The following is a 1,141,068-nucleotide window of genomic DNA, read 5'->3' as shown; positions in this document are numbered from 1 at the left end:
CTCCCCCTTATGTGGGACATGACATCCAGAGGTGAAAGTCTCCCTGGTGGCATGGGAGATGATTCCCAGGGATGAGTCCAGCCTTGGCACTGTGGGATCAAAAATTCTATCCTGACCAAAAGGAGGAAAAGAAGTGTAACTAATAGAATATCAGTAGTAGAGAGAGTTCAAATAGAGTTGAGAGGCTACTGTGGAGGTTGTTCTTATGCAAGTTTCAGTTAGACCTTGCTAACTATCATAACTTGCCAAACCCTAACCAGGACTATTCCAGCCAATCCTAAAGAACACCTAGGGCAATATATAAGTTTCCACAAGGGTTCCATGCACTAGAGTAGCTTTCTAGAAACTTACAACCTTCAGGTGGGTCCTTGGACCAGACAAGTCCTGAAACCTAAAGGATCCAGCCACTCCAGAACATCAGATAGTTCCATCTCCCTATCCCATATTAGTGACTGTTCTAGTTTGCTAGCTGCTGGAATGCAATATACCAGAAACGGAATGGCTTTTAAAAAGGGGGAATTTAATAAGTTGCTAGTTTACAGTTTTAAGGCCAAGAAAATGTCCCAATTAAAGCAAGTTTATAGAAATGTCCAATCAAAGGCATCAGGGAAAGATCCTTGGTTCAAGAAGGCCAATAAAAGTTCAGGGTCTCTCTTTCAAGTGAGAAGGTACATGGTGAACAGTCATGGTTTCTCTCTCAGCTGGAAGGGCACATGGTGAGCATAGCATTATCTGCTAGCTTTCTCTCCTGGCTTTCTGTTTTATGAAGCTCCCCAGGAGGTGTTTTCCTTCTTCATCTCCAAAGTGCTGGCTAGTGAACTCTCTGCTTCATGGTGCTGCAGCATTCTCTGCTCTCTCTGAATCTCTTTCATTTTCCAAAATGTTTCCTCTTTTATAGGGCTCCAGTAAAGCAATTAAGACCTACCAAATTATAGCATCTCTACCTTTAACTGCTGACAAAGACACGCCTCCATCTAATCCAGTTTAACAGCCACCATTGATTAAATCACATAAGAAATGGCTGCCTTCACAAAATGGGATTAGGATTAAAACATGGATTTTCTATGGTACATACATCCTTCCAAACCAGCACAGTGACAGACTCTTCCAACATGAAAAAGTTAGAATGGCTATAGCCCAAATGTCAGACCAAATGTCCCTAAATAGGATAGAAAGATCAAAGGTGATGGTGGAGTTACACAGAGAGGATAGGATTTAACACATGTATGTGATTACTGAATCATTAAATTGGTATCTCTTTCAGTCTCCAGGATCTTAGAGCAGCTAGAAGTAAAAACCTAAAAATGTGGAATTGTAACCCATGCCAAACTCTGAAATATGTTATACAACCAATTGTGGTGCTGTGCTTTGAAATTTATTGCTTTTTTGTATATATGTTATTCTTCACAGAAAAAACCTATTGTGATGATAAAAAAAAAGTGTTTTATTCTTTCTAGTCTCCTATATTCTGGAGCAGCTAGAAGGAAAAATCTGAGAGGATCATACGGTAGCCCATGACAAAATCTATCCTGTAACTACTTGTTGAAGAGTGCTTTGAAAACTATTGCTTTTTTCTTTCTTTGCTCATATATTTGTTATATTATACAATAAAGCACTGGAGGCTAGAAGAAATACATATTTTTATTTTTTATGAAAAATAACATATATACTAAAAAGCAATGAATTTCAAAGCAGTCTTTGCAACAATTAGTTGTAGAACAGATTTCAGAATGTGATATGGGTTACAATTCCACAACTTTAGGTTTTTACTTCTAGCTGCTCTAAGGTACTGGAGACTTAAAGAAACATCAACTTTTTCTCTGGAAGTAACTCTCAAGCATAGTCATAAGTAGGCTAAGCTTCTCCCCTACATAAACAAGCTTCACAAGAGCAAGCCTCAAGATCAAGGGTTTGGCCTATTGATTTGGGTGTTCCTAATATTTGACACAGTATCTGGGTTTTCCCTGGTGGTAAAGTTTAATTGGTCCATATTTTTCTCCTATCCCTTAAAGGACTTTGCCAACACTTTTAATATTCTGTTTAATATACTCTAGGATGTATCCAGGCATTCCACTAATGTGTACAGGATTAAAGGCCTTCATTCTTATTCTGGGCTCCTTGTGTTTGGATTGTTTAAATGATCCATCCAGACAGGTTGAGTTAGATTATGTGCTACAGAAAATTTAGGTTCTGGACAAAATAAGAAGTTTGAAATTTCTATTTGGTGAGTGAGTGTTTATCAATTATTTTTCTTCATCAAGTAATGAACACTGTCTGAAATTGGCAACATTGATGATTATACAATTAAGTGAGGAAAAGGGGAGACTTGGACTGTTGACTTTGGACATTATACATGATGCCCAATGGATGGGGATGGTTGAAGGATACACTAACTAGTAGAATGGTGAACTATGGTGTATACATATCAAATATTATGTTGCTACACAAAGGAATGAAGTTGTGAGGCATGCCATAATGTCCTGAAACCCATAGGGGTCAGTCTCTCCAATAACATCAACTAGTTCCATCCCCCATCCCATATTATCAATACCTCTCCAATATGAAAAAGTTAGAATTGGCAAAGCCCAAATATCCCTAAATGTTCGAAGAAGAATCAGAGGAGGAGGAGTTATAACAGAGGAGACAAGACTTAACAAATGAATATGATTGCTGAATCATATTGATATTTCATTTAGTCTGCAGTGTCTTGGAGCAGCTAGAAGGAAAAAACCCAAAATTGTGGAACTGTAACCCATTCCAAACTCTGAAATCTGTTCTATAATTACTTGTTACAATGTACTTTGAAATGTATTGTTTTGTATATACATTATATTTCACAGTAAAAAAATTATTTTAAAGTGACTAAAAGGGAAAGATGTCCCCATACATCCAAGGAGAAGATCTGGTTTTAACTCTCTGTGATTTGCTCCAGATCTTCAGGTGAGCTTCTTACTCCTTTACCTGTTTCACTTTTGAAACATGGGTGATAATCTTGTGCATTATCTAGTCAGCAGTTAAAGGTAGATATGCTATAATCAGATTGTCTGAGTTCAAACTCCTACATTCTTACTTCCCAACAATTTATACTTTAAGACTTGGGCAAGTGACATCAAGACTTTAAGTATAAATTCTCTCTTTGGTAAAATGGGTAAAACTAAACCCTGCTTCCTAGGGTTTGTCAGTATGTTTCCAAACCTTCATGGGGAAAGGGAGTGCTCTGAGAACCTGGGTGCTAGATCAGAATTTTTACAGAGAAATACCTCCCTAGTGAAACAAAGGAATCTATAAGGTTGAGGCCTTGAATGAAATTTTTTTTAGTTGTCAATTCTCTTCCTTCTAATTCTATACTTGTTATCCCCAAGCAACCCATAATCAATTTGGTCTTCCAACTACACCAAGAATAGCTTTTCTCTGCAGACTCCAGGTCTGTTTTATCAGATTATGTATTACTGATACAAAATGATCTTACTTAAATACTTACCAGTATCCTAAGTTTCTGCATTGTGAGTCCCTTATAGGGGCTGCTAAAGGCTCCAGACAGCATCCCTAGTTGCCACTGATACTTCCAGCACCACTGGATCTGCTAGATCATATGGCCCAAGTGGTAGAGCAACTTGTACAGCAGCCTGGACATGCCACAGAGCCTCCTCATTCTGATCCTCACTCAAAACTAGCAGTTTTTCTGGTCACTTGGTAAATGGGCTGGAGCACAACCAAATGAGGAACATGTTGTCTCCAAAATCCAGAGGCCAAATAGACATTGTGCCTCTTTTCTGGTCATAGGAGGGATTAGATACAACAGTTTATCCTTCACCTCAGAAGGGATATCTCAACATGCCCCCACCACTGGATACCTAGAAATTTCTCTGAGGTGAAAGGCCTCTGAATTTATCTCCCATCCCCTGAATGCAAATACTTAAAAAGCCGAGAGTAGTTGCTACTTCTTGCTCACTAGGTCTGATCAGCATGCTATGATCAAAATGAACAGCCGAGCAGAGGAAGGAAGTGTCCAAGCTATCACAGAGGACAAAGTGAAGAAGGAGGCCAGGACTTTGAGTGACTTTAATTCCCTTATTTCCAGCCCCTGACTTGAGGAGGGAGAAGTGAAGAGTCAGAAAGACAACTGAAGTCAAAGTAGTTGAATGAAACCAACAAATTTCAGGACAGCTCAGAGAGCGAGCCTGAGCTGTTCATCAGTGGGGATGAGCTATAAAGCAAAGCCAGGGCAGCAAAAAGGGGTGGAAAAACAAGTGGAATTTGAGGACAGCCAATGAACTAGACAAGTTCAAGTGCCAGAAAACAAATGAGATGAGCGACTGGGCAGCCAGGGCTTTGTGTACTTGATGGCCAACAAGCAGCCACTGTGAAACAAGGCCACCCAGGTGTACCAGCTGGACTTCGAGGGGCAGGTGGTCCAGGAATCAGCAAAGATTACCAGACTGAGTTAGAGGGGTGGCAGGTGATGCAGTTTGGAAGGATCGATGGCAGTGCATATATTCTGGACTTGCAGTGCCCTTTCTCCTCTGTGCAGGCCTTTGCTGTTGCCCTGGCCAATGTGACTCAGTGTCTCAAGTGAGAAGAACCACAATGTCAGGAAGAGGAAAAGATTCAGAGAAAACTTTCGGAGGTCTAGTCCCGAGATGCTAAAGGAGGATGCAAGGGCCTGGGTGTCTGGGAAGGCCACAGACAGTGTAAAACTGTAAATATCTATCAGGCACCAGGGGAGGGCACAAACTGTAATCATTTTCCTTTATTTGGACCTTTATTATCTTTTATTGTCTTTCTTTTCTTCTTACTTTTTAAATAAAAACAAAATAAGGTAGTATTAGAAAGCAAAAGGTGTTGTGCGCTGTGTCTGTGGTAAAGGTTCTACTGGGTTTGCTTATGGTTCCACAGGGAAAAGGGCACTTTAGAATTATGATAGATTGCCTCTGAGCCAGGTGTTCATTTAGACATGGGGAGTATGCATTACTTTTCATTCTCCACAACATTTAGTTTGTATTACTCTTCCAACATTGCCACTAGTGTGAAAACAAAAACCTTTTTTCTTTGGGAAAAAAGACCACCACCACATTCAAATATCCTGAAGATAAAGGTTCTATTGGGGCACCATTAATACACACATATTATGTTACTCCCCCAAAGGTGACTTGATTAATGAAAGGTGATTTGGCAAATGCACTGTTTGATTAATAAAATTAGGCTTTATATGGGGGTGTTCCTACAGGTGTAAACACAGTTCACTTAATGGCATGGAGGGAGGGACCATGGATGAATATGGGGCCCTGTAAGTTGAGGCACGTTCACAGGGCTCTGCATTCGCAGAGGTGCTTTATACTGTGTGGCTTGGAGAAGTACAAGGGCTACACTCCTCTTCTGAGAATGTTTACACTGAAAGACTCCATTAGCTTTATAATAGGTGAAAATGCTATAGGTTCTCCTGACAATCATTCAGTATGATTGACTTTGGGAGAAAGTAGAGATAAAAGTGGTAAGATCCTGGCTGGGAGTGGGAGAGGACAGTGATTGTCTCAGCTAGCGGTGGTAACTCATCAGATACCCTCTTGCCGAGAAACAGTCCTTTAATACCCCCACCCCTTTATTTTTTAATCTAGAAAATGTTACCATTTCTGGACTTGCCTTCCCATCAGATACCACTGTTCTACACTTTTTCTTTCTAAAATTGTTGATGATACTTGATTTGAAACCGCTTCTTTCCTCTTCTCAGCTACAGTAAAGCTCATTTGACTGAAATGTCTTACATTGGATAAAATACTTAAAATTTTTGAAGTATTTACCAGGGTATTCAAAAATTAAGAGTTATGGTCAAATCTTTGACAATAGTTGCATAATCTCTAAGAAAAAAGTTGTTTATTAATAACTCTGTATACAGACTGTTTGTTGATCAGATATCAACCACCAGGAAAACTGTTAAAATTATAGTACTTAACATAGTGGGTTGACTTACCATCTTATTCTTTAACTGGAAATCAACCCGTCAGTCAGTCCACCTAATACACTTTTCCTGCTTTGAGCCCTAATAATAAGACCTAGTTAACCATTTTCATTTATTCATATCTGTGAGATTGCTTAGGGCAGGAGCACAAGAACTGTCTACTGGTTTAAGGTCCTACTTCTGGACATTTGAAAACAGATAACTAGTGGAATTTTTCCCACTAGTTGGAAAAAATTCTGAAAAAACAATATTTTTTTCTTTTTTCTGAAAAAAGAATATTTTCAGAATAATTTTTTAAATCCCTATTTTGGTCTGTAAGGGTAAAGAAATATTGTTGCATAAAAAATAGAAAAGAACCTGACCTAATCCTTTCCAAGAGTAAGATGAATTCATGTACTATTCCCTCCAGACTCCAAAGAGACTCTGATGAGGTTTTTAAATCTGATGAAGAATGTCTGCCAGCTAATATCAAAGAATTTCCCATTTTATCTTTACAAGTATAGAACCTGACTTTTGTGGGTAAATTTCTTCCTGAAAGAATTGAGCAATATATTCAAAATTATCAAATTCTTTTATTTAAGAAAACAAACAATACACTTAGACTGACCAAAAATGGACACCTTAGGTAGCCTATTATCTAATTTTTTAATAAGAGTTTCAACACTTTGTGTTTCAGTACTTATTATCAGTTGTACAATAAAGGTTATAGTCTATTTCTAAAATAACTTAAATGCAATCTCCCTGTTTTGTGTCCAAAAAATCATCATTTATCTTACTCTTAACAGTGTTTTTAGGAATTGTTTTGTTACTATAAATTGATGAGTTATGCCCACTTTATTATTTATTTAGAAAAAAATAGTATCTTTGTAATGACTTCTCTGGTATCAGTACATTTTGCTGCAAGAAATAAAAACAGATGTGATAAAAGAAATTTTGCTGAACAATTTGCAACTTTTTCTAACTGGGAAAAATTCCCATTAATCCTTTAATAATAACTTTTCTTGTCTTTTGTGGTAACAATTTATAAAAAGATTTCTTAATAATACATCTTAAAGTAATATTTTCCACTCTATTGAAAATATATTCTTAATTAGGAGTAGAGGGTGATGTGAAATGAAGGGGGAGTCATTTTAGAATGAGAGTGGCAAAGGAAGGAATATTAAGTAATATGTTTCTACTTGTTAAGTTCTGGTTGATTTTTTTTTTGGTATGCTGTATGGTGGGGCCACATTTCATTCTTTTTTCTTGTGAATATCCTGTTATTGCAGTACCATTTGTTGAATTTTGTTTTGTTTGCTTTTGGTTTTTTGGGAAGTGCATGGACTGGGACTCAAACCTGGGTCTCCCGCATGACAGGCAAGAATTCTACCACTGAACTACCCTTGCGCCCCCAGTTCTGGTTGATTTTTAAGACAAATACCACCAATGGATACATTTTAGAATTTTTCTTAAGAATATATATAGGGGGAAATCCTTGAATTCAAAACTATAAATACATATGTGAAGAGAGAATGGATATTTATAGCAAATAATGAACTAAACTTACTGAATTCTTAGCTCGCTCCCCAAAAGACATTTTCTCAATAGGGGAACAAAAGGCTCCTACATTCTCGGATGTTTTGGATGCATGTGTGCCTGCCAGTACCCAGCGAGAGATAGCAGCTGCCGGCCTTGTCTCTGTTCCAAGGGACCAGGAGGGTTATAATTTAATGCCAAAATAATGCTTTCATTGATGTCTGCAGCAGTTGTAATATAGTGTCATTTAAATTGTGGACCAGTGTGATGTCTTGTTGGAAAGAGAAATGATCAAGGTCTCTGTCGAAAAGACTTCGACAAAGGTCTGGACAGTTGATATATTCCGAAGGCAGGACAGTGAAGGTATATTGCTGACCTTGCCAGCTGAATGCAAACTGTTTCTGGTGGTCCTTACTGACAAGCTATTGAAGGGAAAAAAGCATTTGCCAGATCAACAGCCACAAACCAAGTACCAGGTGATGCGTTTACTTGCTCAAACATGACACCACATCTGAAATAGCAACTGCAGTTGGAGTCACCACCTGGTTAAGTTTATGATAATCCACTGTCATACTCCAAGACCCATCTGTTTCCTGCACAGGCCAAATCCTTCAAGTCCTTAAGAGTGGCAGTAATCTCTGCAAATCCAGGAATACAGTATTGCTTCTGATTCCATATTTTGCTAGGGAAGGACAGTTCTAGTGGCTTCCATTTGGCCTTTCCTACTATAATAGTCCTCCTTTCATAGTCAGAGAACCAATGTGGGGATTCTGCCAATTGCTGAGTATGTAAATTCCAATTATATGTTCTGGAACTAGGGACATGACCACAGAATGGTTCCAAAAGGGACCCACTGGACCTACTGTAAGACAGACTTAAGCTAAAATCCATTGATCACCTGACCTCCATAATCCCCTACTCTGTCTTGTGGACCAGACTGATGTTTTGGGTCTTCTGGAATTAGTGTCACTTCTGAGCCAGTGTCCAATAACCCCCCAAATATCCAATCATTTCCTTTTCCCAAGTGCACAATTACCCTGGTAAAAGGCCACAGGTCTCCTTGGGGAAGGCTGGGAAGAAGGTTAACAGTGTAAATTTGGGGCAGTGTAAAAGGGTCTTTCCCCAAAGTTACCCAGAACTCCCCTCATTCGAGGGACTCTGGGTCTGTAAACTGTTTCAAGTCTGGGAATTGATTAAGTGGCTGTGACTCTTTTTGTAATTCAAGTTAGACTCTGTTCACTTGACCTAGAATAAGCAGTGATGCTTATACAGCTCAAATGACAGTATAGTAGACTGCCCATCTATTTTACTTCTAGGTACCCCATGATCTACTAGCCAATGCCACAAGTCCCTCCGAGTCAGATTATTTTGAATGTTGCTGTGAGTCTGCTGTTCATTATGGTGACCATGCACACCTTGTCTATGGTGATTAACTGCTGCCACATGGCTTCTGCCAACTCAAGATCTGATCATCCCTAATTCTTCTTAAGGATTCCAGCTCAGTGACAGCAGTTCCCACAGTAATATCTGACCTACAGAGGACAACTACAGAACTCTTCAGGGATAATTGGAGCCACTCTCAAATTCATTTCTCAAGGTTCTGGTGAAAGACTTGTCCTCTGGAAATTTCTGGGGTGTGTGAGGTCTTCCATAATAAATCCACTCTAAATTTCCAATGTCTCTAAGCCTCTGGATCATCTCATCTACATTATACCAAGACAGTTCTGGCATTTTGACTTCAGGTAATGTCTGCCACATTTTGACCCATGTTTCAGCCAACCATTGACCAAACAAACTGTTAATGCCCTAATCCCGTGAGTTACAACACTGAATGCAGAATCTTTGCTTAGTGGGCTCCTATCAATAAATTTAGCTTGATCCAACTTTATATTCCTTCCATCACTGTTCCACATGCTTAATAGCCATTCCCAAAAATATTCCCCTGATTTTTGTCTTTAAAGATTGGAAAACTTGTGCAGTTTTTTTGGAGTATACCATACCTCCTCATGGGTCAAACTTTGTATATCATTTTTGGGGGCCTCTTGGGACTTCAGTTTAGTTGAAGGTCTTGAAGAAAATAGGGGTGGTGGGGGTGGGTCATGAAAAGAAATACAAATGTCTCTCAACTCAGTTACCTCAGGGCATTCCATTAGTTTCATCTGGTGAAATATGATTAGTCACTCCAGACAGAGGAGTGAGGGCTGTTTCCCCAGGGGAGGTGGTTATAGGGTTAGCATGCATTGATGGGTGAATCATATTGGGTGGAGTTTGGACGGCAGACTCCTCTGGGCATTCTGGAGGCTGGGAGGCTGTTTCCTCAGGGTAATCCATTGCAGGTGTATCTAGAAAAGGCTTAGCAGATTCCAGGTATTTCTCCATCCCATGTTTCAGGATCTTGTGTTTTTTCAATCAAGGCTCTTACTTTAGCAGCAAATACCAGAAAAGAAGGGAGAAACCAGAAGAAGCTACTATGTTAGGGTTATCTAGAGAAACAGAACAGGAGAGACCTATAAATATGAGATTCATAAAGGTGTCTCAAGCAACCGTGGGAATGAGGAGTCCAAAATCCACAGGGCAGGCGAAGCTGGTGGTTCCTATGAAGGGTGTTGATGGACTCCACAGAAGAGGACCACTGGCTGAAGAAGCAGTGAAAGTCTCTCTCTCTCCTTCCTTAAATGCTTTCAACTGATTGGATTATCTCATCATGGGAGATATGCCTTAGTTGACCACAGGTGTAATGAGCCACAGATGGAATCGACTGACTGATGATTTAATCAACCAGCCATGAAATATCCTTGCAGTAACAGTCAGGTCAGTGCTTGCCTGACCACACAACTGGGCATAATCACTTGGCCATGTTGACACCAGAACCCAACCATCACAAGTAATTTCCATGAAATGTTTAATAGGCAAATGTGGTAAAACAATAATTGAGGAATCTGAGTGAAGGGATGAGGAGTTCTTTGTACTACTCTTGCAATTTTTTAAACATTGAAATCATTTCAAAATAAATTACTTTTAAAAACACCCACGTGGCTACCATGCCATTAAAGCATTTAGAGGGCAAATCCAACTCAAGAGCAGTTCAACAAAGTTGTGAAACTAATCATACTGTAAGACTCTGGATATTAAATAAGGAGGAAATAAATGACTATTATGTTAATAGCACTACATATGCCTTTGGTGTCCTGAATGATAATGGAGTGTTGGTGCAAACAGTGGGATATTTGTGTTTCAGTTTTTCACAGGCACCCCTTCCTCTGCTGCATGTTCTGAAGACTGAATGCCCTTTGCTTCATGAAAGGCAAGGAGTAGGACATTTACTTACATAACTCCTCAAAACCAGGGGCATGCTACTCCAGAGTTTCTGCATAGGCTTACTCTCTATGGCCTCAGATTTCACATCAGGTTTTCTATACTAGGCTGTCTTTTTTCTGTCTGTACAAATGTATTTCAGGGGTCCTGCGAGGAGAAGCTTAGCCAGAGCATGGGAATCTACTGTCTCTTTTTCCTCCAGGAGTCTATTGGGAGAGCTTAGTGTTTATAGGGGACCAGATAATGATTTGATCATGGCAGGGATGTGTAAGGTGGAACAGTATGTGGGGATTAAAAGATACTGGAATTTACCTTTCTGAGCCAAGCTGGAAGGAAATCAAATGTATTCATGGCACTTTCTACAGAAATGAACATTTATCAAATGTATCACATGTATCTCATGTACATATGATATTGGATGAGTATTCTATGCTGAAATAAAAAACTTCTTGATTACAAATATTCATGCAATTTAGTATAGATGATATATTGAACCAAAAGAAGTTAATGAAGCTCAAAAAAAATCCTGATGATATATAAAGGTGGGTAGTTATTATAACATGTATCCCCTTGATTTCCACAAATGAGACTTTGAAACTATATTCGATTAATGTAAAACAAATGCAAGAAATCATATATTTTCAAATTTGAAAGTAGAGAAAAAGAATTTGAAAAGAATTGGTTTATTTCTTTTCCAATGCAGATAAACAAAATTAAACTAAAATTTTTCAGATTTTGAATTTTTAACAGGACAAATTTACTTTCAACAAATACACCTGATTTGCAATGACAATTTAAAATACAATGACAATTAAGTCCCCCCAAAATTTTACCTTTAATAATTTTAAGTATGCAATAGTTGGAATTAAAAATCACTGTCAAGTTTCATTAGTAGGAATTAAAAATCACCATCAAGTTTCATTAAAAGTTTTTTTCTTAATTTTTTATTTATTAAAAAATTAACAAACAAAAATATTAACATATCATTTCCTTCTACATACACAATCAGCAATTCTCAATATCATCACATAGTTGCATATTCATCATTTCTTAGAACATTCACATCGATTTAGAAAAAGAAATAAAAAGACAACAGAAAAAGAAAGAAAATGATAATAGAAAAAAAGATTATACATACCATACCCGTTACCCCTCACTTTCATTTATCACTAGCATTTCAAACTAAATTTTAACATTTGTTCACCCTATTATCTATTTTTATTCCCTATGTTATACTCATCTGTTGATATGGTAGATAAAATGAGCATCAGACACAAGGTTTTCACAATCACAGAGTCATATTGTGAAAGCTATATCATTGTTCAATCATCATCAAGAAACATGGCTACCAGAACACAGCTCTACATTTTCAGGCAGTTCCCTCCAGCCTCTCCACTACATCTTGAACAACAAGGTGATATCTACTTAATGCGTACAAATAACCTCCAGGATAACCTCTCGACTCTGCTTGGAATCTCTCAGCCATTGACACTTAGTCTCATTTCACTCTTTCCCCTTTTGGTCAAGAAGGTTCTCTCAATCCCTTGATGTTAATTCTCAGCTCATTCTAGGGTTTTTCTCAATCCCTTGATGCTGAGTTTCAGCTCATTCCAGGATCTCTGTCCCACATTGCCAGGAAGGCCCACACCCCTGGGAGTCATGTCCCATGCAGAGAGGGGGAGGGTGGTGAGATTGCTCATGTTGGCTGGAGAGAGAGGCCACATCTGAGCGACAAAAGAGGCTCTCTTGGGGGTGACTCTTAGGCCTAGATTTTAAGTAGACTTGGCCTATCCTTTGTGGGGTTAAGTTTCATATGAACAAACCCCAAGACTGTGGGCTCAGCCTATACCTTTGGTTGTCCACACTGCTTGTGAGAATATCAAGAATTCAACTTGGGAGTGTTCTGGAGGAGTGCAGGAGAGTTCCTCCTCGAGAAAATTATTAAAGAAATAGAAACAGTACAGAACAGCTCCCAGAGCCATGACAGACACCAAAAAGACAGTGTACCCCATTCTGGAACAGCTGAACTGGCAGGGAGAATCTGCAGCGGTGAGATCACCGAGGGGCGTGCGCTTCCCCGGGCCGGGGTGGCTGGCGGCCGGAGTCCCTCCCTCCCTGCCTCCTTCCCAGGCTGGCTGGGAGAATTGGACGGTGGTCTCCTCAAGCCGCGGCGGCTGGCGCCCCCCCCACGCGCGGCCCCCTTGACCGGCTGGGAGAATTGGATCGGAGGTCCCCCAAGCCGCGGAGACCAGCGACCGGGGTCCCTTCCACACACGTGGCTTCCCGGTCCAGCTGGGAACGTTGGATAGGCACTCCACCAAGCCGCGGCGGCCGGCGCCCCCCCCACCATGCTTGGCGTCCTGGGCCGGCTGGGAGATTTGGACCGGCACTCCCCCAAGCCACGGTAATTGGAACTGAAGGGATACAGACTGTATAACAGGACTGGATACAAAAACTAAAAAATGGACAGCACAATGATACCTAATTGTAATGTAATTATGTTAAAACACTGAATGAAGCTGCATCTGAGCTATACTTTTTTGTTTGTTTGTTTGTGTCTTTTGTTTTTTTTTCTTTTTCCTTTTTTATATATATATATTTTTTATTTTTTATTATTATTATTTTTATTTTTTTCTCTATATTAACATTCTATAGTTTTTTCTGTTGTTTTACTAGTTCTTTTCCTAAATCGATGCAAATGTACTAAGAAATGATGATCATACATCTATGTGATGATATTAAGAATTACTGATTGCATATGTAGAATGGAATGATTTCTAAATGTTGTGTTAATTTCTTTTTTTTAATTAATAAAAAAGAATTCAACTTGGGGAATTTCTCCCCATTCTCCCCATTCCCTGAAGGGGGCTTTGCAAATACTTTTCCACTCACTGATCAAATCACTCTAGGATTCATCAGGGCATCTCTCTGGACAAACCAACAAAATCTCATGTTCTACCTGAGATTCCAAGTACTTATGGCATTCAATCAAACTATCTACATAAGTTATATTAGGAAATGCACCAGTCAAAATATAAATTTTGTAACAAATAAACATTTTTTTGCTTTAGTCTCACACATAAGGTGACATTTTAAAATATTAATTACCATCGATTTTCAGCACACTGCAGTAATGACATTCCTTTGTTCTTCCTCATGCAAAAACATTTTTAAAATCTGTACACTGTACATTTCACTATTATTGTATACTCTAGGCATTCCTAGATTATACCATCTCAATCTTTAACAACTATCTTTCTTTCTGATTTCATTTATGTCCCCAGCCCTCCTCCCTGTATCATTCTCACATGCGGCTTCATTCAGTGTTTTAACATGATTGTATTACAGTTAGGTAGTATTGTGCTGTCCATTTCTGAGTTTTTGTATCCAGTCCTGTTACACAGTCTGTATCCCTTCAGTTCCAATTACCCAATATCTTACCCTATTTCTATTTCCTGATGGTCTCTGTTACCAATGAAATATTCCATGTTTATTCACGAATGACAGTTCATATCAGTGAGACCATACAGTATTTGTCCTTTAGTTTTTGGCTAGTCTCACTCAACATAATGTTCTCAAGGTCCATCCATGTTGTTACATGCCTCGTAAGTTTATTCTGTCTGAACATTGCATAATATTCCATCGTATGTATATACCACAGTTTGTTTAGCCACTCCTCTGTTGATGGAGATTTTGGATGTTTCCATCTCCTTGCAATTGTAAATAGTGATGCCATAAACATTGGTGTGCAAATGTCCGTTTGTGTCTTTGCCCTTATGTCCTCTGAGTAGATACCTAGCAATGTTATTTCTGGGTCATATGGCAAATCTATATTCAGCTTTTTGAGGAACCACCAAACTTCCTTCCACAGCGGTTGCACCATTTGACATTCCCACCAACAGTGGATAAGTGTGCCTCTTTCTCCACATCCTCTCCAGCACTTGTCATTTTCTGTTTTGTTGATAATGGCCATTCTGGTGGGTGTGAGATGGTATCTCATTGTGGTTTTGATTTGCATTTCTCTAATGGCCAGGGACGTTGAGCATCTCTTCATGTGCCTTTTGGCCATTTGTATTTCCTCTTCTGAGAAGTGTCTGTTAAAGTCTTTTGCCCATTTTGTAACTGGATTGGCTGTCTTTTCATTGTTGAGTTGAACAATCTCTTTATAAATTCTGGATACTAGACCTTTATCTGATGTGTCGTTTCCAAATATTGACTCCCATTGTGTAGGCTGTGTTTTTACTTTCTTAATAAAGTTCTTTGATGCACAAAAGTGTTTAATTTTGAGTAGTTCCCATTTCTTTCTTTCTTTCTTCAGTGCTCTTGCTTTAGGTGTAAGGTCTATAAAGCCACCTCCAATTATAAGATTTATAAGATATTTCCCTACATTTTCCTCTAACCGTTTAATAGTCTTAGACCTGATGTTTAGATCTTTGATCCATTTTGAGTTAACTTTTGTATAGGGTGTGAGACACGGGTCCTCTTTCATTTTTTTGCATATAGATATCCAGTTCTCTAGGCACCACTTATTGAAGAGACTGTTCTGTCCCAGGTGAGTTGGCTTGACTGCCTTATCAAAGATCAAATGTCCATAGATGAGAGGGTCTATATCTGAACACTCTATTCAATTCCATTGGTCAATATATCTATCTTTATGCCAGTACCATGCTGTTTTGACCACTGTGGCTTCATAATATGCCTTAAAGTCCGGCAGCGTGAGACCTCCAGCTTCGTTTTTTTTCCTCAAGATACTTTTAGCAATTCGGGGCACCCTGCCCTTCCAGATAAATTTGCTTATTGGTTTTTCTATTTCTGAAAAGTAAGTTGTTGGGATTTTGACTGGTAGTGCGTTGAATCTGTAAATCAATTGGGTAGAATTGACATCTTAACTGTATTTAGTCTTCCAATCCATGAACATGGTAAGCCCTTCCATCTATTTATGTCTTCTGTGATTTCTTTTAACAGTTTTTCTTGTAGTTTTCTTTGTATAGGTTTTTTGTCTCTTTAGTTAAATTTATTCCTAAATATTTTATTCTTTTAGTTGCAATTGTAAATGGAATTTGTTTCTTGATTTCCCCCTCAGCTTGTTCATTACTAGTGTATAGAAACACTACAGATTTTTGAATGTTAATCTTGTAACCTGCTACTTTGCTGTACTCATTTATTAACTCCAGTAGTTTTGCTGTGGATTTTTCAGGGTTTTCGACATATACTATCATATCATCTGCAAACAGTGATAGTTTTACAAGTTCTTCCTTTCCAATTTTGATGCCTTGTATTTCTTTTTCTTGTCTAATTGCTCTGGCTAGGACTTCCAATGCAATGTTGAATAACAGTGGTGATAGTGGACATGCTTGTCTTGTTACTGATCTTAGGGGGAAACTATTCAGTTTTTCCCCATTGGAGATTATATTAGCTGTGGGTTTTTCATATATTCCCTCTATCATTTTAAGGAAGTTCCCTTGTATTCCTATCCTTTGAAGTGTTTTCAACAGGAAAGAATGTTGAATTTTGTCAAATGCCTTCTCTGCATCAATTGAGATGATCATGTGATTTTTCTGCTTTGATTTGTTGATATGGTGTATTACATTAATTGATTTTCTTATGTTGAACCATCCTTGCATACCTGGGATGAATCCTGCTTCGTCATGATGTATAATTCTTTTAATGTGTTGCTGGATTCGATTTGCTAGAATTTTGTTGAGGATTTTTGCATCTATATTCATAAGAGAGATTGGTCTGTAGTTTTCTTTATTTGTAATATCTTTGCCTGGTTCTGGTATGAGGGTGATGGTGGCTTCATAGAATGAATTATGTAGCTTTCCCTCCACTTCAATTTTTTTGAAGAGTTTGAGAAGGATTGGTACTAAATCTTTCTGGAATGGTTGGTAGAATTCACACCTGAAGCCGTCTGGTCCTGGACTTCTCTTTTTGGGAAGCTTTTGAATGACTGATTCAATTTCTTTATTTGTGATTGGTTTGTTGAGGTCATCTATTTCTTCTTGAGTCAAAGTTGGTTGTTCATGCCTTTCTAGGAAGTTGTCCATTTCATCTACATTGTTGTATTTATTACCATAAAGTTGTTCATAGTATCCTGTTGTTACCTCCTTTATTTCTGTGGGGTCAGTTGTTATGTCTCCTCTTCCATTTCTGATCTTATTTATTTGCATACTCTCTCTTCTTTTTGTCAATCTTGCTAAGGGCCCATCAATCTTATTGATTTTCTCATACAACCAACTTCTGGTTTTATTGATTTTCTCAATTGTTTTCATGTTCTCAATTTCATTTATTTCTGCTCTAATCTTTGTTATTTCTTTCCTTTTGCTTGCTTTGGGGTTAGTTTGCTGTTCTTTCTCCAGTTCTTCCAAGTGGACAGTTAATTCCTGAATTTTTGCCCTTTCTTCTTTTTTGATATAGGCATTTAGGGCAATAAATTTCCCTCTTAGCACTGCCTTTGCTGTGTCCCATAAGTTTCGATATGTTGTGTTTTCATTTTCATTTGCCTCGAGATATTTACTAATTTCTCTTGTAATTTCTTCCTTGACCCACTGGTTGTTTAAGAATGTGTTGTTGAGGACTTCCGGAGAAGATGGTGGCTTAGTAAGACGCGCGGGTCTTAGTTCCTCCTCCAGAAAAGCAACTAAAGAAACAGAAACAATACGAAACAGCTCCCGGAGTCATGACAGAGACCAAAAAGACAGCGTACCCCATTCTGGAACGGCTGAACGGGCAGGGAGAATCCGCTGCGGTGAGATACCCAAGGGGTGCGTGTTTTCCCGGCCGGGCGGCTGGCGACTGGGGTCCCCTCCATGCACGTGGCTCCCCGGTCTGACTGGGAATGTTGGATAGCGGGGCCCTCCCATCACGCTTGGCGTCTCGGGCCAGCTGGGCAATTTGGACCGGCACTCCCCCAAGCTGCGGCCAGCGACCCCTGCCTCCATGCACGGTTTCCCGGGCCGACTGCCCCGCAGACAGACGACCGCCACGAGCGCCACCTACTGGGCAGGAAAAGAAAAACAGAGCCCAGAGATTCCACAGAAAAACCTTTCAACCAGCCGGGTCCCACACCCAGGGAAATCTGATCAAATGCCCAGACACCAGCAGAAAATAATGGATGACACTCGGAAAATTGAAGATATGGCCCAGTCAAAGGAACAAACCAATAGTTCAAATGAGATACAAGAGCTGAGACAACTAATGCTGAATATATGAACAGAAATGGAAAAACTCTTCAAAAACCAAATCAATAAATTGAGGGAGGACATGAAGAAGACATGGGCTGAACAAAAAGAAGAAATAGAAAATCTGAAAAAACAAATCACAGAACTTATGGGAGTGAAGGACAAAGAAGAAAAAATGGAAAAAACAATGGATACCTACAATGGTAGATCTAAAGAGACAGAAGCTACAATTAGTGAACTGGAGGATGGAACATCTGAATTCCAAAAAGAAACAGAAACTATAGGGAAAAGAATGGAAAAACTTGAGCAGGGGATCAGGGAACTGAATGACAATATGAAGCGCACAAATATACGTGTTGTGGGGGTCCCAGAAGGAGAAGAGAAGGGAAAAGGAGGAGAAAAACTAATGGAAGAAATTATCACTGAAAATTTCCCAACTCTTATGAAAGACCTAAATATACAGATTCAAGAAGTGCAGCACACCCCAAAGAGAATAGACCCAAATAGGCATTCTCCAAGACATTTACTAGTTAGAATGTCAGAGGTCAAAGAGAAAGAGAGGATCTTGAAAGCAGCAAGAGAAAAACAATCTGTCACATACAAGGGAAACCCAATAAGACTATGTGTAGATTTCTCAGCAGAAACCATGGAAGCTAGAAGACAGTGGGATGATATATTTAAATTACTAAAAGGGAAAAACTGCCAACCAAGACTCCTATATCCAGCAAAATTGTCCTTCAAAAATGAAGGAGAAATTAAAACATTTATAGACAAAAAGTCACTGAGAGAATTTGTGACCAAGAGACCAGCTCTGCAAGAAATACTAAAGGGAGCACTAGAGTCAGATACGAAAAGACAGAAGAGAGAGGTATGGAGTAAAGTGTAGAAAGAAGGAAAATCAGATATGATATATATAATACAAAAGCCAAAATGGTAGAGGAAAATATTATCCAAACAGTAATGACACTAAAAGTTAATGGACTGCATTTCCCAATCAAAAGACATAGAATGGCAGAATGGATTACGACCCAGCAATACCACTGCTAGGTATCTACTCAAAGGACTTAAGGGCAAAGACACAGACGGACATTTGCACACCAGTGTTTATAGCAGCATTATCTACAATTGCAAAGAGATGGAAACAGCCAAAATGTCCATCAACAGATGAGTGGCTAAACAAACTGTGGCGTATACCTGCGATGGAATATTATGCAGCTTTAAGACAGACTAAACTTATGAAGCATGTAATAACATGGATGGACCTAGAGAACACTGTGCTGAGTGAGTCTAGCCCAAAACTAAAGGACAAATACTGTATGGTCCCACTGATGTGAACCGACATTCGAGAATCAGCTTGGAATATATCATTGGTAACAGAGACCAGCAGGAGTTAGAAACAGGGTAAGATAATGGGTAATTGGAGCTGAAGGGATACAGACTGTGCAACAGGACTAGATACAAAAACTCAAAAATGGACAGTACAATAATACTTAAGTGTAATGTAACTAGGTTGGAACACTGAATGAAGCTGCACCTGAAATATGGTTTTTTGTTTGTTTGTTTGTGTGTTTGTATCTTTTGTTTTTGTTTTTTTTCTTTTTCCTTTTTATATATATTTTTATTAGTATTATTATTTTAATTCTCTTCTCTATATTAACATTCTATATCTTTTTCTGCTGTTTTGCTAGTTCTTTTCCTAAATCGAGGCAAGTGTACTAAGAAATGATGATCATACATCTATGTGATGATACTAAGAATTACTGAGTGCATGTGTAGAATGGAATGATTTCTAAATGTTGTGTTAATTTCTTTTCTTTTTTTTGATTAATAAAAAAATTAAAAAAAAAAAAGAATGTGTTGTTGAGCCTCCAAATATTTGTGAATTTTCTGGCGCTCTGCCTATTATTGATTTCCAACTTCATTCCCTTATGATCTGAGAAAGTGTTGTGTATGATTTCAATCTTTTTAAATTTGTTGAGACTTGCTTTGTGACCCAGCATATAGTCTATCTTTGAGAATGAGTACTTGAGAAAAAGGTGTATCCTGCTGTTGTGAGGTGTAATGACCTATACCTGTCTGTTAAGTCTAGCTGATTTATTGTAATATTCAAATTCTCTGTTTCTTTATTGATCCTCTGTCTAAACGTACTGTCCATTGATGATAGAGGGGAACTGAAGTCTCCAACTATTATGATAGATGTGTCTATTTCCCTTTTCAGTGTTTGCAGTATTTGCCTCATGTATTTGGGGCATTCTGGTTTGGTGCATAAATATTTATGATTGTTATGTCTTCTTGTTGAATTGTTCCTTTTATTAGTACATAGTATCCTTCTTTATCTCTTTTAACTGTTTTACGTTTGAAGTCTAATTTGTTGGATATTAGTATAGCTATTCCTGCTCTTTTCTGGTTGTTATTTGCATGGAATATCTTTTCCTAACCTTTCAGTTTCAACATATGTTTATCTTTGGGTCTAAGATGTGTTTCCTATAGACAGCACATAGAAGGATCCTGCTTTTTAATCCATTCTGCCAGTCTATGTCTTTTGATTGGGGAGTTCAATCCATTAACATTTAGTATTATTACTGTATGGGTAGTACTTTCCTCTACTGTTTTGCCTTTTGTATTTATATGTCATATCTAATTTTCCTTCTTTCTACACTCTTCTCCACACCTCTCTCTTCTGTCTTTTCGTATCTGTCTCTAGTGTTCCCTTTAGTATTTCTTGCAGAGCTGGTCTCTTGGTCACAAATTCTCTCAGTGATTTTTTGTCTGAAAATGTTTTAATTTCTCCCTCATTTTTGAAGGACAATTTTGCTGGGTATAGAATTCTTGGTTGGTAATTTTTCTCTTTTAGTAATTATATATAAATATATCATTCCACTGTCTTATTGCCTCCAGGGTTTCTGCTGAGAAATCTATACATAGTCTTATTGGGTTTCCATTGTATGTTGTATGTGATGGATTGCTTTTCTCTTGCTGCTTTCAAGATCCTCTCTTTCTCTTTGGCCTCTGACATTCTGACTAGTAAGTGTCTTGGAGAACGTCTATTTGGATCTATTCTCTTTGGAGTACACTGCACTTCTTGGATCTGTAATTTTAGGTCTTTCATAAGAGTTGGGAAATTTTCAGTGATAATTAGTTTTTCTCCTCCTTTTCCCTTCTCTTCTTATGGGACACCCACAACAAGTATATTTGTGCACTTCATATTATCATTCAGTTCCCTGAGTCCCTGCTCATATTTTTCCATTTTTTTCCCTATAGTTTCTGTTTATTTTCAGATTTCAGATGTTCTGTCCTCCAGTTCACTAATCCTAACCTCTGTCTCTTGAAATCTACCATTGTAGGTTTCCATTGTTTTTTTCATCTCTTCTACTGTACCTTTCATCCCCATAAATTTTATGATTTGTTTTTCAGACTTTCCATTTCTTCTTTTTGTTCATTCCTTGCCTTCTTCATATCCTTCCTCAGTTCATTGATTTTGTTTTTGATGAGATTTTCCATGTCTGTTCGTATATTCTGAATTAATTGTTTCAGCTCTTGTATCTCATTTGAACTATTGGTTTGTCCCTTTGACTGGGCCATATCTTCAATTTTCCTGGTGTGATTTGTTATTTTTTGCTGGCATCTAGACATTTAATTACCTTAATTAGCTTATTCTGGAGATTGCTTTCACATCTCTTACATAGGGTTTTCTTGCTAGATGAGTTTGTTGTCTATCTATTCTTTGACCTTAAGTTCAGCTTTTTCTGAACCTCTAGCTTAAGTTTTGTTTAACAGAGAAGAATTTTTCAGTTCTTGTTTTCTTGTTTCTTGCCCTGCTTGTATGGTGTCTTTTCCCTCCCCACCTTCAGGAGAGTATATGTAGGTATTATAGACTCCAGCCGGGTTTTCCCAGACTAAACTGGCCTCCTATCAGGGGGAAGCAGTCACCTGCATCAGTTTTCCCTGAGGGTGAGACCCAGCAGGTTAAAAGACTTTCCTGTGAAGTCTCCAGGCTCTCTTTTTCTTATCCTGTGCAGTATGTGGTGCTTGTCTGCCTGCGGGATGCACCAGCAAAAGATGTTATGTCTCCTTTAACTTTGGAAGACTCTCCCTGCTGGGTCATGGTGGAGACAGAGGAGAGGTTGTAGGCTGGTTTTAATGGCTTCAAATAGCCAAGCCCTGGAGTCTGAATTCCTTGAAGGAGAGATTCCACCTGAGTTGGGCTTCACCCCTCCCCTGGGGAAGGCACAGGTGGGAGACAGCCCTGAAAACAGCCATTTCTGCCTATGCCTGGGGCAGTTGCAGCCCGAGAAGTCCCACCACTGAATCCAGAGGCTGCCAAGTCTCTGTAGAAATATAGCCACTAAAACCTGTTTCCTCCCCTTTTCTCTTTTTCCATGAGCCCAATGAGCAACCTCCGCCTTGACCAGGTTTAGAGTCTCTTTCCTTTCCCTCTGGGAAGCCACCTGTGGGTGAGGGGTGCCAGGTGCCGGCTGCCATGGCTTGGGGAATTCACGGTTCTGGGGAGGCTCGCAGCCGGTCCAGCTGGTCCAGACTGGGGTACACTGTGTGTCCGGTCACTGATGTGGCTCCAGGAGCTGTGTTGTACTGTTTCTGGTTATTTAGTATTTAGTATTTGTTCTGGAGGATGAACTAAAACGCGGACATTGCTAAGCCGCAATCTTCACATTAAAAGTTTTAATGCATAATTTTTTCTTAGTGTCATCTTACCCTAATGTGGAGATGAAATATATATATACTGTTGACGTAGAATTCATTTAATATAAAATTAACCACTTAAAAGTGTACAGTTCAGTGGCATTTAGTATATTAGCATGCTGTGCAAGTATCACCTCTCCCTATCTATCAATCTATATGTTTTGTAACAATATCAGTCACAGTGAAACTAAAGACATTTCAATAGGTTGAACTTTGTTAATATTAATACCACCACAAAGGCGTGAGAAATTTTCCAAAAAGACAATTTTCTCCTTGAAAACAACAAAAACTAATAAGCATATTTCAAAATTTGTATTGAGTTTACTTCCATTATAGTCAGGAAAACAAACTATATTGTTTTGGGAGTGTGATAGTTACATTCAATTGTCAACTTGGCCAGCTGAAGGCACCTAGTTCTGTTGCTGTGGACATGAGCCAATGGTATGTGAACCTCATCTGTTGTTGATTACATCTGCAGTCTGCTAGGAGGCGGGCCTGCTGCAATGAATGACATCTGACTTAACTGGCTGGCGCTTAAATGAGAGAGCTCAAGGTAACACAACCCAAGCAGCTCAGCATACCTTATCTTGGCACTCGCAGCTCAGCCCAGGCCTTTAGAGATGCAGAAAGGAATCACCCTGAGGAAAGTTGTTGGAACTCAGAACCATGGAGAGAAGACCAGCAGAGATCACCCTGTGCCTTTCCATGTAAGAAAGAACCTCAGATGAAAGTTAGCTGCCTTTCCTCTGAAGAACTAACAAAATAAATCCCCTTTTATTAAAAGCCAATCCATCTCTGGTGTGCTGCATTCTGGCAGCTAGCAAACTAGAACAGGGGTAAATAACATTAAAATTAAAATGTTGCAAGTCATATTACCCATGCGTATAATTTCTCAACATTTTCCCAACTGCAGGGAAAAATTAACATTGCAGGGAAAAAATAAGCAATACAAAATTAACAGGGGAACAATTTTCCCCTTCCCATTGGGCTGGGATATCGCTTGGCCAGCACCTACCTGCCTCCAACTTATGTGACTGGAAGGTTGCAACAGCTGGCATATTCTTTTCAGTATTGGCCACGCTCTTCTCGATTCTCTCAGTCTGCATCAGGAATGTCCCCACGAACGATCTTGAATCTGTATAACAACACCCTACGAGGCGCCAGATTTCGAGCTGGCAAACCTTTCAGTAAGTCGATAATTTGGTGCAATAAGTCTTGCTAAAAGTCTACCTGAGAAAGTAAAAAACAAACCACCATGGGGACGGTGCCGAAAAAGAAGATTCTGTGCCCACCAGCTAGAAAAGGCATCTCAGAGAAGCCGGCAACACCACGTGCCAATGAGAAGCTAACAGAGGCGACCCGAGCTGGCCCAGAGCCTGTTGCTTTCTGTAGAAACAGAGCTCGAAGGATATTAAGGAATGATGAGAAAAAAGAAAGGAAGAAAGAAAGAAAGAAAGAAAGACACAGACGGGCTCAGAGGGTCTGAAGCTTGAGTTTACTTCAGACAGACTTCAGACAACTTTATTCTCAACCAGATCCTTGTTATATACCACAGGATGTCAATAGATATGCAGGCATTTCCTGAGGGAGCAAGATTCTTATCTCACAGTGTTCTTCATACTTAACATAACTGTTTTGGGTAAACATTCTCTTCCTCCCAGACTGCTCTACATAACAATCTCCACAATTCACCGCTGCCATCCCGAGGCCAGCAGCTTGCAACAAATTCTGTAGGTCTTGCTTTATACTCTTGGCTTCTACAAGAGCCAGCAGCGTCTCCCACGTGGGTCCCACACCGAGACAAGGATCCTGCCCTAGCTGCGGGGACTGCCCGGGCGGCGGGCCCAAGGGGAAGCAGGCTCCCGCCCTCACCGTGGAGACCCCGCATGGCCCGGCTCACAGGGAGGCGTTTCCGGGCGGTTGGGTCCGAGCAGGCGGGTTCGCGCGCCCCCTACCGGCTGGCGGTGCGCGGCGCAGGAGCGGCGAACTGCGGGTTTTGCTCCCCGCCCTCTAGCGCATCACTAGCTTTGTGTCCAGGTTCTTCACTGCCCGGGACCGAGCCAGGTGAAGTGGACCCCTCAGCGCGGGGTCACCATTGAAGGGCTGGGGAAGGCAGGGCTCGCGGCAGGACCAGAAGTGAGGGAGCCTCCTCTCGTCCCAAAGGCTCCTCTGTCCACATCAGGCCTGGGACCCAGGCCCAGAACCCGCCGCCACCCGTCTGGACAATCCCTGGGGAATGCACCTGGCGTGTCACAGTGCGTGCCCATGACGTCCCGCGTGGCTCCCGCGGAGACCCGCCCACCCAAATCCTCCCACCTCTCTCCCAACCTCCCTGGGCTCTGTCCGCACAGCAGAGGTCCACAGGTGGTGAAATGACCCGGGCGCAAGGAGGTGAGGTTCGCCAACTGGGAACGGTGCGGGCCCTGTCCAGTGTTCCCAGCCCGGGGCACAGAGAGCAGCAGAGGTGGCAGAAGCCCAGCAGCGGCTTCTGAAGCTAAGGTGGCGGTGAGGTTGCTCCTTCACAGACTGCTCCTTGGGACCTGCCCCAAGGAATCCCTGCCAGACGCTCGCTTTGGGGGTTTCTGCTGTGTAGCTAAAAAAAAACATCTGTTTTTCATTCTTGTGAATTTTTCATGTTAGCTGTAAGTGAACATTGTCCCCAGGGAGGGGAAAATTAACAAATTAGAATTGCAAATCTTCTTTTACACTGTAAAACTAAACTATGTTTCTGTAAGACTTACCATCATGGGATCTGATCCATCCCCCAGCTCCTTGGAGTACATGACGTCCACACCCTATGAGGCATTCTCGAGTGTCTGAGGAGCTGGACTGCCAAGTAATGGTCTCCTCCACCTGTCACTGCATATGGAGTGTCTTACACTCTCTTTGTCTCTCTGTTACCATCACCACATAAAGAGGAGAAAAGTGAAACCTGACTCAGAGGGGTACTGTGAGGGTTGTGTGGCAACCTACCTAGCAAAGAATATTACTTGGACTCCCTGTTAGCTCCTTTAAGGTCTGAGTTTTTAAAAACTGTGTGAACATTTTTCAGAGTATTAATTTGCCATAGCAGAGCCTACACTCAATTCATTTTGCCACACTTTTTACATCAGAGATACCACTTGTGGGGGTTGTTCTTGTTTTTCCATCTTCTTTGTAATAATGACAAGGCAAATGAAATCATTTGACCAAGTTATTGCTATTTGAGTGTAAGATTAGACTGAGAATTTCCCCTGGGAACCCACTGGGAAAGTATGAGTCAGTCATTTAACTTGAAGATTGATAAAATCTTGCACATCTAGCACAGTGTTGTGGTAGGAGTTTGCTAAGCCCATTACTCAGAGCTGAAATGTCTAAATTCTGCTGGAGCTCGGTCCTCATCTTTCTACTCCTACATTTCAACTATGAGCCCTTTTGGTATCATTAATTTAGCCACTCTCAAGGAAAACATAAAGTAAAATGTCTCCCCCTACAGCAGTGATTCTTACATCACTTGGAATTGCTTTCTGAATTAACAAAAGATGAGGGAATGGTTTGTCTGATTACTACATGTTCTCAGATACACTGCAGTCATTATCCTGCTGCCTACATCTAGGATAGACAATGAAAACCCTTTAATGGAGAAGAGCATGACGTTGTATCACAAGCTCAAACTGCAAGAGGGCATCTAGAATTCAGAGTGTCTGCCTTTCAATGAAGGGATTTAAATAACCTATTGGATCTGGGAACAAAAGTAAAGCATTTCATTTTAAGGGAGGGCATCCACTGGAGAATACTGGCACAGGGTTAGAGCCTGTACTGGAACCCACACTAAACTACTTTGAAAACCTTCCATCTAAGCTCAAAAGCTTCTTAGGGAATATTAAATAAAATATAACCTGGTCTCTGCAGAAAAAAATCCATATTTTGAATGGCCACAGGGAAGGAAAACTTGATGCATCCTCCTCCACATCTGGATTCCTTTCATTAGGGAAAATGGATCCCTGCTTCCACTAGGAATTTCTCCAGGGAGAAGGGAGGTTCTCATTCTTTCCAGCAAAGTGGGAAGATAGAGGGCTTCTACTCAGAACATTATGGAGACTTATTAAAGGCTGAACGTTTTGGGACTGAAATTCATTTGGTGCTTAAGGTGAAGTGGACATTGTGAGACTTACTCTGGGAAACTTTTCCCATGCTCTTCTAGTTATGGAACTTTCCACTCTGAGTTTGAGAAAAGTGCAGGGGAGGCTGAAGAGGGAGATGGGGATTGAGAAGTGGGGAGGGGTGTGGACAAACAGGCCTATTAAAAATGGGCAGAGGTCTTGAATAGACATCTCTCCAAAGAAGATATACAAATGGCCAAAGCAAATAAAATGATCAATATCATTAGCCATCATGGAAATGAAAATTAAAACTATGATGATGTAACATTTCAAATCCATTGTTTCCTATTTTACAAAATGTTCAAACCTGACAAGTTTCTGACATTTTGTTTTCTAAAAATCAAATGCTAGGGTGACATCATCAACATGGTGATATAAGACATCTCTTGAAAAATCCTCCCCAGAGATATAGAGAATAAAAGGACAATAGTGGGGTGCATTAGTTTGAAGCTGTTATGTACCCCAATAAAGGTCATATTCTTTTAATTCATTCCAGTGGGTGTAGACCTATTGTGGGTGGGACGTTTGATTAGTTTTTTTCAATTGAGGTGTGTGTTAGTTTGCAAGCTGTTGGAATACAATATACCAGAATTGGAATGGCTTTTAAAAAGGGGAATTTAATAAGTTACAAGTTTACAATTCTAAGCCTATAAAATTGTCCAAACTAAGGCACTGTCATGGTCAGGTTCATGTGTTAACTTGGCCAGGTAGTGGTGTGCAGTTGTCCGGTCAGACAAGCACTGGCCTATCTGTTGCTGTGAGGACATTTCATGGACTTATGTCATGAGCACATTGGCGGCATCCACAGCTGATTGCATTTGCAAACAGATAAGGGGTATGTCTTCTGCAATGAGTGATGCTTAATCTAATCACGAGAAGGCTTTTAAAGAGGACTCAGAAGTGACAATCACTCTGCCTGCCTCAGCCAGCCAGCCTCTCCTGAGAGTTCATTGAGGACCTTCATCAGAGCTGCCAACTTGTGGCCTGCCCTCCAGACCTTGGATTCTACATCCCCATGGTTACTTGAGACCCTTTTATATATTTTATATTTATAGTTATCTCCTGCTGATTCTGTTTCTGTGGAGAACTTTGGCTAATACAGGCATCCAAAGAAAGATACCTTAATTCAAGGAAGGCCTATGGGTCAGGAACACCTCTGTCAGCTAGGTGGTCACTTGTCTGGCATCTGCTGGTCCCTTGCTCCTGGGCTCCATTGCTTTCAGCCTCTGTTCCTGTGGGGTCTCCTCACTTTGCTTCTCCAGGGCTGGCTTTTCACCTCTTGGCTTCCCTTGGCTCTCTCCAGGTTCTGGCTTGCTTAACATCTCATGGTGACAACTGCCAGGCTTCAAGCATCTCCAAACATCTGTGTCTCTGTTCTCCAAGTATTGGCATCTGTGCTTTGAAGTTTCTGTCAGCTCTGTTATTTCTGAGGTTTCCATCTGTTTTAGTCTGCCAAAGCTGTCAGAGATGGATCCACCTTTAATAAAAGGGGATTTATTTAGTTAAAAATTTATAGTTCTTTAGAAGAAAGGCAACTAGCTTTCATCTGAGGTTCTTTGTTACATGGGAAGGCACATGGCGACATCTGTTGGCCTTCTCTAATGGCTTCTGGGTTCCAGTGGCTTTCACCAGGTGTTTCCTTTCTGTATCTCCAAATGTTTGGGCTGGGCTGTGAGTGCTGAGATGAGGAATGCTGAACTGCTTGGGCTGTGAGTGCTGAGATGAGGAATGCTGAGCTGCTTGGGCTGTGCTGCATTGAGCTCTCTTTTTTAAGCCTCCAACTAATTAAACTAAGCATCACTCATTATGGAATACACTCCCCTTAGCTGACTGCAGATGTAATCAGCCATAGATAGATTTTACATGCTAGTGATTCAAGTCCACAGCAACAGAACTATGGGGCATTATACCTGGCCAAGTTGACACCCAAACCTAACTACCACACTCATTTCTTTTTCTCTCCAAAATGTTTCCTCTTTTAAAGGATTCCAGTAAACTAATCAAGATCCACTTGGAATGGGTGCCTTCACAGCTCCACCTAATCAAAGGTCACACCAACAATTGAGCTAATCTAATGAAAAGTTTCCATGCTACAATATTGAATCAAGATTAAAAGAATGGCCAATGGGCCAAGATGGTGGTTTAGCAAGGTGTGCAATTTAGTTCATCCTCCAGAACACCTACTAAATAACCAGTAACAGTACAGAACAGCTCCTAGGGCCACATCAGTGACTGGACACACAGCGTACCCCAGTCTGGATCAGCTGGGCCGGCTGTGAACCTCCCAAGAACCGTGAGTTCCCCAACCCGTGGCAGTCACAGGCTGCTTTCCAGAGGGGAAAAGAAAGAGACTTTACCAGAAGCAGGGACTGCGCGCAACCAGATGCCAATTGTGGAATTAATTTAAAAATTCTGACAACTAATTCTGCTTCCCACTGTTAGGGATCAAGGTGGGGGTTGTGATTTTCTTCCTCCATGGTGCTAAGGTTAAGGGGGGGATTTTTGGGGTGAGAGGCTAATATTGAACCTCTTGCAACAGAAGAATGTGTTCCATGTGGCTTTGTGTAATATTGTGGACTATAGACTGCATGAAATGCATCAAAGCTCACCTGATATAGGTCCTGCAGATATTAAGAGAAGAAGAGCTATTAGTGCGGTAAGAAGGCAAGGAGAACCATGAGATTTTTCCTTTTAATTTTTGGGATTGCTGAAGGGTGAATGTGCTTCTGGTTGGTGGGGGTGGTGTAGAGCTGCCCCTACATTTCATTACAGGGCAGTGGCTGTTTCTGATGTTCTTGCTAGTGGAATAACAGGTCACTGATAGCTTGACTTGTCATTGTTTGGATGGTTCTGTAAATAATCATTAAGAGTTTTGAGAGATGGCCTAAAAATGAGGAGGGATATTTGGGTGATGATTCTTTAACTGCTTCGAAGATGAGAAAGGATGTTGTTAAGGGGCCAAAGGATAATATGATGAAACTGGTTGTTTTTCTTGGAAAGTCTGGCATCTCTGGGTTTCAGAGCTTTTCTGGCATTGAAACAATCTGGAGGTTTTAAGTCACTGAAAAACAAACTTAAAAAATAAAATTTTATATAGTGTTTTTCAGGGTTTCCAAAAACACTGTTGACTGGAGTTTGCTATATTGTGGCAGTTTGCAATATCTGGCTGAAACTTGCACAAGAACAACCTCTAGAATTACCTCTTGACTCAATTTGAAATCTCTTAGCCATTGACATTTTATTTCTTTTCCCCCTTTTTGTCAGTTAATCTGTGATGCCAGGGTCCAGGCTCATCCTTGGAACTTATGTCTCATGATGCCAGGGCCAGTTATGTCTTGTGATGCCAAGACCAGGCTTACACCCCTGGAAATCATGTCCCACGTTGTGGTGGTGGTGGGGAGTTCAGAGTTTGGCTTAGAAAGAGACCATATTTGAGAAACAACTGAGATTTTCTGGAGATGACTCTAAGGCACTAATCATATGTAGGTTCAGTTTGTTTAATTACAGAAATAAGTTTCAAAAGGGCAAGTTTCAAAATTGAGGTGTTGGCCTATTAAATTGGGAGTGCCTTTTGCTTAAGAAAAATGTCAGGAATTCTCCAGGTGGGGCAGTTTAATAGTTCTATTTTTCCCAGTCCCTCAAGGGGCTTTGCAAACACTTTTTCATTTCCTTCTCAAAATACTCTGAACTGTTTTAAAGCATAAAATTAATTTGTATGGAATATTAAGATTTTATCCTTATTCCAGGTTCTATATCAAATAAAGTTGAATTAGGTTGTTTAAATACCTGACTAGACAGATTAAATTAATGTGCTATAGAAGACTTGAATTTTGGACAAAGAAGACAGTTTTCTTTTTATCTCACATAAAAGTTAAAGTTTTAAAATACAGACAACATTATTCTTTACCTTGTATATTGATTTACCTTAGTTTTAACCAGAACAGTTTCATCGCATCTTTAATCAGAGTTTCATTTTTTTCAGTTTTTTTGCAACTTTTAACAGTTGCTGTATGGACCCATGCTGACTTTCAGAACTGGAGAACTAAATCTGAATTTCAGGTATCACATAGATACTTTAAAGTTCCGGGAACTACTAGATTATACAAAGAGTAAAGCATTTTAGAATTTAAAGATAACAGTTAGATTTATGATCTGAGCTCTAATTTTTATAAGCATTTTTAAATGAAGCTATTTTCAGAAATAAAAGCAGGCAGTTGTTTTATATTGACAAACCATGGCAAAACCTTTGTTCTGTTTCACTTATACATATTTCACAGTTATGTTAACAGATAAAATATATTTGTCCTTCCTTTCTTTTAAAATTTCTTTTTTTTAAAAAATGAATCTCTAATTTATAGTTTACTGCAAATACTTTTAGAGAAGCATTAGAGTGTAACAATGCAATTCACAGGGAAATTTAATTATAACACAGAATACTTTTTATGCAATGTGCCAATTTGAAAGGATGTTTGTACTCTAGAAAAGCCATGTTTTAATCCTAATCCCATTTTATAAAGACAGTCATTTCTTCTAATCCCTATTCAGTACTGTATGCTTGAAACTGTAATTAGGATATCTCCCTGGAGATGTGACTCAATCAAGAGTTGTTGTTAAACTGGATTAGGTAGAGATGTGTCTCCACCCATTCTAGGTGGGTCTTGATTAGTTTACTGGAATCCTATAAAAGAGGAAACATTTTGGAGAAAGTGGGAGATTCAAAAAGAGAAGAGAATTCTGCAACACCAGGAAGCAGAGAGTCCACCAGCCAGCAACTTTGGAAATGAAGAAGGAAAATGTCTCCCAGGGAGCTTCATGAAACAGGAAGCCAGGAGAGAAAGCTAGCAGATGGAGCCGTGTTCATCATGTCCCCTTCCGGCTGAGAGACAAGCCCTAACTATGTCTGCCATGTACCTTCTTACTTGAGAGAGAAACCCTGAACTTCACTGGCCTTCTTGAACCAAGGTATCTTTCCGTGGATGCCTTAGATTGGACATTTCTATAGACTTGTTTTAATTGGGACATTTTCTTAGCTTTTGAACTGTAAAATAGCAACTTACTAAATTCCCCTTTTAAAAAGCCATTCTGTTCCTGGTATATTGCATTCCAGCAGCCAGCAAACTAGAACATGCAATGTATAAACAATATTTTGTCTTTGTATTTAAAGTGAGCAAAAGACGTAGAAGTTTCATTTTAAACAACTAAGGGTATGCTGGTGTTAACATAGACACAAGAAGTCATTTTGCCAAACTATAAATTTTTTCCTTTTTATGCCACTCCTTAAGGGAAACTCTGTATTGAAGATGGAATAATAATTTAAGAAAACTTTATCACTTTAGCAGAAAACTAAGTTTTAGTTTTTATTAGTATATTATAGACCCATCAAACTTTTCTTAATCATGACCACAATTTTTTCTCTGTGAATATTCTAAACCTTCCATAGTCATTCAGGTTTTGTCTTACATTTTATCTTAGGACAAAACTACACTCTTTTTCTTTTAATTAAAAGAAAATGAGGTGCAAGGGTAGTTCAGTGGTAGAATTCCCACCTGCTATAGAGGAGACCCGAGTTCAACTCTTGGCCCATGCACTTCCCCAAAAAACAAGCAAACAAACAAAGCATTCAACAAATGATGCTGCAATAATGGGATACTCACATGGAGAAAGAATGAAATGTGACCCTGCTGTACAGCATACAAAAATAAATATATAAATAAACAAACATATTCTTTATATCTTCATATTTAAGTTACCAAAATAATTTTGGAAACATTCCAAGCAAGCCTCTTATGACATGCAATTACCATCTTATTAACTTGTCAGAATATACTTAATGCATTTTGAAACAGTAATGATTTTACTAAATGCTACTTTCTTGTTACTCTTTAATGTTTTTTTTCTTTCAGAGGCAGCCTTTTAGCAGTTTTCTGCTGCCTTAGGGAATCTCCAGGAGCAGTTTTTTCTAAGTCTAGATATGTTTACAGTAATTATAAACTAAGTTTCTGAATTTTGCCTTGCAGAGGGTTTTTTTCTCTTTTTATTCTTTTGCTTTAAAAAAATTAGTTGTCTTATTTGCTGCTACCATTTGGAGGTATAAGAATATACATTGAACATTTAGACCCACACAAATAGAAACTTAGTTATACAAGAAACAGAAACATTTTTGAGAGGAACCAATTTGGAACATTTGACTAATATAGATGCAGAAACATATTAAATAACAAATTGAGACAGACATTTAACACTTATTTTATTTAAGTAACACACCAATTAATAACTAGACTGGACCCACAAACTAACAAACAGATATTAAACTGGGAGATCAGTTTTCACTAATTAGATTTCACTAGGAGAGGTTATGGGTATAGTAAGGTACTGAAATTCTTTAATAAATTAGGTGGGGCTAGTAGGTTTTGAACTTAGATGCTATTTGACCTGGGAAAGGTTAGAAAGGGAAAAAGTAACAAGGCAGATGTTTTGGCTTGGCTAGGATAGGCTGTGTAGGGAAGAGGAAGAGGAGGGGAGGGGTCAGAGGAGGGCTGAGATTCTGTGATGGAATCTGGAGATGGGGATGGAGGAAGGGAAAGGGAAGTGTAATCTTCTGGCTGTGTTTTAGCCACAGCTGCAGCTCAGCCAAAGGGGCTGCATAGGAAGTAGGTGGGGGGCAGGAGTTAAGGATAAAGGCTTTTGGTGGTATCAAAGGAAGAGTGGGAAGGATGGAGGAGAAGGATTTAAGGGAAGCAAGTTTGGCAGAGAGAGGGAGGGGTCCCCTGCACAAACCAAAGGAGGTTTAGAGAGTGCTGAAGGAATGTAAGGGGGGGGTGACACATGATTAGAAGGGTTGAAATTTGCAAAGGACTGGATGATTTTTCTGCAAGGGATCTTTTTGATCTCTTGGGAGAAGGGGAGGTGAGAGGAGAGTTTTCACAGAGAAGCAAAATTTGGTAGGTAGTGAAGTATTGGCAGAGGGAAGGATAGTACAGAGGAAAAAGGAAGCCTGAGTGTAAGGAGCCTCAGGCCACTTGCCATTGAACTGTATAAAGTCCTCAAGGTTTCAAAGGAGTATCAAAAGTATCATGTTCAGGCCATTAGCTGTTATTGTTTAATTTATATTGTGGCCAAATTGATGTGGAGTAAAAAAATGAGTTTTTGGTCGGAGGTCCCCCCCTGGGTAGTTTCAGATTATGGAGGAGGCACCCTAAAGGGGTGTCTTGGGGGGAACAGAATGAGTGCTGCCTATTTTGGATGGAGGGATGAGTTTTAGAGATCTGAGGAGCAGAGAGAAGCTATTGTAAGGAGAAACTGAGGCTCTCACTCTTAAATGACATAGAAACTGTAAAAAAGGCATCCCTTCTTTGAGAGTTTAATGTCCCAGTGAGTATATGGAGGAGTGGATGGAGGTATTCCACCTTCTCACTCACTTCTAGGATCCTGGATCCTGCAGTACAGGCACTCTCACCCAGTGCTGGGATTTTGAGATGCATTTTCCTGGACAACGGAGAAAGAGAGTGTCAAACAGAAAAGAGAAGAGTGTGTTTTCCTTACCTTGAGATAATCAACAGACCTCTTGGAAGGTCCCTAAATTCACCCAGCCATGGAACTAGTGTCTGGTGTTTGCTTGGTTGGCAAGGGCTAGGTGGAAGCTCTCCCCTGTCAGTTTGTCTCAACAAAGCCTTCCTGGATTTCAGGACCAACATGTTAGATTTAAAGAAGGCATGGAGTCAGTCTAATCACAAACAGAAGAATTTATTCAGACACCAGCATCGTGGATGTCTGAAGTCAGCCCTCAGCCCACCAGGGAGAGTGTTTAGAGGATCTTTATGCCTAAGGGTCTGGACAGAGTAAAAAGTTAAATGCTGCTGCAGTCACTCAGGGCTGAAAATGCCAGAGGGTGAGTGTGCTGGTTTGAAGGGATTATAGACCCTGGAAAAGCCATGTTTTAATCCTGATCCATTTTATGGAAGCAGCCATTTCTTTTAAAACCTATTCAGTTGTGTAGATTAATTAGATTATCTCCACGGAGATGTGACACACTCAATTGTGAGTATTAACCTTTGATTATAGGGAGATGTGACTCCACCTGTTCTGGGTGGGTCTTGATTAGTTTACGGGAATCCTTTAACAGAGGGAATCATTTTGGATAGAGCAGCAGAGACATGAGAAGCAGAGAGTCCATGCAGACAGAGGCCTTTAGAGATGAAGAAGGAATGCGCCTCTGAGGGAACTTCGTGAAGCAAGAAGCTTGGAGAGAAAGCTAGCAGAGGTTGACGTGTTTGCCATGTGCCCTTCTAGTTGTGAGAGAAACTCTGAACATCACTGGCTTTCTTGAACCAAGGTATCCTTCCCTGGATGCCTTAGATTGAACATTTCTGTATCCCTGCTTTAATTTGTACATTTTCACAGCTTTAGAACTGTGAACTAGCAACTACTAAATTCCCTTTCTTAAAAAGCCATTACATTTCTGGTATATTGCATTCTGGCAGCTAGCAAACTAAAACAGTGGGTGTAGAATCAATTGTGGGACTGCTGTGTGGAAATACCCATTAGGGGCTAGCCATCATGGAACTACTTTGTGGAAATATCCATTAGGGTCTAGTCACATCATGTGGGAGAGGGGTTTTTACCTAACAGTTACATTCATTGGGAACATATTACAATGATACTGTTAACTACAGACTCTAGTTTGCATTGATTGTATTTTTTCCACATACCATCTCATTTTCAACACCTTGAACATTGACACTCATGTGTTCTTCCTCATATAAAGACATTCTTATATTTGTATATTTAATCTCCATCACTGACCACTCTAGGTTTTGCTAACTTATACAGTCCCAATCTTTATCTTTTATCTTCCCTTCTGGTTTCATACATGCCTCTACCCTTCCTCTTTCAATCATACACACATTCATCTTTTTCACTGTATTTACATTACTGTGCTACCATCAGATATCATTGTGCTATCCATTTCTGGATCGATACAATCAATCCTATTGAACATTCTATATTCCTTCAGCATCAAGTGCCCAATCTCTTCTCCTCTTTCTATCTTATGAAAGCCTGTGTTCTCAACTTTAACTCTCAAGGTTTGCTCATTAATGTTCATATTTGTGAGAACATATAGTATTTTTCCTTTTATTTCTGGCTCATTTCACTCAGCATAATGTCCTCAAAGTTCATCCATGTTATTGCATTATTCATAACTTTATTCTGTCTACAGTTGTGTAATATTCCATTGTATGTATATACTACAGTTTGTTTAACCAGTCATCCACTGATGGACATTTGGGCTGTTTCCATCTCTTAGAAATCAAGGATAATGCCTCTAAAAGTGTCAGTGTGCAAGTGCCTGTTCATGTCTCTGCTTTCAATTCCTCTGAATACATACCTAGTTTGCTAGCTGCCAGAATGCAATATACTGGAAACAGAATGGATTTTAAAAAGAGGAATTTAATAAGTTGCTAGTTTACAGTTCTAAGGCAAAGAAAATTTTCCAATTAAAACAAGTCTATAGAAATGTCCAATCTAAGGTATCCAGGGAAAGATACCTTGGTTCAAGAAGGTCGATGAAATTCAGGGTTTCTCTCTCTCAGCTGGAAGGGCACATGGCAAATAGAGTCAGAGTTTCTTTCTCATTTGGAAGGGCACATGGTGAACATGGCATCATCTGCTAGCTTTTTCTCTTGGCTGTTTCATGAAGTCCCCAAGAGGCATTTTCCTTCTTCATCTCCAAAGGTCGCTGGCTGGTGGACTCTGCTTCTTGTGGCTATGTCGCTGTGCTCTGCTCTCTCTGAATTTCCTTCATTCTCCAAAATGTTTCCTCTTTTATAGGGCTGCAGAAACTTATCAAGGCCCACCCAAATGGGTGGAGACATGTCTTCACCTAATCCAGCTCAACAACCACTCTTGATTAAATCACATCACCAGGGAGATGATCTGATTACAGTTTCAAACATACAGTATTGAATAGGGATTATTCTGCCTTTATGAAATGGTATTTAGATTAAAACGTGGCTTTTCTAGAGGATGTACATCCTTTCAAACCAGTACAGAGGGAGGGATTCCACCTGAGCTGGGTCCCATTCCTCTCCTGGGAAAGGCACAGGTTCCAGACAAGCTCTCAAACAATCTCAATTCTGCCTATGCCTGGGGCAGTGGGGCCTGAGAAGCCTTCAGCCATATCCAAAGAATAATCAAGCCATTGAAACACAGCCACAAAAGAGAAAAAGAAAAATCCTTTTCAGAGCAGGACCCCATTCCTTGGGTTTACCAATCAAGAGCTTAAGTTGGTACATTGCTCTGTGTATCTCCAGGTCCTATGTGCCCCCTCCTTTCCTGCAGGGCCCAGACCTTTTCAGCTAAAAAAAAAACTGTTTTTTCTTTTTTCTTTTTCTGTCAGCCCTGCCCCCTCTGTGCTGGTGCAAAAAACAGTGACCTCCACTTTTACTTGAGATTCAGCTGAGCTGGGGGCCTATTTTTAGTAGTGAGAATTTGTTAATTCCACAAGTAGAGTTTTGTTGCACTCAGCCCCTGCTGCTGATAAAGTCTCTTTCCTTTCCCCTCTGGGAAGCAGCCTGTTGGGGAGGGGCTCAGCCACCTTGGCTTGGGGAACTCACGGTTCTGGGGGGACTCTCAGCCAGTCCACCTGGTCCAGACTGGGGTATGCTGTGTGTCCAGTCACTGACATGGCCCCAGCAGTTGTTCTGTGCTGTTCCTGGCTGTTTACTAGCTGCTCTGGAGGACGAACTAAATCCCACACCTTGCTAAGCTGCCATCTTACCCAGGACCAATGGAGGTTATCATTGTGGTTTTGATTTGCATTTCCTTAATAGCCAGTGAAGTTGAGCATCTATAAACATTTTCTTTTAGAAGGCCTATGTTGCCATTTACCTTTTATTTAAACATTTTTATTGTGAAATGCAACATATACAAAACAGCAAGAAATTTTAAAGTACATTTTAACAAATAGTTATAGAACAGATTTCAAAGTTTGGTATGGGTTATTTTGTAGAATCTCAGATTGAGCCCTTGGTGTTCTTTGGGGTTAAGAGGAATGATATTAGTTGGGGGTTGGCAAACCATAACAACTAACAACATCTAGCTGAAGATTGTGTAACAGTAGCCTCCAGAATAGTCTCTTGACTCAACTTGAACTCTCATAGCCACTGATACCTTATATTGTTAGATTTTCTTCTCCCCTTTTGGTCAGGAAGGCTTTGTTGATCCCATAGTATCAGTGCCTGACTTATCCTTGGGAGTCATGGCCCATGTTGCCAGGGAGACTCACACTGTGGATGTCATGTCCCACATAGGACAGAGGGTAAGGTTTTTAATTGCAGAGTTGGGCTTAGAAAGAGAGAGGCCACATCTGAGCAACAAAGGAGGTTTTTTTGAAGTAAATCTTAGGCATAATTTTTAGAAGGCTTGACTTCTCCACTATAGAAATAAATTTCATAACAGCAAGCCTCAAGGTCAGGGGCTTGGCCTATTGAGTTGAGGGTCCCTAGTGGTTAAGAAAATATCTGGGATTTCCCAGGTGGGAAAATTTAATAGTTCCCTATTTTTATCCAGTCTCTCAAGGGACTTTGAAAATACCTCTCAGTTATCTGCCCAACATATTCTGGGATGTATCTGAGTATTACAATAAACTATACAGAATTGCAAGCCCTTGTTCCCATTTTGGGCCCTGTGTATTTGGGTTGTGTAAGTAAACTATTCAGACTGGTTAATTATATTGTGTGCTACAGAAACTTTAGGTTTTGGACAAACTAAACCTCTCTTACCTTGGTTTCATTCAGCAGGTGAAATTCTAAAATACAACCTTTACCCTGTATTCTGATTTACCTTAGTCCCAACCAAATTGGCTTCATTCTTACCTCTAATTGAAGTAAGATCTCTTTTTCTGTTTCTTTAACAGTTGTTGTATGTAGAAATGCTGACTTTTAGAGCAATGCTGACTTTCAGAGCTGTAGAACTTCATCTTTGAGTCTTAGGTGTTACACAGGTCCCCAAAGTTCCAGGGAACAACTGAGGATACTGTCAGACATAGATTGTTTGTTTTGGACATTATCCATGATGCTCAGTGGATGGAGGTGGCCAAAAGGTACAATGACTCAGAAACAGAAAAGCAAACTGTTGTGTGTGTGTGTGTGTGTGTGTGTGTGTATATGATGGAATACTGTACAGCTACATAAAGGAATTAAGTTCTGAGGCATGCAGCAAGGTGAATGAACCTTGAGGACATTATGTTGTACAAAATAAAGCAAGAAACAAAAGGAAAACTATTGTATGGTCTCTTTTAGAAAATAATTAAAAGAAAATTCATGCCTAGATTATAAGCTCATATAGCAGTCACACTTATTCCTGAACCTTAAATGTTATTTTTAGATTCTGAGATGCTGTGCTATATATGTACAACCTGGCACTTCCCTGGAACTTTTCATGTTTTTGGGTCATTTCTATTTCTTCTTCAGAAAATTATCTATCTATGTCTTTTGTCAATTTTTAAAATTAGGTTGTTTGTCTTCTGGTTGAGTAGTAGAATCTCTTTATATATTCTGGATAGTAAACCCTTATCTGATGTGCAGTTTCTAAACATTGTCTCTCATTGCATAGGTTGCCTTTTTACTTTCTTTTGACAAAGTCTTTTGATGCACAAAAGTGCTCAGTTTTGAGGGGAATCCATTTATCTATTTCTTCTTTCATTGCTTATGCTTTGGGTCTAAGAAACCACCTCCTATCACAAGATCCTTAAGATACTTCCCTATATTTTTTTCTTAAAGTTTTATGTTTTTAGCTCTTATATTAAGGTCTTTGACCCATTTTGAGTTAATTTTTGTATATGGTATGAAATAGGAGTTCTCTTTCCTTCTTCTGAATATGGATATCCAGTTCTCCAAACACCATTTATTGAAGAGGCTGCTCTGTCCCAGTTGACTTGGCTTGACCACCATATCAAAGATCCGTGGTCCATAGATGAAAGGGTCTATTTCTGAAGACTCAGTTTTACTCCACTGATCAGTATATCTATCTTTATGTCATCACCATGCTATTTTGACCATTGTAGCTTTGTAATATGCTTTAAAGTCAAGTAGTGTGGGACCTCCCACTTCATTACTCTTTCTGAAGGGATTTTTAGCTATTTGGGGCACTGTGACTGTGCTTTGCAATTGCCAGAATGCAGTATACCAGAACTGGAGCAGCTTTTAAAAAGGGGAATTCAATAAGTTGCAAATTTAAAGTTCTGAGGAAGTCAAAGTGTCCAAATTAAGGCAGCAAGAAGACGTTACCTTCACCCAAGAAAGGCTGATGGGTCAGGAACACCTCTGTTATCTGGATAGCCATATGGCTGGCTTCTGCTGGCCCCTTGTTCCTGGGTTCCATTGCTTCCACCCTCTGTTCCCGTGGGGGTTCCTCACATTACTTCTCCAGGCCTGGCTTTCATCTCTTGGCTTCCCTTGGCTTTATCCAGGTCTGGCTTATTTAACATCCCATGGCAACATCTGCTGGGTTCCAATCATCTGCAAAGATCCATGTCTCTGTTCTCCAAATATCTGCATCTGTGTTAGCTCTGCTGTGAGGTTTCAATCAGCTCTAAGGCTTCTGCCATTTCAGTACGTTTTGTCATTTCTGGCTCACTCTAAAATGTTTCCTCCTTTAAAGGATTCCAGTAAACTAATCAAGACCCGACTGGAATGGGTGAAGTCACATCTCCCTCTAATGAAAAGGTCACACCTAGAATTTCACATGCCACATCTCTGAGGAGATAACCTAATAAAAATTTCCTACCTATAGTATTGAATCAGGATTAAAGAAGTGGTTGCCCTGATAAGATTGAATCAAGATTAAAACATAGGCTTTTCTGGGATACATAAAACTTTCAAACTGGCACACTGACCTTCCAAAAATTTTTGGCTTATTCATTTTTCTATTTCTGCAAAGTAAGGTGCTGGCATTTTAATTTGTATTACATGGGATCTATAAATCAATTTGGGTAGACATGACATCTTATCTATATTTGGTCTTCCAATCCATGAACACAGTATTTCCTTCCATTTATTTAAGTTTTCTTTCATTTCATTTAGCAGTTTATTTAAGTTTTCTGTGCATAGAACTTTTGTAGCCTTGGTTAAATTTATTCCTAAATATCTGCTTACTTTGGTTGCCATTGTAAATGGAATTTATTTCTTGATTTCCTCCTCAGACTGCTCATTACTAGTGTACAGAGAGACACTGATTTTATAGGGTCTTGAACTTGTACCCTGCTACTTTTCTTTACTCATTCATTAGCTCTGTTACCTTTGCTGTGGGTTTATTTGGGGATTTTCTACCTACGGGATCATGTCATCTGCAAATAGTGATAGTTTTACTTCTTTCTTTCCAATCTGGATGACTTTTATTTCTTTTTGTTGCCTGATTGCTGTAGCTAGAAATCCCAGCACAATGTTGAATAACAATGGTGACAGTGGGCATCCTATTTTCTTCCTGATCTTATAAAGAAAGCTTTCTGTCTTTCCTCATTGAGTAGGATGTTAGGTGTGGATTTTTCATATAGTCACTTTATCACATTGAGGAAGTTCTCTTCTATTCCTATCCTTTGATGTGTTTTCCTCAAGAAAGGATGTTGAATTTTGTCAAATGCCTTTTATGCATCAACGAGATGATCCTGTGATTTTTTTCAACTTTGATTTATTTATGTAGGGTCTTACATTGATTTTCTTGTGTTGAACCAGCTTTGTATACCTAGAATAGATCCCACTTGGTCATAGAGTGTTACTTCCTATTGAAACGGAGCTCGAAGGATATTAAGGAATGATGAGAAAAAAAGAAAGGAAGAAAGAAAGAAAGACAAAGACGGGCTCAGGGGGTCTGAAGTTTGAGTTTACTTCAGACAGACTTCAGACAACTTTATTCTCAACCAGATCCTTGTTATATACCACAGGATGTCAATAGATATGCAGGCATTTCCTGAGGGAGCAAGATTCTTATCTCACAGTGTTCTTCATACTTAACATAACTGTTTTGGGTAAACATTCTCTTCCTCCCAGACTGCTCTACATAACAATCTCCACAGTTTACCACTGCTATCCCGAGGCCAGCAGCTTGCAACAAATTCTGTAGGTCTTGCTTTAAACTCTTGGCTTCTACATTTCCCCCTTTTTATTTTATAAACTGAGGAAAACAAGAATCACCTTTTTAGGGTGACTATAAGCAGAGGTGACCGCGCCTGTCTTAGGTTACCCTTAGGCTTTGAAGGGTCTTACCCGTCATTGGCTGCCAGTCAAGCTCTCTGACTTTGATTCACAAGAATCACATTGTTATAAGCAGAGGTGACTGTGCCTGTCTTAGTTTTCCCTTAGGCTCTGAAGGTTCTTACCCGTCATTGGCAGCCAGTCAAGCTCTCTGACTTTGATTCAGGAGGGAGCCAATGAGTTTTTGCAAGAATAACCTTTTTCTTTGTTGTTAAACACAGCTGAGGAGGAAGCGAAGTATAAACAGCCTCAAACCTAAGATTTTTTAGCTCTTGGGTAAGTGATTGTGTAACATTACTTCCATAGGCTATATGTAGATTATTCTAATTTACATTCTAATACCCCTTTTTTGTAATTCTAACATATCAGGACTTAAACTATCTGAAAGCCTTAAAAGATGCCTATTCCCTTTTTCCATTCTATTTCAAACAAGCCATATGTTAAAAGAGGGTAATAAAAAAACTGCTCTCATTCCTTTTACACTTTAAACTTTGTAAAAAATTTAAATTATACATTTGATCTCCAATATGAACCAATGTCATTTCTATATTATTTAGTCCATTATTAGTTTGTTCATCAATGAGATTGTCTATGCCACAGTTCATTGGTGTTTTTCTAACAATGCTGCATCTGTATAGTTTGTTGAATGCAGTTTCAGTGACTGCAGCTACTGTGATGCTTCCAATGATTCCAACGACAGATGCAATAATGAATCCAATTAGTCTATTAGTCCTTTTTAGATATTCTTTTGCCAAATGGATCAGTATATGTGTTTCTGGAGAGGATTGCAAAGATCTTGACATCTGCACCGGCAGCCAAATACCTCTTCTCCTTGCTGCTATAATCGTCTCATTTTCCTGCAACATAAATGCTTGGGGACAAGTGAATAGAGAATAATTTTCACAATTAGAAGTTTGATTTCTTATATGCATATGAACTTTAGCAAGTATATATGGATTTCTAATACATATTTGTATATAGTGTTTATGGCTGCTATTTAAAAAGAAGTTATAGTTACTAGAATTCATTATGAAAATTGGTCCCAGTCCTAGGAAAATTCCCCATAAATTTCTCTGAATAATGTATTTATCATCCCAAATCATGGCACAAATCATCCTCTATGTAATAACTCTGGTTTAACTTGCCTATCCATATAGTCTCAGTTATCTTCAACCTCACAGGGGAATCTTACAATTCCATAGGAATCATTAATTATGATAACTGTTCGATCCATATGACATGACTGCCATCCATTCCAACTTTCTTTCCCACCTAACAGGCAAGTATCCTTTGTATCCAGAGTTAAGTATATAGGTCTTTCTAAAAATGGAATTAAATTTGACACCAGTTTTCTTCTTACTGGACCTGGGAATCCTAAACTTGTATTTAGGTTATTTTGGTAAAGTTGGATTGGCCCATGTTAGGGCTCACAGATAATCCCAGTAAGTATAAATATGTCCCTGTCCTTCAGCAATCAAAATTGTATGTCCTATGGTATACATTACCCATTTAGTTATTTTTTGTCCAGGTTGATATGTCTGGGTTTTATTCTCTTTGAAGGAATCCAAACTGAAGTTTCGTCATCTGCAATGACAAAAGCAAATCCCCTACCCCACACCTTTACCATTCCTGGTTTCCATAAATCATCTTTAAATCTTCCCAATAGATTGGCTGCAGCTGCAGTTCTGTTTGGGATATATCATTTTTCTTTTCCAAATTGCTAAAATGTTGTTCTGCTGGAGTCTGTGATAAATTATCATAAATGTTTTAAAAATTTAGAGTAAACAATGCCTTTGCTAATTGATCTTTAGGAGTACTTATTTTCATAACATCATCCTCCTGATCATCGTCTCCCCCTTTTTGTTTTAAAAGCATAGACTTTAGCGTCCGGTTTGCTCGTTCAATAATTCCTTGCCCTGAGGGATTGTGTGGAATTCCTGTGATATGAGTAATATTAAAAGTAGTACAAAATTTTTGAAATTGTTTTCCTGTATAAGCAGGACCATTGTCCATTTTAATAGATTGAGGGCATCCCATAACAGCAAAAGCATTAAGTAAATGTGATTGAACATGGCAAAAATGATCTCCAGATTGTGCGGTAGCCCAGGTGAAATGAGAACAAGTGTCTATGATAATATGTACATATTGCATTTTATTAAAATGTGAAATACAAGTAACATCCATTTGCTATAATTCATTTGCTTTTTGACCTCTAGGATTAATCCCTGATGCAAATGGGAGTGCATTTAAAGGCCCACAGGTTTGATAAGTCCTAACAATGTCCTGAGCTTGCTGTTTAAAAAAGATGGAAATTTCTTTCACAGCCCTTTGCTATTGATATGAGTCAATTTGTGAAATGTTGTGGGATTTTGCATTACCCCCATAAGAGTATCTGCTTGCTGATTTTGTAATGATAAAGGACCTGGAAGATTGGTTTGAGCTCTTTATATGCATGATAAAAAGAGGATTAATTTGACTTCTGACTAATGTTTGTAAACGTAAAAACATTCAGGAGAATTCATTTCTTTTAAACAAAGAAGCCGTCTCAATGTGAGTAACTGTTTGGTAAACATATTCAAAATGAGAAACAATATCAAGAGATTGTGGAAAACTTTGCAATACTTGAATTACAGCTGCTAATTCAGTATGCTGGGCTGAGGTATAAGGCATTTTCTAACTTGTTTTCCACTGGGGTGACATATGCAGGCTTCCCATTAATATTATCATCAGTAAAGACAGTAATAGCTAGCGGGGAAGCCAGAACTATATTAGGCAAAATCCATTGCGTTCATTTTTAAAAATTGTAAAAGTTTTGACATAGCAAATGATTATTCATTTGTCCTTTAAGGTCACTTAATGCTATTTGCCAAGAGGTATTGAAAATATATAGACTTTGAACCTCTTCCTTTGTGAGATCACACACTATGCAATTAGGGATCATGACCTCTTAATTGATAATATCTTTAGTGACCTTTGACTATTAAAGAAATAATCTTTTGCAAATCTGTATTTAAACATTTTTGTCAATTGCTTGGTAAAAAAATCCATTTTAAAACACTGTCTTGTTAAAATAGGCCTGTGGGAGATTGCAAGGTAAAGAAAATAATAAAATCAACAGGCTTTTTTAGATCTATTTGAACAAGCTGTCCTTTTTGAATGCATTGTTCAATTAATTGTAACTCTCATTCAGCCACAGCTGTTAACTGCCTTTTGCTTAATAAATTAAAATCTCCTTGTAAAATATCAAACAAGTTTTGTAACATATAATTAGGAATCCCTAAAGTGGCAGGTAGCAAAAATGAAAGCAGAGTGTCAATAGTGACGTGTACCCATAGTAAATGACCAGATTTTTAAAATTGAATTCATTGGATTGATTAAAAAAGAATGCAAGAATGTGGATTCTTTATAATTGGTTGTGCATTTTTGCTAATTTTAAATTTATTTCATGCAGTTTTTATGATATTTTCTCACAATAGTGGCCAAATTCTGATTTGCTTACATGACCGGGCCCAGTTGGGTCCTCTGGGAACTGGCTAGGGACCAAGAGGAGCTTCCTGGGACCTAGATATCTTTATTAAAGTACACCTCCTTCTGGGGGGATAGCCAGTCCTCCCAGCTAGAATGTACATTTTAATTATTCCTTACCAAGGTCATGTGATAGCAACATCAGTTTCATGTAATGGCAACATCAGGTGAAAAAAAGACTCCAAAAGTATATTTTTTCCTTGCATTCAGCCCTCAAATCTGATCAGCTCCCCAAATAAGCCATGGTTATCTTGGGATAAATTTAGTTTATACATATATAGTTTATATAAACACTGGACAAAGCATTAAAGTATTTTGGCTTAAAGGAATTTAGGTATTTAAATTATTTGAATATTATTTAGTCAGTAATAGATTCATTTCTAGTAATAGTACTTAGATTAATAGATTAAGCCACCTGGTTTAGGGCAAGAAAAGAAGCACTTTTTGCCAGTATAATGATACCCAGGAGAAAATCAGTATTTTTGATATAGATAACAACATGATAAAAGTTAACATAAGTTATTTTGATAAAACACAAACTCTTTGCTTTCTAACTAATTACTTAGAATTTCTTTTTATATCTTTTCATTAGAACAGGCTAAAAGTCCAAGAAAACATTGTCATTTTAGACTCATTAAATCTTTCTTGATTTTAACCATAATTTCTATTTTTACAAAGCCTCAGCATTTATTATATTAGTTTAGGCTTTGTCCTATATTTTTCTTGCTTAGTAATAGTTATGCATTTTAGGATAAAACTATTCTGTTTTCCTATTAATAAAAATACATTTTTCATATTTTTCATACTTAAATCATTACTTTGAACAAATATTTTACTACATATGTAATTACCATCAAAATTAAACTTGTTAGAATAATGTTAAATATTTAAAATACTTTAATGTTTCAAATATGCATTAACTATCAATATATAATTTTTAACAAGAATTTTTAGTTTTAAAGTTCTTAAAACATATTTCTTTTAAAAATATGAATAGGAGCTAAACTCATGGCCTGTTTCCAAACCACTGCCTGTTGAGAATTTAAGCCAACAAAAGAAGATGGGGCTACCATTCCCACTCTCCGTCACAAGACTTTACCTGTAGCATTGGTATAAATCTCATAGAATAATCATTCAGACTAAACAAAGGTAACCTAACAGAATACCTTGAGTCAGAACTACAATCCCGAACTGCATACCCCCTTGGGGACTAACTTGCCACAGGAACCATCAATGAGCACTGACCCCCATTTGGTATGGTATCTTTCTCACTGAATACTTTCTGACTCAGGTGTACATGAATCCCTATATAAAGGCAGCCTATCAAGAACAAGCCCAGAAACCAATCTTTCTTTATCTTGCTCTGCCAAAGGCACGGCAAAGAAGCAATTTTTTAAATCTATCATAATAAATCAGTTCTTAGAAATTACAACTGGTGTGGGCAAGCCAGGCTACAATGACTCCATAGGCTGAACCACAGTATCAACTTTTATCAAATCAGTCAACATTCTCCATTTTCCTGACCTCCCTCCTGCAATAAATATTGGAGAATTCCAAGAACCACGAGACTCCTCTAAACGTCCTGCTCCAAACTGTTCTCAAATCAACCGAGTCAGAGCCTCAAACCTCTCTACAGATAAGGGCCACTGCTCAACCCAAAAAGGCCCGCCTGTAGTATTTGTAGTGGATGTCCCTGGAGCATCTCCTCACTTTATGCTTTAAGAGTTCCCTTATTAGATCCCTGTTCAGGTGCCAATTGCAGAGTCCGGCTCAAGCAACTGTTGAAACTGGGTAAGAAGTAGTAGTGGGAGATTGAGAAGAAACACAACTTAGAGTTTAAGACAAAGAATGAGCCAGGTAGTTCATTGCCTGACTGAACACAATAACCAAATAGAAACAGGAATATTTTCCCCATCTTATATTCACTGCAAAGCCTTCATAACGAATTTCCATTACTTAAGATTTAAAACATTATGGCCTTAAGGCTGAAACCAACAACAATGTTTTTGAATGAGATCAAATAAGCTTACTAATTCAGATGTTTTAACCGGCACCCCAGTAGCTTTAACACACACACAAACTCCTCCAGCCGCCTATTATGATTACCCGTTACCCTGATGATCCAAGGAAAATGCTTACTTTACCAATATGACTCGAGTCCTCTTCTATCGGCTGGACACATGTGCCTCTAATGAGACTTTTCCTTGGTTCCTTAATATTGATTTGGAGTCTTCTTCTTCGAGCCCCACGTTGGACACCAAATGTTGCTTCCTATTGAAACGGAGCTCGAAGGATATTAAGGAATGATGAGAAAAAAAGAAAGACACAGACGGGCTCAGGGGGTCTGAAGCTTGAGTTTACTTCAGACAGACTTCAGACAATTTTATTCTTAACCAGATCCTGGTTATATACCACAGGATGACAATAGGCATGCATGCATTTCCTGAGGAAACAAAGTTCTTATCTTTCAGTGTTCTTCCTTCATACTTAAAATAACCATTTGGGGTAAACAAACATTCTCTTCCTCCTAGACTGTCTTACATAAATCAGATAACATAAAGCAGCTTACTGCTGCCACCACCCTAATGCCATCTACTCCCAAGTAGTTCCACAGGTCTTATATTAATCCTATCTCCTACAATAGAGTATAATTCCTTTAATGTATTCCTGGATTCAATTTGAAAGTGTTTTGTTGAGAATATTTGCGTCTATATTCATAAAGAAATTGGTCTGTAATTTACTTTTCTTGTAGTATCTTTTTCTGGCTTTGGAATTATGGTGATGTTTGCTTCATAGAATGATTAGACATCTTTCCATCCTCTTCAGTTTTTTGATGAGTTACAGCAGGATTGGTACTAATTCTTTCTTGATTGCTTGATAGAATTCACATGTGAAGCTATCTGTCCTGGACTTTTCTTTTTTTGGTAGCCTTTTAAATGACTAATTCAATCTGTCTACCTGTGTTTGGTTTGTTAGGGTCATCTATTTCTTCTTGAGATAATGTTGGTTGTTCATGCCTTTCCAGGCAGTTGTCCATTTCATATACATTGTCTAGTTTATTAGCATATAGTTGCTCATAGTATCCTCTCATCACCTCCTTTATTTCTGTGTTGTCAGTAGTTATGTCCCCTCTCCTGTTTGATTTTATTTATTTGTATCATCTCTCTCTCTCTTTATTTTTATCAGCCTAGCTAAGCATCCTTCGATTTTATTGATTTTCTCAAAGACTCAACTTCTGGTTTTGATTCTCTCTAATGTTTCCATTTTCTGGATTTCATATATTTTTGCTCTAATCTTTGTTATTTCTTTCCTTCTGTTGCTTTGGGGTTAGTTTTCTGTTCTTTCTCTAGTTTCTCTAAGTGAACAGTTAATTCCTTGATATTTTCTCTTTCTTTTTCAATATGGGCATTTATAATAGCAAATTTCCCTTTACACTACCTTTGTTGCATCCCATAAATTTCGATATGTTGTGTTTTCATTTTCATTTGCTTTAAGATATTTACTGATTTCTCTTGTAATTTCTGCTATGACTCACTGATTATTTAAGAGTGTATTGTTCAGCCTTCATGTATTTGTAAATTTTCTGGCCTTCTGCCTGTTATTGATCATCAACTTCATTCCATTGTGATCTGAGAATTCATTTTGTATCATTTCCATATTTTTAAATTTATTGAGACTTGCTTTGTGACAAAATATATGGTCTGTCCTGGAGAATGATTCATGACCGCTTTAGAAAAATGTGTATCCTGTTGTTTTGGAGTGTGGTGTTCTATAAAAGTCTGTTAAGTCATTGTGGTAATTAGATTCAGTTTTCAACTTGGCCAGGTGCAGGTGCCTGGTTCTGTTGTTGTGGACATGAGCCAATGACATGTGAACCTCATTTGTTGCTGATTACATCTGCAGTTGGCTAGGAGGTGTGCCTGCTGCAATTAATGATGTTTGATTTAATCAGCTAGATGCTTAAATGAGAGAGCTCAATGTAGCATAACCCAGGAAGCTCAGCATACCTTATCTCAGCACTTGCAGCTCAGCCCAGGCCTTTGGAGAGGCAGAAAGAAATCACCCCAGAGAAAGTTGTTGGGACCCACAGGCCTGGAGAGAAGGCCAGTGGAGATAACCCTATACCTTCCCATGATGTAAGAAAGAACCTCAATTGAAAGTTAGCTGCCTTTCCTCTGAAGAACCATACATTTTTAACTAAATAAATCCCCTTTTATTAAAAGCCAATCCATCTCTGGTGTATTTCATTCTGGCAGCTTTGGTAGACTAGAACAGATTTGGTACCAAGATTGGGGTGCTGCTGCAGTTTGCAAATACCAGACACATTGAACAGTTTTTTTTTTGATGGAAAAGGGGAATATTTTGGAGGAACTGTGAAAAGAATGATGGAGAAGACCTGGAGTGCTTGAAGAGACTGTTGGTGTAAACAGAACCACTGCCAATCTGGACAAAGGGGAACACAAAAGGGAAAGATTGTAGTCTGCAGAGTGAGAACCATAGAAGCTCAGGTCTGAAGCCAAGAAACCTCAGGCCAGGAGAGTGGATCCACCCATATACATGGAGAGAGTGAGTTTGCCCTGAGGACAGAGGATGAGTCTCCCACCTCCTTGCAGTGGAAGAGTTGTGCCACCTCAGATCTTGGATAAGGGGTAGCACACTCCTTGGGGACAGGAGAGAGCCTGGTTGCCACCACATGGAGAGGTTGAGCGTGTGCCTCAGAAATGGCAGAGAGCCCAGGTGTGGCCCCGATGTTGGAGAAGGTGAAGCTGAGAAAAAGTTGGTCTCCTCTTTGTTCCCCAAGGTTGATTAGGAAAGACGCAGGCCACTGCTTATGCTCTTGGAAAGGGTGGGTCTGCCACTTTCTAAAGCCAAAGGACAAATGACTTTCAGACTTTGAAATCCAATGGAGTTAGCCCTGCAGGCTTTCAGAAATATTTTGGTCTTGTGACATTTGTGTTCCTTCCAATTTCTCCCTATGGAAATGAAAACATGTATCCTGTGACTGTCCCTCCTTTGCATATTGGCACCAGATAACTTGTTTTGAGATTCGTAGATCCACAGCCAGAAGAGAATTTTTGCCACTTTAATATCATTTGAGGTGATGTGTATAGTTGCCAGGTTGACAAGGGGTGGACATGTGGTAGTTAGATTCAAGTGTCAACTTGGCCAGGTGAAGATGCCTAGTTCTGTTGTTGTGGACATGAGCCAATGGCATGTGAACCTCATCTGTTGCTGATTACGTATGCAGTCAGCTAGGAGGTGTGCCTGCTGCAATGAATGATGTTTGATTTAATCGGCTGGATGTTTAAATGAGAGAGTTCAACATAGCACAGCCCAAGCAGCTCAGCATACCTCATCACAGCACTTGCATCTCAACCCAGCCTTTGAAAATGCTGTAAGTAATCACCCTGGGGAAAGTTGTTGGAACCCAGAGGCCTGGAGAGAAGGCCAGCAGAGATTGCCCTATGCCTTCCTATGTAAGAAAGAATCTCAGTTGAAAGTTAGCTGCCTTTCCTCTGAAGAACTGTACATTTTTAACTAAATAAATTCCTTTTATTCAAAGCCAATCCATCTCTGGGTGTTTGGCTGCTGCTTCCCCATGAACCTGCTAGACCAGGGGCCTGACACTCTGAGAAACCTGGCAGGTAGGGCTGAAGGTCCTTGTAGTGTCACCCCCAGGGCGTGGATGGAGACATTTTCTTTTTTTTGCCTAACAATGCTCAATTTTCCTGTGTACAGCCAGAAATGCTTCCATGGTTTTTCCTTTGAAGTAATTTATCCTTCAATCCATCCCCTTTCTGACCCTTTTAGTCCAGACTGGCAGTCATTCCATTTATGCAGAACTTGCAAAAAAAATATTAGTTTTACATGCGGCATACAAACCATCAGATGAGAGGACTATCCACAGGTTCTTTCTGGATAACTCCATCTCCAAAACTGGCTCATCCTTACATGGCTGTACTGGTTCTGTGTTTGGTTAAATCCTCACATGGGGCACTAGCCTCTGGGGTATCATTTTCTGGAAGCCCAGGATTTTCCAAACCATCAGTTTATTGTTTCTTTGTACTCAAGAGTTCAGTTCTCAGCTTACATCTTTCCCATCACATTCTAGTAAGCTACAGGAAACCAGGCTGCTTCCACATTTAGTTTGGAAATTTCCTCAGCTAGATATCCTGGCTCATCACTTTGGAATTCCCCCTTCCATCCAGCACCAGGAGTCAATTTTGCCAAATTATCTGCCACTTTAAAACAAGGGTCACCTTCATTTCAGTTTTCAATGACATGTTCATCATTTCTGTTTAAGGCCTCATTGGAAGAACCTTTAGCAACCATATATATATACATATATATATATATTTTTTTTACCAATAGTCTCTTCAAAGCAAACTAGACTTCTCTATCAAGTATCTCATGATTCTTACATAATCTTCCCCTTTTCCACTTATAAAGCTGTTCCAGCATTTTTAGTATTTGCAAATCATAATACATTACCCCACTCCTGGTACCAAAATATGTTTCACTTTGGTAAAGCTGCTGGATCACATTATACCAGAAATGGATTGGTTTTTACAAAGGGGATTTATTAGGTTGTAATTTACAGTCCTAAGGCCATGAAAATGTCTGAATTAAAGCATCAACAAGTGATACCTGGACTCTGAAGAAATGTTGCTGTATCTGGAACACCTCTGTCAGCTGGAAAGGCAGATTGCTTTCATCTGCTGTCCCTTGGTCCCAGTTCATTGCTTTCAATTCTGGCTAAGGTGGCTTTCTTTCTCTAAGCATCTGTGGGTCCTTTCTTAGCTTCTTAGGGGCAAACCCTGGATTTCATCTCTTAGTTTAGCACCTCCCAGGGTTTCTTTCTGTCTGCATCTTCAAGTGTTTATGCTGTCCCCTAAAAAGTGCCTCTCTTAAAGGACTCCAGTAAGTAGATTAAGGTAGACCCTGAATTGGTGGGGCCACATCTCCATGAAAACAAGCTAAAGTTCCCACCAAACAATAGGTCTGCACCAACAAGATTTGATTGAAAGAACATGGCTTTTCTGGGGTACATAACAGTTTCAAACAGCATGGCATCTCACCTTTACTGTGTTTCCCAATCAATGAACATATTACATATTTCCATTTACTTATTTTTACCTCCTTCATCAGTGTTTCATAGTTTCCAGCATACAGATCCTTCACAAGTTTTTAGATTTATAGCTCTCATTCATTTTTCTATTTCTGATTTTTGCTTTCTGAAAAGAGTATCTCATAAACATATATACAAAATGTACATATATTAAAATAGCACAACATTGGTGCATTATAAAAGGACCATTTAGTAGTCTGCTCAAAATGCTACAAAAACTTCTTATGAAGAACTAGGTTCTTTTATACATAGCCTCTGCTGAAGTCATAAGCATCGTCATCCTCTTCAGTCATTTTACTCAAGACAAAAGGCCTTGTTTCTTTTTTTTTATTATTTTTTTATTAACAGAAAGAAAAAAAAGAAATTAATACAACATTTAGAAATCATACCGTTCTACATATGCACTCAGTAATTCTTAACATCATCACATAGATGCATGATCATCGTTCCTTAGTACATTTGCATCGGTTTAGAGGAACTAGCAACACAACAGAAAAAGATATAAAATGTTAATATAAAGAAAAGAAATAAAAGTAGTAATAATAGTAAAAAACAACAACAAACAAACAAACAAGCAAACAAAGCCAAAAAAAACCCTATAGCTCAGATGCAGCTTCATTCAGTGTTTTAACATGATTACTTTACAATTAGGTATTATTGTGCTGTCCATTTTTGAGTTTTTGTATCTAGTCCTGTTGCACAGTCTGTATCCCTTCAGCTTCAACTACCCATTGTCTTACCATGTTTCTAACTCCTGCTGGACTCTGTTACCAATGACATATTTCAAGTTTATTCTCAAATGTCCGTTCACATCAGTGGGACCATACAGTATTTGTCCTTTAGGTTTTGACTGGATTCACTCAGCATAATATTCTCTAGGTCCATCCATGTTATTACATGGTTCATAAGTTTATCTTGTCTTAAAACTGCATAATATTCCATCGTATGTATATACCACAGTTTGTTTAGCCATTCTTCTGTTGATGGACATTTTGGCTGTTTCCATCTCTTTGCAATTATAAATAACGCTGCTATAAACATTGGTGTGCAAATGTCCGTTTGTGTCTTTGCCCTTAAGTCCTTTGAGTAGATACCTAGCAATGGTATTGCTGGGTCGTATGGCAATTCTATATTCAGCTTTTTGAGGAACCACCAAACTGCCTTCCACAGTGTTTGCACACTTTGACATTCCCACCAACAGTGGATAAGTGTGCCTCTTTCTCCGCATCCTCTCCAGCACTTGTCATTTTCTGTTTTGTTGATAATGGCCATTCTGGTGGGTGTGAGATGATATCTCATTGTGGTTTTGATTTGCATTTCTCTAATGGCCAGGGACATTGAGCATCTATTCATGCGCCCCTTGGCCATCCGTATTTCTTCTTCTGGTAGGTGTCTGTTCAAGTCTTTTTCCCATTTTGTAATTGGGTTGGCTGTCTTTTTGTTGTTGAGTTGAACAATCTCTTTATAAATTCTGGATACTAGACCTTTATCTGATATGTCGTTTCCAAATATTGTCTCCCATTGTGTAGGCTGTCTTTCTACTTTCTTGATGAAGTTCTTTGATGCACAAAAGTGTTTAATTTTGAGGAGCTCCCATTTATTTATTTCTTTCTTCAGTGCTCTTGCTTTAGGTTTAAGGTCCATAAAACTGCCTCCAGTTGTAAGATTCGTAAGATATCTCCCTACATTTTCCTCTAACTGTTTTATGGTCTTAGACCTAATGTTTAGATCTTTGATCCATTTTGAGTTAATTCTTGTATAAGGTGTGAGATACGGGTCTTCTTTCATTCTTTTACTTATGGATATCCAGTTCTCTAGGCACCATTTATTGAAGAGACTGTTCTGTCCCAGGTGAGTTGGCTTGACTGCCTTATCAAAGATCAAATGTTCATAGATGAGAGGGTCTATATCTGAGCACTCTATTCGATTCCATTGGTCGATATATCTATCTTTATGCCAATACCATGCTGTTTTGACCACTGTGGCTTCATAATATGCCTTAAAGTCCGGCATCGCTAGACCTCCAGCTTCGTTTTTTTTCCTCAAGATGTTTTTAGCAATTCGGGGCACCCTGCCCTTGCAGATAAATTTGCTTATTGGTTTTTCTAATTCTGAAAAATAAGTTGTTGGGATTTTGATTGGTATTGCATTGAATCTGTAGATGAGTTTAGGTAGAATTGACATCTTAATTATATTTAGTCTTCCAATCCATGAACACGGTATGCCCTTCCATCTATTTAGGTCTTCTGTGATTTCTTTTAGCAGTTTTTTGTAGTTTTCTTTATATAGGTTTTTTGTCTCTTTGGTTAAATTTATTCCTAGGTATTTTATTCTGTTAGTTGCGATTGTAAATGGGATTCGTTTCTTGATTTCCACCTCAGCTTGTTCATTACTAGTGTATAGAAAAGCTACAGATTTTTGAATGTTGATCTTGTAACCTGCTACTTTGCTGTACTCATTTATTAGCTCTAGTAATTTTGTTGTGGATTTTTCTGGGTTTTCTACGTATAGTATCATATCGTCTGCAAACAGTGATAGTTTTACTTCTTCCTTTCCAATTTTGATGCCTTGTATTTCTTTTTCTTGCCTAATTGCTCTGGCTAGAACTTCCAACACAATGTTGAATAATAGTGGTGATAGTGGACATCCTTGTCTTGTTCCTGATCTTAGGGGGAAAGTTTTCAATTTTTCCCCATTGAGGATGATATTAGCTGTGGGTTTTTCATATATTCCCTCTATCATTTTAAGGAAGTTCCCTTGTATTCCTATCTTTTGAAGTGTTTTCAGCAGGAAAGGATGTTGAATCTTGTCAAATGCCTTCTCTGCATCAACTGAGATGATCATGTGATTTTTCTGCTTTGATTTGTTGATATGGTGTATTACATTAATTGATTTTCTTATGTTGAACCATCCTTGCATACCTGGGATGAATCCTACTTGGTCATGATGTATAATTCTTTTAATGTGTTGTTGGATACGATTTGCTAGAATTTTATTGAGGATTTTTGCATCTGTATTCATTAGAGAGATTGGTCTGTAGTTTTCTTTTTTTGTAATATCTTTGCCTGGTTTTGGTATGAGGGTGATGTTGGCTTCATAGAATGAATTAGGTAGTTTTCCCTCCACTTTGATTATGTTGAAGAGTTTGAGGAGAGTAGGTACTAATTCTTTCTGGAATGTTTGATAGAATTCACATGTGAAGCTGTCTGGTCCTGGACTTTTCTTTTTAGGGAGCTTTTGAATAACTAATTCAATCTCTTTACTTGTAATTGTTTTGTTGAGGTCGTCTATTTCTTCTTGAGTCAAAGTTGGTTGTTCATGTCTTTCCAGGAACCTGTCCATTTCCTCTAAATTGTTGTATTTATTAGCGTAAAGTTGTTCATAGTATCCTGTTATTACCTCCTTTATTTCTGTGAGGTCAGTAGTTATGTCTCCTCTTCCATTTCTAATCTTATTTATTTGCATCCTCTCTCTTCTTCTTTTTGTCAATCTTGCTAAGGGCCCATCAATCTTGTTGATTTTCTCATAGAACCAACTTCTGGTCTTATTGATTTTCTCTATTGTTTTCATGTTTTCAATTTCATTTATTTCTGCTCTAATCTTTGTTATTTCTTTCCTTTTGCTTGCTTTGGGGTTAGTTTGCTGTTCTTTCTCCAGTTCTTCCAAGTGGACAGTGAATTCCTGAATTTTTGCCTTTTCTTCTTTTCTGATAAAGGCATTTAGGGCAATAAATTTCCCTCTTAGCACTGCCTTTGCTGTATCCCATAAGTTTTGATATGTTGTGTCTTCATTTTCATTTGCCTCTAGGTATTTACTAATTTCTCTTGCAATTTCTTCTTTGACCCACTTGTTGTTTAAGAATGTGTTGTTGAGCCTCCATGTATTTATGAATTTTCTGGCACTGTGCCTATTATTGATTTCCAACTTCATTCCTTTATGATCCGAGAAAGTATTGTGTATGATTTCAATCTTTTTAAATTTGTTAAGACTTGCTTTGTGACCCAGCATATGGTCTATCTTTGAGAATGATCCATGAGCACTTGAAAAAAAGGTGTATCCTGCTGTTGTGGGATGTAATGTCCTATAAATGTCTGTTAAGTCAAGCTCATTTATAGTAATATTCAGATTCTCTATTTCTTTATTGATCCTCTGTCTAGATGTTCTGTCCATTGATGAGAGTGGTGAATTGAAGTCTCCAACTGTTATGGTATATGTGTCTATTTCCCTTTTCAGTGTTTGCAGTGTATTCCTCACATATTTTGGGGCATTCTGGTTCGGTGCGTAAATATTTATGATTGTTATGTTTTCTTGCTTAATTGTTCCTTTTAATAGTATATAGTGTCCTTCTTTGTCTCTTTTAACTGTTTTACATTTGAAGTCTAATTTGTTGGATATTAGTATAGCCACTCCTGCTCTTTTCTGGTTGTTATTTGCATGAAATATCTTTTCCCAACCTTTCACTTTCAACCGATATTTATCTTTGGGTCTAAGATGTGTTTCCTGTAGACAGCATATAGAAGGATCCTGTTTTTTAATCATTCTGCCAGTCTATGTCTTTTGATTGGGGAATTCAATCCATTAACATTTAGAGTTATTACTGTTTGGATAATATTTTCCTCTACCATTTTGCCTTTTGTATTATATATATCATATCTGACTTTCCTTCTTTCTACACTTTTCTCCATGCCTCTCTCTTCTGTCTTTTCATATCTGACTCTAGTGCTTCCTTTAGTATTTCTTGCAGAGCTGGTCTCTTGGTCACAAATTCTCTCAGTGACTTTTTGTCTGAGAATATTTTAATTTCTCCCTCATTTTTGAAGGACAATTTTGCTGGATATAGGAGTCTTGGCTGGCAGTTTTTCTCTTTTAGTAATTTAAATATATCATCCCACTGTCTTCTAGCGTCCATGGTTTCTGCTGAGAAATCTACACATAGTCTTATTGGGTTTCCCTTGTATGTGATGGATTGCTTCTCTCTCACTGCTTTCAAGATCCTCTCTTTCTCTTTGACCTCTGACATTCTAACTAGTAAGTGTCTTGGGGAACGCCTATTTGTGTCTAATCTCTTTGGGGTGCACTGCACTTCTTGGATCTGTAATTTTAGGTCTTTCATAAGAGTTGGGAAATTTTCAGTGATAATTTCTTCCATTAGTTTTTCTCCTCATTTTCACTTCTCTTCTCCTTCTGGGACACCCACTACACGTATATTTGTATGGTTCACATTGTCCTTGAGTTCCCTGATACCTTGTTCAAATTTTTCCATTCTTTTCCGGATAGTTTCTGTTTCTTTTTGGAATTCAGATGTTTCATCCTCCAAATCACTAATTCTATCTTCTGTCTCTTTAAATCTGTCATTGTAGCTATCCATTGTTTTTTCCATCTTTTCTACCTTATCTTTCACTTCCATAAGTTCTGTGATTTGTTTTTTCAGTTTTTCTATTTCTTCTTTATGTTCAGCCCATGTCTTCTTCATGTCCTCCCTCAATTTATCGATTTCGTTTTTGAAGAGGTTTTCCATTTCTGTTCGTATATTCAGCATTAGTTGTTTCAGCTCCTGTATCTCATTTGAACTATTGGTTTCTTCGTTTGACTGGGCCATATGTTCAATTTTCTGAGCGTGATCCATTATCTTCTGCTGGCGTCTGGGCATTTAGTCAGATTTCCCTGGGTGTTCGACCCCACAGGTTGAAAGATTTTTCTGTGCAATCTCTGGGTTCTGTTTTTCTTATCCTGCCCAGTAGGTGGTGCTCGTGGCACACGTTTGTCCACGGGTTCCACCAGTGAAAGTTGCTGTGGGTCCTTTAACTCTGGAAAATTCTCGACATAGGGGAGGTTCAGCAGCCGAAGCGTCTTGGAAGAGTGCCAGCTGGCCTGGGGTTCCGAATGCGGGGAGGGTCGCCGGCCGCCGCAGCATGGGAGAGCGTCCGGCCGAATTAGCTAGTCAGCCAGGGGCACCAAGCGTGGCGGGTGGGCGCCAGCTGTCGCAGCCCGGGAGAGTGCACTGTTCCCAGCCGGACGGGGGAGTCATGTGTTTGGAAGGGATCCCCCGGTCACTGTTCTCCGCAGTCTGGGGATTTCCGACCCAACTCTCTCAGTTGGTCCGGGGGGCCTCGCGTGGTGGGAGCACCAGCCACCGTGGCCTAAGGGGACCGCCTGTCCAATTCTACCAGCTGGCCTGGGAAGGTGGAAGGAGGGACTCCGGTCGCTTGCCGTCCCACCCAGGAAAGCCCGTGCCCCTTGGTGATCTCACCGGAGCTGGTTCTCCCAGATAGTCAGCCGTTCCAGGATAGGCTATGCCGTCCCTTTGATCTCCCTCGTGGCTCCGGGAGCTGCTCTGTATTATCTCCACTCCCCCAGTAGCTGTTCTGGAGGAGAAAAGGTGAGGGTGGCAAGGCTGTCGAGGCTGGTGGCGGAGGAGCCGGTGAAGGCAGAAGAGGGGAGAGGAGGGTGGGCGGGTCCGCTGCTGCGGGGCATGGGCGCCACATGGCGGGCCGGCGGACAAAAGAGGGGAGAGGAGGGTGGGCGGGTCCGCTGCTGCAGGGCGTGGGCGCCACGCGGCGGGCCGGCGGACAAAAGAGAGGTCTTGCTTCTTGATTATAAAACTGTTCACCTACTCTGGATTCCTCAGGTGATGCCTCCCTGGATAACTCCCTGAATTAATTCTTCTGGAGTTAATTCTTGTGCCCTTTTCCTTGTTTTTTTCACCATCAACACTTTCCTGGTCACTTTCAATGTCTGTGTTGTCGGCCTCCCACCCCTCCTTCCTCTCTTTCTGTTTTTGCAGTTCCTCAGGTACATAATTTTCCTTTATCATTCCATTTTTCAGACCTGAAGACTGGAAAAGGATGCTCCTGGTTAAACAAGGGCCCCTGGTGGTGTATATGCTATGTGCATTGTTCTTTTTTTTTTTTTTTACACCTGAACCCAACTACTACACTGGGTAATGATACTCAAATTAACATTTGAAGTGGTAGTGAATTTGTACAGTTTTAGTTTAGTTAAGGTGGAACTATGTTCCAAGAATTCTCTTCCCTGCACAGTTCTAACAGTATGATCTACAAGAGACATTTTGTATAAACTTTAGAAACTGGCAGGAAACAGAATCATATCCTTTTTACACCAGGAATGTTAGTGTAGGGGCACCAGAGGCAACTGCATCTCACCCACATTGATTCTTATTTGCTATCTCACCTTTTTGGTACAGAATAGCTGTGAGGCCCACAGCTCCTCCAGCTGCCACTGGATTTCCTTCAATTTCTGTGACTTCTGGTCCAGGGACATGGTTAGATGCCTGACAAAGACTGCCAGCTTCTCCTGTAGGTCATTCACCTCACGACAGTTGGAGGCTTAGAGGTAGTGAGTGATGGATGTGGGTGTTTGTCTGTCCTTCTGAGTTCTAGCTCATCCTCACAGCTTCCCCCACCTCATGTCTATGACAGCTGCCTGCCCTGCTGTCTTGGGGCTCCAGCACCAGATAAAAAGACAAAATTCTTACATAAAATGCTTAATTAGTTCTCACAATTACATAGTGACAACCAGTTCTTACAGTTACATAGTGACAAGTCTTTATAGCAGATGTTTTACTCCAGAAGTATCCTTCCTAGTAATTTTTTTATTAATTAAAAAAATTAACTAACAACATTTAGAAATCATTCCATTCTACATATACAATCAGTAATTCTTAATATCATCACATAGATGCATATTCATCATTTCTTAGTACATTTGCATCGATTCAGAAAAAGAAACAGACAACAAATAAAGAAATAAAACGATAATAGAGAGAAAAAAGAGAGACTTCTCAGAGCAAGTCCAGTGGCAGAGATAAATTGAGACATGATCAAGCTGGGGACTGTCTATGATTGCAATCTTTTTGTCTAAGGGAACAACCAGCATGCTCCTTGTAAGCCCCATGGATACACCAACATTCCGTGTCCGTTCTTATTTTAAGCTATTGATGATTCTGCTTTTCCCTACATTTGGGAAGCCAATTAGGCCAACCTGAATGGCTTTGCCATAAGTCTCCTGAAAACTTTGAAGAAGATTCCAAAGGCCCTCTTTCCCAAAGCAAACTTCACTTTTGAAGGAAGTGCAGCTTTCTTCTTTACTTTGACCACCTCCCTCTGATCTTTAGGTTTCTTGAGGCTCTGAACACCACGTTTGCAATTTTTTCTTCAAATAATTTATCCAGCTCTCCAAATTCTCCTTTGGCACCAGATCTGATTTATTTAGTATAAGTATAAGCTTTGTTTGTCTTCCCTGGATGATGGCCTCTTCTACCTGAAGATACTTGCAACCAACAGGGTCTCTGGCATCCAAAACCTCTTAGCACAACATCTGAGGTCTCAATCATCTTTTTAAGTTCCTGACAATATAACTTCTTTGGATTCTGTTTGCCTGACTTGGCTTTGTTCTTAGCTTTGTGTTGCCCAAATTCCTCCTTCACAGGTCTCTCATTAGATGGCTTAGCATCAGGGTCAGCTTCAAGTTTTATTTTCTTTTCAACTTCCTTCTGTCTGTCAAGTTTCTGCTGCTATTTTAGTTCTTCAAACTGCTGTTTCCTTAGCTCAGCTGCTCAAAGAAGAGCCTCCTTGAAGTGAGCACTTTTTGGAACCCCTGGGTCTTTCCTTAGCCTCTTATGACCCCAATTTTTTGCTTCCTTTCTCGATTTTCTATAATGCTCCCATACTTTTTTTTGGATTTTATACTGCTTATGGCAGGTCATGTGTTTACTTGATTTCTTTAACTTTGGCAACTTCATATTGGTGGTGGGGACTGCAGTGTTAGCAGCATTGACCTTTCTCTGCCAGTGCCACTTGCAAAATGAGGCTGCTTCCCATTCATTTTTATTGTGCTCTTTAAATATCATTTTTATTTTATTTGAAATGCAATTTACTCTGCTGGTATATATATATATAGAAGTACGATTGAATTTTTTGCATTTACTTTGTATCATGTAACATTGTTAAACTCACATATAAGCTTTCAGCTTTTTCTTTATGTAAATTTTAAAATTTTCTGCCTAAGCAATCATGTCATCTTTCCTTCAATGTAAAATTTTTTACTACTTTCTTAAGAAAAGAATTAAGCCAACATATGATGTTGGTCAACAATTTTTATTGTTTTCATATATGCAAGTACTTTTCAACTATTGAGTTGAATATCATATCATAACTCTTACAAAAGTATTCAATAGTCCCAAGCTATTTCACAAGTTTAGGCTATTGCACACATGTTCAATAGCAAGTCCTGTTCAAAATTCTGGAGTCTTTGCTGGATTTTATGTGCTCAAGGGTCCTTGTAAAGTATTGCATTTTCCAGTCTAAATGTTCTGGGGTGATATCCAGATGTCATCATATGCACTAAAATTGTTGATTTATGAGCACATGATAGCTAATGATTTTCATTAAATGACTTCTCCAGCATAAATTATGTGGCACTGTTCCAAGGAGTTTCATCTTAGCAAGTAAAGACTTTTCTCTTATTTTCTGTTTAATGATTATTCCTACATTGAATTCTCTCTTGCACACCAAGGGGGATCTTTGTTGAACAATAGTACATAGTGATTAGGAAACTTGTGTTTCCCTCCTGTGGAGCTCACACACTGTATTTAAAAGATAAATCACAAATTGAGGCATTCCCACATTGATTACAAACAGAGAATTTCTCTCATGTTTTCTCTGATTTGTTTACAAGTTGAGAGGTGGATAAAGACATTTCCATTTTCATTAAATTTATATCGTGAGTTCACTCATGTATATTTCAGACCATCAACTAAAGACTTTGTACATAGATGACTTTCATACGGATACTTTTCAGGATGAGTTCACTTAGACTGACTGAAGTAGTAAATATAACTAAAAGTCCTTACCCACTGATTACAAACATAGTGTTTCTTCAGTGTGTGAAATCACTTGTGTGTTAAACTTAAATTCTATGGGTGAAATCGCTACAATATTGAAAACATTTATAGTGTTTTTTCATGTCATCTAAGATTAGAACACTGTCTTTCCCAAACATTTGGTAGTCATAAGGTTTCCCTCCAGATTGAGTTCACTGAAGTTGTCTATAGTTAAAAAGGTAAGATTTTCTCCATATATAAAATTCTTATGGTTTCTCTCAATAATGAGTGCTCTTATGTTGTTTGAGTTAGAATTGCGATGGAAGGCTCTCTTAATTAATGACATTGATAAGGCTGCTCTCCATAATGATTCTTCTCATGTTTTCTAAGGGCAAAATGTTGACTGAAGGCTTTCCCACATACATGACCGTCATAGGTTTCCTTACCAGTATTAGTGAATTCATGTTGACTAAGGGAATTATGATAAGGAAAAGCTTTCTCACAATGATGACAGTCATAGTGTTTCTCTTCAGATTTATTTCTCTCAGTTTTCATAAGGGCAGAACAATGAGTAAAGGTTTTCCCCCACTGACATTCATAGGATTTCTTTCCAGTGCGAGTTTTCTCATATTATCTAAAGACAGAACAATGAACAAAGGTTTTCCCACATCATTGATGTTCATAGGGCTTCTCTCAGTGTGAGTCATCTCAAGTTGTCTAAGAGCAGAACACTAATTAAAAGCTTTTCCATATTGATCACATTCATAGAATTTCTCTCCAGTATGAGTCCTCTCATGTCATCTAAGGTCAGTACACTGAGTGAAAACTTTCCCACACAGATGACATTTGTAGGGATTCTTTCCAGTGTTAGTTCCAATGTATTGTCTAATACTAGAAGTTTGACAAAAAGTTTTACTACTTAGATGGTATTCACATGATTTACTTCTAGTGTGAACTCGCTTATGTTTAGTAAAATATGACTGCTTACCTATATATATATATATATATATATATGCAAAATATATATATTTAATAGGGTTTCATTCTCATGTGAGTTAATACATGTTGAGTCACAGTGGATTTGTGAATGAACTCTTCTCACAAATCACTACCTTTAGGGATTTTTTCATATGTGTGCTCTCTGTATTTTGGAATTAGATGATACACTTAAAAGGTTTGTCTATATACATTCACTTATCATTCTCTGTAGGTCAGATATTACTGTGGGAGCCAGTGCAACTGAGCTGGAATTCTTAAACATCATGGAGATGATCACATCCTGAGTTGGCAGAAGCCAGGTGGTGACAGTTAATCACCATAGACAAAGTGGGTGTGGCCACTATAATGGACAGTAGACTTAAATTGGCAGTCAGAAAAATAATCTGACTCACAGAGACTTGTGGCATTGGCTAGTAGATCATGGGGTACCTAAATGTAAAATAGATGGGCAGTCTACTAAATTCTTATTTGAGCGCGTAAGCAGAAGAATTCTAAGTCAAGTGAATAGAAGTCTAACTTGAATTACAGAAATATAGAATCATGGCCCTTTATTCAATTCCCAGACTTGAGACAGTTTACAGATACAGAGCTCCTCAAATGAGGGGAAGGCTCAACATCTTTGGGGAAGGATCCTTTTACACTGGCCAAAATTTACGCTGTTAGCCTTCCTCCCACCATTTCCCCTAGGGCTTTTTACCAGGGTGACTGTGCACTGGGGAAAAGGAAATGATCATACATTTGGGAGATTATTAGACACTGGCTCAGAAGTGACACTAATTCCAGGAGAAAAAAAAATGTTTCCATTGAACTGGAAATTATGACTGCCACCTGGCCACTTTGGACTTCTCATGCTACTGAATCAACAGGCATGAAAGGAGATTACTGTTCTGTCTGGGGTGATTGATCTGAATATCAAGGAGAAATAGGACTGTAACTACACAATGGAGGTAAAGAAGAGTTTTCCTGGAATACAAGAGATCCCCTAGGGCTTCTCTTAGTTATTGCTACTGGGGATGCACTAATGGTATAGACACTGGAAGAGTTTGGCTGTTTTTTGTTTTCTGGTAAGGTTAAGTATATACCTACCACATGACCTAATAGGCCCACTCCTAAGTATTAATCCAAAGCATATGAAAAAAATGTTTACACAAAAATGTGTATGTTTGTGTTCACAGCAGCTTTATTCACAATGGCCAAAAATTGGAAACAATCCTAATTTTTATCAACTGGTGAATGAATAAACAAGTTGTTGCATAATCATGTAATACTATTCTGCAATCTATGTGATGATGTTAAGAATTACTGATTGCATATGTAGAATGGTATGATTTCTAAATGTTGGGTTAATTTCTTTTTTTTCTTTTTTTTCCGTTAATTAATAATAAAAAAAAAGAATGCATGACTGATCCACACAACAACATGGTTGAAACTCAAAAGCATTATGCTAAATGGTAAAAGTCAGATGTAAAAGACAACCCATGTAGGATGCACAGGTGGTTCAGTGATAGAATGCTCACCTTCCATGTGGGAGACCCAGGTTTAATTCCCAGACCATACATCCAAAAAAAAACAGACAACCCATGCGTGATTGCATTTGCATGGAATCCCAGAAAAGACAAAACTGTAGTGATAGAAAACTACAGTGATGGAAATTGTAGTTGCCAGGGGCAGGAGTTTTGGGGGGAGGAAATGAACTGCAAAGGAGCAGGAAGGAACTTTTGAGGGTGAAGGAAATATTCTATTAACTTGAGTGTGTTAGAAGTTACACAATTGTACACATTTGCTGAAGCATCAATTGTACATTTAAAATGGGTCAATTTTATTGAATGTCAGTAATAGTTCAATAAAGCAGATTTTTTAAAAAGCACACAGCTCGCCATTTGATGAAAGAGGAAACTGATGCCCTCCAGGCAAGTGCTTTCTCCAGGCACATCTAGAAACCTCATCCTCACTAATTCCACATCAGCCCTTCCAAACACATCAAGGGACTCAGCATGCCCAGGAGAAATGCTGCATGGCTCACTGTGCCTCATTCTTCTTCTGAGTTTGATTCCTGTCTCTTCTTTTCCTGGCTGTGTGACCTTGGGTAGTCACTTAAGCTCTCTGGGTCTCAGTTTCCTCAACTATGCAATGGGGGTAGGAGTAGAGTACCTATTTTAGTGGGTTCTTGTGAGCTTTCAGTGAGTTGCTATAAAGAGAGCACTTAGGACCCTTGCTGGCATATAGTAAACTCTGTATAAGTGTTAATTATTGTATTATGGTGCATATGGGGAGACAAAAAAGAGTGACAAATGTCCCTGGCTTCTACTTGTTTGTGTCCTGAATGCCCCCACATGCAAAACAGGTGGTGCCTGTATAAGAGAGGATATCACAAACATCGTAAATGATGACCAGGCACAGGCTGGAGGAATCAAGGTCACTTTCCTGGCGGAGGCAGGACTCAGTTGGGCCTTGAAATGTACATAGGAATACGCAGCAGAGAGCAGGGGGCAGGTGAGAGGGACGTCTTGGCGCCAGCTTGTGGGTGAAGCTTCCTGTAAGGACGGGAAGATTTAGACATGGCCAGAGAGGTCATGTCAGTTAGGTGACTGGGTCAAGAGCAAGCAAGTGGCAGGACTTTAGTAAGTTTTAATAAATTTCTGTTTCGTATACTGGAGCTAGAATGGATTCTATTGATTGCAACTTAAAACCATGACTGATACAGTTAGTATGCTCTGCAAAGGGCATGGAAGGCTCTTACATTCCACAACCCTCTCTTGTTAAAGCCTTTTAATGATTCCCTCACGTGGGGCTCATGCCTCTGTTGATCCTAAAGATTCTCCATGACTTGGCCTAGACTCCCCTTTCCACCCTGCTCACCTACAGTCCCCGAACTTCTCAGCCAGCTCCTCTCCACTCCTACACCTTTGCTTATGCTCGTGTCTTTCCTCCTTATCTCCTTTATTTCCGTAAAGTCTTCCCTTTGAGCCCTTGAGCTTTTGTGTGTCTCTCTGTTTCATGCTTACTGAAGTCCTCCTTTAAGCACTGGTCCCTGATGAGAAATACACACAAAAAGGTCACCTGGGGAGCTTTTTCTAAACACACAGGCATTATGTCCATTATCTTGATTGTCAAAATGGATTTACAGTTGCATGTGCATAAATCAAAACTTACAAACTTGTGCACTTAAATATGGACACTTTATTGGATTTCAATTATGCCTCAATGGAGCTGTGTGTGTGTGTTTTAATCATTAGTATCCAGAAATTAAAAAACAAACACACTATAGGCAGCCTCAGAGATACTAGGTTGGTACTTCTGGGGTGGAGCCTAGAAATGAGGACTTGGAGAGCCCTTAGATGATTCTACTATGCACTCCTGGCTAAGGATGGCCATAAAAGAATGTGTCTGCGTCTGCCTCCCCACCAAAACATAAGTTCTTTAAGGGCCCATAGCTGCTCCTACCACATTCAACAGTGAAGACCTGCTCTGGATTGAGGAATTCAGTCCAGTTATCCCATCAGGCTTAGACAAGCACTGCTGCATTGCACAACTCCAGGAGGCACCACTTTGAGGAGTTGTGCAAAGCTGCAGCATCAGATACCACAGTGGGGTTTGCTAGGAATTTCTGGGCCTGGCTGGGAGTGAACATAAACAAAGGCATCACTACTGACCTTAATAACAATGGGGAAAAGATGCCAGATGTATATGTTTATATCTCAGATATCCAGAAATATCTGAAATCACATTCATTCTACTGAAGCTGTTGCTGGCCAATAGAAATATGATGTGAGCCACAAGTGTGAGTCAAATATGTAACTTCAAATTTTATAGTAGCCACATCAAAAGAAGAAGAAAGAGGTGATATTAATTATAACTATGTATTTTATTTAACACAAAGTATCTGAAGTATAATTTCAACATGTAATCAATATAAAAAATTATTAGGGCGGGCCGCGGTGGCTCAGCGGGCAAAGTGCTTGCCTGCTATGCCGGAGGACCTCGGTTTGATTCCCGGCCCCAGCCCATGTAACAAATACGGAGAAACAGAATACAATAAAACAAGAAAATGTTTAAAGATGTTTCCCTTTCTTCCTTCCTTCCTTCCTTCTATCCTTCCTTCCTTCTCTCTGTCTTTCCTTTAAAAAAAAAAAAAAAAATTATTAATGAGATATTTAAAGTTCTTTTCTTCATAGTAAGCCTTCGAAGCCGAGTATATTTTACCTTTACAGCACATCTCAATTTGGACTTGCCATGTAAAGTGTACTAAGGACAATTGCAACGCTAGAGAAAAGCGAGACTGCTTTGACTGGGGCAGGTCATTGGGTGGTGCTGGTGCTTATTTTGATCAGCACATGAGAAAAGTCTGAGACCCTGGAGTAAGGCCAAAAGCAGGGTAATTTATTACTCCTGACCCTTGTCTCATCCTGCCTCTCTCACCCTCCTCCTGTTCTCAGAAGACTCATTACAAGGAACTGCAGCTTGGCCCAAGCACAATTCCCTGGAACACAGTGGGTGAGGCTTTTGTTTGCATCTGGGGTCAGGGAACCCGGTGGTTCAGCTGAGCTTGCTACAGAGCCGGGATGACAGCTGGGGTCCCGTCCCTGCATCCTGTCAACCTTACAGATTTCATGTCCTGTGGCACCTGGGGGAAGAAGCTTCTGTGCAGAATGTTATCAAGGAGTTTGGATATCCAAGCAGATGTTCTCAAAGCTTTACTAGGAAAAATAACATACACCCGTGACTTATTTCTTAAGAAAAAACATTTGAAAAGAAACCTGAACTGAAGGGCCTGGCTAAGCACAGGTTCTCTGGGATTTTGGCTGCTAGTCTCTTTTCTTGGATAAGACCTTGTAAACAAGCTTTGATATTTTCTTTACTCTCTGAAAGGAGTATAGAAAGTCATTACATTTCGCACAGAAGAAAGCTAGGCTCACAGATATTGGGGTTTGCCTAGTTTCACCCTTAGACAGAATATTCCAAGGGAATTTCATTATTCTCATGCTGAAACAGCCAGTGAATGTGTCGTGAGTCTGGTTATTTAGACCCATATCATAGGCAGGGCAAACAAATGTGAATTGATTGCAAGTGTTAAAACAAGGGCTGTGTCCACGAACTGCGTCTGCATTTTGGTCTTTTGGGAACACTCTCCCTTCAAACTTCTTACTTTGAAGATACTGTCTTTGTTTTCCAGAACCGCTGTGACAAATACCACATATTGGGTGGCTTAATTAACAATGGAAATTTTATTGTTTCTAAGGCTCAAAATGCAGAATCTAAGCGTCAGCGAGGCCCTACTTTCTCCCAGAGTCTGAGGCATTCTGGTGCTAGCTTGCCACAATCTTGGGGTTCCTTGGCTTGCGTCTCTGCCACTGTCACATAGCAGCATCCTTGGTCTTACCCTGTGTCTTTCTCTGACTTTTGGCTTCTCTTTATCAAGCCTCCAGTCATGTGAATTAAGGCCTACCTCTGATTCAGTTTGTCCATATCTAAACAGGGTCTTAGAAGATCCCTTTCATAAATGAGTGGACACTTTTTTTTTTTTTTTGCTTTTAAAAAGGGTAATTTATTAAGTTGTAAGTTTATAATTCTAAGGCCATAAAAATGTCCAAAATAAAGCAATGCTACAGAAATGTCCAATCAAAGGTATCCAGGGAAAGACACCTTGGTTGAAAAGGGACAATAACGTTCAGGGTCTCCCTTTCAGTATGGGGAGATTTGTTAGCTATCTCTTCAATGGCTTCCCCGGGGCTCTCTCTGTTGGCTCTGTCAGTTCTGGTGGCTCTAAAGCTTCTTCCAAAATGGCTCCCTCTTAAAGGGTGGAGTGGACACATTTTTGATAACACATCTAAGTAGGGTCTTAAACTCTTTGGGTTCACACCCACAGGAGAATGGGTTAAGACTAAGCTCATGCCTTTTATTGGGGTGCATGATTCACTGCAGCACTCTGACCCAACCTGAGATTCGCATCCCCATCAGGACACCATGGAAAGGGCAACACCCAGGTTCTGAGCTTTCATTAGGTTGGGGGGCCACACCCTGTCCCTCTTCTGTTTAAGGATTTTACAGAACTCCTGTCACCATATGTAAGCTCCTACAACCTGCACTGTGATCCTTTTCTGAGCTTCTTGGATTTGCTGAGAGCCCCTGTTCAATCTGGCTTAGCTCCTGGAGTCAGCCCATTTCCTAATGTGTAGCCCTGCAGGTGTGGCCCTGCAGGTGGGACCAGGGCAGTGGGACAGCAGAGAAGAAGCTTAGAGCAGGAGGAGTGCTGGCCAGGGATCTGGGGCCCAGGCTTGCCAAGGACCCAGGGGCACTAGTGGCAGAAGTGGGCTGGGACCAACCCTGATTTATCACCAGAAGGCTTCCACCTGCCCCCTGCTGCTTCTCCTTTGCATCTGCCCCCAAACCTGTGCAATGAGTCGGCCAGTTGAGCGGGTTTGAGGAGCAAAGAGGGGTGAAGGGAGAGATGATTGAAGGTATGATCTCTGCCATTGATAGTTCTGGAAGGTCTCAACTGAATACTCCCTGGAGAAGCACCAGCCCTGGAGAAGCAGAGCAGATAGTGACACTGCTTAGACCAGCTGGGTCAGCAACAAGAAACAACAATCCTGGCTTCTGAGGTGTTTAAGGTTCAGACAGTCCTAATCTAGATTTAAAGTACCAAGAATCCATGGATTTCTGGATGTCAAGCAGTCACAGAAATTATGTACATAACGTGTGTGTTTGTGTGTGTGTGTGTTTGTGTGTGTGTGCACGCAGGGTCATTTCTGTGGATTGAGAATCCATATTTTCATCAGATTCAGAAACACACACATACTCAATTCTTGCATTAATGTTTGATGAACAATGAGAGAAACCACCTCAGAGAGTTTTTTAAAAAGCTCACTCTGACAGTAGTTCACGGGGAAGAATGAAGTTCTACCACTTTTCTTATTGGAAAAAGCAGCCTTTGTGGCCAGATGATGTGTAAATATTAAAGGTTTGACAACTGTTGAGCAAAGGAACACACTTTTTACAAGCAGCATACCACTAACCCCCAAGGACCCAGAGAGGTGAGACAGCTGGCCCAGGTCACTCAGCCTGCTGGTGTCCACTTCCAGGTGTCATGACACCGTTCTCAGTGCCCCTCCACACCCGCCCCGGGACCCCGGTGCTTCTTCCCTCTCCTGCAGTGGGGCCTCCACGCCCCAGTGGAGAAGCAGAATCAGAATTTTTTAAACTTGGAGAAATGCCCAGCAGTGGGTGGCCTTGGCCAGGGCTCTCCTCCTACCAAACCACCCCTCCGGAGCATCTGCCCTAAGCCACTCGTCAAGTCCACGGCCTGAGAGGCCGGAGCCTGCTCTTACCTGCTGCATGGCCCCAGGACCCCTCTTGCAACCTGAGGAAGGGGTGAGCAACTTCTGAGGTGGGGAAGGTCCCCTATGGGGAAACAAAGAGACAAAATAAAATCATGATTGACGCTGAACCCACTCTTGGTTTTAAGGTACAAATGCCTTTATTTTTTTCAGCAGGCACAGGTAATCAAACCCGGGTCTGTGGCATGGCAGGCGAGAACTCTGCCTGCTGAGCCACCATTGCACCACCGCTACCCAGGGAGCAGTAGCAGCTGCATTGTCACTCTGAGGACTGAATACGCTCAACTTCTACATCCATACCCTGTATCCAACTTCATTAAAACTATTCACTTAAATCCCTATATTTCTCACTAGACTGGGAGGCCCTTCCAGATAGGCAGTGTGCTCTGCATATCTTTATAACCCCAGGGCTTAGCCAACAATGATGAAACATTACCTGTCCTGATCAGAAGGTGAGTGTGCACTCCCCATACCCCAGGTGATGCAAAAGCAAAGATGGATATAACACGGTCCCCATACTCTGTAGTCCAGAAAGGCCGGTATCACGTGACTGTATTGGAATGCACCAAGATAGGGACGATGGGTTAGAGAAGCACTGGGAACATTGTGGCAAAACCCCACTTGGAAGAAGGGGATGGGGAATGAGGAGCTTGGGAGGTGTCACAGATGCAGCAGTGTCCCTGGAGCTGGGCCCTCAGCAAGAGGGAAACTCCAGGAGCAAAACTAGGGTGGCTTCACAAAAGGACCAGCAGCTCCTGTCTGTGCTTGGTCACACTTCTCTTGCCTGCCCTGCCTTGGAGCCTGGTGGGCACCGGAGCTGCTCCTGGGCTGGACAGCGGCCATGCTGGCCCCACCCCCACCCAGGTGCCCCAGGCTGCGTCACCTCCTTCCTGCCAACCTGGGCACAGCGCTCTTGGAGGTTTGCCTGGGAAGCAGCCCCAGGGATCATCTGACCGATGGCTAGCTGGTTTATGACCGGGATGTGAGCAGGGTCTCCTCACTCTCCAGTGGGCTTGCTCTGAGCCACAGAGGAGCACAGTGGCCTTGGAAAATCTTTGTGCCCAAGGTCAGTTTCCAGTGATATGTGCAGATATGCACTACGATAGCTCTATGAGTGTAAATAAATTTAGGTGTAACTAATGCATATACATATATGAACACATGGGCCAAGGTTGCCCACAGGCCCACACTTGCAGTGTCATATCCTGACACATCCTAAAAATTGTGTGGAGAACACTTTTGGTAATTTTAGGCAACCTGGTGCCTGCCCAGGGAACCATGTGCTTCTTCCCAGCTTATAGGTAGGTCAAGTATCTCAAAGTTTAGGCCTTGATACTGTCCCCATATGGGCAGCTGGCCAAGAGCAGGGACAGGTCTACCTGGCGGGAGGGGGGCAGACACCACGAGAGTTACCTAAAATCTCAGAACCTTGTGCTGTGGGGCAAAGTCAGAGAACCACAGATGGTCTGGGCTGAAAGTCATTTCCTTCATCCCTTTCCAGAGCCTGAATTCCTTTGATGGCAGCCCTTCTGTGAAGATTAATTTCACATGTCAGCATAGCCAGGTTACAGCACTGGTTTGCTTGGTCAAGCAAGCACTGGCCTGATTTTAATTATGAAAGTATTTTGTAAAAGGATTTGCATTTATAATCAGTTCAGCACATCCAGGGCTGATTGCATCTGCAATCAACAAAGGAGATTTCCCTCAGCAGTGTGGGGAGTGTCCTCATCTGATCAGCTGGAGATCTTAAAAACCACTGCAGAATTTCAGAAATCAGATAGAAGAGTTTCTACCTCAGGTTGAATCAGCCTGGCTTGATTTCACCATCACCTTTATTGGAAATCTCAGCTTGTGGCTTGCCCTACAGAATTTGGACTTGCCACCCCTCAGGGTCATGTGAACCAATTCCTTATAATAAATCTCTTCGTGTATATGGACCCAGTTGGTTCTATTTCTCTGGACCAATACATCTTCCAAACTTTATTCCTGATTAGCAAGTGAGTGGGAATTCACTCTCACTTCATATTTGAACAGTTCAGTGGTTAAAAACTTCTTCCTGGGCGGGCCGCGGTGGCTCAGCGGGCAAGAGTGCTTGCCTGCCGTGCCGGAGGACCCCGGTTCGATTCCCGGCCCCAGCCCATGTAAAAAACAAACAAACAAACAAAATATAATAAAAAACAAGAAAATGTTTAAAAATGTTTCCCTTTCTTCCTCCCTTCCTTCCTTCTCTGTCTTTCCTTCCTTTCCTCCCTCTCTCTTTAAAAAAAAAAAAAAAAAAAAAAAAAAAAAAAAAAAAAAAACTTCTTCCTGCCTTCTGCCACCTGCCTCTGTTTGTGGTCACACAGAACAACCCTAGCCATGACAAGCTAAAGGATCATTTCAGGGGCCCCACCACAAGATAAGAAACTATGGCCATCCAGTGTTCAGAATGGTAACTGGCATCTAGTTGGGTGCCCAAGAAATATTTGATAAATAATTGACTAGATGCCAGTAAATAACATTTTTCAGGGGGTGAGAGTGTTTCCTTTGAGGTGGGTAGAAGACAAAGAAGGGGCAGACCAAAGAATATTTTCCTGTGTGATACTTGAGAATTAGACTGAATTTATCTAATTCAGTCTAATGCTTGGGCAAGTCAGGAGGTCCACAAGCTCTTGATCTAGATTACAATTTAGAAGATGTTTTAAATTATTTAAAATGCAACACAAACACCCACATATGTTAAATGCCCTATCTTAACACTTTGGAGACCACCAATGCATTAACTTTTACTGTGGTGTTAAAACTTGCAGTCTTTGTTCTAAAACCTCTGCTATCTCATTTGAAATTCTTATAAAAGTGACATTAGGAAGATTATAGTTTTGCAGAGGTCACTTTTTTTTGGCTTTTAAAAGGGGGAACTTATTAAGTTGCAAGTTTACAGTTCTAAGGCTATGAAAATGAGCAAATTATTGCAAGGTTATAAAAATGTCCAATCTAAGGCATCCAAGGAAAGATGCGTTGGTTCAAGAAAGCTGATGAAGTTCAAGGTTTCTCTCCCAACTGGAAAGGCACATGGCGAACATGGTGATGTCTGCTAGCTTTCTCTCTAGGCTTCTTATTTCAAGAAGCTCCCCCAGAGGCATTTTCCTTCTTCATCTCCAAAGGTCTCTGGCTGTACAGGCTCTTGTGGTTCCTGTGGCTCTAAAAAATGGACTGTCTTCAAAATGTTTCCTCTTTTAAAAGATTCCAGAAAACCAATCATGACCCACTGGAATGGGTGGGCTCACAACTCTGTGGAAGCCATCTAATAAAAATTGTGACCTACAATTGGATGGGTCACATCTCCATGGGAACAATAAAAAAGCTCCCAGCCATCAATATCGAATGAGGATGAAATGACACAGCTTTTCTGGGGTCCACCACAGATTCAAACCAGCACATTGCACCCTTTGGACCCCCAAAAGGCATGTTATTTCCAAATGCAAAATTTATTCCACCACAATGTTATATTTCATTAGCATTTCAGTAGCAACACAAATGCACTACAAATTTTTAAAAATCATCCAGACTCTCTCATGTCCTCTTATAAAACTGCCAAGAAGATACCCTGCCCTACACTTGTGCAGGGAACCTATGAAATGCTGGCCAGTCTCTTCTGATGGACAATGCGTTTGTGCACAGTGGTCAGTCCTGTGGCACCAAGGGAAAACAAAAGTCACGTCACAATAAATTCTACAACAGTCTGTTTCAACACCTACCGCTATTTGTGACTTTCATTTATGAGCAAGTAAATACTCTTTATAAATTAATTTTGAACCCCAGATTTCCTAATTCTTCACTTTCCCAAACATTCTGGATTGGTTTATTTGCAGAGGATCCTGATTCTCCAAGAAGCACAGTTAAAAAAAATTTTCCAATTGTAACTACGTGTTTATATAAACCAAGATTTTTCTTGGAACTGACTGGATGGGTTTTCGTTCTACAAAATGTAGAATACTTCGAATGCTAAGGTTGGTAGATTGCCTAAATCATCCATAACCTCCATTGAACATCAAAAAGACTCACTGACCTCACTGGCTGACTTTGTAATAAGTAACTACTATACATTTCCACTTAAAAAAATCAACATATACTTATAAACTGGCATATTTGTTGTATGTGGTCAATTTCTGCATAAGACAATTTAAAAAAAGAATTTCACTGCAAAAAAAGTATTGAATACCAAAATACAACTGGAAGTAGCCAGCCCCAGTGGAAAATGAGAGCAAACTCTTTAAAAGCATCATATATAGAAGGAATCTGACCAATCAGTGATGATGACTTATGACTTAGATAAGAAACATTGAGATCTTGGTTGCTATCTGATATACCAGAGGAGAAACCTAGCATTTGGAAGGAAATGTATTTGAGCCTGAATCTTCCTCCGTAGAAGTTGTATCACTGATCCAATTCTGCCCTTTGACGCTGCTCAAAGCACATCCAATCCTGATTACAACAGCAAACCTCATCCTGAAGTCTGTGTCTTCATGTGTAAAGGCTCGTCCATTGCCACCACTGTGACACCACTTCCTTTCTCAATTTCCCACTGGTGTGTGCCTCAAGTTTAAAAAATTCAAGCTGTGTGGATAAACATAAAAATATCGCATCCACTGAGGTGCTATTATGTCCCCAACCTTCAAACAACACTGCATTAGAAGATCACTCCATCTTCCATTTAGACCAGTTCCCTGCAGGAGACTCAGGACCCAGCTCTGAACAGCTACAGATGTCCCCATAACAGGGAACCATGCTTTTTGTGTTAATTTTGGACATCCTTTGTGTGTTTTATTGCTGTTGCTATATCTAAAATGTGATATTCTAAAGCTTTGAATAAAGACTCTAGATTCAATAAAATGAATCACCCTGCCTGGGTTATCAAAGCAGTGTTTCTCCATGTGCCAAGAATGAAGATGTCATGCTTCTGACGAAAGCTGAAGAAAATCAGAGGGTCTAATGTGAAATGATTTAGAAAAAGGGGTCATTTGCAGTGTGGCGCTAAAGAGGAAGAGAAAAGCTATATGTGGTCATGCCCTTTACAATAACTGGTCTTGGGACAATGGTTTCCTAAGCTGTTATTATCCTAAAGCCATTCAAGGGCATAGGACTATTTTCTTCATTATTGCTTAAATCAGTTGCACTTATATGGAGTCTCTGAAAGGATTTTCCCCAGGTTTTCAATGTGCAGTACTGATCCACCACCATGTCTCCCTACAATCTCCCATTCAGAATCTCCTGAATATCACCACTCACTCCACTAACGTTTTGGCTTTCCTTTGAGTTTTGTTTGGTTCTCACCTTTCTGCTCATCACCTCTGCTTCAGCTATTCCTTGCACCTGATTCCCTTTGAGTTCTCTATTAAGATCCTTGGAAGATGCTATAGGTAGGCTTCTTGCCAGAGACTCAAACAGATAAGATTTTAGGGAGCAGGAGGGATGCTTCCTAGATTAATTCCTCTAGCATCCCTTGCCCTGGGTGGGTGGGGGGGCGTTAAGTTCCTTTCTCTCCTTGGCTAAGGAAGAGTGAGAGGTCTGTTTCCTCAACTTTCAGAGGCAATGCAATGAGGATCATGAAATGGTTTTAAGGTAGATCTTTTAAAAGGTTCCGGGTGGTGCAATGGTGGCTCAGTGGCATAATTATCTCCTGCCATGTCAGAGACCCAGGTTTGATTCCCGGAGCCTGCCCATGCAAAAAAAAGTTCCTATGATATATTCTTTCTCTCCCTAGACACAGCCACATTGGTTTGTCTTTATTGAATCATGGTAGAACTGGGGCAGTAAAGGGTTCCATCTCCAAACTTCATCATCAATTTGCAACTATCATTTCTGGAAACAGCAGTTTTCTGATCCTTCTAATAAAAGAGTCTCTTGTAGAGGGACAAATGATGAAGATTATGTTGGCTGCTTTAAACAAGGACCCCCACATGGAAAGAAATGCACCAGCAGCTTTTCAATTTCCTCTACTGTAGAGTGTACTTTCAATCCAAGATTAGCTCTCCTTTCCTCTTAGAATACCTACATCTCTCTGGCCCTATCAACCCTCAAGGTGACATCCAAGGGATTTAAAAAACTGAGGAAAATGTGTGATAATGAGAGCTTCTTTGTAAAACTAATTCTTTAGATCCAGTGTTTTACTATTAGTGGGTAATCTGGCACCTTGTTCCTTACTTTATCATATAATGTTCTCATGAATTTTTATATACATAAAAATAAACTTTAGGTATAAGCTTTGTGATGGAGTGATTTGATAGAGCAGCATGAATGGTTTTGTTCTGGATTATTCAGAGGGAGACAGAGGAATATATAAGTGCATTGCTATCTAACAGTCCCAATGGATTGATTCATTCATATTAGCAAAAGTGACACGGTTATGTTATTTTGCATCTCTTTAATTGCTAGTGAAGTTGTCATTTTCTTCACCTCTTGAAGGACTACGACCTGCACTTTATCTGAATACTTCTTTTTGCATAAATTCTGTGTGTATTTGGGTAATAATCTTTAATCAACTGTTTTTCACAACATTTCCCCATTCCATTCTTTTTTTCCCCATTCCGTTCTTTTAATATTTAATGCATTCTTCTAAGTCTGATGTTCATAATATCATATAATGTTAGCTCCAGGAGGTGCACTTGGTAATTATTTATGGATTGAATATGTGTTGAGTTAGAACTGGCAGGGACTTTGAGGCCATATAGACCGGGAACCAATTATACCCAGAAAAATGAGTCTCATAGCAGTTCACTGACTTATCCAAAGTCATAGCTGGTAAATCCAGAACATTTAGCTAGAGCTCAGTATGTCTAATAGAGTTGTGATCACAACATCAAACTGCCTCCAGCTCTAAAGCAGGGTTTCTCAACTTCAGCATTACTGACGTTTTGAGTCAGATAATTCTTTATTGTGAGGACTATACTGTGCATTGAGGATGTTCCTGTACCCTCTGGATGTCAATAGCAAACCACACCAGCTGTGACAACCAAAAATGTTTCCAGATGTTGCCTGCTACTCCTCTCAAGCAGCTGGAGGACATGGATAAGCCCATCAAGTTGCAACATTCCACCTCTGCAGAGCCAGGATATGGATGCCAAGAACCCGCATCCCACCATGATACGTCTGAGTCAGCCCTTCTTCCGTATGGCTCACAGAGGGGCTGAAAGCGGCAGGCAAGGCATGGGGGTGGGGTGCTGGGAGGAGGTGTCAGGAAGCTGGAATGGTGGCTGCTGACAGGGCTCAGGGGCTGGGCTGACTTGCTGCAGCCAAGGCTTCTGATTAACATGGAGGCAAGAGTTTAGGCTTCAGGAAGATGACACCAGGAGAGCACAGCAGACCTTCCCGTGATGACGAACATGAAGCTCCGGTGAGGGGTCAGCACCACAAACAGCCCCAAGGGTGGGTCTCAGACTAGAGAATGACCCAAAGGAGTCTCTTCAAGGAGAGGAAGTTTGGATCTCATTACTCTTTCTCCCGCTAGTCCCCTCTACAGGAATCATCTGCTCTTCAAGGACAAAGTTTGATTGTCCATACCAATACCACTACATTATGAGTTCGCTATAAATATTCTTAAGTTACAATAAAGCAAGTTCAAAAGTTCCCTTGCCCAGTGTTAATACAGCTAGAAAATTGCAGGCTTCAGGGTTGGATGGAAGACACTGACCTCAAAATTGTGCTGTCTCCCCAATGCCTCCCCCAGACAAAACTTAAGCATCAACCCCTTTATGCAGAATTCCAGAAACTGGCCGATCCCTCATCTCCCCTGTCCCCACCCTATCTTATACATACGTCACCATCACAGCATCTGCATTTGTTTACACATCTCTCCTGTTATACTGGAGATCCCCTAAAGGTCAGGTCATATACCCCCAATTAATAACATGGTGTCTGACATACATTAGGTACTAATAAATGCTGTTGAGTTAACGATCAGAGGAGCTACAATGATCGATTATGGTAACAAAGTTGTGCCATTTTATATTCCCACCAACAGTGGATAAGTATGCCTCTTTCTCTACAGCCTCTCCAACACTTGTTGCTTTCTGTTTGTTTGACAGTGGCCATTCTAGTGGGTGTGAGATGATATCTCATTGTGTTTTGATTTGGATTTGCTTAATAGCCAGTGAAATTGAGTATCTTATCATGTGTGTTTTAGCTATTTGTATTTCCTCTTCTCGAAAGTGTCTGTTCACATCTTTTGTCCATTTTGTAATTGGGTTGTTTGACTTTTTGTTGTTGAATTGAAGAATCTCTTTATATATTCTGGAGACTAAGCCCTTATCCGATACGTGGTTTCTAAATATTGTCTCCCATTTCATAAGCAGCCTTTTTACTTTCTTGACAAAGTTTGTTGATGCACAAAAGTGTTTAATTTTGAGGGGAATCCATCTACCAATTTCTTTTCTCAATGCTCATGCTTTGGGTGTAAGGTCTAGGAAACTCCCTCCTATTACAAGATTTATAAGATATTTCCTACATTTTCTTCTCACAGTTTTATGGTCTTAACTCTAATATTTAGGTCTTTGATCCATTTTGGGTTAATTTTTGTATAATTTGTGAGACATGGACCCTTTTTCAAATTCTCTGTTTCTTTATTGACCCTCTGTCGAGATTTTTGACCCATTGATGAGATTGGGGAACTGAAGTCTGCAACTGTTATGGTAGAGGTGTCTATTTCTCCCTTCAGTTTTGTCAGTGTTTGTTTCATGTACTTTGTGCCCTCTTGCTCAGTGCATAAATGTTTAACATTGTTGTACCTTCTTGTTGAATCTTTTCTTTATTAATACATAGTGTTCTTTTTCTATTTTAATTGTTTTACATTTGAAGTCTAATTTGTCATATATTAGTATAGCTACTCCTACTCTTTTATGATTATTGTTTATATGAAATATCTTTTCCCAACCTTTCACTTTCAACCTATTTTTGTCCTTGGGTCTAAAATGAGTCTCCTGTGGCTGCATATAGATGGGTCTTGTTTTTTAATCCATTCTGCCAGTCTGGGTCTTTTGATTACGGGATTTAATCCATTAACATTTAATGTTGCTACTGTAAAGGCAGTACTTTCTTCTACCATTTTGTCTTTTGGATTTTGTATGTCATATCTAATTTTTTTCTCTTTTAAATTTTACTGATAGTCTTCATTGCTACACTATTTTCCAGCCCTCTCTCTCCTGTCTTTTCCTATCTGCCTGTAGTGCTCCCTTTAATATTTCTTGCAGATCCAGTCTCTTAGTCATAAATTCGTTCAATGACTGTTTGTCTGAAAATATTTTAATCTTCCCCTCATTTCTGAAGAACAATTTTGCTGGATGTATAGTTCTTGGTTGGCAGTTTTCTCTTTTAGAAACATAACTATATCATACCACTGCCTTCTCGCCTCCATGGTTTCTACTGAGAAATCCACACATAGTCTTATTGGGCTTCCCTTGTATGTGATGGATTACATTTCCCTTGCTGCTTTCAAAATTCTCTTTCTTTTTGACATCTGACAGTCTGATTAGTAAGTGTCTTGGACTATGTCTACCTGGATCTTTTGCTTTTGGGGTACACTGAACTTCTTGAATGTGTAATTTTATGTCTTTCATAAGAGATGGGAAATTTTTCAGTGATTATTTCCTCCATTAATCTTTCTCCTCTTTTCTCCTTCTCTTCTCCTTCCATGACACCCACAACATGTATATTTATGCACTTCATGTTGTTCTTCAACTCCATGAGACCCTGATCATATTTTTCCATTCATTTCCCTATATTTTCTTTTGTGTGTTGGATTTCAGGTGTCCAGTCCTCTAGTTCACTAATCCTTTCTTCTGCCTCTTCAAATGTATTGTTGTAGAATTCCATTGGTTTTTTTCATCTCTTTTATTGTGCCTTTCATTCTCATATGTTCTGCAATTTGTTTTTTCAAACTTTTGAGTTCTTTTTGCTCATCCAATGCCTCCTTCACATCTTCCCTCAACTCATTGATTTGATTTTGATGAGTTTTCCATGTCTTTTTGAACAACGTGTTCCTTTGACTGGGCCACATTTTTAATTTTCCTAGTATGACTCATTTTTTTTTGTTTTGTTTTGTTTTGCTAGCATCTAAGCATTTGATTTCCTTAATTAGTTTATTCTGAAGGTTGTTTTCACTCTTTTATCTAATATTTTCTTGCTGGATAGCTTTGTTCTCTAGCTGTTCTTTGACATTCAGTTCAATTTATTCTTGACCTCTAGTATAGAGGTCATGACTGATCACAATTTTTCAGTTCTTGTTTTTCTGTCTCTTGTCCTACCTACATGGAGCCTTTTTTTTTTTATTTTTATTAATCAAAAAAAAGAAAAGAAATTAACACAACACTTAGAAATCATTCCATTCTACACATGCACTCAGTAATTCTTAGTATCATCACATAGATGTATGATCATCATTTCTTAGTACATTTGCATCGATTTAGGAAAAGAACTAGCAAAACAACAGAAAAAGATATAGAATGTTAATATAGAGAAGAGAATTAAAATAATAATACTAATAAAAAAATATATATATATATAAAGGAAAAAGAAAAAAACAAAAACAAAAGATACAAACAAACAAACAAAAAACTATATTTCAGGTGCAACTTCATTCAGTGTTCCAACATAGTTACATTACACTTAGGTATTATTGTGCTGTCCATTTTTGAGTTTTTGTATCTAGTCCTGTTGCACAGTCTGTATCCTTTCAGCTCCAATTACCCATTATCTTACCCTGTTTCTAACTCCTGCTGGTCTCTGTTACCAATGATATATTCCAAGCTGATTCTCGAATGTCGGTTCACATCAGTGGGACCATACAGTATTTGTACTTTAGTTTTTGGCTAGACTCACTCAGCATAATGTTCTCTAGGTCCATCCATGTTATTACATGCTTCATAAGTTTAGTCTGTCTTAAAGCTGCATAATATTCCATCGTAGGTATACACCACAGTTTGTTTAGCCACTCGTCTGTTGATGGACATTTTGGCTGTTTCCATCTCTTTGCAATTGTAGATAATGCTGCTATAAACACTGGTGTGCAAATGTCCATCTGTGTCTTTGCCCTTAAGTCCTTTGAGTAGATACCTAGCAGTGGTATTGCTGGGTCGTAATCCATTCTGCCAGACTATGTCTTTTGATTGGGAAATTCAGTCCATTACCTTTTAGTGTTATTACTGTTTGGATAATATTTTCCTCTACCATTTTGGCTTTTGTATTATATATATCATATCTGATTTTCCTTCTTTCTACACTTTACTCCACATCTCTCTCTTCTGTATTTTTGTATCTGACTCTAGTGCTCCCTTTAGTATTTCTTGCAGAGCTGGTCTCTTGGTCACAAATTCTCTCAGTGACTTTTTGTCTATAAATGTTTTAATTTCTCCTTCATTTCTGAAGGACAGTTTTGCTGGATATAGAAGTCTTGGTTGGCAGTTTTTCTCTTTTAGTAATTTAAATATATCATCCCACTGTCTTCTAGCTTCCATGGTTTCTGCTGAGAAATCTACACATAGTCTTATTGGGTTTCCCTTGTATGTGACAGATTGTTTTTCTCTTGCTGCTTTCAAGATCCTCTCTTTCTCTTTGACCTCTGACATTCTAACTAGTAAGTGTCTTGGAGAACGCCTATTTGGGTCTATTCTCTTTGGGGCGCGCTGCACTTCTTGGATCTGTAAATTTAGGTCTTTCATAAGAGTTGGGAAATTTTCAGTGATAATTTCTTCCATTAGTTTTTCTCCTCCTTTTCCCTTCTCTTCTCCTTCTGGGACCCCCACAACATGTATATTTGTGCGCTTCATATTGTCATACAGTTCCCTGATCCCCTGCTCAAGTTTTTCCATTCTTTTCCCTATAGTTTCTGTTTCTTTTTGGAATTCAGATGCTCCATCCTCCAGTTCACTAATTGTAGCTTCTGTCTCTTTAGATCTACCATTGTAGGTATCCATTGTTTTTTCCATTTTTTCTTCTTTGTCCTTCACTCCCATAAGTTCTGTGATTTGTTTTTTCAGATTTTCTATTTCTTCTTTTTGTTCAGCCCATGTCTTCTTCATGTCCTCCCTCAATTTATCGATTTGGTTTTTGAAGAGTTTTTCCATTTCTGTTCGTATATTCAGCATTAGTTGTCTCAGCTCCTGTATCTCATTTGAACTATTGGTTTGTTCCTTTGACTGGGCCATATCTTCAATTTTCTGAGCGTCATCCATTATTTTCTGCTGGTGTCTGGGCATTTGATCAGATTTCCCTGGGTGTGGGACCCGGCTGGTTGAAAGGTTTTTCTGTGTAATCTCTGGGCTCTGTTTTTCTTTTCCTGCCCAGTAGGTGGTGCTCGTGGCGCTCGTCTGTCTGCGGGTCCCGAATCTCGCAGTCGGCCCGGGAAACCGCGCGCGTGGAGGGGGGGTCGCCGGCCGCCGCAGCTTGGGGAAGTGCCGGTCCAAATTGCCCAGCTGGCCCGAGACACCAAGCATGGCGGGAGGGCCCTGCTATCCAATGTTCCCAGTCAGACCGGGAAGCCACGTGCGTGGAGGGGACCCCAGTCACCAGCCGCCCTGGCCGGGAAAACGTGTGCCCCTCGGGTATCTCCCCACAGCGGATTCTCCCTGCCCGTTCAGCTGTTCCAGAATGGGGTACCCTGTCTTTTTGGTCTCTTTCGTGGCTCCGGGAGCTGTTTCGTATTGTTTCTGTTTCTTTAGTTGCTTTTCTGGAGGAGGAACTAAGACCCGCGCGTCTTACTAAGCCGCCATCTTCTCCGGAAGTCACCTTTTTTTTTTTTTTGAGGGGGGTTCATCAGATATCATAGACTCCAGATTTTTCCAGACCAGACAGGCCCACATCTCAAGAGAAAATAGTTGCCAGCATCAATTTTCACTGAGGGTAAGACCCAGTAGGTTGTCAGACTTTTCTATGAAGCCTCTACACTCTGTGTTTTTCCCATACTGCCCAGCACATGGCACTCGTCTACCCACAGCTTCCCACCAGCTTAAAGTTATAGTTTCAGAATATTTCTTGAAAATCATGATTATGAAAACATGGCACATTTGGAATTCAACTTTAACAGATAATCAGAGGAAATTGTAAAGCTTTAAATTATTTTTCCAATGAAATAAATCCATAATAATGTCAGGAGTCCAAAATCAAGATGACTACAGAGTAGGTTCCTTCTGGAAATACTTCCATGTCTCTCCTGGATTCTTGTGTCTTCCAGCAGCCCTGGTCATTCCTTGTACTGTGGACACCACCCCCCACCTCTGCTTCCTTCTTCTCCTGGCCTCTTCTTGCATCACTGCACCTCTTTCTTCATACCATAGTCCCCTCTGTGTCTGCCTTTTCTCTCTCTCACAAGTACCCTCTAATATTGGATTGAGGGCTCACCCTGATACTCATTCATTTGATCCAGATATCCTCAATTCATTCACTTCCTTTGTCAATGAAGGGGATGTTAAGTCGTCCTGGGTGGACATAAAATTTGGGGGACACGATTTAATCCACTATAACATAAAATGGAATAGAACACACTATTAAAAAGACCGAAGTACTGGATAAATGCTGCCACATGGATAAACTTGGAAAAAATTATAAGTGAAAGTAGATAAATAGCAAAATAGAAGACCACATTACATTACTCCACCCATATGAAATGTTCAGAACCCGGAAATCCACTAAGACAGAAAGTAGACTAGAGGTTGCTTCAGGTGTAGGGAATACAGGATGGAGGGGGTGGTAGTTCAAAGAGTTCAGATTTCAAGATAAAAACAATTTACTAAAATTCATTTTGATGATATTTGCAGATATCTGAGATTGTAAAAAAAATCCAGTGATTTGTACACTTTAACTTGGTACACTCTATAGTTTATGAATTATAAGTTAGTATACCTTTCAAAGAACATATAAATTAAATAAAACGGGATTTTTTTTTATGGAGGCTTAATCCATTTCATGGTATATGTCACAGTGAAAATTCACAACTGAACTACTGACCTCACTGTCTCCTGGAGGCCTGACCCCAGGAGCACTTGCTCAAGAGCACCTCTTCCTTCTCCTCTTCTGGAGCTGACTCTGACACTGCTCACCGGGGCACATGGGCTGACCTTGCCCACCTGGGGAATGAGTCTATACAGAAGAGTTTATTGTCCCCATTTTAAAGGTGAGGAATCTAAAGCTGGGGAGTCAAATCCTGGACCCCAGTCCCTTGGATAGTTGGTGGCAGAGCTGGAGGTGAGCCCAGCGTCTTCCTCAGGGACACACTTCCTCTGTGATCCAAGTGGTAGTATGCCCAGGATTAGAGGAGGTGGGGAGGGACATGGTCAGTCTGGAACCAGAGGTGGCAGGGAAGAGAAGGGGCCAAGGCCAGGGATCTGCCAGGTCCCAACTCCTCTAAGCACAAGTTCATCTTTTTCACTGGAATGGGGCTGTGAAGACTAGGAAGTGTTGCAGTCAGGGGCACCCACACACTAGGACCCTTGACAAAGATGGGGCCAGCCCTAATCCACTCTTCTCCATGCCTGAGGTTTGGCCAGATATCTAGATGGAGGCATATGGACTGTCCGGTGTGAGGACACAGCCTGGCCTGCAGAGGATTGGAGTTGTGTCCTTACTGAGCAGAGGATGGACGATAGGCCCTTGGTCCTCATGACCCCAGCCAGAAAGAGCCTTCCAGGGCTCTCTGGACCTGCTTTGTGTGTGAAGGTGGGACCTGTACAGCAGGGATGTGATGAATTATGGGCCCCGCCTTCAAGAAGCTTCTGGGGTGCAGCAGGAAGAGGCTTTGCAAGTGGACAGCAGTGGAGACCCAAGGATGTGGCCTCCAGCTGGAACAGCATTGGCTTGGCAGAGGTGGTCTGCCCTTTAAGACCCAGTGGATAGGCCCTTCACAGACTTGGCCCAGGCACCTGGGCACCAATGTCATCCTGAAATCCATCTTAGGGTATGGCCTCAAATATTTGTTGCATGAATGATGGAACTCAACTCGTTAAGCCAAACCAGGATGCAGACCTCTTTCTAAAAGGAAGCTGAGGACCTGAGGCCAGGGCTGCTCCATGAATGGCTGAAGGGTCTGGAGGTGGGTTTGGGGGTGACTGAGCAGAAGGAGGCAGTGGGGACAGATTATAAGCAGGGAGCTCTCAGCCCTTGCCCCAACTTGATCATGTCTGAGCTTTGCAAATACAATTGCATATATTTCCAGGACACACTGAAGTTTTGTGGGCACCAAATTTTTTACAATTTTGGAGATATCATTTTAATAAAAACAAAATTGCATGTACAAAATGCCTTCAGCCCCTTGCAATGTGCTCCCCTGAAATTGAAGCTTTGTGTCTTCCATGGTCAAAATCTCCCAACATGAGACTCCAACATCTTCCCATGGACTCCTGAGCCTAGCCCAGCACACCTTTATTCACCTGTCAGGCACGCCCTTCCTACCATACATGTCCCACCACCTGGACAATTCCTGGTGATTCACTGGCATCACATCTTGCGGGAATACTGCCTTGATTTGTTCCCTGTCCTCACCTCTGTGCCATCATTTCCCATGTTGTCATGCTGATCTCTACCATCTTCCCAGCTCTAAGCTCCAAGAGGCCACAGAGGGTGCCTGACAAGGTCTTCCCAGGTAACTGGCACCCAGGGGGCACTCTGTGCATGTTGAATAACTGTGTCAACAGGAGATAGAGGAAATTTCACAGGTTAGCAGTCAGTCCTAGCACCACCTTGAGCAGGGGTCAGGGAGCTGGTCACTGCACACCACTGAGCCCCAGGACTGCGGATTCAGTGACATTAAGGCTGGGAGCCTCCACTGGGCCCCAACCTTTCCTGAACAGCTGTTTTGACAAGTCATCAGCTCTGGGCCTTCCAGCCAGCATGCCCATCTTGGGAGGGGGCAGACAGCAGCCATAGAACCCCCACTGGGCAGGCTGATGCTGAGACTCAAGTCTGGGTGGGGGCGGCAATGTGCCCACTCAGCTCCTCCAGCTGGAAGAGACCTTTGCTCCGAGAAAACATCCCATGGGTCCTGTCCCTGACGCCACCAGCCACCAGGGCAGAGTCACTCCAGCCCTCCCCAGCATGGAGGGGCTGTCCCTCTGCCCCAGCAGGAAAGGTTCTTGGTTCTAACTTGTGTGGCACTGAGCAGCCACTTGACCTGTTTTCTCCTCTGGTGAGTGGGGCTGACTTGTGAGTGCTCCCTGGTAGAAGGCCCCCCACGGCACTCTCAACACAGGCAGGGGCTCTCTTCACACAGCTAACAACCTGACCCAAAGTTACTGATACTTGGCAAACTTCAAATTCTCCTTTCAAAGTTGAGAACCTTTGTGCACTGGAGGCTGTCAGGTCCCATCTGGTGGTACCAGTCACTGAGGGCTTGGAGTCCCGGTCTGAGTGCTTGCCCCTACCCCTCCTGCTGCTTCACGATGCTGCCCCTAAGTGCATCTCACAGTAATTGCAGCTCCCATAGAACACCCCACCACAGTGTGACAGTGACTCAACCCTGGGCACAGGTGCCGCCTGCACCATGAGGGCATCAAGGCAGACATACCTGAGCTGGTGGAGCACCTGGGGCCCACCTTCCAGAGGTGACTTGGCCCATATCAGCATCTTCCTGAGCACATGCTGTGCCTTTACCACCACCTCACAGGACCTGGACCTGCAGTTACAAAGGTGAGCTCCCCTCCCCACTTGCACCCCTGTCACGGCACAGAGGGGACTTTGCAACCACTAGCTGTGTGCCTTGGGAATGTCACTTCACCCTCTTACCTCAGTTTGCTCTTCTGAAAAGTGGAGTAGCAGGAGGACCAACCTCATAAACTTATTGTAAGAACTAAACAGAATGAGCCATGGGAAGTTGTTTCCATATCTGAACAAGGAAGCAGGGACACTGGGTCCATGGGGCTGGGAGGGGAATTCGGTGAGAGGTGGCTGAGAGCCCCACATGTCCATAGTGGGAGATTTGGGTGGGGCTATGGGTCTGAGAGTGAGGAGACTTCAGGCGGGGCCTTGGGTAGGACCCAGAGGGCTTGGGCTCCTCATCTTCCACCTGATGCCACTGGTGGTTCCCCAGGTCACCGTTCCCCACCTGTGAATGATCCTCTCAGAGCTGATCTCCATGGAAACAGCTCCCTTGGACTCTCAGGAAGTGTGGGGGGACATGAAGGAGGTGTCAGGACCCTGAGAGCTTCTGCACTCCACACACACACACCTACACACACACATACTTGATGACATTGTCATTGTCATTTTGTGAATGACAAAATGAGGTTGTCATTCCCTACCTGGGACATTCTTAACAGACCTTGTGATGCTGGACACAGTTCTCCAGGGTCATCTACATGTGAGGGAGCCTGGGGACCAGGGACCCTGTGGCTTGGGGGAGAGAGCTCCTCCCTGAGCCCTGAGTTCCCAGCACTGGGTACAGCTCATCCATGGGCCTCACCATACCCCTGGGATCTTGAGGTGTCATGTTGACCTTCCAGACGAGGAAGCAGAGGGTAGGCAAAAGCCACAGCCCACATCCCCTTCCTGCATATCCTCTGACTTCGCAGCTGCATGAGGCAGTGGCTGAGCTGGGCAAGGCCTCTCCCTCAGGCAGGTCTCTTTTCTGGCCAGAACCCAACCAGAGTCTAAGGCCTGGTATGTGTGCTGTCCTGCCCCCTAGTGGGCACACCCAGCAGTGCAGAATGAGAAGCTTGGGGAGCTGAGCCTGGTAATGGCCTAGAGGTCTCTCTAATGGACACTGACTGCCACATTTTAGGGGAAAATAATCAACGATGAAGGGGGGAAGATGGTTAGCAGTGGCACTCATGGTAGGAGGGGAGGGAAGTCAGCGACCCACCTTGTCAGAACACACCTGGGCACTACAACCCTTCCTCCTCGGTTCCTGGGAAGAATCCCATGTGCAGGGCCTGTCCCAAGTGACAGTGACGTGGGGTTGAGATCAAATTTGAGTTGCTGGAAGAGATGTGTTTGAACCCAGCTCTGAGAACAGTTAGATGACTGGGTTGGATTAAAGGTGGGGAGAGGCTGCACCAGGAGCCCAGACCCAGACTCGGGTGCCTAGACTGTCCAGCACCCCCTGCCTGTCATCCTCAGCATTCTTTCATCTCCCTGTCCCAGGAACATGGAGTCATGGCCCCGAACAAACTGTTCCCATCAACCTGCAGGAATCTCAACATTGTGCCAGAGGAGCAATTGGAGGCCTCGTCCACGTCCCAAGAGGGCGACAGCAAGGCAAAGAGGTAAGTCCAGGACAAGAATGGACTTATGGGGTAACAGCAAGGGTACCCCCTTCCTGTGGCTGTGGCCAGAGTCCCCGCCACCACGGCCCCTTGTTCATCATCAGACTTGTTGCCTGGGGACAGCTGAGGTACCCGCACTCCAACATGTAGTTGCTTCTGGGAGGACATCTGGTGTGAGGGCTTTGGTCACAGCACAGTGGCCACCCTGTCATGTAACAGCCACTGCCTTAGGACCTGGGTCCTCTCCTTCCATTAGCCAACAACACCTTTAAGACCTGAAAGAACCAAGCTAGGATAAAATGCTGCTGGGGGTACAGGCCTACAGTGGGAAAGGTTTGGCTGCTTGGGGGCTCAGCCCAGCCCCCAGGAGTCAGACAGCCTGTGGTGGGATTCCCACTCCATACCTGTCCAACCTGTGGCAGGGACAAGTTGCCTCATCTCTCTGGGCTTCAGCTTCCATCTTTGAAAAATGGGGTGATGCTGAATGGTCTCTCAGACACCTGGAGTACATGGGGTTTTGGTGAATGACCATTTACTGGATGCCCAATGTACAAAGTACAGTGGAGGCACTGGGAGGTTTGGCCAGGTCACGGCACTGTAAGCCTCCCATCCAGCCATCAGACCCCTAATGCAGCATCAAGTACCAGGTCCAGCTGACTCCCCGCCTCCCCCTCCCCCCACCACTGCTCCATGAACAACTCCAGTCTGGCTTGCTGGAGATGCAGCCAACAAGCTCAGCATGCGCATTACTGGGTCCTTCAGCAACAATGTAGAAGAGATTAATGTGAGCCTTGCCCCAGAGTGTCTGGAGGCCAAGAAAAGAAGGTAACTTTCTGTTCCTTTTCCCTGACAGCCCTTCTCTGATCCTTCCATTCTTAGTGCCTGTGTTCCACCATATGCCAATAGCAGATATTGGCCGATAGCACCTAGCTTCAGAATAAAGCTTCTAGGAGCCCCATGGACTTGGACATATGGTCTTTGGCTTCAGCAGAAGCCTCCCCACAGTTCAGGGAGTTGCCTACCCTGTAATCCCTGAAGGCCTTGAGCCTCAGCTCAGCCTCTAACTGTAACTCCTCCTCCTGGGTCTCTCTCTATTGTGTCTATTGCACTCCCTCCCAGTCACAGGTTCTCTTTCTTATGATGCTGCAACCACAACTTCTCTCTGGCCCTCTACAATGAGCAGGGGGTGACTGCAGCTCCTGCATCATCCACCGGGACATGAAAAACAGCCACAGATAGAAGAGCATCCAGGGACCCTGGTGGGTAGGGCTTCTCTTTAGTGCCCCATTCAGGCCTCTCTGGTTACTGAGCCCTCCTGAACAAGTACTTTTAAACGTAGTTAGATACGGGCCTCCAACTGAACGCAACCTCCTCTCCAGGACCAACCAGGCAGCTGCCATAGCACTTACTGTACAAGGAGAATGAGGGAGGCCTCTTCCTGACTGGCTGATGCTCAGGCACCCACGCTTGGCTGGGGGTGGACCATGTGCCCCCTAAACTCTCTTGAGCTCTGGGACATGGAAGCTCTCAGAGGACAGTCTGGTTTGTATCCCTTGCTCATCTGCCAACCTGCAATGGCCCCGAGTCTTTTCCCAGTTTTCCCAGCCCTGAGCAGATGGCCTGATGCAGACACCCTCTCCATACTGCTCTGCTGACCATCCAGGTTCCCGAGCATCTCCCTCACCCATGGGGTAGCCCATGGCCCTGCCCACCACGGAAGACCCCTGCTGCCTTGGTCCTTTCTGTCACTCACCCATCATCTCAAGGCTGAGGTTGGAAGTCACTTTTATGGGTCCTGGGGCAGTGCACTGTATTTGGAGTCAGACGGACCTTGATTCAAACCCACAGCTGGGCCTTGAATGGTCCTGTTCAGGCAAGGTAATATGGTCACTACTCAGAGTCTCATTTTCCTTGAATGAAAGTGGGATCTGGGGTTCCATCTTCATCAGAGTTTTAGGGGATCCAAGCAGGGGACATGAAGGCACCTAAAGAGCTTGAACCTTTCTAGATCTGCCTAGTCCAGGTAGCGTTCAATGCAGAAGGAGGCCTTGGTGACCACAAGAAGTAAGAGAAATGGGTGAGAGCAGAGCTCCTGGGTCCCACCTTCCTGGCTGTGACCTTGGTTCTGGTGCTGCATGCTCACATAAAAAATGTAAAACCACTGAGTACACAGGAGGGGTTCCCTAACAGTAGTCATTGTCCCCAGCATGCATTCATCTTGGCACTTGAGCCCTTCCCTCTTGCTGCCCCCAGCTCATCTTACACCAATGAAAGCCTCTGGGCCCAGTGGAACTTGGCTTTTGGGGGGAAGTCAGGAAGGAGGAGAAAGGGGATAGAAGAGGGCAGGGAGTCTACTTACGCTTCTCTTCTACTGGACTCAGGGGCTGCTGCCGGCCTCTAGGTCATCCTAACCATCACCATCTGCCCGGCTGGGCTCTGGGTGGCATCTGGGGACCTCGGCAAGGGGAAGGGGTGAGATATTTCAGTGTTCTGGCGTCTCCAAGCTTTGCATCTCCAACAGACTAGGCTCTAGCGGGGTCTTGCCTGGCTGAGTTTGGGGTGGGCTCAACCCTCACTGGGTTGCACATTGGGTGCAATTCATTGTGCACACAGAGCAGGAAGTGGTGGGGAACAAGGGTATCGCGTCTAACGGTTCCTGCAGCAGAGCCGATGGGTCTGCGTGTCTTCAGACGCCCGTTATGGAGGTACCTGCGCATGCGCTTCCCAGCGCTTGTAGGTTGGCCTGATGGGTACATCCCAGGAGATGGGAGGGTGTGTCTGAGTGGTACCTAAGGCAAGATCTGGGGCTTCATCAGGGCGGGGAGAGGGCAGGGGCTGAGGGCGGGGAGGGGCGGGGCTTAGGATCTCCTCACCCACCGCATGTGAGCACCTGCATCCAGCCTGAAGTCAGCAGAGATTCAGGACCCCCAGCAGCCTGGAGCGACCCAGACCCTGGGAGTGGCGCTGCCTGTGGAGAAGGCGATGAGGGGCTATGCACCTTGGGCCAGGCCGGAACAGAGTCTAAGCCTTGAGTTCAGCAGCCAGTCGCCACCCTGGGCCATGCACACCCAGGGCAGACAATTGCTGAGAGCCCTGGGTCCTGCTCTGGGGCTGGTGAAGAGTCACCCAGGTTGAGGATGATGGTGGGTTCCAGGTGGTACCCCACTCAAGCCCTCTTCCTCATCGTGAATGGTAGGAACACCACATGCCACCGGCCCTCACCCCATCCTTATGGAGAAGGTGGGCAGCCAGTCCTCTCTGGGCAGGCACTTACTCAGCTCCATGGCTAGCCAAATCAGTATAAAACTAGAAACTGAAACCCAGAGAAAATTAGAAATTGACCCAAGGTCCAGGAAAGGACAGAGACCAAAGGGCAAGTTAGGGTTAGGGCCTCCTAGGCCAGAGAACACTACCTTGCCATGGGGTTTGCTTTAGCATTGAGATTCTGGAGAACCCTGCTGTCTCCCTGGCCATTGGCCTGGCCACTATCCTCCTCAGCCACCAGCAGCCCTTCTTCTCCCAAGCCAAGACCGCATGTTGACCTGTCTGCCTGACAGTCAGAATGTGGTCATGATGGGGGCATTAGGAGCTGGAGAAGACCAAGTGGGTCACCCAGGAGGGGCTGGGTCTCTGCTGTTTCTTCTTCTTGAATGCTGAAGAGGCCGGGAGTTGGGCTCAGGGGTAGGGGTGGTGTGTCTTCTTGGAAATGATCAGAATCTGGAAGAGAATCAGTATAACCTGTTCCCTAAACTCCAGTACCTGGGGTCACCCATTCACTAGTCATCTCTGTGGTCCATGGTGTCGAGGAGCTGGAATTGCCCTACCACCATTCCGACTGGACGTCCCATCCCATCTGGGCTCCCGTCCAGCCCTCGGGTTAAGGGTTATGGGTCACCCCCAGGACAGATCGTGCTGCCCAGAAGGAGATTCTGATATGCTGAGGGTGTGAAATCACAGCTGTGGTGGGGATGGGCTGGCTCTCTCATGGCCTCAGGGAAGTATCATGAGGTTGTCTGAGAAGTCAGGGATCCTGGCTCATGTGAGACAACCTTTGCCTGGGCCTTTCCTTGGGCCTGAGTCTTTGCTGCTGTAAGTCAGGAGGGTTCAAACTCTAATTTGGGTGCCAGGAACAGAATTGGGCTGGGGTGCCCTGTCTTTTCATGTTTTGCCTTCTGTATTTGAGCAAAGACCTAGATGTCAGAAAGCAGCTGGCTGGCTCTGGTCCCCCATCCAACTCCAGTTCAGGACAACCTTACCCATTACTGAGTGTGGCCCTCTGGCGGGTACCCAGAGCTCCCAGCAGGTCTCCCAGAGGTTTCCCACATGGTTTTCCCCTTCAGTGTCTGAGGAGCTCCTGGGGACCACGTGTGTGACAGGCATCACATCAGTTCCAGCTCCCCACGCACTTCTATCTGTCCTGCTGCGTTTCTTCTTCCTCTTCTCCCCATGGTCACTGTGTGGGAGAGGTGCGGCTGTGGTCCTCACTGCTCAGAGAAGCCCCCACAGGCTGAGGGCTGAGGATGTGGAACAGCCAGGACGCTGATCCCGCAGGAGAGGCGGAGCTCTGGGGACTGGTGGGCCTGGGGAGAAACCCTGGCATGACTGTGCACCCACTGGATGCTTTTCCTCCTTTGTTGGGCTGGTTGCAGGTTCCAGAGTTCATTCCATCCCGATGGAAAAAGGCATTCCTCCCCAATAACTGTTTCCAGCCCCCTAGTAGGATATATGTTGTCTACCGGATAAGCAGCACAAGGAGGAGAGGAAGAAGAGAAACATGGAGTCCTGGGACACAAGGACTAACCTGAGACAGAGTTGCAAGGTGGGGGTTTAGGAGCCAAGGATCTGGGGCCCACCTCATCCCACCCCAGCTCTTCTGTGTTGGGACAGCCTGGTTGTTAGTTGCTCATTCATTCATTCATTTGAAGTCTTACCTGAGTCGAGCCCTGGTTGGCACTGGATAAGACGCTGGCCCTGCCTGGAGGAGACCTGTGTGTGATACTCACCATGTGCAGGATGGATGGTGAGATGGGCCATGTGCTATCAGAGCCCCATGTGGGGAAGTTTTCTTCTGCAGAGAAGAAGTCAGGAAAAGCTTCCTGGAAGGGGGTTCGGTGTAGAAGAAAAAGAAGCTAGATAAAACCTGTTCTCTCTGCCAGCCTAGGACCTGAGAAGACATCTGAGGAAGGCCGAGGCAGGGGACCCATGTAGAAGGTGTGGGTATGGGGCAGTGGGAGTCCAGGCACACTGGTGCCCAATCAGAACAGACCTTATTCTAGACATATGGCCCTGGCCTTCTGGGGAGGAGGGTTTGAAGAAGTTGGACCAGAGGTAGGAAGACCCTCATGGAAGCTGCTGAGTCCACCCTGGCAAGAGCTGGTGGACTAGACTGGGGCAGGTATTTGGAGGCATGAGCAGGAGGCACTAGGTGATTCTTTGGAAATGTCCTCAGGGTGCTTCTCCACGAGGCCCAGAGCAGGAGACGCACCTCGGGGTGAGGGCCTAGAACCAACCGCCACCTTGCATGTGGGTTTGGAGATGTGCTGCATCTGAGGCTCACGCTGAGGGATCCACAGAGCTGACCCCTGACCCCTGAGGTCTCTTGTGTCTGAGGAAGGCAGCGCAACGCAGGTGGGCGAAAGCTGGGGCTGAATTCTTCAGGCAGGTCCACAACCCAGGGGCCATGCCCAGTCCTGAGCCCTCACGGCCAGTGCTCTCTCAGCCTCCCCTCCCAAGGGCCAAACTCCACAGGCCCAGACTCTGGCTTCCTTCGCCAAGAAGGTCGGGCCATACTGGGCCTGGGAGCTGGAGGCTGGGGACCCTGTCCTGGACCCCCAGCCTGGGCCCCTTCCCCCACCTGGAGGGACACTAGTGGATGTAACGGCCTCTCAGACCTATAAGGTCTGGACCTGAGGACTCAGAACCTATAAGAAATCTTTGCATTTCAGCATCATTCCAACAAGATGCCAGTTTTAACTCCACTTTTCACTGGGGGAAAAGTAAAATAGAAATGGGTCCTTCACAGGGGAGATGCAAATGAACAGAGAGGAGGGACTGAGGAAAAAGTTGAGTGAATGAGAAACAGTCAGAGAGGAAAAAGTCACTGCGGTATAGAAATAAAACAGAACATGGATTTGTGGGTCAACAAATGTGGTTTCAAACTCTGGTTGAGTGGGGATGGGCAGCCCAGAGGGACCTTGCTCTTGTCATTAAGAAAAGGGGGTTGCAGTGGGAACCTTGCATATTGTGGGGGGGTGGGGGTGGCCAGGGTGTGGGGGTGCTAAGCCAAGTGCTTGGCCCAGGGATCGGCTTCTGAGGGTGTCAGGAAACAGCAATTACCGTTATTGTCTGTGATCAGAATGAGCACTGAAGAGAATTCAGTGCGTACTTTGATTGACACCAATTTACCTTGTGCCCCAAAACATTTCTGTCCTCTATAAAAAAGGGCTCGGCCAGACGGCCTCTCCTTGCAGGGCCCCTCCTGACTGATGGTTTACGATTCTGAGCTGGGAAGTAGGAGAAGCAGAAGCCACTGGCAGGAGGCAGGTGGTCTGGGAATGTGCACCTGGAGGGGCCCCGGGAGAAGGGCTTGCCGGGTGTCCACTCCCCCCCACAGAGCTGAGGGTAGAAACCACACGTCAGTGATGCTCACCGCAGGTGCAGGAGGCTTGGGAATCTTTCTCTCTTTTTTTCTTTTAAGGTCAATATTCTTTTTTCTTCTTTTGCCCTCATAACAAAAAAATATTTTTAAATGCCTCACATACACAAACATAATGTATGCACACCCGTTCCTGAAATGCTGAGGTGAGCCCCGTTGTGGGGTGGGGGAGCACGAGACGGCCTGGACTGTGGGCCGTGGACCGGGTCCTAAACCGGGACCCAGCAGGTAGCTGGCCACTCGCCAAATGCCACAGGGGTCCCAGGGAGAGAGCTGGGCCTCAGGGTGAGGCTTCCTGGGGCCAGCTTCCCGGGGCCCTCCACAGTGTCTGCACCCCAGTGGGCCTGTGGGAAAGGCTCCTCACCCATGGGAACTGGGTGCATGTGACCCTGGGGCTGACCTCCAGGTACCCCATGGCCAGAGGTGGGCAGGTGCAGGGTGAGGAGAAACAACTCCCCGATATTCTGCCTGGACAGAAGCTGGCCTGGGCCCCTCCCCTCCTAGAGAAGGCTGGACCCCAGTAGTCACTTCTCTTGGGGACAAACCGCCGCCCCCTCCATTTGGAAAAACCAGGACTGAGCAGGCAGGGCCCGGGCTGGGGGGTCACCTCCTGCTGGGGGCTCTACAGGAGCTTCAGTGTCTGTGGCTGTGGCTGAGTCCCGGCCTGGGGGACAGCAGCGGGCTCCTGTCTTCCCACCCTGTCCATCTCTGGGCCCCGAGGAGAGTCAGGAGAGGCAGGAGCCCCACGGGACACGGGCCTGGTGCAGGGTGGCCAGCAGGGAGTGGCTCATCCGCTGGCTGTGCTCTTGGCAGCCCGGACGGTGCAGCCCAGGGCCTCGTCCAGCTCCCGCAGGTCATCTAGGGGGAGCTAGTGGGCGGCTGGAGGAAGCTGTGGGGGCCACTCTGTAGCGGCTCTGGCTGTGGGCGGAGAGGTAGGTCCTCGGGTTCGTAGTACCTGAGGATGCAGGTAGGCATCTTGTTAATCAGGAGAAAGCTGCTCAGAGCCAAGGAGCCCTGGGTGTCCTCAGAAAAGGTCTTCCTCATCTCTAGGTCAGTATTTAGCACGTTGATATGCCTCCAAGCTACAAGCTCAAAGAAGTCATGGATGATGCTTGAAGCTGTCTCCATGTTGATGAATATGCAGAAAGTGTTCCAAAGTTTTTAGTTGAATGACTACATGAATGTGAGACAGCTGAAAGGAAAGCATTTTGGATACTGTTCTAGTTTCCTAGCTGCTGGAATGCAATATACTAGAAACAGAATGGCTTTTTAAAAGGGGAATTTCATAAGTTGCTAGTTTACAGTTCTAAGGCTGAGACACTGTCCCAATTAAAGCAAGTCTATAGAAATGTCCAGTTAAAGGCATCCAGGGAAAGATACCTTGGTTCAAGAAGGCCGATGAAGTTCAGGGTTTCTCTCTCAAGTGGAAGGGCACATGGTAAACACAGAGTTTCTCTCTCATGTGGAAAGGCACATAGTGAACACGGTCAAGGTTCCTCACTCATCTGGAAGGGCACATGGAGAACATGGCATCATCTGCTAGCTTCTTCTCCTGGCTTCCTGTTTCATGAAGCTCCCTGGGAGGCATTTTCCTTCTTCATCTCTAAATGTCGCTGGCTGGTGGACTCAGCTTCTCGTGGCTATGTCGTTCTGTTCTGATCTCTCTGAATCTCCCATTCTCCAAAATGTTTCCTCTTGTATAGGACTCCAGAAACTTATCAAGATTCACCCAAATGGGTGGAGACATGTCATCACCTAATCCAGCTCAACAACCACTCTTGATTAAATCACATCTCCAGAGAGACGATCTGATTACAGTTTCAAACATACAGTATTAAATAGGGATTTAATGAAATCCCTATTTATGAAATGGGATTTTGATTAAAACACAGCGTTTCTAAGGAACATACATTCTTTCAAACCAGCACAGCTGTCGACAGGCTAAGCTGTTTTTCTCACTTGTGTCTGATTCTAACTAAAATGTGAAACCATGGGAAGGTGTCATGCCACAGAGCCATCCTATCTAAATTCCATTTAATTCCAACTTCTTCATGGTGCTGACCCAGAAATGAGACAAGGCAGGAATTGAACTTTCCATGGATCGCAAAGCCACAGCCAACACTTTTGAGTGTGGTATTCCATGATTTGGAACACCACTTCTTGTAATGCTGTCATGTCTGTTTGCATGTCAGCAACTCAAAAACCAGCCATGGCTTTCACACTGATTATCTCACATCCACACGTTGACCCAGGAAGTAGATGGAAGAATGACCCTGTCATGTAGGTGTGGAAACTGGGGGGACTCTGAGATGAGAGTAACAATGACTACACCATGGTCACAAGATTTCTAAGAACATTCATCCGTGTTAGAATTGAGTTTTCCCTCCTCATGTTCAGGGACCAGTCTGCACCCAGGTCTTCCCAGGTAGCTGTGGGGAGTGATGTGTTGAGGAAACCTGGTCCAGTGAAAGGGATAACATGTTTAAGGAAGAGGAGCAGTCAGGAGTCAAGAGGGGCTTTCATGGAGGACATAACGGTTGAGAAGTTTCAGTTAAGGGGCCTAAGGAGATGACCTCACTTCCTGTGAGCTGCAGTCCAGTGGAACATAGAACCCTGGTAACCAGGCACTTAGATTCCACAACAGCCCACCATCAGGCTCATTTAGCCAGAGACGGTCGACAGATCAACATGTTCTCGTGTTGCATTTGTAGAACACAAGGATCTGGCATGAGAAAAGCTAGGAAGGAGACATTTTTCAATAGATGCAGATGTTGGCTGAACCCTCCACCTCACCACCGCTGTCGGTTGGTCAGGGAGTTCCCGAAGGTAAGTCAAAGTGGCCCAAGTTCAGACAATTCAGGAAATGTCAGCATTGTCATCCTGCCTCTGCAGCCCCACATCAGTCCTCCTCTCAGTGTGAGGAGGCATGAGGAACGGGGTCATCCATGGCCAGGTTGGGAAATCTCATGGGCATTTTTGTTCACACCTGAAGTCATGGATGGTTGTTGGGAAGGCTGTGGTGATAGTGAGGTAATCCCCATGCAACATGTTAATCCTGGGCCCAAGAGTTGCCATCTCCTATTGATGTGGATTGGGCAAGTGTGCAGATACCTGTCCACCTGATCAGGGTGGCAGAGATGGCATGGGGTGCCCCCTGTGGTGATGGCCAGGAGGCCCCTTAACCTGAGCCAACAGTGTGATCAAGTGAGAGCAGTGTGGTGGTTTCTCCAACCCTGAGTCCTGAGGCAGCTGGGACAGGCCAGAAGGTGCTGATCTAACTGTGGTGCAAACCCATGGATTTGCCATCTGATTGGCACAAAGTCTCCCTGCCAAAGCCATGTGGTCTGCACCCCTCACCCATGTCAGCAACCTGTGCAGGCCTGCCCTTGGCCTCATGGAAAGTCATTTTTCATTCCTTTGCTGTAACATCTGAAAATGGATGAAGATATTTTTACTTCTGATAAGACCGTGAGCTCCTTCGCATTTGGTTGCTTTTTTTCTTGTTACTGGTGGAAACCTGCTTGCCCTCAAGCAGTCAGTTGGATGGGACTTGTACACCTTCTCTACGCCTTAACCATCTTCACACTCTCAAGGGTGATTTTGACTCAAAACTGGTTGACGCTATGACAACAGTTCTGTTGGAAATTGTACACTCCCATAATATACCCCCTTGACCTTCCAGGGCAGAGACTGGGGCCTGTGTCTCTGCATTCTATTCCAGAAGTGAAGCTGCCTAGAAGATAAGGCCCCTCCCTGATGGCAGTTCTCGAAGGGATTCCTTTCTAGGTCCATTTAAGTCATACAGCAAGGAACCTCTTCTGTGTGTCCTAATGTACTGGGCCCCCATCCCACCCCCCTGGTAAGAACCCCTGTAATCAAAAGGGTGTGTCATACACACACAAGGAAAACTGAATAGCTGGAGCTACAGAGCCTCCATAAGTGTGCAGTGTTTCGGTGGCCACCAACAGTCTCTTACCATGGCTGATTCCCTGTTTCTTCCTGGTCCAGTTGTGAACATGCTGTTCTTTTGCCAGACTGGTGTCAGGGGGGCTAATGGAATCCCTTTAATGATTTGATTTCCAGATTTCCAGTGCAAATTGGATCCCCATCCACATCAACCTGCCATTTCAGTTTGCTCTTCACTGAGACTTGTGTTCAAGTCATCAGTCTATGGGGTTCTTTTTCCCACCTGGGTCCTCCCAGCACTTGGCTTTTGCCTGAGGAGGGATCACCATAGTTGCAGGTTCTCAGAGCTCCCTTTAAGGCAAAAGACATTCAAATGTGGCTGTTGGTGTGACAACAAAGGTGCTTCACCATCTCGGTCTTCTCCTTGCACTGCCTCTAAAGTGGGGAAGAATGAGATGGGAGCAGACCCTTCCCCTCCATGTCTGGAGAAGACCCTCCTTCAGAGGATGGAGGGAAGATCATAAAAGTCCAGCGTGAATGGTTCTGGCTTCTGTCTTGCAAAAGTTGAGTCCCCCCTTGAAGTTTCCTCATCTCATGAATGGGGGTGGTTGGTGAAGATTCATGGGAATAAAGCGCTTTCCACACGTTGCTGCACAGCTTCCACTGTTACTCAGCTCCCTGAATGAGGACAACGTCTTCATGACTTTATAATTCCTTCACCAGAATTTTAATTTAGAGTGTAGGACATTTTTCTGCTAGATGCATTCCTGCCCCACTTCTTGTCCCAAGGCAGGGGGGCAGGGAAAGGCAGGTCTGCCTTCACCCACCAGCCCTGCACCTCTCCTGGGTTCCCAGCTCAGTGGCTAACCACCTGCTACTGCTCTTCCAGTCTCAGGTCGCAAATGTGTCACCAGTCCAGAGTGACCTGGAGGAGTACACCGGCAAGGTGGGAGCATGGGAGAAGTTCCTGGAACACCTGGTGGCAGCTGTGGAGGAGGGTGACCAGGCCTGTGTATCCCTCCTCGTGTTCCATTACCGGGCCTTCCTTTCCGCCGAACAGGTCCTGGACGGGGTGTCCAAAAGGTGAGCACATGTTCATCCTCAATCTCATGAGAGCTCTGGCATGTATGAGCTGAATATCTGAGGGAGGTCATTGCAGCATCTTGCCTCAGTTTCCTTCTTTTGCTAGTGGGGGTCATAGCAGGACCAACTGCTGAGGTCAGAGTCAGAATTGCATGAAGCAGAACTTGGAAAGTGCTTTCCCATGCCAGGCTCTCTGGAAAGGAAGCTGGGTGGGGAGGGCTTCTCAATGTTTAGAAATTTCTTTTCCATGTCAAGAGGCTCTGCTCCAAAGTGATCTTTGGAGTCCTGTATTCCCATTCGAAGGAGGTTTGGGATTTCACCTAAGTGCATTCGGTCCTCAGTGTAGCCTGAGTCTGGAATGCTGGGGGCTGGCAGAGGAGCCCCAGGCCTGACCAGTTATCTGGGAAGATGCAGCTCAGGGATCATTCATATATCTTCATCAAAGATCTATGAAGAATAATCTAAGTGCAAGCAATTTTAAAGGCACTTAGCCTACTTCATTGAAGAAAACTGCAAAGTGCTTGTGGCCTTATGTTTGCCTGAGTCGGGGGTCAACAGCAGTAGTAGACGTCATCAGTAGAGGTGCAGCCAAGAAGGTACATGTGACACACCCATATCCCCTGTAGGTATGGTGGTAGCTGCACTTTGTGTGACAGGGATGGAGGTGGCCAGGAAGGCCTGAAAAAGTGAATGAAGTCTGGGTAAGGAGAGTTGGACTCCTTCCTGACAGCCCAGGATGGGAAGTGGGGGCTGGTGCCAGGAGTGACTGGGCAGGTCCCTGAGTCCATCTCATGATTTCCACGGGAGTGCAGAGATCTGGGCTCCATCCCCTGCAGGGTGACAGGACTCACAGAGACCCATGGGAGAGTTCCTGGGGCACTGGATGCAGAGTGCTCCCTGGGGCTCAGAGCCCACTCTAGATGCACCCAACTCTGCTGCCCCTCCACCATGCCAGCAGCACACAGACAAAGATCAGGAGGTGTGGGGAGAATGCAGCTCACACACCCACCTCACTACCCAGTCCTGTGAGCCTGGCTGCGGGTGGCTGCAGTGGGCTGTGCCATGCCCTTCAGAGACCATGACAGTGGGAAAAGGAGACCCTCACATGGCTGGCAGAGAAGGAGGCATGACCGCATGGCATGACTCCAGACTGGGGTGACATGATGGCCCAGGGGGACCTGAGGCAGGGGAAATGCTCTGTTCCCTCATCAGGCAGTTGATGAAGCTCCTTCTGTGTGCAAATGCAGTACCATTGACTAAGCAGACACAACCCCTCCCTCTCCTCATGTCAGTTCTGTTCCAGTGGGAGGGTGCCCAGCAGAGACAGACAGAAATTGTCTGGCTGGTCTTGCCCAGGAGCCCCACACCAGGGAGGGTGGTCACCAGAGGGCAGTGTAGCGGGAACGGCCGTTCCTCACTCTGCGGCCCCGTCCACCCCCAGCATCTTCTCCTGCATCCTCCTCATCTGGCTCCGTGAGTTTCCTGATGATTTCTACGAGCCCCCGGACTTTCCCAGTCTCAGACAGCTGGTGGCCTTCACGCAGATGGCGCTGCCTGGGTCTTCCCTGGAGAGGCAGGCTCAAGTCCTCCTCTCTGAGCTGGAGCCGTCAGGGCCCAATGAGACCCAGAGACAGTGTGAGGAGCAAGGAGGTAGGGATGGGTGGGGTATAGAGGAGGAGGTGGGGGTCACAGGGGCAAATCCCTTGTTTGCCTTTGGGCAGGAAGTCAAGAGAGGCATTGGCCCACTCCCCTGACCACTTGCAATCTGGAAGAATTTCTTGGGGGAAGTGGTGCAGGTAGAGGCGGTACAGGCTTTTCTGGGTCGAGAAAGGTCCATAGAAATCTTCCACCTCTTGGGGCTCTTATGTGAGACCCAGAATTTCAAACCACTGTAGTGCCCCCTCCAGGGCCAGTTCCATCATTAGCAGCAGAAATCCTGTCAGCTGCAGAGCTAACGGCACTTGTGACACCGCCTCCAATGCCACCTACCGATGTGGAGCCCCCGTGACCTCCAGAGCTCCTTCCACCTACTCCAGCAATACTCACTCCAGTTCCAGAGAGGGAGGTACCTCCGATACCACCTGGCTGGCCACCTCCAGAGGCTGCACCATCCCCAAATCAGGAGCCAAAGCTGGAGACATCACCTGCTTTGCCAGCAGAGCTGGTGGTGGCTCTGATGTCACCTCAGTTGTCACCCTCAGACCCAAAGCCTGTGGCTTCTCTGGATCTGGCACCTGCTGCCTCACCACCTGAGGCACCCACTGAGCAGCAGGAGGCAGACCAGGTGCCACCTGCAGTGCCATCTGTTGAGCTGCAATCAGCGCCAGCTGTCGCTGCACCAGAAGATCATTCTTGCTCCTCATGTGCGCGCTGAGAGCAGGGGCTGAGGGAGGGGAAGTCCCCTGTCTTGGAGTTCCCTCCCAGGCTGCTAGCAGAGCAGCTCCCAGATGGACATGCTGAGCATCTGGGCTCCTTAGGGGGGAATGTGGTGGACCTTTTCTAGCATCTGCTGTCCCTGAATTGCCATTCCCAGACCTGGGGTCCAATGACCTGGGTCCAAATCCCACTTCCACCATTTTCTAGCCTGGTGATGTGGGTAAATTCTTCATTCCTAAGTTCTCATATTCCCAGCTGGAGAGGACATCACAGGACATTGATCTGACCATGTGTGTCACAGCATGGGAGTACAGACAATAAACATCTTAGGACAAAGGAGAACTGGTCAAGGACTGGCATGTTGTAGGCCAGAGGGGAATATCAGGTGTGCAGGGATAGCCCAGCCATCTGTCCCAGAGGCCTCCCTGGCCTCCACATGCATCAGACATGATGTGTCCTGGACATGAGGACAGGCTCCACACTAAGGTCCTGGATGTAGCAGCAGCAGGGGACATGCATGTGAATGAGATTAGAGGGAGTCACACAGCTGTCAGGAGGTGCAGAGTGTGCTCCTGGGTTGCGTCCTCAGCATGTGGGGTTGGAGTCCCCGTCCTGTGCTTGGCGGTGGTGAGGAAGGACTTGAGGAAACTGCTTTCCTCTCTGCCAGCCTAAGGGTCCTGGGTTTTGCAAATGCTGGGCACCCTCAAGGAGCAGAGAACCAAAGCCCAAACCACAATGTCCACCTGCAAAGCTGCTGCTTAGAACACTGGCAGTGGCCTGCAGATGGTTTGCTCTGCGTTGGGTGGCGCAAGGCAGCGTAACACCCCTGCTCTCCCCAGGAGCTGTTCAGGAAGGTGGTAGCTTTTGATGGAGAAGGGTGAGGAGCATCTGGTACCCACCATCCGTGCCACCATCACCCAGATGCACTGTGTCTCCAACTGTGTAATAACCACCTGCCTCGGTGACCAGAGAATGTAGGCCTCAGACAGGGCCAGGATCCTGGAGCACTGGATAGAGGTGGCCAGGGTATGCTGTGGTGAGCAGGACCTCCCAACCTCCTGGGTCCTGGGTGTCACTCTTGGCTTTGATCAAATCTCAGGATTGGAATCTGTGGTCCAAGTCACTCCCTGCCCCCCAGCCCTGCGTGTCTTTTGGCACAGCCCTTACCTTGCTTGTCTCAGGAGTGGAGCGCTCACTTCCTACCTCCTTTCCTTCCTCAGCTGGAGCTAAAGCCCTCCTCCCTGAGTTCTGTCATGAGCTGGGCACTGGCTGTGCCCTTGGGGTGTTTCTGCATTTCAAGGTCATCCAGAAGTGGGGATGCCAGCTCATTTCCCCTTCTCAGCTCATTCCTTTCTCCTTCCCCAGGAATTCCAAGTGCTCCAGAACTTCGCGTCCCTGCATGCAATCTTATCTGCTCTATGGAGCAACTCCATCCAGCACCTGAAGCAGACATGGAAGGCAGCTTCCAAGTGGGCTGGCCCTCTCCACAGCAGCCCCTGGGGGAACCAGGGATCTTGCCAAGGGCAGGGCATTGTCCCCCTAGTGGCCTTAGCCCTGCTGGATGGCAGCACCTTCTGTGGCTGACAATGGCATGGGTGGGGGGGGTCTGAGTCCCCATGTGACCTCAGCAGTCATACCTGCAAAGAGACTGGCTGACCTGTCAGTAAAAGCCAAGCCTTGGGGGAACCTTTTGAGGGTTTTCTCCAAGGCACTTGCTTTGCTCAACCAAAATCAAAATGAGGTAAGAAGACATCTCATTTGACATGAGAAATAGGTCCCATATGATATGGAGGTTTATAGTCCCTCAGTTTCCAACCCATTTGTTCTGGTTTGCTAACTGCTGAATGCAACACACCAGAGATGGATTGGTTTTTAATAAAAGGGGATTTATTTTGCTAGTTCTTCAGAGGAAAGGCAGCTAACTTTCCAATGAGGTTCTTTCTTACGTGGGAAGGCACAGGATGGTCTCTGCTGGCCTTCTCTCCAGGCCTTTGGGTTCCAACAACTTTCCCCAGAGTGACTTCTTTCTGCATCTCCAAAGGCCTGGGCTGAGCTGCGAGTGCTGAGATGAGGTATACTGAGCTGCTTGGACTGTGCTACATTGAGCTCTCTCATTTAAGCAATAGCCAATTAAATCAAACATCATTCATTACAGCAGACATGCCTCTTAGCTGACTGCAGATATAATGAGCAACAGATGAGGTTCACATACCATTGGCTCATGTCCACAGCAACAGAACTAGGTACCTTCACCTGGCCAAGTTGACAACTGACTCTAACTACCACAAGTGGTAAATTAACTAACCATTAACAATCTTATAATACACAATTAATTGCAAACACTTATATGACATTGACAGGACAGCAGTAATCTTTTTATAGTTCCTTCTTTGCATTAGGTTATTTTTCCCATATATCAACCTGATGTATGTTTGTTATAGTTTGTGAAATAACATTCTTGTATTTGTACTATTAACCACAGTCATCACCCCAACAGGGTTTACTGTGTTATATTCCCATGTTTTATCTACTAGCTTTTCTTATAATGGAATATCAACCATAAACTTCTCCCTTTCAGCCACTTTCACAGAGAATTTAGTGCTGTTAATTATACTCACAAAAATGTGCTACCATCACCTCCATCTATTTCCAGACATTTGCTGTGTTTTTTTTTTGTTGTTGTTGTTGTTAATGCTGCTGAAAATGCAATATACCAGAAATACAATGGCTTTTAAAAAGGGGACTTATTAAGTTACAAGTTTACAGTTCTAAGGCCATAAAAGTGTCCAAACGAAGGCATCCAGTAAGAGATACCTTGACTCACAAAAGGGCCAGTGATATTTCTCTAATAGCCAGTGAAGTTAAACATCTTTTCATATGTTTTGAACCATTTGAATTTCCTCTTTGGAAAAGTGTCTGTCCATGTCTTTTGCCCATTTTTAAAACTGGGTTGTTTATCTTTTTGTTGTTGAGTTATAGAATCTCTTTGTATTTTTTGTATGGTAAACCCTTATCTGATATGTGATTTCCAAATATTGTCTCCATTGGGTAGGCTGCTGTGCCAGTTTGAAAGTATTATGTACCCTAGAAAAGTCATGTTTTAATCCTGATCCATTCTTGTGGGAACAGCTGTTTCTTTCTATCCTGATTTAATAATGTAGGTTGGAAGCTTCTCCCTGCCCAATTGTGGGTGTGACCTTTTGACTACATGGAGAGGTGACTCCACCCATACCAAGGGTCTTGATTAGAATACTGAGACCCTTTAAAAGAGGAAACATCTTGGACAGAGTCAGAAGTGACAGAAACCTTGGAGCCAAAAGACAGCCTACAGAAATGACAGAGCCTAGAGAAATGACAGAAGCTTCAGAGCCAACAGGAACTTCACAAAAGTGCTGACACAGACCCTAGAGAGAGCCAAGGGAAGCCAAGAGATGAAAGCCAGCCCCAGAGATGCAAAGTGAGGAACCTCCACATGTACAGAGACTGAAAGCAATCAAGTCCAGGAGCAAGGGAATAGCAGATACCAGCCACATGACTTCCCAGCTCACAGAGCTGTTCCAGATCCATCAGTCTTTCTTGAGTGAAGATAACCTCTTGTTGGTGCCTTAATTTGGATATTTCCATAGGCTTAAAACTCTAAGCTTGTAACTTATTATATTCCCCTTTTTAAAAGCAATTGCAGGGTGGGCCATGGTGGCTCAGCAGGCAGAGTTCTCACCTGCCATGCTGGAGACCTGGGTTCAATTCCCAGTGCCTGCCCATGTGAAAAAAAAAAAGCCATTCCAGTTCTGGTATATTGCATTCTGGTAGCTTGCAAACTAACACAGCTGCCTTTTTACTTTTCTGGCTAAGTCTTTCGATACAAAAAAGTGCTCAGTTTTGGGGAGAGTCTGTTTATCTATTTCTTCTTTCACTGCTAGTGCTTTGGGAGTAAGGTCTAAGAAACCATCACCTATCTCCAGAACTTTAAGATATTTCCTTATAATTTTCTAAAAGTTTTATGATCTTAGCACTACTGTTTAGGTCTTTGATTCATTTTTAGTTCATTTTTGTATAAGCATGAGCTAGGGGCCCTCTTTCATTCTTTTGACTTTGGATATCCAGTTCTCCAAACACCATTTATTGAAAAGGCTGTGGTAATTAAGTTCAGGTGTCAACTTGGCCAGGTGAAAGTGCCTCATTATATTGCTGTGGACATGAGCCAATGGCATGTGAAGCTCATCTGTCACTGATTACATCTGCAATTGGCTAGGAGGCATGCCTACTGCAATGCATGATGTTTGATTTAATTGGCTGGTAGCTTAAACGAGAGAGCTCAACACAGCACAGCCCAAGCAACTCAGCACACCTCATCTCAGCACTCATAGCTCAGCCCAGGCCTTTGGAGATGCAGAAAGGAATCACCCTGGGGAAAGTTGTTGGAACCCAGAGGCCTGGAGAGAAGACCAGCAGAGATCGTCCTGTGCCTTCCCATGTAATAAAGAACCTCAGTTGAAAGTTGCCTTTCCTCTGAAGAACCATATATTTTTAACTAAATAAATCCCCTTTTACTAAAAGCCAATCCATCTCTGGTGTGTTGCATTCTGGCAGCTTTGGCAGACTAAAACAGGCTGCTTTGTTCTAATTGAGTTGGCACTGACCACCTTATCAAAGATCAGTTGTCCACAAATGAGAAAGGTCTGTTTCAGAACACTCAATTTGTGCCTGTACCATTTTGTTTTTATCACTGTAGCTTTGTAATATTTTTTAAATTTTGGTAGTGCAAGACCTCCCCCTTCCTCTTTCTCAAGATAATTTTAGCTATTTGGGGCACTGCTAATAAATTTGGTCATTGGTTTTTCTATTTAAACAAAGTAAGTTGTTTTGATCTTAATTAGTATTGCATTGTGTCTGTAAAGCAGTTTGGGTAGAATTGATGTCTTTACTTTATTTAGTCTTCCAATCCATGAGCACAGTATGTCCTTCCATTAATTTAGGTCTTCTTTGATTTCTTTCGATAATTTGTAGTTTTCTGTGTATAGGTCTTTTGTGGCCTTGTTTAAATTTATACCAAGAGATTTTATTCTTTTGGATGTTATTGTAAGTGGATTTTTAAACTTGATTTTCCCCTCAGACTCCTCCTTACTATTGTGAAGAAACACTATTGATTTTTGCATATTGATTTTGTACCCTGCCACTTTGCTGTATTCATTTGTTAGATCTAGTAGCTTTGTTATAGATTTTTTGGGACTTCTGACATAGTATCATGTCATCATACAAACAGTGAAAGTTTTACTTCTTCCTTTCAAATTCTGATGCCTTTTCTTTTTCATTCCTAATTGCTCTAGCTAGAACTGTCAGCATAATGTTAAATAACAATTGTGACAGTGGACCTCCTTGTCTTGTTCCTGATCTTAGTGGGAAAGTTTTCAATCTTTCCCCACTGAGGGCAACGTCAGTTGTAGCCTTTCCATGTATTCCTTTCATCATATTGAGGAATTCCCTTCTATTCCTATCCTTTGAAGTGTTTTCTTGAGAAAGGATGCTGAATTTTATCAAGCACCTTTTCTGCATCAGTCAAGATGATCATGTGATTTTTCAACTTTGATTTATTGATGTAGTGTATTACATTAGTTGATTTTCTTGTGTTGAATCATCTTTTCATATCTGGAGTAAATTGCACTTGGTCATGGTGTATAATTCTTTCAGTGTGATGCTGGATTTGATTTGCAAGTATTTTGTTGAAGAGTTATGCATCTATATCCACCTAAGAGATTGGTCAGTAATTTTCTTGTAGTATCTTTTTCTTGCTTTGGTATTAGGGTGATTTGTGGCTCCATGTAATGAGTTAGAGCTTTCCCTCCTCATTTTTTTTAAAGAGTTTGAGCAGAATTGGCACTAATTCTTTCTTGAATGCTTGGTAGAGTTCACATATGAAGCCAATCTGGTCCTGGCCTTATCTTTCTGAGGACTTTTTGATGACTGATTCAATCTCTTGAGATTGTTTTACTGAGGTCATCTATTTCTTCTCAAGTCAGTTAGTTGTTTATGTTTTTCTAGGAAGTTGTCCATCTTATCTACCTTGTCTAGTTTTTAAGTACGTAATAACAGCATGCTCTCATTAACTTCTTATTTCTGTGGGATTAGTAAGCATGTCCCCTCTCCCATTTATTTTATTTTATTTATTTGCATCCTCTTTTTTTGTCAGTCTAGCCATGACAGTTTGAAACTGTTGTGTACCACAGCAAAGCCATGTTCTTTAATCCTGATTCAGTATTGTTGGATGGGATCTTTTTAAAGTTGTTTCCCCGGCAATGTGACCCACCCAGTGGTGAGTGGGACCTGTTGCTTAGGTGGTTTCCATAGAGATGTACCTCCACCCATTCAAGGTAGGTTGCTTACTTGAGTCTTTTAAGAGTGAATCATATTATAAGAAGCTTTAGAGCTGACACAAAGACGTTTAGAGGTGCAGAAAGAAAATACCCCAGGGAAGCCATTTGAAATGAGGAGCCAGGAAGGAAAACCAGCAGGCAACATCATGTACCTTCCCAGCTGACAGAAAAATCCTGAACATCATTGGCCCTTTCTTGAGTCAAGGTATTGTTACTGGATACCTTGGTTTGGACAATTTTATGACTATAACTGTAAACTTGTAACTTAATAAATTCCTTTTGGAAAAGCCAACTCATTTCTGGTATATTGCATTTCTGGCAGCGTTAACAAACTAAAGCACTGGGTATAGGTTCATTGATTTTAATTGATTTTCTCAAAAATCCAATTTCTGGTTTTGTTGATTCTCTTTATTATTGTCATATTCTCAACTTCATTTATTTCTGCTCTAATCTTTGTTATTTCTTTCATCCTGTTTGCTTTGGGGTTAGTTTGCTTTTCTTTCTCTTTTTCTTCTAGGTGAATGTATAATTCCTTGGTTTTTGCCCTTTCTTCTTCTTCTTCTTCTCCTCCTCCTCCTTTTCCTTCTCCTCCTCCTCCTCCTCCTTCTTTTTTTGCATGGGTAGACACCAGGAATTGAACCTAGGTCTCTGGCATAGCAGGTGAGAATTCTGCCACTGAGCCACTGTCACACTGCCCTCTTCTTCTTTAATATAAGCATTTAGTGCAATATATTTCCCTCTCAGCACCACCTTTGTTGCATCCCATAAGTTTTGATATGTTGTGTATTCATTTTCATTTACCTCAAGATATTTGCTTATTTTTCTTTTATATATATAGAATCTTTACTTTGAACAGTCAATGTTAAAAATGTGAAACATGGAAACAATTGCTTGTAAAGTCATTTGCATACTCTAGCTGCAGAGATGGAAAATCTACTTCATTGATATATATGAGTCCAAATTTTATTTTTGGTCTGTGATTTGGAGTTTATTCTTTTTACCAGAGTCCTATAGTAAAATCATACTTTATCTGACCTTTTGTGTCTGGTTTATTTCTCTCAGAATTATATCATCTAGGTTCACCATTTTCTCCTATGCTTCAGGACCTTATTTCACCTTACTGCTGCATAATATTCCATCATGTGTATATACCACATTTTGTTTATCCACCCATCAATTGATGGGCACTTGGATTGTTTTCCATCTTTGGGCAATTGTGAATAGTGCCACTATGAACATCAGTGTATAAATAAATGTCTTTGGTGTCACTGTTTTCATCTCTTCTGTGTATATACTTAATATTGCTACTGTCAGGTCATAGGGCAACTTGATATTTAGTTTTCTCAGGAACTGCCAAACTGTCTTCCACAGCTGCAGTACCATTATACATTCCCATTAGCAATAAATGAGCATTCCAATTTCTCCACATTTTCTCCAACACATGTAGTTTCATGTTTGTTTAATAGCAGCCATTGTAATCAATGTAAGATGATATCTCATCATAGTGTTGATTTGCATTACCCACTTAGCTGATGAAAATGAGCATCTCTTCGTATGCTTTTTAGCTATTTCTATTTGCTCTTTAGAAAAGTGTTCATATCCTTTGCCTATTTTATAATTGGGTTCTTGATTTTTTGTTGTTAAATTGTATATTTTCTTATATACTCAGGGTATCAAATCTTTATCAATATATGGTACCAAATATTTTCTCCCATTGTGGTGGCTGCCTTTTCACCTTTTTGACAAACCCTTGAGGCAAGTAGCTTTTGATTTTGAGGAATTCCCATTTATCTATTTTTTTCTTTCATACCTTGTGCTTTGGGAACAAAGCTCAAGATATTACCTCCTATCACTAGGTCTTCAAGATGTTTCCATATATTTTTTTTCTAGGAGTTTTGTGGTTCTAGCTCTTATATTTCTTTGATTCATTTTTTAGTTAATTTTTGTATAGGGTGTAAGATAGGGGTCTTCTCTCATTCTTTTCACTCAAGCCCATTTATTGAAAAGACTATTCTATCTCAATTTAGTGAATTTGGGGGCCTTGTTGAAATTAATTGACCATAGATTTCAGGGTCAATCTCCACATCCTTGATTCAGTTCCATTAGTCAATATTTCTATCTTTGTGCCAGTACCTTGCTGTTTTGACTAGTGTGGCTTTATATATGCTTTAAAATTGGGAAGTGTTAGTCCTTCCACTTCACTCTTCTTTTTTAGGATATCTTAAGATAGCCATTCGAGGTTTCCTTATCTTCCAAATATGTTTGATAACTAGTCTTTCCAAGTCTTCAAAATAGGTTGTTGGAATTTTAATTGGTGTTGCATTGAATTTGTACATCAGTTTGGGTAGAACTGGCATCTTAGCAACATTCAACCTTCTTATCCATGAGCAATGTTTTGTAGTTTTCTTTGCACTGGTCCTTTACATCTCTGGTTAAGTTTAGTCCTAAATACTTGATATTTTTAGTGACTTTTTAATGGATTTTTTTCTTAATTATCTCCTCAGTGAGGTCATTAATTGTATATAGAAACATTACTGATTTTTTAACTTTAATCTTGCATCTTGCCACATTGCTGAATTAGCTCATATAGCTTTATCAGAATTCTCAGGATTTTCCACATATAAGATTATATCATCTGCAGATAATGGAAATTTTTCTTCTTCCTTTCCTACTTTTATTCCTTTCTCCTGCCTAATCACTCCAGCTAAATCTTCTAGTACAATGTTGAATAATACTGGTGAAAATGGGCATCCTTGTCTCATTCCCAATCTTAGGGGAATGCTTTCAATCTTTCACCATTGAGAATGATGCCGGCTGTTGGTTTTTCATATCCCTTTGTGATATTGAAGTTTCCTTTGATTCCTATCTTTTGAAATGCTTTTATCAGAAAAGGATGCTGTATTTTGTCAAATGCTTTTTTTCAGCATCAATTGACAAGATTATGTGATTTTCCTTTTCAGTTTGTTAATGTGCTAGGTATTATTGATCGATTTTCTTATGTTGAACACTCTTGCATTCCTGATATAAAGCTGACTTGGTCATAATGCATAATTTAAAAAATATATTGTTGTATTTAATTTGCTAAAATCTTGTTGAGAATTTTTACATTTCTATTCATTGTTCTTTAGTTCTCCTTTCTTGTAATGCCTTTATCCAGTTTTGGTATTGGAGTGATGGCAGCATCATAAAATGAGTCTGGTAGTGTTCTTATTTCCTTAAAGTTTGGAAGAGTTTGAGCAGAATTGATGGTAGTCTTATCTTTTTGAAATGTATGATAAAATTCACCTTTGAAGCCATCTTGTTCTGAGCTTTTCTTTCTAGGAAGATTTTTAATAACTAATTGTATATCTTTACTTGTAATTGGTTTGTAAAGATCTATTTCTTCTCAAATCAGTGTCAGTAATTCATATGTTTATAGAAATTTGTCCATTTCATCTATGTTGTCTAGCTACTTAGTATAGATGTTCATAATATCTTCTTATGATTTTTTAAAAATTCATTCAGTATCTATGGTAATGTTCCCTCTCTCATCTCTGATTTTTTTCATCTGAACCATCTCTCTTTTTTTTTCTTTCTCAATCTAGCTCGGGATTTGTGCTGGTTTTAAAGGATTATATGCCCTAGAAAAGCCATGTTTTAATCATGATCCATCGTGGGAGCAACCATGTCTTTTAATCCCTATTCAATATTATAGGTTGGAAACTTGATCAAGTCATTTCCACAGAGATGTGACTCACCCAGTTGTGGGTATTAACATTTCATTAGAGAGAGATGTGACTCCACTTGTTCCAGGTGGGACTTGATTAGTTTATTGGAATCCTTTAAAAGAAGAAACATTTTGGAAAAAGCTTCAGGATGACAGGAGAGCAACACAGTAGAGTCACAAGAGCATGAGACCCCATGCAGCCAGGGACCTTTGGAGATGAAGAAGGAAAATGCCCCTAGGGGAGCTTCATGAAAGAAGAAGCCTAGAGAGAAAGTTAGCAGATGTCACCATGTTCACCATATGCCTTTCCAATTAATAGAGACCCAGAACTTCATTGGCCTCTTTTTTGGTGAAGGTAACCTCTTCTTGGTGCCTTAATTTGGGCATTTTTATAGACTTGCTTTAATTTGGACATTTCCATGCCTTAGAACTGTGAACTAGCAACTTATTCAATTCCCCTTTTTAAAGTCATTCCATTTCTGGTATGTTGCATTCTGGCAGCTAGCAAACTAGAACATGGTCCATCAATTCTATTAATTTTCTCAAAGAACCAACTTTTGCTTTTGTTGATTCTTTCTATTGTTTTTGTTGTTGTTGTTGTCCAATTCATTTACTTCTGCTTTATTTTATCTTCCTCTGTTTGCTTTGGGGTTAGTTTACTATTTTTTCTGTAATTCCTCCAGGTGAGCACTTACATTCTTGATTTTTGAACATTCTTCTTTTTTTAATATAGGTATTTTGGGCAATAATTTCCCTCTCAGCACTGCCTTTGCCACATCCCATAAGTTCTGATATGTTGTGATTTCATTTTCATTTGTCTCCAGGTATTTACCAATTTCTCTAAAAATTTTCTCTTTGACCCACTGATTGTTTAAGAATGTATTGTTTAATCTCCATATATTTGCAAAAGTTCTGGTTCTTTAGTGATTATTAATTTCCAAGTTGATTCTCTCATAATCAGAAAAAGTACTTTGAATAATTTCAGTCTTGTTAATTTATGAAGACCTGATTGTGTGAATAATTTCAGTCTTATTAATTTATGAAGACATGATTTGTTTCCCAGCATATGATCCATCCTAAAGAATGTTCCATGAGCATTAGAGAAGAATGTATATCCCGATAGTTTGAGCGGTGACTCAAACTATATATATATATATATATGTCTATATATATATAGGTCTAATTTGTTTATCATGTTATCGAATTGAATTTTCTTTATCTTTATTGACCTCTGTCTGGTTGTTCTATTCATAGAGGAGAGTGTTGTGTTGAATCACTCAGTATTATTGTTAATCATCTGTTGCTCCCTTCAGTTTTGCCAGTGTTTGCCTCATGTACTTTGGAACTCCTTGATTAGGCACATAAATGTTTATGATTATTATTTCTCTTGATGAAGTGCCCCTTTTATTAATATATAGTGTACATCCTTATCTCTTATGACATCTTTACATTAAAGTCTATTTTATCTGATATTAGTATGGCTACTCCTGCTTTCTTCTGATTACAACTTCCATAGATCTTTTTCTATCCTTTCACTTTCAATCTATTTGAATCATTCAGCCTAAAATGAGTCTCTTGTAAGCAGCATATGTTGCTTTCTATGAAATGGAGCTCAAAGGATGTTAAGGAATGACAAGAAAGGAAGGAAGGAAGAGAGGGAGGGAGGGAGGGAGGAAAGAAAGGAAGGAAGGAAGAAAGAAAGGAGACGGGTTCAGGGGGTCTGAAGCTTAACTTTAACAGACAACAAACTTCAGACAATTTTATTCTTAACCAGATCCTGGTTATATACTGCAGGATGACAATAGGCGTGCATGCATTTCCTGAAGGAACAAAGTTCCTATCTTTCAGTGTTCTTCCTTCATACATAAAATAACCATTTGGAGTAAATAAGCATTCTCTTCCTCCTAGGCTGTCTTACATAAATCAGATAACATAAAGCATAAACTACTGCCACCACCCTAATGCCATCTACTCCCAAGTAGTTCTGCAGATCTTATGTTAATCCTATCTGCCACAAGCATATAGATGGATTGTATTTTCTAATCCATTCTACCAATATGCAGCTTTTAATTGGTAAGTTTAGTCCATTAACATCCAGTTATTACTATAAATGCAGTTCTTGAATCTACCATCTTATCCTTTAGTTTTTGTTTGTCAGATCTATATTTTCTTTTCCTGCTCTCTGTTTTTATCCTTCAGGTTATCCTTACTGATACTCTTCAATTCTGTGCCCTTCTCTAGGCCTCTCTGTCCTGTTTTTTTTTCCAGCTGACAGAACTCCCATTAGTATTTCTTGTAGGGCAGATCTCTTGTTTGCAAATCTCTCAGCCTTTGTGAATATTTTAATCTCCAGTGATTTTTGCAAGACAACTTGGCAGAATAAAGAATTATTGGCTCCTAGAAGTCATTCTCATTCAGAATCTTACATACATCATACCCCTGCCTTCTCACCAACATGGTACTTATTAAGTAGTCCAAACTTAGTCTTATATGGTATCCCTTGTATGAATATCTTTTCTTATATGGTATCCTTTGTAGTGAATCTCTTTTCTCTTGCTGATTTCATGACCTATTGCATCTCTTCAAGATTTGACATTCTAATGTGTCTTGGAGTAAGCCTATTTGCATTTATTCTACTTGGAATTCCTTGGGATTGTTCAACTTGCATATTTACATCTATTATAAGGGTTTGAAAGTTTCCCCCATAATCTCTTCAACTAGCCTTGCTATTCCTTTTATCATTTCCTTTTGAGAAACCAATAATTCTAACATTTGTGTGCTTCATGTTCTCTATCATTTCCCTGAGATCTAGTTCCATATTTCCATCTTTCTTGCCTTTTGTTCTTTTGTGTGTTTGAGTTCAATTGTCCTATCTTCTGATTCACTTATTCTTTGTTCTGGCTTTTCAAATCTGCTATTGTATGTTTCTAGTAAACTTTTAATTTGCTCTACAGCATCTTTCATCTCTGTGAGATCTACTATTTTTTAATTCATTATTTCATATTTATCTTTATGCTCTTCTGGTGTCTTCTTGATATTCTTTATGTCACTGTGAACATCCCTAACTAGATCCAAAGTCTGTGTCCCCTACAATGATTTAATTTGGTCATTTGTTTTGGCCATATCTGCCTGAATCTTCACATGCTTTATGATCTTCTATTGCAAATAGGGCATTTGATTGTCTTGATAAGGTTATTTTGGAAGTTGATTTTCTTTCACTTGTCTAAGGTTTTGTAGCTACCTGGGTCTGTGTTGAAAATCTCCTTTTGGATTTGGTTTGTGAGTTCTTAGTGGCCAAGCACAAGTACCAGATCTCATGTGGCAATTGCAGTTCTACTTGAGGCTCTATTGAAAGCTAGGCAGATAAGCAACTTGCCAGACTGCACTTTCTGCTTCTTCCCAGCAGATGGCACTTTTGAGCCACCTCTTCTCAAGCCCACTTCTCCCTGACTCCAGGTACCAGCTGAGCTTAATGAAGACCCAATATAATTCTAACCAGGGCCACTCATCTCATTACTCATTGAAAGTTGCCAAACCTGGGGCTGGAGGATGGGCAATGTACATCTAAGCATAGACCTGACTTTTGTGATATGGTGATCCCCAGACTTCCACTTGGGATGACCTTAGGCTGCAGAACTTGGTATTTCAGCTTCCACTGCCCACAACCAATCCAAAATGTCTGGCAGCCGGTTGCGGTATTCAGTTTGGCCAAGTTCTTCAGTCTTGCCTCTCTGTCCTCATATCTCTGAGGTTTCTGGGTCTCCATAGGGTAGGGAAGCTATATTAGGACCCAAACATGTCTCTTTTACTGGCCAACAATCAGACCAGCACCAGCCTCCACCACAAAATACCATGTGCCCACCACAACCTGTCTAAATTGTAGGGAGCAAGCACTGTACCCGAGCCAAGTGGTCTCTGCAGATAGGGAGAGCAAGGCTGCTGGCTTCTGACTTCCCCACAGGAACTCATGGTTGTTGAGCTGTGAGGGAAGATCTCCCAAGTCAACTGTAGGGGTAGGCTGGAATCATGACCAAACATACTTATCCCATTCTTTCCATTCCCAAGTCCACTGCTTTTTTTTTTTTTTTCATTCAGGGCCTCCCTTTACAGGGCAGAGAACCCTCCCTGGTCACTCACTCCCTGGAGCCACTGTCCCAATTTGTTCTGTACCATCCATCTCTTTGCATGGAGCCATGGTGAACTCAGCCTCTTATATTCCATGAATTTCCTGGAAATTACTGATTTCTCTTATAATTTTTTTCCTTTACCTCACTGGTTGTTTAAGAGTGTATTGTTTAGCCTCAATATATTTGTGAATTTTCCACCCTTCCATTGTTATTGATTTCCCACTTCATTCCATTATGATCTGAGAAAGTGTTTGTATAATTTGTCTTTTTAAATTTAAATTTAAACTGTTCTTTGATATTTGATTCAACTTATTCTAGACCTCTAGCATAAGTTCTGACTAACTGATCAGAATTTTTCAGCTCTTGTTTTTCTGTTTCTTACCCTGCCTATATGGAACATTTTATTGAGGAAGGTCTCTTCAGATATGATTGACCCCAGTTAGATTATCTAAAACCAGACAGGCCCATGCCTCAGGAGGAGAGAGTAGCCAGTAACAAGTTTCCCTGAGGGTGAGTACCAGTAGGTTGTCAGACTTTCCTATGAAGCCTCTAGACTCTGCTTTTCCTATCCTGCATTACATGTGGCACTTGTCTACCTGCAGCTTCCTACCAGTGGAAAATGATGCAGTACCTTTAATTTCAGCAGCCTCTCCCTGCCAGGGTGATGGTTGAGACAGAGGCTGAGTTAGAGGGCAGGCCTATGTTCTTTCTGTTTTCCAGCTGGTGGAACCTGAATTCCCCAAAGGAAGGCTTCCACTTGCGCTGGGCTCCACCCCCCTTTTCTTGGGGAAGATACACTGTTTTGAGAATAGTCCCCATTCACTTGCCTAGTTACTCAGTCTCTCAGACAGGCCTTCATTCCACCCTTGCCTGTGGTATTGCTGAAGCCTGAGAATGCTTGCAGATCTATGAAAAAAAAAAAGCTTTTTCAGAGCTGGACCATAATCCCCCAGGTTTGCCAATCAAGAGATAGAGATGGTCCATGTCTCTGTGGGCCCCCTTTTCTTGGGGTTTGGCCCTTTTCCAGTATTTTGTGCTGTCAAACTAAAAAAAAATCTTTTTTTGTTTGCTTGATTTTTCTATCAGCCTCATCCCCTCTCTGCCGTGGTGGAGGGGGGTTGCAGTGGGAGAACTCCCCATTCCTTTAGTATTTGTTTACTCCAAGCTTATCTGTGCTTCAGGGTCTGTCTTCATCACTCAGAAGTTGTTAATTCCACAATTTGAGCTTTTTGAGCTAATTCCCTTGCTACTAGTAAAGTCTCTTTCCTTTCCTCTTGGGGAACAGCCTGCTGTGCCCATGGGGGTGGGGTGCTGACCTCCACAGCCTGGGAGACTTACAGTTCTGTGTGGGATTTCAGCCATTCTACCTATTCCAGACTGGTGTGCAATATGTGTCTAGTCACTGATGTCCCCCCCCCAATAGTTGTCCCATACAGTTACTGGCTATTTACCAGCTGCTCTGAAGAATATACTTAATTCCCCACCTCAGTAGCCTGCCATTTTGCCCCACTCTCACCATGGCATTTTTAACCATCTCCTAACTTTGCCTCTGAAATGGAATGAAACTGGTATTGTGGTTTCTGTTCAAGATGACTAAAACTGTGGTAACCAACAGTGTAAATTCACCAGCCAAAAACTGAAGCAGTACTGAGCTGTGCCAGTTATTGGTGAAGGCTTCTGTGACCCTCCCAGTCTGCAGGAGCTCACCAGACTGGGACAGATGTCAGCAGCTGTGGTCAAGTGAGTTACTCACAGTCTTTCACCATAGTTCCCTGGATGCTACACAGTACTCCCCCAGCCTCTGGAGCCTCAGAACAGTTGTTTTGAACAGTTTCTGCCTCTCCATTAGCTGTTTTAAGAAGAGGAGTGTGACCTGCAGTTCTCTACTCTGCTGCCTTTCTGGAAGTTCTCAAATATTCATTCTTAAACTTAGTATTTTATAACTTAAATACTCTAACATGAGTCTAATACAACTTATGTCTTATGATAAGTGAATAAGATATGGAAGAAAACAAAGAGAGTTGCTTTGTGTAACATGCCAACATACTCATAACAAGATAAGGAAGAAATATTCATAACCATTACAGTCCTCATTTCTGTAACTGGTCCCATGATCTTAGTGAGTGGGAGTCCATGTTGCTGAGCCCATGCATACCCTCTATCCCTACCACCATGGGCACTTTTTTTCATGAGCCCATTGGGCAATGACAGGAGTGACTTGGGAAAGAAGCCAACTGGGATCCACAGAATGGGTCATCTTATCCATTTAGTTATTAATGATTATTGATTATTAATAATCATTAAAAATGATTATTAATTATTATTGATTATTAATATCTTCCTCTGCTGAAGTGATCCTCTGACACTAATATCTACATGTTTTTGCCCAATCAGAAAAGTCTGTCTCCCTACCTGTTCCCCAGACCTCTTTGTCACCAATCTTTCAATCATGTTCCTTCCAAGTCCCTGATCATCCAGCCAAACTATTGACAATGGCCCATGAATCAGTATACAGAAACACCTCCAGCCATTTCTCTTTCCAAGCAAAGTAAACAACTAGGTACTTGGTTGCTTGAAGTTATGCCTATTGAGAAGATTTTCCTTCACCACTGTCCATGGATGTCCGAGAAAGGGGCTGTACTGCTGCAGCTATCCACTTTCAGGTGGTGCTTATATATCTTAGAGAATCATCTGTAAACCAGGCCCAAGCCTTCTCTTCCTCAATCAACTAACTGTAAGGGACTCCCCAAAAGGACGTAGGTGAGAAAGAGAAGTTAATGTGGCAGGAATGGGGTCCGTGGGCATTTGGGCCACTTCCTTAAGTAACTTGGTTGTGCTTTCAGGACCTGCTTGAACACTATCTTGTATATACCACTTCCATTTTATAGAGTACTGCTGTGCACATCCAAATTTGTGATTTGGTGTGGCAGACAATATCCAGTTCATGAGAAGCAACTCAGATCTCAAGGTAACTTGGTTCATGGTTAAGCATTTTGGTTTCTACTAGCTGGCTAAAAGCTGGTTCTCAAAAAGAGAGAATTTTCACCAGAGGATGGCAAGGCTTTCCTCCTAAAATCCTAAGGATCTGCATTGTGATTCTCATATAGGGGCCATACAGCATCTCTACTTGCCACTGACACTTCCAGCACCATTGGATTTGCTGGATCATATGGCCTAAGTGGCAGAGCAGCTTGCACAGCAGCCTGGAATTGTGGCAGAATGTCCTCTTGGTCCAGATCCCCAACTAGCAGTCTTTGGGGTAACTCAGAATATGGGCTGGAATAGCACACCCAAAGACCACCTGGACAATGTGCCTCTTTTTCGTCATAGGAGGGGCTAGATATAACAGCTTATCTTTTACCTCAGAAGGAATATCTTGACATGCCCAAAACCATTTGTGCTTGTTTGAAGCTATTATGCACACCAGAAAAGCCATGTCCTTTAATCCTCATTCAGTATTGCTGGGTGGGATCTTTTTTACTGTTTCCAGGGAGATTGACCCACCCCATTATGGGTGAACCCTTTTGATTAGATGGTTTCCATGGAGATGTGTCTCCACCCATTGAAGTGAGGTTGCTTACTGAAGCTCTTTAAGAGGGAACATTTTGGGAAAAACTTTAAAGCCAAGAGAGCCACACAGCCAGAGATCTTTGGAGATGCAGAAGAACACCCCTGGAGAATCCTTATGAACAAAAAGCCAGAAGAGAAAGCTAGCAGACATAGCCATGTGCCATTTCAACTGACAGAGGTGTTCTGGATCCATTGGCCTTTCTTGAATCAAGGTATCTTTCCCTGGATACCTTATTTTGGGCTTTGCATGGTCTTAGAACTGTAAAATTGCAACTTAATAAACTCCCCTTTATAAAGCCATTCCATTTCTGGTATATTGCATTCCAGAAATTTTAGCAAACTAAAATACCGTTGAATACCTAGACATGTCACTGAGGTGGAAGGTCTGGTATGTTTCTTGAATTTATCTTTCATTCTCTCACATGCAAATGCCTTACCAATAGGTCTAGAGTAGTCACTACTTCTTAGTCACTAAGTCCAATAAACATGATATCATCAAAATAACAGGTCAGTGTGATGTCTTGTGGGAGGGAAAGACAATCAAGTTCCCTGAAGACTAGATTTCAGCATAGAGCTGGAGAATTTATATTCTCTTGTGGTAGGACAGTGAAAGTATATTACTGGCCTTGCCAGCTGAAAGAAAATTGTTCTGGTGGTCTTTACTAACAGCAATTAGGAAAAAGGTCTTTTGCAGATTAATATCTGCCATACCAGTTACCAGGGGATGTGTTGATTTTCTCAAGCCATACCACATCTGGAACAGCAGCTATAATTGAAGTCACCACCTGGTTTTGTTTATGACAATTCACTGTCATCCTCCAAGATCCATATGTTTTCTGCATAGGCCAAATAGGAGAGTACAATGAGGATGTGGGAATCACCAACCTGCATTCTTTTAAGACCTTCATAGTTGTCCTAATCTCTGCAATCCCTACAGGAATGCATTATTGCTTTTGGTTAACTATTTTGTTAGGTAGAGGTAGTTCTACTGGCTTCCACTTAGCCTTTACTACCATAATACCCCTCACCCTGCAGGTCAGGAAGCCAATGAAGGCAATCTGCCATCTTCTATGTCAATTCCAATGATGCACCCTGGAACTGAGGAAATAATTACAGTATGGGTCGAAGGACCTATTGGACCCATTGTGGGACAGACATGAGCTAAAACTCCATTGATTGCCTGACCTCCATAAGCCCCTACTCTGACTGGTGGGCCACAGTTACAATTTGGGTGTTTTGAAATTAAAGACATTTTTGAGCCAGTGTCTAATCCCAAAACGTCTGATCATTTCAATTTCCCAGAGCACAGCTACCCTGATAAAAGACTATAAGTCTCTTTGGGGAAGGCTGGAAGGAAGATTAATAGTATAAACTTTTTTGCAGTATAACAGGTTCCTTCATCCTGAGGTCCAGACTTCCTTTTATTCAATGGTCTCTGGGTCTGTAAAGTGCCTCAAGTCTGGGATTGATTAAGGGCCCCTGACTCTGTTTTTGCAATTCAATTTAGACTTGTTCCCTTGACCTAGGACACTGAGCTTATACAGATCAATTAAAAATTTAGTAGACTGCCCATATGTTGTAATTCCATGTAGGTACTCCATGGTCTAGTCAACACCATAGGTCTGTTTAAAGCAGACTATTTTGATTATATCCTTGAGTCTGTTATCCATTCCTTTAGCCACATCTACTTTCTCTTTGGCAATTAAGTGCTGCCACCTGGCTTCTGCCAACATGGGATTTGATCATCCCCATGGTGTTTAAACATGGAAGTTCAATGCTGTTATTCTCACAGTAATTGACTTACAGAGAAGAACAACCACAGATCTCTTCAGGGAGGATGTAATTAGTCTCACAAATTTATTCCTCACAGTCCTGGTGAAAGGTGTGTCCTCTGAGTATATCCAGGGGGTGAAGGTGTCTTTTTTTTTTTGTATGGGTAGGCACCAGGAATCAAACCTGGGTCTCCAGTATCACAGGCAAGAACTCTGCCTGCTGAGCCACCATGGCCCTCCCAGGGTGAGGGTGTCTTACATGATGAATCCACTCTAACATTCCAGGCCCTTTGAGGCTTTATATCCCATCATTTACATTATACCAGAGCAGTTATGGCATTTTTACTTCAGGCAAGGTAGGCCACCTTTTGATGTATGCTTCAACTAACTACCTGAACAAAGTGTTAAGAGCCCACCCTAACCCCTTACATTTTGACATAGATTCCAGAATCTTTGCTTAGTGGGCCAACATTAGCAAATTCAGCCTGATCCAACTTAATATTCCTTACACCATTATCTCACACCCTTAATATCCATTCCCACACATATGTACCCAATTTCTATTTATATAAATTGGAAAAGTCACGCAGTTCTTTTAGGGTATAATATACATCATGGGTCACACCTTGTACCTCACCTTTTAGAGCATTGTTTACTTCAGTCTAGTTATAAGTGTGGAAGAAATGAGTGGGACTGGGTCATGAGAAGAATTAGAAGTGCCTTGTAAGCCAGTACCTCAGGACATAGGTGTGAGGTTTGTTTCTTCGGGGGAGATAGAGGATTATCAGGCACAGCAGGGCTAGTGTCTATTCAAATGGCGATTGGATGTCTGATTTTTCAGAACAGATTGACGTTTGGGAGACTGATTCTTCAGGGCAGGCTATTACAGCTTTATCTGGCAAAGACAACACAAACTAGGGTTTCAGTGTCCCCACTGATATTATCAACCCATGCGTCTCCATTCCAATTTTCACCCATTTCTTTCAAATTGATGCCCTCACTTTAATGGCAGACATCCTGCAAGGTTGAGAATTCAGTTTAAGTTGTAATTCAGCCACTCACAGTCTGGTTTTCAGAAATCTGAAGTCTCCAGTGATGCAAAAGATTTTTTTCAAGACCCACAGAAACTTTCATCTTCTTCATGTGGCATTTATCTTGGGACTTTGAAGACTTGAACTCATTGCTTTGTTTTACAATCATATCCAGTGTATTCAGAGAAAAATGGTCAATATTGTTAAACCTTTTAACTCCACAAAACTCTTTTATGGAATGAAAACAATCTCACCCACAGTCTTTCCTCTTATAAGCATTTGAGTAGCCATATACAGTGGAGATGTTTTCTGCATCTCTATTGCCAACTCATGTCATGTTAAGACCATCTTGATTGTTGAAAATAGTTATTAGTGCTTTTGAATCTAGTCAGGTTAGAGAACCAATTACAAAATTCCAGGACCAATTCAAAAATCTCATCCTTAAGATTCTGTCCCTAAAGGACCACTCCCAGTATCAAAATCTGTATTGTTGGTTTTCTAGGGAACAAAATTGACATTATATCTATATAATATCAATTATACATATACATACATATACATATGTATGTATTATGTATATAATATAAATATTGAGATTTTCATAGGAATTAGCTCACATGACTGTGAAGATGGGCAAATTCAAATTCTGTAGGGTCAAACACGAGCTGGGAACTTCAATGAAAGTTTCTGATGAATTCCTCAGTAAAAGCTAGTTGGCTGAAATAGAGATGGAGATTCTCACTCTAATTGCTGATATCATCACTTCTGCTTTTAAAGTAGTTTGGGTGAAACCACTCACTGTTGAATATAATCTCCTTAGTTGATTGCTATGATGGTTTGAAGCTGTATGTACCCCAGAAAAGATCATGTTCTTTTAACCCATTCCTGTGAGTGTAGACCTATCATGGGTGGGACATTTTTATTAGGTTGTTTCAGTTGGTGAGTGGCCCTGGAGGGTTTTTTTTTTGCAAGGGCAGGCACTGGGAATCGAACCTGGGTCTCTGTCATGGCAGGCAAGAACTCTGCCTGCTGAGCACTGTGGCCTGCCCCCTGGGTTGGTCTTATTCTTCTTGCTAGAGTCATTTTTTTTTTGTATGCCATATGGCCAGAGCCACATTTCATTCTTCCATGTGAGTATCCCATTATTACAGCACCATTTGTTGAATTTTTTGTTTGTTTGTTTGTTTGTTGCTTGGGAAGTACCTGTCCAGGAATCAAATCTGGTTCTCCCACATGGCAGGTGAGAATTCTGCCACTGAGCTACCCTTGCACCCCCACTGGCATCCTTTTTAAGAGGATAAAACACAAAGAATCTCAGAGAACAGAAAAAAAAGAACTAGAGAAGCTGAGAGAGGAAGCCACTGAGGCAAGGAGCTGCAATGAAACCTGGGAGAGACAAACCAGCAGATGTTGCCATGTGCCTTGTTATCTTACAGAGGAGCCTAAGCTCACTAGTTTCTGATCCTCAGGGAGAAACTATCACCAGTTGATGCCTTGAGTTGGCATTTAATGGCTTAAGACTATAAATATTTAATATTTTATAAAATAGTACTTATCACAAAAAATTAAAAAATAAAAAGCACAAGAAAAAAAAGACAGCATATAATCTTAATCTCAGACAACCACTGTAGAATAGCTGGATCAAATCCTGGCAGCATTTGTTCTTATGAAATGTTATAATACATTTACTTGTCATTCCCCTGCCAAATAAATTTGTGTGTCAGTGGTTAGAGGTTTTGCATTGTTATTAATTGATTCATAGGGTTGGGTTTACCAAATACCTTTGATTGCCTCCTATTTGGAAGGATCATAAACAATAGTCATAGAGGGTAATGAAATACTGATATATGCTACAGTATGGAGGAACACTGTAAAGATGCTAAGTGAAAGGAGACAGAAACCAAAGGTCATGTATTTTATAATTTCATTCATACAAAATATCCAGAATAGGAAAATTCATAGAAACATGAAGGAGATATATATTTACCAGGGTTAATGGGAAGTTGTTATAACTAATTACTATTATTATTATTTTGCTTGCTGCTTTGACATCCATCTTACTTTTGCTAAGCCACTTGCTTCAGAACTGACGTTTGGCCTAATCAGCTGCTTTCCAGCCTTGTAATATAATCACCCAGAGCTCAAACCCACATCTGCAGCCACCACCCACACTACAAACACATCTCACCCAAAACTTACATCTCATCCCAAATGACAAGCTAACCAATAATACATGAATATTTGTTTTAAACTAGCTGATGCTTAACACCCTTGGGAAATCTACTAACCTATACCAATGGACTAAAATAAAGTCACAAGCTCACAGGGCACTCTTTCTCTGCTTGTGCTCCCTGTCCAGTGACTGAACCATCTGTGCTGATTTCATGTCCTGCCAACCCTCAATGTCACCTCTCTTTCTTTGAGAACTATAACAAGCTATATCTCTTCATGTATTATGGACTCAGTTTCCCTTTGGAACACAACTGATCTCCACCAAGGGCCAAAATTAGAATCCAACTTAATTAATTCAAAACAGAAATGATTGGTTAATGGGTATGGGTTTTCTGCTGTGATAAAAATTCTGCACTAGTTTTGATGTTGCACAACACTGTGAAAGTACTTAATGCTATGTGAACTGTGCACTTCAAAATGGTAAATTTTACATGTGTATTTTTATATTATAAGAGAACCAAATGGAAATTTGGAGCTGAAAAATACAGTAACTGAAATGAGAACTTCACTTGATAGACTCAATAGCAGAAAAGGGGTGATAGAGGTAAGTGTCTGAGATGTTGAAAATAGAGCCATAGGATTTATCCACTATGAGTAACAGAGAGAAAAAATATTTAAAAAAAAATAAACTGAAATTTTGGGACATGTGGTGCATTAAAAAACGGTCTAACATTCATCTAATTTGAATGCCAGAAAGAAAGGAGAATGAGTATTATACTGAGAAAAATATTTGAAGAAATAATCACTGAAAATATATTAAATTTGGCAAAAGGCAGAAACCTTCAGACTTAAGAGCTGAAGTGTTCCAAACAAGATAAACCCAGAGAAATCCATGTCCAGACACAACATAATCAACCTCCTAAAAGCTAAACATAAAGATGCCATCTCAAAATGAGATGTGGAAGATGATGCCTTACTTATTCAGGACTGCTGATTAGAATAACTGCAGATTTATCATCAGAAAGCATGTAGGCCAGAGAGAAGAGGGCAGTACTTTTTCAAGTGCTGAGAGGAAATAACTGCCTATCCAGATTTATGTGTGTAGTAAAATTATCCTTCAGGAATGAAGTGAAAAATCAAGACATTCTCAGATGCAAGAAAACAAAATTTATTACCAGCAGATCTACCCTAAAAAAAATGGCTAACTGAAGTTATTCAGACATAAAAAAAAAGATAAAAGAAAGAATCTTGGAAGATCAGGAAAGAAGAAAGCATATGGCAAGAAAATAAATGGGTAATTTCAATAGAGTTCCATTATTTTATTGTGTTTTCTAAATTACATTTGATAGCTGAGCAAAAATTAAAATACTGATTTTTAAAAAAATATATAGAGAGAAAATATTTAAGAAAATTATAAGTAGGGAAGATAAAAGTACATAAATGAACATAAGCTATATAGGACATAAAGGAATAAATGACATAGAAGAATGAGCTGCAATGCACCAGTAAAATTAAATCAACAGGAGACTGATTAAATTATGTATAACTTACTACATAGAGCAATCAGTAAAACATCTATTCCAAGAGATATACTCAATAACATGATAGATAAAATAGAATTCTAAAAATTGTTCATATAACAATTTTACTGCATATAACAATGTTCACATAATATATAACATGAAGGCAGGAAAAAGTCAGAAATGAAACAGAGAGACCAAACAAAATATAAATAAAATGGCAGAGTCAAGCTTTAATACAGCAATAATTACATTAAGTACATCAATTAAATGACAGACTAGAAGCATAGATTAAAAACATGGTCAATTTATATGTTGTCTACGAGAAACTGGCTTCAATTATGATGATGTATGCTGGTTGAAAGAATTGAATGTAAAAATACAATTAAAGGAAAGCAGGAGTGGGTAATATTAGTGCAAAGACACAGAGAGGGCCATATATAATCATAGAGAAGTCACAGCAATTCCAAATGTGCATGCCTCAAGTAACAGCTGAAAAATATGTGAAGCAAAAACTAATAGAACTGAATGTAGAAGTAGATAATTTCACAATTATAGCTGGAGACTTCAACAGCTCATCTCAACATTTGATAGAACTAAACAGAAAATCACTAGAGATATAGAAGAACTCCAAAACACCATCAATCGACAAGATCCCATAATATTTATATAGCACACCACCCAATAGCATAAAATACAAATTATCTTGAATTACCCATAGAATATATCCTGGGCCACAAAACAAAACAAATTTTAAAAAGTTTAAATCATACATAGTTTGTCAACAAAATTGGAAACATCAAGAACAATTAGACAAGGAAAAAAGTATCCAAATTGGAAACGAAGGAGTGAAACTATCCCTATTTGCAGACAACATAATCTTAAATATTGAAAATCCAAAGATATCCTCAAAAAAAGTTGTTAAAACTAATAAATGAATTCAGCTAACTGGTAGGGTTCAAGGTCAATACACAAAAATCAATTCTGTACATAACACTAGTAATGAACAATACCAAGAAAATGAATAAAACAATTCCATTCACAATGCATCTAAAATAATATCTAGGAATAATTTAACCAAGAACACAAAAGACTTGTACTCTGAAAACTACAAAACACAGCTGAAAGAAATTAAAGAAGATCTAAATAATTGGCAAGACATCCCATGTTCATGGATAGGAAGAGTTAACAGTGCTAACATGTCAGTTTTACCCAAAGATCTATATAAATCCAGGGCAATCCCTATTAAAATTCCAACAGCTTTTTTGTAAAAATGGAAAAACCAATCCTCAGATTTGTTTGAAACTTAAAGGGGCCCTGAATATCCAAAACAATCTTTTAAAAAGAAGAACAAGTTGGGAGATTCACATTTCCCAATTTCAAATTGTATTAAAAAGTTAGGGTAGAGGAGACAAGGCAAGATGGCGGCTTAGTGAGGTGTGGAATTTAGTTCATCCTCCAGAACAACTACTAAATAGCCAGGAATCGTGGTAAACAACTGTTGGAAGAACATCAATGACCAGACACACAGTATGCACCAGTCTGAACCAGGTGAAACAGCTGAGGTCCCACACAGAACCATGGGCATGGCAGGCTGGTTCCCTTAGGGGAAAGGAAACAGACTGTACTAGCTGCAAAGTCTTAGCCCAACCAAGTTCCAATTGTGGAAATAACAAATTCTGACTACTGAAAATAGGCCCCCAGCACAGGTAAACCTGGAATAAGCACTAAAGATACTAGGAGTTTTTGCCTCCAGCAGAGAAAGTGTGGGGTTGACAGAAAAAAAAAAGATTTTTTGAGTTGGGCAGTACAAAATACTAGGAAAGGGCTGGACCCAAAGAGAATGGACACATAGAGCCTGGAGATACAGAGCCATGAACCAACTTAAACTTCCAATTGACAAACACAAGGGGCAGGAATCCAGCTCTGATAAGACTTTTTTTGCCTTTTTTTTTCTGCTTCTTAACAGCTTATTAGATAGAATTGGAAGCCTTCTCAGGCTCCAAAAACTGCCCCAGGTAAGGGAAAAATTAAGCTTGTCTGAAGATAAAGTAACTAGTCAGGTGAAAGGAGTTAATTCCATAAAGGATGTATCTACCCCAAGAGAAAGGTGAGACCCAGCTTAAATGGAATACCTCTTTAAAGGAATTCAGGCTGAGGTATTAGAAAACTGGAGCAATTGAAGCCATCATATTACCTCACCTCTTTCTCAACCATGACCCTGGCAAGGAGACTCTGATGAAGTTAAAGACACCACATCACTTCACACTGTTTGGAAGCTGCTGGAAGATGAGTGCCATATACTGGACAGGATAGGGAAAAGCACAGAGTCTATAGGTATCATATGAAAGTCTGCCAACCTGCTGGGTCTCACCCTCAGAGAAAACTGATGTTGGTGACTCTTTCCTCCTGAGACATGGGTCTGTCTGATTTGGGAAAATATGACTGGGATCTAAGATATCTGAGGAGATTCTCATCAAAAAGAAAAGGATCCATACAGAAAGGGCAATAAGCAGAAAAAACAAGAACTAAAAGATTCTGATAAGTTAAACAGAACCTATGCTAGGCTTCTAGAATGAGTTGAATTGAATGTCAAAGAACAGATAGAGAACAAAGCTACCCAGCAAGAAAATCCTAGATTAAAGGGTGACAACAATCTCCAGAATAAACTAATTAAGGAGATCAAATGCTTAGATGCCAGCAAAAAATAATGAAGCATACAAGGAAAATCAAAGATATGGCCCAGTCAAGGGAACAAACCAACACTTCAAATAAGGTGCAGGAGTTGAAACAACTAACTCAGGATGTTCAAGCAGACATGCAAAATCTCATCAAAAATAAAATCAGTGAGTTGAGGAAAGATATAAAGAAGACATTCAGTGAACAAGAAGAAGAAATCAGAAGTTTGAAAAACAAATCACAGAACTTACAGGAATGAATGTCACAATAAAAGAGATAAAAAAAAAATGGAAACCTACAATAATAGAGTTGAAGAGGTAGAGAAAAGAATTAGTGAACTAGAGAGCTGGGCATCTGAAATCTGACACACTATAGAAAATATATGGGAAAGAATGGAAAAATATGAGCAGGATCTCAGGGAAGTGAATGACAACATGAAGCACATGAATATGAGTTGTTGGTGTTCCAGGAGAGGAGAAGGGGAAAGACAGAGAAAGACCAATTGAGGAAATACTCACTGAAAATTTCCCATCTCTTATGAGAGATTTAACATTACCAATACCAGAAGTGCAGTGTACCCCAAACAGAACAAATTTTTAAATAGACATACTCCAAGATGCTTATGAATCAGATTGTCAAAGACAAAGAGAGAATTTTGAGAGCAGCAAGAGAAAAGCAATCCATCACATACAAGGGAAGCCCAATAAGACTATCTGTGGATTTTTCAGCAGAAACCATGGAGGCAAGAAGGCAATGGTATATTTAAGATTCTAAAAGAGTAAAACTGCCAACCAAGAATTCTATATCTAGAAAAATTGCTCTTCAAAAATGAGAGGGAAATCCTTGCCTGCCATGCCTGAGGCTTGGGTTCGATTCCCGGTGCCTGCCTATGCAAAACAACAACAACAACAAAATGAGAGAGATTAAAATATTTTCATACAATCATTGAGAGAATTTGTGATTAAGGGACTGGATCTTCAAGAAGTACTGAAAGGAGGACTACAGACAGATAGGAAAAGGCAGGAAAGAGAGGTCTGGAGAAAAGTGTAGAAATAAAGACTATCAGTAAAGGCAAAAAGAGAAAAAAAATAGATATGACATATAAAAGACAAAATAGTAGAAGAAATTACTGCCTTTATGGTAATAAAATTAAATGCTAATGGATTAAATTCTCCAATCAAAAGACATAGACTGCAAGAATGGATGAAAAAAATAGGACCCATCTGTATGCTGTCTACAGGAGACTCATTTTAGACCAAGGACCAAAACAGATTCAAAGTGAAAGGTTGGGAAAAGATATTTCATGCAAACAACAATCAGAAAAGATCAGAAGTAACTATACTAATATCCAGCAAATAAGACTTCAAAGGAAAAGGAATTAAAAGAGACAAGAATGACACTAAGCATTTATAAAAGGAAAAATTCAATAGGAAGACATGATCATAAATATTTATGCACCAATCCAGAGTGCTGCAAAATACATGAGGCAAACACTGACAAGGGAAATAGACATCTCTACCATAATAGTTGGGGACTTCAATTCCCCACTCTCATCAATGGTTAGACCATCTAGACAGAGGGAATGAAACAGAGAATCTGAATAATATGATAAGTGAACTAGACTTAACAGACATTTACAGATCAGGATACACATTCTTCTAAAGTGCTCGTGGATCATTTGCAAGTCTCAATAAATTTAAAAATATTGAAATGATACAACACTTTCTCAGATTAAAATGCAATGAAGTTGGAAATCAATAACAGGTAGAGGGTCTGAAAACTCAGAAATATACAGAGAGTAAACAACACACTGTTAAACAATCAGTGTGACATGGAAGAAAATACAAGAAAATTCAGTAAATATCATGAGGCAACTGAAAATGAAAACACAACATATCAAAATTTCCAGATGCATCAAACAGTGTTAAGAGGGAAATTTATTGCCTTAAGTGCTTATGTTTAAAAAAGACAGAGCAAAAATCAAGGAATTAACTGTCCACTTGGAAGAACTATGGAAAGAACAGAAAACTAACCTGAAAGCAAACAAAAGGAAAGAAATAATGAAGATTAGAGCAGAAATAAATGAAATTGAGATCATGAAAACAATTGAAAAATTAACAGCTTGTTTTTTGAGAAAATTAATAAAAATCAGTGGGCCTATAGCTTGGTTGACAAAAACAGAGTAGATGCAAACAAATAAAATCAGAAATGGAAGAGAAGAGACATAATCACTGACTCTGCAGTAATAAAGGAGGTAATAAGAGGACACCATGAGCAACTATGTGCTATAGATGAAAGGACAACTTCCAAGAAAGGCATGAACAAAAAGAGAAAATTCTCTCTTTGTCTTTGACAATCTGATTCATAAGCATCTTGGAGTATGTCTATTTAAAAATCTGCTCTGTTTGGGGTGCACTGCACTTCTGGTATTTGTATTTCTCAAAAAGAAACAGACAACTTTAACAAACCAGTCACAGGAAAAGTGATTGAATCAGTCATAAAGAGGCTCCCCCAAAAGAGAAGCCCAAGGCCAGATGGCTTCACATGTGAATTCTACCAAGCATTCAAGAAATTAATACCAATCCTGCTCAAAATCTTCAAAAAATTGAAGAGGAGGGAAACTACATGTATTAGCTAGGGTTCTCTAGAGAAACAGAATCAACAGGGAACACTTGCAAATATAAAATTTATGAAAGTGTCTCATGTGACCACAGGAACACAGAGTCAGGTCCACAGGGCAGGCTGTTAAGCTGACAATTCTGATGGAGGGTCTGGATGAACTCTACAGTAGAGGCTCACCAGCCGAAGCAGGAAGGAAGAGAGCCTGTCTCTTCTGAATTCTCCTTAAAAGGCTTCCAGTGATTAGATTAAGAATCACTCATTGCAGAAGACACTCTCCTTGGCTGATTACAAATGTAATCAGCTGTGGATGCAGCTGACATGATTATGATCTAATTCTATGAAATGTCCTCATTTGCAACAGACAGACCAGCACTTGCCCAACCAGACAAACAGGTGCCACCACTTGGCCAAGTTGACACATGAAGCTGACCATGACACTACATAACTCATTCTATGAAGACAACATCACCCTAATACCAAAGCCAGACAAAGATACCACAAGAAAGAAAATTACAGATCAATCTCTCTAATGAATATAGATGCAAAAATCCTCAACAAAATACTTGCAAACTGAAATCTAGCAGTACATTAAAAGAATTATACACCATGACCAAGTAAAGATTTATTCCAAGTATGCAAGGATGGTTCAACATAAGAAAATCAATTGATGTAATACAGCATATCAATAAATCAAAGCAGAAAAACCACACAGTCATCTCAATTGATTCAGAAAATCATGCAGAAAAGGCATTTGATGGGCCAGCCACGGTGGCTCAGCAGGCAAGAATGCTTGCCTGCCATGCCAGAGAACCCAGGTTCGCTTCCCAGTGCCTGCTCATGTAAAAAAAAGAAAAGAAAAGAAAAGGCATTTGAAAAAATTCAATATCCTTTCATGAAGAAAACACTTCAAAAGATAGGAATAGAGGAGAACATCCTCAACATGATAAAGAGAGTATATGAAAAAACCACCACTAACATCATTCTCAATGGAGAAAGACTGAGACCTTTCCCTCTAAGATCAGGAACAAGACAAGAATGCCCACTGTCACTATTATTATTATTCAATATTATGCTGGAAGTTCTAGCCATAGCAATTGATAAGAAAAGGAAACTAAAGGCATTCAAATTAGAAAGGAAGAAATAAAACTCTCACTGAAGATGGCATGATACTATATGCCAAAAATCCAGAAAAATCTACAGAAAAGTTACTAGAGCTAATAAATAAGTACAGCAAAGTGGCAGGGTACAAAATCAACATGGCAAAATCAGTAGTGTTTCTATACACTAGTAATGAGCAATCTGAGGAGGAAATCAAGAAAAAAATTCCATTTACAATAGCAACTAAAATAATCAAATATTTGGGAATAAATTTAACTAAGGACACAAAAGACCTATACACAGAGAACTACAAGAAATAATGGCAGATCTAAATAAATGGAAAGGCATACTGTGCTCATGGATTGGAAGACTAAATATAGTTAAGATATGAATTCTACCCAAACTGATTTGTAGATTCAATGCAATCCCAACAACTTACTTTTCAGAGATATAAAAACAAATACCAAATTTATTTGGAAGGGATGGGTGCCCTGAATAGCAAAAAAAAAATACCTTGATAAAGAAAAATGAAGTGGGAGGCCTCACACTACCTGATTTTAAAGCATATTATGAAGCTACAGTGCCAAAACAGCATGGTTCTGGCATATATATAGACATACTGACCAATGGAATCAGATACAGTGTTCAGAAATAGACCCTCACACCTATAGACAATTGATCTTTGATAAGGCAGTCGACCCAATCCACCTGGGACAGAGAAGCCTCTTCAATAAATGGTGCCTAGAAAACTGGATATCCACATGCAAAAGAATGAAATATGATCCATATCTCTCACTCTATACAAAAATTTACTCAAAATGGATCAAAGACCTAAATGTTAGCACTAAGACCATAAAACTTTTAGAAGAAAATGTAGAGAAATATAAAACCTCTGGTAGGAGGAGATTTCCTAGACTTTACATCCAAATCACAAGCATTGAAAAAGAAATGGATAAATAACTCCTTAAAGTTAAACACTTTTGTGCATCAAAGAACTTTTGTCAAGAAAATAAAAAGGCAACCTGCACAATGGGAGGCAATATTTGGAAGCCACATATCAGAGAAGGGTTTAGTATCCAAAATATATTAAAAGATTCTTCAACAACAAAAAGACAACCCAATTAAAAAATGGGCAAAGGCCGTGCAACAGTGGCTCAATGGCAGAATTCTTGCCTGCCATGATGGAGACCTGGGTTCATTTCCCAGTGCCTGCCCGTGCAAAAAAGAAGGGCAAAATGCATGAACTGACAGTTCTCAGAAGAGGAAATACAAATGGCTAAAACCTACATGAAAAGATGTTCAACTTCACTGGTTATTAGGGAAATGTAGATCAAAATCACAATGAGATATCATCTGACACCCACTAGAATGGTCATGATAAAAAAAACAAAGACAAGTGGTGGAGAGGATGTGAAGGAAGAGGCACACTTAGTCACTGAGAGTCGAAATGTAAAATGGTACAACTGCTCTGGAAGGCAGTTTGGTGGTTCCTGAGGAAGCTAAGTATAGAATTGCCATATGATTCAGCAATCCAATTACTAAGTAGATACTCAGAAGACCTGAGGGCAAGGACACCAATGGTCATTTGCACACCAATTTTATAGCTGCATCATTTATGTTTGCCAAGAGATGGAAACAGCCCAAATGTCCATCGACAGGTGAGTGGTTAAACAATCTGTGCTATATACATGTGATGGAATATTACACAGTTGTAAGAGAATAAATTAATGAAGCATGTAACAACATGGATGAACCTTGAGGACATTACACTGAGTGAAATTAACCTGAAACAAAAGGACAAATACTGTATGGACTCAATAATATGAACTAGCATTACTGCATGAACTTTGAGAGTTGAAATTAAGAACACAGGTTATCAGGAGATAGAAATAGGGTAGAGACTGGGAAATTGGTGCTGAAGGAATATGGTTTGTGCAGCAGGAATGGCTGTTAAAATTCAGAAGTGGATAACACAATACCACCTGATTGTAGCGCAGTAATGTAAGTACACTGAATAAAGCTGAATGTGAGTATGATTGGGGGAGAAAGGCTAGAGGCACATTTGAAACCAAAAGAAAAGAAGGAGGATAAAGACTGAGATGCCTAGAGTGGACAATGATGGTGGTTAAGGATTTTTTTTTTTTTTTGTCATGGGCAGGCATTGGGACTCAAACCCGGGTCTCTGGCATGACAGGCAAGAACTTTGTGATTGAATGTACAAACACAAAAATGTTTTTGCAAGAGCCATCGTGGCCCAATGGTGATTAAATGTACAAATAAAAAAATGCTTTTTCAAGAGGGAGAACAAATGAATGTCAACATTGCAGGGTGCTGGAAATAGATGGCATATGGGAAAAAGTACAATCAATGCAAACTAGGGTCTATAATCAACAGTAACATTACAATATGCTTCCAATGAAGATAACAAAGGCATTTTATGCCAAAGTAAAATGTCAATAAGCAGGAGCCATGGGAGATGGGTACGGATTCTTTGTGGAAGAAAAAGGAATGTCTTCATATAGATTACAGTGTTGAAGGCACGTCTATACACTTAGGTTGGATTGTATGATGTGTGAATAAAACTTTTAAAAATGAACACAGAGAATCAAGTGCTAGAGATAATGTGGAGAAAGACATGTACCTATTCATCACCTGTAGAAAACTGAGAGGTGAAGTCACTTGGAGGGCAGTATGGTGGTTCCACAGGAGGCTAGGGCTGGGGGTTCCATATGATCCTGAAACCCATTAGTCAGTATTTACCTGGAAGAACTAAGTGTGGGGACATGGATGGACATCTGCACACTGGTGTTTCTAGCAGTGGTGTTCATGATCCATAATGGAGGTGGCCTAAGGGTACAACAATTGAGGAATGGAAGAGGAACTATGGTGTATACATACAATGGATTACTGAGTGGCCTCAAGAAGGTATGAAGTTGTGAGGTATGCAACTACCTGTATGAACCTTAAGGACTGTATGTTGAATGAAATATCAAGAACAAAAAAAACAAAAATTATCATGCCTCAATCATATGAACTAAATATAATGTAAAAAATATAGGTTATCAAGTTGGAGCCTATTGTAAGGGTCTTAGATTGCAAGCTCTTACAGCAGTCACATATATTCAAGAGTTGTAATTATTATTTCTAAATTCAGAGATACTGAGCTGATTGTAACCTGATTGTTCCCAGAAACTTTGGGTATTTATCTATTTGGCACCAGATACTCAGAGTTAAATTTCTATAGCTATGAAAGTCAGCAGTATCCCATACAGGAACTGTTTAAAAAGTGGAAAAAATTATGAGATATTGAGTAGAGATATATATGAAAGTGATCTGTATAGGACTAAGGTGTATCAGAAAGCTGGATAAAGGATGATATGGTTCATGTTTTATAACTTCAACTACTGTGTGATACCAAAGAGAGAGATGATTATTAGTGCAAAATTTATATTTTGGTTAGTGTACTTCCTAATTTAACTTGTATGGTCAGTTTAGCTGAACACCATAAGTATATGGAATCTTGAATGAGATCTTGTTGGTTTGAACAACAGGTTAGTGTGATGTCCCATTATATCCCACAGTAATTTGGGCATTGAATAAAGAAGCTTTTACAAGATTCCCTTGGGAGAGTGGGAGAACGGAGGAAATATTCAACTTCCCCCTTTGGAGAATTTCTCATATTCTTGCAAGCAGTGGGGACCACAAAATCAATAGGCCAAGCCCTTGATCTTGGGGTTTGCCCCAGTGAAGCTTATTCCTGCAAAGGATAGCCTAAGCATACTTAAAATTAGGCCTAAGATTCACAGCCAAAGAACCTCTTATGTTGCTTAGAAGTGGCCTATCTCTCTCTAAGCCAACCCAGCAAATGAACTCACTGCCCTCCCTACTATAAGGGATATGACTCCCAGGGGTGTAGATTTCCCTGGCATTACAGGACAGAACTCCCAGGATGAGCCAGGACCCAGCATCAAGGGATTGAGAAAGCCTTTTTGACCAAAGGGAGAAGAGAGAAATGAGACAAAATAAAGTTTCAGTGACAGAAATTTCAAACAGAGTTGAGAGGTTATCCTGGAGGTTATTCTTATGCATTATATAGATACACCTTTTAGTTTATGTTGTATTGGTGAGGCTAGAGGGAATTGATCTGTATTCCAGTAGTCTTGCTTCTTTAAGATGATTGTATAAAGATATAACTTTTACAATGTGACTGTGAGACTGTGAAATCCTTGATCTAGGGTATGGACAAATGCATGAAAAATATGAATAAAGAGTAAATAAATAATAGGGGAGACAAAGGGTAAAATAAATTAGGTAGATGGAAATACTAGTGGTCAATGAGAAGGAAGGGTAAGGGGTATGGGATCTATGAGTGTTTTGTTCCTTCTATTTCTTTTCTGGAGTGATGCATTCTAAAAAATGATAATGGTGATGAATACACAACTATGTGATGACATTGTGAGCCACTGATTGTACACCATACATGGAATGCATGTGTGTGCAGATTTATTAATAGAAATATTTTATTTAAAGTTAAGGTAATTTAAAAAGTGTGGTACTGGCACAAAGATATCAAATACATGAGTGAAACAGATCTAAAAGTCCATAAGTAAACCCACATATATATATAGCCTACTGATATCAGAAAAAGGTACTAAGTGTATATAGTGAGGAATGTAGTTTCTTCAACTAAAATCATTCAGAAAATTGGAGGATCCATGCAGAATAATGAAGTTAAATCCTACATGACACCATATTAAAAAATTAGCTCAAAACAGACCAAGGACAATTTAGAGCTAAAACCTTAAAACTCTTAGAATATAACATAGGAAACTATCATCACCTGTGATTCAGCAATGCATTTTTAGATACAGCAAAAAGTATGCACTAACAAAAAGTATGAGCAACTTAAAAAATAATAGGTAAATTTAATTTCATCAAAATTAAAACTTTCATGCTTCAAAGGAAATCAAGAAAGTGAAAAAAGCAACCTACACAAAGGGAAAAATAATTGCAAACCACAAATCAGATAGTTTACTATCCATAAAATATAAAGAACATTTACTATGGAGCTACAAAGAAATAACCCAATTAAAAATGGGCAAAGTAGCTGAAAAGACATTTTTCTACAGAATATAAGCAAATGACCAATAAACATACGAGAAGGCGTTCAATATCATTAGGCCATTAAGAAAATGCAAATCAAATGCACAATGAAATATCAGTCCCATACTCACAAGGATGGCTATTATTTAAAATAGCAAGTGTTTGAGAGGATGTGGAAAAATTGGAACTCTAGTGCACTGTTGGTGAGAATATAAAATGAAGCAGCCACTGTGGCTGTTCCTTCAAATGTTAAATATAGAATTACCATTTGATCCAGCAATGCCTTTTCTAGAAATATACTCAAAGTGACTGAAAACAGAGTTGCACTCGAATATTTGTACTAGAATGGCCATTATATTAAAAAAATAAAACACAAAACTACAAGTGCTGCAGAGAATGTGGAGAAGTGGAATGCATTCACTTCTGGTGGGAATGCAGAATGGTGTAGACACTTTGGAAGGTAGTTCGGCTGTGCCTCAGGAAGCTAAACATAGAACTGCCATATTATTTGGTAACCCCATTACTATGTATATACCCACAAGAACTGAAAACAAGGATGCAAACAGACATTTGCACACTGATGTTTATAGGGGCATTATTTACAATTGCCCAAAGATGGAAACAACCCAAGCGTCCATCAACTGATGAGTGGATAAACAAACTGCAGTATAAACAGACAATAAAATATTATGCAGCTGTAAGGAGGAATGAAGTCCTCATGCATACAACAACATGGATGAACCCTGAGGAACATTACTTTGAGTGAAATAAGCCAGATACAAAGAACAAATATTGGCTGGTCTCAGTAATATGAGCTAATTATGAGTGAATGCATCAGGTTGGAAACTAGAGTACAGGTTATCAGAAAATAGAATGTGGATAGAGAATGGGGAGCTGATGCTTAATTTGTGCAGAATTTTTAGATGTTCTATTGCAAATATTTAGAAATGGATAAAGGTGATGGTAGCAAAATACTGTAAGTGCAATTAACAGTGAGGGCATGAGTATGGTTGTAAGGGGGAAATCTAGGGTTGCATATGTCAATAGAAGAGGATAAAATGCCGGACTGTATAACAGCAAAACCTATTGTGGACAATGACTGTGGTTAATTGTACAAATATAAGAAAGTTCTTACCTGAATTAGAATACTTATATCCCACTAATTACAAGGTTTTAGTAATAGAGTGGTGTATGGGAAAATACAAGCCATACAAACTAAGGACTATAGTTAACAAGAATATTTTTCATCAATTGTAACAAAGGTACTATACCAAAACTAAGCATAAATAATAGGGGAGTGTAAAGAGCATGGGATTTTTTTTTTGAGCAATGAGGATTTTCTCAAATTAACTGCAGTGGTGATGGCATAACTCTGTGATACCATGAGTTGTTGGTTGTACACTTTGGATAGACTATATGGTCTTGACTAAAACAGTTTAAAAAATGCTCAAGGAGATGAAGGGAAACACAGGGAAAGAACTAAAAGATATCAGGAAAATAAGGACTGAGCACTATGAGACTCTTACTAAAGAGATGAAGATTTTACAAAGGAACCAAATGGAAATACTGGAGTTGAAGGCCACAATAACTGAAATGAAAAATTTCCAGAAAGGTGTCAGAAGCAGATTGGAGCTAACAGAAAAAAAGAGTATGTGAACTTGAAAACAACACCCTTGAAATAAGTCAGGCTGAGAAGCAAAAAGAAATAAGAAATATTATAAGCAAAAATAGCTGCAGACAACTCTGCAACACTGTCTAGCACACTGATATATACATTATGGGAGTCCCAGAAGAAAAGAGAGAAAGGGGAAGAAGGAGTATTCAAAGAATTTATGACAGAGAACATCCCAAACTTACCAAAAGACATGAATGTGTACATTCAAGAAGTTCAGAGAAAACCAAACAGGATAAATATGAAGAAAATTATATATTTCTCTCACCATTGAATGAAAAAAAGCAAAAAACAGTTATGAAAGTTTCAAGAGAAAAGCAATGTGTTACATACAAGGGAATCTCAATTAAACTGAATGCCTATTTCTCATCAGAAACAATGGAGGCAAGAAAGCAATGAAATGGAAGTGGGGCAAGATGGTGGCATAGTGAGGTGTGCAATTTAGTTCATCCTCCAGAGCAGCTCGTAAATTGCCAGGAACTGTAAGGAACATCTGCTGGGGGGAACATCAGTTATTAGACAGATAGCATACACCAGTGTAGACCAAGTGGAATGGCAGAGAGCACACACAGAACTGTAAGTGCCCCAAGCCACGGAAGCCAGTGCCCCTCCCTTATGCATATGGCAGGCTGGTTCCCCAAGGGGAAAAGAACAGACTTTACTAGTAACAAGGGTTTAGCTCAACCTAGCTCCAATTACAGAATTAACAAATTCTGACTACTAAAAAAAGGCCACCAGCATAGATAAACCAGGAATAAGCACAAAAGGAACCAAGAGTTTCTGCCCCAGCAGAGAAGGGCTGAGGCTAATGGAAGAAGAAAAAAAAATGAGGATTTTTGACTTGGACAGCACAAAATACTGGCAAAGGACAGGACCTCAATAAAAAGGGGCATATAGAGCCTGGGAACACATAGAGCCATGTACCAACTCAAGCTCTTGATTGACAAATCTGAGAAGCAAGAGTCCAGCACTGAAAAGCCTTTTTTTTTTTTTTAACTAAACAGCTTATTAAGATAGAACTGCAAGCACTCTCGGGCTCCAGCATTGCCCCAGTCAAGGGTGGAACTAAGGTATTTACTGAGAGACAAAGTTACTATTCAGATGAAAGGGGTTAATTCTCTAAAGGGTGTATCATCCCCAAGAAAAGAGGAACACAGCCAAGCTCAAGTGAAATCCCTCCTTCCAGAAATTCAGGCTCCAGGGGCTGGAAAACAGAAGGAATCAAAGCCATCCACTACCTCACCTCTGTCTCAACCACACATCTGACAGGGAGAGACTGCTGAAATTAAAGGTACTACATCACTTTAAGCTGGTGGGAAGCCACAGGCAGACAAGTGCAAACATGCTGGGCAGAATATGAAGATCACAGAGTCTAGAGGCTTCATAGGAATGCCTGATAATGTACTGGGTCTCACCCTTAGGAAAAACTGATGCTGGCTACTCTCTGTCCCTGAGATGTGGGCCTGTCTGGTCTGGGAAAAACTGATGGGATCTATAATATCTGAGAAGATGCCCCTCAATTAAAAAAAAGCTCCATATAGGTAGGGCAAGAAACAGAAAAAAGGAACTTAAAATTCTGATCAGTTAACATAGCCTATGCTAGAGTTCTAGAATAAGTTGAACTGAATGTCAAAGAACAGATAGAGACCAAAGCCACCCAGAAAGAAAGCCCTAGATAAAAGAGTGAAAACAACATTCAGAATAAATGAACTAAGGAAATCAAATGCCTAAATGTCAGCAAAAAATAATGAGTTATACTAGAAAAACCGAAGATATGACCCACTCAAAGTAACAAATCAACCTTTCAAATGAGATACAGGATTTGAAACAATGAATTTAGGATGTTCAAACAGACATGTAAAATCTCATCAAAAATCAAATCAATGAGTTGAGGGAGGATATAAAGAAGACATTGTGAACATAAAGAACTTAAAGCTTTAAAAAACAAATCACATAACTTATGGGAATGAAGGGCTCAGTAGAAGAGATAAAAAGCAATAGAAACATACAACAATAGATTTGAAGAGGCAAAAGAAAGGATTAGTGAACTAGAGGACTGGGCATCTGAAATCTGACACACAAAAGACAATATAAGGAAAAGAATGGAAAAATAAGATCAGGGTTTCAGGGAACTGAATGACAACATGAAGCACATGAATATATGTGTTGTTGGTGTCCCAGAAGGAGAAGAGAAGGGCAAAGGAGGAGGAAGACTAATGGAGGAAATAGTCATTGAAAATTTCCTATCTCTTATGAGAGATGTAAAATTACAGATCCAAGAAGTTCAGCATACCCCAAACAGAATATACCCAAATCGACATACTCCAAGACATTTATGAAACAGATTGTCAAATGCCAAAGACAAAGAGAGACTTTTGAAAGCAAGAGAAAAGCAATACATCACATAAAAGGGAAGCTTGATAAGACTATGTGTGGATTTCTTAGCAGAAACCATAGAGGCAAGAAAGCAGTGGTATGACATATCTAAGATTCTGAAAGAGAAAGACTGCCAACCAAGAATTCTATACCTAGGAAAAATGTTCTGCAAAAATGAGGGAGAGATTAAAATATTTTCAGACAATCACTGAGAGAATTTGTGAGTAAGAGATTGTCTCTGCCAGAAATGCTAGCAGGAGCACTACAGGCAGATAGGAAAATTTAGGAGAGAGAGGTCTGGAGAAAAGTGTAGAAATGAAGATTATCTGTAAAGGTAAAAAGAAAAAAATTTAGACATGAAATAATGTGCTGGCTTGAAGCTATTATGTACCCCAGAAAAGCCATGCCCTTTAATCCTCATTCAATATTGCTGGGTGGAATCTTTTTTATTGTTTCCATGAACATATGACCCAACCAATTGTAGGTGGTAACTTTTGATTAGATGGTTTCCATGGAGATGTGTCTCCACCCATTCAAGGTGGGGTTGTTTACTGGAGCCCTTTACGAGGAAACCATTTTGGAAAAAGCTTGAGAGACACCAGAACCAACAGAGCCAACAGAATACACAAAGCCCCAGGGAACCATTGAAGAAGCCTATAGAGAAAGCTAGCAGACATCAGCATGTGCCTTTCCAGTTGACAGAGAAATCCCAAACATCATCAGCCTTCTGGAACCAAGGCGTCTTTCTCTAGATGCCTTAATTTGAACATTTTTATAGCCTTGCCTTAATTTGGACAATTTCATGCCTTAGAACTGTAAACTTGTGACACAATAAGCTTCTCTTTTTAAAAGCCATTCTGTTTATGGTATATTGCATTCTGGCAGCTTACAAACTAGAACAACGTACACAATTTAAAAGACAAAATGGTAGAAGAAAATACTGCATTACAGTAATAACATTAAATGTTAATGACTTAAATTTCCCAATGAAAAGACGAAGATTTACAGAATGCATTTAAAAACAGAACTCATCTATATGCTGTGTATGAGACTCATTTTAGACCCAAGGACAAAAATAGGTTGAAATTAAAAGGTTATGAAAAGATACTTCATTCAAACAACAAACAGAAAAGAGCAGGAGTAGCTATCCCAATACTGGAGAAATTAGACTTCAAATGTAAAACAATTAAGAGAGACAAGAAGGACACTAGGTATTAATAAAAGAAACCATTCAACCAGAAGACATGACAATCATAAACACTTAAGCCTTGAGCCAGAGAGCTCCAAAATACATGAGGCAAACTCTTACAACACTGAAGGGAGAGGTGGATGCATCTAAAATAATAGGTGGAGACTTCAATTCACCACTCTAATCAGTGGATAGAACATCTAGACAGAGGATCAATAAGGAAACAGATATTTTGAATAATACAACAAATAAGATAGACTTAACAGACATTTACAGAACAGTACACCCCACAACAGCAGGATATACATTTTTCTCAAATACTCATGGATCATTCTCAAGGATAGACCATATGTTGGGTCACAGGTGAATCTCAATAAATTTAAAAAGATTGAAATGATACAAAACACTTTCTCAGATCATAATGGAATGAAGATGTAAATCAATAACAGGCAGAGGGCCTGAAAATTCACAAATATATGGAGGTTAAACAACACACTCTTAAACAACCAGTGGATCAAGAAAGAAATTATATGACAAATCAGTAAATATCTCTAGACAAATGAAAATGAGAGCACAACATCAAAATTTATGGGATGCAGCAAAGGTAGTGCTGAGAGGGAAATTTATTGCCATAAATGCCTAAATTAAAAAAGAAGAAAGGAAAAATATATAAGAATTAATTGTTCACCCAGAAGAACTAGATAAAGAACAGCAAACTAACCCCAAAGCAAATAAAAGAAATAACAAAGATCAGAGCAGAAATATATGAAATTGAGAATATGAAGACAATCGAGAAAATCAACAAGACTAGAAGTTGGCTTTTTGAAAAAAATCAATGGACCCTTCATTGCTGATAAAAAAGAGAGAAGATTGCAAATAAGCAAAATCAGAAATGGAAAAGGGGCACAACCACTGATATACTAGAAATAAAGGAAATGATGAGAGGATACTATAAGCAACTACATACTAATAACATAGACAATGTAGATGAAATGGGCAACTTCCTAGAAAGGCATGAAAAATCAACACTGACTTGAAAAGACATAGATGACCTCAACAAGCCAATGACAAGTACAGGGATTGACTCAGTCATCAAAAAAACCCAAAAAAAAGAAAGTCTAGGACCAGATGGCTTCTCATGTCAATTCTACCAAGCATTCAAGAAAGAATTAGTATCAACCTACTCAAACTCTTCAAAAAGAAAATTGAAGATGAGGGAAAGCTATCTAACTCATTTTAGGTAATACCTAAAACCAAACAAAGATACCTACAAGAAAATAAAATTGCACAACAATCTTTTTAATGAATATAGATGCAAGAATCCTCAACAAAATACTTGCAAATAAAATCCAGCAGCACATTCAAAGAATTACACACCATGACCAGAATTAGATTGCAATAAATTGTTTAAATGAATAAATGACAGATGTTGGGAGAAACAAAAGATCTTTACAAACAAATGACAGCTAAGTCATGAAGGAGATATGATATTTTTAAAAATAACCATTTTTTAATTATCCTAGTAATTGATCTGTAACTGTTATTTCTAAATTCTGAGACACTGAGGCTATTTATGTATAACCTGGCCAAATTCCCTGAAACTCTGGTTATTTATGTGAAACTGAAATACTCAGTGTTAGAGCTCTGAAGCTATGAAAGTTAGCATTACCCTATACTGCAGCTGTTATAAAAGTTGAAAAAGTCATCAGACTTTGACCAGAGACATGAATGAAGCTGATCTGGATAGAACTAAAGTAAATCAGAACGTATGGTAAAAGATTATATATCTATATTTTAAAACTTTAACTTCCGTGTGAGACCAAATGAAGCGATGTTTATTTGTACAAAATTTATATGTTTTGTAGCACATTATTTAATTTAACCTTTATGGCCAGTTTATTCAAACACCATAATTACATGGAATCTTGAATAGGGGGTGAGATCTTGTTAGTTAGTATAGGTTACTGGGATATGCCAATACATCTCAGTTTATTCAAACACCATAATCACATGGTGTTCTAGTTTGCTAGCTGCTGAAATGCAATATACCAGAATCAGAATGGCTTTTAAAAAGGGGAATTTAGTAAGTTGCTAGTTTACAGTTTTAAGGCTGAGAAAATGTCCAATTAAAACAAGTCTATAGAAATGTCCAATCAAAGGCATCCAGTAAAATTTACCTTGGTTCAAGAAGGCCGATGAAGCTCACTGTTTCTTTCTCAAATGGAAGGGCACATGGCAAACACAGTCAGAGTCGCTCTCTCAGCTGGAAGGGCACATGGCAAACATGGCATCATCTGCTAGCTTTCTCTCCTGGCTTCTGGTTTCATGAAGCTCCCTGGGAGGCATCTTCCTTCTTCATCTCCAAAGTGCTGGCTAGTGGACTCTCTACTACATGGTGTTGCAGCATCCTCTGCTCTCTCTGAGTCTCTTTCTCCAAAATTGTTCCTCTTTCATAGGACTCCAGTAAACCAGTCAAGACCCACCCAAGTGGGTGGAGACATGTCATCACCTAATCCAGTTTAACAACCACTCTTGACTAAATCACATCGTCCAGGGAGACGATCCAATCATAGTTCAAAGCATACAGTATTGAACAGGGATTATTCTACTTTTATGCAATGGGATTTTGATTAAAACATGGCTTTTCTAGGAGGAATACATCCTTTTAAACCAGCACGCATGGAATCTTGAATAGAGGGTGAGATCTTGTTAGTTAGTACAGGTTATTGGGATACACCAATACAGCAATTTCAGCAGAAAATAAAAATGTATTTGCAAAGTCCACTTGGGGGATCGGGTGAAAGAAGGAAATATTAAATGTCCTAATCTGGGGAATTCCTGATATCTTCAGAAGCAGTTGGGATAACCAATTCAATAGGCTGAGCCCTCAAACTTGGGGCTCACCCCTTTGAAACTTCTTCCTGCAAAGGAAAAGCTAAGCTTACTTATAATTATGCCTAAGGGTCACCCCCAAAAAAGCCTCTTTTGTTGCTCAGATGTAGGCTCTCTCTCTAAGCAAACTCAGCAGGTGCACTCACTGCCCACTGCTACATGGGACATGTGTAAATCTCCCTGGCAATGTGGGACAAGACTTTTGGGGATGGGCTAGGACCCAGCATCATGGGCTTGAGAAAGTATTCTTGACCAAAAGGGGGAAGAGAGATATGAGACAAAGTTTCAGTGACAGAGTTTTCAATCAGAGTCATGAGGTTAGCCTAGAGGTTATTCTTATACATTATATAGATATTTCTTTGTTTTATTCTGCCAAAGCTGCCAGAATGCAACACACCAGAGATGGATTGGCTTTTAATAAAAGGAGATTTATTTAGTTAAAAACTAATAGATCTTCAGAGGAAAGGCAGCTTTCATCTGAGATTTTCTCTTACATAGGAAGGCACAGGGTGATGGCTGCTGGCTTTCTCTCCCATTTTCTGGGTTCCAACAGCTTTCCCCAGGGCATTTTCTTTCTGCATCTCCAAACATCTGGGCTGAGCTGTGAGTGCTGAAATGAGGTATGCTGAGCTGCTTGGGCTGTGCTGCATTGAGCTTTCTTCTGATATCTCTTTTTTAAGCCTCCAGCTAATTGAATTAAACATCACTCATTGCAGAAGGCACTCCCTTTATCTGACTGTAGATGTAATCAGCCATAGATGAGTTTCACATGCTAATGGCTCAAATTCACAGCAAAAGAACTAGGCACCATCATCTGGCCAAGTTGACACCTGAGCCTAACTATCTTATGTCCACCTCTTGTCAACTTGTGAACTATACACATCACCTTGAACCATACTTAAAAGGCAAAAATTCTCTTCTGGCTCAGAACCTGTGAAACTCAAAACAAGTTATCTGCTGCCAATATGCAAAGGAGGGACGGTCGTAGGATACATGTTTTCACTTCCACAGGGAGAAATTGGATGGAACACAGGAGTTATCAGACCCAAACAGTTCTGAAAACCTGTGGGGCAAACTCCATGGGATTTAAAAGTCTGAGATCTGTTTATCCTCAAGGCTTTAGAAAGTAGTAGTCCCACACTTTACAATGGCCTTTACAGTTACCTTGCTCACTCCAAACACACAGGTTGTTGCAATCTTGGGGGACATAGAGGAGACCACCTTTTTCTTGACTTCACCCTCTCCAAGCTTTGGGGAAGCACCTGGGATCTCTGCCCTCTCTGGGGCACATGCTCAACTGCTCCAGAACAATGAGGTGGCAACCAGGCTCCTTCAAATCTCTGGTTTATGTGCCCCACACTCTCCAGTGCCTGGGGTAGCACAACTCTTCCTGAGCAATGAACCAGAAGACCTTCCCTGTGATCCTGGGGCAAACTCTCCCTCTCCACATATGTGGGTGGGTCTGCTCTCCTGGCATGAGGTTTCTTGGCTTCAGACCCTAGCTTCCAAGGTTCTCACTCTGCAAACTTCAACCTGTTCCTTTTCAGTCCCACTTTGTCCAGACTGATAATGGTTCTGTTTACACAGTCTCTTCAAAGCACTCCAGGTCTTCTCCATCAACCTCCTCATAATTCTTCCAAAATTTTCCCCTTATCCATCAAAAAAAAATTCTGATATATCTGGTATTTGCAAACAGAAGCAGCACCCACTTCTCTGGTAACAAATTGTTTTAGCCTGCCAAAATTTCCAGAATGCAACACACCAGAGATAGAGTGGCTTTTAATAAAAGACTTATCTAGTTAAAAGCTTATAGTTCTTCAGAGGAAAGGCAGCTAACTTTCATCTGAGTTTCTCTCTTACACAGGAAGGTACAGGGCAATGTCTGCTGGCCTTCTGTCCCAGCTTCTGGGTTTTGACAGCTTTCCCTGGGGTGATTCCTTCCTGCATCTCCAAACATCTGAACTGAGCTATGAGTGCTGAGATGAGGTATGCTGAGCTGCTTGTGCTCTGCTGCATTGAGTCTCTTCTGACCTCTCTCTTTTAAGTATCCAGCTAATTAAATTAAACATCACTCATTGCAGAAGTCATTCCTCTTAGCCAATTATGGATGCAATATGCCATAGATGTTTCATGTGCTAATAGTTCAAGTCCACAGCAACTGAGCTAGGAACTATCACATGGCCAAGTTGACACCTAAACCTAACTACCACATCCTTTCCTAGTTTATGTTTCTAGTTTATGCTGAAGTGGCTAAATGCAAGTATCTGAAACTGTTGAACTGTGTTCCCATAGCCTTCATTCTTGAAGATGATTGTATAACCATACAGCTTTTAAAATGTGAGCATGTGACTGTGAAACCCTTCTTCCTGGTGCACCCTTCATCCAGAGTATAGATAGATGAGTAAAAAATGACCAAAAAAACCACAAATAATTAATAGGGGCAAAATAAGGGGTAAAAACATTGGGCAGATTATATAGTAAGGGTCAATGAGAGGGAGAGGTAAGGGGTATGGGATGTAGGAGTTTTTTCTTTTTATTTCTTTTTCTGGAGTGATGCAAATGTTCTAAAAATAATCATGATGATGAATACACAACTATGTAATGATATTGTGAATCACTGATTTTATACTTTGGATGGACTATATGTGTGAAGATATCTCAATAAGAATATTAAAAATTAAAAAGAAATTTAAAAAGGTGTTACTTCAAAAAAAAGAACAGTAAGTTTAAATACTTAAAGTGCTGAAGGAAAACCACTCTGTTTAAGAATTTTATACCTGGCAAGAATCTCTAAAATGAGGGAGCGATTAAGACAATCTGGGATAAACAAAAGCTGAAGGTGTTCATCACCCCTAGACCTGCCCAACATGCAATGCTAAAGAGCCCTCTTCAGACTGAAAGGAAAGGACATTAAACAGTGGTTAAAAGCACTGTCTAATAAAAAAAAGTAAAGACTGAGGTAAAGGAATCAAGAGGAAACAAAGCTGTAAGTTCAATATTGTCCTTGGAAATCTGGGATAGATGTATAATTTCATTCTTTACAAGTTCTACTTTCCAATAACTGCAGGACATGGTTCTGCTAAACTTTCTCTCAGTAATAACAAAGATTGTCTTTCTTCCAAAAATAAAAAACTAATTACAAAACCACAATAAGAGAGTGTAGCATTGGCATAAAGATAGGCATACAAGGCAATGGATTAGAATTTAAAGTTCAAAAATGAACCCATCTTATCTGTGGCTAATTAATTTTTTTGTATGCTGTATGGTGGAGTCACATTTAATTCTTTTTTCATGTGAGTATCCTGTTATTGCAGCACCATTTATTGAATTTTTGTTTGTTTGTTTTTGTTGGTTTCTTTGTTTTGTTTTGGGAAGTACATGGGCTGGGAATTTAACCCAGTTCTCCCACATGGCAGGCAAGGATTCTACCACTGAATTACCCTCACACCCCCTATGGCCAATTAATTTTTGAGAAAGGTTTCAAGTACACTAATTGGGGAAAAAACAATCTCTTCAAAAAATAGTGTGGGAAAAGCCAAATATCCACATGCAAAGGAATGAAACTGAACCCATAAGCAAAACTTAACTCTAAAATTGATGAGAAGTCTAAATATAAGAACTAAAATCATAAGCTCCAAAAGAACAAAACATTGTGGAAGAGAACTTTATAACCTTATATTTAGTAATGAATTCTTAGATATGGCACCAAAATCACAAGCAAACAAAGAAAAATAGATAAAATAGACTTTGTCAAAATGAAAAACTTGTACATCAAAGAATAGGAAGAAAATGAAAAGACAACTACAGATGGGGGGAAATAACAGCTAACCATGTATCTGACAAAGAATTAATATCCAGGATATATAAAGAACTGCTGGAGCTCTACAACCAAAAGACAACCTAATTAAAAAATAGGCAAAGGACTAGAAGACACATTTCTCCCAAGTAGATATATAAATTGCCAATAGGCTCATGAAAGGATACTCAACATCACTGGTAATCAGTGAAATGTAAATAAAAGCCATGAGATACCACACCACACCCACAAGGATGGCTATTATTAATTTTCAAAAAGTATTCATGAGGATGTAGAGGAATAGGTACCCTTGTATACTGTTGATGGGAATGTAAAATTGTGTGGAAAATAAGCTGATTCCTCAGAAAGATATATACTTCTAGATAAAATACTCACAAAAATGGAAAGCAGGAACCTGGTAAGGTTTTTATACACCGATGTTCATAGAAGCATTATACACAATGCCAAAAGATGGAAGCAACTGAAGTGTCCATCAGCAGATGAATAGATAAACAAACATGGTAAATATATACAATGGAATACCATTCAGCCATAAAAAGGAATGAAGTTCAGATGCATGCAAAAATGTAGGTGAACACTGATATCATGACCATCTATAATTATTGTAGAAAATAAACTTTTGCTTTTATAAATTTGATAAAGAAGTCACTTCACAAAATACCTTTAACTCCACATTCACTATACCAATGAGACTTTTTTCCCAGGATGAACTTGTTGATGTAGTAAAAAGATAAAGTCTGAATAAAGGCTTTCTCATATTTGCTACATTCTGAAGTTAACTTTCTTATGTGCAATAAGAGACAAAAAGCTTTCCTATATTAATTAAACATAAAAGAGTCACTGGGGCAGTCCATGGTGGCTCAGCAGCAGAGTTTTCTCCTGCCATGCTGGAGACCCAGGTTCAATTCTTGGTACCTGCCCATGCAAATAAAAAAAAAGAATATTTGCTTATCATCCTTGCCTAAAAAATGTTATTTATGCTGATGTTAATTGCTAAAATTTATTGGGGACAAGTGACAGACAATATGTGTATTAAAATACTTAATTCACTCACATTTATAATCACATTAACACTGTCAGTTCAGTTAATTTGCCTACCCAATGTCCCAGATGTAAGATAAAATATATAACATAAATAAAAATAAAACAAAACAAAAAACAGAATTTTCTAGTAGGAGTTCTCTCGAGTTTAATAGAAAGTCTAACTTGTGATGGAAGGGTCTTCTGCATTCAAATATTATTGATCCAGAGTAAGTTCCTGATGTTGAGTGAATAATAATAAACAAAGAAAATGGGGTTGCCACACATGTAAAATCTTCTTCTAATACAAATTCATTGTTACATAACTTAATCCTTACTGGAGGAAGTGTCCCTCCATTGGTTTGTGGATGTGCTGATACTGAATAACAAAAGTTGTTTGGCAATTCTTACATTCCTAAAGTTTCTTATCATTATGAATTATATGATATTGAATAGATCTTTCTGATATAATTTATAAAGTTTCTTGTCAATGGTGAACCACTACTAAGTCTTCACACATTGCTTACATTCATAAGGGTTTTTTCTCCTCCAGTATGAATCTGTGATGTTGAAGTTTGAAACTAAGACTAATGGCCTCTATAAATTTCTTACATTCGTAGCATTTCTCACAAGAATGAACTTTCTCATGTTGATTAAAATGTGAGCTTTTAATAAAAGCTTTTCTAAATTCTTTATATTCATATGGTTATACACACAAACATGAATTATCTGCTGCAAAGTTGTGATTCACTGTTAAAGACCTCTGCACTTTGCTTACATTCACAGGTGATTGTTTTTCTCTAATATGAATTCTCTGATGTTGAACAAATTTGGAGCTGAGTAACTTCTGAGCCACAACTAAAGGCCTTCTCACAATTCTTACATTCATAAGGCTTCTCACCAGTAAGAATTCTTAGATGCTGAACAAGATGTGATAGCTGAATAAAAGCTTTCCCACATTCCCTACATTCATAAGGTTTCTCACCAGAAAGAATTTTCTGATGTCGCGCTAGTTGTGAGACATGTCTAAAAGCCTTCCCACATTCCTTACAATCATAAGGCTTTTCTCCAGTATGAATTCACTGATGTTGAACAAGATGTGAACCATGACTAAAGACTTTCCCACAGTCCTTACATTCATAGGGTTTCTCACCAGTATGAGTTCTCTGATGCTAAGTTCTGAGCTGCAACTAAAGGCCTTTTCATAATCCTTACATTCATGTGGCTTCTCACCACTATGAATTCTTAGATGTTGTATAAGATGTGATAATTGAATAAAAGCCTTCCCACATTATCTACATTCATAGGGTTTTTCACCAGTATGAATTTTCTGATGTCAATTAAGTTGTGAGTCATGACCAAACATCTTCCCACATTGCATACATTCATAGGGTTTCTCTCCGGTATGAATTCTACAATATTAAGTAAGCTGTGATCTACAAGTAAAAGTCTTCCTGCATTCCTTATATTCATATGGTCTCTTGTTGCTGTGCATCCTCTGATGCAACTCTTGAGAATTCTTATAAGGAAACCTGTGAGTATGTGCCACTGCTTGGTGCTGGCTAAGAGCAGGAATTTTTTTCATAGATAATTTTCCCTTGTCTGAAATTTTCCTCCTCTGTTGCTGATTGTTTCTCATGCAGAACTCTGAAGTTGGATCTATCAAGGCTGTGGTTTTTCAATTTTCCATTATGCAACATTGGAGTGGTTCTTTTTCAAAAATACTCTCTTTTGGAAATAATTCCTTATTATTACACATGCACTGCAAATCTGTAAAATAATGAGACAGAATTATGCAATGCACATGAGCCCCAAGTATCTCCATACAATAAATAAGGATTAAAAATAGCTATATTTACAGAATTGTGAAGATTAAGACTAAATATCCTTGGACAACATAAGTGCTAAACAAGTAGTATCCATTTTTTATTGTTTTCCTTTACTACAGAAGTTGTGGGCTTACAGAACAATCATGCATAAAATACAGGATTCCCATATACACCCCACCACCAACACCTTGCATTGGTGCAAAACATATGTTTCCAATTGATAGCACTTTTTATAACTGTACTTTTTTGTAACAGTAGTTAGTTACCTTTGTTATGACTGATAAAAAATTATTAAAATAGTACTATTAACTATTATCCATACTTATCATTAGGTATATTTTCTCATATACTACTCTATTTTTAAAACCTTGTGCTAGTGTCATACATTTGTTATAATTCATGAAAGAATATTATTATACTTGTACTATTAACCATAGTTCATCACTTACCATAAAGTTCACTGTATTATTCAGTCCTGTTTTACCTTTTAATTTTTGTTCTAGTAACATATACACCTAAAGTTTCCCCCTTTTAACCACAAAGACCTATAAAATTTACTGCTATTACACACAATAATGTGCTACCATCATCCATTTCAAAATCTTTACAATTAATCTAAATAGAAATTCTGTACAAACTAAGGATCAACTCCCCATTCTTTAACACCAATATATCCCCTAGTAATCTCTATTCTAGATTCTAATACTATGAGTTTGTTTATTATAATAGTTTATACCAATGAGATCATACAACATTTGTCATTTTGGTTGTGCCTTATTTCATTCAGTACTATATCCTCAAGGTTCATCCATATTTCCACATGCATCAGGATTCCACTCCTTTCTATAGATGAATAATATGCCATTGTATGTATTAGTAATATCTATTATTAATTGTTAACTATGGAAGGAAACTGGCAACAATGAGAACTATGTAATGCATGTTATTTGCAGTCATCTCACATAAACTACTGTACCTCAGCAAGTGGTACTTATTATTAAATCTTAATATTATAGCAGAATTGAGAAAAATACTGAGGGAGTGTGGATTAAGGACATTAAAACATGCCCCATATTAAAACACTTGTAGTACAAGCCAAAGAAGAGTGTAAATCATTCTATTATTCTCTTCTTTCTTGCAATCCATTCACATTACCACTTTTTCATAGTCCAACACCTATGTCTTGTTCTCATTTTTGCTTATTCAGCTTTTATCCTTTGATCCATCACTATAATTCTTGAATCAATTCACAACTCCAGTTCAATACAACACCCTGCTTACCCTGTGCCTTAAGTTAAGTACTTGCACTTGGCTGGGAAAACACATCACTAACTAAGATAAACAGTCCCTTTTAGACATAAGAACACAACTCCAAATTGCAGCCTCAGCATTGACCATCAATTTTACTTCATTTTCTTGATGAAATTTTCCATTGAAAATTCTATTACAATTTTCCAATGAAATAGAAGAAAGCATAGAAAGAGACCATTTTTCATGGGATCTTAGTATGTGATACATTTGGGGACAGAAAATGGGGTACTCAAGCAAAAGATGATGGGAAATGATCATGTAAAAATATATATTTCCTACTTCACACCATATACAGAATTGAACTGTAGATTATTAAAAATCTTACTATAAAAATAATTTTTGAAAACCTTTAAAAGATAATTTAAGGGGGAGGCCATGGTGGCTCAGCAGGCAGCATTCTTGCCAACCATGCTGGAGAACCAGGTTTGATTCCTGGTACCTACCCATGCAAAAAAAAAAGTATATATATATAATTTAAGGTCTGTATTAACTCATATAAAAATGATAAAATTTGGCATGCACTTCCAATAAAAAAAAATGGAACAAAGCAAGGATACTCACTAGTACCGCTATTACTTAAATTACACTGGAGGGTCTAGCCAATGTAATAAAATAAGAAAAAATAAAAATTAAGAAAAAGAGGGAACTGTCATTATAATAAAAAAAGAAGAAATGATACTAGGGAAGAGAAAAATTAACAAAGGAAGTGACCTAGCTCTACCAAGTATAAAGGCTATATCTATTCATAAAATACATATATATACAAATATACAAAGTATAGAAAGCCAAAGAATTAATACAGTGTGGAATGAGAATGGAAATAAGACAAAGCTTAATTGAAAATACAAAGATACTGAATTATATGCTATATACTTTCGATACTGTGTGCATACACATGTGTGTGTATAAAACAAAAATGCAATTAAACCAAAACCAGAATACTAGATTCTCTGTAGGTATTTATATATCATTTAATGGAACAGAGAAAAGGTCTGTAAAGATATATGTCATAGATAACAGTGGCTCCTATGGAGAGTAGAGTGGCATGGCAAGGAGGTGGTAAAAGTGGACTTTGGACTCATATATATTTTTTCTAATTAACTTAAAAAAATTACAAGAAAGAAACACATTCTTACATATGATCATTCCATTCTACGTATATAATCAGTAATTCACAATATCATCGCATAGTTGCATATTCATCATCATGATCACTTCTTAGAACATTTGCATCAATTCAGAAAAAGAAATAAAAAGACAACAGAAAAAAAATTATACATACCACACCACTTACCCCTCCCTTTCATTGATCACTAGCATTTCAAACAAAACTTATTTTAACTTTGTTCTCTCTGTTATTTATTTTTATTCCATATGTTCTACTCATCTGTTGACAAGGTAGATAAAAGGAGCATTAGACACAAGGTTTTCACAATCACACAGTCACATTGTGAAAGCTATATCATTATATAATCATCATTAAGAAACATGGGTACGACTTCCTGAGAAGATGGCGGCTTCGTAAGATGCGCGGATCTTATTTTCTCCTCCAGGACAGCTACTAGGGGAGTAGAAACAATACAGAACAGGTCCCAAAGCCACGACAGAGATAAAAAAGACAGCGTAGCCCATCCTGGAACGGCTGGCTGGCTGAGAGAACCCACTCTGGTGAGATGGCCGAGGGGCGCAGGCTTCACTGGGTGGGGCGGCAAGCGGCCGGAGTCACTCCCTTCCCCCTTCCAGGGTTGGCTGGGAGAATTGGACAGGCGGTCCCCTCAAACCACAGTGGCTGGCGCCCACACCACGCACGGCCCCCCGGTCCAACTGAGAGAATTGGATCAGAAATCCCCAGGCCACGGAGAACGGTGACGGGGGGGCCCCTTCCAAACCCGTGACTCACCGGGAACATGCACTCTCCCAGGCAGGCCGCTGTGGCTGGCACCCTCCCGCCACGCTTGGCGCCCTGAGCTGACTAGGAAATTCGGATGGGCGCTTTCCCGGGCTGTGGCAGCCAGCCACCCTCCACGCGTTCAGACCCCGGGCCGGCTGGCACTCTTCCAAGCCGCTTTGGCTAGCAAACCTCCCAGACGGTGAGAGTTTTCCAAAGTTAAAGGACCCACAGCACCTTTTACTGGTGGGACCCGCAGACAAACGTGTGCCACGAGCGCCACTTACTGGGCAGGATAAGAAAAACAGAACTCAGAGATTTCACAGAAAAATCTTACAACCTTTTTGGGTCCAACACCCAGAGAAATCTGACTAAATGCCCAGACGCCAGCAGCAGAAGATAACTGTCCACACTCAGAAGATTGAGAATATGGCCCAGTCAAAGGAACAAACCAATAGTTCAAATGAGATACAAGAGCTGAGACAACTAATGCTGAATATACGAACAGAAATGGAAAACCTCTTCAAAAATGAAATCGATAAATGCGGGAGCCGGTCCGGTCTGGTGCTCCCATTTGGGGTCTGTCTCTCAGTGAAAGGGGGGACTCGGGCAGTCGCGATCTGCTTTCGGTCCCGGGGGCTCGAAGGTGTGGAGGGCGCGCGACACTCAAGGAAGAGTCATGGGAATGAGTGGAGGTGCACATTGAACGTTTATTAGAGGAAGTGCAGTTGCTTATATAGGGTGAAGCGTTTAGGGGAGGGGTGAACAAGAAGGGCTTAGAGCAATTTTTTGATTGGTTGGGACAGGTTTTATTGCCATAAACGGAAGGCTCAGGCGGGGGTTTTAGAGGAAGGGCTGGTCCTCACTTGAAGGACCAATGGGATGGTTAGAAATGTGCTGTAAATAGTTGCTAGGTAAAGAGCTGGAGGAACGGGGACCAAAGTGATACCCGGCAGATAAATTGAGGGAAGGCATGAAGAGGACATGGGCTGAACAAAAAGAAGAAATAGAAAAACTGAAAAAACAAATCACAGAGGTTATGGAAGTGAAGGATAAAGTAGAAAAGATGGAAAAAACAATGGATACCTACAATGATAGATTTAAAGAGACAGAAGATAGAATTAGTGATTTGGAGGATGGAACATCTGAATTCCAAAAAGAAACAGAAACTATCGGGAAAAGAATGGAAAAATTTGAACAGGGTATCAGGGAACTCAAGGACAATATGAACCGCACAAATATACATGTTGTGGGTGTCCCAGAAGGAGAAGAGAAGGGAAAAGGGGAAGAAAAACTAATGGAAGAAATTATCACTGAAAATTTCCCAACTCTTATGAAAGACCTAAAATTACAGATCCAAGAAGTGCAGCGCACCCCAAAGAGATTAGACCCAAATAGGCGTTCTCCAAGACACTTACTAGTTAGAATGTCAGAGGTGAAAGAGAAAGAGAGGATCTTGAAAGCAGCAAGAGAAAAACAATCCATCACATACAAGGGAAACCCAATAAGACTATGTGTAGATTTCTCAGCAGAAACCATGGAAGCAAGAAGACAGTGGGATGATATATTTAAATTACTAAAAGAGAAAAACTGCCAACCAAGACTCCTATATCCAGCAAAATTATCCTTCAAAAATGAGGGAGAAATTAAAACATTTTCAGACAAAAAGTCACTGAGAGAATTTGTGACCAAGAGACCAGCTCTGCAAGAAATACTAAAGGGAACACTAGAGTCAGATACAAAAAGACAGAAGAGAGAGGTATGGAGAAGAGTGTAGAAAGAAGGAAAATCAAATATGATATATATAATACAAAAGGCAAAATGTTAGAGGAAAATATTATCCAAGCAGTAATAACACTAAATGTCAATGGACTGAATTCCCCAATCAAAAGACATAGATTGGCAGAATGGATTAAAAAACAGGATCCTTCTATATGCTGTCTACAGGAAACACATCTTAGACCCAAAGATAAACATAGGTTGAAAGTGAAAGGTTGGGAAAAGATATTTCATGCAAATAACAACAATAAAAGAGCAGGAGTGGCTACACTAATATCCAACAAATTAGACTTCAAATGTAAAACAGTTAAAAGAGACAAAGAAGGACACTATATACTAATAAAAGGAACAATTAAACAAGAAGACATAACAATCATAAATATTTATGCACCAAACCAGAATGCCCCAAAATACGTGAGGAATGCACTGCAAACACTGAAAAGGGAAATAGACTCATATACCATAATAGTTGGAGACTTCAATTCACCACTCTCATCAATGGACAGAACATCTAGACAGAGGATCAATAAAGAAATAGAGAATCTGAATATTACTATAAATGAGCTAGACTTAACAGACATTTATAGGACATTACATCCCACAACAGCAGGATACACCTTTTTCTCAAGTGCTCATGGATCATTCTCAAAGATAGACCATATGCTGGGTCACAAAGCAAGTCTTAACAAATTTAAAAAGATTGAAATCATACACAACACTTTCTCGGATCATAAAGGAATGAAGTTGGAAATCAATAATAGGCGGAGTGCCAGAAAATTCACAAATACGTGGAGGCTCAACAACACACTCTTAAACAACGACTGGGTCAAAGAAGAAATTGCTAGAGAAATTAGCAAATACCTCGAGGGGAATGAAAATGAAAACACAACATATCAAAACTTATGGGATGCAGCAAAGGCAGTGCTAAGAGGGAAATTTATTGCCCTAAATGCCTATATCAGAAAAGAAGAAAAGGCAAAAATTCAGGAATTAACTATCCATTTGGAAGAACCAGAGAAAGAACAGCAAACTAATCCCAAAGCAAGCAAAAGGAAAGAAATAACAAAGATTAGAGCAGAAATAAATGAAATTGAAAACAATAGAGAAAATCAATAAGGCCAGAAGTTGGTTCTATGAGAAAATCAATAAGATTGATGGGCCCTTAGCAAGATTGACAAAAAGAAGAAGAGAGAGGATGCAAATAAATAAGATCAGAAATGGAAGAGGAGACATAACTATTGACCTCACAGAAATAAAGGAGGTAATAACAGGATACTTTGAACAACTTTACGCTAATAAATACAATAATTTAGAGGAAATGGACGGATTCCTGGAAAGACATGAACAACCAACTTTGACTCAAGAAGACATAGATGACCTCAACAAACCAATCACAAGTAAAGAAATAGAATCAGTCATTCAAAAGCTTCCTAAAAAGAAAAGTCCAGGACCAGAAGGCTTCACATCTGAATTCTATCAAACATTCCAGAAAGAATTAGTACCAACTCTCCTCAAACTCTTCAAAAAAATCGAAGCGGAGGGAAATCTACCTAATTCATTCTATGAAGCCAACATCACCCTCATACCAAAACCAGGCAAAGATATTACAAAAAAAGAAAACTACAGGCCAATCTCTCTAATGAATATAGATGCAAAAATCCTCAATAAAATTCTAGCCAATCGTATCCAACAACACATTAAAAGAATTATACATCATGGCCAAGTAGGATTCATCCCAGGTATGCAAGGATGGTTCAACATAAGAAAATCAATTAATGTAATACACCATATCAACAAATCAAAGCAGAAAAATCACATGATCATCTCAATTGATGCAGAGAAGGCATTTGACTAGATTCAACATCCTTTCCTGTTGAAAACACTTCAAAAGATAGGAATACAAGGGAACTTTCTTAAAATGATAGAGGGAATATATGAAAAACCCTCAACTAATATCATCCTCAATGGGGAAAAATTGAAAACTTTCCCCCTAAGATCAGGAACAAGACAAGGATGTCCACTATCACCACTATTATTCAACATTGTGTTGGAGGTTCTAGCCAGAGCAATTAGACAAGAAAAAGAAATACAAGGCATCAAAATTGGAAAGGAAGAAGTAAAACTATCACTGTTTGCAGACGATATGATACTATACGTCGAAAACCCGGAAAAATCCACAACAAAACTACTAGAGCTAATAAATGAGTACAGCAAAGTAGCAGGTTACAAGATCAACATTCAAAAATCTGTAGCATTTCTATACACTAGCAATGAACAAGCAGAGGGGGAAATCAAGAAATGAATCCCATTTACAATTGCAACTAAAAGAATAAAATACCTAGGAATAAATTTAACTAAAGAGACAAAAAACCTATATAAAGAAAACTACAAAAAACTGCTAAAAGAAATCACAGAAGACCTAAATAGATGGAAAGGCATACCGTGTTCATGGATTGGAAGACTAAATATAGTTAAGATGTCAATCCTACCTAAATTGATTTACAGATTCAATGCAATACCAATCAAAATCCCAACAACTTATTTTTCAGAAATAGAAAAACCAATACGCAAATTTATCTGGAAGGGCAGGGTGCCCCGAATTGCTAAAAACATCTTGAGGAAAAAAAACGAAGCTGGAGGTCTTGCACTGCCTGACTTTAAGGCATATTATGAAGCCACAGTGGTCAAAACAGCATGGTATTGGCATAAAGATAGATATATCGACCAATGGAATCGAATAGAGTGCTCAGATATAGACCCTCTCATCTATGGACATTTGATCTTTGATAAGGCAGTCAAGCCAACTCACCTGGGACAGAACAGTCTCTTCAATAAATGGTGCCTAGAGAACTGGATATCCATATGCAAAAGAATGAAAGAAGACCCATATCTCACACCCTACACAAAAGTTAACTCAAAATGGATCAAAGATCTAAACATTAGGTCTAAGACCATAAAACAGTTAGAGGAAACTGTAGGGAGATATCTTATGAATCTTACAATTAAAGGCAGTTTTATGGACCTTAAACCTAAAGCAAGAGCACTGAAGAAGGAAATAAATAAATGGGAACTCCTCAAAATTAAACACTTTTGTGCATCAAAGAACTTCATCAACAAAGTAGAAAGACAGCCTACACAATGGGAATCAATATTTGGAAACGACATATCAGATAAAGGTCTAGTATCCAGAATTTATAATGAGATTGTTCAACTCAACAACAAAAAGACAGCCAACCCAATTACAAAATGGGAAAAAGACTTGAATAGACACCTCTCAGAGGAGGAAATACAAATGGCCAAAAGGCACATGAAGAGATGCTCAATGTCCCTGGCCATTAGAGAAATGCAAATCAAAACCACAATGAGATATCATCTCACACCCACCAGAATGGCCATTATCAACAAAACAGAAAATGACAAGTGCTGGAGAGGATGCGGTGAAAGAGGCACACTTATCCACTGTTGGTGGGAATGTCAAATGGTGCAACCACTGTGGAAAGCTGTTTGGCGGTTCCTCAAAAAGCTGAATATAGAATTGCCATACGACCCAGCAATACCATTGCTAGGAATCTACTCAAAGGAATTAAGGGCAAAAACTCAAACGGACATTTGCACACCAATGTTTATAATAGCGTTATTTACAATTGCAAAGAGATGGAAACAGCCAAAATGTCCATCAACAGACGAGTGGCTAAACAAACTGTGGTATATACATACGATGGAATATTATGCAGCTTTAAGGCAGGATAAACTTATGAAGCATGTAATAACATGGATGGACCTAGAGAACATTATGCTGAGTGAGTCTAGCCAAGAACTAAAAGACAAATACTGTATGGTCCCAATGATGTGAATCGACACTCGAGAATAAACTTGGAATATGTCATTGGTAACAGAGTTCAGCAGGAGTTAGAAACAGGGTAAGATAATGGGTAATTGGAGCTGAAGGGATACAGACTGTGCAATAGGACTAGATACAAAAACTCAAAAATGGACAGCACAATAATACTTAATTTTAAAGTAATCATGTTACAACACTGAATGAAGCTGCATCCGAGCTATAGGTTTTTGTTTTGTTTTATTTTGTTTTGTTTTGTTCTTACTATTATTACTTTTATTTTTTTTCTCTATATTAACATTCTATATCTTTTTCGGTTATATTGCTAGTTCTTCTAAACCGATGCAAATGTACTAAGAAACGATGATCATGCATCTATGTGATGATGTTAAGAATTACTGATTGCATACATAGAATGGTATGATTTCTAAAAAAAAAAAAAAAATGGACAGCACAATACTACCTAATTGTAATGTAACTATGTTAAAACACTGAATGAAGCTGCATCTGAGCTATAGTTTTTTTCTTATATATTTTTGTATTTTTTATTTTTATTTTTATTTTTTCTCTATATTATCATTTTATTTCTTTTTCTGTTGTCTTGCTATTTCTTTTTCTAAATCGATGCATATGTACTAAGAAATGATGATCATACATCTATGTGATGATATTAAGAATTACTGATTGCATATGTAGAATGGAATGATTTCTAAATGTTAATTTTTTTAATTAATAAAAAATAATAATAATAAAAATTAAATAAATAAAAATAAATAAATAAATAAATAAAAAGAAACATGGGTACTGGAACACAGCTCTACATTTTCAGGCAGTTCCCTCCAGCCTCTCCATTACATCTTGGATAACAAGGTGATATCTACTTAATGCGTAAGAATAACCTCCAGGATAACCTCTCCACTCTGTTTGGAATCTCTTAGCCATTGACACTTTATTTTGTCTCTTTCACTCTTCCCCGTTTTGGTCAAGAAGATTTTCTCAATCCCCTGATGCTTGTTCTCAGTTCATTCTAGAGCTTTTCTCAATCTCTTGATGCTGAGTCTCAGCTCATCCTAGGATTTTTGTCCGACATTGCCAGGAAGGCCTACACTCCTGGGAGTCATGTCCCACATAGACAGGGGGAGGGTGGTGAGTTTGCTTGTTGTGTTGGATGGAGAGAGGGGCCACATCTGAGCAACAAAAGAGGTTCTCTTGGGGGTAACTCTTACGCCTAATTTTAAGTAGGCTTGACGTATCCTTTGTGGGGTTAAGTTTCATATGAACAAACCCCAAGACTGGGGGCTCAGCCTATAGCTTTGGTTGTCCACACTGCTTGTGAGAATATTAAGAATCCAACTTGGGGAAGTTGAATTTCCCCCCATTCTCACCATTCCCTGAAGGGGGCTTTCCAAATACTTTTCCATTCACTGATCAAATCACTCTGATATTCATCAGGGCATTACTCTGAACAAACAAACAAAATCTCATGTCCTACTCAAGGTTCCACGTACTTATGTTGTTCAACCAACTATCTAAATAAGTTATATTAGGAGATGCACTAGCCAAAAAATAAATTTTGTACCAAATAAACATTTTTTTGCTTTAGACTCACACATAATGTAAAATTTTTAAATATTAATTACCATCTGTTTTTAGCATCCTGCAGTAATGACATTCCTTTGTTCTTCCTCATGCAAAAACATTTTTTTAATTTGTACATTTAATCACTATCATTATACACTCTAGGCATTCCTAGATTATACCATCTCAATCTTTATTGTCTATCTTTCTTTCTGATTTTGTTTATGCCCCCAGCCCTCCTCCCTCTATCATTCTCACATGTAGCTTCATTCAGTGTTTTAACATAAATGTATTACAGTTAGGTAGTATTGTGCTGTCCATTTCTGAGTTTTTATATTCAGTCCTGTTGCACAATCTATATCACTTCAGCTCTGTTTCCCCAATATCTTACCCTATTTCTATCTCCTGATGGTCTTGTTACCAATGAAATATTCCAAGTTTATTTACTAATGTCAGTTCATATCAGTGAGACCATACAGTATTTCTCCCTTTGCTTGTTTTTGGCTAATCTCACTCAGCATAATGTCTTTAAGGTCCATACATGTTGTTACATTCTTCATAACTTTATTCTGTCTTACAGTTGCATGATATTCCATCGTATGTATATGCCACAGCTTGTTTAGCCACCTGTCTGTTGATGGACAATTTGGATGTTTCCATCTCTTGGCAATTGTAAATAATGCTGCTATAAACATTGGTGTGCAAATGTCCATTTGTGTCCTTGCCCTCATGTCCTTTGAGTAGAGACAGCATATAGATGGGTCTGTTTTTTAATCCATTCTGCCAATCTATGTCGCTTGATTGGGAAGTTTAATCCATTAACATTTAGTGTTATTTCTTCTACCATTTTGCCTTTTGGATTTTATATGTCATATCTAATTTTCAAATATGATATCTAATAATCATATTTGTCCCTAGTGCTCCCTTTAGTATTTCTTGCAGAGCTGGTCTCTTGATCACAAATTCTCTCAGTGATTTTTTATCTGAAAATGTTTTAATTTCTCCCTCATTTTTGAAGGACAATTTTGCTGGATATAGAATTCTTCGTTGGCAATTTTTCTCTTTTAATAATTTAAATATATCATCCCATTCTCTTCTCACCATGGTTTCCAATGGTTTCTGCTGAGAGATCTATACATAGTCTTATTGGGCTTCCCTTGTACATGATGGATTGCTTTCCTCTTGCTGCTTTGAAGATTCTCTCTTTCTCTTTGACCTCTAACATTCTGATTAGTAAATGTCTTGGAGTACATCTATTTGGACCTATTATCTTTGGGGTATGCTGCACTTCTTGGGTCTGTCATTTTAAGTGTTTCATAAAAGTTGGGACATTTTCAATGATAATTTCCTCCATTAGTTTTTCTCCTCCTTTTCCCTTCTCTTCTCCTTCTGGGACACCACAACACGTATATTAGTGCACTTCATATTGTCATTCAATTCCCTGAGTCCCTGCTCATATTTTTCCATTTATTTCCCTATATTTTCTTTTTCTTGTCAGATTTCAGATGTTCCATCCTCCAGTTCACTAATCCTATGTTCGGCCTCTCAAAATCTACCATTGTAGGTTTCCATTTTTTTCATCTCTTCTACCATGTCTTTCATTCCCATAAGTTCCATGATTTGTTTCTTTAGACTTTTGATTTTTTTTTTTGTTCATTCCTTGCCTTCTTTATATCCTCCATCAATTCATTGATTTGGTTTTTGATGAGGTTTTCCATGTCTGTTCGTATATTCTGAATTAACTGTTTCAGCTCCTGTATCTCATTTGAATTGTTGGTTTGTTCCTTTGACTGGGCCATATCTTCAATTTTCCTACTGTGATTTGTTATTTTTTTGCTGGCACCTAGACCTTTAATGACCTTAATTAGTTTATTCTGGAGATTGCTTTCACTTCTCTTACCTAGGGTTTTCTTGCTGGATGAATTTGTTGTCTATCTGTTCTTTAACATTCAGTTCAGCTTTATCTAGACCTCTAGCTTAGGTTTTGTTTAATAGAGGAGAATTTTTCAGTTCTTGTTTTCTTGTTTCTTGCCCTGCTTGTATGGTGCCCTTTTCCCCCACCCTTAGGAGGATCTACTTAGGTATTGTAGACCCCAGCTGGATTTTCCCAGAACAAACTGGCCTCTGATCAGGAGGAAAGTGTCACCTGCATCAGTTTTCCCTGAGGGTGAAACCCAGCAGGTTAAAAGACCTTCCTGTGAAGTCCCTGGGCTCAGTTTTTCTTATCCTGCCCAGTATGTGGTGCTTGTCTGCCTGAAGGTCCCCCAGCATAAGATGATGTGGTACCTTTAACTTTGGAAGACTCTCCCTGCTGGGGGCATGGTGGAGACAGAGGAGAGGTTGTAGGCTGGTTTAATGGCTTCAAATTACCAAGTCATGGTGTCTGAATTCCTTGAGGGAAGGATTCCACCTGAATTGGGCTTCATCCCTCCCCTGGGGAAGGCACAGGCTCCAGACGAGCCCTCAAATGAGCTTGTTTCTGCCTATGCCTGGGGCAGGTGCAGCCTGAGAAGTCCTGCCACTATATCTAAAATCAGTGGAGCCTTTGTAGAAACACAACCACAAAAACCTCTGTTTCCTTTTTTTTCTTTTTCCATCAGCCCTGCCCCCTTGGCACTGGGGCAAAAATGAGTGCCATCCACTTTGACCAGGTTCACCTGAACTGGGGGCCTATTTTTAGTAGTCAGAATTTGTTAATTAATTCCACACTTGGTGTTTGGTTGGGCTCAGCCCCTGCTGCTGGTAAAGTCCCTTTCCTTTCCCCTCTGGGAAGCAGCCTGTTGGGGAGGGGCACGGGCCACCGCAGCTTGGGGAGCTCACAGTTCTGGGGTGTTCACAGCTGGTCTAGCTGGTCCAGACTGGGGTATGCTGTGTGTCTGGTCACTGAAGTGGCCCCAGGAGCTGTTCTGTACTGTTTCTGGTTATTTAGCAGTTGTTCTGGAGGACAAACTAAAATGCACACATTGCTAAGCTGCCATCTTGGCCCAGAACTGGACTCATATTTTAATGTAAATCTAAACATTTACATTTAAAAGTAATTGATAATTGATAAAAATCAAGTGTACAAATGTTGGGGCCCAAAAGCAGGCCTCTGACTGCTGACAAGGCCACATCAGAATGACCTTGGAGGCGTGGTCCCTCGGACTCCTATGAAATCAGGTCTAGCCTCTATGCACCTTATCTAATCTGGCCTTATGTGGGAAAGTTCTGCCTCTACAAGTTTCAGGCAGGTTAGTCAAGGATGCTCTCAAGGATGAGCATCTTGGATGCTCTCAAGGATGCTGACTCTGGAGCCCAAAGAGTGCTGTGTAGAAAGCATTCTGATAAGTAATAAATGGTTTCTGGGACAGGAACTGTGAATCAAACTTTGTAGCTTTGCAGGCATGATAGATATTAAAAAATAATCTTGCTTTGATTATACTCCTTAAAGCAGTTCCCATGTAAGAGCACAATAAATATATGGATGTCAGTTTATTCAGTACTCTTACTGCTGATGAGCTTGAGTCACCTGACCCCACTTAACTAACTTCTTGTGTCTGTCATTTCTTAATCTTGCATGGTTCCCCTTCTTCTCCTGTGTTCCCTAGGGAAATCTCAGCATACAAATATTGGTCAGTCTGGCAGCACCTTTACCAGTAAAATTCTTTAAAGATTTTGTAGGCTATTTACTGAGTATATGTGACTCCTTGCTCCAAAAAATATATCCATTATGATAAATTATTTCCAAGATGTGCCCCCTTTGCATAGACCCATTTATTGTTTTGTGAGATTAAATTTCCATGGGACCATAACTTTAAGCTTCTAGAAAACTTTTGTTCAACTCAGCTTGTTATATTTTTTTCAGAGGTTTTAAAAAATACAGCCATATTCTTGATCTTTATGCCAAGCCCTCACTTTCTGACAATGTTGTGGTTGCATATTTGAGCTCACTTATTCCACTGAGACTTTAATGTTCATTTAAAAAGGCTTTGTTACATAAATTGTTCTATATGCACACCTGGAATATTATGAAGTCATTAAGATTTACCCAAATCTATTTATTGCCTTGGAAGTTTACTATAAAGCATTGCACATATGGTGTGTATTATGGTCTATTAATATATTAACAGATAAAATTCTCCATCACTAGTTTGCAAGGTGACTTTGAAGCTATTCTTATCAAAAGTTAGAGACTATTTCTCTACCCCTAAATCCAGGGGAGAGAATATGGCCAGAGTCATGTGTCAGTTTGCATCTAGACCTCAAGAGATTTTTTGTGCCTTTACTCTCATTTTCAGAACATAACACTGCCACAATAAGACTGAGCTCTCCAGCAATTGGATGAGAGATCAAATGAAACAGACCTGATTCAGACCAATTATCTTAGCTGAGGTCCTGGACATGTGAGCAACACCAACTAAGATCAGCTCAGTTTGGCCCAAATCAGTAGAATTTCATAACCTTTCCTAGACTCATTAAAAATAATAGAAAGTTGTTATTCCAAATCATTAAATTTTGAGATACTAGTTATACAGTGATAGCTAACTGTTCCAGTTTGCTAGCTGCCAGGATACAATACACCAGAAACAGAATGTGTTTACAAGGGGGAATTTATTAAGTTGCAAGTGTACAGTTCTAAGGCCATGAAAATGCCCCAATTAAAGAAAGTCTATAAAAATGTCCAAGTTAAGGCACCAACAAGAGGTTACCTTCACTCAAGAAATGCTGAATTTCAGGGTTTCTCTCTCAACTGGAAAGGCACATGGAAAACATGAAAACATCTGCTTTCTCTCCAGGCTTCTTGTTTCATAAAGTTCCCAAGGGGCATTTTTTTTCTTCACTTCAAAGGCCTCTGGCTGCATGGGCTCTCATGGTTCTTGTAGCTCTCTCCTGGCTCTCTCCAAAATGTTTCCTCTTTTAAAGGATTCCAGTAAACTAAACAAGACCCACCTGGAATGGGTTGAGTCACATCTCCCTGTCATCAAAGGTTAATACCACAACTGGATGTGTTGCATCTTCATGGAAATAATCTAATTAATTTCTAATATACAGTACTGAATAGGGATTTAAAGAAAGGCTGCCTCCATGAGATGGGTCAGGGTTAAAAAATGGCTTTTCTAGGGTACATAATTTTTTAAACCAGCACACTATTAACAAAACTGGTACTCAGAATGGTATGCTGCCATATCAGAAACTTAAATTTGTGGCACTGATTCTAGGAGTAGGTAGAAGAAGACACTGGAACAATAAAGAATATTCAGTGAAATCTGGGATATTGTGACCTCTATTTAATAGTGACAAAACATTTGGTAAAGTTATTGTCCACAGTGTTTCCTCAGAAAGTTAAGTATAGAATTATATGACTAGGCAATCCAACTTCTAGGTTTCTACCCAGAAAGTTTGAAAGCAGGTACTCAAAAGAGATATTTGCAAACCAATGTTCACAGAAACATTATTCACAATCACCAAAAGATGGAAGCAACCCAAGCAACTGATGAAAGGAAAAATGTGGTATATGTCTATGAAAGAATATTATTCAGTCATAAAAAGGAATGAAATTCTGATAGATATGACAACATGGATCAATACTGAAAACATCATGTTAAGTGAAACAAGCCCAGCACAAAAGGACAGATATTGATTGACCTCACTTATCTGAAATAATTAGAATAAGCAAACTCAGAGTAGAAATCTAGATATAGGCCACGAGGGGATGGGGTGGATACAGGAAATGAGGAGTTAATGCTTAAATTGTACAGAACTCCTATTTGGGTTTATCATAAAATATTGGTGGTGGATGGTGGTGATGGTAGCACAACACTGTGAATGTAATCAACAGCACTGGGTCATGTATGTGCATGTGGTTGAGGGGAGAAATTGTTACTAAAAATTTTAAAGAAAACACAGGACAGTACACATACAGTAAACCTTATTGTAAATAATGGACTATAGTTAATAGTACAATCATAAAAATGTTCTTTCATGAATTATAACAAATGTACCACACTATTGCAACGTGTTAATGATATGGTGATATATGGAGACTCTGTATTTTGTACATGATTTTTTGGTAAACCTACAATTTCTATAATAAAAAATATATATGTGAGGTAGACTGGTAGCCTGAAAGACAGGAAAAGTACTCAAAGTTTTAAACCCGTGTGAGATTATTTCCAGTCAGAAAGTTAAAAGTAGCTACTGGTTATGCCTAGCTGTACATGATAAGGTACTGCAAAAAATAAACAACTGACCAGTTTGCAAATAAAATTTTAAAGGCACTCAGATAATTCAGGAATTGCTGTGTTGGAAAATAAAACTATTTCTTATTCCAGCTTCTCAAGTCAGTAACATCAAATCCTCAACACTATCAGAAAGACAAGAGCTCAGCATAAAGACCAAATCAAGGATGTGGCCATAAGATGATATATTAAGACTTATGAAAGTATTATGGCAAGCTTAGTAATTCTTCTCATCTGGACAAAATGGATTTTAGAAAGTTTAAATACATGGTCCCATTAAAATTTAATCCTCAAAGTAGTATCTAAAAAATAACATAATAATGGGTTGGCTTTTGGAAGCATGGAGTAAACAGAAAGCCCACAGAATGTCTAAAGGACTGCACTGGAAAAGGTGCCGCCAACCTAGACTAAAAGAGATTGAGATTCAAGTGTTCAGAAAATGGATTGACAGACAGATAGATGGCAACATGGGAGGGAGGAAGAGAGGGAGGGAGGGTGGAGGAAGGGAAGGAAACCTGCAATGTTTAAATTTATTTTAAGATTAAGAAATTCATGTATATATGAAATATGAGTACAAAATGTTTTTATGAAGGCTAAACTGAATGATTTAGAAAGACTTGAAAAAAGTCAGTCACTTTAAAAAGATCATTAAATGATTTGAAAGTAAGACATAGTAAAGATGGAGAAAATGAGTTCAGAAGTTCTGCGTTAAGATGCTCTAGAGCTACTTAAATTCTTATTTCCTTTTAAAGTAATGGGCACTGAAATTTACATATAATACATGGTAATGGCTTATGCAGAAATGGTGAGGCAGAACTTAAGTCCAGTGAATACATACTCAACTCCTCAGCTTGACATCAAAAACTTGATAAGTGAATGTATAATTATCAGGTTAAACTAAAACATTTAAGTTGTCTGACATTTTTTATGATTCTTCACTTCAACTGACCTTGTTTATAGATGTAAATACTTTATTTTTACCTCAACTTTTACACTTAACTGACAAACTGCTAGTCCTGAATGGGTTATTTACAGTTAAATGGGCATCTACCTTGTTAAGGACAAGAGTAAAAGAGCTTTTTAACCTTTTAGGCCCAGGAATCCTATATCTTAGAATTAATCTAATTGTAGGGAATGCCTATATCCCATTTCAGTGCTAAGACACTCATTCTCCAGCTGTCCAAGATGTGGGCAGGCAAAAGCTCACAACTGAATCTCCCTCAAGAAACTGTCCTGGAAGAAGGGATCTGCCTCACTAAGGTGACATCCCTTAAGAGCAGCTGCTTTCAATGGCTGGTCAATGTGACATATGAAGTAAGGTTAATGTTCCCTTACTTTGAACAACTCTGAAGTGTTAGCCCAGCTCCAGAGCTCCTTGTAGAATCAGCTATGGCCTCTGTTGCAACTGTACTACAGCTCACTGTCCTGTTTCCTGGACAAGTATAGACACTGGTAGCATTACCCAGTAAACATGTGCATGCAAATCTCCACTTCAGAGTCTAGTTCCCAAGGTACCCAACCTAAGATTTATGTAATATGGAAAAATCAAAGCAAATAAAATATGTATATCAGAGTGAAATTTTTATTAGCAAAACAATCTTAATGGACTATGGCATATATACTTGAAATTATACAAAATAAAAAGATATGGGAGTCACACTTCCCAGCTCTGAGAAAGTGCCAACCTGCATGGCCAGGTCACATCTGCCCCCAACAAACAAAGGCATTACACTGACCTGCTGCCACAGTTCTACACATGACTACAAAGGGCCCCATGCCCTACACCAGCACACACCAAGGTTACGTCCCCTAGACCAGTGAACCCACACAGCTACATCCTCCCTGGCTGCTGCATGACCACATTCACAAGCATCAACATGGTATCTCCAACCTGTGCCCATACTTGCCCTGAAGTGAATCATTGCACTGTTGTGCCCCATCCCGTACCCTACTCCCTGCTGCACATCCATCCTGCAAACACAAGACCTTAGACTACTGAAAGAAATTAATTCCCAAAGTAAATCAAGATATTTACATGCAACAAAAAAAAAACCAAAAGATCCTTAAGCATATCACAACGCAGACAGATATAGCCCTGCCTAATGACCAAATTAAAACACCAGAGGAGATACAGATGTTGGAACAACTAATCAAAGATATTTATACAACTTCACTTAATAAAATAAGTGGGATGGCAAATGACATAAAGGAGATCCAGTAGATAGTAGAAGAGCATAAAGAAGAATTTGAAAGAATAAATAGAAAATAGTCACTATCACAGAGATTAAAGACTCTGTTGACCAAATAAAAACATACTAGAGGCACATAATACCAGATTTGAAGAGATGGGAGAAAGAATAAGCAACATAGAGGACAAGATAACTGACTACAAAGACTCAAAACAGCAAATGGAAAAATATGAATTGGATCTCAGGGAAATGATAGACAAAACAAAACCTACAAATATAATAATCATTGGTGTCACAGAAGGAGAAGAGAGGAGTAAAGGGCTAGGAAGAGTAGCTGAGATTATAATGGGGGAAAACTTTCCAATCCTTATAAAGGACATAAATATACAAGTCAAAGAATCCCAACGAATGTCAAACAGAATAAATCCAAATAGGCCTTCCCCAAGACACATACTAATCAGTCTGTCTAACGTTGATGAGAAGCAGAAAATTCTGAAAGTGGCAAAAGAAAAACAATCTATTGCATACAAAGAAAACCACATAAGACTGAGTTAAGATACTCAACTAGCACTATGGAGGTGAGAAGGCAGTGATATGATAAATTTAAGATCTCGAAAGAGAAAGACTTCCAGGCAAGAATTCAGTACCCAGCCAAACTGTCCTTTAAAACTGAGGGAGAGATTAAAGTTTTCACAGACAAACAAGTCCTGAAAGAATTTGTCAACAAGAGACCAACCCTACAAGAAATACTAAAAGGAATCCTGCCAGCTGGAAAAAAAAAGACAGGAGAGGGAGGTCTGGAGGAGGACACAGAATTGAAGAGTACCAGTAAGGGTATTTTTTTTTTTTTACTACACATGGTATAATTCCACTTGTAAAAAATGTAAATATAAATAACTATAGAGACAGAATTATATTAATAGTTGTGTAAGGGTAGGGAAAGATAGAGAGATTGAGAGGTAACTCATAAGTGGTATGGGGGTTTTCTGTTTGAAGTAATGGAAATGTTCTAAAATTGATTGTGGTGATGAATCTCTGTGATATACTAAAAGCCACTGATTGTACACTTAGGTTGAATTGTTTGGATGGGAACATATCTTAAAAACTGCTTAAAAATAAGTAAAAGGAAAAAATATTTTGTTGTTTAATTTCCACAATTTTTAAATTTTCACTTCTCCCTGTTATTAATTTCTAACCTCATTTCATTGTTGTTGGAAAATATACATTATATGATCTCAGTGTTTCTCAATTTATTGAGCTTTGTTTTGTGACCCAACATATGGTCTGTCCTGAAGAATGATCCGTGTGCACTTGATAAAAATGTGTATTCTGTTTTTATTGCATGCATTGTTCTTTATATGTCTGTTAAGGTCTAATTGGTTTAGTGTATCATTCAAGACCTGTATTTCTTTACTGATCATCTGACTAGATGTTCTATCCATTATTGAGAGTGATGTGTTAAAATCTCTTACTATTAATGTAGAACCATCAATTTCTGTCAGTATTTGCTTCATGTATCTTGGGGACTGCTGTTAGGTGCATACATGTTTATAATTATAATTGCATCATCCTGTTGAATTGTCCCATTTATCAGCATTTAATGGCCATCTTTGTCCCTTGAAACTATTTTTTATTTAAGGGTTATTTTATCTGATATTAGCATATGTCTTAATCTTTCCCTTATTTTCCAAAGACAGTCTCAACGTGTAAAATTCTTGACTGGCAGTTGTTTTCCTTTGAGCACTTTAATATTTCAATGCCCTGTCTTCTTGCCTTCATGGTTTCTGATGAGAAATCAGTACTCAAACTAATTGGGACTCCATTATATGTAACACATTGCTTTTCTCTTGCAGTTTTCAGAACTCTCCTTGGGAGAAAGTTGTCCTTTGCATTTTATAGTATAATCAATATATGATAGGAATATTTTTCTTCATGTTTATCCTGTTTGGTATTTTCTGAGATTCTCAGATGCAAATTCACATCTTTTGCTAAGTTTGGAAAGTTCTCTGTCATTATTTCTTTTGTTTCTTCTGCCCCTTTCTCCATTTCTTCTCATTCTAGCATTCCCATAATGCATATATTGGCACACTTGATGGTGTCCCATCCCTCTCTTAGGCTGTATTTGCTTTTAATATTTCTTTTTTCTTCCTGCTCCTCAGCCTGACTCACTTCCAGTGTCTTGGCTTCAAGTTCACCGATTCTTCTACTAGCTCCAATCTTCTCTTGAAACCCTCATGGATATTTTTCATTTCAGTTATTGTAGTCTTCAACTCCAGTAGTTCTGTTTGGTTCCTCTTTAAAATTTCTGTCCTTTTACTGTGTTTCTTACTTTGTTCATCTATTGTTTTACTGATATCTTTAATTCTTTCTCTGTAAGTAAGGGTAATTTAAAGAATACAAAGAGAAAGAGGGAAAAGAATATATAGTTCTGATGAATAAAATAAAAAAGATAAGACGGTGGATTCAATAAATGCCTTTTCAGTAATAACTCTGAATGTTAACAGACTAAACTTACTGATTAAAAGATACAGATTGGCAGAATGAATTAAGAAACATAACCCAGCTATATGTTGTTTATAAGAGACTCATCTTAGACACAAACATACAAATAGATTGAAAGTGAAGGAATGGAAAAATATTCTCTGTGTAAGTTATAGCCAAAAGAAAGCAAGGGTAGCAATAGTAATGTTGTACAAAATAGACTTCAAACATAAAGGCATCATAAGAGACAAAGAAGGATACTATATACTAATTAATGGGCCAATTCACAAAGAAAATAAAACAATCATAAATATTTATGCTCCCAGTCAAGGAGCTCCAAAGTACATAAGACAGACATTGGCAAAACTGAAGGGCGTGATTGATGTTTCAACAATAATAGTAGGAGACTTCAATACACCACTCTCCTCTATAGATAGAACAACCAGACAGAAGATCAACAAGGAAATAGAGAAGTTAAATAACTTGATAAATGAATTAGACCTAACAGGCATATATAGGTCATTGCACCCCAAAATATCAGGATACACATTCTTCTCTAGTGCTCATGGAACATCCTCCAGGATAGATCCTATACTAGGGCACAAAACAGGTCTTTTAAAATTTAAAAACACTGAAATTATTCAAAGCACTTTCTATGATCACAATGGGATGAAGCTGGATCTCAATAACCACCAAAGAATGAGAACATCCACAAATATATGGAGATTAAATAACACACTCTTAAACAATCAGTAGGTCAAAGAAGAAATTGCTAGAGAAATCAGTAGCTATGGGGAGATGAATGAAAATGAGAATACAACTTATCAGAACTTATGAGATGCAGCAAAGGCTGTGCTGAGAGAAAAATTTATTGCCCTAAATGCCTTCAATAAGAAACAAGAAAGAGCAAAATCAAGGCCTTAACAGCACACCTGGACAGACTTGAGAATGAACAGCAAACTAACCCCAAAGCAAATAGAAAAAAGAGAAATAACAAAGATTAAAGCAGAGATAAATGAATGGGAGAACAAAAGAACAATAGAAAGAATAAAAAAACAAAAGTTGTTTCTTTGAGAAAATCAATAAAATTGATGGGCCACTAGAAAGACTGGCAAAGAAAAAAAGAGAGAGGATGCAAATAAAATCAGAAATGAGAAGGGGTGCATTACCACAGACCCTGAAGAAATACAAGAAATCATAAGAGGATACTATGAACAACTATATGCCAACAAACTAGACAGCTTAGATGAAATTGACAAATTCCTGGAAACATGCAAACAAGCTACACTGACTCAGGAAGAAATAAAAGATCTCAACAAACCAATCACAAGTAAAGAAATTCAATCGGTCACCAGAAATCTTCCTACAAAGAAAAGCCCAGGGCCAGATGACTTCACAGGGGAATTTTATTGAACATTCCAAAAAGAACACCAATCCTGCTCAAATTTTTCCAAAAAATTGAGGAAAAAGAACTCTACCTAACTCATTTTATGAAGCTAATATCATTTTAATACCAAAACCAGGTAAAGATGCTATAAGAAAGGAAAACTACAGGCTAATCTCCCAAATGAACATAGATGCAAAAATTCCCAACTAAATATTATCAAATCAAATCCAACAACTCATTAAAAGAATTATACACCACTACCAAGTGGGATTTATACCAGGAATGCAATGATGGTTCAACACAAGAAAATCAATTAATGTAATACAGCACATTAACAAATCAAAAAGGAAAAATCACATGATCGTCTTGACTGATGCAGAAAAGCATTAAACAAAATTTAAATCTTTTTCTGATAAAAGGAAAAAGTAAAACACTCATTAATGCAGATGACATGATACTATACTTGGAAGATCCTGAGAAATCTACAGCAAAGTTAATTGAGCTAATAAAAAAATTCAGCAAGGTGGTGGGATATAAAATCAATGTGCAAAAATCAGTAATGTTTCTATACACACAGCAATGACCTAGCAGAGGAGTCAGTTAAAGAAAAAATTCCATTCAAAATAGCAACTAAGAGAATCAAGTACTTAGGAATGAACTTAACTAGGGACATAAAGGACTTGTACACAGAAAACTATATAACATTGCTAGAAGAAATCAAAAGAGATCTAAATAAATGGAAAGACATTCCATGCTCATGGATAAGAAGGCTAAATATAGTTAGGTTGTCAATTCTCCCCAAATTGATCTACAGATTCAACACAGTACCACTAAAAATTCCAACAAGCTATTTTGAAGACTTGGAAAAGCTAATTATGAAATTCATCTGGAAGGAGAGCCAGAATAGCTAAAAGCATCCTAAAAAAGAAGAAAGAATTGGGAGGATTAACACTTCCTGACTTTAAAAACCTATTATAAAGTCACAGTGGTCAAAACAGTGTGGTTCTGGCACAAAGGTAGAAGTATTGACCAATGGAATCAAATCAAAAGTGCAGAAATAGACCACAAAATCTATGGTCAACTGATTTTTGACAGGGCCCCCAAATCCTCTGAACTGGGACAAAATAGTCTTTTCAATAATTGAGGATGGAAACTGGATTATCAATAACCAAAAGAATGACCCCTATATTACATTCTACACAAAAATTAACTCAAAGTGGATCAAACACCTAAATATAAGAACTAGCACCATAAAGCTTCTAGAAGAAAATGTAGGGAAACATCTTCAAGACCTAGTAATAGGGGGCAGCTTCCTAAACTTTACACCCAAAACACAAGCAACGACAACAGAAAGGGTAAATGGGAACTTCTCAAAATCAATTGCTTCTGCACCTCAAAAGACTTTGTCAAAAAGGTAAAGAGGCAGCCAACTCAATGGGAAAAAATATTTGGAAATCACATGTCAGACAAAGGCTTGATTTCTTGTATATAGAAAGAAATCACACAACTCGACAACAAAAGAACAAACAACTCAATTATAAAATGGTCTAAGGATATGAATATGCATTTTTCTGAAGAGCAAATACAGATGGCTCAAAAGCACATGAAGAGATGCTCATTTTCATTGCCTATAAGGGAAATGCAGGTCAAGATGACAATGAGATACCACCTCACACCTATAAGAATGGTTGCTATTAAACAAACAGGAAACTATAAATGTTGGAGAGATTGTGGAGAAACTGGGACATTTATGCACTGCTGGTGGGAACATATAATGGTGCAACCACTATGGAAAACTGTTTGGTGGTTCCTTAGGAAACTAATATCAAATTGCCCTGTGACCCAGCAACAGCACTACTTAGTATATACCCAGAAGAGCTGAAAGCAATGACACAGACATTTGCACACTGATGTTCATTGCACACCAATGCAGCATTACTCACGATCACCAAAAGATGGAAACAAACCAAATGCCCATTAAATGATGAGTGGATCAACAAAATATGGTATATACATATGATGGAATATTATGCAGCAATAAGATGAAATGACATCCTGAACCACATGACAAAATGCTGAGTGAAGTTAGCCAGACACAAAAGAATTTGCGTGAATCCACTTTTATGACCAGCATAAAGGTATAATCAAAGGCTTATAATATAGAATATAAGGGACTTAGAGAAACATAGACACTAGAGATGGGTGAACCATTATCTAATGAAGTTGAACTCCAATGTAAGGGAATAGATAGAAGTGAAGGTAGTTCTCTAGTGAGTCTACAAGTAATATCACCACATTGAAGATGGACAAGATTGAAAGGGGTTGTATAGACCTACATGTCCCACTGATTAACACTAGAAATATGAGTTAGTTCTTGCAAGAATTACTTCAAAGTCATGATTCATGTACAAAGAGTGTTTAAGTCCAGGGTACAGGGTGGGCTCTGTTCAAAAGGAAAACATCAGAAGTACCACAGTAACAGCAGAGGTAAATAATGGGGGTAGGGACAAGAGTTAAGAGGAGGTTTAGATTTCCTATTTGGCAAGGGTGAATTTCCAGGTGTTCTTTCTCTTGGCAACAATGAAATTATCTAAAATAGATAATGTTGATGGACTGTGGACTTTGGACCCTCTACATGATACCTGATGAATGCAGGTGGCTGAGTGATGCACTGATGGAGAAGTAAATTGGCAAATGATGGTGTATACTTATGAATGAAGGTTGTGCTGCTACAAAAAGGAACAAAGTCATGAGGCATGCAACAATGTGAATGAACATGTGGGGCATTCGGTGAGGCAACATAAACCAGAAACAAAAGAACAACAATGGCATGGTCACCTTTAAAAAATGCTTATAAGAAAACAGGGCCTAGATTGTAAGATTTTAAAGCAGACACATTAAGTCCAGAGTGGTGATTATTATTTCTGGATTTCAAGAGGCTGTTTTATATATATAACCTGGTCTTTAGAGATAAGAACAAAGCTGATCAGGCTGGGGTTAAAGTAATTCAGAACACAGGGGTAAGGAAGACAGTGTCTGTATTTTAGAATCACACATGCTCTTTGAGACCAAAGGAAGAAAGGTTTAATTTGTCTGGAACTGAAATTTTCTGTAGCACATAATCTAACTCAACCTATCTGTATAGCTCATTTGAACAACTGAAACACGGGAGCCCAGAATAAGAAAGAGTGTGGCATATTTCTCAGGGATTGGAGCCTAGTCATACTTAAAAATTGTCAATCATTTCTACCTTCTCTCCCTGTCTCTCATGTCTGTAGCCTAACTCACTGTTCTCCCTTCCCCCCCTCGTCAGAAACCTCCCGTCTCAGTAGCTTATCTCAAAACTACAAGCCTTCTTGTTATTCTGTCCTTGCCTCTAGCTATCTTCTGCCGCCCTTGCCTAGCAACTACCTTTTAGCTTGTGTAATTGGCTCTCCGAACCCCCTACCCTCTCCCCTACTCCCCCCCCCCCCTTGTGCAACTGTATTTAACCTAAGCTCCCTGTAGCCTCGGGGTCTTTAGCGCACTTGAGCCACTTCGGTACCTAAGCTTGTCCCATGTAACAATAAAGACGCTTTGTACTGATTAATTGGCCTCTGGCTCAAGTCCTTTAGACCCCTCGCCGCACTAGGCGAGCAGGCCCGGCTTACCACAGGTTATATCCCAGCGAGCTCGCCCCCCGAACCACCCGAAGTCTGGAGCCGAAACCGCCCGGCTGCGCAACCGGCTGAAGCTATCCCCGCAATTGGCGCCCGAACAGGGACCCTTCCGTTCCCGCCTGGACACTGGAGATCCTAGGACCACGGAACCAAGGTAAGCATCTAGACTCTCTCGCGAAATAAACGCCGTCCTAGGATTCATTCTTATTCACGCAGAGTAGTCCTCCTAAATTCAAAATGGGTTCATCTCTTTCTAAAACCCAGGTCCCCCAAGTGAGAGCGCTGGCCGCTCTGCTAGATACTCATAGGTGTAAGGTTTCAGCCCGGCAGCTGCAAGTTTATTGGGATCTCCTGCTGCCGTTTAACCCCTGGCTACTAACCAGTCCACTTTGGGCCCCAGCTACCTATGATCAATTAATTGCCAGGGTCACAGACGAAATGGAGCATGAAGGCAAGCGTTTTCCTCCGGAGCTTCTCCCCACACTCATCACCATCCGCTCTTGCCTTCAAGGCTCCTTGCCCCCCACTGATGGCCGGCCGAAACCAACTAAAAGCGTCACTACAGCAGCCGCTGCAGAGACGCAGTCCGGCTCTAAGTCGGAGCCCGACTCCGACGCTAAGTCCCTCCTCGAACAGCTTGAGGAATGCCTCGAAAGGCACCCGCCCCTACAAGACTATGGCGGAGAGCCTCAGGGCAGATAAACTAACTCCACCCTTCCGCCTTCTTCCCCATCATCCAAACCGGAAAAGGGCCGTAGCCTTTATCCCGCCCTCCCGGAGGAAGTGGAGGCGGGACGTCCTGTCCGCTCCTCCCTACCCTCCGGCCCTCCCCTGGCTGCCTATCATCCTCCCCTTAGCAACACCAACCCCTTCTTCCCGAAAGCGCAGCCGCAGTTTTACGCACCCCCGCCACCACCTTACGCGGGGCCGTGCACAAAACTATCGCCATCTCGTTCACCCTGGCCGCCCTGTTACAATCCCACAGGCGGCAACCCCCCCCGGGTCCAGGGCAGCTCTAGCCCCCGGTCCGACTGCTGCCGGCGACACAGGCAGCACTCTTCCCCATTGATCTCACCCCATCCCCGCAATGCCCATTCCCGTGAGTTCCCCACAGTGAGGAAAATATAACGCGACTGCTCAAAGCAGGCAAAGAGGATGGGCTTACCGGTCCCTACGCTACCCAGCAACAGTTGCTCCAAAGGATTGGAGCCTCTTCAAAAGAATCCTACTTGCCATAATTTTCCTGTGCATCATCGCGTTTTAACCTGCTCATTTTCTTCCTCTAGGTGCTAACCTGCTTATTATTTTCAGTAAAACTGTTTTTCTAGCACACCCCTCCGGAATTTTCACCTGGCGACTCCTCCCTGTAACACTTCTAATTTTCTCCACAGCCACTTCTGCAAAACCTCCTGAAAGCGAAGTGTGGGCCGCAATCCAATATCCCCCAGGATTACTGTTCCTCACCCCCGATTCCCCCACATTCCCACAACCTTTTGTTAATGATTGCTTACTAAATCTCCCGTGCAATCCCAATGTCCTCCCCGCTAGTGCGTCTCTCAACCTATCATCATTCCCCAATTTCTCCCCCCCCCTCCTGAAACCCTAACGATTAACCTTACCTTTTTGCAGAATTCGTCAATGCAAGCCATCCCCGAAGTCTCCCAGCCAAACAACAAACTACTAAACCTCTTATTAGCTAATCTTTCAGGACAAGCAGAAAACAGGCTCCCGTGTTCTCCTCAATGGCCTAATTGCATCCACCTTATCTACTCCCGAACCATAAGCGCCGGTATACTCCGTGAGAACAAGCCAAAAGCCCTCCTTTTCACAGGACCTTGGCCAGCTAAAGGAACTGCACCCAAATATAACCGAACTCGCCCGCACCCGCCGGTGCGGCCCCCAGTTCCCCTCTGCTCGCCTGGCAGCTTTACACCCTCAACTTCCTTTACAGAAATCCCGTGGCTTCCGTGTCATTCTCCCCCTCGAACTTTCAACTCTTCCAAATATACACATGTCACCTACTTAACTACCTTAATACCTCTTTCTCAGTAGTTTTTCATAGTGCTTCAACCTAGACTCCTGTAGATCCCACTCAACGCGACCAGGTGGGTCGCTCCTGCACTGCCCATGGACAGCTCCGTCACTCAGCTCAGCCCACACGCGAAACGAGACTTCGGAATCACCGCCGCCAGCTCTGCAGCCATCATCGCCTCTGTAACAGCAGCTGTCACCGCAGCCGTCGCCCTCACCCAAACATCTAACACCGCTGAAGTGCCGCGCAAACCGGACTCAACACCCTGTTCCCTACGGCAATAAATAGACTTACTAGCTTTATATGCCAAAACACTGTATGAGGCAGCCGCCTCTACTTTTGATAGACGTTACCCCTTCTCCCGCCTCTGTATCACACCTGTCCTCGTCTATACCTCTTAGCCCCGTCTCACCCTGCGTGAGTGGACATTCTCTGCCTATAATAAATCTCTCTGGAACTAGGCGCACAGCCTACTAACTCGACTTCTAAGCATAAAAGGCTTGTCTGTACCCAAACTCTCTAGCTCTATCCTTACAGACCTCCTCCACAAGTTTCTTCCTTCTGTCAACTCTCTAATCTCATCTTCTACAGCATTATGCTAATAATCCTCATCTGCATCTTCTTCCTATTCTAGTGCCTTTTCTCAAAAATACCTCACCATAAACAACAAACTCAACTCCTAGTCCTAGCTGCTCTTAAGCTCCAAAATCCCTTTGCCGATACAAACAATCGTCGGCAAACACAAGTTTAGCTGGCTAGTGTCGCTCACCCCCAGGACTGATCACCCTGGGGCCTGGGTCTTGCCCTCAAGACTGATCACCTTGAGGAGCCTGCCCCATACTGCTGTAACACTAGCCCAGCAAGCTGTGTGCCTCCGTCACTCCTCTGTCCTGTATATTCCCCTACGGGGGCTGCACGTTACCAGAGCACGTGCATCTGGGGCCGGCTGGCTACCAGATGGGTACCGCTGGGTGCAAGGCGAAGTACTGCAGAAGACGGGCCGCTCAAACAGGCCTCCTCTGGCTCTTCTGGGGCACATGAGATCTGCATAAGGGTCGGCTCAGCAAATACCCTTCCCCTGAAATTCTGAGCCCCACATGTAAGGGGGATCTCATCCCTACCCCTCCCAGCAAAGGTTAATGCCCACCACCTGTCACGCAGGTGAGCCTTTAAAAGAAAAAGGAGAGGAATTGTGGCATATTTCTCAGGGATTGGAGCCTATTCATACTTAAAAATTGTCAATCATTTCTACCTTCTCTCCCTGTCTCTCATGTCTGTAGCCTAACTCACTGTTCTCCCTTCCCCCCCTCGTCAGAAACCTCCCGTCTCAGTAGCTTATCTCAAAACTACAAGCCTTCTTTTTATTCTGTCCTTGCCTCTAGCTATCTTCTGCCGCCCTTGCCTAGCAACTACCTTTTAGCTTGTGTAATTGGCTCTCCGAACCCCCTACCCTCTCCCCTACTCCCCCCCCCCCCCCTTGTGCAACTGTATTTAACCTAAGCTCCCTGTAGCCTCGGGGTCTTTAGCGCACTTGAGCCGCTTCGGTACCTAAGCTTGTCCCATGTAACAATAAAGACGCTTTGTACTGATTAATTGGCCTCTGGCTCAAGTCCTTTAGACCCCTCGCTGCACTAGGCGAGCAGGCCCGGCTTACCACAGGTTATATCCCAGCGAGCTCGCCCCCCGAACCACCCGAAGTCTGGAGCCGAAACCGCCCGGCTGCGCAACCGGCTGAAGCTATCCCCGCAAAAGAGGACCTTTAATCCTGTATCAATTGTAAAACCTGGATACATCCTAGAGCATATTAAGCACATAATCAAAAAGTATTGGCAAAGTACCTTGAGGGATGGGAGGAATAATATGGAAGTATTAAACCTTACTATCAGGGAATCCCCTGATATTGTGTCAAACTTTAGGGACATCCAAATCAATAGGCCATGCCTTCAATCCTGAGGGTTACTCATGTGAAACTTATGTAGGTAGCAGAGAAGCTTAGACTACCTATAGGTATGCCTATGAGTTACTTCTGGAGGGCCTCTTTTGTTGTTCCAATGTGACCTCACTCTCTCTAAGCCCAACTCTGCAAGTGAAGTTATTGCCCTACTACCTACATGGGACATGATATCCAGGGGTGAAAGTCTGCCTGGCAATATGGGAGATGACTCCCAGGGATGAATCTAGCACTGGCAATGTGGAGTCAACAGTTCCATCTTGACCAAAAGGGGGAAAAGAAGTATAAGTAATAAAGTATCAGTGGCAGAGAGCTCTAATAGAGTTGAAAGGCTACTCTGGAGGTTGCTGTTATGCAAGCTTCAGTTAGATCTTGCTACCTATCATAACCTGTCAAACCCCAACCAGGACCATTCCAGCCAATCCTAAAGAACACCTAGGGCAATATATAAGATTCCACAAGTCCATGCAGTAGAGTAACTTTTCAGAATCCTACAACCTCCAGATGGGTCCCTGGTCCAGATAAGTCCTGAAACCTAGAGGGCCTAGCCTCTCCAGAACATCAGATAGATCCATCTCCCTACCCCATATTAGTGACAGACCTTCAAATGTAGAAAATTTAGAAAAGCCATAGCCCAAGCACCCCTAAAAAGAGGGATGGAAAGATCAAAGGTGATGGTTACACAGTGAAGACAGAATTTAACAAATGAATATGAATGGTGAATTATTAAATTGATATCTCTTTTAGTCTCCAGTATCTTAGAGCAGCTAGAAGTGAAAAACTAAGATTATAGAAATGTAACCCATGTCAAACTCTGAAATATGTTCTACAACTAATTGTGGTGCTGTGCTTTGAAATTTATTGCTTTTTTGTATATGTGTGTTTTTAAATTTACTCTGGCAAATTTAGTCCTTTTTTTGGCTTATATTATCCATTAAAAACACAGAATGCCTTATCCATTGTGGTAGTCAGATTCAGTTGTCAACTTGGCCAGGTGACGGCACCTAGTTTTGTTGCTGTGGACATGAGCCAATAGTATGTGAACCTCATCTGTTGCTGATTATGTCTGCAGTCGGCTAGGAGGCGTGCCTGCTGCAATGATTGATGTTCGACTTAGTCGGCTGCTTCTTAAATGAGAGAGTGCAATGTAGCACAGCCCAAGCAGCTCAGCATTCCTCATCTCAGCACTCACAGCTCAGCCCAGGCCTTTGGAAATGTAGAAAGGAATAACCCCGGCGAGAGTTGATTGGAACCCAAAGGCCTGGAGAGAAGGCCAGCAGAGACCATCCTGTCCCTCCCACGTAAGAAAGAACCTCAGCAGAAAGTTAGCTGCCTTTCCTCTAAAGAACTAACAAAATAAATCCCCTTTTATCAAAAGCCAATCCATTTTCTGGTGTGTTGCATTCTGGCAGCTAGCAAACCAGAACATCCATCATCATGTTATTCCACATAGCATTAATTCTGATCAAGGAACACACTTCACAGCAAATGAAGTGCAGGAATGGGTGCATGCTCATGGAATTCTCTGGTCTTACCATATTCCCCATCATCCAGAAGCAGCTGGATTGATAGAACGGTGGAATGGCCTTTTGAAAACTCAATACCTTGAAAGGCTGGGGTAATGTTCTCCAGGAAGCTGCATACGCTCTGAATCAGCATCTGCTGTATGGTACTGTTTCTCCCACAGCCAAGATCCATGGGTCCAGGAATCAAGGGGTAAAAATGGGAGTAGCACCACTCACTATTATTCCTAGTGCTCCACTAGGAAAATTTTTTCTTCCTGTCCCTGCTACCCTGAGGGCTGCTGGTCTACAGGTTTTAATTCCAAAATGGGGAGTGCTTCCACCAGGAGAAACAACAATGATTCCATTGAACTAGAATCTAAGACTGCCACCTGGTTACTTTGGGCTACTCATGCCCCTGGATCAACAAGCCAAGAAGGGGATTACATTATTGTCTGGGGTGATTGACCCTATCAGAGGAAAATAGGACTGCAACTACATAATGGAGTTAAAGAAGAGTTTTCTTGGAATATAGGAGATCCCCTAGGCATCTTTTAGTATTACCATGCTCTGTGATTAAAATCAATGGAAAACTGCAACAACCCAATTCGGACAGGAGTACCAATGGCTCTGAAACTTCAGGAATGAAGGTTTGGGTCACCCAACCAGGCAAAGAACCATGGCCAGCTGAAGTGCTTACTGAGGGTAAAGGGAACATGGAATGGGTATTGGAAGAAGGTAGTGATAAATATGAACTACGAACACATGATCAGTTACAGAAATGAGGACTGTAATGCTGTTTTGCTTGTTATACTATTTAAGTTGTAAGATATCAAGTTTAAGAATGAATGTTACCCAAGGACTTGCACCCTATTCTGGACAGATTTAATGTGTTTCCAGTTATATGCAGGACAACTGAGTATCGTTAGGTGAAAGAAGAAAATGTGTTTTATTGTTTTTTTATTTAGAAATTAGGTATGGTTTAAGGTGATATGTATAGTTGCCAAGTTGACAAGGAATGTATTGTCATGGTCAGGTTCATGTGTCAACTTGGCCAAGTGGTGGTACCTGTTTGGTTGGGCAAGTGCTGGCCTATCTGTTGTGATGAGGACATTTCACAGAATTAAATCATGTTCATGTCAGCTGCATCCACAGCTGATTCCATTTGTAATCAGCCAAGGGGAGTGTCTTCTGCAATGAGTGATGCTTAATCTAATCACTGGAAGCCTTTTAAGGAGAATCCAGAAGAGACAGGCTCTCTTTCTGTTTCAGCTGGTGAGCCTCTCCTGTGGAGTTTGTCCAGACCCTCCATCAGAATTGTTGACCTGCCCTGCAGATTTTGGACTCTGTATTCCATGATTACGTGAGACACTTCTATGAATTTTATATTTGCAAGTGTTTCCTGTGGATTCTATTTCCCTAGAGAACCCTAATACAATCATCTTGTTAGGTATATAAAAATCATCTGACAAAGTTCAACACTTAATCATGATAATAAAAGTAAAAAAACTTCTAAGCAAACCAAAAATCAATGAGAATTTCATCAACCTGAAAAAGTATATCTAAAAATGCCATCTCAAACATAATTAATCCCAAAATTCTGAAAACATTTCCCTAAAGTTGGTTTAAAAAAATTACCACTTGTATTCAACTAGAGATCCGAGCTAGCAATAGGGCAAGAAAAAGAAATAAAAGGCATAAGCACTAGAAAGAAAGTAAACTCACTGTTCACAGATGATATGATTGTAAACATAGAAAATCTAAATGAATTTACATATTCACTTTAGTTCAGTGGGGAAAACATGGTCTTTTCAATAAATGATGCTGGGGCAATTTCTCTCCACATGGAGTGGGAGGAGAACATATACTGAATTATAAAACTCCATTCCAGCGGATGTAGATAAGCATGACAGATAAAACATTGGTACTTATTTTTTAAATTTTTTTTATTTTATTTTTTTAAATACCAAAAATCACAAAGCAAATGCAAACATTCCTATTTTAATCATTCTGTTCTACACATATAATCAGTAATTCACAATATCATCACATTGTTCCATATTCATCATCATGAATACTTCTTGGATGATTTGTATCTATTCAAAAAAAGAAATAAAAAGAAAACAGAAAATAATTTATACATATCATACCCCTTACCCCTCCCTTTCATTGATTACTAGCAATTTAAACTAAATTTATTTTAACATTTTTTACACCTATTATTTATTTATTTATTTTAATTTATTTATTAATTTAAAAAATTAACAAACCAAATAAAACATCAACATATATAATCAGTAATTCACAATATCATCACTTGTTGCATATTCATCACTTCTTAGAACATTTGCATTAAAATAAAAAGACAATAGAAAAAGTAATAAAACAAACACAGAAAAGAAAAAAAAAGATTATACCTACCATACCCATTACCCCTCGCTTTCATTGATCACTAGCATTTCAAACTAAATTTATCTTAGCATTTGTTCCCCCTATTATTTATTTTTATTCCATATGTTCTACTCATCTGTTGACAAGGTAGATAAAAGGAGCATCAGACACAAGGTTTTCACAATCACACAGTCACATTGTGACAGCTATATCATTATTCAATCATTCTCAAGAAACATGGCTACTGGAACACAGCTCTACATTTGCAGGCAGTTCCCTCCAGCCTCTCCATTACATCTTGGATAACAAGGTGATATCTACTTAATGCGTAAGAATAACCTCCACGATAACCTCTCAGCTCTGTTTGGAATCTCTCAGCCATTGACACTTTGTCTCGTTTCACTCTCCCCCCTTTTGGTCAAGAAGGTTTTCTCAATCCTTTGATGCTGAGTCTCAGCTCATTCTAGGATTTCTGTCACACGTGGCCAGGAAGGTCCACACCCCTGGGAGTCGTGTCCCATGTAGACAGGGGGAGGGTGGTGAGATTGTTTGTTGTGTTGCCTGGAGAGAGAGGCCACCTCTGAGCAACAAAAGAGGCTCTCTTGGGGATGACTCTTAGGCCTAAATTTTAAGTAGACTTGACCTATCCTTTGTGGGGTTAAGTTTCATATGAACAAACTGGGGGCTCAGCCTATAGCTTTGGTTGTACACACTGCTTGTGAGAATATCAAGAATTCAACTTGGGAGAGTTGAATTTCTCCCTGTACTCACCATTCCCCGAAGGGGGCTTTGCAAATACTTTTCCACTCACTGATTGAATCACTCTGGGATTCATCAGGGCATCACTCTAGACAAACAAACAAAATCTCATGTCCTACTCAAGGTTCCATGTACTTATGTTGTTAAACCAACCATCTACATAAGTTATATTAGGAGATGCACTAGTCTAAATATAAATTTTGTACCAAATAAACATTTTTTGCTTTAGTCTCACACATAAGTTGAAATTTTAAAATATTAATTACCATCAATTTTCAGCACCCTGCAGTAATGACATTCCTTTGTTCTTCCTCATGCAAAAACATTTTTTAAATTTGTACATTTAGTCACTATCATTATACACTCTAGGCATTCCTAGATTATACCATCTCAATCTTTAACATCTATCTTTCTTTCTGACTTCAGTTATATCCCTAGCCCTCCTCCCTCTATCATTCTCACATGCAGCTTCATTCAGTGTTTTAACATATTGTATTACAGTTAGGTAGTATCGTGCTGTCCATTTCTGAGTTTTTGTATCCAGTCCTGTTGCACAGTCTGTATCCCTTCAGCTCCAATTACCCAATATCTTACCCTATTTCTATCTCCTTATGGTCTCTGTTACCAATGACATATTCCAAGTTTATTCACTAATGTCAGTTCATATCAGTGAGACCATACAGTACTTGTCCTTTTGTTTTTGGCTAGTCTCACTCAGCCAAGGTCCATCCATGTTGTTACATACTTTGTAAGTTTATTCTGTTTTAAAGCTGCATAATATTCCATTGTATGTATATGCCACAATTTGTTTAGCCACTCATCTATTGATGGACATTTTGGCTGTTTCCATCTCTTTGCAATTGTAAACAATGCTGCTATAAACATTGGTGTGCAAATGTCCGTTTCTGTCTTTGCCCTTATGTCCTCTGAGTAGATACCCAGAAATGGTATTGCTGGGTCATATGGCAATTCTATATTCAACTTTTTGAGGAACCGCCAAACTGCCTTCCACAGTGGTTGCACCATTTGACATTCCCACCAACAATGAATAAGTGTGCCTCTTTCTCCACATCCTCTCCAGCACTTGTCATTATCTGTTTTGTTGATAATGGCTATTCTGGTGGGTGTGAGATGATATCTCATTGTGGTTTTGATTTGCATTTATCTAATGGCCAGGGATGTTGAGCGTCTCTGCGTGTGCCTTTTGGCCATTTGTATTTCCTCTTCTGAGAAATGTCTGTTCAAGTCTTTTTCCCATTTCATAATTGGATTGGCTGTCTTTTTGTTGTTGAGTTGAACAATCTCTTTATAAATTCTGGATACTAGACCTTTATCTGTCATTTCCAAATATTGTCTCCCATTGTGTAGGCTGTCTTTTTACTTTCTTGATGAAGTTCTTTGATGCACAAAAGTGTTTAATTTTGAGGGGGTCCCATTTATTTATTTATTTATTTATTCAGTGCTCTTGCTTTGGGTGTAAGGTCTATAAAACCTCCTCCAATTATAAGATTTATAAGATATTTCCCTACATTTTCTTCTGTTTTATGGTCTTAGACCTAATGTTTAGATCTTTGATCCATTTTAAGTTAACTTTTGTATAGGGTGTGAGATACGGGTCTTCTTTCATTCTTTTGCATATGGATATCCAGTTCTCTAGGCACCATTTATTGAAGAGACTGTTCTTTCCAAGGTGAGTTGGCTTGACTGCCTTATCAAAGATCAAACATCCATAGATGAGAGGGTCTGTATCTGAACACTCTATTCGATTCCATTGGTTAATATATCTATCTTTATGCCGGTACCATACTGTTTTGACCACTGTGGCTTCATAATATGCCTTAAAGTCAGGCAGCATGAGACCTCCAGCTTCGTGGGTTTTTTTTTCCTCAAGATACTTCTAGCAATTTAGGGCACCCTGCCCTTCCAGATAAATTTGCGTATTGGTTTTTCTATTTCTGAAAAGCATGTTGTTGGGATTCTGATTGGTATTGCATTGAATCTGTAAATCACTTTAGGTAGAATTGACATCTTAACTATATTTAGTCTTCCAATCCATGAACATGGTATGCCCTTTCATCTATTTAGGTCTTCTGTGATTTCTTTTAACAATTTCTTGTAGTTTTCTTTGTATAGGTCTTTTGTCTCTTTAAATTTATTCCTAAGTATTTTATTCTTTTAGTTGCAATTGTAAATGGAATTCGTTTCTTGATTTCCCCCTCAGATTGTTCATTACTAGTGTATAGAAACACTACAGATTTTTGAATGTTGATCTTGTGACCTGCCACTTTGTTGTACTCATTTATTAGCTTTAGTAGTTTTGCTGTGGATTTTTCAGGGTTTTCAACATATAGTATCATATCATCTGCAAACAGTGAGAGTTTTACTTTTTCCTTTCCAATTTTGATGCCTTGTATTTTTTTTTCTTGTCTAATTACTCTGGCTAGAACTTCCAACACAATGTGGAATAACAGTGGTGATAGTGGACATCTTTGTCTGTTCCTGATCTTAGGGGGAAAGTTTTCAGTTTTTCTCCATTGAGGATGACATTAGCTGTGGGTTTTTCATATATTCCCTTTACCATTGTGAGGAAGTTCCCTTGTATTCCTATCCTTTGAAGTGTTTTCAACAGGAAAGGATGTTGAATTTTGTCAAATGCCTTCTCTGCATCAATTGAGATGATCATGTGATTTTTCTGCTTTGATTTGTTGATATGGTGTATTACATTAATTGATTTTCTTATGTTGAACCATCCTTGCATACCTGGGATGAATCCTACTTGGTCATGATGTATAATTCTTTTAATGTGTTGCTGGATTCGATTTACTAGAATTTTGTTGAGGATTTTTGCATCTATATTCATTAGAGAGATTGGTCTGTAGTTTTCTTTTTTTGTAATATCTTTGCCTCGTTTTGGTATGAAGGTGATGTTGGCTTCATAGAATGAATTATGTAGCTTTCCCTCCACTTCAATTTTTTGAAGAGTTTGAGCAGGATTGGTACTAATTCTTTCTGGAATGTTTGGTAGAATTCACATGTGAAGCCATCTGGTCCTGGACTTTTCCTTTTGGGAAGCTTTTTAATGACCGATTCAATTTCTTTACCTGTGATTGGTTTGTTTAGGTCATCTATTTCTTCTCAAGTCAAAGTTGGTTGTTCATGCCTCTCTAGGAAGTTGTCAATTTCATCTACATTTTTGTATTTATTAGCACAAAGGTGTTCATAGTATCCTGTTATTATCTCCCTTATTTCTGTGGGGTCAGTGGTTATGTCTCCTCTTCCATTTCTGATCTTATTTATTTGCATACTCTCTCTTCTTTTTCTCAATCTTGCCAAGGGCCCATCAATCTTATTGATTTTCTCATAGAACCAGCTTCTGGTTTTATTGATTTTCTCAATTGTTTTCATGTCCTCAATTTCATTTAGTTCTGCTCTAATCTTTACTTCTTTCCTTTTGCTTGCTTTGGGGTTAGTTTGCTGTTCTTTCTCCAGTTCTTCCAAGTGGACAGTTAATTCCTGAATTTTTGCCCTTTCTTCTTTTTTGATATACACATTAAGGGCAATAAATTTCCTTTGTAGCACTGCCTTTGCTGCATCCCATAAGTTTTGATATGTTGTGTTTTCATTTTCATTTGCCTCAAGATATTTACTAATTTCTCTTGTAATTTCTTCCTTGACCCACTGGTTGTTTAAGAGTGTGTTGTTGAGCCTCCACGTATTTGTGAATTTTCTGGGGCTTTGCCTATTATTGATTTCCAACTTCATTCCCTTATGATCTGAGAACATGTTTTGTATGATTTCAGTCTTTTTAAATTTGTTGAGACTTGCTTTGTGACCCAGCATATGGTCTATCTTTGAGAATGATCCATGAGCACTTGAGAAAAAGGTGTATCCTGCTGTTGTGGGGTGTAATGTCCTATAAATGTCTGTTAAGTCTAGCTCATTTATTGTAAAATTCAAATTCTCTGTTTCTTTATTGATCCTCTGTCTATTGATGTTCTGTCCATTGATGAGAGTGGGGAATTGAAGTCTCCAACTATTATGGTAGGTGTGTCTATTTCCCTTTTCAGTGTTCACAGTGTTTGCCTCATGTATTTTGTAGCATTCTGGTTCAGTGCATAAATATTTATGATTGTTATGTCTTCATGCTGAATTGTTGCTTTTATTAGTACATAGTATCCTTCTTTGTCTCTTTTAATTTGTTGGATATTAGTATAGCTATTGCTGCTCTTTTCTGGTTGTTATTTGCATGAAATATCTCTTCCCAACCTTTCACTTTCAACCTATGTTTATCTTTGGGTCTAAGATGTGTTTCCTGTAGACAGCATATAGAAGGATCCTGTCATTTAATCCATTCTTCCAGTCTATGTCTTTTGATTGAGGAGTTCAATCCATTTATATTTAGTGTTATTACTATACAGGTAGTACTTTCTTCTACAATTTTGCCTTTTGGATTTTATATGTCATGTCTAATTTTCCTTCTTTCTACACTCTTCTCCATACCTCTTTCTTTTGTGTTTTCATATCTGTCTCTAGTACTCCCTTTAGTATTTCTTGCAGAGCTGGTCTCTTGGTCACAAATTCTCTCAGTGATTTTTTGCCTGAAAATGTTTTAATTTCTCCCTCATTTTGAAGGACAATTTTGCTGGGTATAGAATTCTTGGTTGGCAGTTTTTCTCTTTTAGTAATTTAAATGTCATTCCACTGTCTTCTCACCTGCATGGTTTCTGCTGAGAAATCTACACATAGTACTTTTGGGCTTTCCTTGTATGTGATGGATTGCTTTTCTCTTGCTGCTTTCAAGATCCTCTCTTTCTCTTTGACCTCTGACATTCTGATTAGTAAGTGTCTTGGATTATGTCTATTTGGATCTATTCTCTTTGGGGTATGCTGCACTTCTTGGATCTGTAACTTTAGGTCTTTCATAAGAGTTGGGAAATTTTCAGTGATAATTTCTTCCATTAGTTTTTCTCCTCCTTTTCCCTTCCCTTCTCCTTCCAGGACCCCCACAACACATATATTTGTGTGCTTCATATTATCATTCAGTTCCCTGAGTCCCTACTTATATTTTTCCATTTTTTTCCCTATAGTTTCTGTTTCTTGTCGGATTTCAGATGTTCTGTCCTCCAGTTCACTAATCCTATCCTCTGTCTCTCAAATTCTACCATTGTAGGTTTGCATTGTTTTTTTCATCTCTTCTACTGTGCCTTTCATTCCCATAAGTTCTGTGATTTGTTTTTTCAGACTTTCCATTTATTCTTTATGTTCATTCCTTACGTTCTTCATATCCTCCCTCAATTCATTGATTTGGTTTTTGATGAGGTTTTCCATGTCTGTTCATATATTCTGAATTAATTATTTCAGCTCTTGTATCTCATTTGAACTATTGGTTTGTTCCTTTGACTGGGCCATATCTTCAATTTTCCTGGTGTGATTTGTTATTTTTTGCTGGTGTCTAGACATTTAATTACCTTAATTAGTTTATTCTGGAGATTGCTTTCACTTCTCTTACCTAGGGTTTTCTTGCTTGATGAATTTGTTGTCTATCTGTTCTTTGACATTCAGTTCAGCTTTTGCTGGACCTCTAGCTTAGGTTTTATTTAACAGAATAGTTTTTCAGTTCTTGTTTTCTTGTTTCTTGCCCTGCTTGTGTGGTGCCTCCCCCCCACCCTTAGGAGGTCCTATGTAGGTACTATAGACTTCAGCTGGGTTTTCCCGGACTAAACTGGCCTCTTGTCAGGGGGAAGGAGTCACCTGCATCAGTTTTCCCTGAGGGTGAGACCCAGCAGGTTAAAAGACTTTCCTGTGAAGTCTCTGGGCTCTTGTTTTTCTTATCCTACCCAGTACATGGTGCTTGTCTGCCTGCAGGTCCCACCAGCATAAGATGATGCGGCACCTTTAACTTTGGAAGACTCTCCCTGCTGGGGGGTGGTGGAGACAGAGGAGAGGTTGTAGACTGGTTTTAATGGCTTCAAATGACAAGCTCTGGTGTCTGAGTTCCTTGAGGTAGGGATTCCACCTGAATTGGGCTTCACCCCTCCCCTGGGGAGGGCACAGGTGGGAAACAAGCCCTGAAAGCAGCCCGTTTCTGCCTATGCCAAGAAGTCCCACCACTGAATCCAGAGGCAGCCAAGCCTCCATAGAAACACAGCCACAAAAACCTCCATTTCCTCCCCTTTCCTTTTTTTTCCATTAGCCCAATGAATGACCTTCACCTTGACCAGGTTTATCTGAGCTGGGGGTCTATTTTTAGTAGTTGAAATTTGTTAATTAATGCCATAATTGCCGTTTGGTTGGACTCAGCCCCTGCTGCTGTTAGTCTCTTTCCTTTCCCCTCTGGGAAGCAGCCTGTGGGGGAGGAGCGCTGGCCACCACGACTTGGGGAACTCACGGTTCTGGGAGGCTCACAGCCGGTCCAGCTGGTCCAGACTGGGGTACACTGTGTGTCTGGTCACTGACATGGCTCTGGGAGCTGTTCTGTGCTGTTTCTGGTTAGTTAGTAGTTGTTCTGGAGGATGACCTAAAACGTGCACATTGCTAAGCTGCCATCTTGGCCACCAAACATTGGTACTTTAAAAGAAAGTATAAGATAACATATTCATGACCTTGCAATGAACAAAGAATTTTTTTATACAGGATACTGCTTAAAAAGCACTAACCATAAAGAAAAAAATTGATTAAATTAACTATATCAAAATTGAGAATTTCTCCTTTTCAAAAGATACCCCTAAAAGCACATCATGGAGTGGAAGAAAATATTTACTACAATACATATATCCAACAAAGAATTTATATCCAGAATATATATTTTTAAATCTCCTGATATCAATACCAAAGACAGAAAACCCAGCAGAAAAGGAGACAAAAACTTGGACACATCACAAAAGAAATTATATGGCCAATAAACATAAGAAACGTGTTAAATTTCATTAGTTATTAGGGAAATGTACACCTACCAGAGGGTCTAAAATGAAAATATAAAAAATACTAAATATTGGTAAGACTGTGAAGCTACTGGGACACTCATTACATTGCTGGCGGGACTGTGAGTTGGTGCAATTACTTTGAAAAATTCCTTGGCAGTATCCACTACAGTGGAAAATATTTACTCCATGACACAGCACTTCCACTCTCCTGTATAAACCCAGCAGAATTGCACATTTAAGTGCACCAAAAGGCACTACCAGAGAGTTCATATCAGCAATATTCGTAATTGCCAGCACCAAAATGGAAAGTATGCAAACGTACATCACTGTGGAATTACATGTCACCACAGAATACTATATACAGAGTGTTCTAGTTTGCTAGCTGCTGGAATGCAATATACCAGAAATGGGATGGCTTTTTAAAAGGGGAATTTAATAAGGTGCTAGTTTACAGTTCTAAGGCCAAGATAACGTCCCAAATAAACAAAGTCTATAGAAATGTCCAGTTAAAGGCATCCATGGAAAGATATCTTGGTTCAGGAAAGCCGCTGAAGTTCAGGGCCTCTCTCTCTCTCTCAAGTGAGAAGGCACATGGCAAACACAGTCAGGGTTTCTCTCTCATCTGGAAGGGCACATGGTGAACATGGCTTAATCTGCTAGCTTTCTCTCCTGGCTTCCTTTCATGAAGCTCCCCGGGAGGCATTTTCCTTCTTTATCTCCAAAGGTTGCTGGCCGGTTCTCTCTGCTTCTCATGGCTATGTCATTTTTCTCTGCTCTTTTTGAATCTTTAGCTTTCTCCAAAATGTTTCCTCTTTTATAGCATTCCAGTAAACTAATCAAGACCCATCCAAATGGGTGGAGACACACCTCAACCTAATCCAGTTCAACAACCACTCTTGAGTAAATCACATCTCCCGGGAGATAATCTAATTACAATTTCAAACATACAATACTGAATAGGGATTGGAAGAAACAGCCACCTTTACTAAATGGGATTAGGATTAAAATATGGCTTTTCTAAGGTACATACATCTTTTCAAACCAGCACACAGAGCAATGGGGGTGGATGAGCCATTTCAACAAGAAGCAATAATATGAATCTCACAAACAAAGCTGAGCAAAAGAAGACAGACAGAAAAGTACCACAAAATTCCATTCAAATATAAAATAAAGGAAATTATAGTGTTAGAAGTAAGGACGGTAATTAGTGATCGCAGTAAAGTGGACAGGAGGGTTAAAGGACTGGAATTCTAATAACATTCTGGGTTTGTGGGGTTTTTTTTTTTTTTTTCCTATCTCAATGCTCATTACAAGGATGTGTTACCTTTGTGAAAACTCATCGAGTTGTATTAACTGCGTGTGTAATTTTCTGCAGTCCGCATATATACTCGAATAAGCAAGATTAAAGTGAATGAAAACCACAAGCAGTTATCTTTATACGCATTCAACTAGGTAGTAGCATTTTAAAACTCTGAGAATAATGGTGTTGGAAGAATCACCTCCGGCATCATCTAAAGATGCTGAAGACCTTTGAAAACAGGATACATACAGGTTCCACTTGCATCCACAAAGGGATGCAGCCCCAACAAGCCTCACCAGCCAGTCACAACAAGCCTCAGCACCTGACACGCGCAGTCCCACCTGCCGCTGCCCGCGTCCCTTCGTGGTTCCCTCATCACCCGGCCTCCCACCCACAGCCTCGCCCACCCCCGTGGTCCCTCCTCGTCCCGACCCCGCCTCGTGCTAGGGCCGGCTCCCCACTCCACCTGGCCAGGCCCTGCCCCCTGGAGTAGAGAGCCTGGTCTCATCACTCGGCCGCCCTCACAGAGCCATGCATGCGTCAAAGCCGCACACGCAGGTACATCCAGTCACCGACAGACGCATAGTGACCGTCACCCCCACATCCCCACCCTCTTCAGCCCGGACCTGCGCAGAATCCCCGCACAGCGACTGCAACGTCGCCTTTCCAAGGTCGCGAGGCCTGGAGCGGCCAACCCTCGGCAGGAAGGCCCAGTCAGGGGGGAAGGATCCGGGCGTGGGGAACGCCAGGTAGTGTAGTCCCGGCCGGAGCCGCGGATGGAGGCGTCAGTCCCAGCCGGAGTCTGCTGCTAGGTGGTACAACCTGGACTGGGCTTAGCTCTCCGTTGGTTCAAGTCTGAAGTCCCTGACTGTGCACTCGGCCTGAGCTCGGAGACAGGAAAGCCTGGGATGACCTCCAGGTGCCCTCCCTGGAAGTTCTCCAGAAGGGGACATTTCCCCACTGCCTTGGGGGGAACATTCCCAGGTCTCAGGTTTTTGTGACTTTTTTTTCAGCAGGGCGGAGTGCCTCTGACCAGGACGCCTGGACTTAGGAAGCCACATGTCCTGAATTCTAAACGTTGGGCCAGAGACATCAGGTAATTGGAGGCAGACTTCCCAGCCATGCCACTGTCTCCACTGCTAATCTCACTCCAAATCATGTCAGCTCTCTGGCCCTGTTCAGTGAGAAGTTTCCTGAAAGGGAAGATGACCCCTTCACTACTGCACAAGAGTCTGAGCCCAGTCAACACAAAGTTCTCAAAGGATCTCTTCCCCTATTTTGAAAAGTTTTCTTTAAAATTTATCTTTTTTTTAAGTTTCTTGAAGAGAATATACACTAATTAGAAAGTACATTTAAAGGAAAAGAAAAAATAACCATATCTCATAATCCCACTAACTTTGATTTAACCACTGTTAATGTATATAGGTTTAGTTTTTTATTCCTATACTTTGTACCCTGTTTTAGTTTGTTAAAGCAACTGGAATGCAATATACCAGAAATAGAATAGCTTTTAAGAAGAGGGTTTAAGTTGCAACTTTACAGTTCTAAGGCCGTGAAAATGTCCAACTTAAGACAGCAACAAGAGGTTCCCTTCACTCAAGAAAGGCTGATGGCAGCAGGAACACTTCTGTCAGCTGGCAAGGCACATGGTGACAGCTGCTAGCTTTCACTCCTGGCTTTTGGTTTCATAAGGATTCCCCACGGGTGTTTTGCTTCTGCATCTCCAAAGGTCCCTGGCTGTGTGGGCTCTAAAATGTTTTCCAAAATGCTTCTTCTTAAAGGGCTCCAGTAAGAAACACCATCTTGAATGAGTGTTGACATCTCTGTGTCTGATGGTTAAGTTCTGGTGTCAACTTGGCAAAGTGATTATGCCCAGATGTATGGTCAGGCAAGCACTGGCTTGATCATTGCTGCAAGGTTATTTCATGGCTGGTTGATAAACTGGAAAGCTAGTGTATTAAATCATCAGCCAGTTGATTGTATCAGTGGCTGATTATATTTGTGGTCAACTAAAGTGTGTTTCCCACAACAAGATAATTCAAGCAGTCGAAGGCCTTTAAGGGAAAAGAGAGACTCCTTCACTGTTTCTTCAGCCAGCAAGCCTCACCTGTGGAGTTTGTCCAGAAACTTCATTGGAGCTGCCAGCTTCACAGCCTGTCATATGGGTTATGGGTTCTTCCATTCCACGGTTCCATAAGGCACCTTTATAAATCTCATATTTCCAGATCTCTCCTGTTGGTTCTGTTTCTCTAGAGAACCCTGAGTAACACAGCTTTGTACTGGGAGTGGTTCTTGAGAAACAGAATCTTAAAAATGAGTTTTTACAATTGGCTTTCTACTTTGACTGGACTCAGAGGCACTAATGAGTCGATCCAGTGATCAAGATGGCACTGATAGTCCATGGGGGTGAGTTGGCAAAAGAGATACTCAAAATATCACCGTTAGATTCTGCTAATTGTATGCTTATACAAGACAAGGCTCTGGGTGAGAATGTTTTTGACACCTTTGTGGAGTTTCATGGAATTAAGAGGTATAATGATATTGGTTGTTGTTAGATATGCTGGATACAGTGATGAGAGAAAAGAATGAGCTGAAGTCTTCAAATTTGCACCTTAATCACTGTATGAATGATGTAAAAGTTTCCATGGGTGCCCTGAACGAAAATCTTATTTCTTGTGGTTACAGACTTGAAATGATGGCTATGGGGAGATGGGATCCCTGAACTCTGCTGAACCTTTTCTAGATACATCTGTAATGGAAAGAGCTTCCTAACCTCCTACCTGTCTTGAGGGAACAGCTTCCTGGACTCCATTCTCCCCAGAGGAGTCTTCCATCCAACTTCCACCTCATGAGATTAACCCTTCAGTGCCTACTAACCCTGTGTTCTAGTTTGCTAGCTGCCAGAATGCAATATACCAGAAATGGAATGGGTTTTAAAAAGGGGGATTTAATAAATTGCTAGTTTACAGTTCTAAGGCCCAAAAAATGTCCCAATTAAAGCAAGTCTGTAGAAATGTCCAATCTAAGGCATCCATGGAAAGATACCTTGCTTCAAGAAGGCTGATGTTCAAGGTTTCTCTCTCAAATGAGAAGGCACACACAAGCATAGTCAGGGCTTCTCTTTCATCTGGAAGGGCACATGGCAAAAACATCTGCTAGCTTCTTCTCCTGGCTTCCTGTTTCATGAAGCTCCCTAGGAGGCATTTTCCTTCTTCATCTCCAAAGATCACTGGCTGGTGGACTCTGCTTCTCATAGCTATGTCGTTCTGCTCTACTCTCTCTGAATCTCTCATTCTCCAAAATGTTTCCTCTTTCATAGGACTCCAGTAAACCAATCAAGACCCACCCAAATGGGCAGAGACATGTCATCACCTAATCCATCTTAACAACCACTCTTGATTGAGTCACATCTCCAGGGAGATGATCTAATTAAAGTTTCAAATATACAGTACTGAATAGGGATTAGAAGAAATGGCTGCCTTTACAAAATGGGATTAGGATTAAAACATGGCTTTTCTAGAGTACATACATCATTTCAAACCAGCACACCATGATATGGGTGCACTAAGCAGAGATTTTGCATTCAGTGTTGCAGCTTGAGGGTATTAACAGTTTGTTTGGATGGTTGACTGAAACTTGGATCCAAAGGTAGCTGATATTACCTGAGGTTGAAATGCCAGAACTGCCCAGGTATAATGTAGATGAGGGGATCCAAAGGCTTAGAGAGATTAGAATGTTAGCGTGGATTTATCATGGAAGACCTGCTTACACAATCTAGGTATGTCCAGAGGACACATCTGTCACTAGAACCTTGATAAATAAATTCATGAGGTTAGCTCCAGCATTCTTGAATAGCCATGTCAAGAATGTAGTTACTCTTCTTTGTAGGTCAGCTATTATTGCAGAACTTTGTCACTGAGCTGGAATTCTTAACACAATGGGGATAATCAGATCCCAAATTGGCAGAAGCCATGTGGCAACAGTTAATCACCACAGACAAGGTGGGCATGGCCACCATAATAGACAGTAGACTCAAAGCAGCACCAAAAATAATCTGACTCACAGAGACTTTGTGGTATTGGCTGGTACATAATGGGGGTACCTAGAAGTAAAATAGATGGGCAATCTACTAAATTCTTGTTTGAGCTGTATAAGCAGAATTCTAGGTCATGTGAACAGAAGTCTAACTTGAATTACAAAAACAGTCATGGCCACTTAATTCCCAGACTTGAGACAGTTTACAAACCCAGTGCCCCTTGAATGAGGGGAGGGCCAGGTACACTTGGGCAAGGACACTTTTACACTGCCCCAAATTTACACTGATAACCTTCCTCCCATCCATCCCCAAGGAGACCTATGGCCTCTTACCAGGGTGACTATGCACTGGGGATATTTTGGGGATTATTGGACACTGGCTTAGAAGTGACAGAAATTCCAGGAGACCCAAAATGTCACATTGGTCCATCAGTCAGTGCTTTTGGAGGTCAGATGATTGATGGAGTTTTAGCTCAAATTCATCTCAAAGTGACTCTAGTAGGCCCTTGGACCCATTGCGTAGTCATTTCCCCAGTTCCAGAATGCATAATTGGAATTGACATACTCAGTAACTGGCAGAATCTCCACACTGATTCTCTGACTCATGAAATGAGGGCTATTATGATGGTAGGAAAGGCCAAGTGGAAGCCACTAGAATTTCCCCTACCCAGAAAAATAGTAAATCAGAAGCAATACCATATTCCTGGAAGGATTGCAGAGATTAGTGCCACTCATAAGGACTTGAAGGATGGAAGGGTGGTGATTACCACCACATCACTGTTCAGCTCTCCTATTTGGCTTCTGCAGAAAAGAGATGGGACTGAGAAGATGTCAGTGGGTTATTTTAAGTTTAACCACGTGGTGACTCCAATTGCAGCAGTTGTTCCACGTGTGGTATCATTGTTTGAGCAAATCAACAACTCAACATATTTCTTAGTAGCTGGTATGCAGCTATTGATCTGGCAAATGCTTTTCTTCTCAATAGCTGTCAGTAAGGACCACCAGGAACAATTTGCCATCAGTATACCTTCACCGTCCTGCCTCAGGGGTATATCAACTCTCCAGCCCTATGTCACAATCTTGTCCACAGGGATCTTGATCATTTCTCCCTCCCACAAGGCATCACACTGTTCTATTATATTGATAATATCATGCTGATTGGACTAGTGAGCAAGAAGTAATAACTTATCTAGTCTTATTGGTAAGGCATCTGTGGGTCAGGGGATGGGAGATAATTCCAACAGAAATGCAGGTGCTTCCACCTTAGTGAAACTTCTAGGTAACCAGTGGTTTGGGACATGTTGAGATATCCACCTAAGGTGAAGGATAAACTGTTGCATCTGGCATTTCCTATGGCCAAAAAAGAGGCACAATGCCTTAATTAGCCTCTTGGAATCTTGGAGACAACATATCTCTCTTTTGGGTGTGCTACTCTGAGCCATTTGCTGAGTGACCAGAAAAACTGCTAGTTTTGAGTGCGAACTGGAAAAAGAGGAGGCTCTTCAACATGTCCAGACTGCTGTGCAAGCTGCTGTCCTACTTGGGCCATATGATCCATAAGATACGATGGTGCTGGAAGTGTGAGTGGCAAATTGGGATGCTGTCTGGAGTCTTTGGCAGGCCCCTATAGGAGAATCACAACACAAACCCTTAAAATTTTGGAGTAAAGCCTTATTACCTGCTGCAGACAACTACTCTCCTTTTGAGGAACAGCTTTTGGCCTGCTACTGGGCCTTAATGGAGCCTAAACACTTAACCATGGGCTACCAAGTTAGCAATGAGACCTGAGTTGCCTATCATGAGCTGGGTGTTGTCTGACCCACCAAGCCATAAAATTGGGTGTGTGCAGCAGGACTCCATCATAAAATGGAAATGGTATTATACTAGATAGGGCCAGAGCAGGTCCTGAAGGTACAAGTAAGTTACTTGAGGAAGTGGTCCAAATGCCCATGGTCTGCACACCTGCCACATTACTTTCTCATTCCCAGACCAGAACCTCTTGGAGAGTTCCTTACAATGAATTGACGGAGGAAGAAAAAACTTAGGCCTGGTTTGCACATGGGTCTGCACAATATGCAGGTACCAACTGGAACCATTGTAGGTACCATTGTAGCTGCAGCACTACAATGCCTTTCTGGAATGTCTATGAAGGACAGTGGTGAGAGGAAATACTCCCAGTGGGTAGAACTTCAAGCAGTGCACCTGGTTGTTCATTTGCTTGGAAGGAGAACTGGCCATAGTTGAAACTGTATACTGACTCATGGATTATTACTAATGGTTTAGCAGGATGGTCAGGGACTTGGAAGGAACATGATTGGAAAATTGGTGGCAAAGAGGTGTGCAGAAGAGGCATGTGGATAGACTTTTCTGAGTGGGCAAAGAACATGAAGATATTTTAGTCCCATGTGAATGTTCACCAGAGGGTGACTTCAGCAGAGGAAGGTTTTAATAATCAAGTGGATAAGATGACCCATCTGTGGATGCAAGTCATCCTCTTTTCTCAGCCACTCCAGCCATTGCCCAGTGGGATCATGAACAAAATGAGAAGGTGGTAAGGATGGAGATTATGCGTGGGCTCAGCAACACGGACTTCCACTCACCAAGGCTGACCTGGCTATGACCACTGCTGAACACCTAATCTGCCAGCAGCAGAGATCCACACTAAACCCTGATATGGCACCATTCCCCAAGGTGATCAGCCTGCTACCTGGTGGCACGTTGATTACACTGGACCACTCCCATCATGGAAGGGGCAGTTATTTGTTCTGACTGGAATAGCCACATACTCTGGATATGGGTTTGTATTCCCTGGATACAATGCTTCTGCAAAAACTACCGTATGTGGACTTATGGAATGCCTTATCCACTGTGCTAGTTTGAAATGATGCATGTACCCTAGAAAAGCCATGTTTTAATCCTAATCCCATTTTGTAAAGGCAACCATTTCTTCTAATCCCTATTCAGCATTGTATGTTTGAAACTGTAATTAGATCATTTCCCTAGAGATGTGATTTACTCAAGAGTGGTTGTTAAACTGGATTAGGTAGAGGCATGTCTCTACCCATTTGGTTGGGTCTTGATTAGTTTCTGGAGTCCTATAAAAGAGGAAACATTTGGAGAAAGTGAGAGAGATTCAGAGAGAGCAAAGCAGAACGACATAGCCATGAGAAGCAGAGTCCACCAGCCAGTGACCTTTGGAGATGAAGAAGGAAAATGCCTCCTGGGGAGCTTCATGAAACAGGAAGCCAGGGGAAGAAGCTAGCAGATGACACTGTGTTCACCATGTGCCCTTCCAGATGAGAGACAAACCCTGACTGTGTTCACCATGTGCCTTTCCAGATGAGAGAGAAACTCTGACTGTGTTTGCCATGTGCCCTTCCACTTGAGAAAGAAACCCTGAACTTCATCAACCTTCTTGAAGCAAGGTATCTTTCCCTGGATGCCTTAGAATGGACATTTCTATAGAATTGCTTTAATTGGGACATTTTCTTGGCCTTAGAACTGTAAACTAGCAACTTATTAAATCCCCCTTTTTAAAAGCCATTCCATTTCTGGTACATTGCATTCTGGCAGCTAGCAAACTAGAATATCCACCATCAAGGTATTCCACGCAGCATTGCCTCTGATCAAGAAACCCACTTCACAGCAAATGAAATGCAGGAATGGGCACATGCTCATGAAATTCTCTGGTCTTACCATGTTCCCCATCATCCAGAGGCAGTTGGGTTGATAGAGTGGTGAAATGACCTTTTGAAGACCCAATTATGGTGCCAACTAGGTGGCAGTCTCTTGCAGGGCTGGGACAGTGTTCTCCAGGTGGCTGTGTATGCTCTGAATCAGCATCTATTCTATGGTGCTGTTTCTCCCATAGCCAGGATTCACAGGTCCAGGAATCAAGAGGTGGAAATGGGAGTGGCACCACCCACTATCACCCCTAGTGATCTACTAGGAGAATTTTTGCTTCCTGTCCCTGGAATCTTAAGCTCTGCAGGCCTACACAGGTCTTAGTTCCAAAAGGAGGAGTGCTCCTATCAGGAGACACAACAATGTTTCCATGGAACTGGAAGCTAGAATGTCACCTGGCCACTTTGGGCTTCTCATGCCACTAAATCAACAGGCATGAAAGGGGATTACTGTTCTGTCTGGGGTGATTGATCCTATCAAGGGAAAATAGGACTGAAACTACACACTGGAGGTAAAGAAGAGTTTTCCTGGAATATAGGAGATCCTCCAGGGCATCTCTTAGTACTATCATGTCCTGTGATTAAAGCCAATGGAAAACTGCAACTCAATACAAGAAGGACCACTGTTCTAGTTTGCTAGCTGCCAGAATGCAACACACCAGAGACGGATTGGCTTTTAATAAAAGGGGATTTATTTTGTTAGTTCTTCAGAGGAAAGGCAGCTAACTTTCCACTGAGGTTCTTTCTTACGTGGAAGGCACAGGATGGTCTCTGCTGGTCTTCTCTCCAGGCCCCTGGGTCCCAACAACTTTCCCCAGGGTGACTTCTTTCTGCATCTCCAAAGGCCTGGGCTGAGCTGCAAGTGCTGAGATGAGGAATCCCAAGCTGCTTAGGCTGTGGTACACTGAGCTCTCTCATTTAAGCAACAGCCAATTAAATCAAACATCACTCATTGCAGCAGACACGCCTCCTAGCCGACTGCAGTTGTAAATCAGCAACAGATGAGGTTCAGGTACCATTAGCTCATGTCCGCAGCAACAGAACTAAGTATGTTCACCTGGCCAAGTTGACAACTGACTCTAACTACCACAACCACCAATGGCCCAGAGACTTCAGGAATGAAAGTTTGGGTCACCCCATCTGGCAAAGAACCATGGCCAGCTGAAGTGCTTGCTGAGGGCAAAGGAAACATGGAACCGGTAGTAGAAGAAGGTAGCAATAAATATGAACTACAACATGTGACCACTTATAGAAATGAGGACTGTGATTGTATGACTATTTCCTCTCTGTTTTGTTATGAGTACATTTGCAAATATCTTGTTTTCCTCTTACCAGATAAGTTGTATTGTTCATGTTATAGTATTTAAGTCATAAGATATGATGTTTTAAGATTGAATGTTACCTGAGGACTTGCACCCTATTCTGGAGAGATGTAGTATGTGTCCAGTTGTATACAGGACAGTTGAGTAATGTTAGGTGAAACATATGTCTGTTACTGGGTTCTATTTGGAAATTAAGTGTGATTGTATAGCGGCCAAGTTGACAGGAAGTGGACTGTGATGGTTAGGTTCTAGTGTCAATGTGCCCAAGTGATTATGCCCAGTTGTCTGGGCTGTCAAGCACTGGCCTGACTGTTGCTGCAAGGATATTTTGTGGCTGGTTGATTAAATCATCAGTCAGTTGATCACATCTCTGGCAAATTACATCTGTGATCAACTAAGGCATGCCTTCGACAATTAGATAATCCAATCGATTGGTTGCTTTTAAGGGAAGAGAGAAAATCTTTCACTGCTTCTTCAACCAGTGAGCCTCTCCTGTGAGTTCACCCAGAGCTTCCATTGGAGTCACCAGCTTCAAAATCTGTCCTACAGATTTTGGACTTTTCCATTCCCACAATTCTATAAGACACCTTTATAAATCTCATATTTACATATCTTTCTTATTGGTTCTGTCTCTCTAGAGAACCCTGACTAACACACGGTGGAAACCACTGAATCAAAAGGTCCCACCCACAGTTGTGTGGGTCACATGTCCATGGAAACAACTTAATAAAAAAAATCCCAAACAGCAATACTGAATCAGGTTTAAAGAACATGGCTTTTCTAGGATGCACGACAGTTTCAAACCAGCCCATACATTTTACTTTTATGCACTTTATCAGACTGAAATTCTTTCCACCACCACCCACCCAAGACTTCTAATGAACAGACTTGCCACCTTTTCAGTCCCTCTTACCTGGTCCTCTCTCTCCTTCCTTGTTAAATTTCATTTAAAAATCATTATATTCACTCATTTGTAAGTACCCTTAACTTACTGGTTCTCTTCTTCTAATTAAATACAATTCCAGTTTTAAAGTCTCTGACTTTTTGTCCACTATCATCATTGCTTTTCAACATTCTACTGGAAATGCTAGCCAGAGCAACTGGCATGGGAAAGAAATAAAAGACACCTAAGGTAAGGAAGAAATAAAACTATCCCTATTTGCAGATGGCATGATTCTGTATACAGCAAATCCAGCAATAAAGCTACTAGAGCTAACAAACAAGGTCAGAAAAGTGCCAAGAAAATCAGCGGTGATTCTGTGCACCAGCAATGAACAATCTGGAAAGCAATCAAGAATGCAATTTCATTTACAATAATAACTAAATGAATAAAATATCTAGGAGTAAACTTAACCAGGGGTGTAAAGGACACAAAGCATTACTTTAAAAATTAAAGGAAATTTCAATAAATAGATATTCTGTGCTCATGGGTTGTGTATTAGTTTTTTAATGCTGCCAGAATGCAATATACCATAAATAGAATGGCTTTTAAAAAGGAAGTTGATTAAGTTGCAAGTTTACAGTTCTAACACTGTGAAAATGTCCAAATTAAGGAATCAATGAGCAGTTACCTTCATTCAAGAAAGGCAGATGCCATCTGGAACAGCTCTTTCAGCTGGGAAGTCATGTGACTGGCATCTGCTGGGGTCTTTGGCTTCTGGACGCCTTTGTCAGCTGGGAAGGTGGCAACATCTGCTAGCTTTCTTTCCCGTCTTCTCTCCTGGTTTCATTAGGCTTCCACAGGAGTGTTTTCCTTCTGCATCTCCAAAGATCTCTGGCTGTGTGGGTTCTGTCATCACTGAAGCTTTTTCCAAAATGGTTCCCTCCTAAAGGGCTCCAGTAAGGAACACCACCTTGAATGGGTGGAGACACATCTCCATGGAAACCACCAAATCAAAAGGTCCCAATCATGAGATGTGAGTGGGTCACATCTCATGGAAGCAATTTAATCAAAGATATACCACCCAACAATATTGAATGATGATTAAAGAAGATGGCTTTTCTGGGGTTACACAAATTTCAAACCAGCACAGTTTGGAAGACAATATATAACATATCACTCTACCCAAAGTGACTTACAGATTAAATGCAATGCCAATAAAATATCCAACAGTCTTCTTAGCAGAAACGGAAATGCTAATCAACAAGTTCATATGGAAAGTATCGGACCCTGTACCAGTTTGAATCTGTTGTGGATCCTTGAAAAGCCATGTCCTTTAATCCTCATTCAGTGTTGCTGGATGGGAGATTTTTGATTGCTTCCACGGAGATGTGACCCACCCAATTGTAGGTGGTAGTTTTTATGAGATGGTTTCCATGGAGATGTGTCTCCATCCATTCAAGGTGGGGTTGCTTGCTAGAGCCCTTTAAGAAGGAACCACTTTGGAAAAAGATTTAGAGCACAAGCAGCCAGAGACCTTTGGAGATGAAGAAGGAAAGTGGCTCCAGGTGAGCCTCATGAAATAAGAAGCCGGGGGAGAAAGCTAGCAGACTTCACCATGTGCCATTCCAAGAAACCCCAAATTTCATTGGCCCCTCTTGAGTGAAGGTAACCTCTTGTTAGTGCCTTAATTTGGACATTTTCATGGCCTTAGAATTGCAAACATGCAACTTAATAAAATTCTCCTTTTAAAAACACTCTAGTTCTGGCATATATTCTGGCAGCTTGCAAACTAGAACAGACCCCAAATAACAAAAACCATCTTGAAAAGAAAACAAAGTTGGAGGATGAACACTTCCTGATTTGAAAAGTTTTTACAAAGATACTGTTCTAGTTTGCTAGCTGACAGAATGCAATGTACCAGAAACAGAATGGCTTTTAAAAGGGGGAATTGATTAAGTTGCAAATCTACAGTTCTAAGGCTGAGTAATTGTTCACATTAAAACAAGTCTATAGGAATGTCCAATCTAAGGCATCCAGGAAAAGATACCATGGTTCAGGCTGATGACATTCAGGGTTTCTCTCTCAGCTGGAAGGGCACATGGTGGATGACTGTATAGGCTCTCTTGTCTTGTGGATCTTGAGCTGTCCTGTGGCTCTCTAGCTTTTTTCAAAACACTCCCTCTTTTAAAAGAGGAAACATTTTGGAGAGAGTCCCTTTCTGTAGAACCATGAGAAAGCCAGCAGACACTGCCATGTTCACCATGTGTCCTTCCAGCTGAAACATTGAATGTCATCAGCTTTCTTGAACCAAGGTATCTTTCCCTGGATGCCTTAAATTGGACATTTCTACAGACTTGTTGTAATTGGCACATAATCTTTTCAAATGAGCACAGATACAGTAATCAAAACAGTGCAGTACTGGCACAAAGACAAGCATATAGATCAATGGAATAGAACTGAGAACACAGATATAAGCCCACACACCTATGACCAATTTAAATGAAGAAAGAACTGTCTCTTCAACAAAAAGCATTGAGAAAACAATATCCACATACTAGAGAATGAAAGTGGACCCTAACCTCACACCATATACAAAAAACAACAGAATGGGAGAAAATATTTGCAAACCATATGTGCTGGTTTGAATCTGTGGTAGACCCCAGAAAAGCCATGTCCTTTAATCCTCATTCAGTATTGCTAGGTGGGAGCATTTTGATTGTTCCCATGGAGATGTGACCCAACCAACTGTGGGTGGTAACTTTTGATTAGATTATTTCCATGGAGGTATGTCTCCACCCATTGAAGGTGGAGTTGCTTACTGGAATCCTTTAAAAGAGGAAACATTTTGGAGAGAGTCCCTTTCTATAGAGCCATGAGAAAGCCAGCAGACACTGCCATGTTCACCATGTGCCCTTCCAGCTGAGAGAAACGTTGAACATCATCGGCTTTCTTGAACCAAGGTATCTTTCCCTGGATGCCTTAAATTGGACATTTCTATAGACTTGTTGTAATTGGGATTTTCTTGGCCTTAGAACTGTAAACTAGCAACTTATTAAATTCTCTTTTTTAAAATCCATTCCATTTTTGGTATATTGCATTCTGGCAGGCAGCAACCTAGAACACCATATGTCTAATAATGTAAGAAGAACTTCTACAAATCAACAACAGAAAGACAACCCAATTAAAAATGGCTCAAGGGCATCAATGGACATTTATCAAAAAAAAAGACATATAAATGGCAAGTAAGCAAATGAAAAGATGCTCAATATCATTAGCCATTTGGGAAATGCAAATCAAAACCCCAGTAAGACACTACCTCATACCTGTTAGAATAGCTATCATTTTAAATAAAACAGAAAATTCTGACAAGGATGCAGAAATATAGGAACCCACATACATTATTGGCAGAAATGTAAAATGGTATAGCCACAGTGTAAAACAAGGGCAATTCCTCAAAAAAATTAAACAGGACTACCATATGACCCTGAAATCCCATTTCTAGGTATATACTCAAAAGAATTGGATGCACAGATTCTAAAAGATTTCTGTATATCAATGTTCATACTAGCATTATTTACCATTGCCAAAAGTTGAAAGCAACTCAAATGCCCATCAGCAGACTAATGGATAAACAAATTAGGGTATATACATACAATGGAATGTTACCCAGCCTTTAAAAAGAATGAAATTCTGATGCATACTACTACATGGATGAAACATTAAGACAGCATGTTGATTGAAATAAGTCAGACACAAAGGGTCAGATTTTGTATGACTACATTCATATGAAATAGCCAAAGCCTAATCCAGAGTAAGACCTTAATGGTCTTCAATTGTATGAATGCTAAGAAAGGTAAGGTAGCTGCAGAAGAAAAGTTGGATGCTAACAGAGATTGGTTCATTAGGTTTAATGAAAGAAGTCATATCCCTAACACAAAAGTGCAAGGTGTTTACTTATAAGCTGCAGCAAGTTATCCAGAAGATACAGCTAAAATAACTGAAGAAGATGGCTACACTAAACAATAGATTTTCAATGTAGACTAAACAGTCTTCTATTGGAAGAAGTTGTCATCTAGGACTTTGATAGCTACAGAGAAGTTAATGCCTGGCTTCAAAGCTTCAACAGATTTACTAACTCTCTTGTTAAAGGCTAATGCATAGAACAGAAAGTAGAGTACACATTGCTAGGGCCAGTGTGGTAGTTTGGTGCTGTATGTGCCCCAGAAAACATATTTGTAAACTAATCTATCCCTGAGTGTGTGAACACATTAAGTAGGCTGCTTTTCAGATTTTTCTTTTAATTGGTTCTAGGAAATCTTACTATGATATTCGATAGTGTAATTTGTTCTTGTTTTTCAGGTCTGTTGAGCTTCTTGAATCTGCAGGTTTATAGATTTAATGAAATTTGGGGAAAAAAAAGGTCATTATTTCTTTAAACACTTTTTTCTTTCCCTTCCCTAACCACTTGTCTTCTTTGGAAACTCCAATTACCGGTATATTGGCACAGGTGAAGTTGTCTCACTGCTTACTGATGCTCTGATCACTATTTTCTCTTCGTTTCCTTTTGAACAGTTTCCATTGCTACAATTTCCATTGCTATAATTTTCAGTTCACTATTTCTTCTGCAATCTTTAATCTGCTATTAATCAAATACAGTGTATTTTCCATATCATATTTGGAAATTTGTTTTATCATTGTTTGATTTGTGTCTTTTATATATCTTCCATCCCTCTACTTACCCCACTCAACTTTTCCTCTATCTTCTTGACTACAGTTATATAGAATATAATTATAATAACTGTTTTAATATCTTCGTCTGCTAATTCTAACCTTGATCACCTGGCTGAGTCCCCACATAATTTTTGAACACCATGTTTGTACTGTAAGTTCTACATCTAGAGGCAAAAAGGACAGTAAACAAACACTGAATAGCAATTTCAAATTTTCTTTTTTGCAGAGGTACAAATTAGCTATTCCATAACTATCTTCTAGAATTCAGGGAATAAGTAAATATGGGGAGCTATATTTCTCACTGTTAATGAAGGGAGTTAAAAATTTGGAAAGAAAGAAGGTAGCATGAACCTCATCCTTTTGGATATGAATTCAGTGACATTTCAATGACAATGAACTCATTTCATTCACATATTCGTTTCTAACGATGATCCTTTAAAAGGAATAAGGGCTCCTTTGCAAAAGTGCTAAATTCAGGACTGGGAAAAGGAAAATTATCCTGGAACACCTTGGGTTAGAAAATAAGGAAGCACTCAAAGAAAAATGGAAACACATCAAAAGGGCATAGGAGGGTGGGCCACAGTGGCTTAGCGGGCAGAGTTCTCACCTGCCATGCTGGAGACCCAGGTTCAATTCTTGGCGCCTGCTCATGCAAAAGAATAAATAAATAAATAAGAAGAGGAAGAAGAAAAAGAAAAGGGGGTGGGCATAGGAGTTGGCCTAAAGAGAATCCCACTGGGCTAATAAAATAAATAATGATTTTCAAGTAAATAGCACAGGAATCCTTATAGATGAACCACCCAGGCATTTCTCGCTTTATCACACTTCACTTTATTGCTCTTCACAGGTGTCGCATTTTTTACAAGCTTGAGTTGAGCAAGTCTATCAGTGCCATTTTTCCAACAGCATGTGTTCACCTCTCACATGTCTCTTTGTCACATTTTGGAAATTCTTACAATATTTAAAACTTTTTCCTTATTATCACATATGTAATGGTAATCTATGCTCAGTGATCTTTGATTGTACTATTGCAATTGTTCTGGGAGGTGCCAAAAACTGTGCCCATATAAGATGGCAAACTTAATCAATAAATGTGTGTGTTCTGACTGTTCCATCAACTAGCCAGTCCCCTGTCTCACCCTCTCCTCATGATTCCCTGTTCCTGAGATACAATGTTGAAATTAGGCCAATTAATAACCCTACAATGGCTTTACATGTTCAAGTAAAAGGAAGAGTCACATATCTTTAAATCAAAAGCTAGAAATGATCAAGCTTAGTGGAGAAGGTGTGGTAGAAGCCAAGAGAGTCTGAAAGCTAGGTGTCTTGCACAAACAGTTAGCTAAGTTATGAATGCAAAGGAAAAGTTACTGAAGGAAAGTTAAAGAAAATTAAACAGACTTATTGCTGATATGGAGAAAATTTTAGTGGTCTAGATAGAAAATGAGACAAGGTACAACATTCCCTTAAGCCAAAGCCTAATCCAGAGCAAGACCTTAATGGTCTTCAATTGTATGAATGCTAAGAAAGGTAAGGTAGCTGCAGAAGAAAAGTTGGATGCTAACAGAGATTGGTTCATTAGGTTTAATGAAAGAAGTCATATCCCTAACACAAAAGTGCAAGGTGTTTACTTATAAGCTGCAGCAAGTTATCCAGAAGATACAGCTAAAATAACTGAAGAAGATGGCTACACTAAACAATAGATTTTCAATATAGACTAAACAGTCTTCTATTGGAAGAAGTTGTCATCTAAGACTTTGATAGCTACAGAGAAGTTAATGCCTGGCTTCAAAGCTTCAACAGACTTACTAACTCTCTTGTTAAAGGTTAATGCAGGGTGGTGCAATGGTGGCTCAGTGGAAGAACTCTTGCCTGCCATGCCAGAGACCCAGGTTCAATTCCTGGAGCCTGCCCATGCTGAAAAAAAAAAGAAACAAAAGAAAAAAAGGCTAATGCAGCTGGCAACTTTAAGTTGAAGCCAACACTCATTTACCATCCCAAAAGCATTTGCTATGTGAACTCTGTCTGTACTCTATAAATGGAACAACAAAGGCTGAACAACAGCATATCTAATTTACAGTGTGGTTTATTGAATATTTTAGGCCCACTGTTGAGACCTACTGCTCAGAAAAAAAGGTTCCTTGCAAAATAATTCATGTGGTCTTTGTTAATTTCCGCCATTGTGTATCATAGTCAAGGTAAAAGAGAATAGAAGGTGAGAAATCCATCAACCTTATCTTCAGATGTTTGCAAAATAGATCACAGATTCATATGCACCTCTATGAGAAAGCAAATATGTAGATAAAGGGCTGTATCACTGGTTACAAGGAGTATGCAAACCTCGTTTTAGATGATACAGAAAAGATTCATTCTAAAATAAGTCAAGAAAACAACTGGGTCAGATCATACTAAAAGGAGATAATAGTGCCCTGTTACAACTAGAAATGATCTATGCAGTGAGAGGCTGTTGAGAAGGCAATAACATTTTTTTAATGTTCTTTCTTGGGAGAGTAATTCTGAAACATTTTCATGTTCTTTTGTGTTTTACTGGTTAAGATTTATTTCATAATCATAAACGTAATTCTGAAATTCATCTAGATTTGAAAGGAAAGGATAATGTAGAACCCAAAGAATTGCAACAAGAGCACAAAGATGATAGGATAATGAGAGTAGCCCAGGGGTGGTGGGGTGCTGTCCTGAGCTACAGCAGAAATGGTCTGGTGATTAGGACAAAATACAAATCAAATGTAGTAGACATGTCCACAGTCAGCAGTAATGATCTTATTGGTCTTGCCACTTGTGTTAGCTTGCAAGCTGCTAGGATGTGATATACCAGAACCAGAATGGCTTTTAAAAAGGTGAATTTATGTTACAAGTTTACAGTTCTAAAGAAGTGAAAGTGTCCAAATTAAGGCAACAACAAGAGATTACCTTCACTCAAGAAAGGCTGCTATTGTTTGGAACAGCTCTGTTAGCTGGGAAGTCACATGGCTGGCATCTGCTGGTCCCCTTATCCTGGGCTCCACTGCCGTCAGTCTCTGTCCATGTGGGGGCTCCTCACTCTGTTTCTCCAGAACAGGCAGTCATCTTCTGGCCTCCTTTGGCTCTCTCCAGGCTCTGCCTTGCTTAACAACTCATGGTGACATCTGCTGGGCTCCAAGCATGGCCAAACAACCGTGTCTCTGTTCTCTACATGTCCACACCTAGTCAGCTACACTGTGAAGTTTCTGTTGGCTCTGAGCCTTCTGTCTTTTCCCCATTTCTGTCATTTCTGTAGGCTGTTACTCTGAGCTCTGTTCAACGTTCCCTCCTTTAAAAGATTCCAGTAAATCAATCAAGACCCACCTGGAATGGGTGGAGTCACATCTCCCTCTAAACCAAGGTTAATACCTACAATTGGGTGAATCACATCTCTGTGGATATAATTTAATCAAGTTCCTAACTTATAGTACTGAATAGGGATTAAAAGAAAGTCTGCATCCATGAAATAGGATTAGGATTAAAAACATGGATTTTCTAGGGCACATAAATCCTTTCAAACCAGCACAGATAGTATACAGGAAAAAATTACATTCAATGCAAGCTAGGGTCTATAGTTAACAGTAACATTGTGATATGCTTTCATTGTATTAACAAAGGCAATATGCCAAAACTAAATGTCAATAAGCAGGGGGTATGAGGGAGGGGTATGAGATTCTTTGCAGAAGAAATGGAAATGTCTTCATATAGATAGTGGTGGTGAATACATGGCTATGTGGTTATACCAGGAACCATTGCTTTTTTAGTTTGATTGGATTGTATGATGTTTGAATAAAACTGTTTAAAAGTGAACCAAGTCAGAAAGTGCTGTAAAAAATGTGGAGAAAGAGATGTACCTATTCACTGTTGGTAGGGAACAACAATTGTGTGGCCCCCACAGGAGGCTAGGAGTGGGGTTGCCATATGATCCTGCATCCCTATTGCTAGGTATACATTGAGTAATGAAGGTGGACATTTGCACACTGGTGTTTATGGCAGCAGTGTTAGCAATTTGCAGTGGATGGAGGTGGCCTAAGGGTACATTTACTAAGGACCCTTCTATTTACTAAGGAATAGAAGGGGGACTATGAATTTCCATTATATATAAATTAAATGTATAATTTCTAATATACATATAATGGAAAACTGAGTGGCTGCAAGAAGGAATGAAGTTGAGAGGCGTGCAACTAGGTGAATGAACCCTGAGAACAACATGATGAATGAAATCTCAGAAACAAAAAGACAAACATTATCATAACATTATTTGATAACAATGGGTTATCAGATTGGGGCCTATTGTAAATTTTCCCAGATTGTAAACTCACATATATTCCAACATTGTAACTGTTATTTTTAAATTCTGAGATACTAAGCTATTTCTTATAACCTGGTCATTCATTGGAACTTTGGGTATTTATTTGAATCCTGAGACACAGAGTTAGAGCACTGAAGCTATGAAAGTCAGCATTACCCCATACAGTAACTGTCAAAAAGTTGAAAAAGTGATGAGACTTCAACTAGAGATATGAAGAAGCTGATCTGGATATGACTAAGGTAAATCAGAATACAGGGTAAAGGATGATATATTCTATATTTTAAACTTTCAAATTCTGTGTGACACCAAAATAGATGTTTCTTTGGTGCAAAATTTATATTTTCAGTACCACATTCTCTACTGTATGGTCAGTTTATTAGAATACATAATTACATGGAATCCTGAATAGGGTGTGAGATCTTGTTGGCTTGTGTAAGTTAGTGTGATGCCCCAACACATCCCAGAGTAATTTGGACAGAAAATAAAAAGTATGTGCACAGCCCCCTTAGGGTACTGGGGAGAAAAGAGAAAATATTAAACTTTCCTGTCTGGGAAATTCCTGATATTCTTGCAAACAATGGGGACAACCAAAGCTGAGCTCTTGATCTTGGGCTTGCCCCTATGAAACTTATTCCTACAAGTAAAAACTAAGCCTACTTATGCCTAAGAAACACCCTAAGAGAAACTCTTTTGTTGGTCAGATTGGCCTCTTTCTCAAAGTCAACTCAGCAGGTGAATGCACTGTCCTCCTCCTATGTGGGGACATGACTCCCAGGGTTATAAATCCCCCTGGCAAGATGAGATATGAGTCCCAGGGATGAGCTAGGACCCAGCACAATGGGATTGAGATGGCCTTCTTAACAAAAAGGGGGAAGAGAGAAATGAGATAAAATAAAGTTTCAGTGACTGAGAGAATTCAAACAGATTTGAGAGATTATCCTGGAGGTTATTCTTATACATTATATCAATATTCTGTTTTAGTTTATGGTGTATTGGAGTGGCTAAAGGGAAGGGCCTGAACTGTTGAACTGTATTCCAGTAGACTTGATTCTTGAAGACAATTTTATAACTATATAGCTTTTAGAATGTGATTGTGTGATTGTGAAAACCTTGGGAAGGTTCTCAATGAACCATGAAGGTTCTCAATGAACTCTCAGGAGAGGCTGGCTGGGCAACCATGGGAATGTAAGGGTCCAAGGTCTGTAGGGCAGACTGTGAAGCTGGTGACTCTGATGAAGAATCTAGGTGAACTCCACAGGAGAGGCTTGCTGGCTGAAGCAGAAAGACTGACTGTCTCTTCTGAATCCTCCTTAAAAGTCTTCCAGAGATTAGATTAAGCATCATCCATTGCAGAAGACACTCCCCTTAGCTGATTACAAATGCAATCATCTCTGGATGCAGCCAACATAATCATGGTTTAAGTCCATGCAATGTCCTCATAGCAACAGAAAGCCAGTGCTTGCTTGACTGACCCAGCACCACCACCTGGCAAAGTTGATACATGAACCTGAACATGACAGTCCACCCCTTGTCAACTTGGCAGCTACACACATCACCTTAAACCATACTTAACCTCTAAATAGAAAACAGTAACAGACATTTTTTCCTCACCTAACAATACTCAACTGTCCTATGTATAACTGGAAATGCATTAAACCTCCCCAGGATAGGGTGCAATCCCTGGGTAATATTCACTCTTAAACTTGATATCTTATGACTTAAATACTATAACATGAACAAAACAGCATTAAAGTCCTCATTTCTGTAACTGATCACGTGGTCATAGTTCAAATTTATCACTACCTTCTTCCATTAGTAGCACTGAAGCTACTAGTGTAGGGTAGTGGAAGACGCTCAGCCTGTTACCCTCAGCAAGCTCAGTAAGCACTTCAGTTGGCCGTGGTTCTTTACCTGGTGAGGTGACCCAAACCTTCATTCCTGACATTTCAGAGCTATTGGTAGTCCTGCCTAGATTGGTTGTTGTAGTTTTCCACTGATTTTAATTACAGGGCATAGTATACTAAAAGATGCCCTAGGGGATCTCATATTCCAGGAAAACTCTTCTTCACCTCCATTGTGTAGTTGTAGTCCTATTTCCACCTGATAGTCAGGGTCAATCACCCCAGCCAGTAAAGTAATCCCCTTCTTGGCTTGTTGATCCAGGGGCATGAATAGCCCAAAGTGACCAGGTGGCAGTCTTAGATTCCAGTTCAGTGGAATCATTGTTGTTTCTCCTGGTGGAAGCATTTCCCCTTCTGGAACTAAAATCTATAGACCAGCAGAGCTCAAGGTCACATGGACAGGAAGCAAAAATTATCCTAGTGGATCACTAGGGGTAATAGTGAGTGGTGCTACTCCCATTTCAACCCCTTGGTCCCTGGACCCATAGATCCTGGCTATGGAAGAAACAGCATTATACGGTGGACACTGATTCAGAGTATACACAGCCTCCTGGAGAACATCACCCTAGCCCTGCAAGGTATGGCCACCTACTTGGCCCCATAATTGAGTTTTCTAAAGGCCATTCCACTATTCTATCAATACAGCTGCCTCTGGATGATGAGGAACATGGCAAGACCAGAGAATTCCATGACCATGTGCCCATTCCCAACTTCATTTCCTATGAAGTGTGTTCCTTGGTCAGAAACAATGTTGTGTGGAATACTATGATGATAGATAAGGCATTCTTATCAGTAAGTCCACTGATGGTAGTTTCAGAAGAAGAACTGCATGCAGGGAAAGCAAACCCATATCCAGAGTATGTGTCTATTCCAGTTAGAACAAATTACTGCACCTTCTAAGATGGGAGTGGTCCAATGTAATCAACCTGCCACCATGTAGCGGGTTGATCACCTTGGGGAATGGTGCCATATTGGGGACTGAGTGTGGGTCTCTGCTGCTGGCAGTTTGGACACTCAGCAGAGGCCATAGCCAGGTCAACCTTGGTGAATGGAAGTCCATGCTGCTGAGCCCATGCATAACCTCCATCCCTACCACCTTGACCACTTTGTTCATGAGCCCATTGGTCAATGACAAGAGTTACTAGGGAATGCATAATCTTCTACATGAATGCAAAAACAATAGTGGTATATATTTACCTTCAGGACATCTCCAGGCTAAGCAGTTTCCTCCAAAGTTAAAATATTAGATAGTAAGCAGATATACCTCTCGGTGGCTATCAGAGTGAAGACTGCAAATGGTGGGGACTAAGACAGAGATGGTGGTAGTGGGCCATAATTGAGGCAAAATATTTTAAAAATAAAACCTATTTTAACTGTATACTCTACACATGTACCCAGTAGAAATTTTTTAGAAAAGCATGAAAAAACAAAAAAACTCATCTATAATCATACCACGCAGAGATAAATTGTTAATGTTTGGGTCAACATCTTTGCAAACTTTTTAAAATGTGTATATGTTCATGTATTTATTTCTGAAAATTAAACAGCATATTTTTCTTTTTTATCTCTTGCTTTTAATCTAATTAATATGTAATAAAGATTTTTCCAAGTTAAAAAAAAGAGTTGCTAGGGAAAGAGGCTCACTGGTATTAACAGAATGGGCCATCTTATCCACTTGATTATTAAAACTTTCCTCTGCTGAAGTCACACTCTGGTGAAGATTCACATGGGACACAAATATCTTCATGTTTTTAGCCCACTCAGAAAGGACTATCCACATACCTCTTCCCCAGACCATTTTGTCACCAATTTTCCAATCATGCTCTTTCCAAGTCAGACAGCACCCAGCTCATGATAGGGCATAGATGAGCAATAAAATAGGTTCTCTGGGGGTGACTCCCTTAGCCTCAGACACCATGTCACATGGTGTGCCAGTTTGAAAGGATGTGTATACCCTAGAAAATCCATGTTTTAATCCTAATCCCATTTTGTAAAGGCAGCTGTTTCTTCTAATCCCTATTCAGTACTGTATATTTGAAACTTTAATCAGATCATCTCCCTGGAGATGTGACTCAATCAAGAGTGGTTGTTAAACTGGATTAGTCTCCACCCATTCTGGTGGGTCTTGAATCCTAAAAAAGGATTTACTGGAATCCTATAAAAGAGGAAACATTTTGGAGAAAGGAGGAAATTCTGAGAGAGCAGAATGACATATCCACAAGAAGCAGAGAGCCCTCCAACCAGCGACCTTTGGAGATGAAGAAGGAAAATGCCTCCTGAGGAGCTTCATGAAACAGGAAACCAGGAGAGAAAACCAGCAGATGATGCCATGTTTGCCACATTCCTTCCCAGATGAGAGAGAAAACCCTGACTACATTCACCATGTGCCTTCTCATTTGAGAGAGAAATCCTGAACTTCATCGGCCTTCTTGAACCAAGGTAATTTTTCCTGGATGCCTTAAGTTGGATATTTCTATAGACTTGTTTTAATTGGGACAGTTTCTCGGCCTTAGAACAGTAAACCAGCAACTTATTAAATTCCCCTTTTAAAAAGCCATTCAATTTCTGGAATATTGCATTCCAGCAGCTAGCAAACCAGAACACATGGCAATGCATATGGCAGCCTCACTGGCTTCTCGGTTACTTCAACTTTCAGCTTCTGGTTGCCTCCTGTGGTTTTCTCTTTCTCTCTGTGACCTGCCCTATAAGGTCTTTAGTAACAGGATTAAGACACATCCTGATTCAGGTGGGTCACACTTAAACTGAAATAACTTCTTCAAAATGTTCTGTTTACAAGGGTCCACAGCCACAGGAATGGATTAAGTTTAAGAACTTGTTTTTCTGGGATATATAGCTCCAAGCCACAACAGAACCATCGTTCATTGTTGGTGGGAATGTAAAGTGTTGCAGCTGCTGCAGAAAACAGATTGGTGGGTCCTCAGAGAGTTAAACAGAGAATTACTATATGACCCAGTGATTTCATTCCTAAATATATATCCAAAAGAATTGAATACAGGGATTTGAACAGACATTTTACACCAATACTCATAGCAGCCTTTTTCACATTAGCCAAAAGGTGGGTTAAATCCAAGTGTCCATCAACTAATGAATGGATAAATATAAGATGGTATATACACATGATGGAATATTATTCAGCCATAAAAGGAATGAACATGGATGCAGCTTGAAGTCATCAGGTTGAGTGAAATAATCTAGATACAAAATGACAAATATTGTAAGATCTTGCTTATGTGAAATACAAGAAGATTTCATAGAAACAGATAATAGATTATAGGCTACCAGGGGCCGGACAGAGTGAAGCAACTATTGCTTAATGGGTACAGTGTTTCAGTTTGAAGCAATGAAAAAGCTGGGATAGTGGATATTGGTGATGGTAGCACAATATTATAAATGTAATTAATACTACTGAATTGTACACTTGAAAGTGATTAAAATGTGAAATTTTGAGTTGTGCATGTAGTATTACAATGAAAAGTTAACTATATATATATTGGCTCTTGCAGTTTTAGAGTCAAATAAATAATACGCAGTTACATGTGTACTAATACGAAATAATCACCAAGACATGCTAGGTTTAAAAAGAGTTGTATATCTAAATGCTATGGTACGATCTTCTGCTTATATCTTTAAAGATCATAACTGGCAATATTGTTCAGCTTTGCGGAATGGAACGTGGTGACGGTGAGATGGTGGTGCTAAGGATACACGCATTCATGCAAATTTCTCAGTAACAAAAAGATCAATCATATTTTCTCATTGAATTAAATTACATGTCTGTTATTTTAAACCCTTACATCACCTGTATCTATTGTTAATGCTTTGTTCGCAATGTTTATATTAGTATTTACATATTCCCATCTTATTTCATAGGCTAGGTTTTCCAGTATTATGTTAAATAATAGTACCAGTGGAAAAGCCTAATTGCTGATTTTAATCCAGCTATTTATTTCCACTTAAGATATTTGTTGTTACTTTTTGAGAAATCAGTATTACAATTTAGCTTTCTTCTATGCCCATTTTATTAGAAAAGAATATTGAATTAATCAAACGCCTTTTATAAATATAGATACAAATATATATTTTATTTTAATTGATGAAATGAATTATTCAATATTTTTATATTCCACCACCTGTGAGCCTTAGGGTTTAAATCATTTCTCATTTTCATTTAATATACTGGAAAATTGTATTTGTTAAAATGTTATTTGGAATTTTTGCAACTGTCATCATAAGTGGAATGGATCCATAGCTTTTTTTCTTTTGCAGCACTCTTACTATGATGGCCTAATAATGACGGCATATTTTTAAATTGCAATGGTGCACAGAAACAGTCCGCAAGGAGGAGTTACGGACCTAAGGAACGGAAAAAGTCCAGCCCCCACGTCCTCCGCCTGAGTCGCACTGCGGACCCTTCTCCCGGCTCTCCCGGTCCCTCCGCGCCTCACCTCCCCCCCCCCCCCACCCCCCGTCCCGCTCTCCCCTCACTCTCCCCTGCTCTCCCCTGCTCTCCCCGCCTCTCCTCGCACTTTCTCCGTCTCTCCCCGCACCCTCTCCCGCTCTCTCCGGCTCTCCCGCACTCTCCTCGGCTGTTCCCGCACACTCTCCGTCTCTCCCCGCGCTCTCTTCGGCTCTCCCCAGGTCTCCCCACACTCTCCCGCGCCCTCCCCGCCCTGCGTTCTCGACACCTGAAGGGTTTGGGGCAGAGGAGGTTTGAGTTGCGGACGCGGGTCTCCGCCTCCCTTGGTCTAGGAGCTCGAGGTCTGCACATGCTGGGTCCGGCCTGGCGGGCCTCCGTGAACAAGCTTTACGTGGGCAACCTCGACGAGAGCGCGACCTATGCGGACTTGGAGAAATTGTTTGCTGAGCTCGAGCGCTCCTGCAGCGGCCAGCTCCTGGCCAAATCCGGGCACGCCTCGGTGGACTGCCCCGATGAGCACCGAGCACTAGGAAAAAGCCTAGAGAGCGAGCACTCTGTCAGTCGGAAGATTCCGATCCCAAACGTTCCACGCAGCTTGGACAGGAAGTCCTGGGGAGCCTGCTGGCTCCGTATGGTACAGCAGGGAACCGCGAGTACTTGAACGCGGAGAGGGCGGGCCGCGGCGAGTGTCCCCTACCAACCCAGAGCAGACCAGGCTCTCATGGAGCTAAATAGCCACCAGCTGGAGAACCATGCCTGAAATCCTGGCCAGCAGATAGCACAGGGGCCCGGAGATGGGCGCCAAGGAGGCTTTGGCTCCGGGGTCAGCCTCTCCAGGGCTCACCTGTGGCGGTGGGGCCCAGCCCAGCAGCAAGTGGACATGCCCCTGCGGCTCCTGGTACCTACGCAGTACGTGAGTACCATCACTGGCAAGGAGGTGCCACCATCCGCAACAGACCCAATCCGAGGCACGTGCGCAGGAAGGAAAACGCAGGTGCTGCGGAGAAGGCCATCACTGTACGCTTGACCCCCGAGGGCTGTTAAGATGATCTTGGAGATTATGCACAAGGAGGCAAAGGACACCAAAATGGCTGACGAGGTTCCTCTGAAGATCCTGGCCCATAATAACTTGGTGGGGCATCTGATTGGCAAGGAGGGGTGTAACCTGAAGAAGGTGGAGCAGGACACAGAGATGAAAATCACCATCTCCTTGCAGGACCTCACCCTGTACAACTGCAAGAGGCCCATCACCGTGAAGGGGGCCACTGGGGCCCACTGCAGGGCAGAGCAGAAAAGCAGGAAGAAAGTCCAGGAGGCCTCTGAAAATAACCTGACAGTCATGAGTCTGCAGCTCCCCTGATCCCTGGCCTCCACCTGGAGGCTGTAGGTCTCTTCCCAACCTCATCCAGCGCAGTTCCACCACCTCCCAGCAGCATCACCCCAGCCACCCCCTACAGGCCCTCTACGGCTCCGAAGCAGATGGTGCACTGTCCATCTCTGCCCAGGCAGCAGGCACCATCACTGGCGAGAAGGGCAGCACATCAAGCAGCTCTCCCGGGTCGCCAGTGCATCCATCAAAAATGCTCCTTCTGAAACTCCTGACTCAGATGGTCATCATCACTGGACCTCCAGAGGCCCAATTCAAGGCTCAGCAAAGAAACTATGACAAACTCAAGGAGAACTTCTTTGGCCCCAAGGAAGAAATGAAATTGGAGGCCCATATGGTGCTATGGTCAGCAGCCAGCAAGGACATTGGCAAAGTGGCAAAATGGTGAGCAAGTTGCAGAATTTGACATTTCTGAGGTAGTGGTGCCAAGAGACCAGTGCCCTGATGATAACAACGAGGTCATTGTCAAGATCACTGGGCATTTCTATGCCAGCCAGGTGGCTCAGCAGGTCTGAGACATCCTGGCTGAAGTTAAGCAGCAGCACCAGAAGAGACAGAGTAACCAGGCCCAGGTATGGAGGAAGTGACCAGCTGCTAAACATCTCGTCAACTCCAAGAAACAGGTGGCAATGGAGAACACACTCTCAACCTGGGCCTGAGAACAAGTGGGAATCAGGGGTACCTAAATGTGGCTGTAGATCAGGTTTGCCCACTTGCCAGAGAAAGATGTTCCAGTGAAGAACCCTGATTTCTCGGCCCCAAACACCGCCCACCTCTTGGGTTATCGCCATGGGAAATTCTAGCTCAGGGTGCTTTTAAATGCGGATTGTTTAAGTAACTTCTCCAAGCCAGCCAGAGGATGGGTCAAACCCCAGTGGGAAGAGAAATAAAATTCCCTTCAAGTTTAAAACAAACAAACAAACAAGCAAAAAACTATAATGATGCAAATAAAATAAATAATAAAATATATTGGAATGATTCAAATCAAAATAGAATTATCTAGTCTTTAAACACAGATAAACTCAGATATAGGCCCATCTGTTTATATTCTTTACTTTCAAAGTCAACTTTATTGAGATATATTATAAATACAATAAACTGCACCTACTTAAAAGGGTACAATTCAATGTTTTCACAGTTGTGTACACCTATGAGACCACTGATGTAATCAAGACACATTTCCATCATTCCCTAAAGATTCCTTGCACCCCTTTGCTACTTATTCCTCCCCCTGCCCCTGGTCCCAGGCAACACTCATCTGATTTTTTGTCACTATTCTTATGACTAGTGTGCATTTCTAGAATTTATATAGATGCAATCATAAAATAAATATAATAATCTTTCATGCCTGGCTTCCTTCACTTAAAATGACTTTGAAATTCATCCATGTTGTTACATGTATCAGTAGGCCATTCCTTTTCATTGCTGAGTAGTATGGATACACTGCATTTTGTTTATCCATTCATTTGATGATGGACATGTGGGTTGTTTCCATTTTAGTCTATGATAAATAAGGCTGTTAATCAACTTGTTCGCAATGATGCTGCTATCAATACTCATACAGAAGTCTTTGGATGTACATGTTTTCACTTCTCCTGGGTTAAATACCCAAGAGTACAGCAGCTGAATTCATAGTATGAATGTTTTACTTTTTAAGAAGTAACAAAACTATTTTCCAAAGTGTTGTGCTATTTTTCATTCCCACCTGCCATGTATGAGTTCCAGTTGCTCTACATCTTGACACACTTCTTGATCAATCTTTTAAATTTTAACCATTTTAGTAAGTGTATCACATTGTGACTTTAATTGTACAGTATTTTCGTTATGACAAAATGTTGCTGAAAAGCCTTTCTTGTCATCATTGGTCAGTTCATATCTTCTTTTATGAAGTGTCTCTGTTCAAATCCGTTCACTTGTTATTGAGTTAACAGTTTCTTTACTACTAGATTGTAAATTTCTCTTTATTTTCAGGATACAAGTCTTTTTCCAATGTCTATAACAAATATTTTCTCCCATTCTGTGCCTTGACTTTTTATTTTAGTAACAGTCCCCTAAAGAACAAGAGTTTTTAACTCCAATTCATCGTTTCTTTTCTTTAATGGCTATGCGTCCTACCTAAGAATTTTTTCCTGTGGCTTGGCACATTTTTAACGGTAGCTGTTAAATGATATTTCCAATTAATTTTATGAGTATGGGGCTTTTCTTTAATTTTGATCAGTTATGTCTAGCTACTGTATTGTTTCATTTACTCAAAGTACTATTCACTTTTATTAACTGATCCAATATCAATGTTCTTTTTACTCATACAAATCTGTAATTTTGCTATCTCTTTACTGTAGTCAGGTTTGTGTGTAGTTTCTAATGTACTGGGGATTTTTTTTCAACTTTTAGATTTATTTTAGTAGGAAAAAGATGATTACTTTATAAATTTAGATGGCTAATGAACTTAGAAACACTTTCAGGTGTGGAGAAACCTAGAATAGTGGCTTACACAAAACATGTTTATTTTTATTACGTTGCAAAATTCTGGAGCTAGGTTGCTGCTAGTATTGACTCAATAATGCCAGGACCCATGTCCCCGTGATTGTCTTGTCCTTTCTGTTCTTGTGGAGAGATTGCCACTGCTCCGGGTATCACATACAAGGAAAGACAAAGGGTAGAACTAATGGCATCAGCTAGGTATGTCCCTTTTCTTAGGAAAGCAAAGATTTTTCCAGCACACATCTATGAGTCTTTAGCTTACTTCTCTATACCAGAGCCAGGTCACTTGGCCACAGTAGATTTATAAGGTGCTAATGAAGCGAATAAGTAGTGACAGAGCACAGTATAATAATCACCTGTTGGCTTAGCAAACCAATAATGTCTCTCACTGTGAAAGTGGCTATGTCTCAAAAAAAAAGAATAAAATTGCTTTCCTGCAAGACATACAATACATACATAAACTTAAAAATCATACAAATAAATATGTGAAGTTTAACAAATACCAGAAATTCAGAAACTTAAAAAGGAAAGCATAAATGTCTAAAAATAAATTATATGAATGGGAAAATATTATATACAAATCAACATAGATTTGTTTTTTAAAAAAGGAGTTACAATCTTCACATATACGGAGCAATTACAAATTGGCAAGACAACCCAAAAAGAAAACAAATGTATGCATAAAATGGTTTATAAGGCAATTTACAGAAAAGCAAATTAAAATGGCCAAGAAACAAAGAGGCATACATTAATATACAAATAAACAATTTGTTGCTTAAAACGATAATCTCTAAAACTGCTCAAATTTAAGAGTGACAGCTACTTTTTATAGAGGGAAAGGGGGTTTAACATTAATATTGGGACTTTGAAATGTTAGTTTTATTTCAAATACATTTGGAAACATGTATTAAAATAAGAAAACACATACACAGTTGAATGAGTCGGTCCCATTCTAGGGAGTATATTCTAGAGAAAGAGAAAACAAAAATCTCCAGTAAATAAGACCATGTTTAAGCCTGTTCAATGGTCCACTATGTTATGCTACCTCTTGAGGATGGTTGTAGATCATTCATCATAGTGGCAAAAATGTGACTTATCAGTTATGAACTAACATTAATGAATAAATTTGGAGAATTTCAGTTTAGAACAGAGAGGTCATCAGGAGATAGAAATAGGGTAGAGATTGGGTAATTGGAGCTGAAGGGATACAGATTGTGCAACAGGACTAAAAATTCAGAAACAGGTAGCACAATACTACCTGATTGCAGCACAATAATGTAAGTACACTGAATGAAGCTGAATGTGAGAATGATAGAGGGAGGAGGGCTGGGGACACTTATAAAACCAGAAGGAAAGATAGATGATAAAGACTGAGATGGTATAATCTAGGAATGCCTAGAGTGTACAATGATAGTAACTAAATGTACAAATTAAAAAGTGTTTTTGCATGAGAAGAACAAAGGAATGTCAGTATTACAGGGTGTTGAAAAAAGATTGTCATTCACATTTTAAAACTTTTGACTAGTGCATTTCCTAATTTAACTTATATGGACAGTTTAATTGAACACCATAAGTACATGGAACTTTGAACAAAATCATTTTGTACAAATTTTTAATATATTTTAACATTTGTTCCTGCTATTTTTTTCCTATATCCTTTGCCACTCCCTATCATTGATCACTAGTATTTCAATCTACTCAATTTATTTTAACATTTGTTCTCCCTATTATTTGTTTATTTTTTATCTATGATTTTTACTCATCTGCCCATACCATAGGTAAAAGGAGCATCAGACACAATCTGATTTTGTAGGTTTGTCCAGGTTAGTGTGATGCCTGATAAACCCCAGAGTGATATGAACAGTGAATAAAGAAGTATTTGCAAAGTCCCTTTGTTGGAATGGTCAGGAAGGGGGAAAATTCAACTTCCCCATTTGGAGAATTCCTGATATTCTCACAAGCAGTGGGACAACCAAATCAATAGGCCAAGCCCTCAATTTTGGTGTTTGTTCATATGAAACTTATCCCCGCAAGGATAGGGTAAGCCTACTTAAAATTAGACCTAAGAGTCACCCCCAGAGAACCTCTTTTGTTGCTCAGATGTGGCCTCTCCATCTCTCAGCCAACATGGGCAAGCAAACTCACTGCCCTCCCCGTCTCTATGTGGGTCATAACTCCCAGGGGTGAAAACCTCCCTGGCAACGTGGGACAAAAATCGTAGAATGAGCTGGAACTCAGCATCAAGGGATTGAGAAAACCTTCTCAACTGAAAGGGGGAAGAGAGAAATGAGACAAAACGAAGTGTCAGTAGCTGAGAGATTTCAGAGTTGAGAGGTTATTCTTAGGCATTATATAGATACCCCTTTTTAGTTTAAGGTGTATTTAAGAGGCTAGAGGGAAGTGCCTGAAGCTGTAGAGCTGTGTTCCAGTAGCCATGTTTCTTGAGGATGATTGTATAATGATATAGCTTTCACAATGTGACTATGTGATTGTGGAAACCTTGTGTCTGACGCTCCTTTTACCTATGGTATGGGCAGATGAGTAAAAAATATGGATAAAATATAAACAAATAATAGGGAGAACAAAACGTTAAAATAAATTGAGTAGAAATACTAGTGATCAATGACAGGGATCAATGAATAATGCAGAAAGTACATAGAATGTGTTCTAGTTTGAAAGCTGCCAGAATGCTACATACCAGAAACAGAATGGTTTTTAAAAGGGGAATTTATTGTCACAAGTTTACACATTCTAAGGCCATGAAAATGTCCAAATTAAAGCAAGGCTATAGAAATGTCCAATATAAGTCATCCAGGGAAAGACACCTTGGTTCAAGAAGGCCGATGAAGTTCAGGGTTTCTCTCTCAATTGGAAAGGCATGTGGTGAACATGGACATCTGCTAGCTTTCTCTCCAAGCTTCTTGTTTCATGAAGCTTCCCCAGGGGTGTTTTCCTTCTTCATCTCCGAAGGTCTCTGACTATGTGGTCTCTAAAGCTTTTCTCAAAATGGTTTCCTCTTAAAGGGTTCCAGTAAGCAACCCAACCTTGAACAGGTGGAGACATATCTCCATGGAAACCATCTAATCAAAAGTTATCACCCACAATTGGGTGTGTCATATCTCCATGGGAACAATCAAAAGGCTCCCATCCAGCAATACTGAATGAGGATTAAAGGACATGGCTTTTCTGGAATCCACAACAGATTCAAACCAGCACATAATGCAATACAAATTTTGTAAAAGAATGAAAACACACTCATGTATTATGTATGCACAAATAACATTTTAATATACTTTATGTGATTGTGAGCATAAATATGAAGTTGATTGTCATTATTTGTGGACTGTTACTGTGTCTAGAGTTGCTATAAATGTGGAGGAAGTACAAACATCAGAGATAAAATACATTACAAAAGTCACATTTATACAAATTTTGTATGTGTTGAATATGAAGCTAATCCAAGAAACAAAACAAATTATATTTCTTGTGGAATTTGCTTCTATAGGAAAACTTTTTTTCTGTGTATCAAATTGACAGGGTTTCTTCCCAATATGAATTTTATGGCATTTAATAAAATGCTGTACACTTAAAAGATTTATTCTCAATTATTTGATGCACAGTAAGGTATGACATATCAGAAAACACTGAATACAATTTTGATATTTATTATCTTTAACAACCATAGCCTCCCTCCACCCCCTAATGTGGGACATGACTCCCAGAGGTATAAATCTCCCTGGCAACGTGGAGCAGGAATCCCAGGGATAAGTTAGGACCTGGCATCATGAGACTGAGAAAGCCTTCTTGACCAAAAGGGCAAAGAGAGAAATGAGATAAAATAGTTTCAGTGGCTGAAAGATTTCAGAGTCAAGAGATTATCCTGGAGATTATTCTTATGCATTATATAGATATCTTTTTAGTTCATGGTGTATTGGAGTGGGTGGAGGGAAGTACCTGAAACTGTTGAACTGTATTTCAGTAGCCTTGATTCTTGAAGATGATTGTATAGCCATATAGCTTTTACAATGCAGCCATGTGACTATGAAACCCTTCTGTCTGATAATTCCTTTATCCATGGTATGGGCAGATGAGTGAAAAAATAAGGAAAAGTAAGTAAATAATAGGGGGCAATAAAGGGTAAAAAAAAATTGGGTAGATTGAAATACTGGTGGCCAATGAGGTATGGGTAAGGGGTACAGCATGTACGAGTTTTTTCTTTTTTCTTTTTCTGGAGTGAAGCAAATGTTCTAAAAATGATTCTGGTGATGAACACACAACTATGTGATAATATTGTGAATCACTGATTGTATACTTTGGATAGACTGTATGGGGCATGAAGATATTTCAATAAAATATTTAAAAAAATAAAAAATCATAGGGCTTCTGTGGAATAATTTACAATTGCTTCTGACTTGTGTGAAAAGACTTTCTCACTTTAAGAAAGCAGACATTAAGGAAATACATGCTTTTACTCATGGATAAATAAGGAGGGATACTGAAAACTGATTTTTGGATGAAGGCATTCCCATGTTCAGCACATTTATTTTGTCTTTCTCTTGTAGAAATCTTCCGATGACTTCCAAATGAAGGGATTTCTAGTCACTGCTATTATAGGTTTGCCCTCCAATATGAGTGATGTGTAACAAGATTTGACCTGGTGGTTATTTTCCCTCTCATGTGTGAATTTACTAACAGTCAGGGAGTTGACTTCTCACTAAAAAATTTCCTACCATCACTGTATTCATAAGGCTTATCTCCAGCATGTATTCTCTGGGATGTAATGAAGTGTGCTTTGTGGAGTGAAGGGTGATCCACATAGTAGAAACCTAACACAACTCTTCACAATGAATTATCTGATGTATAATTAAAAGTTTATTTGAATAAATTCCCTTCGTAAAAACCAAAAAAAAAAAAAAGTTGGTTTGAGAGAAGAATTCAGAATTCTCTGAATTCACAGTTTGATATCCTTTTTTGGAAAACTAATTTAAAATAAATTTCTTTACAAAAATGTAAAATGTAAAACCATTTAAAAATACTTTGCTGTAAATACAAATGAACTGTGTTGGTGTACTGCTGGTATTAAATGATATGGCTACCGACACTACTTTCCTTAGTAAAGTCTATATCACACATGGTTCCAGTGTATACTGATTCTAGAGTTCTACTTATGATTTAGCTTTCCCATACCATCCATAGTTTTCCATCATTCATTCCTCAGCTTTCAAGTACCCCTTGAGATGCAAGGAGGCCCACAAAAGAAAGTCTTCCCTTCTATAGATTGAGCACTGTATGGCAAAAAAGCACAGTTGTTTTTTTTTTACGTGGGAATGTAGCATTCTAATTTTAAAAATGTGCCTGAGAATAGAAAGGCTGAGCATCACTATTCTAGTAATTGTGCTACTCTCATTTTCCAAAATTCTTATTTTCAAACCCCTGGACTCTCAGACCAGTTCCCATTAACTTCATTTCTTTTAAGTATCCAAAGGTCAAAAAAAAAAAAAAAAAAAAAAAACACACAGAGGACTAAAGAAGAAGACCTCTGAGAAGCTCTTCCATTTGCTAATGTTTGGTAGCTACCCTAATAAAATTTGACTCCACTATAGGTAACTTTCTCTTAGGTATGTAAAGTTTTTAATAAAAGGGTGAATGCTTTAAGACTTTTAGCAGCAAAAATTGGACAGCAAAAACTGGAAATAAAATAATGTGGCAATTCAAATTATTACATTTTCATTTTTAAGTCAGCGATTTTGGAAAGTTTCAGTAATTTCAAAATTGTTGTTGGCTCCAGATTCCTTTCATAGGAACAGATAGCTCAGTGAATTGAAAACTTCTCCTAATGTCAGAGTAGGTGATACAGACTAATACTGGCTCTAAGAACTAGAAAAGGTGAAAGAAAATATTAAACACATCTAACTTTTTGAAAACTTGCGAGTGCTACCAAGGCAGTAATACACTGCAGGAATAAGACTGGGGACAAGACATAACCTCTGGAATTTAGGGTGTTTGTTAATTTCAGGTATTTGCCCAATTCTTAAAACAACAATCTTCCCAGAAAGGCTGAAGACAGCTTTTAACAAATTCATAAGTCTAGGTGGACAAAAACTAGAGTTCAGGTCTCCCAAAGGACCTGGAAAACCTCCCAAACTCCAAATGGCATCTCCCAGGAATAAGAGTGAAAAAACAAACAAAACAGGCAAGACTTCAAAAGACATGAAGTCCAGGTTCAAATAAGCTCAACACATGATTAGATGAAGGCTATCAGTGGTTGTCAGTGTTCCTAGCCTAGCTGCCTGCAAGACACAAAGGCAAATCCTTTCTGGAAGAAGATAGCGCTCAGACCTAGTCACCTCTACAGTGTTTATTATATAGTGTCTGACAGATGATTAACAAAATTACCAGTATATGAAGACAAGACATGACCAAAACCAAAAAGAAACAAGAAATAATAGAAAAATGTCAACAGGTGATCTAGATAATTGGGTTATGCCTTGAAAAGCAGAGAAAGACAATGTAGCAGATGCATTATTCGAATATAAAATAGCCAGAAATTTCCAAAATTGCACAAAAACACCAAGTCACAGATTTAAAAAGCACTACAACCCCCAAGCAGGATAAATACACAGAAAATCACACCTAGGTTTATCATTACAGAACTGTTGCAAACCAAAGACAGAGATAAATTTTAAAGGTGTCAGAGGAAAAAAATCAGCAAATCACACTCATATATTCAACAATTAGAATGATGCCTCACTTTTCAAGAAACAAAAAGGAAGGCAGACTATAATGAAATATCTTCAAAATGATGATAGAAAAAAAACTACCAACTTAGAATTGTATTTTCAGTGAAAATATCTTTCAAAAATTAAGGCAAAATAAAGAGATTCTCCAACAAACAAGAGACAGGGCATGTGTCATCAGCAAAGTTGAACTATCAGAAATACTAAAAATTGTTCTTCAGTTAGAAGAGAAATGATTCTAGAGGGAAACTTAGAGGACAGAAAAGAATACAAAGCAATGAATACAAAGTAATAAGGTTGAGCCTTGAACAACAACACTGCCTGTTTAAACCACATTTTGAATTCAAATGAATGGCATCAATACCATATAAGCCAAGGGGAGAATAAATACAGTTAACATTCTAACTCTTTGCTTTGTCCAAGATGTGTTATGAGTAATAATTTATATTAGCCTTTAAAAAGTGAAGTATGCATACTGTAATCTCTAGGATAACCACTAAAAGAACAAAAAATGTATAACTAGTACCGAGTAGAAGGATAAACAGCAAAATAAGAAAATACAGAAAGGGGAAAAATTAACAAACTGTACAAATAATAACAAACAGTAAATGAGATATAAAAACAAATATATCAGCAATTGTATTAAGTATAAACATAATTTGCAATTAAAAGACAAAGATTGTCAGGCTAGATAAAAACAATGCCCAACTGTATGCTGCTTACAAAAGGTCATAGTGAAAAGAATTTAGGAAGGCTGAAAATAAATGGAAAAAGGCATATGGAAACACTTTTAACAATAAATGTGATATGCCTGTATTAATACCTAACAGTAAATATTAAGGCAAAAAACACCACTAGTGAGAAAAGGGACATTTCATAATGATAAAGTTTCACTAACTGAGACCAATATAAAAAGTCTATATTTGAAGGTATGTTAAAACAACTGCTCAAATTATAAAAATCAAAAATTGGTAGAGCTAAAGGAGAGAGAAGTTCTCAATTATGCTGGAAAAGTATAAAACCCCTCTTTCAATTTCTGATAGAATAAAAGGCAAAAATGTCAATAACAGAGGATCTGAAACACACAAATAAATAGGATTAATTTGTAGGAATTGAAAAGAAGAAATACCCTTCTACATGTTTAACTATATATCTAAGAAATAAACTAAATGCAAGACAATATGTTCCAGAGTAATCTAGCATATAATGTATAAAATGTGTTAATTACATAGATTTTGGAATGCATTATCTAAATCAGTCTCCTTTTTTCCAAACAGAAACTGGTAAGAAAGTGCAGATTTCTGTGGACCAGGCTGAGGATCCAAAGTGCTGTTATCTAGACCTATTCTCTGTAGCTCAGTTCAATAATTTTAGGGCCAGTTCTAAGGTAACAGGTAGTTTATGGGCTGCCGCATACATAATCACTTTAAGGATGCAAGCTGGGAGCATTTTTATACCTGTTGGTTGTGAGACAACATACTGGTTACCTAAAAATCCCAACGAATATTCAGGTAAGACTGTGGTTCTAATTTGCCAAAGTCAAATTTTAAGTTCAAAATGGTCATTATCCAAGTGTCCATACATCAATAGATACTATATTCAATAAATAAAGACTCCCCCCTCCCACAATAAAAAAGGGGGGGAAAAACACACAAGCAGTTCTTTAGAGTCCTTTCTTTGTGTCTTTAGTATTAATTTTCACAAAAACTCCTGGCTGCCTCTCACCACAGACCTGAATTGCCTATACTTTTATCTTGATTTCAGGCTCCTCAAGGTGCTCAGACAATAAAAAGTTTCCTCATCCCTCTACTTATGATGAAATTTCTTTGGTCAATATTGAATAGTTTTACCCAGTGGTGTGAAAAACTTAACAGCTCTGGATTTATAGTCACTTATCCCACAAAAGTGAAACAAGAAACACTGCCACTCATCTCCTTACATATTGACTTAGGCTATTTTCATCGTCTGGGCATTCCCAGTACCTGCCAGGTAAGCAAACATGGCCATTACAAGCTGTTTAAACACTCTCTCCAAAATGTCTCCCCATATGTGTTACTAGACATCAGCTATGCGATCCAGATTCTCCGACTTGACTAAAGAGAGGAGAGCTGGTCTTGCCAGCCTGCCTCTCAGTCAAGCAGCAGGTCTCATATCTTTGTACCCTCACACCATGAGTGTGGCCTTGGGCGTTCTACTTCCTCGGTATCCGATTTCTGGTGTATACTGAGTTGTGGCTTCCAGTTTAAGGTTTTCCCAAAGTCAGTACATTTATAGGGTTTCTGTTTCGCATGAATTTTCTGGTGTTTAATAAGATTTGGTCTTATCGTGAAGGCCTTCCCACATTCTGCACATACATACGGTTTCTCTCCTGTGTGAATTCGGTGATGCTCATGCAGTTGCGACTTCTTAATGAAGGCCTTCCCACAGTCACCGCATTCATAGGGTTTCTCTCCAGTGTGGATTCTCCGATGTCTATTCAGATGTGACTTCTGAATGAAGGACTTCCCGCATTCAGTACAAATATACGGTTTCTCTCCCGTATGAATCCTCTGATGCATAATTAGTGTTGATTTCCTTGCAAAGGCTTTCCCACAGTCGCTGCACTCATAATGTCTTTCTCCAGTATGAGACTGCTGATGTATATGGAGGCCTGACTTGCGAGTGAAGGCTTTTCCACAGTCACTGCATTTATAGGGTTTCTCTCCAGTGTGAATTTTCTGGTGTGTGAAGAGATTTGATCTGTCAGTGAAAGCCTTCCCACATTCAGGGCAAATGTAGGGTTTCTCCCCTGTGTGAATTTGCTGATGCACATGAAGTTGTGATTTCTTAGTGAAGGATTTCCCACAATTGCTACATTCATAAGGTTTCTCCCCCGTATGAATTCTCTCATGTGTAACAAAATGTGACTTGTGAAAGAAGGCCTTCCCACATTCAGTACAAACATAGGGTTTCTCTCCTCTATGAATTCTCTGGTGCATACTTAGTGTTGATTTCTGAATGAATGCTTTCCCACATTCACTACATTCATACAGTCTCTCTCCAGTATGGCATTTCTGATGTATCCGGAGCCGTGACTTCCAGGTGAACGATTTTCCACAGTCACTACATTTATAGGGTTTCTCTCCAGTATGAATTTTTTGGTGCTTGATGAGATTTGACCTGTCAGTAAAGGCCTTCCCACATTCAGTACATATATAGGGTCTCTCTCCAGTATGAATTTTCTGGTGTATAATAAGATTTGTCTTGTGGGTGAAGACTTTCCCACATTCTGAACATATAAAGGGATTCTCTCCTGTGTGAATTCGCTGATGCACATGGAGTTGTGACTTCTTAATAAAGGATTTCCCACAGTCATTGCATTCATAAGGTTTCTCTCCAGTATGAATTCTCTCATGTGTAATAAAATGTGACTTTCGGATAAAGGCCTTCCCACATTCTGTACATACATAGGGCTTTTCCCCTGTATGAATTTTCTGATGCATACTTAATGTTGATTTCCTTGTGAAGGCTTTTCCACATTCACTACATTGAAAGTGCTTCTGTCCAGCATGACTTTTCTGATGTAAACCCAGGCTGGAATTCTGAGAGAAGTTTTTTCCACACTCATTGTATTCATAGGGTTTATCTCCACTTTGAATTCTCTGACATCTGAGCAAATCTGACTTCTGGATAGAGGTTTTCCCATATTCACTGCATTTATATTGTTCCTCCTCAGTATGCATATTCTGATCATCTGACTTAAGGGAAAAGTCTTTACCATATTGAGTGGACATACACGATTTCTCTCCTATATAAACTCTCTGATGTGCACCAACTTGAGGTTTCTGAATAACTGTCTCGCATTTGCTACATTCACAGTGTTTTTCTTCAGTATAAATGCATTGCTTTGCAAAGAGGCATGACTTCTGGGTGAAAACATTTACATACTCAGAAAGCAAATAGATTTTCTCCCCAGTATGAATCTTCTGATGTTGAATGAGAGCTTGTTTATGACCCATAAGTTCCCTAAGGTGATTACATTCACAGGCATTCATTTCAGCATTAGAATTCATATGAATGAAAATATTACCATGTCTGATAATCTCATTAAGATTTTCTGGTGCATTGTTTCTATTATGATTCTGTATGTTTATAATGGGCTTCAGACTCTTTCCAAATGATTCACAGTTATGGATTCTTTTACTTGAAGGGACAAGGTGTGTGTTAACATGAACTATTTTTCCAGTTTCACTGTAGTCATAGTCCTTCTCATTAGCTATGGTTTTCTTGTTGATGAAGGCAACATGTCTTAAAGGTTTCTTCTGGTTTTCTTCATATCCCTCTGTCTGCTCATCATCTGGCCACAATTCTTCTAAAATGGAATACAGTGAGTCACTGCTTGTGAAAAGATGAACTCTCTCAGACTGAAAAGAAACTTCTCCAGAAATTTCCTGCTGTGAAGTCTCAAATCCAATATTCCCATCTACAAAAGAAAGAAAAGATGAAACTGAAACAAAGAAAAGTTAGCAGAAGAAGAAAGAAGGAATAATACAGAGTTGATTCAGGGTGAACACAGAGAAATGGGAGAGGCTACATATAAATACAGTAATAAATACAGATACATATATACACATACATAAATGCAATAACATTTAGATAGGTAAAACAATAAGATACAATTTTAAAATGAAGACTAATATTGCTTTTACACTAATAAACAGCATTTAGATGTGTTAGCCATTGTTCTCAGTTTTATATTAATTATTTTAAATATCATCACAACTCTTTGCTATTGGTCATATTATTTCCACTATTTTACAGAGGAGGAAACTGAGTCACAAAAGGGTTAAATAATTTTTCAAAATCAAATGTTTAGGAATTAGAGAAGAAGGGGTTCAACCCAAGCAAATCAGGCCCACCTATGTAGTAGAACTACACGGGAAAGTGTCAGAGAATGAAGTGACAAATTCTATGGCTTAAAAGAAGTCTTTCTGAGTCTAAATCCTTATTATCTCTCATCCCTAAATCCTCACAGGTCTCCCTGCTTTCTCTTTTCCCTCTTAACCACTGTGGCCCAAATATTAATTTATTTATGTCCACAGTAAAATGATTATAGCCTCAGTCATCTCCATTTGGACACAAACAGTAATTGAATATCTTTCATTTAATGACTTATCCCTGGTTTTGGGTCACGGAGAGGCATGCATCTAACAGAAAGCACATAACAGGAAAAAGAGCCAACCACCTGAAGCAGAGACTGAAAGCTGCCGAAATCAGTCCCTTTCCTTTATAGCACATGGCTTCCTCTGGTTTTCAGCCTCACGTGCCAAGTAACAAATTTCTCACCAACCAAATGGGAGAAAAAAAATCTATCTGTTGCTCCTAGGTCAAGAAGTGGGTGTGTTTCCTCCCACATTCTCTTCCCACCAGCTAAAGGGCAGACTTGGCAGCATGCAGTAATAGGTAGCTGGTAGTGCCCTAGGGCAGGAGTCTGCAAACCAGGGCAAATCTGAGCCTCCGCTCAAAATCTAACAATGGCTGTTACATTTTTAACATGAAAAAAAATCAAAAGAATACTTCAGGACATGTGAAAATGATGTGAAATTAAAATTTCAGTGTCCACAAAATTTTTTTGGAACATAATAAAACACCCATTTGTCAATGTATTGTCTATGGCTGGGAATTAAGAGGATGCAGGCATCTAAATGGTACAAAAGAATGAATCGGATGAGAAAATGGATCAGAGGGAAAAGCCAAAATCCATAATAGAACCTGATAAAATTTTAAAGGTGAATGATATTTCTAATGGGAGGAGAGTAATAATTCTAACTATTGTCATATTGAGATGGAGTAGGTCATCTAAGACACAGTCAACATGGAAATTAGACCACTGGTGAAACAAAGGGGTTGAAATGTCAATACAGGTATCATAATAGGAAAAATAAGGTTAAGTCTTCAAATAGAAAGATCTATATGAAGAGATTAGAGAACAGAAAACAGGGTCCATAGTGGTACCTTGGTTATGGGGGGAAAAAGGGGAGAAAGAAAGGCTTATACAGTAAAATAAAATAAAAGCAAATCAAGAAGAAAATGACATGGTATATGAAAAAAATACAATCAATGCAAACTAGGGTTTCTGGTGAACAATGACACTGCAATATGCTTCCATTAACGGTAACAAAGGCAACTTAGAAAAAAAAAGAAAATAACAGAGAAACACAATTTTGAATTAGAAAAAAATACAAACAAAGCAGTTCACAGAAAGAATATTCACCAGGAAAATGTTTTGTAGTCATCAGGCAGAAAAAGGATGGTTGAATGAATCTCTTGGCTATACCACAAAAGTGCCATGGGTATTTTCCCTATAACCATGGGGATCAGGATGTTTGTAATGACAGAGGCACAGGCAGCAAAGGCCTTTTGTAGGGTCCATGTGAGCAATCTGCTTTGAGGAGTTTCACACGGTACAGTGCATGCTACACTGGAACTGCTCTTCCCCCGCGTGAGCACAGGGTATCAGTCATTCCTGAGTGCTCTATCCAATGGGGGCCAATGGCTAGTTCAGACACACAAGCAACGATCACAGGGTAAGAATCGTTTTCCCAAGTCTATCATCAGTCACAGTTTATGGTGAAATCAAGACACATGATTCAGTCTGAGACAAACAGAGAGATCCAGGTGAATTATATGAGCCAGAGCCCTAATCCCATCTCTAGTCCCTAAATGCCAATTATACTTCAGGTTGACTAAATATATTATAGAGGCTCAGAGGACTCAGCAATATACCCCAAGTCAAAGCAGCAGCTCAAAATGCTCACCAGCAGTTAAGAGAGTCAGCCAGCAAGCCAAAGCAAGAGAAGAAAAGCCCATGGGGTGATGGCCATTGTCTAGACATCCTGCTCACAGTTTCAACTGTTTTGAAGCCACCTGTAGATAAGAAATACATTCCCCCAAATTTCATGCAGAAGTCAAGAATGATGCAACACACTCATCGAGAGGGTATGAGAAGGTTTATTATTCACACTATGAGAATTTGGGGGGAGAGCAGGGTGGTTCACAAGCAGCTCTGAAAATGGCTTGAGGAACAGGGAGAAGAGACTGACTTGAGGGTTTTATGGTGGTAGGGGGTGCAGTTGAACTGAGGGTTCCCACATATGGTTTGAACCTCCCACTGGCACCAAGGAAGAAGCACCAAGGCTTCCTTATCAGCTTCCAAGATATGGCGGGGAACAGAAGGGAAATTGGGAAAGATGAGGCTGAAGAGCCATTAGCAGTCAAGTATCAAAAATGAAGTCAGACTCGCTTACAAGATGCATGTGGGATATTCAAAATATTTTGTTATTAGAGCAATCCAAATTAAAACAATAATTAGAAATTAAAGCCCATTACATTAGCCAAATTATTGGAAATCTGGATAACATGAGGTATCAGCAGGAATGCACAGAAACCAATACCCTTATGCCATAAGGAGATTGTAGAATGACACTGCCAATCTAGAAAGGATTTATACTTAGTCAAGTTAAATACTGCTGTACCCAAGGACAGAGCAACCCTGCTATTTTTCCCTGAGAAATTCTCACTTCCCACTAGAACAATTAATGAAAAATATCACTGTAGTAGCTGAGAAGCTGTACAAGTGAAATGCTATGCAGCAGTTAGAAGCAATACATGAAACACACTGTATGTGGACCAAGCTAGTGCAATATGAACTAATTTTAGTGGAAAAAAATAAACTTGTAGGATACTTAGCACGGTTCCACTTCTATAAATTAAAAATACCAACAGCTTAGCTTTTACAAAATACACCCCAAATTCAAGGATAGGGAGCAAACCTATGCAACTATATTTGAACAGTTGCCTATGGGCAGGATTAAAGGGCATGTGGAGGAGCGCATGGGTGATTCAGTGGTAGAATGCTCATCTGCCATGTAGGAAACTATGTACCCCCCCCAAAGAAAAGGTCAATTGTGAAAATAAAAGGGTATGTGGAACAGGGACAAAAAACTAAAAAATAAGAAATAAAAGAGGGCCTTAAACAAATTGATGACGATGATATACTACAGACTGAGAGCTGCAATTAACTCAATCTTCTGCACCCAAGGTTTTTTTAAAATATTAAAATAAATAAGTTAGTTAGAAAGAACAAATTGATATTTTGTTACACTAGCCAAAACAGAAGAAAATGTCAAGAAACACAAATACTAATCAAATACAGCAAAACCTTGCCTGCCCCCAAATGCAGGTAATAATACCCTCAAAGCCAACAGTTGGAGGAGAGACATTGGGAGATGTCGAGTTTGGGGGGACTAAAACTAAGGTCTGCTCCAGATGTCGATTCTAAGGCACCGGGAGGAAAGAGAGAAAATGAAAATGAACCAGCAGGAGCAGGTGTGTGGCCTACAGTAATTCTGAAAGTAGGCAGATCTATAAGTATCTAAATGTATAAGAAAATGACCGAAGGCCTTGGTGGCAGTAAAAAGAATAAAAATGCTAGGGAAAGGGAGTAAAAGCATTAAAGGATCTTAGACAATGCAGGGTGAAGTGATCCTTGGTAACAGAAATTGTACAGTATACCCTCCTCCTAAACAGTCAGGCAAAGAAGACAACTGACATTTAGGAAAGGGTCTTTAGGAGCAGTGGCATTCAGATAGTTGAACAGCCCATATCAACTGTACTCAAGCGATTCTAAAAGTTTAGAACATATAAGAAATAAGTTTTCTTAGTAGCATGTCGAAGTGGTCAGCAGCTCCCAGGAAAGTGGCAGTTCAATGGCATGATCTCTCGTGCCCTTGGCTCCCTACTCACCTGGACGGCTCGGAGAAGTTGAGATGTCACTGCCCAACATACATGGCTCCTCTCCTTGACCCAAGTTGAAGACGACTTCTGGCTTGGGAACTTGATATCCTACCAACAGAAAATGAAGGAGGATTTGGTTCCAGAGGCTATATTATGAAGTATTCCATTTGCTTTTCAGAAAAGTTCACTGGAAAATGTTACATTCTTAATGCCCAAAGGGATTATTAAGAACAAGGGACAAAATAATGAAAAAAAAACCATTACACACTTCAGATGTCCAGCAGTCTTTGGAATTAACAAATACCTCAGAAATCCCACAGCTTTTAGAAATTCCAGTGAGAAAGAAAATATACTGAATTAGGTACACCCTATGATACCCAGCAGAGCTGTGCTTACCCACAGAGATCAAGTTGAAATAGTTTTCCAGCATCACATCCCTGTATAGGCATTTCTGAGCAAGGTCCAACTGCTGCCACTCCTCCCTGCTGAAGTCTATGGTTACATCCCTGAGAGACACCGATCCCTGTAAACACAAATTTCCATTCAAGGTAGGGTCAGGATTGAGGAGAGGAGCAAGATGTGTGGAAATTTACTTTTTTTAATTTTTAACATGTTATAACAGGTTCTTACTAAACATCTATTTTATAAATTATATTTTGAAGGAAAAAGAAATCTCGCTAAAAATATTACACCATTCCTCTGCAGTGTGATAATGTTCTGGTCTTTGTTTGCTTCTTGTTAGTCTGTTTACTCTCCCTTCCCCCCGTAAACTCTAATCTACTTTAGGCTCTGTGACTTTACTATTTCTAGATATCTTTTAGTTACCATCATACAAAATCTGTCTTTAATACCAAGCCTAATGTTTTCAAGGTTCATTCAAGCTGCAGTTTGTCTCAGAACATCATTCCTTCTTGTGGCCAAACAATTCTCTATTATGCATATACATCTTCTTTAACCATTCATTTGTTGATGGACCCTTACGTACACCTTTCAGTTACTGTGAATAACGCTGCTACGTACGCCAGTGCGCAAGTACTGTTTGAGACCCTGTTTTAACTTTCTTTGGTTATATACCTAGAAGTGGAATTGCCAGGCCATATGATAATTTTATATTTCACTTTCGGAGGAACTGCCAGATTGCTGCCATTTTTAACATTCCCACCGACAATGCACCACAGTTGCAATTTCTAGGCATCCTCTCCAACACCTGTTACTTTGTTTTTATTTTTTTTAATAATAGCCATCCTTGTAAGTGGCAAGTAGTATCTCATTGTGGTTTTGATTTCCATTTTCCTAATGGCTAATATATTGAGCATCCTTTCATATGTGGGATTTGTGTATAGCCTCTTTGGAAAAATGTGCAAGTCCTTTGACTAGTTTTTTAAATGCAGAATTTATTTATTTGTTTTGTTTATGTTATAGCAGTTGTAGATTTACAGACAAATCATGCATAAAATATGGGATTTCCATATACCACCACACTACCAATACCTTTCAATGGTGTAGAACATTTGTTAAAATTAATGATAATATTAATAATTTTTTAATAATTGTATCACTTTTTAACAGTAGTTACCTTTGCTACAATTGATGAACAATTATTAAATAGTACTATTAGCTAACATCCATAGTTTACATTAGGTGTGTTTTTCCACATATCACCCTATCACCAACATCTTGTTTTAGTGCAGTACATCTGCTATGACTCATGAAAGAACATTTTACACTAGTACTAATTAACTACAGTCCACTGTCTATAATAGGCTTCACTGTGTTACAGAGTTCAATGTTCTATCTTTTATTTTTTGTTCTAGTAACATGTATGAGTTAAAGATTCCCCCTTTTAACCACATTCACCTATACAGCTCAGAGCTGTTAATCACACTGACAGTAATGTGCTACCATCACCACCATCAATTTCCAAACCTTTACAATCAACTAAATAGAAATTTCATACAAATTAAGTATCAACTCCCTATTCTCTAATCCCAATCTACACTCTGGTATCCTATATTCTAGATTCTAAATCTATGAATTTGCTTATTACAATCAGTTCATAGCAGTGAGATCATACAATATTTGTCCTTTTGTGTCTGACTTACATCACTTGGCATAATGTCCTCAAGTTTCATACATGTTCTTGTATGCATCAAGGACTTCATTCCTTTTATGGCTGAATAATATTTCAACATACGTATATACCACATGTTGTTTATTCATCAGTCGATGGACACTTGGGTTGTTTCCAACTTTTCGCAATTGTGAATAACGCTACGAACATCCATATGCAAATTATTTGTTTGAGTTACTGCTTTCAGATCTTCTGGGTAAATACCTAATAGTGGGATTGCCAGGCCAATAATAATGCCCTTGGATGTATGCAAGTTCATTTTGATGGAGTTCCATTTATCTATTGTTTCTCAAGCTTTTTGGAAAAAAAAAAAGCTGAAGTCCACATCATGAAGATTTGTCCCTGTTATCTTCTAAAAGTTTTATGTTTTAGCACTTATATTTAGGCCATTGATCCATTTTCAGTTAATTTTTGTATATGTGAAGTAGAGCTAAAACTTCATTCTTCTGCACATGGATATCCAAACTTCCAAAACATTATTTGTTGAAGAGACTATTCTCTCCCCATTACATATACCTAACATCCTTGTCAAAAATCAGTTGGCCATGGTGTGTGGGGTTTACTCCTGAACTTTCAATTCTATTCCACTTGCTTATCTGTCTATCCTTATGCCAGGAACAATGTCTGATTACTGTAAGTTGGCAGTAAGTTGTTTTTTTTTAAGAGCCTGTATTTTTGGCATTTTACATAATTATAAAGTCTGTGTTTGTACAGTAACTTTCATAAACCAATTTAAAATTAGGGCAAACAAAAAAATCTACAAAAACAGATATCAGAGTTTCTGGAATTCTAAATACTAAATACTAACTTAAATGCCATTTGATTAACTATCAAAACTGTACATTCTCAAAATATCAAGTAGAAAATTATGAGAAATATCAATTTTTTGCTATGGTAATGACCTATGTTACTGAATGTTTTCAAGTTTTTTATTTCAGGAAAATATAAAGGTACAAATGTTTTCACCACTAACATGAAAATTTTTCTCTTATTATGTCATAACATTTAAAATCTATTTTATCTAATATCAGTATAGCTACTTGTGCTTTCTTTTGGTTACAGCTTGCACAGAACATGTATTTTCCACCCTTTCACATTCAATCTGTTTGTATCCTTTGGTCTTGTGAGATGCATACAGATAGATCATATTATTTAATCCATTCTCTTAATCTGGGTCCCCTAACTAGTAAAGTTAGTCCACTAACATTCAATATTATTGAATGTTCTTGGGTCTAGCATCTTACCCTATATCTACAACTACAGGTTTCAGAGTTTCTTAAATTCTAAATATTAAATGTTAACTTAAGTACTATTTGATTAGCTTTAAAGACTGTGAACCTTGTCAAAATATCAAGTAGAAAAGTTATTACGAATGTCAACTTTGCCATGGCAGTGACCTATCCTAATGAACGCTTTCAGTCCTTGCCAGAAAAAAAACAGGTGCCCAGAGCAGCACATCACACAGGCAGGGAGTAGGCTCTTTCCTTGACTAAGGGAAGTCTGTGTACAGGAAAAGCATGTCTGTTATCTTCCAAGCTCACCATGGGAGCTCCCAGCTATGAAGCGAAAGCCAAAGGGAAAATCTTTCCAAGCCAGCTGCAGGGGTAGGTGGAGTCATGGCCAAGCACATTCACCCATTCTCTCTGTCACAATTTCTCCTTTGTGTGTGTGTGTGTGCGCCCAGGGCCTCCCTATGCAGGGTAGAAGACCCCATGATCACCGTCCCTGTCATTTTTCTACTGCGTCTCTCATTGTTGCAGGAGCTGGGGCGACCTCAGCCTCTCCTACTCTGCCACCAGAAGAGCCATTTCCTCTCTGGTAGTAAGTTTTGAAATCAGTAAATGTGAGTCATCCAACATTGTTCTTGTTTTTCAAAATTGTTTTGGCTATTTGGGGTCCCTTGCAGTTCCATGGGAATTTGAGAATCAGCTTTTCCATCTCTAGAAAAAGAAAAAAAAGCTGTTGTAATTTTGATTGGTAGTGCACTGAATCTGGATATCACTTTGAGTAGCACTGATCTACAAACAATCAGCAGTTTCTTGTGGTTTTCGGTATACAAGTCTTCACGCATCCTTAGTTAAATTTATTCCAAGGTATATTATCCCTTTGGATACTATCATAAATGGAGTTATGTTCTTACTTTTCTCTTCTGTTGCTCATTGTTAGTGTGTAGAAATGCAACTGAATTCTGTGTTGATCTTGTACCTTGTCACTTGGCTGAATTTATTTATTAACTCTAGTAGTTTTCTTGTAGATTATTTTGGATTTTCCCTATATAAGATCAGGCTGTCTGCAAATACAGTTTAATCTTTTCCTTTCTAAACTGGATATCTTTTATTTCCTATTCTTGCCTAATTGTTCTGGCTACAACTTTTAACTCAATATTGAATAGCAGTGGTGAAAGTGGGCATCCTTGTCCCTTCCTGATTTTATGGGGGCAGCTTTTAGTGGTGGGCTTTTAGTGGTGGTTTTTTCATCAATGCCCTTTATAATACTTAGAAAGACCCCTTCTATTCCCTGTTTGCTGGGTATTTTTATCAATACTGGGTGATGGGTTTTGTAAAATACATTTTTTTACATCTATTGAGACCATCATATGGGTCAGTTTCCTTCTTTATACTTATGTGATATATTACATTAATTGATTTTCATATGCCCAACCACACTTGCATTGCTTGGATAAATCCCATGTAATCATGGTGTGTAGTCTTTTTAATGTGCTGTTGGATTTGGTTTCCTAGTATTTTCTTAAGGATTTCTGCATCCATATTCATAAGGCAAATTGGTTGGTAATTTTCTTTTCTTGTGGTATCTATCAAGTTTTTGTATTCATGTGATGTTGGCCTTAGAGAATGCATTAGGAAATGTTCCTTCCTTTTGAATTCTTTGGAAGAATTGGAGAAGGACTAGTGTTAATTTTCTTCAAATGTCTGGTAAAATCCACCAGTGAAGCCATCTAGTCCTGGACTTTTCTTTAGTGAAAGGTTTTTGACTACAGATTCTATCTCTATACTTGTTATAGGTTTATTTCTTCTTGCTTAAGTTTGAGTCATTTATGTGTTCCTAAGAATTTTTCCATTTTGTTTAGATTATTTGTCAGTATTCACAGTATTCTCTCATAATCATTCTTTCTCTAAAGTCCACAGTAATGTCACTAGTTTAATTTCTGCTATTATTGGTATCTTTTCTCTCTGTCACCCTAGACAGATTTATTTTACAGATTTATTTTCAAAGAAACAACTTTTAGCTTTATTCATTCTCTCAACTGTTTCTCAATTCTTTATTTCATTTACCATCATTCCAGTCTTAATTATTTCCTGCCATTTGCTAACTTTGGGTTTATTTCTCTCTTCTTTCTGGGGTTCCTTAGGGTATGAGGTTAGGTTACTGATCTGAAATCTTTCTTCTTTTCTTATGTAAGTGTTGGTATGTTGTATTTTAGCTTTTATTCATCTCTAGGTATTTTCTAATTTCTCTTGGGATTTCTTCTTTAATCCACTGGCTTCTGAAAAGTGTGCTATTTAATTTCCACATATTTATACATTTCCCAATTTTCCTTCTATTATTAATTCTAGCTTTATTCCATTGAGCTCAGAGAAGATATTTTATATCATCTCTATATTTTTGAATTTGAGACTTCTCTTGTGCCCTAGCATATGCTCTACCCTGGAGAATGATCTATGTGCATATGAAAGCCCTAATATGTTCTATCCTGGAGAATTATCTATGTCGCATGTGAAAAAAACAATGTGTTGTTGGGTGAAATATTCTGTATGTGTCTGTTAAAACTAGTTGATCTGTAGGGTTGTTCAAGTCCCCTACTTCTTCCCTGATATTCTGTCTAGATGTTGTATCCAATATTGATAATGGTGTCTTGAAATCTCCAAATATTATTGGAGAACTGCCTATTTCTCTTGTCAATTCTATCAATATTTCCTTCATATTCATTTTGGGCCTCTGTTGTTAGGCATATATAAACATATATTTTTAATTGTTTCTGTTCAACTGACTCTATTATCAATATAAAATGTCCTTATGCATACCTTGGTACAGTTTTTGACTTAGAGTTTATTTTGTCTGATATTAGAATATCCACCCAGCTGTCCTTGAATTCCTATTTGCATGGAATATTTTTCCCTACCCTTTCTTAAACCTCTTTGTCTTTTGTGAACTGCAAACAGTTGGAGTGTACTTCTTAATGCACTGTGTGCCCAGTAACAACAGTTTAAGATTGCTTTTTACAATCTGAATTTTAAACCACATAAAAAGTAAAAGATGGCAACACAAGTGAAAAATGCAATAATACCGTCATTTATAATTACTGATTTAGTTCTAGTATGCTAGCTGCCGGAATGCAATATACCAGAAATGGAATGGCTTTTAAAAAGGGGAATTTAATAAGTTGCTAGTTTATAGTTCTAAGGACGAGGAAATGTCCCAGTTAAAGGAAATCTGTAGAAATGTCCAATCTAAGGCATCCAGGGAAAGATACCTTCGTTCAAGGAGGCTGATGAAGTTCACGGTTTCTCTCTCAAGTGAGAAGGCACATGGTAAACACAGTCAGGGCTTCTCTCTCAGCTGGAAGGGCACATGGTGAACACAGCATCATCTGCTAGCTTTCTCTCCTGGCTTCTGGTTTCATGAAGCTCCCCAGGAGGCGTTTTCCTTCTTCATCTCCAAAGGTCACTGGCTCGTGGACTCTCTGCTTCGTGGTGCTACAGCATTCTCTGCTCTCTCTGAATCTCTTATTCTCCGAAATGTTTGCTCTTTCATAGGACTCCAGAAACTTATCAAGACCCACCCAAATGGGTGGAGACATGTCGTCACCTAATCCAGCTTAACAACCACTCTTGATTAAATCACATCTCCAGGGAGATGATCTGATTACAGTTTCAAACATACAGTATTGAATGGGGATTATTCTACCTTTATGAAATGCGATTTAGATTAAAACATGGCTTTTCTAGGGGACATAAATCTTTTCAAACCAGCACAAGTACACAGACTGGAGGTCTTTATTTCCTCATACAACTTCGAGTTACTGTCTGGTGTCCTTTCCCTTCAACATGAAGGAATGCCTTTAGCAGTTCTTGGAAGACATGTCTATTGGTAATAAATTCAGTTTTTGTTCACCTGGTAATGTCTTAATTTTCCCTTCATTTTGAATAACAGATGTGCCATATACATTAGTCTTCTGCAATTTTTTTCTTTCAGAACTTGAATATGTTTTCCCATTGCCTGAATTTTTAATGAGAAATTGGATGCTAATCATATTAAAGATTTCTTGTGTGTGGTGCTTCACTTCTCTTGCTGTTTCAAGGTTCTCTCTTTCTCTTTAGAATCACGAGTTTGATTATAATGTGTCTCAGCGTGGATATCTTTGTTTTATCCTGCTTGTAGTTCATTGAGCTTTCTATATTTGTGTATTCATATATTTCATCAGATTTGGTAAGTTTTTGGTCATTATTTTTTCAAATATGCTTTCTTTCCATTTATTTTGCTCCTGCTTCAAGAGGACTCCTATGATGCAAACATTGGTGCACCTGATCACTTCCCACAGGTTTCTCATGCTCTGTACATTTTGTTTCACCAATTTTTTTCTTTCTGCTCCTCCAATTCCAATAGTCTTATCTTCAAACTCACTATCCTTTCTTATGCCTGCTCCAATCTGCTTTGAACCCCTTATTCAATTTTAGATATCAGTTATTGTTCTTTTTGGCCCCAGAATTACCCTTTGGATCCTCTTTATAATTCCTAGCTCATTACTGAAATTCTCATTTCATTCATATACTGCTTTCTTGATTTCCTTTAATTACGTGTCTGTGTTTTCCTTTAGTTCACTAACCCTATTTAAAAGAGGTGCTCTAAGATATATGATTGGTGATTTTAGCAACTGGATTTCATCCTGAATAGTTCTGTTGAAATAATTTTTCCTGTGGCTGAGACAAACTTTGCTGTCTCTTTGTATGTTTTGTAATTTTTTGTTGAGAATTACACATTCTGAGTAATATGTTATGCTCACTCTGGAAATCTAGCTCTTAACATTCCTCGGACCATCAGAACAAGGAAAAGAAAAAAGAAAAATAAATGAGAGAGAGAGAGGAAAAGAAAAAAAATGCTAATGAACAAACAAAACTTAAAGGAAAAAAAAAATCCACAAAACACAAAAGGTGTTCTGCTTCCAAGGCTCTCAGTAGACAGAGACAAGAAGCTGGAAGCCACTGCTATAGGGGCTGAAACTGAGTCATTGGTACTCTCAGGGATCTTTCAGACTAAAAACAAACAAATACAAAAAAAGCAAAAACCAACCAAAAAAAAAAACCTATCAAAAGAGAGTACACTGGCTCCTATATCTAGGTGGATGCTAGTGGGAGACCAGAAGCTGCTGCTGCTGCTGCTGTTGCTGAGAGGCCTGAAATTGAGCCAGCATCAGCACTGAGCCCTCATGGATTCACCAGACCAAGAAACACCCATATACAAAAAAAGAAAAAACAACAATGACGGTTCACTGGCAGCAATCTGGAGCAAAACAGAGCAAAAAATAAAATGACAGATGTAAACCCTAACATTATCAATAATTATATTAAGTGAAATAGTTTAAATATACCAATTAAAAGAAACTGGAAGAGTAGGTAAAAACACATGACACATGTATATATGTTATCTCCAAGAAATTCATTTAAATATAGCCAAAAAGTAGGTTGAAAGTAAAAGGATAGAAAAAATATATAAATGCAAACGTATCAAAAAAGTAGGAATGGCTATATCAATATCATATAAAGCAGACTTCAGAGGAAAGGAAATTTTCATGGACATTAGTCAACTATAAAATGGTCAATCCACCAGGAAGATATAGCAATCATAAATGTGTGCGCAATAAACCACAAAGATGCAATATAGTCAAATAAAAGCTAATGGAACTAGAAGAAAGAAACTAATCTATAGTTGTAATTGAAGATTTCCATATTCTCTCTCAATACTTATTGGAACAACTAGACAGAAAATTAGCAAGTTTATAGAATAACTCAACAACATCATCAACCAACAGAAACTAATTGACATAAACATGATACTGAATGTTTTAGCTGTTAAAGCTTCCAGAATGTAATATACGAGAAATGGAACCGCTTTCATAAAGGGGATTTAAAAAGTTGCAAGTTCACAGTTCTAAGGCTGTGAAAATGTTCAAATTAAGGCACAAATAAGAGGTTACCTTCACTCAGGAAAGAACGATGTCATCTGTGGGCCTTCACTTAGTTCCTCCAGGACTGAACCCCGGGTTCTGACTTCCTTAGCACCTCCTGGGAAGGCACATGGCAACGTCTGCTGGGCTCTGCCCGTGTCTAGGTCTGCTCTCTCTACCAGCACTTCAAGCATCTCCAAACATTTGAGTCTCTGTCAGCTCTGAAGAAACTGTTCTATAAACATCTACATCTGAGGCTTCTCCAAAATGTTTCCCCTTTTAAAGGACTCCTGTAAATTAATCAAGACCCACCTGGAATGGGTAGAGCTACATCTCCATCTAATCAAAAGGCTACACCCACAACTGGGCACACCATATCTCTGCGGAGATAATCTAATCAAAAGTTCCACACTGCAATGTTGAATCAGGATTAAAATAAATCTTGCCCCTACAAGATTGGATCAGGATTAAAACATGGCATTTCTGAGGTCATAAGTTCAAACTGGCATACTGAGCAACCAGCAGAAGCACATGGAACATTTATATTTTTTATCAAGATATACCATAGCTTGGTGCCTAAAACAGATCTCAACAAATTTAAAAGAACTGAAATCAGAGTCTTCTCTGACCACAATAGAATTGAACTAAAATTAACACAATTCTAATTAAACCATGAGTCAATGAAGAGCGTCAAGAAAATGTTTAAAAATATGTTGCTGTGTTGGGCAGATAATTAAAAAGTATTGGCAAAGTCCCTTGAGAGACTGGAGAAAAAAAATGGAACTATTAAACTTTTCCAGCAGGAAATCACTGATACTATCTTAAACATTAGGGACTCCCAAATCAATAGACCAAGGCCTTGATCTTGAGGTTTGCTCTTATACAACTTACTTCTGTAATGGAGAAGCTAAGCCTACCTATAATTTTGCCTAAGAGTCACTCCCAGAAAACCTCTTTGGCTGCTCAGATGTGGCCTTTCTCTCTCTCTAAGCCCAACTCTGCAAGGAAAATAATTACTCTTCCCCCTATGTGGGACATGACATGCAGGGGTGAAAGTTTCCCTGGCAATGTGGGACATGGCTCCTGGGAATAAACCTGGCCCTGGCACTGTAGGATCGATAACCCCATCCTGACCAAAAAGGGGAAAAGAAATGTAACAAAATAAGGTTATCAGTGACCAAGAGAGTTCAAATAGAGTCAAAAGGCTATTCTGGAGGCTACTTTTATGCAAGTTTCAGTTAGATGTTGGTAACTGCCACAGTTTGACAAGCCCCAACCACCACCACTTCTGCTAACCCTAAAGAACACCTAGGGCTCGATCTGAGATTCTACAAAAGTTTCATGCACTAAGATTACTTTCCAGAAGCCTACAACCTCCAGAAGGTTCTTAGACCAGAGAAGTCCTGATATGCAGAAGGGTCAGCCTCTCCAGAACATCAACTAGTTCCACCTTCCCTTCCCACACTGCTGACAGCCCTTTCCAACGTGAAAAAGTCAGAATGGGCGTAGCCCAAACACCTCTAAAGGCTGTGAAAAGGATCAAAGCAGGAGTTATACAGAGAAGATAGGATTTAACAAATGAGTATAACTGCTGAATCATCATATTGATATTTCTTTAATCTCCAGGACTTTGGAGCAGCTAGAAGGGAGAACCTGAAATTGTGGCACTGTAACAGATACCAAATTTTGAAATCTGTTCTACAACTACTTATTACAACGTACTTTGAAATATATTGCTATTTTCAATATACATTAAATTTCACAATACAAAATGTTTAAAAACTATGTTGAACTGAATAAAAATGAAAAAGCATCAAGGCAAAATTTGTGGGAAGTGGCAAAATCAGTGTTTATAGGCAAATCTACAGGACTAAAGGCTTATTTTAGAAATGAAAAAAAATTCTCATATCAATAAGCTCCCAACTCAAGAAACTATAAAAAGAAAAAACGAAAGCCAAAGCAAGCAGAAGGAAGTAAATGATAAAAAGCAAAAATCAGTGAAATTGAAAAATGAATATTAGAGAAAAATCTAGGAGACAAAAAGCTGGTTCTACGGAAAGGTCAATAAAATTGAAAAACACCTAGCAAGACTGATCAAGAAAAAAAGAGAAAAGACACAAATCACCAATATGAGGACTCACTGAAACAGGAGGTACCACTATATACCCTACCAACATCAAACAGATAACAAGGGAGTACTATGAACAAACTACACACATAAATTTGAAGATTGAGATGAAATGAACCAATTCCTTAAAAAAGTATAGACTACCGCAACTCTTTCTATATGAAACAGAGAATTCAAAGAGCCCTATAACTACTAAGGAAACTGAATTTGTAATTTTAAAACTTGCAAAAAATAAATCTCTAAGTCTAGATGGTTTATCTGCAGAATTCTATCAAATGTTTACAGGAATAACATCAACTCTACACAAACTTTTACAGAAAATGAAAAAGGAGAGGACATTTCCCAATTCATTGTTTGAGGCCAGTAACACTCTGATACAAAAATCAAACAAAGAAAAAACAAAACAAAAAAATTGAATAAAGACAGTATAGGAAAAGGAAGCACAAATTATGCATAATCCCTTCTGGAGTAATGAATATAAAGGATCACATTCTAACTAATTTTATGAGGCCAATATTACCCTGACACCAAAACCAAAAGCAGTACAAAAAAAGAAAAAATATCATTTGATCTGACAGATCAACATCCCCATTAACATGATGCAAAAACCCTTAACAAAGTATTTGCAAATACAATTCAACAACATATAAAAAGAATTAAAGGGTGGGCAATGACAGCTCAATGGCAGAATTCTCATCTGCCATGCCAGGCACCACCTGGGTTCAATTCCCAGAGACTGCCCATGTGAAAAAAAAAAAAAAAATAGAATTAAAGAAAAATCACCTGATTGTATAAATTGATATGCAAAAATATTTGACAGAATTCAACATTGACTCATGATAAAATTTCAAAACCTTACTACAGAGGGCAGTGCTTGGACAAGAAGTACTGGCAGCCCATGGGAATCCGTGAGGGGTGCAGACCCTTAGAGCCCATCTGTAGTAGTTAGGTTCAGGTGTCAACTTGGCCAGGTGATGGTGCCCAGGTGTTGTGCTGCTGTGCACTTAAATCATCAGCATGTGAATTTCAATCTATGGTTGATTACATCTAAAGTCTGCTCAGGGGAGAGCCTTCCACAATGAGTGAGGCTTAAAAGAGGGAGGTCAGAAGAGAGCTCAGCAGCTCAGGCCCAGATGTTTAAAGGTTCAAAAAGGAATCTCCCTGGGGAAAGCTGTTTGAACCCAAGAGCTGGGAGCCAAGGTCAAGATAAGTTGCCACATTGCCTTCTCATTTGACAGAGGAAAGCCAGCTGGCTTTTCTCTGAAGAACTGTAAATACGTAACCAAATAAATCCCCTTACTAAAAGCCAGTCTAAAAAAAAAGCCAGTCCATTTCTGGTGTATTGCATTCTAGCAGCCTTAGCAAACTAATACAGATTTTGGTACCAGAGAAGTGGGGTGCTGCTATGTTTGCAAATACCAAACATGCTGGAATGGCTTTTAATAAGGAGAAGCTAAGTAAGGACCCACAGAGCTTAGGGAGGAAGCCACTGGAATCAAAAGCTGGAGGCAATGGAACTGGGAACAAGGACCAGCAGACATCAACCTCATGACTTCCCATGTGACAGACATAGTCCTTTCTGGAGTCAGGGTATCTTTCTCTGGATGCCTTAGTCTGGACATTTTTATGGCCTTAGAATCGTAGACTTGTAACTTAATAGATCCCCTTTATAAAAGCCAGCCCATTTCTGGTATATTGCATTCTGGCAGCATTAGCAAACTAAAATATCACCCAACTGAAAAATCTATCAAAAATTTTCTCAACAGGCAAGAATGAGAAAATCAAGAATCTGGAAATCTTTATGACAGAGGAAATAAATTTTTACCTGTCAACCATATAAACCATGTATCAAGTTTCCATTAGTTCTGTCTGTCATGAAGATCAGAGACAATTTTACAGTTCAAAATTCATAACTCTGTGAGACCATATGACTTGCATATATCTATATTCCAAACTTGACTTGGGGTTTCTTCTTTATTTTCTCTGATCTCAGTTTTTATTTATTTATTCTTGTCTCTTACTATAATGTTATTAAAGATCTCTTAAAATCTACTGGTAAACAAAGAAAGCACTAATACATAAACAACTCACCAAGGACTTGGTCATTTCTGGCTCTTCTTGAAGAGAAGAGATCTGAAAAAACAGATGAGGAGGGGTACAAATGAGAGAAGGAAGTGCACAAATGCCACACACTGAAATGTATATCACTTAGGGCCGATGCACCTCTAACCCAAAAGTTCATTTCTAGATTGTATCATAAAAAAATCCTCACAGATTGCACAAAGATTTAAATGCAGTTGTGCCACAGCATGGCTAATAGCAAAAGACTAAAAACACCTTGATATCCAATAATTATGAATTGCTTAAATAAATTTATAAGCTATCCAGATGGCATAATGTTAAAACTATAGAATGTTAAAATGCTACAGAAAAATATTTATGTTAAAATGTCAAGTAAAAATGAAGAATACCAAAAAGTATGATTCTATTTTCATTAAATTAAATGTAAAATACTTACATGTGTATACACACAATTTGCACACAGAGAAAATTAACTGGAAGGAAATATACTGCCATGTTAACAGATATCATATTTGGGTGATGATAAAAGTATAGGAAATTTTATGTTTCACATTATTTGCTTTTATTCTTTTATTATTTTATTATTATGCTATTATTTGCATTATTAGTAAAAACCAAAATTCTTTTTTAAAAGAATATATTGTCTTTTTTTATATTTTATTCTGATTTTCTGTGACCAGCCCATTCCAAGATGTGAGACCATCCATAGGAGAAACCAAAATGGGGGGATTTTCTAGCTTTTTCACTATTTTCCCTTATTTATGGTTCTTAAAAGGGAGCTTTCAGTGGATACTTTGTCTTGCTACCCTGTATTAAGTGGATCTGACTATAGTTAACAGCCAATCTTCAGACTTAAGCCAAGTTGCTTAATGCATGAGGCCATTTTCTCACAAAAATTTTTATGACAGTTTTTTAACATAAAGAAAAGCTGGATGATGAGTACAAGAAACACACATTGACCCTCCACAAAGGTTCAACTTGGAGAATTTTGCCATGTTTGCTTTCTCTCTATATACGCACACAGTCAGAACCATTTGAAAGTTGCAGACATCATGATACTAAACACATAAATGCATGAGCACAAATCTCCTAAGAGGCCATCATGCCTAAGAAAATTAACACTAATACTATAATGCCATTTGAATATGCATTCATACTAATATTTCCCCAAAGTTCCCAGACACACCTTGTCTCAATGTTTGGCTTGGAAGCAGGTCAAATCAAGACTCACTACACTGGCTGTTGTGTCCCTTTTACCTTAGATCTGCCCCCATGCAAATTTTTTCAGGACTAACTTTTTTTATTACATGGGCAGGCACCGGGAATCAAATCCAGGATTCTGGCATGGCAGGTGAGAATTCTGCCACTGAGCCACCATTGCACTGCCCTTCTAGACTTAGTTTTAAAATCTATTTTTACTTTAAATTTTTTAATTAGAAACACTCCTATTAAGTACAGTTTTCTAATATAAGCAAAACCTTTTGGTTACTTCTTAAACTTTTTGTTGCAGTACAACTTACATAAAGTACATAAATATTAGATATTTCTGAGACCTTTGGAAGATTCTAAGGAATTGAATAATTTTTTAAACTAGTCAAGCATTTCTGCTGTTTTCCCTACATAGCTGTACCTTAGAGTAACCCAATACTGATGGAGTTCTTCTTTTTCTCTTTAAGTAATTATATAATTTTTCCAGCTAATAAATGAAGGAATAGTAGAAATATTTGTGCCCCTATAAAAACAGCGGATCTAGGAAATGCGCATCAATGGCTGTTCACAACACAAAACTAGATAACCAGATATGATGTGCTTCCTAATGGAAGCATGCAGTTCCGCCTAGGAAGCTGTCTTACCCAAAAACAGAAAGGGAATCCGAATCTGATCAAGCTTCTAAATCTACCTATTAATCCAATGCACATAAAATGATATTAAAAAGGTATTTTAAAATGTTCAGGTGTGATATAGTACAGAGGCCATTTTTATAAGTCGTGCTCATCCTTTAGATTTATATATTAAAATAATCGTGAACAAAAATGACAAAAAGTTTAGGACTTGCTTCAAAATAATTCAGCAGCAGAAGAAAAACAGTTGGGCATGTGTTGATAATTGTGGAGGCTGGTTGACAGGTATCTGGGGTTCATTATACTACTCTACCTTTTTCTTTTTTGTATGCTGTATGGTGGGGGTCACATTTCATTCTTTTTCCATGTGAGTAATCCGTTACTGCAGCACCATTTGTTGAATTTTCTGTTTGGTTTGCTTTTTTTGTTTCTTTGTTTGGTTTGGGAAGTGCATGGGCCAGGAATTGAACCCAGATCTCCTGTATGGCAGGTGAGAATTCTACTGCTGAACTATCCTTGTACCCTCACTCTTCTACTTTTATATGTTTGAAATTTTCATAAGAAAAAGTTGAAAAAGTCATTTATGAGATAATCAGGGAAATCTGACCATGGATTGAGCATTGGATAATATCAGGGATTTGCTGTCACTAGTGCTGACACTATTAGGTAATGGCATGGTGATTATGTCAAAAACAGACCAAAAAAGCCACCAACTGTCCACTTTAGTTGGACCTGAATGTTGAAGCAACTGTGGGCCAAGCGGCATGATCTCTGGGATTTGGTATAAAATACTCAGCCAAAACAAACAAGTGGGAAGGAAGAAGTGAAATGACATTGGCAAAATGTTGATACCTGTTGTGCTGGTTTGAAATGATGCATGAACCCTAGAAAACCCATGTTTAATCCTAATCCGTTTTGTAAAGGTAGCCATTTCTTCTAATCCCTATTCAGTATTATGTTTGAAACTGTTATTAGATCATCTCCCTGGAGATGTGATGAGAGAGATTCAGAGAGAGCAGAGAACCCTGCAGCACCACGAAGCACAGAATCCACCAGCCAGTGACCTTTGGAGATGAAGAAGGAAAATGCTTCCCTGGGAGCTTCATGAAACAGGAAGCCAGTCGAGAGAGCTACCAGATGATGTCTTGCTCACCATGTGCCCTTCCAGCCGAGAGAGAAGCCCTGTGTTTGCTATGTGCCTTCTCACTTGATAGTGAAACCCTGAACTTCATCGGCCTTCTTGAACCAAGGTATCTTTTCCTGGATGCCTTTGATTGGGCATTTCTATAGACTTGGTTTTTTTTTTTGTTTTTTTTTTTTTTTTAAGAGGGAGGAAGGGAAGGAAAGACAGAGAGAAGGAAGGAAGGAAGGAAGAAAGGGAAACATCCTTAAACATTTTCTTGTTTTATTGCACCTTGTTTGTTTGTTTGCTTTTTACATGGGCTGGGGCCGGGAATCGAACCGAGGTCCTCCGGCATGGCAGGCAAGCACTTTGCCCGCTGAGCCACCGCGGCCCGCCCTCTATAGACTTGTTTTAACTGGGACATTTTCTTGGCCTTAGAACTATAAACTAGCAACTTATTAGATTTCCCTTTTTTAAAAGCCATTCTGTTTCTGGTATATTGCATTCCAGCAGCTCATGAACTAGAACACCTGCTAAGAATGAGTGACAAGGGTATGTGGGAGTCAGATTCCATTTTTCTCTCTGCTTTTCCACATGTTCGAAAATTTTTCTAAAAATAAGTTATAAAATCTCTTCCATTCCAGGGAACAGTCTTGGGGTACAGGGCCATCAGTCATGTGTTGACTGAGCAACATGATTTATTTAGCAAGTCCAGCTTTCAGAAAATTCCTGCTTCTGGGGCTCCTCCTTCCCTATCACAGGGGCTGTGACAATCCTCCCAGGCCAGGATCTGGGGCCTCTGGGCCAGGTGTTCCGCACTGACCTGTCCACACTCGGCCTTACCTCTGTGTGCCTTCAAACACCAGCTTTCCCTGGAACCTGAAGGTGGGTGAACATCCAAAGACAGCTGGCACGTTGTGCAGAGGCGGGGTGGAGTCATAAGAAGGGATCCTGAAGGCTCAGTTGAGTGAAGGACCTCAGGGCTCTGTGGAAACACAAAACGACCTTGGAAAGACAGTGCCTAAGGGTAAGACCCACTCAACTGTGCTTTCAGGAGAGTTTGGAAGCCGGGGTGCAGGCCAGGGCACCCAGGACTGTGAGGGAGTCAAGGCCACCCCATAAAAAGCAGATGGAACAAGGGAAAGATCACGCGTTGGGGGCAAAAGTTAATGAACGTTGGAATCCCAGCTCTTCCCCCATCTCCCTGTGAATATTTAGAGAATTCTCTTCAGTGTCAGTTTCCTCATCTTTACACTTCTGGGGATAAACAGAGAGATCATACAATATTTAAAGAGTGCCCAGTCCATGGATGGCATGTAAGTACTCATTAAACCAGAAGCTACTGCTATTATTACAAAATCAGTAACCACATAAAATGCAAGTACTGTGTCCCACATAATGATATTCTCTGACTGTTCAGGCCCCTCAAATCATAACTGACCTGGGCATTTGGCTCCTCACTTCTACTCATCAAGCTGCTCGATCACTCCACACTGAGCCCACCCGCAGAAGCCATTACTCACACCTCAGAAATATAATCAGTGATGGCTATAAAACTCCCCATAACTGACCCCACCCCTGCAGTCACTGATTCCTATTGTCCTGCTGTCTACAGGCCCCAAATCACTTGTCCTACAGTCCCTAACCACAGAGCCTCCGGTGCCTCCTGATGGTTCCCTCCATCAATCAACCCCAAGGCCCACCTTACTGGCCCCCCACACCTGTCTCACTGCCCACCATGGGTCTCCATCACAGCACAGGCACACCTGTACCTGCAGAGGACTCTGGGCATTCATCCAGACGTACCTTCTGCCACGGGCACACTCAGGTGAGTGCCCACCCACACAGGAAGCCCATCGATGAACCACACTGTGCAGATTCCTGAATCCTAAAAAGGAAAACAATCAAAAGCACTTCTAAATCTAAAGCAAAGGTGAAAGAACAAGAAAACTGAAAGATTTCTCATCTGCAGTAAAAAAGCTAAATGACAGCAAAAATTGCAACTAAAATTGCAACCCAACTCTGTTAGGGTTAGAGGAAGACATTTTCAGAAATGAAAGCACTTGCAGAGTATCCCTATTTTTATCTGAGGAAAATTAACAAAAGGGCATTCCAAATATGAAAACAGTGTTCAGCAACAATTCATGTAGTATTAATTTTATTTACTCCATATTCGCCAAATGTGCAATCCCCTGCCTCCTTCCCCTCATCCTCTGGTAACCTCCAATACACTTTTCAACTCTGTGAATTCAGCAATAATTGCAAGCAAAATATAATGATCAAAAAAAAAAGAATGATGATGTATAAAAGGGCTATTAAGGGAGAAATTTAATTATATCCTATGACAAAACATCCCTAATTCTCTTAGGAAAGAAACACACAGAAGTCATATGGCACATGTAGAATAGAAACAGAATGAACAGAAATTCCATCAAGCTAGTGAAAGTTTAAGAAGGAAAAGGAAAAGAAAAAAATAATGAAGTTAAAATAGATAGTGAACGTGGGCGGTGCACCAGTGGCTCAGTGGCAGAATTCTCGCCTGCTGTGGCCGGAGACTGGAGTTCGATTTTTGGAGGCTGCCCATGCCAAAAAAAAAAAGTGAACATAAAATAGAAAGCATAAAATCAGATAGATCATTACTACAGTAAATTGAAGAAGTAAAATTCCCCATCAACAGAGGGTCTAGGTTGGCTTTGGAAAACAATAACAACCAAAGACATCTAATATTTACAAGTCAGCCATTTAAGAGACTAATATGCATATAAAATAAACTTTAGGCAAAAACACTTCATCCAACAGCAGTAACAATGTAAGCAGGGATGGCAAGGGATATATCAAAACGGAATTTAAGGTCAAAAGCGCTTCTTTGGTGAAAAGAGGGATCATATAATAACAGGGCTCAAAAAAATACAAAATGCAGAAACCATTAGATGTATGTATGTCTATTCCCCAGACACACATAAAACTAGAGAAAAACCCCTTTAAACTAGAAAGTGAACTGTTAGAGTGGTAAACTTTTGTTATATCTCTTTCAGAAAAGTATGGATCAAACACACACACAAAAAGAGAAAGATAAATAAGTCTTGAAAAATACAAACAAGTTAGATTTAACATACAGAGAACTTTGCAACATATCTATCATAACCATGGAAATTTTAAAGTTCACATATAAATTGGCTTCAAAGAAAATCTTGATAAATTTTTAAAGTTTTGAGACTTGCAGGCTACACTTTCTGACAATATAATAAAATAGACAATAAACAAACCTTAATGATTTGGAAATGAACACTTCTAAGATCAAACTGGAACGGCAAATTAAAATTAAACATTTCATAGCGAAAGGTATAATTTAGAGGAACTTTACAATCCTAAATGTAGCCAGCATAAAGCTCAGGAAAATAAGGTAAAGAACAACAAATCAGGTCACAGGACCGGGAGTGGGAAGGCACAGAAAAAAAATTACGGAGTATAAACAAAACCAAGAGCTGGTCCTTTAAAATGGCCGGTAAAATAGATAAATCCTTGGGACGGGTGATAATAAAATAATTTAAAAACGCAAAACAGAAAGAATGAATAATACAGAAATACAATATGGGAATGACAGAGACGTTACTAATGTGGATACGGAAGGACTCAAAATAAGGAAAAGGGAATACTGCACACACCCCCAAGGCAATAAATACCAGTATGTATTTACTTTCTAAATGCCTAGCAAAATGTGCTATGATGATAAATCAGAAACAGGGCGGTACACGTCCGGGAGGACCCGGGAGAGAGGAGAAGGATGACGGCCCCCGCGCGCCCCCTCTCAGACCCCTCCCAGCCCACCGCACCCCCGGCCGCGCTCGCCCGCCCCCGCCCACAGCCCGCTGAGCGGACCAGCCCCGGGCGCTGCCCACCCGCGGCCCATCCGCGGCCCGGACCGCCCGGCACCGACACCACCGACCCTTCCTCCGCCAGCCCACAGAGCAGCGCGTCCCTGCACGCACCTGCCCTGCCCCACGCGCTCTCCAGGCAGCGGCCCTTCACCTCCAGCGGCTCGACACTCCCTAAACCGAAAGCGGGACCTGCTTCCTCTTGGCCATCCTCCTCCCCATCCCCGAGGGAGCCCGACGGACTCCCGTGCGCATGCCTCACAGTGCTTTCTTAGCCGTTCCTCGCCAGTATCCAACATGGCGCTCTACACTCCCTTTTCTCAGTGGGATTGTGCCGGCGCTCAGTAGGCCAACATGGCGGCGCCCACGGTCTCACTCCCGCCTGGGGGCGACCATGTTGAAGTGACGTACGTACGGTGCTGCTGAGAGTAACCTGAGACACCCCCTTTCCCCGGTTTCTGCGCTCACCATTAGAAGGGGGAACCCCGAGGACAGTGGCGAAACCGGGCGGAGGCAAGCCAGGGCGCGAGGCCGGAGGAGGTCGGTGCTTGGTGTGGAAGAATAGCCTGCAAGGGCAGGGGCGTGGGCCTCATGCCTTACGTGTTCAATCAGAAAGTGTTGGCCGGCCGGGTTCTGCACAGACGCTGGAGGCACAGCGGCGACCCCAGCCCAACAGCGTGAAGACCCCGCTGCGTGAGTGAGGTGATCTAAGGGCGCTGCCCTTACAGTAGGATGTGGATAGAAACAAGGATCTATCTTAAAAATTCTTTTCAACCTTAGTCATGTCATGCGTTGAGTTGAGGTTTTTGTGTAAAAACCTCATATTATATACAAATACAAACATACACTTTACAAAGCAAGAAAGAAATAGTCATACCATTACAGTCCTTGTTTCTATAACTGGTCGCGTGGTCATAGTTTGTATTTATCCCTAGCTTCTTGCACTACCCATTCCATGTTCCCTTTACCCCAGCAAGCAACTCAGCTGGCTGTGGCTCCTTGCCTGGTAAGATGACCCAAACGTTCATTCTGGAAGTTTGTGGGCCATTGGTAGTCCTTCCTGGGTTGAGTTGTTGCAGTTTTCCATCGACTTTAATCACAGGGCGTGGTAGCACTAAGAAATGCCCTAGGGGATCGCCTGTATTCCAGGAAAACTCTTCTTTATCTCCATTGTGTAGTTGCAGTCCTATTTCCCCGTTGATAGTCAAGGTCAATCCCTTCTTTACCTATTGATCCAGGGGCATGTGTAGCCCGAAGTGGCCAGGGAGCAGTCTTAGCTCCCATTTTAACAGACTCCTTGTTGTGTCTCCTGCTGAAAGCACTCCTCCTTCTGAGACTAAGACCTGTAGACCAGCAGAGCTCAAGGTTGCAGAGACAGGAAGCAAAGAATTTTTTCTAGTGGCTCACTAGGGGTGATAGTGAGTGGTGCCACTCCCATTTACATCCTTGATTCCTGGACCCATGAATCCTGACTGGGAGAAATAGCACTGTGGAATTCAGAGTATACACAGCTTCCTAGAGAACATTGCTCCAGCCCTGCAAGGTATTGCCACCCCGTTAGCACTGTAATTGGGTCTTCAAAAGACCATTCCACCATTCAATCAACTCGGCAGCCTCTGGATAATGGGGAACATGGTAAGAACAGAGAATTCCATGAGCATGTGCCCATTCCTGCACTTCATTTGCTGTGAAGTGGGTTTCTTGATCAGAAATAATGCCGTGTGGAATACCATGATGATGGAGAAGGCATTCTGTAAGTCCACAGATGGTACTTTTAGCAGGGAAGACAAACCCATATCCAGAATATGTGTCTAACCAGTTAGCATAAATTGCAGCCCCTTCCATGATGGAAGTGGTCCAGGGTAATCAACCTGCCACCAGGGAGCAGACTGATAACCTTGGGGAATGGTTTCATATCAGGGGCTGAATGTGGGTCTCTGCTGCTGGCAGATTGGGTTCTCAGCAGTAGCCATAGCCAGGTCAGCCTTGGTGAGTGGAAGTCCATGTTGGTGAACCCATGCATAACCTCCATCCCTATCACTATAACCACTTTGTTCATGAGCCCATTTGTTGCTTTCTGTTGAAACAGAGCTCGAAGGATATTAAGGAATGATGAGAAGGAGAGAGAGAAAGGAAGAAAAGAAAGACAGACACAAATGGGTTCAGGGGGTCTGAAGCTTAACTCTACATCAGACATCAGATAACTTTATTTTCAACCAGATCCTAGTTATATACCACAGGATGTCAATAGATACGCAGGCGTTTCCTGAGGGAGCAAAGTTCTTATTTTACAGTGTTCTTTATATTTAACATAACCATTTGGGGTAAATATACTCTTCCTCCCAGACTGCTTTACATAACAATCTCCACAGTTTACTGCCCGCCATCCTGAGGCCAGCTGCTTGCAACAAATTCTGTAGGTCTTGCTTTAAACCTTTGGCTCCTACATCCATTGGGCAATGACAAGAGTGGCTGGGAAAAGAGACTAACAGGTATCCCCAGAATGAGTCATCTTATCCACTTGATTATTGAAACCGTTCTCTGCTGAGGTCACCCTCTGGTGTGCATTCACATGGGTCATAAATTTCTTCATGTTTTTTGCACACTCAGAAAAGGCTATCCACCTACCGCTTTCCCAGACCTCTTTGTCACCAATCTTTTTATCATGCTCTTTCCAAGTACCTGCCCACCCAGCCAAACCATTAGCAACAGCCCATGAGTCAGTATACAATGTATCTCCTTCCAGTTCTTCTAAGCAAAATTAACAGCCAGGTGCACTGCTTGAATTTCTGCCCATTGGGAAGATTTTCCTCACCATTGTCCTTAAAGGACATCATGAATGAGTTTGTAGTGATGCAGCTGTCCACTTTTGGGTGGTACCTGCATACCAAGCAGAACCATCTGTAAACCAGGCCTGAGTTTTCTCTTCCACAGTCAACTGAGTGTAAGGAACTCCCCAAGAGGCCTTAGCTCTGGTCTCGGAAAGAGAAAATAATGTGGCAGGAGTGGGAGCCATGGGCATTTGACCACTTCCTCATGTGACTTACTTGTGCCCTCAGGACCTGCTCTGGCCTTATCTCATATATACCATTTCCATTTTATGATGAAGTGCTGCTGCAAACACCAAACTTTATGCTTGGAAGGTCAGACAACACACAGCTCATGATAGGCAACTCAGGTCTCATGATAACTTGCTGGCCCATGGTTAAGTGCTCAGTCTTCTAAGGCCCAATAGCAGGCCAAAATCTGTTTCTCAAAAGGAAAGTAGTTATCTGTAGAGGGTGGAAGGACCTTACTTCAAAATTCTAAGGGTCTTCATTGTGTTTCTTCTATAGGGGACTGCCAGAGGCTCCAGATAGCATTTCTATTTGCCACTGGCACTTCCAGCACCATTGGATCTGCTGGATCATATGGTCCAAGTGGCAGAGCAGCTTGTACAACAGCCTGGACCTATTGCAGAGCCTCCTCTTCTTCAGGTCCCTAGTCAAAATTAGCAACTTTTCTGGTCACTTGGTAAATGGGCCAGAGTAGCATACCCAAATAGGGAATATATTCTCTTCAATATTCAGAGGACAGGGCAGGCCACAGTGGCTCAGCAGGCAGAGTTCTCGCCTGCCATGCCAGAGACCCGGATATGATTCCCAGTGTCTGCCCATGCAAAAAAAAAAAATCAAACAAAATATTCACAGGCCAACTAGACATTGTGCCCCTATTTTGGTTGTGGGAAGGGCCAGATGCAGCAGTTTATCTTTCACCTTAGAAGGGATATCTTGACATGCCACACACCATTGGTCACCTAGTAATAAAGATAAATTTTTATTGGATTTATCTCCCATCCTGTGAGTAATAAATGTCTTACCAATAAGTCTAGAGTAGTTGCTACTTCTTGCTCACTAGGTCCAGTCAACATGATATCATCAATATAATAGGCCAGTATGATGTCTTGGCAGGGGGTGGGGTGGGGGACATGCAATCATGGTCCCTGTGGACAAGAGTATGATAAGGTTGGAGAGTTGATATACCCCTAAGGTAGGACAGTGAAGGTATACCGATAGCCTTGCCAGCTGAAAGCAAACTGTTTCTGGTGGTCCTTACTAACAGCTATTAAGAAAAATGCATTTACCAGATTAATGCCTACATACCAGGTACCAGGGGATGTGATGGTTTGCTCAAGCAGTGATACTGCATATGTAACAGTAGCTGTAATTGGAGTCACCCTCTGGTTAAGTTTATGATAGTCCACTGTCATCCTCCAAGACCCATCTGTTTTCTGCACAGGCCAAATAGGAAAGCAGCATGGGGATGTAGTGGGAATCACCACCCCTGCATCCTTCAAAGCCTTAAGAGTGGCACTAATCCCTGTAACCCCTCTAGGCATCAGGTTTTGCCTCTGACCTACTATTTTGCTAGGCGCACCAGTTCAAATGGCTTCCACTTGGCCTTTCCTATCATAATAGCCTCCACTCCATGAGCTAGGAAACCAATGTGGAATTCTGCTGGTTGTTGAGTATGTCTATTCCAAGTATGCCTTCCAGAAATGGGGAAAGAACCACAGAATGTATCTGGGGAGGCTTGAACTTGAGCTAAAGCTCCATCAATCACCTGATCTTCATAAGCCCCCACTCTGACTGGTGGACCAGAGTGGCATTTTGAGCCTCCTGGAATTAATGTCACTTCTGAACCAGTGTCTAATAATTGCTGAAATATATGATAATTTCCTTTCCCCCAGTGCACTGCTACCTGGTGAAAGGCTATAGGTCTCCTTGGGGAAGGTTGGGAGGAAGATTAGCTGTATAAATTTGTGGCAGTGTAACAGGGTCCTTCCCCAAGGTTACCTGACCTGCTCATTCAAGGGCCCTTGGATCTATAAACTGTCTCAAGTCTTGGAATTGATCAAGGGGCCATGATTCTCTGTATTTGTAATTCAAGTTACATGCTTGTTTACTTGACCTAGAACTCTTCTACTTACACAGATCAAATATTTTACTTCTAGGTACCCTATGGTCTACTAGCCAATGCTGTAGGTCTCTGTGAGCCAGATTATTTTGATTACTACTTTGCATCTGTTGTCCATCATGGTAGCAATGCCCACCTTATCTTTGGTGATTAAGTGCTGCCTCGGCTCCTGCTGACCCAGCACCCAATTATCCCCCAATGTGTTTAAGGCTTCCTATTCAGTGATAGCAGTTCCCAGAGTAATATCTGACCTACAGAAAAGAGCAACCACAGAGCTCTTCAGGGAAGATGGAGTTTGTCTCACAAATTTATTCTTCACAGTTCTGCTGAAAGATGCATCCTCTGGATACTCTGGGGGTGAGTGAGCAATCTTACATGAACACTGCACTCTGATATACCACTTACTCTAAGCCTTTGGATCCCCTCATGTACAATATACCAAGGAAGTTCTGGCATTTTAACCCTAGGTATTGTTGGCCACCCTCTGATCCATTTTTTAGCCAGCCACCCAAAGAAACTGTTAATGCCCTTTCTAACCCCTCGAGCTACAACATTGAATGCATAATCTCTGCTTAGTGGGATTGTATCAATAAATTCAGCCTGATCCAACTTTATATTCTTTCCACAATTATCCCAAACCCTTACTCTCCATTCCCACACATATTTCTCTGATTTCTGTCTATATAAATTGGAAAGTTCACACAATTCTTTTGGAGTATATCATACTTCTTCATATGTGACACTATGTACCTCATCTTTTGGAGTGTGTTGGGATTTTAGTTTAGTTATAGGCCTGGAAGAAAAGAGAGGTGGTGTGGGTGGGTCATGAAAAGAATTAGAAGTGTCTTTCAAGTCAGTTACCTCAGGGCATTCCCTTGCAGTTTCATCAGTGAAACAGGATTAATCACTCCAAATAGAGGAGTGAGGGCTGTTTCCACAGGGGAGCCGGTTACAGGTTTAGCAGGCACTGAAGGGTTAATCTTTTCAGGTGGATGTTGGATGGTAGACTCCTCAGGAAGGACTGGAGGCAGGGAAGTTGTTTCCTCCAGGGCAGGCTAGAAGTAGGGCAGCTGTTTCCTCAGGGCATACCATTACCTGTTATCTAGAAAAGACTCAGCAGAAACTAAGGTTTCCTTGTCCCCAGTGTCATCATTATCAATCCAAATGTCCCGGTCCCAATTTTCAGCATCCCACTCTTTCCGATCAACGCTCTTATTTAAACAGCAGACACCCTGCATGTAGGAGCCAAAGGTTTAAAGCAAGACCTACAGAATTTTTGCAAGCAGCTGGCCTCAGGATGGTGGCAGTAAACTGTGGAGATTGTTATGTAGAGCAGTCTGGGAGGAAGAGAATATTTACCCCAAATGGTTATGTTAAATATGAAGAACACTGTAAAATAAGAACTTTGCTCCCTCAGGAAATGCCTGCATATCTATTGACATCCTGTGGTATATAACTAGGATCTGGTTGAGAATAAAGTTGTCTGATGTCTGATGTAGAGTTAAACTTCAGACCCCCTGAACCCATTTGTGTCTGTCTTTCTTTTCTTCCTTTTTCTCTCTCCTCATCATTCCTTAATATCCTTCGAGCTCTGTTTCAACAGAAAGCAACACCTGCAAGGTTGATATTTCAGTTTATGTTGTAACTCTGCTACTTGAACAATGAGACTCTGAATCTACTTTTCACAAATCTCAAGTCTACAACTACAGGAAATAATATTTTTCTTCAAGATACACATAGAAACTTTTACATCTGTCAGACACTTAAGCTGCAAACTTGAAGCCTTCAGCTCATCCCTTTCCCTTATAACTGTATCCAGGTTATCTAAGAACAACAAGCCAATATAATTATACTTCTTAACTCTACAAAACTCTGTTGAACTGTCAAAAACACTCATCCAGAGCCTTGCCTCATATAAGTGTACAATTAGCAGAATCAAATGGTGATATTTTGTGTATCTCTATGGCCAGTTCATGACATGGATTGTCAGTGTTGTAAGAATAAAATTGAGTTTAGTTTTCAAGCAAAATGGCATGGAGTGGGGAAAACTAAACTTACTAAACAAAAGGCTGAAAACCAGCCCAGACTGGTTCCATGGTCAGGGTGGGGGTAGGGGGTGGGCAGGAAGGGAGAAGGGGATACCGGTCTGGGAGGGCCTCTAACATAAGTTGAGGATTGGCGCTATTTCCTTATATGGGGGGAAAAGTGTTAGTTAGGCCCCTCAGATTGGCTGTAACCTCTGGAGTACCTAGCCAATAGGGAAACAGGGAAGGGATTTGCATGTTAGGTTTAGGGAATGAATGTTTCTGCCTCCTTTTTGGCATGCCACACACCACATTTCAGCTGTGCACCCATTCTTGAAGATCCTTAATAAATTCTTTTCTTCTCCACAATCAGGTGAGCATTTATTCTGTTTCAGGCATGGCTTTCTTTCCAAAACTTTGGAACCTCATCCAGGATCCGAGGCTTTGGAGGAGGACCCCTGGGGAGGATGGCAGGAAGGCATACCCCTCTGATTGAGTGGTCTCAGACGCCACCATTGGGGGCCCACTTCTGACAGCCAGAAGGACCCAAGACCAGACACTTAGATCCACCAATTGGGAAAGAGAAAAGGGGAAGGGAAAATCTGCCTCACAATGACCAGGCAACTCTGTGCATGGACCAAGGTAATAAAAAGACTGGCCTTGGTGGTTGGGAAAATTCTGATGAGCCTGAGATTGAGTGTGTGTATATGAGCTGCACAACATAATGCATGAAGTGAGTGCAGAGTCCCAATCTGTGTTTCCCTTCTTCTGCAAGGGAAAGGGCTGGAAACAGATGAAGTGAAATGGTGTTGAGAGAAAGAAACACAGGCAAGACTCAGAATGGGTAATAAAAGCAGCTGGCCAACCTGGGAAAAAGGGAAGGGGGTACCTATAGAGTCCCCCAGGAATATACCCCTGGATAGCCCATTAGGGAGAATGCTAAAAGATTAAACTACTAGTGATCAGACCAAGGGAAAGGACAAAAAGAATATGATTAAATATTGTTGTTATATTTGGACGAAAGAAAGCATTTTGCCACCTGATGTATTCTGACCAAAATACAGGCCAGATGCAGATTGGCTCTGTGCTGACCTTGTGCTTTATGTTAATGAAAGAAAGCCCATCTCCAAAGAAGAGTCTGATTATGCCATGTGTTGCCTTATGGAGAGGAGGACCACTCCTGTGAGAGTTAAAACCCCAGACCCAGAGACCAACTCTTTAGAAACTAAAGCCTATGATCTTTTATTGAGCATTTTCTTGCCATATGCTTCTCCTCCCCCTGGGCAGGGACTGTTGAAACCCTGAAGGCCCAATGGAACTAACTAACATTCCCCCCAGGGAACTGGAGGGAAAATTGGGACCAATAGCTCCACCTATTACAACCCACCATCAATTGAGGGAGGCATTGGAACAGTGTAAAAAATATATACAAAATTTTCCATTTCTTGGGCTCCTGAGGAAAAAAGGATGAGAGAACATAGACCTGCTGAATCCCTATTCCCTCTGAAAGAAGTGCCTATTGGACCAAAGGAAATAGGTTATGTAAACATCCCATTGATGAGTACCAAAGCAAGGAATTTTAAGGAGATGAAATCATTAATGCATGATCCAGTGGGACTAGCTGAACAACTGGATCATTTCTTAGGCCTCAGTTTATATACCTGGTCTGAACTTATGTCTATCTTGAATATCCTCTTTATGGGAGAAGAAAGGGGAATGGTGAGGACGACAGCTATGAAAGATTGGAAGAGGCAGCACCTTCCCAGACAAGGGGTAATGGCAGCAGAGCAAAAATTCTCCAGTGTAGACCCCACTTGGGATAACCATGATCAGGAAGGCACAGCACAATGAAGGATCTTAAAGACCTCATTATACAAGGGATAAAATTAGCTGTACTCAAATATCAGAGCCTAAATAGGGCCTATGAGGTAACTCAAGAAAAAGGTGAGACTCCCTCTGCTTGCCTGTAAAGGTTGAGGGCCCAGATGAGGAAATACTCAGGAATGCACCCTAATAGTCCTGTGGCCCAAGGAATGCTTTATGTAATGTCAGTTACATAAAGAGGTCTTGGCCTGACATTCAGAAAAAGATCCAGAAAATGGATGGGTACGTGGATAAAACCTCTGGAAGAGTTGTTGAGAGAGTCTCAGAAAGTGTTTGTAAGAAGGGAAGAGGAAAGTCACGAGCAAAAAGCTAAAGTCACGATAAGCATAGTCAACCACATGGTTGAGAAGAGATTAGAGACAAAGCAGGGAGGGGAGATAGAGAAACAGTCTGGGCCAAATAAGATAAAGGAATGAGGAGGGTACAGGACTCCACAGGGTGTTATCATTGTGGAAAACCTGGTCATTTCAAAAGGGATTGTCTGAGTTCCAAGGAAGAAGGTCGAATGTTACCTCTGATGAATTTTGAGGACTAGGGGGTTCAGAGGCTGCTTATCTCAAAGCTGCACTGGGAGCCTTTAATAAATCTGAAGGTGGGCCCATCTAAGGAAGAAATCACATTTTTGGTAGACACTGGGGCAGCTCAATCTTCTGTGAACTACATCCCAAAGGAAATTGGACTTTCCCATACCTCCCTCACAGTTTGGGGGGTAAAAGGGGAGGGATTTAAAGTCCCCATTCTCAAGCCTACTAATATCTGTTGGGAAAATAACCAAATTCTAAGGTCCCTGCTGTACATCCCAGAAGCTGGGAGTAACTTGTTGGGAAGGGACCTGATAGTACTCATGGGACTGGACATGGTGGCAAGGGATAGCCAAATAGAAGTTGTCCTAGCCTTCCTTACTAAAGAAGATGAAAAGGATATCCAAGGAAAAGTATAGGTGAGGGAAGGAAATGGGGGGGGTGTTCTATGTTCCCCTTATAAAAATTAAAATGAAAAAGGAAGGGGAGGTGGTTTATCAAAAACAGTATCCCATCCCATTGGAGGGGAGACAAGGACTTCAGCCCATCATTAAAGGTCTCCTGCGAGATGGACTCTTGGAAACCATCAAAGATGGTCAAAAATCAAAAAATAACTCTTGGAAATTTATTAAAAAATAAACTGCAGTTTGTGGAAAAGGAAGTTAGATACTTAGGCCATCTCATAAGTAAAGGAAGAAGGAAAATAAATCTAGAAAGAATACAGGCCATAATTGGACTGCTTCTCCCCCAAGCAAAGAGGGAACTAAGGAAGTTCTTAGGATTAGTGGGGTATTATTGGTTATGGATAGATTCTTATGCCTCTCAAACTAAAGGACTATACCAAAAACTGCTAGAGGAAGAGCCTAGAATGGAGGGAGGGGGAAGCAGGAGCTTTAGAAAGGCTCCAATGGGCATTGGTATGATGAACAGGAAAGCCCCTGTTTTGGCTCTTCCCTCCTTCCAGAAGCCTTTCCATCTATTTGCTGCAGTGGATAAAGGAACAGGTTTAGGGGTATGAAGACAAATCTGGGAAGTTGTTCTAGTTTACTAGCTGCCAGAATGCAATACACCAGAAATGGAATGGCTTTTAAAAAGGGGAAATTAATAAGTTGCTAGTTTGCAGTTCTAAGGCCAAAAAAAGTCACAATTAAAACAAGTCTATGGAAATGTCCAATCTAAGGCATCCAGAAAAAAGATACCTTCATTCAAGAAGGCCGATGATGTTTAGCATTTCTCTCTCAGCTGGAAGAGCACATGGCAAACATGGTGGCATCTACTGCCTTTCTCTCCAAGCCTCTTATTTTGTGAAGCTCCCCAGGAGGTGTTTTCCTTCTTCATTTCCAAAAGTCACTGGCTGATGGACTCTACTTCATCATTCTGTGGTGTTCTGAAGCTTTCTCCAAAATACTTCTTCTTTTATAGGATTCCAGTAAACTAATCAAGACCCACTTAGAATGGGTGGAGACACATCTCCATCTTATCAAGTTTAACATCCACAATTGATGGAGTCATAGCTCTGTGGAGATAACCTAATCAAGTTTTCAACCTATGATACTGAATAGGGATTAGAAGAAACTGTTGCTCCCACAAGATTGGTTAGTATTAAAACATGTTTTCTCTAGGGTACATAAATCTTTTCAAACCAGCACAGGAGGCCAAAGGAGACCTGTAGACTTTCTTTCTAAAATTTTGGACCCTGTCTCCAGAGGATGGCCTGGGTGTATGCAGGCTGTTGCAGCAATTGCTCTCCTAGTAGAAAAAAGTAGGAAACTGACCTTTGGAGGGGCATTAGTGGTCAGACCCCTCATCAAGTCAGGACTATTTTATCACAAAGGGCAGGGACATGGCTGACTGATTCCTGAATCCTGAAGTATGAGGCAATCTTAATGGGTTAATGGATGACTTGGTCTTAACCACAAACAATAGCTTAAACCCAGCCTCTTTTCTTTGGAAAGGACATGACCAAATGTAAGCTCTGAACATGACCATTTGGACTAATTTGAATATCAAACCTGAGTCCAGCCCGACCTAGGGGATCTCCCCTTACATACAGGAGGAAGATTGTTCATAGATAGGTCCTCTGGGGTCCTGGACTGAAAGAGTCACAATGGTTATGCAATTGTGGATGGGCTAACTTGTAAGAGAAGCTAGTCAATTGCCCAATGATTGGTCAGCTCACACTTGTGAGTTTTATGCATTAAACCAAGCCCTCAAATTATGAGAAGGAAATGATGATACAGTCTACACTGACTCTAAGTATGCCTTTGGGGTGGTTCACACCTTTGGAAAAATTTGGGAAGAAAGGGGATTAACTAACCGCAAGGGGAAGAATTGGTCTATTGGGAATTAATAAAACAAGTACTAATTAATTTATTCTTATCAAAGGAAATATCAGTGGTGCATGTAAACGGGCCCCAGAAAGGCCATACCCTTGAGGTGAAGGGCAACAGGTTAGCAGATGAAAAGGCTAAGGAGGCTTCCCTTTGTCCCCCATCAAGGTTAATGGTCTTAATACCCTTATTCCCAGAGAATTTGAGGTCCCCATATTCTCTGAGAAAGAATTAAAGGAGCTGGAACAACTGGGAGCAAGCCCAGATGATCAGGGGAAATGGGTGCTGCCAGATGGCAGACAGATGTTGAATAAGTGAGTAGTGAGGGAAATATTAGCAGTGGGCCTCTACACCATAGTATGATGCACAATTTTCCAAAAGGTTAATTTAAAAAGTTCTAAGGAGACAGGTACAGGAGGGAAGGGAGCCAGGCCTTGGGCCATTTCAAAACATTCAAGTTGATTACACCTAGATGCCCCCAGTAGGATGACTAAAATATATTCTGGTTCTTGTAGGCCATCTAAGAGGGTGGGTGGAGGTATATCCTCTAGCCTCAGCTATAGCATTGGGATCTTCCAAGATCATCCTTGAACAAATTGTTCCCCACTATGGGTTGGTAGAAAAATATCAATTTCAACAATGGTAGCCACTTTACCTCCTGTATACTACAAGGTGTTATGCAAAATTTAAGTATTGCGTTGGGATTTCCATACTCCCTGGCATCACCATCCTCAGGAAGGGTAGAAGGAATGAATCAGACCTTAAAGAAACATCTTTTAAAACTGGTCTTAGAGACCAAGTTACTTTGGGCTAAGTGTCTACCCGTAGCTCTGCTATGAATTCAAACTGCCCCTAGAAAAGAATTAGGGATATCCTCCTATGAAATGACCTTTGGATTGCTTTTTCTTGGGAAAACTAAAGATCTCCCTTTCTTAGATTCAAAGGACCTCTTCCTTAAGAATGATATACTGGCTTTGTCTTCTACTGTTTCAACCCTCAGGCACTGTCATTTGCTGGCCCAGACCCCGCGTCTTGAATTTGCTGTCCATCAGCACCAACCCAGCAGTTAGGTCCTCATCAAATCATGGAAAGAGTCCAAAGTCCAACCAGCCAGGGAAGGACCTTATCAAGTTCTGTTGACAGCTGAAACAGCAGTCCATATGGTAGAAAAAGGCTGACTTTAGTAAAAGGACCAGTACCTGAGCCAGACGATAAATACCCATCAACCGAGTCCAGTTCCTGGGAAATAACTCCAATGTTGGACCCTTTAAAGAGACAATAATTGGGAAGGAAAAATGGAGGAGAGGGGTTTGAGTTTTGTATTTTAAGCTAACATAGTTAATAGTGACCCTGGTCAGAGTCCTGCCCAAAGAAGACAAATGAAGGATTTAAAGCTTAGTCTGACAATAAACTTATTTATACTAGCTATAGTATATCAGGCTGCAAAACAGACATGGCACCCTGTTGCATTAATAATAAATGTGTCCAAAGGCTTAGACCCCCAACTGTGCAGTTTTATGCCTACCAAGTAATAGCTTGCAGAGACTTAAAACAGCAGTGATGGCTAAGTGGGAAAAATAAGTATCTATGCCCAGAACCAGTAGGAATTAATCCCCAAATACTTCCCTTTTGAGCCCATGGGCCTTGCCCCTCTTGATCTTTTGTGTGATGGACTACCCAGTATAAGGGATGGACTGCTGACACAGGCACTCTATTACCAAGTAAGATAACTTTCTATAAAGGCAATACCCTACCAGATTGTAAAAACCTCCAGTGTAATCCAATAGTAATAACTATTTTAAAAGCCAACAAACAAACAAATAGGAGCACCACTAGACATTAACTAATTGATAGAATATATGGAATGGGGGCAGATGTCACTGGTAGAGATCTTCTGGGAAAGTTCCATATACAGGTCCTCCCCTCTATATTAGATAGGGTTCTCTAAAGAAACAGAATCAGCAGGAGCTATCTGTAAATATACAAATTATAAAAGTGTCTCATGTAACTGTGGGGATGTAGTGTCCAAGGGCAGGCAGTGAGCTGACAGCTCCAATGAAGGTCCTTGACAAACTCTCAGGAGAAACTGGCTGGCTGAAGCAGAAAGAGTGATTGTCTCTTCTGAATCTCCTTAAAAACCTTCCCGTGATTCTATTAAGCATCACTCATTGCAGAAGACATTCCCCCTAGCTGATTGCAAATGCAATCAGCTGTGGATGTGCCAATGTGGTCATGACTTAAGTCCATGAAATGTCCTCATAACAACAGACAGGCCAGCAATTTCCTGACCAGACAACTGGGCACCACCACCTGGCCAAGTTGACAAATGATCCTGACATGACAGTCCACCCCCATCAACCTGTCAGCTATACCCATCACCTTAAACCATACTTAATCTCTAAATAGAAAAAATAACAGGCACATTTTTTTTCCTTTCCTAACAATACTCAACTGTCCTGTGTACAACTGGAGATGCATTAAATCTCTCCAGGATATGGTGCAAGTCCTTGGGTAACATTCACTCTTAAACTTGATATCTTACAACTTAAGTACTATAACATGAACAAAATAGCTTATGCCATATGATAAAGGGAATAAAATAAAAAGGAAAAGAAAGATATTTGATTTCTGTATAAATACATGATACTAATGACAAAGCAAGGAAGGAATAGTCATACCATTACAGTCCTCATTTCTGTAACGGATCACGTGGTCATAGTTCATATTTATCACTACCTTCTTCCACTACCCATTCCATGTTCCCTTTATCCTCAGCTGGCCATGGTTCTTTGCCTGGTGGCTGTAGGAGCCGGGGTTAATGGAAAACCTGCGGAATTTGTTGGGAGCAACTGGCTTCAGAGTGGCGTCAGTAAACTGTGGAGACTGCTATCTGCTTAATTGGAGGACAGTCTGAGAGGGAGAGATTGTTTGTTTTTTCTTAAGCCCCAAGGTCTTGTTAGCTATCTCTTGTATGTAGAGAGTAATATACTGATAAGTAGGCGCTCTGTTTTTTCACAAAATTTATGCCTGCTTTTAGTCACCTAAACCCTGCAGTATATAAGTAGGAACTAGTTAAGAATAAAGTTGTCTGTCGTCTGTTATGGCTAAGCTTCAGACCCCCTGAACCCGTCTGTCTCTTTCTTTCTCTTTCTTTCTTTCTTTCTCATCATTCCTTAATATCGTTCAAGCTCCGTTTCATAGGAAGAAACAGGTGGCATGATCCAAACCTTCATTCCTGAAGTTTCAGAGACATTGGTAGTCCTGTATGGATTGGGTTGTTGCAGTTTTCCATTAATTTTAATCACAGGGCATGGTAATACTAAAAGATGCCCTAGGGGATCTCCTACATTCCAGGAAAAACTTCTTTACCTCCATTGTGTAGTTGCAGTCCTATTTCCACCTGATAGTCAGGGTCAGTCAACCCCAGCCAATAATGTAATCCCCTTCTTGGCTTGTTGATCCAGGGGCATGAGTAGCCCAAAGTGGCCAGGTGGCAATCTTAGCTTCCAGTTCAATGGAATCATTATTGTTTCTCCTGGTGGAAGTACTCTCCCTTATGGACTAAAACTTGTAGACAAGCAGGACTCAAGGTTCCAGGGACAGGAAGCAAAACTTTCCCTAGTGAATCACTAGGGTAATAGTGAGTGGCCACTCCCATTTCCACCCCTTGAATCCTGGACCCATGGATCCTGGCCATGGGAGAAACAGCACCATACAGTGGATGCTGATTTAGAGCATGCACAGCCTCCTAGAGAACATCATCCCAGCTGTGCAAGGTATTGCCACCTAGTTGACACTAATTATGTTTTAAAAAGGCAATTCCACTGTTCTATCAATCCAGCTGCCTCTGGATGATGGGAAATATGGTAAGACCAGAGAGTTCTGTGACTATGTGCCCATTCCCACACTTCATTTGCTGTGAAGTATGTTCCTTGATCAGAAGCAATGCTGTGTGGAATACCACGATGATGGAAAAGACATTCTGTAAGTCCATAGACAGTAGTTTTGGGAGAAGCATTGCATGCAGGGAAAGCAAATCCACATCCAGAGTATGTGTCTGTTCCAGTTAGAACAAGTCACTGCCCTTCCATGATGGAAGTGGTCCAATGTAGTCAACCTGCCACCATGTAGCTGGTTGATCACCTTGGGGAATGGGGTCATATTGGGGGCTGAGTGTGAGTCTCTGCTGCTGGCAGATTGGGCACTCTGCAGTGTCTGTAGCCAGGTCAGCCTTGGTAAGTGGAAGTCCATGTTGCTGAGCCCATGCATAACCTCCATCCCTAACACCTTGACCACTTTGTTCATGAGCCCTGTGCCAGTTTGAAAGGATTTATGTGGCCTAGAAAAAACATGTTTTAATCCTAATCAATATTGTGAGAGCAACAGTTTCTTCCAATTCCTACTCAGTACTATAGGCTGGAAGTTTAATTAGGTTATCCCCATGGAGATATGAGTCAATCAATTTTAGGTATTAAGCTTGATTAGATGGACACATGTCTCCACCAATTCTATTCTTGATTATTTTACTGGAATCTTATAAAAGAGGAGACATTTGGGGAGAGTCCCTTTTTGAGAATGAGGAGAGAGACACAGAACCATGACAGAAGGATGAGAAAACCAGAGTCCACCAGCCAGCAACCCTTGGAGATGAAGAAAGAAAGTGCCTCATGGGGAACTTCATGAATCAAGAGGCCTGGATAAAAAGCTAGCAGACATCACCATGTTTGCCATGTGCCCTTCCAGCTAAGACAGACATGCTGAACATCACCAGCCTTCTTGAACCAAGAAGGTTCATCCCTGGATGCCTTAGATTGGACATTTCTATAGACTTGTTTTAATTTGGACAATTTCATAGCTTTAGAACTGTAAACTAGCAACTTATTAAATTCCTCCTTTTAAAAAATGTTCTATTTCTGGTATATTGCATTCTGGAAGCCAGCAAACTAGAACAAGTGCATTAGGCAATGACAGGAGTTGCCAGGGAAAGGGGCTGACTGGTATCCACAGAACAGGTCATCTTATCCACTTGATTTTTAAAATGTTCCTCTGCTGAGTCACCCTCTGCTACACATCTTGTGGGACACAAATGTCTTCATGTTATCCCACATACCTCTTCCCCAAACCTTTTTGTCACCAATTTTCCAATCATGGTCCTTCCAAGTCCCTGGCCATCCAGCCAAACCATTAGCAACAGCCCATGAATCAGTATACAAATGCATCTCTGGCCAGTTCTCCTTCCAAGCAGAATGAACAGCCAAGTGTACTGCTTGAAGTTCTCCCCGCTGGGAGGATTTCCCCTCACCACTGTCCTTCAGGGACTTCCTGGAGAGGGGTTGTAGTGCTGCAGCTGTCCACTTTCAGGTGGTCCCTGTATATCGTGCAGAACCAACTGTAAGCCAGGCCCGAGTTTTCTCTTCCTCAGTGTTCTAGTTTGTTAGCTGCCAGAATGCAATATACCAGAAATGGAATGGCTTTTAAAAAGGGGAATTTAATAAGTTGCTAGTTTACAGTTCTAAGGCTGAGGTAATGTCCCAATTAAAGCAAGTCTATAAAAATGTCCCATCAAAGGCATCCAGATAAAAAAGGATGTTCTGGGTTCAAGAAGGCCGATGAAGTTCAGGGTTTCTCTCTCAAGTGGAAGGGCACATAGCAAGCAAAGTGTCATCTACTAGTTTTCTCTCCTGGCTTCCTGCTTCATGAAGCTTTGTTTTTCCTTTTTCATCTCCAAAGGCTGGCTGGTGGACTCTGCTTCTAGTGACTACGTCGTTCTGCTCAGCTCTCTGAATCTCATTCTCCAAAATGTTTCCTTTTTTATAGGACTCCAGTAAGCCAATCAAGACCCACCCAAATGGATGGAGACACACCTTCAGCTAATCCAGTTTAACAACCACTCTTGATTAAATCACATCTCCGGGGAGATGATCTAATTATAGTTTCAAACATTCAATACTGAATAGGGATTAGTAGAAACGGCTGCCTTTACAAAATGGGATTAGGATTAAAACATGGCTTTTTAAGTGTCCATACATCATTTCAAACCTGCACATTCAGTCAATTCACTATAAGGAACTCCCCCAAGAGACCATAGCTCTGGTCTGGGAAAGAGCAGGTAATGCAGCAGGAGTACAGACCATGGACACTTGGGCCACTTTCCTCATGTAACTTGCTTGTACCTTCAGGACCTGCTCTGGCCCTATCTGGCATATACCACTTCCATTTTATGATGAAGTACTGCTGTGTGTACCCAACTTTATGGCTTTGTGGGTAAGACAATACCCAGCTCATGATAGGCAATTCAGATCTCATGGTAACTTGGTGCCCCATGGTTAAGCGTTCTGTTTCTACTAGGGTCAGTAGTAGGCCAAAAGCTCTTTCTCAAAAGAAAAGCAGTTATCTGTAGCAGACAGTAAGGCTTTACTCCAAAATCCTAAGGTTCTGCATTATGATTCTCCTAAAGATGTCTGTCAAAGGCACCAGACAGCATCTCTATTTGTCACTGACACTTCCAGCACCATTGTATCTGCTGGATCATATGGTCCAAGTGGCAGGGTAGCTTATGTCTCTGGACCTGTCACAGGGCCTCCTCTTATTCAGGTCCCCACTCAAAATTAGCTGCTTTTCTGGTCACTCAATAAATAGGCCAGAGTAGCACACCCAAATGAGAAATATATTGTCGCCAAGGTCCAAAGAGACCAACTAGGTATTGTGCCTCTTTTTGGTTGTAGGAAAAGCCAGATGCAGCAATTATCCTTCATTTTAGAAGTGATATCTTGACATGCCCCACACCACTGGACACCTAGAAATTTCACTGAGGTGGAAGACTCTGTATTTTTGTTGGGTTTATCTCCCATCCTCTGACACACAAATGCCTTACCAATAAGTCTAGAGTAGTTGCTACTTCTTGCTCACTATGTCCAATCAACGTGATGTCATCAATATAATGGACTAGTGTGATGTCTCGTAGGAGGGAGAAATGATCAAGTTCCCTTCAGACAAGATCATGACATAGGAATGGAGAGTTGATATACCCTGAGACAAGACAGTGAAAATATATTATTGACCTTGCCAGCTGAAAGCAAACTGTTTCTGGTGGTCCTTACTAACAGCTATTGACAAAAAAACTCTTTGCCAGATCAATAGCCACATACCAGGTACCAGGGGAAGTATTGATTTGCTCAAGCAATGATAGCACATCCAGAACAACAGCTGCATTTGGAGTCATCACATGGTTGAGTTTACAAAATCTGCTGTCATCCTCCAAGACCCATTGGTTTTCTGCACAGGCCAAATAGGAGAGAGGAATGGGGATGTGGTGGGAATCACCACCCCTGCATCCTTCAGGTCCTTAAAAGTGGCAGTAATCTCTGCAATCCCTCCAGGTATCTATTGTTGCTTCTGATTTACTATTTTGCCAGGTAGAGGCAGTTTAGTGGTTTCCATTTGGCCTTTCCTACTATAATAGCCCTCACTCCAAGAATCAAAGAGCCAATGTGGGGATTCTGCCAGTTGCTCATTATGTCTATTCCAATTACGCATTCTGGAACTAAGCTTGGGGATTGGTATTATTTCCTTATATGGGGAAAAAATGTTAGTTAGATCTCTTAGATAGGCTGCAACCTCTGGAGTACCCAGCCAATGGGGAAACAGGTGAGGGATTTGATTGTTAGGCTTAAGGAATAAATGTTGCTGCCTCCTGTTGTTTGCCATGCCAACCACCACATTTCAGTTGTGCACCCATTCTTGAAGATCGTTAATAAATTCTTTTTTTCTCTACAATTGGTGAGCATTTATTCTATTTCAGGTATGACTTTCTTTCTTACAAGTGCCATCTTAACTATTGGAAATAGAATAATTAGTTAATTAATAACCAAGAAATCAGGATTTAAGGGATGATTTTGATTGCTGAATCATTATATAGATATTCCTTTTTGCTTTCTGGTATATTGGAGTAGACAGAGAGAAATTCCTGAAATCTCTAAATTGTAGTCCAGCTGCCTTGACCCCGATAATGATCATATAACCTTTATCTCAGTTATTCAATTTCTTCAACTTTAGAGTCTTGCAATCACTAGACAACCCCTAACATTTATTAATGAAGGGTCTTGGGTCATCCCAGAACTTACCCATCCCAAGTCCAAAGTTATCTTGATAACCCAGACGTGCATACTGTGCAAGTTCGCAATATCTGGCTGAAACCAGCATTTGACTGCTGTTCTAGTTTGCTAACTGCCAGAATGTGATATACCAGAAACAGAATGGCCTTTAAAAGGGGGGATTTTTTAAGTTACAAGTCCACAGTTCTAAGGCCATGAAAATTTCCCAACTAAAGTAACATCCAATCTTGGATCAAGAAGGCCAATGATGTTCAGGGTTTCTTTTTAACTGGAAAGGCATATGGTGAACATGGCGACATCTGCTGGCTTTCTCTCCAAGCTTCTTGTTTCATGACGCTAACCCAGGGATGTATTCGTTCTTCATCTGCAAAAGTCTCTGGCTGCATGGGCTCTCTGTTTCATGGCTTTTTCTCTTTTAAGGTATTCGAGTAAACTAATCAAAACTCACCTGGAATAGGTGGAGTCACATCTCCATCTAAGCCATCTAATCAAAAGTTACCACCGACATTTGGGTGAGTCACATCTCCATGGGAATAATAAAAAAAGCTCCCAGCCAGCAATACTGAATGAGGATTAAAGGACATGCCTTTTCTGGGGTACACCACAGATTCAAACTGGCACAACTACCCTACAGTATTACCTCTCAGCTCTATTTTAAATCTCTTAGCCATTAAAACTTTACTTGGCTTTATTTCTTTTCCTTCTTTTAGTCAAGAAAGCATTGTCAATCCCATGGTGCCAGTGTAGGGCTAAATCCTGGTGGTCATGTCATATATTGCGAGGGAGACTTACCAATAGGAATCATGCCCCATGTATGGAGTGTATCCACAAAGTTTTCCTTAGAGAGAGTTACCATCTAAGCAACAAAATAGGTTTTAAGGGTGTGTCTAAGGCATTAATTATAATTAGACTTAGTCTCACTATTACAAATGTAAGTTTTATAAAGGCAAGCCTCAAGATTGAGGGCTTGGCTTATTAAATTGGGAGCCCATATTGTTTGAGAGAATAGCAAGAATCCCCAGATAGGGAAGGTTAGTAGTTTCACACTTTCTTTCCCAGGTCACTCAAACCATACCAGAAGTTTTGTCCTTTCTCACCTTATACTTTTACTAGGGTTATATTAATTAATGAATAGAACATAATTTATAGATTTGCTTTGCTTTTCCTTTAAATTCCCTTTCTTTTGAATATAAAGCTCTGATCTGTAGCTGACTGTTTGCATTTTTAGATAAGCATCAGAGCAAAACAGTGTAACTGCCAAGGAACTTTGGTTGTTTCCTTGACATGGAGTATTTTTCTAAGGATAACTAAAACCCTGACCAACCACATCATACTGTTGTATAACATCATGCAGATCTAAATATATGGATAACATGTCACCCATCCAAATTTAACTAACAGAAGGTTGGAAAATTCCTTTTAATTATGATAACACTTCCCAAGTAATTTCTGTGCAATATCTTAAGCTATTTTTTAGCACTTCACCTTTATAAGAAGAACAGTCCTTTGCAACAGTTTAAAAGTGAGACTTTTCTTCTGAAATAAAAGGTGATAAGGTCAACATAAACATCAACAAGGATATTATTCTGATATGATATAGTACCTTCGTCTTCTACACAGAATACTCAGGTGGTTAAGAAAATTTTTATAAGCCTTTCACTAACAGCAGACTAATAATCAGAGAAAATTTCATTATTTTAACAGAGGAAAACACAAATTCCAGTTTTCATTTGTTTTTGTTTTTGTTTTTCTTCATTTGTTTCTTTTTTGGCATGTGCAGGCTCCAGGAATTGAACCTGTGTCTCCAGTATAATAAGAGGCAAGAATTCTAACACTGAGCTACACTTACACCACCCAAAATCCAGTTTTATATGAATGTGCAGTTTGATGCAAAAGCTTAAAAACTTATAAAAAAGCTCATCAAATTTTAGTCAGCATGAACTGTGACAAACACAGTTCATTTCCACAAACCCTCTACAACATTTCATATCCATTCAGGTCCTGTCCTACATATTCCTATCTCTCATTCTGTGGGGAAAAAAAAACAGCTATTTCACTTTAACACAAAACTATACTCTTTCCTTTAACAAAATATATCCTGCCTATTATATAAACCTGCTACCTTAAGTTACCAAAAAGATCTTTGGAACGTCTTCATATATCTTACAAAATGTAAACTATTGTCAAACTAATAACTTGATTTCATTAAACACAGCCTCTATTTTTCATTATCTTAAGGAGCTAAATATATGGATAACATATCACCCATACAAGTTTAATTGTGAACATCAAAAGCCTACTAACTAGCAGACTCTGGAATATATACAATAATCATTTAATTTGTTCCAAGAGTAATCCAAAAAAACCTTTTCTGTAGATTTCAAGGACATTTTCCTTTGCTTACTGAATTTTTTAAAAAAAATTTTATTGTATAATATAACATATATACAAAGCAAAGAAATAAAAAAGCAATAGTTGTCAAGGCACTTTTCAACAACTGATTGAAGGACAGATCCCAGAGTTTGTCATGGGCTACCATATGATCCTCTCATATTTTCCTTCTAATTGCTCCAGAATATAGGAGACTGGAGGGCTTAAATATTTTTTTTTATCATCACAGTCAACTTTTTTTCCTTCTTTTTTTGTGAAACATAACATATATACAAAACTATAAATTTCAAAGCACAGCACACAATTAGTTCTAGAAGATATTTCAGACTTTGACATGGGTTACAATTTCACAATTTTAGGTTTTTACTTCCAGCTGCTCTAAAATACTGGAGACTTAAAGAGCTATCAATTTAAAGATTCAACATTCATATTCATTTGTTAAGTCTTATCTTTTATGTATAATTCCACCATCACCTTTGATCTTTCTATCCCTCTCTTAAGAGTTGTTTCAGCTATGGCAATTCTAAATTTTTGATATTTGAAGGATCTGTCACTAATATAGGATAGGGAGATGGAACTACCTTATGTTCTGGAGAAGAGCAGTTTTCCCCCTGTACCCTGGACTTAAACGCTCTTTATACAAGAATCATATCTTTGAAATAATTTTATGAGAACTCATTCATATTTTTAGTGTGAGTCAGTGGGACACGTAGGACTATACAATCCCTTTCAATCTTGTTCATCTTCAGTATGGTAATATTACTTCTAGACCCACTAAAGAATCACCTTTGCTCCTATCTATTTCCTTACATTGGAGTTCAACCACTTTAGCTAACGTTTCACCCATCTCTAGCTTCTATGTATCTCTAAGTCCCCTATCTTCTGTAATATAAGCCTCTGATTATACCTTTATGCTGGTCATAAAAGTGAACTCATATAGTATCTACCCTTTTTTGTCTGGCTAACTTCACTCAGCTTTAGGTCCTCAAGGCATTTGATTTTGAGGCATTCCCATTTATCTATTTTTTCTTTTGTTTCTTGTGGTTTGGGTGTAAAGTTTAGGAAGCTACCTCCTGTTACTAGTCTTGAAGATATTTACCTACATTTTATTCTAGAAGCTTTATGGTGCTAGTTCTTACATTTAGGTGTTTGATCCACTTTGAGTTAATTTTTGTGTAGGGTGTAAGATAGAGCTCCTCTTTCATTTTCTTGGCTATAGATATATAGTTCTTCCATGCCCAATTATTGAAAAGACTATTTTGTCCCAGTTCAGAGGATTTGGGGGCCTTGTCAAAAATCAGTTGACCATAGATTTGGTGATCTATTTCTGTACTCTCAATTTGGTTCCATTGGTCAATGCTTCTATCTTTGTGCCAGAACCATGCTATTTTGACCACTGTGGCTTTATAAAGGGTTTTAAAGTCAGGGAGTGCTAATCTTCCCACTTCATTCATCTTTCTTGGGATGCTTTTAGCTATTTTGGTGTCTCTTTACCTCCAAGATGAATTTAGTAGTTAGCTTTCCCAAGTCTTCAAAGTAGGTTTACGGAATTTTGATTGGTACTGTGTTGATCAACTTGGGGGAGAATTGATATCTTAACTATATTTAACCTTCCTATCCATGAGTAGGGAATGTCTTTCCACCTATTTAGATCTCCTTTGATTTCTTTTAGCAATGTTATGCAGTTTTCTGTGTACAAGTCCTTTATGTCCCTAGTTAAGTTCATTCCTAAGTATTTGATTCTTTCTGTTGCTATTTTGAATGGAATATTTTCCTTAACTGACTCCTCAGCTAGCTCATTGTTTGTGTATAGAAACGTTACTGATTTTTGCACATTAATTTTATATCCCACCACTTTGCTGAATTTATTAGCTCAAGTAAATTTCCTGTAGACTTCTCAGATCTTCCAAGTATAGTATCATATCATCTGCAAATGATGAGAGTTTTATTTCTTCTTTTCCAATTTGGATGCCTTTTATTTCCTCATCCTGCCTGAATGCTCTAGTTAGAACTTCTAGCACAATGTTGAACAATAGTGGTGACAGTGGGCATCGTTTTCTTTTACCTGATCTTAGGGGGAAGGCTTTCTGTCTCTCTCCATTGAGTATGATGCTATCATTTTTTCATATATTCCCTTTATCATATTGAGATAATTACCTTTGATTCCTATCTTTTGGAGTGTTTTTATCAGAAAAGGATGCTGAATTTTGTCAAATGCTTTTTTCAGCATCAATCAAGATGATCCTGTGATTTTTCCCTTTTGATTTGTTAATATGCTGCATTGCATGAATTGATTTTCTGGTGTTGAACCATCCTTGCATTCTTGGTATAAACCCCACTTGGTCATGGTGTATGATTCTTTTAATATGGTGTTGGGATTCGATTTGCCAAAGTTCTATTGAGAATTTTTGCATCTATGTTTATTAGGGAAATTGGCCTGTAGTTTTCCTTTCTTATAGCATCTTTACCCAGTTATGCTATCAAAATGATATTAGCTTCATAAAATGAGCTAGGTAGAGTTCCTTTTCCCTCAATTTTAAAAAAAAGTTTGAACCTGATTGGCGTTAGTTCTTTCTGTAATGTTTGATAAAATTCCCTTGTGAAGCCATCCGGCCCTGGGCTTTTCTTTGTAGGGAGAGTTTTGATGACTGATTGAATCTCTTTACTTGTGATTGGTTTGTTGAGATCTTCTATTTCTTCCCGAGTCAGTATAGCTTATGTCTCTAGGAATTTGTCCATTTCATCTAAGTTGTCTAGTTTGTTGGCATATAGTTGTTCCCAGTATCCACTTATGATTTCTTTTATTTCTTCAGGGTCTGTGGTAATGCACCCTTTCTCATTTCTGATGTTTATTTGCATCCTCTCTCTTTTTTTCTTTGCCAGTCTTGCTAGTGGCCTGTCAATTGTATTGATTTTCTCAAAGAAGCAACTTTTGGTTTTATTGATTCTTTTTATTGTTCTTTTGTTCTCCCATTCATTTATTGTTGTGGGATTTTGCATTACCCCCATAAGAGTATCTGCTTGCTGATTTTGTAATGATAAAGGACCTGGAAGATTGATTTGAGCTCTTTATATGCATGATAAAAAGGGGAGTAATTCAGCTTTTGACTAATGTTTGTGAATGTAAAACATTCAGGACAATTCATTTCTTTTAAACAAAGAAGCCATCTCAATGTGAGTAACTGTTTGGTAAACATATTCAAAATCAGAAACAATATCAAGAGATTGTGGAAAACTTTGTAATACTTGAATTACAGCTGCTAATTCAGTACACTGGGCTGAGGCATAAGGCATTTTTTAACTTGTTTTCCACTGGGGTGACATATGCAGGCTTCCCATTAATATTATCATCAGTAAAGACAGTAATATCTAGCGGGGAAGCCAGAACTATTTTAGGCAAAATCCATTGCGTTCATTTTTAAAAATTGTAAAAGTTTTGACATAGCAAATGATTATTCATTTGTCCTTTAAAGTCACTTAATGCTATTTGCCAAGAGGTATTGAAAATATATAGACTTTGAACTTCTTCCTTTGTGAAATCACACACTATGCAATTAGGGATCATGACCTCTTAATTGATAATATCTTTGGTGACCTTTGACTATTAAAGAAATAATCTTTTGCAAATATGTATTTAAACATTTTTGTCAATTGTTTGGCAAAAAAATCCATTTTAAAACACTGTCTTGCTAAAATAGGCCTGTGGGAGATTGCAAGGTAAAGAAAATAATAAAATCAACAGGCTTTTTTAGCTTTATTTGAACAAGCTGTCCTTTTTGAATGCATTGTTCAATTAATTGTAACTCTCATTCAGCTGCAGCTGTTAACTGCCTTTTGCTTAATAAATCAGAATCTCCTTGTAAAATATCAAACAAGTTTTGTAACATATAATTAGGAATCCCTAAAGTGGCAGGTAGCAAAAATGAAAGCAGAGTGTCAATAGTGACGTGTACCCATAGTAAATGACCAGATTTTTTAAATTGAATTCATTGGATTGATTAAAAAGGAATGCAAGAATGTGGATTCTTTATAATTGGTTGTGCATTTTTGCTAATTTTAAATTTATTTCATGCAGTTTTTATGATATTTTCTCACAATAGTGGCCAAATTCTGATTTGCTTACATGACCGGGCCCAGTTGGGTCCTCTGGGAACTGGCTAAGGACCAAGAGGAGCTTCCTGGGACCTAGATATCTTTATTAAAGTACACCTCCTTCTGGGGGGATAGCCAGTCCTCCCAGCTAGAGTGTACATTTTAACTATTTCTTACCAAGGTCATGTGATAGCAATATCAGTTGCATGTAATGGCAACATCAGGTGAACAAAAAAGACTCCACAAGTATATTTTTTCCTTGCATTCAACCCTCAAATCTGATCTGCTTCCAATATAAGCCATGGTTATCTTGGGATAAATTTAGTTTATACATATATAGTTTATATAAACATTGGACAAAGCATTAAAGTATTTTGGCTTAAAGGAATTTAGGTATTTAAATGATTTGAATATTATTTAGTCAGTAATAGATTCATTTATAGTAATAGTACTTAGATTAATAGATTAAGCCACCTGGTTTAGGGCAAGAAAAGAAGCACTTTTTGCCAGTATAATGATACCCAGGAGAAAATCAGTATTTTTTATACAGATAATAACATGATAAAAGTTAACATAAGTTATTTTGATAAAACACAAACTCTTTGCTTTCTAACTAATTATTTAGAATTTTTTTTATATCCTTTCATTAGAACAGGCTAAAAGTCCAAGAAAACATTGTCATTTTAGACTCATTAAATCTTTCTTGATTTTAACCATAATTTCTATTTTTATAAACCCTCAGCACTTATTATATTAGTTTAGGCTTTGTCCTATATTTTTCTCGCTTAGTAACAGTTATTCATTTTAGGATAAAACTATTCTGTTTTCCTATTAATAAAAATACATCTTTCGGGAGAAGATGGCGGCTTAGTAAGACGCGCGGGTCTTAGTTCCTCCTCCAGAAAAGCAACTAAAGAAACAGAAACAATACAAAACAGCTCACGGAGTCACAACAGAGACCAAAAAAGACAGCGTACCCCATTCTGGAATGGCTGAACGGGTAGGGAGAATCTCTGCTGCGGTGAGATACCCGAGGGGTGCACGTTTTCCCGGCTGGGGTGGCTGGCGTCTGGGGTCCCCTCCACGCACGTGGCTCCCCGGTCTGACTGGGAACATTAGATAGCGGGGCCCTCCCGTCACGCTTGGCGTCTCGGGCCAGCTGGGCAATTTGGACCAGCACTCCCCCAAGCCACGGCCAGCGACCCCCGCCTCCACACGCGGTTTCCCGGGCCGACTGCCCCGCAGACAAACGACCGCCACGAGCGCCACCTACTGGGCAGGAAAAGAAAAACAGAGCCCAGAGATTCCACAGAAAAACCTTTCAACCAGCTGGGTCCCACACCCAGGGAGATCTGATCAAATGCCCAGACACCAGCAGAAAATAATGGATGACGCTCGGAAAATTGAAGATATGGCCCAATCAAAGGAACAAACCAATAGTTCAAATGAGATACAGGAGCTGAGACAACTAATGCTGAATATACGAACAGAAATGGAAAAACTCTTCAAAAACCAAATCAATAAATTGAGGGAGGACATGAAGAAGATATGGGCTGAACAAAAAGAAGAAATAGAAAATCTGAAAAAACAAATCACAGAACTTGTGGGAGTGAAGGACAAAGAAGAAAAAATGGAAAAAACAATGGATACCTACAATGGTAGATCTAAAGAGACAGAAGCTACAATTAGTGAACTGGAGGATGGAACAACTGAATTCCAAAAAGAAACAGAAACTATAGGGAAAAGAATGGAAAAACTTGAGCAGGGAATCAGGGAACTGAATGACAATATGAAGCGCACAAATATACGTGTTGTGGGTGTCCCAGAAGGAGAAGAGAAGGGAAAAGGAGGAGAAAAACTAATGGAAGAAATTATCACTGAAAATTTCCCAACTCTTATGAAAGACCTAAATATACAGATCCAAGAAGTGCAGCGCACCCCAAAGAGAATAGACCCAAATAGGCGTTCTCCAAGACATTTACTAGTTAGAATGTCAGAGGTCAAAGAGAAAGAGAGGATCTTGAAAGCAGCAAGAGAAAAACAATCTGTCACATACAAGGGAAACCCAATAAGACTATGTGTAGATTTCTCAGCAGAAACCATGGAAGCTAGAAGACAGTGGGATGATATATTTAAATCACTAAAAGAGAAAAACTGCCAACCAAGACTCCTATATCCAGCAAAATTGTCCTTCAAAAATGAAGGAGAAATTAAAACATTTATAGACAAAAAGTCACTGAGAGAATTTGTGACCAAGAGACCAGCTCTGCAAGAAATACTAAAGGGAGCACTAGAGTCAGATACGAAAAGACAGAAGAGAGAGGTATGGAGTAAAGTGTAGAAAGAAGGAAAATCAGATATGATATATATAATACAAAAGCCAAAATGGTAGAGGAAAATATTATCCAAACAGTAATAACACTAAAAGTTAATGGACTGAATTTCCCAATCAAAAGACATAGAATGGCAGAATGGATTACGACCCAGCAATACCACTGCTAGGTATCTACTCAAAGGACTTAAGGGCAAAGACACAGACGGACATTTGCACACCAGTGTTTATAGCAGCATTATCTACAACTTCAAAGAGATGGAAACAGCCAAAATGCCCATCAACAGACGAGTGGCTAAACAAACTGTGGCGTATACCTACGGTGGAATATTATGCAGCTTTAAGACAGACTAAACTTATGAAGCATGTAATAACATAGATGGACCTAGAGAACATTATGCTGAGTGAGTCTAGCCCAAAACTAAAGGACAAATACTGTAAGGTCCCACTGATGTGAACCGACATTCGAGAATCAGCTTGGAATATATCATTGGTAACAGAGACCAGCAGGAGTTAGAAACAGGGTAAGATAATGGGTAATTGGAGCTGAAGGGATACAGACTGTGCAACAGGACTAGATACAAAAACTCAAAAATGGACAGCACAATAATACCTAAGTGTAATGTAACTAGGTTGGAACACTGAATGAAGCTGCACCTGAAATATGGTTTTTTGTTTGTTTGTTTGTGTGTTTGTATCTTTTGTTTTTGTTTTTTTCTTTTTCCTTTTTATATATATATATATTATTAGTATTATTATTTTAATTCTCTTCTCTATATTAACATTCTATATCTTTTTCTGCTGTTTTGCTAGTTCTTTTCCTAAATCGATGCAAATGTACTAAGAAATGATGATCATACATCTATGTGATGATACTAAGAATTACTGAGTGCATGTATAGAATGGAATGATTTCTAAATGTTGTGTTAATTTCTTTTCTTTTTTTTGATTAATAAAAAAATTTAAAAAAAAATACATCTTTCATATTTTTCATACTTAAATCATTACTTTGAACAAATATTTTACCACATATGTAATTACCATCAAAATTAAATTTGTTAGAATAATGTTAAATATTTAAAATACTTTAATGTTTCAAATATGCATTAACTATCAATATATAGTTTTTAACAAGAATTTTTAGTTTTAAAGTTCTTAAAATATATTCCTCTTTTCAAACATGAATAGGAGCTAAACTCATGGCCAGTTTCCAAATTGCTGTTTATTGAGGATTTAAGTTAACAAAAGGAGATGGGGTTGCCGTTCCCATTCTGAGTCATAGGCCTTTACCTGTAGTATTGGTATAAATCTCATAGAATAATCATTCAGACTAAACAAAGGTAACCTAACAGAATACCTTGAGTCAGAACTACAATCCCGAACTGCACACCCCGTTGGGGACCAACCTGCCACAGGAACCATCAATGAGCACTGACCACCGTTTGGTATGGCACCTTTCTCACTGAATACTTTCTCACTCAGGTGTACATGAATCCCTATATAAAGGCAGCCCATCAAGAACAAGCCCAGAAACCAATCTTTCTTTATCCTGCTCTGCCAAAGGCACAGCAAAGAAGCAATTTTTAAAATCTATCATAATAAATCAGTTCTTAGAAATTACAACTGGTGTGGGCAAGCCAGGCTGCAATGACTCCATAGGCTGAACCACAGTATCAACTTTTATCAAATCAGTCAATATTCTTCATTTTCATGACCTCCCTCCTGCAATAAATATTGGAGAATTCCAAGAACCACGAGACTCCTCTAAATATCCTGCTCCAAACTGTTCCCAAATCAACCGAGTCAGAGCCTCAAACCTCTCTACAAATAAGGGCCACTGCTCAACTCAAAAAGGCCTGCCTGTAGTATTTGTAGTGGATGTCCCTGGAGCATCTCCTTACTTTATGCTCTAAGAGTTCCCTTATTAGATCCCTGTTCAGGCGCCAATTGCCGAGTCCGGCTCAAGCAACTGTCGAAACAGGGTAAGAAGTGGTAGTGGGAGATTGAGAAGAAACACAACTTAGAGTTTAAGACAAAACATGAGCCAGGTAGTTCATTGCCTGACTGAATACAATAACCAAATAGAAACAGGAATATTTTCCCCGTCATTTATTCACTGCAAAGCCTTCATAACGAATTTCCATTACTTAAGATTTAAAACATTATGGCCTTAAGGCTGAAACCAACAACAATGTTTTTGAATGAGCTCAAATAAGCTTACTAATTCAGATGTTTTAACAGGCACCCCAGTAGCTTTAACACACACACATACTCCTCCAGCCGCCTATTATGATTCCCCATTACCCTGATGATCCAAGGAAAATGCTTACTTTACCAGTATGACTCGAGTCCTCTTCTATCGGCTGGACACACGTGCCTCTAATGAGACTTTTCCTTGGTTCCTTAATATTGATTTGGAGTCTTCTTCTTCGAGCCCCACGTTTGGGCGCCAAATGTTGCTTCCTGTAGAAATGGAGCTTGAAGGATATTAAGGAATGATGAGAAAGGAAGAAAGAAAGACACAGACGGGCTCAGGGGGTCTGAAGTCTGTCTGAAATAAACTCAAGCTTCAGACCCCCTGAGCCCGTCTGTGTCTTTCTTTCTTTCTTTCTTCCTTTATCATCATTCCTTAATATCCTTCAAGCTCCGTTTCTACAGGAAGCAATAATTTATCTCCGGTTTTAATATTTGTTATTTCTCTTCTCTTATTTGCTTTGGGGTTAGTTTGCTATTCTTCCTCAAGCTCCCCCAGGTTTTCTGGTAAATCCTCGATTTTTGCTCTTTCTTGTTTTTTTAATATAGGAATTTAAGGCAATACATTTCCCTCTCAATACAGCCTTTGCTGCATCCATAAGTTCTGATAAGTTGTATTCTCATTTTAGTTAATCTCTAGATAGCTACTGATTTCTCTAACAATTTCTTCTTTGACCCACTCGTTGTTTAAGAGTGTTTTATTTAATCTCCATGTATTTGTGAGTGTTCTCATTCTTTGGTGGTTATTGAGATCCAGTTTTATCCCATTGTGATCAGAGAAAGTGCTTTGAATAATTTCAATATTTTTATATTTATAAAGACCTGTTTTGTGCCCCAGTATATGATCTATCCTGGAGAATGTTCCATGAGCACTAGAGAAGAATGTATAGCCTTATGCTTTGGGGTGCAATGACTAATATATGTCTGTTAGGTCTAATTCATTTATCAAGTTACTTAACTTCTCTATTTCTTTGTTGATCTTCTGCCTGGTTGATCTATCTATAGAGGAGAGTGGTGTGTTTAAGTCTTCTACTATTATTGTGAAACATCTATCACTCCCTTCAGTTTTGCCATCGTTTGTCTCATGTACTTTGGAGCTCCTTTATTGCAGCATAAACAGTTATGATTGTTATATCTTCTTGGCGAATTGACCCTTTAATTAGTACATAGTGTCCTTCTTTGTCTCTTATGATGTCTTTGCATTTAAAGTCTATTTTGTCTGATATTATTATAACCACTCCTGCTTTCTTTTGGTTACAACTTGCATGGAAAATCTTATTCCATCCTCTCACTTTCAATCTAAATGTATCCTTGTGTCTAAAATGAGTCTCTTGCAAGCAGCACATAGCTAGATTATGTATCTTAATCCATTCTGCCAATCTGCACATTTTAATTGGTAAGTTTAGCTGTTAACATTCAAAGTTATTACTGAAATGGCATTTCTTGATTCCCCCACCTTATTGTTTTATTCTATTTGTCAGATCTCTATATATTTTCCCTCTTTTTCTTTGTATTCTTTAAATTACTCTTAGTGATACTCTTCAATACTGTGCCTTCCTCCAGACCTCCCTCTCCTGTCTTTTTTTTTTTCTTCAGCCAGCAGAACTCCTTTTAGTATTTCTTGTAGGGCCAGTCACTTGTTGACAGATTCTTTCAGGACTTCTTTGTATGTGAAAACTTTAAACTCTCCCTCAATTTTGAAGGACACTTTGGCTGGGTACAGAATTCTTGGTTGGAAGTCTTTCTCTTTCAGGATTTTAAACATATCATACCACTGCCTTCTCACTCCAGGGAGCTAGTTGAGTTTTAACTCAGTCTTATTTGATTTCCCTCGTGTGTAGTAGTTGTTTTTTTCTTGCCACTTTCAGGATTTTCTGCTTATCTTCAACACTTGACAGACTGATTAGTATGTGCCTTGGGGAAGGCTTATTTGGATTTATTCTGTTTGGAGTTCTTTGGGCTTCTTTGACTTGTTTATTTATGTCCTTTTTAAAGTTTTCCACCATTATATCCTGAATATATCCTTAATACTCTTCCTAGCACTTTACTCCTCTCTTCTCCTTCTGGGACACCAATGATTCTTATATTTGTGCCCTTTGTTTTGTCTATCATTTCCCTGAATTCCCATTCAATTTTTTCCATCTTCATGCCATTTGCTGTTTTGAGTGTTCGAAGTCAACTATCCTGTCCTCTATATCACTTATTCTTTCTTCTGTCTCTTCAAATCTGGTTTTGTGTGTCTGTAGTATGTTTTTTATTTGGTCAGCAGAGTCTTTAATCTCTGTGATTTTCACTATTTTTCTATTTATTTTTTCAAATTCCTCTTTGTGCTCATCTACTGTCTTCTTGATCTCCTTTATGTCATTTGCTATCCCACTTATTTATTAAGTAGAATTGTATGAACATCTTTGATTAGTTATCCCAATGTCTGTGTCTCCTTTGGTGTTTTAATTTGGTCAATAGCCAGGGCTATATCTGTCTGCATTGTGATATGCTTAGTGATCTTCTGCTGTTTTGTGGCATGTAAATATCTTGATTGATTTACTTTGGGAGTTGATTTCTTTCAGTAGTCTTGTGTTTCCAGGATGGTTGTACAGCAGGGAACAGGGCAAGGGGTGGAGCACTCAATACAGTGATTTGTTTCAGGGCAGGTATGGGCACAGGTGGGGGATGTTATGTTGATGCTTGTGAATGTGGGTGCCCAGCATTCAGGGAGGATGTAGCTGTGCAGGTGCACCAGTCTGGGGGCATAATTCTGGTGTGCACTGGTCTAAGGCACAGGGCCCTTTGTGCACATGCAAGGAGCTGTGGCAGCAGGTCAGTGTTATGCCTTCGTGGACTGGGGGCATATGTGGCCCAGCTGTTCAGCTCGACACGTTCTCAGAGCTGGGAAATGAGGCTGAAGGCTGTGCACATGTGCAGTTCTAGGACTGCTGTGAAGTGTGGTTCCCAGAGCTGGATGCTATGACTTGGGGCCTGTGCACATGCATGGGCCTGGGAGTGCTGTAAATGGATTATCAGAGCTCATGCAGAGTAGAGTGAGGCTGTGTGACACTACGGGCAAGGGGCAGGCAGGGGTAGCCTAGGTATGGAGGTTAGTGCCTGCAACATTTATGCACTGGCAACAGCCTGCAGGGAACAGGGAGGGGGATGCAGTGCTCAGGAGGGGTGCAGGAGAGGTGGGTTGGGCTGCACTTAGGGTGGGGTATGAGCAGTTCTGTGCACTGGGGGCTGGTGGGGTGGGAACCCCTGAGCGTGGGGAATGGGAGAGGGTGTTGGGGTTTAGGTGCTGGGGTGTGAGGTGAGTTGCTGGTCACAGAGCTGCCCTGGTGAGGGTAACACACCCAAAGAATGTGGCCTGGCTTACTTTCTAGTCCCGCGCTCCCATCTATGCAGTTCTGCAGCCTCTGCACCAGTCTCCAGCTTTCTGCCTCTCAATTACTCAGCCTCTGCAACCAAGGCTGCCACATGTGGTGCAGAAGCCTCTTCCAGGGCAGCAACATTCCCAAATCACCACCTCAGTCACCCTCCTGTCCCTTCTCTAACTTTTCCATGGAGCAGGGCTAATCTCGAGCTGCTGTAGTTAGACATCTTCCCACCAATTACTTTTTGACAAAGCATGAGTCTCAATTCTCTCACTGCAGACTTTTGTAAGTGGGAGAAAGAGAGAGAACTACAGAAGCAAGAAGTTTAAATCAAGAAAACTGGAAGGGAGAGACCAGCAGATGCCACTGTGTGCCTTGCCATGGGACAGACAATTACAGAATCACTGGAAGCCAGTCTCTGAGAAGGAAGTATTGCCTGATAATGCCTTTATTTGGACATTTCTCTCAGCCTAAAATCTGTAAACTTGTAAGCAAGTATATTCCCATTGTTAAAGCCAAAAAGTATGAGAGAGAGGCTAAGACATTCCAAGAGAGACAAATTTGAGGGAATTTGTCACCACTAGACCTACACTACAATGTCAAAAGAAGTTTTTCAGACTGAAAGGAAAGGACACTAGATAGTAGATCAAAGCAGCATAAAGAAATAAAGACCTCTAATAAAAATAACTGTGTTGGTTTGAAAGGATTTATGTACCCTAGAAAAGCTATGTTTTAATCCTAATCAATATGGTGGGACAACCATTTCTCTTAATCCTTATTCAATAATGTAGGTTGGAGACTTGATTAGGTTATCTCCACGGAGATGTGACTCACCCAATCGTGGGTATGAACTTTTGAATAGAGGGAGATTGACTCCATCCATTCCAGGTGGGTCTTGATTACTTTATTGGGCTCCTTTTATAAAGTAAGCAGTTTGCGAGACAGTTTGAGAATGATGAGAGCAGTAGAGACATGAGAACTACAGAGTCCACCAAGCAGTGAACTTGGGGATGAAAGAGAATGCCCCTGGGGGAGTTTCATGAAGTAAGAGGCCTGGAGGGGGAGCTAGAAGATGTTGCCATGTTCACCAGGTGCTTTCCCAGTTGAGAGAGAAACCATGAACTTCATCAGTTTTTCTTGAGTGAAGGTAACCTCTTATTGGTGCCTTAATTCAAACATTTTTATGGACTTACTTTAATTGGGACATTTTCTCAGCCTTAGAACTGTTAACTAGCAACTTACTAAATTCTCCTTTTTAAAAGCCATTCTGTTTCTTGTATATTACATTCCAGCAGCTAGCAAACTAGAATAGTAACCATATGGATAATTAAAAATGTCAGTACTATTGTATTGTAATGTAACTTGACTTCTTGCTCCACACAGGTGCTAAAATTCAAATGCATAAAATGTCTGATAAATTGATGGTTTGGAGCCTGCAATGTACAAAGATATAATATATAACAAGTACAAAAAGTGGGGGAAGGAGAGTATAGGAACACTGTATGTGTATTTTGTTAAAGGTAAGTTGGTATCAAATCAAATAGTCTTGTGATAGATCTATGATGCTAACTTTTAACCCCTTGATAAACACAAAGAAAATACATGAAAAATATATTAAACAAGAAAACAGGAAGTGTTTCCAAATATTATGATACAAAATGCCAGTGAAAAGCAGGTATTAATGGAAGAATTGAGGGTCAAAAATGTATAAAACTTACAAACACAATATAGCAAACTGGAAACAGAAAGTCCTCCATTGTTGGTAGTTATTTAAATGCAAATGGATTAAATTCCCCCTTCAAAGGGCAGAGATTGCCAGAGTGGATATAAAAAGTGTTATCCAATTATACATTTATAAAAGACTCACTTAAATTCAAAGAAATAACAAGTTTGAAAGTGAAAGGATGGAAAAATTATGCCATACTAGTGATAGCCAAAATAGAACAGGACTTACTATACTAATATTAGATAAAATAGACTTTAAGTAAAACAATTTGTTACAAGGAACAGAGAAACACCATAAAATGATAAATTGGACAATTCACCAAGAAAACACAACAATTATAAATATATATTCATATATTCACCCAATAACAAAGACCCAAAATATATTAAATATCTCAAAATGCTTCAAAGACCTAAATATAAGAACCAGCACTATAATAGTCTTAGGAGAAAATGTAGGGAAACCTCTCCAGGATGTTGTGTCAGACAATGGTTTCTTAGACTTTATATTCAAAGCACAGGCAACAAAAGAAAAGTAGATGAAAATGATCTCATCAAAAGCAAAAGCTTTCATGTGTCAAATGACTTCATCAGAAAGTGAAAAGACAACTCAGTGAAAGAAAATATTTGGAAACTGCATATCTAATGGGATATGGGATAGGGATTATCCCATATCTCAGAATACAAATACTGAGCAATAAAAAGACAAACATATTTTTCAAATGGGCAAAAATTTGAATAGATATTTCCCCAAAGAAAACATAAAAATGACCAAACAGCCCATGAAAAGACACTCAAAATCACGAGTTATTTGAGAAATGAAAATCAAAACCATAAGATACCATTTTACATCCACAGCCACTAGAATGGCTACTATTAAAGAAACTGTAAAGTGTTAGAGAGGATGTGTTGAACTATGAATGTTTATTCATTGCTGATGGAAGTGCAAAATGGTGTGGCTGCTGTGAAAGACAGTTTGGCATTTCCTCAGAAAGGAAAGTATAGAATTATCATCTGACTTGGTAATCCCACTATTTGGTATATCCCAAAAGAATTAAAAGCAGAGATTTGGACAGATATTTATACACCAGTATTCATCATGGCATTATTCACAATTCCCAAAAGATGGAAGCAAGCTAGGTGCCTATCATATGATGAATGGATAAACAAAATGTGGTATGTACATATGTTTCAGTTTTCTAAAGCTACTGGAATGCAATATACCTGAAATGGGTTGACTTTTGCAAAGGTGATTTATTAATTTACAATTTGCATTTCTTAAGCCATAAAAATGTGACAATAGGATGACACCTAGACTCTGAAGAAAGGCTATTGGCATCTGAGACAATTCTGTCACATGAGAAGTCAAATAACTGGTGTCTGCTGGTCCTTTGCTCCAGGGTTCCATTGTCTTCAGCTTTCATTTCCAGTTGCCTCCTCTCTGAGCTTCTGTGGGTCCTCTCTTAGCTTCTTTGGGATATTTCTCTAAACTCTCTCTGAGCACTCTGTACTTTCCTGTCTTTTAGCTCATAAAGAACTCCAGTAAAGTATTAAGACCCACCTTGAACTGTGTGGTTCACATCTCAATTGAAACAAACTAATCAAAAGATTCCACCTACCATAGGTCTACATCCACAGAAATAGATTAAAAGAACAAAGCCTTTACTGGGGTATGCAACAGCTCCAAAATAACACAACATATAAATGAAATAATATTTAGTGTTAAAAAGGAATGGAGTTTTGATTCATTGATAATATGGATGAACCTTGAAGACATCATGTTTAATGAAATAAGCCAGACACAAAAGGCAAAATCTCTCTTATATGACATAATTGGTAATCCAACTCATACAGTTGGATCTACAATTTAGGGTACAAGGGATTGGAGAGCAAGTGGGGAATGAGGAGTTAATGCTTTAAATGCATAGAGTTTCATTTGGATTGATCATAAAATTGTGGCAATATTTCTTGGCAATGGTAGTACAATATCATCAATTCAACTAGAAACACTGAACTATATATTTGAATGTAGTTTAAAGGGGGAAATTTAAGGTTGTGTATATATTACTTTAGAATAAAAATTTTAGAAAAGGACAGTAGAACACAAACAGGGAAACCTATCATACATTATGGACTATAGTTAATCATACTATTATAAAAATATTATTTCATAAATTATAACAAATGTACCACACTAATACAAGGTGTTAATAATAGGGTGTTACACATGGGATGCATCAGAAAAAGTGAAGTAGGGAGCAGAAATACTTATACCTGCCAGCCAGTAATAAGAAACCCACCCTCCAGTTTGGTATTAGTAGAAAACAAATGTGGAACATTTCTTCCAGTCCTACCCAGCAATAACAAGGTGTGCCTGAAGAGTGATGTCAGAGGAGATCTAGTGGAGAGTCAGGGATTTTGCCACTGCTTATCAATATGAGGATTTCCTCCTACAGAGAGTAGATGTCATGTAGGGAAAAGTAATGAGGCACTTCTCCTCCTCCTCCTAACCAGGATGGTATCAATGGAGGCCCAGTAGGGCCTTGAGCTTCCATTCCTGCCCAGAAGACTGAGTGGAGAATCTTGACTTTGGCTCCTACCTAGCAGTAACAAAAAAGCCCTTCTAGGGCGGGCCACGGTGGCTCAGCAGGCAAGAATGCTCGCCTGCCATGCCAGAGGACCTGGGTTCGATTCCCGGTGCCTGCCCATGTTAAAAAAAAAAAAAAAAGAACCTTTCTAAAGCATAAGCTTCCACAATACTGTGTCTAGATTTCAATAAGTCTCCAGTATAATTACAGCAGATTATACATGTGTTAGTTAGGGTTCTCTAGAGAAACAGAATCAACAGGAAATATTCATAAACATAAAATTTATTAAAGTGTCTCATGTAACCATGGGAACGTTGAGTCCAAAATCTGTAGGGCAGGCTGTGAAACTGATGATTCCAATGGAGGGTCTGGAAAAACTCCACAGGAGAGACTCATCAGTCAAAGCAGGAAGAGAACCAGTCTCTTTTGAGTCCTCCTTAAAAGGCTTCCAGTGATTAGATTAAACACACTCATTAAAGAAGACACACCCTTGGCTGATTACAAATGGAATCAGCTGTGAATGTAGCTGACATGATCATGATTTAATTCTGTGAAATATCCTCATAGCAAAAGACAGGCCAGAACTTGCCCAACCAGACAAACACGTACCATCACCTGGCCAAGTTGACACATGAATATGACCATGACAGTCTACACCTTGTCAACTTGGCAGCTATACTCATTCACCTTAAACCATACCTAATTTCTAAATAGAAAACAATAAAAGACACTTTTTTCTCACCTAAAACTCAACTCTCCTGCATATAACTGGAAACACGTTAAACTGCTCCAGAATAGGGTGCAAGCCCTTGGATAATATTCATTCCTAAACTTGATATCTCAGACTTAAATAGTATAACAGGAACAAAACAGCTTTACAGTCCTCGTTTCTGTAACTGATCATGTAGTTGTAGTTCATATTTATCACTACCTTCTCCCACTACCCATTCCATATTCCCTTTACCCTCAGCAAGCACTTCAGCTAGCCATGGTTTTTTGCATGGTGGGATGACCCAAACCTTCATTCCTGAAGTTTCAGAGCCATTGGTTGGTGCAATTTTCCATTGATTTTAAACACAGAGCATGGTAGTACTAAAAGACGCCCGAGGGGATCTCCTATATTCCAAGAAACCTCTTCTTTACCTCCATTGTGTATTTGCAGTCCTATTTCCCCTGATAGTTAGGGTCAATCGCCCCAGCCAGTAAAGTAATCCCCTTCTTGGCTTGTTGATCCAGGGGTATGAGTAGCCCAAAGTGACCAGGCAACAGTCTTAGATTCTAGTTCAATGGAATAATTGTTGCTTCTCCTGGTGGAAGCACTTCCCCTTATGGAATTAAAACCTGTAGACCAGGAGAGCTCAGGGTTGCAGGGACAGGAAGAAAAGATTTTCCTAATGGATCACTAGGAGTAATAGTGAGTGGTGCCACTCCCATTTCCACCCCTTGGTTCCTGGACCCATGGATCCTGACTATGGGAGAAACAGCACCATACAACAGATGCTAATTCAGAGCATGCACAGCTTCCTGGAAAACATTACCCCAGCCCTTCAAGGTATTGCCACCTAGTTGGAACTGTAATTGAGTTTTCAAAAAGCTATTCCACCGTTCTATCAATCCAGCTGCTTCTGGATGATGGGGAACATGGTAAGACCAGAGAATTCCATGAGCATGTGCCCATTCCCACACTTCATGTCCTGTGAAATGTGTTCCCTGATTAGAAGCAATGCTGTGTGGAATACCATGATGATGGAGAAGGCATTCTGTCAGCCCATGCATGGTAGTTTTGGCAGAAGCATTGCATGCAGGGAAAGCAAACCCATATGCAGAGTATGCGTCTATTTCAGTTAGAATAAATCGCTGCTCTTTCCATGAAGAGAGTGGTCCAATGTGATCCTGCCACCATACGGCTGGCTGATCACTTTGGGGAATGGTGTCATATCAGGGGCCAAATGTGGGTCTTTGCTGCTGGCAGATTGGGCACTCACCAGTGGCTGTATCCAGGTCAGCCTTACTGAGTGGAGGTCCATGTTGCTGAGCCCATGCATAACCTCCATCCCTACCACCATGACCACTTTATTCATGAGCCCATTGGGCAACGACAGGAGTTGCTAGGGAAAGAGGCTGACTGGTATCCACAGAACAGGTCATCTTATCCACTTGATTATTAAAATCTTCCTCTGCTGAAGTCACCCTCTGGAGTGCATTCACATGGGACACAAATATCTTCATGTTTTTAGCCCACTCAGAAATGTCTGTCCACACACCTCTTCCCCAGACCTCTTTGTCATCAATTTTCCAATTATGGTCTTTCCAAGTCCCTGACCATCCAGCCAAACCATCAGCAACAGCCCATGAGTCAGTATGTAAACGCACCTCTGGCCACTTTTCCTTCCAAGTAAAATGACCAACAAGGTTCACTGTTCAAAGTTCTGCCCACTGGGAGGATTTCCACTCACCACTGTCCTTCAAGGACACCCCAGAAAGGTGTTGGAGTACTGCAGCTGTCCAATTTCACATGGTACCTGCATATCATGCTGAACCATCTGTAAACGAAGCCTGACTTTTCTCTTCCTCAGTCAATTCACTGTAAGGAACTCCCCAAGAGGCCACAGCACTGGTCTGGGAAAGGAAAGGCAATGTGGGAGAAGTGGAGATCATGGGCATTTGGGCCACTTCCTCATGTACCCTGCTTGTGCCTTCAGGACCTGCTCTGGCCCTATCTCATATATACCATTTCCATTTTATGATGGAGTGCTGCTGCACATGTCCAACTTTATGTCTTGGTGGGTCAGACAACACCCAGGTCATGATAGGCAACTCAAGTCTCATGGTAACTTGGTCCAATGTTAAGTGTTTGGTCTCTACTAAGACCCAGTAGCAGGCCAAAATCTGTTTCTGAAAAGGAGAGTAGTTATCTGCAGCAGATGGTAAGACTTTGCTCCAAAATTCTAAGGGCCTACATTGTGATTCTCCTATGGGGGCCTGCCAAAGGCTCCAAACAGCATCTCTATTTGTCACTGACACTTCCAGCACCATTGGATCTGCTGGATCATACAGTCCAAGTGACAGAGCAGCTTGTACAGCAGCCTGGACCTGTCGTAGAGCCTCCTCTTGTTCAGGTCACCACTCGAAATTAGCATATTTTCTGGTCACTCGATAAATGGGTCAGAGTAGCAAACCCAAATGAGAAATACGCTGTCTCCAAAATCCAAAGAGACCAATTAGGCATTGTGCCTCTTTTTTGGTAGTAGAAGGGGCCAGATGCAGCAACTTATCCTTTACTTTAGAAGGGATATCTTGACTTGCCCCACACCACAGGACACCTAGAAATTTCACTGAGGGAAGGCCCCTGTATCTTTGTTGGATTTATCTCCCATCCTTTGACATGCAATTGCCTTACCAGTAAGTCTAATTAATCACTACTACTTGCTCACTAGGTCCAATCAACATGATATCATCAATATAACGGACCAGTATGATGTCTTGTGGGAGGGAGAAACAATCAAGGTCCCTGTGGACAAGATTATGACTTAGGGCTGGAGAGTTGATATACCCCTGAGGTAGGACAGTGAAACTATATTGCTGACCTTGCCAGCTAAGAGCAAATTGTTTCTGGTGGTCTTTACAGGCAGCTATTGAGAAAAAAACATTTGCCAGATCAATAGTTGCATATCAGGTACCAGGGGATGTATTGATTTGCTCAAGCAATGATACCACATCTGGAACAGCAGCTGCAATTTGAGTTGCCACCTGGTTGAGCTTACAATAATCCACTGTCATCCTCCAAGACCAATCTGTTTTCTGCACAGGCCAAATAGGAAAGTTGAATGGGGATGTGGTGGGAATCACCAACCCTGCATCCTTCAAGTCCCTGAGAGTGGCAGTAATCTCTGCAATCCCTCCAGGAATTGGTATTGCTTTTTATTTGATATTTTTTAGGTAGGGGAAGTTCAAGTGGCTTCCACTTGGCTTTTCCCACCATAATAGCCCTCACTGCACGAGTTAAAGAGCCAACATGGGGGTTCTGCCATTTGCTCAGTATGTCTATTCCAGTTATGCATTCTGGAACCAGGGAAATAACTACAGAATGGTTCCAGGACCCCACTGGACCCTCTGTGAGATGGACCTGAGCTAAAACTCCATCAATCACCTGGCCTCCATAAACCCCCACTCTGACTGGTGGACCAGAGTGATGTTTTGGGCCCCCCTGGAATTAATGCCACTTCTTAACTGGTGTCTCATAATCCCCCAAATATTTGATCATTTCCTTTTCCCCAGTGCACAGTTACCCTGGTAAAAGGCTGTCAGTCTCCTTGGGGAAGGCCTGAAGGAAGATTAACAGTATAAATTTGTGGCAGTGTAACAGGATTCTCCCCCAGAGGGACCTGACCTCCCCTTCATTCAAGAGGCTCTGGGTCTGTAAACTGTTTTAAGTCTGGAAATTGATTAATGGGCCATGATTCTGTCTTTTTGTAATTCAAGTTAGACTTCTGTTATTTGACCTACCACTCTTTTGTTTATACAGTTCAAACAAGAATTTAGTAGACTGCCTATCTATTGTATTTCTAGGTACCCCATGATTTACTAGCTAATGCCACAAATCTCTGTGAGTTAGATTATTTTGACTTCTGCTTTGTGTTTGCTGTCTTATAATAGCCATGTCCACCCTGTCATTGGAGATTAAGTGCTTCCACCTGGCTTCTGCCAACTCGAGACCCAGTCATCCCCATTGTGTTAAAGGATTCCAGTTCAGTGACAGCAGTTCCCACAGTAATATCTGACCTACAGAGAAGTGCAACTACAGAGCTCTTCAGGGATGATGGTGCTAGTCTCACGAATTTATTTCTCACTGTTCTGGTGAAAGGTGCAGCCTCCGGACATTCCTGGGGTGTAAGAGCAGACTTTGCTTGATAAATCCACTCTAACATTCCAATCTCTCTAAGCCTCTGGATCCTTTCATCTACATTATACCAGGACAGTTCTAGCATTTCAACCTCAGGTAATGTCAGCCACCTTTTGATCCATGTTTCAGCCAACCATCCAAACAAACTGTTAATGCCTTTTCTAACCCATTGAGCTATAACATTAAATGCAGGTTCTCTGTTCAGTGGGCCCACATCAATAAATTCAGCTTGATCGACCCTTATATTCCTTCCACCATTATCCCACACCCTTAAAATCCATTGCCACACATATTCCCCTGATTTCTGTTTATATAAATTGAAAAACTCACACAATTCTTTTGGAGGAATGTTATACCTCCTCATGTGTGATACTTTGTACCTCATCTTCAGGGGCCTTTTGGGATTTTAGTCTAGTTATAGGTCAAGAAGAAATAAGGGGTAATGTGGGTCATGAAAAGAATTAGACGTATCTTCCAATCCATTTGCATCAGGGCATTCATTTGCAGTTTCATCTGGTGAAACAGGATTAATCACTCTAGGGCTAATCCCTTCAGGTGGAGATTAGGTGGCCAAGTCCTCAAGGCAGACTGGAGGTGGTGCAGCTGTGTCCTTAGGGCAGTCTATTACAAGGTTATCTAGAGAAGACTCAGCATGACCTAGGGTTTCAACTCTCCACCGACATCATCATCAATCCATATATCGCCATCCCATTTTTCAGGGTCCCACTCCTTTCCAATCAGTACCCTCACTTTAATGGCGATACCATACAAGATTGAGATTTCAGTTTATGTTGTAAAGTTGCTACTCTAACAATAAGATTCTGAGTCTGATTTTCAGATATCTCAAGTCTATGGCTACAGGAAATAAGATTCTCCTTCAGGGCACTCACAAAGACATCTACAGCTGTAAGGTGGTACTTAAGCTTCTTGTCTGAAGCCTTATACCCATTCCTTTCACACATTAATGTATACAGTGTATCTAATAACAACCAACCAACATCTTTATACTTACTATTTCCACAAAACTCTGTAAAGGTGTCAAAAATATTATCCCCCAGAGCCTGGCTTCATACAAGGAAAGCATTAGAAGAATCAAATGGTGATATTTTGACAATTGCTTTTGCCAACTTACTCCATGGATTGTCAATGTCATTCTGATTATGGGAATCAGAGTCCTTAATGCCTTTGAGTCCAGTCAGTTTAGAAAAACATTCATAAAAACCCATTTTTAAGATTCTGTTTCTTAAGAACCACTCCTGCTACCAAGTTCTTTTATTAGGGTTCTCTAGAGAAACAGAATCAACAATATAAAATTTATTAAAGTGTTTCATATAACTGTGAGAACGTAGAGTCCAAAATCTGTAGGGCAGGCTGTGAAGCTGACAACTCCGATGGAGGGTCTGGACAAACTCCACAGGAAAGTATCCCCAGCTGAAGAAGGAAGAGACTCCTCCTTAAAAGGCTTCCAATGATTAGATTAAGCAGCACTCATTAAAGAAGACACTCCCCTTGGCTGATTACAAATGGAATCAGCTGTGGATGTAGCAGACATGACCATGATTTAATTCTATGAAATGCCCCCATAGCAAAAGACAGGCCAGCACTTGCCCAACCAGACAAACAGGTACCACCACCTGGCCAAGTTGACACATTAACCTGATCATGACAATACCTAAGAGATGTTGTTCTACTTTGCTAGCTGCCAGAATGCAATATACCAAAAACAGAATGGCTTTTTAAAAGGAAAATTTAATAAGTTGCTAGTTTACACTTCTAAGGCTGAGAAAATGTCCCAGTTACAACGTCTATAGAAATGTCCTATCAAAGGCATCCAGGGAAAGACATCTTTGTTCAAGAAGGCCGATGAAGTTTAGGGTATCTCTCTCAAGTGAGAAAGCACATGGCAAACACAGTCAGAATTTCTCTCCCATCTGGAAAGGCACATGGTGAACATGGTCAGGGTTCCTCTCTCATCTGGAAGGGCACATGGCAAACATGACATCATATGCTAGCTTTCTCTCCTGGCGTCCCATTTCATGAAGCTCCCCCGGAGCCATTTTCCTTCTTCATCTCCAAAGGTCGCTGGCTGGTGGACTCTGCTTCTCGTGGCTATGTCATTCTGCTCTGCTCTATCTGAATGTCCTTCATTCTCCAAAATGTTTCCTCTTTTATAGGACTCAGAAACTTATGAAGACCCATCCAAATGGGTGGATACATGTCATCACCTAATGCAGCTTAACAACCACTAATGATTAAATCACATCTCCAGGGAGAGGATCTGATTACAGTTTCAAGCACACAATATTGAATAGGGATTATTCTGCTTTTATGAAATGGGATTTAGATTAAAACATGGCTTTTCTAGGGGACATACATCCTTTCAAACCAGCACAGATGTAATGCAAGACCCTATTTAATAAGGAGTTTAAAGGGAAACCCAAAAACAACAGGGTGATAAAAACAAGGAAACTAGAGGAAATTAAATCCCCTGACACCTACATCTACAGCAAACATTAAAGAGAGCCTAACTCCTGGCCATATAAATATAAAACCTTACACTAAGTGACTATTACCTCAGTTTCCATTACCTGGTACATCATGTCCAGTTTTCAACAAAAATTACAAGGTATATTAAGCACAAAAGAAGAAAAAAATCAGAATCTCAAGAAACAAAGGAATAATCAGAACCAGAAGCAGAAATGGCAGAGATTTTAGAATTATCTCAAAATCTGAGATTTTATGGAGAAATTAAACTATGATTAAAGATACTAATCAAGTGGACCTAATGCAAGAACATATGGATAATGTAAGCAGAGAAATGGAAACTCCAAAAAAAGACTTGAACTTCTAGAAATCAAAAGCACTGACAATGGGCTCATCAGTAGCCTAGAATTAACCAGGTAAAGAATCAGTGAGCATTGTGGGAAGATGGAGGAATAGGAAGCTCAAGGAATTAGCCCACCACAAAAACAAATATTAAACAGGTAGGAACTGTCTGAATCAATGATTTTGAAACTCCAGGTTCCAGTAGAACAATCAAACAACATCCAGGGAAGAGTGGAAAAGATGTGTATATTCCAGTAAATACCAGTAAATTGTTCTCTCTGAGCAGCAGTTACTGCCAATCCTTCATTCTCACTGCAGCCCACAGTAATGTGTGAGCCCTGGTATAGCTCACTGGTGCCATAAAAGGACTCATAAATCCACTTCCTTAAGATTAGGGGTTTGTGTGGTCTGATCACTGATAATAGATTTTGATAAGTGGCTTTGGATCACTAAGGTCCTGACACTGAGGGTGGCCAACATTCCATCCCACTCTAGACAAAAATACAGAGACAAAAATAAATTTGGTTATTTAGAAAGAAAGGGTGACCCAAATGGCTAAAAACATCTTGAGAAAGAAAAATGAAGTGGCTGGTCTCACACCACCTGACTTTAAAGCATACTACAAAGTCACAGTGGTCAAAACAGCATGGTACTGGCATAAGGATAGATATACTGATCAATGGAATTGAAAAGAGAGTTCAGATATAGACCCTCTCATCCATGGACAATTAATCTTTGATAAGGCAGTCAAGCAAACCCACCTTGGACAGAGCAGCCTCTTCAATAAATATGCTTTGAGAACTGGATATTCATATGCAAAAGAATGAAAGAAGATCCATCTGACACCTCTACAAAACTTAACTCAAAATGGATTAAAAACTAAACATTAGAGCTAAGAGCATAAAACTTTTAGAAGAAAATGTAGAGAAATATCATATAAATCTCATAATAGGAGGTGGTTTTCTAGACCTTACACCCAAAGCACAAACATTGAAAAAATAAATAGGTAAATGGGAACTCCTCAAAATCAAACACTTTTGTGCATCAAAGAACTTTATCAAGAAAGTAAAAAGACAGCCTACACAATGGGATACAATATTTGGAAACCATATATCAGATAAGTGTTTAGTATCCAGACTACATAAAGAGATTCTTCAACTTAACAACAGAAAGACAATCCAAATGAAAAATGGGCAAAAGACATGAACAGACACTTCTCAGAAGAGGAAATACAAATGGCTAGAAGGCACATGAAAAGATGCTCAATTTCATTGGCTCTTAGAGAAATGCAAATCAAAACCATGATGAGATATCATCTGACACCCACTAGAATAATGAATTGAAAAAAAAAAAGAAAATGACAAGGGCTGGAAAGGATGTGGAGAAAGAGGCACCCTTATCCACTGTTGGTGGGAATGCAAAGTGATACAACAGTTCTGAAAGGTTGTTTAGTGGTTCCTCAGGAAACTAAGTATAGAATTGCCATATGATCCAACAATACCATTGCCAGGTAGATATAACTTTTTACAATCATCTTTAATTGTGAAAATCTTTTGTGTTTGTGAAGATCTTGTGTCTGAAGTTCCTTTTATCTATGGTATGGACAGATGAGTAAAAAATATGGATAAAAAATAAATAAATGATAGGGGGTGTGGTAGTTAGATTCAGTTGTCAACTTGACCAGGTGAAGGCACTTAGTTCTGTTGCTGTGGACATGAGCCTATGGTACGTGAACCTCATCTGTTGCTGATTACATCAGTCGGCTAGGAGGTGTGCCTGCTGCAATGAATGATGTTTCACTTAATTGGCTGGTGCTTAAATGAGAGACTGCAAGGTAGCACACCCCATGCAGCTCAGAATAGTTCATCTCAGCACTCATAGCTCAGCCCAGGCCTTTGGAGATGCAGAAAGAAATCACCCTGGGGAAAGTTGTTGGAACCCAGAGGCCTGGAGAGAAGGCCAGCAGAGATCACCCTGTGCCTTCCTATGTAAGAAAGAACCTCAGTGGAAAGTTAGCTGCCTTTCCTCTGAAGAACTAATGAAATAAATCCCCTTTTATTAAAAGCCAATCCATCTCTGGTATGTTGCATTCTGACAGCTAGCAAGCCAGAACAGATTTGGTACCAGAGAGTGGGGTGCTGCTGCGGTTTGCAAATACCAGATATGTTGGAACATTTTTTTGGATGGCTAAGGGGAAGATTTTGGAGGAACTGTGGAGAGAATGATGGAGAAGACCTGGAGTGCTTGTAGAGACTGTTGGTGTAAATGGAACCACTGCCAATCTGGACAAAGGGGGACACAAAGGGACAAATTGAAGTTTGCAGAGTGGGAACCATGGAAGCTCAGGTCTGAAACCAAGAAACTTCCCCCAGGAGAGTGAACCCACCCATATACATGGAGAGGGTGAGTTTTCCCTGAGGGCAGAGGATGAGTGTCCCATCTCATTGCAGTGGAAGAGTTGTGCAGGCTTAGGTCTTGGAAAAGATATAGCACACTCCTTGGGAACTGGGGAGAGCCTGGCTGCCACCACATGGAGCAGTTGAGCATGTGCCCTGGAAATGGCAGAGAGCCCAGGTGTGGCCCTGATGCCTGGAGAGAGTGGAGCCAAGAAAAAGGTGGTCTCCTCGATGTTCCCTGACGTTGATTTGGAAAGAGGTGGGCCACTGCATAGGCCCTTAGAAAGGGTGGAACTGCCACTTTCTAAAGCTGAAGGATAAATGACTTTCAGACTTTGAAATCCAATGGTGTTTGCCCTGTAGGTTTTCCTTCCAATTTCTCCCTATGGATTTGCATATTGGCACCAGACAACTTGTTTTGAGAGTCACAGGTCTGCAGCCAGAAGATAATTTTTTGCACCTTAATATTGTTTAAGGTGATGCATGTAGTTGCCAAGTTGACAATGGGTGGACATGTGATAGTTATATTCAGTTGTCAACTTGGCCAGGTGAAGGTACCTAGTTCTGTTGCTGTGGACATGAGCCTATGGTACATGAACCTCATCTGTTGCTGATTACATCTGCTGTTGGCTAAGAAGTGTGCTTGCTGCAATGAATAATGTTTGACTTAATTGGCTGGTGCTTAAATGAGAGGGCACAATGTAGCACAGCCCAAGCAGCTCAGCATACCTCATCTCAGCACTCACAGCTCAGCCCAGGCCTTGGAGATGCAGAAAGAAATCACCCTGGGGAAAGTTGCTGGAACCCAGAGGCCTGGAGAGAAGACTGGCAGAGATCACCCTGTGCCTTCCCACATAAGAAAAAATCTCAGCCTTTCCTCTGAAGAACTAATGAAATAAATCCCCTTTCATTTAAAGCCAATCCATCCCTGGTATGTTGCATTCCAGCAGCTAACAAACCAAAACAGGGGACAAAGGGTAAAATAAATGGAGTAAATTGAAATACTAGTGGTCAATGAGAGGGAGGGGTATGGGGTATGGTTTGTATGAGTTTTTTCTTTTTATTTCTTTTTCTGGAGTGATGCAAATATTCTAAAAAAATGATCATGGTGATAAATGTGCAACTATGTGATCATATTATCAGCCACTGATTGTACACTGTGTGTGGAATCCATGTATGTGAAAATTTATCAATAAAAATATGTTTTTAAACAGCTAAAAGAGGACTTATAACAGATAAGTCAGGATTTAACAAGTATGACTGTTGAATCATTATATTGATATTTCTTTTTAGCCTCCAGTATCTTGGGACAACTAGAAGGGAAAACCTAAATGGTGAAACTGTAGCCCATACCAAACTCTGATATCTATTCTATAACTATTTGCACCAATATACTTAGAAATTTATTGCTTTTTTTGTATATATGTTATATTTCACAATGAAAGATGTTTAAAAAAAGAAAAAGAAAAAAAGAAAGTTCACATTTGCAGAACCACGTTGGAATCATGTTGGAACCAAGGCTCCTGAAAGCCTTCCTGGCTCTCCCTCATCCCCTCCCCAGGGAATTTCAGAACCAGTCTGCAACCCCTTGTGGTGTGTGTGTGTGCGGGGTCCTTGGCATTGTTCCAGATGGGAAAGACATATTTGGGAAACTCCTCTCTGGTGTGGCCTCCTCCTGGAATTTGCCTTCCAGGCAAAAGCAGTTTAAGACAATAAAAGAAGTGTAAGAAATAATAGTGGCAGATGACAGATGGACTGTCTCCTGGGAAGTACAGAGGTCATTCAGACTCCTGTCAATAAGAGAACACCTAAGCAACTAGCAAGCACAAGCCCAGGATGAGATCCAGGTCCAGAAGAGACAAGGAGGACTCTATACCTTGCATTTGCCTTGGGACAACCTTCTTGAGAGGAGGACTGACACTCAAGAAAATCCTGGTCATCTCATCAGCTGGTTACAAAATTAAGAAATAGACATCTCAGGGAATAAATCACAGAGTTAAAATTTGAAAATATTAAAATGTACAGTGTGTAACAAAAGATTACCAGAAAAAGAAATAGGAAATGATGGCCAATCAAAGAAATAGTCTCAAAATCCAGAAAACACCAATGAAGAAAAAACAAATTTTGGACATATCAACTATTTTTTTGAAATGATCTTCAAAATGCTCAGGGAGATGAAGGAAAATACAATGAAGGAAGTAAAGGATATTAAGAAAATAATCAATGAGCAATTTGAGGGTCCTAAAGAGATAGATTTTTTAAAAAGGAACAAAAAGAACTACTGGAGTTAAAGACCACAACTGAAATAAAAAATGCCCAGGAAGTTTTCAACAATAGATTGGAGCTGGCAGGAGAGAGAACCCATGAACTTGAAGACAAGGCACTTGAAATGAGTCAGGCTGAGGAGGAGAAAGACAAAAGAATTAGAAAAGGTGAAAATAGCCTTTGAATCTCCTGAAGCACCATCAAGTGTACCCATGTGTGCAATACGGTAGTTAAAGAAAGAAAGGGGCAGAAGGAATACTCAAAAAAATAATGAAAAATCCCCCAAACTTAGCAAAAGATGTAAATATTCACATCAAAGAAGACCAGAGAATACAAAAATCATTAACATAAAGAGAAGAAATGTCTTGTAACATACTGATCAAATGGTCCAATGCAAAGAACAAGAAGAGAGTTCTGAAAGTTGCAAGAGGAAAGCAACATGTTATGTACAAGGGAGTCTCAATTAGATTGAGTGGCAATTTCTCATCAAACCATAGAGGCAAGAAGGTACTGGGTTGAAATAGTTAAAATGCTGAAAGAAAGCAATACCAAAATACATTTTTTATTTCGCATGACTTTCTTTCAAAACTGAGGGATAGATTAAGATATTGCAAGATAAACAAAATCTGAGGAAATTCACCACTAGACCTGCCTTATAAGCAATGCTACAGGGAGTTATTTACACTGAAAGGAAAGGTTCAAAGTGGCATAAATAAATAAAGTCCTCTGGCAAATGTAACCATTTTGGTAATAAGTGCCAGAACTATTGTTTTTTGTTTGTTTGTGTTGGTATGTATCTCCACTTATTACTTCCTACAGGTGCTAAAAAGCAAATGTGCTAAAAGTAATGATAAATATATGACTTAGGACATACAATCACAAGATATAACTTTTTAGAAGTACAAAAAAGTGGGAGGGGAAAAGAGAGGTATAGGAAAACTGCATGTATATACTATTGAACAAATTGGTATTAAGCCCAGTATGATTATTACATACTTGGGATGTTAAATTTTAGCCGCATGAAAAATATATTCACAAAGAAATATGAAGGCACTCAATATGGTACAAAAGAAAAAATAAAAGTAGGAATTAACAGAACAATTGAGGGACAGCAACTGTCTAAAATTATGAAAACTAAATAGTAAAATAGCAGGCAAAAGTCCTACATTACCAGTGTATTTTTAAATATAAATTGTTTAAACATTGTAGTGAAAAGGCAGAGAATAACAGAATGGATAAGAAAATCTGACCCAACTGTCTGCTCTCTGCAAGAGACTCATCTTAAATTCTAAGATACGTGGGTTGAAAATGGTCAGGGTTTCTCTCTGATCTGGAAAGGCACATGACAAACACAGGTGTCATCAGCTAGCTTCCCCTCCAGGTGTCTTGCTTCATGAAGTCTCCCCAGGGGCATTCTCCTCATCTCCAAAAATTTCTGGCTAGTGGACTGGGTGGTTCTTTCAACCTTGTGGCTCTGCTCAGCTCTGCAGTGGCTTCCTCATTGTTCTCAAAAGGCATTATCTCCAAAAATGTCCCCTCTTTTATAGGATCCCAGTAAACTAATCAAGATCCACATAGAATGGGCAGAGACACGCCTCCATCTAATCAAGCTTAATATCCACAACTAACTGAGTCATATCTCTGTGGAGGCAACCTAATCAAGTTTCCAACTCATAGTACTGAATAGGGTTTAGAAGAAACTGTTGATCCCATAAGATCAATCAGGATTAAAATATGGCTTTTCTAGGGTGCATAAATCCTTTCAAACAGGTGCAACCCCATTCAAGTATCCCTCCAAAACTGGGATGCTCTGGGATAAGCCTAAAATCTCAGCATGGGAGAAGATATAATCAAGATGGCATGTGGCAGGACCCCCAAAGAATGGGGGTGGTCATGGCCAATCATTGGTCGTGAATTTTAATTAGTGAATTCAGATCACTGGGACCCAGTTCCGAGATATTATTTCAGGCAACCACAGCAAAAGCGATGGCAGTCATTGTTTCAAACATGCTCTACCAAGAGTGGAGGTGGTGGGGGTTTAAAGACACAGCACTTCCTCAGGGCTGTAGAGACAGTAGGTGAAGGGCTGCATTTACTGGGAAGGCCATGAAAGTACAGCTGTGTGGAGTGATCAGATAGGATTTTGGAACCCCTCCTTATCCCCCACAAGGAACTTTGGAGCTGGTATGTCCCCATTTGTGGGTCTCTGGCCCTATTTTGGCCAGGAAATACAGACATGGAAAAATTCTCTCTGGGGTGACCCTTCTCCCAGAATTTGTCATTCAGGAAAAAGCAGCTAGAAATAATGAAAGGAGTTTCAAAAAGCTATAGAGGCAAAGGAAAAAAAAAAAGACCAAATTCCCTGTAGAAGGAACAGAGGAAAGGAAGCTTTCTCCTGGAGGTGAAACAGTTGAACAAAAAGTGCATCTTAAAAACTGTACAGCATATCCAGGGCAAGAATCAGATGAAGAGCTGAAAAAATCTATCAGTTAAACAGGGGCTATTCTAATGATCTAGAAAAAGGCAGACTAAGTGTCAAAGGATAACCTTAACACTAAGCTAATCAATATTAAAACTCAAGGCAAGAGAGAGAAACTGACCTTCAGGGTAAACTCGTCAAGATAAGCACATGCTTAGACACAGTAAAAAGCTATGTCATACTAAAAAAGAAGAAGATATGACCCAGTCAAGAGAACAAATTAAAAACATCAGAGAAGTCACATAATTTGGAACACCTAATCAAAGATGTTCAAATGAATCTCCTAGGTCAATTCAAGGAGATAAGGGGCAATGTGGATAAAGAGACAAATGATATTAAGAAGACACTGGGCAAGCATAAAGAATAATTTGAAAGTATGAAAAGAAATATAACAGAAATGGGAACAAAAGCCACACTTAAGATTTAAAATACACTAGGGCATATGACAGCAGATTTGAACAGGCAGAAGAAAGAATCCATAAAATAGAAGATGGAACAATCAAAATCTAACAGACAAAAGAACAGATGATAGAGAAAACAATGGGAAAAATTGAGCAGTGACACAGGGATTTGAATGACAGTATGATGCACATGAACACATGCATCATAGGTGTCCCAGAAGGTGAAGAGAAAGAAAAAAGAGTAGAACAAATATTTGAGAAAATAATGGCTAAAAATTTCCCAATTCTTATGAAAGACACAAATATACATGTCCAAGAAGCCCAATGTACTCCAAACAGAATAAATCTGAATAGGCCTCCTCCAGGATACAAACTAATTTGAATGTCAAATGCCAAAAATATAGAATTCTGAAAGCAACAAGAGAAAAGCAGGTTGTCACATACATGGGATCCACAAAAAAACATGTGCCAGTTAATCATCAGAAACCATGGAGATTAGGAGGCAGTGGTATGATATATTTAAGGTATTGAAAGAGAGAAACTGATAGCCAACAAATTCTTTATCTAGCAAAAATGTCCTTCCAAAATAAGGGAGAGTTTGAAATATTCACAGATAAATAGAAACTGAGGGAATTCATCAGCAAAAGACTGTTGTCCAAGAATTACTAAAGAACTGAAGGTTGAAGGGAAAAGACAGGAGTGAGTGACTGAGAGTTCTGTAAGGAATTGAAAATTATCAGTAAGGGTAATCAAAATGGTGAAAGGAGACAGACAGATATGGCATACAAAAGCCAAAAGATAAAATGGCTGAAGATAATCACTGACTTTACAGTAATAACATTGACTGATAATGGAATAACTCCCCAACAACAACAACAAAAAAAACAGATTGGCAGAATAGCTAAATAAGCACGATCCAACTGTAGCTGTTTACAAGAGACTCACATTAGACACAAAGATACAAATAGGTTGAAAGTGAAGGTCTGGAAAAAGATATTCCATGCAAATAGCAACCAAAAGAATAGCTGGAATTAGCTATACTAAATGGGACAAAATAGGCTTAAATTAAATGCCATGTTAAGAGACAAGGACACTATACATGAGTAAAAGAGGCAATCCACCAAGAAGAAATAACAATCATAAATATTTATGAACCTAGCCAGAGCTAAAATACATGAGGAAAACACTGGGAAAATTGACAGGAGAAATAGACTTCTCAACAATAATAGTTGAAGACTTCAATAAAACACTCTCATCAATAAATAGAACATCTATACAGACTATCAATAAAGAAACAAAAAAACTTGAATAATGTGATAAATGAACAAGGCCTAATAGTTAAATATGGAACATTACACCCCAAAAGAGCAGTATATACATTCTTCACAAGTGCACATGAACTATTCTCCAGGAGAGACTAAATGTTTTGTCAAAAAACAAATCACAATAAATTTAGAAAGACTGAAGTTATACAGAGCACTTTCTATGACTACAATGGAATGAGGTTGGAAATCAATAACAGGTGGAGAACTGGAAAATTAGCAAATATATGGTAGTTGAACAATATACTCTTAAACAATCAGTGAGTCAAAGAAGAAATTACAAGGGAAATCAGTAAATATCTCAAGACAAATGAAAATGAGAACACAACATATCAAAACTTATTGGATGTAGTGAAAGCAGTGCTGAGAGGGAAATTTGTAGCCCTAAAGTCCTACCCTAAAAGAGAAGAAAGAGCTAAAATCAAAGGAACTTGAAAAACACAAGCAAACCAATCCCAAAGTAAGTAGAAGGAAATAAATAACAAATACTAAAGCAGAAATACATGAAATCGAGAACTAAAAAATAGGGAAAGAATTAACCACACTGAAAGTTTGTTGTTTGAGAAGATCAATAAAAGCAGCTAATTAAACTTATCTAAACTGACAAAGAAAAAAAAGAGAAGGTGCAAATAAATAAAAAATCAGAAATGAGAAGGTGGACATTACTACTCACCCCACAGAAATAAAAAAAGGACAATAAGAGGGTAGGATGCACAACTGTATGCCAACAAATTAGACAACCTAGATGAAATGGACAAATTCCTAGAAATGCACAAACAACACTGACCTTAGAAGAAACAGAAGACCTCAACAGACAATTACAAGTAAAGAAATTGAATCAGTAATCAAAAATCTCCCAATAAGGAAGGCCCAGGACCTGATTGATTCACAGTTGAATTCTACCAATCATTCAAGAAGAATTAATATCAATCTACTCAAACTCTTCCAAAAATTTTTAAAGGAGGGAACAGTACCTAACTCATTCTATGGAGCCAGCACCACTGTAATATCAAAACCAGATGAAGACAAGAAAATTACAGACTAATTTCTCCTCTGAATACAGATGCAAAAATCTGCAACAATATACTTGCAAATTGAATCCAACAGCACATTAAAAGAAATAAACAGCATGAGCAAATGGATTTTTCCTACATATGAAAGGGTGTTTCAACACAAGAAGACACATTAATGTAATATACCACATTAACAAAACCCAGTGGAAAAAACATGACTCTCTCAATTGATACAAAAAGGCATTTAAGAAAATCCAGCATTGTTTCTTAATAAAAACACATTGAAAAATAGGAATAGAAGGAAACTTACTCAACATGATAAAGGGAATATGTTAAAACCCCACAGCTAACATCATCCTCAAGGATGAAAAACTGAAAGCTTACCTATTAAGATCTTGAACATGGCAAGAATGCCCACTGTCACCACTTATTCAGCATTGTGCTAAAAGTTCTAGCCAGAGCAGTTAAGCAAGATGAAAGAAATAAAATGCATACAAATTGGAAAGGAAGTAAAACTTTCACTATTTTCAGATGACATGATCCTGTATCTAAAAAGCCCTCAAAAATCTACAACAAAGCTATTAGAGACAATAAAAGAGTTAAGCAAAATGGTGGGATACAAGATCAACATGTAAAAATCAGTAGTGTTTCTCTACAGTAGGAATGAGCAATCTGAAGAGGAAATTAAGAAAAAAAATCCATTTACAGTAGCAACTAAAATAATCAAATATCTTGAATAAGTTTAACTAAGGATGTAAGGGACCTGTAGATAGAAAACTAATAACATTGTTAAAAGATGTCAAGGAAGACCTAATGGAAGGACATTCTGTGTTCATAAATTGTTCATAAATACCACAAGATGTCAATTCAACCCAAATTGTTTTACAGGTTCAATGAAATTCCAAGAAAAATTCCAAAAGCCCGCTTTGCAAAAGTAGCAAAACAATCATCAAATTTATTCAGAAAGTTAAGGGGCCCTAAATAGCCACAAACACCGTGAGAAAGAAGAACGAAGTTGGAGGACTCACACTTCCTGACTTTAAAATATACAAAGCCTTAGTGGTCAAGATGGCATGGTACTGGAATGTGGATAGATATATTGATCAATGGAATCAAATTGGATTCAGAAATAGAACCTCAGATCTATGGTCAACTGATTTTTGACAAGGCTGCCAATTCCACCCTACTGGGCTAGAACAGACTCTTCAACAAGTGGTGTCAGGTGAACTGGATATCCATATCCAAAAGAATGAAAGAGGACCCCTATTTCACACACTACACAAAAATCAACTCAAAATGGATTAAAGACCTAAATATAAGAGCCAGGACCATAAAATCCCTAGTAGAAAATGTAAGGAAGTGCTTTCATTTGTAAAGTCTGCCAGAATGCCATATACAAGAAATGGAATGGTTTTATAAAAGGAATTTATTGTTACAAGTTTATAATTTTAAGGCCATAAAAATTCCAAAATAAGGCATCCAGAGAAAGATACCTTGACTCAAGAAATGCCAATGTCTGTCAAATGGGAAGGCACGTGGCTGACATCTGCTTATCCTTGCTACCAGTTCTGTTGCTTCCAGCTTCTGATTCCAGTGGTTTCCTCTCTAAGTATCTGTGGGACTTTACTTAGCTCCTCTGGGACACAATTCTGGGCTCTGGCCTGCTTAGCATCTCATGGGAAGGTACATGGTGACATCTGCCTGGCTCTGCATCTCCAAATATGTGTCCAAGTTTCTATCTGTTCTGAAACAACTGTTCTCTAAACATCTGCATCTGATGTTTCCTCATAATGTTTCCCCTTTTAAAGGGCTCTAGTAAACTAATTAAGACACACCTTGAATGGGTAGAGTCACATCTCCATCTAATCAAAAGGCAACACACACAATTGGGTGTGCCGCATCTCCATGGAAGTAATCTAACCAAAAGGTCCCACCCACAACTGGCTTTGTCACATCACCATGAACACAATCCAATCAGTTTCCACCCCACAATATTGAATCAGGATTAAAAGAAACATGGCTGCCCCTACAAAATTGGCTAGAAAAAAGGACATGGCTTTCCTGGGGGTACATAACAGCTTCAAATCAGCACAGGAAGCATTATTAATATCTTGTGGTAGGGAGTGGTTTCTTAGACCTTACACTCAGCACAAGAAATGAAAGTAAAAAAAAAAAATAGATAAATGGGACCTCCTCAAAATTAAATACTTTTGCTTTTCTCAGGACTTTGTCAAGGAACTGAAAAGGCAACCTACACAATGGGAGAAAATATTTGGAAACCACATATGCTATAATGGTTTAATATCCAGAATATATAAAGAAATCATACAACTCAACAATAAAAAGACAAACAAATGAATTTAAAAATGGGCAAAAGCCCCCTGGAGGACAGTGTGGTGGCTCCACTGGAGGCTAGGTGTGGGGTTGCCATATGATCCCACAATCCCATTGTAAGATATATATTTGGAGGAACAGAGAGTGGTGACAGGAATGGACATCTGTACGTTGTGTTTTTTAATACAGTGTTCATGAGTTTCAATGGAAGAAGTTGGCCTAAGGGTACATCAACTAAGGCATGGAAAGGTGAACTGTAGTGTATACATGCCACAGAATATTGAGCAGCTACAAGAAAAAATGAAGTTGTGAGACATGCAACTAAGTGAATGAACCTTGGGGACAGTATGTTGAGTGAAATAAGCCAGAAACAAAAAGACAAATATGATAATTCCTCACTAATGTGGATTAACTATAATGCACAAACTCTTGAGAATTGAATTTGAGAGCATAGGTTATCAGGTTAAAGCCTATTGTAGAGGTTCCTACATTGTAAGCTCTTACAGCAGTCACATCTATTCCAGTGGCAACTGTTATTTCTAAGTTCTGAGATGTTGAGATTTTTGTGTATAAGCTAATCATTCCCTGGAACTCTAGGTATCTGGAGACTCAGAGCTAGAGTACTGCAGCTATAAAAGTCAACATTAACCCATAGAGAAATTGTTAAAAACGCTGAAAAAGAGATTAAACTTCAATTAGGGATATAAATGAAGCTGATCGGTTTGGACTAAGGTAAATCAGACTAAAGGGTAAAGGATGATACTGATTGTATGTTAAAACTTCAATTCTGTGTGAGACCAAAGGAAGAGATGTTTACTTGGTATAAAATTTATATTTTTGGTAGTACACTATCTAATTTAACTTGTTTGGTCAGCATATTCAAACACCATAATTACATGGAACCATGAACAGAGTGAGTTCTTCTTGGTTTGTACAGGTTGGTGTTATGCCCTGATTCATCCCAGAGTAATCTCAGCAGAAAATAAAAAAGTATTTTCAAAGTCCCCTTGAGGGATAGGGGGAAAATGTAGAAATATTAAATTTTCTTTTCTGGGGAAGACTTGATATTCTTGAAAGCATTGGGAACTGACAAGTTGATGGGCCAGGTTTTCATCTTAGGGCTTCCATTTATGAAACTCATTCATGCAAAGAAGCTAAGTCTAATTATGATTATGATTAAGAGTATAGAATATGCCTTATGATCTGGAATCATGCTGCTAGGTTTATGCACAGAAGAACTGAAATCAGGGATGCAAACTGACATTTGAACACCAAAGTTCATAGTATCATTAGTCACAATTGCCTAAAGATGGAAACAACCCATGTGTCCATCATCAGATGAATGGATAGACAAAATGTAGTATATACACATGATGAAATATTATTCAGTTTTAAGAAGGAATGATGTCCTAATGCATATGACAACATTATAAACCCAGAGGACATTATGTTGAGTGACATAAGTCAGCCACAATAGGACAAATATTTATGGTCTCACTAATATGAAATAAGTATAATGAACAAATTCATGGGGTTGGAATCTATAGTATAGGTTACCAGCAGATAGAATGGGGGGTTGTGATTAATTTGCACAAAATTTTTAGTAAGGTTGATTGTAAATGGTTAGAAATGGATAGATGTGACACTAGAACATTATTGTGAATGTAGTTAACAGTGTTGAATTACGGATGTGATTGTTATTGAAAGGGGAATTTTAGAGTCATGTGTGTCACCAGAAGGAAAGCTAGAGGATAAAACATGGGACTGTATAATGTAATAATCCCTTTGTGAATGATGACTGTTGTTAATAGTACAAATACAATCATTTTCTTCCATGAACTAGAACAAATGTGTGTCACAATTACAAGATGTTATTAACATAACAGGGTGGTATATGGGAAAAATACAATGAAGGCAAACTATGGATTATAGTTAATGGTAATATTGTAATACTCTTTAAATTATAAAAAGGTATCATACTGTTTCACATAGGTAATATTCAAGAGCAGAAGGCATAATTTGATTAACAATTTATTGATGATTTAAAAGGCTATTCATTGGATTTTCTGATTATTAATTCAAAATGATTATATAAAACAATTCATACATTGACATAAACAAATATAATAAACAAGCAAGCATCAGACATCTTTAAACCTGGACAGGAGACTGTAAATGAAAGAGAGAGAGAGAGAGAGAGAGAGAGAGAGAGAGAGAGAGAGAGAGAGAGAGAGAGAACTATTCTCACCAAACCAGGGAAATCCTCGTATCTGATACTTTTGCCTCTGATCAACCAATCAGAGTCATGGTCAGTCCACATGGTCCCAGGTAGAGCATCCCCTTCTGGGTGAGACTTCCGTAGTCTGCCTGGGCAAGGAACAATATTTATATGTGCTATTTCAGGAGTTGTAGTGCTCTTGTGCATCTACTCAGAAAGAGCTAGTCCCTGGTTATGGGTAGATGGTCTCCTTATTGATTAATGTATCAGAAGCATTCTGGAGCAGGGAGCCAGTCCCCCCATGAAGGCATCATGATATCTATGCTGGGTTGAATTTGTGGATCCTAGAAAAGTCACGTCTCTTGATCCTTATTCAATATTGCTGGGTGGGAGTTTTTAAATTATCCATGGAGATGTGACTCTCTACTTGTAGGTTGTAATTTTGATTAGATGATTTCCAGGGAGGTATGTCTCCACCTATCAAGGTGGGGTTGCCTACTGGAGCCCTTTAAGAGGGGACCATTTTGGAAAGAGCTACAAAGTCCATGCAGCCAGAGACCTTTGGAGATGAAGAAGGAAAATGCCCCCAGGGCAGTTTCATGAAACAAGCCAGGAGAGAAAGTGAGCAGACACCACCATATTCACCACGTGTGTTTCCAGTTGAGAGAGAAATCCTGAACGTCGTTGGCCTTCTTGAACCAAGGGATCTCTCCCTAGATGTCTTAATTGGACATTTCTATAGCCTTGCTTTAGATGGGACAATATCATGGCCTTAGAACTGTGGAACTGCGACTTAATAAATTCCCTTTTTTGAAAGCTGTTCTGTTTCTGGTATATTGCATTCTGGCATCTAGCAGATTAGAACAGATTTTGGTACTGGAGAAAAGGGATGCTGCTACAGTTTGCAAATAACAGACATGTTGGAATGGCATTTTAAATGCGTGGGGAAGATTTTGGAGGAGTTCTGGGGAGCTTGACAGAGACATCATAGAATGCTTTGAAGAGACTATTGATAGAATTGTGGACTCTAAAGATACCTCTGATGAAGCTCTAGACAGAAATGAGGCATGTATTATTGAAAACTGGAAGGAAATGGTGGGTGATCTGGCAAAATTGATTAGCAGCTTTGGCTGGAAGGCAGATTTTAAAAGCCACCAAATTGGATATTTAGCAGAAGAGATTTCCAAATTAAATGTGGAGAGTTCAACCTGGTTTTCCTTGCAACTTACAGTTAGATGCAACTGGAAAGAGATGAGTTGAAAACTGAACACTTGGGTACAAAGAAACTAGAAACTGATGTTCTGGAAAATTCTGGGCTTCCAGGAGGGGAGACCCCAGGGAGTGGTCCCCCACATGAGATTTCAACCAAAGGCAGAACCAGTCAACCATTTCATAGAAAGCCAGGGTTGGACATAGAGTTATCTGGGAAAGATTTATGGAAACTCCTTATGTCTGATGGGCATGATCCAAGACTACTGCATAGAAAGCCAATAAGAGAGCTCTGGGGCCTGTATAAGTGGAGTCACTGCCAATCTGGACTGGGAGGAATAGAAAAGGGTCAATGTGAAGGTGAAATAACTTCAGAGGCAGAACTATGGAAGCTAAAGTCTAGAGTCAAGAAATCTTTGACCAGAAGAGTGGACCCACCCAAGCATTTGGAGCAGGTGAATGTTCTAGTTTGCTAGCTGCTGGAATAAATGTACCAGAAATGGAATGGATTTTGAAAAAGAGAATTTAATAAGTTGCAAGTTTACAGTTCTAAGGCCATGAGAATGTTCAAATTAAAGCAAGTCTATACAAATGACCAAATTAAGGAATTAACAATAGGTTACCTTCACTCAAGAAAGGCCGGTGAAGTTCAGGGTTTCTCTCTCAACTAGAAAGGCACATGGCAAACATGGCAACATATGTGAGCTTTCTCACCAGGTTTCTTGTTTCATGAAGTTTCCCCAGGGGCATTCTCCTTCATCTTCAAGATTGGGGGCTGGTGGACTCTGTGATTCTGGTGGCTCTCTCAGATCTCAAGGCTTTTCCAAAATTCTTCCTCTTTTAAAGGATTCCAGTAAAGTAATCAAGACCTACGTGGAATGACTGGAGTCACACTTCTTCTATTCAAAAGTTAATACTCATAATTGGGTGAGTCACACCTCCATGGAGATAATCTAATCAAGTTTCCAACATACAGTACTGAATAAGGATTAAATGAAGCAGCTGCTCCCACAGATTGATTAAGATTAAAACGTGGTTTTTCTAGGGTGTATAGATCCTTTCAAACCAGCACAGTCAGTTTGCCTGAAAGGCAGAGGATGGGCCTTACACCTCATTGCAGTGGAAGAGTGGTGCTGCCTCAGGTCTTGGAGAGGTTGGAGCACGTACCTTGGGTATTGGGGAGGGGATTAGCATGTGCTTGGAGATGGCAGAGAGACAGGTGAGCCCCCATATTGGAGAGGGTGGAGCCAAGACAAAGGAGGTCTCCCCAATGTCCCCCAAGTTTACATTCAGAGTGAGGCGGGTCACTGTGTAAGCTCTTGGGAAGTGTGGGACTGCTGCTTTCTAAAGCCTCAAAGATGAATGACTATCAGACTTTGAAGTCTAAGGACTTTTCCCTGCAGGTTTTTGAAAGGGCTTGGGTCCAGTGACCTTTGTGTTCCTTCCAATTTCTCCATATGGAAATGGGGGTATTTATCCTATGACTGCCCTTCCTTTATGTATTGGCAGCAAATAACTTGTTCTGAGTTTTACAGGTCCAGAGCCAGAGGAGAATTTTGCCTCAGGACACATCATGCCTGTAACAGAATTCGATGAGATTTTGTACTGTTTCTGACTTTGTATTGTATTCGTATTGTTACTGAAGTGGTTTCAGCCTTTCTGATACTGAGATGGAATGAATGCATTCTGCATTTGGAAAGAACATGTCTTTTGGGGATCCAAAGGGTGAAATATGCTGGCTTGAATTTGTGGACCTCAGAAAAGCCATGTCCTTCAATTCTCATTCAGTGTAGCTGGGTGGGAGTTTTTTAATTATCCATGGAGATATGACTCACCCAATCGTGGGTGGTAACTTTTTTTGAATAGGCAGGCTCTGGGAATTGAACCTGGGTCTCTGGCATGGCAGGCAAGAATTCTACCACTGGGCCACTGTTGCACTGCCCTGCGTGATAACTTTTGATTAGATGATTTCCATGGAGGTGTGTCTCAACACATTCAAGGTGGGGTTGCTTTCTGGAGCCCTTTAAGAAGGAGCCATTTTAGAAAGAGCTATGGAACCCATGCAGCCAGAGACCTTTGGAGATGAAGAAGGAAAATGCCCCCGGGAAGCTTCACGAAACATGAAGCCAGGAGAGAAAGCCAGGTTTCTCTCTTGGCTGGAAGGGCACGTGGCAAAATCTGCAAGCTTTCTTTTCTGGCTTTTTGTTTCATGAAGCTCCCCTGGGAGGCATTTTCCTTCTTCATCTCTAAAAGTTCCTGGCTGGTGGACTCTCCGCTTTCTGGTTCTGCAGCATTCTGGACCTTTCTCCAAAATGCTTCTTCTTTTACAGTATTCCAATAAACTAATCAAGACCCATGTAGAATGGGTGGAGACAGTCTCCTTCTAATCAAGTATAATATCCACAATTGATTGAGTCACATCTCCATGGAGATAACTTAGCCAAGTTTCCAACCTATAGTACTGAGTAAGGATTAGAAGAAACCATTACTCCCACAAGATTAATTAAGATTAAAACATGACTTTTCTAGGGCACATATATGTTTTAAAATAGGGACATTTCACCCTGTGAACCCTAAAAAAGACATGTTTCCCCCATATTCAAAATACATTCATTTTATCACAATATCAGAAAACTTTAAAGCATTTAGGTAACAATCAAATGCAATACAAGGTTAAAACCAGTACAAAGCCTCATCAAAGTCAGCTACAGTCATGGACAGTCCTAAGACAAAATTCTACTCTGGTTGTGGACCTAAAAAACTTATGACAAGTTATTTGCTGCCAACATACAAAGGAGAAACAGTTATAGGATACATATACCCATTTCCATAGGGAGAAAGAAACACAGGGGTCACAAGACTCAGGCAGTCTTGAAAACCTGCAGGGAAAACTCCACTAAATTTAAAAGTCTGAGAGTCATTTATCTTTGGGGACTTAGGAAGTGGAAGTCCAACCCTTTCCAAGCTCCTACACAGTGGCTTGCCTTTCTCTGAATGCAACCTTGGGGAACATTGGGGAGGCCACCTTTTTCTTGGCTCCACCCTCTCCAAGCATTGGTGCCTCATCTGTCAACTCTGGGGCACACGCTCAACCCCACCATGTGGTGCAGCCAGGCTCTCCCCAAACCCCAAGGTATGTACTCCAACCTCTCCAAGTCCTGAGGCTGCATGTTATTTCCACTGCAATAAGGTGGAAGGCCACCCTCTGCTTTCAGGGCAAACTCACATTCTCCACATGCTTGGGTGGGTTGGCTCTCCTGGTCTGGGAGTGGACTTCAGACCCCAGCCTCCTTGGCTTTGTCTGCTTTGTCTCTGAAGTTATTTTTCCTCCAATGTGTCCCTTTTCTGTTCCTCTCAGTCCTGAATGGAAGTGTTTCTCTTTATACAGATCCCACACACACTGTCATTGGCTTTCTGTGCAGTAGCCGTGGATCATGCTTATCAGACATAAGGAGCGTCCGCAAATCTTTTCTTGATAATTCCATGTCCAATCCTGGCTTTCTGTGAAATGGCTGACTGGTTCTGTATTTGGTTAAATCCTCATGTGGGGCACCACTGACTGGGGTCTCCCTTCCTGGAATCCCAGAATTTTCCAGGACATCAGTTTATGGTTTCTTTGTACCCAAGAGTTCAGTTCTCAGTTTATCTCTTTCCTGTCACATTTCACTATAAGCTGTGAGGAGAAACCAGACTTCACTTTCCACATTTAATTTGGAAATCTCTTCTGCTAAATATCTAAGTTCATGCCTCTTAAAATCAATCTTCCAGCCAAAGCCACTAGTCAACTTTACCAGATTTTCTGCCGTTTTAAAAGAAGGATCATCTTCCTTCCAGCCTGCAGTAACACATGCTTCATGTCTGTCTAGAGCCTGGTTAGAAGTATCTTTAGAGTCCACATTTCTAAAAACAATCTCTTCAAAGTATTCTAGGCTTTCTCTATCAAGCTCCTCAGAACTCCTCTAAAATCTTTCCTTATCTATTTAAAAAGCCATTTCAACATGTTTGGTATTTGCAAACTGCAGCAGTACCCCACTTTTCCAGTACCAAAATCTGTTTGAGTTTGCTAGTTGCCAGGATGCAACATACCAGAAATAGAATTGCTTTTAAAAAAAGGAATTTAATAAGTTGCTAATTTACAGTTCTGAGGCTGTGAAATTATCCCAATAAAAACAAGTCTATAGAAATGTCCAATCCAAGGCATCCAGGAAAAGATTCTTTGGTTCAAGAAGGCTGATATTCTGGGTTTCTCTCTTGGCTGGAAGGGCACATGGTGAAGTCTGCTAGCTTTCTCTCCTGGCTTCTTGCTTCATGAGGCTCCCCAGGAGGTATTTTCCTTCTTCATCTCCCCAAATCGCTGGCTGGTGGACTCTTCTTCATGGTTCTGCAGCATTCTGAAGCTTTCTCCAAAATACTTCTTTTATAGGATTCCAATAATATAATCAAGACCCATGTAGAATGGGTGGAGACATGTTTCCATCTAATCAAATTTAACACCCACGATTGATTGAGTCTCACCTCCACTGAGATAATCTAATCAAGTTTCCAACTATAGTACTGAGTACAGATTAGAAGAAACCATCACACCCACAAGATTAATTAGGATTAAAACATGGCTTTTCTAGGTACATAAACCCTTTCAAACAAGCACACATATCCATGCTAAGTGTTAGTAGTGGCAGTGGATAAGGTGTGTATGATATTTTTTGGAGTAATGAAAATGTTCAGAAATTGATTGTGGTGATGAATACACAACTCTGTGGTTGTACCAAGAGGCATTGATTGTGCACTTTGAATGGGATGTATGGTGTGTGAATAGAGCTGTTTTTTTAAAAAATTGAGATACTATTTTAACCCACTAGAATGGCTACTACTTAAAAAAAGGTGGGGGGGGGGGAATAACAATTGTCTTCACCCAGCTTTGGCAGCTGTCAGAAAGTAAATGAGTAAATATTTACACTTATAGCAGGTGTTCTTTCTGGGTAATCCGTTCCAAAGTTGGAACGCTTTGGAACAATGAGGTTTCTAACCTCAATAGAAACCCCCACAAATAGGAAGTCATATTAAAAACTTTAGATGCTTTGTGGTTTCCTAAGGATATGGCTGGAATAAAAATAAAGTCATTCAAGATGCAAAGATCCACAGTCTCATGTTAATCTCATAACTGACCACTATGTCAAATGAGCAGCATTAATCAAGATAATTACTCCTGTAATCACATAGAAAATAGAGGTCTTTGAGCAATTCAAAGAGGCTATTACTAACTTCCAGAGACAAGCACTCAATTTGGAAAGATGAAATAGGGGAATTTAGGATGCTTATTGTATTGAGATAAAATTTGTCATTGTCAGGATGGCCAAGTGATAATGCCAAGCTGATAAAATAGATTGTAGCAAAAATGCTTCGTGATATATTACCCATAATGCAAGTATATTGTCAACAGTAAAACCAAAACTGGGTAAATGTGCTATAAGAAATGAAAACTACAGGCCAATCTCCCTAAAACTTAATGCAAAAATTGTCAACAAAATACTAGCAAATTGAATCCAACAACACATTAAAGGATTATACAGCAAGACCAAGTGGGGTTTATACTAGGAATGCAAGGATGGTTCAACACAAGAAAATCGATTAATATAATACAGTATGTTTGAGTTTGCTAGCTGTCAGAATGCAATATACCAGAAACGGAATGGCTTTTTAAAAGGGAAATTTAGTAAGTTGTTAGTTTACAGTTCTAAGGCTAAGAAAATGTCCCAATTAAAGAAAGTCTATAGAAATGTCCAATCCAGGGAAAGATACCTTGGTTCAAGAGGCTGATGGCATTCAGCATTTCTCTCTCAGCTGGACGGGCACATGGTGAACGTGGAAGTGTCTGCTGGCTTTCTCGTGGCTCTACAAAAGGGAGTCTCTCTGAAATGTTTCCTCTTTTATAGGATTCCAGTAAAGCAATCAAGACCTACCTAGAATAGGTGGAGACACCTAATCCAGTCTAACACCTACTCTTGAGTGAGTCACATCTCCATGGAGATAATCTAATTAAACTCTGCTTCCTCAGGAAATGCAGGCATGCCTTTTGTTACCGTGCAGTATGTAAGCAGATCTGGTTCAGAATAAAGTTATCTGTTGTCTGTTATGGTTAAGCTTCAGACCCCTCATCCCATCTCTCTCTTTTTTTCTCATCATTCCTTAATATCCTTTGAGCTCCGTTTCATAAGAAGCAACACAGAAAGGTGGCAGGATATAAAATTAATCTGCAAAAAGGTTTCTATACACAAGCAACGACCTAACTGAGGAGTCAATTAAGGAAAAAATTCCATTCAAAATGGACATAAAGGACTTGCACACAGAAAACTACATAATTTGCTAAAAGAAATCAAAGAAGATCTAAATAGGTGGAATGACATTCCCTGTTCATGAATAGGAAATTTAAATGTAGTTAAAATGTCAATTCCACCCAAATTGATCTACACATTCAATGCAGTGCCAATCAAAATTCCAACACCTACTTTGAAGACTTGGAAAAGCTAGTTACCAAATTCATATAGAAGGGAAAGAGACCCCAAATAGTAAAAGGCATTCTAAAAAAAGAAGAACAAAGTGGGAGGATTAACACTTCCTGATTTATAAGCTTATTATAAAGCCACAGTGGTCAAAACAGCATGATGCTGGCACAAAAATAGAAGCATTGAACAATGGAATTGAATGGAGTGCAGAAATAGACCATTAATCCATAGTCAACTGATCTTTGGCAAGGCCCCCCAAATCTGTTGAACTAGGACAAAATAGTCTTTTCAATAAATGGGCATGAGGGAAATGGATATCAATAGCCAAAAGAATGAAAGATTAGCCTTATCTTATACTCTATACAAAAATTATCTCAAAGTGGATCAAACACTTAAATATAAGAACCAGAACCATAAAGCTCCTAGAAGAAAATGTAGACAAGCAGCTTTAAGACCTAATATTAGGAGGTAGCTTCCTAAACTTTACACCCAAAGCACAAGCAACAAAATAAAAAATAAATGACTGGTGCTTCTCAAAACTAATGCTTTGGGGCCTCAAAAGAATTTTTCAGAAAGGTGAAGAGGCAGCCAACTCAATGCGAGAAAAATATTTGGAAATCACCAATTGGATAAGAGCTTGGACCTAGAGATACATGAAATCTAGAGATGGGTGAACTGTTAGCTAATGAGGTTGTAACTTAAATGTAAGGGAATAGATAGAAGTGAAGGCGGTTCACTGTGGGTCTATAAGTAATACTACCATATTGAACATGATTGACAGGGGATGTATAGACCCATGTGTCCCACTGATTAACACTAAAAATATAAATATGTTCTTGCATGAACTTCTGCAAAGGTATGAATCTTGTACAAAGGGTGTTGAAATTTTGGGTATAGGGGGAATACTGATATTGCATGTTATGGGCTATGTTTAACATGAAAACATCAACAGTACCACAAAAACACTAGGGAAATGCATTAAGGGAAGGTTTGGATTTTCTATTTGGTGAGGGTGTTTATTGGTTATCTTTCTCTTGAGAACAATGAAGCTATCTAAAATTGAAAGTATTGATGGACTGTGGACTTTGGACATTATACATGATGCCCAATAAATAGAGGTTGCTGTAGGAAGCACTAACTGAGAAATAGATTAGCAAATGATGGTGTATACCTATGATCAAATATTATGCTGCTATAAAATGGAACAAAGTTTTGAGTCATACAACGTTGGGAATGAATTTATGGGACATTTAGTGAGGCAAAATAAACCAGAAACAAAAGAGCAAATATTGTACAGTCTCATTTAGAAAATACTTATAAGTAAAGAGGGGCCTAGATTGTAAGCTCTTACAGTAGTCACATTTATTCTGGAGTGGAAATTGTTATTTATGTATTTTGAGAGGCTGTTTTTCATATATACAAACTGGTATTTATAGATTAGAATGAAACTAATCAGGTAAGGATTAAGATAGTTCAGAGCACAGGGGAAAGGAAGATGTGGTCAATATTTTAGAACCTCATCTACTCTTTGAGACCAAAGGAAGAAAGGTTTATTTTGTCTGGAACCTAAATTTTCTGTAGCACATAATCTAACTGAATGTGTCTGGATAGCTCATTTAAACAATTGAAATACAGGGAGCCCAGAATAAGAATGAGGGCCTTTAATCCTGTATCACTTAATGTAATGCCTGGATACATCTTAGAATATATTAAGCAGATAATCAAAAAGTATTGGCTAAGTCTCTTGAGGGATGGGAGAAAAAATATGGAGCTATTAAACTTTACCAGTGGGGAAACTCCTGATACTGTGCCAAACATTAGGGACACATAAATCAATAGGCCCAAGCCCTTGATCTTGAGATTTGCTCTTGTGAAGCTTATATATGTAGCAGAGAAGTTTAACCTGCTGATACATATGTGTTGCTTCCTCTGAAATGGAGCCCGGAGGATATTAAGGAATGATGAGAAAGAAAGGAAGAAAGAAGGAGAGAAAGAAAGAAAGACACAGACGGGCTCAGGGGGTCTGAAGCTTGAGTTTACATCAGACAGACTTTAGACAATTTTATTCTTATCCAGATCCTGCTTAAATACTGCACAGTGACAAAAGGCATGCATGCATTCTTGAAAGAACAGAGAGCTTATTTTTCAGTGCTCTCTTCCTCCATACTTAACATAACCATTTGGGGTAAACATTCTCTTCCTCCCAGACTGCTCTACATAACAATCTCCACAGTTTACTGCCGCCACCACCCTAATGCCATCTACTCCCAAGTAGTTCTGCAGGTCTTATGTTAATCCTATCTCCTACAGGTATGCCTAAGAGTTTCCTCTGGAGTACCTCTGTTTTTTTATTTTTGTTTTTGGCATGGGTAGGCTCCAGGAATTGAACCCGGGTTTCCAGCATGGCAGGTGAGAATTCTGCCACTGCACCACCATTGCACTGCCCTGGAGTACCTCTTTTGTTGCTCAGATGTGGCCTCACTCTCCAAGCCCAAGTGAAATCATTGCCCTCCCTGCTATGTGGAACATGACTTCCAGGGGTGAAAGTCTCCCTGGTTCCATAGGAGATAACTCCCAGGGATGAGCCTGGCCCTGGCACTGTGGGATCAACAATGCCATCCTGACCAAAAGGGGCAGAAGAAGTGTAACAAATAAGATATCAGTGGCTGACAGAGTTCAGAGGCTACTCTGGAGGTCACTCTTATGAAAGCTTCAATTAGGCATTTCTACCATAGCTTGCCAAACCCCAACCAAAATCATTCCTGTATATCCTAAAGAACACTTAGGGATTTATAGAAAATTCTACAAATGTTCCATGCACTAGGTTCCAGAAACTTACAACTTTATATAGTTCCTGGACTATATAAATCTTGAAATGCAGAGGGGCCAGCCTTTCCAGAACATCAACTAGTTACATCTTCCTATCACATATTATTGACAGCCTTTTTCAACATGAAAAACTTAGAATGGATATAGCCCAAATACCCCTAAATAATGGGAGAAAGATTGGAGGTGATAGTGGAGTTATACAGAGAAGGTAGGGTTCAACAAATGAGTATGACTGCTGAATCATTATATTGATATTTCTTTTAGTCTCCAGTATCTTAGAGAAGCTAGAAGTAAAAATCTAAAATTGTGAAATTGTAACCCATACCAAATTCTGAAATCTGTTCTACAACTAATTGTTGCAATGTGCTTTGAAATTTATTGCTTTTTTGTATATATGTTATTTTTCACAAAAAAGAAAAATAAGTCCATTTTGATGATTAAAAAGTTATTTTATTTTATAAAAATAAATATAAAAAATTAAAAACACTAAAAAAATTACCATTAGTTTAGCTTTAATGTCTATAAGATTCACCTCTTATGGGACCCATTTATACCTATAAATGAATGACAGGCCACCCCCTACATTGGTAAAAATCACACCCAATCTTTGATTCTACCCTGTCACAATTATACCTGATTAATTAATGCAAGTAATTCATAGATACCTCCAGCTTTATCAATAGACATGAGCTGCATTTCCAAATCACCCACCAAAATAGCCACTGCATGATCTACTATGCTGACATTTAGTCTGCCAAAAAGTCACGAGAGACAAAATGCCCTTGAGCCTTGATGACATGAAGAACCTAATCAGGTACTATTAATGATTACACAGCAGTAAAGCTCCTATGTAGTAATCCTTAGCTTCATGTTTCTCAGTTCAAATGATATACATCATTTCCTCCTGTCCGCTGGAGATCCACTACATCTAGAAACCTTAACTTGAAGAATCTTGGGAATTCTCCAGAAGCTAATGGCATCAGAGGTGGTGTGCTGGTTTGAATGGATGTATGTTCCCTAGAAAAGCCATGTTTTAATCTAAATCCCATTTCGTAAGGGCAGAATAATCCCTATTCAATACTGTATGTTTGAATCTGTAATCAGATCATCTCCCTGGAGATGTGATTTAATCAAGAGTGGTTGTTAAGCTGGATTAGGTGACAACATGTCTCCACCCATTTGGATGGGTCTTGATAAATTTCTGGAGTCCTATAAAAGAGGAAACATTTTGGAGAATGAAACAGATTTGGAGAGAGCAGAGAATACCATAGCACCACGAAGCAGAGTCTACCAGTCAGCGACCTTTGGAGATGAAGAAAGAAAACGCCTCCCAGGGAGCTTCATGAAACAGGGGGCCAGGAGAAGAAGCTAGCAGATGATGCTGTGTTAGCCATGTGCCCTTACAGATGAGAGAGGAACCCTGACCATGTTCACCATGTGCCTTCTCACTTGAGAGAGAAACCCTGAACTTCATCGGCCTTCTTAAACCAAGGTGTCTTTCCCTGGATGCCATTGATTGGACATTTCTATAGACTTACCTTAACTGGGACATTTTCTCAGACTTAGAACTGTAAACTAGCAATTTATTAAATTCCCCTTTTTAAAAGCCAACCTGTTTCTGGTATATTGCATCCTGGCAGCTAGCAAATTAGAACAGGTAGATAGTTTCCATTTATGTTGACAGGAGAAGATTAATTTTCTAATTCTTCAATGCCCTCTTCCACTTTGCCCAGGATTCCATTTTCCCCACAATTCCATTTTGACACCACCTACAGTATTAATATGATTTCCATTATTTTCATACTATTATTGAAAGTCATCTTTTACTATTGTGATGATTTGGAGGTTCTATGGACCCCAGAAAAGATCATGCTCTTAAAGCTAAACCATTCCTGTCAGTGTAGACCTATTGTGGGTGGGACCTTTGATTAGGTTATTTCAGTTGAGGCTTCCCATGGGTAGGTCATAATCCTCTTAGCGAAATCCTTTATAAGGGATGAAATTCAGAGGAGCTCAAAGAGAAAGGCTAAGAAGCTGAGACAGGACACGCTGAAAACAAAGAGAAACCACAGAATACACAGAGGAAGACACTGAAGCCAGAAGCTGGAAACAGTGGTAACTGGGAGATCAGGAAGAGACAAGCAGATGTTGATATGTGCCTGGCCTTGGGACAGAGGAGCTGAGGACCACCAGTAGGTGGTATTCAGGAAGAAAGCATCAACTCTTGATGCCTTGGTTTGGACATTTTCATGCCCTCAGAACTGTAAACTTGTAGGTTAATATATCCCAATTGTTAAATGCCAACTCACTGGTAATATATTGCATTTCAGCAATTAATGCAAACTAAAACAACCACTGAAAAACAAAACTCTCTTATGTTTTACCCAGACCTTAGCTACTTCTCTGAGCCTAAAGGATCACTGGACCTGTCATGCCTCTCCTGATCCTGCTGACATAAATTGAATAACTGTTCCCTAAAATACTTTTAAAGAAAAGTTCCCATTAGCATACTGCGCCAGTTTGAATCTATGTAATGTACCCCAGAAAAGCCATGTTTTAATCCTGATCTAATCTTGTGGGCACAGTTGTTTCTTTTAATCCTGATTCAATACTATTTTAGTCTGCCAAAGGTGCCAGAATGCAACACACCAGAGATGGATCAGCTTTTAATAACATAATTTATTTCATTAAAAATGTATAGTTCTTCAGAGGAAAGGCAGCTAGATGTCATCTGAGATTCTCTGTTATATGGGAAGGCACACGGTGATATCTGTTGGCCTTCTCTCCAGGCTTCTTGTTTTCAGTAGCTTTCCCCAGGGTGATTTCTTTCTGCATTTCCAAATGTCTGGGCTGAGCTGCAAGTGCTGAGATAAGGTATGCTGAGCTGCTGAGCTCTTTTCTGACCTTTCTCTTTTAAGTCTCCAGCTAATTAAATTATACCTCACTCATTGTGGAAGGCACTCCCTTAGTTGACCATAAATTTAATCAGCTGCAGACGAATTTCACATACTGATGATTTAAGGCAACAGAAGCAAAACAATGGGGCATCATCATCCAGCAAAATTGACACCTGAACCCAACTACCACAAATACTGTACATTGTTAAATTTTTATTAGATTATCTCCACAAAGATATGTCATACTCAATTGTGTGTGTGACCTTTGATTTGATGGATATGTGACTTCACCCATTCCAGGTGGGTCTTGATTAATTTAGTGGAATCTTTTAAAAGAAGGATCAGTTTGGAAATAGGTTTAGAGCCAACAGAACCATCTGAGCCAACAGAGTCCGCATAGCCATAGACCTTTGGAGATGATGAAGGAAAATGTCCCTGGGGGAGCTTCATGAAACAAGAAGTCAGGAGAGAAAAACATCAGATTTCACTGTGTGCTTTTCTGGCTGACAGAGGTGTTCTGGACCCATCAGCCTTCTCAAACCAAAGCATCTTTGTCTGGATACCATAGTTTGAACACTTTTACAGCATTGCCTTAAATGGGACATGGTTATGGCCTTAGAACTGTAAACTTGTAACTTATTAAATTCCCTTTTGTAAAAGCCATTCCAGTTCTGATATATAGCATTCCAGCAGCTTACTAACACACACAGATTTTGGTACCAGGAGTGGGGTGCTGCTGCAGTTTGCAAATACCAACCATGTTTTAATAGCTTTTTAAATGGATAACGGGAAAATTCTGGAAGGATTGTGAGAAATTTAATAGGAAAGGCCTGAATTGCTTTAAAAAGACTGTTGGTAGAAATGTAGACTCTAAGGATACTTCTGATAAGGCTTTAGAAAGAAATGATGAATACGTCATTCCAAACTAGGAGGAAGGCATTCTTTGTAGATGGAAGGCAGAATTTGAGAGTGATGAACTTGGATATTTAGCACAAGTTTACGAACTAAATGTGGAAAATGCAGTAGGGCTGATCCTTGAAGCTTATAGTAAAATGCAAGAGGAAAAAAGATAATTTGAGAACTGAACTGCTAGGTGCAAAGAAAACAGAAATGTATATTCTGAAAAATTCTGGGTTTCCAGAAATTAAGTCCCCAGTGAATACGGGCCCATGTGAGAATTTAAACAAGCATTGAAGTACACAGCCATTACAGTACAAGTGAGGACTGGAGATTGACTTATCCAGAAAGGATTTGTGGAAAGTCCTTTTGTCTGATGGGCATGATACCAGCATATTGCATAGAAAACCAGCAAGAGTATTACAGGATCTGTTTAAATGGAACTACTGTCAGTTGGGACTAACAGGGACAGAAAAGGGACAAAGTGAAGGGAAATATCTCCAGAGGAGGTAGCATAGAGGCTAAGGTCTAGAGCCAGTAAAACTAGGCCAGCAGAGTGCACCAACCCATACACATGGAGAGGGTGAGTTTGCCCCAGAAGCAGAGGGTGGGCCTTCTGCTTCATTATTCAGGAAGAACTGTGCCACTTCAGGCCTTGGGGAGGGTGGAGCACATAAACTGGGGAGTGAGGGGAGTCTGGCTGCCATCCCATTGTTCTGGAGGAGTTGAGTCTGTGTCCTGGAGATGGCAGAGATCCAGGGTGCTTCCCCAAAGCTTGGAGAGGGTGGAGCCAAGAAAAAGGTAGTCTCCCCAATGTCCCCCAAGATTGCAACCACCCCAGTGTCTGGAGAGAGCAAAGCCATTGAGCAGGCCCTTGAAAAGGGTGGGACTGCTGCTTTCTAAAGCTGCAAGGGTAAATAACTTTCAGACTTTGAAATTCAATGGAGTTTGCCCTACAGGTTTTCAGAACTATATGGGCCCAGTGACTCCTGTGTTCCTTCCAATTTCTCCCTATGGTAATGGAAATATGCATCCTTTGACTGTCCCTCCTTTGTATGTTGGCAGCAGATAACTTGTTTGAGTCTTACAGGTCCAGAGCCAGAAAAAATTCTTTGCTGTAGGACAGACCATGCCTGCTATAGATTTGATGAGATTTTGTACTGGTTTTAACCTTGTAGGGTATTTTTATTGTTACTGAAATGTTTTGATGCATTTTGATATTGTAATTGAGCAAAAGTATTTTGTATATAGAAAAAAAATGTCTTTTGGGGGGCCCAGAAGGTGAATGTGCCGATTTGAATCTATATGTACCCCAGAAAAGCTGTGTTATTAATCCTGTTCTAATCTTGTGGGTGAACCAATTTATTTTAATCCTGATTTAATACTGTAGGTTGGAAACTTTGATTAGATTATCTTCACAGAGGCATGACACACACAATTGTAGGTGTGGCCTTTGATTTGATGGATATGTGACTCCACCCATTCTAGGTAGGTCTTGATTATTTTACTGAAATTCTTTAAAAGGAGAAACATTTTGGAAAATGTTTTAGAACCAAATGATCCACCTGAGCCAACAGAGCCCACATTGCCAGAGACCTTCAGAGATGGTGAAGAAAAACACCAGGGAAGTTTCATGAAACAAAAATCCAGGGGAGAAAGCTAGCAGAATTCGCCATGTGCCTTTCCAGCTGACAAAGGTGTTCTGGACCCATCAGCCTTCTTGAGTCAAGGTATCTTTCCCTGGATGCCTTAGTTTGGACACTTTTATAGTGTTGCTCTTTTAATCCAATCTTGTGGGGGCAGACCTGCTGTGAATGGTGGCTTTTATTAGGTGTTTCCATGGAGATGTGACCCTGCCCATTCAAAGTGGGTCCTAATCCCATTAATGGAGTCCTTTATGAGAGGATAAAAGGTGGAGACATTTTTGAAAGAGCTCAGAGAAACTAAGAGAAACACTCACAGAAGCTCAGAGACATTTGGAGAGGAGGACCAGCAGTTATCACCATGTACCTTCCCATATGACAGAGAAATCCTGGATGCCGGTGGCTTGATATTTGAAGAGGGTGGGGCCAAGAACATGGTGGTCTCCCTAAAGCTTGGGGAGAACAAAGCCACTGAGTAAGCTCTTGGAGAGTGTGGGACTGCTGTTTTCTCAAGCCCTGAGGACAAAAATTCTTTCTGTAGATGACTCAGACTTTGCTATCTAATGGGGTTTGTCCTGCAGGTTTTTGGAACTGTTTGGAAACTTTGACCCCTGTTTTTCTTCCAATTTCTCCCTATGGCAATGAGAACGTTTATTCTATCGCTGTCCTTCCTTTGTATATTGGAAGCAGATAACTTGGTCTGAGATTTACAGGTCCACAAACAGAGGAGAATTTTGCCTTAGGAGAAACAATGCTTGAGATTGATTTCAATAAAACTTTGTACTTAATATTGTATTGAAATTGTTTAAGGTTCTTGTGACAATGTGATGAAATGATATATTTTGCATATGGAATGAACATGTCTTTTTGGGTTCCAGAGGCTGGTTTGAATCTGTTATGTACTCCAGAAAAGCCATGTTCTTTTAATCCAGTCTTGTGGGGCAAATTATTTTAGGTGGGACATTTTGCTTAAGTTGTTTTCATGGAGATATGAACCCGCCCATTCAAGGTGGGTCTGAATCCCCTTACTGGAGTCCTTTATAAGAGGTTAAAGACAGAGACATTTTGGAGAAAGCTCAAAGACATTTTGAAGAGAAGGACCAGAAGATGTTGCCGTGTGCCTTCCCATGTGCAGAGGAACCCTGAATGCCAGCAGGCTTTCCTCAGAGATATTATCTTACTTCTGCTGCCTTAATTTAGACGTTTTCATGGACTTAGAACTGTAAATTGGCAACTTAATAAATCCCTACTGAAAAAGCCAACCTGTTTCTTGTATATTGCATTCTGATAGTATTAACAAACTGAAACAATGGTGTCTTAGTTTGCCCGGGTACTATGACAAGTATCACTCAATAGTAAGGCTTAAACAATGGAGGTTTATTAGTTCATAGTTTTGAAGCTAAAAGTTCAAAATCAAAATACTGGCAAGTTTTGGGGTTCCTTAACTTGTATCTCTGCATCCTACCACATAGCAATGTTTCCTCCTTTCATCACTCTTCTGGTTTCTGCTGACTCCTAGCTTCTTCCTGTGTGGACTTCTCCAACTTCTGACTTCAGGTTTATTCTCTTTATAAAACCTCCTGCAGTATAGATTAAGAAACACCTTCATTCTTCTGGGCCACACCTTAACTAAAAATAATATCTTCAAGAGGTAATAATTATAATGGGCTCACACTTCAGGAATTCAGATTAAAAGATAAAGAACCTTCTAAATTTGGGTACTGAATTCAACCTATAATAGATGGTCAGTTTGCTCTCTTCAAAGCAACTTTGCAGGAACTCTACTCAAGGAATTTGACCATCTCAAGGGACACAAAATTTGCTCAGTTCTATTGTAATGAATGATTCTTACACTCTCAATATAATCTATGCCCCACCTAGGATGCTACTACTTACATGGACATCAGGCTTATACTTGTGTACCACACACTAATTTGCATTCCATATTTAGAGTAATTGTTGGAGATTTCCATGTCTTTGAAACTCCTGTCCCTCCAGTGCATCATGTTTCTTTGAGAAGAACACCCAGAAGTCTCCAAAACAAAGGAAGCACAGGTTATTCATGTTGTAGTTTCCTAGTTGCTAAAATAAATACTGCACAATGGGTTGGTTTAACAAAATGAATTTATTGGCTCATGGTTCCAGACACTATGACATTTGCTTCCTCTAAGGGTCAGTATCTTCTGACTTGGCTTTTCTGTCACTTGGCAAGGCACACGTATATCATCACCTTTCTTCTCTGCATTACCTTGACTTCTGGATTCTCCCCATGGTTTCTCTCTCTGTCTGACCTTCAATTTGTTTAAAAAGGAATACAGTAATCTGTATTAAAATTCAACCTGGACACTTTTCAAATTTTTGGCTAAGATCAAGTGTAAAACCCAACCTCATTCAGTTCGAAAGAGATCTCATTTACAATGGATCCACACACACCAGAATGTGGACCAAGATCAAGAAAGTGCCAACTGAGTAAACAATTCACTTCATCAGAATTCAGGAGAATTTCCAGTATGGACAACTGGTTCTCTCTTCATACATGTTCTGCAAAATATGGTGTCCAACATGGGAATATTATGACTAGAAAAGTTGGTTCAATACTTATTTCTGACACTGGCAGGTCATCATAAACAATACTTCTACTCTGAAAGCCCAATGAACTAGTCTAGATAATCTAACTACAATTGTCCTAGACAATCCCATATCCCTTGATTTGCTCTTGACCAGCCACAGGGAACTTTGTTACATCTATAGGACAAAGAGCACATTTTGTGCCTACACTAAATGAAAAGTCTCTTAACTCTAAAACATACCCACCTGAATTCTGGGGGTATTGTTTCATAATCTAGGCCCTTGGATTCAAGACTTACTATGAAATTTCCCACTAATCACCCAACTGAGTCCAAATTATTGTCCGAAAAAATCCACTTAACTCACCACATACACTTTCCATCACTTGTACAAAAAATTCTCATTATGGATTCCAAAAGTTCCCTCATTGCTAGCTTCCACAGCCATCCTTTGCTGACCCCACAGATCTCACACCAGTGGTTCCATGCAGTCTCTCAGCATAGAACCCTTTGACCACTGACCCCACAGTCAATCCCAACATTCCTATTACTGACCATACAGTGAATATTACCCAGTCCCTACAACCAGAATCCAAAATCCATGTATCCCTCAGACCAAAATCCCCATTACTGTTCCTACACATCCATATAGTTCACCACAATTGATAGTAAAGACCCCCACACTACTCATCACTGATTTCACACAGTCTATTATGGAAACCCATCACATAGCTCAGATGCCACAAATACTGTCCCCATCACTGACTTCACAGATCCCTACCTGGCATAACATGAAAAATCAAGGAGTTTCTTTCTAGACCCTATCACTGTCTCCACAGATCCTCATTCCTGACACCAAAATTCAGCAATGCAAGGATGACTTATATTTAACCCTGTAGACCTCACCATGCCTTGTCCCATGGACCTCCATTTATGACTCCACAGATCCCTACCCATGACCTCCAAACCCTTAACCCTTGACCTGACAAAGCTAACACATGAGTCCACAGAGTCTCTGACCCCACAAAGTTTACATACTTGACCTCACAGATTGCAAAACTTGAGCTCCATGCCTCATCCCACTGACTTTTTTTTAATGCAATTTTGTTGGGATATATTCACACACAAAATAATCCATCCAAAGTATACAATCATACAGTTGTGAATTTATCACCACAATCAATTTCAGAACATTTTCATTACTCAAAAAAAGAAATAAAAGTAAAAAATAAAGCCCAAAACATCTCTACTCTTTATCCCCCCCCATTATTATCTTTGTCTGTATTTGATTACTCATTTACTCATAAACTGGATAAAGGTCAGTCATGAGGTTTTAATAATCACATGGTCACACAATAAAAACTGTATAGTTATGAAATCATTGTCAAAGATCCAGGCTACTGGATTACAGTTCAGCTATTTCAGGTATTCCCAACTAGCCATTCTAATGCACTAGAAACTAAAAAAAAAAAAATCTACATAATGGGTCAATAATCATAATCATTGGTTAAATACTAATTTTTCTTTCTTCTCATTTTATCTCTCCCTTAATCTTCAGGGATATCTGGGCAATTACCATTTTAACTTCATCATTCTGGAAAGGGGTGTCTATCTTATGGGGTAGAGGAATGAAGCTTGTTGATTTTCTCATAGATATTTGGAGAAGATGTATCTCTAGGCTTCAGTGCTTTGTCACTACAGAAATAAGCCTAAAAATTGAGGCCTTGGCTTATGAAATTCAGAGTCCCTAATGCTTGAGAGATATCATGAATCCCCAGATGGGGAGGTTTAATAGTCCCACATTTTCCCCCAGTCCCTCAAAGGGACATTGCAAATATTTTTTATTTTTCTGACAAAAATACTCTGGAGTGTATTTGGGTATTACATTAACCCGTACAGAATAAGAAGATCTCATTCACTATTCTAGGTCCTATGTAATTATGTTGTTTAAATAAACTGACCAGACAGGTTAAATTAGATAATGTGCTACAGAAAATTTAAATTTTGGACAAAACAAACATCTATTCCTTTGGTCTCAGAGAACTTGAAGCTTTAACATACAGACAATATCATCTTTTACCCTGTGTTCTGATTTACCTTATTCTTAAGAAGGTCCATTTCATTCATATCTCATTTTCAGCTTCTTTAACAGTTGCTGTATGGAGTAATGTTGACTTTCAGAGTTGCAGAACTCTAAATCTGAGTCTCAGGTGTCACACAGATACCCAAATTTCCAGGAAACTCAAGGCTATACGCAAAGAGCACAGGATCCCTGAATTTAGAAATAATAGTTAAAATTCAGAAATAGGTGTGACACATGTAGAATCTTACAATCCAGAAATTTTACAACGAACCTTATTGAACACTCTGTGCTCTCTATCAATTGCCTAATTCTGCTGACTTTCTATTCCCTGATAACCTATGCTCTTGAGTTCAATTCTCAAAGTTTGCTCATTATAGTTAGCTTATATTAATGAGACCATACAATAGCTGTTCTTTCATTTCTGGCTTAATTCCCTCAACATAATATTGCCAAGGTTCATTCACCTAGGTGAATGCCTCATGATGTCATTCACTTCTGCAGCTGCACAGTATTCCCTCGTATGTATACACCAATCTTGCCCTTCCATTCATCAGTCGATGCACTCTTAGGCCACCTCTATCCATTGCAAACCATGAATAATGCTGCCATAACACCAGTATGCAAATGTCTATTCTCTTGCTTTCAATTCTTATAAGTGCATACATAATAACGGGATTGCACGGTCATATAGCAACCCTATAATAGCCTACTGTGGAACCCACACACTGCCCTCCATAGAGGCTGCACCATTCTACTTTCCTACCAACAGTGACCAGGTATATCTCTCTCTCCACACCCTCTACAGAAATTATATCTTTCTGTTTATTTTTTTAAAGAGTTTTATTCACACACCGTACAATCTATCCCAGTTACACAATCAATGGCTCCTAGCATAATCATATATGAGATTCACCACTATAATCTATATGAGAGAGTTTCAATTTCTTTTACAAAGAAAGAAGGAAAGGATAAAAAAGAAAAACAATGATCCTATACTCCTCCCTTATATCCCCCTCTTATTGGCCTTAGCTTTGGAATATTGCCTTTGTTACAATTAATGAAAGGATATTACAATGTTACTGTTAACTATACAACTCAGTTTGCATTGATTGTACTTTTTCCATATACCATCCCATTTTTAACACCTTGCAATGGTAACATCCATTTATTCTCCCTCATGTAAAACTTTTCTTATATTGGTACATTTAATCATCACATTGTCCACTCTAGGTTTTACTAAGTTATACTCTCCCAGATTTTATCTTCCATGCTTCCTTCTGGTGTCAAAAATGGACTTAGTCTGCTACTTTCAAGCATACTCACACTCAGCTTTGCTCTTTGTACTTACAATATTGTGCTACCCTCAAATAGTACTGTGCTATCCATTTCTGGATCTTTACAGTCAACTCTGTTGAACATTCTGTACTTATTCAGCATCAAATACTCAATTTCTACCCTCTTCCTTTGTCCAGATAACCTCTGTTCTCAACTTTGACTCTCAGAGTTTGCTCATTATAGTGAGTTCATATTCGTGAGACCATAGAATATTTGTTCGTTTCTGGCTTATTTTGTGCAACATATTGTCCTCAAGTTTCACCCACATTGTTGCATTCATCATTATTTTATCCCATCTTACAGCTGCATAATAGTCCATTGTATGCATATACTAGTTTAACATACAGACAATATCATCTTTTACCCTGTGTTCTGATTTACCTTATTCTTAAGAAGGTCCATTTCATTCATATCTCTATTTGAAGTCTGATCTCATTTATCCCCTGGTCCATTGATGTATATTTGGGCTGTTTCTATCTCTTGGCAATTGTGAATAATACTGCTATAAAAATTAGTTTGCAAGCCACCTTTCATGTTCTTTCTTTCAGCTCTTCTGAGTATATACCTAGTAATGAGATTGATGGATCATACTGCCATTCTATACTTAGCTTCCTGAGGAACCAACAAACTGCTTTTCAGAGCAGCTGTACCATTTTCATCAACAGGGAACGTGTACCTATTTCCTCATATCCTCTCCAACATGTGTAGTTTTCTGCATTTTTGATAATAGTCATTCTAGTAGGTATGAAGTGATACTTTATTGTGGCATTGATTTACATTTTCCTAGTAGGAAGTAAAGTTGAGCATGTTTTCATATACTTTTGAGACCTCTGTATCTGCTCCTTGGAAAAGTGTCTATCCATGTCTTTGCCAATTTTTAATTTGGGCTGTCTTTACGTTGTTGAGTTATAGAATTTCTTCATATATTCTCGGTATTAAAACCGTATCTGTTATGTGGTTTCCAAATCTTGTCTCCCATTGCATAGGCTCCTCTTTACTTCCCTGAAAAATTCTTTTGATGCACAAAAATATTCAATTTTGAGGAGAACCAATTTATCTATTTCTTCTTTCATTGCTCACACTTTGAGTGTAAGGTCTAGGAAACTACCTCCTACCACAAGATCTTTAAGATATTTTCCCACATTTTCTTCTATGAGTTTTATTGCCTTAACTCTAATGCTTAGGTCTTTGATCTATTTTGAGTTGATTTTTGTATAGGGTGTGAGATAGCGATCCTCTTTCATTCTTTTGCATATGGATACACAGTTCTCCAAGCACCATCTGTTGCATACGCTGCTCTGTCCCACTTGAATTGACTTGACTGCCTTATCAAAGATCAATTGTCCAACAACAAAAAAGAAAAGATAAACAAACAAAAATGATCAATTGTCCATAGATGAGGTGTATTTCTGAACACTCATTCAATTCTATTGGTCAGTATATCTCTCTTTATGCCAGTATCATGCTGTGTTGACCACTGCAGCTTTGTAATATGCTTTAAAGTCAGGTAGTGTGAGACCTTCCATTTCATTTTTATTTCTCATGATATTTTTATTAATTTTGGGGACGCTGCTGTTCCTAATAAATTTGATTATTGATTTTCTATTTCTGTAAACTAGTTTTGATTGATACTAAATTGTCTCTATAAGTCATTTTGAGTAGAAGTGACATCTAACTTTATTTAGTCTCCCAATCCATGAACATTATGTGTTCATTTATTTAGGGCTTCCTTTATTTATTTATTTATTTAGGACTTCCATTTAATTAGGACATCGTTGATTTCTTTTAGCAATGTGTTGTAATTTTCTGTGTATAGATCTTTTATGTTCTTGGTTAAATTTATTCTTTAAATATTTGATTCTTTGTGGCTGTTTTAGTTTGCTAGTTGCCAGAACACAACAGACCAGAGATGGATTGGCTTTTAATAAAAAGGGACTTATTTAGTTCAAAATGTATAGTTCTTCAGAGGAAAGGCAGCTAACTTTCAGCTGAGGTTCTTATGCGGGAAGGCACAGGAAGATCTCTACTGGCCTTCTCTCCAGGCCTCTTGGTTCCAACAACTTTCCCAAGAGTGATTCCTTTCTACACCTCCAAAGGCCTCGGCTGAGCTGCGAGTGCTGAGATGAGGTATGCTGAGCTGCTTGGACTGTGCTTCGTTGAGCTCTTTCATTTAAGTACCAGCCAATTAATTCAAACATCTTTCATTATAGCAGGCACGCCTCCTAGCCAACTGCAGATGTAATCAACAACAGATGAGCTTCACACGCCATTGGCTTACGTCCACAGCAATAGAACTAGGCACTTTCACCTGGCCAAGTTCACACCTGAATCTAACTACCACAGTGGCTATTGCAAATGGAAGTCCTTTCTTGATTTTCTCCTTAGATTGCTAATCAGTAATGCATAGAAACACTACTCATTTTTCATGTTTATCTTGTATACTGCTACTTTACTGCACTCATTTGTTAGCTCCAGTAGCTTTGCTGTAGTTTTTTTTTTTCTACATATAGGATCACATCATCTACCAACAGTGAAAGGTTTACTTTTTCCTTTCCAATTTGGAGGCTTTTTATTTTTTTCTTGCCTAATTGCTTTAACTAGAACTTCCAGCACAATGTTGAATAACAACGGTGACAGTAGGCATCCTTCTCTTGCTCCTGATCTTAGAGAGAAAATTTTCAGTTTTTCCCTATTGAGCATAAGTTTGGATTTTCCATATATTTCCTTTATCACGTTGAGGAAGTTTCCTTCTATTTCTCTCTTTTTAAGTGTTTTTATCAAGAAAGATTGCTGTTTTTTTTCAAATGCCTTTTCTGCATCAATCTAGATAATCATGTAGTTTCTCCTCTCTGATTTATTGATGTGGTGTATTACATGAATTTATCTTTTTGTATTTAACTAGCCTTACATGTCTGGAATAAAACCCACTTAGTCATGGTGTTTAATTCTTTCAATGTGCTGCTGGATTCGATTTGCAAGTATTTTCTGAGGGTTTTTACTTCTATCATTAAAGAGATTTTCTGTTCTAATACTATCTTTGTCTGGCTGTATAATTAGGGTGATGTTGGCTTCATAGAATGAGTTAGGTAGCTTTCCTTCTTCAAATTTTTTAAATAGTTTGATTAGGATTGTTACTTATTCTTTCTTTTCTTAAAAAATCTAATTTTATTAAGATATATTTACACACCATACAATTCTTCCAAAATATACAGTCAATGGTTCACTGTCATCACATAGTGTGCATTTATCACCATGATCAATTTTAGAACATTTCCACACACTTTTTGACAGAAGTTACACAAAGGCTCAGTGCCTGTTAAAACAGTGGAGTAGAGAAGGGACTGGGACACAGGGCTGCAAACCATCATGTGTCTCTTGGAAGTTCTGAGATCAGACCACATTTGACTTCCTGGAAGGACGGAAGATGCAGAGCTTCTGGCCTTTACAACAGGCTCATCCTGATTTTCCCTTTGCCTGGCTGCCTGGAAGCTCCGTCTATAATTCTGGCTTAAGTCTCAGCTCTTGTTTTTGTTTGTCAAGTTTGATAGCTCTGGATATAGGCAGAGTGATGAATACAGTGCAGAGTGGAATTTATCAGGTGGCTTAAATGCGTTGGAGTCTTTTTGAGACTCACTTATCCTGTCTGAGGAGCAGGTCACTTACTGTGCTGCACAGGGGACCTGTCCCCCACTGCCTCCCACTTGCACCGTGGTAGAGACCTCCTCACTTGGCTGTCGAAGGTGGAATTTCACTTTCCCAAGAGTGTGTTCCCACAGCCTAACTGGACAGTGATGAGGGGACCAGCCCCAACCCACCTGCTCTAAGTCGTGGACCCCTCGGACAGCCCTGGCCGCTGACCCTCATGCAGGCCTGGTGGGAACACTGTCCTCGTTTCTGTCAGGTCTCAGAAAAAGAACTTTACATGCAAAATGGACTCCGTGACCTGGGGACCTCCCTCACCTTCTTTTCTTCAGCTTCTTTCCCCCAGACATGATAACAGAGCAGTGTGTCAGAATCTAACCAAGGGGCGACCCACCGGGCATGCTCCCTCCCGGCATCCCTTTCCCTTTAAAACACAGCCCAGAGCAAAGACGGGGCCACCTGCCTTTCTCTTCCCTGGCTCCCACCTGTTTTCTCCCTGCTTTATTCCTTCAACACATCTGTTAGGCTTTGACTCACGGCCCTGTGTCTGTTCCTTCAGGGCTCCTCACAGTCCCCACCATGCAGATCCGGACGCCGAGTGACCCGGCCTGGTCCTGCAGGAGGCCGCTGCCCGCGGGCACAGCTAAGACGGGCGGTCAGTCCCGGCCCGACGCCTCGACGTCCCCGGGCCGGCCGCTAACAACGGCCCCGGCTCCTTTTCCTCTAGACTTGTTACTCGTGGTCTGCCTGTCCGTTCCCGGGCTCGCCTCTGTCCTCCCCTGCAGCCTTTGGCGCCGACCGGGGCTCCCCACTCCGGGGTCTTTGTCTACACGCGAGCCCACCGCCCCGCAGCGACTCCCATTCAGTCTTGTCCACTTCAAGCGCAATGTTGTTTTCCAGATCTACATCCCAGCCTGCCCCCGAATTGACCTTCTCCTGATTCTCAGCAAATGCTCTGAGAGCATCTCTGACATTCCCGGAGGAATAACCCACGCGGTACGGAAGAGACCCCTCCTCAAAATGGCCACCGCACAGGAAAACTACAGTGTGAGCGGCCATCTTGTCCCACAGGCTTTGAGGCTGGAAGACGCCATGTTTGCTACTGGCGGGCGGTGGCCTCGCGGCGCCACTGCGCATGCGCAGCCCGGGCCGGGTTCCGATGTCGCGGAGAGGTTCTGGCGAGGGTACGAGTGCTCGGATTCTGCGGTGGTGGTCGCGCGGGTCACAACAGAGAACTCTAACACCACAACAGGGAACAGTAAGTGGGGGTCAGTGAAGCTTGGGTCGGTGGGGTGAGTGAGGGGCTCTGTGCGCTGAGCGTCAGGGGCGGTGCCGATGGGTCCTGGTTGTCCGGGTCTCTCCCGCTGGAGCCCTGCGTCGCGCGTCTTGGTCGGCACCGAGTGGCCGCACCCTGTGGGGTCTGACGTCCCTGTGGTGTGAGTGTTGGGGTCGCGTGGCCACCACGTGAGTCGGTCATGCGTGTCTGTGTCGGCTGCGGGGAGCTGGCGGCCCGCGGTGCGCGGTGGGTTGGGGGCCGAGTGATGGGGGGACCGGCGCCCCCTCGTCCAGTGTTGGGGTCTGGGGCTGAACGACCGGGGTTCGGCGAAGTTTGGTGATGGCGGAGCCGTGGGTCTGGTGGACCTGGGCCGAGTGGTTGGGGGGTGAGGACGTCAGGGGTCAGCAGGTAGAGAGCCTCTTGATGCCCTGAATGGAACTGGAGACCCAGGTTCTTGGTGCTTAGATTCCCCGTTTTAAATCATCCACAGTTTCTTTGGTAATCGCTGCCCACACATTTTTAGAATTTTGATTTTTAACTTACATTCAATAAAATAAGCTTTTTGTTATAGTGGTTTATGCTTTTGTGTAACCATGGACACATTCGAGATGTTCCATGAATTTTTAAGTCCTGCCTTCACCCTTTCCTCTTCTGTGACCTTGGCCAAGTTACTGCAGTTCTCACCTCAGTTGGGAGAATTGAATAACTTGATACATATGCATGGCAAAGAGTAATTGTCTTAACGGGCCTCCGAAGGTCCAGAAGCGCAGGTTCTGCGGGACCTTAGGCAGGTCACCTGTGACCTGGACTGTCCATGCTCAGCTGGTACAGGATTAGACAAGGCACATCAGACCGTGATGGTGAGTGGCCACTGAGGGTGTACTCTATGCCGGCTGATGTGCTGAGGGCACCACAAGCTCTAACAAGCGCTGCCATCTTCTCTCCTTCTGGTCTGCAGGTCCATGACCCCTGCCCTTTCCCAGATCCCACCTGCCTGACACCCAGAGTTGGACTGAGGGACTTTTCCTCGATAAGGACCTGAAGCCTGCCCATCTCTTCCCTGTGGTCATCCTTGTAGAGTACCTGGTTGAAGCCACAGCCCCCATGCAAGTCCCCACCTGTCCCAGGGACACAGCCTAGGTGCCGGTGGCTTCCATCTTATGCAGTGTCCCCCAAATCTGCAGAGGACAGTCGGCTTGGGTAAGGACCAGGGACTCTTCCCAGGAAGAGAGGCCAAGACAGCGGGACCAGAGAGTGTCCACCATTTCTCCTGCAGCGGATGATGACCCAGGCCCTGGTGAGTTCAGCCTGGTGTTTGCAGTGTCCTCACAAAGGATTTGAGGAGGTGTGTGTGATTCTGTGTGATGATAAGGAAAGATCAGTAGGCTTTGTGATGTGAGTAAATGATACAGGAAAAGGAGTGTTTAGAGAACACCTGTTCAGAGGGAAAACCAAAATCTCCCAGGAACTTATGTGGAAAATGTGTCATGAGACTTGATTTTGAAAAATCAACAGAATACAGTGAAACAAAATTCGGTTTTTCAAATAAAATGTAGGTTGTAATTGCAACTTTATACTAATTTTAGAAAGGACGGGAAATGAGGCTTTGTCTTTATTTCACTTTTTGTTATGGAAAATTTCAAACATTCACAAAAGAAGAGAAAATAGTGGTATCTTAATCATCCCGTTTCAACTATTATTAACTTGCATTATTTGGGGGGGGGGCGAGTGCGCTTTCCCGCACAAAATTGCAGAAGCACATTCACTGGTTCACTTTTTTGACAATGAAACAAAGCGGAGAATGTCCTCAGACATACATATTTGGGTAGGGGACAAGTGGATTTTAGAGTTGGTGCTTGTGTTAGTTAGATTCAGTTGTCAACTTGGCCAGGTGAGCATGCCTAGTCTTGTTGCTGCAGACATAAGCCAATGGTAGGTGAACCTCATCTGTTGCCAATTACATCTGCAGTCGGCTAGGAGGCGTGTCTGCTGCAATGAGTGACATTTGACTTCATTGGCTGGTGCTTAAATGAGAGATGACAATGTAGCACAGCCTAAGCAGCTCGGCATTCCTCATCTCAGCATTCCTCATCTCAGCACTCGCAGCTCAGCCCAGGCCTTTGGAGATGCAGAAAGAAGTCACCCCGGGGAAAGTTGTTGGAACCCAGGGGCCTGGAGAGAAGACCAGCAGAGACCATCTTGTACCTTCCATGTAAGAAAGAACCTCAGTGGAAAGTTAGCTGCCTTTCCTCTGAAGAACCAACAAAATAAATCTCCTTTTATTAAAAGCCAATCTGTCTCAGGTGTGTTGCATTCCGGCAGCTAGCAAACTACAACAGTGCTGAATGTAGGTTACTGGGTTGAAGTGTTTTCCTTAGTATAATAGATGCTGGCAGTTTTATTTTCCTTCAAGAATATATGAGAAATATGCATTTTATTTTACCAATTGTATTGAAGAGTGGATGTCAAGATTCATAAGAAAGTGATTAATTTTTTTCTGATGTTAGAAACCAAAGAATATGGCTTAGACATAGGATAGATAACTTACTTTTTCTGTAACTCTTTGCTACTTTGTAAATTTTGTAGGTGTGTCTGTGTTTGTGTTTTACCATGAGCATATATTATTCCAAAAAATAAGCTAATTTCAAATTTGGCCAATCTAATGGGTTTTAAATATCTAATTTTAATTTAAATTTCTAACCATCTTTATTATATATATAATAACCATTTGTGATTCTCCTTCTGTTGTTGCATTTCCTTGAACCATTATTTAATGTTGTTTACACTTAGTGAGTAGTAAGAACACTTTATAAATTGAAGTCATCATGTCTTCTTATTTTGACTAAGTTCTACATGTTTTCTCTTAGGGGGTCACTTTATTTTTCCAGAGACCTTTATTTTTAGTTGGGTCATCTTAATCTTTTTCATTATGGTTTCTGAGTCTTGTGGCTTCCTAGGCAGTCTCTTTGCATGTCAGCTTAAAGTTTCCTGTATTTTTTCTAATGATTTTGTAGTTTTATTTTCTACGTTTAGATTTTCAGTCCACCTGGGGCTAATTTTTGTTTGTGGTGTATATGGGACAGGCCTGTTCAAGCACTGATTGGAGATACCCACATATCCATATGTCTCTTCTAAGTTCAGTTGTTGTTAGTATGGAGAATTCTGGATTTTTGTAGATCAATTTGGCATCCAGATCCCTTGCTAAGCTATCTCAATGAGACTAATCGTCTGTACATACTTTGTGTGGACTCTTTTGTCTGTGAATCGTCAGGGTATTTTTCCTGCTTTTCCAATCCTGTTTTGTTTTTTGGTGGTTTCTCTGTGAAGTCTAGGACCTCCAGTGCAGTGCTCAGTAGTGTTGGTGGTTATGGCCTTAATATCTGTGTCTGATTTTGTTAGGGAATGCTTTTTTTTTTTAGGTTTGCAACTACAGTTTATTAATTTTTTAAAAACTTTTTATTAGAGAAGTTGTGGATTTACAGAATAATCACACATAAAATACATGATTCCCGTACACCACACATCACCAGCATGTGCATTAGTGTGGAATATTTGTTACAATTGATAACTTTTTTTTTTGTAATTCTACAGTTTTTTTAACAGTAGTTACATCTGTTACAATTGAAGAAAGTTTAAATAGTATTCTAATGATTTTTCACGGTTCATGTAAGGGGATCTTCTCCCCCATATTCCCAACCTATTATTATTATTATTTTCATGCACATCTTTATTTTATTATTTATCTACCCACACACTTTAAGGGAATGCTTCTTAATACTTACTCTCTATTGAACATTCAAAGTGCTATAGATTTTGGGTGGTTAAAGTGCCTTTTTGTTCCTAGCTTCCTAAGGTTTTCTTTCTGTTCATGTTCTGTTTTCCTAACTTTATATTGGATAATTTAAAAACTTGCTGAATAGTTGAAAGAATGGACCAGTGAATACTCATGTCCCTTCAAACTCTGTTTCACAGATTATTAAGAGTTTGATTTATATAAATATAAAGCAAGATAGAGAACATATTACTTTGCTGAACCATTAGAAAATAAGTTGCAGATATCATGACATTGAACTGATAAGTACTTCATCATGTGTATCTTTAGAATAAGGACAATTTTTCTATATGACTGACATTATTGAATATACAAAATGTTCCAAAAAATATTTTCATAGCTTATTTCTATAATTAAACAGGGGCCAAAACTTTCATTTAATTTGAATAAAAGTTATAGTTGATGGAATTAAAAAATCTAGAACAGTCTTTCAATGGTTTTTATTCCACAATGACATTTTTCACTGTTTCACTGAAATATAATCTACATACAGTCAAATGTGCATATCTTAATTGTAGAGTTCAATCAATTTTGATAGAAATATATACCATGTAATCATCAACAACATCAATATATAGAACATTTCCATATCCACTGAAAGTCCATCATGCTCTATTAAAGTTAAACTTTTTATTTTAGCTGTTCTAGAAGTATATCATGCCAACTAATTAGGGTTGTAATTTGCATTTCTCTGATAATTAATGGTGCTTGTTTTTTGAGGTGTGTATTAAGATTTTTGCTTATTTTTTTAATCTAGGTTGTCTTTTTTTTTTTTTTACTTTCCATGTTTGCTTTTATTGTGGATTGAATCAGACTCCCTAGAAAAATATGTTCAAGTACTAACTCTTGGTCCTGTGGAGGTGAACTTGCCTGTAAATAGTAACTTCGAAGATACTATTAGTAAGATGAGGCCATACTGATTCAGGGTGGACATTAATCCAATGATTGTAGCTCTTATAGGCAAAGGATCCAAGACTTCCTTGGCTTGGGGTTCTTTCATGAGGTTGCTGTCAAGCTACAACTGTTGGTCTGGGAATAGTCACCAGTTATCTGACGGGTTGACTTCAGAAGTGTATCTCCTTCTAAAATGGCTCATTCTCATGTTGGTTGGCTGGAGGCCTTAGATTGTCTTTTATTATTGATTTGTAGGAGTTTTTCAATATATTGTGAATACACGTCCTTTTTCAAGTCCTGTTGCTCTAGGTCTGTGGTTTTTCCATTGCACTTTCTTAGCGAAGTCTTCTGTTGAGCAGGTTTCAGTTTTGGTGGAATAAAATTTACCTGTATTTCCTTTTATTATTACTGCTTTCAGTATCATATCTAGAACTGTTTACATACTGAAAGACTGTAAAGATAATCCCCTTTAATCTCCTTTTTTGTAGAAGCTTTATAGATACAGTAATACATATCTTGAATTAATTTTTGAATGTATTATATAGTAGGAGTCAAGGCTTATCTTTTTTTCATACTGATAAGTTATTCTTCTAGTGTAATTTATTGAAATGGCCTTTTTATCCTCATTCTTCCCCATTCAGTCACCATTGTCAAATGTCAGTTGATCATATGAGTTGATTTATTGACTCTGTTCAGTTCCAGTGATTTTTTGTTACAGCCTTATGCCAATACTTCACTGACTTAATTATTGCAATTTTATGGTAGCTATTGAAATTAATTAATCAAAAGTTAGCTCTCTGAGAAACTCAGTAAAATCAATGGACCTCCAGCTGGGCTGACAAAAACAAAAAGGGAGAGGATGCAAATAGACAAAGTCAGAGGGGGTCATTACCATGAATCCTGAAGAAATTGAAAGAATCACAAGAGAATGTTATGAACAACTATATGCTGATAAACTAGACAACTTAAATGAAATGGGAAATTCCTAGAAACACATAAACAATATACACTGACTCCAGAAGAAAAAGGAGATCTCAACAAACTGATTACAAATAAAGAGATTGACTCAGTCATCAAAAATACTTGTACAAAGAAAATCCCAGGGTCAGATGACTTCACAGGGGAAATTTTATCAAACATCCAAAAAGAATCCCACTCAAACTCTTCCAAAAATTGAGGAAAAAGGAATGCTGCTAATTCATTTTATGAAGCTACCATCACTCTAATAAATACCCAAAACAGATAAAGCCTCTACAAGAAAACTATAGACCAATCTCCCTAATGAACATAGATACAAAAATTCTCAACAAAATACTAGCAAGTTGAATCCAACGACACATTAAAATAATTGTACATCATGACCAATGAGGTTTTTAAATTATCCATGGAGATGTGACCCACTCCCCCAATTGTGAGTGGTAACTTCTGATTAGATGGTTTCCATGGAGGTGTGTCTCCACCCCATTCAAGGTGGGGTTGCTTACTGGAGCCCTTTAGGAGGGAACCATTTTGGAAAGAGCTGTGAGCCTGTGCAGCCAGAGACCTTTGGAGATGAAGAAAAATGCCCCTGGGGGAGCTTCATAAAACAAGAAGCCTGGAGAGAAAACTAGCAGATGCACCCATGTTCACCATGTGCCTTTCCAGTTGAGAGAGAAACCCTGAACGTCATCAGCCTTCTTGAACGAAGTATCTTTCCTTTGATGTCCTAATTTAGATATTTTTATAGCCTTGCCTTAATTTGGACATTTTCACTGCCTTAGAACTGTGGACTTGAAACTGAATAAATTCCCCCTTTTATACACTGTTATGTTTCTGGTATATTGGATTCTGGTAGCTAGCAAACTAGAACAGGTATCTTTTGTAATCAGCATGTAGTTGTACCTTATAAAAAAATCTTGTTTTCTGATCTCTGTCTTTTAATGGAATGGCTTACTCCATTTTAATTTCATGTAACTAATGATTGAATTTAAGTGTGCCAACTTGCTATTTGTGTTCCATTTGTCTGACGTGTTCTTCCTCTTGCTTTCTTTTGATTTTATATGGATTCTTTCTCTTTTTTGTCATTGTTTCAAGGATTAATATATGCATCCTGAACTTACAACTATCTTTTAGTATATACTACTTCACAAGCAATGTAAGAACCTTTCAACAGTGTAATTCCATTTAAACCGCTCTTGCACTTTATGTTATTGTTGTCAATTATTTAATTGTACATTTGTGACATACTCTAATAATATTTTGATATTGTTATGTTAAAATAGTCATTTGTCTTTTTAAGAGGAATTTTGAGAATGGATTTATAATACTAGTTTTTTTGTTTGTTTGTTTCTCAGTCAGCTTATATAGATTTAGGGAGAACACACCCAACCAGAATAAAATTGCATTTGCTCAATTAAAGATTTATCATAAAAAAAGTACATTGACTACCAAGTTTTGGAAAATATACTGCAACTGTCCAATTTGTCCCAAGCCCAAATTCAGGAAAAACCTTTCCATATCTCTCATAGATCTCCCATTTCACTCACTGAAATTTGATAACTAGATTCCATTCAGTTACTCCTATCCCAAGGTTATTCATATATATTAATAATGATCTGATTACTAGTTACCATTGCAAAGATACTATTGAAAAAAATATTAACAAACATAGCCTATTCTGTGGCATTTCCATGCTTACTATTTCTAATCTCCAGGCCCAGCAAAAAATAATTTTAAACCACACCTTGCCATATCTTTCTGTGCCTAGCTCTCCCCCATAACTGCTTTATGTGGTTGGCCCTTAAGGAAGGGATAGGTTGCACAGACAGAAAGATGCCAGGTTTGTTGAGTTTAGATTTGAAAGTTTTAGGTGAGGGCCATGGAATTTTAAGAGTTCCTATGCCCTCTTTTTTTAAAAACTTCTTTATTGTATAGTATAACGTATATACAAAGCAAAGAAATAAAAAAGCATTAGTTTTCAAAGCACTCTTCAACAAGTAATTATAGGACAAATCCCAGAGTTTGTCATGGGCTACCATATGATCCTTTCAGATTTTTCCTTCTAGCTGCTCCAGAATATAGGAGGCTAGGAGTCATAAATATTTTTTTATCATCACAATCGACTTTTTTCCTTTGTGTGTGTGTGTGAAAAATAACATATATACAGAAAAACAATAAATTTCAAAGCACAACACCACAGCTGGTTGTATAACATATTTCAGAGTTTGACATGAGTTACACTTCCACAATTTTAGGTTTTTACTTCTAGCTGCTCTAAGATATTGGTGACTAAAAGAGGTATCAATTTAATGATTCAGCTTCATATTCATTTGTTAAATCCTATCTTCACTGTATTACAAACTCCACCATCACCTTTGACCTTTCAATCCCTCTCTTTAGGAGTGTTTGGGCTATGGCCATTCTAACTTTTTCGTATTGGAAGGGTCTGTCAATAATATGGAGTAGGGAGATGGAATTATCTGATGCTCCGGAGAGGCTGGGCCCTCTAGTTTCAGGACTTATCTGGTCCGGGGACCCATCTGGAGGTTGTAGGTTTCTGAAAAGTTACTCAGGAGCATAGAACCCATATAGAATCTTACATATTGCTCTAGATGTTCTTTAGGATTGGCTGGAATGGTCCTGGTTGGGGTTTGGCAGGTTATGACAGGTAGCAAGTTCTAACAGAAGCTTGCATAAGAGCAACCTCTTGGTTCTATTTGAACTCTTTCTGCCACTGATACTTTATTAGTTACACTTCTTTTCCCCCTTTTGGTCAGGATGAAATCGTTGATCCCATGGTGCCAGGGCCAGATTCATTCCTGGGAGTCATCTTCCACGTCACCAGGGAGACTTTCACCCCTGGATGTCATGTTCCACATAGTGGGGAGGGCAGTGATTTCACTTGCAGAGTTGGGTTTAGAGAGAGTGAGGCCACATCTGAACAACAAAAGAGGTCCTCCAGAAGTAACTCTTAGGCATATCTGTAGGTGGTCTAAGCTTCTCCACTACCTACATTAGCTTCAAAAGAGTAAGCCTCGGGATAGAGGCCATCCTATGCCCTTCTTTTAACTATTTCCAGTTATTAGATTTAATTTACCAAAAGGTCTTTGGACCATTGGAAAAGGTCTTTGCTTTTTATGGAGGCAGCCCTTTGGCAGTCTCCTGCTAGCCTTAGGAAATTCTAGCAGAGGTGGGGGGGTGGTTCTTTCTAATGTCCAGGTTTGTTTACAGAAACGGCAAGTCTACGGTTTTTGAGTCTTGCTGCTCAGAGAGTTTTTCCTCTATTTGTTCTTGCTTCAAAAGTACCAATTTTTATATTTATATCAGATACCTAATTATTTCTAAGCAGTTCAAATAGAGTTCTTTAAGAATTTTCTTATTAATTTTCTATTACCATCTGGAAGTATGAGAATATACATGGAACATGTAGACAGACTAGTTACTAACTAGACTGAACATACCAACTAACAAACAGACATTAAACACTCAACACACCAATTAACAATTAAACAAATATCAACTCATACTATACCCAGGTAACACACCGACTAGCATTTAAACAGGCTTACTTAATTTCATCAATTACCAATTACTTGTTGGCTTACTCATTTTTTTTAGGAGTATGGTCAACAGACAAATTTAGGTCAGGGCCTTAAACCCTGTACAGAGTACACACCAGACACATCAATTAACAATTAAACACTTAGCATACCAATTAATGATTAAATGGTACCTAGGTAACACACTGGTAATAAACAGGCCTACTTAATTTTATTAAACACCAATTGATTGTTGGATTGGTCAGGGCTTCCAACCCTGTATGGTATGGTGCCCAAAATCAGAAGGTATAGAGGTCAGAGCAGATGGCACTATTCTGGAAGTGTGACCCAGGCCTAGGTCAAGGACTCAAACCGCCTGTTTACTCCCCAGTCTACATTTACCCTGATGACCCAGTCACCCAGTGAGATGTTCGGACATGGAGCTGGAAGTGGTTTCTCTCTTTGACGCTTTCCTAAGGTGTGCCAGCAGAGCAGAGGAACCCCGGGTGCTGAGCCTCTAGACTAAATTCAGTCCAGTGGCCACAAAAGTCTCTGTTACCTGGCTTACCTGTTCTGCTGGGGCTCCAGAGATTCTGGCATTCATCCCTTGTGGTTGCCAAATTGTTACTGGACAAAAGCCAGGGATTCTTCCACCTGATGTGCTCAACAACCAATTCCTGTTTACCCACGTTTTGTAAAAAATTGAGGTATAAGTTCCATATAGTGAAAAATACAGATATGTTAAGATAATTATGACGAATTTATAACCTAAATGTGTAATACAATAAATTTAGATACAGTATACTTCCATGTCCATTTACAGTAAATTCCCTCATGCCCCTTTCAGTCATTCCTACCACCCAGAGGAGTCACTATAAGAATTTACCACCGATGATCAGGTTTGCTTATCTTCTTAGTCATGGAATCACATGGGAAATACTCTTTTCTGTTTGTCTTCTTTTGCTAAAAATGTTTTTGACACATCTTCATCATTAATTCAATAGTTCCTTTTTTCAGAATAGTATTTCACTTTATGCATATATTGCAGTTTGCTTTTCCATTTTGTTGGACATTTTAATTGATTAATATAGTTAACCTATTATTTTTAAAAATTTAAATATTGATTATTTTTAAAAAATAAAATAGTTTTGGGTGGTGACACAGTGGCTCGGTGGCAGAATTCTTGCCTGCCATGCATGAAACCTGGGTTCGATTATCAGTGCTTGCCCGTGTAAAAAAAAAAAATAGTTTTTAGCTATTTTATGAATAAAGCTACTATGAACATTCTTGTAAAAGTATTTTTGTGGACATAAGTTTCTTTTTTCTTGGAGATATAAAGATAGAATTGCTGGGATCCTAGGATTGGTTTATGTTTAGTTTTATTATAAGCTGCCAGACCGATTTCCAAGGCATCTATGTATACATCTCCTGCCAGCAGCAATACATGAGCGTTCTAGATGACATCCTTGTTAGTACTTGGCTTGTTCGTTGTTGTTGTTTTTTTTAGCTATCCTGATGGTCATGCAATAGTATTTCATGGTGATTTTAATTTGCATTTCCCTGATGACTGATGAGGTTGAGCATCACCTGATGAGCTTTCTGGACATTTGCATATTTTTGTATGAGTGCCCATTCAAGTCTTTTGCACCTTTTGGATTCCTTTTTATTTTTAATCACTGATTTGTAGGATATCTTTCTGTCTGGATACAAGTCCTCTGTCAGATGTATGCATTGCAAGTTTTTCTCCTAGTCTGTGATTGCCTTTTCACTTAATTAACATTATACTTTTTGTGGGTTTTTTCCTATTAAAAAGATTATAATTACAGATTTCCTTTAACTTAGCTTCTCATTGACCTTCACCACATTTAAAAATCAAAATTTAAGGTTGCTTTATCTTCGCTTCTGATTGCTTTTTACTCAGCAATGACTCAGAAAACATAAACTTTCAGTTTTTGCTTTTAAATTAGAGAAGTTGTAGATTTACAGAACAATAATGCGTAAAATACAGGATCCCTAAATCCCACCCTATTATTGATATCTTGCATTAGTGAGGTACATTGTTACAATTGATGAAAGCACATTTTTATAATTACATCAACTACAGTCCATGGTTTAATTTCAGGTTCACAGTTGTGTTGCACGGTTCTGTGAATTTTTAAGAAAATTTATTCTGGTACTATATATAACTAAAATTTCCCCCTTTTAACCAAATTCAAATATTTAATTTATTCCTGTTAATTACACTGAGAATATCATACTACCATCACCACCATCCATTACCAAAACTTTTCCATTGTCCCAAATAGAAACTACATTTTAAGCCTTAACTCCCTGTTGCCTATCTCTACCCCATCCCCTGCTAACCTTTATTCTACATTTTGACTTTATAAATTTGCTTATTCTTACTCATATTACTGAGATCATGCAATATTTGTTATTTTGTGGCTACTTTATTTCACTCAACGTGATGTCTTCAAGTTTCACCCATTGTTGCATTTATCAGACATCATTAATTTATATGGCTGAAAATTTCATTGTGTGTATATACCACATTTTGTTTATCCATTCATCAATTGATGGACACTTGGGTTGCTTCCATCCTTTGGCAATTATGAATAATGCCATTGTGAACATCACTGTGCAAATATATGTTTAAGTCCTTATTTGAATTCTGTTTGGTATATACCTAGAAGTGGGATTCCTGGGTCATATGGTAATTCTGTACTTCCTGAGGAATTGCCAAACTGTCTTCCACAGTGGCTGCACCATTTTATGTTCCTACCAGCAATGAATGTGTGTTCCTATTTCTCCACATCCTCTCCAATACTTGTTAATTTTCCTTTTCTTTTCAATAGTAGCCATTCTAATGGGTATCAAGTGGTATCTCATTGTGGGTTTGATTTCCATTTATCGAATGACTAATGATGTCGAGCATTTTTTCTTGTGTGTCTTTGCCATTTATATGTCTCCTTTGGAGAAATGACCATTCACATCTTTTGTCCATTTTTAAATTGGGTCGTTTGTCCTTTTGTTGTTTAGTTGTAGGATTTCTTTGTATATTCCGATATTAAAACCTTATGAGATAACGGTTTCCAAATATTTTCTCCCATTGTGTAGGTTGCCATTTTACATTCATGATAAAGTCCTCTGAGGCACAATCATTTTTTTTAATCTTCACGAGATTCCATTTATCTGTATTTTCTATTGTCACGTATGCTTTGGATGTAAAGTCTAGGAAACTATGGCCTAAAACAAGCTCCCTTACATTTTCTTCTAGGAGTTTGAAACATAGTTCTTATAGTTATGTCTTTGACCCTTTTTGAGTTGATTTTTGTATACAGTGTGAAGAAGGGGTCTATGTTCATTCTTTTGTAAATGGAGATCCTGTTTTCCCAGCACAATTTGTTAAAAAGACTGTTCTTTGCCAGTTGAGTGGTCATTGGTTCCTTATCAAAAACCGGTTGATAAGGAATGTGAATGTGAAGGTTGATTTCTGGGATCTCAATTCAAATCCATTTGTCTGTATGTCTGTCCTTGAGCCAAAATCATGCTGTATTGTTTACTGTGGCATTGTGATAAGTTTTAACATTGGGAGCATGAGTCCTGCATTTTAGTTCTACTTTTTCAAGAAGGTTTTGGCTATTTAGGGCCTCTTACCCTTCTTTATAAATTTGATGATTGGCTTTCCCATCTTTCGAAAGAAGGTCGTTAGAATTTTTTATTGGAGTTGTAGTAAATCAGTTAATAGTAATTTGCTTTGGGTAGAATTGACATCTTAACAACATTTAGTCTTCCAGCCCATGCTCAGAGAATGACCTTCCATTTATTTAGGTTTCTTTTGATTTCTTTTAGCACTGTTTTTTAGTTGTGTATGTATAATTGCTTTGCATTTTTGGTTAGATTTATTTCTAAATATTTGGTTTCTTACAGTACTATTGTAAATGGAATTTTTTCTTGCTTTCTTCTTCTGATTGTTCATTACTAGTATATAGAAACATTACTTTAGCATGTTGATCTTGTACCCTGCTACTTTGTTGAATTTGATTATTAGCTAAAGGAGCTTTGTTGTTGATTTTTCAAAGCTTTACTTCTTCCTTTCCAATTTGGCTGCCTTTTTATTCCTTTCTCTTGCCCATTTGCTCTGTCTAGGCAGTGTTCAGTAAAATTGCTGGCAGTGGGCATCCTTGTCTTCTCCCTGATCTTAGAGGGAAAGCTTCCAGTTTTTCACCATTCAGTATGTTAGCTGTGGGTTTTTATATATATCCCTTATTATGTTGAGGAAATTTCCTTTTTTCCTAGTGTTTTAAGTGTGTTTAACAATAAGGAGTGCTAGATTTTGTCAGATGCCTTAATGTGCCAGTTTGAGAGGATGCATGTACCCTAGAAAAGCCATGTTTTAATCCTGATCCCATTTTGTAAAGGCAGCAGTTTCTTTAAATCCCTATTCAGTACTGTATATTTGAAACTGTAATTAGATCATCTCCATGGAAATGAGACTCAATCAAGAGTGGTTGTTAAGCTGCATTAGGTGGAAACGTGTCTCCATCCATTCGGGTAGTTCTTGACTAGTTTACTGGAATCCTATAAAAGAGAATGACAAGAGAGAAAGCCAGGAGATTCTAAGAGCAGAACAGTGTAGTCACGAGAAGCAGAGTCCACCAGCCAGTGACCTTTGGAGATGAAGAAGGAAGATGCCTCCCGGGGAGCATATAGCAGATACTAGCAGGTGATGCCGTGTGCCCTTCCAGCCAAGAGAGAAACCCTGACCCTGTTCGCCATGTGCCTTCTCACTTGAGAGAGAAACTCTGAACTTCATTGGCCTTCTTAAACCAACGTATCTTTCCCTGGATGCCTGAGATTGGACATTTCTTTAGATTTATTTTAATTGGGACATTTTCTCAGCTTTAGAACTGTAAACTAGGAACTTAATAAATTCCCCCTTTAAAAGCCATTCCATTTCTGGTATATTGCATTCCAGCAGCTAGCAAACTAGAACAGGTGCCTTTCTTGCATCAATTCACATAATCATGTGGTTTTCTTCCCTTTGTTCTCTTAATGTAATGTTGCATTAATTGGCTTTCTTATGATGAACCCCCCTGCATAACGTGGATAAACCACACTTGATCATGGTGTATAATTCTCGTAATGTGCTGTTGGATTTGGTTTACTAGTAGTTGACTGAGGATTTTTGCATCTATATTCGTAAGAGAGATTTGTGATTTTCTTTTTTGTGGTAATTTTATGTGAGTTTGGTATGAGGGTGAAGTTAATTAGCCTCATAGAATGAATTCAGGAGTGTTCCTTTCTTTTCAGTATTTTGGAAAAGTTTGAGCAGGATTAGTGTTAATTCTTGGATGTTTGGTAAAATTTTCCATGTGAAGCCACCTGGTCCTAGGCTTTTCCTTGTTGGGAGATTTTTTTTTACTGAATCAGTCTCTTTACTAGATACTGTTTTGTTGAGATCTTCTATTTCTTCTTGAGTTGGTGTAGTAGTTTATGTGTTTCTAGGATTTTTTCCGTTTCATCTGGGTTATCTAATTTGCTGGCAGAATGTTGTATGTAATATCTTCTTATGATCCCTTTTATTTCAGAAGGAAGCAGTAGTAATGCCCTCGTTTTCATTGCTGATATTAGTTCATTTCTGTCCTCTCTTTGTTTCTTTATCAGTCTAGCTAAAGGTTTGTTGATTTTATTGATCTTTTCAGAGGACCAAATTTTGTTTTTGTTGATATTCTCTGTTGTTTTTGTGCTCTATTTCATTTATCTCTGCTGTCATCTTCTATTTTCTTCCTTCTGCTTGGTTTGGGTTTGGTTTACTCTTCTTTTTCTAATTCTTACAGCTTCAAGGTTACATTAAATGTTTTAACGTAAACGTTTAGATCTATAAATTTCCCTGTCAGTACCGTCTTTGATGCATCCATTAGGTTTTGGTATTTTGTATTTTCATTTTCATTTGCCTCACAATATTTCCTAATTTCCCTTGTGATTTCTTCTTTAACCCATTAGTTGTTTAAGAGTATGTTTTTAAATTTCCACATATTTATGAATTTTCCCTTTTTCCTTCTGTTGTTGATTTCTAGCTTCACTCCATTGTGATCAGTAAGATACACTGTATTATTTCAATATTTAAAAATTTTTTAGGATTTGTTTTGTGAACCAACATATGGTCTATCCTGGAAAATGATCCATGTGCACTAGAGAAGAATGTGTATTCTGTGTTTTTGTGTGAAGTATTCTATATATCTGTTAAGTCTAGTTGGTTTAGAGTATCATTCAAGTCTCATATTTCCGTATTGATCTTTTGTCTAATTGTTCTATCCTTTACTGAAAGTGGTTTATTAAATTCTTCTGTTAATGTAGAACTATCAATTTCTCCCTTTTAGTTTGTCAGTATTTGCTTCATATATCTTTGGGTTCTGCTGTTACATGCACAATCCTCCAAATTAGCATTGGGTTTTGATGGACAAAAGTTTTTAATTTTGAAGAAGCCCAGTTTATATTTTTTTAATGTTTAATAAAATATATGTGATAATGCTTTTTTTGTCCTGAATTATAAATCTTCCCCCATTCCAGGATTATAAAGGCTCCCTTCTATTATTTGCTCCTTGGAGCTTTATAATTTTTTCTTTCACATCTATATTTATGTCCATCTTGAAGTTTTGTATATTATGTGATGTATAGAGCATTTTTTCTTTCATATAGATATCTAGTTGCTCTAGCTTCATTTATTGAAAAGACTTCCCTTTCCCCATTGAATTAGATTTACATCTTTGACAAAAATCTATTCGCTTTATTTCCGGAATCTTTTCTGTTCTATTTTTCTCTTTTTATATCTGTTGATATCCTAATTTCAGACTATGTAACTTGAAAAATGTTTTGAAATCTGGTAGTATAAATCCTGGAACTTTTTCTTCAAAATTGTGTTAGTTATCACCATCATTTTTTATTGTATATTGATATCTATACATATATATTGCTTTTACAGTTTTTTTCTATTTCTGCCTTCCTTGCTCACTCCTTTCCTTCTCTCCCTTCCTTTCTGCTTGCTTTTTAGCATTTTGATGATGATAGGTCTCTGCATGTTCTTTTTCTTGTATTTATCCTGCTTAGCATCTTTGAGCCTCACAGATACAAAATTTATTTTTTTTCAACTAACTGATGATTTAATACATCAGAAAATTTATTTTTTTTAAAAAAGGTTATTTAAAGTGATTTTTGACCACAGTAACTTGACTCTACATCCTTAGGATATAGTCCGTGAACAAAAAAGAACTTCAACCAAATATCAAATTTCGCTTAGTTGGTCTACTACGAGTGATTTAGTACTGTAACTCTGAAACATGTATATATGTGCATTTGCAGTTTTACAAAATGTACGTAAATATATTAATACTGTTATCAAATATGAATTTCAATATGAGAAGAGTTAGCTATAACATTTGAACAATTAAGTAAAAAATATGTTTTAAATTTAAATTAGAACTGTTAATAGTTGAAAAATTTTAATTCCTAACTCTGTTCACTAAAAGAGCCTAGAACTAAGGAAACTCCAGTGGGAGTAAAAAATGAAGACTAGTTAGCTAAGTGAGAGGTACTACTATGTAATAAATCATGCTGAAAATGAATACAAGTCTCTTCTTGTACCTCTCTTTCTCATGACCCAAAGCAGACCACCTCAATTAAAAAGGGGTTTTCTATTTCAGGGATCGGTGTCTTTCCAGGATGTGACTGTGTGCTTCAGCTGGGACGAGTGGCAGCAGCTGACCCCGGCTCAGAGGACGCTGTACAGGGACGTGATGCTGGAGAACTACAGCCACCTGGTGTCTGTGGGTAAGCACTCTGGTCCTGTTTAAGCAACATGTGCCCCATGGACTGCAGGCCTTTCCTTTCTCTTGCTGAGAGCTGTGCAGGAAAAGTGGGTTCTGAGGTATGGAAATAGAGATCTTAGGAAGAATGTATTGAATTTTTTAAGTTAAATTTCACAGTCATCCTTTAGAGACTGAATTTGTATCTCTCCCTTACAAGTAAAGTTCTTGCTGAAGTGCAAAATGGAAACTTTATTATATGGCCCGTACCTCCCAAATTGATGCCATTTCTCCTCAACAGGATCTCCAGTTCCTAAACTATATACACCATTCATGTTGCAGCAAGAAAACGATCGAGGAATGTTTGAAGGGAAAATTCCTATTGATCTTTACCAAGGTAAGTGTGAATCTGACACTTGGGAGACTGAGGAAGTAAAACCTCAGTGAGAAAGGAAGAGGCTGTTACCTTACAGGTGTTATTTAGAGAGGCCTTTTAAAGCTCTGAACAATTGTCTCAGATCTCTTTTCCCATAGCCATGGCTGTCACCTGGCTTTGGTGGTATGTCAGCCCTCTTATCTTCACTCTTAGCCTTCTTTATCTAGGACCTTTGCTTTCTTGGTTTGTCACTCCCTTTCCTTCAGCAATCCTGTTTTCTCTTCCTCATGTCATAAATTTGGATCCATCCCTTTGTGCATTGAGACATTTATGGATCTGTCTTCTTTCCAAATTCCTATGTGGCATTCCGAAAACTTCCAATTCCTTTTTTCTTCTCCCATTTATGCCTCCATGAAATGCCTACTAATTTCTATTTCTATTTGTAGTTAGGTTCTCTGTACCTTCTCTATATGTGCACTGCAGTGAGCTGCCTGCCACATTCTTTCCTACTTTTCCATATCCCTGTTCATCTACTCTCATTTTTACATTGAAGGTTGTCACTCTATTTGTTGATTTTTAAAATCCTTCCTGAAAATCTTCTGACTTGGCTAGCTGGTATGACCTTGATTGATTAACTGATTCATCCCTTGTTTATCTCCTTTAAAGAAGTGTCTCAACAGCCTCATCTTTTTCTCACAGGTATTTTTTTCATATATAGTCCTTCCAAATAGATTCATTTTCTTGAAACTTTAAGCTAGTTTTTATCTCTGTTCTGATAACTACTATATTGATATCTTCACTTTCTTTATCTCACTGGTAATCTAGGCACATTATTTCCAGAACAGTTCCCGGAGAATGTCTCTATTTTTATTTAACATCATAATCATTCCCTTATCAGAAGCATTTCTCACCTCTGTTTTCATCAAGTCCTATTGTGTTTCTTAACTCCTATTTTAAAAACTCTACTTTTAGCAATCTATCTACAGGTTTTTTTTTTCTTTTATGAAGGTATCTTGGCTTCTTCTGTCAGTTCTGATTAGTGTCATGTAAGATGTAATCTTTTGCCTGGAAAAAATATATTTCTTATTTGGATTTTCTGATGTCTTTGTTGTTTTTGTTTTGTTTTGTTTTATTATTCTTATATGGTACTATCATATAAGAATGATTATGTCATGAGAATCCCCCATTTTATCCTGTCTCTATTTTAACAAAATAAACAAACAAGAACTCTCTAACACCTAACATATTACATATAAAATTCTCTTCTTTAAAGATGCTCCACAGTATCATTGAACTTGTTTATCTAATATTTTCTGTTACCGACTTCCACAGTTTATTCCCCTCTTTATTTTTGCAATTTTCCTGCTGCTCTCCACACACAATATTCTTCTGAACATTTGGGCCTTTGTTTATGGAACATGCTTTTTGTCAATTTAAGCTCAGTGTTTATCTTCTCCCTAAAATATTACTTATCCGTCTCTTCATTTAGCACACATTTAGCGCTGATATCCCATCCTCTTTAATGATTATAAACAGCAGACACAAAACGTATCTTGTTTGTATTGGTTTTGTCTGTGTTATATCTGAGCCCTATATTGCTTATTAGGGTTTAACTTTTTATAAAATAACCAATTCTTAACCTTTCCTTTATCCAGTACTGAGAATTTAAACTCTCTAACAAATTATATATTGAGTGCTTCTTTGTGTACCTAAGTATGGGAAGGATTTTACTAATCTACTCAGAAAGTATTTCTAAATGCTCAACCGGAAGACCAAGTACAGGCAATCCATCAAAAAATACAGGAGAAAGACAAAGTAATTGTAAATAGGAGATAAATAAGGAAACTAGGAGATCAGTTGAGGAGGCCTGGTATCTGAATTACAGCAGTTCCAGAAAGAGAGAAAATGGAGGGTAAAAACTCGGACAGAAATATTTACAGAAAATTAATTTCCTTACTAAAAGAGCATGTTAAATGATGGCTAACAGTGGATGAAAATAAACTGATGTTAACCCAAATTATCATGCAATTTTAAAATGTTAATTACAAAAGAATATCCTAGAAGCTTCCCAAGAAAGGACTTAAAGGATCTGCAATGAAATTGGCTTTGGACTTCAACAGCAATACTGGAAGTTAAAAGATATAAGAGCAATACCTTTCCAAGTTTAAGGGAAAGTTATTTCTAGCCTACCTATGTGTTGGTATAGAATACTAACATTTTCAGACATGCATGATCTCATGGAATTTCTATATATTTCAGTCAGCAAGGTTCTGGAAAAGAAGGAAGACAGGGATCAAGTTAGCAGGATCCAACAAAATGTATAAATAAGAGAATCCCACAATGAAGGAGATAGATTCCATGTTGACAGTTGCACAGCAGTGCTAGAGAGCAGTCAGTGCAGATAGGAGCTACTCAGAAAAAGACTTCAAAAATATGAAGTTGCTAAAATTTATGTTACAGACAATCTGTGCTTTAGCAGTTCATTAAAGAAAAAAATAGACCTTTTAAGACAGTTTGAAGAAATTGGAAAAAAGTATCATTTCAGAACGTGGTACACTACTTTCTCCGAAATGCACCAGCCTCACACACATGCATATGAATAAGTAGGCAAGAATAAGAGCAGGCTAAGTGATAAAGAGTAGCATGTACATATGTACAGATTTTTAACAAATGTGGATTTGGCAGGATAATTAGTATTCTTATCCTACTGATACAGAATATACCGTACGTAATTGACTATTGGTGTAGGAGGCTTTTGAGCACAGGAATTACATTTATATTTTGAACTTTGTATCAACATGGTGCAGCAAGTTTGCTGGTTGGCTTTGTTTGTTTTAAAGAAATGAGTAAATTTGAGAAAGGCTACTTTATATATATAGCCACATTTAATGGATGTCATAAATATTATGAAATAACATTCAAGTTAAGGAAAAATGTGGTTTCAGAGGCAAGACAAGAAACATGTAGAGATGGGGACTATATGGGAAGGAAATGGGAAATACTGGTCAAGAAAATTATTGAGAGCTCTGAAGATTTTTTTTCACAATTGCTTATTAAATGGCATCTATGTGCCAAACTCTGGACCAGCAATCAGAATAGCAGTATATGTAATTGTGGGGCCTAATAGCTTACTTTTGCTCTGATTTTATACTTTTTGTTCTGTCAGCTTAATCTTCCTTTCTCATTGCAGATGAAGAATTCAGACATAGAATCACAAAAGTGGGAATTTCTGGAGACTGTTTATTCCCTTTTGAGATCATGGATCACTTAACAAGGAATGCTTCACTTTCCTCCATTTTAGAAGACTGGCAAGTCATAGCGAACCGTGGTAAACTTTTGAGCCCACTTGGTGGTAGAGCAGAACTTAATACACATCAGAGAAATCACACTCATGTAAAACCTTACAAATGCTCTAAATGTTTGAAAGCCTTCTCTCGGAAAACTCATTTTGTAAGGCATCAGTTAATTCATACAGATGAGAAGTCCTTTGACTGCAATGAATGTGGAAAATCTTTCAGAAGTAAGTCAGAAGTAATTAGACATCAGAAGAGTCATATTGGGAATAAATCCTATGAATGTTCAGAATGTGGAAATGTCTTTTCTTATAAGGCAGATCTCAAGGCCCATCATAAAAGTCATTCCGGAGAGAAACCCTATGAGTGTACTGAGTGTGGAAAAGCCTTCTCAGTTAAGTCAGATCTTCAGAAACATCAGACAATTCATACCAGAAAGAAACCTTATGAATGTATGGAATGTGGGAAAGCCTTCTCCCTAAAAGCACTCCTTAAAAGGCATCAGGTAATTCATACTGGTGGGAAATCCCATGAATGTAACGAGTGTGGGAAAGCTTTCAGGTTGAAGTCAGAACTTGTCAGACATCAGAAGATTCATTCTGGAGAGAAACCTTATGAATGTACTGAATGTTGGAAAGCCTTCTCCCTGCGAGGATACCTCATCAAACATCAGTTAATTCATACTGTTGAAAAACCACACAAATGTAAAGAATGTGGGAGAGCCTTCAGAAGTAAAGTACAACTCATTAAACATCAGAAGATTCATACAGGGGAGAAACCGTATGAATGTGCAGAATGTGGAAAAGCCTTTTCTCATAAGGCAAGTTTCCAGACACATCAGAAAATTCATACAGGAGACAAACCCTATGAATGTGCTGAGTGTGGAAAATCCTATTCATGGAATTCAGATCTCAGGAAGCATCGGAGAATTCATACTGGGGAGAAACCCTACGTATGTGCTGACTGTGGAAAGGCCTTTTCATGCAAGTCAGTTCTCAGAGAGCATCAGAAAATTCATACTGGGGAGAAGCCCTATGAATGTACTGAATGTTGGAAAGCCTTCAGCAGGAAATCAAAGCTCATCAGACATCAGAGGAGTCACTCTGGAGAGAAACCCTATGAATGTACTGCATGTTGGAAGGCCTTCTCCCAGAAAGGATACCTTGTCAAGCATCAATTAATTCATACTGGTGAGAAACCACATGAATGTAAAGAATGTGGGAGAGCCTTCAGAAGTAAAATAGAACTCATTAGACATCACAGGATTCATACCGGGGAGAAACCCTATGAATGTGCAGAATGTGGAAAGGCCTTCTCTCGTAAAGCAAGTCTCAAGACACATCAGAAAATTCATAGTGGGGAAAAACCCTATGAATGTGCTGAGTGTGGAAAGTCATATTCATGGAATTCAGATCTCAGGAAGCATCAGAGAAGTCATATTGGGGAAAGCCCTTTGAATGTGCTGAGGGTGGAAAGGCCTCATGTTAATCAGTTCTCAGAGAGCATCAGAAAATCCATACTGGGGAGAAGCCCTATGCATATACTAAATGTTGGAAAGCCTCTCAGAAAACACCTTGTTAAGCTTCAATTAGTAAATTCTGTTGAGAAACACCATGAATATGGGTGTGGAAAGACTTCATTATGAAGCCAGTACTCGTCAGATAGTAGAGTACTAGTGGTGGGGAAAAACCTTTGTTCATCCTGGGTGTTGGAAAACCTTCTCCCATAAAACACATTCTATCATTTAATTCTTATGAATGAAAAGCCTCATCAAAGTAATGACTAGAAAAGAGTCATTATTGGAAAAGGATAAGAAACCAGAACTCATCAGAGAATTCAGTGTGGGAAAAATTGCATGTGTGCTTAATATGAGACAGCCTTTATCTGGAAGTGAGAGCTAATTACCCTTTGTAGAATCACACACAAATGTACTAAATGTAGACATTTTTGTTTGCCAGATATGTATTACAAATACCACGTAATGGATTGACTTAAACAATAGGGCTTTATTGGCTCATGATTTTGAGGCTAGGACAAGTCTGAAATCTAGATATCAGCCAGTTTTTCTTCCTTCCAGAAGACTGCAGTTTTGTGGTGCTTGGTGCAGGTAATCCTTGGGGTTACTTGACTTTCGTGCCATGTGGCTATATCCTCTGTTTTCTCTTCGAGCTTCCCACCAACCTTCTTATAAGCCTTCCAGTAATCCAGATTTAGACCCAGCCTGAATCACTTTGTCACGTTTACTAAAAATAGTATCTTGAGAATATCCTATATTTAATGGTTCCACACCTATAAGAATGTGGATTAAGATTATGTTTGCATTGGGGTACATAATTCAGCCTACCACAGTGGAAAAATAAGTAATATAGCTCCTTTCTTCTAAAAGTAGGAAGCTTATATGAGGAAAAACTATTGTGTTGATGTATTTCAAGAACCACTCTTAAACATTTATGAGCGCTTTGATTCCAAACTTCTTATGGAAAATTAAGTGTTATGATTTTATTCACTGTAGGGTATGAAGCTCTTCAAAGCAAATTCAGTTTGAACCGACAGTAATCAATTCTGTCAGTTGGATGGTTCCCAAATATACAGTTCATATTTCTAAATGTATTATATAAAACTGTCATAATGTTGAGAATTTCTCATATAAATTTTACATAATTGTGACAATAAAATTCATCTATTGGGTACATAGAATTACTTATATCAAGTGTTTCTATTTAAAATTGTTAATAAAATATACTTGTGCAATGTGTTTATGTTAATTTAAGTTGTAAATAGAGATTTCCAAGTTAAATATATTGAATTGCTCAAAGAAGCATTGCCCGTGGGAACCCTCTAGAATGAGTGTAAGTAATTTAACAGAAGTGTAACCTAACAGTAATGATGGGAATGGAAAAGAGATCCCAACAACTGAAAGATTTGAGTGAATATAGAGTATGGGAAGGAATTGTGGTAACCAAAGAAACCACATTCTTGAGTATGCATGCCATAAATGGAGTGTAAAATGAGTCTTCCCAGGAGAACCTCAAAATGATCTGAGTCTCAGGTATCTGATGTGATAATAGTGTGGGACTAAAACATGTAGCTGATATTGGGGAATAATTGCAAGATGGAAAAGAATTCACCCATCCTAAGTAGTACCTGCCTAAACAGGTATCTCCCTTCACTGAAGGAAAAATCTGGGTCCATTTCTAAAGAACAGAATAACTCCAAAGAGCTCTCTGCATTTGGAAATGTAATACCCTTCCAATAGAAACCAGATTTTTCACCAAAGCATCCTAACATGGATTATATATACATAGCACTCCCAACCAGTTTTTGGTGGTGTCACTTATAAATCTGCATGGCCAACCTTATAAAACTTCTGAGGAAACTTCCAATAGGAGGGGGAATAAGTAAAGAGAAAAATCTGATATATTACATATAAATAATCCAACTAATAAAGAATTGCTTTAAATTATCTAATATTCTCAAACATTTGATAATGTACGTAATGGAATAAGCAAAAATGTGATACTATTAAAACTACATGAAAGAAGTTTTAGAAATTAAAGTAGGAATATTGAATACAATAGAAGTATTAGATCCTCTGATAAAGTGGAAATGGTCAAATCTCTCCACTGTAAAGGTATGTTTTCCCTTTATAATGAAGTCATCTGTGATATGATACTTTTTGAGACCATATGAATATTCTGTTTTTACCCAGTGATTAAGCCTATATTATAATTCTTGTCTTAATAAAGTACACTAGATATTGCAAACTGGTAATTTTCCAATTTTGTTATTTCTAATTTATTAGCAGTCAATGTTTTCTAAAGAGTCTATTCACCTTTCTCCTTATTTTTATTTTTGATAATATGGAATTATGCTTTTCTTTTTTACTCAATGCATTGTAATCAGCTATAATCATTCTTTTTGATACTCAGAACTGTTCCAAATGTGGCCATAATTGGAGTTTAGCAGAACAAGAATTACAAAAATCCAATCCTTAATAAAAGATTTTGGTTTGGGTAAATGGATACAATTGGTGATGAGAGCAAAAGAAAAGATCTCATATGATTATATTTTCTCAGTAAAAGAAGAAACAACTTCTTTAGCTAAGAGAAGAGAGAGAAGATAATTGTTCTGAGGATATAGCAGATAGGAAATAATTGCCTTGGAGTGGTGCAGTTAAATAAAACTAATTTCTGTCCATTTCAATATTAGAGTTAATGCAACTCTGATAAAAATTCAAGGATGTGGCGGGCCGCGGTGGCTCAGCGGGCAAGAGTGCTTGCCTGCCATGCCGGAGGACCCCGGTTCGATTCCCGGCCCCAGCCCATTAAAAAACAAAAACAAACAAAATATAATAAAAACAAGAAAATATTTAAAGATGTTTCCCTTTCTTCCTCCCTTCCTTCCTTCCATCCTTCCTTCCTTCTCTGTCTTTCCTTCCCTTCCTCCCTCTCTCAAAAAAAAAAAAAAAAAAAAAAAAAATTCAAGGATGTATTTTTCGTTTCTGTATAACACTTGGCAAACATTTTAAATGTTTAAAGAAATACAAAGTGTTCTACAAAATAGTAGCACAACAAATGCAACAATATATACAAAGCATTATACACCCTAACCAAGTGAGATTTATCCTAACAATGAAGGAATTTTTACTGTGCAAAAATGAGATAATACACTACATTAATAAATGGATGGGAAAAGGAACACATGAGCCATCTCAGTAAACACTTATCCTCATAAACGTCATCAATTAAAAACCACAGCTAACGTATTATGGTAAGAGACTGGATGCTTTCCATCTAAGACAGGAACAAAACAAAGATGTCCGCTGTTACCACTTCTGTTCAAGAGTGTATTGGCGAGGTGGGGCAAGATGGAAGCTTAGTGAGGTGTGGAATTTAGTTCATCCTCCAAAGCAGCTAGTAAATAACCAGGAGCAGTACAGAAAAACTGCTGGGGCTACATCAGTGACTGGACACAGAGTACACCAGTCTGGACCAGCTGGAAAGACTAAGCCTCTACAAAGAACTGTAAATCCCCCAAGCCACAGAGGCTGGCACCTGTTCCCCACAGGCACTGCAGGCTGGTTCCCTGAGGGGAAAGGAAACAGACTTGACTATCAGCAAGGATTTACCTCGATCAAGCTCCAACTGCGAAATTAACAAACTCTAAGTACTGAAAATAGGCCCCCGGCATGGATACACCTGGAATAGGCAATAAAGGCACTAGAAGTTTTTGCCCTGACAGAGAAGGGGTGGGGCTAACAGGGAAAAGATTTTATGAGTGGATAATACAAAATATTGCAAAAGGGCTGGATCCCAAGGGAAGGGGGCACATAGAGCCTGGAGATACATAGAGCCATATGCCAACTTAAGCTATTGATTGACAAACCCAAGGTGGCAGGGAGTGGGGGGAGTACAGTTTTGAAAAGACTTTTTTGTTTGTTTTCTTCTACTCCTTACCAACTCATTAGATAGAACTGGAAGCCCTCTCAGGTTCCAGCACTGCCCCAGGGAAGGGCAGAATTAAGCTTGTATGAGAGACAAAGCCGTCAGGTGAAAAGAGTTAATTCCCAAAGATTGCATCTTTCCCAAAAGGAAGGTAGAGCCCAGCTCAAATGGAATCCCTCCAAGAAATTCAGGTCCCAGGGACTGGAAAACTGAAGCAATTAATGCCAACCTACAACCTTACCTCTGCCTCAACCACGCCTCTGGCAGGGAAGTCTGCTGAAATTAAAGGCACCACATCACTTAATGCTGGTGGGAAGCCACGAGCAGACAAGTGCCACGTGCTGAGAAGGATAGGAGAAGCACAGAGTCTAGAGGCTTCATAAGAAAGTCTGACAATGTGCTGGGTCTCGCCTTCAGAGAAAACAGATGCTGGCAACTCTTTCTTCCTGAGACATGTCCTGTCTAGGAAAATGTGACTGGGGTCTATAATATCTGATGAGACCCTTCTCAAGAAAAAAAAAATCCATATAGGCAGGGCAAGAAACAGAAAAAAAAAAAAACTAAGAAGTCTGATCAACAGAACCCATGCTAGAGGTCTAAAACAACTTGAACTTAATGTGTAAAAACAGAGAACAAAGCTATCCAGCAAGAAAATCCTAGGTAAAAGAGTGAAAACAACCTCCAGAATAAACTAATTAAGGAAATAAAATGCTTAGATGCTAACAAAAACTAATGTCATACTATGAAAATTGAAAATATGGCTCAGTCAAAGGAACAAACCAACAACAATTCAAATGAGATACAAGAGTTGAGACAACTATTTCAGGATGTTTGAATGGACATTGAAAATCTCATGCAAAAATCAAATCAATGAGTTGAGGGAGGATATAAAGAAGGAATTGGACGAACAAAAAGAACTCAAAAGTTTGAAAAAAACAAATCACAGAACTTATGGGAAGGAAATGCACAATAGAAAAAAATTTAAAAAAATAGAAACCTGCAACAATAGATTTGAAGAGGCAGAAGAAAGGATTAGTGAACCAGAGAATTGGACATCTGAAATTTGACACACAAAAGAAAATATAGCGAAATGAATGGGCAAAAATAGGAGCAGGGTGTCAAGGAATTGAATAACAACATGAAATGCGTGAATATACTTGTTGTGGGTGTATTGAAGGGAAGAGAAGAGAGAAAAGAGGAGAAAGATTAATGGAGGGAATACTCACTGAAAATTTCCCATCTCTTATGAAAGACATAAAATTACAGATCCAAGAAATGCAGCATACCCTATACAGAATAGATCCAAATAGACATACTCCAAGATACCTACTAAACAGAATGTCAGATGCCAAAGAGAAATAGAATTTTGAAAACAGCAAGAGAAAAGCAATCCATCACATACAAGGGAAGCCCAATAAGACCACATGTGGATGTCTCAGCAGAAACCATGGAGACAAGAAGGCAGTGGTATGATATATTTAAGATTTTAAAAGAGAAAAACTGCCAACCAAGAATTCTATATCCAGCAAAATTGTCCTTCAAAAATGAGGTGATTGGGCGAGCCATGGTGGCTCAGCAGGCAGGAACGCTTGCCTGCTGTGCCAGAGGACCTGGGTTCGATTCCTGGTGCGTGCCCATGTAAAAAAAAAATTTTTTTTTAAATGAGGTGAGTAAAATATTTTCAGACAAACAATCACTGAAAGAATTTGTGACTAAGAGACCAGTTCTGCAAGAAATATTAATGGGAGCACTACAGACAGACAGGAAAAGGCAGGAGAGAGAAGTTTGTAGAATAGTGTAGAAATGAAGACTATTGGTAAAGATAAAAAGAGAGAAAAAAATGAGATATGACATAGACATACTCCAAGAGACATACAAAATCCAAAAGATAAAATGTAGAAGTACTGCCTTACAGTAATAACATTAAATGTTAATGGATTAAACTCCCCAATCAAAAGACATAGACTGGGCTGTGTGATGGTGGTTTAGTAGCAGAATTCTCGCCTGCCATGCCAGAAATCCGGGTTCAGTTCTTGGTGTCTGCCCAAACCAAAAAAAAAAAAAAAAAGACATAGACTGGCAGAATGGGTTAGGAAAACAGGACTCGTGTACATGCTGTCTACAGGAGACTCATTTTAGACCCAAGGACAAAAATAGGTTGGAAGTGAAAGGTTGGGAAAAGATATTTCATACAAACAACAATAAGAAAAGAATAGGAGTTGTGTGCTGGTTTGAAAGGATTATGTACCCTAGAAAAGCCATGTTTTAATCCTGATCCGTCTTGTGGAGGCAGCCATTTCTTTTAATCCCTAGTCAGTACTGTAGGTTGGAAACCAGATTAGATTATTTCCACAGAGATTGTGGGTACTAACTTTTGATTAAAGGGAGATGTGACTCCACCCATTCCAAGAGGGGGCTTGATTAGTTTATGGGAATCCTTTAAGAAGGAACCATTTTGGAAAATGTTTCAGAACCACAAGAGCCATGAGAACTACAGAGCCCACATAGAGACTTTTGTGAAGAAGGAATACGTCCCTGGGGGATCTTCATGAAACAAGAAGCCTGGAGAGAAAGCTAACAGACGTTGTCATGTTTGCCATGTGCCTTTCCAGTTGAGAAAGAAACCCTGAACTTCATCAGCCTTTCTTGAGTGAAGGTAACCTCTTGTTATATTTTGGCTAGTGCATTTCCTAATATAACTTATGTGAGCAGCTTAATTGGACACCATAGTCAATGGAACCTTGAGTAGGGCATGAGGTTTTGTAGGTTTTTCCAGAGTGATTTGAACAGTGAATAAAAAAGTTTTTGCAAAGTCCCCTTTGGGGGGAATGGTGAGAAAGGGGGAAAACTTTCCCAACTTCCCCAAGTGGAGAATTCTTGATATTCTCACAAGCAGTAGGGACAACCAAAGCAATAGGCTGAGCCCCCAGTCTTGGGGTTTGTTCATATGAAACTTAACCCCGCAAAGGATAGGCTAAGCCTACTTAAAATTGTCCTAAGAGTCAGCCCAAAAGAACCTCTTCTGTTGCTCAGATGTGGCCTCTCTCAGCCAACATGACAAGCAAACTCACTGCCTTCCCCCTCTCTACATGAGACATGACTCCTAGGGATGTGGACCTTCCTGGCAACATGGGACAGAAATCCTAGAATGAGCTGAGACTCAGCATCAAGGGATTGAGAAAACCTCGACCAAAAGGGGGAAGAGCAAAATGAACAAAATAAAGTGTCAGTGGCTGAGAGATTCCAAAAAGAGTCAAAAGGTTATCCTGGAGGGTTATTCTTACACATTAAATAGATATCACCTTTTTAGTTAAGGTGTAATGGAGAGGCTGGAGAGAACTGCCTGAAAATGTAGAGCTGTGTTCCAGTAGCCATGTTTCTTGAAGATGATTGTATAATGATTCAGCTTTCGCAAAGTGACTGTGTGATTGTGAAAACTTTGGGTCTGATAATCCTTTTATCTACCTTATCAACAAGTAAAGCATATGGATTTAAAATAAATAAAGGGAACAAATGTTAAATTTAGTAGATTGAAATGCTAGTGATCAATGAAAAGAAGGGGTAAAGGATATGGTATGTATGAATTTTTTCTGTTGTCTTTTTATTTCTTTTTCTGAATTAATGCGAATGTTCTAACAAATGACCATGATGATGAATATACAACTATGTGATGATGTGTTACTGATTATATATCAAAAATGGAATGATCATAAGTTAAGAATGTTTGTGTTTGTATGCAGTTATATTTAATAAATAAATAAATAAATTGAAGAAGGAAGAAAGAAACAGAATGGTATTTGCCCACAGTGCAAAAGGCTAAGAGGGGATTTTGTGGGGTGATGGAAATGTTCCATTTCTTGATGAGGATATCAGTTCCACACAGGTATGGACTCCTCGTTCTTGACCACATAAAATTTGTGCATTTCCCTTATGTTAATTACACCTCAATTGAAAAATCAATAATAAAATGTTAGCCAAAAACAAACCTTATGGTAGACATACCCATTTATCCAGTGTATGAGTAGATGAATATTAAAATAAAGACATGCATGAAAAAATAAAAATATGTTAGTAGTTTGGGAATATGGGGAAAAAGACCCTGTGCTGGTTTGAAATGTTGTATGTATCCCTATTCAGTACTGTATGTTTGAAACTGTAATTAGATCATCTCCCTGGAGGTGTGACTTAATCATGAGTGGTTGTTAAGGTGGATTACATAGAGACATGTCTCCACCCATTTGGGTGGGTCTTGATTAATTTATTGGAATCCTGTAAAAGAGGAAACATTTTGGAGAAAGTGAGAGATTCGGAGAAAGCAGAGAATGCTGCAGCACCACAAAACAAAGTCCACTAGCCAGCAGCCTTTAGAGATGAAGAAGGAAAACATCTCCCAGGGAGCTTCATGAAACAGGAAGCCAGGAGAGAAAGCTAGCAGATGATGCTGTGTTTGCCATGTGCCCTTCCAGCTGAGAGAGAAGCCCTGACTATGTTCACCATGTGCCTTCTCACTTGAGAGAGAAACCCTGACCTTCATCGGCCTTCTTGAACCAAGGTATCTTTCCCTGGATGCTGTTTATTGACATTTCTATAGACTTGTTTTAATTGGCACATTTTCTCAGCCTTAGAACTGTAAACTAGCAACTTATTAAATTCCCCTTTTAAAAAGCCATTTCATTTCTGGTATATTGCATTCCGGCAGCTAGCAAACTAGAACAGACCCCTATGTAAACTATGGACAATAGCTAATAGTACTACTTTAATAATCTTTCATCAATTGTAGCAAATGTAACTGCTGTTAAAAAATAGTAGAATAACCAAAAAAAAAGTGCCATCATCAATTGTAACAGATTTTCCTCACCAATGCAAGTGTTGGTTGTGGGGAGGTGTATAGGAATCTTGTATTTTGAGCATGTATGTTCTATAAACCCACAACTGAAAGGTTTAGGGGGTGAAAGGGTGAGAAAGAAGGAAGGTAGACCGGGAAATTTAAAGCGGGTGGGTTTATTTCTGCGCTCCCGGGCTGAGCTCACCAAATCCAAGATGGAGGGAGGTGAGTCAGCGCCTGGGTGATGGCGTGGCAGTTTTTAAGCAAGGGGGTCAGGTGAGGTCTGAAGTGGTGGTTCCAGAAGCCATGTTGGGAGGGGCAACACAGCCTCCGCAGCTCCAGTTGCAGTGCCCTTCCCCATTCCCCCAACCTAACATTCCAGCCTTTTTGTGATAATAGCGCATCAAGGTTCTTCTGGCTACTTCCTGTTGTACTGGGGCGATGTGGGGTGATAGGCTGGGGTTGTCATGGTCAGGGGAGGGAGGAGGTTAGCTATAGGAATCTGGTGAGGAGGGTAGGCGGTGGTAATGATGCAGGAGCACTTGGTTGACTGCTACCCATGACAGTTCCTTCATGCGTCCCTGAAGGAAGTTGATGAGACAGGGAGCTAGGAGGAAAAAGAGACAGATTAGGATAACTGGTCCTGGTACGGGAGGAGCCATGTCACCAAGAGGGAAGAAAACCACTCTAAGGCAGGGTTGGTTCCCTTGTTTTTTGTGGTAGAGATCCTCTTTTAGTTTGTTTAAGGTGTGAATATTTTGTTCCACCAGACCTGATTCGACATAATAACAGCATTCTCCTTGAAGGAATATGCATGTTCCTCCTTTTTCGGCTGTCAGCAGGTCTAAGGCCCGTTGATTTTGAAGAGTTACCTGGGCTAGTGAGGTAAGTTGTCATTGTAGAGAGGAAAGGGATTCTGATGTCAATTCCAAGGCTACCTGTAGTCAAGTCTCAAAGTTTTGAGAGGTTAAAATACCATGTCCCAGTGCCCCTCCCACTGTGGCTGAGGCTGCGATTGAGGCAGTTAGGCCGATGCCTACCAGGATGGGAAGAAAGGCAGCCCTTTTGGAGCGAGGAGAGGGCAGTAGCCAAGTTAGTTTGGACTCCCCATAGAGGGTCAATTGAAGAACAATAGTTACAGGAAGTATGGTCCCAGGGCAGTGGAGTTAAGGCACTTGGTAAGAGTTCCATTACACCAGAAATATTGTCCTTTGGGGGCATGGGTAGTGTTGTGGATAGTGATCTTAATTTGGCATCTAGTATGAAGTTTTGTCTGATTTGCAGTTGTGTGTGTGAGGTAGCAGGTTTTAAGGGGGTAGGGAAGGTTATCAGGCTCTGGTTCCCATAGGGAGATGTTCTTTAGGGTGGTATGGCAGGAATCAGGGCTATGATTATGTATTTGGGTTAGATTTATAGGGACAGCTGCTAATAGTGGCCTATTTTATGCTGCATAGAGGAAACAGCAGATTACTTAAGGGAATATTTGTGTTTGGTTGAGTAAATGTAAGGTTTGTTGGAGGATTTGGAGCCACATAAGAGAGGCTGGTGAGGCAGAGAATATGACATCCAGGTTTTTTAGGAAGAGCAAATGAAATTCCTGGAGACGGGAAGGAATGAGCAGAGACAGAGATTTATGGGATAAGAGGTCTTGTAGACGGTGGGGCAACAGGACTTGGAGAGGGCTACCCAGAATAAGTTCAACAGCTTCACGTGGGATTCCTTTTCTGCCCTTTCCAACTCATCACGAGTATTAAAAATTTTAAAGGCCATGTTTACCAGGTCACGAACAGGGCCCTGAGGACTGTCCTCAATTTTTCTAAGCTTGTGCCTAATGCCTGGGGCTGACTGGGATATAAAATGTGTGGCTAAAATGGTTTTCCCAGCCTCCAAGTCAGGGTCTAGGTGGGTATATTGGGAGAGGGCTTCTGTGAGCCAGTTTAGAAAAGTGACAGGATTCTCTTCAGGACCTTGAGTAATTTCCCTCAGTTTATGGAAGTTTACAGCTTTATGGGAAGCTTTCTGCATGCCAGCTATGAGGCATGTAAGCATCTTGTCTCACCTAATTCATCCATTTCTCCCTGCTGGGGTGTCCATCTATAGTCCCACCCTGGCTCTTGATCCAGTACTGCCTCGGCCCCTCACTGGCATGGTGTGGTTGGTTATATACCTGGTTAGCATGAGTCCTGGCCGCATTGAAAATGCAGTCCATTTCATCTGTATCTAGGGGAGAAGAGCAGATTACATGGATATCATGTCAGGTAAGGTCGTAGGCATTAGCCAGATACTGGAATTCTTTAGTATAGGTAGTTGGGTCGTTAGCGAAGAAGCCCAACCGTTTCTCAGTGTGTGAGAGATTGGCCAGGGAGAAGGGGGTGTGTACTCGAATTAGCCCTTCAGGTCCTGCAACTTCCTGGAAGGGAGAGAATAAAGTACTTATTGAGCGGGTACAGGAGCTTACAGGTGAGGATGGCAAGGCTGTTGAGGATGGACAACTCAGGGAAGAATAATTGTTTCAACAAATAATGCCAGAACAACTGCATATCCAATGGGGAAAAAAAGGAAATTTGACCTCTGCCTCACATTATATAGAAAATAAACTCAATTTGGTAAAAAACTTAAAGACCTTAAAGAATGTAAGAACTAAACCTCTAGGAAACTTAGATGACAAGCAAATCTTCATGACCTTGGGCATCATCAAAGTGAGACAGCCCACAAAGTGGCAGGAAATATTTGCAAAGCATTTGTCTCACAGATTTAGTATTCAGAAGATAAAAAGAACTCTTATAGCTCAACAATAATGGGACAAATAACCCAGTTCAAACTGGGCAAAATTAGAAGAGACATTTTCACAAAGAAGACATACAAACGGCCAATAAACGCATGATTAGTGATCAAGTAAAATGCAAATTAAAACCACACTGAGATACGGCTTCACAAACATTAGGATGGCTATGATGAAGGAGAGAACAACCAGTGTTGGTAGGGATGTGGAGAAATTTGAACTCACATACATTGCTGATAGGTATGTAGAATGCAGCCACTGTAGAAAACATTTTGACAGTTCCTGGAAAAATGAAAACAAGAGTTCCCAAATGACTCAGCAATTCCACTTCTAGATATCTACCCAACAGAAATGAAAACATGTCCTCCTGAAAATTCATTCATACCATTATTCACAGTAGCTAAATGTGGAAACAACCCAAATACCCCTCAATTGATGAATGAATAAACAAAATGAGAAAATGATATATACACACAATGAGATATTAAGCCACAAATAGGAATGACATACTGGATACTTACTAATAAGATGAACCTTGAAAACATTATGCTAAGTGAAGTAAGCCAGGCACAAAAGACCACATATTGTATATTTCCCCTTACATGAAATTTCCAGAATAGGCAAATCCAAGGAGACAGATTCGTGGTTCCCAGGGATGGGGCAACAAGGATTGGGAATGATTGATAATGGTTTGGGATATTTTTTGTGGGGGGGGGGCTGGCAACATTGATTTAAGTGTTCTGAATTAGATGATGGTGAGGGTTGCACAACCCTGTAAGTATGTTAAAAATTAAAAGGGTGAATTTTTCTGTATGTGAGTTACATTTCAATTTTTAAAAATGAAATAACAATGAAGGTGAAATAAAGAGATTTTCCAAAAAGTGAAAGGAGAGAGAATTCATCACCAGTACATATGCACTACAAGAATTGTTTGAGAACTATCTTCAATCAGAAGGAATATGATGCCAGATAGAAATTCAGATTACACCAAGAAATGGAGTCAGAAATCAAATGTATCAGTAAATTTAGAAGCCTTTTTTTTTTTGCTTCTTAAATTTTTTAAAAGAAAAGTCACTGTTTAAAACAAAAAAGAATTACAATATATTGTGGCATTTATATGTGAAAGCAAATCATATTATATAAGGAAATAAAATGTATGATATAGCAGCACTAGGGAGAAAAATGGATGGCTTGTACATAAAAGTGATATATATTGTTTAAAGATAGATTGTGACAAGTTAGACAAGCATATTTTTAAATCTCAAGCAATCGAGAAACAAAGAACTATAGCTAATAGTATAGCAGAGGACATAAATTGGAATACTAAAAAATAACCTACAGAAAATCAGGAAAAGTAGGAAAATGACAGATCATATGGACTAACAAGAAAAAAATAGCAAGATGGTAGTCTTAATTCCAACCAAATCAATAATTAAAATAAATGTGAAGATCAAAACAATCTAAAAGGTAGACATTTTCAGACTGTAAGTTAATCATATCCTGTCTATGAGAAACATACCTTTAAAAGTAGTGATATCATACAAAATAATACTCTATAAAATTCCTTGTTTTAATTTGTTAATGCTTCCAGAAATACAATATTATCAGAAATGAGTTGGCTTTATAAAGGACTTTATTAAGTTATCAGTTTACAGTTCTAAGGCCATAAAATGTCCAAACTAAGGCATCAAGAGAAATAGATACATTAACTCAAGAAAGGGCTGATGATGTTTGGGATTCCTCTGTCCAGCTGGAAAGGCACAGGGAAATACCTGCTAGCTTTCTCTTCTGGTTTCTTGATTTCAAAACAGCTTCCCTGGGGCATTTTCTTTCTGCATCTCCAAAGATCTCTCTCTGTGTTGCTTTGAAGCTTTTTACCAAAATGTTTCCCACTTAAAGGACTCTAGTAAGTGACCCCACCTTGAATGGGTGGAGACACATGACTATGTCTACCTAATCAAGAGATCCGAGCCACAGTTGGGTGTGTCACATCTCCATGGAAGCAACTTAATCAGAAAGATCCCAGGTTTATTGAATCAGGATTAAACAACATGGCTTTTCTGGGGTACACAACAGTTTCAAACTGGCACATCCCCCAAATTCTTAAGGTTACATAGACATTTACAATGGGCCAAGGATGAGATCACAAGAGAAATTATTAAGCAATTTAATCCCAATAATATGAAAATGATATATCAAAAATTGTGACATGCAGTTAAAGTAGTGCTTAGAGGAAATTTACAATATTAAATATTTCTATTAGAGAAGGAAGGTCTAAAATCACTTATCTAAGCTGTCATAAACTATACAAAGAAAAGCAAATTGATATCACAGCAAACAAATGGGAGGAAATAATAGATAAGAGCAGAAATCAATAAAATAGAAAAAAGAAAAATCAATAAAACAAAAAGTTGAGTTTTTGAAGAGATAAAGTTCATAAACTTCTAAACTGATCAAGAATAAAAATGAAAATGAATTTCCAATATCAGGAATGAAATAGGGATTTCACTACAGCTTCTCCAGAAATGATGAAGTTTAGGAAATATTAACAATTTGTTGCCAATACATTTGGCAGCATATATAAAATGGTAAAGTTGTTGAAAGGCATAAATTACCAAAACTGGAATAAGAAGAAATGTCCATCCATTAGAAATTGCATAATTTAAAACCTTAAAAAGAAAATTTTATGCTCAGTGAACTTTACTGACGAATTTTCTCAAACATTTGAGAGACTTTTCAGATGTTTCTGAGCCATTTATATTTCCTCTCTTGAAAAGCATCTATCCATGTATTTTTTCCAGTGTTAAATTGGATTGTTTGTCTTTTTGCTGAGTTGTAGGATTTCTTTTTATATTCTGAATAGTAAACCCTTATATGATATGTGCTTTCCAAATGTTTTCTTCCATTGTTCAGGCTGCCATTTTACTTTCCTGTTTAATTTTGAGGAGATCCCATTGATCTGTTCTGTAGGAGATAGGATTAACATAAGACCGGCAGAAGTACTTGGGAGTAGATGGCATTAGGGTGGTGGCGGCAGTAAGCTGCTTTATGTTATCTGATTTATGTAAGACAGTTTAGGAGGAAGAGAATGTTTGTTTACCCCAAATGGTTATTGTAAGTATGAAGGAAGAACACTGAAAGATAAGAACTTTGTTCCCTCAGGAAATGCATGCATGCCTATTGTCATCCTGTGGTATATAACCAGGATCTGGTTAAGAATAAAATTGTCTGAAGTCTGAAGTAAACTCAAGCTTCAGACCCCCTGAGCCCATCTGTGTCTTTCTTTCTTCCTTTCTTTTTTTCTCATCATTCCTTAATATTCTTTGAGCTCCGTTTCAACAGAAAGCAACATCTGGTGCCCAACGTGGGGCTTGAAGAAGAAGACTCCAAATCAATATTAAGGAACCAAGGAAAAGTCTCATTAGAGGCATGTATGTCCAGCCGATAGAAGAGCACTCGAGTCATATTGGTAAAGTAAGCATTTTCCTTGGATCATCAGGGTAACGGGTAATCATAATAGGCGGCTGGAGGAGTATGTATGTATGTTTGTATGTTTGTGTGTTGAAAACATCATTAGGGTGTCATTACTAAAATAAGGTTTAATAAAGCTTAAGTTATTTGTATTTTAAAGGAAAAAAAGACTTTGTGGATAAAGCAGAGAAGAGTCTAAAGCAGACTCCCCATAGTGAGATGGGAGACATTGAGGGAAAAGGAGTGAAGAAAGTTCTGAATTGAAAACAGTTTTCCATGACAATACAGTGAGGCCACATGGGGCAATAACAGAAGGGAGTTTAGGAAAAATAAAGAAACTGTGTTCTTGTTGTTAGAAGAAAATAGTAAAGGGAAATAGTTAATAGCATAAAGATGACACAGCCAGGAAATAATAGCCAGGGACAAGGTAACTCTAGTTGGGAAAAAAAGGTTAAAAAAGCTTCTTCAAGAAAGAAGCTATTTCTTAAAAAAAAAAAAAAAAATTCAAAATAGAAACACAGAAGTGTAAACCTGAGGCAAGGGAAAAGGAAAGCAAATAAATAACTTAAGATGGGATGCATAATTATAAAAATTTTGCATCAATATGAGCAGCCTTTATATAAAAATTCATATACACCTGAGTCAGAAAATGTTCAATAGGAACAATGCCATGCCGAGCAAAAGTCAGTACTAATTAATGGTTCCTGTAGAATTATAATAGATTGGCCCCCTAAGGGGTATGCAATTCAAGATTGTAGTTCTGACTCAAAGTGTTCTGTTAAGTTACCTTGGTTCAATCTAAATAATTATTCTACTGAAATTATACCTCTGCTACAAATAAAACCTTGTGACCGAGAACGGGAATAGTAACCCCATCTCCTTTTAAAAACAGCAATTTGGAAACTGGCCATGATTTTAGCTCCTACTCATATTTTAAAAAGAAATATATTTTAAGAACTTTAAAATGAAAAATTCTTGTTAAAAACTATATATTGATAGTTAATGCATATTTGAAACATTAATTAAAGTATTTTAAGTATTTAACATTCCAACAAATTTAATTTTGATGGTAATTATATGTGGTAAAATATTTGTTCAAAGTAATGATTTAAGTATGAAAAATATGAAAGATGTATTTTTATTAATAGGAAAATAGAATAGTTTTATCCTAAAATGAATAACTGTTACTAAATGACAAGCCTAAACTAATATAATAAGTGCTGAGGGTTTGTAAAAATAGAGATTATGGCTAAAATCAAGAAAGATTTAATGAGTCTAAAATGACAATGTTTTCTTGGACTCTTAGCCTGTTCTAATGAAAAGATATAAAAAAAAGTTTTTTTCTAAATAATTAGTTAAAAAGTAAAGAGTCTGTGTTTTATCAAAATAACTTATGTTATCTTTTATCATGTTGTTATCTGTATAAAAAATACTGATTTTCTCCTGGGCATCCATTTTAAAACACCATCTTGCTAAAATAGGCCTGTGGGAGATTGTAAGGTAAAGAAAATAATAAAATCAACAGGCTTTTCTAGATCTATTTGAACAAGCTGTCCTTGAATGCATTGTTCAATTAATTGTAAACTCTCTTTCAGCTGCAGCTGTTAACTGCCTTTTGCTTAATAAATCAGAATCCCCTTGTAAAATATCAAACAAGTTCTGTAACATATAGTTAGAAATCCCTAAAGTGGCAGGGAGCAAAAATGAAAGCAGAGTGTCAATAGTGACGTGTACCCATAGTAAATGACCAGATTTTTTTTTAATTCATTGGATTGATTGAAAAGGAATGCAGGAATGTGGATTCTTTATAATTGGTTGTGCATTTTTGCTAATTTTAAATTTATTGCATGTAGTTTTTATGATATTTTCTCACAATAGTGGCCAAATTCCGATTTGCTTACATGACTAGGCCCAGTTGGGTCCTCTGGGAACTGGCTAGGGACCAAGAGGAGCTTCCTGGGACCTAGATATCTTTATTAAAGTACACCTCCTTCTGGGGGGATAGCCAGTCCTCCCAGCTAGAGTGTGCATTTTAACTATTTCTTACCAAGGTCATGTGATAGCATCAGTTGCATAATGGCAACATCAGGTGAACAAAAGACTCCAAAAGTATACTTTTTCCTTGCATTCAGCCCTCAAATCTGATCTGCTCCCAAAATAAGCCATGGTTATTTTAGGATAAATTTAGTTTATACATATGTAGTTTATATAAAGACTGGACAAAGCCTTAAGATATTTTGGCTTAAAGGAATATAGGTATTAATATGATTTGAATATGATTTAACCAGTAATAGATTCATTTATAGTAATAGTACTTAGATTAATAGATTAAGCCACCTGATTTAGGCAAGAAAAGAAGTAGTTTTTGCCAGTATAATGATACCCAGGAGAAAATCAGTATTTTTTATGCAGATAACAACATGATAAAAGTTAATGTAAGTTATTTAGATAAAACACAGACTGTTTGCTTTTTACAGTGATTATCTAGAAAAAATTTTTGCATCTTTTCATTAGAACACGCCAAGAGTCCAAGAAAACATTGTCATTTTAGATTCATAAAATCTTTTCTGATTTTGACCATAAGTTCCATTTTTACAAACTCTTAACAATTATATTAGTTTAGGCTTTGTCCTATATTTGTCATTTAGTAACAGTTATTCATTTTACAATAAAACTATTCTATTTTCCTATTAATAAAAATACATCTTTCATATTTTTCATACTTAAATCATTATTTTGAACAAATATTTTACCCCATATAATTACCATCAAAATTAAATTTGTTAGAATAATGTTAAATACTTAAAATACTTTAGTTAATGTTTCAAATATGCATTAACTATCAATATATAGTTTTTAACAAGAATTTTTAGTTTTAAAGTTCTTAAAATATATTTCTTTTTAAAATATGAATAGGAGCTAAACTCATGGCCAGTTTCCAAATTGCTGTTTGTTGAGAATCTGAGTTAACAAAAGGAGATGGGGTTACTATTCCCATTCTTTGTCACAAGATTTTATTTGTAGCATAGGTATAATTTCAGTAGAATAATTATTTAGATTGAACCAAGGTAATTTAACAGAACACTCTGAGTCAGAACCACAATCCTGAATTGCATACCCCTTAGGGGACAGATCTAGTATAATTCTACAGGAACCATTAATTAGTACTGACTTTTGCTCGGCATGGCATTGTTCCTATTGAATATTTTCTGACTCAGGTGTATATGAATTTTTATATAAAGGCAGCTCATATTGATGTAAAATTTTTATAATTACGCATCCCATCTTAAGTTATTTATTTGCTGTCCTTTTCCCTTGCTCAGGTTTACACTTCTGTATTTCTATTCTGAAATTTTTTTGTTGTTGTTAAGAAATAGCTTCTTTTTTGAAGAAGCTTTTTTAACCTCTTTTTCCCAACTAGAGTTACCTTGTCTCTGGCTATTATTTCCTGGCTGTGTCATCTTTATGCTATTAACTATTTCCCTTTACTATTTTCTTCCTAACAACAAGAACATATTTCCTTTATTTTTCCTAAACTCCCTTCTGTTATTGCCCCATGTGGCCTCACTGTATTGTCATGGAAAACTGTTTTCAATTCAGAACTTTCTTCACTCTTTTTCCCTCAATGTCTCCCAACTTACTATGGGGAGTCTGCTTTAGACTCTTCTCTGCTTTATCCACAAAGTCTTTTTCTTTAAAAATACAAATAACTCTTAAATTTTATTAGAACCTTATTTTAGTAATGGCACCCTAATGATGTTTTCAACACATAAACATACAAACATACATACATACATACTCCATACTTCTCCAGCCGCCTATTGTGATTACCCGTTACCCTGATGATCCAAGGAAAATGCTTACTTACCAGTATGACTCGAGTCCTCTTCTATTGGCTGGACACATGTGCCTCTAATGAGGCTTTTCCTTGGTTCCTTAATATTTGGAGTCTTCTTCTTCGAGCCCCACACTGGGCACCAGATGTTGCTTCCTGTTGAAACAGAGCTTGAAGGATATTAAGGAATGATGAGAAAGAAAGAAAGGAAGGAAGGAAGAAAGAAAGAAAGAAAAGAAGGAAGGAAGGAAGGAAGGAAAGGAAGGAAGGAAGGAAGGGAAGGAAGGAAGGGAGGAAGGAAGGAAGGAAGGAAGGAAGGAAGGAAGGAAGGAAGGAAGGAAGGAAGGAAGGAAGGAAGGAAGGAAGGAAGGAAGGAAAGGAAAGGAAATGAAGGAAGGGAAGGAAGGAAGGAAGGGAAGGAAGGAAGGAAGGAAGGAAGGAAAGAAGGAAGGAAAGAAGGAAAGAAAGAAAGAAAGAAAGAAAGAAAGAAAGAAAGAAAGAAAGAAAGAGAGAGAGAGAGAGAGAGAGAGAGAGAAAGAAAGAAAGAAAGAAAGACACAGATGGGCTCAGGGGTTCTGAAGCTTGAGTTAGGGTTAGGTTCAGACAACCTTATTCTTAACCAGATCCTGGTTATATACCACAGGATGACAATAGGCATGCATGCATTTCCTGAGGGAACAAAGTTCTTATCTTTCAGTGTTCTTGCTTCATACTTAACATAACCATTTGGGGTAAACATTCTCTTCTTCCCAGATTGCTCTACATAACAACCTCCACAGTTTACTGCCACCATCCTGAGGCCAGCTGCTCCCAACAAAACCTCCAGGTCTTGTTTTAACCCTTGGCTCCTAGAACCCACCTCTCCCACACTTCTCCCAAGCACAACCTCCCCCTCCCTGTTCCCTGCAGGCAGTTGCCAGTGCATAATCTTTGTGGGCACTAATCTCCATACCTAGGCTACACCCACCCCCTGCCAATAGTTTTGCACAGCCTCATCCCACCCTCCCTGAGCTCAGCACACCCATTTATGACACTCGAGGCCTGTGCATGTGCACAGGTCCCCAATCACATCATTCAGCTCTGGGAACCACACTGTATAGCAGTCCTAGAACTGTGAATGTGCACAGTCCTCAACCTCACTTCCCAGCTCTGAGAAAGAGCCAACCTGCGCAACTGGGTCACATCTATTCCCAATCCATGAAGGCATAATACCAACCTGCTGCCATAGCTCTACATATGGATACAAAGAGCCCCATGTCTTAGACCAGTGCACACCAGGGTTATGTCCCCCAGACCAGTGCACCCACACAGTTATATCCTCCCTGGCTGCTAGGCACCCCATTCACAAGCATCAGTGTAACATCCCCAACCTGCACCCACACTGCCCTGAAACAAATCACCATACTGAGTGCTCCACCCCATGCCCTGCTCCCTGCTGTACAACCACCCCACAAATGCAAGGCCTTAGACTACTGAAAGAAATGGACTCCCAAAGTAAATTAAGATATTTACATGCCACGAAGACAGCATATCACTAAGCATATCACAATGCAGACAGATATAGCCCTGTCTAATGACCAAATAAAAACACCAGAGGAGGGTGGGCCACAGTGGCTCAGCAGGCAGAGATCTCACCTGCCATGCTGGAGACCTGGGTTCAATTCCTGGTGCCTGCCTGTGCAAAAAAAAAAAAAACACAAGCAAACAAACAAAACACCAGAGGAGACACAGACGTTGGAACAACTAATCAAAGATGTTCTTACAACTCTACTTAATAAAATAAGTGGGATAGAAAATGATATAATGGAGATCAAGAAGACAGTAGAAGAGCACAAAGAGGAATTTTAAAGAATAAATAGAAAAATAGAAATTACAGAGATTGAAGACTCTGCAGACCAATAAAAAACATACTAGAGGCACACAACACCAGATTTAAAGAGATAGAAGCAATAATAAGTGATATAGAGGACATGATAATTGACTACAAAGACCCAAAACAACAAGTGGCAAAAAAGATGGAAAAACTTGAATGGAAATGCAGGGAAATGATAGACAAAACAAAGCACACAAATATCAGAATCATTGGTGTCCTAGAAAGGGAAGAGAGGAATAAAGAGCTAGGAAGAGTAGTTGAGGATATAATGGGGGAAAACTTCCCAACCCTCATTAAGGACATAAATATACAAGTCAAAGAAGCCCAAAGAACTCCAAACAAAATAAATCCAAATAGGCATTCCCCAAGGCACATACTAATTAGTCTGTCAGATGTTGAAGAGAAGTAGAAAATCCTGAAATCAGCAAGAGTAAAACAATCTACTACATACAAGGGAAATCAAATAAGACTGAGTTCAGACTATTCAACTCACACCCTGGAAGTGAGAAGGCAGTGGTATGATATATTTAAGAATCTGAAAGAGAAAGACTTCCAGCCAAGAATTCTATACCCAGCCAAATTGTCCTTCAAAATTGAGGGAGAAATTAAAGTTTTCACAGACAAAGAAGTCCTGAAAGAATTTGTCAACAAGAGACCAGTCCTACAAAAAATACTAAAAGGAGTTCTGCCAGCTGAAAAAAAAAAGACAAGAGAGGGATGTCTGGATTAGGGCACAGAATTGAAGAGTACCACTAAGGGCAATTTAAATACTACAAAGAAAAAGGGGGAAAATATATATAGATCTGACAAATAGAATAAAAAAGATAAGATGGTGGAATCAAGAAACACCTTCTCAGTAATAACTTTGAATGTTAATGGCTAAACTTACCAATTAAAAGGTACAGATTGGCAGAATGGATTAAGAAATATAATCCAGCTATATATTGCTGATAAGGGACTCATCTTAGACACAAGGATGCAAATAGATTGAAATGAAAGGGTGGAAAAGGATTATTCCATGCAAGTTGTAGCTAAAAGAAAGCAGAAGTAGCTACACTAATATGGGACAAAATAGACTTTAAATGTAAAGACATCATAAGAGACAAAAAAAGGACACTATATACTAATTAAAGGGTCAATTCACAAAGAAGATATAGCAATCATAAATGTTTATACTCCCAATCAAGGAACTCCAAAGTACATGAAACAGACATTGGCAAAACTGAAGGGAGTGATAGACGTTTCAACAATCATAGTAAGAGACTTCAATACACCATTCTCCTCTATAGATAGAACAACCCAACAGAAGATCAACAAGGAAATAGAGATGCTAAATAATTTGATAAATAAATTAGACCTAACAGACATATATATGTCATTACACCCCAAAGCACAAGGTTATACATTCTTCTCTAGTGCTCATGGAACATTCTCCAGTATAGATCATATACCGGGGCCTGAAATAGGCCTTTATAAAATTAAAAATATTTAAATTATTCAAAGCACTTTCTTTGATCACAGTGGGATGAAGCTGGATCTCAATAACCACTAATGAATGAGAATATTCACAAAGATACGGAGATTAAATAACAGATTCTTAAACAACCAGTAGATCAAAGAAGAAATTGCTAGAGAAATCAGTAGCTATCTGGAGATGAATGAAAATGAGAATACAACTTATCAGAAGTTATGGGATATGGCAAAGGCTGTACTGAGAGGGAAGTTTATTGCCCTAAATGCCTATATTAAAAAACAGGAATGAGCAAAAATTGAACACTTAACAGCAAACCTGGAGGAACTTGAGAAAGAACAGAAAACTAACCCCAAAGCAAATAGGAGATGAGAAATAATAAAGATTAAAGCAGAGATAAATGAATGGGAGAACAAAGGAACAATAGAATCAATAAAACCAAAAGTTGGTTCTTTGAGAAAATCAATAAAATTGATGGGCCACTCGCAAGACTGACAAAGAAAAAGAGAGAGAGGATGCAAATAAACAAAATCAGGAATAAGAAGGGGTGCCTTACCACAGACCCTGAAGAAATAAAATAAATCATAAGAGGATACTGTGAACAACTATATGCCAAAAAACTAGACAACTTAGATGAAATGGACAAATTCCTGGAGACATATAAACAAGCTACACTGACTCAGGAAGAAATAGATGACCTCAACAAACCAAACATAAGTAAAAAGATTCAATCACTCATCAAAAATCTTCCTACAAAGAAAAGCCCAGGACCAAATGGCTTCACAGGGGAATTTTATCAAACATTCCATAAAGAACAAACACCAATCCTGCTCAAACTTTTCAAAAAAATTGAGGAAAAAGGAACTCTACCTAGCTCATTTATGAAGCTAGTATCATTTTAATACCAAAAACAGTAAAGATATTATAAGAAAGGAAAGCTACAGGCCAATTTCCCTAACAAACATAAATGCAAAAATTCTCAATGAAATATTAGCAAGTTGAATTGAACAGCACATTAAAAGAATTATACACCATGACCAAATGGGTTTTATACCAAGATACCAAGAATGCAAGGATGGTTCAACACAAGAAAATCAATTATTGTAATACAGCACATTACAAATTAAAATGGAAAAATCACATGATCATCTCAATTGATGCTGAAAAAGCATTTGACAAAATTCAGCATCCTTTTCTGATAAAAATACTCCAAAAGATAGGATTCAAAGGTAACTACCTCAATATGATAAAGGGAATATATGAAAAACCAGTACCCAGCATTGGACTCAATGAAGAGATACTGAAAGCTTTCCCCCTAAGATCAGGATCAAGACAAGGATGCCCACTGTCACCACTATTATTCAATATTGTGCTAGAAGTTCTAGCTAGAGCAATCAGGCCAAACAAGAAATAAAACACATCCAAATTGGAAAAGAAAAACTAAAACTTTCATTATTTGCAGATGACATGATACTATACTTGGAAGATCCTGAGAAATCTACAAAAAAGTTTCTTCAACTAATGAACAAATTCATCAAGGTGGCAGGATATAAAATTAATGTGCAAAAATCAGTGATGTTTCTATGCACAAGCAATGACCTAACTGAGGAGTCAGTTATGGAAAAAAATTCAATTCAAAATAATTACTAAAAGAATCAAGTACTTAGGAATGAACTTAACTAGGGACATAAAGGACTTGTACACAGAAAACTACATAACATTGCTAAAACTACATTAAAAAGATCTCAAAGAAGATCTAAATAGGTGGAAAGACATTCCCTGCTCATGGATAGGAAGGCTAAATTTAGTTACGATGTCAATTCTCCCCAAGTTGATCAACACAGTACCAATCAAAATTCCAACAACTTACTTTGAAGACTTGGAAAAGCTAACTACCAAATTAATCTGGAAGAGAAGGAGACCCCAAATAGCTAAAAGTATCCCCCCAAAGATGAACAAAATGGGAGGATTAATACTCCCTGACTTTAAAAACTATTATAAAGCCATAGTGGTCAAAACAGCATGTTTCTCTGCACAAAGACAGAAGCACTGACCAATGGAATTGAAATGAGAGTGCAGAAATAGACTACCACATCTATAGTCAACTGATTTTTGACAAGGCCCCCAAATCCTCTGAACTGGGACAAAGTAGTCTTTTCAATAATTGGGCATGGAAGAACTGTGTATCAATAGCCAAGAGAATGAAAGAGGACCCCATCTTACACCCTACACAAAAATTAACTCAAAGTGGATCAAACACCTAAATGTAAGAATTAGCACTATAAAACTTCTAGAAGAAAATGTAGGTAAACATCTTCAAGACTAGTAATAGGAGGCAGCTTCCTAAACTTTACACCCAAAGCACAAGCAACAAAAGAAAAAAATAGATAAATGGGAACTCCTCAAAATCAAATGCCCTGAGGACTTAATGCTGAGTGAAGTTAGTCAGATACAAAATGATAGATACTGTATGAATCCACTTTTATGACCACCATAAGATAGGGAACTTAGAGATACATAGGCTATACTACAGAGGCTTATACTACAGAAGATAGGGGACTTAGAGATACATAGAAGCTAGAGATGGGTAAACCATTAGCTAAAGTGGTTGAACTCTAATGTAAGGGAATAGATAGGAGCAAAAGTGGGTCTAGATGTAATATTACCATATTGAAGGTGAACAAGATTGAAAGGGGTTGTATAAAAAGGAGTGACAGTCATAGGATAAGTATTCCCATTGCCATACGATGAAGTTGGGGAAAAAACAGGGGTCATTGGACCCAAATAATTCCAAAAACCCCACAGGGCATACTCCATTAGATCTCAACATTTGAGAATCATTTAAAAAATCATGTTTCATCCCCATGGCCTGAGAAAACAACAGTCACACCTTTTCCAAGAGCTTATGCAGTGGCCCTGTTCTCTCCAAAGACTGGTACGAGGTTTGCAACATTGGGGAGCATTGGGAAGACCACCTTGTCCTTGGCTTCACCCTCCTCAAGTATCTGGGTGGCACCTGGACTCTCTGTCATTTCCTGAGCACATGCTCAACCCCTTCAGAATAGTTGAGTGGCTGCCAGGCTTTCTCCAATCCCTGAGGAATGTACTCTACATTCTCTGAGGTCTGAGGAGACAAAACCCCTCCAGAGCAACAAAACAGAATGCCCATCCTCTGTTTCGGGGGAAATCTCACACTGTTCACATACATGGACAGATCCTCTCTCCTGGCCTGAGATTTCCTTGCTCCAGACATTAGCTTCCAAGCTTTTGCCTTTGAAGTAATATTTCCTTCAATTTGTCCCTTTTCTTTCCCTTCTTGTCCAAACTGACAATTGTTCCATTTTTGTATCCTGCAATACTATCATCAGTTTCCATGCAGCAAACAGGGATCACAACTATCAGAAAATAAGGTCTTCCACAAATCCTGAGTAACTCTACCTTCAATCCTGGCCTGTCCAGAAATGGCTGAGTGGTTCTATGCTTGTTCAAATCCTCATATTGGACACTATTCTCTGTGTTCTTACTTTCTGAAAGCCCAGAATTTTCCAGAAAATCTATTTCTGGTTTCTTTGTACCTAAGAGCACTGTTCTTAGCTTATTTCTTTCCTCTCACATTTCACTATAAAATGTAAGGGGAAATCAAGCTGTTTTTCCACACTTAGTTTGGAAATTTACTCAGCTAGATATCTGATCTCATCACTTTCAAATTCTACCTTCCATCCAATTTTGTCAAATTTGGTGTCACTTTAAAACAGGGTCTGCCTTCCTTCCATTTTTTTTCCATTATTTTCTCTATCTGTTATTCTGTCTGTAAGATTTCCATTGTTTCGCTTTCTACTTCATTGATTTTTTCTTACGTCTATTCAAATCTGCTGTTGTATGCCTCTCATATGTATTTTTTAAATGTGAGAAAATTTTAAAAATAAGTTTTGCTGAGATAAATTCACATGCCATATGATCCTTCTAAAGTGTACAATCAATAATTTCTAGTCTATTCACAGAGTTGTGTATTCATCACCACAGTCTGTTCTGGGACATTTTAACCACTCCAAAAAGCAACATCCCACTCAGTTGTCACCTCTCAATTTCTCTATCTTATTCTACCCCACTTCTGGTACCAAGATGTATTAGTTAGGGTTCTCTAGAGAAACAGAATCAACAGGGAACACTCACAAATATAAAATTTATAAAAGTGTCTCATGTGTCCATGGGAACACAGAGTCCAAAATCCACAGGGCAGCCTGCAAAGCTGACAATTCCAATGGAGGGTCTGAACAACTCCACAGGAGAAGCTTGCCAGCTGAAGCAGGAAGAGAGCCTGTCTCTTCTGAATCCTCTTTAAAAGGCTTCCAGTGATCAGATTAAGCATTACTCATTGCAAAAGACACTCCACTTTGGCTGATTACAAATGGAATCAGCTGGGATGCAGCTGATGTGATCATGATTTAATTCTATGAAATGTCCTCATTGCAACAGGCAGGGCAGCACTTGCCCAACCAGACAAACAGGTACCATCACTTGGCCAAGTTGACACATGAACCTCACCATGACATGGGGGGAGGGACAAGAGTTAAGGGGAGGTTTAGATTTCCTATTTCCTGAGGGTATGTTTATTGGTTATCTTTCTCTTGAACAATGAAATTATCTAAATTTGAGAGTGTTGATGGACTGTGGACTTTAGGCATTATATATGATGCCTAATGAATGCAGGTGGCTGAAGGATGTTGTTCTAGTTTGCTAGGTGCTGGAATGCAATATACCAGAAACGGAATGGCTGTTAAAAGGGGGGATTTAATAAGTTGCTAGTTTACAGTTCTATGGCTGAGAAAATGTCTCAGTTAAAACAAGTCTAAAGAAATGTCCAATCAAAGGCATCCATGGAAAGATACCCTTCAAACCAGCACGGATGCACTGATTGAGAAGTAAATTGGTGAATTATGGTGAAGATACATGATTGAATATTGTGCTGCTACAAAAAGGAACAAAGTTGTAAGTCATGAAATGATGTGAATGAACTTGTGGGACATTTGGTGATGCAAAATAAACCAGAAATGAAAGAACAGTTATTGTATGATCTCCTTTAGAAAATGCTTATAAGAAAACAGGGCCTAGATTGTAAGCTCTTATACCAGACACATTTACTCCAGAGTGGTAATTATTATTTCTGGATTTTGAGAGGCTGTTTTATATATGTGTATTTAGAGATAAGAACAAAGCTGATCAGGTCAGTATTAAGGTAATTCAGAGCACAGGTGTAAGGAAGATGTTGGGGACCAGAAGCTAACCTAAGATAGCGATTGAGCCAACATGGCCACCCCGGCTAATGCAATGGCATCTATATAGTACAACAAGGTTCTTCACGGAAATAGGTTCCCGCCGGGACCTTCCCGCCGGCGCGAATTCCCCACCAATTATCTAACCAGCCCTCCCCGCCGGCGCGAATTCCCTCCTATCATAATGCCCCACATACCCTACTCCCTCCCCAAGCCGGTATATATACACCCGGCTTGCTTAATAAAACTTGCAGCTTGATCAGAATCCTGTCTTGCTGTCCTTCTTGCGTCTCTCTGTCCCATAGCCATTCTTCCCTCAGCAGGTGGCAGAACCCGTTGACTGTCCTGCGGGTCAGGACATGAAGACATTGTCTATATTTTTAGAACCACGTCTACTCTTTGAGACCTAAGAAAGAAAGGTTTATTTTTTCTGGAACCTAAATTTTCTGTAGCACATAATCTAACTCAGTCTGTCTGGACAGCTCATTTGAACAATTGAAACACAGGGAGTCCAGAATAAGAATGAGGGCCTTTAATCCTATATAGCTTATTGTAATGCCTAGATACATCCTAGAATATATTAATCAGATAATCAAAAAGTACTGGCAAAATCCCTTGAGAAATCAGAGAAAAAATATGAAACTATTAAGCTTTAGCATCAGGGAATCTCCTGATACTGTTAGGGACACCCAAATCCATAGGCCAAGCCCTTGATCTTGAGGTTTACTCTTGTGAAGTTTATGTAAATAGCAAAGAAGCTTAGCCTACCTATAGGTATGCCTAAGAGTTACTTCTGGAGGACCTCTTTTGTTGCTCAGATGTGGCCTCAGTCTCTCTAAGCCCAACTCCATAAGTGAAATCATTACCCTCCCCACTATGTGGGACATAACAGCCAGGACTGAAAGTCTCCCTGGCAGTATGGGAGATGACTCCCAGGGATGAGCCCGGCCCTGGCATTGTGGGATCAACAATTCCATCTTGACCAAAAAGGGGAAAAAAAGTATAATTAATAAGTATAATAAAGTATCAGTGGCTGAGAGAGTTCAAATAATCAAGAGGCTACTCTGGAGGTCACTGTTATGTAAGCTTCAGTTAAACATTCCTACTTATCATAACTTGCCAAACCCCAACCAAAACCATTCCAGCCAATCCTAAAGAACAATATATAAGATTGTTTTTATATATTATAAGGCAATATATAAGATTCTACAAAGGTTCCATGCACTAGGGTAGCTTGCCTGAAACCTATTTTAACCTGAAGATGGGCCCCTGGACCAGATCTTGAAACCTAGAGGGCCTAGCCTCTCCAGGACATCAGCTAGTTCCATCTCTCTACCCCATATTATTGGCAGCCTCTTCCAACATGAAAAAGTTAGAATGACCATAGCCCAAATACCCCTAAAGAGTGAAATAGAAAGATCAAAAATGATGGTGCAGTTATACAGAGAAGGTAGGATTTAACAAATAAATATGATTGCTGAATCACTACATTGATATTTCTTTTATCACTTTTTTTTTTTTTGTCATGGGCAGGCTCTAGGAATTGAACCTGGGTCTCTGGCATGGCAGGCAACAATTCTACCACTGAGCCACCATTGTACCACCCAAATTGGTATTTTTTTTAGTCTCCAGAATCTTAGAACAGCAAGATGTAAAAACCTGAAATTGTGGAATTGGAATCCATCCCAAACTCTGAAATATGTTCTACAACTAATTGTGCTTCTGTGCTTTGAAATTCATTGCTTTCTTTGTATATGTGTTATTTTTCACACACACACACAAAAGTCGATTGTGATGATAAAGAAATATTTATTCTTCCTAGCCTCCTATATTCTGGTATTCTGGAGCAGCCAGAAGGAAAAATCTGAGATGATGGTATGGAAGCCCATGACAAACTCTGGGATCTGTACTGAAACTACTTGTTGAAGAGTGCTTTGAAAACTATTGGTTTTTCCTTTCTTTGCTTTGTATATATGTTATATTACACTATTTTAAAAAGTTTAAAAATAAAACAAGTCAGCAACTGATAGAATTGATTAAGAAAAGCCTGACCCAACTATATGCTGCTTTCATGAGATACTTTAAATTCAGAGATATAAGTGAAAGGATGTGGAAAGAATACTGTACAAGTAGTAACCTAAAGAGAGCTGTGGTACAAATGCTAATATCAGATAAAATAAACTTTAAGTAAAAAGTAGTCATGACTAGTGCATTTCCTAATATAACTTATGTAGATAGCTTAATTGAACACCATAAGTACATGAACCTTGAGTAGGACATAAGATTTTGTTGATTTGTCCAGAGTGATGCCCCAATAAATCCCAGAGTGATTTGATCAGTGAATGGAAAAGTATTTGCAAAGTCCCCTTCGGCGAATGGTGAGAACAGGGGAAAATTCAACCTCTCCAAGTTGAATTCTTGATATTCTCACAAGCAGTGTGGACAACCAAAGCTATAGGCTGAGCCCCCAGTCTTGGGGTTCATTCATACAAAACTTAACCCCACAAATGATAGGTCAAGTCTACTTAAAATTTAGGTCGGAAGATGGCGGCTTAGTAAGACGCGTGGATCTTAGTTTCTTCTCCAGAACAGCTACTAGGGGAGTAGAAACGATACAGAACAGCACCCAAAGCCACAACAGAGATGAAAAAGACAGCGTACCCCATCCTGGAATGGCTGGCTGGCTGAGAGAAGCCGCTCGGGTGAGATTGCCGAGGCGCACGGGCTTCACCGGGCGGGACGGCAAGCGGCCGGAGTCACTCCCTTCCCCCTTCCCGGGCCGGCTGGGAGAATTGGAGAGGCGGTCCCCTGAAACCATGGCGGCAGGCGACCACACCACGCGTGGCCCCCCGGACCAATTGAGAGAATTGGATCGGAAATCCCCAGGCCGCGGAGAAGGGTGACGGGTGGGGGAGGCCCCTTCCAAACCCGTGACTCCCCGGGAACGTGCACTCTCCCGGGCGGGCCGCTGCCACTGGCGCCCTCCCGCCACGCTTGTCACCCCGGGCCGACTAGGAAATTCGGACGGGCTCTTTCCCGGGCTGCGGTGGCCAGCAACCCTCCCTGCGTTCGGACCCCGGGCCGGCTCAAGCCGCTTCGGCTAGCGAACCTCCCGGACGGCGAGAGTTTTCCAAAGTTAAAGGTCCCACAGCACCTTTTACTGGTGGGATGTGCAGACAAACATGTGCCACGAGCGCCACCTACTGGGCAGGATAAGAAAAACAGAACCCAGAGATTTCACAGAAAAATCTTCCAAACTTTTGGATCCAATACCCAGGGAAATCTGTCTAAATGCGCAGACACCAACAGAAGATAACGGATCATGCTCAAATAATTGACAATATGGCCCAGTCAAAGGAACAAACCAATAGTTCAAATGAGATACAGGAGCTGAGACAACTAATGCTGAATATACGAACAGAAATGGAAAACCTCTTCAAAAACGAAATTGATAAATTGAGGGAGGACATGAAGAAGACATGGGCTGAACATAAAGAAGAAATAGAAAAACTGAAAAAACAAATCACAGAACTTATGGAAGTGAAGGACAAAGTAGAAAAGATAGAAAAAACAATGGATACCTACAATGATAGATTCAAAGAGACAGAAGATAGAATTAGTGATTTGGAGGATGGAACATCTGAATTCCAAAAACAAACAGAAACTATTGGGAAAGAATGGAAAAATTTGAACAGGGTATCAGGGAACTCAAGGACAATATGAACCGCACAAATATACGTGTTGTGGGTGTCCCAGAAGGAGAAGAGAAGGGAAAAGGAGGAGAAAAACTAATGGAAGAAATTTTCACTGAAAATTTCCCAACTCTTATGAAAGACCTAAAATTACAGATCCAAGAAGTGCAGCGCACCCCAAAGAGATTAGACCCAAATAGGTGTTCTCCAAGACACTTACTAGTTAGAATGTCAGAGGTGAAAGAGAAAGAGAGGATCTTGAAAGCAGCAAGAGAAAAACAATCCATCACATACAAGGGAAACCCAATAAGACTATGTGTAGATTTCTCAGCAGAAACCATGGAGGCTAGAAGACAGTGGGATGATATATTTAAATTACTAAAAGAGAAAAACTGCCAACCAAGACTCCTATATCCAGCAAAATTGTCCTTCAAAAATGAGGGAGAAATTAAAACATTCTCAGACAAAAAGTCACTGAGAGAATTTGTGACCAAGAGACCAGCTCTGCAAGAAATACTAAAGGGAGCACTAGAGTCAGAACCGAAAAGACAGAAGAGAGAGGTATGGAGAAGAGTTTAGAAAGAAGGAAAGTCAGATATGATATATATAATACAAAAGGCAAAATGGCAGAGGAAAATATTATCCAAACAGTAATAACACTAAATGTTAATGGACTGAATTCCCCAATCAAAAGACATAGACTGGCAGAATGGATTAAAAAACAGGATCCTTCTATATGCTGTCTACAGGAAACACATCTTAGACCCAAAGATAAACATAGGTTGAAAGTGAAAGGTTGGGAAAAGATATTTCATGCAAATAACAACCAGAAAATAGCAGGAGTGGCTATACTAATATCCAACAAGTTAGACTTCAAATGTAAAACAGTTAAAAGAGACAAAGAAGGACACTATCTACTAATAAAAGGAACAATTAAACAAGAAGACATAACAATCATAAATATTTATGCACTGAACCAGAATGCCCCAAAATACGTGAGGAATACACTGCAAACACTGAAAAGGGAAATAGACACAAATACCATAATAGTTGGAGACTTCAATTCCCCACTCTCATCAATGGACAGAACATCTAGACAGAGGATCAATAAAGAAATAGGGAATCTGAATATTACTATAAAGGAGCTAGACTTAACAGACATCTATAGGACATTACATCCCACAACAGCAGGATACACCTTTTTTTCAAGTGCTCATGGATCATTCTCAAAGATAGACCATATGCTGGGCCACAAAGCAAGTCTTAACAAATTTAAAAAGATTGAAATCATACACAACACTTTCTCGGATCATAAAGGAATGAAGTTGGAAATCAATAATAGGCGGAATGCCAGAAAATTCACAAATACCTGGAGGCTCAACAACACACTCTTAAACAACGAGTGGGTCAAAGAAGAAATTGCAAGAGAAATTAGTAAATACCTCGAGGCAAATGAAAATGAAAACACAACATATCAAAACTTATGGGATGCAGCAAAGGCAGTGCTAAGAGGGAAATTTATTGCCCTAAATGCCTATATCAGAAAAGAAGAAAAGGCAAAAATGCAGGAATTAACTGTTCAATTGGAAGAACTGGAGAAAGAACAGCAAACTAATCCCAAAGCAAGCAAAAGGAAAGAAATAACAAAGATCAGAGCAGAAATAAATGAAATTGAAAATATGAAAACAATAGAGAAAATCAATAAGACCAGAAGTTGGTTCTATGAGAAAATCAATAAGATTGATGGGCCCCTATCAAGATTGACAAAAAGAAGAAGAGAGAGGATGCAAATAAATAAGATCAGAAATGGAAGAGGAGACATAACTACTGACCTCACAGAAATAAAGGAGGTAATAACAGGATACTATGAACAACTTTACGCTAATAAATACAACAATTTAGATGAAATGGATGGGTTCCTGGAAAGACATGAACAACCAACTTTGACTCAAGAAGAAATAGATGACCTCAACAAACCAATCACAAGTAAAGAAATTGAATTAGTCATTCAAAAGCTTCCTAAAAAGAAAAGTCCAGGACCAGATGGCTTCACATGTGAATTCTACCAAATGTTCCAGAAAGAATTAGTACCAATTCTCCTCAAACTCTTCAAAAAAATCGAAGTGGAGGGAAAACTGCCTAATTCATTCTATGAAGCCAACATCACCCTCATACCAAAACCAGGCAAAGATATTACAAAAAAAGAAGCCTACAGACCAATCTCTCTAATGAATACAGATGCAAAAATCCTCAATAAAATTCTAGCAAATCGTATCCAACAACACATTAAAAGAATTATACATCATGACCAAGTAGGATTCATCCCAGGTATGCAAGGATGGTTCAACATAAGAAAATCAATTAATGTAATACACCATATCAACAAATCAAAGCAGAAAAATCACATGATCATCTCAATTGATGCAGAGAAGGCATTCGACAAGATTCAACATCCTTTCCTGTTGAAAACACTTCAAAAGATAGGAATACAAGGGAACTTCCTTAAAATGATAGAGGGAATATATGAAAAACCCACAGCTAATATCATCCTCAATGGGGAAAAATTGAAAACTTTCCCCCTAAGATCAGGAACAAGACAAGGATGTCCACTATCACCACTATTATCCAACATTGTGTTGGAGGTTCTAGCCAGAGAAATTAGACAAGAAAAAGAAATACGAGGCATCAAAATTGGAAAGGAAGAAGTAAAACTATCACTGTTTGCAGACGATATGATACTGTATGTCGAAAACCCGGAAAAATCCACAACAAAACTACTAGAGCTAATAAATGAGTACAGCAAAGTAGCAGGTTACAAGATCAACATTCAAAAATCTGTAGCATTTCTATACACTAGTAATGAACAAGCTGAGGGGGAAATCAAGAAACGAATCCCATTTACAATTGCAACTAAAAGAATAAAATACCTAGGAATAAATTTAACTAAAGAGACAAAAAACCTATATAAAAAAACTACAAAAAACTGCTAAAAGAAATCACAGAAGACCTAAATAGATGGAAGAGCATACCGTGTTCATGGATTGGAAGACTAAATATAGTTAAGATGTCAATCCTACCTAAATTGATTTACAGATTCAATGCAATACCAATCAAAATCCCAACAACTTATTTTTCAGAAATAGAAAAGCCAATAAGCAAATTTATCTGGAAGGGCAGGGTGCCCCGAATTGCTAAAAACATCTTGAGGGAAAAAAACGAAGCTGGAGGTCTCGCGCTGCCTGACTTTAAGGCATATTATGAAGCCACAGTGGTCAAAACAGCATGGTATTGGCATAAAGATAGATATATCAACCAATGGAATCGAATAGAGTGCTCAGATATAGACCCTCTCATCTATGGACATTTGATCTTTGAAAAGGCAGTCAAGCCAACTCACCTGGGACAGAGCAGTCTCTTCAATAAATGGTGCCTAGAGAACTGGATATCCATATGCAAAAGAATGAAAGAAGACCCATCTCTCACACCCTATACAAAAGTTAACTCAAAATGGATCAAAGATCTAAACATTAGGTCTAAGACCATAAAACAGATAGAGGAAAATGTTGGGAGATATCTTATGGATCTTACAACTGGAGGCGGTTTTATGGACCTTAAACCTAAAGCAAGAGCACTGAAGAAGGAAATAAATAAATGGGAGCTCCTCAAAATTAAACACTTTTGTGCATCAAAGAACTTCATCAAGAAAGTAGAAAGACAGCCTTCACAATGGGAGACAATATTTGGAAATGATATATCAGATAAAGGTCTAGTATCCAGAATTTATAAAGAGATTGTTCATCTCAACAACAAAAAGACAGCCAACCCAGTTACAAAATGGGAAAAAGACTTGAACAGACACCTATCAGAAGAGGAAATACAAATGGCCAAAAGGCACATGAAGAGATGCTCAATGTCCCTGGCCATTAGAGAAATGCAAATCAAAACCACAATGAGATATCATCTCACACCGACCAGAATGGCCATTATCAACAAAACAGAAAATGACAAGTGCTGGAGAGGATGCGGAGAAAGAGGCACACTTATCCACTGTTGGTGGGAATGTCAAATGGTGCAACCATTGTGGAAGGCAGTTTGGCGGTTCCTCAAAAAGCTGAATATAGAATTGCCATATGACCCAGCAATACCATTGCTGGGAATATACTCAAAGGACTTAAGGGCAAAGACACAAACGGACATTTGCACACCAATGTTTATAGCAGCGTTATTTACAATTGCAAAGAGATGGAAACAGCCGAAATTTCCATCAACAGAAGAGTGGCTAAACAAACTGTGGTATATACATACGATGGAATACTATGCAGCTTTAAGACAGGATAAACTTATGAAGCATGTAATAACATGGATGGACCTAGAGAACATTATGCTGAGTGAGTCTAGCCAAAAACTAAAGGACAAATACTGTATGGTCCCACTGATGTGAACAGACATTCGAGAATAAATTTGGAATATGTCCTTGATAACAGAGTCCAGCAGGAGGTAGAAACAGGGTAAGATAATGGCCAATTGGAGTTGAAGGGATACAGACGGTGTAACAGGACTAGATACAAAAACTCAAAAATGGACAGCACAATAATACCTAATCGTAAAGTAATCATGTTAAAACACTGAATGAAGCTGCATCTGAGCTATAGGTTTTTGTTTTGTTTTGTTTTGTTTTGACTTTACTATTATTACTTTTATTTTTTTCTCTATATTAACATTCTATATCTTTTTCGGTTATGTTGCTAGTTCTTCTAAACCAATGCATATGTACTAAGAAATGATGATCATGCATCTATGTGATGATGTTAAGAATTAATGATTGCATATGTAGAATGGTATGATCTCTAAATGTTGGGTTAATTTCTTTTTTTCCGTTAATTAAAAAAAAAAAAGAGAGAAGGGATAATTGGAGCTGAAGGGATACAGACTGTACAACGGGACTGGATATAAAAACTCAGAAATGGACAGCACAATACTACCCAATTGTAATGCAATTATGTTAAAACACTGAATGAAGCTGCATGTGAGGTATAGGTTTTTTGTTTTTTGTTTTTTTTCTTTCTATTATTGTTTTAATTCTTATTCTGTTGTCTTTTTATTTCTTTTTCTAAATCGATGCAAATGTACTAAGAAATGATGAATATGCAACTATGTGATGTTATTAAGAATTACTGATTGTACATGTAGATTGGAATGATTTCCAAAAAAAAAAGATTCTGTTTCTCAAGAACCATTCCCGGTCCCAAAGTTGTAGTAGTGAAGGTTCTCTACAGAAACAGAACCAACAGAAGATATCTATAAGTTGGAGATTTTATAAAAGTGTATCATACAACTGTGGGGATGTACAAATCCAAATTCCATACAGCAGGCATAAGCTGGCAACTCAATGAAGGTCTTGTTGAATTTCCCAGGAGATGAGGACTGGCTGAAGTGGAGTGAGAGATTCTTTCCTCTGACCTCTCCTTTAAAGGTTTCAGCTGATTAGATTAAATCTAATTCATTGTGGAGGACATTTCCCTTAGCCAAATGCAGATTTAATTAGCCATAAGTGCACTCGACATGCTGACAATTTAGGTCTATGAAATGTCACAGCAAGAAATAAGCCAGTGTTTCTTGACCAGACAACTAGGCACCATCACCTAGCCACTTGACACATGAACCTGGCCATTGCACTCAACAGGACATGTTCTCAATCTTAATCTGTGTTTCTACGGATGTGAACCCATTTACAAATAGAATCTTTTGAAGATGCTATTATTAGTTAAGTTGTGGCCAAATATAATCCATATTATTGGAGGCCTTATAAAGATAGGAAATTTAGATGCAGGACATCAGAGAGAGCCCCAGGAAGAAGCTAGAAGTCAGTGGAAACTGGAAAAGCAGAGAGAGAGGTTGCCATGTGATGGCAGGCAGAGATGTAAGCCAAGGAACCCCACAGATTGTGGCAAACTAGTGCCAGAATGCCACAGACTTCAGAGAGAAATATCTTGTCAATGCCTTGACTGTGGACTTCTGGTTCTCTGAAATCATATACAAGAGAATAAATCCTGTTGTGGAAGCTAAGCTACTGCGTAGTATTTGTCATAGTAGCTCTGGCAAACAAAGATACAAACCACCATGGAAAACTTTTTACCCAAGATACAAAGATTAATTTTAAGAATTCTCTGAATTGTCAAATAGTCTCTCATTTTTTTTCTTTTAGAAGCAATTTGGGCCTGCCTCTAATTAAAAAGATGAAACACTTTGCACTGCCCTCCCCTTTTGCATTACCTTAAAAGAATCTCTACAGAGCTGTAGCTGTGTATAGAAATATCATTTATTTGTTGTCTATGCAAAAGCAAATATAACAAAGAGAAGATCACCTGCCAAAGGTGGCAGAAGAGAGCAACCTAAGTACTAAAAAACTGAGAAAATTAAGTGCCTTTATTGTGTAACCCTTGAGAATCAATTATTCCATTACCTGCAGCCAACCACATTCTAATTGATATCTTGTATATTTCAGCAAAAACAAAAGCCCACTATTAAATCAGGTCCCATATCTGACCTAATGAGTTTTTCCCATTTATATTTACAGAGGTCAGAAATCTGGATAAATTTCACCTAGTAGCTTTGTGCTACTTTTTTCACATCAAGAATTTTTTTTCAATATTTTTATTGACAAATCTTCACACACATACAGTCTATACATAGTGTACCATCAATGGCTCACAATATCATCACATAGTTGTATTTCCATCACCATGATCATTTTTACATTTGCATCACTCCAGAAAGGGAAATAAAAAGAAAAAAGAAAAACTCACACATCCCACACCACTTACCCCTCCCTCCCATTGACCACTAGTATTTCAACATATCCAATTTATTTTACATCTTATCTCCTGTATTATTTACTTAGTTTTATCTTTATTTTTTTACTCATCTGCCCATTCTCTGTATAAAAAGCACATAAGACACACAGTTTTCACAATCACACAGTTACATTGTAAAAGCTATATCATTATACAATCATCTTCAAGAATCAAGGCTACTGGAACACAGCTCTATAGTTCCAGGTATTTTTCTCTATCCACTCCAATAAACCATAAACTAAAAAGGAATATCTATATAGTGCATAAAGATAACCTCCAGGATAATCTTTTGACTTTGTTTGAAATCTCTCAGCCACTGATATTTTATTTTGTCTCATTTCTTTCTTCCCCTTTTTGGTCAAGACAGCTTTCTCAATCCCATGGTGCCAGGTCCTGGTTCAACCTGGGAGTTCTGCCCCATGTTGTCAGGGAGACTTACACCCCTGGGAGTCATATCCCATATGGGGGCAGAAGGGAGGGCAGTGAATTCACCTGCCAATTTGTCATAGAGAGAGAAGTCACAACTAAGCAACAAAAGAGGTTCTCTGGGGGTGACTTTTAGGCATAATTACAAGTAAGTTTAGGCTATCCTTTGCAGGAATAAGTTTCATAGGGGCAAAACCCAAGATTGAAGGCTCAGCCTATTGATTTGATTGTCCCCACTGATTGCATAAATATCAGGAATTCTCCAAGTGGGGAAGGTGAATATTTATTCCTTTCTCCCCAGTCCCCCAAGGGGTCTCTGCAAATATTTCTATATTCACTGCCTAAATTACTCTGGGTATATCAGAGCATCACACTAACCTGATAAGCCAACAAGATTTCACATCCTATTCAAGATTCCATGTACTTACGTGTTCAACTAAACTGACCATACAAGCTAAACTAGGAAATGTGCTACCCAAAATATAAATTTTGCACCAAATAAACATCTCTCCCTTTGGTCTTATGCAGAAGTTGAAGTTTTGAAGTATGGACACTATCATCCTTTGCCATGTATTCTAATCTGCCTTAGTCTTATCCAGATCATCTTCACTCATGCATCTAGTTGAAGACTGATCCCTTTTTCAACTTTTTAAACAGTTCCTGTATGGGGCACTGCTCACTTTCATAACTTCAGAGCTCTAACTCTGAGTCTCAGGTGTTGCACAGATACCTGAGTTTCTGGGAATGACAAGGTTATATACAAACTGCTCGGTATCTCAGAAGTTAGAAGTAACAGTTACAACTTCTGAATATATGTGACTGCTGTAAGAGTTTACAATCCAGGGCCCTTTACAATAGGCCCCAACCTAATAACCCATGCTCTTGACTTCAGTTCACCAAGTTTTTATTTTATAGTTAGTCCATATGAGTGAAGCATGACAATATTTGTCTTTTTGTGTCTGAAATTTCATTCAATATACAGGCCTTAAGGTTCGTTCACCTAGTCCCATGCCTCACAACTTCATTCCTTCTCATGGCCACTCAGTAGTCCATTATATATTTACATCACAAATCTCCCTTCCATTCCTCAGTCACTGTACTCTTAGGCCACCTCCATCCATTGTGAATCTGAACGCTGCCGCCATAGACATCAATGTGCAAATGTCCATTCATATCCCCAGGTATATACCAAGCAACAGGGTTTCAGGATTATATGGCAATCCCATCCCTAGCCTCTTGTGGAACCTCCACACTGCCCTCCAAGGGGCTGCACCTCTCAGTTTCCTTACCAACAGTGAATAGGTACATCTCTTTCTCCACATTTTCTCTACTACTTCTTTCTCTCTGTTGATTTTTTTTAACTTTTATTTATACATATGTAATTAGAATATGCATAAAACAAAAATATCAGGATAAAATATCACTGTCATTTTGTCTGTAGGCAGGAGTCAGGAAACAGAACAATGAGAATATTCTAAGACAGTTCCAAAGTTGCTAGTCTATATAATGTTAAGAATGCCAAAATGCAATGACTAGAAAATCTCAGATACAATGGAATATCTCTGCTATAGCTTAATAAATACTGTGAAATTCTTAGTATACATTTCAGTTTAGTATTTTATAAAGGCAGCAATTAATTATATTTTGACTTTTATTCTAGATGCTTCATTAACATAGTTAAGGCAACAGTTTTAGGTGAAGATAATGATAATCATAATGTTTTTGCAATCTACACACACTGTATAATGCTTAAATGGAGTGAAACCAGTTTTACTCAATTGGCATCTTACCCACATATCCACATAAAGAACTAGGAAAAAACTATCAAAGGCAATCACTGTAAATGCAATGTGGCAACATATTAAAAATAGTTTACCATAGCCATTAAGTAATAGGATCAGCACTCACTATATAAAGATGGTTCCAACATAATGCTAGGAGCCTGTGTCAGTCATCTTAATCATAATGACTTGTAGAAGGCATCAAGTTTCTGATAGATAAACTATTCTATGAAAGGTTATATATCTTTTGAAAGTACAAGATAGCAGATCTTACAGTAAGATTCCCAGCCATACGTAAGATAGAAAGGTCCCATGCAGCGTATGCACCTTGGCTCTAGGAAAGCCACATGTGCATAATACAGAAGTTGCTGAAGAAGTAAACTGCAGTGGAATAGTTGAGCTAAGTTTCCATTATGAAATTGACTTTTAAACCTTAGGAATGGTGTGATCCATCAGGCTTTTCATAATGTGTGGTGCCATCCATTTAATAATGTGTTCAAAGATAAAAGCGGGCATGATTGTTACAGTAACTATAGTCTCAATGTCCATAGTATGTCTGCAATTTGAGAGTCCTTCAATCCAATGGCATTTGGTCAATTGATTTCACAGATGTGTTCTGTGAGAAGACCGTTTCTGGCTAACTTTTCCATTTTTGAAGATAAAGCCATCATGTCCAGTACTATCCTTATGAATGGTAATATCCAGCCAAAGGGCCTGTCACAAATAGTCATAGATATTTTTTTCTACAAAAGCCTGTTTGAGCACTTTGTGTGCTCTATCAGAGCTCCAGCCTGCACAGATTTCACTGTTGATCTGGAGGACTTGATCACCAAATTCAGACCAACCAAAGATGCCAGAGAATTAGCTTGGATTACCTGGATAAGTACTGCATTAGCTATTGATTTAAATCTGAGATCAACTTTTCCATTATGATCCCTACACAAAATAACTTCACAAATCACTTCTTAATTTCTGCTCTTCGAAATCCAACATCATTTCCAGTTACTGTAGCCACCATATATATTACACACTGGAAGGTCTTCCTACCACCCCCTGTGCTGTTTCTCCACGACCCATGGCCATATTTGTACATATTTCTTCTTCATTTAGACTCAGGCCCATGTACTGAGAGTGCTGGATCCAGGTTAGGATAGAGATTTCCATCTTGAGCAATGGAAGCAGAAGCTTCTGACAAAACTGCTGGGTTGGCAGGATGTGCAGAAAAGACAGCTGGAGCCTGAATTGCTTTGTCTACTTTCAGGTCTTCAAGAGATGGATACAAAGACATTTTTGCAGGAATTTTCTTGGCTGCAGGACCACTCACCACCACTCTCTGTGCACAGACTTTGAAACCTGAGAGGAGGAAAGTGGCGCCTGCCAGGGAAGCCACCTGCCCACCTAGACGTCACAGCAATTCCCCTGCCTCCCACCCCTTCTCTGTTCATTTTTAAAGTTTAATTCTCACATCATACAATCCCACCTAAGTAAATAGACATGCCTTCACCACCATAATCTACAGGAAGACATTTCCTTTACTTCTACAAAAAATCCATACCTCTCCCCCAAGCTCCCCATCTGTTGACATTTAATTTTGGCATAATGCCTTTGTTACAGTCAGTAGAAGTATGCTACAATGTAACTGTTGACTGTAGACCCTAGCTTGCATTCATGTATACTATCCACTGTCAATACCCTGCAATGTTGACATTCATTTGTTCTACCTCATGTGAAAATGTTTTTATATTTGTACATTTGATCACCATCATTGTCCACTCTAGGCATTCCTAAGTTATATCATCTCAGTCTTTAACTTCTATCTTTCCTTCTGGTGTCATACATGCCCCCAGCCCTCTCCCTCAACCATACTCACATTCAGCTTCATTCAGTGTACTTATATTGTGTTATCATCAGGTAGTACTGTGCTATGCATTTCTGAATAGTTATGATCAGTCCTGCTGCACAATCTGTATTCCTCAGCACCAAATGTCCAATCTCTACCCTATTTCTATCTCCTGATAACTGTAGGAGATAGGACTAACATAAGACCTGCAGAACTGCTTGGGAGTAGATAGCATTAGGGTGGTGGCGGCAGTAAGCTGCTTTATGTTATCTGATTTATGTAAGACAGTCTAGGAGGAAGAGAATGTTTGTTTACCCCAAATGGTTATGTTAAGTATGAAGGAAGAACACTGAAAGATAAGAACTTTGTTTCCTCAAGAAATGCATGCATGACTATTGTCATCCTGTGGTATATAACCAGGATCTGGTTAAGAATAAAATTGTCTGAAGTCTGTCTGAAGTAAACTCAAGCTTCAGACCCCCTGAGCCCATGTGTGTTTTTCTTTCTCTCCTTCTTCCTTTCTTTCTTTCTCATCATTCCTTAATATCCTTTGAGCTCCATTTCAACAGGAAGCAACATCTGATGCCCAACATGGGGCTCGAAGAAGAAGACTCCAAATCAATATTAAGGAACCAAGGATAAGCCTCATTAGAGGCACGTGTGTCCAGCCGATAGAAGAGGACTCGAGTCATATTGGTAAGTAAGCATTTTCCTTGGATCATCAGGGTAACAGGTAATCACAATAGGCAGCTGGAGAAGTATGGAGTATGTATGTATGTATGTTTGTATGTTTATGTGTTGAAAACATCATTAGGGTGCCATTACTAAAATAAGGTTCTAATAAAATTTAAGAGTTATTTGTATTTTAAAGAAAAAAACTTTGTGGATAAAGCAGAGAAGAGTCTAAAGCAGACTCCCCATAGTGAGATGGGAGACATTGAGGGAAAAAGAGTGAAGAAATTCCTGAATTGAAAACAGTTTTCTATGACAATACAGTGAGGCCACATGGAGCAATAACAGAAGGGAGTTTAGGAAAAATAAAGAAACTATGTTCTTGTTGTTAGGAAGAAAATAATAAAGGGAAATAGTTAATAGCATAAAGATGACACAGCCAGGAAATAATAGCCAAGGACAAGGAAACTCTAGTTGGAAAAAAGAGGTTAAAAAAGCTTCTTCAAGAAAGAATCTATTTCTTAAAAAGAAAAACTTCAAAATAGAAACACAGAAGTGTAAACCTGAGGCAAGGGAAAAGGACAGCAAATAAATAACTTAAGATGGGATGCATAATTATAAAAATTTTACATCAATATGAGCTGCCTTTATATAAAAATTCATATACACCTGAGTCAGAAAATATTCAATAGGAACAATGCCATGCTGAACAAAAGTCAGTACTAATTAATGGTTCCTGTAGAATTATAATAGATTGGTCCCCTAAGGGGTATGCAATTCAGGATTGTAGTTCTGACTCAAAGTGTTCTGTTAAATTACCTTGGTTCAATCTAAATAATTATTCTACTGAAATTATACCTCTGCTACAAATAAAGGCTTGTGGCCAAGAATGGGAATTGCAACCCCATCTCCTTTTAAAAACAGCAATTTGGAAACTGGCCATGATTTTAGCTCCTACTCATATTTTAAAAAGAAATATATTTTAAGAACTTTAAAATGAAAAAGTCTTGTTAAAAACTATATATTGATAGTTAATGCATATTTGAAACATTAACTAAAGTATTTTAAGTATTTAACATTATTCTAACAAATTTAATTTTGATGGTAATTATATGTGGTAAAATATTTGTTCAACGTAATGATTTAAGTATGAAAAATATGAAAGATGTATTTTATTAATAGGAAAACAGAATAGTTTTATCCTAAAATGAATAACTGTTACTAAATGAGAAAAATATAGGACAAAGTCTAAACTAATATAATAAGTGCTGAGGGTTTGTAAAAATAGAAATTATGGTTAAAATCAAGAAATATTTAATGAGTCTAAAATGACAATGTTTGCTTGGACTTTTAGCCTGTTCTAATGAAAAGATATAAAAAAAATTTTCTAAATAATTAGTTAAAAAGCAAAGAGTCTGTGTTTTATCAAAATAACTTATGTTAACTTTTATCGGGTTGTTATCTGTATAAAAAATACTGATTTTCTCCTGGGTATCATTATACTGCAAAAACTGCTTCTTTTCTTGCCCTAAATCAGGTGGCTTAATCTATTAATCTAAGTACTATTACTATAAATGAATCTATTACTGGTTAAATCATATTCAAATCATATAAGTACCTATATTCCTTTAAGCCAAAATATCTTAAGGCTTTGTCCAGTCTTTATATAAACTACATATGTATAAACTAAATTTATCCTAAAATAACCATGGCTTATTTGGGGAGCAGATCAGATTTTGAGGGCTGAATGCAAGGAAAAGTATACTTGTGGAGTCTTTTGTTCACCTGATGTTGCCATTACATGCAACTGATGCTGCTATCACATGACCTTGGTAAGAAATAGTTAAAATGCACACTCTAGCTGGGAGGACTGGCTATCCCCCCAGAAGGAGGTGTACTTTAATAAAGATATCTAGGTCCCAGGAAGCTCCTCTTGATCCCTAGCCAGTTCCCAGAGGACCCAACTGGGCCCAGTCATGTAAGCAAATCGGAATTTGGCCACTATTGTGAGAAAATATCATAAAAACTGCATGCAATAAATTTAAAATTAGCAAAAATGCACAACCAATTATAATGAATCCACATTCCTGCATTCCTTTTCAATCAATCCAATCAATTCAATTTTAAAAATCTGGTCATTTACTATGGGTACACATCACTATTGACACGCTGCTTTCATTTTTGCTCCCTGCCACTTTAGGGATTTCTAACTATATGTTACAGAACTTGTTTGATATTTTACAAGGGGATTCTGATTTATTAAGCAAAAGGCAGTTAACAGCTGCAGCTGAAAGAGAGTTTACAATTAATTGAACAATGCATTCAAGGACAGCTTGTTCAAATAGATCTAGAAAAGCCTGTTGATTTTATTATTTTCTTTACCTTACAATCTCCCACAGGCCTACTTTAGCAAGATGGTGTTTTAAAATGTATTTTTTTACCAAACAATTGACAAAAATGTTTAAATACATATTTGCAAAAGATTATTTCTTTAATAGCCAAAGGTCACCAAAGATATTATCAATTAAGAGGTCATGATCCTAATCGCATAGTGTGTGATCTCACAAAGGAAGAGGTTCAAAGTCTATATATTTTCAATACCTCTTGGAAAATAGCATTAAGTGACTTTAAAGGACAAATGAATAATCATTTGCTATGTCAAAACTTTTACAATTTTTAAAAAAGGAACACAATGGATTTTGCCTAAAATTGTTTGGGCTTCCCCGCTAGCTATTACTGTCTTTACTGATGATAATATTAATGTGCAGGCTGCATATGTCACCCCAGTGGAAAACAAGTTAGAAAATGCCTTATACCTCAGCCCAGCATACTGAATTAGCAGCTGTAATTCAAGTATTGCAAAGTTTTCCACAATCTCTTAATATTGTTTCTGATTCTGAATATGTTTGCCAAACAGTTACTCACATTGAGACAGCTTCTTTGTTTGAAAGAGATGAATTGTCCCGAATGTTTTTACATTTGCAAACATTAGTCAGAAGTTGAATTAATCCTCTTTTTATCACGCATATAAGAACTCATACCAATCTTCCGGGTCCTTTGTCATTACAAAATCAGCAAGCAGATAGTCTTGTGGGGGTAATGCAAGAGCCCACAACAATTCACAAATTGACTCATATCAATAGCAAAGGGCTGCAAAAGAAATTTCCATCTTTATCTAAACAGCAAGCTCAGAACATTGTCAGCACTTGTCCAACCTGTGGACCTTTGAATGCACTCCCATTGGATCAGGGATTAAACCTCAAGGTCAAAAAGCAAATAAATTATGGCAAATGGATGTTACTCATATTTCATATTTTGGTAAAATGCAGTATCATAGACACTTGTTCTCATTTCATCTGGGCTACCGCACAATCTGGAGAGCATTTCTGCCATGTTAAATCACATATACTTAATGCTTTTGCTGTTATGGGATACCCTCAATCTATTAAAATGGACAATGGTTCTGCTTATACAGGAAAACAATTTCATAAATTTTGTACTACTTTTAATATTACTCATATCACAGGAATTCCACACAATCCCTCAAGGCAAGGGATTATTAAATGAGCAAACTGGATGCTAAAGTCTATGCTCTTGAAAAAAAAGGGGGAGATGATGATCAGGATGATGTTATGAAAATATGTACACCAAAAGATCAATTAGCAAAACCACTGTTTACTTTAAATTTTTAAAACATTTATGATAATTCATCACAGACTCCTGCAGAACAACATTTTAGTAATTTGGGAGAGAAAAATGATACAACCCAAATAGAACTGCAGCTATAGCCAATCTATTGGAAAGATGTTAAAGATGATTTATGGAAACCAGGAATGGGAAAGGTGTGGGGGTAGGGGTTTTTCTCTTGTCATTGCAGATGACAGAACCTTGGTTTGGATTCCCTCAAAGAGAATAAAACCCAGACATGTCAACCTGGACAAAAATAACTAAATGGGTAATGTATATTATAGGACATATAATTTTAATTGCTGAAGGACAGGGACATATTTATACTTATTGGGCTTATCTGTGAGCCCTAACATGGGCCAATCCAACTTTACCAAAATAATCTGAATGCAAGTTTAGGATTACCAGGTCCAGTAAGAAGAAAACTGGTGTCAAATTTAATTCTTCCATTTTTAGAAAGACCTGTATGCATAACTCTATGGAAACAAAAGATACTTGCCTATTAGATGGGAAAGAAAGTTGGAATGGATGGCAGTCATGACATATGGATCAAGCAGTTATCATAATTAATGATTCCTATGGAATTGTAAGATGCCCCTGTGGGGTTGAAGATAACTGAGACTATATCGATAGGCAAGCTAAACCAGAGTTATTACATATAGGTGATTTGTGCCAAAATTTGGGATGATAAATACATTATTCAGAGAAATTTATGGGAAATTTTGCTAGGACTGGGACCAATTTTTCTAGTGAATTCTAGTAACTATAACTTCTCTCTAAATAGGAGCCATAAACACTATATACATACAGGAAATCAAACTTTTAATTGTGAGAATTATTCTCTATTCACTTGTCTCCAAGCATTTATGTTGCAGAAAAATGAGACGATTGTAGCAGCAAGGAGAAGAAGAGGTATCTGGCTGCTGGTGTGCATGTCAAGATCCTGGCAATCCTCTACAGAAACACAAGTCCTGATCCATTTTGCAAAAGAATATCTGAAAAGGACTAAGACTAATTGGACTCATTATTATAGCTGTCACTGGAATCATTGGAATTATCACAGTGACTATGGTCACTGGAACTGCATTGTTAAATTTGGGGCTGTTTATACTTCTTCACTTCCTCCTCAGCTGCGTTTAACAACAAATAATCAAAGTCAGAGAGCTTGACTGGCAGCCAATGATGGGTAAGACCCTTCCTTCAGAGCCTAAGGGCAACCTAAGACAGGCACAGTCACCTCGGCTTATAAAATAAAAAGGGGGAAATGTAGGAGATAGGATTAACATACGACCTGCGGAACTACTTGGGAGTAGATAGCATTAGGGTGGTGGCAGCAGTAAGCTGCTTTATGTTATCTGATTTATGTAAGACAGTCTAGGAGGAAGAGAATGTTTGTTTACCCCAAATGGTTATTTTAAGTATGAAGGAAGAACACTGAAAGATAAGAACTTTGTTCCCTCAGGAAATGCATGCATGCCTATTTTCATCCTGTGGTATATAACCAGGATCTGGTTAAGAATAAAATTGTCTGAAGTCTGTCTGAAGTAAACTCAAGCTTCAGACCCCCTGAGCCCGTGTGTGTTTTTCTTTCTCTCCTTCTTCCTTTCTTTCTTTCTCATCATTCCTTAATATCCTTTGAGCTCCATTTCAACAAGAAGCAACAGATAACCTGTGTTCTTTTTAAAATTTTTTATTAATAAAACCAATCAGTATACAATATGAACATTCTTTTTTTAATCACATAGTTGTATATTCATCATAATGATCATTTCTTAGAACATTTGCATCAACTTAGAAAAAAAAGAAAACAGAAAAAATATTCATACATACCATACCCCTTACTCCACCCTTTCATTGATCACTGGCATTTCAAGCTACTAAATTTATTTTAACATTTCTTCCCCCTATTATTTATTTATTTTTAATCCGTATGTTTTTCCCATCTGTCCATAAGGTAGATAAAAGAAGCATCAGACACAGGTTTTCACAATCACACAGTCACATTGCGAAAGCTATATCATTATACAATCATCTTCAAGAAATATGGCTACTGGAACACAGCTCTACATTTTCAGGCAGTTCCTTCAAGCGTCTCTATTATGCCTTAACTAAAAAGGTGATACTTATTTAACGCATAAGAATAACCTCCAGGATAACCTCTGAATTCTGTTTGGATAATCTGTGTTCATTACTTCAACTCTCAAAGTTCACTCATTGCTGTTAGTTCATATTAATGAGACTATACACTATTTGTCCCTTTGCTTTTGACAAATTTCACTCAGCATAATGTCCTCAAGGTTCATCCATGTTGTTACATCCTTCATGATTTTATTCTGTCTTACAGCTGTATAATATTCCATCATATGTATATACCACAGGTTGTTTAACCACTCATCTGTTGATAGATATTTGGGCTGTTTCTATCACTTGGCACTCATAAATATGCTACTTTAAACACTGCTGTGCAAATGTCCATTTGTGCTCTTGCCTTCAGTTCCTCTGAATATATACTTAGCAATGGTATTTCTGGATCATATGGCAATGTTAAACTTAGCGTCCTGAGGAACTGCCAAACTGCCTTCCAGAGCAGTTGTGCCAGTTTACATTACCACCAATGGTGGATAAGTGTGCCTCTTTCTCCACATCCTCTCCAGAACTTGTCATTTTCTGTTTTTTTTTTTATAATGGTCATTCTCGTGAGTGTCAAATGATATCTTATTGTGGTTTTGATTTGCTTTTCCCTAATAACCACAGAAGTTGAGAAGCTTTTCATGTGCCTTTTAGCTATTTGTATTTCCTTTTCTGAAAAGTGTCTGTTATGTCTTTTGTCTATTCTTTATTTAGGTTGTTTGGCTTTCTGTTGTTGAGTTGAAGAATCTTTTTATATATTCAGGATACTAACCCCTTATCTGATATGTGGTTTCCAAAAATTGTCTCCCATTGCATAGGCTGCATTTTTACTTTCCTGACAAAGTTTTTTGATGCACCAAAGTGCTTAATTTTGAGGAGATCATATTCATCTATTTCTTTTTTTCAATGCTTGTGCTTTGGGTGTAAGGTCTAGGAAACCACCTCCTATTACAAGACTTTTAAGCTATTTCTCTATATTTTCTACTGAAAGTTTTTGGTTGTTGCTCTTAAGTTTAGGCCTTCGATCCATTTTGAGTAAAGTTTTGTATAGGGTCTGAGATATGGATGCACTTTCTTTCTTTTGCATATGGATATTCAGTTCTCCAAACACCATTTATTGAAGAGGCTGCTCTGTCTCAGATGGGTTGCTTTGCCTTATCAAAGATCATTAGTACATGGATGACAGAGTCTATTTCTGAACACTCAATTTGATTCCTTTGGTCAATATATCTATTTTTATGCCAGTATAATGCTGTTTTGACCACTGTACCTTCATAATATGCTTTAAAGTCAGGTAGTGTGAAACCTCCCACTTCATTTTTCTTTCATAAGATATTTTTAGCTATTTGGGGTACCCTTCCATTCCCAATAAGTTTGGTTATTTCTATTTCTGCAAAGTTGTTGGGATTTTAATTGGTATTGTGTTGAATATATAAATTATTTGGGTAGAATTAACACCTTAACTATATTTTGTCTTCCAATATATGAACACAGTATGCCCTTCCATTTATTTAGGTCTTCCATGATTTATTTTAGCAATTTATTCTAGTTTTCTGTATATATGTCTTATAATTAGTTAAATTTATTACAAAATATTTGATTTATTATAGTTTTCTGTGTATATGTTTTATATTTGGTTAAATTTATTACTAAATATTTGATTTGTTTGGTTGTTATTGTAAATGGAATTTTTTTTCTTGATTTCTTCTTCAGATTGCTTATCATAAGTGTATAGAAACACTATTAATTTTGGCCATTGATCTTGTGCCCTGCTACTTTATTATCTCTAGTAACTTTGCTGTAGATTTTTTGGGAGGATTTTTGACATATAGTATCATGTCCACTGCATGGACATGCATGGTCATCTGCAAACAATGAGAGTTTAACTTCTTCCTTTCCAATTTGGAGGCCTTTTATTTTATTTTTTTGTCTAATTGCTCTTTCTAAAACTTCCAGCACAATGTTGAATAACAATGGTGACAGTGGGCATCCTTGTCTTTTTCCTGATCTTAGAGGGGAAATCTTTAATCTTTCCCCACTGAGGATGATGTTAGATTTGGGTTTTTCATATATTCCCTTTATCATGTTAAGGAAGTTCCCTTCTATTCCTATCCTTTGAATGGTTTTCATCAAGAAAGGATGTTGAGTTTTACAAATGCCTTTTCTGCATGAATCAAGATGAATCATATGCCTTTTCCATTTTGATTTGTTGATATGGTGTATTACATTAATTGATTTTCTTATGTTGAACCACACCTTGAATAAACCCTACTTGGTCATGTTATATAATTCTTTTAATGTGCTGTTGGATTCATTTTGCAAATATTTTGTTGAGGGTTTTTGCATCTATACTCATAAAAGAGATTAGTCTCAAATTTTCCTTTCTTGTAGTATCTTTGGCTTTGGTGTTAGAGTGATGTTGGTTCATAGAATGAGTTAAGTAGCTTTCCCTCTTTTTCAAATTTTGAAGAGTTTGAGCAGGATTGGGCTAATTCTTTCTCAAATGTTTGGTAGGATTCATACGTGAAGCCATTTGGTCCTGGGCTTTTCTTTTTGGGGAGTTGCTTGATGACTGATTCAATCTCTTGCATTTTGTTGAGGTCATCTGTTTCTTCCTGAGTCAATGTTGGTTGCTCATGCCTTTCTAGGAAGTCATCCATTTCATCTACATTGTCAAGCTTATTAACATATAGTTGCTCATAGTAACCTATTATTACCCCTTTTATTATTGTGGGTTCAGGGGTGATGTCTCCTCTTCCATTTCTGATTTTATTTATTTGCAGCCCCTCTTTTTTTTTGTCAATATAGCTAAGGATTTTATTGATTTTCTCAAGAACCAACTTCTCATTATTTTAGTTTTCTCTATTGTTTTTATATTCTCAGTTTCATTTATTTTTGCTCTAATCATTGTTATTTCTTTCCTTATGTTTGCTTTGGGGTTAGTTTGAGGTTCTTTCTCTAGTTCTTTCAGGTGAACAGCTAATTCCTTGATTTTTGCTCTTTCTTCTTTTTTAATATAGACATTTAGGGCAATAAATTTCCCTCTCAGCAATTCCTTTGCTGTTTTCCATAATTTTGACACATTGTGTTTTCATTTTCATTTGCTTTGAAGTATTTACTGATTTCTGTTGTAACTTCTTCTTTGACCCACTCATTGTTTAAAAGTGTGTTGTTTAGCTTCCTTGTATTTGTGAATTTTCTGGCCCTCTGCCTGTTATTGATTTCCAACTTCATTGTCTTATGATTGGAGTAAGTGTTCTGCATGATTTCAATATTTTTAAATTTATTGAGACTTCTTTGAGACCCAGCATATGGTCTATCCTTGAGAAGATCCATGAGCATGTGAGAATAATGTAATACGTGAGAATAATAAATACCCTGCTTTTGTGGGGTAAAATGTTCTGCAAATATGTGTTAAGTCTAGTTTGTGTATCATATTATTCAAAATCTCTGTTTCCTTATTGATCCCCTGTCTATATGTTCTATCCATTGGTAAAAACAGGGCATTGAAGTCTCCAACTATCACAGTAGAGGTGCCTATTTCTTTCTTCAATGTTGTCAGAGTTTGCCTCAGGTATTTTGGGGTACTCTGGCTCAGAGTATAAATATTTGTGATTATGTCTTCTTGTTGAATTGTTCCTTTTATTGATATATAGTGTCAATCTTTACCTCTTTTAATTGTTTTATATTTGTAGTCCTATTTGTTGAATATTAGTATAGCTACTCCTGCTCTTTTCTGATTGTTGTTGCATGAAATATCTTTTCCAAACTTTTCATACTGAACATATTTTTGTCCTTGGATCAAAAGTGAGTCTTCTTTAGACAGCATATAGATGTGTCTTGTTTTGAAATCCATTCTTCCATTCTATGTCTTCTGATTGGGGAGTTTAATCCATTAACATTTAATGTTATTACTGTAAAGGCAGTACTTTGTTCTGCCATTTTTTCTTTTGGATTTTATATGTCATATCTAATTTTTCTTATCTTTTTACCTTTAATGATAGTCTTCATTTCTACACTCCTCTCCAGACCTCTTTCTCCAGCCTTTCCTATCTGCCTGTAATGCTCCCTTCAATATTTCTTGCAGAGCCAGTCTCTTAGTCACAAATTCTCTCAGTGATTGTTTGTCTGAAAAAAAAATTCTCCCCCTCATTTTTGAAGGACAGTTTTGTTGGGTATAGAATTCTTGGTTGCCAGTTTTTCTCTTTTAGAATCTTAAATATATCATACCAATGCTTCCTTGCCCCCAGCATTTCTGTTGAGAAATCCACACATAGTCATATTGAGCTTCCCTTGTATGTGATGGATCACTTTTCTCTTGCTACTTTCAAAATTCTCTCTTTGTATTTGATTTTTGACAATCTGATTAGTAAATATCTTGGAGTACATCTATTTGTATCTATCTGTTTCAAGTGTGCTGCACTTCTTGGATCTGTAATTTTATGTCTTTCTTAAGAGATGAGAAATTTTCAGTGATTATTTCCTCCATTAGTCTTTCTACTCCTTTTCCCTTATCCTCTCCTTCTGGGACACCCATAACATATATATTCATATGCTTCATGTTATCATTCAGTTCCCTTAAACTCTGCTCATATTTTTCCATTCTTTTTTCTACATTTTCTTTAGTGTGTAAGATTTCAGATGTCTTGTCCTCTATTTCACTAATCTTTTCTTCTGCCTCTTCAAATCTATTGTTGTAGGTCTCCATTTTTTTCTCTTCTATTGAGACTTTCATTCCCATAAGTTCTGCAATTTGTTTTATTAAACTCTCAAATTCTTCTTTTTGTTCACCCAATATCTTTATATCCTCCCTCAAGTTCTTGATTTGATATTTGATGAGTGTTCGCATCTCTGTTTGAACATCTTGAGTTAGTTGTTACAACTCTTGTATCTCATTTGAAGTATTGGTTTGTGCCATTGACTGGGCCATATCTTCCATTTTCCTAGTATGACTCATTAATTTTTGCTGGAATCTGGGCATTTGATTTCTTAATTAGTTTATTATGAAGGTTGTTTTCACTCTTTTTAGTAGGGTTTTCTTGTTGGATGACCCTGTTCTCTATCTGTTCTTTGACATTCAGTTCAACTTATTCTAGACCTCTAGTATGATAGAGTCTGTTTGATCAGAATTTTTCAGTTCTTGTTTTTCTGTTTCTTGCTCTGCCTATGTGGAATCCTTTTTTTAGGATGGTCTCCTCAGATATTACTGACCCCAGTCAGATTTTTCCAGACCAGACGGGCCCATGTCTCAGGAGGAAAGAGTATCCAGCATCAGTTTTCCCTGAGGGTGAGACCCAACAGGCTGTCAGACTTTCCTAAGAAACCTCTAGACTCTGTGCTTTTCCTATCCTGCCCAGCTTGTGGCACTTTTCTGCCTGTGGCTTCACATAAGCTTAAAGTAATGTGGTACCTTTAATTTCAGCAGACTCTCCCTATCAGGGGTATGGTTGAGAAGAGGAGAGATAGTAAGATGAGTTTGATTGCCTCTGTTTTCCAGCCCCTAGGGCCTGAATTACTCGAAAGAGGGATTCCACTTGAGCTGTGCCCTACCCCCACCCCTTTTCTTGGGGAAGACACACCCTTTAGGGAATTAACTCCTTTCACCTGACTAGTTACTTCATCTCTCAGACAAGCTTTATTTCTGCCCTAGCCTAGGTGAGTGCTGGAGCCTGAGAGTGCTTCCAGTTCTATATAATGAGCTGTTGAAAAGTGAAAAAAAAAAAAACAGAAAAAATGCTTTTTCAGAGCCAGACCCCCACTCCTTGGGTTTGTCAATCAAGAGCTTAAGTTCATATGTGGCTCTATGTATCTCCAGGCTCTATGTGACCCCTTTTCTTCCCCCTTTCCTTGGGATCAAGTCCTTTTCCAATATTTGTGCTGTCCAACTCACAAAGCCTCTGTTTTGGTTTGTTTTTCTGTTGACCCCACCCCCCCTCTGCCAGGGTGAAAACTTCTAGCTCCTTTAGTGGTTATTCCAGGTTTATCTGTGCTTGGGTTCCTGTTTTCAGTAGTCAGATCTTTAAAGAATTCCAGATGAGAGGTCTATCAGTCAGGGCTCTCCAATGCAACATAACCAACAAGAAATATGTGTATATATAGATTTATTTTAAGGAATTGGATATCATGATCATGGGGCTGGCAAGTCTAAATTCTGTAGGCAGGCTGGAGGCTGTGAAATCTGATAAGAGTGATGTTGAAGTCTAGAGTCTGAAATCTGTTGGGGAGAGCAGCATGCTAGAAACCCAGAGAGAAGCAGAGAGTATAGCCTTGATGCAGAATTTCTTCTTCCTTTGGAAACTTCACTTCTTTGCTCTTAGGGCTCCAACTGATTGAATGAGGCCCACCACATTATGGAGGGTAATCTCCTTTACTTAAAACCAACTGATTGTAGATGCTAATTCCATCTATGAAACACAAAAATCTAACAAACCTGACACCTGAAATTACAATGGGTCTATACTCTCAAATGGGATGATTTGTTACCAAGATTGCTGTTAATGTAACAGCAATCAATGACATTTGTTTTTGTTGATCTTCATCAATCTACTCTAAATTATATATGGAGAAACAAATATACATGAAGACTGATGATTAAAAAGAAATAAAGAGGATCTTGGTCAAGATGGCAGCTTAGCAAGGTGTGCAATTAAGTTCACCCTCCAGAACAGCTTCTAAATAACGAGGAACAGTACAGAACAGCTCCTGGGGCCACGTCAGTGACCGGACACACAGCATTCCCCAGTTTGCAGCAGCTGGACCGGCTGGGAGCCCCCCCAGAACCGTGAGTTCCCCAAGCTGTGGTGGCCAGTGCCCCTCCCCCACAGGCTGCTTCCAAGAGGGGAAAGGAAAGAGAATTTATCAGCAGCAGGGGCTGAACCCAACCAAACACCAATTGTGGAATCAATTAACAAATTCTGACAACTAAAAATAGGCCCCCAGCTCAGGTGAAACTGGTCAAAGCAGAGGTTGCTGATTTTTGCCCCAGCACAAAGGGGGCAGGGCTGACGGAAAAAGAAAAAAAAAGAAACAGAGGTTTCTGTGGCTGTGTTTCTACAAAGGTTTGACTGCCTTTGATACAGCTGCAGGGCTTCTCAGGCTGCAACTGCCCCAGGCATAGGCAGAAACAAGCTTGTTTGAGGGCTTTTCTGGAGCCTGTGCCTTCCCCAGGGGAAAGTGAAGCCCAAGTCAGGTGGAATCCCTCCCTTAAGGAATTCAGACACAAGGGCTTGGTAATTTGAAGCCATTAAAACCAGCCTACAACCTCTCCTCTGTCTCCACCAAACCTCCAGCAGGGAGGGTGTGCAAAAATTAAAGGTACCACATCACCTTATGTTGGTGGGACCTGCAGGCAGACAAGCACCACATACCAGGCAGGATAAGAAAAACAGAGTCCAGAGACTTCACAGGAAAGTCTTTCAACCTGCTGGATCTCAGTCTCAGGGAAAACCGATGGAGGTGACTTTTTCCTCCTGATAGGAGGCCAGTTTGGTCTGGGAAAACAAGGCTGGGGTCTATAATACCTAAGTAGACCCTCTTAAAGGTGGGGGGGAAAAGGCACCATACAAGCAGAGCAAGACACAAGAACTGAAAAATTTTCCTCTGTTAAACAAAACCTAAGCTAGAGGTCAAGAAAAAGCTGAACTGAATGTCAAAGAATGGACAGAGAACAAATTCATCCAGCAAAAAAACTCTAGGTAAAAGAAGTGAAAACAATCTCCAGAATAAACTAATTAAGGTAATTAAATGCCTAGACGCCAGCAAAAAATAACAAATCACAATAGAAAAATTGAAGATATGGCCCAGTCAAAGGAACAAACCAACAATTCAAATTAGATACAGGAGCTGAAGCAATTAATTCAGAATAAACGAACAGACATGGAAAACTTCATCAAAAACCAAATCAATGAATTGAGGGAGGATATGAAGAAGGCAAGGAATGAACAAAAAGAAGAAAAGGAAAGTCTGAAAAAACAAATCACTGAACTTGTGGGGACGAAAGATACAGTAGAAGAGATGAAAAAAACAATGGAAACCTACAATGGTAGATTTCAAGAGACAGAGGTTGGGATTAGTGAACTGGAGGATGGAACATCTGAAATCCAACAAGATACAGAAACTATAGGGAAAAAATGGAAAAATATGAGCAGGGACTCAGGGAACTGAATGAAAATATGAAGCACACAAATATACATGTTATGAGTGTCCCGGAAGGAGAAGAGAAGGGAAAAGGAGGAGAAAAACTAATGGAAGAAATTATCACTGAAAATTTCCCAACTCTTAGGAAAGACTTAAAATTACAGATCCAAGAAGTGCAGCATAGCCCAAAGAATATAGATCCAAATACACATACTCCAAGACACTTACTAATCAGAATGTCAGAGGTCAAAGAGAGAGAATCTTGAAAGCAGCAAGAGAGAAGCAATCCATTACATACAAGGGAAACCCAGTAAGACTATGTGTAGATTTCTCAGCAGAAACCATGAAGGCGAGAAGACAGTGGGATGATATAAATTGCTAAAAGAGAAAAACTGCCAACCAAGAATTCTATATCCAGCAAAATTGTCCTTCAAAAATGAGGGGGAAATTAAAACATTTTCAGGCAAAAAATCACTGAGAGAATTTGTGACCAAGAGACCAGCTCTGCAAGAAACACTAAAGGGAGCACCAGAGACAGATACAAAAATACAGAAGAGAGGACTTCTGGAGAAGATGGCAGCTTAGTAAGACATGTGGGTCTTGGTTCCTCCTCCAGAACAGCTACTAAAGAAATAGAAACAGTACAGAACAGCTCCCGGAGCCACGACAGAGAACAGAAACACAGCGTACCCCATTCTGGAACGGTTGAACTGGCTAAGAGAATCCACTGTGGTGAGGTCCCCGAGAGGCGCACACTTCCCTGGGCCATGGCGACTGGCGGCCAGAGCCTCTCCCTCCCTCCTTCCCGGGCCGGCTGGGAGATTTGGATCAGTGGTCCCTCAAGCTGCGGCGGCCAGCGCCACCACATGCGCGACTTCAAGGGCCAGCTGGGAGCTTTGGATTGGCACCCCCCAAAGCCGCAGCAGCCGGGGCCCCCACCACACATGGCTTCCCGGGCCAGCTAGGAGATTTGGATCGGCACTCGCCTAAGCTGTGGCGGCCGGCGCCCCCCACCACGCGAGGCTTCCCGGGTCGGCTGGGAGATTTGGATCAGCACTCCCACAAGCCGCGGCAGCCAGCGCCCCCTACCATGTGCGGCTTCCCGGGCTGGCTGGGAGCTTTGGATTGGCACTACCCCAAGCCATGGCAGCCAGCGCCCCCCCCCCCACGCGCGGCTTCCTGGGCCAGCTGGGAGATTTGGATTGGCACTCCCCCAAGCTGCGTCGGCTGGTGAACCTCCCCCACAGCGAGAGTCTTCCAAAATTAAAGGAGCCACAGCATCTTTTACTGGTGGGACCCGCAGACAGATGAGCACCACATACTGTGCAGGATAAGAAAAACAGAGCCCACAGACTTCACAGGAAAGCCTTTCAACCTGCTGGGTCCCACACCCAGGGAAATCTGATTAAATGCCCAGACACCAGCAAAAAATAATGGATCACACCAGGAAAACTGAAGATATGGCCCAGTCAAAGGATCAAACCAATAGCTCAAATGAGATACAAGAGCTGAGACAACTAATTCTGAATATACAAACAGAAATGGAAAACCTCTTCAAAAACCAAATCAATAAATTGAGGGAGGACATGAAGAAGGCATGGGCTGAACAAAAAGAAGAAATGGAAAGTCTGAAAAAACAAATCACAGAATTTATGGGATTGAAGGACAAAGTAGAAAAGATGGAAAAAACAATGGAAACCTACAATGGTGATTTAAAGAGACAGAGGCTAGAATTAGTGAACTGGATGATGGAACATCTGAATTCCAAAAAGAAACAGAAACTATAGGGAAAAGAATGGAAAAATTTGAGCAGGGGATCAGGGAATTGAACGATAATATGAAGCGCACAAATATACGTGTTGTGGGTGTCCCAGAAGGAGAAGAGAAGAGAAAAGGAGGAGAAAAACTAATGGAAGAAATTATCACTGAAAATTTCCCAACTCTTAGGAAAGACCTAAAATTACAGATCCAAGAAGTGCAGCGCATCTCAAACAGATTAGACCCAAATAGGCGTTCTCCAAGACACTTACTAGTTAGAATGTCAGAGGTCAAAGAGAAAGAGAGGATCTTGAAAGCAGCAAGAGAAAAACAATCCATCACATACAAGGGAAACCCAATAAGACTATGTGTAGATATCTCAGCAGAAACCATGGAAGCTAGAAGACAGTGGGATGATATGTTTAAATTACTAAAAGAGAAAAACTGCCAACCAAGACTTTTATATCCGGCAAAATTGTCCTTCAAAAATGAGGGAGAAATCAAAACATTTTCAGACAAAAAGTCACTGAGAGAATTTGTGACCAAGAGACCAGCTCTACAAGAAATACTAAAGGGAGCATTAGAGTCAGATACGAAAAGACAGAAGAGAGAGGTATGAAGAAGAGAGAAGAGAGAAGGAAAATCAGATATGATATATATAATACAAAAGGCAAAATGGTAGAGCAAAATATTATCCAAACACTAATGACACGAAATGTTAATGGACTGAATTCCCCAATCAAAAGACATAGACTGGCAGAATGGATTAAAACACAGGATCCTTCTATATGCTGTCTACAGGAAACACATCTTAGACCCAAAGATAAACATAGGTTGAAAGTGAAAGGTTGGGAAAAGATATTTCATGCAAATAACAACCAGAAACGAGCAGGAGTAGCTATAGTAATATCCAACAAATTAGACTTCAAATGTAAAACAGTTAAAAGAGACAAAGAAGGATACTATCTACTAATAAAAGGAACAATTAAGCAAGAAGACATAACAATCATAAATATTTATGCACCGAACAAGAATGCCCCAAAATACATGAGGAATACACTGCAATCACTGAAAAGGGAAATAGATACATCTACCATAATAGTTGGAGACTTCAATTCCCCACTCTCATCAATGGACAGAACATCTAGACAGAGGATCAATAAAGAAACAGAGAATTTGAATATTACAATAAATGAGCTAGACTGAACTGACATTTATAGGACATTACAGCCCACAACAGCAGGATACACCTTTTTCTCAAGTGCTCATGGATCATTCTCAAAGATAGACCATATGCTGGGTCACAAAGCAAGTCTCAACAAATTTAAACAGATTGAAATCATACACAACACTTTCTCGGATCATAAAGGAATGAAGTTGGAAATCAATAATAGGCGGAGTGCCAGAAAATTCACAAATACGTGGAGGCTCAACAACACACTCCTAACAACGAGTGGGTCAAAGAAGAAATTGCAAGAGAAATTAGTAAATATCTCAAGGCAAATGAAAATGAAAACACAACATATCAAAACTTATGGGTCACAGCAAAGGCAGTGCTAAGAGGGAAATTTATTGCCCTAAATGCCTATATCAGAAAAGAAGAAAAGCCAAAAATTCAGGAATTAACTGTCCACTTGGAGAACTGGAGAAAGAACAGCAAATTAACCCCAAAGCAAGCAAAAGGAAAGAAATAACAAAGATTAGAACAGAAATAAACGAAATTGAGAACATGAAAACAATAGAGAAAATCAATAAGGCCAGAAGTTGGTTCTATGAAAAAATCAATAAGATTGATGGGTCCTTAGCAAGATTGACAAAAAGAAGAGAGAGTATGCAAATAAATAAGATCAGAAATGGAAGAGGAGACATAACCACTGACCCCACAGAAATAAAGGAGGTAATAATAGGATACTATGAACAACTTTGTGCTAATAAATACAACAATTTAGATGAAATGGAAAAGTTCCTGGAAAGGCATGAACAACCAACTTTGACTCAAGAAGAAATAGATGACCTCAACAAACCAATCACAGGTAAAGAAATTGCATCAGTCATTAAAAAGCTTCCCAAAAAGAAAAGTCCAGGACCAGACGGCTTCACATGTGAATTCTACCAAACATTCCAGAAAGAATTAGTACCAACTCTGCTCAAACTCTTCAAAAAAATCGAAGTGGAGGGGAAGCTACCTAATTCATTCTATGAAGCCAACATCACCCTCATACCAAAACAAGGCAAAGATATTACAAAAAAAGAAACCTACAGACCAATCTCTCTAATGAATATAGAGGCAAAAATCCTCAACAAAATTCTAGCAAATCGAATCCAGCAACACATTAAAAGAATTATACATCATGACCAAGTAGGATTCATCCCAGGTATGCAAGGATGGATCAACGTAAGAAAATCAATTAATGTAATACACCATATCAACACATCAAAGCAGAAAAATCACATGATCATCTCAATTGATGCAGAGAAGGCATTTGACAAGATTCAACATCCTTTCCTATTGAAAACACTTCAAAGGATAGGAATACAAGGGAACTTCCTTAAAATAATAAAGGGAATATATGAAAAACCCACAGCTAATATCATCCTCAATGGGGAAAAATTGAAAACTTTCCCTCTATGTGGCATACTTTTATTCTTAGCCTGGTGGCTTAGTTTCCTTCTCTCCCTCCCTCGCCATTTTGGCATGTCCGGTTCTTCTAAACCTCTGAATTACAAGCCTCACCGGCGACTAGTGATGATGCAGCCTTGTCTCTTTAACCCTATTGGTCTTCTCCTTAGTCCTCCACCTGCCCAACATCCACTGCTACAAGTACACTCAGGAATAGCATCTCTATGGTCACAGTCACTCATCCGTCCTCCCTGTGTGATTGGCTACCTTCCCCTGGAGGCCACGCCCTAACTCCGCCTCTCCTCAAACTGTATATAATCCAGGGCTTGCTGAGCCTCGTGGTCTTTAGCTTCTGGCGGCCCTGGCATAAGCGTCTACCAACAATAAAGCTACCTCACTTCATGCCTTAATTGACTCAGCCTCCAGGCCTTTAGACCCGCAGCGAGGTCTCCTGCGTGCGCCCCTTGGACCCAGACACCCGGCTCGAGCCCCTTTTCTGTGTGCGGCAGTGTCGTCTAGCAAGCAGTGAGAAGCTGAGGAGTAGAGGGTCCCCGATAGTTTAGCAGTTGGGCCAAACCGCACCTCTAAGATCAGGAACAAGACAAAGATGCCTATTATCACCACTATTATTCAACATCATGTTGGAGATTCTAGCCAGAGCAATTAGACAAGAAAAAGACATACAAGGCATCAAAATTGGAAAGGAGAAGTAAACTATCACTGTTTGCAGATGATATGATACTATACGTCGAAAAGCCGGAAAAATCCACACCAAAACTACTAGAGCTAATAAATGAGTACAGCAAAGTAGCAGGTACAAGATCAACATTCAAAAATCTGTAGCATTTCTATACACTAGCAATGAACAAGCTGAGGGGGAAACCAAGAAAAGAATTCCACTTACAATTGCAACTAAAAGAATAAAATACCTAGAAATAAATTTAACTAAAGAGACAAAAAACCTATACAAAGAAAACTACAAAAAACTGTTAAAAGAAATCACAGAAGACCTAAATAGATGGAAGGGCACACGTGTTCATGGATTGGAAGACTAAATATAGTTAAGATGTCAATTCTACCTAAATTGATATACAGATTCAACGCAATACCAATCAAAATCCCAACAACTTATTTTTCGGAAATAGAAAAACCAATAAGCAAATTTATCTGGAAGGGCAGGGTTCCCCGAATTGCTAAAAGTATCTTGAGGAAAAAGAACGAAGCTGGAGGTCTCAAGCTGCCGGACTTTAAGGCATATTATGAAGCCACAGTGGTCAAAACAGCATGGTATTGGCATAAAGATAGATATATCGACCAATGGAATCGAATAGAGTGCTCAGATATAGACCCTCTCATCTATGGACATTTGATCTTTGATAAGGCAGTCAAGCCAACTCACCTGGGACAGAACAGTCTCTTCAATAAATGGTGCCTAGAGAACTGGATATCCATAGGCAAAAGAATGAAAGAGGACCCGTATCTCACACCCTATACAAAAGTTAACTCAAAATGGATCAAAGATCTAAACATTAGATCTAAGACCATAAAACAGAGGAAAATTAGGGAGATATCTTATGAAACTTACAATTGTTGGCGGTTTTATGGACCTTAAACCTAAAGCAAGAGCACTGAAGAAATAAATAAATAAATGGGAGCTACTCAAAATTAAACACTTTTGTGCATCAAAGAACTTCATCAAGAAAGTAGAAAGACAGCCTATACACTGGGAGACAATATTTGGAAATGACATATCAGATAAAGGTCTAGTATCCAGAATTTATAAAGAGATTGTTCAACTCAACAACAAAAAGACATCCAACCCAATTACAAAATGGGAAAAAGACTTGAACAGACACTTCTCAGAAGAGGAAATACAAATGGCCAAAAGGCACATGAAGAGATGCTCAATATCCCTGGCCATTAGAGAAATGCAAATCAAAACCACAATGAGATATCATCTCACACCCACCAGAATGGCCATTATCAACAAAACAAAAAATGACAAGTGCTGGAGAGGATGCGGAGAAAGAGGCACACTTATCCACTGTTGGTGGGAATGTCAAATGGTGCAACCACTGTGGAAGGCAGTTTGGCGGTTCCTAAAAAAACTGAATATAGAATTGCCATATGACCCAGCAATACCATTGTTAGGTATCTACTCAAAGGACTTAAGGGCAAAGACACAAACGGACATTTGCACACCAATGTTTATAGCAGCATTATTTATAATTGCAAAGAGATGGAAACAGCCAAAATGTCCATCAACAGACGAGTGGCTAAACAAGCTGTGGTATTTACATATGATGGAATATTATGCAGCTTTAAGGCAGAATAAACTTATGAAGCATGTAATAACATGGATGGACCTAGAGAACATTATGCTGAGTGAGACTAGCCAAAAACTAAAGGACAAATACTGTATGGTCCCACTGATGTGAACTGACATTAGAGAATAAACTTGGAATATGTCATTGGTAACAGAGACTATCAGGAGTTAGAATCAGGGTAAGACAATGGGTAATTGAAGCTGAAGGGATACAGACTGTGCAACAGAACTAGATACAAAAACTCAAAAATCGACAGCACAATACTATCTAATTGTAATGTAATTATGTTAAAACACTGAATGAAGCTGCATCTGAGCTATAGTTTTTTTTGTTTGTTTGTGTTTTCTTTTCCTTTTTTATATTTTTTTTATTTTTTATTTTTATTATTATTTTTATTTTTTTCTCTATATTATTATGCTATATCTTTTTCTGTTGTTTTGCTAGTTCTTTTCCTAAATCGATGCAAATCTACTAAGAAATGATGATCACACATCTATGTGATGATACTAAGAATTACTGACTGCATATGTAGAAGGGAATGATTTCTAAATGCTGTGTTAGTTAATTTTTTTTAATTAATAAAAAAAAATACAGAAGAGAGAGGTGTGGAGAAGAGTGTAGAATGGAAGACTATGAGTAAAGGTAAAAAGAAGAAAAATTAGTTATGACATATAAAATACAAAAGGCAAAATGGTAGAAGAAAGTACTACCTGTACTGTAATAACACTAAATGTTAATGGATTAGTACTCCCCAATCAAAAGACATAGACTGGCAGAATGGATTAAAAAACAGGACCCAACTATATGCTGTCTACAGGAAACACATCTTAGACCCAAGGATAAACATAGTTTGAAAGTGAAAGGTTGGGAAAATATATTCCATGCAAATAACAATCAGAAAAGAGCAGAAATAACTATACTAATATCCAACAAATTAGACTGCAAATGTAAAACAGTTAAGTGAAAGGTTGGGAAAATATATTCCATGCAAATAACAATCAGAAAAGAGCAGAAATAGCTATACTAATATCCAACAAATTAGACTTCAAATGTAAAACAGTTAAAAGAGACAAAGAAGGACACTATGTATTAATAAAAGGAAAAATTCAACGAGAAGATATAACAATCATAAATATTTATGCACTGAGCCAGAATGCTCCAAAATACATGTGGCAAACACTGAAAACACTGAAAAAAGAAATAGACACATCTACCGTAAAGTTGGAGACTTCAATTCTACACTCTCATCAATGAACATCTAGACAGAGGATCAATAAAGAAACAGAATTTGAATAACACAACAAATGAGCTAGACTTAACAGACATTTATAGAACATTATACCCCACAACAGCAGGATACACCTTTTTCTCAAGTGCTCATGGATCATTCTCAAGGATAGACCATATGCTGGGTCACAAAGCAAGTCTCAATAAACTTAAAAGCATTGAAATCATACAAAACACATTCTCAGATCATAAAAGAAGGAAGTTCAAAATCAATATTAGGGAGGGGCCAAGATGGCAGCTTAGCATTGTGCGCGTTTTAGTTCGTCCTCCAGAGCAACTACTAAATAACCAGAAACAGTACCAAACAGCTCCCGGAGCCACGTCAGTGACCGGACACACAGCATACCTGAGGCGGGATCAGCTGGACCGGCCGCAAGCCTCCCCAAAACCGTGAGTTCCCCAAGCTGCGGTGGCTGGCACCTGGCGCCCCTCCCCCACAGGTGGCTTCCCAGAGGGAAAGGAAAGAGACTCTAAACCTGGTCAAGGGAGAGGTCACTCATTGGGCTCACAGAAAAAGAGGAAAGGGGAGGAAATGGAGGCTTTAGTGGCTGTGTCTCTACAGAGACTTGACAGCCTCTGGATTCAGCGGTGGGACTTCTCAAGTTGCAACTGCCCCAGGCATAGGAAGAAATGGGCTGCTTTCAGGACTGTCTCCCACCTGTGCCTTCCCCAGGAGAGTGGTGAAGCCCAACTCAGGTGGAATCCCTCCATCAAGTAACTCAGACACCAGGGCTTGGCAATTTGAAGCCATTAAAAGAAGCCTACAACTTCTCCTCTGTCTCCACCATGCCCCAGCAGGGAGAGTCTTCCAAAGTTAAAAGTGCCGCAACATCTTTTGCTGGTGTGACCCGCAGGCAGATGCGCCACATACTGGGTAGGATAAGAAAAATAGAGCCCAGAGACTTCACAGGAAAGTCTTTTAACCTACAGGGTCTCACCCTCAGGGAAAACTGATGCAGGTGACTCCTTGCCCCTGATAGGAGGCTAGTTCAGTCTGGGAAAACCCAGCTTGAGTCTATAATGCCTACATAGACCCTCCTAAGGGTGGGAGGGGAAAAGGCACCATAGAAGCAGGGCAAGAAACAAGAAAACAAGAAATGAAAAATTATCCTGTTAAACAAACCTAAGCTAGAGGTCCATAAAAAGTTATACTGAAGGTGAAAGAACAGATAGACAATGAATTCATCAAGCCAGAAAACCCTAGGTAAGAGAAGTGAAAGCAATCACCAGAATAAACTAATTAAGGTATTAAATATCTAGGTGCCAGCAAAAAATAACAAAACACACCAGGAAAATTGAAGATATGACCCAGTCAAAGGAACAAACCAATAGTTCAAATGAGATAGAAGAGTTGAAACAACTAATTCAGAATGTACGAACAGACATGGAAAACCTCATGAAAAACCAAATCAATGAATTGAGGGAGGATACGAAGAAGGCAAGGAATGAACAAAAAGAAGAAAAGGAAAGTCTGAAAAAACAAATCACTGAACTTGTGGGGATGAAAGATACAGTAGAAGAGATGAAAAAAACAATGGAAACCTACAATGGTAGATTTCAAGAGACAGAGGTTGGGATTAGTGAACTGGAGGATGGAACATCTGAAATCCAACAAGATACAGAAACTATAGGGAAAAAATGGAAAAATATGAGCAGGGACTCAGGGAACTGAATGATAATATGAAGCACACAAATATACGTGTTGTGGGTGTCCCAGAAGGAGAAGAGAAGGGAAAAGGAGGAGAAAAACTAATGGAAGAAATTATCACTGAAAATTTCCCAACTCTTAGGAAAGACCTAAAATTACAGATCCAAGAAGTGCAGCAAACCCCAAAGAGAATAGATCCAAATAGACGGTCTCCAAGACACTAGTTAGAATGTCAGGGGTCAAAGAGAAAGAGAGGATCTTGAAAGCAGCAAGAGAAAAGCAATCCATCACATACAAAGGAAACCCAATAAGACTATGTGTAGATTTCTCAGCAGAAACCATGGAGGCAAGAAGACAGTGGGATGATATACTTAAATTACTAAAAGAGAAAAACTGCCAACCAAGAATTCTATACCCAGCAAAATTGTCCTTCAAAAATGAGGGATAAATTAAAACATTTTCAGGCAAAAAATCACTGAGAGAATTTGTGACCAAGAGACAAGCTCTGCAAGAAATACTAAAGGGAACACTAGAGACAGATATGAAACGACAGAAGAGAGAGGTGTGGAGAAGAGTGTAGAAAGAAGGAAAATTAGATATGATATATATAATACAAAAGGCAAAATGGTAGAGGAAAATGTTATCCAAACAGTAATAACACTAAATGTTAATGGATTGAACTCCCCAATCAAAAGACATAGACTGGCAGAATGGATTAAAAAACAGGATCCTTCTATATGCTGTCTACAGGAAACACATCTTAGACCCAAAGATAAACATAGGTTGAAAGTGAAAGGTTGGGAAAAGATATTTCATGCAAATAACAACCAGAAACGAGCAGGAGTAGCTATACTAATATCCAACAAATTAGACTTCAAATGTAAAACAGTTAAAAGAGACAAAGAAGGATACTATGTACTAATAAAAGGAACAATTCAAAGAGAAGACATAACAATCATAAATATTTATACATCGAATCAGAATGCCCCAAAATATATGAGGCAAACACTGTAAACACTGAAGAGGGAAATAGACACATCTACCATAATAGTTGGAGACTTCAATTCACCACTCTCATCAATGGACAGAACACCTAGACAGAGGATCAATAAAGAAATAGAGAATTTGAATATTACAATAAATGAGCTAGACTTACCAGACATTTATAGGACATTACAGCCCACAACAGCAGGATACACCTTTTTCTCAAGTGCTCATGGATCATTCTCAAAGATAGACCATATGCTGGGTCACAAAGCAAATCTCAACAAATTTAAAAAGATTGAAATCATACACAACACTTTCTTGGATCATAAAGGAATGAAGTTGAAAATCAATAATAGGTGGAGTGCCAGAAAATTCACAAATATGTGGGGGCTCAACAACACACTCTTAAACAACCAGTGGGTCCTGGAAGAAATTACAAGAGAAATCAGTAAATATCATGAGGCAAATGAAAATGAAAACACAACATATCAAAACTTATGGGATGCAGCAAAGGCAGTGCTAAGAGGGAAATTTATTACCCTAAATGCCTATATCAAAAAAGACGAAAGGGCAAAAATCAAGGAATTAACTGTCCACTTGGTAGAACTGGAGAAAGAACAGCAAACTAACCCCAAAGCAAGCAAAAGGAAAGAAATAATGAAGATTAGAGCAGAAATAAATGAAATTGAGGACATGAGAACAATTGAGAAAATCAATAAAACCAGAAGTGGGTTCTATGAGAAAATCAATAAGATTGATGGGTCCTTAGCAAGACTGACAAAAAGAAGAAGAGAGAGGATGCAAATAAATAAGATCAGAAATGGAAGAGGAGACATAACCACTGACCCCACAGAAATAAAGGAGGTAATAATAGGATACTATGAACAACTTTGTGCTAATAAATACAACAATTTAGATGAAATGGAAAAGTTCCTGGAAAGGCATGAACAACCAACTTTGACTCAAGAAGAAATAGATGACCTCAACAAACCAATCACAAGTAAAGAAATTGCATCAGTCATTAAAAAGCTTCCCAAAAAGAAAAGTCCAGGACCAGACGGCTTCACATGTGAATTCTACCAAACATTCCAGAAAGAATTAGTACCAACTCTGCTCAAACTCTTCAAAAAAATCGAAGTGGAGGGAAAGCTACCTAATTCATTCTATGAAGCCAACATCACCCTCATACCAAAACAAGGCAAAGATATTACAAAAAAAGAAACCTACAGACCAATCTCTCTAATGAATATAGAGGCAAAAAATCCTCAACAAAATCCTAGTAAATCGAATCCAGCAACACATTAAAAGAATTATACATCATGATCAAGTAGGATTCATCCCAGGTATGCAAGGATGGTTCAACGTAAGAAAATCAATTAATGTAATACACCATATCAACCCATCAAAGCAGAAAAATCACATGATCATCTCAATTGATGCAGAGAAGGCATTTGACAAAATTCAACATCCTTTCCTGTTGAAAACACTTCAAAGGATAGGAATACAAGGGAATTTCCTTAACATGATAAAGGGAATATACGAAAAACCCACAGCTAATATCATCCTCAATGGGGAAAAACTGAAAACTTTCCCCCTATGATCAGGAACAAGACAAGGATGTCCACTATCACACTGTTATGCAACATTGTGTTGGAAGTTCTAGCCAGAGTAATTAGACAAGAAAAAGAAATACGAGGCATCAAAATTGGAAAGGAAGAAGTAAAACTATCACTCTTTGCAGATGATACGATACTATATGTCGAAAACCCTGAAAAATCTACAGCAAAACTACTAGAGCTAATAAACGAGTACAGCAAAGTGGCAGGGTACAAGATCAACATTTAAAAATCTGTAGTGTTTCTATACACTAGTAATGAACAATCTGAGGGGGAAATCTAGAAACAAATTCCATTTACAATTGCAACTAAAAGAATAAAATACTTAGGAATAAATTTAACTAAAGAGACAAAAGACCTATACAAAGAAAACTACAAGAAACTGTTAAAAGTAATCACAGAAGACCTAAATAGATGGAAGGGCACACTGTGTTCATGGATTGGAAGACTAAATATAGTTAAGATGTCAATTCTACCTAAATTGATATACAGATTCAACACAATACCAATCAAAATCCCAACAACTTACTTTTCAGAAATAGAAAAACCAATAAGCAAATTTATCTAGAATGGTAGGGTGCCCCGAATTGCTAAAAGTACCTTGAGGAAAAGAAAACAAAGCTGGAGGTCTCATGCTGCCAGACTTTAAGGCATATTATGAAGCCACAGTGGTCAAAACACCATGGTACTGGCATAAAGATAGATATATTGACCAATGGAATCGAGTAGAGTGTTCAGATATAGACCCTCTCATCTATGGACATTTGATCTTTGATAAGGCAGTCAAGCCAACTCACCTGGGATAGAACAGTCTCTTCAATAAATGGTGCCTAGAGAACTGGATATCCATATGCAAAAGAATTAAAGTGGACCCGTGTCTCACACCGTATACAAAAGTTAACTCAAAATGGATCAAAGATCTAAACATCAGGTCTAAGACCATAAAACAGTTAGAGGAAAATATAGGGAAATATCTTATAAATCTTATAATTGGAGGTGGTTTTATAGACCTTACATCTAAAGCAAGAGCACTGAAGAAAGAAATATATAAATGGGAACTCCTCAAAATTAAACACTTTTGTGCATCAAAGAACTTCATCAAGAAAGTAAAAAAACAGCCTACACAATGGGAGACAATATTTGGAAACGACATATCAAATAAAGGTCTAGTATCCAGAATTTATAAAGAGATTGTTCAACTCAACAACCAAAAGACAGCCAATCCAATTACAAAATTGGAAAAAGAGTTGAACAGACACTTCTCAGAAGAGGAAATACAAATGGCCAAAAGGCACATGAAGAGATGCTCAACGTCCCTGGCCATTAGAGAAATGCAAATCAAAACCACAATGAGATATCATCTCACACCCGCCAGAATGGCCATTATCAACAAAACAAAAAATGACAAGTGCTGGAGAGGATGTGGAGAAAGAGGCACACTTATTCACTGTTGGTGGGAATGTCAAATGGTGCAACCACTGTGGAAGGCAGTTTGGCAGTTCCTCAAAAAGCTGAATATAGAATTGCCATATGACCCAGCAATACCATTGCTAGGTATCTACTCTGAGGACATAAAGGCAAAGACACAAACGGATATTTGCACACCAAGGTTTATAGCAGCATTATTTACAATTGCAAGGAGATGGAAACAGCCAAAATATCTATCAACAGATGAGTGGCTAAACAAACTGTGGTATATACATACGATGGAATATTATCCAGCTTTAAGACAGAATAAACTTACGAGGTATGTAACAAAATGGATGGACCTTGAGAACATTATGTTGAGAGAGACTAGCCAAAAACTAAAGGACAAATACTGTATGGTCTCACTGATATGAACTGACATTAGTGAATAAAGTTGGAATATGTAGTTGGTAACAGAGACCATCAGGAGATAGAAATAGGGTAAGATATTGGGTAATTGGAGCTGAAGGGATACAGACTATGCAACAGGACTGGATAGAAAAACTCAGAAATGGACAGCACAATACCACCTAACTGTAATATAATTATGTTAAAACATTGAATGAAGCTGCATGTGAGAATGATAGAGGGAGGAGGGCTGGGGACATATTGACATCAGAAAGATAGATGTTAAAGATTGAGATGGTATAATCCAGGAATGCCTAGAGTGTATAATAACAGTGAAATGTACAAGGTACAATTTTAAAAATGTTTTTGCATGAGGAAGAAAAAAGGAATGTCATTATTGCAGGGTTCTGAAAATAGATGGTAATTAATATTTTAAAATGTCACCTTCTGTGTGAGACTACAGCAAAAAAATGTTTATCTGTTACAAAATTAATATTTTTACTAGTGCATTTCCAAATATAACTTATGTAGATAGTTTGGTTGAATGCCATAAGTACTTGGAATCTCAGGTAGGACAAGAGATTTTGTTGGTTTGTCCAGAGTGATTCCCTGATGAATCCCAGAATGATTCAATCAGTGAGTGGAAAAGTATCTGCAAAGTCCCCTTCAGGGAGTGGTGAGAATGGGGAGAAATTCAACTTCCCCAGTTGAATTCTTGATAGTCTCACAAACAGTGTGGACAACCAAAGCTATAGGCAGAGCCCCCAGTCTTGGGGTTTGTTCATATGAAACTTAACCCCGCAAATGATAGGTCAAGTCTACTTAAAATTTAGACCTAAGAGTCACCCCCAAGAGAGCCTCTTTTGTTGCTCAGATGTGGCCCCTCTCTCCAGCCAACACAACGAGCATTCTCACCACCCTACCCCTCTCTACATGGGGCATGACTCCCAGGGGTGTGGACCTTCCTGGCAACATGTGACAGAGATCTTGGAATGAGCAGAGACTCAGCATCGGGGATTGAGAAAAACCCTAGAATGAGCTGAGACTTAGCATCAAGGGATTGAGAAAACCTTCTCAACAAAAAGTGGGAAGAGGGAAATGAGACAAAGTATCAGTGGCTGAGAGGTTCCAAACAGAGTCGAGAGGCTATCCTGGAGGTTATTCTTATGCATCAAGTAGATATCATCTTGTTATTCAAGATGTAATGGAGAGGCTGGAGGGAACTGCCTGAAAATGTAGAGCTGTGTTCCAGTACCCATGTTTCTTGATGATGATTATATAATGATATAGCTTTCACAATGTGACTGTGTGAATGTGAAAACCTTGTGTCTGATGCTCCTTTTATCTACCTTGTCAACAGATGAGTAGAATATATGGAATAAAAATAAATAATAGGGGGAACAAATGTTAAAATAAATTTAGTTTGAAATGCTAGTGATCAATGAAAGTGATGGGTAAGGGGTATGGTATGTAAATTTTTTTTCTGTTTTTGTTTTATTTTTCTGTTGTCTTTTTATGTCTTTTTTCTGAATTGATGCAAATGTGTGGGAAATGATCATGATGATGAATATGCAACTATGTGATGATATTGTGAATTGCTGAGTGTATGTGTTGGGAATGTTTGTGCTTCTTGCAATTTTTTTTAATTAATAAAAAATTAAAAAAGAATCAATATTAGGCAGAGTGACAGAAAATTCACAAACATGTGGAGGCTTAACATCACACTCTTAAACAACCAGTGGGTCAAGGAAGAAATTACAAGAGAAATTAGTAAATATCTCAAGGCATATGAAAATGAAAACACAACATATCAAAACTTATGGGATGCAGCAAAGGCAGTGCTCAGAGGGAAATTTATTGCCCTAAATGACTATATCAAAAAAGAAGAAAGGGCAAAAATCAAGGAATTAACTGTCCACTTAGAAAAACTGGAGAAAGAACAGCAAACTAACCCCAAAGCAAGCAAAAGGAAAGAAATAATGAAGATTAGAGCAGAAATAAATGAAATTGAGAGCATGAAAACAATTGAGAAAATCAACAAAACCAGAAGCTGGTTTTGTGAGAAAATCAATAAGACTGATGGACCCTTAGTGAGGTTGACAAAAAGAAGAAGAGAGAGGATGCAAATAAATAAGATTAGAAATGGAAGAGGAGACATAACCACTGACCCCACAGAAATAAAGGAAGTATTGACAGGATACGATGAACAACTTTATGCTAATGAATACAACAATGTAGAGGAAATGGACCACTATCTAGAAAGACAAGAACAACCAACTTCAACTTGAGAAGAAACAGACAACCTCAAAAACCAATCACAAGTAAAGAAATTGAATCAGTCATTAAGATGCTCCCAAAAAAGAAAAGTCCAGGACCAGAGGGCTTCATATGTGAATTCTACCAAACATTCCAGAAAGAATTAGTACCAATCCTGGTCAAACTCTTCAAAAAAATTGAAGAGGAGGGAAAACTACCTAACTCATTCTACAAAATCAATATCACCCTCATACCAAAGCCAGACAAAGATATTACTAAAAAAAGAAAACTAAAGACCAATCTCTCTAATGAATATAGATGCAAAAATCCTCAACAAAATTCTAGCAAATCGAATCCAACAACACATTAAAAAAATTATACATCTTGACCAAGCAGGATTCATCCCAGGTATGCAAGGATGTTTCAACATAAGAAAATCAATCAATGTAATACACCATATCAATAAATCAAAGCAGAAAAACCACATGATCATCTTGATTGATGCAGAAAAGGCATTTGACAAAATTCAACATCCTTTCCTGTTGAAAATACTTCAAAGGATACTAATAGAAGGGAACTTCCTCACAATGATAAAGGGAATATATGAAAAACCCACAGCTAACATCATCCTCAATGGGGAAAAACTGAAAACTTTCCCCCTAAGATCAGGAACAAGACAGGGATGTCCACTATCACCACTGTTATTCAACATTGTGTTGGAAGTACTAGCCAGAGCAATTAGACAAGAAAAAGAAATACGAGGCATCAAAATCAGAAAGGAAGAAGTAAAACAATCACTGTTTGCAGATGATATGATACTATATGTCGAAAACCCCAAAAAATCCACAGCAAAACTACTAGAGCTAATAAATGAGTACAGCAAAGTGGCAGGTTACAAGATTAACACTGTAAAATCTGTAGTGTTTCTATACACTAGTAATGAACTATCTGAGGGGGAAAACAAGAAATGAATTCCATTTACAATTGCAACTAAAATAATAAAATATTTAGGAATAAATTTAACTAAAGAGACAAAAGACGTATACAAAGGAAACTACAAGAAATTGTTATAAAAAAACAAAAATCATACGTCTGTCGCAGTTCAGCGGGTGTTGGTGCCGGTGGCTGACCCTCAGCGAGCTGCAGCGGTCCAGAAAAAAAAAAAAAGAAAATCACAGAAGACTTAAATAGATGGAAGCGCATACCATGTTCATGGATTGGAAGACTAAATATAGTTAAGATGTCAATTCTACCTAAATTGATTTACAGATTCAATGCAATACCAATGAAAATCCTAACACTTACCTTTCAGAAAGAGAAAAACCAATAACCAAATTTATCTGGAAGGGCAGGGTGCCCTGAATAGCTAAAAGTATCCTGAGGGAAAAAAAAATAAAGTCAGAGGTCTCACGCTACCTGACTTTAAGGTGTATTATGAAGATACAGTGGTCAAAACAGCATGGTACTGGTATAAAGATAGATATATTGACCCACGGAATCGAATAGAGTGTTCAGATATAGACCCACTCATCTATGGACAATTGATCTTTGATAAGGCAGTCAAGCCAACTCAGCTGGGACAGAAATGTCTCTTCAATAAATGGTGCCTAGAGAACTGGTTATCCATATGCAAAAGAATGAAAGAGGACCCATTTCTCACACCCTATATAAAAGGTAACTCAAAATGGATCAAAGACCTAAACATTAGATCTAAGACCATAAAACTGTTAGAAGAAAATGTAGGGAAATCTTATAAATCTTATATTTGGAGGCAGTTTTCTAGACCTTACACTCAAAGCAAGAGCAGTGAAGAAATAAATAAATGAATGGGAACTCCTCAAAATTAAACACTTTTTCGCATCAAAGAACTTTGTCAAGAATGTAACAAAGACAGCCTACACAATGGGAGACAATATTTGGAAATGACATATCAGATAAAGGTCTAGTATCCAGAATTTATAAAGAGATTGTTCAACTCAACAACAAAAAGACAGACAACCCAATTACAAAATGGGCAAAAGACTTGAACGGACACTTCTCAGAAGAGGAAATACAAATGGCCAAAAGGCACATGAAGAGATGCTCAACTTCCCTGGATATTAGAGAAATGCAAATCAAAACCACAATGAGATATCATCTCACACCAATGGAACGACCATTATCAATAAAACAGAAAATGACAAGTGCTGGAGAGGATGTGGAGAAAGAGGCACACTTACCCACTGTTGGTGGGAATGTCAAATGGTACAACCACTGTGGAAGGCAGTTTGGCGGTTCCTCAAGAAGCTAAATATAGAATTGCCATACGACCCAGCATTCTTAGGTATCTACTCAGACTATGAGTAGATGAGGGCAAGGACACAAATGGATATTTGCACACCAATGTTTACAGCAGCATTATTAACAATTGCAAAGAGATGGAAACAGCCAAAATGTCCATTAACAGACAAGTGGCTAAACAAACTGTGTTATATACATACAATGGAATATTATGCAGCTGTAAGACAGAATAAAGTTATGAAGTATGTAACATGGATGGACCTTAAGGACATTATGCAGAGTGAGATTAGCCAGAAACAAAAGGACAAATACTATATGGTTTCACTGATATGAACTGACATTAGTGAATAAACTTGGAGAATTTCATTGGTAACACAGATCATCAGGAGATAGAAATAGGGTAAGATATTGGGTAATTGGAGCTGAAGGGATACAGATTGTGCAACAGGACTGAATGTAAAAACTCAGAAATGGACAGCACAATACTATCTAACTGTAATACAATTGTGTTAAAACATTGAATGAAGCTGAATGTGAGAATGATCGAGGGAGGAGGGCTGGAGGCACAAATGAAATAGAAAGAAAGATAGACAATAAAGATTGAGATGGTATAATCTAGGAATGCCTAGAGTGTATAATGATAGTGACTAAATGCACAAATTTTAAAAATGTTTTTGCATGAGGAAAAACAAGGAATGTCACTACTACAGGGTGCTGAAAATAGATGGTAATTAATATTTTAAAATTTAACTTATGTTTGAGACTAAAGCAAAAAATGTTTATTTGGTACAAAATTTATATTTTGACTAGTGCACCTCCTAATATAACTTATGTAGACAGCTTAATTGAACACCATAAGTACACAGAACCTTGAGTAGGACATGAGATTTTGTGGGTTTGTCCAGAGTGATGCCCCGATAAATCCCAGAGTGATTTGAAGAGTGAATAAAAAAGTAATTGCAAAGTCCCCTTCGGCAAATGGTGAGAAAGGGGGAAAACTCGAGTTCCCCAAGTTGAATTCTTGATATTCTCACAAGCAGTGAGGACAACCAAAGCTATAGGCTGAGCCCCTAGTCTTGGGGTTTGTTCATATGAAACTTAACCCCGCAAAGGATAAGTCAAGCCTACTTAAAATTAGGCCTAAGAGTCACCCCCAAGAGAACCTCTTTTGTTGCTCAGATGTGGCCTTTCTCTCCAGCCAACACAACAAGCAAACTCACCACCCTCCTCCTCTACGTGGGACATGACTCCCAGGGGTGTGGACCTTCCTGGAAATGTGGGACAGAAATCCTAGAATGAGCTGAGATTCAGCATCAAGGGATTGAGAAAACTTCTCGATCAAAAGGGGGAAGAGTGAAACGAGACAAAATTAATTGTCAGTGGCTGAGAGATTCCAAAGAGTTGAGAGTTATCCTGGAGGTTATTCTTATGCATTAAATAGATATCACCTTGTTAGTAAAGATGTAATGCAGAGGCTGGGGGGAACTGTCTAAAAATGTAGACCTGTGTTCCAGTAGCCATGTTTCTTGAAGATGATCATATAATGATATAGCTTTCACAATGTGACTGTGATTGTTGAAAACTTGTGTCTGATGTTCCTTTTATGTACCTTAACAACAGATGAACAAAACACATGGCATAAAAATAAATAATAGGGGGAGGAAATGTTAAAATAAATTTAGTAGATTGGAATGCTAGTGATCAATGAAAAGGAAGGGTAAGGAGTATGTATGGTATGTATGAATTTTTTTCTGTTGTCTTTTTATTTCTTTTTCTGAATTGATGCAAATGTTCTAAGAAATGATCATGATGATGAATTTGCAACTAAAAAATAAAAAGAGAGAGAGAGAAGCTCCCTGCATATAAGTACATTCTAGGGAGAACACTAATTATTGGACACTTAGATTTATCGGGGGTGATGGTGAGGGGGGCAGGTGGATAACCACATTCAAATTAAATATCTTATTTGCATTAGTATATCCCATATTAAATTTGCAAAAACAATATCCCTCCTTCCAGTACACATACTGGATCATGCACCTTTGGCTAGACTCTGTGGTGGTAGCCTGGGGGACTTGCCATCTCTGAACTTGTCCTGCAATGGAGAAGTCAGCTCATAATGCACCCTTATGGGATACTGTGGGAGAGCAGGTGAGAGGCTGCCTGTGGCAAAGGATGGCTGGCTGGCAAACAATGCAGTGCCTGGGACCACAAGGAAACTGTTTCCTAGGGATGAGAGGTCATTCCCATCCATGTTAATTGGGGTGGGGGGATTCCCAGTGACCCCACACAGAGGCCCCTACACTTTGGCCTTGAGCTTTCTCTAAATTCAAGGATAAGCCCTGAAGGAGAATATTCACACAAGTTAATAAGCAAAGACTGGGAAAGCTGTTTTGTTTTTTACGTGGTTAGCTTCTGGCATTCAAGGAAAGCTCTGTCAACATTTGAACATAATTTACAGTTCTGAAGTATATATCTGAATGTGGTTAAAAGTTAAAATTTTAGGTTGTATATATATATATATATATATATATATATATATATATATATATATATATATATATTTTTTTTTTTACGTGGGCAGGCACCGGGAATCGAACCCGGGTCCTCAGGCATAGCAGGCAAGCATTCTCACCTGCTGAGCCACCGTGGCCCACCCTATATCTATTTTACTAAAGTAAAAATTTAAAAATATATATCCATAGGACTGTACAACACACTGAACCCTAGAGCAAACCATGGGCTGTAGTTAGTAAGGCAATTGTAAAAATATTTCTTCATCAACTGAAGCAAATGTACCACACAAATGCAAGGCATTAATAAGGTAGTATATGGGAACTCTGTATTTTAAGCATTTTTCTGTAAACCTACAAATTCCTAATAAAAGATAAAAGTTAAAAAATAGCTCTGTCAAAACTTTTAAGAAAATGGGAGCCTAGATTGTAAACGTTTACAGCTGGCACACTTAGTCTGAAGTTGTAAATGTATTTCTAGATTCTGAGACACTGAGCTATGTGTATCAGCTGGTATTTCCCTGGAACTTTGAGTAACTCTGTGTCACCTAAGACCCGGAAATGGAGTGCTGCAGGCCTGAAAGGTAGCATAGCTGTATACAATAACAGTCAAAGTAACTAAAAAGAGATTAGGCCTCAATTAGAGTTTAAAATGAAACCAGTCAGGCTGGGTCAAAGGTAAATTAGAATGCATGGTAAAAGATGAAAATGTTTTGTGCTCTAGACCTTCACCTACTACGTGAGATCAAAAGCAGAGAGGTTTATGATATCTAGAACCTAAGTTTCCAGTAACATATCATCTAAATCAATCTCTTTGGATAGCTCATTTAACAACCTGAACTTCTGGAGTCCAAAACAGGATGAGGCCTTTTATTTCTGTACGGCTTAACATAATACAAGGCTACATCTCAGACTGGTGGGCTGGTAAGTATTGGTACGAGTCTCTTGAGGGTCTGAAGGAAATATATATATGGAACTATTAAGCTTTCCCATCTGGGACACCCTAGTTATCCTTTCAACCACTGGGGACTAAGAAAATAGGCCAAGCCCTGGATTTTGAGGCTTACCTTATGAAACTAATTTCTGTATGGGAGAAGCTAAGACTACTCATGATGAGGCCTAAGAGTTGCTTCCAGGAAGCCGCTTTGTTGTTCAGATGTGGCCTTTCTCTCTGCAAGCTCAACTCTGCAAGAAAAATCGCTCCCCTTTCCCCTAGATGGGACAAGCCATTCAGGGTAAAAATCCCCCTGACAACGTGGGGAGTAACTCCCAGGGATGTATATGGCCCTGGTACCCTGGGACTAGCAACACCCTTCCGGACCAAAATGGGGAAAAGAAGTGTAATAAGGCATCACTTATTATGTTAAGTGGAGTTAAGAGGCTATTCTGGAGGTTACTCTGACACAAGCTTTAGTCAGATAGTGCAACTGCCATGGTTTGCTAAACTCCAACCAATATCACTCCTTGTGACTCCTAAGAAGACCTAAGGCTCAAACTGAGACTCTGTAAAGGTTTCATGCACTAGAATTTGCTTTCCTGGAACCTATAATTCCAGAGGGGTTCCTAGGTCAGATAAATCCTGAAACCTACAGGGACCAGCTTCTCAAGATTATCAGTTAATTACATCACTATGCTTTAGTGTCAACACCCCTTCTCAACATAAAGTCAGAATAGGCATTCCCCAAAGATCCCTATAGATCACGAGAAGGACTAAATTGAGGAGGTGGTATAACAGAGAAAATAGAATTTAACAAATGAGTTTGACTGCTAAATCACTATATTAATATGCTTTCAAGCCTCCAGTGTTTTGGAGGAGCTACAAGGAAAAACCTGAAATGGTGGAATGGGACCCATGACAAACTCTGGGATCTGTTCTGCAACTACTTGAAGTATGCTTTAAAAATTGTTTTTTTTCTTTCTTTGCCTTGTATATATGTTATATTTTAAAATAAGTTAAAAACAAACAAAAGCAAAAAAAAAACTAAGTAGGCATCATCGTGGGATCAACAATTCCATCCTGACCAAAAGGGGGAAAAGAAGTGTAACTAATTAAGTATCAGCAGCTGAGAAAGTTCAAACAGAGTCGAGAGGCTATTCTGGAGGTTGCGCTTAACCAAGCTTCAGGTAGACACTGCTACCTATCATAACGTGCGCCAAACCCCAACCAGGACCATTCCAGCCAATCTTAAAGAACCCTAAGGGCGATTTTTGATTCCACAAGGGTTGCATGCACTAGAATAACTTTCCAGAAACCTACAACCTGCAAATGGGTCCCTGGTCCAGATTAAGTCCTGACCTACAGGGCCCAGCCTCTCCAGAACATCAGATGGTTCCATCCCCATACCCCATATTAGTGACAGACCCTTCCAACATGAAAAAGTTAGAATGGCCATAGCCCAGACACCCCTAAAGAGAGGGATAGAAAGATCATAGGTGATGGTGGAGTTACACAGAGAAGAGAGGATTTAATATATGAATGATTGCTGAATCATTAAATGATATCTTTTAGTCTGCAGTATCTTAGAGAGCAGCTAGAAGCAAAAAGCAAAAACTGTAGAATTGTAACCCATCCAAACTCTGAAATATGTTCTACGACTGATTATGGTGCTGTCCTTTGAAATGTTTTGCTTTTCTGTATATATGTTATTTTTAAAGTTGATTGTGATAAAAAAAATATTTATGCCTTCTAGCCTCCTGTATTCTGGAGCAGCTAGAAGGAAAAACCTGCGAGGACCATATACTCTGGGATCTGTCCTGTAACTACTTGTTGAAGAGTGCTTTGAAACTACTGCTGTTTTCTTTCTTTGCTTTGTATGTATGTTATACTATGCAATAAAAAAGTAAAAAACTAAACAAAACGGTGAGGTCAAATTTCCATCGATAGCAGCCCCACACTGAAATGAGGAAAGCTACAGAAATCATACATTTGGGTGTGACCACCACTCACCTAACCCTAGTATGAGGGACCAGCATTTTGGGATACAAAATATATAACCAGGAGCTGCAAGGATAGTTCAGTGGTAGAATTCTCACCTGCCATGTGGGAGGCCCAAGTTCAACTCCCGGCCCATGCACTTCCCAATAAAAACAACAAGATTTAACAAATGGTGCTGCCATAACAGGATAGCTGCATGGAAAAAAGAATGATATGTGACCCCCACCATACAAAATATTTATATAACCAATTGTACCAAGGCTATTAATACACCATAGCAACAACACACATGATGGATAAAACATCACCATCAGACAAAAAGGCTTTAGGGAGATAGGTGCCAGTTTAGGCATTGTAGGGTAAGTTGAATTTGCTCTTAATGAGGAGTGACATTCAGAGGAAATAAAGTTGTTAACTAAAATAAGGCAATTACTGGAATTCTCTTCCAGGGGAAAGGCAAAGAACAGGAATCAGTGTTAGCAAAGTGGGTCAAGCCGACTCAACACATAATGCTGGAAAGTGCTAGGACAGTGTTGGGCAAAGGCTTGTACCCTGATATAACCGGTTCTCTACTATTTATAAACAGATGGTGACTGAAGTAGCCATGGGGCAGTGGGCCTCCATTATAGTTGCTGAGGCCCAAGGGGCACACCTGTAGGAATATGGATTTCCAAAAGTGTGTAAGTCTTCTGGGGACACTTGCAATTTTCATCATGACTGCCTCACCCCAGGAATTGATCAGGGTTAAGACATGCCTGGTAGCAATTAGCAGGGACAAGAACTGTCCTGCATGCCACCCTTCTCCTTCCTATAGGGCAAGGATGGGTCCTGCTCTATCACAGCACACGATGGGAACCAGCTTCAGTACAAGCAGTCAGTCACTCTGCCTGAGAAGGGCTGGGAACCCAGATATAAGGGGTACATGGTGAACTGCCCATAATAACATCTAGTACTTATGCAAAGACCTATTCTGTTGGGAAGGCTTGGCAAATATTTCTGTAATTCTTCCTGGTTTGTTCTTGCCAGAAGAGGTCTGGTTTTTGCCTATGCCTCTAGAGGGTAATCGCTGGGTTCCAGTGCTTCTATTATAGAAGGGTTTATATTTGCTGGGTCATACTGGATAGTCAACGTGAATTAGGATGAGGGCAGGGTACACCCATATAGTCCTAGAGTAGGGCCAGAAAGACCAATAATGTAACTGAAGCTCATGGTGCCATCAGTTGACCTGGAGATGGAGATTGAGCATGTGGGCAATCAGTCAATCAACTGTGCCTATGTAACAAAAGCCTCAAAACCCTGGACGTGAAAGCTTGGGTGCACCTCCCTAGTTGGCAATACTTCAAGTGAACTATGACACATAGTTGCTGGGAGATTAATGCATCCTGAGTAAATGGGGAGAGGACAATGGGAGCTCCATGTTTGACAGTCCTTCTGAACTCTGCTCTCTGCATTTCTTCCTTTGGCTGATTTTAATCTGTTATCCATTCCCTGCAATGAACTGTAACCACGAATTTAACAGTCTCCAGTGTGTATCCTACTAGTGAATCATTAAACCTGAGAGTCCTTTTGAGAACCTCCCAACTCACCTGTACCCTTTTCTTCAACTCAGCCTGAAGTCCACCTGTCTATCCTCATCCCCCAGAGAATAAACCCCTAAACATCAATTGTGGTGAGACAACGATAGTTGTTTTACCCACGTGGAAATGGGAAAAGCTCTAAACTAACAGCTTTCCAGCATACACCTAGTCTTCCCTATTTTTGTGCCTCTCCCGGTGCTGAGGATCTGAGCTATAAATAAGTGTGGTTCCTAGTTTCCCCACTGCTGGGCTTTCTTGGGTCTACCAAGTTAGCTAACACACATCTACCTTATTTCCAGTTCTCAGACTCTGGCATTATCTTCTGTATGCTTCAACCTTGTGGATTTGTTATTCTGCTTTACTGCCTTTATTCTACCAGTCACTCAGATCTTCCTTTTAGAGCATCTGATGCAAGGAGCATAGTTTAGCTGACAAACTCCAGCTTCTGTTATTTACTGAGGCATTGTGGGTAGCAGGGCCACACTACCCCTGGACTGTTAGCAGCCACTGACTGAGCAGGGTAGGGTACAAATACCAGACCATTTCTGGACTCTTCTAAAAAGGAATCACTGCCTGTAGATTCTCTATTGACCTGAGCAAGGTGTTCTCAGCACTGCACTGCAGTGTGAGGTTTTCTCTCTCAATTATCTTGCTTCCTTCCTTCTCTTTTCACAGATGGAGACCTACACCTTGTATTCTGAAGGCTCTCGCCCTCTTCCCTTTTCCCCAACAAATTCTAGCTTTGTCTTCCGGTCTGTACCTATGAAAACCCACGTTAATGTACAGGATTTGGGGAAGATGTGAAACGTGATGTTTAGTCCAATGACTTAATACAGAAATCACCATTAATTTTTTGTTCAACAAGATTAAAATATACAATTATTACACAACTACTTGAGAATGCATTATCTCCAACACACTTATTGTCTGAGAGAAAGTTCATTTATTATTATGATTTACTGAAACTTAAAATATTCCATCAAATTACTCAGGAAAATCCAGGTAGCAGAAATATGTAATATGTCTATTTCTTCAAGGTCTCAAATATGTTATAAAAGACCTTAAAATGGTACATATACCATGCCATTTAAATCACTTTTACATTCTATATTTTAGAACTCATGTACAGCAGTAAACTGTGTAGTGCTGAGGTAACATTTTAACCGCCCCTCCACTGACTGGACATGACGGCACAGGTGTTTAAGGTTAAGGGAAATATTACTGAGATGTCTGAAGTCACGTGATGAATCAATCCCATAAAAGTTATGGACCAAAAGCAGCAGACGACATGCACATCTGAAGAAAATATCTTCAGTGTGTGTGTGTGTGTGTGTGTGTGTGTGTGTGCGCGCGTGTGCATGTGCGTGTATGAGCACGTAAAGGATGGGTGCCAGGGAAAGGATGAATGAAGCAACTGGAAAGTGAATGTTAGAAGTCTGCTGTTGTCGGTAACACAGAAACATACACAGTCTTCATATTCAAAGTCTTCATGGGGACTTCCTCCGTAATTTCTAGGATGGAAAGAAAAAGTTTTTAAGAAAATCAATTTTTTACTTATTGCATCAATTTCCTAACAACTTTTTTTTCACATATATGTACTTCCTATGTCCACAGTAAAAACCAAGAAGTAATGCCAACCCAGTAGCAATGAGTATGTCTGACACCCAGACTTGTGGTTTCTAAATATAATTCCCTATGATTGGAAGGACAGCTATTTCCAAGTCTGAGGAAACAAGGAGTAAGTACATGGTAAGCCTAGGACAAGTTGCTATGCCAGAAAGCAAAGTTATTAAAGACTAAAGGGCTGGATTTGGAGGCAAGATAGAGGCACAGTGAGGTGTGGGATTTAGTTTGTCCTGCATAGCGGCTAGTAAATAGCCAGGAAGCATATGGAACAAATGTTGGGGGAACATGCCAGACACACCATACACTAGCCTGGTAGAGACAGCTGAAATTTCACACCAAACTCTCATTAGATACAGCTGCAAACACTCTCAGGCTTCAGCACTCCCCCAGGCAAGGGCAATATTAGGGCATGCCTGAGAAACAAAGTAGAGAGGTGAATGGGAACAATTCCCTAAACCTCCCCCAAGAAGTTGGGGGTAGTGTTAACTTTCCCCAAGAAAAACGGGCTGGGACCCTCCTCAAGTGACCACCCTTCTTCAGGGAATTCAGGCTCCAGAGGCTAGAAAACAACAGCAACCTAAGCCAGACGTCTACCTCATGTATGTCCCAACCACACCACTGGCAGAGAGAGGCTGCTGACATTAAAGACATGGCATCTCTTCAGGCTGGTGGGCAGCTGCGGACAGACAAGTGCCACAAGTTGGGCAGGAAAAACACAGTCTAGAGGCTTCAGAGGAAAGTCTGAGAACCTGCTGAGTCTCACCCTCAGGGAAAACTGAGGCTGGTTACTCTCTTATACCAAGACATGGGCCTGTTTGGTCCTGGAAAATCTGACTGGGGTCAATCATATGTGAGAAGACCCTCCTCAAAGAAAAAGGTTCCAATAAGGCAGGGCAAGAAACAGAAAAAAATCTGATCAGTTACACAGAATCGATGCTAGAGATCCAGAACAAGCTGAACAGGATGTCTAAGAACTAGTCAAGAACAAAGCCATCTAGCAAGAAAACCCTAGGTGAAAGAGGAACAACTACCTCCAGCATAGACTAATGAGAAAATCAAATGCCTAGGTACCATAAAAAAATAACAGTTCACATGAAGAAAATTGAAGATAATGGCCCAGTCAAAGGAAAAAGTCAACATTTCAAAGGAGATACAGGAGTGAAAACAGCTAATTCAATAACAGGAAAAAGGCCAGAAAATTCACAAACAGATGGAGCCTAAACAACACACTCTTTTTTTTTCTGTCTCCACCCATTTCAGTGGGTCTTTTTTTTTTTTTAAATACCAAAAAACACCAAACAAATGAAAACACTCTTAACTTTTGATCATTCCATTCTCTCTATATAATCAGTAATTCATAATATCATCACATAGTTGCATATTCACCATCATGATCATTTCTTGGAACATTTGCATCTATTCAGAAAAATAAACAAAAGGAAAACAGAAAAAATTTCATACATACCATACCCCTTCCCTCCCTTTCTATTTTAGTATTTAAACAACACATTCTTAAACAACTAGTGGGTCAAGGAATAAAATATAAGAAAAATCAGTAAATATCTCAAGGTAAATGAAAACACTACGTATCACAATTTATGGGATGCAGCAAAGGTGGTGCTGAGAGGAAAATTTATTGCCCTAAATGCCTATGTTAAAAAAGAGCAAAAATCGAAGAATAACTGTTTACCTTGAAGAACTAGAGAAAGAACAGCAAACTAACCCCAAAGCAAAAAGAAGGAAAGAAATAACAAACATTAGAGCAAAAATAAATGAAATTGTGACTATGAAAACAATAGAGAAAAATCAATAAAACCAGAAGCTGGTTCTTTGAGAAAAATCAATAAAAAACAATGGACCCTTAGTTAGGCAGAACAAAAAAAAAAGAGCGAGGATACAAATAAATAAAATCAGAAATGGGAACATAACCACGGAGTTGGCAGAAATAAAGGAGATAATGAGAGGACACTATGAGCAACTGCATGCTAATAAATGAGACAACGTAGATGAAATGGACAACTTTCTAAAAAACATTCAAGCCCAGGACCAGATGTCTTCACATGTGAATTCTACTAAGCATTCAAGAAAGAATTAGTACCAACCCTTCTCAAACTCTTCAATTTTTTTGAGGGAAAGCTACCTAACTCATTCTCAATAAAAATATTTTAAAAAATGAGGCAGAGACCTGAGATCTGCAAATGGGAAAGTAGGAACAAAAGCTAAATGTTGTGTACATCAGAGAAACATGGTTTTTATAAATGTCTGAGAGTGTAAATAACCTGGGAAAGGCATCAGGGAGTAGAGAGGAGATAAAACTCATCTTCCCAGAGGATGTCTGGACAATTTCACTATTAAATTACACTCGCATCAGTTTTATAAGATGACAACCTAATACCAATAATAAAATAATGGTTAAAACCTACTTAAAATTAGGCCTAAGGGTCACCCCCATGAGAAACTCTTTTGTTGCTCAGATATGGCCTCTCTCAAGCCAACATAACAAGCAAACTCACTGCCCTCCCCCTGTCCACACTCTAGATGACTCCCAGGGGTGTGGACCTTCCTGGCAACATGGAACAGAAATCCTAGATTGAGCTAAGACTCCGCATCAAGGGATTGAGAAAATCTTCTCAACCAAAAGGGGGAAGAGTGAAATGAGACAAAATAAAGTGTCAATGGCTGAGATATTTCAAACAGAGTTGAGAGGTTATCCTGGAGGTTATTCTTACACATTATTTAAACATCACCTTGTTAGTCAAGATGTAATGGAGAGGCTCAAGGGAACTGCCTGAAAATGTAGAGCTGTGTTCCAGTAGTTATGTTTCTTGAAGATGATTGAATAATGATATAGCTTTCACAATGTGACTGTGTGCATGTGAAAACTTTGTGTCTGATGTTCCTTTTATCTACCTTAACAACAGATGAGTAAAACATACAGAATAAAAATAAATAATAGGGGGAACAAATGTTAAAATAAATTTACATTGAAATGCTAGTGATCAATGAAAGGGAGAAAAAGGGGTATGGTATATATGAATTTTCTTCTGTTGTCTTTTTCTTGCTTTTTCTGAATTGATGCAAATGTTCTAAGAAGTGATCACAATGATGAATATGCAACTATGTGATGATATTGTGAATTAATGATTATAATCATACAAGAATGATTATAATCATACAAGAATGATTATAAGTTAAGAATGCTTGTTTGTTGTTATATATTTTTTTAAAAATTAAAAATTAATAAAAAAAAGAAAAATTATGGTTAAAAAGAAAAAAAGGGCTATGTAAGCAAGAAAACAAAAAAAGCCTAGTTCGTTTACATGACCGGGAAGTTGAATGAAATCTTCTTCAGAAAACTGGATCCTTGAATGAATGACGATCCCAAGGCAAAAAAGTAAATTTCAATACTATCCTTCCTCACAGAGAAAAACAATTAAGAGAATGTAGTGGGTTGAATAGTGGCCCTAAAAAGACCTGTCTGCATTCTAACCCATGGAACCTGTAAATGCCACTTTATTTAGAAAAAGGGTCTTGACAGATACAATTAAGTCTAGGATCCTGAGATGAGAATGCCCTAGATTATCTGGGAGGGTCCTAAATCCAATGACAAGTGCCCTTATTAGAGACACCCAGAGAAGGCAGCAATGGGACCACAGAGGTAGAGACGGGACTGATGAGGCCACAAGTCAAGGAACGCCTGGAGCCACCAGAAGCTGGAAGAGGCAAAAAAATGGATTCTCTCCAAAAGCCTTCAGAGCTGTATTACAGCCCTGCCGACACCTAAATTTCAAACTTCTGGCCTCCAGAAATGTGACAGAATTTTTGTCGTTTTATGTTTGTGATGACTTGTTGCAGCACCTACATGAAACTAATACAGAGAAGTTGACTCACTCAGACTTGTGTTGGGTTTTGGAGTGGAGGGTATATGTCCCAGGGGAATTTCCAGCTGGAGGCAGAACTTCCTTACCAGTCTTTATGTGGTCCAAAAGAAATGAATTAAAAATGAGGTTGTATCAGTGGCAGAGAGAGTTTAAATAGAGTAAAAAAGCTGCTCTGGAGGTTGCACTTAACCAAGCTTCAGTTAGACACTGCCACCTATCATAACGTGCGCCAAACCCTAACCAGGACCATTCCAGCCAATCCTAATGAACCCCAAGGGCGATTTTTAAGATTCCACAAGGATTCCATGAACTAGAGTAACTTTCTAGAAACCTACAACCTCCAGATGGATCCCTGGACCAGAAAAGTCCTGAAACCTAGAGGGTCCAGCCTCTCTAGAACATCAGATGGTTCCATCTCCCTACCCCATATTAGTGACAGACCCTTCCAACATGAAAAAGTTAGAATGGCCATAGCCCAGACACTCCCTAAAGAGAGGGATAGAAAGATCACAGGTGATGGTGGAGTTATACAGAGAAGATAGGATTGAATATATGAATGGCTGTTGAATCATTAAATGATATCATTTAGTCTGTAGTATCTTAGAGAGCAGCTAGAAGTTAAAAGCTAAAATTGTAGAATTGTAACCCATGCCAAACTCTGAAATATGTTCTACGACTGATTATGGTGCTGTGTTTTGAAATTTATTGCTTTGCTGTATATATGCTATTTTTTTAAAAAGTCAATTGTGATGATAAAAAAATATTTAGGCTTTCTAGCCTCCTATATTCTGGAGCAGTTAGAAGGAAAAATCCGAGATGATGGTATGGAAGCCCGTGACAAACTCTGGGATCTGTCTTGTAACTACTTGTTGAAGAATGCTTTGAAATGACTGCTTTTTTTCTTTCTTTGCTTTGTACATATTATTATAGAATAAAAATGTTAAAAAATTGAATCTGGGTCGATGAGTGTTCCCAAGAAACTAGACAAATGCACCTTAAAACTGAGCCTCAAGTAATGTCTATTGATAAAGTTTCGACAACAACAAAAACTAAGTATCATGAAAGAAATTAAGGCTCCATAAACCAATAAGCAAAACAACAGAAACAGACACACAAAGGTATAATCCAGGGTATACTTACATATATATAATGTATTTCATACAATATATACACATGTTTAAACATACAGAATATAATAAGGTAATAAAAATAAATTATTATACAAAATAATACATTAAAATATACATTTACTTAATATAAACACAGAAATAAAGAGTATTAAAAATATGATCAAGGAACATTAGACTGCAAAAATTATTGGGCAGATATGAAAACCTTTAGAAAAGAAGAACATAAAGCCTACACTAGCTTGAGACAAAAAACTCCTGGGGGCCCAGCCATAGGTGGTGCCCATGCTTTCTTGAGTCTTCCCTGCAGGAGCCCCACCAAGTTTCTTGTGAAGACTGGAGAATAAAGCCTCATCTTTCTGGTAGGGAGAGGGAAAAGTAACCAGAGCACTCTGTTCTTCTGTCTTTAAGGGAAACCACTCTCCCAGAGCCTAACTACTGTGGGTTTTACCAGAACAAAACTGACCTGAGGATAGAAAAATATCCAACTCCAGCCCCCTTCAGCCTTCCTGTCTTATCTACGAGGGAAAAATTAAAACCCAAGATGAGAAACACTTGTGAAGGTCCCAGCTCAAGAGCACAGCCTCACTAAGATAGGACTTGAGATGCTTCACCTTTCCCCACATTTCAGTGCCAACATCACTCGGGGCCCTTCGTGATGACAGGATTACAGCTCCAAGAACCGTAAGGCTCACTTTAAGGGGGAATCTCTAAGGAAAACCCAAAGACAAAAACAAGGTCACTAAAGGAAACTTTAGCCTCTGACATCTATGACTACAGCAAACAGCCAAACTACTGGCCAGAGAAACACAAACGCTCACACTAGAGGTCCATTCAGTTCCTTTTACTCCATGCAGCATGTCTGCAATCAACAAAAAATCACAAGCCATGCTAAGAGGCAAAAAAAAAAAAAACACTAGTCTGAAGAGACAAAGGGAGCATCAGAACCAGACTCAGATATGTTAGACATGTTGGAATTATCAGACCAGGTATTTTGAACAACGATGATTAATAAGCAGAGGTATAGAAACATAAAGAAAGAATCAAAAGGAAATGCTTGAAATAAAAATAATAATAGAACAGGAATGAAGAATTCTTTGATACACTCATCAGTAGGCTGGAGGCGGTGAAGGAAATAACCAGTGAGCTTGAAGATATGTCAACAGAAACTTCAAAAACTAAAATGCAAAGAGAAAAAAGAATGAAAAAACAACAGAACATCCTTGAACTGAGGGACAATTACAAAAGCCATGACATATGCAGAACAGGAATATCAGGAGGGAGGGAGGGAGGGAGAAGGAGAAAGAAGGAGAGAGAGGAAGAAAGAAATATAAGAAAAATTTTAGATGAAAATATTTTTAAAAATGAAAGAAAAAAAGACACCAAACCACAGACCAGGAAAATCAGAGAACTCAAGGCAGGATAAATATCAAGAAAATCTATGTCTAGGCATATAGTATTCAAACTGCAGAAAATCGGACAGAAAAAAACTTAAAAGAAGCCAGAGGACAAACCAATGACTCTGGAGAAGAACTGGGATAAGATGAAATCTGTCAAAATTACCCACAATGTACCACTCAATGACAGAGGGAAAATATGGAGAGAAAATGAGATAGGGAGGATAGAATAAAGAGGTCTATTAAAATATGTGTAATCAAAGTTCTGGAAAGAGAGAGTGTAGCAAATGAGAAAGAGGTAATGTTGGAAAAGATAATGTCTTGCATTTTTCTACAAGGGCTGAAAGACAGAAACCCTGATTCAGTAAATTCAATAATTCCCTAACTGTATAAATGAAAGGAAAGAATGCTGAAAGGTTTTAAGGCAGAATAATTAGAAGGTGGCTATCAACAGATGAAACGGATGCCATAAAGGGAAGCTGTCTGGGGAAATTATTCCACTGGTGGAAATATTAAAGTGAACATGTCTTCTGTGTAGTAGGGATTATAGAAACCAGATTTAGAGGGTAGGCCTAAAATGTCTATAGAGAAGTTGTCACAACAGCCACAAAAGCTGAAAGCACAAGGATGGATGATGTGAAGGGGAGCATCAGACATGAGCTCTGTCCCTAGTGCAAGTCAGTGTCCCGAGTCCCAGCTTTCTGCATTACAGAATGGGGAATATGTTAGCAGATGACCTAATTCTTGAGTTCTTCCAGGGCTCAAGGATGAAATGCACATGAGCATGCTTTATACACCACAGAGAGAAGGAGGCACAACGTCAGTTACACGTTTCCTTCAGGCTATTTTACCCTCTGCTAATTTTGATTCCTAGAAAAGAGAATAATTTTATGATAGCGAATAATGTTAATCTACCTAGAAGCAGGTATTTCTAATAACATACCAATATAACTTTAAGATTATTTTCAAAGCAGAGTTTTATCCTTTTAATTGCTGTTTTAAAAAAAACTATATAGGATATGATGGTAAATTTCTGGGAAAAGGGCAAAAAAGGTAAAGTCACTAGCTCTTACACAAATAGTCTACAATGGGTTGATGGCAACAAAAATCTATTTTCAACAAAAGAAAAACAAAAAGGAAAAAACTTATCATGTTCCATAATCTCCTCACCATGTGTCTGAGTCGCATTCAGAAACAACTTCAGCTTCCTGCTCCGAAGGCCGAAAACCTTGGCTGCTTCATGCAGAAGACCTTGGTAGGTAAGTCCATTCTGCCCAACTGGGTTTTCAAGTAACAGAGTCCCCACTGTTCCCGCTAAACATTCTACAGAAGAAAGCACAAACCAGATTAAACCCTAAGAGGCAGGCCATGACTGCAGGCAGAGCTGAAGGCTTCTGGAGCCAGCAGCGTGTACGGGAGTAGGACTCTGACACCTGAGAGCTTGGTTTCTGTAGAAACAGCCTTTCACATTTTACAAAAGGATAGCGGAAGGGGAAGAAGAAAAATGAGTATAATAGCTCAGCCTTTGAGAAAATATTCTAACGAAACAGACAAATTAAGAACCTAAAGATTTCAGTACAAACATGCACAATAAGGATCCTAAAATATTAAGGAAAAATAATACCTAGTCTGTTAAGGTATGGAGATGTGCAACAGTTTTCAGGCAATTTATCAAGAAAGAAAACACAAGATAAAATTTAAAATGAAAACGTTTTACTTGAACAGTTCAGCTGCATTTAGTTGTAATTTTTACCTAATTTATCGTTTCCTGACCATGCGTGATGGATGAATGTAGAAAACATAAATACACTAAAGGAAACAGGCTGGTGCGTGCTCCCCAAAGCACTATGGGCGTCCACATTAAGACCGGATGTCAAACAGTACCGGGAAACCTTGAGGCCCAAGGCCCCACCGCTTAAGTGCTGTGGTGGCTCACAGCCACGGCAGAGGCATGATACCTTGTGGTTCTGCATTCAGGAGCTGCAGGTTAATGTACTGACAAAGAAGAGCGCTGGGGCTGTTGACGGAACAGGGAGCTGATCCTGCAGTCACACAAAGCGTTTTTCCACTAAGACACAGTAAGTCGGTCTGACCTTTTATTTCTAAAAACGACAGAAAAAACATTCTTTCAGGGCTGGTAGGTCAAAGCTAGTCATTCATTTTTTCCTACTTATCCATTAAACTATCATATATCCTTTTACAGTGATGCTTTCTACTTAACTTCTGTTCATCAAAGGACAATGGTTTCTCAATCAAATCATGCAAATAGTAGGAAATCTTAGTGTTGCAAAAAAAAATGGTATATAATACTCATAATTTATAAAACACATGGTTTTCTCCCCTTTTTGTATTTTCCCTGTATACTATGGCTTCTCTTAAAATTTCCTCCTTTATCAGAATCCCAAACTTCACAGTAAGAAGTCTTAATTAAAAAATGACTGTTTACAAGTCAGAAGATAAGTGTTATCTAATGTGCAAACATATGCTGAAAGAAGCAAGACAAACAAAAAACAAAGTACTTATGTAAATTTCACTTATATAAAGTTTAACCTTGTTTAGGGATACATACATGGATAAAATAATATTTAAGTAAATGATTATCACAACAGTGAGGGTAATGGTTTACCCTAGGGGTTTGATGTGGTTGAGATTGGGGATGGCACACGAACATGAAATGGCATGTATGAGACTGAGACTGGGCTGGAGCAAGTCCTTAAAAAACAAGTAAACTGGTGCCAGCTGTTGAGAGCCCAGCCTTGGACTCTATGGTCTCTGCTCTCAACCCACAGAAGGGTCTTCAAGGGAGGCCCCTAGGAACAGCTGACAGAGAAAGAAGACACCTCAACCCCGCTTACAGAATGTAATGCACCTCATGCTGGCACCATCCCAAGGTGGACAATTGCAGCACTACGGAGTTGCTCTGGTGACAAGAAGTCCTCCCACTGGGCTTAATTTTGTTCTGTGCAGCTGCTTATGGTTTGAATGGTCCGTAACTTAGAAAGAAGAGAATTGGGAAACCGGTGAAAAGGAAGTCAAAGCAAGAGGTATGTGGGCAGTGTGTAAATAAAGATCCCCCAAATCAGGAAGATGAGATGACCCACTTTGTGGATGTCAGCCAGCTTCTTTCCCTAGCTACCTGTGCCCTTGTCTAAGAAACTCATGAAGAAAGAGGCCACGCTCACAGGGATGAAGGTTATGCATGGGCTCAGCAACAGAAAATTTCACTTTGCAACACTGATTCTGCTGCAGTCACTGCTATATATCCCACCTACCAAAACAGGCTTCTCCTACTGCATTGTGGGCCACCCAACGGCAGGCTGGTTATACTGGACCACTTCCAAAGTGGAAAACAGAGTACTCCCTGTTCTCACGAGAATAGACATTTCTTTTGGACTTCACTATCCCAGTGATTTTGTTAAATTTCTAACTCAGAAATTAAGAATTAACAAATAATTATGACTGAATCATTATATAGATGCCTTTTTCTTACTTTCTAGTAATACTGTAGAGTAGCCAGAAGGAAATACCCAAAATCACTTAATTGTAACCCAGCTGCCTTGATCTTTGATAATGATTGTGTAACTATATAACCTTTATCTTCTGATTGTAAAAAAACCTTGTGACTGGCTCAAATGGAACTCTCTTATCCTGTTTTACAACTTCAGAGTTTTATGATCAAAAAGACAGCTCCTAATGTTTATTAATGAAACTGCATCAGCCCAGAACTCACCTACCTTACTTCCTAACTAATTGGCTGACTTGAAATACACAGTAGCTTAAACTTTAACCTGTAAGTGACCTAGACCTCATTATAATTCTTAGAATCAAATACATTATCATGTAAAGGCCACCATTTTATTACATATGTTCTGTGACTAAGCATGTCGTCAATGTGTGCATGTAATAATTAGATTACCTCTAACTCTGTCATCTCAAGTCACTGTACTCATCCTAAAACCTGTCCATCTACTGGAACTACAGCAAGGTATGCCTTGCTGAGGATAAACAAACAAAAAAACCCTGCCTGTCTTTTGCTACTATAAAACTATCAAGAGTTACTGCTGTTTGAAAAGATAGATTTTAGGCCAACAGGTCATCTGTTCTGGCTTCATGTAGCAATAAACTCTTTCTTCCTTTGAAACCCCGGTGTCACAGATTGCCTGTTAGAGGCATCGTGCAGAGAGCCTCACACTTGATCAGTATCAAAAGCACCATTCAAGGACTTACAGAATGGCCTCTTAATTTTTAAGGCATTTCACACAGTATCACTTCTGACCAAGGAACTCATCTTTCAGCAAATGAAGTGTGACAAGAAGCTTATGTTCCTGGATTTCACTGACCATGTCCCCCTTCATCCTGAGGCAGCTGTCCTGATAAAGTGATGGAATAGCTTTTGAAGACTCAATTTCAATACTGCCTGAGTGGCAACATCTTTCATGGCTGGGATAATGTCTCTAGGACATTTGTGCTTTAAATCCAGGGTAGGCAAACTATGGTCTGAGGGCTGACTGCCTGCTTATATAGATGAAGTTTTAATAAGAAACAGTTCTGTCCCTTTGTTCACACATTGTCTATGGCTGCTTTTGTGTTACAGAAGCAGAGTTTCAAGAGAAGCTGTATGGTCCCCAGAAATGTTTCTACCAGGTAACACAAAAATGGCTGAACTAAACTGGAAGTTGAGACCTGGCGATTTTGGGTTCCTTGGGTCAGTGAATCAACAAGCAAAGAAGCACTGATAGGTGTGATGAATCCTGACTATAGAGACAGAAAGAAGGAATATGTCTTCAATCAAGAGATTCTCTACATCATATCCAGTGATAAGATGAAAAATTAACAGCAGAACGATAAAGGCAGTGATGTTAACGGCTACAGGCCTTTGGAAAAGAAGATGTGAACCACCCCAGCTGGAAGGGTGTTTGCTCAAAGCAAATGGAATATGGAATGGGTAGTAGAAGAAGGAAGTGATAAAAGTTTAGACCACATGAACAGTTACAGAACTGCAAACTCTAAGACTTAGAGTTTCTTTTTTATTTAGATAAGAACATATTTGCATACATTTTCACCACATTTTCCCCACTCTCCTATTTTTCTCCAAATAAAATAAAACATACGAAGTTCATCTCTCAGTAAAGTTAAAGGAGAGAAAAGGGGGAGAGTGATTCGGAAGGAAAATAAACACCATCCAAAGATGGATGAAGGTGATTTTCTATACTGTTTTGGGGAACAGGGGTAGCACGTTTTCAGTTGTACAAGCGTAGTGACATCATCTCAGGAAGGAACAGTTTAAATTAGAATATGGTTTAAAGAGTCAATGTACAGATTGCCAAGATCACAAGGGTTTTTCTGTGGTGGTTTTATCCTATGCCAACTTAGTTAAAACTATGTTTTTCAGGATTCTTTGTCCTGTACAGTTCTGGGCAAGGGTTGGCTCAAGAGAAATGCGCACAGGATTTGGAAAGTAGAAGTTTAGCAACAGTTATTATGCTCAAAAGGTTAACACAAGGCAAGCTTTCACACGGCTGCTGCTCTGCCAGCTCACTGTTAGACGAGCTGGCCGGCAGGCCTATGACTCCCCTCCTACTTCTGGCCCAGGCACACGTGCACCTCTATGGCACAGGATACCAGCAGATGTTTCTGAAGGTTACCTGATTGTGAGTGCTAGATGGAGTTAGTCAGATGTGAGTTCCAGTTGGTCTGTGCTTCCCTATGCTTTCCACAGTCATTCTATTGTGACTTCACTCAGAGTTTCAGCCTTCTACTGACTCATTCATCAGCTCTCCTTTGTTCAAGAATTTTCTGGGGCCTCCAACTGACCACTTCCGTCCATATTTTTTACCCCGCCCCCCACCTTCTCCCACATCACTTTTGCTTCCCTTATCCAATTCTTAACTGATATAATAGCAAATGGTTTCCCAAAGCGGTTCTATCAATCACACTCCAGCAATGACTGAGAGATCCCACTACTCAATAACCTTGTCAACATTTATTAGTGTCAGATTTCTAAGATTTTGACAATTTGGTGGCATGTAAAAGTACCTTGCTGTGGTTCTATCTTGTATTTCCCTTATTACTACTGAAATTCAGCAGTTTCCCCGATTTATGGGCCCTCTGGGTTTCTTCTTTTGTTATCTAAAAGCTTTTGAAGGTGAGCATTCAGATTGTACTTATAATAATTTAAAATTTTATTGAGTTTTGCCTTATTTAAGAATCTGGATTTAAAGTTAACTCACAGGAAGGTTTCTTGAAAGTCTGCAAATCATCGTGACAAATAGGTGATGGGATTAGAGTCTGCATCTCTTAACAAGTCAATGTTATACTGTGCTGACAGGCAAACACTGCCAGGAGAAGAGCGAAGGCCATGTGGTGCAAACGAGAACACTAGGAAATTCACCCACCCAGTGCACGGGAAAGGATGGGCATCCTTCGACTTGTCACATACCTGCTTCACCATGGAAGACAGCTAGCTCTGGATTTTTAACACCAAAAATGCTAGTAACAACACTCTTCAGCTTTAAGACGTCCAATCTGTTATCACCTTTTGGATTTTCTAGAAGCAAAACTCCATCTAAAAAACCACAAAAATAAAATCCTTTTCAGAAAAGTAAAACCTTAAAAAAAATGTAATGTTAAATATAGAAGAAAATCCAAAGGCTACAAGGGTGTTTCAGCGCTATTTTTTTTAGGTGTACAGTACAGACATGCTTAATACGTTTTAGCAGTCCTTGGTAGAAGAGGTCCAGGCATGGAACTCTAACAGACGATCTGTAGTCATCTTTTTCTAGATTAATTCTTTTGACTTAAAGACCCTCACTTTAATTTTGTGCAATTTATAAATCTCTAAGGCTCAGAGTGGTTAAGAATACCATCTCAGTTTTATAGCTCTTTTAGAATTTGTCTAGCAGATTTTCTGTATTTAGCTGGAAAACCCTCAAAAATATGATCTCATAATTTAAAAAAACCATCCTCAAGTGAGCCCAGATGTTGATTTATCCTCTTACTTAAATTCTACCAAGATCACTGATTTTCTTATTTGAACATTTTGAGATATAATTGTAGTTACACACAGTTATAAAGAAACAAAAGATTTCAAGAACCCCTTACTCAGTTTTTCACAATGGTTTAACATTTTGCAAACTATTGTCCAATATCAGAACCATGATACAATCAAGATGCAGAATATGTCTCTTATTACAAGGTTCCCATGTGTTGTCCACTTACCTCACACCCCAATTCCCTCCTTAATTCCTGGCAAGGACTAACTTGAACTCTATTTCTATAATGCTGTCACTTCAAGAATGTTATATAAATGGAATTATAAAATGCAGAAACTTCTGGGTTGTATATGTTCACTCAGCACAAATCTTTAGGGACTCATGCAGGTGGGTGCGCTCAGCAGCAGCCAGCAGTGTTCCATGGTGTGGGTGCACAGCAGCTCGCTTAACCATTCAGCAGCGGCAGAACATCTGGGTCACTTCTGGTCTTGGGTTATTACAAATGCAGCTAGTACAGACATTCGTGTACAGGTTTTCAGATGAACATAAGTCTTCATTTCTCTGGGACAAATGACCAGGAGGAAAATTGTGGGGTTGTATGGAAAGCACATGCTCAGTTTTTAAGAAATTGACAAACTGTTTTCCAGTGTGTAGACACCATTTTACATGCTCAACAACAATGTATGAGTAACCCAGTTTCTCCATGTTCTCATCAGTGTTTGGTGTTTGGTACTTGTCCTTTGAGCCATCCTGATAGGTGTGTAGTAACACCTCAATGCAGTTTCAGTATGCACTTTCCTAATGGCTAATGATGGACATTTCCAAGTACATACATCCTCTTGGGACTTGTCCACGTCTTTTGCTCATTTTATAATTGGACTGTTTGACTTTTAATTGTTGAAGTTTGGAGATAGTCTAGATATAGTTTTTTATTGGATATATGATTTGCAAAGATTTTCTTCCAGTCAGTAGCATGTCTTTTCATCTATTTCAGAGTATTTTGCAAGGCAAAAGTTTTAAATTTTGACGATGCCCTATTATAAATCTAACTTTTATGGATTTGGCTTTTGGTGTTAAGTCTTAAAAAACTCTTTGCAAGCTATGAATCCTCAAGACTTTTTCCCATGTCCTTTTCTAAATGTCTTATAGTTTTACATTTTATATTTAAGTCCATGATGCATTATGTGTGTGGTCTCCTCCTACTTCCCCTGAAATCTCAGCCCCTTCCATCTACCCCACCAAAAAGAAGGTAGTGAAAGGAAGGGATTGGTTGGGGTTCTGACCCCTGTGGTCAGTTAGGAAGGCAACAGAACTTACACAATCACTGGATGTGACAGCGACTGACAATCAAGAAGTAGTCCTGAACAGAGTGGGAAAGGCGGCAGAGAAAGGTGAAGAGGAAAAACGAAAGGAGAGGCATTAGGGGCCATTTCTCCCGCTAGGTGACGCTAGGGAGAAAGCTACAAACATTAAGAAGCATGGATCCTGAAGAAGGGAGGTGGTGTTTGAGTCTGAAGAAGACTGAACGAGGGGCAGTAGTTTCACAGGTTGTAGATACTTTCATTACTGTAGACACGAACAGAAAGTCTTTGTGGTGTTCTCAGGATGGGTGGGTAAAAACAAAGGACCCTCAGCTCAGAGATGAATCTGCTTCCCATTATAGAGTAGAAATGACCAACTGTGAGATCAGAAGGCAGGTATTGCTTTTTGCCCAGGTCTCTTATTCAAATTTTGGGAACCTTCTTTACTATCACCATGACCCAGTGCAGGTATTTCTTTTGGATTTACTCACCTTCAGAGTGGCACTTTGTAAATGGATGCTCTTCTTTATACACGAACTTTACCTACTGGGAATCAGGCTGGGCTGAGGGAACCTGGTGGAGGGGGGTGGGCGGATGGGATAGTAGTGGTGTGCAACTGACTTAATTTTTGTACAAGGAGTGTGCAGTTTGAATCAGTTGTATATTCCAGAAAAGCCATGTCCTTTAACCCGCATTCAGTATTGCTGGGTGGGAACTTTTTGATTGTTTCCACGGAGATGTGACCCACCCAACTGTGGGTGGTAACTTTTGATTAGATGGTTTCCATGGAGATGTGTCTGCACCCATTCAAGACTGGGTCGCTTACTGAAGCCCTTTAAGAGGGAACCATTTTGGAAGAAGCTTGAGAGCCACCAGAACTGACAGAGCCCCAGAACCAGCAGAGTCCCTGGGAAGCCACTGAAGAATACTTACAAAATGAGGAGAGAAAGCTAGCAGATGTAATCATATGTCCTCCCAGTTGGGAGAGAAATCCTGAGCTTCATCGGCCCTTTCTTTGGAGTTAAAGGTATATTGCATTCTGGCAGCTTGCAAACTGCCAGAAGTTTACTTGTTTACTTACAAGGAGTAAACTTAAGCAGAAGTTAATTTTCTTGCTCATGGATATTGTATTAGTCAGTGTTCTCTAACGAAACAGAACCAACAGGAGATATCTGCAAATTTAAGATTTATAAAAGTGTCTTACACAACCATAGGAATGCAAGGGTCCAAAATCCATAGGGCGGGCTGTGAGGCTGGCAACTCTGATGAAGGGTCTCTACAAACTCCACAGGAGAGACTTGGTGGCTGAACAAGCAGTGAAAATTCTTTTTTCCCTTAAAAGTCTTGAACTGATTGAATCAAATCCAAATGATTGCGTTATCTCATTGTGGGGGCGGGCACGCCCTTAACTGACTGCAGATACAACCAACTGATTGATGATTTAATAAGCCAACCTTCTGGCTTATCAACTAGTCACGAAATATCCTTGCAGTAATGGTTAGGACAGTGCTTGCCTAATCAGACAACTGGGTACCAACTCCTGGCTAAGTTAACATCAGACCCAACATCACAAATAGTGATGTGCACTAGCACCATATGATGAAAAGACAATCTTTTTCACAAATAAGTTGGCTAAATTGTGAAGGTCTATTTCTTGGTTCACTATCTGCTTCACTAAGCTATGTGTCAATCCCTCTGCCTTGAAACTGGGTACAGTGACTACTTCTATTATATCATTTTACAAAACTGTTTTAGCTACTCCATTTCCTTCCCCTTCCAGGTAACTTTTCAGAATAATATTGTCTATTTCTACAAAGAAATCCTGCCGAGTTCTTTTGTTGAACTGTATTAAGTCTGTGTATCAATTTGGAGAAAGCTGACATTTTACTCTAATGAATCCTACAATCTATAAACATGATGCCTCTCCCATTTATTTACATCTCTGATTGTTTCATTAATAATCTGGAGTTTTCAGCACAAAAGCCCTGCAAATGTTTATCAGATTTACACTAAGAATTTCATTCTTTTGAGTGATTGTAAATGGTATTTTTTCTGTCTAAATGTGCATTTTTAATATACAGATATAAAATTGATATTTGTGTATTTATCTTTTAGTCTGTGAACTTGGATTTTTTCCTTTTTTATATATTTTTATATATTTCCTTTTTTATAAGCAATCATTTCAGAAACTTCTCATCTTATTAACGCCTGAAGTACCCAAAAGTACATAAAAATGACTAAAAATATCTTAAAATAATAAACGTCAAAATCAGGTATAGTTTTTCCCTCATGAGTCTTTCAGTTGGCAAGTAAATTACAAGCCATACCAAATCATGTGAAGGTAGATATCAATCTGTGGTTACATTTGTAATTTTTCCTAGGAAAATAATCTTGTTGGGAGATGGGAGCTCTTCTTCCCAGTCATTTGTTCAGCTGATCCAGGAAGGGACAGTCCTAGAGTCAGGAGGTGGAGAAGCCAAGCACCATCTACATGCCCTGTTCTGCTGGCCCTTGTCAGCATCACTGATGTATAACCACTGCCCGTGGACTGACTCCTTCCAGAGAGTTGCCTGGCAGTTTCTGCTTGAGAGCAAGGCTGCTGGCAATGATGGACCATCTCACCTGCCACACATCACTGCACGTGGCAGCAGTTTGTGGGACCACGTACTGCCTGAGGCAACATCACAGGTAGAAATGAACATGTGACCATCCTAGTAGCAGCTAGAAATGGTGATGGTGGTAAGACCAACGGAGACCTGGACCACAGTTTTAACCTAGTCACTGTGACTCACTGTTACCTTCAAATTATTAGTTTGAGAAGTTTTTTTTGTAGAATCCTTGGAATTTCCTACAAAGACAGTCATGCCATTTGCAATATGGACAGTTTTACTTTTTCCTTTTATAATCCGTATGCTTTTGATTTCCTTTTCTGGCCTTAGTCCACTGGCTGGAACCCAACATAATGTTGAATAAGAGTAGTGAGAATGGGCATCCTTGGCTTCTTCCTGAACTTAGGTAGAAAGCATTCAGTTTTCTTATGAATAAATATAATGTTAAATTTAGGTTTTATTGTAGATGCTCATTATCAAGTTGAGGAAGTTCCCTTTTGTCCCCACTTTTCTGAGAGTTTTCATCATGAATGGATGTTGAATTCTGTCAAATGCTTCTTCTGCATCAACTGATATAATTCTGTAATCTTTTAGCCTGTTAATATGGTAAGTTACATTAATTTTCAAATATTGAAGAACCCTGCATAAACCCTACTTGGTTGTGATGTATCATTCTTTGTATATATAACTGAACTATATTTCATAATATTTTATTAAAAATTGTAGGTCTATACTCTTCAGAGAAATAGCAATATGTCTGTGGTTTTCTACTTTTTTTTTTTTACTATCTTTGGTTTTAGTGGCTGGGTAATACCAGCCTTATAAAATGATTTGGGTAGTATCTCTGCTGCTTCTATTTTCTGGAAGAGTCTGTGTAGAATTCCTGTTAATTTTTTAAATGCCTGGTAGAATTCTTTAGTGAAACCATCAGCATGTGGAGATGTTTTTTTTAAGAGTTTTAAAATTCAAACTCAATCTCTTTAATAGCTAGAGTCATTCAAATGATCTATTTGAAGCCGTGGTAGTTTGTGCTCTTGAAAAATTAATTCATTTCATCAATCACAGACTTGCTTTTGCTTGATTTTAATTTTATGTTTTAAGTCTGTAGGGATATCCTGTTCATCTCTGATATTGATAATTTGGTGGTTCTTTGGTCAATCTTGTTAGAGGTTCATCAATTTTAATGATTTTTCTTAAGGGTCAGATTCACTTCATTTTCTGCCTTACTAGGCTGCGTTTTTTCTAGGGCCTTTGGCTAGAGAGAGCAGGATTTTGCTAGGGCAATTTTTTTGTCTGTTCCTGTTGGCATGTTCAGGTTGCTGAATGCTTCAAATCCAAGACTGGAATATATAAAGCAAAAAGAAAACCCAGGGAACTTGGGTTTTGTTATTTATCTCAAGGTTTCTAGCTGGTTTGCCCCTTTTCTTCACCATTCAGTCTTTTTATATATTAACAAAAATGTTACATATATAAGTAGATAAATGTATACAAATAAATATAAATGTATTTATATACATATATAAATATAAATGTACTTAATGGTCAGAACAGAAAAAGTCTGTCTACTCCCACTTCCCAGAATAGCAAGTCCAACATTTACTTTTGTGGATTCATTTCAATAGCAATAAAAAGTTGTCCAATTTTACCAAATGCCTTATAACATCCTTAAAGTAACCTACAGATTCAACTAAGAAAGTGTAATACAAACCATGGGATTTACTTACTCTTACCTTGCTCACTGCCATTTACACAAATGCTAAGATTGACATATGCACAAGCAGGACCTGGCAGAGATGATCTTCTGGTGAGTGTAATTTCCAGTTCAGATGCCTTTAACTGAACACACGAGAATATGTGACTATGTAGCTGCAATGTCTGAACTGCAGTGTGCCAAAGCACCAAGTAACACACTTCACTGCTTCTTTTTAGTAAGAACAAAAAGACCATGAAAGTAGAGCTCTAGAAAATTCTGAGAACATACTCATTTTTATCACTGAAACACTCAAGAGCTCCAATTTCTTTCCCCATTTTAAAATTCATTTTATTCTGGATATTTTTCAAACTGTAAAATTTTTTCCTGATTATATAGGCAGTATATATGATCATTTTCTAAAAAGCCAAACAACTTAAAAATATGCAAAATAGAAAATGAAAGTATCCTGTAACTTGTCCCCTCTGAAAGGACAAACAGGAACTTTTAGTCCCAGTTTATCTGTCATTTTGGGCAATAAGGAGCAGGAATGACACAGGAATAAACTGAATAAATGACAGTGATACAGAAAAGATTTTCTGCCTGTTATAAATGACCAACTTCTGAATTATGAGCCAACATCTGATGTCTGGTATCAGAATTGCCATAGAAACCAGCAATCCCATTGCTAGGTACCTATTCAGAGGACATGAGGGCAAGGACACAAACGGACATTTGCACACCCATGCTTATAGCAGCATTATTTACAACTGCCAAGAGATGGAAACAGCCCAAATGTCCATCAACAATGAGTGGCTAAACAAGCTGTGGTACATACATACATTGGAATATTACACAGCTGTAATACAGGATAAAGCCAGGAAGCATACAACATGGATGGATCTTGAAGACATTATGCTGAGTGAAATTAGAAACAAAATGACAAATATTGCATGGTCTCACTGATATGAACTAACAATAATGATTGAACTTGGAGAAGTTTAGTTAAGAACACAGGTCTTCAGGAGATAGAAATAGGGTGGAGACTGGGTAATTGGTGCTGAAGCAATATAATAATACAATTAAATACAGACTGTGCAACAAGATTGATTGTAAAAATTCAGAAACGGATAGCACAGTGCTACCTGATTGCAGCATAATAATTTAAGTACACTGAATGAAGCTGAATGTGAGAATGATAGAAGGAAAAGGGCTGGGGCATTTTGAAACCAGAAGGCAAAGTAGACAAAGACTGAAATCGTATAATTTAAGAATGCCTAGAGTGTACAATGATGGTGATTAAATGTATAAATTTAAAAAATGTTTCACATGAGGAAGGACAAAGGAATGTCAGTACTGCAGGGTTTTGAAAACAGATGGTCATTCATATTCTAAAACTTCAACTTCTGTGTGAGACTAAAGGGAGATATGTTTATTTGGTGCAAAATTTGTATTTTAACTAGTGCCACGTCCTAATTTAACTTCAATTAAACTGACCATACAATTCCACCCTAAGTACATGGAAACTTGAATAGGGCATGAGATTTTATTAGTTTGTCCACATTACTGTGATGCCCTGATAAATCCCAGAGTGATCTGGACAGTGAATAAAGAACTATTTGCAAAGTTCCCTTGGGGAAATGGGGAGAAAGGGGGAAACAGTCAACTTTCCCATTTGGAGAATTCCTGCTATTCTCACAAGCAGTGGGGACAACCAAATCAATAGGCCAAGCCCCTAACCTTGGGGTTTGCCCCAAAGAAACTTATCCTGACAAAGGACAGGCTAAGCCTACTTAAAATTATACCTAAGAGTAACCCCCAGAGAACCTCTTTTTTTGCTCAGATGCAGTCTCTCTCTAAGTCGACATGGCAAGTGAACTCGCTGCCCTACCCCTCTACATGGGACATGACTCCCAGGGGTGCAAACCTCCCTGACAACATGGGACAGAAATCCTGGGGTGAGTTGGGACTTGGCACGAAGGGATTGAGAAAACCTTGACCAAAAGGGGGAAGAGAGAAATGAAACAAAATAAAGTGTCAGTGGCTGAGAGATTTCAAAGAGTCGAGAGGTTATCCTGGAGGTTATTCCATTGCATTATACAGATATCTCCTTTTTAGTTTATGGTGTATTAGAGTGACTAGAGGGAAGTACCTGAAACTGTAGAGCTGTGTTCCAGTAACTAGGTTTTCTGAAGATGACTGTATAATGATACAGCTTTTACAATGTGACTGTGTGATTGTGAATACCTGTGTCTGATGCTCCTTTTATCTACAGTATGGACAGATGAGTAAAAAATATGATGAAAAATAAATAATAGGGAGAGAACAAAGGTTAAAATAAATTGAGTAGATGGAAAACTACTGGTCAATGAGAGGGAGGGGTAAGGGGTGTGGGATGTTTAAGTTTTTTTCTTTTTACTTCTTTTGCTGGAGAGATGCAAATATGGAAAAAAATGATCATGGCAATGACTACACGGCTATGGGACGATGCTGTGAGTCATTGATTGTACACCACATATAGAATGTCTCTATGTCAAGAATGTATGTTTGTTAAGGTTTACAATAAAAATATTAAAAAAAAAAATCTTATGTACCCTCAGGGCTACCACCCCCAAGAGAACTGCCTTGAGAACAACTCAGCCTTCCCTCTGTCCTCTCTTCTGAACATTCTCTCTCTGACTTCATCCACTACTGTGTAGGGCAATATTTCAGGTCTGAGAACTACACCATTCTCGACTAAGGGTTAGAATGTCAAGATGCGACTATATAACCTAAGTAAAACTTAATTCTAAACCTTTAACATTTCGACAGAACTCAGAACTCACCTGCATTTTTTCTTGAATAAGGATATTATCTGTTCCAGGAACTGGATATGGTTTCAAGGGAGCCCTTATAGTGGCAAATATAAAATCTGTGTGGCTTTCAATAACGTTATTCAGATACCTTCCTTCAGACTTTGCTTCATAATAAACTGTTATTTCATCAGTTGGAACCAGATTGCACTGAAAGCACACACAGAAAATTTAAAAAGGAAAACAACTTATTAATCAAAATATAAGGTACTGTTGAACAAAGGATGATGATGCTTTTTGAATAATTATGAAAGGACCTAATCACCTACCCTGTTAACCCTCGGGCCATCCGTAAGACTAACTGTACCATCATAATTGTTTTTGTATCCATTTCCCCATTTTTTGCAGGTAGGGTATGCATCTTTTCCTAACCTAATTGACACTTCAAGAAAGTTTGTTGAAAGAAAGGAGCAACTGAGTAGAAGCTTGCTAAACACCGTTCTGAACTCAAAGCCCACCAAGACCACCTGTGACCTATTGAAGCAGACCCCGCAGTAAGTTTCAGACACTGGGCCTGGGGCACAGGACGAGCTGGGGAGCCCCACCAGCTGTCAATCCCCTCCTTGGGTAGGAGGCCCCAGGGTCCCTCACCTGGCAAGGGCTAGGCTGCCCATTCACCCCCAGTCATGTGGATCTGTGCAGCCAGCCCTGGCCTTCCAGCTTTCTTGAAGAAGAATCATGGTACTCTATCCAAACCCAGTAATTTGTCCCCTGGGCTCAGAGCCCTTCCACAGTGACTACTACTTCTGCCCTTCCTTAGAGACACCCCATCACCATCTGTGATTACTCTCTGTACCTTATTTGCAAAAGAATGTATGAGTTAAAAGAGTCATCTGTCTTGAAGATTATTTTATGGAAGACACAAAAAGGAAGTAAACAGGATAGGTGGGGTGTTACAACAGTGACCCAGTAGCAGAATTCTCGCCTACCATGCTGGAGACCCAGGTTAGACTCCTGGTGCCTGCCCACGCCAAAAAAAAAAGGGGGGGGGGCGGGTAGATGGAAAGGGGCACAGGCTGGCTGAAAGCTCCTGTTCAGAGAAACAAAAAGAGCAGTATCTAACTTGTGACTGAACACGAAGAGAGAGAGGTCTATCCTTCCAGTAGAGTCTAATCTGAATAGATGGCAGATCAGTGAATAATTATCATCACTCAGTTACTGCGGTTTATATTACCTACCTCTCCGATCCTTTCAACTACCAAAAACGAAAACAAAAACATACAGCTAGCTCATTCTTTTTTTAATTAAAGAAGTTGTGGGTTTACAGAAAAATTATGCATAAAATACAGGGTTCCCATATGGCACCCTATTATTAAAACCTTGCATTGGTGTGGAACATTTGTTACAAGTAATGAGAGCACATTTTAATAGCTGTACTATTTAATGTAATTCATGGTTTAACTTAGGGTTCACTGTAGTTTTGTACAGTCCTGTGGATTTTTTTTTTAATTCCAGTACCATATATATAACCTACAATTTCCCCTTAAACCACATTTGAATATAATTCAGTGGTAATTACTTTCCCATTACCATCACCCACTACCATAACTTTTCCATCATCCCAAATAGAGACTCTGTCCAAGTTGAGTCTTAACTCCCTATTCCCTACCCCCACCCCATCCTCTGAAACTAAATTCCAATTTCTGACTCTAACTCCTCTTTATCTGACGAACTAACCTTCTTGCGAAGCTTTTGGATGCGATTGATGACTTCTCGAGCCATTCCTTCATCTACCATTGACTGGTCAGGGGTGACATCTAAGAGAACCAAAGCCTGTAAGAATGAACAGTGCACACTATGACAATAAAATAAGGGAAATACTTCTTTTATACTCAGCAAAATGCTATTTAGAAATAAATTCTGAAAAGCCTATAATAGAGCACTATTTATTCATACAATTGAAGAAAGGAAATAACGTTATTCTAGTTTGGTTTTTTTCTAAACTTTTTTTAATATGAAAACAACAAACATACAAAAAAGCAATAAATTTCCAAGTACATTTTAACACGTAGTTATAGAACAAATTTTGAAGTTAGGTATGAATTACAGTTTCATGATTTTTCATTTTTTCTTCTAGCTGCTCTCTGTCACTGGAGACCAAAAAAAAAACCAATACATTAATTCAGCGATTTTTCTAGTTTCTTTACAGCTCAGATACGTCACTGTAATCAGCTATTCCTTTCTCTAAAGAGAGAGATGTAGTTTTTTGCGTGTGTTTGTTTTGTTTTTGTTGTTTTATGAAATACAGAAATGGAGCAGTGCTGCTTACAGGAAATGCCCTGGAACCTGCCTTAGTGGAAAATTCCCTCATATGACTCAGCTTTTATACCATCTGGCTCTTCTAATAAACATAAACAAACTAAAAATCATGACGTTCCTGGAACAGCATAACTTTTCATAATACAAACTAGTGAATCAAAGGCCTCTAAACATCCATCTCAGAGTTATTTTTTCTCACCATGACTATTTTTATCTTTTGGGTGGTCTGTATGATTCAAGACACATGATTTATACAATGGACCACAACACTTTTTAATGATTTGGTTTGAAATGCCATCTTCTTATCAACACTATCTACTTTTTAGCTCATCTATTCTAAAGGCTGTCAATTATGATATAGTAATAGCGATGCCACTTCTAGAACAGAGCATACTATAGAATAAACTACACGCTATAAAACCTTTTAAATTAGACACTACCTTTCTTTCTCTAGTAGGAAATGATAGCTTAGATGTTATCAGGCTAGCTCCATTTTACAAAGGCACCAGGCGGTAGGACTGGAAATGCGTGATGAGCTCCAACACCCAGTTCAGAACAGGCCGCCACAGCTCACAACAACACTTCACAATGTATGAGGAAACTCAACGCATCAGAAGACAAATTCTTCAGTGTCATCAAGTTTCAGCTGGAGGACATTTCCAATGGCTCAGTGCTATAACAAGAGAGACCATCTATTCTCCTTCTGTTCACAAATCCCCCTGCTTTTCCCCTTCCTTCTTTCCTATCTACTTCATCTTCGATTCCTTATTACTGTCTGCCCACAACTGAGCTGTGTATACCCTTTGCAAAGGCTTGAGATGTGCCTTCCTTATAATGGAGCTGCTACTCATTCTCCCACTCAACTTGGCATGGTAAGCACAGACTGATGCCAGCAATCCTCTGTACTCCCACATGGAAGATCCTATAACCTACTCAAGCAATCCTCCCTACTCCTACCCTTGAGCCCTTGTAATATACTCCAGCAATATTCTCTATTCCTACACCAAAGATCTTATGACTTACTCCAGTAATCCTCTGTACTCCCACAATGAAGATCCTATGACCTATCTGACTGGAGAAGTGGTTAGAAGTAGAAGATTTGCTCTGATTTACCATAACAAAAAATACCAATCCTTCATGCACTATGGTAACTTTCCAGAAACTTACAACTCCCAGATGGGTTCCTCAGCCAGATAAATCCTGAAACACTGAGGGGCCAGCCTTTTCAAGAACATCAGTGAGTTCTATTCCATATTATCAACAGCCCTTTCCAAGAAAAAGTTTGAATGGACATAGCCCAAATACCCCTAAAGATGAGGAGAAGGAGGAGTTATGAGAGAGAAGGTAGGATTTAATGAATGAGTATGACTGCTGAATCATTATACTGATATTTCTTTTAGTTTCCAGTGTCTTGGAGTAGCTAGAAGGAAAACCTAGAATTGCGGAACTGTAATTCACATCAAAACTCTGAAATTTGTTCTATAACTACTTGCTACGGTGTACTTTGAAATCTACTGCTTTTTTGTATACACATTTCACAATTTAAAAAATGTAAAAAAAAAAAAAAAAAAAAAAATGGACCCTAGAATTAAAAATAGCCTATATATCCTCAAGGAGCTTTCCCGGACCACCTACCATACCCAACCACCATAGATTTTGGATAGGAGCCTTTCTCTGTACTTACTTCTATCAGATAACTCATCACACAGAATAAAAAGAGCTGACTTAAAATTTTCAGATCCCCACGAGGAATTCACTCTTTGAGGATGAGACTACAGTCTATTCATTATTGAATAATTCAACACTTAGAACAACTTGCAAGTAGAAATCATAAATTAAATATTTATTTACGAATTAATTAAACAAATGTATATGTTAAAGACTGATAAGAAATCTAATAAAGCCAATCTAAAATGAGTAACAGGATTATTTTTACCCTAAGGCAAGCTGCAATGTTGTCAGGAAAGACTTAGGTAAATACCTTCTCCTCTTATGTTATCTTTTTATAAACAAAAAGTACCTGTGCATCTGAGTGCGCTTCAAACTGCGCACTCCCCTCTGCAGCCTGATCAAAGGCGTACATGAGGCGGATGTCTTCTTCATGCAATTCATGGCCTGCCACGACGATGGTCCCTATTGGAGAAAAAACTGCCACTGTTACAATCAGTCCCTCCTCCCACCCCAACTGCCCACTACAAGTATGGGGGGCCACATCAGCGCCCCCGAAGCTTCAAGAGATCCTTTCCTCCTAATTCATGTCACTGTGACAAACACAAACCTCCTGACTTCAACAGCAACTTTCTTTTTTTCTTTATTAATTAAACATAACCACGTAAAAATACAAACATTTTTATGCTCATTCCATTCTTGATAAATATATGTGATAACACAATATCATCACACAGTTGTATATTCATCATCATGATCATTTCTTAGAACATTTGCATCAATTCAGAAAAAGAAATAAAAAGAAAACAGAAAAAAATTGGTACACACCATACCCCTTAGCCCTCCCTTTCACTGGTCACTAGAATTTCAATCTGCTAAATTTATTTTAACATTTGTTCCCTCTATTACTTATTTACTTTTAATCCACATACATGTTTTACTCATCTGTCAATAAGGTACATAAACGGAGCATCAGACACAAGGTTTTCACAATCACATTGCAAAAGTTGTATCATTATACAATCATCTTCAAGAAACATGGCTACTGGAACAAGCTCTACATTTTTAGGCACTTCCCTCCAGCTTCTCTATTATACCTCAACTAAAAAGGTGATACCTATTTAATGCATAAGAATAACCTCCAGGATAACCTCTCAACTCTGTTTGAAGTCTCTCAGCCACTGACACTTTATTTTGTCTCATTTATCTCTTCCCCGTTTTGGTCGAGAAGGTTTTCTCAATCCCTTGATGCTGAATCCCAGCTCATTCCAGGATTTTACAGCAACTTTCTTTTGACTACACTCTGCTGTCTTGAAAACAGTTATATCACCACCAGTGCCTTTTGTTTTACATAAACTCCCAGATCCAAAGGCATACCAAAGCAAAGGCAATGAATCCCAACCATCAGCAGAGCTGCACAATGTAATAGAAAGGACATGGGCTTTAGAAAGGTGGAATACAGGTCAACTGCACATTTGTGGTACGACCCTGGTGTCTCCCACTTTAAAAAGAGGGAGTCTGCTGAGCAGGGTGCCGTGAGGATTAAACAAGACCGAGAGTGTGAAGGACTGAACATCAGGCCTGCTCATGGCAGGCAGAAGAGAAAGTAAATGTTTGATGTCAAGTCATCAAGATTCAAATGCATCGCCAGTTCTAGTTTGCAGGGCTTCCTTGATATCTTTGCGCCTCAGAGGGCTTCAAAGGCCTAACCGTGAATTCCTCTGTTCTAACCAGATATGCACCTGCACCACCAGCCACTTAGCAGGAAAAGAATCCCCACTTGGTTACTCTTTTGGACCAACTGTACCCCATCCAGTCCTCAACATAATGAGCTTTACCTCCCTGCCAGTCTTTGAACTTACTCAAGCAAACCAATCATGTCCTCCCACAAGAACCAAGGGTCCCCCTTGTCACTACAAAGCCTGCCTCCCACAGCCCCTGCTGTCCCCCTGTTCCTGAGTACAGCCCCATGGCAGGAAGTTTCCTCCCATACCCGGCTGTGAGGAGATGTGACTAATGAACTGCTGCCTGGGCACCATGAAAGGCATTCTAGAAGACAGCAAAGATGGGCAATTTGCTTTCCTAACCCCCCAATTTGCCCTGTGTTGGGTTCAGCCATCTTGTACTATTGAGTACACCAATGCGGTGGATAAAGGGAATTGTTAAGAGGTGAATCCTTCATCTTCAGGCAAGCTGGCAAAGGTCACATTTAATTATCTTCTTGGGACAGGATAGGCAACGGCCTATCCTTTCGTTTTCCGAAAACTGTTTTGCTTTCTATCAGTGTACAACAATCCATTCAGAATCTACAGTTTAAATGCTTTAGCTTTTCAGTTTCAAACAAAGATTTCAGGGATTTTATAGGTTTCTTGTGAGATTTCTTAGATTTATGATGTGAAGGCTGGTCAAAAAATATTTTATTAATTTAACATCTCAAGCTAAATTAGTAATGATTCAACTTTTAGCTTCTAATCATGTTTTATTAATTTTATCTAATAATTTAGGAAATCTTAGGGACATTTCCCCTAATTTACATAATCACTACGTTGCAAGTTCTTAAGAAGTCATCTGATTCCCAGGTCCTTAAATTTTTATTCTCATGACACCTCTCTGCTTATGATTTTCCACCTGCAGAGGAAGTCCTCACAATCAAATATCTACATTCCAGGGCAGCTGCAGGATGTCAAGAAAGTACATTCAGCCTAAGTATAGTTGTAATCTTGGCAGAGAAGCACACCAAGAGAGAGGGAGAGGAGTTCCTTTTCCTAACCCCTTAATTTGGTAAGGACCTTGTTAGGTGTTCCCATATCATCCTATACTTCTCCTTTACAGCACTTCTCAAAACCATGATCAGTTATTCTGTAATTCTTCAAAGCCTATCAGCACATGAGGGTAAGTACAATGCCTATCTTATGCAACTTTGTATTTCCAGTGCCAGCCACATAGAAGGGTTTTAAAATATATTTACTGAATGAATGAATCCAGTTGTGCCCCAATAAGAGGCCAAAACAGTGGTTCTAGATATTTTAGAAAAACTGTGGTAAATTCTGACCCAGTTTTCCTTTGTGGGAAACTCCAAACCTCAATGCTAATTAATTTTCCTCTAAAAATAACTGCAATCTTTTCTTCTGAATATTTTCCAGCCTTCATTCTGACTCTCCAAAAGCCATCTTCTTTGCCCCCCACAAGCAGCATCTGATAACAACACTGCATGGGGAATACCATTTGGCCTACATGGAAGTCCCATGAGACACTGGCTCTCTTAACACTCTAGACACACACTGACAGTTGATGGAGTCAATGGTAACCTAAGGTTCACCCTACTCATTCAGTATGATTCCCATTTGGAAATCTAGCAAAGATTTACAAACAAAAACATTCACTGTAATATTATTTATAATATTAAAAAAACTGAACACAACCTAAAACACAAACAATAAACAACTACTTGAGAATATATTGTTAGGTATGGAAAAGTATGCAGCTAATGAAATAGCATTTTCAAAGACACAAAAATATTTATAATGTAGAGTAGAAAATGTAAGATAAGTTTAAAAAAAAGTGTAACAAGATACAAAAATATATAAAAGTGAATAAGGTGGGACAGCATGAGTGTGGCTCAGTGGCAGAATTCTCACCTGCCATGCTGGAAACCCGGGTTCATTTCCCGGTGCTTGCCCATGCGAAAAATAAATAAATAAATACATAAAGTGAATAAGGTAAAATTTAAAATTATAGCATGATTTCAAGTTTGTAAGGCTGCAATGATATGATTATATATGCAACTTAAAGGAAATACATCACATTTTTAACAGTGCCCTAGTACCAAGCATACAGCAGACAACCTATGTTAAAACAGATGGGTGGTAGAGTCAAGGTCACTATCAGTTTCTTCTTTCAACTTTAAATAAATTACTCAAATTATAATAAATACTTTCATGATTGGAAAAAAATATTTTTACTTAAGAAAAGTAAAAGTCAAAGAGATACCTAAATATGGAGCAAATCTGTCACCCAAGAATACAAACAATGCCCTAATCTTAGCAGACACCTACCACTCTTCTGGAACTGTTCCAACTCCTCACTCTTCAACAGCTTGATGGATGTCATCACTGCTTTAAAGGCTCCTTTCAGTCGCTTCCCAAGGACCATGTGATCAGGCTCTGCCCTCAGCCGAATGCCATACTTATTTTTATCTGTAGATAATGTCACTTTTCGAACATTTAATTCCTATTGTTGGTAGACAAGAAACAATATCCAAGATAAATGAAGACATATGTCCCACTCAAAAACATGTGCATGATTTCAAAGGAGCATTATTCATGGAAGCTAAAAAGCAGAAAGACTCCAAATATCCATCAACATAAACATGTTACAATATTTATAAGCCTATGAATACATAAACAAAATGTGGTATATCTATACAGTGGAAAATATACTAATAAAAAGAGATGAAGTACTGAAACATGCCATAACATGGGTGAACGTTGAAAACATAGGGAAAAATGGGACATAACTAATCACGAGTACTGGGTTTCTTTCTTGGTGTGATGAAAATGCCCTAAATTTAACTATGATGACAGTTGTACAACACCTTAAATATACTAAATAGCACTGAATTGATACTCTAAATGGGTGAATTGTATGGTATGTAAAGACCCTTCTTGTCAAGGTCAAGGAAGATCTTCTTGAGCATAACTGAATGAGGATTCCAGAATTAGACACAGATTATTTCATAATTCTGGGTTAACCCTTGCTCTAGCAATTTCAGAGCACCAGAAGGCTAAATATCAAGTAAACACAAGAATCAACTGTAACATATCATACCTCTATCATGTTTGTTAAGAGTTATTAAGGCAAAAAGATGTATATTTTTAGCGGTACACTAATTTAACTTGTATGGTCAATTTATTTGAACACCATAATTACATGGAACCTTGACTAAGAAGTGAGATCCTATTGGTCTGTACAGATTAGTATGATACCCTGCTACATTCCAGAGTAATCTAGGCAAAGAATAAAAAACTATTTGTAAAGTCCCCTGGGGGGATTGGAGAGAAAGGAGGAAATATTTTAAACTTTCCCATATGGGGAATTCCTGACAGCCTCACAAGCATTGGGGACAACCTATTTAATAGGTGAGCCCTCCATATTGGGACTTGCCAGATGAAACTTATTCCTGCAAAAGAGAATCTAGGCCTACTTAAAATTATGCCTAAGAGTCACTCCAGAGAACCCCTTTAGTTGCTCAGAAGGCCTCTCTCTCTGAGCCAACTTGGCAGGTGAACTCATCGCCCTCGCCCCTGTGTGCAACAGGACTCTGAGAGGTGTAAATCTGGCAACATGGAACAGAAATTGTGGGATGAGCCGGGACTGGCATCTAGGGACTGAGAAGCCTTCTTGACAAAACGGAGAAGAAAGAAATGAGACAAAGTGTCAGAGGCTGAGAGATTTCGAACAGAGTCGAGAAGTTATCCTGGAGGTTAAACTTATGTATTATTATACATATATCCCTTTTTATTGCATGGTGTATTGTAGTAGTTACAGGGAAGTACCTGAAACTGTGTATCCTTAAAGACAATTGTATAACTACATAGCTTTTACAAAGTGACCACATGATTGTGAAAACCTTGTGGCTGACAATCCCTTCATCCAGGGTATGGACAGATGAGTAGAAAATGTACAAAATAAATAAATAAATAATTGGGGGTGGGAATAAGGGTAAAAAAGTTGAGTAGATTGCTCAACAGTAGTGTTCAATGAGAGGGAGGAGTAAGGGCTATGGGATGTAGGGTTTTTTCTTTTTTTTTTCTTTTCTGGAGTGATGCAAATGTCTAAAAATGATCATGGTGATAAATACAGAACTATGTGATGATATTATGAGCCACTGATTGTACACTTTGGATAGACTGGTGCATGAAGTTATGTCAATAAAAAAAGAGTTATTAATGCACAGACAATGGTGAGAGTACAGTATGAGATACGAAAATGATAGGAGAATTATATATTAAAGCAAATTAAGAGGCTAATAGCTAGTTTTGTCATTATATTTACATGTATTAACTGATCTCAAGTGATTAAAATACATTATTTTTTATAAAAACCTCTGTATCTGTATCGGCAGACAACGCAGCTATTTAAAAACCAACTTTCTGGTTTTTAATGCTTGCCTGGAATTTCCAATTCAAAATCAAATATAGAGATTAATGATATGAAATATCACCTGTGAAAAGAATAATAGTGAAATTTAAATTATGCTGAAAAACACTGTGGAAAAAAGTTTTTTTGAAGGACAACTGAGACTATTTTAAACTTTTTACTCCAAACTCCTTTCCTAGGAACGTATCCAATATTCATACTCTAAAAGATGTTCAAAGACACACACAGATATTTTTTATTTGTAATCAGAAACCTAAATTTCAAATGATAGGGGAATAATTAAATAAATTATGATGTGTACCCAGAGACTGAAGTTTATGCAGCTTTCAGAAGAAAGTAGATCTTTATGTTATGATATGGGATGCCCTTTAAGGTATTCTATCAAGTGAAGAGTTAAAGACTATATGTATGATGTACATATCCATAAATAAACTGAATATTGTCTGTGTAACTGTGTTTGTATGTACATATTGTGCATCTATGTGTAAAATCTGAGGAACAACCCTAGAAGGAGACACACTAGTGAACACCCCCAGGAAGTGAGTGGGTAGGAAAAGACTCACCTCTCACTGTGTGTATACTCTGCCAGCACGTGAACTGTTTACAACTAGAAGTTATGTACTTTGAAGGAACAAAAATTTTTATCTTTATTATCAAAAGTATTCTGGGAAAGAGATGGATGGAACAAATGATCCAACTATGGTATATAAACTGATCTTGAAATCTTTTTCAAATAATGATAATTACAGTGTCAAAATAAATGATGATTCTAAGTAGAATGTACAATTTAGCAGATATTGTTAAATTTGTTATGGAAACACTGATACATATATATATGAATAAATTATAAACTCAAAATGTACTTCATTGAAGAGTACTAATTAAAATAATCTTTTCAAGAATAGAAGTCTTTTTGGACCCAAAACAGATAAATCATCTATTTTACCTCCATGATATACTTTTCCAAAGACTTGATATCTTTAAGCGCTTCTGGATCTTGATGGATAACCACAATTTCTCTCAAAGGATACTAGCAAGAAAATTAAAAAGAAAAAGTTTATGAAGCAGCCAGATGTCTAAACTGCAGAAAAAAAGGATGTTAAATATTTTATCTGAATTTCAAGCTTTAGACTAATTGGACTGACCTACAAAAAAAATCGTTCACACCCTTCTTGCACAAAAGGAAAAAAAATCACACCCTTGCCAGAAGCTCTCAATATTAAGAAAATAACCCAAAGACAAAATTATTTAGGCCCATGCATACAAAACTTAACTAAAATTTCAAACCTTTATTGGAATAGTTTTGCGGTCTCGGATTACTCGTCCAAGTTCAATCACAGACTGCATTCTAGATACTGCACTCTCGGTTTTCTTGTCAATCAATTCCTCTCTGGTAGAGTAAGGGATATGAAAGACATTAGATTCAAAAGAAGAAAATTCAAAACAATAGGCATTCGTTAACGAGTATTAGGTCAGGCTGGGGATGTGATGGTCAGGCTGGGGATGTGATAGCATGGCTAGCCCTTCTGGGCAGATGGCTGGGAAAGATGGAAGGCACAGAGGGAAAGAGGCCGGCGAGCTTCCTGACATGACCGCCACCATGTCTGCCCACCTATAGAGCTACAGAGGGGCTCAGAGAGCATCCCTCCCACTATGGTACTGTTTTGGGCCCCATCCCATAATGAGGAGTGGGTTACATCAGCTCAGGTAGGAGGCAGGAATGGAGGGGCTAGAAGGGAAACAACAGCTCACCCATTCCTTTGCTAGCTGGGCAGCAGTGAGGCTGGGAATGCCACCTGAGCACACATCCAGCGTACCTGTTTTTGATTCTTACCGAACATGGGGCAGCATGAGGTAGTGAATACTGAATGTGTCCTTCTCCAGGACAGAAACAGGATCGATCAGCATCTTTAGATTCTGGTACATTAATTCAGTAAGAAAAGGTGTATAGGGGGCCTAAATAAGAATAGAAAACACCATTTCATTCATATGCAGATGTAATCAGCTGTTCTCATTTAGACTGAAAACATGCAACTAATAAACATTTTAAAGAATGCCGTAGCATGCGTGCAGCCAGCAGGATCCAAAGCTTCTCTGCATTCCTTGAGGATGTTCATAATAACAGGAACCACAGACCTGGGTTTAAATTCAGCTTACCATCTCCCAGGCAAGTAAATATGCCCAGAGGACTTTAAGTCCCTAAGCCTCAGGAACCTCATCTGGAAAGAGGCAATAACACCCCTGGTTTCGTAGCTTGCAGGTGAGCAGTGTATGAGTTTGACATGTAAGACACCCCGCACAGAGCAGGTCTGAGTTCAGAGCACGCCAAGTGAATAAACAGAAGTTTCACAAAACTACACTAGAGTAGCAGAGACAGGCTACAGGGAATAAGGAAGATTTTTCACTTTTACATTATTTAATATTTCAATTTATACAAATTATTACACATTTTTCTTTCAATACTAATCAAAAATATTGCCCATAATAGGTTTCTTTGGTTAGCTGGTCCCATAACTCACAGACAATTACAGCAACCCACATGAGAATGAGAGGTGTTCTTTAAAGGAACTGTGCTCCTCGGTCTAGATCCAAGGATCGGAAATTGTGCTACACTATCAGTGGTTATAAGAAAAAATCTCATTTCTGAAGCTGGCATTTCTTCTTTTTTTAAAATATCTTTATTGAGAAGTCTTCATACACATACAGTCCATCAACCATATACAAGCAATGGCATACTGGCACATAGCTGTGTATTCATCACCATAATCATTTTTAGAACATTTGCCTCACTCCAAAAAAGAAATAAAAAAGAAAAAATAAAACAAAAGATGCATACATCCCATATCACTTACCCCTCCCTCTCACTGACCACTAGTATGTTTGAAATCTCTCAGACACTGAGACTTTATTTTATCTCATTTCTCTTCCCCCTTTGGTCAAGAAGAGTTTCTCAATCCCTTGATGTTGGGTCCCAGTACATCCCTGAGAGGCTCGTCCCATGTTTCCAGGGAGATTTACACTCTTGGAAGTCATGTCTCACATAGGGGGGAGGGCAGTGAGTTCACCGCTTAGCCTCTTGAATTTGTTGTCCCCAATGTGAACCTGGCATTTCTTAACAAGAGATGGAAATTCTTTGAAACTTGTTTGTATTTCTTGTGGAACAAATTCAGAACAGATCTTGCCATGAGATCAGAGATGTGTAGCAACAGGGTATCACATGGCAGCCCACAAGGCCAAAGAATTTCAGAAAGAGGTCAGGCATCTTACCATCAGTCTGCATAAAGAAAGCAGAACACTAAACAAGGTTTCCAGGGCCACAACACAATCTTCCACCCCATTTTCACCCTAGTGAATAAAAAAGAAAACTTACAAGGCTGCCCTTCCATAAACATTAAAATGCTATTAACCAATTTTACCATAAAACCAATCTAAGAAATTGCACTGTGATCAGTACAATTAAAGTGGCACCAACCCTGTGGTACAAGACATCAGAAGAGGGGTGAGCTACTAGTTCATTTTATTTTATTTCCCATCTCTGAGGCAGAGTGGGGAGAAAGTGGCTCTCTCAAGTTCAATAATGTTACTCTGATTGAGGATCAAATGGAGTCACATGCAACAGTTGCTACAGAAAATCTTCAGGTACCTTTAGATAAGATTTCTTATTTAAAAAAAAACATTCTGTGCATTTAAAAATAATTATTCTAATTCACTGTAAGAAAATGGTAAATAAAAAAATAAAAATCAACCATAATTGCCAGAGATTATAAACATTTTAGAATATGCCTTCTAAATTTATATACATATAAACAGATACATGTATGTATATGTGTGTGCATAATATACTTAAACAAAAATGAAATTATTGTTTTGTCACTGACTTTCAGCACATTTTGAGACAGGACTGCTGGATGGTGAAGCCTTTCTTTGGTGTTACAGTGAGGGCATCTATTAGTTCACAGTCATTTACTCATATAGCTCAAACCCTGGTTCCAAGATCTAGACTTTGCTCCATCGCAAGTCTCCAAACAGCTGAAGGAAGAATTCTGGCACAACAGACAGTCGATAAAAAAATGACCTCCTCGTTGAAGAGAGAAGGAGAGGCAAGGACGAGAAATAAGCCCTTCTCAAGATCATCGCCAGACCTGATGGCTTTTCCTAAATACTTGCATGAATTTGTTTCTAAATTTAAGAAGTCAGTTTAGTTTAGTCCTACATGGGCCCTTGGGCCTTTCCCTCCAATTTGATATTTCCATTTTGTTTTGAAAATATGCAAAATAACTTGGAGAATGTATAGATCCCCACTGAATAGCAAAAAATAAGGTTAATACATGATGTAAAAAGAAAAGAGAACTTAAAAAATTGAAAGCATGTGAGAACATGCCTTTTTCATTTTGGTGATTCTCATTTTTCCTCAACTTTCAAACTTCACAAGCTTTTTACTCCTTCCTAACAGGAGTTTTCACTTACCTTTAATCTTCTGCGATTCATTCTGACATACCAGTTGGTCAGCACATCTACGAACTTGACCAAGCGAGGCACCACAGTATACAGCCTGTAAGCTAAAAGTAAGACAAGTCAATCGGGCAGCAAGTACACACTAAGCATCCCGGGTATGTGGGGGTAGGGTTGGAGACACATAATGAACAAGCAGCTCCTGACATCCAAGAGCCTCCACCCAAAGTAAAACCATCAGCACAACGACCTAGTTAGTGCGGATGTGAGTGTCTTTAGTGGATGCATACAAAACCTCCTTTCCCTTTCGTAACGGCCCTAAGAGCTACTCAGCAACTCCCAGTGGACAGGAAAAACACAAGGGTCTGAAAAGTTAAGTGACACGCCAGAGGACAGTCAGTTAATGGAACTGACAGAACTGAGGGCTGCCCACCACGCAACTCTCGGTGGCAACATGCACGTGGAGTTGTGCGGTGCAGCAGCACAGACAGGACCCCGACTTCTTTCCGCTATACTATACTTATTCTACCCCGTAACTACAAATCAAACACACACAAAGACTTCAATTAAATTCAAAAGACGAATGCAAAGGCTAGGGTTCTCAACAAGGACTGATTTCTTAAGGGACATGTGGCAATGTCTGGAGGGACATCTTTGGTTGTCAGAACTGGGAGGCAGCGTTTGTTATTGGCATTCAGTGGGTAGAGACCAGAGATGCTGTCCAACATCCCACAATGCACAGACACAGTCCCACCACAAAGAAGAATCTGACCTAAAATGCCAAGAGCAGAGCTAGTTAGAAATACTGGTACAGGTTATGGATAAAAGAGAATAGGCTTTCTAAAGGGTAAAACATTAAGGGAAGAAAGTTCATGAAAGTAGTAGAGAGAGAGAAGAACCTTGCGGAATTAGAGGGATTTGAGGGAACTCAGGGGGAAAACAGGAAAATAGGGGCCTTTAGTCAACATTATACAAGACATATGTTTATTATAAGGATTCTCTGTGACCTCCCTTTAGATACACTCTATTATAACAAAAGCAAAACTGACACAACAGTGAAAAGAATAAAACCTAAAATTATCAATAAATACAATGCTAATGTAGTGAAGAAAAAGTGACTGAAATGAAGCTTCCAGGCAAAGCTAAAGAGGTGAGAAGTTGCAAGGGGCAGTGCTGCTCTCTGCCTCACTTAAGCATACAGGGGACTGGTGCTGGTCAAAATAAAGATGCTTCAGACCGCTGAGCTACCAGGCCAGAGGCTTTAACTGCTGATCCGTTCCTAAGCAAGTGCTTTCAGTGATGTGAGCTTATAGACCTAGTCCGTAAAAAGAAAAGGTCTATCCAAATTATTTCTAGGCCTCGCCATACTTCTTACCTTCTAAGAAGTCAAAGTTCTCCATGTTTAGGTTTCACTTATGAAGACAGTGAGCAAATGGTAAGCGTGCAAATCTAGCAATGGTAGTACAGCTGAAACCACTAATAACAACTGTGAACTCAAGTACTTTTATTTACTTACTCTTATAACTCTCCAAGGTAGGTCCTACAATTGTGCCCATATCACTGGTGAGGGAGCAGGGGTCACAAAGCAGGTGAGTGGTGCAAACCTGGGACCTGAACTAGGCAGCCTAAGACCAGTGTCTGTCTCAAGTTCCCTGTGTGTTGCCTCTCACTTTGCACCCCTGCCTTTGCCGTGATCCTCACTACTGGGCTGGTATGTATGACTGCTGGTCTCTAATTCCCAGACTGACACAGGGAGATGATGTTCCAGCTGGGGTGTGCTCTCCAGCTCCAGCTTCTGAGAGGAGGTTGTGACGGCAGCTGGACTAGTGCCTGAGGATGGCAGGGCCGCAGGCCACAATCACCACTGTTTCCTGCCACCACATCACAGACGTGGGTAAGTGGATGGCAGGGGGGAGGAGATATTCCAGGGGAGCACAGTGCTCCCCATATTCCTAGGTAAGGTGCCCACCTTCGCACATGCTCTGGAGGACGACCCTTCTTTGCCATATTCACTCACATCAATCTCTGAGTTTCCAAACACTCCATAAGGGCAAACATACAGCCTGGTTGTCACTATGTGATGTGAAAATATTTGACAATTATATGATCCTTATCAATGCTTAACAGTGAACACAGTCCTTCCATGCAATTAATTACCATGTTCACCTTCCCAGACCCAATGTAAGGCTCCTCCTGTCCCAGGAAGAGCAGTGTGCCAGTGGTCGGGCTGTGGTGGCTGCTGAGGGGAGCAGCCCCCACGCATGAACCACAGGGTTGCTTTGGCCCACCGCAATCCCCTAGAGAGCTGTACGGCACAACAGCATCCAGCAACCACAGGGTGTGGGGACAGGGGATGCAATCTGCATCACCTGCCCTCACCAGGGATCAGGGGCTTGTGCCCACTCTCTTTATCAGACCCATTTTGACTTCAATTACAGCCAGACCCATCTTAGGGATTCTGGTCAACTGTTTCTGGAATTTATCAGGTTGAACTATGGTTGTATTTACCTCAAACCTTGAGGAAACCCACATAACCTACTTTTTCAATCTGCCTAAAATAAATTTATTGCTATCATGTTAACACGGGAAAATTTCCATTTTATTGCTTTTCTGTATTTTCTCATTTTTGTAGAATGAATAAGGACTACTTCTTTAATAATAAGAAATGTATCAGTAAGTACTACTTACTGAGAACCTATTATCTGCCAGTGACTTTACATATATATTCTATTTAAGACTTGGAATAAGTGTGACCAGATAAAGATGCTGAAGCTTTCAGAAATTAGGTCACACTTCCAACAGCTTTGAGCCTACAGCTCCCAAGCTGCAAAGCCTGCCCTCTCCCACAATCCTGCCAGATGCACACTGGTGCTCCTCTGGGGAGTGATGCACTTGGAAATCCTTGAAAGATCGAATTCCCCCAGCACTTGCAGACCAACACATCACTACAACTAACAAACCTTAGTAAACTTATATTCTGAGGGTAAAAGAAACAATCATAAATAAACAACCTAAATGCTTCACAAAGGGAATAATGAAATAACTCTAGGATACATAATTTTTTACAAAAAATGACTAACGATAAAATAGTTGTTATATAACACTGTAAATCGCTGTTTACATTCTACTTTTGAGTGAAAACAATCAGGATACAATAGTGTCAGTACATATACAAAATCATAAAATGAGAAAACTATGTACAGAAACAGCAGTGAAAGAAAATGTGCTAAATATGTTTCTTTAGGTGGCAGGCCAGGAGATATTTCCTTTTTATCTACTGTTTTGGATCGTCCATATTTTCTGTAAGTTTTCCTTTATGCTTATAAAAAAAATGGTTCAAAAAGGCAGTTATTGAGAGCCACCCACCCCTACACTGAGGAAAGACCCAAAGAGACACACCTGCCATCTCAGTCTTGAAAAAGCCAATGAGTGACTGCATGAAGGACAGGATCCACCGGTCTGTGATGTTGCCACTTTCTCTCACTGTGTTCTCATTGTACATGAATTCTATTTCTTCTTCCTAGTAATTTACAATTATTCAAACACTGTGAATGCTTCTGAGAAATTATTGTCAGAGGAAACAGATTCTTTAAAACACCTAAACTGGGATAAGGTAAACAAAATTAAAAAACAAAAACAAACCAGACCCTGTCAGCAATCTAAATTTCTAATTCTCAGCTACACTTCCAACATATTCACTAACCTGAAACATTACTCAGATTTCTGAGTAAACTAACAAGAATTTAGGAAAAAATTATCCCCCACACTAAATGATTATGAACAGAGAAATATTCCAAAATGTTTGTGGTGTAGGGTTTAGTTATTTTAAACCTAAGTAGAGAAGGACAGTAAAATAGGCTAGGACTGGGTGACTATACCGTAAATGAGTACTGAGAATGAGTTTTGCTTAAACTATGCATTTAACCTAGGATGCTCTGTTCTTTCTTTCTTTTTGCTTTGCCAAATCCTCCTCAATCCTAAAGGCCCATTTTCACTTGATAGAAGTTATTGCCCTCTTTGGTACTCATACAGCCTCACCAGGAACCAAGTGGAACTGGGACTCTTCACTGGGATTTAAGCACCATAAATGCCTGCTTCTGTGCCCAGGTGAGAGAGGGTGTCTGTGGCTGGCCTTGGCTGTGAGGAGGGCTGATCCAGCAGTATTCCTCGTGGAGCACGCAAACGAAAACCCTACCTAAGGGCCCTCACGCTACACCTATCTGTCACAGAGCCATGTGGAGATGAGGCGGTGGGATTGCTAACACAGAAGAAACCCAGGAAGCTTAGGGAAGACTCCTGTCTTTCTCAATTCATGGTGAAAAAAACCCACTGGGAGCCTAACATGCTGGGCTGAAGTGGCTCAGGTGAAACAAGCTGCTCCCTTGTCAACAGACTGACATGTGGCCCAGAGGCAAGTAGGAATTGGGGACTTGCCCCTGCTGAAGTGGAATGCCCAAAGCTTAGGGCAATCCAAACTGGGTTTTTTGAAAATTGCTCCAGTAGGGATAATAGGGTCACACGTTTATTCAACAATAGCTTGCTAAGCAACTGTACTTATGAGGTTCTGGAGATACAAAGATGAGTAATATCTGGGTACTGACCTCACACTGTGTTTTAAAACATAGACAGGAACATGTTCAATAAAATGAGATGGGGCCTCTGACAGCAGTCATCAGGGTGGAGGGGCTGTAGCCCAGAGGGCTCAGAAAGGATCTCTCAGTAGACAGGACTCCTGCCCCCCACAAAAGGCATGTTCAGATTCCAATCCCTGGTCCTGTAGGTCCAAATTCAGTTGTAAGAAGGACCTCTGAAATGTTATTAAAGTGTGCCCAAACTGAATGAGGGTGAGTGGGCAATATGAAGTCCATGTGATGGAAAAGACAAGGAAACCCAAAAGTTGCTGGCCAACCAAAAAATACTGACTCTAGGAGGCCAGCCTTCTAGTCTCTGAGACTGTGAGCCAATAAATTTCTGTATTAAGCCAACTCATTGCATAGTATTTGTTTTAGTAGCTGGGGAACTAAAATAGCAGGAAACTGCTTAAAAGCACACATACATAATCAACAGAACCTCTCTCACATTCAGAGTCTCAGCTCAAATTCCACTTCCATAGATGCCTTCCCTGACCACCCCATCTAAATTAGTCAACTCCATGCTCCCTGTGACTCTTTCTGTCTTCAAGGTACTTAGCATCTGTCTCCCACAATGCCCCAACCCCACTGGATACACGAGGAGGAGGGACCTGTTCAACGCTGTGTCCCCAGCACCCAGGAGAGAAGGCACTTAGTAATTTGTTGATCAAATGAATATATACTGTAGCTATCATCTTGCAGATAAAACTGTGTGGAGAGACGAGTCGCCTTCCTGGGTCTAACTCTGGATCCTGTGCTCACTGCACACATTACTGACCCCAGAGGACTGTCATTCCAGCTATGGCCTCCCCAGTGTATGACTCATGTTCCTCTGCCTCCAGCCAGTCTCCAGACTAGCTCTACAGCTAACCAACTCCCCACAGGGCCTGTTCTTTGTCCCTACATCAGAATGGCAGAGAAAGAACAATCTGCGTGGTCACATACAGAGTCGTGCCACACACCCATTCCCTTCTATCCAAGGCAAACTCAGACTGAGTCTCGACGTGCCAAGACCACAGCCAGCTGAACATACGAATTCCCTGAGCCAGCACCAGTGCAGCCCTCACCTTCTGGAGCCTCACCACATTCTGGATGAAGAAGCGATATGCATTGTACCAAGGAAGCAGCACGTCCTTCAGTACGTCACGTACCCCCTCCTCCTTAAAGCGGAGGTTTTCTGCTCTCACCACTGGGGAGTTAATCAGATACAATCTGGAAAGGGAGACAGAATATACAGAAAAGGCACACAGAAAGTAAATCAAATACTATTACTCATATTTCTGAAAGAACAAAATTAAAATTTAAACTTTTTTTCACAAAAGGGGGAAACTATGAATACTGTTCTTCTAATAGTTAATTTAAAACTCACAAAGCCTTTCCTCTCTAAGAGACTTCAGCACATCACTCCGGGGTGTATGGAATCCCAGACCAAAAGAAGACATCGGCCGACAGGCAGACACCTACTACGCTGGCCTCATGGCAGGACCAGGGTAATACCTGGTGGAACACGGCACCATAGGAAGGAAGATACAGCTGGCCCTCCTGGAGAGGCCATCTCCTGGTTTCTGCACACATGCATTTGACCGTCACACTGGGCCGGACACCAGGGATGCACACGGAGAGAAATCATGTGTGCTCTCCCCTCACAGAGTACACAGTCTAAGTGCAGTTCTCAGGGAGGGAAGGAAGGGTGCTCAGTGTCCTACAGGACAGCCTGTACCACAGAGAATCACAGTGCTGAGGCTGAGAAACCCTGTCTCATCGGAACCTGGGGGTCATGGGAGAGTCCCACGCACACTCCTGGGCAACATACACGACTGTGTCAATGTGCTCGGCACGGGCCACCTTGGCTTGGTCTCCTTATAAAATGCGGATGCTGAATGGGACTTCCACAGTTCCTTTAACTACACAAGGTGGGATTTCAGGACAACTATTTCAAGCAGCGGCTCAAGTTTCTTTAAAAACTTTTCAGTATGATTTTTATTTGCCTTAGCATAAATGTATCTCCTATGGCTCTTCTGAGGAGTAAGTCAAAATTAAAATAACGAAAGACAATCTTAATACCGACATAAGACTGGGACCCAAGGGGACAGGAAGCAGAGGAAACCAGCAACTACCCAAGGAATTCTTGACCACCTCAACTAAATCAAACTTGGGCCTCTTCCTCAAAAAAGACCTCTAGATTTGAAAATGTTTCCATTATTCAGAAAACTACTTCTGGGGTTTAAAATCAACCACCATATGAACGAGACATGCCTTCTGAGAGAGATACACTTTTAAAGACTAATTATACACCAAATCCATGGAACATTAATAGAATGGGAGAGGCTTACATTAGAAAAGATAAACAGACACAAGGCACAGCAATGATTCTTACCTGAGGGCATCAGCACCATATTTATGGATGATTGAAACTGGATCTGGGTAATTCTTTTTCCGTTTGCTCATTTTTTGGCCATCACTTGAAAAATGAAAGGGAGAGGCCAATGAAGCAAGACAACATCAAAGGTTATTTGCAAATCGGAAGGAGTAACTAACTGAGACACAAACTAGTAGTGTTAAGGCAAACATTAAGGTTGTTCGTTAAAAATTGTTCTGTTTTGCTTTTTTTTGAATACTGTGGTAAGTAAGAGGAAGTTTTTGGGTAGACTGAAATAGGAAGATGTTATAGTTTAAGAGCTAAGGACATAAGCTTGGCATTTATCCCAGAGAAATGAAAACTTACATACACGGAAAAACCTGTACACTAATGTTCACTGCAGCGTTATGCACGCTAGCTAAACATTGGAACCAGTCCAAATGTCCCTCAATGGATGTTTAAACAAACCATGGTCCACTCACGCCAAGAACACGTTCTCATTAACATAAAGGAAGGTCTTGACTAGCAGCAATATGGATCATTTTCCAGGGAATTAGGCTGAGTGCAAAAACCCAATCTCCAAAACTTATGTACTATATGACTCCATATATATATATATATATATATATATATATATATTGCTGCTGTTGTTGTATGCTCTGCAATGGGGAGTTGTATTTCATTCTTTTCCATGTAAATATTACACTACAGAGGCACCATTCGTTGAATGTTGTGTGTTTTGTCTTTTTGTTTTTGGAGTGCATGGGCTGGGACTCAAACCAGGTCTCCCACATGGCAGGTGAGAATTCTATCACTGAACTATCTGTATAAAGCACTTATGAAATGACAAAATTAGAGATGGAAGACAGATTAGTGGTTCCCAGGAATTGGGGATGAGGGGTGGGAGGAACAGAGGCGGGGTAGGGGTTGTTATTAAAGGGCAACAGGAGGGACCCTTGGGTTCTATATCTTGACTGTGCTGGTGGTTACATGAAGTTACATGTGTGACATAATTGCACACACAAGAAAATGAGTATAAGCAACACTGGGGAATGTGAATGAGATCAGATTCCATTAATATTCTGATTGTAGTATGGTTTTGCAAAATGTTACCACTGGGGAAAACTGGACAAAGTGTACAGGGATCTCTCCGTACTATTTCTTATAACTACATGTGAATATAAAATTATCTCAATTCAAACATGCACATGAACAAAACAGAGACTTTAGAGCCAGACTACCTGGGCTCAAACCTTGAATTTACCACTCATTTGCTATGTGACCTTAGGCAAGTTTCTTTACTGTTCCTCAACTCCCTCCAACATTAAAAGAGGATAACTGCAGGTACCAGCTTGATGGCTCTGAGGATTAAATGAGTGAAGTAAACACTTATAAGAGCGCCTGACTAGGAACGAGTGTGTACTCAAGCTTAGGTGCCATTCTCAATTGGCAACATTCTACATATGAAACGGGTATCTGTGTGAATAACCAGTTGATTTTTTGTTTGTTTAACTTTGTTTTTATTTTTAATGACTAGAGTTAGTAGAAACAAAAGGGAAAAGGGGCACAGCTGAGGGAAAAGGAACCTCATCTGTAATACGAGACAATGAGAAGCACTATTCAGAGGGAGAAGTCATTTAGGAGAGGGGAAGGACGGAGTCTGGAGTTGGAGAACCCAGGTCAAGCCTAATGGCACTCACTAGCTTTGATCCTGAGCTCTAGAACCCACAGTTTCCTCATGTTAAACAGAGAAATCTACATTAAAGGAACAGTTTACAAATTAAGTAAGATCTGTAAGTAAACACACTTTACGAACTGCTAAGTGACAGATAAATGCTGTTTTTTTTTTCCTAGTAGGATCATGGGAAACACAATCTAAAAGTCCTCTACTTACTCTCTTCAGCTCTCAATACATTCCCCTTCTCCTTAAAACACAGTGGGCATGTGTGGAGAGTGCAGACAGAAAGCTAAGGATGGAGAAAAGGACAGTATGGGAGCTTCAATAAAAGGGAAGAGCAAGCAGCAAGAAATGTAGGACTAGAGGGGAGAAAAAGTAGGAACAGAGTTGGGGTAGGGGGGAGTATGCTCTGGAATTCCTCTATTCAGAAAGAAAACTGTAGTTGGGTCCATACAGAACCCTGAGCAACGTTTCTGGGTACAAAAAAGAAGAGTATCAAGAACAGGAACTAGTCATTATGCAAAAGGAATACACCTGCCTCGCGAGGACGAGACCGTTCACAATCACATTCTTGAAAGCTGGCTGTCCAAAGAGGGCTGTGGCTAGCACCAGCAGGGTGTAAAACCTGGGGGAGGAAAAAACAGCTGAACAGAAAGATTCCAAGCATATGAAAACAACATTTACTTGTGGGACTGAATTTCCACCTTTGATATGTTAAATTTCTTGACAATCATTTAAAGCAATGGCTATTAATCTTGGCTACATGTCACAATTATACGGGAAGCTGTGAAAAATTACTGATGCAGAGGCCCCATCACGGACCAAACCACAGACCAGTGACCCTTCCTCTGCCTGAAGAGACCCCCAGTCGAGGGGCACATGGAAGTGCCACTGCCCATCCTCTCTGGGATCCAGTGGAAAGAACCACAGGGAGAAGAGGACAGAAGGGGAAGGACTCATCACCAACCCAAAATAACTGGCAGGGAAATCAAAGATGCGTGACATGCCTGGTGGCACAGGTCATGTGAAATAAACAATGTGATGCAAAAGATGCAACAAGCACTTTCATTTCAAAGGCAACAACTACACTGCAGGAGCAAAGGACACGCTTCCACATCTGCTAGCTAGAGCTCCCCAAGAGAACTGTATCACATCCCTGCAGGCTCTCCCAGTCAGTGATATCTTGGGCCACCATGTCCTGACTTTGGACCCAAGAACATCAAGGCACAGAAGAGATGAGGATGGAGCTCGGACCCCACGCCTAAAATGAACTCTTGACTGGACATTCTGTTCAGTTCTAAAGAGGGTCAAGAGGAATCCTGGTGCCCACTCTAAGCAGCTGGATCCCGAGGGAACGAGGAATGCAGGTGGCACGGATGCAGGGACCCACAATGAGGACTTTGAGCAGCTGCTAAAAACTCCTTAGAGAAACAAGCTTGCTGATAAGGCAGAGTCCTCCCTAAAAACAGGAATTTGCTCCTGGCAGCTGTTCCTATAGATAGGTTAGAAGCCACAAATAGACTGAAGGACTTTGCAACTGAAATTGTGCTTCTCACACAGCACATTCTAGAACATTAAATCTTTTTGAAGACTACCAAAAGTTGTAAAAGGAGACAATGATACCAACATTCTGCAAATACAATCCTAAAAAACAAACATTACTAACAAACGCATGATTATAATATGGGCCTGAAAAGATCATACAAGAGAAGGAAAGGGTACTACTTTAAATAAGGAACCAGATAACACCAATGTCAAAATTCTCTGCTGGCATGTTTTGTTTTTATCATGATTTTTTTTTTTTTTAGAATGCTAATTTATAAGGCTAGTCTTAACATCTGAGTGAATTTCCAGATGTCTGCAAATCGTCTAGTACCCAATCTAATACCCTGTAAGGTAAACTCAACAAACATTGGGTAAATAATTTGAAGTAAACAAGCAAGAACACTACATTGTTTTCTATCGCATAAACTTCCAGTATAACTAACTTCTATATTCTAAAATCTCAGTAAAATCAATCAAATTATAAAACCACAGCCCTCCTGTAGTGAGATACTCCTATTCACAAGGCCCCTTGACTGTTCACATTTCCGTGGAAAGCAACAAATGGAAGGAACACAGCCTTCTTGATTGCCATGCTCTCCCCAGAATCTAGCAAATAAATGGCAGGCACTTGATAAAATACTTGTTATTGAATAAAATAAAATTGGTAAAATACTTGAAAATAAGGAACACACCATCCTCTGGTTTGGTCAATGCCTTCAGCAATGAAGTCTGCAGGAAAAGCGTCCTCAAATTCTCTCCTGTTTTCAAACGGGTAATGAACTTGTGCATAAGGCATGCTGCCACTCTCAAACCAGCAGTCAAACACTTCGGAGACTCGGTGCAGTGGTCCCTTCCCACGGCGTGAAGGAATGGTCAGATGGTCAATGCTAATAAATAAAAAATAAGCCATTGCTAGTAATTTTAAGCACAACAGAATTGGCCATTTAACTGCCACTATGAAAACACAAAGCCCTGAAAGGCTCTTATTATATGTATTTTCAAACAGAAATATCAACAGTTACCAAAAGGCTTTCAGAGAGCACATGAGCCTCTATCTGAACACTTATCAAAGTCACATGGAGTAAGCATGCAACAAGTCAGTGATCAAGGCCACATTATCTCAACTTGAAATGAGTTTAAGAAGGAGCAAACTAATAATTTCTACACATATTCTACTATACAGACTGTCATAACAGACTAGGAACCGGCCGGTGATGCTAGAATGCTGGCTGAATGGAAGGGAATCACTTTCAGAAACCAACCTCTCTCTGTGGATATCGGAGATCTTAGCTCCTGATAGCTCTTCAAGTTCCGCCACTGATCCAATGCATACTACCTGTCAAAAACCAAGTTAAACAACAGGAGCTCCTGAGAGTCAGAGATGACACTGAGAGTTATGCAGCTTTCATGTTCAGGTTTAGCCAAGCTTTGTTCTTGTTGAAAAGCTCATTAACACACCAATCTGGGATAATGGTTTGAGAGAAGGAATTGTCACTAATTCAGCACTTCTTTTATCAAAGATTGCAGGCTACTTTTTGAAAAGACAAGCATGAAATCCATTAATTTATTTACCTATTCTATTTTAAAACAAATTCCTATATGGAAAGAATTTTGCTTTATTTTAATAAACATTCACAGTCATCACTTTGATAACTTTTTTTTCAGTCAGCAAACAAAAATTTATTTTTAGAGTGAAATCTTTAATACATTCTGACTTTGAGACTTTTAACCAGTAAGTATCAATAACAATCTTTCCCTAAGTGAACGGTTTCCTTCTATAATACCCCAAATCCACAGGGAAAAGGACAAAGCTCCTGATCTAGTCCTATAATTGATTCATTTCTTTCCTTCCTCCCTCCCTTCCTTCCCTCCTTCCTCTCACTCTTATAATTTCCATCCTTTCCTCCCTTCCTTTTCTCTTTCATCTGACCTAATTTTTTCCCTTTTCCTCCCTGCCGTTCCTTCTTCCATCCCTCCTTAGTTGCATTCCAGTATCTTCAGGGTACTATTGTAGCTTCTCAGTTTTTTGTTTCTTGGCAGTACATAGGAGCTACAATTACTTGGAAATGAGGTGGCCTCCTAGATTAGGAAATCAGCCACAACGCAATGGTGAAGGTGCCTTCTAGGAACAGAATAGTAACCACGACACCATGACTCGAGGGATAGTATTGCTCTGTCATATACGCATCTTACTTTTCTGAATTCAACTACTTATACTGTGCAGAGGGAGAGAGAAAATAAGTGATTCCTATATGTGACCCTTTATGCTGCTCCAAAAAGCAAGCAACCACAATTGATACGCAAAGATAAATAAGTCAATTTTGGATTCTTAGCCTCTAGGGCCCAGTTCCTAAAAATTCCATCATTTCAGTGACTTTCAAGAATAATTTTCAATAAGTATTTCTTGTTAAGTCTACCAAGTGCAAATCTCTACCAAAATTAAGCAGCAAAATGAAATGCTTTAGCAAATTTTTACTTACTAAAGTATCTCAGTATTTCTCTGGCGCTATAATCTGTATCTCTCGAAGTCAAATCTAGAGCAAAATTACTATGCTTGGAGCAGAGCAAAATAACCAGACTAGATCTGAAGCTGCTAGGACATGTGTGAATAAGGAGGCTGAGAGATGGAGGCAGCAGGCATGCATAACAAGGGAAGTCACCTAACAGGAGCCTCACCAGGAGCAGCTACCATAGGCTTTCACCCAGGGCTTCCTTCTCTGCCCTCCCTGCTCAACCACACAAAGACAGAGCACACCCTCCTCTCACCGCTGGCCAGTTCCCTCTCAGGTCTTTAGAGGAGAGTTACCGAGATCTCTGGGGCTTTTGGAACCCCATACTTTCGTCTTATCACTGCTCTAATGGTCTCAGTATTGGACAGAAGGCCCTGGCATAGAAATAAGTATATACATATATATGAACATATATACACATAAATATAATCAATTGAATTTACAAATTAAAGATCTGAAACTCTTTGGGAAATTTTTTTTCCTTCAAGTTTTCCTTTTTCATTATCTGTAAGAGAAATGTAATGTGCCATGAATTTAATGCACACAGACATCAGGAATCTCTGTTCCAAAATTTATCAGTAACTCAGAAGGAAAAAAACCAGACCAAAGCAACACACACAAAATTTCATGTGAGTATACAGAGGAGATAGGATTTAATGATTGCTGAATCATTAAATTGATATCTCTTTTAGTCTCCTGTATATTAGAGCAGCTACAAGTAAATACCTAAAATAGTTGAATCGTAATTCATGTCAAACTCTGAAATATGTTTTACAACTAATTGTGGTGCTGTGGTTTGAAATTTATTGCTTTTTTGTATATATGTTATTTTTTACAAAAAAAAAAGAAAAAAAGCCGATTGTGGTAATAAAAATATCTAAGCCTTTTAGCTGCCTATATTCTGGAGCAGCTATAAGGAAAAATCTGAGCAGATCATTTGGTAGCCCATGAGAAACTCTGAGATCTGTCTTGTAACTTCTTGTTGAGGAGTGCTTTGAAAACTATTGCTTTTTATTTTTTTGCTTTATATTATACTATACAATAAAAAAGAATTAAAAAAAAGAAAAAGTCTGCTGAATATCACAGCTCTAAAGCGTGCCCCTTGTGTTCAAGGCAGGGGACTCCTTTCTTGTCCTCCACACCCCATGTCACCCCTGCAACCCTACCACCTCCGCTCTTCCTTGGACATCCTCAACCAGACAACAGCTGCTCATTCTGCCCACAAGCTCTCCTCTCCTTACCTGGCTCACCTGCAATATCTCCCTACCTCCATATGCCTAAATCCTCCCCCTCTTTCAATGTCTGGTTCAAATAAAGACCAATTCCTTCTGCCATAAAGTCACTGTTCTCCCCCCTTTGCCGTTCCAGCTGCTCCAGGCTCCTTTCTTAGTGCTCCATGCTGAGCATGTGATTGTTCCCCAAGGACCTCACTTAACCATTAAAAATTATAACAATACAGCTCTCCAGAATTATTAATTAATTACATCCCCCTATCTTTTAGTGTGGATATCCCTGCTTAACATGAAAAAGTCAGAATAGGCACTGCCCAAAGAACCCTACAGACTGGGAGAAGGATTAAAGGATAAGGAGGAGCTATAACAGAGAAAATGAGATACAACAGAGAAAATGAGATTTAATAGAAAATGAGATTATAATAGAATAATATTATTCTAGTAATAGTCTTTCTAGCCTCGTGTTTTGGAACAGCTAGAAGGAAAAATCTGAGATGATGGAACGGTAGCCCATGACAAGTTTGGGTATCTGTTCTGTAACTACTTGTTGAAGTGTGCTTTGAAAATAATTCTTTTCTCTCTTTGCTTTGTATATATGTTATATTATACAATTTAAAAATGTTACCAAAAAAAAAAAAAAGGGCTCCTAGGGCTTGAACTGAGACTCTATAAAGGTTTCATGCATTAAGCTTGCTTTCCTGGAAGCTATGATTTCCAGAGAGTTCCTAGGCCAGACAAATCCTGAAACCCGGAGGGGCCAGCTTCTCCAAGATTATCAACTAATTATATATCTCTTTCCTTTGTGTCCACACCTCTCAACATGAAAAAGTCAGAAAGGCATTGCCCACAGATCCCTATAGATTTGGGAGAAGGATCAAAGGAGAAAGAAGAGTTATAACAGAGAAAACAGAATTTAACAAACGAGTATGACTGCTGAATCATTATACTGATATTTCTTCTAGTCTCCAGTGTTTTCGAACAGCTGGAAGGAAAACTCTGAAATAGTGCACTGGTAATCCATAACAATCTCTGAAATCTATTCTGTAATTACTTGCTGAAGTATACTTTAAAAATTACTGCTTTTAGGGCAGGTCACAGTGGCTCAGTGGCAGAGTTCTCGCCTGCCATGTTGGAAACCTAGGTTCAGTTCCCGGAGCCTGCCAACCTAAAAAAAAAAAATTACTGCTTTTGATTGTGATGATAAAAAAATATTTAAACCTTCTAGCCTCCTGTATTCTGGAGCAGCCAGAAAGAGAAATATGAGAGAAGTGTGTGGTAGCCCATTACAAACTCTGAGATCCTGTGTGTAGTTGTTGAAGAGTGCTTTGAAAAGTATTACTTTTTTCTTTCTTTGCTATGTATATGTTATACTATAAATAAAAAGTTTTTAAAAAAATTACTGCTTTTTCTTTGTATATGTTATATTTCACAAAAAAAGTTTAAAATAATAACAATAAAAGGACCACAAAGGTCCACCCCCCAAAAAATCAATGTGTGCATGTTTCTTTAAGAAAAATATATTCTTCATTTTTACAGAGGGGAAATTTTTAAAGATATATCTAGCTAAAGTAAAAACAAAGAGAAAAAAAAATCCAGATGCTATAAGGGGTTTATAAAAAAAGAAACCATATTGTTTTATATATAGAAGACATGAAGCAAGTATTCCAGCAAACATAAAACAAGAAAATAATTCCCAGCCTCACCTCCTCAAAGTCTTCACTGACCCACAGTGGAATAGGGGTGCCCCAATATCTATTTCTGGAAATTGCCCAGTCACGTGCATCTTTCAGCCAATTTCCAAATCGTTTTTCTCTTACAAACTCTGGGACCCTGCAATGAAGAAATGAGATAATCAGAAAAATCAGACACGTTAGTAAGACAAAACTGTAATTATATCCACATCGGCCTGGAGCAGTGGCGCAGTCCTCTCACAGTTCACCCTGATGTTGGCTAGCCTTGTCCCACTGCAATCCAGTTGCAAGAGTGACTCTTCAAAACAAATGACAAGGGCTTCCAATCACCTACAAAACAGAGACTGAATGACCTAGGCTACGGAGGGCCGGTCTGCAGTCACCCCTCCAGTGTCCCCTCTGGTCACTCTTGGCTTTGCACTTCAGACTCCAGCAACTAGACAAGGTCCTTAAAATGCTGTTTCTTGCCTTCCTGGCTGCACTCTTGCCGTCCCTCTCTTGCAGTCATTGTCATCCTCTTTCCTCTGTCATCCTCTTTCACCCTTTCCTCCAAGTCTTCTACTGCTTTTGTCCAGCAAATGCCTCTTTATGCCTTAAGATTCAGCTTTGCAGGGAGTCTTCCTAGGAACAAGACCTTAGGAGGCCCCCAGCCTCCCAAACATCTGGTTCTTCCCTTAAGGCACGGCAGTTACTGTCCTGTACTATAAAGACTGGTTTATATACCCTCATGCCCCAAGGTAGTAAGCTCCTCAAGGGTGGAGCTATCTTATGAACATTCTATACTTAGCACCTTACAAAATCCTTAAATTGTGTGAGTGTTAACATTAAGTGACTTAATAAGCTTCCTAGGTTATAAAAATGGAAAACTGTTCTATTTTGAAAAATTAGGGTCACATTATGAGGAAATATTAGAAAGCTACAGTTTAAAACCATTTCCTTTATACTGCTGAGATTCTTCCCACGCTCTCAAAATCCCCAAATCCCAGACTTTTAGTCTAGCTGGGTCTAGTTGGGACTGAGAGTGAAAATTTTCTACATTCTGGTAAAACCCATTCTTCTGGAACACACAGATTCAAACACTGCTTAATAGTTGTACCTTCAGATTTACATAAAATCTCTTCTGGGAAATAACCTGCAGGTTATATTAAACTGAGAAATGCAACAATATTGTCCTTGCAGTGCTTAATCCTACAGTGTGTAGAAGACAATATCTTATTCTACAAAATCAATCATAAGCATTTAGTATAAATGATTGTTGTAAGAACAACCAAAAATAAATGTAGGATAAATCCTAACAGTGACTATTATTTAAGATAAAGAACTCAGAGTACAGCAAGATTCATCCCCAAGTCACTCCAAGATCAAATAAATGGTAGATTTCAGGATTAAAAAACTATAATGTCTTGACTGAACAGCATGATTACAAATAGGTATTATTTTTAAACTAGGAAATTGCTCTACAATACACCCTCTCCCTCCCATTCTCACTTTATTCCACCCTCTCCCTCCCATTCTCACTTTATTCCCAAATCTCATTTACTTCATTAACAATTTGCTTAAAATTCATAATTTTTACAGATAGCTGACTTAAAAGATTACTCGTCGTCTTTTTCTTTTAACAGTAGATTAAAAAGTAATACAAGTATATTTAATGGTCAATGCCTGGATTATCAAAAAACAAAACAATAGGGAGGGTAAATGCAGAGAAGGAAATGAGTTCTTTTTACTTAGCTTCTAAGAAAATACCAATGGAGAAACTGAAAGGAATCCTCTTAAATACATATCAATATTTAAATATAGAAAACCTCCACCAAGAGCCCAAATAAAGTATTTTTAATGGTGTATGAGAAGAGGAAAATAGGCACTTTATGCCAGGGAGAGATTTAAAAATGATACTCATCAAGCAAACACTTCCTATGAGACAGCCTCATATTTTGATCATTTAAATCTAGATGTACGAAACTATCTTAAAAAATCACAACCACAAAAGTAAAAAAAAATTGGTAATTTGTTTACAAAGTGTAATATATCAGTACAGCAAATCAATCTCAAACAAAGCAGAGCATGGATGGCTTCTCAGCCTTTAAAAATTCCTGGTTTCCATTTAAATGGTTTAACTATTCCCGCTTAACACAAGACACCTCTTTATGAAGCTTATGCCCTTTAACATTAATTAATTCCAACAGAAGTGAACATGAGACCTGGAAAGAAAATTGTCAACAAACCACTGATGAGGTACAGATTCTCTGAATAAAATTTATGACCTGGTACCAGTCAATAATTCCAACACAAACTTCCTTTGTAATGAATTCTGTATAATTTGCATGTCCTTCAGTAACTGAAGATTTTTCTTGCTTTTTTTTTCTCCAGGTCTCAGTTAGGCAAAATCCTTCTTATCTGTGGTTCCTGTGGTTCCAGAAGAACAGCTGCTACTGTTTCTTTCTTCACCAAAAGGCTTTTTGGTGGTTCTTGATCCTTTTTTTTTTGCTTCTCTATCTTCTGTTTCTCTAGCTGGGCTTGATATTTGCAAACTTTACTTATTTGACTGGCTTTTGCTTCTATCCTTCCCACTAATGCCTCCAGTTCACTCTAAGTCTTCTCTCAGTTCAAGAGCTGGTGACTCCTGGATAAATTTTGATAACTGCTGGTGACCAAAGCTCATTTGCCCAAATTCATCCTGTAAAGTCTGTAAAGATTTCTGTCAACTCTTCATTAGTACTGCTGGAGGAGGGAGGCGTCACTGGCAACTTCGTATTTTTACCACTTCGTGAAAATGCTTGCTTTGACAAAGGAACACTGCTAACTACACGATCACTGCACAGGCAAGACATGCTGAATACTGGCTATCAGAGCATGGCTAGGGCTGGTGGACTTTCCAGCTACAAATGGCATATCAACCAAGCACAGTCTATAATGTGGCTGTACAGGAAAATATTTCCTAGAACCTCTCTTTTCTGGTGGCTTTGACTTCTTTTTTTAAAATTTTTCTTGCACTAGGAACATATGGAGATGCCTTATCTTCTAATATAAGTCTACTTGTTTCTAGACCAGCCTGCAATCGGGCTGCCTTAACCTGCATACGTTTCCTTTCCTGTTCTTCTTCACAGAGTTTTGCTTCCAATTCTTCCATTTTTTTTCCCGCAAGGGCCTGCATGGTGCTATGTTTGTTATACTCCTGTTTAAGATCTAATTTTTCAAGCTGGCTTTAAACATGTGTTTGATCATGTTGCCATTCTCTTTCTAGAGAAACCAGTTTTTCTAATACAGATGTCCTCCCCATTTCTGTATGCTTTATCGTATTTCTCATGTACTCCAACTGTTTTTCTAAAAGATTACATTTATTTTTTGCAGCTAACAACTGAGATGTCAGTTCTTGAGTGTGCTCTGATTCTTCATTCTTTGAATTCTCCCTTTCTTGTACCTGTTCTTTCAGTACTTTCTTATATTCACTTGTTTCTCTAGACAAGGTTTTCACACTTTCTTCTGCTTGAATCCTTTCAAGTTCTAAATGTCAAATCTTCTCTTGAAGATTCTTCAGAGCAGAAAATATTGCTCTGGAGTTGCTTTCTGGAAAGGCAAATGCAGGCTTATTTGGAAAATGTTCAATATCACTATTAAGGAAATTATTGGGCAGATATATTACATATCGTTCTAGTTTGCTAGCTGCCAGAATGCAATACACCAGAAACAGTGGCTTTTAAACAGGGGAATTTATTTAAATTGCTAGTTTACAGTTCGAAGGCCGAGAAAATGTCCCAATTAAAACAAGTCTATAGAAATGTCCAATCAAAGGCATCCATCCAGGGAAAGATACCTTGGTTCAAGAAGGCCGATGAAGTTCAGGGTTTCTCTGTCAAGTGAGAAGACATATGGTGAACACAGTCAGGGCTTCCCTCTTGGCTGGAAGGGCACATGGCGAACATGACATCATCTGCTAGCTTTCTCTCTTGGCTTCCTGTTTCATGAAGCTCCCCGGGAAGCATTTTCCTTCTTCATCTCCAAAGGTCTCTGGCTGGTGGACTCTCTGCTTCGTGGTGCTGCAGCATTCTCTGCTCTCTCTGAATCGCCCATTCTCCAAAATGTTTCCTCTTTTATAGGACTCCAGTAAACAAATCAAGAGTCACCCAAATGGGTGGGGACATGTCGTCACCTAATCCAGCTTAACAACCACTCTTGACTAAATCATATCATCCAGGGAGATGCTCTGATTACAGTTTCAAACATACAGTATTGAATAGGGATTATTCTACCTTTATGAAATGGGTAGCTAAAACATGGCTTTTCTAGGGAACATACATCCTTTCAAACCAGCACACATATGGAGATGAAGAAGGCAAATCATATTCCCACTGGACCTTGATGATTCAGCTAGGATGTTCAAGAAATGAGAACCAAAACTGGCAGAAACCTATGTCACCACCACCTTTCTCCTGCCCAGCAAGCCTCTGCAGCTCCAGAACGGTCTGGGTTCTCACACTCTTCTTCAAGATTTGCTTTTTTCTTTCTTTGCTTCGTATATATGTTATATTATACAATAAAAGAAAAAATTAAAAAATAAAAAATTTATTGCAAAAAAAGATATATAGAAACTATGTATCTAATTTGGAAGTTACATATTCCAAATTACTGAGAGAAAGGGAAAAACTTAAAGGAAATCATAGAAACTAATTAGAAAGAATTAGTGAGCTGTCCACCAGGAGCGACCCCATGCCCAGCCCCTGATGGAAGGGTTGAGGGTGCTGGTGCCAGGTCTAGAAACTCCTGCCACAGACCCCCACTGGGATGCCCAAACTCAAAGCACACACCGACAGGGCCACATGGCTTGAAGGACTGCTTGCAGAGCCGATCAACAGGTTTTTTGTTTTTTTTCCTCAAGGGTAGGTACCGGGAACTGAACCCAGGTCCTTGGGCATGGCAGGCGAGAACTCTGCCACTGTGCCACCACTGCCCGTCCCCACTGGTTTTTAAAAAAGAAAACTGCTCCATATATGTAGTACCACAAAAAGAAAGTTACTTTTGCTATATGACATTATGTGAAGCATTTTGTGTTCCTGAAAACACAGAATTAAAAATGGCTATTAATATAATGCACAAAAGATGGATATCAAAATATCACAATTTGGGGATACACACACAAAACCAATACCTATTAACATGACAAGGACATTATAATAACACTTTAGTACTCACCAGTAGCACTGGTCATTGTTAATTAGGAGTTTGTCCACCATGTGCTCCACTCGTACAAACCAGCTAGGAACTGCTTTGTAAATCAGGGGGGTGTCTGACCTGTGGAAGCAAATCACAGAATGCAAATGGTCAGAATGATAAAGCTGGCACCCACATATGACTTCTAATATCTTACTGATGTCATTACCAGCTGCGTAGCCTGCTAATATTCATTTTCTTATAAATACAAATATAAAAACTCAAAAAGGTCATCTGAATTCAAACATTAAATAGGTCATCTCCTCCACAATACCAAGGCATAATCTAATACAAGAACAAGAAAGACTAGAAAGAGAAACAGAGTTCTGCTACTGTATGACAGTAGTCCAGGAAATGCTGTCAGCAGAGAAGGATGCCACTGGACATCTCACTTCACCTACATCTTGACAGCATGATTCTGCCTTAAAACTTGGTACCAAATATCATTTCTCACTAAGCTCCCGTTAGAAAATTTTAGAAATGTCTCTCATCCTAAAGAAATGTGGTCCCAACACAAAATGGATTTGCATCTAATTTTCTCACACTACTTCTGAGGCAAGACAGACAACCATGAGATCTTTATATACTCATAAAAAAACGACCTGAAAAATGAAACAAGGAGGTAGTTTCTAAACAGCAGCCCGAGACAACAAAGGAGATAGGAACCACCAATATAATGGAATGGGCAAAGACAATAAGGGCATCCACAAATACGAGGCTCTAGATATATACAGTCTTGTTTTCTTTTCACCTCCAACAGAAAGGGTAGCTATGAGTCACGGTGCTGGCAACCAGCAGTCGGCCTTGCTCCTTCAGGGTTCTGATGATAGTTTTGTCAGCATCCTTTAAAATAAAATTTAAATTTAGCCAAGAAAATATCTTACAATATTTGGTAATATAATACAATTAAGTATACTACTAAAATTTGGTATTTCATTACTTTTTGCAATTACAAATAATTACAAAAGTATTACTTAAAAAATACTATGTTCAGAGGGTTTTCAGGAAGATGACAAAGCAGAGCAGACTTGAGTTCTCTCCTACTCTGTGGAAAAAGATAGGGGTTGGGAAGAAAATGATCAGGACTGTGGTCCCTGTTTGTGTGAGTAATCAAACAGGGTCTAGACAGTTTTGGGGAGGAGAGAGGTGGGGGAACTGGGCTGGGGAGAGTCAGGTGGGCCAGGTGATGGTAATTCCTGCCGGTGTGGGCTGTGGCATGAGGGGAGGTGTGATTGGAGGCAATTGGCTGTCACTCAGCTCCAACTGGCCCTAGCTGCTGGCTGGGGAAACCTCCAAAACATTAGCAAATCAAATCCAATGCCACATGAAAAGAAGTATACATGATGACCAAGTGGGATTCATACCAGCAATACCAAGGGTGGTTCAATATAAGAGAATCAACCAACATAATATAGGACATTAACAAACTGAAAGGGAAAAATCACATGATCATATCGACTGATGCTGAAAAAGCAGTAGACAAAATCCAGCATCCTCTCCTGACAAAAACATTTTAAAAGTTAGCAATCAAAGGAAACTTTCTCCATATCATAAAGGGCATATATGAAAAACCCATAGCCAGCAGTATACTTAACAGCGAGAAACTAAACGCATTCCCCCCTAAGATCAGGAATGAGACAAGGATGCACACTGTCACCACTATTATTCAATACTGTATTAGAACTCCTAGCTGGAATGATTAAACAGGAGAAAGAAATAAAAGGCTTCCAAATAGGAAAGGAAGAAGTAAAACTTTCATTACTTGCAGATGACATGAACCTATACTTAGAAAACCCTGAAAAAGCTATGGCAAAGTTACTTGAGCTAATTCATAAACAAATTTCACAAAGTGAATTTGCATCTTGCAGTTGGTAGTGTTCTGGTGCTGCTTCCTCGGCTTGCATCTTAGCCTCCAGTTACATGTCGATGGCTTGCGACTTCTTGGTTCTTTTCATCTGAATTACAACATTAGGGTTCCTTCTTTGTTTTGTGCAGTTGTGTTTTTTTTCCCTAGTAACTTATATATAACCTAAAATTTCTCACTTTATCCACTTCTAAACATATAATTCAATGGAGTTAACTGCCGTCACAAAAATGTGTCTCTATTACCAGTACCATCATCCATTTTCATGCCCTTATTTTATTTACTATTTTATGGATACAAAATTACTGTGCAAAAAATCAGTAATGCTTCTATACACAAGCAATGACCTATCTGAGATAACAATTAAGGAAAAAATTTCATTCAAAATAGCCACAAGAGGGTGAGCCACAGTGGCTCAGCAGGCAGAGTTCTCGCGGCCATGCCGGAGATCTGGGCTTGATTCTCGGTGTCTGACTAAGAAAAAAAAAAAAAAAAGCAAAATCAAGTAACTAGGAATAAGCCTAACCAGGGATGTCAAGGATTTATACACAGAAAATTATAAAAAATTGCTTAAAGAAATTAAAAATGACCTAAACAGCTGGAAAGACATCCTATTGCTCTTGGATAGGAAGGGTGAATGTCATTAAGATGTCAATTCTACCCAAACTGAGAAGACTTGGAAAAGCTGGTTATCAAATTTATATGGAAGAGAAAGGGACCCTGAATAGCTAAAGATATCCTAAAAAAGAAGAGTGAAGGTGGGAGACTATCACTTCCTGACTTTAAAGCTGACTACAGAGCCACAGTGGTCAAAACAGCATGGTACTTAAATCCACACTCCTGCTCCTGAGCCTACTTAAACAGGACTTTTAGAAGATGCTATTCTTAGCTAAAACTGAAGGAGGGTGGGTCTTAATTCAGATTAAAAGAATCAAGAAGTCACAAGCCATCGACATGTGACTGGAGGCTAAGAAGAAAGCCGAGGAAGCAGCACCAGAACACTACCAACTCTGGGAGACAGTAAGCCTTGCCCATCTTTACTGTGGATTTCATCTAGCTCAAAACCAGAGTCAATAAATTCCCGCTGCTAAACCAACCCATTGCGTGAGTACAATGGAAGAGGAATCAGCAGTGGGTCCAAACGGAGGGCAAATTCACCAAATTCATTCCATTTCGTATCATGACATGCTTGAAAACTAGGAACCCAAAGGTTTTTTAGCCTGAGAAGCCTGGTTATAGAAAGAGCATTAAAAAAAAAAAAAAAAAAAAAATTGTGGGCCACAGTGGCTCAGCAGGTAGAGTTCTAGCCTGCTGTGCTGGAGACACTGGTTCGATTCCCGGTGCCTGCCCATGTGAAAAATTAAAAAAGAAAGAGCATAAAATCGTAAAAAAAAAGTAAGGGCATGAAAATGGATGATGATTTTTGTGAATGCAGTTAACCCCACTGAATTGTATATATGAAAGTGGATAAACTGGGAAATTTTAGGTTATATATAAATTACCAGGAAAAAAAAAAACAACTGCACAAAACAAAGGAACCCTTTATGGACTACAGTTAATGGTAAATTATAATGCTATTAATATATCAATTGCACCAAAGGTATAACATTAACGCAAATGTTAATAGGGAAAATTGTGTTTGAGAGGGGAAAAGTACATGGGAACTTCATAACTGCTGCATGATTTTTTTTTAAACCTAATATTTCTCTAATAAAAAAATACATAAGGGCACAGATTAAAAAAGAACAACAAAACAGTATGGTACTGGCACAAAGATAGAAGGATCGACCAACGGAATCAAATCAAGAATGTGGAAACAGACCACCAAATCTATGGACAATTGATATTGATCTTTGATAAGGCCCCCAAATACACTGCTGGGACGGAATAGTCTTTTCAATAAATGCGCAAGGGAAAACAGCCAAAAGAATGAAAGAGGACTCCTACCTTACACCCTATATAAAAATTAACTCAAAATGGATTAAAGACCTAAATGTAAGAGCCAGTACCATAAAACTCCTAGAAGAAAAGGCAGGTAAACATCTATAAGATCTAGTAATAGTACGTAACTTCTTAAATTTTACCTGAAACACAAGCAGCAAAAGAAAAATAGACAAATGTATTAATTTCCTTCATGGGGAAAAGAGGAAAATCTATTTATCAAAAGCTGAATAATGACAAAATTATGATAAAACAGACACCTTTCTATGTCATATTCATTACAGACCTTCACATATTGTCCCATGAAATCTGGCACTTCTGCTGTGAAACAGCCTGAAGCATCAACAGGGCAAATGGGATGTGAATCTTTCTGAATGATGTTGAAGTCCATACAGATCCTAAAGTCATCCTGGAAAAAAAGGGGTAGGTGAAGAGAGGGAGGCAAAAAGAACAAAGCAGTAAGAACGTGTATTGGGGAGGAGCAAGAGGATAAGGGAGAGTATGGGGTGATAAACAACGAAATTTTTTAAGAATCTTATATATAAATGCTATCAATTTTAATTACTGTCTTATTCTTAAGTTAACTCAATGAATTAACTCATTCAGATAAACATAAAACACTCTTATAGTCAGACAGGGAATTAGATCATCTAGTCTACTCTTTCCAACAATTATTTCATGGACCCCTACATGATAGCTACTTTTTTAGTAACCACCATATGAGAAGACAGAAGATACATATGAATATTTTTAAACTAAGTCAAATTTGATTTACAACAGCAGCATATATGCACATCTGAGAAGCAGAGTAGTTATAAGGCATTACCTTTGCAGTACCACATAATGCTTGAGGTACCTATGGATTTGCATCCCATCAAGGGGCACCCAGAGGATGGCAACACTGATCTAAATTCAAAGTATTTACTTTACAATTAGATAAGCTGGCTCTAGGTAGCATAACTTATCCAAGAGAATATAATGCTTCTGGAATATGTTTGGAATAGTGCCACAACAAGCAGAGCAAGCACTTATAAAGCATTGTATGTTGGACACTTTTCTAGGTGCTTTTAATTATATTAACTCATTTAATCTTCACAACAACCCTGTAAGGAAGGCAGAGACAGGTGGACTAGGTTTTCACCATGCACTTCGTATAAACCAGCAATTATCCCTATTTTACAGAAAAGGAAATGGAGGTACAAAGAAGTAACTCAGCTATGAAGTAGTAAGGCCAGGATTCAAGAGTCCAGAGTCCAGGAATTTCCCCACCGTGCTATGCTGCCTAAAGCTAACATTAAAGGGGCTGACTTAGGTTCAACAGTGAAACCACACTCTGGTTTGACTACAAGACCAGCTGAAAAGTGGACATACTTCTCCTGAGCCTGTAAGAGGCTGCAGGATGAGATGGAAAATGTAAATGCTAACAGGAATGGCAGCAAGAACCTCACCACGATGGGTGAGCTAGAAAAAACGCAAGGAGCACAGAGCTTTCTATCAGGGAGGGGAGAGGAAGCAGCCTTACCCACTCCAGCTAGCTGAGAGCAGCATTCCTGAGCAGAGCCTGGGAAGCCGGGGGAGGCAGAACTGCACAGACTCTGCAGTGGGGTCACCCGTATACCACCAGGCAGGTGCAATGGGTGGCAGGCCTTCCAGAGACCGCTTACTCAATATTTTAAAGATCTGATCTTTGTAAAATGCAGGATAGATACATGAGGGATTACTACACTAAACGACAAGTACCGTACTTGAAGAGGAAAATCCGAAATACAATTCAAAATGAAGTAGTTGGATTTAAAAAAATTTATTATGAAAGGAGTAATCAATCAGTTGACCTTTAAAATGATTAAAATGATTGTAACTATTCTAGCAAATCGTATCCAACAACACATTAAAAGAATTATACATCATGACCAAGTAGGATTCATCCCAGGTATGCAAGGATGGTTCAACATAAGAAAATCAATTAATGTAATATACCACATCAACAAATCAAAGCAGAAAAATCACATGATCATCTCAATTGATGCAGAGAAGGCATCTGACAAGATTCAACATCCTTTCCTGTTGAAAACACTTCAAAGGATAGGAATACAAGGGAACTTCCTTAAAATAATAGAGGGAATATATGAAAAACCCACAGCTAATATCATCCTCAATGGGGAAAAATTGAAAACTTTCCCCCTAAGATCAGGAACAAGACAAGGATGTCCACTATCACCACTATTATTCAACATTGTGTTGGAAGTTCTAGCCAAAGCAATTAGACAAGAAAAAGAAATACAAGGCATCAAAATTGGAAAGGAAGAAGTAAAACTATCACTGTTTGCAGACGATATGATACTATACGTAGAAAACCCAGAAAAATCCACAACAAAATTACCAGAGCTAATAAATGAGTACAGCAAAGTAGCAGGTTACAAGATCAACATTCAAAAATCTGTAGCTTTTCTATACACTAGTAATGAACAAGCTGAGGGGGGAATCAAGAAACGAATCCCATTTACAATCGCAACTAAAAGAATAAAATACCTAGGAATAAATTTAACCAAAGAGACAAAAAACCTATATAAAGAAAACTACAAAAAACTGCTAAAAGAAATCACAGAAGACCTAAATAGATGGAAGGGCATACCGTGTTCATGGATTGGAAGACTAAATATAATTAAGATGACAATCCTACCTAAACTGATGTACAGATTCAATGCAATACCAATCAAAATCCCAACAACTTATTTTTCAGAATTAGAAAAACCAATAAGCAAATTTATCTGGAAGGGCAGGTTGCCCCAAATTGCTAAAAACATCTTGAGGGAAAAAAAACGAAGCTGGAGGTCTCGCGATGCCGGACTTTAAGGCATATTATGAAGCCACAGTGGTCAAAACAGCATGGTATTGGCATAAAGATAGATATATCGACCAATGGAATCGAATAGAGTGCTCAGATATAGACCCTCTCATCTATGGACATTTGATCTTTGATAAGGCAGTCAAGCCAACTCACCTGGGACAGAACAGTCTCTTCAATAAATGGTGCCTAGAGAACTGGATACCCATATGTAAAAAAATGAAAGAAGACCCGTATCTCACACCTTATACAAAAGTTAACTCAAAATGGATCAAAGATCTAAACATTAGGTCTAGGACCATAAAACAGTTAGAGGAAAACGTAGGGAGATATCTTATGAATCTTACAACTGGAGGCGGTTTTATGGACCTTAAACCTAAAGCAAGAGCACTGAAGAAAGAAATAAATAAATGGGAGCTCCTCAAAATTAAACACTTTTGTGCATCAAAGAACTTCATCAAGAAAGTAGAAAGACAGCCTACACAGTGGGAGATAATATTTGGAAATGACATATCAGATAAAGGTCTCGTATCCAGAATTTATAAAGAGATTGTTCAACTCAACAACAAAAAGACAGCCAACCCAATTACAAAATGGGAAAAAGACTTGAACAGACACCTACCAGAAGAGGAAATACGGATGGCCAAGAGGCACATGAAGAGATGCTCAATGTCCCTGGCCATTAGAGAAATGCAAATCAAAACCACAATGAGATATCATCTCACACCCACCAGAATGGCCATTATCAACAAAACAGAAAATGACAAGTGCTGGAGAGGATGCGGAGAAAGAGGCACACTTATCCACTGTTGGTGGGAATGTCAAATGGTGCAACCACTGTGGAAGGCAGTTTGGCGGTTCCTCAAAAAGCTGAATATAGAATTGCCATACGACCCAGCAATACCATTGCTGGGTATCTACTCAAAGGACTTAAGGGCAAAGACACAAACGGACATTTGCACACCAATGTTTATAGCAGCGTTATTTACAATTGCAAAGAGATGGAAACAGCCAAAATGTCCATCAACAGAAGAATGGCTAAACAAACTGTGGTATATACATACGATGGAATATTATGCAGCTTTAAGACAAGATAAACTTATGAAGCATGTAATAACATGGATGGACCTAGAGAATATTATGCTGAGTGAGTCCAGCCAAAAACTAAAGGACAAATACTATATGGTCCCACTGATGTGAACGGACATTCGAGAACAAACTTGAAATATGTCATTGGTAACAGAGTCCAGCAGGAGTTAGAAACAGGGTAAGATCATGGGTAATTGAAGCGGAAGGGATACAGACTGTGCAACAGGACTAGATACAAAAACTCAAAAATGGACAGCACAATAATACCTAATTGTAAAGTAATCATGTTAAAACACTGAATGAAGGTGCATCTGAGCTATAGGGCTTTTTTTTTTTTACTATTATTACTACTTTTATTTCTTTTCTCTATATTAACATTTTATATCTTTTTCTGTTGTGTTGCTAGTTTCTCTAAACCGATGCAAATGTACTAAGAAACGATGATCATGCATCTATGTGATGATGTTAAGAATTACTGAGTGCATATGTAGAATGGTATGATTTCTAAATGTTGTGTTAATTTCTTTTTTTTTCTTTCCGTTAATAAAAAAATAATAAAAAAAAAGATTGTAACTGAAATCTGACTAGTTCTTAAAAATCAAGAATGTTTCCATCAAATTTGAATATGGACCAGGTATTACACAATATTGAGGAATTGTTAATTTTATTAGATATAACAATGGCAGTGTGGCTACAGTAAAAGTCCTCATCAGTAAGAAATGCATAAACAAGTATTTATAGATGAAAGATATGTTAGGATCTGCTTAAAAATCCTCTAGCCAAAATAAAAAAGGTATGGGTGAGAGGGGGAGGATAACAGAGATAAAACAAGATTCCCAAAATGTTAGTTGAATAATGCAGCTCGATGATGTGAACATCTCTCTCCAGAGATTAAGTGTGAAAGTAAAATGATAAATGGAGACGGCCTCTAGAAAGGAAATGCTTTAAAGCCCTCTTCAGTCACAATAAGCCCAGAAGGAGAGCAAGTAGGTTCCCACTGAGCGTTTCACTAGCAGCAGTGACCATGTAAAGAATTCTCATGGGGTAAAGCACTGTGCTAAACACTTTGCATATATGATTCCACTTAATCCTCAAAGTTACTCAGACAGGTAGGTTATTACTATCCCGTGTTATAGAAAAGGAAATTGAAGTTCAGATAGTCTTAGTAATTTGGCCAGTGATGGCCAGTTAGTGGCAGGGCCATGATTTATGATAAAGTCTGGTTTACTCCAAAGTATGTGTCCTTAACCCCAATGCTATCCTGTTTCTATTCATATACAAAGTATACTAGATGAGGTGATGGAACTGTTCTGCATTTTGATTGTCAAGATGACTGTACAACTCTATGCATTTGCCAAAACTCAATGAACTATAAACCAAAAAGAGGGAAGTTTGTTGAATGGAAATTATGAATGAATGATAACACAACAGATACCTTAGCCTTTAGAAACACTAAATGCCCAGGAGCTGCCTTGGGTCTAGTCTACCATTTTCAGAAGGCAGCTCAGGAAGAAAAGGAATTCCAGCAAGGCAGACACAAGTTTTATGAGCCATCTTTGGAAGTAGTGAGCTAGGAAAGCAGCAGACCCTTAGTCCAAAATAGAGTGAGAAGTATGATCAGAGCCTGCTCTTATCATCCTGAGAGCAGGCTCTAATGTGACTACTCATAAAGGAATGTGCAAGGTTTACACTACTTACAGCACCAAAGTACGGAGCCTGGTGCACAACCCCGGTGCCTTCTTCCTCCTTCACATAGTTGTCCACAAGGACAGTGAAAGCACCACGTTCTTTACACTGCAAAAGAAAGGGCAGCAAGCTTCAACGACGAAACACTCCTAGATCAAAATATTCATTTCAGAACAGTTTTTGGTAAGAGCCTGGAAAAACTTTTAAGATGTACAATTATCTTCAGAAACTAAAAAGACAGAATAATTGAGGTATGGAAGATATACATTAATTTGATTAATGTTTTCCTAGAAAAAAAGAATAATGATTCTTCCCCTTAGAAAGGAAACAGTCATCTGAACACGTGTAAATAAAATTTTTCAACTTTCTCAGCTACAAAATTGGGCTTTTTATTGGTTCTTCCCACTCATCCCAGCATGTGGTTTAGCACGCAGCTTAAAAAAATGTGTACCCTATTCATGCCTGGTATATTCTGAGGCACTGTATAATGTGCTTGGCTTCTCCTTTTACTTTCAGCCCACCTCAATGTACTCAGTCATAAAAGCGAAACCTTGAAACAAACAGGCTGGGAGAGCAAGAGTTACAGGTTCTATGAAAGGAACTTCACCCACTGGAAAAGTGAGGGGAATGTTTTCAATTTCATTTCCTTCACAACAAGGAGGCCAGCAACAATAACAGGCTAATACACATAAAACCACACACCTACGCTTTCTAACTTTATGTCTTAATCTTTCTTTCCACTCCCTTTATTTCAAGCAAATTGGCTCTTTGCTGTCCTACCCATCTGCCTTTATAGAAAGTACTTTCTACATTTAATTCCTATAATCTGTGAAAAAAGTATTAGTATTCCTATGTTTTTAAAATATCCTGACTTTGCATTTCATAGATAAGCAAACAGAAGAAAGACTAAATGGCTTGCCTAAATCTCACCACTAACAAATGAAAACAGGATTTGAAACAAGCTCTTCTGATTCTAAATCCAAAGTTATTTTTGATTATATCATAGCCCTTTGCTTTCTTGGAACTTAAACGTGAAAAATAATCATGAAATTTCTATTCCTGTAACCCATATCACTTTGAAATATTAAGAAGGTATAGCATGAAAGGCATGAAAAGGTATGGCTTCGATATGTATAATATGGAAAGGGTATACATGGATCCTTAGAGTCATGGGCACACACAGTGAATACAAAGGTATCTCAGTGTTCTGATTCTAAAGAGAAGAAATCCCATACTGCATCCTCAGTCTCTCGGGGTGCAGCTCCTATGGTACCTAGGATGACCTAATAGGCCAGATCAGCAACGATCCACGAAGAACTGCAGTGTCGTTGTCTTTACCAACAGCATCTAAGTATCACAGTTTTCACTTAATCAGTATTTCAGAATACAGATATTTAAAGAACACATCAGATGATTTTGTCAAAAGTCAAAGAATTTGCAGTACCTGTCTAAAACTCACTGAAAGTCCTAGATATTTCAGAAAGTTAATTTAATTGATAGGTGTTATTCCACTTAATTCACATATACTCAGTGCATATTCTCTGACACAACCCCAAATTCATAGAACAGGCACTTACAGCCCAGCACCACTGCCTATTGCAGCTTTTTGGAGGAGATGGTTGAGCTCTCCTCAGGTTTTTCAAAAGGGTCTGTTATTCAGAAAGGTTAAAAGTCACTGATCTAAAAAAAAAAAAAAGAGAGAAGGGATAATTGGAGATGAAGGGATACAGACTGTACAACGGGACTGGATATAAAAACTCAGAAATGGACAGCACAATACTACCCAATTGTAATGCAATTATGTTAAAACACTGAATGAAGCTGCATGTGAGGTATAGGTTTTTTGTTTTTGTTTTTTTTGTTTTTTTTCTTTCTATTATTGCTTTAATTCTTATTCTGTTGTCTTTTTATTTCTTTTTCTAAATCGATGCAAATGTACTAAGAAATGATGAATATGCAACTATGTGATGTTATTAAGAATTACTGATTGTACATGTAGATTGGAATGATTTCTAATTGTTTTGTTAATTCTTTTTTTAATTAATAAAAAAAAAAAATCAGCACATCCAGTGAGACACTGAAAAAAAAAAAAAAAAAAGTCACTGATCTAGTGGGAGTGTCTTATTCAGATCAGTACAAATACAACCTAAAATATGTTAAGAGATATTAGAGATGAAGGCAGTAATGACATTTTTCAGAAGGAGAGAACAAAGAGGCATTTAAGAAAATTCTCCTTTCAGATGACATGTTGAGTTTAGACTTGAAGGCTGGGTGAACTTTAGCAGACACATTATAGAAATGTGAGGGGCTATCTAAAAACAGGAGGAAACCTGAAGCAAGGAAAGGTTTAAAGAAACCATAGGAGCTGTGGTCAGGAAGGAGGTCTGCTGCTTGCCAAGGAGACCAGCAAGTGGTGGTGGGGTGTACCCTTCATGCACTGACATGGCAGGACGGCTGTAGGTTCACAGGGAGGGGACCGGACAGGGCAGCCACAAGGAAACCCTTTGGCAGCAAAAAGGTGAAAGATGGCCATTCATTAAGAGACTATCATACTCTTTCAGAGAAGAAAAATGGGCAAATACTCGAGGTGCATTAAAAGGAAAAGACAAAGGTAAGGGACATTGTGGGAAAAAGCCAAAAGGCAGAGGGCACTGGCACCAACTAAATTCTATGCCTGCATTAGGCCAGAACATCAGAAAAGTAAATACGTGTTTTATGCTGAGCTAAAAACACACAAACAATACAACTTATAAAAAAATGAAAATACCACTCAATTTATCACAAAAATTGGTTGCGAAAAGCCACTGAGATAGCTGTTTCCAAGCTTACCTTCAAAAAATAGTCAAACAGCGGCCTGTATCTCTTGCCTTTGAGACAGATACCAGGAAATCTAGAAAAAGATTACAGGCAAACTCAGTTAAGATTAAAATCATCAAAGAAGCAAGGCCATGTCAAGTCACCCCCTACCCCCACAGTTTGCATCCTACCTAGTCATTATTATTATTAATGCTGAAATACATTACTTGAATACATTCACTATTAGAACAATTAAATGAGACTTAAAAACTAAACTTGAATAATACAGCTTTCGGCCAATATAGGTTCTAACTTCATATAGCGAAACACAAACACATGCACACACATGCACAAACCAACGATCTGTGTATTCACCTTTCAAGGATTTCATAGTCATTCTCCATCTTATAGAGGGCTGATAGTCTGGCCTCCATTAAAATGAACAGCTTTTCTCTGACAACATCTATGAAAGCAAGGAGAAAAGTGGACTTCAGTGATGTTCAGACTTCCGCTTACTCTAAAACCAGGCACACTCTTTCTCTTCTGGGGGGTCCCGTAACACCTGCCTCGAGTGTGCACAGTTCACAGAGAAACCCTACAAAGAATACGAAGGTAGAGGCTTTCCAAACATAAAAAAGAAAAAAACATCAAAAGCAGTCAGGCACTTTGGAACACGGACAGATTTCTTGTATTCATTTCCAGCTGATCATAGCTAGTATAGGAAAAGATAAACTTCTGTATCTCTATCTTATATTCAGCCATCATACCAGAGAACTCTTTGCCACACTGGTTTTGGTTTATTCAGATGTGTAGATATGATTTAAGTAGAGATAATTTTTATGCTTCCTTTTCCAATGCTTTTGCCTGTTATCTTATTTCTCTTGCCTTTCTGTGTTGGTTTTCATTTCCAAAACAATGCTGAATAACTGGTAAGAGCACATACCTCTGTCTCTCTCCTGAAACAAACGGAAATGGCTTCAGCATTTCACTGAGTAGCAATATTCATGGGGATTGGTAAATAGCTTTTGTCAAATTAGAAACTGGCCTTTCTATCCTTATATTAGTTTTATTTAAAATGGCTACTAAGTTTGATCAAATGCCTTTTTGCTGTAGGTCAGAAGAATCATGTATTTCTAATCCTTAAATTTGTCGATATAATAAATTATTTTGATGTACTTCTTGATTTAAATGATACTGTATTACAACTAAAATTTTATTTTTCCATTTTATGAAAGCAAAATATCCCATATGTGATGTTTTAAGACAAAGAGCAAAGTCGAAGTATAATGAGTCTGAAACCTTCCTGCATAGCTAAGAAAATTCCATGACTTACATGGCTTAAGCTATAATCAGTTCCATTTCAGAAAACCATTAATTAGCCAGCCTTGGAGACTGCCGGCTATCTTGCTCAGGATATAACACTGTACTTTTGGAGACCAGATGTGTACAAGAAGATATTTACCAATGATACTGCAAAACATTATAATTAAAGAAATAGGTCAGAGAAGTTACAGAGTATGTATAAGGTAATAACTGGGTTCTTAATTTTGTTTTTTTTTGACAAGATATTTCTTCTCTCTCTAATATCATATTTTAATTATTCTTAGCCTCCAGCTTTAGCACAACTGTTTATAAACTGCAACCCTGCTCAAAATCATGTTGCTAAAAGCATTAATATTGTTAGTCAGAAGTTCATAGTTTACAGCTTCAGCTGAGACTAAAAGTAATAATAACATACATGTACATAACATATAATTGCATGTAGATAATAGAACAAAAAGAGCTAAGAAGGAATATAATGATTACACTTCAACATTAAGAAAATCTGAAAGGGGGAAAGCAGCAAAAGATCTTTTGAGATCAAATAAATATTCTTTCCCCCACTGCCCCCCCCAAAAAGAAAATAGAAATTATAACTTTCTGCCTCTACAATGTACGACTTTAACAACCTCCTATTTGATAATGCACCATTTAAAAGCTTTGCTTCTTTATATATAAGTTAAATTTATCAATGTATTTGGGGTTTTCTTCCTTTTAAAAAATACATCTTTATCATGTTTTAGGGTAAAATTTAGCTTGCTTTCATGAAATGAATTGGGGAGCATTCCATGTTTCTGTCTAGTCCAAAGGGGTCTGGTATCCTTACAGGTTATTCCAGCCTAGCACACAGCGAGGACCTCTGGTTCAATGTGGGCTGTGATAGGGGATATCCTTGTTTTGTTTCAGACTCACTGGGAGTACTTCAGTGTTTCATCCTAATGCATGTGGTGTACTATAGGCTTCTGTTAGAAAACTTTTCTCGGGTTAAAAATGTGATCTTCTATTCCATGCTGGTTAAATCTTGTAATTCTGTTATTGTTTTGTTTTACAAGCTAGGAAGACTGACACTTCCTTTACCAGGGCATGGACAGATCAGTAAGAAAATAAAGATCAAAAATAAATAATGGGGGAGGGAATACAACATATGGGATGTTTTGAGTATTCTTTTTCACTTTTATTTTTATTTTGTTTTTGGAGCAATGAAAATATTCAAATATCTATTGTGATGATGAACGCACAACTATATGATGATACTGTGAACCACTGTATACTTTGGATGATTATATAGTATGTGAATATATTTCAATAAAATTGCATTTTAAGGGTGAGCCCACGGTGGCTCAGTGGCAGAGTTCTCGCCTGCCATGCTGGAGACCTGGGTTCAAGTCCCGGTGCTTGCCCATGCAAAAAAAAAAAAAAAAAAAAAATTGCATTTAAAAAGAATTAAAAAAAAAAAAGCAGTCAGGCAGCAAATTAGTTGTTATTAACTGCACCTATATCCATTGTACGTAAATTAATTTTTATTTGTTCCTTCTAAAAGTAACATACGTCAATGTTTAAGGAATCAAGGAGCTAACATCACAGAGTTCCCAGAAACATCAAGCCCCCTCAGGAAGCCATTTAGGTATCTACCCATCCAGGTATTTTTCCATTTGTACAATATCAAACGTATATAAATGAGTAAGCTTTTTTTCCTTTAATAAGTATGGTATAAAACTCTACATACTTTTGCAACTTGTCTTTACTTAATATATTGTAAACATCTTTCCATATAGCAGCACACAGAGATCTTTCTCATCTTTTAAATGGCGCTACAGAACTCCATTTTATGAAGGTACCCCAAGTTATTTTTAACAAATCATCTAAATTATTTTCAAATATTCACCATTAACAGTGGAGTAACAGATATCAAAAGATCTTTGTACCCTATCTTTGTACTCTATCCTAGGAATAGAAAAGCTGGCACAAATGTATAAGCATTTACAGTTAGCAGGTAGTGACAAACTGATCTACAAAAATCTAGGCCAATTTTAACTCCCATCTATAAGGTATGATATACCCAGAATTTACTAAACTTATGTCATATATTCAGTTCACTATAAGGAAAATCAGAATCTATGAACCAATGCAAAGGCCTTTGCAATTAATTGAAAAATTACGACTAATAAAGCTGCAACTCATCCAGTTCTGACCACACAAGAACTTTTGTTATAAGCAGAGTCTCCGTTTCCTGAGTAAAACTCAGGATACATGGTCCAACAAGTACAAGGTCACATTAATGCAGGCAGAGGAACAGGACAGCTGAAATCTCCGCCAGATGCTCCTGAGGCTGTCAGGCTCACTAGACAATAGCCACTGTACCAGTGGCTCCCAGGGAAGAACCTGTGACGCTCTGACTGCACCTGCCCTGGAGAAGCAGCTGCAAAACCAGACCCAGGGCCCTCACGGAGTACGGTCCTTCCTCAGCAGATCTCATGAGAAACCACCTGCAGTCTTGTCTACTTCCAAGGCAAAACTAAATACTGAAGAACTTCCTGCCTCTTATGACTCCTAACACTCTCTCATTCGTTTCTCAATATTCTTCTCTCCTAGCAAGCTATTTTGAATCAAATAAATCTCTTACTACGCGGCTTTTCTTTCTCTGGCTATGAAATTTTCTCTCTCTTCCTTCTGTGCTTCCCCACTCTCCTCCCCCACAATTAAACTACACAAACCTGAAGGTACTAATGTTTACAATATACCAACCTTCTTTTCTCATATAAATGTCTATAGGAAGGGCCTAGTTGAGACTGTGGTACCTTCCTAACAAAGAATATCTGAAAGGCACAATGACCTCACGTCCGAGCCCCCAATTCCTAATAATGACATGATGCCACTTTTCTGAATCTTATGTCCTTCATCTGTTATAGATTCATGATGTGTAAAACCAGGTTACATGCTGGAAGTTACACATTTCTACTTTCCACTTTTTACATCTCTCTATTATTTATTATTTGTGACATGTTTTCATTCAGAAATGGAAAAATAACCTTTTGGAGGTTCTTTTTCTGATTAAGTCAAAACATTTTTCAAAGATTTTTTATTTTTACTCAAAAAAGAAATGTAAACTTTCTTACTTTCCTGAAATATATTAACATTTTCCTTTATGTATCAGTCATAAGTAACCAGGCTTCTGCTTACCTTTAATCTTCACATACTGCATATCTGGGTTAACACAGACAGCGAGGTTACTAGGTAAAGTCCAAGGAGTGGTTGTCCAAGCAACTAAAGATATATTTTCATCCTCCTCCAAAGGGAAAGTTACAAATACTGACGGATCTTGAACATCCTGAAATAAATTGAGGTAAATAATTGCTTTACAAAGTCTATGGACATGTAACAAGAGCTCATCCTGGAAAGGAATAAAATTAATCAATTTTCAGAATAAACTAAGCTTTTAAAAAACTATTTGCCACATTTATAAAAAGGAAGTACAAGCAAGAATAATTGTGACAGAGACCATCTGACCTGCAAAGCTAAAATATTTACCAATCTGGCCCTTTACAGACCCCTGAACCAAAGGTAAACCCAAGACACCCTCTGTCTCAGCAATTCTATCCCTGGGTACATAAGAAATGGGTACAACCAAAAGACAACACTCCAGAATGTTCGCTATTAGCAATATTCATATAAGATCCGAACTGGAAATTATCCAAATGCCCATCAACAGTAGAAAACTAAGTAAATTAAATCCTATATAGTGATTAAAATGGCCTACAATGTATTTAATGTCAACAAATTGTCTACTTAACATGGTTAAAATAATTTTTATGTTATATGTATTTTACTATAATTAAAATAAATAAATTAGCTATATAAAACAAGTTAAAATTTTAATATGTTTCAGGAAAGTAAACTCCAACCACAGAGGCAGTACAACGGTGGCTCAGTGGCAGAATTCTCACCCACCATGCCAGAGACCCAGGTTCAATTTCCGGTGCCTGCCATGCAATGACAACAACAACAAAAAGGCAACCACAAAAGAAAGCCATTGGCAAAGCTCTAGCAAATGGAAGCCTCAAAAATTATTATCTTATTAAATCTGACAATAGGTACTGTAATGGTTTCAAGCTATGTACACCCCAGAAAAACATGTTCTTAAACTTAACCCATCCCGATGGGTGTGAACCCATTGTAAATAGGACTTTCAGATGAGGTTACTCCAGGTAAGGTGTGAACCAACTCAATGAGGATGAGTCTTAATCTTGTTACTGGAATCCTTCTCAGCAGCATGAAATTCAGACAGATAAAAAGCCACAGAGGGAGCAGCAGTGAGAAGCTGAAGTCAATGGAATCTGGAAGAGCAGGAGAGGCCAGAAGAGGCCACCATGTGCTATGTGAAGAGGAGCAGAGGACCAAGGATCTCGGGCAGCCAGACCCCGAAGGCCAGTCTATGGTGAGAAAGCCTTGATTTGGACTTTCTCCCAGACTCAAAACCAGGAGCCAATCAATCCCCATTGTTTAAGTTAACCAACTGCACAGTATTTTCTTAGGCAACAAGGAAATTAAAACAGGTACTAAGATATAAAAGATGACCAATTTTATTATGTACAATAATGAATTAAAAAATTAGAGGCCCCCTCAAAGGAAAATTATATAAGACATTAATAATGATATGCCTTTGGGTACTGAGATTATAATGTTTTCACCTTCGTATCTTCTGTGGTTTCCACTTTTTCCACAATAAGCATATAATTTTATAAGTAATCAAATAATTTTATAATTAAATCAATTTTATAACCAATCAAATCAATCAGACTCCTAAAACCTAAAAAAATCAAAGCACATTAAAAATAAATCTATTGTTATCTATCACAAGCTGGTAACAACGCTTACTTTTTTTGAACAATTAGAAAGTTCTGTAACTCAATTTATTATTTACACAGTTTGACTCTTTTTCAGTAAAGAATGTATTTATTAATAGCAGGGCATAGACCGTGAAAACTCTAAGATCTCATAAAATATTACAGGAGTCTATTCTGTAAAAATATTGCCTAAGAGATTTCAGCAAAAGTGCTGAAACTGAAAATATGAATTTTTATATTCACGTTTAAAGTTTGTAACACTGTTTATTGCCTTTTAAAAAAGGCCTATGCTCCTCAGAACAACTCAAACATCTATCAAAAGAATAAACAAATTCTAGTCTACTTGATAATAAGATTATACAGCAAATAAAATAAATTAACTTAAAGCTGCTGTATGAATAAGGAGAACCTTTAAAACAGTGTTTGGCATATGAGAAGGAGTATAGTGTATGAGGTTTAAACACATGCAGAACAATGCTATGTACCTATATACTGTTTACAAATATTTACGGAGATAGTAAAGTATAAAACATGCATGGAAGAGAAACACCAAATTTATCACAGGGGTTACCTTTTCAGATGTAAGGAAGTGGATGGAAAAGATGCTGTAAGTAAATAAATAAACTGTAGTGTGTTTACCTATATAGAAATTAGAAGAAATGATCTACACAGCACACAGGTGACACACAAACACAATGCTGAGTGAGAAACCACAAATATACAAGAATAGATATTGGATATTTCCATTTACACAAAGGACAAAACAGGCAAAATATGTATATAACATGCGACACATATTTAAAAACAGATACACTGTTGGAACAGATAAAACAGAACCCTTAGGATTTGTGTTTAATTGTATATGAATTTTACAACCCCCCCACCCAAAAAATGAAGTATCAATATACAGAAAATACAGAGGACAGAGAAAATGTTAAATTAAATCATGGAGGCTGTGCTGGTTTGAAATGATTTATGTACCCTAGAAAAGCCATATTTTAATCCTAATCCTATTTTGTAAAGGCAACCGTTTCTTTTAATCCCTATTCAGTACTGTATGTTTGAAACTGTAATTATATCATCTTCCTGGAGATGTGACTTAGGGTGTCACATCTTGACGTGATCTTGATGTGATTTAATCAAGAGTGGTTAAGCTGGATTAGATGGAGGGATGTCTCCACCCATTTGGGTGGGTCTTGATTAGTTTCTGGAGTCCTACAAAAGAGGAAATATTTTGGAGAATGAGAGAGATTCAGAGAGAGAGCAGAGAATGCTGCAGCACCACGAAGCAGAGGGTCCAGGAGCCAGCGATCTTTGGAGATAAAGAAGGAAAATGCCTCCTGGGGAGCTTCATGAAGCAGGAAGTCAGGAGAGAAAGCTCGTAGATGATGCCGTGTTGTCATGTGCTCTTTCAGATGAGAGAGAAGCCCTTAATATTTTCGCCATGTGCCTTCTCACTTGAGAGAAAAACCCTGAACTTCACTGGCCTTCTTGAACCCTAAGGTGTCTTTCTCTGGATGCCTTTGATTGGACATTAGAAATTCTACAGACTTGTTTTAATTGGGACATTTTCTTGGCCTTAGAACTGTAAACTAGCAACTTATTAAATTTCCCTTTTAAAAAGCCATTCCGTTCCTGGTATATTGCATTCTGGCAGCTAGCAAACTAGAACACAGGCGTTATCAACGAAATTCACACTGTAAGAAACCATGCAAGACAAAACTAGTTCTCTAAACAATGAAATTCAAACAAAAGAGAGGAAGAAATGCAGACCTACAGATTAAAACAGACATAAAGACAGCTATCACTGTGTGAGCTTTCCTTAGATCTTGATTCAAAAAACAAAAGAAAAAAAAACCCCAAAGGGAAAGCAAGTATGATATTTATAGACAATTAGAAATGTTTAATTCCTAAATATCATTAGTCACAATGATAGAATTTTATCATTAAGAATATAAAGGATGATAGATGATGACTTCTTTAGGTGTGATAATGGTATTGAGGTAATGTTAAAAAAAGGATACTTCATCTGTTACAAGCACATACTGGACTATTTATTGGTAAATGTTACAAATGAAATGTGCTTAAAACTAAGAAATGGGGATGAATGGGGGAGTGTGTGGATGGGACAGGACTGGAGAAAGGTTAGCAGCTATTGGAGCTGTGTGATAGTACAAGGGAGGTAAGTTACACTATTCTTTCTACCTTGGTGTATGCTTGAAGTTTCCATGTTAGAAAAAAAAATTTAAATAAGCAGAATAAAATTTTTTTTAATAAGTTCAATATATGACCTGAAGAGTTAAGGTCTTCGATACCTAAGTGCCTAGTATATTACTTTCTACATTTTTATGTGCTTGAAATATTTTATTAAAAAAGTACAACACAACACGAGCATAATCAAAGAAGGGTATTTTTAGGGAAGGAATCACCAGGCCCATCTCACAAGGATTTTTACATATCAAAAGTGTAAAAGTATTATATAAAATGAAAACTGCTTTTGAAATGCAAGTTTTAATAACAAATTTCAAACTTAGGCTATGAAACAAGAATTCCAAACAAGTCAATATCCTTTATACACAAAGAGAGTTAAATAAAATCTTAAAAATGAAAACACTCCCTGGATATACACACATGCAAACAAATAGTTCCTATTTTCAAAAGACTCATTTCCTTTACTATCTATCTGTCTGTATATGGTAAAGCAGTGTACTTTGTAAGTATCAGACACATCTAAATCCAACCATACTAGTGAGTGAAGGGAAATACGGTAAAGGTTTTAGACTTGCTCTCCAAAGAGAGGCAGAAAAATATGGCTGAAAACAAGCAAAACCCACAGCATCAAGGGGCATCCTTCACTGTTCGCACAGTGGGGGGTAAGTCCCTCCCTCTGTCTTCACAGAGCCTACACGCAGTGACTAACATCATGAGCACCCAGTAAAAGCAGGTTGAAGTGAAGGCAGCACACTAATGCTCCTCACTTACGGATGCTGGGGCACACTCACCATGTTCCCCACAATGGCAGGTACTTACTGGGAAATGATGACCCAGCCCTTCACGCACCTTATAATTCTGGTGAGATTCAAAGTTGGAGAGTGGAGTATTGCACGCAGTGGAGAAGGGCATAACTTTCACACCTCTATAAATAAGGCCTTTATCATAGAGTTGTTTGAAAACCCACCTAGGAAGTAAAGAGACAGAGTTTTAAAACAATTACATCATCAAAATTTTCTTTCCTCAAATGCAAACATTTAAGCCAGTTTCTGATTCTAGTTTTTATTTGCTGAAGAAGTGGAAAAACAAAATACAGACCTCAAACACAAAGCACAATTGTTTATAGTCAGGAAAAAACTAAATAAAACAAAAAGGAACAAGGTAAGTGCCTCTCAGTGGGGGACTTGTTGGTAAATTACAAAGGTGTCAGTATAATGGGACATTATATGGACATTAAAAATGTTCCAAAGACAGAGGAAATATACCAAGCATGTGCAAAACATCTTGACTAACAGAAATGTGACCAGGTACAAAAGAGGGCAGTAAGGGCTATAAGCACCTAGACTGCAGTGCAAAGAATGTACATCTTAACAAAACAGCTTCGCACCTCACCCACACCTTTATATATAATTCAGTAAGAGTAAGACTTCCTCAGGCCTGCCGAATTACAGACAAAGGGGCATTTTGCAACGACATTAGTGGTGCCCTTTTGTCCACGAATTATACGCAATGATTCTCAGACTATTTAAATCAGCTATCAATATTATATTATTACAGTTGTCTTACAGCAGTAAAAAGGAATAGAATTTTTATTTTGAAATTGTTATAGTTTTGTGCTATATAACTACTCCAAGTACTAAGTTCAAGTACAGTTTCAGACAATTCCTTTAAAAAAATGAAAATACTTGTGAAAACTCATTTTTCCTAAATTTGGTACATAATAATTTGACATCATACCATCAGACCACATTTATATTCATCATTTTAGTGTGAATATTTACATGTTCTGATGCAGCACATTTACATGTTCTTATTGAATACTAACGTATTTGATTATACGTCACTTCTTTTTTTTATGGAGTAATCTGAGTATCCTTCAGATTTTTTTTCAAACTGAAAATAACTTTATAGATTTTTCTTGATTATATAAATTATATATGCTTGTTTTAAATAATCAACACAGTGTAGAGATGAATGTAAAAACTCTTGAAATCCCACCATCTAGAGGGCACCCTTGTTAGGATTTTAGTGAACGTCCTTCAGATATCCCCTCAGTCAATATCCTTGTGCACATGTAATAAATGGGGTTGTGCTATATCCTGATTTTTAAAAATTCTCAGTTTTTGAATATAAAATTAGTTCAGTTGCACATTGATGGGTATGTAGGTTGTTTCCAATTTCTATAATTATGATCAAGTAGTTTCTTGCTTCTCAGATTTCAAATATACGCCTGAGATTTTCCCGCTCTCTGTTTGGGACATACGTCACTTCTGAACCTGCTGGGCTACTATATACTATAGAATATATGCATACACTATTACCATTCTAGAATTTCCAGACTTCTGAATTTTAAAAAAAGCACCTGGCCCCAAAGATTTCAGATACATAATTATGGCTCTGAAAACAAACTGATTCATGCTAGACTTCCTCTCTACTGACCAGTACAACAGAATTTCACTGTAATTACAATTTCAAACAAACCTACCAGACAGACTCCATGAATTGTGGATACAGAGTTTTGTAGTCATTTTCAAAGTCAATCCACCGGCCAAGTCTGGTAACAGTAGACTTCAAAAACATGAATATAAGAGTATGATTATATACTGACATCAGTTACTGTACATCTGTCTATTTTCTAGTTCTGTTATCACCAGTCTAACGACATATACAATGATTTTAGGAAAACAGAACCACCACCGGTACAAGTTCTGAAAAGAACACACTATGTAAAGTTAAGAAACAATTTTCTTGGTATCTGTACTACATATAGATAACGTGATTTACAAATATAAACTTTCCTTTATAAAAGTTTTCTACCAAAATCACCATTTCTTAAACACCATAGGTATACATGTGGCTGGCAAGAATCACCAATGGAAGCTAAAAGCACGGAGAAAAGCAGGGTATTCACAAAGAATCTCCCCACAAGATACTTGTTAATCACGAAGGAAACAATCAAAACTTCAAAATGGAAAAGCTGACAGACATCACCTTAAACAAGTCAACACCAATGTTTCCGTCACCAATCAGACACAGCAACATCCTGTGCCTCCTGATGAGATATACTTAGGAGATCAAAACATCATTTCAGAGGTATTCTTGACTAAAATGCATAACCTAAACTGAATCACGAGGAAACCTCAGACATGGAGGGACATTCTGCACAATGACTGGTTTGCTCTTTTTGAAATGTCAACGCAGCCATCCCTGCCCCATCCCTACCAGGACAGGTGTCCAAGTCGCTGCACAGGGCACATGGCCTCCCTGCCCCTTTCCTCAATCTGCCAGGCACAGACCTGGGGGCTGGGGGTGGCCACCGTCCCAGTGCTGCACACTGGCCCTGCTCTGCCCTAGGTGCAGAAAACCACAAACATGAATGGCTAACAACAGAAAATGCTACTGGATCAGTGGGAATCAGTAATTCTGCATAGCAAGCTTTGGGAGATGTTTACTGTAGTCTTCCGAAGGTTGGGACAAAATTGAACAAGACGAGTTTAGTGCTTTGGAAAGGTGAAAGTGCTGGCGAATTTTATTCTCCTTTATCAGGAGAAGTAACAAAAGTTAATGAACTCTTGCAGAAAATCCAGGACCTGTCAACAAATATTGTTATGAAGATGGTTGGCTGATGAAGATGACACTGAGTAACCCTTCAGAACTTGATGAACTAATGAGTTAAGAAGCAGATGAGAAGTACATAAACTCTATTCAAGAGTGCAAATGGAACCCCCAGTCTGAAATAACTAATGCAGCAGCATTAAATTACTGGCGGACAGAAATTTATAATAGCAACTTTCAGCAGTACCAATAGGAAAAGAAAAACTACTCATTCCAACGACGCTGTTGAAAGAAAATACACCTTAGCTTTCTAATGACAGCAGATAAACACAATCTGCATCTTTTTCACACTGCCCAATTATTTAGACTGGGACCTAGTTGCTATATTCAGAATTCACGAAATTATCCGAGATAAAAATTACCTGTTAAAATACTTTCATAGGTTTTGTTAGCTGTACACTGTCAGGAGAGAAACAGTTCTATACCACATTTGCTGGTGCTATTTTCATACAGTGCAGCAACAGCCTTGCAGCAAAAGAAACCCTTTAATAACAATAAAACATTCAACTCCTTTTAAAAAAAAAGTGACAAGGTGGTGAAACAAAAAACAAAAACAAACAAACAAAAAACCTGAAGAAATGCCCTAAATTGGAGGAGACTAAGGAGACATGACAACTAAATGCAATGTGTGGTCCCAGACTGGATCCTGGACCAGAAATAAAAATTAGAGGGACAACTGATAAAATGTGAATATGGTCTATAGTATTAAATCAATGCTAATTTTCTATTTTTAATAATTTACTGTGATTATTGAAGATGTCAACAACTGGGAACTGCAGGCAAAGTATATAGGAGAACTCAGTATTATTTTGCAATATTTTTAATGCCTGAAATTATTTCAAAACAGAAAGATGAAAATTTAAAAAAAAGCTTTTTTAAGTAAATGAGAAAAGGCCCATATTCATGTTACACTTAGCAGTATTTTTCCTTGTTGTTGCATAGGTAAGAAAGTTAGGTTGGAAGAAAATTAAGATTTGATTTTCATGTTGATGAAGTCAGATTTCACATACCAATGAACAGAAGCTACTCAAAGTTTTTGAGTAGGGGATATAAACAATGAACACTGTCTTGGGAAAGATTAACTTGGCAGCTTGAGTACAAAAAACATGAGGAAGAGACTAACTAGAATGTTGCTACAGAAATCAAGACAATGGTGGGTGACAGGCTGGGGATAGATTGTGGGAATGAAAAGAAATGGCCAGACAAAAAATACTAAGAAGATGTACAGGGATCTGATGTCTGATCTGATCCTGGAGATTAAAGAAGCTCGCATGAATAACAATTGGTACTCCTGGCAAACAGGAAATTCCGGAGTAAGGGCAAGACTTGGGGAAGGAGGGGGGGTCCAAGTGATAAGATGGAAAAAGTAAGAGCCAGACATGTTAAGCCAACCTCAGAGTAATCTAATCGAACACAAAGAATCTGAGAGTCAGGGAGGAAAGGAAGAGCCGAGGATCTTTGTTCCTAAACCAAGGAGAAAAAGGGCTGGAGTTTAGTCAGCACCTGACTCTTACTAAAAGTGATACTTGTGGAAGCTCTACTGCTTAGAGAAGTAGTGGGCAACATGGGAACTAAACTAATATGAGTGGGTCTAAACTTGAATTTTTTTAGTATCCAAATTTTTATATGAAATATTAAAGTAACCTATTTACTAGTCTGAATCCTAGGAGGTAGGAGATCAAATGTGGAAGACTGACTAAGCACAGAGAAATCAAAAAAAGGAAAGGGTTCAGTTTAAATTATCAGATGAAGTCATGGAAGTAATGGCATTGGAGATGGGAGCCAGAGACTCTCTTTTGTCATGCACTGTAAAAAAGGAAGGTCTACTGCTTTGTCACCTCACATGTACAGCCACATTTTGGGGAACACCTCGTAAAATAGCATAAACCATTTCAACTCCCACTTAAACTTAAAATCAATAGTTTTATTCATTCTACTGAAAATAACCCAACATACCTTCCACTCGGTAGAATATCTCATCACAATTGCTCGGCACTGATTGTTATACTCTGTAATCCCCATTTTAGCTACATCCTCTGGTCCTTTGATTCCCAGTGTCTTATCGATTTCATATTCCTAAAATTTGCAGTAAGAAGATTAACATCTCTGTCCTAAGAAATAATTGCAACTCAGAAACTCTACAATTTAAAACAGAAAACCTACAGAAATTAACTGTAAATACTTATTTCTGTAATGGAAATGTAGAAGAAAAAGTCTGACATACAGTCCAAATTCTTATTATATGATGAAATCTAATGCTTAAAACATATCAGAACATTATGAGCTGGAGACAACTCAAACATACCACAGGTAATCCATGACAATCCCATCCAAACCTTCTGTCAACATGAAATCCACTCTGGTGAGCATATCTCGTAACAATATCTTTAATTGTTCCTGCAAGTATATGTCCATAATGAGGCAGTCCAGTTGCAAAAGGAGGTCCATCATAGAAGGTAAATCTAATAGTGGTAATAAAAAATACATAATGTTATCCCTTTAAAACAGAGAGCAAAAATTTAAGACATTTTCTTTAGATAGTTCCTTCCACAGTGGAATCTTTGGGGAGAAAACAGCAGTGAGATCAGCAACATCAAAGACACTGTGCCTTTGAAAGGCTAGTAACAACAGAACCGGAGAGACTTCTGCTCAACTCTCCACTCTTCATTTATAGTTCCATGACATATGGTAGGCTACTTAGCCTGATCCTGAGTTACCACATCAGTAAAAGAGGGCTATAAACATCTATCTCATAAAGTTTTTGAGCAGAGGAGAAAACTGATAAAAACAATGAATATGACTTGTTTTAGGTGACTGGAGACTAGTGGCAGGAAGTACCCAGTAGGACACTACCAGTTGAGGTAGGAAACAAGTACTTAATTGAGGATGGTGATAATGGCAACGGTGGATAGAGAGAGGGCAACAGTCTGGGACATCTAAAAAGAAACAAAACTCTATTGTAATAACTAAGAACTCATTCACTCACACCTGAGCACCTTACAGACAGAAAATGAGTCTCTGGGAGAATAAAGATGAAAAAAAAGCTTTTGCTTTAACTGAATTCATTCTAAGAAATGACTATTCTTAAGGATTCTACCTTTACCAAAAAAATTCACATACTTCGGCCTATGTCTTGACTGCTTTAAGCATTCTTGAAAACAATTAAATTCGGACCAGAACTGTAAGACTTTCTCTTCTTCAGCAGGAAAACTGATGTTTTCTGGAACTTGATGAACCATTTTGTTGCTGGAAGAGAAATCGAATTTATTATTCCTAAGAGAGAAATCTACGAAAAAACAGAATACCATGGTATGAAATGGGTGTATACAGTGCTATGATATCATGTGGTACTCTAAAAATTTACTGGGATAAAAATTCACATATCATAAAGTTTACCCTTTTAAATTGTACAATTCAGTGCTTTTTAGCATATTCACAAGGATGTAAAACTATCACTACTATCTAATTCCAGAATACTTACAACACCCCAAAAAGAAACGCTGTACCAGTCACTTCCTACTCCTTCTACCTCACTGACAATCACTAACCTCCTTTCTATCTCTATGGACTTCTTTTGAACATTTCATATAAATGGACTCATACAATATGTGGCCTTGAGCGTCTGGTTTCTTTTAGCAGGTTTGCAGGGTTCATCTATATTGCAACATGTTTTTTTAACTCATTACTTTTTATGGCTGAATAAAAATCCATGTATGGCTATTATCACACAATGTTTATCCATTCATCAGCTGATGGACATTTGGGTTGTTCCCACTTTTTGGCTGCTATGAACATTCATATATAAGTTTTTGTGCGAACATGTTTTCCTTTCTCTTCGATTTGTGTTCAGAGGTGGGTCATATGGTAACTCCATGTTTAACTTTTCGAAAACTGCCAAAACGTTTTCCTGGGCAGCTGTATCATTTTACCTTTTCCCAGCAGTGTTTGGAGATTTCAATTTCTCCATATCCTCACCAACACTTGTTACTGTCTTTTTCATTTTAGCCATCCTAGTGGGTGTGGAGTGGTATGTCATTGTGCTTTTGATCTGCCACTTTTACAATGACTAACAATGAACATTTTTTCATGTGCTTATTGGCCATTTGTATTGTTTTTTGAGAAATGTCTGTTCAAATGCTTTACTCATTTTTTACTGGGTTGTCTTTCTATTACTGAGTTTCAATGTAGCATACACAACAAAGTTTGAGAATCACCATTCTCACACAGTTCTGACAGTTACTCAGGGTTATCTCCCTGAACTTTTCATTTTTTGAGAAAATGAGATTTAAGCTTTCTGAGAATAGGCCTCATACCTTTTACTGAACGCCATATGGAGTCTCTCCTCCCCTCTAAATTAAGAATCACTGCACTATTACATCAAATTCAAAGACTCGGTACTATCACACTGACTGCTTTGGAAAGAGCCATGTGCCAGTGGCCGGGCTGTGGCGGCTGCTGAGGGGGAGCAGCCCCCACGCATGAACCACAGGGTTGCTTTGGCCCACTGCCATCCACTGGAGAGCTGTACAGCACAACAGCATCCAGCAACCACAGGGCACAGGGACGGGGGAAGGGGCAGGGGAGCATGCCCCTTCTAGGCTGTGCATAGGGATGCAACCTCCTTTTTCCTTCTTTCTATAATTCACACCTTCCACCCTTCCCTGTTCTGCCACTGCTACAAGTTTCCTTATTTTCAACCTATTCAGCAATTTCTAGAACGCTCTCTTTGATCTTCACTTGTGTCTACCTCAATATATCTTAGAAAAGCATACATAAAGTTAAAAAAAAAACTCCAGATCATCTTTAATACACGTGCTTTCTCTTTTAACTCTACAATAGCAGTTGTAGTTCCACTATTCTTCCATTTACCTAGAAGTGACATACTTCCCAGATGACCCCCACATTCTGCTAATCACTAAATCATGTGATCCTACCTCTAAACCTATTTCTCTATTCCCTCCTTACCATTTGTAGGTCTTCGTAAGCTATTGCATTAAGTCAAATTTAACCCCAAAGGTGGGTCCATCTCCAGTCTTTTCTTAATTTAGAAATATCCTATTAATATAAACCCCAAAGTGATACTCATATAAATGTATAAAATATGCATAGAAATGTATTCACTGAAAGTTTGCAGAAGCAAATAGCAACCTAAATATCCATGATAGGCAGCTAAAATAAATTAACAAAATCAATACCATGCAACCATTTAAATTAAATAGGTACATACCAAGTACATGTACTATATATACATAGTGATGAAGAAAAGAGCAAGCCACAGAACTTTTAAGTGTAGTATAATATTTAAAAATTACTTTAAAAAATATGGAAGTCTATGTTTAAGTATTTTGTACCTGAACTTAGAAGGCTATTCATCAACTTGATGGTTACTATCAGGAAGTAGGATTAGAAAGAACAGGGCATTTTAAAATTTGCTACCTCATATTTTGTTTCACTGCCATTCATTCATTTTTTTCCATTTATTTTTTATAAGCATGTATTAACTTTATCCAATAGTGAGACCTACTGACATGAAATGGGGTGATGCTGGTGTGAATATCTTGTGGAGTCCACTAGTGTCTTGACCTTGGAGAAGGCTGGGGCCTACTTGCTTCGGGCACGAGAAGCTCCTGGCCTCCCTGGCCAAGGTCATCTATGTCACCTACTGGCTGACGTGGGGCTGCCCAGAACATCATCCCTGCATCTACTGGTGCTGCCAAGGTAGTGGACAAGGTCATCCCTGAGCTCAATGGGATGCTCACTGGCATGGCCTTCTGCATTCTCACACCCAATGTATCCATTATGGATCTGACTGACCATCTGGAGAAAGTCAAACACAGTGACATTTAAAAGGTGATGAGGCAGGTATCAATGGGCCCCTAAAGGGGATCTTGGGCTAAATAGAGACGGGGTTGTCTTCTGCGACTTTGTGACACCCTCTCTTCCACCTTCGATGCTGGGGCTGGCACTGCCCTCAGTGACCACTCTGTCAAACTCAATCCCCCAGCAATGAGAATCTCCCCTTATTGACAGTCCATCCCAAACCTCCTGAAAAAGGGGAGGGCTGGCCATGTACCAGCAATAAAATACCCTGTGGCAGCCCCCTTCCCGGAAAAAAAACAAAACAAAACCCTTAAGCTGCAGCCACATTACACTGTCAATAAGGAAAACTGTTTTCCTGTATCAGGCTTCTTCTCTACATACTCCAGTACTGCTAAGCTGTCCTCACTGCGGCTTTCATTAATACCCCTTTCTCAGAAACAATATTCCCCATCCTTGAATGTCCATGTGTTCCTAGGCTGTATACTGTGGTTTGTTTGTATTGCCTGTCCCATATACTCTTCAATTCAACTATAAATTTGTTGCTGGCAGAAGCACTTTACAACCTAACTCTCGGTGTGTACCTGCATGTGGCAAGGGCTCCACAAATATTTGCTGAATAAATCAATCTCTTCACCTGATCTTTAATTTCTGAGTCAAAAGAACTTGCCTTTCCAAAACATTCAACTCCATGGGCTCCTCCTGGCACAAGACAGAGATTAAGAGGATGGGCTTTGTAATTTTGATGCCACCACTTAATAGGTGAGCTATAGGAAAAGTTACTCACCCTTTAAACTTCAATTCTGTTATGTTAAGTAAGTGTCAAAAACCCTTACAAAGCATTCTAATGTTAAGTAAAATAATGGCCATCACAAGTAATTGCAATCACATGCTATTACTGTCACATCTTTGCCCCAAAATCAATTCTATTATCCTTGCCCAGTTACTATGATACATTCCAACTTTCCACAAACTTTCAAAGCAATCTACACTTAGTTGCCTTCTCTTCCTTATAATCCTCTTTAGCTACTTCCAAAAGGTTATGTTGCCCACTACCTTACTGATACTTGCCTTTAATGTTAATTATTTAAAAATCCCCTACATCAATTACTTTCCCTCTAATTTCACCCTACACAACTCAAATGCTAAAAGTATTATTTTCCTACGACAAAACTCAAATGCTAAAAGTATTATTTTCCTACGTTACAAAAAATCCATCCTCTCTTCAAGACTCACTTCAAACACCGGTTCACTCAAAAAGGCCACTATAAATCCCTAAGTTCCTGACAGCAAGCTAGGCTGCAGCGATGACTGTGAACCCACCTCGCTATACTTGACTTACGGTCCTCTCTCAAACTCGGGGTCCTCTTCTGGCCTTTCTGGCCCTCTCCCCCAATTTCTACTTATCCTTTAAGGCCTAACTCCAACGACAGCTCCTGAAAAGCCTTGCCCCGCCCACCCGGCCTAGTGCAGACGTCTTCCACGGCACCCGGCATCCTGCCACAGCAGAACGGGCGAGCCGGGCCCCGCGTCCCCTGCCCCCTGCCCCCGGGCCCCAGGTCCCCACCACCAAGGCATGCTCACGCGACCCAGTCAGAGCAGCCTGCGACGCTAAACCACGCCTGGTCCTCTTCTTACGAATACTTCGATTTCGAGGGAATTCCGCCCACCTTCTGAGCTTTCCAAGTATGCTTTTTCGCATGAACCCTCACAAAGGACCCTCATCGTCCCAGCACACAAATGAGGAACGAGCTCTCGGTCCAAAGCCGCGCCGGGACCAAGAGGCCAGCCAGAACAGGATTCGGGCCGGGTCCTCAGCTCTGCACCGCCACGCTAGGCCTCCCGCCCACTTTGCTCTTGGGACATGAACATGCAACCCAAGTAAGGGACAGCAAGCCCTGACGGCACGAGTTCTTCCAGCGCGTTCTGCCGTCTCGGCGCAGGACCGAGTGCGCGACCGCTGCCCTCGCCGCGTCTGCTCAGGGCGCACAGGCCGCGGGCAGCGCGGGGCTGTACCTGGGGCGCCGCAGCGAACGCGGGGGGGTGGGGACGGCGGGCGGCGAGCCCCGCGAGTCGGCGGCCTCGGCGACCTGAGGAACTAGCCGGCGTCCACGCCGCGGCCCGGCGAACGGAGATGATGCAACGAACAGACTGCACTGGGCGAAGAAACAGGGCCGCCTCCCTGCCAGCCAATCCCCGCGCGATGCCTGGCACCCACGAACAAACCTCAAGCCGATTGGCCGGTGGTGTTCCGGCCCCGCCCACCAGGAGGCGGAAGTGCGGAGCCCTCCGCGCGCCGCAGCCGTGACGCGTCCGTCCGGTTATGTGAACCTCTGCAAGGCGCAATGTCGACGGTGAGAGCCATCAGAGTAGCGGAGACCTCTGTGAGTCGTCGGTGCCCACTATGGGTGGAGTGGTTGCGGATTGACTGGGAAGATGCACGAAGGGAAATGAGGGGAGACAGATGCTAAGTTGATTGAGGTTTTGGTGACATAGGTGTATGCATGTGTCAAAATTCATCGAACTGTAAGTTTCACTACCTGTAAATTGTATCCATAAAATAAAAATTTACGGAGGAGTGGCCTCACCAATTACACTGTGGGTGGGCCAAGTCCATTCCAAACCACTTTCCTAGATGACCGTTAGAGGGAAGCAGTTTTAGGCTCTAGGGCAATGTTTTTCAAAATGTAGCGGCCACCTGCATCTGAATTATGCGGAGAGTGGCTAAGATGCGGGCACGCTCTAGGCCTGTTGAGTCCAACTCTGCAACTAGGCCCCATAAATCTGGATTTTAACAGACATCCTCAGAGAAAGGCGGAGGCCTATGGAACTGTCTACGAGGAGCCAGAGGACTCTTTGTCAATGCTGTTGGACAATTCTGTATGTAACTGCCTATTTTATCCATCAGAGGGACAGAGAAAATCGATCTGATCTAGAATAGGTAGGAAGCACTTCCTTAATAGGTTTAACAAGACCATTGTGACAGCCTGTTAGCAGTCATTCAACAATCCTTTATGGCCATGGGAGACGCTACTGAGTGCTGAATTTCCCTTGAAATTCAAGTGCTTTCATGCCCTTGATCAAGGAATAACTCAATGATTCAGTAACTTAATCCACATGATCAGACATATTTGGTATTGTGTACCTTCAGATTTTAAATTGTTAGGTTCTAAGAATTTCTAAATTCTAAGTATTTGGAATGTGTTTTAAGATTTTGTGTTCCTCACATTACCACTTTGTTCAACTCTTATTTTGTCTACAAAGACCAAATTAGAGCAGGACAAAGGGCTCCCAGATATCTCTAGAGGAAAAAAGTAGAGGTGAGGGAAACCGACAGGTTTGATTATTTGAAAACTGTATTCAGAAACATCTAACAAAACTGTTGGACTATATACGAAGATGGTCTGGAAAAAGAGTTAAACAAGTAAAAGAGAAGTCCGTGAAAAAGTTAAATGTGGTCAAAATACACTGCTTGGATTAAAGTGTTGAGTCATTATCTTTCAGAGTAGGAAGTCAATAGATAATGTCTAAAACTGAAAAATGAAGAAATCACAGCATAAGCATGTTAGGTAGAAGCATGGAGATAAATACCAGAGGAAACAGATACGATTGTTTTGAGGAGAAAGAATTGGGATGGGCATGAGCTTACTGTTTTCTTCATTACAAATCTTATAACTCTTGTTTTTTCTTTAATTTTTTTGTTTTGATAGAATCTCGATTTTATAGAAAAGTTACAAGAATAAAATTAGGATTACAATGTACCCTTTACCTTGATTCTCCACGTTAACATTTTACCCCATTCCCTCTTCCCCTTCTCCCTTTCTCTCTGCCCTCACTATACCTACACAACACATACATAATATATTATTTTTCCTGAACTGTTTGAGATTATATTGCAAACTGTTCCTTTACCCCTTAATATATCTGTGTATATATTTTAAAAACAAGATCATTTCTACAATGTATCAAAATCAGGCTCATCCAATCTACATACCCTATTCACATCCCACCAATTGTCCCAATAATGTCCTTCATAGCCAAAGAAAAACACATTTGTCAGGTCTCTTTTGTCTTCTATAATCTGGAAGTCACTCAGTCTGTCTTGCTTCTTATGGCACTGACATTTTGGAGAGTACAAGCCAGTTACTTTGTGGAATATTCTTAGCTTGGGTTTGTCTGCTGTTTCCACAGGATACGACATGGGTTATTCTCTTTTGGCGAGAATGCCATGGATGTGATGTGTTCTCAATACATCATATATCAGGAGGCACATGATGTTGATTTGTTTCATTATTGGTGATATTAACTGTTACCATTGGCAAGGTCAAAGTCACTGCCAGGTTTTTTCTTTTGTAATTAATAAGTATCTTTTTAAAAATGTTTACTTTTCTATAATTAATAAGTGTTTTATTGGGAGATTTTGCAGTTCTTTACTTTTTAAATTATGTAAATCTATTACTCTAATTTTTTTTTTAAAAGGCTCTGGGGCACAGAATGCTTTCCTCTCTGCCTAATTTTATACCTTTCTTGCAGCAGACCCACTTTAAGTCCCTTCCATAATTTGGTACACCATCAGCATTTCCTTCCCATTTCTACAGCACCATCTATTCAGGCTCCAACCTAAAAAGCCTTCCTCTACAAATAAGGTTTTTATTTTTCACAATAGTTTTTCATGCCCTACCAAAAAAAAAAAAAGATACTTGAGTCTATATTCAGTGTCATATTGTAATGTTTGTTAGTTGAATAAAGGATTCTATCTTCCACTTAAGTAACATGGGATTCAGTATTACATAAAGAATCTAATTTATTTATTCAAGAAATATTTATCTCATGCCGACTCTGCTAGCCATCATTCTAGAAACCGAGGAACCAATAGTGAACAAGAGGAAAAGGACCTAACTCTCACAGAGCTTATATTCTAGTGGGAGGTGAAAGACAACCAAAATTAATAGCGAAAGAGAATATGATGGTAGTGCCTGGTTGTGGGGAAGGGGGAAAGTCTAACTTCAACTAGAATGCCTGATGTAAGAGAGGGGGTTCTAAGTTATCTTAGAATGGTCAGAGAGTGCTTCTTTGGGGAAGTGACATTTAAACTGGTACTTGTATGAAGAGTTGCCCATGGGAAGATTAGAGGGAAAGAGTATTCAAAGCAGAAACATTAAATGGAAGGGTTAAGAGCATTGATCAGACAAAAGGGAGAGGAAAGCTGCAGTGCAATTAGGGCTGCATTATTTAATTGCAGAAGGAAGAGTTTCAATTATTAGTTGCTTTTTAATCTCTGAAGTAGGAAGCAAGGTCATTTTCTGAGGGAGGGGTGGAGTAAATTGGAGATTTAAAGACTGAATGGGAGACTGTGAGCATGAGAAAGGAAGTGCTTGGTTAAAAAAATAAAGCATATTTTCTGTCCCAGGTTTAAGGCAGGGGCCATGGATCTGTATTCCTTAACAAACACTATCAGTGACTCAGGCTGGCATACCCTGGGCCAGACACTGAAGAGAAACACTAGAACACAGAAATACTGGGAGGTGTTGGGCAACGCTGAGGGCTCAGGCAAGTCTAATGTCCATGACATTTTAGGACTAATGGTCCATATTGAATGATTTTCAAGGGAATGACTAGTTGAAGGATAAAAGACTAAGCTCATTGTAGAAGAAAGAATAAGGAGGGAAGGGTTAAAAAGTTGAAGGTATCAATGAGGTAGGCCATGTGTAGGCCAAAGTATTTTTAAAATCTGCACGCTCTGGGTTTGTGAGCTAAAAATGGGATGTATAAGTTGGTGGGTTTGAAGTAACAACAAAGTTCAGAGTGTGATAGTGGGCATAGGGGAATGAGGGGAAGCAACATTATTATAGATTATGAGACCAAGACATTACATGTATACTGGACACCAGGGGGGCCAGCCATGAATGAGGCCACTTGAAGTCATTTGTTCATCTGCTCTGGGGATGAAGGTTGTGACAAATTTAATATGGCCACAAATTCTTTGACACTTTGCATTGAGAAGTGAGGGCCTGTGTCCCTTCCCTTTGAATCTGGGTGGCATGTGTGTGTTGACCAGTGACTGTGGGCGAGTTCCTAGGCCCACGCCTGAAGGCTAGCAGCATATACCACATGCTTCTTGGACAGTTGCTTCTGGAACCCACTCACATGCTTGGAGGGAAGCCCATGGAGGGGCACTGAGTGAGCATGCCATCTTAGAAAAGCATCCTCTCGCCCCATCACACCCTCCCAAATGTCACTATATGAAGCAGAGATGAGCAGTCCTTGGAGCCCAGACCAAATCGCATTTTTTTTTTTTTGTGAGCAAAATAAATGACTGTCTGAGGTGGTCTGTCATGCAACAAGAGTAAGAGGGTATAAAAGTGATCCACATGAAGAGGTGCTGGAGTATTTGAGTTACTTACCTGCTGAGTGGTTGTTCCCATTTATCCAGAAACAGATTCTCTGGCTACTTAGTTCCTTGGACCCTAATTATTAAAAAAATTTTACTGAGTACCCACTAAGTGCCAAATACAGTTCTAGGAAGTGAGGACATAATGGTTGAGGCCAGACTAGGTCCAAGAGCTTACATTCAATTGGGAGAGACCATGAAGATATAAATCAAGAAGTACTCAAGATGGACTACTAAGTGGCTGCGAGAAGCAATGAAATTGTGAGACATGCAACTAGGTGGATGAACCTTAAGGACAGTATGTTGAATGAAATGTCACAGACAAAAAGAAAAATACCATCATGCCTCACTCACAGACTAATTATAATAGAAAAACCTGGTAAGATGAATTTGAGAGCATGGGTTATGAGGCAGGGCCAATTGTAAAGGGTCCTAGATTGTAAACTCTTAGAACAGTCATATATATTCATAAATTATAACTGTTATTTCTTAATTCTGAATACTGAGATTTTTTTTACAACCTGGTTGTTTCCAGAAACTTCAGGTATTTATGCGACACCTGAGACTCAGAATTAGAGCTGTGAAGCTATGTAAGTGAGCAGTACCCCATACAGGAACTGGTTCAAAAGTTGAAAAAGGGATCTAACTTTGAGTAGAGATATGAAGCTTATCTGGACAAGGCTAAGGTAAAACAGAATACAGGGTAAAGAATGATATCATCCATATTTTAAAACTTCAGCTTGTGAGACCAAGGGAAGGTAAAACAGAATACAGGGTAAAGGATGATATCATCCATATTTTAAAACTTCAGCTTGTGTGTGAGACCAGGGGAGAGATGTTTATTTGGTGCAAAGTTTATATTTTGGGTAGTGCGTATCCTAATTTAACTTGTATAAGTTTAGTTGAACACCATAAATACATAGAATCTTGATTAGCGCATGAGGCTGTTGGTTTGCCCAGGTTAGTCTGATGCCCTGATATATACCAGATTAATCTGGGCAGTGAATAAAGAAGTATTTGCAAGGTACCCTTAGGGCACTGTGGAGAGAAAAGGAAATATTCAACTTCCCCATTTGGAGAATTTCTGATATTCTCACAAGCAGTGGAGACAAGCCAGTCAATAAGGCTGAGCCATCAATCTTGGGGTTTGCCCCTACAAAACTTATTTCTATAAGGATAGGCTAAGACTACTTAAAATTAGGCCTAAGAGTCACACCCAGATAAATACTTTTGTTGCTCAGATGTGGCCTCTCTCTAAGCTGACATAGCAAGGGAACTCACTGCCCTCCCCTGCTATGTGGGAAATGACCCACAGGGGAGTAAATATATCTGGCAATGTGGGACAGAAATCCTGGGATGAGCTGGGGTCCAGCATCAAGGGATTGAGAAAGCCTTCTTGTCCAAAAGAGGGAAGACAAATGAGACTACTAGAATAGAGTTTTAGTGGCTGAGAGATTTCAAAGAGTCAAGAGGTTATTCTTACATATTATACAGATATCCCTTTTTAGTTTATGGTGTATTGGAATGGCCAGAGGGAAGTACCTGAAACTGTAGAGCTGTGTTCCAGTAGGCTTGATTCTTGAAGATGATTGTATAACGATACAGCTTTTACAATGTGACTGTGTAATTGTGAAAAACTTGTCTGATGTTCCTTTTATCTAGGGTATGGGCTGATGAGTAAAAAATATGCATAAATATAAACAAATAATAGGAGGGACAAAGGTTAAATTGGAATAATAAATAAATGGAAATATTAGTAGTCAGTGAGAGGGAAGAATAAGGGGTTTAGTATGTATGAGATTTTTCTTTTTATTTCTTTTTCTGGAGTGATACAAATGTTCTAAAAAATGATCATGGAGATGAATACACAACTATGTGATGATATTGTGAGCCGCTGATTGTACACCAAGAAAAATATTTAAAAAAAAAAAGAAATACTCAAGATATTTCAAATACACACATCAGGGTTCAATCCTAATCGCTGTCTATATAACATAATTTCTTATAAAGCCTAGTTTGTTAGGAGGTATATTTGTTGTAAATCCTAGACAAGATAGTATATTTAGTGAAGTAATAAATCTGCTTTCCTAGCTATACCCATGGCCCTGACTTTTAATTGTGACTACATATCTTTCAGGTGTGGTATTTTTCATAAGCCCCTGGTCTGCTTAGACTTTGGAGCCAATATGCCTGCCTCCATATACTGTGCTGTAATTCTTGGAAGCCAAAGACAGGAGTACTTTGTTTTTCTGTTTCCTTTCCTGACTCTCACAGAATGGCTCTATGATGTTCTGAAACTTCCTATACTTCATCAGATCACAAACACAGAATTCAAGGGTGACTTGTAATTCATTTGTTTTTTTAAAGAAGACAAATAGGAGATAAAGTGTATTAAATTCAATCAGAAAGATTTCAAATAGTCTATAATTCACATAAAAGCCTAACTGGAAAACACAAGTGCTTTGATACACTTATTAAAAAAGGCTTCCTGTAAACCTTTCATTAGAAGATGCCAACTAGATGATGAAGGGTGAGGTGAAGAGAATATATACAGAAAGTTGAATAATATCTTATGCTTCATTAGAAAAAAACAGTTCATTTTAATTTTTTGAAGTAACTACTTAGGAAAAAATACAGAGGGATTCCACAGAAAAAGATGGAGGCCAGAATGATTTTCAACTAGCCAGATTTTGAATATTCTTTTGCTCTGAAATTTCTTTTCTTTGTCACCTAAATTTATTTCCCAGGTCAATTTCCTTAGGTGAGCCTTGTTCATATTTAGTATCATAATCAATGCTGACATTTATATTTTGATTTTACTTTCCTTTTTGCATCTTTATGTTTCTTCCGACAATCCTAGAAATACATAAAACCAAAAGCCTTTGTTAACAATAATGTTAATTATTTTCAAGATATTAAGTCAATAAAGTAAAATTTAGGTCATCCACAGTCTCAGGGTTGTAGAAAATCAAGACAGTCCACTCATTTTATACTCACTTGCAATGAACAGGGACTATTCAAACTTTTGTCTTTAAGTATTTACAAGGGAACTGCAATTGAGTCTTTAAAAATCTACTTTCCTGTTACTTTATGAAAGCCTGACTGGGACTCTGTAGCCAGTCACTCAGTCTGACCATTCTTCTGTTTCCTCATTTGTACCATGTGTAGTATAGGTTGATTTAAACAACCACTAAGTTATCTTCCAACTCTAATTCTGAGAGTTTTAGTCATGTTCTTAGTTGTCAACCTTTCTTTCTTATCATACCTTATTCCCATTAGTCTTACATTAGGAAAATATCAACACAAAGGAATACAAAGGCTATTCTGTTTGTATTTTAGGAGACGACCAACATGGAGATGTGACTACTTACCATCCGCAGGTTTTCTGTTCTGGCCTCCCAGGAATTCCTGCTAAAATTACTTCCTGCTCCTCTCCAGAATAAGTCAGAACCCACTAAGGGAAGAATAAAAAAGAGCGGTCAGAAAACTAATAACAAAATGGACAATATTTAAGTGCTGGTATCATCAAAGTCTCTAATAGCAATTCTAATTAGGGCCATTTTTTTCAGTTTCTGCTAATTTTCAAAACTATATTTTTTGAGAAAGGAAAATGTAGTATTGCTAGGATTTTACTGTTTAGATACCATTGACTATTATATAATTTTGTTTGTGGTAGATTTCAAGAAACAAGAACTACAACAGCAGCTTCAGAGTCTGCATATGGACTTTCAGGGTACTAACAATGTAGGGGGTTTGTAAGTCTAGTAACAAAGCAAGTCCCTGGTACAAAACAAGCCCTGTTGTTGGCAACATATGAGTGAAGGAGGTGGTGACTAGTGAGCTCTCCATCCCTTGAGTTTCATAAGTCAACATGCATCAGTCTGAACGGAGCAAGCTAACCTACTTGACTTTACAAAGTGTCCTTAAAGGTCAGGACTTTTGCCAAACTGCTCTTGTTTGGTTGCATATGATTGTACCAGAGTGTGCAGCAGTATGAGCTTTATTACTATAGCATTAAACGTAAAAATGTATTTACCGTGAAGTCTTTCATCATTCTTAGAGAAAAAGAAAAATCTGGTGGTCTCTTTATCAAGTAATGATGCTTCTCTGAAAGAAGAAAGAGAAAGACTGAGAAAGGTAAATACTAGTTGATTTAATTTTAATTGTTAACAAGAAATGTTTAGCCTGAAAATAAAAATGAACTATTCCTCAAATATATATGCTTTGGGTTTTTTACCCACTATTTCCCTGTGTTAAAATGACCATATTCTTCAGTCAGTATACTGAAGTACAAACTCTATTCAGTATACTGAACAGTCAGTATACTGAATGGAATACTGAAGAATCCATTCAGTATTCTTCTCTTTGTTCTAAAACTTTGACAAGGAAGACTGAAGTACAAACTCTATTCTCCTGTGGTAGATTTCTGATACTCTCCCTTACCCCACCACTGATGCTGGGGAGGGGAGACAGCCAACTGAGCAGGAACTCCACTGTCAGCTCCCCTTCCTGGTGCACATCATATCTCCCAATCAGGGTGACTCAAAGCTCAAGAAAAGGGAAACAAGCTTTCCACTACAAAAGATTAGAAAAAGAGATCAGGCTTCAATTAGAGATAGGAACAAAGCGGATCTAGTCGGGGTTAAGGTAAATTAGAATTCAGCGTAAAGAATGACAGTGTCTGTATTTTAGAACTTTACCTACTGAATGAGACCAATGGAAGACAGCTTTATTTTATTCAAAACCTAAATTTTCTATAGCACACAATCTAACTCAATCTGTATGGATACTTCATTTAAACAACTCCAACACATGGAGCCCAAAACAGGAATGAGGGCTTGTAGTTCTGCAGAGCTTAATGTAATACCGGATACATCCCAGAGTATGTTGGACAGATAATTAAAAAGTACTGGCAAAGTCCCTTAGTGAGTGTGCTGGTTTGAAAGGATGTATGGACCCTAGAAAAGCCATGTTTTAATCAAATTCCCATTTTCTAATGGCAGAATAATCCGTATTCAATACTGTACGTTTGAAACTGTAATCAGATCATCTCCCTGGAGATGGATTTAATCAAGAGTGGTTGTTAAATTGGATTAGGTGATGACATGTCTCCACCCATTTGGGTGCATCTTGAGAAGCTTCTGGAGTCCTATAAAAGAGGAAACATTTTAGAGAAAGAAAGAGATTCCGAGAGAGAGGAGAATGACATAGCCACAAGAAGCAGAGTCCATCAGGCAGTGACCTTTGGAAATGAAGAAAGAAAACGCCTCCCAGGGAGCTCTGTGAAGGAAGCCAGGAAAGAAAGCTAGCAGATGAGGCCATGTTCACCACATTCCTTTCCAGATGAGAGAGAAATCCTAACTCTGTTTGCCATATGCCTTCTCACTTGAGAGTGAGACCTTGAACTTCATCGGCCTAACTGAACAAGGTATCTTTCCCTGGATGCCTTTGACTGGACATTTCTATAGACTTGTTTCAACTGGCATATTTTCTTGGCCTTAGAACTGTAAACTAGCAACTTATTAAATTCCCCCTTTTAAAAGCCATTCTGTTTCTGGTATATTGCATTCCGGCAGCTAGCAAACTAGTAACAGTGGATACAGAAAAAATATGGGCCTATTAAACTTTCCCACCAGGGAAACCCCTGATACTGTCTCAAACACTAGGGATACCCAAGTTAACAGGCCAAGCCCCTGATCTTGAGGCTTACTCTTATGAAACATATTTCTGTAGCTGAGAAGCTAAGCCTACCTATAAATATGCCCTTAGTGTTACTTCCAGAGAACCTCTTTTGTTGCTCACATATAGCCTCCCTCTCACTAAGCACAACTCTGCAAGTAAAATCATTACCCTCCCTGCTATATTGGACATGACATCCAGGGGTAAAAGTCTCCCTGGCAACATGGGACATGACTCCCAGGAACTACAGAACTACAAGCTCTACAGAGCCTGGCCCTGGCACCATGGGATCAACAATGCTTACCTGACAAAAGGGGGGAAAGAAATGTAATAAAATAAGGTATCGGTGGCTAAGAGAGTTTCAAACAGAGTAAGAGGCTATTCTGCAGGCTACCTTCCTGCAAGCATCAATCAGATATTGCTAATTGTTATACTTTGCCAAACCCAAACCAGTGTCATTCCTGTTAACCTAAAAGAACACCCAAAGCTCTGAGATCCTACAAACGTTGCATGAACTAAGTGCACTTTTCAGAAACTTAAAACCTTTAGATGGTTCCTAGGGCAGATAAGTCTTGAAACCCAGAGGAGCCAGTCTCTTCAAGAACATCAACCAGTTCCATCTCCCTATTCCATATTGTTAACAGTCCTTTTCAACATGAAAAAAGTGAGAATGGGCATAATCCAAATACTCCTAAAGATTGGGAGAAGGATCAGAGGAGAAGAAGCAGGTATAACAGACAAGGTAGGATTTAACAAATGAGCATGACTACTGAATCACTATATTGATATTTCTTTTTAGTCTCCAGTGTCTTGGAGCAATTTGAAGGAAAAACCTGAAATTGGGAACTGTAATCCATATCAAATTTTGAAATCTGTTCCATAACTATTTGTTAAAATGTACTTTGAAATTTATTGCTTTTATGTATATGTTATATTGCGCAATAAAATAAAAAAATAGATTAGAAAATGCTCTCAAGGAGCTAAGTCTCTTGTGAAGATAAGCTTAGATATTTCTATAATATCTCTGAAGTATGTCTAAATAAGGTTTTATAAAATCTGTAATATAACTGCATGGAAAAAACCCTGCTTACTCAGGGCTGGGCTTTGGGTCATCTATTTCTTCAGTAATATCTTCCTCTTCTGAACTGCTCTCTTGGAAACGAGGGTCCCCCTTCCAGGCAATCTTTGCAGGTTTCACTGTTTGAACTCGATATGTCTCTATATTGTTGTAGCAAGTAAAGATAATGAAATTATAATTGAACAAACAAGTATTTCTGAACATACGCATATGAGCAATTTCACCACATACACATTATCTTTACATATCCAGTATCTTAATAACTAATTAAAATTAGTATCATCTTTTTAGATTTTTACTCATATTTTTTTAGCATTTTTAGAGTGATCTGATAAAGAATACAGTAATACTATAAAAAGTTAAAAGTACTGAAATTATAAATGTACATTATAATTTATAAAGGTACCAACAACACAAACTGGGCGCCTCTGCCAGCATAAGAAGACTAAAATATAACATGATGGAGTAAAACCAGGTTTTCCCTTCTGGTTATCTAAAATGAGAAAAGGAACATATCTTTACATTTTCAATTACCAAAACCACTTTGTAGAACTGCTGAAAAAGTTATAGCTACAAGATCTAAACTATCACCCTGAAAGACCCCAAAATTTCCCAACTACTTAAAGCACATCTGCCAGTGTATTGGGAGTCTTTAAGGCTCATTTAAGGTTAATTTCTTTAAACTTGGCTCTAAAAGTTAGAAGAATGATAATTAATGTCCACATCAGTGCCAACTCTATGTAACAGTTTAGGGTTGACCTTGGTACCCAAATAAAAGACACAGGCAAGAAAATGAAGTAAGCAGAGCACATCATGGATTGTGACTTATTTACACAAATTTTGAAAAGTCACTGGCTTCTTGCACTTCCCACTGGAGCACCACAGAGCTGATGTTGAATAAAATCTGTTAAACACACCGATGCTATTTTAACTGCTGATCTCTAAAGTAGAATCCATTGTAGTTAAGGTTTGTATGTATTCTTCTGTAGAAATATATCCTGCTTTTTATAGTAAACTTCCAGAAAAGCTGCATGTGTATCTTGAATACTGGGTGAGAAGCAGCCTACTAAAGGATCAGGAGTTTTTAACGTGTGGTCCATGTTGGGTTTCAGAGGTAAACCTCCTGAAATGGAATGTAAAATTGTAGGCACCAGAATTTATAATTTTATCTAGGTCTGGCAAATCTCTAAGGATACACTTTCAAAACACTGGCTTACTGATACATGGCATATTTGAATGAAGCTAAGAAGTTGTCCTATTTCATCTTTTTCCCCATCACATATACCTTCCTATCTCAATGGCATTCAAGATAAAAAGCTATTTAAGATAAAAAGCTATTTAAAGAGACAATTTAATATACTTCTTTGAATATTTTTATTATATTAATATTAATTGAATATTTCTATTCAACAAAAGAAAGGACTCCTACTATACTAGTTTCTGGCTTCCCTTCACATGGCAACTAACTCAAAGTTTGCTTCCTTAATTGCAAAAATAATATCTTTTTTGTGTTACACATAGCTTTAGGCACATTACATTTATGGTCATGTTACACTGAATCACATATTATTTATCTAGGTGTAAGAATCTTTTATTCAGCTAGCACTAAGTCAGACACTTAAGGTAAACTCAATTAAGTCTGAACTGTCTGAAATGAAAAAGTAAGAAAGCAAAAACATTTACCTTCCTTTATGTCCTCAGCATCTGAATCAAAAAAGGAAAATGTAAAGCCAACAGATTCCTTGTTTCCATCCACAGCTACAGGATCATTTATTTCTTCTGTTTTATCTGCACTGCTGTCCTCATTCCAAGATAAGTTTTCTTTCTTTTCATTGCTATCTTTTGTAGTTTGGAATATTCCTTTCAAATCCATAGCAATATTATAATACATTTCTTTAGATACATCAGGTAACTTCTCAGCTTCTTCCCTTTTCTTCTTTCGTTTTGCTTTACTGTCATGACACATAGAGAAAAGTGCATCACAAAGAAAAAGTCAGTTTTTGGGAAATTTCTAATGATCAAGAAAGGGAAATACCTGGGATAACTTTAATTCCATCTATTCAAGAATCAAGAGGCTCCACATATAAAACTCTACCAATAGAAGAATTTACTCAAATAAGCTTTTTTTTAAACATAAAACTATCTCATAGAGCTTCAGATATTAAACATAAATCATACTCAGCTATTTCTTGTCCGATGAACTACGTTTCAGAAATTATACCTAAGACACTCGCTTTGAGCAAAGAAGCTGGTTAACTGCAATAAGCCTCAGTTTCCTCACCTGCATGATAAGCATGTTAAACCAGATGGCTTCCAAAACCATTTCATTCTAAAACTGTCAATTTAAAAATACATAAAACAATTTGCTTATAATTTAGTTTCAGAAATGAAATACAAATGTACTAAGTCTATTCTCTATTATCATTTTATTTCTTTTTCTGTTGTCTTTTTATTTCTTTTTCTAAATCGATGCAAATGTACTAAGAAATGATGAATATGCAACTATGTGATGATATTAAGAATTACTGATTGTATATGTAGAATGGAATGATATTTAAATGTTTTGTTTGTTAATTTTTTTAATTAATAAAAAAAAGTTAATACCCACAAAAAAAAAAATGTGCCAAGTCTAGTTTGTTGTGGAATGAAATTTTTATTTTACCAAAAAGCTGATCTATATCTTAATAAGCTTTTCTCTTTGAGCTCAGACTAAAAGTTACAAGACAGTTTTTATTATTGAGTTCTTAGCTAATAAGGATTAAAATCCTTTTTTCTATGACTCCTTTCTGTATATCATGTATCAGATCAGGCCAAAGTTCTTAATGTAGTACCAAAAAGAAATAGTGACCAGGATGTCCTAAATAAGCACTTTATTGGTGTAGACCATCTCATAGCCATAAAGTTTTAATATTTCATTCAATAAACCAAAATGGCTAAATTTTAAGACAGATATGACTGCTACCATACTAAGATTTATAAAAAATTGTTAAACAGGCAATTCAAGAAATTATCACTGAATTATGATGTGGTTTTAAAATTCGTCTAAAAGTTCTTTAATAATTAATTCTCTTATCCCTTGAGTGTGTCCTGGACTTAGGGATCTCTTTTAGTGAACAGAATAAGGCAGAGGTGACAGTGTGTGGGTTCTGAGACTTGGGTCACAGAACACACTGAGATGTACAGTAGGGTTGAAAAGAAGTACAAAGTTCCTATATAATCTTCATCTAGCTTCCCTTAATATTAGCATCTTAGAATTATGATACAATTGTTAAAACTAAAGATTGGGAGCCCTGTCCAAAGACGGCAGAGTGAGAAACTTCAGGGATTATTTTGAACAATCAACAAGGACTGGCAGACATATCTTTCTCAAAGCTCCAGAAAATACTTCAAAGGATCGCAGTAACAGGACAAGTGCCAAATCAAGAAAATGGCATCATAAAAGTATAGGATTTCATGGCACCATGGCTGGCCCTTCCCTCCATCCCATCACTGGCTTGATTGAAGCCATTCCATCTTCTCACTGCAGGTCCTTGGACCTAGTCCTGCAGGGAGCACAGGAGCCCTAGTGCACACATGGAGCATGGATGTCTGGCCCAAACTCTCTAGCAGAGGCCTGAGGGACTAAACCAGGATACTAATCACAGGCTTGCTGCCCCAGAACCTGCCCTGAATATAGCAGGTGGATCACAGAGCTCTCCTTCAAATATTGCAGGAGAATAGTTAAGTTATAGCTGCTGGCAGCAAGGGACTGCTGGCTGTAGTACATACAGTCCAGAGTCTGGGACATGAGGAAATTGTTTCCCCACTGCCCAAGATAAGACATGTGCAGAAAGTAGCATGACAGCTCCTATGCTCTGACCTGGAGCCTTTCTCTAAACTCACTGTGGGGATAAGCCCTGAAGGAGAATATTCACATAGGTCAATCAGCAAAGACTGGGAAAACTGTTACCTGTTTTTCCTTCTTTTATGTTAGTACCTGGCATTAAAGGAAAGCTCTTTCATAATGCTAGCTGGATGCAAGCTTAAGAAACAGACGCCTCAGGGTCTGAATTCCAGTGGTACATAAAATACCAAAAGATCCAGGTTTCAACAAAAGATTACAAAACACAAAAGAAACAGGGAGCAATGGCCCATGCAAAAAAGAGAATATTAAAGCATTAAAAACCATCCATGAGGAGGACCAGACCAGGGACATACCAGACAAAGACATAAAAAAAAAAAAAAAAAAAACAGCTCAAGATATGCTCAAAGAGCTAAAGGAAAACATAGAGAAAGAACTAAAGGAAATCAGGAAATGAAAGTTGAACACAAAGAAAATATTAATAGATGGAAATTATGAAAAGGAAACAGAGCTGAAGACCACAGTAAAAGAAAGTAAAAATTTCCTAGAGGGGGGCAGGGAAATTCCCTATAATGGCATCGTTAGAAGAAACAATCAGTGAACTTGAAGATAAGACTACTGAAATCATTCAGTCTGAGAGCAGAAAGAAGAATGAGGAAAACAGACTAGGGTCTGAGGAACCTGTGGGACACCATCAAGAGTACCAATATATGCATTGAGGGTACCTCAGAAGGGAAGAAAGAGGAAAGGGACAGAGAATACTCAAAGAGATAATGATTGAAATTTCCCAAATTTAAAGAAAGACAGGAATTTACACATCCTAGATGCTCAACAAACTCCAAAGAGGATAAACTTAAATGGACTCGTATGACAATATTATAAAAAGAGAAGTCTGAATATGTCATGTACAAGGAAACATCAAGATTAAGTGCCACAATTGTGTGGTGATGCAGTGAGCCACTGATTGCACACAATATATGGACTGTATGTATATAATTTGAAAATAAAAATATTTAAAAACAAAAAACAAAGCCTTATAGACTACTTTAATTTTTCTAAATGCAATTTTGCTGAGACACAGTCCAACACTATACAAATCATTAGAAATATACCGTCGGGGGTTGCAGTGCTGTCACATGCTTGTGCATTCATCACCATGATCTTTTCTGGAACATTTTCATTGCTCCAGAAGGGGAAGTACAAAGAAGAGAACCCAAAACATCCCATGTCCCTATCCCCACTCTATTACTGACCTATAGTACTTGTGTGGTCCATTTGTTACTGCTGGTGAAAGAGTATTAAGATGTTGCTGTCTACTATAGTTCACAGTCTGCAACAGGTACACCCCCCCCATATCCCCTTCTAGTGTTAACTCCTGGTAATGGTGTTGTGTATCTATTCTAGTTCGTGAGAGAACTTTTTTGAGTTAGTACAAGTTAATCACAATCATCGTCCAATCTGACTTTAATTTTAATTCACTTAATATGAGGAAATTAACTATACTTCATATAATATGAGGAAATTTGTTACATCTCAAATGTCAGTTCCTGCCTTAGAGCTTTGTGTAAGAATCTTCATGACAACCCTCACTGCTACAAAGACAAAATAAATCTAGAAAAAGCAATAAAAATTTGTTAAAAAAATATAAATATATACTTATAAAAAAATTAAGTGCCAAATTCCATCAAAAACCAAGTTAGAAAAAGGTGTGGGATAAAATATATTTAAACTGCTGACAGCACAAAACTGCCAACTAAGAATTCTGTATCTGGCAAAAATGTCTTTCAAAAATGAGGGGAGATTAAGACATTTCCAGATAAACAAAACCTTGGGGAGTTCTTCACTACTAGACCGGCCCTAGTAGTCGCTGAAGACGCTATTTCAGGATCTTCAAATTTCCAAAGGATGCATATGGGATAATTTGGAGCACTGTCCTTGAAAAGTCAGTTAAATCATTCTGCTCAACAGGAGTATTTAAAATACTCTGCGTGAATCCTTATGGCTATCTTTTATTTTAAATGGCCACTGCTGTGGGATTATGTTCTCTTCTTGACATAACAAATGTAACTTTTTATAAGTGATGGAAAACATTGTCTTGCACAAACAACCTCATGACTCTTGGCAGCCTAGTCATTTTTAAAGCTTGGAAGCTGTATTACTTTCATCACAACTCAGGATATAGTTTAGTGACCAGAATTGAAAAGAATATGCCAAATGAGCAACAGTCAGGTAGATTTTTGGCTACCATTTAAGACATGGAATAAATGTGTAAATTTAATAGTACTAAACTGTATCCTCGGAGTAAATTTTGTGCTTGATATGTGATTTTTTCTACATTAGAAATAAAATGCCACACAGGAATTACATTCCAGATTTAAAGAAATGAAGGGATACAAACCATTAATGTATAGCAGGTACTATTCATACTTGTAAAGCACCTTAATCATTGAGAAAATAAAGAACAGTGCCTTAAAAGACAAACTAACTGTAACTTTAACAGTGATTTGTTCTTTCACATTAAGGAAGGTAAAAGGTTGGTTCTGAGGATGTAACTGTTGATGTGAGCAGTAGTAAACTTGCTTTAGATACTATACTGGTACTAATTAATTGAAAACTTGTCAACTTAACTTCAGAGCTGAATAACTTAACCTAAAGGATTATACAAAATTGAAAACATTCATGTATTAAACCTCACAACATTTTTCTTATGGCTGTTTAAAAAAACCTTAGAGATATAACTAGTTTAATTATATTTTCATTTGTACCTCAAAAACCTATCCAAACATTGTAGGATTTCCTGCAATGGATTTCCACTGAAGTTTCTTGAAAAGGAAATTTCAGGAGGCAAGAAGGATATATTTTTAGAATCATATACTCTTTAAATGAGACAATCATTTTAAGTTTTCAGATAACAGATACAACCAATGTGATTTTAGAAAATCTAAGGATTTTGGTTGATTACATTACTGTAGATCTTGAATATTAATGTTTTATCACTACCCTTTATGAACAAGTTGAGCTTTCTTTCTTTTTTATCCTTCTCTTTGTTTCTTTCTTCTCGTTGATTTAAATTCCCATAGTGTAATGAGTATGTATACTTTTACTTCTATAGTTTTCTCTTGAAGCACTAGTTTTTTTATTTAGAACAAATTTCAAAAGGGTAACTTCTTCCCTGCCTTTGACATACTGGATTAGTTCAAAGGCTTAATTAATGTGGGCCTTTTGTTTTTCTTGATCGTCATTAAAGTTTTTTCATTTTAGCTTCTTAAGCCTCTAGTGGCTGAGTTTAGCACTTGGTTTTCAATTTTTATAGTAGAAAAGACAAATTGCTTTGGTCCGTTTCGTAAACTGAAATGTCTTGCATTTACTTAGATATTTATAAAGGGTCTTAAAATGAAGATTTACTATGATCATGGTGATGAATATACAAACTATGTGTTGATATTGTGAGTTATTGATTATATATCAGGAATGGAATGATCATAAAATGGTAAGAATGTTTTTGTATGTTGTTATGTTTAAAAAAAATTAAAAAATTAAAAAACAAAAGAAAAAGAAAAAAATGAAGATTTATTAATTTTCTGTTACTTGTTGTTAGAGCTAAAGTCTGTTTTACCTGCACATTTGAACATACACCTAATATTTTGAAGTGCCTTACTTGTTTAAAATCTCTGGACTCAAAGGTTTCTGGGAAAAGGTAAGTCAGTTTACCTCACAAAATCTATAATGGTGCCATGGCTGTTGAACTCACAGCCTTTTTAGACCCATTTCCTTTCTTCTTTTAGCAATTTAATATCTTAAGCCATTAATCTTTTTTGTTTCTTTTTTTTAATCCAGAAGGTATATAGAAACCTTTTCAGATTTTCCATCTGATTTGTTCATGCAGCTGTAGCTCTATCAGATACCTTATTTTATCTTACGGATGTTTGTTGCACAGGCAGACACTGCTGTATTTAGAAATTTCTATTTCAGTTCACTTAAAACTGCAAAATCAATCTGTATCATGTACCAAACTGATTTAAAATAAATCCACATGCTTACTGAGTTAAAAAAAAAACAAAATAAAAGATTAATACTGGTTCATTTTTATTAATTCAAACTTCATTCTAATTTCACCAGTTTCTCTACTAATGTCCATTTCCTGTTCCAGTTCCAATCTAGGATACCATATTGCCTTTAGTATTTTAGTTAATCATAGGAAAATAAATAATTAAATCAAAGTTATCTGTTGTTTCATATATTTCTATATTTAACAAACTGACTACATATCTTCAGGAAATAAAAGTTCCTGCTGCCCTAGTCTAGTACAGAGGGTTGAATGGGACTCCCAAAAAGAAAAGTTCCTGCCCTAATTCCTGGAACCTGGGAATGTTACCTAATTTGGAAAAAGGGTCTTTGCAGATGTAACTAAGGATCGTGAGGTGAAGACATAACCCAGGGTTATCCTGGGGGGTCCTGAATGAAATCCCAAGTGTCCTTCTAAGAGACACAGAGAATACAGACAGAGAGATAGAACAGGAGGAGGCCATGTGAAGACAAAGGCAGAGACTGGAGTGATGTGGCCATAAGTCAAGGAATATTAAGGATTGCCAGCAGCCACCAGAGGCTAGGAGAGAGGCATAGAATGGATCCCTATGCACCCAATCAAGTCTCCAGAGTGAGTACAGCAGTCTTGATTTCAGATTCTAGCCTCCAGAACTGTGAGAAAATAAAACTGTTGTTTTAAGCCACAAAGTTTTAACAAAGTTACTGTAACAATTATAGCAACCAAGAGAAACTAAGAAGTAGGAAGCACCATATGAGATTAAGAGGACATATACTCATTTATGTGCATGGGAGTTCATTGTCCAAGGTAAGACTTTCTCCATCATGTCAATTATTCATCTTTAACTTTCCCCTCCAATCTTAAACCAAATACATTAGGGACGAATGGATGAGATATTGCTTACTACCTACTTTTTTAACTGCTTGGAAATATATTAATTCTTATTATCCTGCTACTCAAAAAAGTAGTTTGAAACTCACCTTTCTTTTGGTTTATCGTCTTTTTTTCTTTCAAAAGTGGCATGGTCATGCCTTGTTGGATCATAACGTATGATGTCCCTATAGAAAAAAAGGGAGGATGATAAATTAGAAGGGATAAATCGAAACATTAATGCAAAAAAATTAGCAGCACATTATTGTAAAAATTAATAAATAATTCAACACTAGGAAGACTTCTGCACCAATGAAAGCTACATATCAGAGAGTATTAAGATCTTGTTAGAAATGCTCATATTTTAAATGACCTAGTTTTGTATTTCCTTGTATCTTTTTTATTTTTAATCTTAAAAATAACACTAAAATAAATACAGACAAAATGATTTGTGATGTGGGATTTCCATAAAATAGGTGGGGGGTGGAAAGGGAAGTGAGTAAAGGTCTAGACGATAAATTTAAAACAGCCTGGTTTTAAACTAAACTCAAGACCTATTTCTAGCAAAAAAAAATATGGTGGATGAAACATAAATCATACTTAAATTTCTTAGCAGTTATTGATCCTTTGCTTGTAGAACTGCTTAAGTTAATGTGCAAAACACTTCGTGCAACATCCAGTGCTTTCTTTTTTTCTGCAGCAAGCTCTTCTTCCTCAACAGTTTTCTTTTCATTTACCTCTTTGAGGGAAAAGAATAATTAATAATCGCATGGCAAACAAAGCATTAAAATTTTCAATCTGCAAATACTTACCTATCACCTAACCATGTGTAAGGTCCATTAAGAGGAAGGAGAAAAATTAAACCTCATTTTGCTAACCTCTTTATTCCCTGGACCTTTTTTCCCATGGGGACCCAGAAAACACATGACCAGCAAACAAAATAATTTTTTTTAATTTAAGAAAACGAAGAATACATTTAGAACCACCAAAAAATGGGTATCTTAATTAGCTTAACCATAGGCATATTTAAATAAAGTATCCATATAATCATTGTAAAGCCTGTGTTTGCGCAGTAAGTTTCATAAACCAAGTTAAAAAAATGAAGGCGACAAGGAAAAAAACCTACAAATTCAGAAAGCAAAGTTCTTTAATTCTAAGTATTAAAGACTAACTTAGATACCATTTGATCAGCTGTCAAAACCATGAATGCTCTCAAAATATTCAGTAGAAAGTTCTTACAAATATCTGCATTGCTATAGTAATGACCTATGTTACTAAGTATTTTTTTGATTTCAGGAAAATATGAAGATACAAATATTTTTACAATTAACATATGGAAATCTTAACCACCTAAAATTGATATCTTAGTGAGCTTATCCATAGACATAGTTAAAAAAAAATCTAAGTAGGTCATCATACAGCCTGTTTGTACAATGTTTCATAAGCCAATTTAAAATTAAAGCAAGGAAGGAAAAAAACCTATAGATACAGATATGAGTTTCTTAAATTCTAAATATTAAATACTATTTTAAATACCATTTGATTAGCTAACAAAACTGTGTGCATTTTCAAAATAACAAGTAAAAAGTTATTACAAATATGAACTTTGCTATAGTAGTGAGCTATGTTGTGAAATATTTTCAAACTTTTAATTTCAGGATTTTATTTTATCTAATATTACTATTACTATAATTGCCTATAGTTTTTTCCCTACCTTTTTTGTTGTTGTAAAATATAACATATATATATATATACACACACACACACACACACACACACACACATATATATATACACACACACACACAAAGAAAAGAAAAAAAAGAAGCAACAATTTTCAGAGCACACTTCAACACGCAGCTACAGAACAGTTCCCAGAGTTTGTCATGGACTACCATGCCCTCATCTCAGATTTTTCCTTCTAGCTGCTCCAAAAAACATCCCACATATTTATAGTTATGAAGATGAAATCTGACTTATAGTGGCAAGTCTAAAATTTTTAAGGTAAAGGTTGATAAATATAATACAGCAAGATAGTAATAACAAAACTTAGGATGATTATGGACTATTTACTGTTTTTTTAAAAAAAAATTCTAAATAAAGATAAAACAGGGAAGTTGGCAACTTTATTGTTAATATGACACTTTAGAAGACAGTTGTTTTGGCCTCTGATTAATTAATAATCATTGCAGAGAGAGAACCTATGCCCTACCTACACACAGAGGGTATCATGGAGCTCTATAATCTGCTGACTTCAACTATCAGTAACAGACAAATATCAAAGAACAAAGTAAAAGAGCTATTTTGTATCATATACAGCAATACAAAAGAAGTCTAAGCCTTTAAGATCGTTTCAACTTGCTGTGTGATATAATCAATCAAGTAACAGAGCTAGCATAAAATAGTGACTTGAGTAATTACTCTATGGAGATGCCCCAAAGTTCCTAAGGGTTCAAAGGAGGTAAGGATTACGTTCAAATAAAATGTTTTATAAACAAGGTGGAGTCTGAGGTAGGAAAGACAAATAAGATAAAAAGGTGGGAGGAGGGCATGCTAGGTGGAGGAAACAAAATGAACATGTATACTGAAGAAAGAAAGTACAAAGAGTTTAGATTGCATATAGATTCAGTTGAACCATATGAATCTGCCAATATTCACAAGTTTTTTCCTTCAAAAGACAATTTCAATTTTAACCTAATAAAACCTACGGAGGGGAGGGACAGAATATAAGGGCTAAAGGTATTTGAAGGCTGGCTATGCCTTACTTGTAGAACAATATTTGCAATTCATAAAACTTGAGCTTCAGAAGTTAGAGAGAGAAAGAAACAACAGAAGATAGAGGTTTGGTGTTTGACTGCCCTGAGAGTGGTAATGCCATCAATAGAGAGAGGAGGGGCAGGAGGAGCTGGGTTAGGGAAAGAGAGAAATTCAGTTTTGGAGTTGCTGAGTTTAATATGAACATAGGAAACTCTATTGGAAATCCAACAGGCATGTGAAAAGATTTGGGAGCTCAGCAGAAATGTCAGAAGTTTTGGGAAATACCCATGCACGAATGAAGGCTAAAGCCATTGGGACTTATGGAACCCTGATGAGAGCCTCCATCTGGAGATGAAGAGAATTGGGAACCAGAACTAAGAAGAAACCCAGGAAGCTATGACGGACTGGCAGCAAAGGGAAGAGAGCAATTCAAGAAGGGAGAGTCATTGGTAAAAATGCAACAGGTAGGCTGAAGAGGATGAGGCTTGAGAAAATGCTACGATATTTGTGGAACAAGTTATCCACAGCTTTGAGAAGAATACATTTCAGAAGAGTTGTAAGGAGACAATCATAGAAGTTAAAAAAGCAACCTTTATATGCAGTCTCTAAACATAGGCTGGCCCAAGGTTCCATCACTTCCTGTGTTTTCAACATTTTGAGTCAGAAGACGTGAAATCCAGTCAGCTCTGAAAGATAATTTGGTGTGTACCTTATTTACTATTAGAAATGAAAAAGAGATAAGGTAGCAACTTGAAAACTGGTAGGGATAAAGGAATTGCCTTTTTGGGACCCATGACACTTAACGTCTACACAATGAAAGGAAAGAACTAGAAGAAAGAGGAAGGATAAAAGTGTAAATTTGAAAGGGGGTAACAAAAAGCATGAACTGGTAAAGATTAAGATACAAGCATAGACTGACTAAGGAAGGAGATAAAAGCCAAAGGATAGGACAGAGAAAAATCCGAGATTGAGAAGGAATTTGAGGGAAGCGGCTATCCTCTTGGTTAAGAAGGAGGAAATGTCAGTAGAAAATGATGAGTAGGTTTTCTAGAGAAAATTTGGACTGCTATGAAAACACTACAGGAAGTCAAAAGAGGGATTAGTATGCTTCTAATAGCTTTATTATTCTTAGATATGTCCAAATAAAGATGACTTCAGGTGGAATAATTGACACTTGATACTACATTACTTTTTCCAAAGCCTGCACCCAGCATGCCCACCTAAGGGAAGAGGAACACTCTTCGTTTTAGAAAGCCAAGCATGACCTAACAGTCCTCTACAGACTCAGTAAGAACTTGCCAATCTGGTGACATGGGCTAATGGAGGATTCATGCCAGAGGAGGGATGGAAGAAAAGATCTCTGGAGGATGCTATCTACTTTAGCTCTTTCTAGTGATGTCTAGTAATTACATTTTTCTAAATAAATTAATAAGTACAAGTCAAAGAGTATGAAGCAAGCTAATCATTTCTGACTACAAACTCCTCAATTCAATGTCCTGGGAGGTACAGTTTGTTCATTAGTTAAACGAAGAAGCAAGACCTGGTGATCTCTAAAGGTCTCACCGGCATTGACATCATGACGTTGGACAATGAGACATTTCTGCTCCTGTTCCTCTTCACTGTCACTTTCTAGAAATCGGGAGTCCATGCGAAATCTCTCATCAGCGCCAAAGTGAGACTGTAAATCCATGAGCTATAAAGATAAAACACATATATAGTTGATAGGCATATACCCAAGAAATTGCTTCCAAAGAAATCTCTCCACAGTATACTTCCCCATGCCTTAAAACTTACTACATTGAAATGCTAGTGATCAATGAAAGCGAGGGGTAAGGGGTATGGTAAGTATAATTTTTTTTCTTTCCTGTGTATGCTTTATTTCTTTTTCTATTGTCTTTTTATTTCTTTTTCTGAATTAATGCAAATGTTCTAAGAAATGATGAATATGCAACTGATGATATTGTGAATTACTGATTATGTATGTTGTTTTATTTTGTTTCTTAATTTTTTAATTAATAAATAAATTTAAAAAAAAAACAAAACTTACTACATTCATGTTTGCACTCAACTATGAATCAATCAAAAAGGGCCAGGGAGGACTCACTTCCAGAATAAACACCTGAACGTCAGACTGTATGTCACGGTCTGTCTTCATTTCTGTAGATTTAAAAATTACGTAGAATAATCAGGACATTTTGGAAGTTCTATTATTTCAGTCTTCACTAACCTTCTGTCCAGCTTTGCCCTCAAACTGAGGTTTAATTGTAAACCTTTTACTGTCATCTTCAGAAGCAGAGTTCTCATCATCACTATCAAACAGCTTCCCAGATGTGTGACACACAGACCCCTTTCAGATTGATAAAGAGAAAACAGAAACATCTGTTAATAAGTTTTAAGCATTTCCTTGCGAAATGTAACCTTCTGCATCACACTGAAAAGCTTACAACACAGATGCATTAAAGAGTGGATGATGGGTTAAAATGCAAACTGTGAACTCAACGATGGCGAACTGACCTCCCAGAACATTAATGCAGTAGCCCCCAACGGAGCCTTGATTTGGGGGCAGTAAGAAGGGGAGGGAGTTCGTATATGTAAGAGCGCTTTCTGCAGTGCGTCATTAATATTGACGTCATTTACCAGATGATGCGGAAAGCATATATTCAAGTTGGAATAAATGTCCAAGACAACTGCAGTCTCAGGGTATGATGGCCTGGGGAGCCCAGGAAGATTTTAGGTTGAGACTGGTAGTCATGTGGAAGTTGAGGAATATGACAGACAAAAAATGAACATGCCAAGGTAGATGAATACCTGCAGAGATGTCACAAAACTTACTTTCACAAGGTCCTCTGGATGGTCTTTCCCCTGATTGAATGTCTCTTCTGTTTCACTTTCATTGTCAGAACCAAAGACGATATGCGTTGGCTTGTTCTTTGAATGACTATCCTAGAGAGGTATTCAAAAGCATTACATTTAAAAAAAAAATCTTTTTGGTGATTTATCTTTACGTATATACTGTCCATTCAAGGAATACAATCAATGGCTCACAACAGCACCACAATGTTGTGTATTCATCACCATGATCATTTTTAGAATATTTGCATCACTCCAGAAAAAAGGAAAAACAAAAATTCATGCATCCCATACCCCTTGCCCCTCCCTCTCTTTGACCACTAGTATTTCAATCTATCCAATTTTTTTGCCCCTTATTTCACCCATCCCCTTATTATTTTTTTAGCCTTATTTTTTTATTCATCTGTCAAACCCTGAATAAAAGGAGCATCAGACACAAGGTTTTCACAATCACAAGGTCATACTGTAAAAGCTATAAAGTTATACAATTGTCTTCAAGAAACAAAGCTACTGGAATACAGTTCACTAGCTTCAGGTATTTCCCTCTAGCCACTCCAATACACCATAAACTAAATAGGGATATTTATATGTGTAAAAATAACCTCCAGGATAACCTCCCTACTGTTTGACATCTCTCAGTCACTGAAATTTTGTCTCATTTCTCTTTCCTCTCTTGGTCAAGATGGCGTTCTCAATCCCATGATGCTGGGTCCTGGCTCATCCCAGGAGTCCTGTCCCACATTGCCAGGGAGATTTACACCCCTGCGAGTCATGTCCCATGCAGTGGGGAGGGCAGTGAGTTCACTGCTAGAGTTGGCTTACAGAGAGAGGCTATATCTGAGCAACAAAAGAAGTCCTCTGGGGGTGACTCTTTGGCATAATTATAAGTAAGCTTAGCTTCTCCTTTGCAGGAATGAGTTTCATATGGGAAGACCCTAAGAACAAGGGCTCAGCCTATGGAACTGGTCGTTTCCACTGTGAGACTATCAGGAATTCCCCAGGTAGTGAAGTTTACTATTTCTTCCTTTCTCCCCAGTCCCTCAAAGGGACTTTGCAAATAATTCTTTTATTCTTTGCCCAAATTAGGTCTGGGAATATCCGGGCATCACACTAACCTATACAAACAAATAAGACCTCACTCCCTGTTCAAGATTCCACGTAAGTATGATGTTCGATAAACTGAGCATACAAGTTAGATTAGCTAATTTGCTACCCAAATATAAATTTTGCACCAAATTAACATCTCTTCTTTTGGTCTCACAGAAGCTGAAGTTTTAAAATATGGACCATATCATCCTTTACCCTGTATTCTGATTTACCTTAGTCTTATGCAGATTAGCTTCATTCATAACTGTAGTCCAAGTCTGATAACTTTTTCAACAATTAAAGTATTACATCTTGAGGCAATCCAAACCCAAACCTAACATGTCCAAACCTCATCATCTCTGTCCCTTGCTAAGCCTATTCACATCCTTCTTTCTTCTCCTTCTTGGTATCTTTTAAATCTATTCTCAGTCACTGCTTTAGTTCTGCCTCACAACCTCCCAAACGTTCTACTTGGCTCCAGATTTGCCTCATTCAGTTGGCTGTTCTTGTTATGGCCTGAATAATCCTTCTAAAGCAGAGGTCAACAAATATTTCTGTAAAGGGCCAGAAAGTAAATATTTTAGGCTTTGTAGGCCATGTAGGTTTCTGTTCTGTATTCTTTTTCTTCATAACCCCTTAAAAATGTTAACATTTTTAGCTCTCAGGCTGTATAAAAATAGGCTGTAGACTGGGCAGTCTGAGAGCTGCAATTTGCCAGCTCCTGTTCCAAAATATATAAAACTAACCCTGATTTCCTTGCTTAAAATTTTTCGGACTTTTTACAGCCTTAGGAATAAAGTCCAATCTCCTTAGATGCTTCATGATGACTCGTCCCTCCTCATCTATTCATTTTTTCTTGCCAGCATGCACTTTACAAATTTCAGTCATACTGATCTGAAAAAACTCACTTTCATCCAAATGGCCTCCTTTACTTGAAAGGCCTTGCCTCTTCCTCTATACCCTTCTGACATCTGCCCCAATTCCCACTCATCCTTTCATACTAGACTCAGGAAGACTCCCCTGTTGGTCCTCCAGACTGACCCGTTGTTTCTCCTATTGGCATATTCTGTTTGTGACTATCTTCCCTTCCTATTATATGCTAATCAACCACATGAGAGGCAGGGAGAATGTTTTAAAAATCTAGCACTTAGTATATAAGCCTGCAACTTCTTGATATTTAATTGTTGAAGATACAGTATAGTAAATCTTGGCAAGATTTCTTTGTCTTTATAAAGTGATTTATACACAAAATCAGACATATTAAAACATATCAATTATGCTAGTTGAAGCTTCTCAAAGAAAAAACTTATGAAAAAAAGACTTTAGATAGATAAAAGCAAATTTAAAATGTTTTTAGTAAACGAAATTTAATCATACTTCTTTCAGGATATACTGAAGATTAGCATTTGGCAGGTATATGGTGATAAAAGCTTGTGACTCGAGGGTACAAACCACAAAAACGGGTACAGGCTAAGATGACAATCAAGTCTCCCTTCATGTGAAAGGAAAAACTGGACTTGAGAGAATGCATGTCAAGTCCATAGATTTAAAATGTACTCACCAAATTTGCCAGAGCATCGTGAACCAGCTTCTTTTGTATTTCTTTTGCTTTCTGCCTTGCCTCTAAGGCGGCCAACCGCTTCTCATTATCTTGAGCATGCTTATCCTTAGCGGTATCATCTGATGAATTACTAATACAAAGAAGGAAATCAGTTTTGCCTTCCTGAGTATTTGTACTGAACATACCACCACGTCTATTTTTCTTGGAAGAGACCTTTGGTGACTTCTCAGGAGACCTGAGGCTGCCTCTATCAGTCCCCTCATCCTCTGAACCTTCTTCAGTCTTTATGGTGTTATGGTGACCATCTTTATCAAAATCTGTCTTGTGAGACTTTGTACAAAGACCTAAAGATTTCTTACCTTTTAATGGCAATAGAGTAGAAATAGGGCTTCTACTTGCCTTTTCTGAACTACTAGGAGATACTACCTTGTGATCCTGGCTTGCCAAAGCGGATTGTCTTTTTTGAGGCTGAATAAGAGTTGAGCCATTTGCCTTCTTTGCCTGTTGGCACTGAGTCAGTTCTCTCGATGAGCTATTAGCACATGAGGACTCCTTTTCCATGGAAATACTACTGGGACCCTCAAGTTTCAAGGGGTTCTGATCATTATGAATATTATTACAGGCAACTCCCTTTTTCAAAGATTTATTAACAGATTCCTTTTCATAGAGGGAACCTATTCCCTTGAAAGCCTGGAATTTTGGCTTTAAGTTGCTTTCCTTAGGTTTCTGTTTATTGCTGATGTTTGTTTTTTCTTCTAAAAGGGAAGCAACAATTTCCTCAGGATGAATGCACTGTTTGCCTTTGTGGAGATGGTTGGGAGTCTTGGGGCTCTTGGAGGTCCTGCCAGATTGGCGGTGGGTGGTGGTTTCCTGGCTACCATTCTCAGAGTTTTCTTTTGGAACCTCTAGCTCACCACAAGCCAATTGTTCCAAATCAGCTAAAGTGAGATTCACATGCAAACAGTTTTTCATCATGGTGTTATAGTGCTCATCTCCTTCAGACTCAGTTAATTCTGATACAGAATTGGCATCTTCACTGCTACTGGAGTCAGATGGAGTTTTACCATTAAAAGATTTAACTCCATCACGGACTGCTAACTCTACATTGTTTGTTTTCTGTATTTTAACAGAATGATCAGAAAAATCACAGTTTTTTCTATTTTTCAAAGAAGTTTTCTCAAGGATAGATTTTCCCATTTGTGAAAATTCTGTACTGCTTTTGACCTTACCAACATTTTTTTTCATTGCAATAATTTCATCTGTGTCTCCTGAATCATAGCCACAATCATTTTCTGTAACATTATCACCACTCATGTGGCATGAGACATTATTTTTGATATCTAAACTTGTTAAAGAATGAACTTTGTGAACCCCTGATCTGAAATCATCCCTTACAACTTCAAAGGGGTCTTTTTCAGATTCCTTTACTGAGGACCACATAGTTCTTTGTAAAGTTTCCTCTCTTGTAATCGTTGCTCTTAATTCATCTTCAGAATCTATGCTATCATCAGACATGCTATTTCTGTTCCTCGCAGGGTTCAAGCCAGAAATCGGAAAAAAAACATTTCCAGGTTGCCGACTGTCAGAATAATCAGGATGTGATTTAGGAATAATTAAGTCACAAGATGTTTTTTGTGCAACCTGTTGCTGCTTTAAGTGTGGACTGTGCATTACCCAACTGTGTCTTGGACTTATAGCCAGTGACCCAGAGGAACCTTCTTCACACTGCACTTGCATTATCTTCTTGGAAGGGCAGTGAAAGTCAGAGAACTCTCCTCGCCGCTTCTTACTCATAGGATCATTGCCTCCTTCCAATTCCCAAATGAGGTTAGTTATAGGAGTGGTATTTGTGAAATCCTCCCCTATCTTCTTCAGGTTATGGCAGTATTTTGATGGATCATATTTCACAATGTTACCCAAGGTCAAGGAATGAAACAAAAGCACTAGGTTTTAGAAAAACCTATCAATCTGGTAAAACAAAAGAAATACTATTTCATATTGGGCAAGTCACTTACCTTGTGTTACCCTGTTTTCTATTCAACAAAAACGAGGACTTCACAAGATGATTTCTATGACATGTTTCAAACTGAAACCAAGCACCACTATTAGTTGGAAGAAATGGAACATACGTAACAAACCTATTCAGATTATACTCTAGGTACACAGGCTCCAGGACTGTGTTTCCTGTAAATCGAAGAAACTCACCCATTCAGCTGCTATTGTAGAGTCTAGAGGGGACCAGAACGATACAGCTATACAACTCATGTCCTTTCTTCTCAAATTCTTTAGGTCATTCTTGTCTTCTCAATACTGAGTCATACTACATCTCCTGATTTTCTTAGCTCAAGGAAGCCCATTTCATATTCTACTTACTCATTGCAAAACATTTTATAGGTCTTTATTAGGAGCTAATACATTTTTACCAGACCAGCTGTGTTGCTGACATTATTCAGAAAGATTCTAGTCAATGTCAGTGTGTTATGAGGATAACTGGCATTTGTTGATTTCCTAAAATATATGAATGGGCAGGTATAAATTGCTTTAGGCTATCTCTCTTGAAATGTGCCTTTTTCACTTAATAACTACTTAGTAGTAGTTATATGTGAGGTATGCTATACAGTACCTACTGTCCCTTGGTTCCACAGTCCATCAGTACCCTCTGCTCTGCGTCAGAGGCTGCCACTGGTGGGAAACTGGAAGACGGAGAGGAAGAAAGAAATCACTATTTCCCAAGCTGCTAGGGCTTTGATCCTAGTGGCAGCCTCAATGGTACAGAAACTGGAAGCTCTGAGGAACACCACTTTTTCACTTCTCTAACCCCAAGGATGGTAGCAGGTTTGCTGTACTTATTAATCTTTGGGCAATCTGGCCACGAGCTTTTTGTTCCTCTTTAACCAACTGCATGCATTATATTCCCTCTATTTGAAACATCTTGATGGCTTTGCTCCCCTAACTTTTATACAGGGTTAAGAGCAAAAGATACACAAAGATGCACCCTCTGCTTGCAAGTTCATAATCCCAGATTTTAGACTTATATAATAAGACCTTGTTTATGCAAGGTAACAGGCATGACTTGATTTGGTCATCCTGGGTTCTTTACTATTTCCCCACCCACCATTCTCTTTTCTGTCTACATGTTTTTATTTACTATTTTCCTCTTTCCCGGACTTCTTCCCACCCTTTCTCTATGAATTCAAAACCTAGCTCAATTCTTTATGAACCAACGTTCATAAGGCTTTCAGAGAGCCTTCTTTAGTGATAGCACATTGTTTTCTCACCCTTCTTTAGCTGCTTTACCAATGGCTTTGAACCCATACAGAACAAGAGGAGGCATGGCTAAATAAATAAATGCAACTGCTTCTTTGGCACTCATAATTTGTATTACTTAATCATATGAAATCTCATTATATTTTCACTTTATTCTGCAACTGTTTTATACATGTAAGTGTGTGGTCTCTTCTTGCCTAGAAACTGGGAATACAGAAGCTGCAAAATGAATACCTAAAGATTTGCTGACAGAGGTACTGAAATTCTAAAGGTATGAAGTAAATTTTTGAAAGTATCTGTCACAGTGGTAGATAATAATTATTATGAAAGATCAAACACAAAGGATATTTTACGTTTAAGTTGATTCTTAAGGTGTAGGACAGGTAAGATTCTTCCAAATTTACTCACAACCCAATTCTAAAAAAAAAAAAAAAATTAAAGAACATACTTACTATATGTGTTACAAATGGAAAAGATTTTAATAACCACCCTACCTAGATATAAATCTTTAAAAACAAAGAAAGAATTCAGAGAGGGCCATGATTACTGTTGTGTTTAGTTTTCTGAATTGAAACAAGAGTTCTCAAAGAGAAAAAGTGTAAAAAGAAAGAAGGAAAATAGAGACAGCCTGCAATTCCATAAAAACCATGTAGGATGCTACACGAATAACACCAGCCATTAAAAAGGCAGAGTTTTAGAAACTAGAATACATACTACCAGGGGGTGGGGTGGGGTTAGGAAATAGGGAGCTAATTATTAATTGGTGCAGTTTCTGTTTGGGGTGATGGAAAAGTTTTGGTAATGGATGGTGGTTATGGTACCGTAACACTGTGAATGTAATTAACACCACTGAATTACATGTCTGAATGTGGTGAAAAAGAGAAATTTTATATGGTGTATAAGTTGCTAGGATAAAAACTATTAACAGTAATAACAAAAACAACCATGGGCTCATACAACACAAACAGTGGACCCCAATGTAAACTGTGTACTATGATTAATAGCAATTACAGTAATATTATCTCATCAGTTATAACAAAGGTACGACACTAATGCGTTTTCCACATGATCTTTAAAAAATAAAGGGGCAAACTAGGGGGTCCTCACTACCATGATATCTTGTAACACCACTTGGGTTTCAATTCTCTATCTGTAAAATGGTGGAGAAGTGTGTTTACTCAAGTGTTATAAACACACACTGAAAATCATAATTGCTATTGTGTTAAATGCTTCAGAACAAGGGATAAAAATCAGCTGCCTTTAGGCATAACCTCCATGACAATGTGGTCACAGGTATCAGTTCCTGAGCTAGCTTCCCTATCCACGGAGACTCACTTTATGCCCTGGTACTTCTGTTCCTGGCACAGCTTTTACATGTAAATCCAGCACTCCAGTCTTTTTTAAAAAAGGGTTGCCTGTTGTTGACTTTTGTGTCTTTACTTTTGCTTCTTCTCTCTCCTGGGACAATCTGAATCAAAGAAAAAACAAAATAAAAGAATTAAAATAACCAAACAATGCAAAATGGCATTTCCCTTCAAAGGACCTTAATTGATCACTATGTAGTAAACAAGTTTATAATTTTCAATAACAGAATAAAGCAAAAACAATGTTAATAGTGCGACAGCTCATACTTTAATCTGAACATACAAGTAATACATTTTCATTGTAGAGTAAATGGAAAACACAGAAATGTGAGAACCAAATGCATTTAATATCTCACATTGATGATATTTTGTCCATTGTTTTCAACTCCGTTCTGTATATAGATATATACATTTTTAAATGCAATCCAGAGAATATTTAAGTACAGCAGAGTGCATTTCTTCTTTTCAACTTATCATTACAACTTCCTTGAAAACATCACTTTAATGCCTGTATAACATGCCATTTTATAAATATATCCTCACTTACTTGGCCAGCACCTATTATAAGCAATTGAGTACTACAGACCTATACAGCAGCAAATAGCTTCATCAGTGCTATTATAACAGAAAACAGAGGTTTTGCTCCTCCTGACTGACCCATTGCAGTTGTCCTAATCCCTGATGTCCACTCCTACACCCCCAACCTGCTCCCAGATGCCTGAGCTCCTCCTCATGAGAAAACAGACCACAATAGCCCACTCAATTTCCCCTTACAATTGTACAGTCTTTCGTCTTTTTTTTTAACTTTATTTTTTTGTGTGTGGAAATATAACCAATATTTCTCAACACTAGGCTGTGTTAAAAAAAGATAAAATAAGTGTATATTTTTAATGGATTTATATATATATGTAAATACCTTGAATTATCTTTTTTCATAGGAACTGGGGTAGGAGGGAGTTGGAGCTGAGAGGGATTTCAGCTTTACTTGTAATGCCTGAATTCACTAAAAATGTACTAAGTAATATAACACTTGATAATTTTAAATCAATTAAGTGACTACATAAAACTATTTATAACATTTAGAAACAGGGTTTAAATCCATGTACAGATCTTACCTGTGCAAAAAGCTTTCTTTTGCCAGCTGAATTTGTAGGGTTCCACCTTTCCACTTTGTTTTATTTAAAACAGACATACCTATAAAGTAAAGAATTATTACTCATGTACACGGCAAGTGTACCAAATACGCTTGATATTTTAGTATAAAAAAAAATAGACTCGTTCATCATAAAGACACAGTGAAGGGATTATAAGAAAGAAAACAGACCAGGAGAGAGATGGCCTAAGGTTCATGTCTCATCTTTACCGGCTACAGATGAACAGTTGTTAATCCACTCTCTGCTGGGAGGGGAGGAGCGTCCTTACCCTTCCTCTCTCACAGTGTTACACAAGGTTTGAATGAAGTAAATGTGTAAACTGTAAATCAACATTTGTTTGCTATTTGTTTATAAAGTAATACCAAATATCAAAGGCTGATTGCACTCTTCCTCTATTAATTTGTTCCCTTTATTTACTTTTCAATGTCTTTAGAATTTCCAGCCTCCAAATAATTAGACTATATTACCGTATCAGTGGCAGTGTGGAGTATCTCCACCACCTCCTTCCCTGCAGGCCACTGCCCTCAGCTCCAACATTACTGTTAGAAACTTCATGATTTCAAGGACCTGATATAGTCTTACAAGGGCATAGTCTAATGCCCCTCTCTCAACAGCATTTCAAGGATTGAACTGCTGCCTAAGAAATGAACACAGTGGAGTGGGAGAGTGTGGCATAATGTCCAGTAGAATATGCATTATAGGCAATTTCTATGAAAGTCTGGTCCCTTCTCCAAAATATTTGAGAACACCAGTATTAACATATCTATCCTGTGCTACTGTCTGTCTGCTGAAGCCAAATGGCACGGACCTAAACCTGTTGACTGTAGAATACTGGAATTCCCCAGGTTACATAAAGATTATCAACTGGCAAACAGTATAGAAAACATAAGATGGGCTTACATTTTTTCAGATCTGCTTCTGATAGTCTGATGTTGACATATGCAAAGATTTTCTGGGGATTTCCTTAAAAAAAAAAAAATATATATATATATATACATTTAAACTCTTACCCAGAGAACAATGTAAAAATGATTAAATTTCTAAATTTAAAAAGAAATCTCTTAGAAATGTACACTTCCAAAGAAAAACCTTATTTATTGTCACTGGATATAAAGACTGCATTTTCTAAGCATGATTATTACAACAGGAATAAGACAAAAAGTCGTCAGTTAAAAAAAGACATTGTTTACATGTGAGTGATATTGTACTTAACAGGACACATAATCAGTCAATGTCAGAAAGTTAGCTCTGCAAACACTAAGTTATATATTCCAGAAATCAGATGTGTTTTGGAATTTAGACTTCTTCTGATTTCAAAAATATAATTTTGGGCAAGTTCCACAACATACTTTACAACTCCATGGCATGAGGTGGGGGTGGAGATGGGGATGAGGAGACTGTACCACATCACTTTCAGCTTACAGAGCTAACACTGAAATCTGGGGTTCCTTCATTTTATAATACTTGATCTGAGTAAAGTCTGCCTTTAACTATCAAGTGAAAGATTATAAATTTACCTTGGTCATCTTTTCGTGTGATGATCTCCACATCAGAAACTTCTCCAAATCTGCTGAACTGATTTTGTAGGTCTGCCTGGGAAATGGCCTGACCAAGGCCGCCCACAAAAAGGCGCTTTGTTTCTTTGTTGGTTTTCATGGAGACGAGGCATATACTCAGTGTGTTCTAATGGGAAAAACAGTATTCTGTATGTAGAGAAAAAAAAGAATTTCTCCACTTAGTTCTTCTTAAATCTAACAAAAGATGACTCCATTTCTTGAACCTTCTATGCCAAACTGGTTTCCAGATCTGTATTTCACTTTCTGTTGTATTCCTCCTAAATTTTATTCCAGGAAATTCAGTACAAGCCCCACATTGTCCAGGAGAGTCCTTAGAACAGCACCCTACACCCATACATACAAAGATACCAGCAAATGTTTCTCCCCTAAATAACCACAATACTACATCCTACTTCCTCTCATTTACCTTCTCGTGTTGTTAGGTATTTATCCTTTATTCATTTACATAAACACTGACAACATTATGTGGCAGGTAACAGGATAAATGGTAAGACAGGTCTCCATCCTGGAGCACCCAGTCATGTGAGAAGTAAACAAATGCAGCAATTACAATACTGTGTCACAAGGATCGAAATGTCGGCAAAGTACTGTATAAAGTACAAGGAGAGCAACTGGAAAAATTATGGCTAATACAAATTTGTGTTAGTAGTGTTTTACTCTGTACTTGCATTTACTATGTGCAAGCACCGTACTAAGTACTTCGCACGCATCCTCTTATGTAACCCACACACGAACGTACTCGCCGTATGCCCATTTTTTCAGATGAGCAAACTAAGGATCGGAGAGCGAAGTCACTTTCCCAAATTTCCAGGGAAAATCAGCGGTGGAGCCAGGATGCTATTCCGGGTCTAATTTCAGAGCCCAGCATTCCTAACACTATTTTGCCCCTTCTCCCGGCGAGCTGTTGGGTGTCGGGGGTGGGAGGGAACAGGAAAGCTTTTTCCAAACCAGCGCCCAGAAACTCAAAGCAGGGCGCGTGCTCCGGGCGCGAGCCACGGCCTACCTCTCCCTACGATCGCTCCCACCGCCAACCTACCCACTCAGCCTTCTTCCTCAGAGAAGACCCCCCAAAATACCGATGAGAAAGGCTACGCCGAATTGTGCGTTACTTCCCAAGCCCCAAACCCATTCCTCCGCGCGATTTCTAAAACCAACGCCGCGCAGGCCCTTGGCTTCTAGTCACAAGCCTCAAGTGGCGCGTTCTCTTTCATCCTACTCGATTTCCAACCCCGTCTCCTACGGTTCCGTGACCACACACAGTTACCGCGTGCTCTACGTTTCCTTTCCCTCCTTTACACTACCTGATGCCTCCGCCACGTCCCCCCTCAACGACCGCAAAAGGGCCCAAACCAAAACCCCCTCATCCCTACCGAAGCCGTTTACCGCCACATCCATCAACTCCAGGGCTTGGTTGGCGGAAGTGAGGGCGGGGAGGAAAAATAAAGACTAGCTCCCATTCACTGGGTACCGGAAGCTCCTCCTCAGTGACGTATGCGTCCGGGTTGCTCCAAGGCGACAGCAGCGCGGGGTTGGCCACGGTCTCCTTGGTCTTTGGGTTGGAATGAATCAACTATTGCAAAAATATGAGACGCTTAGGAGCAGCTGTGATACCATAGGTCGGAACGTCCCCGACTCTGGGATACTGTGAGAGCGTGGGTTCTAGTTGCTGTGTTGGGGACGCCACGTTTCCCTCCTGTCGAATTTCGGAGATGGTCCGCGCTAGGAGCGCGCGCGAGCCTTGAAGCGCCCGGCCTGCGCGCGTCAGTCTGGGCGGGCTGCGAACCCCGGAGGCCGAGGGCCGGCGTTCGTGTCAGCGCGGCGGCATGGAGGCCGAGTGGGCTGAGATCCGCGCCTTGGAGACCGAGATCGCAGTCCTGAGGCGGGCGTGTGAGGAGCTGCCGGGGCCCCGGGAAGAGACCTCCGGAGCTCAGTACGTGCGGGCCCCGGGTTTCTGCGCACCTGCCGCCTTCGCCCTGCGGGCGTGGGGTGCCCCGGCGCGTATCGCCGCGGGCGTGGGCTCGGCCTCTCCTCCGACAGCTGCCTCGGCGTCAGGCCCGGCGCGGGGCTGAGCGCTGCAGCGGGAGCGTCCCCGGCGGCCGGCGGGCGGTAGGAACGGCCCGCGTCACCCAGCACAGTGCAGGAAGCTCCGCGCTCAGCGCCTTGCGGCGTGGTAGCTAAAGGGCACCCGTGAGAAAGTTTTCAGTCCTCTTTCCTTTGCTGGTAACTGTGGAGGAGAAAGTCTTGCTCATTCCCTTAAGTGGATTATCTTGCCTTTGGGAGGAAGCATTGCCTACTTAGGATTTCCTAGCTCAGCTCAGCTCCGTGGTGTTTGTTGTTATGCGTCATCTAACTGTGGCAAGTGATTCTGGTTTTTAGTTTACGATGATGCCATAAAATTTCCTCTGAGAAATAATTCTGGTTGAAAAAAACAAAACAAAACTAAGTTGATTTGGTAACAGCTGGGAAGGTGGTTGTCCGATGTCCGCATTGAAGAAACATCGCTGTGAGGGAAGCAGGGGCGCCCCCTCCGAGGGAGAAAGTAGCACAGAGCAACGTAGTAGCAAAGGGCTGTGTTGCTGGTAATAGCCAAGGTCCGTCGGCTGCGAAGTCCCACAAGTGAAAGAACAGGTGTGTTCGACAGCCTGGCGACTCCAGGTGTGCGCCACCGGCTGGAGCCTCAGCTCGTCCACCTGTTAGGAATGCAGGATCCGGCCCCACCCTGACCCTGAGTTAGAATCTTTTAACGAGGCCCCGGACGATTTGTCTGCGTGCTTGACGTTTTGAGAAGCCCTGTATTATAGTATGGGGGAAAGTGATTCTGTTACTGACCACAAAATGTCCGTATTAGTCCAGGATAGTAGATTATTCAGGTAATGTGGGACTCTCCAGTGATCAAGTTGGGAAAGTAGGAAGGGTCCAGATCCAGGAAGACAAATGTCAGAACAAGGTAGTTCACTTGATGTCAAGTTTTTTCCACTGGTGGAGGAGAGGTATCGGGGCATGTGTACAAACTATATATATATATATATATACATGCATACATACATACGCATGTATTTATTTTTTGTGGTAGTAATATATACATAATTCAAAATTTCCCATTTATTCACTTGCAAGTGTTTAATTCAGTGGTCTCCAGTATAGTCTCAATAATGTGCTACCATCGCCAACATCCATTACCCATACATTTTCATCACTGCAAATGGAAACGCTCATTGTACTGATTAAGCAATAACTGTCCATTTCCCTGAAAGGCATCCCCCCATCCTAGCCCCCTTCCTGGTGTCCTGTAATCTACTTTCTTTTATTTATTCCAAAATAGTTGCAAACTTACAAGACGGTTGCAATCATAATATAAAATACACAGAACCCCAACACCACAGATACCAAGATCCATCAAATTTTAAAATTTTGCAATATTTGCCATATCATTCTATCAGTCCATCTATCTATCTATCTGTGCATTCTAAACATTTGAGAATAGATTGTAGACATCATGCTCTGGGATAATTAATGTATCCAAATGCTTTTCCTAAGAATAAGGATTTTCACTTATTGTCTCCTTACATAAAGTTTACAAGTTCAGAAAATTTAACATTAACATAAAGCATCCCAATAATATATTGGGGGCATTTTCTCCTCTGTTATTAGACACAATCCAGTATTGCCTATGACATTAAATTGATATTGTCTCTTTAGTTTATTTCTCTCTTTTTTTTAATTGTGGAAACATAATTGCAGCATGAATGTTCCATCTCATCCGTTCCCAATACAATTCAGAGGGGTTAGTCACTTTTGCGATGTCGTGCTACACTCTTCACCATCCATTATTAGACATTCCATCCTCCCAGACAGAAATGCTGCACCCATTATGCATTCAGTCCCCATTAACGCCCTTCACCTGGAATCTACTTTGTCTCTGCATTTGCACATTCTCGCTATTTCAAGTAACTGGAATCATACAGTATCTGTCCCTTTGTGTCTGACTTATTTCACTCAGCATGTTTTTAAGGTTCGGAAATATGGTAGCATGTTAACGCTTCACACGTACACTGTATGTATACACCACATTTTTGTTTTTCCATTTATCCAAGCAACACTTGGGTTGCTTCCACTTTTTGGCTATTGTGCATAGCGCCACCAATTGTACATTGGTGTACAAATATCTGTTTGAGTCCCTGCTTTAAATTATTTTTGGTATATGTCTAGAAATGGGATTCCTGGATCATCTGGTAGTTCTGTGTTTACCTTTAGAGGAAATACCAAATGGTTTTTTCCAGTGGCTGTACCATTTTACATTCCACAACAATGTACGAAGTTATCTTTTCCCACGTCCTCTCCAACACTTATTTCCTCTTTTTTTTCTTTCAAGTAATAGCCATTCTAGTGGGTATTATGTAGTATCTCATTGTGGGTTTGATTTGTATTTCTCTAATGGCTAATGATGTTGAATACCTTTTCGTGCACGTATTAGCTGTTTGTATATCTTATTTTGAAAAATGTCTTTTGAAAGCCTTTGCCCATTTTTACTTGGGTTGTCTTTTTGTTATTAAGGTGTAGTTCTTTATGTGTTCTGGATATTAACCATTATCATAAATATGGTTTTGAAATATTTTCTTCTATTCTGTAAGCTGTGTTTTTGTTTTCTTGATAATTTCCTTTGATGCCCCAAAGTTTTTAATTTAGTTGAAGTCCATTTTATCTATTTTTCTTTTGTTCCTTGTGCTTTTGGTGTAAAGTCTAAGAATCTACTACCTAATACAAGGTCCTAAAATGTGTTCCCCTTTGTTTTTTTTTCTGACAGTTTTGTAGTTCCAGCCTTTATATTTAGGACATTGATGCATTTAGAGTTAATTTTTTCATGTGGCAAAAGGAAACGTTCCATTTACATTCTTTTTTTGTTTTTTTCCTCCATCAAAGGAGCTACATTCATTCTTATATGTGTGGATATCCAATTTTCCCAGTACCATTTGTGGAAGAAACTCTTGCCTCATTGAGTGGCCTTGACACCCTTATCAGAAATCAGTTGGCCATACATGTGAGGGTTTATTTCTGAACTCATAATTCTATTCCATTCATCTATTCATTTGTCTCTGTGCCAGTACCACATTGTTTTGCTTACTGTTGCTTTATAATGTTTTGAAATTGGAAAGTGTGCGTTCTGCAACTTTGTTCTTCTTTTTCACATGGTTTTGGCTTTTTGGGGCTCCTTAGCCTTCCAAATAAATTTGATGATTGACTTTTCTATTTCTGCAAAGAAGGCTGTTCAAATTTTGATTGGGATTGCCTTGATTCCTTAAATCATTTTGGGAAAGCAATAGCTGGTCTTCCAATCCATGAACATGGAATGTTCTTCCATTTATTTAGGTTTTTACATTTCTTTCAGGAGTGTTTTGAAGTTTACAGTGTACAAGCCCTTTACATCATTGGGAAATTTATTCCTAGATATTTTTTTCTTTTAGCAGCTATTGTAAATGGACTATATTTCATTGATTTCTTTTTCAGATTATTCATTCCCTGTTTATAGAAATGCTACTGATTTTTGTGTGTTGATCTCGTATCCCACCACTTGCTAAATTCAATTATTATATTTATTTATATTTTTATTAGAGAAGATGTTGGTTTAAAGAAAAATCATGCATAAAGTACTGAGTTCCCGTATATCTCCCCCCATTGTTAATACTTTGTCTTAGTGTGGTACATTTGCTACAATTGATGAAAGAATATGGTAATTGTACTACTAACTATTTCTTCTGGGACACAGTCTCCTCATGGTCTCCCTGTCTACACTGTATCCCACAGTTTTTACTCCTTTGCTGAAAGAAGCTGAGAGTTGACTGCTTCCAAATACAGTAAGTTACCAAATGGGACAACTGAAAATCCACATACAAAATAATGAGTGTGAACCTCTATATACCACGTACAAAAATTAATCTGAAATGAATCAATGATCTAAATATAAGAGCTAACCTTTACAAGAAAGCATACAGAAAGCTCTTCGAGAGCTTGTAGTAGGCAATGGATTTTTAGATTTTACATGAAAAGTACAAGCAACAAAAGAAAAATAGACAAAATGAACCTTGTAAAAATTAAAAATTTTTGTGCATCAAAAGACAAGAAAATGAAAAGACAACCTACACAATAGGAGAAAAGATTTGGAAATCATTTATCTGATAGGGGTTTAATATTCCGAATATATAAAGAACCTTTGTCTAAAATCAGTTGACCATAAATCTGTGGATTTATTCCCAACCCTCAATTCTTTTCTACTGGTCTATATGTCTACCCATATATTAGTAGCACCCTATTTAGAGTACTGTGGCTTTGTAGTAAGTTTTGAAATTGGGCAGTGTGATACTTCCAGCTTTGTTCTTTTTCAAGATTGTTTTGTTTATTTGGGACCCCTTGATGTTCCATATGAATTTGACAGTTGGTTTTTCCATATCTGCAGAAAGGCTGCTGGAATTTTGACAGAGATTCCACTGAATCTGTATATGCTTTATGTAGTTTGACCTTTTAACAGAAATAGGTCTTCTAATCCATGAACACACAATGTCCTGATGTACTTAGGTCTTCTTTAATTTCTTTCATAGTGTTTTGTATTTTTTAGCATACAAATAGATCATTGATTTTTTTTTACATGTATTTATTTTTAATCATGATAAAATATACATAACATAAAAATCACTCTGTTCACTCAATGTGGGCAATTCTTTGACGTTAAATACGTTGATAATACTGTGTAATTTTCACCGCTATTTCCAGGCTGTTTTCATCATCCCAAACCAAACTCATACCCATTTAGCAAAAACCCCCCATTTCCTCCCTCTCTCTATCCCTGGTAACCACTATTCTTCTTTCTATCTCTATAAATTTGCTTATTCTCAGACTTTCATGGAAGAAAAATCAGACAGTATTTGTCCTTTTGTGTCTGGCTTACTTCATTCAACATGACGTCTTCAAGGTTCATCCATGTTTTAGTATGTATCAGATGTTACTTCTTTTTGTGACTGAATAATATTCCATTGTCTGGATATACCAAATTTTGTTTATCTAGTCGTATGTTGATGAATACTTGTGGTGGTATTGATTTACGTATTTCCCGAAAAACTTGTTCTTAAACTGACTCCATTTCTGTGGTTGTGAGCCCATTGTAAGTAGGACCTTTTCCTGAGGGTACTTTAGTTACGGTGTGGCCCAACCCAATCAGAATAGGTCTTAATCCTATTATTGGAGTCTTTTGAAACAGAATGAAGTTCAGACAGCTAGAAAACCAGGGAAGGAACAGCCAGAGCTGAAAGTCAACAGAAAAGAAGGGAGAGGCCAGGAGAGGCTGCCATGTGCATTGCCAGGTGACAGAGAAGCCCAAGGCTTAGGATAGCTAGCAGCCAGCCCTGGAATACCACAGTTTTCTGGGAGAAAGCATCACCTTGATGCTTGAATTTTGAACTTCTCCTAGCCTCAAAACCATGAGCTAATAAGTTCTCCTTCTTTAAGCTAATCCATTGCATTGTATTTGTTTTAGAAGCCAGGAAACTAAAACCTCTGGGGTGCTGTCGCTTTTTTGGCTATTGTGAATAATGCTGTCATAAACATTGGTGTACATATATCTGTTTGCATTCCCTGCTTTCAATTATTTTGCTAGGAGTTGAATTGCCAAGTGATATAATTCAATGTGTAACATTTTGAGTAATGGCCCAAAATATTTTCCACTGTGACTGCACCATTTTATATTCCTACTAACAACCTATGACAGTTTTTATTGTTCTCACAGCTAAGACTTGTTACATTGAGTTTTTAAATAGTATCTATTATTTTAGCTGGTGTGAAGTGGTATGTCATTGTAACTTTAATTTGCACCATTAAAGCTAATGATGTTGAGCATCTTTTCATATTGGGAAGGAATGATTTACTTCTGCCTTTTAACCATTATGCCTCAATGACTCCAAATGGCCTTTTTTTTTTCTGCCGAGTACCCAATATATTTTATATATTTTATTTTACACCTTACACATAAAATCAAATAAACCTATTTTAAGCATACATTTTGGTGAGTTTTGGCAAATGATACACTTGTGTAATTATGACCACAATAATAGTAGAGAATATTTTCATTATCCCTGAAAGTTCCTTTGTGCTGCTTCTGAATCTCCTCCCTCCCTCATCCTCAGGCAACTACAAATCTCTTTTTTACCACTGTAGATTAGATTTATCTTTTCTACAGTTCCATTTAAATGGATCCATACCATATGTACTCTTTTTTTTTTCATGGGCAGGCACCAGGAATTGAACCGGAGTCTCCAGCATGGCAGGCAAGAACTCTGCCTCCTGAGCCACCATGGCCTACCCATATGTGCTCTTTGTTTTTTTGCTCAGCGTATTTTTTGAGATTCGTCCATATGCCTGAGTCAACAGTTCATGCCTTTTTTTTTCCTGGACAACAAGATAACAAGCTTTATTATATGATTTTGTATAGGGGTTGCCATATTTTTATTTTATCACATTTACTGCCAGCAAATACCTAAATTTGAAACTTATTTACATCTTTGACAATTTGTATCATCTCATTTTCTGCAAACCATTATCAGGAGGGGTAAAGCTGACCATCATCTCTGATTATGGACGAGGAACTCAAATTCAGCAGGGCTGCTGATTTACCTATGGTCGAATGAAAAGCAGAGGTGAAATTCAAAACTATAGTCATTCAGCATTCTGTTTAGCCAAATACTTTTAACGAACTGGGCTTTAGCATGAAACTTATGGCATATACTGAGAGAGACAAGATATAAGAGCCCTATGAAACTTGCATAGAATTTAAGAGAATTAAAGGATGACTAAAAGCAAAATACTATCCAATCCAATTATTAGGTGAAGTGTTACTCTTTTAAAAGAAAAATAGTTTCTCAATGAAGAATGTCTGGTAACAGTTTTTTAAAAAAATATTTGCTGTTTCTTATTCCTTTAGAATTTTTACCCCCCACCTCAGATTTCCTGAGAAATCTCCTTATGGTAAAATGCTCTGTGATATTAAGAAATTAAGGTTAACTAATTTATTTTGTACTTTAATTTCAGCACAACTTTTAGAATAATTTGAGATGTCTCGGGATATCAGACTCTTAAGTTGGAAAGTCTTGGGTTAGAAGTGACATTTTAATTTGGCACAGTAACCTGTTATGATTTGTCTTAAAAGCGTTTCTTCTGTGTAGAAATGAGGACAACAATTTGTTTACATTTATTTTATGTTGAAATTAAAGTTTACAATGTCAGCATCATATTGGTTCAAGAAAACTCTTATGTAGCTTTAAAAAATTTTTTTTTAAATTTTTATAAAATCAAACAACATACAAACGCAAAAAATTTTAACATATGAATATTCCATACTTGGTGTGCAATCAGTGGTTCACAGTTTCACCACATAGTTGTATATTCATCACCATGATCATTTCTTACAACATTTGCATCACTCCAGAAAAAGAAATAAAAAGAAAAGAGAAGAAATTCATACATACCATACCCCTTACCCCTCCCTCTCATTGACCACTAGTATTTCCTCTACCTGATTTATTTTAACACATGTTCCACCTATTATTTATTTTCAATCCATATTTTTTACTCATCTGCCCATATTGTAAATAAAAGGAGCATCAGAACAAGGTTTTCACAATCACACAGTCACATTGTGAAAGCTATATCATGACACAATCATCTTCAAGAAACATGGTTACTGGAACACAGCTCTACAGTTTCAGCCACTTCCCTCTAGCCTCTCTAATACACCTTAAACTAAAAAGGGGATATCTCTATAATGTGTAAGAATAACCTCCAGGATAACCTCTTGGCTCTGTTTGAAATCTCTCAGTCACTGACACTTTATTTTGTCTCATTTCTCTCTTCCCCCTTTCAGTCAAGAAGGCTTTCTCAATCCCTTGATGCTGAGTCCCGTTCATTCTAGGATTTCTGACCCACGTTACCAGGGAGACTTATATCCCTGGGAATCATGTCCCATGTAGAGAGGAGAAGGGCAGTGAGTTTGCTTGCTGTGTTGGCTGAGAGATGGGTCACATCTGAGTAACAAAAGAGGTTCTCTGGGGGTGACTCTTACGCCTAATTTTAAGTAGGCTTAGTCTGTCCTTTGTGGGAATAAGTTTCATATGAACAAACCTCAAGATTGAGGGCGTGGCCTTCTTATATAGCTTTAATCAGCAGAGAATAAGGTGAACAAAATAATTGAGGTAAATGGAGTATTAGATAAAACACTTGTTTGTGGTTTCCTTATTTAAGTAATTATTTCTGACATTTGCTTTTTAGAAAATCAGTTCCAGAAATATACCAGTCAGAATCTGAAGCATGGGAGTCTTCAAAAGATCTGAGACTTCAGCTTGGACATTTAGAATCTGAACTTTCATTTCTAAGTATGATTACTGGCATCAATATTAGAAATTACACCAAGGAAACAGAGGACCTAACAAGCACTGAGATGACAGAAAGGAGTAAGCATTTATTTTAACTTTGACATTGTATTGAGGGTTACATCTGAACATTGCAATGTGTGTGATATTCTTAAAAGCTGCTGAAGTTAGATATTAACAAAGAGACATAGAGCCTGCCATCAAGTAAGATAATAGTCAAGTAATAGAGATAAATGATTGTAAGAACAATAGCACTATTAATTTATAAATCTGAGAAGCTGTTCATCACTGAGATGAAAGCTGCCTACCTTTTCATCTACAGCGCTCTACCCCAAAATAGCTTGACATATTGTCAAGATAAATGTTTCAGCGACTTGGCCTTGTTGTCAGAATGAAGGTCTCTTGTCCCAGTTGACTACATTTTATTGCCAAGGATCTGTGTACTGAAAGTTAGAGGAAGTTAATTCAGTGGATATTTGTTTGGATTTGGGGGAGTACTTCCTGATTTTTCCACTGAAATAATCCTGACAGGAGAGTGAACCTCAGATGGTCTTGGGTAGCTTTTCACATAGGGAGCTTGAATTACATATTAAGATGGAGAGATGAGATTTTGACACTTCAAGTACAAAGTGAAATGGAGATGTGGAATACAGAGAGGAGGGAGAATGAGATTATGTCAGGTGTAAGAGTTTTACTAGCATAAAAGTCTTAAGATGAATATAGGGCACAGAATCTTAAGAAAGCCACTGTGGCCAGAATAGGAGATTTTGGACTGGGATATCATAGATTAAGTACTTTTCTTCTGTTTATAACTATTATGTGTTTATTTTATAAAACTTGCAAAAAATGTGATTATAAGGAATAAGTGATACCAGGTGATATAAGATATAGGCAGAAATCTAAGTAGTTGTGGGAATTTCCTAAAGTGAGTTATAAAGCAGTTTAACAAAAGTGATAGTACAGAAAGAAAAATATTTTGAAGGGAAAAGAATAAAGGCTAATGTCGTCCGGCAAAATATAGTCGAAATATGAGATTTTCCAACCAGAATAAACCGTATGATAATAGTAACTTATGTCACTGGTTTTCAGATATTTCTTTTTCTCTTTTTCACAAAAGGAAACTTTACATGAGTATGGAATTGAATGCTATTAAAAGGTGTTGGGCCAGATAATAGGTTTCACAACTTAAAGATGTTTGAAAGACCTGTCATTGAGGACTACATTTTCATGTATCACATTATCAGTTTGTTATAACAGAAAAAAGTTTACAATGTAAAACTAAATTGTTGTACATAGCCAAGTGATACAACATTGTATAAAATGGCCAAGTGATACAAAATTGTATAAAATGGTATGTGTGATAAACAATAATGTATTTTGACAGCGTTTTCATTTATTGAGCAAATTGATAGCAAAACAATTTGATTTAATAAATGTGTTTGAGGACCTAATGGTACCATTTCAAATCTTTAATTAATCAAATATTTAATGTAGCTGATCAAGGCACTTGGTCAGGCGCTGTTGGAAAGACAAAGACATATTTGTTGAAGTCATTTCTTCTTTTAATAGATATTATTCCTTTCAGAATGTTCATCCTGGAAGAATGTACCCATTATTGCAGTTAGGCTGTTTATTGTTTATAAGCATTTTTTAGAACTCTTGTTTTGGAATTTCCTTTAGTGCTTATGATGATTCTTTTAAATATGCCAAATTCTGATTCTTTGAGAATGAATTTACAAATTAATGAAGTTGGAGTCCAAAACTAATTCTGACTATGAAACTAATGAGATCAGATATTGTAATTTTTTATTTTGTCTTTTGACTGGCACTGAAAGTGCTTGTTAAAAATAGTTGTGCTTTTTTTATATTTGCATTACTCCTTGCAGCAACTGTTTAAAAAGTTGAAAAAGTGATCAAACTTCAAGTAGAGGTATGAAGTCTAGGACTAAGGAAAATCAGAATACAGGGTAAAGGAAGATGTGGTCTATAGTTAATAGCTCATTATCTAATTTAACTTGTATGGTCAGCTTATTCAAGCACCATAATTACATGGAATCTTGAATAGGGAATGAGAGCTTGTTGATTTGTCCAAGTTAGTGTGATGCCCCAATACATCCAGAGAAATTTGGGCAGAGAATAAAAAAGTATTTGCAAAGTCCCCTTGGGGGACTCGAGAGAAAGGAGGAAATATTGAACTTCCCAATCTGGGAAACTCCTGATACAAAATTCCCAGGGATGAGCCAAGACCCGAAATTATGGGATTAAGAAAGGCTTGTTGACCAAAATGGGGAATAGAGAGATGAGACAAAATAAAATTTCAGTGGCTGAGAGATTTAACAGTCGAGAAGTTGTCCTGGAGGTTATTTTTATGATTTATGGGTTTTGGAGTGGCTAAAAGGAAGTACCTGAAACTGTTGAGCTGTGTTCCAGTAGACTTGATTCTTCAACTAATATGGTAGATGTGTCTATTTCTCTTTTCAGTGTTTCCCTCATGTATTTTGGAGCATTCTGGTTCAGTGCATAAATATGAGAGTTATGTCTTCTTCTTGAATTGTTTCTTTTATTAATACATAGTGTCCTTCTTTGTCCTTTTATTAATACATAGTGTCCTTCTTTGTCTCTTTTAAGTTTTACATTTGAAGTCTAATTTTTTGGATATTAGTATAGCTACTCCTGCTCTTTTCTGATTGTTATTTGCATGAAATATCTTTTTCCAACTTTTCACTTTCAACCTATGTTTATCCTTGGGTCTAAGATGTTTTTCCTGTAGACAGCATATAGATGGGTCCTGTTTTTTAATCCATTCTGCCAGTCTATGTCTTTTGATTGGGGCATTTAATCCATTAACATTTAGTGTTATTACTGTACGAGTAGTACTTTCTTCTACCATTTTGTCTTCTGGAGTTTATGTGTCATATCTAATTTTTCTTCTTTTTTACCTTTACTGATAGTCTTCCTTTCTACACTCTTCTCCATACCTCTCTCTTCTGTCTTTTCATATCTGCCTCTAGTGCTCCCTTTAGTATTTCTTGCAGAGCCAGTCTCTTGGTCACAAATTCTCTCAGTGACTTTTTGTCTGAAAATGTTTTAGTTTCTCCCTCATTTTTGAAGGACAGTTTTGTTGGATATAGAACTCTTGGTTGGCAGTTTTTCTCTTTTAGTAATTTAAGTATATCATCCCACTGTCTTCTTGCCTCCATGGTTTCTGCTGAGAAATCTACACATAGTCTTATTGGGTTTCCCTTGTATGTGATGGATTGCTTTTCTCTTGCTGCTTTCAAGATTCTCTCTTTTTCTATGACCTCTGACATTCTGATTAGTAAGTGTCTTGGAGTACATCTATTTGGATATATTCTGTTTGGGGTACGCTACACTTCTTGGATCTGTAATTTTAAGTCTTTCATAAGAGTTGGGAAATTTTCAGTGATAATTTCCTCTGTTAGTTTTTCACCTCCTTTTCCCTTCTCTTCTCCTTCTGGGATGCCACAACACGTATACTCATGTACTTCATATTGTCATTCAATTCCCTGAGTCCCTGCTCGTATTTTTCCATTGTTTCCCCTATGTTTTCTTTTGCTTGTCAGATTTCTGATGTTCCATCCTCCAGTTCACTAATCCTGTCTTCTGCCTCTACCATTGTAGGTTTCCATTTTTTTTTCCATCTCTTCTACTGTGCCATTCATTCCCATAAGTTCTGTGATTTGTTTTTTCAGACTTTCGATTTCTTCTTTTTGTTCATTCCTTGCCTTCTTCATATCCTCCCTCAATTCATTGTTTGATTTTTGATGAGGTTTTCCATGTCTGTTTGTACATTCTGAATTAATTCAACTCCTGTATTTCATTTGAATTGTTGATTTGTTCCTTTGACTGGGCCATATCTTCAGTTTTCCTAGTGTGATTTGTTATTTTTTGCTGGCATCTAGGGATTTAATTACCTTAATTGGCTTATTCTGGAGATTGTTTTCACTTCTTTTACCTAGAGTTTTTTTGCTGGATGAATTTGTTGTCTGTCTGTTTTTTGACATTCAGTTCAGCTTTTTCTTGGCCACTAGCTTAGGTTTTGTTTAACAAAGGAGAATTTTTCAGTTCTTGTTTTCTTGTTTCTTGCCCTGCCTGTATGGTGCCTTTTTCCCCCCACCCTTGGGAGGGTCTACTTAGGTATTATAGACCCCAGCCAGATTTTCCCAAACCAAACTGTCCTCTTGTCAGGAGGAAAGAGTCACCTGCGTCGGTTTTCCCTGAGGGTGAGACCCAGCAGGTTGGAAGACTTTCCTGTGAAGTCTCTGGGCTCTGTTTTTCTTATCCTGCCCAGTATGTGGTGCTTGTCTGCCTGCAGGTCCCACCAGCATAAGATGATGTGGTACCTTTAATTTTGGCAGACCCTCCCTGCTGGGGGCGTGGTGGAGACAGAGGAGAGGTTGTAGGCTGGTTTTAATGCCTTCCAATTACCAAGCCCTGTTGTCTAAATTCCTTGAGGGAGGGATTCCACCTGAGTTGGGCTTCACCGCTCCCCTGGGGAAGTCACAGGCTCCAGACAAACCCTGAGAGGAGCTTGTTTCTGCCTATGCCTGGGGCAGTTGCAGCCTGAGAAGTCCTGCCACTGTATCCAAAGGCAGGTAAGCCTTTGTAGAAACACAGCCACAAAAATCTCTGTTTCTTTTTTTTTTTCTTTTTCCGTCAGCCGTGCCCCCTTGGTGCCAGGGCAAAAATCAGTGACCTCTTCTTTGACCAGGTTCACCTCATCTGGGGGCCTATTTTTAGTAGTCAGAATTTGTGAATTAACTCCGTGCTTGAAGCTTAGTTGCACTCAGCCCCTGCTGCTGGTAAAGTCCCTTTCCTTTCCCCTCTGGGAAGCAGCCTGTGGGGGAGGGGTGACTTGGGGAACTCACAGTTCTGGGGATGCTGGCAGCTGGTCCAGCTGGTCCAGACTGGGGTACACTGTGTGTCCAGTCACTGATGTGGCCCCAGGAGTTATTCTGTACTGTTTCTGGATATTTAGTATCCGTTCTGGAGAAGGAACTAAATCCCACACCTTCTAAGCTGCCATTTTGGCTGTCTCCCTATACTTGATTCTTAAAAATGATTGTATAACTGTATACTTTTTACGGTGTGACTGTGTGATTGTGAAAACGGTTTGATGCTCCCTTTATACAGGATGTGGACAGATGGGTAAAAAATAAAGACAAATAAATAAATAAACAATAGGAGGGTTATGGGGAATAGGGGTCTTACAGCTGAATAATACTCCATTGTGTGTATAACAACATTTTGTTTATCGTTTAATCAGTTGATGGACACGTGGTTATTTTCATCTTTGGGTAGTTGTGAGGAATGCTGCTATGAACATCGGTTTTCAAATACCTGTTCAAGCCCCTGTTTTAAATTGTTTTGTATATTTACCCAGAAATGAGATTGCCCAGTCATGTGGTAATCCTATACTTAACTTTCTGAGGAACTGCCATATCATCTCCCCTAGCAACTACATCATAGTCTATTCCCACCAGCAATGAATAAATGTTTCTATTCCTCCACTCCTCTCCAACACTAGTAATTCTTATATGAAAAAGGAACTCATACATCCTATACCCTTTTACCCCTATCTCTCTTTGATCACTAGTATTTCATTGTGGTTTTTATTTGCATTTCCCTAGTAGCTGATGATATTAAGCATCTTTTCATGTGCTTTTGGCCATTTGTATATCGTCTTTGGAGAAATGTCTATTCAGTTCTTTTGCACGTTTTTTAAATTGGGTTGTTTTTCTTTTTTGTTGAATTGTAGGATTTCTTTATAGATTCTGGTTATAAACCCTCATCAGAGATGTGATTTCCAAATATTTTCTTCCACTGAGTAGGTTGTCTTTTCATTTTCATGATAAAGTCTTTCAAGGAACAGTTAATTTAGATGGGTACCACTTATCAGTTTTTTTCTTTTGTTGCTTGTGCTGAGTCTAAGAAACAATTGTTTAACATGAGGTCTTTTTTTATTTTTTAAATTAATAGATTTTATTTTCTTAGAGTAGTTTTAGGTTTGCGAAAAAACTGCAAAAGTACAGAGAATTCCTGTATTCTTCCCTCCACATAGTTTTCCCATTTTGCAATAGTATGATACTTTTGTCACAATTGATTAACCATAATTAGTACACTATTATTAAAATCCATAGTTTATATTATGGTTCAGTCTTTGCGCTGTGACAAATGTGTGTCATGGGGCTGCCATTATCATATATAATAGTTTCATTTCCCTAAGAATCCCCTTTACACCACTTATTCACTCTTCAACTCACCCCCACCCCCAATACTTGACAATGCTGATCTTTTACTGTCTCTGTAGTTCTGCCTTTTCCAGCATATCATATAGTTGAAATAACACAATATGTAGCTTTTACAAACTGGCTTCTCTCATGTTCCAATTTATGTTTAATGTTCCTCCATGTCTTTTTTTTTTTTTTTTTTTTGGCATGGGCAGGCTCCGGGAATCAAACCTGCATCTCCAGCATGGCAGGCAAGAATTCTGCCACTGAGCCATCATTGCCCACCCTCCATGTCTTTTTTTGTTAATGCAATTTTTAAAAGTATTTTTGTTAAAAAAAACATTTTTTGTTGAGATATCCTCATACACATACAGTCCATCCAAAGTATACAGTCCATCAGTGGCTCACAATAGCAACACATAGTTGTGTTTTGATCACCATGAAGCAGCTGTTCTCCAGGTGTCTACATCTGCTTAGCTCTGGACTCTCTCCAAAATGTTTTCTCTTTTAAAGGACTCCAGTAAATTAATCAAGACCCACCTGGAATGGGTGGAGTCTCATCTCCATCTAATCAAAAAGTCACACCCACAATTGGGAAATAATCTTGTCAAAAGTTTCCATCCTATAATATCGAATCAGGGTTAAAAGACCTGGCTTTTCTGTAATACACACTTTCAACCTTTTAAGTATCTACTTGCCCAGAGCAAGCAGTCCTTCAGGCCAGTGACTTTAAAAGATACTGACCATATTTACTTGAAGAGAAGTAATAATGGGAGACATTTGGCATTCATTCCTTTCCTTCTGTTAGTGAAAAGTTATGTTTACTTGGTAAAGCTTGTTTTACATTTCAGGTAGCATGAATTAAAAGCAAGAGAGTAGCAGTATTTACAGCTAATTCAAGTTTCTGAGTACCCAGGTCCAATTATCCTCTATTCCTAAAATCAGACCTTTGTCTGATTAGACTCTTGTCTAATAAGAGGTTTAACAGTACTTAGGGATTACCGTGAGTCCCATTCCTCTTCTCTTATTTCTGTTTCTCATCCCAGTGTAACAAGTTGCTACAGGTTTTTACCAAAATACTGTAACAATAAATTATTCTGCATCACCAAAAGTCTTTACATTATAATGGTCATATTTGTGTATAACTATGAGAATGCCAAATAACCTCTACTGTAGTAATATGCAAATTAAGTACAGTTGATATAGCCATCATTTTTCTTGTCATCATCTCTCAGATCTTAAGTTAATCATCTTCATCTTTGTTCTTTGGCAGTACCTGCTCACTCCTCATTTTGTACATGATTGATGGCTATGGAAAGTATGAAGCTGTGAGCCAAATTATTGCCATCATAATCATATATTTTGAAATAACGGAGCTGAAGTTCTTGTGGAGACATCTCTGTTTCTGGTTTTTTGATGACACCTTCTAGTTGTCATCAACTAGTCTGACAAATTGCTTCCTCCAGCTCTCCCACTTAGTTGAATCATGCTTTTTTATCCATTCTGCCAATCTTTGTCTTTTTTGTTGTTTATTTTTATCAGTATATTATTTGATATAAAAATTTTTAAACATTTTATAGTATCCCATCAAATTTTTCTTAACTGTGACCATAACTTACTTTTCTGCCAATCTTCTATGACTTATTATTTCTATGCAGGTTTTGTCCTACTTTTTATTCATTCTCATTCTGTAAAAAACCAGTCATTTAGATAAAACTACTCTTTTTCCTTTTAATAAAAGCACATCCTTTATATCTATATACTAAAGTTACCAAAATAATTTTGGAAACTATCTTCAAGCAAACATTTTACAACATACAATTACCATCAAAATAAAACATCATAATAATGCTTAAAACTGAAAACATTTCATCAGTGCATTTTTGAAACAGTGATATGCAATCTTTAATAAGAATCAATGGCATTCTAAAAAGAGCTTGAACATAAGGCAGCTCATTTCATGTGTGATTTTATTTATAAAACAAATCTAATTGCAAGATGGTGTTGAAATTTAGAGTGCCATTCTTAGGCTACTCTTCAATTACGTCCAATTTATACTGTGGCCAGGCAGCATTACAACAGAAAGTTAACTGAAGGGATTCCCTCCATATTTAGACCAATTATCCAAGATACAACCGAAGGGGACATAATTGGCACATCCTGAGAATTTCCCATGGCTAGACTACACTAACAAAAATCATGAAGATAAAACATCAAGACAGGAGTTTTTTTTTGTTTTTTAACTTTTTTTATTGTGTAATATAGCATATATTCAAAAAAGCATAAATTTCCAAGTACATTTTAACAAGTAGTTATAGAACAGATTTAAAGTTTGGTATGGGTTATAGTTCCATGATTTTTCGTTTTTTCTTCTAGCTGCTCCAAGACACTGGAGGCCGAAAGAAATATCAATATATTATTCAGCAGTCATACTCATTTGTTAAATCCTATCTTCTTTGTTATACTTCTCTTTTTTGTGTGAGAAAATAACATATGTATAAGAAAGAATAAATTTCAAAGCACATTGCAACAATTAGTTGTAGAACAAATTTCAGAGTTTGGTATGGGTTACAATTCCACAATTTTAGGTTTTACCTCTACCTGCTCTAATGTACTGGAGACTAAAAGAAATATCAATATAATGATTCAGCGCTCATGCTCATTTGTTAAACCCCACCTTCTCTGTGTAACTCTACCATTATCTTTGCTCTTTCTCCCACTCTTTAGGGGTATTTGGGCTATGCCCATTCTAACTTTTTCATGTTGAAAGGGGCTGTCAGTAATATGGAATAGGGGGATGGAACTAGTTGGTGTTCTAGAGAGGCTGGCCCCCTTGCATATCAGGACTTATCTGGTCCAGGGATCCATCTGGAGGTTGTGAGTTTTGGAAAGTTACCCTAGTGCGTGGAACCTTTGTGGCATCTTATATAATGCTCTAGGTACTCTTTAGGATTGGCAGGAATGGTTTTGGTTGGGGCTTGGCAAGTTATGGCAGGTAGCAGTGTCTAACTGAAGCTTGCATTAAGAGTGACCTCCAGAGTAAAGACAGGAGTTTTTTCAAAGTCAATAGGTTCTTCAACTTAAAAGCAAAGCCACAAAGAAAAAGCACGTGTTCTAATCCAGCTTTCTCAGAGCACTTCTAAGATTAAGAGCACACCAAGCACAGAGTTAGATATGACCTTTAGGATTTACAAACAGGAGAACTTTGTCCATTGACATTCGGGAAGTCAGCACACTGCTAAGGTGGGAGTGCAAGGGGAAGCTTGTAAGGGTTTAGGACAAGGACATTCCGCTGGGCATGAGAACAAAGGGTCTCATGACATAGGGGTCTGGATGTTTGATATTAACATACCAGGGGAGAGGAGTTTTAATGCTTTACAAGATGGGTGGTTTATGATACCATTTGTAATTCTTTTTCTCCCTGAGGAGGTGTGTTAAACTTTAACTTCTACCTGGGTCACATAGGCAGCTACGTGCAGTAATTTAATATTTTTTTGCATAGGCAGGCATTGGGAATCGCACCTGGGTAGATTTTTTGCATGGCAAGCAAGAACTCTGTCTGCTGAGCCACCATGGCCCGCCCAGTAATTTACTTTTATTTTTTAAATTTTTTTATTGACAAATCTTCTAACACAAACAATCCATGCATATTGTACAATCAGTGGCTCACAATATCATCACATAGTTGTGGATTCATCACCATGATCATTTTTACATTTGTATCACTCCAGAAAAAGGAAAAAGAAAAAAACTCATACATCCCATACCCCTGACCCCTCCCTCTCATTGACCACTGTATTTCCATCTACCCAATTTATTCTACCCCTTATCCCCCCCTTTTATTTATTTTTTATCCATATTTTTTTACACATCTGTCCATACCTTAGATAAAAGGAACATCAGACACAAGGTTTTTACGGTCACACAGTCACATTGTAAAAACTATATCATTATATACTCATCTTTGAGAATCAAGGCTACTGGAACACAGCTCGACAGTTTCAGGTACTTCCTTCCAGCCACTCCAACGCACCATAAACTAAAAAGGGATATCTATATTATGCATAAGAATAACCTCCAGGATAACTTTATGTTATCACTTTATTAAATAGTTAATACTTCTATGTCCTTTTTACTTTCTTTTATAGGATAATGGAGCAAACCTTTGTATTAAATGGCCTCATAGCCATTTTAAAAATCCAAAGATAGTTCAGGCATTAAATATATTTTAATAGTTCAAAGTATGCATCTTAACATTGGGAAAGGTAAAGGAAGAATTTTTGTTTTAGGAGACAAAATATAAATCATAAGTATCTAAAGATAAGGAGTTATGAGCAATTTTGTAAAAACACATAGCAATAAATAATGTTATGAAAAACTTAACAGTTTTCCAAAACCAAGGAATCTTTTTTAAAAATGACTTAAATGATGTCAAAAAGCACACTAACCTTTGGTAACAAGAAGGAAATTCTACTAGTCTGAGCATAAAATATCTTAATCATTTTACATTTTAAAAAGCTCTTATTTTACTTCTTTTGTACATTTCTCATATAAAAATTTGCAGTAAAAATTTAGTATAATTGTGTATGTGTATTTTTAGGCATACATACACAGATATATATATATAAAAGTAGTTAATGCATTCAAAACTTTCCTATAGCTTTAAACTATCATTAAATTATCAGTATATTACAGAAAGCAATGTGTATCATATTAAATTTGCCATCTAAATAAATTATAGCAACTTTATTAATAAACAAATAGAAAATCCTATCCATTATCTTGTATACATATTTTTATCTTCTGTGATTATTGTGCTTAGTATAATTAACCACTTTTATCAATTGTAATCTTAACCAAAGTAACTATCTTTTCTTTTATTTTGAAACAATATATAACTAGAGAACATGAAATCAAGAATTATTTCACTATTTATCTCTCTACAAGTCATCATTTTGTATCATTTTAACAGTTTTGAGGAGGTAGAATAGACATATATAGTATAGTTCACAGACATTTATTTTGTTATTGAACTCAACGCTTTGTCTGAGATATGGAAACTAACATTTAGCTAGCACATTAGGTTGTTGTTGTTTATAACATTTAATTAAACCTTTAAAATATATCCACTATTATTATTTAATTTACTTGAATATGATTTTATACATATAATTTTTAACCTTTAAGAAGTTATGGAAACACTGCTAATTCATGTACTATATTATGGTTCTCCAGAAAAACAAAACAGGATATATACATATATATATATAAACATATATATGTATGTATGTAATTATAAACACACACACTATGAGATTTATTATTGGAACTGGCTCACAGTACCTTGGGGACTGGCAAGTCTGATTTTCCATAGGACAGGCTGCATGTTGGGAAGTCTGATAAAGGTTTCAGTGAATTTCTCAGCAGAAACTGGCTGACTGAAATTGAGATAAACATTCTCATTTCAGACTGACATCCTCAGTTCTCCCTTTAAGGCCTGCAACTCATTGAATGTGACTTCTCTTATTAAAGTCAGTCTCCTCTGTTGATTGTCGATGGAATCAGCCATAGAGGTGATCAACTGGCAATGACTTAAGTCCACAAAATATCCCCATAGTAACAATCAGGCTATTGCTTGCTTGACCAAACAACTGGACACCATAATCTAGCCAAGTTGATACATGAACTTAACTATCACAAGTTACAAACCAAAAATAAAATAATGCTGGTTTTTACATTTATCTGTATAATTACATTTACCAGTGTTCTTTACTTCCAGTTATGACTTCAAGTTTCTGTCTAGTGTCCTTTCAATTCATCCTAAAGGATTCCATTTAGCATTTCCTTTAGGACAGATCAACCAGTGGTGAACTCCCCTCAACTTATGTTTATCTGGAAATGTCTTAATTTCTCCTTCATTCTTTTTTTTGTTGTTGTTGGGAGACGTTTTTGTGGCTGCCTATTATATTGTGTGACTTCAGGGAAGGGAATCCCTTTATGCCTCAGTTTCTTCGGTTGTAAAATGGGGACAGTAATGCCTATCTCCTAAGTTTGAGGTTAGAATTAAATTTAGGGTACTGGATACATGGTGATTAAAGACTCAATGACTATTAGTCATTCATTCATTTTTCTAAAAACTTATTTTATTTGTTAAATGTACCAACATACAAACACAAACATTCTTACCATATGATCATTCCATTTTACATATATAAGCAGTAATTCACAATATCATCACATAGTTGTATATTCATCATCATGATCATTTCTTAGAACATTTGCATCAATTCAGAAAAAGAAATAAAAAGAAAACAGAAAAAAATTCATACCTACCATACCCCTTACCCCTCCCTTTCATTGATCACTAGTATTTCAATCCACTGAATTTATTTTAACATTTGTTCCCCCTATTATTTACTTATTTTTAATCTATATGTTTTGCTCATCTACCCATAAAGTAGATAAAAGAAGCATCAGACACAATCACACAGTCACATTGCGAAAGCTATATCATTATACAATCATCTTCAAGAAACATGGCTACTGGAACACAGCTCTACATTTTCAGGCAGTTCCCTCCAGCCTCTCTGTTATGCCTTAACTAAACAGGTGATATCTATTTAATGCATAAGCATAACCTCCAGGATAACCTCTTGACTCAAGTTTGGAATCTCTCAGCTATTGACACTTTATTTTGTCTCATTTTTCTCTCCCCCCTTTCAGTTGAGAAGGTTTTCTCAATCCCTTGGTGCTGAGTCTCAGCTCATTCTAGGATTTCTGTCCCACTTTGCCAGGAAGGTCGACACCCCTGGGAGTCATGTCCCACGTAGAGAGGGGGAAGGCAGTGAGTTTGCCTGTTGTGTTGGCTGGGAGAGAGAGGCCACACTGAGCAACAGAAGAGGTTCTCTTGGGGGTGACTCTTAGGCCTAATTTTCAATAGGCTTAGCCTATCCTTTGTGGGGTTAAGTTTCATATGAACAAACCCCAAGATTGGGGGCTCAGCCTATTACTTTGGTTGTCCCCACTGCTTGTGAGAATATCAAGAATTCTCCACTTGGGGAAGTTGAATTTTCCTCCCTTCTCACCATTCCCCCAAAGGGACTTAGTCATTCATTCTTGAAGGATAATTTTTCCAGATACAGAATTCTTGTTTGGTTCCTTTTTTTTTTTCTTTTAGGCCTTCAAGCCTGTCATCCCACTACTTCTATCCTCCATAGTTTCTGATGACTATTTAGTTAATGTTCCTGAGATTACCTTACACATGATGAATTCCATCATTCTTGTGGCTATCAAAATTCTTACTTTTCTTTGAGCTTTGACATTTTATTGACAGAGTGTCTGGGTATGGTTCTCTTTGATCTGTTCATTAGGCTTCTTGGATGTGTATATTTATATTTTTCATCAGATTTAGGAATTTTTTTCCCCACAATTTCTTTAGTTTTCTGTTTTTAACCTTTCTCTCTCTTTCTCTCTGCTTCTTCTAGGACTCTTTCTTTTCTTCTTGAAATACAGAATTTTATTTAGAAACTGTTTAATGTAGAAAAAAAAACCTGTCAAGAAAGGCCAGGTGGAAAATGCGTTCCCCCAAAATGGAATTTTAGGTTGACAAGTCTAAAAGGCCACAAAAGAGAAATAGCACCACTGTCATTTGAACAATTGCTAGTTACCTGCATATTTTGGTCATTGTTAATCACTGAATCTGGGTTGTCCTTGGAGTCCACACAGAGCACGCACTACACAATTTTATCACAAAATACTTGCTTTCTACACACATTTTAGGACAAGTCACCTACAGGAAACAAACCAATACAAATACATCAGGGGCTCAACAATTTCAGTAGTGGGTGACACACATTTTTCAGAATTCAGCCAAAGGTACTGAACAGGCTATGGGTGAAAGCAAATTTGGGAGAGTTAAAGAATGGAATATTTTTATACTAAGAATTAAATTTGTCATAGTACTATATTTTCTGCAAAAAAGAAAATTAACGTTTAGTAATACACTAGTAGATGTATCTCCAAAGGAATTAGTGCACTACTGATCGTAGTGGAGAGCTCTGGACACCCCAACCATGCGGATCCAAGGTAGTGACAGCCTTCACTGATCACTCCCTTTGCCAGAGGTTCAGAAAGAATCACAGTATTATCACCTGCAGTAGGCAAGGGGGGCAGAGGAGAGAAACATATTAAATGTAAACTTAAAAGACCTTCAAAGACCCATTCAAATCCCAGAGATGTGAGAAAGTCCCCAAAAGTAGTGTTGGTTTAAAAACTTGACACATCTCATTTCCCCAAAAACACAATACACAGAAATTTGGGGGATAATTGGAAAAATATCAGAAAAATACTCAATGAAATTCAAGTTCTTTACCTCAGATATCTCCGAGTTGAAACACAGCCTGCATTCATGCAGGCACCAGTGCCTCTTGCTTTTTAGCAGTGATGCAATTGATCATTGCTACCAAATGGCTTACAGCACAGCTTTCCTTTTGGGCCAATGTCTAGGCCTACGAGGATTCAAGCTATTCTGCAAAACCTTGTGAGCAGCAGGTTCCAGAGGTTCCAAGGTCTGGCCCTTCCTTCCTAAGCACAGTGTCAAACACCTAAAATCTTTCGTATTTCATTTTATATTTTGAGATATAGAAGCATATTTAAATACTCTTAAGGCATTTGTTTATTAAAATATTCTTTGCCAAGATTTCGCATTAGTTTAAAATTCAATTCCCTCTTTCCACATCTCTGGTGAGGGCTCCACCTCCACATATGACATAAAAACACCATCCCCAGCAACCAGTTTCCAGCACTGACACAGTAAACCCCAGGGTTGCCTTTTTGTTCCCTTCATGAACCAACTATGTATTAACACTGCTCTGCTTTAAGGTACAAGCTCCTAACTCAGATTTAATGGTAAAGAAGTGAAATTCTGCCAAGTGCACTTTCTAAGAAGAGGTACTTTTTGCTTATGAAAAGAACTGAGTTCTTTAAGAGTAATAAAAGGGAGTATTTTGCAATTAAGCACATGATTTGGAGTGAGGATTTGGGATGTTGACCTGCTGGTCAAGGTTATGAATACTCTTCATGTTCTTTCTATGGGTTCCTAAAGCTATATTCATTTTTCTTTATTCTTTTTTCCTTCTATTCCTCAGATTGGATAATTTCAGTTATCTCAACTGTAAATTCATTGATTCTTTCTTCTTCCTGCTTAAGTCTTCTGTTTTACAGTTGTAATGAATATTTTTTCTAATGATTTTTCTTTTCAATTATACTATTTAGTTCCAGAATTTGCTTCCTTTTTATAATTTTATCATTTTACTAATATTTGCATTTTGTTCATATATCATTTTCCTAATTCCTTGTAGCTCTTTGTCAATGGTTTCCTTTAGCTCATTGATCAGATTTAAAACTGTTGATTTAATGTCTTTGACTCGTAATTCCAATATTTGGGCTTCCTGAGGGACAATTTATCAATATTTTTTCCTGTGAACTGGCCACTTTTTCATATTTTTGCATATGTTTTATATTTTTTTGTTGATTTTGGACATTCATAATATTATAATCTGGTAACTCTGGGAATCTGATTCACCACTTTTCAGGGATTGCTGGTTTTGCTTATTGAGGGCTGAAGCAGTCTTTCTGAACTATGTTTACAATGTGTAAATTCTTTATTGCATGTGATCACTGACATTTCTGTTCCATTCTCTCTGCAGTCAACAATTTCCTTAACCTTCTGCCTCCAAAAAGTGGAGTAGAAATCATAATGTCTATAAATGTTCTGAGAGATGCTGCCAGGGAATGTGCTGTAGTCATATAGGCCCCAAACTGAGGCAAGTGTTTGCGCTGGTTCCTTGGGGATCCAGTGAACTGATCAAAACACACAATCTCAACTTCTTGGAGACAAAGTCCCTGCTGCCTGCTCTGGTACCAGCTGGCTTCTCCCAGATTGTGGGCCACTATTCCAAGACCCACACTAGGGCTGAAGAAAGCAGCATGGTTGCTGGTTCACACAAAAGATCAGCAGCCTCTCCCTTCATGAAGTACTTCCCTCATTGGTTTTGGTGTCTGAGCAGGTTCCATTCTTGCAAAACATTTTATTTCAATCAGTTTTTTTTGCTCACTGGTTGCTTAGATAGCTTCCCTGTAGCTTCCTCCTCTGCCATTTTATATGCTGTTACCCCAACCTCTTCTTAAACAGACTTTTAACTGCTCTTCCTATTTTGAACCACAAGTCCTTCCCTATATGTAGAGATACTTGGTGCTGCCAATTCAGAATACCTTTCTTGTTTCTGCTGTTGAGCTTGGCTTGCCTCTGGGCTTTTACCCATTGCTGCCCAAGTTTTCAATTTTCCCGAGGCTGCCAGGTTAGGTTTCCTTATCCAAGGGATACCTAGCTCATCATCTGATTTCCAGCTTCCCAGAGTAGACTATTCATTTTTCTTGTGATCTTTGTCCTAGTAGAATTGTGCCTTTCTAAAAATATCTTCATTAACAAAACTAAATGACAATGAAGTCACAATATTGGTTACCTTTTGGAAATAGGGTATATTCTGGGAAAGGGCACTATAAGAGTTCTGTACCTTGAGCTGCACGGTGTTTATGTGGGTAAACATATGTAAAAAATTAGTAAATCGTATGAATAAGATGAGAGCATTTTTTGCAAGTTTTGGTTTTCTAAAGCTGCCAGAATAAAATATAACAGAAATGGGTTGGCTTTTACAATGGGGATTTGTTAGTTTATAAATGTACAGTTCTAAGGCCAATGAAAATGTCTCAAAGTATCAAAAGGATGACACTCAGACTCTGAAAACAAGCTGTTGGCATCTAGGGCACCTCTGTTTCATGGGAGGGCACATAGTAGTGACACCTAGGGGGTCTTTGCACCTGGGTTTCATTGCTTTCAGCTCCTGGTTCCAGTGGCCTCCTCTCTGAGCTTTGTGGGTCCTCTCAGTATCTCCAGGGCTTTTCTCTCTCTCTCTCTTCCAGGGGCTTTTTCTCTAAGCTTTCTCAAACTTCCCTGGGTGTTTCTCTCTCAACTCTCTGGATTTTTCTGTCTTTCATGCTCATGAAGGACTCTTGTAAAGGATTAAGACCCTCCTTGAATTGGATGGGTCACATCTCAATTGAAACAACCTAATAAAAAGGTCCCACCTTTAAAAGGTATGCACCCACAGAAATCGAGTAGAAGAACATGGCATTTTCTGGGGTATGTAATAGCTTCAAAAGAGCACGGTGCATTTACATATATCTATGTTGATACCTCTAAAAGACTTTCAGTATCATTTTAGTGGTATCCAAAACTAGATAAATGTTGAAAAATTGTAAACAGTCTGATGTTAACATCATTCATACTTGTGTAGGGTCAGTCATTTTTTCTTGCTTACTGGTTGCTTTAGAGGGACTGACCTCTATAGTTTCCTACTCTGTCATTTTATGTTTTTGTTTCTAACTTTAACTTTTGGTATAATTGAGAACTAGAAAATACAAGTTGTCTTTAATCCTGTTCCACAAATGTAATCACTTTGGTGTACGTTCATCCAGATTTTTCCATGCAAATACTAATGTACATTCTCGCACAATAACGACATGTATTATAGACATTCACACAAATGATAGATGTTTGAAGAGAACAATTTGCAATTAAAATGTTTGTTTTTCTTATTTGCAGATATAAAGAAAGTTCTACAAAAACACAGATTATCAGGAAATTGCTGCAAGGTTACATTTCAACTTGAATTTCAGGTTCTGGAAATTCAGGTAAATTCAGGAGTATATTGTATTAACAGTGATTCTTTTGGTATGAAATACACAATTCCTATACTCCAGCTTCCAGCAGTGGCATAGCTGAGATGGAATTAATGGGCCAGGACTCCTTCCTAGCACATTCATGGAGAGTAGTAACATTTAAAAAGAAAAAAAAAAGTATTACTATACCAGCAACTGCATATTGTGAGGTTGTTGCTGAGGTCATAGATGCTTTATTGAAGGGCAGATAGCAAGTTGCTTCTGGGCTTCCATTTCACGTCCCTGAGATTGAGGAGTCCTAGATGCCCTAGTCAGTTAATATGTTTAAGTATTAATTATCTATTGCTGCTTAACAAATTTCCACAAAATTAACGCCATAAAATAATAGGAAACATTTATTATTTTACCCAGTTTCTGCAGGTCAGGGATTTGGGAACAGCTCAGGGCCTCTCATGAAGTTGTAGTCATCTGAAGTCTGTGTGGGCCTGGCCTACTAGCTCCAGCTCACTCACTCTGATGGCTGGCATGTTAATGATGCAGTCTCTACTGAGACAAAGCAGAGGGAGCCACGTGTCTTTGCAGAACTTCCAAATAGAATAAAAGAAGTAGACATGAGATAACACATATCTCCATTGACCAGGTGACAGAAAAGGGCTCAGACAGCTTCTAAAGACAGCTCCTAGAAGAGTGGGATCGAAGCCTGATTTCAAACACTGACCAAGCTGGACACATGCTTTGAGGGCATGAAGCTATTTCAACTAGTTGGTTTTGACACCTAGGCCATCAGGGAATATGTGCAAAAGATAGAACAGAGAAGAGCAGACAGGCTGCCTTCCCCTTCACAAAGAAATACAACAAAGCTGACATCTGCTTGCATGTGGCTGATATGAAGACAAGGCAGGATTTGTCATCCTTGTCCCAGGCACCCGCGTCCTCAGCCACAGAAACAGCTCCAATTTTGTTCCATTTTGTTTGGGACAGTTGATGTCAGAGAGGCAAGATTCTGTATGAGTCAGCTACACCCTGACTAGTTCAGAGCTCTTAGTTGCTTCTGGGCTTCCATTTTAAGCCCCTGAGGTCAACTACCTAAACTGGACTATCTGGTCTTGGAGTTTATTCTACTCCTCTCTGCAGTCTCTGTCCTGCATGGCAGGCTGAGGACAGGCAGAGGGGTATCTAGGCCTCTCTACCTATAACAGAGTTTGCATCCCACTTCAGAATATCACCTTTCAGTACTGCCATAATGTGGCATTGCTAAGGCTTTATTGAAGAGGATACGACACAGTTCACATTTTTACATCAGAGGCTTGGGTAAGAAGTGATCCTGAGGGAATTACATTGTTGCCTAATGTGATATTATTCTGCATGACTCAAAGATCATGTGCTGAAGGCACATGGAACCAAATGAACATGGAACCAAGTGAAGAGGTGTTATTTGGAGAGAAGGACCTGTGCTAGCATTCCAGTCTTCTTTGGCTGGCCCAGGAACTCCTGTATATTGTCTCGCCTGTAGAAGGTTACGTAGTCTAACCTTCTGCATCTTCTTTCTTTGTGGCGAAAGTGATCTTGACCTAAGGGTGGTTATGTGCCTGTATCCTGGCATCCATTAACAGACCAGGCCTGCAAGCTGTGGTGGGTTGGTGGCGTCATAATTGAATATCCAGTTGTGTTTGCCCTCAGTACATTCATTGGTCAGGAAACGGCTCAGGGCGTTGTAGCAGCCTTCTTGTTCTGCAAGCTTTTGGTATTTTAGACGTACATCGGTTTCATAATTGCACCGTGGATTATCCAAACAGAAGCTAGGCCATGGGCAAAATTAGGCTTTTATGGGGAGGTTTGATCCACAAATCTGAAAAGAGAAGTTCTCTGAAGTTAAGAGGAAGTTGTACCTTCCAGGTTGGGTTGTGGTAAAAATCTGATTAGTGTGTGATGGGGCTGTGACCCTGAGAGATAAAATAGGCACAGTATTTTAAAGTCCACATTACTTAAGTTGTATACTTTAGTTACCTTAGCCTCAGGAGGAAAATGTCAGCTAGTAGTTTGATCCCATTATGAGATAGATTAAGGATGAGGCTGTGGTTTAGAGGGTATTTTTTGTGCCAAAGTGTACTTCTGAGAAACAGCTACTGCCTGACCAGAACTATTCCCACCATGAACTCACACTGGGCACCTCCAGGTCCCACATTGCCAGTCCTAAGTAGCTTCCCTGAGACAGTGCAGACAAGACCATGGCTGGAGAGGAAAAGCAGCAGCTGTCCTATATAGATGCCACCCCTGCTACAGTGTCCACAATCCCTATCTCCTACCAGGCAGTGAAAACTTCAGCCCAGGCTTCACCTCCCTAGCAACAGTGTTTTAAGCTAGTATCCTGATCTCATATCATCAAAGTATGATTGAAATTTTGTCAACATTTGGTAATGGCCTAAGGTTATATAATTAGCTTAGATGCTGAATAAATTAGAACTAGTTGAGCTGCAAATGACAGAAATCTTAAAAATAAAGATGGTTCAAAGTACTAAGATTTATTTTTTTGCACTCAAAATTGTCAGTTTTCAAAGGCTGGTATTTTGGCTTCATTAGGCCCATTAGGCTCATTTTGACCCATTAGGCTCTGACCAGTGTGTTCCTCTGCCATCATCCCGTGTGGCTTCCAGACTATGGTGCAGTTATTGTGTTAGCTCTTCATTTATCAGGAGGGGATGGGCGAACAAGAATTCACTTTGCCTTTGAAAATTTAGTCTTCGTTATGCATATGAAATTGGGACAATGAAGGAGAGAAGTACAAATATTGGGGACTAATAGCAATTTGTGTCTCACATGTTTGAGGGGATGAAGGAAAAAATCTAAAGAGAGAACTACTGGTATTCTTTGAGAGATACAAACAGTAATTGCTGAGTCTCTGAAGAGACATGAATTGTCAGTGTTCACATTTTAAAATGCATAGGTACTTTTGAACTTCTCAGTTTTGCTTACAGTTCGATGCAGAAACAATGTGCTACCCTGGGGGCTATATTTAAGAACACTCTTTTCTCTCTAGACCTTTCCAATCATTTGATTCTTCTTGAGGAACAGATTGGTAATTAAGATGTTGGAAGCAGTAACAGACAACTCTGGAGTCAGCATGGTTGTGGGGATAGGGCTCATACGAGGTTCCTAGATTTTCTTATCTGGAGAGAAAAGGAACAAAGGACTGTCATATTTTCCTTTGTTGCTTAGAATTCTGACATAATGAGGTGATGAGATTTTTTCACTGTTACAATTATTTAATGGTAAATCCTAACATATCCTAGGTCTATAGTGTGAATGTACCTTTAAAATATAGCTGTAATAGAATTGCTAAATCACAGGTTTACATATAAATCCCGACTGATAGTGCCAAATTACCCTCTAAAATGGTTTTATTATTTTACATATTGAGAAAAATTTTTTTAGTTGCTACTGATAGAAAGAAAACAACAGGGTAGACACAGCAAATTTTCATTCTCTAAAACATTAAAAAAAAAAATTTCCACCAGAGGGAGACATTAAGCTGTCAGAAACTTTAAAAATAATCTAAATAATGAAACTCTCTTTACAGAATATTATTGTAGTGAAATCATGTTAACAGAATGTCATAAATAAAATTACCTTATGGATTATCTTGATCAATCCCCTTATTTTATAGGGAAATATATCCAGAGAGTTTGAATTATCATTAGCACACCTATTGTTTCAAAAGTGGTTGGTGCATAGAACTCTGTTCCTAAATTTATTTTCTGGTGTTAGCACTATGCTTTTTGTGAGGAGCTGCAAGAACATTAGAATTAACATGTGTCTGCATTCCATAATTCATATGGGATAATAAATCAAAGGGATGGGAGTTTCAGGGGAAAAGTTGCAGATAAGTATGTTTACATAATTTTGTTTCTGAAACCCAATGAAATATACAAAAAGAACCCCAAACAGGGAAACTTTTAAATGAAGAGTATGATTCAATACTATTGGCTCCAAAGAATATCTGCCAGATATAAAATTTGAACCCAAATAGAGGCATTCATGAAATCTGATATAAAGTGCTTCGTAACTGTTATATAAATTTTACAAAGTTAATGATACCCATTGCCTGTAGTTATCTACCCACAATCCTTAAGTTGTTGAGAAGAATGAGAATTGTGAATTTAAATTAAATGGGTTGTGGTAGAATAAGATACATGCTACTCAAAGTTCATTGGGGGACCATCAAATCAGGTTGTGTTTTACTTTTTTTAAAAAAAAATTTTTATTAATAAAACCAATCAACATACAATACGGAATTCTTAACATATGAACTTTCCATACTTGATATGCAATCAGTGACTCACAATATCACCACATAGTTGTGTATTCATCACCATGATCATTTCTCAGAACATATACATCACTCTAGAAAAAGAAAGAAAAAGAAAAAAGAAAAAACTCTACATACTATACCCCTTACCCCTTCCTCTCATTGACCACTAGTATTTCCCTCCACCCATTTATTTTAGCATTTGTTCCCCCATTATTTATTTATTTTTAATTCATATTTATTACTCATCTGTCTATACCGTAGATAAAAGGAGCATCAGGACAAGGTTTTCAAAATCACACAGTCACATTGCAAAAACTATATCATTATACAGTCATCTTAAAGAAACACGGCTACTGGAACACAGCTCTACAGTTTCAGACACTTACCTCTAGCCTGAATAACCTCCAGGATAACCTCTCCACTCTATTTGAAATCTCTCAGCTACTGACACTTTATTTTATCTCATTTCTCTCTTCCCCCATTCAGTCAAGAAGGATTTCTCAATCCCTTGATGCTGATTCCCAGCTCATTCTATGGTTTCTGTCCCATAATACCTTGGGAATCATGTCCCATGTAGAGAGAGGGAGGGCAGTGAGTTTGCTTGCTGTGTTGGTTGAGAGGTAAGCCACATCTGAGCAACAAAAAGGTTCTCGGGGCAGGGGTGGGGGTGACTCTTAGGCCTGATTTTAAGTACACTTAGCCTATCCTTTGCGGGGATAACTTGCATATGAACAAACCCCAAGATTGAGGGTTCGGCCTATTGATTTTGTTGTCCTCACGGCTTGCAAGAATATCAGGCCTTCTCTAAATGGGGAAGTTGAATTTTCCCTCTTTCTCACCATTCCCCCAAGGGTTCTTTGCAAATATTTTTTTATTCACCATTCAGATCACTCTGGGATTTATCGGGGCATCACTCTGTACAAACCTACAAAATCTCATACACTACTCAAGGTTCCGTGTACTTATGGTGTTCAATGAGACTGTCCTTATAAGTTATATTAGGAGATGCACAAGTCAAAATATAAATTTTGTACCAAATAAATACTTTTTGCTTTAGTCTCATGCATAAGTGAAAGTTTTAAAATATGAATTACCATCTGTTTTCAACACCCTGCAATAAACTGGCATTCCTTTGTTCATCCTCATGGTAAAACATTTTTTAATTAGTACATTTAGTCACTATCATTATACACTCTAGACATTCCTAGATTTTACCAACTCAGTCTTTATAGTCTATCTTTCCTTCTGATTTCATTTGTGCCCTGAACCCTCCTACCTCTATCATTCTCACATTCAGCTTCATTCAGTGTACTAACATTACTGTATTCCAGTTAGGTAGTATTATGCTGTCCATTTCTGAATTTCTACAGTCTGTCCTGTTATACAATCTGTGTCCCTTCAGTTCCAAGTACACAGTATCTATCCTATTTCTATCTCCTGATGGTCTCTATTCTTAACTGAAATTCTCCAAGTTCATTCATTAATGTTAGTTCATATCATTGAGACCATACAGTATTTGTCCTTTTGTTTCAGGCCAATTTCACTCAGAATAATGTCCTCAGGGTCTATCCATGTTGTTACATACTTCATAACTTTATTCTGTCTTACAGCTGCATAATGTTCCATCGTATGTATATACCACAGCTTGTTTCGCCACATGTCTGTTGATGGAAATTTGGGCTGTTTCCATCTCTTGGCAATTGTAAATAATGGTGCTATAAACATTGGTGTGCAGATGTCCAAATGTTTGTATCCTTGCCCTCATGTCCTCTGAGTAGATACCTAGTAATGGTATTGCCGTATCATATCGCAATTCTATACTTAGCTTATGGTCATTCTGGTGGGTGTGAGATGATATCTCATTGTGGTTTGATTTACATTTCCCTAATAGCCAGGGAAGTTGAGAGTCTTTTCATGTACCTTTTGGCCATTATTAGTATTTCCTCTTCTGAGAAGTGTCTGTTTATGGCTTTTGCTCATTTTGTAATTGGGTTATCTGTCTTTTTATCATTGAGTTGAACAATCTCTTTATATATTCTGGATACTAGACCCTAATCTGATATCATTTCCAAATATTGTCTCCTGTTGTGTAGGCTGTCTTTTTACTTTCTTGACCGAGTTCATTAATGCACAAAAGTGTTTACTTGTGAGAAATTCCTGTTTCTTTCTTTCTTTCTTCAATACTTTGGGTGTAAGATCTAGGAAACCACCTCCTGTTATAAGATTTATAAGATATTTCCCTACATTTTCTTCTAAAAGTTTAATGATCTAGATCTAATGTTTACGTCTTTGATCCATTTTGAGTTAATTTTCATATGGGGTATGAGATATGGATCCTCTTTCATTCTTTTGCATGTGAATATCCAGTTCTCTAGGCACCATTTATTGAAGAGACTGTTCTGTCCCAGGTCAGTTGGCTTGACTGCCTTATCAAAGATCAATTGTCCATAATGAGAGGGTCTATATCTGAACACTCTATTCAATTCCATTGGTTAGTATAGCTATCTTTATACCAATACCATGCTGTTTTGACCACTGTAGCTTCATAATATGCCTTAAAGTCAGGTAGCATGAGACCTCCAACTTCATTTTTCTTTCTCAGGATATTTTTAGCTATTCGGGGCACCTTGCCTTTCCAGATAAATTTGGTTATTGGTTTTTCTGTTTCTGAAAGTAAGGTTTTGAGATTTTAATTGGTATTGCATTGAATCTATAAATCAGTTTAGGTAGAATTGACATCTTGATTATATTTTGTCTTCCAGTCCATGAACACGGTATACCCTTCCATATATTTAGGTGTTCTGTGATTTCTTTCAGCAATTTCTTGTAATTTTCTTTTATAGGTCTTTTGTATCCTTAGTTAAATTTATTCCTAAAAATTTTATTCTCTTGTTGCAGTTTTTTTCTTGATTTCCCCCATCAGATTGCTCATTACTACTGTATAGAAACACTACAGATTTTTGAGTGTTGATCTTGTAACTTACCACTTTGCTGTACTTATTTATTAGCTGTAGTAGTTTTGCTGTGGGTTTTTTTGGGGGGTTTTGACATGTAGTATCATATCATCTGCAAACAGTGAGAACTTTACTTCTTCCTTTCCAATTATGCTGCCTTATATTTCTTTTTCTTGTCTAATTGCTCTGGCTAGAACTTCCAATACAATGCTGAATAACCGTGGTGATAGTAGACATCCCTGCCTTGTTCTGATCTTAGGGGAAAAGTTTTCAGTTTTTCCCCATTGAAGATGATGTTAGTTGTGGGATTTTCATACATTCCCTCTATCATGTTGAGGAAGTTCCCTTCGATTCCTATCCTTTGAAGTGTTTTCAACAAGAAAGGATGTTGAATTTTGTCAGATGTCTTTTCTGCATCAATTGAGATGATCATGTGTTTTTCTGCTTTGATTTGTTGATAGGATGTATTACATTAATTGATTTTCTTATGTTGAACCATCCTTCCAGGATGAATCCTACTTAGTCATGGTGTATAATTCTTTTAATATGCTACTGGATTTGATTTGCAAGTATTTTGTTGAAGATTTTTGCATCTGTATTCATTAGAGATTGGTCTATAATTTTCTTTCCTTGTATCTTTATCTGGCTTTGGTATGAGGGTGATGTTGGCTTCATAGAATGAGTTAGGTAGCCTTCCCTCCTCTTCGGTTTTTTTGAAGAGTTTGAGCAGGATTGGTACTAATTCTTTCTTGAATGTGTGGTAGAATTCATGTGTGAAGCCATCTGGTCCTGGACTTTTCTTTTGGGGGAGCTTTGTAATGACTAATCCAATATCTTGTGATTGGTTTGTTGAGGTCATCTATTTCTTCTTGAATCAATGTTGATTGTTTCTGCCATTCTAGGAAGTTGTCCATTTCATCTGCATTGTCTCTTTTATTACCATAAAGTTGTTCAAAGTATCCTCTCATTACCTCCTTTATTTCTGTGGGGTCAATGGTTATGTCTCCTCTTCCATTTCTGATTTTATTTATTTGCATCCTCTCTCTTCTTTTTGTCAACCTTGCTAAGAGTCCATCAATCTTATTGATTTTCTCATAGAACCAACTTCTGGTTTTGTTGATTTTCTCCACTGTTTTCATGTTCTCACTTTCCTTTATTTCTGCTCTAATCTTCATATTTCTTTCCTTTTGCTTGCTTTGGGGTTAGTTTGCTGTTCTTTCTCTAGTTCTTCCAAGTGGACAGTTAATTCCTTGATTTTTGCCCTTTCTTCTTTTTTTGATATAGGCATTTAGGGCAATAAATTTCCCTCTTAGCACTGCCTTTGCTGCATCCCATAAATTTTGATATGTTGTGTTTTCATTTACATCTGACTTGAGATATTTACTGATTTCTCTTGTAATTTCTTCCTTGACCCACTGGTTGTTTAAGAATGTGTTGTCAAGCCTCCATATATTTGTAAATTTTCTGGCTCTCTGCCTATTATTAATTTACAACTTCATTCCTTTATGATCAGAGAAAGTGTTTTGTATGATTTCAGTCTTTTGAAATGTGTTGGAAGTTGCGTTTGTGACCCAGCATGTGGTCTATCCTTGAGAGTGCTTCATGAATGCTTGAGAAAAAGGTGTATCCTGCTTTTGTGTGGTGTAATGTTCTATAAATGTCTGTTAAGCCTAGCTTATTTATTGTATTATTCGAATTCTGTGTTTCTTTATTGATCCTCTGTCTATATGTTCTGTCCATTGATGAGAAGGGGATTCCAGTCTCCAACTATTATGGTAGATGTGTCTATTTCTCTTTTCAGTGTTTTCAGTGTTTGTCTCATGTATTTTGGAGCATTCTCACTTGGTGCCTAAATATTTATGATTGTTATGTCTTCTTGTTGAATTGTTCCTTTTATTAATACATAGTGTCCTTCTTTGTCTCTCTTAACTGTTTTACATTTGAAATCTAATTTGTTGGATATTAGTATAGCTGCTCCTGCTCTTTTCTGATTGTTATTTGTGTGAAATATCTTTTCCCAACCTTTCGCTTTCAACCTATGTTTGTCCTTGGGTCTAAGATGCGTTTCTTGTAGACAGCATATAGATGGGTTCTGTTTTTTAATCCATTCTGCCTGTCTATGTCTTTTGTTTGGGGAGTTTAATCCATTCACATTTACTGTTATATCAGTATGGGTAGTACTTTCTTCTACCATTTTGCCTTTTGGATTTTATATGTCATATTTAATTTTTCTTTTTTTTACCTTTACTGATAGTCTTCCTTTCTACACTCTTCTCCACACCTCTCTCTCCTGTCTTTTTGTATCTGCCTCTAGTGCTGCCTTAAGTATTTCCTGCAGAGCTGGTTTCTTGGTCACAAATTCTCTCAGTGATTTCTTATCTGAAAATGTTTTAATTTCTCCCTCATTTTTGAAGGACAGTTTTGTTGGATATAGAATTCTTGGTTGGCAGTTTTTCTCTTTTAGTTATTTAAATATATCATACCACCATCTTCTCACCTCCATGGTTGCTGCTGAGAAATCTATGCATAGTCTTATTGGGCTTCCCTTGTATGTGATGGATTGCTTTTCTCTTGCTGCTTTCAAGATCCTCTCTTTCTCTTTGGCCTCTGACACTCTGATTATTAAATGTCTTGAAGTATGTCTATTTGGGGTACGCTGCACTTCTTGGATCTGTAATTTTAAGTCTTTCATAAGAGTTGGGAAATTTTCAGTGATAATTTCCTCCATTAGTTTTTCTCCTCGTTTTCCCTTCTCTTCTCCTTTTGGGACACCCACAACATCTATATTCATGTGCTTCATGTTGTCATTCAATTCCCTGAGTCCCTGCTCATAGTTTTCCATTCTTTTCCCTGTTTATTTTTTTGCTTGTTGGATTCAGATATTCCTTCCCCCAGTTCACTGATCCTATCTTCTGCCTCTTGAAATCTGACGTTGTAGGTTTCTATTTTTTTCATCTCTTCTGCTGTGCCTTTCATTCCTATAAGTACTGTGATTTTTTTCAGACTTTCGATTTCTTCTTTTTGTTCATTCCTTTCCTTCTTTATATCTTCCCTCAATTCATGAATTTAATTTTTGATGAGGTTTTCCATGTCTGTCTGTACATTCTGGATTAATTGTTTCAACTCCTGCATCTCATTTGAATTGTTGGTTTGTTCCTTTGACTGGACCATAGCTTCAATTTTCCTAGTGTGATTTGTTATTTTTTGCTGGCATCTAGGCATATAATTACCTTAATTCGTTTATTCTGGAGATTGTTTTCATTTCTTTTACCTAGGGTTTTCTTGCTGGGTGACTTTATTGTCTGTCTTTTCTTTGACATTCGGTTCAGCTTATCTTAGACCTCTAGCTTAGGTTTTATTTAACAGATCAGAATTTTTCAGTTTTTGTTTTCTTGTTTCTTGCCCTGCCTTTGTGGTGCCTTTTTCTCCCCCCTTAGGAGGGTGCACTTAGGTATTATAGACCCTAGCTAGATTTTCCCAAACCAATCTGGCCTCCTGTCAGGAAGAAAGAGTCACCTGCATCAGTTTCCCTGAGGGTGAGACCGAGCAGGTTGAAAGACTTTCCTGTGAAGCCTCTGGACTCTGTGTTTTTCCTGTCCTGCCTAGTATGTGGTGTGTGTCTGCCTGCAGGTCCCAGCAGTGTGAGGTGATGCGGCACCTTTAACTTCAGCAGACTCTCCCTGCTGGGATGTGGTTGACAGAGGAGAGGTTGTAGGCTGGCTTTAATAGCTTCAAATTTGCAGACCCTGGGGTCTGACTTCCTTGAGGGAGGGATTCCTCCTGAGCTGTGCCCCACCCGTCTCCTGGGGATGGCCAGCCTCCAGGCAAGCTCTGAGACAAGCTTAATTCTTCCCTTGCCTGGGGCAGTTGGAGAAGTGTTGCAGTTGTATCCAAAGAGCAGTCAAGCCACAGAAACACAGCCACAAAAAAGAAAGGAGAAAAAATCCTTTTCAGAGGAGGACCCCTGTTCCTTGGGTTTGCCAATCAAGAGCTTATGTTGGTACATTGCTCTGTGTATGTCTAGGTCCTGTGTGCCCCCTCCTTTACTTCAGGGCCCAGACCCTCTCAAGCATTTTGTGCTGTCTGATCCAAAAACAACCTCTGTTTTTTTTTTCTTTTTCCATCAGCCATTCATTCCCCCTCTGTGCAGGGTCAAAAACCAGCAACCTCAGCTTTTACTTAAGGTTCAGCTGAGCTGGGGGCCTATTTTTAGTAGTCATAATTTGTTAAATAATTCCACAGTTGGACCTTGGTTGAGCTCAGCCCCTTGTTGCTAGTAGAGTCTCTTTCCATTTCCCCTCTGGGAGCCAGCCTGTGGGGGACAAGCACCAGCCTCCGTGGCTTGGGGGACTTATGGTTCTGGGTAGAATCACAGCTGGTCCAGCTTGTCCACACTGGGGTACACTGTGTTTCTGGTCACTGGTGTGGCCCCAGCAGTTGTTCTGTACTGTTTCTGGCTATTTACTAGCTGCTCTGGAGGATGAACTAAATCCCTCACCTCACTAATCCGCCATCTTGGCAGTAGTGCATTTTATTTTTATGAACTTTTCCTTACTGCAAATTTTATGAAGATATATTCACACACCATATAATCCATCCAAAAGTATACAGTGTCTCACGTTATCATCACCTAATTGTGCAGTCATCACACTCAATTTTAGACCATTTTCATTACTCCAAAAAGAAAAGTAACAGCCATAAAAAATGGAAACCCCAAATACCCCATACTTCTTGTGTTTCCCTATTGTTTTAAATTTTTTTCTCTTTTTAAATTAAATTTTTTTTTAATTGAAGCTTTATTGAGAAATGTTCATATACCATACGAAACATCCACAGGGTACAATCATTGGTACACAGTATCATCACATCATTGTGCATACAACCCCATTTTTAATTTTAGAACATTTTTATTACTCCAGAAAAGAAAAAAAAATAAAAAAGGAAACCCAAATCCTTCCATACCTATTATTCCTCCCTATTATTGACCCATATTATTGTTGTAGTACATTCATTACTGCTGATATTAAAATATTACTGTTTAGCTACAGTCCATAGTTTACAGTAGGTACATTTTCCCCATTTACTTCTCTATTATTAACTTGTTATAGTAGTGTCATACATTTATTCTAGTTCATGAAAAAAGTTTTAAATATTTGTACAGTTAATCACAGACATTGTCTACCACAAGATTCATTGTATTATATATTCTCATGTTTTAACCTCCAAATTTCCTTCTAGTGACATACATGGCTCTAAACTTACCCTTTGCACCACATTCACAGCATTCACACTATTGTATTCACAATAATGTGCTACAATCACCTCTGTCCATTTCCAAACTTTTAAGTTCAACCTAGTTAAACAATCTGTGCATATTAAGCAACTGCTCCCTATTCTTTAGCCTCATTGTATATCCTGGTAACTTATATTCTATACTTTATGTTCTGTGAGTTTACATATTGTAATTAGTTCGTATCAGTGAGATCATACATTAATTCTGGGATACACACAGTTTCAAACCACCACACAGCTCAAAGTCATATTCTGACTGTCATCATTCTGGCTCTTTTTTTCCCCTTACCTAGAAAACAATACTTACAGCAAATATAACTTCCACATTAAACTGACGTAATTTATCTGACATAGTTTCTTTATTACCGATCATGTATGAATGAGTTGATTGGTTTTATAGTAACTGCGTAATAGGACAAATGACACAATACTTTTTCTTTTCCCCAGCATAGTCCCAAAGATGAACCTACTTTTCCTTCTGGTGACATCTAAAATCTTTTAGGGCTAAAAGGAAACACTGGCTGTTTTGTTGGGTTTTTTTTCCATGCCAGTCTTTATTTTATTACTTATCTACCCGTATACTGGATAAAGGGGATGTCACAAGGTTTTTACAATCACATGGTCACAAGATGAAGACTGTAGTTGTTCAGTCATCAAAGATCAGGTATTTCCTTTTGGCTATTCTAATACACTAGAAACTAATAAGAAATATCTGTATAATGAGACAGTTAAATCCTAACTTCTCAATTACAATTTCTCCCTCTCATTTGATCATTCTCTCAATTTGTAGGGATATCTGGGCAATTACTATTAACTTCTTCATGCTGCAAAGGGGTGTATGGTTTCAGAGCTAATCTGGCATAAGAGCCATCTGGAGGCTTTAAGTTTCTGAAAAAATAAACTTAATAGGTAAAACTTTTTATAGAGTCTTAAATAGAGCCCAGGTTTTCAGGACTCCTGTTGGTTGGGTTTAGCATACTGTGGCAATTTGCAATATTTGGCTGAAGCTTGCGTAAGAGTAACATTCAAAACAACCACTCAAATCTATTTGAAATCTTTTAGCCACTGAAACTTTTTTTTCATTTCTCTTCCCCCTTTTGGTGAAGAAGGTGTGGTCGATCCCATGATGCCAGGGCCAGGCTCATCCCTGGGAGTCAGCCCATGTAGCGGGGGAGAGTAGTGAGTTTATCTGCAGAGTTTGGTTTAGAGAGAGAGGTTGCATCTGAGCAACTAAAGAGGTTCTCTAGGTAACTCTTAGGCATAATTATAAGTAGGCTTAGCTTCACCATTACAGAAATAAATTTCACAAGGACGAGCATCAAGATTGAGGGCTTGGCTTATTAAATTGGGAGTTCCAGGTGCTTGAGAAAATATCAGGAAAATATCTGTTAAAGGACTTTGTAAATACTTTTATAATTTCTGCCCTAAATACTCTGGACTGTATTGGGGTATTATAACAACATGTACAGAATAATAAGGTCTCATTCCCTATTCTAAGCTCTATGTAATTAGGTTGTTTAAATAAACTGGACAGGTTAAATTGGATAGTGGGCTATAGAAAATTTAATTTTGGACAAAATAAATATCTCTTCCTTTGGTCTCACACAGAAGTTGAAGTTTTTAAATGCAGATGTGTTAGTTTGCAAACTGCTAGAATGCGATATACCGAACTGGAATGGCTTTTAAAAAGGGGAATTTAATAAGTTACAAGTTTATTGTTCTAAGCATTTAAGTATGTCCAAACTAAGTCATCCACGAAAAGGTACCTTAATTAAAGAAAGGTTGATGGGTCATGAACACATCTGTCAGCAGAGTAGTCACATGGCTGGCATCTGCTGGTCCCTTGCTCCTGGGCTCTGTGCTTTCAGCCTCTGTTCCTGTGGGGGTTCTTCACTTTGCTTCCCCAGGGATGGCTTTCATTTCTTGGCTTCCCTTGGCTCTCTGCAGGTTCTGCCTTGCTTAACATCTCATGGCAACTCCTGCCGGACTCCAAGCATCTCTAAACATCTGTGTCTCTGTTCTCTAAGTGTCGGCAACTGTGTTAGCTGTGCTCTGAAGTTTCTGTCAGCTCTCTCTCTCTCTCTCTTGTTTGGCTCTGAGGGTTCTGTCATTTCTAACTCTCTCCAAAATGTTTCCTCTTTTTAAGGATTCCAATAAACAAAAATCAAGACCCACCTGGAATGAGTGGAGTCACATCTTCATCTAATCAAAAGGCCATACCCACAATTGAGCATGCCATGTTTCTGTGGGGATAATCTAATCAAAAGATTCCAACCTACAGTCTTGAATCAGGACTAAAAGAAACTGCTGCCTCTGCAAGATTGAGTCAGGATTAATACATGGTTTTTCTGGAGTGCATAATATTTTCAAAACAGCACAACAGACAATAACATCCTTTACCCTATATTCTCATTTACCTTAGTCCTAACCAATTCAGCTTCATTCATATCTCTAATGGAAGTTTGATCGCCTTTCAGCTTCTTTAACAGTTGTTCTCTGGAATAATGCTGACTTTCAGAGTTGTAGAACTCTAATTCTGAGTCTCAAGTGTTAGACAGCTACCCAGAGTTCTATGGAACTACCAAGTTATACATAAAGAGCATCTCAGAATTATGTCCCCTATTACTGACACCTACTGTTGGTGTGGTATACTTGTTACTGTTGATAAAAGAATATTAATACATTACTGCTAACTATAATTCATAGTTTGTAATAGGTATTGTTTCCCCATATACCACTCTATTATTAACTCTTTGTATAAATGTCATACATTTGTACTAGATCATGAAAGAACTTATTTAAACTTGTAGTGTTAATCTTAGGTTGTTTTTTAAGGTCACTTCACTTGTTTACTGTCTGGAGAGGATTGACTTTGTTAGCAGTGTAACAGGCAGGAGAGATGGGAAAATAGTATCTTGGGAGTCAGCTTTCTAGTGGCTGAACAGAATGCACAAACTACCAGAAAAGGGCCAGTAAATCTTAGGCTTTGTGTTGACTTTGCCACCTGATAGGGTGACCTTCTTATCCTAATGGGTAAAAAGCCAAAATCCCAACATATATCTACACTTCCAAGGAAAAGAGACTAGATGTACCTTGGATATCTTTTTCTCTTTTTCCTTCTTCCCCTCTTCCCTTCCTTCTTTCCTTCTTCCCTCCCTCCCCTCCTTCCTTCCTCCTCTTCTCTCTCCCCCTTCTCCCTCTCTTTCTTCCGCAACTCAATTTAAACATAATTTATGTTTGTACAATTTATCCATTTAAATAATACAATTAAGTAGTTTTTACTGTATTCACAGGGTTGTGTAACCACCACTACCACAGCATTTTAAAACTTTTCATTATTACAAAAAGACACCTCTTACCCTTTAGACTACATCTGCTGGACTCTGCCTGTGTCTAGGCATCTGTTCTCTGTTGGCGCTCAAACATCTATGTCTCTGTCAGCTCTGAAGCAGCTGTTCTCCAAACATCTGCATTTGCATTTCCAAATGTCCGTATCTGTGTCTGCATCTAAGTTTTTCCAAAAATGTTTCCTTTTTTAAAGGACTCTAGTAAACTAATCAAGACACTGGAATGGGTGGAGTCACATCTCCGTCTAATAAAATGTCACACCCATAATTGGGCATGCCACATCTCTGTGGAGATCTCTAATCAAAAGTATCCACCCTACAATATTGAATCAGGATTCAAAGAAATGGCTGCCCATACAAGATTGGTTCAGGATTAAAATATGGCTTTTCTGAGGTACATAATTGTTTCAAACCAGCATAGTGGCCTTTTGTGACTGACTTCATTCACTTAACATAAAGTTTTCAAAATTCATCTATGTTGTAGTATGGATCAGTACTTCATTCCTTTTTATGACTAGATAATATTCCATTGTATGGATGTACCACATGTTTAATCTGTTTGCCAATTGATGGGCATTTGGCATTTTCCCACTTTTTGACTATTATAAATAGTACATTTACCCACTTTTTGACTATTATAAATAGTACTTCTATGAATGTTAGCATAAAAGTTTTTTAGTGGACTTATGTTTTCATTTTACTTGCCTATGTATCTAAGAATGAAATTACTGGGTCAAATGGTAACTCTGTTTAACTTTTGAAGAACTACAAGACTGTTTTTCAAAATGGTAGTACCATTTTACATTCCTCTAAAAGTGTATGATTGTTTCAGTTTCTTCATATCCTCATCATCACTTGATTTTATGTGACTTTTTCATTGTAGGCATCCTAGTGACTGTGAGGTGTGTCTCACGTTTTTTGTGATTTTGATTTTCATTTCTCTAATGATTAATGTTATTGGGCATCTTTTCATATGCTTTTTGGCCATTTGTATATCTTCTCTGGAGAAATGTCTATTCAAATCCTTTGCCATTTGGTGGGCCACAGTGGCTCAGCAGGCAGGAATGCTCGCCTGCCATGCCGGAGGACCCGGGTTCAATTCCCGGTGCCTGCCCATGTAAAAAACAAAACAAAACATTGACAAATCCTTTGCCATTTTAAAATTGAGCTGTTTCTTTTTTTATTATTGAGTTGCACAACTGCTTCTTGAATTTAAGCTTCTATTAGGTATGGGGGTGGATGCCCAAAGACATCCTACTGAAACTGTAACCACTCCTAACAATTCCTACTATACTTTTGAAGTAGCTGAAAAACTAAGCAAAGAATGTAACCTATCAATATCCATTTCTCTAGCTCATGATCTAAAGAGACAAATCAGCTAGTGCTATAGTGAAAATTGCTAAGTCTACTCCTGTTAATTATGAATAGGAGCAACAGAGTTCAAAACACAAAGATGGTACAGAATTCTTTCATCAGCATACAGGACATGTGAAAAATACTGCCATAAAATGAAAGAAAATTAATTAGAAAATGTAGATAAATTCACTTTGAAGGGATTAAACCAGGAAATACATATGCTGTATAAAAAGTGCCCTGAATCTGAAAGAACAAAGATAATCCAATAAGGGAAAAAACTGAGTGAGAAAGAGAGAGGGAAGGGAAGGTAGGAAGGGAGGATAAAATGTTTATCGTATGGAAAGCAACATTAGAAGCAACAAAGAGGCAAATATAAAGGATAGGCTTGGAAAAAAATCCTTATAAAAGGAATTGAAAAGAAGATAAATCTGAAAATTAAATAGTGGAGAACCAATATATTTGTAACTGATTTTTCCAAAAACAGAACTACGAAAAAAAGCAAAACAGAAATGACATGCAAATATATACTAAAAAATTTACTAGAGTACGGGAAGACCCTGAATTTACAGATCAAAACGACCATTTTTTAAAAATCCCCATTATTGGGGAAAGTTTTTTCTGTTTTGTTTTTTGTTATAAGGATCACTGTGATGAATATCTTTATTCATAAGCTTTTTTTTTAAGTTTTGTTTTTTTGTACGCTGTATGGCGGGGGTCGCATTTCATTCTTTTTCCACGTGAGTATCCCGTTATTGCAGCACCATTTGTTGAATTTTTGTTTGTTTCATTTTTCTTTCTTTTTTATTTGCTTGTTTGTTTGTATTTTGGGAAGTGCATGGGCTGGGAATCGAACCTGGGTCTCCCACATGGCAGGCGAGAATTCTACCGCTGAACTACCCTTGCACCCCCTTTATTTATAAGCTTTTGTCTTTATTTGTTATTGCTTTAGGATAGTGTTCTAGTTTGCTAGCTGCCGGAATGCAATATACCAGAAACGGAATGGCTTTAAAAGGGGAAATTTAATGAATTGCTGGTTTACAGTTCTAAGGCCAAGAAAATGTCCCAATTAAAACAAGTCTAAAGAGATGTCCAATCAAAGGCATCCAGGGAAAGATACCTTGGTTCAAGAAGGCCGATGATGTTCAGGGTTTCTCTCTCAAGTGAGACGGCACATGGTGAACACAGTCAGAGCTTCTCTCTTGGCTGGAAGGGCACATGGCGAACATGGTGTCATCTGCTAGCTTTCTCTCCTGGCTTCCTATTTCATGAAGCTCCTCGGGAGGCGTTTTCCTTCTTCATCTCCAAAGGTTGCTGACTCGTGGACTCTCTACATCTCATGGCTACGTTGTTCTGCTCTCTCTGAATCTCTCTGAATCTCCAAAATATTTCCTCTTTTATAGGACTCCAATAAACCAATCAAGACCCAATCAAATGGGTGGAGACATGTCATCCCCTAATCCAGTTAAAAAACCATTCTTGACTAAATCACATCACCTAGGGAGATGATCTCATTACAGTTTCAAATATACAGTATTGAATAGGGATTATTCTACCTTTAAGAAATGGGATTTATAACAAAACATGGCTTTTCTTAGGGGGCATACTTCCTTTAAACCAGCACAGATAGATTCCCAGAAGTGGAATTGCTGGGACTGAGAATATGAATATTTAACTTGTACATTACCAGAATGCTTTCCCAAAGGAAATTGTACCAAATTTTACTCCTACTGCCAGTTTTTGTGTACTGTCTCATTATATCCTCACTTGTATTAATGTTTTTTAATCTTTACTCATTTATAAGCAAAAATGTTATTGTTTTAATTTGCATTTGTCTTTTTACTAATGAGTCAAACATTTTTATATGTAAATTATTTTTCTTTATGAATTTTTTATTCTTCCACTTTGCTTTTTTCATTTCAGTTTCCATTATGTCTTTGTCATGTTTATGGCCAATATTTTCTTCACTTGTTTCTCTTTAATTTTAAGTTCATTTTTACCTGTCTTTTGGGTTTTTAATATAATCATATTTATTTTTCTTTTCTTCTGTTATTTTTTGCTTAGAAAGTTGCTCATCACTTAGTAATCAGTTTGATATTTATGTATATTTTTTCGTGGTGTTTTATGATTTAAAAGCTTACATTTAAGTAAATAATTCATTTGGAATTCATTTTGGTTTTTGGTATGGAGTAAAGATCAGATTTTATCCTTTAATAAATAACCTATATTTTCAATGTCATTAATTGATGAGTCTATCCATTTGATATTACTTGGTGGCATTTTATTTGTATATTTATTTTTTAATTTTATTTTATTTTAAAAGTTTGTTCTGATATATAAACTCTTTTTTCTTCATATTAGAATGAGGAGAGCTTCTCTTCTGTTGTTACTGACCTCAACATAATAATGGAACCCACAGAATACTCAGAATTAGGTGAATTTGTGTCTAGGTAAGCTTTTTTACATATTTATTTCTTCAGGTATTGTTTTCACACTACAACTTTAAGTTTATTTTTTCCTAAGACTTCTCTGAAAGCATGACACCAGTTTACAGTTTTTATTTACGCCTATATTCTCTGTCATTTTTTTTCCAGTAAATATTTATTATGCATTCACTGTGCTTGGTATTGAAGTTAAAATGTGAGCAAAACCAGATATGACCCTTGTGCCTCATGGAATTTACAGCCTAGTGGAAAAGTCAGATATTAATCAAATAAACACAGGAATAAATGTAAAATTTCAGCTGTGTTAATTGCTATAAAGAAGAGGTATATAAAGTTGTTGAATTTTATACAGGAATTGGAAAGCAGTGTATTTTCTTTTTCCTGAGCCTGAAGGCAAGAGACTTGCTGCCTTGTCTTTCATGGTTTAAGGTCCATGTGTCCCATAAGAAAAGAGCCCAGGCAGGTGGGTAAAGGCTCCAGGCCTGTATTCCAGTAGCAGCTGACCATATCTTGCATTTTTGGGCCACTGAGGAGAACTCTCTCTCTGGGGTCCTTTCATGACCCCAGTATTTCTGGTGTAGTCCCCTAGTATCTGAGACTCCATCTGTTCCAGAGTGGCATTTTACTCCACACTTGTGCTTTAAGAATTTGTTAAAATTTTAGCTGATTTCTTGTTACCTACATGTATGACGGGCACTTCCCTCCCTCCCACCCCAAGATTTAAACAAAGGTGAATAGTGTATTTGTCCTTTCTTCCCTTGGAGGAAAGCTGTATGGAGTCGTCTTGATTCCAACTCTTCATGTTACACAGGCCTATAATCTTATCTCCAGTCTTGCATAGTCATGAAACCCACTCCCCTAGATTTTATGGGGTCCAACCAGAGCTAAAGTAGCTTCTTCCACTCCTCTATGTTATTTTATTAAATTTCTCTCCCAGTACTTCTCAGTTCCTGGAATTATTTATCTTTATTTTGTGTAAAATCTGTCTTCCCTATCTTGAGGGCAATGACTATCCTTTTTTTGTTGTTTATGGCTTAATTCCCAGTGCCAAACCTGGTACATAGTAAGATTTCAGTAAAAGTTTATAAGCTGATCTTTTTTGACTGATTTTTTTTTGTCAGTTGTAGAACTTTGTGTGGCAGTATAATAATACATACAGAAAAGCACATAGATCCTCAGTGAATTTTCAGAAAAGAAACAGCTCGTCTATGCAAGCAGCATCCAGAATCTCCTCTTCAAAGTCTTTCCTAGTCACTCTTTACGCCCACTGCTGTCAACCATGCCCCCGGTTTCTGATGCCACAGATTCATTTTGTCTGCTTCTGAACTTCATGTAAATGCAGTCTTATGGTGGATTCTCTTAACTGTCTTGTTTTTTTTTTACTCAACATTGTGTTTGTGAGGTTCACCTGTATTGTTGTAAGAGGTTGCAATTTTAGGCAAAAAATCTCAACCTTTGATGGACATTTGAATACTTTTGGTTTTAGCCTGCCCAGACTTTTTTTTTTTGAGAAATATACAGTAAAGTTGATTTTTGGGGGTGTATACAGTTCTGTAAATTTTAACACATCTGTAGATTTGTGTACCCACCATCACAATCAGGATATTGAACCAGTTTCAGCAATATAAAAATTCCCTCATACTATCGCTTTATAGTTAACACCTTGTGATGGTTTTATGCTGTGTGACTCCAGAAAAGCATGTTCTTAAACCTAATTCATTCCCGTAGGTATGGACCTATTGTAAGTAGGATCTTTTGGTGAGTAAGATTTTAAGTTGAGATGTGACTCACCTCATTCGGGGTGAGTCTTAATCCTCTTGATTTGGAGATTTTCATGGCCTCAGAATTGTAAACTTGTAAGTTAATAAATCCCCATTGTAAAAGCCAACCCATTTCTTATATATTGCATTTTGTCAGCTTTAGCAAACTAAAATATACCCTTACCTAACCCTTAACCCTTGGCAAAAACTGATTTGATCTCCATTGTTAGAGTTTTGCCTATTTCATTGTGTCATAAAAACAGCTCACATACTATATAAACCTTTCGTGACTGGCTTCTTTTACTAAAATAATTCCTTTGATATTCATCCATGTTATGTGTTATCAGTCGTTTTGCTTCTTTTCTTGCTGAGTAGTGTTCCACTCTGTGGTGATAGCACAGTTTATCCATTTGGGTTATTTATAGTTTTTGGTGATTATCAATACAGCTGCATAAACATTCATGTTGAGGTTTTTGTGTGAATATCAGTTTTCTTTTCTCTGTAGTAAATAACCAGTAATAGAATTCTTGGAGTCTATGTTTAACTTTTTAACAAACTGCCCAACTGTTTTCCAATTTGTCTGTACCATTTGCATTTCCACTACCACTTAATGAGAATAGTTAATAATATTTTAGTGAATTCACCTAGAATCTTAGAAGTTTTATACTTAATATAAAAGTATAAATTAAAGTATTTTACACTTAATATACCCAGGAATTTATTTTTTTAATTAAAATTTAGAATTTTATTTTTTATTTCTCTTCATGTTTTGCTTTATCTTCTAAAAAGAGACATTTGTATTTATTTTCGTTTTCTAACTACTATAGTTGAAATTGAAATGTGCCATTACCAACATTTTTAAAAGAAATCCATAACATCTGTTTTACATTTACTGAAGTTTGGACTTTGCTTAGGAAAGATAGATAAATCACAGTCATTCTTACTGCAGTAAGTGCCAACACGGACACACACTCAAAATTTCTTTCTATTATGGAAAACTCTACATGTGCTATAACATGGAGTAACCCTTAGGAAGATACAAATGAGGGTGAAAGAATTTGAATTACTTTACTTTTAAATAAAGTTCTTTTATAAAATGTATATAATAGAACTGTTTCTCTTCCTGTCTCACTCTCTTTGTCTCTCCTTTGTGTTTAAGAGTTAACTTTTAAGATTTTTTTTCTTGGCTCACTCTTTCATAACATTTCTGAAATCTTATTTTGTTGTTCACTTGTTTGATGGAGATTAATATATCATGTCACTTAGGCCGGTAAATTATAACAAAGTAATTGCTGCTCTTTATAGGTCTATTTTGGGACAGTAATTCATTCTTTCAGACATTACAAAAAATATTTTTAATAAGACTAAGTTTTAACACTTAATCTCCTATGTGCCCTGTAAAGAATTTGCTTATGGAGTTGCATGTTAATCCAGTTTTCTTCTTTTTTCTCATTTTTTAAATGAAATACCTGTTTTTTGTTTTCTGTTTGTACCTTTTGTTTATTTTTCCTCTTTTCCCCTCCCTTGACTTCTTTTGGATTATTTAAATATTTTTAGCATTCCATTTGAATTTTATCTATTGATTTTTGGGGGACCATATCTCTTGGTATTTTTGTTTATTGGCTGCCATAGGGATTACAGCATACATAACCTAATTTTTCCCAGTCTACTTAGATTTGATTTTTAAGCACTTCAAGTACAGTGTAGAAGACTTACAACTGTACAGATCTCTTTTCCCTCCCTCCTTCATGTTGTAGTTTTCATATAAATCATGTACATATATATATATATATATACACTGAAACCCCATCAGACAGTGTAATTTTGTGTATGTGTGTGTGTTCAACCATCATATGTGATTTAAGGAACTTACTAGAGGAAGAATAGTTTATTATATTTACCCAAATTTTTACCGTTTTTCTTGCTCTTTCTTCATTCCTGGTTTTCCAGGTTACCCTCTGGTATCACTTCCTTTTGTCTGAAGAACTTTTTGAATCTTAACGTAGCTCAGGTTTGCTGGCAACGGATTTTTGCCTCTTAGCCCTTTCAAGGACTAAAACTAGGAATTATTTGCATATAGACACGTATATACATATATACATGGAAACACACACAAACACATATTGTAATAGGTTGAATTATGTAGTCCAACAAACACGTGTTCTTTTTTTTTTTTTACATGGGCAGGGACCGGGAATCGAACCCGGGTCCTCTGGCATGGCAGGCAAACATTCTTGCCTGCTGAGCCACTGTGGCCCGCCGCAAACACATGTTCTTAATCGTATTCTCTGGTCCTGTGAGTATGGCCCGTTGTAAACAGAACCTTTCGAAGGTGTTATTTTCAGTTAAGGTGTGGCCAGCTGAAGTAGAGTGGCCTTAGTGCACATAACTGGATGCCTTATAAAGAGAAACGGGAAGTCATGGAAACAGAAAAGGAGAGGAGATCCCCATGTGACTGGAGACAGAGGTACAAGCTAAGGAACTCCAAGAAGGATTGTAGCAAGCCAGCACCAGAATGGTACAGATTTTGGGGAGAAAGCATCACCTTGCTGATATCTTGATTTTTAACTTCTAGCCTCAAAACTATAAGCCAGTAAATGTATGTTGTTTAAGCCATCCCATTGTGTGGTATTTGTCATAGCAGCCTAGCAAACTAAGAGACATATTCATATATGTAAATTGTTTGTATCTCTATATATGATGTATAATATATATGTGGTTTGTATATATATATATATATATATATATATATATATAGGAAAAAATCTTGACTTCAGACCAGTATCTCCAATTGCAGTCCATTCCCAGTGTGTTTTTTTCATGACTGCCCCAATTTATATTTGTATATTCCTTCCACAGTGAGAAACTTGGCTCCCAACAGTATCAACACATTTACTCATTTGCTCAATCCTTTTTTTCTTTTCTTTTTTGTAGCGAAGTTCTATTGGTTGTAGATTTTGTCCTTTTTTTTTTTCTTTTTCTTAAAATTGTCTTTTTTTTTCATTTCTGTCTTTGAAAGTGAAAGACTCTGGGTATAGATTCTAGGTTGACATTTTTATCCCCAGTAATTTAAAGATGTCCCTCTATAATCTTAAATGCCTTAACAGTAAGTCTGATGTGATTCTTCTCTTTTTTGTCCTGTATGGATGGAACTGTTTTATATCTTGGTTATAGTGGTGCTTATATAACTTTCCATTTGGAAAAATCATAAAACTATAACAAAAAGAGTGAATTTAACTGTATAGAAATTTTAAAATCAATCAGTAAATAAATGAGTAGTAAGACATATTAGGTACTTTGCAGTGTATTAGTCTCTAAGAATAAGTGATGAGCAAGATAGATTCTGACTTCGTGAAGCTTATGGTGAATGAGCAAAAACAGTAATGTGTGGTAAGTGATGGTGGGGTAATTGGATAGGAACATGATTGTATATGCTATTCCAGGGGCAAGCAAGGGATAGTACTAGCCCCAAGTCACATAGCACTGTACCTTGGACATGGTTGTTATTCAAATAACTGTTAAGTGAACCATACAGCAAATAGTTGCAAATATAAAGCCGAAGTTGAACAGGAACTACACGGATAAGTCAGTGCTATTCCTTCAGTCATTTAGCAGTTGAGTGCCTCTATGTACCAGGCATTGTTCCATGTGCTCAAGGTGTAGCAATGAAAAAGCAAATATCCTTGCCCTCATCAACTCAGGAGGCTCATTTTCTGGTAGGGGAAAGCGATAATAAGCTCTTTCTACTGGAAAGTACTATGAAGAAGAATAAAGTGGGATGGGAGATAGAAAATGCACAGGGTAAGGCAGTATCCATCCAGTTTTATATAGTATGTCAGAGAAGACCTTGTTGAGATGGTCACATCAGTACACAAGGGAATTTGCTTTACCTAATTCCTTTTTATTGGATATTAACTCTAGGCACTCTCATAATGCTTATACATTTAAAATGTCAAATTCAGCCTTGTATAGTAATTCCTCAGTATGTATGTCTTATCCTCAGTGTAAATATGTGAAGAACAAGGACAAAGTGCCTTTATATATAACATATTTCATGGGATTTTTTTTTCTTAAATTAATGACTAAAATCACGGAATTAGGAAAGACATTTATCTCATTAGATGGAAGAAATGGATGAAATTATCAACAATGTTGTGTCTCATTCCAAAAGTTTATACATTTATGATTCAAAGATTAAAAAAATATTTGAGAAATAAGAGAATTTGCTGTAAATAGAAGAAGAGGCTGTTAGAAGGACATCTACAATTTAGGTCTCTCTTCTATGCCATGGAATGATCGCCAATATCTGAGGAATGCTTGTCAGCAAAACCAGATCTACACAACATTGTTCCTATGGGTCACCCACTAGATATGGAATTACTTTGTCATACAGATTACTTATTGTTTGATATTACTTGGGGCACAGATTCCTAAAACCCTTCAGTAAATACATGCCCACCTCTATTTACATTACACTCAATTAATCTAGTTACAACGACTTCTCAGGAATGAAATCTAGGTGCCAGTGCTTTCTTCAGTATTTGTAAAAAAAAAAAAATTTAATACTTTTTAAAAACACAGAAAAGCATAAAAAGATACACTGGAAGGAATCTGGGAAGAAACTACTTCCTAGATTAATGATTTTACTGCTAACCTGAGTGATTGTTACTTACACCTGCTAATTTATCAAACATCTGAGCCTATTTTGAGGGCAGTTTCCAAGAGAATTAGAATTCAATTGACCTATGCAGATTTTCACAATAGCCCTCGTAAAGTTAGTATTTCAAGTTCTAATAAGCTTACAAAAATTAACTTCAAAGCAGCTTCTGAGGGACATTGTCTCAGAAATCAAGAACTGCCCCAAAATAGTCATCTTGATTGAAATATAACTGTAGCTGCCATGAAGACCGACTCGGTGAGGTTGGTCTCTCTGAGAAGTAGTCCCAATGAGTTGATCAACTGTTATAGAAACATTTTGCTGGGTGACCAACTATGGAGAAAATAAATCCCACCACTGTTGCAGGTATATTCTTGGATAATCCTTTTGCTGTCTACAGGAACCAACAGCTTACCTTTGACATATGAAATCTATACTCTCATATGTAGAACATGGCTAATATTTAAGAGTCAAGAAGAAATAAATGAAAATTCTAAAAAGAATAAACAAATGGGAATCATCCCTTACTCCTTTTAAAATCTATATCATCAGGATGCCAGTGAAAAATGCCAGAGTGAGTATCTATGAAGTGTGAAAAATGGCAAAAATTGTCAGAGTCAGCTTTTTCAGGACTCTAGTGAAGGCTTGCAACAATCCAGGGAACATTTATTCCAGTAAAATGGCAGAAGCTCTGTAAGAACAGTGAGCTTTGTAGGGGTTTTAAATGCCCTATGGAGCTTTATGGAATCTGTTATAGTTTCCTAGGCTGTCCAGCAAATGCCGTGAAATTGGGTTGGCTTAACAATAGGAAATTTAGTAGCTTATAGTTTTGAGCCTGGGAGAATGCCCTATTCAAGGCATCATCAAGGTGATGCTTTCTTCCCAAAGACCAGCTGCCACTGATCCTTGGCTCCTACCACATAGCAAGGCACATAGCAGTGTCTCCTAATCTCTTCCTTATTTTCTTGGTTCTTGCTTCCTATGGCTTACTCTCTCCTTACCTAAATTTCATCCTTTTATAAAGGACTCCAGTGAGAGGATTAAGACTGATCCTGATTGAGGTAGACACACCTTAAGTGAAATAAGTTAACTTAAGCAAAAGGACCTGCTCACAATGGGTTTACCCACAGTAATAGGTTGTTTAAGAACATGTTTTTCTGGGGTACATATACAGTTTCAAACCACCGCAGTGTCCTTGAAAAGCAATAGCTCACAAACATGGTGATAACCAGCAACCTGGTAGTCACTGGAGGAGTTCTAGCTCTTTCTGAGTCTCATTCCAGAGAATTGTCTATTTAACCTATCTGTTGGTTCCCTAGAAGGCTATTTGCAAGGCTCTTTATTTGATCTGACCCAGAGCTTACACAGTATGAAAAGCCTTTTCCTTGGGAGTGTTTGTCAAAAATATTTAGAGGTAATTGCTTCACTTCAGTGCTGTTTGAGACAGTGGATACAAATTGGGACAAATAATAGGCTAACCAAAAAGCTTAAAAGAGATAATATAGTCCACAGGGGCTTTGAATATCTCCAACACATTCCTGAGAATCTAGAAGATCCTGCGCATATTTAAGATTGTGTCCATGTTCAGGAAAGACCTGAGATGGCCCTGATTTCCCACTACTGTCTTCCCTTGAGGCACTCAGCAAGCAGGAAAAGAAGGCTAGGAACAATTGTCAACTGCCTTGCTGAGTATTAAAGGCATGTCCCAACATACACACAAAGTCCCTAGGAAAAGACTGGGAGAATGTTGAAGGAAATCTCTGTTCAGTCATTACCTGACTTCAGTAGCCACACAATTAATACAGAATTAATTTAAAAAGTCAAAAAAACAAACAAACAAAAAAGCAAGAACAAAAACACAATAACAAACCCTGGAGAGAGGGGAAAATGTGATTTCCAGCACTGACTTATATTGCTTGAAATATCTGCTTTTGAGAAATTATGAGGCAGGCCCATGCACAGGGAAAAGCAATCAATAGAAACTGTTCCTAAGTAAGCCCAGATATTGCATTTATTAGAAAATAATTTAAGCTATTTTAAATATGTTCAAAGAGCCAAAAGAAGCCATATTTAAAGAACTGAAGGAGAGTGTGAGAACAGTGGCTCATGAAATAGTGACTATCAGTAAAGAGATGGAAATGTAAAAGATTATCAAATAAAAATTCTGGAGTTGAAAATTATGTTAACTGAAATGTCGAATTCACTAGAAGGACTCAGCAATAGATTTGAGCAGGTAAAATAAAGGAATCAGCAAACTTGAAGATAGGTTAGTTGAGATTATCCAGTCTGAGAAACAGGAATAAAAATGAATGAAGAAACATGAACATATCATCTTGCACCTATGGAACACCATCAGATGTACTAACATATGCCTAGTGAGAGTCCCAGAAGGAGAGGGGTCAGAGAAAGGGACAGAAAGAATGTCCGGAGAAATAATGAATGAAAATTTTCCAAATTGAATGAAAAAGTTAACCTATACATCCAAGAACATCAACAAATTACAATTGGGATAAGCTCAAAGAAATCTACCCCTAGAAATATTGTCATCAATCTGTTGAAAGACAAAGAATCTTGAAATGATTAATAGTGAAGCAACTCACACAAACAAGTAATACTCAGTAACATTTAACAGCTGATTTCTCATCAGAACTCATGGAGGCATAAGGTACTGGGATGAAATAGAGTGCCTAAAGAAAACGACGAACAAAAAAATTAAGACAAAATTAAGACAATTCTAGATAAACAGAACCAGAGAATTCATTGCTAGCAGTCCTGCCCTGCAAGAAATACCAAATGGAGTCCTTGAAATTGAAATGAAAGGAGACTAGGCTCAAATCCATATGAAGAAATAAAGAGCACTAGTAAAGGTAGCTACATAAGTAAATATAAAAGATAGTGTGAATGTATTTATGTTTGTAACTGCCTTTTTTCTCCTATCTGATTAAAAAGACAACTGCCTAAAGCAAGAATTATAAATCTGAGTTGATGGGTACATGTAATTTAAGTGACAATAGCACAAAGTAGCAGGAAATAAATGGTGCTATATTGGAACAGAATTTTGTATACTCTTGAACTTAATTTGGTATTAATCAAAACTAGATTGTGATAAGTTAACATATTAATTGTAATCTCCAGGGATAACCACTAAGAATTTAACTTAAAAAAAATGTACATTTGACACAAAAGAAATCAGTAATGATATTGGGCACAGTGTTCTATAAATGTTAGATACTTTTGAAAGGTTTTGTTCAGTTCTTCTATATTCTTGATGATTTTCTTTCTAATACTTATATTGATTTCTAACAGAGGGGTGTTGAAATCCCCAGTTACAATTGGAGATTTATATATTTCCTCTTCCTGTTCTGTTTTGCTTCAGGTGCATTCAAGATGGGTTGTCTGGTGCGTACATATTTAGTATTGTTATGTCTTCTTGGTGATTTGACCCTTTTATCATTATAATGGTCCACTTTATCCCTAGAAATTTTTAATGCTGGAATCTAATCTTTAAGATATTAACATAATCTCTCTGACTCTCTTTTGATTGGTAGTTACATGATTTATCTTTTTCCGTCCTTTTATTTAACCTACCTGTATATATTTAAAGTAAGTTTCCTATAGACAGCATAGAGCTGGGTACATACTTTTAAAACTTTCTTTAGTAGCATTTATGCAATTCAAAATTTCCCATTTTAGTCACTTTCAAGTGTGCAATTCAATAGTATTAATTACATTCACAATATGTGCCACCACCACCAATATCCATCACCCTGATATTTCATCACCTCACATAGAAACTCTGTACCTTTTAAGCAATAAGTCCCTCTTCCCCACCCTCACTTCTGATGTCTGGTAACCTATGATCTACTATTTGTTTCTATGAAATTTGTTTCTTCTAGTTATTTCATATAAACAAGATTATATAATATTTGTCTTTTATGCCTGGCTTATTTAATCCACATGGTACCATGCATGAGAATTTCATCTCTTTTTATGGATGAATAATATTCCATTGTGTGTATAAAATATTATTTTTATCCACTCATCTGTTGACAGACACTTGGGTTGTTTCTCACATTTAGTTTTTCTAAATAACATTGCTATGAACATTGGTGTCAAATATCTGTTTGAGTCCCTGCTTTCAAATCTTTTGGATGTTTACCTAGAAGTGGGATTGCTATGTCATATGGTTATTCTATTAGGTTCCTGACAAACTATCAAACTAATTTCCATAGTGGCTATACCATTTTGCATTGCTACCAGCAATATTTTTTTTTAACTTTTTTTTATTTCATTAGGGAGAATTGGTGTGTAGTTTTCCTTTCTTGTAGCATCTTTACCTGGTTTTGGTATTAAAGTGATATTAGCTTCATAAAATTAGGTAGTGTTCCTTTTTCCTCAATTTTTTGGAAAAATTTGAGCCGGATTGGTGTTAGTCCTTTTTGGAATGTTTGATAAAATTTCCCTGTGAAGGCATTTGGCCCTGGGCTTTTCTTTGTAGGAAGATTTTTGATGAGTGTTTGAATCTTTTTACTTGTGATTGGTTTGTTGAAATTTTCTGTTTCTTCTTGAATTAGTGTAGTTTGTTTGTGTGCATCCAAGAATTTGTCCATTTCATCTAAGTTGTCTATTTTGTTGGCATATACTTGTTCATAGTATCCTCTTATGATTTCTTCTACTTCCAAGTCTGGGGAATACATGAAAGCTTATTCATATCTGGGTACGGACTTTACATTTACATATTGCTCCTCTGGGAGATCAAGAGCTCACATTCAGATCTTGCTTACAGGTTTTTTTTTTTTTTCAACTTTAAAACATTTTTATGGCAAAAGAAAATATACAGATAAGGACAACAAACAGATTGGGTGAAAGTATATGGAATATATATAACAGAAAAGATTGTATATAAAGAACTCTTGCAAATGACTCACAAAATAACCAATACCCCAATAGAAAAATGGCCAAAGAATATGAAAAAAACAAATAAAAATATAAGAAATTTTAAAAAGAAAGAGCAATAAACATATAAGAAAATGTTCAACTTTATTTTCCAAAAGACTACAAATAAGACACCCATTAGCACACATTTAAAATACTGATAATATTCAGAGTTTATGAAATGGTGGTAGGAAAACATTCATTCTCATTCAGAGTTGGTAGGAGTATAAATTGGCAAAGTCTTTTTGGGGGGGAATAATTGGCAATATTTACCAGAATGTATATGTTTTATCCCTTGACTTAACAATTTCATGTTTAGTCATCTGTCCCTTACACATGCATTCCCACTACCAACACACACAAATCTCATGTACAAGAGTATTTATTAGAGGACTTGTTTCAGTAATGAAAAATTGGAAACAACCTAAATACCTAGTAATAGGAGAATTGCTTACAGTTTTAATATTATGTTTAAAAGACTAGTATTATAAGAATACTTGAGTGTTGGTATTATAGTAGGTATAAAATTAGGAGAGCTAAGATATTTTCGTGAAAGCTCATAGCCTTCGGCTGAGGAATGAGAAATTATTTCAAGCTACTAGGTAATGGAGCATTTAATGTGGTGGTAAGGTCATCAAATAAGATTTCAAGGAGAATTTGGCGGTTGAGTCATACCTTGAAAGATGGGTAGATATTTCAAGATGGGGAAAAGACCATTCTAGGCTGAGATGGACCATTAGCAATCACGTTGGGTTGAGAAGTACAGGGTTCAGAAATACAGATATATTAAGTACTTTGTTTCAGCTTTAGTGTAGGATATATGAAGAGGGATAGTACAAGTTAAAACTATGTTGGTGCTATCATTTATTTATGTTTATTAATTATGGAATATTTTATTGTTACAGAGCAGAAGAAAGAAAAGATCTGTTCATGTTTTTCAGAAGCCTACACTTTTTTGTGGAGTGGTATGAATATCGTAAGCGTACATTTAAACATTTCAAGGTAAAGTGTAAAGCTTTAAAATTTATATTTGGAAAATGAAGTTGGTGTTAATTTGAGAATTCAGCCATAACATCTTTTAGACTTAAACTTTCCAAACAATAGAAAACCTTTTTAGCAGCTTCTGGAATTTGCAATTATTTAGGATAAATGGAGGAGAGAGTGCTTTTGTACAAATCGGCAAACCATTTATATTATGGAATATTTTGAAAGAAGAGCAATTATTGAAATATCAATCTGTCAAGGGTACTTGGAGTAAAATGGCAAAGCTAATAAAGAATATAATCATAGTAGGTTTATCACAAAGCAATTTAATCTTAATTTTGTGAGCCAAACTGTGTATTTGAGCTTCTTAACTATTATACCTTTCAAGTTTAAAAATTAAATCAAAATTCTCATAAAGTGATGTGTCTTAAGTGTGAGAGGGTTACTTTCAAAGACTTCTTTTTATTCCTTATCCCATAAATGATTTCTTAAGGTTCAGGTTCACTCAAAAGTCTTAACCACGTTGTGACTATTCTTTAAGACAAGTACTTATTTTCCTCTACTTTGGATTTAAACAATCTATTAGTTGCACTGATAAAAACTATCTCACATAGGATTTTCTCCAGAATGAAACATCGTAATACCTGTATGTAGTCCTGTGAGGTGTGCTCATAGTTCTCTTAGGGTTGCTGTCAGTACTATTGTGCCAGACCCATTAAATAGCTCTGCTTTACAATTGGTAAAATGCAATAATGCTGGAGGGTGTGCTAGTATTTAAGGTACTGAATAAGCTAATCTTGTTTTTGATCTGTGCGTTAGAATTGGTAGTGGGAAATGTTCCATTTCTAAAAGCTGATTTGCCATCAGATGCTTTCTATACAGGAATAGAATTGGTGTATTTTCCTAGAGACTAGAGCAATTCTAGAAGTTGGGCTTTGTGGTGATAAGATCACTAAGAATGAGACGTATACACACACACACACACACACACACACAACTAGCCTTTGTTTGGAAAGGCATTTGGTGCAGGTACTATAGTGTTGAAGTCAGAGCCTTCGTTAAAAGGCCATATTGAAGGTTTCAGACAAACTGACCCTCTAAATATGGATTGACAAGTCTGACAAGGAGTAAGGCAGAAACAGTGTATGCATATGGATGAAATTTGGCTTTCAAACATTAAAGCAAGGCAGCTAGGAGGAGAATGCTGTAATTGAGAAGTTAGAATTTAAGGAATGATTATGATTACTGAATTATTATATAGATATTCATATTTACTTTCTGGTATATTAGAATAGATAGAGGGAAATACCTGAAATCTTTGATTTGTAATCCAGCTCCTTCATCTCTGATAATGATTGTGTAATATACCCGCCTGACATGTGCAATAGTTTATTCTTTAACCTATAAGTCACCTGTACCTCAATATAATACTAAAAATCATACCCATCATCATATTAAGGCTGCCATTTTCTTAGACAAATTCTTTGTGACTAAGCTTGTAATCAATCTGAGTATACTCAATAATTAAATCACCTCTAATGACATCATCTGGGGTCATTGCACTCATTCTTCTAAAATCTGCCCATCTGTCAATGCTATAAAACTGTCAGAATTACTGCAGTTTGGGAAGACAGATTTTGGGGCCAATTGGCTATCTGATCTCCTGCTTTGCACCTAGTAATACACTTTTTCTCTCTTTGAAACCCGGGTGCCTCAGAAATTGGTCACGTGAATGCACAAGAATCCACTGCTTTTGTCCAGTAACAATGCGATGGGAAGAGACACTTAGTGCAGAGTCCATGCATTAAACATGAATTCAATTTGGGGATTTATGTTGGATATGAAGCAAATGGCAGGACACATTGAAGTCTGGGACGTTTACACCCTCTTTAGTTATAACTATACTTGCATTCTTAAATATCCTATTATCGAAAGTCACATAATAAAAATAAGTTTTTAAATAGGGTAAAGAGGATTGGGAGTGTAGCTCTTCAGGTACACAATAGTTTATTTTCCAGTAGGATTGTTAATTATAAAAGTTCCATTTCTGTTTTAGTTTGCAGGTGGGGTGGGGGTGTTGGGGGCTTTATTTTGTTTAAGCTAAAAATAAAAACTGACACAAACATCCTTTAATGTACATACACAGGAATTCCTCAGTCCCCTGTATCACATTTGGCCTTAAATTTACACTTTTGCCTATGACATACAGAAGAGCTTCCATGGTAAAAGAATACATCAGCAAACTGGCAGGCACTTAAACAAAGTGGCTGCATGTTCTTATTTTTGTACAAGATAACTTTTTTCTTTATTTGATAACAATAATACTCTACTAGGAACTAAGTAATACAAAATATGTTTCATAATTTATTAACTGCACATATGTATTTTATTTTGTACAAACTTAACAATGTGGGAGAATTGCTCGTGTTTAAAACTTCCGGCAGATCTGGAATAAATGTGTGGGTGCCCCTGGGTTTTAATGTCAAGCCCAGGACAGAGGTGGCTTGACTGCTGTCCTGGTTTCGCGTTGCTTTCTGATGTGGGGGGGGAGGGCATCTGGGCTCACGTTGTTAGGTGCCAGGGCGAGGGGCTCCTGTAGTGATGACCGTGATGGTGATGGCAGTTGTAACAATGGCTAACACTAACTGAACACTTTTGGGGGGCCAGGCTAAAGAAAATGTTTTAAGTGCTAGTGATTATAGCAGAGAGTTGCATCATCTAGTTGGAAAAGTTCAAAATGAGTGTTCCAGGAGAGGGCCAAATTGAGTGAGATTTTCATAAAGTTAAATCTATTCAGTTAAAAGAAATTTTTTAATTGATGACTACGACTTTATTTTTTATACTTAAAAGCTGATGAAAAACCACTGTTAATCCTTTTAAAGAAAATCTAACATCTTAGTTGAAAATTATGACGTCCATATTTACTCATTAAATACTAATTAAGTTTTCCAAAACAGAACTTCAAAAGATCCAGCATGCATGTTTAATTTAAGTACAATGGATTCAAGACCAAGTACAGATGCTACATGCACCAAGGCTGGATTACAGATTATCATAGTCACCATTATCATCATCATGATGTTTCTTTCCAATGCACTGATGAGTCATTGGCAGTATTTTGTCATGATACTATGTTAGTGGTAATAAGAATGTTTCTGTACCCAATTACTGATGGATTAATCAAAACATTCTGAACTGCTGATGTTGCAGGAATGGATAGGTAGTCTTAACTTTTCTGCTGCAGAAATAGAATTCATAAGGGCAAGTCTCAAGATTAAGGGCTTGGCATATTGACTTGGAAGTCCCTAATGTTTGAGACAGTATCAGGGGTTTCCCTGGTAGTAAAGTTTAATAGTTCCATATTTTTTCTCTAGTTCATCAAGGGACTTTGCGAATACTTTTGCATTATCTGCCCAGCATACTCTGGAATATTTCCAGGTATTAAATTACAGAATTACAAGCCCTCATTCCCATTCTGGGCTCCATACATTCAGGTTGTTTAAATGAGCTATCCACACAGGTTGATTCAGATTAGGTGTTACAGAAATTTTAGGCTCTAGACACAATAAACCTCTCTGCCTTTAGTCTAATACAGTATCTACTGTCTTTCTATCTCTTGTTAGCCTATACTCTCGAATTGAACTCCCAGCGTTTGCTCATTATGGTTAGTTCATATTGTGAGACTAATATTGTATCTTTGTCCTTTAGTTTCTGACTTATTTTGCTCAACATATTCTGAAGGTTAATCCACATTGTTTGTTTCATGCATCATGATTTCATTGCTTCCTATAGCTGCATAATATTCCATCATATGGATATACCACAGTTTGTTTATCCACTGTCCATTCGTGGACATTTGGGCTGTTTCCATCTCTTGGCAATCATGAATAATATCACTGTAATATCGGTGTACAAATGTCTGTTCACGTATCTGCTTTCAGTTCTTCGGCGTATATACATAGTAACAAGATAGCCAGATCATAGGGTAATTCTATACTTAGCTTCCTTAGGAATCACCAAACTACATTCCAGAGCACCTGCACTATTCTGTATTCCCACCAACCATAAATAAGTGTGCTATATCTCCACATCCTCTTCAACACCTATAATTTTCTGTTTTTTTGGTAATGGCAATTCTAGGAGGTATGAAACGATATCTCATTGTGGTTCTGGTTTGAATTTCTCTAATAACTAGTGATGTTGAACATCTTTCATCTGCCTTTTTAGCCATCAATTTATTTTTTTAATGTTTTTTTGTGAAATATATTTATATGTAAAAGAAAAAGCAATAATTTTCAAAGTATACTCCAATAAGCAGCTACAGAATAGATTTCAGAGTTTGGTATGGGTTACCATTCCAGAGTGTCAGGTTTTTCCTTCTAGCTTCTCCAAAACACTGGCAGCTAAAAGAAATATCAATATTTTGATTCAGCAGTCATACTCATTTGTTAAATCCTGTCTTCTCTGTTTTAACACCTTTTTCTTTGATCCATCTCCCATTCCAATAAACTAATCAAGACACCTGGAATGTGTGGGATCACATCTCTATCTAATCAAAAAGTTAATACCCACAATTGGGTGCATCATATCTCTATGGAGATAATCTAATCAAAAGATTCCAACCTATGGTATTGAATAAGGATTAAAAGAGACTGCTGCCTCCACAAGATGGGATCAGGATTAAAACACAGCTTTTCTAAGGCACATAATTCTTTTTAGGGTCCACCCTCTGGACCCTAAAAAAAGACATGTTTTTCCCATATACAAAAGACATTCATTCCATCACACATCAGAAACCCTTAAACCATTTCAGTAACAATACAAATACAATGCAAGGGTAAAACTATTACAAAGGCTCATCAAAGTCAGCGACAGGCATTGACACTCCTAAGTCAGTATTCTCCTCTTGTTCTGGACCTGTGAAACTCAGAACAAGTTATTTGCTGCCAACATACAAAGGAACACAGGGGTCACTGGACCCAAGCAGTCTCAGACTGCTTTGCAGGGCAAAGTCCATTAGATTTCAGAGTTTGAGAGAATTTGTCTTCAGGGCTTTAGAAGGGCCTATGGCTTCTAAAGGGCCTATGCAGCACCCTGCCTCTCTCCAAACACAACCTTGGGGGAACAGTGGGGAGACCACCTTTTTCTCTCCTCCATCCTTTCCAAGAATCGGGGCTGCACCTGGGCTTTCTGCCATCTCTAGAGCACATGCTCAACCTCCCCATGTGGTGGGGGCCAGGTTCTCCCCAAACCCCAAGGAATGTGCTCCACCCTCTGCAATGCCTAAGGCAGCACAACTCTTTCACTGCAATGAGGTGAGAGGTCCATCCTCTGCCTTTGGGGCAAACCGACCGTCCTCAAGTGCTTGGGTGGGTCCACTCTCCTGGCCTGAGGTTTCTTGACCTTAGACTCTAGCTTCCATAGTTGTGCCTCTGAACTTATTTTTCCTTCAGTGTGTCCCTTCTCTGTTCCTCTCAGTCCAGATTGGCAGCAGCTGCTTATACAGGTCCCGCAGCACCCTTGTTGACTTTCTATATAGTAAGTAAGGATTATACCCATCAGACAGCAGGAGTTTCCACAAATCTACAACTCCATCTCCAATCCTGGCTTTCTCTGAAATGGCTGACTGGTTACACATTTGGCCAAATCCACACTTAGGGTACCATTCTCTGTAGTCTCCCTTCCTGGAAGCCTGGAATTTTCCAGAACATCAATTTCTGGTCTCTTTGTTCCCAAGAGTTCAATTCTTAGCTTATCTCTTTCCTGTAGCATTTTGCGATAAGCTGCAAGGAGAAATCAGGCTGCGCTTTCCACATTTAATTTGGAAATCTCTTTTGCTAAATATCCAAGTTCATGGCGTTTAAAATCTGGCTTCTAGCCAATGCCACCAGTCAATTTTGCCAGGTTATCTGCCATTTTAAAACAAGAATTGCCTTCCTTCCAGTTTACAATAACACGTGCCTCATTTCTGTCTAGAACCTTGTCAGAAGTATCTTTGGAGTCCACATTTCTACCAACAGTCTCTTCAAAGCATTCTAAGCCTTCTCTATCAAGTTTCTTGCAACTTTTCTGGAATCGTCCCTTTATCCATTTAAAAAGCCATTCCAGACTTCTGGAGAAGATGGCGGCTTAGTAAGACGCGCGGGTCTTAGTTCCTCCTCCAGAACAGCTACTAGGGAAGGAGAAACGATACAGAACAGCTCCCGGAGCCACGACAGACACCAAAAAGACAGCGTAACCCATTCTGGAATGGCTGACTGGCTGGGAGAACCTGCTCCGGTGACATCGCCGAGGGTTGCGGGCTTCCCCGGGCCGGGGCGGCAGGCAGCCGGAGTCCCTCCCTCCCTCCTTCCCGGGCCGGCTGGGAGAATTGGACAGGCGGTCCCCTCAAGCCGCAGTGGCTGGCGCCCCCCACCCATGCGCAGCCCCCCGTACCAGCTGGGAGAATTGGATTGGAGATCCCCAAGCCGCGGAGACCGGAGACCGGTGTCCCTTCCAAACACGTGGCTTCCCAGTCCGGCTGGGAACGGTGGATAGGCACTCCCCCAAGCCGCGGCGGCTGGCGCCCCCCTGCCATGCTTGGCGCCCTGGGCTGGCTGGGAAATTTGGACAGGCGCTCCCACAAGCTGCGGAGGCCGGCGCCCCCCGACCACGCTTGGTGCCCCAGGCCAGCTGCGAAATTTGGACAGTCGCTCCCCCAAGCCGCAGAGGCTGGCGACCCTCCCCGTGCGCGGATCACCGGGCCGGCTGGGAGATTCGGACTGGCACTCCCCCAAGCCGCTTCGGCTGGCGACGCCCCCCTACAGTGAGAGTTTTCCAAAGTTAAAGGAGACACAGCATCTTTTACTGGTGGGACCCGCAGACAGATTAGCACCACGAGCGCCACCTACTGGGCAGGATAAGAAAAACAGAGCCCAGAGATTTCACAGAAAAATCTTTCAACCTGCTGGGTCTCACACCCAGGGAAATCTGATTAAATGCCCAGACACCAGCAGAAGATAATGGATCACACTCAGAAAATTGAAGATATGGCCCAGTGAAAGGAACAAACCAATAGTTCAAATGAGATACAGGAGCTGAGACAACTAATGCTGAATATACGAACAGAAATGGAAAACCTCTTCAAAAACCAAATCGATAAATTGAGGGAGGACATGAAGAAGACATGGGCTGAACAAAAAGAAGAACTAGAAAAACTGAAAAAACAAATCACAGAACTTATGGGAGTGAAGGGCAAAGTAGAAAAGCTGGAAAAACAATGGTTACCTACAATGGTAGATTTAAAGAGACAGAAGCTAGAACTAGTGAATTGGAGGATGGAACATCTGAATTCCAAAAAGAAACAGAAACTATAGGGAAAAGAATGGAAAAATTTGAGCAGGGGATCAGGGAACTGAATGACAATATGAAGCACACAAATATACGTGTTGTGGGTGTCCCAGAAGGAGAAGAGAAGGGAAAAGGAGGAGAAAAACTAATGGAAGAAATTATCACTGAAAATTTCCCAACTCTTAAGAAAGACCTAAAATTATAGATCCAAGAATGCAGCGCACCCCAAAGAGAATAGACCCAAATAGGCGTTCTCCAAGACACTTACTAGTTAGAATGTCAGAGGTCAAAGAGAAACAGAGGATCTTGAAAGCAGCAAGAGAAAAACAATCCATCACATACAAGGGAAACCCAATAAGACTATGTGTAGATTTCTCAGCAGAAACCATGGAAGCTAGAAGACAGTGGGATGATATATTTAAATTACTAAAAGAGAAAAACTGCCAACCAAGACTTCTATATCCAGCAAAATTGTCCTTCAAAAGTGAGGGAGAAATTAAAACATTCTCAGACAAAAAGTCACTGAGAGAATTTGTGACCAAGAGACCAGCTCTGCAAGAAATACTAAAGGGAGCACTAGAGTCAGATACGAAAAGACAGAAGAGAGAGGTATGGAGAAGAGTGTAGAAAGAAGGAAAATCAGATATGATATATATAATACAAAAGGCAAAATGGTAGAGGAAAATATTATCCAAACAGTAATAACACTAAGTGTTAATGGACTGAATTCCCCAATCAAAAGACATAGACTGGCAGAATGGATTAAAAACCAGGATCCTTCTATATGCTGTCTACAGGAAACACATCTTAGGGCCAAAGATAAATATAGGTTGAAAGTGAAAGGTTGGGAAAAGATATTTCATGCAAATAACAACCAGAAAACAGCAGGAGTAGCTATACTAATATCCAACAAATTAGACTTCAAATGTAAAACAGTTAAAAGAGACAAAGAAGGACACTATCTACTAATAAAAGGAACAATTAAATAAGAAGACATAACAATCATAAATATTTATGCACCGAACCGGAATGCCCCTAAATACATGAGGAATACACTGCAAACACTGAAAAGGGAAATAGACACATATACCATAATAGTTGAAGACTTAATTCACCACTCTCATCAATGGACAGAACATCTAGACAGAGGATCAATAAAGAAATAGAGAATCTGAATATTATTATAAATGAGCTAGACTTAACAGACATTTATAGGACATTACATCCCACAACAGCAGGATACACCTTTTTCTCAAGTGCTCATGGATCATTCTCAAAGATAGACCGTATGCTGGGTCACAAAGCAAGTCTTAACAAATTTAAAAAGATTGAAATCATACACAACACTTTCTCAGATCATAAAGGAATGAAGTTGGAAATCAGTAATAGGCGGAGTGCCAGAATATTCACAAATACCTGGAGGCTCAACAACACACTCTTAAACAACGAGTGGGTCAAAGAAGAAATTGCAAGAGAAATTAGTAAATACCTTGGGGCGAATGAAAACGAAAACACAACATATCAAAACCTATGGGATGCAGCAAAGGCAGTGCTAAGAGGGAAATTTATTGCCCTAAATGCCTATATCAGAAAAGAAGAAAAGGCAAAAATTCAGGAATTAACTGTCCGCTTGGAAGAACTGGAGAAAGAAGAGCAAACTAACCCCAAAGCAAGCAAAAGGAAAGAAATAACAAAGATTAGAGCAGAAATAAATGAAATTGAAAACATGAAAACAATAGAGAAAATCAATAAGACCAGAAGTTGGTTCTATGAGAAAATCAATAAGATTGATGGGCCCCTATCAAGATTGACAAAAAGAAGAAGAGAGAGGATGCAAATAAATAAGATCAGAAATGGAAGAGGAGACATAACTACTGACCTCACAGAAATAAAGGAGGTAATAACAGGATACTATGAACAACTTTACGCTAATAAATACAACAATTTAGATGAAATGGACGGGTTCCTGGAAAGACATGAACAACCAACTTTGACTCAAGAAGAAATAGATGACCTCAACAAACCAATCACAAGTAAAGAAATTGAATCAGTCATTCAAAAGCTTCCTAAAAAGAAAAGTCCAGGACCAGACGGCTTCACATGTGAATTCTATCAAACATTCCAGAAAGAATTAGTACCAACTCTCCTCAAACTCTTCAAAAAAGTCAAAGTGGAGGGAAAGCTACCTAATTCATTCTATGAAGCCAACATCACCCTCATACCAAAACCAGGCAAAGATATTACAAAAAAAAAAAAACTACAGACCAATCTCTCTAATGAATATAGATGCAAAAATCCTCAACAAAATTCCAGCAAATCAAATCCAACAACACAGTAAAAGAATTATACATCATGACCAAGTAGGATTCATCCCAGGTATGCAAGGATGGTTCAACAGAAGAAAATCAATTAATGTAATACACCATATCAACAAATCAAAGCAGAAAAATCACATGATCATTTCAATTGATGCAGAGAAGGCATTTGACAAGATTCAACATCCTTTCCTGTTGAAAACACTTCAAAAGATAGGAATACAAGGGAACTTCCTTAAAATGATAGAGGGAATATATGAAAAACCCACAGCTAATATCATCCTCAATGGGGAAAAATTGAAAACTTTCCCCCTAAGATCAGGAACAAGACAAGGATGTCCATTATCACCGCTATTATTCAACATTGTGTTGGAGGTTCTAGCCAGAGCAATTAGACAAGAAAAAGAAATACAAGGCATCAAAATTGGAAAGGAAGAAGTTAAACTATCACTGTTTGCAGACGATATGATACTATACGTCAAAAACCCGGAAAAATCCACAACAAAACTACTAGAGCTAATAAATAAGTACAGCAAAGTAGCAGGTTACAAGATCAACATTCAAAAATCTGTAGCATTTCTATACACTAGTAATGAACAAGCTGAGGGGGAAATCAAGAAACGAATCCTATTTACAATTGCAACTAAAAGAATAAAGTACTTAGGAATAAATTTAACTAAAGAGACAAAAAACCTATACAAAGAAAACTACAAAAAACTGTTAAAAAAAATCACAGAAGACCTAAATAGATGGAAGGGCATACCGTGTTCATGGATTGGAAGACTAAATATAGTTAAGATGTCAAGCCTACCTAAATTGATTTACAGATTCAATGCAATACCAATCAAAATCCCAACAACTTACTTTTCAGAAATAGAAAACCCAATAAGCAAATTTATCTGGAAGGGCAGGGTGCCCCGAATTGCTAAAAGTATCTTGAGGAAAAAAAACGAAGCTGGACGTCTCACGCTGCCGGAATTTAAGGCGTATTATGAAGCCACAGTGGTCAAAACAGCATGGTATTGGCATAAAGATAGATATATCGACCAATGGAATCAAATAGAGTGCTCAGATATAGACCCTCTCATCTATGGACATTTGATCTTTGATAAGGCAGTCAAACCAGCTCACCTGGGACAGAACAGTCTCTTCAATAAATGGTGCCTAGAGAACTGGATATCCATATGTAAAAGAATGAAAGAAGACCCGTATCTCACACCGTATACAAAAGTTAACTCAAAATGGATCAAAGATCTAAACATTAGGTCAAAGACCATAAAACAGTTAGAGGAAAATGTAGGGAGTTATCTTGTGAAACTTACAATTGGAGGCGGTTTTATGGACCTTAAACCTAAAGCAAGAGCACTGAAGAAAGAAATAAATAAATGGGAGCTCCTCAAAATTAAATACTTTTGTGCATCAAAGAACTTCATCAAGAAAGTAGGAAGACAGCCTACACAATGGGAGACAATATTTGGAAACGACATATCATATAAAGGTCTAGTATCCAGAATTTATAAAGAGATTGTCCAATTCAACAACAAAAAGACAGCCAACCCAATTACAAAATGGGAAAAAAACTTGAACAGACACCTCTCAGAAGAGGAAATACAAATGGCCAAAAGGCACATGAAGAGATGCTCAATGTCCCTGGCTGTTAGAGAAATGCCAATCAAAACCACAATGAGATATCATCTCACACCCACCAGAATGACCATTATCAACAAAACAGAAAATGACAAGTGCTGGAGAGGATGCGGAGAAAGAGGCACACTTATCCACTGTTGGTGGGAATGTCAAATGGTGCAACCACTGTGGAAGGCAGTTTGGCGGTTCCTCAAAAAACTGAATATAGAATTGCCATACGACCTAGCAATACCATTGCTAGGTATCTAATCAGAGGACTTAAGGGCAAAGACACAAACGGACATTTGCACACCAATGTTTATAGCAGCGTTATTTACAATTGCAAAGAGATGGAAACAGCCAAAATGTCCACCAACAGATGAGTGGCTAAACAAACTGTGGTATATACATACGATGGAATATTATGCAGCTTTAAGACAGAATAAACTTATGAAGCATGTAATAACATGGATGGACCTAGAGAACATTATGCTGAGTGAGTCTAGCCAAAAACTAAAGGACAAATACTCTGTGGTCCCACTGATGTGAACCGACATTCGAGAATAAACTTGGAATATGTCATTGTTAACAGAGACCAGCAGGAGTTAGAAGCAGGGTAAGATAATGGGTAATTGGAGCTGAAGGGATACAGACTGTGCAACAGGACTAGATACAAAAACTCAAAAATGGACAGCACAATAATACCTAATTGTAAAGTAATCATGTTAAAACACTGAATGAAGCTGCATCTGAGCTATAGGTTTTTTTTTTGTTTGTCTGTTTCTTTGTTTGTGTCTTTTTTTTTCTTTTTCCTTTTTTTTTTTTACTGTTGTTATTATTTTTATTTTTTTCTCTATATTAACATTCTGTATCTTTTTCTGTTGTTTTGCTAGTTCTTTTCCTAAATCGATGCAAATGTACTAAGAAATGATGATCATGCATCTATGTGATGATGTTAAGAATTACTGATTGCATATGTAGAATGCAATGATTTCTAAATGTTGTGTTAATTTCTTTTTTTTCTTTAATTAATAATAAAAAAAAAAAGCCATTCCAACATGTTTGGTATTTGCAGACCACAGCAGCATTCCACTTGTACGGTACTAAAATCTGTTCTAGTTTTCTAGCTTCTGGTATATTTCTGGTATATAAATATAGAATGCTATATACCAGAAATGGAATGGCTTTTCAAAAGGGGAATTTAATAAATTGCAAGTTTACAGTTCTAAAGCTATGAAAGTGTACAAATTAAAGGAAGGCTATAGAAATGTTGAAGCTAAGGTATCCAGGGAAAGATACCTTGGTTCAAGAAGGCCGATGAGGTTCAGGGTTTCTTGCTCAGCTGGAAAGCCATATGGTGAGCATAGCGACGTCTGCTAGCTTTCTCCTCCAGGCTTTTGTTTCATGAAGCTCCCCTTGGGGCAGCTTCCTTCCTCATCTCCAAAGGTCTCTGGCTGCGCATGCTCTGCTGGTTCTTGTGGCTCTCTCCTCTCATGGCTCTGTTGCTCTCTCCAAAGTGCTTCCTCTTTTAAAAGGTTCCAGTAAACTAAGCAAGACACATCTGGAATGGGTGGGGTCACATCTCCAACTAATAAAAACGTTAATACCCACAATTGGGTGTATCACATCTCCATGGAGATAACCTAATCAAAAGATTTCAACCTATAAGTACTAAATAGGGATTAAAAGAAACTGCTGCCTTCACAAGATGGGATCAGGATTAAAACATAGCTTTTCTAGGGCACATAATCCTTTCAGACCAGCACAGGGCCCATTACTTAGCTCCTCTGGGGCAAAACTCTTGGTTCTGACTTTCTAAGCATCTCTCTTGGTATTTCAAGCATCTCCAAATGTCTGCATCTATGTCAGCTCTGAGGCCACTGTATTTTCTCCAAAATGTCTCCCCTTTTAAGGGAGTCCAGTAAAGTAATCAAGACTCGCCTTGAATGGGTGGTATCCATCTCCATCTAATTAAAAGGCTAAATCCACAATTGGGTATATCACATCTCCATGGAAGTAATCTAGTCAGAAGGTCACACCAACAATTGAATGGTTCAATCTCCATGTAAGCAATCTAATCCAAGGCTTCCACCCTACAATATTGAATCAGAATTAAAGGACATGGCTTTTCTTGGGATATACAACACTTTCAAACCAGCACACATGGTTACTTTTTGCTTGTGACAAGTAGTCCAGATATCTTTCCACATTTCTTTTCCTTTAAGGGGGCAGCAGACAGTAGTCCATTGCTCTTGCATTCATGTGGTCATCCACACTGCCATGCCCTGGTAACTTGCCCAATTGTCAGCACAAATAGTTAGTGCATCTCCTGGTTGGTGAACAGTGACCATCCAGATAACCCTTAATTCAGCCCTTTGGCTGCTTTGCATAGTCTCAGATTCTCACCATAAAGTGCCCATACTAAGGTTGCACGGGTATTGCCGTCGAGTTGGCAGTCTGCCCCTGTGCTGATCCATTATTACACAAGGCAGACTTGGGTATACTGCCATACCCGTCAACAGTGGGCACAGAGACAGCCACCTTGAGAGGCTCAGCAGGGAGGGGCAATGTTGTTCTTCCACACAGGAAATTAGTCTTAGGATATCATGCATTTCTGCACTTAAGGGGCTGTTGTTAGAAATGCTGCATTGTACCAGATAAGTACATACCCACCCCAGTAATGGGGATGGCTGTTCTTAATTTCACAAGGCATTTCTGAGTAGTCCTTCAACTTGCAGTAAGGCACTATAGGAAGCACACAGTTGTTTTTCTAAGGGACTGTACCACAATTTTGCTCCTTTCCAGAACTGAAACCAAAAGCCCACAGGAACTTGCTTTGCCTGTTGCCTTTGGCCACCCAAAGCCACTATAGAAACTGGCTATATTTATTTCATCTGTGTCCAGTCCCAATAAAACCTGAGCTAGTGTGATGGCCCATCTGGCTTTTTCTAAAGCAGCCTGATGTGAGGTATCCCATTCCCAGGATAGCTTTTCCTAAATCAGAACATACATAGGTTTTAACCTTTGGACTAAGTGAAGAATGGAAGGTTTCCAGTTTCCAACAACCCCAAGAAAACCATCAGTTGCTTTGGAGTATGCACTACAGGAAAACATTTTACCTAATCAGTTACTACAAAAGAAATTAATTTTGCCTTTCCCAACCATACAATACCCAAGAATTTGACAGGGCATTCAAGGCATTGCGGTCCACCATGATCAGTTGCCCTTCCCCAGTTGTTAAGATGAAATAGCAATGATCCTGAGGCTTTGTTTAGTTCTGGAAAAGAGTTACTGGTTAACGTGACATCATCAATATAATAAAATAGAGTCACATTTTTCCATTTAGCCAAATCCTTTACTGTAAGCCCATGCAGATAGTCAGACTATTCGAATAGCCTCCTGAGAACATGATGAACATCCTTTGTTGTTCTTCCCAGGTGAGGGTGAAAACTGGTTGACTGGCCCTATTTAAGGGAATAGTAAAGAATCATTGTTAATTTCTTGTAGTAAAGAGGCAACCTTTAGAACGCCATATACAAAAGTACCGTCACTCTACCCTTTACCTCCCAAATCTCTTCTTTTTTCTCCTTTTCATTATCAGATAAAAAAATCTACAGGACCTCAAGCCTTTGAATCCCAGTCAGGGGAAGCCAGGATATGCCCTCTTGCTCTAGTGTATAGGCATCTAATATTTCTGAACTCTTAGCTACAAGGCTAGCTCTCATTCATTGCATCTTCCAAATCTGCTGATTTCCCTGTCTTTCTGAAACTGTCCACTGCCACGTCCCACCCCCTACCCCACCCCACCCTGGGCTTACAGGTTTTTCTGTCTTTCTCAAGACAGCTTGTCATAGCTGGCCTTAACATACACAACAGCCAACTGACTGCAGTGCAGTCAAGCAAGTGGGCAACCCTTCCCTGCAGCAGGGGAGCAGGATTACCCCTGCAAAGTCCCCCTTCCCCAGACTCATGCTCTCTATGCTGGCGCCTCTCCTGGCTAGCGTGCCAAATGTTCCAGCCCAGCACAACCCCGAGACCAAAGAACATGCTAGACAGAAGATTACCCAGAGTTTAATTAGGGGCTTACCTATAGGAGGAAAGTCTTCCAGTGGCAGCCGGTGGGAACATGAAGGCCAGCACTCCATGCCAAAAACCAAAAGGCAAGGGTATGTCAAGAGCGCAGCTTATGAAGTTTAACAGTCTCCCGAAATTTGGTTACAGTGGGTTTTCATCAGACTCTCATGAGATTTGATTACCAACAGTGATATGGGGGGGATGGGGCAGAGTTTTACATTCTTTGACCTTTAACGTCTGTCCTGGTCATGTAAGTGGTGGTGTCACTTGCTTTCAAAATGGAGGAGGGGACAGGCCCCAGACCCTGAGTCCTTACAATTACTTTCTTATTTAAGGGTCATCATTCCTATGAGGTCTTCTTAAGTCGTTCTCTATCTGCTTTTTAAATTCTCCAGCATTTTATTCCGTTTTTATTACTGTCTTATACTATGCCCTAGTACATGTATATTCTAAGTAGAATATACACTCTTTGAAGCTAAGAATTAGGTCTTGCCTATTCATGACAGCATTTACTAATAAAAATATACTGATTACATTGACAAAGTCACTACAAATTCAAATTCTTCCATATGCTGAGGTAAAAAATGGCAAAGGAACTAAAAAGCCAGATTCTTTGAAATCCAGGTAATCAAGATTAAAAGAAATCCAGTTATATTTCTTACTAGACTTAATTGATTTCTAACAGAATACATTTGAAGCATCAGCATATTCTTATTTTATTATATGTGCCATCATTACCAGTTGCATTGCTCAGTTCATGTAACCTAACCTGTCTAGTTAGGTTATTTTTTAAGAGGAAATTTGAGAGTGTATTTAAAATACTAGCTTATTTTGTCAGTCAGCTTATATAAATTCAGGGAGAAAATACCCAAGCAGAATAAAATGGCATTTGTTCAATTAAAAAATTTATCATAACATTCCTTTTATTGGAGGTTGAAAAAAACTCTTTGTTTTCATATATTAAAATTATATTTTTAAAAGTACATTGAGGGCAGGCCACAGGGGCTCAGCAGGCAGCGTTCTTGCCTGCCACGCTGGAGATCCAGGTTCAATTTCTGGAGCCTGCCCATGCCAAGAAAAAAAAGTACATTGACTGTCTTCAGTGGTAGAATGCTCACCTCACATGCAGGAGACACGGGTTCGATTCCCCACACACACACATACACACAAAGTACATTGGCTATCAAGTTCTGGAAAATATACTGCAATTGTTTAATTTGTCTCAAGCCTAAATTCAGCTTAAATTCAGGAAAACTTTTCCATAGCTCTTAAATACCTTTCATTTTACTTACTGAAATTCAGTAATTTATTCCATTACTCCTGTCCTGAGGTTATTCAAATTTTAATAATGATCTAAATACTATGGTTACCATTGCAAAGGTATTGGAAAAAATATTAACAAACATCCCTGTTCTGTAGTTTTCTATGCTTACGTTTCTAATCTCCAGGCTCAGTAAAAAGAGTTCTAAACCACACCTCCCCATCTTTTCTCATGGCTGCTTTGGGTGCTTAGTCCCTGGGGGCAGGGATAGGTTGCACAGAAAGAATGAAACCTGTTGGTTGAACTTGGACTTGAAAGTTTTATGTGAGGGCAGGGTGGGATTTAAGATTTCCTACATCCTTCTTTTGAGCTGTTTTCAATTATTAGATCTATTTCACTAAAAACTGTGGCAGGAACAATTGGAAAAGGTCTTTGCTTTTTTCTAGAGGCAGCCCTTTGGTAGTTTTCTGCTGCCTTAGAAAAATTCCAGAGGCGGTACTTTCTAATGCCCAGGTTTGTTTACAGTAATTACAAAACCAAGGATTTGAACTTTGTGGCCCAGAGAGTTTTTTCCTTTTTTCTTTAATTTATATATTTATATAAAGATGCCTATTTATTTCTAAGCAGTTCTCTTGAAGAACTTTGTGTTAATTTACTATTACCATCTGGAGGTATGAAAAAATGCATTGAACAGGCAGATAGACACAAATAGTTACACAAGAAACAAAAGCACAGAAATACTTCTGAGAGGGACAAATAAAAGATTGAATGTACATTATCTCATCTCATTTCTGCCTTTTTGTAGACCAATTTTCACTGTGATATCTCTAACTTTAACTGTAAAGGTATTATTTTTCATTTTAAATCATAGGGCCAGATTATGTTACAGAAATAAGCCATTTTCTCATAGATTGATAACTAAAATCTTTTCAATTTTCAGTACAGCCCAAAGGTTCCCACTTAAAAAAATTTCCATAATCAGTAACTAATTAGGAACACTTGACCAATATAAATGCAGTAAGACACCAACTAACAAATTTAAGCAGGCACTTAACACTTATATTTAAGTAACACACTAATTAATAACTAGACCAAACACACCAACTAACAATTAAACAGGCATTAAATGCTTAACACATCGATTAACTATTAAACAAGCATTAAACTCTTACTATACCTAGACAGCACACAGCTAGCACTTAAACAGGCCTACTTAATTTCATTAAATACCAATCAGTTGTTGGAGTACTCATTTTACAGGGCTTCAAACCCCGTACAGAACGGTACCCAGAAAACAGGAGTAGAGCTCAGAGTAAAGGGGATCGTTCTAGAAACAGGACCAGACCTTAAAGCCAAATCCAAGGGGATTCGAACCACCATATTAACTCCCCGATTCACTTTTACCCAGATGACCCACTCACCCAGTCAGATGTCTGGACTTCGAACTAGAAACGGTTTCTCTCTTTGAAACTTCTTAAGGTACCAAAGGGCATGGAGTGCTGGCAGAACTGAGAAAGCCCAGTTGCCGAGCCTCTAGATTATAGAATGTCCAGTGGCCACAAAAGGCTCAATTTCCATGTTCTGTCAGGGCTCTAGAACCTCAGGCAGATAGTCTCCTTGCTTCTTTGGACCTTTTTGCCCACCAGAGGGATTCTATATTGTTGTTGGACAAAGGTGGTGGAATCTTGCCCATGCACTCAAATGACCAGTTCCTGAGACACAAGGGTTTCAAAGAGAGAAAAAATTTATTACTAGGTGTGTGGCAGGAGATCAGATGGCCTACTGGTCCAAAAATCTGTCTCCCCCAAATTGTAGTAATTTGATAATTGTATAACATCAAAAAATGAGCAGGTTTTAGGATAATGAGCACAGTAGCTACAGATGATATAATTAGAGGTAATTTAATTACTGAGCATGTGCAAATTGATTACATGCCTAGTCACAGAATATATGTAAGAAAATGGTGGCCTTAATATGATGGGTGTGATTTTTAGTATTATGGTATTATAATGAGATATAGGTGCCTTATAGGTTAAGTATTATAGTATTATAATAATTTTTAGTATTATAATGAGGTATAGGTGCCTTATAGGTTAAAGCTAAGCTGCTGTCAGGTGGGCCCATTTTGGTTAAATATAGTTGCAGTTATCTAGATAACTTTGGACTTGGTGTGGGTTAGTTCAGGGCTGACCTAGGACCCTTCATTAATAAACATTAGGGGCTGTCTTTAGTGATCACAAATTCTAAATTAAGAAAACTGGATAAATACAAGTAAAGGTTAGTCACAAGGTTTTTACCACAAGGGTACAAGATCAAGGCTATACAGTCATTATCAGACATCAAGGCAGCTAGATTACAATTTAGAGATTTCAGGTACCTGTCTACTCTAATATACCAGAAAAGTTAAAAGAAACATCTACACAGTAATTCGGTAATCAAAATCATCCCTTAAATCCCAATTTCTTGGTTACAATGTGACCTTTGTTCCTTACGCCCCCAACCCCTACTTCATTAATTTAGAAGGCAGGCACATGCAATTTTAATTCTAAATTTAATACTCTCTCCTGCTCCCTTACTTCCTTCAGATCTTTCTCTAATTGTCACCTCTCAGTGAGGACATATTTTGAACTTTCAATTCCTGCTATGTCCTATCCTTCCTAACCCCCCCCCCTTTTTTTTTTACCAAAGCACTTATGACTATCTAATATACTTATGTATTTTTTTTAACTTATTGATCTTGTTGATTGTATCTCTCATACAATGGAATATAAACTCCCTGAGGCCAAGGATTTGTGTCTTGTTCTGTTCACTTCATGCTCTCAGCACCTAGAACAGAGCCTAGCACCACATAGATGAGTGATCGAATAATCGAAGAGTAAATTATTTTTAATTTTGAGCCTCTTTTTCTCTAATTATCATTGTCAAGAATGAAAGGATATCTATTGTAAGATAATGAATTTGGTACATTTTTACTTTCTCTTCTGATTCTCCCTGGCACTGACATGCTCTTGAGGGTGATATATAATGTGGCATTTTCTTATCTTTATTTTATTTAAACTACTGGCTTTTACAGTTTTTAAAAATTTGAGAAATGTTTTATGATTTTTCCTCATTTAATTGTAATTATATAAAGAATATAGGAATGAATTATTATTTTGAAAACTAGAAATATTATAACGTCTCCTTTGCCAACCATCCCTAATCATAGTCCCATCAGTCACTTCTCCTTTCAAGGTAAAATACTGTTTATTTCTGTTGAATTATTCAAGGTTATGATAGTTTAAAAATTCATTTTTTTCTAAATAAAACAGAACCCTTCTATTTAGATACATTTTATTTCAGAATATTTATTGTATATTCATTTCAAATGTGCTCACCATTATGCTAGACACTTTGAAATGTAGGAAGAGTATTAGACATGTTCAGTGTTCTCAGTGAGCTTTCATTCACATAGAAGTAAGGCATGCATACAAAATAATGAGAAAGGAATACAACAGCTATTATTATCAGTTACCATAATAAAATAAGTGAACAACTTACTATGGGTAATTGTGGGTAATTATTGTAACCATAGTCTATTTCAGATGGTTTAATGAAAAAGTTTTAACTTGAACTTGGCAAAGTGGGGGTTGGTTGTTGGAGGGTGGCTTAAAAACAGATAGAAAGTCACTGTCGGTAGGGAAACAAAAAGAAGCAGACACAAAAAAAACAGAAATAAGTATATCTTCTAGGAATAGTTTACATAGTCCAACTTGATTCTAATCTATAATTTATATTTGTAGTAGTGGAGGTAATTTTATATATACTAAGATTCATGTTTCTAAAGTAATGAGAATCTTATTTTTAACTCTGAAGTATTGTGAAGACTATGTTTTGAATGGGATTTGGGCAAGAGGAAAGTTATTTTAGAAACTTTAATCTTGGCAGCATTGTGTCATCAGTGACACAATGAAGGTGAATTCTCCCTGTTAGACATATTAGTTCATCATAGGTCTTTAGAAAATGCTGATCAGAGGCTTTATGTTAAATAGACTGTTTATTTAGTTCAATATTGATGTGTATGGGGAGGGATGGGAGTGTTAAATGTATGATAACACTACCAGATGCACTTTGTTTTCATTTCTGAAGTTCAGATAAATTTGAGGGAGAGTCTCATTCCTGTAGTATAAAAAGAAAATATTTTGCACTGTGTATATTTGAAAGCCCTTATAATGGAGAACTTTATGAATATTCTCTGAGAAATAGGATGGCTTTTCAGTTTCTTATAAACCAACTGGTTTTGGTGTAATTGATTTCTTAAAATCTTCTGTGGCAGTTTTGTAAAAATATTGAGATAAAAGAATATGTATTATTTTACTAAGAACTTTTAATTATATGATTACAAAGCAGAGTAACTTTTTTATCAGAGTAAAATTATTCCGTATTTGGAAAGTTTTGCTTAGGTATGAGACTATAGTCTTTTATCAGACTAATTAAAAATATAGCTGCCTTGAAAGGAAGAAAGCAAAGTTTCTATTTCGTAATGAATAATGTATGAGTGAAAAATAAAAATGTGAGATCACTGGAAATATCTGGCTTTTCAATTTTTGGAATCTGCCGTAAATGCTTTAGGGATACAATAAAGCCCAGGAAAGAAAGACAACCAAAAGTTTTTTGGAATTATCCTCACACTTCACTAATAATGGAAATAATGCACCTCACATTTGAGTATTGACATAAAAATGTAGCTTTTGAATAGCAAACACTCTGTTATAAACTACAAGAACTTTGTTGTGCTATTTAAATAGTTTCACATTCCTTTGTTTTAAACTTTGCAGATTCAAACCTATTTTTGGTTGTTATATATAAGATATTTGATCATCATTGCTTAAAACAAAATTGCTTCATAGCGGGATACAAAGTTAATATTAAGCAAATATTTATGTTCCTTCAAGCATTGTTGAGACTGATTCATAGGTATATATTGTGTATGTTAGCTTATATGCTGCAGTAATGGTGGCTAAAAGTATGATCCCACAGGTAATCTTTTTAAACAGATAAAACTATTTGGATGCTTTCCCAAAATGATTGGGTTGCCCTCCAGACGTATCTCTTCAATACGGTCCCGAATATAACGTGTGTCATTAGCCTTGCAAAATGTATCATCTGTTATTGAGGTTATGTTGTTAAACTGGAAAATAAAAGAAAAAAATTATTCAGAAATATGAAATAAACTTCTTGTATGCTATATACTGGGATCCTACAGAATATTTTATCTATAATGTGATTTTTAAATTTTGTACCTACTATATATATCCTCATGATAATGTGCCAATCTGAATCTGCTTTTTTAAAAGTCTACCATGTGACTTGAGGATCCAGACTGTTTGCTATTATTACCCAACATAAATATCAGTTTAACACAAAGTTCTGAGTATAAGTAAACTTATTCTACCTGGAGAAAGTATCCTATTCTGGAGTATCAACTCAAAATAGGTACTGCGTACTTAAATATACTTTAAAGAAGTAAATGAGATACCAATTTTAGGTTATTTTCATTACCGCTCCACTTTTTTGTTGCCTCAAATTGATGTGTACAATACAGTCAGTTTAAGGGTCTCCCAAAGCAAATGTTTTCTATTTGGAGAAAGAAACATAAACCAGAGATCTCATTGCTCCTAAATTTCAAATTCATGTGTCAGATTAACTAGGAAATGCTAAATACACATGGGGAGAGTAAGAGACCTCTCAGTAGACTGTTGCTGGACCATATGTGATGCCCTGATAGAACCTAGGCTTCAGGGCAGATCTCCTTTGGCTAAATATCAGTACTTCTGATATACATTTGGCTATCACACCACCATGCCATCTAACCAAAATTTATATGTGAATCAACAAGTTTCCTAATGAATCTTAAAACCTACCCATAAGTAATTTAAATTAAAGTCAGTATTATGAAAGGAGTAGTCATACCTGAAGGTGAATTATACGTAGACTTTCTGGTAAATTAAGAGGCACAAATTCCAGGGCATTGTGGTCCAAGTAGAGGAATGACAGGTTATTCAGTTTCTGTAAGGAAAAGGTACTTTTACTTGATTGTTTTTGAGATGAGAGCATTTCTTCACAGGGTTCAAGCTGTTTATTTGTGTTTATATCTTTGTATGCATGCACATATGATACATATTACATATTAGTACTATTAATTGTTGGTATCGTAGTTTTTTGTTTGTTTTTTTGTTTTTTTTAACTTCACAAGTAATATATTTTGGTTCTTTATGAAAGCTAACAGGGTTATGCTGCATACCTCACAGTTCTATCCATTCATCTGTTCTCTGAAGACGCAGTTTATACCAGGCCTCTGTCTTGATGCCAGCTATTGGAGCCATTGATATTGTCTTTGGAGCAGCTAATGAAGTCAGACCTTAGGTGATCCCTAGATGCTGCCATAGTCCCTTCTCAAACCTCTAGAACTTCCCACTTCAGCTCCACCAGTGGGTATTCCTAATAAGTATGTATGTATTTGGATGGTTAAGTGGTAGAATGCTCGCCTGTCCTGTGGGAGACCCGGGTTCAATTCCTGGACTATGCACCTCCCCCCACCAAAAAAAAAGTGTGTATGTAAGATGTTTACTAAAGCAATTTATTAAACCCTCAACTGGTTTTTCCTCAGAGTCTATATGTTGGAGTACTCTTCAGGAACAGTAACTCATTATTGTGTATAATTTTATCATATGGTTTCAAGATATAATTTCCTCTGACATTAACTTTACCTCTGATATTTGTGTCAGATTTCACTAATTCTTTCTGTGCCATTATGCCATACAGGCACTATAGCTCCTGTGTTCCCCATTTGGGTCTCGTCTGCATGGGTTAGAGTAACCACATTCTATTAGGGAACTTTGCAGCCTACAGTATTAGGCAAAGTTACAGGATAGCTATGTTTATCATTACTATGCTAGTTTGGCATTAATCCTTTCTGTAATACATGTGTAAAACTTAGAATACTCAAATATTCCTTTTGGTGAAATATCATACAGCTCTTGTATGTAGATCTGTAACATGCTCATTTTTCAAAGACTTACCAATTCTAATTACATATCTTCAAATTACAGGTTTGTTTTTACTTGCCAAGGAATCCCCTTTTAAAAAGTCCTTTCACTTAATTTCTGAGTCCCTTAACTCAGAAACATCAGAGGAACACTGATGTATCTTTAAAATGTTCCTTAAAGTTGAAAAAGGATACCATAAAGGTTTTAAAAATATATAGTTTTATGTTTTCTGAAAGATTGTACATTTATGGAGGAGTAAACTTTATCATAATATGATTATTCATTTGATAGTTTTAGACACTTCTATAAGGTATTAACAGCTACTAACCTTGTATTTTGGATGAGGTCATGTCTTTGGCCAGTGGGAAAAATGACCACATCTAATCTTTTTATTTTGGGCTAACTTCCAGGACAGGGAATGTTTATATTAGAGCTATATAGTATTTTCTTGAATTGTTAAATTCGTAAATGTATTAAATTCCTACTACATGGAGAATTTTGCATTGATGCCATCATAAGATTTAAAAGAGAAGTCTGCCAACAGAATTTTACAGTCTGATATCTTTGAATGTTAAAAGTCAAATTTAATGTTTACTTTTAGAACTTTATTTTTGTCTAGCATTTGTGAATTGTTAATATTGTAAGGAAAAAGAATCTCAGGAAAACTCCCACTTTGAGTTTTGCTAGCCTGTAAGACCATGAGGGTGCCAAACATACCTCTAAATAAATACTGTGAACAAATGAAAAATTGGGATGCAAATAATAGTCCTAAGAAACAAGATAAAGGCTATGTATTTCAAGTGAGATACAGGCATAATTAAACGAGCCTAATAGTTTGATTATTTATTATATGAACAATGTCTTCAATTATTAAAATAATGTGGTTTTGTTTTGAAAATATAATGAAAACAGAATTTTTGACCAAAGGTTCTCTTTCTTTTATCATGTTGTTTATTGGCTATATAAAACTGATTTTGCATTCAGCCATACTATAAAATACTTACTTTGAATGTATTTGCTTTGATTCCTCTACTCTTGATTTTGTTGTATTTTGCATTAAATAAAGTAAGCTTGGGAGGAAGAACTGGAAGTTTCAATAGTTGATTTTCAGCAAGTGTAAGTTCTTCTAACAAAGAAAGTTTTGAAAAAGTACCATCTTCTATATCTTCAATCAAATTTCCCGTAAAATCAAGTCTTCTTAAGTTAGCTTGAGGAAAAAATATACAAAAATTTAAAGTTAAGTTCTCATTAGTTACTTATAAGAAAACTTGGGCCTAGATTGTAGGCTCTTATAGCAGTCACATTTAGTCCAGAGCTGTAAACATTATTTCCAGATTTTGAAATGCTGTGCTATATGTATGTATAACCTGATATCTCCCTGGAACTTTGGCTACCCTTGTGACACCTAAGACTCAGAATTGAAGTTCTACAGTTCTGAAAGTCGCAGTGCTACAAATAACAATGGTTAAAGAAACCGGAAAAGAGATCAGGCTTCAATTAGACATAAGGATGAAGCTGATCTGGTCAGGACTAAGGTAAACCAGAAAATAGGGGTAAGGATGACATTGTCTGAATTTTAGAACTTTACCTACTGAATGAGACCAAAGGAAAAGAGCTCATTTTGTCCAAAACCTAAATTTTCTGTAGCATATAATCTATTGCAACCTGTATGGATAGGTCATTTAAACAACCCAAACACATAGAGCCCAGAATAGGAATGAGGGCTTGTAGTTCTGTATAGCTTAATGTAATACCCATTTATATCCCAGAGTATATTGGGCAGGATATTAGAAAGTATTAACAAAGTCCCTTGAATGACTAAAGAAAAAATATGGAGTTATTTAACTTTACAACCAGGGAACCGGAGGTTTCTGATACTGTCTCAAACATTAGGAACTCCCAAGTCAATAGGCCAAGCCATTGATCTTGAGACTTGCTCTTACGAAAAATATTTCTGGAGCGAATAAGCTAAACCTACCTATAGTTATGCCTGAGAATTATTTCCAGAAAACCTCTTTTGTTGCTCAGGAAAACCATTACCCTTCCCCCTATATAGGGGTAAAAGTCTCCCTGGCAATGTGGGACATAACATCCAGGGGAGAAAATCTCCCTGGCACCATGGGATTGACAATGCCTTCCTCACCAAGAGGCGCAAAAGGAGGTGAAACAAAATGAGGCATCGATGCTAACAGAGTTCAAATACAGTCAAGTGGCTACTCTGGAAGGCTACTCTAATGTGAGCTTCAGCTTGATTTTCCTAATTATCATGGCTTACCAAACCCCAACCCAAACCATTCCTGTTAACCTCAGGGCTCTATTTGAGATACTACAAAAGTTCCATGCATTAAGATTACTTTCCAGAAATCCCCAACCTCCACGTGATTCCTAGGCCAGATAAGTCCTGAAACCCAGAGGAGCCAGCCTCTCCAAGAACATCATCTAGTGCCATTCCTCCTGTCCCATATTATCAGCATCACTGTCCAACTTGAAAAAGTTAGAATGGGCATAACCCATATACCCTTAAAGATTGAGAGAAGGATCAAAGAAGGAGTTATGAGTATGACTGCTAAATCATTATATTGATATTTGTTTTAGTCTCCAGTGTTTTGGAGCAGCTAAGGGAAAAACCTTAAATTGTAGAGCCATAACCCATACCCATTCTGAAATCTGTTCTATAGCCACTTGTTACAATGTACTTTGAAATTTATTGCTTTTTTGTATATGTTTCACAATAAAATTGTTTAAAAATCTCACTGTGTACAGTGAAGAAAAACATTTATTTAATATATCGTTCAAATGTCTTTTATTTAGTGCTTAGTAGAGAGTCTCCAATTAGTAGCTGTTAGTTTTTGTTGAATCAATACCAAGCATCTGCTATGATTCAATACTGATGACCTTTCTTGACCTTTCTAACTGGAATCATAGAATCTCAGATTTGGAAATGATCTTAAAAGAGTCCTTCATTCTGTTTGAATTCCTCAGAATTTAAAAGAAATTCTCATTGCAAATCATGGAAAGTAAGCATTATTTTTTATTGAATGGAATCATGTAAATATTTTTAGAGTTTTTCACTGCCATATTGCATTGTGATTATGGTTTTTATTTTAACCTCTCTACCATATTGCTTAAAAGTGTCCCCTGATTTGTCAAAGAAATGCAGAATGGGAACTAGAGCAATTCTGTGTGATATGACTTTTGTCTGTTATGAATAGAAAATACTTCAGTCAATAATTGGGAGCTACTAGTAGCAGCATGAGTCTGGTTATAGTTAATCTCATGGGTAGTGTGTACAGCACCCATTTTTCAATGTAATTTTTTTCAAAAACAATTGGCAGGAGTGCACGGGTTGTTCAGTAGTAGAATGCTCACCTTCCATGCGAAAGACCCGGATGATTCCCAGACCATGCATCAAAAAAACAAACAACAACAACAGAACACTTGGCAACATAGAAATCTAAAATATGGACAAAAAAATTAGGGAGGAACTGAAATTTGGTAATGCAGAAATGTGCAGTTCTAGAGTGCTTATGACAACACACCAGTGGCAAAATCTTGGTTAAGGTGTGATTGGAAGCCAATCACAAGTGAAAGGTTGTTAATGAGCTGGGACAGTTGTAAGCTGGTAAATGCTGTTGTTTTCAATACTAATTCCACATTAGCATCATCTGAGGAGCTTGTATTGTTGTTGTTTATTTTTTTTTTTAGTAAGAGAAGTTCTATGTTTAATAGCAGTAGTTTTTAATGCCTATGCCTGAGCTTTACCTCAGACCAAGTTAGAATATCTGGAGAGTTGGGCTAAATATCAGAATTTTAAAAATACTTCCCTAAATATTTTTAATATGCCCCCAGGGTTAAGAACCATGGGCTAAACTAAGGGAAAGTCATTTCTGTGCTTTTATGGTGATGGCAGAAAATAAAATAGTGTGGTTGGAGAAGCATTCCAAATATGTTGGTGCTCCTAATTGACTGAGACAGAAGGATCTGGAAGTAATGCTTTAAGATTATGTAGTTGCCTGTAGTGTTAGATGGATTGTTAACATAGACACTGAATTCACCAGTTAAGAAAGATGTCTGGGGGAGGAGCATTTGAATGGAAAGGCAATTCACCAACAAACCAATTGATTTTTGCGAAGACTCGTGAATACTTAAATACTACAATAGGGACTTCCTCAGATGTGATAGGTCAGAAGTACCTGAAACCCAGTTTTTGCCAAATTAGTATTTGAGTCAAATACTAATACCTTATTTAAAGTTAACTTACGTATGTCTGCAAAATCTTTGGCAGTCAATTTTTTAATTTTGTTGAATCGCGCATAGAGGTAGTCTGATTCCTTTGGCAAAGGTGGTACAGCATCTATGTCAATCTCTTCACAGTATACGGAGCGACTTAAACAAACACACAACAGGCATGTGGGCATTTCTAAATTGGAAAATATAATCATAAAAGTATAAACAGAAGTCTGAAAATTGGTGGCTTCTAGTAGTAAAATTATTGCTAATATGAATGCTATTACTGATTTCAAGAGATATTTTTTACAGAATCATAGGCGATAGCAGGAAAGTTATTCAGTAATGGTAACTAATGACCTATGTGTACCTGATAATTTTCCAGGATTTTATTTTGCATTCTGTAATCTACAGTCTTTTTTATTGTCTGTTTTAGTAGTAATCACTTAATCATTGAATTGACAGTTATATTTCCTCCTTTAAATACCAAGAAAACAAAAACAAAAACTCATAAAGCAGTAATTAAAGTAAACATAAGCTTTGGTGTATCAGGAACATATTGCTGATTGATGACAGTAGTTACTGTGTTTGGAAACTACTAGCTACATAAGCAAGCCATTAAACTGAAAATTTGAGTCATTATAGGCACTGACAAATCCCATTGCATTCCAAGTCATTCATTGCATTTAGTAGTCATGCTTCTTTCATCTCCTTTAACCTGGAACAGTTCCTTGGTCTTTGTTTTCCATGCCCTTTACTTCTTTAAATAGTATAGCATTTATTTAGCAAATGGTTTTCAATTAGGGTTTGCCTAAAGGTTCCTCTTTTGTGGCAGGAAGACCTTGGAACTGATGCTGTATTCTCAGCGCCACATGTCAGGAGTCATGTGGTGCCTCTTATCCCATTCTTGATGGTGTTGCCATCTTCAGTCCTTTGGTTAAGGGGGTAGCTACTGTGTTGCTCACTATGTACAGTTACAGTTTTTTACTTTGTAATCATTAGGTGCCTTGTGAAAAAGTACTCTGGGGTTGTGAATATCTGGTTTGTTATCAAACTTTTACCCATTAATTTTAGCATCCATTGCTAAGTCTTAACTGAATTATCACTAGGATAGTTGCCAGATAGTGATTTTCCAATGCCATTGTTCGTTTTACATTTATTAATTGGCATTTTGCTGTAAGGTGGAACATCCCCTTCTCATTTATTTATATCAGCTTGAATTTATGGATTCTTAATTTATTCTACTGGTAATAATCAATTACCATCATATTTATTTTGATAATCAAATTGTCCCAGATTTGACCAGTGAGAGCCCTTTGAAGCTAAATTCTTACCCTCCCCCGCCCGCCCACAGCTTTGTTATGGTTGACATAACGATAAATTATACATAGTAAAATTGTATGATTCATAAGTTTTGATGTATGTATACACCCAGTACCACAATCCAGACAGTTAACAGATCTGTCATCCCAGAAAGTTTTCTCATGTGCCATGGGAATCCTACCTTCCTACTTATCTCCTTGCAACCACTAATCTTCTTTTTTTGTCATTACATATTATTGTGCATTTTCAAGAATTTCATATCAATAGAATCATTGCAGTATGTACTCTTTCTTGTGGCTTCTTTCACTTAATAACTATTTTGAGATTCCTTCATTGTTGCATATATCAGATCATTCCTTTTTATTATTAAGTAGTATTCCATTATATGAATATACACAGTTTGTTTATTCAGTTATCTCTTGATGGGCATTTAGATTGTTTTCAGTTTGGGGCTATTTCAAAAGAAACTACTTTGAACATTGTGTGCAAGTTTTTGTGTATACTTATGCTTTCATTTCTTTTAGATAAACACCTAGGGGTAGAATGGCTGGGTCTTATTATAAGCTTATCTTTTAACTTCTGAAGAAAACTCCAAACTGTTTTCCAAAGTGTGTCATTTTATATTCCCACAAACAGTGTTAGAGAGTTCCAGTTGGAACACCTCCTCTCTGACATCAGGTCTGATCATTCTTTGAAATTTTAGCCATTTAAGTACATTTGTTGTGATATCTAGAGTGTTAATTTGTATTTCACTAGTAACTAATGATGCTCAGCATCTTTTTATGTTCTTATTTGCCATCCATATATGTTCTTTAGTGATTTGTCTGTTCACAGATTTTGTCTATTTTTATTCAGGTTGTATGTATTATTAAGAATATATATTCAAGATACAAGTTGCTTGTTAGATTTATGTTTTTCGAATGTTTTTTCCCAGTCTGAGGTTTGTCTTAATTTTCTTAGCATTGCCTTTTGAAGAGCAAATATTTTTTATTTTAATGAAGAACGATTTATTGATCCTTTTATAGTTCATACTTTTTTGTGTTATATTTGAGAGATCTTTGCCAATCACTAAGATTTTAGCATTTGTTTTCTTCTCAACGTTGTATAGTTGAAGCTCTTTACATTTAACTGTAGGATCCATTGCGAGTTACTTTTGATATATAGAGCAGGTAAAGATCAAGGTTCATGCTCCCCACCCCACCCGCACCCCGTGGCTATCTGATTCTTTCAGTACCATTTCCCCATTGAACTGTTTGGGCACCATTGTAGAAGAACAGTTGCCCACATTGTTTAAGTCTGTTTCTGAGCTCTCTTCTGCTCCATTGACCTATTTGTTTATTTTTATGTCAATATTCATGCTATATTGATTTCTTTAGCTCTATCATAAATCTTGAAATTAGGTTGTGTAAGTCCTCTAACTTTTTTTTTCTTTTTTAGTTTTGGTTATTCTAGATCCTTTGCATTTACATACAAATTTTAGAATCAACTTCTTAATTTCAAAAAGGCCTGCTAAAATTTTTATTTGGATTTTGTAAATCTATTGATAAATTTGGGAAGAATGGATGTTTTAACAATATCAAGTCTTCTGATCCTTTAACACAATATATCCATTTATTTAGGTCTTCTTTAATTTCTCTCAGCATTGTTTCAGATTTCAGTGTATAGGTCTTGTACAGATTTATATTAATTGAATAATTAATATATTTGAGGATTTTAAAACATTTAAATGTCCCTATTATTCTTTGAGAACATCCTTAGTTTCTTGCATTTCAAGAAATCCCAGGCCAATTTTGCTTTTTTCCTGTCTCAGCTCTGAAATCAACTACTTCACCAAGGAGCATTGGCTTCTTTTAGTGGAGAATGGTATTTAGAAGCCAAGATCTGGACACTAGGGAAACTTATTGCCACTGGGGTTATATTGCTTCTACGCTCTTCAGGAGAGAGAGCTATGACATATAGGTATGTCTTTTTTCCCAGTACAATACATATACCTGCAAAAAATACATACACATGCGCACATATTCATATACACACATACATACATATGTACACACATATACCATATACTCGAATATGTGCACACATACCATATGCACATATACATGTACATACTCACACAGAGTGGTATCTTTTATATGTTACAAACCATGAATTGATATAGAAACCTTTCCAGTCTCTATTGCACTTTGCTTTTTTCATATTATGTGTTCTGGAAATCGCCTCATTTTGGTTGATAGGTTATTCATTTTTACAGTTGCATAAGTACTCCCTTGTGTGGATGTAGTATGATTACTCTTCAATGTATTGGCACTTAGATGACTTACAGTATTTTGCAGTAGCAAACAATGCTTCATATATTTTGCAAATGTTTTTTTCTCATTGTTGCAGGTGTATCTTCAGGGCAAATTCACAAAAGTGAGATTGCTAGGTCAAAATGTAAATGCATATTTGGTTTTGTTATATATTGCAAAATTCCTCTCCAAAAGTATTATAACAATTTATATTCCCACCAGCAATATATATAGGAGCATCTGCTATCCCACAGCCTTGTCAATGGAATATAGTGTCATACTTTTCATTTTTGCCAATTAGGTTAAAAAAAGGTATCAGTATAATTTTGGTTTGCATTACTTGATATGTGAGCTTGAACATCTCATACATTAAGGGTCATTTTGTATCATTTTGTGAATTGTTCATGTCTTTTGCCTATTTTCCAATGTATTTTATGTTTTTTTCCCCTCAAATTTTAAGAGTTCTTTGTGAATTGGACCAAATAGGTTCATTTTAAGCAATATTCAGAAGATCTTTTTTGAAAAAATTAGATGGGAAACTATTCGTACTTACCATCATTTTCTTTCTTGGGGATTGAGGGTGTTACACTTTCATCTTTTTGTAATTGAAGACTTTTCTTATCTGGTATTATCATAGTTTTCTTTTCCTATAGGAAAAATAAGTTTTATTACCTGATGTGATGAAATCTGACTTTGACATCAAAACACAGTACTTAGAGTCAGCATTTATCTTCTCATAGGCACAGTTATTGACTTTCTTTTTTTGCTCCAGGAGGATTTAATACATAACTATTTCATTATTCATTAAATTATAATATTTGTTCAACTTGCTATCACTCCAGACTGTGAGTTCCTTCAGTAACAGAGCCTGGTCTTTTAAAATTATTATTATATCTGCAGTAGCCAAACTCAGTGCTTAGTAAATGTTTAAGATATTGAAAAACAAAATGGGAGCTAGGAGGAAATTCTCTGAAACAGAATGAAAGTTTTTCTGAGGTGAATACCTGACATGAAGTTACTGTCTTGAAATCATCTTTATGTAGAATAGATGGTTTAATTATTTTGTTATGGTTCCTTTCTGAAACTGAGAATCTGCCCACTCTGCTTCGGACCACTGGTTTAGGCTGTTAGCTCTGAAGGAATTGGAGTCTTTATCATTTACTTCCTCTCTTTTCTATTATGGGAGAGTATGTTTTCTAACATAAAAGTGAAGTATGTATATAGAGTCCTGCTCTTTCTATCCTTTAACACTTTTTCAACCATTGGTCTCAATCTTGACTGCTAACTTGGCCCTTAACCTTTGTTTTCCCATCGTATCCTAGTTGAACATTTGTATATCAAAATTCATGAATTCTACTCCACCTTAAACATATCTTAGTCTCTACATTTGTATTAAATTTCTAAAGCCCTGTAAAGAAAAGCAGAGACAAAATCATCCTAACCTTATTACTCTTTAAAGACCATAAAATTATGAAAGTGTTTTTATAATTGTTTGCCAGATTCAAATCATCCATTTTGAGCCAATAGCTATGTTATGATGGACCTCCTTTTTTTTTTAATTTGAAGCTATGACTGGAGATATCTATCTTTTTTGTCTTAAAGATGGGCAAAATACTAGTATATCAATTAGCTTTGCAAAAGAAACTGTGGTGTTAATATTTACTGTATGCTTAAACAAAAAGAAAAAAACTATTTTAACAGATTGATCTTAAAATCTTTACCATCTTATTTATAGTAAAGAAAAATTTTTGAAGCAGCCAACATTGTTGTATGTTTTGGCTCCATTTCTCATTTACCTTTTTTTTTTTCCTGGTGGCAGGCAGAATGGGTAACATACTTATATCCTATATTAACTTTTGCCTTATCCAGCATTGATTTCTGTGTGCCAAGAAAATTACAAGTAATTGCTTAGCCCATAAAGGAGTGATATAAGTGATAAAAGTCATCCTTGCAGAGTATTAATTAACTCAGTGACAGTTACTTAGTAAAGACTGATAGAGGTTCTAAACTGTTGAAACTGATTAGAAAAGAAAATCCCATATTTTTCATTTCTTTGACTGTGTGTAGTTGATATATATATATGATTGTGAAATGCTCTAGATACCAAAATAACCAGTACTGTTCTATGTATTTCTTTGTTCAGTACTGTTCTATGTATTCCCCCAGAACTTCAAGCTGATGATCCCTCTTTATTTCTGCTATTGCATATTTCTCCTAGTTTATTTTTGAGCCAACATAACATGGGTATTGTGTAACATTATTTAACATATAAATTTCAGTTGGTCAGGGATCATCTTACAGTCTAGCTTCCTAAAATTTTATTGTTTGATTACTATAGATACTGTTTGGTTACCATAGATACCGTTTATTAATTTGGGAGGGATGAATACTTTTCAATTATAATCTTAAGGACAATTATTGTGAATTACTATTGAATCATTTAAAATGCTTTTCCCCTTACCTCATCAGACAGTCAGAAAAGACAAAAGCATGCATCTAAATGGGCTGCTATTTTAGAAGTTGAAATTACAGTAGAAAAAATGTACCTTAATGTTTTTTCCATCCAGGTATTTATCTTTATAATCTTGGCCAAATATGGTTTCTTCAAGATTATCTGTTCCATAATCATACATAATGCGCAAGTCCTGCTGAGTTGGTGGTGCTGGCATTATCAGAGGTGCAAACAGTAACAGAAGAAGTGTAGAGTACAGAGTCTTCATTTTAGCAAAAATCAATGTGTCTGGAAGTTAAAATAAACTAGTAACCTGTAAACTGTGGGACGATACTTTCTTTTCCCTGGAAATAAAAGTACAGACCATGGAAAACAGTATTTAAAGCTTTGAATACTTTTTGGCAGGGTTTAGGCATCAGAGACCAAAGAACAAGTATTTAACCCTTCGTGATCTTTAATTAGATAGTAACAATTTTTATGTTTCAGCGAGCATTCTGAAAAATGTTTCAGAAGTTGTTTCATTTCTTCTCTATCTAAACATTTCAATTAATCTTGATAATTTCAGTTTCATAATAATTAGACTCTCTGAACAGAGATACTCATATGCAGTTGGAATCTTTTCAGGATACCTGTGGTATAAATAGTTAAATGAAGACTGAAGGTCCTGTTTCAAATGAGTTAAAAATATCATATTTCAAGTTTTTTACTTTATAAGAATTCTCTATTTTTGTTGATATAAACAGAAACAAGTTGCAAGGAAAGTTTTAAACCTTAAATGTGAAATTTAACATTGTGAAAAGTAGTCATTAACACTTACTTAATTTTAGGTTGTATAGAATATAAGAAAAGTCATGTCTTTCATTTTCTCAGTTTTGTAACTTTAATAGATATCAGTATATTATTTTTAATAGTGTTCCTTCTTTATTTTACATCATGAGAAATGCAAAAACAGTATTGTACCCTAGAGGAAATATAAAACTTTAGTCAAGGAACTTTGAGGAATGTAATGGAAAGAGTTCTTTTAGGCTCAGCAGTGGATTTTATCGGGTGGATGCACATATCAGACTTTTAAAAATAACTTCAAACAGAATTACTCCCGAGTTACTGAAGCTGCATTATAGATGCCAGTTGTCAAGGATCCAGTGGTCAAAATTTAAGAATAAAATGGTTTTTTGACTTTTACAGTCCCCTGTTCTTGCCTCCATGGATATTAAAGTTATGCAACGATATACAAAAGTACTTTATTCAAAAAATTATTGTTCACAGTAACAGAAACTTAAAAAAATTTAAAGAGATGACCTTTACATTTAATAAGACTGTTAGATGAGTCACATTTTAACAAACAATATTAAAAATAATGTGTGAAAAAGAGCCTACCGTTTCAGCTGTTTTGAAGTTTTTTGTGGTTTTCCTCAATAGATGTTCATGCTTGTGCATTAGCCCCAAGTGGGAGGGTGAATGAGGAAAGCTGTGGATTGATTTCAAACTGCTGAATAAAATTTCAGGGCCCAGCAGCTTTAAAAGCAATTTCCATGTGGTAGAAATCTTTGCCAACATTCTTTCTCTAGGGTGAAATATAGTGTGCTGTACTAGAGAACTGTGCTTAAAATATTTGTAACTGCTGTATTCAGTCTGCTTCTGCTAATCTACTATAAGCTCTTTGTATTTTTACCTTGTGTAAGAAATACTAATGTTTTAGTGAATATTAGTTGATGAAGATGATATAAAATCATGCTTTTCATCTTAATGCCTTCCTAGGAGATAAAACATTTGCTTTTTGAATGAAATAGAATACTAAACCAAAGCATAATCTATGCTGATTTTTATGAAAAGTAAACTTATTGTACTAGTACTTAATTTGTATATATCCAAGATATTTTCCACATAAAATTTAGTTTTGGTAGAAATGATTTTATGGCTTGATCATTTAGGTTTTATGTTTTGGTCATTCCCCCCATTTCTTATATATAGCAAAACAAAAAAAAAAGTGTGAGAATCAGTTTTTTAAAAGAAATTTTTCATTTGGGTTTGATAGGAAAGATAATTTTGTTTGCTAATGAGACACTGTATAAAATCTAATTTAATATTAAATTTGACTTTAGGAGTTTAAACTGGTATTTTGAATAAATCATGAGCATTTTTAAAGATTTTGTCTTATCTTTTTACTCTTTGGTGCTTTTGACAACCAAGATAACATTTCTTTCTCCTCTAATTAAAATTTAATGGTTATGGATAAAGATTTTATTAACACATAGAAAATGAAAAAATACTAATTTATTTTCTTTTTTATTCAAACTTATCTTTAGAGCCTTTCAAATCAAAGCTTGGACAAACTAAGATTTGAATACTCAAGTTTTTATTTCAGAGTGAATTATTTTAAATTTTGTTGTGATATTTTCTGATTTTGGTTGATATGAAGTCAGTTTATTGACCTTCAAGATAGAATAAAACATTAAGTCTGAAAATATATGGTAGAGAAACAGAAAGTATTGATTTTGTTTTTGCATTGTGTAGCAAATTTAATGGGATGTTAAGAAGTGAGCTGGACAGATATTAAATATCCACATTTGGAGACCCTCAGCGATTCATTGTTTCCTTAATGATTTATATACAGTTTGACACTTTGTACTGCAGAAAAATTATTTTGTAATTTGTAACATCTTTCCTTGAAAATGTATAACTAGTGAATACAATTTTTATTGGCATTTGATAAAAGTTTATTGAGAACTAGTTCTGTGCTAGATCCTGTAGATATATAGACAAAACACAAGTTTCTCAAGGAACTTGTAGACTGAGTCAGAAGGAGAGTCAGCAAACAAGTGATTAAAATGCAGGGTGATACTTGCTGCATAAAAGTATGCACAGAGTTCTATGATAACGGGATCCGGACACATAAAAGGCTTTGCTCGGGAGGTTGCTGCAGCCAACCTGATTTCCAAACAGCAAATAGGAGAAGAGGATAGGGGCAGAGTAAGATGTTTAGGCACAGGACGCAGCACACAGGTTGGGAGAGGTGGAGGTAAATTGTTTGGAATATATAATTAGTGTGGGGCATGTTAAGTGATGTGACTAGACAGGAGGTCAGATTAAAGAGGGTTTTATGCCCTGTTAAGGTGTTTGGACTTTATTCTATAGGCAGTGAGATACTACTGAAAAGATTTTTAAGCCAGTAAGTAACATGATCCTATCTGCATTTAGAAATGTACTTCAAATGTTACATTTCTGAAGAATACCATTCTTAGTTTGTATTGCATTAGTTACCTATTACTGTGCAAGAAATTACCATAGATTTAGCAGTTTAAAGTAACACATTTATTATCTAACAGTTTCCAGGAGGTCAGAAGTCTGGGCCTGGTCTTGCTTTGTTCTCTGCTTCAGAGTCTCTTGGAAAGCTGCCCTCAAGGTATTGGCTGAGGCTATAGCCTTATTTCAAGGCTCAGACAGGGAAGGATCTGCTTCTAAGCTCCTGTAGTTGGCAGCATTCAATTCTCTACAAACTGTGAGATTAAGGGCCTCAGTTTCTTGCTAACTGTTGACTGAAGACTGCCCTGAGTTCCCTGCAATGGGAATCTCCTCCATAGGGCAGCTCATAAAACGGCAGCTTGCTTCTTCATAGCCAGAAAGGGAGGAATTTTCCTAGCAAAACCACTGTTACATTCTTATAGACTCAATCATGTACGTGTAATCACATATTTACCATCTCCTTTGCTTACACTGAAGGGGAAGGGAACTGCACAAGGAAAGAGTCTGAAAATAGTCAGGCATGTACTGAAAAATAAACAAAACTATGTTCCCAGGATAAATATGTTTTAAACTTAGATTCCTTTGTATTCCAAAAGGACTTGTTTTAATTGCAAGCATTGTTCCAAAATTGAGAGTATTCTCTACAGATTCTTTTTATCTCATTTTCTTTAAAAGTTAGTTCTTAGATATTTAATGGCTTTGAAGATGTCCTAGTTCCATTGGTCTGCTTGTTTTCAGCAGTGGTACTCAAAAAATGTGTTGAGTAGAATTGAGTTATGAAAACAAGGATTTTCTAAGGTGTATTCTTTGGAGGTGTCTTCATTCTATTAAGAGTGGTCATATAACTACTTAGTAGATTTGCTCTTAAATAAAGGCTGCCAGCAAGAAGAATCTCCCCTGTGTTCGTCTTCATCCTCTTAACTTTAAATAGGAAATAGTGTTATTTAGAGGCCAGAACACTGAAGTTCTAGTTCTGGTTTTGGTTCTGTCATTAATCTTCCCCTGATGGTGTATGTTATGGATTGTGTCCTATGAGATGTACCCTTATTTGGAAACAGTTTTTAAACATGTTCTTAGTTAAGATGAGGCCAAACTGGATTAGGGTGGGCCCTAATTCAATATGACTGGTGTCCTTATATGAAGGGCAGAATTGGACACAGAAAAGCAGGTAGAGTTTTCAACCCCATATGCACCTAGAGGCAGGCAGCAGGCTACCGCCAAAAGCAGGAGAGGAGCATGGATCAGATGCCCCACTACAGATTCAGACTTCCAGCCTCCAGAACTGCAAGACAGTAGAGTTCTGCTGGTTTTTTGTTTGTTTGTTTGTTTTATTTTATTATTATTGAGAAATAATACACACGTACAGTCTGTCCATATTATATAATCAGTGGCTCATTATATGATCATATAGTTGTGTATTCTTCACGATGATCATTAGAATATTTGCATCGTGCCAGAAAAAGAAATAAAGAACTCATACATCCCATATCTCTTAAACCTCTCTCTCATTGACCCACAGTCTTTCTAATTTTTACCCTTTATCTCCCTCTATTATTTATTTATTTTTCATCCTTCCTTTTTTTTCCATTCATCTTTCTAAACCCTGTATAAAAGGAGCATCAGACACAAGTTTTTTCACAATCACACAGTCACATTGTAAAAGCTATATAGTTATACAGTCATCTTCAAGAATCAGGGCTACTGGAACACAGCTCAATAGTTTCAGATACTTCCCTCCAGCCACCTCAATACACAATGAACTAAAAGGTGATATCTGTATAATGCATAAGAATAACCTCCAGAATAACCTCTCAACTCTGAAATCTCTCAGCTCTGAGACTTGATTGTGTCTCATTTCTTTCTAACCCTTTTTGGTCATTCTCATTCCCAGGATGCTGGGTCCTGGCTCATCCCCAGGAGTCAGGTCCCATGTTGTCAGGGAGATTTACACCCCAGGAGTCATGTCCCATGTAGGGGGGAGGGTAGTGAGTTCACCTGCTGCATTGGCTTAGAGAGAGCGAGGCCACATCTGAGCAACAAAAGAGGCTCTCTGGGGATGACTCTTAGGCCTAATTGTCAATAGGCTTAGCTTCTCCTTTGCAAGAATAAGCTTCATCAGTGCGAGCCCCTGGGTTGAGGGTTCATTCTATTGAATTTGTTGTCCCTGCTGCTGCTTGGTAGGGATACCCAAGCAGTATTCAGGTAAACAGGTATTCAAGTAAACTGACCATACAAATTAAATTAGATAATGTGCCATCCAAAATACAAATTTTATATCAAATAAACATCTATCCCTTTGGTCTTGCACAGAGGTTGAAGTTTGAAAATATGGACTTTATCATTCTTTATGCAATATTCTGATTTACCTTAGCCCTGTGCAGATCAGCTTCATTCATTTCTCTAGATGAAGTCTGATCATTTTTTTCAGCTTTTTTAACACTTGCTGTATGGGTTATGCTGACTTTCATAGTTTCAGTGCTCAAACTCTGAATCTCAGATATTTATATAAGTATAACTGAGAATGTATATTGAATTTCAGAGAATGCCCAGGTTATATACAAGTAACTCAGTATCTCAGTATTAGAAATACCAGTCACAACTCCAGAATAGATGTGACTGTTTTTAGAGCTTACAATTTAGAAACCTTAACAATGGGCCCCAACCTAATAACTCATGGTCTAAACTTCAATTTTCTGAGCTTGTATATTGTAATTAATCCATATGAGTGAGGCATGATAATATTTGTCTTTTTGTTACTGACATTTTATTCAGTAGACTATCCTTAAGGTTCATCCACGTAGTTGCACACTTTACAATGTCACTCCTTCTTGCAGCCACTCAGTAGTCCATTGTATGTAAATACCATAGTTCTCCCTTCCATTCCTCAGTCCTTCTACCCTTAGGCCACCCTATCCATTGTGAATCATGAACATTACCCCCATAAGCACCAGAGTGCTGATGTCCATGTCCCCAGTGTCGGTTCCTCTAGGTATATACCTAACAACGAGGTTGCAAGATCATATGGCAACCCCACCCCAAGATTCCTGTGGAACCACCCTACTGCCCTCCAAGGGGCTGCACCTCTCATTTCCCTACCGACAGTGAATAGGTACAAGTCGTCTTGCGCAATCCGTATTCCTTCAGCACCAAATGCCCAATCTTGACCCTCTATCTCTTAATGACCTGTGTTCTTAAGTTTAACTCTCAGAGTTCACTCATTAATATTTATTCACATTAGTAAGAACATACAGTATCTGTCCCTTTGTTTCTGGCTAATTTCACTCAGCATAATGTCCTAAAGGTACAGCCACATTGTTAAATGCTTCATGACATTATTTTGTCTTACACTACAAAATATTCCGTCATATGTATACAACAGAGCTTGTTTAGCCACTCATCTGTTAATGAACATTTGGGCTGTTCACATCTCTTGCCAATTGTAAATAATGCTGCTATAAAATCAGTGTGCAAATATCTATTTGTGTACTTACCTTCAGTTTCTCTGAATATATACCTAGTAATGGGATTGCTGGATCATATGGTAATTCTATACTTAGCTTCTAAGGAACTGCCAAACTGCCTTCCAGAGCATTTGTACCATTTCACATTCCCACCAATAGTGGATAAGTATACGTCTTTCTCTACATCCTTTCCTGCACTTGTCATGTTCTGATTTTTTGATAATGGCCATTCCAGTGGGTGTGACATGATATCTCATTGTGGCTTTGATTTGCATTTCCCTAATAGCCCGTGAAGTTGAGCCCCTTTTATTGAGCCTTTTAGCCATTTGTATTTTCTCTTCTGAAAAGTTCATGTCTTTTGTCCATTTTTTAATTGGGTTGTTTGTCTTTTTGTTATTGAATTGAAGAATTCAGTTCTTCATGTATCCAGAATTATACTGGATACTAACTAAACCCTTATCTGATACGTAGTTTCCAAATATTGTCTACCATTGTATAGGCTGTCTTTTTACTTTCTTGACAAAGTTCTTTGATGCAAAGTATTTAATTTTGAGGAGATCCCATCTGTCTATTTCTTTTTTCAGTGCTCATGCCTTGGGTGTAAAGTCTAGGAAACCACCTCGTATTGCAAGATTTATAAGATATTTCCCTATATTTTCTTCTAAAAGTTTTATGGTCTGAACTCTAATGTTTAGGTCTTTGATCCACTTTGAGGTAATTTTTTTTTTTTTTTTTAATTTTTTTATTAATCAAAAAAAAGAAAAGAAATTAACACAACATTTAGAAATCATTCCATTCTACACATGCACTCAGTAATTCTTAGTATCATCACATAGATGTATGATCATCATTTCTTAGTACATTTGCATCGATTTAGGAAAAGAACTAGCAAAACAGCAGAAAAAGATATAGAATGCTAATATAGAGAAGAGAATTAAAATAATAATACTAATAATATATATATATATAAAAAGGAAAAAGAAAAAAACAAAAACAAAAGATACAAACACACAAACAAACAAACAAAAAACCATATTTCAGGTGCAGCTTCATTCAGTGTTCCAACCTAGTTACATTACACTTAGGTATTATTGTGCTGTCCATTTTTGAGTTTTTGTATCTAGTCCTGTTGCACAGTCTGTATCCCTTCAGCTCCAATTACCCATTATCTTACCCTGTTTCTAACTCCTGCTGGTCTCTGTTACCATTGATATAGTCCAAGCTGATTCTCGAATGTCGGTTCACATCAGTGGGACCATACAGTATTTGTCCTTTAGTTTTTGGCTAGACTCACTCAGCATAATGTTCTCTAGGTCCATCCATGTTATTACATGCTTCATAAGTTTAGTCTGTCTTAAAGCTGCATAATATTCCATCGTAGGTATACGCCACAGTTTGTTTAGCCACTCGTCTGTTGATGGGCATTTTGGCTGTTTCCATCTCTTTGAAGTTGTAGATAATGCTGCTATAAACACTGGTGTGCAAATGTCCGTCTGTGTCTTTGCCCTTAAGTCCTTTGAGTAGATACCTAGCAGTGGTATTGCTGGGTCGTAATCCATTCTGCCATTCTATGTCTTTTGATTGAGAAATTCAGTCCATTAACTTTTAGTGTTATTACTGTTTGGATAATATTTTCCTCTACCATTTTGGCTTTTGTATTATATATATCATATCTGATTTTCCTTCTTTCTACACTTTACTCCATACCTCTCTCTTCTGTGTTTTCATATCTGACTCTAGTGCTCCCTTTAGTATTTCTTGCAGAGCTGGTCTCTTGGTCACAAATTCTCTCAGTGACTTTTTGTCTATAAATGTTTTAATTTCTCCTTCATTTTTGAAGGACAATTTTGCTGGATATAGGAGTCTTGGTTGGCAGTTTTTCTCTTTTAGTGATTTAAATATATCATCCCACTGTCTTCTAGCCTCCATGGTTTCTGCTGAGAAATCTACACATAGTCTTATTGGGTTTCCCTTGTATGTGACAGATTGTTTTTCTCTTGCTGCTTTCAAGATCCTCTCTTTCTCTTTGACCTCTGACATTCTAACTAGTAAATGTCTTGGAGAACGCCTATTTGGGTCTATTCTCTTTGGGGTGCGCTGCACTTCTTGGATCTGTATATTTAGGTCTTTCATAAGAGTTGGGAAATTTTCAGTGATAATTTCTTCCATTAGTTTTTCTCCTCCTTTTCCCTTCTCTTCTCCTTCTGGGACACCCACAACACGTATATTTGTGCGCTTCATATTGTCATTCAGTTCCCTGATTCCCTGCTCAAGTTTTTCCATTCTTTTCCCTATAGTTTCTGTTTCTTTTTGGAATTCAGTTGTTCCATCCTCCAGTTCACTAATTGTAGCTTCTGTCTCTTTAGATCTACCATTGTAGGTATCCATTGTTTTTTCCATTTTTTCTTCTTTGTCCTTCACTCCCACAAGTTCTGTGATTTGTTTTTTCAGATTTTCTATTTCTTCTTTTTGTTCAGCCCATATCTTCTTCATGTCCTCCCTCAATTTATTGATTTGGTTTTTGAAGAGTTTTTCCATTTCTGTTCGTATATTCAGCATTAGTTGTCTCAGCTCCTGTATCTCATTTGAACTATTGGTTTGTTCCTTTGATTGGGCCATATCTTCAATTTTCCGAGCGTCATCCATTATTTTCTGCTGGTGTCTGGGCATTTGATCAGATCTCCCTGGGTGTGGGACCCAGCTGGTTGAAAGGTTTTTCTGTGGAATCTCTGGGCTCTGTTTTTCTTTTCCTGCCCAGTAGGTGGCGCTCGTGGCGGTCGTTTGTCTGCGGGGCAGTCGGCCCGGGAAACCGCGCGTGGAGGCGGGGGTCGCTGGCCGTGGCTTGGGGGAGTGCCGGTCCAAATTGCCCAGCTGGCCCGAGACGCCAAGCGTGACGGGAGGGCCCCGCTATCCAATGTTCCCAGTCAGACCGGGGAGCCACGTGCGTGGAGGGGACCCCAGACACCAGCCACCCCAGCCGGGAAAACGTGCACCCCTCGGGTATCTCACAGCAGTGGATTCTCCCTACCCGTTCAGCCGTTCCAGAATGGGGTACGCTGTCTTTTTTGGTCTCTGTCGTGACTCCGGGAGCTGTTTTGTATTGTTTCTGTTTCTTTAGTTGCTTTTCTGGAGGAGGAACTAAGACCCGCGCGTCTTACTAAGCCGCCATCTTCTCCGGAAGTCCGAGGTAATTTTTGTATAAGGTGTAAGATATGGATCCTCTTTCATTCTTTTGTATATGGACACCCAGTTCTCCAAACACTGTTTATTGAAGAGGCTGCTCTGTCCCAGGTGGATTGGTTTGACCACCTTAACAAAGATCAGTTGTCCCAAGATGAGAGGGTCTATTTTTGAACACTCTATTTGATTGTATTGGTCAGTATATTGGCATACTGTAGCTTTATGCCAGTGCCAGGCTGTTCTGACTACTGTAACTTTGTAATATACTTTAAAGTTAGGTAGTGTTAGACCTCACACTTCATTAAAAAAGATATTTTTAGCTACTTGGGGTACCTTGCACTTCCAAATAAATTTGGTTATTGATTTTTCTATTTATGCAAAGTGAGTTGTTTTAATTGGTGTTGCATTGAATCTATAAATCAGTTTGGGTAGAATTGACATCTTAACTATATTTAGTCTGCCAACCCATGAACATGGTATACCCTTCCATTTACTTAGGTCTTCCATGATTTCATTTATCAATTTATTGTAGTTTTCTGTGTATAGGTCTTTAGTATCTTTAGTTAAATTTATCCCCAAGTATTTACTTTGATTACTATTGTAAATGAAATTCTTTTCTTGAATTCCTGCTCAAATTGTTCATTACTAGTGTATAGAAACACTACTGATGTTTGGGGTCGATCTGGTACCCTGTCACTTTGCTGTAGTCATTTATTGACTCTAGTAACTTTGCTGGAGATTTTTTGGGATTTTCGACATATAGTATCATGTCATCATCAAACAGTGAGAGTTTTATATCTTCCTTTCTAATTTGGATGCCTTTTATTTCTTTTTGTTGTCTAATGGCTCTGGCTGTAAATTCCAGCACAGTGTTGACTAACAATGGTGGCAGTGGGCATCCTTGTCTTACTCTTTATCTTAGAAGGAAAGCTTTTAGTCTTTCTCCATCGAGGATGATGTTAGCTGTTGGTTTTTCATATATTCCCTTTATCATGATGTAGAAGTTCCCATCTCTTCCTGTTCTTTGAATTGTTTTCATCAAGAACAGCTGTTGAATTTTGTCAGATGCTTTTTCTGCATCAATCGCGAGATGATCATGAGGTTTTTCCACTTTAACTTATTGATATGATATATTACATTAATTGATTTTGTTGTGTTGAACCAGCCTTGCATACCTGGAATAAATCCCACTTGGTCATGGTATATAATTCTTTTAATGTTCGGTTTGCAAGTTTGTGTGTGTGTGTGTGTGTGTGTGTGTGTGTGTGTGGTGGGGGTCACATTTCGTTATTTTTCCATGTGATGATCCCATTATTGCATCATCATTTGTTGAATCTGGGGGAGGGGGGCGGGGAGGGGAAGTGCACTGGTTGGGAATTAAACCCAGTTCCTCTACATGCCAGGCAAGAATTCTGCCACTGAACTGCCCTTGCACATCCTGATTTGCAAGTATTTTCTGGAGGATTTGGACCTCTGTATTCACTAAAGGGATTGAGCTTTAATTTTCTTTTCTTGTAGTATCTTTGTCTGGCTTTGTTGTTAGGGTGATGTTGGCTTCATAGAATGGGTTATGCGACTTTTCCTCCTCTTCAATTTTTTTGAAGAGTTTGAAGAGGATTGCTACTAATTTTTTCTTGAATGTTTGGTAGAATTCATATGTGAAGCCATCTTGGTCCTGGATTTTTCTCTTTTTGGAGGTTCTTGATGACTGATTCAGCCTCTTTCCTTGTGATTGGTTTGTTGGGATCTTCTGTTTCTTCTCAAGTCATCATTGGTTGTTCATGCCTTTCTAGGAAGTTGTACATTTCATTAGCATGTAATTGCTCATAGTATCCTCTCATTACCTCCTTTATTTCTGTGGGGTCAATGGTGTGTTCCCTCTTCCATTTCTGATTTTATTTATTTGCATCCTCCCTCTCTCTATTTTTTTTTTTGTCAGCCTAGCTAAGGATCCTTTGATTTAATTGATTTTCTCAAAGAACAAACTCCTGGTTTTGTTGATTTTCTCAATTGCTTTCTTATTCTTAATTTCATTTATTTCTGCTCTGATCTTCATCATTTTTTCTTTTGTTTGCTTTGGGGTTAGTTTGCTGTTCTTTCTCTGGTTCTTCCAAGTGAACAGTTTATCCCTTGAATTTTGGTCTTTCTTCTTTTTTAATATAGGCACTTAAGACAATAAATTTCCCTCTTAACACTGTCTATGCTACATTCTGTAAGTTTTGATATGTTGTGTTTTCATTTTCACTTGCCTCCAGATGTTTACTGAAATTGTAATTTCTTCCTTGACCCACTGGTTGTTTGAGTGTGTTGTTTAGCCTCCATACATTTGTGAATTTTCTGGCCCTCTGCCTGTTATTGATGCCCAACTTCATTCCATTATGATCTGAGAAAGTGTTTTGTATAATTTCAGTTATTTAAAATTTATTGAGACTTGCTTTGTGACCCTGCATATGGTCTATCCTTGAGAATGACCCATGAGCGCTTGAGAAAAATGTGTACCCTGCTGTTATGGGGTGTAATGTCCTGTAAATATCTACTAAATACATTTCATTTGTTATATTATTCAAAATATCTGTTTCCTGATTGATCCTCTGTCTAGATATTTTATCCATTGATGAGAGTGGGGAATTGAAGTCTCCAACTGAGTCGGAGACTTCACTCCTTTCAGTGTTGTCAGTGTTTGCTCCTATATTTTGGAGCACTCTGGCTTTGTACATAAATGTTTATGATTTTTATGTATTCTTGTTTTATTATTCCTTTACGTAGTGTCCTTCTTTGTCTCTTTTAATTGTTTTACATTTGAAGTCTGATTTGTCAGATATTAATATAGCTACCCCTGGTCTTATCTGGTTGTTGTTTGCCTGACATATCTTTAACCAGTCTTTCACTTTCAACCTATTTGTGTCCTTGGGTCTAAAGTCAGTATCCTATAGACAGCATATAAATGGGTCCTATTTTTTAATCCATTCTGCCAGTTTAGATAGAGGAATATTTTTTTTTTTTTTTTTTTTTTTTGCATGGCAGGCACTGGGAATCGAAGCCAAGTCTCTGGCGTGGCAGGTGAGAACTCTGCCTGCTGAGCCACCATGGCCTGCCCTAGGTTGAGGAATATTGAGGAATATAATCTATTAACTTTTTTTTTTTTTTTTTGCATGGGCAGTCACTGGGAATCGAACCCAGGTCTCTGGCATGGCAGGCAAGAACTCTGCCTGCTGAGCCACCATGGCCCACCCTAATCCATTAACTTTTAATGTTATTCCTGTAAAGGCAGTACTTTCTTGTGCCATTTTGTCTTTTAGATTTTGTATGTCATATCTATTTTTTTCTCTTTATACCTTTACTGATAGTCTTCATTTCTACAATCTTCTCCAGAGCTTTCTTTCCTATCTTTTCCTGTCTTCCTGCAGTGCTCCTTTAGTATTTCTTGTACAGCTATTCTCTTACTCAGATTTTCCCAGTGATTGTCTAAAAATATTTTCATCTCCCCCTCATTTTTAAAGGACAGTTTTGCAGGGTATAAAATTCATGGTTGGCAGTTTTCTTTGTCAGAATCTTTAATATATCATTAGCATTGTCTTCTCACCTCCATAGTTTCTGCTGAGAAATCCACACAGAGTCTTATTGAGCTTCCCTTGTATGTGATAGATTGATTTTCGCTTGCTGCTTTCAAAATTCTGTCTTTGTCTTTGACATTTGGCAATTTGATTAGTAAGTATCTTGATGTATGTCTATGCGGATCTATTCTGTTTGGGTATGCTGCACTTCTTGGATCTGTAATTTTATGTCTTTCATAAGAGATGGGAAATTTTCAGTGATTATTTCCTCCATTAGTCTTCCTCCTCCTTTTCTCCTCTCTTCTCCTTCTGTGACACCCACAACACATATATTAGTGCACTTCATGTTGTTATTCAATTCCCTGAGATCCTGCTCATATTTTTCCATTCTTTTCCCTGTATTTTCTTTTGTGTGTCAGATTTCAAATGTCTAGTCCTCTAGTTCACTAATCTTTTCTTCTGCCTCTTCAAATCTATTGTAATTTCCATTATTTTTAAATCTCTTCTATTGTGCCTTTCATTCTCGTGTTTTGCAATTTTTTTTTCAAACTTTCAAGTTTTTCTTTATCTTCACCCAATGTCTTCTTTATATCCTCTCTCAACTTGTTGGTTTAATTTTTGATGTGATTTTGCCTGTCTTTTTTAACATCCTGAATTAGTTGTTTCAACTCCTGTATCTCATGAGAAGTGTTGATTTGTTCCTTTACCTGGGCCACATCTTCGATTTCCCTAGTATGACTCATTTTTTGCTAACAATCGACATTTGATTTCCTTTATTAGTCTATTCTGGAGTCATGTTCAGTCTTTTACCTAGGATTTTCATGCTGAGTGGCTTTGTTCTTGATCTGTTCTTTGACATTCAGTTCAGCTTATTGTAGAAATCTAGCATAGGTTCTGTTTAACTGATCAGAATTTTTCAGTTCTTGTTATTCTATTTCTTGCCCTGCCTATATCGAGCCTTTTCTTTTTTTTTCTTTTTTTTTTTGAGGAGGATCTTCTCAGATATTATCAACCTCAGTCAGATTTTCTCAGACCAGAAGACTAGACAGGTTCACATCTCAGGAGGAGAGAGTATCCAGTATTGGTTTTCCCTGAGGGTGAGACCCAGCAGTTTGTCAGACTTTCCTAAGAAGCCTCAAGACTCTGTGCTTTTCCTATCCTGCCCAGTATGTGGTGCTTGTCTGCCCGTGGCTTCCCACTAGCTTAAATGATGTGTCCCTTAAATTTCAGCAGACTGTCCCTGCTGGGGGCATGGTTGAGTCAGAAGTGTGGCAGTAGTTCAGTTTTGATTGTTTCTGCTTTCCTACCCCTAGGGCCTAAATTCCCTTAAAGAGGGCCTCCACTTGAGCTTAGCCCCACTCCCCCCTTTTCTTGCAGAAAATCTGCCCTTTAGGGAATTAACCCCTTCACCTGACTCTTTACCTTGTCTTTCAGACATGCCTTAGTTCCACCCTTGCTTGGGGTAATGCTGGAGCCTGAGAGTCCTTGCAGGTCTATCTAATGAAATGTTTAAGAAGTAAAAAAAAAAAAAAAAAAGCAAAAATCCTTTTCAGAGCTAGAACCCCGCTCCTCAGGTTTGCTGATCAAGAGCTTGAGGAGTTGGTATGTAGCTTTGTGTGTTCCCAGGCTCTGTGTGCCCCCCTTTACTTGGGATCCAGCCTTTTTCCAGTATTTTGTGGTGTTCAACTCAAAAAGCCTCATTTTCCCCATTAGGCCCACCCCTTTTCTACTGGAGCAAAAACTCCTGGTTCTTTTAGTGCTTACTCCGTGTCTATCTGTGATGGGGGCCTGTTATCAGTAGTTACAACTTGTTAATTAATTCTGCAACTGGAGCTTGTTTGAGCTAAACACTTGCTGCTACTAACGTCCGTCTCCTTCCCCTCAGGGACCAAGCCCTGCATGACCGTGGGGATGGGGCCCCAGCCTTGGCAGCTTGGGGGATTTACAGTTCTGTGTGGGGTCTTAGCTGTTCCACCTGGTCCAGACTGTTATACACTGTGTATCCAGTCACTGATGTTACCCCAGCAGTTGTTTTTTACTCTTCCTGCCTATTTACTAGCTGCTCTGGATGAACTAAATTCCACACCTTCACAGTGCTGCCATCTTGCCTCACTGCTTGCTGTTATTTTAGGACACCCAGTTGGTGGTACTTTGTTATGGCAACCCTCAGAAACTAAGACATTGAACAAATTATTTTATTTATTTGGGCCTTAGTTTATCTGCTAGGTTAGAATCTAGTTACTTTAGGCACTGTTGACCTTTTGGACTGGTTAATTATTCATGGTAGGGCTGTCCTGTGCATTGTAAGATGTTTGGCAGAATCCCTGGCCTCTACTCACTAGATGCAAGCAGAACCCTCTCCCCCCAGGTAGTGACAGTCAAAAATGTTTCAGATATGGCCACATGTCCCCTAGGGGCAAAAATCATCCCCACTTAGAAACCACTAGTTGCTAACTATGTGATGATATTAAGAATTACTGATTGTATATGTAGAATGGAATGATTTCTAAATGTTTTGTTTGTTAATTTTTTTAATTAATAAAAAGTTAAAAAAAAAAAAAAGAAACCACTAGTTGCTAGATATAGAGTCTTTTAAGATCAGCATTGTAGCATTTTATGCAGTGTCTATAGTTTGACTCTCCAGCTCAAATAGCATGCTTATTCCTGAAGCTCAGTCATGTGGTCGAATGAGATAAAGATGAGAACCCAAGTATTTCTCCTACTGAATGATGAAATTTAAAGGGAGGGAAGTTATGACTCAATATAAGAAAGAGTTCATGTAGAAATGTATCTTATTTGTAAATTTAACTTTTCTGAGTGGTACGAAAATCTTGGTGAAATTAAATTTGCAACCTAAGTAATAGTGAAGTGATGACAGATGTGTCCATGATAATTTTTGATGCTTGCTTGGCATACTTCTATTTATTTAGGAAAGTGTAGCATATAAGAAAAGTTGGGTTGTTAGCTCTTATAATTTAATTTATTTTCCGGCTGCTGTTATACTTGATTTCCAGTATTTAGAAATGGATTTGGAATCAGGAAACCAGAGTGTTAATTCTTGTTGTTCTTGGGGTCATATGAATTCTTGCAGCAGAAAAAGTATATAGATGAGAGAAGATTTTGCTCTTTCTTCTCTTTTTTTCTCGGAGTTAAGTATGTTATGTGATATTTTAGTTTAGTGCTCCTGAACTTCAGGAATTAAGTAAAACTCTATTTTGTATCAGGTAATATGGTTCAGGCAGACAAACCCTGAACTGAATGAATAAAATACTCATTTTCAAGCAGTATTTTATGTGAGGAAATTAATGAAATATCCTTTATTTTTATGTCCTTTCAAAAGCTATGTGTTAAATGTTTATGTTTATTGACCAAGTTTGGTTTATGGTGTGAAATTCACATATAGTTGCAAAAGCCAATTTAATTTGTTAATATTCACAAACACAGTTCAGTCTATTAGCTACTATAACTAAATTCTTTGACATATATTGAGAGAAATATGTGGTTTTCATATTTTCCTTTCCTGTTATAGACTTGAAATCAACTGATTTAGCCTGTTGCCCTAACATGTAGCTGTATAATCTTAATGAACTAGTTAAAGGAATATTTTATTCTTTAGTGTTTCTGTTAGGGAAAGCATTGTATTTATTTTTTATTTTTATGAGAAATATTTGGGGTGAATAGGAGTTCTGCAAAGCACTTTCAAGTAACAAAGATTTTCCTATTGGGTCCTGTTGCTGAGGACCGTTTGTTTTGCTGAGCATTATGCTAAATTTGCATAGATACAACTTTGGAGGTAGGAACTAGGGTGGAGTCGATTGTTCTTCCTGATAGACATTTTAAAGGTCTGTGGGGGCCAGGGGCCAGGTGGCTTAGTTTTTTGTGAGGGAGGTTGGAGGACACCCTGTTTCCTCTCCATGGTAGGCCATTCAGAAGGACACTTAAAAAAATTGAACAAATAGAGGTTTTGAATGTATCTGTTGTGTGTTACATGATTTAAGCATCTTCTCTGTTTGTTCAGTATTCTTTTGCACGAGTAGAATCTTGGAAGTAACCCTAAGAGATGTTGACTCCCTTCGATGTGTCCTCTGGTATCAGAAGTGTTAACACTTATGTACAGACCACTGACATCAGGTAGCACACATATTTAGTTGACTGCAGTGCCAGACATGCTGAAATAACAGTGTTTATTGGATACCTATATCTGGTGTGCACTTTGTTAAATGTTTTATTATATACTTATTTCTCTTTATCCTTTTAACAACCCTGTGAATCTTCCTTATAAAAATGAAGAAAGGGAGACCTAAAGTAATTTACTCACAGTCACCCTACTGAGTATAATTCAGGCTTCATACCCAGGTCTATCTGAATTCAAATCCTTTCTTTTGCGTTGCTAAAATAGGCAATTTTATTCTTAGCTAAAGCTGTTCTTTGAGAATTAAGTTGTATTTTCTTTTATCAAATTAGAAGGATGTAAAAGTAATAGCTCCCAAATTCTGAAAATTGGATTGTTTTTGTGTTTTGTTTTACTTGAAACTTGCAAGAGCTGAAACAAGTAAATACCTCTGTTATAAATCTTCGTTATTAATCTCAACCTCAGGAGCTTGTTTATGCTGTCTTCTGTTACGATCAGTACTGAACTGTTACGATCAGTTCCTACTCGCATATCAAGGTATCTCTTTTTCCTTGAAGCCTTCAGCTGCCTCATCACTCTCTTGCCAGAAGTAAAAGTTATGGAATCTGTGCTCACCTAGTTTTCATGTTACTTCCACTTTAGCATTTTATTTCTTTCTTCCTTGTTAGAAAGAGTTGTTTATGCTTATGAAAACATCTTAATGTTTTTATAATTTTTTGTAACAGCTTTATTAAGATATAATTCATGTACCATATAATTCACCTATTAAAATGTACAATTCAGTGGCTTTTAATATTTTCACACAGTTGTGCCGTCTTCACCACCATCAATTTTGGAACATTTTTGGTCACTGTAGAAAAAAAAACCTCATACCCATTACTGCTACTCTCCATTTACCTCGAAGCCTCTTGTCATACATACACCCGCCCCTCCATCTAGAGGAACCACTAATCATTTTGTCTCTATAGATTTCCCTATTCTGGAAGTTTCATATCTAAGGAATCATGCAATATATATATATTTTTTATGACTGATGTATTTTACTTAGCATAATGTTTCTAAGGTTCATTCATGTTGTAGCAGGTATTGTTACTTCATTCCTTTCTATGGCCAAATAATATTCCACTATATGGATATGTCACATTTTGTTTATCCATTCATCTGCTGATGGATATTTGGGTTGTTTGCACTTTGGGGCTTTTATGAATAACATTACTATGAACATTCATGTAGAAGGTATGTGAACATATGTGATCAGTACTCTTGGGTATGTTCCTAGGAGTCAAATTGCTGGGTCGTGTATAACACTATGTTTAACTTTTTGAGGAACTGCTAGGTGCATTCCCATTAACAGTGTACAAGAATTGCAATTTCTGTACATCATCGCCAACACAATGTCTTTTTTATTATAGCCATCCTAGCAAATGTGGAATGGTGTCTCATTGTGGCTTTGATTTGCATTGTCCTAAGTAAATGTTAGAATTACACCTACAATATTTCCCACATTTGACCTCAAATAAATGTTTGAATTTATAACACTGTTTTTTAAGATTGCAATAAAGGGGTAGTGGTCCTTAAAAATTTTACCTCTGTTGAAAATGTCCTTTGCCCACTAATGTATTAATATTTATTTCTCACATTTGGATTGCATAGTGACAGTCACACACATGTACTCTGATTCTTGATCTTTCATTGCTAAGCCCTATACACCAAATAACTTGATTAATGTTGATTAAACAAATTAATGGAATTTAGTTCATGTTTATTCCATATTGTCAAGATTTTCCCTGATGTAGGTGTTCTGTTTCTGATAATGCTAATAGCCTACTCAAAGATATAAAGAACATCAGAAGCTTTATTTTAAACTAACATCTCCAAAGAAGTGAAGACTCATTGCTTGAAAACTACTTATAAAACAGATTTACCTATCTAGTTGTTGCATGTTATTTGAATTGGTATCATTGTTCTTTGGATTCTCTGAATAGGTAGCACAGGTTTTTATTTATGCCTTCCTTACTCGTGAATTTTATGAAATTGTTGCCCTGAATTCAAGCTGCTAGGTAATCGTCATTAAATGGTATATTTAAGATATTTCAAAATGATAGATTAAAGAACACACACACACACACAAAAAAAAAAATTTAAAAAAAACACGATTGTTAAAGTTTTAAAGAAGGTGTTAAAACCTGTTCTGATGTTCAATTTTTAAAGGAATTATATTCAACTCTAATATTATGTAAATAAGCACTAGCATATATGTTTCTAAGATAGTGTGCTAGGAAAATAGACCTGTTTAATGATGCTGATATAACCTTATTTTTCTAACAATTTAAAATTCCTAATGCATAAGGCATTTCTCATCAGATATAGCAATTACTTATTAGCAAATCTTTATGTTACTAAAACAAAGAAAACTTTCTCTAGTTGAACTTATTATAAAAACAAATTTATCCCAGATAAAGTGGAACATAGTAAAGATTGTTTTGGGCAGTTGCTGGAATTTGTTAAAATATGGATTGCAATGAGATAAAACAAATTTTTTTAGTTATCCAAATACAGGGTTTATAAATTTGTGTCTTTGATGCTCTAAGAGAAAGACAAGACTAGTTGTTGTTATGAATCTATATGCCTTGGATCCTTAGCAGGGTAGCCTCTTTGAAAAGTCAAAAATGTTATCCTATGCTCTAAATGGTGGAGCAAGGGAAGGTATGCCATAGATGGTAAATAGAATCGTGAATGCTTTTCTGGAAATAAAGACAAAGGAAATGGCTGCCCATTTCATTAATATATACTATTATAACTGAAATATTATACTCAAAGTGATTGATAGGATGTGGCTTTCAGGTCACAGCTTCAAGCTACTTCTTTCATTGTTCTTAGAAAAATTAATGGCACACTCCCTTTTTTCTCTAAACATAATATTCATCAAAGTTTAGCTTTGATTTCCACTTGCTACTCTAATTTATGTTTCTTAATATTTGTATCTCTGAATAAGTTCTAATCCTGTGTGAATGATGCAGATTTTATCAACAACTTAAATTCAATTCTTAATCTAATACATAATTCTAGATAATATATAATTCTAGATATAGTACTATGAGCAATGTGAGTTCAGTTAGATTTACACTGAATTATAAGGTATTGGATGCCATAAATATGTACCTATATAGCTTCTTGCCATTCTTAAGTTTCATAATAATGGGGGTTGAAGTTTTCTTCAGTTCCTTCTTGCTCTTGCCCTTCATGAGCATTATTCTCCACATCATCATCATTATCATCATCATCATCATCATTATCCTCATCGTATCTTCGGAAAACTTGGGTCTTCAGTTGTATTGTTTGACCATTGTTGCTTCTTTGTTCACCATAATAAATGGTATGTATATGAGGGAAGCAAGCAAAAACATATGGATTTATTGGTTCTTTTAGCTTATTTTGATCCACACGAATGTATGTTAAATGATGGTAATATAGTGGGTGAACAGATGGACACATCAGTGTAACATTGATATCTGAAAAATATAAATTAAAAATTAATCTTTCTGTATTACTTTCATAATCCTATATTGAATTTTTAGCAAAATATTATATGGGATATATTTCTGTCACTTAAAATACTTTTAAGTAGTGAAATTAGGTTTAAATATTTTTTTACATTAATCAAATAATGAAAATGAAAACATAAATGAATTTTATAAGCACTGAAAATATATTTTCATTGATTTTTTCAATTATTTAAGTTATAAATACTGAGTAGAAACAATCTAAAAAAAACATAAAAATGACCTATAATTCCACTACTTAGGATATTCATATTTTTTCGTATACTCTATGGTACTATTTCTCAGTATTCAAGGTGGTAACATTTAATAGAGAAGACTCAAAACTTTACAGCACATGCTTCTCTGGGGACAGTTTCTGACATGTCCCTAGCCAACTTCAAAACAAACATTTCCAGAAGTATGTAATGCATAGATTATTAAAGACTTGCTCATTAAAATGCAAAATATCATTCTTTCTTTAATAAGTAATAAAATTTTACATACCTTCGATTTCATTATTTTCTATGTATAAATGTTCCAAATTTCTTGGAATATAGAATGCTTGCTTCAATTTGTTGTGTCCAACATTGAGCTGCATAAGGTTGGGAAGATTGAAAGTATTATATGGAATATCTTGAAGTTTGTTGTGTGACATTCTTAGAGCATGAAGTTTTGGAAGTTCCTTGAAGTAATTTTCTGGTATAGAAGAAATTGAATTGTTTTCTAAAGACAGATACATTAGTGAAGAAGGCAAACCAGGAGGCATCGATTCCAATCTGTTATTACATAGGTTGAGCTGCATTAACTTTTCCATTTTGGAAAGGATTTTTTCTTTTAACATAGCATCATGAAGATGATTATAACAGAGATCAAGCATGGTCAGGTTTATTAATCCATCCAAGGCTTTTCTCTGCAGTCTGGAGATCATGTTGTTACCAAGAAGGAGTCTTTCCAAAGATTTAGGAAGAGGAAATGGAAATTCTTCTAAATCATTATGCTCTAGGTGAAGTTGTAATAAATTTGAAAACTTGGCAAACACACCATGATCAATCTTTGAAGACTTAATTTTGTTGTGGCTCAGATTAATTTCTCTAAGATGCGTTGCATTAATGAATGAATTTGCTGGCACAGCCTCAATTTCATTGAACTGAAGGTAGAGTTGCTGAATATGCATCGGAATATTGGGGATGGTCTTGAGTTTGCGATTATCACAGTACATTGATGTTGGAAAGTTAGGTGGACAAAAGCATTCACTAGCACAGCCTAAAGTATACTGATGGAAAGGGTCTCCATATTCTACGGTTTGATGAAATTGTAGTTCTGGTTGGTGGACATCATCTGGCTCTTGATCATAGTCTTCATCCCACTGATAAAGTTCATACTGGCAATATACTTTAACACCAGAGAAGAAGAAAAGGAGGCATACTTGACTTAAAATGCTCATGTTCTTCTTTTGTCCTATTACAGGTAAAAGGAATATATTATGGAAAAATTGAATAAAATAGAATGTTTCTTGTAAAATTGGTAATTATATAACGTGGCATAATACCTCTGTCTATATTGAAAGAGATAAGGGATGCCCAGAAAGAATGGGCTATGCAGAAATCAAAATTAGTGCTTAAGTGCCAATGAGTTAAACAAAGATTTTTATTTTTGACAAAGGTCACATTTTATATTGAATCAGAGTCAAAAACCTCGTGTTCTAGACTTTTTACTAAGTAACCATCTTTTAAGAGAATTTCAATTTATCTTGTTTAATAGACTATCTCAACTATAAGCCTACTGCTCTTCCCACTATAAATTCCGGGTTATTTTACTGATTGTTTATTTGATCCCTTTAGGGTTTGTTACTATCTATGAGAAGACCCTGTTTTTTTTTTTTTTTTTTTTTATTAACGGAAAGAAAAAAAAAAGAAATTAACACAACATTTAGAAATCATACCATTCTACATATGCACTCAGTAATTCTTAACATCATCACATAGATGCATGATCATCGTTTCTTAGTACATTTGCATTGGTTTAGAAGAACTAGCAACACAACAGAAAAAGATATAAAATGTTAATATAGAGAAAAGAAATAAAAGTAGTAATAATAGTAAAAAAAAAAAAAAACCCTATAGCTCAGATGCAGCTTCATTCAGTGTTCTAACATGATTACTTTACAATTAGGTATTATTGTGCTGTCCATTCTCGAGTTCCTGTATCTAGTCCTGTTGCACAGTCCGTATCCCTTCAGCTTTAATCACCCATTATCTTAAGAGGCACATGAAGAAATGCTCAATGTCCCTGGCCATTAGAGAAATGCAAATCAAAACCACAATGAGATATCATCTCACACCCACCAGAATGGCCATTATCAACAAAACAAAAAATGACAAGTTCTGGAGAGGATGCGGAGAAAGAGGCACACTTATCCACTGTTGGTGGGAATGTCAAATGGTGCAACCACTGTGGAAGGCAGTTTGGCGGTTCCTCAAAAAGCTGAATATAGAATTGCCATACGACCCAGCAATACCATTGCTGGGTATCTACTCAAAGGACTTAAGGGCAAAGACACAAACGGACATTTGCACACCAATGTTTATAGCAGCGTTATTTACAATTGCAAAGAGATGGAAACAGCCAAAATGTCCATCAACAGAAGAATGGCTAAACAAACTGTGGTATATACATACGATGGAATATTATGCAGCTTTAAGACAAGATAAACTTATGAAGCATGTAATAACATGGATGGACCTAGAGAATATTATGCTGAGTGAGTCTAGCCAAAAACTAAAGGACAAATACTGTATGGTCCCACTGATGTGAACGGACATTCGAGAATAAACTTGAAATATGTCATTGGTAACAGAGTCCAGCAGGAGTTAGAGAAGACCCTGTTTTTAAGTTAGAAAGAGTTTATGCCTGGGAAATTCTTTCTTAAGATCAAACCAAAATCTGCCTCCTGGTAACTTCTATTTTTCTGATACTTTTTCTGCCCTTTGGAAGAACATGAAACATTCCCTTCTTTGTGATATTTAACAAATAACTTCCATGTTTCCTCATAGTGTTTTCTGTCCAAACCTAACTGTCCTTTGAATTTTCCTCATATGAAAGTTTCCAGAATCCAATTATTTTGTCTCTGACTGTACTTGAATAACTACTTCAAAATCCCAAAAACTCACAGTATTTGCATTTTACGGATTTTAACTTTCTAATAGATTATTCTATACATTTTTCTAACTATCTTCCTAGGTTCCTTCTTTCCACTAATATTTTTGAGTTAAGTCCTAGCTATGGAAAGATTAAAAACACATAATTCTTTTGACCTAGGAGTTTAAGGTCTAGTAGAGCAAGAGAGAGACACAGAATACAATGCAGGATGAAGGTGTTGTAGGAAGTAGGATTGTAGAGGAGAAGAGTACACAGCTCCAGAAGACACAGGGAAGGCTCTACAGAGAACTGACGCTTTGTTTGAGGTAAAACTTGAAATTGTAGTAGATGGTGGATTATGCAATGGATGAGGAGCTTGAAAACCTTAATTTCAGTCCTATTACTTAAAATGGTCAAGTCATCTGACATATCTGCCTCTTGCCTTTTGAATAAATTGAGAATTATAATTGCTTACTTGCTTATCTCACATAGTAGTTGTTGGGGTCATATGAAACATGCATGTTAAAGTACTTTGCAAATTGGAAAATATTATCCAGATGGAATTGAGTATATTATTTATGAAAAAGGAAGGAAAAAAAGGAAAGAAAATAATCATATCACTTTTCTCAAGGCCTTTTTTCCCTCTACCTTCCCTTTGAGGGTTCCACAAGAGAATTAAGCCCTATACCTTAATGTATCATTGTATACAGTAGTTTATCTCCTATTCATATAGAATGATACTAGCCATGTAAATATTTTGTGTATTTGAAATTTGAAGTAGTTATCCAAGTAGAGTCAGAAACCTTTTGTCTCTTTTCCTTCAGTGATAGCGTTCAGTATCAGTGGGACCTAAAATATATTGATCCTACTGTTTTTTCACTGTCTCTAATTCATACCTTTCAAAATATTCAATTCCCTTCTTATCTAACTCCATAATTCAATGCTATCATCTCTCCTTTGTACAAGCCCTGAAATTTCTTGCCCCTTACTTCATCATATTCATCTGGCAAACTCCAACCCTGGTTAGTCCACTTTTCCACCTACTTTTTGTCTGACTTATGCAGCGGAATATGACTAGAAAAAAACAGGACCAAGCTGACTGGTCTCACTTTAAATTTATGACCACTGACCTCAATGCAACAATCCGACTACATTTCCCCAGTCCTTCCCTTTCCCTCTCTTCTTGACATCTATTTTGTTCCTTTCTTTGAAGCTTCCAAGACTTCATTCCCTATTATTGTTTTCAGATAATGACATTGCTTCCTTTTTTACACAGAAAATATGATCAAACATTCAAAAGAAGGTTAAACAAGTTCCCGATATTATAGCTACCCCAGTTTGTATTTGCTCAAATGCCTTCTCCAGTCTCATGGCTTTAAATGCCTTCTAAATATTGATGGTTCTCAGATTTGTATTTCTGGTTCAGTTGTTCTCCCCTGAACATCTCATATATTCATCTGCCTACTTGACAATCTCCACTAGGATGTCTAATAATTATCTCACACTTAGCACTACCAAAGCCAACCTTCTCGATATTTCCCTTCTCAGTCATCCCCCATCTCAGTAAATGACAACCTCATCTTTCCTATTGCTCAGACCAAAAACTTTAAGAGTCATCCTTGATACTTCTCTTTTTCTGATACTCCACATTCAATCTACCAACAGACCCTATTGGCTCTACCTTCAAAGTATATCCACTTTCAATCTCATCCAAAGCTGTCATCTTCTCTCATCTGTTATTATTATCTTGCCTACTCACAGTCTATTCACAGCACAATAGACATAGTGATCCTTTAAAAATGCTAGTCAAAACATGTTGATTCTCTGCTCAAAATCCTCAGATAACTTACACTCTCATTCAGAATGAAATCTGAGATCCTTGCAGTAACCTTTTGGATTCCACATAGTCCATCCCTACCCCTTGACCTCTTTGAGCTTCCCCCAGGCGATTCTTCTCCGGCCCCACCTGCCTTCTACTTGCCTCTCAAACAGAAAACATTACGCACACTTCCTCCTTAGGGTCTTTCCACTTTGGCTTTTCTTTGCCTGGAGAACTTGTTCTGATGTTACCTTCTCAACAAAGACTTCCTGTGATCACCCTACCCTCTCATCTTACCATTCTTATTTTTCTTATATCACTTGCTACCACTGCCATATATTTTACTTACATATTTGTTTATTTTATCTCTTCACCTCCACTGCCCACTCTTTGAGCAGAAATTACCGTATTTTGTATATGTATTTAACAGTTCTTGGCACACAGTAGGTACTCAGAAAAATTTGTTACATGAATAATAAGGTAAATATTCAAATTAACTCACCTGCTACTTTTCTTCTCTCATAAGATGTATAATAATATGACCCCACTGATTTTGTATTTCTCTGTTTAAAAGTATCATCCCTGAACGGAGATTGATAAAATTCTCCCAGATTTTTTTAAATAAATACAATCCTAACACCAAAATAGGCTTAAGAACTACTCAGATAAGTACTCTGTTCTTCCTCATTCAGATATGTCTCATATATTCTAATTTATTCTTTTTAATCTTATCCCTTCCTACAGGAAAATTTCAAAATAGTAACAGTTTGATCTTTTTAAACAATATGTGATTTTGAAACTCATAAAGTTTTCTTTTGTGAATGTAAATATATTAAATCTATTGTGCTGGTTTGAAAGGATGTATGGGCCCTAGAAAAGCCATGTTTTAATCAAAATCCCATTTTGTAAAGGCAGAATACAATTCAGCTATTCAGGCATTGTATGTTTGAAACTGTAACAGATCATCTCCCTGGACATATGATTTAATCAAGAGTGGTTGTTAAGCTGGATTAGGTGACAACATGTCTCCACCCATTTGGGTGAGTCTTGATAAATTCCTGGAGTCCTTTAAAAGAGGAAACATTTTGGAGAAGGAGGAGATTCAGAGAGAGCAGAGAATGCTGCAGCACCTCGAAGCAGAGAGTCCATCAGCTAGCGCTTTGGAGATGAAGGAAAATGCCTCCCGGGGAGCTTTATGAAACAGGAAGCCAGGAGAGAAAGCTAGCAGATGATGCTGTGCTCAGCATGTGCCCTTCTAGCCGAGGGAGAAACCATGATTGTATTCACCATGTGCCTTCTCGGATGAGAGAGAAACCCTGAACTTTATCGGCCTTCTTGAACCAAGACATCTTTCCCTGGATGCCTTAAATTGGATTTCTATAGACTTGTTTTAATTGGGACATTTTCTCAGCCTTAGAACTGTAAACTAGCAACTTATTAAATTCCCCTTTTTAAAAGCCATTCTGTTTCTGGTATATTGCATTCTAGCAGCTAGCAAATTAGAACATCTATTGTTCCTTCTTATTTATTGGATCCATCAAGGACATGACATTTGAAGTAGACCTTGAAGAGATATTAGGGCTTTCATAAAGGAAGATAGGGCAGAAGATTTTCCAGATAAAAGAGAGGAGCAAAATAAGAAAGCACTAAAGGGAAAGCTGTTTGGAAATTGGTGCTTAACTATTGGAAGAGCAAAATAAGTCTTTTAAAGTCAGCCTGGGCCAGAATCTGGACAGCCTGAATTCTGCCCTAAGGAATTTGTACTCTGGGAATGAACACCTAATTTCAATTGATTAATGTATTTGAGCTGTGTATATTTATCGTCCTTAAGGCCTACAAAGTGTGAAATCCTAATCATCGCACTGCAGTGTTCATGTATGAAGTAAGAAGTAGTCTTGGGAGGAGGTGGAGTGAAGGAAAGAATTATGGTCTTATCCCAAAGGGCAATAGAAGAGCCCCCCACTTCTCTAGGTCATGAGTTGTGCTTGTGACCCAGCAGGGAGGCTTGGGAAGCTTCCATTGGGTCTCACTGTAATGCTCTTTTACCTGGTATAGTTATTAATGTGTAACTAGGTGATGTATGAGAATGTGCTTAATAAAACGCTTTACAGATATTATTATTTTTTATTATTAGTTGGTTTGGGTCACTTCAGTTAACAGGTTTTTTTAGCTTGGGGAGAATACAGAACTGAAGAATATGTGAAGACCTGGTCCCTTCTTTAAAGAGTGTGTAGTTTAGTAGGGAAAGAGAGCCACCAAAACAAACTATAGCATAAGGCAAATGGAAATATGTTTTTTTAACAGAGCTATGGAAGCCCAGTGGCTTAACTTTGCTGGGGATAGATAGAGAAGTCTTTGGTAAACATCACTTGATAGCAGGAATTGGTATAGAACATCTTATACATTTTACTTACCAGTTGATAATATAGTATATCTTAATTTGATAGTATAATAGTTACAGCATATTAACTTTTTGAAACACTTTCCATATTTTATTTCCATCTCGCTATAGCCATTAGAGTGACAGGAAGATCCCCAAGGTTGGTTGTGTTCACAGAAAGACGAAAGTAGAATCAGAGAGGCAAAGAAGGGCTGTTACATTTGTTCAAGTAATCTGAGTCAGAGAAGCTGATTATAACATTTGAATTTTGAAAAGTACACTGCTCATGAAAACTCAATCTGTGTTAAGAACATGAGCGTTCACCATATAGTAATCTTACATTTGAAAATGAGAGTCATGATAATGTTGTCCAGCTATGAGGATATCAGTATTACAAAAAAGGAGGAGACCTGGATGATACTTTTGATATTGTGTTTAATTGCATAACTTTGACTTAGAACATCGTGAACATCATCCTTTGATATTCTTAACCTCTGTAGCTCATCCCTGTCCCATTCCCTTTTGACTAAGCACAGTTTTCTTATATAAAATCCATCACTTTTCCATCCATGTGACCATTATTCTCTATCTCTCTCCTCTTACTCGTCACCCCTGATGACTTTCCTTGTTACCGTATCTTATTTCTTTTTGTACACTTTTTGTAGTTCAACTAGACTCTTCTCAGCCATTTACTAAGCTTATTTTTTGTCACTTCTACCTTTGATACTCTACAGTATATGCCTTGTTCCCTGTAGAACAACTCACAGCAAAAGAGTATAACTTACTGTCAATCAAACCTCTAATTTTTGACAGACTCTAGTACAATGCATAGTATGTAAGTACTCAAAGATTTATGGAGTGAACGATTGGATTATTAAGTTATAAATTATGTCTTTTTAGCAATGCTTGTCTCTACTAATGCTGATTATTTCTAGGCACTTACTACACCATGGTCACTTTTTTGACTGGACATAGAGAAGTTATTGTCTTTTCTATTTAATATTTCTCTGTTATAATGCATTGATTCCTCACTTTCCTATTACATTGGCTAATATAAACTAGCAAGCAGATGTGAAAAAGATAATTAAAAGGTATGTAGCAATTTTTTAAAATTTACCCATTAATATGAATTTTTCTTATTTTGGCTATAAAAGCTTCAATGTTATAAAATTTATCTTACTTGGACAAAAAGCACTCATGCTTTCAACAAGATAAGCTCGAATTGAAATTGTTAATAAAAACGAGGTCAAATTAAATTTTTTTTGAAAGTTAAAGGTAACTGGAAATTCTCATAGCATTTTATTATTTTAAAGACAATTGCTTTATTGGTATGCCATAGAAACTAGTATATATGAAGCTAAGAATTAGTATATGATTCAGAATTTCTTCCAAAGAAATTTTAAGTTTATGTCTGTGATGTTAAAGTAGTGTATATCACTATTACACCCAAGGCCCAAGGAACTAAGACTCTTTTTGCTATTAAAAAATATCTCAATTAATTAATTGAGTAAGTAAATTCTTCAGTAGACCAGATTGTGCATTCATATCTTTCCTTTGCGAAAAAGGCAAATGAAAACAAAAACATGCTAATATCAGAGATTTAGTCAATAGAGAGATTTGAGAGAAAAAAAATTGTACAAGTGCCTAGCCTCTATACAACCAGAATAACTAGCTCTACTCATGTATGGCTGCAATATATTTACCAATTTTATTCATTTAAAAATTGAGTGACTGAGTGAGAGAGAGCCAGAGAGAGAGAGATTCCATTACTTGAGAATCTTTCCTTTCATTCAAAGTAAAATTTTGAAACAAAGATTGTTCATTGGGTAAGTCTGAAGTAAGTTAGAAAATTAAATCCATTACACTGCTACTTTCCCTGAACATTTTAGGTAGTCAATAACATAGCTTTACAAGATTTTGCTTCAAAAAAACCTTGTTCTTTTATGATAGCTGCAATCTATTTCAATGTTAAACAAATTGAACAAACTTTTTATTTTTAACATTAGGAATACTTTTTTTAAAAAATTGAAAATTATTATATCATACCTGTTAAATTTGCTTTAGTTTTCAGGGGTTGATGAATTTGCAGATCCTTTAAATGAATCAGAAATTCCTAAATTCTTTAACTGAGCCTCTTAAAAATCCACAGTAACTGTGTGTCCAGACAGGGTTGTCCCTTGAATTACTGTAGCAATTTAAGCAAATATAATCTGCTTGAAAAACACTTGGATTGAATTAAAATTATGTATTTCTTTTCCTCACAAAAACTTTGTGGATTCAAATTAAGATGTTTGTATTCCTGGTCAGACTTATGTGACTTACTTCTTTCTTTTCTCCCTTAATTTTGGTTTGAGGTGTGGCAAGAATTTCCACCAATATGAAAGGCAAACAGAGCTAAATGAAACAGCCTGCATTGATTACTGTTTTTATTTTCATTTTCATGCCAAGGAAGTCTTCAAATTAAGGTCCACTGTAACATGGAATCCAATTGTCTTGAGCAATTTAAGGTGGAACTCAAAGTTGTTTTGAATCCCTTGGTTGTCTGACACCATGTATTCATACTGACGCGTCCCTTTATTAAGACAAGGAAACAGTATTGGAAGCATATAGCATTACACACTTAGTTTATTTTTCTTTTATTTCTTATATGGTGAAAAAATTTATATTTAGAATTAGCCAGCTGGACTTACTTAGATGATCCCAATTTTGTTGGCAACATGTAAAGTGTCATAGTCAGGAGCCAGTCAAACATATGCTTTCTCTCCATCAGGCTTCATCAGGGTGTCGACCTTGGCCACGTCAGTTTCACAAAGCTTCTTCACAGCCTGTTTGGGCTGGAGCTTGTGGCCTTGACATCCGCTGTGAGCACAAGGGTGCTGTTGTCCTCGTCGTCTTCATGGCTGACTCAGTAGTCAGGGGGAACTTGATGACGATGACATAGTTGTCAAGCTTGTTTCTCCTGGGGTAGCCTTCCGTGGATGTATGGGCTGTCTTCAGAGACTTTGGAAGGTGTCTTTGGATATTAGGCTGTCTTTGGGCTTCCAGCAGGTGGGTGATATGTAGATCTTTTGTTTTGTGAGGCTGTGAATGTTTTTAGCATTGCATTCTTGGCCTTCAAAGCTTTTGTTTTGGCTTCAGTTTTGGGAGGGGCAGGCGCTTCCTTCTTCACTTTGGCATTATTTTGTGAAAAAAACATTTATTTTAAAAATGAAATAGATTGTCATTAGTTACATTGATTGAATATATAGCTTTTCCATATGAAGACTTACACATTCTCTTCTCTCTGCTGTCCCTACTCTCACTCATATTGTTCACAAATATACCCACTCCAAATAACCTTTGAAATAAAACATTTCTTGGTTATGCAATTCAGTGCCTTGAAGTCAGAAGGTGGCTCTCTGATTTGTCTGTTTTTAGTAGTACATAAAATAATTTTATAGTATTGAATAAGAATTATAAGCTTCTCTGACCAATAATTGCCTTTATTTTGCAGATGTAGAAAATTTTCTCATTTCACTAAGCTATCTCTCCTGCAAAATAATAGTTAACTGCATGAATCCTAGCTTTTTATACTAATGTTTTCATATTTTAACAGAGAGTTAACTTGTATCTCTTGGCAGTGGACTTTGAGTTCATTCTTTGGGAGATTCTTTCAAGCTTATGCAAGCTAATAAGGTAAAGTGAATCCTGGCATTCGTTTTTGTTTCCTAAACTTAGTATTTTCCATTAAGCTTTTACACAGAGCTCACAAGATTTATGTGTTATACTTCAGATTTTAAAAAGATAGGGCATGTTTCGAATGATACATTAACAATATTGCAAAAATTTACTGTGTTTGAGACAGTGGTATGTAAAACGTGGAAGATAAAAAAAAAAAAAAACACAACGTGGCAAACCACACTCAGCCAAGGTTTCGTCTTATTACTGATTGCTTCCATATGTTTCTTCTTAGTGTCTTTGTTCTTGCACTTCCGGCTTCCACACTGAGGAAAGGAGAGGAAATCTGTGTACTTTTACCAAAATGTATTTTACATGCCCTCACAGTTCTTTTGGAAGATTAATTTAAAATCAACAATGAATTTTTCTGTAATTTCTCATTTAATACTGTGAAATGATAGTGATTAGTGTTCATGCCCCAATAAAGTGAAAAATTATTTATCAGTAGTTTGAACACACAGAATTAAAAATGCCAAGAAACTTTAGCAGGGTTGACAGTGTCTAAAAGGTGCAGGTTGTTAAGGGGTTGGGTTGCGGGAAGGTGGTGGTGAAACTCAGGTTTTAAAGGAAAAGTATGAGCTGTAAATGACAGTTTGTGATATTTCATTGTTTTAGTTAGGTGGTGTTTCAGTTTGCTAAAGCTGCCAAATGCAATATGCTAGAAATGAGTTGGCTTTTTCAATGGGAATTCATTAGGTTACAAATTTACAGTTCTAAGGCCATGAAAATGTCCAAATTAAGGCATCAAGAGGAAGATACCTTCACTGAGGAAAGGCTGCTGGCATTAGGGGTTCCTCTGTCACTGGAGAGGCACATAGTGATGTCTGCTGGTCGTTCTCTCCTGGGTTTGTTTCAATGGCTCTCTCTCTCTCCTCCAGAGCTTTTCTCTGGATTTCATCTCTTAGCTTCTCTGAGCTCTCTAAGCTTCATCTGTCTTTTATATTCTCACAAAAGACTTCAGCAAGGGGATTAAGACTCATCTTGAATGGGCTGGGTCACATCTCTATGGAAACAACCTAATCAAAAGTTCCCAGCCAGGGAGGTGCAAGAGTAGTTCAGTGGTAGAGTTCTTACCTGCCATGCAGGAGACTTGGGTTTGATTCCCAGCCCATGCACTTCCCCAAAACAAAACAGACAAACAAAGAACAAAACAAAACAAAAATTCAACAAATGATGCTGCAATAACAGGATACTCACATGGAAAAAGAATGAAATGTGATCCCCTTCCATACAGCATGCAAAAAAAAAAGGGTCCCAGTCGGCAATAGGTCTGCCCCCACAGGGATGAATTAAGAAAATATAGCCTTTTAGGGGATACATACTAGCTTCAGATCAGCACAGGTGGGTATAAATGTAGCAATTAAGGAAGAAAGTCAGCTGAACTGGTGAAAAGTTTAAATTATAGAAAACCTGTGTAATAGTTTGATTTCAGTAGGTATAGTATCTCAAAATTGAATAATATCGTTGATGATTAGGTTCTGGTGTCAACTTGGTCAAGTGATTATGCCCAGTTGTCTGGTCAGGCAGTGCTTGCCTGACCACTGCTGCAAGGATATTTTGTGGCTGGTTGATAAACTAGAAGGCTGGAGTATTAAATTATCAGTCAGCTGATTGCATCTGTGGCTCATTACATCTGTGATCAACTAAAGCATGTCTCCCACAATGAGATAATCCAATCAGCCAAAGGGTTTTAAAGGAGAGGAGAGACTCTTTCACTGCTTCTTCTTCAGCCAGCGAGCCCCTCCTTGGAGTTCATCCAGACCTTCATTTGGAGCTGCCCACTTCACAGCCCGCCCTGTGGATTTTGGACTCCTCCATTCCCATAGTTGCATGAAACACTTTTATAAATCTCACATTCATGGGCATCTCCTTTTGGTTCTGTTCCTTTAGAAAATCCTGACTAACACAATTATGCTGAGTAGGAAAGATCCTACTGAGACTCTAAGGGTATAAGTATATGAATTTTCATTCACTCTGTATTTGTTGAGTACCTATTCTGTGCAAAGCAATTTGAGGTGTTGGGGACTCAGCCGTGAAAATCCCTGTTTTCGTGTAGCTTATTATATTCTAATAAAAGAAAACAGAACATACATTTTTTCAAGTGATTATGAGTGTATGAAGAAAAGGCACTTCATTTTCAGAATATTCATGACTAATGTATAGAAATACTACTGCTTTTACACGTAGATTTGTTCACTGCCACTTTACTGATTTTATTTATTATCTCTAGTTGCTTTGTTGTAGAGATTTTCTTTATTTGGAATCATCTCATCTGCTAATAGGAAGGCTTACTTCTTCTTTTCCAATTTGAATACCTTTTATTTTTTTTCTTGCCTAACTTCTCTAGAATTTCCAGCACAATGTTGAATAACAGTGGTGACAGTGAGCATCCTTATCTTGTTACATATCATAGAGTGAAATCTTTCATGCTTTCACCATTGAGTATGAGTTAGTTGTGGGTTTTTCATATATGCCCCTAACCAAGTTGAAGAAGTTTCCTTCTATTTCTATTTTTCTAAGTACTTTTATCAAGAAAGGATGATGGATTTTGTTAAATGCCTTTTCTGCATCAATTGACATGATCGTATGGTCATTCCCCACCCCCATTTTGTCAATGTAGTATATGACATTAATTGATTTTCTTATATGAATCACCCTGCAAACCTGGGATAAATCCCACTTGATCGTGATGTATAATTCTTTTAATTTGCCATTGGATTTGGTTTGCCAGTATTTTGAGGATTTTTGCATCTGCATTCATAGGGGACATTGGTCTCTAATTTTCTTTCCTGTGATATCTCTATCTGGATTTAGTAATCCTGTGATGTTGGTATCATAGAACAATATAGGGAATTTTCCTGCCTCTTCAATTTTTGGAAGAGTTTCAGCAGGATGGGTGTTTATTTTTCTTGGAATGTGGTAAAATTCACCAGTTAGGCCATCTGATTCTGTGCTTTTCTTTATTTGGGAGGTTTTTGATTACTGATTCAATTTCTTTACTTCTAATTGGTCTGCTGAGATCTTCTATTTCTTCTTGAGGCAGTGTAGGTTATTTGTTTGTTTCTAGGAATTTGTCCATTTCGTCTAAGTTATCTAGTTTGTTGATGTGTTATTATTCATAGTATCCTCTTGTAATCCATTTTATTTCTATGGAATCAGTAGTAATGTCCCCCCTTTCATTTCTTATTTTTGATTTTTGTAACTTCTCTCTTTTTAAATTTTCATTCTAGCTAAAAGTTGATCTTTCAAAGAATTTGTTAATTCTCTGTTGGTTTTATCCTCAATTTCATTTATATCTGCTCTAATCTTTGTTATTTCCTTCCTTCTACTCTCTTTTAGTTTGTTTTTCCTTTTCTAGATCCTCCTGTTTTGAGGTTAGGTCTCTGTTTTGAGTTCATTCTTCTTTTTTAATGTAAGCATTTAGAGCTATAAATTTTCCTCTCACCACTGTCTTTGCTGCATCCCATGAATATTGGTAAGTTGCGTTCTTGTTCTTATTTACTTTAAGATATTTCTCAATTTCCCTTGTGATTTCTTCCATGACCCCTTGGTTGTTTGTGTTATTTAATTTCCACATAATTGGAAATTTTATAGTTCTCCCTCTCTTATTGATATTTATCTTCATTTCCATTGCAATCAGAGAAGAAAAATTTATGATTTCAGTATTTCTTAATTTTTTGAGACTTGTAACAACATATAGTCTATACTGGAAAATGATTCATGTGCCCTAGTGAAGAATATATATTGTACTGCTATTGGGTGAAATGTTCTATATATATGTCTGATAGAACAATTGCTTTATGGTATCACAAGTCTACTATTTCCTAATTTTTTTTCTGTCTGTTGCTCTATCCATTTTTGAAGTGGTGTATTGAAATCTCTGGTGTATTTAAATCTCCTACTATTAATGTAGAGCTGTCTGTTTCCCCCTTTAAAGCTGTCAACATTTGCTTCCTATGTTTTGGGACTCTGCCATTAGGTGCATTTTTTTTTTCTTTTTAGCAATCATAGACAAATTTTTTTTTTATCATATTGGTACTTGTATTAGTTACAATGCCATCATCATGTCTGCATGTTTATATTATAATACAAAAGAGCCACATAATTTACTTTGTGTGTGTTTCAGTATTCAGACAGATCTCCTCAGAAAGCAGATGTGATAGTAACTTATAATAGCTACAAAAGTATTTAAACCATTCCTTACATATTGTTTTGTAGACAGTGGTAAATCTAAAGATCATTAGCAGATACAAATTACCTTCCTTTAAGCAGAGTACCTAATGAGGAACCCTCACATATGTACCTAATTTCAAAATAAATCTAATGCAGTTTAAGATTCTGGAGGTACATATTTTCTTATTATGTCTCCTTGTTGAATTGACCCCTTTATCAGTGTATAGTGACCTTCTTTGCCCCTCATAATGGTGTTTGACTTAAAGTCTCTTTTATCTGATATTGGATTAGCGTCCCAAACTCTTTTTTTTTTTTTTAATTACTTGCATGGTATATATTTTTCCATCCTTTCACTTTCAGCCTACTTTTGTCTTTGAATTTAAGGTCAACCTCTTGTAAGCAGTATACTGTTGTGTCATGGTTTTTAAACATTCTGCCTATCCCTGACTTTTGACTGGAGAGAATAATCCAATTATATTTAAACAAACTGCTGGTAATGCAGACTTTTCTCCTGCCATTTTACTGTTTAGATTTTGTAAATTTTTGTTTTTTTCTGTCCCTCAGTTCTTCCATTGATGCCTACTTTCATATTTGTTTAATTTTTGTATTGTACTACTTTTGCATCCCTTCTCATTTCTTTCTGCATATATTTTCCTTGTGGTTCCCAGAGGCTAAATATAACAATAATCTATAATAATCATGTTTGATTTGACACCAGCTTAACTTCATTAGCATATACATAATTATTCTTATTTCCCTGTATCCTCCCACCACTTTCTTGTGCTTGTTACAAATTATACTTTTATGCATTGTATATACAGAAGCATAGGTTTCTCATTATTTTTTTTATGTTTTTGTGTTTTAGCAACTTAGGAAATAAAGAGTGGAGTAAAATACCAAAAGGTACAATAAAGTAATACTGGTATTTATAATTACCCACAGGTAATTTTACCACAGATCTTTAATTTTTTGTGTTGCTCTGAACTGCTGTCTGGTGTCCTTTCCTTTCAGTCTGAAGAGCTCCCTTTAGCATTGTTTGTAGGGGAGGTCTAATGGGGCTGAACGCCCTCCGCTTTTACTTATCTGCGAATGTCTTGTCTCACTCTCGTTTTTGAAAGACAGTCTTGATGGGTATTACATTATTGGTTGGCAGTTGTTTTCTTTCAGTACTTTAAATATTTCATCCTGATGCTTTCTTGCCTCCATGGTTTCTGATGGAAAGTAGTATGTAATTTGAATGGGACTCCCTTGTACATAATACTTTACTCTTCTGCTTAAGCTTTCAAAACTCTTTGTCCTTGGTATTGGGCAGTTTGTACTATATGTCTGCACATAGTTCTCTTCAAGTTTGTCCTTTTGGCAGTCATTGTGCTTCTTGCATGTGCATATTCATGTCTTTCATTAAATGTGTGAAGTTTTCTGCCACTGTTTATTTGAATATTCCCTCTGCCCCTTTCTCTTTTTGTTATGCTTCTGGAGCCCCCATAATATGTATATTGGTATGCTTGAGGGTGTCCCACAGGTCTCTTAGGTTCTGTTTAATGTTTATTTTTATTATTACTTTTTCTTTCTGCTCCTCAGCCTGAATCATTTCAATTGTCTTGTCTTTGAGTTCACTGATTCTTTTTTATGCCAACTCCAATCTACTGTGAACCCTTCTATAGAATTTTTCATTTCAGTAATGTAGTCTTCAGTTCCCATATTTCTGTTTGGTTCCTTTTTAAAACTGTTATCACTTTCTTGACATTTTCATATTGTTCATTCATTATTTTCCTGATATCCCTTAGTTTTTGTGCGTGTGTGTTTTATGTCCTTGAGCATCTGGAGGATCATTTTTTTTAATTGTTCACCTGTATGTCCAATGTCTGGTGCTCTTCATGGATAGTTTCTGGATTTTTATATTTTTCCTTTGGGTACACCATCATTTTCTGTTTACTTATTTGCCTTGTAAACTTTCCTTGCACATTTTACATTTTAATATTTTTAAATGTTAACTGGGATTTAGTCCCAAGGCTGTCTGTTCCTTAAATTTGTATCCAGCTAGTGGTATGACAGAGATTTCCTTGCTCACCAGGAGCTAACAAAAACAGCTAATACAAAATCCATCTTTCACAATGTTTTCAAATTGGCCTTGCCTTGCCTGGTGCTCTCCTCCAGCACTTAGCATTTGTATCAAGATCAGCCCATGATAAATGTGAAGAGCAGGACCCTCTCTGTCTTTTCTGAGGCTGTGCCTTGCCTAGTCTTCTTCTTTCTAGTGGACTTAGGAATTCCCCTGTTTACAAGAATTTAAACACCCCCTCTACTCTGTATGAGATAGACTTCCTCCTCCCTTCTAGGGGCTCTATTGTATGACAATTCTAGGTAAATCTTTGCCTCAGGCCACTTTGACATAATTGTGTCTTATACTGCTTTAGCTTTCCACCAGTACTTCTGCCTACAGGGCAAGTTCTGGGAGTGTGAGCCCCAGACAGGTTTCCTGATTCAGTCTCTCAGTTTGCTGCCCAATAGATTGGTACTGAGAATAAGGCACCCCAGTATGTGCATAGGGTTTACTCTGCTCCCTGTGGAACATGGCCAGGGACCCATAAGGGGAGCAAGGGCTGACTCCACAACATGTTGGATAGGGGATAGGGTATGGGTCCGCAAGGGTCCCACAGCTTCTCCTACCATTTTTGAAGTTGTGTTTTCTTGATCTGGCACTTACCCATTACTACAACCCTTTAACTGTTTTGAGAGGTTTGAGAAAGGTGGCTCTGCCCATTTTTGCTAGATATTACAGATTCTGTCAGGGAATGGCACACTGGAGAATCATATGCTACCATGTTATGCCACCATCTTGGTCAACCAGAAGCTGGCAGTCTGCAACTCCAGGTGTTCTAGTTTGCTAGCTGCCAGAATGCAATATACCAGAAACAAAATGGCTTTTTAAAAAGGAGAATTTAATGAGTTGCTAGTTTACAGTTCTAAGGCTGAGAAAATGTCCCAATTAAAACAAGTCTATAGAAATGTCCAATCAAAGGCATCCAGGGAAAGATACCTTGGTTCAAGAAGGCCAATGAAGTTCAGGGTTTCTCTCTCTCATCCAAGAAGGCACATGGTGAACACAGTCATGGGTTCTCTCTCAGCTGGAAGGGCACATGGCGAGCAAGGCATCATCTGCTAGCTTCTTCTCCTGGCTTCCTGTTTCCTGAAGCTCCCTGGGAGATGTTTTCCTTCTTCATCCCCAAAGGTCACTGGCTGGTGGACTCTCTGCTTCTTGTGGCTTCTCATTCTGCTCTGCTCTCTCTGAATCTCTCATTCTCCAAAATATTTCCTCTTTTATAGGATTCCAATAAACCAATCAAGACCCACCCAAATGGGTAAATTTACAAAACAAACATATATTTAGGTCTTTAATCCATTTAGATTTAATTTTTATATATGTTGTGAGATAGGGTTCCTCTTTCATTCTTTTACATATGGATATCCCGTTCTTCTAGTGCCATTTTTTTTCTTTCGTATCTTTTTCCTTTTATTCCACACCATCATCACTTCTTTTTAGCAGTTATAGAACAGATTTCACAGTTTGGTATAGGTTTGTTCCACAATTTCAGGTTTTTTGTTCTAGCTACTCCTAGACACTGGAGACTAAATAGAAATATCATGATTAAACATGATATTTAAACAGAAAAATAATGATTCAGTAGTCACACTCATTTGTTAAAACCTAACTTCTCTGTTATAACTCTTCTTTCTTTGATCATTCTCCCAATTTTTAGGGATATTTGGGCTGTGCTGATTCTAACTTTTTCAGGTGTTGACGATATGAGATAAGGGGATGAAACTGGTTGATGTTCTTGGAGAGACTGGCACCTCTGATTTTCAGGATTTATCTGGCCTGGAAACAAATGAAGGTTTTTAGGTTTCTGAAAAGTAAACTTGATGTGTGAAACTTTTGCATGATCTCAGATAGGGTCCTGGTATTCTTTAGGGTTAACAGGAATGATGTTGTTTGGGGTTTGGCAAACTACTAGCATCATTTCTTTAAAAGACTATTCTTTTCCAGTTGAGTAGTCTTGGTACCCTTATCACAAATCACTTGAAAATAGATGTAAGGGTCTATTTCTGAGTTCTAAATTCAATTCTATTGCTCAATACTCCTGTTCTTATGCTGGTAACATGTTGTTTTGATCTCTGTAGCTTTGTAATAGGCTTTAAAGTCAGGAAATGTGAGTGTTCCAATTTCATTTTTCTTTTTCAAGATGTTTTTGGTTAGTCAGGTCCCCTTACCCTTCCAAATAAATTTGATAACTGGGTTTCCATTTCTGCAAAATAGTCTGTTAGAATTTTGATTGGGATTGTGTTGAATATGTAAATCATTTGAGTGGAATTGATGTCTTAATGATATTGAGTCTTCCAGTCCATGAACATGGAATGCCCTTCCATTAATTTAGTTCTTCTCTGATTTCTTTTAGCAATGTTTTGCAGTTTTCTGTGTACAACTCCTTTACATCTTTTATTATATTTATTCCTAGATATTTGATTCATTTAGTTGCTATTGTAAATGGAATGTTTTTCTTGATTTCCTTTTCAGATTGCTCATTAGTAGTGTATAGTAACGTTTTGCTGAATTCAGTTATTACCTCTATTAATTTTGTTGTCGATATTTTGGGGACTTTCTATATATAGAATCATGCAAATAGTGAAAATTATACTTCTTCCTTTCCAATTTGAATACTTTCTATTTGTTTTCTTTCCTAACTTCTCTGGCTAGAATTTCCAGTACAGTGTTGAGTAACAGTGGTGTTAGTGGGTAAATTGTCCTGTTCCCAATCACAGAGGGAAACTTTCAGTCTTTCATTATTGAGTATCATGCTAGCTGTGGGGTTTTCATATATGCCCTTTATCATGTTGAGGAAGTTTCTTTCTAGTCCTGATTTCTGAGTGTTTTTTCAAGAAAGGATGTTGGATTTTGATAAATGCCTTTTCCTCATCAATCAAGGTGTTCATGTGGTTTTCTGCTTTGATTTATTAATGTGGTGTATTACATTAAGTGATTTTCTTGTGTTGAATCACCCTTCATACCTGGAATAAACCCACTTGGTCATGGTGTATAATTCTTTTAATGAGTTGTTGGATTCAATTTGTAAGTATTTTTTTTTTTTTAAGGATTTTTGCCTCTACATTCATTTGAGAAATTGTACGGTAATTTTTTTTCTTGTAGTATTTTCTCAGGCTTTGGTATTAGAGTCATATTGGTTTCATAGAATGAGTTGTTAGGGAAAATCTTCAGTTTTTTTATGAAATTTGAACATGATAGTTATTAATTCTTCTTGGACAATTAGTAAAATTTACCAGGGAAGCTGTCTGGTCCTGTGTTTTTCTTTGTTGGGAGATTTTTGAAGACTGATTCAATCTCTTAACTTCTAATTGGTCTGTTGAGGTCTTCTGTTTCTTCTAGAGTCAATACAGGCTGTTTGTGTGCTTCTAGGAAATTGTCCATTTCATCTACATTATCTAATTTGTTGGCATACAGTTGTTCATAGTATCCTGTTATAATTCGTTTTATTTGTGTGGTGTAAGTAGAGTTCCCTCCTTTTATTCCTGATTTTATTTATTTACATCTTCTCTCTTTTTTTCATTGTCAATCTAGATAAAGGTTTGTGAATTTTATTGATCTTCTCAAAGAACTAACTTTTAGTTTTGTTAATTCTCTATTGTTTTTCTTTTCTCATTTTCACTTATTTCTGTTCTTGCCTGTTGCTTGCTTTGAAATTAGTTTGGTATTCTTGTTCTAGCTCTTCCAGGTGTGCAGTTGGGTGTTTTAGTTCTTTCTTCTTTTTTCAATATAAGTGTTTAGAACTATAAATTTCCCTCTTAGTGCTTCTTTGCTCCATGCCACAAGGTTTGATATGTTCTTGTTTTTTTGTTTTTGTTTTTGTTTTTGTTTTTGTTTTTTCTGAAGATATTTACTGATTTCCCTGGCAATTTCTTGCTTGACCCATTGACTGTTTAAAAATGTGTTATTTATTGCTTGGTTGATTAGGAAACTCCAGTGATGATACCCAGAGTTCCAGGAGCAAGAGTTTGTGAGCAGAAAAAAATGTACCAATGGAATTTGGGCCTTTTGTGTATGTGTGTATTGGGGGGGTAGGGGTTGTCACAGGTTGAATTCTCTGAGAAGCAGATGCTGAGACAAAATTACCCCCCAATAATATTTTTGGAATATTATTGTGGGGGGTAACAACTATAAAAAGAAAAAGGCGGGGAAATGGGATTGTATAGGGAGCATTGTCAGATTGCGATATGATACCATCTGTGTCAGTCCAAAGGCGCGTTCTAGAGGAAAGACTGCTCACTGGAGTCCCGTAGTTCTTGTACCTTGCCTAGTCTTTGGCTAGGTTGAAGAAAAGTGGGCCCACTGAAGACCGTCGGCTAATCAGGTTCCTTCCAAGTCTGTAGTCAGCTCTTTCTTTTTATTTATTTATTTATTTATTTATATTAATTAAAAAAAAAGATTAACACAACATTTAGAAATAATTCCATTCTACATATACAATCAGTAATTCTTAATATTATCACATAGATGTATGATCATTTCTTAGTACATTTGCATCAATTTAGAAAAAGAAATAGTAAGACAACAGAAAAAGAAATAAAATGATAATATAGAGAAAAAATAAAAATAAAAAATACAAAAAGTATATATAAAAAAACACACAAACAAACAAAAAAAACTATAGCTCAGATGCAGCTTCATTCAGTGGTTTAACATAATTACATTACAATTAGGTAGTATTGTGCTGTCCATTTTTGAGTTTTTGTATCTAGTCCTGTTGCACAGTCTGTATCCCTTCAGCTCCAATTACCCATTATCTTACCCTGTTTCTAACTCCTGATGGACTCTTTTACCAATGACATATTCCAAGTTTATTCTCGAATGTCGGTTCACATCATTGGGACCATACAGTATTTGTCCTTTAGTTTTTGGCTAGTCTCACTCAGCATAATGTTCGCGTTATTACATGCTTCATAAGTTTATTCTGTCTTAAAGCTGCATAATATTCCATCGTATGTATATACCACAGTTTGTTTAGCCACTCGTCTGTTGATGGACATTTTGGCTATTTCCATCTCTTTGCAATGTAGTCAGCTCTTTCTTGAATTGACATCTTTGAAGCAGTGCATCTCTATGTCTCCTAAAAGGGGCTTGGTGGAGGAACTTACATAGGTTCTTAAATTGTAACTGTATTGGTCTCAATATATTGTTAATAAGTATCAAAATAGTTATTATGAAAGTTGAATTCAAGAGAATTGTGTACCCTTCTCCCTTTTCCGTTTTTGGATTATGAGTTAGTTTCCCTCTGTTGGCTCCCACAGGACCTTGTGTCTATCATAGTATTTACTACTACCATATAAAAATATATGTACATTTTCTGTCTCCTAGTCTGAGCTCCTCTAGAGACGGTAGTATATCTTACTTACTTTTGTATCTGACCAACCTTTAGTCTCTGAAGCAAAGTAAATCCTCAAAACAATTTTTAAAAAGTCTGTTTAACTATGTGTTTGTGGATTTTCCAGTTCTCTGGCTGTTACTGATTTCAAGCTTCATCCCATTATGGTCAGAGAATATGCGTTCTATAATTTCAGTGTTTTAAAATTTATTGAGACTTGTTTTGTGACCCAGCATGTGGTCTGTCCTGGACAGTGTTCCATGTGCGCTTGTGAAGAATGCGTATCCTTCCATTCTGGGCTGCAGTGTTCTCTATGTAGTTGTTAGATTCAGTTCATTCACCATGTTCATGTTCTCTGCTTCTGTATTAATTCTTTCTCTTGATGCTTTTGATGAGAGTGTAGTATTGAAGTCTTCAACTATTTTTCTAGAGGTGTCTCTTTCTCCCTCTGTTTTCCAGGGGTTACCTCATATATTTTGGGGCACCATAGTTAGGTGTATATTTATTTATCATTGTTATTTCTTATTGGTCGATTGACCCTTTTGTTAATATATAGTGTCCTTTGTCTCTTGTAACAGCCTTTGACTTAAAGTCTATTTTGTCCGATATTAGTAGCGCTACCCCAACTCTTTTTTAGTTACTATTTGCATCTTTTTCCAATCTTTCACTTTTAACCTTTTTGTGTCTTTGGTGAGTCTCTTGTAAACACATATGGGTGGACCATGCTTTTTTTATTCATTCTGTTGATCTGTGTCTTTTGACTGGGGAGTTTAATCCATTAACATTCAGTGTTATTACTGTAAAGGCAGTATTTACTTCAGCCATTTTACCCTTTGCTTTTTATATGTTGTATCTCTTTTTTCCTTTTATATGTCAGATCTCTTTTTTGCTACCCTTTTCCTTTATTGAAAGTTCCTTTTCTGTATAGTTGATCTTTTGTAGTATATCTGATGGATCCATTTCGCATTTCTGTTTCTGTATATATTACAAAACCTACATCTATAACCTACTGATTTGAAATGATACTGTGCTGGTTTCAAAGTGTTATGTACCGGGGGTGCAAGAGTAGTTCAGTGGTAGAATTCTCGCCTGCCATGCAGGAGACCTAAGTTCGATTCCCAGCCCGTGTACTTCCCAAACAAACACAAAACCAAACAAACAAACGCTCAACAAATGGTGTTACAATAATAGGATAATCACATGGGAAAAGAATGACATGTGACCCCTGCCATACAGCATACCAAAAAAAAAAAAAAAAGTGTTGTATACCCCTGAAAAGCCATGTCCTTTAATCCTGATTCAATGTTGTAGGATGGAAACCTTTGTTTAGATTGTTTATGAGATGTCAGTTATGAGATGTTGAGCTTAACCCACTCAATTGTGGGTGTGGCCTTTTGATTAGATGGAGAAACAAGAATCAAGGCTATTGGAACACAGTTCAATGGTTTCGCGTACTTCCCTCTAGCCACTCTAATATACCATAAACTAAATGGGAATATCTATAATATACATAAAAATAACCTCCAGGATAATCTCTCAACTTTGTCTGAGATCTCTCAGCCACTGAAACTATTTTGTCTCATTTCTCTCTTCCCTTTTTGGTCAAACAGGCTTTCTCAATCTCATGATGCCAGGTCCTAGTTCATCCCCAGGGGTCCTGTCCCACATTTCCAGGGAGATTTACAGCCCTGGGAGTCATATCCCATGTAGAAGGAGAGGGCAGTGATTTCACCTGCCAAGTTGGCTTAGAGAGAGAGGCCACATCTAGGCAAAAATAGAGATTCTGTGGGGATGACTCTTAGAATTGCTTGCAAGAATATCAGGAATTACCCAGGTGGGAAAGCTTATTATTTCTTCCTTTGTCCCCAGTCCTGCAAGAGCACTTTGCAGAAGCTTTTTTATTCTCTGGGATGTATCGGGGTATCACACTAACATGTACAAACCAACAAGATCTCATGCCCTATTCAAGATTCCGTCTAATTATTGTGTTCAAGTAAACTGCCCATACAAGTTAAATTAGATATTGTGTCACCCAAAATATAAGTTTTGCACTAAATAAACATCTCTCCCTTTGGTCTCACACAGAAGTTGAAGTTTTAAAATATAGACCCTATCATCCTTTACCCTGTATTCTGATTTGCCTTAATTCTATCGGGATCAGCTTCACTTATATCTCTAGTTGAAGTCTGATCACTGTTTCAACTTGTTTAACGGTTGCTGAATGGGATAATGCTGACTCTCATAGCTTCAGAGCTTTAACCCTGAGTCTCAGGTGTTACACAAATATCTGAAGTTCCAGGGAATGACTAGGTTATACACAAATAGCTCAACATCTCATAATTTAGAAATAACAGTTACAACTCCAGAATAAATGTGACTGCTGCAAGGGCTTAATTAATCCAGGAACCTTTACAGTAGGCTCCAACCTGATAGCCCATGCCCCCAGCTTCAGTTCTCTGAGTTTATATATTATACTTAGTCCATATGAATGAGGCATTATAATACTTGTCTTTTTGTTTCTACTTCATTCAACATACTGTCCTCAAAAGTATTACCCAAACAGTAATAGCACTAAATGTTAATGGACTGAATTCCCCAATCAAAAGACATAGACTGGCAGAATGGATTAAAAAACAGGATCCTTCTATATGCTATCTACAGGAAACACATCTTAGACCCAAAGATAAACATAGGTTGAAAGTGAAAGGTTGGGAAAAGATATTTCATGCAAATAACAACCAGAAAAGAGCAGGAGTAGCTATACTAATATCCAACAAATTAGACTTCAAATGTAAAACAGTTAAAAGACACAAGGAAGGATACTATCTACTAACAAAAGGAACAATTCAACAAGAAGACATAACAATCATAAATATTTATGCACCGAATCAGAATGCCCCAAAATACATGAGGCATACACTGCAATCACTGAAAAGGGAAATAGACACATCTACCATAATAGTTGGAGACTTCAACTCGCCACTCTCATCAATGGACAGAACACCTAGACAGAGGATCAATAAACAAACAGAGAACTTGAATATTACAATAAATGAGCTAGACTTAACAGATATGTATAGGACATTACACCCCACAACAGCAGGATACACCTTTTTCTCAAGTGCTCATGGATCATTCTCAAAGATATACCATATGCTGGGTCACAAAGCAAGTCTCAACAAATTTAAAAAGATTGAAATCATACACAACACTTTCTCAGATCATAAAAGAATGAAGTTGGAAATCAGTAATAGGCAGCATGCCAGAAAATCCACAAATACATGGAGGCTCAACAACACACTCTTAAACAATGAGTGGGTCAAGGAAGAAATTACAACAGAAATTAGTAAATATCTCAAGGCGAATGAAAATGAAAACACAACATATCAAAACCTATGGGACGCAGCAAAGGCAGTGCTAAGAGGGAAATTTATTGCTCTAAATGCCTATATCAGAAAAGAAGAAAAGGCAAAAATTCAGGAATTAACTGTCCACTTGGAAGAACTGGAACAGCAAACTGACCCCAAAACAAACAAAAGGAAAGAAATAACAAAGATTAGAGCAGAAATAAATGAAATTGAGAACATGAAAACAATAGAGAAAATCAATAAGACCAGAAGTTGGTTCTATGAGAAAATCAATAAGATTGATGGGCCCTTAGCAAGATTGACAAAAAGAAGAAGAGAGAGAACGCAAATAAATAAGATCAGAAATGGAAGAGGAGACATAACCACTGACCTCACAGAAATAAAGGAGGTAATAACAGGATACTATGAACAACTTTATGCTAATAAATACAACAATGTAGATGAAATGGACAAGTTCCTAGAAAGGCATGAACAACCTACTTTGACTCAAGAAGAAATAGATGACCTCAACAAACCAATCACAAGTAAAGAAACTGAATCAGTCATTCAAAAGCTTCCCCCCAAAAAAAGTCCAGGACCAGACAGCTTCACATGTGAATTCTACCAAACATTCCAAAAAGAATTAGGACCAACTCTGCTCAAACTCTTTAAAAAAATCAAAGTGGAGGGAAAGCTACCTAATTCATTCTATGAAGCCAACATCACCCTCATACCAAAACCAGGCAAAGATATTACAAAAAAAGAAAATTACAGGCCAATCTCTCTAATGCATATACATGCAAAAATCCTCAACAAAATTCTAGCAAATCGAATCCAGCAACACATTAAAAGAGTTATACATCATGACCAAGTAGGATTCATCCCAGGTATGCAAGGATGGTTCAACATAAGAAAATCAATTAATGTAATACACCATATCAACAAATCAAAGCAGAAAAATCACATGATCATCTCAATTGATGCAGAGAAGGCATTTGACAAGATTCAACATCCTTTCCTGTTGAAAACACTTCAAAGGATAGGAATACAAGGGAACTTCCTTAAAATGATAGAGGGAATGTATGAAAAACCCACAGCTAATATCATCCTCAATGGGGAAAAATTGAAAACTTTCCCCCTAAGATCAGGAACAAGACAAGGATGTCCATTATCACCACTATTATTCAACATTGTGTTGGAGGTTCTAGCCAGAGCAATTAGACAAGAAAAAGAAATATAAGGCATCAAAATTGGAAAGGAAGAAGTAAAACTATCACTGTTTGCAGACGATTTGATACTATACGTCGAAAACCCGGAAAAATCCACAACAAAACTACTAGAACTAATAAATGTGTACAGCAAAGTAGCAGGTTACAAGATCAACATTCAGAAATCTGTAGCGTTTCTATACACTAGCAATGAACAAGCTGAGGGGGATATCAAGAAACGAATTCCATTTACAATTGCAACTAAAAGAATAAAGTACTTAGGAATAAATTTAACTAAAGAGACAAAAACCTATACAAAGAAAACTACAAAAAACTGTTAAAAAAAATCACAGAAGACCTAAATAGATGGAAGGGCATACCGTGTTCATGGATTGGAAGACTAAATATAGTTAAGATGTCAATTCTACCTGAATTGTTTACAGATTCAACGCAATACCAATCAAAATCCCAACAACTTATTTTTCGGAAATAGAAAAACCAATAAGCAAATTTTTCCGGAAGGGCAGGGTGCCCCAAATTGCTAAAAGTATCTTGAGGAAAAAGAACGAAGCTGGAGGTCTCACGCTGCCGGACTTTAAGGCATATTATGAAGCCACAGTGGTCAAAACAGCATGGTATTGGCATAAAGATAGATATATCGACCAATGGAATCAAATAGAGTGCTCAGATATAGACCCTCTCATCTATGGACATTTGATCTTTGATAAGGCAGTCAAGCCAACTCACCTGGGACAGAACAGTCTCTTCAATAAATGGTGCCTAGAGAACTGGATATCCATATGCAAAAGAATGAAAGAAGACCCGTATCTCACACCCTATACAAAAGTTAACTCAAAATGGATCAAAGATCTAAACATTAGGTCTAAGACCATAAAACAGTTAGAGGAAAATGTAGGGAGATATCTTATGAAACTTACAATTGGAGGCGGTTTTATGGACCTTAAACCTAAAGCAAGAGCACTGAAGAAAGAAAGAAATAAATGGGAGCTCCTCAAAATTAAACACTTTTGTGCATCAAAGAACTTCATCAAGAAAGTAGAGAGACAGCCTACACAATGGGAGACAATATTTCGAAACGACATATCAGATTAAGGTCTAGTATCCAGAATTTATAAAGAGATTGTTCAACTCAACAACAAAAAGACATCCAACCCAATTACAAAATGGGAAAAAGACTTGAACAGACACCTCTCAGAAGAGGAAATACAAATGGCCAAAAGGCACATGAAGAGATGCTCAATGTCCCTGGCCATTAGAGAAATGCAAATCAAAACCACAATGAGATATCATCTCACACCCACCAGAATGGCCATTATCAACAAAACAAAAAATGACAAGTGCTGGAGAGGATGCGGAGAAAGAGGCACACTTATCCACTGTTGGTGGGAATGTCAAATGGTGCAACCACTGTGGAAGGCAGTTTGGCGGTTCCTCAAAAAACTGAATATAGAATTGCCATACGACCCAGCAATACCATTGCTAGGTATCTACTCAAAGGACTTAAGGGCAAAGACACAAACGGACATTTGCACACCAATGTTTATAGCAGCGTTATTTACAATTGCAAAGAGATGGAAACAGCCAAAATGTCCATCAACAGAAGAATGGCTAAACAAACTGTGGTATATACATACGATGGAATATTATGCAGCTTTAAGACAGAATAAACTTATGAAGCATGTAATAACATGGATGGACCTAGAGAACATCATGCTGAGTGAGTCTAGCCAAAAACTAAAGGACAAATACTCTGTGGTCCCACTGATGTGAACCGACATTCGAGAATAAACTTGGAATATGTCATTGTTAACAGAGACCATCAGGAGTTAGAAGCAGGGTAAGATAATGGGTAATTGGAGCTGAAGGGATACAGACTGTGCAACAGGACTAAATACAAAAACTCAAAAATGAACAGCACAATACTACCTAATTGTAATGTAATTATGTTAAAACACTGAATGAAGCTGTATCTGAGCTATAGTTTTTTTGTTTGTTTGTTTTTATATATATTTTTGTATTTTTTATTTTTATTTTTTCTCTATATTATCATTTTATTTCTTTTTCTGTTGTCTTGCTATTTCTTTTTCTAAATCGATGCAAATGTACTAAGTAATGATGATCATACATCTATGTGATGATATTAAGAATTACTGATTGCATATGTAGAATGGAATGATTTCTAAATGTTGTGTCAGTTAATTTTTTTTAATTAATTAAAAAAAAAAGCATACTGTCCTCAAGGTTCATTCACTTAGTTGCATGCCTCACAACTTTATTCCTTCTTGCAGCCATTCAGTAGTCTGTTGTATATATTCATCCCAATTCCCCCTTCCATTCCTCAGTCAGTGTACCCTTAGGCCACCTCCATCCATTGCAAATCATGAACACTGCCACCATGAACACCAGTGTGCAACTGTCCTTTCATTTCCCCATGTCGTCACCTAATCCAGCTTAAGAACCACTCTTGATTAAATCATGTCTCCAGAGAGATGGTCTAATTGCAGTTTCAAACATACAGTATTGAATAAGGATTATTCTGCAGCATTAACAAGCTAATACAGATTTTGGTGCCAGATGTGGAGTGCTGCTTCAGTCTGCAAATACCAAATATGTTGGAATGGCTTTTTAAATGGATAAGGCAAAGATTCTAGAAGAGTTGTGAGGATCTTGATAGGGAAGGCCTAAAATGCATTGAAGAGACTGTTGATAGAAATATGGACTTTAAAGACACTTCTGATGAGTCTTCAAACGGAAATAATGCATGTATTATTGCAAACTGGAAGAAAGGCAACCTGTGTTTTAAAGTGGCAGAGACTTTGGCCAAATTGAGTACTGCTGATGGGAGGAAGTTATAATTTAAAGGTGGTGATCCAGGATACTTAGCTGAGGAAATTTCCAAACTAAATGTGGAAAATGCAGCCTGACTTCTCCTTGCAGCTAAAAGTGAAATGCAACAGGAAAGAGATAAGCTGAGTCCTGAACTCTTGGTTACAAAGAAACCAACAACAAACTAACAAAGAAACCAGAAACTGCTGCTCTGGAAAATACTGGACTTCCAGAAATGGACATCCCAGAGAATAGTACCCCATGGGAGGATTTAACCAAAAATGAAACCAGTCAGCCATCACAGGAGAAGCTAGCATTGGAGATGATGTTATCCAAAAAGGTTTTGTGGAAAGTCCTATTGTCTGATAGGTATGATCCTAGTATACTGCATAGCTAACCAACAAGAGTGTTGTGGGATCTGTATAAATGAAACCACTGCCAGCCTAAAGTAAAAGGGACAGAAAAGGGACAAATTGAAGGGAAAGTTATTTCAGAAGTTATTTCAGAGGAAAGTTATTTCAGAGAAACTTAAGTCTGGAGCCAAGAAATCTCAGGCTGGTAGAGCATTACACCCATGCACGTAGAAAGGGTGAGTTTGCCCTGGAGCAGAAGGCAGGCCTTCCTCCTTGATGTTCAGAAAGAGTTTCAGTGCTCCAGACCTTGGAGAAGATAGAGCACATACGCCAGGATTAGAGAGAGCCTGGCAACCATCCCGTTGTTTTAGAGGGCTTGAGCATATGCTCCAGAGATGTCAGGGAGCCCAGTGCTGCCCCAATGCTTGGAGGGGGTAAAGTCAAGAAAAAGGTGGTCCCCAAAACAATCCCCAGTGTTGCAACCCTCACCCCAGCATATGCAGAGAGCAGGGCTACTGTGTAGGCCCTTGGAAAGAGTGGGACTGCTGCTGTCTAAAGCCGCTATGATAAATGACTCTCAGACTTTGATAATGGAGTTTGCTCTGCAGTTTTTCAGAGCTGTTTCAGAGTTTCCCTGATTACCTTTCAATTTCTCCTTATGGCAGTGGGAACATGTATTCTATGGCTGTCTCTTCTTTGTATATTGACAGCAAATAACTTGTTCTGAGCTTCACAGGTCCACAGCCAGAGAATTTTTTGCCTTAGGACAGACCATGCCTGTAACTGACTTTGATGAGATTTTGTGTAGTTTCTGTCTTTATATTGCCTTTATATTATTACTGAAATGTTTAAGGCTTTTGTGATATTGTGATGTAAAGGATATATTTTGTAAAAATGAAAAGAACATGTCTTTTGGGGTCCAGAGGATGGAATGTGCTTGTCTGAAACTGTTATGTCCCTTAGAAAACCCATATTTTAACCCTGATCCAATCTTGTTCATCCAGACCTATTGTTTAGGGTGGAAACCTTTGCTTAGATTTTTTCCATGTAGATTAACCCTCTCAATTGTGGGTGTGGCCTTTTGATTAGATGGAGCTGTGTCTCTGCCCATTCCAAGTGGGCCTTGATTAGTTAACTGGAGTCCTTTAAAAGGAGAAGCATTTTGGAGTCAGCTCAGAGCCAACACAAGACCAGGTGTTTGGAGATACAGAAAGAAAACATCTTTCCTTGGGAAACTGTTCAAAACCAGAAGCCAAAGACACCAGTATATGCCAGTCATTTGCCTTCCCAGCTCACAGAGGTGTTCTGAACCTATCAGCCCTTCCTGAGTCAAGGTATCTTTCTCTTGATGCCTTACTTTGGACATTTTTATGGCCTTAGAACTTGTAACTTAATAAATTCCATTTTTGAAAGCCATTCCATTTCTGGTATATTGAATTCCAGCAGCATTAACAAGCTAATACAATTTTCCATTCCATGAACATATGCTGTCTTTCCATTTATTTAGGCCTTCTTTGATTTCTTTTAGCAGTGTTGTACAGTTTACTTAGTTTGGTTATATTTATTCCTAGATATTTGATTCTTTTAGTTGCTATTGTAAATGGATTTTTTCTTTGTTTTCCTCTTTAGATTTTTTATGATTATTTTTTATGATATTTTATGATTAGTATATAGAAATGTGACTGATTTTTGTGTGTTGATCTGTATACTGCCATTTTGATGAATATGTTTATTAGTTCTAGTAGCTTTGTTGTGGATTTTTCAATATTTTCTCTAGTTAGGATTATCCCATATACAAAAAGGGAGAGTTTTATTCCTTTTTCTTTCTTGATTGCTCTAGCTAGAGCCTGCAGTACAGTATTGAACAACAGTGGTGACAAGGGGCATCCTTTTCTTGTTTCTGATTTTAGTGACAAAGCTATCAGTCTTTCACCATCAAGTATGATGTTAGCTGTGGATTTCTCATGTATGCCCTTTATCATGTTGAGGAAATTTCCTTCTATTCCTGCTTTTCTAGATGTTTTTATCAAATGCAGTGCCAGATTTTGTCGAATGTTTTTCTGCATCAATTGAGATGATCATGTTTTTATTTTTTCCTTCATTCTATTCATTTTCTTATATTTTACCAGCATTGCATACCTGTGATAAGTTCAACTTGATTATGGTGCATAATTTTTCAAATTTACTGTTGAATTCGATTTGCTAGTATTTTGTTTAGGATTTTTGCATGTATATTCATAAGAGAATTGGCCTTTAATTTTCTTTTGTCATGATATCTTTCTCTGTCTTTAGTATTAGGGTGATGTTTCTGTTATCACATGAATTGAGGATGGTTCCCTTCTTTTTAATTTTTTGGAAGAATTTGAGTGGAATTGTATTAATTCTTCTTGGAATGTTTGGTAAAATTCCTGTGAAGCCATCTGATTCTAGGCTTTTCTTTGTTGGAAGGTTTCTAATTACTGATGCAATCTCTTCACAAATTATTCATCTATGAACTCTTCTATTTCTTCTTGAGTCAGTGTAGTAGATTTTATGTTTCTAGAAATTTGTCCAACTTTTACTTTTGTTGATTGTACTGTTTTATTCTCTATGTCATTTATCTCACTTTAATCTTTGTTATTTCCTCTCTTCTGCTCATTTTCGGTTAGTTTACCCTTCTTTTTTCGTGATCTTCCACTTGTGAGGTTAGGTCTCTGGTTTGAAATCTTTCTTATTTTTTAATGTAAGCATAAATTTCCCTCTCAGCACTGCCTTTGGTACATCCCATAAACTCTGGTATGTTGTATTTTCATTTTCAATTGCTTAAATATATTTTCTGATTTTCCTTTGTGATTTCTTCTTTGTTTAAGAGTGTATTGTTTAATTTCTTCATATTTATGTATTTTGCAGTTCTCCCTCTTGTCATTGATAACTACTTTCATTCCATTGTGGTTGGAAAAGATTGTTGTGTGTTTTCAATATTTTTGAATTTTTTTCATAAAGCTTCATTTTTAATAGGCAAAACTTAGAAAAAACCCCAGATATCTATCAACAGATGAATAAATACATATATTGTGGAATACTGCTCAAAAACAATAAGGGACTATTGATAGTAGGAAAAATGGTGTTAAACCAGAGTGAATTAAATCAGACAAAAAACAATACAGAACACAGATCAGTGGTTGCCTTGTTGTGAGGGCAGGAGGCATGATGAGGAAGGAATGGATACAAAGAAATGTGGGGGTAATGGTTAAGTATCTTCTCTCTTTTTTTAAATTTAATTTTATTATTTTTTAAAATTTTAAACATAACATACAAACATGAACATTCTTACCGTATGATCATTCCATTCTTGATAAACAATCAGTAACTCACAGTATCATTACCTAGTTGTGTATTCATCATCATCATGATTTCTGAGAACATTTGCATCAATTCAGAAAAAGAAAACAGAAAAAATTCATACATGCCATAACCCTGACCACCCCTCGTTGATCACGAACATTTCAATCTACTAAATTTATTTTAACATTTGTTCCCCCTATTATTTATTTATTTTTAATCCATCTGTTTTACTCATCTGCCCATAAGGTAGATAAAAGAAGCATCAGACACAAGGTTTTCACAGTCACACAGTCATATTGCAAAAGCTGTATCATTGTACAATCGTCTTCAAGAAACATGGCTACTGGAACACAGCTCTACATTTTCAGGCACTTCCCTCTGGGCTTTCCATTGTACCTTAACTAAAAAGGTGATATCTGTATAATACATAAGAATAATCTCCAAGATAATCTCTCAACTCTGTTTGGAATCTCTCAGACATTGACATTTTATTTTGTCTCATTTCTCTCTTCCCCCTTTCTATTGAAAAGGTTTCCTCAATCCCTTGATGCAGAGTCCAAGCTCATTCTACGATTTATTTCCCACCTTCGTGCCAGGAAGGTTTACACCCCTGGGAATCATGTCGCACATAGAGATGGGGAGGGCAGTGAGTTTGCTTGTTGTGTTGGCTGAGAGAGAGAGAGGCCACATCGGAGCAACAAAAGAGGTTCTCTGGGGGTGACTCTTAGGCCTAATTTTTAGTAGGCTTAGCCTATCCTTTGAGGAGCTAAGTTTCATATGAACAAACCCCAAGATTGAGGGCTCGGCCTATTGCTTTGGTTGTTCCCACTGCTTGTGAGAATATCAGAAACTTGAATTTTCCCCCTTTCTTGCCATTCCCCAAAGGGGACTATACAAATACTTTCTTGTTCACTGTTCAAATCACTCTGGTATTTATCAGGGCATCACTCTGGGCAAACCTAAAAAATCTCATGCCCTACTCAAGGTTCCATGTACTTATGGTGTTCAGTTAAACTGTCCACATAAGTTATATTAGGAAATGCACTAGTCAAAGTATAAATTTTGTACCAAATAAACATTTTTTTGCTTTAGTCTCACACATAAGTTGAAGTTTTAAAATATGAATTACCATCTGTTTATTATGAATTACCATCTGTTTTCAACAACCTGCAGTATTGACATTCCTTTGTTTTTCCTCATGCAAAAGCATTTTTGAATGGATCATCAAGATAGGAGCATAGCAATGTGCGTGTTTTAGTTCATCCTCCAGAACAACTATTAAATAACCAGAAACAGTACAGAACAGCTCCTGGGGCCACATCAGTGACCGGACACACAGCGTACCACAGTCTGGACCAGCTGCAAACCTCCCCAGATCCGTGAGCTCCCCAAGCCGCGGCGACCAGGGCCTCTCCCCCACAGGCTGCTTCCCAGATGGGAAAGAAAAGAAAGACTTTACCAGCAGCAGGGGCTGAGCCCAACTAAATGCCAATTGTGGGATTAATTAACAAATTCTGACTACTAAAAATAGGCCCCCAGCTCAGGTGAACCTGGTCAAAGCGGAGGTTGCCATTGACAAAATCTCCATTTTTGCTCTGGCGCCAAGGGGGCAGGGCTGACGGAAAAAGAAGAAAAAAAAGGAAACAGAGGTTTTTGTGACTGGGTTTCTACAAAGGCTTGACTGCCTTTGGATACAGCGGCAGAGCTTCTCAGGCTGCAACTGCATAGGCAGTTCCCAACTCTTATGAAAGACTTAAAATTACAGATCCGAGAAGTACAGTGTACCCCAAAGAGAATAGATCCAATGGATGTACTCCAAGACATTTACGAATTGAATGTCAGATGTCAAAAAGAAAGAGAATCTTGAAAGCAGCAAGAGAAAAGCAATCCATCACATACAAAGGAAGCCCAATAAGACTATGTGTAGATTTCTCAGCAGAAACCATGGAGACAAGAAGACAGTGGGATGATATATTTAAATTATTTAAAGAGAAAAACTGCCAACCAAGAATTCTATATCCAGCAAAAATGTCCTTCAAAAATGAGGGAGAAATTAAAACATTTTCAGGCAAAAAAAAATCACTGAGAATTTGTGACCAAGAGACCAGCTCTGCAAGAAATACTAAAGGGGGCACTAGAGACAGATACAAAAAGACAGAAGAGAGAGGTGTGGAGAAGAGTGTAGAAAGGAAGACTATGAGTAAAGGTAAAAAGAAAGAAAATTAGATATGACATATAAAATCCAAAAGGCAAAATGGTAGAAGAAAGTACTACCCATACTGATATAACACTAAATGTTAATGGATTGAACTTCCCAATCAAAAGACATAGACTGGCAGAATAGATTTAAAAACAGGACCCATCTATATGCTGTCTCTACTCAAAGGACATGAGGGCAAGGACACAAATGGACAATTACACACCAATGTTTACAGCAGCATTATTTACAATTACCAAGAGATGAAAACAGCTAAAATGTCCTTCAACAGACGGGTGGCTAAATGAACTGTGGCATATACATACAATGGAATATTATGCAAGTGTAAGACAGAATAAAGTTATGAAGTGTGTAACAACATGGGTGGACCTTAAGGGCATTATGCTGAGTGAGATTAGCCAAAAACAAAAGGAAAAATACTGTATGGTCTCACTGATATGAACTGACATTAGTGAATAAACTTGGAATATTTCGTTGGTGACAGAGACCATCAGGAGATAGAAATAGGGTAAGATATCAGGTATTTGGAGCTGAAGGGATAGAGATTGTGCAACAGGACTGAATATAAAAACTCAGAAATGGATAGCACAATACTACCTAACTAGTACAATTATGTTAAAACACTGAATGAAACTGAATGTGAGAATGATAGAGGGAGAAGGGCTGGGGGCATAAATGAAATCACAAAGAAAGATAGATGATAAAGATTGAGATGGTATAGTCTAGGAATGCCTAGATGTATAATGATAGTGACTAAATGTACAAATTTAAAAAATGTTTTTGCATGAGGAAGATCAAAGGAATGTCATTACTGCAGGGTGCTGAAAATAGATGGTAATCAGTATTTTAAAATTTTGGCTTATGTGTGAGACTAAAGCAAAACATGATTATTTGGTACAAAATTCATATTTGACTAGTGTGTCTCCTAATATAACTTATGTAGATAGTTGGTTGAACAGCATAAGTACATGGAATCTTGGGTAGGCATAAGATTTTGTTGGTTTGTCCAGAGTGATGCCCCGATGAATCCCAGTGTGATTTGATCAGTGAGTGGAAAAGTATTTGCAAAATTCCCTTCGGGGATGGTGAGAACGGGGGAAAATTCAACCTCCCCAAGTTGAATTCTTGATATTCTCACAAGCAGTGTGGACAACCAAAGCTATAGGCTGAGCCCCCAGTCTTGGGGGTTGTTCATATGAAACTTAACCCCACAAAGGATAGGTGAAGCCTACTTAAAATTAGGCCTAAGAGTCACCCCCAAGAGAACCTCTTTTGTTGCTCAGATGTGGCCTCTCTCTCCAGCCAACACAGCAAACGAACTCATCACCCTGCCCCTCTACGGGGACATGACTCCCAGGGATGTGGACCTTCCTGGCAATGTGGGACAGAAATCCTAGAATAAGCTGAGACCCAGCATCAAGGAATTGAGAAAACCTTCTCGACCAAAAGGGGGAAGACTGAAATGAGACAAAGTGTCAATGGCTGAGAGATTCCAGAGTTAAGAGGTTATCCTGGAGGTTATTCTTATGCATTAAGTAGATATCATCTTGTTATCCAAGATGTAATGGAGAGGCTGGAGGGAACTGCCTGAAAATGTAGAACTGTGTTCCAGTAGCCATGTTTCTTGATGATGATTGTATAATGATATAGCTTTCACTGTGTGACTGTGTGGTTGTGAAAACCTTGCGTCTGATGCTCCTTTTATCTACCTTGTCAACAGACGAGTAGAACATATGGAATAAAAGTAAATAATAGGGGGAACAAATGTTAAAATAGATTTAGTTTGAAATGCTAGTGATCAGTGAAAGGGAGGGGTAAGTGGTGTGGTATGTATAATTTTTTTTCTGTTTTCGTTTTATTTTTCTGTTGTCTTTTTATTTCTTTTTCTGAACTGATGCAAATGTTCTAAGAAATGATCATGATGATGAATATGCAACTATGTGATATTGTGAGTTACTGATTATATATGTAGAACGGAATAATCGTATGTTAAGAATGAAAAATGTACAGAGAGAATTTAAAAGGACAGAAAAATATTCAGTAGCAAATCGGGAAACAGAATTATGTTAAAAAAAAAAAGTTTTCTTTAATGACCTTCCCAAATGCTTATCTAAAAACGTTTGTTTCATGAATTCAGATGATTGATTTTTACTATAAGTGTGAGGAAGCAAGACTAGTCAGTGAGATTGTTTTTGATGCCTTCAAGTTCTTGATAAGCCCAAGTAATAGTATTAACTTGTTTATTTTCAACCTTTAATTGATTTCAAGTAGGTAATATTTCCTATTGCCATTAAATGGACTTGTGGTATTTACTAAGTGAGCTTTTTGACAAAGATCTATAGCAAATACAGAAGTAAAAAATTAGAAATTAGTTTTCCTAAATGACCATTTTAAAGATATATAGTAACAAAAAAACCTTAATTCACTTTTGCATGTGATTTTTATTAGTGATTTTTTTGGAAACTTATAACCAAAAATGACTAACACCTATGAGGTGAAAAAACACAAACGTTAATTGCAGTGATTTCAGAAATCACTTCTTGTATTTTTAAATATCCTGACTTTTCTTTTTATACTAGCTACTTGTTTCATTGTTGAGATCATACCTTAACCTCAGCGTTTTTGGATGATTCTAACCTTAGCATTAACTTTCTGATTACTATTTATTTTGAGCATTAAATTCATCCAACTTCAATGATGACTTGGGTTTTATGTATGTTCTTATAGCTCCCATGATATCATAATTTTATTTTATTTGTATGTTGGAGAAAAATGTATTTATTAGAAATATTAGAACTTTTGAATATTTTAATTTTAGAATGATTATCATTATATGTTGTTTTTATATTAAGAACTTAGTCATCTTTTTTATCAGTCAGTACTTGTCCAGAAAAAATAGTTACTCAAGTTTTATGTATATGTATGGTTTAAAATGCATTTGTACATATAGTTTTACTATTCAGTCCTCGTAGCTGACTAATTTGATCTGTATTACCACCCTACCCTATATTGATAAGAAAGCAGATGCAAAGAGATTGTGACCTGCCCAAAACTATAAACATAGCTGGATTTCCAGTTAAGGACTTCTCATTCAAAGTTATAGATCCCTTGGCTCTTCTTCTTGTATTGCTATTGATGGTTAACATTTATTATTTTAATTATACTATGATCTCACCTCTACAAATTTCACAAAAGTATTGGTTTTGTTCCAGGTTTCCTAAGTTATGTCAAAATTTACAAACTAAACAATTATTCTCCACCAGCTGTCCTTTTGCAGCACTCCACCCCCATGCTTGGTATTTGATTGTTACAACTGGTATGGGGATGGGGAGAGTTGCTGCTGGTATCTAGTGAGTAGAGGCCAGGACGAGATGGGTTTGCAGCTAAACATTCTACAATGCACAGGCCAGTGCTCCCCCACCCAAGCATTAGCCTGCCAAATGTCAGTAGTGCTGAGGTTCAGAAACCCTACTGTAAAGAATAATTCCTTATTTATCCATTCTTAATGTTATACCTACCCCTCCATCCCTTCTTGTAGATCTGTAATATTTTATGCCCCCCTCAAATTATTTAAAGACTAGTTTTGAGGTAGTTTAGTATAAAGGTATCTTTCATGACAGTAATAATTTAGTATGTTTCAGCACTGTTATTAAGAATAAGCATAATACTGCTCAAAAAATGTCATATATAAATTAGAGGTTTCTGAAAATTAGTTTATGTTCTTGGGTTAGAGAAGAAAAATTCAACCAAAGCACAAATATGTAACTTCAAACCAATATTTTTTAATCATATTTTCCTTATTTTCTAATTTTACTTATGTTAAATTGCAATAAAAATGCAGAAGTTACTCTTAATTTTTATACAGAGTTTTCAGTTTTTGTCTTTTACTTAATGCTCTGCCTATTGTCATACCAGTTGTGTTTCTCAGAGTTATCCAGTTTATGCATCTTTGAGGAAAAAATGTACTATAAAATTTGGTATAGAATTCATGGTATTCAGCTTCTCCAAACTAAGGTCTTCCAAAGAGACATTTCAAAAATGATACTTAGTGTTGAGGTTACAATGTCATATAACCTAATGATTGATATGTCATTAGAAGCTTATAATAACTATGATAAATAATGTGAGTTACATATTTTATATAAACACTCACTACACATTTTTACAAAGGTTTATAATCAGGTAATAAGAATTAAAAAAGAAAAATATAAGCTATTATCCAAAAACAGCTCTTAGGAATAGCCTCTGTCAAGCTGTTAATAAGCACTTACTGAAGGCCTTATTATAGAAATTAGTTTTAAAGATAAAGATCGTAAGGCTCTACGAATGTAAGAATTTGAATATGATTATGTAAACCACACATCAACATCATTAGAAACTTTACAGTACTACTCGAGTTATTAAAGAAAGAATAAGAATATATAATGTACTCTTCATATAACTGTCCTTATCAGTTTGTTTTTCTAATCACAAAATGAAGGAGCACAAATTTTGCCAAGTCAAACATTCCATTTACAGTACAATTCTTTTTAAGATGCACTTGATAACCAAGTGTTAAATAGTAAATGTTTTAATTTTTTGTTAACTGAGAAAGGAATATTTATGCGAAGTTATATGTATGCAAAGGGAAACTTCAATAGATGCTTATTTCTCATAATCCTGATGCATCAATAGTTTTGCAAAATTCTGGTGAAATTTTTTGTCATAAAATAAGTCAGTGGACTTAACACATTATGTACCTAATTCACAACCTTAACATTTGGGAATCAATTTTTGCTTTTGTATATGTATATAATACCACCATATTAATAGAGTTCAAGTATTCCAAATGTAACAACTTTTGAATTTTATATTAAATGGACATTAATAGTTATTACTTTCTAAAATTTCCAAGCTGAACACTCATTCTACTCAAAACACAACGAAATGCTGCAGGTTGTACTTCCCAGTACTTCACCGGGTTGTTGAATAAACTTATTGCACTGTATAAAGATTTCTTCATCTTTGGCACTGTTGGGCAGAAGTCATTCACTCCCACTTTCGTGATTGAATTAGAATGAAGGAAGATTATCTGTTATAGTAAGAAACAAGAATAGATTATAAATACATCTAATTCTAGTAAATGTAAAAGGAAGGTATTTTCTTTATAGTCAGCATTTGTTTGTGGGTTTATTCTTCTGTTTATTTTACCTTCGTTTGAAAAATATTTCCACTTAAATTATATGTAATTGTATACACCTGTTAAATACCTGTTATGGTAATGCAAGTTCATGTGTTATTCAAAAAGTTCTGTGTGAATGGGATGCTGCATAGAACTGTACACACAGAACCAAGCACAATACCTGGCCAGCACAGGTTAGTTTTCCTTCTCTTTCTATGTATGTATGACTACTTCAGTGGCATATTTATATTAATGTGTTTTTAAAGTATTAAAAATGAGCAGAAGAAGGATATTTAATGCTCCAAGATTTTCATTTGCAATGTGGATGTGAAGAATTATTAGCTATCATTTTCTGTGATCGGGGGGATAAGTTTAGAACTGCTTTTTTTCTTTTTGTATGTGGTATGGTGGGGGTCACATTTCATTCTTTTTCCATCTGACTATCTCATTACTGCAGCAGCATTTGCTGAAATTTTTGGGGGGGGTGGGGGTGGGGGTGTGTTTTGCATGGACCTGGAACTGAACCTGGTTCTCTCATATGGCAGGCGAGAATTCTACAACTGAACTACTCTTGTACCCTAGAACTGTTTTTTTTATAAAGCTATTTTATAGAAAGATGTGTATAACATCATTCCTAAATACATATTTGTAATTCAGCATTTATAATTGAAACTTTATTTACACCAATGAACAAATTACAATTTACAGGCTGTATACATGTCTTTTCTGGGAAGTATTTAATTGACAGTGTTTTGGCATATGAAAAAGAAGAAGCCTTTTGCTGTCAATGCAAGCATATAGGCATCTGTCTGTTGTTACCTCTAGATTCTGCCTTTATGTCTTGCTAAGATTGATTTGAGCCAGGTCATGAAAACTAGGCTTTGTTAAAACTTTAAGTTTAGTGTTAGCATCCCTTCTTTCCTCTATTGATCTTGGGAATTTTGAGACAGATGTTTTATGTGGCTCCTGTATGTTTCCTCAATATCTCAAGAATAATGCAAGGTACAGATTACCACAGTACTGACCTCACTGGGAATGAAAGCTAGTGCTGGAAAAGGATGTGTTTACTCTGTGGAAATTTAATTCCGTGTTACACTTGTGACTTGTGTTCTTCTCTGTTGGTGTTATAATTTTATTCATTTTTTAAAATGCTTGTATTTGTGGGTTTAAGAGATACCAGAACCTAGAGTCAGAGTTGTGGAGTGAAGTAAGCAAAAATGGACTCAGGGATGGAATAGATTGGAGAGAAAAGATTAGGGTGATGCTTACTGGTTAAATAAACATTCAAATGCAGCATTTGGAAAAGTTAAAGTAAAAGTTACTACTTTGAAATCAATACCTACACATAACACATCCATTTTAATGGCTTGTATCTCAATGTAGTGTAGTAAACAAAGTTCTTTAAGATAGATTAGAAAAAACTAAAAGAAGCAAAGTGGCTCAAGGCCCAGTTTTGTTCTCAAACTGGTTTTGTTTTTTTTTTTTTGTTTTTTTTTCTTCTTGGAATATAAGGTCTTTGTAGAGCAAGAAAAGCACTTGATAAAAATGTATTAAGGTAAAATAGCATTAAGTAAAGATTTTAAACTGAGGGTCTATAGATAGGAATCTAGGACATCTGTGAAACTCCTAAAATTATGTGCAAAATATTGTCTTCATTTTGTTTTCTTAGTTGGGGATCTATAGCTTTAGCACATTCCAAAGGAATCTGTGACCCTTCCCATCTAGTTTAGAATGACCGGATTAGAAGGAAAAGGTTTCTAATCATAAAGATCAAGAAATGACACAATGTAAGCTTGTGGTACTCCAAATGATGACTTTCACTTAGTTAGTAGTTATTCTCTTTTTTTTTTTTTTTTAGTAAAATAAAGCATATTCACTAAAAATATAGCACTACACTGACAAAGAAGTTACCTGGAGTCTAGTTCTTGTGTTCTGTGTTGTGAAATCTTTACATGGATAAAAGGAAATATGATCCTATTTGGTTTTCTCCTAACCATTTCTACTTATATAGAGAGACAGAAACCTGAAATTAGCTGTGCTGCCGTACTGGCCTTGGCAGTTTTAACAGGAGAAATCAGAAGATGGAGATGAGTACCTGAGCTTTTCAGGTGACATTTATGTAGAAACAATTCTTCTATAGCTCTTCTGCTTCACAAAACATCTCACGCAATTTATAGAGTTATTATGTTTGAATTACCCTTGCAGCTTGCTTGGTCTTTGAGATGCTAATATGTTTTATAAGTACTAAAATCTACCAAAGACAAGTACATGTTTTACCTGGAGGTATTTCAACTCCTGTAATCCTGAAGGAATTTTTTTAAGTTTATTGTTTTCCAAATGTATTTCTCTGACACGTGGTATGTTAGCTAGGCTTCCGTTTTCGATATCTGTGATTTTGTTGTTTCCTAGGCCCACCCTAAAAATGATATAAAATGCGTCACCTCATTTGCAGACTGTTAGGTATAATACCATGTAACGAAAACACTGTTACCTAGTTAGAAATATAAATATAAATCTATCCTGTTTATACATATGAACAGGATATATATATACATGTACATATATATATATGTATGTTCAGGGAGAGGTATTTTATGGCTTTATTTAATAACCTATTTCGGTATGGAACAGCCCTCTCCCCCCACTATGAGAAAATTCTAACCTCAAGTAAATATGCGAGATGAAAAGTACCCTTTTCCTTTTTTCCCTGATCCCTTCTCCCATTAACAAAGGCAGTCATAAGAGTAGTTCTTTTTCATTTTCCCTTCACACTTTCTGGTAGCAACAGTGTAATCTTGACTAGGGTGCTTATTATAACTTTTCCAAGAAACGTAGTTACTTTATTAGTCACACGCACTACCACTTCTAAGTTAAGATTTGGGAGACTTTTACCTTTGCAAATCTTTGTATCGCTTGAAATCCTCAAGTTCTACAATTGAGATTTTATTAGAATCTAAATGAAGTTCCAGTAAAGTTGATGGTAGATCTAATGATAAGAAAAAAAAGACATATGTTAGATTAAGAAAGACAAAGCCCCACTGATTCTTTATTTACTCGATAAATTTTTTATTGTGGATTCAATGAATGTGTTAAGTATTTTCTTTTTTTTTAATTTTTAATTTTATTCTATTATCATTTTCTTTTTGTATGCTCTATGGCGGGGTCACATTTCATTATTTTTCCATGTAAATAGCCCATTATTGAAGCACCATTTGTTGAATTTTTGTTTGCTTTTTATTTGTTTGTTTTGCTTGTTTGTTTGTTTTGGGAAGTGCATGGGCCGGGAATCGAACCTGGGTCTCCCACATGGCAGGCGAGAATTCTACCACTGAATTCCCCTTGCACCCCCTCTTTTTTTTTCTTAACCTTTTTATAATGGAACATTTCAAACATACCCCACAAATATAAACTAGTAATATTAACCACAATCCTGTTTTCTAGCTTCAACAATTATCTCCATTTTTCCTATCTTTTCCATCTACCCCATTATTCATATATTTGACTTATTTAACTTTTTTTATTTGTTCATTTATTTTTTGCTGTAGTATTTAAAATGAAATTCCATACAGAATGTCAGTTCATCTGTAAATACTCACTAGATGTCTCTTATTATTAAGGTAGGTCATCTCTTTTTAACTGATGTCATCTTTTTTTAAAAATAAAACTACCATATCAATATCACATCTATCAAAAACATTAACAATAATTTTTAATATCTAATAATTCATTTTCCCCAATTATTTCAAATATGTCTTTTTTTACAATTGATTTGTTCAAGTTAGGATCCAAATAATGTTTATAGAATATAATTGATTCTTATATCTCTTAAAATCTCTTTTCTATAACTTATCCCTTCCTATTTTCTCCCTATTCTACTGATTTGTTTCAGTTATTGATTTTGCTATTATTGATTGGTTTTTGAGATACTTACACTATGGTATTGATTCATGGCTTCCACCTAATATTGTTCCTCTAACCCCTTTATTTTTTATGATCTAGAGTTAGATCTGAAGACTTGATTAGATTTAGATAGGTCACCCTTTCACCTAATGGTTTTAGCATTGTTGATGATTGTTGTCTAGATCCATATTCGGAATTGGAAAATGATGATTTTCTGATTTTGTCATTCTTTTGTCCAGCATTTAATAGCTGGAATTCTTTTATAAAAAATTTTCCCTCATCAATTATTGTTATTTTATAATACACTTTTTACAGTAGAGGTAGCATAGATGCTTGATTCTTTCCCTTTATCAATTTTCAGAGTAATGAATTGATGCAATGTCTATTGATGACCTGTGAGGTATTTGTTTAAAGTATATTATGAACATATGTATTTTTAGTATTTTTGGTATGTTCAGGCCATTGCAGTAATCTTTTTCTTTTCACTCGGTAGTAGATTTTGTGTAAACTCAGAGAAGCATCTGCAGGTGCCGCCCGCCACATGGCAGGTGCTCCTCACACCTTCCTGCCCTGGTCCCAACCCTCCACAGAGTAGCTGAAGCTAGAAAGAGAGAAATCATAAAATTCAGTCAAACCTTACCCATTAGTCTTATATACAAAGCATTACTGGTTAGCCACGTGTTCTAGTTACTTAGCTGGGAAAAGCTTTCTTTTTTTTTTTTTGACTCTTGCTAAGACACTTCTTTCCTATATTAATGGTAAAGAGTGATGAAGGTAATTGAATATCAGTACTATTCATGGACTGAATTCATATTAATTCCAAATATACCTTGGATTTTAAAAATAAAACTGGAGAGCAGGGAATTCTAAACTAAGAGGTTTTCTGATTAGTTGAACTTAATTATATTTGTAGAATAACTACATTCCCCTCTAATATACAAAAGAGAAAAGTTCTGTCCTCAAAGGTTCATATTCTAGTTGAGCAAATCCACATTATAAAAGTCACTTAAGAGGTATCTCACAGTATGACAGCCTACTCTAGAATATGTTTTAGAAGCTCAGAGAGAAATCTCTGTTTTTATATTGAGGAGATGGGAAAACTTGGGAAAAAGTGTGTAGAACTTGAGGGGAATTTAGTGTGAATTTCTAAGGACGTATAATGTTCCTTTAGGTTTAGGAAGAATTTTGAGAACTTTCAGGGAGGTTAAACCTTCATTTAAAAAATATACTTTGAAATGTGAAGAGACTAGCAGTCAGGATGTTTGCCATGTAGGGAAGACTGCTGGTGTGCCTGTCAAAGGGCAGTGATGGCACAGAGGCAGCGGGCAGTGGTGCAGCCTTCCTCCCAGAGAACCTATGGAATCCCTCCTTCTCTCTTAGGTTTTCCTCTGCCTCCTCTTCCTTTCTTCCCATCTACTTCTGTTTTCTCCCTGTGTTTCAACCTCTACCATATGAAAAAGATTTTATTGATTTAACTTATTGGTAAAAGTTTATATATATATATGTTTTTGGTTCTAAAGCCAGGAAGATGAATATAACATTCATGTTTCTTATAGAAAACAACCACATCCTTCAAAGTTAAACTAAGGTGGTTTTTAAACTTCTGGGGTTCTGAATTAAATTGTTTTACCTTCAATAGAAAAATCATCTCTTCACTTTTACTTTAGATGATTTTTCTACTAAGTGAAAAATCACCACTTGATTAACACATAGTAGCTTTGCTGCATTATTTGAATTATCACTTAAGTATCAAAGTACAGAGAGAGAGAGAGAGAGAGCCACTGGCGGAAAAAAGGAAAGAGAGACTTTGAGCATAAGTTCCAAGAAAGGCAGTCATATCCAGTAATCATCGACTGGGAACTTGGCAATAATGGATTAAAAACACTAGTCCTTTGCAAACTGAAGAAAGATTTTACTTTGAAGGGTCAGCTTCGGGTCACTGACAAGTATTTCACAGAATGTTTAAGTGAATAAACATCATGAAAGAGAAGAAAAAGGAAAGTTCATTGCATCTTAATATTTGTCCTAGAAAAGAATAAGATTCTGGTTTTAATACTGTTAAAAGAAAAAGCACTACATATGACTGTAAGTGTGTATGAGAAAGTACTGAATGCTTTACTTCACTGACCAGCTATATTGGTAAAAAAGGATTTCTAATTACAGTGTTTTTTTTGACAGTTTTTACAACCTTGTATTGAATATTCATTTAAAGATGATGAGTTTTTCAAATACTCTATTTAAATAAAGTAAATACAAACCTTTAGGAATTGAGGTCAGTTTTGCTTCTGCAATTCTGATATGGAACACTGTCACTCCTTCAAATGCCCCTAGTTCTATTCCATTATTATCAAGAGGATTTGCACTCATTTCTGTAGGAGGAAACCACATAACTTAGCATACGTGTATTTTATATGAAGGAAACTCACAATGCCAAAATACACATCCCAAGAAAATTCTAAGGGTGCACTTCATCATTCAGCCTCATTTTCACTCGCTGTGTTTCCATGTTTATCTACGTCCCTTTGTGTCAGCCTCATAAAAAAACAGCTTTTTATTATTTAAGCTGGATTATATAGCAGACTCACTATTTTGCTCTGAATTACTAAATCAATAATTTATACTCTTCACAACCATGAGTACAAGAAAGCTTTCATTATAGTAATACAGCACCTGAAAACAAAAAGATCACTTCATATAATTAAAAGTGTGTTTTCCAGGGTACATTTTATTTATTTGACACCCCAAATTTTTATTATAAGTCAATTAGAAACTTTGATTTGATTAACAGAAATATAGTTTTGAGGAGATGCCAGTAAATGAGGCTATTTGGAAAGTGTAAGGCACTTGGCTGAATTAAATGAATGAGTAAATGAGACTGTCAGATAGGAATTTGGAACAGATATTGTGGGGAGATGGCACAGTTATGTGATGGGTGGTAGAAGTAAATAGAGTAAGATTTAACATATCCCATAATAAGTTCCTTAGGTCTATATTCTTAAGGCAGATAACCTGCTTTGTATCTGTGTCTCTTACAAAACTGATATTTTCTTTAAGTGCTATAGATTTTTATTAATATTTAAATTGATTTACAAATGGCTCAGTTTAATAAAGATCATTAGATTAAAATTAATTTTAGAGATTATATGTCTTAAAATTTATTATTAATGATGATCAAAACCTGTACATTTTCATATTGCTTATAATTTCAGGATGCCGCATTCATTTGCAAAACTTACCCAGAACATGTAAAGCATTCATTCCTTTGAATGTCTCCTTTTGTATTTTCTTGACTTTGTTATCATGAATTCTGAGTTCTGCTAAGGACTTGGGAAGATTAAGTGGTATTTCACTTAGTTGATTGTGGGACAAATAAAGCCTTCGTAACTTCTTTGTGGTTAGAAAGGCTTTTGGGTGAATCTTTGTTAGCTTGTTGTTGTTCAGAATCAGACCCTAGATAAAGCATAGAAAGTTACACAATGTCAGAAAGTGGATTTGGTGTACCTTGTTCTACAATGATTAGTAAATCATGAAAATCAATACTATTTATGTCACTCATGTACTTGATCAACCATATAAGTAATTTTCCAGTTCAAGCTAAAAAAATATTTACTTCGGAGTTGCAACAGTGTGTAAACCTTTAGTGATTTACTTTGTGCCTTTGGTTTAGATATAAGCTCATCCTTTTAAATTTAGCTTGCATTGAGTAGATAATATGTTCATGTGGTTAGTTCTTCTACTGCATCCCCAATCTCCTTTTTCGCTTCATGGAAGTGACTACTATTATTATCTTATCTCAAAAATCTGTTTACAGAATTAAGTTTAGTGAACACCAGTAAATTTTTGCATGATTTTAACTACTTTTAAAACCTCTCTTCTTTCATGTTTACTAATGTTTATCATTTCTCCCAGATCAGAGGTGTGTAGAAGAAATTTACAAAGTGCCCTTAGTATTTGGACATATTTTCAGATATGCTGGAAATAGTAATGGATCCTGAGAAATAACTCAACCCATTCTGTTACATGAATATTTCTCAGTGCAATGTGACAGGGCCCTTCAGAGTGTAGAAGAGCTTGCTAAGAATGACTGCTTTCTCTATAGCCAAATCCTTTATGACATTTTAACTGTTGGGTAACCATCTAAGTCTGCTGGGGCTGAGCAATTTCCATTATGCAGGGATTTCAATACTATAAATGGAAACATCCTGGGCACACTGGGACCAGTTGGTCACCCTAATGACTATTCTCATTGCAAAATGGACACAGTTCAGCTCTTTTCTTATTGCCACATTTTGCAGAAGGAATTTTTTATGTGTACCAAAGATTAAGGCAAATTGCTTAACATTCTTTAGGACTTTGTCCCTTGCTACTAGTCCAGATCATATACTTCTTTCAAGGAGCAGCTCTACATTGATTCCTTTCATGAATTTTGTCCCCATCCCAATTCTACAACAACTTGCACACTGTTTAGACTAATTTAATATGACTTCCAGATATTATTCAAATTGTTGTTGTTTCCCCACCCAAAAAATACAAACACATTGGCAGTTAAATTCCACTTATTATTGGTTTTACTTATTTGGCTCTAGGCCCTTTGCTTCTCCTTTTTCTTACTTTTCCTTTCAGATATGGCACTACTCGTAAAAATTTCACCTGAGAAAGGTTAAACTTAGGAGAACAGTTTACATTTTGTTACCAAGCCTAGGTTTAAATATGCTCCTTTCTTAATGTATTATGGCACAAATTAAGAGTTTATTCTATTTTCCATTTGCTAGTCTGAAAAATTAGGGGAGGGAAAGGAATTTAACAACTTGGTGGATTACAAGGATGTTTTTGCGAACCCTCATTTGACTCCACAAGGTAAATTTAGGAGAAATTACTGCTCTCGTTTTAATTATGAAGGAAATAGGCACAATGGAAAAAAAAGTGACTTGTCTATATATATCTAGCAAGTAAGTGTCAGAGCCGATCCAAATTCCTCTTCCTCTAAATTCTTTGTTTTTTTTTTGTTGTATGAAGTTTCACTGTAGGAGCCCCAAAGAAAATGTATGTCTTAGTAAAGACCTAGCTATCATGCATAGGGTTTTTTGCTTGTTTTTTTTCTCCTGGTTAAAACATAAAGTTGTTGAGGCTGCTTTAAAGAAGGGTAAGTAATATAATATAGGGTAAGCATTTTTATTTAACATTATTAAATACTGCTCCAGTTTGTTGGGTTGCAGAGTGTCTCCAGTTAAACTACTTTCAGTATTGGTTTTTACATAGAAATTCCAAAAATGGAAGTTACAGAGCCCCAAATTCATCATTAACAAACAATGTGGTTATATGTAAAGTTAGAAGACGAGAAAAGTATAGGCTTTCAAAAGTAGGGCAATAATTTTTCATAATGAATATGGCTATAATAAAGGGTTAGAAGTAAACTGGGAATGTCTGTTTTTATGTGTGTGTTTCCTTAATGATCTGACTCATTTCTAATATTCTTTTTTCCTTTGTGTGAGAATCAGAATATCATACAACTAGCTGGAACATAATATAGACAATTTAAAAAACATTTGCTTCTCTTTAAAGATAGGTACCCTATGGTCATATTATAGTTAAATATTTTAAAAATTACAGAATATGTACACAATCCAAATATAAAGTATCTGTTTTTAAAAAGTGCTTTAAATTGGTATTTTGTAATTCAGTCTGCTAACACCGAGCAGGTGGTAATAGTTAACAGCCGAGTACTGTTACATCTGTTAGCTCATTTAATCTTTAACTAGAATTTGGTTTATGTTTTTGCAGAACAAATAGTATAGAACACAGTATTCTTTAACTAGAATTTGGTTTAAGCTCATTTAATCTTAATAACCACTGAATTAATAACTATTCCTATGCTTATTGATAGCTAAGGAATGTGAGACTTACAGAGGTTAAGCCGCTTTCCCAGTGTTACACATCTGGTTGATCCCTAATTTGAACCCAGGTCTACCTGACTCCAGAGTACTTACTGTTAAACACAGTGCCATATACAAGTTAAGGAAAAGAAAATGAAAGAGCCCTCAGACAGCTCCTGACACCTGTTCAATTTTCTTTTCTCACTGATAGCAGGAGTATCTGTGTCTTAGTCCCTGGAATACCCCTAAAAAATGTAATAACATAATTATATGATAAATTAAAGTTAAAACATTTTATGATTCTTAAATATGCCATTAATTATTATTTTTGTGCTTGTGTAAGCTGGATATGGGTTCAAGAAGTGGTAAAAGTATTCATAAACTATATATTTTCAACTTCTGATGGTTAAATAATTGTCTTGCTATTCTCCAAAAGTTTCTTTGCTCTAAAGATAGTGGAATTTACTGGCTGGATCTTTGGTACAATCAATTGAGTTATTTCTGTCTTAATAGTTAAGTGATTCTTCAATTTATAAAGTAAGTATATGTTCTATTTTTTTTTAATATGGAAGCTATAGTTTGTATGGAGCCTGACCAAATCTGAATTATCTGTATAATACATTTGAAGGAGAAAGGAGCAATTAAGGCCCCCCAGAGAACATGATAATGGGCTTGGCCGGGAGACACATCTGAGCTCTCCTCTGGGCTCTACTCCTTGCCAGTAGAGGCTGCTTGTGAGAACGACAGAGCCAGAAGATATGCATGAAGAGCCTCCCTCGTTGTGCCTGGATCCATTAGGCGCTCGGTAAACATTAGTGCCCTTGTTCCTCCAGCCATTTAGACAGACGAGGACTGTTTGCATAGTGAGATCCAAGAGTCCACTTTCCGTACTTGGCAGGGCTCCTTTGCATTGGCGCATCAACTGATAGGGCACTAATTTAGGAATCCAATGGCATTGGTCTGAATGATAGTAGTAAAGGAGGGATGAACCAGCACTCATTATTACACCTCTCAGACACAAGGACAAAGCCAGGCTGACCTGGCAGCAAGGAACTAAGATAGTTGTAGTATGTACCTACCTTCTCCTCTCAGTGCTATAATTTAACTGGAGATGGCTGACTTTATCTTTGTTTCCCCAGCTCAACATGAGATTATGGAAAAATGTCCACATTGGCTTACCACCACAGCACTGTGCAGAAAAGGAGCTGTTCTACCCTAATAATGAGCTAGACTCCACAAGGTGAAAACGATGCTAAGGGGAGAAAAAATGGTACTTCCATTTCTGTGGCAATGTGAAATCCAGTGCTTCTTCCAAATCCAAATTTCAAATTAAATTAGAAATTTTACTAGCCAAAATAGAATCAGCTCAAAATGTTATATATAGAAATAGAAGAAAATCTTCTAAATCTTAGACAATTAAAATGATATTGATGAAGATAGAAAGGAAGAAAATGTGTTTTCATCTTTGCAGGTCCAGAAAGGAAGTACACATACATATTAGTCAACCAGAAATATTCCATGTGTTGCTATTTGAGATTTGTGGTGTCCTAAGATTAGTTAATGGGTTCAGATAAGATTTTCTTATCCTCTATGCTAATGTATTCCTGTAAATAATTTTATTCTCATTTATTTTAGTGTATAGTGATCATCATTACTTGTAGTGATTGTAAGTTCATTTAAGGACCATTTATTTAAACTCTTAGCCCACTGCCTTTCACCTACCTGTTTTTCAATAAATGTCAAATGAATCTTTCATTAACTGAAACACTGATGAATAACAGGGATTATGTCATGTGCAGAAAAGGAAGGCTTGTTTACACTAATGCAATACAACTAATCATTTTAGCAGTGATATGTAGTTTTCACTTATATATCTGAAAATATTAACATTTATTCTTACATAAAGTGAAGTGAGTCCTTTAAAATCATTTTCTTTGATTTCCTTAATTTTATTGTTTTGAAGGTCTAGCATCCGAGTATCAAATGGAATGTTGCTGGGAACGGAGGTTAAACCTGAGAAATAAGCAAACATGTTATATACCATTAAATCATGCTGAGGAAAAGATTATTAATATGATTTAAATGTACGTTTTTAAAAATCCAATCATCATTGTCATTAAGTTACATAGGACAACATTGCAACAGATGACAAAACATTGTTATTTGGAAAGGACTAAAGACCTTTTCAGGTAACTTACTTACAAGAATGAGCCATATGCTGATCTGTCTAGCTAGTTTTAGCTGTCACCACTTACCTACTTCAAGGTGAAATTAAGTGCCACAAATTGGAACTGGCATTAGCACAAAGAGGTAACTGAAGCTGTAGGACAGCTTCTAGTGATGCACTTAGACTGAGGAATTTTTAAATTCTTTCCAAATTTTCAGGCTTTTGTAGTGCTGAATTGGAGCATGTAGTGCTAAATATGGAACATTTCAGAAGCCTCCACATGTAGGAAGTTATGCTAAGAAAATAGATTATTTTCATGTATGTTACCAAAAATTCTACTACCATTTCCTTTAAGTAATGAATTCCAATTGTATAAATTCTTTGGTTTACAAAAATAGCCTTATATAACTCTTCATTAAAATCTATTTCTAAGTGTAGGTATAACTTTATTTAATTCATCATTCACGTCACTATATTAAGGGCAAGGTAATTTGGCTCCCAGCCATTTTCCATCCATGTGCCATACTTTGAAGTTATCTATATAGTTGCCATTCCTCTTTGGGGAAACAAAATAACTCTCTTTTCTGATATCTCATAATAAGGTACAGTTACATATTTTCTCTCTGTGTAGGTATTCAGTATATGTTAATTAAATTGTTAAAAGACAGATATATTTTTTTGCCTCTTAGATAGAAAAAAACTAGCAGAAATAATCAGGAGCTGTACGTTTCTTCCTTACTTCTTTTTTTTCTTTTTGTTGACTAGTATTGTACTATTTTTTTATTTTATCTTTCGCTCCTGAATTAATTTTTTTAATTAGAGCCATTATAGTTTTACTACTTTTTTTTACAGAATAAATGTTTATTATCAAAGTAACAATAACTTAATCCTATTTCTGATCTATTAATTTAGATTTAGCAAGTATTTCCACTTCATGAAAAAGTGTATTTAAAGTTTAAAATAGTCAAAGCTATTTAATAAAACATAATTTATTTAAAAGGTTTGACACAAACTCTTGAATAATGCTTAGCTCTTAAAAAAAAAATCTTAACTAAATAGTTCAACTATACCATGCAGGTAAAATACCCCTGGTTTTAAGAATATAAAAAAAAAAAAAAAGCCAGTACATGTTGGAGTCAGATCTTTATTTTAAAAATCTAATCTGTCAACTTAGCTTTTTCCACCAGCTCGGGGAGCAGAAACCTTCTGAGCTTCACAATCTTTTGTTTAAGTGCTGCCTTTGTGGGAGCCTTGGCAGCAGCTATTACTCTTTTTAGATACTTGCTTAGCCTTTTTTGCTTCTTTGGTAGCCCTAACGGCTTGTTCTCAATGAGCCTTTCTAACTTCAGGTTTCTGATTCCTCTTGGCCATAATATCAGCAAGAGATGCACCAGTGATAGCCCTCTGAAATTTAACTACACAGCAGGTTCTTTTCTTTTTAATTTCTTCTGACATTTATGCTCTCTTCTATAGAGGATAGTCCAGTTTATCTGCCGAGGGCTCCTCTTGGAAAATGCTGACTCACATTTTGCATTAAGAAATTGGAAAACCTTCCTGTTGGTCTTGGTGTAGAGCTTCCCATGTCCAGGATAGATCTTGTACCCACTGAAATCTCAGCGTTCCACCTTCATGACTGCTGACGCCGGGGAACCAGGAAGATGACGAAGAGCTCTTCCTTACTTTTTTTTTGCTTTACCTTGATGGCCAACCTTTAGTCTTTGGACATCTCAAAGATGAATTCATTAGTTTTGCCATCTTCCTGAGAATAGGAGATTATACGCTCACTTCTATTTATTGTCAACCGTTCCATATAACAGTTATGCTTGATGAGCCTAGGGTCCCCCTCTGCTCCCCCAACATTTTATTGTGAAAATTTTCAAATATACAGAAAAGTTGAAAAAAAAATTTATAGTCAAAACTAATTCTCACTATCTACTTTCTACCATCAACATTTTACTACAACATACTTACTGTCCATCTATCAGTTCATCTTTTTAATTTTTTTTTTAAATGCATTCTAAAGTGAGTTGCGAGGGCGGGCCACGGTGGCTCAGCAGGCAAGAATGCTTGCCTGCCATGCCAGAGGACCCGGGTTCGATTTCCGGTGCCTGCCCATGTAAAAAAATAATAATAATAAAATAAATAAATAAATAGAGTGAGTTGCAAGCACTTGTACACTTTTGGTAGGACCATCCTTATTCTTGAAAAGTAGCTAGATCTTAGTGTATTTAATAGCCTCAAACTGAAGAATTCAAGATCTAAATTTCGAATTCAATCTTCCAGTCTATAGCTATAATGTATTTTTACTCTCCATACTTTAAAATTATCAACTCTTTTAAATTGAACAATAGAAAGAAAGGGGGTAACTTGGTGGATTAGCAAGGTTGACAGGCAGTTTTGCTTGTTTTTTAGAATTAATTAGTTTTGCCATCTCCCTGAGAATAGGAGATTATTTCAGTTTTAGAAAATGAAATGGAAGGTCCTGTAGGAAGTTGGAGGTTCTGCAGAAAGAAGGCTGCTGGTGATAGAGATTTTGATAAATCTAGTGCCATTATTCCCCTGTTAAAAATTTGAAGGTATGAAGAGTGTCAATTCCTAAGATCCCTATAAAAGTTTTTATTTTCACCATCAGTGGTCACAGGGTAAAATATATGCTGCTGATGGTGACATGTCATTTTAAAGGCCTGTGTCTGACTATCAGCTGTTCTTAGGTGGATTTAGTCTAGTAGATTTTTCAAAGCTAAATATTCAGAATACTGTGTAACCAAAATACTATTTTCCACAAACCATTTGTCATGGGGTCGTTTGGTTTTTCCCAGTTTTTTGATGAGATTGTGCACCAGAGCAGTATTCTGCAGTGTTTTCTTCGTGGCTCTAAATTGGAAGCAGATGACGTTACAATGGAGCAACACTCTATGAAGGCCAGCACATGGGACTAGCTGGTTTATACTCCTTTTTTCTCAATCTCACACAGAACCAACCTTCTTTGTATCCAGCTATGTAAAAATAAATACCTACGTTATTATCCTGATTTCTGATTTACAAAATACATCAACTCTGTACAATGATGGTGGTAGTATTTCTTGCCTAAGATACTGCTTAGTAATACCAGTACATTCATATGTTTTTTAACTCTAGGTTTTTTTCTCACATTGTTTCTTTCAACATTCACGTTTCTCTTTAAACAGTGCTTAACTTCTTATCTCTTTCTCAAGAGAATATCAAAGGTAAAACTTAAAACCCATTGTTTCTTAGTTTATCTACTATATTAAGACTTTTCCAATGATTCTACCTCATAGCACCCTTTCCTAAATGCTTTTTTGTTCATCTCAAGTAATTTGTCACATAATTACATACTGTATTAAAGTCTCTTGAATGAATTGTAACAAGCTTCTGACCCTTGCCAGGAAAGCAATAGCAGTAGGAAACTCATCTTAAAGCTTTCAAGGCATCTTCTACTCATGTGGACTCATGAAGTACCCCAGGTTGGTCATCAGCCCATAGAATGGCAGCTCTGTTTACCAGAACTTGGCTGTCCCCAATGAGTTTCCCCACTTTTGGAGATGGCCGAGTACAATAACTTGACATGCATTCCCATTGTATCTCCTTCCTGAACAGAGTATAATTGTAGACCTTAATTTGACTGCTTCTTCATTAAAAGTATTAAAAAAAAAAGGAAAATTGCTCAGTTTAAATAGTAGGTGACCAAGAATAGAAAGTTCAGCCACTTCTTTTCTAGACAGTTCTAAACCCAAATCATTCAAAACAAATAGCACATTATCTGTAAAATTTCTAGATTAGAGATTTTGTAAACTTTCTGTAACGCTTTTCATTGTTCTGGACAGGCAACTTATTTTGTTATATAGAATTTTACGGGAAAATACAGTCTCACCCTGCTCTCACTGCAAGATGAAACCTACAGTGATATCCATTCTCTATAAAGGAAATTAAAATGACGCTCTTTGATTCATTTCAGGAAGCAAAGGAAACGTTCTATATATAAAATTCCCATTCTTTTCCTCTGATTTTCTGGATTTTCAAAATAAGTGAATGTACTTGGGATATGCTACACTTTCCATGTAAAATTTTAAATGAAAAAATCTTTTTACAATCAATGAGATAATTTTTGAAATTTCAATGAGAAATTTTCCCATTCTTTTAATATTGTTAGAATGACATTATTCTTCAAAACAAAGGTGATTTTTGTTCTTACCTAGATCAGAGCAGTGAACAACTCTCGAATAGCACTGACATCCAAATGGACATGTTGGAAACATGTCAAATGGGAAAAAAGGGTTAACTGGTTCTCTTGTTGGAAAAAGAGAATTATCATCATCATCATCGTCACCCACACCTTCCATATCCTCCAGCATCATATTCCTTAACGTCGCGTAGGAGGGGCCAAGAAAAGGTTCGGCAGAGCACAAAGCCAGGAACAGTAAGAGCACATGTTCCTTCATGTTGTCTTAGTACAGAGACCCAATCTAGAACCAAATAGACATTGAACATTTACTTAGATTTTAAACAAATATAATTCCTATATTTAAATGTTACTCAGAGCTGGCAAGACTACAATGAAATTGTATTTTTATCCATTGCAATATGCATTGGGAATCTTAAAAATAGCCTTATTTTTCACCCAATAATTCTGCTTTTTAAAATCTAGTCTCAATAAATAATTCTAATGTGCACAAAAATATTCATCATGAAATTATTTATAATAGAAAAATATTAAAGACAATTCTGATGGTTAAAGGGGAATAATAAATAAAGTATCTTTAGTCCATGAAATATTTTGGAACTCATAAAATATTTGCAAAAACGTTTTAAAATATTGAATATTTTGTGAAATATAAAAAGCAAATATTAAAAAATCCACATATTATATAGTTAAAAACACCAGGCAGTTAAAAAAGACAATAAAACTTGGGATTTGAAGATAATCCATTAATTGTAGAACCATTGATGACTTGTTTCTTCCTTTTTTTTTTGCTTTAATTTTTATAATGAGCAAGTACTACTTTATAAATAGACAGCTAATACATATTTTTTAAAACAAAAAGAAATTAGATTAATACACCTGATTTTCTATTCCCCAAATCCTTCCATTGCCTTAATATCTATATCACTTTCAAAGTAAAATCCTCAGTGTCTCCTTAGAATGGTATCTGGAAGTTGTCTTTAATTCCTCTTTCTCACCCACTACTCTCTCCAATCTTATTATCACAGTTGGTCACTTTTCCCACAATGTCATTTAGATTTTTTTTCTTTCTAATCAGTATCATTGACTAATATCTTACCTAAAGCATCTGATGTCCAGATAATTTTATTTTATCTTTCCACTAAAATTTGTTTTGTTTGGTTGGTTAGTTGTTTGTGGAGAGGGGATATTTGTTTTCCATTGTAATTTTTAAAGCACGCACAAAATTGGAACGTACAAATTAGAATCTTCTGTGCACAGATCCATTGCCATCTATGGCCTGATATCCCCATAGGTGTATTTACAGTTCATAGTTTCTAAACTATAACCTGTGAAACTTTAGTACATGCTTAGAAATTTTCCAAAATTAAAGTGTTATGAAATTATCTAAAACAGCTGTATCCCAATCCTCCTTTTGGGACACACAGTTGTCTTTACGCACAGATGCCCATTGGTGAGCTGAATCCTGGGCAGAGCTCACCTCGCTCACCGTTGTGCCCTCTCAGCAGGGGTGCCCAGCAGAATGTCTCTCAGACCACACTCACTTAATTGTCCACCTGGTCTGCTATCACCTAAGTGACACCCAGAGATTTAGCTTGCAAAAGCCTTTCACAGTCAGTTTGTAGTTGGTATGGTCCTAAGAAGATATAGCCTCCAAATCCTTGGATCATCCCAGCTGGTTGTAATATCCCAGAATCCAAAAATCTGCTTTAACATTTCCCCATCAGTTTGGTTTTAGGAGGAAACAGGTGCAAAGAGCTGCAGTGACTTCATCAAGGTTATATGATCAAATAGTAATAGCACTGGTATTAGAATTTATGTTCTAAACTCTGTTCCTTGTTTTCTTTTGCTAGACTCTAGACTGAGGGAGTCAGATCTTTGTCAAGAAATTAGTGGTTTCACAGAAATTAGTGGCTTCACATGCACACTCTGCCAACCCCCCCCCCCTTTATAACCAGTCTATACAATGATGTATGCATTTGTACAAACAAAAGGGCACACATATCTCTTGGATTGGGAGGGCAGAGTGTGGGAATGACTGTGAGGTCAGATTTGTGTAGTACAGAGAGTAAGAAGTTGGTGATACAGGCCTCGTGGTTTCTTAGCCCTAAGCCAGAAACTACCATTGAGGCAGCCTGCTGTACTGTAGCAGTCTCTGAGCACCCAATCTCTGGGCATGCAGGCAGGTGGTCTGTCTGGTGCCCCATCATTCCTATCATTCATCTATCAGGTGCCTGGGAACCCTGGCGTGGGCCTCTATGCAGCAGCAAGATGCTCTGGGTTAAGGTAGGTTGGGCTACGTTTTCAATACTGCTTTTGTCTCTGGCACATTATTTCTGTTTTTTGGCTGCCTGTCTAATATTGATCCATTACATATTTTTACCTCAGCCTTTCACGTGATGCCTGGTTCCTTAAAGCTTGATTGCAAGTTTTGCCTTGACAACGAGCCTCCAGAATACTCATTCCCTAGGTAATTCAGTTCTTGATCCTTAATTAATTAAAGATTGACCCTGATATGACTTTATTCATTAGAATTCTCCTTACATTTTAGCTGTCTTCTAAGTCCATCACTGCTCTTGACCTTGTCTGACTCTGCCTTCTCTGATCCAGTCAAGGAAAATCTGTTGAATTAAAAATGTCATTGGGGCCCTGTCTCTGGCTTTATTTGATGTTGCTGAAGTTTTTCCATGGGCATCTATCAAGCACCCGTAGTATGCGTTAGGATTTTGAATCAGCAAAGTAGAAGACATCTTGGCACTTTCAGGACTGAGGCCCTTTCCTACCCTCTTTACTTCCACACTCCCTACTCAAGAACAAATTAAAACAAAATCCCAAATAAGCAACCACTCCCAAAAAAGTATAGAATTGACTAAAAGTTAATACTTGAATGTCAGGTGCATTAATAGAAAAACTTGAAAATAAATGCCTAGGCGGCAAATAGAACTAAACTGCAAGTAGACAGGGCAGGCTCTGGAGCCAGGGTGTACTGCAGCACACTACAGGGACTGCAAATAGTCTTGGTCCCCAGATCTTTTAAAGTAAAATTCTTTGCCATATGTCTATTTGCTCCTTGCAGCCTTCACTTTACTGTTTATGACCAATAGAATGAAAGACATCTATAGAAAAATATATATATGATATGTACATATGGAAAAAAGATTGAAATAGAATATCCAAACCTAATCAAGAATGATAGTGAGATTATGAGTAAGGATATTTCTCTCACTCTCTCTGAGGCATAGTTCTAAATTATTATATTGCTTTAAAAATCTTTTGGGGGGTGCAAGGGTAGTTTAATGGTAGAATTCTCGCCTGCCATGCAGGAGACCCAGGTTTGATTCCCAGCCCATGCACTTCCCAAAAACAAACAAATAAGCAAACAAAGAAAGAAAAAACAAATAAAAAATTCTGCAAATGGGGCTGTAATATAGGGTTACTCGCATGGAAAAAGAATGAAATGTAACCCCTGCCGTACACTGTAAAAATAAAAAAAAATCTTTTCAATATCACCTGCCAACAGAATTTTCTTTGCTCTGGTCCAGTGTATACTGCATTTTCTCCTACCACTTCTGTAGTAGTAGACTGATAATACAGTAAGTGCAGTTAAAATTACACCTATTCTGATATATCTCCCCTAAAATGTCAAAAAAAAAAATTCTACATGTGAAATTGCTTTGGGGCCCAGAGCTTGTTTTCTTCAGGCCATAATTCCATTTACTCTGGTCCATGGGATGTAAAGATTTTAATAAAAAGTTATTTTTTAGGTTGGTTGGTTTAGTTCAAATGTTTTCTTATAGAAACCTTGAGGTATGGACTTTAAGTTTCAAGTCTAAACCAGAAAAATTCTGTTTAACAAATAATACACTTGAAATGTAGAGCTACTAAAACTATGGAACTATTTAAAAGTTTGTATTAAAAGAGGAATGTAGTGGTGACCAATAGTGGAGTGCCAAGACCACGTCTTGGTTTTCCTTGTGTCCTGAGAGCCCGAGGGAGGACTCACTTCCCCTCCTGCACACCACAAGCTGGTCCTGGAGGCCTCAGTGTCATGTTGCAGTGCATGTGGCACCTGAGACTCCCACAGGGGCCATCAGAGCTGGGCAGAGGGCCCTGGATCAGGTGTGTCTGTAGAGATTGAGAGCCAAGACCAGACAGGGTCTGACGTTTGGTGAGGAGCAACTGGGAGCTGAGAGGGTAAAGAGAGAAGCCTTGGCATGCAGGATAAAGAGGAAAAGCAAAGGTAAAATGCTCTTGTTTCTCTTCCACATCTCCTTTGGTGTTATTGAACAGCCAGGGGCCCCCTTTTTCTTTCTCTTCTTTTGTAGACTGTTACCTGAGACTCTCCCTGCTTTTGAGCAAAATTAAGGTAAACTGAAAAATGGAAATTGAGATAGAAATGTTGCTAGTTTTAGGCATAGCCTGTAGCAATTGGGAGTTGGTAAGCATTCCAGTTGCTAATTAGTAGAGGCAACCACCTATAACCCATTGGTTGAACATTTCTCTGGTGGGTAAGAAATGGACACTCCAGAAGCAGGGAATGCCATATAGTTGAAACTCCCTCCAGGGCTGGAGGTTCCTGCAGAATATTCTGGACAGATGGAGCATCCACTCTGCTCATAGGGAGCATACCACCTGAAGAGGCATCCTGTTCCACTGTTGTTCCTCTATCAGGTTGTTAGAGCAGTCTTCATACTGGGGCAAAAATGCCTTCTGGTAAATTCTTCTCTGTGTGCTGGTTCTGTTCCCTGTTATCCATATAAAATTAATCTTTTAGTGTTCTTTTTCCCTAGTAACTTGAAAAAAAGAGGAGGCCAGCCTTGATTCCATAGGTAACCCACTATTTACACTCTTCATCTAGTCTTACTAGATTTCTACTACAGCCTTGAGAAAGTACAAGTGATTATAGACCCCAAATCATTGCCTATTTTAGTTGTACAATTTTTACTAATAGAGAATATTAGAGTGTCTAGGAGGATATGGTGTACAGCAGTTTTTTTAAGTTATTATTTAAAAAGAACATAAAGGATATTATTTCTCATTTAAAATGATGTGCCTTTTAGTTGTCTTACTTTTAAATTTTGAGTTTAATATGGTTCAAGCTCTATTTTATTAGTTTGGGCAGCGTTTAGATTGTGCTATTTTTAAAGCCTTTAAAAATATTTATGTCTTGTTCTCAGGAAGACTCAGTATTTCCCTGATTTAGACTAGTTTTGCCAGTCTTTTCTACTTGGCTTGAAGTTTTACTCAAAATATTTGGAATATTATTTCACTGGTGCTGCTTTTATCAACAAATGATAGCACTTTAGAGCCAGGGTGACTTCAAGACTTTCCTGACCCAGGCCCTGCTTTTACATATGAAGAAACTGAGGCATAGAGCTTAAGTAACTCACCTGGAGGTGATGGAGCTAAGGAAAGGCTTTCTTACCTCTCATTGATTATGCTTTGCACTATACTACACAGCATCCTTGAAACTAATTTTAATCTTACAGTTATTTCCAGACATGAAAGAGGGCTTTACTTTGAAAAAGATCAGTAATAGGTTTGGCCAAGTTCTCAGGAAGAGTTCATAACAGAATTGGATATAGAGCTAATACGGATCTGTCTGAATTTGCTTTAAGCTGCCTATTTTCCACTCAACTGGTCTGTAAATCTTAGAATGGAAAATTTGTCTAAGTGAAATGGTATTTCTGCTCAGACACTATTATTAGGTTAAAAAAAAAGTCACTGTGCTTTTAAATCTGCTTGGCAACTTGCCTCCTTGGCTTAAATATTAGTTCACATTTACCAGTAGTAATTTTCAGTATATATAAGTGATAGAACATCAAAAAAGCAATCCAGACTAAATTGACATACAATCAAGGCAAAGCAGTATAAATAATTTAAATAACTTTAAAAGTTTAAACAGTCACTTGGAAGTTTATTCACAGTACCATTTGTTTATGGATACTGATGACTTTTTAAAAAGACATTTTCCTTAAATAATTAACTTTACCTTAGAGGTATAAATTCCATCCTAATTTAAACACTTACTGGCTGATTTTCCTTTTATATTAGTTTTGCCCTTCATCAATTTTTTAATATCTTGAGCAATCTAGCTGCTGTCTTAAAAAAACAAAGAAAAAAACCCGATAATTTCTCCTTCTCTTTTTTTTGGGAGGGGTGGGGGAGGAATGTTCACTAAAGTGCTCCTGAAGTCTTATCTGTTTTGCCTCAAACCTCAGATGAAATACCAGAAGTATTTGTTTTGACTGTAGTGGTTAGTTATAACAGAAAACTGCATTTCCTGTCTTCTTTTCATTACTACACTATATTCCTTAATGCTAAAAACAAACCAAAACATCTCTTTACTTTTACATGTGTATGGGCTTTTAATTTATTTTATTTTTTTAACAACTCGATGATTCTTGCTGAGATTAAAAAAAATCTATTTTTAGATAGCTATACAATCTTCCCGTTTCTTTATGACTTAATGCCTAAACCATGTGGCCACTGTTTCTTAGCTGCCACACCTCTGAACAGATTAACAAGAAAGAATGCTATGCTCTGGTTTACTTGGGAGCAGAATGCTGAAAACATTGTTTAACTTTTTATAAGAGTTAATCAGATTTTTACTTTGTGTTTATTAAATTCTGGCTATGGATTTTGTCAAAAGTAGCTCCTAACTTTCATACTGAATGCAGAGCAAATTAAACTATTGCTAAGTATTCTTCCTTGGAATTTTAGGTATTTCCATTTTAACTGTCCAGTGCCATTTTACTACATAAAAATAAGGAACATATTTATCAGGGGAAAATATTGATACTCAAATGGAAAGTAAAAATGACATTTGAATAATGTCACATTATTCAAAAGCGCATTAGAAATTATCATAGTTTTACATTTTGAAAGAAATATATTAATATTTATAAGTAAATATTGCCTTTAATGTGTTTGCAATATCTCCAAACTTAATTATCATTAATTGTTAATGTATTTTATTATTTTCCTAAAGAACCTATTCACAAGTATTTGTTTAAGTGATTTTAAAAATCAACAATGCTAACATTTATGGTAAAACATAATGACAAGCTTTCATTCAGCAATTAAAAAAAGGTACATAATTATATTGAAAATAAATTATTCATATACACACATAAAAGCTAGAGTAATTTTAGGTTGATGAGTATTTAAGTGTTGATTTTTAAGAGATTATCATTATAGCGATAAACTTAACTTTTATCATATTATTTAGAAGCATTTATGTTAATAACTTTAATGTCTCCTGAGTACTAAAATAATTATACATCAGTGCATGTAATACAGATGTGAAAACATACCATGTAAGAAGAGAGTCGTCCTCTTGAAAGTAGAATCCACCATGTACTTATCTAAAATGTAAATATAATATAAATGTTGTCAGCAGTTTAAAAAGAAAAGATGAGAAGGTGTTACATTAAAAAAAAAAAAAAAACTTCAACAAAACTCCTGATGTGGCTGGCACCCTGGGTGATACTTGAATAAACTGCTTCTACAGATTAGTCCATTTTAGTACTGAAGAGAGAGATTAAAACTTGTTACTGCTCATATGTTTTCCATCACTGTTTGTATCATAGCCAAGACTTCTAGCTAAACTCTAGACGTCTACTGGAAGATTCTGAAAAAAAAAAGAGAGAGAGAGAGGGAGAGAGCAAGCGTTTAATAATGCATGGCAACTGGCCACAGAAAGTGCAGTCAGAATCATTCAAGAAATACCTGATTTGAAAAAATGCTTTATGAAATTCTTAATGAATTATTCATTCATTTAATAATGAATGAATAATTAATGAATACTTACAAATTATAATCTTTTATCACTTTTCTTGTATAGACCAATGAAATATTTATCAATCTTAGCAAAGAATACCATTATTGAAGTATAAACCAGAGCTCCAGATGTACCTAAGGAAGTAACTATGCTCTTGTTTTCTTCTGACACTATTATAATTAAGCATATTTCTCAAGATAGCTTTGTCTCTTTACAAAGCTTGTAGCCCTGCCATAGCATGTCAGGAGAACTGCTGACCAGGTTCTAAGAAATGTTCCCTTGCCCTAACATGTGTGATATGATGTCATATGATAGATATAGATAGCCCAGTTGACACCCTCTTGGGACCCAGAAATGTTCTGTTTTCAAGAGAAGGTCAGCTTTGACCATAGTGGTGTTAGGGAAGATTTGAGAAAGGAAGATACCATTCTCTTAGAAAAAGTCATTATTAATACACCTTTTCCCACTTCACCCCTAAGAGAACACCCAATTTCCACATCAGCTAAGACAAAATCGTTCAAGAGAGTAAATATTTCTAACCATACTGAGAAAGATTCACCAGAACTAATTGACTCCAAATCTTCCCAAAGGTTTGCAAAGAGATTTTCAGTGGCTTAGCACAATCTCTTCTATCCTGTCATAGAGAATCTGACTTTCCTTTATTCCTACCTTCCAGAGAAATTATTGAGGCAAGGCAGCAGCAGTCACAGATAGTTAAGTACTCCTGCCTAAAATATATGGTACAGCTAGCCACCTGTTCATCTCCCTTCACTTCAATAAAATACTCTTCCTTGGACCTCATGCCTCAGACGATCATACTCAGCTCAACAGTCCCAAAAAATTTGCCCTAGGTATAACTTCAGTCTTCCCTCAATAAGTACAATAGCGACCCTCCTTTTTTGTGAAGAGTGCTCATATTTACATTTATTCAGTTATGTTTTAGGTACAAATGTACCTGTTGACTTGATGAATTGGGAGCATCTTGAAAGTATGAATTGGATTTTATTCGTCTTTGTGTCCAGATGATTCAGCTAGGTCTAGATCCATCTGAATAGGGATCATAAACAGGAAGCCTTCGGCCAAAATTCAGTCCAAGAAGGTATTATTTATCTTGCACAATGTTATCTTTTGTTTTTTTTTTTTAATTTTTATTGAAGTATTTATTACCGAAAAATAAATAAATCATAATGGCACAGTTTAATAAATTTTCACAAAATAAACCCTGATCAAGAAATTACCAGCACTCTGGAAGCCCTTCTTTATGCTCCTTTAAGTAACTTTCTCCTTTCAGAGGAAATGGCTACTCCAACTTCGAACAGCATGGTTATTTCTGAACTTCGTGTAAGTGAAATCATACAGTGTATCTGGCTTTTTTCACTCAACATTATGTTTTTGAGATTTGTCTGTATCATTGTGGTTAGCAGTAGTTTGTTCATTCTCATAATTATATGGTGTTTGTATAAATATGACACAAATTATTTATATATTCAACTGGATTGATTTTGTTTGGAGTTCTGCTGTGAACATTTTTTAATCTTCCTTTTGAGGTCCATACATATGCATTTTTATTGAATTTATATCTAGGAATGGAATTGTTCTATTTAAAAATTATGAGATTTCAACTTCTCTTGAAAAATCAAATTTTGCCAATGCTTGGCTCATGTATTTTTGGCTGGAGATGAGAGAGAGACGGTTCCCTCTTTCACTGAGACTTGTGTTTTCTGCTTTTCTACCTTCACACACAGTAGGCTGTTATTCATATGCCCTCTTCCCTTAGATACGTTATCTGTAGGCCCTTTCTAGGCAAGATTTCACTACCAATATCTAGAGAGATTGGAGGCACTTTCTGGTAAGATTATGTTTCTAAAAATATTCTCCAGGTATTTTCTCTTCCCCCTGCTTGTTGAGTCCTAAGCTAGTCTTTCTCCAACATCTTGCTTTGATGTTAAGTCACAGGGCTTGAGAAAAGAAATAAGCATGAAGGATAATGCTGGGATGGAGAGAGCTATATTTGGCATCTTTGCCCTCTTCTGCAGATAATGTGACTAGAGATAGTAGTCTAGGGATGCATTCTTCCTAAGTCTTGGCTGCCTGGATGGGAAGCTTAATCTCATAATGACATGGGCAGAACACATCATTTGGAAAATAACTAGAGTTTTTCTTCACACTTTTCTAGGTTTTCATTCCAAACATAGCAGTGCACCTTCTCTTCCCTAAAGTATTGAGGGAAGAAAATCTTCCATCTTTGGTTCCTATGGGGGAAAGGATAATGGAGGAACCCAATTCTTTTCTACATCTTTGTCTGTTTTTGTTCTTTTCACTGTTTGGTTTTGTCATATGGGCTTTGATCTAGATATTGGAGAACGAATTTGATCATCTTAATACCTTTAGGAATCATAAGTAATCTGTACTGTATTATGTTGCAAATAAAAATAGAAATAAAACTGAAAAATTAATATTCTCCATTCTGACATTTTATGAACAAGTGCTGCAAAAGTAACTTGAAAACAAATTTCTTGCATTAACCAATATATTCTAACCATGTCAAAATAAAACTAAATTGCTGAAGCTAAGCCATCATATAATTTTAAGAACCTTTCTTGACCTTATCTAGTCTAGAAATGGACAATAGTAGATCAAAGCCCAGACATAAATAAGAACAAGCACTTTTTTAAAATGAGAAAGACCTTATAAATCATCTTATGCAAATTAATAATTGTATTGGTGTGGAGGGTAAAGAATAGAGAAGTTGCTGTGGCAGGAAGGGTGAAGAGTAGAAGGATGAATTGTGGAGGCCACAGGTGATGCCTTTTCAGTTTCAGACATTTACTCAAGTGATTTGAGCATTCTGATGTTTATCAGTCAGTATATGCTATTTGTTAAACTGTTTCATTTTACATTTTAAGAAAATTTGTGTGGATTATATAACATTCTGTTGTAGTAGCAGGTACACAGAAGATTTCATTCAACAAGTGATGTAAGGGCTATGAAGAAAAAGCAAGATAAGAGGAGGGGAGTTCCCTATTTTATTTAATATCATTGGGGAACCCCTCACTGTCAGGGTGACCTATTCACAAAAACCTGAAAGATGTGAAGGAATATGCCACCCATATGTCTAGTTTAAGAATATTGTAGGCCATGGAATCCCAGGATACAAATCATGTATATTTTTTATGCAGAGCATATAGTTTTGTATATAGTCGGCACTCACCAGAAGTTCAGAAGTTCTGTGAATGAATGAATGATGAAGGATTTTGTTAGTTACATTGAATATTCAAGACTCCTTCGTAGTGGAGTAGGCTTTTTTGTTTATTGTGATTTTGTTTTATACTGTAATTCACCAGTCATGATCCAGTGGGCAATAAAAGGAATGTCTCGAAAGCTAGTTTGCAGGGGTGCATGAATGGTTCAGTGGTAGAATACTCACCTTCCATGTGGAAGACCCGGGTTCAATTCCCATATCATGTACCCCCCCCCCCCCCCAAAAAAAAGGTTAGTTTACAGGTGGAGCAATATGGCGGCATAGTAAGATGTGGAATTTAGTTCATCCTCTAGAGCAGCTAGTAAATAGCCAGGAACTGTATGGTACAACTGTTAGGGGGAGATCAGTGACAGGACACACATTGTACACCAGTCTGGAATTGATGGAACAGCTGAGAACCCACATAGGACTGTAAGTCTCCTAAGCTGCGGAGGCAGAACCCCTCCCCAACAGGCACAGCAGTCTGGTTTTCCAAGGAGGAAGGAAACAGACTTTACTCGTAGCAAGAAAGTTGCTTCAACCAAGCTCCAGTAGCAGAATTAATTAACAAATTCTGACTGTGGAAAACAGGCCCTGAGCACAGAGTAAGCACTAAAGGAGCCAAGAGTTTTTGCCCTGGCAGGGAGGGGGCGGGGCAGATTGAAAAACAAAAACAAAACAGAACAAAAATCAGAGGCTTTTTTAGTTGAGCAGCACAAAACACTGGAAAAGGGCTAGACCCCAAGAAAAAAGTACAATACAGAGTCTGGGGACACAGAGCCACATACCAGCTCCATCTCTTGATTGGAAAACCTGGGGATTTGGGGTCAGGCTCTGAAAAGGCTTTTTATGTCTTTTATCTTGTTTTTTGTTTGTTTGCTTGCTTTACCTCTAAACAGTTCATTAAAAAGAAGTACTGAGCACTCTGACTCCAGCACTGCCCTAAGCAATGGCAGAATTAAGGCATGTCTGAGAGAAAAAGAAAATAGTCAGATGAATGAGGACAGTTTCCTAAAGGGTGCATTTTCCCAAAAAAAAGGGTGTGTGTGTGTGTGTGTGTGTGTGTGTGTGTGTGTGTGTGTGTCCCAGCCCAAGTGGCCACCCTCCTTCAGGAAATCCTTAGCCCATGGTCTACTTCAGCCTCTGTCCTAACCACCCTACTGGCAAGGAAAGGCTGCTGAAATTAAAGGCACAACATCACTTTAAGCTGGTGAGAAGCCATGGGCAAGCAAGTGCCACATGTTGGCAGGGTAGGAAAAGTAAAGAGTCCAGAGCTTCAAAGGAAAGTCTGACAGCCTACTGAGTCTCACCCTCAGGGAAACTTGATACTGGCTACTCTCTCCTCCTGAGATGCGGGCTGTCTGTTCTGAGACAATCTGATGGGGGGTTGATCATATCTGAGAAGAATCTCAAAAAAAAAAAAAAAAGTTCCACATAGGCTGGGAAAGAAACAAAAACAAGAACTGAAACTTCTGATCAGTTAAACAGAACCTATGCTAGAGGTCTAGAATAAGTTGATCTTAATGCCAAAAAACAGTAGAGAACAAGCCATTCAACAAGAAAATCTAGGTAAAAGAGTGAAAACGACCTCCAGAATAAACTAGTTAAGGTTATCAAATACCTAGATGCCAGCAAAAAATGACAAGTCTTAGTAGGAAAATCAAAAATATGGCCCAGTCAAAGGGAACAAGCCAACATTTCAAATGGGATACAGGAGTTGAAACAGTTAATTCTGGATGTTCAAACAGACATGCAAAATGTCATCAAAAATCAAATCAGTGAGCTGAGGAAAGAGATGAAGGACATTGAGTAAACGTAAGGAAGAACTTGAAAGTTTGAAAAAACAAATCACAGAACATATGGGAATTAAAGTCACAATTGAGGAAATGAGAAAAACAATGGAGACCTACAACAGTAGATGTGAAGATGCATGAGAAAGGATTACTGAACTAGAGGAAAGGAGTCTGACATCCTACACACAAAATGAAAGATAGGGAAATGAATGGAAAAATATGAGCCGAATCTCAAGGATTTGAATGACAATGTGAAGCACATGAATGTACATGTTATGAGTATCCCAGAAGGAAAAGAAAGAGGAAAAGTAGGAGAAAGATTAATAGAGGAAATGATCACTGAAAATTTCCCATCTCTTATAAAAGACGTAAAATTCCAGATCGAAGAAGTGCACCATACCCCAAACAGAATAGATCCAAATACACATATTCCAAGATACTTACTAATCAGATTCTCAAATGTCAAAGACAAAGAGAATTTTGAAAGGAGCAAGAGAAAAGCAATTCATCACATACAAGGAAAGCTTGATAAAACCATGTGTAGATTTCTCAGCAGAAACCCTGGAGACAAGAAGGCAGTGGTATGATATATTTAGGATTCTGAAAGAGAAAAACTACCAGCCAATAATTCTATACCCAGGAAAAAACTGTTCTTCAAAACTGAGGGGGAATTTAAAATATTTTCAGATAAACATCATTGAGATAATTTGTGACTAAGAGACCAGCTTTATAAGAAATACTAAAGGGAGCACTACAGGTAGATAGGAAAAGAGAGGAGAGAGAAGTCTGGAGAAGAGTGTAGAAATGAAGACTATCAGTAATGGTAAAAAAGAGAAGAAAAAGGGCAGTGCAATGGTGGCTGAGTGGCAAATCTCTCCTTCTGAGCTGGAGACCCAGGTTCGATTCCTGGAGCCTGCCCGTGCAAAAAAAAAAAGAGAGAAGAAAAATAATATACGACATATAAAATCCAAAAGACAAAAATGGTAGAAGAAAGTACTGCCTTTATAGGAATAATATTAAATGTTAATGGATTAAACTCCCAATCTAAAGATATAAACTGGCAGAATGAATTAAAAAGCAGGACCCATATATATGATGTCTATAAGAGATTCACTTTAGACCAAACATATTTGGTAGTATAGGGTGCTCTGAATAGCTAAAAATATCTTGAAAAAGAAAAATCAAGTAGGAGGTCTCATATTACCTGACTTTAGAGCATATTAGAAAGCTAGAATGGTCAAGAAAAAGACTGATACTGGCATAATGATAGATATAATGACCAATGGAATCCAATCGAGTGTTCAGAAATAGATACTCTCATCTATGGACAACTGATCTTTGATGAGGGGTCAAGCCAATTCACCTGGGATAGAGCAGCCTCTTCAATAAATGGTGTTTGGAGGACTGGATATCCATATGCAAAAGAATGGAAGAGGATCCATATCTTACACCCTATAGAAAAATTAACTCAAAATGTATCAAAGACCTAAACATTAGATCTAAGACCATAAAACTTTTAGAAGAAAATGTAGGGAAATATCTTATGAAACTTGTTATAGGAGGTAGTTTCCTAGACCTTACACCCAAAGCAAGAGCAATGAAAAAAGAAATAGATAAATTGGATCTCCTCAAAATTAAACACTTTTGTCCATCAAAGAACTTTGTCAGGAAAATAAAAAGGCAGCCTAAGAAATGGGAGATATTTGGAAACCACATATCAGATAAGGGTTTAGTATCCACAATATATAAACAGATTCTTCAACTCAACAACAAAAAGACAAACAACCTAATTTAAAAATGGGCAAAAGACAAAAACAGACACTTTTCAGAAGAGGAAATATAAATGGCTAAAAGGCTCATGGAAAGATGCTCAATTTCACTGACTGTTAGGGAAATACAAGTCCAAACCACAATGAGATATTGTCTAACACCCGCTAGAATGACCATTATTTAAAAAAAAAAAAAAAAAAAAAAAAAAAAAAAAAAAACCAGAAAATGAGAAGTGCTGGAGAAGTTGTGGAGAAAGACCCATACTTATTCACTGTGGTGGAAATGTAAAATGGTATAACTCTCTGGAAGACAGTTTGGCATTTCCTAAGGAACTAAGTATAGAATTGCCATATGATCTAGCAGTTCCATTACTAGGTATATATTCAGAGGAATCGAAGACAAGTCCACAAACGGACATTTGAACACCGATGTTTATAGCAGCATTATTTACAATTGTCCAGAGATGGAAACAGCCCAAATGTCCAACAGACAAGTGACTAAACAAGCTGTGGTATATACATATGATGGAATATTACGCAGCTGTAAGACAGAATAAACTCATGCAGCATGTAACAACGTGGCTGTACCTTGAGGTCATTATGCTGAATGAAATTAGCCAGAAACAAAAAGAAAAATACTGTATGGTCTCACTAATATGAACTAACGTTAATGAATGAACTTTGAGAGTTTAAGTTAAGGACACAGGTTATCAGGAGATAGAAAGAGGGTAGAGATTGGGCATTTAGTGCTGAAGAAGTGCAGAATGTGCAACAGGACTGATTGCAAAACTTCAAAAATGCACAGTGCAATACTGTCTGATGGCAGCACAATAATGTAATACTGAATGAAGCTGAATATGAGTATAGTTGAGGGAGAAGGGTGGGATCACGTAGGAAACATATGTGACACCAGAAGGAAAGACAGAGGATAAAGACTTAATTTAGGAATGCTTAGAGTGGACAATCATGGTGATTAAATGTACAAATATAAGAATATTCAATAGTAACATTGTAATATGCTTTCACTGAATGTAACAAAGGCATTATGCCAAAATGAAATGTCAACAAGCAGGGGATATGGGGGAGGGGTATGGGATTCTTTGCTGAAGGAAAGGAAATATCTTCATATAGATTGTGGTGGTGAAGGTATGGCTATGTGATTATACCAGGAACTATTACTTAGGTTGAATTGTATGATGTGCAAATAAAACTGTTTTTAAAAAAAGACTAGTTTATGCTGAATCAGTACAAAATTATGTATTTATTTTAAAGAAATATCCTAGCTCTTTCCATGGAGAGGAATAACCTGGTAGTGTTGAGCATATCTATCATGAGATCTTTTTTTTTTACTTACTATTTTTGGCTAGAAGGAACCAAGGCTCCTTGGAGAAATGGCTGGTAACAGTTTTGGGCCAGGAGAAATAATAAGGTATGCCTAAAACATCTTATACTGAAAAGTATAAAAGTGCTCAGAAATTACCAAGGACATGAATAAAAGGACATGGAAGCCATCTTTAAGGAACAATTTTAAAAGAAATATTTTTATTGAGAAATCTTCACACACATGCATTCTATACGTGGTGTGCAATCAATGGCTCACAATATCATCACATAGGTGTTTGTTCATCACTGTGATCGTTTTTCAGAAAATTTGCATCACTCCAGAAAAAGAAAGAAAAAGAAAAAAGAAAATACTCGTAAATACCATACACCTTACCCCTCCTTCTCATTGACCATTAGTATTTCCATCTACCCAATTTATTTTGCCCTTTTCCCCAGTTATTTATTTATTTTTTGTCCATATTTGTTTTCTCATCTGTCCATACCCTAGATACTTCAACCTCAAGGTTTTCACAATCACATGGTTATGTTGTAAAAGCTATATAGTTATACAATTGTCTTCAAGAATCAAGGCTACTGGAACACAGCTCAACAGTTTCAGGTACTACCCTCTAGCCACTCCAGTAGTCCATAAACTAAAAGGGATACCTATATAAGGCATAAGAATAACCTCCAGGATAACCTCTTGATTCTGTTTGAAATCTCTCAGCCATTGAAACTTTATTTTGTCTCATTTCTCTCTTCCCCCTTTTGGTCAAGAAGCTTTCTCAATCCCTTGATGCCAGCACCCTGCTTATCCTAGGATTTCTGTCCCACATTGCCAGGGAGATTTATACCCCTGGAAGTCATGTCCCATGTAGGGGGAGGACAGTGAGTTCACCTGCAGAGTTGGCTTAGAGAGATAGAGAGAGAGGCCAATCTGAGCAACAAAAGTGGTTCTCTGGGGGTGACTCTTAGGCCTAATTTTAAGTAGGCTTAGCCTATCTTTAAGGGATAATTTTAACATCACCTAAAGAATCAAGATGGTAATGGTTAACACAATGAATTCAAAATCCTTTATATAAAAAGAAAGAAAAGGAAGTTAAAAGCAGCAGAGCTGCAGCCTGACATACGAAGTGGGGACATAACCCTCTTCACAGAGCTCCACGGTGCAATGGTGGCTCAGTGGTAGAATTCTCACCTGCCATGCCAGAGACCTGGGTTTGATTCCTGGAGCCTGCCCATGCCAAAAAAAAAAAAAAAAGGAACAAAGCTGTTCCTTATAGAAGATTGCCAACCAATAAACACATTTAGAAAATTGCCATGTGGGAAACTTTAGTATAAAAATTTATTTAGGCAGTGATAATCAATGGAAGCCAGCATCATTAAATGAAAGGTTATTGGATGATAGGATATTCATACAGAGGCAAAGCATTACTTAGTAGGTTATTGCTTAGCTACCTGGGGAAAAAAAGTACATTCCATCTTAACCAACTGCCTCAACATCAGTAATGACAGGACATATGTCGTTATGTGCCTTCTGTTATGATGCAAAAGAAAATGAAAAGCATCCTCGTGTATGATTCATGCCAAAAAGTTTTAATCTATAATTAATCATAAAGAAATAATCAGACAAATCCAAATTGTGAGACATTCTACAACTTAGCTGACTTGAATGCTTCAAAAAGGTGAAGGTCATGAAAAATTTAACTAGTTGGAGAACTACTCATCTGGATTAAAGGAGTCTAAAGAGACAGGAGAGTGGCTCTTCAGTCAATCAATATCTCCTCTCTCCTCCTGCCCCCACATGTACGCACATACACAGCAATTCAGGACACTACTGAAACTGGGGAAATCTGAATATAGACTATATATTAGATGATACTGAATCAACATGAAATTTCTTTGGTTGGATAGTGTTAGAGATTGTGGTAATTGTCTCGGTTATGTAAGAAAATGTCCTTATTCTTACTGAAGTATTGGGGTGAAGTGTCATGCTGTCTGCAGCTTACATTCCAAGGGCTCAGTCTTCATCCCCACACAAAGAAATGAGTGTGGATATGGACATGGAAAGTTAGAAAAAGGTAAAATTAATACTTGGTGAATGTAAGAGGAGGGTATATAGATGTTCATTGAGTTATTCTTTCAACTTTATTTGAAAATATTTCTAAATAATTAGCTGGGGACAATAAGGTAATTTGCGTTAAATGAATTTTAACCCTTTGGTTGATTTATCCTTCACTCTAGTGAAATATTTACAAATAAACTCTATTTTAAGTTGAAAGAGTTACCCTAGACAGGAATTCTTAACTGGGGTTCACATGCAAAATGCATTTTATCTATCTGTTTTTCTGTAAAATGGCCGTCATAGCTTTCATCATACTCTCAAGGACGTCCATCCTTCAAATAATTAAGAACTACTGTTCTAGCGCAATATATATTACATTCTGAGTGCCACAGCACTAATTAAGTTAACTTTTCACAGGTTCACATATAAATTTGGTAATTGTGAATGGCATTCCCAGCTTTTGCAAAGCAAACGAATCTTCAACAGATTCCAACTTGCAAAATGATTCGCGTGTATCAGCTAATAGTTTAATGTTAGGTTTATTTGACCACAGAAATTCTGTTACTTAGAAACACCACAGGACATTTTAGTAGCATGATGTATTCCTTTTCTTTTCCAAACTAATACGTGTTTAGTATAATCACATGTTATTTTTAATAAAATCCTGCTTTTCATAAAATGTGAAGAAGGACTCACATTCTTCACATTTTATGAAAAGGAAAAAATATGCTTGACTGTAGGTTTTGACTTTATCCATTTTCATATAGAAAGGGAAATATAACTTCACTGAAGAAATGGTCCTGCTTTTGTTTTTTAGTTGTAAAATCTCTAAGCTCTATTTACAGTCAGAAACTTCACTACTTTCAAATACAAGCCTATGACAAACCAACCTCCAGCCATGACTTTATAGTCTCTAATATTCCTGTTCGTGTCAAAACAAATGATATGTGAGTAATATGTTAAAATATGCTGAAGCATTGTTTAAGATGTATAAAATCAAACATGTATCAACCCATGACTACACTGTTTACAGTAGATTTTAGTTTCTCCAAAAGTCTTTTACAAATGCCCTCTGGTTCCATTGGATTAGGTTCAATTGGAGCTGATGTTCATAGGTCCAGTAATGAAATACTTAAAGAAACAAACCTTCCTAGGAGAACCCTATTGCACACAAAAGATGGTAAATCCTAGGTTTATAAAGGTAAACTGTCCTATTCTATCCTTGTAGACTCATTCATAGGTTATTTCTGAGGTAGGACTCCATCTGCATGACAGGCTTATTGATCAAATACTTTGCTAATGTGACTGGATCTTTTAAATACAGTTTTTTCCCCTTTGTAGGTATTATAAGTAACCACAGTGAATTGTAATCACAGGTCAAGCCTACTTTTATTTCTTATGTTCAGAATTTTTAAAGATCTGCTTCTAAACTACTCCCTTTCCTAAGATGAAACATTCACCCACTAGGCTCCAGCCTAGAGAATCGGCATTTGATGACCCTCATGCCTAAGTACATCCCATATTATGTTTGATTCTGTTCTATGCAATGGACATAAACATTTAAGTGAAATAGTAGGATGTTAAAATCGGGTTTTCCTATTAATTTTCTACCTTCTTATCAGGAAGATGATACAGTAATACATGGAGAGCTGTATGTTGGCTAAACCACTGAGGATGTGGCTGCAAAGTCTAGTATGGGCCCTGCAGCCCTGGCCTGAGGGCAGGTTCATACTCTTCATTTGAGTGTTGACACTACAATGGCAGGTGGAATATTGTACAGAACGAGGATGGCCCATGAAGTCTAAAATATTTACTATCTGGTCCTTTACAGAAAATGTTTGCTGACCCCTGACCGATGAAATCGGCCCATGCCATTTCCCCATGATAGTTTGCATCAATCTAAAGAATTAATTGCTTCAAATAATTAGCATCTACGTTATTAAGAGCAAACCTAACCTCTCTGCCTGCCAGTTTTCTGATGCTATAAATGAAGATAATAAAACTCATTTTTATTTAATGTCCCCCATGTACCCAGCACTTTTATGTACTTCACCTCATTTTATTTGCACATTAACCATGTGAGGTAGATATTGTTTTCCCCAATTTTATGGGTGATGAACTTGGAATTCAGAGGCTAAATACCTTGGCCAAGACTGCAACCAATAAATTCAAAACCACGCTCCTTTCCTTTATATTTTTAACTACAAGAAACCAGACTCAAGATTTCATTGACCTCTACGGTTTAAGGGCCACGAAGGGTCATCTGGTATTAGGTTTGAACTGGCCAGAAACTTCTATTTTTATGGGAACTTTTAATATTTTTGAATTTGAAGTTGATCAAGGATTTGAACTCACGGATAGATAAATAGTTCAATCATCTGACAGTCTGTAAATACTCCTCCTCTGAAGAAACATTCTAACCTTTTTCTAAGCAAGAGAAAGAGGTGGACTAGATATCACAGAGGGTTTTACCCTGCCTTTTGAGATTTCTCTTGAACAGCAGAATTTGAGTATTTCATTCTTTTAGGTCAGCATCTTATGAACATAGTAATTCATAGTATATTTAAATGATGACTTTAGAAAATATGGTCAGTGTTCTAGTTTGCTAGCTGCCGGAATGCAACACACCAGAGACGGATTGGCTTTTAATAAAAGGGGATTTATTTTGTTGGTTCTTCAGAGGAAAGGCAGCTAACTTTCCACTGAGGTTCTTTCTTCTCTCTGCTGGTCTTCTCTCCAGGCCCTTGGGTTCCAACAACTTTCCCCGGGGTGATTTCTTTCTCCATCTCCAAAGGCCTGGGCTGAGCTGCTAGTGCTGAGATGAGGAATGCCAAGCTGCTTAGCTGTGCTACGTTGCAATCTCTCATTTAAGCACCAGCCAATTAAGTCAAACGTCACTCATTGCAGCAGACACGCCTCTTAGCTGACTGCAGATGTAATTGGCAACAGATGAGGTTCACGTACCGCTGGCTTATGTCCGCAGCAACAAGACTAGGTATGCTCACCTGGCCAAGTTGACAACTGAATCTAACTAACACAGTCAGCGTTGCTATTATGCAAAACAATCATATTGATTACTATGTATGTCACAGCATGACTTAATTGTTAAAAAAATATGCTCTACGCACTCTGATGTCCTTGTCAGGAAATATTAATAAGAAACTATTAATTTTATGACCTCCATATAAATCCTTTTCAGTTGTTTCTCATTTTTTCTTTAAAATTCCTTAAATTTTACGGATTCATTTCTGTTTTGTTTAAAAGTAGCATTAATATCAACTTTGGACGACTCAGCTGATCAAGTTTAGACTCGGGTATCAAAGAGGCGGGATTCTTTCTTGAGTCACCAGTCATTTTAGCACTTACTTAGTGTATGGAGTGCAAGGTTCTCCTAAATTTTACAGACTTTAGATAAACAACTTGGCCAGGTGGCCAGGTGCAACAGTGAGACTAAAGCAAAAAATGTATATTTGGTATAAAATTTATATTTTGACTAGTGCATTTCCTATTATGACTTATGTGGACAGCTTAATTGAACACTATAAGTACATGGAACCTTGAGTAGGGCATGAGATTTTGTAAGTTTGTCCAGAGTGATGCCTTGATAAATCCCAAAAGGATTTGAACAGTAAATAAAAAAGTGTTTGCAGAGTCCCCCTGGGGGAATGATGAGAAAGGGAGAAAATTCAACTTCCCCAAGTGGAGAATTCTTGATATTCTCACAAGCAGTGGGGACAACCAAAACAATAGGCTGAGCCCCCAATCTTGGGGTTTGTTCATACGAAATTTAACCCCACAAAGGATAGGCTGAGCCTACTGAAAATTAGGCCTAAGAGTCACCCCCAAGAGAACCTCTTCTGTTGTTCAAATGTGACCTCTCTCTCTCAGCCAACACGACAGGCAAACTCACTGCCCTCCCAGTCTCTGTGTGGGACATGACTCCCAGGGATGTGAACCTTCCTGGCAACGTGGAACAAAAACCCTAGAATGAGCTGGGATTCAGCATCAAGGGATTGAGAAAATCTTCTCAATCGAAAGGGGGAAGAGCAAATGAGACAAAATAAAGTGTCAGTGACTGAGAGATTCCAAAGTCGAGAGGTTATCTGGAGGCTATTCTTATGCATTAAATAGACATCACCTTTTTCGTTAAGGCATAACAGAGAGGCTGGAGGGAACTGCCTGAAAATGTAGAGCTGTGTTCCAGTAGCCATGTTTCTTGAAGGTGATTGTATAATGATATAGCTTTCACAATGTGACTGTGTGATTGTGAAAACCTTGTGTCTGATGCTTCTTTTATCTACCTTATGGACAGATGAGTAAAACATATGGATTAAAAATAAATAAATAATAGGGGGAACAAATGTCAAAATAAATTTAGAAGATTGAAATGCTAGTGATCAATGAATGGGAGAGGTAAAGGGTATGGTATGTATGAATTTTTTTTCTGTTTTCTTTTTATTTCTTTTTCTCAACTGATGCAAATGTTCTAAGAAATGATCATGATGATGAATATACAACTATGTGAAGAAAAAAAGAATGTTCATATTATATGTTGATTGGCTTTATTAATAAAAAATTTTAAAAAAACATGCAACATCCCCGCCTATGCAAAGAATTGAATAATACAAAAATATAGCTACCAATATGAGATATATCTCAGGATTGTGGCACAGACACTGAGTGCTAAGAGGAGAGGGGTAGCTTCCTGAGGAGCTGGGCCTTTTAGGTACAGTTTATTTTGTGCTTTGTAAATTGGTTCCTGAGAGTCGGACAGCAGGGCTCACATCAGATGGATGGTTGCTGTGAACTTTATTTCTTTGCTCCTTGCTTGAAATTGGGGGTCCTTGCCTGTGCTGGTTTGAAATGATGTATGTACCCTAGAAAAGCCATGTTTTAATCCTAATCCCATTTGTGAAGGCATCTGTTTCTTTTAATCCCTATTCAATGCTGTATGTTTGAGGCTGTAATTAGCTCATCTCCCTGGAGATGTGATTTAATCAAGAGTGGTTGTTAAGCTGGATTAGGTGATGACATGTCTCCACCCATTTGGGTGGGTCTTGATTAGTTTCTGAAGTCCTATAAAAGAGGAAACATTTTGGAGAATGGGAGATTCAGAGAGAGCAGAGAACGCTGCAGCACCATGAAGCAGAGAGTCCACAGCCAGCAACCTTTGGAGATAAAGAAGGAAAACGCCTCCCAGGTAGCTTCATGAAACAGGAAGCCAGGAGAGAAAGCTAGCAGATGACACTGTGCTTGCCATGTACCCTTCCAGCTGAGAGAAACTGTGACTGTGTTCGCCGTGTGCCTTTTCAGTTGAGAGGGAAACCATGAACTTCATTGGCCTTCTTGAACCAAGGTATCTTTCCCTGGATGCCTTTGATTGGACATTTCTATAGACATGCTTTAATTAGGACATTGTCTCTTCCTTAGAACTGTAAACTAGCAACTTATTAAATTCCCCTTTTAAAAAGCCACTCCAAAAATAAATAATAGGGGGAACAAATGCTAAAATAAATTTAGTTTGAAATACTAGTGATCAGTGAAAAGGGTATGGTAGGTATAATCTTTTTTTTTTCTTTACTGTGTTTGTTTTATTGATTTTTCTATTGTCTTTTTTTCTTTTTCTGAATTGACACAAATGTTCTAAGAAATGATGAATGTGCAACTAGGTGATAATATTGTGAATTACTGATTATATATGTTGATGTTTTATTTGGTTTGTTAATTTTTTTAATTAATAAATAAATTTTTTTTTAAAAGCCATTCTGTTTCTGATTTATTGCATTCTGGCAACTAGCAAACTAGAACATTGCCCATTAAGGTTTGGCTAAATTATTCCTCTCTTCCTTTGCCCCTTCAAGTGTCCATCCTTGCTGGTGGATTCCACCCCAACTCCTGTGCTTTGAAATCTATACCACTACTCCATTCTCTTGGCTGACTGCCACTCTAACTCCCCAAATTCAGCATATTCTCTTACAAACTGTCCCCTTCTCTCAGCTCCCCTGTATCCCGCAGCAGCATCACTGAGACTCAAAGCAGTTTTCCTCTTTAACTCACATCTCTTCTCTATAGCCCTTATCTTGTCAGACAACTGAGCACTGATTCTGCTTTTGAAAACTCTCTCATATCTCTTCCTCTCTCTTTGTGTTCCCACTGTCCTTTCTCCTGCCTAGTTTCCTACTTATTTTTTCTAGTTTATTGTAATGACTAGGCTCCTCCTTGACCAGCAAACCCAGACTTGAACAGTGCCCTCTTTCATTTCAGTCATTCCCTTTCCCCTATGTTGATCCAAATCTTATTTCAAGGCCCTACTCAAGCCTGGTGACCTTTTCTACTCCAAGCTACTGTGTACATACTGTGTAATTTATTATTCATTCTATCCTGTATTATATTACAGGCTTCCTTTGTTACTCTTTATCTAAATTTGTCATCAGTTCAGGGAAACCATTTTTGCCTCTAGCACATAGCATTATGCTAAACACAATAAAAAACAGTCACCAGTAAAACCTTGGGATTTTATCATTTAGCTGTATCTGTGGCTTAAATTTTCACATACTTACTGAATCTAAAGTAATCTTAAAGTCAGCATTATCATAATTTATTAAACTTCCAAAGGAATTTAAAGCTTTACAGTACTTATTACTAACAATTGAAATAATAATATTACTTATATGTAAACAGGGATAACCATCCTAGATCTGGTTGCCTCTTACAGGAGCCTGTGAACTTTAGGGAACACTGTGGATATGCATTTTTTCAAGAATGCATTATCTTGGGGCCATACCCTCCCCCCCCCCCCCATTTTAACGAAAGCAATCATCTTAAAGAATAATTAATTTGACTTAATGAGGATGAATCATATAAGAAATCTATGGCGTCTTTGACAGTGCCAGCTCAAGGAAAGATTGTTTGAGTATCTTCCTCCACTCCTGTTGGCAGCACCTCCCATTTGCCTCTTGCCCTCAAGTTAGTCACCAGCCGCCCAAGTATACCACTTGGTTCCTCCCATTTATTGGGTAACATACCAATATCCAGATTTTCCAGATCTCCCATCCAAACTCTCCTAAGGAAGCAATTGGGTCTAGTAAGAGGAGCTGGACTAGAGACAGAAGAAGCAGATTAAGGCCAGACTCAACACTTACTTACTGTGTCCTCTTCTGGGTGCTCTTTATTCTCTCTGAGCCCCAGTTGCCTTACCTACCTAATTCATGGCGAAATCACGAGTTTGGGAAGAGATTGAGGATGTAAAGCCAGTTTGTCAGCTCTACAGCACTGTACTGATGTACTGATTCTTTCCTACAGAATGAATGCTCTGCTGACTAACCCTTTAATGTCTTTCAGATTGGATGGTCTTCAGTCTTTTGTTGTTGTGATGCTGTGCAGGACTATTTCCCTCCCTATTGTACGAAAGCTCAAAAGAAACCAAGACACCAACTAAACTTCACTGCCCTTGGCATACGTGATAGGTTGCTGCATCACAGCTGAAAATAGGATGTCTGAGCCTTTTCCCAAGGCAAAGTTTCTCTAGCTCAGGTGCTCCAGAAATATAGGTATTGATGGGGGAAGAGGAGGGAAGGACAAGGAGACTCTGGCTCCGTGTTCTTTACAGATTTTGAAACCAAGTATGTAATTTAGATAGTACCTAGTCCATTAGTTTAAGAAAAAATAAGGGAAAGGGACTTACAGCCTGATGATAACAAAATGGTTCTATTTGATGGGAGAGGTGCTCCAGTCTGTTCAGTTCCTCCTCAGTAACATTCATGCCCTAAGGCTCCCCGAACCCTTTAAGAGCTATGTTTGAAAACCACTGACCCATTTAGATGCTCTATTTTGTGATTGAATCAAATGAATCCCAGAGAAGCGAAACATCTGCACATTAATCATTGGAGAGAGATGGGAACCAGTGTTTCCTGATTCCTGATGTTATCTTTAGTGCTTTACTAAAATCAACTTCTGATTTAAAATATTCTTATCTACAATTAGCCAAATCTGAAAATTAAAAATGTGGTTAGCTTTTCCTTGTACGTATGTGCAAAGAGGAAACACTGAATATTTTCAGATAGTGGCTAGGCTAGGACTTTCTTTGTGTACATATATGTTTGTAATTATATCATATTTCTGAAGCCAAATGAATATGTTTGTTAAAACATTATACCATGAAGACTGTTTACTGTAAGGGCATTCATCATTAATACTCTTTTTTTATGGAGTTAGAACTTCCATCCAGAACATGATAAAATTTCAAGGCCGCACAGGTTCAATACTAGATTTATGTTCTTTTCTCAGATTGTAAAACTTCAATCAGTTGTTCTGATGTTCACCTATTTTAGAGATTCCGCTACCATTGAAAAGAGTTATATGCCATAGGTTCTCCAGTGTTCCCTGTTTCACATGCTGCTGGGCCTCACTACAAGCCTTTTGGGAATGGCCTTATCGTCACTGGGACTTGTGAGGCATTCTGTTGAGTCCTGGGGTCCGGGCAGAGGAAACCAAACACGCTGACGGGCATAATTGCATTACCACCCTGTTCTATTGACTTCATCGCATTTGCCTGTTTATTTAGTTGTCTGTTTGATTACAGCTGATACCCCACCAGACTTTAAGCTCCCAGAGACTCTGGGATTCATCACTGAATTGCTCTAAACAGTTTCTGGAATGTAGCTGAATAAGTTAGAAAAACAAATGAATGGTTCAGTATCAATGTCTCTCCTGTCTCAGTGTGCTAATTCTATTGACTCACTGTTTTCAATTTGAGTACCCTTTGACACTATATGGTTTACTGCTTAGATTGCCTTAAGCTGTTTATTTGAATGTATTTATATTCACACAGCAAGAAGCATTTTACAGGGATTCTTTTTGAATGATTGAATAACTTTATCTTCTTTTGAATGAATGGATAACTTTATCCTCTCTTGCGTTCAAATTGACCAACTTAAATTAGTTAATGCTCCTGCATTCCTAACTGATTCTCAGTCTCAATTTTTTGTTCCATAAAATTCTATTTCTACAGTAAAAATGTAGTAAACGCTCTTTGAATGTATGTACCTGCCTTAAGCCTTGGACTCTTTTTTCTAACATTCTTGATAATATTATTATTCTTATTTATGCAATAATCTCAGATTCCTAGATAAAGAGAGGGACTTAGAAAGATGGCCTTAGAAATAGTATTAGCTCAAATGGAATAAACCAAACTCTAACATCTTGAAAATTTTAAACTTTGTTTGAATATTCTGGTTATTGTCAATTTTATATGAAATGTTGATAATAATAAGTATACTCACCCTGCATAACATACTTCTCAAAATGCTTTACATCTTCTCTGATTCTTATAACCCAGTGAAAGTGGGACTTGAAGTTTCCTAGGGTGGTGATAAAACTATTAAGAAATTAAATAACTGAAGTTTGAGAAATGAGAGTAAGCTTCCCAAGGTGCAGCTGACAAGACATAGGAGTCAAGACTGGAGCTCAAGTTCTTAGGCTGGTGTGTTTTCAAGACACAAAACTGACAGTAGCCCAACAAGTCAACATAGTTGCTATATTTGTTTTTTGTAAATTATTTAGCAATACATAGATAAAAGATCATTATGTAGTGGAATCACTTGATGTTAAATTGAACTGACAAAATTATGCATTTCAGCAAATTAGGGCAAATGAGATAAGTGGTAACAATGATCAATGGAGGAAAATTTTTCAAAAATGCATGTTAGGTTTACATTTACAAGGTAATAGTCAAAGATAATCAACTTGTAATTTAGGCAAACTGCCCTGCTTTCCATAAAATCTTTTGATCTTGAGTAAAGAATAATGAGACCAGAGCTTAAGATAGTAAGGTTTTTTTAACTTAAAAAATAATTTTAGGGTCAGTGGGGGGGGCTTCAAGAAAAATAATTTTAGAATTACAGAAGTTTCAAAATTGGCATAGTTTCCACATATAACCTTCTCGCAGCTTCCTCTAATATTAACAACTTACATTAATTAGGAAATTAGCATTACAATAATGTTTAATTTCATACCTATAATTAATAGAAGGAACTAAAGCTAAGTATATTTATATCAGTAACTATAACATAGGGGGTTAGAGAAATTATTAATTATTGTTTTAAAAGAACAAGAAATAGAACACTAATTCATAAATTTTAATTATTATTTTTCCTGCCAATATACTTCTTAGTCTTGAACTATAGCATACATCATGTTTAATGGTACTTGGGAAGTTCTTATCTGAAGTCTGTTGAAAAGAATGTGTTTTTGTTTTTTTTCTATATTCTCAGTCTAATTCAGCAATGCATAACATCCTGTTCTCATGAGAAAAAATTTATAACTAGACGGCTTCTTTCTAGTGGTGGGAAATTCCTAGATGTTCACACCTTGCAGATATGTATTTGGTTGATCGTTTTTAGATTGGCGAGTCAAGTTGACTATTATGATAATACTGAGCACAACATGAGAATTTTGTCTCTCTTATTAATGACAAATATTACAGCAAATATATGAGTACATTTTATAAATGACAAAGGAAAACTTTGGGTTACTTGATATTTTGTGGTTTAAGAATGATGTTTGAATACGATCTTATGCATGAAAATGTATAAGATGATATATCTCTTGTTTTAATATAATTATTTTCAAGATGAAGATGTTCCAGATTTGAATCATCATTTTCTTCAGCATTGCAAATTTCTTCTGGAAGAATATTCCTAGGGAAAAATACACATTTAAGTCACAAATTGTCCAAATAATAATCTGCCTTCATAATTTGAGTGAAATTTTACATTTGATAAAATAATGATTTTGTTCTTCAAATAAAATTGAATCATTTTCTCATACCATACACCAGAATAAATACCATATGTGTCAGCGATCTAAATATGAAAAATGAAACCATTAAACCACTAAAATAAAGGAGTATATTCTGGGAGTATGGAAAAATCTTCCTATTTGTGACTCAAAAACCATAAGCATTAAAGAGAAGATATTAATAGATTGACTACAGGTTTTAAAAAAACATAAATATGCAAAGTACAAAGGACAAACTAGGAAAAAGTATTGTAACTTATATCACAGATAAAAGATTTATATACAAAGACCTCCTAAAAATCTAGGAGAAAAAAGGAAAAGAGCAAAAATATGGGTAACCAGTTCACACGCAAAACTAAAAATGGTCTATAAACGTGAAAAGATGCTCAATTTCATTCCTAATAAAAGCAATGCAAATTAAAGCTATACTAGCACATACCACTTCTCACGTAACAGATTTGAAAAAAAAATCCAAAAGGTTATCGATATAATCTCATGATGAGTCTGTAGAAAGCAAATAATGGCACAACCTCTATCTTAAGGAGAGGAATTTGGCAATATCTAGAAAAATTACAGAGGTAGTTTACCCTTTTTTCCCAGGAATCCTACTGCTAGAGCTCTATCCCAGTGTTAACGTAGAAAAATATGAAATGCCAAATGCACAGAGTTAATTAAAGTAAGTTAATATTGTTGGGAAGCTTAGTTTTTCAGTGTAAGAGAAACGAGTTTAAAACAAAAGAATTACATAAATAATAACATATTTGAATTGGAATTGTCAGTATGAACTCAGATTTCTTCTTTTCAAAATACATATTTCATGTTCTAAGAAATGATCATGATGAATATACAACTATGTGATATTGTGAGTTATTGATTATATAACAAGAATGGAATGATCATACGGTAATAATGTTTGTGTTTGTATGTTGAATAAAAAAATTAATTAAAAAAAAAACTTTTTACATAGGAAAAGTGATATAAAAACATAAGGCTTTATTAACACCCATAAGACCAGTGGTTCCCAACTTTGATTATTAGAAGGGTCTAGGGAGCTTATTAAAAATATTGAATTCTGGACCCCTACCCAACCCTACTGAATTAGTGTTTCTGTAGGTGAGGCCTGGAAATCTTTACTTTTAGAGTTTCCTGAGTGATTCTGATGATCAGTCAGATTTGGGAAACGCAGTAGTAGGCTTTAAATTTCTCAATGGTGGGAACTTTGTACTTGATAGTTTGAAGCCTCATCACCAAGCACATGGCGTATATAACCAAATGTTGACAAAATATTCTTTGTACAAATGTCCACTGACGGCTACTGTATGCCAGGCACTGTGCTGGTCACCAATGACAAACACAACATAATCCAGGCCTGTACAGAGCAGATTGGTGGCTTGGGAGATGTGTTGGTTTGCAGCTGTATGTATCCCTGAAAAAACATGTTCTTTAATCTATTCCTGTGGGTGTGAACCCATTGTAAGAAGGAACTTTTGATGAGGTTATTTCAGTTAAGGTGGCCCACCTGAATCAGGATGGGTCTTGATCCTATTACTTCAGTCCTTTATGGGTGGAATAGATTCAGGCATGAAGAAAAAAGGCCACAGAAGGAAGGAAACAGAAATCAACAAAACCTGGCAGAGAAGGGAGAGACCAGCAAATGCCACCATGTGCCTTGCCATGTCACAGAGAAGCCAAGGCTTGCCACTAGCTGGTCTTTAGGAAGAAAGCATAACCTTGATGATGCCTTGATTTGGTCATTTCCTTGCCTTAAAGCCATGAGCAAATAAGTTCCCATGGTTTAAGCTGAACTGTTTCATGGTATTTGTTCTGAGCAGCCTAGGAAACTAAAACAGGTGGTGCAATACAGGGCCAGTATTGTCCACACAATGTGCTGAATACTGTAAAAGAAACTGAGCCAATAAAGGGTTTTAAGCACCTTTGATATGCTCTGATGTTGTTAAACTCATCAGTTTGACCTTCATATTTGTTTCCTGCAATGATCCTGTTTTCTATGACTTGTTATGGGCAACATTTCCTACAGAAAGCAGCAAGAGGCTTCAATAAAAATGTTTTATGGCTCTTAAAAAAATACATATTTCAAAAACAAAAGCTTATTTCCTTACAGTTTACTGAAAAAGGCCTAGAAGCAATAACCACACAATTGAAATGAACACACCTGGTGCCCAGATTGTAGTCTCCTAATACTTTTCCTCAGAAATAAATGCAGCTATTTGGAGGAAGGCTGATTACAGGCCTTCAAGAGGAAATATAGGAAGGGATCCCGAGGCATGCTTTTGTGTCTGAAAGTAAGTAAACTACATAGGATTAATGGAGACATGTCAAAGGACTAGGGCCAGCTCAAAGGACCTCCACTGGCCAAAGATAGGGCAATTTAAGTTTCAGAAGGGATCATGATTACAAGTGATTGAAACACACTGAATATATGACTCATAACTTCCTATTGATTCTCCAATGGGAAAAAGAGAGAAAACCAAAAGTAAAACAACAAAGCAAAAAAGACCGAGGCACCAGCTTCTTATTCTTATGGGCAGTTAAAAGGAGAGAACTGAGTATTTATCTCACTTTTGAGCGTAACAGAATGGTCCTTGTTGATATGGGGAAATTCTTTATAAAGGAATTTCAGCTAATAAATGGAGGAATGACCAAAAAATAGCAATTCACCATTTTGCTACCACTAATGAAATATTAGATTCAAGCAGCAGTCATCAGTGACTGAAAACATTGATGGTAAACTTCAATCAGGCTGACATCAATGATAAGTTTTAAAATCACCAGAAGTAGAATACATAAATGTTATATGCCTCCTGATACAAGGAAATGTGAAGCACATGGCATGACCTATGAAGTATTTTTGTCAGTTTCAAAAACTGTTGAAACAATCTTACAAAGCTTTTAGAGTTAATTTCCACTTCAAAGGAAAGGTGATAGAGAAATAAGTCCAATAACATCACAAGGCAGCAAAATGTAGTTTTTCAAAAAAAAAAAACAAGTTGGGGGTAATACCAAATTCTGAAATATTTTCTAAAACTAACTTGTGATGTACTTTGAAATTTATTGCTTTTTGTATATATTGTTTTTACAAAAAAGAAAAAGAGAAGGAAGAGTATAATAGAGAAAATAGGATTTAACAAATGAGAATGACTGCTGAATCATTATTTGATATTTCTTTGTGGTCTCCAATTTCTTGGAGCAGCTAGAAGAAAAAATGAAAAATCGTGGAACTGTACCCATACCAAACTTTAAAATCTGTTGTATAACCTACTTGTTAAAATCTACTTGGAAATTTATTGCTTTTTTTGTATATATGTCATTTTTCACAATAAAGAAAATGTTAAAAAAAAAAAAAAGTTGGGGGTAGAGACTGCGCTGGGTTAAAAGAGAGATAACAAAATGTAGCATGTGGCCCACATTTGGATCCTGATTCAAACAAAACCAACTATAGAAAGATATTTTTGAGACAGTTGGAGAAATTTGAATAATGGGGAGTATTTATATGATACCGGGGAATTAATGTGAACTTTCTAAGTTGTTAATAGTGGCACTGTAGTTATATAAGAAAATGTCATCATTTTTAGAGATGTATTTTGAAGTATGCAGGGATAAAATAGCATATAATACCTAGAGTTTGCTTTAAAATGCAAATTTTTAAAAATTTTCTTAAAACAAGAAAAAAATTGAAATGTAAATATTTCAGGTATCATAGAATGGATGTATTCCAACGGTGCTTGTTATTAAGGGAATAGTTTTAGACCCCAGTATTGCCTAATAGGAAAAAAGTTCAGTGATTTAAAAACTTTTGGAGATGAAGGGATGTAAACAGTGTTCATATTCAAGATGCCAAGAATATTTAAGTACTTGAAGTTCTTTTCTGGTGACTTCCCTACTTTGGAATCTTCTGCTGTTTTTCAATACAACCTGAAGATTTTCTGTTATATGCCTGGAGATCCCTTGACTATGTTCTTGCAGTTCCTGAAATCTGCCTGTTTTTGTTTGGGCCTTAGTGGTTTTAATGTTTAACACGTGGAAAGGCTTACTTCTATCCAGCCCTTAGGTTTACTTCGATTTTAGAAGGCTTCATTTGTACTTTTTCTTTCAATAGTCACTCTATCCCAAAAACCTGAGTACCACCATAATCAAAATCAAAATCTACTTTTATTTTTTTCTGAAAAAGACATTTAGGCACTCTTTCTTGCCTTTTTCACTTGAAGTTAGTTTTATGGACTTAAAATATTATAGTAATATTGTCAGGAAAATATTTTTGGAAATTGTTCATATTTGTTATAAAAACTTTATTGCCCACCTAAGTTAATGAACCACTGCACCACACATTAAAGCCACACACTTCAAGATTCAGGTAATCTTATTCAGCTTCTTGACTATTTACCTTATTTCTTAAACTTTTAATTTTAATACCATTATAGACTTACAGGATGTTGCAAAGATAGTACACAGTAGATGTACTATCCAATTCCTATCCTTTGTACTAACCTTTCCTAAAGGTTACAGTTTATATAAATACAGTACAAACAAAGAAATTGACATGGGTACAATTGTGTGTATATCTTTCTATGCCATTTTATCACACATGTCGAGTTGTGAAACAATGACCACAATCAAAATACAGAACTATTTCTTCACTGCAAATATCTACTACTGTCAGTATTTTACATGTATGAGTGAAGTACAGAAATCTTACCTCCCTTTAAGCTCCTTACCCTCCCTGTTTATAATTGTCTTATTTTCTGTACATGCATTGATATCCACATCACACAATTTTATGCCTATGTTTCAACCATCAAACATAATTTAGAAAACTCAAAAGGAGAAGGAAAGTCTATTTTATGTACTCATACTTTGGTTCTTTCCATTGTTGTTCTTTCTTCCTAATGTTTCAAGGCACCTTCTATCATTTCCTTTCTATTTCAGGAACTTCCTCCAGCCTTTCTACTTGGGTAGGTCTTCCGGCAACATGTGCCCTTAATTTTCCTTCATCTGGAGGATGTCCCTCATTCCTGAAGGACAGTCTTACAGAACATAAAACTCAGGATGGACAGTTCTTTTCTTTCAGCACTTGAAAAACTTTGTGCCTCTTCCTCTGGCTTTCTGTGGTTTCTGTCATTTTTTCTGTGTACATTGTTCCTTGCCATTTTCAAGATGTTTTGTCTTTAGTTTTCAGATGTTTCATTATGATGCATGAATTTTTTAGATTTATCTTATTTGGAGTTTGCACACTTTCTTCGTAGGGTTATGTCTTTTGCAAAATTTGGGAAATTTTCAGCCATTACTTCTTTAAGTACTCTTTCAGCCTGCCCTCTTCCTCCACTCCTTTTTGGACTCTGACATGAATGTTAACTCTTTTGTTATTGTTCCCCTCTCCCTGAGAGTCTGTTTACTTATTTTTTCCTATTTTCTCTTTGTTGTTCAGATTGAATAATGTCTATTGTTCTGTTTTCAAGGTCATTGATTCATTCTACTGTTGAGCCCTTCCATTGACTTTTTTTCATTGTTATATTTTTTAGCCCCCAAATTTGTACTTTTTCTTTATACCTTCTATTTCTTTGCCAAGACTTTCCATTTTTAAATGTATTTTTGCAATTGTTTATTGAAGCATTTTATGATTGCTGCTTTATAATCCTTGTCATAATTCCTATCTTGGTCCTCTCATTATTGTCTTTTCTTATTCAAGTTGAGATTTACCCAGTTCTAAGTATGATGAGTGACTTTCAATTATATCCTAGAATTTTGAGCATTATATTAAAGACTCTGGGTCTTATTTAAATTTTCTCTTTTAGCAAGCCTTTTGTGACACCACGCTGGTGGGGTAAGAGGGGTGCCACTTTGTTACTGTCAGGTGGGGATGAAAGTCCAGGTTCCCCTTTGGCCTGGCTAGGGGAGCTCGTTGCCACCAGCTGTGGATGAGAGTCCCAGCTCTCCATTGGTCTTCTCTGAAACCAAACAAGGGTAGGGTACCATGCCACGTTACATCCAGGTGGGAGTGAAAACCTAGGCTACTACTAGGCCTTTGCTGACAGTTGTGGGGGTGGGACCATAGTGTTTGGCTAGATAAGCTTTTTATTGTCTAAAAGCTTTCTTGGTAGGTTTCTTCTTTCCGGATTCTTTGAATAAAGAGAGCAGGCTTTTCTTAGGGCTCTTTTTGGTGCTCCTCCCTTTGGCACTTTCAAATTGCCACTCAGTCTGTGATATATGAGGCGAAAGAAAACCCAAGGAACCCATTATTCCTTGGTGCTAAGCTCCCTAATCTTCGTATGTTTGTTTTATATACAATGTTCTGGGGTTTTAGCTGTACTTAGCAGGAGGAATGGGGATAAATAGGACTACTCTATCTTGTCTGGAACCGAGAGGAGCCTTTTTCTCTTTTTAATTACCTCCCTTTTTTTGACCCTTTTACTGACTATAATATGATAGTAAAGTATATTGAAATGATTATTCAATAAAAATTTCTATTTCTTCTCTTTATTTAGTAGTTAGTTTACTTCTCTGTGATAAATCCCAAGTTAGCTACCTTTTTATATGTCACCACCAAATAATTTATTTTCCTGAGGTCAGTGACCTTTAATAGAAAACAATTTGTCCCTACAACTAATTTGTTAACATTAGATAGTAGTGTGAAATTTTGCTGTCACTATCTTTCATACATTGGAGCATCAGAATCAGTCAAGTGATTAATTCTATAACCTTCAAGCCTTTAAAATGGCTATATTTAGAATGGGTGCTGTGTTATTAACTTATCATATCTTTAACATTCCATAAGACATCTAAAATTTTCTGTCACAATATAATTTTTGTATTCATAGTAAATTACAAGAAATGTATTCAGACTGTCGAACCTACAGGTAAAAATAGAGTATGCTAGCCCTCTCCTCTCCTTTCTTGTCCTCTTCTACTCCTCTTCTTCCTCCTCCTCTCCTTCTTTCTTCAAATTTAAGTTTGTTTGGAATTTTATAGGTGGGGAAGGAGAAAGGGGTATACTACTCAATGACACAACAAAAAGAGCTTAGTGATGTCTCCCTCAGTGCCAGTGATAAAGACTCTTAAAACATTCTTATCTAGACAAGATTGGATGACTAAATAGGTAAGCTGGACTCACACAGAAAAATGCATTCCCCAAAATGATGAAACTTGAGTCTCAATAAATTTATTTGGAATTCTGTATTCAGAAAAAACTAGAGAGAAGCAGTTTTAACTTTAGCATGTATTTAGGTTTTGTGTTTTACAGAGTAGATTTTTTTAAATTATACATGGAAATGAGAGTAGTACCATAATCCTTTTATTATTTTAAAGCCTTGTTTGAACCTGTCTCTAAGTTTCCAAGTATTATATAATAATTCTTATTATTTAAAAAGATTTTTTACTATGGAAATTTGCAAACATGTACAAAGTAACAAAAACTATACTACTACTCATGTATCTGTCTTACATCTTCAATAATTAGCAACATTTTGCCAATCATGTTTAATCTAACCCTTTATCACTTTTTTCTCCTTGCCTGAGTATTTAAAAGTAGATTCCAGACTTATGCCATGGACATTTAAAAAAATATATTTGTATTGAGATAGCTTCATACACACACATACCATTCAAAGTATTCAATTCATGGCTCACAATATCATCACATAGTTGGGTATTCACCACCATGATCATTTTTAGAACATTTGCATCACTCCAGAAAAAGAAATAAAAAGAGAACTCATACATCACAGGCCCCTTACCCCTCCCTCTCATTGACCACTAGTATTGTAACCTATCCAATTTTTTTACCCCCTATCCCCTCCCTATTGTTTATTTCTTTTTGTCCTTATTTTTTACTCATCTGTCCATACCCTGGATAAAGGGAGCATAAGACACAAGGTTTTCATAATCACATGTCTCTTTTAAATGTTATATAGCTATACAGTCATCTTCAAGAATCAAGACTCTGGAATAGAGTCAACAGTTTCAGGTACTTCCCTCTACCCACTCAAATATACCATAAACTAAAAGGGGATATCCATATAATCCTTAAGAATAACTTCCAGGATAACCTCTCAACTCTGTTTAAAATCTTCAGCCACTGAAACTTTATTTTGTCTCATTTTTCTCTTCCGCGTTTTGGTCAAGAAGGTTTTCTCAGTCCCATGATACCAGGTCCTGACGCATCACAGGAGTCATGTCCCATGTTAAAAGGGAGATTTACACCCCTGGGAGTCATGTCCTATGCAGGGGGGAAGGCAGTGAGTTCACCTGCTGAGTTGGCTTAGAGAGAGAGGCCTCATCTGACCAACGAAAGAGGTTCACTGGGGTGACTCTTAGGTATAATTATAAGTAGGCTTAGCTTCTCCTTTGCAGGAATAAGTTTCATAAGGGCAAGCCCCAAGATTGAGGGCTCAGCCTATTGAATTGGTTGTCACCACTGCTTACAAGAATATCAGGAATTCCCTAGTGGAGAAGTTTAATATTTCCTCCTTTCTCCCCAGTTCCCCAAGGGACTTTGCAAATACTTTTTTATCCTCTGCCCGAGTTACTCTGGGATGTATCTAGGCATCACACTAGCCTGTACAAACCAACAAGATCTCACACTCTATTCAAGGTTCCATTTATTAAGTGCCATGGTCATTTAATCATTTATTTTGTCAACTGCAACAATTTAAATTCATACTTGAAAAAGCCATTTACCGTATCTTGTTGTTGTTCAGCCTCAGAAAATGTAGTGCCTTCATTTCTTGTATTCCAGGTGGTATAGATTTTAGGTCATTATGATCCAGAAACAATTCTCTCAGAGAATGGTATGCCCCATAGAATGAAACGGGGTCCACTCCGTCATTGGTGAGCTTATTAAATGACAGGTACAAGTATTCCAGGCCTGGTTCCATGTGACCAAATACATAGCCAGGAATCCGCTCGATTTGGTTCCCAATGAGCACTAGGTGCAGCAGAGATTTGGGAAGATAGGAGGGGACGTGATAGAGCTTGTTGTAGGAGAGATCAATTGATTCTAGATTTCTGCAGCAAAGGAAAGAGTAAACAGGGTAGGAAACATGAGGGTCATGACCGTGAACTCTAAATTCTGACAAGGCCAGTCTTCACTCTAGTCCATTTTCTTACAGCAATTGGTTTCATAAGGGCAAGCCCCAAGATTGAGGGCTCAGCCTATTGAATTGGTGGTCACCACTGCTTACAAGAATATCAGGAATTCCCTAGTGGAGAAGTTTAATATTTCCTCCTTTCTCCCCAGTTCCCCAAGGGACTTTTCAAATACTTTTTTATCCTCTGCCTGAGTTACTCTGGGCAGTACAAGCTGGGATATGTAATCAGTTTGGGACACTCTAGCTCCTGTGTTTACCAATGAACCATATTGCCTTTCCGACTTCTCTGAGTTCCATTAGAGAGGCATAACAAAGCTCAGGAGAGAAAAACTCTTATATCCCTAGAGGTAACAGTGAGGCCCAAAGAGGTCCAGAAATATCCCAGAGATCAAACTGTTGAATTAGAAATGAAACCCTGGAATCCCATCTAACATCAAACCACCTATCCCTAAAATTGTCTCTAGTTCCAACAAAGACAACTTTGCTGTTTTGTTCACCACTTGATTTGATGGGCAGGCATACCTAGGAAAGAGGTGAAATAGTGGTGATGTGGGGGGAGTATCTAGAAAACATTGCTAATCAGCCAGAAGATCTGAGAAATGTGGTGAACTACCTGAGTGTCCTATAGTTCTTGCCCCACCCCTGCTTTGTACCTAATGAAGAATACGTTCCTCTATCCATAGGGCCCAATAAATTACCCTTCCAGTCCCACACCCTGCCTGAATCCATTTGGTCACTTTATATCTTTCTCTGTCCTACTTCTGAAAAACAAGTGTGCCAGGTCATTCTACTCAGATGACTATACACTGCCCACGTGAACACATATATATATAGCTCCAGATCTTCTCCATTAGGAGAACAGGACAGATTTACCACCAGAGCTTCACTGCATCGCTTGTCCTTTCCCTGTCCTAAGGCGCATGGCTCCACATTCTAGCCCCTTTCATTAAGTGCTGCAGCCTGACCCTGTTGATTCCTCTGCAGAAAGATGGATTCTGTCACATTCTTGAATCTGTTTTGTAAGACTTGAGATAAACAAACAGTTTGGAGAAATGGAGAGAGTGTAGTGTAGGGGGAAAGGCCGGGGTTTTGAAGCTTGGTTCTTTTACCTAATGATGAGAAGAAGGAGGAGGTAGCAGCCTACTTACTCACAATGTGAAAGAGGTTCTCCTTTAAGCTTCATGTCAACCCCATGAGCAGACATGAGTTAGAGTAGCATTCTACCATTATGATAAGACCTCTATAGTCAGATCATTAACAGTGTAGAAATTCCATGAAGTTTTGCGGACAGAGTGGGTTTACGAGGAAGGGATTCTCTCTAGAGCCCTTCAGTGCCTTCGCAGTCACTCCCTCACATATCACTCCCAATTTTTATGTCCTGTTTACTAATAGCAAAAGGAAGAATTGGGCTAAGTCAGATTGTAGCATGTACTTACCCTTGATTTATCCAGGCTAAAGGAGCAATCCTATTTTCTTCAATTTTATTATAGCGTAGTACAATAACATTTATCATTCTGGTGTGATTGAAACAAATTTCAGTTATTTCTTCAATTTGGTTATTTTCTAGATATAATTCCTATAATTTAGAGAAAAAAGGATTATTTTTCTTCCTTTTGTGTTAGATCATAAATATATTCATTTTCACAGACTCTAATAGCTTAATAGCTTATTCTCATTATTATTATCTAAAGATTCATTTACAGAATTTACAAGAAAGTTCAGAATTTTTAAGATATCAAATTTTCTAATTAGTGAAATAAAATGTACTGTATTTCATGATTATGAAATTAAATGAATTTTATTTAATGTGTTTAGCTGATGTTGCATGATATACCATACTATGTTTTCCAGATTACCACACTTTTGACCTGAGTGATCTTATTTGGGCTTCTAAAATCTAGAAATTATTTCTGTTTACCATTGGAGAAGTCTAGACTTGGCGAAATTGTGAGACTTCCCCAAGGTTACATGGCTGATATATGTGAAAAATTCATCCTCACTCAAGCCCCTAGCTCCTAGATTATATGGCTGATACATGTGAGAAATTCATCCAAGTTTGAGCTCCTAGCTCCAAGGTTAATGACTGATACAGCTGAGAAACTCATCCAATCTCAAGCCCCTAGTTCCAAGGTTACGTGGCTGATACATGTGAAAAACTCATCCAGTTTCGAGCCCCTAGCTCCAACTCAAGTGTGTTTCCCACAATCCTTGCTACCTGTATATTTTTAAGTTCACATCTTATTAGATCCACTTATATTGTAATTAATTTAATTTTAAGAGTGAAGTTGGCTAGAATTATTAGAAGGTTTTCAATGGCTACCTGCTTTCAAGTTAAATTTAATTTTTCATTAAATGATTTGTAACACAAAATTCTCCTTGTTCTCTTATCTGAACTCAGAATGGATATATATCTTCAATGTCACTTTCTATTCATATTATGGCAAATTTTCACTCTTTGTCACCTAATTTTAGTATTTATTAGAAGTGGGTAAAGAAAATTTGCAAGTTCCCAAACTTGATTGTATATTAGAATCACCTATGGAGCTTTTTAAAAGTATAAATTCTAATCTAGATGTACTTCTGTAAGAAAGTAGTTAAATAAACCATGGTGTACCCATTCATACATTCTAAACTCTGCAGCTATATGAAAGAATGAGAAGGCATTTTATGTATAGACATGAAACAGTCTTCAAGATATATGGTTAAGCAGGGAAGGTGTGTAGCAGTGATTTTTAAGAAAGATTTATAGCATATGTGCTTGTAAACCTAGAATTTCCCAAGTTAGTAAAAGTGGGTCCCTCTGGAGAGAGAAACCAGGGATGGGAAGTTCAAATGTGGATGGAGACACAATGCTATTTTGTATTACTCAAATTGTGTGTATTATTTTTACCGTGTGTATGCATTATCCATTTACTGTTTTAATTTTGAAACATTTGTCTGGCTCTACTCCCCAAAGAATCTGATTTAGCATTTCTGGGATAGGGCCAGGGAATCTGTATTTCTTAAGAACCCAGGTACTTATGTTGTAAAGTAGGGTATTAGATTAAACTAATACCTTAAAGATTAAACTGATCTTTAAAGTTTTGATAAATTCTAAAGTTATTTAACTCTATCTCTTAATGTGGAAATAGGAGGAAGAGGAAAGATGACAGCTGTGGCAGTAGCATAAGTTCATGACAGATAAATCTTTTTTCTGTCTCACTGGAGCCACCTATGTAGGAAACACCATCCTGACTTCTGGCTGAATGATCATGTGATTTGACAGAAAAAAGAACTCAGATAAGAAAACCTGTATCTAGTTGGGTTCTGTGAATATTTATAGAATTTCTCTGGACCGCTGATTTCTTAATGCATAAAATGAGGAGTGTTGACACTCATCAGCCAAAGACTACCACCCAATTAGTTAACAAAATCAGGTTTATTATTATTTCCTACATCAAGGGAGAGAGACTACACATCATGGAGAACTGTGAAGCATCTCCTAGGAGCTAAGTTAATGAAGGAACATGTATAGGGCTGTAGGGCCTGGAGTTAGTCATAGGACAGTTTTGGTGGAAATTGGTCAAAATTTCTAAACTATGAAGTTGCTGGAACAGTCAGTGGCCTTCTCTTTAAAACATGCAAGCCCATGCAGGGTTACTGTTAGATAATTTTGCCTATGGTTTTACCTTAAAACGTATGGATTTGAACAAACTGGTTTTTTAAAAGTTCACACTTAGTTTGTGATGAACATCACGGTTTTGGTTTAGTACAGCTTAATGGCCTGTGGGTCAAGGTACTTTTTGCAAATTGTGATTTCTTTTTCTATTTCAATTCTCAGTTCTTCTCTCCACCCACCCCCCCATAAGCTTACCCTGCTGTCAGTCATTTTTTACTTTATTAGGGGTCTTTACTTAGTAATATAATATTGGTTCTTATTTTTGTATTGTTTGAAGAGGAACCAATGTTCAGAATATAATACATTCTGTATATCAGCACCCAGAATTTAATATGCTTCAAAATATATGATTTGCTTCATTGTAGTTTACTACATTTAACATGCAAAATATTTAAAACATTAGGAGAAATATTAGTACCTCAATAGAAGCAGGAAGACCCTGTGGTATAATTCTAAATTTATTTTTTCCCAAACGCAGGTAGGATAGGCTCTTCAAAGGTTTGAAAGCTAGAGGATTGACATTGATTTCACTGAGGTTGTTTCCTTCCAATTCTAAGGTGACCAACTGATTTACGTCTATAAAAAAATAAAATTGAAATATTAGGATAATTGAAAAAATATACAATTTGTATAGCCCTTCAAAATGTCATATGAAATATTTCATTTATTGGAGGCAAATATTATAGCTTCTTTATCATTGTATCCCCCCACAGAGCTTTTTCCCAAATATATTCCATGTCCTAAATTTGCTCAGTCAATTCAGCTAGGGCCCAAATGCATGGTCCAGTGGAGAAGCAAATCTGACTTTGATCATTATTAAAGTACATGTCAGGACCAGAAGCAAGATTGAGGGGAGGGTGGCAGTGGCATTTTTAATTATTTTGGTCAGTAAAAGTTTAGAGGGAGATGAGGAGAATCAGGAAAATCCCCAGAGGCAGCAACAGCTGAACACAGCTTTGGAACTCAGGTAGACAAGAAGTAGAAGGTTGTAGAAGATTCTTCTTAGCTTTTGAAAAGACATGTAAATGTGAAGTGGTAGAGTAAGAGTGATTGGGAGTTTAATGCAATGAGTTTCCTTTTTCCAGGGCATATAAAGGGTTGGGAAACCCTCAGCCTCTGAAACGGGAAGTTAGAACAGTAAAGCAAAGCAGTAAATTCCAATGTAGAATGCAGCCAAATGGAAGTTTTGAAAGAAGGGCAATAAAAAGTTCTCTATGTATTCAGAGTGAGGTACCAAGAAAGCCCTTGGACATAAACAGATTTAAAAAAAAAACAAAAAACTATTTCTACTGGCCTTAGAATTGGTATGACACAGATCAATTGAGAGTTTAAACAAAGAATGGACAGCTCAGCAGTGATGATATCCAGAGGCATTTGAGTCAGACTTTCAGGGTGTAGCTTTGTGTTTTGTTCAGTCACAGGCATTGCCCTTTATGTGGCTCGTTCCTACTCTTAGCCATATTAGGGTTCCATTAGAGAAGCAGGGCTTGAAGCAAAAGCAGCAGACAGTACCATCAGAAGTACAGAGGATAAGTGCTCAGGTTACAAGGAGGAGATGGGAGTGATTGGAGAAAAATTAATGGTTGTAGAACTAGCGTTTGGCTCTTAAGGATAGAAAGATTTAGATAGAAATTTAGATAGAAAGGGGAGGAAATCCAGGCTAAACAACAAGGTGAATAAATGCAGGTTTAGAGCTCAGGTGGTTGTGCTCAGGGAGTAGAAAAGAGACCAGGCCTGACCTAGAGTGGCTGGTTTGGGCTGAGAATGGAATGGCAGGAGCAAAGGTTGGGTGGATAGGATAGAACTACACCATGGAAGGTTTCTGTACAAGTTTAAGTAGGGAAACGGCATGACTAAAGCTAAATTTTAAAACAATTAATCTGGTAGTAGTGTTTAGGATAAATGGAAAGACTGAGAAACAAGAAATAGGAGGCCGGTTGGTTAGTTGTGGTAAGTAGCTGTATTTCCTTCATATCCTCTTAAATTTCCAAAACTAAAAGATCTAGAAATCCAGCATACTTATGTAGAGCATAGTGGAAGTTTTGAAATGTAAGACAGTTTTCATTTAAAAATAGGTAATAGAGGAAGGCTAGTGGTTATTACATGACCTCACAGGAGAGAGAAACATAACACATAAAAATTGATGTTATTACATATTACTTTCCAATTATTCTCTAGTCTTTTATTTTTTTTGGCATGGGCAGGCACTGGGAATCAAACCCGGGTCTCCGGCAGGGCAGGTGAGAACTCTGCCTGCTGAGCCACCATGGCCTGCCCTCTCTAGTCTAGTTTTAGATTGTATTTATAGGAAACAAAGTAACAGAAAATTGGATGGCATTAAAGAAGGTTTGTTGTTGTAAGTCAGACTTCAGGTAGATGTTGAAAGAAGGTTTCATTAGCATAAAAAAGGGAGGAAGTCATTCTACTTGTGGGTGCTAGGGGAATGACATGAGCAAATTAATGGATATTGATAGAAGTATATAAGAACATGAATCTTGTAGGTATTCTTAGTGAATAACGACATATGTTCATTGCTAGAACGGCCTCAAGGATAATTGATTTTTATTTATTTCAGTTATTAGTGAAGACAGTTGAAGTGTGTCCAGTTTTTTCCTAGTCTCCCCTAGTTCTGCTTTTTATACCCTTTTCCCTCATTTATATGACCTTCCTTTTCTGCTTATTGGGTATGCATCAAGACATTCTTCTGCTTAAAAGTAAACTCTGCTTCTCCTACTGGGTAAATTCTAAACCCCTTAGCATATAAAACTCTTAACTATCTGATCCCTGCCTCATCTTGTGCTATTCGCACTCACATCATACACATCCTGTATGCCAATCTCAAAGAACTGCATGCAGTTCCCAGGGCATCCAAAATCTTTTCATTTCTTCATGCCTTTGCACATGCTGTTTTCTGTCCATGTAACACCCTCTCTCCCCTACTTGTCTAGAACTATAATGTGAAAGGACATGAGTGAAGAACTGCCATGAGAGAGAACAGAAGAGCACTGGCTCACTGATGGTCAGATTTGGCATTGAGTATTGGTCTGTGCTCAGGCTCACCCTCCTCGCTGCCTGCTAGCCTGCCTGTTCACTGTGGCAGGTCTCATAAGAGGTGTGAAATTCCAGCAACCGCAGCAGCTGAGAGAGAACTCACCACCCAGAGGGCCAGCCCTAGAGCAAGACTGAGAACTCAGTACCTGAGGGACCAGCGCTAAAGCACTAAGAACCTATTGCAAACAAAAGAAAAGCCCTCAACCTGCACAAGATTTCAGGGGAGATTTCTGGTGAGATGACAGCAGAGAGCCTTCTTATCGGACATCTGTGCAGGGCCAAGGCCTCTGCAGTGCTTGGACTTTGGAGACAGGAGGGGAGGGGGATGAATGGGAGGCCAGTGTACCCGGGACTGCACATAGAGAGGTTGGAAATAGTAGAAACACTTGTGCTTGAGGAGGACAGTTTGCTGTGGGAAACAACAGAAAGATATGTATGACAGTACCTTATATTTTATGATGTATCATTTTGATAATACAGCTAGAAATATGGTCTTCACACATAATTCACATGCAGCTCATTAGTACACTTGTTTTAAATTAAGTGTTCCCTTTGGTTTCTATTTTACTCAGCGGATAGAAATGGAATTTTCTATTGTCCTTTCCATATGACAAAGCCCATCAAAATTTATATCTATTAAATGTGTACCCTGAAATCCATCTGGAAAATGAGTATTTCCATAACTATGTAGTCCTCAAATTTGGCAGTTCTCATTACTATTGTTCTTCTCCCATCGCCTCCTTCAACTCCTGTGAGGTTTTTTGGGAGTAATAGGAAATTGCTTTATTCCTTTAAAACCTTAGTTTATCAACATTTACATAATAAACATAGTTCAAATCCAGTAAAGAAAAAGTGTTGAGCACTATACCTCAATAGTCATGCGAGGCTATTATGATGGTAAAAAGAAAAATTAAGTGTTTATCTTAAAGCATATGCTCTTATTAAAGATATTAGGTAGAAGTAAGTGAAAAACTAAATATTGACAATGTCTTTTTTATACAGCATTAAAAATGCGACAACTTCGTTATCCAGACATGGTAAAAAAATCAATTCCAGCAATATCAAATCTACCAAACATGGGGTGCACCATCACTAAAGCCTAATCCATCAGAAAGCCAGGACATCATGATAGTAATACATAAACGCACATTTGTTCATACTTGCCACCTAGTATGAATATAGCAGTATCTCAATTTCCTACAGCTACTCAGGACAAGCCCTCACAGAAACAAATATTTCAAAGCCAAAGATATAACCATAAAGTTCATGTACTATAGTTTATGTATTTCATTATAGGATAGTGTCTCAGCTTGATATTTTACTCACATTTTATACACAATTTGCCTGTGCTTGGTTTTAGGTTCCAGCACATGACAAACTAAAATAGAAAATACGGAGGGAGAGTTGTGGTGAAGTATATTGACTGTGTAAGAGTAATAGAGAAGACACAATCAACAGAGTTTATAAGTGCCTCGTGAGCAAGGCACTGTGTTAGTCACTGCCTAGGGAAATAAAATAAAAACGTAAATAAACACAAATGCAAAGTACAGGGTAGTTTGAGGAATATTTGGTGTAAAAATTAAAAGATTATGGATTTGTAGTATAGTGATTGTATTGTGGATAACAATAAACTGAAATCTTTGAGAGTTTTATTTGTGGTTGGGGTACTTTTTAAGACAACAGGCAGTTTACAATACATGTTAACTTTTCTATAGACAAATGCAAAGTACAGAGTAGTTTGAGGAACGGTTGGTATATCTATGGATTTGTAGTACAGTCATTGTATTGTGGATAATGATAAACTGAAATCTTTGAAAGAAAGTTAATTTGTGATTAGGGTACTTTTTAAGACAACAGGTAGTTTACAACACATTTTAATGTTTCATCAGTCAAAAATTAAAATAAGTTTTATCAAAGATTGTGGAAAGATGGTGAAGTAGGAAGCTTCAGAATTCAGTCCTTTCACTGAAACAACTATTAAACAGGCAGGAACCATCTGAAAGAACTACTTGAAACTCTGGAAGTCAGAAGAACACTGTACAACATCCAGGGAAGAGCAGGAGAAAGAGGTTGTTAAATTACGGTAAAGAATAGAAAATTACTCTCTCAGTTAGTGACAGGTGCCCATTCTCCACTCTCATGGCAAGCTGTCCTGGGGTCCAGACCCTGGCTAGCTCACCTGTGACAGAGAAGAACATAAAAATCTTCTTTCCCAAGACTAGGGTTGGACAAAGCTGATAACTACTCATGGCTTTTGATTAGTGAATTCAGATTGCAGGGGCCCGGACCTCAGGGCTATTGTTTCAACCTACCCAGACAAAGGCAACAGCAGACATTATTTCACCTTAACCAGACAAAGGCAGTGGTAGCATTGTTCCATCCCACCACACACAGGGCTGGTAGTAGTACAGACTTGGAGACATTGTACTTCCTCTGGGCTTCAAAGGACAGTTAGCTGAAGGGCTGCATTTGCTGGACTGGCCAGGAAAACTCAGCTTTGGGGAACCATCAGAGAAGCTACTGGCACCCTACTCGAACCCCTCCCCAAGGCCCCTTGGAGCCAGTGTGTGTCCCCTTTGTGGGTCCCTGGTCACGTTTTAGCTGGGAAAGACTGATGTGGGAAAGTCCTCTCTGGTATGCCCTCCTCCCAGAATTTGCCCTTCAGACAAAAGCAGCTTGACACAACAAAATGAGTGTAAAAATCTATAAGATAGACAGTCTGGGACAAAGGCCTGCTGCTATCCAACACCCAGGAGAGAAAGGTCTGTGTCCTAGGAAACACAGTGGACACCCAAACTCCTGTAAACAGGGGAACTCCAAAACAACTAACAAGCAAAACCCCAAGACAAGAGAGAGGCCCAGAAAGACAGGGAAAACCATGCATACTGCATTCACGTCGAGCAGACCTTCCTGATAGAAGGGCTGAAGCTCAAAAAGATCTCTGTCCTATCCCCAGATGGTTACAAAATCAGGAAGTAGACATCTCAGGGAATAAATTCTAAAGTTATGTTAAAATGTACTGTGTACAACAAAAGAATGTAAGACAAAGAAAGAGGAAATGATGGCTCATCCAAAGAAAGAGGATAAACATCCAAAAAACACTTAGGAAGAGGTCAAGAATGGAGACATACTAAGCAAAGCCTTTAAAAAAAATGATCTTAAGACCAAAAGGGAAAGAGTGAAATGAGACAAAAGAAAGTGTCCGTGGCTGAGAGATTCCAAACAGTTGAGAGGTTATTCTGGAAGTTATTCTTACGCATTAAATAGATATCACCTTGTTAGTCAAGATGTAGTGGAGAGGCTGGAGGGAACTGCCTGAAAATGTGGAGCTGTGCTCCAGCAGCCATGTTTCTTGAAGAAGACTGTATAATGATATAGCCTTCACAATGTGACTATCTGGTTGTAAAAACCTCGTGTCTGATGCTCCTTTTTTCTACCTTATCAACAGATGAGTAAAATATATGGAATAAAGAAGAATGATAGGGGGAACAAATGTTAAAATAAATTTAGGGTGAAATGCTGGTGATAGTGAGAGAGAGGGGTGGGGGGTATGGTATGTATGAATTTTTTTCTGTTTTCTTTTTATTTCTATTTCTGAATAGATGCAAATGTTATCAGAAATGATCATGATGATGAATATGCAACTATTTGATGATATTGTGAATTACTGATTATATATGTAGAATGGAATGATCATAAGTTAAGAATGTTTGCTTTTGTTTGTTGTTATACATTTTTTAATAAAAAATAATAAAAAGTAAAATAATAAAAAAAGAGATTCTTTGCATGCAGTAATTGAAAGAGTGAGGCCTACCTCGTTTTACCTAACTGCTTACCAGCTTGTCTTTACCTCAATGCAGCAGAATTTGTGTGAATACTGTCATAATGAAATTTTCAGAATTGTAAATATTAGAGGTGACTCCCCCCCACCCTTGGATATAGTGCATCAATAAGATGAGTTGGCAGAGAACTGTTATTTAAATATGATCCATATTTTAAATTAGGAAATTCTGGAATACACTGATTATAATAGACACCATTGTACTTGCTACCCAGATTTGACAAAGGATAACGTTTTGTCATATTTGCTTCAGATCTTTCACAGTTAATGTCTCAATTTTACTCTGAAATATGGCTCATCATCTATCTGTCTTCATCTCCTTCTTTCTTTGTACAATGCACCAGGGAGGAGAGAGGGTGCTTTCTTCCTCTTTCATTTTTCTTATAATTAGGGCTAGGAAGAGTGCACCTCCCCTTCCTCTTTTTTCTAGTCAGAACCTCCTATACACAAAATGTTATGATGATATTGTGAATTACTGATTATATATGTCGAACGAAATGATCAAAAGTTAAGAATGTTTGCGTTTGTTTGGTGTTTTTTGGTATTTTTTTAAAAAATCTAAAAATTAATTTTAAAAAAGATCTTAAAATGCTCAAGGAGATGAAGAAATATATAGAGAAAGAACTAAAGGATATCAGGAAAACAACAAATGAGCAATATGGGAATCTTAGTAAAGAGATGGAAATTTTAAAAAGGAACCACAAGGAACTACTGGAGTTGAAGACCACAGTAACTAAAATGAAAAACTCCAAGGAAGGTTTCAAGAACAGATTGGAGCTAGCAGAAAAAATAATCTGTGAACTTGAAGACAAGACACTTGAAAGAGTCAGGCTGAGGAGCAGAAAGAATTATACAAAGTGAAAATAGCCTTAGACAGCTCTGGACACCATCAAGTACACCAGTATACACATTATGGGACTCCCACAAAGAGAATAAAGGGAATAAAGGGAAGGGAGCACAAGGAATATTCAAAGAAATAATAATAGAGAACTTCTGAAATTTAGTGTGCTAATTTGAAATTGTTATATACCCCAGAAAAGCCATGTTTTCTATCCTGAACCAATCTTGTGGGAGCAGCCAAGTTCTATAATCCTGATTCATTGTTGGGTGGAACATTTGATTAGATTGTTTGCATGGAGATTGACTCACCCAACTGTGAGTGTACCTTTGATTAGATTATCTCCATGGAGATGTGACCTGCCCAATTGTGAGTGTGCCCTTTTGATTAAGGCTCTGCCCATTCAAGGTGGGTCTTTATTAGTTTGCTGGAGTCCTTTAAAAGGGAACCATGTTGGAGTTGCTTCAGAGCCAACAGAGAGGCAGACATTTGGAGATGCTTGGAGTGCTGACATAGAGAGCAGACACCTAGATGCGATGTCACCATGTGTCTTCCCATGAGAAGCTAAGCAGAGTTGTGTCCCAGAGATACAGCTAAGTGAAGGCCCACAGATGCTTAAAGAGGAAACCACTGGCATCTGAAGCTGGAATGGAATTGGGAGCAAGAACCAGCAGGCACCAGTTATATAGCTTCCCATGTAACAGACATTGGCCTTTCTTGAATCAAGGTATCTCACTTATGGTATCTCACTTATGGTATCCACCTATGAATCAAGGTATCTCACTTATGGTATCTCACTTATGGCTTAGAATTATAAACTTGTAACTTAATAAATTCCCTTTATAAAAACCAACCCATTTCTGGTATATTATATTTCTGGCAGCATTAACAAACTAAAACACTTAGGAAAAGACATGAATAGGTACATCCAAGAAGCCCAGAAAACACTGGATGAATATGAAGAAAAATACACCCCATCATATGTTGATTACATTATCAAAATATTTGGAAACCACACATCCAATAAAGCTTTAATATCCAGAATGTATAAACAAATTCTTCAACTTAACAAGAGGACACACAACCCAATTTAAGAATGATTGGAAGGTTTGAACAGATATCTCTTCAAAGAAGGTATACAGATGGCCCAAAAGCCATGAAAAGATGCCCAATATCATTAGCCATCAGGGAAATTCAAATCCAACCCACAATGAGATACCATTTCACACCCATTACGAATGGCTACTATTAAAAAAAGAATGGAAACTAACAAGTATTGCAGAGGATGCTGAGAAATAGGAATACTCTTTCACAGCTGGTGGCAGTGTAAAATGGTGCAGTCACCGTGGAAGACAGTTTGACAGTTCCTCAGAAAGCTAAGTATAGAACTACCATATAACCTAGCAATCCCACTACTAGGTATATACCCAGAAGAATTGAAAGCAGGGACTCGAACAGATAGTTGCACATGAATGTTCATAGCAGCATTATTCACAATTGCCAAAAGATGAAAGCAATCCATGTGTCTATCATCCAATGAATGGATAAATAAAATGTGATATATACATACATTGGAATATTATTCACTGTAAAAAGGAATGAAATCCTGATATATGTATCAACATGGATAAACCTTGAAGACATACTGAGTGAAATAAGCCAAAACCAAAAAGACAGTTGTATGATCTCACTGATTTGAAATAATTACAATAAGCAAATTCATAGAGTCAGAATCTCGAATACAGGTTATCAGGGGATGGGTTGGGATAGGGAATTGGAAGTTAGGGCTCAAAATGTACAATGTTCCTATCTGAATGATAGAAATGTTTTGGTAATGGATGGTAGCACAATATTTTGAACACAACAGTACTAAAATGTATACCTGAATTTGATGGATTGTATATATGGTAACAGAATAAAATTTTTTTTTAAATGTTCTTGGAAGTACACTACACAGTGAACACTAAGTGAAACCATGGACTTTAGTTAATAGTACAATTCTAAAAATGTTCTATCACCAACTGTAGCAAATGTTCTACACCAATGCAAGGTGTTGATGGTGAGGTGGTGTATGGGAATCTTGAATTTTATGCATGATTGCTTTGCAAACCCACAATTTCTGTAATAAGAAAAAAAGTTTTCTCAACTTAAATGATAAAGTGACCTAACAATTTTCATTATCTCTTCATTTAGCAATACTTTAAATAAAATTTCCACACAACTATAGAAGAAAGGTTAGAAGGAAACATAATAAAAAAAAAATTAAAACCTGATAAACTTTCTTCATCAATAGCCTGAAGATGGTTCTCATTGATTTTAAGTTCTTCTAATGTACATGGTAATTCTGAAGGAATCTGTGTCAGTTTGTTTCCATCCATATTCAGACGTGTTAACTTCTTCAGAAGCTTAAAAAACAAATCCCAAAATTACCTTTTCATCTGCTTTCAGATCTTCCTTAATGATCAATTTGAAGTAGTCAGTTAAAAATATCACTTAGACAGTAATGCCTGGGCCACATTAGAAATCCCCATATTTGCCTTGCCAGGTAGAATGAATTGGACGATACTGATCCTGTTAATAACATATTCTCAGGAGTTTTCAGTAAATTGCATTTTATGATTATCTGGTCCACTCACCCACATTTATATTGCAGCTTCAATAAGTGGGAAAAGGTCACTCTTGCCACTGAATTGGTCATATTTTGCTAGATCTTAGGTTATCACCCTAATAACAATGACACAAAATTAAACCATACAGTGATCTGATCTATCATCAATGCTGACAATAAGATACTAATTTTAATCCTTTCAACATATTTATAAATTTCAGTTTCCTATCGACACCAAGTAGAAACAGTGTCATAAAATAGAACTAATTTTAAAAAAAGTTTGAATAGTACACAGGTGGTCCAATGGTAGAACGCTCGCCTTCCATGTGGGATACCCGATTTCAATTCCCAGACCATGCATTCTCCCCCCCCCCCAAAAAAATAGAACTAGTTATTGTGGAAATATTTCAAGTATAAGTGCTTCTAATATTGCAAGGTATTTCTACATAACACCCAAATAATTTTCAGTGTCTGGGAAAAGGTGCATTTTCACGTTTGGAATTGCGTGGTCCTGGGGCAAACCTAGCCTCTGCCAATAAAAGTGGAGGCCGCATGGAATGGTTTATTCTCCATTTCTCATGTTCAAATTTTACCTATTTTGGAATGGGAAAGAGAGTCCCAAAACAAGAAAAGGAGGTAATTTCCTACAATATCTTCATCTGGATAAAGAAAAAGTCTTCCCTAATACCAGTGTTTTTCTGTCATAAGACTAAGGAGTACCTTGTGAAACTGGAGCTCGTTATGCCACTCTAGACTCGAATGTAAACCAGGAGAATGAGAAAGGCCAATGATGTGACCATAAAGTGGACAGAATATAGTGGATGGTAGACTGTCCAATGGAATAAAAGTTTGATCTAGTGGGATGTAGGGTGTTCTGTTCATGACTTTTTAAAGAGCATACATTATGTGTATTTGTTTACACACATGAGCCCTTCTTATCTTGCTTATACCTTTGTTTCTCTGAAATTCCTCAATCCACTCTTCTCCTTTTTTAAAAAAAATTTTTAGTCAAATCTGTACTGTCACAGGTTTATTCTATGCTGTTTCCTATTCTCGCTCTTTCTTTTCTACAGTCTTACTCCGTGCTAACTTTCCTCTTAGCTTGTTTGTTCTTCCAGAACCCCTCCTGCCATAGTATAGCCTTCTTCAGATTTTGTCCATTGCACAAAAATAAGGAAGCACTATCTTGTTAACCTGAAACTGTTAAGAGAATTTCCAGATGAGTCTCCTCTATTCCGAGAAAATACTTTATGTGCCTAAGAGACTATTTTTCACTATGTCTTCAGCTACCTGGGAGAAACTACTCCATAAGTTCAAAACATTAGTTTTGTCACTGATGTTATTGTTGATGTCAAGAATGAAGCTAGAAATATATAGGATAACAAACTATATTCAAGATAAAACATGAATGTAGTTTAGGGACATCAGAGAGGAGAATTCCTTTAAAACAATTTTTTTTTAAATTTTCTCAAAAAAGAAACTTTTTTGAAAAGATAGGAAAAAACTATCAGTTAAAAATACTTTACTCTTCCTTCCTTCCCCCGCCCCCTCAACCATTATCAATTTACATCATACAGGAAAACAGTATAAATATGTTACTCACAAATTAGATTATAATGTTTACCTTGAAAGCTTTGGGGCCTATGCCTGAAGAGGTGATATTATTTTTGCTCAGATCAAGCCTTTCCAAATTAGGTAATCCATTAAATGCTTCATCTGGAATGGAAGTGATGGCATTCCCTAGGACAGACAGCAGTGTGTGTTTTAGGCACATGTACATACAAATATGTACATGAACATAAAAAGAGATTTATTTGGAGGAGAGAACAATACTCAGAACAAAAACAGAATAGATCAGCCAGTGATCTTTGGAGATGAAGAAGGAAAATACCTCCTGGGGAGCTTCATGAAACAGGTAGCCAGGAGAGAAAGCTAGCAGATGACGCCATGTTCACCACGTGCCCTTCCAGACAAGAGAGAAACCCTGAACATGTTCACCACGTGCCTTTCCACTTAAGAGAAAAACACTGAACTTCACTGGCCTTCTTGAATCAAGGTATCATTCCCTGGATGCCTTAGATTGGACATTTCTATAGACTTGGTTTAATTGGGAAATTTCTATGACCTAAAAACATTAACTTGCAACTTATTAAACTCCCATTAAAAAAAAAACACAAAATAGATATGCTCTCAACAAATGTGTGCTTAGAAAAATAAGAAAACTGAAACTAGGTTGTGTTACATAGTCAAAATTTTCTAAGGACTTGTATTCTAGTACATCATGTGTTAGATGAAGCTGCTTAAAGCAGCCTGAATGTGGTCTGCTTGACAATTCTATTAGTATTATGCAGTTTACAACAAAGATGTATCTCTGGAAGGTTATAGCAAAATTGATTTTTATAGTTCTTCATATTCACTTTCTTAGACCCTGGACTGAAAATTGCTATTTTTATTGATGAAATCTCAGGCAAATTACTTGCCTTTAAGCATCAATTTCCTTCTCTAAATAGGAAGTTTAGGAAGATAATCCTTCAGACTCCCTCCAAATCTAACATTATTCTTTTATTAATTTTGTCCTTGTCTCTATTTTATCTTCAATCTACAAAAATTCCTACATGCTTCAGTTTCACTGATTTTTGGCATTTGATATTTGGTCAAATAAAGTAGTCAGTGATTGTAAACATAGAAAACAAGCTTACCAGAAGTCATAAAAACTATAAAAAACAATATGGGGATCTTGTCAAGCCATGAATTATAAGACAGTGTGACTAACCAGGGGTCATTTATCTTTCATAAGACTTTAGCTTACCATAACCAGGTTTTCTTAATGCAAAATGTACCCAGCATGCAGCCAAAGCAGGAAGGAAGCAGTGTTGGAGCTGCAGGTCTCTAGGTAAGAGAGCTGATCATAATGAAAGTGGAGTGAAAATCCTAATTTAGGAAAGGTCATCGAAGCTGCTAGTAAATTTGACACTGGCACTGTCCTATCACAGACTGGTCATTCCTGATCAGCAGTGTTGGCCTTTATTTATTGAGAATTTATTTCTATGTTATTATATTTTAGAGTTGAAAAAAACGTGAATGGGTCCTACTCCCTGAGCAGTTTCTCTTGGGTCACTCCCTTATAAGTTACTTGCACCAAAATTCTCATCCTGGGGTCACTTTTGGAGTCCCTGACCTGAGTCAGTGGTGAACATAGCAGCCAAGGAGTCACCCTCCTCTTGAAACACGCTTTGAAACCCCATTCAGATATTCAGATTCTCTGATGCCTGCACCTTCAGGGTCATCCTCTGGCGTGGATGAACGCCAGAGGATGACCTGGCATTCATTGTCAACCAGATGAACGTCCAGGCCCTCCCAGAGTCAGTCTTGCACCAGCCAGCCTCAGGCACACACCACATCATGCTGCTCCTCCATTCTACACCCTGCCAGTTGACCCAGTAAAAGCACATGCAAAAGATCTGAACTACAGAGCACTAGAATAGCTAAAATGGGGGAGTGGAGGTGACAATACCAAGTGCTGGCCAGTGTGCAGAGCAGCAGGAACTTGCCAGCACTGCTGGGGTTGGGGGAGGGTAGGAGAGGGTGGGTAGATCCCCTCAGATGACTGCTTGGCAGCTTCTTGTAAAGTTAAACGTACAGTTATTGTATGACCCAGCAATGCCAACCTTAGTTAAATGAAACTTAGGTCCACACAACCATCTGTTTAAAGTAGCTCTATATATAATCCCCCAAAACTGTAAATAACCCACATGCTCTTCATCTGGTCTGTGGTCCATCCATACAATGGACACTGCTCAGCAATTAAGAGGAATGCCCTGCTCTTACTGGCAACTACATGGAGGAATCATGAAATTCTGTGATAAGGAAAGAAGCCCAAGTTAAAAGGCTACAGACCATGTGATTGCGCTTATATGGCATTCTGTTAAAGGCAAAACTATAGGAACAGAAAACAGATCAGTGTTTACCAGAGGCTGGTGGAAGAAAGGACGTGTGGGAGTTTTGGGGGGTGATGGACATGTTCTTCATCTTGATTGTGGCAATGGTTACACAACTGTATGCACTTGTCAAAACTGATAGAGCTGTAAAAATTAATTTTACTACATTTAAATTACCCCTTAAAAAAGTCAATGGGAGATCATGGTTTAATTTGAAGGAATTTGCTTTATACCTATCTATACCATTCTGCAGTACACATCTTTCATCTCTTCTGCCAAGTTTATGTCTGAAGATCATGAAATTAGTCTATTTGAGGTCAATTTATATTATGAAATTAAAATGTAACATTCACAGTCCAATGGGATGTCATTTACTTTTAAAGCACAAAATAAAACAGAAGTCAGCATCTCTTACCAAAAAGTTCCAGGCTTGTTATCTCTGGTGCTATTATTGGTGGTATCTGCCTGAGCTCAGCATTAATGCAGCTTATAGTCTTGTAAGACAGAGAGCATCTGCTTGGCAGAGTGGGTGTGTTTCTAGGAGGAGCAGGTATTGGAAATCGAGAGGGCATTTTGAAAACATCTCCTCTTAAGGTATCTTCGTCGTCGTTGTCGTCGTCGTCCTCCTCCTCCTCCTCCTCCTCCTCCTCTTCTTCCCTCCCGTAGTTTAGATGTTGATATGCCTGCCTCTCCTCCACTTGAGAGCTGTGCTTTTCATCTTCTCTGCTCTCCTCATTGTAAGAATTCTCATGATCTACAGGTCCACTGTTTTTTCTCTCTGGCTCCTTGTCTTCCTTTTCTTCTTCATTCTCCTCAGATTGAAGTGCTTCTTTTCTTACCACTCGCATTTCCACCTGAGTAGGTGGCAGTTGCTTATGAAGTGAATTGATAGATTCTCTTTGTTCTGAAGAATCACCAGAAAATTCAGTTCGATCATTTAATGCTATATCACTGAGCAGAGAATAGGAGACTAATGACCAGGCAGAAGGAGGTAGCAGGCAAGTAGATGATATTAATAAGAAAAATCATAATGAAAACAAGATTAGTAAATATTATTTCCTCCAAGTGTTTTTGTGCAATTTAAAGGTGAAATGCCTCTGGAAATTTTTGCTTGAAAAATTTTAATAGTAATTTTATTTCTATTTTGTAATATCTATTATAAACAAGTTTATTTTTATCTGTGGGTCTTAATACCTATTTTACTAAAATCATGTTACCTGATAACTAAAGAGGGAATAATATTGCCACATAATGCAAAAATGGTAAGCAAGCCTGTTATCAGATTGCAATATAATCAGATGTGCTATCTTTATAATAGATACTGTTCAGTTAATTGTGGTTATTTATAATGTAAGATATGGACATTATCATGTGAAATGATAATGACATAAACAAGTGAAAAGTATCTTACTTGCTTAAGATAGTAAAATTGGGTTTTATTTAGACATTTATTATTGTCTGATTTTCCTTTTTTCAGCTTCCTGGGCCCAAAAGTATACCCCAAAATTTAGAAGTGTAAGACGTTTTCCTCCACGTCACTCCCATACTCTTTACTTAATCATTTTTACTACCTAAGATGTATTAGAGACTTATACTTTAAGTGGTGTTGTTTTATCTTAGACAAATGTACAGGAGTGCTTTCTATCATTCCCTGGTGATAGAAGCAGAATAGATAATAGTAGAAAATCCACTTTTATATTTATATATTATTATTTTTGGCAGAAAGTAGGGAAGGCATAACAAAGACTAGAGTTCAAACTTACCCACCTAATGAAGAGTTCTAGGGAGAATTGGGTTCAACCCCTAAGTTTTCTTCATCAAAAGTTATAAACTTATTTGATCTCCCTACTTTCATTTAATACTATAATTATCCAGATTATCCAAAAAAAAGAAATATAAAAATTTGATTATTTGAATTACTTGACATATCAATTCAGTATATATTATAAAGTCTGTGAGTTATTTTTTCACATATCTAGCAGAACATGCAAAAGAAGAATAGGAAAACATTTAGTAAAAGAAGACAAAAGCTATCACACTGGAACACTTAAAAATCTTTCCTATATAGCTAACTTTTTTGTTTAAAAAAAATACCTACAGCATTTCAAGAATAGTCCATGTCCTTTGAAAAATGCCTGAGAATTTCTGAATCTTACCTTATAAATCTGTGTTTCACACCAAGGAATTATTAAGAATTTTATTAGAAAATAAAATTTTTTGAAAAGGCATTATACTTTAGTGAAATAATTGGTAATATAAAGCAAAATGCAGTTCCTAAATATTCTAATTGTTCTTCCTGGCAGGAGACTTTTGAAGTCACTTACCTTCCAATTTTCCTGTGTGCATGGGAATAATTTACCTTTGTTGTAGACAATAGAAAATTTTTCTAACCCTTCCCATCATCAAAACAGATATTTATTTGTTTATTTAATACGGTGTTGGCTAGGCTTTTCTGGGAGGATATATAGATAAAGTAAGACCCGGGGCTCCTCCCAAGTGCCCTCTGCTCAATCAGGTATAAGCCTCATTTGATAAAAGATCAGTGAGTAGCCAACAAAACCATAAACTATGATCTTCCTATGCACAGAAGTGCCACAAGAGAAACCATTGCTCCAAGGTTGTGCTCCTGGATTATTTTAGGATGAGGCAAGTAATCATGACCCTCAAATTCCTGTACTGCCTTTGAGTGGTTGACAACAGACTAGAGAGTTAGAGCTTCCTTCTCTGGATGCAAGCCACTCCTCCCTTTGTTCACCGTGAATTCCTCAAGTCTAAAATTAGAATGATAATTATACTCCTGTTGAGTGGGATTAAATGAGATAATTCAGGTCAAACACTAGCAGAGATCTTAACACAAAATAAAAACTCAGTTATTGGGTACAGAAAATTCTCACTGCACCTCTAAATCTGATACATGTTATATTACTCAAAACAGTCCAAATTAGAATGTAATCTGATCCATATACTCGATCTGAGAAAGCTAGAACTATAAAGGCAAGATCTTTTTGTTTCCATACTTCTTCAGGGATTTTCTGTGTATATCAGCATTGTGCCAATATTTTAAGTGCCCTGATGACTAGTTTATCATAATTTAAAACTGAAGTTAGTGATATTTTGTTTTGGCTATATCTCTACCAGCATCAGAGCAGACTGGGCAGCATTCTCCTTCAGGTATGTACGTTTGGGGGCACAGCTGAGGGTGGCACGGGGTTTCATCACAAAGCACTCTTCCATTCCAGCAGAGGCAAATAGTGCAAGGCTCAGGAGACCATACGGCTTTGTCGTACATGATCATCCCCTTTACCAAACAGCTCCCCTTCTTTCCTGGAGGACAACAGAAAACACATATAGGATGCATTAGCTTCCTAATGTAGTTTTCAGCAACTACAAATAGAAATAAACATGATGTGAAGTCCAACTTCACATATAACTACACAAGAATAGCACTCTAGGTGCATTCATGCATAGAGTAAAAATGCCTTGTATAGGAAGTGTCTGAAATGGCTTTCACACACATCTCCTCTCAGTCCATATCATTTAGTCCATGGGAGTGACCCCTCTTGGTAATCAGACTCTGTGAACTGTGCTGCCGTGTGTTTCTCAGCATAGGCTAAATTACACAACAGCAACAAGCAAATCTCCATTAATTTCATGTTCATACTACATGTCCCATGTAGGTACACAGGGGGCTCTGTTCAGTATATTATAGTCACTGAGCAGTCCAGACAGCAAGCTGCATTTCAAAGTAGGCTGCCATGATATCCCCAGCGGTCGGACAGATTGCAAATCACACATGGACTCTAAAAGACTGTCTTGTTAGTGCCAAAACAAATTATAGGGTACGCTTTAGAAAAGGCAAGGCAAGTTCCCTCATTGGACAGATCAGAGAGCTGGAACAGCACCCGGCAAGCCCACATCCCACACTTCTTGACGTGTAGATGGGGAAAAGTGAACCAACGTGAATTCTTAATGAGATACTGTGACCACCTCATTTTAGGGCTATTAATATTTTATTGGACTATAATTCTTTTTTGTATTTGTGCATTTATATAAATATATTAAGATTCTCAGTAAAATATGTTCTTTGAGTTAATAATATTGCTTAGGGTGACACAGACTAAAGTGCAGTGGTGAAAGACATTAACAAAGTGACTGAGGAAAATTACTTAACCCCTCCAAATCTGCATTTCCTCATCAGTAAATTGCAGATAAAAATAGTACTTACAATATAGGACAGTCACAAGGATTACACATAATGGGAGAAAATATTTTCAATACAGATATTGTACAAAGGACTTTTATGCAGAATATATAAAGAACTTTTATAACTCAATAAGAAGACAAACTTGCCAATTAAAAATGGGCAAAAGATTTGAATAGTCACTTCACTGAAGAAGATATACAAATGACCAAAATGAACTATAATTCTTGTACTATAATATTCATCCTTTCAAAGTGTACATTGCAGTGTTTTTAGTATATTAACTTCTCTGCATACAGGGTTGTAAGTAGGAATACATACATACAGACGGGTGGATAAGTGTATCCACAAAGCAGATTATTAGAGGGGATATTTTCCTTCCAGTCCAGTTATCATTCCTGGCAACTTTCCTCCATCTGCTGAGCCACTCATCCCCAAATAAGTTCTCAAATTTGTACCATCCCTTCCTTTACCACTATCTCAACCCAATCCAGGCCCTAACCGTCTCTCATTTAGATAAATGCAATAGACTAATCATCCCTCCTCTCCCCAAATGCCCTTCTCAGAAAAAAAAATACATATGTGATGTTTTTACCTCATTGTAAAAGTACTATACCCTGTCAAAATTCCAATGACCTTTGCAGACATGGGGAAGCCAATCTTCAAATTCACATGGAATTACAGAGAGCCCCAAATAGCCAAAACAAACTTGAAAAAGAAGAACAAAGTTGAAGGACTCACACTTCCCAATTCCAAAGCTTATTATAAAGCTACAGTCATCAAAACAGCATGGTGCTAGCATAAAGATAGACAGACATATGGACAAATGGAACAGAATTGAGAGTCCAATAATTAACCCATATATCTATGACCAATCAATTTTTGACAAGGGTACCAAGTCCATTCAACTGGGTAAGAATAGTCTCTTCAACAAGTGATTGAAGTACTGAAAACTGGGTATCCACATGCAAGAGAATGAAGTTGCACCATATGAAAAACTAACTCAAAATGGGTCAAAGACCTAAATATAAGAGACAAAGCTATGAAAAAAGTTGTAAAGAAAATATAGACTAAATTTTCTTGACCTTGGATTTAGCAGTGGTTTCTTAAATATACCAAAGGCACAGTGGAAAACAATTAGTTGTTCCTCAGAAAGTTACACATAGAATTTACCATATAACCCAGCAAATCCAATCCTAGGTATATACCAACCAGAATTGACAGCAGATGTTAAAATATAAACTTGAACACAAATGTTCATGGCTGCACTATTCAACTGGCCAAAGGTGGAAACATTCCAAATATCTGTCAACAGATATGGGTAAACAAATGTGCTGTGTCCTTAGAATGGGATATTATTCAGCCACAAAAAAAGAATAAAGTACAGATACAACATAGATGAACTTGAAATTGTACACTTTTAAATGGTTAGAGTGGTAAAGTTTTTATGTGTATTTTATTGCAATTTTTAAAAGTACTACCACCATTGGAGAGCATTTTTTTTAAATTTTTTTTTATTAATCAAAAAAAAGAAAAGAAATTAACACAACATTTAGAAATCATTCCATTCTACACATGCACTCAGTAATTCTTAGTATCATCACATAGATGTATGATCATCATTTCTTAGTACATTTGCATCGATTTAGGAAAAGAACTAGCAAAACAGCAGAAAAAGATATAGAATGTTAATATAGAGAAGAGAATTAAAATAATAATACTAATAAAAAATATATATATATATATAAAAAGGAAAAAGAAAAAAAACAAAAACAAAAGATACAAACAACCAAACAAACAAAAAACTATATTTCAGGTGCAGCTTCATTCAGTGTTCCAACATAGTTACATTACACTTAGGTATTATTGTGCTGTCCATTTTTGAGTTTTTGTATCTAGTCCTGTTGCACAGTCTGTATCCCTTCAGCTCCAATTACCCATTATCTTACCCTGTTTCTAACTCCTGCTGGTCTCTGTTACCAATGATATATTCCAAGCTGATTCTCGAATGTCGGTTCACATCAGTGGGACTATACAGTATTTGTCCTTTAGTTTTTGGCTAGACTCACTCAACATAATGTTCTCTAGGTCCATCCATGTTATTACATGCTTCATAAGTTTAGTCTGTCTTAAAGCTGCATAATATTCCATCGTAGGTATACGCCACAGTTTGTTTAGCCACTCGTCTGTTGATGGACATTTTGGCTGTTTCCATCTCTTTGCAATTGTAGATAATGCTGCTATAAACATTGGTGTGCAAATGTCCGCCTGTGTCTTTGCCCTTAAGTCCTTTGAGTAGATACCTAGCAGTGGTATTGCTGGGTCGTAATCCATCCTGCCATTCAATGTCTTTTGATTGGGAAATTCAGTCCATTAACTTTTAGTGTTATTACTGTTTGGATAATATTTTCCTCTACCATTTTGCCTTTTGTATTATATGTATCATATCTGATTTTCCATCTTTCTACACTTTACTCCATACCTCTCTCTTCTGTCTTTTCGTATCTGACTCTAGTGCTCCCTTTAATATTTCTTGCAGAGCTGGTCTCTTGGTCACAAATTCTCTCAGTGACTTTTTGTCTGAAAATGTTTTAATTTCTCCTTCATTTTTGAAGGACAATTTTGCTGGATATAGAAGTCTTGGTTGGCAGTTTTTCTCTTTTAGTAATTTAAATATATCATCCCACTGTCTTCTAGCTTCCATGGTTTCTGCTGAGAAATCTACACATAGTCTTATTGGGTTTCCCTTGTATGTGACAGATTGTTTTTCTCTTGCTGCTTTCAAGATCCTCTCTTTCTCTTTGACTTCTGACATTCTAACTAGTGTCTTGGAGAATGCCTATTTGGGTCTATTCTCTTTGGGGTGCGCTGCACTTCTTGGATCTGCAAATTTAGGTCTTTCATAAGAGTTGGGAAATTTTCAGTGATAATTTCTTCCATTAGTTTTTCTCCTCCTTTTCCCTTCTCTTCTCCTTCTGGGACACCCACAACACGTATATTTGTGCGCTTCATATTGTCATTCAGTTCCCTGATCCCCTGCTCAAGTTTGTCCATTCTTTTCCCTATAGTTTCTGTTTCTTTTTAGGATTCAGATGTTCCATCCTCCAGTTCACTAATTGTAGCTGTCTCTTTAGATCTACCATTGTAGGTATCCATTGTTTTTTCCATTTTTTCTTCTTTGTCCTTCACTCCCATAAGTTCTGTGATTTGTTTTTTCAGATTTTCTATTTCTTCTTTTTGTTCAGCCCATGTCTTCTTCATGTCCTCCCTCAATTTATTGATTTGGTTTTTGAAGAGTTTTTCCATTTCTGTTCGTATATTCAGCATTAGTTGTCTCAGCTCCTGTATCTGATTTGAACTATTGGTTTGTTCCTTTGACTGGGCCATATCTTCAATTTTCCGAGCATCATCCATTATTTTCTGCTGGTGTCTGGGCATTTGATCAGATTTCCCTGGGTGTGGGACCCGGCTGGTTGAAAGGTTTTTCTGTGAAATCTCTGGGCTCTGTTTTTCTTTTCCTGCCCAGTAGGTGGCGCTCGTGGCGCTCGTCTGTCTGCGGGTCCCACCAGTAAAAGATGCTGTGGCTCCTTTAACTTGCCAATCCGAATCCCGCAGTCGGCCCGGGAAACCGCGCATGGGCGGGGGGTCGCCGGCCACCGCGGCTTGGGGAGGTGCCGGTCCAAATTGCCCAGCTGGCCCGAGACGCCAAGCGTGGTGGGAGGGCCCCACTATCCAACGTTCCCAGTCAGACTGGAGAGCCACGTGCGTGGAGGGGACCCCAGTCGCCAGCCGCCCCGGCCGGGAAAACGCGCGCCCCTCGGGTATCTCACCGCAGAGGATTCTCCCTGCCCGTTGAGCTGTTCCAGAATGGGGTACGCTGTCTTTTTGGTCTCTGTCGTGGCTCCAGGAGCTGTTTCGTATTGTTTCTGTTTCTTTAGTTGCTTTTCTGGAGGAGGAACTAAGACCCGCGCGTCTTACTAAGCCGCCATCTTCTCCGGAAGTCCTGGAGAGCATTTTTAAACCATCTTTTTAATTGAGTTTCCTGCCTCCAGACTTTTTTCTCCACTGGGCTGTAAGTATGACCTAAATCGCGTAGTTTCATGATGAGAGTATGTTATTCCTGTTAACTTTATGAAAATAATAGCATTTAGAAGCATTTGGTTTTATTGAGAAAATGTATGAAACTATTGGCCTCAAAAAATCGCACAGTGATATTTTCTTTTGAAAGTTTTATTTAATGGCATCACGTCTATAATTTAATTAATTTTTCTTCCAAACTTGGAAAAACACAGTCATCAAATACCAGCTTTTAACAAATGCCTACTTGACATCTTTGACAGAATTTCCAGTTTTTTCAACCTTTAAAAATTCAATAGGCTATTCTATATATATATATAAAATTCAGTTGCTTTAAGTCCATTTTTGGTTTAAAAATTTTCTACATTAAAATAAGAAAGAAAAAATGAAAAGGCTCATGACAAAGCTCTCTACTGAAATGTGACAATACTTATCTATGTATCAGTTGTGCATTTATTAGTTTCCTCAATGAAGAACTGAAACAAAAATATATATTTTTAAATTACTATTACAAATAAAAAATGAAAAAATTACTATTACAGTACTACAGCCAGAAAAATTTTTTCGGCAACCTAGTAAAATACCCATTTTTACACTGGGTATTTGACAGTGTAAAAATCAGAATTTAAAGTAAATTCAGTAATGGAATAAACATCTAAACATATTTAAATTCATTCAGGTTTTCATGCTGCTTTCTTGTTGTCATCCTCTCCTATTTTTCCAATAGGCTAGGCTAAGCTCGGCATGAAAGTTCCTTTGTTTTGTGATGCTCTAGGAAGCTGCCAGACTCACAAGTTCATGCAGCTTGTGTCTTAACATAAGACACAAGAAAGCAAGATGAAGCATTAAAAAAGAGAAGGCAAAATTAAGAAAGCAGTAGACAAATATAAAATGGAGATATTGAAGATGGAGTGAGAAGTAAGATATGGGGAAGACTACGAAGAAAGTTTAAACAAAGACTATATTTAGCAGCCATGTGTTCATAGAATCATCTGAATAATTTGGCTCTATTTCTAGGTGATCTATCATTCTGAATGAAAAAGCATTTTACAAAGATATATGTATACTTAAATTATTACAATTATTTAAAATATATATGTAACAAACAGACTATAAAGCAATAAACCAAAATAATAAGTTTGGTTTTATAAGATAGTGGTAGAATAAGTACTTTTTTTGTCCAATGATTTTGTATTATAAATACATTCCTTAAATGATTTTTAAAATTATTTAAAAATGAATCGTTATAGATGAACCACAATATAATAATTTTGGAGCAGGGGAGGGGTAAATTACCTACATGAAGGTTTTCTTACCTGGTAACACATCATAGCTTGATTCTCTTCCAGGAAAACTTAAAAAGGATTCGAATTTTTCCTCTGTGCTATAATCAAAGTTAACTGTAGGAAATTTTGCTGCTAGTGCAACCGTAGTTGTTGGCTGAATTCCAAGCTGTCTATTTGACTTGTGGTTGGATAGAGAACTTTTCCTCAATCTTCGGTAATAGAGCTTCCTCCTTTGTTTCCTAGGAATTTCTTCATTTTGTCCAAAGTCCACATGAAAAGTCATAAGCAGAAGAAAATAATACAAAACCGAAAACTTCATGTTTGACTTTTTACCAGCCAATTTCTAAAATGAGAATAAAATTTAAAATTGGAGTTAGTGGTGACCAAATTTTTACCTCTAAAAATTGACTCATAATTTCTTGCATGCCCAGTTAGCAAGTCTGAGAAATAACACAAATATTGTATATGGGCTATATGTTAAAGCAGTACTGCCAAATCAGAATTTGGAATTTTTGTATCAGAATCAAAGAACTTTGGTCTTTACCTTCAGATCAGGTACCAGCAAACTTCTTCTATTAAGGACCAGATGGTAAATATTTTAGGCTTTGCAGGCCATATATTCTATGTCACAGCTATTCAACTCTTCCATTGTAGCACGAAAGCAGCCGTAGACAATATATAAATGAATTAGTGTAGCTGTGCTACATTAAAACTATTTACAAAATACGCAGCAAATTGGATTTGGTCCATGGGCCATAGTTTGCCTGCCCTTTTCTGGACCACTGCATTGTATATTTTCATAGTTCACTTGGGAGATTACTCTACATCTGTTCTCTGACTGGTGTCATCAACCACCCATTTTCCCAACTCTTCTAGTTTGTTCTATAATTCTATAATTTTATGTTGTTGGGATGGGGGTGGGGATTGGCATGATGGTACCATATGAAAATAACAGTAAACTAGCATCAGTTATACAGAGACAAGAGGCATGAAGAATAACTCTTAAATGATCTCAGGGCAGTACAGGACCCATGTACATGGTAAAGCTGAAAAAATAATTTGAGAAATGAATATTTAGATACTGTTGATGATAAGATAAAGGCTAAGTTCAATAGTAGTATTGTGGTCTGAAAGGTTGGCCCAGTCACTATAAAGTCAGATAGCAGGGGTAGGTAAAGAAAAATCTTCTGCATAGTAATGGCAGGGGCTGGAGTCAAAAGATTTGTACAACTGAATGAAGCTGAATGTGAAAATGATAGAGGGAGAAGGGCTGGGGACATGTATGAAACCAGAAGGAAAGATACACGATAAAGACTGAGATGGTATAATTTAGGAATGCCTAGAGTGTGCAATGATAGTGACTAAATGTACAAATTAAAAAATGTTTTTGTGTGAAGAAGAACAAAGGAATGTCAGTATTGCAGGGTGTTGAAATTAGATGGTCATTCATATATTAAAACTTCAACTTCTGAGTGAGACTAAATGGAGAGATGTTTGGTGCAAAATGTATATTTTGAATAGTGCATTTCCTAATTTAACATGTATGGTCAGTCTAATTGAACACCATAAGTACATGGAACCTTGAATGGGGCATGCAATTGTGTTGGTTTATCCAGGTTAGTGTGATGTGCAGATAAATCCAAGAGTGATTCAGACAGAGAATAAATAAATATTTTCATAGTCCCCTTGGGGGAATGGTAAGAAAGGGGGAAAAATTCAACTTCCCCATTTGGAGAATTCCTGATACTCTCGCAAGCAGTGGGGACAATCAAATCAATAGGCTGAACCCTCAATCTTGGGGTTTGCCCCTATGAAATTTATCCCTGCAAAGGATAGGCTAAGCCTACTTAAAATTAGGCCTAAGAGTCACCCCCACAGAGCCTCTTTTGTTGCTCAGATGTGGCCTCTCTCTGTCTAAGCTGACACAGCAGCTCTACCCCCTCTATGTGGGACATAACATGGGACAGAAATCCCAGGATGAACTGGGACTTGGCATGAAGGGATTGAGAAAACCTATTCAACCAAATGGGGGAAGAGAGAAACGAGACAAGATAAAGTGTCAGTGGCTGAGAGTTTCAAACAGAGTCGAGAGGTTATCCTGGGGGTTCTTCTTATGCATTATACAGATATCTCCTTTTTAGTTTATGGTGTATTAGAGTGACTTGAGGGAAGTACCTGAAACTGTAGAGCTGTGTTCCAGTAACCGTGTTTCTTGAAGATGATTGTATAATGATACAGCTTTTACAGTATGCCTGTGTGATTGTGAAAACCTTCTAATGCTCCTTTCATCTACTGTATGGGCAGATGAGTAAAAAATATGGATAAAGAAATAACCAATAGGGGAACAAAGGTTAAAATAAATAGGGTAGACTGAAATACTAGTGGTCAATATGAGGGGTAAGGGGTATGGTATCTGAGTTTTTTCTTTTCTCTTTTTTTATTTCTTTTGCTGGAGAGATGCAAATGTTCGAAAAAAATGATCATGATGATGAATACACAACTATGTGATAATATTGTGAGCCATTGATTGTACACCATGTGTAGAATGTTTGTATGTCAAGAATTTTGATGGTTGTTGTTTACAAAAAAAAATTTTTTTTAAAGGTTCGTACAGCAAAACCTTCTTGATTTATACTTAGAGCTGCAAAGGAAGTTTTTGGTAGTTTCTAGTCCTTTTTCAAATTTCAGCAGCTGAGACCTACTTTGGTCAGTGTCCCCAACCTCACCTGCTGCTCTCTCTTCTCTGACTCCCTTACAGCCAATATTCTCTGAAATAGGGAACCTTTCCCACACAGCAGGGGATTGTGTGGAGGAGAATTTGAAACCACAGGGATCTTAAGGACCAAGAATTGCAAAAGCTTTGCTGCTATCAACCTTTAATGAGAATCTAATGTATTTCTTGGTTTTATAAAAAAATTAGTTAAAACAGCAGCCTTGTTCACTTACGACATTTATCCCAGTCCTCCCTGATTTGCCTTGATCATATCCATTGACCAGAGTGAAAAAGCAAGTTGTATTTCACAAGTATTCACACTGAGTAGTAATGGATAAGAATAGTAAAATGTTCAGAGTGATGTTACATATAGAGTTTAAAACTCTAAATTGCAAATAAGGAGCTTTTTTTTTAGTGAAGTTTTATTGAGATATATTTGCACACCATTAAAACTATCCAAAGTCTACAACCACTGGCTCAAAGTGTCATCACATAAGAAGGAGTTTTACACGTAGAGTCAAGAGGCTACCCTGGAGGTTGATTTTATGCAAACTTCATTTAGACATTGCTACCTATCATAACTTGCCAAACCCCAACCAAAACCATCCCAGCCAATCCTAAAGAACACCTAGGGCAATATGTAAGATTCTACAAAAGTTCCATGCACTAGGGTAACTTCCCAGGAACCTGCAACCTCCAGATGGATCCCTGGACCAAATAAGTCCTAAAACCTAAAGGAGCCAGCCTTTCCAGAACATCAGCTATTTCTTTCTCACTACCCTTTCCAATATGAAAAAGTTAGAATGGGCATAGCCCAGCTACCTCTAAAGAGTGGGAGAAAGAGCAAAGGTGATGGTGGACTTATACAGAGAATGTAGGATTTAACAAATGAGTATGATAGCTGAATCTTGGTATTTCTTGTACTCTCTAGTTTCTTAGAGCAGCTAGAAGTAAAAACCTAAAATTGTGGAATTTTTACCTATACCAAACTCTGAAATCTGTTCTACAACTAATTGTTGTGCTGTGCTTTGAAATTTTTTGCTTTTTTGTATATATGTTATTTTTCAAAAAAAAATGATAAAAAATATATATATTCCTTTTAGCCTCCAATGTTTTAGAGCAGCTAGAAAGAAAAATCTGAGATGATGGTATGGTAGCCCATGACAAACCTGCCCTGTAACTACTTGTTGAGCACTTTGAAAACTATTGCGTTTTTCTTTCTTTGCTTTGTATAAGTATTATACAAAAAAATGAATAAGAAGGATATTCAAAGTATAAAGGTGTAACAAGGAGCCATAGACTCTATCAATTCAGTCTCTTGTTCAGACCTTGGGAAGTAGCCAAATGACCCTTGAGGAATTATTTGACTAAACCTTTCTTTCCAACCATTTGACTAAATGAAGTCATCTCTTAATATGCTGTATCTGCTTTGACACTTATAATTTAGCTGTGGGGATTCTGAGGGAGCCTGATTGGAAAACCATGAGCCAATCAAAATTATGGAGTTTGAAATGAACTAGGGAAAGCAAACCTTCCTCAAGCTACATTGTCTATCACCCAAATGTTATAGAATGGTGGGTGATTGTTTTAAGTGTAGTAAAATAGTACGACCTTGTCTCATTTGCCTCCCTGGGTCCTTTGCCTGGGCACAAATACCACTTACTGTGTCCGAAATATGACAAAAATATTTGAGGAAATAAGACCAGTAATTTTTCAAGTTTAAGGAAAACTATAAATCCATGGATTCAGGAGGTTCAACGAATCCCAAGCATAAGAAATATGAAGAAAATTGTGCCAATACATCATAATCAAATTGCTCAAAACCAGTGATTAAAAAAAAAAAATCTGGGTGGTGCAACAGTGGCTCAGTGGCAGAATTCTCACCTGCCATGCCAAACACCCAGGTTCGATTCCCAGAGCCTGCCCATTCCAAAAAAAAAAAAAAAAAAAAGAACCAATTTAGAAAATCTTAAAAGCAACCAGAGAATATGACACATATGATACCTTATGTGCAAAGAATTAATGATAAGGCTTAAAGCAGATTTCTTTTCAGAAACAGTACAAGCCAGAAACAATGGAGCAGCATCTTTAAGGTATTAAAAGAAAAAAAACTATCAACATAGAATTCTATACTCAGCCAAAATATCTTTCAAAGACAAAAGTAAAATAAAGGTGTTTTTAGGCATGCAAAAGCTGAAAGAATCACTAGCAGATCTGCACTACAACAAATGGTAAAGGAATTCCTACAGGTAGAAGGAAAATTATACCAGATGAAACTGTAGATCAACACAAAAGAACAAGGAGCACAGGAAATGACAAATATGTACGTAAATATGAAAGTTTTCTTTTTTCTTTTTGTAGTATATTTAAAAGATAATTGGCTATTTTTTAAGAATATTTTTATTGAGATATCTTCATGCACACCCAGTCCATCCAAAGTATACAATCACTGGCTCACAAAATCATCACATAGTTGTGTATTTATCACCATGATCATTTTTAGAACATTTACATCACTCCAGAAAAAGAAATAAAAAGAAGAAACCAATACATCCCAGATCCTTTACCCTTCCCTCTCATTGACCACTAGTATTGCAATCTACTCACTTTTTTTTAACCCCTTATCCCCCACCTGACATTATTTATTTTTTGTCCTTATCTTTTTACTCATCTGCCCATACCCTGAGTAAAGGGAGCATTAGCCACAAGGTTTATACAGTTACATGGTCACAGCTAATAGTTATAAACTTATATCCAAGAATCAAGGCTATTAGCACACAGTTCTCCAGTTTCAGGTACTTCCTTCCAGCCACTCCAATGCACCAGAAACTTAAAGGGGATATTGATATAATGCATAAGAATAACCTCCAGGATAACCTCTCAGCACTGTTTGAAATCTCTCAGCCTCTGAGACTTTATGTTATTTCATTTCTCTGTTCCCCTTTTGGTCAAAAAGACTTTCTCAGTCCCATGAGGCTGTGTCCCAGCTCATCCCAGGGGTCCTGTCCCACATTGCCAGGGAGATTTACACCCCTGGGAGTCATGACCCACACAGGGGGGAGGGCCGTAAGTTCACATGCCAAGTTGACTTAGAGAGAGAGGTCACATCTGAGCAACAAGAGAGGTTCACTGGGGATGACTCTTAGGCATAATTCTAAGTAGGTTTTAGCTTCTTCTTTGCAGGATTAAGTTTCATAGGGGCGAGCCCCAAGATTGAGGGCTTAGCCTATTGAATTGGTTGTTCCCATTGCTTGCGAAATTATCAGGAATTTCCCAGGTGGAGAAATTTAATATTTCTTCCTTTCTCCCCAGTCCCCCAAGGAACTTTGTAAATACTTTTTTATTCTCCCCAAATAACTCTGAGATGTATCGGGGCATCACACTAATTTGTACAAACCAACAAAATGTCACTCCCTATTCAAGATTCCATGTAATCATGGTGTTCAAATAAACTGACCATGCAAGTTAAGTTAAATAATGCATTACCTCAAATATAAATTTTGCACCAAATAAACATCTTTTCTTTGGATCTCACACAGAAGTTGAAATTTTAAAATGCAGATTGCATCATCCTTTACCCTGTGTTCTGATTTACCTTAGTCCTATCCAGATCAGCTTTACAAATATTATCATGCCTCACTCATATGCAGTAACTATAATATACAAACTCAGAGAATTAAAGTTGAGAGCATGAATTATCAGGTTGGGGCCTATTAAAGGTTCCCAGATTGTAAACTCTGAGAGCAATCACATCTATTCTGGAGCTGTAACTGTTATATCTAAATTCTGAGATACTAACCTATTTGAGTATAACCTGGTTGTTCCCTGAAACTTCACGTATCTGCGTGACACCTGAGACTCAGTTAGAACTCTGAAGCTATGAAAGTCAGTATTACCCCATACAGCAACTGATTATTGACTATTTAGTACAGTCAACTGTTTAATAATTCTGTAAATACAATAATAATGAGTTTTGGAGTTTTTAACATAAGTAAAAGTAAAATATATAACAGTAGCATAAAGGAAGAAATAGGAAATGGAAACATACTCTTGTAAAGTTCTCATATATGAAGTGGTATAATATCACTTGAAGGTAAAATGGGATAAGCTAAAGGTGTATGCTGTAGGGCAGGCCATGGTGGCTCAGCAGGGAGAGTTCTCGCCTGCCATGCCAGAGACCCAGGTTCGTTTTCTGGTGCCTGCCCATGCAAAAAAAAAAAAAAAAGAGTTATACTGTAAGCCCTAAGGCTACCACCAAACAAAAAAGAGCTATACCTAATAAACCAACAAAGGAAATAAAATGGAATCATAAAAAAAAACTCAAAACAAGACAGAAAAAGAAGAACAGGAACAAAGAACAGCTGCTACAAATAGCAAGATGGTAGAATTCAACATTACTATATCATGAGTCATATTAGATATAAATGAATTAAATGCCACAATTAAAAGCCGAAGATTATCAGATTGAACTAAAGAAACAAGAACCAATTACTTGCTGCCTACAAGAAACCCATCTTAAATAAAAAGATATAAAGTTAAAAGTAAAAGGGTAGAGTGGGCCATGGTGACTCAGCAGGCAGAGTTCTCGCCTGACATGCCAGAGACCGGGCTTTGATTTCCTGTGTCTGCCCATGCAAAAAAAAAAAAGTAAAGGGATAGAAGAAAATACATCATGGTAACACCAACCAGAAGAAAACTGCAGTGGCTATATTAATATGAGATGAAGTAAGTTTCACAGCAAAGAATATTCCTAGAGGTAAGAAGGTAATTGCATAGTGATAAGACAATTTATCATGAAGTTGTAAGAATCCTATACATTTATGCACTCAGTAACACAACTGCAAAATACATGAAGCAAAATATGATAGACCTGCAAAAAGAAATAGACAAATGCACAATTTTTAATGGGTGCATGCAGATTAAAAATGAAGAAATGAAAGTGGATTTATTTGTAGACATTATCTATTTAGAAAATCCTAAGTCTACAAAAGTGCTTGTGGAGCTAATAAGCAAATTTAGAAAGGTTTTAGGATACAAGATCAATATGCAAAAATTAGTTTTATGTCTATGTGCCAAGAACAGTCAATAAGAAACTGAAGTTAAAAGTACAGTACCAGTTATAATAGATCAAAAAATGTGAAGTACTTTTTAAAAGATACTTCTCATAATAGATGTGCAAGATCTGTGCCCTGAAAACTGAGAGAAACTAATGAAGACCTAAATAAATGGAGCTATATATTGTGTATATGGATCAGAATACTCAATGTTGTTAAATTCTCAGTTCTCCCCAAAATTAATCTATAGATTTGTCATGCTGATCTAAATTCCAACACAGTTTTTAAATGATATATGGAAATGCAGAAATCCCTAGAACAGCCAAAACATTCTTGAAAAAAGACAGTATTGGAGGCCTAACACTACCTGATTTTCTATACTTAATTTCAGCTATGTACAAAACAATAATACAATATAAAATATAGGTCATAGCTATTTGAAGAACTAAAACTATAAAACTTATAAAAGAAAATAGGAAAAATTTTAACCTTAGATTTAGTAAAGATTTAAGTGTAGCAATGAAAGGCATGAAATATAAAAATAATAAATTGGATTTCATCACATTTAAAATCTTTTGCTCTTCAAAAGACTATTAAGAAAATGAAAAGGCAAGTCACAGACTGGAAAAAAATATTTGCAAAATATATATTCATCAAAAGACTTGTATCAAAGGCAAAGAACGCTTAGAACTCAATTATAAGACAATGCATTTTTAAAAACCAGTTAAGGGAGTGCACAGGTGGTTCAGTGGTTAGAATGCTCGCCTTTCATGCGGGAGACCCGGGTTCAATTCCCGAACCATGCACCGAAAAACAAACAACAACAAAAATAACCATTCGAGGTTGGTGCAACAGTGGCTCAATGGAAAGAATTCTCGCCTACTGAGCTGGAGACCTGGCTTCGATTCCTGGAGTCTGCCCATGCCAAAAAAAAAACAGTCTAAAGATTTGAACAGACACATGTGCAGATAAGCACATGAGGAGATGCTCAACATAATTAGTCATTAGAGACTAATGTACTAATTTACTAATGGTAAATTCAAGCCATAATGAGATATTATTACACACCTATTGGAATGGCTAAAATTAAAAAGGCAGATTGTAGCAACTATTGGCAATAATATGGAGTCACTAGAACAATCCAATTCTTTTGGTTATGTAAAATTTTACACCCACTTTGAAAATAGTAGGCAATTTCTTTGAAAGTTAAATATGTACCCACCATTTATCGAACCATTTCACTTCCAGGTATTTACACAAGAGAAATGAAAGCATATGTCCATGCAAAAATTTATATATTAATGTTCATAGCCCCTTTCTTTATAATAGACAGAATGTGGAAACAATCCAAGTGTCCTTCAATTTGTTAGCAGATAAATAAATTGGAATATATCCATATAGTTTTACTACATAGCAATAAAAATGGGTGAATCTCTACATAATTATGTTGAATAAAAGAAGTCTTACACAAAAGGATGTATACATGATTCATGTATGTAAAATTGTAGAAAATGCAAACTATTCTATGGTGAAAGCAAGTGAATGGTTGCCTTGGAATTGACAGTAGGGAGGGTTGGGAAGATTACCAAAGGTCACAAGGAAACTTTTTGAGGTGATAAATACGTTCATTTTCTTAATTGTGGTCATGGTTTTACAAATATACTTTAAATATATGCACTGTACTGTTCAATTGTCTACACCACCATATGCGAACAGGGCTACTACTTTGATGTTATGAGTAATAGAAAACCTGTGTGGAATCACAAATCTAGTTGGTGTAATGAGCAAATTGTACAGACCAATCTGGCTCAAGGTACTTACAGTGTTGTAGGGCTCTACAAACACTGTCCTGAGGAGGTTAAGTCATATTATGGATGAATCGTTGGGAACCAGGCTCTGCAGTTGATGTACTTTAGAACAGAAGTCAGCAAATTATAGACCATGGACCAATGGGGTCAGTTGCTTATTTTTGTATAGCCCACAAGCTAAGAAAGGTTTTCCCATTTTTAAATGGCTGAAGAATTAAAAGAAGAATACGTCATGATGTGAAATTATATAAAATTTAAATTTCAATATCCATAAATAAAATTTTATTGTAACATAACTATGCTCATTTGGTTATGAATTGTTTATGGCTGCTTTTGTCCTAAAATGGAGGAGTCAAGTGGTTTTAACAGTGACTAACAATATGGCACACAAAGTCTAAACTGTTTTACAGAATAAGGTTGGCAATCCAGAGTATACAATAGTGCTTCTGAATCAAGGGTGATTTTGCCCCCCAGGAGACATTTGACAATTTCTGGATACATTTTTAGTTTTCACAACTGGGAAGGGTGCTACTATCATCTAGTGTATAGAAGCCACGGATGCTGCTAAACATCTTATACCACACAGGACAACCTACCACAGCAAAGGATTAGCTGGCCCCAAATGTATAGAGGTTGAGAGACCCTGGTTCAAAGAAATGAAGAGTTACTGAAGATTTTTAATCAAGGCAGTCATGTGTCATTTATTTTGACAAAAAATGAATTATAATTAGAGGAGGTCTTTTAGTGGTTAGTTATCAAAAGGAATAAAAGAAAATAAATGAATATCATTTCCAGTGGTAATGTCTTTCCTAAGATTTTCTCCTAAATCCAAGACCAATGCCCGTGTAGTCAAAATTTCTTGTTCCTTTATTTATGATCCTACTTTCAACTAATTTCTTTTCTGATGTGCTCAGGTGAAGCTGTTGTTTCCTGGCACTCACTGTCTATGATGGTGCTCCACTGTATAGAACTCAGCTTGAATCAGGCATTGAATCCTCTACTGTTTCATTAATAGCAAATTTGTCTCCTCAGGTCTCATATTCCAAGATTAGACAGCTCTGTCAGAAAGTTCTTCTTTCTTAAGTTGAGCTATAAATTGTCATCAGCATGATCACCCATAAGAGATTTAAAGAAAAAAGTCACATTCACATATAGCTTTCTCTTTCCTAAGTTCTTTTTTTTAATGCTTTGTAAAATCTGTTTGAATTTATAAAAATAGTACATACTTGTTTTTTTAATCTCAAAATGATACATAAATATATAGGCAAAAAAGTCAAATGGATGAGTGTGGCTGTGTTCTGATAAAACTTATTTTAAAAATCAGGATTTGGCCTGCAAGCCATAGTTTGTCAACCACTAGGTTAGTCATCTTTCATGACTCTATGAATATAAGTACATATGCATTTAAGTATAAATTGAATTCTTCTATAAATGTTATACTGCATTTTCATTCCATTCAGTAATAAATTGTGGACATTTTCCAGGCCAGTATATGTAAATCATGATCATGTGATCTGTAGAGTTTATGTTCATTCCTTAAGTTATTTAACAACTAGTAATGGGTATTTAATTTTCTTCCATTTTTGGAGTGGGGGTTGGAGGTTATTATAGACATCCATATGCATATTTCTTCTGGAACTATTTTTGGATGCTTAATTTAATTTCTAATTTACAAATAATATTGTCTTATATTTTAACGAATATTATTACTTGAGTTTATTTTTCGGATGTAGTATAATATTTACATCAGTTTAATCAAGTTTATTAATGTTTTGAGATGTATTATAGGTATGTACAAATTTAGAATTGTCTTTCTGGTGTTTTTATCATTACAAGAAGACTTTCTGTGTCTCTAGTGGTCATTTTTGCCATGAAGTCCACCTTGCCTAATACTGATATACTTCTTTCTTTTGGTTAATATCTGAATATAATATTTTTACATCATTTTACTTTCAAACTTTCTATAATCATTTATTTTTTATATACTTTCTATTAGTGGCATATATAGAGGATATAGAGGTTACGTTAGAGATTCCACATGCATCCTTGACTTATCAAAATCTAATATAAATTAGTAACTTTACCTCTTCCTGGACAATGAAAGGACCAGGACCAACTTCAATAACAGTTACTCCATCCCAGCATATATGCTGTTTTTGTAATGTACTTTAATTCTATATAGATTTGAAACCTTCAAGAGATAATTATCATTGTTTTATTCTGAAATTCGTTTAAATCAGGCTTTCTGACCTCAGTACTCTTAACATTTTGGGCATTTGTTGTGGGAGCCGTCTTGTGTATTTTAGGATATTTAACAGCATCCCTGGCCCAGAGGCCACTACAGCCTTTCCCCAGTTGTGACAACCAGAAAGGTCTCCAGACATTGCCAAATGTCCCCTGGGGGGTGGGGGGAAGGGAATCACCCTACCCCACCCTACCCCAGTTAAGAACCACTGATTTAGATCTACCCAAACATTTACCCTTTTTTGTGCCTCCTCATTCCTTGCTGTGTCTCCAGTCTTCTATCCGGACCATAGTCTTGCTGCTTGAAGAACAATTTCTCTAGTATAGTTCTACTGATAACTAATTTTCCGTTTTTTCTTTGCCTGAAAATGTTTATATTGCACCTTCATTCTAAAAGGATTATTTGCTAGATAGAGAATATCTAGGTCCAGGTGTTTTCTTTCAGCATTTAAAGGATAACATTCCAATGTCCTGTTGTTTCCATGGAGAGGTCATTTGTTACAATAGTTGTCTCTTAAAGATAACCTTTTTTCTGGCTGCTTTTGAAATACTCTCTTTGTCATTTGGTTTTCAGCTGATGTTTGGTTTACTCTGATGTATCTAGATGTGATTTTCTTGTTTTTATCCTGTTTGGGTTTTGTAGCACTTCTTGAATCTATGCCCTGATGTTTAACAAATTTGGAAACTTCTCAGCCATTATCTCTTCAAATACTGTTTTCCCCTTCTCTCTCTTTAGGACTACAGTTACATGTATGATAAACTTCTTGTATGTCTTTAATTTTGCTTTCCCTGCCTTTTACGTTTTCCCTCCATGATTCATTATTATTATTCTAACCCATCTTCTAGTTATTTAATTCTCTTTTTACACCAGGGCTTTGTCTGCTATGAAACTAATCCATTGGCTTTCATCTTTCTGTTATTGTATCTTTTAGTTTTACAGTTTTCAGTGGGTTCTTTATATATTTTCCAATTCTTGCAGAAATTCTCAATTTCATCTTTTACTTTCTCGATTATGTTAATCACATTTGTTTAAAAGTCTATCAGAAGACTCCGTTTAATAGGCTCCCTATGCTTCTCTTCCTACTGTCTGTTATTTCTCTAGGTTTTTAGCCAGTAGTTCTCCTCATCATGTGCTTGATCAATTTTGATTGTGGCATTCATTTTTTTATGAAAATACTTATAGACCTAGAAAGATGTCCCCTTTATCCAAAAAAGACTCTTATCTGCTTTAGGCTTGAGGTTAAGGGTTCTACCAATCAGAGACTAAGTGATTGGAAACTGGGCTTCGCTATAGCCATTTAGTGCTTCCACCAGCACCAGTCTTCCCTCCTGCCACCTGCCCCTTGCTTGGCCCTAATCCTCTATTTTTATTTTTCTTTTGCCTTATGAGGCTATTGGAACATTCTGCTAAGCTTTTCAGCTGCCTTTTCTGGAATCTTCAGATGACTCTAAAAGAAAAGCTACCACACCCTCTCTGGGTTCCTGTCCCAAATATCGGCCTTGCTGTTTTTGCCAGCTTTTCTAATTATTTCCGCAGGTGGACTGGTCTGAATTATCTAGTTTGCCATTATCAAAGGCAGAAGTTCCCTCAGATTCATTTTGTTTCTTGCTGAAATATTTCCTCTCAGAGCATGTTTGTGGCTTGCAAAGTTTTTGAATTCTTGTATGTCTGAAAATATTCTCTTTAGCTGGAAATAGAATTACAGTTTCAAAATCATTTTCCTCTAATTCTTTATAGTTATGATTCCATTATTTTCTTATATCTAGTATTCTAGTATTGCTGATGAGATGTTGGCTTGAAGCTGATTTTCATCCCTTAGTAGGAAACCTTTTTCCTCTCTATAGGTGTTTTCCAGATTTTCAACTCCTCTTTAATATTCAGACCAATAACATACCTTGCCATGGGTTGATTTGTTGGTTTTATCCTTCTTTGGATTGTTTAATCTAACAACCTCTTTCTTTTCCATACAAGCTCTCTTATACTCAGTTCTCTTCATTGGCTATCCAATGCTTCATTTTTCCTCCTTAAATTCAGTCCCATCTTCTCTCTATCTTTCAAGGACTCCTTGTGGTTTCTATTCCACCAGGAATTTCCCTTCTTATTTCCGAGTGCAGCACACACATGTATGTATTTGTTTGTAACATGTTTTCTGTTGTTTCTAGGGATTGGTGAAATGAGAAGAGGCTATGGTGTCTGCTCAGTTTGCCCTCAGGCAGCTCAATAGTTCTTTTTGTAACTTCAATTACCAGAATCTTTCTCCTCTAGTTAGGTTTCATTTTGTTCATATTCTCACTAGCCACTACCTTGTCTTAGCTCAGCAAATAGCAGTATTTCTGTGTCAGCTAACTTCAACATACAAAATTTTGTTCAATGTACATTAATTACCTCAGTCATTTCAGAATCATTGCCATAGGTCATTAAATTGGAACTTCATTTAAACAATTTTTGTAATCCACTTTAGTTTAGAAAAACTAACATGCAAAATCTAAGGATGTAGCAAATCCCTTAACTGATTGGCAGCTGAAATTGTAAAAGTCAATTCATAGAGCAAGCAAGTATGTTGGGAAGGAATGACTGTACGAACAGGGGAAAACAATACGAAAAATTAAACTGTGAGTCAGAGTAGAGTAGGATTTGCTGAGTTGAGGGGCAGGGAGTGGGCCCTGAAGGAGAGTATAAATTCTCTGCATTGCATAAAATAATATGTACATTGACATTTCCTTGCTTTGAGAATCATATGAGCAGATTCCACCCTGGGAAGGGTAAGAGTTGTGAAGTGCCACCTCTTAGACCTGGTGCTGTGGCACCCTGTTTTCCGTAGTCCTTAAATAAACACCCACTTGCCCAGGCATTGCCTGAGGGAGTGGGTAGGAGAGAATAAGCCAGTTGTGGACAGCTGAGCACCCCGTTCCCACTCCCACATCTTGGGAATCACTCCCTTAGTCTTTCATTCCCCCCACCAAAATTGGGCAACTTTTATTTATCCAGAAATTTAAATAGATATGTCCAGAAATAAATTTAAAGTGCTAGCTTAATCTTCACAAAATCAGCATCTAAATAGTCTCATTAAAATGTTTAATAATCGTTGTGAAATGAACTCTCAGAACTAATTGTATAATTGAAGCTTAGGCCTTTGTTATTTTTAATGATTTATAGAATTTTACTTGTGTTTAATATTTTCTTTAAAAAGAACTTTATAATTTATTGAATATGTTTCTAGGGGTAAAACTTTATAGCACTCTACACTAGACAACATTTTGATCAAGTACGTTTTGTTCTAACATTTTCTGTGTTCATCTTAATATTGTAAACCTTGATTGAATTTTGTTATCTTTCTTCATTTAATGTTTTTCATCATATGTATTTTCAGTAAGCTTTAAAAATATTAGAATTTTAAACTTCTAAACAAATGTTGCCAGATGTCTCATCTCCTTGCACTTCACTCATCAACTTTAAAATGAAAAACATTTTAAATTTATCCTTGATGTTCTTTTTAGGACTTAAAAATAGAAAAAGAATGATATTTTCAAACCAATTTATACTTCTATTGAACCCATAATTCTATCTAGACATAAAAGTAACTTTATTTCTAATTCTGTAAAGCTTGAAGTACTTGGGTAATATGCATCCTGAAAAATCAAGTAAACATAATAATGCATACTTTAAACTTTTAAATCTATTAGTAAAGAGCTAATTTCCTACGGTGTTATACATATTTGCAACATAAAACACCCAAATATTAAAACCATTACACATGCTCTAGTAGAAACTTAAAATTTAAAACTTTTTTACCTGGAAATCTAAACTAAGTAGACTTTGCTTGGTGTCATTTAAGTCTCCAGATGAAAATGAAACAAAACCAGAGCTTTCTTTAAATCAGAGAGCAACAGAAAGGAATGTTGAAGAAATGTTAACTGACTTCTTAGTAAAATCCAAAATAACTGCTTCCCTTGGGGATAAATGCCTCTCAGTTCCCTGTGCAGAAAATCTGCCAGTAAAGTAACCAGGGAAAAACGGTTACCAAGGGAAATATTATTTGTAAGCACAAGAAAAGTAGAAAGCAACAGCAACAAAATGAAGGAGGAGGAGAAGAGGACAAGGAGAAGGAGGAAGGGGGCAGGAAGAGCGGGAGGAGGAAGAGGAGGTGCAAATAAAGCATTTAGTCTGTAGCCTAAAAAGGCAGAGTTGGAAGCACAAAATGAATCTGGATTAAGAACTCTATGATTTTCATAGACAGTTGCATAAAAAGTCCTAAAGTTCACATTAGCCTGCATAATTTTGTTTTAGCTTTATTAGACTATATGATATACTTGCCAAGTGAAAAGGTTGTAGATATTTGGAATGACACTGGAAATTCAGTTGTGTTTTATTCATCTCTCTGTCCAACCATCCTAACTGCATACACATCATTGTTAACCCAACAAAAAACCCGATATATAACTGCCATTTGAAACTATAAAGTAAGAAAAAGAAAATGTGCAGGGCACACCTGAGGCTTCCTGTTATCTGCTACTCTGGTAAATTAGTTGTCTCTTTTGGACTGTTTCTTCATCTGCAGATGAGCGAGGTAGGGACTGGTCAAGGTTCCAAGCTCAACAATGCTGCTTCTTGGGGAACCATAAGCAAGCTACCTGATGTCTTTTACTGAGGTTTAGCCTACTAAAACTAAGATAATAAAATAAAATCTACCTTTCAAATTTCTGTGAAGATAAAATAAGTAAGCTCAATGCATGGCGTACTGTAATTATGTAATAACTACTTTTTAAGTCTTACTCTACATCAGGGGTCCAAATTACTTGAAAGAAAGGCTAGATTTAGACTGTAAAACTAAAAGCTTTTACAATGTGACTGTGTGATTGTGAAAACCCTGTGTCTTTTATCTAGGCTATGCACAGATGAGTTAAAAAATAATAATAATAGGTATAAAAATAAATAAATAATAGGGGAGTGTGTTAGTTAGATTCAGTTGTCAACTTGGCCAGGTGAGCATACCTAGTTCTGTTGCTGCGGACACAAGTCAATGGTACGTGAATCTCATCTGTTGCCAATTACATCTGCAATCAGCTAGGAGGCGTGCCTGCTGCAATGAATGATGTTTGACTTAATTGACTGGTGCTTAAATGAGAGAACGCAACGTAGCACAGCTAAGCAGCTCAGCATTCCTCATCTCAGCACTAGCAGCTCAGCCCAGGCCTTTGGAGATGCAGAAAGAAGTCACCCCGGGGAAAGTTGTTGGAACCCAGGGGCCTGGAGAGAAGACCAGCAGAGACCATCCTGTGCCTTCCACGTAAGAAAGAACCTCAGTGGAAAGTTAGCTGCCTTTCCTCTGAAGAACCAACAAAATAAATCCCCTTTTATTAAAAGCCAATCCATCTCTGGTGTGTTGCATTCCGGCAGCTAGCAAACTAGAACAGGGAGATAAAGGGTAAAAATTGGTTAGATTGAAATATTGTTGGTCAGTGAGACAGAGGGTAAAGGGTATGGGATGTATAAGTTCATTTTTCTTTCTTTTTATTTATTTTTCTGGAGTGATACAAATGTAAAAATGATCATAGTGAAGAATATACAACTATGTGATAAAAAAAGAATTGGGAATGTTGCCTATACTATATGGGGTCTGGTGGATATGTTATCACTAGAAAATAATTTTGCATTTTCAAAAAAATAAAGTATTGGCAAAGTCCTTTGAGGGATGGGAGAAATATATAGAACTATTAAGCTTTATCATTGGGGAAACCCCTGATACTGTCTCAAATATTAGGGACTCCCAAGCCCTTGTTCTTGATCCTTGCTTTTTTGAAGTTTATTTCTATAGTGAAGAACCTAAGCCTACCTATAGTTATGCCTAAGAGTTACTTCCAGAAAACCTCTTTTGTTGCTCACCTGTGGCCTTGCTCTCTCTAAGCCCAATTCTGCAAGTAAAACCATTACCCTCCCCTCTATATTGGACATGACATCCAGGAGTGAAAGTCTCCCTGTCCATGTGGGACAGACTCCCAGGGATGAGACTGGCCTGGAACCATGGGATTGACAATGCCTTCCTGACAAAAAGGGGGGAAAGAAATATAACACAATAAGGTGTCAGTGGTTAAGAGAGTTCAGATGGAGTAGAGAGGCTATTCTGGAGGCTACTCTTACACTAGCTTTAGCTAGATATTGCTAATTACCATGGTTTGCCAGCCCCCAACCAAAGCCATTCTTGTTAACCCTAAAGAGCATGTAGAGCTCTATCTGAGCTTCTACAAAAGTTTCACACACTAAGATTACTTTCCAGTGGGTGCATGGGTGGTTCAGTGGTAGAATGTGCGCTTCTCCATGCAGGAGACCTGGGTTCCATTGCCAGACCATGCACCCCCCGCAAAAAAAGAAAGATTGCTTTCCAGAAATCTACAACCTCCAGATGAGTTTCTAGGCCAGATAAGTTCTGAAACCCAGAGGGGCCAGCTTCTCCAAGAACATCAACTACTTCCATCCCCCTCTCCCATCTTATTCATACCCTTTAACAACATGAAAAAGTTAGAAAGGACACAGTCCAAATACCCATAATGATTAGAAGAAGGATCAGAGAAGTAGTTGTAATAGAGAAGATGGGATTTAACGAATGCGTATGACTGGTGAATCCTTATATATATATATATATATATATATATTTTTTTTTTTTTACATGGGCAGGCACCAGGAATCGAACCCGGGTCCTCGGGCATGGCAGGCAAGCATTCTTACCTGCTGAGCCACCGTGGCCCGCCCTGAATCCTTATATTGATATTTCTTTTAATCTCTAGTGTCTCGGAACAGCTAGAAGGAAAAATCTAAAATTGGAGAACAGTAACCCATACCAAACTCTGAAATCTGCTCTATAACTTGTTGCAATGTACTTTGAAATTTATTGTTTTTTAAATATATATTTCATAATAAAAAATGTTTTTTAAAAAGAATATCCTACAAACTTGCAGAAACAAAAATAAGTCATAGAATCAGGAATTAGAATGGCTTCACACTTCTCAATTGCAATTCTAAAAACAAGAAAATAGTGAAGAAATGCCTTCAAAATTCTGAAGAAAATTTTTTTCCAATTGTAATCCTATACCCACCCAAACTATATCAAATGAGAGTGTAGAAAAATGCTTTTATACGTGGAAGATTTCAAACAATTTGCCTCCATGCACCATTCCTTAGGACTCTGACATAATATATACTTCACAAAAATAAGGGATAAACCAATACAAAAAGAAGACATAAGATACCAAAAACAGGACAGCTCACCCAGAAGAGAGCCAGGATGACAGAGAAGGGAGGCCCAGTGGGCAGAAGTGATAGAGGCACCCACTCCAGACTGGAACAAGACCACAGAGGACAAATATGTCGAGAGCTACTATCACCATTCCCGTAGCTGCTGAACCATCTGAACATGAGGAAACACCTGGAGTATGATTTCAACAAAGCAAGAGAGAAAGGCAAGAAAGGAAAATACGAGAGACCAGGAAAGAGTAAAATCCAACACAAGAGAAGAACAAAGAAAATGCCAGGTACATGGGCCTAGCATGCAACCACTTTAGATAGAAGAGTTTTCAGGACACATGGTACCAAGGAAGTAATTAGAATCAATATATTACCTGGTCTGAATATTCTGGAATATTATACTGCGAGAATTTTGGAAGCTGTAAAAAGAGCTATCAGTAGGTATAAAGAAAAGTAAATGGGAAAAAGTTATTAACCTTAGGGAAGATTAAAAGTAAAAAAATAATGTGTTGATGATAGCACAGCATTGTAAATGTAATTAATACCACAGAATTTATACTTCAAAATGATTCAAATGGCAGATTTTATGTTTTATATGTTACCACATTTAAAAAGTACATTAAAAATTGAAAAGAAGGAAGTAATGCCTACCTGTGCATAAAATCTGCACAGGTATAATAAGGTACATATTAAAGATGTACTTCACAAGAAATGATATTACTGTATTGGAGGAATCTAGTAGTAGAGAAAAATAGGATGGTGTAAGAGATCTCATGTGCCATTACAGAAAGTCAGTAGACAATGTCTAAAATTGAAAAAATAGCTATCGCAAACCTAAAGAATTTTGGAAAAACAATATTTTTATTATATTCTATAACATAAGACATAAAGAACTATACAGAAAATAGTGAACTCTAGCTCATAAACTTGCTTTTCACAGTGATAGTTATGTATATTCTGGGGTTGAACAAACAGGTAACTATCTTGCAGCTAATGAGAGACAGGTTTCTCACAGTCAGAGAGAGAAGTTACAAATAAGGAAAGCAGAGGCTAGAATGAACCCTGTGGACTTGGAGGTACCAGTGGGAACTCATAGCTTGTAATAGATACAGTAGATACAGACATACAACACATACAAACGTGCATATCTGTACATGTATTCATGTGTATATACATATACACGTATCTACATAGAGAGTTTGGGAGAGAGGGAGACAAATACACAGGTTTCTTAGCTCTGCCTACTGAGGGGCCTAAAAGCAATGACAGTCCTGAATCCATGAGCTCGCCCAGCCCACAGACCCTGGTGTAATCTATGGGAATTAAGTTAAAGCAGCCATTTCAAGTCAGTGAGAAGGATGGCCCCTCAACAGATGATATTCAGACAGTTGGCTTCCATTTAGGAAAACATTTCAAATAAATTCCTGCCTCGTACCAAATGCAAACATAAATTCCAGTGAATATCAATGTTACATGTAAAGCAGACTAATAAAATAATGGAGAGGAAAAATAGGAAAATCTGTTCATAACCTTGGGTTAGAGAAGATGTTCTTAAGGAGTATATATGATAAAATAAAGATGCTGATAGACTTGACCATAATAAATAAAAAACTTATGCTTTGTAAAAAATATCTTTAACAAAGGGCAGTAATAAATTATTTGCAGCAGAGAATTATACAGTATCAAATTATATCAGTAAGAGCAAAAACTCCTTGCAAAATGATATGGAGATAATATGAAGTACAATTCTCAGAAGAAAAAATAAAAACGCCCAATAAACACATGAATGGGTGCTCGGCCTTACTATTGTGAATTCAGAGTTGCTGATAATTAAGACAACAAATAGGTATACTATTAGTAGGAATATATTTTGTTCTAGCACTTAATAAAAATTAATTTAATTAGACTAACCCTATTCTACAAAAACACTCAGACACATGCATGAAGAATTTTCATTGTGACAGTGTAATATCTTAATTGCCCATTAAAAGAGGAATGGTAAATATACTGTGGTAAGTCCTTATCATCACATACTTTAAAACAATTAAAAAGGATGTTAGACTATGTTTCCTGCACAGAAACCTAAAATATGTTATTCAGTATAGAATACAAGCTGCTGAACAATATTATAACTATGATACCTCCATTTATGTGGAGCAATATCTTTCCTTTTACATTTTCAATAGGTAATATATGTAAATGGCACAGAACTCAAAAAGTTTAGAAAGTATAGAGTGAAAAGGAAACCTCTCTTTCCTCCCAATTCCCAATAACTGAGTTATCCTTCCTCTTACCGTGTACATATAACATGACACAGGTCTAGAAGGTTATACACCAGATCATCCTGATAGATTAAATTGGAGAAGAAAAAAAAAAAAAGCAAATCACACTTTGTTGATATCACTTTAATTTTTTTTACTCTGGAAATATATTTTGCAAATTACTTACACAAATAAATGTTGTTTTCATCATCTAGGTAGAATAAAAATTTTAAACCAGTATGGTAAGAACATTACACTAGAAAAATATTTGTAACATAATAAAACAAAAAACTAATTTTCATGAAAACTGAAAGAGTCATTACAAGAGAAAAACAACTTGGTACACAAATGGGCAAAAGCCATTAAACAAGTGATGAAGAGGAAATGTCAGTGGCAAATAAACAAAAGAAAAGTTGTTAGTTTCTCAACCTCAGTAAGAATCAAGAAATGTAAATTAAAACAGTAAGGTATTTTTTCACCATCAGGTTTACAAAGATTAAAAATGCCAATGAATGTTAAAACACTGAAACTGAATGTGAGAATGATAGAGGGAGGAGGGCTGGGGGCATCAATGAAATCATAAAGAAAGAGACAATAAAGATTGAAATGGTATAATCTAGGAATGTCTAGAGTGTATAATGATAGTGACTAAATGTACAAATTTAAAAAATATTTTTGCATGAGGAGGATTGGGGCGTGTCATTACTGCAGGGTGCTGAAAATAGATGGTAATTAATATTTTAAAATTTCGGCTTATGTGTGAGACTAAAGCAAAAAAATGTTTATTTGGTAGAAAATTTATATTTTAACTAGTGCATTTCCTAATATAGCTTATGTAGATAGTTGGTTGAATAACATAAGTACATGAAACCTTGGGTAGGACATGAGATTCTGTTAGTTTGTCCAGAGTGATGCCCCGGTGAGTCCCAGAGTGATTTGATCAGAGTGGAAAATTATTTGCAGAGTCCCCTTTGGGGAATGGTGAGAACAGGGGAAAATTCAACCTCCCCAAGTTGAATTTGATATTCTCACAAGGAGTGTGGACAACCAAAGCTATAGGCTGAGCCCCCAGTCTTGGGGTTTGTTCATATGAAACTTAACCCCAAAAAGGATAGGTGAAGCCTACTTAAAATTAGGCCTAAGAGTCACCCCCAAGAGAACCTCTTTTGTTGCTCAGATGTGGCCTTCTCTCTCCAGCCAGCACAACAAGCAATCTCACCACCCTCCCCCTGTATACGTGGGACATGACTCCCAGGGGTGTGGACCTTCCTGGCAACGTGGAACAGAAATCCTAGAATGAGCTGGGACTCAGCATCACGGGATTGAGAAAAACTCCAGAATGAGCTGAAACTCAGCATCAAGGGATTGAGAAAACCTTCTCGATCAAAAGGGGGAAGAGTGAAATGAGACAAAGTGTCAATGGCTGAGAGATTCCAAACAGAGTTGAGAGGCTATCCTGGAGGTTATTCTTATGCATTAAGTAGATATCACCTTGTTATTCAAGATGTAATGGAGAGGCTGGAGGGAACTGCCTGAAAATGTAGAGCTGTGTTCCAGTAGCCATGTTTCTTGATGATGATTGTATTATGATATAGCTTTCACGATGTGACTGTGTGATTGTGAAAGCCTGTGTCTGATGCTCCTATTATCTACCTTGTCAAAAGATGAGTAGAACATATGGAATAAAAATAAATAATAGGGGGAACAAATGTTAAAATAAATTGAGTTTGAAATGCTAGTGATCAATGAAAGAGAGGTGTAAGGGGTATGGTATGTATAATTTTTTTTCTGTTTTTATTTTTCTGTTGCCTTTTTATTTCTTTTTCTGAATTGATGCAAATGTTCTAAGATATGATCATGATGATGAATATGCAACTATGTGATGATATTGTGAATTACTGATTATATATGTAGAACGGAATGATCATATGTTAAGAATTTTGTGTTTCTTTCTTGAAAAATGTATTTTTTTAATTTAAAAATTGATATAAAAAATGCCAATGATATGCAGTGGTGGTAAGTATGTGGGGCAAAGACACAAGTTCTTAGTCAGGATTGTAAACTGGAAGACAGCTCAAAAATAGCTAAACTTTTTGTCCCAGCATTTTCACTTCTAAGAATGCATTATTCAGAAAGGCTACTTCCTGTACAAAAATATATCTCTAGAGAAATACTTGAGGCATTTGCAATTTATGGAAAAAAAAACCCAGTTGTGCATTGATGGGAGACAATGGACTCCCATAGAACTATTTGGAGAAGGAAATCCACAATATACCAAGATGAAAAACGAAATGTTTACAACAGTACATGTTCAATGATCTCTTTTTTTTTAATTTACCATATTACTAGAGAACAAAGTGAAAGAAATAAACAACAAACTTAATGAATATTTCTGGGTTTGATAGAATTATGGAGGGATTTTTATTGCATAATTTTGTATTTGTATAATGTTTTGACCTTTTTTATAACTAGATCAGAAAAAGAATAATTTTTGAAAGGATAGAAGCAATCAGAAAAATAATTTTTAAAACAGCAGGATAAAAGAGTAGCCATAGCTACCATGCTACAATGGTCAAGGAGGGAGAGAACCAAATTATACAGTTTCTGAGGTCTGTACTCTAAAATTCTGTGGTTTAATGGATTGTTACATGAGTCTTTTCACTGAAACTATTTTAACCACAATAGTACATGGAAAATGCTGGTAGTACATTTTATCCTACCCCTGTTATTACTGCAGACATAATTACATTCTGAAACTTAATTCTGAAGCAGCTCTGCAAGAGTGTATTATTGGTTTTGCCAATACAAAATGAGCAAAAAGAGCATTATCCATTGCCACAAGGTTTCTGTCTGCCAGTGAGGATTTGTACATCAGAAAATTTTCTTCAGATGCCATTTGCTTTAAATAAAGTCACCTTTTCAATATTTTAATCTCTGAGGTACAGAATACCAGTGAGTTAGTTTTCCTTTCAAGTGTGTAATTGCTTTACCATATGACCCCGTAGGATATAATTGCATTCATGTGAAATACCCAGAATAGACGATCTGTAGCAGCTGAGAGTAGGTAGTGGTTGTTAGGAGCCTGGAGTGAGGGGACAGAGGAGGGGTAGGAGATGAGTAGTGACTGGTCCAGAGTTTCTTTATGGGGTGATGAAAATATTTGAAAAATTGGTAGTGGAGAGGTTCTGAACTATGTGAAAATACTAAAATCCACTGAATTTTATACTTTAAAAGTGTGAATTTTATGGTATATAAATTATATCTCAATAAAGCAGTTATTTAAAAAAAGAGTACTCAGTGATGGAATATTGAAAGTTTTCTCCTTATGGGAACAAGACAAGGAAGTCCACTGAAGGTGCTGGCCAGTGTGGTAAACAGCATGTGGTAAACAGCAAGAAAAGGTGGGGGGGGGGGGGAAATGGTGTAAGACACAAAAGAAAGGAAAGGAAAGGAACTAAAACCTTGTTATTCCCAGATGAAATGATTATATATGTAGAAAGTTTAAAATAATTTTCAGATAAATTGTTAATAATCTAAGAGATTTCCAGATACACAATTAATATGTAAAACTGAATTGTATATTTCCACAGTTAGAAAATGAAATTGAGGGAAAGAAGTGGTTTAAATATCAAATATATTTTAAAGATAAGAAGTGTGCAGTAATGAATCTAACCAAAGAAGAGCAAGATATCTCTAGAGAAAATTATAAAATTTTTTAGAGAAATTAAAGAAGACCTAAATATGGGCATGGGAGATACTCAAGGAATGGAATACTCAATATTGAAAATATATCATTTCTCCTTAAACTGACCTTAGAGTCACTGCACTCTCAGTCAAAATCCTAACAGTTTATTTATTTATTTATTTATTTTTTGGTGGAACTTGACAAACAGATTCTAAAGTTTCTGTAGAAATGCAAAAACCAAAGAATAGCCAAGACATTCTTGAAAGAGATGAAGACTGGAGGATTTTCTGTACCAAATATCAAATCTTAAGGAAGCTACAGTAATTAAGATAGTCTGATAATAAGAATAAAGAGAAGAACAATGGAACAGAAAGAGAACCGGAAGATTCATTCATATATGGATATGTGACTTACGAGAGAAGAGACTCTGCAATGTAGTGGGGAAAGAATGATCTTTCTGATAAATACTGAAGGGAAAATTAGGTTTTCATATGAGGAAAACAATGAAATTGGACCTCTGTTTCATACCATGCATTTTAAAAGATTAATTCCAGGTAAAAACTAAACCTAAATATGAAAGACAAAAATTATTTGAGGGGATAATATGACCTTTTTGTAGAAAAAGACTTTTTAAAGATGACACAAAGAAAATTAACTGTAAATTGATTGATTACAATTCAAACTAGATTAAATTAAGGAGCTTCTGCTCCTCAAAAGACATCAAGAGAGTAAAAAGGCAAGGTATGAGAAGATATTTGATTGAGTAAAACTTAAAAACACTAGTGTCCAGAATATGTAATAAACTGCTACAAATCCATACAAAAGAGACAAATTTACCCTGTAGGAAAAATTTGCAAGAGACTTCAACTAGGCCCTTCACAAAAGGGCATCCCAATAGCCAATAAATATAAGAAAAGATGCTCAACCTTGTTAACAGAGAAATACTTGTTAAAACCTACACAAAATTCAAATTATTCCCACCCACACATACTGGTGTGAATTGAGAATTCTCATACATTGCTTGTGGAAATGTAAATTCGTATAAGCAGTTGGAACATAATACTGTATGACCCAGAAATTCTAGGAATACAGAAATTCCTAGGTATATACAAAGCGGAAATGTATACACATGCACAGCAAGAAACATGTACAAAAATGTTAATAGTATTGTTATTCATAATAACCAAACACAGGAAACAATGTCAATGTCAATAAACATTAGAGTGAATAAATTGTGATACATGGATCCAGTGAGATAGAACATAGCAGCGAAAATGAGCAAACTGCAACTTCATGTAGCAATGTTTGAATTTTTTGAAATATGTTAAGCAAAAAGCCAGACGCAAAAGCATTCTGTGTCATTGCCACTTACATAAAGGTCAAAACCAAAATTATGTTTGTTTTTTTAACTTTTTGTTTTGAAAGAATTATAAAGTCACAGAAAGTTGCGAAGATAGTCCAGAGAGGACCTGTGTGTCCAGTTTTCCCAACGGTTGCATCTTATATAATTGACATCAGTGTAGTGTGTGTATATGGTTCTCTATTATTTTATTCCATGTGAAGTTCCATGTAACTACCACCACAGTCAAAACATGAAACCTTTCCATTGCCACAAAGATCTCCCTTGCATATTCCTTCATAGTCACACACATACTCTCTTTCAGCCCTCATCAACAACTAATATGTTCTCCATCTCTATTATTTCATTGTTTCTAGAGTGTTATATAAATGGGAATGGGATCATGCAGTATATTACTATATTTTTAAGGGTTGCCTACTTAGAGAATAATATAGTAAAGAAAATCTAGAAGTGATTACAGTTTATGTTTTATGCTTTTAAAAAATATGTATATTTAAAATAAAAAGGTAAAAAAAATTTTAATCCCTTTCCCACACTTGATCTCCCCAGATTACCAATATATTATTGACTTATGGATCTAAGAACCAGTCTTTCTCTCTTTCTTTTTTTTTTGATGTTTTTTAAGTTGTGAAATATAACATGTACAAAAAAGCAATAAATTTCCAAGTACATTTTAACAAGTAGTTATAGGACAGATTTTAAAGTTTGGTATGGGTTACAGTTCCATGTTTTTTCTTCTAGCTGCTCCAAGATACTGGAGACTAACAGAAATGTCAATATAGTGATTCAGCAGTCATACTCATTTGTTAAATCCTATCTTCTTTTTCTTTGTTATACTCCTCCTTCTCTTTAAATAATGTATATTCATAAAAACAATAAATTTTAAAGTACATTGCAACAATTAGCTGTAGAGCAGATTTTGGAGTTTGGTATGGGTTACAATTCCATAATTTTAGGTTTTTATTTCTAGCTGCTCTAAGGTACTGGAGGCTAAAAGAAATATCAATTTAATGATTCAACAATCATACTAGTTTGTGAAACCTGACTTCTCTGTATAACTCCACAACCTTTGATCTTTCTCCCACTCTTTAGGGATATTTGGGCTATTCCCATGGTAACTTTTTCATGTTGGATGGGGCTGTTGATCATATGGGAGAGGGAGATGGAACTAGAGTTGATGTTCTGGAGAGCCTGGCCCCTCCACATTTCAGGACTTATCTGGTCCAGGGACCCATCTGGAGGTTGTAGGTTTTGGAGAGTTACCCGAGTGCATGGAACCTTTGTAGAATCCTATATAATGCCCTAGGTGTTCTTTAGGATTGGGAGGAATGGTTTTGATTGGGACTTGGCACGGTCTTTCTCTTTTGTGTGACTTTATCTATCTCTGTTTGGATCCTTTATCTACCTATTCCCTGAGGCAAAGTTATTTCTCTTAGTTCCAGTTCTTGCTGGCAACCCTAATATACCCTCTAATTACAACATAGTAGAAATCAATGGTAGCTGTCTAAGACTGTCATGCTCAACTAGTCAGAGCAATGAAACACAATATATACTGTGGACATCACTGTCTTCCATATATTTTAGTTACTTTTTCTGTGGATTGGGAATACCACATTCTTTCACATTATTATGTCTCAGTTGCATCTTACAATTGATGGCATTTTGTAATCCCTTGTTCCCCTTTTCCAGAGAATATATTGGATGGAAAAAAACGTGTATGGATATTAGGTTAAAAAATCATTCAGATACATCAGACTTCTGATTTATTTCACTCACAATTTTTTAAGTTTAAACAAGTGTGATTAAAAAATGTATTTAGGTCTAAAGGAACCTTTTATATGAACATAAAATAAAACTTCTAAGAATTAAAATTTATTGGTAATGTTTATTCTTTCTTAGTAGTGTGTGTATATCTTACAATAATGCTATCTCTTACCACCAGTGACATCTTAAATTTGGTGAAATATTCAGGGAATATGGTAACATTTAGTTAATGTAGACCTTTCTTTAAATATAGGATATGAAAAGATTTAAAAGATATGGTCAGTGTTTATTTTATTATTAGTCTTTAAACAATAGACATGTCTTATTATATATGCATGCTAAATATGCCACTAAAGATTTTTATGGGAAAAAAGCATAGGAGCTCCTTAACCCAAATAAATATTCAGTTTGATAAGCTATGGCAGCAGTATTTTAAATAGGAGAGCTTTTTGGTATTTCTTGCTTACTCTAGACTATCTCTGTCTCCACCTAGACCTCTCCTGCATCATTTCCCTCAGCTAATATACCAAGCAAACAAGTATATGGAATAAACACACCTTCCTCCACCACTGACTTACATTTGACTCTACAATTCAGAGGAAAAAAAAAAAAAAACGACAACTCTTGAGAGAGTGTGTGTTTAAATATAATGCTCTTCAAATGCTTTCAGTATAGGATTTTCCATGGTAGGGTAACCATAAAGTTTATTGACCTTTTGATAGTGAATGTGGGCACTGACCAGATAGGACTCAGATACAAAAGAGTAAACAGGAACTGTGCTAGAGAAACCAAGATACTGTGGTTCTCCCAAGCTGCTGGTGACATCATTGTACTGACTATATTATAATCAGCCCAAATTTCAAATTCCAGAGATTAGATCATGCGACACTTGATATCCCTTTAGACGAGTGAGGAACTTAACGTTACTTTGGTGCTACTCTTTGTCAGCCTCCTAAAGAATCTTCCTGCCTTCTTGACTCAATTTTACGTCTTTTGTAGCTGTACCCATCATTGGACGATATTCTGCTAATTTGAAAAAATTAATGATAATTCCCTGAAAAAAATAAGAACAGAAGGGAGAATGGAGGAAGAAGTTGCTGTCATAACACTCTCTTTCCTCTTCCCATTCTTCCCTATGATGGATTTTTATATAAGAAAAAATATATATATATAGTGGTAGTTCGAGTCAGGTGTCAACTTGGCCAGGTGAAGGTACCTAGTTCTGTTGCTGTGGACATGAGCCAATGGTACGTGAACCTCATCTGTTATTCATTACATCTGCAGTCTGTTAAGAGGCATGCCTGCTGTGATGAATGATGTTTGATTTAGTTGGCTGGTGCTTAAATGAGAGTGCTCAACGTAGCACAGCCCAACCAGCTCAGCATACCTCACCTCAGCACTCGCAGCTCAGCCCAGGCCTTTGGAAATGCAGAAAGACCCTGGGGAAAGTTGTTGGAACCCAGAGGCCTGGAGAGAAGGCCACCAGAGACCATCCTGTGCCTTCCCACGTAAGAAAGAACCTCAGTGGAAAGTTAGCTGCCTTTCCTCTGAAGAACTAATGAAATAAATCCCCTTTTATTAAAAGTCAGTCCATCTTTGGTGTGTTGCATTCTGACAGCTAGCAAACTAGAACAGATTTGGTACTGGAGAGTGGGGTGCTGCTGCAGTTTACAAATACCAGATATGTTGGAATGGTTTTTTGTATGGCTAAGGGGAAGATTTTAGAGGAACTGTGAAGAGAATGATGGAGAAGTCCAGGAGTAACCCTAACCACTGCCAGTCTGGACAAAGGGGAACACAAAGGGACAAATTGGAGTTTGCAGAGTGAGAACCATGGACGCTCAGGTCTGAAGCCAAGAAACCTTGGCCAGGAGAGTGGATCCACCCATATACATGGAGAGGGTGAGTTTGCCCTGAGGACAGAGGATGAGTCTCCCATTTTGTTGCAGTGGAAGAGTTGTGCAGCCTCAGGCCTTGGAAAAAGTATAGCACACTCCCTGGGGACTGGGGAGAGCCTGGCTGCCACCACATGGAGAGGTTGAGCATGTGCCCCGGAAATGGCAAAGAGCCCAGGTGTGGCCCTGATGCCTGAAGAGAGTGGAGCTGAGTTTCTTATGAAGTACTGAGCCCAGGCAAAAAAAAACCAGAAGACATTCTCCTAGAAATGTTGCAGAAGGGATCTCTCAGGAACTGGACTAGATGATATCATTTTATTGATAAGATACTATGTTTCTTTGATTCTGTGTCTGTAAGATGGCACTGTTAGTAAGCAGGGAACTTTGAGGTTGATTCATTCTCTGGGTATTTCCCTCACTCCCTAAGCAAAATTTCATCAGAGGCCAGGCTTCGTAAAGACAGTCACCCTAGACTAAGAAGGTTCATGTCGGGCAGGTTTCTAGTATAGATTCTGCAGTCCATAGGCCCTCCAGCCTGCTAGGTACTGGAGCCCTTCCGTGCAGTTCTAGAACAGGCACTAAATCTCTTTGTACTCAACATATCTGAGATAGAGAACACTTTGATGGGTTCCTCTATATTGAGTCTGGATGCGGAGATGAGTTCCATAGAACAAGTGGTAGAATTGAGAATGTCGAAGTGCTGATATCTTAATAAAGGAGAATAATCTAATGATGTAGTCCAGTTTCTTGTTTTTGTTTTTGATAATTTAGTGAATTGTAAGATATACCATTTGATATAAAAAGTTTTCTTGAGGGTTGTCATTTTTTTTGTTTAGGCTTTGTTTGATTTCCTGTCTTACTGTAGTAACATTTAGTTTAGGAGGCTAGAAGTATTTCCAGAGTGTCATTCATGTCAAAGGATGTAGGAAATGAGACAAGGGTACAAAGGAAGGTTCACATATGATATTCTAAGTGTGTAAAAGTTATAATAAGCTAACAAACAGTTAAATCAAGTTTGTTCCATACTCTTGACAAGTATACTTTCATAATTACCTGGAAAGCCAGGTTAAAATTTAGAATTCTTTAACTCCTCAGAATTGACCTACATCAGAATATGATGGCTCAGTAAAGAGTCCCACCATCCTTCTCTTCTTCCCCATGCTATGCCCTGACTGTGTAGATTCCCCATCCCATTTGTCCAAGTTCCTTCCTCAACTCCGTATAAATAGCTGCCCTTTGAGTGTAGGATCGCTCTCCCTAGCAGTGTGTTCTCTTTTCAGAGCATCAGAACCAGGGTAAAGGACGGCATAGGGCCTAGATATAAAGACACTAGGCAGAGAATTCTGGGGTGCCAGATACCCAGAGCATGACCTAGAGGGAGAGACACTGGCTGTGAAAGAGCATGTCCCCTTGGCTCCATGGACACCTTGCTTATTTAGTGCGGAGCAGCCTGTCCAGAGGAGGGCCAGAGCCAAATCCCAGTTCATACACCCCAGGTCTAAGGGTAGTACTGGGATTGGAAACCAATAAGTATTGTGAGTGGCAACCATAGTTTTCAGGGAAGAAAGTATTCTGTGTGAAGAAATATATGCTACTGTTGTATGATAAGGAGTTAGGTATAGAAGTTTTATAGTGCTATGGTTTATTGCCTCCAAAATAATGTCCTATGCATTGTTGTTTTTTTCTTGCTTACATCTTAAATGTAATTTCTCTTGAGATTAGGGAAGTTCTACCATAAATTTAACACAAATCAAGGACATTTTATTTTGAAATAATCTGATATAGGGAGACAAAAAATACGGCAAATAAACATGTGAGAAACAAGCGGGCTTTCATAACATGACTGAAGATAAGAGCTTCAGGAACTCGTCCATGAGAGCAAAGATCATAAGTTAACATTAAAATGTGAGAGGGGGGTGCTCGGGTAGCTCGGTGGTAGAATTCTCGCCCACCATGCAGGAGACCCGGGTTCATTTCCTAGCCCATGAACGTCCCCCAAACAAACAAAAAGCAAGCAAACGAAAGCAGAAATTCAACAAATGGTGCTGTAATAACAGGATACTCACATGGAAAAAGAGTGAAATATGACCCCCACCATACAGCATTAAAAAAAAAAGTTAAAAGGTGAGTAACAGTAATGAATCTCTTGGTGGGTCAGGGATAGACCCTGAAGTTCGCCAGTCTAGTCTTTAAAACCAACTTCCTTTTGGTCAGTGTGACTTGAATGTCTCCCAAGCACTTCATCACCTGTCATGTTTAGGGACAGGTGTCAACTTGGCCAAGTTGTGGTACCTGTTCATCTGATTGGGCAAGCGCTGGCCTGTCTGTTGCAATGAGGACATTTCATAGGATTAGGTCATGATCACATCAGCTACATCCACAGCTGATTCCATTTGTAATCAGCCAAAGGGGAGTGTCTTCTGCAATTAGTGATGCTAAATGCAATCATGGGAAGCCTTTTAAGGAGGACTCAGAGGAGACAGGTTCCATTCCTGCTTTGGCTGGTGAGCCTCTCCTGTGGAGTTCATCCAGTCTATCCATTGGAGTCATCGGCTTCGCAGCCTGCCCTGTGGATTTTGGACTCTGCGTTCCTATGGTCACGTGAGACACTTTCATAATTTTATATTTGCAAGTGTCCCCTGTTGATTCTGTTTCTCTAGAGAACCCTAACTAATACATCACCTCTTCTAGAAAACAACATGTACTATCTTTTCCCCAAAACTTCCTGTTCCTTCTCTATTCCATATTGCACACAATTCATGGAAACACAAGATTTACCTAACCACTCGTTTTATTGATTGGAAGGCTTTTAAAATTTAGCTTCATCTCTGCTTTTTGTAGCTGTTTATGTAATATAATGAGTTTATATATAATGTCCCTAAAGCCAGGAAAATGTTTTAATTATCCAAAGCAACCTCTTTTAACACTCATAATATTCTGACAAGAGTTCACATTACAGGAGAACTTTGTACAAAGAAAACATTTGTTATTTGTAGTTTAATTTCCTTCCTTCTAGACAATATTGTCATTTTTTTGCCATAAGATTATGCATTCAAAGATAAAAATATATTTTATTGTTTTTCTTGTTGTTTTAAATTTTTATTGATATGTATATTTACATACCATGTAATCATCCAAAGTGTATAATCAGTGGTTCACAATATCATCATATAGCTGTGCATTTATCATCACAATTTACTCTTTTTTCTTTTTTCTGAAAAATAACATATATACAAAAAAGGCAATAAATTTCAAAGCATAGCACAACAATTAGTTGTAGAAGATATTTGTTTGTATGGTGTGCTGGTTTGAAGGGATGTATGGCCCCTAGAAAAGCTATGTTTTAATCAAAATCCCATTTCGTAAAGGCAGAATAATCCTTATTCAGTACTGTCTGTTTGAAACTGTAATCAGATCATCTCCCTGGAATGTGATTTAATCAAGAGTGGCTGTTAAGCTGGATTAGGTGGCAACATGTCTCCACCCATTTGGGTGGGTCTTGATAAATTTCTGGAGTCCTATAAAAGGGGAAACATTCATTGGAGAATGAATGAGATTTGGAAAGAGCAGAGAATGCTGCAGCACCACGAATCAGAGTGTTTATGAGCCAGTGACCTTTGGAGATGAAGAAGAAAAACGCCTCCTGGGGAGCTTCATGAAACTGGAAGCCAGGAGAGAAAGCTAGCAGGTGACGCAGTGTTTGCCATGTGCCCTTCCAGCTGAGAGAGAAACCCTGGTTGTGTTCACCATGTGCCTTCTCACTTGAGAGAGAAACCCTGAACTTCATCGGCCTTCTTGAACCAAGATATCATTCCCTGGACACCTTTAACAGGACGTTTCTATAGACTTGTTTTAATTGGGACATTTTCTCAGCCTTAGAACTGTAAACTAGCAACTGATTAAATTCCCCTTTTTAAAAGCAGTTCCATTTCTGGTATATTGCATTCTGGCAGCTAGCAAACTAGAACATATGGGTTACAATTCCACAATTTTAGGTTTTTACTTCTAGCTGCTCTAAGGTACTGGAGACTAAAAGAAGTATCAGTAGAATGATTCAACAATCATACTCATTTGTTAAACTCAACCTTCTCTGTATACCTCCACCATCACCTTTGGTGTTTCTCCCACTCTTTAGGGGTATTTGGGCTATGCCCATTCTAACTTTTTCATGTGGGAAGGGGCTATCAGTAATATGGGATAGGGGCATGGAACTAGTTGATATTCTAGAGAGGCTGTCCTCTCTGCATTTCAGGACTTGTCTGGTCCAGCGTCCCATCTGGAGGTCGTAGGTTTCTAGAAAGTTACCATAGTGCATGGAACCTTTGTTGAATCTTATATAACACCTTCGGTGTTCTTTAGGATTGGCTGGAATGGTTTTGGTTGGAGCTTGGCAGGTTATGATAAGGGAGCAATGTCTAACTGAAGCTTACGTAAGAGTGACTTCCAAAGTAGCCTCTCGATTCTTTTTAAACTCTCTCAGCCACTAATACCTTATTTGTTACACTTCTTTTCTCCCCTTTATCAGGAAGGCATTGTTCGTGCCATGGTGCCAGGGCCAGCCTCATCCCTGGGAGTCATCTCTGGTTGTCAGGTCCCATGTGGGGGGGGGGGGGGCAATCATTTCACTTGCAGAGCTGGGCTTAGAGAGAATGAGGCTACATCTGAGCAACAAAAGAGATCCTCCAGGAGTAATCCTTGGGCATACCTATGTGTAGGCTAAGCTTCTCTGCTCACATACATAAACTTCACAAGACTGAGCCTCAAGCCCTTCATAAGAGGAAGGGCTTGGCCTATTGATTTGGGAGTCCCTAATGTTTGGCACAATATCAGGGGTTTCCCTGGTGGTAAAGTTTAATAGTTCCATATTTTTTCTCCCATCCTTCGAGGTCCTTTGCCAATACTTTTTTTTCTGCCCATATTTTTTGATTATCTGCTTAATATATTCTGGGAAGTATCCAGGCATTAACATTAAGCTACACAGGATTAAAAGCCTTCATTCTCATTCTGGGATCCCTGCGTTTTGATTGTTTAAATGAGTTATCCAAACAGGTCGAGTTAGATTATATGCCACAGAAAATTTAGGTTCCAGACAAAATAAACCTTTCTTCCTTTGGTCTCAAAGAATAGGTGAGGTTCTAAAATCTAGAAATAACAATTACCACTCTGGACTAAATGTGACTGCTATAAGAGCTTACAATCTAGGCTTATAAGTTTTCTTATAAGTATTTTCTAAATGAGACCATACAATATTTGTTCTTTTGTTTCTGGCTTATTTTGCCTCACCGAATGTCCCAACATTCATAATGTTGCTTGCCTCACAGGTTTGTTCCTTTTTGTAGCAGCACAAAATTCTATCATTTGTCAGTCTACTTCTCAGTCAGTCCATCCTTCAGCTACCTCCTTTCATTGGGCATCGCATATGATGTCCAAAGTCAACAATCCATCAACACTTTCAATTTTAGATCATTTCATTGCCCCCAAGAGAAAGATAAACAATAAACACAGCCTGACCAAATAGAAAATCCAAACCTCCCCCTTTACTCTTGTCCCCCCCCCGCATTATTTACCCCTGGTGTTGCTGTGGTGCTGTTGATGTTTTCCTGTTACACACAGCCCACCGCATGCAAAAGCTGTTTTCCCCTTATTCCCTGAACTTACACACTCTTTGTACAAGATTCATACTTTTGCAATAGTTCGTGCAAGAACTTATTTGTATTTGTAGTGTTAATCAGTGGGACATTTGGGTCTATACAACCCCTTTCAATCACCTTCACCTTCAGTATGGTGAAATATCTATTCCCTTACATTTAAGTTCAACCTCATTAGCTAACTGTTCACCCATCTCTAGCTTCAGTGTCTCTCTAGGTCCACTGTATTCTGTATTATAAGCCTCTGATTTTACCTTTACCATGATCGTAAAAGTGGAATCATACAGTATCTATCCTTTTGCATCTGACGTGTTTCACTCAGCATTATGTCCTCAAGGTTTATCCATCTTGTCATGTACTTCAAGATGTCACTTTATCTTCCTGCTGCATAATATTCCATCGTACGTATAGACCACATTTTGTTAATCCACTCATCTGTTAATGGGCACTTAGATTGTTTCCATCTTTTGGTGATTGTGAATAATGCTGCTCTGAACATTGATATGCAAATATCTGTTTGTGTCACTGCTTTCAGCTCTTCTGGGTATGTACCGAGTAATGGTATTGCTGGGACATAGGGCACTCGATATTTAGTTTTCTAAGAAACCGCCAAATAGTCTTCCATAGTGTCTGTACCATTATACATTCCCACCAGCAGTGCATAAGTGTCCCAACTTCTCCACATCCTCTCCAACATTTATAGTTTCCTGTTTGTTTAATAGCAGCTGTTCTTATAGGTATGAGGTGGTATCTGATTATAGTCTTCATCTGCATTTCCCTTACAGTCAGTGAAAATGAGCATCTCTTCATGTGCTTTTGAGCCATCTGTATTTGCTCTTTAGAAAAATATCTATTCATATCTTTAGCTCATATTATAATTGGGTTGTTTGTTCTTTTGTTGGTGAGTTGTATAATTTATGTATACAGGACATCAAACCTTTATCTGATATATGATTTCCAAATATTTTCTCCCATTGAGATGGCTGCCTCTTCATCTTTCTGACAGTCTTTTGAGGCACAAAAGCATTTGATTTTGAGGAGTTCCCATTTATCTTTTTTTTCTTTTGTTGCTTGTGCTTTGAGTGTAAAGTTTAGGAAGCTACCTACTATTACTAGGTCTTGAAGATGTTTCCCTACATTTGATTCTAGGAGCTTTGTAGTACTGGTTCTTACGTTTAGGTGTTTGATCCAATTTGAGTTAATTTTCTTAATTGGAGCATAAACATTTATGATTGTTATTTCTTCTTGGTGAATTGTCCCTTCTATTAATATATAGTGTCCTTCTTGTCTCTTATGATGTCTTTACATTTAAAGTCTATTTTGTCTGATATTGATATAGCTACTCCTGCTTTCTTTTCTTGTAAGTAGCATATAGCTGGATTATATTTCTTACCCCATTCTGCCAATCTGTATCTTTTAACTGTTAAGTTTTGTCTATTAACATTCAAAGTTATTACTGTAAAGACATTTTTTGAATCCACCATCTTATCCTTTGGATTTTTTATTTTTAAGAGCTATATATTATTTTCCATCTTTCTCTTTTTATCCTTTATATTACCCTTACTGGTACTCATCAGTTCTGTGCATTCCTCCAGACCTCCCTCTCCAGTCTTTTTTTTTTCAACTGGCAGAACTCCCTTTGGTATTTCTTGTAGGACTGGTCTCTTGTTGATAAATTCTTTCAGGGTTTGTCTGTCTGTGGAAATTTTAATCTCTGTCTTAGTTTTGAAGGACAGTTTGGCTGGGTACAGAATTCTTGGGTGAAAGTCTTTCTCTTTCAGTGTCTTAAATATATCATACCACTGCCTTCTTGTCTCTATAGTGCCAGTTGAATAGTCCGAACTCAGTCTTACGTGGTTTCCCTTGTACGTCGGAGATTATTTTTCTCTTGGCGCTTTCAAGATGTTCTGCTTCTCTTCAACATTTGATGGACTGATTAGTACATTCCTTGGGGATGGCCTATTTAGGTTTATTCTATTTGAAATTCATTGGATGTCTTTGATTTGCATATTTATGTGTCTTATAATTGTTGGAAAGTTTTCCCCCATTATATCCTCAACTAATCTTCCTAACCCTTTGCTCTTCTCTGCTTCTGGGACACCGATGATTCTTATATTTGTGTACTTTGTTTTGTCCATCATTTTCCTGAAATCCAATTCAAAATTTTCCATCTTTTTTGCCATTTACTCTTTTGTGTGCTTGAAATCATTTGTTCTGTCCTCTAGTTTGTTTATTCTTTCTTCTGCCTCTTCAAATCTGCTGCCATGTGTCTCTAGTGTATATTTATTTGTATGTTCTATGGTGGAGGTCACATTTCATTCTTTTTCCATGTAACTGTCCCATTATTGCAGCACCATTTGTTGAAATTTTTCTGTAGGGGGCAGTGCATGGGCCAGGAATCAAACCTGGGTCTCTTGCATGGCAGGCTCTAGTATATTTTTTATTTGGTCTACAGTATCTTTAATCTCTGTGATATCTGCTATTTTTTAATTTATTCTTTCAAATTCCTCTTTATACTCTTCTAGTGTCTTCTTGACCTCCTTTATAGCATGAACCATCCCATTGATTTTATTTGTAGAGTTATATGAATATCCTTGATTAATTGTTCCAAAGTCTTTGTCTCTTCTGGTATTTTAATTTTGTCATTAGACTGGGCTATATCTGTCTGCATCATGATATGCTTAGTGACCTTTTATTGTCTTTGAGGCATGTAAATATATTTATAGGGTTACTTTGGAAATTGATTTCCTTCAGTAATCTAAAGCTTTATATTTGTGGCATGGCTGTGGAGCATGACACGTGCGTGGGGCACAGCACAACCATGCGGTTATGGATTGCAGCACAGGTATAGGCATGGGGTGCGGGGCACAGAGTTTTGGAGGTGAAGTGCTGGGACCTTGGGGCTGGAGTGCAGCTCAGGTTGGCTTTACAGTGCAGAAGCAGGGTGCAACATGGGGGGACACAGAGGTAGAGTGTGGCAGAAGGCATATGGAGGAGGCTGTTGGATGTGCAGGGGCTAGTGTGCAGGCAGGATGTGGGTGGACGTGCAGAGTATGGGGGTCATAGGTATCAGGGTATGGAGTATGGGGCACAGAAGTAGTGGCACGGGGAGGGCAGGGCATGGGCATGTCCTTGCACAGGAGGAAGTGTCCAGGGGGGCCTGGATGTGAATATGCAAGTGTGGATGGAGCAGGGCACAGGTCTCAGGGGTTACAGGATGTGTAACAGGGATGGGTGATGTTGGGTAGGCGGGGCCCTGGCGCACTGCACAAGGGGTTGGGACAGGGGTGCACGTGTGTACAGGGGGGGACTATGTAACAGATGCTCATGTGTTCACCTGCCAGGTGTGGGAACAGGGCATATGTGCCAGGGGCTGAGGCAAGGGTGTGCACGTGTGCGGGGTAAGGGGGAAGGGTGCAGGGGTTAAGAGGTTGGTGCACAGATGGGGGGGCACGAAGCCAAGAGGAAGTGGCTGTGCATGTGCGCAAGTCTGTGGGGCGGGGCCCTGGCATGCACATGCGCAGAGCTCAGGGGCAGCAGTGTGGGATTGCATCTGTGTGGGTGTGGCCGGAGTATGAAGGTGAGTACCGATAGCCCACATGCCCAGGTGACTGCCTACAGGGTGCAAGGACTGGGAGGGAGGTGGGGGTCGAGGGGCTGGGTACAGGTGCGCGGGCTTGGGAGGGGCGGCCCTAGACTGTGTGCTTGCGTGGGGGAGGAGGGTCGAGCTGGGGCAGGCATGGGCATGCATGGGGTGGGTGTATGGGTAGGGACATGCTGGCCCCAGTTCAGGACGGAGGCCCTCGATGCCCCATGGCTGGGACGAGTGATGGGGTTCAGGTGCCAGGAGTGTTAGGGGAGATGCGGATTGTGAAGTGAGGATACTCTGCGGTAAGGGTAACGCATTCAGGAAAGGTGGCTTGGCTTACTTCTTAATCCTGATTTCCCTTTCTGTGCACTCCTTAGGGCTCTGGGTCTCTGTTTATGAAATGAGCACATTAGGCTGTGTGCCCCAGCTGGGCAGTCCCCGGTTCTCTGCATCCCAATTCTTCAACCAGAGCCTCCTTATGTGGTGTAGAAGACCCTCCCAAGTCACTTAGGCCCTGGAATCACTATCCCAGTTGCCTTCCCATCCTCTCTCTACCTGCTCCTTGGAGCACAGGTGAATTAGACCTATCCTATTCTGCCATCTTCTATTTTATTGGGTTTTAAAGTAACCTCGGAATAAACTTCTTTGGTGTGCATGCTCATTGGCAGAATCAGGTGCTTACCTGTTTCTGCACGGTGGTGGTTTGCGGTAGATGGGAGCCAAGGAAAGGGAGTCAGTATTGACTGCCTAGTGTGTACTAGGTGCAAGTTCCTTCACCAGGTAGTGGACATGTATAATCTCAATGAGGCCTTCAACCTAATGATGTCATCCTCCAATTTCAAAGAAGGAAAATGAGGAAACTAAAGTTTCATGGAGATAAATAATTTGCCTGAAGGTACCCAGAAAGTAAATGGGAGAACTAAAATTGAACCCAATTTGATCTGATTTCTTTTTTCCACAACAAGGAAGCTGAAATCACTCTCCAGCTTGTTTCTGCAATGGTCCTTTCCCCCTGTAGACACTGAAGAAAACACAGAACCATATTCTGCAGCCTGTATGACAAAAACCAATAATCACCACCATTGTGGATATATGCTCCCATACAGAAATGGGACTTAGTTGCCTCTGAGATCAAAACCAGATTGTCTCGGTGGATGGAGAGATAAGGTGAAATGATCACTGCTGTAGCAATCAGCGGCCGGGAATTCAAATCTCAGCTCTGTCACTTGCCTCATAGTCAAGTTTGGATAAGTCAGATTTCCTTGTTGGGACTCAGTTTTCTTATCTTTAAAGTAAGACCATTAGAGACATTTCTTTGGATGCTTTTCCCTCTCTAACATTTTAGGATGTGATATTCTTGCTTGTGAAACAGGCAGCTAACACCACAGCTTCTGCAATTGTTCTTTTTTCCCTATAATTTTCTTCCACAAAACCTGACCCTCATACTTAGTTTGAGGTTGGTGAAAGGATGACATATATGGTAGTTTTAACATTTCCTTGGAATTCTTTGGTAATGGGGTTTCTTTTCCATGCATATACTGTCTAAAGGAAATGACTATAAACCATGACCACACTATTTACAAAGGAATTTAATGAAAAAGAAGACTTTGGCAACTAATTTAACCTATCACTCATGGGGATAAAGTAAAGCTCACTTGACTTTACAACAAAAAAAAACATAGTTGTGTTTGTCCATGGCCTCATTTTTTCCCCATTACTGCCGGGTGATATCATCTTTTTTATTTCCACTAGGATTTTTAGTATCCAGGAGTAGGAAAAATTAATTTTAACTTCATTTGTTATATTTTCTTTTTGGAAGAGAATTCTACTTTAATTCTGCCAGATATGTTAATGGTATTTTCAAACTCTTCCCAAGGATATATGGAATTTTTATAAGAATAGTATTATGGAAATCACTCACTTTTTAAAATATTTGTACAGGAATATTATTTCTGAATTAATTTCTTTTCTCATTTTCCCCACCTAAAACACTGATCGTGACAGAAACATAACTAAAAATTATCCCCACAAGAATTAGAAGAATAGAAAATTTGGAAATTTCTAGAAAATAAAAGAAAAAATTAAAACCATAATTGCACCAATGTTGAAATAACTAATATTTAAACAAATAATAGTATTTTTAAATGTAATGCTCATTTTTACCCTACAGTTCTCTGCCAGAATGAAGTTTGTTGCCACTTCTAGGCACAAACCTTTGTGGCAGTTGTTGTGGTATGACAGTTGTCTTGCTACAACAGGGAAAAATTAACATTAAAAGCATTTAAGTATTATTCTTTTAAACTATCAAGCTTCCACTTTCTGACAGTCTATTTTTCAGTCCCTAACTTGAATATCATCTATTCCAGGAAGCCTTTTTCCGATTCATTAGTGCTTGCACAGGATACTAGTTATAATCCTTTGCCAGCACTGATTTCAGCTTGCTGTATATTACATTAACGACGGTGGTTTCCATCTGTTCCCCAAAATAGTAGGTAAATTCCTTGAGGACTTATACGTATGTGTGTCAGTGATTAAACATCCAGTAAATTTTTATGTGTGCCTCTTGAGCTGAAATCTGTAACAGTAAAGAAGACCATCACAGTCCTTACTTATAGTCGATTATATCAGTACTCTTTAGTAAGAAATACAAACTGTATTAAACAGTATAATCATTTATAACTGGGAAGATGCAGTGTGTTATGGAGACATAGGAGGGCTCCTGTCTGGAGTTGTTAGAGTCATAAGTTTTCAGCAGCATTCAATGCAAGTGATCCTCCTCCTCCTTCAGACACTGGTTTTTGTGGAGTCCAACTCTCCTCCTCACTTTATGGTCTCCTCCACATGGTTCCTCCTCCTCCTCCTCCTCCTCCTGGACTCTGGGTGTTAGAGAGCCCCAGAACGTAAGGCCTAGAACCTCTTCTCTATCTATAATTTCTCCCTAGGTGAATTTATCTAATCCCAAGGTTTAAATATCCTTAATATGCATCTATATACATATAGTATATATTTATATCAACATGCTGATAATTTCCATTGCTTTGTTGACATGTCTGTTTGAATGTCTAGAAGACATCTCAAATCTAACAGATCTAAGAATTTATTGAACGAATGACTGAAGCCATATTGAAACTGAAACTCGCAAGTTAAATAACAGTTTGGATACAGAGAGGCAGGGAGAAGCAGAATGTTCTAGGCAGAGAGAATAGTGTGTGAAAAGGCCTGAGATGAAACTGACAGCTTGAGGAAAGTGAAGATGACTTATCAAGCCTGGAGGGTCGAGTACAGGAAGGAAATGGCCAGATCATGACGTCTTTGTAAATGATGTTGAGTTTTTAGGCTTCACACAAAAGCTGCAGGGGAAGGACGTAATCAGGTCTGATTGAAAAGAGCACTGTGATTGTAGTGTGACATGAAATGAATGGAGGGATCAAGTCTAGAGATAGGGTACCATTAAAGAGACTACTGCAGTAACTCAACAGCGGAAGATTTCTTTGCAAGGGTAGGGGGGAAGATAATCCGGAGGGAAAATCAACAGGTCTTAATACTTGCTTGGATGTAGGGAAAAGGAAGGAGGGGAAATCAAATATATGAAGCCCAATTTCCTGGCATGAGCACCTATGGGATAGGAGAGAGAGCCATTTCCTGAGATGAACACAGGTTTATGGAGAAAGATAAGGTGATCAGTTCTGCAGATCAAAAGAAAGCCTGGGTATCTGAGATCACTCAGTATGTGGACAGATGATACAGAAGCCACAAAATTGAATGAGATCATAGGTCATAATATGTAACCAGGCCATTGGGAAAGTTTTCAAGAGTTACAGGAACTAAAGTAAGAGAATTTTTAAACTCTCTGAAATGAACACTTTCATATGTAGAAATGTAAATTTATAGATTCTTTAATATGGGTTATTTTATCAACCTTTACTAAATGTTTATCCCCAAGAAGCCATTCTGCTTCTAAGAGTCTATCGTACAAAAATTTCTACAAAATTTCTTACACAGATATTAATTATATTGTATGAAAGACTGAAAAATTGCAAATAACCTAAATGATAATCAGTGAATGGTTAAATTACAGTATATTGTATATCTATACAATGGCTTACTTTATTGCCTTAAAAATAACAAAACATATAGGCTAAGCCCCCAGTCTTGGGGTTTGTTCATATGAAACTTAACCCCACAGGAGATAGGTCAAGCCTACTTAAAATTAAGCCTGAGTAGAAGAAGCCAGACAAAAAATAAAGTTTAAAAACAGCTGAAACTAACCATGATACACACTTAAGTGGTAGAAATCATAAAACAACAACACAACAAGGAAGTTATTTCCATAAAAATCAAGATACTCATTACTTTAAGAGGAAAGTGAGGAGTGTTTGATTGGGAAGAAAACAGCCAAAAGGCTGCTGGGATGCTGGCAAGATTCTATTAAGCTGTACATTTTATTTTAAGTATTTTAATACATTCTGTAAGACTCTATTTTATGCATTAAAAAAAAACATATATCAAGAAAAAGTCATACCTGAATTCGTTATATTGAAACTGCAAAGATCAAAGATGAGGAGAAAATTTTTAAAGCAGCCAGAGGGAAATGTTGATTGGATTACCTTCAAAGCAGCAGAATCTGACTTCTCAACAAAAGCAACAGTGAAAATCAGAAAGCGTTAGACTGATAGCTTCGATATGCTGAGAGAAAATACTATCAAATCTTCTATACCCAGAAAAAACATCTCTTTCAAGAATGAAAGTGAAATAAAGACAATATGAAATAAGTAGAAACAGAGTATTTATGTCCAATAAACACTCATTTTGAAATGAAAGAATATTCTTCAGACAGAAAGAAAATGAACCCAAATGGAAGGTTTGAGATACAAGAGTGAATGAAGAACAAAGAAAATCGTAAACATATAGATAAACATTTAATGTATCACTATATAATATAATCATAATAGTGTCATATGAAGTTTTTTAAGTTAGAATTTTAAAACATACAACAATACAGTGATTAAAATTAAAATGTTTTTTCCCAACCCATACAGCTTCCCCCCCCAAAAAAATTAATATGTTTTAAAATTATGTGTTCATGAGAAGGATTAGGACACATTAATTTAGACTTTGATGAGTATTATATGTTAAAATATCTAAGGTAACCAACCACTTAAAGAATTAAAATAGAGTATATAGCTTCCAAACTAATATAGGGGGAAAAGACTAAAAAGAGAACCAAAAAACCCCTGCTAATGAAAAAGAAAACAAAAGAGAAAAAATTGCAAGACAAATACAAAAGTCAATTGTGGTGGGACTTCCAACTACGGCAGAATGAAGAGGTCAGTGAATTCTCTCCCCCCAAAAAACAAGACAGGGTACATGGGTGATCCAGTGGTAGAATGCTCACCTTCCATGCGGGGGAGACCCAGGTTCAATTCCTGGATCGTGTACACACACACACCCCCAAAAAATATAGGGCAGATAGTTTTCAAAAAATGAATAAATAAACCATTTCAGTGCTCTGGAGATCAACCAAAGGCAAAAAACAAATTCATTTGGAGCATTCAAAGTCCCTAGTGACTGTCATTGAAACCAGTAAGCATGGTAGAAAATGAACCAGGTTGGGAAAACTAGCAGCATTGCTAGTAGGTTGCAATCTCAATTGCAGCAAGTGCCACAGTAGCCAGAAATTTAACAATGAGAACCTGTGTTTTAGCTTGCTAATTGCTTGCAGAATGCAATATACCAGAAATGGAATGGCTTTTAAAAAGGGACTTTATCAAGCTAAAAGTTTACAATTCTAAGTCTATAAAAATATTCATACTAAGGCATCCAGAGAAAGATAACCTTGACTCAAGAAAGGTCGATGTCTGTCACATGAGAATGCATGTGGCTGATGTCTGCTGGTCCTTGTTCCCAATTCTGTTGCTTCCTGCTTCTGATGGCAGTGGTTTCCTCTCTAAGCATCTGTGGGCCTTCGCTTAACTTCTCCAGGATACAGCTCTACGCTCTTGCTTAACATCTCATGGGAAGGCACATGGTGACATCTGATGGGCTCTGCATCTCCAAGCATCCTTGTCTAGGCATCTGCATTCTCTGTCAGCCTGCCAAGCATCCCCAAATGTCTGAATCTCTGTTGGCTCTGAAGTAACTGTTAGCTTTCTCAGCTCCTGGCATCTCCTGGGACTTCTGCATTTCCAAATTCCGTCTGCATCTTCAACTAAGGTTTCTTCAAATGTTTCCCCTTTAATGGACTCCAGTAAACTAAGCAAGACCCAGCTTGAATGGAAGGAGTCATATTTCCATCTAAGCAAAAGGTCACACCCTCAATTGGGTGTGCCACATCTCCATAGAAATAATCCAATCAAAAAGTTTCGGGCGGGCCATGGTGGCTCAGCAGGCAAGAATGCTTGCTTGCCATGCCAGAGGACCCAGGTTCGATTCCCAGTGCCTGCCCATGTAAAAAAAAAAAAAAAAAATGGTTTCCACCCTACAATATTGCTGTTTTCATTTAGTTAATTAGTTATCTTTGGGTGCATGGTCTGGGAATCAAACCTGGTCTCCACATGAAAGGCAAGCATTCTACCACTGAACCACCTGTGCACCCAGTATTGAATCAGGATTAAAAGAAACATAGCTAGGACTTCCGGGTCAAGATGGCGGCTGAACAACGTGCACATTTTAGTTCATCCTCCAGAACAACTACTAAATAACCAGACACAGTACAGAACAGCTCCTGGGGCCACATCAGTGACCAGACACACAGCATACCCCAGTCTGGACCAGCTGGACCGGCTGCGAGCACCCCCCAGAACCATGAGTTCCCAAACCTGCAGCGGCCAGCGCCCCTCCCCCACAGGCTGCTTCCCAGAGGGGAAAGGAAAGGACTTTAACAGCAGCAGGGACTGGGCACAATCAAACACCAATTGTGGAACTAATTAACAAATTCTGAGTACTAAAAATAGGCCCCCAGCTTTGGTGAACCTGATCAATGCGGAGGTTGCTCATTTTTGCCCCAGTGCCAAGGGGGCAGGACTGACAGAAAAAGGGGGGAAAAAAAAGAAGGAAACAGAGGTTTTTTGTGGCTGTGTATCTACAAAGGCTTGACTGCCTCTGGATACAGCGGCAGGACTTTTCAGGCTGCAACTGCCCCAGGCATAGGCAGAAGTGAGCTCTTTTGGGGGCTTGTCTGGAGCCTGTGCCCTTCCCCAGGGGAGGGGTGAAGCCCCACCCAGGTGGAATCCCTCCATCAAGGGATTCAGACACCAGGGCTTGGTAATTTGAACCCATTAAAACCAGCCTACAACCTCTCCTCTGTCTCCACCATGCCCCCAGCTTGGAGAGTCTGCCAAAGTTAAAGGTACCGCATCATCTTATGCTGGTGGGACCTGCAGTCAGACAAGCGCCACACACAGGGCAGGATAAGAAAAACAGAGTCCAGAGACTTCACAGGAAAGTCTTTCAATCTGCTGGGTCTCACCCTCAGGGAAAACCAACGCAGGTGACTCTTTCCTCCTGATAGGAGGCCAGTTTGGTCTGGGAAAATCTGGCTGGGGTCTATAATATCTAAGTAGACCCTCCTAAGTGTGGGGGAAGGGGGAAGGCACCACACAAGCAGGGCAAAAAACAAGAAAACAAGAACTGAAAAATTCTCCTCTGTCAAACAAAACTTAAGCTAAAGGTCCAGATAAAGCTGAACAGAATGTCAAAGAACAGATAGACAACAAATTCATCCAGCAAGAAAACCCTAGATAAAAGAAGTGAAAGCAATCTCCAGAATAAACTAATTAAGGTAATTAAATGCCTAGACACCAGCAAAAAATAATAAATAACACTAGGGAAATTGAAGATATGGCCCAGTCAAAGGAACAAAGCAACAATTCAAATGACATACAGGAACTGAAACAATTAATTCAGAATGTATGAACAGACATGGAAAACCTCATCAAAAACCAAATCAGTGAATTGAGGTAGGATATAAAGAAGGCAAGGAAAGAACAAAAAGAAGAAACTGAAAGTCTGAAAAACAAATCACAGAACTTATGGAAATGAAAGACACAGTAGAAGAGATGAAAAAACAATGGAAACCTACAATGGTAGATTTTGAGAGACAGAACATAGGATTTCAAAACTGAAGGATGGAACATCTGAAATCCAACAAGAAACAGAAAGTATAGGGGAAAAAATGGAAAAATATGAGCAGGGACTCAGGGAATTGAAAGACAATATGAAGCGCATGAATATGCATGTTGTGGGTGTCCCAGAAGGAGAAGAGAAGGGAAAAGGAGGAGAAAAACTAATGGAGGAAATTATCACTGAAAATTTCCCAACCCTTATGAAAGACTTAAAATTACAGATCCAAGAAGTGCAACATACCCCAAACAGAATAGATCCAAATAGACATACTCCAAGACATTTAATAATCAGAATGTCAGAGGTCAAAGAGAAAGAGAGGATCTTGAAAGCAGCAAGAGAAAAGCAATCCATCACATACAAAGGAAACCCATTAAGACTATGCGCAGATCTCTCAGCAGAAACCATGGAGGCGAGAAGACAGTGGGATAATATATTTAAATCATTAAAAGAGAAAAACTGCCAACCAAGAATTCTATATCCAGCAAAATTGTCCTTCAAAAATGAGGGAGAAATTAAAACATTTTCAGACAAAAAATCACTGAGAGAATTTGTGACCAAGAGACCAGCTCTGCAAGAAATACTAAAGGGAACACTAGAGACAGATACGAAGACAGAAGAGAGAGGTGTGGAGAAGAGTGTAGAAAGGAAGACTATGAGTAAAGGTAAGAAGAAGGAAAATTAGATATGACATATAATATCCAGAAGGCAAAATAGTAGAAGAAAGTACTACCCATGCAGTAATAACACTGAATGTTAATGGATTAAACTCTCCAATCATAAGACATAGTCTGGCAGAATGGATTAAAAAACAGGACCCATCTATATGCTGTCTCTACTCAAAGGACACGAGACCAAGGACACAAATGGACATTTACACATCAATGTTTATAGCAGCGTTATTAACAATTACCAAGAGATGGAAACAACCAAAATGTCCATCAACAGCCAGTTGGCTAAATAAACTGTGACATTTACATACGATGGAATATTATGCAGTTGTAAGACAGAATAAAGTTATGAAGTATGTAACAACATGGATGGACCTTAAGGACGTTATGCTGAGTGTGATTAGCCAGAAACAAAAGGACAAATACTGTATGGTCTCACTGATATGAACTGACATTAGTGAATAAACTTGGAATGTTTCCTTGGTAACAGAGACCATCAGGAGATAGAAATAGGGTAAGATATTGGGTAATTGGAGCTGAAGGGATACAGATTGTGCAACAGCACTGAATATAAAAACTCAGAAATGGACAGCACAATACTACCTAACTGTAACGTAATTATGTTAAAACGTAGTTAAAACTATGCATGTGAGAATGATAGAGGGAGGAGGGCTGGGGACATAAATGAAATCAGAAAGAAAGATAGATGTTAATGATCGAGATGGTATAATCTAGGAATGCCTAGAGTGTATAATAATAGTGAAATGTACAATGTACAAATTTTAAAAAATGTTTTTGCATGAGGAAGAACAAAGGAATGTCATTATTGCAGGGTGCTGAAAATAGGTGATAATTAATACTTTAAAATGTCACCTTATGTGTGAGTCTAAAGCAAAAAATGTTTGTTACAAAATTTATATTTTGACTAGAGCATTTCCTAATATAATATAACTCATGTAGATAGTTTGATTGAATGTCATAAGTACTTGGAATCTCAGGTAGGACATGAGATTTTGTTGATTTGTCCAGAGTGATGCCCCAATGAATCCCAGAGTGATTTGATCAGTGACTGGGAAAGTATTTGCAAGCCCCCTTCGGGGAATGGTGAGAGTGGGGAGAAATTCAACTTCCCCAAGTTGAATTCTTGATATTCTCACAAGCAGTGTGGACAACCAAAGCTATAGGCTGAGCCCCCAGTCTTGGGGTTTGTTCATATGAAACTTAACCCCACAAAGGATAGGTCAAGTCTACTTAAAATTTAGGCCTAAGAGTCACCCCCAAGAGAGCCTCTTTTGTTGCTCAAATGTGGCCTCTTTCTCCAGCCAACATGATGAGCAGTCTCACCACCCTCCCCCTCTCTCCGTGGAACATGACTCCCAGGGGTGTCGACCTTCCTGGCAACGTGGGAAAGAGATCCTGGAATGAGCTGAGACGCAGCATCAAGAGACTGAGAAAAACCCTAGAATGAGCTGAGAATTAACATCAGGGATTGAGAGAACCTTCTCGACCAAAGGGGGAAGAGTGAAATAAGACTAAGTGTCAATGGCTGAGAGATTCCAAACAGAGTTGAGAGGCTATCCTGGAGGTTATTCTTATGCATTAAGTAGATATCACCTTGTTGTTCAAGATGTAGTGGAGAGGCTGGAGGGAACTGCCTGAAAATGTAGAGCTGTGTTCCAGTAGCCATGTTTCTTGATGATGATTGTATAATGATATAGCTTTCATAATGTGACTGTGTGATTGTGAAAACCTTGTGTCTGATGCTCCTTTTAGCTACTATATCAACAGAAGAGTAGACCATACGGAATAAAAATAAATAATAGGGGGAACAAATGTTAAAATAAATTTAGTTTGAAATGCTAGCGGTAAATGAAAGCGGGGTAAGGGGTATGGTATGTATAATCTTTTTTTTTCTCTGTTATTGTTTTATTTCTTTTTCTGTTAACTTTTTGTTTTTTTCTAAATCGATGCAAATGTTCTAAGAAATGATGAATATGCAACTATGTGATATATTAAGAATTACTGATTGTATATGTAGAATGGAATGATATCTTAATGTTTTGTTTGTTAATTTTTTTTAATTAATAAAAAAAGTTTAAAAAAAAAAAAGAAACATGACCGTCCCCACAAATTAGATCAGAAAAAGGCATGAGTTTTCTGAAGTACATAACAGCTTCAAACTAACACACCCTGGAAATGATTGAGCCAAAGAAGACCTGGATGAACTCTCCACAAAGCCCTTGTTGACTAGGAAACATTTAGGAACCGCCTGAAATTTGAAATGGTTCCCTATTCCACACACATCCATTAGCATTTAATGGAAGCTTATTGGCTCAAGTTGTTCGAGAATATCCTCTATCTAAACCATTGACTGACCAATAAGTTATGCAAACACAGGGATAATTCCCAGGAAGCCAGACTAATAAATAAAAAAAAAGAATTTTTGAAGTCCAATCAGATGCATCAACCTCAAACCAAAGAGTACACAAATTCCACCGATTAAGTCTAGACAAGTTACAAAAAATTATAACAAAACAAAAATACTGTTGTGGAAGAAAATCAAAGTCCAAAGTTGCTACATTATATTGTCTAAAATGTCCAGTTTTCAATTAAAAATTATAGGATTTTCCAAGAAATTCTCAGCCCTACTCATACTGAACCAAGAATTGCATATCCAGAAAAACTATATTTCAAATAGTAAATCTAGATGAAAATACTACCAGACTGTTAGAATAACTAGACAGAAAATCAACAAGGATATGAAAGATATGAACAAAACTATTAAGCAATTTGACTTAACTGAGTCCTCTATACATATCCAAATGCACATGGAACATTCTTCAGGATTAGACAATATGCTAAACCATTAAACAAGTGTTAGTGAATTTAAAAGTATTGAAATCATACAAATATTTACTTTGCTTTTAATAGAACTAAATTAGGAAAAAACAAGAGGAAAAAATTGGGAGAAAGCCACAAATATTTGGAAACTAAACAACACACTTCTAAACAACCCATGGGTGGTAGAAGAAAGTTACAAAGTAAATTAGCAGATATTTTAAACTGAATTTTAAAAACGCAACATATCAAAACTTAAGGGGTGCAGCTCATTTAGTGCTTAGGCTAAATTTTTTAGGTTTAAAGATCATTAATGGAAAAAAAGAAGGATCTCATTCAATAATCTAAGCTTCCACCTAAGAAATTAGAAAAAAAGGATAAGCAAACTAAACCCAAAGAGAGCAAAAGGAAGGACACAAAGATTAGAGCAGAAATCATTGAAATGGAAAATACAAAAACAAAGCAGAAAAAAAAATGGAAACAAAACTTGTTTCTTTGAAAAAAATTTTAAAAATCAACAAACTGTTAGCTAGACTGAATAAGAAAGAAAGAAAAGACTAAAATTTTCAAAATCAGAAATGAAGGAGAGCATATTGCTATGAATTCTGTAGGACTTAAAAGGCTTCTAAGAAAGTATGGGCAAAGTCCCTTGTGGGATGGGAGAAAAAATAGGGAACTATTGAACTTTACCATCAGGGAATCCCCTGATACAGTGTCAAACGTTAGGGACACCCAAATAAGGCCAAGCCCTTGATCTTGAGGCTTACTGTTGTAAAGCTTATGTAGCTAGTGGAGAAGTTTAGCCTACCGATAGGTATGCCTTAAGAGTTACTTCTGGAGGACCTTTTTTGTTGCTTAGATGTGGCCTCACTCTCTCTAAACCCAACTTTTCAAGTGAAATCATTGCCCTCCCCACTACATGAGACATGACATCCAGGAGTGAAAGTCTCCCTGGCAGCATGGGAGATGGCTCCCAGGGATGAGTCCAGCCCTGGCACCATGGGATCAACAATTTCATCTCGACCAAAAGAGGGGAAAGAAGTGTAACTAGTAAAGTATCAGAGGCTGAGAGAGTTCAAATAGAGTTGAGAGGCCACTCTGGAGGTCACTCTTATGCAAGCCTCAGTTAGACATTGCTACCTAACATAACTTGCCAAACCCCAACCAAAACCATTCCAGCCAATCCTAAAGAACACTAGGGCAATATATAAGATTCTACAAAGGTTCCATGTACTAGGGTAACTTTCCAGAAACCTACAACCTCCAGGTGGGTCCCTGGACCAGATGAGTCCTGAAAGTTAGAGGGTACAACCTCTCCAGAACATCAGCTAGTTCCATCTCCCTACCCCATATTATTGACAGCACCATCCAACATGAAAAAGTTAGAATGACCATACCCCAAATACCCCTAAAGAGTGAGAAAGAAAGATGAAAGGTGATGGTGGAGTTATACAAAGAAGGTCGAGTTTAACAAACAAATATGATTGCTGTATCATTAAATTGATGCTTCTTTTAGTCACCACTGTCTTAGAGCAGCTAGAAGTTAAAACCTAAAATTGTGGAATTGTAACTAACCAATACCAAACTCTAAAATCTGTTCTACAGCTAATTGTTGTGCAGTACTTTGAAATTTATTGCTTTTTTGTATATATGTTATTTTTCACCAAAAAAGTCAATTGTGATGATAAAAAAATAAAAAATAAAATTTAAAAAGCCTGCTAAGGGAATACTGTGCATAACTGTACACCAACAAGTTAGACTATATGGATGAAATAGATAAAGCACTAGAAATAATTTATAACCAAAAGTTATAAATACTTTTGCAAGGAAAATATGAAGCAATCATTAATGATTTTTTTTAAAAAAAAAAAAAAGCAGGTTCAGTGGTAGAATATTCACCTTACATGCGGGAGACCCAGGTTTGGTTCAGGGACCATGTACCCCCCCCCAAAAAAAAAACAAACAAATAGAAGGGCTCTTTCCAAACCTGATAAAGATTGTTTATAAAAGAACTACAGCTAACATCAAACTTTCATACTTAAAGATGAAAGACTGAATGATTTTCCTCTATGTTCAAAAACAAGGCTAAGTTTTTCACTCTTGCCATTGTATTCAACATTATACTAGAAGGGAAGGAATAAAACTGTCTTTACTTACAGATAACATAATCCTTTATATACAAAATCTTAAAGGATCCACTTTAAAAAACTACTAGAACTAAAATGAATTCATGAAGTTCTTAGGATATGAGAGTAATATACAAAAAATAAATTATATTTCTATATAACAACAATCCAAAAATAAAATTGAGAATATTCTATTCACTGTAGCATAAAAAAGAATAAAATACTAGAGTTAATTTTAACAAAATCACAAGACTTGTACATTAAAAGCTATAAAGTATTGCTGAAAGAAAAAGGAGAACAAAAGGAATTTCACTTCCCAATTGACTATAAACCGTGATGAAGATCCTATAGTATTGTCTTGAGGACAGATATGCAGATCAATAGAACAGAATTGAGATTCCATAAACAAACTCTTGCATTTATAGGTAACTGATTTTTTACAAAGGTACCAATATAATTCAATGGGGAAAGAATAATGCTGGGCAAATGGAGTATCTCATGCAAAAAAAAAAAAGATGAATTTGGACCCTTACTACAAACTGTTAGAAAGAAAGCTGTACCTGAAAGAGTAAACACTTACTCAATTGTGGAGAAGAAAAGAATTTATTCACAAGCTTGCAAGAATGGGCGCACAACCAAATTGTGGTAGCTGGCGCGCCAAGCGATAGAATACACAGATTTTATACCCTGAGCTTAGCATGCAGGTCCCTCCCCTGTTTCTCTGCTAACTGGGTACTCCAGAGGTTACAGCCTAAGACCAGATAGTCTTTCTACCGAAGTTTCTCTCTTTTGATTACACTTTGCATTTCAATGACCCTGGCCGTTACTTATTTAAACTTATTTTTTCCTATATAAGGATTTGACGTCAATTCTAGGTTTGCATCAGAGGCCTCTCCTTTCCCTGCCTGCAAGACCAGGCTGAGATATTTTGCAGCCATTTGTTTAGTTAGTTTCATTTCTCTCATCTTGCACCATCTTGTGAGAAAGCTAAACCTAATTTTATTCTTACAAAACTATTCTCAAAAGTGAACTCCACATGGATCATAGAACTAAATGAAAGTGCTAAATCTACAAAGCTTTTAGAAAAAAATAAAAGGAGAAAATCTTTGCAGCCTTGGTGTGCTGGTTTGAAAGGAAGTATACCCCCTAGAAAAGCTATGTTTTAATCAAAATCCCATTTCATAAAGGTAGAATAATCCCTATTCAATACTGTATGTTTGAAACTCTAATCAAATCATCTCCTTGGATGATGTGATTTAGTCAAGAGTGGTTGGTAAGTTGAATTAGGTGATGACATGTCTCCACCTATTTGGGTGGGTCTTGATTGGTTTATTGGAGTCCTATAAAAGAGGAAACATTTTGGAGAATGGGAGATTCAGAGAGAGCAGAGAATGCTGCAGCACCACGAAGCAGAGAGTCCACCAGCCAGTGACCTTTGGAGATGAAGGAGGAAAACGCCTCCTGGGGAGCTTCATGAAACCGGAAGCCAGGAGAGAAAGCTAGCAGATGACACCATGTTCACCACGTGCCTTTCCAGCTGAGAGAGAGAAGCCTTGACTGTGTTCGCCACGTGCCCTCTCACTTGAGAGAGAAGCCCTGAACTTCATTGGCCTTCTTGAACCAAGATGTCTTTCCCTAGATGCCTTAGATTGGACATTTCTGTAGACTTGCTTTAATTGGGACATTTTCTCGGCCTTTGAACTGTCAACTAGCAACTTATTAAATTCCTCTTTTTAAAAGCCATCTGTTTCTGATATATTGCATTCCGGCAGCTAGCAAACTAGAACACTTGGGTTAAACAAGGAGTTCTTTAATATGGCACCAAAAGCATGATCCATTTTTAAAAAGTGAAAAATTGGACTTTATCAAAACTTAAAACTTTAATGCTTCAAAAGAAACCATTAAGAATATGAAAAGACAAGCCACAGCCTAGGAGAAAATTCACAAATCATGTATCAGATAAAGGACTTGTATCCAGTTGTTCTAGTTTGCTAGCTGCCGGAGTGCAACACACCAGACACGGATTGGCTTTTAATAAAAGGGGATTTATTTTGTTAGTTCTTCAAAGGAAAGGCAGCTAACTTTCAACTGAGGTTCTTTCTTACATGGAAAGGCACAGGATTGTCTCTGCTGGCCTCCTCTCCAGGCCTCTGGGCTCCCACAACTTTCCCTGGGGTGATTTCTTTCTGCATCTCCAAAGGCCTGGCTGAGCTGCAAGTGCTGAGATGAGGTATGCTGAACTGGTTGGGCTATGCTACATTGAGCACTCTCATTTAAGCACCAGCCAATTAAGTCAAACATTATTCATTGCAGCAGGCATACCTCCTAGCTGACTACAGATGTAATGAGCAACAGATGAGGTTCACATATCATTGGTTCATGTCCGCAGCAACAGAACTAGGTACATTCACCTGGCCAAGGTGACAACTGAATCTAACTACATGTCCACCCCTTGTCAACTTGGCGACTACACACATCACCTTAAACAATATTAAGGTGCAAAAAATTCTCTTCTGGCTATGGACCTGTGAATCTCAAAAAAGTTGTCTGGTGCCAATATACAAAGGAGGACATTCACAGGATACAGGTTTTCATTTCCATAGGGAGAAACCGGAAGAAACACAGATGTAAAACCTGCAGGGCAAGCGCCATTGGATTTCAAAGTCTGAAAGTCATTTATCCTTCAGCTTTAGAAAGTGGCAGTCCCACCCTTTCCAAGCGCCTATGCAGTGGCCCGCCTCTTTCCAAATCAACCTCGGGGAACATTGAGGAGACCACCTTTTTCTCAGCTCCGCTCTCTCCAGACATCAGGGTCACCCCTGGGCTCTTTGCCATTTCCGGGGCACACGCTCAACCCCTCCCTGTGGTGGCAGCCAGGCTCTCCCCAGTCCCCAAGGAGTATGCTATATCTTTTCCAAGGCCTGAGGCTGCACAACTCTTCCACTGCAACGAAATGGGAGACTCATCCTCTGTCCTCAGGGCAAACTCACCCTCTCCATGTATATGGGTGGATCCACTCTCCTGGCCGAGGTTTCTTGGCTTCAGACCTGAGCGTCCATGGTTCTCACTCTGCAAACTCCAATTTGTCCCTTTGTGTCCCCCTTTGTCCAGATTGGCAGTGGTTCTGTTTACACCAGCAGACTCTTCAAGCACTCCCGGACTTCTCCATCATTCTCTTCACAGTTCCTCCAAAATCTTCCCCTTAGCCATCCAAAAAACCATTCCAACATATCAGGTATTTGCAAACAGCAGCAGTACCCCACTCTCCGGTACCAAAATCTCTTCTAGTTTGCTAGCTGCCAAAATGCAATATACCAGAAACAGAATGGCTTTTAAAAAGGGGAATTTAATAAGTTGCTAGTTGACAGTTCTAAGGCCAAGAAAATACCCCAATTAAAACAAGTCTATAGAAATGTCCAATCTAAGTCATCCAGGGAAAGAGACCTTGGTTCAAGAAGGCCAATGAAGTTCAGGGTCTCTCTCTCAAGTGGAAAGGCACATGGCGAACACAGTCAGAATTTCTCTCTCATCTGAAAAGGCACATGGTGAACATGGTCAGGGTTCCTCTCTCATCTGGAAAGGCACATGGCAAACACAATGTCATCTGCTAGCTTCTTCTCCTGGCTTCCTGTTTCATGAGGCCCCCCGGGAGGCATTTTCCTTCTTCATCTCCAAAGATTGCTGGCTGATGGACTCTGCTTCTCATTGCTATGTCGTTCTGTTCTGCTCTCTCTGAATCTCTTTCACTCTCCAAAATGTTTCCTCTTCTATAGGACTCCAGAAACTTATCAGTGCCCACCCAAATGGGTGGAGACATGTCATCACCTAATCCAGTTTAACAACCACTCATGATTAAATCACATCTCCAGGGAGATGATCTGATTACAGTTTCAAACATACACTATTGAATAGGGATTATTCGGCCTTTATGAAATAAGATTTAGATTAAAACCTGGCTTTTCTAGGGGACATACATCCTTTCAAACCAGCACACCAGTATATTAAAGAGTTATTACAAATCAATAATTAGACAACCCAGTTTTTAGATAGGCAAAAGATTTTAAATATACATTCTATCAAAGAAAATACACAAATGACTAATAAACTTATGAAAGGGTTCTCAACATCATTACCTATTAGAGAAATGCCAATTAAAGCCACTGTGAAATACAGTCTCATCTGCTGCAGTGACTGTAATAAAAAAGACAATAGAAGTGTTGGTGAGACTGAAGAAATGGAAACTCTCATGCATAGCTGGTGGGAATATAAAATAGTATAGTCTTTTTGGAAAACTGGCAGTTTTCTGTAAAAGTTTAAAATGGTTCCACTTGACCAAGAGGACAATGCAAGATGTTCCAGGGTATAGTCTCCTCACAGAATCTTTGAACAACTAGCAAAAACCTGGCAGAGCCACCTTCCTCAGAACTCTGGAAAACAGTTAAAGAGTTGCAGTAAATGGGTTAATGGTGAATGCTGAAAAACAGAATGAGAAGCTCATGGTGCCCCTACTAGTGTCACCCACCTCCCCAGCTCAGTGTGGTGCAAGCTTGCACTCCCATTGTGGGCCCTGGCTCTGTTCTAGAGAGATCAGATAACCCCTAGGTAACATACGAGACTTCCTATATATTGGTGCCAGTCTGTCAGGTAGCAGTCTGAAATACTGAATCAGGAAACTTGTCTCTGGCTTGCACTCCAGAGAACTTGCCTGGCAGGCAGAATTAGCTTGCTGACAGTTGAAGCTTTGTGAGAAATAATTAAGTCAAAGTATCCTGGCGCAAAAAACTATCTGCTTTAAGAAATACAATGCAGCATCCAGGAAAGGGGAATATCTATTTGTAGGGAGTATAAGGGGGTATTTGAATTCCTGTAAATGGGGAGTTCCTATGGCCATGAGCCAGCATGAACCAGGACAAGAGGCAAGCTCAGAAAAGGCAGCAAGGACCTTGAACTTCACTTTCAACTTGAGCTGATTTTCTTAATTACAAGGCCAAAGTCTGAAGGGGAGTGCCAGCCAATGCACAACCAATTTGCAAACACTGTGAAAAGTGTTTTTTTGCCTTTGTTTGTTTGTTTTTATTAGCTCCTGGCACTCAAAGAAAACTCTGTCATACCAAACTTAGGGGACAAAGAGCTCAGGAACTAAATCCCTGAGTAAATATTTTTAAATATTATATTGTACAGTGTGCAACAAAAGATTACAAGACAAAGAAAGAAAGAGGAAATGATGGCACATCCAAAGGAAAAAGAGAAAAATCTAGAAACTATCAAAAAAGAAAACCAGACTATGTACATACCAGACAAAGGCCTTAAAAAACAATCCTGGATATGCACAAAGAGATAAAAGATAACACAGAGACAGAACTAAAGGATAACAGGAAAACAATGAATGAACGATATGAGAATCTCAATGAAGAGACATACATTTTTTAAAAAATTTTTTATTAATTTTAAATTTAAAAATATGACAACAAAGAAACACAAACATTCTTAATATATAATCATTCCGTTCTACATATATAATCAGTAATTCACAATATCATCACATAGTTGCTTATTCATCATCATGATAATTTCTTAGAACATTTGCATCAATTCAGAAAAAGAAATAAAAGATAACATAAAAAGAAATAAAAACAGAAAAAAAATTATACATACCATACCCCTTACCCCTCCCTTTCATTGATCACTAGCATTTCAAACTAAATTTATTTTAACATTTGTTCCCCTTATTATTTAATTTTATTCCATATGTTCTACTCATCTGTTGACAAGGTAGATAAAAGGAGCATCAGACACAAGGTTTTCATAATCACACAGTCACATTGTGAAAGCTATATCATAATACAATCATCATCAAGAAACATGGTGTATTAGTTAGGGTTCTCTAGAGAAACAGAATCAACAGGGAACACTTGCAAATATAAAATTTATAAAAGTGTCTCACGTGACTGCAGGAACACAGAGTCCAAAATCCACAGGGCAGGCTGCAAAGCCGACGACTCCGATGGATGGCCTGGATGAACTCCACAGGAGAGGCTCACCAGTCAAAGCAGGAATGGAACCTGTCTCCTCTGAGTCCTCCTTAAAAGGCTTCCCATGATTAGATTTAGCATCGCTAATTGCAGAAGACACTCCCTTTTGGCTGATTACAAATGGAATCAGCTGTGGATGCAGCTGACGTGATCATGACCTAATCCTATGAAATGTCCTCATTGCAACAGACAGGCCAGCGCTTGCCCAATCAGATAAACAGGTACCACAACTTGGCCAAATTGACACGTGTCCCTAACCATGACACATGGCTACTGGAACATAGCTCTACATTTTCAGGCAGTTCCCTCCAGCCTCTCCATTACATCTTGAATAACAAGGTGATATCTACTTAATGCATAAGAATAACCTCCAGGATAGCCTCTCAACTCTGTTTGGAATCTCTCAGCCATTGACACTTTGTCTCCTTTCACTCTTCCCCCTTTTGGTCGAGAAGGTTTTCTCAATCCCTTGATGCTGAGTCTCAGCTCATTCTAGGATTTTTCTCAATCCCTTCATGCTGAGTCTCCGCTCATTCTGGGATTTCTGTCCCACGCTGCCAGACAGATCCACACTCCTGGGAGTCATGTCCCACGTATACAGGGGGAGGGTGGTGAGTTTGCTTGTTGTGTTGGCTGGAGAGAGAGGCCACATCTGAGCAACAAAAGAGGTTCTCTTGGGGGTGACTCTTAGACCTAATTTTAAGTAGGCTTCACCTATCCTTTTTGGGGTTAAGTTTCATATGAACAAACCCCAAGACTGGGGGCTCAGCCTATAGCTTTGGTTGTCCACACTGCTTGTGAGAATATCAAGAATTCAACTGGGGGGTGGGGGCGTTGAATTTTCCGCCGTTCTCACCATTCCCCGAAGGGGACTTTGCAAATACTTTTCCACTCACTGATCAAATCACTCTGGGACTCATGGGGGCATCACTCTGGACAAACCAACAAAATCTTATGTCCTACTCAAGGTTCCATGTACTTATGTTGTTCAACCAGCTATCTACATAAGTTATATTAGGACATGCACTAGTCAAAATATAAATTTTGTACCAAATAAACATTCACACATAAGTTGAAATTTTAAAATATTAATTGCCATCTATTTTCAGCACCCTGCAGTAATGATATTCCTTTGTTCTTCCTCATGCAAAAACATTTTTTAAATCTGTACATTTAGTCACTATCATTATACACTCTAGGCATTCCTAGATTATACCATCTCAATCTTTATCATCTATTTTTCTTTGTGATTTCATTTATGCCTCCAGCCCTCCTTCCTCTATCATTCTCACATTTAGCTTCATTCAGTGTTTTAACATAATTGTATTACAGTTAGGTAGTATTGTGCTGTCCATTTCTGAGTTTTTATATTCAGTCTTGTTGTACAATCTGTATCCCTTCAGCTCCAATTACCCAATATCTTACCCTATTTTTATCTCCTGATCGTCTCTGTCACCAACGAAATATTCCAAGTTTGTTCACTAATGTCAGTTCGTATCAGTGAGACCATACAATAGTTGTCCTTTTGTTTTTGGCAAATCTCACTCAGCATAATGTCCTTAAGGTCCATCCATGTTATTACATAATTCATAACTTTATTCTGTCTTACAGCTGCATAATATTCCGTCGTATGTGTATGCCACAGTTTGTTTAGCCACCCATCCGTTGATGAACATTTTGGCTGTTTCCATCTCTTGAAAATTATAAATAATGCTGCTATAATCATTGGTGTGCAAATGTCCATTTGTGTCCTTGCCCCCATGTCCTTTGAGTAGAGACAACATATAGATGGGTCCTGTTTTTTATTCCATTCTGCCAGTCTATGTCTTTTGATTGGGGCATTTAATCCATTAACATTTAGTGTTGTTACTGCACGGGTAGTACTTTCTTCTACTATTTTGCCTTCTGGATTTTATATGTCATATCTAATTTTCCTTCTTTTTACCTTTACTCATAGTCTTCCTTTCTACACTCTTCTCCACACCTCTCTCTTCTGTCTTTGTATCTGTCTCTAATGTTCCCTTTAGTATTTCTTGCAGAGCTGGTCTCTTGGTCACAAATTCTCTCAGTGATTTTTGGTCTGAAAATGTTTTAATTTCTCCCTCATTTTTGAAGGACAGTTTTGCTGGATATAGAATTCTTGGTTGGCAGTTTTTCTCTTTTAATAATTTAAATATATCATCCCCCTGTCTTCTTGCTTCCATGGTTTCTGCTGAGAAATCGACACATAGTCTTATTGGGCTTCCCTTGTATGTGATGGATTGCTTTTCTCTTGCTGCTTTCAAGATTCTCTCTTTCTCTTTGACCTCTGACCTACTGATTACTAGATGTCTTAAAGTACTTCTATTTGGATCTATTCTCTTTGGGGTACGCTGCACTTCTTGGATCTGTAATTTTAAGTCTTTTATAAGAGTTGGGAAATTCTCAGTGATAATTTCCTCCATTAGTTTTTCTCCTCCTTTTCCCTTCTCTTCTCCTTCTGGGACACCCACAACACATATATTTGTGCTCTTCATATTGTCCTTCAATTCCCTGAGGCCCTGCTCATATTTTTCCATTTTTTTCCCTATAGTTTTTGTTTCTTGTCAGATTTCAGATGTTCCGTTCCTCAGTTCAGAAATCCTATGTTCTGTCTCTCGAAATCTACCATTGTAGGTTTCCATTATTTTTTTCATCTCGTCTACCGTGCCTTTCATTCCCGTAAGTTCTGTGATTTGTTTTTTCAGACTTTCGATTTCTTCTTTTTATTCATTCCTTGCCTTCTTTATATCCTCTTTCAATTCACTTATTTGGTTTTTGATGAGGTTTTCCATATCTGTTTGTACATTCTGAATTAATTGTTTCAGCTCCTGTATGTCATTTAAATTGTTGGTTTGTTCCTTTGACTGGGCCATATCTTCAATTTTCCTAGTGTGATTTGTTATTTTTGCTGGCATCTAGGCATTTAATTACCTTAATTAGTTTATTCTGGAGATTGCTTTCACTTCTTTTACCTAGAGTTTTCTTGCTGGATGAATTTGTTTTCTTTCTATTCTTTGACATTCAGTTCAGCTTTATCTGGAGCTCTAGCTTAGGTTTTGTTTAACAGAGGAGAATTTTTCAGTTCTTGTTTTCTTGTTTCTTGCCCTGCTTGTATGGTGCCTTTCCCCCCCACCGTTAGGAGGGTCTACTTAGGTATTATAGACCCCAGCCAGATTTTTCCAGACCAAACTGGCCTCCTATCAGGAGGAAAGAGTCACCTGTGTCGGTTTTCCCCGAGGGTGATACCCAGCAGGTTTTAAGACTTTCCTGTGAAGTCTCTGGTCTCTGATTTTCTTATCCTGCCCAGTATGTGGCACTTGTCTTCCTGTGGGTCCCACCAGCATAAGATGATGTGATACCTTTAACTTTGGCAGACTCTCCATGCTGGGGGCGTGGTGGAGAAAGAGGAGAGTTTGTAGGCTGGTTTTAATGGCTTCAAATTACCAAGTCCTGGGGTCTGAATTCCCTGAAGAAGGGAATCCACCTGAGCTGCGCTTCCCCCCTCCACTGGGGGTGGCAAAGACTCCAGACAAGCCCTCAACCTTGTTTCTGCCTATGCCTGGGGCAATTGCAGCCTGAAAAGTCCTGCCGCTATATCCAGAGGCAGTCAAGCCTTTGTAGAAACACAGCCACAAAAACCTCTGTTTCCTTTTTTTTTTTTTTCTTTTTCCGTCAGCCCTGCCCCCTCAGCTCCAGGACAAAAATCAGCAACCTCCAGTTTGACCAGGTTCACCTGAGCTGGGGGCCCATTTCCAGCAGTCAGAACTTGTTAATTAATTCCACAATTGGCGTTTTGTTGGGCTCAGCCCCTGCTGCTGGTAAAGTCCTTTCCTTTCCCCTCTGGGAAGCAGCCTGTGGGAGAGGGGCACCGGCCACCATGGCTTGGGGAACTCACGGTTCTGGGAGGTGCTCACAGCCGGTCCAGCTGGTCCAGACTGGGGTACGCTGTGTGTCCGGTCACTGACGTGGCCCAAGAGCTGTTCTGTACTGTGTCTGGTTATTTAGTAGTTTTTCTGGAGGACAAACTAAAATGCACACATTGTTAAGCCACCATCTTGGCCCAGAAGCCTCGACAGATTGAGACATACATTTTTAAAAGAACCAAACAGAAATACTGGAGTTGAAGACCACATTAATTGAAATGAAAACTTCCCTGTTGGGTTTCAGCAGCAGATTAAAGCTGGCCGAAGAGAGAATCAAGAAATGCAGAGACAAAACAGTTGAAATGATTCAAGCTGAGGAGCACAAAGAAAAAGAATGAAAAGAAAGTAAACAGAGACTTGTGAGATACTATCAGGTATACCAATATATGCATTTTTGTAAGAGAGACGGGGCAGAAGGAACATTCAAAGTAATAATGGCTGAAAACTCCCAAAATTTAACAAAATATACATCCAAGAATCCCAACAAGCCCCAAACAGGATAAACTCAAAATAAACCACACCGAAATACATAGTAGTCAAACTATCAAATGCTAAGGACAAGGATAGAGTTTTGAAAGAGGCAAGAGAAAAGCAACATGTAATATACAACAGGGTACCAAAAAAATTAAGAACTGATTTCTCATTGGAAACCATGGAGATAAGAAGGCAGTGGAATGACATATTTAAAGTGATGAAAGAAAAAAAAATGCCATTCTATCCAGCAAGGTTGTTTTACAAAAATGAGGGAGAGAGAAACAGAAAAGCTTCAAAACACTGTGCAGTGCTCTCATTTAAATGAAAGGGGGGGGGGGGAATGAAGAGAGAAAGATATTCCCAGATACACGAAAACTGAAGGAGTTCATCACCACTAGACCTGCTCTGTTGGATTTCGATGGTGTGAAAAGGAGTTTTTCAGATTGAAAGGAAAGGTCACTAGACAGTGGTCACAGAATAAAAGGAAAGGTCACTAGTAAGAGTTCTAAAGCACAAGGGCATAAAAAGTAGTGATAGATCTATGACTTGGGATGTATAAAGGATAAAGATATAATTTGTAAGAAGAACATAAAAGTGGGAGGATGGGGAAATAGAAGCAGTGTGTGTGTATGCTATTGATGTTAAGTCAGTATCAAATCAAATGCGACTGTTATAGATCCAGAATGTTAAATTTAGACCATGATAAGCACAGAGAAAAATCAGAAAGACATAATATGCAGAAAGATATGAGTACAATGCAGAAAAATCAAGCAAAATGGTACAATAAAAAAAAAGCACTGAAATATGCATTAGCAAAAAGAATTGAGGGAGAAAAAAGGTATAAGACTTACAAAGACCAAACAGCAAAATAGCAGAGGAAATTCCTATACCCAGTTACTTTACATGTAAGGGGGTTAAACTGTCCAGTCAAAAAAGCATGACCCAACTGTATGCTGTTTATAAGAGACTCACCTTAAATTCAAAGACACAAGTAGGCTGAAAGTGAAAGGATGGAAAATATATACTTTTAGTCAAACCATTAACTTTTATGTTTCACTAAGAAAATAAAGGCTGCCAATTACCATATCACAGTGCTTTATTGTCACTTTATTTTGTATTTTATGCTTTTCTACAGTGCTCTTTTTAACTTATTTAGATGTAAATTTTAGCATATATAGCATTCTTTGTCATACATAGAGAGAATATAAGCAAAATAAATGGGTTGAGGAATTTTTTAAATTTCTTTAAATCCATGATTTTTACACAGTATCTTTCTCTGTGCCATCAAGAGGATTAATGATGCAATATTATTAAGAGTTTTCCATTATTGCCATGATTAACTTTTAATCTAAAACTTTGACACTCATTCTACAATTTTCGCAGTGGCACTTTCTTGATCTTGTCAGGAAATGCCTAGTAATGACAACCTTTTCTTGACTACCACCTGTCCAACAGCAGTTATGACTCACCATTGATTATAAGACATATTCTTATTTTACAGTTGCTAAAATGTCCAGAAATGTGGAAAGTCAAAAAAAAGGTTATATTAAGTTAATATCTGTCAAATTTGCAGCTTTAGTTCTGACCTCTATGCTGAGATCCATTAACTATAGTATATAGTTCACTATATTAGCTATAGTATATATTATATAGCTAATGTCCTCTTGGATGTTCCACAAGCCTTTCCATCAACATTTGTAAAACTAAACTTTTCTTCTTCCCAGAATCAGTCTTCTCAATGACTTTACTATTTCTGACACTATTACTGACTTGACCAAGCTCTAGGTTTGAGTCTGTCCTCTTTCTTATTATCCATATTCATTCACTGTGTCCTGGCTGGTCTTTCTGAAAAAAAAAACTTCCACGTCTGTCCCTTATTATTTATTGTCACTAATGGAATTGAAATGACCATTTTGTTTGTTAGACTCATACGAAAGGGAACGTATTGGAATTACACTCAAGAACATCCTCATCTCGAAAGGCAGGGACTCACAAAGGCCTGGGCCAGAAATGGGGGCCACATAGTCCTCAGGGACTCCCTCCTGCTTTCTCTTTCTGAGGTCTTGTGTTGCCTCAACCTCTCAATAGAGTTTGCTTCCTTCAGAACGACTTGCACTGTGTTGACAGGCATGTAGCCAAATCTATATGTCCTCAATTTGATCAACTTCCCCGATCAGTGGTCTGGTTCTCAGCTGGAGAGAGTTGCATGTTTTTGGGAGGAAGAGGAGGGTAGTTTAAAATTTTTAACATACTTAGGGCTAAGTCTTCAATGGATAAGAGTTTTTTATTAGGTTTTAAATTGACTAATTTTAAGCAAACTTTAATGAAACAAACAATATTTTTACTATGATATCAGCATAATAGCTGGATGCTCTGTGCCATAATGTGTTTATGATGGTATACCACTTGGTGTCTCTGATATAATTCAGAACAGTAAAAGTAAATTTTGAATGTTTTCATGCTGAAAATGGCTTTATTTCCATCTTTGTACAGGAGGATTAGCAATAGTCGAACACTGAGAAGTAACCAAGTTTTCTACCTAAGGTTCAATGACTCCCCTTAGCTCAATTTCTTGAACTATCACAAGCCCTATGGAAGCATTATTCTCTGTGACAAATATGAATGATAAGCTGAGTCAGCGGAATTGTAATTAGTTCCTCCTCCTCATATTTTCTCAGGGACCCTCTGCCCAGTTTCAGCCTGGCCCATTTAATGAAGTGCTATTCAAATTACTCCCATTTGCAGCTGGATACAAGTTCTTTCCAAAGAAGTTCCTGGAAATGACTCTGTCTTAGCATATGTCTGCTTTGTTTCAGTTACTCTTGACTTCCCAAAATCATGAGGGTCTCATCTAAGGATTTGTTTAGCTTCCTTTACCACAGAGTAGGGATTCAGTGTTTTCCTGTTTTCATCGTTTGTTTCTGTTTGTTTTAACCAACTAATCATATTTTTCATTCAACAGGTGTTTATGTGCCAGAAATTGCTATTGTTGCTTATGTCTTAAACCAAGTGTTTTTCCTAAAGCTCTAGGGCATTTATCATTTTTTAAAATAATTGAATATTTTTATTGTGGCAAAATACACAAAGCATAAACTTTACAGTTTTATTTGTTGTTAAATGTACAGTTCAGTGTCATTAAGTATTTTCACAATACTGTGCAGCCATCACCACTGTCTAGTTCCAGAACTTTCTCATCACCCAAAACAGCAACCCCTGTACCCATTAGCAGTCACTTCCCATGCTCCCCTCCCCAGAGCCTTCGGCAGCTACAAATTTGCTTTCTGTTTCTATGGATTTGCCTATTCTGGACATTTCATATAAATGGAGTAATATGATATGTGGCCTTTTGTGTCTGGCTTTTTTATTTAGTGTAATGTTTTCAAGGTTCATCCATGTTGTAGCACACATCATTCCTTTTAGTGGTTGAATAATATTCCATTGTATGGATATACCACATTTTGTTTATCCATTCAGCTGTTGATGGACTTTTGTTTTGTGAATAACTGAATTTTGATGGAACACAAATAAAGACCCCTTGGATCTCCTTATCCCACCTTTTCACTAAAGACACTTTTATTCTAAAATGCCTAAGGGTAAAAAGTACAGGAGAGAGAGAAAAACGAAGACAGATTGTATGTCTGCCTTCACTGCTCACCACCCTCGTTCTTCTCTCCAGAAGCAGTTCTGACAACCTCTTTTCTCAGCCATCCAAACGGCCTAACATTTCTGAGATGCCATAAGATCTCACTTGATTTGAACCCCAAGCAGTCTTACATGTATTAAAACAAATGCATCTTATCCTCCATTATCACTTATCACAATCAGGCCCTGTAAATTATGGTTTTACAGGGAGTACTGTAGCTTCTCCAGTTTGACACCCCATCCTTCCTGCCTTTGTACCTTTGATATGTCTTCACTTCCTCTCTGCACATCAAATGTCTTGACTTGTTTTCCAGAAGGTCTGAAGAGGAAGACTCAGAATGGGAGACAGAGATCTATATTTGATCCTTCTAAATTATCTCCATACCTATGATGAACTGTGTCCAACCCCACAATTACCAATACCTCTATTATTATGCCCTTCGTATGAATTTTTATTTACTCCAGTAACCCTTTCAAAATATTCCAGGTCATGACTTGATGCATCCCACACTGATCCTTTGCTTTTTCAGACTGGATCAGATGTCACCTTGAGGAGTTGGATTTACGGTTCCTTAAATATTCTCTACGATTTTCCATAGCATAAGCCTTTCCTCCTCTTTCTGTTCCGAAGCAAAGCTTATCAGGGTATAAGACCACAAAGGTCTGCTACTGTTTCTAGAATTTTAAATTAAAATATCTATATAAAAGTTTTCATGTTTTTACTTTTTTGGTTAAAATTCTGTCTCTTAATCATTCTCCCATGGTTTCCAGTTTCACTAAATCCCTTTTAATTTCCTTTTGCCTTTTCATTTATAGGTCATGTACATTCAAGAATTCAACAAATGTTTATCAAGTACATACTATGTTCCTAGGCAGTATGCTAGAGAGTCTAACTGAATAACACATCAGAAACTGAATGTATTTATTAAATATTTCCCTGTGCTAAAGAAAGCACTGCATTTATCAGTTGCTCCATAAAATATGATGTTGCTCTAAGATTGAGTCATCCCTAGTCAACTCAAAAGGTTGATAGCTTTTGTAAGGATTCTACATAAAAATTGTAATGGATAGTGTTTTGAGTGTTTTCTTGTTTTAATTGAAAATGGAAGGAAGTTGATGTTATTAAACTTGGATGATACAGTAGCTGAGGGTTAGATGTATTAATCTATCTGTGTGTTTGAAATTTTGGTGATTTCTATAATTCAAATGACTTCCATAATGATACATTATTTAATTGTATGAATATACTCCAATATTAAACTGCCTAATTTGATGAGAAATTTGCATTTACCCCCATTCCCTCGTCTGCTCCCACAGTCCCTGCCAACCACTAATCTCCTTTCTGTCTCTTTAGATTTGCCTTTACAAGACAGTAAATGGATTTAGATAATATTGAATTGGGCAGTATATGATCTTTATGTCTGGCTTTCAACATGTTGCATGTTTTTGAGATTCATCCATGTTGTAGAAATGTCAGTATTTTATTTTTTTATTACCCCCAAAATATTCCATAGTTTGGATTTATCACGTTTGTGTATCTATTCATTATTTAATGGCCATTTGGATCATTTTTAGTTGTCTAATATGAAGAGTGTTGCTGTGAAAATTCACATATAGATCTTTATATGGACACTTGTTTTCAATTTTTTTGAAAAATTCCTAGGATTGGAATTGCTAGATTATATGGTAAGTTTATGAGTTTTTAAATTTTTTTATTATGAAATATAATTTTTTAACATTTTTATTGTGAAATATAACATACATGCACTAGAAAATGAAAGAAAAAGCTATAATTTTTGAAGTGCATTTTAACAAATAGTTATAGAATAGATTCAGAGTTTGTTTTGGGTTTCCATTCCACTATTTCAGATTTTTCAATCTAGCTGCTCCAAAACACTGAGAGATAAAAAAAAATATCAGTATAGTGATTCTGCATTCATACTCATTTGTTAAATCCTATTTTCTCTGTTATAACTCCTCCTCCTTTGATCCTTCTCCCTATCTATAGGGATCTTTGGGGGATGCCTTTTCTAATGTTGTCATGTTGAAAAGGAACATTGACAATACAGGATAGGGAGATGTAATGAGTTGATATTCTTGGAGAGGCTGGCCCCTCTGGGTTTCAGGATTTATCTGGCCTTGGAACACTCTGGAAGTTATCGGTTTTAAGAAAGTAAACTTAGTGCATGAAACTTTTATAAAGTCTCAATAGAGCTCTAGGTGTTCTTTAGGGTTAGCAGGGATGATGTTAGTTGGGGTTTGGAAAACCAAGGCAATTAGCAATATCTAGCTGAAGCTTGCATAAAAGTAATAGCCTCTTCACTCTATTAGCCACTATTGCCTTATTTTGTTACTCTTCTTTTCCACCTTTTAGTTAAGAAGGTGTTGTCGATCTCACAGTGCTAGGGTCAGGCTCATCCCTGGGAGTCTGTTCTAATTTGCTAGCTGCTGGAATGCAATATACTAAGTTACTAGTTTACGGTTCTAAGGCTGAGAAAATGTCCCAATTAAAGCAAGTCTATAGAAATGTCCAATTTAAGGCATCCAGAGAAAGATACCTTGGTTCAAGAAGACTATGAAGTTCAGGGTTTCTCTCTTAAGTGAGAAGGCACGTGGAGAACACAGGGTTTCTCTCTCATCTGGAAAGGTATGTGGTGAACATTGCATCACCTACTAGCTTTCACTCCTGGCTTCCTGTTTCATGAAGCTTCCCCAAAATGAAGACGTTTTCCTTCTTCATTTCCAAAGGTTGCTCGCTAGTGAATTCTCTGCTTCTCATGGCTATGTTGTTCTGCAGCATTCTGTCATCCTTCTCTGATCTCTCTGAATCTCTTGCTTTTCTTCAAAATGTTTCCTCCTTTATAGGATTCCAGTAAACTAATCAAGACCCACCTAGAATGGGTCAAACATGTCTCCACCTAATCCAGTCTAACACCTACTTATTTTTATTAATTTTTAATTTTTTAAAAATATAACAAACACAAATATTCTTAACTTATGATCATTCCGTTCTACACATATAATCAGTAATTCACAATGTCATCACATAGTTGCATATTCATCATCATGATCATTTCTTAGAACATTTGCATCAATTCAGAAAAAGAAATAAAAAGGCAACAGAAAAAAATTCATACATACCATACTCCTTACCCCTCCCTTTCATTGATCACTAGCATTTCAATCTAAATTTATTCTAACATTTGTTCCCCCTGTTATTTATTTTTATTCCATATGTTGTACTCATCTGTTGATAAGGTAGATAAGAGGACCATCAGAGACAAGGTTTTCACAATCACACAGTCACATTGTGAAAGCTATAGCATTATACAGTCATCTTCAAGAAAGATGGCTACTGGAACACAGCTCTACATTTTCAGGCAGTTCCCTCCAGCCTCTCCATTACATCTTGACTAACAAGGTGATATGTATTTAATGTGTAAGAATAACCTCGAGGACAACCTCTCGACTCTGTTTAGAATCTCTCAGCCATTGACACTTTATTTTGTCTCATTTCGCTTTTCGTCTTTTTGGTCAAGAAGGTTTTCTCAATTCCTTGATGCTAAGTCTCAGCTCATTCTAGGGGTTTTCTCAATCCCTTGATGCTGAGTCTCAGCTCATTCTAGGATTTCTGTCCCACGTTGCCAGGAAGGTCCACACCCCTGGGAGTCATGTCCCACGTAGACAGGGGGAAGGCAGTGAGTTTGCTTGTTGTGTTGGCTGAAGAGAGAGAGGCCGCATCTGAGGAACAAAAGAGGTTCTCTTGGGGATGACTCTTAGGCCTAATTTTAAGTAGGCTTGACCTCTCCTTTGCTAACACCCACCCTTGAGTGAGTTACATCTCCATAGAGATAATCTAATTAAAGTTTCCAACATACAGTACTGAATAGGGAAGAAACCGTAGCCTTTACAAAATGGGATTAGGATTACAACATGGCTTTTCTAGGGAACATACATCCTTTCAAACCAGCACAGAGTCATATCCTACCTTGTCAGGGAAATTTCAGCCTTGAATGTCAATGTCCCACGTAGTGGAGCGGGTACGGATTTTCCTTGCAGAGTTGGCCTTAGAGAGGCCATGTCTGTGCAACAAAAGAGGTTCCCTGGAAGCAACTTTTAGGCCTCGTTATAGGTAGCCTTAGTTTCTCCACTACAGAAATAAGTTTTATAAGAGCAGGCCTCAAAATCAAGGCCTTGGCTTATTTTCTTGGGAGTCCCCAATGTTTGAGAGAGTACCAAGGGTTTCCAAGATGGGAAAATTTAATAGTTCCATATTTTTTCTTCATCCCTCAGGGAACTCTACCAATGCTTTTTAATTATCAGCCCACCATAGCCTGGGATGTATCCAGGTATTTCAGTAAGCTATACAAAATTACAAGGCCTCATTCCCGTTCTGGGCTCCATGTGTTTGGGTTGTTTTAATGAGCTACCCAGACAGGTTGATTTAGATTGTGTGTTACAGAAAATTTAAGTTCTAGACAAAATAAACCTTTCTGCCTTTGGTCTCATACAGTAGGTGAAGCTCTAGAGTACATACACTACCATTTTTTAACCTGTATTTAGATTTAGCTTAATCTCAGCCAAATCAGCTTCGTTTTTATCTCTAATTGAAGCCTGATCTCCTTTGGGGTTATTTTAACTGTTATTGCATGTAGCAATGCTGATTTTCAAAGCTGCAGAGCTCCATCTCTGAGTCTTTCCAAGTTTCAAGGGAATGCCAGCTTGTACACATATATAGCTCAGTGTCTCAGAGTCTAGAAAAATACTTACAGCTTCAAACTATGTGTGACTGCTATAAAAACTTACAATCTAGTCTTCAATTTTCTTATAAGTATTTTCTGAAAGAGACCATGGCATAATTGTTTTTTGTTTCTGGCTTATTTTGCACAATTCATTGTTCTCAAGGTTCATTCTGTCTATTGTGTGCCTCACAGTGTCATTCCTTTTGTAGCTACATGATATTCCATTAGATGTACATATATATCATGGTTTGCCTTTCGGCTTTTCAGTCATTGTACCCTTCAGCCCCCTCCACCCATTAATCATCATGGATAATGTCCAAAATAAACAAATCATGTGTTACAGTGTCCTGGCTTCGTTGTGCCATCAGCAGCACTCTCAATTTTAGACAGTTTTCACTGGCCATGAGACAAAGAATGGATAAACATAGCCCCTCTAAATATCAAATCAACGCTCCCCCCCAATTATTTACCCCTAGTATTGCTGTGGTACTATTGATGTTTTCCTCTTAACTATAAGCCACAGTAGGCTATTTTAGCTTTTCTACTATACTCCTCTATTATTGACTCTTTGTGCAAGATCAAACCTTTGAAGTAGTTCATGTGAGAACTTATTTATAATTGTGGAGTTAATTGATAGGATACATGCCACTATTCATCCTCTTTCAATCATATTCACCTCAAATATGGCAACTTTTCTTATAACCGCACTAATTGCCTACCATCACTTCTATCTGTTCCCTTACATTTAAATTCAACCTCATTGGGCAACTCTTCCCCCATCTCTAGCTTCTCTGAACCTCTAAGTCACCTATATTCTGCAGTGTAAACCTTTGTGTTTACCTTTACCAAAGTCGTAATAGTGAAATCACACAGTATCTGTCCTTTTGTGTCTGACTTATTTCACTCTGTATTATGTCCTCAAGAGTCTTCCATGTTGTCATATGATCCAGGACCTCATTTTGTCTTTCTGAGGCATAATATTCCATCTTATGTGTATATCACATTTTATTTATCCCCTCATCTGTTGATGGGCACTTGGATTGTTTCAAATCTTTTGGCAATTGTGAATAGTGCTGCTACAAACATTGTTGTGTAAATGGTTGTTCATGTCTCTGCTTTTGGCTCTTCTGAGTATATACTGAATATTGGTATTGCTGGCTCATAGGGCAACTCAGTATTTACCTTTCTGAGGAATTGCCAAACTGTTTTCCACAGCAGCTGTACAATTATACAGTCTATCCAAGAGTGAATAAATGTTCCAATTTCTCCACATCCTTTTCAACATTTGTAGTTTTCTGTTTGTTTACTGGCAGCCATTCTTTCTTTAAAAAATATTTTTATAGTCAAACCTTAACAAACAAACATGCGAACATTCTTGACATACAAACTCTATACATGGTGTACAATCAGTGGCTCACAATATCATTACATAGTTGAGTGTTCATCACCTTGATCAGTTTTTAGAGCATTTACATCACTCCAGAAAAAGAAATTTAAAAAAAAAAGAAAAAATACATACATCCCATACCCTTTACCCCTCCCTCTCCCAATTTATTTTAACCTTTGTTCCCCCTATTATTTATTTAGTTTTTATCCATGTTTTTTACTCATCGGTCCATACCCTACATAAAAGGATCATTAGACACAAGGTTTTCACAATCATACAGTCACAGTGTAAAAGCTGTATCATTATACAATCATCTTCAAGAAACAAAGCTACTAGAACACAGCTCTATAGTTTCAGGTACTTCCCTCTAGCCACTCTAATACACCATAAACTAAAAAGGAGATATCTATATAATGCATAAGAATAACCTCCAAGATAACCTTCTCAACTCTGTTTGAAATCTCAGCCACTGCCACTATATTTTGTCTCATTTCTCTCTTTACCCTTTTAGTCAAGGTTTTCTCAATCCCTTGGGACCAAGTCCCAGCTTATCCCAGGATATCTGTCCCATATTGCCAGGAAGATTTACACCCCTGGGAGTCATGTTCCACATAGAGGGAAAGGGCAGTGAGTTCACTTGCTGTGTCGGCTAAGACAGAGAGACAACATACGACATCTGAGCAACAAAAGAAGTTCTCTGAGGATGACTCTTAGACCTAATTTTAAGTTGATTTAGCCTATCCTTTGCAGGGAGAAGCTTCACAGCCCATTGATTTGGCACTAGCAGCCATTCTTATCTTACCTAAGATAATAGGTAATATCTTATTGTAGTCTTGATTTGCATTTCCCTTATAGCTAATGAAGATGAGTATCCCTCATGTGCTTTTTGGTCATTTGCATCTGTTCTTGTTTTCCAGCATCAATCCATATGATCTCGTGTTTTTTCTCTTGATTTGTTAATGTGCTGTATTACACTGATTAATTTTCTTGTGTTGAACCACCCCTACATTCCTGGTATGAACCCCACTTGGTCATGATGTATAATTCTTTTGATGTGTTGTTGGATTTGATTTGCTGGTATTTTGTTGAGAATTTTTGTGTCTATGTTAATTAGGGAGATTGGGTCTGTCGTTTTCCTTTCTTCTAGTGTCTTTATCTGGTTTTTGGTATTATAGTGATGTTAACTTCATAAAATGACTTAGGTAGCGTTCCTTTTTCCTCAGTTTTTTGAAAGAGTTTGAGCAGGATTGGTATCAGTTCTTTTTGAAATGTTTGATAAAATTCCCCTGTGAAGCCGTTTGAAGGTCCTGGGCTTTTCTTTGTAGGAAGATTTTTGGTGACTGAATCTCTTTGCTTATAATTGGTTTGTTGAGATGTTCTATTTCCTCTCAAGTCAGTATAGGTAGTTTGTGCATGTATGGGAATTTGACTATTACATCTAACTTGCCTAGTTTATCAGCATGTAGTTGTTCATAGTATGATTTTTCTTAATTTCTTCAGGACCCATGGTAAAGACTGCCCTCTCATTTCTGACTTTGTTTATTTGCATCCTCTCTTTTTTTCTTTGCCAGCCTAGCTAGGGGTCCATTGATTTTATAGATTTTCTCAAAGAACCAATTTTTGGTTTTGTTGATGGCTATTGTTTTTTGTTGTTGTTGTTGTTGTTCTCCAGTTCACTTATTTCTGCTTTAATCTTGGTTATTTCTCTTATTTGATTTGCTTTGGGGTTAGTTTGCTGTTTTTTCTCTAATTCCTCCAGATATGCAGGTAAGTCCTCAATATTTGCCCATTCTTGTTTTTTAATATAGGTATTTAAGGCAATAAATTTCCCTCTCAGCACTGCCTTTGCCGCATCCCATACGTTCTGATATTTTGTATTCTCGTTTTCATTCATCTCCAAATATTTAGTGACTTCTCTAGCAATTTCTTCTTTGACCCACTGATTATTTAAGAATGTGTTGTTTAATCTGCATACATTTTTGAAAGCTTGGGTTCTTTGGTGACTGTTAATTTCCAGCTTCATTTGGTGGTCAGAAAAAGTGCTTTGGATGATTTTAGTCTTATTAAATTTATAAAGAGCTGTTTTGTGTCCCAGCATAAGATCTATTCTGGAGAACTTCCCATGAACAGTAGAGAAGAATGTATATCCTGGTGTTTGGGGGTATAGTGATCTATATATATCTATTAGGTCTAATTCATTTATCAAATTGTTTAAGTTCTCTATTTCCTTGTTGATCCTTTGTCTGGTTGTTCTATCTATAGTGGAAAGTGGTGTATGGAAGTCTCTCACTATTATTGTTGCAGAGTCCCTAGTTCTCTTCAGTTTTGCCAATGTTTATCTCATGTGCTTTGGCGCTCCTTGATTGAGAGCCTAAACATTTATGATTGTTATTTCTTTTTGGTAAATTGTCCCTTTTATTAATATGTAGTATCCTTTGTCTCTTATGACTTCTTTACATTTAAGTCTATTTTATCTGATATTAGTGTAGCTACTCCTGCTTTTTGTTGCATTTGCATAGAAGAGCTCCTCAATTCTATTCCATTGGTCTATATGTCTGTACTTATGTCAGTACCACACTGTTTTGATTTTCTTTTTGAATTATTCATTGTTTAGAAACACAACAGGTTTTTGCGTGTTCAACTTGTAATCTGCCATTTTTTAATTCATTTATTAGCTCTAGTGAGTTATTTTTGTGGATTATGATTATTTGGGATTTTCTATATATTGTATCATGTCATCTGCGAGTAGAGTTCATCTTTTCCAAGGTGTATGGCTTTTGTTTCTTTTTCTTGCCTAATTGTTCCAGCTAAAACTTCCAGTGCAATGTTGGATGATATGGGGAAAGAAGACAACTTTGTCTTATTCCTGACTTTGGAAGGAAAGCCTTCAGTTTTTCACTGTTGAGCATAATTTTAGTTGTGAAGTTTTCATAAATGGAAATCATTTATCTGATAAGTGTCCAAGATCTAGAATACATAAAAACTCTTACAATTACAACAGGAAGACAAACATCCCAATTTTTAAAAGGCCTAAGGAATTTAATAGATATTTGTCCAAAGAAGTTGTACAGATGACCAACAAGTGCACAAAAAGATGCTCAACATCATTCAGGAAATATCACTTCACACCCACTTGGATGACTGAAAGAAAAATAGGCAATAACAAGGGTTGCCAAGGCTGTGGAGAAATTAGAGCTCTTGAAAATTGCTAGTGGGAATGTAAAATGGTTCAGCCTGTGTGGAGAACAGTTTTTCGATACCTCAATAGGTTAAGCATGGAAATACAATATGACCCAGCAATTCCACATCTAGATATATGCCCAAGGGAATTGAGGATAGGTACTAACAAATACGTGTACCCATATCCATGCAGCCCTATTTATGAAGCCAAAGATGGAAACAGCCTTAATGTCCTTCAGTAGATGAATGGATAAACAAATGGTGGTATAACCATACAGTGGAATATTATTCAGCCATAAAAAAGAATGAAATAGTGATACATGCTACAACCTCAAAAACATTATACTAAGGAAAAGAAGCCAGACACAAAGGGCCACATATTGTATGATTCTATTTACATGTAATGCCCATAACAGGTAAATCCATAGCAACAGAAAGCTTATGGTTGCCAGGGGCTGGGTGGGTGAAGGGAATAGGGATTAACTGCTTAATGTGTATGAGGTTTTATTTTAGGGTAAAGAAAATGTCTTGGAAGTTGATAAAGGTTGGTGGTTGCACAACACTGTAAAATATTGTATCACTAAATTGTTCACTTTATAATGATTAATTTTATGTTATATGAATTTCACAATAAATTTTTTTAAAGGGAGTAGCCATTAGTTTAAAAAGTCCCTCCCCATTTTATCTTCTCCCCCTTCATTCCCAATCCTCAGTATATGGTCTTGGGCAAAAGTTTTTGGAAGAGAATAATGTTACCTTTTTAGATACCCTCAATTGTTTGTCCCAAGACAGAACGATTTGAATGGCAGTATCCTCTGTGAAAAGAGGGGTTAGGTTAGGTGAGAAGGAGAGCAGGGTGGCTGGCCCTGGGAATAACTCAGATAAAAGAGGAGGCCCTATGTCTCCAGTCATGCCTTCTGTTCTAGTTTGCTAGCTGCCGGAATGCAACACACCAGAGATGGATTGGCTTTTAATAAAAGGGGATTTATTTTGTTAATTCTGCAGAGGAAAGGCAGCTAACTTTCCACTGAGGTTCTTTCTTATGTGGAAGGCACAGGATGGTCTCTGCTGGTCTTCTCTCCAGGCCCCTGGGTTCCAACAACTTTCCCCGGGGTGACTTCTTTCTGCATCTCCAAAGGCCTGGGCTGAGCTGCGAGTGCTGAGATGAGGAATGCCGAGCTGCTTAGGCTGTGCTACATTGCGCTCTCTCATTTAAGCACCAGCCAATTAAGTCAAATGTCACTCATTGCAGCAGACACGCCTCCTAGCTGACTGCTGATGTAATTAACAACAGATGAGGTTCAAGTACCATTGGCTCATGTCCGCAGCAACAAAACTAGGTACATTCACCTGGCCAAGCTGACAACTGAATCTAACTACCACACCTTCCTTGAATAAGTTCCAATATCAGGGCCACAGGTCAGGGCAATGGGAAATTTTGCCTTGCAAGAGATAGTAAACCCCCATTCTGAGGCTGCTATGAGGAGTGAATATGTGTGGCGTTGTGATTACATAAAGTATCAGCATTACTAAGAAACGTAAAGGAACAATTATAACTGTGCATAATATGTGAGTGTATCATTTCAGAATTAATAAAGGACATTTTTTTAAATGAAAGAAGAAGAAACTGCCAAACTATTTTACAAAATGGCTGTGCCATTTTACATTCTCATCAGCAATGTATGAGGATTCCAGTTTCTCCATACTCTCACCAGCATGTTATTGTTCTTTTTTATCACAGCTATTCTAACAGGTGTGAGGTGACTCTGTATGCTTTTAAGGAAGATGGCAAACTGAGCATCCTGAAGATCTATTTTTTATTTAGAACTATTCTATTTTGAGCTGTTTTAAGACAGTTCAAATTGATTTCTGACTGCCTTTCTAAAGTACCTTATTTTAGAAGGTCTAATTGTAATCTGAATTAAGAATAACAATATGTTCAGATGTTCTGGCCCTTTGTCAGTTTTTACCCAGACTTAAGTTTGATGTTTTTAATGCACTTAAAAATGTTGTACTCAGCTGATAAACACACACTATATGGTTCCACTCTCCTCTCCCCAAAAATGGCTGAATATTTCTTCTGCCTGAGAATTTGAAGATTGGTTAATCAGGATACGGCATGTTTCAGTTAATCATCCCCTAGCTTTAGGCTGTGACTAGTTAAATGAGTTCACATGTCCATAAGCATGTTTGCATTTAGTTTGAAAGATCTGTAAAAGCCAAGAATGCTACCATAAGTGTCAGGGTCTTACCTCAAAGCACTTAGGAGCACTTGATGAGAAAATCCTTTGTCATGTTCACATACAAAAAATTTGGAACAGAAAAATTCTAAAGGTACTTTCAAGTTCTCTTGGAAAACTCTGACTGAGCAAGTTCATTAACCAGGTATCAGTGGTGAGACAGGTTTCAACAAATAACTTTCAGCCCCTCTAATTTTTAAAAAATATTTTTATTGAGACATCTTCATACTCATACAGTCCATACGTGGTATTCGGTCAGTGGCTCACAATATCATAACATAGTTGTGTATTCACACCACAATCGTTTTTAGAACATTTGTATCACTCCAGAAAAAGAAATAAAAAGAAGGAAAAAACATATACATACCTTACACCTTATCCCTCCCTCTCATTGACCACTAATATTTCCATCTACTCAATTGTCTACCCTTTATCCCCCCACCCTCATTATTTATTTATTTGTTTATTTATTTATTTATTTATCTTTAAAAAAGTATTTAGTTTTTTCTTTCTTGTGGGGGAGGGGGAGTTCATGGTCCGGGAATTGAACCCAGGTCTCCCGCATGGAAGGCAAGCATTCTACCACTAAACCACCCATGCACCCTGTCCTTAGTTTTTTACTCATCTGTCCATATGATGGATAAAAGGAGCATCACACACAAGGTTTTCATAATCACATGGTCATGTTATAAAAGCTATGTAATTATACAACTGTCTTCAAGAATCAAGGATACTAGAGCATAGCTCTACAGTTTCAGGTACTTCCATCCAGCCACTCCAATACACCATGGACTAAAAAGAATTATCTATATAATGCATAAGAATAACCGCCACAATAACCTCTTGACTCTTTGAAAATTCTCAGCCACTGACACTATATTTTGTCTCATTTCTCTCTTCCCCTTTTGGTCAAGAAGGCTTTCTCAATCCCAAAATGCTGGGTCCGACTTTATCCCAGCAGTCCTATCCCATGTTGCCAAGGAGATTTACATCCCTGGGAGGTATGTCCAATGTAGTGGGGAGGGCAGTGAGTTCACCTGCCAATTTGGCTTTGAGAGAGAGAGGCCACATCTGAGCAGCAAAAGAATTTCTCTGGGATGACTCTTAGGCATCATTATACATAGGTTTATTTTTTTAAGTTCTGGAGAGGTACAAGGGCCCCCAAACCCCAGAAAATTGCAATAACAACTGCCTAGCTTTGATTATGCAGACTCAGCCAGCAGTAGGAATTGGAAACACAGGGTATTGGCCAAGAAAATCAAGATATCCATTTTTTGCAGGAATAAGTTTGATAGAGTCGAACCCTAAGATCGACGGCTCAGCCTATTGAATTGGTTGTCCTCACTGCTTGCAAGAATATCAGAAATTTCACAGATGGGGAAGTTGAATATTTCCTCCTTTCTTTCCAGTCTTCCAAGGGGATTTTGCAAATACTTTTTTGTTCTGTGTCCAAATTACTCTGGAATATATTGCTTCAACTCCTTTAATTTTGTTAACACAAAAAATTGTTAACTACTAGTTCTAAGATTTTTTTTTAACTCTAACTTCAGTTTCTTCTCAGTTCATTTTCTTGTTTTCTAAGAGGCAATAAAACATATCTGGTAGTATATGAGGAAAGAATTTTTTTTTAATGTATGGGTACATATTCAGTGCATATGGCCATTGTAAGTAAGGAATCCTATTTCTGTTAGAAATGTATAAATGCTGTGTTTTAAGATAGTTGACTTTGAAAACAGCACGGAATTTGCATTTGTCTGAAGTATGTATGACTTTTAGGAAATTGCAATCTATCCTGGCTGTTTTCTCTTTAAGAAAAAAATGGATATCTTGATTTTCTTGGCCAACACCCTGTGTTTCCATTTCCTACTGCTGGCTGAGTCCACATAATCAAAGCTAGGCAGTTGTTATTGCAATTCTCTGGGATTTGGGGGCCCTTGTACCTCTCCAGAACTTAAACACAGTGTCCCTCTGTTTCCAAATAAAGCTAAGATTGTACAATACTTTTTTTTTTTCATTTCTTTGGTCAGCCTTGACCTCTGTAAATTATCATGTTTCCTTATATATTATTTAATCTTCTGTTAGCTGAATTCTTAATAGAAGGAGATTATGAAATATACTAAGTAGAAATCTCAGAAACTTTAAAGCAAATATCTTTAGAACTAAAATCTTCATGTAACAAAGATTTCAAGGCTTCAGCTCTTGGCCCACGTATTTCAAGCATGATGCAACTAATTCTAGTTGAACAAAATCATTTGCACCACAGTTTCAGACGGGAGAAGTGTTAAGCAATGGAGATTTTGTTTTAATACCCAAGAGGGAGTCAACAGTAAAATCAATCACACATTGAAATACCAAGAGGATGGGAATGCACTGAAAATATTGTTCAGGGAATCAAATATCATTGTGCATAAGATAAGATCTTCAGGGAAAAAAATCCAAAAAGTACTTATTGAAAGACATGCCCCTGGTGGTCAGTCAATCATGATCCAAGAAAAGATATATTGACTATTCTCCAAAACAGTATTGCAGAAAACCACAACATTCAGAAGGGCTTGCAGATTGCTTGCCTTAATCATGAAGCTCATGGGAATCAAAGAGCTAGAGAAGGTCCAAAGACAGTATATAATCAGTAATTGCAGCAGGATGTCTAAATGGGAAAAAGGAAAAAAGCATTCTTCAATCTAAAATGCTAAGGGCAAAGAATGTATGACTTTTAGGAAATTGCAATTCAAAACCTTCATCACAAGCTTTTGAAATAATAAATTTGGTTGTTTGTTTACTGAATTATTGTCTGTCTTCTCTCCCAGATTGTATGCTTGCATTTTCCTGATGCAGTCTTTTGTTTTTGGCATGGGCAGGCTCCAGGAATCAAACCCGGGTCTCTGGCACAGCAGGCGATATTTCTGCCACTGAGCCACCGTTGCACCACCCTGCGGTCTTTACTTTTTAACTTTCTGTTGAAGTACGAGATTCATGTAGAAAGGGGCATAGATCATAAACACACAGTGTGTTCCTTTTTCACAACATGAGCTCCTATAAATGGCACCGGATCAAAAACCAGAATATGCAGGTGTCCAGAGGCACTTTTTGGACTCTCTTGGAACTGCGACCTCCCACGATGGGCAGGTTCTCTCCTGATTTCTAACAGCAAAAGTGTGTTTTACCTGCTATCGAACATAGTGCAGTATGTGGTCATTTGTGTCTGCCTTCTTCCGCTCAACACTGTGTGCGACTCGTCTGTGTTGCGTGTGACTGTAGTTCTTCACTTTATGCTGTGTTGTGTCCCGTGGGGTGAACGCACCCGCGTTATTTTCCTAATGGTATCCTGTGCCTGGGCATTTGCAGTTCCCGGCCATTATAATAGTGCTGCTGTGAACATTCTTGTACATGGCTTTCGGTAAACACGTGTACATAGTTACGTGGGGTAGAATTGCAGAATCATTGCGAATGCATGCTTTCCGCCTCAGGAGATACTGCCAAACAGTTTTCCAAAGTAGTTGTACCAATTTACACTCTCACCGGGGTTCTACTTGTTCCACAACTGGTTTGCCACTGGTTTTCGCAATCTTTTTTTACCACTTGGGTGACTTTGTAATGGTTTACCATTGTGGATTTAATTTGCATTTTCCTGGTGCACAGTGTTTATTTTGTTCACCACTCTATACCCAGAGTTTCTTTTTACGAGTCAGGACTCTTTCAATACAAGTGACAGAAACATAATTCACATTAGTAGAAAAGAAAATGTAATGGCTTGCAGCTAGTGGGAGGACTGGACTAGAAAAAATGATCAAAGAAAGAGTTGCAGGCCTTTCGGGGTTGAGGCCAGGTGCTAGATGATAGAAAGGTTCTCTCTCCACTCTGTTTACACATCTCTGCTTGTCTCTGCAGTTCGCGCTCTGCCACGGCAGCACACAGCCCTTCTCACACAACCTGGAAGACAGCTGTCAGCAACCCCAATGTCATATCTTCACGGCTTAGCAACCTCGACAGTTTTCTTCCTTACAGAGTCCATCTGTCAGTTCCAGGGAGACCATCACTATTTGTAAGGAGGTGATAGTGTTATGATGAGTTAAGCCTAGGTCCTGTTTCATGTAGACAGGATTTTTTGCCAGAAGGGAAATACGAAGGATTGCTGGGCAAAGAAAAACAGGTATCTAACTGTTCATACAACTTCACACACAGAAGACACTTGGTAAATTCATTTTAAACGAATGAATGAATCAGTCCAAGTTTTTCGGGGTAAGCAGGATGTGGATAGAATGAACCTGAAATATTTTTACCAAGCAATATTCCAGGAAAATACAGCAGTTTTAGGGCAGCAAAGAAAATCCTAATGCCTTTATTTCCCCTAATTCAAGAAGCACTCTATGCAGAAAATATGAATGTTTATAGAAGTGTTTTTAGCAATTGAAGGATGATCTGTAGAGAAATGAGTACATGGAACACAGTCTTCCAGTATGTATGAATTTCAAGCTAAGCTAAAAAAAAAAACCTGGTTCCTTCCGTGTGTCCTGAGGCTGCTGTGCGTGATGGTGCACAGAGGTTAGTGAGTGGCCTGTGCCCAGTCTGCCAGGTGGGTGCTAGCCTAGGACCTGATAAAAGCTATGCATCTTTCTCTTCACATTCTTTTAGTAAAGAAAAATGGAAGCCATTTATTAAAGTAACTAAACATAATACTTAAGCCTCTGGTAGTACATAAAGGGAAAAATACACTAGAAATAAGCATCTAGGCAAGCTTTGTTACCCTTCTCCCTAATCTCATATGGGATCCTGGAACAAAAAAAGACTAGGTAAAAACTAAGGAAATCTGAATCAGGTATGGGTTTTAGTAATGATAATCCATCAATATTATATTCATTAAGTGTAGCAAATGTACCATACTAATGTAATGGGAACCTTCTGTACTATCTTCACAATTTTTCTGTAAATCGAAAAGTGTTCCAAAAAAACAAACTTTATTTTAAAAAAAAAAAGGTACAGAGTCTTGGAAAAGAGCCCATGCAAGAGAAGGTCCCTAAGCTTAAGCTTTATTAGTGTCAATGTAAACGTATCCCTGATCTCCTCCATTCTGATCAGCACCTCGGCTGATAATGGAAAATCTAAGATTTGCTTTCAGAAACGCATTGTAATCAGGAGGCCAGGCTCAGCCTGGCATCTCTCACTTTTGGCTCAGGTATGTTGGACCAGTTTAACATGGCTCTGAGCCTTTTTTTTTTTTTTTTTTTTTTTAAGGGGGCATAACTTTATATCCTCATCTTACATGGCTGTTCTCTATTAGGTATATAAAAGTCTTTCAAAACTAGAACTACTGTGCAAACAGAATAAATTACAGTTTTCCTTGGACTATTTCACTGTGGCTTTTTAAATAACCTTCCTGTAGAGAGCTAAGTAAGGATTTTTAATAAAAAATTAGACATAGCAACTTTCCTTTACTAGATCCAGAGCTCTTTAAGGTTGAGAACTTGGTCTTATTCATGTCTGGCACTAGATGTGAAATATATGAATAAACATTTTAGGATCAGTTGTGCTCACAAGAAGTATTCTTTGTTATAGAAGTTAATTTCTAATGTGGAATTATATTATTACAAATTGGTTGTAATAAAACTAGACCTATACATTACAACTATATTTGAATTTAGAAATGTTATATCATAGATAGTAGAATGTTCACAAGCTCAGGTTTTGGAAAATGACTATCTTCGATTTAAGTCAATTTATTAACTGTGTAATCTTGGGCAAGTGTCTTAATTTTTCCAAGTCTCAGTTTCATTAAAATGGGCATTTCCTACAACTATGAGAATTAAATAAGCTAATGTTTGTAAAGTGCATGGTGCCTGCATAGATTAAGGGTTTGATAAATACTGCAGTGTATGGGTGTGTGTGATTAATCTTTTGAAATAGAACCATAAGACCTTAAAACCTTTCACTGATCTCAAACAGTCAGTGATTCCATGAAAAAGTTTAAATGTGATAACTTTAAATTATAATCAGTGTTAATGTTTTTAGACAGCATTACTTTGAGATTTATAAAATAATGAGATCATTTATGATAAAATTTCTAATGAATATATGAAATATTTTCATTATCTGTTATAAATTACGTATTAACAACTATATGAAGGGAAATGGTGAGATTATGTCTAATGATTTTCTAGCATGTGATAATGTCTGTATGTGTGTGTACATTCTGCTTCTTATTTATCATTTCTGACTGGTTTAAGATAAACTTGGCTCACCTTTCCACAATAGTAGTCTAAGAGGGAAGAGAATCACATGCTTTGTGATTAGCTTAGAATGACAGTCACAAAAACAAAACTGCTCTTAGGATTTATATTACAATCTGAAGTAAATTTATTGTCTCTAGCAATCTAAATGGTGGGTTGATATTTTTTAAAGACACGTTTGCCTTCAGATTGCTTGTGGGGGTGCATGTTTCTTGGCTATGAATATTAATGATTTTGTTCACATGATTTAGAAGAATTATATTTGTAGTCTTTATTCATTTTTAGGATTCCCACATCCCTTTATTCATTCGTTTAATTCCATTCTCTAAACAAACTGTTTACAGCCATACTTTCAAGTTGTTATCTCTTCCATTTAAAATTCGTTGATTTCCTAAAAAATGCTCCTTAAGGTAAAGGGTTCCATTCAAACTGGTTTGAGATGGCGCTCTCTGAGTGGGGAGGGGACAGTGGAGAGCCCCAGGATGGTTATTTTCATCTTTTGGTCTTGGGTGTTCTGTCAGTCCATCTGGGCTGGCTGAGGGCAGGGCAAGTTCCCCTTCCCTGAGGCAGGGGCAGTGAGGGGAGCGGGTTCCACACCCACTCGGCCCCTGCTGTGTCCTGCTCCATGGAGATGCTACCCATGATCACCCTAGCAAAGGCAGAATTAGGAAACTCCAGAGACAGTTTGGGAGTAGGGTAGGAAGGTGGAGAAATTGTGCCAGGAAGAAGTTAAATGGGGCGATAACTTGTCTTGATTTTATTTTCAAAATAGGTTTGAAGAGGGGAGTGCTGCATGTATCCCATGGGAAAAGGCCGTATTGGGTCTAACCCCACCACTGGGTTAACAGGGTTGAAGTTGAAAGTCAGGGCATCTGTTTACTATAAACAAGGCTCAGAACATTCTCAAACAGTGTTTACTGTCTCCCAACACAGAAGTCATTGTGAATACCAAATGTTATAAACAAAAGATAAATAAAACTTAAACACTCATAAAAGAAGTAACTGAAGAGTTTTTGTGAAGTTTGTTTTGTAGAAATAAATGTGGTTTGGGGAATAAAGACATTTCAGTTAGGAGTTTCATCCTTAGAGCTTTGAGAACCAATTTTGTAATTTATTTGTAGTCCCATGAATTGGGCCCTGAAAGCTAAACTTAGAGACAATAAGACGTTTCAGGAATAGCAAACAGCATAAAGAAGACGAAAAGAAAAATAATTCATTTTTGTCTTAGGGGCTAAAAAGGACATTGCCCTGGGTGAAATGGAAAGTGTTGGAGGCAGTGAGCTTTTTATCAAGCAGAAATGTTCCAGCAGTCTGCTTTGATTTTCTTCCCCAGGGCCACAGAGAACAAATCAAATTCCTCTTGTAAGTGACACATTCAGGTCAAGCACCTTCTCCCTCCCTCCCCGAAAGACATCCCAGGCTAAATCATGGCCTCATTTGGCAGGGGGATTGGTGTGTGTGTGTGTGTGTGTTTTGAATCTTCCCTACTTCTGTTTTCTGGGGTTACTTCCCAAAAGAAAACACTACAAAAAATGTGATGTGATTCCTCCCCAACTTTTTTCCATGTGTTTGACACGGTTTTGATTCCCCTCCCTGGCCTGGTGGCTCTCCTCCAGCCACTCCTTTGGTTGTCTTTGTCCCCCACAAACATTCCTCCCACCTAGAGTCACATTTCATCCTCCCAGCTACAGACAGGCTGGACCCCAGCTCCCACGGGCCAGGTTGGTGTCAGCACACCTCTGTGAAGAGCCGGGTATTTTAGTTTTGGCCAGGCCCAGGCCCAACCACTAAAAAAACTGCAGTTATAGCCCCAGAGCGGCCACAGTTTATACATAAATGAATGTGCATGGTTGTGTTCCAATACACTTTATTTAGGGACACTGAAATTTGAATTTCACATAATTTTCATGTGTCGTGAAATATTTTTATTTTTATTTTTCAGTCACTGACAAATGTAAAAACCAGTTCTACCTTGTGGGCGATTGCAGAATTTAGCCCATGGGTTGTAGTTTGCTGAACCTGCTCTGAGTGCTTCCCTCCTCCTGGTAATGCAAGCTGATTATACATGTTTGCATGGAAGTTTATTCAGGCTGAGCTTTCTGCCAGTAAAATCCCCTAGGTCTTCGTTTTTAACATACTGATGGACTATATTTCCAATAAAGTGGTCCCTTTCAACCCTGAGATCCCCTGACTCCTACCAAGTCTGTACAAAATAAGAAAAACTGGGTAAAAGTAGAATTGAACTAAGTGGAGCCCTCAGGACTGGGCAGGGTCTGTTCTGGGAAGATCCAGCGATGAGTCAACAGCACGTTGCAGGCTGGAGGCAAGTGGAGAGCACTCAGGAGGTACCAGGAAAGCTGCTGGGGCTCCCAACCTGCAGGGCTGGCTCCCTCGCCTCCGGGGAGGGCGTATTTGTGTAGCCTGACTTCTCCCCAGGTTTATGACCCACCCTGGGTTTGGAATAGAGGTTCGGCTTTCTGGTTGTTTATTTTACTAAACATTGTTTAGGACCCATTTTTTTAACTCCCTCCAGACAAGTAATACTTTTGACAGAGCTACTCAGCTGTGCCTATTTGTTTTCCCTCAGCTCCTCTGATGCTGGTACCCTAAGGAGTCTTGTATGTGAGAGGAATTGTGGACAACCCCCCCACGTTACTTCTGTGTATGCCGTCAGGTCTTTCTGTCCCCACCTCCTACCTGCACCACAGATCACATGAGTGAGGCTCTGTGTGGCTCTTCAGTCCACGAGTTGTTGTTTGTCCTCTCCCTCTCTATTTTTAATCAACCAGACAACTTGTATGCAAACCATGTGTGTAGCTGGGTCTCGGCTTGCATGCCTTGAAATCTTCTCAGGACCATGTCCAGGAAAGTTAGGATAATACAGCTTACAGGAGGTAATTTGGCCACATAGCTACTTCATTCAGTTCTGTTTATATTACTTCATATAATGTTTAGTTTAAAAGCACAGAGTCTGGCAAAATTGGTTAAAATAAAATTCCATACTAATATTAGACTTTGGAAATATATAGTCTTTCCCTTCTCTGTGTAATCAAAAAATTTAAAAGCAGGTCACCACTTTTTACTCTGCCTTGTAGCTTGGCGATTTCTGTTATATTTCAGTTTGGTGGTATTTGATGAAAGTACTTTCTTGAAATGAAAAGGTTCCATCTATTCTGGTTGTTATACTAATTAGGAAATTTCCATCTGGGATCGCTGATACTGCAGATAGCTGGTTCTGTAACTTCACATAATTATGGATTATACAAAAGATTTCTTCTCCATAATTGCCCTAGAATAGTAATTACCTACATTTATAGCTCTGTACAGCCTGAAAAACCTTTCAACATACGTACCCCTTTATTATAGCTCTTCTCACAGTGGACTGTAGTTCTTTTATTAATATGCCACATCTCTGATCGAAAGGACAAAGGCATGTATATAGCACAGTATTTGGCCCATAAAAATCACTGAAGTGTCGAATGAATGACTACATGGTGTCATTATGTATTCAAAACTATTTTCAAAGCTAAGCAAGCTTTAAGTTACTATCTACCTTTTTTTAGATTTTTTTTTTTTTTTGAGATAATGCTCTTTCCTTTTCTTTCTGTTCTCAGAGGATATTGTGCCTGGTGGCTAAGGATGTGGAGTGAAGAAGGGGTGAGGTGCCCAGTACTAGAAGAGACAGTTGCCATTTTGGGAAGTGGGGGGGTGGGGATTGGCTCCACTGGGCCAATAAGTAAACTGGGTTATCAAATAAATAAAGATATTGAGGCTCATGGGAGCCAGGTTCTCACAGTCAGGAGTGAGTTCCAAACTTGGAAAAGGGGAAGGCTAGAAAGAACCCTGAGGAGGCTTGGTTTGGGACTAGAAGTTTCTGTGTGAACTTGTACCTGTTCATTTTTTAATGTATGTATTCAGATCGATAGAGAAGCAGCTGCAGATGTGTGTGTATGTGTGCGGTATGTGTGTTTTATGTACTTTTGTGTGTGCATAGTTAAGCGTACATTTCTTATCTCTTTACTCTGAGAAGTCCTAGAAGCAATGAAACTCCAGTAGCAATAAGCAAAGTGGGATCCCAGATCTTGGTTTCTAGATACCGACCTCTACTAAAAGGAATTAAGGCTCCCCTGGAGAAATAGTTGAATTCAGAGCTTGGCAGAGGAAGTACAATAAGTCCAGAGCATCTTGTGGTGCCAGAAAGTAAGAAAATGCTCAAAGAATGATGAAGATGTATCAAGCAGACACAGGGCCACCATATCTGGGAGAATTTAAACATCAAACTGAGTAATGATAGTAATAGATTACAACGCATTAAAAGTGAGTAATTTATGAGTCAATATTACTGATACGAAATAAATAAGAGTGAAGGCTTACTTGGCTTTACAATAGAAAGCCACGTAATAAATGTGAAAGCAGTGATGAGAATAGAAAATCATTGTTTGGCGCCCATCATCATGGTGGTGGCTGAGGGGGAGCCTCCTGGGGAGGCCAAGGCTGGTGGGGAGAAGCTCGGCAAAGAGCAAGAGCTTGGTGTGATCTCAGAGCGTCTCCTGAGAAAGTGGTGTGGGGAGGCAGCCCCTTGACAGGGCAGGGCCTGGAGGCCTGAGCCGGCATCAGGCAGTCCTCAACCCACAGCCCAGGCAGGTGCGGAGCCGGGCCAGGGAGGTGGCCCCTGCGCTGGATTGAGGGGAGGTTCGACAGGTCCCGATGGAGGGCTGACCTCAGCAGGGAGCCTGTCAGGGCTTCAGACAGAGGAACACTAGGAACCACTCCGTCCCAAAGGGACTGAGCAGGCCTGTCGCTGGAACCCAGTGCAGCTTCCTAGCTTGGATCTTGAACCAGCAAGTTAGAAAAGATAGTATTGGGACAGTTAGCAAAATTTGAAAGGTGTCTGTGTTTTAGATGGTCATTCTGATTTATTTGTTTATGTTTTGGTGGTATAGGAGGATGTCCCTGTTTTGGAGAAACACACACTGAGTGGGAAGGGGACATGGAGTCTCCGGCTCCCTCAGACACTACCAATGGTGGTGGGCTCGGGGCTAGGGTGAGATGGGGGGATTGGAGCCCTCCTCGCCACAGGCCACCATCAGGGAAACCCAGCACATCTATGCTAGTCTTACAGTTTTTCTGTTAAATTCAAAATGATTTCAAAATAAATTTTAAAACACACCGTTGAGGTCTAGAGAGTTTAAAAGTGATTTCTCAAAGTCACACAATCAACAGATGGCCAAACAGACTGGACCAAAGCCCAGGGCTCTTAACTCTTTCTACCGAAGTCAGAAAATAAGATTGTAGAGATAGCAGCGCTAGAAAAGCAAGCCCCATTATCCATGCAGAACTGCTGTGCTAGGCACTCAGGAAGCCTCCAGCGCTACTTGTGGTTTGGGTGGTGAGTAACTAAAATAAAATAAAACCATAAACATGCTTATTCCCTTGCCAGGGGATTAAATAATGTTTACAATTAGCCTGGACTGGTGTCTGGCATAAGGTAACCCTTAATATTTACTAATTTCCTTTTCAAAACAAGGGCAGACCATTGTTCTTCCAAGTTCTAATGTAGGAATTTCTAAAACTGGTTTGAAGTTTGGAAAAACTGTCTCAGAATTCCATGTGCAGCATGAAGGTGCACACACAGCAGTCTGGATGGATCCAGGAGTATGTCCTCCTTCGGGACAGCTACCCGCCTACCCCCAAGAAACGACCAGGCTCAGTCACTGTTCACCGCTGGCACAGCAGAGGCCAGGCCCAGGCCACCCGCCCTCATGCCGCTCTGTGAAGCCTCCACTTGGCCTGACCTCTGCACCCCCAGGTCCCCCCCCTCATCCTGGCTCCCCGCAGCAGCTCACCGTGTCCCAGGTGGACACCTGTTGGGCTCCCTGAGGGCCCATGCACACAAGGCTGCTCTCTGTAAAGCGACAGGGTCTTGAAGGCTACAGGTGGGAGGGCAGGTGCCTCTACCCCCCCTTTTAATACCCCAGCCCCTTTGAGGCCTGTTGCTGCCGCCCACCCAGGCCTCCCCTCCTCATTCAGGGTGATTCGGGGGCACTGCCTGCTGTCTTCTTCTGGCCCTTCTCCCTGTCACCATTCTGGACGGCAGGAGCATCCACGGAGATGGTCCACTTGCCTCCGTGTTCCTCATTTCCTTGTGTCTTTTTCTCCAAAGAACCTTTCTCCTAGCCTGCTGCAGCCCCCACTTCCCTGGTGGGCCCATCACTGCTACACAGGCCAAGGTTTCATTTCACATTCCCTCTGTGCCCATCACCTCTGCCCCTTACAGCTCACTTAACTTGTCCCAGCACTTCTCCAACCTCACACTGCCCTCCAATCCTTTGACCTGCCAATTCCTCACTGTCTATCCCTGTCCTCTTTATCCAGTTCACTTCCTGACGTATTTCTTCAGCCTTGCCCACCTCCATCATGTTTGCCTGGCAAAGTCCAGCCCTTGCCTAATCCAGTCTCCACCTGCCTGTGCTTGTTCCAAAAGCAGCCCAACAATGCTCCTACACGTCCCCTCCAAAGCACTTAGTCCACAGCTTCTTGTTCCTCACACCCCCACTCTCTTCTCAGCCAGTTGCTTTGCCTCATAATTTATTGAGAACATAGGAGCAGTTCATCAAGAACTCACATCTTGCCTACCCCAGACTACTAACCATCTGCACCTGTGCCTATACCTTTGACCTTCCCGCTGTGACCCTCACAAACCAAGTGCCCTCCACTCACTGGCCCCATCCTCTCCTGCCTTCTCAAGGACTTGGCTCCAACATCTTTCTCCTCTGTCTTATATCATCGTTTTCTTCCTGTTCTCCTAGATCCTTCCTATCAGCACATAAACAAGCACCAGTATCTCTAACAGTCCATCACCTCCCAGCTTCTGCCCATCTCTCTGCTTTTCCTCAGAGCTTCTTTAGAAAATTGCCTTTACTGTTGTTTCCACCTCCTTACCTTATACTGTCTGTAGTCCACTAAAATTAGGCATAAGTCTCCAGCACCCCTCAAGTTCTCCCTTGTCATGTTCACCAACAGTCCTCACATTGCCAAACCCAGCAGATATTTTTCTTATTTTTCTAGACATCACCAGCATCTGATACACCTGAAAGAGTTGAGTGCTCCCTCCTTCCTGATCTTCTGACTTATTTTGGTGACACACTACCAGTTTTCCTCTTATTCCCTGACTTCCATCTCAGTCAGCTGACTGGCCTCTAAATATTGGGGATCCCAGATCCCTGTCTTGAGCCTTTTCACTTTTTCTACCTATGCACTCTGAACTTTGCTCACATGTTCACCCCACCTGAAGCAAGTTTTGGTGGAATATTCCCCCAAATTCACACCTTGGGAGAAATAATTGTCCCACCATTGGGGGCACAACCAATAGCCCCGCATGCCTTTTTGCAGTGGATCTCTTTCCCCCATCCCTAGGTCCCTGGCAACCAGTGGTCTGTTCTCTGTACTGAATGTTTTCCTTTTCTAGAATCTCATAAATGGAATAAAACAGTGTGTCTGGTTTCTTTCACTTAGCATACTGCTTTTGAGGTCCATCCATGTTGTCGGGTGAGGCTCATTTGTGCTGCATGCAAAATAATATCCCATGAGATGAATGGACTGCAGTCTGTTTATATGTTCACCACCTCAAGGTTTACAGGGGAGAGACATGATGTGATTTACATTTTGAAGGGATCACTCTGTCTGCTAAAGTATTGTTTCCAGTTCCTGGCTATTATGAATAAGGCTACTGAGAACATTTTCATACAGTTATTTGTATAGACATATGTTTTCATTTCTCTTGGGTAAATACCTAGGAGCGGGATTGCTGGATCACATGGTAAATGTACGTTTTACTTGATAGGAAGCTGCCAAACCTTTCCAGAATGGCAGTACCATTTTGCATTCCCACCAGCAATGTGATACTTTCAGTTGCCCCACAGCTTCAATTTGGTGTTGTTAGTTAGTCTCTTTAGCTTTCGCCATTCTGGTGGGCATACGGTGGTAGCACACTGCAGTTTTAATTTGCATGTCCCTGATGACTAATAATGTATCGTTACATGCTTATTTGCCATCCATATAGCATTTGGCTAAATGTCTTTATATCCATTGTCCTTTAAAAAAATTGCACTGTTTCTCTTATTACTGAGTTGTAAATGTTCTTTATGTATTCTGGATACAAGTTTTTGCCAATATTTTCTTTTGAGTCTGTAGTTGGCCCTCTTATCTTTTTCTTAACAATGGCTTTGGAAGAACAGTAGTTTCTAGTTATGATGAAGCCAGTTTATCATTTTTTTCCTTCTATGGTTGCTTCTGTTTTGTATCTGAGAAATCTTTATCCTACACAAGGTCCCACAGGTTTTCTCCTATGTTTACTTGCAGAAGTTGTATAGTTTTAGCTCATACATTTAGATCTATGATCTATAATTGAGTAAATTTTTGTATGTGTTGTAAGTGTTGAGGTTCTTTTTTTTTAACATATGGCTATCCAGTTGTTCCAACACCACTCGTTAAAAAGACTAGAATGGGTTTTGCCATCCTTTTGCCCCCACAGTGTGACCTCCCTGATGTGACTCATCACTGTACCAGGCAGCCTTTCATATTAGAATGTGTTATTAAATGGGAATAGAACACAGAAAGCGGGGTAAAAAACAGTCTTTTCAACAAACAGTACTGGGATACTGGATATCTACATTCAAAAGAAAGAAGCTGGACTCCTGACTCACACAGTATATAAAAATTAACTCAAAATGGATCAAAAACCTAAATGTAGAAGTGAAACTATAAAATTCTTAGAAGAAAATATAGGTGTAAATTTCCAGGACCTTGGATTAGGCAGTGCTTTCTTAAATATGACAAAAAAGCACAAACAACAAAAGAAAAATAGATAAATTGGATTTAATCAAAATTAAAACTTTCATGCATCAAAGAACACCATCAGAAAAGTGAAAAGACAACCCACAGAATGGGAGAAAACTTTTGAAAATCATATATCTGATAAATGATTTATATTTTTAATATATAAAGAACTACTGCAACTCAATAATCAAAGACCCAATAACCCAATTTTAAAAATGGTAAAGAATATGAGTAGACATTTCTCCAAAAAAGGTACACAATTAGCCAAAAAGCACATGAAAAGATGTCCAACATCATTAGCCATCAGGGATATACAAATTTAAAAAACTACAATAAGATACACCCACTAGGGCTTGCCACAGTGGCTCAACAGGCAAGAATGCTCGCCTGCCATGCCAGAGGACCCAGGTTCGATTTCTGGTGCCTGCCCATGTGAAAAAAAAAAAGAGATCTACCTACTAGGATGGCTATCATCAATAAAATGGAAAATAACAAGTGTTGGATGTATCATACACTGCTTGTGGGATTGTAAAATGGTGTAACTGCTTTGGAAAACAGTATGACAGTTCTTCAAATGGTTAAACATAGTTATGACATAATCCAGCAATTCTACTCTTAGGTATATACCCAAGAGAAATGAAAATGCTTGTCCACATATGTTTGTGCACGAATGCTCATAATAGCATTATTCAGACTAGATAAAGGGGAAACAACCCAAATGTCCATCAACAGATGAATGGATAAGCACAATGTGTTATAGCCATTCGTTAGAATATTATTTGGCAATTAAAATGAATGAAGTTCTAATACATGCTACAGCATGGATGAACCTCAAAAACATTGTGCTAAATGAAAGAAGCCAGTCACAAAAGACTATATATTGTATATTTTCATTTATGTGACATGTCTAGAGTATGTAAATCCATACAGCCAGGAAATAGATTTAGTGTTTGCCAGGGATGGGGGCGGGGGATGGGGAATGACTGCTAATGGGTACTGGGTTTCCTTTGGGGATGATGAAAGTATTCTAGAATTAGAAAATGGTGATGCTTGCACAACCTTATGAATATACTAAAACCACTGAGATGTATACATTGAGTGTATTCACCCTATAAAAGGGTGAATTTTACAGTATGTGAAATATGTCTCAATAAAAAAGTCACTGAATCAGCCAGATAGAATCTTTGGGAAAATTTTAAAGTCAAGATGAGCTAACTTATCTGTGGAATAGAAGGGTAGCTAATAAAATTGCATTCAAGATCTACCGTTAATTTAAGTCAGAGACACAGGACAGTGGGTAACGGTGGAGCTGCTGGCTATGAGGTCATTCCTCCTTGGTGTTTGTTCTAGAATGACTAGTAGGGAACACAAGTCTGTTTTTTTTAAAGCTCTGTTAAAAATAATATTCCCTGTTGGACTGTCATCCAGTATCCATTACAACAACAAAGTGAGTCTTAGGTGTAAAACTGGGGATGGATATCGAATTGCCAGTTCTCACAGCCACAGTTTTCTATCATAAATACCAGTGTTCTTGAATGCAAACTCTACACATATGGCAAGCAGCTGAATAAACACCCATTTTGGATCAGTGCCCCAGCATTCCCGGAGCTGAGCTCAGGACAAGCTTGCCTGCAAAAGGCTGAAGGGTTCCAGAAGGGGCACAGCTCAGCACTTGCCAGCCAGCAAGCAACTGTGGGCAGGGTGGGGCCAGGCCAGTCCTCTTCCACCAGCCGTCCCCAGGCTTCCACATGGTGACTTTCCTGAACCAGGCTTTGGGTTGAGGGCTCCCTATACACCCAGAACTCTCTGAAAAGTACAGAATTAGCCCAGGCCTGAGTTATCTCGGACACTGAGCAGTGGTCCAAACAGCACCAAATGGGGAGCCAGCCTCCGGGGTTTTCTGCCTGGCCAGCTGTGAGGCCAAGCCAAGGCCTTCATTTCTCTGGGCCTCCGTTCTATCAGTGCCAAAATGCAAGATATCTAAGATACTTTAAAGATCAGGTTTCTAGTTTTCTGGTCAAATTTTTTGTGTCTATTTTTCAAGGAAAAATTTTCAAGGAAAGATATTTTAAATATGTTGTAAGTTGGTCTTAACTCTTTCTTAGCAATTGGTTTTAATCTTTTCCTCAATGACATGTGCAGTAATATACAAAACTTTCAGCAGGTTTTAAAATGTGCTGATCTTATGCTAAGTGATCTCCAGGCCACTTTGCATTTAGCATTGTTACTTGTGTTGTCACAGCTTTTGTTTCCTCCCTTGAAGCCTTCTGTGTGCTCTTCTGTCAACAAGTCCCATCCTCCAGACACTACACTACCAGTAAAGGAATTGTATGTAGGCTGTCCTACATCCTCTTGTCTGCCTTGGCTGTTCATCAACTTTGCTTCCTTCCTTTCCCCAAATGTGCTCTGAAATTGATGGGCAAGTGAATGAAACTGGAAGAGTGGCGCAATATTATCAACTTATATAAGGAAACAACTTTTTCCCACCCCCAAGAAGCCTGACCTCTTCCAGTCTGAGCATTCCTACTGCTAATTTTTTTTTTTTTTAACTTGAGAGCGTGCGCTTTATCTGCCAGTGAAAGCATCTAATCTAAGGTCTTGTTTGGGCCAGGGAGGGAAAGGCCTGGAGAGGCTGTGTGATCGTCTGGACTCCACTTCCTGGGCCTGAGGGCTGAGCCTGGGCCTCAGCGGCCCCCTCCCTCAAGTCTCCACGTCTGCAGCCTGCCCAGGCCCCAGGCGTCCGTGACGAGCTCCACATGCGGCCGCAGCCGGGGCTCAACACATGTAGCTGCTGGCACTTTAAAACCGCCACGTCACATACTGCTCTTTACATTCCTCGTACAGTTGTTATTAATTTAGGAGAACTTGAGGTTTAGAAATCAACCAGTACTTTCCATTCAGAACACTTAAGTGTACATTTGCTCATAAAAATTGTTTTGCTGAGTGAGTAGTTCCATTTATCTGTAAGCTTAAACCAGTGCTGCCCCACAGTATTTAGTTTAGAATATTTTTTTGTGTTTGGATGTGTTTTTATGCCGAGTGTCTGTCCCTCTCATTGGTAATGGAAGCACTGACTTCACACGCTGGAAACACGCTAATTGATATGTAGGCTTTAAAAACTCTGATACATCTTTGTCCCCACAAGACCTCCTTTGACTGAAGCTAAATCTGGTCCCACCCAGCGCGCACTGGCAGTCCTCACGGCCTCCTGCCTTTGGATGCTTACCAGGCTCTGCTTGACCCACACACTCCACCCCGGGGCCCCTTGTCTTGTGCGTTCGTTGACCGGTTGTTGGCCTGTCCGTTTTTTTAGATGAAGCTCTATCTTACTTTCTTTCTGTAATGTTTTAGGTCTCTGAGCATACCATGACTCAGTCAGCAAATGAAGGAGTCGGAGGTTTTGAGAGGCATTGATAATTTTGATTTTGTTTGTGGTAGATTTAAGAGGTAACTGGGGGAATTTCATTTGACCTCAGCCTTACCTATAGACTTCCATTTCTACATCAGGCACTGTGGCGAGAACAGAAAGAAAACTATATTTCAAAACTTAACCTGAAGGACTCAAAATCTCACTTGGAGACTACTTCAGTAATGTCTATAATATTATCCCTTGCCCTGCAATCTGTTCTCACAGAAGCAAAAAAAGTCAGAGCTTTCTAAGAACTGATAAGATGGAGCTAATTATTTACTCTCAATTGTGAATATGCATCTTCTGTTCAGAATCCTGTAAAGTAAGTTTTGTTGTTGTTTTAATGATCTAAGTGTTGATCCTAAATTAATGTCTGTTTTCATGTGCTAGACATCCCCAAGTCCTGCTATGATGAATGGAAGCAAGCAGACATCGCCACATTAGTACAGTGCATACTGTGGGTGGGGGTGCTACCTTAGAGTTGCAAGCCTACAATTTGTAAAATTCCGCTTTATTTTCCTGTTTTTAGAGAGAATACTTTTTTTAAAAATTTTATTGAGAAATCTTTGCACACATACATTCCATAATGGTCTACCACCTACCACCTGTGGCTCAATACCGTTTCATAGCTGTGTGTTCATCACCACGGTCATTGTTAGAATATCTGCATCCCTCCAGAAAAAGAAATAAAAAGAAAAAAGAAAAAACTCACATATTCCATCCCCTTTACCCCTCCCTCTCCTTGACCACTGGCATTTCTATCTACCCAATTTATTTTACCCTTTGTCCCCCCATTATTAATTTTTTTTATCCTTTTTTTTTCTTTTTTACTCATCTGTCCATATCCTGGATAAAAGACACAAGGTTTTCACAATCACACAGTCACATTGTAAACATTACATCTTTATACAATCGTCTTGAAAAATCAAGGCTACTGGAACACAGCTCAGTAGGTTCAGATACTTCCCTCCAGCCACTCCACTACACCATAAACTAAAAATAATACATAAGAATAACCTCCAGGATAACCTCTCAACTCTGTTTGAAACTGTCAGCGACTGAAACTTAGTCTCATTTCTCTCTTCCCCCTTTTGGTCAAGAAGGCTTTCTCACACCCTTGATGCTGCCTCCCAGCTCATTGCGGAATTTTTGTCCCGTATTGCCAGGGAGATTTACACTCCTGGGAGTCACAGCTCACGTAGGAGTGATGGCAGTGAGTTCACCTGCCAAGTTGGGTTAGAAAGAGAGGCCACATCTGAGCAACAAAAGAGGTTCTTTGGGGGTGACTATTAGGCCTAATTTTAAGCAGGCTTAGCCTGTCCTCTGCAGGAATAAGTTTCATACGGGCGAATTGATTTGGTGGTTCCACTGCTTGTGAGAATATCAGAAATTCTCCAAATGGAGAAGTTGAATATTTCCTCCTTTCTCTCCATTCCCCCAAGGGGACTTTGCAAGTACTTCTTTATTCACCACTCAAATTACTCTGTGGTTTTTGGGGCATCACACTAATCTGGACAAACCACAACATCTCATGCCTTACCTATTCAAGGGTCCATGTACTTATGGTGTTAAACTAAACTGGCCATACAAGTTATATTAGGATATGCACAAACCAAAATATAAATTTTGTACCCAATAAATATCTCTCCCTTTAGTCTCACACAGAAGTTGAAGTTTTAAAATATGGACAATATGAGAGAATACTTATGACTATAAAAAGGTAATGAGATTTTGGGTATCTGCTTCTTGAAAATTGCTGGGTTCCCACTGGGAGGCAGGTGCTGTGACACGACGTGGCTGCACGCAGGTTGTGCACAGTTCCGTGTACCTGGAAGGTGTCTCAGGGGGCAGCCACACACTGGGATGGTGAGTCCCTCAGGCCACCAGCAGACAGACCGGGCCGGGCCTACATGCTCCCAGCATGTGCACAATGCCTACTCTGTTTCCTCTGGAACCAGCACTAGGAATCCACATGGGGAGCGCAGGCTGGGTCTGTGCTGGGCCAGTGAGGGTTTGGAGAGGGGTCAGGGAGGGCGTCAGGAGGCCCCACCACTTCTAAGTCATCGTGTAAGCTGTGCTTAAGGTGCTTACATAAGCGAATACCCTCGTTCTTAGCACATGCATGTGGAAGTGACAGGTGTTCAAGGGGCGTGCTGTGTGCACCCTACTCTCAGGTGCTCAGAAAATGGAAGGATGGATAGAGAGAGAGAGAGGGAGAGTGAGAATGCTGTGGCAAAATGTTAGAATCGGTGGATCTGGATATCTGGGGATTAGAGGTATATTGGAGTTGTCTGTATGGGATTTCTATTTTTTGTGTCCTGTAAGTTTGAAAGTAGTTAAAACTAAAAAGTAAAAAAAAAAAAGAAGACGGGTTCCGGGTCAAGATGGAGGCTTAACAACATGCGCATTTTAGTTCGTCCTCCAGAACAACTACTAAATAACCAGAAACAGTACAGAACTGCTCCTGGGGCCACATCAGTGACCAGACACACAGCGTACCCCAGTCTGGACCAGCTGGACCGGCTGCGAGCACCTCCCAGAACCATGAGTTCCCAAAGCTACGACGGCCAGCGCCCCTCCCCCACAGGCCACTTCCCAGAGGAGAAAGGAAAGGACTTTAACAGCAGCAGGGACTGGGCACAATCAAATGCCAATTGTGGAACTAATTAACAAATTCTGACTACTAAAAATAGGCCCCCAGCTTAGGTGAACCTGATCAAAGTGGAGTTTGCTCATTTATGCCCTGGCGCCAAGGGGGCAGGACTGACAGAAAAAGGGGAAAAAAAGAAAAGAAGGAAACAGAGGTTTTTGTGGCTGTGTATCTACAAAGGCTTGACTGCCTCTGGATACAGCGGCAGGACTTTTCAGGCTGCAACTGCCCCAAGCATAGGCAGAAGTGAGCTCTTTTGGTGGCTTATCTGGAGCCTGTGCCTTCCCCAGGGGAGGGGTGAAGCCCCACCCAGGTGGAATCCCTCCATCAAGGAATTCAGACACCAGGGCTTGGTAATTTGAACCCATTAAAACCAGCCTACAACCTCTCCTCTGTCTCCACCACGCCCCCAGCAGGGAGAGTCTGCCAAAGTTAAAGGTACCACATCATCTTACGCTGGTGGGACCTGCAGTCAGACAAGCGCCACACACAGGGCAGGATAAGAAAAACAGAGACCAGAGACTTCACAGGAAAGTCTTTCAATCTGCTGGGTCTCACCCTCAGGGAAAACCGATGCAGGTGACTCTTTCCTCCTGATAGGAGGCCAGTTTGGTCTGGGAAAATCTGGCTGGGGTCTATAATATCTAAGTAGACCCTCCTAAGTGTGGGGGGAGGGGGAAGGCACCACACAAGCAGGGCAAAAAACAAGAAAACAAGAACTGAAAAATTCTCCTCTGTCAAACAAAACTTAAGCTAAAGGTCCAGATAAAGCTGAACAGAATGTCAAAGAACAGATAGACAACAAATTCATCCAGCAAGAAAACCCTAGATAAAAGAAGTGAAAGCAATCTCCAGATAAACTAATTAAAGTAATTAAATGCCTAGACACCAGCAAAAAATAGTAAATCACACTAGGATAATTGAAGATATGGCTCAGTCATAGGAACAAACCAACAATTTAAATGACATACAGGAGCTGAAACAATCAATTCAGAATGTACGAACAGACATGGAAAACCTCATCAAAAACCAAATCAATGAATTGAGGGAGGATATAAAGAAGGCAAGGAAAGAACAAAAAGAAGAAACTGAAAATCTGAAAAAACAAATCACAGAACTTACGGGAATGAAAGACACTGTAGAAGAGATGAAAAAAAACAATGGAAACCTAAAATGGTAGATTTCGAGAGACAGAACATAGGATTTCTGAACTGGAGGACAGAACATCTGAAATCCGACAAGAAACAGAAACTATAGGGAAAAAAATGGAAAAATATGAGCAGGGACTCATGGAATTGAAAGACAATATGAAGCGCACGAATATACGTGTTGTGGGTGTCCAAGAAGGAGAAGAGAAGGGAAAAGGAGGAGAAAAACTAATGGAGGAAATTATCACGGAAAATTTCCCAACTCTTTTTTTTTTTTTTTACAATTTTATGAGTTTTTAGTATATTTACAGACTTATATCACTGTGTAATTATCACCATAATCTAATTTTAGAACATTTTTATCAGTCCCGAAAGAAACCTTATATCCTTTAGCTTTCACTCCCCATCTCACCCCCTCTCAGCTCCTGGCAACCCTAATCTACTTGAAAAAAACTTTTTTTCTATTGATGCTTAGTTTTATTTACCCTTCTTCTAAATAATGTATTCTCCTCTTACGCTCTTTGATTTTTTTTAAACTTTTAATTTTGAAGTAATCTCAAACTTACAGGACAGTTGCAAAAATAAGAACTCCACCACATCCTGCCCCTCACCCAATAGTCAGATCTACCAATTTTAACATTTTGCCACATTTGTCAGTCAGTCCCTCCTTTCTCCATTCCACCTTCTTCCCTCCTTTACTTCCTATCATCTTTTTTTTTTATTAATTAACGGAAAAAAAGAAATTAACCCAACATTTAGAAATCATACCATTCTACATATGCAATCAGTAATTCTTAACATCATCACATAGATGCATGATCATCGTTTCTTAGTACATTTGCATCAGTTTAGAAGAACTAGCAACAAAACCGAAAAAGATACAGAATGTTAATATAGAGAAAAAAATAAAAGTAATAATAGTAAAAACAAAACAAAACAAAAACCTATAGCTCGGATGCAGCTTCATTCAGTGTTTTAACATGATTACTTTACAATTAGGTATTATTGTGCTGTCCATTTTTGAGTTTTTGTATCTAGTCCTATTGCACAGTCTGTATCCCATCAGCTCCAATTACCCATTATCTTACCCTGTTTCTAACTCCTGCTGAACTCTGTTACCAATGACATATTCCAAGTTTATTCTCGAGTGTCGATTCACATCATTGGGACCATACAGTATTTGTCTTTTAGTTTTTGGCTAGACTCACTCAGCATAATGTTCTCTAGGTCCATCCATGTTATTACATGCTTCATAAGTTTATCCTGTCTTAAAGCTGCATAATATTCCTTCGTATGTATATACCACAGTTTGTTTAGCCACTCGTCTGTTGATGGACATTTTGGCTGTTTCCATCTCTTTGCAATTGTAAATAACGCTGCTATAAACATTGGTGTGCAAATGTCCGTTTGAGTTTTTGCCCTTAATTCCTTTGAGTAGATTCCCAGCAATGGTATTGCTGGGTCATATGGCAATTCTATATTCAGCTTTTTGAGGAACCGCCAAACTGCCTTCCACAGTGGTTGCACCATTTGACATTCCCACCAACAGTGGATAAGTGTGCCTCTTTCTCCGCATCCTCTCCAGCACTTGTCATTTTCTGTTTTGTTGATAATGGCCATTCTGGTGGGTGTGAGATGATATCTCATTGTGGTTTTGATTTGCATTTCTCTCATGGCCAGGGACATTGAGCATCTCTTCATGTGCCTTTTGGCCATTTGTATTTCCTCCTCTGAGAGGTGTCTATTCAAGTCTTTTTCCCATTTTGTAATTGGGTTGGCTGTCTTTTTGTTGTTGAGTTGAACAATCTCTTTATAAATTCTGGATACTAGACCTTTATCTGATATGTCGTTTCCAAATATTGATTCCCATTCTGTAGGCTGTCTTTCTACTTTCTTGATGAAGTTCTTTGATGCACAAAAGTGTTTAATTTTGAGGAGTTCCCATTTATTTATTTCCTTCTTCAGTGCTCTTGCTTTAGGTTTAAGGTCCATAAAACTGCCTCCAATTGTAAGATTCATAAGATATTTCCCTACATTTTCCTCTAACTGTTTTATGGTCTTAGACCTAATGTTTAGATCTTTGATCCATTTTGAGTTAACTTTTGTGTAGGGTGTGAGATATGGGTCTTCTTTCATTCTTTTGCATATGGATATCCAGTTCTCTAGGCACCATTTATTGAAGAGACTGTTCTGTCCCAGGTGAGTTGGCTTGACTGCCTTATCAAAGATCAAATGTCCATAGATGAGAGGGTCTATATCTGAGCACTCTATTTGATTCCATAGGTCGATATATCTATCTTTATGCCAATACCATGCTGTTTTGACCACTGTGGCTTCATAATATGCCTTAAAGTCAGGCAGTGCGAGACCTCCAGCTTCGTTTTTTTTCCTCAAGATGTTTTTAGCAATTCGGGGCACCCTGCCCTTCCAGATAAATTTGCTTATTGGTTTTTCTATTTCTGAAAAATAAGTTGTTGGGAATTTGATTGGTATTGCATTGAATCTGTAAATCAATTTAGGTAGGATTGACATCTTAACTATATTTAGTCTTCCAATCCATGAACACGGTATGCCCTTCCATCTATTTAGGTCTTCTGTGATTTCTTTTAGCAGTTTTTGTAGTTTTCTTTGTATAGGTTTTTTGTCTCTTTAGTTAAATTTATTCCTAGGTATTTTATTCTTTTAGTTGCGATTGTAAATGGGATTCGTTTCTTGATTTCCCCCTCCGCTTGTTCATTGCTAGTGTATAGAAATGCTACAGATTTTTGAATGTTCATCTTGTAACCTGCTACTTTGCTGTACTCATTTATTAGCTCTAGTAGTTTTGTTGTGGATTTTTTTGGGTTTTCTACGTATAGTATCATATCGTCTGCAAACAGTGATAGTTTTACTTCTTCCTTTCCAATTTTGATGCCTTGTATTTCTTTTTCTTGTCTAATTGCTCTGGCTAGAACCTCCAACACAATGTTGAATAATAGTGGTGATAGTGGACATCCTTGTCTTGTTCCTGATCTTAGGGGGAAAGTTTTCAATTTTTCCCTATTGAGGATGATATTAGCTGTGGGTTTTTCATATATTCCCTCTATCATTTTAAGGAAGTTCCCTTGTATTCCTATCTTTTGAAGTGTTTTCAACAGGAAAGAATGTTGAATCTTGTCAAATGCCTTCTCTGCATCAATTGAGATGATCATGTGATTCTTGTGCTTTGATTTGTTGATATGGTGTATTACATTAATTGATTTTCTTATGTTGAACCATCCTTGCATACCTGGGATGAATCCTACTTGGTCATGATGTATATTTCTTTTAATGTGTTGTTGGATACGATTTGCTAGAATTTTATTGAGGATTTTTGCATCTATATTCATTAGAGAGATTGGCCTGTAGTTTTCTTTTTTTTTGTAATATCTTTGCCTGGTTTTGGTATGAGGGTGATGTTGGCTTCATAGAATGAATTAGGTAGTTTTCCCTCCACTTCGATTTTTTTGAAGAGTTTGAGGAGAGTTGGTACTAATTCTTTCTGGAATGTTTGATAGAATTCACATGTGAAGCCATCTGGTCCTGGACTTTTCTTTTTAGGAAGCTTTTGAATGACTGATTCAATTTCTTTACTTGTGATTGGTTTGTTGAGGTCATCTATGTCTTCTTGAGTGAAAGTTGGTTGTTCATGTCTTTCCAGGAACCCGTCCATTTCCTCTAAATTGTTGTATTTATTAGCGTAAAGTTGTTCATAGTATCCTGTTATTACCTACTTTATTTCTGTGAGGTCAATAGTTATGTCTCCTCTTCCATTTCTGATCTTATTTATTTGCATCCTCTCTCTTCTTCTTTTTGTCAATCTTGCTAAGGGCCCATCAATCTTATTGATTTTCTCATAGAACCAACTTCTGGCCTTATTGATTTTCTCTATTGTTTTCATGTTTTCAATTTCATTTATTTCTATTCTAATCTTTGTTATTTCTTTCCTTTTGCTTGCTTTGGGATTAGTTTGCTGTTCTTTCTCCAGTTCTTCCAAGTGGACAGTTAATTCCTGCATTTTTGCCTTTTCTTCTTTTCTGATATAGGCATTTAGGGCAATAAATTCCCCTCTTAGCACTGCCTTTGCTGCATCCCATAAGTTTTGATATGTTGTGTTTTCATTTTCATTCGCCTCGAGGTATTTGCTAATTTCTCTAGCAATTTCTTCTTTGACCCACTCGTTGTTTAAGAGTGTGTTGTTGAGCCTCCACGTATTTGTGAATTTTCTGGCACTCCGCCTATTATCGATTTCCAACTTCATTCCTTTATGATCCGAGAAAGTGTTGTGTAAGATTTCAATCTTTTTAAATTTGTTAAGACTTGCTTTGTGACCCAGCATATGGTCTGTCTTTGAGAATGATCCATGAGCACTTGAGAAAAAGGTGTATCCTGCTGTTGTGGGATGTAATGTCCTATAAATGTCTGTTAAGTCTAGCTCATTTATAGTAATGTTCAGATTCTCTATTTCTTTATTGATCCTCTGTCTAGATGTTCTGTCCATTGATGAGAGTGGTGAATTGAAGTCTCCAACTATTATGGTATATGAGTCTATTTCCCTTTTCAGTGTTTGCAGTGTATTCCTCACGTATTTTGGGGCATTCTGGTTCGGTGCGTAAATATTTATGATTGTTATGTCTTCTTGTTTAATTGTTCCTTTTATTAGTATATAGTGTCCTTCTTTGTCTCTTTTAACTGTTTTACATTTGAAGTCTAATTTGTTGGATATTAGTATAGCCACTCCTGCTCTTTTCTGGTTGTTATTTGCATGAAATATCTTTTCCCAACCTTTCACTTTCAACCTATGTTTATCTTTGCGTCTAAGATGTGTTTCCTGTAGACAGCATATAGAAGGATCCTGTTTTTTAATCCATTCTGCCAGTCTATGTCTTTTGATTGGGGAATTCAGTCCATTAACATTTAGTGTTATTACTGTTTGGATAATATCTTCCTCTAACATTTTGCCTTTTGTATTATATATATCATATCTGATTTTCCTTCTTTCTACACTCTTCTCCATACCTCTCTCTTCTGTCTTTTTGTATCTGACTCTAGTGCTCCCTTTAGTATTTCTTGCAGAGCTGGTCTCTTGGTCACAAATTCTCTCAGTGACTTTTTGTCTGAGAATGTTTTAATTTCTCCCTCATTTTTGAAGGATAATTTTGCTGGATATAGGAGTCTTGGTTGGCAGTTTTTCTCTTTTAGTAATTTAAATATATCATCCCATTGTCTTCTAGCTTCCATGGTTTCTGCTGAGAAATCTACACATAGTCTTATTGGGTTTCCCTTGTATGTGACAGATTGTTTTTCTCTTGCTGCTTTCAAGATCCTCTCTTTCTCTTTGACCTCTGACATTCTAACTAGTAAGTGTCTTGGAGAACGCCTATTTGGGTCTAATCTGTTTGAGGTGCGCTGCACTTCTTGGATCTGTAATTTTAGGTCTTTCATAAGAGTTGGGAAATTTTCAGTGATAATTTCTTCCATTAGTTTTTCTCCTCCTTTTCCCTTCTCTTCTCCTTCTGGGACACCCACAACACGTATATTTGTGTGCTTCATATTGTCATTCAGTTCCCTGATCCCCTGCTCAAATTTTTCCATTCTTTTCCCTATAGTTTCTGTTTCTTTTTGGAATTCAGATGTTCCATCCTCCAAATCGCTAATTCTATCTTCTGTCTCTTTAAATCTATCATTGTAGGTATCCATTGTTTTTCTACTTTATCCTTCACTTCCATAAGTTCTGTGATTTGTTTTTTCAGTTTTTCTATTTCTTCTTTTTGTTCAGCCCATGTCTTCTTCATGTCCTCCCTCAATTTATCGATTTGGTTTTTGAATAGGTTTTCCATTTCTGTTCGTATATTCAGCATTAGTTGTCTCAGCTCCTGTATCTCATTTGAACTATTGGTTTGTTCCTTTGAATGGGCCATATTCTCAATCTTCTGAGCGTGGACCGTTATCTTCTGCTGCTGGCATCTGGGCATTTATTCAGATTTCCCTGGGTGTCGGACCCAACAAGGTTGTAAGATTTTTCTGTGAAATTTCTGGGTTCTGTTTTTCTTATCCTGCCCAGTAGGTGGCGCTCGTGGCACACGTTTGTCTCACGTGTTTGGAAGGGATCCCCCCGGTCACCGATCTCCACGGCCTGGGGATTTCCGATCCAATTCTCTCAGTTGGTTCGTGGGGCCACGCGTGGTGGGGGCGTCAGCCGCCGCGGCTTGAGGGTACCCTGTGGCTCCTTTATTAATTCCCCTATTGGTGTTTGGTTGGACCCAGTCCCTGCCACTGTCGGAAATTCCCTTCTCTCCCTGGAGGGGTGTCAGTCGCCGGCCGCAGCGGGCCCGGGGAATTCGCCACCGGACCAGGAAGTCGCCCGTGGGGGACGGGCGTCGGTCACCAGCTGCCGCGGCCTGGGGAATTCGCCACTGGACAAGGAAGCCGCCCGCGGGGGAGGACCACCGCGGCTTGGGTAGCCCTCTGATCCGAGACTCGTAACCGGTCAAGGAAGCCGCCCGTAAAAGAGCTCCCAACTCTTTTGAAAGACTTAAAATTACAGATCAAAGAAGTGCAGCGTACCCCAAATAGACATACTCCAAGACATTTAATAATCAGAATGTCAGAGGCCAAAGAGAAAGAGAGGATCTTGAAAGCAGCAAGAGAAAAGCAATCCATCACATACAAGGGAAGCCCAATAAGACTATGCACACATCTCTCAGCAGAAACCATGGAAGTGAGAAGACAGTGGGATAATATATTTAAATTATTCAAAGAGAAAAACTGCCAACCAAGAATTCTATATCCAGCAAAACTGTCCTTCAAAAATGAGGGAGAAATTAAAACATTTTCATACAAAAAATCACTGAGAGAATTTGTGACCAAGAGATCAGCTCTGCAAGAAATACTAAAGGGAACACTAGAGACAGATACGAAGACAGAAGAGAGAGGTGTGGAGAAGAGTGTAGAAAGGAAGACTATGAGTAAAGGTAAAAGGAAGGAAAATTAGATATGACATATAAAATCCAGAAGGCAAAATAGTAGAAGAAAGTAATACCCGTGCAGTAACAACACTAAATGTTAATGGATTAAATGCCCCAATCAAAAGACATAGTCTGGCAGAATGGATTAAAAAACAGGACCCATCTATATGCTGTCTCTACTCAAAGGACACGAGGCCAAGGACACAAATGGACATTTACACATCAATGTTTATAGTAGCATTATTAACAATTACCAAGAGATGGAAACAGCCAAAACGTCCATCAACAGACAGTTGGCTAAACAAACTGTGACATTTACATACGATGGAATATTATGCAGTTGTAAGACAGAATAAAGTTATGAAGTATGTAACAACATGAATGGACCTTAAGGACATTATGCTGAGTGTGATTAGCCAGAAACAAAAGGACACAATACTGCATTGTCTCACTGATATGAACTGACATTAGTGAATAAACTTGGAATATTTTCTTGGTAACAGAGACCATCAGGAGATAGAAATAGGGTAAGATATTGGGTAATTGGAGTTGAAGGGATACAGATTGTGCAACAGGAGTGAATATAAAAACTCAGAAATGGACAGCACAATATTACCTAACTGTAATACAATTATGTTAAAACACTGAATGAAGCTGCATATGAGAATGATAGAGGGAGGATGGCTGGGGCATAAATGAAATCGCAAAGAAAGATAGACGATAAAGATTGAGATGGTGGAATCTAGGAATGCCTAGAGTGTATAATGATAGTGACTAAATGTACAAATTTAAAAAATATTTTTGCATGAGGAAGAACAAAAGAATGCCATTACTGCAGTGTGCTCAAAATAGATGGTACTTAATAGTTTAAAATTTCAGCTAAGATGTGAGACTAAAGCAAAAAATGTTTATTTGGTACAAATCTATACTTTGACTAGTGCATCTCCTAATATAACTTATGTAGATAGTCGATTGAACACATTAAGTACATGGAACTTTGTATAGGACATGAGATTTTGTTGGTTTGTCCAGGTGATGCCCTGATGATTCCCAGAGTGATTTGATCAGTGAGTGGAAAAGTATTTGCAAAGTCCCCTTCAGGGAATGGTGAGAACGGGGGAAAACTCAACTTCCCCAAGTTGAATTCTTGATATTCTCACAAGCAGTGTGGACAACCAAAGCTATAGGATGAGCCCCCAGTCTTGGGGTTTGTTCATATGAAACTTAACCCCACAGGGGATAGGTCAAGCCTACTTAAAATTAAGCCTAAGAGTCACCCCCAAGAGAACCTCTTTTGTTGCTCAGATGTGGCCTCTCTCTCCAGCCAACACAGCAAGCAGACTCACCACCCTCCCCCTGTCTACGTGGGACATGACTACCAGGGGTGTGGATCTTCCTGGCAGCGTGGGACAGAAATCCCAGAATGAGCTGAGATTCAGCATCAAGGGATTGAGAAAAAGCTTAGAATGAGCTGAGACCCAGCATCAAGGGATTGAGAAAACCTTCTCAACCAAAAGGGGGAAGAGCAAAATGAGACAAAATAAAGTGTCAATGACTGAGAGATTCCAAACAGAGTCGAGAGGTTATCCTGGAGGTTATTCTTATGCATTAAGTAGATATCACCTTGTTATCCAAGGCTGGAGGGAACTGCCTGAAAATGTAGAGCTGTGTTCCAGTAGCCATGTTCTTGATGATGATTGTATAATGATATAGCTTTCACAATGTGACTTTGTGATTGTGAAAACCTTGTGTCTGATGCTCCTTTTATCTACCTTGTCAACAGATGAGAGGAACATATGGAATAAAAATAAATAATAGGGGGAACAAATGTTAAAATAGATTTAGTTTGAAATGCTAGTGATCAATGAAAGGGATCAGTAAGGGGTATGGCCTGTAAATTTTTTTTTTCTGTTCGTTATATTTTTCTGTTGTCTTTTTATTTCTTTTTCTGAATTGATGCTAATGTTCTGGGAAATGATGATGATGATGAATATGCAACTATGTGATGATATTGTGAATTGCTGAGTGTATGTGTTGGGAATGTTTGTGTTTCTTGTAATTTTTTTTAATTAATAAAAAATTAAAAAAAAAAAAGACTGCTCAATGAGAAAAATAGCACCTTTACCACGAGAAACCTGGCAGATACCACTCCCACCAAGCGGCCAGGTCCACATCCCCAGGATGGGCCATGCTGCTGTCACGGCCCCGACATGGGATAAAAAGGGCACGCACACTCTGGGATCTTTCTCCCAAGAGCACATGGTCCCAGTCTGATTGTAAGAAGACATCAGACAAACCCAAATTGAGGGACATCTTACAAAATATCTGACGTGGTCTTCAAAACTGTAAAGGTCACGAAAAACAAGGGAAGACTGAGAGTGTCTCGTATTTCTTCTAATACCCAGGAGACATGACAATGAAATGCAGTGTGGGATCCTGGAGTGGATCCTGGAACAGAAAGAGGACATCAGTGGAAAAACTGTTGAAATCTAAATAAAGTCTAGACTTGAGTTAAATGGAACTGCAGCAGTGTTCATTTCTTAGTTTTCACAAACACACCCGGATGGTGTAAGATGTTAACATTACGGGAAGTTGAGTGAAGGATACTCTGCTGTCTTTGTAACTTGTCTGTAAATCTAAAATGAGTTCAAAATAAAAATTGTATTAAAAAGTAAAAGAAGTCCAGTACACACTGGGAGGCTGGGGGTCCCTACTGGTGGTGGACAGCGTGGGGTGGCGAGGGCGGCAGGGCACTCCAAGGGCAGCCAGCACAAGGCGATGGCAACACTGCAGCCACACGGCGCTTCCCAGGGCAGTCAGGATGCCTGGTGCGAGGAGAAAGTAGGAGATTTAGAATAAAAGAAAAATGTAAAAAGTGCCTAAGACAAGTTTTCCTTAATTCGCAGTTGAGCATATCAGAACAACATCCTGCTGCAGGCTTGGGGCACAGGCCGCGCTTAGGGTGCGAACAGCACCGTCGGCGGGGGAGCACAGGTGCAGGACACTGCAGAAACTTTCAGCCCAGAGGAGTCCAGAGGGCAGGCAGTCTCCCTGTCACAGCCCCAAGAGTCCCAAAGGAGCCCCTAACTGCTCTGGGCTGGGAGCCTGGATTGCAGCTGTCTCGCCCCACTTACTGGCAGAAGAGGACCAGTCTATACTGAGTGTGGTGTGTCCACCGCAGGGGCTGGGCCCACAACTGATAAGCATCTGGGGCTACTGGTTCCCAGTTCTGGCCTTTTCACTAAACATCTCCCAAGTTGTAGAACACGCAATAGAAAAGGAGGTAGGGTAAGGATGGCGTGAGGCTGGTGTTTGTGACTTCCTTAACACCTGTCCACAGAGGTACCTGCCCCCCCACCCCCGCCCACTGGGCTCATGTTCCTCGCCTGATGGTTTTGTTTTGTAACCATTTCTTTCCCCCATGCAGGAAAAATACCCAAATGTGGTACAACTCTCCGAAGGCGCCTCCTCCAGCTGCATGGGACTCCGGAGCACCAGTCAGCCTGGGTGAGTCCCCAGCACGGAGCTCAGGGGCACTCCTCGGGCCTCCCTGTCTAGGGCATGTGTCACTGCTAAGCAGTTCCTTCCCTTTTCTCCAAGCACGTGGCCACTGCCCACGTGGAAGGTCCTGGGGTGGGACCCTGCGGCCTTGGGCAGCTCCCTTAGCTCCAGGCCTTCTAATTCCTGTTACCGTGAGGCTTACAAGAGTTAGAAAACAAATGTAAACCTCCTAACTGATAAGCTTTAGATGTGTCATGGACTCACACTCGAAATGAACAGCACGCAGTATGGGTACAGGACCAGACCTGAGAAGATGTAAGAAACCGGGAGCTGTTTCTTTTGGTCAAACCAGGCTCCTTATTACTGGAGAGCGGAAAGAGGGAAGGACATCTGGCCATCTTTCTTAGAGAGGTGGGCTCTAGAAGAAACGGGTGAGGGTTTCCCTGTGGGGTGCTGTGGGCGAGGGCAAGGAGGCGAGGCCGGGGGAAACTGAAGAGCTATACTCACCAACTTTTACTCCAGAAACAGGAGACGGAAGCAGGAGATTAGAGAGTGAGTAATGAGAACTGTTTGAGAAATTAGGCAACAGAAATAAGGAAAAACAAGTTCATACGCTCAAGCCAATCACAAAGCATTTTCCCCTTCATCCTTCCTTGTGTGCCTTTCCTACCCCATGCCGCTGTTCTAAGTTTTGTTTTTTCACTCTCTTGCCTTTGTATGTGTACCTATGTATTTAGGTATGCGTGTGTGTGCTCTTCTGACCTGTGTGTAGATGCCAAAATGTATTGTTTTGCTTTAGAACCTTAAAATAGTGACCATGTGTGCTTCTGGGACTTACTTTCATTAATCCACATTCTGTTTCTGAAATTCAGCTCCAGTATCACATGCAGCTGTCATCCACTCATTTTCCATTAGGTAAATACCCCAAACTGTATTTCTCTAACTTACAGGTATGAGCATGTCAGTTTTTCCCACTATGACTAACATTACTGTACCTGTCCTCCTGTACACACACACAAGTTTCTCTCAGGTACTGTTTTGGCTTGCTAAAGCTGCCAGAATGCAACATACCAGAAATGGATTGGCTTTTATAAAGGGGAGTTATTCAGTTACAAGTTCAACTTCTAAGGCCGTGAAAATATCCAAATTAAGGCACCAACAGGAGGAGCCCTTCTCTCAAGAAAGGCTGATTCCGGAGTTCCTGTCACATGGGAAGGCACATGGTGGCCCCTGCTGCCGGGTCTGGGTCCAGGCAGCTGCCGGGTCTGGGTCCAGGCAGCTCCCGGCTCCTCCTGCAGCTCCAGGCGTCTGTGTCTGTGTCTGGCCGCGGACGTCCCAGATCAGGATGCATCTGGAATGGGTGGGGGCACATCTCCATGGAAATAATCTCACCTCAAGGTCCCACCCTGCATGGGTCTGAGCCCACATGCCTGGAACAGGGTTAAAGGTATATGGCTGTTCTGGGGTACATGACAGTTTCAAGCCAGCACACATATGTACTGAGGGGTAAAATTCCAGCAACGCCACATTATTTTCAAAGTCGTTTCACCAGTTTATATTCCCACTGGAATCCGAAGTTCTTGTTGACCTGCATCCTCTACCTCGTTTGTCAGGTCGCGCTAATTTCTGCCCATCTAAGTGGGGACAACGTAGGATCTGTTGTGGTCTTAATTTTCATTTGCTGATGACATCGCGCATCCTTTCACGTCTAACCATACTTTCCCTCATCTCTGGGTAGATACGCTTTTTCTTTCTTTTCTTCCCACAGGTTTGAATTAGTAATTGTTTGGAGGATACACATAGATGAAGAAGGGAAGGTTTTGCCAAAGCTGGATCTTCTAACTAAAATCCCACAGCAAGGTAGCCTGAAATTTAATGTACTGGTATCAATTTCTGAGGTAATTTCTTAACATACTAAATATTTCTTCCATCTCGTTTTACATGGCAAGAACTGAAAGTTGAAAATCTCATTAATGCACATCAGTTTTAAAAATGTATTTTTTATATCAATACTCACTCAAAAGGCGGGGGCTGGGGCTGCATCCAGAAAGGGCGTCCCTATCTTTGCCTCTAGCTGGGAGCCTGGGCCCTTGAGGGCGAGACCCTGGGAGTCCAGGTCTCACTCATGCTTTAAGACCACCCTGCACAGAAATTCTCACGGCAGCGCCTCCCGCACTTCCCGCAGAGGGAGTGGTCACTCGTGGTGGGGCCAGCACTAAGAGGACACAGGAAACCCAACGGCCGTCTTCTGTTTTCCTTATAGCCCTGCAGCTGGACAGGAAGCGAGTCACAGAGAGTGCCCCTCGCAGCTTCCGGACCCTGCTGGGGGTGCTGGGGATTGAAGCCTCTCTAGAGAGTCTGATAAAATCATTATGCATGGAGAAGAAGGACTAGTTCTCAAGAACTGAACACCGTGGAAATAATTCTGCACTAGGCAGTTTGTAATTTTATTGAATATAAACATTTGCTATTTTTCATTTAGAAACCAAACCTTAAAACATGCTATCTTTGCAATTATGGCACATTATATATAAATTGTCATGACATGAAAAATAAATACAGCTATTTAAATACAAAATGCCAAATAAAAGTGACATATATAGTGTATTCTTTTTAAATAAGTTGAACATCTGAGTCAGTGTGCCAAGAGTGGTTGTGCATCCTTAAAAACGCCTGGTGGGGTGGTGCCGACTGCCTCTCCGCTCAGACAGCCCAGCGGACCCCACCCCACCCCCGCTGCCTGGGGAAGGGGTGTCCTTGGAGGCATTATGTGCATCTAGCCTCAATTTTTCAAACATTTCTCAGATAGTCTCCATGGGACAGTGGGCATTTCAGGCCTTGGTCCTGCCTGCTCTTAAATCTACCCTTCATTGTCCACTGAGACCCCGAGGCTGGGCTCGCCTTGCCCCCTCTCGCCCTCCGGGGTTGGAAAGCAGTGCTGGGAGGCATCACTCAAGCAGGTCGCCTCACATTCACTTTTCCTGGTCTTCCCGAAACAGCACAGCTGTTAGCTTAAACACCGCAGGAGGACAGCAAGGAGAGGGCTGCCCCTCACGCGGGCCTCGGCACCGGCAGAATCCTCCACCCGAGGAAGTGCTCCCTCTTCACAAGAGGAACAGAAGCTGTGTTCTTCATCAAGGCGTGGCCACCGACAGCTTTAAAAGTGCTATAATAATCCTGGCTGCAGCGAACACCTCAGTCACCCACTTAAAATGCTACTAGGATCAGTAAAAATCGTTGTTGCAAACAAATGACCACCACAGACAGGAAGGAGCCATCGGGCTGGAGCCTGGGGCCCTGGGGGAGGCCAAGGCAGCCCCGTTGGCAGGAACAGCGCCCACAGGGCGCGCGGCCAGGCCCAGTCCAGGCCCATGAGTCCGAGGCAGCAGGGCAGGCAGCCCTCTGGGCGGGGACGGCTTCAGCTCCTTCCCCTGCCCCCCCGGGGGAGCTGTTCAAGTCCTCCCAGCCAGCAAGCAAGCGGCCTGGGGTACACAGCGACCCCACATGCCCCGGCTGGGGCTGCCCAGGAGCAAGCGGAATGCAGCAGCCCCACGCTGGGGGCAACTGCAGGCACCTCCCGTCAATGCCAGCCGGGCTCTGCCACCCAGAGGGGGCCTCCAGCCCCAGGTCAAAAGCCATCAGCTGCCCCAAGTCACAAACAACACAACAGGTACTCGGAGCCAAGGCCCTTTCAAGCGGAGACATTTGCAACCACAGTCTCCAGAGACCACAACTTGCCTGTGAGAACCCGAGCTCAACGCACATGGCTTTAGGGTCTCCACTGACCCAGGCCCCTCCCCAAGACCCGGGAGATCTTCGTAAGGACAGGAGGGCACTTGTGCTAGAGATGCAGCTATTCCAAATAGAGGAGGAGGGCAATACAGTGTCCAAGTGTGCACACACCCTTTCGTATTTAGTGTGAAAGAAAGAAAGAAGCCAATAAGACAGAGTTGAAGAAATTCTAGAACTGGCTTGATTCAAACAACTGTAATTCTCAATTACCACAAAATTTCCCACAAAAATTTACAGTCAGCAAAATATTTTCCTCATTTTTCATGTAGCATTTTCAAACAATTCCATGGTTTCACTAATATTATATTATGTTACAGTAAGCCTTCATTAGTTCCTCAAAATAATGATATAAATAGTCAATTTTTATAACCTACCATAGAATAAAAAACTGAAGTCAAGATTCTAGACAGTTTCTGTAGCAGCCGGGCACACTTCTGGTGGCTCCAAAAAGAACCCTCCTGGCGCCAACTGCGGGGCACCCCTCAGGAAGCAGGGTCTCCGCACTGCCTGCAGCCACCCCACGCAGGGCTGCGGCACCCAGCACACCTCCATGCGGAGCCCAGTGGGGGGACGGGGTTGGGGGGGGCAGACGTGGCCCAGCTCGGGCATCCCCAGCAGAGGGCACTGGGCCCCTCAGCCACCAGGATGTCGGGTGGCTGCAGGGGCCACACGGCCAGTCAGAGCTCTGGGTTCCACTCCTATAGCAGCAACTTCAGGTGGGAAAGAACGCCCCTTCTCTCCTTAAAGGGAAAGACAAAATCGTTCAGGGGAATCAAAAACAAAAGACGGAACGCCTGAACAAGGGGTGTCCCTCAGTGCCCTGCACTTCACCTGCCTGCTGACCCTCTGGGCGCTACAGGGCCTGGCCCCAGCAGCATCTGCACAGGGACCCCTAGACTAGACTGCTCAAACCGACCATGTCCTGACCAAAATGCTTACACTCTGCCTAAAAACCTGTTTTCAAAGTGTGGCCTGTATTTAAAAAGTAACCATGTAACTAGCTGGGGAACAGGTCCAGCAGTAGCAATATTTTCTTAAAAATCCAAACTGTAAGATGGGTGTGATAATTCAAGTTTTCTCTATTAGGAGTGCAGGGGCAGGAGATCCCAACCTCGGGTTTTGACAATAAGGCTTTTTACACTAGAGAACGAGACGTGAGCCCTGGCCGAGAAGGAAGGGTAAATCCAGGGGTTTACAGAAACGTGTTTGAGGGTGTGGAACGCCCTCCTGGGAGACACCCCGCCGCTGGGTTTGTAGCCACACGCCAATTCTCCTGGAAGAAGTGCTGCTTGGGGCCTCATTTCTGAGAGGCAGTGACACTTCAACAAAGGTTAAAGCAAAAACATTCACAGCCGAAGTCACCAACACACCAGAAACAGCTCTCGCATTGCGCCTTCCCGTTCTGTGCTCCAGTTCAGAGTGGCCGCAGGCAGTAAGTCAGACCTTATGGAGAACTAACGTGCAGTCTTCCTTCTCCTTGAACCTCGCTGACATCACCGCGTCATCTTTGGCATGTACAGCCTTTGAGTAATAGTTGACTATCTTGCCATCCAGTTTATACTGATGTGGAATGTTCTCATACGGTTTGAGGTCAAGGTCCAGCACAGAAACCGAAAAAGCAAATCTGGATTTTGACGAAGGGATGACAGGCCTTTGATCAGAGCTGAAATACAAAATGCAATTTTCAGAATACACAAATCTTCCAAATCTGCTCATCCCAACCCACAAAAAGCAGCCATGCCTCGTGTGCTGCTCTGTCTGGGCCAGCATATGCATGCGCAGGTGAAGTCACTTCCCCAGGGCAGGACACCTACTGTGAGACAGGCCAGCACTCAGCCAGACCACAGAAGCTTAGCTCAGATGGAAAAGAGCTAGGGGACTGACACAGATGGAAAAACAGTTATGTAGAATGTGTGCTTAATATCCCAGTATCCCAGTGGCATAAACGAATGCTGAAAAAGTCACTTTATCATAAGCCAAGTATTACAAAACCAAGGAAAAAGTAGATTTAGCCATTCAACAGCCAAATGTATGAAAAGATGAGAACAGACTTCTCTTTATGAGCCTTTTCCCCACGTCTGGTGAGAAACTCATGTTCCTTTATGCTTTTCACATTTGGACAGAGAGATCTGGTTTCATGTTTTATTTCTCAAATCACATCTGCAGAGCTTTGTATGTTATTTCCTTAGGGTTATTTTCTTAATTTTTTAAACATCAGAATGCTCATATGCTTGTCCCAAAATGCTTTGAGAGTGCCCTGAATCTTGTACTAAGATTACTGTGTTTCCCACTTAGCTCTCAGAGTATTTTGCACAATAAGAAGCATTCAAATGATTGATTAAATAAATTGTATAAACTCAGTTTGGCCTAGGAAAAGTATTCTGGAGTCATATTTCCTCCATGCTTACTTCTCTTGTAGATTTAGAAAACATCATCAAAACACACACACGACCTCTGACAGCTTCTGTCTGGGAGCAGGAAGGAGCCATGTTCGATGATACTATTCCCAGGCCTAGAATTTCACTTAATGGTCTTTACAAATCCTGCTCCAGAATCCTGTTTATAGGAAAAATAAATCATTGGCTCAGTCACTGGAATCACTAACTACTCTTTCCGAGATGGCAGAGGACGACAAACAGCACGTTGGCAAATCAAGGTCCTGCTTCTGAGTCACACCTTCTGAGCGGGAAGAACCCCGGCCTGCCCCGGACAGCCCTGTTTTTACAGAGAAGCGCCTGAGGCCTGAGGCCGCCTGCCAACGGGCAGCTCCCTGGACCCGGCCTGGGATGGTCTGCATTTCTGGCATTTGACAAGAGCTTCATATTTTTAAAGGAAACCTCAACTTCTCATGTCAAATGTCATGATAAATGGATGCCATGATGAATAATATGAAGGTGAGGATTTTTTTTAAGAAGCTAACTGTCATACAGGGACCGACAAAAACGCAATCTGATGGCACTGGCCACAAACTCCACAGGCACCAACAGCAACAGCCGGCAATTCAGGCAGCTCCTGACAAATACAGCTTTCCTAACACTCCTTGGCCCCTGGGGCTTGGAGACTTGGAGAGATCTCCCCGGTTGCTGTCCCGGGAGCCAGCCTCCCCTCGTGGCGCAGCCGGGCGTGCCCCCCTGGCAGCCTCGATGTGGAAAGGGCCACAGGGCCCCACCCCTGCCTGGCATGGGTGTCTGCTCCGGGGCCCTGACCCACTGGGAGGGCGACCAGGAGAACAAGCTGTCTGGGAACCGTGTCATTCAAGGGATGGCCGAGGAGCTGGGCCAGAGGAGCCCAGGCCACGAGCCAGCCTGTGCAGAACAGGGAAGAGTCAAGGAAAGAGAGGGCTGCATCCAGGGCTGCTGGTGGAGACGCCACCTTTCACAGCCATCTTGTTTCCAAAAAAGTAAAACGCCTGATGCGACAGAGATGAAATCCAATCAATAGTTCCCAATCAATAGTTCCTTTTAATGACAGGGCAGAAGTAGCAAAGCAGACTAAAGAACCCTTAGGTTAACAAATTATTTTAGTTGATGTGATGTCAGAATATAATCCATCTACTTGTGAGCTGTACTAATGTTTGGGCATATAAATTTAGTCTCAGGTTTAATACCCACTGAGAAGATGCCAAGATACCCTGTGACAGGTTTCCAGCATCAGCATGTCTCTGACTGTGCCACAATGGGTGGTGCGGGTAGGGGCAGTCACCTCTCTGTGGGAGGCTGAGAACCATGGCCCCTAACTTAGAGAGGAAGCAGAACAGTTACCTAGCCCCACCCAGGAGTTCCTGACAGCCACCCCTGAGCACGAGCACCTGCGCAGAGGTGCACCGGGCCGCCAGGAGGGAGCCCTTCCAAAAGCCCCTTCCTTCCCTGCAAATGATCCACTTCCTGTCCCAGACCCAGCTCGCTCCTGGGCACCCTGTCTCTACGCCCACGAGGCCCTGGGTCTCAACATGCTCTCGGAGGAAACTGGTTTGCCTGAGAAGAGCCGGGAAGCCTGTTACCCCACCCCGGCATCCCTTGTCCTCCACCGCTGCTGCCGCACGTGTCCTCTGGGGTCCCTCCCTGCGTGCAGCAATGGCGATGTCTGCCCCCCCTGCCTATGTCCCTCTCTTAGGACAGGTGCTGCAGGTGGGCTGCCTAAGGGCTGACCTCTCCCGGCCACCGGGTTACAGGGCCTCTGCCCAGTCCGTGTTTGTACTTCTAGAATGTGACCCCGCCAGAAGGCTGCCCGGGGGTCTGAAAGCTCTGGCACAGCTCACCTTTCCATCTTCTTTAGAGTCTTTTGCAAATGATGATCAGAATTTATTTAAGGCCTCCCTTTCCTCTTCAACCTAATTGTGGAATACTAACTTTCTACATTCTTACTGCCCCCAAATCAAAGGTACATGTCTGCTAATAGAATTTTTTAAACACAAAGCTTATACATGCATGCTTTAAAACATTTTTTTAACATTGTGAGATTAAAATAAATCATTATTTAGGAAAGAGTTAAGATTGGAGAAATTTTCCATCGTACCATCTTTTCTTTGTTTTGCCTCATTTTAAAAAATATAATTCATGTTTATTATAGGATACAGAGGAAATACAGAAAAGTGTAAAAGAACTGCTAAGAGAAGTTCTGATGCATTTTTTCACTATCTTACCACAGTCATTAAATATGCCTCTAAAAGCTCGGGGAAGTTTTCTATGGTAAAATGGTAAATGATAAAAAGGTTACAAATTTATAGATATTGTGCATCATAATTTGACTGTTTATTTTTGAACATTTAGATGGTTTTCAAATTTTCAAGTCAAAATAATGCCACAAGAGATATTCTAACCCAGCTGTGGGGCCGCTGGGAAACGAATTCCTGGGAGCAGAAGCACAGGGACAATCAGCAGGGCAATCGCCGGGACAATCGCCCAGACAAATCCTGCACAAATCTGCACTCCAGGAGTGAGTGTGCCCATTTTACCGTATTCTCTCCACACTGAGTTTTCTTTTTGTTTCTCTTTCTTTCTTTTTATTTTTCTTACATCTCTGCCAATTTGATAAAGGCAAAAAGAAGGATGTCATCTTAAAGCAGCTAAGTTGAGCCCTTTTCACACCTTTTACCTCTCTTCTTCTTGAACTGCCCACTGACGCCCTGGACCTTTTCCTGTTTTGCTGTCCTGTCACTTCCAACCCACGCCCGTGTCTTTCCGTGTTGTCCCAGATGTGGTGCTCTGTCCCTCCACTCCGTCCCCAGGGCACGAGCCTCTGGGGGACAGTCAGGGCACACAGCCCCTATGCGGGGTCTCTGCTCTCACTGCTGCAGCCGCACGCCTGACGCGCAGTCCCCGGAGGAAGCTGGTCCCGTGCCCGCCCTGCAGCGGCTCCTCTCCACACCCCCTCAGCCTCTGTACCGTCTTCCCTGCAGTTCTGCCAGAGCACTCTGCATTCCGGCATGCTTCCTTTCCTAGCTGTGTCCTGATTCAAGAAGGTGATGGATACAAAGAACTTGGTGGGTTCTCCCACAAATTAAGTATTAACCACGACAAAACACTGGGAGTATCTTATTAGGCTGCAACAGTTTTCGCCTATGCCAAATAGCCCTTTGAGTACCTCAGTTAGGCCCTGTCGACATGTCCTCAGTACCTCACACGGAACATGGTCAACTCCGTACCTGTGGGGCACAGGACTCCCTGGGGGCTGTTAGTTCTAAGGGCCAAGAGAAACCAATGGCTGGGAGCCACCACAGGTCATCCTGACCCAGAAAAGCAAGATTAATTACCAAGAAGAATGCACAACATTTAGTAAATTCTTTGTGTGGACTTTGGTACCCCTAAAGAAGAGAAAGGAATATGAGAAGATCATCACTGATGATGCTTTCTAATCACAACAAGAATAATGTCAGGTTGCACAGGGGTGTCCAGGACTAAGCAGGATAGGCTGCAAAACCTGACCAGTGATTCGTGGAAGCAGCGAAGACTTGAGTACGCTGTGACTCCAAATGACAGAGATGGTAACAACATCAGGAAATCAAGCTGATGTGGTGGAAATCCTCTAACACCTCCGATTTCACTGGAGCCCTGATGGGGTCCTGGGTTTTCTCTGAGAGGAATGGTTTTGTACCATAGCATCCCAAGTTCTTCAAAGCCCTTCCATTTTCTTCTTAGCGAATAAATAGCATTTTTATTTTAGTAACAACCATTCTCAGTTGTCTCCTATCAGTATCTTTTTGGCTGCATTACAAGCTCCCAGCGAGCAAGAGGCAGACCCTGGCTATGGGGGGCCTGGGCGATGGGCCTCTATACAGGACATGGCCTGTCCAAGGGTCTGCACCCCCCGCAAGCCCCCCGGCAGGCCCCTCACCTTTCATCCTGCAGGCAGGGGGAGAGGGCGATCATGATGGAGCAGTCCTTGGCGGTCATGGCGACTCGGTACTGCTGGACCTGAAGGGGACGGAGAAGTTAGCTCCAGGTCTCCCCGCCCTCCCAGCGTCACATCCCACCTTCCCCGCGGCCAAGGACGGACGAGTGCCTCAGGCACCGGCAGAGGTGCCCCAGGGCAAGGAGGGCGCCCAGGCTCAGCCTGCAGGATGCCTCACCACGCCAGCCCTGCCCTGCGACCTCTTCACATCGAGAAGAATGTGGGCTCCTGAGTCCAAACCCTGAATCTCATTCCTTATTTATCCTGTCTTCCGGGAGGTAACCACCGTCTCTGGAGAGAGAGCACGATTCATCCTCAAAATGCCCTAACCCCGGGCCCAGAAGCTCCCGGGGGTGGCGGCCACAGTAAGAGCACTGAGCAAGCACAGCTGCCTGCTTATGCCTTCACGAAGACATGCAGGAGACGCTCTGCAGGCATTGCTGGTCCCAACAAAATGTCAGACAACCCCAGGCCCTGAGGGACGCTTGGGAGGCCCTGATGGATGACGCTGCAGACAGAAGGCAAGCGCAGGGACCACCCGCTCGGCCCGCTCCCTGGGGAAGCAGTGCCTGCCAGTACACAGATACGGAAACTGAGGTATATCCTGAGAGAGCGACGTGTCCAACGTGACACCGCTAGTGAGCGACAGGGCTGGGACTCAAACTCAGGCAGCCTGGCCCCGAGGTCCGCACTCTGACATGTCACGCCACGCGACGCGTCCCCGTCCGTCTGCACGAGTGACCCGGAGACGTGTCCACCGCAGACGCTGCAAACACGTGCTAGGAGCCAACGTAAGTCAAAACAGATGCACAGACAGAGCAGAAAGGGCAGCCGCCAAAATGTTATCAATCGCTACCTCTGGGGAGAACAATTTGGGCACTGTTTCCCTCTATCTTCTTTGAATTTTCATAAATCATTTGAAATTTTTAGACTGAATAGCTTCAACTTTTAAAAAAGTAAACTAGCTACCAAAAAGGAATCGAGCCTTATGCATTTTTCACTGGCCTCCACATTTGTATCAACAACAGGCCATAACCTCTTGTCCCCCATTCAATCTTTCTTCTCAAATTAATTTCATACAACCAGGAAGCCTGCCCTTAGGAAACATATCTAAGCTGCAGCTTCTAAAACACAGGATTGTATGGGAAGAAGTGGGAGAATCAAAGAGAGCAGGGTCACTTGAGGAATACTGATGGGTTCCTTTTTGGACTTGGATAACCTTTTACAATACGAGGAACCAAGCAACTCCTGTATTTACGCTCCATTAATTTATGTAAGGAACCAGTTACTTGATGTAATTTGCAAAAAATCCTATACAAAAGGATCAAAGCCAAATACTGGCAGGGGTGGGATGGTGGTGAGGAAGAGGATAGGAGAATATTTAGTATATTCTTAGCATAGGGCAGGATTTTCTAAGCAAGACATGAAACCTAGAAGCAAAAAGGAAAGACTGACGGATCTGAAAACTTCAAAATTAAAACCTTTTGTGATGTGATAATTCAGGGTAAATAACAAGAGAAAGACAAGGAGAAAATATCTGCAGTATCTAACAGAGACTATAAACAGTACAGACTTCCGGGAACACGGCAGAGTGTGGGGGACTGAATTCACCCCTGCTGGGGGAACAAGACAGTGGACAGGGAGAGAGTGACCAGGACTGCAGTCCCGGGACAAGGCCATCAAAGGGGGTCTCAGTGTGCTGGGGAGAGGAGGGGAGGGGGGATTGGGATGGGGACAGTGGGGTACACAGGACTGGCCGTGATCCCCACTGGGCTGCGGCTCGGAGGGAGCTGAGGTCCCTGCACCCCAGCTCTGGTGGGGAGACCTCCCCAAGCAGCCCTGCAGCTGGAAACGCCCACGGGGAGATCCGAGGAAGCCCAGCCGGCCACCACAAAGAGCAAGGCCCAGGTTCTGGGAGCGCACACGGCCCATCATGTGGGGAGTGTGGTGGATCCGTTGGGCACCGGGCGCTACGGGTCAGCTCCCCCAGCCCCCACCCTGCATGCCATCTCTCCAGCCGCTGCAGTCCTGACGGGGACGGGCCTCAGGGCGCCACCTGCTGGCGAGAAGCAGTAACCGCAGGCTGGCAAGCTCTCTATCTGCCTAGGTTTTTTTTCCCCCCTTTCTCCCCTTTTTAAATATATTTTTTTTCTGTATGTATATTTTTATTAGTATTATTACTTTTTTATTTTTTAATTTATTTTTACTTATATATATTTTCTATCTTTATATATGTATCGGTTTTTAATTTTTCTATTTAAATTTTATTTATTATTTTCTCTCCCTTCTGAGAACACCAGTCTAAGCTCATTCCCAATACACTGGCTGTCACTTTCTGACTTTGGAACCTACTACTGGTGAGGTATGTTTTGTTGTTGCTTTTACATTTTTATTACATTTTAATTTTTTTCTTCATTATTACTTTTGTCGGGGGAGGGGAGCACACACGCTGGGACTCGAGCCCAGGTATCTGCGTGAGGGGCAGGTATTCTGCCACTGAAGTACCTGTACACCCTGGTCAGCTTTTAATAGACCCTCTCAAAGAACTGTACCCCCTAAATGAGATCGGAGCCTCGGTTTGGTGGGGATTACTGACAAACCAAGTAAATACAAAAGTTTAGACAAATGAAGGAAACCAACTTGCAGAATAGCCTTACTAAGATAATAAAAAAACAACAACAAAATCACAAAGCATGTGAAAATCCAAGCAAAACAGCCCAGCCAATGACCAAATCAAAACTCGAGGGGACACAGAATACAGGACAACTATTCAAGGATATTTATTTAAAAACAAAAAGGATATCAGGAAGACACTAGAAGAGTATAAAAATAACCTAAAAGATTAAGTAGAAAAATGGCAGATCTCACAGAAATGAAAGGTACATGAGACCAATATACTGGAAACATGACAGCAGGATCAAATAAGCAGAAGTGAAGTGAGCTAGAAGACAGGACAATTGAACTAGAGTGTCCAAAAGAACAAATAGCAAGAAAGATGGAAAAAAATGGAACTGGATATTAGGGAAATGATGGACAACAAAAGGCACACAAATATAACAATCACTGGTGTCCCAGAGGGAGAAGAGTAAAAGGCTGGGAAAGGTACTGAAGATATAATGGGCGGAAACTTCCCAACCCTTATGAAAGATATAAATATGCAAATCAAAGAGGCCCAGCAAACTCCAAACAGAATAAACCCAAACAGGCATACCCCAAGACACATACTAATCAGTCTGTCAAATGTTGAAGAGAAACAAAAAGTCCTGAAAGCAGCAGGAGAAAAGCAACCTACTGCACGCAAGGAAAACACGTAAGACTAACTCTGAACTATTCAACAGCACCATGGAAGCAAGAACCCAGTGAGTGGTCGGATATAGTTAAGATCTTGAATGAGAAAGGCTTCCAGCCAAGAATTCTTTATCCAGCCACATTGTCCTTTAATGTTGAGGGAGAGATTAAAATCTTCAAACACTGAGAAAACTAGTCAACAAGAGACCTGCCCTACAAGAAATAATAAGGGAGTCCTTTAAGCTGAAGAAAAGGACAGGAGCAGGAGGTCTGGAAGGCAGAGAATTGAAGAGTACCAGTAAGGGAAATACAAAGGATAAAAAGAGAGAGAGGGAAAAGAAAATACACAGCTGACAATAACTAAAGGATAAGAAGGTAGATTCAAGAACTGTTTTTACAGTAATAACTTTGAACTTTAACAGACTAAACTTACCAACTAAAAGATAAAGATTGGCAGAATGGATTTAAAATATAGTCCATTTATATGCTGTCTACAGGAGACACATCTTACATCCAAGGACTCAATTAGATCGAAAGTGAAAGGATGGAAAAAGATGTTCTATGCAAGCTGTAACCAAAAGAAAGCAGGAGTAGCTATACTAACATCAGATAAAATAGACTTTAAATGTAAAAACATAAGAGACAAAGAAAGACACTATATATGAGTGAAAGGGGCAATTCACCAAGAAGAAATAACAATCATAAACTTTTATACTCCCAATTAAGGAGCTCCAAAGTACATGAGACAAACACTGGCAAAACTGAAAGGAGTGACAGGCATTTCAACAATAATAGTGGGAGACTTCAATCAGCCAGACAGAGTATCAACAAGGAAACAGAATCAAACAATATGATAAATGAATTTGACCTAACAAATATATATAGGTCATTGTACCCGAAAACACCAGGATATACATTCTTCTCTAGTCCACATGGAACGTTCTACAGGGTAGATCATATGCTGAGTCTTTATAAATTTAGTAAGATTGAAATTATCCAAAACACATTCTCTGACCACAACAGAATGAAGCTGGAAATAGCCACCACAAAAACCCAGAGCTGTCGCAAATATATGGAGATTAAACAACACACTCTTAAATAATCAGTGGGTCAAAGAAGAAATTGCTAGAAAAATCAGTAAATATCTGGAAACAAATGAAAATGAGAACACAACATATCAAAACTTATGGGATGCAGCAAAGGCTGTGCTGAGAGAGAAATTTATTGCCCTAAATGTCTATGTTAAAAAACAAGAATGAGTAAAAATTGAGGACTAAGCTGCTCACCTAGAGGAATGAGATAAAGAACAACAAACTAATCCCAAAGCAAATAAAATAAGAGAAATAACAAACATTAAAGCAGAAATAAACTGGACAACAATAAAACAATAGAATCAACAAAACCAAAAGTTAGTTCTTTGAGAAAATCAATAAAATTGAGAAAACCCTAGCTAGATTAACAAAGAAAAAAAGAGACGACACAAATAAACAAAATCAGAAATGAGAGGGAGATGGTTACCATGGATTTTTAAAGATCAAAGAGAATACTATGAATAACTATACATCAATAAACTAGACAAGTTAGATGAAATGGACAAATTCCTAGAAACACATGAACTACCTATACTGACTCAATAAGAAACAGATCTCAACAGCCCAATTCCAAGTAAAAAAATTCAGTCATCAAAAATCTTCCTACAAAGAAAAGGCATCACAGGAAATTTTATCAAACATTCCCAAAAGAACTGACACCAATCCTGCTCAAACTCTACCAAAAAATTAAGGAAAAGGAATGCTACCTAAGTCATTTTATGAAGCCAACATCACCATACTACCAAAACCGGATAAAGCCACTACAAAAAAGGAAAACTATAGACCAATCTCCCTAATGAACACAGATGCAAAAATTCTCAACAAAATACTAGCCAATCAAATCCAACAACACATCAGAAGAATTATACATCATGACCAAGTGAGATTTATACCAGGAATGCAAGGATGGTTCAGCCCAAGAAAATCAATCAACATAATATACAAATCGAAAGGGAAAAGACACATGATCATACTAACTGATGCTGAAAAAGTTATTTGACAAAATTCCCCATCCTTTCCTGATAAAAACACTTCAAAAGGTAGGAATTGAAGAAACCTCCTCAATATGATAAAGGGCATATATCAAAAACCCATAGCCAGCGCCACACTTAACTATGAGAGATTGACAGCTTTCCCCCTAAGATCAGGAACGAGACAAAGATGCCCACTGTCACCACTATTATTCAACGTTGTACTGAAGTCCTAGTAATCAGGAAAGAGAAAGAAATAAAACTTTCTTTATTTGCAGATGACATGACCACTATTATTCAACGTTGTACTGAAGTCCTAGTAGAGTAATCAGGAAAGAGAAAGAAATAAAACTTTCTTTATTTGCAGATGACATGATTTTATACTTAGAAATCTCTGAGAAATCTACAACAAAGCTACCTGGGCTAATAAAAGTGCTTCGATTTAAGATTAATGGACAAAACCAGTAATGTTTCGATGCACAAGCAATGACCTATCTGAGGAGACAATTAAGGAAAACATTCCACTCAAAATAGCAACCAGAAGAATCAGGTACCTAGGAATAAAGCTAACCAAGGATGTCAAGGGCTTATACACAGAAAATCACAAAACATTGCCAAAAGAAATAAAAAATGACTTAAATAGATGAAAAGATATTCCTTCCTCATGGATAGGAAGACTGATCTGCAAATTCAATGCAGTATCAATCAAAATCCCAATATCCTACTTTGAAGACATGGAAAAACTAGTTATCAAATTTATTTGGAGGGGAAAGAGACCCTGAATAGCAAAGATTTCCTTAAAAAGAAGAGTAAACTGGGAGGACTAACACTTGTTGACTTTAAAGCTTACTTATTATAAAAGCCACAGTGGTCAAAACAGCGTGGTACTGGCACAAAGACAGAAGATCAACCAGTGGAACTGAACTGAGAGTGTGGAAACAGACGACCAAATCTATGGACAATTGATCTTTGATAAGGCCCCCAAATCCACTGAACTGGGACAGAACAGTCTTTTCAATCAATGGGCATGGGGGAATGGGATATCAATAGCCAAAAGAATGAAAAAGGACCCTTACCTTACACCCTATACAAGAATTAATTCAAAATGGATTAAAGATCTAAACGTAAGAGCCAGTAACATAAAACTCCTAGAAGAAAATGTAAGGAAACATCTTCAAGACCTAATGATAGGAGGAAGCTTCTTAAACGTTACATCTAAAACACAAGCAGCAAAAGAAAAACTAGATAAATGGGAACCCCTTAAGATCAAACACTTAAGTGCCTAAAAGGACTTTGTCAAAAAGGTGAAGAGGCAGCCAACTCAATGGAAAAAATATTTGGAAGCCACATATCGGATAAAGGTTTGATATCCTGTATACATAAAATGATACAGCTAACAACAAAAGAACAAACAATCTCATTATAAAATGGACTAAAGATACGAATATCTCTTTCATATGCTCTTTAGTCATTTGTATTTGCTCTTCAGAACAATGTTTATTCACATCTGTGCTGGTTCAAATTCGTTAAGTACCCCCCAAAAGAGCCAAGTTCTTTAATCCTCATTCAGTACCGCTGGGTGGGTTCTTTTTTATTTTTTTATGTTTTGCATGGACAGGCACTAGGAATTGAACCCGGGTCTCCAGCATGACAGGTTCTGCCACTGTGCCACTATCGCTGGCCCTGGGTGGGATCTTTCTGATGCTCACCTTCATTGGCTATAAGGGCAATGCAAATTCACACAACAATGAGATATCATCTCACACCTTTAAGAATGGTTGCTGGTTGGGAACAATTGTAAAACCTCAGAAATGGATAGCACGATACTACCTAACCGTAATACAATTATGTTAAAACACTGAATGGAGCTGAATGATAGAGGGAGGAGGGCTGGGGCACAAACGAAATCAGAAAGAAAGACGATAAAGGCTGAGATGATATAATCTAGGAATGCCAAGAGTGTATAATGATAGTGACTAAATGTACAAATTTAAAAATGTTTTTGCATCATGAAGAACAAAGGACTGTCATTACTGCACGGTGCTGAAAATGGACGGTAATTAATATTTTAAATTTTTAACTTATGTGTGAGACTAAAGCAAAAAATGTTTATTTGGTACAAAATTTATATTTTGACTAGTGCATTTCCTAATATAACTTATGTGGACAGCTTAAGTGAACACCATAACTACATGGAACCTTGAGTAGGGCATGAGATTTTGTTGATTTGTCCAGAGTGATGCCCTGATAAATCCCAGAGCAATTTGAACAGTGAATAAAGAAGAATTTGCAAAGTCCCCTTTGGGGAATGGTGACATTCTTGATATTCTCACAAGCAGTGGGGACAACCAAAGCAATAGACTGAACCCCCAATCTTGGGGTTTGTTCATACAAAACTTAACCCCACAAAGGATAGGTCAAACCTACTTAAAATTAGGCCTAAGGGTCACCCCCAAGAGAACCTCTTTTGTTACTCAGATGTGGCCTCTCTCCAGCCAACATGACTCCCAGGGGTGTGGACCTTCCTGGCAACTTGGGACAGAAATCCTAGAATGAGCTGAGACTCAGTATCAACGGACTGAGAAAACCTTCTCGACCAGAAGGGGGAAGAGTGAAATGAGACAAAATAAAGTGTCAATGGCTGAGAGATTCCAAACAGACATGAGAGGCTATCCTGGAAGTTATTCTTATGCGTTAAATACTTATCACCTTGTTAGTCAAGATGTAATGGAGAGGCTGAGGGAACTGCCTGAAAATGTGGAGCTGTATTCCAGTAGCCATGTTTCTTGAACATGATTGCATAATGATATAGCTTTCACAATGTGACTGTGTGATTGTGAAAACCTTTTGTCTGATGCTCCTTTTATCTACCTTATCAACAGATGAGTAAAACATATGGAATAAAAATAAATAATAGGGGGAACAAATGTTAAAATAAATTTAGATTGAAATGCTAGTGATCAACGAAAGGGAGGGGAAAGGGGTATGGTATGTACGAATTTTTTTCTGTTGTTTTTTTCTTTTTCTAAATTGATGCAAATGTTCTAAGAAATGATCATGATGATGAATATGCAACAATGTGATGATATTGTGAATTACTGATTATATATGTAGAATGGAATGATCATAAGTTAAGAATGTTTTTGTTAGTTATATATTTTTTTAAATTAAAAATTAATAAAAAAAGGAAAAAAAAGAATGGTTGCTGGTAAACAGAAAACTGCAAATGCTGGAGGGGACACAGAGAAACTGGAACACTTCTTCACTATTGGTGGCATCGTATAATGGTGCAGCCACTGCGGAAGACAGTTTGGCAATTCTTAAGAAAACTAAATATTGAGTTGCCCTATGACCCAGCAATACCAATATTCAGTATATATCCAGAAGAGTAGAAAGCAACACGAACAGACATTTGCAACACGAACTGCCAAGACATAGAAACAACCCAAGTGTCTGTCAACAGACAGGTGGATCAACAAAATGTGGTGTGTACTTACGATGGAATATTATGAAGCAGTAAGATGACATGCGGTCCCGAAGCACATGACAACATGGATGAACCCTGAGGACATAATGCTGAGTGAAATAAACCAGACCCAAAAAGACAGATACTGCATGATTTCATATTATGCCTCTGGTAAAGGTGCTCTCAGGGCTCACACTGTAAAATATAGCAGACCTAGAGGTACACAAAAGCTAGAAGACAGGAAAAAGGTACTGTGCTGGTTTGAAATGATGTATGTACCTTAGAAAAGCCATGTTTTAATACTAATCCCATTTTGTAAAGGCAGCCGTCTCTTCTAATTCCTATTCAGCATTGCATGCTTGAAACTGTAATTAGATCATTCCCCTGGGGGTGTGATTTAATCAAGAGCCACTGTTAAACTGGATTAGGTGACATGTCTCCACCCATTCGGGTAGGTCTTGATTAGTTTCTAGAGTGCTAAAAAAGAGGAAGCATTTTGGACAATGAGAGATTCAGAGAGAGCAGAGCAGAATGACATAGCCATGACAAACAGAGTCCCCCAGCCAGCAACCTTTAGAGATAAAAAAGGAAAATGCCTCCCAGGGAACTTCATGAAACAGGAAGCCAGGAGAGGAAGCTAGCAGATGACGCTATGTTCACTATGTGCCCTTCCAGATGAAAGAGAAACTCTGTGTTCACCATGTGCCCTTCCACTTGAGAGAGAAACCCTGAACTTCATCAGCCTTCTTGAACCAAGGTATCTTTTCCTGGATGCCTTCGATTGGATATTTCTATAGACTCGTTTAAATTGGGACATTTTCTCAGCCTTACAACTGTAAACCAGTAACTTATTAAATCCCCCTTTTTAAAAGCCATTCCGGGCGGGCCATGGTAGCTCAGCAGGTAGTTTCCCCTGCCATGCTGGAGACCCAGGTTCGATTCCTGGTGCCTGCCCATGCCAAAAAAAAAAAAAAAAAAAGCCATTCCGTTTCTGGTATATTGCATTCCGGCAGCTAGCAAACTAGAACAGGTACCCAAAGTGGCTGAGTCCAAATGCAAAGTGATGGTAAGTAATTAGTGGGTTTATATGTAACACTGTCATATTGATGGTAAATATGATTGACAGGGTATGTATAGTGCCATGTATCCCACTGATTAAATGTACAGTTATGAATAAGTTGTCACATGAACTATTTCAAAGGTTCAATAGTGGATAAAGACTAAATACTAGAGGGGTAGAGGGGTATGAGGGGGACTAAAAATGAATGCTATTGCCAATAGTCAACAGGAAGACATCAACAAGACCACAGCACAACCAGGGGCAAATAACTGGGGGGAGGGGCAAGTGATAAGGGGTAGCTTTTATTTGATAATCGGTGATGCTGTATTTGCAGGTTCTTTTTTGTTACAGTATCCAGGCAAGGACACTGTAAGACATGGTATTTTACTGTGGACATCCTCCACGATGCCCAATAGATGGAGTGAGCCAAAGGGTACGATGACTGAGGAGAATGGTGAGCTGTAGTACATTCATATGATGGAATGTGGTGCGGCTACAAAGAGGAAGGACTTCGAGAGGCACACAATGAACTGAATAAACCTTGGGGACACTGTGTTGTGCAAAATAGGCCAGAAACAAAAGAACAAATATGCTAAGGACTCTCTCAGAAAATATTTATAAGAGAATGGGATTCTAGACTGTGAGCCCTTAGAGCGGTCACACTTAGTCTGAAGTTGTATGTGTATTTCTACATTATGAGACACTGAGCTATTTCCTGGGACTTTGAGTAACTTTGTGATAACTAAGACTCGGAAAAAGAGATCAGGCCACCTCAGTCAGAGATAAAAACAGAGCCAGTGTGGTTGTGTCTCAGGTAAATCAGAACACAGGGTAAAAGAGGATAGTGTGTGCTCCAGACCACCTACGGTAGGACACCACAGGCAGAGAGGTTCAATCTAAATTACCCTCTCTGGATAGCTCATTTAAACAAACTTCTGGAGACCAGAACAGGAATGAGGCCTCGTAATTCTGTATACCTTAATGTACTACAAGGGTACATCTCAAGACTATGGTGGGTTGGTAATTAAAAAGTACTGGTAGAGTCCTTTGAGGGTCTGAAAGGGGGGAAAATATATATACATATTTTTGGAACTATTAAACTCTCCCCCTGGGAGACCCTGGGTACCCTCTCAACCATTGGGGACGCCTGAGAAAACCTGCCAAACCCTGGATTTCGAGGCCTGCCCTTACGAAACTCACTTCTGCAGTGGAGACGCTAAGACCACCCATGACGAGGCTGGAGAGTTGCTTCCAGGAAGCCTCGCTGTTGCTCAGATGTTCTCTCTCTCTTTGCATCAGTGCCCCCCCCATTCGTGGGACATGACATCAGGGTGACAGGCTCCCTGACAATGTGGGGCGTGACTCCCAGGGATGAGTCCGGCCCTGGCACTGTGGGATCAACACCTTCTGGGAAAAGAAGGGGGGAAAGAAGTATAATAAAATAAGGCATCAGTGGCCGAGAGAGAGCAAACGGAGTCAAGAGGCTATTCTGGGGGCGGCTCTCACGTAAGCTTCAGTCAGATGGTACTGATGGCCATGGTTTCCTAAACCCCAACCAACATCTCTCCTGTTGACTCAACAACACCCAAGGCTCTGAGACGCTATCTGTACAGGTTCCCTGCACTTGCTTTCCTGGGACCTATAATTCCCAGAGGGTTCCTAGGTCAGATAAATCCTGAAACCCAGAGGGACCAGCCTCTCCAGGATTATCCACTGATTCCACCCCCCTGTCCTTTAGTGTGGACACCCCCTCTCAACGTCAGAGCAGGCATTGCCCGAAGATCCTACAGAGTGGGAGAAGGCTCAGAGAAGGAGGGAGAAGGGAAAATGAGATCTAAGAAACTAGTATGACAGCTGAGTCACTATACGATAAGCCCTCTAGTGTCCTATATCCTGGAGCAGCTGGAAGGAAAAATCTGAGAGGATGGTATGGTAGCCCACGACAGCCTCTGGGATCTGTCCTGTGACTGCTTGTTGAAGAGTGCTTTCAAAACTACTGCTTTTTTATTTCTTTGCTTATGCGGTATTTTTCACAACAAAAAACGTTTTTTAAAGACAGCATCCACTATCAGTGGTAATGAGAGGGAGAGGTAAGGGATCTGGGATATATGTGTTTTTTCTTTTCATTTCTTTTTCTGGAGTGATACAAATGTTCTAAAAATGCCCTTGGTGATGAATACAACCATGTAATAACACTTGGTCACTGATTGTATATTTTGGATGGACAGTATGGTGCGTGAAGATATCTGAGTTAAAATATTAAAAAAAAAAATACAGGAGCTATGAGGAACTCTTACCAGAAAAGCTAAGAACAAAGCTGTCCAGCCCCTGGACTGTGGGGACGAGTCTGGGGCAATGGCTCTAACCCCAGAATCTTTGCCAGGCCCCCCAGGTGACGATGGAAAGCCAGGGCCGAGGCGCACCTCTCAGCCCGTCCACCACCTACGGGAAACGGCAGGACACACTAAAGCACCTCACAAGGGCCACTCAACAAAATCCAGGCTGTGGGAAACTCTCCAGGACAGCCAACCTGGTTTAGTCAATAAACAGACTACAAGGAAAAAGAAGGAAGGCATTTTCAGATTTAAGAATTACCTATGAGATATACCCACCAATTAAAACATATGCATCTTATTTCAACTCTGATTAAACTGCTTCTTAAAAATTAAAAAAAAAAACAAACCCCACCCCCGTAGCACACAGGGCACATGCCAAGCCCCACACATGTGGCAGGAGCCCTGGCTTCACTGGAGTCACTGAAAATGCCCATGCTCCCAGAGCCCCCGAATTCCCCCTACAGAACCCGAGAAGAGGAAGGACCCCACTTTTCCCCCAAGAGATGCTCCCGACCCGAGGCCCTTGGGGCTGAGTAGAGGAGCGCGGGGGCCAACCCAGCCCAAGGCTCACTGCAAGGGCACGCTGCCCACCCCGCATTCCTCCGCCTTCCCTGAAAGGGTGGCTGCAGGCCGCGGCGCCCCACCTTGGCCAGCGCGTAGGCCAGCGTGCCGTCATCCTCCGTGCGAGGGTCAAGCAGCTTCTGATAAAAGGTTTCGTCGTAAGGCCCATCGATTCGCAGTGACTTCCTGAAAGGGAACGGCAGGAAGGTGACAATCATCTGAAGCCTGTTCCTTAAACTGCTCAGCTCTGCGTCATGCAGACTCCTTTAACAGCTCACATCTAGCTCTGGAGAACACCTAGCGTGCCCATCAGGAAAATGGGCTCATGTGACGTGCCCAGGTTTTAGACAGAATCTGGGCAGAGTGGAGCCTAAGGCCCGGCAGCACAGCCCCTCTGCATGACCAGCGGCCTCATGGGCAAGGAGGAGGCGAATGGCAGCTGCAAAGGAGGAGCAGGGATCCAGGCCAGTACCAGCGCGGGGCCTCGGGGACCCCCATTCCAGATGGGCCAGGACCAGGGCTCGGCAAGCAGGGGCTCCACACTCTCGGAGCCCCAAGAAGGCCAGGCGACCTCCGAGAGGGGCAGGGAACAGGCCAGGCGGCAGAGCTGCGGCACCCGTGGAGCAACACTGCCCTCCACAGGCGGTGGACACCCAGACCTGCCTCGGACTCAACTGCCTGATTCTGTAATTCTCAAGGTCACAGAACATACTTTCTTTTCTAGTGACGAGGACGCTGGTGCTCCCTCCTGGGGCGCAGGGGCGGGTGCAGCCGGGGCAGGGCGCAGGGGCGGGGCGCAGGGGCAGGTGCAGCCGGGGCAGGGCGCAGGGGCGGTGCAGGGAAAGGTGCACCCGGGGCAGGGCACAGGAGCCAGGGCGCAGGACGCAGGAGTAGTGCGCAGCCAGGGCGTAGGGTCCAGGGCCCAGGGCGCAGGGCGAGGGCGCAGAGGCGTGCACAGCCAGGGTACAGGCAGCGTGGAGGCAGCTCTATCCCCCGCCCCACCCTGAGAACGGCCGGCGGCTCACCTTGCCTCGGGGAACTCCTCCAGGTACCGCTGGACCCGGGCGTACAGAGGGTAGAGGCCTTCGATGTCCAGCATGTCCAGCGTCTGCACCTGAAGGGTTCTGTAGAGGAGACAGCCCTTCGGTAACCCCGAGTGCTCTGGGGTGTGTCTTCCTACCAAGAACATCGGGGAAAACGAGAGCAGGTTTACTGTCAAAGGTTAGAGAGCCAAGGCTGAGCGCCAGGGCAGGGCACAGGACCAGTGCCTGCCTCGCGAGCGCCCACCTACGAGTGGGTAAGCATGAGGTCTCAGAGTAGGGCTGGGCCACGGTGGGCAGCAGGGGCCCGTCTGGGGTGAGCAGTCAGAAGCCACGGGGAAAGGAAGCCGGCCGCCCTGCCTCCAGCATAGACGCTCAACTGTGGCACACCAGCCCCAGAAGCTACTTCACTTTAAGTCTAGACAACCCTGAGAATTTCAAACGATGGCACTGACAGCCCAGTGTATGCAGAGCCTTGCCACGCAAAGCCCCGTGACCACCATGCCAGGCCGGCCCCAGGCAGGGACCACAGCCCCGAGCCTGCTGGGTCCTCAAAGCCCCTGGAACCCAGCCTGTGCACAGACCATCCTCCTGCTGACAAACATGGAGGCCAATCGAGCCCCCAGCACTGCTGAACACCTACTGCGCACAGGTAGAGAGGGGCTTTGAAGACAAAGGTGAAGACCACCCCCTGTCCTTCACAGGAGCTAACCCTCAAGGAAAGAAACAAACTGCAGGAGATGCCGGCGCAGGGTCCCGGCAGGCGCATGGCCAGGCCCCCGCGGGGTGCGCTCTACTGCTTGGCCCAGGGGCAGCGGCTGCACTGAGGCAGCTCGTGGGGCACCAAATCACAGGCCACCCCTACCAGCAAGCACTTCATGGCAGATAAAAGTTGAAAGTAATACATTTACTGTGGTGGTAAAATGTTAAAAGTTGGTGATCTGAGTATTTGGGTGAAGGGTACACTGGAGCTCCTTGGATGGGTTTATTATTTTCCCAACCGTCCTGTAAGTTTGAAATTATTTTTTAAAAAAAGACACAGACTGAATACAAAAACTCAGAAATGGACGGCACAATACTACCTAACTGTAATACAATTATATTAAAACACTGAATGAAGCTGCATGTGAGAATGATAGAGAGAGGAAGGCTGGGGGTACAAATGAAATCAGAAAGAAAGACAGATGTTAAAGATTGAGATGGTATAATCTAGGAATGCCTAGAGTGTATAATAATAGTGACTAAATGTACAAATTTTAAAAATGTTTTTGCATGAGGAGGAACGGGGACATGTCATTACTGCAGGGTGCTGAAAATAGAAGGTAATTAATATTTAAAAATTTCAGCTTATGTGTGAGACTAAAGCAAAAAACGTTTGTTACAAAATTTATATTTTGACTAGTGCATTTCCTAATATAACTTATGTAGATAGTTTGATTGAACACCATAAGTACTTGGAATCTCAGGTAGGACATGACATTTTGTTGGTTTGTCCAGAGTGATGCCCCGATGAATCCCAGAGTGATTCAATCAGTGAGTGGAAAAGTATTTACAAAGCCCCCTTCAGGGAATGGTGAGAACGGGGAGAAATTCAACTTCCCCAAGTTGAATTCTTTTTTTTTTTTTTAACTTTTTTTTATTAATTAAAAAAAAAATTAACAAACAAAACATTTAAATATCATTCCATTCTACATATACAATCAGTAATTCTTAATATCATCACATAATTGCATATTCATAATTTCTTAGTACATTTGCATCGATTTAGAAAAAGAAATAAAAAGACAACAGAAAAAGAAATAAAATAATAGAGAAAAAAAAACTATATGTACCATACCCCTTACTCCTCGCTTTAATTTATCACTATTTCAAACAGAATTTATTTTAACATTTATTCCCCCTATTTATTTTTATTCCATATGTTCTACTCTTCTGTTGATATAGTAGCTAAAAGGAGCATCAGACACAAGGTTTTCACATTCACAGAGTCTCATTGTGAAAGCTATATCATTGTTCAATCATCATCAAGAAACATGGCTACTGGAACACAGCACTACATTTTCAGGCAATTCCCTCCAGCCTCTCCACTACATCTTGAACAAGGTTATATCTACTTAATGCGTAAGAATAACCTCCAGGATAACCTCTCGACTCTGTCTGGAATCTCTCAGCCATTGACACTTTGTCTCATTTTACTCCTCCCCCTTTTGGTAGAGAAGGTCCAAGTTGAATTCTTGATATTCTCACAAGCAGTGTGGACAACCAAAGCTATAGGCTGAGCCCCCAGTCTTGGGGTTTGTTCATATGAAACTTAACCCAACAAAGGATAGGTCAAGTCTACTTAAAATTTAGGTCTAAGAGTCATCCCTAAGAGAGCCTCTTCTGTTGCTCAGATGTGGCCTCTCTCCCCAGCCAACACAACAAGCAAACTCACCACCCTCCCCCTGTCTACGTGGGACATGACTCCCAGGGGTGTGGACCTTCCTGGCAATGTGGGACAGAAATCCTAGAATGAGCTGAGACTCTGCATCAAGGGATTGAGAAAACCTTCTTGACCAAAAGGGGGAAGAGTGAAATGAGACAAAGTGTCAATGGCTGAGAGATTCCAGAGTTAAGACCTTATTTTGGAGGTTATTCTTAGGCATTAAGTAGATATCACCTTGTTATTCAAGATGTAACGGAGAGGCTGGAGGGAACTGCCTGAAAATGTAGAGCTGTATTCCAATAGCCATGTTTCTTGATGATGATTGTATAATGATATAGCTTTCATAATGTGACTGTGTGATTGTGAAATCTTGTGTCTGATGCTCTTTTTATCTACCATGTCACCAGATGAGTAGAACATATGGAATAAAAATAAATAATGGGGGAACAAATGCTAAAATAAATTTAGTTTGAAATGCTAGTGATCAATGAAAGCGAGGGGTAAGGAGTATGGTAGGTATAATCTTTTTTTTTCTTTTCTGTTTTCGTTTTTTCTATTGTCTTTTTATTTCTTTTTCTGAATTAATGCAAATGTTCTAAGAAATTATGAATATGCAACTAAGTGATGATATTGTGAATTATTGATTATATATGTTAATGTTTTATTTGGTTTGTTAATTTTTTTAATTAATAAATAAATTTAAAAAAAAGATAGTTACTGAATTGGATTTTTGCTGAATTAAGTGAAGAAGATCTAGCTGTAAAACAGTATGTAAAGAAGGATCCTACTGCTCTAAAGCTGCACATTCCGTGGGTAACCTCCACCCAGATGGCCGCATGATGTCTTGGGCAGGGCTGGGGAAGACGGAGGGAGGGAGGGGGGATGATGGGGGAGGGGGGTGATGGGGGAGGCTGGGCTGTCCTTAGTGCAGGCAGCAGATGCAGTGCTGTGGAAAGGAGCACCCTACCCAGAGACTGCCTTAGCTGTCCGTGTCCTGTATGTCTTTCTGGAGACACTGCACTTATTTAAACACAGTTCTGTACCTGGAACACGTAGGTGACTTTATTGAATTTTTCTGAAATGGGCATCTATCACTTTTTTAACAAGGGAAAAAAATTTAATTTCTGATAAAAAAAAAAAAAGCTACAGCATGGGGCCCAGCTGAGGGGGACGAGCCCCCAGCTACGGCCGGGGAACCTCACAGCCAGGCAGCCTTCTTCAGACACATGGCCCGGCCGGGCCTCAGGCATCACCCAAAGGCTGAGTAACCAGTGTCCCCAGGAGGCCACCAGGCAAACGCGGCGCTGCCCTGGGCCAGGCCTGCGGCCACAGCGGAGGAGCCCGGGAGGCGCAGGTGTGAGGAGAGGTTCCAAACAGGCCGGGGAGCCCTGCCTCTCAGGGCTCAAACCCGGGCACCAAGCACTTGGGCGAAGGAGTCCCACCCCTCAGGGTGCAGGCCCGATAGCAGCCCAGGCCGAGCGCCGCCAGGAAGGCCAAAGGGCCGAGGGGAGGCTCTGTCCACCCAGGGGGGCGCGGAGTGTAGCTGGCAGGGGCCCACGCAGGGGCCCACGGGCAGTGCAGAGACCCCGCGAGAGAACAAACGGCGGCAGGGCCAGCACAGGCTCCGCGGAAAGAGGTTTGTAGCCAGGGGTCGGGCCCCGTGGCCCTCCCACCCCCACACCCCCCTTCCCCGTGGCTCCCTACCCCTGCGCCCCCTTACCCCTTCCCCCACACCCCCGGGCTTACCTGGGCGGCGCAGCTGGCTGCTGAACGGGCTGGCCTGGCAGACGCGCGGCCCCCGCGGTCCCGGCCCGGCCCGCAGCGCTTCGGGCTGGGCGGTGTCGGGGCTGAGCAGCGCCCGCACCAGCACCCGCACCAGCTCCCGCACCACGGCGCCCGCGCAGCGCGGCCCCCCGGCCAGGCCGTTGGCGGGGAAGAAGAAGGGCTTCAGGTGGCGCGCCAGCTCACCCCAGTCGGCCGCGGCGTCCCGCGAGTCTCGGCAGCCGTAGATCAGCTCACCGTTCTTGGGCGGGGGGGGGACACGGGGCGTCAGCACGCAGGGCCGCCCCAGCCCAGCCCCCTTCCCGCGGACTGGCCCTCCCTGGGCCCCGCACCCTCCGCCCCTGGGAACACCCACTCTCCTGGACGGAGTCACCAATCAAGAGACAGTCAAGAACCGCAGGGAGGGCCGGGGCCCTGATGCTAGTCTGCCCCCAGAGGGTGCGAGGCCCTCCGCAGTCAGGAGCCACCAGGGGCTTATCTAATGAGGCCATGCAGGGGCAGGCCGGGGCACGCAGGGGCAGGCGGAGTCATGTGGCTGCCGCCCTGCACCCCTGGGGGCAGCACACTCCAGCTGTTCTGGTAACAGTCAGCCCTGCAAACCGCCAAGCCACATGCCGGCACCCGGGGGGCTGTGGCCGCAGCCTTCTCTCCTGGGGCCTGGGCAAAGCTGCAGGAGCCACTCCTATGGCACCTGTGGGTCTGTACGTCCTGCCCTCTTACAGAGCCCAGACACACAGATGAGGGACTTCTCAGGGCTGCAGACAGAGCGGTGGGCCCAATGGGCATGACTTTTATGGGGTCTGTGTAGTGTCGGGGGGTGCCCTGGCCCAGCACCACCCCTGAGGTAACCACTCTGAACTGTGGCTCTTCGTCTGTGGATGTGCGGTCAGCAGCCTCTACGATGTCCCCAGCAACATGCCTCCTGAACACAGGCACACGTGCTGGTGGCACCTGCCAGGTGGGGGCCTGAGAGATGCCATGGCTCCTATCTCGGTCACGCTCTTTCTTGATCATGGTGGCCAAAGTGCAGCCCCCTGGAGAGTTCCATGACACAGGCAGCCAGGGCTGCTGCCAGCAGCTGTGTGAGCACACATCTGAGCCAGCCTCCAGACGATGGCAGCGCAGGGGCCCCAGGCCAGACGGGCTGGGCTGCTCCTGGACTCCTGAGCACCAGGACCATGAGAGAACAAATGCTGGCTAAGCTGCTCGGTCTGGGGTTGTTTGTTACACCACAGTGGGGACGCCAGCCCTGCTGCCCAGGCGGCAGATGTGGGCTGATTCAACCCAACAGGGATGGGCAGGTCTGGGCACCTGGCTGCTCGGTTCCTACCCAAGGAGCTCCCAGTCAAGGGCTTCTTAGAGTGCTCAGAGGGAGGCTTTGAGGATGACAGGGACACAGCTGAGACCGCCACCAGTCACAGACAGCAAGAGAGCAGGGGAGAGGGCCAACTGGGCCGGAGAGCATACGGAGGCCTGACAGGCAGACCAAGGGGAAGGGGCTGGACAGGCCAAAGCCCAAGAAGGAGGGAACACGTGTGGGGGTCCCCAGCTATGAGGGGCAGCCCGAGCACAGGCCGAGACCCACAGGCCCTCGGACCCTCCCCCAGGCCCGTCACTCTTGCTGCAGCCAGGCATCTCCTGCTCAGCGCCCGCAGGTGCAAGACGCCATGGGCAGCACGTGGCCACATGGCCACAACACAGTTCCCTGTGTGTTCCCACTGCCTGACGGGTCGGCTGCCCCACGGCACGGCAGCAGCTCTGTGGCCAAGAGGGGCCCCCAGCCCAGCCCCAGCCCAGCCCCAGCATTGGGGACAGAGCAGGCGGGAAGGAAGCCCACGACCTCCCTGCACGGGGTCCAGCGCCCTGATGGCGGCGGGAAGGATGGGCCTCGCCTTGAAACCCATCACCAGGGCCTCATACGCGGCACCAGGCAGCAACGGCTGAGGTGGGACGGAGGCTGGGACCGCTCCACAGACGGTCACTCCTGCTGAATGGACAAAGGCTCTAAAGGGGCCCAGGGGTGGGTCAGCGGGGAGCAGGGGACAAGGACCCGTGGGCCACATCCAACGGCAGCCCAGCCGCCGAGGGCCAGGTGGTGGGACCTGGGCCTAGAAGCCCACGGGCACCCCAGCGGACCCCTGGGCCTGCCTCGGCCTGCCCCTTCCCAGGATGGATGCCCAGGCCTGGCCTGCCTCCACCTGCTCCCTCTTCTCGGGCGTTCTGTTTCCCCCAGCACCACCTGCTGCCCTTTCTGCTCTTCCCCTCCTCTCCCTCCCTTCCAGCTCGCCCTGACCTTCCTCCCCCGGGCACCAGGGTCCCGGGCAGCAGGTCCAGCTATCAGGACAGCATCTCCAGGGAGGAGGAGAGGAGTCAGAAGGTGCTGCACTGAGACCTCCACGCTGCCAGGAGCCCCAAGGGCCACGTGCAGGGGCCCTCTGAGAAGGGCCCCCACCCCACTGTCCAGCGCCGAGTCCTCTCGGGAGGCTGCGTGACGCAGGGAGCCAGAACCACGAGCTGCCTCACCTTCCAGGGAGGGGGACACAGGGGACGGGGGGCCTGGACACCCACACTCAACGCATCCCAGCTCAGCCCACACCTCAACCACAGGAGTGTTGAGGACAGCCTGGGCCTGACAGATGGACAGACAGACAGCTGGGGACCAAGAGCACTGTCCCCTTAGAGAGACCCAGCCCCTGAGCCCGAACAGTGGCCAAAGTAGATGTCGGGGCACTGACCCCAGGCCACAGAGCAGCTGGGCACTGTGGATTTCCAAGGAAGGGAAGGGCTGGGGGCTCCACTCCCCCGTCAGACCGTGGAGCAGGCACAGCTCGGAGGCACTGCGGGCCCCACCCCGAGAAACTGCCGTAAAATAGAAGCAACTCTTACCTTAAATATCTTTAAGTTGTTCTGGGCCTCCCGTAACAAACTTTTCAAGGCAAAGTGCATTCTCTGTTTATTTCTAAAAGGGGAAAGCATTGTGACATCATTTCAGGGCAGCTGGGTGAGCCATTACGGGGAGCGGGGCCTATCAGTGCCTGTACAGTGGGGAGCTGCCCGGGGCTGCCCGCCCCTCACCGGGCGCCAGTGCCCGCCACAGGCAGCAGAGCAGACTCGCCGGCAGGTCGGGAGGCCCTGCCACGGCGTCCACCCACTCAGGGCTCCGGCTTGCTGAGGGTCACCACGTGGGCTGTCCCCATGGGCTCAAGGGCATTGAGGTTTCAAGTTGGGGCGCACCACCCCCAGATGCCCAGGCCCCTCCCTGTCCCACGTGAATGGGCTGCTCACAGGGAGGGGGGAGGGGGGAGGGCAGCAGGGCAGTTGCGCAGGAGGGTGGGCTTTCCCCAGGTCAGGGGCAGGAGCAGCGCAGCTGAGGCCCCTGCATGGCCTCACAGGCCCAGCTCCACTGGCCCACACGCGGACCAAGGCCTCTCCCAGCGCCCTGTCCCACCTGCTGCTGCTTCAGAAAGCTGGAGCAGGCGGGCAGGGGGCCCGAGGCCTGTGGTCACCTGACAGGGACTAGGGAGGGCAGGGCCCCGGGGGCTGCAGCTCTGGCCCTGCTATGGGGACCCCTCCCCATCCCTGGGGACCCGGCTGCCTCCCTCGGGCATCTCTCCTCTAATCCCATGGCTGAGTCCACTGCACCGGGTCGGCCAGCTCCTCTCGGCCTTGGCAGGCCTGAGAGTCCTGCAGGCAGGCAGGGCCCCTTGTCATCACACTGCCCAGGGGAGCCCATGTGGTCTGCCCCCTCACCGCCTGCCAGCTGCTCACACCCGACCCCTGTCCTAGAAGCCTCGGCAAGCCCTGGGACCTCACGGCCCTCTTTCTCCTCAAGCAGGTGCCATGTTGCTGTCCCCAAGACTGGCCTTGCTCCCACTTACCCCCAGCTCCCTGCTGTGCAACCTCTTCCCTCAAGCATGGCCACCCCTGCAACTGCTGGGCCTGTCCTGGCAGCCACTGCTCACTCACTCACTCCCTCTCTCTCTCTTACACACACACACACGCGCGCGCGCGCGCCACCTGCTTGGACATCTGACCTCCCCGACAGTGTCCGCCCTGGGCAGGGAGAGCAGTGCACGGTGCTAAACTGAAAAGGCTGCACCCTCCACCCAGCTCAGGAAAGGTGAGGTCACTGAGTGTTCTCACAGGTAACAAACCCTCAGCAGGGCCGTGACCCCCACCTTTAGGTCCACCATTAAATCAGCACGTCAATGTACTGGTCACCTATTTCCTGTATGAAAATTTTTTTTCTGGGCACCCTTTTCTGTTTTCTGCTTGAGAATGCATCCTCAGTGTTCTACTTTCGTCACTCTAACTTCCAAGGATGACTCTGTGTCGGATCCTTGCTTTGGAGGGTTTGCAATGGCATCTGCCCGAAGGCAGGGCAGCCCTGACGGGATCCAAGCTCAAAGACACCAGTGGGCGCCTAAAGAGAAGGAGGCACCGAAGCGAACGGGCAGATGGAAGGCTGGAGGCAGAGAAGGAAGGACGAAGAGACCAGACTCAGCCACAACAGGAGGTTTGAAAAGAGACTCCAGTGCTGAGAAACGGGACCAGCAGAAGCTGGCAGAGCACCCAACGCCTGCTGGCTGAGGCACCACTCCCCATGGGGGGAAGGGAGGGCTGCTCAGAGATCCCCAGGTGCCAGCTGAGACCCCTCCCTCTGCTCTGAGCCCCTGCCCCCTCCCCGCTTCCCACCACACTGGCCTTCCTCACAGAGAGCAGGGCCCAGCTGGCCAGAGGGGCGTGAGAGCCTGAGGCTGGTGCCCCACAGGCTGCTGACTATCTCTGAGGGGTGTGGTCCCGAGGCCGAGCACCTGACCGCAATGGCCTAGACATTGGGGTGGGTCAGGGGCGCGAACCTGGGGCTGCAAGGGCGAAGGCGCCCAGGCCCAGCTCTGCCTGGTGAACGGCCGGAAGCAGAGCCTCCACCAGGACCCGCCTGCCCTACAACGCAGTACCACGGGCCACACGAGGTCGTCTCTTACCCTGAGTAGAGGTCAAGGGGGCAGTATCTACTTATCTGCTTCCACTTCCCAGTTGCCACCTGTTAAAAGAGGGAATGAGAGAAGTAGAGTTTGTGGAATGCTGAGTAGCAGACAGGGGAGCGAGATGAGGCTGCCGGACAGGCTGCAGCCACTCCTGGCACCCAGAGGCTTGACTGGGTCCCCAATCTCCATGGCACCCAGCAAGAGCTAGGCAAGGGAGCAGGGGCCAGGTGGCACCTGTGCTTCTCTCCTAGGACCCCTGCCCCATGCTGATGAGTTTGTGAGGGGGCCGAGAGAGGAGCAGGTGCTTTTTAAAATTATACAGCTAGGCTGATATAATCTCCTACCGAGTCTCCAAGACTACGATGCCCAGGGAAGGGGTGGGACGGCCAACAAGTAACTGCATGCTGCTGGGGGAAGATAAATCAGCAGACCCCTTTCAAAGGCAATCCACTGGCATCGATCAAAATTTAAAAGGCAGATACTCTGACTTGGCGAATCCACTAGGCACCTGGAAAAACTGGCGCAAGATGAAAAAGAACATTTTCTTTTTCAGATGTTTACCACAACCTCATTATAACACCAAAAACCTGAAGCCAACACAAACCGCTCTCAGCAAAGGCTGGAACAAGCCAAGGCCCAGCCCCCAGGAGGCACACAGGCCGCAAGAGGCTGGACGAAGGAGAGACATGAATGGCCATTACAGAAAGAGGCAGAGACAAGATCACCATGATGTTTAAATGAAGAAACTGGCCGGAAAACACATATGGTAAGATGTCACTTCTGTGAAGGCAAAAAAAAAAAAGTATATGTTCATATATACATGCACACGCCCTAATATGCAGAGAAAAAGCCTTGAAAAACACAATAAATTATCCTCAAGGATCATTAAGTGGAAAAGCATCAATGAGCAGAACAATTCGCCAAGTCAGAGTTTTTGTTTTTAAAAGACCATGTATGTGGTTGAGCATGTACGTATTAGAAAACAGAAAAGTCTGGAAAAACAAATAACAAACTTGGCAGTTCTGTAAGGGGGCAATATGGCAGGAGAGGGGTGTTCAAGCTTTACAACATACCTGTCAGTATTCTGTTACAAATAAACCAAAATACTTTGAAGAACACGTATTTTAAATAGCAACACAGAAGACAGCCTGCTCGCCTCCCCCTGGGGTCCACAGCATGCTAACTAAGAACGCTTTCACACTGCGACACATCTTACATGCTTCACATTTGTTTAGGCTGATACTATCTTTCAATATAATCTGCCTCTTTTCAAAAAGTTTGAGCCTCCCACAGCTAATATCATCCTCAATGGGGAAAAACTGAAAACTTTCCCCCTAAGATCAGGAACAAGACAAGGATGTCCACTATCACCACTATTATTCAACATTGTGTTGGAAGTTCTAGCCAGAGCAATTAGGCAAGAAAAAGAAATACAAGGCATCAAAATTGGAAAGGAAGAAGTAAAACTATCACTGTTTGCAGACGATATGATACTATACGTAGAAAACCCAGAAAAATCCACAACAAAATTACTAGAGCTAATAAATGAGTACAGCAAAGTAGCAGGTTACAAGATGAACATTCAAAAATCTGTAGCTTTTCTATACACTAGTAATGAACAAGCTGAGGCGGAAATCAAGAAATGAATCCCATTTACAATCGCAACTAAAAGAATAAAATACCTAGGAATAAATTTAACCAAAGAGACAAAAAACCTATATAAAGAAAACTACAAAAAACTGCTAAAAGAAATAACAGAAGACCTAAATAGATGGAAGGGCATACCGTGTTCATGGATTGGAAGACTAAATATAATTAAGATGTCAATCCTACCTAAACTCATCTACAGATTCAATGCAATACCAATCAAAATCCCAACAACTTATTTTTCAGAATTAGAAAAACCAATAAGCAAATTTATCTGGAAGGGCAGGGTGCCCCGAATTGCTAAAAACATCTTGAGGAAAAAAAAACGAAGCTGGAGGTCTCGCGCTGCCTGACTTTAAGGCATATTATGAAGCCACAGTGGTCAAAACAGCATGGTACTGGCATAAAGATAGATATATCGACCAATGGAATCGAATAGAGGGCTCAGATATAGACCCTCTCATCTATGGACATTTGATCTTTGATAAGGCAGTCAAGCCAACTCACCTGGGACAGAACAGTCTCTTCAATAAATGGTGTCTAGAGAACTGGATATCCATAAGTAAAAGAATGAAAGAAGACCCGTATCTCACACCTTATACAAAAATTAACTCAAAATGGATCAAAGATCTAAACATTAGGTCTAAGACCATAAAACAGTTAGAGGAAAATGTAGGGAGATATCTTACGAATCTTACAACTGGAGGCAGTTTTATGGACCTTAAACCTAAAGCAAGAGCACTGAAGAAAGAAATAAATAAATGGGAACTCCTCAAAATTAAACACTTTTGTGCATCAAAGAACTTCATCAAGAAAGCAGAAAGACAGCCTACACAATGGGAGACAATATTTGGAAATGACATATCAGATAAAGGTCTAGTATCCAGAATTTATAAAGAGATTGTTCAACTCAACAACAAAAAGACAGCCAACCCAATTACAAAATGGGAAAAAGACTTGAACAGACACTTCTCAGAAGAGGAAATACAAATGGCCAAGAGGCACATGAAGAGATGCTCAATGTCCCTGGCCATGAGCGAAATGCAAATCAAAACCACAATGAGATATCATCTCACACCCACCAGAATGGCCATTATCAACAAAACAGAAAATGACAAGTGCTGGAGAGGATGCGGAGAAAGAGGCACACTTATCCACTGTTGGTGGAAATGTCAAATGGTGCAACCACTGTGGAAGGCAGTTTGGCGGTTCCTCAAAAAGCTGAATATAGAATTGCCATACGACCCAGCAATACCATTGCTAGGTATCTACTCAAAGGACTTAAGGGCAAAGACACAAACGGACATTTGCACACCAATGTTTATAGCAGCATTATTTACAATTGCAAAGAGATGGAAACAGCCAAAATGTCTATCAACAGAAGAATGGCTAAACAAACTGTGGTATATACATACGATGGAATACTATGCAGCTTTAAGACAAGATAAACTTATGAACCATGTAATAACATGGATGGACCTAGAGATTATTATGCTGAGTGAATCCAGCCAAAAACTAAAGGACAAATACTGTATGGTCCCACTGATGTGAACGGACATTCGAGAATAAACTTGAAATATGTCATTGGTAACAGAGTTCAGCAGGAGTTAGAAACAGGGTAAGACAATGGGTAATTGAAGCTGAAGGGATACAGACTGTGCAACAGGACTAGATACAAAAACTCAAAAATGGACAGCACAATAATACCTAATTGTAAAGTAATCATGTTAAAACACTGAATGAAGCTGCCTCTGAGCTATAGGGTTTTTTTTGTTTTTGTTTGCTTGTTCGTTTGTTTGTTGTTGTTTTTTACTATTATTACTACTTTTATTTCTTTTCTTTATATTAACATTTTATATCTTTTTCTGTTGTGTTGCTAGTTCCTCTAAACCGATGCAAATGTACTAAGAAACGATGATCATGCATCTATGTGATGATGTTAAGAATTACTGAGTGCATATGTAGAACGGTATGATTTCTAAATGTTGTGTTAATTTCTTTTTTTTTTCTTTCCGTTAATAAAAAAATAAAAATAAAAAATAATAAAAAAAAAAGTTTGAGCCAACATACAAGAATGTAAAATTCAGTTAAGCAAAACATGCATTCTTTAAACGTGGGGGGCAGGGAATGTGGGACTCATAGCTCATTTCGGGGCACTCCTTTTGCTGGATCCTGTACCAACACATCTCCTCTAGATTCTAACAACCGCTTTAAAATGAAAATCTCGTTTCTTTTAGGGCAATCCACAGCCTCTGCCCTGGCCTTCGAGAGGCTTACAAGGTTTGGCTCCTCTGGCCTCCCGGCTTCCCTGAATGTCGAAGCAGAGCACTGGCACTGTCCCCTCATAGCCTTGGGGTGCTGGGCTCTCGGCCTGGAGCATCTTCCCCTCATCCCTGCCCCCTTCCTCGGTGGCTGCTGGACAGGCCACCTGCTGCGGAGGCCCCAGGAGAAGTTGTGCTCAGAGGCAGCTCCACGATCCTCAGGCCGTGCGCTCTGCCATCGGACGGTGGGCAGGCAGGAACTCATGTACGCTGTCCTGCTCACAATCGGCAGAGCTGTTAAGGGAGTTTCTAGGCAACAGCCTGTTCTCAGGGGCCCGTGATGCTGGAGAAGCATTCGGAAGCCCCAGTAGCCCCAGACATGCAAACCAGCAGACACTGTCCTGGAAGAGGCAGGCTCAGAGCAGGAGCTCAGGGGAAGTATCAGCCCCTCTCTCCAAACCAGACCTCCTCTTTACCTGCACAAGAAGAAGCCTGAAGGATGTGCAGATCGCCAACATGAGCTTCCTGTGGGAAGGGAGGTGGCTCAATCCAAACAATTCTACATTTTATTAATTATGCGAACAGGTACTGCCTTTACGAGTCTAAGAAACATTCCCTATAAATCTATTATATACGTTGAAAACAAATGGTGACATGAAAATCATTTTCTAAAGAGAAGGACTCAAAAATACCTTCTTTGCACTAAAAGCAGCAAAATTATTGCATCAAAAACGGAAGCACAAATAAAAAAACTTATCTGCAAGAGGGAGAACAGATGAGTGTCAACATTGCAGGGTGCTGAAGACAGATGGTACAGGAGGAAAAGTACAATCAAGGCAAGCTGGGGTCTATTTTCAACAGTTACACTGTAGCATGTTTCACTGAATGCAACAGGCATTATGACAGAAACCAAATTTCAACAGATGGGGGCCTAGGGAAGGGAAATGGATTCTTTGCAGAAGAAAAGGAAATGTCTTCACATAGATTGTGGTGGCAAAGGCACTGCCATACACTGAGGTTGGATTGTATGATGTGTGAATAAAACTGATTAAAAATGAACGGAGTGAAACAAGTACTAGAGAAAATGTGGAGAAAGAAACATACTTATCAATCGTTGGTAGGGAAACTGAGAAGCACAGCCCCTTGGAGGGCAGTGTGGTGGCTCCACAGGAGGCCAGGGGTGGGGATGCCAGGTGAACCTGAAACCCCGTTGCTCAGAATGCAAGGGGGAGCCGTGGTGTGCACATACGATGGACTGCTGAGTGGCTGTGAGAAGGAATGAAGTTGAGGCATGCATCTAGGTGAATAAAACTTAAGGAATATGTTAAATGAAACATCAGTGACAAAAAGACAAATTTTATGACTCAATCATATGGACTAACTATAAAACAAAAGCTCAGCGAACTGAAGTTGAGAGGTTGGGGCCTACTGTGAAGGGTCGTGGACTGTGAGCTCTGACAGCAGTCACATCTGTGCAGGAGGTGCAATGTTAATTCTAAATTCTGAGATGCTGAGCTGTTTGTTTATAACCTGGTTGTCCCCAGAAACTTCAGGTATTCATGTGACACGTGAGGCTCAGAGTTAGGGCTCTGACGCTATGAGAGTCAGCAGTGTCCCATACAGGAACTGTTTAAAAAGCTGAAAAAGTAACGCGAGTAAAGCTGATCTGGACAGGACTGGGCCACAGGATGACATCATTCATGTTCTAAAACTTCAACTTCTACGTGAGGCTGAAGGGAGAGACGTTTATTTGGCACAAAATTTATATTTTGGGTTGTGCATTTCCTGATTTAACCTATATAGTCAGTTTAATTGAACACCATAAGTACATGGAATCTTGAATAGGGTATGAAACTTTGTAGCTTTGTCCAGATTAGTGTGATGTCCTGATCAATCCAAGAGTAATCTGGGGAGAGAATAAAAAATTATTTGCGAAATCCCCTTGGGGGACTGAGGAGAAAAGAGAAAATATTCAACTTCCCCATTTGGAGAATTTCTGATATTCTTACAAGCAGTTGGGGACAACCAAATCAATAGGCCAAGCCCTTGATTTTGGGGTTCACCCCTATGAAACTTATTCCTGCAAAGGATAGGCCAAGTCTGCTTAAAACTATGCCTAAATATGTTAATGTTTTTGTTTGTTTGTTGTTAATTTTTTTTAATTAATAAAAAAAAAATTATGCCTAAGAGTCACCCCCAGAGAACCTCTTTTGTTACTCAGATGTGGTCTCTCTCTCTCAGCCAGCTCGGCAGATGAACTCACTCCCCTCCCTCCTACGTTGGACAGGACTCCCAGGGGTGTAAATATCCCTGGCAACATGGGATAGAAATCCCAGGATGAGCCGGGACCCAGCATCAAGGGATTGAGAAAGCCTTCTTGACCAAAAGGGGGAAGAGAGAAATGAGACAAAATAAAGTGTCACTGGCTGAGAGATTTCAAACAGAGCCGAGAGGTTATCCTGGAGGTTATTCTTACGCATTATAGAGATATCCCTTTTTAGTTTATGGTGCATTGGAGTGGCTGGAGGGAAGTACCAGAGTATGGACAGATAACTAAAACTATATAGATAAAAAATAAATACATAATAGGGAGGACAAAGGGTAAAATACATAGATAGAAATACTAGTGGTCAATGACAAGGAGGGGTAAGGGGTATGGGATGTAGGAGTTTTTCCTTTTTTCTTCTTTTATAGGAGTGATGCAAATGTTCTAGAAACAATCATGTGATGAACACACAACTGTGTGATGATCCTGTGAGCCACTGATTGTACACCATGTGTGGACTGTGTGTGTGTGAAGATTTCTCAATACAAATATTGAAACAAAACAAAACAAAACAAAAGAAGGGGTGATGTCACTGAAAATGGCAGAGAAAGAACCTCTGGAAACTGGCAAACACTGTTCAGAATCAACCATCCTAAAACTCTGGAAATAAACCAAAGACGTACACCCATCCAGGAAGCACATATTCAAGCAAACCAGCCAAATATAAGAATCAATGAGTTTTGTTTTAATTTGCCTACCCCACCCCTCTGTCTCCAGCTCCAGCACAGCCCTGAGAACCATCTGCTGCATCATGGAGACGACAGGCCCACGACAGCCCAGGCCCCTCCAAAGCCTCAGTGTCCCCCGTGCAGTTCCATCTAGCCCTGCGGGGAGCTCCCTGGAAGCCCCGCTCGCAAGGCCGTCTCTGCAAGCCTGGTCAGCACAGTCGGTGGAAAGGTCTTCTTCCTGAGAGACAGGTGTGCCACTGCACAGCCGACCGAGACACATGAACAATGGGCTAACCAAAGCTGAGGAAGAGAAGGACACCGGGGCCTTGAAACGCTCTGACATATTCCTGGGAACACAGAGGCCAGAAGCTCTCAGCTCCCACTGACCCTGAGGCTGGCCGAGCTGATGGTGAGCCCAGCACACGCTGACCCGCACCACAAAGGCTAGGTGTCTGGCTGGTTCCAAGCACGTGAGGAATCTCCAGTCACTACCTGAGACTACCTGAGAGCGCCAACGACCAAACATACACGCTTCACAAAATCAGTGCCAAGAAGTCACTAAGCAAATAGTAACAGCTGCAACCAGCAGCAACAACTGACCTGAGGGAGCAGGGATAGTCTGAGTTCCGGAGGTGCCATGGTATTTAAAATGCCCAGCTTTCAATAATAAATTATGAGACATGCAAAGAAACAAGAAAGTAAGGTCCATATATAGGAAAAAAAAAGTTCACAGACAGGAGGAACCTCAAAAACACTGCACTAGGTGAAAGCGGGCAGGGAAGGCTGTATATTGTCTGATCCCTTTTTTTGTGGAACCCAGAGTCAGCCAGCCAGGGGCAGAGAGCACGTGAAGCTGCCAGTGATGGGAGGGAGAGGGAAAATGACTACTCCATGGGCAAGAATTCTCCCAGGGAGGTGAAAAGGTTTTGAAAATAGAGCCAGCGGTGTGCAACACGGTGAAGACACTAAATACCCCTGAACAGTACACCTTAAAGTCGTTAATTGGATGGCATGTGAATTTCACCTCAATTAAAAAAAAAAAAAGGCAATCAAAACTGCTCCAGAGAAAGCTCAGACAATGGACTTACTAGACAAAAACAGGATTAAAGAGCTAAAGGAAACCATGGACAAAGAACTAAAGGAAACTGGCAGAACATGCCTCAACAAATGAGAATAGCAATAAAAAGATAAAATTTATAAAAAGTAACCAAAAAAAAGTCTGAGGAAGAGAAAGAATGAAGAAAAACGAACAGCACCTAGGAGACCCGTGTGACACCACACACACACACACACACCAACACACGCAAGCCCCACAAGGAGGCGAGAGAGAAGGGGCAGAAAGAACATCTGACCAAATAAATGGCTGAAAACTTCCAATCATTTCCACATCCAAGAAGCCCAACAAACTCCAAGCAGAATAAACTCCAAGAGATCCACATCAGACAGATTTTAATAAAACTGATGAAAGACAAAGAATTTTGACAAGAGCAAGAGAAAAGCAATTCACCACATACAAGGAATCCTCCCCAAGATTCACAGCAAATTCCTCATCAAAACCCACAGGCCAGAGGCAGTGGGACGACAAAGCCACGGTGCAGAAGAGAATGGCGGCCAACCACGAACTCTGCACCCAGCAAGCTATTCTTCAAAACAGAGGAGAAACGAAGATCTCCCCAGGTGAACTAAAACCAAAAGAATTTATCACTCACAAACTGGCCCTAAGGAAACACTAAAGGAAGTTCTTCAGGTTCTCTCACACCACATTCCAAAATTAACTCAGATGGACAGTGCACATAAAAGTCTTTGTGACCTTGAACTAGTCAACAGTCTCTTACAAAAAGACATCTATAGAAAGGAAGACAATATTCTCAGATCACATATCTGATATGGGTCTAAAACTCAGAACACATAAAGAACTCTTACAACTCAACAATAAGAAGCAGTGCAAATGGACAAAGGATTTGAACAGCCATTTCTCCAGGAAGATATACAACTGTCCACAGCACACGAACCAATGCTTGGGAAATGCTGCAGCATCATTATTCAGGCGGGAAACGCACAACAGAACCACGAGATGCCACTTCACACCCACTCGGATGGCCACAATCAAAAACAGAGAAAAGAACATGAATCACGAGCGTCACCCCAACTCAGGAATTCCACTCTTAGGCACATACCTTTGAGAACTGGAAACACAGGTACACACAAAAACTTGTATACAAACATTCATGGCAGTCAAAAAGTATAACTGACAATCAATAGATGAATGGAAAAACAAAATGTGCATGCCATAAAAAAAGACTTATTCATCTATAAAGAAGATCGGAGTAGTGATGCGTGCTATAACACGGACGGCCTCAAAAGCATTATGCTATGAGGCCAGTCACAAAGGGCCACAAGTTGTATGACCCCGTTCGTATGAAATGTCCAGAAAAAGCAAAGCCCACAGAGACAGAAGTACAGACTGGTGCTGTCAGGGGCAGGGAATGGGAACGACCACTAACACGGGCAGGACTTCCTTGGGAGGTGATGAAAGAGTTGTGGTGGTGACGGCCGCACACCTGCATGGCTGCTAAAACCCACCGGGCTGTGCGTTTCACAAGGGTGAATTACACAGCATGTGAACTAGGCCTCATTTTTTAATTTTTTTCAAAAAGCAGATGAACATGAAATAATAAACATCTACATGTTCTTTGGCCCTTCTAGAAACTGCGCCGTTGCTTTCTGGGCCCAGCCGCCTGTGTGCAGCGCCCCCGGCTGCGTACCTTGAGGTGCTGGTGCATGCAGTAGCGGCACACCTTATGCTTCAGCTCGTGGGTGACATCACTCGAGAAAGGAATAAACCCACATTTTGGCTGCAAAATAAACAAATATGGGAGGAAAACTGTTTAGGGAGAAATCACATCCCTTCATAAGCACTTTCAGCAAACCGAGATAAAGACACGCAAAGCCGAGGACTGGCGTGCTTCCCCATAAGCATCCCCAGCAGGTGTTGGCTACAGCTCCCAGTGGGAACGTATGCGTTCCTCATCACATAAGTATAAGTTCCTCATCACATCGCTCAGCCTTTGCTACATCTCAGGAGAAGACTCGACCAGACCTCCCAGGAGGGAAACACACGGGGCCCCTCCTCCCAGCTTCACGAAGCGCATCTCAGTAAAGAGCGTGGCCTAAAGGACAGCGGGGAGTGCAGCTCTGCCCAGTGCCCCTCCATGGAGCAGAACCACTGACAGGTGAACTGGAAGGTGCTGAGCCGACACTTCCAGAACATTACTGAGCTCCACCCGTGTCCTCAAAGCTCTGCTCTCACGACTCAACACGCCCCACGCATGGACAGGGCGCTGAGAATGTGCTTGGTGCTGGGCACCTGCTGGTGACATGTGCGAAGCGCCCACCCTCCGTCCGGGGACGTGGGGCACCTACCTGCACCTGAGCAGCACGAGGGAGGCCAGTGTGCTCGGGGCCGTGGGAGCAACCCGGGACCAGCACCACAGAGGCCCCGTGGAAGGAGGCTGAGCCGCCACCCTCCATGCTGACAGCAGAGCACAGAGGCAAGGGCCAAGCCCTCTGCCAGTTCCCACCCCCTCAATCAGAACAGAAGAGAAATGCCCTTGTGGGCCCAGATCCAGGACTCCTGGCCACAACCATCTGGAGCCTCCAAGCATTAAAGAGGTTTTGTGTGCCTCTACAGAAATCCCTCCTGAACGGGGCACAAGCAAAGGAGCTGAGCGCCACTGGTCTATGGAGCCTGCCCCACAAACTAAGCTAGAACAAGGCAGGCTGTGTCACCAGGCTGGCACAGGGCGCACCACAGGGCCAGGGCCAGAGGAAGGATGCCAGAAGCGATGCCTGGTGAATGGCACCCTCAGAGGAAGAAGTGGGAGGTGGGAGGCGGAGCCCGGTATGACCTTCCCCTGCAGACCAGCAAACAGGCCTGGCCCAGCCCCAGGTGTGTGGTGCTGACTCCCCTGTGGGTTAACCCCCAATAATCAGCCTGAATGGGAGACTCGGGGGTCAGCATCCCTCTCTGATCTGGCTGGCAGAGCACAGGAGGGGCTACGGGAAGGTGCGGGCAGGCCAGGGGTCTGGAAGCTGAGAGCAGCAGGGCCCCAGGGCATCACGCCGTGGCTGGGACACTGCTTCTCTGGGAAACGGGTTCCAGGCAGACCCATCACAGACTATGGGAAGACAACCCACTTCAAACCTGGGACGGTCCCCTTCCTTCTGCCTACAAAATTTCCCCCTTGAGAAAATTTCACCTTAATCTCTACACACAGAATTGGCCGATGCTCCGCAAAACGGTAGGTGTCAAGTCTGGTTAAATTAGGAAGGCACATGGCATAACCACTGAGCGTGTCCAGGTCCTTGTCGCAGCGAGATTCTAGAAGAGAAAACAGGGAGGGCACCAGAGGACCGTGCCCGAGAGACAGGAGGCCGCCTGAGCAACCGAGGACTCCCATGGGGTGAGGATGGGCCTGGTCCAAACAGGTCTGGCCTCTGTCCTCGGCTCCTGGGGATGTCCTGCCTGATAAATGGGTTCTCCTGGGGGCTTTGCACTATGAGGGGAAGTAACGATGGGAACGGGGGTGAGGGCTGACCGCGGAGGCTGAGGTCATCGGCAGGGTAAAGTATCTACATGGCTGACCCCCAGGAACACCGACCACCAAGCTCAGGGAGCATCCCACGGCTGCGGGAAGGTACGCAGTGCCCACGACCCCAGGGGGAAGGGATGGTGCTGCTGGGTCCCGCCTGCAATGACCACTAACTGGGAGTTTAACAGCAAACCTGAGAGTGGTCTTGGGGACTACTGCCCCAACCCTGCAACTCTCTTAACCAGAAACTCAGACAGGCCGCAGCCCAGGCAAACCATCAATTTAACATAGCCCTCAGGAAAGCTCTGCAGTGCTCTGGATATCCCGCACACCAGTATTTTCTCAGCACTGACTCAGCAGAAACTACTGGAGGCAGAGTCAGAGAAGATGGGCCTGTCCATATCAAGAGGAATCCACTCTCTTCTGCTGTGTGACAAGGAGCCTGTGATCCATCATTACAGAAGCTCTTGTTACTACTAAGCAGTGCAATCCAAGTTGCTGGTTATAAAGGAAAATGACGTGGGGCAGCGCTGCAGCTGATGAGAGGCCTGGAGCACACCCTCAGCTGTCTTCCCCCGGCTGAGGAAAGGGGGAACCCAGAAGCTGGCCTGGCGCTGAAGGCAGCTGTGTCCTCCCCGCTTCTGGGCCCTTCCAGAGGGCACCCTGCTTCTTGCGGCACCCTCCAACCAGCAGCTACCCGGACCCCAAGGCCCCCTTGCTCTCTTTTTCTTAAATCAGGAAGGAATTTTGTTAGCCATTTTACAGCCTTGCTGACGTGACGGGCCACACTTTGATAAGAGGGGATTCCCACACTCCACAACGCTTGGATTGTGAGTTTCTGACCTCCGGCTGGGAACGGAAAGGCTCTGACCTGCTTACTGCCCCTGCAGGCACCAACACGTGCATGGCAAGAGAAATGTGTGGTTGGCAGGGAGGGCTATTTGGCGATGGGCGGGGGAGGATATTTGGTGTTGGCAGGGAAGGCAGTGACCACAGAAACTCACCTGTCTGCCGGGCCCCCTCCAGGAAGAGAGGCCAACGGGCCTGGATTCCAGCCTCGGGGGCAGGTTCTTGAGGGCTGCAGACCACCTGCCCAGGCCCCTCTGCTGCGGCCCAGGCCCACCACAGTAACTTCCCCTCGGTTCCTCCGACTGGGCCCCTCTGCCCTGCCTTCCCTTCCCTAAGTGTCCCCCAACTCTGTCAGCTCCCTCTCTCTCCCGAATGTATTTTTATGACATTCTATTAATTAGTTCTTGGTCATACATTGTGCGCTGTGATCTGGTTATCTGATGCCCAGAGCTGTGTTCATGAGTGTCCAAGGATTTCTTCCCCTGATGGGAAGTATCTGGCATTAAATGCATCACTGGAAAACATCTCATGGCAACACAATAATTACTGAAGACGGTAGCTACTTAATATCAATGATAACATCAAACATGTTTCAAGTGGAATATTATAAATTACAAACAAAATGTGTAAGTTAAAAGTACACTTACCTGGTCTTTCAGTCTGTATCTTTAAACAAAGTTGTTTCACAAAATCTAAAGGCAGCTGAACAACTTCCTGTAAGAACAAAGAGGAAATGCTCATTCCCCACGTGGCTTTGGAGAGTAACGGTCATTTTGTCATTTTAAGAACATATATCCAGGTTACGCAGAGAAGCCCGTGTTTTGAGTCCCTAAGAGTCACGGTCTCTGATGACGGTTTGTCAGAGGGGGCCAGCCCGGCACCCAGCATCAGCCCCGGGCGCGCCTCACCCCGGGAAGCTGAGGGTCCACCCCGGCCCGGACGTGAAGGTGCACAGAGAGGTCAGGCTGAGGGTGGCCGAGCAGAAAGAGGCTTGAGCTGAGGACAACCTGAGGATTCCAGCACTCTCAATGGGGAAGCTGCTCAGGCAAAGGGTCTGCTCTGCTGACTAACCCTGGGGGAGACTCGCACCCCCATCGACCACAGGACTCAAAGGGGCCCCGCCAGCACAGACGAGGGACATAAAGAGCAACTCCACTCCCCAGGGTAGTTCCTTCGTGACATCCCAGGACAAAAGGCTGTTTACTTCAGGCAGGAGGCACGCCTCCTCTGGCTCCCCTTCTTCCTGACCTCTCAAGTTTCTAGAGCGGCAGAATTCTAGCCTCTGAAAAAGCACCATGGGGACTCAGAAGACGTACTAGAGGCGGCCTGGCCACATCACCCAGGGTTTTGCCTGGGAGTTCCCGAGACATGCCTGTGAAGACTCACCAAGATGCACTGTTAAGTGAAACAAGCAAGATGCGAACAGTGAGGTCAAGAAGTACAGAACACACTAGTATCTCTCTGGATAGACACAGGTGTGAAAGGACAGCATCTGGGAGGGGAGCTGCAGAGCTAAGCGAGCGGGGTGGGCAGCACAATATCCTTTGCACTGACACCCTGTAGTACAAGCTGCTAAAGCTTGTTCAGCAAGCACGTGGACCTACTACCAATCCAAACACTAAATGAAGATTAACACACAAATCTCGTGTTGGCAGCCTGCAACGTCTCGGGTACCGGTGGCCACTCCTACCCCAGGCCCTTCCACCCTGGCTCCAGTGCTCCCAGGAGCAGGCACTACATCAGCCATACCAGGTTTCCCTCGGCTTCCTTGCACCTGGAACCCCAAGTTCTTTTGAGTGCCCACCCCTCTACTGATGGGTCCAGGGGACTGGTTTTAGGGGCAGACAAAGGACCCAGTTCTGACCAAAGAGATGGTGGGGCTGGGGGACGTTTTGGAGAGCATCCCTTGCTCTGAAACCAACACTAAGAGAGGTGGCTGGTGTCTACCTCTGGGCACTGCTGGGCCTGGACACAAAGGATAAGGGGCAGCATAGGATGGAGACAGCACGGAGGTGGAAGAGCAGAGAAGCCTGGCACCTGGACCACTTTCTTGAGCCTCAAAACAACAAAACTGGAAAACTCCACCCCCAAGTTCCACAGATGCCTCAGTAATAGGCCACTCTGAGCTGGGGTTCTCTGTTAAAACCCCACCTTCCTGCCTCATAGAAGAGCATAACAAAGCAGACACCTCCCAGCTCTTGGGGACAGCGTCACCCTCTCCACAAGCACAAGGACACCCACACACTCTGCCACCATGCCAGCCAACATGTCTGCTCCCCAGTCTGTTTATGCCAGCTGAATTTGTGAATTTCTCATTTACCCCAAAATGTCACAAACTGATAAAAATGTTGTTTCTATAAAAACTAGGTTGACTCTTCAAAAAAGGGTGCCAGGAAACCTCGATATCCACACGCAAAGGATGAAGGTGGTCTCCAACCACATGCCATACAAAAGCTAGCTCAAAATGAACCATGACCTAATATAAAACCTAAAACTATAAAGCTGAGAAAACATAGTGGAAAATCTTCAGGGCTCTGGATTTGGTAATAGATTCTTACATGTGACACGAAAAGTATAAGCAACAAACAAAAATGAATAAATTGGATTTCATCAGAATTAAACTTTTGTGCAAAGGACATTATCAAGAAAGTGACACAAACTATAGAATGAGAGAAAATATTTGGAAACCACATTTGGAAACCACATCAAACCATTTGATGAGGGTCTAGTATCAGGAATATATGAAAAACCAACAACAAAAAGACAAACAATCCAATTTTAAAAAGGGCAAATGACTTGAATCGCTATTTCTCCAAAGAAGATATATACAAATGGCCAATAAGCCCATGAAATAATACTCAACATTATCAGCCATAAAGGAAATACAAATAAAACTGCAATGCAATGCCACCTCAAGCCTAGGATGTCTATTACTAAAAACAAAAAATAACAAGTCTTGGAGAGGCTATCGAGAAACTGGAGTCCTCCTGAACTGCTGGTGGGAATGTAAAATGGTACAACCGCTGTGGATTCGAGTTTGGTAGGTCTTCAAGAAGCTAAGTATAGCCTGGCCATAAGACCCAGCTTCTCACTCTAGGTACATACCCAAAAGAACTGAAAGCAGGGATTCAAACACATTCTCATACGCCAATACTCACATTTACATTATTCACAGTGATCAAAAGACAGAAACCACTCAGGGGTCCACCAACAGATGGCGAAAGAAACTGTGGTCTCCACGCAATGGAGTGTTACTCAGCCATGAAAAGGAACAAGTTCTGACAAATGACAACATGAATGAACCTGGGAAACGGTTGCTAACTGAAAGAAGCCAGACACCAATGGACAAATGTTGTATGACTCCACGTATATGAAATATTAAGAACAAGGAAATTCTGTGAGAGACAAAAAGGAGATTACAGGAAGAGTGGAGGAGAGGGAATGGGGAATTACTGCATAATGGGTACAGAGTTTCTGCTTAGAGTGATGAAAAAGTTTCGAAACTAGCGATGATGATTAAGACAACACTGAGAATTAACATCACTGAATTGCACACTAAAATAAGAAAATCATAAAACGGCAAATTTTATGATAGATATGTGTGTGTGTGTGCGTGTGTGTGTGCATGTATCTTTTTTTGTTCATTTATTAATTAAAAAATAAAGAAACAAAATAAAACAACATACATACTCAGTAATTCACAATATCATCACTTAGTTGCATATTCATCATTTTTTAGAACATTTGAATTAATTCAGAAAAAGAAATAAAAAGACAACAGAAAAAGAAATAAAATGAACACAGGAAAGTAAAAAAAAGATTATACCTACCATACCCTTACCCCTTGCTTTCATTGATCACTAGCATTTAAACTAAATTTATTTTAGCATTTGTTCCCCCTATTATTTATTTTTATTCCATATGTTCTACTCCTTTGATGACAAGGTAGATAAAAGAAGCATCAGACACAAGGTTTTCACAATCACAGAGTCACATTGTGACAGCTTTTTCATTATTCAATCATCCTCAAGAAACATGGCTACTGGAAAACAGCTCCACATTTTCAGCAGTTCCCTCCAGCTTCTCCATTACATCTTCAATAACAAGATGATATCTACTTGATGCATAAGAATAACCTCCAGGATAACCTCTCGACTCTGGAATCTCTCAGCCATTGACGCTTTGTCTCATTTCCCTCTTCCCCCTTTTGATCCAGAAGGTTTTCTCAATCCCCTTGATGCTAAGTCTCAGCTTATTCTAGGGATTTTCTCAATCCCTTGATGATGAGTCTCCGTTCATTCCAAGATCTCTGTCCCATGTTGCCAGGAAGGTCCACACCCCTGGGAGTCATGTCCCACGTAGAGAGGGGTAGGGTGGTGAGACTGCTCGTTGTGTTGGCTGGAGAGAGGGGCCACATCTGAGCAACAAAAGAGGCTCTCTTGGGGGTGACTCTTAGGCCTAAATTTTAAGTAGACTTGACCTATCCTTTGTGGGGTTAATTTTCATATGAACAAACCCCAAGACTGGGGGCTCTGCCTATAGCTTTGGTTGTCCACACTGCTTGTGAGAATATCAAGAATTCAACTTGGGGAAGTTGAATTTCTCCCCGTTCTCACCACTCCCCGAAGGGGGCTTTGCAGATACTTTTCCACTCACTGATTCAATCACTCTGGGATTCATCAGGGCATCACTCTGGACAAACCAGCAAAATCTCATGTCCCACCTGAGATTCCAAATACTTATGGCATTCAATCAAACTATCTACATAAGTTATATTAGGAAATGCACTAGTCCAAATATAAATTTTGTAACTAATAAACATTTTTTGCTTTAGTCTCACACAGGTGACAATTTAAAATACATTACCATCTATTTTCAGTACCCTGCAATAATGACATTCCTTTGTTCTTCCTGATGCAAAAACATTTTTAAAATTGTACCTTGTACATTTCACTACTATTATACAATCTAGGCATTCCTAGATTATACCATCTCAATCTTTAACATCCATCTTTCTTTCTGATTTCATCTATGTCCCCAGCCCTCCTCCCTCTATCATTCTCACATGCAGCTTCATTCAGTGTTTTAACATAATTATATTACAGTTAGGTAGTATTGTGCTGCCCATTTCTGAGTTTTTGTATCCAGTCCGGTTGTGTAGTCTGTATCCCTTCAGCTCCAATTACCCAATATCTTACCCTATTTCTATCTCCTGATGGTCTCTGTTACGAACAAATTATTCCAAGTTTATTCACTAATGTCAGTTCATATCAATGAGACCATTGAGTATTTCTCCTTTAGTTTTTGGCAAGTCTCACTCAGCATAATGTTCTCAAGGTCCATCCATGTTGTTATGTACTTCATAAGTTTATTCTGTCTTAAAGCTGCATAATATTCCATCGTATGTATATACCACAGTTTGTTTAGCCACTCGTCTGTCGATGGACATTTTGGCTGTTTCCATCTCCTCGCAATTGTAAATAACGCTGCTATAAACATTGGTGTGCAAATGTCCGTTTGTGTCTTTGCCCTTATGTCCTCTGAGTAGATACCTAGCAATGGTACTGCTGAGTCATATGGCAATTCTATATTCAGCTTTTTGAGGAACCATCAAACTGCCTTCCACAGTGGTTGCACCATTTGACATTCCCACCAACAGTGAATAAGTTTGCCTCTTCCTCCACATCCTCTCCAGCACTTATCATTTTCTGTTTTGTTGATAGTGGCCATTCTGGTGGATGTGAGATGATATCTCATTGTGGTTTTGATTTGCATTTCTCTAATGGCCAGAGACATTGAACATCTCTTCATGTGCCTTTTGGCCATTTGTATTTCTTCTTCTGAGAGTTGTCTGTTCAAGTCTTTTTCCCATTTTGTAATTGGATTGGCTGTCTTTTTGTTGTCGAGATGAACAATCTCTCTTTTTTTTTTATTAATTAAAAAAAAATTAACTACCACAACATTTAGAAATCATTCCATTCTACATATGCAATCAGTAATTCTTAATATCATCACGTAGATGTATGATCATCATTTCTTAGTACATTTGCATCGATTTAGAAAAAGAAATAGCAAGACAACAGAAAAAGAAACAAAATGATAATATAGAGAAAAAAATAAAAATAAAAAATACAAAAAATATATATAAAAAACAAACAAAAAAAAACTATAGCTCAGATGCAGCTTCATTCATGTTTTAACATAATTACATTACAATTAGGTAGTATTGTGCTGTCCATTTTTGAGTTTTTGTATCCAGTCCTGTTGCACAGTCTGTATCCCTTCAGCTCCAATTACCCATTATCTTACCCTGTTTCTAACTCCTGATGGTCTCTGTTACCAATGACATATTCCAAGTTTATTCTCGAATGTCAGTTCACATCAGTGGGACCATACAGTATTTGTCCTTTAGTTTTTGGCTAGACTCACTCAGCATAATGTTCTCTAGGTCCATCCATGTTATTACATGCTTCATAAGTTTATTCTGTCTTAAAGCTGCATAATATTCCATCGTATGTATATACCACAGTTTGTTTAGCCACTCGTCTGTCGATGGACATTTTGGCTGTTTCCATCTCTTTGCAATTGTAAATAACGCTGCTATAAACATTGGTGTGCAAATGTCCGTTTGTGTCTTTGCCCTTAACTCCTTTGAGTAGATACCTAGCAATGGCATTGCTGGGTCGTATGGCAATTCTATATTCAGTTTTTTGAGGAACCGCCAAACTGCCTTCCACAGTGGTTGCACCATTTGACATTCCCACCAACAATGGATAAGTGTGCCTCTTTCTCCGCATCTTCTCCAGCACTTGTCATTTTCTGTTTTGTTGATAATGGCCATTCTGGTGGGTGTGAGATGATATCTCATTGTGGTTTTGATTTGCATTTCTCTCATGGCCAGGGACATTGAGCATCTCTTCATGTGCCTTTTGGCCATTTGTATTTCCTCTTCTGAGAGGTGTCTGTTCAAGTCTTTTTCCCATTTTGTAATTGGATTGGCTGTCTTTTTGTTGTTGAGTTGAACAATCTCTTTATAAATTCTGGATACTAGACCTTAATCTGATATGTCGTTTCCAAATATTGTCTCCCATTGTGTAGGCTGTCTTTTTACTTTCTAGATGAAGTTCTTTGATGCACAAAAGTGTTTAAATTTGAGGAGTTCCCATTTATTTATTTCTTTCTTCAGTGCTCTTGCTTTAGGTGTAAGGTCTATAAAACCACCCCCAATTATAAGATTTGTTAAGATATTTCCCTACATTTTCCTCTAACTGTTTTATGGTCTTAGACCTGATGTTTAGATCTTTGATCCATTTTGAGTTAACTTTTGTATAGGGTGTGAGATACGGGTCCTCTTTCATTCTTTTGCATATGGATATCCAGTTCTCTAGGCACCATTTATTGAAGAGACTGTTCTGTCCCAGGTGAGTTGGCTTGACTGCCTTATCAAAGACAAATGTCCATAGATGAGAGGGTCTATATCTGAGCACTCTACTCAATTCCATTAGTGAATATATCTACCTTTATGCCAGTACCATGCTGTTTTGACCACTGTGGCTTCATAATATGCCTTAAAGTCAGGCAGCATGAGACCTCCAGCTTCGGTTTTTTTTCTCAAGATACTTTTAGCAATTCGGGGCACCCTGCCCTTCCAGATAAATTTGCTTATTGGGTTTTCTATTTCTGAAAAGTAAGTTGTTGGGATTTTGATTGGTATTGCGTTGAATCTGTAGATCAATTTAGGTAGAATTGACATCTTAACTATATTTAGTCTTCCTATCCATGAACACGGTATGCCCTTCCATCTATTTAGGTCTTCTGTGATTTAACAGTTTTTTGTAGTTTTCTTTGTATAGGTCTTTTGTCTCTTTAGTTAAATGCATTCCTGAGTATTTTATTCTTTTAGTTACAATTGTAAATGGAATTCGTTTCTTGATTTCCCCCTCAGATTGTTCATTACTAGTATATAGAAACACTACAGATTTTTGAATGTTGATCTTGTAACCTGCCACTTTGCTGTACTCGTTTATTAGCTGTAGTAGTTTTGCTGTGGATTTTTCAGGGTTTTCGATATATAGTATCTTATCATCTGCAAACAGTGAGAGTTTTACTTCTTCCTTTCCAATTTTGATGCCTTGCATTTCTTTTTCTTGTCTAATTGCTCTGGCTAGAACTTCCAACACAATGTTGAATAACGGTGATAGTGGACATCCTTGTCTTGTTCCTGATCTTAGGGGGAAAGTTTTCAGTTTTTCCCCATTGAGGATGATATTAGCTGTGGGTTTTCCATATATTCCCTTTATCATGTTAAGGAAATTCCCTTGTATTCCTATCCTTTGAAGTGTTTTCAACAGGAAAGGATGTTAAATTTTGTCAAATGCCTTCTCTGCATCAATTGAGATGATCATGTGATTTTTCTGCTTTGATTCGTTGATATGGTTGGTGTATTACATTAATTGATTTTCTTATGTTGAATCATCCTTGCATACCTGGGATGAATCCTACTTGGTCATGATGTATAATTCTTTTACTGTGTTGCTGGATTCAATTTGCTAGAATTTTGTTGAGGATTTTCGCATCTATATTCATTAGAGAGATTGGTCTGTAGTTTTCTTTTTTTGTAATATCTTTGCCTGGTTTTGGTATGAGGGTGATGTTGGCTTCATAGAATGAATTAGGTAGCTTTCCCTCCACTTCAATTTTTTTTTGAAGAGTCTGAGCAGGATTGGTACTAATTCTTTCTAGAATGTTTCGTAAAATTCACACGTGAAGCCGTCTGGTCCTGGGCTTTTCTTTTTGGGAAGCTTTTGAATGACTGATTCAATTTCTTTACTTGTGATTGGTTTGTTGAGGTCATCTATTTCATCTTGAGTCAAAGTTGGTTGTTCATGCCTTTCTAGGAAGTTGTCCATTTCATCTACATTGTCGTATTTATTGGCATAAAGTTGTTCATAGTATCCTGTTATTACCTCCTTTATTTCTGTGGGGTCAGTGGTTATGTCTCCTCTTCCATTTTTGATCTTACTTATTTGCATCCTCTCTCTTCTTCTTTTTGTCACTCTTGCTAAAGGCCCATCGATCTTATTGATTTTCTCATAGAACCAACTTCTGGTTTTATTGATTTTCTCAATTGTTTTCATGTTCTCAATTTCATATTTCTTTCCTTTTGCTTGATTTGGGGTTAGTTTGCTGTTCTTTCTCCAGTTCCTGTATTTTTGCCCTTTCTTCTTTTTTGATATAGGCATTTAGGGCAATAAATTTCCCTCTTAGCACTGCCTTTGCTGCATCCCATAAGTTTTGATATGTTGTGTTTTCATTTTCATTTGCCTCGAGATATTACTGATTTCTCTTGTAATTTCTTCCTTGATCCACTGGTTGTTTAAGAGTGTGTTGTTGGACTTCTGGAGAAGATGGCGGCTTAGTAAGACGCGCGGGTCTTAGTTCCTCCTCCAGAAAAGCAACTAAAGAAACAGAAACAATACGAAACAGCTCCCGGAGTCACGACAGAGACCAAAAAGACAGCGTACCCCATTCTGGAACAGCTGAATGGGCAGGGAGAATCCGCTGCGGTGAGCTACCCGAGGGGCGCGCGTTTTCCCGGCCGGGGCGGCTGGCAACTGGGATCCCCTCCACGCACGTGGCTCACCGGCCTGACTGGGAACGTTGGGTAGCGGGGCCCTCCCGTCACGCTTGGCGTTTGGGGCCAGCTGGGCAATTAGGACAGGCACTCTCCCAAGCCGCGGCGGCCAGCGACCCCCACCTCCACACGCGGTTTCCCAGGCCGACTGCGGTGCAGACAGACGAGCGCCACGAGCGCCACCTACTGGGCAGGAAAAGAAAAACAGAGCCCAGAGATTTCACAGAAAAAGCTTTCAACCAGCTGTGTAACACACCCAGGGAAATCTGATCAAATGCCCAGACACCAGCAGAAAATAATGGATGACGCTCGGAAAATTGAAGATATGGCCCAGTCAAAGGAACAAACCAATAGTTCAAATGAGATACAGGAGCTGAGACAACTAATGCTGAATATACGAACAGAAATGGAAATATTCTTCAAAAACCAAATCAATAAATTGAGGGAGGACATGAAGAAGACATGGGCTGAACAAAAAGAAGAAATAGAAAATCTGAAAAAACAAATCACAGAACTTATGGGAGTGAAGGACAAAGAAGAAAAAATGGAAAAAACAATGGATACCTACAATGGTAGATCTAAAGAGGCAGAAGCTACAATTAGTGAAATGGAGGATGGAACATCTGAATTCCAAAAAGAAACAGAAACTATAGGGAAAAGAATGGAAAAACTTGAGCAGGGGATCAGGGAACTGAATGACAATATGAAGCGCACAAATATACGTGTTGTGGGTGTCCCAGAAGGAGAAGAGAAGGGAAAAGGAGGAGAAAAACTAATGGAAGAAATTATCACTGAAAATTTCCCAACTCTTATGAAAGACCTAAATTTACAGATCCAAGAAGTGCAGCACACCCCAAAGAGAATAGACCCAAATAGGCGTTCTCCAAGACACTTACTAGTTAGAATGTCAGAGGTCAAAGAGAAAGAGAGGATCTTGAAAGCAGCAAGAGAAAAACAATCTGTCACATACAAGGGAAACCCAATAAGACTATGTGTAGATTTCTCAGCAGAAACCATGGAAGCTAGAAGACAGTGGGATGATATATTTAAATTACTAAAAGAGAAAAACTGCCAACCAAGACTCCTATATCCAGCAAAATTGTCCTTCAAAAATGAAGGAGAAATTAAAACATTTATAGACAAAAAGTCACTGAGAGAATTTGTGACCAAGAGACCAGCTCTGCAAGAAATACTAAAGGGAGCACTAGAGTCAGATACGAAAAGACAGAAGAGAGAGGTATGGAGTAAAGTGTAGAAAGAAGGAAAATCAGATATGATATATATAATACAAAAGCCAAAATGGTAGAGGAAAATATTATCCAAACAGTAATAATACTAAAAGTTAATGGACTGAATTTCCCAATCAAAAGACATAGAATGGCAGAATGGATTACGACCCAGCAATACCACTGCTAAGTATCTACTCAAGGGACTTAAGGGCAAAGACACAGACGGACATTTGCACACCAGTGTTTATAGCAGCATTATCTACAATTGCAAAGAGATGGAAACAGCCAAAATGTTCATCAACAGACGAGTGGCTAAACAAACTGTGGCGTATACCTACGATGGAATATTATGCAGCTTTAAGACAGACTAAACTTATGAAGCATGTAATAACATGGATGGACCTAGAGAACATTATGCTGAGTGAGTCTAGCCCAAAACTAAAGGACAAATACTGTAAGGTCCCACTGATGTGAACCGACATTTGAGAATCAGCTTGGAATATATCATTGGTAACAGAGACCAGCAGGAGTTAGAAACAGGGTAAGATAATGGGTAATTGGAGCTGAAGGGATACAGACTGTGCAACAGGACTAGATACAAAAACTCAAAAATGGACAGCACAATAATACCTAAGTGTAATGTAACTATGTTGAAACACTGAATGAAGCTGCACCTGAAATATGGTTTTTTGTTTGTTTGTTTGTGTGTTTGTATCTTTTGTTTTTGTTTTTTTTCTTTTTCCTTTATATATATATATATATATTATTAGTATTATTTTAATTCTCTTCTCTATATTAACATTCTATATTTTTTTCTGCTGTTTTGCTAGTTCTTTTCCTAAATCGATGCAAATGTACTAAGAAATGATGATCATACATCTATGTGATGATACTCAGAATTACTGAGTGCATTTGTAGAATGGAATGATTTCTAAATGTTGTGTTAATTTCTTTTCTTTTTTTTGATTAATAAAAAAATTAAAAAAAAAAAAAAAAGAGTGTGTTGTTGAGCCTCCATATATTTGTGAATTTTCTGGCGCTTTGCCTATTACTGATTTCCAACGTCATTCCCTTATGATCTGAGAAAGTGTTGTGTATGATTTCAATCTTTTGAAATTTGTTGAGACTTGCTTTGTGACCCAGCATACGGTCTATCTTTGAGAATGATCCATGAGCACTTTAGAAAAAGGTGTATCCTGTTGTTGTGGGGTGTAATGTCCTATAAATGTCTGTTAAGTCTAGTTCATTTATTGTAATATTCAAATTCTCTGTTTCTTTATTGATCCTCTGTCTAGATGTTCTGTTCATTGATGAGAGTGGGGAATTGAAGTCTCCAACTATTATGGTAGATGTGTCTATTTCCCTTTTCAGTGTTTGCAGTGTTTGCCTCAGGTATTTTGGGGCACTCTGGTTCAGTGCATAAATATTTACGATTGTTATTTCTTCATGTTGAATTGTTCCTTTTGTTAGTAGATAGTATCCTTCTTTGTCTCTTTTAACTGTTTTACATTTGAAGTCTAATTTGTTGGATATTAGTATATGTAGCTACTCCTACTCTTTTCTGGTTGTTATTTGCATGAAATATTTTTTCCCAACCTTTCACTTTCAACCTATGTTTGTCTTTGGGTCTAAGATGTGTTTCCTATAGACAGCATATAGAAGGATCCTGTTTTTTAATCTATTCTGCCAGTCTATGTCTTTTGATTGGTGAGTTCAATCCATTAACATTTAGTGTTATTACTGTTTGGGTAGTACTTTCCTCTACCATTTTGCCTTTTGTATTTTGTATGTCACATCTGATTTTCCTTCTTTCTACACTCTTCTCCACACCTCTCTCTTCTGTCTTTTCGTATCTGTCTCTAGTGCTCCCTTTAGTATTTCTTGCAGAGGGGGTCTCTTGGTCACAAATTCTCTCGGTGATTTTTTGTCTGAAAATGTTTTAATTTCTCCCTCATTTTTGAAGGAAATTTTGCTGAGTATAGAATTGTTGGTTGGCAGTTTTACTCTTTTAGTAATTTAAATATATCATCCCACTGTCTTCTTGCCTCCATGGTTTCTGCTGAGAAATCTACACATAGTCTTATTGGGTTTCCCTTGTATGTGATGGATTGCTTTTCTCTTGCTGCTTTCAAGATCCTCTCTTTCTCTTTGGCCTCTGACATTCTGACTAGTAAGTGTCTTGGAGAAACTCTATTTGGGTCTATTCTCTTTGGGGTGCACTGCACTTCTTGGATCTGTAATTTTAAGTCTTTCATAAGAGTTGGGAAATTTTCTGTGATACTTTCTTCCATTAGTTTTTAATCCTCCTTTTCCCTTCTCTTCTCCTTCCGGGACCCGCACAACATGTGTATTTGTGCGCTTCATATTATCATTCAGTTCCCTGAGTCCCTGCTCATATTTCTCCATTTTTTTCCCTATAGTTTCTGTATCTTGTTGGATTTCAGAGGTTCCATCCTCCAGTTCACTAATCTTAACTTCTGCCTCTTGAAATCTACCATTGTAGGTTTCCATTGTTTTTTTCATCTCTTCTACTGTATCTTTCATCCCCATAAGTTCCGTGATTTGTTTTTTCAGACTTTCCATTTCTTCTTTTTGTTCATTCCTTGCCTTCTTCATATTCTCCCTCAATTCACTGATTTGGTTTTTGATGAGGTTTTCCATGTCTGTTCATATATTCTGAATTAGTTGTTTCAGCTCTTCTGTCTCATTTGAACTATTGGTTTGTTCCTTTGACTGGGCCATATCTTCAGTTTTCCTGGTGTGATTTGTTATTTTGTGCTGGCGTCTAGACATTTAATTACCTTAATTAGTTTATTCTGGCGATTGCTTTCACTTCTCTTACCTATGGTTTTCTTGCTAGATGAATTTGTTGTCTATCTGTTCTTTGACCTTCAGTTCAGCTTTTTCTGGACCTCTAGCTTAGGTTTTGTTTTACAGAGGATAATTTTTCAGTTCTTGTTTTCTTGTTTCTTGCCCTGCTTGTTTGGTGCCTTTTCCCTCCCCACCCTTAGGAGGGTCTACGTAGGTATTATAGACTCCAGCCGGGTTTTCCCAGACTAAACTGGCCTCCTATCAGGGGGAAGGAGTCACCTGCATCAGTTTTCCCTGAGGGTGAGACCCAGCAGGTTAAAAGACTTTCCTGTGAAGTCTCTGGGCTCTGTTTTTCTTATCCTGCCCAGTATGTGACATGTCTGCCTGCGGGTCACACCAGCAAAAGATGTTGCGGCATTTTTAACTTTGAAGACTCTCCCTGCTGGGGGCGCGGTGGAGACAGAGGAGAGGTTGTAGGCTGGTTTTAATGGGTTCAAATTGCCAAGCCCTGGGGTCTGAAGTCCTTGAGGGAGGGATTCCACCTGAGTTGGGCTTCACCCCTCTCCTGGGAAGGCATAGGTGGGAGACAGCCCTGAAAGCAGCCCATTTCTGCCTATGCCTGGGGCAGTTGCAGACGAGAAGTCCCGCTGCTGAATCCAGAGGCTGCCAAGTCTCCGTAGAAACACAGCCACTAAAACCTCTGTTTCCTCCTTGTGTTAGTTAGATTCAGTTGTCAACTTGGCCAGGTGAGCATACCTAATCTTGTTGCTGCGGATATAAGCCAACGGTACGTGAACCTCATCTGTTGCCAATTACATCTGCAGTTGGCTAGGAGGCGTGTCTGCTGCAATGAGTGACATTTGACTTAATTGGCTCGTGCTTAAATGAGAGATCGCAACATAGCACAGCCTAGCAGCTTGGCATTCCTCATCTCAGCACTTGCAGCTCAGCCCAGGCCCTTGGAGATGGAGAAAGAAATCACCCCGGGGAAAGTTGTTGGAACCCAGGGGCCTGGAGAGAAGACCAGCAGAGACTATCCTGTGCCTTCCACGTAAGAAAAGAGCCTCAGTGGAAAGTTAGCTGCCTTTCCTCTGAAGAACCAACAAAAAAAATCCCCTTTTATTAAAAGCCAATCCGTCTCAGGTGTGTTGCATTCCAGCAGCTACCAAACTAGAACACTCCCCTTTCCTCTTTTTCCATGAGCCCAATGAGCGACCTCTGCCTTGACCAGGTTTTGAGTCTCTTTCCTTTCCCTCTGGGAAGCCGCCTGTGGGGAAGGGGTGCCGGGCACCAGCCGCCACGGCTTGGGGAACTCATGGTTTTGGGGAGGCCTGCAGCCGGTCCAGCTGGTCTAGACTGGGATACACTGTGTGTCCGGTCACTGACATGGCTCCAGGAGCTGTTCTGTACTGCTTCTGGTTATTTAGTAGTTGTTTTGGAGGACGAACTAAAACGTGCACATTGCTAAGCCGTCATCTTGGCCCCCGCATGTATCTTTTTACCAAAATATAATTTTTCTAATCAAATTGAATACTTTGAATGCAAAAAAAGACTTGAAAAAGATGAGCTATCAAAAAAATTATTATAGAATTAGGTCAGGTAACTGTATTAGCTAGGGTTCTCTAGAGAAAAAGAATCAACAGGAAATATTGGTAAATATAAAATTTATAAAAGTGTCTCACGTAACTGTGGGAATGTACAGTCCAAAATCTGTTGGGCAGACTGTGAAGCTGACTATTTCAATGGAGGGTCTGGATGAACTCCACAAGAGAGGCTCTCCGGCTGAAGCAGGATGAGAGCCTGTCTCTTCTGAATCCTCCTTAAAAGGCTTCCCATGATTAGATTGAGCATCACTCATTGCAGAAGACACTCCCTTTGGCTGATTCCAAATGGAATCAGCTGTGGATGCAGCTCACATGATCATGATTTAATTCTGAGATGTGCTCACAGCAACAGACACGCCAGCACTTGTCCAACCAGACAAACGGGCACCACCACCTGGCCAAGTTGACACATGGACCTGACCATGACAGTAAATCAATGGGAAGAGTGGGAGTTGTCAAAAATCAAAACTTCTAAACTTGGATTTTCTCAAAAAAGTACAAGTTCTCACCCCACTTTAGAGAAACCAAAAATGCAAAGCACCAGATGGTAGATTCTGAATGTTGGTTAAGTAGGAAAGGTAAAGAATTGCCATCAAGATTCAGCCTCAAAGACTGATTATAATATAAAAATTCAGTGAACTAAAGTTGAGAGCATGGGTTATCAGGTTGAGGCCTATTGTAGGGGGTCCTAGGGGGTAAGCTCTTACAGCAGTCACACAGATTCAGGAGTGTAACTGTTAATTCTAAATTCTCAGATACTGAGCTGTTTTTATAAAACATGGTCTTTCCCAGAAACTTCAGGTTTTTATGTGACACGTGAGACTCAGAGTTTGAGCTCTGAAGCTATGAAAGTCAGCAGTACCCAATACAGGAACTGCTAAAAAGTTGAAAAAGTGATTAGACATAGAGGAGAGAAATGAATGAAGCCATTCTGGACAGGACTAAGGTATATCAGAAGACTGGGTAAAGGATGACATCACCCATGTTCTAAAACTTAAATTTCTGTGTGAGAAGGGAGAGGTGTTTATTTGGTGAAAAATTTATATTTTAGGTAGTACACTTCTTAATTTAACTTGTACAGTCAGTTTAGTTAACACCATAAGTACACGGAATCTTGAATAGAGCATGAGATTTTGCTGGTTTTTCCAGGTTAGTGTGATGCCCCGATAAAACCCAGATTTGGACAGTGAATAAAGAAGTATCTGCAAAGTCCCTTTGGGGAAATGGGGAGAAGGGGGAATGTGCTGGTTTAAAAAGACGTATGCCCCCTAGAAAAGCCATGTTTTAATCAAAATCCCATTTCATAAAGGTAGAATGATATGTTTGAAACTATAATCAGATCATCTCTCTGGACAATGTGATTTAGTCAAGAGTGGTTGTTTAGCTGGATTAGGTGACATGTCTCTACCCATTTGGGTGGGTCTTCCTTGGTTTACTGGAGTCCTATAAAAGAGGAAACATTTTGGAGAATGGGAGATTCAGAGAGAGCAGCACCACAAAGCAGAGAGTCCACGAGCCAGTGACCTTTGGAGATGAAGAAGGAAAACGCCTCCCGGGGAGCTTCATGAAACCAGAAGCCAAGAGAGAAAGCTAGCAGATGACACCATGTTCGCCACGTGACCTTCCAGCTGAGAGAGAAACTCTGTGTTCTCCATGTGCCCTTCCACTTGAGAAAGAAACCGTGAACTTCATTGGCCTTCTTGAACCAAGGTATCTTTCCCTGGATACCTTTGATTGGACATTTCTATAGACTTGTTTTAATTGGGGCATTTTCTTGGCCTTAGAACTATAAACTAGCAACTTATTAAATCCCCCTTTTTAAAAGTCATTCTGTTTCTGGTATATTGCATTCTGGCAGCTAGCAAACTAGAACAGGGAAACATTCAGTTTCCCCATTTGGAGAATTTCTAATATTCTCACTAGCAGTAGGAACAACCAAGTCAAGAGGCTGAGCCCTTGATCTTGTGATTCACCCCAATGAAACTTATTCCTGCACAACATTGGATAAACCTACTTAAAATTATGCCTAAGAGTCACCCCCAGAAAACTCTTTCATTGCTCAGATGTGGCCTCTCTCTCTAAGCTGACACAGCAAGTGGACTCACTGCCCTCCTCCCTAGGCGCGACATGACTCTCAGGGTTGTAAACCTCCCTGGCAACATGGGACAGAAATTCTAGTATGAGCTGGGACCCAGCATCAAGGGATTGAGAAAACGTTCTTGACCAAAAGGGTGAAGAGAGAAATGAGATAAAATAAAGTGTCAGTGGCTGAGAGATTTCAAACAAAACTGAGAGGTTATCCTGGAGGTTATTCCTACACAACACATAGGTATCCCCTTTTTAGTTTATGGTATATTGGAGTGGCTAGAGGGAAGTGCCTGAAACTGTAGAGCTGTGTTCCCATAGCCTTGTTTCTTGAAGATGACTGTATAATGATATAGGTTTTACAATGCGTCTGTAAGATTGTAAAAACCTTGTGACTGATGCTTTTATCTAGGGTATGGACATACGAGTAAAAAATATGGATAAAAAATAAATAATAGGGGGAACAAATGTTAAAATAAATTGGGTAGATTGAAATGCTAGTGGTCAATGAGAGGGAGCGGTAAGGGGTATGGCAGGTATGAGTTTCTTCTTTTTTCTTTTTTATTTCTCTTGCTGGAGAGATGCAAACGTTCAAAAAAATTTTTTTTCATATATTTTTTGTATTTTTTATTTTTATTTTTTTCTCTATATTATCATTTTATTTCTTTTTCTGTTGTCTTGCTATTTCTTTTTCTAAATCGATGAAAATGTACTAAGAAATGATGATCATACATCTATGTGATGATATTAAGAATCACTGATTGCATATGTAGAATGGAATGATTTCGAAATGTTGTGTTAGTTCTTTTTTAATAAATAAAAAAATCTTTTTTAATTAAATTAAATTAAAAAAATAAATTGGGTAGATGGGGAATACTAGTGGACAATGAGAGGGAGGGGTAAAGGGTATGGGAGTATGAGTTTTTCTTTTTTCTTTCTTTTTCTGGAGTGATACAAATGTTGACCATGGTGATGAATACACAACTATGTGATGATACTGTGAGCCACTGACTGTACACCATGTATGGAATGTTTGTATGTTAAGAATGTTTGTATGCTGCTTCATCAATTGCAAAAAAAAAAAGATTCCGACTCAAAGTAATGACCTTACCTACCCCAAAAGAATACAATATGGGGGAACTCCCAGCAAGCAAAGACATCGCCCTGCTGAATACAAGTCTCAGAATCCCCATTTCACAGGGGATGACACGGTCAGTGCAGATGTCATCAGTGCCATGACAGAAATGGAAGAGGTGGGATCAAATCCAGAGCCAAGGGACTTTCAGGGAAGGTGGGTGAGTAGGAGCTCCAGAACTCACTCCTCATCCCAAACCAGCTGAAACAGCTGCCCTGGGCTCCAGAGCCCAGGGAGAATTAGAGAGCATCTGGGAACAGCAGGATGAAGAGGCTGAGAGACTGTAGCAAAGAACCCTGAGGCGGTGGCTCCACGCCTGCTGCTGGCACCCATGCCCCACTCTCAGGCCAGCCCACTTGGTCCCTGGCTGGCTGCTGCGGATGGAGAGGGATGTGGAAGGCCTGTTCCCTGAGAATTTGGGATGGGAACCACAGCTGAGCACTGATCACAGCTTTCAATGGGCAAATTCGGATCGCTGGCTCTGGGCTCTGAGCCTCTGCCTGAGCCTGACCCAGGCAGTGACTGCGAACAGGGGCCAAGACAGTGGCAGTTTCAACATGCAGGGGTTCCTGGGGTTGCTGAAGGGCACCATCTGCTGGGCAGCAGAGCACAGCTGCGAGAGGCCATCAGAAAGGCTTTGGGGAGTCTTTCCTGACCCTCTCCCCAGGGCTCTTTGGAACTGGTCTGAGCCCCACGTGGGTTCCTGGCTCTGTATCTGCTGGAAAATACTGACTTGGAAAAGTCCTCTCTGGTTGATTCTCCTCCCAGAATTTGCCCTCCAGGCAAGAAGCTAGAAACAACAAAAGAAAGATTCAAAAAAAAAGAAGAAAAATCATAGAGGCAAAGCAAAAACAGATTAGGTCAAGATTCCCCAAGCAGGAAAAGAAGAAAGGAAGCTTTCTCCTGGAGATGAAACAAATGCACAAACAAGTGCAATATTTAAAACTGAACCACTGGCTCAGTGGTAAAATGCTCACCTTCCATGTGGGAGATCCAGGTTCGATTCGATTCCCAGACCATGCACCCAAAAAGAAAAATAAACAAACTGAACCACATATCCAGGGCCAGAATCAAATGAAGAAGAGCTAAATAAATAAATACATAAATAAATCTCATCAGTTCAACATGGGCAATTTTAACAGTCTAGAATAAGTTAGAAACCTTAACACAAAGCCAATCTACTAAACAAGGCAAGAGAGAAACAGACCTTCATGGTAAACTCATCAAGCTAATTAGATGTCTAGACATCAGCAAAAAATTACAAGCCAGACTAAGAAACAGGAGGATATGGCCCAGTCAAAGGAACAAATTAGAAGTTCGAACAAATCTCCTAAATCAATTCAAAGAGATGAAGGAAAATATGGCTAAAGAGACATAGGATGTTAAGACCACAGTGGGTGAGCATAAAGAAGAACTGGAAAGTATGAAAAGAAACGTAACAGAAATTATGGAAATGAAAGATAAAAATACCATTAGAGGCACACAACGGCAGATTTGAACGGACAGAAGAAAGAATCGGTGAACCAGAAGATAGGGCAATTGAAACCTTACAACAGACAGAAGACAGAGAAAAGAATGGAAAAGTTTGAGCAGGGTCTCAGGGATTTCAGTTGACAGCATGGAGCATGCAAACAAAAAACTCATGGGTGTCCCAGAAGAAGAGAAGGGAAAGGGGCAAAAAGAATAGCTGAGGAAACAGTGGAAAATTTCCCACTTCTTATTAAAGACATAAATATACATGTCCAAGAACCGCAATGTACTTCAGAGTAAGTCCTAAGAGATCTACTCCGAGATACATACTAATCAGAATGTCAAATGCCAAAGATAAACAAAAAAATCCTGAAAGCAGTAAGAGAAAAGTGACTCATCAAATATCTAGGAATAACTTAACCAAGGAAGAAGAAAAAATAGAAAAGTGGGACCTCCTCAGAACTGGATACTTCTCTGTTTCAAAGGATGTTGTCAAAAGGCTAAAGAGGCAACTGACTCAATGGGAGAAACTATTTGGAAACCACATTTCTGATGAGTTTGATATCAAAATATACAAAGAAGCTCTACAACTTAAACTCAATTAAAAAATGGGCAAAAGTCATGACTAGACATTTCTCCAAAGAGGAAATACAGATGGCTAAAAAGCACATGAAAAGATGCTCAACATCACTAGCTATTAGGGAAATGAAAAATCAAAACCACAATAAGATAACATCTCACACCTATAAGATTGACTGCTATTAAACAAACAGAAAATTGTAAGTGCTGGAGAGGATGTGGAGAAACTGAACACTTATGCACTGCTGGTGGAAAGTAGAATGGTGCAGCCACTGTGGAAGTCTGGCAGTTCCTCAGGAAGCTAAGTACAGAACTACCTATGATCCAAAAATCCGCTACTAGGTATACACCCAGAACAACTGAAGGCAGGGACTCGGATATCTGCACACAGATGTTTGTAATGGCATTATACACAACTGGCAACAGATGGAACCAACCCAAGTGTCCATCAATGGATGAGGAGATAAACACCATGTGGTATATACATGTAATGGAATATTGTGCAGGTGCAAGAAGCAATGAAGAGTTGTTTTTTAATTTAATTGCATTATGGTCAGAAAAAATGTATAAGATACTGATTCCTCACAATTGAGACTTCTAATGTGATGTAGTGTTTGGTTAATTTTTGTAATTGCTCCATGCATACTTAAAACAACCATATAGTCTTTGTTGGGTGCATTCTCTCTCCTTCTGTGTGGTCTGTATGTATATACACTTATATATACAAATTTGTAAATGGTGTTGTTCAAGTCTCAAGCCTTGTATACGCATACTACCTTTTTTCTATCTGATTTATCAATTTATGAAAGTTCCTCTAATTGTAGGTTTTTTAATTTTTCCTTATTACACCTAGGTTTTGCTCTGTGTTTTGAATTTATACTATTAATACAGTTAAATTCATGATTCATGATATTGATGTTTGTATCTTTTGTACTGATTCTTTCCTTTGTTTTTAATAAAATTTTTCTCCTTATCCTTAAAAAAAAAAAAGCAGCAGCAGCAATGAAGTCCTGATGCATGGAATGATGTGGATGAACCCTGAGGACATAATATTGAGTGAAATAAGCCAGACACCAAAGAACAAATATTGTGTGATCTCACTGACATGAACTGATCATAATAAGCCAACTCACGGAGTTAGAATCTAGAATATGGTTTATCAGGAGATAGAACAGTGGTAAGAATGGGGAGCTGATGCTAAATTTGGGCAGCATTTCTACTTAGGTTCGTTATAAATGTTTCAAAATGAATATAGTGCTGATGGTAGCACACGATAGTGAGTGTAGCTAATAGTGTGGAATTATGCTTGTGAATGTGACTGAAAGGGGACGTTCTGGGTCACGTATGTTACTAGAAGGAAAGTTAGTGAATAAAACATAGGACTATATAACACAGTGAACTCTGCGTGGCTGATGGCTGTGGTTAACAGTAAAAATATGAGAACGTTCTGCCATAAATTATAGCAAATGTATGACACTACCACAAGGCATTAATAACAGGGTAGTGTGGGGAATTACACCTAATGTGAACTGTGGACTACAGCTAAGAACACTATTTTTTAGCCTCCCATCTCCCCTGACAAAGGCACCACACTAACGCAAAGGTCAACCCCTGGGGGTATATGGGAATGTTGTATCTTTACATGTCTGTTACATAAACCTACAACTTGTCTAATTAAAAAAAATAGCAATTTTTTACACAGTTATCACACCGCCCCCCAACCCCCATAAAAAATTCCACAGCCAAAAATGACTCATGCAACTATTCTAGACCCAGTGTCCAGCACAGGCCAATGGTTACCAAACCTGTAATAAAAAAATGGAAAACTAAGGTAGGGCTTAACAAACAAGTATGACTGCCGAATCATTATACTGATATTTTTTTTAATCTCTAGTATCTTAGAGCTGTTGCGCTGTGCTTTAAAATTTAGTGCTTTTTTGTATATATGTTATTTTTCACAAAAAAAGAAAAAAGTGATTAAAAAATGTTTATGTGTTTTAGTCCCCTATATTCTGGAGTAGCTAGAAGGAAAAATCTGAGCAGATCATATGGTAGCCCATGACAAACTCTGGGATCCGTCCTGTAACTACTTGTTTAAGAGTACTTTGAAAACTATTGCTTTTTTTTGTCTTTGCATTGTATATATGTTATATTTTACAATAGAAAAAGTTCCAGAAAAAAAAAAAAAGGAAAGTTCATTTCTTCTAAACAACTTTAAATCACTGATTTGCTCATGAGATATGCTCATGCTTCATGTCAAAATAAAAGGCTGGCATAAGTATTCTCTTCCACGTCTGCCCATAGTTACCGACTCCGAGTGTGAGCCCAGCCATCCCTTCTGGCAAGGCAGCTTTTCCAGGACCCCGAGGGAAGAAAGGCCAGGCAGAGAACCTGGAACAAGGCTGTGAAGCATGCAACACTGCGAGTGAACATGTGGGGCATTTGGGTGAGGCAAAATGAGCCAGAAACAAAAGAGCAAATATTGCATGGTCTCATTTAGAAACTACTTACAAGAAAACAGGGGCCTAGATTGTGAGCTCTTATAGCAGTCACATTTAGTTCAGAGTAGTAACTGCTATTTCTGTATTTTGAGAAGCTATCATATATATGTGCAACCTGGTATTTAGGAATAAGAATGAAGCCAATCAAGTCAGGATTAAGGTAATTCAGAACACATTGTCTGCATTTTAGAACGTCACCTACTTTTTGAGACCAAAGAAAGAAAGTCTTATTTTGTCCAGAACCTAAATTTTCTGTAAGACATGATCCAATTCAACCTGTCTGGATAGATCATTTAAACAATCCAAATACAGGGAGCCCAGAATAAGAATAAGGGCCTTTAATCCTGTATAGTTTAATGTAATGACTGGGTACAGCCCGGAGTATATTAAGCAGATAATCAAAAGTACTGGCAAGGAACTCTTCAAGTGAAACCACTGCTCTCCCCGCTACGTGGGACATGATATCCAGGGGTGAAAGTCTTCCTGGCAGCGTGGGAGATGACTCCCCAGGGATGAGCTTGGCCCTGGCACCGTGGGATCAACAATGCCATCCTGACCAAAAGGGGGAAAAGATGTGTAACAAATAAGGTATCAGTGGCTGAGAAAGTTCAAATAGAGTCGAGAGGCTACTCTGGAGGTTGCTCTTACAGTTAGACCTTGCTACCTATCATAATTTGCCAAGCCCCAATCAAAACAGTTCCTGCCAATCCCAAAGAATACCTAGGGCATTATATAAGATTCTACAAAAGCTCTATGCACTAGAGTAACTTTCCAGAAACCTGCAACCTCCAGAAGGGTCCCTGGACCAGATAAGCCCTGAAATGCAGAGGGTCCAGCCTCTCCAGACCATCAGCTAGTTTCATCCCTCCACTCCATATTATCAACAGCCCTTTGCAACATGAAAAACTTAGAATGGGCAAAGCTCAAATGCCCCTAAAGAGTGGGAGAAAGGTCAAAGGTGATGGTGGAGTTATGCAGAGAAGGTTGGGTTTGACAAATGAGTATGACTGCTGAATCGTTATACTGATGTTTCTTTTAGTCTCCAGTATCTTAGAGCAGCTAGAAGTAAAAACCTAAAATTGTGAATTGTAACCCATACCAAACTCTGTACTACAACTAACCGTTGCACTGTGCTTTGAAATTTAGTTTTGTATGTATGTCATTTTTCATAAAAAGGATTTTTTAAAAATCCCTGGATGTTATAAGGCAGAAAAGCTCACACTTAGCCATGGGGTGCATCCTGGGCGACAACTAGGAGAAGTCCCCCAGAGGGGCCCATGAACCCTCCCTGTGCCCTCCCTGCTGGGGAGCCAGGTGCAGTAAGCAGTGGGATCGAGGGCGGCACAAAGCCACGGCTGCCAGGACCAGCCCTGGGTCAGCGGGCCCCAGAGGGGACAAGGGAGCCACCGCAGGCACCGTCCCTCTGTCCTGGGACGTGCAGGCTGATGCTCTGGTCTACAGAATCCAGGGCATCCTGTTTTGATAAAACACAGCCAGGAGGGAAGCCAAGAGCCGAGGCAACAAGACTACATCTTAAACAGATGCTTGGAAGTAGAGTTCAGGCTTTTCCCTACACTTCAGCCCTTAAAAATAAGCTGGCAAGGGTGGAAATGGGGAATTAAGGCTTCATGGAAAAGCTGTGGCCGTGGATGGCGGTGCTGGGGGCAGGACACCATGAAGGTAATTAACACCCTAAATCGTATACTTGAAAATGGTTAAAGTGGGGTATTTATGTGGTACATATGTTACCATAATAAAATATTCTAAAGACCCATCGAAATGTGTAACACAAGGCGTGAACCCTAATGTAACTTATGTAACAGTGAGTAACCTAAGTGCAATGATACTGGTTCATCGATTGTAACAAATGTAGCAAGAACGTTAATCGGAAGAGAAACATTTCCTCATAAACCTACAACTGTTCTAAAAAATCAAACTTAATCTTTGAGAATGCACACAGTTTTAGCAGTTAATCAAATGGTATTTAAGATACTTATATTTAGAATTCAAGTAACTGATACCTGCATTTATAGATTTTTTCCTTCCTTGCTTTAATTTTAAATTGGTTTATGAAACATACTATATAAACAGGCCTTAGGATGATTACTTAGGAAATGTTTTTAATAGGCCTTTGGATAAGCTAACTTAGATATTCATTTTAGGTGATTAAGATTTCCGTACGTTAACTGCAAAAATATTTGTATCTCCACATTTTCCTCAAATCAGCAAAATATTTAGTAGAAAAGGTTATTACTATAGCAATGCAGATATTTGTAAGAACTTTCAACTTGATATTTTGAGAACATTCACAGTTTTGACAGCTGAGTGAGTGGCATCTAAGTTAGTGCTCATACGTATCATTTAAGAGCTTTGCTCTCTGACTATGTAGATTTTTTTCTTGTCGCTTAATTTTATACCGGCTTATGAAACTTACTGCACAAACACAGGCCTTGATGATATGATATTCAAATATGCCTATGGTTAAAAGCTAACTAAGGCATCCTTTGTTGGTGGTTCTAAGCACATTGTTTTCTTAAAAAAATTTAACAACAAAAACCAATAATGCTGTGTGCTGTAACGAACATTCTCGGGGGGAAAAAATTAAACTCAATCAAAAGTAGCAAAAGCACAAATGAGATGGACTGCTGGGACCTCGCTGATGTGCTGGGCCCCAGCGGGTGCTGAGCCTGCTCCGGGCACGCAGGGCCGAGCTGTCACCGGCAGGTCACCTGGAGCGCACCGGGCTCCGGAGCGAGGACTGACAGGCCCCGCGGCTTCCCCTCCCTCTCCTGGGGCCTCGCCCTGGGGAATGGGGGTCGGACCCACACGCAGGGGCCTCCTGCCGGACTGCGCGCACCTCTCGGGCGCAGGGGGTGGGAACAGCGATCGGCCGCCACGCAGGAACTAGCGTAAGGGGACACAGTCGGGCAGCGTTCAAGCACCCGGGACCTCGGCCCCGCGAATAAGGGTCACTTACCCCGCAATGGACGGAGCTCTCCCCCAAAAGCTCCTTCATGACGTTTTTGCTGAAGTCCACTATGTTCTGCAGGTGCTGGAGCACCTCCTCCGCGGCCTGGGGGACAAGCGCAGGCCTGAGCAGCCGCCCCAGCCCCGTGGGAGCCCTCCATAGCCCCCACCCCCCACCGCGGGAGCCCTCCCACAGCCTCCCCCCCACCCCCCACCGCGGGAGCCCTCCCACAGCCTCCCCCCCCCACCGCAGGAGCCCTCCCACAGCCTCCCCCCCACCCCGCTGCGGGAGCCCTCCCACAGCTGCCCCTGGCCAGCACCGCTGTCCCAACCACCCCCAGGGGTCTCGCTACCCGGCCTGCTGGGGGCCACAGCTGCTCTGCCCACAGTCCATGGGATGCAGGGGCCACCCGGCAGCCTCGGGGCCGCCGCTGGATGGGGCTCTGCAAACCTGTCCCCTCCAAAACCTCACCGTGGCTGCCTACAAATCCAGAATAAACTGTTTCCTCCCCACTCAGAGGCTCTCAAAGCCAATACGGTGAGATGTGGGTAAGAAAACACCCTGTGTCACTCGATTTGTCCCAAAGCAGACACAGAAGTGTCCAAAGGGTCAGTCACAGGCTCCTCCCAGGGGAGGGAGACTTTGCAAGGCTGCGGCCCATGGTAAGGGGCCAGTCTCGCCCCACACCCTGGGGCCGGCAGTGTGCCTCTGCCAGTCAGGCCCAGGCCAGGTGGGCCAGGCCACTGAGCCCTGCAAAGCGCCGTGCCTGGCATCTGCCCACAGTCACTGCTGCCTCAGAGCCGCCTCTCAGAGCACCCCAGAGCCTGCCCTGCGGTCCAACAGCTGTGGCAACAGAGAACCTGGCAAAAGGGATGCTGCTGAACAGCGCCATCAGAATAACCATGATCTCCACTGATAATGCTGTTATTTATTTATTATTTAAATAAAATAATATTTTAATATTATATAATAATTTAACAATTATCAATAATTTAATAATTTTAATAATTACATAATTATAAAATAATTATATAAATAAAAGCAGACTACAACCTTGGAACATGTCGCCCATAATAAACCTCAACAGAAAAAGGCACTGGAGAAATGCACAGAGTGCCAGTGCTGAGGGGCCAAGCTCCCTGTGGACCAGGCCTGGCTGTCACGGAGGGCAGGGGAAGGAAGAGCAGCTGCAGGCGGCCAGCTCTCTTGGCTCCACGCACCTCCCTTCAGGACCAAGGCAGTGGAGCCCCTGGGAGGTCCCTGCACCGGCCTTGGCTTTCTCAGGTGCAGGTTGCCAGGGCACAGGGCTAGGCCGCTCCTCACCTCCTCTCCTCCCCTCCCCACCACTGGTCGAAGTTCTCGGGTTGCAGACTGACAGCCACACTCAGCTTTCCCCACTTTCTCTTTTAGGAAACCCTGTGTCACACCTCTCCTTCCCCAGGACCAGCCGTAGTCCTCTCCCCACCTCCCCTTTCTACCCTCTCGGACCCCCCAGCCTCCCCAGACCACCTACCCCGGCAGTGCCTCCTGAGCCCTCAGCCCCTACACCACTGACCTGAGCCCAGTCTCCACTCTCCCATAATAACCCTGTCCCTCAGTCGGGAACCCCAGCCCCCCACCCCAGGTCACAGTGCAGACCTCGCAGTGCAGTCAATGGAGGCAGCTTGTGCCTGGGGTTTGGGCTGGGAGTCAGCCCACCTGGGCCCAGAACCCAGCAGGGATACTGAGGAGAGGCGGAGTCTAAGCGGGTTTCTTGGCCCCTTTGTGCCCCACCATACCTCAGGTCCAACTGAGGAAGCCCTTCCCTCCCTCAGGGGTTGCTGAGAGGGTTACAGGAGCCAAAGCACCCAAGGGCTCAGCAAGCGTGGTGGACATGGGGCGAGGCCAAGGCGCGCCATTTAACATGGTACAACAGCACCCCGTGCAGCCATCAGCACCAGACACATAAACCTTGAAGGCCACAGGTCTGACCAGGCTCCCGGGGCAGAGGGCACAGGTGATTGCAAGCCAGAGGGCAAGAGATGGGCCGGGGCAGACTGCCAAACAGCAGCCACGGGCTTCAATTTCTCAGCTCCCGAATCACCTAACAATGAGTGTGACTGGCCTGGCCTGTGCTGATCTGTACCTCAGGCTGCCCGCCTCAGCTTCAGAGACTTTCTTCACGGCTCCATTCCCACAGACGGGGAAACAGAGGCAGCAGGGCCAAGGAGAGCACCATGGCAACGCTGCACCCCGGCCCTGGACCTCCTACCCACAGCCCACACGCCGGACAGGGCTTGGCTGGCACAAAACTTGCCAGTGGTAACATGACGCCATTCTCCAGGCTGCAAGGGTCAAAGCACTGGAGCCAGGGAAGCAGTGAATAAGAAATGCGGGGCGCAACACTTTCTGCACCAAACGCTTGTGTCATATTTAAATTTTTATAAACAGCTTTAATACTTCTGCATCAGGAAAAAAAATCAAAGCCTTCTTAGTTACCTTTCTAACACTTACCTTCTTCCTAGTTGGAGGGAACTTCAGGAAGCGCAGGACCACACAGCGCTACAGGAAAACAAAGCACATCTGGTCAGTCCCCTGCCCGCAGCCCAGGACAAGCTGGGGACAGAGGCCGGTCACCCTGGCGAGGCCCACGGCGGGTGCCCGGCGGCGAGGCGGCCAGGAAGGCCCGAGGAGAAGTCTGACTCTAGAAACAGGCAGTGGTAGCAGGGAGGGGCACTCACTGGGTGACACGCAAACACGCGGTGCAGGGCCGGGCACCCAGAGCCCGACCCGAGCCAGCCTACCCAGGAGGAATTAATGGGCACAGGGGTTTGAGCTCTTGCATACAAAAGCACTGCGTGAGATTCCAAATGAAACGGAAACAACCAAATGTCCAACCGCAGAGACGACGGTTAAATGCAATGAGATGCAGTCCAGACAACGGAACTCCATGCGCTTACTTAAAAGAAAATTAGGCCACGCTGTACTTACAGATAGAGACACAATCATCACAGACTGAACCATGAAAAAAGGCAGAGAGCAGGACTTATTCATCGTATGAATCCGCTTTTGCAAAACAGCAAACCAAAAAGTAAAAAATAAGAAGCCACCACTCATATTGGCAATATTCTTTTTAGATAAGGTTCAAAAGCAGGGGGCAGTGCGACGGTGGCTCAGTGGCAGAATTCTCTGCTGTGCCGGAGACCCAGGTTCGATTGTATGTAGAACCCACATGTGGAGGCGTGGCCCTAGGCGGGCTGAGGGAGCAAGGGTGGGGGGTTGCGCCCCTCGGGCTGTGTCATGGGGTCACGGGCCATGTGCCCACACAGCCAGCTACACGCCCGGTGCCTGAGCCTTCTCTCCAGATGCAGCCCACTTCAATTTAAATTTTTTTTTTTATTAATTAAAGAAAAAAAGAAATTAACACAACATTTAGAAATTATTCCATTCTACATACGCAATCAGTAATTCTTAACATCATCACATAGCAATTTTAAAGTTTTTAAAACAAAGATTTAAAAATAAAGCATAAAGACATTAAGTCCAGAGTGGTAATAATACTAACAATAACAAAACTAAATAAATAAATACAAATAATAAAGCACGCAGATGACCTGGTACTACTGAAAAAAAATTTGGAAAGGCACTCGACAATTTTAGCAGTGTCTCTGGGGGACAGAAACTGAGGTAATTTTTTTACCTTTTTACTTGAATTTTCCAACAGCTTTTACAGTGTTCACACAGTATGCTTTCAAAGGAGGAAGGTTTTTCTAGCGGTGGGCAGCCTGAGACGGCCTCCTGCCCAGGCCACAGGGGTGGCGACTGGCTGGCGGGAGGCCCAGCAGGGCCAGTCGGGCGTGGGTGGTGGAGCCGAGGCCACCAACCTGGGGCAGTGAGTGCATCCCAGGCTGGGGGTATGAGGCGGGAAGGCCCGGGATACGCCCAAGGGTAAGGCAGGGACAGGGCCTGGAGAAGGGCCGGGGCTGGGGGCACGCAGCTGAGATGAGCCATGAGGAGTCTGCGCCTGCGGCGGGGCTCAGTTTCCCCACTCGGCCCCACAAGGACCCTGAGCACCCTCTCTCCTCCTTAGCATCTGGGCACGTCCCGCTCAGGGGCAGCGCACGCTGGTCTTCCAGAGAGGGCTCCCAGCTGGAAATGTCCACCCACTGGCTGGGTAGTTATAACATCCTGAGTCCCAAGACGAGACTCTGAGAACCCAGGGTCAGCAGTTTGTGTGCTGCCGCCACCCTACCCGCCACCTAAGGCCAGCATAACGGTGCCTGCGGGAATCAACTAGCTGACAATAATGGAGCTGCTGCTCCATCAAACTCAAGTAAATACAGAAGCTAATATGCAGAAGTCCTGTATGTGGATAACTTTGAAGGAACTCACCTCCCTAAAACGGCACACATTCACCGCCTGGAGGAGGTGCCCTGCTCTGGCAAGGTCTGCGCACTTACATCCTTTCACGGGAATCCAAAGCTCCTCCGCCAATCACTCACCAAGCACAGGTGACCTTCATTCACAGTTCGCAGGATGCAGCGACACTCACCAGCAACCGGCAAGTGTGAGGGGAGCTAACACATTAAGCAGTGGATGCCTCACCAGGCCTGAAAAGCAGCTTAAGAAAACAGAGTCGGGGTCAGCACAAAGGGGACCCGACATGGCCTGCTGGCCTTTCAGGCTCTTTCCCCTCAGCCACCGGGCTGGGCCAGCCCCACGAGATGGCAGTTCCCACAGGAAAGAAACCCCCTCTCTATCCACAAGGAACTAATCAAGAAACTGCAAAGAACTTCTGCCTTATCCAAGAGCTTAACAGGTGGCGAAGCATTCAAAGAAGGGCAACACAGGGCTTCCCAGCACTGGCTGGAGAGAAAGGGTCCCCAGATCACAGTGCGACTTTGGGGATGAAGTCCCCTCTCCTTGCCAACAATAAGTGATAGTACCACCATTCCCACTAGCATTTATTAGTTCCAACAGTAGCATTTATTATCATTACAACAAGCAGCTCAAGCTGAGTCCCTCCAGCTGCGCCAGACGCTGCACTGTGTTCCTAAAATATATCCTCTGCCCACAGTATTAGCCCCCCTCACAGAAGCGCAGTGAAGCTCCAGGAGCAGGTCTGGGAGACACCACTCCCTGCCTGCCCCCACAGCCTCGACGACCCCAGGTCAGGGCACTGCAGAGACAACCACCATCCCAAGGCCAGGCTGTGGAGGGACTGGGCAGAGCTCCACAGGAGGCCCAGAAGAACGGTGCCCACTGCCTCGCCAGCTTCCACTGTGAGGAACCCAATCATGCCCCCAGAGACAGAGTCCTCACCCAGTCCTGCGGGTATGAGCCCGTCTGAAAACAGGATCTGCAAAGAGCCCACGCGAATACCAAGGTACTGTGAGCCTCAGGAAGTTGCCCCGAGGGGCACTGAGCCCTGCTTCCTCCAGAAAGTCAAGATAAGAGCATACCCCCCTTCTCAGTGAGTGGCCCTCCCTGCAGACTCTCCAGCTGCCGGGCAATAGAGGCTGCCCCAGGGGCCGCCACAGGCCGGGACAGAGCTATACCCAGAGTGCTTCTGCACAGTGTTGCAGATGTCTGCCAAGTGTCCAGCCTGCTGTAGCCACTCGAGCCCGGTTGTCGACACAAACAAAAAGCCTCCCAGGCACTGCGGGAAATGAGGCACAGGACAGGGCAGCTCCGTTCCTCACATCCAGTCTCCAAAGCAAGCCGGATAGCACTCATGGTCTCGGCTCTGACACAAGACTCTCAATGGGACAACCTGGCTTCCGTACGAACCTCAGATCTCAGATAGAACTATAACAACAGAAGTGACAGACAAAGATGTGACACAGGGAGAAGGTCTAAAGAGAAAGAGGAACCTGAGACCCTGCAGGTTAAAACACGGAAACCAGGCAGAAGGAGGGAGCTGCGGCACGTGGAGGGGAAGGCAGCAGGAGCTTGCCCCACCTGGACAAGGCAATGACCTTCCCCAATGGCAGCTGCTTCATCTCCACGTCAAAGGCCATCCCAAGGCTCAAAGCAGACACAGGCGTGAGCAGGTTAGGTGGGCAGGTGCAGGGCTCCACAGAGTGACCCTGACAGCACGGTCCCGGGGGCACTTGGTGGCCAGAATGCAGTACAGAGAGCACACCTTCTTCCCTGGACCGGGTACAAGCAGCCCTCCGGTGTGTCCCAAAGGATGTATGATGCCTGCCAGCCACAAAAGCAAGCAGAGTTCAATGTAAAGGAGTCCTGAGGGAAAGTCTAAAAGAGAGAGGCAAACAGGTCTAAAGGAAGGGGAAGGCCCTCCAAGGGCCCCTGAGCTGCATGTGACCACGCAGGAGTCACCCTTCTGTAGGCAGACAGAGAACGCCCTCCTTAGCTGCCAGCACTCAAGCCTCACAGAGGAAGTACTCTGGGAAACCACTACTCTGACTTAATTCTGACCAAGACGGAGGAAGAGGCTGGTGTTGGGGTGGTGGGGAAAGGTGACCATGTCATCTTGGAAGGCCCAGTGGCAGAATGCTCGCCTTTCATGTGAGAGACCTGGGTTTGATTCCCAGACCATGCACCTCCCACCCCACCCCCACAAAAAAAAGCAAAGACCCAGATAGACACACATTCTAAAGAATTAGGCAGGAAGATTCCAAAGGGTTCAGTCTAAAGAATAGGTATGATCTCATGGTTGAAAATACCAAAGGGAACGTATTTTGGGAAAAAAACAACCCCTGGCCATTCAACTGCAAAAAACCCCAGAAATAAAGAAAGAGAAGGCTACATACAAAGCTCTCTGAAGGGTTCAGATTTTAAAAGAAAGGAGGACAACATCAAGAAAGAGTTTGTGTAAATGGGATCAACCTCTAAGAAGGCCATCAAAAATCTCAAATACAGAATAAGGAATGACTTCTTTTTTTAAGGATAATTCTAGAAGCGATGCATAGTTAACATTCTTCCAATTAAGTGCAGGCAAAAATTAAAGGGAGTGTCTTAGAGTTTGAGAATATCCCGTATGGTTGGGGGGGGGGGGGGGGAGCAGAAAACATAACTCCTCTTTTGCTTCCAAAAGCTCCACTGAAAGTGTGATCTACAAACCAGAAATCCTGAAACCCAAGATGAGAAGAGAAACAGAAGAGCATACCTGGCTGCTTAAACTTCAAATGGTCAATGCTGAGACAAAACACATCCCAGGGCAGCTAAGCAATTTAAAGAAAGGATCCACAGCACTAGCCGGACTGCTAGAAAGGCTAGAAACCCAAAAGGCTAGAAGCAAGCAGCTTCATTCCTGTTTCTGAAATGTCTTGGGAGGATAGGTCAGTTACCTCTGTCAAGAAAAAGAAAAATGTCCAAAAGAAACTTGGTAAAGTGAAGGGGATGGGCAACTGTTTGTCCACTGAGTCCCAAAGACCGAGGACAGCCCGGAGGGCCTAGCTCAGTGCCAGGCAGTACCTGCCCGGGCCTGCCCTGGGCGTCACTCACATCCGCCAACAGCAAATCACCAGGACCTGGAAGCCACCTAAGAGACTGAATGCCAAGTCAGGTTTAAAAGTGACCTTCTGCAGACTGGGACACTGAGCCAAAACCAACAAGACGAAGGCTAAGACAGGAAAGCACCAATGTGAAAGCAGTGCTCTCCTGCGGGAGAGGGGAAATCTGACCTGAACACAGCTCACGTGAGAGCAACCCGTGGGCCTGAGCATGCCCCAGGCTCACGTGAGACAAAGGATGATGTGGCTGCTAAAATTCAAAACCAATGAAGTGCCTTCAGGATGCAGGAAGGAAAGCATGTTGCCCAGTGGGAAATGCCCTTGCCCGGGAAACAGCTGATGGGTCACTGCATGCAAGGCTGAGGACCCATCCGAGGACCCTGCCCTGGCCTGGAAGCGCCCGGGAAGCGTATCAAGGACTGCTCACAGGCTGAGAACCCTGCAGAGGCAGGGACGGAGGGAAGGTTAAACTGCACAGCAACAGCTGAAGGGTGCTGAGTAACGAGTTGATGCAAGCAAAGACAGAAGATGGGCAAAACAGGAGTGCAAGGGTCAAGCTGCCCAATGATGGCCTGGAATGCCTGTAGGTGAAGGAGCAGCTGAGAAGCTGACCAGCATCCATCAGAAATGCTAACAACTTCAAAACTTTAGCCTTAACATATAAGCTCCGTGAGAGAGCTAGACTGCAGTCACCTTTTTGATCTCACACTGTCACCTTGCACTGCCCACCCCTCGGAACACTCTACAACTCTGTGCACTTCTAATGCATAGCTCAGGTTCCCAGATTTCTTCAACTGCAGCTCTCGGTGCAGCCTTCCCTCAGCCCCAGTGTGGCAGGCTGCCACCCTCACAACACCGTCTCCCTTTCCCTCCTAGGACAGTAACCATGCATCAGCAAAGCCTCCAACAAGAAGCTCAGCTCCTGCGGCCAGGGCTTCAGGTCTGGGACGTGGAGGGCTCTGCTGTCCATGGTTGGCCGCTGGAACACCTGCCATCTTTTCACACTGCAGAGCAGGGAGGATAAGATGAGGTCCTTCTGAAGGCCCGTTCCAATTCTGAGAGTAGATGAGGCCCTCTCGAAGAAAACTATCCTTTTCCTCTCTGAAAGAAACCTGGCCAAAGGCCTCCCTGCCACCTTGGAAGGAAGGAGGGGGCATCTGAGGAGCTGAGTGAAGAAGCAAGTACCACCTGAGGCAGAAACGAAAAGAGCATGCTCTCAAGGCAAGGCTGGCCTTCTCTCCGATTCCACTCCTGAAGAGGGAGGGCCGCGTGCCCACCTCACTGCAGCACCCACAGGAGTGGGAATTCCTTCTGTCCTCACTCACCCGCCTTCTCTCTCTGTCCTACTCACACAAAGCCCTAACAGGGCACTGAAAAGCTGCCTTTTAGGCCCTCACCTTCTCCTCAGTCCACAGTCAGAGCAAGATGGTTGAGCATGGCAGTCGGCAGGAGAGGTATAAGGAGGAGGCAAACCGTGAAGGCCTCCGGCTTCCCTCCACTTGAGGAGCGCCAAACAATGTACACCAGACAAAGGCACAGCCCATACCTTAACCTGAGGTCTAAACTTAGCAGGAAAGGTTTTCTCATGGGACTATTTGTGATTAAAACCTTTAAGTTTAAATGAACTATAACCAACCACAAAGCAGGAGTGAGAATAAGCCAAATTTAGATTTGAAAATGAAAAATGAATAATGTAAGTTCAGGATAGCCTTACTACCGAAGTAAGTTAAAAAATTTTAAAAAGGAAGAAGAGGAGGAAGCATAACCCTGAATGCACAAGAAGGGAAGTTGCTGGCTGCCCTGAAGATGCCTGCACAGAGGACAGGATGAGCACAGACTTGTCAAGGAGAGTGGAGAAGGGATCCATGCAACAGAGGTAACTGTACCAACAGCCTCTAGGCTTCCAAACCTGTGCGTCCTTTACTCTGCATCTGGAACTTTCTCCTTCATCTGTAATCACTTTTGAAATGCCCCACTTTAAAGATGCCTAAGCTTGATATAAAATGCAGAGAGAATATACAATCCAACTCTAGGAAAGAATGTAAAGACAAGTATTTGCTTTGTGAAAGGATTTAGGGGATCACTATGGGAATCCCAAAAAGAAAGGGACTCTTAGTGGAACAGCCCTTACCTCATCTGACCCTGAAAACCAAGAGGGCCCAGCAGACTATACTGGGAAAGACATCTTCAGGTTAAGCCATCCATGAGTAATTCATCTGAAGATCTTGAGCAAAGCACACACATCAGTTCTTTAGTTTCTCAACTGTGTAAAGGCAAGACATGAGGGAGCCACTTGGACAGCAGAAGGTTAAGGCTGCAGCCCACCCAATGCACCCACACATCAACAACAGAGGTGGGCTGGACGAGAGGTAAGAAGCCGGCACCCAGTACTTGTACCATCTCTTACCAGCTGCTTGGCTCAGGGCTCTTCTCCAAGCTCTGCTTTCTTCTTCAGTGCAAGGGGGATAACAGTTATCACTTACTCAGCATTAACTTGTCAGGCTGGCGCTCATGTAATCTTCTGCAACTCCCCAAGTGGATTCTATTACCAGCTCCACTTTACAAAGAACTGGGACTCCCCCCAGCGCTGAGCGACTCTAAATCCCTAGCTCTTAACCTCCACATGACACCTCTCCTGGCCTCCCCACTTCTCCCACTGCCGCATTCCTGCAGGGTGTATCAGAGAGCGAGTCATGTCAAACAGAATGGGCCCCATACAAATCCGTAAGCTGCTCTTCCTCCATTCACCTGGCCTTACTGCTGAACTCAGGGGATGGAGTTCATGAAGCTCTCGGTAAATAAAGGGCCGAAGCTGGCTCCGCTCGGGGGTTCCGAAAGACCCTGGAGGAGAACCTGCGGCCAACGCTCCATGCCCATTACTAACAGCGGCGGCTCCGCTCATCTCTCCGTGAGGAGGGAAGACCATCCCTGGCGCTTCGTTTCTTCCTCCAGGTTCTGCCGGGTCCTTCCACCCCGGCTCTCGCACCCCTGGGCCGCCTCACCGACGGTCTCCACCCTTCGCGGCTCCAGGGACGGCTGGCTGTGCCGGCGGCCGGGCAGGACCGGGCTGCGCGAAACCGCGCGCGCCAAGGACCGGGCGGAGGGCCCGTGGGCACGGGGCTAGGAGGGGCGGGAGAGGATAACGCTGGGGGACGCGGAACTGACCCCCGGGGCTCCGAGCGGGTGTGGGGGGGTGGGGACGGGAAACCGGCCGGGAGGGGTGCTCCGGAGACGCGGAGCCCGGCCGCGAGGGGCTGCGGCGGGGTCACAGAGCCAGACCAGGGAAGCCGTGCTGGGGGCACGCAGGGCCGGCGAGGAGCCCCCGCGGCCCGGAGGCCGAAGGGGGAGGCCCTGGACGCGCGCCGCCCACCGCCGCCTCACCTGCGCGTGGGCCACCACCAGGCTCTTGTTGCCCTCGCCGTGGTACCTCCATTCATTCTCGTCCATCTTCGCCTCGTCCATCCCCCGGCGCGGCCCTGGCGCCTCGCGGGCCCGGGACGCGGGGACGCGAGCTCTTGGCCGCCAGGTCTCGCCGGGGCAGCCGCCGCCGGCGTCGAGGGAGGAGCTTCTGTCAGCAGCACGTTGCGAGCTGCCCGACGGCCTCGGTTCACCGCCGCGGGCCGCCGGAAGCCACGCCCCCGGGCGCCGCCATGGCCGAGCCGGGCAACTTCCGGGTTCGCGCCCACTTCCCCTCCACTAACCATTGCGGTGAATGGCCCCAGTGGCCATCTTAGTTGTTGGCAGAGTGACTCACTTCCTGAGCGCGGTCTTGGGAACCGGAAAGAAGGCTTCCGGTCCGCTGCGCCGGAAATGAGGAAGGTGGGAGGGCGCGGGCTGCTAGGTGATGGAGCTGGCAGGTTGCGAGCGGCTGGCTGGGTTCCTGGGCACTCGGCGCGGCCCAGTCGTGTGGTCCTAGCAAGGCACTTGGCGCCTCTGAGTCTCGGCTTTATCTGTAGGGTACGGTGAAACTCGTCGCGCTCACCGGGTTAGCGGTGCAGGGTGGCAGGCGCCGCGCGGCGGACGCAGCACCGGCCCGTGCACCCGTGAGGTGGGGGTGTCGTCCACGCCTTACGAAAGAGCGGAGATGGCCGGACTTCCAGGTGGCAGAGCCAGGGTTCAAGTCCGTGTGTGCCTGCTCCGGAGCGTGTGCTCCCGCGGGTAGAGGAGGTTCCCCTGGACCTAGACCGCGAGCCTCGACTCGGGTCCTGCCCTTCCCCCTCCCGCCCCCTGAACTCGTGGGGAGGGCGACGGTGCCGCCTGGCAGGGCTGCTGGGAGGACGACGTCTTACTCTTAATGCCTGGGGGCCTCCAAAAGCTTGTTTCTGTGAGTTGTATGGTCGACGTTTACTATACATATCGAAACATCTTCAAAATATTTTTCATTTAAAAACATTTTAATGGAAAGAATAGCTATTAATTTCCCCCACTCCCCCCAAAAAGAAGAGTGATATTATTTTACTTTTTTGAAAATTTCTTTAACGTATGGCTTAATAGTAGATGGATTGTCAATCTTTGCCTCTGTTCCATCTGTTGCAATCTATTGCAGTGCTGCAACAGATGAAGAAATCTGGCATTACACAGATACATGGTTCAGAAAGGGAGGATTTCACGGACCCAGCGTTGAGAACAGCCCACTTAGATTGGATGGGTGGTGAGAGTCGGAAAGCAAGCTGACAGCTCTGAATGTCTCTTTACCCCCACGCTGAGCTCTAAAAGGTCCCTCTCCAGGAAACCGCCGAGGAATGGAGACAGAAGCAGCCCTCTCCTGGAGCTAGGTAGGTCCCCAAGGATGCATCAGAGAACCCTGAGAAGGCCCTGGGGTTCACAAAATGCAGACCTTCCCACACCCCAGGCAAAGCCAGGGCACTCCAAACATCTGAGATTAAATTTCTCAGCACCCTGTGAAAGCATTGGGATCAGATTAAATAAAGTACTAAAACATTTCCTTAAGGAAGCCTCTGTGGTGCTGGAATGTTCTGAATTTTGATCTACACACACACACACACACACACACACGGTAGGAGTCTTTTATTACTGACTGTTTAAAGTTGCCAGCATATGGTGATGCTAAAAAGCACACCAAATTTTGGGTTGTCTATTGTCTGTTCCCCACAGACAGTGCACCCGGACCACACCAACTCTCCCCCACCCCACTCCCAACTTTGCATACCACTGGGCAGAGAAAGACGCTCTGAAAGAAAAATAGCATGGGGGACGATGGAAGAATGGTCTGCAGGGACGGGAAGGCGAGAAGGAAAGGCCAGGAACAGGTAAGTGAGGTGTGAGACAGAGGGAGGTTGGCTTTCAGTTATTTCTCAAGCCCTGGTCCCATACCCCCTTCTGTTTTATAATGAAAACTGTTGTTTTGATTAGGGGAAGCACGGGTCTTGTGTTCAGCTTGGGTGGTCTGAATTATTAAATTGACTCCCTCCTAGACCCAAGGTTGGGCATGTGACCTAGTCCTGGCCAGTCAGTAATTGTGCTCTTTCCCTTGGCCCAGTGATAGGTTCAGGAAGGGCACATGATCTGGGTTTGCCCTGGGATCAACTCTGACTCTGTTTCAACAGAAGCTTTTCAAAGCTTCAGAAGTATGCCTCATTCAGCTGGGGTCAGCGAGAAGCAAGGAGGTAAACCCAGGGCTAGTGACACCAGAGGATGGCAGCAACAGAGAGGAAGTCAGAGCTGAGAAATAGCCCATGGATCTGTTTTGAGCCAATGAATTCTAACTTTTGCCTAAGACAGTTTGAGTTGGGTTCCAGCAACTCACAACCTAGAGTCCAAACTAATAATAGGATGTACCAGGACGGAGGGAGGAGTGTGGCTAGAAGTACTTATGCAAAGACGAAAAGCCGTCTTTAGAGAGGATTCCTGAGCTAAGGGGAATCTTCATCCATCGAGATTCCAAGCATTGTCAGTTAGTGTTTTCTCTGTGTTCAGAAAAGAAGAATCAGAGAGAAAGAAAGGGAAGAAAAAAAATGAAAAGTCAACTTCCAGCTACATTGAAAACCTATCTAGAAACAACATGGCAAAATGTTAACTCTTAAATCTGAGGGATGACTGCTTATTCTATTCTTGCTATTTTTATGTATGTTTGAAATTTTCCTTAATAAATAGGTTTTTCAGGTACATATGAAAAGGGCACTTTATCTCTGTGGCATTTTCCCCCAAAACCCATAAACTCAGTCTGATCATTAGAAAAAACCCCAGATTGAGAGACATTCTACAAAATATCTGTCCTGAACTTTTTTTTATTTTTATCTCATTATTGAGAAATTTCACACAGACACACACACACATACACAGTCCATACATGGTGTACAGTCAGTGGCTCACAATATTATCACAGCATTGATCATTTTTAGAACATTTGCATCACCCCAGAAAAAGAAAAAAGAAAAAACTTATACATACCATATCCCTTACCCCTCCCTCTCACTGACCAGCAGTTTTGCAATCTACTCAATTTTTACCCTTTATCTCCCCATTATTTTTTATCCTTATTTTTTAACTTTTTATTGAGAAAAATCTTCATGCACATATATGTATATGTATATTTCTATACATAGTGTGCAATCAATGGCTCATATCATCACATAGTTGTGTATTTATCACCATGATCGTTTTTTAGAATATTTGCATCACTCCAGAAAAAGAAATAAAAAGAAAAAACATATATACTGTAAATCAACATGTGTTTGCTATTTATCCACTGGATAAAAGGAGCATCGATACAAAGTTTTCACAATCAGAATCACATGGCACATTGGAAAAGCCATATAGTTATATAGTCATCTCAAGAATCAAGGCTACTGGAATACAGCTCAACAGGTACTTCCTTTAGCCACTCCAATACACCATTAACTACAAAGAAGTATCTATATAATGTATAAGAATAACCTCTAGGATAACCTCTTGACTCTATTTGAAATCTCTCAGCCACTGAAACTTTTTGTTTCATTCCTCTCTTACCTCTTTTGGGGTACGATTTACACCCCTGGGAGTCGTGTCCCATGCGGGGGGAAGGCAGTGTACCTGCCAAGTTGGCTTGAAGAGAAAGGCTCCATCTAAGCCACAAAAGAGGGTCTCTGGGGGTGGCGTGACTGTTAGGCATAATTATAAGTAGGCTTAGCTTCTCCTTTGCAGGAATAAGTTTCACAGGGTGAACTCCAAGATCGAGGGCTCAGCCTATTGAATTGGTTGTCCCCATTGCTTATGAGAATATCAGGAATTCCCTAGATGGGAAATTACTCTGGGATATATCGGGGCATCACACTATCCTATACAAACCAACAAGATCTCACACACTATTCAAGATTCCATGTAATTATGGTGTTCAAATAAACTATCATACATGTTAAATTAGATAATGCAGTACCCAAAATATAAATTTAGCACCAACTGCGCATCCCTTCCTTTAGTGTCACACAGAAATTGAAGTTTGGAAATATGGTCTATATCATCCCTTACTCTGTATTACCTTAGTCCTTCCCAGATCAGCATCATTTATATTCTAGTTGAACTCTGATCCCTTTTTCACCTTTTTTCAACAGTTCCTATATGGGGTACTTCTGACTTTCATCGCTTCAGAGCTTTAACTCAGAGCCTCCTATGTCAAATAAACACCCAAAGTTTCTGGGAATGACCAGGTTATATACAAAAAAACACAGTACCTCAGAATTTAGAATTAACATTACAACTCCTGAATCTATGTGACTGCTGTCAGAGCTCACAGTCCAGGCCCCTTTACAGTAGGCCCCAACCTGGTAAGCCATGCTCTCAGCTTCATATATTATAGTTAGTCCATATGATTGAGGCATGATAATGTCTGTCCCTTTGTTTCTACCGTTTCTTTCAGTACATAGTCCTGAGGGCTCATTCACCTAGCTGCAGGCCTCTCAATGCCCTGTACTCTTAAAACTGTCGTGGCTGTGAAAAACGAAAGACTGAGCGAGTGTCACAGACCCAAGAAGACTAAGGGGGGATATTACAATTAAATGCAACATGGGCATTGGATCCTAGAACAGAAAATGAATGTTGGTGGGAAAACTGTTGAAATCCAAATAAACTCTCAAGTGCAACAGTAATGTGCCCACGTTCACTGCTTAGACTTGGTGAATGTGCCGTAGTTGTGTCAGATGTTAACAATGGGGGGAAGCTGGGGGAGGGTTGTATGGGAACTCTCTGACTACCTCTGCAGTGTGTCTGTAAATGTAATTCTGAAATTAAAAGTTTACTTACCAAAAAAAAAAAAAAAGGCATTCATTACTCAGCTTCATTTGTAATTAATTAAAATTAAAACAATGAAGTAGTTTTAATATATCAGAGAGACAAGAACAGTGTTGGCTGTGGGTGAGGGGAAGGGACAGCCAGGACCCTCATGCTTTGCTGCTGGGGGGAAGGGGACCAGTATAGCGTTTTTGGAGTTCGTTTGAACATATCATTAAAACTAATACAGCTAATCTCCTTTGACCCTTCATTTCCATGACTAGAAATGGGTCCTACAAAACTGTCCCTCAAGTGTTTGAAGGCATGCACGAGGAGGGGTGCACAAGGAGGCATGCACAGACATGGATGGCGTAGTGGTCCGGGGCTTGGAGCACGTCAGGACAGCCTGCGCTTGGCATGCGGCACCAGACCCACCCCCAAATGCAATTCACAGGGCCTGCCAGGGGCTCAGCAACCCGAGTTTAAAACAAGTTCTCCAAGTGAATCTCAGGCCCACCAAAGTCAGAACCATGCAGTTATAATATAGATATAGATGTAGATATACTTAGGAAAACTATACAGCCAGTAAAAATGTACGAGTCAACTTGTTCTGTACTGACATGAAAGATGTCCTGCATGTCATGTGTGTGTGTATGTGTATGAGAGTGAAGGAGAGAGAAGGAGAGAGAGAGTGTGTGTATGTGTGTAAACAAAGAAAAAGAGACGGAAATGATTATTTGGGAAGAGAAGCAAAAGCAGGAGATACTAGAGGAAGATGCCTCTCTCCACTTGCATTCATATACTGTTGACTCTTTTACAAATAGAACACATGTACCACTTCTGTAACAAAAATTTAACTAATTACTAATTAAAACTTTTTCAATATAATTCTCATTCTTAGTTTTTGAATGAGATAGATATAGTTCTATGCATTGACACAGCAAGATGGCCATGATATGTTGTTAACTGAAGAGAGACAAGTTACAAAAACAGCATGTGTGACAAGCTCCCACTAATAAATAAATCATAATAAGTACAGGAATGACGTAATTTCTTACAGCCCCCACTCTTTCCTTCAGCTTTTAAAATCCAGGAAGATATGAGCAAAAGGGTGATGGTACTGAGGGATAATTGGGGGGCCCCAGACTTCCCCTTAATGCCACCAGCCCCTCATCCCAAATCATCATTATCATCTTTGATTTAGAAAAGATTTTTTTTTTAAGTGCAAACCAACAAGGAAAAGATCGATACCTTTGTCTGCATTAAAAATTAAAATCTCTGCAGAACAAAAACCACAGAAGTGCAATGGACCCACTGACAAAAATAAAATTGGAAACACCTCAGTTATCCATCAAAGATGTACTATGTAGCCATTACAAATTGAACCATCTGTAAGAAACATTGTTAAGTGAAAGAGGCAAAGTGTAGGATGCAATTTTGTTACCACTGGTATAAAAATACACAGCATAAACCTACACTCATATATACAGATAGAATCAGCCACAGGTTTCCATGTGCATAGAATGTCTCAGAAGAAAACCCAAGAAATCAGTAACAGTTACATGTCAGGAGAAGAATGGGGAGGTGGCAAAACAAACCTTGCTGTACTCTGTATACCTTGTTTTACTTTTTGAATTTTGTACATACACGTGTTACCTAGCAAAAATAAATTAAAAAAATAATTTTGTAAATAGACAAATGACATATTAGACAAGGAACCCAAGAGAAAAATGGTCTTAAAATGGGTGCAAGAGGACCCCAGAGTGACCAACAAAAATGAAAAACAATGCTGGACTGCACTTGTATCCAGGCAGATGCAAAGTAGAAACACAACAAAATTAAAAGGGGTAACATTCCACGCCCAGCTGATGAACAAAAACTAGGAAGTCTGGTTAGGACAGGGTTAGCCACTTGAGAGCAATCTGACGGTAAGTGCAAAGCCCCAAACAGCCCAGGGACCTAAAAAGTGTCCTTCCTGATATGTGCCCTCAGGAAACTCTCCCATGGGGCGTAAAGACATGCGTGTGGCTGGACACAGTGTTTGCAGTAGAGAAACAAATTTGAGACACTCCCAAATGCCCATCAGCAGGAGAAATGGAGAAATATATCACAATCCCCAAACAGTTCTACAGCCATTAAATGCAGTTGATTCTCATTTATCAACATGGAAGGATCTCAAAATTATAAGTGTGAGCAAGAAGAGTTAACAGAAGTTTATGCACAGGGTGGTCTCGTTTACGCAGAGGGCAAAAACCCTGCATGTGAAAAATAAATCACAACTATGGAGATGTAGACAAAGAACAACTTCACAGGGGATGTGGAGAAAACCCTGAGCTCAGGATGGGCTGTGGTGGACAAGGGACTCGGTGGCACTGGCAATGTTTTACTTCTCAAACGTCAGAAGGATCGGAAGCAGACACAGCCCAGTGATAAGATCTGATAAAACCACACAACCGATAAGAAGGAGAAAGAAGAAAAAAAATAGACTGCAGACAAGCACCACAAAATCCAGAAAAACGCTCTGCTCCACACACACCTCCTCGCTTCAGTCTCCCACGCCTCCCTCACCAAAGCCCAGGCGCCAACAGCTCAGCACCCCTCACCCAGGCATGTGGGGGCAGTGCAAAGAGAAGGGGCACCCCCATCCCCGGGCCCTGGGGTAGGGCCCCCGGGGCTTCTCCAGGTGGTTGTCCCTGGTGGATGAGGCTGTTTAGAAAGTTTTAGGTTCCCAATATGTTACCATGATTGAAAAAAATTTAAAAACCCATAAAACTGTACAACACAAAGAAGGAACCCTAACGTAAACTGTGGACTATAATTAATAATATAATTATAATAATACTAATTCATCAAATATACTACACTAATGCAAAATGTTAATAAGGAAAACTGTGAGTGTGGGGGGAGGTTACTCTGTACTTATGGCATGATTTTTCTGTAAACCTACAACTGCTGTAAAAACAATTTAAAGAATTGAGTGTAAATATAATATATATGAAAAAATATATATATATAGGTCTCAGTTGCCTCAATCCACTCTTCTCTCACCTCTGTGTTCACCTCCAAGTGAGAACAGCCTGCTTTGTGTGGTTCTCCGCAGGCTTTAACAGCAAATGAGTACTTCAGCCTAAAAAATTATTATTCAGGTGCCACAAAACATAAAACCAGCAGGTAAAATGGCTCCTTTTGAGACTTCTGGCTGCCAAGACCCAAAGGGGTTCCTTTAGTACACAGGGACTTGGCCTCTCAGAACCAATCTTCGCACAGCCAGACACTTTTCCATATTCAGTCAATCATTCTCAGCCACCTCTCCGAGAAGTCTCCCTGAACCACAGCCCAAGGGCTCCTCTCTCCACCCCATCGCTCACTACCTCACTATCCTGCTTTTCTCATCTTGTAGAAGACTTGCTTCTACAGCCATCTGAAATCACGTTTTCTGTTTGTATATTTTTTCATTGTCCCCACTCCCCTCTCCCTGCATGGAAATGCAAAGTCCACGAGAGTTCACACTCTGTCCCCTATGTCCAGACAATGCCCAGTTCACAGTCAGTGCCTAGTAAACACTTATTGAATGAATGAATGAATAAGTGAAACTAAACTCTTCTTTCCTCTCCCTTTGGTTCACATGTGTGTGCCACTTCTTTGCTGATGCCCAGAGGTTGTACGTAGTGTTTTCATGGGTGTTTCAGTTTGCTGAAGCTGCTAGAATGCAATATCCCAGAAACAGGCCGGCTTTCTCGATGGGGATTTATTAGGTTACAAATATATAGTTCTAAGTCCATGAAAATGTCCAAATAAAGGCATCAAGAGGAAGATACCTGCTCTAAGGAAAGGCTGCCAGCGTCCGGGTTTCCCGTCACATGGGAGGGCACATGCCGGTGGCGGCAGGACCTTCTTTCCGGGTTCTGCTTCCAGTGGCTTGTGCTCTTAGCTCCTGTGGGTCTGGCTTGTTCCTCCCAGGCACTTCTCTCTGTCTTTTATCCTCTTTTATTTTTTTTCTTTTTCACACTATGACAGTTCATTTTATTTGTTCAAGGGCTCCTATAGCAACCATTAAACCAAGCATTTGCTTTGATTCTGTGGGCCCAGGTTCACATATCTAGGAAGATAAATGCAAACTGTGATCCATGTACATGGATGATAACTAATGGCTCAAGGTTAATCACACTGCAGTTTTTAAGTTTCTGCAGCATAGAACTCAAACGTCACAGGTCCTTCAGCTCTTCTGGATGTCCCCGAGGGTATCTGCACTCTTCTTCAGTTGAGCAACCTCATCATCCTTCAGCTTCTGCTGGATAACACTGGTCAATCCCCGAGCATTCAGGACACATGGAAGGCTTAAAGAAGACTTCATTCTCGATGCCGTACATCCCCTTCACCGTCGGTGACACTGCGTGCATCCTGGGTCGATTCTTGAGCATGGACTCAATCAGATCAGCCACACTTAATGCAGTAGCCCAGTTGGTGTATCCTTTTAGCTTAATGACTTCATAGGCACCTTCAACAACCATCTTATGCATTTCCTTCCAGTTTTCACTGTATTATCTGTTCCCATTTCTGGATTCTGTTCCAGAGAAACTCCTGCCAATTCACTCCACTCCACACAGCTATGCTTGAGTCTCCAATGTTTTCCCAAAATCCATCCATGGCAGCTGCTGGGATGAATGCCAAGTTTTTCAGCCATAAGATAATGAAATCTAGCAGAATCCAGATTGCACCAACTTCCAATCATGAGTCAGTCTTTTATCCTCTTCACTAGATCAAGACCCACCTTGATGGTGGGTCCCATCTCAGTGGAAATAGTCTAACCCAAACCAAAATGCCCACCCACAACAGCTCTGCCCCCATGTTCAAGGAACATGCTTGTGGCCTCTCTCTAAGCCAACTGGGCAGGGGAACTCACTGCCCTCCCCCCATGTGGGACAGGACTCCCAGGGGTGAAAACCTCCCTGGCAATGTGGGACAGGACTACAGGGATGAGCCGGGACCCAGCATCAAGGGATTGAGAAAACCTTCTTGACCAAAAGGGGGAAGACAGAAATGAGACAAAGTGTCAATGGCTGAGATATTTCAGAGTTGAGAGGTTATCCTGGAGGTTATTCTTACACATTATATAGATATCCCTTTTTAATTTATGGTGTATTGGAGAGGCTGGAGGGAAGGAAGTACCTGAAACTGTTCAGCTGTGTTCCAGTAGCCCTGATTCTTGAAGATGATTGTATAATGATGCAGCTTTTAAAATGTGACTGTGTGATTGTGAAAACCTTGCACCTGATGGTCCTTTTATCCAGGGTATGAACAGATAAATAAAAAATAAATATATAGGGGTGGTACAATGGTGGTTCAGTGGCAGAATTCTCCCCAGCCATGCTGGAGACCCAGGTTCAATTCTTGGAGCCTGCCCATGCCAAAATATATATATATATAGATATGCCACGTACAGTAGGTGACAAAGAAGTGAGGGGAAGGAGACTTAATATGGGACTCTTGGGCAGAACAAGGATTGGAGCGAGGCATTTGTTTGGGGTGGGACTTTGAAGGCAGAGGAGAAGGACATTCTGGGGGGTGGACACAGTGGGCCTGCAGGCTGGCGAGGGGGGTGTCAGCGCCTGAGAGAGGTGTGGACCCCACACTGTGCAATCACCTGGCTTAGCTGGAGCAGAGGCAAGGAGGGGCGCGGGGTGCTCTTCACCTGGCGGTCCCTGGAGCACCGCATGGAGTGGCGCTCCCCACAGAAGACCTGTCCGAGCCCTAACCTCGGTCCTGCGGGTACAAACTCATTTATAAATAGAGCCTTCAATTACTATAAACCAGCCCGAACAGAATCGGGCCGGCCTTAATCCAGAAGGCTGAAGTCCTTGGCGAGCCTGCTCCTGCCTGCATGTTCCTTCTGGACTTCCAGCCTCCCAAAGCGTGCGTCAGCAGAAATCCCCGGCTCGGCCCCACTGTGTGCGGCGTGTGTCCTGCCCGTGCTGCTGACACGAGGCGCGGGGCCGCCTGTTGCTGTGGGCGAGGTCACAGCGAGCCCGGAGCCCGCGAGGTTGGAGTTGGCCTTCGGCCTTGGCCGCAGTTTGGACGAGCATCTGTCCCGAGAGCATCGATAAAGCACCTGCTGGGGTCCGGCAGCGTCCGCCGAGAGGTCCACCTGTGAGGACGGCCGGGCAGGGCATGGAGGGGCTGGGGGGGGCGCTCAGTCCCTGAGACAGCATGAGGCGAAGGAGGCAGAATGAGGCCTGGGACCCCTAGAGAGGCAGACCCCCCACCCAGGCCTGGGACCCCTAGAGACCAGACCCCTGCCCAGGCCTGGGACCCCTAGAGACCAGACCCCCGCCCAGGCCTGGGACCCCTAGAGAGGCAGACCCCCCACCCAGGCCTGGGACCCCTAGAGAGGCAGACCCCCCCACCCAGGCCTGGAACCCCTAGAGACCAGACCCCCGCCCAGGCCTGGGACCCCTAGAGAGGCAGACCCCCCGCCCAGGCCTGGGACCCCTAGAGAGACCAAACCCCCGCCCAGGCCTGGGACCCCTAGAGACCAGACCCCCACCCAGGCCTGGAACCCCTAGAGACGAGACCCCCGCCCAGGCCTGGGACCCCTAGAGACCAGACCCCCGCCCAGGCCTGGGACCCCTAGAGAGGCAGACCCCACTACCAGGTTGGTTGGTCGGGGCTTTCTGGAAGAGTCAGGAGAATCGGTGCCAACAGGCGGGAATGGTACGGGGCTGCTGCTGGGCCAGGCCGAGATGTCCTCGGACGCTTTACTCCAGGTGTGCACATGCAGAGTGCATGGTGGGGGGCGGGCGGACACAGCTGATGGGCTCCTCGGCTCCTCGGGGACCAGGGAAGCCCGTACAGCAGTGTGTTGCCATCTGCAAGCGCCAGGCAAGATGCCCCGGCCGCCTCCCTCAGATGCTCTCGGTGTGGTTTCCAGGCCCTGGAGAACCTCTGCCAGGGGAGGGACGGCGGGGCCACCAGCGGGAGGGGCTGCAGAGGATCCCCACTCCAGGGAAATGCTCCCACTCGCAGGACCAAGAGGAGCAGAGGACCCCCACAGGATGGGGCAAGAGCTGGGAGAGCCCCTTGTCCCTGGGGACCAGGTGGTGCTGAGAAGGGTTTAGGACCCGTGGCCCTCCAGGAGCACGCTGCCATGCCCTGCAATCCTCTCAGAGGAGGCCACAGACAGGTAGCAACAGTTTTTGTTCCCTGCCTAGGACCTGGCCCCTCACCAGGCTTGCTCCTTCCTTCTCCCTCTTAAGAGACGGAGCCCAGCCCCACAGACATTTCGGAGTCACTGCCCGCTAAAGGCTTCTCCCACGCAGACTGTGACGGTCAGTGCTGCTGTCAGCCTGGCCAGCGAGGGGCCCCGCGTCTGGTCAGGCGAGCACCGGCCTGACCGCAGCTGCACGGATGTTTCGTGGCTGGTTGAGAAACCGGAAGGCTGGTGCATTAACTCATCCGTCAGTTGGTTGCAGCTGTGGCTGGTCACATCTGCCATCGGCCAAGGCACATCTCCCACAGTGAGATATTCCAATCGAAGGCTTTTAAGGAAGAAGAGAGACTCTTTCTCTGCTTCTCCAGCCAGGCAGCCTCTCCTGCAGTGCTCATCCAGACCCTTCATAGGAGCCGCCAGCCTCACGGCCGGCCCTGCGCATTCTGGACTCTTCCATCCCCGCGGTTGCGTGAGACCCCTTTATACATCTCACATTTACAGATCTCTCCTGCTGGTCTGTTTCTCTAGAGAACGCTGGCTAAACACCCACACCCACCTCAGGTTAGCATTTACATACCCAGCCAACCTGCTTAGCCCCAGCAGGCACAAATGATTCACATCACCTCCAGAATTAACCCTGCCTCACCACATCAGCAGCCAGATAATCTTACTATCAAAAGAATTTAAAGCTGGGGAAACTGCCATTCTACAAAGTCCCCTGGATTCGCTGTAAAGAGATCTGGGTTCTGTGGCTCTGAGGAGGAGAAATCTCAAAAATGCAAATGCCCACAATGCCCGCAGCTGTGTGAGGCTGGCAGCAAACAGGCATCCTTTTCCCACGCACCTCCAACATCCATTCACTCGGGTGCAACCATCCGGCAAACAATGTGGCCATCTCTATGAAAATGTCAAGTGTGCAAAAACCTTAAAGCTAGGAATCCCTCTGAAATAGGGCTTTGTATCAAGAAGATTTAGTAAGAGAAATGCCGCTCATTCCTCCAAGTCAGGGTTTCTAAATCTCAGCTCTACTGACCCTCTGGACAAGGGACTTTATAGCTGAGCGGGCTGTTGGGTGGATGGTCAGGCATTTGAGGGGCATCTCTGCCCTTTAGCTGCCAGCAGCAGCTTCCCACCAGCTGTGACAACCACACACGTCTGCAGACACTGCCAATGCCTCCTTGGGGGGACCTCGGCTGCCCCTTTGTACCCCCCTGCTTGTCTAAGGGGATTATGTACCTTAACCCGGGGTGAGGTGGGGGAAGGGACGGGCTCTGGAAGGGGATGGCTGGACAGAAGGGAGAGGAGAAGGGATCAAGGGAACAGACTACTGGGAAGAGGAAGCAGCAGATGCAAAGGTCCTGAGGCAGGGAACAGAAAGGCGGGGATGGCTGGAGTTACAGTGGGGGAGAAAGTAGGCAGGTCTGTTTTGTCCTAAGTGCAATGGGTCATGGAAGAATTTTAAGATGGGAGAGAAACAGGGGAGGATCATTGGGTGGGGGTGGGGGAGAATGGCCACACGGCTCCTTGGTGAGGCGACCCTCAAGTGCCGGGACCGGGATCCGCCCCGCCAAGGCCAAGCTTGCCACAGAAGCACAGGGCCAGCACCTACGGGGCAGCAGAGTTCCAGCCTGTCGTCCCTTCGCTGTAAACACTACAGATGCGTTGGGGCAGAGTCCGGGACCTGGGCGAGGGGAGCCCGGGCACGGGGATTGAATTCCCTTCCACCCCAGGGGCCTGGGGGCCAGGAACAGATTACAGGTGATAGAGAGCAAGGCAGCATTAGGACTTTCTTACCCCAAAACTGTGGAGGAGCTAAAGTTATACCCATTACGCCTCTAACAACATATGCCGAGGAACCTGCAAAAGGCGCTTCACTGTTGAGCTTAGTATGAGCAGACTGGGAAGCCGCAAATGGCCCTCGCTGGGGATGGATGGGCGTGTCTGGGGATACCCTGTACCTGTCGCAGAGAAAGGCAGCGGCCCGTGAGGAGGGCCTCGGGGGGCATGTGTGCAGCGCATGGGCCTTTTAGTCTTTTAAAGAAAGGGACATGCACAGGAAAAAAAGTTGTAAAGTTAATACAAGAACTGTCTACAGGGCAGGCCACAGTGTTTCAGCAGGCAGAGTTCTCGCCTGCCATGCTGCAGACCCAGGTTTGATTCCCGGTGCCTGCCCATGCAAAAGAATAAACAAAAAAGCAAACAAGAAACTGTCTACACAGATGAGTTTAAAAAAAAAAGATAAATAAATAGTAGAGGAGGATAAAGGGTAAAAGCTGGGTAGATTGAAATACTATGGGTCAATGAGAGGGAGGGGTAAGGGGCATGGGATGTATGAGATTTTTCTTTTTATTTCTTTTTTTGGAGTGACGCAAATGTTCTAAAAATGATCACGGTGAAGGATTCACAACTATGTGATGATATTGTGGGCCACTGATTGTATATAATGCGGTTGGACAGTATGTGTGTGGTTCTTTCTTTTTTTTTTTTACATGGGCAGGCACCGGGAACCGAACCCGGGTCCTCTGGCATGGCAGGCAAGCATGCTTGCCTGCTGAGCCAGCATGGCCTGTGTGTGGATATTTCTTAATAAAAATATTTAAATAGCAAAAAGAAACTGTCAACACAGGCTCCTTTCAGGGAGAGGAGAAGGGCAAAATATCTGCACATATATCTGCTTTTAAGTTGATTTTTCTAACCATGTGATTCTTTTCCTTTTTGTTGAGGTTGACAGCGTTATCTGAGCGGCGGAATTATGCACTTCTTCCTCTTTATGCTTTTCTGTGGTAAAACAGAACAAACAAAACCAAGCATGTTCCAGCAGGGCACTAGAAATTGGCAAGCTGACTTCAAAATGTATACAGAGATACAAAGGATATGGATTAGGCAATATAATCCTGGACAAAATTGAAGGGCCTAGACACCCCGATTTCAAGACATCACCAAACTTCAATAATCAAGATAGTATGATATGATTTTGGCATAAAGATATATGTATCTTCATAGTCAACTGACTTTTTTTTTTTTTTTGAACATGGGCAGGCCCAGGAATCGAACCCAGGTCTCTGGCATGGAAGTAAGAACTCTGCCTGTTGAGCCACCGTGGCCCACCCAGTCAACTAATATTTTTTGGGGGGTGGCTGGGTGCATGGTCCAGGAATCGAACCCGGGTCTCCTGCATGGAAGGCGGGCATTCTAAAGGTCAACTGATTTTTGATAAAGGCACCAAGACAATCCAAGGAAGGAAAGGAAAGTGACTTCAGTAAACTGTGCTGGAACTGGATGTCCATTTGGGGAAAAAATTGAACCCTGCCCCCCACCTCACCCTCACACTCAAATCTGAGTGGATCTTGAACCAAAATGTGAAAACTAAAACGCAAAGCTTGTAGAGAGGAAAACATTCTCCTGACCTCAGGGCAGGCAAAGGTTTCTTAGAACACAAAAGATACAAACCATAAAAGAAAAACTCGTTAAATCGGACTTCACTGCAGTTAAAAGCTTCCACCCGTCATGAATGTCAAGTGAGGAAGTGGGCCACATCCTCCGCAGAGACGTGCACGTGAGAACCGCAGGGTTCCACTACACACCTGCCAAAAGGGCTAAAATCAGAGGCTGGCAACCCCAAGGGACGGCAAAGGCGCAAAGCATCTGAAACGTTCTCCCTCTGGTGGTGAGCGCGTGAGATGGGTGGCCACCCTGGAGAACACTTTGTCACTTTCCGACAAAGTCAGCACATGCATTCCATCCAACGCGGCAATTCCACTCGTAAGTGTACCGAAGAGCACGTCCCTCCCTTGGACACGTCGCATTAACCTCTTTAACGTGCACTCTCTCTCTTTCTCTTTAATAAACTTTACACTTATGCCTCCTGAAACAAAAAAGATTTACCAAAGAGAAATGAAAATTCATATATCTGTAAAAAACAGCTTTATAATTTTTATTTATTTATTTTTCACATGGGCAAGCACCGGGAATGGAACCCAGGTCTCTGGTATGGCAGACAAGAACCGTGCCACCAAGCCACCGTGGCCCACCCTTTATTTTTAAATTAAAAAAAAAGTCCCAAACTGAAAATACCCCATCTGCAGGTGAGTGGGTGAATGTGCTGTACCCATCCCTTCCGGAAGTCCTGTGCAATAGAAAGGCGCACACTGGACACACACCACTGATGAATCCAAAAAACGTCATGCCAAGCAAAAGACGCAGAGGCAGAATGAATCTACCCTGACGGCAGGCAGCTCGGGTTACCTGGGACAGGTGTGGAGACCCACCTCAAGGGGCATGGGGGGGGGGTCCTCGAGGAGCAGTGGTGGAAATACGCCGTCACTTAACTGAGTTCCTGGTTACACAGAAGCATATGTTTACTGTATAATGCATCCAGCTGTACTTGCAAAAGGTGAGCTTTCATTTATAATCTCCATAAAGTTGATTTTAAAAAAGCCACCCACGTTGGCGAGTACTTCAACATCGGAAATGGTCAGCTCTGGGAGGGGCTGTGCAGCCCCGGGAGTCACGGGCTGCCGGTGGGAGTGGGAACGGGTACAACCACTTTGGAGAGGAACGAAGCATCCCCCAGGAAAGGTGAAGCTGCACATGCCCCACAACACGCCCCACAACGCTCACTGCAAGGCTCCCACTCCTAGAGAAACTGCTGCGGCGCCTGCCAGGTAGCAGCCCTCAGCTTGTTCATGGCAGCCTTGCCTGTGAAGGTAAAGGCCGGAAACAAGGTATGTTCAAACGGGGACACTACACAGCCAGCACTTCACATCAGCTCCCCTGCAGGAGGCAGTGCTCGCAGCACACAGCCCACGCCCTCCCAACAAACGTTCACCCAAGGAAGGGCGGCTGGGAAGCAACTGGCCCGGCAGGTTGCGAGTTCCAGCAAGACCCAGTCACTGCGGGTCCCAGGAAACACATCTCCCTGCAGTTCAGCCACAGTCCCGAGGCCAGAATTCACGCCGGCAGCTGTGCTCGGGCAACTTCATCATTGCAGACAGCGCCCGACATCACAGCCAGCCAACCAACAAAAGGAGCAAATCGCGCCTGCCAGGCTCCGAGGAGTCGCAAAGCTGGCAGGGATGGGCCCAGCGGATTTCAGAGAGTTCAGTGTGCCCACAGATTTCCCCTAGAACGGCCCTGGAGACAGAGCTCACAGCTCCAGCCCTGCCCGCGGGTCTAGGAACCCTGGGCAGGCTCCGCCCGGTGGACCTGCATTCAGACCCCCACAAACCGTCCCTCCCGCCGGGGGTTAACCCCGCACAAACCGCGCCCTCCAGCCCTGGGGTATTAACCCCGCACAAACCGCGCCCTCCAGCCCTGGGGTATTAACCCCGCACAAACCGCGCCCTCCAGCCCTGGGGTTTAACCCCGCACAAACCGCGCCCTCCCGCCGGGGTATTAACCCCGCACAAACCGCGCCCTCCAGCCCTGGGGTATTAACCCCGCACAAACCGCGCCCTCCCGCCGGGGGTTAACCCCGCACAAACCGCGCCCTCCAGCCCTGGGGTATTAACCCCGCACAAACCGCGCCCTCCCGCCGGGGTATTAACCCCGCACAAACCGCGCCCTCCAGCCCTGGGGGGTTAACCCCGCACAAACCGCGCCCTTCCGCCGGGGTATTAACCCCGCACAAACCGCGCCCTCCAGCCCTGGGGTTTAACCCCGCACAAACCACGCCCTTCCGCTGGGGCGTTAATCCTGCGAGGGCCAGAGCAGCGGGCTGCAAGCTGATGGGAGCGGGTAGGGACTCCCCAGGTCCGCAACGGGGGAGGACCAGGCCTAGAAGTTTAAACCTGTAACACCAGAATTAACAGTGTGACAGCTGGTTACCTGACTGCATCTAGTAGGTGCTAAGTAAAAGGAGTGGCTACAATCCTCACAACCCTATGAGGAAAACACTCAATTTTTATATGAAGAAACTCAGGCACAGAGAGGCTAAGAATTATTTTCTGCTGTGTAATACATTTCTCCCAAACTAGTGGCCTAAACAACACCGATCACCTCCCGTTCTCCACGACCAGGAATTCAGGGACAGTGGGCTGGTGGTTCTGACTCAGTGTGTCTCATGTGTTTGGAATCAAGCTGTCTCCAAGGCAGCAGTTTATCTGAAGACTTGAAGAGGGCTGTGGGAATACTTCCAAGACAGTTCACTCATTAGTCTGCTGGCAGGAGGCCTTAGTTGCACGCCTGAGTGTTTCTCACAACGTGGCAACTGGCTTTCTCCACAAGAGATCCGAGAGAAAGCCAGCAGGAAGCACAGTGCCCTTTACACACATCCTAACCTAGAAATCACACGCTACCACTGCTGCCAAATGCTTATCCTTAGGAATAAGTCAATACAGCCAGCCCACACTCCATGGGAGGTGAATGAGGCTCCACCTTTGTAGAGAGCAGTGACAAAGCATTTTCACAGCCTTAGAACTGTAAACTTGCAATTTAATAAATTCTCCTTTTTAAATGCCATTCTGTTTCTGGTATATTGCATTCTGGCAGCTTTCAAACTAAAACAATACATATGAAGGAATATTATGCAGCAGTAAGAGGAAATGAGATCCCAAAGCTTATGACAATGTGAATGAAACTTGAGGACATAACTCTGAGTGAAATAAGTAAGAAGCCCTGATTCTTGAAGACGGTTGTATAACTATAGCCTTTATAATGTGACCATCTGTTTGTGAAACCTTGTGTCTGTGCTCCCTTTACCTAGGGAATGGACAGATGAGTAAAAAAACAAGGACAAAAATAATAGGAGGATGGAATAAGGGGTAAAAAAAAATTGGGTAGATTGCAATACTAGTGGTCAATGAGGGAAAAGGTAAGGGGTAAGAGATGTACAGGGTTTCTCCTTTTATTTCTTTTTCTGGAGTGATAGAAATGTTCTAAAAATGATCCTATACGGTGGTGAATCCACAGCTACGTGATGATATTGTGAGCCACTGATGGTACAGTTTGGATTACTGTATGGTGCGTGAAGATATCTCAAAAATAGTTTTTAAAAAGCCAAAAGCAGAACAATATTTGGTGATATGAAATTTGTACTTCTGTGTCTATAAATAAAGCATTAGTAGAAGAAAAAAATCAATTGCCCACAGATGTGTGGATCCATTTCTGAACTTTCAGTTCCATTCCATTGGTCACTGTTCTAGTTTGCTAGCTGCCAGAATGCAATATACCAGGAACAGAATGGCTTTTCAAAAGGGGAATTTAATAAGTTGCTAGTTTACAGTTCTAAGGCCGAGAAAATGTCCCAGTTAAAACAAGTCTATAGAAATGTCCAATCACAGGCAACCAGGGAAAGATACCTTGGTTCAAGAAGGCTGATGAAGTTCAGGGTTTCTCTCTCAAGTGACAAGGCACATGGCAAGCACAGCATCATCTGCTAGCTTTGTCTCCTGGCTTCCTGTTTCATGAAGCTCCCCGGGAGGCGTTTTCCTTCTTCATCTCCAAAGGTCGCTGGCTGGTGGACTCTCTGCTTCTCATGGCTATGTCGTTCTGCTCCGCTCAGAATCTCTCGCATTCTCCAAAATGTTTCCTCTTTTATAGAATTCCAGTAAACTAATCAAGACCCAACCAAAATGTAAACCACCCAGTTTAACAATCACTCTTGACTGAGTCACATCTCCAGGGAGATGATCTAATTACAGTTTCAAGCATACAGTACTGAATAGGGATTAGAAGAAACAGCTCCCTTTACAAAATGGGATTAAGATTAAAACATGGCTTTTCTAGGGGCCATACATCCTTTCAAACCAGCACAGACACTGTATCTATCTTTATGCCAGTGCCATGGTGTTTTGATTACCACAGCTTTGCAATTACCTTTAAAGTCAAGAAGTTTGAATCCTCCAATTTCGTTCTTCTTTTTCAAGATGCTTTTTGGATATTTGAGGCCCTTTACCCTTTCAAATAAATTTGAGGATTGGATTTTCCATTTCTGCAGTGTAGGCTGCTGGAATTTTGACTGAGAGTGCACTGAATCTGTAAATCATTTTGGGAAGAATTGACATCTGCCCTTCCATTTATTTAGATCTTTTAAAATTTCTCTTAGCAACGTTTTTTAGTTTTCCCTAAGTCCCTTACATCCTTGGTTAAATTTATTCCTAGATATTTGATTCTTTTAGTTGCTATTGTAAATAGAATTAAAAAAAACTTCCTTCTCAGGTTGCTCATTAGTACTGTACAGAAATAGTATTGATTTGGGGGTGTTGATATTGCACCTTGCCAATCTGCTGAATTTATTAGCTCTAGTAGCTTGGTTGTAAATTTCCTGGGACTTCCTATATATAGGATCATGTCATCTGCTAGTGAAAGTTGTACTGCTTCCTTTCCTATTTGAATATCCTTTATTTCTTTTTCTTGTCTGACTGCTCTTCCTAGAACTTCCAGCACAGTGCTGAATAACAACGGTGACAGCGGGCATCCCTGTTGTGTTCCAGATCCTGGAGGGAAAGCTTTCATAGCTCATCACTGAGTAGGATGTTAGCTGTGGGATTTTCATATACGCCCTTTCTCATGCTGAGAAAATTCCCTTCCATTCGTATTTTTCTAAATATTTTTATCAAGAAAGGATGCTGAATTTTGTCAAATGCCTTTTCTCCATCAAATAAGATGATCTTGTGGGCTTTCCCCCTTCATTTCTTAATGTTGTGCATTTCACTAATTTTATGTTTAACCACTTTTACATACGTGGGATAAGACCCACGTGATCATGGTGTTGGAGTCTATTTGCTAGCATTTTGTTGAGGATTTTTCCCCTCTATATGTGTTCTAGTTTGCTAGATGCTGGGATGCAATACATCAGAAACGGAATGGCTTTTAAAAAGGGGAATTTAATGAGTTGCTAGTTTACAGTTCTAAGGCCTAGAAAATGTCCCAATTAAAACAAGTCTATAGGAATATCCAATCTACAGCATCCAGGGAAAGATACCTTGGTTCAGGAAGGCCAATGAAGTTCAGGGTTTCTCTCTCAAGTGAGGAGGCACATGGCGAACACACTTAGGGCTTCTCTCTCAGCTGGAAGGGCATGTGGCAAACACGGTGTCATCTGCTAGCTTTGTCTCCTGGCTTCCTGTTTCATGAAGGTGGGAGGTGTTTTCCCTGGGAGGTGTTTTCCTTCTTCATCTCCACAGGTCGCTGGTTGGTGGACTCTGCTTCGTGGTGCTGCAGCATTCTCTGCTCTCTCTGAATCTCTCATCCTCCAAAATATTTCCTCTTTTATAGGACTCCAATAAACCAATCAAGACACACCTAAATGGGTGGAGACATGTCGTCCCTTAATCCAATTTAACAACCACTCTTGACTAAATCACATCATCCAGGGAGATGATCCGATCACAGTTTTAAACATACAGTATTGAATAGAGATTATTCTACCTCTACGAAATGATATTTTGATTAAAACATGGCTTTTCTAGGGGGCATACTTCTTTTCAAACCAGCACAATATGTATAAGAGAAATTGGTCTTTAATTTCCTTTTGTTATAGTATTGTTATAAGGCTTTTGCATTACAGTGATGTTGGTCTCCAAGAATTAGGTAGGTATTCCCTCCTCTTTAATTTTGTGGAAGAATTTGAGCAAGATTGAAGTTAATTTTTCTTGAAATGTTTAGCAGACTTCATCTTTTCTTTGCTGGGAGGTTCTCCATAACTGATTCAATCTCTTTACTTCTAATTGTTCTGTTGAGGTCTTCTATTTATTCTAGAGTTAGTGCAGGTTTTTTGCCTGCTTCTAGGAAATTGTCCATTTCATCCAGGTTGTCTAGTAATATTTGGCATACAGTTTTTCATAGTATCCTCATATGATCCTCTTTATTTCTGTGGGGCACATAATGTTCTCTCTTTCCTTTCTGATTTCATTTATTTGCATCTTCTTTTCTTCTTCATCAGTCTTTTCACATAACCAACTTTGGTTTTGTTAACGATCTCTATTTTAAAATTCTCTTTCATTTATTTCTGTTCTAATGATGTTATTTCTTTCCTTCTGCTTCCTTTGGGTTTAGTTTGCTCATTAGTAGTGTACAGAAACACTATTGATTTTCTAGTTGTTTGAATTTGATGTTTGAGTTTAGCTTTTTTTTTTAGTGTAAGCATTAATGCTATAAATATCACTCTCAGCTGCATTTACTGCACCCTGAAAGTTTTGATCTTGCTTTACTTCATCTGAAGATATTTACTGATCTTTCTTGTAATTTCTTCTACCCATTGAGTGTTTAGAATATGTTATTTAACTTCTATATATTTTTGGATTATCTGAATTCTGCCTATTATGACTTCCAGCTTTATTTCATTATAGTCATAGAAGATGCTGTGTATAATTTCAATCTCTTAAAATATATTCAGAATTAGTCAGTAAATTTTCAGACACTATTTCTTCAAATCTGCTCTCTGATCCTCTTCCCTTCTCTTCTACTTCAGGGTACATAAGATGTGCATGTTTGTGTGCTTCACTCTGTGACTCAGACCCTGGAGACACTGCTCAAATTTTTCTATTATTTCCTCTATCTGTTCTTCTGACTGTATGATTGTCCTGTTTTCTAATTTGCAGCTTCTTTTTTCTGTCTGCTCATACCTGCTGTTGTATGCCTCAAGTGCATTTTTAATCTCCATTATTGTGCCTTTAATTCCCCTAAGTTCTGTCGTTTCTTTTTAAACTTTCAAAAATTATTTATGCTTACACATTGTCTTCTTAATATCCTCTAACTCTATAGCCATATTTCTTCATCTCCTTAAGTTTGTTTGAAATTCTTCATTTAGTTGTTCCAAAGTCTGTGTATCCTGTGAAGTTTTAATTAGTAGCCTTGACTGAACCATGCCTTCCTGTCTCTTAGCACGGCATGTAGCCTTGCTGATGTCTGGGCCTCTGATTATTTAGATGTGTTAATTCTGAAGGTCAGTTTCTCCCTCTTGCCTAGGGTTTTATTGGTGATTGGCTTTAAGTTTGTGTTTTGATGTTTGGCCCAACTTATTCTAGACATTTAGAACAGGCTGTGTTCAGATTTTCTCAGCTCTTCTCTATATGATTCAAATTACCCTGGATACATGGATCATTTTTACGATGACCCTTTTTGGGTGCAGTTGTTTCACCTCCAGGAAAAGGCATCCTTTCCTGTACTCCTTCTCTGGGAGTCTTGATCTGTTTTGCTTGTTTTTTGTGTAGAATTTTCTCCCTAGGTCTCATGATTTGTTTTTTCTCCCTCATTCAGTGCCCCCCCCCCCACCTTTTTAAACCATTTTTGATTGTGAAATATATATACAAAAAAGCAATAATTTTCAAAGTACATTTTAACAAGTAGTAACAGAACAGATTCCAAAGTTTGGCATGGGCTTCCATTCCACATTTTCAGGTTTTTTACTTCTTAGCTGCTGCAAACACTGGAGACGAAAAGAAATATCATCACAGTGATTCCGCAGCCATACTTGTGTGTTAAATCCTATCTTCCCTAAAGCCTCCTTCTCCTTTCATGCTTCTCCCATTGTATAAGATCTTTGGACCATGCCCTTTCTAACTTTTTCACGTTGAACAGAGATGTCAATAATATAGGATGGGGGGAAGGAATTAGTTGATATTTTGGGAAAGGCTGGCCCCTTTGTGTTTCAGGATTTATCAGGCCGAGGAACCCTCTGGGGGTTTTAGGTTTCAGGAAAGTAAACTTAGTACATGAAACTTTTGTAGTTAGAGCCCTGGGTGTTTAACAGGTATGATGTTGGTTGGGGTTCGGCAAACCATAATAATTAGCAACATCCAGCTGAAGCGTGCGCAGATTATCTTCTGGAATAGCCTCTTGACTCCATTTGAATTCTCTTAGCCACTGATACCTTATTTTGTTATATTTATTTCCCCCCTTTTAGTCTGGAAGGCATCGTCGATCCCACATTGACAAGACCAGTCTCAACCCTAGGAGTCACATCCACTTGAGAATTTCACTCGGGAATGCCATGTTCCACAAGGCGGCAATGATTTTACTTGCAAAGCTGGGCTTAGAGTGAGAGAGGCCACATCTGAGCAACAAAAGAGGTTCCCTGGAAGCAACTCTTAGGCCTTGTTATAGGTAGTTTTAGCTTCTCTGCTACAGAAGTAAGTTTAATAAGTGCAGGCCTCGAAATCAAGGGTTTGGCCTATTTTCTTGGGAATCCCTAATGTTTGAGAGGGTACCAGGGGTTTCTCCCAGATGGGAAAATTTAGTATTTCCGTATTTTTTCTCTAGTCCCCCAAGGGACTCTACCAATACTCTTTAATTATCTGCTCACCACAGTCCTAGATGTCTCCAGGTATCACAGTAAGCTGCACTGTAATTACAAGGCCTCATTCCCGTTCTGGACTCCATGCTTTTGGGTTGTTTAAATGAGCTACCCAGACAGGTGGATTTAGATTGTGTGTTACATAAAACTTAGGTTCTAGACACAATAACCCTCTCTGCCTTTGGTCTTATACAGTAGCTGAAGCTCTAGAGTACATACACCACCATCTTTTGCCCTGTATTCTGATTCACCTTAGACCCAGCCAGACTGGCTTTAGGTTTATCTCTAATTGAAGCCTGACATCCTTTTCAGGTACTTTAACTGTTATGCATGTAACAATACCGACTTTCAGAGCGGCAGAGCTCCAGCTCTAAATCTTAGGTGTCACAGAGTTACTCATGGTTTCAGGGAAATACCAGCGTCTAAACACATAGCTCAGTGTCTCAGAATCTAGAACTTAAAACTTATATACAACTTAGAACTTACACATTTACCACTTCAGACAAAAAATGGCTATTGTAAGAGCTCACAATCTAGGTTCCAATTTTATTATAAGTATTTTCTGGAAAATACCATAGCATATTTGCTCTTTATTTCTGGCTTATTTTGCACAAAACATTGTTGCCAGGCGACCTTCAGTTCATTGTGTACCTCTCAATGTCATTCCCTTTAGCAACCACACAGTGTTCCATCGTATATTACATGGTTTGCCTTTTAGCTTCTCAGTCACTGTTCCCTTTGGCCCCCTCCATTCATTGGGCATCCTGGATAATGTCCAAAATAAACAAACTGCGTCATACAGTGTCCTCACTTGGTTGCACAATCAGCAGCAATCTCAATTTCAGACAATTCTTATTGGTCCAAAGAGACAAAGAACCAACAAACACAGTCTCCCCAAATATGAAATCAAAGCCTCCCCTAATCTCTTGTTGCTCCCCCCAATTATTCATCCCTGGCATTGCTGTGGTACTGTTACTGTATTCCTGCTAACTATAGGCCACCGCATGCAACAGTAGTTTCCCCCATCCCTCTTTTATTCTCTCTCTGTATGAGATCAAACCTTTGAAGGAGTTCATGCAAAAACTTATTATAATTATAGAGTTAATCAGTGAGATACATGGCACTATACATCCCCTTTCAATCATATTCACCTTCAATGTGGCAATGTTACTTATATCCCTACTAATTAGTTACCACTACTTCTAACTGTTCCCTTGTATGTAAGTTCAGCCTCATTGGGTAATCTTTCCCCCATCACTAGATTCTGTGTGCCTCTAGGTTCCTTATATCGTAAGGAACGTATTATAACGTAATCTCTGTGATTACGTTTGCCAGAGTCATAACAGCGAAATCATAGAATATCTATCTTTTCGTGTCTTACTTATTTCACTCAGAATTATGTCCTCAAGTTTCATCCACATTGTCATAAGCTTTGGAATCTTATTTCCTCTTCCTGCTGCATAATATTCCATCATATGTACTGTTTTAGTTTGAAAGCTGCCAGAATGCAATATACCAGACACAGAATGGCATTTAAAAAGGAGAATTTATTAAATTGCAAGTTTACAGTTCTAAGGCTGTGAAAATGTCCAAATTAAGGCACCAATAAGAACTTACCTTCACTCAAGAAAGGCTGATGCCTTTGATCTGTTTTAAGTTAATTTTTGTATAGGGTGGGAGATATGGATCCTCTTTTATTCTTTTGTACGTGGGTATTCAGACTTAAACATTAGATCTAAGACCATAAAACTTTTATAAGAAAATGTAGGGAAATATCTTATAAATTTTATAATAGGAGGTAGTTTGCTAGATCTTACACTCAAAGCACGAGCATTGAAGAAAGAAATAGATAAATGGGAATTCCTCAAAATTAAACACTTTGTGCATCAAAGAACTTTGTCAAGAAAGTAAAAAGATAGCCTACACAATGGGAGACAATATTTGGAAATAACATATCAGATAAGGGTCTAGTGTCCAGAATATATAAAGAGATTGTTCAATTCAACAACAAAAAGACAAACAACCCAATCATAAAATGGGCAAAAGACATGAACAGATATTTCTCAGAAGCGGAAATGCAAATGGCCAAAGGCACATGAAAAGATGTCAACTTCCCTGGCTATTAGGGAAATGCAAATCAAAACCACAATGAGATATCATCTCACACCCACCAGAATGTCATTATCAATAAAACAGAAAACAACAAGTGCTGGAGAAGATGTGGAAAAAGAGGCACACTTACTGTTGATGGGAATGGAAAATGGTACAACCACTGTGGAAGGCAGTTGGCTGTTCCTCTGGAAGCTAAGTACAGAATTGCCATATGAACCAGCAATACCATTGCTAGGTATCTACTCAGAGAACATGAGGGCCAAGACACAAACAGACATTTGCACACCAATGTTTATAGCAACATTATTTACAATGGTCAAGAGATGGGAACAGCCCAAATGTCCATCAACAGACGAGTGGCTAAACAAGCTGTGGCATAAATATATGATGGAATACTATGCAGCTGTAAGACAGAAAAAGGTAAAGAAGCATGTAACAATGTGGACGGACCTTGAGGACATTATACTGAGTGAGATTAGCCAGAAACAAAAGGACAAATACTGTATGGTCGCACTGATACAAACTAACACTAATGAATGAACTTGGAGAATTTCAGTTAAGAACAGAGGTCATCAGGAGACAGAAATAGGGTAGATATTGGGTAATTGGAGCTGAAGGGGTGCAGATTGTGCAACAGGACTGATTGTAAAAATTCAGAAATGGATAGCACAAGACTACCTGATTGTAGCACAATAATGTAAGTACACTGAATGAAGCTGAATGTGAGAATGATAGAGGAAGGAGGTCTGGGGGCACATATGAAACCAGAAGGAAAATAGATGAGAAAGACTGAGATGGTATAATCTAGGAATGCCTAGCGTAATGATAGTGACTAAATGTACAAATTCAAAAATGTTTTTGCATGAGGAAGAACAAAGGAATGTCAATATTGCAGGGTGTTGAAAACATGATCATTCATATTTTAAAACTTTAACTTATGTGTGAGACTAAAGCAAAAATGTTTATTTGGCACAAAATTTATATTTTGACTAGTGCATTTCCTAATGTAATATATATGGACAGGTTAATTGAGCACCATAAATACATGGAACCTTGAAAAGGGCATGAGATTTTGTAGGTTTATCCAGATTAGTGTGATGCCCCGATAAATCTCAGAGTGATTTGAACAGCAAATAAAGAAGTATTTGCCAAGTCTCCTTGGGGAAATGGTGAGAAAGGGGGAAAATTCAACTTCCCCATTTGGAGAAGAAGGCCTGATATTCTCGCAAGTAGAGGGGATAACCAAATCAATAGGCCGAGGCCTCAGTCTTGGGGTTTGTTCACAAGAAACTTATCCCCACAAAGGATAGGCTAAGCCTACCTAAAATTAGGCCTAAGGGTCACCCCCAGAGAACCTCTTTTGTTGCTCAGATGTGGCCTCTCTCTAAGCTGACACAATAAGCAAACTCACTGCCCTCCCACTCTCTATGTGGGAGATGACTTCCAGGGGTGTAAACCTCCCTGGCAACATGGGACAGAAATCCTAGAATGAGCTGGAACTCAGCATCAGGGATTGGGAAAACCTTCCCGACTGCAAGGGGGAAGAGACAAATGAGACACAATAAAGTGTCAGTGGCTGAGAGATTTCAAACAGAATCTAGAAGTTATCCTGGAGGTTATTCTTACACATTATATAGATATCCCTTTTTCAGTTTAAGGCATATTAGAGAGGCTAGAGGGAAGTACCCCAAACTGTGGAGCTGTGTCCCAGTAGCCATGTTTCTTGAGGATGATTGTATAATGATATAGCTTTCACAAAGTGACTGTGTGATTGTGAAAACCTTGTGTCCGATGCTCCTTTTATCTACAGTATGGACAGATGAGTAAAAAAACATGGATTAAAAATAAATAATAGGGGAAGCAAATCTTAAAATAAATTTGAGTGGATTGAAAAATAAATAAAAGAAAGGCTGATGCCATCCAGAACACCTCTGTCAGCTGGGAAGGCACATGGCTGGCATCTGCTGGTCCTTGTTCCTGGTTCCGTTGCTTCCAGCTTCTGATGCCTGTGGTTTCCTCTCTAAGTGTCTGTGGGCCTTCCCTTAGTTCCTCCAGGACACAAAACTTGGTTCTGGCTTACTTAACATCTCATGGGAAGGCACATGGTGACATCTCCTGGGCTCTTCCGAGTCTAGGCATCTGCTCTCTCTGTCAGCACTCCAAGCATCTCATTTTCTCTGTTGGCTCTGAAGCAATTGCTCTCCACGTGTCTGCATCTGCTCTGAACTCTCGCCAAAATGTTTCCCCTCTTAAAGGACTCTAGTAAACTAATCAAGATCTACCTAGAATGGGTGGAGCCAAATCTCCATCTAATCAAAAGGTCACACCCACAATTGGCCATGTCACATCTCTATGGAGATAACTTAATCAAAAGGTTCCCACCCTACAATGTTGAATCAGGATTAAAGAAATGACTGATTGGGTCAGGATTTTCTGGGGTACATAACAGTTTCAAACTGGCACTATTTTTTCTTTCATTGTTTGTACTTGCAAAGTTTAAGAATCTTCCTTCTATTACTAGATTTTGAAGTTGTTTCCTTATATTTTCTTCTATGAGTTTTAGTACTGGCTCTTATATTTAGGTTTTAATCCATTTTGAATTAATTTTTCTATAGGGTGTAAGGTAGGAGTCCTCTTTCATTCCTTTGGTTATTGATATCCAGTTCTCCCATGCTCATTTATTGAAAAGACTCTTCAAGCTCAGCTCAGTGGATTTCAGGCCTTATTAAAGATCAACTGACCATATATTTGATGGTATATCTTTGTACTCTTGATTCGATTCCATTGGTCAATACTTCCATCTTTGTGCCAGTGCCATGCTGTTTTGACAACTGTGGCTTTATAGTAAGCTTTAAAGTCAGGAAGTGTTAGTCCTCCCACTTCACTCTTCTTTTTTAGGATATCCTTAGCTGTTCAAGGTCTCTTTCCTTTCCAAATAAATTTGGTAACTAGCTTTTCTTCAAAGTAGGTTGTTGGAATTCTGATTAATATTGCATTGAATCTATAGATCAGTTTCAGTAGAACTGACATCTTATTGACATTCAACCTTCCTATCCATGAGCACAAAATATCTTTCCATTTATGAAGGTCTTCTTTGATTTCTTTAAGCAATGTTTTGTAGTTTTCTGTGTACAAGTCTTTGACATCCTGGTTAAGGTTATTCCTAGATACTTGATTCTTTTGGATGCTGTTCTGAATGGATTTTTTTCTTAATTGTCTCCTCAATTAGTCATTACCTGTTGTGCTGGTTTGAATCTGTTGCATACCCCAGAAAAACCATGTCCTTTAATCCTAATTCAATATTGCTGGGTGGAATCTTTTTTTATTAATTCCATGGAATTATGACCACCCAATTGTGGGTGGTAACTTGCAATTAGATGGTTTCCATGGAGATGTCTCCACCATTCAAGGTGTGGTTTGCTTACTAGAACCTTTTAAGAAGGTGCCATTTTGGAAACAGCTTTAGAGCCCATAAAGCCAGAGACCTTTGGAGATAAAGATGGAAAACGCCCCTGGAGGAGCTTCATGAAACAAGAAGCCTGGAGAGAAAGCTAGCAGATGTCACCATGTTCACCATGTGCCTTTCCAGTTGAGAGAAAAACCCTGAATGTCATCGGCCTTCTTGAACCAAGGTATCTTTCCTTGGATGCCTTAGATTGGACATTTCTATAGACTTGCTTTAATTTGGACACTTTCACAGCCTTAGAACATGTAAACTTGCAACTTAATAAATTCCCCTTTTTAGAAGCCTTTCAGTTTCTATTATTGCATTCCAGCAGCTTGCAATCTAGAACACATGTGTATAGAAGCCTTAGTGATTTTTGTACATTAATCTTGTATCTTACTACTTTGCTGAATTTGTTTATTAGCTCAAGTAGCTCTGTCATAGATTTCTCACAGTTTTCCAAGTACAGGATCATGTTATCTGCAAATAATGAATGTTCTACTTCTTCCTTTCCTATTTGGATGCCTTTTATTTCTTTCTCCTTCCTGATTGGTCTAGCTAGGACTTCTAGTACAATGCTGAATAACAGTTGTGACAATGGGCTTCCTTGTCTCATTCCCAATCTTTGGGGGAATGTGTTCAATCCCTCACTATTAAGTATGATGCTGGCTATGGGTTTTTCATATATGCTTTTTTTGATATTGAGGAAGTTTTCTTTGATTACTCCCAACTGGAGCGTTTTTATCAAAAAAGGATGCTGAATTTTGTCAAATGCTTTTGAGCATCAATTGATATGATCATGTATTTTTTCCCTTTCAATTTGTTAATGTGCTGTCTTATGTTGATTGATTTTCTTGTATTGAACCATCCTTGCATTCCTGTTATAAATCCCACTTGGTCATGATTCTTTTAATGTGTTGTTGGATTTGATTTGCCAGTATCTTGTTGAGAATTTTTGCGTCTATGTTCATTAGGGAGATTGGTCTGCAGTTTTCCTTTCCTGTGCCATCTTTATTCAGTTTTGGTATTAGAGTGATGTTAGCTTCATAAAATGAATTAGGTAGTGCTCCTTTTTCCTTAACTTTTTGGAATAGTTTGAGCAGTATTAATGTTAGTTCTTTTGGGAATGTTTGATTAAATTCCCCTGTGAAGTCGTCTGATCCTGGACTTTTCTTTGTAGGAAGTTTTTTGATGACTGATTGAATCCCTTTACTTGTAGTTGGTTTGTTGAGATCTCCCATTTTCAGTCATATTAGGTTTGTTTCTAGGAATTTGTCCATTTCATTTTAAGTTGTCTAGTTTGTTGGTATATAGTTGTTCATAGTATCCTCTCATGATTAAAAAAAATTTCTTCAGAATCCATGGTAACACCCCCCCCATTTATGATTTTATTTATTTGTGTTTTCTCTATTTTTTCCATTGTCAGCCTAGCTAGGGGTCCCTCATTTATTGATTTTCTCAAAATATCAGCTTTTGGTTTTGTTAATTTTTTCTATTTTTTTTTGTTGTTGTTCTCCAGTTCATTTTTCTTTCTGCTTTAATCTTTACTATTTCTCTCCTTCTATTTGCTTTGATGTTAGTTTTTCTCTAATTTCTCCAGATTAGCAGTTAAGTCGTTGTTTTTTGCTCATTCATCTTTTTTAAGAATTTTAGTTTTGCATTTTTTAATTTAAGAAAACAGACAATACACTTAGAAACACCACGATTTTAGAACTTAAAAGCAAATGCTTCTCAATTAAAATTAAAATGCTTTTAGTTTTCCAAAATAGAGCCAGATTCCATCAAATCATTTTGAATAAAATAAGGCACAATATTTGATTAGGCAACATTCACAAAGAAGGTTGGTTAGTTAACATAAGATCAAATACTTTTCTGTTTCCTGGGGAAAGAGAAGAAGGTTTTAGAACTGAAGTAGCTTAAATATACTTTTTGAGCACTTATCATTATAAGATAATATACATATTTGATTCAATAAACATACTTGCCCTGAAATACAATTATTGAATAATGTTACTGAATTACATTGTTACCACTAATTTTAAAGTATCTATATCTATAGATATTCCTAATTCACAAGATTTCAAATACAGAAAATTAAGAAATTATATCATAAAAAAGCAGTTTTAACGAAGTGAAAGGAATATATTTTCAGTATCCTTTGTTGATACCTTCAAGCCCCAAACTTTATAAAAAGTTAAAGTACTAGTGATTCTAAACATTTCCCCCACTATGTTTTTGTTTTTCATGAATACAAAGTAGATTCAGAAGTGCAAAAATCTTCAATTGCAGGCACACAGGTCTATACGTGATTGTTGTGGTTAATGTTATTTCAATAACACATTAATGGCCACCACTACATTAGTGAAAGGATTCTCTTAAATATCAGTGTGCACAGAACAATTAACCAATTTAGTAATGTTTTTACAGTATGAGTAGTACCAATGTCAACCTTTTCCCAGGTTCTTCTGGAATTTAGAATAAAACAGTCTTATCCAATTTACTTCACAGCCAAAGGAAAAAAGTACGATTGGTAAATACAATTAATTTCTCTGGCACGGCTCTCTGGTGTGACAGCATATAAATAACCTTCATTAAGCTAATAGATTTTCTTATTTACTAGACTGAATACAGTCCTTTATAATTATTGAGCCTCACTAATGCTAGGTAAAAGGCTAAAAGCACCCAAATTAATATTACCATGCAAACATCCAATAATGCATTATGCTAGTGAATTATTTTCTACATCGACTCTTAGGAAAGATGGGTCAAAGATAAAAAAGAATGGAAATATTTACATGCAGAAATATAAAACAGCCTCCCCTTTCAACTTAATACCACAAAGAAAACCAGCGGAAAAAGGCCTGCTCGGCCTCAGGGGAATAACACCTTTATAGGCTGCTGTAGTTATGAGGTTGATGAGGAACTGCTGTACTCACTCAGTGCTACCAGGCTACCAGAACTGTTTTCCTTATAAAATAACATTAAAGGGAATATACCTTTCCACTGACTTTATTTTCGGTGACCCTGGGGTTGCCACACATTAGGCCCTATTGTAAGGGCGGCAGGCTCTCAAGATCAGTCTTTCTCCCGTGAGTCAAATGCAAAGGGCCACGAAGCTGTCACAACTCATTTAATGATATAGTTTCCCAAATTCTGGGTCTAGAGTGGAGGATTTAAGGCACATTCTTTGTAATCACAGCTGAAAACATTGCTACCTTTAAAGAGATCGTGAGTATAATGAAAATAAAATACAGGTGCCATTAAATTCATTAGATTAATGTTATACAGGGCACAACAAATTATACAGAGTTAGTGAAAGTCAAGTACTTCTTTACCAACATAAAATCTACATTTTAGATGAGAGGAAAGGGGGCAATTTAGGTAAAAATTAGGTATTCCTAAATAAATGCAGTTTATATATACATGTAGTAACTGACAGCTTTTTTTCTATAGAAGGTCTTTTGAAAATTTAGGAATAATAACCATTAGCTTTTTGTACAAATGGCTACGGCTAAAAGATCAAACTTTTTTTGTATAAATTACTGGCTTTCTGATTATTCTTTTTAATGTAATTAAAAAGTAAACATCAACTCAAAGCTGCAGGTTGTACCACAAATTCCAGGTTAATGAGGGAAGACCTTCTCCCTTTGGGAAAAGCAGGGTTGGCTGTAAGACTTTTCATCGTGAAGGAATGTGACCCATCTCCCAGGGCAGCCCGTGTGCTACTTAATAGCTTCACTTGACTGCAGTATCTTTCATTTCCATGAGATCTGCTGTTTTTCTGTATATTCTTTCAAATTCTTCTTTATACTATCCTAGTGTCTTCTCGATAACTTTTATGTCTTTAGCCAACCCACTGAAGTTTCTTTTGGAGATTTTTTGGTGTTTGCTTCTTTCGTTAGTTGTTCCAAATTCTGCGTCACCTCTGACTTTTTAATTGGTCATTCACCTTGGCCATACCTTCTTGCGTCTTCACGTGCTTTGTGATTTTCTGCTGATTTTTTGGCTTTTGGTTATTTTGAACACTGATTTCCCTCACTTGCCTAAGATTTCTGGTTGCTTGGGTATGCGGTGAAGGTCTTCCTTGGCACTTGGTTTATGAGTGTTCTCAGCCAGATCAAGGCCTCGTGCAAGAGATGCAGCAGTGTTCGGAAATACGCTGCACAGGAAGGAGGACACCAGCACTTTGCCGGAGTGCACTTCCCCTGTCCTCCCAGCAGACGGGGGTCTCAGCTCTCCTCCTCCCCTCAAGTCGGCTTTCCCTGGTTGCACAGCCAGATGGGCAGGGTCCAAACAGGGTGAAATCAGTGCAGTCGTCTCCGTGTGGGCTGTAGGCCCCCAGACCCCGGGGCTGCCCACCTCAGCAGATTCCCAAGCTTGGTGATTCCCAAGCGTCCAAGGGGAAAATCCTTGGGCTATGGGGCTGAGAGCTGCACCTTCCCGGTCCTAAGCCCTAAGCGCGCGTAGGCCTGCAGGATCCCTGTGCGCCCTGCACCATGGCCTCCAGGGCGGGAGCAGCTAGTGCAGGTGCCGCTGCGTGGCTCTCCCCCTTGTCCTGGCCTCTCTGTCCACATATGCCATGAATGCCGTGGACTGCTGAGCATCCGGGCTGCAGGAGCTCACTCAGACCCAGCCCCACCCACACCCAGCCCGCCCCCCCGCCATTCATCTTTTTTAATATAAACATTTAGGGCAATACATTTCCCTCTCCACACTGCCTTCGCCACATGCTGAAAGTTCTGATAGACTGTGTTCTCATTTTCATTCATCTCCCAATATTTACCAATTTCTCTGGCAAGTTCTTCTCTGACCCACAGATTATTTAAAATTGTGTTGTTTAATCTGCATGTATGTGTGAAAGTTCTCACTCTTTCATGGTTATTAATTTGCAGCTTCATTCCTTTGTGGTTAGAGAAAGTGCTTTGGATAATTTCAATATTATAAATTTATAAAGACCTGCTTTGTGTCCCAGCATATGATCTATCCTGGAAAACTTTCATGAACACTAGTATTTTAGGATGTAACAGTCTACATACGTTTATTGGGTCTAATTGATTTATCATATTGTTTAACTCCTCTGCTTTCTTGTTGGTCATCTGTCTGGTTGTTCTATCTATGGAGGGAGTGGTATATCGAAGTCTCCTGCTATGATTGTTGAAACTTTTAAAGCTCCCTTCAGCTTTGCCATGTACTTTGGAATTCCTTAAGTGGGGCATAAACATTTAAGATTGTTATTTCTTCTGGGCGAATTGTCCCTTTCATTAAAATGTAGTGTCCTTGTCTCTTATAATGTCTTTACATTTAAAGTCTATTTTATCTGATATGAGCATAGCTACTCCTGCTTTTTTTTAAATTACAGATTGTATAAAATATCTTTTGCCATCACTTCACTTTCAATCTATTTGTATCCTTGGGTCTAAAATGTCTCTTATAAACAGCATATAGATGGATCAGAGTTCTAATCCATTCTGCCAATCTGTGTCCTTTAATTGGTTAGCCTAGTCCATTAACACTCAAAGTCATAACTGCAAAAGCAGTTCCTGAATTTACCATTTTATCCTTTAGTTTTTGTTAGATATATATATTCTTTTCCTTCTCTCTCTTTTTATCCTTTAAGTAACCTTATAGGTACGCTTCAATTCTGTGCCCTCCTCCAAACCTCCCTCTCCCTTCTTTTTTTCAGCTGGCAGCACTCCCTTCAGTATTTCTTGTAGGTCAAGTCTTTTGTTGACTAGTTCTCTTAGTCTTTGTCTTTGAAGATATTAATTTCTCCATGAACCTTAAAGGACATCCCGGCTGGATAAAGAATGCTTGGCTGGAAGCCCTTCTCATTCAGGAACTTAAATATATCACACCACTGCCTTCTCACCTCCACGGTACCTACTCAGTTGTCCAAACTCAGTCTGATGTGGTTTCCCTTATGTACCAGTTTGAAAGGATGTATGGACCCTAGAAAAGCCATGTTTTAATCCTAATTCCATTTTGTGAAGGCAGCTGCTTCTTCTAATTTCTATTCAGCACTGTGTGTGTGAAACTATAATTAGATCATCTCCCTGGAGATGTTATTTAATCAAGAGTAGTTGTTAAACTGGATTAGGTAGAGACGCGTCTCCACCCTTTCGGATGGGTCTTGACTGGAGTCCTATAAAAGAGGACACATTTTGGAGAATGTGGGAGATTCTGAGAGAGCAGAACGATGCAGCCAGGAGAAGCAGAGAGTCCACCAGCCAGTGAACTTTGGAGGTGAAGAAGGGAAACACCTCCCGGGGAGCTTCATGAAACAGGAAGCCAGGAGAGGAAGCTTGCAGATGACGCCGTGTTCACCATGCGCCCTTCCAGCCGAGAGAGAAACTCTGTGTTTGCCATGTGCCTTCTCACTTGAGAGAGAAAACCCTGAACTTCATCAGCCTTCTTGAACCAAGGTGTCTTTCCCTGGATGCCTTAGATTGGTCATTTCCATTGACTTTCTTTAATTGGGACATTTCCGTGGCCTAAAAGCTGTTAACTTGAAAATTATTAAACTCCGTTTTTAAAAGCTGTTCTGTTTCTGGTATATTGCATTCCAGGAGCTAGCAAACTAGAACACCTTATATGTAGGAGATTGCTTTTCTCTTGCTGCTTCCAGGACTTTCTACAGGTCTTCAACATTTGACAGTCTGATTAGTATATGTCTTTGGAGTAGGTCTATTTGGATTTATTCTATTTGGGGTTCATTGGGCATCTTTAATTTGCATATTTATGTCTTTTATAAAGGTTGGGAAGTTTTCTCCAATTATCTCTTCAACTAACTTTCCTATCCCTTTACTCTTCTCTTCTCCATCTTGGGACACCAATAACTCCTACATTTGTGTGCCTTTTATTGTCCATTATTTCCCTGTGACCCAGTTTCATTGTTTCTACCTTTCTTGTCATTTGTTCTGTTGTGCACCTAACGTCAAGTGTTGTCTTTTCTTTCACTTATTCTTTCTTCTGCCTCTTCAAATCTGCTGCGTATGTGTCTCTAGTATTTTTTTTTCTAGCCTATTTTTAATTTGGTCTACAGTATCTTTCATCTCTGTGAGGTCTGCTATTTTTCTATTTAATCTTTCAAATTCTTCTTTATGCAATTCTGTGGTCTTCCTGATATCCTTCATTTCTTTAAAAATATTCTTGAGTAGTTGTTCCATATTCTGTGTCCCTGAAGGTGTTTTGATTTGGTCATCTAGCTTGCCATTTCTGCCTGGATTTTCATGTGTTTTGTAATTTTTCTGTTGCATTCAGGTCATTTGATTATCTTAACAAGGTTTGTTTGCAAGTTGGTTTCCTTCATCTAAAGTTTTGTGTTTACTTGGGTATGCATTGAAAGTCCCTTCTGGCGCTTGGTTTGTCAGTAGTTCCCACCACAGCAAGGCCCAGATCTTGTGGAGGCATTGCAGTTCTACTTGGGGGTCTACTAAAATCTAGGCAGAAAAGATGTATGGGTGATTCAGCAGCAGAACACCACCTGTTATGCAGAACCAGGTTTGACTCTTGGCCCATGCACCAAAAAAAAAAAAAAAAGAAAGAAAGAAAGAAAGAAAAAGAAAAAAATTGTTGAGGGTCTGTGAAAGACTAGACAGAAAAGTGTGCACAGGTGGTTCAGTGGTAGACTCCTGGCCCATGCAGCAGCAGGAAAAAAGGATGGCAGTGCACGGCTTCACTGGCCTCCTTGGCCCTGCCTTTTCATCAGTGCATGCCTGAGTTCTGCGGGTTTCCGGGCATAAAGAGAAGTGGGTCCAGGACTCCACAAGCCTCCCTTGCCAGCCAGCCACTGGGTTGGCTCTGCTCCTTGTCCCCCTCCTCCTAGTCTCTGCCAAAACCAAGCACCCATGGCAGCCCACCTCAGGGTGGGAAGAGGCACTGTGCACTGACCCAATGGTCCCTGCGCACTGCAGATGCAAGCCTGCCACCCCCAGGGCTCCCCATGGAGGCTCCTGGCTATGGGGCCATGAGGGGAGACCTCCGAAGCCTGCTGCAGGAGCTGGCTAGTGTGCAGGAACATGTCACTCCGTGGGGACCTGCACCTCCCCACGTGCCACCACTCTCAGCTGAGGATGCTCACCCCTCTCTCTTCGTCCCAGTGTCTCTGGTCAACTGCAGTCCCAATGGTGGTTCTTGTTTTGGACCCTATTCTTGTTGTTCCAATGGGCTTGGATGGAGTCAGCCCACCCTACTCTGTCATCTTCCTGGAAGCCACTCTCAGTGCCCCCTTTTCACTACACCTTCCAGTTCTGGAACATATTCTATTCTACAGCAGTTTAGCCCCCTACTCTTTTTTATTTTTCCATGAGGTTTTTCTGCCTCTGATTTCTTCCCCATTAGGGTGTCCTGACCCAGGGAGCCAGACAGGTTCAACCCAGAAAGGTCAATTTTGTGTTTAAGTTGTCCAGCAGAGTCTCAGTCAAGTGTGTGCCCCCCTGCCAACATTCCCTGGGGGCACATCTACATGAGGCACTCCGCGGTGGCTTGTGTTCCACGCGGGTCTCTGCAGACTTCCCTCTCTGTGCCTGGTGCTGTGTGGGGTCCTGACTGAGTGGCCCTACAGTCTGTGTCCACGGCTGGAGAGTTGCAGGCCATGCTGCCTCTGTGCCGTTCCCAAGCTGCATGGGACCAAATGAGGGGGAGGGATGTGGACTGGTGGTTCCAGGACAGAAATCTCCTGATTTGGCAGTATATTTATCCTTTTCTTTCATTCAGTGTTTGTGGTGTCCTTCTCCAGTTTCTATTGTCCTCCAGAGATCCAAGCCAGTAGGATTTGTCCTTTTGTTAGATTCTGAGAGGAGACTTCAGGGTCTATGTTATGTTGCCATACTGATGGCATCACTCTTTTCTTTACTTCTTTGTTCATATTTTCTTTAGCTCTTTAAGAATATTTAAGCCAGGAGCTAACCAAAACCAAACCAACAAACAAAAACACCTTTCCCAGTATTTTGTTTGACTTTGCAAGTTCTCTCCTTCAAAGTTAATCCATACAATGAGTTTGGAGAACAGCTCTAGGCCAATGAATCGAGTGTAAGTTTTAAAATTTCTCTGTTTAATAGTTTCCTACTTGACATCTCTTATTCTGGCATGGCATAATTCTGTATATGCATGCTTTTCCCCTTATTTTTCTTTTATTACCTAGTGTTTTATTTATTTTTTCAAGAATCTGAATTTTTAAAAATTTTTTAATATACTGTTTTTCTATTCTTTGCTTCATTTTCTGAATTTATCATTTTTTCCCCTTCCACTTTGGCTTATTGTGTTCTTTTTCTGATGAATTTTAGTGTTTTTTTGAGGTTGGTGTAATTTTTCTCTTTATTCTACAGAATTGACTTTTGAGCTATTTAGTAGTTTTCAATCATTCACAATGTTATGCAACCATCACTATCATTTAATTCCAGATCATTTTCATCACCTTTAAAGGAAAATCTACACCCTTTAAGCAGTCGCACCCCAACCTTGTTTCCCCCACCACTTCGTTTCTATAGATAGTCCTATTCTGAACATTCATATAAATGGGATCATACGTCTGTGGCCATTTAAGTCTGGTTTCTTCTACTCAGCATGTTTTCAAGGTTCATCCAAGTTGTAACACATATCAGTACTCCATTCCTTGTTTTTATTTTTTAAAAACTTTTATTTATTCCAGGAGGTTAAATATAGTGTTGCCTAGAGAACCCTGACTAATACAGCTTGGTATAAGGAGAGGTTCTTAAGAAGCAGAATCTTAACAATCGTTGTGCTTTTTTTTTTGCGGGGGGAGGGGGGCGGGGGGGACATGGTCCAGGAATTGAACCTGGGTATCCCACATGGAAGGTGAGTATTCTACCTTTGAACCACCTATGTACCCTAAAAATGGGTTTTTTTTATTAATTAAAAAAATTAACTAACAACATTTAGGAATCATTCCATTTTACATATACAATCAGTAATTCTTAATATCATCACATAGATGCATATTCATCATTTCTTAGTACATTTGCATCGATTTAGAAAAAGAAATAGAAAGACAACAGAAAAAGAAATAAAACGATAATAGGGAGAAAAAATAAAAAATAAATAAAAAATAAAAAAATAAAAAAAACTATACCTCAGATGCAGCTTCATTCAGTGTTTTAACATAATTACATTACAATTAGGTATTATTGTGCTGTCCATTTTTGAGTTTTTGTATCCATTCTTGTTACACAGTCTGTATCCCTTCAGCTCCAATTACCCATTATCTTACCCTATTTCTATCTCCTGATGGTCTCTGTTACCAATGACATATTCCAAGTTTATTCACTAATGTCGGTTCACATCCGCGGAACTATACAGTATTTGTCCTTTAGTTTTTGGCTAATCTCACTCAGCATAATGTTCTCTAGGTCCATCCATGTTATTACATGCTTCATAAGCTTATTCTGTCTTAAAGCTGCATAATATTCCATCGTATGTATATACCACAGTTTGTTTAGCCACTCGTCTGTTGATGGACATTTTGGCTGCTTCCATCTTGTCGCAATTGTAAATAATGCTGCTATAAACATTGGTGTGCAAATGTCCGTTTGTGTCTTTGCCCTTAAGTCCTCTGAGTAGATACCTAGCAATGGCATTGCTGGGTCGTATGGCAATTCTATATTCAGCTTTTTGAGGAACCGCCAAACTGCCTTCCACAGTGGTTGCACCATTTGACATTCCCACCAACAGTGGATAAGTGTGCCTCTTTCTCCGCATCCTCTCCAGCACTTGTCATTTTCTGTTTTGTTGATAATGGCCATTCTGGTGGGTGTGAGATGATATCTCATTGTGGTTTTGATTTGCATTTCTCTAATGGCCAGGGACATTACGCATCTCTTCATGTGCCTTTTGGCCATTTGTATTTCCTCTTCTGAGAGGTGTCTGTTCAAGTCTGTTTCCCATTTTGTAATTGGATTGGCTGTCTTTTTGTTGTTGAGTTGAACAATCTCTTTATAAATTCTGGATACTACACCTTTATCTGATATGTTGTTTCCAAATATTGTCTCCCATTGTGTAGGCTGTCTTTCTACTTTCTTGATGAAGTTCTTTGATGCACAAAAGTGTTTAATTTTGAGGAGCGCCCATTTATTTATTTCTTTCTTCAGTGCTCTTGCTTTAGGTGTAAGGTCCATAAAACCGCCTCCAATTGTAAGATTTATAAGATATCTCCCTACATTTTCCTCTAACTGTTTTATGGTCTTAGACCTAATGTTTAGATCTTTGATCCATTTTGAGTTAACTTTTGTATAGGGTGTGAGATACGGGTCCTCTTTCTTTTGCATATGGATATCCAGTTCTCTAGGCACCATTTATTGAAGAGACTGTTCTGTCCCAGGTGAGTTGGCTTGACTGCCTTATCAAAGATCAAATGTCCATAGATGAGAGGGTCTATATCTGAGCACTCTATTCGATTCCATTGGTCGATATATCTATCTTTATGCCAGTACCATGCTGTTTTGACCACTGTGGCTTCATAATATGCCTTAAAGTCAGGCAGCATGAGACCTCTAGCTTCGTTTTTTTCCCTCAAGATACTTTTAGCAATTCGGGGCAACCTGCCCTTCCAGATAAATTTGCTTATTGGTTTTTCTATTTCTGAAAAATAAGTTGGGATTTTGATTGGTATTGCATTGAATCTGTAAATCAATTTAGGTAGAATTGACATCTTAACTATATTTAGTCTTCCAATCCATGAACATGGTATGCCCTTCCATCTATTTAGGTCTTCTGTGATTTAACAGTTTTTTGTAGTTTTCTTTGTATAGGTCTTTTGTCTCTTTAGTTAAATTTATTCCTAAGTATTTTATTCTTTTAGTTGCAATTGTAAATGGAATTCGTTTCTTGATTTCCCCCTCAGCTTGTTCATTGCTAGTGTATAGAAACACTATAGATTTTTGAATGTTGATCTTGTAACCTGCTACTTTGCTGTACTCATTTATTAGCTCTAGTAGTTTTGCTGTGGATTTTTCCGGGTTTTCGATGTATAGTATCATATCATCTGCAAACAGTGATAGTTTTACTCCTTCCTTTCCAATTTTGATGCTTTGTATTTCTTTTTCTTGTCTAATTGCTCTGGCTAGAACCTCCAACACAATGTTGAATAATAGTGGTGATAGTGGACATCCTTGTCTTGTTCCTGATCTTAGGGGGAAAGTTTTCAATTTTTCCCCATTGAGGATGATATTAGCTGTGGGTTTTTCATATATTCCCTCTATCATTTTAAGGAGGTTCCCTTGTATTCCTATCCTTTGAAGTGTTTTCAACAGGAAAGGATGTTGAATCTTTTCAAATGCCTTCTCTGCATCAATTGAGATAATCATGTGATTCTTGTGCTTTGATTTGTTGATATGGTGTATTACATTAATTGATTTTCTTATGTTGAACCACCCTTGCATACCTGGGATGAATCCTACTTGGTCATGATGTATAATTCTTTTAATGTGTTGCTGGATTCGATTTGCTAGAATTTTGTTGAGGATTTTTGCATCTATATTCATTAGAGAGATTGGTCTGTAATTTTCTTTTTTTGTAATATCTTTGCCTGGTTTTGGTATGAGGGTGATGTTGGCTTCATAGAATGAATTACGTAGCTTTCCCTCCACTTCAATTTTTTTGAAGAGTTTGAGCAGGGTTGGTACTAATTCTTTCTGGAATGTTTGGTAGAATTCACATGTGAAGCCGTCTGGTCCTGGACTTTTCTTTTTGGGAAGCTTTTTGAATGACTGATTCAATTTCTTTGTGATTGGTTTGTTGAGGTCATCTATTTCATCTTGAGTCAAAGTTGGTTGTTCATGCCTTTCTAGGAACTTGTCCATTTCATCTACATTGTTGTATTTATTAGCATAAAGTTGTTCATAGTATCCTGTTATTACCTCCTTTATTTCTGTGAGGTCAGTGGTTATGTCTCCTGTTCCATTTCTGATCTTATTTACTTGCATCCTCTCTCTTCTTCTTTTTGTCAATCTTGCTAAGAGCCCATCAATCTTGTTGGTTTTCTCATAGAACCAAATTCTGTTCTTATTGATTTTCTCTACTGTTTTCATGTTCTCAATTTCATTTATTTCTGCTCTGATCTTTGTTATTTCTTTCCTTTTGCTTGCTTTGGGGTTAGTTTGCTGTTCTTTCTCCAGTTCTTCCAAGTGGACAGTTAATTCCCGAATTTTTGCCCTTTCTTCTTTTTTGATATAGGCATTTAGGGCAATAAACTTCCCTCTTAGCACTGCCTTTGCTGCGTCCCATAGGTTTTGATATGTTGTGTTTTCATTTTCATTGGCTTCGAGATATTTACTAATTTTTCTTGTAATTTATTCCTTGACCCACTGGTTGTTTAAGAGTGTGTTGTTGAGCCTCCATGTATTTATGAATTTTCTGGCACTCTGCCTATTACTGATTTCCAACTTCATTTCTTTATGATCTGAGAAAGTGTTGTGTATGATTTCAATCTTTTTAAATTTGTTGAGACTTTCTTTATGACCCAGCATATTGTCTATCTTTGAGAATGAATGATCCATGAGCACTTGAGAAAAAGGTGTATCCTGCTGTTGTGAGGTGTAATCTCCTATAAATGTCTGTTAAGTCTAGCTCATTTATTGTAATATTCAAATTCTCTGTTTCTTTATTGATCCTCTGTCTAGATGTTCTGTCCATTGATGAGAGTGGCGAATTGAAGTCTCCAACTATTATGGTAGATGTGTCTATTTCCCTTTTCAGTATTTGTAGTGTATTCCTCATGTATTTTGGGGCATTCTGATTCGGTGTGTAAATATTTATGATTGTTATGTCTTCTTGTTTAATTGTTCCTTTTATTAGTACATAGTATCCTTCTTTGTCTGTTTTAACTGTTTCACATTTGAAGCCTAATTTGTTGGATATTAGTATAGCTACTCCTGCTCTTTTCTGGTTGTTATTTGCATGAAATATCTTTTCCCAACCTTTCTCTTTCAATCTATGTTTATCTTTGGGTCTAAGATGTGTTTCCTGTACACAGCATGTAGAAGGATCCTGTTTTTTAATCCATTCTGCCAGTCTATGTCTTTTGATTGGGGAATTCAGTCCATTAACATTTAGTGTTATTACTGTTTGGGTAATACTTTCCTCTACCATTTTGCCTTTTGTATTATATATATCATATCTAATTTTCCTTCTTTCTACACTCTTCTCCACACCTCTCTCTTCTGTCTTTTCGTATCTGACTCTAGTGCTCCCTTTAGTATTTCTTGCAGAGCTGGTCTCTTGGTCACAAATTCTCTCAGTGACTTTTTGTCTGAGAATGTTTTAATTTCTCCCTCATTTTTGAAGGACAATTTTGCTAGATATAGAAGTCTTGGTTGGCAGTTTTTCTCTTTTAGTAATTTAAATATATCATCCCACTGTCTTCTTGCCTCCATGGTTTCTGCTGAGAAATCTACACATAGTCTTATTGGGTTTCCCTTGTATGTGATGGATTTCTCTTGCTGCTTTCAAGATCCTCTCTTTCTCTTTGACCTCTGACATTCTAGCTAGTAAGTGTCTTGGAGAACACCTATTTGGGTCTATTCTCTTTGGGGTGCACTGCACTTCTTGGATCTGTAATTTTAGGTCTTTCATAAGAGTTGGGAAATTTTCAGTGATAATTTCTTCCATTATTTTTTGTCCTCCTTTTCCCTTCTCTTCTCCTTCTGGGACACCCACAACACGTATATTTGTGCACTTCATATTATCATTCAATTCCCTGAGCCCCTGCTCAAAATTTTCCATTCTTTTCCCTATAGTTTCTGTTTCTTTTTGGATTTCAGATGTTCCATCCTCCAGTTCACTAATTCTAACATCTGTCTCTTGAAATCTACCATTGTAGGTTTCCACTGTTTTTTTTCATCTCTTCTACTGTATCTTTCATTCCCATAAGTTCTGTGATTTGTTTTTTCAGACTTTCCAGTTCTTCTTTTTGTTCATCTCTTGCCTTCTTCATGTCCTCCCTCAATGTATTGATTTGGTTTTTGAAGAGGTTTTTCCATTTCTGTTCGTATATTCAGAATTAGTTGTCAGTTCCTGTATCTCATTTGAACTATTGGTTGTTCCTTTGACTGGGCCATATCTTCAATTTTCCTGGTGTGATTTGTTATTTTTTGCTGGCGTCTGGACATTTAATCAGATTTCCCTGAGTGTGGGACCCAGCAGGTTGAAAGAGTTTCCTGTGAAGTCTCTGGGCTCTTTTTTTTTTTATCCTGCCCAGTATGTGGCGCTTGTCTGTCTGCGGGTCTGTCATGGTTAGGGACAGGTGACAACTTGGCCAAGTTGTGGTACCTGTTCATCTGATTGGGCAAGCGCTGGCCTGTCTGTTGCAATGAGGACATTTCATAGGATTAGGTTATGATCACATCAGCTACATCCACAGCTGATTCCATTTGTAATCAGCCAAAGGGGAGTGTCTTCTGCAATTAGTGATGCTAAATCCAATCATGGGAAGCCTTTTAAGGAGGACTCAGAGGAGACAGGTTGCATTCCTGCTTTGGCTGGTGAGCCTCTCCTGTGGAGTTCGTCCAGGCCATCCATTGGAGTCATCGGCTTCGCAGCCTGCCCTGTGGATTTTGGACTCTGCATTCCTACGGTCACGTGAGACACTTTCATAAATTTTATATTTGCAAGTGTTCCCTGTTGGTTCTGTTTCTCTAGAGAACCCTAACTAATACATCTTGGTACCAGGAGTGGTTCTTAAGGAACAGAATCTTAAAAATGGGTTTTTATGAATGGTTTTCTACTCTGACTGGGCTCAGAGACACTAAGGATTCTGATTCCTCTAATCAGAATGACACTCCCAATCCATGGACTGAGTTGGCAAAGGAGATAGTCAAAATATCATCATCCGATTCTCCTAATGCTTCGCTTGTACGAAGCCAGACTCTGGGGGATAATGTTTTTGACGCCTTTACAGAGTTTTGTAGGAATAAGAGCTATAGAGATGTTGGTTGGTTGTTGTTAGATACACTGTCTACATTAAAGGGTGAAAGGGATGGGCTTAAGGCTTCAAACAAGAAGCTTAAGTGCCGTCTGAAAGATGTAGAGGTTTCTATGAGTATCCTGAAGGAAAATTTTATTTCCTGTAGCCGTAGACTTGAGATCTCTGAAAATCAGACTCAGAATCTTATTGTTAGAGTAGCAACTTCACAACGTAAACTGAAATCTCAGTCTTGCATGGTGTCTGCCGTTAAAGTGAGGGCATTGATTGGAAAGGAGTGGGACCCTGAAAAATGGGATGGTGACATATGGATTGATAATGATTTTGGGGGTGAGGTTGAAACCCTAGACCATGCTGAGCCTTCTTTAGATAACCCTGTAATAGTCTGCCCTGAGGACATAGCCACCCCACCTCCAGCCTGCCTTGAGGAATTGGCCACCCAACCTCCTCCTGAAGGGATTAGCCCTAGAGTTATTAATCCTGTTTCACCAGATGAAACTGCAAATGAAAGCCCTGAAGCAAATGGCTTGGAAGATATTTCTAATTCTTTTCATGACCCACCCCCACCACCCCTCATTTCTTCTAGACCTATAACTAGACTAAAGTCCCAACAGGCCCCTAAAGGTGAGGTACAAAGTATCACACATGAGGAGGTACGTTATACTCCAAAAGAACTGTGTGAGTTTTCCAATTTATATAGACAGAAATCAGGGGAATATGTGTGGCAATGGATTTTAAGAGTGTGGGATAATGGTGGGAGGAATATAAGGCTGGATCAGGCTGAATTTATTGATATGGGCCCACTAAGCAGAGATTCTGCATTCAATGTTATAGCTAGAGCAGTTAGAAAAGGTGTTAACAGCTTGTTTGGGTGGTTGGTTGAAACATGGATCAAAAGGTGGCCAACATTACCTGAGGTTGAAATGCCAGAACTGCCCTGGTATAATGTAGATGAGGGGATCCAGAGGCTTAGAGAGATTGGTATGTTAGAGTGGATTTATCATGCAAAGCCTGCTCCTACACCCCAGGAATGTCCAGAGGATGCACCTTTTACCAGAACAGTGAGAAATAAATTTGTGAGACTAGCACCATCATCCCTCAAGAGCTCTGTGGTTGCACTTCTCTGTAGGTCAGATATTACTGTAGGAACTGCTGTCACTGAGCTGGAATCCTTAAACACAATGGGGATGACAGGATCCCGAGTTGGCAGAAGCCAGGTGGCAGCACTTAATCACCAAAGACAGGGTAGACGTGGGTATTATAATAGACAACAAACTCAAAGGAGGCATCAAAATTATATGACACACAGACATTTGTGGCATTGGCTAGTAAATCATGGGGTGCCTAGAAATACAATAGAAGGGCAGCCTACTAAATTCTTGTTGGAGCTGTATAAACAAAAGAGTTCTAGGTCAAGGGAACAGAAGTCTAACCTGAATTACAAAAACACAGAGTCACGGCCCCTTAACCAATTTCCAGACTTGAAACAGTTTACAGACCCTGAGCCCCTTGAATGAAGGGGAGGCCAGGTCTCTATGGGGAAGAAACCTGTTACACTGCCACAAATTTATACTGTTAACCTTCCTCTAAGTCTTCCCCAAGGAGACCGACGGCCTTTTACCAGGGTAACTGTGCATTGGGGAAAAGGAAATGATCAGATATTTCGGGGATTATTAGACATTGGTTCAGAAGTGACATTAATTCCAGGGGACCCAAAACGTCACTCTGGACCACCAGTCAGAGTGGGGGCTTATGGAGGCCAGGTGATCAATGGAGTTTTAGCTCAGGTCCGTCTCACAGTGGGTCCAGTGGGCCCCCGGACCCATCCTGTAGTTATTTCCCCAGTTCCGGAATGTATAATTGGCATAGACATACTGAGCAGCTGGCAGAATCCCCACGTTGGTTCTCTAACTTGTGCAGTGAGGGCTATTATGGTGGGAAAGGCCAAGTGGAAGCCACTAGAACTGCCCCTACCAAGCAAAATAGTAAATCAAAAGCAATACCATATTCCTGGAGGGATTGCAGAGATTACTGCCACTCTTAAGGACTTGAAAGATGCAGGGGTGGTGATTCCCACCACATCCCCATTCAACTCTCCTATTTGGCCTGTGCATAAAACAGATGGGTCTTGGAGAATGACAGTGGATTATCGTAAACTCAACCAGGTGGTAACTCCAATTGCAGCTGTTGTTCCAGATGTAGTATCATTGCTTGAGCAAATCAATACATCCCCTGGTACCTGGTATGCAGCTATTGATCTGGCAAATGCTTTTTTCTCAATAGCTATTAGTAAGGACCACCAGAAACAGTTTGCTTTCAGCTGGCAAGGTCAGCAATATACTTTCACTGTCCTACCTCAGGGGTATATCAACTCTCCAACCCTATGTCATAATCTTGTTCGCAGAGACCTTGATCGTTTCTCCCTCCCACAAGCCATCACACTGGTCCATTATATTGATGATATCATGTTGATTGGACCTAGTGAGCAAGAAGTAGCAACTACTCTAGATTTACTGGTAAGGCATTTGCGTGTCAGAGGATGGGAGATAAATCCAACAAAATACAGGGGCCTTCCACCTCAGTAAAATTTCTAGGTGTCCAGTGGTGTGGGGCATGTCGAGATATCCCTTCTAAGGTGAAGGATAAATTGCTGCATCTGGCCCCTCCCACAACCAAAAAAGAGGCACAACGCCTAGTGGGTCTTTTTGGATTTTGGCGACAACATATTCCTCATTTGGGTGTGCTACTCCGGCCCATTTATCGAGTGACCAGAAAAGCTGCTAATTTTGAGTGGGGACCTGAACAAGAGGAGGCTCTGCGACAGGTCCAGGCTGCTGTTCAAGCTGCTCTGCCACTTGGGCCATATGATCCAGCAGATCCAATGGTGCTGGAAGTGTCAGTGGCAAATAGAGATGCTGTCTGGAGCCTTTGGCAGGCCCCTATAGGAGAATCACAACGCAGACCCTTAGGATTTTGGAGCAAAGCCTTACCATCTGCTGCAGATAACTACTCTCCTTTTGAGAAACAGCTTTTGGCCTGCTACTGGGCCTTAGTAGAGACTGAACGCTTAACCATGGGCCACCAAGTTACCATGAGACCTGAGTTGCCTATCATGAGTTGGGTGTTGTCTGACCCACCAAGCCATAAAGTTGGGCGTGCACAGCAGCACTCTATTGTAAAGTGGAAATGGTATATACGAGATAGAGCCAGAGCAGGTCCTGAAGGCACAAGTAAGTTACATGAAGAAGTGGCACAAATGCCCATGGTTTCCACTCCTGCTGCCACATTACCTTCTCTTTCCCAGACCAGAGCTATGGCCTCTTGGGGAGTTCCTTACAGTGAATTGACTGAGGAAGAGAAAACTCGGGCCTGGTTTACAGATGGTTCAGCACGATATGCAGGTACCACCCGAAAGTGGACAGCTGCAGCATTACAACCCCTTTCTGGGGTGTCCTTGAAGGACAGTGGTGAGGGGAAATCCTCCCAGTGGGCAGAACTTCGAGCAGTGCACCTGGTTGTTCATTTTGCTTGGAAGGAAAACTGGCCAGAGGTGCGTTTGTATACTGACTCATGGGCTGTTGCTAATGGTTTGGCTGGATGGTCAGGGACTTGGAAAGACCATAATTGGAAAATTGGTGACAAACAGGTCTGGGGAAGAAGTATGTGGATAGACCTTTCTGAGTGGGCTAAAAACATGAAGATATTTGTGTCCCATGTGAATGCACACCAGAGGGTGACTTCAGCAGAGGAAGATTTTAATAATCAAGTGGATAAGATGACCCGTTCTATGGATACCAGTCAGCCTCTTTCCCCAGCAACTCCTGTTATTGCCCAATGGGCTCATGAACAAAGTGGTCATGGTGGTAGGGATGGAGGTTATGCATGGGCTCAGCAACATGGACTTCCACTCACCAAGGCTGACCTGGCTACAGCCACTGCTGAGTGCCCAATCTGCCAGCAGCAGAGACCCACACTCAGCCCCCGATATGGCACCATTCCCCGAGGTGACCAGCCAGCTACATGGTGGCAGGTTGATTACATTGGGCCACTCCCTTCATGGAAGGGGCAGCGATTTGTTCTAACTGGAATAGACACATACTCTGGATATGGGTTTGCTTTCCCTGCACGCAATGCTTCTGCCAAAACTACTATCCGTGGGCTTACAGAATGCCTTATCCATCGTCATGGTATTCCACATAGCATTGCTTCGGATCAAGGAACACACTTCACAGCAAATGAAGTGCGGGAATGGGCACATGCTCATGGAATTCTCTGGTCTTACCATGTTCCCCATCATCCAGAAGCTGCTGGATTGATAGAACGATGGAATGGCCTTTTGAAAACTCAATTACGGTGCCAACTAGGTGGCAAAAACTTGAAAGCCTGGGGTAATGTTCTCCAGGAAGCTGTGTATGCTCTGAATCAGCGTCCACTGTATGGTGCTGTTTCTCCCATAGCCAGGATCCATGGGTCCAGGAACCAAGGGGTGGAAATGGGTGTGGTGCCACTCACTATTACTCCTAGTGATCCACTGGGAAAATTTTTGCTTCCTGTCCCTGCTACCCTGAGTTCTGCTGGTCTACAGGTTTTAGTTCCAAAACGGGGTGTGCCTTCTCCAGGAGAAACAACAGTGATACCACTAAACTGGAAGTTAAGATTGCCACCTGGCCACTTTGGGCTACTTATGCCTCTGGATCAACACACCAAGAAGGGGATTACATTATTGTCTGGGGTAACTGACCCTGACTATCAGAAGGAAGTAGGACTGCAGCTACATAATGGAGGTAAAGAAGAGTTTTCTTGGAATATAGGAGATCCCCTGGGGCGTCTATTAGTACTACCATGCCCTGTGATTAAAATCAAAGGAAAACTGCAACAACACAATCCAGGCAGGACCACTAATGGCTCTGAGACTTCAGGAATGAAAGTTTGGGTCACCCCACCAGGCAAAGAACCACGGCCAGCTGAAGTGCTTGCTGAGGGGAAAGGGAACATGGAATGGGTAGTGGAAGAAGGTAGTGATAAATATGAACTTCGACCACGTGATCAGTTACAGAAACGAGGACTGTAATGCTGTTTTGTTTGTGTTATACTATTTAAGTTGTAAGATATCAAGTTTAAGAATGAATGCTGCCCAAGGATTTGCACGCTATTCTCGAGAGATTTAATGTGTTTCCAGTTATATGCAGGACAGTTGAGTAGTGTCAGGTAAAAGAAAAAATGTGTGCTTATTTGTTTTCATTTGGAAATTAAGTATGGTCTAAGGTGATATATATATATATATATATATATATATATATATGTGCCAAGTTGACAAGGGGTGGACTGTCATGGTTAGGGACAGGTGTCAACTTGGCCAAGTTGTGGTACCTGTTCATCTGATTGGGCAAGCGCTGGCCTGTCTGTTGCAATGAGGACATTTCATAGGATTAGGTTATGATCACATCAGCTACATCCACAGCTGATTCCATTTGTAATCAGCCAAAGGGGAGTGTCTTCTGCAATTAGTGATGCTAAATGCAATCATGGGAAGCCTTTTAAGGAGGACTCAGAGGAGACAGGTTGCATTCCTGCTTTGGCTGGTGAGCCTCTCCTGTGGAGTTCGTCCAGGCCATCCATTGGAGTCATCGGCTTTGCAGCCTGCCCTGTGGATTTTGGACTCTGCGTTCCTACGGTCACGTGAGACACTTTCATAAATTCTATATTTGCCAGTGTTCCCTGTTGGTTCTGTTTCTCTAGAGAACCCTAACTAATACAGGGTCCCACCAGCAAAAGATGTTGTGGTTCCTTTATTAATGCCACTATTGGTATTTCGTTGGACCCAGTCTCTGCCACTGTCGGAGACTCCCTCCTCTCCCTCCGGGCAGCCGCCTGTTGGGGAGGGGGGGCGCTTACCGGTGGCCGCTGCAGCTTGGGGAACTCGCTGATCCGAGCCTCGCAGCTGGACCAGGAAGCCGCCTGTGGGGGAGGGGCACCGGTCGCCGGCTGCTGCGCCTTGGGGAAGTCGCCTCTCCGAGACTCTCAGCCGGTCTGGGAAGGAGGGAGGGAGGGGCGCCGGCCACCAGCTGCCACGGCCCGGGGAACCGCGCGCTGCTTGGGGAGCTCACCGCAGTGGAGTCTCGTAGCCGGTCCAGCCAGTCCAGACTGGGGTACGCTGTGTGTCCAGTCCCTGCTGTGGCCCCGGGAGCTGTTCTGCACTGTTTCTGGTCACCTAGTAGTTGCTCTGGAGGAGGAACTAAGACGCGTGTACCTTACTAAGCCGCCATCTTGGCCCCGTCTCCCCTAAAAATGGGCTTTAACATTTTTTTTTTTTTTTACTCTGACTAGACTCAGAGGCACTAATGACTCTTTCCAATAATCTAACTGGCACTGACAGTCAATGGGGTGAGTTGGCAAGAGAGATACTTAAAATATCACCATGAAATTCTGCTAATTGTACGCTTATATGAGGCAAGGCTCTCAGTGACAGTGTTTTTGATATTTTAACGGAGTTTTGTGGAAGAGGTATAATGATGTTGGCTAGTTGTTGTTAGATATGGTAGATGTAGTTACAAGGGAAAGGGATGAGCTGAAAGCTTCAAATGTGCAACTTAAGCATTGTATAAAGGTGCAAAGGTTTTCATTTGTGCTCTGAATCTCACTTCCTGTGGCTGCAGATTTGAGATCTCTTAAAACTAGACACAGAGAATCATCATGTGAGTAGTAGATTTACAACATACACTAAAATATCAACCTTGTAGGATATCTGCTGTTTAAGTAAGGGCTTTGATTGGAAACGAATGGGACCCTGAAGCTTGGGATAGGTACACATGGCTTGATAATGATGACGAGGGGGGAATGCAACTCCTGGAATCTGCCGAGCCTTTGCCAGACGAACCTGTAATGACTGCCCTGAGGAGCGAGCGTCTGGGTCTCCAGTATTTCCTCAAGATTCTGCCGTCCAACCTCCACCTAAAAAGATTAACCCTTCAGGTGCCTGCTAAACCTGTAACCACCTCCCCTGGAGAAATAGCCCTCACTCCTCTCTGGAGTGACTAATCCTGTTTCACCAGATGAAACTACAACAGGATGCTCTGAGGTAACTGGCTTGGAAGACACTTCTATTTCTTAACCTGACCTATTCCCACCACCCCTCTTTTCTACAAGATCTATCACTAGACTAAAGTCCCAACAGGCCCCAGTAGGCGAGGTACAAAGTGTGACCCATGAGGAGGCAAACTATGCTCCAAAAGAAATGCATGAGTTTTCCAATCTATGTAGACAGAAATCAGGGGAATATGTGTGGGAATGATATTAAGGGTGTGGGATAATGGTGCAAGGAATATAAAGTCGGATCATGCTGAATTTATTCACATGGGCCCACTAAGCAGACATTCTGCATTCAGTGTTGTAGCTTGAGGGGCCAGAAAGGGCACTAACAGTTTGTCTGGATGGTTGGCTGAAACAGATCCAAAGGTATCTGACATTACTTGAGGCTGAAATGCCAGAACTGCTCTGGTGTAATGTAGATGAGGGGATCCAGAGGCTCAGAGAGATGGGAATGTTAGAGTAGATTTATCATGGAAGACCTTGCTCACACACCCCAGGATGTCCAGAGTACGTCTTTCACAAAAACCTTGAGAAATAAATTTGTGAGACGAGCGCCATCATCCGTACAGAGCTCTGTGGTCACCCTTAACTGTAGGTCAGATATTACTGTGAGAATTGTTGTCACTGAGCTAGAATCCTTAAACACAATGGGGATGACCAGACCCTGAGTTGACAGAAGACAGGTGGCAGCACTTAATTACCATGGGCAAGGTGGGCATGGCCACCACAATGGACAGCATACTCAAAGCAGGAGTCAAAATAATTTGACTCACAGAGATTTGTTGCATTGCCTAGTAAATCATGGGGTATGTAGGAGTAAAATAGATGGGCAATCTACTAAATTCTTGTTTGAGCTGTATAAGCAGAAGAATTCTAGGTCAAGTGAACAGAAGTCTAACTTGAATTACAAAGAGAGTCATAGCCCCTTCATCACACTGGTCCATTATATTGATGATATCATGTTGATTGGATCTAGTGAGCAAGAAGTAGCAACTACTCTAGACCTATTGGTAAGGGATTTGTGTGTCAGGGATGGGAGATAAATCCAACAAAAATGCAGGGGTCTTCCACCTCAGTGAAGTTTCTAGATGTCCAGTTGTGTGAGGCATGTCAAGCTATCCCTTCTGAGGTGAAGGATAAGCTGCTGCATCTGGCCCTTCCTACCACCAAAAAAGTTATAATGCCTAGCTGGCCTCTTTGGATTTTGGCAACAACATATTCCTCATTTGGGCTGCTACTCTGGCCCATTTACTGAGTGACCAGAAAAGCTGCTAGTTTTGAGTGGGGACTACAAGAGGAAGCTCTATGACAGGTCCAGGCTGCTGTACAGACTGCTCTGCCACTTGGGCCATATAATCCAGCAGATCCAACAGTGCCGGAAGTGTCAGTAGCAAATAGAGATGCTGCCTGGAGCCTTTGGCAGGCCCCCACAGAAGAATCACAATGCAGACCCTTAGGATTTTGGAGCAAAGCCTTACCATCTGCTGCAGACAACTACTCTTCTTTTGAGAAACAGCTTTTAGCCTGCTACTGGGCCTTAATGAAGACTAAATGCTTAACCATGGGCTACCAAGTTACAATGAGACCTGAATTGCCTATCATGAGCTGGGTGTTGTTTGATCCAACAAGCCATAAAGTTGGGTATGCAAAGCACTCCGTCATAAATTGAAATATTGTATAAGAAATAGGGCTCTTGAACAGGTCCTGAAGGTACAAATGTTACGTCAGAAGGTGGCCCAAATGCCCGTGTCCCCTACTTCTGCCATATTATCTTCTCTTTCCAAGACCAGAGATAAAGCCTCTTGGAGAGTTCCTTACAGTACGCTGGCAGAAGAGAAAACTCAGCCATGGTTTTCATATGGCTCTGCACAATATGCAGGTACCACCTGGAAGTGGACAGAGGGGAAATCCTCCCAGTGGGCAGAACTTCAAGCAGTGCACCTGGTTGGTCATTTTGCCTGGAAGGAGAAACGGCCAGAAGTATGTTTGTATATTGACTCATGGGCTGTTGCTAATCATTTGGCTGGATGGTCAGGGACTTGGAAGGAGCATGATTGGAAAATTGGTGACAAAGAGGTCTGGGGAAGAGGTATATAGATAGACCTTTCTGGCTGGGCAAAAAAACATGAAAATATTTGTCCCCCATGTGAATGCTCACTAGAGGGTGATTTCAGCAGAGGAAGGTTTTATAATCAAGTGGATAAAATGACCCATTCTGTGGATACAAGTCAACCTCTTTCCTTAGCCACTCCTGCCATTGCCCAATGGGCTCATGAACAAAGTGGGCATGATGGTAGGGATGGAGGTTTATGCACGGGCTCAGCAACATGGACTTCCACTCACCAAAGCTGACCTAGCTGTGGCCACTGCTGAGTGCCCAATCGCCAGCAGCAGAGACCCATATTCAGTCTCTGATACTGGCACCATTCCCAGAGGTGATCAGCCTACTACCTGGTGGTAGGTTGATTATATTGGACCACTCTCATCATGGAAAGGGTGGTAATTTGTTCTAACTGGTATAGATATATACTCCTAATATGGGTTTGCCTACCCTGTATGCAATGCTTCCGCAAAAACTACCATTCATGGACTTACAGAACATCTTATCCACGATCATGGTATTCCACACAGCATTGCTCCTAATCAAGGAAATAAAGTGCAGGAATGGGCATATGCTCACGGAATTCTCTGGTCTTACATTGTTCCCCATTAGGCAGCTGGATTGACAGAATGGTAGGATAGCCTCTTGAAGACCCAATTAAGGTACCAACTAGGAGGTAATACCTTGCAGGGATGGGGTGATATTCTACAGGCGGCTGTACATGCTCTCAATCAGTCCACTTTGGTTCCAGGAATTAAGGAGTGAAAATGGGAGTGGCACCAATCACTATCACCCCTAGTGTTTCACTAGGAGAATTTTTGCTTCATGTCCCCGAAACCTTAAGTTCTGCTGGTCTACAGTTCCAATAAGGAGGAGTGCACCTACCAGGAGACACAACAATGATTCCATGGAACTGGAAGTTAAAACTACCACCTGGTCACTTTGGGCTTCTCATGTCACTAAATCAACAGGCAAGGAAGGGGATTACTGTACTGTCTGGGGTGACTGATCCTGTCAAGAAGAAACAGGACTGCAAGTACACAATGGAGGTAAAGAGTTTTCCTGGAGTACAGGAGATCCCCTAGTGCGTCTCTTAGTATTACCATGCCCAGTGATTAAAGTCAATGGAAAACTGCAACAACTTAACATAGGAAGGACTACCAATGGCCCAGAAACTTCAGGAATGAAGGTTGAGGTCACCATACCAGGCAAAGAACCACGGACAGATGAAGAGCTTGCTGAGGGTAAAGGGAACATGGAACGGGTAGTGGCAGAAGTGGAAGAAGTGAACTACAGCCACGTGACTAGTTACAGAAATGAGGACTGTGACTGTAAGAATAGTTCCTTCCAGCTCTATGTTTATATTTGTACATAAGCAATTTTTTCCCTCATCATATGACATAAGCTGTATTTGTCCATGTTATAGTATTTAAGTTATAGGACATCAAGTTTAAGAGTGAATGTTATCTAAGGACTTGCACCCTATTCTGGAGAGACGTAGTATGTTTCTGGTCATACGTAGGACAGCTGAGTATTGTTAGGCAAAACATGTCTGCTGTTGTGTTCTACTTAGAAATTAAGTGCATTCAAGGTGATGTGTATAGCTGCCAAGTTGACAAGGGATGGACTGTGATGGTTAGATTCTGGTGTCAACTTGGCTAGGTGATGATGCCCAGTTATCAGGCAAGCACTGGCTTGACTATTGCTGCAAGGATATTTTGTGGCTGGCTGCTAAACCTGAAGCCTGGTGTATTAAATCATCAGTCAGTTTATTGCTGCTGTGGTTGATTATATCTGTGATTAACTAAGAGCCATCTCCCACAAATGAGATAATTCAATCAGCTGAAGACTTAAGGTAGAAGAGAGATTTTTTTTCACTGTTTCTTCAACCACGGAGCCTCTCCTGTGGAGTTCAAGACCCTTCATTGGAGCTGCCAGCCTCTCAGTCTGCCCTATGGAGTTTGAACTCGTCCATTTCCATGGTTGCATGAGACACCTCTATAAATCTCATAGATCTCTCCTGCTGGTTCTTTTTCTCTAGAGAACCCTCACACAAATTTTATCCATACTTTTTTTGGAGGGTGGATGGTGTGCATGGGCCAGAAACCCAGAATTGAATCCGGGTTTCCCATATGGTAGGTGAGCATTCTACTACTGAACCACCCGTGCACTCTATCCATACTTTAAAATACTTTTTGTTTTTCTTTCATTTTATTATGAAAAATTTAAAACATGTATCAAATTTAAAGGATACCCATCACAGAGTTCCATTAAGATTTACATCTAATGATTTTACTTAGTTTCAAGTGCCCAATGATGACATTCTTTCCTCCATAACTTGAAGATTTTGATCCTATATGACAATGAACTTTCTCTATTTTCCTCATTCCCACCCATTTCTGGTTGCATTCTTTATATTTTTCATAATATATCACATTCATATATTGGTGTCCTACCTTCTTCCCCACCTTAGTTTTAGTCTTGGATGTGCATCTGTATATTTTAAAATGCTCACCTTCAGTTCTCCTGAAGCTCCTCTGGTCAGCAAATGGTTGGATGAAGTTCCATCTCCCAGGGGCTACAAGGGCTGATTGTCTATGAATATTCATAGTCACATTATTCATAATATCCCCAAAGTAGATATATCCATACAATTACTTGGCAACAAAAGGAATGAAGCTTTGATACATGCTGCAAAATGGATGATCCTTAAAACCATTATGCTAAGTGAAAGCAGGCACATTGACAACACATCATGCCTTTTATATCAAATTTCCAGAATAGGCAACTCCATAGGGACAGGATTAGATTAATGGCTGCCAGGGCTGGAGGGAGGGGAAGGGAGTAATTACTAATGGTTTCTTCTTGGGGTGATGAAAATATTCAATTGATTGTGGTGATGGTTATACAACCATCGTACAGAATGTGAATAAGTCAATAAAGCTGCTACAAAAAAGCAGCATCACCGAGTGCCGGATTCTCATCTCCTCACATGCTGACACCTGCTGTAACTTCGATATTTGAAGGTCAGATTAGCTGGACAGAACGTCCTGGTGTACATTTTATTTCATTGAACTTTTAAAAAATGTTGCTCCCTCCATTGCTGCATAACTGTGTATTAGTTTTGAGAAATCTGAAGTAAACCTGATTCATGTGTCCTGCTATGACATTTAATCTTTTTGCCTTGAGGTTTTATTTTCAGGCTGAAATCTAATTGTTTTACCTGGATATGTCCTAGAGTGACCACTCTGAGTCAATCAATTTTCCAGGTAGCCAACTGAGACTAGGTATGTAGAATCAGGTGTTGTTCTTTTTCTTGGAAAGTTTTACTGGACTTCAAAGTTACATTTCATGTCTTTATTTTTTTTAGAAACTGTTAAATTGCCTTCTTCCATTTCCACCATTCTTTTTCTAACCCATTTTTACTTCTTTATGTCATTTTTACTATCTTGGTTTGTTTCCCCACCTTTTTGGAGGCCCCTTATTGAATTTTAAACGTAGTCTCCCTTGGACACTGGTTTTTCATTTCTAAGAACATTTTGTCTTTTCTCCCCATCTCTTTTCCTGGGTTTAGTCAATTTGTTTTTCATTGCTCCCTACTTTTTGGTCCATTTGTCCTTAGTTTTTGAATTTCAAGCTAACCATTGTTTCAGAATATTTAATTCAGTTTAAAGGGTACATTCCAAGTGGGTTTTTTCTGCTTTATGTTTGTATTTTGGTGGACATTTTTTCTCAGGTGATGAGCTGTTTTTGATTTCACAGTTCTCTATGGGTTTTACTTCTCATTCATTTTTGCACTATCAGGCATATTACAAAGGAACCCTTTTCTCTCAGTCTACAAGGTTCAAGTACCTTAGTGGGGAATTAAATTTTTTTTCTGGAAACTGAGTTTCTGGGAGGTAAGGGAACTCACCCCGGGGCACCCCCAGCTGGGGGGGGGACCCCCTCCCAGGCTGCCCTTCCTGGATCTGGGCCCACCATCTGCACCACGTCCAGAGGTGTGCTGCCCTCGTGGCACTGGCTCAGCCTGGAGTCATTCTCGGGGATCCAGGCTCCTGGCAGGTGGGCCCGGCTCCTGGAGGACCCTAGGGTGTGGGCCTTGGGAGGGCCGAGAAGCCCACTGGGCAGGGAGAGGCGGGGCCTGGTCACAGGCCGGGCAAGGGAAAGGGCAGGGCCCAGGCAGTCAGCCAAGGCCTCGTCAGGATTGGCCCCGTGGTGGGCGAGAAGGAGCGAGGAGGATGAGCTGCCCGGCCTTTGAGTGCGCTGGGGCCAGGACAAGGCCAGACACAGCCACTGGCTGAGCTCCCACAGCGGGTTCCAGCAGGAGGCCCTTCCCCCATGCCAAGAGCCCTGAGGTGACCTGTCCGAGGGAGGCAGGGGCTCTCTGTGGGGTCAGGTGCCCAGGCGCTGGGTCAGATCCCAGGACAGCTGTGGGTGGCGGCAGCCTGAGCCCAAAGATGCTGTGTGGGCCAGAGCATCTCAGGCAGACATGGGGACATGGACAGAAGAGTTGTAGGGCCTCAAAGGGGAACTGAGCTCCCACGAGAGCACACACTTTCCTCTTGGGAATGCCAATCTGGACCTGGACTTGGGTTATGAGCCCACTGACATCTGGTAGCAACACCCACCTGCCGTAAGTCCAGGCAGCATCTGGACAGAGTGGACGCGGTAAACCTTGCTGGGCACACCTGCTGGCCACGCCTGTCTTGGGGGTGTGAGCTGTTACATCCAGGGGCTGTGACACTTCTTTGACCAGGCCAGCAGAAAGGCCCTTCCCATAGGACCTGGCCCTGCCCCTGGGGCAGCAGGGGAACAACTTTGCTGCAGGGGTAGCTTCTGTTTCTGCTCTGGGCAGTGCAGGAGCCACAAACCTCAGGTACCTCCTGAGCATCTGAGCTGTGGCCACTGGTGATGGAATTTGCAGTTCTCCATCACTTCCCTCAATTTCCCCTCACCCTGCAGGGCTCGGGATTGCCGTCCTGGGGGTGGCATTCCTGAGCCCCAGCATCCCGCCACCACCTGGCTTTCCAGCCAGGCTCCAGGATCCTGGCCAACAAGCCTCCATGTACTCCTGGGGACAGCAGGCCTGAGCATGGACCATGAGCCTATTTGCTATTCTTGGATCATATTTTCTCTGGAGAGCTGCAGAAGACAAAATTAACAATAGGAGTTTGTAAGGAAATCACTTTACGATCAGTATGGGACAATCAGAGCTGTCTTACAACAGACACCTGCCTCGAGAGGTGCAGGTCTCCTGGCCCCAGCTGGGATGGACCCGAGAGAGGTTGGATGGGAAGCCTGTGCATGCCTCAGCTTCCACCATCAGGGCTCCGCCCATCTGGAGGCTGGAACCGACCCAGGCGAAGGCTTCAGGGCAGATGTTACGGCTGTGCCGGGCACATGCTAAGCATTCACTGAGAATTTGCTGCACGGGGGCCAAACGAGTTGTCCCTTAGTACCACGAGGTCCAGGTCCCAACAAAGGTATCAAGGGAAAACAGTGAAGAAAGGGAGGTACGGAAAGTTACCTCTCTCAAAGACCTAATTTCTTGCAGATATTACAGTAGGAAACCACACTTTCCCCCTCAGCTCTGACATTTTAGCATTCTCTGAATCTCAGTTCCCAGGATGGCTGTATTTGGGGTTTTGTTTCTGCGAGACAAATTCTGGAGGGGCTCTTAATTCCCCAGACCCTGCTGGGCTCAGGTTGGTTCCCAGTGGATCCAAACATTACGACAGTGGGCCACCTCCTCTCCAGCCCAGAGGGAGGGGAGAAGTCAGCACACGCTTTATCCTGAGTGGACAAATTCCAGTTCCTTCCTTCCCCGCCACACCCTGCTCTGCTGGCACACACACACTACCTGCAACCTGCAGCAGGGAAATCAGGGTCTAAGGGATGATTCTGATTGCTAGATCATTATACAGATATCCCTTTTCTGCTTCCTGGTATACTAGAGCAGACAGAGGGAAATTCTTAAATTTTTCGATTGTAGCCCAGCTGCCTTGACCTCTGATAATGATTGTACAGCCCTTCTCTTCTGCCCGTGACTGTAAAAACTTTGACTAACCTTCATTTGTACTGTTATCCAGTTTTTCAACATTAGAATTTTGTGATCACTAAAGACAAAGCCCCTCATGTTTATTCATGAAGGGTCTTGCGTGAGCCCAGAACTAACCCACCTCAAGTCCAAAGTTGTCTCAATAACCGAGACAGGATCTAACCAAAGTGGGCCCACCTGGCATGCGCAGTAGCTCAGACTTTCACCTGCACGTCACCTAGACCCATTCCGCCATCTTACATGTTCTGTGACTAAGCACCGAATCGATCTGCACAAACTCAGTACTCAGATCACCTCCAATTACACCATCGAGGGCCACCGTGCTCATTATCCTAAACCCGCCCACCATTTTGTCTAGCACACATATCAGAATCACTGCAGTCTGGGGAGAGGTTTTGGGCTGCAAGGCCATCTACTCACCTACTACGTGCCTAGTAATAAACTCTATCTTGGAAAAAAAAAATGGGCACAGGTTTCTGTTAGGGGAGATGGGAAAGTTCTAGTAATGGAGTGATGCAGCTACTGCAATACTGTAAATGTGAGTTATCCCGCTGAGTGGTATGCTTGCGAGTGGCCGAGATGGGAAAACTGGAATATAGACTGTAAACTGTATCCATGTTAATTTGTTGAACTTGACAACTGCACTTAAGGCGGTTACATACTCTAATATTCTCGTTCTTAGAAAGGTATATGGCAGAAATACATGTTAACGAGTATGTACACAACCTACACTCAATTCGGAAAACAGATTTATAAATAGACAGTCACTGAGACATAGATGGTGTCTGGTAAATGTGGCAAAATGTTAAAACTGATGGATCTGGGTATCTGGGGAGGACAGAGCTATGTCAGAATTCTCTATATGTGGTTTCTATTATTTCTGGAACTGTCCTGTTAAATTTGAAAGTGTTTCAAAATAAAAAGTTAATAATTCTCAGCCTTTCAGCTGCGTGATCACGGCACCGTGTGGGAGGCCTCCAGTGCTGCTCTCCTCCTGCCCCACGTGCAGCCGTCTCCTTGCCCAGGCGCAACACACTTGAGGAGGGGCTGCCAGGAAGGGGGACGGCAGCTGGGCTCTGGGTCCCTGTCAGCCCTCCCAAGTCTTCTCAACACAGGCAGCCGGCCGAGAGCAGCGCACAGCACACCTAAACCAAGTAAGCCCGGGCCCTCCCCAGACCCGGATGACATGGCAGCCCGGGGGCTGCAGGCACGCATCCTCAGCAAACTCTCAGGCTGGGGTTTCCAGCCCTGTAACCACCCTTTGGGGGGGTGGGGGTGGACCGGGCAGAGCCATCTCCATCCACATGAGGATAGTAAGGGATACTTTTAATCTACGTAAGTGGCAATGTGATCTTAGCCTGTCTTCTTAGAACCACCCTGCTGGGTGCTGATGGCACCTGTGCCCCCCTGGGTCCCACCTCCCCATGAAGGGCATGCGGATGGCACAGGACCCTGGGGCTGCACCCACGCAGCTCCCCCACCAGCGTGCTTCCAGCTTCCACCACCAAGACTCTTCAGCAGAAGGGGTTACTGTTGTGTCGCTGTTTTTTGTTTTTTTTTTTCAGGTACTGAAACTTCTCACCGCTGGAACCACAGCCATCTGTAGGGGGTCAGAGCAGCCACAGAGAACAAGACTTGTGTCGTTTTTATTCATTTTTATTAACTGGTCCTACCACATGACTCTTTACACAGGCCCACTGTTCCTATATGCACTGGCTTTGAAGACATTCAAGTCATACTTGTGTCCCAATTAATGTCTCCTTTCTATTCCTTTTCCATGCTTTGCCTCATTTTCTCTGAAACTGAAGGCATTTGTTTATTATTATATTTTTGTTTATTTGGGTCTGTGTAAAGGTTCCTTGGCAGGAAAACATGCATATGACCTTAAAATAAAGACCAACATTCTAGGGTAATGCACAGAAAAAATACAGTACTCAGACATCATTGCAAATAAATACCCCATACAGATGAAGTTATCTCAAATGTAAGAACATTTCTCATGGATCAATACTGTAACAGAAGGTAAAAATAGGAGTCCCTACAACTAGGAATAAGAAATGCTTATTCCAGGAAACAGAATTCTCTTACTCTTATCATTTATATTATTATAATTTGTACTTTTTTTTTTTTTGGAGCGGGAGGATCGTTTATCCTTCCTCTTAAGTACCAATTTGACCATTCACAGGAACCTCAGCAAAACAGCACGGGCAGGCTCGCCTGGTTTGCTCAGGAGCTCCAGCGACTTCTGTTTCCTGAAATCAACAGTGATTAGTTTATACCAAGCAAGAGCGGATATTAATGTCCTGTTTTCACATTTGCAAAGAGTCCCAGGGTTCACCCTTGCCCACCTCTGCACAAAGAGAGCATTCCTGACGCAGTCATGGCTCCTCGCAAACGTGTTTTGATAGCGCTTGCTTAGTGTGTCCCACAGAGTCCATTTGGTTCCCAAAGCACACTCAGTGTTGCGTGTTTGCTTTCGCTTTCTAAGCCCCTGAATTTGCAAGGATCTGCGCAGTAAAGAATCACTGACTAACAGAATTTTGTACAATTGCTGTTCTTCCGGCAAAGAGCCCCAGGTAAAGGTGTGGAGGCTGCACGTGCCTCCCACTTACTGCTGCACGCTGGCCTCAGAGGCCACAAACTAGCTCTTCACTGTCCACTTTTAGGATAAACCACTCTGGGACACCCCCTTAAATGATGAAGGCACTACTGGCAATGATTACTAACAAAAAGGCGTTGAAATCAAACACCCTAAAAATCGACGGCTGGAGAATTTTCTAAGTGTACCACAATTTGGCACAACAACCAGAGTAACAAAACAATTCCAATTTGGAATTTCACTGGTACAGTTGTATAAAATTCTGTTAATCAGTCATGCCTCACAATGTCCTAAAACCCAGAAAATTCTGGAATTTGTAGGTAATACTACTCATTCAATAATTTATCAGTTTTTTTTTCAAGTGCCTATTATTGTTTTAACCAGAGCAAAGGTCAAGTTTTCTTCTTGTTACATTGAACTATTCCTAAGAATAATAATAATACAATATGAAAAACCCCAGAATCTGAATACCCTGGATTTCTTAATGAACATGGCATTTAAAATCCGTAATTTCAAACATGAACCATAACGCCCTATCACCTAAAAGGCTGCTGAGCCGCCGCCCAGCTCCTGGCGGGGTCAAAGCCCTCTTCCTAACAGCCGAGCACTAGACACGACAAACAGGACACAGCGGTGCAACATCCAACCAACAGGCCGAGGGCTAAGACGAGGCAACCAACCATGACCACAAACCACAGCGTCTGAGAACCGTCTCTACGTGAGGAATTAAAGAAGCAAATATAATACCAAAATATCAAAAGTGCACAGGTTTATCGGATAAAAAAGGAATCTCTGTGAAAGAAGGATTCCCCAATGGTGAGCATTTCTAGTGGGTTCAGAAACAAGCGTGCAGATCACCATTTGAAGCAGATTCTTCAGCACTTGTAACAAGGTCTTGTCAAGCAGCAGCTTGCGGCATTTTCAACATTAAAGCTTTTCATTCCTCCCATCACACACTCGGGGAATGCTGTTTTGAAAAATATTGCAGTGGCATATCCAAAGAAGGTTTTAAGTGGAATTTTAGGTGGCCTTTCCTTCCTCCTGTGGGCGGTCAGCAGTCCATTCACCGCACCACGAGAGGCGAGGAAAGAAGCTGCGATACGACAGGGCCAGGGGCCGAGTCCTTGGCAGCTACTCTACAGCTGGAAACAGGAGAAAACAAGATATCGTTAGAGAAGCAGTGGCTCGTCACGACCTGTCACTCTGACACCCGCACATCTGGGCCGCGCAGTGAGTGTGGGGTGGGTTAGTCGGTGGAGAGCGGCTGCATGTGGTCAGCAGGGCAACTGGCCCTGCAGGGGCCCTGCCAAGCGTCAAGACCCTTTACAAGTACTGAGAGAGGCTACGCACCGGCGGTTGGAAGCGAGGAGGGCAGGGCGGCGTGCGGGAGACAGCATGCAGGGCAGGGCGACAGGGAGTGCTACTGTGCAGGCAGGGGACAGCAAAGCCCCTTCTCACGGGGGGACACCCAAGCCTGGAGGCCCTCAGCGTGCCACATGGAGGGGCCCAAGCAGTCCCCCCCAGCTCCCAACGACTTCACACCTCAGGTGCGACCTATCCGCAGTGTCTGGATCATTGAAGATTGGTGACGACCAAGAAACACTCAAGAACCAAAAGAAAGATGGAGAGATGGAGGGTAATTAGGTCACATGAAGTTCCCTTCCACAGGGTACTGGGCCTGGCAGCCTCATAAAGAAAGACGGCAGCATCACGGCGCCACTGCGAGACAACGGAGAGGAATACTGGGAGAAGCTCTGCCTCAGGAAGTGTAAACTCAGATGGCGCCCACTGCCAGAGCTCTAGTGTGGCTCCATAAAGCCTCTGATAACGGAAGACTCGCAGGCCCCTAATGTTGCCTGTGCTCCTTTTATGTCATTACTTTTTCTCCTTTCACCACCCTGCAAATTGCACTAAATAAAGAAAACCTCATTCCTCCTATCTGGAAATCCTGGGACCTGGCCCTGGACTGAGCCTGCCAATCTCAGCTGGGCTCCTGCTAGCAACGGTAGGTGATCTCAATTCAAAGGTGCTCATGCATGTCTCAGATTTCAGGTGTGGATTCTCAAAGCCCTGCTTTTTAGGGGTGGAAGTCTCCTGTAAGGAAGTGGCTGGGTGGGGGACCTGGCCCCATGAGGAGGGGTGGACAGCAGGGAAATCTGCCAAGAAAGCCCAGGGAGATCCCAAGAACAAAGGGATGGGCCTGCCCACTGAATACAGAGGCTGTGGCTAGGCACTTGGAAAGCTTTGTTCATTAAAAAAGGAAACCCCAGGCCTGTGCCTTCCAATTGATCACACCACAGGAAACTAAGACCGCCAAGTTCTGGCTTCCGGGTCACGGCCAGCAGTGGCCTGTGCCATGTGAATGTGTTCAGTCCCTAGGACACGCCTGTGCAGGTCTGGGTAACGGGAGGTGCGGCCACCTGGAACTGCTCTGGGCACAGGGGAGGAATTCTGCACTTGTGTCCTGAATGTGACTTACTACAGAGTGACCGTTTCTGGGACAGTGCCAGGGCAGAGTGCCCTCAGAGGTGTATGCACCAACACAGGACGGACCGGCTTGGGGCAGCCTGACCTTACGTTCACCAGAGACATGCATGCTTCCAACTCAGGCTCTGCTGGAGCCAGGGCTGCCTCCCTCGAGGTTTTCCTCATGTGAGGACATGAGGTCCATCCCCAATCTGACCCCTGCCTAATGGAGCACTTGGGCACACCGGAGGCTCCCGTGCTGCAGGGAACACGAGAAGCAGACATGCCCTCCAAGTTTCCTGGCAGGCAGGCGGCCCCCCACGCAGCCAGGGTAAAAGCGTTCCCTTTGTGGATTAGTCTTGGTTAGGAAGACGTGGCCAGGCCCCTCTGTGCTGGGTTAGTGGGAGGGGACAGGCGGCATGTTAGCTGTGGCGTGTGGCTCCCGGCGGCCCTAGTCGCAGGAGATGTTCTACTTCTCACTGCAGAACACCTGGCTGGTGAGCCCAGGGACCTCGGCCCGGTCACTGGTGCAGGCACAGGTGTGACTTACACTGGGGGGGCTGGGCTTGGCCTTGGGGGTGGCCTTGGAGCGGCCACGCCGTGCCTGCTCGTGGTCCAGCTCGAGCAGCTCCAGCCGCTGGGTCAGGGCCAGCTTCTGCTGGATGGCCATGCGCAGCAGGGAGTTGAGTGTCTTCTTCTCGTCCTCGGCAGCCGCCAGCTGCCGCTGCATCTCGTCCAACTGTGTGATGTACTCGTCACACCTGCAGGGACACAGGGCATGGGTGGAGGGGTGCAAGTACACAGGGCACGGGTGGAGGGGTGCAGGGACACAGGGCACGGGTGGAGGGGTGCAAGTACACAGGGCACAGGTGGAGGGGTGCAGGGACACAGGGCACGGGTGGAGGGGTGCAGGGACACAGGGCACGGGTGGAGGGGTACAAGTACACAGGGCACGGGTGGAGGGGTGCCCAGGTCCAAGACAGGAAGGGCCAGGGCGCATGGGGGGACAGGTTGGGGCAGGGGCAGGTGTGCGGGGAGGGCAGGTCTAGAGTGGGCAGGAGGGGAGGTCCGAGGCAGGGGGCAGGGGGAACACGCCCAGAGCTGGCACTTGACCCAGGCGGGTTCTGGGAAGCAGGGTGATGAGGCCCCTCTCCAGCATCGAGGGCACCTGAAGGCCTGGAGGTGAAGGTAGGGCTGGGTTTGGGGCCCTCCCCTGTCCTGGGCAGTGGGGAGAGTGGCGATAGTGGCAAAACGGACCTCCAGTGAGGCCTGTCTGGGCCTGTCTGAATCACTGAACAGCCCTGACAGGGCTTCCTCTGGGTGTGAGGTTTCTGGAGTCGGGGAGACTTGTGGCAATTCCTTCTAGCAGAAGTGCTGGCAAAGCCCTCTGCCTGCAGGTGAGAGTCCACACTAGGGACCTCAAGAGGTGCAGATCCAAACACCTGGTTGATGGGGTGGGGGTGGGGTGGGGTCTGCCGCAACTGAGCCCTGCTTTGCCAACTTAGCTGGCCGAGGTTCGCTAGGAAGCCGCTGCTTCCCCCGGGGTCTCGGTTTTCTCTGAAGAGGTGCCCACCACAGTGGGTCTGCACAAGAGGCAGCAGGGGCAGCCCCGCAAGGCCTGGGAGCGGTTCAGGCACAGCAGCTGGAGGGCTGGCTGTCAGGACCGTAAACGCACCCTCCCATGCCCAGGCCTCAGGGTGCGTCCCACCTGGGACAGCACACGCACACAGCCGGTGCTGAGCAGAGCTGCGTGGACACAACAGCCACAGCTCGGGAACGGACGTGGACGCAGCCCTCAGCCCTTTCCCAGGGGGCAGTGAACAGCGCACAGCACCTGGGTCTTGGCTGAACCTGTGATACATTGGCCTGGAGGAGAAGGAAAACCTCACCCTGCTTCAGCTGCCTAAGTGCCCGGTGCACAGGTGAGTAGACAGCACAGCAGCCCCCTAGCTGCAGGTCCACACTGCTGCTACCCCATGAGGGGCTGCAAAATGCCCAGGGATGCCATGTCCCCGGACTCTCAGGAGGCAGGAAGCCATGCCCTCAGGACGTCCCAACTGCCTCCCAGCTCAGACAGCCTGGGAAAGACTGGCTAGGGTTTTAGATAACATAGGTTGTAAAACTGTGAGATTTAGTTGTCAGAGGCTGAAGAATTTTGACATCTTCTCCCAAGGTCTTGCCTAAGCCCCAGGAAAACAAGAAAGCTTCCAGAGAACAGCTGAGACATTCCCTATCTTCTGCTCTTTTCTCTCACATACTGGGTTTAGGAGAAAGTCCAGCAGGGACTGAGAACTGGTAGCACCCGGCCCCCACCTTGCACGACCCCTGGGCTTCAGCTTCCTCAGCTACAAAACGGATGCAGGTTAGCCGTCGCTGGACCAGGGCCCAGCAGGTGGTCTGTTCATCCAGGGAGGGCCACATGTACGTGCCTGGCCGCTGCTGGCCAGAAGATGGAGCCACCAGACTTTGGGTGGAGAAAAGGGGGTGCCTGACAAAGAGGCCCTGAAGACGATAGTCCCACAGAGGGACCCAGAGCAGCTGTGAGCAAACCGTAAGTCCCCTCTCCCTAGCCTCCTGGCCTGCACATCCCAGAGAGGCACTGGGAGAAGCTGCCCTGTCAGAGCTGTGAGCCTGACTGCACAGCCATGTTCCAAACCCTCCCAGCCCGGACCCCGGCACAGCGCCTCCTCCATCCGGGAAGTCAGGCTCCAAGGGCTGCCGACTCAGGTTAACAGGGAAAGAGGCTGCGGCCCTGGCACCCCTGCTGCTGACAAGCCCTGCATGGAGATGGAGATGCAGTCTCTGCTGGGCCTAGGAAATCTGTGTGACAAGCCAGTGGCCGGGGATTCGTGCTGTGGCCCTGCTGCTGGCTTGCTCAGCGAGGACAGTGACACAGCTGGGTGTCATAAAGCTGCTTTCCAAATCTCGCCAAACCAAGCCCAAATGCATGGCTTCCTGGCTGAGTTCTCACGAGCCAACACCTCGAGAGAAGAGGCCAGAGCTTGCTGTCAGCAACAGACCAACATCCAACTCCTGTCGTGGCCAGGCCCGGCAGGAACTCTGCTGCCCCCACCCTCCGCCTCCTGCAGGCCTCTGTGGTAGTCACAGCGGTGGGGACAGCCTGCTCCTCTGCTAGGACCCCACTCCTTCAGGAGGAAGGAAAAAGCTCGTGCTCCTCTAGTCCAGCCCACCCCATCTACAAAGTGGAGGCAAAGCCAGGCTCTCTGGGCTTTCACGGATAACAAAAGCGGAAATGGCCCTGTGCAACGAGGCTTCCAGGCTGGCCTTGCCTTCAAGGGAACGTATGCTTCCACCTGTGCTCCCTCACCCACACGGCAGGCACAGCACCACCCTGGCTGGAGAGGACGCCGAGGAGCGGGGTCCCGGCACACACAGCCTCTCCCTCACTGGCAACCCCCTTCCGGCTGGCACGCAGTCCAACAGGATGGCGTTACCTGGTGGCGAACATGGCACGCAGCGAGGAGAAGGTGGCGGCATCCTCCTTGAGCGCCTTGAGCTCATTGCGCAGCTTCATCATGGTCTCGGTCACCATAGCCTTCTCGTTCTCGTACTTGCTCTTCAGGTTGGCCAGGGCCACCTCGGCCGTCTGCGGGGCACACGGGGTGGGAGGGCTCACAGGGGCAGTCGTGCCCGGGCCTCCCTGGGGCCTGCGGGGGTGCGGTCAGCCTAGAGGTGCTTTGGGCTCAAACATGCACAGGAGGCAGCCCCGAGGGTGCCAGGGCTCCCAGAGAAGCCCCCTGGAGACACCCTTTCTCCAGGGCACTTTCACTGCTCTCACTCCTACCGCACAAGCCACAAGGCACCTGCCTGCCACAGCAGTTCTAACAAGCACACTCTGGATCAGCACATAGGGACCATGTGACCCCCAATCTTGCTCGGGGACCCCTCCCAGAGCCCCAGCACCACTCTCCCCAGGGCAATACAGCCGAGGCTCGCAGGCCTGCCTCTGTTTAAACAGCAGGAACTGCCCGCGAGGAATCACCACAAGCAAGAGTCAATGCTCCCTGCTCACTGACCAGCCCAGGCTCAGGCAGGGGCAGGGCAGCCGAAGCTCAGAGCAGACTGCGGGGCTCAGGCTGCCCCACAGGAATCCCACCTTGCAGCGGGTGGGAGGATGGAGGGGAAAGGCGGAACGCACCTGGTCAGCGGGCCCGGCCCCGCCCCGGTGCCCCCCCCCCCCATGCCCACTCGCCTGCTTGTTGGCCTTCAGCACGGTGCGCAGCGTGGTGATCTGCTCACGCTTGGTGCTCAGCAGCGACTTGAGCTTCAGGATTTCCTCCATCAGCGCCTCCTTGTCCTTGTCCACGGTGGGGCCCAGCTCCTGGGAGGCGATGCGCTGCCGCGACAGCTCCGTTGTGCGGTCCACGGCCGCCTGCAGGTGCTTGATCTGGTCGCGGATGATGGCGATCAGGTTGTAGATGTTCATGGGCTCCCGGCGCGGGTCACTCAGGGGCGAGGGGAGCGAGGGGCTGGGCGAGGGGCTGCTCTCTCCGCTCCCGCCCTCCGGCCTGCCCACCTCAGTGGCCAGCAGCCCCTTTGGGAGGAGGACAGGTGAACGGCGGCCGCGGCCCTCAGGGCTGGCCCGACCCCCGGGGCTGGCCCGGCCTGGGCCACCCTGGCCCTCACGGTAGTAGTCCAGCATGACGCGGGTGGGTGTCTCGTTGTTGCACATGCACACGTGGTGGTAGAGGCTCGCCAGCTCCTCGCTGAAGGTCACCAGCTCGTCCTGCGCCGCGCTCAGGCTGCCCTGCGTCTCCCCGGCGACGTCGCTCACCTTCTTCAGCTCCTTTTCCAGCCGGGCCAGCAGGTCACGGTCTTGGCGGCTGGCCTTCTCCAGCAGGGACACCTTCTCGGTGAGGGCCTGGCCCTCCGCCTCGTAGCGGCGCTTCTCCTCAGCATGCTGGGCTGTGTGGGCCTCGTGCTCGCTGCGCAGGACCTTCAGCTGCTCCCGCAGCTCGCCCGCCTCGGCCACAGCCACGTGGTACTTGCAGGCCAGGATCTCGGGCCCGTTGATGTCCACCTCGTAGTAGTCGCCGTCCTCGTGGCTGTCCCGCTCCTTCTCGTGGTCCAGGGCAGTCTGCCGCTCCTTGCCGGCCTGCAGGCGCCGCAGGGCGCTCAGGTTCTCTGTGAGGCGGCTCACCTTCTCGTGCTGCTCCGACAGAGCGCCCCGCGTATGCTCCAGCTGCTTCTGTGTGTCCTGCAGCGACGCCAGCAAGCCCACCTTCTCTCGCTCTGCCTGCACAGACACAGGGCAGGGGAGGCAGGTGAGGGCTCCCTGGAGGACCCACAGCAGGGACCTGAGCCATTCTGGGCCCTGCTGGCTTGCCAATGAAAGTGCCAGTGGTAGGTGTGGGAGAGGCAGAGGAACCCAAGGCCCCAGAGCCGTCCACACAGCAGCTGTGCGGCCATGGCACACCCTGGGCCCCACCATGGGCCAGGTGAGTTCCCTGCATGCTGCCTGCACCACCCTCTGCTTCACTGTGCCACTAAGGTAGGACATCAGGGAGCCTGTCCAAAGCCAGCAGCCAGGGCCCAGCACGTGGGCATTCAAGGCCAAGGTGCTCCACTAGCCGTGCTAGCTGTGGGGCAGGTCTGTGTGGAGCCAGACGCCGTGCGGTCTGCTCCGAGTACCCACACCGCTTCTTCAGGGCAGCCCCCCACTCTGCTCCCCCAACTGCATGCTCGGGGGGATGCTGTCTCAGAAAGCTGAGGTCCCAGGCCTGCCTCTCAGTCTCAGCCCCTCAGGGACAGGGACACCCTGTCCTCTTTCCCCAGTGCCTTGGGGGTATGACACACTTCTGAAGGCTGAACCGTAGAAGAAAAGGCCTGCGTTTACTGCAGAGGAACTCGCCGTGACCCGGGACATCACTCCAGCCGGCCCACCCTCCACCATCTCCCCCTGCCCCTCAGTCACCTCCGCATCCTCACCTGCATCAGCTGCTGCTTCAGCTTCTGGATCTCGGAGATGTTGAGTTCGCTGAGGAGGTCAGAGACCAGGCTGGGGGAGGGTGGCGGCAGGCTGTCCTTCTTGGGCAGAGGGGCCTTGTTGTCCAGCGGCAGCTTGGCCAGGCCGCCGTGCTCAAAGCCGTTGACCAGAGCCTCGGCGTCGTTGTTGGGCTCGGTGGTGTCGTCGCTGAACTTGAGGCCGTCCAGGGAGACGTGCAGGTGGCTGGTATACAGGGAGTCGTTGATGCTCATGTAGTGCGAGAGCTCCTTGCGCAGGCTGTTCTTCTGCTCGCGCTCCGTCTTCAGTGCCTCCAGCGACTCCTCCAGCTGCCGCTCTGAGATCTCCTTGAGCCGGATGGCGTCTTCCAGCTGGCTGTTGAGGTATTCAGTCTCTTCCTCCAGCCGCTTGATTTCGTGCTTGAGGCCCTCAAATTCCACCTGGGAAAGAGACACAGAAGAGCTCAAAAGGGAAGCCACCTGGCGCTCTGGTCGCGCCTAATACACCAGCACAAGGTTGAGTGTTGACGCCCCTGCCGGGAGGCGTGAACAGGAAAACTGCCCACCCAGGTGGGCACAGGGCACCAGGACCCGGCACAGCACGACTCGGCCCCAAACCAGCCAGCACGCCTCTACACCCGGACCCACGGGGGCTCTGAGCCAAGCAGGGAGAAGGCAGATTCCAGAACGTGTCTACACGACACTGAACCTGCCCGGGACAAGGAGCAGAATGGAAATGGATGCTTCACAGGGTAGGGAGAGTCAGCATTTGTGGGCAATTTTCAAAAACATTTGTAGTTAATTTTTAATATTTGTGCAAGAAATAAATAGCCTTTGGAACTTAGGAGACAGCAATAAAAAGCAGTACTGATCATAGGGCTGTATAACTCAGTAAATCTTATGGCAAAAAATGCCCATGATCAATGGCACAAATATTAAAAATTTCCTCTATGAACAAGCACAAATGTAGAACACTAATACGAGGAGCTAATAAAAGAGCGGCACACGGGGTAAAAAGGCACCTACTGCGAACTACGGGCTAGAGTTAAGTGTAACATCTTGATGCTTCTTCATCAACAGTAACAAGCGTACCACACCAATGCCAGGGGTCAACGACAGAGGTGGGATAAGGGTATGAAATATTTTGGGTTTTCTCTTTCTTTTTCCTGCGAAGTAATGAAAATGTCCTAAAATGTATTACAGTGATGAACACACAGCTGTGTGTGATACTGTGAGCCATCAATTGTACACTTTGGATGGGCTGAACTGAATGGTGTGTGGCTGTGTCTCAGTAATGGTGCATGTGAAAGAAGAAAGCAGCAGCACTGATCTCTGGGGATCGTGGCTTGGAGCCAGGAGGCCCCGATGACAGTGCCTGCCACACATGGCAGACCCAGGCCACTCGGGCTGCACGGCTACCTCGGGGCTCCGGCACATAGGGTGACAATGCGGAGCGGGGGTCGCAGGCAGTGACTGCCAGACAGGAGAGGAGGAGACGCCACTGCGAGCCGAGGACAGCCGGGCGCACCTTGAGACAGTGCCCACAGCTCAAGCGAGGTCTGCGGCCCTCCGTGAGCAGAGGCTGGCTCAGCAGGCAGGGAGGAGAGATCACCCACTACCTGGCTCTGCTGTGGCCAGAAATCAACACACCCACGTTTTGTTATTCCAAAGTTAAATACCCTGTACCCTGGAGGTGAAAGCCACCTGCTCTGAGGGAATTCTGACGGGAGAGGGTTTGTAAGGAAAGCACAGATGGCATCAAAGGCATCTGGGGAAGGGCCTGGGGCTTCCTTGGAAAGCAGGTCCCCATTCCCCAGCACAGAGAAGAAGCCACCTGCTCACGAACACGGCTGAGGATGGGGCATTGCTGGGCTGTGGCCAGCATCTCTGCACCAGATCTAAGGCTCAGAGCGGAAGGCAGGTGCCTCGGACAGTCCTGCGCCTCCAGGAGGGTCAGAACTTGAGGGGACATAGAGCCAAGGCCCTGTTGGCCACTCAGAGACTCCCCCCACGTCCCCCTCCTCTCTGTGACAGGCGGGCCCTGGGTCCGCCAGGGAATAGGAGACGGAGTGCCGCTCCCACACCCAGGTAAGCAGGAAGAGGTGGGGGGCGGTGAGGCTCACCTGGTTCTGCTTGAGCACCGACACCTGCTTCTGCAGGCAGATGTTCTCCTCCTCCAGCTCCGAGTAGTCCTGCAGCAGGCGGGCCTCCCGGAACTTGTACTCCTTGATGTCGTCCCGCAGGCGGCCACGCTGCACCTCCACATTCTGGTTAATCTGCAGGGGGCGTGGAGAGGCGGGTGTGAGGTCACAGGGCCAGGGGGAGGAGAGGCCAGGGCGGCCGGGTGCTTCGTTCAGAGCGGAAACGGCTGCCAGGACACAGCTGCCCAGACCCACAGGTGCCCATGCGGCCACCAGAGGGGAGAAGGAACCCAGAAGAGGCGTGGGGATGACGGCAGACAACCTCAGGCCAGACCTGCTGAGGCACTGCTGGCAAGTGACCTGGTCTGCTCCGACCACCAGCTTCCTCATCCGTGAAATGGGCTGAAACGCAGTCCCTCCCTCTGACAGTGCCGGAGGCAGCATAAGATGGTGCAGTCACTTTGCAAAGCAGTCTGGCAATTCCTCAGAAGTTTAAACAAAGAATTACCACAGGGCCCAGCAATTCTACTCCTAGGTATCTACTCAAGAAAAATGAAAATATATGGCCACACAAAAATTTGTGCCCAAAGGGTCATAGCTTTATTCACGACAGCCAACAACCCAAGTGCCCACCAACTGCAACAAAACACTGTATATGAGCACAACGGACACAATCATCCAGAAGGGGAATGAGGTGTTTTTTTTTTTTTAACATGGGCAGGCACCGGGAATCAAACCCGGGTCCTCTGGCATGGCAGGTGAGCATTCTTGCCTGCTAAGCCACCGTGGCCCGCCCGGGAATCAGGTTTTGACACATGCTACACATGGAGGAACCTAAAAGCATCACGCTAAGTGGAAGAAGCCAGATACAAAGGTCATATATTTCAGGGTTCCACACCTATGAAATGCCAAGAACAAGCAAATCTAGAGAAAGAAAGTAGATTAGGTGTGGGGGCTGGGAAGACAGGGTGCAATGGGGAGTGGCTGCCCCTGCTAACAGACATGAGCTTTCTTTCTGGAGTGATGAAAAGTTCAGGGATGGATGTGCGACAGTAGCACAACTCTGAAATGCTGAGCCCGCAGCCAACAGCACCCTCTTGATGGGCATGCGGCACCGAACCGAAACTGTCTCAGAGAAGCCCTAACAAGGGCAGGCCCGTGGCGGAGGCGCTGGGGGTGTCTAGAGGGGACAGCACAGAGCCTGGGCGAGCACTGGGCCATCAGTGCCCGCCACTCCTAATCCATGTGACCGACCCTATGTCCCTGGCCAGAACCAGGGTCTCACTCCTCAGCCACAGGCCTACGTCCAGCACACTGCAGGGTGTTGAGCAGTACCCCCACCTCTGCTTGCCAGAGGTGCCCCTCCTCCCCAAGGGGCACAGTCAAACTGTCTCCAGAACTGAATGTCCCCTGGGGGCAAATCATTACCTGGACCAAACCCCTCTCCCTCCACCCCCAGCCCACTCCGCCCCAGGCCGGCACCTGCCCTGTGGCCTGGGACTCTACCCACAGCTGCCAAAACCTGGCTCCCGTGGCTAGTGCCCTGTGTGACCCCTGGGCTAGCAGCCCTGGCCGCCCTCCAAGCCCCATAGCTCTCTCTACCCTTCTCCCCACGCATACCACCTTCCCTGGGCAGCGGGACTTGGTCAGGATCTCGTCTCATGACACGTGCTCTGCTGACTAGATTCCAAGATGCCAGGCAAACACACGGAAAGATGGATTGATAAAAAAAAAACAAAACCCAGGGCAGCTTCCTAACCTCCTGGCGTGGGCACTGCACCCACAGCACAGCTGCACGTGGGCAGCTCTGCGCTGCACCAGCCCACACTCCTAACAGAAAGTCCCCGCACTCTAGTGGGGGTCCGCTCTCTTCAGCAGGGCCCTTTCGGATAAACGCACTGACAAGACTTGGCCCGGGGCCTGGACTCCGATATTCATCCTACAAGAAACCCTGCTCCCCAAGTCCAGCCCAGCATCGAGAAGCTCCCAGGAAAGGAGCGAGCATGGAGAGGGTGTACTGCTCAGACCCAGTGGTCTTGCCCCAGAGCAGCAGGCTCAGAACTCGGTTTGGTGAGTTCTATCTGCCAGAAGAGCCAAGAAAGGCGGCACGGGGTCTTCCTGGCAGGAACTGGCCGGGGCCAGGCAGCAGTTCCTGGTGAAGAAGGCTTGCCCATACTGCTGAACTGTATGGCCGGAGCCAGAGGACAGGGGGCACTCCACCCTGAGCAGGTCTGCACTCTCTCAGGAGAGAAGGTGACTCGGCCGGGACACTGGAGGGACACTGCGGTCTCGTCAGGGAGACCAGGGCACACGGCACGAAGGGGTTCCTGGGCATCTAGGGAGGGAGTGAGGCCGCCGCCACCCACAGCTGTCCTGGGATCTGACCCAGCGCCTGGGCACCTGACCCCACAGAGAGCCCCTGCCTCCCTCGGACAGGCCACCTCAGGGCTCCTGGCATGGGGGAAGGGCCTCCTGCTGGAACCCGCTGTGGGAGCTCAGCCAGTGGCTGTGTCTGGCCTTGTCCTGGCCCCAGCGCACTCAAAGGCCGGGCAGCTCATCCTCCTCGCTCCTTCTCGCCCACCACGGGGCCAATCCTGACGAGGCCTTGGCTGACTGCCTGGGCCCTGCCCTTTCCCTTGCCCGGCCTGTGACCAGGCCCCACCTCTCCCTGCCCAGCGGGCTCCTCGGCCCTCCCAAGGCCCCACACCCTAGGGTCCTCCAGGAGCCGGGCCCACCTGCCAGGAGCCTGGATCCCCGAGAATGACTCCAGGCTGAGCCAGCGCCACGAGGGCAGCACACCTCTGGATGTGGTGCAGACGGTGGGCCCAGACCCAGGAAGGGCAGCCTGGGAGGGGGTTCCCCTGCCAGCTAGGTGACTGGGAGCAAGTTCCCTCAGGTATAAGGAGAGGGAAATAACAGGCACCCCTGAAGGGTTCTCAGGAGGAGGGGAGAGAAGTCAGGAGCTTGTCACAACTGGCTCACCCAGAGCCAGGTGCCTGGAGTTTTAACACCAAGCTGGTGTCACACGGACGGCCCTACAATGTGTAAGGGACACCTACGTGGGTCATCAAGGCCCAAAGGACCAGGGGTCCCTGAGCAAGGGCTGGAGAGGGCGGTGGGAAGAGGAGGCTGCAGCCCCTGGCCATGGGGCATGAGGTCGTCATCTCAGAGGGCAGACAGCAGGGCTAGTGACCGGCTGTAAGCCTCCCTCTCCATGGAAGGGACAGCAGGCACCCCGGTGATGCTGCGTGGGAACCTGCATCGCCCAGCGAGCATGTGTGGCCCCAAGCGTGGCCCCCAAAGCCAGAGTCCAGCCCGGCAGTTCCGCACGGAGAAAAGAAGGCCGGTGGGATCATGGCTATGGACAGTTAAAAGAGACCCAGAGCACAGCACGTGGGAATGGTGAGCCCTGGCGGTGAGCAGAGAAGCCCCTGGGCCCGGGGTCTGAGCACACGGCGGGCAGGGGAGCCGACCCCAACAAGAACACGGTGGGTGAGTCCTGGTTGGAGGGGGTGGAGCCCCGGAGCAGGGACCAAGGTGAGGGCGTTCCGGGGACCAGCCAAGCAGCACCTGCACCACCCAGGACGGGGGGTGGGGGGGAGACCCACGTTTCTCCGGAGGCACAAACAGGAACAGGTAGCAGCCCCCACCCGCCTGCCCCTCCATACCTCAGAGCCAGGCAGCCGGGCAGCCTAAGTGCTCTGGGGACTGCACTGAGCTCATTTCCTGCTGCCGGCCCAGTGCGGGCCAACCAGTGACCCAGCCCTCCCCCAGTGGGACCTGGGGCAGTCCCTTCTGGAAGAGGGACGAACACGAGCCATGCCCAGGGTGGGGGCGAGAGCTGGCTCCTACTTATCTGAAGGGGATATGGCCTGGACAGTTGCCAGATGCTGAGGTCAAACCAGGAGCCCCATCCGGCCTCTGCAGCCCCACACCCACCAGCGCCAGGCTGTCTTCCTAAAGGAAATGAGATGACGCCACTCCCCATCGCCCCTGAGGATTCAATCCCAGCTCCACCCCCACTCTGAAGTGCCAGCCCTCCCCGACCCCCAAGCCAGCGGGGTGGTGACTGCTCTCACTGTTCCCAGGGCCCTCCATCCTGCACACCTGGTCAACAGCCCACGTGGGTGACTGCTGCTGGCCTTGTACCTCGGAGCCCAGCGGCTGCTCGGACAGCCTGTGTGTAGTGACTGTCCCTGCCCCCACAAGCACGCCCGTTCCAGGGGGCTCAGCAGCTCCGCTCACAGCCCTCGGGGGGTCAGGAGCAATGTGGGAGGAAGCAGTGAACCACAGGGTACTCCCACTGCAAGGGGAGTCAGAGACCTTGATTTACAGAAGGGGAAACTGAGGCTGGGACCAATGACTGCACGCTGCCTCGAGAGGCTCCCATGGCCTGGCAGGAAGCAGGTACGGCTTAGTGACTGCCCAAACCTGCTTGCAGCGGGGTGAGTGCCAGGGTGCCCCCAGCTCCCTCCCGAGCACAGCCTCCCAAGGCCACACCAGCAGGGGCAGAGCCAGGACTGCTGCTGGGAAGGGACACCGGCTCCAGGCTGTCTGCCCTGTTGCCTTGACTACCCCCAGCCGCTAAACCCCACACCTCTACACGGTCCCTGGATCCTCCCTCACACCCCGTCACAGGAAGGAGCTGTTGCTGCCTCCAATCCCTGCCCTGACCACAACCCACAGGGTCCTGCAGCATCCAGCAGACCTGTCACCGAAGCTGACTACACCATGGTTCTTTGGTAACTTGTGTGGTCCTCTGCCTGACTGCTGCTCCTGTACGCCTGCCCCAGGGACAGGGCAGAGGAACTTCCACCCAGGCGGCCTGGCTCATGCGGGCGCACCTGCTCAGCACACCAACATGGACCCGAACCTGCGTCTTTCAGGCCCAATTCACATGTGTCCTACTTGGGGTCCCCATGGAATATCTGGGTTTGCTTTCTCATCCACAGCTCGGAAGGGAGCAAACCCTGAACAGGCCACTCAAACTCCCCACGGGCCCACAAGAGCCCCCCATGAGGCCCCTTTAGGAACCTCTGTCCTGTGCCCTGTCACCCCACCTACTCTGCCCTGGCTTGCTCAGGAGACCAGCTTTGGCCAATGAGCTATAAGAAAAATGGCACAAGCAAAGGCGCCTGCATCTCTTCCCCATCTTGGTCCTCTGCATGGAGCACGATACGGCATGGAGCAGAGAGGAAGCATCCAAGCTGAAGCTGTCCTGGACGGGACAGCTGAGCCGACACGCATGTGCTCCCAGCCCACCCAGAACCGCCCACTGGGCTGCAGGGGAATGACTGCGGCATGGCTGACCGCTCCCCCCTGCGCCTCCCCCTCACCTCCTTCAGCTCCTGGGCCACCGAGGTGAGCCGCTCGTTCTCGGACTGCGTGTTGGTGAGGACGTTGCGCAGCTGCCTCAGCTCCGTCTGCAGCTCGAGCACCTTGCGCACGTAGTACTGCTCCTTGGAGGCCGACTCCTGGATCAGACTCTCCTCCCGGCTCTCACCGTCCGCAGCCACCTTCTTGTGGTTCGTGTGCGCCTGTCCAAACGCCTGGGGCCAGGGACACAGAGCTCATGAGACAGGTGTCCCAGGACCACGGCACAGCCAAGACCCCATCATCTCCCCGCCTGCATGCCCCATTCCACCTACTATCATGCCACGATCAAGAGCAGAGGGGTCTGTGCCTGTTTGCACCCCTCTTCTGTTGCTGATTCTAACCCTCTGTTCACACATTCCAGAGAGTCAGAGTCCCCAACCATGACCATGAGTGGGAGGGGGCAGTGCCCCGGTACAAGAGCCCAGGCAGGGCTCCAAAGGGCAGCAGGGCAAATGGGGTGGGCGGAACTCACCCACGAGGCCTGGGGTGGAATCCCCAAGTGTGGAGGGGAAAGCACTGGACGTGGCCCAGACAGAGGTGTGGGGAAGCAGGCAGGATCCTCAACATCAGGCTGGGTGACAGCTATGGGCTCAGGGATGCTGAGGTTCAGAGGCAGAGGCACTCCCCGAGAGCGACTGCAGGCAGGAGGCTGAGCTGGCCCAAAGGATGCCCAGACCTGCCCACATGCCTGCAGCAACAAAGTGTAGGCCCAACCCAGGTCTCCCATCTCCCCCAGCAAGGGGCCACTGCCAGCAGTGCCCAGGTCCCACCCAAGGGAGAGCCCCCTTCCCTCCCGCCTTTGTCACCCAGCTTAGGCCTGAAAGAGTTCTGGAGGGGGAAGGCATCAGGATGTCCGTGTGTCTGAGATGGGTATCCTCCCCACACATCACTCCCAGGGCCAGCAGCCCCTATCCTGCAACACCTTCCCCCACCGGGCAGAGGGCAGCTGCTCCTGTGCAGGGAGCCAAGCCCACTGTTGGTCCCACCTTAGGGGAGATGGGAAGCCACCCTCAGGGAGGGGAGAGCCACAGGGGTGGAGACCCTGCCTCTTTCCAAGTTCCTGGTTCACAGAATGAAACAAACCAAGAGGGGGCCACTGAAAAGGTCGAAAGCAGGACGCCTTTTTACTTCTTGAAATACAGGAACGTTTTCACTCAGTCCAAAACTTTCCCAAACTCCTGAAGACAGTTAGGAAAATATGCAAAGACAGGTACAAGACTGTTTACTCAACAGGACTGCTTATAAATCAACAAATCAAAAACAGAGAATGAGTCAGATGAGGATCCTGTCTAGTGGGAGAACTCAGGTGTCTGCTAAGCATGCTGTGGGAGCCCTGGTGCCTGACCCAGGCTGCCAGGACAGAGGAAAGAGAAGACACCAGGGAGCATGGACTGACATGGACAGTGGAATCTTGTTTTCAGATGCACACGCACATACTCTGTGTTTCAGTGTTACTTAGGGAAAGGTTCCTTAAATAAAGGAGCTCGGGAAACATCAGATGACACAAGACAGCACGAGAGCAACAGCACCTTTGCCAGGCTGACTGCACGTGAAATGGTGGGAGGGCGCCAACTCCCAGACTGAGGGCAGACACTCTGTTCCGTGGTAGACTCGCCTCTGCTGCTCCCCGGGAACACCAACGGTGCTGCCCCACCCAAGAGGCCAGGGAGGAGCCAATCGGCTCAGCTGGACAGACTCTGTTGCTGTCCTACTCCTTCATCCTGGCCCAGTGACCTTCTCACAGATCATCCAGTACACCGGTACCTGCCCTACCCTGGACTGGCCACCCCAGGCTGGCTGGAAGGAAGCCAGATACTGAGCCTGACCACGCCCTAAGGCCCTCAGTCCTGAGGGACCACCCCAAGCCTTGAGCTGGAGATGGACCATCTCCTGTTAGCTCCATGGCACCATCAGAGGCTCCCGCTGGGGATGATGGCCACAGGCGAAAACGTGCTGTGCAAGGCCAGGTGGTCAGCCTCTACCCTGCCCCTTCTCCTCATCCCAGGCTCCATCCTGGCAGCTTTTGAAAAACAGCGAGATGGGGATTTGTATTTCTCACCAAAGCGAGACAGTAACAGAGGTTGGGCTCACTTCCTGTGTGAAAACACTCAGAAACCCTGAAAAAAATGACAGGAATAAGTGATGGGTTTCAAGACACTGCATACCAGGTAATGGGAGCCAGTGACCTTGTGAGACAGGAGAAGGCCCTCTCCACGACTGCCCCCACACGCCCCTGAAGGGGACCTGAGGCCGGCTCCAGAGATTCCTGGAAGGAGGAGCCGGGGGTCTGAGTGCATCAGCCAGCAGAGGCCCATGGACCTGCAGACCGAGGAACCCTGGAGGCCTCTGCCAAGGTCAGTGCCAGCCTGAGGAAACCACGCGAGGCTGGCGAGACTGGACAACTGACCACAAAGGTGAAATAAAGCCTTTTCAGACATACAAAAGATGACAGAATTCATCACAGGCACACCTGCACTGCAAGATATGCTGAATTTCTGGCAGAAGAAAAAGCACAGCAGGCGGAGAGATGGGCCAACAAGGAGGGATGAAAAGCACCAGAAGTGGAAACTATGTGGGGAAACAAAGGACTTGCCTTTCTTTTTATTTAAATCTCTTTAAATGATTAAGTGTTGATCCCCTGATACATACATATATATCAGTTTTAAGCCTTGGTGCACTTTCCTTCATGTTTCTTTTGCTTGAGAATTAATCATACATATGTATATACATCTAACAATACTATACTGTCTTAGTTAACGTAGGTTTATGTAACAGGGTAGGATGCAACACTAATGGTCGATAACAGGGAGGGGTAAGAGGTACGGGGTGTGTATTAGTCAGGGTTTGCTAGAGAAACAGAACCAACAGGAGAGATCTACAAATGTGAGATGTATAAAGGTGTCTCGCAACCATGGGGATGCAAGAGTCCAAATTCCATAGGGCAGGCGGTGGGCTGGCAACTCCAATGAAGGGTCTCGACAAACTCCACAGGACAGGCTGGCTGGCTAAAGAAGTGAAAATTTTCTCCTCTTCCTTAGAAGTCTTCAAACCTATTGGATCAAATCCAACTGACTGGATTCTCTCACTGCAGAAGACACATCCTCAGTTGATTATAGATAAAGTCAGTTACAATTGCAATCAACTGTGATCATTTAATAAATCAGCCTGCTGGTTCACCTAACAGCCAGGAAATACCCTTGCAGTAACGGTTAGGCCACTGCTTGCCTGACAGCTGGGCACCACCACCTGGCCAAACTGATACCTGAACTTAACATCACAGGATGTTTGCGTTTTCATTTTATTTGCTTTTCTGGAATAATGCAAATGTTCTAAAAATGACCACAGTGATGGATGCATAGCTATGTGATGATACTATGAACCACTGATTGTATACTTCGGGTGGACTGTATGGTGTATAAATATATCTCAATAACTTACATTAAAAAAATCAACTGTTGAGATTCAATGCCATCCCTATTGAAGTTCCAATGGCCGCTTTTGCAGAAGGAGAAAAGCCAATTCTCAAAATCACATAGAATGGCAAGGGGCAAAGAGCCAAAAAAAGAAGAAAAGGAACATAGTTGGAGGAACGTTTCCTGATATCAAAACTTACTACAAAGTTACAGTAATCAAAACTGTGGTGATGGCATAAGGATAGACCAATGGATGAGAGTCTAGAAATGTGACCCATACATCTATGCTCAATTGGCTTTCAGCAAGGGTGCCAAGACCACTCAATGGGGAAAAAATAGCATCTTCAACAAATGGTGCTAGAACAACTGGATATCCATAAGCAAATGGAGGCTGGACTCCTACTTCAAATCATAAATAAAAACTAACTCAAAATGGATCAAAGACCTAATCATAAGAGCTAAAACCATGAACTCTTAGAAGAAGACATGGGTTAAATCTTCATGACCATGAATTCAACAATGGATTCTTAGGTATGACACCAAAAGCACAAGCAACAAAAGAAAAATTTGATAAATTTTACATTATTAAAATAAAAACTTTTGCAGGTCAAAGGACATTATTAAGAAAATGAAAAGAATCTAAAGAATTAGAGAAAATAGTTGCAAATCATAGCTCTGAAAAGGGTCTAATATCCAGAATATATAAAGGAATTTTACAACTAAATAACAAAAAGACAACTCAATCAAAAAATGGGCTAAACAAACTCACCCCCTTCCCCTTGTCTACGTGGGACATGATTCTCAGGGGTGTGGACCTTCCTGGCAAACAGAAATCCTAGAATGAGCTGAGACTCAGCATCAAGGGACTGAGAAAAATCCTAGAATGAGCTGAAACTCAGCATCAAGGGATTGAGAAAACCTTCTCAAGCAGAAGGGGGAAGAGTGAAATGAGACAAAGTGTCAATGGCTGAGAGATTCCAGAGTCAAGAGGTTATCCTGGAGGTTATTCTTATGAATTAAGTAGATATCACCTTGTTATTCAAGATGTAATGGAGAGGCTGGAGGGAAGTGCCTGAAAATGTAGAGCTGTGTTCCAGGAGCCATGTGTCTTGATGATGATTGTATAATGATAAGCTTTCACAATGTGACTGTGTGATTGTGAAAACCTTGTGTCTGATGCTCCTTTTATCTACCATGTCACCAGATGAGTAGAACATATGGAATAAAAATAAATAATAGGGGGAACAAATGTTAAAATAAATTTAGTTTGAAATGCTAGTGATCAATGAAAGGGAGGGGTAAGGGTATGGTATGTATAATTGTTTTTTCTTCTGTTTTTGTTTTATTTCTTTTTCTGTTGTCTTTTTATTTCTTTTTCTGAATTGACGCAAATGTTCTAAGAAATGATCATGATGATGAATGTGCAAATATGTGATGGTATTGCAAATTACTGATAATATATGTAGAACAGAATGATTATATGTTAGGAATGTTTGTTTCTTTGTTGCCATATATTTTTTAATTTAAAATTAATAAAAAAAATTTAAAAGAGAAAAAAAGGGCTAAAGACTTGAATAGCTATTTCTCCAAAGACGATATACAAGTTTCCAGTATGCACATGAAAAGAAGCTCAACATCATTAGTCGTTAGCGAAATACAAATCTAAACCACAATAGGTACCACTTAGTTTGGTGGACTCTAAGTTATACACGCAATTCCATGTCTATGTGTATAATTACAAGAATTGAAAATAGGTACTAAACAAATAATCATGACTGTTCATAACAGCACTATTTATAAAAAAAACAAAAGGTAGAAACAATCCAAATATCAATCAATGGAGTAACAAACGTGATATATCCATAAAATAGAATATTCTTCAGTATAAAAAAGAATGATAATGTTTTCAGACCAGATGGAGGTGGTGGTTGCACAACACTGTGAATGTATTAATGTCACTGAATTGTACACTTTAAGATTGTTATTTTTGTTCTAAGTTTTTAAAAAATTTTTATTAGTAAATCAAACAACATACAATATGAACATACTTTTTTCGTCACATAGCTGTATATTTTTCATCATGATCATTTGTCTGTGAGTTTTATCTCAATAAAAAAAAAGATACCCATTGAAAGCAGTTTATAAAACAGAAGGAGATCAAATGTAGGGAAACACCACCAACGCAGGGCGGGAGAGACCAGTGGGCCGTCGCGAGGGTCCCTGTGCTGCACAAGCAGTGGCACCACAGCACTGGAAGGCAGACAGTGAGCATTCAACCAACGCTGAAGACACTAAACCAGGTGTTGGCAAACAAGCAGGCCAGGCATCTGTGCTTCATTAAATAACACTTTTCTAGAACTCTGCCATGCTTGTTCACTGACACAGCCTAGGACCGTGCTCCTGTTACAGGCAGAACTGCAAGGCCCACAAACCTAAAATATTCATTATCTGGCTCCTGAAGAAGTTTATACACTCCTGCTCTAAATCCTAAAGCCAACAACTAATATAACAACAACGTCAAAGGAGAAGAAAAGGAAACCGAAGTAAAAAACAACCTGAGGAGGAAATCAAGAAACCATGGACTAGAAGACTAAATATCGTTAAGACGTCAATTCTACCTAAAGCAATTTATAGATTCAATGCAATCCCCATAAAATTCCAACAGGCTTCCTTGAAGAAATGGAAAAGCCAACCATCAAACTTATATGGAAGTGGGGAGTCAAGGCTTAAGTGGTACAGAACTCGTGTTGGGGGGGCTCATGGAAATGTTTGGGTAATGCTGACACAACAATGTGAATGTAATTAACAGTGCTGAGCTAGATGCCTGAGTGGGGTTAAAGGACAGAATTTTAAGTTGTGTATACGTAACTAAAATAAAAATAAAGAACGGACATTATTGGGACAACTGAAAAAAAACAGGATTATGGATTATAAACTTTATATCAATGTTAAATTACTCGAACCTGATAGCTGTACTTAAGGTTAAGGGTCGTTCCTTGGGAAACGTATCTGGAAGTGTCAATGTGTGTTAGAAGAGCACGATATAGGTAACCTACTCTCAAATATTTAGAAGATAGACAAGACAGTTAGAAATGCCAAAAGTTGATAAATCTGGATATCTGGGTGAAGGGGTATATTTGGAGTTCCATGTATTGTTTTTGTATTATATTTGCAACCTTCCTCTAAGTTTGAAGTTACCTCAATACTAAAAAAAAAAAACATGAATATGCATATGTGTGTATGCATAAAATATATATTATATATATATGTGCGGGTAAAAGGCCTTGAATTGCCACAACCATCTTTAAACAGACAATCAACTCTCTCAGTTTTGGTTCATGTGAAAAATGTCCTTTATATCACCTTTGATCATAACAATACTTCATCTTGATGTACAATTCTGTGTCATTTATCTGACAGATATTTATATGTGCCTATTATGTGCTAGGTACTGCTTTTGGAACTGGGGATACAGCAGTGAACAAAACTTTTAAAATTCATGATCTTATGACTATCTATTTGAGGGAGACAGACAATAAACAGGTAGAAGATAAAATATATACATAGCATATATTAAAAGCTATAGAGAAAGGGTTTCTTTTTCAAAGTTGTTTTTGGCTATTCTAGGTCCTCTGCATTTCCATATGAATTTTAGAACTAGCTTGTCAATTTCTACAAAAAAAAAGAAAAGCCTGCTGGCATTTGACTGGCACTGTGATGAATTAATCGATCAATTTGTGGAGAAGTGGCATCTTAACAACACTATTCTGTGGTTTTTAGCACATAGGTCTTATACCTGTCGTTTTAAGCCTAAGCATTTGATATTTTGATGCTATTGTAAATGGTTTTTTAAAAATAAGAGTTTCTGATTGTTCACTGTTAATATATGGAAATAAATTTGACTTTTGCATACTTATGTCTTGCAACCTAAACTCAGTTATCAGTTCCAGTAGTTTTGCAGATTTTCTTTAATCATGGTAACAAATACTTAACATAAAATTTCCCATTCTAAACACTTTCTAGTATACAAATAAATGGTACTAATTACATTCGCAACATGCTACCATCACCCTCAAACAGATTCTGTGCCCACTAAGCACTAAGTTCCCCACCCCCTCCCCTGGTGATGTGCACTGCACTTTCTGTCTCTAGAATTTGGATATTCTAGCTATTTCATATAAATGAAATCATACAAAACCTGTCCTTTTCTGTCTGGCTTAATTCACTCAACTGCAAGGTTCATCTATATTGTGGTACCTATCGGAGCCCTACTCATTCTCACGGCTGAATAATATCTCACTGTGCATCAAGCATATTTTGTTCACCCCTTCAAATATTGACGGACACTTGGGTTGCTCCCACCTCCTGGTTTTTGTAAATAATTCTGCTTTTAACATTGGTGTATCCCTTGGATTTCTCACAGATTGTCATAAAGTGTATGTGTATATACTATACATAAATATATACACACATTATATGCATAACTGATATGTATAAGTTATACTTATAATGTATAACTTACTTCTTCATTTCCAATTCTGAACGCCTTTTTCATGACATGCCTCTCTGCACTGAAAGCTGGAAATGGCAGTATGGTGTTAAATACAAGTGGGGAGATCCCGTCAGGCTGAGGAAGTCCCTTCTACTTTGCTGAGTTTCTGGTAATCAGGAGTGACCTTGTGCAGTCCCTCACTGCCATCGCTAGAGAGCCCAGGACCAAGCCCTCCCCACACCCACACTCTGGTGGTGCGCTCCCAAAGGAGACTCAGACTACGCTGCACGTGCCATCTGACCCAGGGGTCACCTGCTGTGGGCGTGCTGATGCTTGCAGCTTTCCCTGCTTCTCTGCCACAAAAGGCGGCTGCCCGCCGGGATGTGAGTCCCCTGCCCTGCCACAGCAGGTGGGTAAGTGCTTGCTGAGCTGGTTCAGCCAAGTCCTCAGGCTGGGTTCTGGTTGGCCTGTCGTCTACATCCAGGCTGGGAAGGATAACCCCCAGCGGCAGCTCTCCCCACAAACCTGCCCACAAATTCCCAGCTTTTGCAGTGAAGAAAGGTGGGCAGGGAAGGGGGATGGCCCGAGCGCCCCACTCCCGGCACAAGCTCCCCACTCCCGGCACAAGCACACGGGGCTGAGTCACGAGGAGACAGTGACTTGGTGATTGGTCCCTGCAGGGGCCACCCTTGCTGGGGGTGCACTGATGCCATCCCTGGCGCAGTCTCCCCCGGCCCACACCCTGTACTCTGCCCTGAAGCCGCCCAGGCCTGGCAAGATCAGACATGGCAGGTGAGCCCAGGAATGCGGCCATGGATCGGCCAGGTGTCTCAGGGAAGATTCTAGCCTGTGTGTCCCTGGCAATGCTCACATCCTCTGGCATACTTAGGTGGACATCACATAACCATCTGTGCCCACTCGGTGCCCATAGGGGGACAGGGCTGCATCAGAGGTAGGAAGGAGCAGGGAGGGACAGGCCTGGGGTGGGGGTTCCTATGAAGGCAGCAGCACAATGTGGTGTGGAGCCCCCCATTGCAGTTCGAACCCCAGCTCTGCACCTTCCCCGTGACCCTGGCAAGTTACTTTGTGACCATGACCTCCCCTTTCTCACCGGTGAGGCAGGAACAACAGCGAGCACAGCAGAGGGTGGTGTAAGGGCTCAGGTGGAGGTGCACCAGCCCACAGCAAACTGAGGCAGAGGAGCAGCCTCCCCAGCCCCACGGCCCCCATTTGCTCGGGCTCTGGCTACCTTAAGAGGCCTGTGTGGGCCAGGGCCGCCCTCATGGAAGAGTCTGAGTGAGGCCAGGGGCAGATGATGGGCCCTGTTGGGGTAGTACAGGCCAAGCCCCTGGAAAGGCAAGCAATGGGTCCCCTCCTTACCTGCCTGCCTATTCTATGGGGGCTCAGTGGGAACAGCCATGGCGATGGCAGGTGACACGGGGGGAGACTGAGGCATGGTAGTGGTCAAGCACTTGGCCGAGGCACCCAGTCAGGCTGCAGCAAATGAGGGGCCAGTGCTGAGCTGGGGTGTGGGGAGGTCAGCACAAACAGCTCTGCTGTGGACAGTAAGCAGATGTCCGGAACAGGGGGTTGCTGGGGGCATGTCGGGAGAGATGGAGAGCTCCGGCAGTTGCCTGGGTGTGCACTGCTGACCTGCACCTGTCCCCATCCTGCTTCCCCACCCCAGTGAGGGCAGCCGACCTCCACTGTCTCTGCTGCCTTGGCTGCCGCTTTCCTCCCCGTGACGTCAGCACAGCTAGGTGACCCTGGGGAGCCATCCATGACAGTGCGCCTCAGTTTAATCCTCTGTAACATGGGTTAGTAATGCACCAACCTCAGCCTCTGCTAACATGATTTACCATCAGAGCCTAGCTCTGGTAGGAGGCCCTGCAGACCCCTACCTGCCCCCACCTCAAGTTGAGCATGTAAAATACAAATTTTGTTGAGTCACTTTCTGCTCTCAAATCTCCAGGGCTGCCCTCTGCCTTGGAGAAGCTGACCTCCAGGCTCCAGCCTTCACTGCCCCCAGGACCCCCACGCACGTGGCATCTCTTCCACTCGTCTGTGCTCCTGCTGCTCCTTCGGCCTGGGCAGCCTCTTCCTGGCCCATTCCACCTCTCCTCTCTGCCCGGATAAATCTTCACACCCCCACCCAGATGTGGCCCCCCTGGGTTTCCACACCCCATCCCCAGTCACGCAGCACTGGTGGCCCAGTGCTGTTCACGGGCTGGGCCCAGCCCAGTTCTGGCTCAAGGAGGCCCTGGAGTAGGGAGGGCTGAGATGCCCAGGTCTGGCCAGAGCAGAGCAGAGACCCCCCCCCCACTCTGAGGACAGGGACTCCCAGAAAGACCACGGTGCACACTGCTGGGGAAGGGCTTCACCGGGGCTGCTGCCAGAGCAAGGACCGAGCAGCAGGCAGCCGGGGGAGTGCGATGCTGAGGGTGGACGCTCCCCATAAGACAGAGACCACTGTTGCATGGGGGGAGGGTGCTGGTGGGTGAGAGGAAGGAGAGAGAGAGAAGACGGGAAGGAGCAAGGCCTGTCCCCAGGCTTGCTCCTGGTAGGTGGGAGAGCCTGGGCTCCCTGCAATCCTTCTGCTGGGACAGGCAGGGCCAAGTCCCCAGGCCCTCTCCGCCAGGTCCACCCAGCTGCCCCAGGGCCTGCCAGGGCTGAGCTGGAGAGCCCCACAGGGCGGAGAGGGGGCTAGAGGAAGAGGAGGGGTATGGAAAGGCTGGGGGAGGTGGCCTGTGCTGAGGGGCCGAGGACTCATGGGGACATGGGATGCACAAGCCCCGCATGGGAAAGGAAAGGCCTGAGACAGCAGCAATGGAGCAGACCCAACAGCCTCCCCACCTGTGACATAAGCGGCCCAGGCAGCTCCTCGGCAGCGTGCAGCCAGCACAGACAGCGGGCAGGGGACTGCTGGGGGCCTCTGGGCCTCAGTGTGACATGGATGCAGGGAGGACGATCACCCTGCTGGCTCCAAGGCAGCGCCTCCCACATTGGGCGGCGGCACGGACGTCCAACTGACTCAGCACTTCCACGGTTACAGGAGGGCTCTGCTCCCTCACTGACTCCAGGCTCCTGGCCAAGGCTGTTCTCAACATGCCGAGACACGCAGGCTGGCCCGCAGGGTAGAGACAGTGCCCGGGAGGCTGGGGACGCTGTGGGGAGGGCTGCTCCCCAACACAGGCCAAGGGGGAGAATCGGGTGTGGGCAATGGAGGCGAACAGCCCTAGCAGAGAGGAACTTAGGCCTGACATGGGGGCCTCGGGGTGTCTTTAAAAACAGGATTTTTCTGGCTGGTCCAACTTGAGAAAGGCAGGTGCAAAATATCCCCTGCAGCTCAATGTGGAGCCGTCGCTGACAATCAGAAGGGAAAAATGAAATGGATGGCAAAATACACACACGGTACATGGGCAACAATCACTCTCCATATGACAGATCAAAGAGACCAAGGGAGGGAGCCACATGCATTAACCTAGACTGACCCCAAATACAGCTCCATCCACCCCCCACCCCATGCCATGTACAGTCAGGGAGCTCAACTGACACACTCAGCCAAGCCCCTGTGCCCCTCAGGCATATGTGTCCACTGCTTCTTCCCTCACACTGCCCCGTGGCAGGCGGGCTCCTTCTGTCTCAACAGAGGGCTTGGAACAACCCAGCTCCTGGGTGCCCATAGCCCCACCTCTACCCCCACTCCTGGGTGCCCACGGCCCCACCTCCACCCCCACTCCTGGGTGCCCACGGCCCCACCTCCACTCCCACTCCTGGGTGCCCACGGCCCCACCTCCACCCCCACCCCTGGGTGCCCACGGCCCCATCTCCACCCCCACCCCTGGGTGCCCACAGCTCCACCTCCACCCCCACTCCTGGGTGCCCACAGCCCCACCTCCACCCCCACCCCTGGGTGCCCACAGCCCCACCTCCACCCCCACCCCTGGGTGCCCACAGCCCCACCTCCACCCCCACCCCAGGGTGCCCACAGCCCCACCTCCACCCCCACCCCTGGGTGCCCACAGCCCCACCTCCATCTCCACCCCAGGGTGCCCACAGCCCCACCATCATCTCCACCCCAGGGTGCCCACGGCCCCACCTCCATCTCCACCCCAGGGTGCCCACAGCCCCACCTCCATCTCCACCCCAGGGTGCCCACAGCCCCACCCCCACCCCCACTCCTGGGTGCCCACGGCCCCATCTCCATCTCCACCCCTGGGTGCCCACAGCCCCACCTCCACCCCCACCCATGGGTGCCCACAGCCCCACCTCCATCTCCACCCCAGGGTGCCCATGGCCCCACCTCCATCTCCACCCTTCAGCGCCCACGGTCCCACCTCCACCTCCATGCCTGCCCTGGCTGCCCACGGCCCACCTTTTCCTCGGAGCCATGGCAAAAAAGGAAAAGGAAACAAGCTGGAGCTTGGAAGGGAGGGAACAGCACAAGTAAAAGCACAGGGCAGGTTGATGTGGGGCAGGCCTGGTGTGCTGGTCTCAATACCAAGCTGTCTGGAGGCCCAAGTTCAATTCCCAGTGTCTGCTCATGCAAGAAAAGAGGAAAACACCAAGCTGTCTGAACCCCTAGACTCCTTCCCTTCCTCCTCCCCCTGCCTAGGCCCACCCAGGAAGGACCCTGCTGTTCTGTGCATGTACTGGAGGTCGAGGCAGGAGAGCTGGCTGAGAAAAGCTGGGCCTGCATCCTGGGCTCAAGTTCCTCCACCTCTCTGGGTGTGTCTGTGAACACCCGGGGCCTGAGCTCAAGAGTGGGTGGAAGGAGTGAGCTGGTATTTGTGAAATGCCCAGTCAGGTGCCAAGGAACTTAAAAGTCACCTGTTAGCAAATAAAGTCACGAAGCATGTAACAATGTGGATAGACCTTGAGGACATTATGCTGAGTGAGATTAGCCAGAAACAAAATGACAAATACTGTATGGTCTCACTAACATGAACATTCATGAGTGAACTTTGAGAGTTGAACTTAAGAACACAGGTTATCAGGCGATAGAAACAGGGTAGAGAATGGGCATTTGGTGCCGAAGGAATACAGAGTGTGCAACAGGACTGATTGTAAAAATTCAGAAATGGTAGCACAACACTACCTGATGGGAGCACACGGAATGAAACTGAATGTGAATATGGCTGAGGGAGAAGGGATGGGAGGGGCACGTATGACATCAGAAGGAAAAACAGAGGATAAAGACTGAGACGGTATAACTTAGGAATGCCTAGAGTGGACAATGATGGTGATTAAATGTACGAATATGAGAATGTTTTTACATGACAAAGAACAAATGAATGTCAATATGGCAAGGGGTTGAAAATGGGATGGTACACAGGAAAAAATACAATCAATGCAAACTATGGTACAGTAGCATTGAAACATGTTTCCACAAAATGTGACAAAGGCATTACGTCAAAACCAAATGTCAATAGGTGGGGGCCATGGGGAGGGGTATGGATTCTTTGCAGAAGAAAAGAAAATGTCTTCATATAGATTATGGTGGGTGAAGGAATTAACTTAGGTTGGACTGTACAATGTGCGAATAAAACTGCTTAAAAATGAAAACAAAGGTCACTGGTTAGCACAGGTAGGGCACCCCAGACAACATCATGCCCCATCAGAGTGATTCACAAGGGCAGGACAGGGGGTTCAGGAAGGCTGGGGTGAGGGGGTGGGGGTGCCACGTGCCTGCCCCTCCCCCTGCAACCCCATGGTTTTGTCAGCTGACCCCATATGGCTCTAACAATTGCCTAAATCAACCCATTTCTCCCAAAGCTTTTTCCCAATTCTCAAAAAAAAAAAAAAAAAAAAGCCAGTCCTTTAACTTTTCCACCACTGACAGAACAATCAGGATATCAGGTATTTTCTTATCAGGGAGGTTCTATAACGGAAGTGAGCACCTCAATCTCATTTGTGAAGGTCCCCCCTGCAGCCTCTGGACCTACAGGCGCAAGGTCTGGCAACACGCCTTATCAGGCAAAACTCAGAACCTTCCAGAACAAGGGTTTAACACTTAGGCCTGGCTGCCTGAACCAGGATCTCCATCAGAGACTCAATGGCAGCAGCTGAGTCTCCAGGCAGGGATGTTCCGGGGAATTTTCTCTTCTTCCTAAAACCAGTCTGGTTATTTGACCCAGGAAACACAACAAATGTCAAGCCATGAGAACCAGCCTCAACATTCAAATGAGGTAAGACATTGTTCCAGGTAGCAGTTTTCCACAATGAAGCTGGGATACTTAATTCCTGTGTCTTGGCCAAAATTGCCAGGCTGACCCAGTACCACCCCTGGATCACGCAGACCCCATGCGCTTTCCTTCACAGCCATCCCACGCCCACACTGGAGTGGCTCACCCTCCCGGAAACGGGCCATCCCTGGGCTCCCAGGAATTCCCTAAGCCCCAGCCGTCTGACCTCACCCTCTGCAATCTGCCAGGGCCTCCCAACACCCACAAAGGTATAAACCTGGCGGTCAGTCACAAAAGGCCCCTAAAACCCCAGCCAGCTGCTGTGGAAGCAGAGGAGGGCAGCGGCTGGTGGATGCCCCCTGCTCGGCATCAGTCATTTTGTCTGGGCTGGCCTGAGCAAGGACCTCGCCAGATGGCATCAAGCATACACTGAGCCTCCACGAAGGGCCCAGGAGGCACCCTTTCTGCCAATAGGCACTATTCACGCTCACTGTGGGCCAGACCTCAGGGGTGCACTAAGTAGTTCAAGGACAGCAGACCTGACAGGCCCCAGACCTACCTCTGGGGGGCTTGCAGCCCAGATGGCCAGCTGAGACTCAAAAGCCCTGCATCCTGGGGGAACCAGAGAATGACAAGACTCACTACCTCCCTTCAGCTCATGATGATCTAACCACTGAGTACCACCCTCTGCCCACAGAGAGGAACCCCCAACAGTACCTCAGTTCCAATCCAAAGTGGCTTCCATGAGAACCAAGCATTTAGGGAGCACGGCTTTACGGTGCAGCCCTCACTGAGCCCGAGGCAGGGCTGGGCCCACAGATGACCACCCAGGTTATGGGGAGCAGCTGGGGTTCCTCATTCCCCGACGAGTTCCCTGGCCATCAGTCCATGCGGTCACGACCATGGACACCTGGTACCCCCAGTGCGCTGCTGTGGCTGAGGTCTGAGGCTGAGGTGGCAGCACCTGTGCCCCTGCAATGCTCTCTTCTCCCCTAAAGGAGGGTGGAGCAGCCTTCAGGGCAAGGTGGGCCTCTCAATCCCCAACTCCACTCTGGGGAGGGGAAGGAAGCCAGGACACAGCAGAGCGCTGGTCTCAGGGAGGTGCAAGCAGCTGGCTTCCCCATCACCAATGCTCAATACATATTCAGCAATTGGTGGCGTCCCCTGAGGACCAGTCCAAACAAGCCAAAGGGCTTCAACACCAACTGCCCCAAAGGGGGGCCTAGGGTCAACTTCGAGGGCTAGAAGGAAGGTGTGCTGGGGGGTGGGGCATGGGGCCTCCCGCACCCATTTCTTTAAATCTTGTCTATTCTGGCCTGCTCCAGCAGGTGCTGCTATGAAGGATACACAGGAGATCAAATGCATTAAATCTAATTAGACTCAAGATTGGGCTCAGGCCTATTAAGCCGACAGAAATACAAGCTCAATAATGTTATTATGAGAAAAAGATTTTATAAAGAGATTAAACTCTCCATCAAAGGTTGATTAAGCTTATCAATACTGAATCCTTGGGATCCAATGTAGCATAATATATGATAATGATGGAAATGCATGGAATGTGTTAACCAGGCAAAGAATTAGAGATCAAGGAGTTAAGCAACTCTCAATAAATGTAATAAAAATGCAACAGAACACAATGCAATACAGTAAAATAACTGCATTTTATTTAGCAAATAAAACACAATTAGCATAAACACAGAGAAGATGTAACAGCAGGATTAAGAGCTTTCTTTTGCAGATACCTAGATCTTTTCCATCATGAAATGGGATCTGTGAGGTACCGGAATTATCTAAAAAAGGAAGAACTTTCACATCTGTGCACATCATGTCGAAATAAAATTTAAAAAGGGGAGGGATTTGCTTTATTTCTGTGAATTTAAAACTGTTCTAAAACAGGAAAAGTTTTTCTTTTTTAATTAGCTTGCACCCAAACATGTGAAAACTGACCGATGAGCTCTTAAGTAATGTCTCTACCTAGAGAGCATACAAAACCAAACAACAGGAAACCAAATCAGCAAAAACAGAAACATAAAGTATCAAAACTTGGGACCACTGCCAAAGCAGTACTGTACTTCATGGGGGTGGGGAGTATGCTAAAAATATGCCTTGATAAAAAAGAAATAGCCCCTGCTCTGGGATTTCAGAAACTGAACAAAGTAACAAGGTCTGCACAGCCCCAAGGGGGAAGTGTACAAAATACCAAAGTAAATAAATCCACGTATTTCAAACCTGCCCACGGTTTTATTCAGTGATAAGTGTGCAAAGAAGGTTGGTCGCCCTGCACTAGGAGACCTGCCGTCCCCACTGGGGCATGGCAGACAAGGGGTCTCACACTCCCTGGCACTGGCCTGTTCTCCCAACACCTGGGCAAGTGTAGAGCAGCCCGCCTTGGAGGCTGAGAAGCTCAACCACCCCATGCCAACAGAGTGAGAGTGGTGGTGGTGGGGGGGGGGTCACCACACGCTCAGCGGGAATGGTCAACGCATAACATAACCAACACATGCCCTCGCCTTGGCACACCTTTCCTTCCAAGCCCATACTGAGCAGGAGGGCAATTGCCAGCCAAACGCAAATTCACAAACAGAAAGTAGATTTGAGGCTACTAAGGAAGAGGGGTATGGGTGAGGGGACGCGGTACAACTTGGTGGGTATAACGGTTTGTGAATTTTGAAAAATTTTAAGTAAGAAACTAAGTTAACATACATGTGAAAAAAAATGGTGTGAAATCTCAGCAAACAGAAGAAACAGTTCAGTTTATTAAGAATTATTCACTGTGGTTCTAAAAAAAGTTTTTTGCCTTGGGGTACATAGGTGGTTCAGTGGTGCATGCTCCCCTTCCAAGTGGGAAACCCCGGTTCAACTCCCGAACCATGAACACCCCCCCCAAAAAAGTGTTTTGCCTTAGGAACACAAAATTAAGGTGACCAATTCAATTCGATTTAAAAAGCATTTATGCAAAGAAACAGTCACAGCTATCCTTGCCCCATTACTTCCTACGGGAGATGGCAGCTACACCGCTGAGGCACTCCTCAGGGCCCACCCCAATCCTGTGCAAAGCTGTGCTGGCGACTGCTTGGTTTGCTATTTCCTGCAAGTCAAGGACAGACACAACGGGAACACCCTTTGGGACACAGAAAGCCATATCATCCACATCAGTCTTTCCAGCTCACCCCAAAACCTGGGCTTTGAGACATCAGCCTTTAAGCTGACCACAGAGTCTGTGGACATGATGAGCGGCCTGGATGGAGACACGTTCAGTGACTACAAGGTGCCAATGCTGCAAGGAAACACATGGGGAAGGTGTGCAGACCGTGGAGATCACGCAGCAAGGCTATCGCCGCTGCTCAGGGACCTTCCTATCTGGCCCCGTGAGGACGGTGGCCCAAGTCACCTGTTCCCAGCTTCCCAGCCTCCATGGCTCCAGCAGCACTGGCAGCCTCAGAGAGGCTCCACAGAGCAGGACTGAGGAGCAGCTCCAGCTGCTGCTGGAGCAGATGGCGGACGGCAGCGCATCGCCCATCACCACCAAACTCTGTGACGGCTTCCAGGACCCCACCCACGGCATCATCTGACACCCCCTTCTCAGGTCCAGGAGTGGCGGGGGATCCAAGGGACTCTCCCTAGGAGGGTCCTTGTCTGATAAACCCTAAACCAGGACACCCCACTCACCCAACCATCCACCCAAGGGAAACGGAAGGCAAGAGATACAAAGGATCATGCGGTAACTGTAAGGGCTTGCCAGGGCAGGGGGTGGGGGTAAGGAGAGCAAGCCACTGGGGTCCAGACTTGCTGGGGCTCCCCTGCTGCCCAGCTGTGTCAGTATTACCACCTGACAGACTCCAGGACTCACTGCCCTCCAGAGAACAGAGGTGATGAACGTGGGGACACTGGGGCCTTGCTTCCTCCTCACCGGGCTCTAAGAGGTTCTTCCTACAGGCTCTCCTCTGAGTCTGCTCTGGTCCCAGGAAGGCGAGAAAAGAGCAGGTTCTTGGCACTTAGGGCTTGATCCTGTGGTTGGCCTGCGGCCATGCTGCTGCCCGACGCTATCCGTCCTAGGACAGACCCCTTACCCGGGTTCCCTGAGAGGTGGACCCTAGCACAGTGTCCCACACTTACGGAGGTTCCCATCACAGGCGCGAGGAAGGGACTCACCACAACCCCTCTAGTCGGGGGGGGGGGGGTGTCTTGGCCTAGCCATGTGGGTATTCCTTACTCTGATTCCTTGCCCACACCCAGGGAAATAGCTCTCAATTTTTTATTTTTGTTTGAAATAAAGTCTTTAGTTAGAAAAAAAAAAGCATTTATTCAGGATCTGCTATGGATCAGGATAAATAAACAAGCATAATAAGGAAATTACATTGTGTCAGAAGATGAATTGCCAACATTTCTACTCACAGATAACTAATTTTTCTAAAAGGCACTAGAACATGCCATCTATCCAAAGAAGTTTTTGAGATAACTCGGCTTCTCTTTACAATGGAAGCTTTTGATATAAGATGTGGTGATTTTCTTAATGTCCTGAAAAAAAGTTCTATAGCTATACTAAAACTACCTAGATAGATTTAAAGTCAAGAGCAGACATTAAAAAATAATGAGATGTGAGGCATGCAAGTGGGTGAATGATAGTATGTTGAGTGAAATGAACCAGAAACAAAAAGACAAGTACTGCAGCACCTCAGTAATATGAACTATATATAGTGTGCAAACTTTGAGAATGGAATTCGAGAACACAGGTTATCAGGGGAAGGCTTACTGCAAAGGTTCCTGGATTGTGAGCTCTTACGGCAGTCCACTCTATGGTGCTGTCTCCCACAGCCAGGGTATATAGGCCCAGGAATGAAGGTCTGAGCCACCCCACCAGGCCAGAACCATGGCCTGCTAAGGGGCTGGCTGAGGGTAAAGGGAACGTGGAATGGGTAGTGGAGGAAGGTAGTGATAAATATGAACTATGGCCACGTGAACAGTTAAGAAAAAAGGACTGTGATAGGAGGAATGATTCCTCCTTGCTTTGTTATGAGTATGTTTTCTTCTTACATGGCATAAGTTATACTGTTTATGTTATAAAGTTATAGGATATCAAGTTTAAGAGCGAATGTTTCCTAAGGACGTGCACCCTATTTTGGAGAGATTTAGTGCATTTCTGGCTGTACGCTGGACAGTTGAGTATTGTTAGGTGAAGTATGTCTGTCATTGTGTTCTATTCAGAGATTATGCATGTTTTAAAGTGATTGCACAGCTGCGAAGTTGACAAGTGATGGGCTGTGATGGTTGGGTTCAGGACTCAACTTGGCAGATGACAGTACCCAGTTGTCTGGTCAGGAAAGCACTAGCCTAATGTTACCATACGGATATTTTGTTGTTGGTTGATAAACCAGAAGGCTAGTTCATTAATCATCAGTAAGCCGACTGCATCTGTGACTGATCACATCGACCATCAACTAAGGGTGTGTATTCCTCAATGAGAGAATCCATCAGTGGATTTAATCAAGCTGAGAAGAGGAGCTTCACTACTTCAGTCGGCCAGCTAGCCTCTCCTGCGGAGTTCATGGGGAATTTTATCACAACTGCCAGTCTCAGCGCCTGCCCTAGATTTAGGACTCTTTTATCCCCATGGTTGCATGAGACACCTTTATAAATCTCACGACCTACAGATATGTCCTGTTGTTGCTGTTTCTCTAGAGAACCCTGACTAACACACCAATCTATTCCACAGTGGTAACGGTTATTTCTATACGCTGAGACGCTGAACTCTTTGTGTGTCAGCCCCTGGAACTTCGGGCATTTACATGAGACCTGACACTCTGCCAGAGCTCTGGAGCCATGAAAGCCAGCAGTGCCCTGTTGCAAACACTGAACAAGCAAGCAGACTTCAGTAAGAGATGTGAATGAAGCTGACCTGCTTAGGACTAAGGTAAATCAGGCTAAAGGGTAAAGGATGGTACTGACTAGATATTAAAACTTCAACTTCGGTGTGAGACCAAAGGGAGAGATGTTTACTTGGTGCAAAATTTATATTTTTGGTAAATTACATCTAATTTAATTTGTATGGTCAGCTTATTCAAACACCACAATTACAGGGAACCTTAAATAGGGAGAGAGATTTTGTTGGTTTCCATAGGTTCGTGTGATGCCCCAATCCATCTCAGAGTAATGTGGGCAGAAGATAAAAAGGTATTTGCAAAGTTCCCTTGAGGGACTGGGTAAAAAGGTAGAAATATTCAACGTCCCTACCTGGGGAAGACCTGATATTTTCACAGTCACTGAGGAATGCCAAGTTGATGGGCCAGGCCCTCAGTCTTGGGGCTTATCCTTCTGAAACCTGTTTCTCAAAGGAGAAGCTAAGCCAAATTATGATTATGCCTAAGAGTCAGCCCCAGAGAACCTCTTTTGTGGCTCAGATGTGGTCTCTCTCTAACCCAACTCCAGAGGTGAGCTCAATCCCTGCCTCCTACGTGGGACATCACTTCCAGGGGTGTAAATCTCCCTCGCAACATGAGACATGACTCCTGGGGACAAGCCTGGCCCTACCTTCCTTTTCTTCTTTTTTTTTTTTTTTAATTTTTATTAATAAAACAATCAACATACAGACACGAACATTCTTGACGTATGAACATTCCAATCAGTGGCTCCCAATATCATCACATAGTTGTGTATTCATCACCATGATCATTTCTCAGACCATCTACATCACTCCAGAAAAAGAAAGAAAAAGTTCATACATGCCATAGCCGTTAACCCTCCCTCTCATTAACCACTAGTATTTCCCTCTACTCAATTTATTTCAGCATTGGTTCCCTCTATTATTTATTTATTTTTAATCCATATTTTTTACTTATCTGTCCATACCATAGATAAAAGGAGCATTAGAATAAGGTTTCACAATCACACAGTCATTTTGCAAAAGCTCTATCATCATACAATCATCTCTAAGAAACATGGCTACTAGAACACAGATCTAGAGTTTCCAGCACTTTCCTCTAGCCTCTGTAATACACCGTAAACTAAAAAGGGGATATCGATATAATGTGTAAGAATAACCTCCAGGATAACCTCTCGATTCTATTTGAAATTTCTCGGCCACTGACACTTTGTTTTGTCTCATTTCTCTCTTCCCCCTTTCAGTTGAGAAGGTTTTCTCAATCCCTTGATGCTGAGTCCCACTTCATTCTAGGATTTCTGTCCCACGTTACCAGGGAGGTTTACACCCCTGGAAGTCATGTCCCACGTAGAGAGGGTGAGGGAAGTGAGTTTGCTTGCCATGTTGGCTGAGAGAGAGAGGTCACACCTGAGCAACAAAAGAGGTTCTCTGAGGGTGACTCTAAAGATTAATTTCAAGTAGGCTTAGGCTATCCTTTGCAGAGATAACTTTCATATGAACAAACTCCAAGATTGAGGGTTTGGCCTATTGATTTTGTTGTCCTCACTGCCTGCAAGAATTTCAGGGATTCTCCAAATGGGAAAGTTGAATTTATTTCCCACTTTCTCATCATTTCCCCAAGGGGACTTTGCAAATACTTTTTTATTCACTGTTCAAAACACTCTGGAATTTCTCGGGGCATCACTCCAGACAGACCTACAAAATCTCATGCTGTACTCAAGGTTCCATGTACTTATGGTGTTCAATTAAACTGTCCATATAAGTTATATTAGGAAATGCACTAGTCAAAATGTAAATTCTGTACCATTTTTTTTTTTGCTTTAGTCTCACACATAAGTTAAAGTTTTGAAATATGAATTACCATCTATTTTCAACACCCTGCAATACTGACATTCCTTTGTTCTTCCTCATGCAAAAACACTTTTTAATCTGTACATTTAGTCACCATCATTGTACACTCTAGGCATTCCTAGATTATACCAACTAAGTCTTTATCATCTATCCTTCCTTCTGGTTTCACTTGTGCCCAGCCCTCCTCCCTCTATCATTCTCATATTCAGCTTCAGTCAATGTGCTAACATTATTGTACTACAGTTAGATAGTATTGTGCTATCCATTTCTGGATTTTTACAGTCATTCCTGTTGCATAATCTGTATCCCTTCAGCTCCAATTACCCAATATCTACCCTATTTCTATCTCTTGATAGAATGGCCTCTGTTCTTAACTGAAATTCTCCAAGTTCATTCATTAGTGTTAGTTCATATCAGTGAAACCATACCGTATTTGTCCTTTTGTTTCTGGCTAATCTCACTCAGCATAATGTCCTCAAGGTCCATCCACATTGTTACATACTTCATAACTTTATTCTGTCTTACAGCTGCATAATATTCCATCATATGTATATACCACAGCTTGCTTAGCCACTTGTCTGTTGATGGACATTTGGGCTATTTCCATCTCTTGGCAATTGTAATTAATGCTGCTATAAACATTGGTGTACAAATGTCCATGTGTGTCCTTGCCCTCATGTCCTCTGAGTAGATAGCTAGCAATGGTATTGCTGGTTCACATAGCAATTCTATAGCTACCTGAAGAATCGCCAAACTGCCTTCCACAGTGGTTGTACCATTTGATATTCTCACCAACAGTAGATAAGTGTGCCTCTTTCTCCACATCCTCTCCAGCTCATGCTGTTTTCTGTTTTATTGACAATGGCCATTCTGGTGGGTGCGAGATGATATCTCATTGTGGTTTTGATTTGCATTTCCCTAAGAGTCAGGGAAGTTGAGCATCTTTTCATGTGCCTTTTAGCCATTTGTATTTCCTCTTTTGAGAAGTGTCTGTTCATGTCTTTTACCCATTTTGTAACTGGATTTTTGGTCATTTTATTGTTGAGTTGAACAATCTCTTTATACATTCTGGATACTAGAGCCTCATCTGATATATCGTTTCCAAATATTGTCTCCCATTGTGCAGGTTGTCTTTTCACTTTCTTGACAAAGTTCTTTGATGCACAAAATTATTTAATTTTGAAGAGTTCCCATTTCTTTCTTTCTTTCTTCAATGCTCATGCTTTGGGTGTAAGATCTAGGAAACCACCTCTTATTATAAAATTTATAAGATATTTCCCAACATTTTCTTCTAAAAGTTTTATGGTCTTAGATCTAATGTCTAGGTCTTTGATTCATTTTAATTTTTGTATAGGGTGTAAGATGGGATTCTCTTTCATTCTTTTACATGTGGATATCCAGTTCTCCAGGTACCATTTATTGAAGAGACTGTTCTGTCCTAGGTGAGTTGGCCTGACTGCCTTATCAAAGATCAATTGTCCATAGATGAGAGGGTCTATATCTGAACACTCTATTCAATTCCATTGGTCAGTATATCTATCTTTATGCCAGCACCATGCTGTTTTGGCCACTGTAGCTTTGTCAAGACCTTAAAGTCAAGTAGAGTAAGACCTCCGACTTCATTATTTTGTCTCAGGATACTTTTAGCTATTTGGGGAACCCTGCCCTTCCAGATAAATTTGGTTATTGGTTTTTCTATTTCTGAAGAGTAAGTTTTTGGGATTTTAATTGGTATTGCATTGAATCTATAAATCAATTTAGGTAGAAATGACACCTTAACTATATTTAGTCTTCCAATCCATGAACACACTATGTCCTTCCATTTATTTAGGTCTTCTGTGATATCTTTTAGCAATTTCTTATAGTTTTCTTCATATAGGTCTTTTGTATCCTTAGTTAAATTTACTCCTAAATACTTTATTCTCACTGGCACAATTGTAAGTGGAACTTTTTTCTTGATTTCCCCCTCAGATTGCTCACTACTAGTGTATACAAACACTACAGATTTTTCAGTGTTGACCTTGTAACCTGACACTTGCTCTATTTATTTATTACTTCTACTAGTTTTGCTGTGGATATCTTGGGGTTTTCAACATATAGTATCATATCATCTGCAAACAGCGAGAGTTTTTACTTCTTCCTTTCCAATTTTGATGTCTTGTATTTCTTTTTCTTGCCTAATTGCTCTGGCTAGAACTTCCAACACAATGCTGAATAACAACGGTGATAGTGAACATCCTTGTCTTGTTCTTGATCTTACAGGGAAAGTTTTCAGATTTTACCCACTGAGGATGATGTTAGCTGTGGGTTTTTCATATATTCCCTTTATCATGTTGAGCAAGTTCCCTTCTATTCCTACACTGTGAAGTGTTTTCAACAAGAAAGGATGCTGAATTTTGTCAAATGCATCAATCGAGATGATCATGTGGTTTTTCTGCTTTGATTTGTTGATATGGTGTATTACATTAATTGATTTTATGTCAAACCATCCTTGCATACTTGGGATGAATTCTACTTGGTCTTGGTGTATAATTCTTTTAATGCGCTGCTGGATTCAATTTCCAAGAATTTTGTTGAGGATTTTTGCATCTATATTCATTAGAGAGATTGGTCTGTAATTTTATCTTCTTGTAGTATCTTTGCCTGGCTTTGGGATGAGGTTGATGTTGGCTTCACAGAATGAGTTAGGTAGCCTTCCCTCCTCAATTTATTTGAAGAGTTTGAGCAAGATTTTCTTGAATGTTTGGTAGAATTCACAATTGAAGTCATCTGGTCCTGGACATTTCTTTTTTGGGAGCTTCTCAATGACTAATTCAATTTCTTTATTTGTGACTGGTTTGCTGATGTCGTCTATTTCTTCTCAAGTCAATGTTGGTTGTTCATGTCTGTCATGGGCAGGCTCATGTGTCAACGTGGCCAAGTGCTGGTACCTGTTTGTCTGGTGGGCAAGTGCTGGCCTGTCTGTTGCATTGATGACATTTCATAGAATTAGATCATGATCATGTCAGCTGCATCCACAGCTGATTCCATTTATAATCATCCAAGGGGAATATGTCTTCTGCAGTGAGTGATGCTTAATCTAATCACTGGAAGCCTTTTAAGGAGGATTCCGAAGAGACAGGCTCTCTTCCTGCTTCGGTCAGTGAGCCTCTCCTGTGGAGTTTTTCCAGACCCTCCACTGGAATCATGTAGCCTGCCCTACAGATTTTGGACTCTACATTCCACGGTTACGTGAGACACTTCTATAAATTTCATACATACGAGTATTTCCTGCTGATTCTGTTTCTCCAGAGAACCCTAACTAATATAATGCCTTTCTAGGAAGTTGTCCATTTCATCTACATTGCCAAATTTATTAGCATAAAGTTGTTCATAGTATCCTCTCATTACCTCCCTTATTTCTGTGGGGTCAGTGGTTGTGTCTCCTCTTTCATTTCTGATTTTATTTATTTGTATCCTCTCTCTTTTTTTTGTCAACCTTGCTAAGTAAGATCCATCAATCTTATTTTCTCATAGAACCAACTTCTGGTTTTGTTGATTTTCTCCATTGTTTTCATGTTCTCAATTTCATTTGTTTCAGCTCTAATCTTCATTATTTCTTTCCTTTTGCTTGCTTTGGGGTCAGTTTGCTGTTCTTTCTCTAGTTCTTCCAAGTGAGCAGTTAATCTCTCAATTTTTGCTCTTTCTTCTTTGATACAGGCATTTAGGACAACAAATTCCCCTCTTAGCATTGCCTCTGCAGCATTCCATGAATTTTGACATGCTGTGTTTTCATGTTCATTTGCCTCAAGATATTTACGGATTTCTCTTGTAATTTCTTCCTTGACCCACTGGTTGTTTAAGAGTTTGTTGTTGTGCCTCCGTATATTTGTGAATTTTCTGGCACTCTGCCTTTTATTGATTTTCAACTTCATTCTTTTATGATCTGAGAAAGTGTTTTGCATGATTTCAATCTTTTTAAATTTATTGAAACTTGCTTTGTGACCGAGCATGTGGTCTATTCTTGCAAATGATCCATGAGCACTTGAGAAAAAGGTGCATCCTGCTGTTGTGGGGTATAATGTTCTATAAATGTCTGTTAAATCTAGTTCGTTTCTTTTATTATTCAAATTCTCTGTTTCTTTATTGATCCTCCATCTAGATATTCTATCCACTGATGAAAGTGGGGAACTGAAGTGTCCAACTATTATGGTACATGTGTCCATTTCTCTTTTCAGTGTTTTCCTCATGTATTTTGGAGCACTCTGGCTTGGTGCATAAATATTTATGATTGTTATGTCTTCTTGTTAAACTGTTTCTTTTATTAATACATAATGTCCTTCTTTGTCTCTTTTAATTGTTTTACATTTGAAGTCTAATTTGTTGGATATTAATATAGCTACTCCTGCTATTTTCTGATTGTTGCTTGCATGAAGAATCTCTTCTCAACCTTTCAATTTCAACCTATGTTTATCCTTGGATCTAAAATACGTCTCCTGTAAACAGCTGTTCTAGTTTGCTAGCTGCTGGAATGCAATATACCAGAAACAGAATGGCTTTTCAAAAGGGGAATTTAATAAGTTGCTAGTTTACAGTTTTAAGGCCGAGAAAATGTCCCTATTAAAGCAAGTCTATAGAAATGTCCAATCAAAGGCATCCATCCAGGGAAAGATACCTTGGTTCAAGAAGGCCGATGAAGTTCAGGGTTTCTCTCTCAAGTGAGAAGGCACATGGTGAACACAGTCAGGGTTTCTCTCTCATCTGGAAGGGCACATGGTAAACACGGCATCATCTGCTACCTTTCTCTCCTGGCCTCCGGTTTCATGAAGCTCCCTGAGCAGCGTTTTCCTTCTTCATCTCCAAAGGTCACTGGCTCATGGACTCTGCTTCATGGTGCTGCAGCATTCTCTGCTCTCTCAAATCTCCTTCATTCTCCAAAATGTTTCCTCTTTTATAGGACTCCAGAAACTTATCAAGACCCACCCAAATGGGGAGAGACATGTCGTCACCTAACGCAGCTTAACAACCACTCTTGATTAAACCACACCTCCACAGAGATTATCTGATTACAGTTTCAAACATACAGTATCGAATAGGGATTATTCTGTCTTTATGAAATGAAATTTAGATTAAAACATGGCTTTTCTAGGGGACATACATCCTTTCAAACCAGCATAACAGCACATAGATGGGGTCCTGTTTTTCAATCCTCTGCCAGTCTATGTCTTTTGATTGGGGAGTTTAATCTATTAACATTTAGTGTTATTACTGCATGGGTAGTACTTTCTTCTACCATTTTGCCTTTTGGATTTTATATGTCATATCTAATTTTTCTTCTTTTTACCTTTACTGATAACCTTCTTTTCTACACTCTTCTCCACACCTCTCTCTCCTGTCTTTTCCTATCTGTCTCTAATGCTCCCTTTAGTATTTCTTGAAGAGCCAGTGTCTTGCTCACTAATTCTTCCAGTGATTTTTTGCCTGAAAATGTTTGTTGTTCCCCCTCATTTTTCAAGGACAGTTTTGCTAGATATAGAATTGTGGTTGACAGTTTTCCTCTCTTAGTATCTGTATTAGTTAGGGTTCTCTTGAGAAACAGAATCAACAGGGAACACTCACAAATATAAAATTTATAAAAGTGTCTCATGTGACCGTGGGAACGCAGAGTCCAAAGTCCACAGGGCAGGCTGTGAAGCTGATGATTCTGATGGAGGGTCTGGACGAACTCCACAGGGAGGCTCGCCAGCTGATGCAGGAAGGAAAGAGAGCCTGTCTCTTCTGAATCTTCCTTAAAAGGCTTCCAGTGATTAGATTGAGCATCACTCACTGCAGAAGACATTCCCCTTGGTTGATCACAAATGGAATCAGCTGCAGATGCAGCTGACATGCTCATGATCTAATTCCATGAAATGTCCTCACTACAACAGACAGGCTAGCACTTGCCCAACCAAACAGGTACCACCACTTGGCCAAGCTGACACAAGAACCTGACCATGGGCGGGCCATGGTGGCTCAGCAGGCAAGAAAGCTTGCCTGCCATGCCAGAGGACCCAGGTTCGATTCCTGGTGCCTACCCATGTAAAAAAAAGAAAAAAAAAAAAAGAAAAAAGAACCTGACCATGACAGTATCTTAAATATATCATACCACCATCTTCTTGCCTCCACACTTTCTGCCGAGAAGTCTAGCACAGTCTTATTGGGCTTCCCTTGTATGTGATGGATTGCTTTTCTCTTGCTTTCAAGATTCTCTCTTTCTCTTTGACATCTGACATTCTGATTAGGAAGTGTCTTAGAGTATGTCTATTTGGATCTATTCTGTTTGGGGTATGCTGCACTTGTTGGATCTGTAATTTTAAGTCTTTTCAAAGAGTTGGGAAATTTTTAGTGATAATTTCCTGCATTAGTTTTTCTCCTCCTTTTCCCTTCTCTTCTCCTTCTGGGACACTCACAACATGTATATTCATGCGTTTCATTTTGTCATTCAATTCCCTGAGTCCCTGCTCACATTCTTCCATTCTTTTCCTTATATTTTCTCTTGCTTTTCAGATTTCAGATGTCCCATCCTCCAGTTCACTAATCCTATCTTCTGCCTTTTGAAATCTAACATTGAAGGTTTCCATTTTTTTTCATTTCACTCCCATAAGTCCTGCGATTTTTTTTCAGAGTTTCTATTTCTTCTTTCTGATTTGAGTTTTGATGAGGTTTTCTATGTCTGTTTGACCATTCTGAATTAACTGTTTGAACTCCTGTATCTCATTTGAATTGCTGGTTTGTTCCTTTGGGCATATCTTCAATTTTCCTAGTATGATCTTTTTTCTTTTTGCCGGCATCTAGACATTTAATTTCCTTAATTAATTTATTCTGGAGATTGTTTTTAACTTTTTTACCCAGGATTTTCTTTCTGGATGACTCTGTTGTCTATCTGTTCTCTGACATTCAGTTCAGCTTATTCTTGACCTCTAGCTCAGGTTTTGTTCAACGGATCAAAATTTTTCAGTTCTTGTTTCCTTGTTTCTTGCCCTGTCTGTATGGTGCCTTCCCCCCCCTCCCCCAGGAAGGTCTAGGTATTATACACCCCAGTTAGATTTTCCCAGACCAAACTGGCCTCTTCTCAGGAGGGAAGAGTCACCTACATCAGTTTTCCCTGTGGGTGAGACCCAGCAGGTTGAAGGACTTTCCTATGAAGCCTCTAGACTCCGTGTATTTCCTGTCCTGCCCAGTATGTGGCATTTGTCTGCCCACAGGTTCCACCAGCATAAGGTGATGTGGTGCCTTTAACTTCAGCAGACTCTCCCTGCTGGGGGCATGGCTGAGACAGAGGAGAGGTTGTAGGCTGCCTTTAATCACCTCAGTTTTTCAGATCTGGGGTCTGAATCCTTTGGGGGAAGGATTCCACCTGAGCTGGGCCCCACTCTTCTCTTGGGGAAGGCACAGCCTCCAGACAAACTCTCAGACAAGCTTAATTCTCCCCTCGCCTGGGGGAGGTGGAGCCTGGGAAGCCTTGCTGTTGTATCCAAAGAACAGTCAAGCCATAGAAACATAGCCACAAAAAAGAAAAAAAAAATCACTTTCAGAGGAGGACCCCCATTCCTCAGATTGCCAATAAAGAGCTTAAGTTGGTACGTTGCTCTGTGTATCTCCAGGTTCTATGTGCCCATTCCTTTCTCTCAGAACCTAGACCCTTTCAAGTGTTTTGTGCTGTCCAATCCAAAAAAACTTGCTGTTTTGTTTTGTTTTTCTTTATCTGTCAGCCCTGCCCCCTTAGCACTGGGCCAAGAACCAGCAACCTCAGCTTTTACTCCAAGTTCAGCTGAGCTGGGGTCTACTTTTAATAGTGAAATTTGTTAATAATTCCACAGTTGGAGCTTGGTTGAGTTCAGCCCCTTGCTGCTAGCAAAGTCTCTTTCCTTTCCCCTCTGGAAACCAGTCTGTGGGCAAGGGGCATGAGCTTCCACAGCTTGGGGGACTCACGGTTCTGGGTGGGATCGCAGCTGGTCCTGACTGGTGTACGCTGTGTATCTGGTCACTGATGTGGCCCCAGCAGTTGTCCTGTGCTGTTCCTGGCTATTTACTAGCTGCACTGGAGGACGAACTAAATCGCACACCTCAGTAAGTCACCATCTTGGACCCCTCTAGGTGGCCCTAACTTCTTGATCAAAAGAAGGAAGAGAAATGAAACAAAATAAAGTTTCAGTGACTGAGGAATTTAAAATAGAATTGAGAGGTTTTCCGGAGGTTAATCTTATGCAATATGTAGATATCTCCTTTCGGTTTTTGGTGCATCTGAACAGCTAGAGAGAAATACCTGAAACTGTTGAATGGTAATCCAGTAGCCTTGATTCTTGAAGATGAATTAAATAACTACAGAACTTTTAAGATGTGTCTGTGTGATTGTAAAAACCTTGTGACTGACACACCCTTTAGTCAGTTCATGGACAGATAAGGACAAAAAATAAATAAATAATGGGGGGTATGGGATCCTTTGTGCGTTCTTTTTTACTTTTATTTTTATTCTTATTTTTATTTTTTGGGGGGAGTAATGAAAATGCTCAAAAATGATTGTGATGAATGCACAGCTGTATGACAATACTATGAACCACTGATTGTACGCTTTAGATGATTATACGGTATGTGAATATATAATATTTATCAATAAAATTGCATTAAAAAAAAGAGAAAAAATAGGAATACATCAGTAAGTCATGGGAAACCATCTACAGATGCAGAAGCATTTGCCTCCTTAAGATCAGATCATGGCGAGAATGCCTACCCCTTCACATTTAATAGAAGGCTGGAGAAAGGAAGAAGATAACAAAAAGGACAAGTTAATTACATGTCTTTTGCAGGTGATGATTTTGGCTAGAAAATCCACTAATAAACACCTCAAAAAAGGTCAATCGCAAATGTCAAATTCGCCAAATTAAGTTACTTTAGGAGTGCATATCTTAAAATGGTGATATATTTATAATCTTGATCCCCAAACCAAAACAACCATGAACCCTGCCCCCCAGGTGTTGATTTAACTGGAAACACAAGACTTATTCAAAGAAAAACATCAACACTCTAACGAGACACACCAACCCCAAGGAGGAAGGCTACTCCTCGAGTCCTGTCCGGCCCTAATGCCGCATGGGCACCACATCCAAGGCTCTGGAGGAAGCTGCTGCACATCCTCCTGGGCACAAAAGTGCCCAGGGAAGTTTCCCTGGGAGAGTTACCAGGGCCAAAACTACCTCCTCCCCCATACTAAAGAAAATTCAGATATAATTAACAAACCATAAAATTCACCTTTAGCGTACAACTCGGTGGTTCTCCATATAGTCACAGGGGTGTGCAACCACTGCCATAAAGTAAATCCTCAACCTTTTCTATTTTTATCACCCCATAAAGAAACCCCCACCTGCTAGCAGCGAGACCCCCTCCCATCCCTGGCAACCATGAATCTTCTTTCTGTCCCCATGGATTTGCCTCTTCTGGGCAGTTCATTTGAACAGCATCATACAAGACTTGTCCTTCTCTGACTGGCCTCTTCACTTAGCACGCAGCACCCACTATACGGCTTTACCACACCTCGTCTCTGTTTTCAGTTCTCTTAGGCACCCACCTGGAGCGGAAATGCTGGGGCAGATGGGGCAGTGAGGAAGGGCCCAGCTCTCCCCACAGCGGCTGTGCCAGTCTACATTCCCCACAGCAGCAGATGGGGGTGCTGAGCACCCCATCTCCTCACCAGCGCCTGTTACTGTCTGCCTGTTAGATCACAGCCATTCTAGCAGGTGTGATGTCTCGTCTCAGTTTTTTAAAAACTGTACAGGTTTCCAGATTTATCTTACACTTCAGCAGAAGTTCACATTAGTTAAATAATTTAAAAAGCTAGTGCAATATGACAATTATCAAAGGTTTAAAAATATGGTATGTTAACAGAATAAATTTCTTTGAAAAAAGTCCGTGGAACTACACTATACTACACAGTGAACCCTAAGTTAAACTATGGACTTCATAATTAATAGTACAATTACTAAGATGTGCTCTCACCAGCTGTAAGAAGTGCTCTACAGCAATGCAAGGTGCTGGTGGTGGCTGGTAGAGGGGAATCCTGTGTTTCATGCGTGATTGTTCTGTAAACCCACAACTTCTCTAAAAAGAGAAAAAACAAAACAGAAAGCAAATTACATTGTCAAGAGAAAATATAATAGAAAAAAAAACAGGAATAAAAAACCTCTCTGAAATTCAATGTTGAAACAGAATCAAATCACACACACACACACACAAAAATCCAGAAGCAACCCAACAGTAAGGATTCAGTATGTGAAATGTTATTCAAATGAACGACACTGGAGGTTTTTCTACCACCTACAGTGATTAAAAAGAAAAGAAATTTATCTGAGATTTCCAAGCTAAATGTGGAAAGTGGTGCCTGTTTTCTACTTGCAGCTCATAGTAGTAAAACACAAGAGGAAAGGGATATGCTGAGAACTGAACTCCTGGACACAAAAAGACTAGAAATTCATGGTCTGGAAAATTCTGAGTTTCCTGAAAGCAAGTCCCCAGAGACTAGCACTCCAATGTGAGGGTTTAACTGAGCACAGACCCACTCAGCCACTTCAGGGCACGCCAGGATTACAAGTACATTTATCCTGGAAGGATCTACGGAAAGTTCCACTGCGGAATTGTTTGGAAACCTGTGTGCAACACGCAAAACCAATTCTTTCATGAGATCTGCATGAATGGAACCGCTGTCAGCCTGGACTAAAAGGGACAGACCGAAGGAAAAATGCTCAACATCAGTAGCCATTAGGTAAATGCAAATCAAAACCAAAATTAGATACCATTTCACATTCACTGGAAAGAAAAATTACATTTGTTGCAGAGGATGTAGAAAAACAGGAATACTCCTTCATTGCTACTGGGAATGAAAAGTGGAGTAAGGGCTATGGAATACAGTATGGCATTCCTCAAAATGTTAAGTACAGAATTACCTCATGACCTGGCAATCTCACTTCTACATCCATACCTAAAAGATATGAAAGCAGAGACCAGAACAGATACTTCAACACTGATATTCACTGTGGCATTATTCACAAATGTCAACAAATGGAGGCCCTCCAATGGTCTATCAACCACTGAATAGATAAAATTTGGTATATATACATAATGGAATATGATTTAGTCAAAAAAGGAATGACATTCTAATACACGTGAAAATGTGGACTGACTTTGAAGACATCATGTTGAATGAAATTAGTCTGACACCAAAGAACATATTTTATGATCTCACTGATGTGCTAGATAATGGTTGAAATAAATAGAATAACAAACTAAAAAAGTCAGAATCTAGATGGGTTGCAAGGGATGGGCTGGGTATAAGGAATACCCAGATAATGTTTAAAATTTACAGTTTCTATTTGGGATGATGGAAATTATTTGGTAAAAGATGCTGCTGATGGTAGCACATTACTGTGAATGTAATGTACAGCACTTAATTATATATTTGAACGTACGAAGGGTGAAATGTGGGTCATACATATGGTACCAGAAGAAAAATAAATCTATAGTGCTACACAACACAAACAGTGAACCCTAAATTAAATCATGGGCTACAGTTAGTTTCATCAGTTGTAACAAAGTGTACTTTCATCAGTTGTAACAAATGTACCACACCAATGCATGAACCTGATTAACTGATCTTAAGGTGGTTACATAAGCGAATACTCTTTTATTTTATTTTATGAAAATAAAATAAAATAAAAGAGCTCAAAGTAGAATGGCAAACGTGCCCTAGGGCTCATACATATATTTGTCAAAATATATACATTTAAGTCTGTGCATTTTACAACATGCAATTGTTTTTTGAAAGATTAGTAAAACCCAAACCCAAAACTACCTGAGGTCTGAATATACCTGGCAGAGCTCAATTACTCATTGCTGATGAAACGAGATGAATGACCACATTTCAGTAAACGCACTTCAACAAAACCCTGAGAGAAGAATGCATGGCCCACTAAGCAAATGGTCAAAAGAAATGGACTGCTTGTTTACACAAGGCCATAAGTCAGCTCCAAATCATTCCCTGGCCTGGCTAGCAATTAAGGAAAAAGAAAACAAAACAGCTTCAAAGCACCACTGCACCAACAAAAAGACTTACACAGTTAAGTTCTGGAGACTGCCGCAGGGGCTAAACATGTGGGGTCTGGGTGACAGCAGGCATGGTAAGAGCCGAGACCGTTGCCTGCTGCTTAGCTTGGGACTGTATCCCAGAAAGAGACCCCAAAGGAAGGAGAATCAGGCTCACACACCCAAGTTAGAGGGAAGGAGAACCAGGACGAGGGGTCCCCACACCCCAGCTAGAGCAATCCCGCCTACTCTAGGCAGAGGCAGCCTGCAAGGGGTCTGTCAGCCAGGAGCAGCCCTGGAAGGGCCCTGCCAGCGGGAGACCAGGCTGACTCTGCCCACACCCACCCCAGTCTGCGGCTCCCTCCACACCACTCACACCTGTGTAATGAGCTATGGCGGCAGATGTCATTAGCATCTTCCCTGCTTTGACGGAGAGTCAGGAGGAGGAAGAGGGGAAGATTAAAAAGGTGAAAAGAAGAAGCAAAAGGATTCATTGGTGCCCCAGGGCAGCCAAGTAAGAATCCCTTGAAGCTCTAGTAGTTTACAGTTTGCTCCAAAGTGAGTTCTTTAGCTTCTCTCCCAGGTAAGCATTATCTCTCTTTTACAGGTGTGGGAACAAGTAACTCCTCCACAAGTGCCTCCCCAGATGAGCCTGACCCCACGCACTCAGGTCCCAGCCAGCCAGCTTCTCTCCCAGGTAAGCATTATCTCTCTTTTACAGGTGTGGGAACAAGTAACTCCTCCACAAGTGCCTCCCCAGATGAGCCTGACCCCACGCACTCAGGTCCCAGCCAGCCAGACCACTGGCCCGAAACCTGCTGGCTCCTCCCAGAAACCTGGATTCCCAGGTCTCTTCGAAGCCGGCCCTCCCAGCTCTGGGGCCTGGATCCGGATGGGTCATGCTCACTGAGCGCCTCTCAGCTCTGCCTGGAGCCAGGTCCTACTGGCCCTGGGCTTCATCTCATTTCCTCCTGACACGTGGCCCCCTTCGTCCCCAGATGCTCCGCTGACGAAAGCAGCACTGCTGGGCGCAGGAGCAGGCCTTCTGCCAGGCGACAGGGTGGCCATCTGTGCATCTCAATGCCTGGTTTCTGGACACAAGTGGGAGATGGAGTCCCTTCCTAGGACCCACTGAGAAAAAGGAAAGCACAATTTCCACACTCGGCCCTCAGAGACGTTCACAGCAGCTGTGTGCCTGCTGACCAGAAGTGGGCAACCCAGACACCCAGTGACAGGTAAAGGACAGCCATGGCACACTGACACAAAAGCAGGGAAAAGTGGCCACTGATACATACAGCCTTGAAGACTCAAAACATTATACTGTGCAGTGAGGCAGAAAGCAGACGAGCAGTGCTTCTAGCTGGGGGATGGTCTGAGAAAGGGCAGGAAGGCACGTCAAGGAAACAGCAGCACTGTCCCTACACGACCCAGGCATACACAACTATGCATGTCACTGTATGTCAGTTATACCTCAACCTTTAAAACACGAGAGCTGGTTAAAAAGCAGAATTATGTGGGCAGCAATCAGAGTTGCTCAGAAAATTCTGTTCCTTGAGTTCGGAGGCTGCCCTAACGACCGCAACTGGAAAGAGGCTCTGCAGGCTCTCCTCTGCCTCAGCGCATCACCCCACCCACAGGGGAGCAGCTGCGGGATCTCCCGAAGCCAGCAGGGGCAGCTCCCCAGAAGTCTCTGGGGAAGGCAAGGCCTACAGAGGGGATGGAGAGCAACGAAGCAGGGCCATGTACCCACCCCAAGCTCCTGTCAAGAAGAAGAGAGCCTTTTGGAGAGGTGGACCCAGCTCTGTGACATCTCAAGCTGCCACGGGGGCCCAGCAGGAGATGCCGCTAGGAAGCAGAAGGTGAGATACACTGTGACACCTCCAGCCAGGCTCTGCTAAGAAAGAACAGGGGCTGCCCTGCTCACCTGCTATGTGTGTCCACATCCAGGAGTCTGGACACTTCTAAAGCCCTGCACCAGACTTCCTGGGAATGCAAGGTCTCAACTCCATTCCCCACGGCCAGGCCCTGAGTGGACAGAGCTCTGGGACAAGGCTTAGTGGGGGCAGTGGGGCCAGCAGGGAGGCCCACGCCCACAGGAGGAGAAGCCCACTGCCGGCCCAGGGCGGTGCTGGACAGGGCCTTTCATCTTCCTTGCCTCCTTCTACCTACAGAGAGCAAGGCTGAGGGGAGGGCCTGGCCACTCAGCTGGTACGGGCGTGGACAGCCAACTCACCAGGGCAGTGTTGGGCCAGGAAAGGTGGTCAGACCTGTCCTGGGGGAACCCAGAAGGTTCTAAGGTACCCCCAAAATCCAGCCAGCCTGCTAGGTGGGATGAAGGCACAGAGAGGCTACCACCAGGCCTGGCCACTGATAAGCGCTCGGTAAGCATCTGTGGGTGGGAAGAATGAGGGCGCACTGGAGGACGGCAGGGAGAAAACGGAGTGCCTGCTGGGAGGTGACTGCAGCCATCCAGGAGACAAAGGCACCCAGATGCCCAGAGTGAGTGGATGGAGACATCACATCTGATGAATGGGCTGGGGGGGGGGGGGGGGTGAGCAGGCCTTGCGGGTTCCTTTGGTGCAGCTCCTCTTTTATGCCCACCCCACCCCTAACCAGCGCAGGCAGGAACTGCCCCCAGGGCTAACCCCTCCACTTGGGTCTTCGAGGGGCCCCTGTCTCCCCCCGCTCACTCACGTCTCCCCAGGGAGACCCCAAGGAGTGTCTGGGTCCCTTGAGGTCCCAGAAAAGAGGGCGGCACCCCGATCAGCCTGGGACAGACACACACAGAGGCAACCCCCCCGCAACACATCGGCAGGTCAACTGAAATGCCAAAGCCCCAACCCGGGGCAGGCCAGGCTGTCACTGAGGGCCCAAGGTGTCATCAGAGAGTTAAATGTAAAGTGGCATGCACGTAGCTACTAATCCTCTCAGCCTTGGGAGGCTGGATCTCACCCAGTTCCTCCCCTTACACAGAGGCTTCGATTCCCCAAGGGCTAAATTACAAATGCAGGATCAGTGGTTCTCAGACTGGTCTGCCCACTGACTCTTTCAGGAAGCTTAAGAAACTCCTGACTCCTGCATCCCACCCCTGAAATTCAATTGGTCTGGGGTGTGACTTGGGTTTGGGAATTTTTGCAAGATCCCAGGTGATTATGCAGGCTAACAGGCTGGGTGGCTTCCCACACTTCCCTTAAAGCCTAGATCACCTAAGAAATCTGAGATATACCTGCTCTCAATCCACTCCCCTCCATGGACCCTTGTGGATACTGCAGGACAGATTTCACTGGACCATCCTCTCGGCCAGCTCACCCATCCACACCCCATGGGAGGCACTCAGGAGGAGCCCCCACCCCAACTCCCTCCTCTCTTTGTAAAAAGGGCTTTACGCAGCAGGCCCTGTGTCTGGAGACAGGAAAAGTTTGGCCACTACCTTCAGAGGGAGACAGCTTTGCAAAGCCAGGCTCAGGGAGGTCAGGTAATGCACCCAAGTGGCACTACAGGGCTTGTCATTCCAAATTCATCCTTCCTTCCTTGCAGCAAGGGGGTGCCCAGTGAAGGGTGCATCCAGGGAGGGGCAGGAGATGGAGGGGTGCTGGGGCCCCAGGAGACTCAACAGTCTCGTCTGGAAGGCAAGAGGGAGCCCTGGGAAAGCTGCACAAGTCCACGTAACAGAGGGTGTGACCCAAGGCCTTCTGGGCTTCTTGAGGAAGGTTGAAGTGGGGAGTGGAGGGCGTGGATGCAAGCAGCACAGCTCCCACCCCAGCTCTCTCTGTGCCCTGCCTGGGCATCAGGAGCCCTGTGGGAAGGCCCAGGCCCCACCAGCCTCCAGGGGAGGCAGAATGTGAAGGTCCCACAACAGAGGCGGGGCAGACCCACTGTGCCAGCTGGCCAGGCTCTTCCAGCCCCCTGGCTCCCTGGAGCCATGGGGTCACGGGAGCGCTACAGGAGCGGTCCAGAGCCATAAGGAAGGAATGTGGGGTGGTCTGCAGACATCCACCCTGGCCCCAGCCATCACCAGCATGCTTCCGTTGGTGAGGCTGGACCACTGTCAACTACCCTGGGCAGTGTCCCAAACCCTAAGCTGCTTTTAGAGAACAGAGAATTCATCCCTGGCAGGCGGGATTTAACCAGAATTGAGTGCCATTTAGGAAAGATTACCCCTAATTGCTCTAGTGTTGGGAGACAGCCTCCTGGCCAGCTGAGCCCTGGGGCTGGCGGAGGTCCCCAGAGACCCTGGCTCCTGCACCTGGGGACACAGGCCAGCTGGGGGCAGTCCTCATCTCCATAGCAGTTGGGCTCCTGTCCTCACTGCCCTGAACAGACTTTATTCACCCACATCCACTGGGAAGCAGGGGCGGTCCCCCACTGGCATGGGGACTCCATTGGCCGTGGAGGCCCGGGGCAGCTGTCCAGCTCGCATGAGTCCCAGGCAGCTGGCAGGAGCAGTCCGGCCAGGCTGAGCCCCAGACAACAGGAGAGTGGCGGCAGCTACCAGTGTTTTCTTCCACACAGCAACTTCCTCCCTGAGCCGCACCCCAGCACGGCACACTGGGCAAGGATACTTGAACTCAGACCTGTCTTCCTTCAAGGCCAATGTTCCTTCCTTGCTGCCACCTCCTAGGGAGGTACAATGTGCGACGCGCACAGAGCCAAGGAAAGAAAGGCAGTCACCGTACTGTGCACATGCTCATGTGTCCCTAGAAAGTTCCAGAAGGGAGACGAGACCTGTTGGCCACATACACTGCTAAGAGTGAGAAAGAGGGGAGGGGAAAGCCTTTCTGAATGGTCTCCACATTTAATCAAGAACAGGCAGCACACTGACACTAAAAATAAACCCGAATGAGATTACTGCACATCACCCTTGGCCTCAGCCTGGAAAGTGGGTAGGGGGCAAGAGGGTCTAAACAGATAGTATTTCCTCCAGACACTGGGGTGACAGTTTTAGGTGGCACAGGGATAAGCATTTTTGTTTTAATAGTGAGGTACTGCTTTTTATATTTAGTATCAATTTATCACAAATGAGACTATTTTTAAATTAAATAGGGGAAAAATATACTCTTCAAACAAGCTGACGTTTAAAAGTCAGAATAAAGAAAAACATGAACAGGAGCCGGCACATACTGCAGGTGACACAAGGGAAGAAAGAAATGCCATAGGGTCCCCTGCGGCACAGCCACCACAGAGTATGCTCACTGCTTCCAAGGATGTGAGAGTGATGAGAAGACTGACCTGGGAGAAGTGAGGCCCCACCCCTGACCACTGTGTGAGAGGCGAAGCCCACCCCGAACCTGGTCTCCAGTCCCTGCTCCACAGTCATCGCACCTGGGGCTCCTGCCTGGACCTGTGAGCTGGGGCAGGTGCCAATGGGATCAGGCCTGCTGGCTCCTTCCTATGCCATAACGTGTCCCTGCACACACGCCGACCAGCTCGTCCAGCAGGGGCAGCCCCTCTGGGGCAGATCAGCCTTTCTCATGTAGGGAGGAGACAAGCCACTCTGAAATCATCCCTGATACTCTGTTTTGGAGGCTAATCCAGGGCCATTTTATAATCCAATCATAACAACCCACTAGTTAAGTAGCATAAACCACATGAAGCTGGGCTGAGCAAGCCACCACCCAGGCTGCAGCTGGTGACAGTGGCCCACATCCAGCCGGGGTAGGCGTTCTGGTCAGCTTGTCCACCGTGGCAAGGGAGAGGAAGAAGCATGCACTCATGCCAGCCAACAGGCTGAGGTCATCTGTGGGGTCCCCAACAAAGGCGAACCCACAGAGACAGTGACAAAGACAAGCATAAGAGCTGTCATAGAAAAGTGTGGAAGGGGGTGGCATCTGGGACCCAGCTTGCCCACCATGGGACTTCGGGCAAGGCCCTTTCCCTCCATGAGCCTTGCTCCCTCACCCAAGCCCTGAAAATAGAAAGGCACATGAAATTTCAGCTAGTGTGGGCCAGGGAGAACAGCATTCCAGACGGAGAGACCGTGAGAGACAGCCCCATGACAATCCCAAGAACGGGGAAAAAAAGGTGTGGCTGGCAGGTGGTTGTGCGGGGGAGGCCCAGCTGTGGTTCAAGGCTAAATAAGACATGAGGCAGGAGTCAGAGTGGTGAGAAATCCCAAATACAGCCAGCCCTGGACTTGAAAGCACCCTCTGGAACCACAACCCATGAGTGGGATCCTGTAACAGTCCCAAAGCCAGCAAAAGAGGAAGCTAGTTCTGGGGAAAAAAGGTAGAGCCCGGCCTTAGGAACCAGGACCGGGCAAGAAGACTGTGGAGCCAGATCAGGGACACCTAACAGGCAGGAAAGGGCTCTGGAAGGCCGGCAGCATCAGCAGGTACTAAGGAAGACTCTCACCAGGCAATGGGAGAGTCTTCTGGAACGCACAGTAGCGACAAGTCACACTGTGGAAGGGACATAACCAGCCAGCCCCTAGCCTAGCAACTACACCACCTCCAGTAAGCCCCACCACAGTCTTCCAGAAACAACCACTGGACAGGAGGCATCTCGGTGAATCCCCACAGAAACCCTGCTCCCAGACTGAGTAAGTGGAGCGCAGGAAATCTTTAGGGTGGTGAAACCATTCTCCCTGACACTGCAGTAGTAAATACAAGACACTACACATTTGTCATAACCCACAGAGTCCCACAGCACAAAGAGTGAACCTTCATATATGCAAATGTTTAAACAGCCATGCTGAGAGCATCCCAGGAAGGAGCGCAGGTTGTGGGGAGAGAACCTACCTGTATGATGAACCCATGAAGAGGCTCAGGAAGGGGTGGAAGTGGGAAGGGCTCACCCAGGTAACCTTGGAAATGAGTGGGATCTGGAAGCCAAAGGCAAAGGGACCACACTCCTGCTGATGAAGCTGTTCCCACGCATGCAAATGGTTCCCTCTGCTGCCCTGGAACTGTGCGATCACGTAGCTGCACAGAGGACGCTGGGAGCCAGGTCCCTCACTGCTGGGGTGGAAGGTCACACAAGGCAGTGAAAACGAGTGAGGGGTGAGGGGTTAGAGATGGAGACATCCAGATGGCCTCCTGCTTAGCTGAATACAGACACGGATGGCCGCACACAGAAGTACACACAGACGTGTGTGCACACAGGGTCAGAAGCCACACAGGGCTGCGCCTCCGTCGGCTGAAACGGCCAGGAGCAACGACACCCAACAGCAAGGCGCCAGGTCTGGGTTCCTAAGATCACTCCCCAGTGACAAGAGCCAGAGCTCCTGATTCTAGGCGGGAGGCTGGGAATATGCAAGCTGAGCCTAAAGCATCTGGTTGTGCCAGAAGTAAGGAAGTATTCCCCAAATAAACAAAAAATCCTCCAATGACAGATGATGCGGGTGTCAGGTGGGGGCACAGGAGCCAGCTAAAAGAGCCCCCAATTTCAACTACAACAATATGAGAAAGAAAATAAGCAAAGCAGCACTGGATTACAACCCAAAGCATAATATATATATAAATATCCCTGAGCTGGTACTGACAGAAATAAATGGTTGAATAAATAAATGAGGGAGAAGAGACAACTCTCCCATGCAGGGAAAACTCCAAATGATTTAAGGACACTCTGCCCTCGAGAAGGGGAGCGTAACTCTCCACTCCAAGGCATGGTATGGGGAGGAAAAGGAGAAACTTCAGTGGCACACCTGTCACACCACCTCAGCCAGGTGCCCAGAGTTAGCACAGCAGCAGACAATCATGCTGATGGCATGCAGCTCTGATATGACCTGAAAGGAAACCTGACCTCTGGGCGCACCCCCCCCCCAGACCCCCATCTAATCATGAGAAAAACACCAGGAAATCCCAGCTGAAGGACACTCTACAACTTGTACAAAAGACAAAACTAGGAAATCAGGGCCCACAGAGAGGAAAGGCCCTGTTCAGGATCACACGGCAAGTCATGCCAAGGGCCACCGAGTTAGCTGCTCTGCTCCCCTGTCTGGCGAGTGATGTGGGCAAGTTAATCCTGATTCTGCACCTCGGTTGTCCCCACCTGCAGTTCCTCCCACCTTAGTACCTGCCTGACACTGAGAATGCACACTACAGGTGGGCACAGAGCAGACACCAGTAAAGGCTGGTTTAACACATCACATGAGCGAGGGACGAGTGATGATAATGTGGCCAATGTGAGAACCAAGCGACTCTCTCTTAACCAAGTGAAAAAGGGACCCCAGCCAATCTTTAAAAAAAGAAAAGTAAAGACAAGATAAGCACGGAGTGCCTGGTGGGGCAGATACACTGAGAACCCCTCCTGCCCGTCTCTCAGCACAGGGGCTGCAACCACGGCAGGGACCCAGAGGGTAGCCTGGGGCCCGGGTCTCCAGCCAGGAGGGCAGGGTGGCAGGGACATTCCTCAAGGAACTGGGAGAGGCAGCTCACGGGCCCGGAGCCCTCAGCCACACGTAAGGTGTGGACTGGCTCGGATTCCAGCGCGAACAAAGCAACTGCAAATAGACATATCTGAGATAAAACTGGGAATATCGGGACACTGACCTTATCAGATGATATTACAGAATTATTGCTATTTTAGGCATAAAAATTCTATTGCAGTTAAGCTTTATAAGAAGGAATCCTTATTTCTCAGCCACACACATGGATATATGTACAGAAATCGATGAATCAGGATGAAGTGACGATGTACTGTGGAACTACAGGGTGACAACCTGTCACATGATGCATTACAGTAACGTTAAAGCCGCTGAGGCTGGGGGATGAGGACATATGGGTTCACTGTATCAGTCTTTCCATTTTTGGTTATGTTTAAAACTCCCAAAAATAAGATGCTTTTTGAAATTGTAAAGCCCTTTAGGAAGAGAACCATGAAAAAGAAACTATCTATAAAAAGGATAACCAAGCCCATAAAATGGAAACTGTGACAATTATTTCACCTAACAATATAATGGTCAAGAACGGGAAGTGCATCAACAGCCCCTCTGGACCACCACAGAAATCTTCCATGTCTTTACCCACCTTAAACTTGCTTTTCTACAACTCAGTGGGAACTACCAAACGCTCTACCCTCTTTTAAAAATTGATACAGATGCACGAAGCACTTGGTGGTCTCTGGTGCATCTCACACACTTGGACTCAAAGGAGAGCCACGTAAGCAGAAATCCAAGCTGTCATCCATGCCTGTCTGGAGGGTGTGGCCGACACTCATGCGGGAAGGGAGTGCTCACCTGTGCTCTGAGGATTTTAAGCATGTAAGTTCTGGAAAGGAAGCCACTTTTCATCTTCCCCGGGCCCGTCCCACCCAGCCTGTGCCAGCTCCACCCTGTGCCATCACGGGTCACACTGCTGAGCATGGCCAAGCAGTGCCTGCCTGACCCCGCTGCCCCCACTCATGGCCCAACTCCCCCAGCGGGGAGCTGAAGGTGAACAGCAAAGAACCTGGCTGAGGACAGCAGGGCCTGGCTCCAAGGATGACCGGCTAGGTGCCCTTATCCTCTGCGCAGCCACCCTCTGATGTGGTACTATGATTAACCCCATCTGACAAGGGGGCAAAACAAACACCCAGAGGCAGAGTGGCGTATCCAGGGCCATTCAGCTCCTGAGGGGCCTTCTGCTCGCCTGCTCCCCACAGCCCACCCTCTGGCCCTGCCCAGGCAGTACCTCAGCTGGCTCCATCAAGCTCTCCTCCAAGGGCCCCAGGCCTGCAGTGGAGCACCACAGCAGGGCTGGCTTTTAACTGGTTTTTGGCTACGTTTTCCTCAGGCTCCTACCTGCTAAGCCTCAACACATGCCTGGCACGCCTCAAAGACAGGCCAGCTCTGTCTCAGCATGTGTCAGCCTTGCATCCAGTAGAGAGTGGCCAGGGCCATGTCATGTCAACAGAGCTGCCTGGAACACACTATCCACACCATTCAATGACCACTTGAAGTGTGCAGATGCCTGCACACAGCTCTGCAGGAGGAAACAGTGCCAGGGCTTGACTTGGGGTTTCAAACGTTTTCCCAAGTAGACGGGCCCTTAGAGACTCCATCTCATCCTCCCCCCGCCCCACACACACTTGGTAGGAGAGAAGGGCTGGTGTGAGGCCTGCAGAGTGAGTGGGGTGTGGCAAGGGTGTCAGCTCCAAGTGGAGGCCAGGAAGGCCCAGATAACTGAGGACATGTGGAAGGGCACAAAGCCTTGCTCCAGCACCCTCATCCAGAGCCCCCCCAGTCCCTGGCAGACCCCCTTCCGTGCAGTAACCCTTTCTGCAGCTCAACACCCTCCCCCTGCCCGACGTCATCACATATGAGATTAAACCGATGCTACACAAAGGACCTGGACTGGGAATCTGGTGCCCGAGGACCCTCTCCCACAGTGATGTGAGCTGTCAGACCTTCGCGGGTCACACCCACTCCCACCCCAATGCCCCATCTCCTGGGGGGCGGGAGGCCTGGTCTGCTAAGCCTGGCAGGTGCAAAAGTCACGGAGAGAGGAAGGGACGGAGGGAGGGGACAGCTCCTACCACCGCCAGCCCCGCCCCACCAGGCTGCCCCCATGGCCAGGACAAGCCCTTTGTGCTGTTGCTGAACCTGACCCATGTCCAGAGGTTGTGCCACAAGAACTGGAAAGTCTAACACAGGGGCTCCCTGAGGCTCGGCTGGCCTCCCAGGACGTGGAGGCAGCACAGACCCTGGAGACGGGCACTCAGTGCGTGCAGAGGCAGCAAAGTGGAGAGGAGGGGGTGAGGATCCATCCATGTTGGCTCTAGTTCAGCAGAGGCGAAGGAAGAAGGGAGGCTAAGAAATCCAAAGGTAGGCCCAAGCCAGCCTGTGGGGGCCCTGGGCATCAAGCTGGGAAGCTGGGAGACGGCCACAGGGAGCCACCGAAGACTGAGCAAGGGACAAAGGGCAGCAGCAGTGCTGACTGGAACGGAAAGGGGCTGCAGGCGCAGCAGTGAGGCCGGGGCAAAGAGCGAGACCACTGAGCTAGCATAAGACATTACTAAGCCCTCACTAAGGGTCCAAGCGTGCCCAGCCCTTGACAGGCCATCCTTCACCTAACTCTACCTGCAGTCTCCTGTGGGAGGTACCACCTCATCCCCCCTCACAAAGAAGGAAACTGGCGCCCCAAAAGGTCAGCCACCTCCCACGGTGACACAGTAAAAGCCAGTGAGGGGACTGAGACCCAAACTCTCAGGGATGAGGCTGGACCAGACATCTGCATCATTAGCAAAATGAGCCCGTGGGCACAGGCTCCTCACTGGCCAGTCAATGCCCATGCTGGCAAGGTGATACCTCTGAGGACAGGCTAACCCCCCACCAAAGAGACCAGACTGTGGGACTGGACCATGGCCTCCCACTCATCCGCCACAGGGCCCTCTTCAGCTCTGCACATAACACCAATACCCTGAGACCAGCCAGCCAACTTCTCTTCCTCAAAAACTGGATTATTTGCAAATGCTGGCCAGAGTAGAAGCAATTCCACTGGAGAATAATCTGTTAATAACCAAACCCCAACTTTAACTCCAGATATAATTTTAAAAAAAATTAAGATGGTTCACCTCTCTCCAGGGAGAAAAAATAAAAGGTCCTAACAAAAATGGCCCTTAAATCTTGACTCTCAAAGTGAGAGTTGGGATTTTCAACTATAGCACTGGCCAAAATTAAATGAGCTGGCACTACCAGGTGTTGGCACAGGAACGAGCAAGATGGCCCTTGTACACTGTCGAGGGTGGGTGAACTGGGGCACACTTTCTAGCATCACTCTGAGACTCTGATAGACATCCCCCCAGATGCCAGGAGGGACTTCCAGTGGAAACTTTCTAAGCCCCACCTCACAAAGGCAGAAACTGAAGTTCCGAATGGGGAAGCAACTATCCAACGTCACATGGAGAGTAAGCAGAAAGCCAGGAGGCAGTGCTCAGGCCCAAGCAGGTGGCTGAAGAACACAAACACCTGCGGGAACTCTGGGACACGCTCCTCCTCACTCTGCTAAGGCCCTACCCTCCAGACACACGCCCCCAAATTAAGCCAAAATTCTTGTGTTGTGCCAAAATGTTTGTGTTTACAATATGAAAGAGCTGACAACAACGGAAATGCCAGAAGTGGGAACTAGTTCAGTCAACGAGAGCAGACGCTTATCGGGGACAGTGGACACGAGCACTTGGAGGCACGAAGGAGACACGTTTGTGGTGCCTGGGAGGGGCTCGACCACGCACCCCAGGGAAGGGCAGTCTGGCTCGGAACCACCACTGGGCCTGCTCGCTGGGCATGTAGAGGGAAGACATGAGGCCCCAGGGAGAGCTTTCTAGCAGCTGTCTGCAGGGAGAAGGGGGAGTCCCATCACTGGAAGACCACAAGTGGGGCCTCAGCCGTGTGCTCGCAGCCCCCAGCCCCCTCCGTGGCAGCTCTGACCCCACCCTGCACTCCAACTGTTAGGGTTTCTCTTCCTCTGTACGGCACTCGTGCAGGAGGGACCACACCAGACGTTCCAGCCAGGCTGGCTCGAAGGCGGCGCCAACGCCCCGGAGACAGATGACCAAGAGCCGCCGGGCGGACAGCCAGTGTGGCAAAGCTGAAAGGGAGGGAGGAGTGGGAGGAGCCCTGCTCCCAGTCTGCCCCTCAGTCAGTCACTCACCAGTGCTAACTAGTACCCATGCAGCCACGCAGTGTTCTACGTGCTTTTTTGGATTAACATGTTTACTCCTCTCCGCAGCTGTAGAGATCCTACTGGAGAGCGAAGCAAGAGAGACTCCAAGCCGTCAAGGCAACTGCTCAAGTCCGGCTGGGAGCAGAGGGACTGGGGGGTGGGGGAGTAGTGAGCAGCTGTGGAAGCAGTAAGCACAGTGGGTCCCTGAGACCTGGGAGCCAGCAGCCAAAAGCCCCACTGGACAAGGGAGAGTAGTCCAGCGCGAAGAGAGCAAGGAGCACATACTGTCAGAGACACCGACAGGTCACAGAAACACCCCACTCCACATCTGATACCCTGCCAGACTTTTCCAAACATACAATCCTCACAGAACCCTTTCTGGCTGGGCAATGTTGCACCCCTAGTTTGCAGAGACAGAAATCAAGTCTTAGGGAGTGCCCTGCCCACAGCCACATCACTAGCCAGGGAGGGGCAGGGTCCGGGTCCAAACCAGCACATCTATCCAGAAAGCAACCCTGCTTTAGGGTTTAAGATTGAGAGGGGTGGGGGATGGGACAGAAACTTGTATTTAAATCACCCCAGGAGAATTACTGCCTAACTACTGCAAGCAACAGATTGCCTAGTTCAACTCAGATACCTTTCCTAGAAGCCCCTAACAGCTCCCTCTTTATGAAAAAACCTGAGGCAGCTTAGGAAGCTAATCTCCTAATGCCCAAAGTCAAAATTCAACAGGAAACAGCCCCACAAAAGCACCCACAGACCTGCTAGCACATTTGCTGAGGCCTTCTGGGCGACACAATAAGGAAGGGCTTTAGGAGGGGGGGCTAAGGACAGGAAGTGAGCGATAGAGGCAATACATTCCAGCTGGTGGGAGAAGCAATCACAGCACTGAAGAGAGAGCACCTGGTTAGAGAGCTGGGCTTGGGGAGGGGACACTGGACAGTCCCCAGCCAGCCGCAGCAGCCATGTGCAAAACCAAGTCACTGACTTCCTAAGGTCTCTGTCCAGGGCCTTTCCTGGACTCAGAGCCAGCAAGACGCTGAAACCATGCTAAAAGAGAAGGAAAGTGATTTGTCTAGCGGCCACACAGACCCAGGCCTAGCCTTTCCCCGCTGGTCAAAGCACTGCAGAGGCTATTACCCCCACCTTATAAAACCGCCACCAGAGACCCTGCCACCCAGATAAAGGCAGGCTGCCTTTGCTCGCGGAGGTCAAGATCTGATCCCACATGTCCCGTCTATGATGCCGTAGGACCCGCCTGCCCGGCTTGCAGGAAGCCACTGGGCTGGCATTCTCCCGCGAGTGGGCCAGCTGCAGGCAAGGGGAGCCCAGCCGGTGCCCCCCTCCCCCCGGTCACTCGGGGACTGGTCCTGCCATTCCTCACGGTCTTGGGAGCGGGTGGCTGGGAGGGGCCGGGATAGGAGGGGAAGCGCCCGGAAGCGGGATCCCCAGGGTCCAGCAGCGGTCCTCGCCGCCCCAATCGCAGGGGCGAGGGAGGGGCGAGGTTCTTCCACTATCAGGGCCCCTCTTCCATCTCCCGGTGCCAAAGGAAGGGTGACCTTGGGCGGCGGCCACCTCCCTCTCGGCCCCACGGAAGCCGGCCTGGCTGAGTCCCGGGCTCCCCCGCGCCAGCCAGGCTCGCGGGTCGGGTCAGAGGCAGGGGTCCGAGCCGGGCGGGGCCCGCGGGCGGGCGTGGCGGCGGCCGGCCCGGGGGCGGCGGGGCGCTCACCTCTTTGAGCTGCTCCATCTCGCCGCGGATGGCCTCGTAGTCCACCTCGAGCTCCTCGAACTGCAGCTTGAGCTGGTGCTTCTCCTCGAGCACCGCCAGCCCGTACTCGGCCGCCTGAATCTTCTCGCGCGTGGTCTCGGCCAGCTCGTGGGAGAGCCGCTTCACCTCGGCGCGCAGCCATTCGGGCTGCGCCTCCATGACCAGCCGCGCGTACTCCTCCTCCTCCGAGGGCGCCGACATGGCGGGGGCTCCGGCAGGCCAGGGGCCGCGCTCGCGCCGCGCTCACCAGCCGCCGCCGCCGCCGCCCATCCCCGACGGCCGCCCCGGGCCGCGGTCGCTCCGCCGTCCTGCTCGCCGCCGCCGCCGCCCGGGGGATGATGGGGGCTGGAGTCCCGCCGCGCGCCGACTACTCGCCCCGGCGTGCCCCGCGCTGCCCCGCCACGCCCCCTCCCGCCGCCACGATTGGTCCGCGCCGTCGACGTCACAGCGGCGCAGACGCCGGCGCGCCCCGCGGCCGCCCGGGCCTTCCGGTCCTCGCGGGCACGGCGGCCGGGGCCCTCGAACGTTGCCCGGTGCGGTTGTCGGGACCCTCCGTGGCGGAGGGCGGCCCGGAGGCCATGCCAGCGGGCGGAGGGGCCCCGGCCGAGGCGCCCGCACAGCGGCTGTACACCCTCGGGCGAGTGGCCCAGCCGCTCTGAGCTTTCCCGTCGGGTCCTGGAGGTTCTGGTGGAGGAGAGTTACCGGCTCTGGGGTTTTTAAGGAATTGTGGGGAGCGCCTGGAGCCCTCTCGGAGGAAACCTCCGCCCGCGCGGGGACGGTCGGCGCGGCGCGCGGTTTCTGGAGGTCCGACACCGGCCCCAGCCGCGCGGCGGAAAGGAGAAGCGCCCCACTG

At 40.0% G+C, this 1,141,068-nt stretch overlaps 13 protein-coding genes, 3 long non-coding RNA genes, 3 other non-coding genes and 7 pseudogenes across 46 annotated transcripts; 8 read left to right on the top strand and 18 right to left on the bottom strand.

The window, feature by feature from the left end:
* Window positions 1–59,894: 59,894 nt before the first annotated feature.
* LOC143655423 (guanine nucleotide-binding protein-like 3 pseudogene) lies at window positions 59,895–61,473 on the bottom strand (annotated as a pseudogene).
* Window positions 61,474–98,333: 36,860 nt separating this feature from the next.
* Window positions 98,334–100,858, top strand: LOC143655412 (uncharacterized). The gene is made up of 2 exons (XM_077126728.1): window positions 98,334–98,591; window positions 100,561–100,858. The coding sequence occupies exons 1-2, from the start codon at window positions 98,334–98,336 to the stop codon at window positions 100,756–100,758; spliced, it is 456 nt and encodes a 151-aa protein (XP_076982843.1). The 3' UTR covers window positions 100,759–100,858.
* Window positions 100,859–152,396: 51,538 nt separating this feature from the next.
* Window positions 152,397–153,506, bottom strand: LOC143655401 (uncharacterized; annotated as a pseudogene).
* A 60,182-nt stretch (window positions 153,507–213,688) lies between these two features.
* On the top strand, window positions 213,689–214,004 carry LOC143655390 (small nuclear ribonucleoprotein E pseudogene; annotated as a pseudogene).
* A 7,449-nt stretch (window positions 214,005–221,453) lies between these two features.
* On the top strand, window positions 221,454–224,447 carry LOC143655379 (insulin-like growth factor 2 mRNA-binding protein 1 pseudogene; annotated as a pseudogene).
* Window positions 224,448–228,681: 4,234 nt separating this feature from the next.
* Window positions 228,682–262,239, bottom strand: ZNF484 (zinc finger protein 484). Of its 6 annotated transcripts, none has more exons than XM_077138939.1 (7): window positions 262,063–262,239; window positions 259,880–259,961; window positions 258,897–259,058; window positions 255,119–255,160; window positions 241,982–242,108; window positions 241,595–241,693; window positions 228,682–237,272 (listed from the first exon to the last, which is right to left on the bottom strand). In XM_077138939.1, the coding sequence occupies exons 3-7, from the start codon at window positions 259,011–259,013 to the stop codon at window positions 234,958–234,960; spliced, it is 2,700 nt and encodes an 899-aa protein (XP_076995054.1). In that variant the 5' UTR covers window positions 259,014–259,058; window positions 259,880–259,961; window positions 262,063–262,239; the 3' UTR covers window positions 228,682–234,957. The 6 variants fall into 6 exon arrangements, with proteins under 6 accessions (XP_076995054.1, XP_076995062.1, XP_076995073.1 ...); XM_077138947.1 differs by having other exon boundaries at window positions 262,103–262,239; XM_077138958.1 differs by lacking the exons at window positions 259,880–259,961; window positions 262,063–262,239 and adding an exon at window positions 243,688–245,656 and having other exon boundaries at window positions 258,917–258,988.
* Window positions 262,240–340,019: 77,780 nt separating this feature from the next.
* On the bottom strand, window positions 340,020–349,455 carry LOC143665483 (uncharacterized). 3 transcript variants are annotated; one of them, XR_013167013.1, is made up of 4 exons: window positions 348,459–348,622; window positions 343,323–343,497; window positions 340,555–340,691; window positions 340,020–340,238 (listed from the first exon to the last, which is right to left on the bottom strand). XR_013167013.1 is itself a non-coding variant. In XM_077138919.1 (4 exons), exon 1 carries the CDS (start codon window positions 349,420–349,422, stop codon window positions 349,018–349,020), a length of 405 nt encoding a protein of 134 aa, XP_076995034.1. In that variant the 5' UTR covers window positions 349,423–349,455; the 3' UTR covers window positions 340,020–340,238; window positions 340,555–340,691; window positions 343,323–343,497; window positions 348,771–349,017. The 3 variants fall into 3 exon arrangements, 2 of the variants coding, with proteins under 2 accessions (XP_076995034.1, XP_076995039.1); XM_077138919.1 differs by lacking the exon at window positions 348,459–348,622 and adding an exon at window positions 348,771–349,455; XM_077138924.1 differs by lacking the exons at window positions 340,020–340,238; window positions 340,555–340,691; window positions 348,459–348,622 and adding exons at window positions 340,774–340,949; window positions 348,771–349,455.
* On the top strand, window positions 349,417–372,975 carry LOC143665475 (uncharacterized). The gene is made up of 5 exons (XM_077138912.1): window positions 349,417–349,543; window positions 350,520–350,858; window positions 366,508–366,634; window positions 366,911–367,006; window positions 370,176–372,975. Exons 2-5 carry the CDS (start codon window positions 350,841–350,843, stop codon window positions 371,921–371,923), a joined length of 1,989 nt encoding a protein of 662 aa, XP_076995027.1. The 5' UTR covers window positions 349,417–349,543; window positions 350,520–350,840; the 3' UTR covers window positions 371,924–372,975.
* Window positions 372,976–412,431: 39,456 nt separating this feature from the next.
* Window positions 412,432–413,293, bottom strand: LOC143658858 (syntenin-1 pseudogene; annotated as a pseudogene).
* Window positions 413,294–454,991: 41,698 nt separating this feature from the next.
* Window positions 454,992–545,125, bottom strand: IARS1 (isoleucyl-tRNA synthetase 1). Its single transcript, XM_077138903.1, has 34 exons — window positions 545,001–545,125; window positions 540,288–540,413; window positions 539,473–539,629; window positions 539,124–539,243; window positions 536,038–536,120; window positions 534,402–534,519; window positions 529,678–529,825; window positions 525,553–525,640; window positions 525,211–525,271; window positions 522,394–522,489; window positions 517,048–517,170; window positions 513,708–513,799; window positions 512,939–513,037; window positions 507,761–507,887; window positions 503,578–503,651; window positions 503,008–503,202; window positions 501,309–501,395; window positions 499,111–499,194; window positions 497,801–497,945; window positions 495,502–495,622; window positions 492,118–492,209; window positions 490,918–490,995; window positions 489,485–489,606; window positions 488,938–489,040; window positions 488,597–488,680; window positions 485,547–485,721; window positions 481,844–481,956; window positions 479,242–479,337; window positions 477,538–477,714; window positions 474,753–474,858; window positions 468,560–468,685; window positions 464,079–464,222; window positions 463,291–463,443; window positions 454,992–455,600 (listed from the first exon to the last, which is right to left on the bottom strand). Exons 2-34 carry the CDS (start codon window positions 540,404–540,406, stop codon window positions 455,518–455,520), a joined length of 3,789 nt encoding a protein of 1,262 aa, XP_076995018.1. The 5' UTR covers window positions 540,407–540,413; window positions 545,001–545,125; the 3' UTR covers window positions 454,992–455,517.
* Window positions 468,989–469,050, top strand: LOC143675344 (U7 small nuclear RNA). Its single transcript, XR_013171571.1, has one exon. It is a non-coding gene; the product is annotated as a U7 small nuclear RNA (small nuclear RNA).
* LOC143675402 (small nucleolar RNA SNORA84) lies at window positions 494,311–494,442 on the bottom strand. Its single transcript, XR_013171627.1, has one exon. It is a non-coding gene; the product is annotated as a small nucleolar RNA SNORA84 (small nucleolar RNA).
* LOC143658853 (centrosomal protein of 57 kDa pseudogene) lies at window positions 509,336–511,159 on the bottom strand (annotated as a pseudogene).
* LOC143675400 (small nucleolar RNA SNORA84) lies at window positions 541,592–541,724 on the bottom strand. The gene has a single exon (XR_013171624.1). It is a non-coding gene; the product is annotated as a small nucleolar RNA SNORA84 (small nucleolar RNA).
* Window positions 545,126–545,266: 141 nt separating the features above from the next.
* CENPP (centromere protein P) lies at window positions 545,267–932,881 on the top strand. Of its 5 annotated transcripts, none has more exons than XM_077138855.1 (11): window positions 545,267–545,368; window positions 571,407–571,496; window positions 571,582–571,653; window positions 576,611–576,680; window positions 590,813–590,994; window positions 608,827–608,915; window positions 628,520–628,608; window positions 640,860–640,956; window positions 929,949–930,028; window positions 931,791–931,882; window positions 932,286–932,874. In XM_077138855.1, the coding sequence occupies exons 5-11, from the start codon at window positions 590,919–590,921 to the stop codon at window positions 932,414–932,416; spliced, it is 654 nt and encodes a 217-aa protein (XP_076994970.1). In that variant the 5' UTR covers window positions 545,267–545,368; window positions 571,407–571,496; window positions 571,582–571,653; window positions 576,611–576,680; window positions 590,813–590,918; the 3' UTR covers window positions 932,417–932,874. The 5 variants fall into 5 exon arrangements, with proteins under 5 accessions (XP_076994970.1, XP_076994987.1, XP_076994978.1 ...); XM_077138863.1 differs by having other exon boundaries at window positions 545,303–545,338; XM_077138872.1 differs by lacking the exons at window positions 571,407–571,496; window positions 571,582–571,653 and having other exon boundaries at window positions 545,287–545,368.
* On the bottom strand, window positions 551,185–582,004 carry NOL8 (nucleolar protein 8). Of its 8 annotated transcripts, none has more exons than XM_077138711.1 (17): window positions 581,875–582,004; window positions 580,445–580,630; window positions 579,828–579,890; window positions 578,889–578,967; window positions 577,745–577,877; window positions 576,758–576,826; window positions 573,143–575,053; window positions 570,454–570,588; window positions 569,873–569,992; window positions 569,209–569,338; window positions 565,489–565,627; window positions 564,999–565,076; window positions 557,816–558,084; window positions 556,146–556,272; window positions 553,412–553,482; window positions 552,747–552,829; window positions 551,185–552,231 (listed from the first exon to the last, which is right to left on the bottom strand). In XM_077138711.1, the coding sequence occupies exons 2-17, from the start codon at window positions 580,581–580,583 to the stop codon at window positions 552,166–552,168; spliced, it is 3,612 nt and encodes a 1,203-aa protein (XP_076994826.1). In that variant the 5' UTR covers window positions 580,584–580,630; window positions 581,875–582,004; the 3' UTR covers window positions 551,185–552,165. The 8 variants fall into 8 exon arrangements, with proteins under 8 accessions (XP_076994826.1, XP_076994839.1, XP_076994835.1 ...); XM_077138724.1 differs by having other exon boundaries at window positions 570,478–570,588; XM_077138720.1 differs by having other exon boundaries at window positions 580,445–580,610; window positions 581,875–581,983.
* LOC143665463 (uncharacterized) lies at window positions 609,123–611,171 on the bottom strand. Its single transcript, XR_013166981.1, has 3 exons — window positions 611,065–611,171; window positions 609,311–610,752; window positions 609,123–609,210 (listed from the first exon to the last, which is right to left on the bottom strand). It is a non-coding gene; the product is annotated as an uncharacterized LOC143665463 (long non-coding RNA).
* Window positions 660,860–676,432, bottom strand: OGN (osteoglycin). Of its 3 annotated transcripts, none has more exons than XM_077138840.1 (7): window positions 676,242–676,432; window positions 674,959–675,126; window positions 672,966–673,059; window positions 668,833–668,991; window positions 665,576–665,778; window positions 663,496–663,591; window positions 660,860–662,713 (listed from the first exon to the last, which is right to left on the bottom strand). In XM_077138840.1, exons 1-7 carry the CDS (start codon window positions 676,419–676,421, stop codon window positions 662,543–662,545), a joined length of 1,071 nt encoding a protein of 356 aa, XP_076994955.1. In that variant the 5' UTR covers window positions 676,422–676,432; the 3' UTR covers window positions 660,860–662,542. The 3 variants fall into 3 exon arrangements, with proteins under 3 accessions (XP_076994955.1, XP_076994936.1, XP_076994947.1); XM_077138821.1 differs by having other exon boundaries at window positions 674,959–675,208; window positions 676,242–676,351; XM_077138832.1 differs by having other exon boundaries at window positions 674,959–675,152; window positions 676,242–676,345.
* On the bottom strand, window positions 693,136–705,958 carry OMD (osteomodulin). The gene is made up of 3 exons (XM_077138792.1): window positions 705,360–705,958; window positions 696,481–697,434; window positions 693,136–695,946 (listed from the first exon to the last, which is right to left on the bottom strand). Exons 2-3 carry the CDS (start codon window positions 697,418–697,420, stop codon window positions 695,618–695,620), a joined length of 1,269 nt encoding a protein of 422 aa, XP_076994907.1. The 5' UTR covers window positions 697,421–697,434; window positions 705,360–705,958; the 3' UTR covers window positions 693,136–695,617.
* Window positions 706,287–782,782, top strand: LOC143665460 (uncharacterized). Its single transcript, XR_013166977.1, has 3 exons — window positions 706,287–706,361; window positions 706,934–706,988; window positions 778,554–782,782. It is a non-coding gene; the product is annotated as an uncharacterized LOC143665460 (long non-coding RNA).
* ASPN (asporin) lies at window positions 735,699–760,854 on the bottom strand. Its single transcript, XM_077138808.1, has 8 exons — window positions 760,555–760,854; window positions 753,251–753,521; window positions 748,771–748,883; window positions 744,234–744,447; window positions 743,256–743,366; window positions 739,990–740,083; window positions 739,375–739,513; window positions 735,699–737,007 (listed from the first exon to the last, which is right to left on the bottom strand). The coding sequence occupies exons 2-8, from the start codon at window positions 753,495–753,497 to the stop codon at window positions 736,810–736,812; spliced, it is 1,116 nt and encodes a 371-aa protein (XP_076994923.1). The 5' UTR covers window positions 753,498–753,521; window positions 760,555–760,854; the 3' UTR covers window positions 735,699–736,809.
* On the bottom strand, window positions 780,735–877,691 carry ECM2 (extracellular matrix protein 2). Of its 3 annotated transcripts, none has more exons than XM_077138758.1 (10): window positions 877,570–877,691; window positions 818,639–818,951; window positions 812,180–812,368; window positions 809,460–810,014; window positions 806,731–806,846; window positions 804,768–804,903; window positions 795,187–795,344; window positions 792,547–792,686; window positions 790,701–791,027; window positions 780,735–781,909 (listed from the first exon to the last, which is right to left on the bottom strand). In XM_077138758.1, the coding sequence occupies exons 2-10, from the start codon at window positions 818,925–818,927 to the stop codon at window positions 781,741–781,743; spliced, it is 2,079 nt and encodes a 692-aa protein (XP_076994873.1). In that variant the 5' UTR covers window positions 818,928–818,951; window positions 877,570–877,691; the 3' UTR covers window positions 780,735–781,740. The 3 variants fall into 3 exon arrangements, with proteins under 3 accessions (XP_076994873.1, XP_076994864.1, XP_076994884.1); XM_077138749.1 differs by lacking the exon at window positions 877,570–877,691 and adding an exon at window positions 834,221–834,536; XM_077138769.1 differs by lacking the exon at window positions 877,570–877,691 and adding an exon at window positions 834,221–834,536 and having other exon boundaries at window positions 809,460–809,948.
* Window positions 932,364–1,012,614, bottom strand: IPPK (inositol-pentakisphosphate 2-kinase). Its single transcript, XM_077138780.1, has 13 exons — window positions 1,012,410–1,012,614; window positions 1,004,065–1,004,112; window positions 1,001,581–1,001,676; window positions 976,203–976,269; window positions 974,374–974,495; window positions 972,880–972,969; window positions 963,210–963,268; window positions 961,111–961,183; window positions 958,189–958,465; window positions 954,003–954,153; window positions 953,061–953,163; window positions 940,148–940,227; window positions 932,364–935,477 (listed from the first exon to the last, which is right to left on the bottom strand). The coding sequence occupies exons 1-13, from the start codon at window positions 1,012,488–1,012,490 to the stop codon at window positions 935,252–935,254; spliced, it is 1,473 nt and encodes a 490-aa protein (XP_076994895.1). The 5' UTR covers window positions 1,012,491–1,012,614; the 3' UTR covers window positions 932,364–935,251.
* Window positions 1,012,615–1,012,848: 234 nt separating this feature from the next.
* On the top strand, window positions 1,012,849–1,017,271 carry LOC143665347 (uncharacterized). Of its 2 annotated transcripts, XR_013166903.1 has the most exons (5): window positions 1,012,849–1,012,985; window positions 1,013,575–1,013,803; window positions 1,014,144–1,014,298; window positions 1,014,529–1,016,791; window positions 1,016,884–1,017,271. It is a non-coding gene; the product is annotated as an uncharacterized LOC143665347 (long non-coding RNA). The 2 variants fall into 2 exon arrangements; XR_013166899.1 differs by having other exon boundaries at window positions 1,014,529–1,017,271.
* A 4,178-nt stretch (window positions 1,017,272–1,021,449) lies between these two features.
* Window positions 1,021,450–1,021,965, bottom strand: LOC143655368 (L-lactate dehydrogenase B chain-like; annotated as a pseudogene).
* Window positions 1,021,966–1,071,647: 49,682 nt separating this feature from the next.
* Window positions 1,071,648–1,140,433, bottom strand: BICD2 (BICD cargo adaptor 2). 5 transcript variants are annotated; one of them, XM_077138701.1, is made up of 9 exons: window positions 1,140,177–1,140,433; window positions 1,123,791–1,123,892; window positions 1,091,921–1,092,133; window positions 1,086,567–1,086,719; window positions 1,084,429–1,084,884; window positions 1,082,693–1,083,736; window positions 1,081,935–1,082,086; window positions 1,079,030–1,079,240; window positions 1,071,648–1,075,014 (listed from the first exon to the last, which is right to left on the bottom strand). In XM_077138701.1, exons 1-9 carry the CDS (start codon window positions 1,140,414–1,140,416, stop codon window positions 1,074,976–1,074,978), a joined length of 2,610 nt encoding a protein of 869 aa, XP_076994816.1. In that variant the 5' UTR covers window positions 1,140,417–1,140,433; the 3' UTR covers window positions 1,071,648–1,074,975. The 5 variants fall into 5 exon arrangements, 4 of the variants coding, with proteins under 4 accessions (XP_076994816.1, XP_076994819.1, XP_076994815.1 ...); XR_013166876.1 differs by lacking the exon at window positions 1,071,648–1,075,014 and adding an exon at window positions 1,075,050–1,077,155 and having other exon boundaries at window positions 1,077,556–1,079,240; XM_077138704.1 differs by lacking the exon at window positions 1,071,648–1,075,014 and adding an exon at window positions 1,075,050–1,077,155.
* Window positions 1,140,434–1,141,068: the final 635 nt, after the last annotated feature.

Source organism: Tamandua tetradactyla, chromosome 2 (genome assembly GCF_023851605.1).
Source record: "Tamandua tetradactyla isolate mTamTet1 chromosome 2, mTamTet1.pri, whole genome shotgun sequence".
NCBI lineage: Eukaryota > Metazoa > Chordata > Mammalia > Pilosa > Myrmecophagidae > Tamandua > Tamandua tetradactyla.
This window is presented reverse-complemented; position numbering and strand designations above follow the sequence as displayed.

Coding starts and splice junctions, on each gene's coding strand:
- LOC143665475 (XM_077138912.1), top strand. Junction 366,635..366,910: donor CAGCCACCTGGTGTCTGTGG/GTAAGCACTCTG, acceptor TCTCCTCAACAG/GATCTCCAGTTCCTAAACTA. Junction 367,007..370,175: donor TCCTATTGATCTTTACCAAG/GTAAGTGTGAAT, acceptor TTCTCATTGCAG/ATGAAGAATTCAGACATAGA.
- NOL8 (XM_077138711.1), bottom strand. CDS start 580,583: ATGAAAACCAACAAAGAAACAAAGCGCCTTTTTGTGGGCGGCCTTGGT. Junction 575,054..576,757: donor AGAATCAACTTAAACGTAAA/ATATCCTTTGTG, acceptor ACCTTGGGTAAC/ATTGTGAAATATGATCCATC. Junction 569,993..570,453: donor GTTTTGTGACATCTCTGCAG/GTATTCATCTAC, acceptor TCAATCTGAAAG/GGGTCTGTGTGTCACACATC.
- ZNF484 (XM_077138939.1), bottom strand. CDS start 259,013: ATGACTCCACCCCGCCTCTGCACAACGTGCCAGCTGTCTTTGGATGTT. Junction 255,161..258,896: donor GTAAGGCCGAGTGTGGACAG/GTCAGTGCGGAA, acceptor CTGTTTTTTCAG/ATCTCTTCTCTTCAAGAAGA. Junction 241,694..241,981: donor TTTCAACTTGATCTCTGTGG/GTAAGCACAGCT, acceptor TTCTGTTGGTAG/GATATCAAGTTCCCAAGCCA.
- IARS1 (XM_077138903.1), bottom strand. CDS start 540,406: ATGGTTCATCAAGTTCCAGAAAACATCAGTTTTCCTGCTGAAGAAGAG. Junction 539,630..540,287: donor CAGTCAAGACATAGGCCGAA/GTATGTGAATTT, acceptor TACCACTATTAG/ATTTACCTTCTATGATGGAC. Junction 492,210..495,501: donor TTTCAAGACTGAGATGGCAG/GTGTGTCTCTTT, acceptor TCTTACTTTTAG/CTTACAGGCTGTATACTGTG.
- ASPN (XM_077138808.1), bottom strand. CDS start 753,497: ATGAAGGAACATGTGCTCTTACTGTTCCTGGCTTTGTGCTCTGCCGAA. Junction 748,884..753,250: donor TGTTCACTGCTCTGATCTAG/GTAAGAACAAAA, acceptor CTTATTTCTCAG/GTTTAACCTCCGTTCCCAGC. Junction 744,448..748,770: donor AAGGACTCACTTCACTTTAT/GTAAGAATAAAT, acceptor TGCTTTATCTAG/GGTCTGATTCTGAACAACAA.
- LOC143665483 (XM_077138919.1), bottom strand. CDS start 349,422: ATGCGCAGTGGCGCCGCGAGGCCACCGCCCGCCAGTAGCAAACATGGC.
- BICD2 (XM_077138700.1), bottom strand. CDS start 1,140,416: ATGTCGGCGCCCTCGGAGGAGGAGGAGTACGCGCGGCTGGTCATGGAG. Junction 1,082,087..1,082,692: donor TGCTGAAGGCCAACAAGCAG/GCGAGTGGGCAT, acceptor TGTGCCCCGCAG/ACGGCCGAGGTGGCCCTGGC. Junction 1,079,241..1,081,934: donor CGTGCCATGTTCGCCACCAG/GTAACGCCATCC, acceptor GTGTCCCTGCAG/GTGTGACGAGTACATCACAC.
- ECM2 (XM_077138758.1), bottom strand. CDS start 818,927: ATGAAGTTTTCGGTTTTGTATTATTTTCTTCTGCTTATGACTTTTCAT. Junction 810,015..812,179: donor CCCAGTCTGCTCTGATGCTG/GTAGAGATATAG, acceptor CCTGGTCATTAG/TCTCCTATTCTCTGCTCAGT. Junction 804,904..806,730: donor TAGGCCCCAAAGCTTTCAAG/GTAAACATTATA, acceptor TTGTTTTTTAAG/CTTCTGAAGAAGTTAACACG.
- OMD (XM_077138792.1), bottom strand. CDS start 697,420: ATGAGCATTTTAAGTCAAGTATGCCTCCTTTTCTTCTTCTCTGGTGTT. Junction 695,947..696,480: donor AGAAAATAATGAAATCGAAG/GTATGTAAAATT, acceptor TATATTTTTCAG/ATATCAATGTTACACTGATG.
- IPPK (XM_077138780.1), bottom strand. CDS start 1,012,490: ATGGACGAGGCGAAGATGGACGAGAATGAATGGAGGTACCACGGCGAG. Junction 974,496..976,202: donor GATACAGACTGAAAGACCAG/GTAAGTGTACTT, acceptor TTTCTCTTCTAG/AATCTCGCTGCGACAAGGAC. Junction 963,269..972,879: donor GCATGCACCAGCACCTCAAG/GTACGCAGCCGG, acceptor CTCTTTTAACAG/GTGGCAACTGGGAAGTGGAA.
- OGN (XM_077138840.1), bottom strand. CDS start 676,421: ATGTTGGCAAAGATTTCTACCACATGGAAATTGCTTTTAAAGCTGCTG. Junction 675,127..676,241: donor ACTTCAAAACAGCTGAAACG/GTAGGCTCTTTT, acceptor GCTAAAATGAAG/ACTCTGTACTCTACACTTCT. Junction 665,779..668,832: donor CAAAGATTTTGCAGACATAC/GTAAGTTAACTT, acceptor TTTTTCCTCAAG/CTAACTTAAGAAGACTTGAT.
- CENPP (XM_077138845.1), top strand. CDS start 582,328: ATGGAGGCCGAGTGGGCTGAGATCCGCGCCTTGGAGACCGAGATCGCA. Junction 608,916..628,519: donor TTCAGGTTCTGGAAATTCAG/GTAAATTCAGGA, acceptor TCTTCATATTAG/AATGAGGAGAGCTTCTCTTC. Junction 628,609..640,859: donor TTAGGTGAATTTGTGTCTAG/GTAAGCTTTTTT, acceptor TTATTGTTACAG/AGCAGAAGAAAGAAAAGATC.
- LOC143655412 (XM_077126728.1), top strand. CDS start 98,334: ATGACCTCACTTCCTGTGAGCTGCAGTCCAGTGGAACATAGAACCCTG. Junction 98,592..100,560: donor TGGTCAGGGAGTTCCCGAAG/GTAAGTCAAAGT, acceptor CTGCTCTTCCAG/TCTCAGGTCGCAAATGTGTC.